Raw genomic sequence first — 1153433 nt, forward strand, 5'->3', positions numbered from 1 at the left:
TAATTATTTTACTCACTACGAGCCTACGTACAAAATCCGGAGGTCCAAATATTTCATATTCATTCGTTATCGTATTGATATAATGTTTGATATAAATGATTATATCATACGATAACGAATGAATATGTTGAATTTGGATGAAATGCCCCATATATACACCCAATCCACCCAGTGTGTGTTAGAACGTTGGGGTTAGTCGCTCGTGGCCGACGGTGTGTGGTGTGCGTGCGTCCGTGAGCCGAGCGTTTTGCCGTGTGGGTATGCCCGCGCAATTACGTTCTAACTCGCCTACGAGCACCGCACACACGCAACATCAGAGAACGTGCGATTGTATCATCCACCAAGCATATTTATGATCATCATGTTGGTGTAGCCCTAAAACAACTCTGCAGCATCGACCGAGGCGATGATCACAAAATTCTACTTCTCGATTCACCGCTACGTTTCAGCGCCACTCTGGTGGGATCACCTAAAACGCGAGCGTTGGACATCTCCCTACTCATCTCTGTTAGTACAATTGTACTAAATTCAGTACTTCTGTCTACTGTTCAGTACGCTAGTACGACGGTGCCAAATTTAGTACGGTTTTCAAATTTCAGCCGTACTAGAAGTTTTCGAATCCAAAATGCATCTAGATTAGAATTAAAAAAATTCAACGTGTACTCCAAACGCAAACTCGGACCCGTGTGGGGAGCCATCGGTATCGGTCTTCTTTATCGGTCATATTAATTTGAATTGTTTTTATCACCACATAGGTATATACTATAGGTAGCTGTTGATCCCTCGGTGGTCGAGATCGTCGTCGTCCAAGAACCTTGTTAGCGTGCATTGGAGCGCGAAATACAGAATTTACAAAGAATGAATTAGTTAGTAGTAGTTATTGCCTATTTCGTATCGAGTTCGGTTGGAGTACCCCGCCACGGACGCGTTTGCTAGACATTTCTCTCCGTTATGTGCCCTTGTGACGGGCGGCTCTGAAACGCCACGTTACAACGTATACGCTTACAAACGAAATGAAATGTTATTCAATGACAAAATTCTACCGTCACTAAAATATCCGAAATAAATTTGTTTTCATTTTTATACATGAACGTTGCACTATCAAACATCGGAGATGCACTATCAAACACCTACAAACGATCTACAAACGGTTGAGAATTAAAAAAATAAAAATTTACGAAAAATAGAAGCTTACTAAAATCAGCCTTGGGGAAATTCCCTAGAACTGGGGAAATTCCCCACAATCGATAAAACTCCCCAGTAATATTATTATAACAGAATTATTTATTGTTTTACAAATAAACTGCTGGGTTCCAAACGTTGAGAATATTTTATCGAACACCGACAAACGACGTACAAACGATTGCATATTGATAACATTGCGTTTAATCAAAAATACGGTTAATTAGGGGCCATCGTCACTCAAATTCCCTAGGAAAATTTGTTTTAATCATTATACATAAACTATTGACAATCAGACGCCGGGAATACGCTATCAAACGCCTACTAACGATTCACAAACGATTCCTGAAAGAATTATTCCAATCGGGGTAGATGAGCTGGGGCTAAGTATATGGAGCCCGATTATAGTACTAAAACGATAATATTATATGGTAGTTCTGCAGGGTAGTGCGAGGATCTCGTAATATGGTTTCACACTCGCATTAATAAATTAATATGAGTTTAGCCGACATACCATCAATCTAATGTAATCTAATTAACGGAATCCTTTATAGTTCGTCTGTAGATGATTGTAGTACATTTATAACTATTTGATAGTGAACCAATTTTTTGAAATAAAATAATAAAAAATTCTACATGTATCTAGCCGACAATCGTGTATAAAATTCAATATTTTCAATAAAGTCCGTCACGTATCGCTAGAGAACCGTTTTTAGGCCAATAATTTATTGTTACAAACTTTTGTTTCTGCAAAGACTGTCTAAACAGCATTGATGTTAAGTGATTAAAGACTTAAAAATGTATGTTTTTGTTGGTATTGTAATAAAATATTTCTATAAATTTTTTATTTCACTTACAAAGCTACATGTCTCATACAATACTACTCAACCAACAAACAGTATCATAAAATTAAACATATCATTACAGCTACAGCATTACCCACAGCACTAGTATAGTGCACTGATCTCTGTGTTATAGGTATAGAGATCAGTGTTTCACAAGAACAGCCAGCGCTGCTAGTGGCGATTTCAAGAACTTCAGATTCCAAGGTAAAACGCGTTTGAATTTATCGTATAGGAAAAGCAGACCGGTGTCAGGGGGCTGCTCTGCGTTTATACGGATCAAAAGAAAGACAGCGAACTTTCTGCATTTAGCTGGAAATGGTGAATAGTAAATTATGGTCACACTTTCTCTTGGCGATTTTAAAGAAACAGGTATGAGATAAATAAAATGACATTTGTTGACGCACATTTTTCGTTTGTATTTGGTGAGCTAAAAAACATACAAGTATTCGACGTCGAAAAAACATCGATGACTTTAAGCGATGTATCGAAAGCATCCATGCAAGGTTCCGATGTATTGCATCGAATAAAACGCATCGATGCATTTCTTAAGTGGACACCTCTAAATGAGACACTCATATTTGATTGACATTCTTTTTTGTCTTGCATAATTTCTGCGTAGATCTTTTTTGTGTGGAATATCCCAACTTTTTAATCTCCCAATGACGACGGTATGTTATCAACGTATTGGACGCGACAGTGTTGGTTATGAAGAAATTCTTTAACCGGCGTGGTCAGTTACTTGGTTGATAATACATGAAACTGCTAATGCCCTCAAATCCGCTTCTGACCCGGCAGCTGTTGCGAAAAATAACTTAGCGCTAGCAGTCTTATATAAGTATATGTTGACGGAAAATATTTCAGTCAACGATCACTCCCACTGCAGTATATTCTCCCTCCCCTCAATAAAGTGTCGACATTAATACGTCGTATAAACTGCGGTTCGGAGGTTGTGAGAAGTTCGGTATTTTAACATATTGTCATGCCAATTCGCGCTACATATTCGACTTACAGTTTACAATTGGTTTCGACCTCTCATAGTTAAAGCTAGGTTAACACCGGAATTGAAGTGTGAACGGATCTAATTGGAGCTCGATTCGAACTAAAAAGATAAATAAAACATTGAATACACTACATTAAGATGTTAAAGTATGTTTTAACATCAAGTGTAGATCATTCGTAACTATTCATATCAGTATCCAGCCCAACGGTACTTGAAAACGTATGTGATTAAAAACCTAACAAATGGCAACAGTTAAAGCTAAACACACTCTACATAGTGGGATATTTCACCCATTATTGCGACAATGGCAATCACAGAACGTCGAAATTACAGCGACGAATCTGATGTATCCGATTTTTATATTGTGAGTAAAATCTTGAGTTTTATAAACCAACTCATTATGGCGTTTTTGCTCGTGCGTGCCTTTTTAAAAACACCAACGGGACAAAGTTTCATAATTGTAATTGTCTTCAAATGTGGCACGTTAATGGAGTGCCCTAGTCGACTTCGACGTTGTCGTATATATCTCGAATCATCCTTGTATCTCAAACGCAAAAAACAACGCTATTCTACATGTAATTTTGAACAAAACCACTCTAACACATTTTCATAAAATCGAGATAGTAAATTCGTTGTAATTATGTAATTTCTTTATTCTTTCATTGAATGAAAATGCATTACAGTGGTTTTGTTCAGAATTGTATGTAGACTGGAATTGTTATGCCCTATTTTGCGTTTGAAATACGTGGACTTGATTAATTTGAGATATATTCAACAGTGCCAAATTCGACTACAACTCCAAAAGAGCATACTCGAACTTATAAGTATATATGTTCGGCACTGTACAAAACAAATTGAACAAAACATTACGTAGAGTATCATCTACAGTATACAAAAAGTTAACAAAATATTACCAAGAATATAGTTTGATCATACCAGTAAGTATTGCTGTTGCGTAGAACAGTTTTGGTTTTCCAAACAATGAGACCACTTGAGTTGAAATCTTGAATAAAAGTCTTGTACTGAGTTGAATATTTTCCCATTCCTACGACAAAAACACCTCTATATTTTCCTAAATAACTCAACCATCATTGAGGAAAACACCAATTTACCTATTTTTCACTACCTGTTTCAGGGATGAACCCAATGCTAAGGAGCTGATTCCAAGTATGCCTGGAGTATATCGGTATGGAATTAATGTTTTAAAAGAAATATTAGAGCCGTTGATAGCAAAGGGGTTGCAATCGGTTCTGTTGTTCGGTGTTCCAAGTCACTTGATCAAGGTTATAGGATCTGATATGCTATGATTTTGGTAGAAATTATTACAAGTGTCTTTTCATCCTCATTTGAAAATTTGTAACTATAGGACAAAACTGGTTCCAATGCAGATAGTAGTGAAAATCCAGTTATACAAGCAATACCAGTACTTCGAAAGTGGTTTCCTAACTTGTTAATCACTTGTGATGTTTGCCTATGTGCTTATACTGAACACGGGCATTGTGGAATACTACACTCTGACGGTCGCATCAACAACGAAGCTTCCATCCAACGTATTAGCAAGATTGCTGTCAAATATGGTCAGGCTGGTGAGGAATGAGATATTCAACGTAGTAATCTTGTTCAAAAATTAATAGTGTATGTAATATGCTGAAAACCGGAATTCAAATATGAGAGCTACAAGTACAAAATGTTTCAACTGATGAAATTCGATAATCACAATTATCTGAATGGTTCCTTTTTATACGCAAGCCACTACTGCTGAATTCTGTCAGGCAATTTTCGTAGTTTCGTACAGTTGATGAAACCTTAAAATATTTAGTAATCAAGCACTAATTTAGATATTCAACTATTTATCAGGCAGCAAGTAATTTCCTCATAAATAATAATTCATGATTATGGCGGTAAGTAAATACTTCAGGAGATCATAAAATTATAATTGAAAATCCGAAATAACGATTTGATTTGATTTCATGATAGGATGACAAATTTCACAAGAAAAATAAATTTCGTAAACGTGACAAGCCTTGAATCAATTCTTATTAAGAATTCGTATTAATACTTGGTCAATTTTCAAAACTGTACAGGAGCACATGTCGTAGCACCTTCGGACATGATGGATGGTCGGATTGGAGCAATAAAGAAAGCTTTAGCCGCTGCTGATTTACCAAATAAAGTTGCAGTTTTATCCTACGCCGTCAAATTTGCATCAGGTTTTTACGGGCCCTTCAGAGATGCCTCAAAGTCTGCTCCGCAATTTGGGGACAGAAAATGCTACCAGCTACCGCCAGGTAGTAATGGGCTTGCGGCAAGAGCAGCTGTAAGATAATATTCGTTGTTTATACTGTAAACATCCTTATCGAGTATTCCATATCAATTGAGTGTAGGAATGAACGTGATATTTTTCATTTTTACCAAGACTTTTTCCTGTGATAATGTAAACCCTGAGAACACGCGAAAAAAAAGAATTATTTTTTTTCAGCTATCCGTTTTTATATTATGAATTTTTGAACTTAACTGAAAAAATGACCATTAATTCCCAAAAATCAAATATAAATATTTGATTAGTCATTTCTAGGGGTGTGCGGGTACTATTCTTCAGGTCGGGTTGGGGAGGGTACTCGAAAATTTCGGATTGCCCAAAAACTCGAGTTCCTCAAAAATTTCGGGTTTGCCGAAAATTGCGGGGTTTTACAAAATTTTGGTCACGGCTGTTTTCGCTTCTCCAAAAATACAGGGACTTCTAAAGTAAAGAGCGATTTTCAAAATTTCGGACATATGACACTTCCGAAATCCCGGACGATTTGAAGGACTATTTCGTAGCCGTCTGGAATTGTGATTTCTGGAGGTTCTATTCTCAAAAAATCCGACTAGCGGCTCACCGAAGAATATACTATTGAATTCTTTCATACCTGCCTGCTTCATTAGTACATCATCATGAAATACAGTATAATCTCTCAATGGCGCTACTCCCAATAGTGCCGTTTCCCCCACTATCATACTACACCCCGGCGTTTTCCGCATTCTCTCTTAACAGTGCCGCTGGTAAAATACATACATACTTACTTCAGTGATTTCCTAGTATGTACGTAAATGGAGCACAAAGATACGAAAGTTGCACTTTTTTGTGCGGTACTATTGATAGGGTTGAGAACTAATTCTCGAATACGAGCGTTTGTAATTTTATTATCGACCAGTAGGGGTGCGGGTACTGAAATTCTTTGGGTCGGGTTAGGTCGGGTAAAATGGATTACTTTCGAGTTAGATATGCGAAAATTTAGGGTACTCGAAGATTTCGGACTACCCATAAATTTCAGGATTGCCAAAAAACCCGACTGAAACCCGAGTTCGAGTACCCGCACATCCCTAGTAATTTAAAACTCTCACATAAAATTGTAGGGTAAAAGTATAATTTTTTTTTTTTCCTTTAGACTTTCAATATTATTTCAATATATTTCAACGCGAATGTTTTGTATGATAAAGCCCAGAATCTGTTACCGTTACAGTGATATCATGTTATTTACGTGACGTCATGTTCTATTGGTGTTCACTCTTGGTGCTTTCGGTCTCAAGGCAGGTAATTTACGACGATTACTTAACATGAAAGTAAAATTTGTAAATATGTATTTTTTGAACCATTTTTCAAGATTATAAAATGGAAACAACGTACTTCCATCGTGAAAAGTTTGTGAAAATTTTCAAATTGCATCAGAATATTGCCAACTTTGGTTTCTGAAAATCAATTAGATCATTCTTGAGATGGGTTTCAGATTTCGTAGGCTGAAAACTGGAGGTCGAAGAAATATAAAAAATTTCATAGACGTTTTTCAGGTATACTATTACAGGAAAAATCATTATTAAAAATATAGAATGTCATGGTCAATCATTCACTAATTTGACGTGGAATACCTCTTGTGCAGATCCACAACATAATTTTGGTTTATGTAATTTGCCTTATGGTTCCTTCATTCGTACTCATCAACTTGACCAATGATCGAAGTATACATAAATCAAACTTGGTGTCATTTTTACGATGGTTAAAATCTAATTATATTTTTCACAGGCTAGAGATGTAGCAGAAGGCGCTGATATGCTCATGGTGAAGCCAGGTTTAGCTTATTTGGATGTAGTTCGGAAAATTAAAGATGCGCATCCCGAGTACCCACTTTTTATTTACCAAGTGTCTGGTGAATATGCAATGCTTTACCATGGAGCTCAAAGTGGAGCACTTGATTTGGAAAATGTACTGTATGAAGTATTGACAGCGATGCGAAGAGCCGGTGCTGATTGTATTATCACTTACTTTGTGCCACTGATTTTGGATATGTTAAAACCAAAAAGCAAATATTAGTTCTTGTTAGTGAAATTCTGTTTATTCATACGATGTGGCAGTAATTTTGTTAGGATTGAATAAATACCAAAATACGAACTGTTAATTTTTATCAACAGTTGGTGAGTTTGAATGCAAGAAGCATTTGAATTCGATTCTGTACCAGCTGTAGCAAGGTTGCGTTTCTAAGCTGATAGTATTGACTGAAGATTGCATAATACAGCCAGACATGCATTAAGAATGCCCAAAAATAATCGATTTTCGATTCAGTCCATTATTTCTTCCCGATTAACCCTTTCGCTACGGACGCATTTTACGTCGCGCCGTCCCCGCTGACCTAGCAGTCGCGGCAAGCGTCCGTACTTGCGGAACACCGTGCGTACAGAGCGAGTATCAAGCGTTGGGTGACTATAGTCACCGCTAGGACAGAGCGAGCGTCGGGCGTTGGGTGACTACAGTCACCAATTGATGAATAAGAATTCTCGACCTCGTATGTAATCTATTATAGAATCTTGGTGATCGGTCAATTAAGAAAATGTATTTTTAGTTAACGTTTCGACCCGGATATGGGCCCTCCTCAGAACGATTTATTTTTTAACTGTCGACTTTAAATAACTTTAAATTTACGATATGGTTACATTTGATTTCGCTGCATAATGTATCATTGTTAGGCTGTATGCTGATTTTAATGTTGGTATTTTTTAACGCGTTTTGAACATACTTTTTAATGTCCTCAATTTCGTAGCTGCCAGTGGATATAGTGACTACCTTATCGGCTACGTATAGTTTATTGTGACCGACATCAACGTTGGGAATGGAATTGAAGGTTAACAGTTCAACGAGACCGAGAACATGATTTTTGTTTAGAGCAAGTTCGATCGGAAGAAAATATTGCGCTTCGAGAATCGAAGACGTTCCCGATATCGTCAATGTGAACGAATCATCCATGACTGCAAGTGCTCGACTGACGTTATTAAATTACGTGTCATGTTTATATAGCTCGTCGCTTAGAAATTTCGGACACAAGTCCGCAATCGAATGTACCGTAATCCTGATACCTTTCATCGTTGTACTTAACGCTACCAACACCGAGATACTTCACGAGGTCTAACGGAGTTTGAAGATGACCGAAACTGTCGAAGTAAACTATGTTGTTGCCGCATTTCTTATATGCAACTCAGTGTGTCCCAAGACCATCTTTATCGTCGAGATTGACTACAGCTGTCTCGTTTTTACGCGGTCGAGTTTTGTGCATTTCGTTGCGCATAAAGACACCTCGGAAGTATGGAATTTTCATGATTTTTGCATACTTCAGCAAATGCCAGTTCGTCAACGCTCGGCGTGGTAGCTTCACATTTAGTTTTTTGAAGGATGAAGACCGAAACCCCCTTTATAAGGTTTGAGATGGAGACCTTTACCTAAGGCGATCGCTTCCATCGTTTTGTTACGCCGTTTGCTTTCCTCCAATTCTCATTTAGCCGCGCTCGCATCGTTTACAGCCTTTGCTATACCCGCAGCACCCCCCGTTAACGCACCCGTAGCGCTGAGACCGGCAAAAATAGGTATGAGAAAAGGTAGAAATCCGTCAACTTTTAAGGGTACCGGTAGAACGCGCGGTGATCGGACATTATGTTTACCACCTTCTTTTTTCACAGCTTCTCGAGCACCTTTGAGTGCAGACTTAATGCTCGTTTTCGCGTCGTAGCTCCGAATCACAGACTGTTTTGCCGCTCGTATGATTTTGTTCAAGGAAACATTCTTAGGTTTTTGACTCCCCATGCCCAACTTTGTTTTCACCTTCATCGTGTTAGCTACAGCGCAAGCGGCTGCCTTCTCACCCAAATTTGCGTCCTTTGCGAGAACCTGTTTCCAGGCTTTTTCGGCTAATCATTTATCCTCTACGCTTATAGCTTCAAGGTTCTCACGATTTTTCGAATCCGCTTCATCGTGTTCCTTACACGCTGCATCAAGAGGATTGATACCGGAATCGCCTCTCGCGAGTCTTTTCGTCAACTTCGTACCAGGACCGCAGTATTGGTAACCGGGAACATGCAACTCGATCGGGAGTTTGTTGGTAATGCTATTCACCAAACCTTTCCCACTTGATCGCTTTTTTGAGGATCGCTTACGATCACGTGTGTGCACAATCATGTCCGCTCTGCGACTGAGAAAAAGTTGATATAAACTATGTATTTATAGAAAATCCATCCAGTCACTTTCGAGATGAGGTTCGATACAGAATCGACCAAGCTACCCGTGATGAATTTCGACAAATTTACGCAGCAGAGTACATAACGGAAAAAATGTCATGGCGAATTATTGCCAAGTAGTGTACGTGCGGTATTCTGCGGACTATCTAACTGTGGCAAAACCAACGCATTACTTGCGCTTATAAAGCATTCGAACGGTTTGAGGTTCGAAAACCTGCACGTTTACTCAAAATCTCTCAATCAACCGAACTACAAGTTTCTGAGTCAAGTGCTCGAAAATGTCGACGGTGTTGAGTATTACCCCTTTAACGAGCATGAGCACGTCATTGCACTGAACGAGACGCAACCTAACTCGATCATGATATTCGATGACGTAGCGTGCGAGAAGCAGGATAACATACGCGCGTACTTTTGTATGGGTAGACATCACGATGTAGACTGTTTTCATCTTTGTCAGACGTACGCTCGAATCCCTAAGCATCTCGTGCGCGACAACACCAACTTGCTGGTCTTATTTAAACAAGACGAGATGAATCTGAGACATGTGTACGACAATCATGTAAACACCAATATGTCGTACGTAGAGTTTAAATACTTGTGTGCGGCATGCTGGAACGGTGACAAACATGGGTTCGTAGTGGTCGACAAGGATAGAGAGCTCGGTAATGGTTGGTATAGGAGGGTATTTGACAATTTTATGAACATGACAAAAGAATAAAATACAAGATCTTCGAAGGCTACGAAACAGTAGCTTTCCAGAACTAGTCGTATCAACATGCAGGAAATTCGTAAAGAAAAAGAAGTCTTGCATCGTATCGCTCAAGCTAGTAATGCGATTCGCCGTAAGCACAGAATCCTCAAGCCGGGAAAAGGGTCGCTGCAGGAAACAATGAAGAATGTTTTCAAACCTGTGGTAACCCCGCTGCAGGAATTAGTCAATGTTTCTCGAGGCACGAAACTTGTCAAGGAGGAGATGAAGGAAGAACTCAAAACTGAAATGAAGGATGAGCCGAAGAACGAAATGGAAGCAGAAGATTCTTTTGCAACTGCAGAGGAAGAGGATCAAACGGTCACAGAATCGTCGGTGAGATCAGAAAATGAATATCTTGAGATGCTCAACGATAAACAAAGATAGCACGAGTTGGATACCGTGTACGGGGTACGGAGTCTTTCTACTGCCGGGCTGATGGTTGGTGACTCACCAATAAGCTTCGAGCGCGATTACATTTGCATAGACGGTACGTTCTATCCGAAAACTCAGGGATTACTGGAGCTGCTGTTTAAAAAGATGCCCAAGAGCGCTCACGTTACCCGCAACGACAAGGAGAATTACAGAAATATCCTTCTCGCAACAAATGCTCACAGAAAGTACTATAGCGCCACCAAGCCTATCCGAAACGCTCAGAGCGCCATCTTCAAGCATTTAATTGCTGAGCTGCTCAATATTTCTACGTCAGGCAAAGGCGTATCACCATCGTCACAGATGTCGAAGCGTACGGGCAAAGGTGTTCTACTACCTCAGACTTGGGTTACTCGACAAGGTGTTGAAACAGATTATATTTTCTGAGACGACGCTAACGATTTCGTGGAACGTCTTCGTTGCTTATGACATTTCAAGCGGCTGGGAACACAAGTCGTAACAATGAAATTATATCGATTCTGGAAGAATCACGGGTAGCGGGAATCATTTATCAGCCAATTCTCATCGACTCTGCAATCATTCACAAGATGAGCGTCGACGTGTTTGGACGTCAGCTAAATAAAAACACAGCTGCAAGCACTCGCGGTCCTCCAGGTGTCGGATTTCAAATAACAGCAGATGGGAATTACGATATACAGAACAAGAGACTGTGCAATGTCGCAGATCCCGGAGAGCCGAACAATGCGGTAACTTCAAAAACCTTAAGACGAAAATTCAACGTGCTGCAAAAACAAATCGACAACCTCGATCAAATGATCAAAGCTTCGGAGCTCACCACCGAGAAAGCCTTGGATACCTTTTACACAGACTTTAAAACAGGCAAAGACCTGTCGATTCGAAACGCAGAAATCATCTCCAAACTTGACACCAGACTGAGAGCGTTGGATTATGAACGAGAAAAAGCAAGCACTGGTGACGGAACTGCATAAGCCTGCACGCCGGAATTACCCGCGTCAACGTGTAGACGTGCGCGGCATTGACGAGACCTGGCAAGCTTGTTTATATGACGTCGTACGCTGGACAAAACAAAGGCTACAAGTACATGCTCACAGTCAAGGATAGGTTTTCAAAGTATGCGTGGGCTATACCGATAAAGAGCAAGTCTGAAGATGATGTTACGAAGGCAATGGAATCTGTGCTTGTCCAAGGACTGGTACCGAAAAATTTACACGTCTACAGAGGAACGGAATTTTACAACTCGAAATTTGAATCGCTTATGACACGTTACGGAATCAAACTTTACTCCACGTACAGTAATTTGAAGGCTTCGATCTGCGAACGTTTCAATTGCACGCTGAAAGGTAAAATGTGGACACGGTTCAGCATGCAAGGAAGCTACAAGTGGCTTGACATCTTATCTGATTTGGTTTCGGCTTACAACAACGCCAAACATCGAACTATAAGAATGAAACCGTCGGATGTCACCGTTGCAAGCGAAAGGCTGTTCGATTGGACGATTGAAATATTCACGATGAGTCGAGTGGAAAATACTCATCCTGTGACGTACAAGCTCAAAGACTACCGAGATCAACCCATCGCTTGTGGTTTCTACGAACAAGAGCTCCTCAAGGTTAAACATCCGGATATCTATCTGGTGAAGAAGGCGCTCAAGAAGCGTGAAAGAAAAATATATGTTAAATCGTTGGGTTTTGACAAGACACACAACAGTTGGAAAAACGAATCGGACATGTAACATTTGAATTTATATTTCGGAGCGTCCTTATTCACCATCCTACATAATAATATTTTATACATCATGGTACAGTTGTAAATTAAGTCCTACATAGATTACGATACTGTAATTACAAAGCTAAGGTGCAGGCTTGTAACCCCACGGAAGCGTGTCGGTTGTATTTTGAAACACGATCCGCTTGTCGTCATTCCAGCTCAGTGCCACTTTCTGCTGTTCTACAGTGTATACCTCGTGCTTTCGACTTAATATCAAAGGCTGGTTTGTGGACAAATTTTCACGTTCTAACGTACATTCCAAATAACCGTTAAAAGTTATTTTTCTTAACGCTGATCCTCTAACACCTTTGGCACGTTTATTGTCTTTACCATCTCCCAAGACTCGGAATGCGAACAATTTTGCTCTTAATCCTACAAATTCTAACATTATTTTCCCGTTATTTTCGTCTTTCATCAAGCCGAGAACTTTTTTGTTCGCTCGAGGCATTCCATAAGCGTTGTCAAGCGGATAATCGGACGTATCGAATTTATGCAAGTCCTCCTCCATATGTTCGTATATGTTGGTGACGGTAAAGTTGTAAATCAAACTGTCGATATCTGTATACATCAATTTTGCTCGGTTGCCAAATTTCCGTTCAATATAATTGTAATGAAAATCGTAGATACATGTTTTAGACAGATCTAGGATGGGAAACCTGCACACAATGGGTTATTCAACTTGACTTCCGTCTTACTCATTTCGACGATAATTATATCTTTGTCCAAAACGGTGAAGCTGTGAAAATTAGGTTTTGCTATGGTAGCTCTAGCATCGCATCTTCCATCCCATTTCGTGATCAGCCTGACATCTCTGTACTTCCAAACATTTTCCATTTTTTTGCCAAAAACTGCGTCGTTCATCAGTTTGTAAAAATTTTTCTTAAATTCGTTGCGAGATTTTTTCCGCAAATCGGTATTCAAATCTATGTATTTTTTGAGCCACGGGGTTTGCCTGAATTCGAGAACTCTGTGAATTTTGAGTAATTTTAAGCCTAATTGTAAGCATTGTTTCAAAACGCTATAGTGACCAACGTAGTTTTTCTTGGAAAGTAGCGTGGTCGTCAATTTCGGCTGTTTATTGTTCGAAATCGGAGGTACATAGTGCTCCGGACACAATGGTAAATCTTTATGAGTTTCATGCAACTCCTCAGGATATTCCAAATCTACCCCCAGCATGTAACCAAACTCAGTTTCGTTCAAGATGGCAAGAACGTCGCCCTCTCTGAAACCTGACACCCATTCGAAGGAATTACACGCAGAGCAAAGCTCGTAGCAGCACCGTACAAATTATTAACGTCAAAGTACATGAGATAAGATTCTTCGACTTCTGAATCGAATTCCTCTCCCATATATCTATTGTTAGCCTTTGCGTTTGTGAACACACCGCCTCGCAGTGGCACGTACTTGTTGATATTCACAGTCAAATTGATTATTTCAGTCAGCGACCAACCAGAGTCTCTCTCTTGACAATCTTCCACCTCGGCCAACACTTTTTGCTTTACGTTCTCTTCGGACTACCCGTGTATGTCAGCTGGCTGGAGGATGATCTGGTTTCTGCTGTTAAAATATTTCATTTCTTCAACAAGTTCAGCGTTTTTTGTTATATTGAATTTACAACACAAGACACAGTTTGCTTTTAAACTTCCCACTTTTCGTGGCATTTTCTTCAGTCTTGCAACGACGAGGTGTTTTGCATCTCCCTAAAACCTGTTCAAATCTTTATGCCGCAAATTGATAATGACTCCCGTTCGAATGCGGCTCTTGAAAGCTGTCTCCAAATCTTTCCACCGTACTCGATCGCTTCTTCGTCGGCTTCATAATCTGTCACCCACTTTTCGAAATTGTTGAAATTTGGCTGTCAACAATTTCAGAATTCCAATTGTAGTCAAAATTCTTGTCTTCTTCCCGATTGTTGAGGCATTGTTGCGTAAGATTTTATTCAAAAGCCTGGTATTTTGGGTTCCGAATCGAATCCATTTTGCAATTTCTGCCGGTGACGATTTTCCAGTAAAAATCTTGAACGCCGTTTCCATGATTTGTATTAAGTTCAAACACTTTTCGGAATCCATGTTTCTTCTTTTTTCGATCACGCACTTGACAAAGATAGAGTTGCAAACGATAGAGTTGCAAAGCTTGCTTCAGAATGACTGCTCTATGCTGGTACGATCCCTTTTATGGGTAAACAACGACGTGACTCACACATTGCCGAAAACTCGTCGAACGCATTGTTTGTCAGTGTAAGTTTCCGAAAATCTTTCAGGGTCGAGGCGGCTTCTTCACACGGCTCACGAACTCAACGTCGCACCGCAATCCGTTGTCCGCAGGCCGCTCGCCGTCAAGTTGAAACTTGCCAGACGATTCCGAGTATTGTTTTCGTCGGACGATTCTGAGAATTGTTTGTCTGAAATTCGTTCAAGGTCAGAGCGGGTCTTTCAGAATTCAACGTCGCACCGAAATCCTTTGACCGCATGCTGCTCACCGTCGAGTCGAAACACGTCGGACGAATTGTTTGTCAGCCTAGATTCGTTCAAGGCCGTTACGTGAGTCTCCCAACGTTGCACCCCCGCCCTCGAAACCTCTCGATCGCCCGAGAACCTTCTCGAACCTTCTGGAAGCTCTCAAAACCTGACACATGCCAGGATCCACGGGGTCCGCTCGAACGTCTGAGGATTCACAGAGTGCGTTCGGTAATGCAGTTATCGATCTCGCTCGACGGCATGATTTTTTTTACCGACAAAGAGCACAATTTATCCCACAAGGGGTAATACCACGGCAATTTCAGGTATTTCATACCAACGATCATGGTCATTTGGAAGATTTTTTACCGACGATCATGGTCATTTGGAGGATTTTTTACCAACGATCATGGTCATTTGGGAGATTTTCTTACCGACGAGCGGTCGGCAGAGCACGTTTCATCTTACGAGAGTAGGGGTAACCTTCAAGGGTTTGCGTCTGGGATGCACGAATAGGCGGATTGGTCGAGAGATAAACGGCTTGGTCGGTGAAGAAGGTGTTTCTATCCAGAACCGGCCTTGTACAGCTACTTCTATTATTTTATGGTTTAGAGAAAAAGCTAAACTCGCTCACTTTCTATTTTTTTGATTACATTTTTTACATTTTTTACATCGAATAAGATGTTTGCATTTTTCAATTGAATCACCTCAGCTCAATAATAACTATATGATTGGAAAAATTATTGACGTTAAATCAGCAAACCACATGTGCTTGGCGACACATGCTTCAGATGTTATCAATTTATTTCGCAACTTTTAGCAAAGGATACGTAGAAGACTATATATACTTTATTATATGAGAGCGGACTTGATTCTAATTTTTGTACATAATTTTTTTGTGTATTTTTAGAGTTTCATTAAACATTTTTTTGTGGGGATATAGATAAAGCTACGTACGTAAATGTACTTGTCTCCAGTTTTTTGCACCATTTTTGGTGTTTTTGGGGTTTATTTCACGACTTTTCGCAAAGTATTGCTATTTTCAATATTCAAAATCGCCGGAAATTCTAAAAAAAAAAAATTCATACGTATTCTGAAAAAATCAATGAATTCATTTCATATGAAATAAAAGAAATTACTAGAGATTCGTGGAACAAATTTTTGCTTAAACTATTCATTACTTGGATAATGGAAAGGAATGAATAACAATTAAAAAAAAAAAAAATTCCTTTGTATTATATAGAATGAGGCTCTCTTAAATTTTCCCTATTGAATCTTCATTCATCTATTTCTTTTCAATCTGCTCATTATTTCACTCACTACAAGCCTACGTACAAAATCCGGAGGCCCAAACATTTCATGTTCATTCGTTATCGTATTGATATAATGTTTCATATAAATTATTATATCATACGATAACGAATGGATATGTTGAATTTGTATAGAATGCCCCATACATACACCTGATCCACCCAGTGTGTGTTGGAACGTTGGGGTTAGCTGCTCGTAACCGACGGTGTGTGGTGTGCGTGCGTCCGTGAGCCGAGCGTTTTGCCAAGTGGGTATACCCGCGCAACTACGTTCTAACCACGGTCTTACATACAGGTCTGACAACGAAGGTAGCGGGGGTGGTTCATTTCATGGCCGGTTATGTATCTCATTTTGTGGCCGCCAGGTCGGCGTTCTGTTCGAGGGATGGATAATCAACGCGTGCGGAATGTAGCGCCAACGTAATAATAATATTATTATTGGCACATTTTCATTCCTACCATCCCTACCCCACGTACATACCTAGATAGCAGCGCCGCGACATGGCTATTTCAAACACTAGAAACCACGGACAACAAGAGAACCACGCCGCTCTGTAGAAAATTGGCTTCGTTGCCAGACCTGTATGTAAGACCGTGGTTCTAACTCACCTACGAGCACCGTACACACGCAACAACAGAGAACGTGCGATCTGTATTATCCACCAAGATCATATTTATGATCATCATGTTGGTGTAGCTCTAAAAGAACTCTGCAGCATCGACGAAGTGCGGTGACTTCAGTCTCGTTGCCGGGTGGCATGGCGACTTCCATGCGTAAATAATCATAATAATAAAAAGTGTGCGATGACGACGGAATCCTATAATAACACCGGCACACAAAAAAAATTAAGTAGAATGTGCATTTGACCGGACCTACCTACGAGTACGTATTTTGGTACGCTGAATCCGAATTCGAGGTCAGTTTGACCCCTACACCCCCAAAATTTCGAGAAAACTTCGAAAAACCGTAAAAACGATGAAAATCGGCAGTTTTGAAGATAAAAAAAATTTTTTGGAACTAAACTAAGCGTGATTTTCATGTATTTCGATCCACTGAATATGAATCGAAACTTTATTAAGACCACGAGCCGTTTTAAATGTAAAAAAATTACACAAACCCTCCAAAATTCCGAAAAAAGTCATTTTTTTGGTTTTTTTATTCTCGTTTTCAACTTCTGAAGACTTAATTGCTTGTGCCTGTAACCAGGGCGCCTCCACGTGGTGACGGTGGGCAACAGAACCATCTGGCAGAGTCCCTGGGTTAACGGCGTGTGTGCCGTCATGGCAGGTACAAGTGATAACTATTTTACGATGCAGGGATTCGGAAACCCAGTATCGGCGTCTGGTCAGGGTGAGAAAGCAGGCCCGCAGGCGTCGTCATCAAGCGACTGCAGCTCTTTAGAAGTGGGAAACTTGGCTACTGGAGAGTATACTATTACAAGAAGTAATTCTCATCTGTGTAATAAAAGTCCTGATTCATTTTGTTACATTTGTGGAGAATACAATTTGGAAAGGAATCGAAGATCGTTGTCTGATAAGATCAAACAAATTTATGAAGAATGTTTTGGTCTCCAAATTACTAATTTGGATTCAGCATGGGTTCCACATACGATTTGTAGTCGATGTAACATGATGTTAATCCGGTGGAAAAAAAACAAGAAACAGGAAAACTTGAAATTCACAATACCAATGATATGGTCTTCACCAACTGGTCTACAGAATTGTTATTTCTGTATGACAGATACTTCCGGGTTCACCTGGAATACAAAAAAGAAAATTGTATACGCCAATGTTTCATCAGCTATTAAGCCACAAAAAATAGAATTTGTCAAGGAAGTTAATACGGTCGAAGAAATGGATGTAGAAGAAGACGATACGCTAGTTGAAGAAAGTTCGGAAGAAGATCATTCAGAAGATGAAGAGTATTTACCTGGCGGAAAAACAAAAGACCCTGAAACGTTAAGCCGAGAAGAACTTAATGATCTGGTTCGAGACTTGGCTTTACCGAAAGATGGAGCTGAATTACTTGCGTCAAGGTTGAAAGAAAAGCATTTTTTGGCTAAAGGTGTATCAGTGACATTCTATCGAAATAGGGAAAAAAAATTTCGGAAATTTTTTATGAACGACGATCAAAATTCGGTGGTATACTGTTCAGATGTTAAAGCTTTAGTTGATGAATTGAAACCGAACACGTATAAGGACGATGAGTGGAGACTTTTTATCGATTCATCGAAACGAAGTCTTAAAGCTGTTTTGCTTCATATTGGGAATGAATTTGCGCCGATTCCAATAGCTCATTCGACAAAACTGAAAGAAACTTATGAAAATTTACAGATTGTATTGGGAAAAATGAAATATTCAGAGCATAACTGGAAAATTTGTGGAGATCTCAAAATCGCAACACTTTTTTTAGGTCAGCAATCGGGATTCACTAAATATCCTTGCTATTTATGTTTGTTTGATAGCAGAGACCGGAAAAATCACTATGTCAAGAAAGATTGGCCATCAAGATCTTCATTGAATCCAGGTTCCCATAACGTTATACGACCACCCTTAATTCAGTCTTCCAAATATTTGCTGCCACCACTACATATCAAGTTGGGACTCATAAAACAGTACGTGAAAGCTCTGAATAAAGATGGTGATTGTTTTGCATACTTGACAGAAAAGTTCCCTGCAATAAATGATGCGAAATTGAAAGAGGGAATTTTTGATGGACCCCAAATACGATCTTTATGTCAGGATGCAAATTTTGAAGAAACAATGAACGACACAGAAAAAGCAGCTTGGGTAAGCTTCAAAAATGTTTCACAAAACTTTTTGGGAAATAACAGAAGTGAGGATTACAGCACTTTAGTTGACGCATTGCTGGAAAACTACAAAAATTTGGGTTGTTTAATGAATCTCAAATTACACTTTTTAGATTCTCATCTTGACCACTTCCCTGAAAATTGTGGAGACTATAGTGAAGAACAGGGAGAACGTTTTCACCAAGACATCAGTGAAATGGAGAATAGATACCAAGGAAATTGGAGTGTTAACATGATGGCAGATTTTTGTTGGATGTTAAAAAGAGAAGTACCCGAAGAAAATTTCTCTTCTGGGTTACCCCCACTACAAAAAAGGTGGGTTCAGTAAAAAAAAAGCAAAAGGAAAGAAGGAAAAAATCGACCGGCTCTCGAAATTTTCTTTCTTTGATTTGTTTTTTCTCTCCGAAAATACAAAAAAAAAGCCGGGATTGAATTTAAAAATAAAAAAAAAAAAGCGTGAACTGCGATCGAACCCGTGTCCCGCATCACTCCATCCTCATGTTTTTTTTTTTTTTTTTTTTTTGAGGAGGAAACCATATTTATTTAGATGAAGAATAAATGTTCAATATTTACAATATTGCACTTGTAATTACCTTAGTTTATGTAACTCCGGCTTAAATTTTAAGCTCAAGCTAACATTTTGTTTTACATTAAGTGGTTAACTTATTTTTTAGTGTTTTGTTTAAGACTTGAATGCAGTATTATAGCAAAGGCAGCAGTAATCAACTTAAATACAGGAAAACTTCGCGCAAAAACTTGTGATTGAAAATTCATCCTCATGTGGTATCCACTCAGCCACACCACAGCTACGTCCGTGATCGCGCGTTTGCTCGGTATGTTTATGGAGCTTGCTTGGAATTCGCTGATGGTTCTCTGGAAGATTCAGTTCGAGAAAAAAAAAATTTCCTCCAACCACTTGCCCATTGCACATTTTGCATAAATGTTATCGAGCTGGCTTCGTATATTTTTCCATAGACTGCGTGTACAAATATTCGAGAACACCAGGCATCACATATTTTCATACCAATAAAAAAATTATATTTATTAAAAAAAAAAAGTATTCGGGCTGGGAATGGTTAATTATTTTGGTTCAGCGTCCGCTAATTGAATTCAAAATTTATCAAATCTGGAGATACTTTTATTCGCTGATATTCATAATTAAAACAAAAAAAAATCCCAATTCTTGCATTCCTGGAAACATCTGTGCGAGCGGGGACATGGATGCGATTGGCAACCACTTGCTCGATCGACCGAGTATATCTATATACTTAGGCTTCGACTCAGGGATTGTCGCGGCCTAACATCTATCTAATCACAATTTCATCGCACATAAACTAAACTAACTTCATGATGAATACATTCATGGAACCCTGCCTTTCCTTGTTGCTCTACACAATTTATTACTACTTTTCTTTGCATATTTACCTGGTTGGTGTGTAAAGAGGACTTGTCCTATGAGCACAATAAACGCATATTATTATTATTATTATATACTCTGCGAGCGCGCCTAACTTCATGACTGGCACACGATTGTGGGCCACCTTCGGTGCATGGCCGCCTAGGTGTCAGGTCGGAAATGGGCCACCTTCGGTGCGTGGCCGCCTAGGTGTCAGGTCGGAAATGGGCCACCTTCGGTGCGTGGCCGCCTAGGTGTCACGTCGCCGCTCCAGCCTAGCTGGTATCACGAAAAGTCGAGCGTTGGAGATTTCCCTGCTAATCTCTGGTGCGAGAGCTACGCGCTACGATTGTTATTGTTAGATTCGAAGAAGAAAATAATCGATCGAAGAATTCTAAGAATATTTTCGAACAGTTCGAAAGTATTCTTTCTCATATTTTATCGCGAAGTTTATTTTTACTTTCTCATCTTTTCCTTTATTGCACGGGACGACAGACGTGACTGACGTGTATAAGAAGTGAAACATCTATGATCGTAAGTATTTACTTCATTGTTCTATATTATGAAATTCAATTTGGCAATCATATTCGTCTTGCAATAAATAATTAATATACGAGCATCATTCAGAATAGATATTTATTTGTATGGTGCTTATATGATCATTCTCAATTATGTGCTTATTGCAAAAAAGAATATGCCTGAAAAACTGAGATGTAACTTTTCCCCCGTGTAACGACCATCTCTGGTATCTTCTCTTTTGGTCCTTGGTGAAGCGTGATTTCTTGAAGAGAGGAAGTGGATTACAGCACCATGGATCTGTTAGATAGAGTACAGTTCACAGCTTTTTCTCTAAAAAGGCAAAATCAGTATCTGAGGAACTAGTTGGGTCATCTTCGTCGATGCCTTCTAGTTCTTCGGGACAGGATAGTAACGCACCCACTGATGCTGATGCCGGACTTGTTAATATTGGATGCGGATCGCCTGACTCTGCTGTCGAAAAAGAAAACGAAGCCCGGGCTCAGTTTCAGTTTTCATCAGATATCGGTTGCTACATAGGGCATACTAACATTATAACTAGATGATTTTACTAAAGTTATGCTACTCGAGCGACATTGGACACCGCCTCCACATTATCATTTTCCTAACTGTGTCGTTACTAAGAAAGGGAAAGAGCTAAAGAAGTATGCCCAGAGATCGCATCTGGAAAAGTTTCACTGAATCGAGAGCGTTTGCGACCAATTATCAGCAGCATAATATTCTGTGGTCGTCAGAATATTCTTTTGCGTGTTCACAGGGATGATGGTGCATTGTACCATTCCAGTAGTGATGATCATGAAGAGGACAGCCCTGTCGCTAATGATGGCAACTTCAGAGATTTGTTGCGCTTCAGAGTTGATTCTGGTGACTTAAACCTACGCCGTCATCTAGAAACCGCTTCTTCCAATGCAACGTACATAAGCAAAACTGTACAGAAGCAGCTCATCGACGTATGCAAAGGAGAGATCCAGGAAGTCATGTTTGACAGAGTTAAAAAAGCAAAATTCTTTTCCATTATGTTTAACGAAACAACTGATATATCTCACATCGAGCAACTCAGTCTATCGTTTCGCTACCTCCACGATGGAGCTCTTAGAGAGGATTTTATCACATTCTGTAATGCGTATGTGATTATTCGTCCTGAAGATGCATCTGAAGAACTTCGTCTCACTGGCATTGCCCTGGCACACATAGTTGAAGATCTTTGCAAGAGATTTAATGTGGATCTGACGAAGTGCGTTGGAATCGGCACTGACAGTTGCTCAGTTATGGCTTCTGAAACGAAGGGTGCCATTTAAGAACTCATCAACACAGCCATCCACGCGAAACGCTGTCCTTGTAGTAACCATATCCTGAACAATTCACTAGCAATGTCTTCTAAGGTCGTGCTCTGTCGCAATACATCGGCAACAATGAAGAAAATCGTTGCGTTTGCTAATGTCTCGGTAAAGAGACATAAAGTCTTTCAAGAAGCACTTGGCGGAACTGCACTTCAGGGGATCTGCGAGACGCGTTGGGTTGAGAGGCATGACGGGTACCTATAGTTTCAGGGCGACACATTGGTGAAAATATGTGATGTTCTCGACCAAATTTCATCGTGGAAAGATAGTAAAACTGCATCTGATGCTCAATGCCTTCGACAAGCTTTGCGCAGTCCGGAGTTTATTATCTCTTCTATTTGCCTGAGTGACGTATTAGGTGAGAGTTATATTTTATTTCCTTCCACAGTAACAGCGCTCAGCACTATTCAGAGCTTCATTTTCACTTACTTTTATCCATCACGTTTCAATGACAACTGTGTCACTCAGCCGCTTTCTTCAAACATCGTCTATAGACTTGAAGAGAGCAACAGATGCCATGAAAGATACCATGAGCATCTTAGAGCAGAAGAGACAGGAAGCTGATTCTGTTTTCAGGCAACTGTTTTCGGAAGCGCAAGAGCTTGCTGCACAATTGGATATAGAGCTGAAGGCACCGCATACTGCTTCACGGCAGATACATCGAGAGAATTATCAGCCAGGTCAGTCCACTGAGAAGTATTTCCGGAGAGCAATATACATCCCTTTCTAAGACAATATCATCTCTGATCTAAGAGAAAGGCTCTCCCCTGATGTAATGAATGTTTTCAATCTGCGAGTTTTCTTGCCTCGTACAACGTATGCAGAATAAGATCTTATAGCTGTGCGCAAAGCCGCGAATATATACAAGCAACTCCTAGATGCTCCTGTCTCCTCTGTCTTGACGGAGTTTCAACTGTGGATTGCCAAATGGAAACGCGAAGTGGTGTTGCATTTCCCAATAATTTGAGTCCATGAAGTCCATGACAGTCGAACATAGATCAATATCACACGTGATCAACATAGATTTACGGATCGATTCCCGCTAACCTTTACTTCCGTCCGAAATGCTGAACTATTAGCAACACCTAAGCATGTACTGGTCGTCAATTTTTGTGAGTAATCTGTTTCAAATTTAACTTATCTCCTTCTCATATCTAACTCCACATTCTTATTAAGCACTCTTTCCACCATAATTCATTCTTATTAACGTATTTTTACTCTCTTTAACCTTCCGTCAAAACTCGACGCTTAACCTAAAACTGTCACTCAGACATGTGCGTGTAATTTCTTAATTTTTCACCTATTTTTGCAACAACATGTATTAGTATGAACGTATCTCCATGCTTTCAATCCGATTTTGTTTTTGAAGCATTCTTTTTGTTAATCATTATATAAATTTATCCTGAGGATGGTCGGCAGGGCCCGGCCGAAACGTCGATTTTTTACTCACGTTTTATAAATCATTAAACGTCTTCTCCTGACCGGCTTTTCGACTAATTTCATCATCTCCAATAATTTGATACAGATTGTAGAATCGTGTGACACAGATCTATACCCTTTTATCAACACATTTCTTAGAATTGTAGCCACATTGCCAGTTAGTTGATCAACAGCGGAGCGTACGTTTTCAATCCTCCGCCGTCTCAAGACTTGGCTCAGGGCAACTATGGAAGAGCAGCGGCTCACTGGGCTTGCTTTACTGTATATCCATCCAGACATTGACCTCGATATCGACGCTGTCATTACAAAATTTGCTAAGTGCATCAAAAGACGTCTTGAATTCGTTTTGTGACTGTAGGCATTCTTTGGCGAGTTCAAGTATTCCCATGGATTAGAAGAATATCGATGAAGGATGTGGGGTATGAGTTTTGGTTATTGTATGTATCCGAGCTCACTAAAAATGTCCATTATACTATTATATGTCTGATATTAATAAAACTATATATGAGTTCTTGAAAACGTTGGTCTAATTCAGTTCACCTGTACATCGATACGACCATGACCCCCCCCCCAAATCAGAAGTCTGGATCCACCCCTGCCCATATAAGACGGTTCTCCTTACCTCTACCCTCCACATTGAAAACAAAGCAAAGTGGATCGATGGAACAACGATTGATCGATAAAAAGGGCGCCACTAACGACAAGCCTATGGTAACGCTCTCATGGGTATCACGAACTGTCGGTTAGGGTAGAGGTAACTCCATTTTGCGGTGAACGTCGGAAACAAAACAGGTCTGACGAATAAAAAAGTGACTAATCGATGAAAGGGGCACCACTTGCATCAACATTTCGGTTGGTAAGATGCCAACCCATTCAACAGCACAAAATTTAAAACATCTGTGGGGCCGTTCAAGTATTACGTAAGCAGATTTATTGCAATTATTTACCCCCCCATCCCCCTTGTCAGCAAAAGTAAGCAAAGCTCTTACCCCCCCCCCATGCTTACGTAAACATTTGTCAATTAATGTATTGTTTTTTTAATTTTATAATGTTATAATTATAATTTGAAAAATAAGAAAATAGATTTAGGATAGAGATTATATTTTACTGAAACGGTATTCAACATAGAGTAAAGGACAAAAATATTATATCTTACTAACATAACAAACTTATTTTAAATTTTTGGTACATATATTAAATTCAAATTAACAGTCTTCAGTCCATGAAACCCGAATCCATGATTCTAAGTTTTCGATGACATTGGATTGCTTCGATTGCTGCTCAGTGTTGTGAGTCTGCTCGCTTTCATCCGATTTTGGAATGTCTACGTCATTCTCATCGAGCCATTCAACATCATGGTGCTCTAAATTTTGAATAATGCACATCAGTTCATTAGCACGACGAGCAGCGACTCTTACAGGTCTAACTTTCCTATCAGTGTGCGTGTTTACTTTCTTATGGATCTTTTCGATGTGACGATTTAGTGACTTGACGGAAGCATGATAAAGACCACACGTTTTGCATGTTCGACTTGATAGCCTCAATTGTACCGTCGGACAAAAATAATCGTATGGCATTTGCAGGAAATCTTTGAGTGAAGCACTTAAGCGTAGAGCTAAATTGACTGGAAGATTAAGAAATTGCCCTCCTTCATCTAAAACCAAGTCATCAACTGTTTGTTTTACTTTTACAGGTGGTGGAAGAAACCTGTTGTCTAGTAATCTAAATAGTCCACTTCTTGGACGACAGCATTCTGTATTTCTACATTTTACAATTTGGAGCAAGTATTGGCTTTCACGCACATGTTCTGAATACCATTTAATGTCTGGAAAATCAGGAAGATCTTATTCACCTGCCCCAACATATTTTGCATTAACATTATAGCCATCAATTTCCATTGAACTCCATACTTCAGCTAATACTTTTCCTGCAAATTCGAAATTAGATCTTTCTAAATGTTCATCAATTGTAACGCCACGTTCATCCAAATGAGACCCAAAATGGTCATGAGGCAATATTAAACCAGCCAGTTCCCGACTAAGAGGAGCCATTCTGCGCTCTACTCTGTTATACGCACTTCTTCCGGGAGCATTGGTAGCTAAAAACAATGCATCGAGATCATGTCGCTTAAAGTGTTGTATAGCAAACCCTATGACTTTTTGATAACGCGGATTTTCATCTGGCCCTCCATCAACCGTCATGATTACCACTGGTTTTACTAGTCCATGGTCAGTTTTAGCTAATGGTCGAAACTCTTCAAGTTCGAGAAGCGTCTCGAAATCCTGAGCATGAGTATTAGCAGTAGATGAACTATGCTTTCCACTTCGAATAGCGATGTATGTTGGTCCAGAATATCCAACGGCTTGCGGTTGTCCTAGCATATTGGAAGTGATTTTGATACCAGCATAAACAGATGGTATTAATTTATGACGCTCAGCGATTACCCAATCGTGATCAGGCAATTTGATTCTATATTCCATGTGCATTAGAAGAGGTGCTTGCTTATTTGCCGCAGTTACGCCAATAGGGACTCGAGCTTTATCATCTTGAGATATGAAAAATACTTGATCTGGTCCTAGTATGGATGCTATGTTCTCTAAATAATGGATTGATGTTTCAGCGAACTTGCTATCTAAGTGGCTCTTGTGGTGATCAGTTTGAGCCCGAATGAGCTTAACAGGGACTGTCGATACATGTCTTCGTCCCTCTGCAGAATTAGATTTTCTGGGAATCAAACGAAGATATGTCCCACTGCGACTAATGTCAAATCCCATTTTACGTAATTCTTGTGTGAGTTCATCAAGAGTTTTTACGCTGCGAATTGATTCCGTTCGTCTTCTATCATCTGCTGCACTCCCAAATAAAGCTATATCCGCGATTGTTTTCAATAGTAAAGGTTGATTGCTTTCAAGATTAGGACGTCCCACTGAATCCCTCAGAGATAGTCTTTTTTTCATTTCTGGATTTTCATGACAAATATCTTCTAACTTTCTTTTCATACCATCCCTGTGTTTCTTCTGGGCAACTGCGTTTTGAACCTTCCTATTTAAAGACTGTTTTACTGTTTTTATTTCCTCGCGCAACTTAATGATCTGTTTATCAACTTCAGCACGGATTGACATAGTATCTCTGGCAGAATACAAAGCATTCAAATTTTTTTCGAGTAGAGCAATCTTATTTTTCATAGCTTCCTGAGAAGGTTTTGGTCTCTGTTTATCTGTATTTTTATTAATTTCGCATTGCTGTTGTGATTCATTACCGGTTTTTATTTTATCTTCTTCCTGTTTTTTAATATTTGAAGCTGGCTGTGTAATTTGTGTTTTTTCTGCAGGTTTACAGGTTGCCTAAAAATAAAAACTTTCTATGGGTTCTGCTAAAGATTCTCTTATTAAGCTACATAAATACAAAGTATGGCAATAAATATGGTAAATACAAAACCCTATGGCTTTAAATCTAATATCTTTAAACGAGCAAATCGTTCCGGTCACAAAATACAGGGTATTATAGTCTATTCAAGTAGGTATTTAAAAGAATATAAACAATCTTGATATGTCTTTTTATTGAAATATGCAATTATAAAATCAGATATCTGTAAAGGTGCGTACAGACATCGCGAGGCTTGCGCCGCGAATGGTTCGTCTCGCATACATCAACCTGAGGCATGCTACGGCACATGTATACGTGCGAACCATCCGCGGCGCACGCCTCACGATGTTTGTACGCACCTTTATGTACTTACAGAAAAGCAATTTTTTAATATTGGTTGAGTTTTTAAATGAATCACAACAGATTTTACACAGTTTACAATTTTAAACCACATATTTCAATAAAAAGACATATAAAGATTGTTTACATTCTGTTAAATACCTATTTGAATAGAGTATAGTTTTCTGTAGGTATATATATATATATATATATATGTATAAAACTGACATCCTGCATTTTGTGACCAATTGACGGAATCAATTATAAGAAATAAATCTATATAATGAATATTACCTCTATACTTTAAGATAGGCCATAATATTTTCTAATTAGCAAAGAGAAACTTTTTGGCGATTTCTAATATTTCTAGTAGGTACTCATAGGTACCTAAAATGATTTCGTCACTCACCTTAGAAAAAAAATGTAGTAAATTGGATTTATTCTTAGTCGCTGCTTGCAATTCTTCTTCGATTCTCTTAGATACAATAATATCTAGTTCCTTGTCGGATTTTGCTTGTAATTTATAATTTCGCCACACTTCGTTAACTAACTTTTGTACATTTTGTACTTTCGTACTTGTATGAGATTTTTTAAAACTTTCAAACAATTTTTGGTATAACTTGGATTTGTCTATTTGAAATGACATCTTATTTAAACATTAAACTTTGGATAATGGAATGAATGGTAACACAAATGTTAACTTGCTTTACTATGCTTACAATACGTCTACTCGCTATAGCAGCCAAACGAAACAATACACTGATAGAGGAAATTTAGACAAGTGAACAGCGCGCGGTAATTCCCTTACTCGGTTCTAAAGCGAGTAGGGGAATTACCGCGCACTGTTCACTAAATGTATGTATTACTTGCGGGAATCCCCGAAAATGCTTTTCGTTTTCAAGCAAAGACAATGTGTGGGTTGCCATTCGTGTAAAAAAGAAAATAACTACCGATGACGTAATCATCATCTAGACTCCCCTACCCCCCATGTCATCCAAAATAAGCAAAGCAAAGACCCCCCCGCCCCCCCATAGTGCTTACGTAATAATTGAACGGCCCCTGTTCATGTGACAGCGCATCGTCTCATTATTGAACTCTCCGTCAATAGAATCGACCGGTAGTATAAATGGCGCCATTTATGGTAACGCTCTTGTCGTTAACACCTCCGTCGGAGAGGCAGGGAATATTACTCCTCGAGGGTCATACCGACTGTCCGTGACATAGGGTTCGGCGTTAACTCTGTCGGTACACCACCATTGTGATCCAGAACTCTCGTATCTTATCCACTTTTATGATAAATATTTGAATAATTACACGAAGTTCAGTAGCTTAAAACTCTGCACATGAGTTTGATTCATCAAAATTTCATGTATATGAAGCGATATACGTAGTACTGAGTGCTCAGTGCATTGAACATGGTCAGGTAGACGAAATAACAAAGTATATCTTGTGACGTTGCACTATGAAATGCACGTCACAATAAGCCCCAAACCCGCAGAGCGGGGCCGAACAAGGCCGAGCTCCCACGAAATAACCCGAACCCGCGCGGTCCGATCACGCGGGCGGACACTCTAGTACCGGCGACAAAATGGAGCGGACGATCCTAGCAAAGGCGTGAACCGAGACAGAGAGAGCGAAAAAGCCACGAGGAGAACGACGACTGAGAACTATATAACCCCGGACTACGACCTTCGGATTACTACTCGACACCTAGGTGCACCCACGAGCCGATAAAAGGTCAGACGCAGCCTCCGAAACCCGATCTGCCGATCCATTCGACACTCCTTTCCCCAAAACTATTCCCTTCTCCATACACACATAGCCTCTCACACGCCCATCCTCACACTTACCCATTGATCCACACACCCATGATAATTTTAGATGTAATTAGTCTCAAGTATTGAACGCTAATCGAGTGTGACTGGGTGCCACGCGGGATTTTACGTTTTGTTACCAAAGGTTTAAGCTTGCTTCTCTTACAATAAATTCACAAAGTTTTACCTCCAAACATCGAGTCTCGCTCTCGCTCATAACCCTGTCTCTCGTCTTCCTTATCCTCAGTCCCTACCCTCATTGCGTGTGAGGCTTAGGCTCCGTCATAATCTTGCCAATTGTAATTGATCTTTCGGGAAACTAGGCACATAAAGCTTCGAGCAAGTGAAGTCAGCAATGGGAATGTCAGCGCAAATTCATAAATTTCAAGAAAATAACTGTTGAGATACAATATGAACAATATAATTTGTGACAGTGCTAATGTAATTTTTTTGACACTGATTCAATTCGTAGAATATAATAAAAGAAAATGATGTTCGTGTGTTTCTTATTCATAGGCTTAGAACTATTCGTAAGAAAAAATAATACAAATTAGTCATAACTATTAGACTACTTTGAACTGGTTCGATGAACAGCCGACGTCTTGATAAGGCTAGACGCAGAGCTAATAGTCTCCCGAAGCCTACGTTCATGTAATCGGATAAACTTGGTTCAAAAATCTATAGTACCTTCAGACCAATTAGATACTGCGACAACACCGTCTCAAAATAATTTTGATTTTGTTCGAAAACAATTTTCTGCATCTCAAGTTTATCAGTATCTGTCCACAGTAGTCTATACTGTGACGCAGATTTTCTCTGTTACTCAGCCACCCGGAGTAGCGACCCAGAATTCACCATGTGCATAATAATTTTGCGACCCGCGATGAAAGCTGAAAATAACAGATCTTGTAAAAGATATCGCGAAATTCTGTTGGGTGCCTGGCGTGATCGACGCGCCTCTCAATTGGCAGCTCGGCTAATCCTCGGCTGTATTCTTAGACACTGGTAGCTCAATACCGGGGCGAGGGGAGGGGTAATTTTGTGGCGAGAAAGAATGGACACTCGAAAGGCGTCGCAATTTAACCAAAAGAAAATACAACAATATATTCTGCAATCGAAACGATACAAAAACATAAAGAGACAAAATGATTAATTCGCTCTTCGCGATTTCAAAAAAAAAAATAACGAAAAATAAAATATCGAATAAATCTTTAATCTACTTGCGCTAGTCGCACTATTGATATTCAACAAATTTAATAGAACCAAAAAAAAGGATCATTCAAATGCGCTAACCGCGATCTTACAACTGGACGTGGCGCTAATCGTTAAAGAGAATTGAGTAAATTGATTAATATCGTCGATACGCAATTTGCAACGACACCAAGGAAGAACCTTAATAGCTAATGTGCTAATCGCAGCCTAATTCAACACGAATAAAGAAAAGAAATAAATCGTTATGAATCGGCTTACCCCAAGCCTCGGAGTAAACTCCAGCTTCATTCAGGACTTAACGTATGAAACGCAACTGTTAAGGGCCGTATTGGCTGAACACACAGACCCTATCTACTGTCAGTACATTACCATCGTCTCAAACAAACAAAGAATATATATACTCCAACTTCCGGTGATAATACATTATTGTTATTATTATTCAGATTCTGATTTCTATGTAAGAGCTACACGCCAAAGTCTATATTAATAAATCTATCCTTTTCATCGTGAATCCTAGTGAGAACGGTGTTTTATTGGACGAATCCTTTCAGCAACACATCCGAAACTTCTATTTTTGCGGAATGTGCAACTACTATACAGCTCAACCGAATGCTCACACTGAGATACGCGATCTATACGAGAGGTGACACTTTACAAACACGTTAACGCAATTAGACCCCGTGCAGCGGAATTGGGCTGCACGCAATTTACGAATGAAACGACTGTACTCAAAACCGCGACTCTACTCTAGATTTTCAGCAAGCCAAATTAACTCTATGCGTTCTCGCGAAAACTCAAGCTATGGCCACCAAATAAGAAAATCGGCACACGAATTTCGAATATTCTCGTAACGCAATTACAAAATAACCAACCGTCAATCGGTGCGCCAATTTAAATTAATCTCGAAATTGGTTTGCTAGAAATAATTAGCATTTACTGCGACGAAGCCACACTAAAAATTTTCCCACCCCGTATTGGTACATAAGCACTCCTTTTTTCGATTCGCGAGAAACCACAAAACAACCAAAAATAAAAACTCGGAATCTAATTCGCAGAAAAACAACGACTGCGCTCCAATTTGACCCTAACTAACTATAAATTTTGCCAATGCTCTTCTCTAGCGCCAGAACTGACGAGCTCTGCTATGCGAAGCCGAAATTCGAACATGGACTTCGAACATAATTCTCAAGGTCTAGCTTATCGCTAACGTTGATTTCCACTGTGGCATACCGTTGATTGGCTGCCGGGCTCGACGGTGCTCCATCGTTCGGCTGTGGCGTGGTGGCGGCTTCGCGAGGCTGTACGATGCTGGGCACTGCGGGGTAGCTACGGCTTGCTGGTCAACAACGGGAATCTCGTCCGCCTCGGTTTCCCTTGCGGCAGAGCTGTACGTTGCGTTGGCGCTCTCTCCGTAGCCTCGCGTGAGGTCTACCGCTCACGATGTAGCTTCACTCTTGTTGTTTCTTCGTAAAAATTCTCCGCTACCGTTGTCACAAGACGCTGTCAAATTTACTCGAAACAAAAATAAACAAAAATCCTGAAGTATCTTATTCGCTAGCCTGTAAAGTGTCCCCTCTCGGGGTTTCCTAGAGTACCAGCTTTTTTGTGCCTTTTTTTTTAACCACTATTTGCGCGTCACTCTTATAGCGTCTTAATTTTTTATTTAATTAAGATTTTAATTGCAATCTACATTGCTTTGCTTTCGATTATAGCGCTAGTACGTTAAAATTATTTCGTTGTTTTTGATATTCTATTCTTTGCTTTCCTCGGCTTGCCCCACTTCCCTGTCCATAAACTATTCTTGCCGAGAGCGTTGCGGACACGCTACGCAAGTAACGTTTTGCAGGAAAATCGGCATAGCAATGCGCCTGCAGACGCCTGAATTGTAGTGTAGCCTAATCATATCATGGCTGTTTAGGGAGTGCGTGCATCAGTAAGGGTGTACTTCCACTCTTCTGTGACTGGCTCGAAAGCAGGAGCATACAGCTGGTCGCACTATCCGGTGTGATACGATGACATACAAACACCTTCCCCTCTGCGCAAGCATAGCTTCATTTAAAGATATTTGTTGACTTCATCTCAGGTAGTAAACTTGTTAAGATCCTGACTATTATTTGACTATTTGGAATAAATATGAATTAAAAAAAAAATTCACTTAAGAGTGTAAAAAATTGGGAAAAATGGTAATATTTCACCGAGTCTGATGAAAATGACAGCAAATAAGTGTAAAGTTGGCAACATGTCGATCGTAGATTCGCGAATGTCGTCGAAAACATCGAGACTGAGGAAGAGTCGGAGAAAAAAATGAATATCGTGAAGCATTGACCACAATGCATGTCACAGAATCAAAAAAGTCTTGTTTTTGTTACGAACGAACCTCTAGCCTTGTTCCCTTTCCGGCTGCGGATGACTCAGTCATTTCACTGTCAGGTCATCAAATTTCGCCAGCAATCAGAATGAACGTTTGCAGGTGAGTCGGAACGTGACCCATTTAATTTGACAAACTAGCAGCCTGGTTAAGGAATATTACGCCGGGGGTGTAGAGTGCTGGATTAGCCTCTGGCCCCCATCGAAGCCAACATTTCACCATGGTGTTATGTATGCGGCTTGAAGACAGTTGCGAATATGCCACCAGAACGGTGAGTGGAGAAGCAAAAACATGGCTGAACAAGGTTCAAGTCGCACGACTGTATAAGCTTATGTATTTCTAATAACTGAATAAACTGCGACACCAGTTAAATAAGACTTTATTAATACATAAGACATGGTAGGCGGACTGAGCTGACTTGAAGGGAACCTAGGCAACCAAGAACCCATCAACATCGAGGAGGCAGCTGAGAAAAGTTCTAACCAAGGTCCCTACTGCAGTCCACAAGCGCGTTGGCGCCTTTGTGCTGGAGATGGTGTCAGGAGACAACCGTCCACATGTAACATTCGTAGTAAAATTTTAAAGTTTCTTTTGACTTTTATTTGATAGCTAGTCAACTTTCGTACCATCGACTGTACATCGAAAATCTAGTGGGCGTTTATGAACTCACAGTTAGCATTTCGGTTCGACTATTTGCCCTGAATATTTTTTTTTATGACCTATAAATTAGTCGACTTGATTTGCTGCCAACAGTAAGTTGGATATAAATCGAATTCTATGCTCTCTGAGTCGTGTGGTGAAAAATAGTACTATAGCAGGTCTTACGACAAGTCCCCACTATTCAGAACAAAATATTCTCATCTGGTAATACTGCAATATTAGCGTTCCAAACGTAAACGTATTTTTCCAGTTATTCACAAATACACTGTATTTAGTGCAATCATTATGAACAGTATCAAGCTAATATAGAAGAAACAGGTAATAACGCTCGTGGTATCGTTATATTATCGGAAAACATTTTTTATGACAACAAAGCTTTCAACAAGCGAATCTATTTTCATCCATATGTTCGGTAAAATTATATCCAAGCAAATTAATTACAGTCGATTTATACGAATCGCTAAATTAGAAAAAAAAAACCGTCAATAATTTAAATATATATGTAGACTAGTTCCAGGACTTATTCTGGCTATCTGGTATAAATCAATTATTGCATTCAAATGTACCGTCGCGCAATTCTTGTTATCACAATAATTGTCCATCTATTAAAATTGTTTGTGGTTAGTTTATAATTATTAGGATTGAGCACCTTCATGTCCCTGATTCACCCATGGTGGGCACGATATGGATGGTTGATAAGATTGAGAGATTGGAACTTGATAGGGTTGCGTATGCTGCACGTGCTGTTGTCCTTGCTGTTGCAGTAGGGGCGGCGGTGGAGGGTTGCAAACAGATTGCATTAACGGCACTGAATTATATGGGGGAGGTTTTGTTGTGTAGTGACGTACTGGATGATATTCGGGGATGGAAAGATGGTCAGTTCCTACGTTTTGGTGACCTTGCGGTGATCGGCTGTCATCTGGTTGATCTAAAACAAATGTTAAGTATTGAATGAACAACTTAAGAAAGAGATCTTCCTTGATAAGTTTTGAAAAACTACTCAGCTTCCAGTACGTACTATACAAGTAGTATAGGAACCGAATAGTAACTACTTAATGTAAGTACCTAGTACCTAGTACATTGCATAGTCACTATGGACGGTACGTAACGTGTTCGGTAATTAATCAACTTCTTAGTGGTTATAACCATGATTAAAGAAAATAAGGCGTGTTCTTGCGCAGCCATCTCATTACGAACCAATTACATCTCGCACAATTGGTGGTTAGTTGTGATATTCAATCATAATATGTACTACTACTACCATCAACATAAAAAAAATCGAATTACAACAGAACTTGGAATACTTTAGGCCATAGTACAGCTGTTTTTACTACAAAACATTTTTTTTTATACTTAAATGTACTTATAAATGGTAACAAAGATTATAAAATAAGCCATTCGTCTTATCCACGGGTTTTGGAAAACGTGTATTTCTATAAGTATGAATGAAGTGAATTCGCGGGTAAGTAAAGGGTGCAACTTGCGAACGCATATTTTGAATTAAGAATAAAAATAAAATTGTTTCTCTACGACAGTCAAATATGTAATCCCATACCGCGCTTGAGGCGAATGCAAAATACTTCATCATTATGATATATTTATTGATACTAACAATAAGGCGTATGCACCCTCCGGATGCCACGTATACGGTGAATGTTTGAGAAAATGAAACAGTCCGAAGCCAGGCACGGGCGGTCCATGTAGTATGCGCTCTGTTGTCGAACATACCCTACCTCACGAACGAGAGAGAGCGTGCTGCTATATGGGCCACCTGTGTCTTGTTTCAGACGGCTTCATTTGCTCAAAATCTTACTGTATATAGCATAATATTCTTTATTGGATTAACCAATAAGTACAGTTGTAGAATAAGATCGGTTATTCACTATCGCCATGACCACTCACCAGTAGCATAGCACAGACTGAATCGAATTTTATAATAGTTTTGAAACTGTAGATTTTGTGAATACTAGATACTACCGCACATTTACGAGATAGTACCGGTAAATTTATATACTGATTGGCCACTTAAGGAAGTAACGCAGGAAATAGAATTGATGGACAGAAAAGTACCAAACTTGGCAGAATGTTCGATTATAATGTAAAAAGAACTCATGCAAATTTTTACGATCCGAGGTGGGTTTTTACGCGAGATATTTGTAATTCTTTTTACATCTTTACTAGGGGCTTTGCCCCTGCGCGCTTCGCGCGCCAATCCAATCTCTGCGCTACGCGCCTCGGGCACTCGGCGCTGCGCGCCTCACTATTGCTTACGCATTGTCTAGTAGACAGGCGAATTCCTTCATGTTGATATGATGACAGGTCTGCACTTGCTGTCCACTTCAATTCCTTCTGTGCTTACTTTTCTTTTTTTCATCAATCTAAGCTTCCATTCGTTGGTTGAAAATTGGTGTTCCTTCTCTATTGATATCGATCTATCTCCTTGACTTGCTGAATTATTTTTGCTACCGCTCTGCCCGTTATTCTCCAAAATCACCTTCTTTATATTTTTTTCTTCTCTATATTTGTGTTGCTGTTCACTCCGCAAAACACCTCTTTCTCTTGTGGTTAACATAGATCCTGGTCATCCTCTTGCCTGGTTATAGGATTATTTGTTTATTATCATTCTCTGGCTTATTTGGTTATTCGCACTTACAATTTTATTTTCCTTTTTCTTTTGTGATACGTCCGACCATCCACCGTCTCCATCGCCTTGTCTGCTGGTTGAAACTCCTCCTTTCTGTTCGTTGGTTGAAAAGCCAGTATGATATTTTTTGTTCGCTTTCCTATATTTTCGCTGCTATTCTCGTCGTCTAATTTTTCGCTCTTCTATGTCCATCACATTGGTTGGTCGTCCTCTTGATTTATTTTCCAAATCAATAATCACAATCGATTCTTCTAATTCTTCGACACCCTTCGTTGAATTATTTTTACTACCGCTCTGCCGGTTATTCTCCAAAATCACCTTCTTTATATTATTTTTTTCTCTATATTTGCGTTGCTGTTCATTCCGCAAAACACCTCTTTCTCTTGTGGTCAACATCGATCCTGGTCGTCCTCTTACCTGGTTATACGAATATTTGATGGATATTATTCTATGGCTTATTTGGTTCTTCGCACTTACAATTTTATTTTCCTCTTTCTTTTGTGATACTTCCGACCATCCACCATCTTCATCGCCTTGTCTGCTGCTTGAAACTCCGCCTTTCTCCATTGTCATCGTAAATCCTGGCTGTCCTTTTGACTGTTTGGTGATATATTTAGATTTACTATTATTTGATTGTTACTTTTCATACTTATTACTCGCTATCTGAATTTTATTTTGGTTCTGCAAGACATCAAAGTGTCCACTGTCTCCGTCGCCGGTGAAGAGTAGCGAGAATTGTGTTTCATTTTGTGATTCGATCCGGTGTGGATGAATTTGTTTTTCGCGATACACGATTAAACATATTTTAAAAATGTCCGCAGCTGCAGCTAATTCTGCTTCTTCCCCGTATATTCCATTTTTATTCATATGTGATTTGTAATCACCAGGTGACCTAATCACAGCACCGTTTGACTCGTTACCTGTAATAAAACCCGTAAATGTAGACCAATTATCCACTATATTTGAAACGATACTCAGTCTCACCTCTGCGTGTCGATCTTGAGTGCCGTATACACGATACGCCAACGCGCGAAAAAGACAATTCCCGTCGGGAATCATCTTGATAATTTTCGTTTGCATGTTCATTTTTTGCGCGTCAGAAACAGATACCTATAAAGATATTTGTCAAAGACTGTCATAAACAGCCGATGACAGCTGTCAAAGGGTTTGCTAGATGCTTTTTGTTTTGTTTTCGGGATCTCACCCCACCGCCAACTTCATGCGTATACTATTGTTATTAAAATCTTTTTCTACCTGTTCATTTGTTTGAATCTTTTTTATTAGATAGAGAGATAAGCCACTTTAACATGGCTTTTTATGAGAAATGACGGAGTTAGCTGCACATTATTCCTTATATCTCCGTAATTGATGGATAGATCAGAATGAAATGTAAACAGCAGAGAGATGAAATACTCAGAATCATTTATCCGGCTTAAAAATATTCAAAGGTGACTTATGATAGGCATAATAAAAACAATAAAAAGTATTAATAGCGAATTTTCGGAGCCTCGCTAAAAATATTGCAACGTCGCATATTCGAGGTTATGAGCGCGCATTTTGAAATTTCAACGTATGTGACAGCTCGTGCAGGCTATTACATTTTTTATAATTCTTCGTTTTTTGTTTACACGACATATTTTACCTTTTCAATAAAATTTTGGCTTCATTTCTTTAGGCATTTCGAACTGGCGCTTAAAAGAAATTCACTGATACCGCTGATGAGTTGTCGACGGCATATTTGACATACATATACACGCGCCCACAATCAATGAAAAGCGACGTTGCCGGATTAAGTACTACTTAGGTCAAACCACGGGCAAATGTTTGTAAGACTAGGTGGGTAGTTGCGTTACTTCCTTAATACCATCATACTGCTACGATATTGTTTGTCTTTGCGGTGCACAAGTGGTATACTACTAAGATAATACTGGTCAAGAATAATCGGGCTGAATAGTCATCCTAAAGAAATGAAGAAAAAATGTAGGTTTTTTCAGTTATTGACGTAAAATTGCATGTTATAAATTGGATTATAATTTCATTTTATTCACACTATCAATTGTCAATTTTTTATTCTTTTTGATGTGAGACGATCCCTTCACTTTCTTAAACGGGAAGACCACTGTGACAGCCGAAAAAATGACCGATTTTTAAGAATTCTTTTTCCTGGGTAACTACGTAGTAAAGGGATCGAATTGTTGGTGATACTCTGCGGTGTTTGTGAATTCACCTTCTCAAAAATTCTAAGAAACTCCATGTACCATTCACGAGTAGGGTAATATTAACTAGTTGTGTATTACTCACATGTAAGTAATACAAAAATAGTATTACTCTGTTCTATACCATACTAGTGAATAGCCGCCAGTATTCGTAAATTTACAGTCTTAAATCCACTGTCATAAATCTACCGATGGTGAGATTCTGAATAGTATTTATCAATAGTTGAGTTTTTAGTTTTACACTTGTGTTTTCTGTACGAGAGTGGCTCAACCTACTTCTGAGCGGCCGGATCTGCGGAGGAGGCATGTTGATTGGCGGAGGTGCTGGATAGAACATATGATGCTCTCCATCTCGAGATGGCAGTAGAGGTCGTCCCCATTGAGTTCTCATATAAGGTTGCCATGGTGCCTGGGGTGGCGGTCTGACAGGAATCATCCCGCCAGATTCAGCAGCAGCATAATTTTGCTCATTTCCTAAACACAGATGAATAATGGGTAAAAGAGAGTAACTATCATAAAGAATCGGAGTGAAATCAAGACAAATTAAAAGAGACAGTCGTTGTCAAATTTTACACAGGTAGGTTTTTATCTACCAAAAACCTACCAAAGGGTCTAGGCCGGATAAGAATGGTGAATCTGCCCACACCGAATTTTGTGGCACCGATTTTTTCCCAAGTTCCTAACGTAAAAAAAAAATGTTTTGCAAAATTACAGCTTTCTACATCAATTCCGAGGGGTTTTTCTGACGAAAAAACGTGTTTTTTCGATTTTTGCGGTTATTCAATACTAAGAGGCGCCCGAAAAATCTGAAGAATCAGAAACATGTTAAAATTTATGGAAAAAATATTTGCAACTTTTTATTACGCTAAAGCCTATTATTAATCATTGAATCTTCCTTTAAAAAATATATTTTATAGTGTATATATTTTGCTACTATTATGACAAAAATTGACGTGGTTCTACTATTAATTCCCTACAAATTAAAAACAAAAAGTTTCAAAATTCGGCCTGCAACACATTGAAAAAAAATAAAACAACAAAAATTTCACATTTTTCGATAAGAATCCATAGATAAATCATTCTTTGGGTTAAATTATCGGGTGATCATGGCTGGAGTAGTTGTGAGACATAACAAACAGATGTAAACAATATGATTTTTACGCTGATTTTGGATATGTTGGAATTTTCGACGTCGATTAACAAGGTTGAAATGGAGTTTGTCCGATTTTTTACAATAAGATGGATGAAAAAATCAGCATAGCTGTCGGTAAGCTGCACAGCTCAAGTGGCGCCGCTAGTGTGAATGTATTGAACGGCATTGAACCTCGAAATCGATCTAGATACTTCGGACACCAGGCCCATTTTCCTACTTATTTCTTTATTTCTCCATCGTGACAGAGTGAATCATTTATCTCATCCTGTACAACTAAATTGACACACGTCGTAATCAAATGTGTAGTGCACGCACAGCATGCGCATCAACTTTTCGGGATACAGCGCGCAACTGAGCGCACGAAACTTCCATTCCCCAAACAGCGAAAACGAGGCGCGCGAACCTTCTTGACGTAACGGGTGAGCATGAGACGCAGGGAACTTGTGTTACACCGTGTTGTGCGTCCCCCACCACTCAGCGAAACACCGCATGTGTTTCCGAACGTAAATAAAAACATATAAGCGGAGCGCTCACGCACCTGCTTAGTCATTTCACTTCACGATTCCAACTCGCCAACTACGATCTGCTCAGTGAGAATATTCAGTGCAAGTCCTAGTCAGTGATTAGCTACAAATGTATGAATTTCTATCCATTCTATACGATACTCGAGACAAATAATGAAACATAAATAGCCGTGCTGTTGGTAAGAATTTTATCAATGTTTCGTCCATCATTAAGCATGGGTCTCGTAGTGAAAACTAGATTTTCATACTAGAAGTTATGCACCCACACAACATCTTAATTTCAAGTTATTGGTTTCAGAATAACTTATGAGCGATTGATCAACATCAGTAATACACCATGTCAACGCCTCAAGTAAGCTTGGATTCAACAACAGATCCGACGAGATGTGCATACTGTTCTCGTATGCTTAGAGCATTAAAGGGGCAGCGAAAAAGAATAAACGATAATGGCGAATGTTCGGAATACTCTGTAAGAATAGCCAAAGTCATGAAATTTGGGGATATTCTCTGCAATCATTGTAGGTTGATTTCATGCGGCAAAAATAATATAAATAGTACCGAATCATTATCGACATCTGGCTCAAGAGCATCAGGATCACAACAAGTAACAGAATTTGGTCAACGAAGATCGAGTCGCATAGAAGCGTACGGCTTGCAGGCTATTTGAAGCAAGAAAAGTTGGGGTGCTCGGATGAGCTATCACCCCAACAGCTAGGTGTCGCTAGTGGCGCCTTTGCTTGTGTGGCTCACGTACAGCGCTCTATACTACTGCGTACAATGTCGGTGTGTTGGCTCCGACCGGTGGGTTGGGGTGATCGTGCTCACTCTCTATTGTCGACCGACGGTAGAGCCATCTTACGGATTTACGAGTCGCGGAAAGTTTTGCTTCAAGCGGCCCATAAGCTGTACGCTTCTATGTGACTCGACCTTCGTTGGTTTGGTGGATCTCGCAAATGTTCTATGCCAGAAGTTGATGATGAAGATTCAGACCTCTATGAGTTGCCAACGCAGACATCTTCACTTTCTTTATACCCATCTCAAAGGACTTCTTCACAACACTCTTCTACAGTGATACCTTCACAAAGTTCCACAGACACTTTATCACAATCGTCTACTGGCGACCCATCATTTGTAGTGCAGGAGCTAGTAAATGTCGAATTGGCAGAAATGCCTTTTCCACGGGTAGTGTCAACTCACAAATACTGCTTTCTTTGTTACTCATCATCACCAATCGTCACTGTCCCTTATGAAGCTCGATTACAAGCATTCCAGAAAAGAAAGATCTTCATTTCTAAGGGAAATCGTTGTTGCCCGACTCATCTGATAAAAAACAAAATCTATTCAGATGACCTAGCTGCGTTGAAAATACATGCTGGTAACAATATGATTGAAGTATCAGACTTGACGTTTTTCCTTAATGACTTGTCGAATGGCCAAGAATTGAAGCATCAAATTAGGGATGGTACTCTATCTGATCAACGTCTGGAAGCATTGATTGGTCTTAGTTACGCAAATCTGAATGAGCCGTCTGGGAAAATGAAATCGATGAGGAATTTCAAGACCCGTAACATTTTGCAAGCATTGGTAGTGTTTCTTTTCAAAATGAGGACTGGGAATTCGAATAGTATAATTGCATCTGTACTAGGGCTTGACCGTGACCAGCAAGTTTCAGATTATTGTGCAGAAGTCGTGAACTCTTTTGAGAAAGATATTTTACCAGAGGGTTTTGGATATTTTAGCAAATCAAGGGACGATGTTGTGGAACATCAAACTTCGGATACAGTTAAGAAACTGTATGAGCTCGAGGACCAATTAGTACTGATATTTGATGAAACTTACATTCGGCATCAGAAGAGTACGAACAAGAACTATCAACAAAAATCGTATTCTGGACAGAAAAAGGTCCCATTATGTAAACCTTTTACTATTTGCACGACGAATGGGTACATTGTTGAGATGGAGGAGCCGTTTTACGCTACTCAAAACGATGCCGAAATAATGAAAATACTGCTAGACAATCCGAAAGGTCTCCAACGAATCATGGGCCAGGTGACATTTGTGTAGTTGATCGAGGATTCCGAGATGTGGTGCAGCAATTAGAAAAGAGAAAATATAAAGTACTCATGCCAGCATTGAAAGGACAACGTAGTCAGCTCACAACTGGAGAGTCGAACAACTCTTGATGGGTTACAAAAGTTCGTTGGGTGGTCGAAGCAGTTCACGGCATTTTTGGCCAGAACTATAAGCTACTTCATCACTCTTTAGATAATAAACTTCTCCCAAAGGTTCAATCACTCTTCAGGATTGCTTGCTATCGGAATAATATCTTTGGAAAGAGGTTGAATTCTGATGTTGGCATTAGGGATGACATTATTGAGCAGATGAAGTCTGGGCGTAATAACGAGAATTCATTGACAGAAGAGGCAGAGTTGGAGCGTTGGAATCGCCGAAAAACGCAATTTCAACAATTAGCATCAGCTGATTTGCTTGATTTCCCGGAGCTGACCGAAAAGGAATTGAAGATACTCTTTACTGGTACATACCAGCTATCTCAAGCAGTATCTTACCTTGCTGAAATGATGGACGAGGATGGAAATAATGCACTCAATTATTTGAAGAGATTAGAAGATGCAAATCACGCAATCGTTCAAGTTCTTGTGAGGTCGAGACACATTAATAGCAAAACTTATAAATGCTACGTTGAATATACTCGTGATTTCCAAGGATCTTCTGGAATTCGCCGTTACGTTTGTGATTGTCCAAATGGCAAACGAACCGTTGGTTGCTGTTCACACATTGCTGCGATCGTTTATTATCTATCTCATGCTCGATATCTCTCGAAAATCATGGGACCAGCTGAAATCCTCACAGGACTCTTTGATGTAGAAGAGGTCAATGCCGTAATCAACAGTGATAGCGATGAAGATTAAATATGTAGCAATATAAATAGTAGGAGTTAATGCTTGATCAATGACATTTATGGAAACTCAAATTACACTTATTATACTAATAACATTTATTAATAAACTCAAATTAGCAATGAAATCCTACTGATTACATCTGTTTGTTATGTCTCACAACTACTCCAACCATGATCACCCAACAATTAAACCCAAAGAATGATTTATGTATGGATTCTCATAAAAAAATATGAAATTTTGTGGTTTTATTTTTTTTCACTGTATTGCAGGCCGAATTTTGAAACTTTTTTTTTATTTGCAGGGAATTAATAGTAGAATCACGTCAATTTTTGTCATAATAATAGCAAAATATATATACTACAAAATATATTTTTTAAAGAAAGATTCGATGATTAATAATAGGCTTTAGCATAAAAAAAGTTGCAAATATTTTTTCCATAAACGTTAACATATTTCTGATTTTTCAGAATTTTTTCAGATTTTTCGGTCGCCTCTTAGTATTTAATAACTGCAAAAAACACGTTTTTTCGTCAGAAAAACCCCTCGGAATCGATGTAGAAATCTGTAATTTTGCACAAATTTTTTTTTTTAGATGAGGACTTGGGAAAAAATCGGTGGGGGCAGATTTGCCATTCTTATCCGGCTAGACCCTTTTAAACCTATTTAAAATGAAAGTAAGAACAATTTGTATATTTTTCATCAATCTAGCGCCCTCCAGACCTAGCTTAGACAGAATTTGTAACAAACTCTGTCAAAATTCAATGAACGGTTTCGAAGTTATCATGTGAGAAGTGTTAAAATATGTCAACACAAGAATAAAACTAGTACACTAGTACTAGTATACTAATATATCAAGTAGCAGCTACTTAAAGTTAACTTAAAAAACAAACACGAAACTGTGACTACCTCCTTCAAGGTATCCCACATTCTCTGTCGAAATATTTTTTCCAAAAAAAAGTATTTATCGAATAATAGATATACCTTGTTTGATGACATGTTTATCGCCACATCGTTTTTCACCTGACAAACAGAAAAGATTTCATCAAAATAATGCAACAATGTACGTGTCGTTGTGAAGGACAAAAGATATACTTTCATTATATATATATATATAATATAATATATATATATAAGCGAACATGTAGTTGAAAATCAATTTACGAAGAGAGACTGGAAAAATAAATCTCTGCAAATTTTCCCTTCTCCTGAAATCACTAAGCTCTGGGTAATAACAGTTAGCTAGTTGTTCAAAGTTTTCAATAATAGATCAAAAGTTTGATTCAACCCTTGAAGCATGGATAAGTGCGAATTTGTATTTCAGCCTGTTCTTGAATGAACTTTCCACATGACTGAATGAATTCAAAAGTTAGGATCAGCACATTTAGAGTTGACGTTGCTGGAAATCTATTGAATTCTGAAATATCAAAAGTATTCACTGTTTGCTTCTAGTGACGTTGGTATGAGAGTTAATTTGAAAATTTTTTTGTCAGTAGCTAAAACGCAATGAAAAAAATTTCAATGGAGTAGTTTCATACTTTTTCAAAAATGAAACACTCTACGTGAGTGAGGATCTGAAAAAGACGGAAAGTGATGTTTTTTTATATTATTAAACCTTGTGACATTCGTGGATTGTTTAACAAAACCTACTCAAACTTCAGGAGATGATTCAATAGTTGATGCATTTAAAAAATCAAAGGTCTTCAACGTTAATATAAAATATTCTGCGGAACCGGCGTGGCATGGAATCTGAAAATAAATAAATTTCTGAGTATCAACTGAGTCGACTTCATTTCTCCAGTCGTGAACTCCACATCTGAAAATAAATTGCATAATGTATTCATCTTCTTCTGAAACGAAATCTGCCAGCCCAGGATATAGAGTATGAAAAGGTTGTTTATGAAGTATGTTGACTAGAAGTTGCAAGTTCTAAAATATAAATGTACAAATATCATATGGTAGATTTATGGTAGATTCTCTACTGCAATTATTCCCCTTGTTGTGCTAAATTCATTGAGGACGATCAGAAAAATGGTGGAAATTCACAGACGTAATATTCTATGGAATATTTATGCACTGAACAAACTAGTGCTGATCAATAAGGTTGGTCTAATTATAAGCTAAGCATAGGTATACAACATAAGAAACGTTCATACAGTAGAACTAGTCGCAGGTATTTTCTCATTACCGTCTCTAACAATCCTTAAGTTTAGGCGTACCAAGCTCATTCTAATTAAATGGCTAGACGGGTTTCCGAATACATTCAATAAACATCAAAATATAAATGAATAGTTTTCAATTTATCAGAAGGCAGCGCCTTTGGACTTTTTATTACCAAAGAGTATATCTGAAATAAAATGTTGTTACCAAGGTTGTTACACACCTCTTTCAGTATTGATTAGCACTCCCTGTACAGTTCAAAATTTAGCCAATATTACCAGATTAGACGTAATTAGAATCCGAAAAGGTCAATACAGCGATGACAAAGGACTCCTTTGAAAGGATACATATTGAAATGTCGATCAATACATCTCATAGTTATTATTATAGTTCACGTTAATAACTATTTTATTGTCAAGATTCTTTCAAAATTATCAATGTACACTACAGTCTAAGAGTATCGGCAGCAGTGCTGGATTCCAGTTCACGGTCAGAATTTACGAAAAATGCTAAGTCAGCAAAAATGATTTCACAAATTGTCTCACTTGATATGAGAAATCGTTTGATCGACCAGTTTTTTGTATTATTACATCGGCTAACTTACTTAATAAGCACTTGGTTTACTTCTGCTATGAAATGGAAAGTTGAACAGCTAAAATTAGGCTAGGTTTTTGATAATCCTTCATGTTATTGCTACCTTAGAATCAGAATTTGTAATTGCAAAAAAATTCATTGCTGTTCTCTATGAGGACTGCAAATGCACGATTCTAGCTTGTACATTTCACGCCCTTTGATTGAAATATTTTCTAACACATCTCATTGCATTTAGATGGAAATGGAGCATTACTAAATAAGGTTTTTTAACGATTTTTAAGTGGGACCGTCTCTACCACTGAAAAATGGTGAAATGTCTAATTGTAAGCCTACCTCTGTGGATAAAGCCATGACCAAACTGCAAAATCGGTCTAAGAAAGCTAATACAAGCTTTTAAAATTCAACCACAGTTATCGTTGAAATAGTTAAGGTACGCAAACTTTAGAAGACGTTCAACCAAAAAAATGATCACAATCTGAAAAATTACTGTAACCAAGTTTTGTTGCTTTAGATTGCTTTTCTTGACAGAAACTTGAAAAGAAAGTGTCAGTTATCAAAGAATAAAGACAACGCCATCGGGAAATGCAATAAATTGCAATAAAACAATTAAAAAAAATAGTAGGAATTATTGCATGTGAATCCTGCAACCGTGTGTTTCCTTTGGATGCGTCGATGACCAAACAGCAAACCAAAGTTACTTATAATAGTGTTACAATTTATTTTGATAATAAAACTCGAAATGTACCGAAGTATTCACGCTCAGTAACAGTTATTTGTTTCTGTCTGATGTGTATCCATTGGGCCGTTCTTTATCTAGTTGAAATTGATTAAATTAGCAGTTGAATGATTGGAATACCTTATTAAAAGAAATTTATTGTATATTTTGCCCTGAAATATTAATTTTCATTATCCTCCGTTAAAGTTCGACATGAGATTCTTAGGGGTCACCCATAAAGTACGTAAGGCCTTTTCTGGAAGATTTTCTGGACCGGGAGGGGTCCTCTCCCCGCGGCCTCCCTTACCGCCCTTATTTTACATAAGGTTTCGGAAAATTCACAAACAGGACAAAATAAACAAAATGATGAATGATTTATCAATAGATATTCATCATTCTTATAACAAAATGAACAGGTAAATTGAACTGGGATCTTTCTCACTCTATAAACAGAATAGAAGCGGTGGCTTGTTAAATATTGTTGAGGTTGGCCTTCGCGCTCAGTATGTATAAGATGCGTGCGCATCTCAACGCTTCGAGCAGCTTTGAGAAGCGTGTAGGGATGTATGTACCCTTCTTCTGAGTCGAGATAGACAAAAAAACGTGTACGCAACGTTCGAGTTTTTCGAGCAAGAGCTCTCAAGCTAGTGACACGGTATAAACTTTTGTAAAGCAAATAAAAACATATAGTCATCATTTGTAACGTGACATTTCTGTTAAGCATGCCAGCTACAAGGTGGTCCCTGAACCTTGGGCGGGACCCAGGAATAAGAGCTTCAGAAATCGGGTCGCGAAATCATAATAGGGGAGCGCCAGAACTGGAGTCTCGCATCCGAGCTTCGACAGGGACGAAATAGCGAATCACGATTAAGATATTGCAGGACTTTTTTTTTATTTCTTTTGAGTACACCGGCCACAGGCCAGCGACCAACTCCGACGCCGAGGATATTTCGAGGTGCAGCGAAACCGCGAAGATTTTGCGTGAAGGATGCCGAGGCTGCGGCGGGGGAGCCAACGCAGGTCCCTGCAGCGCGGGAATCCAAGGCGGACGCGATTCCCGCTGGCGGCCAGCGCGCCGCAACTTCCCCGCTCACCCCGCCTACACCTGACCAAGGCAACCGCGAGAGACCGGCTGGCGACGAGGGAGCACCACCCTGCCCAACCCCGGGCCACCGTAGAGCTGCGCGGAAGACGACATCGCGATCTAGCGTTAAGTTCTGTGCCGCGAAGCGACGACAGGTGCGCGTCAAGTTGCGCAATCTCCGAAATCGATGACGGATCGATTGTTACGCATTCCTAGGGTCATGACGTCATGAAGGGATTAGCGTGACGAGATCGGCGTCACGGCCGATCGGCCATCAGAAAAGTCACTCTAGTTCTGGCGGTTAACCAAGGCACTTGCATACGGTGATAGTTGAGTTTCGTTTCTTTTGTCTCCAAGAGTTTGTGTTGTTGCGAGCGACGATGACCAGAAATTGTAACGAGGGAATTGGTGATTTTGTCTTCTGGATGTGGAGCGGTAAGCGCTGCTAATATTCTTGCGAGAGAATTTCGAGAGACATTAAATAACGGCTTGCCAAGGAACGGATAGCCAACGAGGATTTCTGTTATCGAAAGTACTCGAAATTCTTTGGCCGATACATCTGCTTGGTTACCGTAGCCTGAGTTGTGAGCAATAACGTAGAGCCACTTTTGAGCGATCGAGTAGGTCGAGTAGAGCCACGGGTTCGAGTCGAGGCACAAGGGTCTCAAATCGAGTGCAACCAAATTCCGTTGCACGGGGTCACGTCGAGTCTGTTCAAATAAAGTGTCATCCCTCGAGTAGGTCGCGGATCGTCACAGGGGGAGCGTTCAAACTCGCGAACCGCATTCAAACGTCACGGAGTAGGTTGAGCTCGGATGCGCAATAATAAGTTGTAGATAATCCCGAGGAAGAACATATTAGTTAAGATAATAATTAAGATTGGAAGTAACGCGGCCAGAGCGAGTTTTTTCTTTTTGTTTCTTGCCCTTGAGGCTAATAGTGGCGATTTGCGCGATACCGGAGAGGACGATCGCGGTCGGCGCGACGGGTCAACTTCTGTTTTCGAATTTTGGAGCTATTATTTATTGTTAAGGCAGCGTCCAGCGCAAGTAGGCATAAGAAGTCGTCTAGATTTAGTCATTTTTTTTTCTTCTTTTCTATTATATAATTTTTTTTGTTAAATCTATAAAGTATTTGAGTATGAATCGCGAATAGCGAATTATGAATTATTATTTTTATTGTTTGGCATTTTGACTCGCAACGAGCGAGGTTATTATTTATGGTTATGAATTATTATTTTTTTAAATATTTTTTGTGTTTGTATTATCGTTGGCAGAAAATATATTTGTTTGATTCTATCATTGCTTAGTAAAATAACGTGTTGGTGTTGCGTATCTCGCTCTCTCTCTACCCAAAAATTACCCCTCCCCTCTCCACGGTACTGAGCTACCGAGCATATTGTCGCGGCATAGCGCATCAACGGTTTCGAGGCGTATTGATCACGCCAGGCGCCCAACAAAACTTCGCGATATTGTTTTTAGATCCAGGGTACATCGTGGACGCCGAATTATTGTGTACGCGGTAGGTTCTCGGTCATTTGCTCCGAGTGACCGAGAAGCGGGAAAAATCCACGCCACACATTATATACGTATACTAGGGAGGCCTCGCGCGCAAGCCCCCATTTTCATACATGGTTCGGTTAGGTAAGGTTCGGGTATTTCCGGATAGATTCCGGCAAGTTCGAGTAACTTCGGTTAAATTCGGGTAGGTTCGGGATTCCTGACACGGCAGCGGTGGCGGCGGCGATATCTTTATATAATATAGAACGATATTCGGTACGTTGTTTTATATATTCAACACACGACTGTATCCTTCGCATGTCCTTTTTCTCCAGCACGTTCGGTTCGACAAATATATATCAATAGTATCTATCTATTAGCATCTCACGCTTCGGATAGACGAAAATCAAAACAAACGTTTCATACATCTCAAAAGTGTTTTGGAAGAAAATGAAAAAAAATCTTTCGTAACATAAGATTTACATCTGCTTGCCGTCTTCGTAAGAAGACGTAAGAAACTCGCGGACCCCCGACGCCCCTTAAAAATTTTATTCAATTTTTGAATAGCCCCTTATAAATTCAAGTATAAATAGATATATTATTATTTCAGATTTATGGTAAGGATAAATTCCAAATTTTTGACAAACTTGTGAATTGTAAATCGAGTGAAAGATGGTCCAATGGAGGAAACTACACATCAGAAGCTCCATATTTCGGAACAATGACACACCCCTAGAAGTTCTGGCAGAATCTGTTATCCGGAGATCCAATACTTTCCTTGTGAGTCACTGAACAGTGTACACCGAAAGTGGAGCCACGCCCACGAATACTCTGGAGTGTCATTCATGTAACTTTTCTCAACGGAATGAAATTTTCATAATTTACACTTCATTTTCAGCAAATGTTAAATATCTTTCAGCAATAACATTTGAATGAATTTTCATCTTGCTTTATTTGTTTTTCAGTAATAAAAAGTATTGGAACACGAATTTTTGCATTTTATGTCTTGGAATTCGGTACTGAGTCGTAATATACGCGGACCCCGTACCCCTAATGGAGCAAGGGGATACAGGTTGAGCGCCAAACGAGCGCATCTCCGGGGAACGGATAGGAGGACGGCCAGGGAAGACCGTGCATGCTCATGCCCGGGATCGGCTGGATACTGGCTGGCAACCGGCCCACGGGGCGGGAGCGGGTGACGACCTGGTTAGCTGGAGCTATACGGGACCCGGCTGGCGTAAAAACCGGCCCAGGGAAACTAAAGCCCCGGCCGCGGACTAACTCCTAAAGTCAAGATGTAAGCTATCGTGCGGAAAGTTGGATGGCACTGGGGTCTCAAGTATCGCGAACGATGCCCTTGGGATACCGGGCGCCCCCCCATTGTACTAGCCTTACCCTCACATAGCAGGCTCTGTGGCGGACCGTCCTTTCCTGCACACTCGTGGGACACCAATGGAGTTGAACCAAAGAAAAAACCCAAATTTAAAGACAACGCCCGGCGAGGGGGTCTCTACGGAGATCAGCTCGCCGGTGACAACAACGAACGACGGGACCGGAGGGATGCGGGCGGACGAGGAAACTTTAGTCTTCCTGACACGCTGCTTCCAGTCAGTCACGACGACCACTGGGGCTAGGGAGAATGGAGGGACCGGCACAGCCTGAGACCACCCCCCAACCCCCCAGCAACAGCAACAGCAGTCGGGGCCCGCCGCAGCGGGGCGTCAAGGAGGAGGGCTAGGAAGGCCAGGATAGCCTCCGGGACCTCCTCTGAGACAACCCCTGCGGGAGACCCTCCTTTAACATCCGCGCACCCCGGGACGAGCGGCCCATCTTTTGGGCTGCCTGATACCGAGGTGCGACAAGAAGATAGCCAGGTGCCGTCGGAGGGGACGGGTCTAAAAAGACCAAGACCCTCGGATGGCACGCCCCCGGAAGTCTACTCCCTACGCTACGCATCTATGCCCCAAAAGGGGCCGAGAAAAGTTCAGGTCCAGGAGTTATATGGAGGCAGCCAGGGGCCGGAGGATGGTTATTACTCTCTCGGATTACCCCGGGGCCATTCTAGACTCCGAGCAGGAGGATGCAGGCGTTGGTAGAGGCGCTAGACTCCGTCCCGGAAGGGGAAGAGGTTCCGTGCTTTAAACAGTGCCGCCATGACCAGGGCGTCCTGTGGGTTACATGCTCAGAAGACAGGGCGTTGACCTGGCTGCATCAGACGGTCCTGACCTTGACGTCTTGGGTGAAAGTTTCCCTCTATATTCTGGAAAGGGAAGTGCCAGGCTTACGAGGATGATGGTCTTCATCCCTGGTATACCAGTGAAAACGGAGGCTGAAGCGCCAAAACATCGGTCTCCAGACCCACTTTTGGAAGGTCTGAGATAGGAAGGACGGACCTAAGTCCGTCCATCTGGTGTTGGGCGTAGACGCTAAATCAAACAACATGCTCGGGGGGGGCTTGTGGCCCACTTCGGTTTAGGGCGTATTTCCTTCAAAGAAGGCCGCCCTGTGACGGAGAATGGACCGCAGGACCCCACGCCAGGCAGCGAGGACGGGAAAGCGCCGCGGAAATGGGTACCAGCGCCGGCAATGGCAGCGGGGCCCTCCCGCGCCGCTGCCCTGACGAAAGACGTGGCACCCTCGGGCTCAAGGACCAGGGGTCGAGCGCCGCGGTTCAGGACACGAGGGCTGCGACAAGAAGAGGCGGAGGAGGCTTTGCCGTGAGGCCCAGGGGTCGCCCCCCTAGGACTCACGAGCTCAGCAGAGCCAGGCAGGAGAGCGTGCAGGCAGGTTCGCAAAGACACTGCCGGGTGCGACCCCCGCACCTGCGGAGCTGCCATAGAGGCACCAGCTAGCTCGCCGCCCTGCGGACAAGGGGGAGGGGAAACTCGGTAAAAGGATACCCCCATCCCCCGAAATAGCGAAGCTGACGTCCTACGGCCTAATGACCGCGCGGAGGATGAAGGTTTCGCAGATCGACTTGCAACACTGCAAAGCGGCCTCGGCTATCCATAGCCAAAGCTTGGCGGTGAAGCAAACAGATATATCAGTCATTCAAGAACCGTGGATTAACAAGGGGCTTGTTTCAGGACTGGATAGAAGGATCGGCGTGTTGGTGTGCGAGAAAGGCGCGGCTGGACTCGGACCGAGGGCGGCGGTCTTCATTAAAGGCAGGCAACAGGCACTAAGGCTCAGCCAGTTCTGCAGCAGAGACCTGGCAGCAGCCATGATCAAGCTGAAACGGGAGAAGGACGGAACCATCGACAGAGTCGTGTGCTCGGCCTACCTTTCCTGCGACTCCGTAGAACCACCTCCCACGGAAGAACTTATAAATTTGGTCAGGTACTGCGGCGACAAGGGGCTACACCTCGTAGTGGGCTGCGATGTGAACTCGTGCCGCACCGTCTGGGGCAGCTCTGATACCAATAAGGGGGTACAGCTCTGCTGGAGTACCTATCATTAGTCGAGCTCGACATACTGAACAAGGACTCAAGATCAACCTTCATCACCTCACACAGACAAAAAGTGATCAACCTCCCACTCTGCAACCACAGGCTTCTGGAACTCATCAGCGACTGGTGGATGCAAGAAGAACACACACTCTTAGACCACAGGCGCATCACGTTCTCCCTTGCGGCGAAAGCCGGGTTGGAATCGACGGGAATACGCAGGAATCCCAGGGCTACAGTCTGGTCCTCCGATAAACAGGAACTGGGCTGGAGGCTCCAGGGACCTTGCAGCCATCTGAGCAGTGCTAGCGTGGTGGAGAGCGAGGTAATACACCTGCAATCTTCCATAATCCAGGCCTTTGAGGCAGCGTGCCCCGCAAAGCCCAAGGTAAATAAGTCCAAGGTACCCTGGTGGAACGGAGAGCTGGGCAAATTTGGGCCGAGCTCCCGAAAACTTCTCAAGCGGGCCCTCAAGACAAACAAGGACACGGACTGGGCGGCCTATAAGGCTGCCCAGAAAGAGTACAACTGATCAGAAGATCAAAGACGGAGGCCTGGAGAGGGTTTTGCAGCGAGACCAAGGCTCTTCCACTAGTGGCCAAGCTCCGCAGAATCTTCTCGTCAGGCCCACCGATCAGGCTGGACTGCCTCACGCTGCCGGACGGCAGTATGGCAGTCATTCAGACACAATGATATAAAAATAAATGATAAAATAATAATGACCCATATGCTGGAGGTCCACTTCTCTGGGTTCGGGCTTGCAGTTCAGGGACCATCTCGACAGGCTGGCCCAATCAGGCGAGGACCGCGGGACTGGAAATCGGCAGGAGAGATCGTCGCAACGGCCAGGATCAGGCGGGCGATCGACATCTTTGACAGGTTTAAATGTCCGGTGGCAGATGGGATCTTCCCAGCCCTCCTCCAAGAAGTGGGCGAGACCCTGATCACCAGGCGGAACAGAATCTTCCGAGCGTGCCTAGGGCTACGCTGCATAACCTGGAGGTAGACCAGGGTAGTATTCATCCCGAAAACAGGAAAGAACTGCTATGACCACGCAAAATCATGGAGACCGGTCAGTATAAAATCTTTTCTGCTGAAGGCACTGGAACAATTGTTGGACAGATTCATAAGGGACGAAGTTCTAGCTGTGAACCCCTTTTCGAAGATACAGCACGCCTATTAAGCCGGTAGGACAACAGAGACGGCACTCTACCACCTGGTAAAAGGGAGGTGGAGGGGCCACCCTATCGAAAGAAAGCAGCGTTTTGCGTGTTTATGGACATTGAAGGGGCGTTCGACAACACCTCCTTCGATGCAATTTGTGAAGCTGCCACAAAGTTGGGCATAAGGCACATATTACAGACCAGGACTGTCTCCGCTAGTCTTGGAGGTACCGAGGTCAGGACCCAAGTTGGCAGGGGTTGCCCACAGGGGGCGTAGTCTTCCCCCTGCTGTAGACCCTGGTCGTGGACAGTCTAATTACGGGGCTCGACAAGATGATGATGACAGCGGTGGGTTAGGCTGACGACGTTACCTTAATCGTCGCAGGTGACCACCTTCCCTCTATGACAAGCAAGATGCAGAAGGCACTTAACTTTGTTCAGAACTGGTGCACATCTTAGGGTCTAAGGATCAATCCTAGCAAAACCGAGATGGTACTCTTTACTATGAAGTGCAACCTCATGATGGGACAAATTGAGATTTTTGGGTTAAGATTAACCCTGTCTATCGGGGTGCGCTACCTGGGAGTCACCTTGGACCGTAAACTTACATGGAGGGCCCACATCGACCAACAAGCACAGAAGGCTACGGCCACTTACTGGACCTGGATTATGCAGGAGGATGGTAGACTGAACCTGGGAACTACAACCATGGGTAGTCCGATCACAGCAATCATACTGTCTCAAATCACCTATGCTTCACTCGTGTGGTGGCCCGCAATGGGCAAGACCACATTTCGAATAGCATACGACCGCATCTACAGGATGACGATCGTGGGCATCACGGGGGCTCTTCGGCCACCTCGACAACTCCTACAGAGGCCCTTCTAGACCTACCGCCTCTACACATCACGGTGGAGGAGGATGCCTGCGGGTAACGCTACATCTGTGGCACCTAGGGCTTTGGAAGCGCACCGGTTTGGGACACACAGTGATACTAAACCGGTTAGGGGCACTGCGGACTGTTCTGGAACTGACCGGGGACCGCTGCCCTAGCAGATTCCAATTTGACCAAACTTTCAGGGTAATTTACCCCCCTAGGGAGACCTGGGTTAAGAACCCAGATGATTTATGCTCACCAAAAGGACTCGTTTGGTATACAGACAGGTCTAAAGCTGAGATGGGCACCGGCACCGGCTTCTGGTGCGGGGGACCAAGGACCAGCATTTCGCTCTCCGTAGGACCCACGGCCTCGGTACTACAAGCTGAATTGTTTGCCCTGCTGACCTGTGCCCTGCATATCCTGAGCAAAGGCTACAAAGGGAATCACATATACATCTAGTGACAGCCGAGCGGCACTTAGACACTTGGACGCATACGTCGTAAGTTCAGTGCGGACTTGGGACTGCATTACTCTCTTATCACGGCTGTCAAAGAATAACCGCGTAAGCTTCATATGGGCGCCAGGACACAGTGGCATCCAAGGCAACAAGCTGGAACACAACCTAGCCAGAGAGGGAGCATCACGCCGCACGAGTGACGAGGGCTGCCTCGCTGACCTATCTCCGGGGCACGTAAAACGCCTATCCAAGCAATGGACGGAGACCCGCTTCGCGGAACCCTGGAGTGGAGCACCGGGCACGGCTCAAACGAGGGCCCTATTCCAAGGGCCATCGCACGCATAAGCAGCCACGCTCATCAATCTAAACAGGACCGAGCTAAAAACCGCGGTGGGTTTCATTACCGGTCACTGGTACACGGGCAGGCACCTCGTACACTTGGGGCTCAGAACGGATTCCCTGTGCCCGAGATGCGGGGAGGAGCAGGAGACTCACCTCCACCTCATCAGCCGGTGTGGTGGACTCGAGGGACCGCGTAAACGGGCCCTTGGAGCTAGCTACACCGGCGAAGAAAAAATTGAGGAAATAAGGGTGGGCAGACTGCTTCAATTTGCCAAGCTGGCCGGCCTCACGTCGATTCTTACATATTAGGGTGCCCCAACGGGCCCGGGCACAATGGTCAAGCAGGACTGAACGCCCGGTTACCCCCGTCTAACATAAATACATAGATACGAGTCGTAGTATAAATAATTTATCCTGATGAATTTTAATTGCTATTCTCTGTAATAAATCAATTTTTAATAATTATTATTACTCTTATTATCGATTCGAAGTGTTTTACATTATATATTATCTTATATAATAAAGAGGGTTCCGTTTTTCTTTTTCGAGTACGGCACCCTAAAAAGTAGTAACCTATCGGACCATACAACGAACTATTAATGCAGGATTCTTTGACTTATATTTATAACATATAACGAATGACATATTCGCTTCATTTGCATTCCTTCCGATTATCATCCAATTAATTCAATGTTTCTTATGTAATTGTGGTGCTTAATATCTGAAATATTGCGAATTCAACCAAAAAATAAAGAAATATTGATAAAGCCCTAAAATTTTTGCAAGAATATCGAATATTTCATACGACCTGTCGCATTTTTGGTGCTCGTCTTTGAATAGTTTATTAGCAAATTTTATTCATATAGTTTTTAATATGTACATTCAAAATTTAGACGAACTTTTCAATTTGGTAAACTATGAAAAAAGATATGCATTTTCTAAACATATCAAAATCTATTTTTTATATTGTATTTCTCGAGAGATAATATTTTTTCGTTCCGCAGTCTATCGCAGAAGTTTTCATCTTTTACGACTGTCAATGCATAGACGGATATCTCGGCCAATTGATATTTAAAAAACGAGAGAAAATTAAAATATGACCATTTTACTCCGGGTCATGTGATGGGAATTCTAAAAGGGGTACTACAGGCCCAGGTATGCGACGAAAAAATGGATATGGCCTAGGGTTAAACAACACTAGCAAACTACACTATTTATGTAGAACATACCTCACCCATCTCCACATTATTGGGTGACATAAAGTTCTAATATTGGGTTCGAGATAAAGATCCAATTAACTTGTTTCAGATTCAACTGACGTATTAGCTTCAATGAAAAGGTCAAAAATGGTACATAGAAATTTATGTTACTCTTCTACCTCAAAATGTTAGATTTACATGTATAAAGTCGGAAAATTTCAAAGTAAAAGTTGAAAATTTTCTGAAAATATGTTTCGAAAAATTGGCAAAAGTATATCTCTAGCGAAAAAACGACTCAAGTCTAGAAGAAAGTGAATTTTAAAACTGACATTTCTTTGAAAATTAAACTTTCTGTTGTATTGAAATATACTTTGAAGTTCATCTGTTTGTGCATCCTCAACAATTCATGTCACAGCAGTAAGGTGCACATACATTTTTATTTTAAGAGGAGATGCAATTAAAGCTCTTAGTTGCATACCAACCAGAACAAAAATGACGTAGCCATAGCGATGTCTTGTGCAAAGCTTTACATATTACTAATACGGTGGTATGCTTAACCGTCCAATAGCCACAATCAAATTCAGATACAAAAAATGTTTTTTTTCTTCAAATTGCTAGACATCTTTCTGGGTACAAATTTTGTTAAAGAGGCAATTTAAGCAAATTTAGTTTTTCAGTTTTATGCGGCTAAATAGCTTTTGATTGAAACCCTGTCAAATTCGTGTAAACAATTTTTATAAAAATCAAGTATCATATTTAAAGAAATAGCCATTTCCCCGACGTGAAAAATTACTCAAATGACCACTAAAGGATTAATTAAATTGGTCATTGGATGGACATGAAAGTAAATCAAGTATATGAATTTCTGTAGTCAATAGGGTCGAGATAATTTCTCACAGAATAAGTGCCGATTCGTTTGCCAAAGTGATACAGTTTTATGAAACGAGAATTTAAAGATAAACGTAAGAATATGAATTCAAGTTTTCTATCACTACTGACTGGGTTGAATAATCGTGGATTTTCTCTGGTATTCAGCACTCTTTCTTCTCTAATACTCTTAGCTACAGACCTGAATGTGAAGACGGTATAAGCAGCTTGTTTCGGCCGCCGTTTGCTGAGCCAATACCTCCTGGTGGTGGGCCAACCGAGAATTGGTGCTGGCGGTCGCTTTCTCTGCTTGAACAAGTCAGTCAATTCTCATTAAAACGTGATAATACATCCAGAAAATTATTTCAACAAGAATCGTATAGATTAACTGGATACACCCATCAATATTCTGAAATAATCAAATCAGTCCGAAGCATAATTTTTCTTTACATTTATATCCACCTTGTGTAGGTACATTTATTGGCATGGACATTTTAAACACGAACCTCTACCGTATATTCTCTGCATGAGAGTACATGAGAAATTTAGTCACGATTGTAAATGAACATATATGTACTACCACTATATGTGCAATAATAACTCACGAAATAAATAATATGCATTGACAATTGTAATCAGCTATTAGTAGAATTTAATTTTGACAAAACTTTTCACCAAATTCAATACTCAAAATTACTAAAAATTGAGACCAGTTACTATTGAGGTGCAACTATAGAACAGACGCATGAAGCAGAAAAATATGTTTTCCAAATAATGTTTTGACCTACCCACAACCGTTAAACATTGAATATACAGTATGATCGTCGATTAATGTTCCAATAAGATGGTATCATTACAGAATGGCGTATTTTATGGGATTGACCAAGTATCATTTGAATGAGAAAGTTTTTTCGAACGCGGAAAGGTGAATCATCATTTTTAGTAATTGAGTTCAAATGTGCGAAAATTTACAAATCTTCCGGTTTACATCAGAATATTAAACGAATGAACGAGTATAACTTATTACCTTTTACGCACAAAATTAGATAGCTTTTCATACAATCAAGTATGCTCATATTTATCGATGAAAATTGAAAGAGTTACGAAATAAACAATGTCTGACTTGTTTTGGATGATACCTAATTAAACTTCTACTGGATGCAGTGTACCTAATCGTAAGATACTTTTTTATGGATTAGTTCCAATATCATTCTTAGGTTTATTTCATCGGTCACTTGGCCTAAAGTTTTGCATGTGTAAAAATATATACTTATATTTCAATTTGTTTTACTTTCAGCAAGTTCATGATGGTGCCACTTCAAGAGATCCTTCACCTGGAAATACAGCTAAAATTCAATTTTCTTAAGACGCTATTTTGAAAGAACAGTAATAAATACGATACCAAAAATTTTACTATTTGTTTATGAAGCATTCCATGACAATTTGTCCTGCGTTCGAATTGAGCTTTTTGATTTAGCGTGCAATTTTTCGAATGATTGTTGTGACTTTCGAAGGTACTCATTTTTTCCAAATCAATTTGAATGAGCTTCATTTTTGAAAACGACCATATTGATCGACATTATTTGAAAATTTGAAGTAATTCTGAAAAATCATGTGTCAGATATCAACTGTGGCGGCCATTCGCCAGCAGCAAGCTGGCGAAGAAAGTCTTTCTCAGAATTAATATTAACTTTTTCCTATTTCTGTCTTTTACAACTTTGTGTTGTACAATTAACAGTGTCCAGGCCTCGCCTTGCTAGCTGAGAGCCGACGGTTTGACCGTGCCTGGAATTTTCCTACATGTGGCGTTTATGGCGCGACGCGACCCTTGGCCTTGACTCGGGGGCGAGAGTACACTTTTTCACATTTTGAATGAAGTCTTCACCGTGCTCTGGCAACATATGCATCTACTAACTAGCTTCAGTCTTTTTGCCTTCTGCGTGCTCGTTAATCAATCGCCTAATTTCTGTAACTTGTTTGTCTTCTCTATTTCAACAAACCATTTGTTAATTCCTTGTTACCGTTAAACATAGTTCCCAGCGTCGGTTATTTCACCTTACAACTCCACATCAACAATTTTTGAGCTTAGATACGTAAATGTTGGATAAGTTTAATGTGCGTTCGCCCTGCATGAGCCAATGAGAGCTCGAAGCGCGCGCATGCGTGAGAGATATGTGAGACTGCGGTCGCTGCCATGTGTGTGAGCGTCAGTCGTCTCTAGAACTTTGTACGAGGAAGAACAAAAGAATAAAATACATTTGTTAAAATCTTCTTTTAGTTAAATTGGTGTGACGTTAATTTCCACAACCTGTTTCCTATCCTCACGATAAAATATGCGACAGTAAATAGGGTTGAAAAAAATATACCGATTTTTTTCTTCTCATAACTATAGGTATTACGGGACTTCGGGAGGATTGGTTCGAAGAGCGGTTGTCAAACCACCTCTATACCCACTTGTTACGTCCGGCGTATCGCCACCCGTCTACTACTCCTACTTGCTAACTCGTTCACATTTCTTATACTACCGTCATAGTCTCTATCCTCTTCCACTATCTCCATCCAGCCTCACGCTACTCGTTATCGCCCTTACTCAGCTACTTCCATTCTACTTACTCATATTTTAACTCTCAACAACCTCACATCATAGACTCCTTACGTACGTCCCGAACTGCAAACTTCGTTTCTACTGTTCCATCTAGTACCTGACAATGAATACATACATAATTGATATTCTAAACCTACCTATACTTCAGCCCTTATTCTAACGTGCCGTTGTCCTGGATCGTAAAAGCGAAGCCTATCCAATCTTTCTTTACCGCTCGGCAATAGATAACACGACCGTAACGCACTCAATATGTTATCCGGATAGATTCGGATCCGATCTCGTTGCCGTTCCCGATCCGGGAATGATGAAAGGAGTGATCGAATGGGAATAGGAAAACAGAAAAGAGACTATAAGATTACTAGGAATGTGGGAAAGTTAGTAAGTAGCGAAATATGGTGAAGATGGATGGCGATTCGTCGGAGGGTATTAATAAGGAAGAGTTAATCCACCCCACCTCAATGTTAAAAGATTTTAATGTATGACATATTGTTTTTGAGACTTTATGAGAATTTTAAATTGAGTCGATCAATGTGGTCTTTTTAAAAAAAATTTAGCTTATTTCAGTTGATTCGAAAAATTTGAGGTAAAGCGAGTGGGTTTGAGCCGACCATGAGCAAGCCATGATATTCCCATTTTCAAACTAGTTTCGAGTTGAAATAATGAGACTGATAATAATAGTTATAATGATAGTGATAGCGATAGCGACGACGCCGAGGTCGACAACATCAATAATAATGTCACTATCTCCTTTAAACTTGAGAAGTCTTATGTTAAATTCGTGAGTAGCGGCTCCAAAAAATCTTCGAGTACCAATTTTTATCAAAATCCAAATATTTTGGTGTTTTATTCATAGAATATTAAATACGCCAAATTTTAATTTTGTCAAACTTATTTCAGACTTGTGATCAGTGATCCGAAAAACCTTGTAGTACCAATTTTTATTGGAATCCGTTCATCCATTCTCCAGATATCATTCTTAAATTATTTTTTAGAAGTTAGTACTTAAATAATTGGAAAAATACTAAACCGAACAAAGCCAAAATTTAATCTGTTTTGGTTAAATTGCGGGTCGCAAAGGATAATAAAGTCTAATGATTAATCATTTATGGCAAAACAAGCATCGCATGCCTGGGTGGACGGTGCCATGTTCCTGTTCTGCTCTATTGGTGTGCTACGTTTCTCACTCGCTTGGCGCGGTCTTACAAGGCTAATACAATATAATGAGTTCTAACTATAAATTTGAAAAAACTGCGTCGATTGAGACCAAAATAATTAAAATCCGGAAACTCTTTGACGCACACGCACACGCGCGCGTGCAGATCTAGTGAACTTTTTTCAACCCAACTTTCCATTTTCGAGGTGATTACAATTACTTTTTTTTCCCTCCAATAATAGAGTAATGAGAAGTCAAAAATAAGTGCTTTTGAGAGTCAAAACAATCACGTCCAAATTGAGAATCAAATCGGAGAACTCAAGGATACACAAGTCGATTTGACGGAAAATAGTGTCTCGGAATTTTTGGTCCAATGTAGCGTTCAGTAGAGGGCTGTGACTAGCCCGGTTAAAAATTAGAAGCCCCAATGGTTAACATGATAAGGCCTCATAAAATTACCTAAAACCAGAAAATCAACAAAATTCCTCAAGCTCACGCCAATAGTTACCGCTATATGTACAGTCATAACTTTTAGAGTAGTCATTTTAGTTTTGTATTCTTGATTTTTGAGTTGAAAAGTAACATTTGATGATCCTTGACATTATCTCTAAATTTTATTCGTTTTTTTATGTCAGATAAGCTCGTAACAGCTTATCGTATCTACAGTGGGGACGTCTGAATCATTTGTCGGATTATTTACTACCGTCTATTGAAGGCTGCAATAAAAGAAATACTGAAAAAAACGTGTCCATCATCTTGAAACATGTATAAGGGGCATTCAACAAATTATGGATCAAGAACGGTAAACGGTATTTCGGATTGACTTTAAACTTTGTTCTCTAAAAGTACTGGTCGAAAAACAAAGCATATTAAAGTATAGTATATATATTTTTTTTCGACCCATGTTATAGGGAACTTTTTTGTTCATTTTCATATGAAAAACGTAATCGAAAAATAATTTTTGAAATTTTATAATATTCGAAATCCAACTTTTGGTGTGATGAAATCTCCATCTTCAAATAGGGCTAGAAAATTTTGTCACATTTTCGTAGTATTTCCTGAATTATTTCAGATTGTAGAAAATAGTCGCTTTTGAGATTGTAATATCTCAGATACGTGTTACGTCCTCCAGACCTTACATCCTGTTCCCACATTCTTACAGCTACCTTATACCCTGTATCCTCTTCTTATCAACTCACTGCCTCATAGTCCAAGAGCTGATGACAAATTTAGAGAAGGTGTTTTGCCCACGTTAAAATAATTGAAAAACAACACTATTACTATGGGTGCATCTGGAATGGTGGTTCTGGTAGAGGTCTTGCGATTATTTCGCCATTGCGCGACCTATTAGATTTGAAAAAAAAATAAACCCAAAAAATATCTTTTGGGCAAGTTGAAATTTTTTTATCTATTGTTTTAGCAGCTGTATAATACATAAATAACAATCCCAGACTAGTTTTTGAGTTTTAAAGTATGACCTGACCCCCCCGGATTTATTTAATTAATATACCCAAAAAATATACTTTAGGCATTCTAAAATTTTTATGGCATATTCAATAAACAATTTAAAAAATACATGTCAATTGCCAGACGATTTGAATGGTTTCTAAAAACTCCCTGACATGAATAAAGATTTTAAATAAGTGCGACAAAAAAGTCTCACTTGTAGTTACAAGTGCGAGAGAGATAGTTTATCAACACCTGCCGGCAGCCGACGGGGCCCCTGGCTCCTTGGCCTATGGTTGGTCGCCTCAAGACCATGTGACCATGTGACCACTATTTACTATGAAACTCGCTCTCAACACAGACAGCACAGTAATGGAGTAATTAATTTTTCAATAAAATAACAAATATATTATAAGCTCATAAGTTTTTTTTCTTTGATACCAACGTGTCATTAAATTCCTTGCAACTCGTAGACTTGCTAAACGGAGTATTATGTGAGGTATGTGTGGTATTACCTTGAATAATTTATTAATTTTCATTAAAATAATTTTTATCACCAAAATATTTGCTTTCACTACAAAAATACTAAATTATATTAACTATATACACAGATATTTGGTCTATATACATACAATTTAGGGTGTGTCATTTTAGGGCGATATTTTTTTTTTTTGCTCGTCACCCGAAAAGTTTTCAGTTCGAATCTAAAAACAAATCCTCGCGCAAGGGGAGCGCTGTCAAAATATATTTAGAGGTAGCGCAACGGCATTGAAGTTTTCCCATTTGATTAACATGGGAAAATTTTTTTTTCACTATTATTGGTTGTCCCAAGTCTGATTAAATCGTACGGTATTTTCCCTATAGGGTTTTATAGGAAATCGAATTCTCTACAAAAAACGTCTCTTGACTTTTGTCTGTAAAATCAACTATCTCTCTCGCACTTGTAACTACAAGTGAGACTTTTTTGTCGCACTTATTTAAAATCTTTATTCACGTCAGGGGGTTGTTAAAAACCATTCAAATCGTCTGGCAATTGACATGTATTTTTTAAATTGTTTATTGAATATGCCTTAAAAATTCTAGAATGCCTAAAGTATATTTTTTGGGTATATTAATTAAATAAATCCGGGGGGTCAGGTCATACTTTAAAACTCAAAAACTAGTCTGGGATTGTTATTTATACATTATACAGCTGCTAAAACAATAGATAAAAAAATTTCAACTTGCCCAAAAGATATTTTTTGGGTTTATTTTTTTTTCAAATCTAATAGGTCGCGCAATGGCGAAATAATCGCAAGACCTCTACCAGAACCACCATTCTAGATGCACCCACAGTAATAGTGTTGTTTTTTTATTATTTTAACGTGGGCAAAACACCTTCTCTAAATTTGTCATCAGCTCTTGGACTATCAGTTCCCATACCGCGTCAACAGAATGCTCCCTCTATCCCTGCACTGCAACTAGCCAGTCCATCGCATCCTTCCCCCGATATACGAACTCTCAAGTCATCACTCATTCGAACAACATCTAAAAAGACCTCTCTTCCCTTTTTCCATGTCTCTGACAATAAATCAATCGTACACTCAAACATTCAACTCCTCAATGTAACTTCCTCTCATTTCCTCTGATTCTTCGTACGTGCGTGTAGTCGATGTGTTAAGAATCCGAAATAGACCGTAATAACATCACGGCTGGGTGTGGATGCGGTCATCGATAGCCGCTCATCGTGACCACTATCATCCACCCCGTAACATACGCATAATCGAAACAATTTGAAAAAAATAGAGCCTCGTTTTTCGACCGGCACTTTCACAGAAAAAAGCTTGAAGTAAATCGGAAATACCAATTTCCATTTTTGATCGATACTTCGTGGAATGCCCCATTAATAAATACCAATCCTGTTTTGTTTATCCTATTTTCAAAATACAGGGCCATTCATTTCATTTTGGTAACAGGTCCGACTGATGCAGTCGATTCTACCTGAAGCCCGCATAACTGGCTCTTTCTCACTCAAGAGTCATCAGCAGGACAGTATTCAATAAATGGCTTCATAGATCCCCAAAATCTATACTCTTGAGAGTGTTGCCTAGGTAATGCACCTATATTGATCTGGCTTTCATTTGAAATACCTGTGTAAAATTTGGAAGCGATTGTCTGAACCATACCGAAGTTATTTTACTTTTAATTATTCGTGATTTTAAATTGAGTTTTGCAGGAAACTGTCGAGCTCAATGTAAAATCATGAAAAATTAAATTACCTTAAAATTTTACACAGGTGTTTGAAATATAAGAGCAGACAACTTGTGTAATTTTCATCGATCTAGTACGATTTCGACCTACCTGTACGCCCTGTACATACTTAAAATTCGTTCGGAACGGAACCTTTCTACTCCAGTGGAGAGTTTAACTATAAAATTCAAGTAAAAATTGCTATTATGCTGTACCATCACGTATGCCGATTTACCAAGGGCCTAAGCGTAGCACCAAGGTTCAATCCGGTGCAGTAAGTGGGATTGTCTGTTTCAATAATTCGGAACAATTGTAGTGTAATAATTGTGATTTTATACCGTTTCTAGAACTCATTGTTTTTAGTTGCATAAAAAAAAAAATACGAGGGACTAATTTTTATTATACAGCACGCGGTTCTTGGTTTTCATCTACTACATCTGTACAACCAGAACTATTTTAAACGAATTCACTAAAGTGATACGTTCCCTGGTTACTTTCTTTTTTACCTACTTCGCGTGGTTCGGTTGTGAACACGTGATGCGGAAGAAAGCGCACTATTTAACTAGGCACACCCTTAATTTGTTTCACTTGTGACTGATTTTGCAGACATGGAAAAATATTAATAAAGTAACAGCACCAGTGAATGACCACCTTAGAAATTTCTTCGTGACAGTTCGCTAAATTTCAGTGAAGCCTACATAATCACAACCCGCTTACTACGATTGGGTATTGTACAATATTCATATTTTTGAATAAGTTGACTTGAGACGACTTTTTCACAATCATAAAATGAATACTGAAATATTCGTCAGAATACAATTTTTTTTGGAAACACCAGTGAATGCGACTATTGCTGTACCAGTACATGATCGTAAATTCATGCAGACGTTGTTCCAATCAAAGTAAAGAGTCGCATGTATTTGAAACCGAGTTGAACAATGTACAATCGAAACTGAAATTCTAAATAAACTACGTTTAGCAGTCAAAGAATAGATATAACTAGAAGATCACAGAGTTACGAGACAAGACGCTTTTGGCGGTACATTTGAATAAAGAATATCGAGGTATCTAGAAAAGCGTTGCCATTATTTTTACCAATTTCTTGGGGTCATTCACATTTAAGTATCTGATACCAATAAATATAGTCTTATTTTCATACCATAGCGATTACGGTATACAAAATTCAGAGCAAATCAATTTCTGTAAACTGTGTAATGTGCTTCATTTTGAAGTATCTCAGGTAGAAATTGGATTGTTTCTCGGAAATAAAAGCGTACTTGGTAGTTCCATATTCTTTGCCTTGACCTTCTTAATTCTGACCAGTGATGTTGAAGCATTCTAATATTGTGCAAATTCCAATAAAATTTATGACAATTAAGTGAACTACATTTACTTATGAACGCACGGAATTTCAACGTAGGATATACTGTATAGTGATAGCTTCCTTAGCACCCATCCGAACATGTGACACGTTGATTATAAATTTTTACGATATTCTATTAAGCGACTTTTTCGAATGTCATGTGATACCTTGACTGCGATTAGGAGAGCATAAAAATATTGTTGTTAGCTAGAACATACATTTTTAAAACTTATTTTGGTGATTTTGTGTGACTGCAGTCAGTAACTGGTGTCCAGCGAATCACTGGTGCAACTACAGCAGTACCTTGTATTGTTATCCTTGAAAACATGTAACTCGTTTTCTAGAAAGCAACATATTATTTTTTTAGCTTTTGTAAAAGATGTAACTTAGTATACCTTATTATAACAATGGCATGCTATTAATAGTTATATGATTTTTTGAGAAAAATGTGTGCAGGCACAATTGTCAGTACAACACGTAAGAGTTATGAATAGTCAGAATTGAAATTCATTATTACGCCTAATTACAACATATTAGTTCAACGGGTCAAACCTCCAAGTAGTTGAAACTTGCAATGGATGAAAACGCCGAATGGTGCAAGCTCCGAATAGTCAAACTTACGAACGGCTCAAATCACCAAAGCGTCAAATTTCTGACGTTTTAATTCTAATTCATATCAATTCCAAGAATTTATGGTAGACACATTTGAAACTCGTAACCGCGTATTACAAATTTTGGCCATTCACGAATCCAATGATTCGAAGACTTGACCATTCGGATATTTGGCCTCATATCGGTGTGATTTGACATTATGGCCGATTTAAATTCCCATCGTTCAGTAATATGAGTCATAACTAACGATTGTGTACCAATTGGCATTCGGTAATTAGTAACATTCATCGACTCTGTGATTAAGTCATTAAGAAATTTTCATATTGTAACACAACAATAAACTATGTTTTCTCTTCGTTTTTTAAATCTGTGCGATTAGAAGCTCATTTTAAACTCGCATACAAAAAACTCAAACCACCTTTCCTCTCTTTCTTTAAAGTATCCTCCCGCCCTTCCTCTCCTGCAGAAGAAAGGTAAATTGTTAGTTCATGAAAAAAAAAACTGCAATAATCGCTGGTTTTTCTTCTGGTTATTCAGCCCAACTCTTGTCACCGTTCACTTGTTGATATCGAGGGGTTCACTCGATGTACATAACTTCAATAGAACAAAAAATTCATTCATTATCTGTACGTATGATGTAGATTGTTATCTTATTACTTCACTATTACTTCCGAACATAACTAATAATAATAACACTTGAAATGTCATTGAGGCAGACGGATTGGATCCGGTGGAAAGAAATGAGGTCACATTATCCAATACGTCCGAAAATCGATAATATTTTCACTCACAAATAACACTAAATAAGAGGAAAAAAAAAAAATAAGAACGATAAGCATCAACTTTTGAACTGATCTTCAACATATGATAGTGGGGAGTATGCATTCATGCAATGAATAAGAAGCGAGAAAATAATTTTATACATTTTATGCAAAACCTTGTCTGTTTGGGAACCTGAAAATTCTATACAGGGTGAGTGGTACAGATACGACAGGTCTGGACCACAAAATGGCGGCATACCGGCAGCGTATCCTGATTCCTTACCGACAGTCGGTATGTTACCACCGCGATGGTAAGTCTTACTCACGATATTGTTACCGGCTGAAGCGTTAACATAGATGGCGCCAATAGTATTTTCACCCGATTTTATCGACACACAGTTTGACAATGAATTATTTGCTTAGTCAGATGAGTAGCCAGTTTGATTTTTGCTCAGTCGGATGAGCAGCCATTTTGATTATAGTTTAGTCAGATGAGCATCCATTTTGATTATTGCTTAGTCGGATAAGCAATCATTTTGATTTTTTCACCGTCGGATGAGCAAAAATTACACATTTTTTTATTGTTAGATGGTAAACCTTTTACCGACGAAATTGTTATCTATGATCTTACCGACAGTTGGTGTTACCGGGTGTTACCACAGGCTTGACGTATGTGGCGCCCCCCCCCCCCCCCCCCTCCGCCCCTTCCCATCGCATTATCGATCAATCGATATTGCATCGATCGACTCTGCGTGATGTTTCCATTGCTTGCAGCAATATGGCAACTTTTTATTCATTTATCGTATGGTTGGGGGTGAACGTTTCAAAAAATAACGGTCGGATGCTTTAAATATTTGTTTGTTTTATTTATCAACAATTACATTCTGTTTTTAGCTTATACATAATAATGGAAATAGATCATCATAATTTGAATTGAGCAAATAACCTTACACATATTTTCATTATTCGCACGATAATAATGATAATAATTAAACATCCTATCTCAAAATTGACTTATACCAATTTTTTTCCAGTACCACTAATCGGATTATACTCAACAATGCGGTCATGCAAGATCATGCAGTAGGCAGAAGTGTGTGGCGGGAACGCAATGCTAGAGTCAAATTCCAATCGTATATCCACAGGTCCAGTTTTCAATGTTTCGTTCTGCTTGGAGCAATCGATGACGATAAGGGGGGCTCGGTTTATAAATTCACGCTTCGATAGCAAAGGCTCAGCTTCTTTGTTATAGTAGGTCATTTGAAACCGAACATACATGTAATATCGAAAAAATAGAAACATGCGAGTATGCACAGGCCATCAGGTAGTTTTAGGTATAGTAATAAGGTATTTTGTACAGAGTGTAGGAGAAGTATGACGTTGAGGGATGCAAGAGTGGAGTGGGAGGTGAACGGGGACAGAGGGTCAATTGACCTGAGAAGGGAGTTCAGTTCTTACTGCGTTACCGACAAAGACGTGTCACTCTTATGTACAACACTATGATGAACACTTAAACTAAAGCCTGAACCTATTCTCTACTAGAGTTAAGAACCTGTATCCCATCCACATCCCAGGGATAAGTATATAACATTTGGGGGCTCAACCGGGATCTAGATTGTGACAGTTCGAGTTTAAAGTTAAGTGTGACAGTGTAGTTTGATAAAATGGCAAACAACGGAGGAGTTAACGAAGTGTTGGGTTTAACCGATGAAGAAGTGGCCCAAATGACCGTACCAGAGCTAAAAGCTGAGCTCAGGGGAAGACGCTTCAGGGTATCAGGTCGGAAGCGGGAACTTTTACAGCGGTTGATGGCGGCGTTGAGGTTGGAACGGGAGCACGGGGCGCGAGAGGCCGAGGAAGACGACAACGACGACGACGAAGAAGAAGAAGATGAAGACGAAGAAGAGGAACCGGAAGGCATCCCGGAAGACGCCGGGGCGGGCCAAGAGGTGAACCTTCAAAACAAAGACGAAGTAGACCGTGCAACCCCAGTAATCCGACGACCGAACAGACCCAAGCAGACGTTATTGCTCTTAAAAGACGTGGAGAACGCATTGGAGAAGTTCAGCGGGGACGATTTGATGAACGTTTCTCGTTGGCTTGAAGATTTTGAAGAGATGGCGGAAGTTTGTGGGTGGACTAACGTACACAAAGTCGCGTTCGGAAAGAAGATGTTGGCGGGTTCAGCGTTGGCTTTTGTGCGGCAGGAAAGGTGTACGAAGACGTGGGCTAAGCTCAAGAAAGCCCTGAAGGACGAATTCCAAGAAAAAGTGACCGATCAGCAGATTCACCGAGAGCTGGGGCAAAGGAAGAAGAAAACGGAGGAGACGCTGCAACAGTACATGTACGCTATGCGTGAGATTGCAGGGCAAGGAACAGTGGATACACGATCATTAGTTGAGTACATTATTCAGGGTATTCCTGACGAAGTAACAAACAAAAGTGCCCTGTATGGTGCCAGGACGATGCAAGAGTTGAAGGAGCGGTTCAAACAGTACGAAGCGATGAAAAGGGACATGAAGACGAAGCCAAAACCCGTCGAGAAGAAAGACGACAAGACGAAGAAGTCGGAAGCAAAAGGTCATCCGAGGAAGCGGGCAGTTGGTGAGAAAAGTGACAAAACGAGGTGTTTTAATTGTGGCGGTGAGGATCACGTTAGTGCGGAGTGTCCGGATAAAGAAAAAAGAGCGAAGTGTTTCAATTGCAATAAGTTTGGGCACATCGCGGCGCGGTGCCCGGACAAGAAGAAAGAATCATGTGTGATCTCAAGACTAGATATGAAGAAGTACACCAAGGAAGTGTCAATAGATGACTCTAAGTTTGTAGCATTAGTGGATACGGGGAGTGATTTAACGTTTATAAGATCAGATGAGTATGTAAGATTGGGGTCACCACCTTTAGGTAACCGCAGAATTGAGTTTGCAGGTGTTGGATCCACTGGTAATGAAACTTGGGGTGATTTTTCTAAGGTAATTAATACTGATGGGTACAATTTGCCAGTAACATTGCATGTAGTATCTAATAAGGTTTTGACAAATCACGGTTTATTGTTGGGTACTGACTTCTTGGACCAAGTAGAAGTTAGGGTCAAACGAGGTGAAGTGACGTTTTTTAAATTAGATGAAGCCGAGACTAACGTAAATGCGCCGGAGATATTTAGTATAAATGTTATAGAGAAGACCAAGGAGGTAGACTTATCTTATGTTGAAGATATACCTTATCGAGACGCTTTGAGAGACATTATTAACGGGTATAAGCCGGAAAAGACGCGAGATGTTGGATTAACAGCTAAAATTGTTTTAAAGAGCGAGAAGCCAATTGTTAGACGGCCGCGAAGACTGGCCCCTTGCGAAAAAAAAGAAGTCGATGATTTAATGAAGATGTGGGTAGAGGACGGAGTGATAAGATCGTCAAATTCTGAATACGCGAGTCCTATAGTAGTAGTAAGGAAAAAAGATGGTTCAATCAGAGTCTGTATAGATTTTCGCGAGTTAAATGAGCTTATTGAATGTCCACATTTCCCGTTGCCGTTAATAGATGATATTTTAGACGCGTTACAGGGTTCGGAGTATTTTACGACGCTAGATTTGAAGAATGGGTTTTTTCATGTATGGCTAGACGAAAAGAGTCGTAAATATACAGGTTTCGTCACACCGACGGGACAGTACGAGTTTTTAAAATTGCCGTTTGGTTTAAAGATTTCCCCGATTGTATTTCAGAAATATATTACGATGATATTTAAGGAGCTTATAGATAAGGGTATTGTCATAGTATATATGGACGATACTGTTATCCTGGCGAAGAATCTCCAGGAGGCATGGGAACGTTTGGTAATGGTTATAAAATTAACCGAAGAGTACGGGCTAGTTATAAACTGGGAAAAATGTCGTTTTATGTTAAAAGAAATCGAGTACTTGGGGTATGTCATTTCGAAAGACACCATAAAACCATCTACTCATAAAACCCAGGCCGTGGCAAACTTTCCCAAGCCAGCATCTGTCAAAAAAGTCCAAAGTTTCTTGGGACTTACGGGTTATTTTAGAAAATTTATAAGAGGGTACGCGAAGATTGCTAAGCCGTTAACAGATTTACTGAGAAAGGACGTAAAGTTTCGGTTTGGGGATCATGAAACAGAAGCATACGAGGCCTTGAAGGCAGTACTTACCAATAATCCTGTGTTAAAATTATACAGAATAGGGGCTAAGACTGAATTGCATACGGATGCGTCTATAGAAGGGTACGGGGCAATATTGATGCAATTAGACCCGGACGACGGGAGGTTCCATCCGGTTTATTTTGCCAGTGGCAAAACAACTCCTGCAGAGTCTAAGTACACGAGTTATGAATTAGAAGTGCTAGCTATTGTTAAGGCATTGGTTAAGTTTAGAGTGTATTTACTGCCTATACCATTTACTATTGTAACTGATTGTCAAGCGTTTGCAATGACCATGAAAAAGAAAGATTTATGTTTGCGTGTGGCCAGATGGGCTTTATTGTTGGGTGATTTTAAGTATGAAGTATGTCATCGGCCAGGTAAAAGTATGCAGCATGTTGATGCATTAAGCCGAAATCCATTGTCGAGTGTCATGTGTGTAAGCGAGAGTGAAGATGGGCTGATTGCACGTTTAAGAAGCGCACAAAACAAGGACAGTGAAGTCCGTAAGCTTATAGATGCCGTAACGTGCAGCCGGACCGAGGGGTATGTAATTAGAAATAATATTTTGTACAAAAATTGTAAAGACGATTTGCTAATTGTAGTACCTAAGGCGATGCAGACCCAGGTAGTCAAGCAGGCACACGAACGTGGCCACTTTGGGGTCACAAAGACCGAAGCGTTTGTTAAGCAAGACTTCTGGTTTAAGGGGCTGCGAGAAAAGGTTGAGCACGTGATAGCCAACTGTTTAGACTGTATTTTGGCTGAGCGGAAAATGGGTAAACAAGAGGGGTATTTAAATCCTTTGGACAAAGAAGACACGCCGTTGGATACTTACCATATTGACCATGTGGGCCCAATGACTGTTACAAAGAAAAGATATGCGCATATTTTTGTAGTGGTGGATGCATTTACAAAGTTTACGTGGCTTTATCCCACTAAATCTACTGATACAGTGGAGGTATTAGACAGATTGACAAAGCAAGCTGCCGTTTTTGGAAATCCGAAACGAATCATCTCCGATCGAGGGACAGCATTTACGTCTAATGCATTCAAGGACTACTGTATCAAAGAAGGTGTAGAGCATTCCTTAATTACGACCGGAGTTCCCAGGGGGAACGGACAGGTAGAGAGAGTAAACCGTACTCTCATACCATTGTTAACAAAACTGACGGCGCCTAATCCAGACGATTGGTACAAACATGTCGAGAAGGTGCAAAGGTTTTTGAACTCCATAGTCAACAGGAGCACTGGGAAGACGCCATTTCAGTTGCTCGTTGGGGTGGATATGCGGATCAAGGAGGACATGCAGGTCAGAGAATTGATTGAAGCAGAGTGGACAGCACAATTTGATGAAAACAGGTGTGTGTTGCGCGAGGAGGCAGCAAGAGCGATCACTGAAGCACAAGAGAAGAACAAAAGAAACTACAACAAAGGGAGGAAGGATGCCCAGCAGTACGAGAGCGGCGACTTAGTAGCAATAAAAAGGACGCAGTTCGGAGCTGGGTTAAAGCTGAAAGGCAAGTTTTTGGGTCCGTATAGAGAAATACGGGCATTACGAAATGACCGCTACACAGTTCAAAAGGTTGGGGAGCACGAAGGGCCTAACCAAACATCAACAACGGCTGATTCCATGAAGCTGTGGGGTGCCAACGACGAGGACGACGATTCAGGTAGCAGCGAAGCAGAATAAAACATCTGAGGGCAGATGTCCTTGCAGAATGGCCGAGTGTAATATCGAAAAAATAGAAACATGCGAGTATGCACAGGCCATCAGGTAGTTTTAGGTATAGTAATAAGGTATTTTGTACAGAGTGTAGGAGTAAGTATGACGTTGAGAGATGCAAGAGTGGAGTGGGAGGTGAACGGGGACAGAGGGTCAATTGACCTGAGAAGGGAGTTCAGTTCTTACTGCGTTACCGACAAAGACGTGTCACTCTTATGTACAACACTATGATGAACACTTAAACTAAAGCCTGAACCTATTCTCTACTAGAGTTAAGAACCTGTATCCCATCCACATCCCAGGGATAAGTATATTACATACATATCATAGAGAATGGCGTATTGATTATTGTATATATCAAGATTCATATTTCCGTAGGGATAGCACTGTAGGTTGAGGAAGAGTTTTACATCTCTGATCCGACAATGATCAAATTCGCTGGCATTTCTCAGCGGCTCGTTTCTCCTGGCAGTTTGGAATCCTAGAACAACATATCTCGGCTTTTCAAGCTGCGTCGATGTCTTGACTGACCATGTATGCCGCGTTGTTGACGGGAGCATCGGATACACGTACATTTTCCAAGAACGAAAACTCATGGATATGGCCGGATCCTTGGCGATGTAGTTGAGTAGCTGGATTTTCGGTTCATCTGCCAGTTTGTTGTAGGGCAATAACCACTCGATTTCATTTAGGGTGATTTTAAAGTTTTCCGTGTGCGAGGCCTGAATCACGGCATTCAAATCGATGGTGGAACGTGTGAGAATTAACTCATGTTTAGCATTAACAACAACTTGACAATAATCCTCGGCGAAGCCTAGCACATAATTCAACGGTAAAACAACATCGAAATTTCCAGCGGCATCGTTTAGTTTGGTATCACCGGTCAACCAACCGGTATTCTCCAGACTATATTGCTGACCCGGGCTTAGGGATAAGTGCCCCTTCATAACGGTGGTGATACCAACATTTTTATTCCGATCAATCTCTACACCGTTCAACTCATAGCGAACTTCCTCAAACAAATGACAAACGGCCATATTGATCAATTTCGTAACCGTCACTGCAGCCACACCATCATCCTTTGTGATTTTTCCCCGAATGTGTAGAGAGCTTTTACTGGGCAGTAGACACAAGTCTTGATGTTGAACAACAATATGGATTTCGTCGTTGTTCTGGAAGGTGGATGATGCAAACGGCGGATAAGCATGAATCTCAGAGTGCGCAATCGATTCGTCGAATACCACGGGTTTCTGTATTCTTATTATTTCTTCCATGGTTACACACACAGGATGCAGCGAACACAAATTCTTATTTTCCAAAATTTCCAAGTAATCGAAGACCCAGGCTCTGGAAAAACCGAACGTTCAGAGGTGTCAGTCTCGTAGGCGGTGTAAACGTTGTCAGAGGTGTCGGGCGACTGATGATTTTTGACCATGACGTTTGACTTTTATAACTTTTGCCCAACTTTCTCGTCTCAAACACGATTCTCATTATTTGAGTGATTTCACGTGTAAATGTACAGTAATCGGTTCGCCGCGAGAATTAATCAGCTCGTCCTCTTGATTGACTATTCTCAGCTGTAAATGATGTATCGATTGTACGGCGATTGGCAGGTAAATGACGCTGGCAGGCACTTCGACAATCTTACATCCCGATGGAACGGTTGGGAAAAATTCGTGAATCGTGTGAGCTCGACGCTCGTTTATGTACGCCCCTGTGGTTATGCTAGACTCAACGCGTAAAGTATCAACCTTCAGTATGGATACTAGTAATTCAGATTTATGAGTAACGTTTCGTGCTAGCTCAACCGCCTTAAGGTAGTACCGTGATAAATCACTTTTCTTACAATATCTTTCAATTTTTGAATACACATAATTTGAAGTGTCCTTTATACGTAGGAATTTTTTTTAATAGTCCTTGCGGTACTAAATTTTGCAATATTAGCGATCAAAAGTCGTACAATTTACATGTATTCCCAATCCCGACCGTAGTTAGAGTGAGCATTTCATTTAATAACAGCCAGACTTTTCTTAGAATTTTTTTTAAAAACTGAGAATTATTAATTGAGGATATAACAAGTAATTTTTCTCAAAAAAAACAAACAAGCCGTATTCATTTTTTTGTAAATAATTCTTAAAGTTTGTTGCTTTTAATGATTTTCAAACTTTCTCTCATAACCTGACCCGTGAGAAATAGTGACTTGGCAACGTTGCCCTACGCGGGAAGTTTAAAATACCAGAAAGGCCCAACGAATTGAAATAAATGTCAGAACTTTGCGGATATAGGTTACGGTACAGGTTTTAATCGCGAAGTCATTGTGTATTATTTTCAGTCTCCAATTATAACTAACCTCAAATTGATTTCATAACAATACATTTCTCTACAACACATGCTTGAGGGGCAAGAGATAGTGAGTTAGAATGCAACGTTGCTAAGTCAGACAAAAGACGCAATGGGAAAATTTTTATACTTCTGCGCATGTGAGTGGAGGCGCAAAGGTGTACTGTATCTCAACTACTTTTTACTTTAGTTATAATGTTTTATACGGGGGATATTTCTTTGGAAGTTGAGGACTGCTGCTATCACGGTACTACCTTAAATCCCAATAATCGACCGATGGAATCTTTGGGCTTAAAGTCTACCACATGATTGCACGTGACTTCACTGTTCAGCTCGTTGTCGTTAGCTTTGAGACTAAGGGTGATGTCGGAGGGTAGCTCCTTACGCAGAAAATTTTCAATATCCTCAATTTCATAGCTTCCCGTGGGTATCATGATGCTCTCTCTGCTATTGTCCGCTCGTTTCAGGTAAAATTTATTACACGTCTCATGAATATTGGGTGTTGAATCGAATGTCAGGAACTCGACGAGTCCGAGAACATAGTTCTTCTCCGGTGATAACTCGATTGGGGGAAAATATTGAGCCTCCAGCACGGAGGATGTGCCTGACAGTGTTAACGTCAACGATTCCGACATGACTAATGCTTGCTCATGTAACACTTGTCTTTTCATAGTTGTTCGCTGAGAAATTTGAGGCACAAGTGGCCGCAAATCACAGTATCATATTCCTGATACCTCTTATGATTGTATTCAACGCTACCAACACCGAGATACCTCATCAAGTCCTTAGGCGGTTTCAAATCACCGAAACTATCGAAATACACAACATGGTCACCATTTTTCTTGTATGCAACCCAATGTGTCCCTGGACCGTTTTTATCGGCAAGATTAATAATTGCGGATTCTCGGATTTTTGGTCCTGATTTCGGCAGATCATTCCGCATGAACACGCCGCGAAAATGTGAAATTTTCATATTTTTAGCATAGTTGCGTAAATCAATGTTGGTGAGAGCTAGATGCGGTAGCTTTATTAGTTTTTTGCCGGACGTAAGTACAGACCCATTCCGCTGCGGTAGGGTCGCAGGTATGATTCCTTGCCCAAAGCAATCGCCTCTATTATTGTATTGTGCCGTTTGGTCTCGTTCAACCGATGTTTGTTGACACTAGCTTTGTTGACAGCTTAAGCTATACCCGCAGTACCACCCGCAAGAGCCTCAGTAGCGCGTAGACCGGCCAGAATTGTAATGAGAAACGGCAGGATGCCGCCAAATTTATCAGGCACAGGTATAACGCGAGGTATACGAATATTATTCCCAGTCCCACACGCAGCCGCACGAGCACCCGCCAACGCCGACTCGACGGCTTGATAACCCGGTCGCATGGCGACCTTTGCTGCTGTGATGATGGATTTAAGATTCACTGTTCTCTTCCGCTGTTTACTCTTCCCGCCTGTTCTAGATTTCTTTTTCGCCGCCGCTCCAAGTTTCGACCGCTTCGCAGCTAAGCCCATTCCGAGTTTAGATTTAGCCTTCATGGTGTTTGTGACTCCCCAGGCTACAGCCTTTTCACCCACACTAGCGTCCTTGGCCAAGACGCGATTCCACGCCTTCTCAGCGAGCGCTTTGTCGGCAAGATTTCTCGCTGCGATATCGCGATTCGTTACGTATGCAATGTCGTGGTCTTTACATGCAGCATCCAGCGGATTGATCCCCAAATCCCCACGGGCCAACCTCTTGGCCAATTTCATTCCAGGTTCGCAGTACTGATACCCTGGCACATGCAATTTAACTGGGAGATGATTGATGATTTGATTCAACAAACCACCACCGCGTTTCTTCCGTGTGCACGTTCTCATAGTCGGGCAACAACTAACGTTACTTCCATAAAAGGAGGAATTTATATACCGTCATCTTAGTTCTCGTTGTCATGCTAACGAAACATCATGAGATTTCAAGATCAGCCCGATAAACTACCTGTGGCGAATTTTGATAAAATGGTTCGACGTGGAAAAAGAAAGACAGAAAAACGACATGGAAAATTGCTGCCAAATACCGTTAGAGCAATTTTTTGCGGGCCATCTAATTGTGGTAAAACTAATGCTCTTCTCTCACTCATCACCCACGGCAATCGATTGCGATTCGAAAATGTCTACGTCTATTCGAAATCTCTGACCCAGCCAAAATATCAATTTTTACAAAAGTTACTAGAACCCGTGAGGGGTGTGGGTTATTTCCAGTTTCGTGAGAACGATGAGGTTGTAAAATCGGAAGATGCTCACCCCAACTCTGTTATGATTTTCGATGATGTAGCCTGTGAAAAGCAAGGTAATATCAGAGCATACATCAGCATGGGCAGGCATCACGATGTCGATATCTTTTACCTAAGTCAAACGTATGCGTGCATTCCAAAACACCTAGTGCGTGACAATGCAAACTTATTGTTGCTATTTCGGCAGGATGATATGAATCTGAAACATATCTACAACGATCATGTGAACACAGACGTGGCGTATCAGCAATATAAAGACTTGTGCTCGGCATGCTGCAATGATGACAATTACAGTTTTACCGTAATTGACAGAGATAGCGGAATCAATGGGAGGCGATATAGGAAGGGGTTTGACTGCTTTATAAGCATAAACTATATAAACTTGCACAGTTTCATCGCAACAATAGGGTCGGCAACATGGAGAGTGCTAAGATTCGTAAACATAGCGATACATTGAGTGAAATATCGAAAGCATCCGATGTCATACGGCGGAAGCATAAGACGGTCAAGTTGGACAAGGATACGACCGAACAGGTTATGGGAGAGGTGTTCAAGTCTTTAGTAACACTGTTGCAAGAATTGGTTGATACCTCAAGACAGCGGCAGCAGCATATTAAACATGAAATTAAAACGGAACTACCGGATGTGGCAATGAAAAAAGAGGAAGAAAAAGATGACGAGAGTACCGGGGATGATGATGATCATGAGGAGAATGAGGATATGGATGAGGGGAATTTCATGGATACGAATGATAAAACACTGAAGTTTGGTGAAATTTCGACTACAAGTACGCCGGTGAAGAAAACAACGGATTCCACGGCGCAATATTTGAAAATGTTCAGCACAAGCAAAAGGAGAGATTTGGATACCACGTACGGTGTTCGAAAGTTGAGAAAGGGTATGATGATTGGCGATACACCGATCAATTTCATTGATAATCTGGTCAATGTGGGGGGATAAAAGTTATGAGAGAACACCTCGATTACTCGAAATACTGTTTAAAAAATCACCCGATGCATCGATTGTAAATGATGCGGATAGGAATAATTACATAAAAATTGCAACGACGACAAATGCGCATCGAAACATTACCAAGCCGATGGAAGCCTTCGAGATGATTTAAAACGCGCAAAGTATATAAATTTCATTGCACAACACGTCGTTGCGCCGAAAAAATCAGATAAAAGCCTACCTGACTATAAGATTGCGCGAAAGGAGGGGCCAGATGTTGATTACGTCTACTGGGATGATCCACATGAAATTGTAGATCGCCTCCGGCTGCTTATGGCGTCACAGGCTGTAGGCAATACCAACCATTCCAACGGAATAGTCTCCATTATTGAAGAGTTGCGCGAGGCCGGAATCGTTTATTAGCGGCGTGTAAACATAAAATCATCATTTGTTCAGTGACCGTCCAGTGATGAGCATAGACATATTCGGACGACACTCGGAGCGTGGTGGTGGTGGTAAAAAATTTATTCGAGGGCCTCCGAGTGTTGAATTCAAAACCACCAACGACAATCAGTACGATATAGACAGCAAACGATTGTGTAATATCGCTGATCCGCAGATGGAAAACGATGCCATTTCCCTACAAGTTCTCAATACCGCTTTACGATCTATGGCTGTGGATACTGTGGATACTTTTCAATCAAATTTTGAGAGTTTTGCGCATAATCACAACGAGGAGTTGAAACAGCTACGCATAAATAACAAAATCGTAGAAAACGCGTTGAGTCGCATCAAACATATTAGGGAGCAAGCAACACCGACGCTGGGACAGACCAGCAGGGAATTAGTATCGATTGAGGAACCAAAGTGGTTGGACGACAATTCCAAAAATTAAAAGGTGAACAGTTGGGAACAATGAAGACTGTAATAGATGCCGAACTTCACAGACAGGCTCGACGCAACTATCCGCGCCGATTCGTAGATGTACGCGGACTGGATGAGACCTGGTAAGCTGATCTCGTCGATATGACCGCATACAGCTCGTGCAACAAGGGATACAAATACCTACTAACAATCATCGATATATTTTCCAAGTACGCGTGGGCGGTGCCGTTAACGTCCAAGAGTTGGAAAGATGTTACTGCTGCCATGAAATCTGTACTGATCCAGAGCCGTATACCTACACATCTACACATTGATCAAGGCAAAGAATTTTACAACAGCGAATTCAAAGCCCTCGTGAAGCATCACAATATCAACATGTATTCGACATTTAGCAACTTAAAGGCGTCGATATGCGAACGTTCTAATCGAACATTGTAAAATAAAATGTGGAAGCGGTTCACTCTTCAAGGATCGTACGAGTGGATTGATATTTTGGATGATTTAATGAAGTCCTACAACAACACCAAACATCGCACGATTCGCATGAAACCAGTGGATGTTAGCACGGAGAATGAAAAACAGCTGTATCGCAGCGTGTACAAGCCTCGGCAAATCAAACGAAGTGATCGGGCGCGGAAATTCAGTGTAGGCGATCGAGTTCGAATCAGCAAGTACAAGAATGTATTCGAAAAAGGCTATACACCCAATTGGACGATTAAAATATTCACCGCGAGTGAGGTGAAAGATACCAATCCACCCACCTACAAACTTACCGATTATCGAGATCATCCCATCGAGGGGGGCTTCTACGAAGAAGAGCTCAGCAAAGTAAAATACCCCGACGGCTACCTTGTGGAGAGGGTATTACGCAAACGGGAGAATCTGTTCTATGTGAAGTGGTTGGGTTTTGATAGTTCGAACAATACTTGGATAAATAAAACAGACATGTAACATAATTTGTATGTATTTTCCGAATTACAATAAAAGATTTTGAATATACAAATATTTCCACATTTGATCTCCTTTGTACGCACATGTGCCATACTCTGTACTATGAAAATAATAATAATAATAATAATAATAATAATAATAATAATAATAATAATAATAATAATAATAATAATAATAATAATAATAATAATAATAATAATAATAATAATAATAATAATAATAATAATAATAATAATAATTACCGCAGGTGGCGGGGGGGTTAATGTTGGGATTATGTTTAACGAGGCTAGGTGTTTTAGAATCAGGTTATATTTGTTTCATTCAACACATTTATATGTCTGTAATACAATATATCTTTTGAGAAACCACGTGTATTAATTTTGTTGCGACCGTGCGCGTTACCCATTCGAAAGAAAAAGGAGAGCGAGTCTTACAGAAAGGTTGTTAGGTACCACCTTACAAAAGTCTCTAGGGACTAGATACAGCGAGAAATCCCTAGTAACTTTAGTACAGCTTTATTGTCTATCTATATTTCAACAGTTAAATCCCTCGTTCAGGACGTGACGACCCCGCGTACATCGAGTAAGTCAAGGGGGACTGAAGCTGGCACAGGGCCAACGGATGGCCCCCGAGGCGGCCTCAGGAGGCGGATTGGGCGTAAAAACCTGGTCTGCTCGGGAAGTGACGACCCCGGGGTTTTCTAGTAAGTCGGAGGGGACGGAAGTCGGCACAAGTCCGACGGAAGGCCCCCGAGGCGACCTCAGGGGCCGTGCTATGTTCCGGCGCGGTACGGGGAGTCGCACCCCCGAGAGACCCGTAGCACGTAGGAACTTTATGGAGATGCACAAGAATAACAACGATATACCTCAGGTGGTAGCCCCAGCACGGGGGAAATCCACCCTGGGTTCCGATCGGGTGAAAGCCCCGGTGGCTCATGGCAGCGGCATGGATTCTGAGGGCCGCAAATTGTGCAAAGACCAGGTGACAAAGACGGCAACGAAGACAGCGGACACGAAAACTGGAACAGCGGACAGGACGACACTGGGACTCTAACGACGAGACAGGACGGACAGCGTGTCGAGCACGGGCAGCGGAGCGAGTTGCGCTTCCGCTGTATCCACGATCGGCACAAAGACACGAATCACGGACGATATGGACCTGACGGACGTATTGTTACTGATTCACAGTACGGCGACAAGGATGGCCGAAGCAGCGGCCATCCAAAAAAAACATGAGTATGTCCGTCAAATTGGGCATCAAGACTATTCTCTAGGCTGCCGACGTTGCGCTTAACAGGCGCGCTAAAGCAGCCCCGAAGGACCACAAGACGGCCAACGAGACGACGGAGACGGACGTTGAGACTGAACAACGGACACAAAACACTCCGCGGACGAAACGGAAACGGGAGGCGACTGGAACCACTCCGGAATCCTCTCAGAAGAGGGCAACGGTTGTGGAACCGGTCGCTGACTGGCAGAAAGTCACAAGGAAAAACAAGGAAAAAAAGAAACGGAAGACGCGGACGGACGAGACGAACGCGACAACGGACACGACGGCCGGGGCTGAGGGGCGCAGAGCGGCTCCCAAACACTGGGGGACGGCGGTGCTCGTCAAACCCGGAAACGACACGACGTACTCCGACATCGTCAGGAAGATACGGACCACGGTCGACCCTGCGAAGAGTTACGTTAAAGTGACGACTCTCAGGAAGACGAAGAATGGTCTGTGTCTTCTGAAGATAAAGACAGACGCCAACGGACGAGACGACTTCCGACGCGTCCTGCAGGACGCGGTCGGCGACGCAGGCAACGTCAGGACCGGGACCTCCAGGGCTCAACTGGAGATCATGGATCTTGACTGTGTCACGACCAGAAACGACGTGATACAGGCACTGCGACGGGAGACGGGACGAGACATGGACTTTGGGGTCCACATCTTCGGTCCGAACCGGGCGGAGCAGTTCATGGCCGTATGCGACCTAGAGTCGCAGGAAGCCAGAGCGCTGCTCGGCCGGGGACGGATCGGGATTGGATGGGTAGCTTGCCGCGTCCGACCACGAGTGACGGTGACGAAATGCCACAAGTGCCTGGAAAACGGGCATACGAAGGCAAAATGTAAAAATACAGACCGGACGAAGTGCTGCAGGAAATGTCGCGAGACAGGACATTACGCCACGGACTGTAAAAACAGACCGGCCTGCCCACTGTGCGCCGAGGCGGGACACGGCGATGCGGCGCATCTCGCGGGCTCCAGGAGGTGCGCGGTGTACCGGGTTGCGCTGGAGGAGTGCAAGAAGCAGGCCGGAAGACGTACAGGATAGTTCAGGGCAACCTGAAGCGTAGTAGGACAGCAGACATGCTACTACCACAGATAGCAGACGAACACGACGCCGACATCCTGATCCTGCGCGAGCCGTACAGGGAGCGACAAACGCAGGATTGGATTACGAACGAGACCAAGGCAGTGGCTATCTGGGTGAGGGGCGCTGCCCGAGCCCGGATAACCGCTCGTGGCGTCGGGGACGACTAAGTCTGGGCTAGGGTGGGCGCTATCACTTACGTCAGCGTCTACCTGACCCCAAACTGCGCTGCGGCGGAGTTCCGGGCGAAGGTTGCGCTCCTCGAGGACGGACTCAGGGACCTGCCCGGGGACCTCGTGGTCGCGGGGGACCTCAACGCGAGGGCGGTCGAGTGGGGCATGACGGCAACGAACAGACGCGGACGGCTGCTGCTGGAGATGGCCGCAAGGCTGGACCTAGTAGTGGCAAACACAGGAGACGTACCAACGTACAGACGGCCGGGATTTGGAGACTCCATCCCGGACGTAACGATGACGACGGACAGAACTCTGCCACGGATAGGGCGGTGGCGGGTGCTCGAGGGCTACACGGCCAGCGATCATCAGTACATCGCCTTCGAAGTGGCAGGAGAGACAAGGACGACACGGACGAGGACACGGCACCCCCCGCGGTGGAACATAGACAATCTCGACGTACTGAAGTTCTCGGCGGAGCTGGCGGCAGCGCCGGCTCCAACTACCGACGTCCCCCCAGAGCTGACTGGCCGGCAAAGGGCGGAAAGACTAGCGGACGAGACGGCCAAACTGACGACGCGGCTGTGCGACAGCACAATGCCAAAACGACGGTACGGACGTAACAGACCACCACGATACTGGTGGACGGACGAGATAGCCGAGCTGCGGAAGAGTTGCCTGGCAAAACGACGACCGGTTACGAGGGCTGGAGGGAGACCCGAAAGGGAAACCCTTCAGGCCGAGTACAAGACTGAACGGAAACGACTGACGTACGCCATCAGAGACAGCAAGACGCGATGCTGGAAGAAGCTCTGCGAGGAGGTGGACCGCGACCCCTGGGGTGCCGGTTACAAGATTGTGACCGGTAGGCTGGGGGCCCGGATCCCGCCAGAACTCAAGGATGCTGAAACCGCACGACGGATCGTCGACGGACTGTTCCCGACGCACCCGACGCGTACGGACGCGACGAACGACGACGAGACGGCGGCGCCCCCCGTCTTCACCGCCGAGGAGCTCGTCGGAGCGACCAAAGCAATGAAGAGGGGTAAGGCGCCAGGACCGGACGGGGTACCGGCGGAGGTTCTTCGGCTGATGGCGAGCCTGAGGCCGGAGATACTTCTCGACCTCTACAACACGTGCCTTACGACAGGGACATTCAGCGACCGGTGGAAGGTGGCGAGGTTGGTCCTTATCCCAAAGGGTAAGGGTGACCCCAGCACGCCGTCGGCCTACCGGCCGCTGAGCTTACTGGACACGACAGGGAAACTGTACGAACAGCTTCTGCGACCACGACTTACGGACGCGATACAGGACGGCGGAGGCCTCTCTGACCAGCAGTTCGGCTTCCGGAGGGGTCGATCAACGATTGGAGCGATCCAAGAGGTGGTTGACTCCTTCCGGTCGACAGACAGACATTGCCACGCTGTGCGACCCGTCGCGCTGCTGGTGACACTTGACATTAAGAACGCCTTCAACTCGGCCAGGTGGGTGGATATCCTAGGGTCGCTGAGAGGCGACTTCGGGGTCCCGCCTTACCTGCTCCGAGTTGTTGAAGACTACCTTCGGAACAGACGACTGACGTACGAAACGACCGAAGGCCAAGTGACGCGACAGATTACCGCGGGGGTCGCTCAAGGTTCCATACTAGGACCCGACTTTTGGAACGGGATATACGACAGCCTGCTCAGACTGGAGCTCCCACTCGGCGTTCGCCTGGTCGCTTACGCTGACGACGTGGCGGCAGTGATAGTCGAACGAACTCCAGATCTGGCACAATACGCACTGAATCAGACAATGAGACGAGTCGGACGGTGGATGACTGACCACGGACTGCAACTCGCGACGGAAAAGACAGAACTGGTGCTTCTCACCAGGAGACGGATACCGACAACATTACGCATGACGGTCGGGACGGACGAGATCGAGACCAGAGGGGAAGTCAAGTACCTGGGGGTGACCCTGGATACGAAGATGACCTTCTGGCCTCACATACGACGAACGGCTCAGAAGGCGGCTGAAAGGATAGCATCCCTAAGCCGCCTGATGGCAAATACGAACGGACCGAGACCAGGGAAACGGAGACTCCTGATGTCGACGGTGAACTCGATCCTCCTCTACGGTGCGGAGATCTGGGCAGACTCTCTGAAGACTAAGAAATACTGTCACGCAATGACGATGGTACAGAGACGAAGCGCGTTGAGGATCGCTTGTTCCTATCGGACGGTCTCAGCACAGGCCGTTCTGGTGGTGGCAGGCGTGATTCCCATAGACCTTCTCGCGTTCGAGCGCAAGAGGGTCTACGGAAGAGACGCGGACGTGACCCGACGGGACGCGGCAACGACGGAAGGAGACGCGACGATACAGACGTGGCAGGAACGGTGGACGGAAGAAACAACGGGAAACTGGACGAGACGACTCATTAAGGACCCGAGACCGTGGATCCAGAGGGGGTTTGGGGATGTGAATTTTTACGTCACCCAGCTTCTGACGGGCCACGGCTACTTCAGACGCTACCTACACAACCTGAACCGAGTACGGACGCCCAACTGTACGTACTGCGGACACGAATGAGACGCTGCGGAACACACGTTCTTCGAATGTGACCGCTGGACAGAACTAAGACATAGACTGGAGACGGTCGTGGGAGGCATCACTCCCGACAACGTTGTCGGGGTGATGCTCCATAGTACAGAAAGGTGGCAACTTGTTGCCACCTACACAGAGACAATCCTACGACGTAAGAACGCGGACGGCTGCCTGACGTAACGCAACTGACGGACTGCCGGCACGGGACAGACGGACGGACAGACTGACGAGACACACACCGACAGAGCTCCCAGCTAGAAGTAATATCACCATAGTTCCTGGCTGGGAGCGTTGCACAGGAGGTGGCGGTTTATTGGGTAGGCCACCCTGGAGTCCCACATCCGCGCTAGCCCGTATGACTGGCGTGAATCCGTAACTTGGATTCCGCAACTCCTCGGAAAAAAAAAAAGAAAATAATAATAATGATGACGATGATGATGACGATGATGATGACGATGACGATGACGATGACGATGACGATGTTGATGACGACGACGATGACGATGACGATGACGATGACGATGTTGATGATGATAATGATAATGATAATAATAATAACAATAATAATAATAATAATATGCAATTTTGCCATACGATTATTACACATTTTATTTTTTGGAAAACTTTTTTTCATTTTCTGAAAACTTTTCTCGAGGTGAACAAATAAATATGAATAATTTCTCGATATATTATTAATAATAAATAAATAAATAAAGAATTGCCAAGTATATGAATTCACATTTTCAAATCCATTAAATATCGTACTGATGGTGAAACGTTTCCGCCTGATGGTGGATCGTCCGAGATGTCAAACATCAAATATTCACTTCAATTTTACGTCTACAGTTCTAGCCTATAGCTATTGGGAGGCTGCGTCAAACCCCCAAGGGACGGTGTCGGTCTGCCCAGGTATCAATTGCAGTTTGTCATCCTGCCAACTCAGAGCCAATTTTTTTTGTACGATCGTGCTTACTTCGTGCTTACTTCGCCATTATTTTAATCCTTCATTAGCATTGTCATTAGCATACACATTGTCGAGTGGATAGTCAGAGGTATCAAACATTGTATTTACATCACGTTTGATGATATTGTAGATATTAGGCACATTGAATTAATAAATAAGGCTGTATGTGTCGGTATACATCAATTCAGCTTGTTTATTCGAAAAGTTGGTTTCAATATAATTATAGGGGAAATCGTAGAGAAAGATTTTTGACAGATCTAGAATTGATGCGCCGACGTAAATAGGTTTGGCGAAGTGAACTTTGACACGATTCATTTCAATGATAACCATATCATCGCCAAATACGGTGCAGCTGTGAAAGTTTGTTCGAGCAATAAGCGTTCTCGCGCCACCTCTTCCCTCCCATTTTGTCACCAAATTAACATCTTTATGATTTCACACATTCTCCATAGTCTTGCCGAACACCGCGTTATTCATGAGTTTGTAAAAGTTTTTCTCAAATTCATTCCTAGATAGCTTACGCATGTCTGTGTTGAGCGTGATGTAAGACTTGAGCCATAGAGATTGTGCGAACTTTAAAACTCTGTGCCCTTTCGTTACTTTCAATCCTAAATTCAAACACTGTTACAAATTTCTATAGTGCAATATATACTTTATTTTGGGGTGAAGGGTGGTCGCGAGTTTGGCATTTTTACTATCTGGAGGAGGAAAATGTTCGGGGAAAAGAGGTAAATCTTTATGATCCTCGTGAAGTTCTACAGGGTAGTCCAAATCTATCTCCAGAAAGTAACCGACCGGCGAATCGTCCGGATAGTTTGTTATATCGATGTGCTGATACTCCCTCTCCAACAAGCCGATTGGTAAATGCACGCTTATAGCTGCACCGTACAGATTATTCACGTCAGAATACGTGAGATACGATTCCACGTTACTAGGATCAAAATCTTTTCCCATGAATCTATTATTGGCCCGAGCGTGTCGGTTAGAACATTGTGCTACGCCGCCTCGAATAGCTGTCTCAATAAATAACACCCTTTCAGGGTTGTCTGAAAGTTGCAAATTTACGTTAGTATGCTTGAGCATCGCGTCAAAAGCAAGTCCCGGTACAGTATAGTAGTGCAACGGATCTAAATCGTATGTTTTGAAGCAGCTAACGCGGAAATTTTCGAAAATATCGGTAAGCAGAAGAACATCGGTCTTTAAATATGAATCTGAATAGCCCCCCAATGACTCTAAATGAAATTCCCCCCAAACATTTTTAGCGTGCTCATAATTGGTGTCTGAAATATTTGCATTGCAGAGGTGCGAATAGAAATGCTTCTTTGCAGGTAATCGCGTTCCATCGAGTTTCCTCCAACAATCGACGTATTCATAAGGAAAACCGCCTTTGCGAGTCATCAAACGAAACTGAGTCGGATTATTATAAAATTTACGTGTTGTGTGTTTGTCTGCATTATTTAAATATTTGGAAAGTTTATGGATGCTGCTAGCCATAAATCGAAACAAATCGATGAATCTCAAGTGCATCATTGTTCCATCAACGCGTTTCGTTAAGGATATATATTTCTCCTTATCTATGGGTAGCAGGGTAATTTCACCGGGAAAAGTTCACGCGAGGGATTTTATTAAAAAGTGCGAATCGTAACCGGACAAATTGTGGAAAACTATTGGAATTGTGTGCGTCTCTCTGAAATTCAAATTACACCGATTATGAGCAGGACTACGATATTTACCCGTAAAGTGACAGTGGTCGTGACACTTTTCCTCCTCAGGAGTAAACGGCTTTTCGTAAATATAACAATTCTTTGCGCGCATGTGACGATCGTGTTGTACTTGGGTAAGAGACTCCATCGGAATTATGTTTTTGACGCGTGACTCTACTTTAATCGATAAATCTTTAAGCTGCTGCATGAACCAATCTATGCAATCGGCACCGCATTTAGTGTGGAACTTCGATAAAGTCTCATCGTACGCGCAATATACATAGTATGCTACACTGTGCGGGATATGCTTTTGAAATTCACGTGTGTTACGATTTGAAACGTGATTTTGGAATTCATCAACCGGTATAGACTCTAATATACATTCGAGATCGGCGTATACCGCAAATGGGACGGGGCCTTTGTTTTGAAAATTGGAAAATGCTATATCTTTACACTCGGGAAATTCCATGCGTACTTTATTGAGCATAATGCAATCTTGTCGTAGGCATGTTTCACGGTAAAGTGAGACAAACATCTGTCACATAAAAACAGTTGACCATCGTGATTAGACAATTGTTTGCTCACCAATCGTGAAAGATCTTTAATCCAAGCAAAGTGGAAGCTTGATGTTAACTCGTGAGCCATATCATTTTCTGGATTACTCTCAACCATCAGAAGATGAATCGTATCAATGTTCGGGGTACTCAAATGATCACTCAAGTAAATTGGCACGATGACGCTTTTATTAGATTTTGCACGATGCGAAAAAGTTTGAGATTCTATCCCATATACGTTGATTCGTAAATTATTCAATCTCTCAAGCTTTTTCACATCATGTAGAGTAGCAGGGAATTTGATACCTGTACAGTCCAACTCTGAAATATAGCGGCAATAATGGCTAGTCCTATGGGTGTGGGTGTTGACCGGGTGGAGGGCTGCAGTGACGGACCAGAGAATACATCTTTTATCTTTGTTTTTCACATTGATCACAGCCTTCTTCAGCCGAATATCCTCGGGCAGCTCAACGAATGTTGAAAGCCCTGCAGCGAGAGGCCGGTACAGGTTGATGTTTACGGCAGTATTGAGGATCTCGATCATGCTCCACCCAGAATCGCGTTGTTCAAAATCTTTAACCTTTACAAGTAGATCGTTCCTTGCGTGTGTAAACCAACCGTCCATATCGCTCGAGGGGAGGATCGCGGTGTTGGAAGTGTTGAAGCTTTCAACTTCTTTCGCAATCCCCTCGTGCTTTATGTTTTCAAATTTGCAGGATAATGTGAGGTTAACCTTCACATTTTCCTCCTCGCGCAGTACTAGCCTCAATCGCTCAACGATGATTCGCTGCGCGTCGTCCAAAAAGGCTTCCAAATTCTTATGCCGGAGATTTGTGACAACTCCCGTTCGGATCCGGTTGGTAAAAGCACTATCCACGTCGTCCCACTGTACGCCTGCAGAACTGCCGATATTAGCATCCATCACCACTGTGCGCTGCTGCTGCTGCCGCAGTTGTTGCCGAATATTTGCTATCCAGGATTGTACGAGCGTGATTGTATGCTGGATTTGCAGTTTCGCCCCTATGCTCGTTCTCGGACACTTGGAAACATCACGCAGCAATTGACGATTTTCCATTCCAATGCCAATCTAGTGCTTGAAGATGTCGTCATTCTCCTGCTCAGGATGCAGCTCGCCCAACAAATCGTGTGCGTTCTTCATCATTTTTACGAGATTTGAGTATGTTTCAGTAACCATGACTTCAACGTTGATATAAACAGAACCTTCTATAAATTTGACTTGCACGTATCGTGTAAAACTGATGAGTCTGCATCGGATGCGTTGAGCTTATGTATAGGCCGATAGATCGCAAGAATTTGGATGTGGTGGTGGGGGGTCCAAGCTTTGTACCACCCCCGCCAGCGAAGATTCAAAAAATTTTATGGCAAACAGGTCTGAGCCTGCGCACCCCAACCCTAAACAGCATGGGGACATGTGATGGGAAAAATCGATAAGCGAAAAACAGGTAGCGAGCAGTGTTTGGCGTGAAAAGAATCTTGTCTTGTGCACTCTTGACCGGATGGTTTGTGTACATACAGTTTTTGGGTTTTATGACTCGTTAATCAGCGTGGGACATGTGATGAGAAAAATCGGTCAATGAAAAGCAGGTAGCGAGCAGTGTTTGGCGCGAGAATGTGCATATACAGTTTTTGGGTTTTATGATTCGTTAATCAGCGTGGGGCATGTGATGGGAAAAATCGATAAACGAAAAGCAGGTAGTGAGCTCTTGAGAAAATTTTCTCCTAGCTTATACTGCCCCCCGCGTTACATTTTTGTCTGTATGTCACGTGGTGTACACCCCACAAATGATTGGCTGGCGGGTTTTTGCTCGGTGGAGGGCGGGTGTGTCTCCTTTCGTATCAAAATTGAATAGCAGTTTGAAACTTCTCTAGTATTTTGAAAAATCTCTAGTGCGGAAGCAAGCGTTTAGCAAAGTGAGTTGTGAAAAAAAGGTTCTCATAAGAAAACCTGAAGACTCCAACAAGTTTCTACTTTTGTGTGTACTGTATAGAATGTATATCATAATGAGGATTATATTGAAGAATAAAATTTACAATTATTCATCGTGTATTTCATAGCAAATAAAATTTACAATATTTTTACATTTTCCCATCAGATAAATTTATATGAAAAGAACAGATAAAACTTATAAAGATTGTGACGTGGATTTTTCTGCACCTCGGTCACTCGGAGCAAATAACCGGGAACTTACCGCGTGCACAATAATTTGGCGTCCGTGAGGTATCCTGGACCTAAAACAATATCGCGAATGTGTTGGGCGCCTGGCGTGATTAACACGCCTCGAAATCGGTAATGCGAAATACCGCAACCATATACTCGATAGCTCAGTACCGCGGCGAGGGGAGGGGTAATTTTTGGGTAGAGAGAGATGTAACACAAGTAAGCCAACGCGTGAGGTGGCCAATTCGCTTGTCATGCAAATATTGCGCAACGATTATATATGTATTTATATGTTTATTCAAACAGAGAATTGAGTGATAATTGATAACAACAAATGATACGATGAAGCGTTAACGTTATATTATATTTGATTAGACGTGCGTTACGCCTGGAAGCAGCATTGAGACTGCTCACACGGCCTCTCGCCGGGCTCGGCGACAGTGCATATGAAGTGCATAATCGCGTAATTTGAGCACTGCTGCCGATAAGAAAGCCAAGCGCATAAGGCGGGCTACGCTGCATGATAAATTTTGTACTCATCTAAATGATCCCCGGCATGTTCCTACGAGAGGATATAAACTGTTACATTTCATTAGAAATGTTCCAGCTCCATCACACGCTATAAAATTACAATGATATATTTCTCATCAGCGATATTACAAAAACCAAAAGAAATAAAAATAAAAATAAAAATAATGATAATACGACTACGCAAGTCGTCCTTCGCGATTCCAAATACAATGTTAAATTTTATCTAAACTAAATAAGAAAGGGAGAAACACACCAAATAAAAAAAATTAAAAAAAAAAGGTGAATAAATCTAGGAGACCTCTACGGCCTACGTGCGCTAGTCGCCGTCTTAATAATACCCTAATTCATAAAAACCAAAAACAAAATCAGACTCGATGCGCTGCTCGCGAACGTCCTTTACAAAATGGCGCTGATCGCCAACTTAATACTAACTGATAATGCAAACAAAAAAAAAACTGAACTGAGGCGAGGCTCGTCGCGACACCCGCGATCCTCCTCTAAAACCGCATATTTTTATCAGCGTGCACCCGAGCTTCACTTTCTCGGCGACGGCGGGACGCAGTCGCGAATTCGAATGCTCCCCGTGACTGCTCGCGACCTACACGAGAATGGAGGATGTACCGGACGAAGTGAAATGACCCCGTGTAACGGACTTCGGTCACACTCAAACTCGAGACAATAACGTCTCGGCTCAACCCGTGGCTCGACTCGATTTCCCGGATCCCCCGAAATTAACGCTACTCCCTTGCGCGCAACTCAGGCTACGGTCACCAAGCAAAAGAATCGGCAAACGAATTTCGAGTATTTTTCGACACGCAAATTCCAAAACGGCTATCCTTTATCTGATAAGCCTTTACTCAATTACTCTCGAAATTCGATCGCAAGAAGGTTAACAGCGCTTACCGCTCCACATCCACCACACGAATTCACCCACACCCTCGTGACGGTTCATCGCCATCGTCCTCGCAACGAAACAAGCCTTCACTGACGCAAAACTAACGCAAACTCGACCTCGAAAACAACTCGGCTACCTTGTTCAATCGCCAGAACTAGAGTGATCTCGGATGGTCGCAACGCCGATCTCGTCGCGCTAATTTTTCGTGACGTCATCACCCTAAGAATGCGCAACAATCGATCGGTCATCGATTTAGGGGATTGCGCAACTTGCCGCGCACCTGTCGTCTCTACGCGGCGCAGAACTTAAGGCTAGATCGCGATGTCGTCTCCCGCGCAGCTCTACGTAGTCCTGGGGTTGGGCGGGGTGGTGCTCCCTCGTCGCTAGCTGGTACCTCGCGGGTGCCTTGGTTGGGCGTAAGCGGGGTGAGCGGGGAGGCTGCGGCGCACCGGCCGCCAGCGGGAATCGCGTCCGCCTTGGATTCCCGCGCTGCAGGGATCTGCGTTGCCTCCCCCTCCGCAGCCTCGGTGTCCTTCCCGCGAGATCTCCGTGGTTTCGCCTTGCCTCGAAAGATGTTCAGCGTCGGAGTCGGTCGCTGTAGGGTAGCCGGTGCACTCAAAAAAAAAAATAAAAACAAAAGCCTGAAATATCTGGGTCGCAATGCTCTATTTCGTCCCTGTCGAAGCTCGGGTGCGTGACTCCAGTTCTGGCGCTCTCTAAGATTATTCCGCGACTCGATTTTCTAGACCCTGATTCCGGGATCTCGCCCAGGGTTCAGGGAGTCTCTTGTAACGGGCAGGCCTAACCGAACTGCCACGTTACAAGATATATACATAGTTGTATCAATTTTATGTAAATAAATTCATGTTTAATTCTATGTACAAACTAGGATATATATTGTCATAAATTCTATTTCCTAGATGGGTAAATAATTTTATTGAATATTCCATTTTAATTGTATGTGTAAACTGTAATATAATTGTAATGAATTTTATGGGTATTTTTGTGCATATTGCGAGCATTTTTTAGGCAGACGGTCGCATTTCCGGCAGTCTTTTACTAGAGGATTTGGCCCATCCACTATATCGCCATCGGGTCCTGGTGAATAATGCTGGAGGCATCTGCGGAAACTGGCGATCTTGTCATCCATTTTCATATTCTCAGACAGTTTATCCCACACATCATCGATGGCGTTTGATGCGAACGTGTAGATGAATTCTTTTGGTAAAAAAGCTATATCCTCGGACATGATTGCCCTTAAACTGTCCAATTCTTTGTACAGACGGAAGGATTTCTCGAGGGAGCTGGTACACTCCTTCAAATACCAACTCCGTAGGCGCTGCACATTTTCAAAGGCGCAGTTGTATGCCGGGATGTATTCAGGGTTGTCATCATATCAAATTGATCCTTTCTCTACATGCTTCCGGATATTATTCGATGGGAAGTATCCATGGTTTAAGTTATGCCAGGGTGCCACATCCATATACCACAATTTTTCTAGTGTAGGGGGTGTGATGTGCGAATCTTCCATATTAACAACCCTCGTTGTACCATCGATGATCTCCGACAGCCATGCTTTCTTCTCCTCCCCTTTGACGTATACGTAACAAGCATTTCCCACCATTTTTCTCACAATCGTTGGTACATCCTCGTGAGATTTGTTGCCTGCATTCCATGATATTCCGTGGTGATTGTACGTCAACCAGACATTGGTAGCTCTACATTCAAGTAATAAGCTTGCCAAATCATAGGGCGGTCTGAAAATAATGTAACCCAGACCCTGCCTGTTTACGTTGATGACTGCGACTTCCCTAGGTACAAACTTCATGTTATGGCCTATGAAACATTGCACGTCTAGGATCATCGCCATTCTGAGGAGTGAGAAAGTTGCGCTCGATTTTACTGACAGACAGTATGTAGAAGACTGACTATTCCATCCCTAGCACACCCGCTTTTATCCCCTCGCGGATGAATTTTGTAGAAGAAGAGGGGCAGGGGGGGATCGCATAGTTTATTTACGGCATATAACTGCATGAAAATTCAAACTTGTTGAATTCCCCACCAAGGTATTTCATTTGCAGACGATTTTCACCGGCCATGTTACACATTTCAGTCAGCTGATTAGAATCTTCTTGTAGAACCCTCACGATTTTCGGTGGTAAGAAGACGTTGTATTCTCCATCGATCGTCGCCAGAACACGTACCCCGAATTTTGTTTTGACCAGTCGTAACCCGATGACGTCATACACCCCCCAATTTCGAGTTCCGACGTGGTTAATTTTTGTCAGATCCATTGCGTTTCAATCAGTTTCTTGTTTTTTTTTTTTTTTACAAGTAAGAGCAGTTCACGACGCGAAGAGGCGATGAGAACAGAGTGACTATCGGAATAGGCTCACGTTTTATATACCACCCACCCCCACCACAAATTTCCATCAGACAAGTCTGGACACGCATTTTGTGAGAAGAATTTTGTGGAAAGAATTTTTATGGACCCAATTATTGGACCCCCCTGCCCCCAGACTGGTTTATTGACAATTCCACCCGGTATTTCGTGGGAAAAAGATTTCATAATACATTCAAAAGCATTCAACCGCTATTTTGAAAAGATTTATTTCACCCCCCCCCCACTACCACCGCCACTCAATAAAAACACCCTATTCCACAGGTCTCGACCTGCATTTCATGTGAAAAATTTGACGATCTATTCAAAGCATTCGACCGTTATTTTTTGAAAATTTCACCCACAACCACATGATAAAATAAGAAAAAAGTTACCATCTTGCGGCGAGCAATAGAAACATCACGCAGAGTGGATGGATGGAATATCGATTGATCGATAATGCGATGAAGGGGGCACCACATACGGCAAACCTGCGGTAACACCCGGTAACACCAACTGTCGGTGAGATCAGAGATAACAATTTCGTCGGTAAAATGTTTGCCATCTAACAATAAAAAATGTGTAATGTCTGCTCATCCGACGGTGAAGAAATCAAAATGATTGCTCATCCGACCAAGCAATAATCAAAATGGATGCTCATCTGACTGAAGAATAATCAAAATGGATGCTCATTCGACTGAGCAAAAATCAAAACAGCTGCTTACCTGACTAAGCAAATAATTCATTGTCAAACTGTGTGTCGGTAAGATTGGGTGAAAATACTGGTGTCGCCATCTATGTTAACGCTTCAGCCGGTAACAATATCGTCGGTAAGGCTTACCATCGCGGTGGTAACATACCGACTGTCGGTAAGGAATTGAGATACGCTCCCGGTACGCCGCCATTTTCTCGTGCAGAACTGTCGTATCTCCACTACTAGGGTGTCCCATTTTAAATAATACAGCTAAATATCTTGAGAAGCAATGGTCACAGAGAAAAATGTTTCGTCTATAAGTTGTCGGGTACCGAAGGGGGCCAGATACTGGTGATATTCGTTTTCCTGTGAGTCGAAGCACCAAGATGATATAAAGGTCAACTTCGGTTTCATCAATGCAATCATATGTTTTTTACTTTTTTATCCGGTTGAGCGTTCAATTTTACATAAAAAAAACACCGAAACAAGAATGTGCTAAGATAAATGGTTCCGAAGACATTCCATTATTTTCAGAAATCTTTTGGACGTTCATATCTGGGCGCGTGTGTCTGTCGGTCGATGCACAATCTACTATCATGAATTGATCAGATGGTCGAACACATTACCTTCCTGGTTGATACACAATCGCAACCTATTTTTGAAACTTTCAATCGTTTGCAGAAGAACAGTTCTTGGTATACCCCTACAGACATGTCGTATACGGTTTTTCATATCTACTGCAGTGGTTGGCACCTTTGCAAAAATTTTAATCTTGATAAATCCCTAAAGAAACAAATACAGCGAGGTCAGATCGGGAGATTTTGCGGGCCACTGGATGGGTCCACCGCGGCCGACCCAGTGATGTTGAAAAGTAGCGTTAAGATAAATACGCACAATCACACCTCAATGTGCTGGCGCTCCATCGTGTTGATACCACATTTGGTTTCTGGTATTCAGATCAACATCCATCAATAATATTGGAAATTCATCACGCAGAAATCTGAGGTATTCAGCGCTATTAAGTCTGCCGGGGAAAAAGAATGGACCCACCAAGTAACCGTTGATTATCCCACACCAGTCATTCAAACTCCAACGGTGCTGGAAGTCTACTTGGCAATGCCAGTGAAGATTTTCGGCTGATCAATAATGAGAGTTATAACGATTCACCTGACCGGTATTGTGAAACGTAGCTTCGTTATTGAATAGTACGTTTCGGAAAGTGGAGAAATCCGAATGTGTTGTTGGGACCAAAGACAAAATGCCTCTCTTAGATGCATATCATCGTCGGTGAATGCTTGGGTCATAGTAATATGGTTCGGATGAAAATAGTAATTAAGTAAGATTGTGCTTGCTGTATTGCGCGGAATACCCAGATGTCTGAATTTCTCTCGAAAGGACTCACGGATCATCGCAGCCTGCAGCATTTCTGCGTCGTCGTACTCTTCTAATTACACGACGTCGTTCACGGATTTCTATGTATCTGATCACAGAGGGATTGGGATGATAAGCTCTAACAGGAAATCTTCGACGGTAGAGTTGTGCTGCCCTTCTGAAGTTACATCGAGATTCACCAAGCACCAGAAAAATTTCTACGATTTCACTTCTACTGTACTCTTGCATTTTCCAGCTTGGGTACGCGCAATTTATCTTGATCACACCAACTTCTAAACGAATTAAAACATTACGTCGTTACAGCTTCTGAATAATTCTCAAACTGTCTTAGAAAGCGTCGTAGTTCATAAACATAACGAAACCGGGATTCCGAGAACTGTTCTTCTTCAAACAATTGAAAGTTTTAAAAATAGACTGCAATTGTGTATCAATCAGAAAAGTAATGAGTTCGAGCATCTGATCAATTCATGAGGGTTGATTATGCGTCGACCGACCCACGCACGCGTGCAAACATGAACGAATAAGAGATTTTTGAAAATAATGGAATATCTTCGGAACCATTCATCTTAGCACAATCTTGTTTCAGGTTTTTTTTTTAATGTACAATTGAACGCTCGATTGGATGAAAAAGTAGAAAACGTATGATTCCATTGAGAAAACCGAAGTTGACCTTTATATCACCTTGACGCGTCCACTCACAGGAAAACGAATATCACCAGTATCTGTCCCCCTCAGTGCCCGACAACTTTTAGACGAAACGTTTTCTCTATGACCATTGCTTCTCAAGATATTCAGATGTATTATTTAAAATGGGACACTCTGTACATCTTACAGTGAACCATATCAGTATTCAGATCCAAAGAATAAACGTGATAACTTACCCTGTTCCATGTCGTTGAACACATTGGGATCCGTAAGGTTGAGACGATTCCTAACAAAGCATTAATCTGATATAGAACTATTATTAGAATATTGACTGCTTCTCAAAGGCATAAGTGAGTAAGCATTTGAGAAGTATTTGTAGTCTAAACTGATCTTGCAATGAACCTATCGTTTTGTATGGACAAAAGACAGCCTCTTGCTGAATGTAAGCCTCCTATCACCATTCCGAAGAGAGTTTTTACAGAAACAACTTGATTTTTTAATTTCCTTTGTCCGAACTCATAACAAATTTATTGTCTATAACTTCAAACATAGCCTATAGTCCAGTTACAGTAGGCCGTATAGAAGGCCGACTCTATAATATTGAATACCAAATCGATTCTTGATGGAAATTGTTTATTTGAGGTTGTATTAGGAGAATCTCTTCGAGTCACTGAAAATTGAACGTCCCCCAGGGGCATGAAAGCTTGCGGAATTCCAGTTGTTACGTCATAAGCGTAGAACGGTTGTTCCTACAACAAAAATAGTTAGTAACAAAATTGTAACTGATTGAATTCCTTACAAAATTGCCTTGTGGGAAATCTGTGTGCGACGTATAGATTCGGAGATATAGCCGTCCAAAGATGTGACTAAAATCGAAAAACTCGGCAGATGCACCAAATTTGCAATGATTCGCGACGTAGTTGTGTCGTCAAGCTGGTTCCACCGTTCTCAAAATGTAATACTTTTTAACAGAGATTGAGATAACATCAAAAATCAGTTTTTTACAGCTTTGCTAGCTCAAAAACACTTCAAGTTTTGGGCATTCAGTTTTACTTTTTTTAAAAAATCATCAGTTTATACCCTTTTACAAGTTCTGGTGTTAGGGAGGTTCTAGGCTGAAATCGCAAACTTTAGCTGGTGCGATTGATAAAAAATTTCACGTTCTGGAAATCATGTCTCTTGTATTAACCCTCTTAAAATTTGTCCAAAATATCATCAACTATCTAATTAGCAAATCCATGTTATCTTTTTGAACAATCAATAACGATTTACGATGGAATAATACATTTTTTCAGCCATTTCGTGTTTCACGTCTACAAATATATTGCTAGTGTAGCGACACAATTGAAATATTCTCTTTTTTCTGTGCACTCCTTCATCCACATGATTTCGCTAAATAATAATATCACGCGATTTTAATTTTCGAACGGCTCTACATCCGAAGCTATCCACCGCATACGATTTTACCATACGACAATTTTGTAGGAAGTTCAGTCAGCTACAAATTAGATAATAGCTAGTTTGGGCGTAGGTGCAAACATTCTACACTTATATTCTACGTGCTGCCATGCTTCTGGGGGGTTCAAATTTTCAGTGACTCGAAGACATTTTCGATATACACCTCCAAATGAACAATTTCCATCAAGATTCGCTTTGCTATATATGATTGTAGGGTTGGCTTACTTAGTGTCTGGACTACAAGAAAGGATTTTTCTTTAAACAAGTATGCACCAAATTTTAAGCAATATTCGTAACGTGTTTCTTGCGAAGGTATAATGAAAAGTGAGGTGAATGAGCAGAGTGCGATTGTGCTGTTGAAAGGAATGCATGAGTGCTGTGTGTATTGGCCTGGTGACAAAGAGCAATGGTGATGTTGTTATAATGAGTGTGTGTAGAGTATGCATGTTTTTGTGTAAGCTTGTGGGAGATTTGCATGAATTTAGTATCACAGCTTCTAATCGTAAGGTAATTCCACCACCGAGGGGCTACCATTCGTCAAAGTGGGTCAAATTCACCTAACTTCAGAACTGTAAATAATTCCAAAGCTACATGAAGTAACTTTACATGATTTCAAGTGATTTCAAGTGATTTCAAGTGACTTCAGGTAACTTCGTGTGACTTCACAGTAATTTTTTACGGTGAACACTTGATTTCAGGAGTCGCTGCCCGTCGGCCAGTATTATCACATTCATAACGAAAGTTGCGAGTTTAGTTACCCATTACGCGATCTAACCCTCACCGAAAAAAACCCCAACTTGGGCGTAAATTCGTACCCCTAACTTTTTTTTATGGGAAATTAGCATTATCTATAAGTTGAGGGTACGAATTTACATCCAAGTTGGGGTTTTTTTCCGTGAGGGAATGTTATCAATATTCTGACAGTATTGATCTTGCATTGTGTTGAATACGGTAAGTTTTGAGTGAGGTATTTCGGGTTTAACTGCGGGTCAAAGTTCAAGTACCCACATTCACCGCCATTAAAACAGACGAAGATGGACACATGTAGACCTTAATTCAAAGACAGCTAGTTTTTCTGTCGGGTCAATTACGTTGGTACCGCAGATTCAGGTTGCAATGCCACTGCCGGCCGGCCGCTACAGGTTGAATCTGCATTACAAACGTAATTGACTCAGCTGAAAAACTAGCAGTCTCTGAATTAATGTTCACATGTATACTTGCACTATTCTTTAGACTTCGAAGTGCCATATGCTAACGTGTATTTGGAGGTACCTAATTTTCTTCTTCGTGTTAGATTATTCTCAAGATCAGATATCTTCGTGCGAGAAAAAGGATACGTTTGTACTGGGAATATTGTAAGATGCTGCGAGATCTCGTCACAGCGTTGACATTAAAGTTTCATACTATTCATACCATGAAGTGTCCTCCTCGATATTACGAAATTTTTGTAGGAAACATTATTTGTACTACCTTAGTATCCCGTGTTATTTTGTTATTTTAATTAAAAATGGCGCACCCGTCTTAATATCTACCATCCGTCCATTTTTAAAAGCAAGTCAATAATTACTAATGTGAAATTTTTTGCAAATAAATTTCGCATCATCAGTTTCAGAAATTTTGCAAGTAAAAAAAGGAATATATAATCGTACTGCATTTGTGAAATGTAGAGAATAAAATCTTTGTTTCAATATGTCGTACAATCGTATTAGGAAAAACTTTGAATAGTATATAGTACGATATTAAGAAACAGGCATTTGAATATTTTTTTAGATTATCGTTTCGACAACACATATCAAAATGGGTGCTTGAACGCTTTTTTCCCCTGTTTATTTTGCGGTAAATAATTTGTAGCAACCAAGCGATGAAACGTTCGGGCAAGTGTGTTGGCGGTGCAATTTTTTTTCTCTGAACTTTATACAAAAATCAGTGTAAACAATATTTCATGGTATTTCTCAAAAAGTTTTACAATATTGAATCGTTTTGTTTCAAAAATTCTAATATGCACGAGAAATTAAATATAAATATACAGAAAACAGTTTTTTTTTTTGCGATAACTATAATCAAGACAGCGATATGAGGTTGAAATTTGTCATCAGGCAGTCTATGGCCAATACAAAACATCAGTTAAATGCACAAGGTATTTTAGACTTGAAATTCCAATTTGAAATTACCTGTGACAATTCTCCATCAGAATATCTTCTTTTAACGCCATGTTGATTTTGCTGAAACGAATTAAACTTCTGATCAAGAAGTTGCTGCATCGGTGGTGATTGGATCGTATAATGAACCTGTGCTTGCATGTGCCCATTCTGGTATTGTATTTGTTGCGTATGATACTGAATCTGTGCTTGAACTTGTGGCGGGGGTACGCAATGCATAGGCAGGTTTGCCGGAGGGAGCTGAACCTGAAATATCACATTTTTACAAATGATTATTATTTGTCATTAAGGGGGATATATACCCTACAGTTGTTCGAAGGTCCCTGTTTCGTCTGGGATGACGGGTAAACGAATCAGCACACTTCAATATTATTTTTTATTTTATATTTGTCCTTTTGTTTTATTACATATTTATTGTAATGTGTGCATGTGTGCTTGAAGCGGTAGCGTGTGAGAACATCACGTTAGTGGTTTGTCTAATTGCTGAAAATTGAAAAGAATTTAATTAATCAAAGGATTTCCTATTATTGGGTTCAAACAAAGACCGATCTTACAGACCCTCTGATATAGCTAGAATTTTGCAGACTCGGAAGTTACCAGAGCTGCCTTTTCGAAGATAAGACTTGTTAGCCGGTGCTCTCCTTTCGGAGACACGGGATGGGAAAACCAGAGCCCCCCTCCTCCTAAGACATGGGTACAGAAACCGAAGCTGAAAACTCCTGATTTATTTGATTGCGATTGACTAAACTACAGACCAGGGTGTGAACCGTGGCTGTATGTCAGACTATAGTTCACCAGGTATTGTTCCTGGACTCGAATCGCTCAGAGCCATCCAACTACCTTAGTTTGATTAATCACCGTCTGTCGGTGATATCGATTTAGATCTTTAGTAACAGGGAACAGAAAACAGTTATGTTGAATAATTATCAAATTTTAATCAACCAAATCGAAACATATATTAAATCATAGTTTAACGTTTATAAAATTAATTATGTAAAGCGAAATTAAACAAATAAAATAAATTTTAAATTAACAGAATTTCTTCGTTGTGCTCCTATTGTATTCTAAATAAAATTGCTCTATCGCCTATACCTGCACTCTCTATCTTTTCAACATTCTAGAAATCTCGTGCTATCGTGGATTCTACCTTGTACATGATCTCTATTTCTTAAATTTGAAGCGCTATGCTTAAAATTTCATCTAACACAAAATTTGAAGCTAAGTTCGAGTATGCCCTCGAGGTGAGCGACGCCGCGTTTCTGAGTGGGTCAGCTCAGCACTGTGCCTGCCATCTACTGAAGTCTACTGAGGAGGCACTCTGGCGCACCTGTATTTATACCGCCCGAGAACCTTCCGTGGTGCCACGCCGCCGCTGTCGATATCGCGAAACCCTGTCTGTGAATCGTGTGTCTGTGCTACGATCTTGCATACAAGTCTGGAAACTGTGGTGGTGGGGGTATGTCCTCTTATTGAAGCACCGGCCATTTCGCCCAGTGACCACGAGTGGCGCTGCCATAGAGGGGTTCAAGCTGTGCTAGAGAGATGGAAACAGGTCCGTCCGTGGTTTTGAAATCTGTTTCCGTTTTTCTCATACAGCCTGAATCCCTCGATAATAGCGACACTCGTGGTCACTAGGCGAAACGGCCGGTGCTTCAATAAGACGACACCCCCACCAATGTGTTAGATACAACGACTATCTTTGTTCGGGAACTCTGGTGGCAGATAGCGAAACTACCTTAATGTAATATTGTTACGAGTTTAATCTCTGATATTTATTTTTAACTCTATGGTAGTCACTAAGAAAGAAACGAGAAGATAAAGCTTCCCGTTCTTTTCGCCGATTCGTTATACCTTGAATATCAAGTATTTTGTGTGTCAGATTAAAGACTATAAATAAAGGATTGTTCTAACAAATTATATACAGACCATCCTAACCACTACCAATAACACAATGAAATTTTGATCGAGTTTCCAAGCTTGTATGTTGTAAGATTGTGCTGTAGAGCTAGCAGAGCGATGTCAGCAGACCACCACAAAGACGATTCATCTCGCGTGAGAATAACTCGATGTACACGTAAATAAATTCAAGGAGCTTCGTGAAGTGAACCGGAAGTGCATCGAGTTGTTTTCACACGATTCTGCTCAAGCAATAAAATCTGGAAGGGATGAACTTTTTTCTAATATTGAAATTCTCCCGTTGCACTTTGAATAAATTCGTGAATAAATTCGAGAAGCTTCGCGAAGTGAACCGAAAGTGCATCGAATTGTTCTTACGCGATTCTGCTCGCGGCTGGGTGTTTCGGTCGTCATTTTACGAATTTCGTATTCGAATTTGTATTGACCATGGTAGTCAGTAGGTGAGTGATTTGCAATGAATAGGAAATTAATGGTTTTAATGCCTAATAGTCAATAGGCTGGTTCCATTTCAAACCGTCCAGCATGGTCGGGACGAAAAATTCAAACGACTTGTAAATAATTTATATGATTCTTTGGGTAATTTAAGGGGACCCGTATTTGGTCATTTTACTCTAATAAATTTCATCTCTGCACGGCTATTACCATTTTTTGTCAAAAACTCGTTTTTTACAGATTCCGTAAATTTACTGTTTTTTTTAAAGTGCTATAACTTTTGAATGAATTAACGGATTTGAGTGATTTTTTCCAAAATGTGCGTATTTTTATCTTCTTTCAGAAAATTCCAAGTTCAGGAAGATCGGCACAAAATCGCCGGAGTTATTCACCGTAATGTAAAATAATCCGAAAAAATTCAACCCCGATTTTCGGGAATTGCATTTTTTTTTCTCTCACCAATTTTTTTCTGAATAGTTCTTTAAAGATATTAACTCTTCGCACAAGTTTCGTTAGCGGATTGGTTCTGTAAAAAGAGTTATAAATTTTTCAACATCACGAATATTTTATATTTTCAGGTAGCTTATATTTTGTACTGTAAATCGATTTCTTCATGTCGCTACATTGTTTCTTTATGTTTAATACATGTATACGACGAAATAAGTAGGTAGGAAAAATTATAGTGAAAATAAAAAAATGAAAAACTAGTTATAGTGAATTCATGTTTATTGTAATATTGAACTGTTTTGGGATTAATATAGTCTTATTTTTAAATGGATTTTTCATACTTTTCCTACCCACTTATTTCGTCGTATATATAAATTTAAGGTAGTACCGTGATAATAGCAGTCCTCAACTTTCAGAAAAATATCCCCTGTATAAAACATTATAACTAACCTAAAAAGTAGTTGAGACACAGTACACCTTTGCGCCTCCTCTCACATGCGCAGAGGTATAAAAATTATCCCATTGCGTCTTTTGTCTGACTTCGCAACGTTGCATTCTAACTCAGGATCTCTTACCCCTCAAGCATGTGTTATAGAGAAATGTATTGTTTTGAAATCAATTTGAGGTTAGTTATAATTGGAGATTGAAAATAATAAACAATGACTTCGCGATTAAAAAACGGCAGATTTGTCAAAAAAAGGACTGCTGATAAAATTAATAATGCCTAAGCAGGTATGTCTAATGCTAAAAAACCAAAAGTTGAAAATGCACTTGACGGAAAGGACGGAGATAAAATTCCTGTTGAGAATGGGATAGTTACGTGGAAAGTAATTGCAAAAAATCTGAAATGCACAAGCTGCAGAAGTCTTTTGGATTTAGAGAAGCTTTATGAGTTCAAAAACGAAGGTTTCCATTTAAAATTTAAAATAAAGTGTGATAAATGTGCAAAGCTTAATAAGGTCAACACTGGAGTAAAAAGCAAGACAGTCTCTGATATTAATTCATCCGTGGTACTTGGTAAGTTATAAATATTATATTTCAATGAATATAATTAATTATACACCTAATTATTATCAATTTATTAATATCTATTATGTTAATACAATGCTATGGTTTAATTAAAAACTACATATATAAATGTACTTAGTTTTTTATATAATGTATTAATTAATTATGTGTTTCAGGAGCTATCCATTCAGGTGTAGGAAACACCAGTTTAAATAAGATTCTAGCTTGTGCAAATTCACCTCAAATAAGAAATCAACTATATAAAAGATATGAGGTTATAGTTGGCAAAGCTATTGAATCAGAAGCAAAGGACAGTTGTAAGCGAACTGCGTCAGAAGAGAAAGAATTGGTCATTAAAAATGTAAAGAAATTATGCGATACATTGTAAGCATTTATTTCGATTTATTTAAAATATTGACAGAGCTCATGCAGATAAAATAATAATTATAAATCACATTTTTACTCCAAGGTTTTCTGATAGCAAAATATTATTGCATTGTAATTAATTGAATTGTGACATAATCATGGCTAAAAATTGTAAATATTTTTGTGGAATTTCTATCATATATTTGAAATATTATACATTATTGGATGATTTATAATTATTATGTTATTATCAAATGTATAATATACGGCAAATTAAATTTTAACTTGAAATATGACTTGTGATTTTCTTGTTTAACTGTCACAAAGGAGAAATTGAGTATTGCTGTCATAGCTTTAGGTAAATAGTTTATAATTGTAAATCGCGCACTTCAAAATTATGTACTTTACCGAAAATTTTTTGTTGTATGTTGTACATTTGATATTGAATTGAATTAATAAATAAAATAAAAATAAAAACATGATTGGAAATTTCATGAAATTTTGTCGTTCAATTTCAGGCCTCCCGAAATCACCAAAGACATTTTTCCTCAACTTGACATCCTCAACACCTATTCACAGAATAGTAATTATTTATTTGATAATGCTTTAGGTGAAATAATAAATATAATAGTATCATTTGATATGGGTTGGACAAAACGTGGTAATGGATGTAGCTAGGACAGCTTAAACGCTTATAGTACAATTATTGGATTTTTGTCGGGAAAAATTTTGGATTACACGACGAAAAATCGAAAATGCCGGAAATGCTATATGGGTCGTAAAAAAGAAGACCATGACTGTCGATTAAATTTTTACGGTAGTGCTAAGGCTATGGAGGCTGCGGCAGGAGTTGAACTTGTCAATCACAGCACCATCTTAAAGGAAGCTGGTCTTCAAGTACGGGCCATCATAGGAGACGAAGACAGTTCTATGATTGCTGCTGTACGAGCAGACGATCGAACTCAAGAATTTTATAAATTGTGTGATAAAAATCACTTGACCAAGAATTTCGGGACAGCATTGTGGAAAATGCAATCGAGTTATAAAGAATTGGCTAGACAGGGTATTTCTCCTCACATTAAAAAATGCTTCTCATATGCTGTGTCTCAAAATAAGGGGAAATCTGAACAGTTGGCTATAAATTTGAAGCAAATACCTGATCACTTATTCAGTAGACACGAAAATTGTGGTAATTGGTGCAATCCTAATAAAAAGCATACTCTCAGTCTATCAGATGAAACTTTATACGGTGCATTAGTTAACTTATTTGAAGTATATGCCGCTAACTCGCATAAATTCTTTGTAGCGGCTTCAAGCCAAGGCAATGAGAGTTTTAATAATGTTGTAGCTCATAAAGCTCATAAAAATAAATGTTTGAGCACAAGTGCTGCTTGTAATATCAGAGTTGCATCTGATGTTTGTGTAAAAAATGATGGTGATACGAGTATTTTGAATATTCAAAAAAAGTTAAATTTTCCTAATAGACCTCAAACAGTTAAATACGTTGGTCAAATGGATATACACCGAGAGAAAAAAACGATATTTAACCAGTCAAAGGCTAAAAAAATATGTCGATTAGAATTGAAGAAAAAGAGAGAGCTTTCGAGGAAAAATAATGAACAAAGTGAGGGTATTACTTATGAAAGTAATTACGGGATTAATAGATTAAATGATTATGTTCGTGATTGCAAAAAGAGTAACATTATGGATGAACATGAAACAATTGTCGTTTACTTCGACATTGAAACTACTGGATTTGCAGCTGATGCTCATATTCTACAAATCGCTGCTATCTGTGATACAGAAGTTTTTAATGTTTATATGTATACACACCAAAACTAACATCTCCGCGTCAGCGAGTGCCGTTACTAAACTTCACCATAATCATGGGAAAAATTTATTTCATGATAAGAAGAAGGTACAAACTAATAAGTAATGTAATAAGTAATGTAAATGCTTCGACTATTCTAGATTACTTATAGGTTTTGGGGATACTTTAACAACGTTTCGATCAGTATGAAGTGATAGAAAGGGTCCTGGTAAATTTAAATTAGAGAGTCTTAATCAAGATTTTTTAATTAATTCAGATGATGAGCCGCAATCATTTCACGATGCTGCTTATGACGTTTTAATTTTACAGAATTTAGTCCAAATACTTGACGTAAAAAAAAAGTTGTTGGCTTCTTACAAGAAATGTCAAGTTTACTTGCAAGAATTTAATTTAAAAGTATTATGCAAGTTAAAAGATATTATTTCCTTGAACATGTGTAAAAAATTAGCTATGAATGACATTTCAGTTGATTATTTAGAAGAAATTTTCAAGCAAGGAGGTGATGACGTCGTGGTATGATTGTCTACTGAAAAAATTGACAATAAAGTAAGGATAACAAAAAAAAAGATATTATAGAAAATGTTTTAAAATTTTTAAGAAATGAAAATGTGCCAAAACTAGTGATTGATAAAGCAAAAAAAATATTTGTAAGAAAGAAAGAGTTTCTAAACAAACGTAAAATATTAGTAGCATTTATTATTTTTCTAAGGTTAAAAATAAATGCCTTTGTTACAGACTTTATCGAGAACTGTAATTTTATGTAAATAAATATTTAATATATTTGTATTGTAGTTATTCATGATTTATCCCATTGATTATTAAAAATATTACCAATTTTTATTTTTTCTGTACCGTAACCTATATCCGCAAAGTTTTGACATTTATTTCAATTCGTTGGGCCTTTATTGCATTTTAAACTTCCCGCGTAGTGCAACGTTGCCAAGTCACTATTTCTCACGGGTCAGGTTATGAGAGAAAGTTTGAAAATCATTAAAAGCAACAAACTTTAAAAATTATTTACAAAAGAATTCATACTGCTTGTTTATGGTTTTTTTAAAAAAAATTACTTGTTGTATCCTCAATTAATAATTCTCAGTCTTTGAAAATAATTCTAAGAAAAGTATGGCTGTTATTAAATAAAATGCTCACTCTAACTACGGTCGGGATAGGGAATACATGTTAAATGTACGACTTTCGATTGCTAATATTCCAAAATTTAGTATCGCAAGGACTATTAAAAAAAATTCCTACGCATAAAGGACACTTAAAATTATGTGTATTCGAAAATTGAAAGATATTGTGAGAAAAGTGATTTCTCACGGTACTACCTTAACAGAACGAAACAATGTAGCGACATAAAGAAATCGATTTACAGTACAAAATATAAGCTACCTGAAAATATAAAAAACTCGTGATATTGAAAAATTCATAACTCTTTTTACAGAACTAATCCGCTAACGAAACTTGTGCGAAGAGTTAGTATCTTTAAGGAACTATTCGAAAAAAAATTGGTGAGAGAAAAAAAAATGCAATTCCTGAAAAATCGGGGTTGAATTTTTTCGGATTATTTTACATTACGGTGAATAACTCCGGCGATTTTGTGTCGATCTTCCTGAACTTGGAATTTTCTGAAAGAAGATAAAAATACGCACATTTTGAAAAAAAATCACTCAAATCCGTTAATTCATTCAAAAGTTATAGTACTTTAAAAAAAACAGTAAATTTACGGAATCTGTAAAAACGAGTTTTTCACAAAAAATGGTAATAGCCGTGCAGAGATGAAATTTTTTTAGAGCAAAATGACCAAATACGGGTCCCCTTAAATTACTCAAAGAATCATATAAATTATTTACAAGTCGTTTGAATTTTTCGTCCCGACCTTGCTGGGCGATTTGAAATGGAACCAGCCATTACGAGTTGAATCCATTCGAATGTTCCTGCTAGTTAGACAATAGTGGTTCTACTCTGTTAACAGCGTCACCTTCTTTTCGAAAAATAAGACCGCTTTCTGTTAGCGAAATACGGGGAAGGTTTTTCTCTTTCTACTCCATGACGTATTTGATCTCTTTCCGTGTAATTTGAGTTTTGTTAATGAACTAGTTATTAGAGTTAAGTAACTCATAGTTTCGAGTACATCGCGTAAGTTTTATCGTTTTTGTTTTCTTAGTATTCGAATTTTCCTTGTAAAGGTACAAGCGTCTCGTCTTCACGCTGTAGCCGTGTAAGTATCAGTCATCTTTAATTTTATCATCTCGCGTAATTGTTGTTATCCAGTTACATATTTTAAATAATTGTTATTTAAATTTTCGTTTATAATAGTTTCATGATACTGTATTGAATATTCAGATTTTGTTTTGTACTATTGTTCATCTCATGTCGTGCTATTTGGGTTATCTATAATTTTGACGCTTGTTTCATAACAAGTAGCTTTACCATCTCTATATCCGGTATATTATCAGGGTTTTCTTGAAAAATCATTTCGATGTTTTGTTCTTGATTCTGTATGAATTCTCTTCCATTTTATTGTTTGATAGCGTACTATATTATCGAGCCTTCCGGAGCCGCTTGTGCGAAGCAGAGTATCACCGATCTGCTTCAACGACCCCGAATGAACTTCTATTCTATCTACTAACTTCCAATTGCGTTCTGTGTGTGTGTTAACCTTTTTACTCTCCGGCCTACATGCCGCTCTATCAAGTGCTGAAAGATAGTGCCTCGGATAAAAGCTGTACAGTCTACATTAAGAAAAATAATGCTATTCATGACAAGTTCGCCAAACTTGCCGCGGAACCTAAACCACCCAATCAACCCCCCTTGTGGTCTCTTTTTTTCAACAGTAAAAAGTATCCCCCTCTATCTTCCACTCCACATCGGAGTCCAAGTAGACAACAACCTACCTCCTCACATATGAACAACGTGACCGCAAGGAAAACTGGAGCCAAGCAGACCACTATTCTCCTCCCTCAGTAACCTTACGTCTAGACGCAACTCTGCCTCCTCCTCAGTCGAGAGTGAATTCTTCGCAACGCTAATTCCTGCCTAGACATGTGACGAATTTGACTCCCCCATGGAGACTGAACACCTTCTTAATATATCTCAGGACATCCCCTCCATTTCTGAATCCGAAATGAGAATGAGGGATTGAATGAAAACTGAAATTCGAAACTCTCTGGACGATTTTACTAATTTCCTATGTGAAAGAATCGCGGACGAATTCCCAAGCTCTGATCAAATAATAGTTAATATCAAAGCTTCGGAGGAGTTGTTTAAGCAAAAATGCCACAATCAACATGACTAGCAAGCTCAATATTTTACAACAGAATTGCCGCAGCATTTTTGGTAAGACCAACGAGTTTGAGGACTTCATTTATGAGTTTGATATTATTTGCCTTACAGAAACTTGGCTAGCTGACAATCAACTCCTAGCATATAAAGACTTCAACACCCTGAGGAGGGACAGGCCTTTCCTCACTCCGTGTCGCAGCGTGGCTCTCCTCATTCTTAAACAAATATTTTATTAAAGATTGGACATCTTCTTCTTCCCCAAAAACTGGAGTGGCACATGGTCCAAATTAAGATTTCAGACACAGATTTGCACATTTTAAACGTCTATAGAGCTCCCAATAAATTTCTAACGCGTGCTGAATGGAAAGAGTTCTTCTAGGGTCTCGCATAGTTTGAAAACCTCCGTGTTTATGGAGACTTTAACTCACACCACTCTGCATGGGGGAGTCATTTTCTAAATCAAGATGAGAAATTTCTATGAGACACATTCGAGAACAGTGATCTCATCATTTTAAATGATGGATCGCCAACTAGAATCCACGCAGAACCTAATAAACGGAGTGTCCTGGGTTTGACTTTGGCTTCAGCACCGCTTTTCACTAGCATCTCCTGGCACGTAATGGAAGACCCATTAGGCAGCGACCACTTTCCTATCCACATTCGCCTGGGGGGTCTCTCTCCACAGATTCCAAAGAAGAAATAAACTCGACCTTAATTATGTCAACTGGACAACCTTTAACAACACAATCATCCCTAAGCTCAACGATCTATCCAGAGAGGCCAATAATTTAAACACTTGATATATCCAACTTCTTAACTCTATATACGATTCCCTCCGGGCATCTGGAGGGAAGAACCTGGAGAACTCGCCTTTAAAGAAAGGATCACCTCCTGCTGCTCTCTGGTGAACTCAGGAGTGCTCCAACAAGGTGGCCTGTAAAAGATCGGCGACCATGCGCTTTAGTGACAACTCCTCTGAGGAGAATTTGGTATCATATAATAAGATAGACAAAGAGGTTAAAAATTTCCTCAGAGATACCAAAAGAAATAGCATCAGAGAATTTTCTGCTCCTCGATTGGCCCGCAGACTAGGCTTGATAGGGTCTAGCGGTTAATCAAGGCCTTTAAAAGGAGATTCCACCTTCCCAAGACAGTTCCCACTCATTCCCCAGATGATAAAGACATAGCATTTGCATGTAGCAAGGTCTTTGTCCCTTTCGCGGTCGAAAACTATATCATTCCAGAGTCCGGAACCTACGACTGTATATTGGACGCTGATATCACTCAAGAAGAGCTGACTTTGTCAGTGCAATCTGCCAAAATTGGATCCTCTCCAGGAATAGACTTACAATTAATCACATATGAGGTACTCAGACGACTTCCCCTTGAGGGGCTGAGCTTCTAACTCTATCTCTTCAACCTACTTCTTAGGTTAGGCAAATTCCCAGAGGATTAGTCTCGTTACATAGTGTGTTTCGTACCTAAACCTAGATCTAAGGGATATAGACCAATTTCCTTCTCCACAGCCATCCTCAAAACCTTAGAGAGAATAGTCAACTTTAAACTACTCTGGTGGACCGAAAACTGCCATATATTTCCGAAATGTTTTTACGGTTTCAGAAAAGGCAAATCGGTTAATTATAACATCACTGTTCTCACAACTGACATCTCCATAAGTTTCTTAAAGAAGGAATACTTTGCTGGTGTATTCCTGGATATTGAGGGAGCGTTTGATAATGTGATCCCCAAAATTCTTATCCAAGATCTAATTGAACACGGCATCTCCGACCGAAGCGTGGGATTTACAAGACAGGTAATCTGGCGAATGGTGCTCCATGATAGGACCCGGAGAGCAGATCTGGGTGTCAGACTTACAAGCCTCGGCCTCCCCTAGGGTTCTGTTCTCAGCCGAATTCTTTTCAATACCTGCATTAGACCTATCCTTAACAATATCGGTCCCAAAACTAAAACCCTCACATACGCCGACGATGTGGTAATATATTCCTCCCACCGGGAACTTCATATTGCTCTTGATGAAGTTTTAGCCTCCCTAGAATCCATAAACTCCTAGCTCTAACACAGAGGCCTAATGGTTAGTACGAAGAACTCAGCTCTGTGTATTCTCTAGGAGACTTCTCGGCAACTTACCTATCAACATTCAATTCAACAATTCCCACATTCACAACCTATCTACCCACTTAGTTTCTTAGTTTCACTTCCGTTAAATTCTTAGGCGTAGACCTAGATAGAAAGCTCGTTTGGGTAACCTACATTGAATATAACAGGTCCAAAGCCATCCAAACCTCTCCGTACTTTAGGCTATTTCGAGTTTTACGTGGGGAGGTCACCCCGCAACAATGCTAATCGTGTTTAAGAGATTTGTGAGAGCTCTCCTTGACTGGGGAGCGTAATTAGTTGGTAACGCCTCTAAATGTCATCGGTCAAGACTCGAATCGGTTCATGTGTAGATGTTATGTTTACCCTTTTTAAATTCTTGCTTCTGATAAGAAGCCACGCAAGACAGGCAAAGCCGTCTAATAAATGATATGCGGATGTGCAAATCATTAATTACGAGAAGATAATTGTTGAAAATTGACAATTCGAAAATTTGGTGATTTCGAAAAATTAAGGACGGAGCCAGGAATCGAACCTGGCGTCTAGAGATGCTTGACCGGAGCCTTAGTCCACTAGACCACCTAGCGGCCCTGACTCTGTTGTCGTTAATTTCTCTCATCACCAGTGAGTTCGAATTTGTTTTTGTGTACCTGGTATGTATGTATCAAAATTTTCGTCTCTTCAAGCACTGTGTATAAGAATGTAATGTGTAGATGTTATGTTTACCCTTTTTAAATAAATATAGTACATAAATATATTATTAAATAATATAGTAATATGGTTATACCCAAACTCCAACTAATGGAATCCCTACTTGACAGGCAAGGGCACAATCTCAGCTACACTGGTTTCTACGTTTACAAGGTATGGTCCTCGATAAGGAACACCGCATCCTGGATTAAATCTTCCAAAATCCCCACCTGCTATGACTTAGAATACCCGGCTATTTTTAATCCAACCAGCACAAACAGCTTCTTCGGACTTCGCATAAAACGAGCTCCATCTTCTGCTACATATTTAAAACTGGCCTGTAGGTCGGACTTTCCAGACTTTCTTCAAATTTACTCCGACGGTTCCAAATCCTCTTTACCTCCGAACGTTTCTTGCCGCGTTTTAAATAAATTTATTCATTTCGTTTCGTTTCTTTTATATCTATTTACTTTAAACTTTTGGGTTCCATTTTTAGCGTGCCCGCGCGAGTCTCAGCTTTCCTTGTAAGGCGAGCCGGTAGCACATCCCAATACATGCTGAAACGCGATATTTTATATCCCGTCACATGGGATATTGTAATGCACTCTTCCCTCCACAGAATAACATATAAACAGCGAAGGCACGTCTGAGGTCAATACTCCAGAAAGAATGACTAGCTAATTTTATTCAGAATGTCTTGCATTTTTCGCTTGTAATTAATATCGCTCGCCTTTTGTCAATATATTCGATACTATTACTATTCTCTACTTGACTGTGTTTATCTGTTGCATACGACCCCTCCCCTCTACCATTATCTTGTCTATACTGAGCCGGCTGTGCAAAACCATCGTAGAACCTGATCGGTTCTTCCCTTGTATTTTCTGTAATTACCTTATATCTGACGCTACTGCGTCTGGCGCCCAACAATAGTACCTTTATCGTTAATTATCTCCTTCTTCTGATCAGTACCTATGCCGTAGGGTAACCGGACTTTAGCCCTCACGATTATCTATTTAAAATAAAATTAATTCCGGTTACAATGCATACATACACCCAGACGCCCATCCGAAAATGGCCAGAGGTGTTTCTCTAGATCTCAAAACATCGAACTCCAGTGAAAATTCAACTTTTCATTTTCGGGGTGATTACATTAACTTCTTATTTTTCTCTGAAAACAGGGAATCGAGAAGTTAAAAATTGAATGAGTTTATATCTCCTCTACATTTTAAGACAGGATATTTGGAAATAGTTTTAAGTTTAATAACGCCTAATTGTTTTATGGCCACAATTGATTTAAAAGATATATCTTGTTGAATACTTATGTTCGTTAATCTGAGATATAACCGGTTTCTCCTTTCATTGAGCTTTTTATGAACTCGATTGTCTCCCTTTTGAAAATTGCATTGCTCCACAAGTCTTTAATAAATTTATGAAAACTCTGGCTCATTTTTTGAGATCCAGAGGTCTAAGTTCTCGAGGTTAAGAGTGTTAAGACAAGTTGGGAGAGTGCGCTCAAAAATATAAAACAAACGAGAAGCATGCTCAAGTCATTTTCATCACACGTGCATAAAAAATGGGGCTTTGCGTAGCAGTTTGGCCGGACGAAAGTAGCCAGTCTCATCTTAGTTTTATAAAGATAGGTTCGCGCATGCCGAGTCCATAATTGCTTCATTTTCGTCTCTAGGGAGAAGAAATTGACCACTCGCGTCCCACAAAACTACTACGCAAAGTTCGACCACTTTTCATTCACTTGCTATAAAAATTATCGTGTGTGATTCGGGCCAAAAGTTACCGATCGTAACTCACGTGATTGTCACCCTCTCTTCGCTCAGGTGCAAACTTCACACTTTGGCCTAGCAATAGAGCAGAAAATAAGTGATTCTGTGACAAAAATACTAGCGGAATTCCGAATGTGCCATCATTACACGAAAGGCAGTCCGTAATTGTATTTTTTATGTTTGTTACTCACAACAATGGTCTAGAATTTTTTATTAACGTTTATACGCAAAAAAACGTGATTTTGAAGGTTGCTTGCTTATAGTATCGAAACCAATGAAGCAATCTTGATACTATCATGACACGAGTTGTAGAGAATCAAAATGCGAACAAATCATCTTGATGCTGTCACGAGACGAGTTGAAGAGAAACAAAATGCGAGCTTTGAAACGACTCGATCGGATCATTATTAGCGGAGAAAACACCAAAAAAACAGAAAAAATCTTCATTCTTTCAAAATTTCATAACTCCGTTATTTCTCAAGCCATAGTGCTGGTCCTTAGAACAAAAGTAGTGATTGACATGTTCTTCATTCACGCACAAGATAGGCGCCATCGGATGAATAGTTTTGCACAATCGCGATTTGAATTTTTAATACACTATCTTTCGCAGCGTCTAGATGGGTTACGAATGGTCCGATTTCAATTTTCCAAAAAAATTTTTAAAAAGATAAGACACTTCAAAACGTATATCATAATTTTATGCCAAAATGCTGCACTATAGGTGAAAAATGATCCCGAACATGACTGAAAACGGCCGAGCGCAAGAACGCAGTCGAGTAGTGGGGATTGTACAAGGGGAGGCGCATGTGTAATAATAGAAGCGCACGGTGCGAGATTTATCAATCTTTTAACTCGATTATTTCAGCAACCACTGGAGCTATGTCAATTTTTTTATTTTCTATTATGGGGTAGCTGAACCACAGGAAACTGATTCTCCATTCAGATATCACAAAAAATCAGCGGAAAAGCTGCAATTGAATGGTTTTTAAAAATATCCTTACATGAATATGAAATAGATGAAAAATAAACGAAGAGGAACATGATTTATTATAGTACATGATCATCGACAAAGCTCCATTGGTTGCTGAAATAATCGAATTAAAAGATTACTAAATCGTGCGCGATGCGCTTCGATTATTATATATGCGCCTCCCCTCGTTTTCAATCATGTTCGGGATCATTTTTTACTCCAATCTTGTCTGATTTGGTCATGGATAATTCAGAAGACGATTGTTCAAACAAACTTGATTTTACGCTTCCATTCTATTTCAGATTTGTTAATAACATAATCACTGATGTTCCTTCCAACAAAGGCGATTCAATTCTAAATGTCTGAACAATTCCACCCTCGGTTACGTATCACATCTGAAATAGAATGCAACCGTGAATTCAATTTTTTTGATATGCTTATTATCAATGAAAATCAGTTTATCAAAACGGAATGGTTCTACAAAGTCACCTGGTCACAGAGGTACTTAAATTTTCACTCTCACCATCCCAGATCATACAAGATTGGAAGGATCAATTGTTTGGTTGATAGAGCGATTAGATTATTTAGTATTGAATTTCATAATAAGAACCTTTCGTTGATCTATCATGTACTACGCAAGAACGATGATCCACCGACCCTTCTTAATAAACGTATACAAGAGAAATACAAGTATGTTTGTGATTCTCATAATAATAATGAAGTAACTGTTGCACCTATTAATCCCAAAAACTTTGTTTCTATCCTTTATATTGTCAATCTATTCGAGTCTCTAAATAGAATTTTATCAAAATATAATATTCAATTTGTCGGTAAAAAAGTACATGATTTATCTTCCTTGTTTGATTCAGGTAAAGATTTTCTATCCTTGGACAAGCGTTCTTGCGTCGTTTAGAAATTTCTATGTAGACAAAGTAATATGTTATACGTAGGATAAACAAGTAGGCAGTTGCATACGAGAATCAATGAACATAAAAGAAACATTCATGAACATGAGGATAATTACACAGCTCTAACGAGACATTAGATTGAATTTGATCATGCCTTCAACGATGATCAAGTCAGTATTTTAGATGTTGAACCTTTGTATTACAAACGCTTGTTGTTAGAAATATTTAACATTGTTGCACATCCTAATTCTCTCAATCTAAGACAGGATATTGAACATCTCAGCACAATTTACACTGCTGTGATACATTAACTATAACTACTAATTATCGACTGAACTTGCTCTCTACCTTATCTTATTATGATATTTTCCTATCCATTTACATCGTAATCTCATTGTTGATGCTTCTTCCTACTTACTGATTTCGTTCTCTTTTCAGTTGCACGTTGGAGGATCTACTTGTAGAAAATCGATTTTTTGTCTGCTGTGTCTTTAAATTAATTTAAAAACTAAGATGAACGTTTGGGAGCTACGTATTGCTATTTTCATTACCACAATGGGCTTTTAGTCTACTTTGTTTTATTTAATGTTTTCTTTATTCTTCGTTTATAAGATGTGTAATATTCCACGTCATTATCAGGTAATTCCTATTGAAGGTTATGTCTGCACACGTGCCTTCGTTACTCATAATTATCTGTTATAAGTTTAAATATTTCACTCCTTTTACCAATTGCTCTTTTATTGTCATAGATGGTTTTGTAAATAAATAATCGTTCTGAAAAGGGCCGCCACTCGGGCCGAAACGTAAACAAAATTTTTGGTTGTCTGTTACTGATCTTCATATTCAAGAAAAAGTTTTAATTCAACATTATCGAGGTCAAGAAACTATTATTCATAATTTTTTATGTATTCTGTAACATTTTGCCATAAAACAAGGATACTTGTTTTGCACTACTTTAGTTCTATTTGACAAATTTTCTGGAAAAATAGAAATCGGACCATTCGTGACCTATCCACATACTCTGAAAGATAGTAAAAAATTCTAATTGCAATTGTGCAAAAACTATTCATCCAACAGCGTCTATCTTATGTACAAATAAAGATCATATTACATCTGTTCGAAGGTCCCATACTACGCCTTGAAAAATGACGGAGTTGTGAATTTAAAAAAAAAAAAAAAAAAACAAAGTTATGTTCTGTTTTGGATGTTTTCTCCGGTTCTCTGATGGAGTCGTTTCAAAACTTATTGTTTGCTTGATTTGTGTCACAAAGGGAGAATTCGAGGGGGATTGGATAGTCGGGGTTTTTGAATAACAACACAGTTGTTTCGCGGGTAATTTAGTGAATCACAACTTGCTCAGGCGTAAAAACCCTCCCGGAGTGGAGGGAGAAGCCTGAACAAGCCAGATAGTGCAGCCAAGTTTTTTGACTGAAGTAACATAGGACCCGATTACATGAAAATAAATCAGTTCTTGACCTCCCTTATGATGTAGAAAATTTTCTTGGTTATGTAGATCTTCCTATTAAAAATATCGAAATTATAAATCAACGTTTCGACCTTAGGATGTGGGTCATCTTCAGGACTGTTTATTGCATCTAGTACAAGAGAGCAAAAAAAATATAAATTTGGTGAATTTTAAATATGTTATATTTATATATTATTTTGAATTTTAAATTAAATAATCGAACAAATTTCTTAGATGTAATGATTATTAACAAATCCTTGACCATAGAAACCGATTGGTTTCAGAAACTGACACAAAGATATTTAAATTATAATTGACATCATCCGAAATCCTGCAAGATAGGCACCGTTATTAATTTGGTAGATAGGGGAATAGAACTTGCAAATGATTGCTTCATGATGAAAGTCTTGAAATAATAAAAGAAGTTCTTTTAAAAAATGATTATCCATGCAAATTATTACACAAAATTATAACATCGAGACGCCGTGTCATAGTTAAAGGAGACACAACAAGGAAGATAATCATATGGATAACAATAATTTGTTTAGTTTCGTGTCAATTCCTTATGTTTCAGGATTATTTGAGTTATTAAATAGAACTTTTAAGAAATATAATATTAAATTCACCGGAAACAACTTAAATGATTTGTGGTCAGTTTTCGATTCGGGCAAAGACGCGTTACTTGGAGATAAACATTCAAATTTGGTGTACAAAATTCCATGTAAAAATTGTAACAAGCCATACATCGGTCAGACTAGTCGGTTACTTTCCGTTAGATTAAATGAACACAAGAACAACATCAAAGAGTTTGACCACCACACGGCCCTAACTAAACAAATGTTACAATTTAATCGCTAATTTGATTATCATAATATAAGAATTCTCTATGAAGAACCTCGTTATTATAACAGACTAATTTTCGAAATGTGCAATATTGTAAGTCACACTGATTCTATCAATCTAATTGTAAGACAGGATGTGGAGAATTTGAGTGACGCCTATGTAAAATTAATTACGGACGCTAGTCTCTAGGATAAGTTACCGACTGTGTTCACAATTATTCAAATTTGAATTGATAGTTTCTGTTCTATTTTCTCGTTACGGTTCCTCATTACTTCTTCCTTATTGTTTCGGTGGTCACCGCGTACGCACGCCAGAGTTTAATCTAAATTTTTCCAATTTAAATATCCTTGTTGTGACGGATGGAGAGATGGGAAGTAAGAAGAAAAAGAGAAAGGAAAAATTCCCGGTTCCTTAAAATATGATGAACGCATCTAGTCCACGGTTAATCCTCTTTTCTCAATGTAAATAGGTCTGTATAAACAGAATTAGGTGATATTACAAAAACAAGTGTTGGTCACGCATAACTTATTGGTTCAACCGTTTCAAATACCGTTATGCGATATTATATTGTGGTTTTTTTTTTCTTGTTCAAGGTATTTTTATAATAAAATTTTGTGTGTGTGAGTTCCATCCAAGGGCCCTCGTCATTGGTGTAAATTTAAATTTAAAATGTTGAACAATTCAAAGTGGAGAATGAAAAGAAGTCTTCAGTGCAAAGATACTTTTCTTCTGGTTCTTTTCGTGTTTGCTGGTTGGTTGGAAATTTTGTACAGTTCAGTATGAGACTTTACATCGTTGTGCAATAATTGAGATGCTATGTAACGAGTAAGCAAATTTATTTGTTTATATACATGTATGTATATTTTTTTCTCTTGTACTAGATGCAATAAACAATCCAGAAGATGACGCACATCCGAAGGTCGAAACGTTGACTTATAATTTCGGCGTTTTTAATAAGAAGACCTAAATATACAAGAAAATTGTCTACGCCAATTACATGACGATGAGGACCTCCAGAGGTCAACCTTAATTTCTAGCTTAATTATCGCTACCTAAGAGAGCTCTGTCATTTTAGTCTAATTAACGTAGGAGGGACGGTCTTAACAATAAGCGAAAGAAGACTTGGACCAATCTACAGAATTGTGGAAAGCACTCCCCACCTAAGCCTGCAACGCGGCCTCAGCCGAGGCCTCTTTCACATGGCAGGATGTGGACTCAAGGTCGCAAGAGAGGTGTGCCCCGGCGGCAATTCTAAGATCAATTCTAAGGTCACCTACCCGCGAGCACATCATGTGACTCGTCCAGCTGATGCCCCCAGCTTGATGAGCTAGTCGAACAATTGGTTAGTGGCTCTGAGAGGCGAGCCCATAATAGGGAGTTGACTCAATACAGGGAATCCAATTGAGGATAAGGTGGTTTACGAAATATGCACCAAGCTACGCTCATCCCCACTCATTCACGGCCGAAACCAATCTGCCTAAATCCGTGCGCCACCGTTATCAGAGCGTCAAGCGCCACCCGCCTGCCCTCTAGTTCTAAGCACTGAAACTAATCAAGCTGCTCTATATTTTGCGCTATATTGATCGCCAAATAGCTAGGGAGCTGGGTGGCAAAATTTATAAATGATTTGTGCGTTTGGCAGACATTATTAATATCAAATTTTGTACCATAAGAAATATTAAGGACCGCGTCTGCCACCATGGTAGGGCTGAGTTGTCAATTGACAGCGCTTCAAAAATGTAAAAAAAAGGGTACTAAATCATGTGTTCGTGTCTGCCTCTTGGACTGATGCTCAGAATCGTCCTCAAAACGTTGAAAATCCAGAGGCAGACATCCAGACCCCTGATTTTCCAAAGGCAGACCATTTGAATATAAATTTTTTTTTTAACTCAACGCTCGCGCCAAGCCACAAGTACAAAATTCTGCGCCTACAAAATGTTAATAAAACTAATTTATGTTACATACAAGCAATTGATAGGAACAATTTTAAAAACATATTTCAAAAATTCGGGTTCTAAATCTGTTACCTGCCATCCCGCAGGTATAAGATGAACTGTATTGTTTGTCTTTCTTTCTTAGAGAGAAGAAAGTGAGAACGTTATAACTCCGTAGAGAGTTGGGTCATATCTATAGATAGATATATGTGCAGGTATATACCTATACGTATATAATAAATTGTTAAATAATTATTTGTTTAAACAATTTGGTTAATAACTTTTGGGCAATATTATTATTGATGATCGTTGTTCATAGCATGTCGAAAGTTGTTGAATTTTTGCAGATTCTTATTAAGTAACAAAGTACGAAAAGTCTGATCGTACACAATTTTTGGCTGGGACGATCCATGACATACATCCTTAAATTTATTTGCGTCTTCTGACGTTGTAATAAACTGTTTTTTTTTTTTTTATTGGATCCAATAAAAAAGACTGAACAATGTATATAATAATACTAAAACTATTAATACCAACAATAAATAACCGTAATACCCACTTTCCCTTGATTCTGCGTGAACTTCAAAAAATCGTACACCTCAAAATCAGTGACCAAAATGTCTGCCAACTTTTTTTTGTATTCGGGCAGTCCTATTGAATCGAATGGACGCAACTAGAACGACGAACAAATGATTTAGTAGAGCTTTTTTTTACATTTTTACAACTACGTCCCGTTATAATGTAGGGCATGTCTGCATCTGGATTTTCAACGTTTTGAGGACGATTCTGACCATCAGTCGAAGAGGCATACACGAACACATGATTTAGTACCCTTTTTTTTACATTTTTGAAGCGCTGTAACTCAGAAACGCAGGGACGTACGACCTTAATTAACTGAACCAAATCGATTTGTATTGATATGAACTTTCATCCCCATTGATATGAGAGACGAACAAATCATTTACCAAAATGGCACCCAGCTCCCTAGTTAAAACGCGCGAACACTCATTTTGTACGAATTTTGATTCTCTACAACTCGTCTGTTGCATCAAGATCGCTTCATTGGTTTCGATTTTATAAGCAAAAAAAAATAAAAAAAATTTTGCGACCATAGCTGCGAGTAGGAATCAACAAAATACAAGTACGGACTGCCTTCCGTCTGATGATCGCACAGTTGGAATTCCGTTAATATTCTTGTCATGAAAAATCCTCTATTGCTTGGCCTAATTCGTCGCAATAACAAACAATATACTATAGGCTTTGTCCTAAGCTTGAAAAAATATCATCTGCAATCTAAAAATCGGGTGAAAGTTTTAGGGTTTGTGCAGGATCGTCATAAGCTTAGTCTCAAATTTCCACAGCAGAAGAGACAGACGACATGTAACCTAATAACTCACTTCTCTAAGAAAGGGAGCTGTAAAATTAGAGAGTGGTGATCGTAGCCTGCTAAACGGTAGAGTAACAAACACAAGAGAATCAATCGGACAGAATAAAATTCATATCCCTTCAAAATTAGATCCCGTCAAGTATGCCGATTATTAGGAGTTATAGTTATACCACCAACATTTTTTCAGATTCCTCACTGTCTAGGATGGGAGAATATTGTTGTGGTAAATGGACCAAAAGTTGGTGGAATTTGTTAGAGCAGAGTTTTCGTACAAACGTTCTCGAATTGAAAGCAGCACTATATGCATTCGGGCGTTTTACAAAAAATTTACGTAGTCGCCAGATACTTTTGAGAACAGACAACTCCAGCCTGCATCAACAAAATGGGTAGAGTAGAATTTCCAAATCTCAATACCGAAGCCAGACATATTATCTGGCAGTAGTTATTCTTGCTATCAAAAATGTGTTGTCTACTGCCATAAGTATAAAATACCTATTCCAGGAGATATTTTAGAAAGTGGTAAATTATATAGAAATGAAATCAAACTATCTGCAAGCAGTATAATCTCCACGGACACACTATATCACACGTGTAACTTCAAAAGGCTTCGTCCTATTCACGTGGTCACTACTTGCGCTAACACATGTATAACTTTTGGCTAAGCCAAGCCCAGTGGAAAAAAGTTGTGGGTATATTGGCGCAAGGGATGAGCGCATGTCTCGGAAGGGGCCTTTTCAAGAGGCCTTGACGGTCGATTTATTGAACCGAAAACACTTTTCCAAAATTTGCTTGGAGAATTCGATTTTTAAAGTCGGTGCCCCATTTGCGATCAGTGCGATGAAGCAGCGTTGGCACATTCGTATACAGTTGGAATGCTGTATTTTACACATTAGCGCTTCACTTGGCGCATGCGCACTTTCGAATAACTCAATTGTACGCACTATGTCGTCAAGAGTAAGTTACCTAACTCTAATTTTACGTTTTGTGAGTGGCATTTTCGATGCTTCTCAGGTACGATCATATAGACAGGTCCGGAAACTCCTGTGGTGGAGGTGAGTCTCTTATCGAGGCGGGATGTGTTTGGGAAACCTACCACGAGTGCAAAGGTGCTGCAACCCAATAGTAGGTGGTAAACTCAGCTCCTAATATATTTTTTTAGATTTGTTCAACGCATAGTAGTTGCCGAATTTTGTTCATCAACAAATCCAATAACTGCATATAGAATGTAATAAGTAGGAATATGTATGGAATAAAATAAGTAGGAGTTACGTTTGAGCATTCACGTTGCTCCTCGATATACTCTATGGTTATTCTATTATACTTAGATTAAAGTCAGGAGTGACGACACTAAAAAGTGGAAAAATAAGTGTGACGCAAGAGGGTATAAAAGAACTACAGGGTATGATTTCTAACTTGACATCAATGTCAAAAACTACAAATAAAGCGGTCGAAGCGATTCAAAAATCAAACAAGGAAATGGTAGCATCACAAAAGAAGCTTGCCGAGGATATTGAAGCATGGCGATCAAAGTCTGAAGCTCTCGAAAATGATTCAACAAGCAAAAGAAAAAAATTGTGAGAATAGAGAAAAACTCAAGCCTTCCAAGACAAAGATACAGCAAAAAATCTTATGTTTTTTAATATACCAGAAAAAGGTGAGGAAACTATCGAAAGTTTTAGTACAGGCGAATGAGGCATGTAATCGACTGACTCCTGTTCTTTTCGAGAACAGCTTCGCCAATTTTTTCGTAGGTAGATTTGATCTCAACCAATGAGCCCTTGATTTTTCCGCCATATCAATTTAACAGCTGATTGTTTATAAAGATATTGAAAAAAAAATCGAATTTTTATTTTTAATTTTTTTTCTGTCGGCCTGAAGAAAAAATGTTTGATATGAAAGTAGTAGGTCTCATTCTCGTGTATAAGAAATAAATATTTTTGATTCAAAAAATAATTTTCAGTTTGGACGAAAATGCAAAAAAACCAGCCATTTTTTTTTTTATTTTTAAATTTCAATCCAGTTTCCTTGATTATAAATTAAAACCTTCGAAACACACATGTCGCCTGTGAAATCAGTGCTTCAAAAACCAGTCCAAAAATTATTCGATTATCTCGTACATTATGGCAACAAATAGCGATTTTCGAAAAAACTTTGGGTATCAATAGAATCCAACATAATGGGGCGTCAAAAAAAATTTTTGTAGAAGGATTTCTTTTTTTTTAAATCGAATTACTTTTTTCTCAGCAATCGGAATATGTCATTAGTTTTTGATTTTGATTAATGTTTTTATTCTTTCAATTTAATGCTTTTTTCTTAAATTTATTTTTCTTTTTTTTCGTCTATTTTTTTCACTTTTTTCATCTTTTTTCAATGATGGCAAGTAATTAGATTTAAAAAAAAAGAAATCCTTCTACGACAATTTTTGCCGGAGATATTGCGATATAAAAGAAAGAAAAAAAAAATATTGATCAAAATGAAAAACTAATGACATATCCCGATTGCTGAGAAAAGAGTAATTAGTTTTTTTAAAAAATAAATCATACAATTTTTATCGGAGGTATTGCGATATAAAAGGAAAAAAAAAAAAAAAACTTTTGTCCAAATAAAAAACTAATTGAATATTCCGATAGCTGAGAAAAAAATAATTTGTTTAAAAAAAGAAAAGATACTTCTACGATAATTTTTACTGCAGATATTCATTTAACAACTACCGTTCGACCGCCCGCTCTCGTATGCCCCCCGCCGCGTCGCCACGCAATCGTTTCACGTTGCCGCGCTGCTGGGATGCGACGCCTCGCGTTTGCCTCGATTCACTTATTCATTTTGATAGAAATAGAGCTCAAATCAGAATGAAAAAAGTCATGGTCGTCCCTTGAGGTATGGACGAAATATAATATTTTTTTCAAATCTTAATTTGTTAACATTGATAATAAATCGCAAATAAGTAAAACAAGTGTAACTCCGGTTCCGGTAAAGATGAAGAGGTTTGTTTTTTTTTTTTAAATTTTTCGTCTCAAAAACAGAAATAACATATTGAAAAATGTTTTTCGTAAGTCTATAATTTCAGCAATAATCCTATTTGTTAAGTAAGAAAACTTTTCAATCGCATTAGTAATCTCCATATCTGTAAGTACTACGAGAAATTTTTTTTGACGCTGTCACCCCATTATGTTGGATTCTATTGGTACCCAAAGTTTTTTCGAAAATCGCTATTTGTTGCCATAATGGACGAGATAATCGAAAAATTTTTGGACTGGTTTTTGAAGCACTAATTTCACACGCGACATGTAAGTTTCGAAGGTTTAAATTTATAATTAAGAAAACAGGATTGAAATTTGAAAAAAAAAAAAAATAATGGCTGTTTTTTTACATTTTGTGGCCAAACTAAAAATTATTTTTGGAATCAAGAATTTTTTTTCAAATACACGAGGATGAGACATACTACTTTTATATCAAACATTTTTTCCTCACGCCGGTAGAAAAAAAAATTAAAAATAAAAATTCGATTTTTTTTTCAACATTTTTATGAACAATCAGCAGTTAAATTGATATGGCGGCAAAATCAAGGGCTCATTGGTTGAGGTCAAATCTGCCTACAAAAAAATCGGTGAAACTGTTCTCGAAAAGAACAGGAGTCAATGCTTACTCGGCTGGACTATTATGCAACCTGGGTATGCTAAAACGATTGACAAGGAAAGTCTTTCCGCTGACATGCTTCGATTTTGATGAAATTTATATATGTTATTCTACATCAAAATCTAAGAGACGCCTATTTTTTTTTATCGGCGGAGAAACGTTTCTAGGGGGTGAAATTATCCTTTGCAGTTGAGACCTCCGAGGGGTACTTTTCAGGTTTCACCTATTTTCACTTGAGATAATCGAATGCACCCAAACGGATAACTACCTTAATGATAAACGATGAAAAATGCAACTGGTTTCATATCGGGGGGTTGCATAGGAAAAAAGTTATAGGGGTTAAAATTCATAAAATCGTTATAACAAAAAAAAAACTATTGCACCTGTCTCGATGGATTCAATTGCACTTTGAAGAGCGAAAAAAAATAATACAGATGGGTTTTCGCGTTTTTCTCGCAATCCAAGTTAAGGGGGTAAACTACCCCCCTGTACGTTTACATTTAATCTCAATAAAACGGCAGTAATTCTTTTTTTTTCTTATTTCTTCTCTTAGTGATTTTTTTTTCTCTAAATTCTCAACATCTACGTATCAAACGATGGACAGATTTTTCTCGAAATTATATTTTCATAATTGGTGAAAGTGATAGGACCAAAAGTATGCATCCAATCTTAATGGTTTGTTTTTTATTTGAAGGCAGTTTGAGACTCTTCTAGTTATACTTAAAACATTCCATTTAAAATTTATTTAAACAATGGATTTTACCCAATTGAGGAAGGAAATTTGGAAAAAATCAAATTTTTCCGCTGAAAATTCTACCACTTCATCAATTTTTTATTTTTTGTAACTTTTGACGGTATTATACGAATCACATTCACAGTTTAAAAGAATTCACTTATTCATTTTTGCCGCCAAAAATGACAGATTGGATAACTTTTACGGATAACATTTTTTTTTATTAGTTAATACTGAATATACAACAAGACGAATTTCAAAAATATCTATTTCTTATATTTTTCACAAAAATTTAGTAAATACTGACATATTTTCATAGTTATCGTAATCCCTCCCCCCTTGCTTGAAGGTGTTATCTGGGAATCACCTCTGTTCAGTGTGTCACTCGCTTCCATAATTAGATTTGAAATACGACGTAGAAGCAGTGATAAAACTGCGATCGCGGGATATATTCACCACGGTCGGCTATTTTTCTTCTACACAACGAAAGAAGGCACTTATAATTCGAGACTGTTTAAAACGAAATTGCAAATATTAATGAAAAGGAAGATAAATCCTTTGAACGTTATTAGAATGCTTCTCGCAACTTTTGAAGTTATGCGTTTACCGGATGCGCCAGTAAATAACGATGAAATACAGTTGAAAGAAAACTTTGAAAATATTTTGTTGAGTGCAATGAACGAATACAGTGGTTTCGAAATGGTAGAAGAAAATTCTTTGCATTTCGAAGAACCGTTTAAGGATTGGGAAGTGGAAATTGTTGAAGATAAAGAATGGGCAAACGCCCTGTATGAACCAGAACTTTCGCCTGATACATGCACTCGTGATAACGAAGACTTATCTTACGAGTACAAATTAAGGGCTGTTGAGTATTGGCGCAGTGGGAAGAAAGGAAATTTGGGTTTGGGCAGTGATAAACAAAGGTTCAAGAAAGTGCAATCTATACAACAGTTGCACCGGTGGGCCCACAAGTTGAACAAGGGGGGGACATACAAAGAAAAATTAGCACTAATTTATGGTTACACTTTCGAAAATTTCAAAGCTGCTGTGGATGCTGGTTTAATAGTGCACGATTCTGATTTGAAAAAATGGGCCTTACATGCTCAAAAAGAAATAGGGCATACTGCTTTTCGTTTCAAAGCATCTCGTACGTGGATAAACTCATTCAAAGCAGCGCATCGTATCGTATCGAGAAAAATTAATAAATTCATTACATCCAAAACAATTGAAGATGGAAAAGTCTTGGAACAACAAATTCAAAAATTTGTCTATGACGTAAAGCAAAATATTAGAACGTACGGATTGTCAAATACATTTAACGCAGATCAGAGTGGCTTCCAACTAGAAATGCATTCCGGAAGAACTTTAGCAGTCGAAGGAGAAAAGCAAGTACAATATCTTGTACGATCAGTCTCTTTTACGAGCCACAGTTACACTATTCAGCCGACTGTATCAGCTGACGGTAAGCTGCTAATCTCCTCTATTTTTGGTTTTAAAAGAACTAACTGGCAAGATTGGTCCAATAGTGGAGAAAACGCTTTTCAGACCAGATAATGTATACACAGAAGTATCCAAGCCTGGGAAGCTTACTTCAGGTACAAATTACACCCACTGTTTTTGTATAGACATTTTTTCGAATGAAAAAATGATAGGTTTTTCTATTTTCAGATCATTTTAAAATTTGGTTGCAGCATGTATTTTTCCCGAAAGTTAGTTCAAAATCTCTATTACTGATTGATTCTTGGACTGGGCACTGTGCCCAAGCTGTACTTGATGTGAAACCTTCAAATAGAGATGTCAAAGTAATGCTCATACCTAAAGGAACTACCGGAAAAATCCAGCCCCTCGATGTTTTTGGATTCCGAGTATGGAAAAATTTTGTTAGACATTTTTCTGATAATTGTCTTTTGATGAATTATGATATTGATTTGCATTTGAGAAACAATATCATAAAGCTTCAGTCACTTGTTCATAACCAACTGTCGTCACCACGTTATATCGATCTTTTCAAATATTCTTGGTACAAAAGTGATTACATAGAAGAAAAACCAGCGAATTTTGAAAATCCTGTACACTTTGCATTTGGAGATTCCTGCAACTCACACTGTGAAGTTCCAGGATGTGAAATTGTTGCTATTGTTCGCTGTTCCTGGTGTAAAAAGTTGTTATGTTTCAAACACTTTTTCAATGAGTATTATTACTGCAGTACTTACAACGGCTAATAGAGCATATGATTATATATTCGCTTCTATTTATTGCTATAGTGATTATTTTGTTAAACCGTTGACATATTATCAATAAAAGATACGAGTGTATTGTACGCTTTCTTTTTTTTACTTGACTACGCAGTTTTTCTGTGCGTCATCCCAAAACTTGGTCTTATCTACCGAAACGACTATGCGTAAGTGCTTATCGTATGCTTATGTCATCTCATTGCCGAATAGATATCAGTCAGAATTATCGACGAGTCAGATATAAATACTTTTTCAACGAAAGATCGATCTATAAATAAGTTGGCTCCTAGATAAAACCGTTTATTAAATGCTATATACGTGATGGGGTTGTGGTAAATTGAAAAAAAACATATCACTAGGAGAAGGAATAAAAAAAATTATAATTACTGCCGTTTTATTGGGATTAAATGTAAACGTACACAGGGGTAGTTCACCCTCCTAACTTGATTTGCGAGAAAAACGCGAAAACCCATATGTGTTATTTTTTGTCGCTCTTCAAAGTGCAATTGAATCTATCGAGACAGGTGCAATAGTTTTTTTTTTTTTGTTATAACGATTTTATGAATTTTAACCCCTATAACTTTTTTTCTATGCAACCCCCCGATATGAAACCAATTGCATGTTTCATTGTTTATCATCAAGGTAATTATCCATTTGGGTGCATTCGATTATCTCAAGTGAAAATAGGTGAAACCTGAAAAGTACCCCTCGAGGTCTCAACTGCAAAGGATAATTTCACCCCCTAGAAACGGTTCTCCGCCGATAAAAAAAAATAGGCGTCTCTTAGATTTTGATGTAGAATAACATATATAAATTTCATCAAAATCGAAGCATGTCAGCGGAAAGACTTTCCTTGTGAGATAGACATCGAAGTGAGTGAGATAGACTCAGTGGTAAGAGTCGGTGTCAACAAAGAGACTCGGCCAATTAAACTAACCTTGAAATTGTTAATCAACAGAAGCTATCATCTTGAAACAGGCTCTTGAATACAAACCATAATATGTTTTTGTTGGGCACGACCTGAGCAAGGAAAGAAAGCGACCGACCTGAAAAAGTTATTGGAAGCAAAACAGAAAGATATCAAAAGAAAAGGCAGCAAAACTGGATATGGACGGGCAAATCATAAATATAACTGAAGCGCAAAGGTAATTGAGCTCGCTTCATCATTCGGAAAAAGGAAACAGTGAAAATAATTCTTGTAACTCAAGATATGAGGTTTTTAAAACACTAAGATCAGCATTGCCGAGAAAGAATACGATCCAGCATGCCAAAAGAAACCTGGAATCTAAGTACGCCAAAGATAGAAGAATTTCGGCGCGGATGACAACAAGATCAAAGCAGGCGTGAAGTGGGGCGTGACGGTGATCAGGGGATATAACAACCAGCATATCATTCTAACGCACTCAAGCTTATCGTTTGAAATATGAAAAGGATAGGCGACATAATAGACATCAGAGATCAATTACACACAGGAGACACTGTAGGTGTAAGCAAGACGTGGTGTGAGGATAAATCACGAGTGCAGATATTCACACGCAATACATCTAAAGAAATAATCTTATACGTATAGCCAAGCTATCAAAGAAGCGGACAAGGTAAAGGCAGAAGGAGGACTCGTGATATTTCTCGATGAGCAGTGATACAACAATATCCACATCAAGGTACTTCATCATCACAAGAATAAGAAGATTTGTCATGTTTATACATGGTATTGTTTACGTAAGCCTGATAATGGGGTTGCCGAGTGTAGTTGGAGAAATAAAAAAGGAAATATATAATATTTCGTTAAAATATCCGAATGAAAAAATAATCGTAACGGGCGATTTTAACGTTCGTGTCGGTTCTGAGAATAGCTACTCTGAGGATTCAATTTTTGATAACACATCACTAATAGGTAAAAGAGAAACTTCAGATTAAATTTATAATCCTGGAAGACGAAAACTGGTGGAAGTTATGGAATCTTTAGGATTCTCTTTACTAAATGGTAGAATAAATAATGATATTCCTAGGAAGTTTACATGTAATACGAGTATACAAGTATCCTTGATTGCTCAACAATTGACCTCGTGTGGGCAAGTGCCCAAACGCTAGGTTTGATACGAACGTTTGAAGTACTCGATGATTTTGTCACTAAGTTTAACTACTACCCAGTGGCAGTCACCTTGAATACGGAAGTTCAATAAAGTATTTAAAGAAGAGTCAAATCGGAAAACAACTTACTGTATCCATTTCAAATACAAATGTTATGTAATTTGCTGTCGCAATTGCTAAACATGGATATTGATGAGTTCAATACTTTTTTAGATACAAATATTACATATGCAGCTCATTCTTTAGGGTTGAAAACTTCTATAAAAATATATCACATAGACCTTGGTTTAATTACCCATGCAAACTTGCCAAAGATGTGGTAAAAACCAATTTAAAAATATTTAAAAATGAGAAGTTTGCAAAGCCTTTGGAAGGAATTTACGTATAAAATAAAAAAACTTGTAATAACACAATAAAAGCAGTAAAAACGGAATATACTGATAATCTGATGAACAATATATGCAGTGCCAAAAACTCAAAATAATTGTCGAACAATTAACTTGCACAGGAAAAATAGTATCACCATAAACTACATAGAAGCCAAAGACTGGTAATCCTTCTTTTCTCAGGCCTCAAATCTGACACGATTTTTTAACTGCACCCCTAAGCCTGGAAGAAATAAAAGGACCATCTCAAATTGTGTAAGAGTGGAAAGTCACCAGGCAAAAATAGAATAAGCAATGAATTTCTTAAAAAATTTCCGGAGAACTGGATTCTATTCGCGAATGTATTTTTTAATGAAATTTTAGTGATTGATTACACTCCACTGAACTACTCAGAGATAATTGTTAAAATGTTGTATAAAAGTAAGGGTAGTAATACGGAACCAAATAATTATAGACCAATTGCTTTGATTAATTGTACTGCAAAAGTTGCAAACATTTTGAATAATAGACATGGTGCGAAAGAGAGAATCTATTTTCTGAAGGGCAAGTAGGTTTCAGAAGAGGTAGAAGATGACTACATATTCTCTCTGATAGTGAAATCAATAATTCAAAATTATATTAATAGAGACAAAGGTAAACTAAACACCCTACTTATAGATTTCAAGTCCGCATTCCCATCGGTCAATAACAATATTCTCTGACAAAACTTATTTGACACAGATTTTTGTAAGAATACATTTTAATTTCTTTACGTCCCTGGATGTGCATACTATGCACATCTAAAGTCAGAGTTATTCCCCACTCGAAACCACTTGGTGCAAGCTGCTGATCTGTCATTTCTCTAACGAGTGTCTTAGAAGGCAGTCAAAAACCAAAAGTATTATGATTCATATATGTAGTCCGTTTTATTTATTTTCCTGCCAAAACCTAATATCCCAATAGTTATGGTACAAAAATAATTATTATTCTGAGATCACTTTACAGGAAAGCTAACATGAGAATACTCGTATATACGAATTTTGAAGTGACAGATTCGAAACAAATACTGCAGGGTGTCTTGCAGGGAGAAACAATATCACCTTTACTTTTTGTGAATTTTATGACTAATTTAGTAGACTTCATGACTGAAAGAGGCATTTGTGGAATTTCCATCAATCATTTGACTGAGATAATTTTATTGGCCTATGCCGAGGATATTGTAATTTTCTCAAACTGTTATACTTAGATGAAAAAAACCATCAAATTTTGATACGAGTATTGCCAATTAAATAAATTAGAATTAATTGTAAACAAAACTAAGGTTGTACTCTTTCAAAAAGGTGGCTACAGTCAGAAGAAAAAACATGCGCTCTATTATTTTGGTTTACAGGAAAGCAAATATGTAAATGAATATGTCTACTTGGGAACTATTATGACCCAAACAACCCTGTATAAGAATAAGACGAAAGAAGAATACAGAACAAACGGTCAAAAAGGCAAAAGTAGGATGTGTGTCTATTAATGTCAGTTATCTACAAGCTACAAATTCACAACTGGTGGATATATTTAAATTGTATGACTCACTGGTCTCCTCTATTCTGATGTATAGCGCGATAAGATACATGGATGATTTGGAAAAAGGTCAATCACTGGTTTTCAATCTTCTATTAAATCTCCCACACAATACACCAAGCTACTCGATCAGATTGGAAACTGGCCAACCTCCAATTCCATTGAAACAATTTAAACTTATCCTGAAATGGATAATAAAGGATTCAGAAATAAGATCAGAAGAATATCCAAAAATTTTCCTGAGGTGACTAATAACGCTACATAAGATTAAGAATCAGAACACTCGATACAACTGGGTAGCTCAAATCATAGAACACTTCTTTAAATCAATAAGTAAGGAGGAGGTTCTCTTAAAATGCGATGCAGACTTACTAAAATGTAAGAAATTTACTTTACTTTGTGAATTTGAGAAGCACCTAAGGTTTTTAGATTTAGAGAATCTGTATAAGTCTACATCTCTAGTAATTTATCCAGTAATCAGCATGCAGAGCTCTGTACAAAAATATTTATCACTAAAACATGGCTAACAGAAACTTGGCGTTCATTGCCCAGCTAAGATTAAATAATAATATAGTAGGTTGAATAATGATTTATAACCAAATATATGAATTGAAAAACAACTATTTATATTATCGGTGTAGAAAATTCGGAGAGATTTTTATCTTTTCCTTACGAAATGTGAAAATTTTGTACACAGAAGAAGAGAATCCTTACTACCCTTGTTGATGTGAAATTAGACCTATTATACTATCCCTAGTAGTATCCCTACTAGATCTATCTTGGAACACCCAACTTATTAATATGTTCAAAAAATGATGACACTCTGTTCAGCGATACTATAGAGTATTGGAGAGTCATAAATTTAGGAATTTCTTTCTCCTTCGCTACATTTTTCCAAAGTGTTACATCTTTAAACTAACTAGTACATAAGTAATATTACATGTAACTCGATCGTATAATTTTTTGATAAAAATTGAAACATAAACAAATTCTATAGATAAAATAATTAATAATTAGATATAACCTTGATTTTTAAAATACAGGTTATCGATCGGGTTTGACAAAATTCGTAAACTTTATAATAAATCGGAACAGCACTTGTCTTTGAAATTAGTTTTACATTTTATGATCGAAACGTACAAAATAAACAAGATTACGAAACAATATTTAACAGAGCCAAGTCAATTTATTATATAATTTAGCACAGAGCAACTCAACGACATCTTGAACTGCTGTGATTTGCAGGACGATAATTTATGACCAGAGCAATCACTGACGCTACTTCGAGCGAGTTGTGAGGTTACAAGGATTTTTTTCCATTTGACTACTCCTAGATTGCAGCACTCTAACTTTAGCTACCAATTTCTGAAATGTTTGAGCTTCAATAAGAGACTTACCCCTACCACGAAAGTTTCCAGACCTGTGAATACGACCGTGTTCTCGGATCAAGCTTTTCGCTCAGATGTTGCAAAACATAGTGTGTGATACACGTGTGGAGAGGCGTTGTTTGACGATTGTGATTACTGCACTCACCTTGGTTCGTGCTGCGTTTACACTTGTGTTCGCGACAACGCAGCAGTGACCTTCGGCTGAAACGGTCCACTTTACGTACTTGTTACACAATAATTATCAGTACTTTTCTGTACTAGGTACTCACTTGAATTTGAGCTTGAGACTGTTGAATTGGTTGCGGCTGTTGAGTTTGGTACAACCAAGGCGCTGCTTGTGGTGGTGGCAGTTGTGGTGGCGGCACTTGTGTTGGCGGAGGTACATGAGCCATCATTTCAACAGAAGTTAGCCCGCGACTACCAGATGGTGGGGGAACCATTTGGGGAGGCGGGACAGGCTGTGGTGCCCCTTGCTCAAAACTATTATCCGGTTGGTCTTGCAACACTTCTCCAATTTGAGGAGCTGATTGTTGGTGTTGTCCAGACGGTGAATTAGAGACTACAAATGTCTGCGTTGAAGGTGGGGGTACTTGCAAGTGAAACTGAGAAGAAGGCTGTCCTTCAAAATACTGCGACGGAGGGGATTCATGTGTTTGTTGAACAATATGATTCCCAGGCTGTAGGACAAATTGTGTCTGTGACTGAGATCCTGGCGTCTGAACTTGCTGATACTGGATTTGATAAGTCTGTGGTAGCGGCGGTGGTGGTTGATTGTGGGAAAAATTGGGTGGGGGAAAGTGTAGGTGAAGAAGAGGAGGAGGAGGCTGCTGTGTAATATTCATAGGCGTAGATGGTGGAGGTTGATGTAAATTAACATTCACTGTCTCAATAATGTTGTGCGACGGAGTCGAAGGCCGCTGCATGTTCGGCTGCGTATAGACGTATGAAACCGCTCCACTGACCGGGGCGCTACTACTGGAGACAAAGTTCTGTTGTGATGGACATTGTGGAGGAGGCTGACTCATAACATACATTTGTGTCAACGATTGTGGTGACGACTGAGATCCAGGCGGAGGTACTTGAATACCTTGAATTTGTAGAGACTGGGCTGGATGTATCTGATACTGTACTTGACTCACTGTTGGTGGCGGACCAATGAGTTGCACCTGACCGACCGGTGGCGGAGGTATGAAGCTCTGCATTTCCTTGAAAAAAAAAACATCGACTAATTGGGTGTGCGTAAAAACAAATTTTATCAAGTTTTTTATGCTAAAACAAAATATTGACTGTAAAATACAATAAATTTGAAGGAATTTTCAATTATTGACCTTTCTGTAATTGAATAACAAGAATCTTATAACCGCGAACATACAAACCCCTTCACGTGATTATGAAACGCGCCACCATTGGCGACCTGAGCCGATGGCGTCACGATGTTACAGTCGAGAACGCGGCGGTCGAGGCTACATAGCTTTGAACGTTTAATCTACGCACATGTTCAGTCAACAAGTATCAATTATTACAAATACTTGATTTATTTGCTACCAAGTATATGAAAAAATGTCCGATACGGGATTTGTCAAGGCAACTGCTACTAATTTACCGACTGTTAGAGCAAAGCCAAGGAATGCGAAAAAGGAAAAGGGTTTTTGATTAAATAAGAGACAATTATTATTTATCACAAATAATGCTGTTACATGTTCTTTATTTAATCAATGCACAAAGAGTAATGGTGGCTTGTACGCGTTATATCAAGATTCGCGGCAGCGAATCGCCGCCAAGTACCCGCAGGGCGGCGAGCGCTAGCCGAGAATCTTTACCCGGACCAACTAAAGCTCGCAATCAGGGTGTAATGTCTCCGGAACATGTGAATGATTTCTAACAAAACTCGCAGGACTTAAAGATCTTGTCCATCTGACCTTTCACTATAAATTTGATTGAAATCTGCCCACCAGTTTTATTACTCGGGGCTCCTCGAGAATCTTAGGAAATAAGGATCGATTATAAATTCATACTTGCGCGCCCAAATTTGAGTTGGGCGAATAACTAGACCAATCGGAAACATACCGAATAAGCGTACCGGTTATCCACACGGAAAGAGTGGGGAAAAAGTTAACTGGGACACTCTGCGCCGAACCCTCGAAGAACGAGGTTTAGCTTTAATACATATTTGTAATTGTGTATGTGCTGTGCCATTAATATTGTAATATCGATTAATTATCAATATCACCAAGAAGGTTATCGAAAGAATCGATCCCCGAGAAGCCCGGATTGGGAATAAAAGTACGAAAACGTACAAGTATATCGAAACTGTAAGACTTATTTGATCCTGTCTATTGAGTTTCCTCCTTCATTCTCTCTCTACACTGGGCCTTCCAACTCAGTCTCACTCCCTGAGATTCAATCGATTGTTGTTGTTTACCGTTAAAGCAACTGGCGCCCAAATATTCCGAAGATAGTTATAATTAACGAAATTTGTTGTTGAATCGATTCTTGAGCCCCGGCAGCTCTGTACCCAAGCCGCACCGGGTGAAAGGCTTTCAAGGAAGAAAAATTAGCTAACGTGCTGTTAAATTAATAATAATAAAAAAGGCCTGTCTCAATTCAGTTGTAAAGATGAATAGTTTTTTTGCTTTTATTTCTGTATTGTGTTCTGTAACCGAAAACTGCATCCTTTCTAATCAACGTATGTAACAGCTTGTTCAATTCACAAGAATAAGTCAATAACAAACCTGTTGATAATTCATAGTAATAATTGCTTACACTGAAGTATGTCACTGTTCGACATAATAACGTAACTTAAACTAGTCTTTAAAAAGTATAGGATTACTAAATAGATCCATCAATATTTTGAAATAGGACAGAAGTACGCATTTATGTTAGTATCGAAGTACACAGGATAATTAATTGTAGATTTTTTTATTCCACTTACTATTAGTTACACACATTTGGAAATAATGTTTTCAAAAACAGTTCAGCACAAATATCATATATCATTAGACTGGTCCTTAGAAAGTTCACCTGGAAAAGATATCCAGATTGGGTACAAAAAAAAAAAAGTAGAAAATTCTTCGAATATTGGAGATAAACAAAAACACTCGATGACGGTGATCGATCACTAACTTCAAGTGATGAATAATGAGTGCAAATTGGGAATAATGACTGATTGATTTGTGATTAAATTATAAATGATTCACCTTGTTTTTATCTTCAATATTCCAAGAATTTTTCTGCCATGGTTGGAATTGTTTCAGGAGTGTCAACGTACAAAGCTATGTTTTCTTCCTCATTTCGATGCTACAATGGAAATACTGTTCAAATAGCTGATGTAGTAGTTAATTTCTCACATAGATTTTTCATCATCAGTGATTATTAGCTGTTCCTGCCTAAATTCAAAACTCAAAATGAATTTATGCTCACAGGCACCCGTTTTGATTGAACGAGAAGGCTGAAATTTTCGCCCAATTTAAAAAAAATTTTTTTAACCGATCTAGGAGGTGCTGAGCCGGTTCAAATAAAACAATGACTTTTTTAAGGATCAGTCTAATAATTATACTAAACAATGCTACATACGATGCTTCTTGTATTGTCATGCTGATGGCTCTTTCGAAATCAAGCGTGTACCCAACGCATCAATCAACCTTCAGCGTCAGACGTCCTGTAAAAAGAAGAAACGATTATTTCGAAAATTGCTTTCCAATATCTCGTATGAGTTGTAATTTGAGAAAATGAGATGTAGAAAATCAGTTATGTGGTATGTTGAGATATGTCTACCTGTCATCCAGTATGATCACTAAGATCTGTACACTCACTCCATATCATCTTCGTCGCATTTCCATGCTGCAGAGTATCATCTTTAGGGTCGTAGTCTTCCCACATCACACAAATACAAGCTCGATTCCCTAGTTCAAATTTTCAGGGCTTCTTTGGGACAGAATAAAGCAGCTTTCCTGAAAGTTTGAAACAAATCGAAGTTCGGAGAAAAAAGTTCTTGTTATTTAAAAACAGCGATTTTTTAAAATTTGATTGGTTTTAAATAGCTATAACTTTACAAAATCGGAGCAATTAAGCAAAAGCTGGCTAGATTCCACTAAAATATACCTCGACAAAAGATATTAGCTGCTGGTCGACTCTCAACTTCAAATATCGTACATATAATAGTGTTTTATAAATAGGTAAAATTTAACCAAAACAGTTGTTTAGTTGGAAGCTATTAGCTAAGCCCGATATAAGTTTAAGCCTAATATCTATTTTTTTCATAAAAGTAGAAGTCTTACTGAGTAGAATGCCGCTGAGCAGGAGTCTTTAAGTTACATAGAAGCTGAGATACAAATATTTGAAAATTGGTGAAAAATCGACTTTTTTAAAAATTCAAAAAATTCTCCAGCGGCCGGATTTGCACATATCGGGCTCAAATTTCCAGGATCGTCGCCTTTTTAGGTGTACTTTCAAGGGAAAAATCAGCTTCAAAATCGCCGACCCTAGTGCGCACACTTTCGTCGAGAATTAATGGATCTGCCCACATATATTATATTCTAATCTTTCTTTTATGGACATAAAACACAGCGCTTCAAGCATGTCTCTGATTCTTGTGTATGTGTTGACTCGTAAAATTACTCTCATCGCTCTGTTTTGTGCTTTCTGTTGTTTCTCTAGTTCTCCTCTTCCCATGTTTATCATTATCGAGGCACAATATTCGAAATGCGGTGCTATTATTGTTCTATATATCGTACATCGTGTATATGGTGATATATAATTGCTTATTCGGATTAAAGAACTCGTTTTTTTACTAATTTTCTTTAAAATATAATCACAATGTTCTTTAAATAGTAAACGGTCATCCAGTAGGATACCGAGGTACTTCATTATTTCTACTCTTTCCAGTTTATTGCCATCTTACATTTCTATCTTAATTTCCCTTCCAAACTCTCTCCTCACATTCCTTATCACCGTATATTTCGCTTTGTTCGCATTCATTTTTAATTTTTTTTCGTTTAACCAGTCCTCTAGTTTTCTGAGCACTTTATGCAATTTTTGTTCTAATTCTTGTGTGCTTTTTGCTGCGACATAAATTAGTTTATCATCTGCAAATAATTTTATCGTTGATTCCGTTGTCTTCGCCTTCACAATGTCGTTTATATACATTATGAACAATAGTGGTCCCAGGACGGAACTCTGTGGTACTCCATATTGTACATTCGCCCGTCTCGATGTGTTATTACCGATCTTGACTTGTTGATATCTCCCATTTATGTAAGATTCAAAGCACTTCAGCACTCTTCTTTTTATACCGCATGTTGCCATCTTCTTTATCAATCTTGCTACATCGATTGTTTCAAACGCTCTTTTTAGGTCCATAAATATTACACCGACCATCTTATTCTCGCTCACCAATACTTTCCATTCGTCCAGTACCGTTTGAATAGCTGTCTCGCACGAATGATTTTTTCTTAATCCCGATTGGTGTTCTATCAGTATTTGGTTATTCACCAAGAAATTATCGAGTTGTTGTTTGACTACCAGTTCCATCACCTTTTCATATAACGGCAGTATATTAATCGGTCGAAATTCACTGACTTTTAATATATTGGCTACTTTTGGTATCGGTATTACTGTTGATACTTTCCATTCTGTTGGGCAAGCTCCTTCGTTTAAGCTGGTATTAATTACATCTGTTAATTCTTTTTTTTTAACATCATATATTTCCCTCAGCACTGTTGTCGTTATTCCTTCTCCTGTTCCCTTTTTTTTCTTGTCCATGTTTAGTATTATTCGTCGTAATTCTTCTTCCGTAATCTCTTCGAAGTTCTCCCATTCGTTGATGATATTATTTCTTCTTGTTATTACTTTGCCTTTATCTTGTCTGTGGTCGATACTTAAAATTATTTTTTTATACTGTTAATGAAATATTGGTTGAATTTATTAGGTACATCTATTGGAGTACTTTCTCCGTCCTCTTCTTCTTCCTCTTATCAAATTTTACTTCCTCGTATTTGTTGAATCTTTCTGCTTTTCCCTTAATCAATTCTTGTAACGTTTTCCACATTACATCAGGATTATTTCTGTTGTTGTCGATCTTATTTTCGTAATATTCTTTTTTTTTTATTTCTGATGGCTTGTACTGCATCGTTTCGGTGTCTTCTATACTCTTCCAAGTCTGTTTTTTCTTTTGTTCTTATGGCTCTTTTATATAAGGCACCTATTTCCTTTGTGATTTCCATTATTTCTACAGAGTACCAGTACTTATCTAACCATTTAGCTGGAATTGTTACTCTTTTCTTTAGCGCGATTATGTCTAGTCCTTTTATTATGTTTTTTATCAACCCGTCGGCCTTTTCGTCTACTGTTTCATTATTTCTTTGTTCTTTTTTAATATTATCCCACACTTTTTTTGAAGTTTTCTGTCGTGATTGCTTTCTTGTCTCTTGTTATAAACTCCCTTTTTTTAAATTTATTTTATACTTTTTTATTGCTAAAACTATCCATGCGTGATCCGTTATAATTGGTGTTTGTTGTACACTGATAAGTTGGGTATCAGTTGGGTTTTGTTCGAAGAAACTAGATCTATTGTGGTTTGGCTTCTTTCTGTTCTTGTTACCTCGGTTACGTATTGTTTCATCCCTATCGCTTGTTGCTCTCTTATCAGCTTTCTCGCATAGAATGTACCTGTTTGTATGTCTATGTTGAAATCACCCATTATGATGCATTCGCCTTTGGCATCTCGTTCTTCGCTCAGCTCCTCCATGAACGAGATAAATTCCGTGTCCGATGAGCTCGGTGAGTGATATACGACTGCTATTGAGCCAGTGTATACATTCTTGTGTCTCATCCATATTGTTACGCACCAATAATTTTCTTCTATTTTAATTTTATTCAATACCTTGTATTTAATCGATTGTTTTATGTACATAATAACTCCTCCTGTTGTCCTGGATTCGCCGTCACATCTTACTGTATTATAGCCTTCTATATTAATCTCCGAGTCTTCAATATCTTTCGTCAACCTCGTTTCTGTTAACGCTACTATAAGGGGATCTATTGATTTACAGATTTGTATTTCTATTTCTTCTTTGTATACTATAATGCTTCTTGCATTTGAGCACATTGGACCATAGGTGGTGTCCTATCTTCAGTCGCTGCTATTCATCCTCATATCATCTTCCTCCCCTTTCTTCCGCTACTTTTCGTTGGTATGTCGGGCATTCCTTGTCCGTGGCTTCATGGTTGACTCTTATATTGTTGTTTTTGTACCGTTTGATCTTCTCCAACAGTTAACGCATCTTTTTTCTACTACCCTACATTCCTTCCATCGTGTCTTCCTGCACAGTGTTTGCAGACTACCTCTTTTTTACAACGTTTTAATAGATGATTAAATCCCCAAAAATTGAAGCATCTTACAATACTTATGAAGTCGTACACCCGACATTTACTCCATCCCAAATTTACTTTTTCTTCATTTACGAGCTTCCTATGTGTTTCTATATCTGTTTCAATTATAAGGGTTCCCTCTCCCCATTTCCCACTCCTTTCTTCGTTATTCCTTCCTGTTGTTCCTCGTTTTACAATTCTTAAGTGGCCTTGGTCAATTTCGTTTTGGACTTTAATCGATTCCACCATTTCCTCGTCTGATAATTCCATCTCTTCTCGATCTATCCCTATTACTTTTATCTTTGGCTGTTTTTGTTTCGGTACTACTGTTTGAAAGTCCTCTCCAATTGTTTCTTCTACCGATTTTTTTAATCGGTCCACTTCTTTTCCGCTCTCAAATCCTATTACTATCGTTTCATTGCTTCCTTTTCTTAATCTTGAGACCCCTACCGGTAAGGTTTTGACCTTCACTTTTTCGAGAATTGTGTTTCTTGTTGTTTGACTTTCCTGTCGTTCTTTTGGCTTAACTATTACGATGTTTTCTCTTTTTTTTTGTCTTTCTAATTTCCGCGTAGCTTTTCGTTTCTCCTCTATTCTCATCGCTGCAATTACTCTTACTTATGATTATGGCTAGGGTCGTTTTTGTCTCCTCTATTTCCTGTCTTAGCTGCATAATCTCTGTGCTCATGGCTGTTTCGACTATTTTTTTAATAACCTCGTTTCTGCTTGTTCCTTCACCCTTTATACTTCGCACGATTTTGAGAATTTTTTCAATACTTTCTTCTACCAAATTGCTTTCCGCTATTTTTGTTTCCTCCTCTTTCCGTTCTCCTGCCTCTTTTTCTTCTCTCTTCTCCCTTAACAACGATTTTGCTATATTCTTTTCCCTATTTAGTGTTCCCACCACCTTGCTATTGTCTTTTTCACTCTTCGCACTATTATTGCTTCCGAAATTTTCAGTTCTTCCTTTCCCTTTATCTTTCATAACTGTCTCCTTCTTTCCTGCACATACGAGCTATATCATTGTCTTTGTTGTATACCTTGTGCTTCTGTGTACATCCTGAGTGAAAATTTTTTGTGCATGAAACGCATTTTACCACCTTTGGATTTCTTTTTCACATGCTTGAAAAATCCATTCGTTTGTCAAGAACATGTTGCATTATTATTTCTCTTACCTCTTTATTTTTTCTTTTATTAAGTTTCACTGTAGCTTCTACAGTTGACCATTTAAATATTTCCTCTCGTTCTCCCGATTTTGTTTTCACTCTCATTTCGAGCCTGACACACAGTTGTCTCTTATAATAGAGGGAGAGAGGGAAAAAGGGAGAAAGAGAGAGAATAGACAGTGTTGCTGGCCAAATACTTGCTAAGTTTTGGTTCAAAGATATTTAAGGGAGATGATTGCCGAATCGAGGTAGGCAAAGACTTCCACAGGATACAAGCAGCTACAAGAAATGATCTCTGAAACACAACAGTTCGGTGTAGAGAAATAAATAGATCCTTTGGGTCACCTATAGTGACTCGGTGACGTATTGCCGACAAGAAAACCAACTCATCAGAGAGATAGCTAGGTGATCTGAGACGCAAAGTATTGTACAGAAAAGTTCCCAACAGGTACTTCTGCCTATCAGCCAAAGCAAGCCATCCAAGTATACGGTAGTATGGGCTGATGTGCTCAGACTTATGCACATCAAATATGAATCTCACGCAACAATTGAGGGGACGATTTAGCTTAAGCTCCCGACCAGCTGTTAGATCACAGTAAACTAATGTACAATAGTCGAGAAGAGATAAAATTAACGAGTTTATCAAAAAGCGAGTTGGTAGAAGTTCTTTATTAGATTTTAATTTCCAAAGTGTATTATGCACTCTCCGCGGGATACTCAGCACGTGTTCAGACCAAGTCAAAGTATTATCAATTATAACACCCAGGTTCTTAGCCTGGACGACATACGGGATAACCTTATTCTTAACCCGGATAGGAGGAACATGCGATGATTCGATTGAGCTACGGTATCGAGTACTGCTAATTATGAGTGCATATGAATGAAAGCATATTCTTCTACACCCAGTCATGAATTATCGCAACGTCCTCGTTAACTCTCTTTACAGACTGAGGAAGAGAGAGCAATTTCGAAAATTTTCAGGTGAGTTGAAAAATCAACGACGGAGCCAGGAATCGAACCTGGTATCTAAAGATGCTTTACCGGAGACTTACTCTACTGGACCACCTAGCCGTCCTGACTACAGTGTCATTAATTTTTCTCATCACCTGTATTCGAAATTGTTTTTGTTTTCGTGTGCCATGAATTTGTACATATTTGTATAATTCGTCGCGTAGCAGCACATTTTAGACTAGTATATGTGACTTGTTCACATGTGCACAGTAGAGAACTCTGTATGTGGCTGTTAATGTGTGTACCTCAGAATACTGCATTATTTTTAGCCAATTTGAACGGACCCAGCCGTCCATTTGAAACGATATGAAAGATTCGTATCAATTTTTTCGCCAAAAAAATTTTCTAGAGAGAGAGCAATTTCGCAAATTTTCAGAAATTTTTGAGGAAGCTCATCTGGATAAGAATGCAAGTATATCTGTAAGTCAGCCACATACATCATATGCCTACAATGCTTCAGCGCAAGGAGCATATTCTTGATAAAAATTGAGAAGAGAGGCCCTAGAACAGTACCTTGAGGTACCCCACAGAAGTCATCTTTCCATGAAGAAACATTGCCGTCATGTCCTACAGTTGTTTGTTTTCTGTCGCATGAATAAGAGAAAAACCATGTAACGGTTTGAGGCCTTTACGGAAAGTGAGGACCGTAAATGACGAGAGACGAGAAAAAAAGCTTCCTCAAAATATGACATGTCGCCAATCTTAGGCATACAGTATACTACGCAGAAGGCCATTTTTGACCTACCAGCGCTAAAAATTTCAGCAATTGAAAACTCAGGACTCGCAGAATAGGCGAAAGTGATCTATGATCATAAAACACTACACCTCCTCCACCAATACCAGTGCGATCGTAACGGAGACTATTATAACCCGGCCAGTGAACAACCTGATCAGTTGTATGAGTAGTCCAGCCGAGTAAGCATTGACTCCTGTTCTTTTCGAGAACAGTTTTGCGGATTTTTTCGTAGGTAGATTTGACCTCAACCAATGAGCCCTTGATTTTGCCGCCATATCAATTTAACAGCTGATTGTTTATAAAAATGTTTGAAAAAAAATTGAATTTTTATTTTTAATTTTTTTTTCTACCGGCGTGAGGAACAATTGTATGATATAAAAGTAGTAGGTCTCATCCTCGTGTATGAGAAAAAAAAATTTTGATTTAAACAATGATTTTTAGTTTAGCCGCAAAATGTAAAAAACCAGCCAATTTTTTTTTTCAATTTCACTCCAGTTTCCTTAATTATAAATTCAAACCTTCGAAACTCACATGTCGCGTGTGAAATTAGTGCTTCAAAAACCAGTCCAAAAATTATTCGATTATCTCGTACATTATGGCAACAAATAGCGATTTTCGAAAAAAACTGTGAGTACCAATAGAATCCAACATAATGGGGTTACAGCGTCAAAAAAAATTTCTCGTAGTACTTACAGATATGGAGATTACTAATGCGATTGAAAAAAAATTTTTTTTCCATCGACAAAGGTCGAAAAAAAGGAGAGAAAATTTTTCTCACTTAACAAATAGGATTATTGTTGAAATTATTGACTTACGAAAAACATTTTTTAATATTGTTATTTCTATTTTTGAGACGAAAAATTGAAAAAAAGAACCTTTTCATCTTTATTAGAACCGGAGTTACACTTGTTTTACTTATTTGCGATTTATTATCAATGTTAATAATATTAAGATTTGAAAAAAATACTATATCTCGTCCATACCTCAAGGGTCAAATAAGAATTTTTTCATTTTGATTTGAGCTCTATTTTTATCAAAGTTAATTAGTGAATCGAGGCAAACGCGAGGCGTCGCATCCCAGTAGCGCGGCAACGTGAAACGGTAGCGCGGCAATGCGGTGGGGGGTATATACGAGAGCGGGCAGTCGAACAGTAGTTGTTAAATGTATATCTCCGGTAAAAATTATAGTAAAAGAATTTTTTTTTTTAACTAATTATTTTTTTCTCAGCTATCGGAATATTCAATGAGTTTTTTATTTTGATCAATACTTTTTTTTTGATGCTGTAACCCCATTATATTGAATTCTATTGGTAGCCAACGTTTTTTTCGAAAATCGCTATTTGTTGCCATAATGTACGAGATAATCGAATAATTTTTGGACTGGTTTTTAAAGCACTAATTTCACACGCGACATGTGAGTTTCGAAGGTTGAAATTTATAATTAAGGAAACTGGATTGAAATTAAAAAAAAAAAAAAAATTGGTTAGTTTTTCACATTTTGCGGCTAAACTAAAAATTATTTTTTGAATAAAAAATTTTTTTCTTATACACAAGGATGAGACCTACTATTTGTATATGAAATATTTGTCCCTCACGCCTATAGAAAAAAAATTATAAATAAAAATTCAATTTTTTTTTTCAACATTTTTATAAACAATCAGCTGTTAAATTGATATGGCGGCAAAATCAAGGGCCCATTGTTTGAGGTCAAATCTACCTACGGAAAAGTCGGCGAACCTGTTTTCGAAAAGAACAGGAGTCAGTCGATTACATGCCTTATTCGCCTGTACTAGAGATGTCAGCCAGGATTCCGATACAGCAATGAGATGATAGTGTTTTGAAGAGAAATAGCCCCGAAACTCATCTATAATATCTGATACCAACGACTGGGCATTCACCTGACAGGCATCGATAGACTTACACATAGCCATTGAGAATATGGTACACAGCAAGAAAATCAAAACAAATTGACGAGATATAGCTCGACCTAGCACAGCTAGATAGATTAGAATATGTAGACACTGTGAAGCCAGAGGGCCTAAAAAGATTAGCGCGGAACGTAAGTAATGTAAATACAAAGAGGAAAGCATACTTAAGAGGCAAAGCCAGTTTTCTGATACGAGCAGATAAGCGACCAAGTTAGCAGAGAAAGAAGTGAATAAGACTAATTGCTATGAAGATATAGTAGGGATATCTACGATTTTCGAGACATGTATAAGTGGAGCCCCATCTCTTTCTCCCACGTAGACGTTTCCATTCTTTGTCCAGGCATACTTGACAACTTCCGCCCGTTTGGTTATCCTTACCGCAACAAAGAGTTTACGCAATAGAGGAGTTAGACTTTTGCTGACGGAGATATCAAGAACCTATTTGTTCTTCCATTGCAGATCCCGCGTTGTCAGTTTACCCCTTCGATTTCGGATGAAGGTTACTAAATTCACAGCTGCATCACGACGCGTAAGAACATCTGTGATTGGAGATGGGTGAACTGAATCATTGGATGGTCGCCGATATATTGAGCTGACATCCGCAGCATCGAGGGTTGATCCGCATGCATTACCAACTGACGATGAGTAGAGAATGCTGTGCCGATCCTTATTGGCCTTTACCAGAATCCCTTCAATTTCTACTGAGTTGAAAGCCAGTTTTTGTTGGAGCTTGTTGTTCTCAACCTCCAGCGCGTTCACCTGCGGTTTGAGATTCGCCAGAGAACCCCGAGTGCATTCGGCTTCCGCATCCAATTCCAACAACCTAGCTTCTAACACAGCGATTTTAATAGAGTTAGTCTGTGCAGTTTCATGGCACGGCTCTAACGATTTTATTAACTCTGCCGTTTGCCGATTTTGACTCTACTTGTATTCATGTAGTGCCGTTGTGTTCGCCTGAATAGCCTTCAAGATGTCTGCTAACGAAGGATGCAGATTCGAGTTTGCTCCACTGTTCGATCCTCCACTGCTAGTGCCAGCTTAATCCAGTAAAAGAAGGTCTGAACCCCATGTTTCGATAACCAGGCTGCGTTTTTGCTCAAAAATCAAGTTTTAAGTGCTGATTAATATTTGAGGACAATCAGGGTACTCACCCCCGGGTCGGGGTGAAAAAAATTAAAAATTACCCTCGAAAACGGGTTTTTCCAAAATGACTCGAAAAATAGAGCATGTAGAATAAAATTGCAGAACGTGAAATCTTCTACAAAAAAGGTCCGAACCACTTCAACCCTATTTCGAACCGTTCATCCCCCAGACGCGTTCGAAAACTCGAGGCCAAAAAAAAATATAAAAAAAGTTGAAAGCAATTTTTTTTCAATTGTTCGGTCTTGTTGAATGGCTATACTTGTTCCATCTTCGACTGTGATTTGTTCACCCCTTTGATAAGCAATTTTCATGAATTTACGGCTTAAAATTGATCCTAACTTTTTTCCTAATTGATGAATATATTTTTTTTTTATACAGTTTTTATTAGAATATTTCCAACAATTTTCGCAGAAAACATTTTCACGTATCTCCGACAAGTTCGAAGTTAAACACAATTTTATATTTTCTATCCCTCCGAGAAGGCTGTATCGGAGAACCCCTGTTGAGAGAGAGAACAATATGCTTACGTCGGTGCCGCTCGCACGCATACCCGCCTCTAGCCGACTCAATGCGCTTGCGCGTGACTTCGACGTGTAGACGGTTGGAGCGTCAGCATGTCAAGATAAACAAATTGTCGAAGGACTTGATGTACGTAAAAATTTACCTCAAAATTGATTTCTGATTATGTCATTGAGCCATTGATTATTGTATGAGCCCATTATATGTTTACTATTGGAATAGATGTAGATACACGAACCGACTTCACTTCAGCTACTATATTTGCCCTCATATTTTGATTAGGCATAATGATAAGTCGAGCTATCCGCTAGCCACGCCGATAGCCCGTAAGTGGTCCGACTCTCTCTCTTGTTCATGCGTGCCCCGCTCACCGCACTCCGCCACGCCTACGTTTCGCTCATCCCCCCGAGGGAAACTGCCGTACATCCTTAGATATTCATTATAGTATTTTTGGGGTTTTATCTTTTATTTGTCTTCTATTGTCAATGAAATAATGGTGAACATCTGAAAGACATTTTAGTCTCGATCACTTCACTAATCAAGTTTTTATGACGAAAAGATTATAATCAAGTAAGTATCGCGTGAATGAAAAATTTACTATAATACTAATGAAAAATTCACCCGGCAAAGGGGAATATTTTTCAATAGAATAAATGCAAAGAAATGAATATAATTTAAAGGACAATTTCAATGGAATTCTAATAGAATCTCTATAGAATTTCTACAGGTTTCTGAGAGTAATTTTTTACATGAGGCGTTAGGTTTTTGATGAATTCATTCAAACATGTCCTCACGAAAACCGAACCGAAAATGGTACTCTGATGCACGCACAAAATCATGAATAATAAAATCTAATAATTCGATTCATAAGTTGCGCATTGAATATTCCTGAAATTTTGTAAACAATAGAGTCCAGTTAATCCTCCTATTGTAAATAAAAAGATAAATCCTACTGATCATAAATTGAGTGGATTATAATTTACTTTTATTCTGTGTATAGTTGCTAATCATCTAAAAAATTTTATTCCTGTTGGGATAGCAATAATTATAGTAGCTGAAGTGAAGTCGGTTCGTGTATCTACATCTATTCCAATAGTAAACATATAATGGGCTCATACAATAATCAATGGCTCAATGACATAATCAGAAATCAATTTTGAGGTAAGTTTTTACGTACATCAAGTCCTTCGACAATTTGTTTATCTTGACATGCTGACGCTCTAACCGTCTACACGTCGAAGTCACGCGCAAACGCATTGAGTCGGCTAGAGGCGGGTATGCGTGCGAGCGGCACCGACGTAAGCATATTGTTCTCTCTCTCAACAGGGGTTCTCCGATACAGCCTTCTCGGAGGGATAGAAAATATAAAATTGTGTTTAACTTCGAACTTGTCGGAGATACGTGAAAATGTTTTCTGCGAAAATTGTTGGAAATATTCTAATAAAAACTATATAAAAAAAAAAAATATATTCATCAATTAGGAAAAAAGTTAGGATCAATTTTAAGCCGTAAATTCATGAGAATTGCTTACCAAAGGGGTGAACAAATTACAGTCGAAGATGGAACAAGTATAGCCATTCAACAAGACCGAACAATTGAAAAAAAATTGCTTTCAATTTTTTTTATATTTTTTTTTTTGGCCTCGAGTTTTCGAACGCGTCTGGGGGATGAACGGTTTGAAATAGGGTTGAAGTGGTTCGGACCTTTTTTGTAGAAGATTTCACGTTCTGCAATTTTATTCTACATGCTCTATTTTTCGAGTCATTTTGGAAAAACCCGTTTTCGAGGGTAATTTTTAATTTTTTTCACCCCGACCCGGGGGTGAGTACCCTGATTGTCCTCAAATATTAATCAGCACTTAAAACTTGATTTTTGAGCAAAAACGCAGCCTGGTTATCGAAAACATGGGGTTCAGACCTTCTTTTACTGGACTTTACGGGACCGCTGGAGCTCAAACCGATGGACAGCGAATATAGTCCTGGAGCCAGTCCTCCATGCTGCACGATCGAAAGAGTGGGGAGCAGCCGCCAATTAGGGAAAGCAATAAGGCAATCGGGGAGATATACTTGTATAAGTCTGATTGTGAGTATTCGCTGGGTGCGCGATGATAGCGCCAGCTAGCGGTTACAATTAGGGCGGACTGGAAACTGCGATCTTTACGAGAAGTAAGTACATAAACAAATAATTTCAATGAAACATCGTAATTTACATATGTTCTATACGATTATGTGAGTCTATAGTGTCGATAATAATGTTGACCTTTTTTTATTTTCCGTCTAAAATGGCAAAATTAATAATCAAAACAAGTTTTCAGGCAATCACACACGACACTATTTCCTCACCTGAAACTAGTGATGTACCTGCGGCGGACTTTGACATGACTGTCTTCGCGAGAAGTAAGTAAAGAAATAAACAAATTCAATCAGATAACACAATTCATATATATTTCAGACGATTATTTAGGACTGTAGTGTCGTTAATTATGTAAATCTTTTTTTATTTTCAGTTAAACATGGCCAAATTAATTATCAAAACTGGATTCCGAGCAGTCACACACGACATCGCTTTCCAACTACAAACTACATGGAAGGAAAAAAATTAGTTTTTACTCAACATGTCCAAGACGTGAAAGAAATACGACAAGATCATATGAGCCACACCATCGAAGCTCGTGTAATTCGTCAAACTTCAGTGACATCGACGCCATACATAACATCCTTGAACGTATTATTATTATTTTATTTTTTTTGCAATCTTTGACGTAGTGCATACGTATCATCCGTTTCAATGTAATAGAACGCAAAGAAATAATTAAATTTTTTTACAGATTGTTTCTAGTCGTTACGTTACGAGTGGACAATGTGATTGCGAGTACAATCAGAGTGGTAGATGTAAGCATATTGCAGCTCTGATTTACTACATCAACCACGAAGAAAGCTTTTCCAAAACCAGCAAAGAGCAGCAATGACCAGCAAAGTGCCAGACAGTTCGCCAAAGAAAAGTACTCCAAAGGAAAATACTTCAAAGAAATGATCAGCGTAAATCTTTTCAACAGTATTACATCCTTGGTGTTTCGTCTTCTTGTAGCACTTCATAAACTTCGAATTGCTTGATATTTCAGTTTGAACTTCAGCGTCACATGTTTCTTTGCAGCAAAATATATATCTATTGCAAATGAGTGTTTTTCCTTCATTTTCAACATTCGAAAATATTTCAATTTGGCATTCTTTATCAATTTTTGAACTTTGAGTATTTTCCATTACTTCAAATTCACTTGATTTATCATCAATATTAAGTACAATTGCTGCATTTTTTTCTTTCTTGTTTCTGCGTTTCATGAATCGTTTGTACCTTGACGTGGCTAAATTTTCATTAACCCTTGCAGAGGTGTATACAGCAGGAAATATTTTTGGTATGTCACTAGGACTGTCCTGTTCATCAGATTTTTTGCCTCCAATGAAGTGCGCACTGCAAATCCTGTCATGTGGCTTTGGGTACCATGGCGATCCATCGGCACTGAAGTCAAACAATAAATAAATTATAGTAACAGAACCATTCTCACATGCAACTTCCTACAACGTACAAAATATAATATTAAAAATGTTACTTTATAATAACGTTGAAGTTTACATCGTTGGAACGCAACGAAATTTGTCGAAAAAAATACGCATCTAAATTAATATCAAGTTCATCCTTTGCCATCATACAGGGCCAGTATGTTTTTTTCGTTATGATCACTTTTTGTGCCTAGCGGAATCATTTTTAGTTGATTTACGTTTTTTTTTTTAGTCAAATTTTATTACATTCCAACGATGCAAACTTTAACGTTGTGCTTTATAGGTTAACTTACTTACTTTTTTCCTCTTGACAGCGTTTATCCATTTCATTCGTTGTTCTCGTTTCCAACTTGCTTGTGGAAATTTATAGAATTTGTGATTGCTATTTCTGCCATTATTCTTGCAGTTCACTATGCAGCAGGTTTCGTGGCGCATGATTATTTTTGCTTAATAATGCAAGAATACGCAAATCTCACTGGTAAATAGTGAGAGTTTGTCCGCCTGAAGTGTCTTTTTTGGTCACGTCGCGCGCTGCGATCGATTCCAGTTCTCCCACCACCTACTTTGCACCCAGCGAATACCCCGCCAAGTTACCGATTATTATCAACATAAGTTATCAACATTCTACGTTCAAAATTTGTATGAGATGACTCTTCGATGAAATGTTATGCTTCCTTACATGCTTCTTCAGTTCAGCCACACAGCCTCTATTGGATTCAACTCTGGCAACTGTGGTGGACTTGACAAAATATGGGGAACATTAACAACTCGTTAATATACACGACGATACAATAAACGAAAGCTACGTTGATAAAATATTACAAATGGTGGAAGAAATAAACTCAATTCAACTAATCCAACGCACATTCGAAGGAATAATCGGTGCGGCTAACACCATAATCGATCGATTATGGCAAATACAGCAGCATTCATAGTGATCTTACAGAGTAATGTAAATGGAATTCACAAGAGAATAACCGAACTTCGAAGCCTCGTTATGGAGACAAATCCGCACATTGTAGTCGCCAACGAAGCGAAGGTAAAACCTTCCAGCATCTACAAATAAAACATCATGGGATACTCAAAAATCGTGGACAAAAAAATTCGGGCCGCCACAGAACGACGCACGAAGAGAGGATCCTTCATGTACACAAGAAATGATGTCTACTGGATTCGTAGAAAATCACCTGACCTCTTAAAGTGCTGCTCGATCACAATAAAGACGTACTCCGATAGAAAAATCAACATCAATGGAGTCTATGCAGCACCAAATGAGGCTGTACTCAATGACGACATCCTGGAAATACTCGGGCAACAAAACTCAGTAAATGTAGGTGATTGAAATGCACAACACACGGCATTTGGGCACAAGCACAACGACTGTAGAGGAACCATAATTATGGACCTCGTTAAAATTGGAATTCTTGATATTGCCGTTGATCCCACAGGCGCGAGACCGACAGAAAATCTGTACAACTCCAACCTTGATTATGCACTGACCAACCTCAGCAACAACATCATCATGTATAAAAATACCAACGACATTGGCAGCGACCACGTGCCGATTTTCCTAAAAATCAAATTAGCAGCGAAAACAACAATTTGGCGACGCTAAAAATCGCTGAAAAACCTGAAAACGTGGTCTCTTTCTTCGAAGGCGCCTACACAGAAAAAGACGTAGTAGACAGACTGGTGGATGCAGCGATTGTTACTGAAAGCACCATACAGGATGAATTAAAAACCACAAACACACTCGTACCACCGAAACCAATCAAAGAGACATCGCTACGAGAGATGAAAAAAGCCCTGAAAAAGTTCAAAAATAATAAAGCACCGGGACCAGATAATCTTGGAGCAAAACATTTAAAACGCATGCATGATTCGTGCCACATAAGACTCAAAGAAATCTTCAATTTCTGTCTACAAACGAACTACTACCCGAGCGCGTGGAAAACCGGCATATGCATATTCCTGCACAAAAGCGGAAAGCCAATAAATGAGCCATCTTCGTATAGACCAATAACGCTACTCAACATCATGGGAAAATGGTTTGAACGAATAATTCAGAATAGAATGAGTGATTGCTTCAACTTACTCCCGGACTCGCAACATGGATTTAGACCAGGTCTGGGCACGAATAGCCAACTGACCCGAACGTTCTACTACATCAAAAAAACAATTAACCTTTTAAGGACGCGACTGGTTGATATTTCGACCACTCAAGTATCATAATATTTTCGAGTTGTATTGGAGATAATATTGTGTGTTGAATATAGAAAAAATAGTGTAACCATTCTAGGAATCACTATTTCAAGGTCAAATTTTTTGTTCAGTATTTCGACCTGAAAATTGGTATACCCACGTATTTTGATGCACTGAATTCGAAAAAAATAGTATTGCGTATGGTAAAACGCATCTTCAAGGTGAATATAAAATCGAAATATTTGATCACTGTTAGTTTCTACTGGCAGATCAGCACATTGTTTTTTCTTGCGGAGGATTTCTTATCATTTTCGGATTAAAATAGAAGGAGCAATAAATTTAACCTTGAAATGTAATTTTCAAGGTCAAGGATGTGTCTTGCACATCTTTTACTATTTTTTTCGTATTCAGCGTATCCAATTACGTAAGCAAGCACTTCTAACTCGCCAAATCAAATTTTTAACATTGGACTTTACGTTACAGACAGGAGTGGTCGAAATTGCGACCACTGGGTTAGTCGGACACTCCACGTGAGAAATTCATTAATATCATACACAAATTTCGTGTAAAATAAAAGGTCGATTTCAACGTAAAAATTCCCGTCCTGAAAAGGTTAACGAAGAAGAAAGCTGCTGCATCGTATCTCTCGACCTTACGAAAGCTTTTGACAGTACCAATCACAGCGGACTAATCTTCAAATTAACTGAAGTGGGCATCGATATCGGGATCATCAAACTGCTAGAATCTTACCTAACGGACAGAAAACTGATTGGTAAATTCCTGATTGAATAAAGCGAATTAAAACAACATCCACATGGTGTCGCACAAGGCTCTGTTCTTGGCCCGATAATATTCCATCTGTACCTCAGTGATGTGCCGCACTTATCTGATCTAATATCACAATACGCAGACGATATGTGCATAATCAACAAGGGCTTCAATCCAGACAGAGCCAAATACAAGGCATCGAGAAACACAAACGAGCTTATCAGATACTATCACCGATGGCGGCTCAAATGTAACGGCACGAAAACACAAGTAATCATGTTTGGACAACATCGGCGAGCTGAACAGAGATTTATTAAGACAACCAACCCGACGACAAACCAAGATGAATACATTGAAATGAAACGGGAAATAGAATATCCCGGCGCAAAAATAACAAGAACCCTGAAAGTATCACCGTTAGGACTGAAGAGACTCAATATTACAAAACACGTAATAGCAACTCTCCAGAGCATTATTGGTCAATCCACACAAACCGACGCATACGTCAAATGGTGAATAATACGAGCGTGTATACTGCCATCACTGGATTACGGCACCGGGTTTCTCCTTCCGCTCTATAAGAAAACAAATCTCAAAAAGCTCGAAGGTGTCTACAAGAAAGCGCTAAAAAATGCTGCCGGGCTACCGATGTGCTTCCCCACAAAGGATCTCTGGTTAAAGCTCGACGAGGTTCCATACCTCGAACGGCTGCGCAGCATCTACAATGAAAACCTGAAAAAACTAACTTCCCGAGCTTGCTTGTATCTACGAGGATTGACAGCTGCTGACCGTCATTAATACCAACGCCCCGAGGCAAAGAACAACATTGCATTGGTAAATCTTGGTGAGCGGTAATTGAATGTATAACGTATATTTTCGTTAACGTTTCGGCCCGGATAGGGGCCCTCCTCAGAACGATCAATTTTTATTTGACTGTCAAGAACATAAATGTTCTCAGTAAGACATAAACTTCTATGGCTGTAATACTATTGAAAGTTATTGTCTATTGTAGATTAGAATGAACATATCGTATATCTGTTATGATTAAAAAAGTATATAGAACTTAAGAAGTAATTTACCTTGTATAAGAAAGAGGATTAAGACACTGGTCAGAATCATAAAGTACATATTGGAGAGCGATGGTTCTTCAAATAGGATGACTGTAGACATTGGCGTCTTCTCCAATTGGTAAAAAGTGTTGGTGTATAAGATTTGAAAGTTAATAAATAAAATAACTATATATATGCACAATGCATAAGTCAAAAGATTGAAAGGTTAAAGAAAGGGTTTTGGATAGTTAAAATAGTTAAAACGATGCTGACACAACAATAATGGTGTCGTTATCTCCCTATTCTCCGTGTCTGAATAATTTTGCTAAACCGTTTGAAACAACTGGTAAACGACAACTGCTGGGAGAATCAAATGTGACCCAGAGTGAAGGCAAACAAGTACAAACAAATGTAGAAACAAGCAACGTAGGGACATCAAAATTATGTACAACTTATAGTTAAGGTTAAACAAAGTGTGGTATGTGGGCGGTAATCAGCGGTTTGTGAATATTGCTAAGTTGTTCGACATCTTGTCTAAGGTTAACGGAATTTGGATGCCCTACAAGATTGCACATTTCTAATAGTAAACGTTTATAATAATTGGGTTCTTCACAAAGGATGTTTGCATTATCATAGTCGAAAGAATGTTCTTTGTTGATCACATGTTTAGTTAGTGAAGTATATCGATCCTCATTATCTTGTACATTACGTTGATGCTCTTTGTGTCTAGTACGGAGATGGCGCCGCTTTGTCCAATATAAACTTGATTGCAATCATTGCAAGGTATCTTATAAACAACGTTGGATCATTTGCATATAGGGATCCCATCTTTTCCCGAATCAAAGACAAATTGTAAATCTTTTGAGTTTTTTGATGGGGATAAATGTAGTGGCTGGTTTGTTGTTGTCATCTGCAGAAGCCGATTCAATATTGTTGTCCAGTAAGTTATTGATATGGATGCGTCTCTATTTTATATGTTTGTACAAAAGGCCGTGTGGATAATCATTCCATCTTAAAATATTGTGTACAAGTGACAGATTTTTTTCATGGAATTCGGTACTTGATAATTTGATGGCTCGGTCAACAAGATTAAAGATGGTACCTATCTTGTAAGACATCGGGTGGTAGGAATTAAAATTCAGGTATCTTTGAGACCATATTTTTTTGTGGAACCAATCTGTTTTGATGTTAGAGTTGTTGTGTATCAACAATAAATCCAGGAAATTGATAGCGTTATTAACTTCTATTTCAATGGTGAATTGTAATCGGGGATGATATAGTTTGAAAATGTTCAATATGTCGTCTATTTTTTCTTTAGGGACAGCAGTTAAAATATCGTCAACATATCTGAAATAGAAGGGTATATCAAAACCAAATTTGCTGATGTATGACAACTCAAGGTCCTCAATTACAAGGTCTGAGAAGATTGGAGAGAGTGGGGATCCCATAGGCAAACCCAACTGTTGTGCATATGTGTCCTTGTTAAATTTGAAGATAGCCGAATCTAAACAGATGTTTAACGCTTTAACAAGTTCAGTAAATGGGATTGGAATCTTTTTATCTAGAAAGGCCCAACGGTTCTTTACAGCGAGTATAGCGAGGTCTATAGGTACATTAGTGAATAACGATATTACGTCTAGTGATATTGAAATGTAATTGTCTGGAATAATCAGTTTACTTATTTTATCTACTAATGTAAAACTGTCTTTGACTATGGAGGCAGGGGGGGGGGGAGGGTGATATTTGTAGTGAACCAAGAATTAATTAATTTAGATAAGGCATAAGTCGGGCTATTAACAAAGGAGACTATTATTCGTGCTGGAATTCCTTCTTTATGAATTTTGGGGAGGCTATATGCACGTGAAATATACGTTATACATTCAATTACCGCTCACCAAGATTTACCAATACATTATCTACGAGGTCGAGAATTTTAATCCTTCAAAGAACAACATTCTCTGCCCAGTCCCTCCTGCAGCATAGGAACCCCGAAAACCATATCGCTCATACCCTCATCTGTAAATACACATCTTAACCCTTCACCTCATCATGAAAATAATATAATGAGTCTAACAAAGAAGAATAAATATGAGCCGTCAGGTAACAACAACACACATCAATTACATGAACACACAAATATCTCTCTCAGAAAAGTATAGAGAGTCTAGGAGCAATTGAATAATGCAGTAATACGTAAACACGAATTTGAATAAAAACCTCGTTTGAATGAAAAAAAATTAACAACTCTGAGGTAAGCGGTTTGACCAATCACAAATTTGACCAATCAAAATCAGGCATGAAATAGGCCGCTAGAATATTACTATCAGTCTGAGAATCAGCAGTACTCGACGGACAACCGCCGAAAGCATACGCTGAATCTCTCACAGATGAGCTCTTCGGATAGAAAAGAGACAACGGCCTGAAGCCGATCTTACCCCGATATCAGAAGTGGGATTCAAGTCGAAACGAGTATGCCAAACATGCCTAACAAAGCGACTCCGTCACTGGCCGCTCTATTAGAGGTGATGGCACGACAACATCGAGAGAATATTAGAGGTAATAACGTGCTCATCGAAGCTATGTTAGCCAGAGCAGCGGCCCCACAATGACCGAGACTAGCGGACATTTATAACGCCCTTTATAACTCCGATGGTGAAGTATCCATTCGCAACTCCTGTGAACACGTCGATCGAGCTAAACAATACCGAAAATTAACCGATTACGAAATATATATGAAGATCACAGGACTGTTCCAAAGACACTTAGTGACACTTGGCTAGTAGAATCCCCCCACGTGGACCGATATGAAAACAGCCCTCGTTCAAACGTTCGAGCCAGAGGACAGATATTCGAACGATATTGTCAAGTTACGCAATTTCTGGTTCGACACGCATCGATGAAGCAGGCTTGGACCACCTGGAATCGGGTGATCGTCGGTGATAAAGAGTGCGATGCCGTAGAGAAAGTGATAAGGTGTATCGATGATAAACAGATGAGGCTTCGTCTCTTAGCCAGCAAGTGCGCGACTGTCCCTGAATTCATCTTCGTAGCATCAACCATGAAATCCGAAGAACGAGATGATACGGCTTTAAGCCGATCTCATATATTTACAAAATTCTTGAGCCACGTAAAAAGTATGTTCTATTTTGCTCTGGGCTTCGACTAATTCAAGGGCGTCCCATTTGATCCCGCTGTCCCCTAAGCATACTTATTTATTCATATATTCAGGTGTCATATAATAAAAAAAGTATATTACATAAAGGGGAGAGTGAGGCAAAATGGGCCTCGTGCTAATTTAAAAAAGAGTGCCTATTATAATTGTAATTTGTGATTGATGCGATAAAAGGATTCAATTACAATTGTAATTGTGCCACAATATCCGCAGCACGTAACAACGTCAGCGAGCAGGCAGATTTGATGATTACACGAGAGGTTCGCAGTGCACTGCAACCGTATATCGGTACCACTAAACTATAATATACCTATGTAACTAGACATGCTCCAACGCCTTCGACGCGAGCCGAGCGTGATAGCATCATAATGATTTTGTGTCTTTCTCTATACAGTCCAGTCCAAAAAGTAATATCGAGTGTACGAAACATCAAATAAACACAGTGCGAGGAAAGAGGTGAATACCATGATTATTGCATATAAATAATATAAAAAAAACATGAGGATTCACTGTACTCCTGTAGAGCACATATTTTAACCGTGGTGTGAGGAATGGTAATGCAGATGATGGTCTAACTTTTTTACAGATGGGTCATTCCATGTCAAATCGACCAATGGTTGGAATTGATCCCTTTGGATTTGGACGAAATTTGGTCAAAGTTTTCTTTCCTTATAAAACGAAGATCTGACAAAGGAAAAAAATTAAAATATTTTTTTTCGAAAGCTTCTCAAAATTTCATTATTTTTCTAATTTTTCAAGTTTATTTTTTAATTATCTCGAAAAATATTATAGTTACAGAAAAGAGCTTGTGTTTGTTTTAAAAAAAATACCTGGGGCTATGAAAGAAAAATATTTTGAAAAATGAAAAATTTGTAGAATTTTGAATTTTAAAAAATCGTCAAAATCGACCATGGACATTAAATTTTTGGTTGAATCTTTTTTATATAGTACCTTTAAATGATCTTAAAAAGATCCTGAAATTTTCGAAGTTGCGTTTTGTGTTCAAAAATATGAATTTTCGAATTTTCTCAACCTCTAAGTCAAGTAAAGTTAAGAACACATGTATTTTTGTAATATTGAGAAGGAAACATTCATTTTGTAACATCGCATCGTGAAAACAGAAACATAATTAAAATTTAATTCTTATTTATTTGGTATAGCGTTTCAAGTCTAAGCTTATTATAATATTTTATTAGATAAGGCGTTTCTTTTTTCACTCCCTTTCCTGAGTTGATGCCTCATTTCGTTTCCTTTGCCCACTCTACACTTTGGAGTGGAATTTGTGTCTTAGGTCTTAATCAAGTGTCAGGGGTAAAATTTATATTGGATGGAAGCACACATACGCAGGTTGACCCAGGATTATCACCCCTCAGGCTACGAATGTGCTCCTCTTAAAAATTGATAACTGAAACGTTGTTTAATTTTGATCGGAAGTTTGCCTTTTGCAAATTACAGTCATTTGAAACTGGCTAATCCGGTGACATCTGACGTCTCAGCACAAGTGCCGAGCGCATGACAGTCAAATAACGATCCACCAACCCTGTTTGAAACTGTTAGATACTACCAGATTTGCCAATTTCAAACGGCAATAATTTGCAAACGACAAATTTCTTATCCATAGTAATAAACGATTCAATCGCAGATTTTCACCAGGAATAGTTCTTAGCAGAGTCAACAGAGTCAGGGTGGCTAGGTGGTCTAGTGGAGTAAGGCTCCGGTCAAGCATCTCTAGATACCAGGTTCGATTCCTGGCTCCGTCGTTAATTTTTCGAAATCACCAGTTTTTCAAATTTATATCTCCAAGATTTCTTAGCATATGAAGTGATAGTCATGGGCCTATTAACTATGGTAAGGTATAATAAGTATATTAAGTACAGTAAGTAAGGTGAAAAATCAAGAGATAATATCCTGCTCATGTCATACACATGGAAAAATCTTGGAAATGTAGGTCTTCGTAAACAAAACGATTATTTTCAAGATTCTTCTTACACACACATCGAGGTAAATATCAGTTTTACATATACATAGAAATACCAAGCAACTCGCCTTAAAATCATTAGAATTTTCGAGCGCTCCAAGTTTTGACAATAATTTCGAATGGGATATTTTGAAATGTTGGTTTCGGGCGATTGCATAACTGCAAAGGGACAAAATTGACCCACACCAGCAGTCTATAATGTAGTTATAACGTATTTTATTGATAATATACCACAAATCCATCGTGCCTCACTATATTTCACGTTTGAATGTGAAAAGTATTTACAAGAAATTATATTTATACGGTACCTGAGGTTGATCAGATGTCTCCAAAGGACCCGAATGGGCAGGAATGTGTACGCCAGGCGGAGGAACACCAACGCCTCCTCCCGGAGCTCCAGCAAGAGTGGCGGTAAGTATTGTTGCTGGAAGAGTCATTACACTGCTCTGTGGATGTTGTATAATGTCTGGAAATTAAACATATTAGGCTTTTTAGATCACGGTATTTACTGATAAAAAATATTAATTGAAGTAAGGGATGGGGTGAACAAATTTCGTGGAAACAGATAAGTGGGACGATGGAAACTAAGACGGCAAGAAAGGCGGTTTTATGATTACATAAGACAGTCATGACTATGGCTGCTTTTAATGCTTGTAAACGGGCATGAAGTACCACTTAACAACCAAGCGTGAGTAGAACTTAGCTCACCTCATACTTTTCCTCCCTAGGTTAGATAAGTGTACTTATCTTCCCTGTGACGTCATACTTTTCCTCCTTACATCGGATAAGTGAGCAAATCTCACTCCAGTAGGTTAAAAAAATAGCTATATTCGTACCTGTGTTGTATAAAATTTCGTATGGCGTTAGGGGCCATTCATTTATTATGTAAGGGTCCCGAGGGGGAGGGGGGGTTAAAAAAATCTCTACATGCCCTTATCTGGGGGGGGGGGGGGGGGGGTAAAACTTATTCTTATGTAATATTTTATATGTCGAAATTTATCATTAGAAATCTACTTCCATTTTGATGCCGAATGGCCTTTTTTCATTCTATAATATACAATTGGATTTACATATCATTTACAAAAATTTGAATGCTTTTAAAATTTTTAAAACTTAAATGTGTTCATTTTTATCCATTTTCAATCTTGTAAATAAAAATTATAGTATACTCTTCCCGTTTGTTGATATTATTTTAATTATTCAGAAAAACTAGATAGAATCTTACGTAAGACGGGGAGGAAGAGTTCGAGAAATTTTATGTGCCCTTAAATGGGGGTAGGGGGGGTCAAAAATTGCCAAAATCATCCTTACGTAATTAATGAATGGCCCTTTAGGGAGAAGTGCAAATTTGATTCGGGGGGAGCTGCCCTCATCAAAATCGCTTACCTCTCTACCTAGCAGCATAATATACTATTTTCAGGATGTTATCACAACACACACCAGTAGCAGCCAGCGTTTAGAGGCGCTATTGGCTTGTTTTGCAAAAGCAACGTGATTCAGTTACTCTAGTCACTAATTCCGTTTCAGAATTAACAATCATACTTCCAAAGGTGTGCAGAATGCAATGTTTATTAATGGGTTTCCAGTAGCTCAATACTTTTTTGTAATGAAATGTGCCCTTCAACCGAATTGGAAATACTTTCCGCCAAACTTTTCCGTTTCGTCTAAAAACCAAGTTCGCCCGAATTGCAACCCTCTACGTTTATTTGTACACTAGAAATTGACAATGGCCTGATTTTGTAGTTTTATCGAACTTCGATGCCATTTTTCTAGCGGAAACGGGACAAAAATGAGTGCGAGTGAGATAGCTCGTCTAATTTTTGCATTGGAATAACAAAATACTGTCATTTTCTACGTTTGGATACCGAACCTTTTCTTACCTTTCTGTTTATATACGGCTTTCCTGTATTACAAAGGGAGAGAAAAAATTAATGTTATTTCTAATAGATTGAAATGTCTCTTACTAGCACTCATTTCTTTCTCTGTGCAGATTTTCCTCGCAAACGCGAGTTTCAAAATTTAAAAGCAGACAACAATATGAAGAATATATTTATGTACTTTATTTGAACTACTGCTGCAATAATCAAGTCTTAACTAAAATCTATAAAATAAGATAGAGTCTGCAAACAGAGCTATATAATAGATATAATTTTAACACTGTATTGCAACGTGGATTTTTCCCGTACCTCGATCACTCGAAGAAAATGACCCAGAACTTGCCACATGCACAATAATTCGGCGTCCCGCAATGTAAGCTGGATGTAAAAAAGATATCGCGAAATGCTGTTGGGCACCTGGCGTGATTAACTCGTCTCGAAATCGTTAATGCCTTACCATACCTCGGGACTAGAGAGAGAGAGAGAGAGAGAGAGAGAGAGGGAGAGGGAGAGGGAGAGGGAGAGGGAGAGGGAGAGGGAGAGGGAGAGGGAGAGGGAGAGGGAGAGGGAGAGGGAGAGGGAGAGAGAGAGAGAGAGAGAGAGGCGAAACTGGCGAAACATGCAACGTCGTGCGAACCCCGAAAACCAAAATGGCAATGGCAAGAAGTCAAGTCCTATTTTGACTGGGCTACGTCGCAAGTTCGCCTTTACTTCATAACTCTGCAAATATAGATCCTAGCGTAAAAATCATACTGACCAAACTTGTGGGAAATTAAATTTCCAACAACTTTGGATTCTACCATTTTTGCTCTAGAGCTGTAAATTAAGGAGTTATTTCAAAAAACGAAAAAATTGAACTTTAAATCAAGGTGGCGGAGAACGTAATGGCGGAATTTTCCAGAAAATCGAGATTTAGACTTCCAACTACCCCCCCCCCCCGAAGTTTAAAAAAAATCGCTTCCCCTAATTACTTCCATTTAAGGCTATTTTTATGTCTATCTGGACTGGATTATTACCTATAGATGGATTAATTAGCAGTGTCGAAATGGCTTTAATTAAAAAAGATGTCGTCAAAAAAGATAAAATTAGGTCTGATATCACTAAATTGATTGGCAATTAGATCAACTGCTAGAAATCTCTATATTTAAACAAACAAGAAATTATATAACAAATTGAAGTAACGTTGTTATAACCAGAGCAGACAAAGGTAATGTCATGGTGCTGATGGACAAATAAGATTACACAGACAAAAGATAAGAAATTCTTTATGATTGAGAAAAAAAATCAATTAATAAGCAAAGACCCCACAAACACAATAGGAAAAGCAATCAACGACAATATAAATATGGCAACAAAAAAATTTCATAACGTCCACAGTAGCCAAAAATCTTAAAACGCATAATTCTCTATCTCGAAAAATTTATTTTTCACCCAAAATTTACAAAAAAAATATACCACTGAGACCAATTGTTTCCAATTTAAACTCGTCAACATACAAAATCTCTAAATTCTATGCAAGCACATTAACAAACATCGTAGGTAATACCTAATATCACATAAAAGATACTTGGTCTTTCGCATAAAAGGTTTTTATTTTGTCCAAATTTGTTCCGAAAGATCACGCACTAGTATCACTAGATGTTATTTCATTATTCACGAATATTCCAACTAAATTGATCATCTCAATCGTTAATAAGAAATGGTTTTTGTGATGTATACGCGCACGGAACGTAGGCATTGGAGAGTTAACACTGATAAGCAATGCGAGCGCGTACGTACCGCTAGGAAGCGGGTTCTCAGCGAGGAGAGCCGGAGAGCGTCAGAGTATACCAGGCCGTAGTCATAGATACATACAGAATAAAGCTTAGTGATATCAGACCTGTGTATCTTGATTTCCCTGATCAAACTTCCCTACTGGATCCCGCATCCACGCAGGCCGATACCTTGCAGTCTTTAATAAAATCTCACACCAATGTTACTAAGAAGGAGTTTGTAGAAATGATAAAACTATGTCTTGAATCATGCTACTTTGCCTATGGTAATCAATTTTACAAACCAAGTTACGGTGTCGCGGTGGGCTCCCCCATAAGCCGAGTAGTAGCAAACATCGTTTTAGAACATTTAAAGCACAAAGTCATTGAACAACTGTACTTTGATCTTCAGTTTTATTTACGTTGCGTAGACGATATAATAACAAGCGTACACAAAGACTAAGTACAATATCTACTACAAAAGTTTAATAATTTCCGTCCAAAGATACAATTCGCGTGGGAAATCGAAAAAGATAACAAAATTAACTTTCTAAACACTTGGGTGATAAACAAAAAAAAAAGGTTATTGTTCTGGATTGGTACCACAAGGACACGTGGTCTGGAAGATATACGCATTTCAATTCAATACACCCTTTTCAACATAAAAAACCAGTTGCTATAGCTTTATATGATCGATGTTGGAAAATATCACATCCACAATTCCAGTCAAAAAATTGGAAATTGGTTGATAAAACTCTACTTAATAATGGCTACCTTACGAATCTTTTTCTTGATATTAAGAAACGGAGAGTTGAAAAACTACATAACACCATTAACTGGAACAAAAATAACAATACCGAATAAATCATTTGCTACATCCCATTTATAGATGGCCTATCAACTAATATCATACAATGTTTGTCAAAAGAAGGAATTAATGTAGCTTACAAAATACTGAATAACACTAATAGACTAATTACTACTTTGAAAACGCTAACTTCGAGTCTACATAAAATAAAACACACAAATTTATTTGACTATCCCTCCTTCCAACCTTGTACAAGGAATTGAGATGATTGCACAAGATGCGACTGCTATTTCTAACTATGTAATTTCTAATGGACTCAAGTTAAATTTGTCAAAATCCAAAGTCATGATTCTGGGTAGTGATGCATATGTTAGGTCGATTGATGTAAACAGTTTGAGGGCAATTGTCGTAGATGGGATAGCTCTACCGTATGTATCAGAGACTAAAAATCTTGGTGTCTTGATGAGTTCAAATCTTACATGGAACAGTCAAATTGCTTCAGTTTCACAAAAAGTGCATTACACACTGCACAAACTGAAATTTCATAAAAACTCTTTGTCTCAACAGCTCAAGTGCAAACTGGTTACGACACTGATTTTTCCTTACATCGTTGCAAACTACTGTTGCCTCGTCTATTTAGATCTAACCGATGAGCTAAACACCAAGCTGCAATGTCTGGTAAATTGTGCGATCAGATTCATCTTCGGAGTGCGGCGAGACGAACATATCACTCCTTATCGACGTCGCCTAGGTTGGTTGTCGGTGCGTAATCGTCGATTGTACTTATTAGGTGTATTTATGTATAATATTCTCTACGGCGACGTCGCGTCTTATTTAAGTAAACTCTTGGTCACGGAAGATCCTTCCCTACGGCGTTAGTCTCGAAACCCAGCTTCAGCTTTCTTTTTCCACATTCCCCTTCACCACACCGCCGCATTTGCCAATTCTTTACAGCTATCGGGTGCTTATCTTTGGAACTCACTTCTACCATCACTGACCACGGCAAGTTCACTGTCAATATTCAAATCCCTTCTATTGTCTTACCTATTTACAAGAGAATTTCTCCCTTCTCCTTAATCTATATTTTCTTTTCACAATTATTTTTTAGTTTCTATTTTAGTTTTTTAGTTTTTTAGTTTTAGTTTTGGTTCTATTAATTTATGCATAAGCGCGATCTACATTGTCAGAATTTTTTGTAATTTGTTATGTTATTTTTATTTACTATTTCCATCTTGTTAACTACTTGCCCCATAGTTAAACTAGGGCATTATATAAATACTAATCAATCAATCAACCTCTCTCTCTCTCTCTCTCGCTCTCCCTCTCCCTCTCCCTCTCCCTCTCCCTCTCCCTCTCCCTCTCCCTGTCCCTCTCCCTCTCCCTCTCCCTCTCCCTCGCCCTCTCCCTTTCCCTCTTCCTCTCCCTCTCTCTCTCTCTCTTAGCTGCTTAGCTACTTTCTGTCAACCTCCTCTTCTGAACTATTTTCTGCTGTCTCCTGCCCGTTTTTGGCTTCCAGGTTTTTTCCTCCCCCATCGCTCTGGCAAAATTTTGAGCTAAAAATCGTCGTTGCTCTCTTCTGAGCTACGGGCTGAGGTAATAAACCGAAGACTGGTTCTTTATAACCTAAAACTCTTGGCTGTAACGACTTTGATAGTTGACGGACGATTTTCACGTTGTTTACAACTCCCACGCTGCCTTCCCTCTTCCCATTGGACGATCGCTAGGGAATTGCTCGTTGGATCTTCGTAGGACCGCGATCCATCTATCTACAACCTAGGATAGTATAGCTATCTTCGCTACCGGTAACATCTGTCTGCTCCACGGTCTTACATACAGGTCTTGCGACTCAATAGAATTCCAATGGTAGAGAGTGGCTCCTCTGTTGAAGAAAAATCCAGATGGAGCTGCGATCGAGGGATGCATCAACATAATCTACAATGTTTGAATAAGCCTTTGACGTTAGGATTCCACGCCCATGTGACGCGCGAGCGCGACTATCGTCATCCTTGTCGCACCGGGCATCCCTCGATCGCAGCGACGCTAGCGGCTTGACACGTTAAGAGGCCCACGTCGAAACTCAGAGTCGCAAGACCTGTATGTAAGACCGTGGTCTGCTCTGCATGTCGACCCCTCTATGCTTCAAGTGTAAGAAGGCGATAGCCAATCAGCCGCTGTCTTGCTCTCACTGTGACCGTTCCTTTCATCCCGGCTGCTGCACAAGTTATTTGTTTTACCGATCGGTTAATAGTTGCTGCCTAACTCATCTCGCCACGATGCCTGATAATCAATCGTCGCAGCAAATTGCTGGTAAAAATTCGCTTGCTCCGTCAACTACGCAGAGTGACTAAGTGACACTCGAGTCGATCGTATCTATATTACGTGCTTCTGAATCTAAATTTGCTGCTTTTGCAAGTGAGCAACGACAAATTTTGAGTAACATTAATGCATCTGTAAATGAAATCCCGAAGCTTATTGAAACAGACAACATGCACTCTGAAAAAATCGCAAAATTAGAAAATGCCAATGCTCATTTGTTAGAGGAGATTGCGAGTATCAGATCTAAGCTTAACTCCTCTCTTAACTCTCCTAACTGTAACGTGTCGAACGAGATTATTGTATCGGGTTTCCCTTCTGGTTTGCAAGATACTCCCGTCTCTCTTGTACAAAAAGTTTTCAACGCACTAGGCATAGCTGATTTGTCTCCTCATATTCTTGCGGTTCGTGTGATGCAAAAGAAAAACTCCAATCCCAATTGTGATCCGTTTCCATCCTCCTCAAATCTAACCACACACGTTTCTCTCTCCCTCGCGGTGACACTGACATCTGATGCCGTTTGTGTAGCTGTCATCAACAGCAAGCGTATCAAGCGTGATTTAAAGGTAAGTGAAGTTCTCGGCTCAAATTTTTCTGGCAGTATTTTCGTAAATAAGCTTCTGCCTTCGGAACTGTATAATTTACTACGTCAAGCCAAAGCTTGTGCAGCTCAAATGTCTTACAAAAATGTTTGGGTTCAAATTTTAACTATTTTTGCCAGAAAAGACAATGATCTATCTTGAATCGGAATTCGTTCTCCTGATGATCTCGCTAAATTAATTTGACTAAGTCACGCTAACGAAGTTTTCTTACTAGTCTATTAAGCTTTGTTATTTTGTTATACTTTCTTCTCACATTTGCATTACTATCCTTACTTTGTATTCTTATCAATTATCTTTAAATCTCTAAACTTTGCGTCGACGGTATTATTACTTAGATCAATGTACTATTATTTCTCTTATCTAAGATACATTACTATGATTATATACTATTCTTATTTACCACGACTCATTATCATTACTTTTGCTTTGTATTTGAATTCTGTATCTACTATTTGTATTACTTTTTGCCCCATAGCGTGCTAGGGCATATTAAATCAATCAATCGATCAATCAATCTCTCTTCTTGTGAGTACGCGAGTCATCTGTCACATCGTTCCGTCTTTTTTCGACTTGATTCTGCTGCTTTATGCCTTCGGGCCTATACTTTACAGATAATCAAGCACGCCAAATCACTGCTTTTCACCTCAACATATTATTATCGCCATCCACCTGCACGGTTCTTTGGGTTTTTGAGGTGAAAAGTGTCTCGAATCTAACCTCAATCTACGGCTCATGATCCTGCTGTCCATATTGACCCGTGACTGCTGGACCTCGCAGCGTTGCTAGCGCCATCTGCAACTTTTTCGTCGGCTATATCAGTCGACTTTCACGACCATCGATTACGTCTGATTACTCGACCGGTAACTTAACGACTATATCATCCAAACAAATATTCATATGTCGAAATCAGTCATGCAGGCTTCTTCAATTGAGTCAATGCTTCAATTGTTAGTGGCGCAAATTGAAGACCATAATTCAAAATGCATGTCCTTGATAGAAGCTCAGTCCAATGCTATTCGCGAAATCACCACGAAACTCGAGGCTTTTAGTCATTTGACCGCTATAGTGGCCGAATATACCGAAAAATTATCATCGGTGGAGACTAAATGTAATTTGCTAACTCGCGAAATTGAAAAACTCCATGAAACCGCGTCTCCTGCTTGCTGTTCTCGTGAGCCGGCTGAGATTATTGTGAGTGGCCTTCCGCTTGAAATTAAAGATTTTTCTGCTATAATAGTCGAAAAAGTCTTTCATGCATTGGAGATCTCGGAACTCTCGTCCGAGATACTCGACATTCGTAGTGTTTCAAGGACATCTGGTGTAGCTATGCATAATAATAATATTACTTGACTCAATCTGTCATTGTCAAACTTAAATCCAGTACTCGCGACAACATTATCGACAGAAGGCGCCAAGTAAAAGACCTTCCTGTCAATACTGTTCTTGAATCGGAAAACAAAGGTAAAATATTAGTAAATGAATTTCTTCCTCGCGATGATTACAAACTCCTATGAAAGGCGAACTGCTGGTTTCATCAGGAGATATCGACTATGTTTGGTGTAAGTCAGGTAAAATTTTTGCGCGCAAAAACAATGGCCTACCAGCGATTATACTTAAATCGGACTCTGATTTGTCTACGCTCGTTATCCAAGGTGTTCTTTAATTTTTTTCTTAACTAAGCTTGTTATGTATGGTAATTTCAAACTGCCCCTTACTGGTCTTGCATTATTTACCTGCTTTACTTGTCCCGTTTTAATTCTGCGGAATTAGTATCTTACCATCTAAGGTTACTCTTATTTATATCTTGTAACAAAACTCGTATTTTCATATTTTGTAAACAATGATTTTTCTTTTTCTTCTCTTTTTCCGCTGAGTATTACTTCTAAAAAGCTGCCGAGACGATGAGGGAGTGCACATCGTTCTCTCTTGTTTCATCAATTAATTTCTAACTGCTAATATTAACTTTGCCTCGCTATTATTTTACAGCTAGTATTATTATTAAGATCACTTGCTATTTACTTATGTAATTTTGAAAATCCAACGCATTCAACTGTACGTCTACAACTTGCCCCAAAGCCTTGCTAAGGCATAATAAACCTAATCTCTCCCTCTCCCTCTCCCTCTCCCTCTCTCTCTCCTTCTCCCTCTCCCTCTCCCTCTCCCTCTCCCTCTCGCTCTCCCTCTCCCTCTCCCTCTCCCTCTCCCTCTCCCTCTCCCTCTCCCTCTCTCTCTCAGTCTTTTTCATCGTTTCTAACCGATCTTCCTCCTCACAGTCTCCCTTATTCCTTTTCCTTTTCATTGTTAACTGAAGAAACCGTATTGCAGCAGCTTCTATCACTCTCTTCTACAACACTCAGCACCGGGCCTGACGGCATTTCCCCTTACTCTATAAATAAATCTTGTCCGCTCATCACGTCCTTTCTAAACACCATTTTTAACAATTCTATTTCTCTTTATTACTTTCCGAACAAATGGAAGCAGGCGTTCATACGGCCTCTATCAAAAGTTAAAACACCCCGTTCCCCTTCAGACACTCGTCCTATCGCAAACCTCTCAGAACTGTCAAAGCAATTCGAGAGGCTGTTACGCAAACAAATTACTAAATATCTTGGGGCCAACAGCATCCTTGATCCTCGACAGTCTGGCTTTCGTCATTCTTTTAGTACCCAATCAACTCTCTTGAGGGGAATGGATGATATCAGACTCGGGGTCGACGAAAGGAAACTGACGCGATTAGTCCCCTTTGACTTCAGCAAAGCTTTTGACATGGTACCCCATCATCGGCTACTCGCGAAATTACACACGCTAGGTTTTTTCAGAGTGCTCTATCGTGGTTTTTTTCATATTTAACGGGACGTTCCCAAGCAGTCGTTGATGACAAGGGCATACTGTCTACCTGGTTACCAACAACCATCGGAGTACCTCAGGGTTCCGTTCTAGGGCCACTTCTATTTACGCTCTTTATCAACGGTATTGGCAATAATCTATGCTACTCCGACCGAATGATATTCGCTGATGATACGCAAATTTATTTACACTGTTTTCTTTCCGAACTAAATCATGCCATAGCTAAAATCACCCACGACGCTCAGACGATTGCAGATTTTGCAAGACACAACGGGTTGTCGCTTAACCTAACAAAATCTAAAGCCCTTATTTTAAGCAGTAACGCATTTGTAGAAGAAATTGATTTACTTGCGATTCCTCCCGTACAAGTAAATGGTAATCCATTACCTTATGTGTCAGAAGCTCGCAATTTAGGAATAACGTTCTCTTCAAATCTGTCTTGGAATAAGGACATCTCTACTATTTCTCAAAAAGTTCATGGCACTCTGCATAAATTGAAATTTCATAAAAACTCTCTTTCCACTCAACTCAGGATCAAACTTGTTACAACCCTTATTTTTCCTTACCTAGATTACGGCTGTCTCACTTATTATAATTTATTTCAAGAACTCAACGCTAAACTTCAAATACTAATTCATTGTTGTATCAGATTCATTTATAATCTTAGGCGCGACGAACACATCACACCTTATCGTAAACGTCTCCGATGGCTTTCTCTTGACAACCGTCGCAACTATTTTCTAGGGATTATTGTTTACCAGATCCTTTTTCTGACCTCGCCAAGGTATCTCAGCGACCTTCTGCCCTTAGAGTACCCTTCCTTACGACGATCAGTCCGACATCCTTCTCCTTCAATCCTTCTCCATATTCCAAATCATCGAACTGTCAATTTTCATAACTCTTTTCGCTCATCAGCTTCCTATTTCTGGCATTCACTTCCCCTTTCAGTCACATCCTCTATATCCCTAGACGTATGCAAATCTCGCTTATACGATCACTTACTCGAATCTGAATTCGGCTCATAGAAGTTCCGTTACAGTTTTACAGCTTTACTGACGCACGACTTCGACGCTCTTACTGAATATAAACAACTATTATCTATTATACATATATTATATCGTTACTATATCGATAATTCCTTACTAATACGCCACTAATATCCTCTGCAATGAGAGCATTGATTTCATCAACACCTCATATGACGTTCGTACTTTTTATTATATAGAATTGAGTTATTTTCTATTTTTTGTTTGTTATTTTTCCTACTTGTAATTCTTATTTACTACTAATAATATATGTCTAAACGCACTACGAAATTACATTGAACAAAAATATTCAGATTAAGTTTCTTCCATCACAACGCTTGTAACTAAATTTATCCCATAGCTCGCTAGGGCATAATAAAAATATCAATCAATCAATCAATCAATCAATCAATCAATCAATCAATCAACCTCTCTCTCCCTCTCCCGTTTCTGTTTCGTTCATTGCTCTACGATTATCCATAAGGCAAAAAATAACAATCTAGTGGGACATCTTTTTTAATTGCAAATTAGATTGTTGCTAAACTGTCAACTTTTTTTCAACCAAATTTAAACTGTACTTTCTACTACTTGAAAGCTTTCCAAATCCACAATTGCAACTCCTCAAATGCATTCTAACATTTTTTTATAAAATAATGCAAAAAACGCCTTTTTTATTTTCTGAGCGCGATAGTTGAGCAACAAACTATATATCGACATCGGACTAACGCTATGCGATAGATTTTTCAATTGTCTACAACTTTCAATTTGACTTTTTTTCGATCCGACCAATAGTTTTCATTATATATGTGTTTCGGCAAGGTATCGAATAGTTAAATGTGTGTCTCGCGACACTCAAAATCGTCCTCGTACATTTACGCACACTCGCGTGCAATGTTTACTTGCCGTCTCTGCGTCAAATCTCGCCGCTTGCCCGTGTCGCGACTCAAAACCCATCAGCTGTATCTCATGTATTGTCTACTATCTCGAAATCATGTATGTGTATAATCTATGTGTTCTCTCGCTCTGTAAAATCTTCACTCTCTGTAACGTTCTCTTGTGATACGGTTTGTATCGCCTCATCAAAACCAACAAAAATCTAGTTTATCGGCATTCATTATCTCTCTCCATCTCAACATCACTTTCGTTTCATTCACACTTGTTCTCATCACGAATTCGCGGATCCCACGTCGATGATCCATCTCTTTTTGCCATCTCTCTAAACATTTTTTGGTCCTTCGAGCCGGATCAGTCGCGAATCGAATCGGATCATTCGCAAATCGAGTCGAATCTTTCGAATCGTTGCGACTTACGGGAAAACGAATTAGCTAGTGAGTGAAACGGAACTATCGCGTGTACATCAAGTTGCGAAAGTTCACGTTATCAAAGTGAACAATCTCGTTATCGGTGAAAACCATCAACAAAAATCAGTCGCGTCCGTTAAATTCAAACGTGCGGTATCCTCTGTAGTGACCGTGACTAAGATCTGAGCGTCAACAACACCGATCTCTCGAAGTGTGAATCGCGTCGCGCTACTATCAGTGTGTTTGTGTCTCGTTCGTGAGAACTCAGTTCGTCGCGTGAGTTTAAATCCTCTCGTACATCAACATGTCGATCGAAGAACATATCGAACGTCAAAACGACTACATTTGGCGCATCTCTCGTGCCGTCGACAACCTGCGCAAGCTCGGCGAGGCAAAAATCACTTACGGGCAGGTGAAGTCGCGGCTTAATGCTTTAAATTCAAGTTGGAATAAGTTCCAAGAGAATCACGAAAAGATCAGCGAGATCAAGTTCGCAGCAAAAGGTGATCAACTCGAAGCGATAAAAAAGCTTTCGTACTTCGCGAAAGATTATTACGGGCTGTGTGAAGAGCACTTCTTGAGTGGCGAAGGAGTGATGCTTGATCTTCTCGAATCGCTAAAACCTGCGCCTGTAGCAACCGTGCAAGCCGCTGCAGCTCCTCAAGACGCACCAGCAGGAGGATCATCAAAACGGTTACCGCGTATCGAACTGCCCACTTTCGCGGGCAGCTACTCAGAATGGAAGCCGTTTCACGACCTCTTCTCGTCGATGGTTCGCGAAAATTCGCAACTTTCGGAAGTGGAAAAGCTGCACTACCTCAAAACCAGTGTGACCGATGAACCGTTACAACTTATCAAAAACATTTCTCTCACCGCAGAAAACTTCCCTCGAGCCTGGGAAACTCTCGTCTCACGGTACGAAAACAAGAGACTTTTGACGGATTCTCATCTCGCGACACTTTTCGCGATTCCTCGTGTCACGAAAAAGTCGTCATCAGAACTGAAGAGCTTGCACAGCAACACTTGCGAAGCTCTTGGCGCGCTCGAACTTCTCGATAGTCCCGAGAAATTAGGGGATCACATCATCGTGCACATGACGATTCGCAAGCTCGACCCAGCATCTCTCGAAGAATGGGAGAAAAGTGTTAGCGAGAAACTCGAGCCCCCCACGTTTGCGGAGCTCACGGCGTTTCTCATCGGTCGCATCCACACCCTCGAAGCCGTGGAGCAAGCTCATGCTCATAATCATATCGCGACGTCGAAACCACACTCATCGCAAGGAAGGTCAAATCTTCAGACGACAAGGTCACATACAGCGCAATCAAAGGAACAGTCGTGTGCTTGTTGCAAAGGCAACCACTACATCGCGTTCTGTTCGACCTTTCGCGACAAATCTCTGGATCAAAGAAGGGAAGTGGTTTCTGCGAAAAAGCTTTGCTTCAATTGTCTCGGTCCACATCAGCAGAAGGACTGTCGATCCAACAAAACGTGTCGCGTGTGCAACGGTCGACATCATTCCTTGCTGCATCGAAACTCTTCTTCAATCTCGACAGCTGCCAACAGCGGCACATCTCAAGGACAGGCCGCAGTAGCGCAACCTGCAGTGCAGAACGCACCGATCTCGAACAGCGCCTCTTAGGTGAGCAACCACTCAGTTCAGCCTACAATGATCAAGCGCTCTCCAGTTCTTCTCGCCACAGTGCAATTGATCGCCTCGAATCCGGAGACTGGAGAAAGAATCATCGCTCGCGCTCTACTCGATCAAGGATCCGAAAGTTCATTCGTCACGGAGTCGCTAGCGCAACAATTGCGACTACGTCGGCATCAAGCAACGATACCGATCATTGGCGTCGGAGCTCATCAATCGGCAGTGACTCGCGGCATCGCGACATTGCAACTCCAATCTCGTGCTCACACCTCGTTCTCGTGTCAGGTGGAGGCACTCGTGCTTCCACGACTCACATCGTATCTACCCTCATTTCGACTTCTCGTCGAAGACTGGCCTCATCTACGAGGACTCAACCTCGCGGATCCAAGCTTTGCACATCCCAGTCAAATCGACGTAATTCTCGGAGCTGACATCTACAGCAACATCATTGGTCAAGGAGTTCGAAGAGGAGCACCAGGAACACCAATCGCGCAAGAAACTCAGTTCGGTTGGGTCCTCTCCGGCTGCGTTTCAGCGGAAGCAGCAAGCCCCTCGTATGGCGCAGTCCAAGGCTTCCAATGCTCCCTCGATCACGAACTGCTCGATCTCGTGCAGCAGTTTTGGAAGCAGGAAGAAGTGTCGAAACCTTTGGCACTAACTTCCGAAGAAGAGCGTTGTGAGCAACACTTTCGCGAAACGGTTTCTCGAACTATGTCCGGTCGTTACGTAGTTCGGCTGCCGCTCAAGAACAATTCGGTAGAGCTCGGCAACTCGCGGAATCCCGCGCATCAAATGCTCCTTCGTTTGGAGAAACGGTTCGGTAGCGACGCGAAACTCAAGGAGGCTTACTCGAGCTTCCTTCGTGAATATCGTGAACTCGGGCACATGCGTCGCGCTATCAATACACCTGAAGACAATTCCCGCGTGTTTTATCTTCCCCATCACGGTGTAGTTCGCGACAGCAGTTCAACAACAAAGTTGCGTGTCGTGTTCAACGGGTCTCAAAGAACCAACCTCGGACTCTCTCTCAATGACAATCTTCTCGTCGGTCCAAAAGTGCAAACCGACCTCGCGGACGTTCTCTTACGATGGCGACAATATCCAGTCGCGTTCTCATCAGACATCGTCAAGATGTACCGACAAATTTTGGTCCACAACGATGACCAAGATTTTCAGCGAATCCTCTGGAGGGAAGAACCAGAGCTACCGATTGAAGAATATCAACTGACTACGGTAACGTATGGTCTTGCAAGCGCTCCGTATCTCGCGATCCGTGTTCTTCATCAACTCGTTCAGGACGAAGGTAAGCAGTATCCCTTTGCGAGCCACGTCATTCTCGAGAACACGTACGTCGACGACATCCTCTCAGGAGCAGAGAACGTTGATCAAGGTCGCGAGAAAATCAACGAACTCAATCAATTGCTCAAGGCGGGCGGCTTTGAACTTCAAAAGTGGACTTCAAGCCACTCAGAAACTCTCGTTGACATTTCTCGAAACCATCAAGAGATCGCGATGCATCTGAATCTCGATCAAAGTCCATTCTTTCGGGCTCTCGGTCTTGCGTGGAGACCAGACATCGACGCGTTCGCGTTCTCTCCGCAAATTCATCAAACTCGGGACAATTTCACGAAACGAAAAGTTCTCTCACAAACCGCGCAGCTCTTTGATCCTCTCGGATGGCTCTCGCCGATCACGATCAGAGCCAAAATCTTTATGCAGGAATTGTGGGCACTCGGTTTCGACTGGGATGAGCCGCTCTCAGCTTCATTGTCCTCGCGATGGATCGAGTTTCTACAAGATCTTCAAGGCATCTCAGCTATCACCATTCCACGATGGATCGGGTTAAGTTCAGCATCTCTCGGGATAGAGATCCACGGTTTCGCGGACGCCTCTCAAAGTGCATTAGGCGCAGTGATCTACGCGCGAACGTATATCAACACTCACGAAGTGCGCGTTTCACTAGTGTGCGCGAAAACTAAAGTAGCGCCGCTAAAGAAGGTGACAATTCCTCGTCTCGAACTCTGTGCTGCGAATCTTCTCGTCCGGTTGATGTGTCATGTGGAAAAGACTCTTAATTTCGAAAACACCCCGGTTTATCTGTGGACGGATTCCACAGTCGCGCTCGCGTGGATCAAAAGCCACCCATCGCGGTGGAAGGAATTCGTTCGTAATCGCGTAACGGAAATCCAAGAGTTCGCGCGCGCTCGTTGGTATCACATCTCGGGTCTTGAAAACCCCGCTGATCTTGCGTCTCGTGGTGCATCTCCGGAGCAACTCCAAAAATCAGAACTTTGGACCTTTGGACCATCCTGGCTCTCGAAGCCTTCTGTCAATTGGCCATCCTCATCTCCGCGACCGGAAGAAAACATTCATCTCGAGGAAAGAAAAGGGCTGTCGACGCACATCGCAACAGCTAAGCCGCTACAAATCTGGGATCTCGTCGATCGCTACTCAAAACTATCGACTCTCCTCAAAGTCACATCATTGTGTAAACGCGCAGCAAATCGGTTCCTCGCGAAGACGACATCGAATCGCGTAAACACGTCTATCACTGTCGGACCGATCTCTACTCTCGAATTGAGCGACGCCCAACTGTTTTGGACCAAGATGACCCAGCAGGCGTACTTTGCAGAAGAAATTCGCCAAATCGAGACAAGCTCAAGTCTCACTCGAAGTCATCCACTATCGCGACTCACGCCGTTCATCGATTCGAACGGATTCCTCAGAGTCGGTGGTCGACTGAATCACTCATTGCTTTCGTATGACGAAAAGCACCCGTTCATCTTGCCTCGCGAATCATCGTTCTCCACATTGATCATCGATCATCATCATCGGTTGACGCTCCACGGAGGTCCGCAACTCACTCTCGCTACAATCCGACAGCGGTACTGGATCCTGGGAGGAAGAGTACCGATCCGCATGTTCATACATCGTTGCGTTCCTTGTGCGCGTCATCGCGCCACCCTCAGCAGCCAACAGATGGGCCAACTCCCTCAGTCTCGAGTCACGCAATCAAGGCCGTTTCTTCACTCTGGCGTTGACTACGCTGGTCCATTCTCGATTCGAGCCTCTCGCGGAAGAGGAGCGAAATCATGCAAGGGATATATCGTTATCTTCATCTGCTTCACGACCTCGGCTGTGCATCTCGAGCTAGTTTCGGACTACACGACGGAGGCATTCATCGCGGCGTACAAACGCTTCACATCTCGACGAGGAATTTGTGCCTCAATCGCAAGCGATTGTGGAATGAATCTCGTCGGCGCAGACTCAGAACTTCGCCGTCTTCTCGCTGCATCGTCAAAGGAGTTCTCAGAAATCGCAAACATCCTCGCATCACACGGAACCCAGTGGCGGTTCAATCCCCCTTCCGCGCCTCATTTCGGTGGAAAATGGGAAGCCGGAGTGAAATCAGTCAAATTTCACCTCAAACGAGTCATCGGAGAAGCTACTCAAACGTTCGAGCAATTCGCGACGTTCCTCACGCAAGTAGAAGCCACGCTTAATTCTCGACCTCTTTGCGCTATCTCGGACGATCCACGGGATCCAAGTGCCTTGACTCCAGGACACTTTCTCGTCGGCTCAGCATTGAACACAATTCCTGAGCCGACACTCATCGAGGTGCCAGCTCAACGGCTATCGCATTGGCAACACTCGCGTCAAATGCTGGAGCATTTTTGGAAACGGTGGAGTACGGAGTATCTTCAGTCCTTCCAAAACCTCTCGAAATGGCAGACTCATCACGGGAACATCAAAATCGGATCCATCGTTCTCGTAAAAAACGAAAATCTACCTCCATCTGTGTGGCCCCTCGCGAGAGTGATCGAAGTGCATCCGGGAACCGACGGTCTCGTTCGCGTTGTGACCGTTAAAACGAAATCCTCTGTGTTAAAACGTCCTATCGTGAAATTGTGTGTGCTTCCAGTGTCCTCTTAAGACAATTATTGACTCTAAGAATAAATAACGCACGGCGGGCGGCATAATCTAATTTCGCGATCGTTACCGATAGCGAAGCGGGCGGTATGTTTCGGCAAGGTATCGAATAGTTAAATGTGTGTCTCGCGACACTCAAAATCGTCCTCGTACATTTACGCACACTCGCGTGCAATGTTTACTTGCCGTCTCTGCGTCAAATCTCGCCGCTTGCCCGTGTCGCGACTCAAAACCCATCAGCTGTATCTCATGTATTGTCTACTATCTCGAAATCATGTATGTGTATAATCTATGTGTTCTTTCGCTCTGTAAAATCTTCACTCTCTGTAACGTTCTCTTGCGATACGGTTTGTATCGCCTCATCAAAACCAACAAAAATCTAGTTTATCGGCATTCATTATCTCTCTCCATCTCAACATCACTTTCGTTTCATTCACACTTGTTCTCATCACGAATTCGCGGATCCCACGTCGATGATCCATCTCTTTTTGCCATCTCTCTAAACAATATGCAAAACACAAAAATAAAAAATGATTTCCGGCACTCAACCGCGAATTGTTGCTAAACGCACGGACAGAATTTGGCGCAAACTTTAGGGGATAATATGGACACCTGTTTTTGCCGGAATCCACAGCTAAATTTTGGGTAGGCGAAAATCGTCATTTTGGGCTCTTGAACAGCTAATTTGACTGGACTAATGGCGTCAATAGTGCGTGTGGTAGTGTCTTATGTTCTTTAATATAAATTCCGCACGACTTTACTGTATTTTCGATGTCTTGATCAATATTAGGCGTACAATCGCGCCAAAGCCTTGATCTTCGCAATCCCTAGGTGCGGTTCATGAAGGTCAGCTAATAGCTGGTCCCGTAACGATTCTGGTATAATTACCCTACATCCCCAGAACAAACAATTCCCTTCTATTGCGATTTTGTTCTTTTTAGCAAAACATTTTTGTTTCCCGCTGGACAAATCTTTGTTGTTGCTTGACCATCCTAAGATGCAAAATTTTACAATTCTGCTCAAGACTTCGTCGCGTTTTGTTTCAAGGACTACCTCCTGCCAATCTATGATATTCATCTTTTCATTGACATGATAAACCGGTGTTACGCCCCGACGTACCGCCTTGGCGTAACTTTTTCAAAATTCCATTTCATTTAATTTCTTTAATTTCTTCAATGCACAGATATTATTTCATCAAAATCTCGTATTCTAATAACGGCGAGTTCCACCCCTCCCGGTAAAAGTCACGTAGAGACCAACAATGATCCCTAGTATAAGGTTCAACTTTCTTCTATTTAACTGGTACCAAGAACTGAGATAGGAGGACTGCTAAATTAGCATCAGTAGCGCTCAGCCTGGGAATATCCCTCTTTTTGAGTTAAAACTATAATCAATAACTAGGATAAACCACTACCTTTGGAACCACCAAATTAAAATAGATTACTTATTAGGATGTATGAATGAATGTGTGAACATTGCATGTAAATATCTTTTGTTCATATTTTCAATGTGTCACCGACGAGATTGAGAATCGTCGGAACACCGTCGAAGAGCGTGAAGTAACGCTGACCATGTTAATTTGGGCACCAGGAGGTCGCCCTCGCACCTCATTGGCTAATTACCGTTGTAACTTATTACAACTGCAGCTCCTTGGACCCTCGGGCCCAAGAAGCCGCGTCTTTCGTCTGTCAAGTCGCGAGGTGCGTGAACGTCAACCCGTATTAGCTCTTCTTGAGCAATAGTAGCGTTCGGAAAATCTTAGTTGTGACCGGCCTAAAGTCTCGCGCTAATTCGTCAAATCGAGCATTCAGTTATTCTGTTAGCTGCAAAAGACTCACTATCTTCTACGTTTCCATCTTTTCTGTGCTTTACTAAATCTCATCAATTCGAGAATAGACATTTTTATGCCATTCCATTTTCCGTAATTAAATTGAGTTCGGCCCTGATTCAACCGAATCAGGTAATTTTAAGTGATAATAATAATAACTACATTAGCGTTTTAATAAATAATCATTGGAATCATTTTAACATACATCAAAATCAGAAAATTGACACTTTCAAGCTTGCGGTATCATAATAAGGTATCATTCTAAATCTACAAAGACTAAGTGACCGACGTTCAACATCGTTCGATTGATCAATTCTTCCGAACTTGAGGCGAGGCCCTGGTCCAGAATTCTACTGACGCAGACCGACACGATCCGACGGCTCTCAATCTCGTCGACCGATTCACCTAAAGCTAAGTCAATCCGAGTGTTAATCTTCGAAATTGAACGAATTCTTGTTTCACCTTTATAATCAAAATTTACTTCAGTAATATTCATCAAAAAGCAAGTCCAGAATTGGTGGCTAGCTTCACTACCCCCAATTAAATCATACTTATTGTTTCCAAGAATTAACCAACAAGACTTAACAATAGGATATATAATTGATTTAAGGTAATCTAAAAAGAGAGATACAATACAATAATCACGACCAGCTAGTTATAACCATCTTTCAGAGTAGATGTTCCTGGTACCATATAATAATATCCTATAGAATAGAATAACACACGATTTGTATAAACTCGAACACTTTATAAATTGTTACTTTCGGCTCTTATGTCATTATCACCATTGATTGTTACCAGATATTTCAATCACCAAATCGGAACAGAATATACTTCATCTTTTACCAGTTAAATCATATTAAACCATTTATTTTGAACGACCTTTTTCCCATTTTCATTATTATAAAATTGCCTCAACAATTTAAACAAACCTCACAGACCTGTACAGGACTATAGCAACACGATCCTACAAATTACCGGCTTATGGAAAGGTAGGTCTTTTCTTAGTTTTAATAATTATTCATTGTCGTTACGTGAGAGCTTGATTATTCAATTAATCATTAACTACCACCGCTCAGTACACCCTCACCCCCACGTAACACCGGTGTGAACTCTGCGCCGAAAATATTTTTTTCATCATCAACCGGTAAACGCGACAACGCATCGCAGTTTCCATTGCACTCCGATTTAATGTACTCGATCTTGTACCGAAACCCTGACAAAAAATATGCCTACTTTTGCAAACGGCTCGCAGCTGTAAGCGGTATACTTTTTGTTGGACCGAATATGTGCTCTAACGGCTTGTGATCCGTACGTAATATTGTTTCTCGGCCGTAATCGAAATCATAAAACTTCATCAACCCGAATACAATCGCGCTCGCCTCCTTATCTATAATTGCTCTGTTCATTTCCTTTTCCGATATTTTCTTTGATGCGTACGAGATCGGTTTTTCCGTACCATCTTTATACCTGTGCGATCAAATCGCCGACAGCCCGTACATTGACGCATCACAAGCCAAAACCAATTCTTCGTCTCGATCGTAATGGGCTAGTACCCTTGGTGAGATTAACTCCTTTTTTACCCAGCAAAAAGCCTCCTCACATTCTTTGGTCCATACAAAATTTTTTCTGTGCGCACCGTCAAAGAGTGGCTTCAATTTTTCAGATCTGTCCATCAAAAATCTCGTGTAAAAATTAATTAGTACAAGAAATGAGGCAAGCTGTTTGCTGTTTGTTGGCCTTGGTGCTTCGACCATTGCTTTTACCTTTGATCTCGCCTTGTGTAGGACGGCCGCATCACTCACATAACCTAAGACTTCAATACGCTCTTTCATAAAATCACATTTTCCTCTATTCAATCTCAGCCCGCGTTCCTCTAATTGTTTACATACTTTACGTAAATTTTCAAGGTGTTCTTTATCCGTGCGGCCGGTTACAAAAATGTTGCCTAGGTAAGCAATGGTGTTTGGAATACCCTGCAAACACTCATCTATTATTTGCTGAAATTCGCCTGGGGCCGGCGCCGTGCTCTCTGTCATTTTCGTGTACCGGAATGAACCGACGTGAGTCGTAATCGTTAATAATTCTTGTGATTTTTCGTCAACCGGAATCTGCATGTAGGCGTGCGGTAGGTCAAGTTGCGAAAAAGATGACCCTTTTTGTAATACTTGGAAAATATCGTCAATACGTGGAAACGGTTGTTTGGTCACGTGCAAGTCCGGGTTTACCGTTATTTTGAAATCACCGGAAATTCTTACTTCGCCATTACTTTTTAGCACGGGGACTATTGGCGTGGCCCACTCGCTCGATTCCACTTTTTTTAAATGACCTAACTTTTCTAAACTTTCGATCTCGTTCTCTACTTTAATTTTGAACGCGTATGGCACGTGTCTTGCCCGCAACGCGACTGGTTTCGTATTTTCTTTTACATGTAACTTAATTTCGCGTTTATTATACAAGCCAGGCGTGCCTCCGAACAAAACATTAAATTCCGATACCATTTTTTCTCTTACATCGTTCACATTCAGGTTTAACATTTTATTGGTATCGCTCAATGCAGCAATGTCTGACAAATTAGGCCATACACCCAACTCTGCCAGCCACTGTCTACCAATCAGTAATGGGCCATTCCCTTCAAGCAATAGGCAATGTTTTCGTCTGATTATTTAAGTTTACTTTCAAATTCTTTAGTTGCCCAATCGGCGTCATCGCGTTTTGTACGTAACCGTATAAATTTGTGCAACATTTACCAATTTCCAAATTTCTGAAATTTTCATTTTTGAACCCTTCTGACATTACTGAATAGTACGTACCTGAGTCTACCTCCGTTGATACTGTTTTACCATTTAGTTCGACCTTGATGTACAGTGGATCCGACTTTATATTATTTACGAAATTACACGCGTTTTCGTCATCTTTCGCCCGTAGTGAGTAAAAATCGTAGATGTGGTCGTGCGTTGAACTGCTGCTGCCTTCCCCCTCGTCCTTCGATTCTTGCAAAAATCTCTTGCTGGCTCTCTTTTTTTTAAAACAGGTACTCTCCAGATGCCCCTTTAGGTGGCAGAAACTGCATGTCACTCCGTCTCGGTGTTTGCATGTCCGAGAAATGTAGCCCGGCTTGCCACAGCAGAAACAGCTCCTCTCAGTGCTCGTACCTGGATTGTTGGGTTTTTTGTATCAACTTTGGGGTTGCCCTTTGTCAGTTTTTTCTGTATGACTCATACCAAATACCTCCTCTCTTTGATTTTTGGTCGCCAAAGTTTTCACTACTCCCGCAGCATTTTTCGTTGCACTTTCTCGAGCCGTTGCTTCTTTGAGCGCTTTGTCGAAGGTGAGATCCGTCAATTTGAATAACTCGACCCTCGTCGACTCGTCGTGTATGCTACACACTAATTGGTCACGGAGAGCTACCTTCAAGTCCGAAAAATTACAATTCAGTGATAATTTTCGTAGTCGTGCTGCAAATTCAGCGACTGATTCGTTGGTACCTTGTTTGGCACTGTTAAACGTGCATCTCTCCATTACCTCCGATGGCTTAGGGTTGAGGTGTACTGTCATTATTTTTACTATGTCGACGAATTTTTTCCTAGCTGGCTTTTCAGGCGCACACAAACTTCTAATGAGTATGTACGCCTCTTCATCAAAATGTGTCAGTAACGTGGCCACTTGCATTTCATCATCGTCAAGTTTTTTTACGACAAAATAAAGCTCCATTCTCTCTATAAATGCTTCCCAGTCATCTGTCTTCAAATGGAAAAGTAATTTCGTATTTTCCGTCATCATGTTCACATCGTTCGTGTTCACCTCGTTGTTATTATCCACTACGTGCCTGGTTCTTGCCTTGTATACTTCAGACTGCTTTGCCCGTGTCAAAATTCGCTCTGTTATTGTTCCTTCCTCATTCTCTGCACGTACTAGATCGACCAGTTGCTTTCGCAGTATATCCCGGCTCGTATTCTCATCTACTTCGAAACCTCTTTTCTTTAGCTCGGAAATAATATCCCGTTTCAATAATTGATGTGCTTCGCTAAGCGTCAATTGCTCCTTAGAATCAAAGTATTCGTTCTCGGAGTCCGACTCGGACATTGGCGTACCTCACACTTTCGCAACTTATCGCCCCGGGCTTATCACCACGTTCTCAAATCACTTTATATTAAACCACGCACGAATGATTTCTTGCGCACGTACACTGTATGTATGTATAGGCGTTTGTAATAACTCTCCCGTTCACGCACTATTTCAAATTATTAAATCGCGCATGAATTACTTCTCGCGCCTGTACAAAATGTATGTAAGCGTTAGTCATGTGCCCAAATCCTCGTCGCCAATTGCTATGTACGCTGGGGCCGTGGGTATAGGGCATAATAATAACACAGTGATACACTAAAGCTAATATTATATATTTGGGTATATCACAGGTATGTCCAAGATTACGCGTACACTGAGAGTGATCGCCGTAGGCTCACGACTTGCGACGGAAAGCCGCCTTACACATACATACTCACACCGCTTCACACACATATACTCACTCCCACTCATAACACGCATACACCACACTTATAATAGCGAATTGACAAGTTCCGTGGAAGGGCCCATCTTGGGTACTATTGCTTGCGCTCAAACTCTACCTACAGCTTCTGTCTTTCGGTTAGAATAGTTTGGCTTTGCGTGCTTCAACTTTCCGTTACTGCTTCCCTTCGCCGCAAGACTAGGATCAACCGCGTGTTAAATTAAGATGGCGGAGGTGCCCGTTGGCGCGTGGCTGTACGATATGATGAACGATGAGCTCGAATTGGCGTTGGCGACTGCAAGGGTGAATTCTACCGCTAAGTTACTGGTGCGCCGCGGCCGATACGTGCGACACCTCTTACGTGAGCGCGGGGATCGGACGGTCACATGGAAACCAGAGGACGAGGATGTCTTCGCCGAGTTGGCCGAATTAGCGACGATTGCGGAACCGGTGAGGGAACAGCCCCGAAGGGCTAGCGATTCGCTGCTGTTAGAGCCCGAGAACATCATCATCGCTACCCGGCTGACCACGGCAGCAACAACGAGCACGGTGGTGTGCGTGGCAGTCGCATGGGCGGTTATTACCACCTCGGCAGTGTACGGTAGCGTCCCGCAGCCGACCGCGTACCAAGTGCCAACACAGATACCCTTTCACTCGGTCCCGTTTTCAGTGGCAAGCAGATCCCAGGGAAACTGGGGAGAGGCCGCCCGAATCCTAGGGCAGCGGCACGGGCTCGAGCAGCTCATGGTAGACTCTACGCGATTGGTGGCGGGGACATCAGCTCTACGGTTTGAATTCCGGTCGCTACTGGTCGATCCCGCGTTGATTCCCTGCGACATGGCGACCGTTAGTCTGCCGGCCTGGACCCGGGATCCAGGCATGGAATCGCGGACCCGGGCAACGGTTCGCGACATCCCGAGAGCCTTGAGAGGATGGAACCTCAAGTTTTCCGGAATTAGCGAGCCGAGCATCGAGGATTTCTTGACGCGGTTGGACAAGTGGCGGGATTATCGGAGTTGAGCGAAAAAGAGGTATTAAGCTCGCTCACGATGATCTTCTCGGGCGTAACCTTAGAATGGTTGCGATGTGAAAAGGACAGTTGGGTCACGTACAATGAGTTCCGCGCGGGGCGTTACGATTATGGTTCGGTGACGGGACGGCAGGAAATCGCGTGGAAGATCAGGCTAGGTCGCGGACTCAGGGACCGGCAGAATCGGTAACTGAGTACCTAGCATGCGTTCGCGGGTTGCTGAGGCAGATGCCGCGCTCATATACAATGGAGCAACAACTCGATTTGGCTTTCAAGAACTTGCGACCCGAGATTCGCGAAGTCCTCCAGAGAAGGGAAATCTGGAACTGGGAGAATTAACCTATCTCGCCACCGAGCGGGAAAGGAACCTCGCGCTGTCTCGCGAGTACTGCCCTCTACCCGCGCCGAAGGAGTCGTTCATTAGCGAGTTAGCGTGCCGAACGAAAACCGCGGCGAATCGAGGCGAGGCAGGGTTAGCCGCGATCACCGAACTAGGGGCCGAGCAGACCGTGGCGCAGACCACCGAGAAGCTGCTAGCGGACCAGGTCAAGGGGCTTGAAGAAGAGTTAATGAAGGCAGCGGCGGTTTGCCCAGAAAGGCAAGGCAAGCGGCACGCAGCAAAGTGGCGGGAACCCGGCTCAGACGAGACCGGCCTCGCCGAAGCAACCTGCGCGGGGAGTGAGGAGAGGTACGGCCCCCTCAACTGAGCAGCCAGCAATGCGCATACTCCGAGCCGTGCAGTATCGTGGCGACAAGGTCTGGGACAAGCGCCTATGTCTAAATTGCCATCTCCCCGGGCACCGGTTTAATAGCTGTCCAGACCCTTTGCGGATATTTTGTTACCATTGCGGATATGACGACGTATATTCGACAGATTGTCCGCGGTGTTCGGGAAAGCAGGACGGGCAGCCTCGTTAAGTGTCGACGCGGCGCCCCGAGCGGAAGGCACCACTGCATTGCGTGGCGTCCAGGAGGAGATCGCGACGTGCTTTCCGATGCAGACCATGAAGCTAGGCAAATCCTGGTTTTTGTGGGTATGTATCGGGGAGCATGGATCAGCGCGTTGTTGGATAACGGCTCATCGCGAACATTTCTCAGTACAGTCGGAAACAGGATCGCGCTAGAATACGGACGGCAGGTTAAATCACCCCGCTGCTCGAGTGTAATATTAGCGAACGGATCAGTAGAGCTAATAACCGGAGAGGTAGAGCTTCCGATAACTTTGCTGGGAATCGCGCATGAGTTCTCCCTACAGATTATTCCCACCTTAGTTGGAGATTGCGTTCTCGGCATGGAATTTGTGCGAAAGTTCGGCCTCGTGATTGACGGTGCACGCGAATTATGGAGGATAGCGGATATCCCGGAATACGAGGGGAGATTTGACGGGAGTCGGCCGATCCAGATTAACGAGGTGTCAGTTTGTAACGGTATCGTAGAGTTAGTGGATAGTGAGAATCAGGAATTGCGAGATTTCTCGGCGAAAGAATTACCAAAGGTCTCAGGGGAATTGGGCTTCATCCATCTCGCGGAGCACGCAATAGACGTGCAGGGAAGCGCGGCGATAAAGCAGCGGTACTATCTCGTGTCTCCGAAAGTGCAAGAGGCAATTAACAAGGAGGTGGATCGTATGCTCGCGGATGGAGTAATCGAACCATCCCAAAGTTCATGGTCGACACTGATAGTGATGGTCAAGAAGCCAAATGGAAAATATCGTTTCTGCTTGGATTTTAGGGAAGTGAATAACGTTTCGAAAAAGGACGTGTACCCGATCCCGTTTATGAACGGCATTCTTGACAAATTGCGGTCAGCCAAATACATTTCGGCTATAGATGTGAGTCAAGCGTACCACCAGATTCCCTTGACCCGCGAAAGTCGCGAAATCACGGCGTTTACGGTCCCAGGTCACGGATTATTTCAGTTCGTGCGAATGCCATACGGGCTTACCGGAACTCCGGCAACATTTCAGAGGTTAATTGATAAATTAATTACTCCCGAAATGGAACCGCATGCCTTCGCGTATCTCGATGACATCATTGTAGTGACCACCGACTTCCGTTCACATTTAAAATGGCTATCTCGCGTTCGGTATCTGGGGTTCAAGGTGAACCGGGACGGTTTACAGATCGAGGCGGACAAGTTCGAGCCGATCCTTTAGTATCCCGCACCGAAAAATCTACGGCAATTGAGACGATTTTTGGGTATGGCTTCGTGGTATCGGAAATTCATCCCCGAGTTTGCGAGTGTGGCGGAACCCCTCACACGGTTGTTGAAGAGAAATTAGAAATAGGAATAGAGTGGCGAACAGGAAGCGGCGTTCAAGCACATCAAAGCCGCGTTGACGTCGGCTCCGATTTTAGCGTGTCCTGACTTTGAGCACGAGTTTATCGTGCAGACTGTCGCGAGTAGTTTGGGTATTGGCGCCGTCTTGGCACAAACCATTGGAGGAACTGAGCGTGTGATCGTGTACGCGAGTCGGACCATGTCAGACGCAGAACGAAAGTATTCCACAACCGAACAGGAATGCCTCGCAGTGATTTGGGCCGTCAAGAAATTTAGGGCATACTTGAAAGGTTATCACTTCACAGTGATAACCGACCACACGAGTCTCAAATGGTTGCGGGAATTGCGAAACCAGACGGGTAGGTTAGCTAGGTGGGCGCTCAATTTGCTTGAATACAATTGCGAGATTGAACATCGGAAAGGGGGCGATGCACCATGTGCCAGATGCATTATGGCGAATGCATGAAGGCGAAGAAGAAGGGACTAAGCAACTGGCCGCCCTCGGCGCCGCCGGAGGCGATAGGCCAGGGACCGAGCGTGAGGCCGCCTGAGAAGTCGTTGTCGATCCATGGTATCAGCATCGCGTCCGAGACGTCGTGGACTACCCGCATAAGTTTCGTACGCGGTCGGTGGTCGAGGGGCGTCTATATCACCTGCGGGCGGATCCCTTGATCGAACCGATACTAGCGGACTTGGCGTCGTGGAAATTAGTGCTCCCAAAGGAGAAACGGTCGCGATTCTTTACCGAGGTCCACGAAGACCCACAGGCGGGACATCTGGGCGTTGAAAAGACCTACGTACGAGCGAAAGCCAACTACTATTGGCCCGACATATATCGCGATACCGTTTTGATGGTGAGGGCTTGCGAGCGTTGCCAGGAGTGCAAGGTGCAACAGGTGCCACTGGCGGGCCTTATGGGTCGACGGGTCGTCGACACGCCCTGGGCCGTGGTTGCTGCTGACGTCATGGGTCCGTTTCCAAGAAGTCGTGCTGGTTTTGAATATCTCTTGTTTTTCGAAGATTAATTTACCCGGTGGGTGGAAGTAGCGCCATTGCGAAAATCTGACGCTAAAACATTCTCGCGGCATTGGACAACCTCATGCTTTCACAATGGGATACCCCGGTATTGCTACTAACGGATAACGGAACGGAGTTGGCGAATAGGGACGTCGACGAGCTGTGCGCCGCCTACCATATTACCCACGCGAAAGTACCACCGTACCACGGGCAAGCTAACCCCGTGGAAAGGGTGAATCGCGTATGAAAGACCATGATCGTATCCTACATTGAGGCAGATCATAGGGACTGGGATGTACACCTCCACAAATTTCGATTTACGTGCAATACCGCAGTACATGGCTCGCTGAGAGTCAGTCCAGCGTTCCTTAACTTAGAGCGCGAGCCCAAACCACGGATGTAGTTTTGACGGTTGGTGGAAGGTCCCGCGGAAATTCCCGTTCTCCGTCCCGAAGTATGGGGGAAAATAAAGAGCGAAACTAGGCAAATTGCGTGATTGAGTAACGAAGCATCTCGAAGAGGCCCACGATCGACAGGCGCGATACTATAACCGAGGTCACCGGGATGTTCGATTCGAAGTAGGGGATCTGGTATGGAAGCGAAATCGAGTCTTGTCGTCAGCCGCCCAACAAGTAGCCGCGAAACTGGCTCCTAAGTTCGCAGGACCGTGTTGCGTTACGGGGGTAATCTCCCCGGTCGTGTATGAAATAGAGAATAACGAAGGAAAGGGTTTCGGAATACACCATGTAAAGGATCTGAAGCCGTACGTGAAGTCTGAGGAAGCGTCAGGTGGCGCCGGGAGGGGGGGAATCGTGAGAGAGGGGAGTTTGTCGCCCTAAGATAACGAGGGCGGCGTGAATTATTCAAAAATGAATTGCCCAACAGATGCGGATGCGGACGTACTGCGATCTTTTCGCGACGTAGCGCGACTCGCGATGCAACCCGGGCCGGGTGCCGTCACAACCCCCTTACTGCCAGCCCGAGGACCGTGGCCCCTGGGAGCACCACAAACGGAGTGGAGGAGGTGGCTGGCCCCGAACTCGTGCTTTAAATGTGGGAAGCGGGGGCATAGCTATCCGCAGTGTTACCGCCCCCTTGGAGCGGTTCTGCTAACAATGCGGGTGGCCGGGGCACACAAAATTCACGTGCTCCGAGTGTTGGCGCCGGCCCAACGAACCATTGCAGAACCACACGCGAGCCGCGCGAGCCGTCCGCGAGCGAGGGGAACCCTTGCCGCGACCACCCTAGCTGCCAGTCCCCCAGCTAAGGGACCTACCTCCACGCGCACGGGCCACTTTGGGGCCCGTAATGGATGATGAGCACCTGAGGATCCATTGGAGAGACCTCCAAGCCCTGGTGCGGGCCCTCCCCGAACCCGGTCGAGGGCGCGGAGTTCCGCGTTAAGACCGGACTAAGGTGCGCGACCTTCGCGAGACATTTTTTTTTTTTTGTAGTGTGTTTTCTGTTTTTTTTTGGGTTTGATTATTGTATCTGACTAGCCTTAAGGCAAAAATAAAGAGGTTTCTTTCGTTACTCAAACGTGTAATATAATGGTCTTCCTGGCAAGGGTGATGGTTTTCCAGTATTCTAGGTCAACCCGCGGGTCCAAGCGCTCATGCCGACGCAGTTGCCGTCCAGAAAGAAACCAGGAATGGTGGGGTGAGGGCCGGTTTAGAAAAAGAAAATTTTTTTTTGTTATGCATTCTGTGGAGGGGGGTGGAGTATCCTGAGGTAATGACGTCGGGTATCCTAGGTTGCGGTCACTTCGAGGAGTTCGCTTCGCGGGAATTGGCGCTGGAGCTCTGTCACCCTGGAATCCGTCGGGGGGGGGAGTTGTAACGTGGCGCTTTGAATGCGCGTTCCAAACGCCCCTCCCCCCCCCCCCCCACCCCCGAACCCTAGAGGAAACTTGAAATTAGAGATCCCGCGGATCAGACCGCCAATCATTTCGAAAAAGCGCCAGGACAAAGGCCACGCATCCGATACTCTGAGAGAGGACGATTTCCGGTCTGGCGAATACGATTTTTCAGGATTTTTGTTTATTTTTTCTTTGTTTCGAGTACATGCGACATCATACACGGGATCAGCGGCAAATTCGAAAAGCATTATAGGATCACAGTCGCGACGGGTCGCAAAGAAAGGAGGGCCTCCCACGAGGCTACGGAGAGAACGTCAACGTAGAGCTCTGCCGCGAGGGAACCCAAAGCGGACGAGATTCCCGTTGGTGGCCGGCGAGCCGTAGCCTCCCATCACCACGCTGACGTCACCCAACCTCGCGAAGTCGTCACTACGCCACTATCAAACTACGGGATACCGGAGACTGGACAGCCAATCAGCACCCCGCAACAACGAGAGCCAACGATAGCGATAAGTTAGGCTATAAGAATTTCGGAAAGAGAACACCAATGAGAGCAGAAGAATTTTTCACGACGGATAGCGCCTATGTTCGAGGCATGTTCGAATTGCGTTTCCGATTAGCGAAGCTCGACACTTGAGTCCTGACGACAGTTCGCGACAGTTGTGCATTAGAACAAAAAAATAAGAAAAAAAACAAAACCAATAAAAGTAATTAGAGTGCAAAATGGCGGACGCAGATGTGGGCGCGTTTTTGGTGTGGCTGCAAAGCGGTAAGCGCCACTTATTCTTTGCGAACGCATTTCGAGTGCAATTTAAATCGGCGCACCGGTCAACGGTTGGCCAGTTCCTCTTTGAGTTAGAGTAGCACTCGAAATTTGTTTGCCAATCTCCTTGTTGATGGCCGTAGCCTGAGTTCTCGCGATAACGCGGAGAGTCACAGTTTTTCGTTGAGTCGCTCTTGTTTCAAATTGAGTGCAGCCAAATTCCGCTGCATGGGTTCCAGTTGAGTAAGCTTAGGTAAAAGTCTCACCTTTCGTGTAGGTCGTGTATCATAATGCGTGGACGCACGGATAAACGGGGCGATTTTTGAACTTTTCGGGAATTGCGAGTACGAATTGAGTTCGGATGCGTTTCGATAATAGCCATACGATTACCGGTGTAATTAAGAGTAACAGCTAGAGATCCGACTAGCGCGTCGAATAAGGATTGGCTTTAGTTATTGCTCTTGTGGATAAGCATTGTAGCCTGGCAATTAACGCTTTATTTCGTGGAGGACGATAGCGAATAGCGCATCGAGTACGATTTTGGTCTTTTTTTTTGCCTAGTGGTTTATTGTCAAGTGGCGATTAGCGCTGTAAATAGCAGAGGACGGTCGCGGTTAGCCCGTCAGGTCAAATTCTATTTTTGGGTTTTTGAGTTATTGTTATTATTAAGACAGCGACTAGCGCACATAGGCTTAGAAGCCCTCTAGATTTATTTAAACTTGTCTTTTCTGTTTGTTTCTTTTTTTTTTTTTTTTGTTAAACCTAAGTGTTTAGGATTTCGAATCGCGAAGAGCGACCTTTGAATTATTATTTCTCCTGTTTGTATTTTGAATCGCGACGAGCGACGTGTGAATTATCTTTTCTCTTGTTTTGCATTTTGAATCACAAAGAGCGACTTTTGAATTATTATTTTCCCCGTTTGTATTTTGAGTCGCGAAGAGCGACGTTGGAATTATTATTTTTTTTTTTATTTTGTACTATCGTTGGCTGGAAATATATATTATTTTAATTCTATATTAGCTTAGTAAAATAACGTGTTGGTGTTGAGTATCTCGCACTCTCCCTCTACCCATGACAGCAATCTCTCTTCACGGCAAGATGTCTCATGCGGTGTACCTCAGGGTACTATTTTAGGGCCTCTCCTCTTCTCTATTTTTATTAAGGATATGCCCCTCGCGCTGAATCACTGTAAGCATATGATGTATGCGGATGACTTACAGATATATTTACATTGTTATCCTGATGAGCTTCGTCAGGCTGTGGAGAGAGTTAACGAGGACGTTGCGATGATTCATGACTGGGTGCTGAAGAATATGCTATCACTCAATACCTCTAAAACGAAAGCACTCATAATTAGCAGTGCTCGGTACCGCAGCTCAATTGAATCATCATATGTTCCTCCTATCCGGGTTAAAGATGAAGTTATCCCGTACGTCGTCCAGGCCAAGAATCTGGGTGTTATCATTAACAATACTCTGACTTGGTCGGAACACGTGCTCTTTATCTCGCGGAGAGTGCATAATACTCTTTGGCAATTAAAATCCAATAAAGAACTTCTGCCAACTCGCTTGCGGACCTCATTGGTAAACTCGCTAATTTTACCTCTTTTCGACTACTGTGCATTAGTTTATTGCGATTTAACAGCTGGTCTGGAGCTTAAGCTAAAGCGCGCCCTCAATTCTTGCGTGCGATTCGTATTTGATGTGCACAAATCTGAGCATATCAGCCCATACTACCGTATGCTTGGATGGCTTGATTTGGCTGATAGGCGCAAGTACCTGTTGGGAACTTTTCTGTTTAATACTATGAGTCTCGCGTCACCTAGTTATATCTCTGATGAGTTGGTTTTCTTGTCAGCAATACGTCACCGATTCACTAGAGGTGACCCAAAGGATCTGTTTGTTCCTTTACACCGAACAACTGTATACCAAAGATCGTTTCTTGTATCGGCTTGTGTCTTCTGGAACTCATTGCCTACCTCAATTTGCGAATCATCTTCCGTAAATGTCTTTAGGCTAAAACTTGGGGAATATTTGGCCAGTAATACTGTTTAATTGCTAACTGATACCATCTTCGCCTAATATAATTCAATATGTTGATACTTAATGCATAACTCATACATATATATATATATGATTTGTAGGATTAGCTCTTGGCTGACCAGTTTTGGTAAGGTTCCTCTGATTAGTGTATTCTATTTAATAAGCGCAGATTTAATTTAAATATTTTTTACGGTTTGTTATATGTTTATTTTTTATTTTTATTTTATTTTATTTTACTTTATTTTATTTATATTTGATTTTATTCTATTTTTATTTTAGTTTATTTTATTTTATTTTATTTTTTTGTTTTTCTTTCACCGAGAGCTGTACATGTTGAGTGTGTTACGTGGGGGTGAGGGTGTACTGAGCGGTGGTAGTTAATGATTAATTGAATAATCAAGATCCCACGTAACGACAATGAATAATTATTAAAACTAAGAAAAGACCTACCTTTCGATAGGCCGGTAATTTGTAGGATCGTGTTGCTATAGTCCTGTACAGGTCTGTGAGGTTTGTTTAAATTGTTGAGGCAATTTTATAATAATAAAAATGGGAAGAAGGTCGTTCAAAATAAATGTTTTAATATGATTTAACTAGTAAAAGATGAAGTATATTCTGTTTCGATTTGGTGATTGAAATGTCTGGTAACAATCAATGGTGATAATGGCATAAGAGCCGAAAGTAACAATTTATAAAGTGTTCGAGTTATATAAATCGTGTGTTATTCTATTCTAAAGGATATTATTATTTGGTACCAGGAACATCTACTCTGAACGATAGTTATAACTAGTTGGTCGTGATTATTGTATTGTATCTCTCTTTTTAGATTATCTTAAATCAATTATATATACTATTGTTAAGTCTTATTGGTTAATTCTTGGAGACAATAAGTATGGTTTGATTGGGGGTAGTGAAGCTAGCCACCAATTCTAGACTTGCTTTTGAATGAATATTACTGGGGTAAATTTTGATTATAAAGGTGAAACAAGAATTCGTTCACTTTCGAAGATTAACACTCGGATTGACTTAGCTTTAGGTGAATCGGTCGACGAGATTGAGAGCCGTTGGATCGTGTCGGTCTGCGTCGGTAGAATTCTGGACCAGGGCCTCACCTCAAGTTTGGAAGAGTTGATCAATCGAACGATGTTGAACGTCGGTTACTTAGTCTTTGTAGTTTTAGAATGATATCTTGTTATCGAAAGTTATAGTTGAAAGTATCAATTTTCTGATTTTGATGTATGTTAGAATGATTGCAACGATTTATTTATTAAAAACGATAGTGTAATTATTATTATTATTATCACTTAAAATTACCTGATTCGGTTGAATCAGGGCCGAACTCAATTTCATTATGGAAAATGGAATGGCATAAAAATGTCTATTCGCGAAATGATGAGATTTAGTAAAGCACAGAAAAGATGGAAACGTAGAAGATAGTTAGTCTCTTGCAGCTAACAGAATAACTGAATGCTCGAATTTGACGAATTAGCGCGAGACTTTAGGTCGGTCACAACTAAGATTTTCCAAACGCTACTCTTGCTCGAGAGGGCTAATCCGGGTTGACGTCCACGCACTTCGCGACTTGACAGACGAAAGACGCGGCTTCTTGGGCCCGAGGGTCCAAGGAGCTGCAGTTGTAATTAGCTACAACGGTAATTAGCCAATGAGGTGCGAGGGCGACCTCCTGGTGCCCAAATCCACATGGTCAGCGTTACTTCTCGCTCTTCTACGGTGTTCCGACGATTCTCAATCTCGTCGGTGACACAATGAAGATATGAACAAAAGATATTTACATGCAATGTTCACACATTCATTCATACATTCCAATAAGTAATCTGTTCTAATTTGGTGGTTCTAAAGGTAGTGGTTTATCCTAGTTATTGATTATAGTTTTAACTTAAAAAGAGGGATATTTCCAGGCTGAGCGCTACTGATGCTAATTCAGCAGTCCTCCTATCTCAGTTCTTGGTACCAGTTAAATAGAAGAAAGTTGAACCTTATACTAGGGATCATTGTTGGTCTCTACGTGACTTTTCCCAGGAGGGGTGGAACTCGCCGTTATTAGAATATGAGATTTTGATGAAATGATATTTGTGCATTGAAGAGATTAAAGAAATGAAATGAAATGGAATTTTGGAAAAGGTACGCCAAGGCGGTACGTCAGGGCGTAACAAGTGCATTTGTATTGTCCTTAGGGGGCACATTGCTCCAGGACATTTTTAATAAACGCTTTTCTCTCTCTCTCTACCCAATAATTACTCCTCCCCTCTCCGCGGTACTGAACTACCGAGCATATTTTCACGGTAAAGCGCGTTGACGATTTCGAGGCGTGTTTATCAGGCCAAGCGCCCAACAACATTTCGCAGTAATGTCTTCTGGATCAAGGTTACATCGTGGACGCCGAGTTATTGTGCATGTGGTAAGTTCTCGGTCATTTTCTCCGAGTGGTCGAGGAGTGGGAAAAATCCACGTCACACGTATTTATCGTATCTATCATATCTATTATGGCTACCGTACATCCCTTACAGATATGTACCCGTCTCCGTATACCTGTACATAGTTATAACTCATAATAACATGTGTTCGTACACAACGGCATATGTCATACAGATTGTAACTACACGCTGACCAATATACTGGCGCAATGTCAGTACTCGATTGGCTACCTCCATACCATATCTCAGGATTTGGTTAATTACTCTTTCCGTTTACCGTCTGATTATGAGTTCAAATTGACTTCAAAATAAATGGGAGGTGAAACTTCAATGGTATGGACCTCTGTTTCGAATTTGAACTCAATTCGTACAGCCATTTGACAGATATTGAGGTCCCAAGACCAAGATGAAGAAGAAGATGATAAAGACAGATTTTTCAAATGGTTGGTGTGCCTGAAACCGATCGGCAGATTTAGCTCAGATTTATAACAACATGTTTACTCGTTCAAAGATATGACAAGCTGATTTCGGTAAGTTGAACCAGGTTAATAATCCTCAGCTAGCGCTCGCTGGCCTACGGATAGATACTTGGCAGTGATCCGCTACTGCAGGTCTCGATTTGTATATTCACACTTAGTTCACACGAAACTTTCATAAAATGTTGTTTATTGGATTGTGAATATACACTTTGAGATATTGTGAATGTAGGTGAATAGTCGTTTCAGACACGTGTATGAAATTATTGAATATAATACAGGTAATGCGCTAAACAGAGAAAGACGAAAAAAATATAGGAATTATACATATATCACCTGGTTATGAAACCATTAAACCATATCCTACAAAGAGAGCTTGCCCTGAACAATTTTTATATTCGATCCACGGGGTGAAGTGGGCGAAGCGGTATTTCGTAATATTTACAATTTGAGAATGCTTGATGGTAAAATAACATATCAGTAAACGTTTTATCAACGACGGTGGGTTTCATATCTTCGTCTAGACAGTGGAATAGAAAACGATGAGACTATGGCTGTGTTCAAAAACTAGACAACACTGTTAAAACTCCCTAGGACAGAGGTAGAGTTAGTTACGAACACGGCTTCAAAAACCAGATAAAAATTTGTTGACAGCACTAGGAGCTAATTTCGGAACGCGCCCATTGATGTTGAACAGTCAGTTGACCATGCCGGTATTGTGGCATACATACTTAACGGTTATTTTTTAAATTGTCGATAGCTTATCATTTAATTTTGCTGACATGCCAACTCCGACTAGGCTGGCATTCTCTGGTAGATTATGATTACTCAATTACGGAACTAATAAGACGTTATATCGCACTTTACGTGACCAACTGTATAATTAGCCGTAGCAATTCTGTTGCTGCCTCACTGTTCTTTCTTCTAACATAAATACCATAGTATGATCAATACAAATAAAAATGCAGTTTTCAAAGTTTTCGCTGTGATTTGATGCCTCCCAATTTTCATAAATTTCAAGAATAATTACACGGTAAGCGAATACCTGTATCAATATGCATGAAACTGAAACTGACGGCTAAGGTTAGCGGCCAAACACGCCAATGTTTATCAAAGTAAGACACAGACACCCAACAAGCAAAATGTCGTCGAATCTCATATAAAGGTAAGGTATTAAGACGTAGGCGCAATTCTGTACCACTATAATATATATATTGAAGAAAAGTTCTTTCAGTTCAGCCGCGAACTCATGCCATTAGCGTCAGGTTTTTGTCATGTGCACATACCTTGGTGTTGGATGGTGACTACATTAGGCTGCCCGAGAGTACCAATATTCATAGTCTGGAACTGTGCTGTAAATAGAATAAAAAATAACGAACTAAAGTAAAATATTTTCAATTTATTCAATTCTTTGTGTTTTACAGATAAATTCATTTTCTCGAGACTAAATGAAAAAGGCTCAAAAATTTTCGATATACATTCAGCGTAGTAATGTTGATTTATTTTGGATGAGCATTTCTCTTTTAGTAAGTCGCAATAATCTGAGAGAACCTACCTTGTTGTATTTGATGTACATGAGGTTGTTCTATGACTTGCTGGGTTTGAACTGGGGGTGGTTGTTGTTGAATGTAAGACAGTAGTTCAGATTGCATTGTTTGTATCAAGTTGATCGCTAGTTGCTTTGCATTTTGAAGTGCCACTGGTTTCGAATGTCTGTCGGAAAATTAGAAATTTAGCAATTTTAAACAATAATTGATACTGTGAAATCTTATAAACTAACAGACGGTGATGCGGAAAAGTATAAACAATTCCTTCGTGAATTTATTATAAAAACACGAGGTTGAGAGAAGAATATGCATAAATAGTATATTGTGTTACAAGTGCGGAAAATGAGCAATTTCCGATGAATGTAAACTTAGCAGCGTAAGACGCAGCGGTGAACATGTTAATCACAAGTCAGATATCGCCCAACCACACATGTGATACACACTGTATTCCAACACCTATAAAGGATAGTTTGACGTGAAAAGCACTGAGAGTAGCACTGGCGCCATATTAAATTGAAGTCGAGTAATATGCTTAATATCACAGCGCATGAAATTGGATTATTTGGAAGTGCGCATGCGACAAAGATAGCTTTAGTATGTCAAATATAGCATTTTCAGGGCCCACATGCACCAATGTTGTTTTATCACACTATTTGGAAATGGGACGATCGTATTTTTTCAGTATATGTATATGTTAGAATGAATAAAATATTAGAAAACAAAAGATTTTACATCAAGAACGTATTTTTTCATAATATGTTCCAAGTAGGGCTGTGCGAGTAATAGAATTCTTTGGTTCGGGTTGGGTCGAGAATAATCTATTAGTTTCGAATCAGGTTTTCGAGATTTTCGGGATTCGCAAAAACATCAGAATTCATGAAAATGTTGGAATTTCAAAGAACATCAGATTTGTGGAAATTTTCGGGATTCACCGATCTTCCGATGAAATATGAAATACTTTTTACTGACAATATTGATGTCATTTAGATATACTATATATTATAAGCATTTAGTATTTATTATTTGCCCAATATTATGAAGAGTAGGTAAGTTAAGTTATCCACGTTTCGGGATTCTCGACAATTTTTGGTTTTCCAAAGATTTCAGTTTTCCGGAAAATCTTGGATTTCGCAACCATTCCATGGTCACTAAAATCCGGATCCGATATAAATCGGTCCCAACTCCGAACTTTTTTTTTCGAGATTGCTGGAACACGAACAGCCCGAGTTCCAGGTGACGAAAGAAAGATAAGATTTCACCAATAATGATTGGTGGAACCGGAATAAGGTTGGAAAGCGTAGTTTGGGTGGACTCCTATTATGAGAACAGCGTTTAATGTGATACAACGATTTAATATATAAATGTATATGGAAAGAATGAATGTGGCACGAGTAACGGCCATCATCCAACTACTTGCGCTGGGACTCGTGTGCAGAGGCTCACTGGAGTTAGTAAAGACTTCTGAGTATGCGTTGGCGCACTCAGCAGTACATTAGTACCCAACAATAGTAGATTGTGTGGCAAGGAGGCAAAGTGGGTCTTTTTACGCAGAGCGTAAGTTTGCAATACGAGTCGTAGGCAAGCGCGTGCGCGAGCCGAAGACGAATATTGAAAAAACGCAAGGCGAAAAAAACCTTACCTCCATGCTGCACACGATACTTCATGTAAGAGAAATATGGTTTGCAAGTTTCTTTTTATAGCGGAGAATGAAAAAAAGCTCTTCTGAGTACTGGGAGGTGAAAGTGTACTTTTATGTACTCTGACGTTTTTTTTTTTTTGTACTATTACTAAAACAAAAACTTCACGTATGGAGAGCAGGCACAAAAGACCCGTAAGCCATACTGTGTTAGATAGAAGTGCTTTATGACACTAGTGCAAAAAGCGGACTTTTGACGAGGATACGAAATTGGCTGCACGCAGCGGAGGCAAGTGCTGTCAACTTCACGACTTTCATCAAGAGTCTGCGTCTTCACAGGATTGTCACATACTGCTTTTTATGAAGAGTATTGAAATAATCCCTCTCGTGCTTGTGAAGCGTACAAAAAAGTGACTGGACTGTTAACAAAGTATGCGCAAAAATGACTGGAGTGTTAAATAGCGTATAAAAATTTGACTAATGGGTATAAAAGAGATTATAGTCGATCTACGCATGCGTACCGCATACCCTTCTGCAAAGAGCCACTTCTTACACGCTTCATAGGCATCAGAACCACTAACGTATTACAAATGGTATATTTTGCGAGACTGAGAAATTACATTCCAAAATTTTTGCTAATGATGAATCCCAGAGGTCCGAAACTTGGTTAATTTTCTCATCTCAATTCGAACTTTAAAAGGCTAAGCTAATAGACAAATAAAATTTTTTACTTGGGATCAATAATCTATAAATTGTGGAAAAGCATATATGTGAAAAACAAACTTACAAATGATAACGTTGAAAAGGGTCAAATCACCCGTTTTGCCCCCTTTCTGATTTGGTAGTTGTTACAATCAGAGAAATGAGAGGAGCGTGGGATAAGAAGAATGAATCTGAGCACAAAACAATGCCGGTTATACTTTTATTTTATAGACAATGGTTTGATTCTTTTGTCACGAACGCCGCATATACACATATAACTTGTAACGTGGCATTTTTGATGCCCGTTACAAGGGGCTCCTTGAACCCTGGGCGGAACCAAAATTTAGGAATTTCCTAAATTGAGTCGCGAGGTTTTTGCAAAAGAGCGCCAGGACTAGAGTCACGCATCCGAAACTACGAGAGAGGACATCTTAGCGAATAGCGTAAGATATTTCAGGTTTTTTGTTTTTTCGAGCTACAACGGCATCAGGCAGAAGACGGCAACGAATTGGAAAAAATTGCGGAGTGGCGGACTGGCGACAATTGCGAAGTAAGGATGTCGAGGCTGCGGAGGGGGAGCCAACGCAGATGCCCGCATCGCGGGAATCCAAGGTGGACGCGATTCCCGCCGGTGGCCGGCGCGCCGCAGCCTCTTCCCCTTCACTCCGCCAACAATTGACTAGCGAACTTGCGACGGATCGACTAGCGACAAGGGAGCACCACGCTCACCACCAAGACGTCATGGAGCTGCGCCGAGGACGAGATTGCGATCTAACGTTAAGTTCTGCGCCGCGATGCTACTAAAGGTGCGCATCGAGTTGCACAATCGACGAAATCGATGACGGATCGATTATTGTGTATTCTTGTGGGTATGACGTCACGTGTGGGATGGCGTATCGAGATCCGTGTTGCGGCAGGTCGTAGGTTTTTAAAACCACTCTAGTTCTAGCGGTCGTGATAAGTGGTCACGTTTTGGGGAGTTTCGCGAAGTAATGGAGTCGCCCAAAAATCAGGAGGGGAATGGAATGGGGGTTGCAAGGATGTAGAAGGTAAGCGCTGCTTCTATCCCCGCGATTGAATTTCGAGCATAATTACGAAAAGGCTTGCCGAGTAACGGATAGCCGTTTTGGATTTGCGTTGTAGAAAAGTACTCGAAATTCTTTCGCCGATTCTTTTGCTTGATGACCGTAGCCTGAGTACGCGTGTTAGAGTAAAGTAAATTTTGAGTTCTTGAGAAAGTTAAGTAGAGTCACGGGTTTTAGTTGAGTCTCTCTCATTTTTGAAATTCAGTATAGCCGAATTTTGCTGTACCGGGTCGAGCCACGTTATCGGGTTTTTCAGTGTCACCTCTAGAGTAGGTCGGGAAGTGCCGAATTGGAGTGCTCGGATTAGCGAATAAAGTTTTCGAGGATTTTGAGAAGGTTTGATTTCGGATGCGTTGCGATAGCGTATAGTTTAGGTTACGTTTAGTTGCGCTTGGGCTTAGTTCCGTACCCGTTTAGTTAGGATGATGTTAATTGAGTTGTGTTACCTTGAGATTGTGTGTACTTGATGTTACATTTAGTGGCGCTTGCGCTTAGTTAAGTTGCCGTTTGTTTAAGATATTGTTTAGTCGAGTTAAGGTGATGTATAGTCGGAATTTCCGTTGCGTTGAGCAGCGGTTGAGACGAGAAGTTCGAGTATTGGGTTTTGGTTGCTTCTGACATATAGTGGCGTTTAAGGATCTGTTTAGTTGAAATAAGCTTTAGGTTAAGTTATTTTGTCACGTTTAAATTTAAGGCAGCTCGCGGTAGCGGCGAAGCTCCGAGTCGGGTGAGATCTCGGGTGAGATTGAGAACGCCGTCTGTTCGGTAGCCCGACGGCGCACCGTCGAGAAAGTAGTTTTAGTTTCGATTTCGAGCAATTATCGCTGTGGAGAAGAAATGGCGAATTTGCAAATTGAGAATAGCGTATGAAGATTACTGATTATTCCGATCAACGGTCAGCCAGAGTATTTTTCTTGGAAATATTCCACTTTGGTCTATACGTCTGGTAATTTGAGTTCCAAAACGAAACCACTTTCGAATTCCTGTCGGTGAAGATTTCTTACATAAAATCTTAAGCGCCGTCTCCATGATGATTATTAATTTTCAAGCACTTTTCAGAATCCTTGTTTGTTTCTTCTTCTTTCAATCGCACATACTTGACAAAGCTATAGTTGCAAGACTTGCTTCAGAAGGACTGCTCTACGCTGGCACGGTCTCTTTTGTGAGCAAGCAACAACAGCCTGACTCACACATTGTCGAAAATTCACGGACAACCGTATCCGATATTCTTCGATGAAAATTTCTAGATATTTGACGAACGAAAGATAGAACTGTGGTAGTGAGCTAATCGCTAAAAACTCGAGTGGATAGCGTTCTCTATGAGCGTTAGAGGGGATAGTTTACTTTGCCTGTGGTGTTGAGTTCAAGTGGCTTAAACATAGGAAGATGCTCATCGAAAAGTGGTGCCGCGAAAAAATCAGTTGCTCTCAATCCAGCGAGGAGTGCAGGTGGGTGACAAAAAATCAGTGCAGTTGAAAAGTTCTTTAGTTTTATCATACAACTTGTAGATTATACTTTTATGGTTCAAACAATTGTCTAATTTGTCTGTGTGTGTTTTCCGTTTTTTTATCAGCAGAACACCAACTTTACGTACCAACTTTAAAACACAGAAACATCGTAATGGCGGAACAATTAAACGAAAGTAAGATTGATTATTTTTTGAAAAAACTATATATGTATGTATCAGATCACATAACTCGGAAAATGATTTTTTTCAGCTTGCATGGCTCGTTTGTTCGATAACACCGATCCAACAATTTTTGACATCGTACGGATTGCTGGATCGGTTGTTCCGCTACGGATCCGCTGGGCGGATCGAGAACGCGACATTCACCAGCGGTTCTATACCACTACTGTCTGCCGTAGGGTCTTGTATTGGAGTGGGCCACAGGGTGTGTATTGCATAAGCTGCGCGCGGGAGGAGGGTCTCGATGATAGAGCATCGTTTACGAAACACGAAAGAATACCGTTCTCTCGCATCGAGAGTCTACCGTCCTGCGTGCGATGTCGTCGTGTCCAAGGAGAGTTGCATACGCATCGATGTGGCCTCTGCAGACATCTTCTGGAATTGTACTGTCAGAAGGAAAAGATAGTTTACTATCCAAAAGATGTCTTAAGCAACTCGCCTACATGAGAGCATGTAAATAAACAATTTGTAAATTTTCATAATTCTACGTTTCTCAAATTTATTAGAAAGTACATCAAATATGTGTTTGCTTTGTTTCAGATCTTTTTAAGACTCAACCAACGGCAGACAGTGGTGGTCTATTACCCAGACGATGTCTTACGTAACTCGCGTCCATGAGAGCATGTAAATATACAATTTGTCAATTTTCATAATTCTAGGTTTCTTAAATTTTTTAGAAATTACATTAAATATGTGTTTTCTTTGGCAGAGACCTGTCGATTCAAAACGCTGAAATAATTTCCAAATTTGACACTAGACTAAGAGCGTTGGAATATGAACGAGAAAAAGCAAGCACTGGTGACGGAACTGCATAAGCCTGCACGCCGGAATTACCCGCGTCGACGTGTAGACGTGTGCGGCATCGACGAGATCTGGCAGGCGGATCTTGTTGATATGACGTCATACGCTGGACAAAACAAAGGCTACAAGTACATGCCCACAGCATTGATATCTTTTCAAAGTATGCGTGAGCTATACCGATAAATATCAAGTCTGGAGATGAACCCAACGGCGGACAGTGGTGGTCTATTACCCAGACGATGTCTTACGTAACTCGCGTCCATGAGAGCATGTAAATATGCAATTTGTATACTTTCATAATTTTAGGTTTCTGAAATTTTTTTAGAAAGTAAATTGAATATGTCTTTTCTTTGTTTCAGATCTCTTTAATGATCAACTAACGACAGACAGTTTAATAGTGGTAGTATTAGTAGTAGTGTATCATCCAGTAATATACGAATAATGTCACACTGGTGTGATAAACAGGGTTTTTTGAAAAAAATTTCACCATGAAACGCGTGTCGCTGCGTGATGCTTCAACAGTTAACGTAAAAAGTTTAGAAAATTCTGAGTGAAAAAGTTGAAGTCGTTGATTTGATGGATTTCGGTTGACCATCGTTGCAGAAATTGAACAAAATGTCAGATACCAATTCAAACTGTGCGCATCGTGCTATATTACGTCCAAAAGCGCTGAACAGATAGCCGATATCTTTAAACAATTGCGAGGTAAAGTGATTAAGAAGGAGTGTTTGGATTATTAACTTTAAAAACGATTCATGTAAATTAGGTTTGAGGATTTATAAAACGTATGGTTAGGTTTTGACAATACACACAACAGTTGGATAAACGAATTGGACATGTGACATTTAAATAAATGAATGTTTTGTAAAAACGTATGTGCCTCTTTATTTTATCCCCGACACATAACAAGTATGCATCTTGATTTTTTAGGCAATCAACAGACATATGCATCGTTGTACAATTTTTTACACTTCGGAGCGTTCTTATTCACTATCCTACATAATAATATTTTATACATCATGGTACAGTTATAAATTAAGTCCTAAATAGATTACGATACGGTAATTACAAAACTAAGGTGCAGGCTTGTAACCCCACGGAAGCGTGTCGGTTGTGTTTTGAAACACGATCCGCTTGTCGTCATTCCAGCTCAGTGCTACTTTCTGCTGTTCTACGGTGTATACCTCGTGCTTTCGACTTAATATCAACTGCTGATTTGTGGACAAATTTTCACGTTTCAACGCACATTCCAAATAATCGTGGAAAGTTAATTTTCTCAACGCTGATCCTTTGACACCTTTGGCACGTTTATTGTCTTTCTCATCTCCCAAGACCCGGAATGCGTACAATTTAGCTCTTAATCCTACAAATTCCAGCATTATTTTCCCGTTATTTTCGTCTTTCATCAAGCTGAGAACTTTTTTGTTCAATAGAGGCATTCCGCAATCGTTGTCAAGCGGATAATCAGACGTATCGAATTTATGCAAGTCCTCCTTCATATGTTCGTATATGTCGGGGACGGTAAAGTTGTAAATCAAACTGTCGGTATCCGTATACATTAATTTTGCTTGGTTGCCGAATTTCCGTTTAATATTATTGTAATGAAAATCGTAGATGTATGTTTTAGACAGATCCATGATGGAGAAACCTGCATACAATGGGTTATTCAACTTGACTTTCGTCTTACTCATTTTGACGATAATCATCTCTTTGTCGAAAACGGTGCAGCTGTGAAAATTAGGTTTGGCTATGGTAGCTCTAGCACCGTATCTTCCATCCCATTTCGTGATCAGCCTGACATCTCTATACTTCCTAACATTTTCCATTGTTTTGCCAAAAACTACGTTGTTCATCAGTTTGTAAAAAATTTTTTCGAATTCGTTGTGAGATTTTTTCCGCAAATTGGTATTCGAATCTATGTATTTTTTGAACCACGGGGTTTGTCTAAATTTGAGAACTCTGTGAATTTTGAGTAATTTGAAGCCTAATTGTAAGCATTGTTTCAAAACGCTATAGTGAACAACGTAGTTTTTCTTGGAAAATAGCGTGGGCGTCAATTTCGGTTGCTTACTATTCGAGATCGGAGGTATATAGTGCTCCGGACACAGTGGTGAATCCTTATGAATTTCATGCAGTTCCTCAGGATATTCCAAATCCACCTCCAGCATGTAACCAAACTCCGCATCGTCCAAGATGGTAAGAACGTCGCATTGTCCGAAGTCTGATACCCATTCGAAGGAACTGTATAGCAGAGCAAAGCTCATAGCAGCACCGTGCAAATTATTAACGTCAAAGTACATGAGATAAGATTCTTCGACCTCAGGATCGAATTCCTCTCCCATATATCTATTGTTGGCCTTTGCGTATCTGTTCGAACACTGCGACACACCACCTCGAATACCTTTTTCGATAAACATAACCACATCTATGTTGGTGAGAAGCTTGAGCTCGATGTCGGTACACTTTAACATCGCATCAAACGACAGACCGGGCGCGGTGTAATAATGTAACGGATCCAGGTTGTACGTTGTCCAACAGCTCTGTCGAAAGTTTTGAAAAACGTCGGCTAGTAAAAACACGTCCGTCTGTGAATACAAGTCCGAATACTCTCCCAAAGTTTGAACGTTAAAGGTTTGCCAAACTTTACATGCATGTGCATAGTCGTCGTCTGATATATCCCGAACATTTGATTTTGAGTAAAATTGTTGTTTGGATGGTAGCCGTCTGTCCTCCAATGCTGAAACCGCGGACATAAAAGAAAAAGAAAAACGATATTGGTTGCTCAAAATTGTCGCCAAAGTTCAAATCATCGATATGCTGGATTTTGACTGTCCGTCGCTTCAAACCTTGCAAAAAAGTTCAGCGGTGTCTCTAAGATGCGACGTGCATACAATACCCAACGCAATCTGTGCAGTACAAAACGTTCTGATACTTTAAAATTGGCTACAAAATCATCATACTGTTCGGATGGCGAGGGTGTACGATTTGTGTTACTGCGCAGAAGCGTCTACAAGAACGGTCCCGCATTCCTGGCGAATATATTATCCTGGTTATGATACTGTTGAATAGAATTATTGTATTATCGTTGTGAAGTAATTGTCAACTGTACCCTAAAAATTGTACTCGAAAAAACTGTTTTTTAAAGAATATTCATGAAATAATTTTACACCTTCACCTTCACCTTAGCTCTTGAGAGAGAATTTTTTTCAATACAAAGCTTATGTAAGATTCAACCTTGCTCTCCATCCTTGACCGAGATGTACTCAAATCGAGTTATGTTTTGCATTCCTAGAGCGATAGTAACCCAACACCGCAGAGCCTTGGCTGTGAATGTATACTACCGCAGCTATCGGTAGACCTTGCACTCTGGCCTTGACTGAACCCGTCCAAAATTCTTCGTAGAGTTCACATGACAGATACTTGCCAAGCAGAATGTCACGTTGATGATAACGTATTGACATCCGAGTTGGTACAAAAAAATTCTCACAACCATTAATTTTGGAATGTCACATGGTTGGTATCGTGGGTAAAAAATGTAGAGCGGTTGATGTTACACATTAGCAGTCCTATCGTGGGAAAAGAATGTGGGACGGTAACCCGCATCCAGGTCGGTAAAGAGGTTTACGCCCCCGACGCACCTCTACCATCGGCGGGCGAGCATGACATTGAGACTTTGACCTTTGGTTGGTAATATTGTCGGTAAAGCAGTGCGATTTTGACCGTCGACCGATACAGCGTCGGTAAGACAGCACGTTTTTGACCTCAAGTCAGTACGGCAGACTGTGACGTCATCGCGGAGGGTTTGAGTCTTAGGGGGATGTCGGTGAGTGTCGGTAACAAAAATCTGTAAGTAGAACTCTCCTTGTAAGGCTACTCCGGTCGATTTTCAGCGCGGTGCCGTTGCGTGATCCTATCTTTCTCTTGGGCGATTGCAATTGGGCCAGTAAGTTACGTGAGAAAGGTGAACAGATAAGATGGGCTGCAGTCCATCGTCTTCCTAGTTGACATATACTGAATTATTGATCCGTTGAGCGAGATGTAGAGGGGGGTTCCCGGTGGCTGCCTCGCGCTACGCGTGAGAGTGGAAGGTGTATCCCGCACGGTACTGCGGTATCGATGCGGAAATAGATCTTACCGGTAGATAATGAAATTGGGCGGAATGATGATCTTACTTAATATTGCGCTTTCGATATTACAGGGGTAGAAAGACGCTGCCTGCTCGTTGCTATGCTGGTATTCCCCACGCAGTCCATTTCTCCGGTTTCGCAACTCGGTACTCGCCCTACGACACCATCGCGCCGAGGACGTCCTAATGGCGGTAAATACCACACGGGCCTTTCATCCAAAACTCGCCAGTTTGACATGGCCCATCTCCTGCTACTCGGGTCTGGTGTACACGCTGCGATCCGTCGATCAGACATGTGCATGGGACAATCATACTCTTGCTTGATGGCTGACGGCGAAATACGTTGTAGGGTTGATTTAGCTCCTGGCTGATAAGTGGCATCGACGGTTCGTGTATCAGTCGGTGACGCATCCAAACGGCTGTAGCGGTAATCTGGGTGGTTCGGATCCTGGCCAATAAGTCTCGTCATTGGAGGTCTGTATTGGCACCTTGCGCTTGGCACCTAACATAACCCTGTCCTCAATCCTTGCAGGCATCCATCTGGGGTAGGGTTGTGATAGTCTGTCTTCTGGCTGTTAATCGTCGGTACAAACGGGTACAAACAATTTCTCGATTGTACAAACAGGTGCAATCGATATAATCGTCGGTACAAACAAGTACAAACGATGCTTTTTACAATAGCATTAACGCAAAATATTTAGCTTAACATGAATTGCGGACCAATTTTTCTTCCCCTTATATTTTTTCCCCCATTAAGGTACAAACGAAATTTAAGGTGGTACAGTCAAGTATACACCGAGTACAATCGATTAAAATATAAAAAAATGCCTTCCTGTTTAGTGGGATGCCAACTTCACATAGGTACCTGACTTAATCTTTCACGTCCTGCTCACATTCCTTGCCTAAGAACATGGAAGCCAGATTTTTGTCTGGATTCGAATAAAATATCTATATTGTGTTTGTAGAAATTGATTGAATTGTTCGTTTGTATTTTGTTCAAATACCAATTTAATGCCCATTTTCTTTTTAAAGACTACACATAATCACGCATTGTCATTATATTTACCTGACGTTTTGAATTATTAACAGTTCAATTTCAACTGAGTATGGGATATGATGTGCTTAATTTTTTCACGGTTTTCCAGTAAATCTTTGAATGAGCTTGTTGACCGATTTTTGAACATACGTTAACGAATATTCGGATATTTTTATTCCTTTAAGAGTATATACAAGTCCACTGCTGAAGAAGTGGGTGAACTTTAGGAACTTATATCTCGACGACCAATCATACAATTCGATTGGAGTTTGTTTTATTCTGCCTAATTATTTCGTGCGAAGGTTTAACGAAAAATAATATAATTCAATTTGCTGCAGTGGTTTCACAATTTTTATTATTATCGGTTTTAAGGTGACGGAAAATATAGTTTGCGAGCTCCATATTGAAAATCTACGATGTGAAAGAATTTTTTGATTTCTCATCATCGTTTGTGGTTCTAGTTACTATTCTTGTTGTTGTTTCGTTTTTCATTATTTGTATTCTTGTCATAGTTATTACTACTTCTTGTCGCTGTTTCTTATTATTGTTGTAGGTTCTTGTTATTACTCTTATTCTTCACTACGGTCTCTTTCATTATTATTGGTCATCGTTAGGGATATATACGAGTTGACGGATAAAAAAGAGGGTGAATTTCGGAATCTTACATCTGAGATGTAACATCTCGACAACCAATTATTCAATTCTGATAGTTTTTTTTTTTATTCAAAAGTGTGTGGGTTGAGCGTCATTTGTATATTTTTTTAATTACAATCAATTAATAGGAAGGATTGTTAATGACAATAAAGTCAACCATTGCGCTGTGCGACATGTTTTGTGTTGCCCACGTTTCCAAGTTGTCAGTTGAACTGAATCAAAAAATGCAAATGTATTCTCCAAATTCAACAAATATTGTTCGTTGCCACGTTCCCACTTTTTAAAAAATTATCACATTTTTTTCCAAGCCGTACTGCCACCTCGGAATCGTATGAACCGCAAAACATGTCACCGAGCGAAATGGTTGACGTTATTGTCAATAGTAATGCTTCTCATCGATTAATTCTAATAAAAAAAAGGAAAAAAAAACGTCGATGAAGCCCGATGTACATACTTTTTTTATAAAACGAATCCCAATCGAATTAAATAATTGGTTGTCAAGATACAAATTCGTAAACTTCATCTATTTTTTCTGCTGTCAACTGGTACATACTTAATAGCGATCTAAAGTCAGTGTCGATGCGTTTCACGTAGGTACCGTAATTCGATTTTTCAATAACGGCACGACACGCTTGAATATGCCAATCCACCTAATAGCGCGTGAAAAATAAAATATAAGATACAAATTATAAAGTTTCTCATACTAATTCGACTCTGACTATTTGATGACCGAAAACAAATCAAATCTGGGGTGGTCAGGAGGGAGTAGCTCAAAAATCAAATTATACATACCCTGTCAGCTCTTAACCCTCCGCCGGCTATCCCTTTTTTTGACTACACCAACGGCTATCCATGACGATATCGTTATCGGCTATATTTAACCCACTTGGGAGTACCCAAAAATTCCCAAAAAATTCAGGGAACCAGGTTTGGGTCTCATCTCAATATTCTAGCAGTTTTCATTCCAAAATGTTTGACCCGTTAGCGAATAGAAATTTATAAACAATGCAAAATGGGTAAATTCGACCATTTCACTAAAAAATCAATATCTTGAACCCAAGTTTCTATTACGAAAGAATGTTCTAGGGGTTTATTCTTGATACTATGGTCTTTCAAAAAAACCTACTCTCATTGGGCTCGGTTCCAAAAAACCTACTTATTTCACCACCTGAAATTAGGCTACTGCGAAAGGAGAAATTTCGCATAAAATTGAAGTACTCATGAAAACACAATGTTTTTATCACAAAAATATGTAATTTATTAGTGAAAAAATGAATGTTAACATGTTATATGACAGTTCAGACTCGCTTTGCTCGTGCGAACAACCTCGGGCAAGGTAAAAAAACAGTTCCCACAATAGTGTCATAATATACTATTTAGGTAAACTTGATAAATAGGATCCGAAACTTCGATTTTTAATGAGAAAATGTGGATTTTATACGTACCTCAAAAGTCGAAAAAACTGACGCCGCCGGCTATCCGGTGACGAATTCGTTCACTTTCAAACTTCGAACGGTCGTAACTTTGCAAGGTCCTGACGCATCCTAACGTGTTTGCGCGTGTGAGCGTATACCACCGTGAAGTTTTTTTAAGTGCCGGTCCCAAGCCGCATCCACTTCCCCTTCCCGAAATACCAGGACGTGCCAAAGTCAGATATGACAATATCGACATGGATAGCCGGCGGAGGGTTAAATCGCTGAACATTTTGCCGTAAGAAATAATTGGCTGCGATGAATTTTAAGGGTATTTCTTTGATGATCGAAATCAAATCGGAGCAGGGGGTGGTCAGGGGGGAATAGCTCAAAAATCAAATTATGCATATCTTGTCAGCTCTCAAATCGCTGAACATTTTGCCGTAAAAAAGAATTCACTGCGATGAATTTTAAGGGTAGTTTTCTGATGATGAAAAATGAATCGGAGCGGGGGATGGTCAGGGGGGAATAGTTCAGAAATCAAAATATGCATATCCGGTCAGCTCTTAAGTCGCTGAACATTTTGCTGTAAGAAAGAATTTGTTGCGATGAATTTTAAGGGTGGTTTTTTTTTCGTTTTTTTTTCCATTAAAGGTAGAATATCAACAATTGTCATTTTTGATATTCAAAAGCTCTTTTTACACGTAACATACCAGTACGCATGATTTGGAATTTTTTTTTTTATCACTTATCGTGAATGGGCGTGGATACATCCATATGAGGTATTCCACACTATTTCACCTAATCGGTGAAGGTCACCGACGCCGATCTTGGTGTCAATTTTTTTCTCAAATTGTCTATCGAAAAAAAAGAACACGTGTTTGGCCGTTTTTCGATTAGGCCACCTGTGTCGATTTTATGAATCTTCCGATTTTTCAACTTTTTCGAAACAGACTTTTTTCAACTGGCTCTATCTTCAAGAGCTTTCATTTTTTTCAAAAAATGATACAAGTATAAAATGTGTCAATAAGTCCGAGCTTTCTGAAAAAAATGTTTGAAAATTTTTCCAACCACACAATTCGACAATTTTTTGAAAAAAAAAAAATCAAAATGGTTTGAATTGCGACACCTTCGATTTTCTTAAAACTTTTTACTTGCATTCCACCAGTTACAATCAAGTTTTCCTCCAAAGGAAATTATGGACTTCCGATTCGTTCGGGAGTTACACCATCATAAGTGCCGAAAAATTGGAAATATCTTACGGAAACCAATCGTAACTTCGATCAGATAAGTTTTCATATTATAAAAATACATGTTTGCTGAAAAAAAAAACTTTTCGAAATATCCCAAACAATATAAATGAAAACGAGATCACAATTTTTCTTTTCTATGCCAAATATATTTTCAGGTAGAAAATTTCTAAATATGGGTGTTTTTTTTTGTTTTGCTTCCTCATAAAGGAAGCTTTGTTTCCATGAAATTTTTTTTTTTTGAGATTTTATGTGTTCAAAATGTCTTGAAACGTCGAAAGAACACATTTTTTTTAAAATTACCGTAAGTATGTGTGTGTGTGTGTGTGTGTGTGTGTGTGTGTGTGTGTGTGTGTGTGTGTGTGTCACAAAAATGGTTGTACGCTCTCTAACTTTCGTAAATTTCAAGCTATGGTTATAATTTTTTTTGCACAAATTGGGTAGCGTACGAGGTCGATTGGTATTGAATTTGACAGGAATCCCTTTAGGTGTTGGGATTTGACAAAATTTTGAAAAATCGAGTTAATCGCTCTAAATTACGTAAATTTGAAGCTATCGAGCTGAATTTATTTACACAAATAGATTAGAGGACAAGGATGATTGAGATTGAATTTCGCAAGAATCCCTAAAGGGATTCTTGAGGTATTCAAGAATCATTAAAAAACACTAAGATTGATTTCCGTTAATTTTTTTGATTTTTCGGCACTTATGATGGTATAACTCCCGAACGAATCGGAAGTCCATAATTTCCTTTGGAGGAAAACTTGATTGTAACTGGTCGAATACAAGTAAAAAGTTTCAGGAAAGTCGAAGGTGTCGCAATCCAAAAAATTTTAGACTTGTGTGGTTGGAAAAATTTTCAAAAATTTTTTTCAGAAAGCTCGGACTTATTGACACATTTTATACTTGTATCATTTTTTGAAAAGAATGAAAGCTCTTGAAGATAGAGCCAGTTAAAAAAAGTCTGTTTCGAAAAAGTTGAAAAGTCGGAAAATTCATAAAATCGACACAGGTGGCCTAAACGAAAAACGGCCAAACACATGTTCTTTTTTTCCAATAGGCGAATTGAGAAAAAAATTGATACCAACATCGGCATCGGTGACCTTCACCGATTAGGTGAAACGGTGTTGAATACCTCATATGGTTTGTTTTTACGACATTGTTTTCAACGTATATCAGGAGCTCCTAATTAGCTCTTAATTCTCACGTGCTTAAAATAATTTTTAAAAAATTTTTGCACTCCGGGGGGGCTACCTCTCCCATAAGCTGCCTCCCCCCCTTCAACCCAATTTTCAAAATTGATTTTCTCGTAACAGAAATGAGCCCAAAAATCGTGGTTTGTGGCATAATAGAGCTCATAAATAGCTCTTTAATCTATGACTTTTCCAAATTTTTCCGAGCAAGTGAGGGGGCTAGCTTTACGGACGCGGACGTACCTGCAATACGCAAGCTACATCAAAGAATTTTTTTTGAATGATATACGTGTCCAATAAAGATTGAGACTAAGTTCAAGGCTTCCTTAATTAAAAGGCAAGGCTGAATATTAAAATATACGTTGAAAGAGGTCGATATTTTGGTGTAAATTTTTTTTTTTTTCTTGCTAGATGAATAAGGGGTACATATACGTGCAGCAGCATATTCGATGACAATGTCGGTCGATTGACGTAGAAAATACAGAATAATCGAAGACGAAAAATTAGTGTTTAAAAGACAAGATGTAGAAGCTTGTTTCGGGTAAGTTGGTGATTGTTGACGACGGAGTGATGATGTTTTGATGAAACTGTGCCGGTAACGGTATCGGTGAATTGGAGGTGGTCTCGCAGCTTCGATTTGAAGTGTCTTGGGCCTTATCGTAGCGAGCTGAGCTCAGGTTTCTACCGGCGGTTGCAGCCACAGAAGAATATCCGTATGATGGTCCGGATATCGGGAAAATAACCATCACGGACTCGGCTTGTTCAAGTAGGGGCATAGGGGTCTTCATGTTTCCAAATATGGATTGGCACATTGTGTATTTTGAATCTCAGAGAACGTCATACAGGTGCTCAGTTTACACGTTCGACAATTAAAAGGTTGCACTTGAAGTTCCTCTTTGCTGAGAGTAGTTCACTTATAAGAATGATTTATACCGCGATGACATTGGATGTGTAATGCTGGTGATTTCAAACTTTGAACACAATTGTAGATTTGCAATTTAGGCAGTTTTATTTGCGTTTGTGGATGGTATCTCAGTTCACTTTGTAGGGGATCGTTACATGTTCAGTAGATGAATTGTGCCGATTATTCTGAGAGTTGAACACTTTAGGTAGAATTTCAAAACACTGTGAGCGATACAGGTTTCTTCTTTTTTTCACTCGCGAGGGAAGTACTTTTGCTACAAGATGCTTGTGGGATGGTGATTTATAAAGTTGGATGTTTCTAAGAGAAACTCCACTTGTCACTTCGCAAGGGTTGTTCGATAAGCGATCCGCTGCCACGAATTTTGTACAGGGTGGGTGATTCGAGATCTTGTACCGATTTAAAAAAAAGATCCATCAATCATTTCGCGAGGCGAGTACGACGAGCGAATCCGCTGCCACCAATTGGTTACGGGGTTGTGATTACGACGAGCGGCTATCGATGACCGCATCCACACCCAGCCGTGTTATTACGACCTATTTCAAGTTCGTAACCCATCGACTGTGCGCACGTATGAACGATAAGAAGATATGAAAGGAACTTGCATTCATGAGTTGAATATTTTATTATATAATTGATTTATTGTCAAGGATATAGAGAATACAATGAGACGATATGGAGGAGCAACAAGGGAAAAGAGGTGAATTTAGATGTTGGCCGAACGGAAGATGACTCGAGGGTGTGTCTTGGAACGAGCGGAATGAAGCGTTGGCGAATGCAGAAAGCAGAGTGCATGATCAAGGTTCTGTGAAGAAGAGGAGATAGACAGAACGAAGAATGAGTTGTGAGTGAGAAGAGGGACTAAGGACGTAACATGTTTTTCGAATTTTAGCGGCTGCTTTTTTAATTTTTATGTTTTTTCAAAAAAAATTTTTATTCAGCTGATAGAACATCCCAAGAAGAGAGTGGCACTTTGAACTTTCCGAAAACTGTAACCGTTCGCTCGGAATCGTGGCGATAAGGAAGCATAGTGAGACGCGTGGTTTTCTTTATCTCCCCATACCTCCCTTAAATATTTAAATTTTCGGTACTGTAACTATTGAATTTAATAGTCAAAATTCCGATAAGAACATTGTAAAAAAGAAAATGTATTTATGTTGTTTCACTTAACTTCACTTATCTTTACAAATGCCATTTGAATTTTATCGCATTTCCTGCCTATTTTCGGTACCTAGTCCCCTTAAATTATCCGACTGTGATGGTGGTTGCTTAATGCTTTAATTATCTTTAATAAATTACTTTGCTTGTATGTGTTATGTCCGCCAGACCTCAGATTCTTTTCCCATACTGTTACAGCTACCTTATACACTACATCCACTTCTCATCGTGACTTCGCTGCTTCTCCTACGCTCTACTCCTAAAATGAAACTAGCCAGTCCATTGCATCCTTCTTCCCATATTTTCACCCTTGAATCATCTTTCATTAGCGTGTTCCTCCTCGACATCTTCTCATAGTACTTTCCATATCTTTTACAATAAATCGATTATATACTCAAACAACCAGCTCCTCAATACAAATTCATCTCATTTCTTCTTACACCTCGTACGTGCGTACAGTCGACGGGTTGCGAACCCAAAAAGGCCGTAGTAACATCACGGCTGGGTGTGGATGCGGTCATCAATAGCCGCTCACCGTGATCACAATCATCCACCCCGTAACATAAGACTGACAAGGAAACTGCCTGATGTGTCCCCTTCCGATGTCGTCCATTTAAGGATATGTTATTCTTCATCGAAATCTAAGCGATACTTATTTTTTTTATAGGTGGACAAACGGTTTGAAGGGGTGAAATCAACCCCCAAAGTTTGGCATCCTCGGTGGTTGTTTCATAGTTTCACATACTTCCAGTTGAGATATCTTAATAAAACTAATTGGAGAATAATTTCTGTAGCGAATAACGAAAAATGCATTTTGTCCGGTTACGACGGAGTTGAATTCAAATATTATAGGGGTTGAAAGTTGGGAAATTTTTACAACTAAAAAACTATTGTTCGGATTGCAATAGAATTAATTGCATTTGAAACAGCAGAAAAAAGTAGGGGATACGTGTTTTTCGAAATAACGCCATTTAGGGAATGAGCTACCCTTACACACGTGCAGCCGAATTCCCATGAGAATCGTACTATTTTGCTTCAATATGTCTTATTTAACATTACTCTTTCTAAGCAACAATTTAGGAGCTCTTTCATTTCAATAAATTTCGGTCACATTTATAACAAAAATCCACCCCCACAAATGGCCGAATGGTTTCTGGCAGTTTCTTTTACGATAGTGAAATCTTCGGGAGCACCATATCTTAGTAGTTTGTGATGTTACTGGAATCGATTCTAAGCGGATGTTACGTCCGGCGTATTGCTTGGGCGTACCTTTTTCGAAATCACAATATAACTAGGACTCTCAATACGTGAAGAGTTTTTCAAAATTCCCTTGCAACGCTGTAATGAAAGCTACAGCCATAGATAACATTAAAATATCGTATTGCCTACACCAGCGAGTTCCCCCCCTCCTGGAAAAAGTCACGTTGAGACCAGCAACGATACCTAGTATAAGGTTCAACTTTGTTTCTTATAACTGGTACCAAGAACTGAGACAAGAGACTGCTGAATTAGGATCAGCAGTGCTCAGCCTGGAAATATCTCTTTCTTTAAGTCAAAATTATCATCAATAATTAGGATAAACCACTAACTTTGGAACCACCAAATTAAAATAGATTATCTGTTAAGATGTATGGATGAATGCGTAAGAATTATCTTAAGATACTTTTTGTCAACATCTTACACGCGTAAGCAAAGAGATTGAGAATCGTCGGAACATCGTCGAAGAGCGCGAAGTAACGCTGACCGTGTAGATTTCGGCACCGGGAGGTCACCCTCGCACTTCATTGGCTAATTACCGTTGTAGCTTACTGCAATTGCAGCTGCTTGGACACTCAGGCCCAAGAAGCATTGTCTTTAGTCTGTCAAGTCGCAAAGTGCGTGGACGTCAACCCGGATTAGCCCTCTCGAGCAAGAGTAGCGTTGGAAAATCTCAGTTGTGACCGGCCTAAAGTCTCGCGCTAATTCGTCAAAACCGAGCATTCAGTTTGTTCTGTTAATTGAAAAAGACTCACTGTCTTCTACATTCCAATCTTTACTGTTCTTTACTAAATCTCATCATTTCGCGAATAGACATTTTAATGCCATTCCATTTTCCTTAATTAAATCACGTTCGGCCCTGATTCAAACAGAATCAGGTAATATTAAGTGCTTATAATAATAACCAGCTACGTTATCGTCTTTAATTAATAATCGTTAGAATCATTTTCAAAATATATATACATATACCGTGAGTGAACCAAATTGACTTTTTCAAACAATAGCTTTCGATAGTAGAGTACCGTTCTAAATTCACAAAGACTAAATGCCCGACGTCCATCATCGTTGGGATTCATCGACCCTGCCGATCTCGAGGTGAGGCTCTGTCCCAGAATTCTACGGACACCGATCTACACGACCGACGGCTCTCAATCTCGCCAAATTTTGCATCTAAAGATAAGTTAATTCGAGTAGTCTTCTTCAACATCATTCCAAATTTTGCATCACGTGTTATTTAATAAAAACGAGTGGCAAGCTTTACTAGCCACTGTCGAACGTTCAGTATTGTTTTCTGAGAATATCAATATAAATTTTCTCATAGAGTTCCATAACAAAAGTGAGCAAGATAGAATTGGCGCCTAACTGCAGATAATAACCTTGGCTATTTAGAGAGACACTCTTCTGTCTTCAGCTCCGCCCCCAAATCATATTTTGCAGGCTCAGAGCCAAGTAACGCGTATAATTCTATGGATCGACTGATCCGTAACGTAGAATTGGACAATTAACATAAGTTACATTTTAATCTAAAAAGAGAGATACCATCTTAATAATAACCGACCAAAAGTAGAAGTAATAGTCGTTCAGGATAGATAATTTTAACAAGCATTATGTTTAGTTATATATTATTCATATATTATTAAAATAACTCTACGTTTTGAAAGAAGCGTAAACGGTTGAATTCAACTAGTTCTACCGCCTCTCTGTGTTTGAATATGAATTCATCCGTCGACGCCGTCTATCTTTAAATTCAGACATTTTATGATTATACCTTCTTTGGTTTTTCTTTTATACCATTCATTGATTTCATAATTAATCGTTTGAAGAATATACGTTATCTTCTACCAATCAAAATCATTATTCAACCATTTATTTTGAACGATAACCTATCCCATTGCATGGTGGCGCTGGGGAAGCTCCCGCGTCAGGAGCTGTTGTCTCCGCAGTGGTTCGCGGCATGCAAAAAAACTCTCTTCAATGTAGACTTAAAAAAAAATTCGCAGTGTTTTCGTTAATAGTGTTACAAAGGGTGAAATCACCCGTTTTGTCCCCTTTTGAATGATCTAGTAGTCATCATAGATAAAAAACATTTATAAACCTCTTATGTCTTTAAAAAGAATAAGGTTGCTGCGTCAACCGACATTATTGTAAAAACAGTCAGTCTCTAGACTTTAAAAAGAGAGCTTGTGTCCAAATACATCTATTTTCTTTCTAAATATTCCTTGTTCGTGAGACTTCTTTGGCTCGGCGTTCGCTTAAATCGCACAGAGAACTCTTTGATTCTCTTAGATCTTTCGTAATTTCCCCCCGTTGTAACATTGGTGTCAGAAGTGGGATCTCTTCTGTGCCATTTGAGTGGATTTTGAGTGTAAAGAAGTATACAAAACAATAATGCAACAAATTCCTACGTCGAGAGCATCACGCGCGGAGCGACGAGCTGCCGGACGCGTTTCATCGTGCCAGCGTTCTCCTGAACCAGCGTTTCCTCCCATTTCTCGTCGTTCGGAAGCTGAGGTTCAGCCCCAGCCCCAATTAGCTCTCTTGGCAGAGCTCATCCAGGGAAACCAAGATTTGCTGATGCGTCAGATTCAGCAGCAAGAACAACATCAACAACAGCAACAACAACATCAACAACAGCAACAACAACATCAACAACTGCTACAACAGCAGCAACAAGAACAGCAGAATCTTCTGCACGAACTCCTCTCGCAACAGCGTCAACAACAAGAAATCGTGTCCCAGGCGTTGATCGGGATCCTGCAAGGTGTGCAGAAGCTTCAGGAGCGGCCGCAGGAATTCCCGATACGCCCAGTTCCATCCCCAGGTAGAAGGACTTCTCTTCCTTCAGTCCCGGTCCCGGCAAGGAGGACCTCCATTCATTCAATTCCGGATCAATCAAGGTCTGACGCTATTTATGGGGGAGGCGAAATTCCCCCTGTTGCTAAAAATTTTCCACCTGTTCATGTCTCGCGACAAGCTCAGGTTAGCTCTTTTCCGCGATGCCACGATGTTCCGTCACGTGATATTTCGGAAGTAGTTGAGCCTCCTGTCGCGTCGTCTCATCCTAGCGTAGATATTCAGTCAGAGTTCTTGGCCTTTTTAAAATCGCGCGGAACTGTCAATGTTCTCCCTCCGCAGACTCAGAGCTCGTTCGGACTCAATCAGGTCTCTGTACCTCCCGCGAGTATTGTAGAGTTGCCCTCGAAACAATCGAATTTGAAGCCCGGTTCGTATGACGGTTCGTCTGCTTGGAGTCTATACGAACGTCAGTTTAACATGATTAGTAAGGTTAATGGTTGGAATCCGTCCCAGAAAGCAGCTAATTTGACAGCGTCTTTGTCTGGTCCGGCTTTGGTAGTTCTTGGTTCGCTTTCAGATTCGGATTCTGAAAATTTCGACAGCATTTGTGCGGCTCTTAAACTCCGGTTTGGCGAAGAACATCTTTCCAAACTTTATTTTACTCAGTTCGAAAATAAACGTCAAGGGCCCAAGGAAGATTTAGCCTCTCTCGGAAATGACATCGAACGTCTCGCTCGACATTCTCTTACTGATTGTGCAGAAAAAGCTAGAGATCAGATAGCTCGGGCGAAATTCATTAATGCGATTCGGAATCCGGAGCTTCGGTATCATCTGAGGCTCGCAGCTCCAACTTCTCTACATGAAGCAATTATTAAAGGCTTAGAATTAGAAGCCATAAACGAGGCGGATTTAGATTCGCGTCAACTTCATCGATTGAGCCAAGCTGAACCCTCAGAAAATTCTTCGTCCCGTCCTTCAGTCAATCAGCCTAGCTCAGATTCTCTTCCAGGAAGGGAAAATAGTGGTTTCTCTCGTTACAATAGATCAAACTCCAATCGGCCTGTCTCAGAGTGTCAGTTTTGCGGCATAAGAGGACATATCGCGAAGAATTGTTTTAAACTCGACCGTCAGTTGAAGTCTGCGGAAGATTCGTGGCGCAAAAATGTCTCCAAGAGGGCTCCCTCTAATCCGGTTTGGGCAGCGCAACCTTCTGTTCCTCAGAATTCAAGAAGCTAGCACCGTTGCTCGACCTTTCGTTCGAGAATTCGTCTGTCGTTACGGAGCTCCTCTTGAATTACACACAGATCAGGGTCGAAATTTTGAGTCAAATTTGATGAAGGAGTTCCTTCAAATTTTAGGGATTAGAAAAACTCGTACCACCGCTTTGCATCCGCAGTCTAATGGAATGGTAGAAAGATTGAATAGGACGCTTCTTCGTTATCTTTCTTCTTTCGTTGATCAGGATCAGAAAGATTGGGATGAGTGGATTCCCTTATTTCTTTTATTGTATCGCTTTGCAATTCACGACACTACCGGTTTTTCTCCAGCTATGATGTTGACAGGTCGGGATCTTCGACTTCCGTCAGATTTAGAAAAGGGTGTCAATCCTTCCGTGGCTTCGTCCCAGGTGTATTTTAATTCCCTTTTCCGTCAAAAATTGCACGAGGTTCATGAATTCGCTAGGGAAAGAATTCGTATGGTCTCCGATAAGACTAAGGATCGTTATGATATTAGAGCTAGAAATTTAAAATTTGAGAAGGGAGATTCAGTTTGGTTATTTCAACCTCGTCGGCAACAAGGGCGTTGTCCCAAACTCCAAAGTAATTGGGAAGGTCCTTATTTTATTGTTGACCGGATTAACGACGTTGTTTTTAGAATTAGACGTTCCCCTCGTTCGAAATCTAAAGTCGTTCATCTGGATCGTTTAGCTCCTTATCAGTCAAGAGCATCGTTTCAGTAGCTCTCTGAAGGTTAGAAAGTTCGTTGACAGGTTAAGGTTAGTTCGATGTTGTTCGATTCGAGGAATTTTGATACATCGATTTCTTTGGCTTGAAGAGTGTTTCGGTTCTGCGCTTGAATGAAGTAGTGAGCGTTTGGTCGATCCTCTCTTATTTTTCTAATCCATATGTCAGTTTTTGTGAGTACTTTTCAGGTTACTTGACACAGCCTTTTCCCATCCAATCTTTCCCCGATTCCTGAAGATGACTGGTGGCCTAATTTTGAAGAAGGACGCAGAAATGAATCAGATAAGATCGTTTCTTTTCTTTTGAATACATATTCAATTTATTTTATTCAAGTATTCTCCCAAATTCACTTAGTGAATTTGAATTGTTATACCTTCACTCACATTTGTCCTTTCAAAAACTTTAGGGTGAACTATTTCTAAAGAAGATTAGGATCAGTCACCCCACTATTTCCTTATTTCCGATGAAGAAAAGTCTGTTTTTTATCTTATTTGGTCCTGGAATTGTCGGTTCCCGCTTCGATGTTTTCATCCGAACCTGTTTCGGAGGGATCCTTCATGAAGAAGATTGAATTTCTTTCAGACATCAATCTGGGCCATTGCTGATAACTTTGAATTCATGAAGCCACATAACACTCAATAACACTAACCTTTATAAAACATGGCACATAAATTTTTGAGATTATTTAATGCTCAACTATCTGCTCAAGGTTTTCTGTGGTTTACCTTGAGACTGTGGGCAAATGCCAGATAGTAAAGAAGGGAGTTCTTAAGGGCGTTGCCTAGCTAGAAAGCGCGGGCTACTCCGCTTCCCGCGTTAACCGTGGCGAGAGAGAGGGTAAAGAAACAAGTGAGACGGAGCAACCGAGCTGTCGCCGGAGTGGGGCGGGTGACGCGCTAGCCTCTTCCACCCCTCACGGGCATTCGGTTTCAAATACTTTTAAACAGCCCAGTGTATCGCGCTCGGCACGACGCAGCACCTGATGAATAATAAAAAAAAAAGTAGACTCCTTTCAGATTCCACTTGAAAAATTTACTAGTAATACAGAATTTAATAAGGAACCCGAAACTATTTTTTTTATAATTCGAAAACTTGTCATTAATGAGGTAAAAATCGTCAAACATTTGAATTGTTTATAAAAATTGGGATTTTCAATAATGTTCAACATTGCATTTTTTTTTATGAAAGCTTATTCGTTCACCTTCCGAATACACTGTAAATGATGTCTTTACGTCGAATAGAACCGGATATATGCGAGCTCCTTTTGCATCAAAATTGAATGATTGTCTTGTAACTTTCGAAAACAAACATAATTCGGACGAACACCAAAATGCGTGTCGATTCTTTTTACCTTTATTTCATGTGAAAAAAAGTATGAATAGATTGAAAAAATACGAGGTCATTTTTTGATTGACGTGACGTAGAATTCCTTATACGTATGTTGATATAGATATACATTCTTCATATTTCAACGAAAATTATATTCACCGGCGTCCGTATTTCTAGGCAATGCGATCACGTGACTGGTAATAGTCTAATAGCCGGTATTCATAGTCAGGTTCGATTTGCAGGACTGTCTTGAGGCAGCTCAAAGCATAGCTTGATCGGCTGAGAGCTGTTCCTAATACAGTCTCGAAAATAATACGTAACTATTTACGAATACCGGCCAGACGTCGTCACAGGTCATTTTAAATTGAAAATGCAACGAATAGCTGTGAGCAAATTCATGATATAACAACGAAAATATCATCAATCTCCCAGGTCTCACCACGTGGAGGTCGCTATCAAACAGAGACCCGCCTAACCCGTCCCTACCTCCCAACCATGATCGGGTTTGCACCAAACAAATACAAAATGATAAAAAATAATATAAAATGGTGAAAGTAAAATTGAACTCGTTTAAAATTAATAAACATAATCACAAAATCTGTATGAGAAGGATCTCATAGAAATTAAATTGAAACAGTATAAGTGAAACATGACAGTAATCTTGATAAAGAAAATTGATATAACAAAGCATCGAGCATTGTGTACATTACATGGCTAAATAAATTCTATAGAAAGCGCAAACTATGGAAAGTAGTACGTCACGAGTGCAGGTCACAGATAGTAATGAAAAAATAGGCTATAGAATATTTACATAATATATAGGTATACACGCAGTCTGGTCCGACTGCAGAAAGTATTCCTGGAATGAATAATCAGATATATAATTATAACGATATGACTAGCAAATTTTTAGCACAGTAATACATATAACTAACTAAACATAAATCACAGAAATATTGCACGTAAGCTATATACAAAGCTATTATATTTATGTACATATGTACATATATTTATATTACAGTGTTTTGTCGTCTGTCGGTCGTGAATTTACCGTTTCTTACGCGCGGCCTTATCTGGGCTTCGATGATTTGAGGGGGTTCGCGGATTGAGCGTTGTCGGGCGCGTCTAGAATCTACGATCTCGGGTTACAAACAAAAGTAAAAGAAATCTGCTCATTTATTCTCCATTTTTTCGGTCTAGAATTTATCGTCACGTTTTATTTTATCAAAAATCAATCCCTTTGGCGTCCAAACTATGAAATAGCACCACTTCCTATTCGTAATGTGTAGAAGACCTTGGACCTGATACATGTAATTATGAGAAAGCTCTAACTTGGCTTTTCCACCGATTATTTTCGTCTCAAATATTAATTCTGTATCCCAAAAATCTATCGAGCGAGCGCAGCGAGCGAGCAAAATTCTTAAATGTTCAAGCGAAATCCCACAAAAAGTACTGATATCCCCAAAAAGCACCTCTGGTGCAAAAACCTTTCGCCAAGTATATTAATGTGACAGCCACCCACATAACAGCCACCTACAAAACTGTCATCAAATCAGATGCTGCTGCCAAGTATAATTTATTTAGAAGCTAATGATGATTTTGATATACTATAACTAATATAATGACGAGAAAAAAAAATTGAAATCAAAATTGAAATTGAAAAAAAAAAATAATTTTTATTGAAATAAAAAAAATTGGAGATAGTGGTAAAAGGCGGGCTTTTTTAAAACAAGCACAAGAAAATACAAGTCGAGTTATATCAATGTCGTAATGGCAATATAAACATGGGCCCGCCAAGTACCACGTACTCCAAATTATTTTTTTTTTATCAAATTTTTTTTTTTTTTTTTTTTTTTGAATTTCAATTTTGATTTCAATTTTTTTTTTTTGTCATCATTAGTTATAGTATATCAAAATCATCATTAGTTTCTAAATAAATTATACTTGGCAGTAGTATCTGATTTGATGACAGTTTTGTAGGTGGCTGATTTGTAACTAATGTGTGCATGTATGATTAGCCCAGAATTACGTCAAGTTTATTTCTAAAAACAAAACGCGCGTATTTTAGTGGCCTAATACGTACACGCCGTATTTACTTTGTATGGAAAATTCTGTCAGGTACATTGTAATTTTACCTTGGATACTTAGGTAGTCACAATAAGTGATAAGAATATTCCTTATGATCGACAAAGTGTAAACACTCATGCTAATTGCCGAATATCGATTTCGATCATTTAACCTGAACACGTAACAAATTGATGACATATTTTAGCGACTAATGCAAACCGGGCTAGTACCACACGTCACAATGCATTCTAGTTTATATTTTCGTATGTATAAAAAAACTAGAGAATGAATTTATACTGCTATTATGAACAGCACTCTCGGCTCTTGAAAGTACCTTCTTAAATTAAAGCCCTGCGATTGTTCGTACTCAACTGATTGAATCTCGAAGTCAGAGAGGGTGCACCATCAATCATATAAATAATTCGATTTACCTCATTTTTTCCTGAAATTTAGCCAAAATCTTTATGACGGGTCGTTTCTTCTTCTTCAAAGACACATTCCCTCTCTTCTTAGCCATCGCGGGAATAAATACTGATTCGAAATAATAAAAAACACTGTAGAAAAACACAAGCAAAAATAAAAGCGCGGAACACTATCCACGTGCCGAGCGACGAGGATTCGAAGGAGGGGAATTGTAGTGGGGGGTGTTGAGTCTACTCTCCTCGCCTATAATTCGCATGGTCGCCGGCCAACGCAGTCGTGGCGCTAGCAGCCGCCCGCCTTTTGCGCGAAAAATTTGTTGTTTTATGCTTCGTGATTTTCCTTCTCATTTCCTCATTTTTGAAGATACTTAGGTTCTTAGGGAGTCATTTTGAAGATAAAGAATAGATCTGTGTCGCCTTTTTCGCCGAATTGCGAAAAAAAATTCACTGTCCGCTGTGTTTCACTTCAAACATAACGTACTTTCAAGTACGTTTTACGCAAATCTGAAAGCGAAATCGAAAATTCGGCAAAAAAGGCGACACAGATCTATTCTTTACCTTCAAAACGACCCCCTAAGAACCTAATTATCTTCAAAAATGAGGAAATGAGAAGGAAAATCGTGAGTCTCTGTTTGCGCGCGCTCTTCGAGGCATAGGCAACGCCCTTAAATTTTTAGAGCCACAGCTCCAACTCACCTTCGAGCACTGACTGCTAGATCACATTTTTTTGTAATTGTTTATCTCTTCCGAGTCGGGTCGACTCTTTTCCTCGAGGGGGAGTAATGTTACAAAGGGTGAAATCACCCGTTTTGTCCCCTTTTGAATGATCTAGTAGTCATCATAGATAAAAAACATTTATAAACCTCTTATGTCTTTAAAAAGAATAAGGTTGCTGCGTCAACCGACATTATTGTAAAAACAGTCAGTCTCTAGACTTTAAAAAGAGAGCTTGTGTCCAAATACATCTATTTTCTTTCTAAATATTCCTTGTTCGTGAGACTTCTTTGGCTCGGCGTTCGCTTAAATCGCACAGAGAACTCTTTGATTCTCTTAGATCTTTCGTAATTTCCCCCCGTTGTAACAATAGTATGATATTTTAAAGTGAAGTACGTAGGGATTTGGAAAAAAATTGATTTTTAAAAAATAGGCACGCTTTTGAAATTAAAGAATGATTTTTGAGCAAAATTTCTCGTCGAAACAGGCTATAACTTTTATTATTATTGAGATATCGAAAAATCCTATGTAGTTCATGAGATAATCTATTCTCATTGATACAGTAAAAATTTGAAGTCGATCGGATAAAAATTGCTCGAGTTGTGCTGCGTGCCGCACTCAAAAAAGTGGTTTCGAGAAAAACGCGTTCAAAGTTTTAGGTTTGTGAATTTGTCCCACTCCGGAGGCAAAAAAATCGTTGATATTGCAACTGATATCGCGGTATTAGTGTTCAATGATGGCCTGAGAAGCCTCATGAAAGTTCTGGAGACGTTGGGGATAATCATCGGCCCAAAGTGTTTCAACTTTAGCGTTGAAACCGACGCAGCGCGGAGCGCTGCACCACTCCGCAAAATATTCAATATCTACGAAAATAATTGTAATTTCGACCTGGGTTCAACGGCATCTTAATCTTAAAAGTATTTAAAATTTTTTTAAATGGTTTTCAAAAAATCGATTTTTTGAAACCATCACAGTGGTGTTGTCCCTTAAGGAAAGGGGTTATTTGTATAAGAGAGAAGGGTTCGTCTCTAAATTTCTTTATTGTTACGATGTATTAAGTGCCGAAGTTCTCTGTACACAAACGCTCTCGCTCCAGCGCGATCGTTTATACAGTCAGAAACCCCCCCCTCCCCTGCCATCGCCGAGCGCGGAACGGGGAGGGTTGCGCACGCGACTGATAATGCTCGACAATCTGAGAATCTTCATTTCAGTATAGACTAAATTTGTACTTATTTATTTGTCATTTATTACTTATATTATTTAGCGCTACGGTAAATAGCCACAATGTGATATTTTCGGATCAAGGTTCCGCAGTATCGAATAAATATCTTCATTCGATGCGTCATCACGATTCTGAATTTTACTTCGAATCTCACAGAGAAGAAACCCTCCTCTGACTGTAGTAATTTCAATTCTCTGTTTCTCTCCCTCCCTCTCTCTCGTCCCCATGCTCGCGACGCCAAAATTGACCCCAGGTTACCACACGGTTTACCTGTGCACGAGTGAATGATCCAACAAATCTCGGAAGCAACTTCCGCGAGGGATCTAACGCACACCCAGGGCTATTCCAAAGGACGCCCTGGGCCGTATGGCTTATCGGTTTAGAGGACTCATATCTCCCCGTACCTTTCGATATTTCTAGCCGACGAGAGAGAGGTTCGTATTCTTTGCAGTTAAACATTATTCCTGCGCAACCTTTTACAAATTTTCATTCAAAATGAAAAACTACATCATCCGAAGCTTATCGCAGTTATAAACGTCTTCTCTGAATAAAACAATTTTAAAATTCTCACCGAAGAGCATTTCATTCGGAAAGGCAAACAAATTCTGGACAAGACCTTCTGCGCGCAACAGATTTCCTGCCATGCCGCGATCGGAATTTATTGATTGTTTGTTTTGTGAGAATCAGGTCGTGACGATCAATCAGTTCGCAGTAGTGTATATATGCCGGTTCTAACTCAAAGATGGCGGCGCTCCCCCCTAGTTCCCCCCTAGCTCCCCCCTAGCCCCCCCCCCCCCCCCGACTCACGGCGCACCCGCTCTCACCCCCCCCCCCCCCCGACTCGCGGCGGCACCTCCCCCCCCCCCCGCGACTCGCGGCGCACCCTCCCCCCCCCGGTCATTTTCGGTGGCTATTTCCATAGGATTTGACACACACACACACACACACACACGCACGCACACGCACACACACACATACAAAATAATTCCTGTCGAGACTTGTTTGGCGCCGGAAAGCCGCACATAAATCAGATAAGGTAAGAACCCGCTAGATCTATTGAAAAAATTCCAGGAAATTGCTCTTTGAGATAGTGCCGACAATGCACTTAAACCAATCTGGGATAGTGGGAGAGTGGTTCCCATAAAAATTCCTCGCACAATATGCGTGTCGAGACTTGTCCAATGGAAAAATTGTAGTGGGGGTGGGTGGTATATAAAGCGTACATCTATCGTGATCGTCACTCTGTTCTCATTGTATTCTCATTGTGAACTGTTCTCGCTCGTGAAATAACCTCGAAACGCGATGGATCTAGCAAAAGTTAACCACGTCAGCCGCCTGGAGAATCTGCCAACCAAGAAGATGTCGGAACTCGAAATTGGGGGAGTGTATGACATCATCGGGTTACGACTGGTCAAAACAAAATTCGGGGTACGTGTTCTGGCGACAATCGATGGAGAATACAACGTCTTCTTACCGCCGAGAATCGCAAGAGTTCTACAAGAAGATTCCAGTCAGCTGACTGAAATGTGTAGCATGGCCGGAGAAAATCGTCTGCAAATGAAATACCTTGGTGGAGAATTCAACAAGTTCGAATTTTCATGCAGTTATGCGCCTTAAATGAACTATGCGATCCCCCTCTACTTCCACAAAATTCATCCATGAGGGGGTAAAAGCGGGTGTGCTGGAGATGGAATAGTCAGTCTTCCACATACAATCCGTCAGTATATAATCGAGCGCAACATTCCCACTCCTCAACATGGCGATGATCCTAGATGTGCAATGTTTTATCGGTCATAACATGAAGTTTGTACCCAAGGAAGTCGCAGTCGTGAATGTAAACGGGTCGGGTCTGGATTACATCATTTTCAAGCCACCCTATGATTTGGCAAGCCTGCCACTTGAATGTAGAGCTACCAATGTATGGTTGACGCACAATCACCACGGAATATCATGGAATGCGGGCAACAAATCTCACGAGGATGTGACGAAGATTGTGAGAAAAATGGTCGAAAATGCGTGTTACGCATACGTCAAAGGGGCGGAGAAGAAAGCATGGCTGACGGAGATCGTCGATGGTACAACGAGGGTTATTAATATGGAAGATTTGCATATCATACCCCCTGCACTAGAAAAATTGAGGTATATGGAAGCGGCATCGTGGCACGACGCGAACCATGGATACTCTCCAGCGAATAACCTCCAGCAAGCAGCAGCACCAGGCTCAATTTGGTATGATGACAACTCTGAATACATCCCGGCATACAACTGCGCCTTTGAAAATGTGCAGCGACTAAGGAGTTGGTATTCGAAGGAGTGTACCAGCTCCCTCGAGAAATCCTTCCGTCTGTACAAAGAATTGGACGGTTTAAGGGGAATGATGTCCGAGGATATAGCTTTTTTACCAAAAGAATTTATCTGCACGTTCGCATCAAACTCTATCAATGATGCGTGGGATAAACTACCGGAGAATATGAAAATGGACCACGCCGTCGCAAGGTTCCGCAGATGTAGCATACATTACACACCAGGACCCGATGGCGATATCGTGGATGGACCGAATCCTCTAATTAAAGACTGTTTAGCTTGCAATCGCGTGTATAGATAATATGGACAATATTTACCAAAATAACAATAGAATTTATTACGATATATACAATTATACTCGCGTTTATATGTAGAATATTCGATAGAATTAATCTCAATTATATCATAGCCTATACATGGAATTAAAAAAATTTACTATTCGATAAAATTATAATCTAGAAATAGGATACATTACAAATATATATCTTTATAACTTTTACCCATTCTCCTCATACAAAATGTAAATGTTATGTATTTTTACTTGTGAAAAATATATAATCAATAATTATGAATTTAGCGTGGTTTATTCCTCAAAATCATCCATAAAATCATTATCGCTATCCTGTTCGTTAACATTATCATCATCATCGCTATTTTCGACATCTATAATTATTACGACAGTTTCATTCGCCCATTTTTCTACAATTATTTGCATACATATATCACCGTAATTTATATAATATTGGCTGTTTGGTCTCACTCGAGCAGCTTGCGCATCCTCAACGAGATCCCGAAGCTCCTCCAACGAGAACTCGCGTGTTGCTTCGGAAAAGCCTATAATTATCTCTTCCTCAGCCTCCTCATCCTCGCCCCAATCAATGCTCGACCACTCGTCGTTATCATCACTCGAATGAGATGACATTTTTTTTCTCTCCAAAATTGATTCGCGATGAAAAATCTGTAAAAAGAGCAAGCCGAAATAGAAAAGTTGATGCTGCCGCACTCATTATTTATATGCATGATAAATCTCCAATTCAAAAAAGTTTAAAGTACTCACGAAAAATATAAACTCGTTGAAGTCTTGAGATTTTTCCAATGAACACCGATTTTTTTTTCTTTCTCACAGCTCACTTTATCAAAAACGTCTGTTTCGACACGAAGGATTTTTCAAAATTACCAGAGAAGTTTTCAAACCACTGTTCGAATAAATACTAAAGGACTCGCACCCGCCCTCCACCGAGCAAAACCCAGCCGGCCAATCATTCGTAGAGCACGCATCACGTGACATAGAGACGAAAGAGTGATGCGGGGGAGGCGGTATAAGCTAGGAGAAAATTTTCTCAAGAGCTCGCCAGCTTTCCGTTGCATACCCCGCGCTAATATGGTTGGGGATGTGCAGGCTCGGACTTGCTCGCTATCAAGAGTCGTAAAACCCCAAAACTGCATGTGCACATACCATCCGGTGAAGAGCGGGCAAGATAAGATTTTTCTGACACCAAACACTGTTCGCCACTCGCTTTTCGTTGACCGATTTTTCCCACCACATCGCCAGCTTTCCGTTGCATACCCCACGCTAATACGGTTGGGGATGTGCAGGCTCGGACTTGCTCGCTATCAAGAGTCGTAAAACCCCAAAACTGCATGTGCACATACCATCCGGTGAAGAGCGGGTAAGATAAGATTTTTCTGACACCAAACACTGTTCGCCACTCGCTTTTCGTTGACCGATTTTTCCCACCACATCGCCAGCTTTCCGTTGCATACCCCACGCTAATACGGTTGGGGATGTGCAGGCTCGGACTTGCTCGCTATCAAGAGTCGTAAAACCCCAAAACTGCATGTGCACATACCATCCGGTGAAGAGCGGGTAAGATAAGATTTTTCTGACACCAAACACTGTTCGCCACTCGCTTTTCGTTGACCGATTTTTCCCACCACATGGCTCACGCTGCTTAACGACTCATAAAACCCAAAAATTTAGGGATGGTGGGAGGGGGACTGCGGACCCCGTCGCCTCTGACGTCATTTTTCCCTCCGAGATGCGCAGAACGCAGTGCGCACCGCATCTCTGACGTCATTTTACCCTCCGATATGCGCAGAACGCAGTGCGCACAGTTCCCAAATTCTTGCGATCTATCGGCCTATATACATATAAGCTCAACGCATCCGATGCAGACTCGTCAGTCTTACACGATACGTGCAAGTCAAAATAGTTATACAAAGTTCAGCTTATATCAACGTCAAAGTCATGGCAGTCGAAGCGTATATGGGACTTGCGGAGCAGATGGAGAGGACGTACAATTTGCTGAGAGAGCAACCACCCGGAGAAGAGAATGACGCCGTCATCAATCATTGGGCTGATATCGGAATTGCGAATATCCAAGTTCTGCGCGATATTTCCATGCAACGAGGAACAACCGTTGGTGCGAAAATACGGATCCAACATACGATCACACTCCTGCAATCTTGGGTGACGAAGATCAAGCAGTTGCAGCAGCGCAGAGTGGTGACGGGTGGAAATATCGGTACTCCTGCGGGTGTACAATGGGACGACGTGGATAGCGCTTTTGCCAGCCGAATCAGAACGGGGGTTGTCACAAATCTCCGTCATAAAAATTTGGACGCCTTTCTGGACGATGTGCAGCGCGTCGTCACCGAGAAGTTGGAGCTGATACTGCGCGAGGAGGGAAATGTGAAGGTTAACCTCATATTATCGTGCAAATTTGAAAATGCCAAGCACGAAGAGATCTCCACCGAAGTTAAGAGTTTCAACACCTCCAACGTGGCGATTCTCCTCCCATCAAGCGATATAAATGGTTGGTTTATACGTGCACGGGGTGATCTGCAGTCAAAGGTGGAAGATTTCGAGCAACGCGATTCCGGCTGGAGTATGATTGAGATCCTTAACATCGCGGTAAATATCAATCGCTATCAGCCTCTCGCCGCCGGGGCTTCAACATTCGTCGAGCTGCCCCAAGACATTCAACGGAAGAAGGCTGTGGTGAACGTGAGGAACGAGGACGAAAGATGCCTTCTCTGGTCCGTCATAGCAGCCCTCCACCCGGTCAAGATCAACGCCGATAGGACTAGCCGTTATCATCGATATATTTCCGAGTTGGACTGTACAGGTATCAAATTCCCTGCTACTCTACATGATGTGAAAAAGCTTGAGAGATTGAATAATTTGCGCATCAATGTATATGGAATAGAATCTCAAACTTTTTCGCATCATGTAAAATCAAATAAAAGCGTCATCGTGCCAATTTATTTGAGTAAAAATTTGCATAGCGTAAACATTGACACGATCAATCTTCTAATGGTTGAGAGTAATCCGGAAGACGATATGACTGGTGAGTTTGCACCGAGATTCCACTTTGCTTGGATTAAAGATCTTTCCCGATTGGTGAGCAAACAATTGTCCGTTCATGAACACAAAATGTTTTTATGTGACAATTGTTTGTGCCACTTTAGCGTGAAACATGCCTACGACAATCATCGACAAGATTGTATTACGCTAAATAAAGTACGCATGGAGTTTCCCAAGTGTAAAGATTTAGTATTTTCCAATTTTCAAAACAAAGGCACCGTTCCATTTGTCGTATACGCCGATCTCGAATGTATATTAATCCCTGAACCTGTGGATGAATTTGAAACTCGTAAGACTTGTGAAATTCAAAAGCATATCCCGCACAGTGTAGCGTACTATGTACATTGCGCGTACGATGAGACTTTATCGGAGTTTCACGGTAAACGCGGTGTCGATTGCATAGATTGGTTTATGAAACAGCTTAAAGATTTATCAATTCAAGTAGAGTCACGCATCAAAAACATAATTCCGATGGAGTCTCTTACCCAAGTGCAACGCGATCATCACATGCGCGCAAAGAATTGTTATATTTGTGAAAAACCGTTTACCCCTGAGGAGAAAAAGTGTTACGATCACTGTCACTTCACGGGTAAATATCGTGGTCCTGCTCATAATCGGTGTAATTTGAATTTCAGAGAGTCGCACACAATTCCAATAGTTTTCCACAATTTGTCCGGTTACGATTCTCATTTTTTAATAAAATCTCTCGCGTCAACTTTTCCCGGTAAAATTACACTGCTACCCATAAATAAGGAAAAATATATATCCTTCACGAAACGCGTCGATGGAACAATGATGCACTTGAGATTCATCGATTCGTTTCGATTTATGGCTAGCAGTATCGATAAACTTTCCAAATATTTGACCGATACCGATAAACGCATAACACGTAAATTTTATAATAACCCGACTCAGTTCAGTTTGATGACCCGCAAAGGCGTTTTTCCCTATGAATACGTCGATTGTTGGGGGAAACTCGATGAACCGCGATTACCTGCAAAGAAGCATTTCTACTCGCACCTCTGCGATGCAAATATTTCAGACACCGATTACGAGCACGCGAAAACTGTTTGGAGGGAATTCCATTTAGAGTCATTGGGAGGCTATTCAGATTTATATTTAAAGACCGATGTTCTTTTGCTTGCCGATATTTTCGAAAATTTCCGCGCTAGCTGCTTCAAAACATACAATTTAGATCCGTTGCACTACTACACTGCACCGGGGCTTGCTTTTGACGCGATGCTCAAGCATACTAATGTAAATTTGCAACTTTTAGACAACCCTGAAATGGTGTTATTTATTGAAAGAGCCATTCGAGGCGGCGTAGCGCAATGTTCTAATCGACACGCTCGGGCCAATAATAGATTCATGGGAACAGATTTTGATCCAAACAAAGCGGAATCGTATCTCATGTATTTTGACGTGAATAACCTGTACGGTGCAGCTATGAGCGTGCATTTACCAATCGGTTCGTTCGAGTGGGAATATCAGCACATCGATATAACGAACCATCCGGACGATTCGCCGATCGGTTACTTTCTGGAGGTAGATTTGGACTACCCTGTAGAACTCCACGAGGATCACAAAGACCTACCTCTTTGTCCCGAACATTTTACTCCTCCAGGTAGTAAAAATGCCAAACTCGCGACCACCCTTCACCCCAAAACAAAGTATATATTGCACTATAGAAATTTGAAGCAGTGTTTGAGTTTAGGATTGAAATTAACGAAAGTGCATAGAATTTTGAAGTTTGCGCAATCTCCATGGCTCGAGCCTTACATCACGCTCAATACAGACATGCGTAAGCAATCTAGGAATGAATTTGAGAAAAACTTTTACAAACTCATGAATAACGCTGTGTTCGGCAAGACTATGGAGAATGTGCGAAATCATAAAGATGTTAAATTGGTTACAAAATGGGAGGGAAAAGGTGGTGCGAGAACGCTTATTGCCCGAGCAAACTTTCACAGCTGCACCGTATTTGACACTGATATGGTTATCATTGAAATGAATCGTGTCAAAGTTCACTTCACCAAACCTATTTACGTCGGCGCATCAATTCTAGATCTGTCAAAAATCTTTCTCTACGATTTCCACTATAATTATATTAAAACCAACTTTTCGAATAAACAGGCTAAATTGATGTATACCGACACAGACAGCCTTATTTATCAATTCAATGTGCCTAATATCTACAATATCATCAAACGTGATGTAGATACAATGTTTGACACCTCTGACTATCCGCCCGACAATGTGTATGGTATTCCCCTTAAAAACAAAAAACAACTAGGGCTAATGAAGGATGAAAATAATGGTAAAATTATGACAGAGTTTGTGGGACTGCGAGCAAAGCTGTACACATTTACTACGATGGGTGAGGATGGGGAAAAATATGACAGTGGCGTAAAAGTGAGTAAGCGTGCCAAGGGTGTAAGAAATTCATCGATAAATAGCATCACGTTTGATGATTATAAGCGCTGTCTGACGGCTTACCGAGAGTTGACTCTTCCACAGTGTTTAATACGCAGCAAAAAACACGAAGTAAGCACGATCGTACAAAAAAAATTGGCTCTGAGTTGGCAGGATGACAAGCGGCAATTGATACCTGGACAGACCGACACCGTACCTTGGGGGTTTGTCCCAGCCCCCCAATAGCTATAGGATAAACTGTAGACATAGAATTGATGTAAATATTTGATGTTTGACGCCTCGAACGATCCACCATCGGGCGGAAACGTTTCATGATCAATACGATATTTAATAGATTTGAAGTTTCAAAATGCGAATTCATATACTCAACAATTGTTTATTTATTTATTATTAATATATCAAGCAATTATTCATATTTATTCGTTTACCACGAGAAAAGTTTTCAGAAAATGAAAAAAACTTTTCAGAAAACGAAAAAAAGTTTTCAGAAAACTTTTTTTCATTTTCTGAAAACTTTTTTTCGTTTTCTGAAAACTTTTTTTCATTTTCTGAAAACTTTTTTTTATTTTCTGAAAACTTTTTTTACGTGTTAATCAAATGGGAAAAAAGTTTTCTGAAAACTTTTTTTCATTTTCTGAAAACTTTTTTTCGTTTTCTGAAAAGTTTTTTTCATTTTCTGAAAAGTTTTTTTCGTTTCCTGAAAATTTTTTTTCATTTTCTGAAAACTTTTCTCGTGGTAAACGAATAAATATGAATAATTGCTTGATATATTAATAATAAATAAATAAACAATTGTTGAGTATATGAATTCGCATTTTGAAACTTCAAATCTATTAAATATCGTATTGATCATGAAACGTTTCCGCCCGATGGTGGATCGTTCGAGGCGTCAAACATCAAATATTTACATCAATTCTATGTCTACAGTTTATCCTATAGCTATTGGGGGGCTGGGACAAACCCCCAAGGTACGGTGTCGGTCTGTCCAGGTATCAATTGCCGCTTGTCATCCTGCCAACTCAGAGCCAATTTTTTTTGTACGATCGTGCTTACTTCGTGTTTTTTGCTGCGTATTAAACACTGTGGAAGAGTCAACTCTCGGTAAGCCGTCAGACAGCGCTTATAATCATCAAACGTGATGCTATTTATCGATGAATTTCTTACACCCTTGGCACGCTTACTCACTTTTACGCCACTGTCATATTTTTCCCCATCCTCACCCATCGTAGTAAATGTGTACAGCTTTGCTCGCAGTCCCACAAACTCTGTCATAATTTTACCATTATTTTCATCCTTCATTAGCCCTAGTTGTTTTTTGTTTTTAAGGGGAATACCATACACATTGTCGGGCGGATAGTCAGAGGTGTCAAACATTGTATCTACATCACGTTTGATGATATTGTAGATATTAGGCACATTGAATTGATAAATAAGGCTGTCTGTGTCGGTATACATCAATTTAGCCTGTTTATTCGAAAAGTTGGTTTTAATATAATTATAGTGGAAATCGTAGAGAAAGATTTTTGACAGATCTAGAATTGATGCGCCGACGTAAATAGGTTTGGTGAAGTGAACTTTGACACGATTCATTTCAATGATAACCATATCAGTGTCAAATACGGTGCAGCTGTGAAAGTTTGCTCGGGCAATAAGCGTTCTCGCACCACCTTTTCCCTCCCATTTTGTAACCAATTTAACATCTTTATGATTTCGCACATTCTCCATAGTCTTGCCGAACACAGCGTTATTCATGAGTTTGTAAAAGTTTTTCTCAAATTCATTCCTAGATTGCTTACGCATGTCTGTATTGAGCGTGATGTAAGGCTCGAGCCATGGAGATTGCGCAAACTTCAAAATTCTATGCACTTTCGTTAATTTCAATCCTAAACTCAAACACTGCTTCAAATTTCTATAGTGCAATATATACTTTGTTTTGGGGTGAAGGGTGGTCGCGAGTTTGGCATTTTTACTACCTGGAGGAGTAAAATGTTCGGGACAAAGAGGTAGGTCTTTGTGATCCTCGTGGAGTTCTACAGGGTAGTCCAAATCTACCTCCAGAAAGTAACCGATCGGCGAATCGTCCGGATGGTTCGTTATATCGATGTGCTGATATTCCCACTCGAACGAACCGATTGGTAAATGCACGCTCATAGCTGCACCGTACAGGTTATTCACGTCAAAATACATGAGATACGATTCCGCTTTGTTTGGATCAAAATCTGTTCCCATGAATCTATTATTGGCCCGAGCGTGTCGATTAGAACATTGCGCTACGCCGCCTCGAATGGCTCTTTCAATAAATAACACCATTTCAGGGTTGTCTAAAAGTTGCAAATTTACATTAGTATGCTTGAGCATCGCGTCAAAAGCAAGCCCCGGTGCAGTGTAGTAGTGCAACGGATCTAAATTGTATGTTTTGAAGCAGCTAGCGCGGAAATTTTCGAAAATATCGGCAAGCAAAAGAACATCGGTCTTTAAATATAAATCTGAATAGCCTCCCAATGACTCTAAATGGAATTCCCTCCAAACAGTTTTCGCGTGCTCGTAATCGGTGTCTGAAATATTTGCATCGCAGAGGTGCGAGTAGAAATGCTTCTTTGCAGGTAATCGCGGTTCATCGAGTTTCCCCCAACAATCGACGTATTCATAGGGAAAAACGCCTTTGCGGGTCATCAAACTGAACTGAGTCGGGTTATTATAAAATTTACGTGTTATGCGTTTATCGGTATCGGTCAAATATTTGGAAAGTTTATCGATACTGCTAGCCATAAATCGAAACGAATCGATGAATCTCAAGTGCATCATTGTTCCATCGACGCGTTTCGTGAAGGATATATATTTTTCCTTATTTATGGGTAGCAGTGTAATTTTACCGGGAAAAGTTGACGCGAGAGATTTTATTAAAAAATGAGAATCGTAACCGGACAAATTGTGGAAAACTATTGGAATTGTGTGCGACTCTCTGAAATTCAAATTACACCGATTATGAGCAGGACCACGATATTTACCCGTGAAGTGACAGTGATCGTAACACTTTTTCTCCTCAGGGGTAAACGGTTTTTCACAAATATAACAATTCTTTGCGCGCATGTGATGATCGCGTTGCACTTGGGTAAGAGACTCCATCGGAATTATGTTTTTGATGCGTGACTCTACTTGAATTGATAAATCTTTAAGCTGTTTCATAAACCAATCTATGCAATCGACACCGCGTTTACCGTGAAACTCCGATAAAGTCTCATCGTACGCGCAATGTACATAGTACGCTACACTGTGCGGGATATGCTTTTGAATTTCACAAGTCTTACGAGTTTCAAATTCATCCACAGGTTCAGGGATTAATATACATTCGAGATCGGCGTATACGACAAATGGAACGGTGCCTTTGTTTTGAAAATTGGAAAATACTAAATCTTTACACTTGGGAAACTCCATGCGTACTTTATTTAGCGTAATACAATCTTGTCGATGATTGTCGTAGGCATGTTTCACGCTAAAGTGGCACAAACAATTGTCACATAAAAACATTTTGTGTTCATGAACGGACAATTGTTTGCTCACCAATCGGGAAAGATCTTTAATCCAAGCAAAGTGGAATCTCGGTGCAAACTCACCAGTCATATCGTCTTCCGGATTACTCTCAACCATTAGAAGATTGATCGTGTCAATGTTTACGCTATGCAAATTTTTACTCAAATAAATTGGCACGATGACGCTTTTATTTGATTTTACATGATGCGAAAAAGTTTGAGATTCTATTCCATATACATTGATGCGCAAATTATTCAATCTCTCAAGCTTTTTCACATCATGTAGAGTAGCAGGGAATTTGATACCTGTACAGTCCAACTCGGAAATATATCGATGATAACGGCTAGTCCTATCGGCGTTGATCTTGACCGGGTGGAGGGCTGCTATGACGGACCAGAGAAGGCATCTTTCGTCCTCGTTCCTCACGTTCACCACAGCCTTCTTCCGTTGAATGTCTTGGGGCAGCTCGACGAATGTTGAAGCCCCGGCGGCGAGAGGCTGATAGCGATTGATATTTACCGCGATGTTAAGGATCTCAATCATACTCCAGCCGGAATCGCGTTGCTCGAAATCTTCCACCTTTGACTGCAGATCACCCCGTGCACGTATAAACCAACCATTTATATCGCTTGATGGGAGGAGAATCGCCACGTTGGAGGTGTTGAAACTCTTAACTTCGGTGGAGATCTCTTCGTGCTTGGCATTTTCAAATTTGCACGATAATATGAGGTTAACCTTCACATTTCCCTCCTCGCGCAGTATCAGCTCCAACTTCTCGGTGACGACGCGCTGCACATCGTCCAGAAAGGCGTCCAAATTTTTATGACGGAGATTTGTGACAACCCCCGTTCTGATTCGGCTGGCAAAAGCGCTATCCACGTCGTCCCATTGTACACCCGCAGGAGTACCGATATTTCCACCCGTCACCACTCTGCGCTGCTGCAACTGCTTGATCTTCGTCACCCAAGATTGCAGGAGTGTGATCGTATGTTGGATCCGTATTTTCGCACCAACGGTTGTTCCTCGTTGCATGGAAATATCGCGCAGAACTTGGATATTCGCAATTCCGATATCAGCCCAATGATTGATGACGGCGTCATTCTCTTCTCCGGGTGGTTGCTCTCTCAGCAAATTGTACGTCCTCTCCATCTGCTCCGCAAGTCCCATATACGCTTCGACTGCCATGACTTTGACGTTGATATAAGCTGAACTTTGTATAACTATTTTGACTTGCACGTATCGTGTAAGACTGACGAGTCTGCATCGGATGCGTTGAGCTTATATGTATATAGGCCGATAGATCGCAAGAATTTGGGAACTGTGCGCACTGCGTTCTGCGCATATCGGAGGGTAAAATGACGTCAGAGATGCGGTGCGCACTGCGTTCTGCGCATCTCGGAGGGAAAAATGACGTCAGAGGCGACGGGGTCCGCAGTCCCCCTCCCACCATCCCTAAATTTTTGGGTTTTATGAGTCGTTAAGCAGCGTGAGCCATGTGGTGGGAAAAATCGGTCAACGAAAAGCGAGTGGCGAACAGTGTTTGGTGTCAGAAAAATCTTATCTTACCCGCTCTTCACCGGATGGTATGTGCACATGCAGTTTTGGGGTTTTACGACTCTTGATAGCGAGCAAGTCCGAGCCTGCACATCCCCAACCGTATTAGCGTGGGGTATGCAACGGAAAGCTGGCGATGTGGTGGGAAAAATCGGTCAACGAAAAGCGAGTGGCGAACAGTGTTTGGTGTCAGAAAAATCTTATCTTACCCGCTCTTCACCGGATGGTATGTGCACATGCAGTTTTGGGGTTTTACGACTCTTGATAGCGAGCAAGTCCGAGCCTGCACATCCCCAACCGTATTAGCGTGGGGTATGCAACGGAAAGCTGGCGATGTGGTGGGAAAAATCGGTCAACGAAAAGCGAGTGGCGAACAGTGTTTGGTGTCAGAAAAATCTTATCTTGCCCGCTCTTCACCGGATGGTATGTGCACATGCAGTTTTGGGGTTTTACGACTCTTGATAGCGAGCAAGTCCGAGCCTGCACATCCCCAACCATATTAGCGCGGGGTATGCAACGGAAAGCTGGCGAGCTCTTGAGAAAATTTTCTCCTAGCTTATACCGCCTCCCCCGCATCACTCTTTCGTCTCTATGTCACGTGATGCGTGCTCTACGAATGATTGGCCGGCTGGGTTTTGCTCGGTGGAGGGCGGGTGCGAGTCCTTTAGTATTTATTCGAACAGTGGTTTGAAAACTTCTCTGGTAATTTTGAAAAATCCTTCGTGTCGAAACAGACGTTTTTGATAAAGTGAGCTGTGAGAAAGAAAAAAAAATCGGTGTTCATTGGAAAAATCTCAAGACTTCAACGAGTTTATATTTTTCGTGAGTACTTTAAACTTTTTTGAATTGGAGATTTATCATGCATATAAATAATGAGTGCGGCAGCATCAACTTTTCTATTTCGGCTTGCTCTTTTTACAGATTTTTCATCGCGAATCAATTTTGGAGAGAAAAAAAATGTCATCTCATTCGAGTGATGATAACGACGAGTGGTCGAGCATTGATTGGGGCGAGGATGAGGAGGCTGAGGAAGAGATAATTATAGGCTTTTCCGAAGCAACACGCGAGTTCTCGTTGGAGGAGCTTCGGGATCTCGTTGAGGATGCGCAAGCTGCTCGAGTGAGACCAAACAGCCAATATTATATAAATTACGGTGATATATGTATGCAAATAATTGTAGAAAAATGGGCGAATGAAACTGTCGTAATAATTATAGATGTCGAAAATAGCGATGATGATGATAATGTTAACGAACAGGATAGCGATAATGATTTTATGGATGATTTTGAGGAATAAACCACGCTAAATTCATAATTATTGATTATATATTTTTCACAAGTAAAAATACATAACATTTACATTTTGTATGAGGAGAATGGGTAAAAGTTATAAAGATATATATTTGTAATGTATCCTATTTCTAGATTATAATTTTATCGAATAGTAAATTTTTTTAATTCCATGTATAGGCTATGATATAATTGAGATTAATTCTATCGAATATTCTACATATAAACGCGAGTATAATTGTATATATCGTAATAAATTCTATTGTTATTTTGGTAAATATTGTCCATATTATCTATACACGCGATTGCAAGCTAAACAGTCTTTAATTAGAGGATTCGGTCCATCCACGATATCGCCATCGGGTCCTGGTGTGTAATGTATGCTACATCTGCGGAACCTTGCGACGGCGTGGTCCATTTTCATATTCTCCGGTAGTTTATCCCACGCATCATTGATAGAGTTTGATGCGAACGTGCAGATAAATTCTTTTGGTAAAAAAGCTATATCCTCGGACATCATTCCCCTTAAACCGTCCAATTCTTTGTACAGACGGAAGGATTTCTCGAGGGAGCTGGTACACTCCTTCGAATACCAACTCCTTAGTCGCTGCACATTTTCAAAGGCGCAGTTGTATGCCGGGATGTATTCAGAGTTGTCATCATACCAAATTGAGCCTGGTGCTGCTGCTTGCTGGAGGTTATTCGCTGGAGAGTATCCATGGTTCGCGTCGTGCCACGATGCCGCTTCCATATACCTCAATTTTTCTAGTGCAGGGGGTATGATATGCAAATCTTCCATATTAATAACCCTCGTTGTACCATCGACGATCTCCGTCAGCCATGCTTTCTTCTCCGCCCCTTTGACGTATGCGTAACACGCATTTTCGACCATTTTTCTCACAATCTTCGTCACATCCTCGTGAGATTTGTTGCCCGCATTCCATGATATTCCGTGGTGATTGTGCGTCAACCATACATTGGTAGCTCTACATTCAAGTGGCAGGCTTGCCAAATCATAGGGTGGCTTGAAAATGATGTAATCCAGACCCGACCCGTTTACATTCACGACTGCGACTTCCTTGGGTACAAACTTCATGTTATGACCGATAAAACATTGCACATCTAGGATCATCGCCATGTTGAGGAGTGGGAATGTTGCGCTCGATTATATACTGACGGATTGTATGTGGAAGACTGACTATTCCATCTCCAGCACACCCGCTTTTACCCCCTCATGGATGAATTTTGTGGAAGTAGAGGGGGATCGCATAGTTCATTTAAGGCGCATAACTGCATGAAAATTCGAACTTGTTGAATTCTCCACCAAGGTATTTCATTTGCAGACGATTTTCTCCGGCCATGCTACACATTTCAGTCAGCTGACTGGAATCTTCTTGTAGAACTCTTGCGATTCTCGGCGGTAAGAAGACGTTGTATTCTCCATCGATTGTCGCCAGAACACGTACCCCGAATTTTGTTTTGACCAGTCGTAACCCGATGATGTCATACACTCCCCCAATTTCGAGTTCCGACATCTTCTTGGTTGGCAGATTCTCCAGGCGGCTGACGTGGTTAACTTTTGCTAGATCCATCGCGTTTCGAGGTTATTTCACGAGCGAGAACAGTTCACAATGAGAATACAATGAGAACAGAGTGACGATCACGATAGATGTACGCTTTATATACCACCCACCCCCACTACAATTTTTCCATTGGACAAGTCTCGACACGCATATTGTGCGAGGAATTTTTATGGGAACCACTCTCCCACTATCCCAGATTGGTTTAAGTGCATTGTCGGCACTATCTCAAAGAGCAATTTCCTGGAATTTTTTCAATAGATCTAGCGGGTTCTTACCTTATCTGATTTATGTGCGGCTTTCCGGCGCCAAACAAGTCTCGACAGGAATTATTTTGTATGTGTGTGTGTGCGTGTGCGTGCGTGTGTGTGTGTGTGTGTGTGTGTCAAATCCTATGGAAATAGCCACCGAAAATGACCGGGGGGGGGGGAGGGTGCGCCGCGAGTCGCGGGGGGGGGGGGGAGGTGCCGCCGCGAGTCGGGGGGGGGGGGGGGTGAGAGCGGGTGCGCCGTGAGTCGGGGGGGGGCTAGGGGGGAGCTAGGGGGGAGCTAGGGGGGAACTAGGGGGGAGCGCCGCCATCTTTGAGTTAGAACCGGCATATATACACTACTGTTCGCGCTTCTACACATCGAAATATTTCCACCAATGGAAACCATTAATAGCGAAAACTCAAGTATAAATGCCTTACGCAACATTTTCATAACTCAATTTTAATTTTAATTCTAATATGATGTTACGTGCAGACGATGATCTGAAGGATCTCGTCCGACGTGATCTAAAAGAATATAAATGTAATCTATTGCCGAGCGGTTAGAAATAGATTACTTTGGGTTTCGTTTATATAAAGTGTAAACACACCTGCTGTGATAACAGTCTAGTATTCTGGGTGACAGAATCTCAGTGGTATGGACAGGACGAATAGATGGAACTCGTCTTGTCCACAGTGGTTTATATTTTGTATACTGAATTATATTAAGTACACTATTGCAAATGACAAAGAGAGATTAAAGACGAGTAGGGTAATCAAATAAACTATTAAATATGACAAAGTGGCCTAAGGATAGCTTAGTACTACGTTACGGTTGAGGAAAAGGTGAGTCAAGGAGTGCGCCACCTTGGGTAGCGCGAGGGTGACTCTTAGGACACACCACCGATTCGCCGAGCCATTCCGTTAAGAAATCTTGAGTCTCCACGTTGCCTTTTCTGGGTGATGGAAGGTCCTTTCCAGTGGCCGGTTCGATCGACGGGGTGCACCACTCACTTATCTCCAGGCTGAGATCTCGTTGATTTCACACTCCTCAATTTCGACTGACTTGAAGGTGTCGATGGGTTCCAAATTACGGCTCGGTTTCGTCGGTGGTGGGGCACTATTCTGCAGAGTAGCCATTGCGCCACTTTTTCGGTGTTAATGCACTCCCTGACTCATCTAGTTGTGTGCGTGGAAGCGACCGTCGCAGGAATGCGCTAGGCAAGCAGTTTCGCGGTTAGCGCGTGACGCGTGTTTCAAAAGGGCCGTTCGTAATAATGACAACAAATGAAATCTAACATTCGCGATTAAGTAATACCAATAGCTAAACGGAAATGCTAATGATCAAGTAATAGTAATTGAAACATACTAATTTGAACGGAAATAGTTATAATAACTAAATATTAAAAATAAACAGCAACAGGTCGCCAGTTCAATAAGTGCAGTCATTGTGTGCTGCCAGCTTTCAGTTTATATTCTTAAATCGACAGTGGTGTGTTTGCATAAGTTGTTTGTGGCTTATATGTAATTAAGAATTTGAAAGTGCATTAATGCTTTTTCACAACAAAAATGAAGATCAATCCTTTCAACGTTATACGGTTACTTGTGACAACATTTCAAGCAATGAATATTGCTCAAACGGCCATAAATAATGAGGAAATAAAGTTGAAAAACCATTTTGAAACTATATTGGTAAATGCAATGGAAGAATACACTGGCGTTCAAATAGAGGAAGAAAGTTCCCTGTACTTTGCACAACCGTACAAAAATTTAGAAATGGAAATAGTACAAAATGAAGAATGGGCACCTGCACCTTATGAACCAAAATCGCCTCCAGACGCATGCACTAGCAATGGCGAAAACTTGTCATTTGAATACAAGTCAAGAGTAGTTGATTACCAGAGGTCTAGAAAAAAAAAAAAAAAATTGAGCATGAAACGTGTCCACCAGAAGTTCAGAAAAGTAAAATCTTTTCGCCAATTAAATCGCTGTGCTCATTATTCAAGTAAGGGCAGAACTCGCAAGGACAAAATTGCTAGAATTTATTACTACAAGCCCAAAAAGAAATAGGCCATGAAGACCTTTGGTTTAAAGCATCTGAACATTGGGTGAATTCATTTAAAATTGCCCATCGTATTTTATCGAGGAAAATTAATAAATTCATCACCAAAAAAACAATTGAAAATGCCGAAAGTTTGAGAGAACAAGCTGAGCAATTTGTACAAGGTGTAAAGAAAAATATAAAAATATACGGTTTATCGAATCTGAATTATTCAGATCAAAGTGGTTTCGAATTGGAAATGCATTCTGGAAGAACTTAAGCAGTCGAAGGAGAAAAGAAGGTGAAAAGTCTAGTGCAATCCAGTTGCTTCTACTACACACAGTTACACAATTCAGCCGACTATATCAGCTGAAGAAATACTTCTTCTCCACTTTTTTTGGTCCTCAAAGAACCGAGTGGTATATTTGGTCCAATTGAGCAACAGCCATTGTTTCGATCAGATAATGTGTACATAGAAGTATAGAAGTCTGGTGAACTTACTTCAGGTATAAACGGGTGATAAATTTCATGATTATTCGCTTACGGAAATAAAAAGTAGTATGTACAGTAGTAAATATTGTCCGATTCGTAGTAAGTCCAGATTTGTATTCATCGGTGTACAATAATGTGCACTTGGCGGTCGACAGATAGCAAAAAAATTAACAGACCGGAAAAAAAGAAAGAGATTTAGACTCGACTTGGAGCCAAACTGACGTGTTCGGATTTATAAAATAATATACTTCCCGATTACGCCCATTCGTTGTATTCGTTTCATAAATCTAACAATATCATATTTCTCTAATTTTATGCCATCTACGACGTGATGATTCCAAAATTGCAAGGACAGAATTAATAATATCAATCGAAATTCGGCTGCACATAATGATTGCATCTATTGGACTGGCCGCCCGAAATTTAGGTCCAAATGTAAACAGCCGCGAGAGCGGTGGAGACAAGATACTTTAATTTATTGAGCTCCAATGTTTATTACGCACCAGCCGACCGGAAAATCTGATTTATTTTCATCGTATATCTCGCATGATACGTCGCAACAGGCAGATAAAATTAGAACTTGGCGAATTAAAATGTAATTGTTTTGGTGCTCCTGCGTCACAAGATAACTTCTATTTCTTCAGATACGTCGCAACAGTCAGATAAAATTAGAATTTCACCGAAATAAAATGTAATTGTTTTGGTGCTTCTGCGTCGCAAGATAAATTTTATTTCTTCAATGGTATACAAGCCATTCCATGTTGACTTACCGATTTCTTTAAATTTTTTGGAAAAAAAATAATAACCCAAATATTTACGGCATTAGCCATGTTGAATTTCAAAATTGTGCGCTTAGAATCGATTCCAGTAACCTCACAAACTACTAAAATATGGGGCTCCGGAAGATTTCACGATCGTAAAAGAAACTCTGCCAAAAGCCATTCGGCAATTTGTGAGGGTGGTTTTTGTTATAAATGCGACCGAAATTTATTGAAACGAAAAAGCTCCTAAATTGTTACTTAGAAAGAGCTTCGTAATGTTGAATGAGGAATTTGGCTGCACGTGTGCAGGGGTAATTTACCCCCTAAGTGATGTTATTTCGAAAAACGCAAAAACACGTATCCCCTGCGTTTTTGTGCTGTTTCAAATGCAATTAATTTCATTGAAATCTAAAAAATAGTTTAATAGTTAAAAAAATTTTTTTACTTTCAACCCCTATAATTTTTGACTATATAGCCACGCCGTAACCGGGCAAAATCCATTCCGAATTATTCGCCATAAGAATTATTCTCTAATTGGTTTTATTCAAATATCTCAACTGGAAGTATGCAAAACTATGAAACTACCACTGGGGATGTTAAACTTTGGGGGTTGATGTCACCCCTTTAAACCGTTTATCCACCGATAAAAAAAAGAGCGTGTCGCTTAGATTTTGATGAAGAATAACATATCCTTAACTGGACGAAATCGGGCAGGGACACCTCAGGCAGTTTCCTTGTGAGTTTCAACTTATCATTTTTATAGTTTTTTCGGCTCACGTTGTCTGATTGAAATCTGGTACTAAACATTATGAAAAATGCGATCATGTTTTTTTTAAATTTTTAATAAAAAGTAATTTTACCATTTCACATTTTAGCGAAGCCACAAAACTCTGAACAATCAAAAATACTCGGACGATAAAAAAAGAACCAGTCACGTCCTCAAAATGCAGATTCACTGTTACAAATTAGTCCAACAAAATTGGAATTAAGCATGCATCAGTATTAATTATTCAAACAATGTCTAATTCTTACTCAATATATAGGTGTAGTGGCTCTGGTGATTCCACGCTCAAAACTGGGTCAATAAATTGTGAACCTCGTCCTCGCAATGTTACCGTAGCTCCAGTTTCACCTCGAATGTACAACAAATTCGAACCTCCAACGCCAATAATTCTACCACGTAAATCGAATCCCGGTGGTGCATTTTCAATTCCAACACACATCTTTTCCTGTGCACAGAAAACAACATAGAACGAATCATGTTTTGTTAAAATTTCTTCATATAGTATTGCTCAAATCAGTTTTGTTCAAGCAATTAAAAATAGATCTGCGTCAGAGTCAGCAAATCCTCACTAATGTCTTACCACAGTCGGTACCGCCGAGTGAAGGCTCATCAAAGGTGGAGGAGCATTTGTAAATCTGCTGGGTCTGTTTAAAAAGCTCTGATGCTCAGTCTTGATAATTTCTCCTATTTTCTGAATAGCCACTGTAAAATAAGTATAAGAAATTTATATTATTTCACAATTAGGTAAAAATTCAAATGCCGTAAAATATAATTGCAAATTGGTAGAGTCAATAAAAAATATCTGTAATTTATACAGTATAAATATTTAAAGATGCTTATAATTGTGAAAACAAAAAACATACTCACGGTCAATATTGTGCTTTGTATGTCCTTGTATATGCAAATAAAGTGATCGCTGATTAGAACATATTTTTTCTTGCTCCGTCATAAACCGTCCGCGAGTAGATACAATGGCGCCTGTAATTTGAATCATTAAAATCTTTATGGTTCAGTTCTTCATGTATGTACAGTAGGGGTGCGCGGTATTTCGATATACCGAATTTTTTTCGGTATCTCCTTCTTCGAAATGTATCGGTATGGGAACCTTCTGTCAATACCGATACCGAAATATCGAAATTTTGGTACTTCGGTATTTACGGAAATTTCGATATTTCGGTTAACCGAAACGAATACGAAACCCGTACCGAAAATCGGTATCTAATTTCCTATACCGCGTACTCCTAATGTACAGTATATCTGTGTATAACTATGACATCACCAGATGATCAACTCGAGATCAGCAATACAATGGTTTCAAGCACAGACTACTCTCACTAATTATTTATTCACTTAATATAAAGTTTCCCATTCGCACTCATTACATGTACCGAATACAGAGCGATCTCGGACTCCTTGGAGTTAAATACTGTGGCTCTATAGGTCCCAGATCCAGTTAAGCTGGCAATGCCAATACAGCAGAACGACTAAAAATTCACATGAGATTTTTTTGCTTGTTAAATGCTAATTAATTGCCAAAATTTCAAATTTTTCGCGCCAGCCATTTTGAAAAAGAATACGGTATATTCGCAATATGAAGTTAGTATTGTCACTTTACAAAAACAATAGCAATATTTGATAAGCAAAATGAAAATAAAACACACACACAAGATTTATAAGCTAATTAATCGCTGCCGCTAGGCAATTGTCTCCTTTTTTTTGCAGCACCCGTTTTTCGAATATCTCACACCCTCCATGTTAAAATATTGCCGATTTCCAATGAAACCAATTATCGCCATTTTTTAAGTCTAGGGATAACTCGCTAAATAATTGCTGCCAAAAAAGTAGAATTTTGATCATCCAAAACATTCCCATTTCAGAGATTTCACCGTTTTTAGGGAAATAAATTTCCTAACGGTCGAGATTCGGGTATTTACTAGCTGCAGAAATAATTTGATAATTAATTGCTCCTGAGAGAATTGCTGGCAAAGGAGCTCAGTGTATCCATCTTCCGAGATCATTCTCAATCTGGTGTCCAGCCTGTGTCGCATGACCGTAGAGCGAAAAATAGGTTGTTTTTTTTTTCATTTAATATACATCAAACTTGCTAAAAATCAGTTTGCAAATCTGAAACAATTTCTACAGTATTTCGAATTTTACTCCAAATAAACAATCGTATGGATTTTACTATGTCTTGTTTTGTTCATTGGATATAAACTGAAAAAAACCTTAAAACGATTGTTTAATTCTTAATTTTTTTATAGTTGAATTCTAAGCAAAAAATACCCTCAAGAATAAATGTTTCAAATATGTGACATTATCAATTCATGTAGCTAGAAATGAAGGTTGGTGCTCTCTTTTGACTACCTACATGTGATGGTAGGACTCAGAGATATTGTAAAGTTTGCAAATTTTACTACTGCCAAACATGTTCAGGACAAGGCGTTCACGCCACACGATAGAAATAAGAAATTAGAACCAAAAACAAAAATATAATTAAGTACCATTAATAGATAAATAAACGACGAAAAACAAAAAACCAAAGAAGAATTGAAAAACTAACGAAGAATATGACTGTTTATAGACGTCTGCCCTCTCGTGATAATAATGGGCAATAATGATTTGAAACATTAGCTAAAAGCGTCAACTGTGCAGGATATATAGATATATGTACTATGCTAACAAGAGGAGGGTACGGCAGTTGGATTTTTGTAATTTTTCGTATACGTGGTGCATGAAGCTGAGAACTCGAACAGGGTTCGTACGCTTTTTGGAATCTGAAATTCCCTGACTTTTCCAGGTATTCCAGCTTCAAAATACAATTTTTCCAGTAACCTTTCACGAAATATGCCGCTGATTTTTGACAATTTTTTTACACATTAATACTCAATATTATCTAGTAAATATCTTTCTGTCTGACCATCTATTTACAAACAACAAACTGCGATTTTCTGTAAGCGAAAAGATGAAAGATGGTTGAATTAATATATTTGTTCAAAATAATATTACAACTTTACAGCTCTATTTGTTTCGCAAGAAATAATAAAAAAACTGAAATAGGTAACGACCTTACATTCAAATGTTCGACTAGTAACTGCAGGTACTTCATGAATTAAAAGACTAGCATAAAATATTTCGATATCACAGAATTAAAGGAATATAACTTATGAGAAATTAAAATAGACGCAACACAATAAATTAAATTTTAGAAATGGCACGGATTTGGTCATCCAATATCTCGGCTTCTTTGTGTGCTTCTGCCATTACTTTTCGTTTCTTTGATTGTAATTCTTTTACTATCTGGTTCGCTCTCTTTCTCTCGTTTTCTTGACGTTTTTTTTTCTGTTGCCTCTTTTTTCTGATTCTCAAGATCTTCATGATATCTAGCACGAGAATTTCTTGCATAGTGGATCATGTGCTTAGTGATAGATACTTTGTCAACCCCTCCTGCACTTCGAATAGCTTCCCATATAAGTCTCTGGGCAACTAACGATTTTTCCGATTGATTTTCAACCAGACACTCACCGTTCACTGAAAATCCTCTTTCGACAGACGCGTTTCCGTGTGATATGACATAGAGCTTTTTGACGAATGACATAAACTCTCAGGCAAGATTGTTGCTTACAGCCATGTTTTTCCAAAAATGGTCCAACCGCTCGTCTCTTGTGAACTCCTTTAGCTGTTCGATTACTGCTGGCTTTGCGCTTAACGCTTTAAATTCTCGTTCGATTCTATCTGCTGAGATGCCACTGATCCACTTATGAGAAACGAACTCAGTCAAGGTGGTCGAAAGTCGTTTTGAGGCGATGTTTCGAGATTCTAGGATAATTCTAGGATCACAGAAAGAAAGAGCTTTCGTCAGACGATATGTGATAGGGGATCTGTCTTGCAGTTTTCGGCAAAACATTTGTAGAGACCGTAGGCAATCTTGCCTGAAAAGAAGTACCTCTTTTGTATTAAAACCGTCCATTGCCCGAAACGCTGAACGAGTGTCATGTCCGATGTTGATATTTTTTGCTTCTTTTAGATTTTTCGCTTTTGAAACATCCACGTCACACACTGACGTGGACTGTTCCAATACTTCTTCTTTAACAAATCGGCCCATGATTGAAATAATTATTTCATTCAGATCAGTGTAAAGATATGGCACCATCGGTTGTTCAGTTTGATAGGCAGTCAAAAATGGCTCTACTTCAGCAGCAATAGTTTGGAAAAATGCGAGCTTAGCCTTCATAAACTTGTCCTTCATGGCCTTTTTCGTCAACTCGTAACAATCGGATTTTGGTTCTTTCTTCTCGTTTTGAACTCCAGAAATGTATTTCTCTAAATTCTGCAATATCAAGCCGGCTCGTTTAGCAACAGCACCATTTTGCAGCCACCTTACTGCGCAAAATTTCATAGGAAATTGCCGGGACCCGGAGAATCGAATGTAATCCACTCTGCGAGCGGGTACATGTGCAAAAAAATTGTAAATAGCGCGTAGTAATTGTACGATGTTCCAACCCGTTGCTTTCATGGCAGCTTTAAACGCATTATGTAGATTATGAAGCCCACAGCTTCCAATATCTAAAAGAACTGAAGTATCAGGACCATCATTTAGTTCGCTCTTTAGGTCACGTAGGAACTTGAGGTTTACGTTAGGCCCATCCATAGATACCTGAAGGAGATTCTTCATATTCAGTAAGGACAATTCCTTTTTAAAAGCAGTCAAGAGATCGGCCGACGTAGTATGACCTAGGAAAGCATATCCAAAATATCTACTAACGGTCTCGTCTTTGGTTTTGCTCCAGTACCGTAGAACAAAATCCATCTGTTCTAATTGGCATACTTTGTTTAAGCTTTCGTCAAACGATACAACAAAGCACTCGTTTAGCGGTATATCATTTAGTAACTCATTTTTAAAGAACGGGGCAAGGCCGTGCAAAATTGTATAACCCATTTCGTTGGGGCCCAGTGTCATTGCTTTAGCTGTCCCATTTTCATCAAACATTAGTTTGAAAATTTCTGTGCATTTCCCTGCAGCAGCAAGGGATAGGTGGCAGAATACAGTCTGAAGACACCAGATTATCTCTGCTCGCGCAACTTTCTCCTTTTCAATGAAGCGATCCATTCCTCGCTGCTTTGGTAGTATGTGCGAGAGGGACGTTGATTCTAGTTGTGTTGACGTGCTTGGTTGCGAAATCGTTCCTGTCTTCTCAGTTTCTTGTACTTCGGCTATTTTTTCAACATTTGCAATCAAACTTCCATCTGAAATGAAACACCATTCATGAGATGCAACGTTCGGGTTCCACAATCGAGCACGCCGATAATAACAGGGCGTCTCGCGCAAAATTCGATAAAACTATTGTCCACAGGCAAAAAGCGGGATGAAAAAAAAGATGTCAAACAAAAAAATAAAAAAATACCATCAACTAAACCTGGCAAACGGCGACATGTTTTGCCGATATCATTTATAAATTTTCACCGCTCCCAAATTCGACGTTTTCAAAACTCAAGTCGCTGATTCTAGCTCAATAACTGGTGAGTTGATTTGAAATTTTGACAGTATGTTCAGAATATATACATTACACCTCCAACGTCGATAAGACACATAAAAATTGCTTTCAGACAGGTGGGAAAATTAATATTTAATTTAAATAAAATCAAAAAACTAATGATGAGAAGAATGGTGCGTGAGTACGATTAACGATATAAATATTCTAAATAATGAAATAGCAATAAATCTTGCAATGTACCATCGCAGTGTTAAAAAAATCTGCGAAAAACGCATAATGTTCCGTTACCGCACGTAGCGCCCAAACGTTGAACGAGCTGCTCGCGCCGAGCGTTGTTTAGAAAATCATCCATAGTTACAATATTTATGACCCGATTACACTGAAATTTTTGGAAAGTTTTGTTTAAACGTCATGGGAAAACGGCTCGCTGGAAGTTTTCTCAAAGTTGAAGTTCTTCGCATACTATTTTCCGCCAATAAGTGTCCGAAATCCGTTTACCGATATCCCGCCACTTGTTATTGAATATAAGTAAACAAATGCAATTTTTATGTGTTTTATCGACTTTGGAGGTGTAACGTATGTAATCTGAACATGCAGTAAAAATTTCAAATCATTTCACTAGTCATTGAGCTAGAATCGGCGAGCTGAGTTTTGATAACATCGAATTTGGTCGCGGTGAAAAATGCAATTTTTATTAATTATTACTTCAACTAATAATCGAATTTATAAATTATATCAGCAATAAATGTTGACTTTTGGCGGGTTTAGTTATTAGTATCTTTTATTTTTTTTTATTTGACACCTATTTTTTCATTCCGCTTTCTGCCTGTGCACAATACTTTTACCGAATTTCGCGCGGAGACGCCCTTTTGTGATCGGCGTGCTCCGTGGCTGGAGACGCTGAGCAATTTGGATTTCGCTGAAGGCTGGAAGAATCTCACGGATAGTCGACCCAAAAAAAATTTCGAACGTTGAGCAGCCTACTCACCAAGTCTAAGTGTAGTAGATTTTGGGTACTGTTTTCGGTGATAGAAATACTTTCCAAAGTATTATTTTGACTCCTCGCAGCGTGTTCGTGTTTACGTCCTTTCATTTGACTAGTTAAAGCCTGTCGGCCCATGTTGCTCAGCAGCACGGTTTTCTTACACATGATGCAATAAAATGCAAACTTGTCATTTTTGCATTCTTTCAGCCATGGCGAAAACTGATCTTCGTTAAGCCATTGAATATTGAACGTGGATCTCCTTGGTTTAGAAAAAGGCATTGATCTGAGAAAAAAGGATAGCATACGTCAAATTTTATCATTTCGATCAAAACCGCACTGCATTGACCTCCATTGAAATGTTATTTTAGAATACAGTGCTCCCCCCCTAAGATATCCCTCTGTAAGATATTACTTCCCCTCATTTTACTATCATTTCCCCGCAATTCGGCTTCCCCACTATACTCAGTGTTGTTTACTTGCGCATGCGCGTAAGCCGCTACTATAAGTCAGCTGTCTACATATACACCCCACCTTTTAAGAGTAGAGGGGATACCTCTCTAAGATATTTTTCCTGGAACCAGAGCCCCGAGTCTGAAATCTTAGGGGGGGAGTACTGTACCTATGACATACAAAGTTTATTCCTCATTAGTCATTCCAATGCAGAACTCATACAATGTAATCTCATAACATATTTTACTACAGTTACTTGGCCATACAATGATCACAAGTGATATGACAATCAATTTCCAAAAATAACATTATAAAATCACATCGACTGCATTTCACATGAATTCGTACTTTAAAATTTTAAGCGTGGACTAGGCTTTGTAAGTTAGCAATTTTTTCAATGCATAGTTTTCTTTAAAACCCTTCGACTGACTTCATAGTTTCTATATTAAATGTGTAAGGATTAATCTGCGTGTTATTACGTCAATTATAACTTTTTCACTTCCGAGAGATAAGTCATCGAAAAGCGCGGATAAACAATGGTGATCATACTTGACATGTTGAACAAAATACATGCACTTTACGTATATCGTATAACCTATCGCGACATAATGATGATCTACTTACCTTATATTAATTTTCGTTTTTCTTTTTGATTCGCCAATCTCCTTATACGTTGACGCGTTGGTGGCAAATACTATTTTCACGATTTAAATATGTATGAGTTTCACAAACGCTACGCACACAGGCAAGCTAGACCGTGACGTATTCCGGTGACGAGTTTCTACTGGCATGAGGCGTTAACGAGTGGCGCTGATCCGAGCGAGGCCGACGCTGCCCGAAGTTTTCATAGCGTTGCGTCTTTACGCGCCAACATATAAAATATATGAAGTGGTGCGACGAAACGGAATTTTAAGGGTAATTTTTTCCCCTTAAAATCAATAGTATTTTGTATAGAAAAAGAGTTTATTTCTTTCGCAGACATAAAATTCCAGTGTTATTTTCAAAATTCCCTGACTTTTCCCTGACTTTTCCCTGCTGTAAGAAATTCCCTGACTTTTCCCGGTTTTCCAGGTTTTCTCGGTGCGTACGAACCCTGTCGAATAATACTTTTCCAAAGCAGTTCAACGCCATATTCAGAAATTCTCGAGAAAATTGACTTTGAAGTTTTCCGAGCGCTTTATCTGCACCAAACGTTTTACAATATTCGAGCAGACCGCGTAGTCACTTGGTAGCGCTTGGGCCTAGTACTCGCGGGGTAGTTGGTTCGAGTCTCACTTCTGTTATCTTTTTGTTTCCCATCCAATTCACATAGCTACGTCATTTAAATACAAAAATCAACAAATCTGTGCCAATTCACAGATATATAATTATAATCGCCAATGAAATTCTCACGTTTTATTTTTAATCATCTCGACCTCTAACAATAAATGGCCAATAGGCGAAAGAAGATTAAAATCTAGCAGTAATATTTTTTGATTATAATATATTACCACCACCCGTTCCACACATACATGAACACACCTAGTCACACTTAACACACCCGATCTCACATGATACACCCGACGCACACAAAGGCACACACACACACTTGGGTCCGGTTAATTCTAGGGAAATGCCAAACCAACTGTCAACTGGCAAAATAGCCAAAAAAACACGTTGTATGACTTTTCATTGTACTGTGAACAAGTTGACAGTTGGTCTGACAGTTGACAGGTGCCAAAATGGATTTTTGTCGCCGAAAACATCCTCAGCTACCTCAAAAATGTATGAAACCATGCCCAGATTGTGTCAATTATACTTTGGGCACACCGTGACATCCTGTTGGCAGCTGCCAACTGCCAAAATTGCGGTGACAGGTAGTTCAGATGATTTCCTGGGGGTGAAAACATGAATCCATGAAAACTCCGCCCCCGCTATGAAAAAAAATCAACTTCGCCTACCGAAATTTGCCGTATACTGATATGAGGGCATTTCACGCCTTTTTGGGGTGGTTTTACTCCCTCTGGGCGAAAAAGTAAATTGCCCCAGTGGACACACTTTATAGGTTGGATGAAAATAGTCAATATTTTATAATTTTTTGGGCATTCCAAACCCCCCTTCTAATAGAAACTTGGCGTTGAAAAAAAAATACCGTAAGAAAACGCGTTTTTTTTTTTAAATCGCAGTTTACAAGGGTTGGGGGTAGTTTTTTTGCAATTTAAATGGCGTAGATCGATTCACCACCCTCGAAAATGGTGGACTACGCTCTTCATGCAAAATTTTCAAATGACATACGTGATCAGCCAACGATCAAAGTTGCTCTGGAAAAAATACCAATTCAGACCGAAATGGGTTAAATGACCGAAACCACCTTTCACGAGGTGAAATTTCACAGCAAATTGAATAAAATTTCAAGGTAGTACAGTGGATAGACTAATAAAATATAATGTTTCGAGGGGAAATTTAAAAAAAAATGCTTTTTTCCTTACTTCTCACCGCGGGAATTTGTTCATTTGACTATTATAAAGAACGTCGTTGAAGGGGGGCTCTGAAAAAGAATTCTAAGAGGTGTCATAATCAACTGAAGGACAACACTGATAAGACATCTCTTAAACTAAACTTGTTTGTCCGGAACCCCCTTTCGTGAAGATTGATTATACACGAAAATAAACAATATTATAAGATGTTAAATAAAATTAAACAAACCTAGTAAAAAGTAACATCCATCGAAACATGGAAAGTGAACAGTAATTTTTGTAAATCTTGTTCCCCATTTACTAGTATTTTTTATTTTCGCGCAAAAAGGCCGTTGTGAAATAATTGAATACTGTTGCTCATTGATTTATTCTTATATTTATCATTGATTTTCATATTAGTCGGTAAATCTCGGACCATTGATAAGACGAATGTGTTTATGTTGCGAAAAACATGTTAATACTATAATTCAATTATCTCACAATGAAATTCATGTTTAAAAATGTAAACTGAAATCATTAGGTACATTTTTATATGCAAATTATTATTACTAAAGATTTTGAGACAAAATAATTGTAACTTTTCCTGGTTACCACCACATGGAATTTAGTATTTTTGTGTGAATATTCTTTTCGCTAAAGGGGGTTTCGAACATTATAGTAGGGGAGCCCAAGCGAGGATTTTGGGTTTTATTTAAGCGCGGCAGAAAAACATAAGGGAAGAAACCTTGCACCCTGTTATGAACAACCACCATATATGAACCCTTAATATACAAGGGTGCGTCTAGGGCAGCCAATCAGATTAGTAAAAGAAACTCGACCCTTGAATTAATTCGAGCTCGTCAGATTGACAAAAGGTAAGTTAATTACATGCAGAAAAGTGTAAATTTCAATATTCTGACGATTTGACCATGACATAAGAAAATAAGCGAGTCACTAGTTTAAAAAAAAAAACGTCACCTGGAAGTATTCGAGCGTGGTTAAATTTTTTTTCATTTTGAAGGAAATCATGTAAGGATTACGGATATAATATAACCTGCCGGTTTCTACAACGTGAAAAAGCTAAAATTATTAATAAAGTGGGGTACGTGCAGGTGCTGAGAACTATGTATTTCCCAATCCGCGCCTCTCTCCCTTCTCACTCTTTCTCTATTTCTCACTCTCTCGCACCGTCCCCACCATATATATATATATTTAACTTATATATTATGTTCTGTTCATTGTAATTATTCCATTCAATAACAAGAAACAAGAATAAAAATTTTCTTTTAAACTGTCAGAACAACGAAATTCCTCTACATAACTGTCAGATTCTAGGTCAGCACAACAAGGACATCAAGCTGAACCGTCTGTATATAAATCTGATGAGTTTGAGTATTTCAAGGTCACGATTTTTTTTACATTCTCAAAAATCGACTGTGAGTTCTGACTGCATCCAAACCGTCAGTCTTTTGAATGTAATACCTTTTAGTGGTCACTTAACATTCCTCCTGCATATCTGATGAGCTTGAATGAAAAATTTTTTTTCTCATTTTCTACCCCTTCATGCTGCCACCCCCGACTTGGAAGCCGGCAGATTAATATTTCTCTGTTACCAGAAGAATATAGGGCGTATACGATATTAATGTCTGACGCGCTTTAGTATTTCTTTGTAATAAATTTTTTTTTACATTTTTGAAAATTAGTACACACTTCCCCCGGCAGTGAAAGGGCATATATCATATAAACTTTTTTTCTTTTTAGTACCTAATCTTCACAATCCAATAGGTTCCCGCAACGCCTAAATAACATCCCATTTAGCCTCTTGGGCTCCCCTAATATTAGGAGCAAGCATCTGGCGCCTCATCGCATTATTGGCAATGAGATACCTGTTAGCATTGATGGTTTGATGTTCTCTTTCTTGAGAGTAGTTAATATCCAGGAATACGTACATATCCGCAGTAGGGAACAAAAGATGTAAATGTTAATAGCTTCATTTTCCAAATTTTCTACTTATTATACCACATGCTATAATAGCTGAATGTTACGTAATATTTCAATTACCGAAAGGAAGATGCTGATAATCAAGTTTAAAAGATGCGTCATCAGTGTTCATGCCTGGTCGAGTGAGATACCACTTCGCATTTTTTTTCAGTGCCCTCCTTCATCGAGGCTTTTTATTTCATAAAACCACCTTTATTTTTAATGTGGGAGATTCAAAATATAAAAAAAAGTTTTTCCGGCACGCCCTACTAACAATACATATATATATATACGTATACTCGTACATGGGCAGATCCGTTACTTGTCGTCGAAAAGTTGCGGAGGTGGTTTACAGATTTGACTGCCGTTTTTTTTTCTCGAAAGCAGGTCAAAAAAAAACCGGTGATCCTGAAAATTTGAGCTCGTTGCGCCCAAATCCGGCCGCTGGAGAATTCTTTGAAATTTGAAAAAAGTCGATTTTCCAGTCATCTTCAAAAAGTCATATCTCAGCTCCTATATGACTCAGATATTCCAACCAAATAGCGTCCTTTTCTGTCAACCTTGTATTTTTAAGAAAAAAATAGTTAGTTTAAACTCTCATATACGGGTTGGCTGGGAGCTCCCAAATGGACTGCTATTTTAATAAAATTTTCCTTATTTTCCAAAGGCTCTCAAATCTACATTTTTGGAAATGGAAGGATGGTTGACAGCTTATATTTTTCCTTAAGGTATATTCTGATGATATCTGCCCTATTTTTCCTGGATCGCTTCCATTTCACTGAGACGTCGCCACATAAAGTAGGTCCATTTTTGAAAAAACGCTGTTTTTGAAGGGCTAGAACTTTTTTCTATCAACTCGAAATCCTTTGAGATTATCACGGATTATACTTCATTGTATCTCTAAACAACCCTGAAAATTTCAAGTTTGGCTTAGAACTAGTTCCCGAGCTATGAATTTTTAAAAATGTCAAATTTTCGATCTAATATGAAATTTTTTGTAGTTTATTATAAGTTTCGATAATTTTACACACTTAATTAATACTTACTCGAAATTCGATTGTAGAGTAGGGGGCAAAACGAGCTAGCTAAAAAAAAAAAAAACTAAGCGAAATAATTATTCCATCTGCAGACTTCTTCTCGTTGAGAATTTGTGTATTTAATTTTTCTACATTTATTCAAATTACATAGTTTGAAAATCATTCTAATTCAGTTAATCTTAGGCCAGATATAGAAAAACTAAATAGAACTTATGTAAAACTTATTACCGATTCGAACGATAGGTAAGTTAGCGACTGGCATGGATATTTAACCCTCCGCCGGCGATCCATGACGATATCGTCATATCTGACTTTGGCACGTCCTGGTATCTCGGGAGGGGGAAGTGGATGCGGCTTGGGACCTGCACCTAAAAAAACTTCACGGTGATATATGCTCACACGCGCAAACATGTTAGTATGCGTTAGGAACTTGCAAAGTTACGACCGTTCGAAGTTTGAAAGTGAACGAATTCGTCCCCGATAGCCTGCGGCGTCAGTTTTTTCGACTTTTGACATACGTATAAAATCCACATTTTCTCATTGAAAATCAAAGTCTCTGACCGTATTTATCAAGTTTACCTAAATAGTATATTATGACACTATTGTGGGAACTGTTTTTTTACCTTGCTCGAGGTTGTTCACACGAGCAAAGCGAGTCTGAACTGTCATATAACATGTCAACATTCATTTTTTCACTAATAAATTACATATTTTTGTGATAAAAACATTGTGTTTTCATGAGTACTTCAATTTCATGCGAAATTTCTCCCTTCGCAGTAGCCTAATTTCAGGTAGTGAAATAAATAGGTTTTTTGGAACCGAGCCCAATGTGAGTAGGTTTTTTTGAAAGACCATAGTATCAGAAATAAATCCCTAGAATATTCTTTCGTAATAGAAATTTGGGTTCAAGATATCGATTTTTTAGTGAAATGGTCGAATTTACCCGTTTTGCGCTGTTTATAAATTTCTATTTGTTAATGGATCAAACATTTTGGAATGAAAACTGCTAGAATATTGAGATGAGAGCCAAAACTGGTTCCCTGAATTTTTTGGGAATTTTTGGATACTCCTAAGTGGGTTAAAAATAACCAATGACAATGTCGTCATGGATAGCCGGCGTCGTAGTCAAAAAAAGGGATAGCCGGCGGAGGGTTGATTTGTCAGTCAGAGGTATATCTATTCTAAGCCATGTTTCTTTTTTCTTTCTTTTTCTTGTCCTTCCTGGTCTTGCTCTTTTCCGTTAGGCCCAGTATTTGAACACATGTGTCTTTCAACTTTCACCATAACTTCTAATTTGTTGTTTAACTAAAGATCAACTCAGTTTGATGGAGAGTTGGAAAAGAAGGAGGGTGAAAATAAAAAAAAAACCCTTATCAAGCCGGATTCGTAAAATATTGATATAGTTTAGACTGAAATTCGTTCTTCGCCTTTCCTTTCGATTTGTATATAAGTAAGTGTTAATAATGGACATGTCCATTGTTACCCCTCTGTTGATGTTCGTAATAAATATATTTATCATTTAAATTAAATGAATCGTGTGTGATGGTGTATCGCTTATATGGTTAGTTATCATTAATTTTTTATATTGTTTCATTTGCACCCTCGCCTATCAGCAAGTTTTAAAAATAAGGTTTCTGTTTGTCAATAGAAAAAAATTCGATTAAACCGTCCTGAGGATGACCCGAAATTAGGGTCGAAACGTTGACGCAAACTATATTGTTGTTTTGATGACCTACATTTCCAAGATTCTTCTTATAGTCCAGGAAACGGGTAGAAAAAAGGGCAGTTTTATGTCACGGCGTGCAGAATGGATGAGATCTGCGGATTCTGGCAACGATTATAGCCCACATGAACGCCTACTACTTTCCAACCAAAAATTTAAGTTTCTAAATTTTTTACACGCGTTTAAAGTTTTGAAAAACAGGTTTTCTACTAGGATCTCCTAAACTATTAATTGTACAGAAAACAAGTCAAATAACTTTTTGTAGGTCTTAGAAAGACGAACAATTTCGTTTTTGGAAAATTAAAATCGGTCAATTAGTTCTCTTGTAAAAAAATAAAAACCGGCTGAAATGGCCATTTCATAATTAACTAATTATGAGTCCAATAATGCATGTATGGCTTTAGAAATCTGGGAAAATATGTCTCTTAGGGCGCTCAAGAAGCTCGCAAAACCGGGGCTCCATCGGATAAACAGTTTGTGTGAAAAGCTATTTGTTATGAAAAAACCGACTTTTTTTGCAAGGAATTTGCAGAGCCGGAGACCGTCGTACAGCAATTTAATTAGCGGATTTTTAATCGAGAAGGATCCTATTATCATGTACATTTAGGGGCGAAATGATTTTTTATTATTAAGTTGGTGAATAATGGCTCCAAAAAGAGGGTATGTTTTTCAGTCATAAATAAATGGAATTTCATCGCCAATTTTCACGTTACAGGGCTACGATTAGTCTCACTCGAAAGCTTTTATTTTTTGACGAATTTACAAAAAAAAAATTTGCCAAAAGTCAATTAGGGAGGGAGATAATTTTTTTTTTTTTTTTCATTAATTATTGCACCGCCGGTTTTAAACATAGAGGGCTAAAAATTGGACACGATACAGGAAAGGGTTCATACCAACCGACAATAAATTTTGGTAGCAGTTGCTCATGAATTTGTTCATCCGCTTTGCGGTCAACTCGGTGATAAAATACAGCACCGCGTATGGCGGTGGAGTGGGGGAATCTCGGCCGGCACGCGCTCGCGCTCAAACTGAATTCGCGCGTTCAAATTCCACAAACTTTGAATATCTCCCGAACAAATTAACATATCGGGTTCTTTCCTTTTTTAAACCCGACTAAGTTTTGCCGCTGATCAAGAATTTGTTATAAAAAATATTTAAAAAAATTATCTTCCATTCGAAATTTGTTTATGTAAATTTTTTTTTTCTTTTTTTACCGTTAGTTTATTTGTTTTTTTGTTTCATCTGAATTAAATTATATTGACGTCATATGCCTTGATTACAGAACTCACAAAAAAAAAAGATCTGCTAAAAAAACGTTGTCGTTGCAGTACGCGTCTCTTCGTTTTGGAAAAAAATCGACAAAATAAGGGACATAATATAAAATAAGGACAAAATAAGGTCTGAAATAATTATGAAACGTTTTTATAAGTTACAATGGCCTATTTATTATGAGAATACGTTACAAATAATATCAGAATAAAACATAAAAAACGTTGGAAAAAAATCAAACACATTCAGACACGTTTTTTTCTTCGTTTCACGAATGTTACAATATTTTTATATTTAATGTACTAAATAATAGCTACAGACACTTTTAATTTAAATATTAACAATGTTTTCTTAAACATACAATTCTTTACAATCAATATTTACAAGTCTACGTATTCTACGCTGTTCGCTCGAGTTCTTTTTATTGGCACCTCTGGTTCATCATCGCTCTCGTCACTTAAATCATCTTTGATCTCGTCCTTAAATTCTATTTGACTATCATTGCTGCTGTCATCAGATGGATGGACCAGAGGTGCCAATAAAAAGAACTCGAGCGAACAGCGTAGAATACATAGACTTGTAAATATTGATTGTAAAGAATTGTATATTTAAGAAAACATTGTTAATATTCAAGTAAAAATGTCTGTAGCTATTATTTAGTACATTAAATATAAAAATATTGTAACATTCGTGAAATGAAGAAAAAAACGTGTCTGAATGTGTTTGATTTTTTTCCACCGTTTTTTATGTTTTATTCTGATATTATTGGTAACGTATTCTCATAATAAATAGGCCATTGTAACTTATAAAAACGTATCATAATTATTTCAGACCTTATTTTGTCCTTATTTTATATCATGTCCCTTATTTTGTCGATTTTTTTCCAAAACGAAGAGACGCGTACTGCAATGACAATGTTTTATTAGCAGATCTTTTTTTTTGTGAGTTCTGTAATCAAAGCATATGACGTCAATATAATTTAATTCAGATGAAATAAAAAAATAAATAAACTAACGGTAAAAAAAGAAAAAAAAAAATTTACATAAACAAATTTCGAATGGAAGATAATTTTTTTAAATATTATTTATAACAAATTCTTGATCAGCGGAAAATCTTAATCGGGTTTAAAAAAGGAAAGAACCCGATATGTTAATTTGTTCGGGAGATATTCAAAGTTTGTGGAATTTGAACGCGCGAATTCAGTTTGAGCGCGAGCGCGTGCCGGCCGAGATTCCCCCACTCCACCGCCATACGCGGTGCTGTATTTTATCACCGAGTTGACCGCAAAGCGGATGAACAAATTCATGAGCAACTGCTACCAAAATTTATTGTCGGTTGGTATGAACCCTTTCCTGTATCGTGTCCAATTTTTAGCCCTCTATGTTTAAAACCGGCGGTGCAATAATTAATGAAAAAAAAAAAAAAAATTATCTCCCTACCTAATTGACTTTTGGCAAATTTTTTTTTTGTAAATTCGTCAAAAAATAAAAGCTTTCGAGTGAGACTAATCGTAGCCCTGTAACGTGAAAATTGGCGATGAAATTCCATTTATTTATGACTGAAAAACATACCCTCTTTTTGGAGCCATTATTCACCAACTTAATAATAAAAAATCATTTCGCCCCTAAATGTACATGATAATAGGATCCTTCTCGATTAAAAATCCGCTAATTAAATTGCTGTACGACGGTCTCCGGCTCTGCAAATTCCTTGCAAAAAAAGTCGGTTTTTTCATAACAAATAGCTTTTCACACAAACTGTTTATCCGATGGAGCCCCGGTTTTGCGAGCTTCTTGAGCGCCCTAAGAGACATATTTTCCCAGATTTCTAAAGCCATACATGCATTATTGGACTCATAATTAGTTAATTATGAAATGGCCATTTCAGCCGGTTTTTATTTTTTTACAAGAGAACTAATTGACCGATTTTAATTTTCCAAAAACGAAATTGTTCGTCTTTCTAAGACCTACAAAAAGTTATTTGACTTGTTTTCTGTACAATTAATAGTTTAGGAGATCCTAGTAGAAAACCTGTTTTTCAAAACTTTAAACGCATGTAAAAAATTTAGAAACTCAAATTTTTGGTTGGAAATTAGTAGGCGTTCATGTGTGCTATAATCATTGCCAGAATCCGCAGATTTCATCCTTTCTGCACGCCGAGACATGAAAAAATACCCGTTTCCTGGACTATTACATAAACTTTCGAGGTTAAGACCATTTCTACATCAAGGGGGTAATATCGTGATGACTTGAGTTATGTATATTTCCCCTGTTATTTGAAATTTCACTTATCCGAGGCACGCTCTCCCCATATTACCTCGGATAACAGAAGTTCTACTGTATCTGAAACCAAAATCCATATCCTTGGTATAACTGAATCGATAACGAAACATTCATTTACATAGCTAATAAGAAATTCAATTCAGACTTCATTGAAAGGTACAAAAATTTCCCTAACATGCACCACGCAACTGCTACAAGTTTTCGACTGAAAATTCCAATATTTGAACAATAACGCGTTCGTCTCCGACAGAGCATTAAATAGTACTTTAATTTAATAGTACTTTATGCAACAAGTAACGAAAACCAGGGAAAGGTGATAAGTCTGTGCACGAGCATGAGTCGGAAGCGAGCCGGAGACCAGTGCGAAGCTCGCACGCAAATCACCTTTTGCCGGTTTCGTCACTAATTGCATACAACATTTGTTATCGTGAATGCATCGAAAACGAGGTTTGATGCCCGTAACACGTACCTCATACCAGATGGCCTACAGCGTCAGCTGTGTATCAGACCTAGGCTCACTCGGATTGCGTCGAGTGCGCATGTGCAGCGGTGCACAGTGCTTTGTGTGAGCGTGCAAAGTGGCGCACAACACTTTATGCGACAAAGAGGGCGTGAGTAGCGGTGCACGGCGCTTTATATGATGCAGGCTACGCAACATAGCTCCAAGCGGTCATTTCAGGCACGTGTTGCAGTCATCAAAAATTGAATTTTGGACGCATCTGTGATAAAAAGTACTATTTTTTACGTTCTTTTTAGCTTCTTCTCAGCAATTCAAACCTACGGGCACAAATGAATTTGAAACAGAACTCAATGCAATTAGTCTTGTTTTGCGAAACTGTGCTGTTACTTTTACCTGAAATACATAGAATTACTCAATTGTTAATATGCAATCACGATGGGCTTTCTAAATGTGAAGGATAACAATTATATACATTTCATTTCGTTAGAGGGTTGTCGTCGTTATGTTATTTTTTTTTTTCTATTTCACTATTTCCCGTTCGTATCATACAATTTTCAGAAGGGGGTGACCGACATCATTATCATGTAAAACAAACGAGTTTTTCGATATTTTTGTTCAGCATTACATGTAAAATCGCGCTATCAGCAGCATCTTCATATCCATGATGCCTCGTAGACTCTGATGATAGTCAAAATAAGTGACACTTCACTCGGTTGATAAGTACTCTGACTATATCATGCTCTGAAAGTCAGGAAATTTCTGTGTTCACACATCATTGCGTGGAAATGACAAAAGTTAACCCCGTCTTATTATAATATAACATCGAGCAGATGAGGCAAACACACATTTTTTTCTAACAACAAGGTTCTTCAATCAAGAACTGTTGAAGGCACAGATGGAACAATTAGATCCCATATCAAAGATTTTGGATTCGAAAAGAAATCCAGAAAAAGAAATGCAGAAAAATTACTGTCTTTCCAATTGTGTTCCCAAATGTGTTGCTGTTGTAAATTTTTTGACAGCTCAATTGGATGCCGAGAAACGTATCCTGAAAAAAGTGACAAATTTTGTTGACGGCTTTGCGAGAAAAAAATTATTAAAAATTGTAAACGCTCAATTTCGACTATATCTTTTCATTTATCGAGTTTAAAGAAAAAAGTTTCAGACAAAAGTTGTAGATCTCTTCGTTTTATACAAAATTGGTCGTACGTAAAAATCACGTCCTGTTGTTGGTTTAGCGGTAAATGGCAACGGATGAAAAACTCGATTCTGTTTTATTGCATACAAGTTGGCGAATTATCAACGTAAATTATTCAAATCCATCATAAAATGTAGAACCATCTTTCCTCCAGAGAAGCGTGCAAAGTTTGCCCGGCTATGTCATATAGTTTAGCAACAATGTTTTTTCTCCCGAATTCCGCCCTTCCTCCACAGTTTACTCCCAAATGACCTGACAGAGTGCAAATAAATCGTGGCGGCATTTTTTACTACTCTCTTTCAGGATCTGATAAGAATCCAATTTTCTTTAAAAAAAAGTACGTTTTTCGCGAAAATATAATTTTTGCTTATAAACAAATGGTAATAACTTTATCGATTTTTGAGTTATCGAAATAGTCTTTGAAGATCTGATAAGTCTTTTTGAGATGCTAATTTTGGAAAAAAATGTATTGCCCATTACTCACTCATACTCTATATATAGATATTCTCAGAAGACTATGCGATAATACGCGTGCCTGGGATCGCAGGAATACTCATGCAGCAGGAATTTCACTAGCGAGTCCTACAGGTTTGGGGCCTATTGTAATTTTAGGCAGATGTTCATTCTCGGAGGGCTACGGGGGAAAAAGAGGGGCGTCCTTAAGGCCTCTCGGTGCATCCAGTACTGGGTGCATCAGTTCCGAGCAAGACTCCACGTCCGACAGTCGTTCGTGAGTTCATATAGTGTTATTATATGCATTATTTGTTTGTTCTGCAGCACCTTGTAACTTCTGCTGTAATCTTGCAGATAAGTGTGAAAATAGTTAGCCAATGAAAATAATCATACATGCCAGACAACATAGTGCTTTGGTATAATGTAAGTAACCATAACATAAATGCATTGCAGAACGCGTGCGAGCCAGTAAACTGCGATTGCAGTATATCAAGAATTCGTTCTATATTTTGGAATCTCTGGACATCGATCATTTTGGTGAGTGGAAATATTTGTTTGTTTGATATGGTCTTAGTCGAAATAACATAGTACCGTGAATATGTATAGAAAATAAAAAAAACTTTTACAATTATGTCTCACAGATTGCCGCCAACTACTCCATAATTTTTGGACATCTGTGTTAATACGGCGGCTGCCGAATGTTAAAAATGGCTACAGACATTTGTTTAATCTGTGAAAAGCTGTTCGAGGAAGATGAAAAAATAAGGACCGCACAGAAGAAAGGCATTGAAAAACTAATCGACGCCAGCCGTGAAAGAGCAGACAGAAAGTATTATAAGTATAAGCTAAAGGACAAAAAATGTGCTACCATCCATGAGCTGGTTCACGTCACTTCACTAAAAAAAAAACCGTCAAGTCACGGATCTTTGCGCCATTCTAAATATCCGTAGTTTTATGTAAAAAAAAAATACCATTTCAAGAATTTTGAAATTTTTTCAAGTAGGAGTCAAGGCGGCGTTAGAACTATGTGAATTTTTGTAAACCACTGTTGCACCGCTATGTTTGAAAATTCCTATCTCCGAAAGTATTCATCGGAGCGGACTAATCCTGCAATCATTCTGTTCATAAAAGAATGCGCATCAACAGAAAAAAAATTTATTTTGACACAAAATTTTTCAATTTTATTTAGCGTTTTTTTTTTGATTTTTCTGCCATTTCCGCGGGACTATCAACAATTCATGGAGATAATTTTTTTCAGATATCTGTATCCTTCCCCTTCGATCCTAAAAAACAAATCTATGGAGAGAATACCTGGGCCGGAGAAAAAAAAAACGTCTCGTCGCACGCCGATCCACGTCAGCGCTACTCCCGCAAGCTCACTGTGTTGCGTATAGTGGAGTTAAATTTCATTTTTACAACACCTGCTCTGGAAGTTGACTTTTTGAGCGCTGTATGTCATCTCCGAAATACACAATAATCGCATACTTGACTATATGTGTTTCATAAACGCACATGTTCGGTTAAGTGTCAGATAACTGCACAGATTCCACCTAAATTATACTACTATAGAAATATAACCACACGAGTACAGTCTGTATTAAACTCACTCTATCTTTTTCACTTTACTAGAAACTACTCAGACGTCATCTGATGCGGCTATAGTAATCTAAATTTTATCGTTCATGTAACTACTCAAACGCCATCTGATGCCGTTATAGTAACTTAAGTTTTAAAATTATTATATTCCTCTCAAATTCGACTTCCAGATCAGTTTCTGTAAAAAATATTGTATCTACGTGTGGGATAAGTAGCAAATTGACAGTCGTGATTACGACATTCGCCGTAAGGTTTATGAGACATTCGTATGACGACTCGTGTGGTTGTCGCAACTCGCCTGACGGCTCGTAGCGACATCTACTACACTCGTCTTCATACGAATGCCCCATAAACCTTACACTCATGTCGCAACAACACGACTGTCCGATTATTTGCTACTTATCCCACATGTAGCATAAATAACTATTGATGCTCTTCTACTTATCCGGGCTATCCATTCTACGAAAATAGTTATTCAACCACCTTAGCCCTTCCGTATCCGTCTACTGGTCATCCTCGTGGTAGAATTTTATCGAAGTGAAGAGGTCAGTCGCATAACATCAGGTCAAAGAAGCTGCGTAACCGTTGAAAGAAATGGTGAAAAAATATCGGTTCGGAAGCATCTGATGTTGAAAAAAAATCGGTTTTTCTAAATTTGCAGAGTTGCGCCCGAAAGAATGTATTATTGTATGCAGGATTGTATGTATTATGTAATGCAGGACCGAGTGGCACACACACCGTGTGTGTTTGTATCTATCACCAGAATTTAAACCTGATGATTATGGGTGCAAATATTAGTGATTTAATTAAGAAAGTAGCTGTGAATTTTCCGACCTACCAGCATTGTTTAGCTCAAATCGTTTGCAATCCATCACAGCTACAGTGTCATTTAGAAGCATGCTCGAATTGTCCTGGTGTAAATATCATCGAAGCATCGTTGCAAGAAGCCTTTGCGAATAATTTCATCAACGATGTTACTTATAAACAGTGGATATCAGTGGATCGAACGTCTTTGGAGACATTCACCAAAAAGTCCGAAGATTTTATATTTAACTTTTGTGATCAATTGTCAAAATTGGTTGCACATGATTTCATTGTGAAGCAGAAAAGTAGTTATTGGCAGAAGATGAAAGACAGCTTGGAAGTTGGTGAATTTTTAGCAATATGCGATTTCGTTGAGAATTATGTATTTGTTGTACAAGATTCCGCGCAAGGGTTTCACTGGAGTAATAACACCGGCCCACAAAAAAAAAGTGGTCTGTACATTTGAACAGACCCACCTACCTTTATGTATTTTGACGCGCTGAATCCGAATCTGAGATCCGTTTGGTCCGTACACCCTCAAAATTTTGAGAAAAGTGCAAAAAACCGTAAAAAATGGAAAAAACTGCAGTTTTGGTGATCAAACAAATTTCTAAATATAAATCATATAAGTTTTACATGTGATTCGATCCGCTGAGTACAAATCTGAAGTTTATTTTGCCTGTAGGCCTTTAAAAATATAAATACATTGCAAAACATCGCTAAAAATTGCTATAAATTGTATTTACAGTAATAAAAAAATTGATTAAACATAATTAAATTTATTTCTCACATATTGTGATGCACTAAATCTAGATAAAAAATCTGTTAATGTGAATCAGTCAGAAATTTACCAAAAATCGTTCAAAAAAGTACAGAAAGATAAGATAAGGAACGAGCTTTATCGATATCAGGGGAAGTGGAATGTCAATATGATGGCAGATTTTTGCTGGACACTGAAGAGAGAAGTAGGGAAGGACAATAAAAAATGAAAGAGAAACCCGTTGCGTAGGTCATTTGAAGACAAAAGAGTTCAACACAAACGAAGAACAGCTTGAAATCGATAAAACTCGTTCATTACCTTATCTTTCTATGCTTTTTTAAACGATTCTTGGTAAATTTCTGACTGATTCACATGAACTGATTTTTTATTTGGATTTAGTGCATCACAATATGTGAGAAATAAATTTAATTATGTTTAATCAATTTTTTTATTACTGTAAATACAATTTATAGCAATTTTTAGGTATTTTTTGCAATTTATTTATATTTTTAAGGGCCTACAGGCAAAATAAACTTCAGATTTATACTCAGCGGATCGAATCACATGTAAAACTTATATGATTTATATTTAGAATTTTTTTTTTATCACCAAAACTGCAGTTTTTCCATTTTTTACGATTTTTTGCACTTTTCTCAAAACTTTGAGGGTGTACGGACCAAACGGATCTCAGATTCGGATTCAGCGCGTCAAAATACATAGAGTTAGGTGGTTCTGTTCAAATGTACAGACCACTTTTTTTTTGTGGGCCGGTGTAATCAAGCAACTATTCATCCAATCGTGGTTTCCTATAAAAGTTACGGTGACGACCATTTGAGACATTTTGGTTTTGTGATAATTTCCGAGCATCTGAAACATAATACAGTTGCGGTTTATTTATTTCAAAAAAAGTTAATCAGCTTTATGAGAGAGAAGTTTGAAAATTCGATTCCTATAGAAAAAATAATTTACTTCTCCGATGGAGCAGCTTCCCATTATAAGAACAAAAAGGATTTCATAAACATAACGCATCACTTTGAAGACTTTCAATGCCAAGCCGAATGGCATTTTTTTGCTACATCACATGGAAAAGAGCCATGTGATGGTGCTGGTGGAACTGTTAAGAGATTAGCTTGACGTACGAGTTTACAACTGATTGGCAAATTGTAATTGGGCATGTTCTTATTTTCGGAGCATATCTTTTGCGTACTGTAAGTCTGCAGAACATCAAGCGGAAGATCTATTTTACAAAATCGATTCGATAAAGCCTTGACAATTCGTGGCACTCTGAAATTACACGCGGTCATTCCAGTATCTCATAAACTCGTCAAAACAAAATTATTTTCCGCAACATAAAAATTTGATTCGACGAAAATTATGAATCAATTTCAAACAGAGGTGTCCTCCTAAGCGTCATTCTGCGAATCATCGCTAAAAATATCGGCCCTTTTCAGAGCCACCAAAATATTACAAAAGATCCATCAGTCACATAGCACAAACAGAGTGAAATAGAATCAAACCCAATTCCAACACAGGTGTGTATAACTCCGAGAAAGGATGACCAGTAGACGGAGACGGAAGGACTAAGGTAGTTGAATAACTATTTTCGTAGAATGGATAGCCCGGGTAAGTAGAAGAGCATCAAATGAAATTTAACTCCACTATACGCAACACAGCGGTGACGCACGACGCGACGTTTCCTTTTTTTCTCCGGCCCAGGTATTCTCGCCATAGATTTTTTTTAGGATTGAAGAGGAAGGATACAGGTATCTGATAAAATTATCTTTATGAATTGTTGTTAGTCCCGCGGAAATAGCAGCGAAATAAAAAAGAAACGGTAAAAAACAACTGAAAAAGATTTTTTTTTTTCCATATCAAATTTTTTTTATCGAAGCGCATTCTTTTACGAACAGATTGATATTAGGATCAGTCCGCTCCGATAAATACTTTCGGAGATATGAATTTTCAAACATAGCGGTGCAACAATGCTTTACAAAAACTCACATAGTTCTAACTCCGCTATTTTTGAAAAAATTTCAAAATCCTTAAAATGGCAATTTTTTTTACATAAAACTACGGATATTTTGAATGACGCAAAGAGCCGTGACTTGACGGTTTTTTTTTAGTGAAATGACGTGACCCGCTCCCTGGATGAAATACGTTATCTGTCGTAGGTACGTCCATCCCAATAACATTCAAGCGTACGAAAATCGAACAACTGTGGAAGTCGGAAGCACGTCTATGCGCGCTTCTTCGATCAATTTCGAGTTTGATAAAAACTGTCTGCATTGTGATAAAGATACGTCTGACAAATTTGTAAAAAATCAGGCTAAACTGAAAAATGCATCAAAGCGACAAGCAGTGAGCAATGTTACTACAGAAAAAATGCACAATAATATTTGTCGCCGAGCCGGTGAACTTACGGATAAATTGGGCCGTGAATTTTTGAACCGTGTTGCTTCAGTAACGAGTTTGATTGCTGCACAAGCTCGTTACTACGCTGTTTGCAATCTGCGTTTCTTTGAAAAACGTTACAAGTTAGATTCTGAGTAATCATCGGAAGACATTCCGAATGTTATTGAACTGATCGAAAGATTCATTACACATCATGTGGATGAAACTAATTTTTTTTAAAGCAAATTATCAATGGATACCAGGGTGAAACTCCGAATAACCAATGGGTGGAAAAGCAATTGCACGACAGGCTTGGTAACGATATTCTTATTACGTTGAACAAGGGTTCGGAACCGATAATTTATTTACGGGAGACTTGTAACCGAATTTTAGTAAAAAACTTTGAAGACTCGTAGAACGAAGAGTCGGATCGCATGAAAATAGTAACAGCAGTCGCAAAGATTATAACAGATGACATCCGTACTCAAGAATACGAGATAGAAACTTATCCATCTCCGAACGCAGTTTTAAACGACGTTGAAAAAGTAATTCCTAATTCATTGCGGATGTTCCTAGACAACGTAGTTTTAAGTGATAAACCGGGAACACAAGCAGCAAATAAATTCCTATCACCAAGGGATACAGACTGGCCTTTGGAGACCCCTAGTACTACGCGAAAAACAAAAAAATGCGCCACGAAGGGTCCACAAAAATCCAAAAAACGTAAACTATAGTACATGAACTTATTTTATAAGATTTTGGTTAAATAGATTTTAATACATATATTTTAATAAATATATTATAATGAATAATGTATTGTAATAAATAATATATTATTAACGAATTGAAATTTATTGATCACCCCTTCCTTGTAATAATATTAAATCACTCATAGCCACTTTGACACTGAGATGGGCGAACAAACGTTTGTGATCTGCAGAAGTAATGATCACAGATCATTTTGGATAGCATAATCGGATTGGTGAGAAGAAAACTGGCCCGAATTGAAAAAAAAAGTTTGTAGGACCTTTATTAACGGACCACGCGGCGTGTTCAAACAGTCGTTGCAATGAAATTAATTCACAGGAGGGATGTGAGATAAATTGTGCATCATATCCGAATGTCTCAGGAACACATACGGTTATGATTTGTCCGAAAATGTTGCTTACATCAATAACAATGAATTATTAGGTGAACATGTCTGTATCTCCGGTTCTAATGGAGATTAAGGAATGATTTTTTTTTCAAAATAGCGTTTCAAATAGACTTATCAAATCATTAAAGAATATTTCAATAACTCCAAAATTGACAAAGTTATTAGCATTTGTTTATAAGCATAATTTTACTTCCGCGAGAAACGTGCTTTTTTTGAAAGAAAATTGGATTTTTCATATCAGATCCTGAGAGAGGGTAGTAAAAATTACCACCACGATTTATTTGCACTCTGTCAGGTCATCTGGGAGTATACTGTGGAGGAAGGGCGGATTTCCGGAGAAAAATCATTATTGCTAAACTATTTGACATAACCGGGCAAACTTTGCGCGCTTCTCTGGAGGAAAGATGGTTCTACATTTTATGATGGATTTGAATAATGTGCGTTAATAATTCGCCGTTAAGGCAAAATAATAAAGCGCAATGAAGAGGTGGGTTCTGGACCCAGATCTAATTCCAGTCTTACCATTAGCAACATGTACAGGAGCATTGGTAGAGTAAATTTTTTTTTATCAATTAAGAGTCTGAAAAATAAATTCAAAAAATGCAGTTTCGGAGTTATATGAAAACAATTTTTTTTGTTCAAAAGCCTTTTTCCTTAAAACTATTATAGATATTTCGACGTTTCCTATTTTTAAATAAAAGGTCTTTTAAGGCACTATAAAAATAGGCCTAAAACTTAATCGCAACTTTACCAAAACGCTAAGTAAATTAAGGTATAAAAATAATTATGCTGCTTAAAAACTAATGTTTCAATGGTATACATCCTCACGCAATAAAAGGTTTTTCGGATTTTCGGATTCTACAGAAAAAAATCACTTGAGGAACTGTAATTAAAACTTTTTTCTCTGAGGGTGAAAGTTGTGACAATTCGGAGTCTTGGATTTTTCAAAATTTCTATTGGGATTCAGTCTACTTAGTCGTAAAGCTCATGAGTATTTTTTGGAATAGTTATTTTATGTTTATATTGCTATTGGCATGAAAACTACTTTCTCCCCAAAACGCTAGTACAGAAATCCATATCCAAATCCATATTCTCGAATTCTACTTTTAAATCCTATTCTTAGACTTCTCCATTTCAAATTTCGTTGCCAGGGTAAATTATAATTATTGCAATATAAGACTAGCAATCTATGGTTCTATGGCCCACTGTATAGTTGCATCGTGATCCTTTAATAGCTTCTCTTTCTTGGCCTCCTGCAACATCATAACAGATAAAATTCAGATCAGAACTTTGAAATACATCTTTCAGAAAAATCACTTCATCTTGTACTTTCACACTCTTTTATTGACGATATCATTCTGACAAAATGTACCAAAATTGTTTAATCGTTCCGTTCTGATTCTGCACATCAAGCGCACTTACATCTGGTATAATATCATGGACCAAGAAGCTGTTAAAAGATTGCGCTGCTATTTTTCAATGGACCATATAACAATAGCTAGCTGTTCTCATACTGTAGTAATTATATAAGCTATTAGATGTAAATACTCATGAGCCTTCCCTACCAGATTTAAAACCAGAGGAATTTGGAAAAATTCAAATTCGAAACTATCACCACTTTTAACCATGATCGAAAATAGGTTTGATCACAGTTTCTTATTCAATTTTTCTATAGGATCGGAAAATAAAAAAATTGCCTTATTTTGTGAAGATTTGAACTTATGAATTATTAATTTTTGAGATGCATAATTTTTCTTCCTTTTTTTCCTGTATCACGCAACATAACATACTGTTAACTGATAACATCATTGCCTTTGTCATAAAGTGATTCTGGTGAAAGTTATCGGTTACACATCATTGCAATATCTTAAAAATATCATTGTGAATCAATTGAAAACGTGCGAAAATCTCATCCGGATGGCATTTTGTATAAATGACCACATTGTCCGGATAAAGCAAGTATATGGGGCATTTCACAAAGAACCGACCAAGCCAAACTGATGGGGTCGGGAATTTAAGTAATATATTTTTTTTCTAAAAAGTCTTCAGTACGGAAATATACTCCTACAGGGATTTTTAAGTGCTGCCTTCGTTTGGACAGAATCACTCTCGGTCAATTTAAAAAGTTTCATATTCAAGGCTATTAGAAACTTAGCCTTGAATATTTTTTTTCTAAAAGGTCTTGAGTATGGAAATATACTCCTAAATTGATTTTTTAATTGCTGCCTTTATTTGGACAGAATCACTCTCGGTCAATTTAAAAAGTTTCATATTCAAGGCTATTAGAAACTTAGCCTTGAATATGAAACTTTTTAAATTGACCGAGAGTGATTCTGTCCAAATAAAGGCAGCAATTAAAAAATCAATTTAGGAGTATATTTCCATACTCAAGACCTTTTAGAAAAAAAATATATTACTTAAATTCCCGACCACATCGGTTTAGCTTGGTCGGTTCTTTGTGAAATGCTCCATATGTAGTGGTATAAGCGTGTACACAAGTAAAATTCATCAGAGAAGGCATAGTTGCCGAAACATTTCGATATATTGAAAGTTGGATATCATGTAAACTATTTCAGCCGGATAATGGCTATAAAAGCGCACAGTGCTATATTTTAAAATTTGTTCACAAAACTGTTCTTTAACGTGGGGGCCTTTGAAAAAACGGAAAAATTTTGATCCTACTATTATTCAATATCTATACTAACTTTAAGTATTGGTAAAGTTTACTCACAACTACAATATTACTATAGTTTATAGAGTTTAGCTGTAATAGTATTGAAAGAATTGCCCTCTTTTACTTAGCCCTTGTTCTATCCATGCCTTCAATAATGGCTTTTTAATGAAAATAGTTACTTCATACCAGAAAAGGAATTAATTTCTTCTTGAACATAGCCTTTTGTGAGTAGCGTTCGAGCACTTGGCGGAGCTTCGTTAATTTCAAACTCAGTTGTGTACATTTCCTGGCCCTTAAAACCACCATTTGCTGAAATCTGTATGGAAAAATGTTGTTTAAAACCGTCAAAATGAAGCCGAGCATCACCATTATAATATGATTCAACGATTATTACTTATTCTTATCTAATCTAAGTATAACTCAAAGTAAATAAAGATTAATCACATGATACAAATCATTAGAGTCAAGTTGGAACTCCGGTGAAATTTCCACAATATTGAGTTTTTAGTCATTTCAAAAACGAAATACTCGACACTATGGAAATTTCACCAGATTCCCTTTGTAACATCACAATACACTGACAACAAAAATATTATTTTACAAATTAAGCATATTTTAAAAGCATACGAATACGCGATATATCAGTATGTTTTGCTTTATTATGATTTACTAAATGTGAAGCAGTCCTGAAGTTATGAAATTATGATTTTTCCAACAACAAGATTATTGTCACTCGGAAACTTGTTTCAGAACAATTTCTCACCTTGTTTGAAAAGTCAGAGCTACGAATCTTCTCTTTAGCCATTACCACTGAATCTACACCTGCAGTAGCATATGCAGCAGCTGTCATTTCAGGGAAACTATTTAGCCCACATCTAGGGTAAATAAATGAGAAACACAATCATTAGTATCAACACTCACTGAATACTTTCCTTAATCTAATAAAAGAATGATAATTTCTGAATGTCAAATTTATAGCTTCAATGTAGTAATGTGTATGAAATAAAATGAGCAAATGTAAGCATTGAGAGTTCACGTAATAACCAAAAAGTGAGCATAAAATGTTATTAGATTGGTAATTTATTTATTATCAATTTGCGTTATCGCCCATACTTTCAATAGTTGAACTGCTGCATTACAGTCACGTATTTCAACTTCATCAGGCTATTCGAAATAAAGTGGCATTTCAAGAATAAGAGGGTACCTTTCTTAATTAAATACTCAGTTCCTAAAACCGTATGGAAACGTCATTTGTCGAGAAAGAATAATTTTTTGTCAAAGCATATGTGATTACTGCAAACATGTGTTAGTATCGAAAAACTGGTATTAGATGTTGCATAATAATAGTGCCAATGAATTTAAATATTTGTATACAATTACTGAATGTCACATGCCGTGTAAGATTCGAGGCAGCAACAGATGCCAAAACACCCGGGTTTATTTTGCCAGGGACAGTTGAATAGCGAAATCTTTTCCAAATAAATCTAAAAACCAAAACACTGTATCTTGCACGTTTTATTTATAACCTTACTTCAGTCTGGTATGGCAATTTAAATCTTGATGCATAAGAATTCAGAATGTTGTGAAGCAAAGACTTGACACTGTCACAAAACATGAGCTATGAGCAGTCTTACATACAAGTCTGGGAACTTGTATGGTTGGGGTGACTCAAATAATGTGACAAAGCGTAGTACTCATTTCCGTCACGTGGAACAGTGCAGCCTTGGGGTACCCACTATAGGGGTAAGCCAATCAAGATAGAATGGGAAGAGTTGATAGAGGTTTCTCCGTGGTTTTCTCTCTGCTTTGAACAGATATGCTATGATAGAACGTGAACAACACTTTTAATCAATCAAAAATAAGTGCAATGCTCATTGTAACCTAAAATTTCTCTTTACGAACGAAATACGCGATTATTTATCAAGAGTCGCGGTAGCGACTCGAGATAAGTACATTTTCTCGACAGTCCGCGACACTCTTACTCCGCACAACTTGCTTATACACAGGACTATATCTATATACAAAAATTTATTTTCCTCATAACCAACGAATTATAGAGTCTCGAAAAAAATCCACCAGTGTATATTTTTTATTTTTATTTCTCTTTCGATTGAGACTATAACGAAGGCTGTGGCTATACGAATATCGCCGATACAGCTTTATAAAAGGATCGACTTCGTTTCCTTCATTATTATAGAATTTCGTCGTCATCGCACACTTTTTATTATTATGATTATTTACGCATGGAAGTCACCATGACACCCGGCAACGAGACTGAAGTCAGCCGCACTCCGTCGATGATGCAGAGTTCTTTTAGTGCTACACCAACATGATGATCATAAATATGATCTGGTGGATAATACAGATCGCACGTTCTCTGTTGTTTGCGTGTGTGCGGTGCTGGTAGGTGAGTTAGAACGTAGTTGCGCGGGCATACCCACACGGCAAAACGCTCGGCTCACGGACGCACGCACACCACAGACCGTCGGCCACGAGCGGCTAACCCCAACGTTCCAACACACACTGGGTGGATCAGGTGTAAATATGGGGCATTCTATACAAATTCAACATATCCATTCGTTATCGTATGATATAATAATTTATATGAAACATTATATCAATACGATAACGAATGAACATGAAATGTTTGGGCCTCCGGATTTTGTACGTAGGCTTGTAGTGAGTAAAATAATGAGCGGAATGAAAAGAAATATATGAATGAAGATTCAGTAGGGAAAATTTAAGAGAGCCTCATTCTATATAATACAAACGAATTTTGTTTTTTTTTAATTGTTATTCATTCCTTTCCATTATCCAAGCAATAAATTGTTGGGGCAAAAATTTGTTCAACGGATCTCTAGTAATTTCTTTTATTTCATATGAAATGAATTCATTGATTTTTCAAAAATACGTATGAATTTTTTTTTTAGAATTTCCGACGATTTTGAATATTAAAAAAAGCAATACTTTGCAAAAAGTCGTGAAATAAAGCCCAAAAACACCAAAAATGGTGTAAAAAACTGGAGACATGTACATTTACGTAAGTAACTTTATCTATATCCCCGCAAAAAAAAGTGTATAATGAAACTCTAAAAATACACAAAAAAATTATGTACAAAAATTTGAATCAAGTCCGCTCTGATATAATAAAGTATATATAGTCTTCTACGTATCCTTTGCAAAAAGTTGTGAAATAAATTGATAACATCTGAAGCATGTGTCGCCAAGCACATGTGGTTTGCTGATTTAACGTCATTCATTTTTTCAATCATATAGTAATTATTGAGCTAAGGTACTTCGATTCAAAAACACAAACATCTTATTCGATGTAAAAAATGTAACCAAAAAAATAAAAAGTACTAAGAGAGTTCAGCTTTTTCCCTCAACCATAAAATAATAGATATAAAATGTATAACAGAAAATGAAATGAAATAAAAATTAAAATTGTAAAATTAAAATTAATTAAAAAAAAGAAGTTAGTACAAAACAAAACAAAAACAGAAAAAAGTACTTGGCGCAACTGTTAGTTTATACATTAATTTATAAACTTCACTTCATATTAAGGCAGTCGTACCAAGTACTTTTTTTTGTTTTTGTTTTGTTTTGTTATAATTTCTTTTTTTTTTAATTAATTTTAATTTGACAATTTTTATTTTTATTTCATTTTATTTTCTATCATACATTTTATATCTATCATTTCATGCTTTAGAGAAAAAGCTGAACTCTCTTAGTACTTTTTATTTTTTTGATTACATTTTTTACATTTTTTACATCGAATAAGATGTTTGCGTTTTTGAATTGAAACACATCAGCTCAGTAATTACTATATGATTGAAAAAATGAATGACATTAAATCAGCAAACCACATGTGCTTAGCGACACATGCTTCAGATGTTATCAATTTATTTCACAACTTTTTGCAAAGGATATGTAAAAGACTATATATACTTTATTATATGAGAGCGGACTTGATTCAAATTTTTGTACACAATTTTTTTGTATATTTTTAGAGTTTCGTTATACATTTTTTTTTGGGGGGATATAGATAAATCTACTTACGTAAATGTACTTGTCTCCAGTTTTTTACACCATTTTTGGTGTTTTTGGGGTTTATTTGATATACCAGGACAATTGGGTATTTGCATGATTTTTATATTTCTTAACTTTTGATGTTTTTCGATTCTATAAATTTTTTTAGAATTTTTGAAAAAAAAATATTTTGTTTTTGTTTATAAGTATTTGAATAATTTAATAAATAAAAAAAAGGCAACATTTAAATGAATAAGTAGCTCCATCTCGCGTATGTGACGTCACAATGCTGAATTTTTTTGAAATTTTTAGCGCCAAGTTCTCCTGTAAGCACGCCGTACGTGTAATCAGCTGTTGCTCTGTGTTGTGATTGATGAAAAGAACGTCTGATAGTGCTGTTTATTATAAACTAAAGTTATTAAATTATTTAATATGTCATTAAAAAACGATTTTTGTTGGTGTATAGTACCAACTTGTGAAAATACTCAAACTAATGCTTGCTTAACATTCTTAGTATAATAACATTGACGTGATCATAACCTCCACACAATTATCCGTGTGAGTTAAAAAAAAAAAAAACACCACACAAAAATTGATTTCTATTTTAATTATTTTCACCGAAGTCTGACATTAATTATACAATGTATCAAACTTAAACTTTAAAAAACTTACTTAAAATTTTTTTAGCGCTAGAAAATATTGTACATTACTCTTTGTGGATTCAAATAAACGCGCCAGTAGCAGCACAATGACGTCAAACCAATCACATTCCGTTTTATGTCACGTGACTTTTATGTGTTTTAGGACCACTTTTATTTATTAAATTATTTAAATATTTATAAACAAAAACAAAATATTTTTTTTTCAAAAATTCTAAAAAAATTTATAGAATCGAAAAACATTAAAAGTTAAGAAATATAAAAATCATGCAAATACCCAATCACTCGCAACTTGAAAATAAGCTGCGCATGCACCAAATAATTCAATCTCATTGGTCGGCGAAATCTTCCCGCAGCGATATTCTTGACTGCGATGCAGGAGACCAACGTATACGCCTCTTGGATGTCATGGCGAAACGACGGCAACGCTATCTGTCGGTTAACGGCGGCAACTCGAGGACGTTGTTTTCATACAAGTAAACATATGATTCACATAGGTATATTGAAACTGCGCGACGCATCTCCGTAAGCGGACCAACAACGTTCGGTGAAACAAAGCGCGTTTCAACACACTCGATATGCGCCTTTGCATGACCACGATTCTCACAACGATACATGGTTACTCACGGCTGTACGGTGGCAGCGAGCAACAATGTATCTTCCGCGCCATCGTTCGGATAAACTAAGTCATCGTTCGGATAATTGAGGGTTCGGATAATCGAGGTTCTACTGTATTAATTTCTTGTATCGCCGACAAGTCGGTAACGTTGTAACTCGGTAAGTACGCGCAAGCTAAGTTTGGACTTGGGATTACCATTACGAAGACTGTGTTACTCGAAACGTTATTTTGCAACCAACATTACGTCGTGATCGATAAGCATCTGATGAGCCCCCTGACACTCAACATTGCTCGTATACTAAAAAAATTGTACGCATTTTGTCCCCGTTTTTTAGTTCCTCTACGTGACGCTAGTAGACTTCTGACACACTCGCTGCCCTCGCTGACCGCGCGCAAGCTCGTCAAACAACTACTAGCGCCACTAGTAATGGAGATTAGCGGCAGAATCGAGGGGCATTTTGCGAACCACTTTTAGCAGCTTGTGTCAGGGGGCTGCCTCTGATGTTCTGCAATAACTTCGCAACCTTGCCATTGGAACACCTTAGAGGGCGCATGTGCGCGACGATTTTCAGTTGTCACACCAAAGCCCATAAGGGTAACTGTCTTCATATTCGTCAGTCAACGGTTGAGGTTATGTTGTCATTTGTACGTGCGCGTGCGCATGCGCTCTAGGCTTACTATGACTTGCCGTGACCTTAACTGGCAGAATGCGCAGCCTTGTACGAAAATTGGTCCTCTATGAAGCACACCTTACTCCTTATACCATACAATACCTTAGCACGATAGCGCAGCTAGTAGACAAACGGGAAACACAGTTTGGTCACACGGATGATGACTCAACCACTTAAAGTTAACCGATTTCCCAGACCTGTACTTAAGACCGTGGACATGAGCCGAATAAAGTTCCTGACAGTGCAATTTACTCCACTCTTCAGCTAGCAGCAGGAGCGAAATCCGAGAAAAATCGCACTCAGCACGTACTAAATGCAGCTATGAAAATCCACTCAAATATAATAATAGTAGAACGACGGACCTTTAACATCCGACCGGAACGCTCGTATATGTTGTTCTTTCGTTATGTTCCGATATTTATCTCCCAGTGCTGCCAACAATATTTTTATGTCTTTTGCACTGCCAAGTTTTTGGAGGTAATGCAGATCTCTCATGTGGAGTCATACAGAACCCTACCTGGAGAACATATATAAGAGCAAAGATCACGGGCGAACATGCGACGAAGATATTGTACACTAGTTTTAATTCCTAGAATAAGGGGGAAGGTGCGCAGAGTAGTTTGACAAAGAATTAAAGAGGGGGATCGTTTTACGCAGTTACCGATTCCCATAAAAACGGATACCGATTATCGGATCATACTCTTGGTTTATACCACTATCTTAGTTATCTTGTCCTCTGTACAATCTCGTGGTAAGATCCTTTTGCCTTTTGCATTGAAACTTTTCCTACGAAGTTACTCCGTCTAAATTCCAGCGAGCTCCCCGTTACATTATGTTATATCAATTCAAAATCTAATACTAGTAACCCCGTTGTTTGTGACTTGAAATCTGAACTGTAAAATAAATTCAAGTTAATAAAAATATCCAAATATATCCAAATCAGTCATTCCGTTAAACCCTCTCACCAATCTGTGTTGCGTTCATCATATCCAGATCACTTTCTAAAGGTAAGCCAATTTAAATCTATTATTTAACAATTACTCCTTCCTCCTCCTTCCTCGGTTGGTTTGATTAGAGCGATAGAATAACCGTTGCCCGCTGTATTTCAATATTTTATCGGTATATGGTGACCACTGAAATACAGATATTTTCTGGATCGCTTAGGGTGCTATTTCATGAGCAGTAAAAAGCAGCAGTGGATTAGTAACTTACTAGTTTTCACTAGCATCAGTCTGGTAATTTTACGCAGCAGCAGCGCTGCTCATGAAATAGGTCGTGGCTTCTGGTGATCTTGTGGCCACTGATATATATATACACTGGATTGGATATTACCGTATACTCTACGTGTAAGCTCGTGTGTCCAATTGAACACTTGAATTTCCGCCATCTTGTACAGCAAGTTGTCACAGAATGCGCGCTAGATTTGAACTGCGTAAAATATGCTATTTAAATCTAACGATAGATTCGTCACACAAAAAAGTTTTTGACGAGTAAAATAATGTTTGATACATTAAATGAAGAACAAATCATTTTTTCGAAGGTATATTATTATTTACAATTATATGATGTAAAAGATCATTAAATAATATGACGAAAAACTTGTATTTAAGCGTGATTTTTCTTTATGTTCAAAAGAAGTCCTCAATTCTAAGAAGTTTCCGTCCATTATCCTTTATCCTATGGTGGGCTGAATTTCATACGGACTATTCAAAAATTTGTATAACACTAATTCAACCGTTAGGGAATTCATTTACCATCCATTGATCATCAAAGTGGAGCTTAAGACATGTAAAAAAAGTTTTGAATTAAACTATATCGAATTGGGTGAGTAAAAACTTTATTCAAAAATATGGAGAATAAAACATTCCTTGCAAACGTTAAGGAATTTTTATAGAGTTGCGTGCGATAAACCACAACAATATAATTAGTAGTATCAATCCACAATCCATTCACATGAAGAAAAAGTTACAAGCACAATCAAAAGAAAATAAAAAAGATGTACATATCTGAGCATGCAAATCAGGTACAAATGTGTAGGTGCTCATGTAATTTGGTTACATTCACTGTGGTGGGCCGATCGGATTCATCCTGAAATTCGGTCTGCTGCAAGTTTTCACCTACAGATAAGTTACTAATAAATAACGACAATGGAAATACACAGAAATGTGTCACACACGATTTTTCTGTAACAGAGCACTTTATAATCTGTAGGTAATTAACCGCTTCGACGACATTGACGCAATAGTGCATCACATCAACGTGTCTTTATGCACACTGAGTTTTCTCTGACCTAAAAGGGATTAATAGTTTCAGATCTTACCAAATAACGTTGGGATACTGCCTTTTCGTAAAGTTATATAATTTTTACTTTTCTTCTGAAAGCAAGAGAGTTCAAAGTGGTCGGAACACAGAAAGCTATCACTTGATGGAGACCACGGACCAATGTTTATATTTGCGATCCACTGCTTCATAATATCAGGTTCATCCAATGGGAACCTACATAACAAGCAAAGTTTAAATTTATTAATTCACACGTTATGTTGCATTGAGTAACGGTACTTACTTGAAGAATGAATAGCCACGTCCATATTCCCTTAATCGGTGACAAGATGAACACTCTGATTTTGGGTTGTCAAATATAGTTGGTACACTGTTCTTTTTCAATGTAATTAGGAATCCTGTCCTATCAAAGCAGTCATTTGTAAAATGAGCCGAACACAATGTGCTATTTCGGTTTGGCTTCCAGTCCTTCCTCTTCATTTCTTTTAACCACTGCTGAAGGCGCAACACATCTTTCACGGGAAATCTACATATCGAATTATAATTTAATCCCTGAGTCAATAATACCCGAGTTTTCAATTTCAATTATAATAAGATCGGTTCATAATTCAAATATTGTGAATTTTTACTGACACGATTCGTACGTTATAATACTCGTTAAATATAATTAGTAAATACTTCGTATGCTGACATAACCTCTGCAAGTTATCATTTGCAGAACGCTTCAGCGTTGTATACTCACTTGTGAAATGATCGCCCACAATATTTTGATTGCTTTGTTTTGCAAAAAACGCAGGTACTCATTGTTACCTCAATAATTGTTACTGTAATTTTCCAACACAATCGATTATATACACATACATATATCACGTATATATTTATATATATCTGAAGTGACAAGAATCTGTACAAAATGGCTACCGTTCAATTGGCGTGACGGCACCACGCTTAAATCCAATCCAGTGTATATATATATCAGTGCTTGTGGCTTGTCGCTCGGAAAACTGAACTGCGAGCAGCAGAAACTTGCGCCGGAAGTGATAGGGGAAAACTGCTGCTGCTGCTGCTTTGGCCGTGTTCGTAAATTGACTGCCAGTACTGAAAATTCCCTAGGACAGAGACAGAGCTGTTCATGAACTCGGCAGCGCAAAAGAGATGAAAGATTGCTGACAGTACTGACAGTCAATTTTCGAACACGGCCTTTTTATCGATTCTAGTGTCTTGCATCTGGAAATTTTCACGAGGTACCTTACGACGTCACAAAAGGGTGCGTTCCGATATTAGCTCGCAACGGTGTCAAATATCTTTTGTCTCTTTTGCACTGCTAAGTTTGTGGGTAGTTCTGCCTCTGTCCTATGAAATTCTTAGCACTGCCAGCTAATTTTGGAACGCATCCAAAGCTGGAAGTAGATTTCGGAACGCACCTCTTGCAGGCTAGCACTTGTTAGCAGTCTCAGGTGCTCCGCAGCGAACGTCTGGCAGTGTAGCGTGACGTAACAGCTCCTGTTTGATTCTCGACTGTTCAGTAGCCATTTTGTTTTCATCGAAGGGCCGAAACAGGTATTGCTATAGAAATAATCTGGCTAATCTTAGATGTTATTATGGTCATTTAGGCAGTATCACGCGTTAAATTGTTTATTCAGTTACTATAATAATTAAACTGTAGTCAGGGTCTATTACGTCGACGGAAGTATGCTCGGAACGTTTGTATGATACAGTCGCTGAAATTGGTTGGTTCTATTTTGCAATTATATCGTAAAGGACAAGCATCTACCTGAGTCGCACATTAGGAAACAACGTATGAGTAATACCGTTACAGAAAACACACCACGTCTTTCTCTCTCGCTCTCTCGCTCTCTTTGGTCTTCTGCAATTCATCTTGTGAAACCTGCGTGTCCTTCATAATCCTGCGCACTCAATTAGCGATTTCGGTCGCTTGATGGTGCTCTAACCGAGGGATATTGTTCAGTAAATTTCACGAAATTTTTACATTATCGCAAATTGAACTAAGCTGATTATTTACCCAATGATGTATAGCTATCAACTTGCACTCCGATTTCTCAATCCCGATTTCATTCTACCATTTGTCACAGCTGACATTGAGTCGAATCCAATAGCATTTCATATTTGCCAATATTCAGTAAGCAACGCAATTTGAAGCGCCACAATAAGGCATGTTTGAAAACACCCAGATTTCAGAATATTGGGAGGTTTGTAAATGCTTTCGTAAAAAACTGCAACGAAAAAAGTTAAAGGCTGTCGAATTGACCTTAAAAAAACTGTTGTTATCACTGCATTGGAAAAAAGATGAATTTAGATAATAATCTATTTTTACGCATCCTACAAGTAACTATGAACTGCACTGTTTGTCTGAAGTGAAGTTGAGTGGTTCTAAAAACTGTTATTCAGTGTGTGTCACATGTGTATAGGATGCATCACCTGTATCAGTATCTACCTATATGTTCATACATTAACCCATGTATTCCGCGAATCTCTGTCTCGGCATTGCAGATGATTGCATGTCATGTACTTATAGAAGGCAGTTTCTATCCTTGTAGGTGTGTCCGTTCGTCCACCCAGCGTGAAGAGGTGCATTATAGCCATTCACCATGGACTCGAAAGGTGTTGATCGTGGGGTGAGGCATCAGCAGAGTTCAGAATCTCCTCCCACGCTACCCTCGCCCCTTCCATATAGCTCGGGATTCGCTGCGGATGACATCCACAATAGACACAGGAGTGGCATCGTCTTACGCAGGTCGCCATCTCCTTCATCGGCATCAGAAATACACAAAAGCAACAAATTGTCTAAGGGTGAATCTCCTGTGGAACGGCGGAGAAAAAAAAGAAGCCAGTCCAGATCTTCATCGACGCGGTCACATAGACGTTCTAGATCAAGAGATAAAGACAAGAATAGGGAAGTATATAAGGAAAGGTCTAGGAAGCACGCGAGAAGGGATAGATTCTCGAGGTCTGGATCAAGGGAAAGGTCAAGATCAAACGAACGCAGGCGCAGTAGAAGCCGAAATAAAAGTAGAGACAGATTCAGGCATAGGGATAGCAGGAGGCATCATAGAACAGTATTATATGAGTCTAATGCGCTACAAGATGTTGCGGAACCTGTTCTCTCACAGCCTTACAGTTCCATGCAGCCGAATGCATTTAAAAATGATGGTAGCTTCATGGAGATGTTCAAAAAAATGCAGGAACAAATGCAGCCAGTTAGTACACCACAGCCATTAGCCAGCTCTTCTTTCTCTCTAGCTACCTCGTCAGCCTCTGTTCTTTATGAAAAAACTATTCCTCCTCCCCCGCTCATGGTCGGCAAAAGACGAGGAGGAAGAATTCTGAAGACCGGAATGGTTGCCAAACCGAAGAGTGAGCCCATCACTGATCAACCGAAGGATGCCTGGTCGCTTTATATGGCAGAGGTGAAGAAGTATCGTGAAGTGTGCTGTCAAGAAGAAGATAATACCAGACCATTGGTCAAATAAATATACATGTCTGTCGCTTTGACTTTATTATTTTATTCATTATTAAAATACAGGAAAGCATTGAAAACAAAGTAATGTAACGCTCTCAGCTGAGCCAACCATTCCACATTGCTACTTTACCAGTCTTTTACAGTAAGATATACATATGTACAAAATTGTCGAAAAAATTAATAGCCACGTAAGCAACCGAGCGATTACAAACTAGAGAGCGAGAGAGACTAGCTGAATACGTATTCGAGCCTTCCTTGTGAGCTACTTCCGAGACGACAAACTACCTAGACCTGCTATCTGTTATGCATTTTATGGAATACTCAGATCTCTTTTTAAAATAATGAAGTAACTACTATCTTGTAATTGTTCAGCAAACTTACCGCTCTACAATGCCTGAGGCTATCTTAACTGCTGACAAATTGCAAACTGCGCCATTCGATCCGAGATTTCCCAATCAGAATCAAACCAGGTGAGAAACTTTGAAATACCTTCTCACACCTCAAATATTTTCGTGAATTTAAGATTATTTTTAATTCTTCGAATTGTGCAACTTTTGGGATATGCACGAGTATGTATGAGCTTGATTACTTGAAAAAAATGTTATTTTTCAAAGCAATATCGAGAATGACTTCTAAAATTGCAACTAAATTCCACAAACATTTAGCAGGCAACCAATAGTTGAACAAAAAATTCTTGCCCATGAAAATTATAAGAAATGTACAATACTCTGCTCTACTAGTGTGCAAGGTATATCATTTTCAATACTGGAGCAAATTGTTGTTATCGTTTGATTAGTGTGAATCACTCAACAGGGTTGCTATGAAGCAAGGAGTCTTAGATAGTGATGTCAGAGAATTAAAAAATGTTGAAACTGCTCAACCATAATGAAGAACGCATTACCTGGTATGCGTGAATGTGTTCATAGAGCAGAGTTTCATATTTAAATCTTACTCAAGCTCATATGTTATATAAGATTCAAAATACTATTTTGCATCACTTGAACTAGGTTCTCAACGTCTGAAAAAATAAAATTCATATTGTAAATGGCATAAATGGTCGTTTCTTAAATTATAAAAGCTCATTTTCAAAATCATGATACCTAAAAGAATCCAACATAATAAATATCAGTATTCGTGCTGAACCCACTGTAATAGCAATGTTCTCCGAAAATGTCTGTCCCACCTAGTTGACATAAAATCAATGTAACATATCGACGAAATAATTTGCGAATGAATATATCACAATGTTTTGATAGCTTGTAGAAATATTTCAATTTAATAAGTTTTAGGCATTATTTGATATTCTGCTGAATGTTTACTTATTTGACAAAGTTTTCGTTTCATTCAAAATTTGCTAGACATGTTCCATTTTTTGGTTCTAGTCATATGATCGGTATCAACGTAGTTACAAAATTTTAGATTTATCTGCCGAAAAAAACAAACAAATTGCTTCGTCTTTTGTTTTATACCAATCTTGTACTATATTTGAATTAATGTACTAATAATGTTTTGTTTTGGTTTTTTTTTTTCATTTTATTGGAAAACAGACACTGCTGGCACAGCTTTGTGGACTTCCATCGCTGCCAGAAAGCTCGCGGTGAAGATTATGAACCCTGCCAGTATTTCAAAAAAGTTTATACTTCACTGTGTCCCAACGCATGGATCGAGAAATGGAACGATCAACTTGAAGCAGGCACATTTGCTGGGCGCATATAAAATGGGTAGAAACACGTGTATATATCTTCGCCCCACTTTAGTGAATTCTTAATTATAGAATATGTCCTGTTCACATGACAGGATGACGAAGTACGTGCTATTCCTGATCTTTGTAACATATTATCGATGATAATAATAATAATAAATTAAAATCCATCACCGAACATGATCTGTCTTGTTTTTTTTTTTTTCATCAATCACCATAAATTCAATCTTGAATAGTCGTAACTGGGAAGGATTAATCCTGTGAGTGTGCCACCAGGGGCACCAGGGACTCAGTGGTCTCAACAAGTGAAGATGACTGATTAGACTTTGAGTTGGCAACAATAACTGAAATGGCAGGTTTAGATATGATCCGGTCATACCTATCCGAATCTGAGGATTCCGACACCCAGGATGATTCCAAAATAAACAGAGACAAAATTTCAAGCTCTCCAAAGAATCTGTTACAAAGGTGTGCTTTTTCGTTTTGCGAGGTTAGGTTAGGTTAGGCGTAGTGTTATGAGGCATTCCTAACTGTCAGTGCTGAATCGAATGAAATTACAGTAAACTGGTGCAAATTTCGTGTACAACGGGTGAATTTCAGCGTTAAAATATTTCCTCCTTTATTCTAAAAAATCTACCAATCAGCACAACGATTAACAAAAACATCTTAAATATGAAAGATGTGCAATATCAATTTTAACCAAAAGAAGTTGCTCAAAATTTCCGCACATTTTTTTATTTCCATTTGCCTCAATGATTTTTAAAAAGTATTTCCAATCTTTTGTTGTGGTTTAAAGTCGATTTCGGAAAAAGTTACTTTGAAATTTTCGATAACGCATTTCGATTGTAGATTTATTTTGTATTATGGTTCTGAATAACTTAAAATCAGCATTTCTGGGTTCCTCTTACCGTTGATTTATTGTTAATCGCTTGAATTTTTATAGAGGGAGGAGCAAATGTGGTATTAAAGCCAAAATTTAACAGACATCAAAATATACGTTTCATTTTTGCACTTCTGTGTATACCTACAAAGTTTCATTGGATTCCTTGATGAATATGGAGATGCTTGTTTAGTAGAAGGTTGACGTATCATTTCAGATTTTCGGTTCCTGAGAGTATATTGTCATTGAAAGGTACGAAACATCATGAAGATGTTCACGATGATCCCAGCCAACATGATGGGCGAACAAGAACTTTTAAACATGAACGTGGAAACTGGGCAACACTTGTTTACATTAACTGTAAATTGACGCATAAAATATAGTTTGATGCATCATTTAATATGGACTGAATGATAATAAATTTTTTAGATATACATATGAATGTCCAAATTCAAATTGAAAAATTTTGCAGATCCTGATTACAGCCCAATATGTTCATGGTTGAGGGAACTACCACAACAGATTGGAATTAAGGAAGTTTTGAACTTTTTTACAGAATTCCATTTAAGTTTAACTCGGTGTTTGGTTCTAAAATTTCACTGGATTGAATCATTCGTCGATAGCTTACAGAAGCTGTGTCAATCTACAGGTGAAATATTGGTAGAATTTAGGGATTTGAAGGTATACTGTAACGAAGAAAGGACTCGAACATTTCTTGGTTTACGGTGTGAAGACAGGAATAAAATCCTCAAACAATTCGTGATAAATATTGATAAAATACTTGCAGAGTATCAGCTACCATCATTCTATGAGGTGAGTGTCTTGATTTTAGTCATGAAAGTAATTGCATGTGTAATGAAAATGTCCGTGGTCTACATTTTTTTTAATTATAAAACTTTAAATCTTCTATTATGTACAGTGTTCATAGGTATTTTTTAGTCTTTGTTACAAGCAGTGTTACATTTCCCATGATCTATAGGACGCGTCGTTTCATGTCAGCATCCTATGGTGCCTAGGAGATGTAAAGGAAAAACTGAATGCTTCGCTTCCTGCTCTGAATGAAAGTTGGAACAGTATTTGTGCTGAGCATTTTTTACACAGTTTCGAAGTCAGCAAGATTAATTGTAAAATTGGCAACAAAATGTACACTTTTCCTCTGAAGTAAAGGTATACATGAGTAATAAATATTCAATGTAAATAAAAGTAGTGACAATTTGGAAGAATGTGCCAATCAACACAAAAAGTTGCTTTCTTCATGTTTAATATATTCTATTGATCTGAAAACAATAATCAGGATTTCTAAGGCTTGAAAGTTCCCTCAATAATTATTTAATTAATAATGGTTAAATATCACTACATTGTGAGGTAATGTTTGTATGTAACCTTGACCACCCCATAGCTTCAGCCACGACTGTTGAACTTCAGATGCCATGCTAACCACAAGAGTACAAATTTCAGGATGGCAGATAAAAACTTCCAAATCGGGGGGGTCAGTTATCTCAGAGCATCCACTGAAGTCGATATATGACAGTGTTGGTTTGTGTTGTAACACGTCACATAAAGATTTTTTCGAAAGTTTAATATTGCCGTTTATCACAAGCTTAGCAAGATTAGCTGTTTGTGAAAGAATGCGTGATAAATCATCATCACATAAGTCACACATTGAGAGATCCAATGATTCTAATGTTGCGAGTGAAAATCTAGGGTGAGAAAACAGTTCTTTTATTATGCGAGATTTTCCGTTCTGAATCGAACCAGATAAGTTCAGTGATAAAATATGAGGCTGCAATAAAGATCGCAGTCCTTCGCCCATTATTGGGTTTTGTGCAAAGTCTAGATTATTTAAGGCAGCGTTGCTTGTGCCTACAAAAATATTTTCCACTTCGCAATTGCTCATATTCAAAGATTGCAAATTTTTTAAACAGGACAAAAGCGTATGTAATTGATGTGATGCTCGTTTACCCAAAGGATTATAACTTAAATCTAGTACTCGAGTTTGCAAAGGGAACTGCCTAAATTGAGACAGACAATTCAAATCAATATCACAACAGCGCAGGTGTAACTCCTGCAATAAAGTTAACTGCTCCAAGCTGCTACTTAGTGTCTCTCCAAAGTCGTTGAGTTCTACTCCTGATATGTTCAAGACTTGCAGATGCATCTGGTACTGTAGACTTTTTAATAGTGGAAATACATCGCTGTTTAATGTCTCACGACCTCGTAGTCGAAATGTGGAAGTGTTCTCGCACGTTCTCAGGCATTTTACAGTTCCTTCATCTATAGCTGAAAACAAACCGCCTTGAATTTTGCTCTATTCAGTAGATCATATAATAAAATAAATTGGTATAGCCATTCAGTAAATTTCTTTTACGAAGTACAGTAATAGTCTTACCAATATTGCAGCTGCTACAAATCGTTTTGTATCGATCAGAGATTGGAGGGATATCCATTTCTCGAATATTGCCAATCAAGCTAAGTGGTTTGCAATTCAGATAACAGGAATTAATTGTACTTTGCGAGATTGTTGAATCACCGTTGGATGTGATAAGGTTAAAATCTGGCGTGCATCCAGTTTCTTCTTTAAATTTGTTTTGGACTTGTCGTATGATGCTTTCGGTAGTGATTTTTTTTTCGTTCGAGACGCAGAGCCGCAATTTAAACAATTTTTTTTCAATTAAAACCTCTACATTCATCTCTTTGGCTTGCACTTGCTGAGATCCACTTCTTGATACGACATAAGCACTTGGCGATTGAGTGCAAGATACTGAATGCCTGGAAAAGCTTAGTGATAAAAGAGTGGATTGTTTTTTTAAACTTCTAACCTCGTCAGGTTCCTCAATGACTTCACATATCTCAGCACTATTGCTATCACAACTTTCTTCTGTTTCACTGTCTTGTAAAGTGGAAGACAATATTTTACTGTTCACCTCAGTTCTTTGACGTTTGCTTTTCCTTTCTACTGGTGCTGAACCTGCAGACTTGCGTTTCGCGGTAAATAGAAGATCGGTTCGATTATTCTTTTTCTTGCTTGAATTGGGGCCAATATCATCATCAAGCCATTCATCTAGCAGTACTTGATCAGAATCTAGAAGAGGTGCAAGATCTTTGTGGTAAGTTGCGGATTTAATAAATGGACCTAGCCGTGTTCCTCTATTGCGCAGATTATCTATCGTCTGTTTGTAAACTTCACCAGCTGAAACATTGTGTTTTTCTGTATTTTCATTTTCCTCTTCTTTAAGCACATCTATACAATGTGAGCTTTTCCTCTCCAAGGTGATATTCATTTTTTTTTTCACCGTCGTTCTTGTCACACCTTTCTGAGATAATTTACTGTGCATATGCTCGTACTCAGATTTATCGAGGCCAGATATCTCCTTAGCTCTTTTTCGCCAGTCTTCAAGAGAGTCGAGAATTGTGTCACCTTTTTCAGTTACTGCATAAATATTTGCTCCAAATTCGATCAGTAAATTCATAACAGAAAAGTTTCCACAACTTGCCGCATCGTGTAGCGGTGTAATTCCCTCACAGCTAGAACCTCCAGGGTCATTGACATCAGCTCCAGCATTTAACAACAATCTTGCTATTTCGACATGACCATGATTAGCTGCTTCATGTAGCGGCGTCCATCCGAAGTTATCCCTTATGTCTGTTGGATGTCCATCATCAATTAGTTTCTGAACTCGTTCAATGTTGCAGTTTATGCAAGCTATATGAAGCTGTGTTTCTCCTCTTTCGTTTTTTTTTATAACCAAGCCCGTACGACTACTTCGTGTTGATTTCAGTCTCATTGAACTACTGTTTTCTTCGCAGTTTGGTATATCCAAGTCAGAGAGTTTATCAAGATCCACATCAGCTCCAATATCGAGATTTTCAGAATTTTCCTTTTCGCTATCGAATTCTGGTACTGTATCGAGTAACTGGTTCAGTCTGTCTCTCATTTCTTCAGTATCCTTCAAGGTCTGGGTTTCTGAATAATGGAGATATGCTTTCAGAACTGTTATTTCTAACGATGGAATACTGGTTAACGTAGCCTTTGATAGGGCTAGTTCGTAAGCGCGACATATGTCTGAACTTGTCGCACCAGTTGACTCTAAGAGATCGGCTGAAAACAGGGCTGATCTGCAGGCTTCACGAGGATCAGAGCACATGCTTAGCTCTCTTTGTGCATAAGTGAAAGCCTCGTCATATCGACCTAGATCTTTCAAAGTCTGAGCTAAGGAAATCAGTCCTGCTGTAATTCCGTCAAAGGATTTTTCCTTTTCCGCATGAGCAAGCATTTCTTTGTAATACTCCAATGCCTTATCATAGCACTGGACAGCTGCAGCTGCGTCTCCCAACTTCTCGTAAAGTTGAAATCGATTTTTTTGGATTTTGATATTTCCAATATCACTATTCAACATATTTTCAGTTCTGCTGAGAGTCACAGCTGTACGTAAAAAGAGAAAAGTATGTTTATGTTGTCATGCATAAAAATAGAATAAAATATAAAAATAAAGTGAGTGAACTTTCAACTCACCAATGCGAAGAAGTTTCTCTACTTGTTCTCGGGTCGACTGGGGTAGATCTTTGATTGAGAAGAGCACTACCAAATCCTTGCGAGCATTCAGCCAATTACCATATTTCAACAACAACTCTGCTTTAGCTAGCAGAGCATTTGCTTTCATAGAAACATTTTCAGTTTCAGCTGCCATTTCCAGATACTTGAGCGCCTTCTCTTTGTCGTGTTGTCTTTCATGATGAGATCCAAGTGCGAGATAAGCTCTATGCTCATCTTCCTTCAAGTTGTATGTAGAGCATATCAAACGACATTTGTTATACAAGTTGATAGCCTCATGCGGCTTCATCTGAGCATCTAATACGAGACCCCAGTTCAAAAGAAGACGTGCACGTATGGTTGCCATTTCCGCCTTTGGGATGCCCTGAAGTCTTTGTTATAACAAAAAAATAAACAAATAAAACAATTACATTAATATAATATCTTTGGAAAGGTGTTGGTGTTTGGACAAGTTTTTGGCCTGAGATTAGTAAATTCGACAGCGATTTTGAATCAAGTTCTGTTATTATGAAGAGAAATCTACAATAAGAGTAAGATAAAGAATTGTGTGAGAAACAGTGCAACTGAATATTCACTGAACAGTGTATTTTGCGAATTTTTAACCCCACATATGTCAAATAAATATAAGATTTTCGATGAGCAAACAAATTCTAATGGGCCATGTAATATACCTTACCTCATCTTTCTATGCTTTTTTGAACGATTTTTGGTAAATTTCTGACTGATTCACATTAACAGATTTTTTATTTGGATTTCGTGCATCACAATATGTGAGAAATAAATTTAATTATGTTTAATCAATTTTTTTATTACTGTAAATACAATTTATAGCAATTTTTGGGGATTCTTTGCAATTTATTTATATTTTTAAGGGCCTACAGGCAAAATAAACTTCATATTTATACTCAGCGGATCGAATCACATGTAAAACTTATATGATTTATATTTAGAAATTTTTTTTATTACCAAACTGCAGTTTTTTCCATTTTTTACGGTTTTTTGCACTTTTCTTAAAATTTTGAGGGTGTACGGAGCAAACGGACCTCAGATTCGGATTCAGCGCGTCAAAATACATAAAGGTAGGTGGGTCTGTTCAAATGTATAGACCATTTTTTTTTTTGTGAGCCGGTGTTAGTTAAGATTAGACAAAATCCAGATTCTTGGTTCTCAATGCCTTGTATTAGTATTAACTACAAGCTTCAGCTGTATCTTCAGCTATGCCTTATTACATAAAATAAGTTAATTTCAAACTTCAAAATGATCACAAATAGCTATTTTTAGTGTTATCACTGTCATTTGTACGATAAGATACAAAAATATTATAAATGCAAACAAAACTTTTATGAGAAATGCAAGGAGTCTAGCCAAATAATGGAGTCAAATGTAATCCCTCTTGGCCGAAATGCCAAGCTATTTCAGTAGTCAGCTGCTAATAAAATGTGTAGTATTGTTGATAAGCTAAACTCCTATTTTGTTTCCTTTTCATTATGCTATTCATGGTGAAAAAAATTATTCACTCTTGCTTTTGCCACTTTGTTATCTGAGAGTGTCTAGTAAAAGTCGATACATAAAATTCAAGGACTTGATCAGGACTAAAATCCTATTTTTCACAATGATTATTTTAAATAAGTTCCTTTCATTGCTGAGAGTGCAAAAATTGTAAATAATAGTATTTTAACGTAATCATCTTTTACTGTTTATAATTTGTTATTTTTTTTTTATCATTGTTTACTTTTTCTGAGTAAATTGAAACGAATTGCAAAAACGGGATTTAAAATAATTCGTTATGGCATTGCTCTAACGTCGATGTCTGCAAGATTTCAACTACCATAGTCCTATTCTTTGAAAATACGAATTCTTGACAGTTTGACATTGTATTCAATGAACGTCGTTTATTGCAATTCGAATTAATGTGGATAGGAATCGTCCCATATTGGATTCCAAGTCACATATTGAAAACGAAACGTCGCCTTAGTGGGCTAAAGCTGTGTGAATTGGGATTCAAAGATAATATTTTTAATTCAATTTGGTTTACTGGGATTAGTCGGATAATGTAAATTTTATATAAAAATTTAACGTAGAAAATTCACATTTCAGCGACGTTGATAACGTAGTAAGAAAGCCACAGAAAAGAATCAAGTGGTTCAAAATTTTTGCAAATACTAAATGAAATAGAAAAATTATCAACAATGAAATTGAAAGATATACATCATTGAAATAAATTATAATTGCAGAATAATCAATGTATCTCTATTAGTTATTATGATGGATACACCAATCAGATATATTTCAGAACATTGTCTCCATGGCCTACACCTTATAAATTTTATTATTTTTTGTCAGGCTAATGTTCTGCTCGACACATAATTTATTTCGGTCTTTTCTTCTTGAAGAAGATGGTTGCTTAGATCGAAATTGTGAAGAACAAATAAAAAAGTACACGTAATGTTGTCACGGGCCTCGAAGCAGAAATTGGACTTCCATTTTCTGAATATTTGTAATCAAGTTTTAGGGCATGGTTAGAGCTATAGGTTCAGGGTTCATAGTGGTCTCTGGAGTCAGAAAAAGTGACATATTTAGTATTATTTATACATTCAATTTCAGAGTACATGGTACACATCTATTATACTGAGTGCCTGTTCAGTAAGGTGGAGTGAAAATGTAAAATTTTTTAATATGGATATAGCTGGGTATGGAAAAGTTGTGGATGTGCGTGTAAGTACAGAATATTCTTTGCCACACCCCAAAAGTTGAGATCTTCAGCTACGAAAAAAGATTTAAAGATTTGATGTTAATGAACAATTCCAAATTCATGCATTTTCCATACATATGTGTACCATTATTATGTTTACTTCTTGGCATCAAATCGGCATATTCTGAACTGAACTGGAATACATGTCATTGTTGTTCATCCAAGACTTTAAAGCTTTTCCCAGAGCTGAAGATCTTCACTTTTGGGGTGCAGCAAAAAATTTTCTCTATTTTCACACGTACGCACAACTATTTCACACCTGGCCATATCGATTTTAAAAAATTTTGCACTTTCGCTCCACCCTAATAAAGAGAATGTAAGTACTAAACCAAAAGAAAAAAAACATGTATATCATTGTGGTTTAGTTGAAAAAAGTTACTTTTCGCTGGATGGTAAGAAAGAAGTCGGTTTGAAGAAAAACGTGACTAAACATGGGAAAAGTGACGCACTATGAGCCCTGTAGGTTTTTAAATTGACCAACAGAATACATAGGATGGGTGGTTTCAATTGCCCAAGGCGTATATCCCAGAAACATACAGAGTTGGAAGGAAAGGTTTTATATGAAACATGGATGTTTCAAGGGGGAAAATTGAAGCTGATGCGGTTCAACATATGGAGTATGCTATTTATAAGATTTAGCACATCACGTCTGATTTTTAAGAGGGTATACGTATTTTAGATATTAACAAGTGATGGTGAAATCAAAGACAAACATAAAGATGTAGGTAATAAAAAAACTTTGATTTTTTTTCTTTAATTTTATTTAACTTTGCCTGAAATTGTTTTTTACTCTGTCCTGAGTTTCTGCACATATTAATCGTCCCTTGCCTTCATTGAAAAGTTTTCTTGTGGATACCAAATTGGGGAGTTGAAATGATATCAAGTTCTCCATAATTTTAGTCTGGCTCATAAATTTGTTTAGTGAACGTTGATGAAAAATAAAAAAATAAAAAAAAAAAACGAAAACCGATGAGAAAAAAAATTGGATTTTTTGTGACATTTTTGAATTTGTCTTTGATCTCACTGGCAGCTACTCATATCCAAAGTATGTGTACCCTATGCCAAACAAGTCGTTAAAAATGCAAAAAATTGCATGCGCCACAAGTTGATCCATAGCAGCATTATCTTTACTCTTGGAAACCTTTCAAGTTTCATACAAAAATTTTTCTTTTATCTCTAGGCTGAATCTATTTCAAATCATACAGACCAGCAGAGGTCATATTCGATAATTGCTCGTAACTGAAGTACGTTCTTCCTCGTCCAAAATGAATGGACGTATATTTTGGGCTAGGAAGAACATACTTCAGTAACAAGCAATTACGACATTTGAGATAAATTCAGCCCCTACTTATTTCTGAGATCTATGCCTGGGGCAATCATGTAAGATTTTGAATCTTATTATTATATCAATGAAATTCGGTTTTTCTTAATTCAATATTTTCTAGATAACTTACATTAGTATCTTTGGTAAAATTGACGCACGAATTTCAGGGACTTTTCAGGATTTTTCTAAGATTACAGATGTCTAGCGATACCAGACTTGAAAAGGTCATGTATAATCATAAAGTTGAAGTTCGTACTGTTAATCAATGGGAAAAAAAAAAAAAATTCACAGTTAGTAAAGTTCAAGTAATAAGGTGAATAAAAACAATTATTATATTTCATCAAAGAATGACTTTGAAGAAGTTGAGTTTTCAAAATTCGAGTATGTTTTTGTTACCGTTTATGAATTTTAGACAATATGTATCGAACAAAGTAACGGTTTTTCATAAAAATGCATCATTGCACCATTGTTACAAACTTTAACTTCAAAAATCCTGGGGTTATTTCTCAACAATGATGGATGGATTAAAATGATATAAATCTTTATCTTAGTTATCACAGGACTCTTACTTATCACATAGGAACATACTCTTCGCGTAGGCCTTCTTAGCGTTGGTGAGCGCCTCAATTTGCTCATCAGATTTTTCTGGAAATCTTTCAGCCAGGCAAAAGTAAGTTCTGCCCAATGTAGCAAATGCCCGCTGCTCCTCCAGTTCATTTTTCATTTCTTGGGCTCCCTCTGTTTTGTCCCATCAATCATATTAATATATTATTCAAGGGTATTCACTAACACAAACCATTTCAAGTATGCAAAAGTTAGTGCTTCATGGTTGCTGTATTAAAAATCCGCAAAGTTCCAATTATTTCAAAGATTGTTCAAAGGTGAAACGCTACTTAAAAGAACTAAATTTTAATTATTTCTCCAAGTAGTGTTAAATTTGTAGAGATTCACGAATTTTGAGGTATTATGTTACAGATGTTAAGGAATTGAAATTAAAAAAATGCTTAATGATCAATACTTCCATTGGACAATGAAATCATCAGTTTTGTTAGTTTTACTCCAGTCGAAAATTATGTGAGGCCATAAACTAGTCTGCAATATTACACGGTGTGCAGTAGAAGTGATAAGCAAAATTACAGAACCCTATGTCAGAAATAAAAAGTTGTTGTTTGGCGATATTTCTTTTCAAATATTTAACAATAAGTCTTGTACAAATGATATAATGTATTTTATATTTAATTGAATGAGTGAAGTAGGTCCAGATTTATGGATAACGAGGTTGTGAGTTCATGATATTAACTTACCTGAACAGTGAAAGAAATAAAATATTAATGATTATAGGGCTTGTAGCAGTAAAGTTATCTGAAAAAAGTGAGAAACCTGACTTTTAGACCTAAAAAAAAGTGACTCATAAGTAACTGATCAAAACTAATTACTGCCCTGTAATTAAACGAAAAGTATAACTACAGTGTTATCCATTTCATCAGAAAAAGTCCTATTTTCAATTATGCCACTGTATACGAGTTTTCCTGGTGTTTCACATCTTTTTCTGCATTACAAAAAGATATCACTCCACACGATATGTAGAAAATGAGTTAGAAAAGAAAAATAGCAATGACTTATGAACTTACTTTTTTTGCGGGCAAAACATTTCGATACAGAAACAATGAACAACGTAATTATGGTTGATTCTTATAAATAGAACTTAAGCCAATTTTTCTGCTGAACAGATTATAATACTTAATAAACAGAATTTTGTGTAGTTGATATCGTGTAAGAAAAAAATTGTACAACCATATTTTTTCTGCATGAAACTCAATAACAACCGACTAAGTGACTTAAACGACCATTTCTTGGAAAAAGTAACAAAAAGTGACTCCGTTGAAAAAAGTTACCAATAGGGAGAAAAGTAACTGGCCACCAGCCCTGTGATTGGTGATGTCAATTTATTGTAAGCTGACATACTTAAGTATGAAAACTTGTTTCTTCATTAATTTTTGGTATGTAAAAATTATAAGTATGAGAGATTCTTAATTAAGGTAGTTAAAGTCAATGCAGTTCTTATTGTTTTGCAATTGAGTTCTGGAGGATAACTTAAGAAGCCAATAACAACTGTTTCTATAAGGCATAAAATTAAATTACTGTTTAATTTGATAATAATTTATGTAATAGCATGTGAACAATTGAGTTTAAGCTACAGCAAAAACCAGAGTTAGCAGCTAAACATGCTCACGTTTATTTCTATGAGATTTTATTGAATATTGTGGAAATCTAATACTTATTGAGAACTTTTGTGTAAGACTGTATTGGATTTTAGTAGTATGTTCAGCACATTTGGATACTACTGGCACTAGCTTCCCCAAAGTGTTCAGAGAATAAATTCTTGGAATTATTGGTTATCGATACAAGGCCTGTTTGTGGCAAATTGCATTAGATAGACTATTATTAATGTAACTGGCAAACCTTTTATATCCACCAGGCTCTAATTTTTTAACACTCAATTTTTATTGCCTGGAAATAATTCAAACAAAATTTATAATAAACGCTTGCGAATAATATTTAATGAATAAGAAAGATGCAAAATACTCTGGTGTATGGTGTAGCAGATTTAATTTACTAAACGTACTTAAGACCACACATCTTTCCTCATTTTTCATACTTGAACATAAGTAATTTCAGTTGATTTATCTCTCAAGCTTCCCAGATAGCATTGATGGAACCTCATAACTTACAGTATTTTGATCAACACAGATTGCATGCAATTCACTACTACATTACAATAATGACCACAAATAAGCTGCAAGTGAATTACAATATATGATATCACACTTTGACTGAGATTATTGCATAAAATATATACACAAATTAGCAGCATGTTAAGCGCAAGTGAGAGATCATACATTGTACAATACTCAAATTACGTGACATGCTGCATAATTGCGGCAAATTTGTGGCTTATTACTGCTGATCATCTTATGATTGCAAAACTAACTACATACGTGGTAGTAAAATTAGCTAATTTGCACAAAGGTTGATATTATGCTTGCAAATTGCATGGAATTTGCGATGAGTTACCTACGTTCTTTGCACAAGATAGCTGGCTCAAAAATGTAGTGATGAAGCATAGACCGACTAGTCTGTGACTTTACTACTTGTTTTAAAAATATTCATTCTTACATCGATTCAGAAGATGGGAGATTGAAAGAAAATGAAATTTCATACCAAGGTAAAGTTTTTGGTGTTTTAGTGCTTGTTGATAATCTTCAAGAGATAAGTGTATCTCTCCGATCATGCGATGAGCGACAGCGAGGCTAAGTTTGTCGTTAAGGATACGACATGCTTCAACTTGCTCGGTATATTCTTCTCTAGCATCATCCAATCGACCAAGTTGAAAGTATAGATCTGCTAAGCTATTTGTAGCCTCGGCAAATTGAAGTATATTACCATCTTTTTTGGCGCGTAGTTTCTTCTTTATTAGCCCTAAGTAAAATCAATTCATTGATGAGCATATTTTCGTAGTTTCAAAATTATGGTCTTACTTACGTTCTGTATCCATTGCGAAGAAGTACGGTAAACAGTTAATTCGGCCTATTGTTTTCTTCAATAAGCTAAGGAGATGATTATTAAATTCTACTGCTTTCAGACAGTATAACCATGATTTACATCATGTATACCCTTGGATGTGTACATCATCCACGATGTAAGTGTAGGTTTTCACGGAGCGTAAGCCCGACGCCGCGTCGTCCGACGCTTCGTGAAGATCACGGTCTTACATACAGGTCTGGTAACTAGTAGGGTGGGGAATGACTCAGATAATAAGGCAAAACCATGGTTCTCGTCTTCGCCGTCTGTAGCGCTGCCCCCTCGGGGTGAGCCAAACATAAATCAGATCCGAGCAGCTGATTTGTCGGAATCAACAATCCTGAATAACACTCAAAAATGAAGAAAGATGCGAATAAAAAATGATTGAGGTGTTTACTAGCATTCCATGGCGGGCGTGATATTCGTTTTATTTTAACGGAATCCTCAAATGTTTAAGTCAATAAAATCCATAAACATCAAGCGAGGGCTCACAACTTTTGAGACAGTTTGAGATCTTGTGGAGATGATCCACCGTTTACACACTTTACACTGAGTTATGAACTGTCAAAAACTTCGATGAGCAGGTTATCTTATCGGTATGAATCTATATCTATCATACCCCTGGCCAATGGCGCCCCTAGCGGATAGATAGGAAACAAGACCGGTGCTTCACTAACGGTGACACCCCCTACCACTCAAAACTGCCGGAGTTACCAGACCTGTATGTAAGACCGTGGTGAAAATGCATCGGCGGCGGCGGCAAGACGCTGCCGAACCAACGCAGTCGTAGTTGATCACATGGTTCAGCAGTGGATCTCATTATTGTTGATATACGCTTGCGATTCGAGAGCTGCGATCCGTTGAGAACGTCTTTATCATTGCCGGTTATCACTACTAGGCGAGTACGCAAGAGAAGGCAAATTGTGATCCAAGGTGAAATAAAACTTGAATTTTTGTCTCATTATTCTGTAATTGAGGGCATGGGGGGAATAACTGTATAATTGAGCAGAGTAACTTTGATGATATTGTTCTCTGTGGAATTGCGTAAAAGTGACAATTGCTCGCAGACGCTACATATTTTGTTTTTTTTTTTTTTTGTTTTCTTCTCGTATACATATATAGCATACATCTAACAATAAGATAGGAATAAAGAAACAGCCAACCCTTATGCGGGAGTGACACCTAATGTACGACAAGAATATACACCGAACAAATCCCTTAAAAGAAATGATGCCATATGAGAACAACGCCTTAACCTGTGTGCAAAGGAACTATCGCAATGCGGAATAAACAACAATCGAACTGATGCAAAACTATGGTGATTGCAGCTCCAAAATGTACATCATAGACCTTCAAGGATTTCACGGGGAAAATCATGTCTTCGTGATAAAGGAAATCGCAGTGATGAGTTGCTGCGAAGGACCAATACACCACTCGATAGTCCGTATGGAAACAGAAAAATCTATTCTTCCACCAGAAACCCAACCCAGACACCGCTTTAAAATCACCTGTGGCTAAAGACCCGGCGAAACAAGATCGAGCGCTCACCGAAAGGGCTAGACGTCTTGGAACAAGTAGTCGAAGCAATCAAGGAAATTAATTGCAATATTAAGGAAGACGAAGCCTAAAATAAAAACCACCCATCGCACAAAAACACTGACGAAATATAACATCATCAAAATGTCCTAACCTCCTCCACAACCACACATCCTCACCAGAGCAAAAGACAATTCTATCGAACACCGGAATGTTCATTAATTACAGTCGATTTTCTTTTACGACCACAGAAGATCGAGATGGATCTCCGGCTAGCAATCCTGCCCTAACTGATCTGGATGACTATGGCCTTAATCGCCTACGACTGCGGATCGAAAATGACGAAACTGACCACGGTATGTCTCCTTGAAGTAGGAACATGCGACCTGCCGAAACTACAACCTGTAACTAGCACCTTCAAAATGCAGCTCCTACAACTCACCGACTACTCAGAGGCACGAATCACGCAATGCAAAGTAGAGATACATCCATCGATCTTTCACTGCGGAATGCATTCGCATATTTCGGCAACTAGCAACGGACAACTCGAATATATACATTTTGTATCAAAAGAAGAATGCATACAAATGCACCTGTACAAATCGTAGAGATTCGGAGTTAATAGCGTTATATCCTTATTAAAACCAAATGGAACAACGACAAAAACCATGTCACTTGGCGGAGCAACGAATTTTGACGGGACTTGCGAAGGCATACAATACTCCGACGAATACGGAATATGGAGTGACGTAATAGTCCAAGGATACGTAAAGATCAGTCTAGCCGAATATACTGCAAAAATAAACTTAAATTCAAATAAAATCATATTTCTATCTTGAACAACATGTGACTTCAACAACGATAATTGCGTAGAAAATGAAGGAGGAAACACGTTTTGGGAAACCCTGCCAAAGGATTCCTGTCAACTAGACCGATACGACGTCTTATACGAAGGCAGAACCATAAAAATCAAAAACAGCGATGAAACCTATGACGAAGTATATACAGTTACCACTCAAGACATAACCTTCGCCTTTTCGAAGAAATGACGTCAACAATTATGCGGGTACGAGTTGATTCGAACCGAATATCCGAAACTACTCATCATCGAAGAACCGACTGAAAACGCGTTCACTCACAAAAAACCCGTAGCAACCAGCAACTTGGACATTTTCACCTATGTAAACTCAAAATTTGTATACGTGGCAAGACATATGAGAATGCAGATGTCAACATTATACCGAGACGTACTCTCGCAGAAATGCAAATTGGAACAACAAGTTTTACGGAACTTATTGACAACCGCAGCCCTAACGCCCGACGACTTCGCACACCAATTAATGAAAGGACCAGGCTACATGGCAACAATAGCAGGAGAAGTAATACATATAATCAAATGCATACCAGTCGACGTAAAAATTAGAAAGATGGAGAACTGTTACCAAGAATTACCGGTATTCAGAGGAAACGCCAGCATGTTTGTATCACCGAAGAGCCGCATGTTGTTAAAAACCGGAGTACAGATAGAATGTAACCCTTTCGTCCCAGTAATGTTCAACCTCGATAAGAAATGGTATAAACTACTACCAGAATTGACTGAATCAGTGAAACCAGGCACAATAGAACCTTTGACCACACCAACATGGAAATACATTAACCCCAATAACCTAGCAAACAGCGGAATCTACTCTCCAGAAGATCTGGAACGACTGAGAGATCGTATCATGTTCCCAGCAGAGAGATCTTGAATACTAAACGAGATGGCAAGAGGAATGTCGGGACAAACCATAGCAAACCAACAATTATCTATCATGCAATTTCTAACCGAAAAAGCAATGCAAAAAATAGCAAAGAACACATGGACAAAGATGTGGGGTTGGTTCGTAAACTTCGGCACCCTCACCGCAGGGGGAATCGGAATTTGGGTAACCATCCAAATAACCAATTTCATATGTCAATCAAACACGAATACGCGATACCTGGATCCTTCAAGCAAGAAGTACCAGCGCCAAAACCTACGGTCACGCAATATTATGAACCAATGGGAAACAACACGAGAAACGTTAACCAGACTGAACCAACAACAAAAGGAAACGGAGGATACAAAACACCCCGAGTAATGCCGATACCCATATATCCCAATTTAAACATGCAACCAAACAACGTAGCACACTCACCAACCCAATTGCAAAAAACGTCTCAACATCAACCATGGACCCCAAGGACAGTCAAAATACCGTATTGATTCAAAAACCTACAGCACCCAACGACCGTCAGGAAGAATGATCGAGCAGAGGCTCGCCATTCTTGCATAAGGGGGGAGGTGTAACATCCGACCGGAACGTCCGTATGTTTTATCGACTATTATTACTGCATGTTACTTTTATCAACTAACCAAACTCGAAGTACGAGAATCTTGTAACCATAAGGAATTAAAACAACTGTCCAACTATTTGGAATATCCCTAGATGGAAATAACTACGACATTCACTAACCAGAGCTAAAAACCATGTTACGAGATCTTCGCACTACAAAGAGCTATAATATTATTATACGTTATTATATATCACTATCACATTATATATCATATCAAATTATATATCGTATTAACACCATAATTAACTAACACGATTATATACAATTATTATATAGCACTCGACAATGCCATTTGTGCATTCGGAGCTGAGAGCTATACTATAAGCAACTTACGCTATACTATATAGCCTGGAATATAGAAGACTGTAAAACCATAGATAAATGTATAACCAATGTAATTTAAAGATAGCACTGCTGCAATAATCCATAAAACCAGAGACTGCAAAACCTTCAAAACCGTGAATACTAATTATCCAGCATAAACTATACCTTCCTCCGTAACGCCGTATTGTGGGCAACACGCGCAACGTTTTGAAGGCAATGCAGATCTCCAATGTGGAGCCATACAGAGCTTCATCTAAAGAACACAGTAGGAAACTTGCCGACGAAACGATTGAAGGTAAATCAACTCGCAATAAACTCAAAGATGCATACGTGGCAACGCCCAATAACAGGCAACCAACAAACATAAGAAAAACGTTCTAGAAGCTTCCAAGCCGATTTATATCAATATAAGAATTAATAATTACAAAAGAGAATTATATACGAAAGCACACATGTAAACCTGCTCTAAAACTACGAATTATCAAATTGTTAAATACCCTAAATCTGTTAAGATAGTTATAACACAAACAACTAAGAATATTCGCAGCAGCGCGATTCTAATAATGTTAAGCAAATAGCAACTATGTCTCATAAACAATCGCTATTGTACTCCAGGTGAATAACGACAGTAATCAATTATAATACATACGCAATTTTATATAGTTACACGCTATAAAACTAACAAACGACGAGTAACCAATATGACAATCTTAATATATAGACTTTGTAACGAACAGGATAGTAGGAATATTTAAGAAGTAAACAGGAACTAGAATTCAGCGCATCGTGACCCCGAAAATGCACACGGCACTAACATACACCACGAAACATGGGTCACCGCTAGCGCATACGCACTGCGATTATCATATTAGGAAATAGCTGCTGAAAGCACGCCACAGGGGGGAAGAAGCACGGCAGCCGAGGGGCCAAGGGGGGCTTGCGCCCCAACAACAAAGCCCACGCAGAACGGAAAATTACAGAACAACGACCCCGCACCTACACCACCGCACCAGTGCAGCGTTATACCATATGTAAAAGCTTGCAATATAGTAATAGCTAAAGAACTAAGATCACAGGCGTGCATGCGGAGAAGATGTCGTGTCCTAATTAGAATTCCTAGAAAAAGGGGGAGGTGCGCAAAAGTTGACAAAATCCAAAGAAGAGGATCGTTCTGCGCAACGATCGACCCCTATCAAAACGGCGACCGATCATCAGATCGTCCTCTTGGTTTCTACCACCAGATTCGTCATCTTGTTCCGGTACAGTCTCACGGTAAAATCCTTTTGCCTTTTGCATTTAAACTTTTCATACAACGTTACTCTGCCCAAAAGTCCAGCGAGCTTTCAGCTCCATTTTGTCATATTAATTTAAGATCTTACACTAAGTAACTCCGTTTTTGTGACTTGAAATATTGAACTTATAAAATAAATCCAAGTTAATCAAAGTATCCAAATATATTAAAATCAGTCATTCCGCTAAATCCTCTCACCAATCTACGCTGCAAGTCATCATATCCAGAGTATTCTCAAAAGGTAAGCCAATTAATTAAATCTTTTATCCAACAATTACTCCTTCCTCGGTTCGGTCGATTAGAGCGAGAGAATGCCCGTTGTCCGGTGTATTTCAATACTTTATCGGTAATTGGTGACCCAAACTACTGATGTGAGTCCAACTTAGCTGTGTGAACGATTCCGGTGTCTAGCATCTGGAAATTTCCGTCAGGTACCGTTCCGACGTCACACCCTAACCAATCTTTTTTGTACTCATACAAAGTCATACATGTATATGAATGTTTACGGCGAAATATAAAACAGCTTCGAGCGAAATTAATTACTTTTTTGACGTGATAACGTCTTATACATCGATGAACACCGGCTGCACGCACGAAAAAGTGTCACGTTCCGCATGAGCCTGAGCGTGCAGGCGAGAGCGTGGAACAAGCGATAGAGAGGCACGATCGTCTTAAGCGTCCGCTTGTACACACTTATCTCTCTTCTCGCGTGACGTCAGAGCCAGCAATTCGAATAGTTCTGCTACTTGAACGCTGCCACGCTTACAAAATAATGATAATTCGGTGATAATAATTCAATTCAATTCATAAAAGTATGCAATTTTTCATCAATGTTTCTTTATGACGTTATCACGTAAAACTATCGTCCGTAAACCGACTTTATAGACGACCAATTTTTACGGAGCACTTATCTTTCACTGTTTTTCGACCCGCGTTGCTGGTCGGAACCGCACAGGAATTAGACATTATTGCATTTATTTCTCGTGTTATTAATTTTAAACACAGTCATATGCTATTCGAATATAAACTTACGTTGTGATGCCCCTCATATGTCTATGAATAACTGACAGCGCCGCGTAGTGGCCAGTAGTGGCAAAAAAAATCTGGACAATAACGCGGCTACCCCCACCACTCAAATTTCAGTTGCTTGCAAGACCTGTATGTAAGACTGTGCTCCGCCCCTAGGCTTGGGACCTCAATAAGTGACGAACGGCTACACGGATTGAGTTCAAATTTAAACGAGGAGTCACTGACATTAAAATCTCGCCCCCTATTGATTTGGAAGTAAATCCGAACATGCACTCGAACGAAAATTGTTGAAATCTTGAGGAACGGAACGCTGCTTGGGATCTCATTATGTATCGAACCGCTATGCGTATTGAACTTTGAATTTGAAAAAATAGTGAAAGCCATTAAAACCTTGAAGCCTATTGATTTTGAACAGTGAACCATCGTGGCCGCCATCTTTGTAGTCCACGGCCGAGTTGACTGGTGGTCAACGTAGGAACTTCCGCGGTCAGAAGCGTACACATATGCAAAATCATTTATGGTGCCTTTGGGGTCCCAAATTTCTGAAATTTTCGTTGACGAGAACATGTGGAGAACATTAATTCTTGGGTATCAAAGATTGATTCAGTTGTAAAGATGTATAGTTTTTTTGCTTTTATTTCTGTATTGTGTTCCAGAACTGAAAACTACATCATTTCTAATCAACGTATGTAACAGCTTGTTCAATTCAAAAGAATAAGTCAATGACAAACTTATTGATAATTCATAGTAATAATTGCTTACACTGAAGTATGTCACTATTCGACATAATAACGTAGCCTGACACTGGTCTTTAAAAAGAATAGGATTACCAAATAGATCCATCAATATTTTGAAATAGAACAGAAGTACGCATTTATATTAGTATCGAAGTATACAGGATAATTAATTGTACATTTTTTTATCCCACTTACTATTAGTTAAAACAATTTGCAAACAATGTTTTCAAAAATAGTTCAACACAAATATCATATATCATTAGAGTGGTCCTTAGAAAGCTTATCTGGAAAAGATATCCAGATTGGGTACAAATAAAAGAAGAGAAAATTCTTCGAATATTGGAGATAAACAAATACACTCGATGACGATGATCGATCGCCAACTTCAAGTAATGAATAATGAGTGCGAATTGGGAATGACTGATTGATTTGTGATTGCATTATAAATGATTCATCTTTTTTTTATCCTCAATATTCCAAGAATTTTTCTGCCATGGTTTGAATTGTTTCAGGAGTGTCAACGTACAAAGCTATGTTTTCTTCCTCATTTCCCGGCTAGAATGGAAATATTGTTCAAATAGCTGATGCAGTAGTTCATTTTTCACATAGATTTTTCATCATCAGTGATTATTAGCGACCCTGCCCAAATTCAAAACTCAAAATGAATTCATGCTCACAGGCACCCGTTTTAGTTAAACTAGATTGTTCAAATTTTAGGCCAATCTTTTCTAATTCCTTTTTAACCGATCCAGGAAGTGCTGTGCCGGTTCAAATACAAAAATGACTTTTTTAAGTATGAGTCTAATAATTATACTAAATAATGCTACATGATTTGCTTCTTGTATTGTCAAGCCGATGGCCCTCTCAAAATCCAGCGTGTACCTGACATGCATCAATCAACCCTCAGCGTCAGAGGTCCTGTAAAATAAAAAACCATTATTTCGAAAATTGCTTTCCAATATCTCGTATGAGTTGTAATTTGAGAAAATGAGATACAGAAAATCATGAGCAAGCTATGTGGTATATTGAGCTAAGTCTACCTGTCATCCAGTATGATCACTAATTGTAAGCTCTGTACAGTCACTCCATACCATCTTCGTCGCATTTCCATACTGCAGACTATCACCTTTAGGGTTTTAGTTTTCCCACATCACACCATTTTCGAGCTGTTACCGTACACATTCTAGACTCCCTCAAAGTTGTCTTGCAGTACTCACTTCGTACAATTTTGTCCATTTTCAACTCAGTGCTTTCTTGGAACCATTACTGGATTCATTCGGTGCCTTTTCGATCTTCCAGGCTGTGTTCAAGCCATCAAGTAAATAAGCTGCAGCTCTCAATCATGTTCAGTATATACGTGGCACAGCAGTTTTTTGAAGATCAAAGTACTTCATCTAGAAAATTAAAAACAAATCTTCATTATGCTTCCGAGGATGCTTGGCTGTCATGCGCTAGTGTAATATTATATAGCGCATAACATTTTTTAGTCAAAACATATAAAGTATGCAAATGAACTGTAATCTAACCTTTTTTAGTTTTATTGCGTTCCTTAATTTCATATCATAATTGAGATGATTAAAAATATTGCTTGTAGTTGAAATTCGGTAGTCGGATTCTTTTCCATCGTAACACTCAACTTTGAGTACGACTCTGGTATTTTGAATTGTACAACATCCCCAGCGCACTGAGTGTTACAGGAATGTCCTGTTCGGCAATGAATACGCTTTTCTTTGTTGAACTTTCTGACGATAGCATTGTAGCTTTCAACAGTGTTACTGGTAAAATTATACAGCAAACTTTCCGCACGCCAACTAAGTTGTGTAGTCACTTTAAAGATCCTTTAATACAATCTTAGCTGAATCACAATTGGCATAATTTTTTCTGTCTTGTTTCGGAATACTACTTCACAAATGTTGATGTGATTATTCATATTCGTAAAATTGAATTTTCTGATCAGATTTATAAACTATAACTGCAGTAACCTTAACCAGTTATTTTTTCCACTAGGTAACATATTTCACGATTCAAACTTTATTTTCGGACTATTGTAGCTAAAATATGTATCCCCAAACATTTGACGGGAAGTCTGACAATAACGTTCTATATCTAAAGTCGAAAGCAGAATAAAGAATAATTTATATTCAGAGTAATTTGTCAAAAGATCTCATTATCGCTTTTCAATTATTATGTCGGTAGAGATTTTCGTTAGAGGCAAAGAATGATAAGTTTTAGGTTATACACGCAAATTGCGTATCATTATCCTTGTTACGTGCCAGCCGGTATCCACGGCGGCGCCCTCTCTGCGCTCTACCTGACCAGCGTGCAGTTACCATAAGAGAGCCCTACGTGCTCTTACCGATAGTCGTAGATTAATACCAACGCACTTAGTTACCATCACAACGTCCAAATTCTTATATCAACAGTCCTCACACGCTAGATTAACCGTTATTTCATCAGTCAAATTCATAACATACATGTTATATATATATTTTTTCCCATTCAACCGTAATAACCCAAAATAATAAACCTGCAACAGTTAAGATAACCAAAAAGACAAAACACCGGAAACGAGGGAAGATAAATCACGGATAGCTCACAGAGAAAGAAACCCCTATTCCCAGAATTCAGGATAGCGCCCTTATTTTAACGAAAACAAGACCAGTCAGCGCTTCGCCGCTTGCTTCTCTTAACCAACCACCTCGCGCCAATCCACCACCGAGATCCCACGCACGAACCAGAAACCTTACCCCCAATTTTTTCATCATCCTCAACCAATCATCCGAGACCCGCGAGAAACCGCGACTCCTTTTGAACTCCTCCTATTTTCCCTCTAAGTCAACCTTCCCAAAAACAGAATAAGCAAAAGAACTTCAGACATCATAGAGAACAGATCAGACCTCTACCGAAATCCTAGAATAAAATCATTATAAGTCATTCAGAACCTTCGAGACTTGTTAACAGTTTGTCACTGCGATAGTGATTAACACCAATCTGTACCACGATTGTAAACCTACCATCGAGAACTAGAAGGAGACCGTTAATAAATGTGTAATTAACCCAAGTGTTGTCATAAATAATTATTTCAATCACGCATAGTGATGGTTGGCACGAGCCCTACCTAACAAACTCTCAGAATTGTAGGCGAGTTGAACGAGACGATCTGAGGAGCTGATCAGCGGATTCCCGAGATTTACATACACCAACTACGTAAGTCAGGAGAACAATTTAAATCACGCGGCGAATCAGAGTCGACTCGAAACGTTCCTCTCGGAACGTAACAATCCTCACGAGTTATTCAAAATTGATATGCATTTCATATGGCCACTACGACGATCTGGCAAATTATAATAAATATAGTTGATTAATGTTATTCTTGGATATGAAGGTCACAACTCAAAACACTTTTTTATCGTGTTAACGTTTCGGCCCTGGTGGGGGCCCTCCTCAGAACATTTTATTTAAATATCTGTCACGAACAAAAATAAAATAATGTACAACTAGGTTTTAACAAAATTAGACATAGTGGTATAAATAATATGCAAGGATGTTTAAGCAAGTATAAAAGAGGAATTACCTCGTATGAGATGACACTTCCAATTACATAGAATGCGTGTTGGTAATTGATGAATAAATAGAACAATAAAAACAATAAAAAACAAAAACCGAAACACACTGCGTTCGCGACACGAAATTCCCACGAATTCATATTTGTTGTTGGTTTGGTAAAATGAAATAAAACACACCGCCGCCGGGCCGTTATGGTTGAGTCCAGAGCACATAAGCACAAGTGGAACGTCCAGTGTGTAGTGGGAGGAGGTCGATCTCGATAGTTATCAGAGCAACGCAGAGTCAACGGGTTAAAAGGAAACCAAAATTTTTGTTAAGGAGGTAAAATCGAGAGCAAGCTCAGTCGGTAATGGACAATTACAATGGTCGTATCACAGAGGTGTAAATATTACTTAGATGTTCTATGTCTTGCTTACGGTTGACAGAATTGGGATGTGCAACAATATTGCACATTTCTAACAGTAGCCTATTGTAATACAACGGTTCGACGTCAATAATGCTGGCTTGAGAATAATTAAAAGAGTGGTCGAAATCGATGGCATGTCTCGTCAATGCAGTATAATTATCCTCGTGTTCATGGATATTGCGTTTATGCTCGGTTATCCTGGTGTGTAGTTGCCTACTAGTTTGGCCTATGTAAGACATGTTGCAATGGTTGCAAGGTATTTTGTAAACTACACCAGAGCGCATACCCAGGGGTAAGGGGTCTTTACCCGAATCAAACATCGAGGATAGATCATGTGCACATTTGCCCACAAATTGAATTTTGTACTTAGAGAATGTTCTGTTGAGTGACTCAAACAACCCCGCAACGTATGGGATGGAAATATAGCTTTTTTGATTGGTTTGTGTAGTAGTTACATCGATATTGTTGTTAGGGCTGGTCGATGACAAGATGGAATCGTATTTAAACTTTATATGTTTGTTGAGCAGGCGAGGTGGATAGTCGTTTTTACTTAGTACCTGCTGAATCAAGGACAAATTTTTTTTGTGAAATTCCATACTTGAGAGTCGGATCGCTCTGTCAACTAAGCAATTAATCGTTCCAATTTTGTATGATCTGGGATGGTGAGAATGGTAATTTAAATACCTTTGTGACCAAGTAGCCTTATGAAACCAATCAGTTTTAATGAGCTGGTTATCATTGATGATCAGGACATCTAAAAAGCTAATTTGGTGATTAGACTCTAATTCAGATGTAAATTGTAGTCTCGGATGGAAACTGTTGAAAACTGAAAGCATTTCTGCAACTTTATCTGAAGGGACAGCTGTAATTATGTCGTCTGCATATCTGAAAAAGAATGAAGGCTTGAAGTCCAGTTTATTGAGACAATATTGTTCAAGATCATCCAAAACCAAATCAGACAAAATTGGAGAGAGCGGTGAGCCCATCGGTAAACCATAAGTTTGAGCATATATGTTATGGTTAAATTTAAATATGGCAGCCTTAAAACATATGTGCAATGCTTTTAAGAGTTCGTTAAGTGGGACCGGAATTTTGTCCACCAACTGATGCCAGCGTTGTTTAACAGCGTTGATTGCAAGATCTTGTGGTACATTTGTGAACAAAGATACAACATCCAGCGAAACTAAAATATGATCAGCTGGAAGATGAAAGTCCCTAATAGCATTCACCAGAGCAAAACTATCTCTTACCCGTGACAAGGGAGGTATGATGTTGTTACTTATACATTGACTGAGGAAACGAGCCAGATTGATAGTCGGACTATCAGTGAAGGAAACTATAATTCGTACCGGTGTATCCGGTTTGTGGATTTTCGGTAGTCCGTAAGCTCTAGGTGGTAGGCAATCAGTTTTTGCAATTTGACTTCTCAGTTGATCAGAGATGAGTTTGCTTTTAGACCAATCAGTTGTTAGTTTTTTGACTTCTTGTTGCAAGGTACAGGTGAGATCGTATCTAACAACTTTGTAAGAGTTGTTGTTAGAGAGTTGTTGCAACATTTTATCCTCGTACATTTGTTTGTTCATCACAACAGTCGTGTTTCCCTTATCCGCCTTCAAGAAAAGTAAGTCCTGGTTGTTATTTTGGAAGATCTTAGTTTCTTTGATTTTATGAAGGATATTCTTGTCAGCGTGAAGGGGAGCAGGAGTGTTGATGAACTTTTTTATAGTGTTGGTAAAATCTTGGCGGGCCGTATTACGAGAATTAGAAGAAATGAAGGAAATCTTTGATTCGAAATCAGAGATGAGTTTGTTGGTTGGGATGCAGTTAGTCTTAAAAGGAATGCCATATTTGGGTCCCATTTTTAGCACGTCGGTAACATTGACAGGAATATCAGTATTGCTGAGGTTTACAATCCAATTTTCAAAGGTCGGGTCAATTGGATTAGAAGTGAGCCGTTTTTTGTTATTAATCAGATTAGCTAACTTGTTGATGTTAGCCGCCTTGTAAGCGTTGAAGGCCGGTTCCAATTTCAGGTATTGTGTGTCGAAGAATTTCTTTAACACTTCAACCGGTAATTCAATTAAAATATCATTCTCAAGCGACAACAAAATATTTTGGTATTTGACAATGGTCGCGTGAGCGTCACTGATCTCTAGATTAAGTAACGACCTTTGAAATTTGTGTACATTCTATGCGTAAACAGTACGTGACTTAGACATTTTAAAACTAATAACGTTCGAGATAAGCTTAGGGAATTTTAAATGGGTTGGTAAAATCGATCGTTTCTTGCAGTTTAGAAGAAAGATGCGGTGGTTTTTAAGCTTCAACAAAGACTCGGATATGGTGGCCCAACGTCGCAGCTTCCCCGCCAAAGTCTTTCCATATGCAAGAGAGATATCATGAAAAAACCCCATGGTTCCCACGTTTTATTCCGTTAATATGATGAAGACGATTTATCTTGACCTTGGAGATTTGTTGATTAATGTTATTCTTGGATATGAAGGTCACAACTCAAAACACTTTTTTATCGTGTTAACGTTTCGGCCATGGTGGGGGCCCTCCTCAGAACATTTTATTTAAATATCTGTCACGAACAAAAATAAAATAATGTACAACTAGGTTTTAACAAAATTAGACATAGTGGTATAAATAATATGCAAGGATGTTTAATAAATATAAATAGTATCACATGTTTTGATCAAATACTTATCTGAATAGTTCAGCGACGATTCTTTACATCGGTCAAAAGTCAAAGATGGATTGGTCGACACCACGGTTCAGTGTTGCCAACCTGAAATGAGCCACAATCGTACAGAGGGGGCGGAATTATCGTACATTGGCAGAAAATTATCGTACCAACTATCGGTATTTTAATTGATGTAGCAAAATACATTTCCGATAGAGTTCACGTCCTGACAAGGTTTTCAAAGTTAAATTAGTCTAGTATTTAGTCTAAACAGCTAGATGGGACTATGCTCCCAGTGCCATCTTTTGTATCTTTTCATATCTTTTTTAATAAAAAAAAAAGTTAAACTCTTTGGCACTTTGCAATAAAATGGAGAAACAATTAATAAAGAACATTTTTTCAACACATTAGTAATATTTTTATTTATCGCAATATCATTTTGCACTTTTTCACTAAATTTAAATATTGCTTATGGTATTAATTTACCCTTGGTGCTGTAATCGACTCGTTCCACGGTATTACCTTGAAAAGTAGTGAACTATTTGTATGGACTAGATAATAGAACACTATATATACTTCACTTCAAAATATAACATATACTTTGATATAGCTATAATTATATGCTCGGAAACGAGTTCAACTATTACTTAAGGATCACGATGACACGCTATAACACAACATTTTAGAAATGTCGGCAGCTTAAAAAAATACATTTCGAAAATCGTACTGTTAATAACTTAAAATATACGTACGTGGAAAATTTTTTAGCTTAGACCTCACTAAATCTTATGCAAACGTCGTCTGAATTCACAGTGCTTTCATTGTTCTGAGGATATAGCGTCGCTTTAGTCATTCTTTCCATCATCGTATTTGCAGGCTTAAATTTCCTGCAATCTTTTTCTAGATGTTGACTTGTTAAGAGTAACCCTTGAACGGTTTCGGTAGTCAACTTATTTCGGGTTTCAGTTTTGCATAAATTGACTTTACTGAAAACTCGTTCACACGAAAACTCTGCATTTGAATGTGGGACTACCAGTACGTTAAGCGCAAATTTTGTTAAATTCGGAAAAAGGTTCACCTCGCCGTTTTTCAATTCGCGATTTTTATCCCAAAATACATCGGCATCAGCAGTATGGCTTACATTGCTAGGTAAGGCATGGAATAGTAGCTGTCGCCATTCGTCGTCAATTATTTGATATGAATCTTCAGTCGCTAATCGTCGTGTTACTTGCATTACTGGAAGTAAGGACGGCATATGCTTACGATAGTCTTGGCTCATGGCTTTGATTGGAGTGAAAGCTTCCAAGAGTGGGAGAACTGGGTCTGCGAAATTGAACCGTTTTTTAATCTCAGTACTGCCGACGACGAAAAATTTTTATCGTACCTTTTCTATTTTATCGTACAATTATCATATATCGTACACACGTTATCGTAGATCGTACCCAGCTTTAAATTATCGTACGATTGGCAACACTGCCATGGTCTTACATACAGGTCTGGAAACTCTGGTGGTGGGGGTAGCTCCCTGACCACGGTCTTACATACAGGTCTTGCGACTCAATAGAATTCCAATGGTAGAGAGTGGCTCCTCTGTTGAAGAAAAATCCAGATGGAGCTGCGATCGAGGGATGCATCAACATAACCTACAATGTTTGAATAAGCCTTTGACGACTGATTCCACGCCCATGTGACGCGCGAGCGCGACTATCGTCATCCTTGTCGCACCGGGCATCCCTCGATCGCAGCGACGCTAGCGGCTTGACACGTTAAGAGGCCCACGTCGAAACTCAGAGTCGCAAGACCTGTATGTAAGACCGTGTCCCTGACACACGTTGCTAAAAGTGCCGCCAATCTCCACCACTAGTGGCGCTAGTAGTTGTCTGACAAGTTTGCGCGCGGTCAGCGAGGGCAGCGAGCGTGTCAGAAGTCTACTAGCGCCACGTAGAGGAACTAAAAAACGGGGACAAAACGCGTACAATTCTTTAGTATACGAGCAGTGGTGAGTGCCAGGGGGCTAAGTGAGGGTATGTACTCTTATTGAAGCACCGATCGTTTTGTCTAGTGACCACGAGTATCGCTGCGATAGAGGGATGCAGGCTAAACCTGTTTCCGTCTGTCTCACACAGCCTGCATCGTGGCCTGCATCCCTCTATCGCAGCGACACTCGTGGTCACTAGGCGAACCGATCGGTGCTTCAATAAGAGGACACCCCCCCTCCACTGAAATTTTGACCGAGATTCCAGTCCTGTAGGTAAGACCGTGGTCGACACTTTCTGGGCTGCTTGCAGCGGCTCAACTCGTGGGCTCAACAGGTCTTGCAACGAATGTGGCGGGGGGTTGTCAGTTCACGTCCGAAACAAAAGTACAACTTATGGCCACAAGAGCGGCGCTACGAGTTATTCATAAGCTTATTATTATTATTTGGCGAAACCCTAACCAATCTTTTTGATACTCATACACAGGTAACCTTACGTTGTGTGTGACTCATATGTCCATGGAGACTAGTGTAAAGGAGTGGACACAACATAGGAGAATAAGTAATAACGGCGTCCTCAAAAACCCGTCTTTCAATTAGTTTTACGCTCTGCCACTAGCATCGTATGGGTCGAAAAGATCGTAAATACAGTAATAAAATTAGTGACCGATCCGCGTTTGCGCAGTAGAATGAAAAGTGACGCACCTAAATGATAGTATATTGGAGGTTGAGGAGACTATTTTTGTTTTAACAGTGCTTGTGTAAAGTATTTTGTGCCGTGCTTTTCGTGTAAGAACAGTTGTGATTTGTGTCACAATCTCTATCAACAATTCAATTTCGAGTTTTCATCGTATGATTCGACGTCTTCTTCTCTGAGCAAGGTAATTTCATTCACTAATGTTACAGCTTATTTTTATTCAACGAAATTTGATACACCTATTTTAATAAACAAATAAATTAATTAACACTGTACATTAATAACAAAAAGTTTTACACATGTAAACATAAACACTGCACGAATTTTGCCACATTGCGGTTAGGAAATAAGTAGTAACAGTGTGTCTGATCTAAATATATATATATATATATATATATGACTACGATCCTTTTGATCGCAACGCCGCCGTTTTATAGTCCGGGAGCCAATGACATTTTTAGGTTGATCATTTGAAAGTGGATGGGCCTTTCAGAAATACTTAAGGTAGGTGTATAAAAAAGAATTATAAGCATTGTTAGCCGCACCAACGATGCAAAAGGTTTCCGCGCGCCCGGAAAAGTCGGAAAAATAGAAAATAGATTCAGTGATGTGAAAGTGGATGGGCCTTTGTCAGATGTTAGTTTATATAATATAATTAAGAAAGAAACACTTCAGCGCGATGTGGGACAATGCAAAACCCTTCCGCGCGCCCGGAAAAGTCGGAAAAATAGAAAATAGATTTAGTGATGTGAAAGTGGATGGGCCTTTGTCAGATGTTAGTTTATATAATATAATTTAGAAAGAAACACTTCAGCGCGATGTGGGACAATGCAAAACCCCTCAGCTCCAGCATAGAAAGGTGTAAAATTAAATGTAGCGGAGCGCGCGGTTGTCTTAAATAAAAGACATCAGCCGAACGATTTTGCATTGCCATACAACCAGCTGAAGTTTTTTTTTCTTTTTATATTGTATAAATTTACATTTTACCAAGTTTCAGCCACTTTCAAATGACAAATTATAATTTTATATTAAATAAATCACATATTACGCTTGCAAAAGGAGAGCAGGTCGTAAATTTTGTTTGAATGTTGAAAAAGATAATCCGAAAATTTTTATTTAATAGGAAAAATTATTATGTCATCATAGTTATTCGCACTAAATTTTACTTCCACCCTATTTTAATATACCACGCAAATGTATAAATATATGCTCAAGTATACATACATGTATACCTATGATTTCGAGCAAAGCGCACGTGTGAAGATCTATACTAATAGATGAGTTCGAAAAAAATTTTCTACACACGAAGAGAGGGTATTTCACTATAGAGCACAACACAGCTCCGTCAAACACGTTGCACGCTGTACACACATGTTTGACGATGCATGCATTGTCCTGCATATACCTTGCAGCGTTCGGTAGCATTCGTAAGCTCTAAACAACAGTGCGTGCTCTCTAAGTTACTTTGCACCAAGGCGCTCGGCTCGTATCGTGTTTGACTAAGCTGTGCTGTGTTCTATAGTAAAATCTCCCCTTCGTCACTACTATGTAGTAGTTTGGTCCTATTCCAATACTCACACGCGCGAGAATAATATAACCCATAAGTTCCGTACAGCGTGGGTGTGTTGAACGCATACAAAGCATTGAGCACACGCGTTCAGGAAAAAGTACATGGCGGCGAACTTTTAGTAGAGTCTGCAAAATGGCTAACGTTAATCCGTATTGTGTATTGTGTATTTTGTCAGTTTACGACCGGATGAATTGGATGCCGAAGGTAGAAATTACTTTTAATCAATATGTAAATTAGTAGTGTTTAAATATTCATTAATATTGAATTGATTTTTTTTCAGACGACGATAGCGATATTAATAATGTCATCGACAGTTACAATTCTGAAGAAGAAACTGATGATGAATCTTCAAGTGAGAGCGAATCTGAAAAAGAAATGGACAGTGATGAAACTGAAGATGAAAATTAAATATACTTTACATGTACATTTTTATAAGTTCATGTATATTTAAAATACTATGCTAATAATAATATTTATTTCATTATAAAATAAAAAATTATCTTTTTTTTTATTAATTTCTAAATAATTGTTTTTTTTATTAATATTTCGATAAGTTTATATAAATATATGTTGTAGTGTAGCGCTTCACCTCAATGTTTAGTAAGAAGTGCACTGAGTGAACATCTTTGTCCTCTGTGCGCTTTGCTCGAAATCATACGGTATACATGTATGTATACTTGAGCATATATTTATACATTTGGGCTATTCCGCGTCAACCGGATCAGTCATCTCTCAGATATTTTTTTAATTTGGCATGTGGATTGTGTAAGGGGAGTTAGATTTTTGTGCCAAAGCGCGAATCTCATAATGCAAAATTCGATTTTTTATTAACAATAACAAATTAGACTCCCATTTTTTTCAAAAATTCATAACTTCGGCAACAAATTAGATACAATGTTTTTTTTTTTTCAAATTACGCGGAAAGCTCCATAGAATTTAAAAAAAAATACGAAATGGTAAAAAAAAGTTGTTATCAATTGTTTATTTAACAATTAATTTTTCAAAGATTTTTAAAACAGTGACCGACACGATCAAAAAATTTTTTTAAAATTCTGACATGTTCCTTGAACTGTACTACAACCTGTGAATTAATTCCAGAGGGGTGTTTTTCTTCGTTTTCGAGTAAAAAATCATTAAAGGTGTCGATGCGCATGAAATTGCGGCGCGTCGAGTCTCTACGTAATGGCGGGCGGCCGGTTGCCGTCCACCGCTACCCCGCGGCGGCGTCGCGGCGTTATTTTAGAGTCATTTTCACGATGTAGGACATGATTGAAAAATCTGAAAAAAATACTGTACCTTCACAAGGCCTGCTCAAAGCGATAAGTGAAGTTTCAAGAATGTGTTTTTCACCGTTTTTTTATTACAGAGATTCGAAATTTGTTATGACGCATTATGATTCAAACATGAATTACGAACACAGGTCAAGTGTTGTTCCAGGATATGGAATACCTGCACCTGTGCATGCGTCACCTAAATCCTTCACTATCCAGGTAGTCCAGGTAGGGTCACCACCTCGATTCCGCGAAGGGGTCATTTGGCTAAAGTCAGGTACATTGAATTGCACCTGCATTATGTTAGCCCCATTGGTGGAATTCAAGCAATTAGAAGAGTCGTTGGGTGGGTGAAGCACTATATTCCAGGATATGGAATACGTCCACCTGTGCATGCGTCACCTAAATCCTTCATTATCCAGGTAGTCCGGGTCACCACCTCGATTCCGCGAAGGGGTCATTTGGCTAAAGTCAGGTACATTGAAATGCACCTTCATTATGTTAGCCCCATTGGTGGAATTCAACCAATCAGAAGAGTTGTTGGGTGGGTGAAGCACTATTCTGAACGAGTATAAATTTCGAGCATTTCAAAATGCATAACATTCAATCGAATACCAGTGTAGCGATCAGTGCAATACATCGTCTCATTCTTCACACAAGTAATTCATTTCTGAAAGCAATGTCTACAACAGATGTGAAACGGTGCTGTAATCCTTTCCAAAGAGTTGGCCATAATTGGGTGCGAAATTTGGTAAAGCCAGTGACACCAGCATTACGGAAAAAGTTTCCGGACCTAGGAGAATATGTGTGCATGGATTGTCGAATAAAATTGTACAAATGCAACACAATTACTCCATCTGATAAAAACGAGGTAAGTGATATGAATCATAATTATGCGAGTGGTGACGATCTTGTTTCACCTTCACCAATTAGTGAACAGAGCAGTGTGGAAATGTTTCTTGAGAATGATATCGGGCAAGAATTGTTGTGTGATGTGAAAGAATTGTTTATCAACGCAAAGTGTGTCGCGGACAAAATTAAATATCTCACAATGACTCCTCGTAGTTGGTCCATCAGAGAATTGGAGTTACAATTTGATTGTTCATATAGAATGGCTCGTAAAGCTAAAATATTGCAAAGTGAGCGTGGATTTGGATCCTCCCCAGATCCAAGACCATCTCGCACTCTTTGTGATGATGTTGTCTCTCATGTAGTGGAATTTTACTGTTCTGATGAAATAAGTCGGATCATGCCTGGTCAGAAAGATTTTGTCACTCTTCGCGATGTGGATGGTTCAAAACATCAAGTCCAAAAACGACTTGTTTTGTGTGATCTGAAGGAAGCTTACGCCGCGTTCAAGCAACAGCATCCGAATGATAAAATTGGATTTACAAAATTCGCGGAACTCCGCCCAAAGCAGTGTATTTTAGCTGGACCAACAGGAACACATACAGTTTGTGTTTGCAAAATTCACCAGAATGTGAAACTTATGTTGGTGGCGGTTAGCTCAATTTGTCAGACATTCAAAAGAACGTACCACGATTTGATAAAACAGATATCGTGTGACTCTCCAAATCCTTTGTGCTATCTCGGTGATTGTAGTAGTTGTCCAAGTTTTGATATGGTTACACACGAAATGGAAAGTTTATTCGACGATAATTTCGTAGAAAGTATTAGCTACAAACGGTGGACTCATACGGATCGATCTGTTTTAGAAACGATCACGCAAGAAACGGAAACGTTCCTCGAGACGCTAAAGGAACAGACGATAGCCCTCAAGAAACATGATTTCATTGCTAAACAGCAAAGTGCATATTTGAAAGACAGAAAACATCGTCTACAACCAGGGGAGTTCTTAGTTTTGGGTGACTTTGCTGAAAACTATGCATTTGTTGTTCAAGATGAAATTCAAAGCTTCCACTGGAATAACAATCAAGCTACCATCCATCCTTTTGTTGTGTATTATGTTGAAAATGAGGACTTAAAGCATAAAAGCTTCGTTATCATATCAGAAAATCTACAACATAATACAGTCGCGGTCCATCTGTTTCAGAAGAAACTAATCGGTAAGCTTTTTGAGTTCTTCGGTAGTGAAGTTATCAAGAAAATGATTTATTTTACTGACGGTGCTAGTGCACAATATAAAAATAAAAGCAACTTCATTAATTTGACTCATCATTTTGACGACTTCAATGTCGAGGCTGAATGGCATTTCTTTGCAACGTCACATGGAAAAAGTCCATGTGATGGCATTGGTGGAACTGTGAAAAGATTTGCTGCACGTGCAAGCCTACAGCGGCCCAATGAAAATCTTATTTTGACTCCAAGGCAATTATTCGAATGGAGTGTGAGTGCATTAAAAAATATCGCATTTGACTTCTGCAGCAACAGCGAACACGAAGAACATGAAAAATTATTGAAGCCGCGATTGAACCAAGCAATAACGGTTGAAGGCACTCGACGATTCCATTCATTTTTACCTTTATCTATAAAAACTGTAGAATGTAGGGTTTACTCTTCCTCTGATGAGTCATTTACCCGTAAATCTATGCGCTAAGATAGCCATGTAAGTTATGACGAAAACCTTTGCTCACATTTCTAAGTTTAATGCCCAGTTTGATCAAAGATTAATAGATTGTATCCATAGAATAAGCGATTTATTTGTATGAAATATATAATTGTAAGTGCGTTCATTTCGCAGCTTCCACATATCTTCGGGGGTGATTATAAGTACTAAAATAAGTAGCAAGTTATGTAATTATTATCATTTATGTGCACTCTCATGGTGCGTAACTGTTATTTTGAATCTCTGTAATAAAAAAACGGTGAAAAACACATTCTTGAAACTTCACTTATCGCTTTGAGCAGGCCTTGTGAAGGTACAGTATTTTTTTCAGATTTTTCAATCATGTCCTACATCGTGAAAATGACTCTAAAATAACGCCGCGACGCCGCCGCGGGGTAGCGGTGGACGGCAACCGGCCGCCCGCCATTACGTAGAGACTCGACGCGCCGCAATTTCATGCGCATCGACACCTTTAATGATTTTTTACTCGAAAACGGAGAAAAACACCCCTCTGGAATTAATTCACAGGTTGTAGTACAGTTCAAGGAACATGTCAGAATTTTAAAAAAATTTTTTGATCGTGTCGGTCACTGTTTTAAGAATCTTTGAAAAATTAATTGTTAAATAAACAATTGATAACAACTTTTTTTTACCATTTCGTATTTTTTTTTAAATTCTATGGAGCTTTCCGCGTAATTTGAAAAAAAAAAAAAAATTGTATCTAATTTGTTGCCGAAGTTATGAATTTTTGAAAAAAATGGGAGTCTAATTTGTTATTGTTAATAAAAAATCGAATTTTGCATTATGAGATTCGCGCTTTGGCACAAAAATCTAACTCCCCTTACACAATCCACATGCCAAATTAAAAAAATATCTGAGAGATGACTGATCCGGTTGACGCGGAATAGCCCATTTGCGTGGTATATTAAAATAGGGTGGAAGTAAAATTTAGTGCGAATAACTATGATGACATAATAATTTTTCCTATTAAATAAAAATTTTCGGATTATCTTTTTCAACATTCAAACAAAATTTACGACCTGCTCTCCTTTTGCAAGCGTAATATGTGATTTATTTAATATAAAATTATAATTTGTCATTTGAAAGTGGCTGAAACTTGGTAAAATGTAAATTTATACAATATAAAAAGAAAAAAAAACTTCAGCTGGTTGTATGGCAATGCAAAATCGTTCGGCTGATGTCTTTTATTTAAGACAACCGCGCGCTCCGCTACATTTAATTTTACACCTTTCTATGCTTGAGCTGAGGGGTTTTGCATTGTCCCACATCGCGCTGAAGTGTTTCTTTCTAAATTATATTATATAAACTAACATCTGACAAAGGCCCATCCACTTTCACATCACTAAATCTATTTTCTATTTTTCCGACTTTTCCGGGCGCGCGGAAGGGTTTTGCATTGTCCCACATCGCGCTGAAGTGTTTCTTTCTTAATTATATTGTATAAACTAACATCTGACAAAGGCCCATCCACTTTCACATCACTGAATCTATTTTCTATTTTTCCGACTTTTCCGGGCGCGCGGAAACCTTTTGCATCGTTGGTGCGGCTAACAATGCTTATAATTCTTTTTTATACACCTACCTTAAGTATTTCTGAAAGGTCCATCCACTTTCAAATGATCAACCTAAAAATGTCATTGGCTCCCGGACTATAATGGCCAGTAGTGGAAAAAAAAATCTGGACAATAACGCGGCTACCCCCACCACTGAAATTTCAGTTGCTTGCTAGACCCGAATGTAAGACCGTGCTCAACCCGCTCAAGCTCCATGTGTAGAGCAGTGTAGAGTACTACACGAGCTGTGCACGGGTATGCGTGTGCAGCGGACGGGGCCCACGGAAATTTACGTCCGGCTGTGGCTCGGCCTCGCCATCTCAGCGCCAAGCCGAAAAGTTAACGGTGGCGCTATCTTATATCACTGAATTTTCGTGTCGTAAAATATCAGTAAATAGAATCTAACCAACAACGGAGCTGCAATCAACCTATTCGGGGTACTGTTTTGTTATGGGTGAAATGAATTCCAGTAGTATCTAAGTGCCGTGAATCGTTGAACAACCAATATGCTATCGCAGGCGTTTTAGCCGTAGCCACGTTGACGTTGAAAGTGTGTTAATACGTATATCAGCTGTCAACTGAATATTTTATAATCATTTTTTCGTTATTTTCCATTCAACTGTAATCTGCCACTGCTATTTCACCCACAACAATTTTGAATAAGAAATCATTCCGTCACAAAACATTTGAAAAGTATGCTCTCGTCTTTGAGAATTTATCATGCGAAATCCACTTGTACGTGTGCATATGGGGTAGTGTCAGAAAAATAATAGACATGACGATAGTTCACTCTTATGTTAGCCGAAAATCACGCAGTAAATCGAGGATTTCTCCTTTACCTTTTCTTATTCTTTTTCTACTTTTAGTCCGCTATATTGGATCTGCTATCTCGAATTGAGAGATTGTGCCGTCAGATTCGTTTTCTGCGACTCTCAGAACCCCGGCGGCGTAAGAAATTCTAAGCGAATTAGGATAATTTTAATATTTACAGTCTACCATATTGAATCCGCCATTTCAAATTCGGAAATTCTGATGGCGGATTCGTTTGTAGCGACTTCAAAGACCCAAGATTACTGGGTCCCACTTTTTTAGTCCCCACGCCTTCCCATAATCACATTTATTCGGTAAAAACAGGCATTTTCAACACTTTGTTTATTTATAGCGCTCACTATTGTTGCGCCCGGACGTATCTTTTCCAAAAATCTATTTTATTTAAAACAATCAAGCTTTGTTCTGCGGCCACTTGAGCGACATTTATCGTACCATACATTTATTCATTCTCATATTCACACAACACCACTTCCATCCCTCGTAGAAAAAGTCACGTACAGTACAAAGAATAAGCTTCAATATTGTATCAGATTAGCTAGTACCAAGAACTGCAGTAAAAGATTACTGAGCTAGTATCAGTCACGCCTAGCCTAAAAACATCCGTCTTTTTAAGTTAAAATTATCGTCAATGAGTAAAAAAAACCACTGATACAATTGGCAGCAAACTAAAACAGGTTACTTATAAAGCAGTATGGACGAATGTGTGGGAACTACATTAAGATATATTTGGTTATTTTATTTAGCGTTATTTTAGAGTCATTTTCACGATGTAGGACATGATTGAAGAATCTGAAAAAAATACTGTACCTTCACAAGGCCTGCTCAAAGCGATAAGTGAAGTTTCAGGAATGTGTTTTTCACCGTTTTTTTATTACAGAGATTCAAAATAACGGTTACACACCATGAGAGGGCACATAAATAATAATAATTACATAACTTGCTACTTATTTTAAAATAAAAACACATTCTTAAAACTTCACTTATCGCTTTGAGCAGGCCTTGTGAAGATACAGTATTTTTTTCAGATTCTCCAATCGTGTCCTACATCGTGAAAATGACTAAAATAACGCTGCGACGCCACCGCGGGGTAGCGGTGGACGGCAACCGGCCGCCCGCCATTACGTAGAGACTCGGCGCGCCGCAATTTCATGCGCATCGACACCTTTAATGATTTTTAACTCGCAAACGAAGAAAAACACCCCTCTGGAATTAATTCACAGGTTGTAGTACAGTTCAAGGAACATGTCAGAATTAAAAAAAAAATTTTTGATCGTGTCAGTCACTGTTTTAAAAATCTTTGAAAAATCAATTGTTAAATAAACAATTGATAACAACTTTTTTTTACCATTTCGTATTTTTTTTTTAAATTCTATGGAGCTTTCCGCGTAATTTGAAAAAAAAAATATATTGTATCTAATTTTTTGCCAAAGTTATGAATTTTTGAAAAAAATGGGAGTCTAATTTGTTATTGTTAATAAAAAATCGAATTTTGCATTATGAGATTCGCGCTTTGGCACAAAAATCTAACTCCTCCTACACAATCCACCTGCCAAATTAAAAAAATATCTGAGAGATGACTGATCCGGTTGACGCGGAATAGCCCCTTACGTCCCGACGGCACTCAATCCCTCCGATTTTTTCGCTCAAAGAAAAGTCGATTCGAGTAGTTTTCTTCAATGTTATTCGGAATCTTGTTCCGACGGTTTTGTGAATTTTTGGATAACAAATCATATTATGAGAATAAGTGGCAAGCTTCTCTAGCGACCAGTCACCTTCAACTTATTGTTTTCTGAGAAGTCTGAAGTAAAATCAAATAATAGAATTGAATAGTAAAATTAGACGATCAAACGAACTTACCTTAAGTGATGTTCGATCGTGATTATGCTAGGCGTCTTGTCCGAATAGATCAATGGTAGTAACGTCAGTTGCTCGATCCGTCACAGATTTTTAAATTAAACCAAAATTCGCACCTACGCCTCTAGATGGCGGTGCCACTCTCCCCAGAAGCCCCTGCGCCTTATGCCCCGACACCATTACATTTTAAAGCCGACAAATTGCATCTTGAATAGATCAAAAAAAAAAAAAAAGGGGGGGAACAAACAGGGAGGGTTTGATCTATTCGGACAAGACGCCTAGCATAATCACGATCGAACATCACTTAAGGTAAGTTCGTTTGATCGTCTAATTATGCTACGTCGTCTTGTCCTCTAGATCAATGGTAGTTGTTCAAAGTTTTATGCAATTTGTATTTAAGGATAATTTGGTGCGTACAATAATAATTATATACTTTAAGTTGACATTGACAACATCTGTCTCACAGCCATTCTTGTACTTAAGTAATTATGGATTTGGATATCTTTATATTTTTTATCAGAGGTCGATTATAGAATCGCGCAAACATCCTCGATTTTTCCGTCCAACCCGCAGCTTTTCGGATTGTTTCGATGTCTACACCTCTGCGATATGCCGCGGAGGTAACCGCGTGTCTAGTACTGTGTGAACCGAAAGTATTTGTATCAATCCCACTTTTGGCCATCACTTCCTTTATCCACCTTCGTATAGATTGCGTTGTTGCCACACGGTGAGGTTTTTTACATGTTATCATTAAGAAATCTTCGTTATAAGGTCGCAAACTTGCCGAAAGCTTGATGTAACAGTCTAAGACCGTAGCTACACACAACTTAGGTTGTTTTTCAAAAAACGGCAGACACAATAAGGGTTGCTTTCTCCCCAGTCCCGAAGTTTTTATACGATCTATGATCTTGACTTTAATCTCTGAGTCAGTCCTATCGATACAGCTTAATCTAATTTTTGACAGTGTTTGCACTCTTTGTGCTGTCACTAAAGCTAATAACATGACTAGTTTCTTTGTCAAATCCTCAAACGACAGAGTGTCGTGCGGCCAAAGAGTTTTTAGATAACATAAAACAGGGTCAGGGTCCCAAATTTCTTCATATTTTGCTGATTGCGGGCGTAGCTGAGCCACACCTCGAAAGAATCTCTTTATAACGGGCTGTTGCCCTATATCGCCTATAACTATTAACGCTAAAGCTGATCTATACGAGTTTAACGTCCCATAAGTTTTTACGTGGGATAAAGAGACGGTTAAAAACTCGAGAACAGATGAAACTGGAGCCTGAAAAGCGTTGGCTCTCTTCCTTTGACAAAAATCCCACCAGAGGCTTAATGGCTTCCGGTATTGCTTAATGGTTCCTTCCGACAACGATGCCATCACAACCTGTACGGACTCCTGAGGAACGCCTTTCATGACAAACGCTTGCCCGATGACTTCCCGACAACCAGGGAAAGCGAGGTTCGCAACGGATGGAATTGCCTGCAATTATCAATTAACAAATCATTTTCTGGATGAAAAAGGATCGGTTGGCTCACCAACAATTTCTGAAACAGGGGGTACCACGGCTGTGTTGGCCAGAAAGGCACAACCAACACCCCGTTTGCTTTCTCAGCAATTATTTTTCTAATTGTTCTAAGGATGGCAGCGAATGGTGGAAAAGCGTAGAAATATAAATTTGTCCACGGTATGGTAAAAGCATCTACCGCGCATGCCTCTGGGTCTCTGTGCCATGAGACGAATTTTCTGCACTTTGCATTTACATTCGATGCGAACAAATCTATGTCGAATTTCCCGAAGGTTGTATCTACTTGATTATATGCCCAGCTAGCTAATTCCCATTCGGTTTCGTTTTGTTTGACTCTCGATTCCTCATCTGCGTCTTTATTGTCGCGAGAACTAATGTATGAAGCGAAAATCCACAAGTCGTGAATCTCGCACCATTGCCAGATTTCCTTTGCCAAATTTGACAACTTTGGAAACTGAATGCTACCCATACGGTTTGTGTACGATAACGCCGTCGTATTATCGACACGAAGCAATATTTCACACGAATGTTTATCCTTGGCAAAGCATTTGAGTCCGTAAAATACCGCTTTTAATTCGAGATAATTAATATGTTCTTTTCGCTCTTCCATGTTCCAAAACCCATGTGACCGATTTCCCTCGCAAGCTACTCCCCAGCCTGTTGATGAGGCATCGCTGAAGATTTCCATCTCAAAATGGTCTTCTCTTATCGGGTTGACGCACTCTTTTATATTTCTTGTCCACCACTCTAAGTCTGGGATTAGATTGTCCGATATTACCATGGTTTTATCGTAATTTCCATTTGTTTTTTGCAAAGCTAAAAATTTTTCTCTTTCAAAATTCTTAATGTATAAATTCCCATATCGAACCCCGGGACTGGCAGCTACTAAAATTCCAATAAATTCGGCAAATTTCCTGATTTGACAATGACTGATGGTCTGAAACTTTCTCGCGAGATCATATATTTGATTTCTCTTGCTTTGTGGTAATCTAAGACAGAATTTTTCCGAATCAAAAATGAAACCCAAAAATTTCACTTCTTTCGATGGTTCAAGGACACATTTTTCCATGTTTAATATTAGTCCGGCTGTTTCAATTAACTTCCGAGTCTCTTGAATATTTTTTCGGCATTCTTGTGCTGACTCTTCAAATAACAAAATGTCGTCTAGATAGACGACAGATTCAAATCCTTTTGATCTCAATTTTTGCGCTATTGGTTTCATGAGTTTCGTAAACACGTACGGTGCTGTACATAGCCCGAACGGCATACAATTAAACTCGTATAACGTGTTTTTATAAATGAATCTAAGATATTTTCTACTAGATTCGTCAACCGGAATCAAGAAATACGAATCCTTCAGGTCTATTGTCGCCATAAAAATGTCTTTTCGCAATAGTCGAATCGCTGTCTTTTTGTCCTCCATTTTAAAATGCGGTGCTGAAATAAACATATTCAATTTTTTCAGGTTAAGAATAAAGCGCATATCACCGTTAGGTTTTGGCACGAGAAAGTATGACGAAACAAATTGTTTTTCGCACGGCTCGCATTTAGATATTGCGCCTTTTTTGAGTAATTTACCAACTTCTGTTTCACAAGCAATAATTTCTTGATTTGTTAATCTTGGCTGACTGTATTCAACTTGTGAACCTGGTTGACTTACAAAAGGAATAACATAACCCTGTACCGATTGTAAAATGGAGAGATCGTTGGTCAATTTTTTCCACAAAGAGAAAAAATTTCGCACACGTCCTGCGATTCTTACCGGGTCTATTCCTTGTGTCGACGATTGTCCTTGTTCCGGAAGTCTTTCGGTTTCGGTCCCTTCCTCTGAGTGCCCCGGTGACTCGCTCCGGAGGGACGGCGCCAGTTTAACTTCTCCGACTGTTGTTCCCTCAAAAAATTGTTTGGTCTTGAGTAGGATGATGCAAACCTGCGATTTCCTTCGCGCAGTGCGTTCCCGAAGTTTCGTTGATATCCAGTCGGTTTAGTCAGATCTTTAGATGATTTTTCCATGGATTTGGCCGCCTTGAGATTTTCTGCAAACTTTTCTCCAAATAGCCATGCATCACGTGGACTGTCGTTGGCAATATTTTTGACAATGGGGTAATCCCGGAATCATGAAAGATTTTCTTGTTTTTGTCATCTCATGATGTAGGTCAGATAAAATTCTGCCTGCATCGGCCAGCTGTTCGATAAATTTTTGCGTGTCAACTTCTCGGTCGGTACTCACTTCCGCTTTCAGTACTTCCGTTAGTGCTGCGCCAATAGCGTTGATGCCAGCTCCGAGTTGATCTTGAGCGGCGTACTGATACGCGTCTTTCTTAATCGCCAACTGTGTCAAGGCCGATTTTATTTCTGGTTGAACTTTCGGCGCTTTGGTAAGAGGACAGTTTCCTATTGTTGGATATTTTCCCAGGAGAACGCGCTTTTGGTCTATCGGCAGTCCATCTTGCAAAATCTTTGTCCAGCGCTCTGCCACTGCCACATGGATGTCGGGACCCCGTTGATTGTATTTAGATGGGTCGTCTCCCAAAAGCCCCAGTGTCGCTTCGGCGAGTTCTGTTGGTAACTACTTTTTTTTATCCTCGGCCTGTTTTACCGACATTTCCGTGTGGGGACTAGGACGTGACGAATCTCGCGGATTGCGCTCACCGCCCTCTTTGTCTAACCCTTGTACTGCCGCTACGGACCGTTCACGACTGGAGTGTGACGCATCTCGCAGATGGCGCTCACCACTCTTTCCGTCGGAATCATAGTTTATGGACCTCGAACTGCTTCCTGGATACGAACGCTCATGCCGCGAATGTGACGATCGTCTGTTTTCAACAGCGATACGCTCGCCATTTTCTTTGTCAGAGCCCCATGACTCGTTTCTTCTTGAATATCGCCCTGAACTTGATCGCTCGTCCTGGTGACGCGGTCTTGAACGCCTGTCCTGATGACGCGATCTTGAACGCCTATAGCGTGAATGCGATCGCCTGATCTCTTCTTCCAGGCATCGTAATTTTTTCATAAGTAGGTCCCTCGATGAATTTCTATATCTCGGAGAGCTCCCCGAATATGACTCTGACCGCGAACTCATTTTTTGCAATAAAAGAAAACTTTTTAAAACGCACAACTGAAAATTTTCCAACTCGTATTCAATCGTGACTGTCACGGATCGCACAGAAAAACGTAATGGTGTCGGGTCATAAGGCGCAGGGGCTTCTGGGGAGAGTGGCACCGCCATCTAGAGGCGTAGGTGCGAATTTTTGGTTTAATTTAAAAATCTGTGACGGATCGAGCAACTGACGTTACTACCATTGATCTAGAGGACAAGACGACGTAGCATAATCAAGTAAATCGGAATTAGTGCCTAGCAGCAGATAATATAAAATAACGTTGCATATTTAGAAAGACACTCCTATTTTCTCTCACAGCCCTGTATAGGACTATAGCCGCACCATCCCTCATATTGCCGGCTTGTTACGTATCGAGAAGATCGTCGGGAGAAATCGTTTGTTCATTGTGTGATTGTAGACTTAAGTTTGATTTACAAACCTTGTGGTGTTTAGTTCTCCGTAGTATTTCTCGTGCAGCTTATCTCGATCTGGAATTATGTTGTGGGTCGTGCCATCTATCACTTTGCGTCATTAAAATAATTGGTTTTACGCAATACCTATTTAAAATACATATTTACAGTAAGATGTTGTTTGAATCAATTTTCGAGATCTGAAAAATTGGAAATTTGGTTTACGTCTTCCCTGTAGTCATAGGTATTTAAAAAAAAATTGGCCGATTTTCAGTGATAAAAGTTTCGAAATCCCACGAAACACAACTTTGAGGTTGTGGGATTTCGAATCTTTTATTGCTGGAAATCGGCCAATTTTTTTTTTAAATACCTATGACTACAGGGAAGACGTAAACCAAATTTCAGATTTTTCGAAGCCCTATTTAGGCGGGGGAAAAAAAAGAATGTAGTAAGCTCGAATTCCCATGTTATTTAAATGGGAAATTTCACTGCCTTGGAAGCAGTTCTTAGAGTTGATCTACAGGCTTAAAGTTTTGCGTACATTTTTTTCGATTTTTTTGCAAACTTTTTTCGCCTTGTCCGCAGGAATTTTCGCAAACACCCTAAATAAGGATTATCCTAATCTAGATCGATATGGATCTTCAAGGCTATGGTATGAGCATGTGTGCTCTGTAATAGTAATTGCATGTCGGTAAATTACGATACAGGGAGGGTACAGTCGTAATTATCGGCTGAAACGCGACAGGCTTATCGCAAGGTAGGTCGTTGGTAGTTTTTAATTTTTATCCATTGTCTTTACATGGGTGCATCTTTGATTATTTATAACCATTTTCTAGCACCGCTCAGACACGTCTCACCCCCGCGTAACGCCATTTTCGCGGAATCGTCACAATCATTTCTAAAACATCAACATTGGCATCTTAAAAGTACAATTATGCAAACAAAAAATTACAATATATCAAAATTGAATGTAAATCTCAAATAACCCATTTAAAAAAGGTGTCGCATGTATATGACGTAATGGCGGAAAGGGTGAAATATAATGAAGGTTTCTTTTTCGGACAGCGATGTATTATTCTTGATTGAAGTCCGAACATGAAACTTTGAGCAAACAGTAGGAGAGTGAATTTTTATCGGGTTCATGGTATATAGTGACACTGCCGGTACAAAACTAAAGCTTATTATTTCCAGAGTGACAATATTGAAAGGCATATCTGCTGCGTATAAGCATCGGAAATAAGTCTTTTCGTATTTTTATATTGAAGATAAGCCTTTCTCAATAGTGGTCAATGTCAAATCCTTATTGCACAGCAATTTCCCGTCAGTTCTCGAATGTATCCGGTACAGGCTGCTCTAAGACCACCACAAAGTATTTTTGATTTCTCTTACAAAATAAAATGATGCTAGATTGTATTGCTCCAATATTTTTTTCGTCGATACAATTATTTCGTTTAGAGCTAATAGAATTATCATCGCTTGTGCATTTTCGTCGACGACAAAGGGGCGCGAAGGAAGAGTATCAGTAGAATAGAAAAAATGTACGTAGATTTTGAAATTGTGTCTCGATATCACTACACGAAAAGCGAGATCCGACTTCACGGAGTGTACGTGCGGGAGGTTGTGCTTGGACTTTTTCCTGATCTCACGGAAAATATTGACTAAGTTTTTCATCATAATATAATTATGGTACTTGGCGGTTTTTTTTACATTTCAGATGTTTTTGAATCCGACAATATACACGGGATATCAGATGTACAACAAGTTACGGCTTGTGGTTAAACAGGCGCAAAGTCTGAATGAATTTAAGAGAATGTTAAAGTACGTAAAGGCGGAGATAATGTAGAGAAATAGTAAATGAGTGAATATGTACTGGGGAACATTGTAGAAATGTAGAGAGTAAAGAAGTAATACAGGATAAATATACATAAAGTAGAGTATAGATATGTGTCGATTGGCGAATAAATACATGTATAATTGAGAAAAGATATATTGCAGGGATGTCAATATAATCTTAATGGAGAAAAGTAGGCAAAAGCTAAATAAATCGATATGAATTAATTAAATCAACAAAACCAGAAGCTGTAGAATAAACAGAAAATTGCACCTTGGGCGGCAAGCGCCTGCGAACATCGGCATGGATCTTGATTTGCACCTGATATTTTTCAACGCACACATTAATTCAATTCGTCGTAATATTAAACAAAATATACCGACAGTTTTGAAAATATCGAATTAACAGGTTCTTCATTAAAAGTTTCCAAAAATCAGTGCATTGTTAACATCATGAACCAGGATCCGTCCTTAATCTACTAATCACTTCATCATGACATCACATGACTTTGTTGTGCATCGTTGGCAGAGGGTTTGGCAGGATTCACCATGAAATTAATGAAGCCGTCGACATCTTCCAATTCATCAGAGTGAAACTTGGCCGCGATAGTGGAACGCCCTTCTATTCTCGGAGTCATCGAAAACATGCAACTTGCCTCTCCACCAACTTCGACCTTATCTTTTAATTTCAGCTTCAGCTGCTTGTCCAATCCAGGTCCTTCAATCAAAAACCTTCCTCGGTTCAGTGGAATTGGCAAAGGATTTTTGAATGTAGCTATGGCATGCAGTTCCCCACCAATGATTGGCTCTTCCGTGACCTGACACAGAAGGACATATATTACTTTAACTATACATTTCGTAGATCATTCTATGTAGTATATAATCTGTTGCGATATGAAACTGTAACCTTGGTTAAACGCGAGAGGAGAGGTTCTATAAAGAAACGTTGCACACGTTATACATGCGTGAAATGCAAACAAAAAATAAACTTCATTTTGAATGTACACAGATTGACTCTAGGCGATACACAACGTTGTATCGCGATAGAGGTACACTCGAAGACTGACACCGAGGACAGCTGATCCGCTAATCCTCGTGACACATACACACGCGGTTACGGAAGGGTACGTGAATCGCAACATCCTTGCATGAGCGCTAGAGTTCATACGTCACTCATGTCAAGCACAACAAATAGACGCAACATAATCATTTCTTTATCATTGTTCAAAGTGACGCCGTTCAAAAAATGTGGCATTGTTAGGCAAAATCGTTAAAAACGGAGCGTCTTGTACATTCACCGCTGCAAAAAAATATCGAATTAAAAAAAAATTCTTAAACCATATAGGAAGCAAGTTTTGGCACCTAGGAAGTCGGTTTTGAACATTTTCAAAAGTATGTAACCTCCGATTTCTTGTAAACATGATCACAGTAGATCTGTCAAACCGATAGTCACGAAATTTATACACATACAGTAGTGCTGAAAAGTATTTCGACAAGATGAAATCCATTATGTTAAAGTTCCATCATTTTTCTTACTTTTCTTTATTTTGACTTTATTTTTCAGCGAATGAAAGTTAATTTTCTACAATTATGTTAAACACTGAATTTCTTTCAATAAAAAATATTGAAAAGAATTGGGCGTTACAGAATAAATAGAACAGGTTCATGGGCTTATAAAGAGAATAAACAGTCAGCGAATTCAAGGATAAGGAAAAATGCTTTAATGTCAATGCGTATTTACAGTTTGACGTTTAAAACGAAACTATTTCTACAATAATGTTGCAACCTTATTCATTTTATGACATATGAAAGCTTCTATACGTCTTTTATCTATCGCGACTACTAGAGCATTAGAGAAGCGTCTAATATGGATGATTTCACCGTTTGTACCATTAATTTTTGGATATTTTATATTTTTTGCAATCACCTCAATTATTATCTTAGTCAAAATACTTCCGTACGCTATTGTAATTCTTTACTCCAGAGCAATCATCTCCATTGTTGCTTTATGGTGTTTAACCTTTTACAGCTGATCTTTACTGGCGATAACGTCACTAAGCGCTTTAGCTATAGCTCCAGGAAAGCCTGCTTAGCGTCCTAATAGCATAGAGACGGGTTACAATTGGATTGAGAATACCGATTTTCTTGAGCTTGCGAGGAGACACTAGGGTAGTCGGGTCTGAGAATATCTCCATACTGGTCGTGGGAGAAGGTTACCTCTTCACTATTAAGTGCACAAAGACAATGAGCTAGATAGCCAAGAATACTCGTGAAAAACGTCCTTCTAAAATATAAAGTGATTCAAATGTATTGAACGTTTCAAAGAGTGTGAAGATTTCGTGACCTTTGAATTTTCTTAAATATGTGGAAGGATTCGTCGGAGAGGGTCAGAAAATTTAACCATGCATGGTTTGCATACTTTTAATTTCATTTTGTAACGTTGCGGTGGGCCCAGCGTGCCGTCATCAGGCAATCTTTCTGTTTCCAAGAGTGCAAGTGAGTTCGTAGCTCACTCGGTAGCATACTTACCTAGTAACCGCTAGGTCACGGGATCGAATGTCGCTGTTTACATTTCTTTTTTTCGTTTCTTTTTCGTTTCTTCTCCCTTTTTCTGTTTTCCATTTTTTTTTGCTTCCTTTGTATAACAGTAGTATAGATATAAGAGTTCTAATTCATAAAATGGCGGCGTACTGACAGAGTTGCCCCGATTCCTACCTTACCGACAGTCAGTATGTTACCTCTATTTTTGCTCGATTTTACTGACAAACAGTTCGACATTGAAATTTTTGTGCTGTCGTATGGGCAGCCATTTTGATTTTTTTACCGTCGGATAAGCAGATATTTAAAATTTTTACCGCTAGATGGTGCACATTTTATCGACGGAATTATTACCTCCGACCTTACCGACAGTTACTGTTACTGGGTGTTGTCGCAGATTTGTCGCATGTGGTGCCCCGCCGCATTATCAATCAATCGATATTTCACCGATCGACTCTGCGTTGTATCCAATGCTCGCCGCAAGATGGCCACTCTTTTTATCACGTGGTTGGACGAAATAGAATGTTTCAAAAAATAACAGTTGGATGCTTTCAATAGTTGGTTAAATTTTTTCTGACGAAATGCAGGTCTAGACCTGCGAAATAGTGTGTTTTTATTAGGTAGAGGTGGTATTGGGGTGAAATAGAATGCTTCAAAATAGCGGTTGAATGATTTGAATATATCGTGAAATTTTTTCTCTCGAAATACCGGATGGCATTGTCAATAAACCAGTCTGGGACAAGGGGGGGTGGGTCCATAAAAATTCTTCCCACAAAATGCATGTCGAGGCTTGTCCGATGGAAAATTGTAGTGGAGATGGGTGGTATATAGAACGTGAGCCTATTCTGATAGTCACTCTGTTTTCATCGTCTCTTCGCGTCGTGAACTGTTCTTACTTGTGAAAAAGGTAACTTTGATTGAAACGCAATGGATCTGACAAAAGTTAACCACGCTAGCCACTTGGAGAATATGCCGACTAAGAAGATGTCGGAACTAAGAATTGGGGAGGTGTATGACGTCACTAGACTACGACTGGTCAAAACGAAATTCGGAGTACGCGTACTAGCAACGATTAAAGGAAAATACAACGTCTTCTTACCACCGAGAATCGTGAGAGTTCTACATGAAGATTCTGATCAACTGGTTGAAATGTGTAACATGGCTGGGGAAAATCGTCTGCAAATGAAATACCATGGTGGGGAAGTCAACAAGTTTGAATTTTCATGCAGTTATGTACTTTAAATAATCTATGTGATCCTCTCTACTTCTACAAAATTCGTCCGCCAGGGGATAAAAACGGGTATGCAGAAGGTTGTATAGTCAGTCTTCTACCAGCAGTATTTGAGAAAAATCGAGCGCAATATTGCCCTCCTTAACATGGCAATGATCCTAGGTGTGCGATGTTTCATAGACCATAGCAAGTAGTTTATACCCAAGGAAGTCGCAGTCATCGAGGTAAACGGGCCGGGCCTGGATTACACCTTTTTCAAGCCACCCGGTGATTCGACAAGCTTACCGCTTGAATGTAGAAACTAATGCCTGGTTAACACACAATCATCACGGAATACCATGGAATGCTGGCAACAAATCTCACGAGGATGTACCGAAGATTGTGAGAAAAATGATGAGAAATGCGTGTTACGTATACGTCAAAGGGGAGGAGAAGAAAGTATGGCTGACGGAGTTCCTCGACGGTACAACGAGGGTGACTAATATGGAAGATTTGTACATCACATCCCCTGCATTGGAAAAATTGAGATGTATGAAAGCGGCACCCTAGCATGACTTAAACCATGGATACTTCCCATCGAATAATATCTGGAATCATGCAGAGAAAGGATAGATTTGGTACGATGACAACCTCGAATACATCCCGGCATGCAACTGCGCCTTTGATAACGTGCAGCGACTGAGAAGTTGGTATTTAAAGGAGTGTACCGGCTCTCTCTTGAAATCCTTCTGTCTGTATAAAGAATTGGACGATTTAAGAGCAATGAGGTCTGAGGATATAGCTCTTTTGCCAAAAGAATTCATCTACACGTTCGCATTAAACGCCATCAATGATGTGTGGAACAAACTGCCTGAGAATATGAAAATGGACGACAACATTGCCAGTTGCCGCAGATGCCTCTGGCATTATACACCAAGACCCGACGACGATATCGTGGATGGACCAAATCCTCTGGTAAAAGACTGGAATGCAATCGTTTGTCTAAAAAATGCTCGCAACATGCACAAAAATACCAGTAGAATTCATTACAATTATATTATAGTTTACACATAGAATTAAAATGGAATATTCAATAAAATTATTTACTCATCTAGAAAACAGAATTTATTACAATTATATCCCAGTTTATTCATAGAATTAAAAAAAAAATATTGAATGATATTATTTACGTATCTAGAAAAAGTAGAATTTGATACAATTATGCATATATCTTTATAAGGTTTATCAGTTCTTGTAATATAAATTCATCTGGCGGGAAAATGTAAAAATATTATAAATTTTATTTGCAGTAAAATACACGATGAATAATTGTAAATTTTGTAGTTTATTCTTCAAAATAATACCATCATCATCATCATCATTATTATTTTCAATATCCAACATTATTACAACAGTTTCATTCTCCCATTATTCTATAATAATTTCTATAGATATATGACTATAACATAGGCTGTTTGGCCTCACTGGAGCAGCCCGCGCGTCTTCAACGAGTTCCCGAAGCTCCTCCAGCGAGAACTCGGAGACTGCTTCGGAAAAGCCGATAATTATTTCTCCCTCCACCTCCTCATCCTCACATCAATCAACGATCGACCAGTCATCATCATCAATTGAAGCAAGGTCTCGAGGAGAATAAGATGACATTTTTTGAAAAATTGATGGTATGTCCGCGGCGAGAAATCTGTAAAAAGAGCAAACCGAAATAGTTTGTTCGTATTATGTTTTGGAAATTAGGGTGGGCCAAAAAAATCGACTATTTTTTTTCACTTTGTACTCCGAAAACTTGGTTGGTAGAGACCTCAAAAACATTCTTTCCAAGTATGAGCTCTTAATTTTAATAGGAAGGTCCTCCGCCTCGCAGTTTTCTATTTTTTTCGTATGGTGAGGAAGAAAAATACATATCTCGGTATCTACTATTTATAAAAAAAAAAACGTATATCATATTTTCGTAGGAAATTGAATTCTCTACAAAAAAGGTCTCTTACAATTTTTTTTGTATACCTCACTGTTCAGAAGTTATTGAAGGTTAAAGTTTGATCATTTTAAGGTAGATGTCTTTTGTTTTTATGAACTTTATAACTCTTCAACAAAAAGTCATTATAATACGCGCAACTCATATTTTCATAAGAAATTGAATTCTCTACAAAAAGGTCTGTTACAATTTTTTTGTATACCTTACTGTTCAGAAGATATTCACCGTCAAACTTCAATGCACACTATTATATATATATATATATATATGTATATATATACCGGGACAATCTCTTGAAACTATACATACAATGCGCATGCGCGAGTTTTATCGGCTGCACGGGCAGGCTGGCCACTCCAAGTTTCAGCTGTCAAACTCTGTTTCTGGCGTCGATGTAGTTCATGCGAATTTTTAAGGTTAGAATCTCAAACAGTCGAGATAGTGACTCGGAAAGTTGATGCTAATGCTCTCTGAAAATTGGCTTCATTCGACTGAAATGAGAAATCTGTTTAAATGTTGGGTGCTTGGAAGAAACGCAGTAGGTAGGTGGGAACACTTTATTTGATCACTTTTATTATTTTGTACATTAGAAATAACAATGAAATTTTTTTCTGTCAACAGGTGATACGCCCAAAATAATTGTATCTCTAATATTTACTGTTATCTGCCTATTTAATTTATCACACGTAAAAAGATCATCGCCACTTTCAAGCAACTAAGTGACTTTCTCACTTTCTTGTGATTTCAGGCGATAATATTGAATTTTATCACTTTTGAAAATGGGACATTAAACCGAATGTTCAAGAAATTCAAATATCACACTATCTGTAACAGAACTGTGAATCTATTTCTTCTCGAGAATAGTTCAACAAAATTTACAAATAGTCGATAGTCAATGTATTTGTTGGAATATTGTGTATTAGGAAGTTCCCGCTAGAAAGCAAAAAGTCTGTTGTAGTTAAGGAAGTGGTGCCACCAGTGGCATGAGATATAATCCATTGTTACGACCTTTCCTTTTCTATGTTTTTGTTTATTTTTCTTTTTCTTTTGTAGGCTCTTGAGAGGCAGTACTCTCTATGCCGTGTAACGGACATCATCATAACCAAAACCTCTCCTCTAACCACTATTCAAATTATTTCATTTAATCAATAAAAATACTGTTATTTGTGTTTATCCAATTAAAAAATAGAAGTGCACCTTTATTATCCTGAATAATAAAAAATCCCAACAGGTTATGGGCCCAGGAACGATTCCACTGCGCGAATCGAATAATAAAGTTGTCGTATACGGTATAGACTTTCGGTGTGTTTAACTTTTATCCGTTGAAATGGCAGACAAAGAAGTGTCAAATCTAACCAAATTCGATGGTACGAACTTTGCTATGTGGAAGTTCGGCGTGTCTTTTTTGCTAGACTCGAAAGACTTGATGCAGTTTGCTGATGGTACGGATGACGAACCAGACAAAGCTACAAAACTGAAAGAGTGGAAAGAGTGGAAAAAGGGTTGGTCAAAGACAGCGGTGATCCTACTCGGCTCAGTGGAACAGTCGTTACATATCAATTTGATTAATTGTGACAGTCCGAAGAAAATCTGGGACAAGCTGCACGCACTGTATTATGACACAAGTGAGGATGCGAAACAGCGTTATTGGCAAGATTTCTATGAGTTCCGCGTCAACGATGGTCAGGCAGTCGTAACTCAGATTGAAAAGTTCGAAACAATCTGTAAAAAGTTGGAGGATGCAGACGACGAGCCGTCTGAATCCGCTATGATGTCTAAGCTCCTCAGCAGTCTACCTACAAAATTCTCAGCATTCACGATGGCATGAGAATGCACCCCTAAAGCAAAGCGAAAAAAGGAGAATTTGATTGCGAGGATAGTTCGTGAAGAAAAGCGACTCACCGACACGGAAGAAAATGAGTCATCACTTGCGCTACAAGTGAAAGCTTTACAGATAAAGCTCGATGAAAAATCGAAGCCGTCGACCAGCGGTCAGAAGAGGCTGAAGAAGAAATTAAGTGCGAAGAAAATCGAAGCTCTAAAGAATAAGTACCCGTGTACTTATTGTCATGAAACAGGACATTGGTATCGCGAGTGCAACAAACGGTTGGCAAACGAAAAAAGTGATGGAGTGAATTCGGGTCAGGGAAAGGCGTATCTCAGTGATATCTCGGTTCTTTTCTCCGAAACGACGGAAAGCGATGAGTCTGTGTGGCTGGCAGATTCGGGTGCTAGCATGCACATGACCTTCCGGAGTGAACTTTTTCGTGAACTCGGTCCCGCGACAACAGTGCGTTTCGTGAAAATCGCGAGTGACAAAACGTTACCGGTCGCCGGTATCGGAACAATTGATATTCAAGTGAGCGCGAACAATAAACTGTATGACAGACAGCTGTCGAACGTTCTTTTAGTGCCCGATTTGAAACGAAATTTATTCTCAGTGGGAGCAATAAATGATTGACAATTCTCGTTTCATTGCTATCGTGATCGGTGTGAAGTTCGAGAGAGCGATGGTACTGTTTCCGCGGAAGGTGTTCGCTATGGGAAGCTATTCCGTATGCTTTTCGCAATGAAAGCTCCAGCGAACGCGAATGTGGCCGAGACTCAATCGCTACAGCTGTGGCACAACAGACTCGGCCACATCAATGTCAAGGCTATCAAGGAGACCGAAGAACGCGGTGCTGCAAACGGGATGAAAATCGTCAACAAGGCTGATGAATTCTTCTGCGAAGCATGTGTCTTGGGTAAGCAGCCTGAAGTTTCACATCCATCGAGCGAACGAGAGAAAATTACAAAGCCTGGAGAAATGATACACTCCGATGTATGCGGTCCGATAAACGTAGAATCGCCGCTTGGGTCGAGATACTTTGTACTTTTCAAAGACGACCGTACTGGATTCCGAAATGTTTACTTTATGCGGCACAAAAAAGAGGTCTTCGATAGACTCAAGGACTATGTAGCTTTAGTCTCAAAGCAAACTGGCAATAGTGTGAAAACCTTGAAGTCTGACAATGGGAAAGAGTATCTCTCAAATCAGCTTAAAGATTTCTTACAAAAGAAAGGCATTGTCCATGAGTTATCGACGCCGTACGTTCCTGAACAAAACGGCCGTGCTGAGCGTGAAATGCGAACGCTAGTCGAAAGTGCGAGATCGATGTTGATTGCGAAGGATCTTCCTAAGGAACTGTGGGCGGAAGCTGTTAGTACGGCATCGTACGTTCTAAACAGAACGATTTGTAAACAGATCGACGGAATGACAGCCTACGAGAGATGGTTTCAACGCAAGCCAGAAATCAAACACATACGCGTGTTTGGAAGTGATGCCTACGTAAGTGTGCCAAAACAAAAACGTAAGAAGCTGGATCCGAAAAGTAAAAGGATGACCTTCGTTGGCTACGAAGGAGAATCGAAGAATTATCGATTGTGGGATGCTAAGACCCGAAAAATAACAGTAAGCTGCAACGTCAAATTCAATGAAACCACATCAGTCAAGGATAAGTTGGAAGCTGTACGAAAACAAAATGACCACATAGTTATCGAAGATGACAGTGATTCTGAGGCTGAAGAGGATGAAGAGGACATCGGTGAGCCCGAAGAACAGCCTCAACTACCGGAAGTAATCGAAGTTGAACCTGAGATGGATAATCAGAGATCGGGGAGAACACGGTTGCGTGATAGGAACCTGATCAGAAAAACTAGTCGCTTAGTTGACGAGATCGCACTCGTTGCTGATGCAGTGCCAGAGACATACGAAAGTGCAATTGCAAGTGATGAAGCTGATGAGTGGAAGAGTGCGATGTGTGAAGAAGTGGCGGCGCTTCGCGAAAACGAGACTTGGACACTAGAAAAGCTCCCGGTTGGGCAACGCGCGATCGGGTGTAAGTGGGTGTATACAAGAAAGACTGATTCGGAAGGCAATACCAAGCCACTCAAAGCTAGACTCGTAGCAAAAGGCTTTGCACAACGAGAAGGTAATGACTATTTCGAGACTTTTTCGCCGGTGGTCCGCTATGAATCGATAAGAATGCTCCTTGCCATAGCCGCAGCAAAGGATATGGAAGTAGTGCAGTTCGATGTAAAAACGGCGTTTCTTCATGGAGAATTAGAAGAAACTATTTACATGGAGCAGCCCCGTGGATTTGAAGATGAAGAGAAGGCTGGTGTAGTTTGCAGACTACATAAAAGCCTATACGGACTCAAGCAATCTCCACGCTGCTGGAATTCAAAATTTGTCTTATTTTTGAAGCAGTTCAATTTTGGTGCAACAGAAAGTGACCACTGCGTATTTTCCGGTAATGTAAGAGGAGCAAAAGTGTATCTGGCACTTTATGTGGACGATGGTCTACTACTATCATCATCGAAACCAGCAATAACAGTAGTACTGAGAAACTTGGAACAGCACTTCAAGATAACCATAGAAGATGGCAAGCAGTTTATCGGTCTCGAAATTGATCGTGATCGAAAGAACAGGACAATAAAAATTGGACAGAAGGTGTACATGCAGAAAATTCTCAAGAAATTTCGAATGGAAGAAGCCAATCCGTCAACTGTCCCCGCTGAACCAGGCTTGCATCTGAGTCAAGAGCAGAGCCCTAGAAATGAGGAGGAGAATAAGAATATACAGACCATTCCATATCGTGAAGCAATTGGCTCCCTCCTGTTTGCTGCGAGAGTGAGCCGTCCCGATATAGAATACGCGGTCAACCAAGCTAGCCAATTCCTATCGAATTATGGGCAAGAACATTGGCAAGCAGTTAAGAAAATCTTCCGGTACCTGAAGGGAACCCTGGATTATGGGATTGTCTACGGAAGCAGTGGGAGTAACCTTGAACCTACTGGATTTAGTGACGCAGACTATGCTGGATGTGTAGATACGCGAAAGTCAACGAACGGTTTCGTGTTTTTACTTAACGGTGGTGCGATTTCATGGTCTAGCCAACGACAACGAGTCGTAGCGCTTTCGACTACAGAGGCAGAGTATATCGCTCTCGCACACGGTACCAAAGATGCGATATGGTTACGCAGAATTTTAGGTGAAATAGGCTTTAAGAGTGATACTATACCTATGTACGTTGATAATCGATCTGCGATCGACTTAGCAAAAAATCCAGAGTACCATAAGAAAACTAAACATATAGATGTTCGGTTTCATTTTGTACGCAACGTAAATGAGCGTGGTGAAATATCTGTAAGACACGTAGAAAGTAAAGAGCAACTTGCAGACATTTTTACCAAACCATTGTCGAAACAACAGTTTGAGTACATAAGAGAGAGACTGAGTATTGTACGCCAGTCTTAAAAAGTGGGAGTGTTGGAATATTGTGTATTAAGAAGTTCCCGCTAGAAAGCAAAAAGTCTGTTGTAGTTAAGGAAGTGGTGCCACCAGTGGCATGAGATATAATCCACTGTTACGACCTTTCCTTTTCTATGTTTTTGTTTATTTTTCTTTTTCTTTTGTAGGCTCTTGAGAGGCAGTACTCTCTATGCCGTGTAACGGACATCATCATAACCAAAACCTCTCCTCTAACCACTATTCAAATTATTTCATTTAATCAATAAAAATACTGTTATTTGTGTTTATCCAATTAAAAAATAGAAGTGCACCTTTATTATCCTGAATAATAAAAAATCCCAACAGTATTTTTAATGATGTTTTAATGATGTTCAATTAAATAAATGACGGGAACCTAATACTCAAATTGAAAATTCAAGTAATATTAGATTTATTAAAATGTTTCCTGTATTTCATGTTAGTGCGGTTCGAAACAAAGAAAGTCTAATCGGAAGCGTAGAACTCAGGAACGTAGATCACATCCTGTGACACAAGTTGAAAATCAACTTTCTCAAAATGCGCCTTAACGTCACAATTACCTTCAAGGACAATCACGTTTTAGAGTAATGTCAGAACATTATTACGAGGATATTGACTTATCGGATTCAAGATCGTGCCCCTTGTTCCATCTAAATAAATGAATATCTAATTTTTAACGAAGTTCATGAAGATTTTTTTCCAAATAATGTAATCCGATACAATATCTCGTTCATAGTCCTCCGAACATCACCTTGTAACAAGGATATTTGGAAAAAGTCCCTTTGTTGCAGGAACCATTATAAAATTCTTGGTTTTCAATTCGTGCTACTGAATAACTTCTGCGTTTCAGGTTCCATTTTCAATCTCAAACTGAGATTTTTTTTGCTCCAGATAATGCTAATATGAAATGCAGAAACAATTACGCTAAATAGAGATTCACAAGCTTTCAGTCTTAGCGTAGGACCCTATAAAGAGTGTGAAATTGAATTTGATTTTAAGTTATCGTTCAACTAGCTACTCAGATGACACCGTCAACTAAAATTGAATTTAAAGACATTTTTAACTGAAGTTATTTAACAATTCTAGATTTAGATCGATTCAGTTTGCCTAGCAAAATTCGACCCCACAATCTAATTGAGGACTTGAAAAACTATTTATCTGAATTTAATGCCAAAGAGAGTAAAAGTAAGCTTCAAAATAAGATACCAAATTAAATGGCATAAAGTTTGAAAATCAATGCTGGTCGATAATACTGCTTGAATTACAATGGTGCACAGAATGATTCCTCGGAAGAACGAATTGGCGGCAACGGTTAGGTAACAAACTTATTGCTATTGGCTCGATCAAAGTGAAATGATGGGATATTCAGCCATTATCATCTGTAGTATATCCCGCTCTTCAATTTTGCTTCAACTGATGTTAAGAAGGTGGCGATGGCCTGATGAAATTCACTCTGGCACCTGACGTCTGACGGAACAACCAGGTTCGATGGTTATAATGATTGCACCGCTCGAGAAACCAGGATCCTTGCCACCTAAACGTTTTGACCATCAGGTAAGGCATAATTTTCCTCGTGTTATCAAAGCTTAAACTTCGAGCCTGCTGAAAAAAAAAACGAATTTAATCATTGAATCCATGTTAAAATATTGTAATTGTCAAAGATTACGTAATTAGAAATTTACCTACATGCTTCCATGCTTGACAAGTTTAGTCCCGCTTTGACAATGAATTATTTCATACCTGAAAATATTACAAGCTATTATTATCAGACTGGAACTTTTGGTATTTTTGGATACTACTAATTTCCAATAAAATGCACAAAACATATATCGTTAATGGAAGAAGAAAGTTTCTTTCTTCTATAATCAACCTCCTGGTCACGAATACTTCACAAATAAATCGTTAATGAGACGCATTTTTAATTTTATGTAAATAAAAAATCTGTTCACAATAAACATTGTTTTTACTCACCTACCTCTGTTTGTCCAGACTCCCACTTGTTAATGACATTTCACATTGAATTTCAGATTTTTTCTTTCAATAAATAACATCCAATTTCTGTATCATTTGATATTTGCGTCGGTTGAATATTTTCCGATATCGACCACGGTGTTGCTGAACGATAGTATTCTTAGACAATTCGCGCTACGTAAAAATAAACAGCAACATAACCTCAATCCGCGGTTTTATGCACGAGAGATTTACAGCTCTTGAGTCTTGTCTCATTTTGTGTACGTTGGCCCCCTGCTCAGTAGACGAAAACATCGCCGCGGGGCGATTTCACCGACCAATGAGATTGAATTATTTGGCGCATGCGCATTGTATGTATAGTTTCAAGAGATTGTCCCCGTATATAATATATATATAGGTAGATCCATTACTTTTCGACCGCAGCCTGCGGGCTTGGGTCAGCGATTCGGCTGCTGATTTTTTTCAAGAAAATAGGTTAAAAAAAGACGATTCTCCAAATTTGAGCTTAATATAAGAAAATCTGGTGGCTATAGAAATTTTTTAAGTTTTTAATAATTCAATTTTTTAGTTATTTTTACGATTTTTTCATGCGAGCTCTATAGGAATTAAAGACTCGAATGAAACGGCATTCTCCTTTTCTGACCTTGTATTTTTAAGAAAAAAATAGTTTTTTACTCTAAAGCGAAATCCAGTTTGATTAGGACCCTTTTCATGAACTACTATTTTAGCAAAATTTCGCATAAATTTGAAACGCTGCCAAGTCAAGAATTTTCCAAGTAGACGGTCAATCGACGGCTCAAATTTTTCGTTTAGGTATATTTTATCACTACCCACACGAATTATTATTAATTACCACGTTCCTTTTTATACACGACCTCGCAAAACCAACTGATTTCCGAAAAATTGCTGTTTTCAGATAGCTGTAACTTTTTTCTATCAACTCGAAATCGCTTGAAATTTTCAGGGAATATACTTCATTCTATCCCCAAATAACATTGGAAATTTCCAGCTAGGAGTTGAAGTTGTTCACGAGCTGTGAATTTTCAAAATGTTGAAGTTTCCCACATAATATTTCATATTTCATGGCATTATCAAAGACTTCTTGAATTGCACGTGGAAAACTTACACTTGTCGATTATTAACCTAAATAAAAAAAACATGAAGAGCTTGCAAAACTACATACTGAAGTAATGTTATAAAAATATGACTGACATCCCTATAATTTGTATCGCCTTAAAAAAAAAACTCATAGACTGCGAGAATAGGATATTTATAGTAGTATAAAATATTTTTACTTATCATTCGTATTGTAATTATTTATTTGAAATCAAATATTTGTTTCTTTGTGTCCCATGAAGTCATACTCATTTCAATACTTGTTATATGTATAGTTGATAATGCCATGAAATATGAAATATTATGTGGGAAACTTGAACATTTTGAAAATTCACAGCTCGTTAACAACTTCGACTCCTAGCTGGAAATTTTTAGCGTTATTTGGGGACAGAATTAAGTATATTCCCTGAAAATTTCAAGCGATTTCGAGTTGATAGAAAAAAGTTACAGCTATCCGAAAACAGCGATTTTTCAGAAATCAGTTGGTTTTGCGAGGCCGTATATAAAAAGGAACGTGGTAATTAATAATAATTCGTGTAGGTAGTGATAAAATATACCTAGACGAAAAATTTGAGCCGTTGATTGGCCGTCTACTTGGAAAATTCTTGACTTGGCAGCGTTTCAAATTTATGCGAAATTTTGCTAAAATAGTAGTTCATGAAAAGGGTCCTAATTAAACTGGATTTCGCTTTAGAGTAAAAAACTATTTTTTTCCTTAAAACACAAGGTCAGAAAAGGGGAATGCCGTTTCATTCGAGTCTTTAAGTCCCATAGAGCTTGCATGAAAAAATCGTGAAAATAACTAAAAAATTGAATTATTAAAAACTACAAAAATTTCTATGGCCACCAGATTTTTTCATATTAAGCTGAAATTTGGAGAATCGTTTTTTTTTTTAACCTATTTTCTTGAAAAAAATCAGCAGCCGAATCGCTGACCCAAGCCCGCAGGCTGCGGTCGAAAAGTAATGGATCTACCCATATATGTTCTATAAAGTACTCACAAAAGTAGAAACTCGTTGAAATCTTTGGGTTTTCGAATAAGCACTTCTTTTCACCAGTCACTTCGTCAAACACTTTTTCCTGCACGAGGGATTTTTCAAATGCGAGAGAAGTTTCAAACTGCTATTCGAATTTGTACCAAAGGAGACATGCCCACCCTCCACTGAGCAAAAACCAACCAGCCAATCGTCCATGGGGTGTACGCCACGTGACATGTAAGCAAAAATGTAACGCGGGAACAGTATAAGCAGAGAAAATCTTCTCAAGAGGCTGTTTTTCCCATCAAACGTTGCTCGCTACCTGTTTTTTCGTTGACTGATTTTTCTCCTATCAGATGTCCCACGCTGATGAGGGTGGTGGTGTGCAGGCATAGGCCCGTTCGCCATAGAAGTGTCGTAAAACATTGCTCTAGGTAGCAAGTGTTCGTGGGGTCGAATTTCTCCGAATGGTTAGTTGTTGACTCCAGATTATGCGGACGTAACCCCTCCTCAAACGCTATAAACACAAACCATCCGGTCAAGAGTCGGGAAGACCAGATTTTTTTTCCCACGGGATGTCGCTCGCTACATGCTTTTCGTTAACCGATTTTTCTCATCACATGTCCCACGCTGATTAGGGTTGGGGTGTGCAGGCTCAGACCTGTTTGCCATAAAATTTTTTTATTCTCTGATGGCGGGTTACCACCTGTACCCAGAGCTTGGACCCCCACCACCCCCAAATTCTCGCGATCTATCAGCATATATTAGCTCAACGCATCCGATGCAAACTCGTCAGTCTTACACGATACGTGTAAGTCAAAAGTTCTACAAAGTTAAAAGTTATAACTATATCATCATCAACATTAAAGCCATGACCACCGAAACATATTCGAATCTCGTCAAGATGATGGAGAATGATGGGGTTGTCACAAATCTCCGGCATAAGAATTTGCAGGCCTTTCTGGTCGACGTGCACGGGCCATCGTTGAGCGATTGAGGCTGGTACTGCGCGAGGAAGGAAATGTGAAGGTTAACCTCACATTACCGTGCAGATTTGAAAACACAAAGCACGATGGGATTGCGGAAGAAGTTAAAAGCTTCAACACCTCCAACACCGCGATCCTCCCCTCGAGCGATATAGACGGTTGGTTTACACACGCAAGGAACGATCTGCTTGTGAAGGTTGAAGATTTTGAACAACGCGATTCGGGGTGGAGCATGATCAAGATCAATATCACCGTAAACATCAACCGGTACCAGCCTCTCGCAGCGGGGCTTTCAGCATTCGTTGAGCTGCCCAAAGATATTCAACGGAAAAGAGCGGTGGTAAACGTGAAAAAAAAAAACATGAAAGATGCCTTCTCTGGGCCACATCTGCAGCCCTCCACCAGGTCAACAACAACACTGAAAGGACTCACCATTATCATCGGTATATTTCCGAGTTGGACCGTACAGGTATCAAATTCTTTGCTACTCTGCACGATCTGAAAAAGTTTGAGAGATTAAATAATTTTCGAATCAATGTATACGCGATAGAATCTCAAACTTTTTCAGATCATGCAAAATTGGAAAAAAGCGTCATCGTACTAATTTATTTCAGTAAAAATTTGCGTAACGTGAACATTAACACAATTCATCTTCTAATTCTTGAAAGTAACGATCGCCACAAAAATGATATGGCTCACGAGTTCACATCGAGATTCCACTTTGCTTGGATTAAAGATGTTTCACGATTGGTGAGCAAACAATTGTTTCATTATAATGGTCACCTGTTTTTATACGAAAGATGTTTGTGTCACTTTGCCGTGAAACACGCCTACGAAAATCATCGATAAGATTGCATTATGTTAAATAAAGTGCGTATGGAATTTCCCAAGTCTAAAGATGTAACATTTTCAAATTTTGAAAACAAAGGCACCGTCCCGTTTATCGTTTACGCCGATCTCGAATGTATATTAAAGTCTGTACGGGTAGATGAATTCCAGAATCACGTCTCAAACTGTGAAACACATGAATTTCAAAAACATGTCCCACACAGTGTAGCAATGTACATTGAGCGTACGATGAGACTTTATCAGATTTCCATAATAAACGCGGTGCTGATTGCATAGATTGGTTCATGCAGCAGCTTGAAGATTTATCAATTCATGCAGTCACACATGAAAAATATAATTCCGATGGAGTCTCTTACCCAAGTGCAGCGCGATCGTCACACGCGTGCAAAGAATTGTTATATTTGCGAAAAGCCGTTTACCCCTGACGAGAAAAAGTGTCACGATCACTGCCACTTCACGGGTAAATATCGCGGTCCTGCTCATGATCGGTATAATTTAAATTTCAGAGAGACGCATACAATTCCAATAGTTTCTCACAATTTGTCTGGTTACGATACACAGTTTTTAATAAAATCCCTCGCGTCAACTTTTCCCGGTGAAATTACACTGCTACCCATGAATAAGGAAAAATATATATCCTTCAGGAAACGTGTTGATGGGACAATGACGCGCTTGCGATTCATCGATTCGTTTCGATTTATGGCTAGCAGTATCGATAAACTTTCGTCCCACACTATGACCTCGATTCAACGGTCAATGGCGGGACCGACTACACATCTCACCTTGTTAAATCGAGGTTGCGTACGCTTCGCCCAAGCAGTATCTGCGCACAGGCCCTGGCCGCTGTCGCTAGCAGTGCCGTACAATAAAGCGCGCAATCGCGCCCCTTTCTCTTGATCGTATATTTTGCATTATTATATATATATATATGTGTCAAGAATAATGAAATGAATAACGAGGAGGATTATCACCGCTTTATTCTATTCGGTCTCCAGAGAAACTACGGAAAAGATCAATAACAGAATAAACATTGAACATTTTGAATCTGGTTATAAACGTTGAATTTTAAAAAGCTTTGTTCAATAAGTTAAGTTCCGTTTTATCTTGTAAAAGAATAAAAAGGTGGTTCAACATGCGTCCCACCAGTGCAGCCAGATCGTGGGTAGAAGTTACCACCTCTCCGACTCTCTACCCACAGCGCACACAATCACAACTAGTGTGTCCGTGAACGGGCGGTGCCGACGCTACTCGAAAATAGTCGAGAGCGGCCGAAGATCGCTTCTCCTCACGCGTTAACATTCTCCCGTCGACCGGCCAGCATGTGTACTAACACATCTAAGCTGAGCACGTGCGTGAGTAGCCAAGCCAAAAGCGAGGCTTGGAAAAAAATGAAACTAGCGCGAAGCCTGAGAAACTCGCATATGACGTCACGCGACGAATTTTTTTTTTATGTTTTCAGGTTTTTTGCAGCAAAATAATTTATAGTTAAATAATTTTAAGCATGAATATTAATAATTAATAATTATTATTATGGTCATTAAAAAGCCTTAATTAATAATAATAATAATTAATATTATCATTATTGTTATTATTATTATTATTATTACTAAAATTATTAATTGATCGGGATTCGTGATTTTCTTCTATAGAAATCGTATTTTTGATGCTTTTTCAGTAACTTTCGTCTTGTTTACGTTACTTTTATTTCTTTTTTCAAATAATTTCATATTTTTTTGGGCTCATGGATGAGCCAGTAGAAAAAAAGCCGAAATCGGCAAAAAATTTTCAGCATCAATGGTACGATGACTACCCAGAATGGCGGTTATGGGTTCGGGAAATCCCTTCGGATCGCGCAAAATTTTTTTGCATTGCGTGCAAAAACACGTTTTCATGCGGGTGTAGTGAAATTCTGCGACATTCTAAGTCTGCAGGGCATGTTAAAAATATGCCCTTGATGGCTAAAAGAGTTGCAGATTTTCAAAACACGATGCCTTCAGCATCTGTTTCAGAAGCAACTTGTACTGCTGGTCTTGAATCATTTTCAGTTGATAATGATGCTGATTTTGAATTCAAAGAAAGAGTACAAATTGCTGAAGTTCGTTTCGCGACTTTTCTTGCAGAGAACAACATTTCCATGTCGGCCGCTTCGGAAATGTTGAAATTATTTAAAACGATAGGGAAAGAGCCTGCTGTGCTACAGGCCATGAAAGTCGGTAAAACGAAAGCCACAAAACTCATTGATAAAGTTGTTGGCGTAGTTGAAACCGAGCGAATTGTCGAAATTTTACGCGAAAATCGTTTTTCTGTGCATCTGGACGAAACTTCAGATTGCACAAACGACAAATGGATGGCAGTAATGGTCCGGTACGTTGAGCCAAATACGTTGGCTGTGAAAACTGAATTATTACAATTAATTCATTTAGATGCAGCTGACTGCTCAGCCAATGAGCTTTTCAAATCGTTGAAAAATGAATTTTGTAAAAAACAGATTCCACTGTCCAACATAATTGGCTACACGAAATCAATGCTGCGAGCATTGCCATTGAATATTTGTGGCTGCAACAAAGCAGGTTTTAAAAATTTTTGCAGGACATCCAGAAGCATTCTCTTTGAATAAGCTTGCAAGCAGTGAACTAATGTCTGTTCACTTTGAAAAAAAGCGTTTACCTTGTTAAATGATTCTAAAGAAAATTGCAAAAAAGCATGTATGCCTTTGTAAAAGGCATTTTTAGAATTTCGAGGAGTTCTCCTGCTTGCTTACATTTTTCAAATGACATTTCTGTCAAAAAAGCCATCAATGAGTCCCAATTTTTCAAAATTTTAACGATCACGGAATGACGCGACAGCCATCTTGTTTCGGCATAACGGGTGATTTTAGACGGACGATCGGAAAAACTTTTTTGAAATTCACAAAAGATGGCTGTTCTTTTAGGACTCGCATTCAAAAACGACGCAATGTTTTTAATGAAAGAATTAATTTCCTCCGGAATCACGGCATAAGCAGCACTTGCGCTTAATGCGAGGGAATGGCAGATGCATGGTATCGTAACGAGTTGAGGGATTTGTTCCGATAACAATTTACGAACCGATAAATGCTCGCCCATCATCACCGACGCGTTATCGCTCGCGTAGCCAATTATGTTGGACAGTGGAATCTGTTTTTTACAAAATTCATTTTTCAACGATTTGAAAAGCTCATTGGCTGAGCAGTCAGCTGCATCTAAATGAATTAATTGTAATAATTCAGTTTTCACAGCCAACGTATTTGGCTCAACGTACCGGACCATTACTGCCATCCATTTGTCGTTTGTGCAATCTGAAGTTTCGTCCAGATGCACAGAAAAACGATTTTCGCGTAAAATTTCGACAATTCGCTCGGTTTCAACTACGCCAACAACTTTATCAATGAGTTTTGTGGCTTTCGTTTTACCGACTTTCATGGCCTGTAGCACAGCAGGCTCTTTCCCTATCGTTTTAAATAATTTCAACATTTCCGAAGCGGCCGACATGGAAATGTTGTTCTCTGCAAGAAAAGTCGCGAAACGAACTTCAGCAATTTGTACTCTTTCTTTGAATTCAAAATCAGCATCATTATCAACTGAAAATGATTCAAGACCAGCAGTACAAGTTGCTTCTGAAACAGATGCTGAAGGCATCGTGTTTTGAAAATCTGCAACTCTTTTAGCCATCAAGGGCATATTTTTAACATGCCCTGCAGACTTAGAATGTCGCAGAATTTCACTACACCCGCATGAAAACGTGTTTTTGCACGCAATGCAAAAAAATTTTGCGCGATCCGAAGGGATTTCCCGAACCCATAACCGCCATTCTGGGTAGTCATCGTACCATTGATGCTGAAAATTTTTTGCCGATTTCGGCTTTTTTTCTACTGGCTCATCCATGAGCCCAAAAAAATATGAAATTATTTGAAAAAAGAAATAAAAGTAACGTAAACAAGACGAAAGTTACTGAAAAAGCATCAAAAATACGATTTCTATAGAAGAAAATCACGAATCCCGATCAATTAATAATTTTAGTAATAATAATAATAATAATAACAATAATGATAATATTAATTATTATTATTATTAATTAAGGCTTTTTAATGACCATAATAATAATTATTAATTATTAATATTCATGCTTAAAATTATTTAACTATAAATTATTTTGCTGCAAAAAACCTGAAAACATAAAAAAAAAATTCGTCGCGTGACGTCATATGCGAGTTTCTCAGGCTTCGCGCTAGTTTCATTTTTTTCCAAGCCTCGCTTTTGGCTTGGCTACTCACGCACGTGCTCAGCTTAGATGTGTTAGTACACATGCTGGCCGGTCGACGGGAGAATGTTAACGCGTGAGGAGAAGCGATCTTCGGCCGCTCTCGACTATCTTCGAGTAGCGTCGGCACCGCCTGTTCACGGACACACTAGTTGTGATTGTGTGCGCTGTGGGTAGAGAGTCGGAGAGGTGGTAACTTCTACCCACGATCTGGCTGCACTGCGTCCCACACGCAAAACACAAAGTTCGCGAGTGTTATCTGGCCATTCTCCGACATCAGAAGTGGGATACCGAAGGGACGCGGAACCATCCATTTCAGAATTACCGTCCGAGACTCCTCAACGCAATTCTGATACTTCGGAAGATCGTTGGCAAATTTTGTTTGAGAATCAAAATAAAAATATGATGGAGTTAATTCGAAAAATGCGAAGTCCAACTGTTGATTCTCATCATGAAGTTACTTTTCCGCTATTCAATCCGGATGAGCAAAATATCAATGCACAAGCTTGGTGCTCGACAGCTAGCTTGTGTATGCAAGAACAGGAACTTCAAGGGAGCAAGTTAGTAAATGCGTTGAGTAAAGCTATGAAAGGATCAGCTGCATCTTGGTTTCCTCAAATCAGCTTTAACGGAATGAATTGGGAACAATTTAAAAACATTTTTCTCGCGCGATATGAAATTATTGAAACTCCCGCGGCGACGTTACTTTCGTTATATTCTGGACAGCCAAATGGAGATGAAAATATCGCTGCATATTCAAGTCGAGTTTTGAGTGTTCTTATTCCACGACTACAACTGATGAATTCCGAAGAAATTGCTGTTTCGATTGTTCTTTCTCATGTGGCTCAGTTGGATCCACGTTTAAAACGCTTGGCTCTTACTACGGAAATAAGTTTTCGAACGAAGTTACAACAAGAACTTATGGCAGTTGATTACCGAAAAAGAGCTTTTTCTTTTTCTCAAGCCAGAGAGGGCTCATCGTTCGATTCCAAACGACTGAGATCTTCTGTATCTTCATTAAAATGTTTTCACTGTGGAAAATTTGGACACAAAATATCGGAGTGTCGAAGTCGTTCATTGAGCACCATATCCCGGACAACTTTGGAAATCATTCAAAGAAAATACCCTCCACCGCTGTGAAATCTTCTGTGACGTGCTTCAAATGTGGAGAAGTTGGACATGTTTCTACGAGCTGCAAGAAGTCTTCTGGATCTGGACAAAATACCCTTGCTCAAGGTCAAATGGAGCGTCGTGTTAATTCGTGTTCTATTCAACCGACTTTTGGCGAGTTACTACATTCCGGTGAGAAGTTTTCATTTTGTTTTGATTCCGGTGCTGAATGCTCTCTGATTAAAGAAAGCATTGCTAAAAAATTTTCAGGAAAACGTCAGAACTTTGTAGTCATTCTTTCCGGTATCGGTCCTTCCAGTATTCAAAGTGTCATTCAAATCTTGGCACAAGTGACTATAAATGATCATTGCCTGGAAATTTTATTTCATGTGATTCATGATGATTTTCTTAGTACTGAAATTCTTGTTGGAAGAGAAATATTATCTCTTGGTTACTCAATAGAAATGACAGTTGACAGTTTAGTTCTAAAAAGAATTCCGAGGGTTAATGTTTGTGAAGTAGACTATCATTCATTTAATTTTGACGAAATGAAAACAGACGTTTCTGAACTTGACAAACGTCTCTTGGTTGATGTTTTAAACAAATTTCGTTCAACTTTCGTCATAGGAACACCTAAATCTAGAGTAACGACCGGACAACTTGAAATTCGCTTGCTAGATCCTAACCGAACCGTGCAAAGACGACCTTATCGTCTTTCGACTGTTGAACGTCAAATAGTGCGAGACAAAATCAAAGAATTACAAGAGGAGAATGTCATCAGACCCAGTTGTTCTCCTTTTGCTAGTCCCATTATTTTAGTTAAAAAAAAAGATGGTTCTGATCGAATGTGTGTTGATTATCGGGAGCTTAACAATAATACGGTGGCTGATAAATATCCGTTACCGCTTATTGCTGATCAGATAGATAGACTAGGAGGTGCTCATTATTTTACATCTCTTGATATGGCTAGCGGTTTCCACCAAGTTCCTATTCACCCAGATTCTATTGAACGGACTGCTTTTGTTACTCCTGACGGGCAGTACGAATATTTAGCAATGCCTTTTGGTTTGAAAAATGCACCTTCTGTTTTTCAGCGAGCAATTAACAAAGCTTTGGGAGATCTAGTGAATACGTCTATTATTTGTTATATGGATGATATTCTCATCCCGTCAGAAACAATTACTGAGGGTATTCGAAAATTAGAAGTTGTTTGAGCGGCTTTGACTAAAGCTGGATTTTCAGTCAATCTAAAGAAATGTTCATTTTTGAAAACGAAAATAGAATTTCTTGGTTATCAAGTTTCGGCAGGAGAAATTCGACCAAATCCTCGCAAGGTTATCGCGTTGACTGCACTCCCGCCTCCTCAAACTGTTACTCAACTTAGACAATTTATTGGACTTGCCTCGTATTTTCGGCAATTTATAAAAGGGTTTTCTAAACTTGTTTGTCCTTTGTATAAACTTACTAATGGAAAGGGTAGGATTGATTGGAAACCTGAATTTGAGGGAATTCGAACAAAAATTGTTTCTCACCTGACGAGTTCTCCTCTTTTAATGATTTTTGATCCAAATTTTACTATAGAATTACATACAGATGCTAGCTCAGTTGGTTACGGTGCAATTTTCATCCAAAAAGTTGGTGGAAAGGCCCATGTTGTAGCTTATTTTAGCAAAAGAACTACAGAAATAGAGTCGCGATATCATTCGTATGAATTGGAAACACTTGCTGTTGTGAATGCTATTAGGCATTTTCGTCATTATTTACATGGTAGAAAATTTACAGTAGTTACAGATTGTAATTCTCTCAAGGCATCTCGTGCCAAACTTGACTTATCCCCAAGAGTTTATAGATGGTGGGCATTTTTACAGTCATTCGACTTTGATATTGTTTATCGAGAAGGAAAAAATCTGTTACATGCAGATTTCTTTTCTCGAAATCCTTTACCTGAGAATGACAAACTGAATGTTGAAACTGTTGAGCAAAAACGTATAAATTTTTCAAAAATTTCTCACGGTTGGTTACAAGCGGAGCAGCAGAAGGATGCCGAAATTCGTGATCTTATTTCTAAATTAGAAAACGATGAGCTTGACTCAAATGTTTCTAACACATACGAACTTGAATCTGGAATTTTGTTCAGCAAAATACAGCGCAATAATGACACTCGTATTTTACCAATAATCCCTAAAGCTTTTCAGTGGTCTATAATAAATCATGTTCATGAATCGATTATTCATTTGGGATGGCATAAAACTTTAGAGAAGGCTTACCAACATTATTGGTTTTCTAATATGTCCAAATATGTCCGAAAATTTGTTGAAAATTGCGTTACTTACCGAATTTCCAAATCTACTTCTGGTAAAATTCAAGCTGAATTACATCCAATCCCAAAGAGTATTCCTTGGCATACTCTTCATATTGATGTTACTGGAAAGCTTAGTGGCAAAAGTAATATTAAAGAATATGTTTTTGTGTTTATTAAGTTTTTTGCCTTTACTAAGTTTGTTTTTCTTTACCATACTCTTTTTATTGATGCTGTAAGTGCTATAGAAGCTTTAAAATCAATCGTCACATTATTTGGAGCACCGGTTCGTGTGATTGCTGATCAGGGGAGATGTTTTGCAAACAAATATTTTCGTGATTTTTGTGCTTCCCATTGCATTAATCTTCATTTGATTGCTACTGGTACTAGTCGAGGCAATGGTCAAGTCGAACGTGTTATGAGTACACTTAAAAATATGCTCACTTCTGTTGAGGTTGATAATAATAGATCTTGGCAGGATTCTCTTGGAGATATTCAACTGGCACTGAATTGTTCCGTCAGTAGTGTGACTAAAGCTACTCCTCTGGAATTGATGATTGGTCGCGTAGCCAGACCGTTGAATCTGTTACCGATTACTGATTGTGAAAAAGAATTTGACTTATCGGAAATCAGAGAGCGAGCAGCCAATATGATTGAGATTAACTCGCAAATTGAAAAATGGCGATTTGATGCCCGAAAGGCAAAATTTTTAAAATTTTCTGTTGGGGATTATGTTTTGATTGAAAATCACGAAAGAAATCAAACAAAATTGAATTCAAAATTTAAAGGGCCATTTCGTGTTATTGAAGTGTTAGACGGAGATCGGTACATTTTAAAATCTCTAAATTGTAATCGAACGTATAAATACGCTCATGACCGTCTTCGAGCAATGCCTGACTGTTCTGTACCTTCAGAATTGGATATCGATTTTGATAAATCTTCTGAAGAGTCATTGAGTATTCAAGGTATTAAATTACAAATTTAATGTGTCATTTTTGGATTAATAACCTGTGACATCCTTGTTGGCGCACCTGTTATAAGAAATTCATCAGAATATTGGAGTAGGAAATGATTGTCATTCCCTTTGGTTTCAGCTTGATCCTAGTGCACACATTCATTACGCTTATTAATTGCAATTAAAAAAAAAAAAACCTTACTCATTTCGGTGAGCGGAGATGGCGCAATGTAACGGCTAATGGTGTGGTGCTGTCGCATGAGGCGACTGTGTGTGGAAATGTTGATGTATGGACGGCTTGACGTTGTCATACGGTCACATATGTGAAGCCCAATTGATAATTGGCAATGTGTGTGGAAATTACATGTTTGGATAAAAATATAAGTCTCATGAGAGGAATGGAAGTCTTTTGAGAAGATTGTAGTTCTTGCTCTTGTGGAAAGAAGATGATTTCTATGAAATGGGGTGTTGTCAACGGTTTGTCACCGGACTTGTTATTTAGTATAACTTATGGATTTCTTAAAGCACATCGTCTCTGATTTTTGGAATGGTAATATGATCATAATATATATATATGTCGAAGAATGGCCGGATAACACTCGCGAACTTTGTGTTTTGCGTGTGGGACGCATGTTGAACCACCTTTTTATTCTTTTACAAGATAAAACGGAACTTAACTTATTGAACAAAGCTTTTTAAAATTCAACGTTTATAACCAGATTCAAAATGCTCAATGTTTATTCTGTTATCGATCTTTGCCGTAGTTTCTCTGGAGACCGAATAGAAGAAAGCGGTGATAATCCTTCTCGTTATTCATTTCATTATCCTTGACACGGCTAATCCTGACAATCACACGTCCTCGTGTGCAGTAATACAGAAATTAAAAGATATTTTGACCGTTCGGTCAACCTGATCATATTACCATTCCAAAAATCAGAGACGATGTGCTTTAAAAAATCCATAAGTTATACTAAATAACAAGTCCGGTGACAAACCGTTGACAACACCCCATTTCATAGAAATCATCTTCTTTCCACAAGAGCAAGAACTACAATCTTCTCAAAAGACTTCCATTCCTCTCATGAGACTTATATTTTTATCCAAACATGTAATTTCCACACACATTGCCAATTATCAATTGGGCTTCACATATGTGACCGTATGACAACGTCAAGCCGTCCATACATCAACATTTCCACACACAGTCGCCTCATGCGACAGCACCACACCATTAGCCGTTACATTGCGCCATCTCCGCTCACCGAAATGAGTAAGGTTTTTTTTTTTTTAATTGCAATTAATAAGCGTAATGAATGTGTGCACTAGGATCAAGCTGAAACCAAAGGGAATGACAATCATTTCCTACTCCAATATTCTGATGAATTTCTTATAACAGGTGCGCCAACAAGGATGTCACAGGTTATTAATCCAAAAATGACACATTAAATTTGTAATTTAATACCTTGAATACTCAATGACTCTTCAGAAGATTTATCAAAATCGATATCCAATTCTGAAGGTACAGAACAGTCAGGCATTGCTCGAAGACGGTCATGAGCGTATTTATACGTTCGATTACAATTTAGAGATTTTAAAATGTACCGATCTCCGTCTAACACTTCAATAACACGAAATGGCCCTTTAAATTTTGAATTCAATTTTGTTTGATTTCTTTCGTGATTTTCAATCAAAACATAATCCCCAACAGAAAATTTTAAAAATTTTGCCTTTCGGGCATCAAATCGCCATTTTTCAATTTGCGAGTTAATCTCAATCATATTGGCTGCTCGCTCTCTGATTTCCGATAAGTCAAATTCTTTTTCACAATCAGTAATCGGTAACAGATTCAACGGTCTGGCTACGCGACCAATCATCAATTCCAGAGGAGTAGCTTTAGTCACACTACTGACGGAACAATTCAGTGCCAGTTGAATGTCTCCAAGAGAATCCTGCCAAGATCTATTATTATCAACCTCAACAGAAGTGAGCATATTTTTAAGTGTACTCATAACACGTTCGACTTGACCATTGCCTCGACTAGTACCAGTAGCAATCAAATGAAGATTAATGCAATGGGAAGCACAAAAATCACGAAAATATTTGTTTGCAAAACATCTCCCCTGATCAGCAATCACACGAACCGGTGCTCCAAATAATGTGACGATTGATTTTAAAGCTTCTATAGCACTTACAGCATCAATAAAAAGAGTATGGTAAAGAAAAACAAACTTAGTAAAGGCAAAAAACTTAATAAACACAAAAACATATTCTTTAATATTACTTTTGCCACTAAGCTTTCCAGTAACATCAATATGAAGAGTATGCCAAGGAATACTCTTTGGGATTGGATGTAATTCAGCTTGAATTTTACCAGAAGTAGATTTGGAAATTCGGTAAGTAACGCAATTTTCAACAAATTTTCGGACATATTTGGACATATTAGAAAACCAATAATGTTGGTAAGCCTTCTCTAAAGTTTTATGCCATCCCAAATGAATAATCGATTCATGAACATGATTTATTATAGACCACTGAAAAGCTTTAGGGATTATTGGTAAAATACGAGTGTCATTATTGCGCTGTATTTTGCTGAACAAAATTCCAGATTCAAGTTCGTATGTGTTAGAAACATTTGAGTCAAGCTCATCGTTTTCTAATTTAGAAATAAGATCACGAATTTCGGCATCCTTCTGCTGCTCCGCTTGTAACCAACCGTGAGAAATTTTTGAAAAATTTATACGTTTTTGCTCAACAGTTTCAACATTCAGTTTGTCATTCTCAGGTAAAGGATTTCGAGAAAAGAAATCTGCATGTAACAGATTTTTTCCTTCTCGATAAACAATATCAAAGTCGAATGACTGTAAAAATGCCCACCATCTATAAACTCTTGGGGATAAGTCAAGTTTGGCACGAGATGCCTTGAGAGAATTACAATCTGTAACTACTGTAAATTTTCTACCATGTAAATAATGACGAAAATGCCTAATAGCATTCACAACAGCAAGTGTTTCCAATTCATACGAATGATATCGCGACTCTATTTCTGTAGTTCTTTTGCTAAAATAAGCTACAACATGGGCCTTTCCACCAACTTTTTGGATGAAAATTGCACCGTAACCAACTGAGCTAGCATCTGTATGTAATTCTATAGTAAAATTTGGATCAAAAATCATTAAAAGAGGAGAACTCGTCAGGTGAGAAACAATTTTTGTTCGAATTCCCTCAAATTCAGGTTTCCAATCAATCCTACCCTTTCCATTAGTAAGTTTATACAAAGGACAAACAAGTTTAGAAAACCCTTTTATAAATTGCCGAAAATACGAGGCAAGTCCAATAAATTGTCTAAGTTGAGTAACAGTTTGAGGAGGCGGGAGTGCAGTCAACGCGATAACCTTGCGAGGATTTGGTCGAATTTCTCCTGCCGAAACTTGATAACCAAGAAATTCTATTTTCGTTTTCAAAAATGAACATTTCTTTAGATTGACTGAAAATCCAGCTTTAGTCAAAGCCGCTCAAACAACTTCTAATTTTCGAATACCCTCAGTAATTGTTTCTGACGGGATGAGAATATCATCCATATAACAAATAATAGACGTATTCACTAGATCTCCCAAAGCTTTGTTAATTGCTCGCTGAAAAACAGAAGGTGCATTTTTCAAACCAAAAGGCATTGCTAAATATTCGTACTGCCCGTCAGGAGTAACAAAAGCAGTCCGTTCAATAGAATCTGGGTGAATAGGAACTTGGTGGAAACCGCTAGCCATATCAAGAGATGTAAAATAATGAGCACCTCCTAGTCTATCTATCTGATCAGCAATAAGCGGTAACGGATATTTATCAGCCACCGTATTATTGTTAAGCTCCCGATAATCAACACACATTCGATCAGAACCATCTTTTTTTTTAACTAAAATAATGGGACTAGCAAAAGGAGAACAACTGGGTCTGATGACATTCTCCTCTTGTAATTCTTTGATTTTGTCTCGCACTATTTGACGTTCAACAGTCGAAAGACGATAAGGTCGTCTTTGCACGGTTCGGTTAGGATCTAGCAAGCGAATTTCAAGTTGTCCGGTCGTTACTCTAGATTTAGGTGTTCCTATGACGAAAGTTGAACGAAATTTGTTTAAAACATCAACCAAGAGACGTTTGTCAAGTTCAGAAACGTCTGTTTTCATTTCGTCAAAATTAAATGAATGATAGTCTACTTCACAAACATTAACCCTCGGAATTCTTTTTAGAACTAAACTGTCAACTGTCATTTCTATTGAGTAACCAAGAGATAATATTTCTCTTCCAACAAGAATTTCAGTACTAAGAAAATCATCATGAATCACATGAAATAAAATTTCCAGGCAATGATCATTTATAGTCACTTGTGCCAAGATTTGAATGACACTTTGAATACTGGAAGGACCGATACCGGAAAGAATGACTACAAAGTTCTGACGTTTTCCTGAAAATTTTTTAGCAATGCTTTCTTTAATCAGAGAGCATTCAGCACCGGAATCAAAACAAAATGAAAACTTCTCACCGGAATGTAGTAACTCGCCAAAAGTCGGTTGAATAGAACACGAATTAACACGACGCTCCATTTGACCTTGAGCAAGGGTATTTTGTCCAGATCCAGAAGACTTCTTGCAGCTCGTAGAAACATGTCCAACTTCTCCACATTTGAAGCACGTCACAGAAGATTTCACAGCGGTGGAGGGTATTTTCTTTGAATGATTTCCAAAGTTGTCCGGGATATGGTGCTCAATGAACGACTTCGACACTCCGATATTTTGTGTCCAAATTTTCCACAGTGAAAACATTTTAATGAAGATACAGAAGATCTCAGTCGTTTGGAATCGAACGATGAGCCCTCTCTGGCTTGAGAAAAAGAAAAAGCTCTTTTTCGGTAATCAACTGCCATAAGTTCTTGTTGTAACTTCGTTCGAAAACTTATTTCCGTAGTAAGAGCCAAGCGTTTTAAACGTGGATCCAACTGAGCCACATGAGAAAGAACAATCGAAACAGCAATTTCTTCGGAATTCATCAGTTGTAGTCGTGGAATAAGAACACTCAAAACTCGACTTGAATATGCAGCGATATTTTCATCTCCATTTGGCTGTCCAGAATATAACGAAAGTAACGTCGCCGCGGGAGTTTCAATAATTTCATATCGCGCGAGAAAAATGTTTTTAAATTGTTCCCAATTCATTCCGTTAAAGCTGATTTGAGGAAACCAAGATGCAGCTGATCCTTTCATAGCTTTACTCAACGCATTTACTAACTTGCTCCCTTGAAGTTCCTGTTCTTGCATACACAAGCTAGCTGTCGAGCACCAAGCTTGTGCATTGATATTTTGCTCATCCGGATTGAATAGCGGAAAAGTAACTTCATGATGAGAATCAACAGTTGGACTTCGCATTTTTCGAATTAACTCCATCATATTTTTATTTTGATTCTCAAACAAAATTTGCCAACGATCTTCCGAAGTATCAGAATTGCGTTGAGGAGTCTCGGACGGTAATTCTGAAATGGATGGTTCCGCGTCCCTTCGGTATCCCACTTCTGATGTCGGAGAATGGCCAGATAACACTCGCGAACTTTGTGTTTCGCGTGTGGGACGCATGATGAACCACCTTTTCATTCTTTTACAAGATAAAAACAGAACCTAACTTATTGAACAAAGCTTTTAAAATTCAACGTTTATAACAAGATTCAAAATGCCCAATGTTTATTCTGTTATCGATCTTTGCCGTAGTTCCTCTGGAGACCGAATAGAAGAAAGCGGTGATAATCCTTCCCGTTATTCATTTCATTATCCTTGACATGTATATATATATATATATATATATATTGAGTCGGTTAAAAAAAGGCATTCTTTTTAGATTTCGCTCTTCTCCGACATTTTCACACTTTTTCACTAAAAAATAACTCACGTGAAAGGGCTGAGCTGAAAAAAATTTTTTACTACCGCCTCAACGACTGAAATTTTGAAAAATGTCTATTTTCGGGAATTTCAAAATTGAGATATCCTTGAATCCTTCAGTGGTTATGTTTTTTATGACGGAACAAAAGTAGTAGTTAAACCTTAGATGCGGGTAATTTTTTTTAGTACCAAAAATCTATATTAAAATGCGTAAAAACTCATTTTTCCAAAAATAGCTTTTACGAACTTCGCCACAGATTTTTTGCTACTAAAAAAAATCGCATGCATCTCAAATTTGACTAAAACTTTTGTTTTGCCATACAGAACGTAGCCACCGAAGGATTTAAGGATACCCATCTCTATTTTTAAATTCCCGAAAATTGCCATGTTTCCGCTTTTTTCAAAATTTCAAAGACGTTGAGGCAGTAGTAGAAAAAAATTTTTAGCCCAGCTCTTTCGTGCAAGCTAATTTTTAGTGAAAAAGTAAAAATCGAATTATAAAAAAAGACCCTTTTTTGAAACGTCCTAATATATATTGTAACGTTCGTTGACGTTAGGGAAATAAAATATGGATCCGCAAGTTTAATTATCAAGTCAAAATCAAGAGCGTGAATAAAATGTTCTGAAAATGCTTTAATTGCGCAATATGTGTTTCTCGTTTAAAGTCTGAAACAAGACTGTTTTTACAACAATGTTGGTTGACGCAGCAACCTTATTCTTTTGAAAGACATAAGAGGTTTATAAACGTCTTTTATCTATGATGACTACTAGATCATTAAAAGGGGGCAAAACGGGTGATTTCACCCTTTGTAACACTTCTTCCCCCCGATCAAAAGAGTCGTCCCGACTCGGGAAAGATAAAACAATTATAAAAGTGATCTAGCAGTCAGTGCTCAATGGTGAGTTGGAGCTGTGACTCTAAAAATTTAAAGACTCCCTTTTTTACCATCTGGCATTTGCCCACAGACTTGAGGTAAGCCACAGAAAACCTTGAGCAAATAGTTGAGCGTTGAATAATTTCAAAATTTATGTGCCTTGTTTTTATAAAGGTAAGTGTTATTGAGTGTTGTGTGGCTTCATGAATTCGAAGTTTGTTGAGAAAGTGAGTTTATCCAATTCGTATCTCCCGCGCCTGCGTGCGTTGTAAGGGAGGTGCAGTGTGTGTGGTTGACGAGAGGAGCGCTGTTGTGCACGGATGTGCGTAGAGCGTTTTAGTCTTCCGGCAAAGGAGAGCGAGTAACCACGTCGTTTGCTTATGTATCAATCAAGTTTATGATCGAGTTTCATCCAAACATTATCGTCAACTAATTAATACGGAAACCTTTTCCTTCTCATCCGAAATATCCCAACAGGTTATGGGCCCAGGACGTTTCGAGAGGAATTGTGTATTAATCAGTTATTTTTCGTCGAGTTGCTAGGCGAAAATGTCGGACGATTTTTCGGTGAGACGCGTCGAGAAGCTCGATGGCTTGAATTTCCCAACGTGGAAATTTGAGATGGAGGCAGTGTTTCGAGCGGCGAAAGTGCATAGTGTCGTGGACGGTTCGGACGTGCCGGCGGCGGAGGCCACAGCGGCGGTAAAGAGCGGGTGGGAAGAGAAAGATGCGAAAGCGAAAGTGCTGATCTCGACGTCGATCGAGAGGTCGCAGTTGATTTCTCTTATAACGTGCGGAACCGCGAAAGAAATGTGGGACGCGTTGTCTAGACAGTACGATCAAACGTCGTAGTCGAGCAAGTTGCATTTGCTAAACAAGTTTCACGCGTATCGAATGGAATCGGGTGACACGGTGGTGCAACATGTTGCGAAAATTAAAAATATGGCGTTGCAACTAAGGAATGTCGGTGCAGTAGTGCCCGACGACACCGTGATGGCGAAAATTCTTTCGGGTTAGCCACCGAGTTACAACGGGTTTCAGATGGCGTGGGACAATATCGACAGTGCGAAACAGACGATTCAAAGCTTAACAGAGCGACTCGTGCGCGAGGAATCAAGGCACGTGACGAGTGGTGACGCAGTCGAGGTATTGGCCGCGATCAAGAGCGGCGGTACGAAGAAAAAAACGCAGAGCTCGAAACCAAAGAAGGACCTGAAAAACATAAAGTGTTTTAAGTGTCACGAAAAAGGCCATTTGTAACGTGACTGCCCTCGGAAGACCAGTGGTGGGGGAAAAGCCAAAGATGGAGATGAAACAAAGAAGTTTGTGCTCGTGGCAAACGTGAAAAATGGTGGATTGACGACGTCGAATGGACGCGTCGGTATCTCGGACGAACAAGTGCGACGCTTACTCGAGGTCGATAAAGCAGAAATCTGGATTGGCGACAGCGGGGCTTCTCGTCATCTTACTTATCGGCGTGAGTGGTTCGTAAATCTCCGCACGGGTGTTGGTGGCTCGGTCGTACTCGGTAACGGCTACGAGTGTAACATCGAGGGAGAGGGCGATATCGAACTCGAAGCTTTTGTCGATGGTCGATGGAATTCTGTGCAGTTCGAGAAAGTGTTGTATGATCCGGAGATGAAGAAAAATCTGTTAGCGTTGGGAGCCTGTGCCAAGAAAGGTTGTTTTATCGGGATCGACGAGGAGAGTGTAACAGTGACGTTGAAGGATGAAATAGTGATGACTGGTGTGGGTCTCGGCAACTCGATTTATTAAATGCTTGTTCGCGTGGTGTTACCGACAGAGTCGATGGAAGTCAATGTATCGACGGCCGATCTGAAAAAGTGGCATGAGCGTTTAGGACATGTTGGTACGAGTGCTCTCGAGGACATGGTGAAAAATGAACGTGTGACTGGCGTGAAGCTAAAGAACGTCGGAAAATTTTTCTGTGAGCCCTGTCAGCTTGGAAAAGCACACCGAAAGCCGTTTAAAGAGAGTTCGAGGTCGCGAGAACTGAAGCCGGGTGAGTGCGTGCATACCGACGTGTGTGGACCGATTCAGGTGAATTCACAGGGTGGCGCTAGCTATTTCGTTACGTTCATCGACGAAGTTTCGAATTTTTGTCATGTGGACTTTCTTCGTCACAAGGATGAAGTGCTCGAAAAATTCAAGGCTTACGATAAAATGGTCGAGAACAAGTTCGGTGCGAAGCTGAAGATCGTGAGGTCGGACAATGGCGGTGAATATAAGAACAAAAGGTTTGCCGCGTACCTGAAAGAACGAGGGATAGTTATGGAAAATTCAGCACCACACACGCCGGAACAAAACGGGAAGGCCGAGAGAGCAAATCGTACGATTTTTGAGAGTGCGAGGACGATGCTTCGGGCGACGAATTTTCCCAAGGCGCTGTGGGCTGAAGCCGTAAGTACGGCGGTCTATGTTCTCAACAGGACGACCCATTCGAGCAGAGAAAATATAAAAACAGCGTTCGAAGAGTGGACCGGAAGGAAGCCAGAGCTGGGACACGTACGAGTTTTCGGGTCGATTGCGTATGCGCATACCCCGAAACAATCTCGCAAGAAGCTCGACGACAAGGCGAAAAAGTTGGTACTGGTGGGATACCAGGATGAATCCTCGAACTATCGATTGTACGATCTGAAGAAGAAATCGATAGTTGTGTCTCGCGATGTCGTGTTTAACGAAACTTTTGCTGACGAGAGTACGAGCTTGGGGAGTCCGAAGAAGAGTCGCTGAAATTCAGTAAAGAAAATGAGGCGTCTGATGGATCGGACGTGGAAGCTGAGTGCGACGAGCAGCGAGAGGGTCAACGCAACGAACAGCGGAACGAGGAAGCAGAGGCCGAGGATCGTGGAGAACCTGTCGGAAGTCAACTCAGGGATCGGAGACTGATTCGACCGCCCAACAGGTATCTATACGACATTGATTTTGCGGAGTGCAAGGCACCTACAACATTCCGAGAGGCTGTAAACGGACCTGATGGGGCAAAATGGTCGGAGGCCATTAATCAGGAGCTGCTCGCTCACGATGAAAACCGAACTTGGACCGTGGTCGTCAAGAAGTCGAACAATAAACTGATAGACTCAAAATGGGTGTTCAAGGTCGTTCAGGGGTCAGCAACGGGTGAGTGTCGATACAATGCACGTCTGTGCGCCCGAGGTTTTTTGCAGTGAGAGGGTGTAGAGTACAATGAGACGTTCGCGCCCGTCATTCGTTATGACTCTCTTCGGGCATTTCTGGCAAAGACGACGCAAGAGGATTACGAGCTGGCACAGTTCGACGTCTGCACGGCCTTTCTCTATGTCGAACTCGAAGAGGACATTTTTATAAAAATTCCCGAGGGCCTTCTCGTCGAAGGAAGTGCGGAAGGGCGTGGCGAATATGTGTGCAAATTAAACAAGTCGCTCTACGGATTGAAACAGGCACCCAGGTGCTGGAACTTCAAATTTACTGAATTTTTAAAGAAATTCAGTTTATCCCAGGGTAGTGCGGATCAGTGCATATTTAAGGGGTGCGTCGAGAATGAGAATGTCTTCCTGGCATTGTTTGTCGACGATGGCCTTGTGGCTGCGAAAACGAATCAAGTGCTCGGTGTCGTGCTAGGCCACTTAAAGAGTGCGTTTAAGACAACAATCGGTGACGCGTCGCGATTCGTAGGCTTGCAGATCAAACGAAATCGTGTTAAGAAATCGATGTTCGTGCACCAGTCCGAGTATGCTGAAAAAATGTTAGGAAAGTTTGGTATGCTGAATGCGAAAAGTGTGTGTGTGCCTGCTGATCCTAATGTCACGTTGTATCCGGTAGAGCATGAAAACGAGTATGAGGATGTGCCGTATCGAGAAGCGGTCGGGTCGCTAATGTTTTTAGCGGTTGGATCTCGTCCCGATATCGCGTTTGCGGTTAATCTAGTCTCGAAGTACCTGAATAAACATAGTCGCGCGCACTGGATGGCTGCAAAGAGAATCTTTGCTTATCTAGTCGGTACACGGGGACGAGGTATACTTTACAAGAGTGGCGGAAATGAATCAGAGCTAATCGGGTATTGTGATGCTGATTTTGCGGGCGACATAGCAACACGTCGATCGACGACCAGGTACGCGTTTATGTTCGCAAACGGGTTAGTTTCGTGGTCGAGCCAGCGGCAAAAAATTGTAACGCTTAGCACCACGGAGTCGGAGTACGTGGCTGCGACAGCTGCTGCACGTGAGGCTGTTTGGCTAAGGAAATTATTCGAGGAGCTCGGTGTGCAAAATAGTAAACCGACGGTAATCTGGATCGACAATCAAAGCGCGATTAGGCTTGTGAAAAATCCAGAGTACCATAAGCGCACAAAACACATAGACATCAAGTTTCATTATGTACGTGAGAAAGTAGCTAGTCGAGACATCGAAGTGAAATATGTTCTTACTGAGGGCCAAAGAACCGATATATTTACTAAAGCGTTGTCGAGAAAGCAATTTCAGTTGTTGTCTAGTCTGTTAGCAATAACGAGTTCTCAAACGGTGAGTGTGTTGAGAAAGTGAGTTTATCAAACTCGTATCTCCCACGCCTGCGTGCGCTGTAAGGGAGGTGCAGTGTATGTGGTTGACGAGAGGAGCGCTGGTGTGCACGGATGTGCGTAGAGCGTTTTAGTCTGCCGGCGAAGAAGAGCGAGTAACCACGTCGTTTGCTTATGTATCAATAAAGTTTATTATCGAGTTTCATCCAAACATTATCGTCAACTAATTAATACGGAAACCTTTTCCTTCTCATCCGAAATATCCCAAAAAAGTTATCAGCATCGGTCCAGATCGATGTCGAAAAGAAATCCAATCCTCTTCTTGAAGGATTGCCCAAACGAAACAGGTTCGGGTGAAAACATCGAGGCGGGAACCGAAAATTCCAGGACCAAATGGGATAAAGACAGACTCCTTTTCACAGGAAATAGGGAAATAGATGGGTGACTGATCCTAATCTTCTTAAGAAACAGCTCACCCTAGAGTTTGGAAGGACAAATGTGAGTGATGGTATAACAATTCAAAAGCACTAAGTGAATTTGGAAGTGAATCGGGGAAAGATTGGATGGGAAAAGGCTGTGTCAGGTAACCTGAAAAAGTACTCACAAAAACTGACATTTAAGGTTAATAAAATGTGAAAATCAAGCAATCGCTCATCGACCTCGAAAAATAATCGTGGCTCTTTTCACATTTCAAAAGAAACCAAAGCCTATCCGACACAAAACTCGATTCCAGAGAAAAACGTTCTAGAAAAACTTGGTCGGCTGTAGCTTCTGCATTTATAACCAAAACAGGAGCCGATAAAGAAGAAAAGGTTTGATTTACTAGCCAATCCTCATGAACCTCATGTAATAGTTCTGAGTAGCTCTAAAGAAATGCTCAATTCCTCCTCACGAGAACGGAAACTAACTCGAGCAAAAGAAGTTTCTGGGGAAACTCGCAAATAAACAATTAAATCCACTCTGAGTTCAGACGAGCGAATGAGAAGATCGACATTTTTCGTTGCTTGCCTCAATAAAAAAAATCCATAGAATCATTTATCAAGGTCTCATTACCCAAATGTACAATAATTTCAATATTAAAGTAGCATTCAGACAATTTTGTAACACTGAAAAAAGTTTAGACTAATAAAACTGATCCCACACGTAACACATGAGTAATGTGAAAAAATGTTACATGGCAGATACCTGCTCCGCAATCTGATTTTAGGGAGGAATTATGGTAGCGTAGCATTCAAAAATGTCTGTGTTGTGATTTTATGGAGAAACCATGATAGCGCTGGCACTCAAAATTATGTGCGGTGTATGTACTAATCATGGCATCGCAGGGTCTGAAAAACAGTTTTCTTTATGTGCGGGTTGAAAAATCTAACAGTGAGGTTCCAACGACTAAAATGTTTAGAACTAAAATTATTTTTATGAGTAAGAATTTCTTCTCTGCATGCACGATGTAAGGAGACTGTAGTGTGTAGATGTTATGTTTACCCTTTCAATCCTTTGCTTCCGATGAGAAGCCCGTAAGACGGCAATGCCGTCTAATAAATGAGATGCGGATAAACATAACATCTACACACTACAGTCTCCTTACATCGTGCATGCAGAGAAGAAATTCTTACTCAAACATAAATCGGGCACAGGAAAACAAATTTGAACTCACTGGTTATGAGAGAAATTAACGACAACAGAGTCAGGGCGGCTAGGTGGTCTAGTGGAGTAAGTCTCCGGTAAAGCATCTCTAGATACCAGGTTCGATTCCTGGCTCCGTCGTTAATTTTTCAAATTCACCAGTTGTTCAAATTTACATATTTTCAACTAAAATTATTTTTACTTGAATGTATTTATATTCTTTCAAATAAACACAATTGTACATACCTTGAAAGACTTAGGACCATTCAACTTTTCATTAAAAAGTAGCGCTTTTTGCTGGAGGATAGGGCCCCTAGTAGGCTGTCCCGAGCGGCGTTTTTGGCAGAACCGTATATGCAAAGCTTTGTCGACTTCGGGAAAACTCGTCGTTTTCAATGATTTTTTTTTTCACGAGTCTCGGATTCTCGAGAGCATGAATTCTTAAAACCGTTTTTTATTTCTGAATTGACCAAACACTTAATGGTGCTATGGCGTATTCTTGGGCGACGGCCACGGAAGCCTCCCCTCCTTTTACCTTTCCGTTAATAAATAATCGCTCATTGTTAGTTAGACGTTTACGTTTAGCCGGTACTGCCATGACGTTTACATAACCTCCAAGATGCTCCTTGTATGCCACTATTAATGTGTGCCATGCTACAGGTCTAACCGCGGAGACCTGAAGCGACCCCCATTATTTCCCACCACGCGGCAAACCGATCGATAAATGTAACATGGTGGGGACTGTCGTTTAAATCGAAGGCCGTTAAATCGAGGTTGTAGTCTAGCTGGAGAATACTGGTTGGTTGAGTGGTAATGCCGAACTAACTGATGCTTCTGGAAATTTCGACGTTGTTTTACCGTTGAATTATGTGCTGGGCTTCGCCAAGGATTATTGTCGAGTCGTCATCAATGCTAAACATGAGTTGGTTCTCATACGTTCCAACACCGGTTTGAATATTGTGATTTAGATCACGCCGACGGAAAACTTTAAAATTACCCTAAATAAAATCGAATGGTTGCTGCCCTACATCAAACTTGCCGATAAATCGAAAATCCAGCTACTGAACTACATTGCCAAGGATCCGGCCATATCCATGAGTTTTCGTTCTTGGGAAACGTACGTGTATCCGATGCTCCCGTCAACAACGCGGCATGTGTGGGCAGGTAAGCATCGACACAGTTGGAGAAGCCGAGATATGTCGTTCTGGGATTCCAAATTGCAAGGAGAAACGATCCCCAGAAAAATGCCAGTGAATTTGATCGTTGCCGAATCAGAGACGTAAAACTCTTCGAACGACCTACTACAACAAAGAAGCCGAACCTTTGCTATCAAAGCGTGAATTTATTAATCAAGCTCCCCTTATCGTTATCGATTGTTCGAAACAGAATGAATCGTTGAAAACCGGACCGGTGGATATTCGATTGGGATTTGAAGCGAGCGTGGAATTTCCCACAAACACTGCAGCCTATTGCATGATCTTGCTCGATCGTATTGTCGAGTACAGCCTGATGAGTGGCACAGTAAGGAAATTAGTGTAAGTAATTTTGGAATAAGATGTTTAATTATGATTGCGTGAATAAGGAAAAATGTGTGTAATTTATTTGTTCAATTGAAAATAAGACAATCTCTTATCATTATTACATATAAGCTGAAAACAGGATGTAATTGCTGATAAATAAAAAACATCTATTCAAAGCATCCAACCGTTATATTTTGAAACGTTCTATTTCACCCAACCACATGATAAAAAAGAGTAGCTATCTTGCAGCGAGCATTGGAAATAACGCGGTCGATCGATGGAATATCGATTGATCGATAATGTGGTGGGGCGCCACATGCGACAAACCTGCGGCAACACTCAATAACACCAACTGTCAGTAAGGTCGGTTACAATTCCGTCTGTAAAATGTGCGCCATCTGGCTGTAAAAATTTGAATTGTCTGCTCATTCGACGGCAAAAAAAATCAAAGTGGCTGCTTATCCGACAACACGAAAATTTCAACGTCAATCTGTCTGTCGGTAAAGCCGAGTAAAAATACAGGTAGCGCAATCTATGTTAACGCTCCAGTCGCTAACAATATCGTAGGTAAGGCTTACTATCGCGGAGGTAACATATCGACTGTCAATAAGGTAGGAATCGTGGCTATTCTGTCAGTACGCCGCCATTTTATGATTTAGAACTCTTATATGTATACTACTTATAACGAAATAAAAAGAAAACAATTATTTTGGTAGAAAAATACTGTATACATATGCAAGTCCCGGTTCATCATGCATCGCGCGATATGTTGACCATAATTACGCAAATTGGTTTGTATCGATATACGAAATCAACCGAAGGAGTTGACTAGGGTCTGGGAGAATTGCAAAAAACGATTGAGGATTGTTTACGAAACATTCCAGGAATGATTGCCATATATTTGGATAACGTATACGTTACGGGTAAAACAGACGAAGAGCATATTGATACGCTGTATGGAGTTTTGCAACGATTAGAAGAATATGGACTTCGGGTCAATGTTAATAAGTGTGATTTTATGAAGGAATAATTGTAAATTCTTCGGTTCGTAATTCGAAAAGGTGAACTATGTACTTCGCAAAGTAAAGTAGACGCAATCATAAACGCGCCGGTTCCAACAAATAAAAAGCAATTGTTATCGTTTTTAGGACTTATAACGTATTACGAACGTTTTTCGCCTGATCGAGCATCGCGACTGAAACCGTTGTATGAGCTAACTAAAAATGCAGAATTCGTATGGAATGCTGAATCTAACAAAGCGTATTGTTGGTTGAAAAGTGAGATCGTATCACCTAAAGTGTTGACAAATTATGACCCGACCAAGGAACTGGTGCTAGCGTGAGACGCTTCGAAGCACGGGCTTGCGGCGATATTGTTACACCGTTATGCTAACGGAGTCGAAAAACCCATTGCATTTGCGTCAAAAATTATCCAGGAAAAAGAGTTAAATAGAGCCATTATTGATAAGGAGGCTGGCGCAATCGTCTACGGGTTTAAAAAGTTTTATAATTATGTATATGGTAGAGAAATCACTTTGGAAACAGACCATAAACCGTTGGTATATATTTTTGGACCGAATCAGGAAATCTCATTGACCGTAGCCAGCCGACCTCAAAGATGGGCCTATTTTTTGTCGCATTTTACATATAAGATTGAATATGTTAACACGAAAAAGAATGGCAATTGCGATGCATTGTCAAGATTAACGATGGAGGATACCACACCGGTTTTCAATAATGATTTTATATCGTTGAATTACATTGCTCAGGAGTTGAAAGTGCTAACAGCGAAAGACATAGCAACAGATATAGTAAAAGATAAAATATTGAGTTAAATAAGTAAATTTTTGAAAAGCGAATAGCCAAAACGTGAAGAGTTGAATGAAATTGAGCAAAAATATTACGCGAAACGAAATGATCTATACATTGAAAAAGATTGCATCTTCTGGGGTTACCGTGTGGTCGTACTCAAAAGTGTCAGATCTCAAATTCTTAAAGAAATTCATGATTCGCACCTTGGGATAGTAAGGATGAAAACACGGGCACGATCATACGTGTGGTGGCCTAATATCGATGTACACTTAGAAGAAATAGCAGCTACGTGTAAAGTGTGTATGCGTGAAAGGAAGGCACCGCCAAAAGTACCGCTTAACCCATGGCCCGCACCAGATAAAGTTGGAGCAGGATCCACAGTGATTTTTTAGGACCATTTCATGGCCATATGTTCATGATAGTAGCTCATGCATATAGTAAATGGCCAGAAATTTTTGACAAGAAAATGAATATACAGACCAGTAAAGCAATAGCTCAGTTTGAAAAACTTTTCTCGCGATTTGGACTGCCATGCCGAGCCATTTAGTGACTGACAATGGTCGTCGGTATACGAGTACCGAATTTGAAACGTTCACAAAAATAAACGGAGTAAAGCACACGTTTTCAGCACCGTACCACCCCGCAACCAATGGCGCTGTAGAAAACTTCATAGGAACATTTAAAGACAAGATTAATAAAATGGTCAAATCGGGTAAGCAGCTTGATGAAGCTGTTAATAAATTTTTGTTCGACTACAGAAGCACTGCTCGACTGGTCGATCGACATCATGGGTATTGTACAAGCGGGAACTACAAAAAAATTTGACTTGTTCAAACCTAACGTATCGGATGTGATACAAAATGCGTAGCTACAGCAAACGCTGAGCCGTAAAGGGTCACGTAATGTAACATTTGTACAGGGGGAGAGAGTGTGGGTAGAAGACTACTCAAAAAATTCAGAGAAAAGAATTCCGGCAAATCTTAAAGTACAAAGAAGTAAAGAATGCGAATATGGATAAGGTTACCCCAGAGGAAGCCCAACTGGAGGGTACAGTAGCGAGACGGATATCAAAATGATTGGGGGCCATCCATAAATTACGTCACACGTTAATGGGGGGGGGGGGGGGGGGGAGGGTATCATCGCAATGTGACATAGTGTGACAAGTGACAGGGGGGTCAAAAGCTTTGTGACGTCACATGTTAAAATTTAAAATACTAAAACACGAAATTTATATATAAAGATTATTGAATAAAAGTAGGAAAAACATGAAAATAATTGTTTTCTTTTGATTATTTTTAAATACATGCATAAATTCGAAAAATTTGGACGTCACATCAGGGGGGAGGAGGTTATAAACATGTGACAACCTGTGACAAGGATGGGGGGAGGGGTTTAAAAGTTCTAAAATTCGTGTGACGTAATTTATGGATGGCCCCTTAGCTAATAAGAAACGGGGAAATTAAAAAGCATCTTGTTAAGGAAGAGGAAATTGTGATGTATTATAATATCAATAATATGGGTCGATAAACGTGTCGATCGACACATCGATGTGTATGGTGGGCGACGCGACGGGGGGAACTACAGTGAGAGATAAAGCAAGTGCGCAGGTGTAGTCAGTTGCGTACCGTACGTGAACGAGAGCATATGTGTGATTGAGTTGTATACGATCGATTTCACTGTATTATGTATGTACTGTAACGTGGCATTTTTGATGCGCGTTCCAAACGGCTCCTCGAACCCTGGATTGAACTCGAGATTAGGGATCCCGCGGATAAGATCGTTAATCATTTCAAAGAAGAGCGCCAGGACAACGGTCACGCATCCTAGACTCTGAAAGGGAACAATTTTCGGTCTGGCGAAGACGATTTTCCAGGATTTTTGTTTATTTTTTTTTGTTTCGAGTGATTGCGGCATCATTCACGGGATCGGCGGCAAATTCGAACGACGTTACCGGATTGGAGTCGCGACGGATCGCGACGGAAAGAGGGCCTCACACGAGGCTGCGGAGAGAGCGTCAACGTAGAGCTCTGCCGCGATGGAACCCAAGGCGGACTAGATTCCCGTTGGTGGCCGGCGAGTCGTAGCTTCCCCCTCACCCCGCTGACGTCAGGCGAAGTCGTCACCACGCCACTGTCGAACTACGGGATACCGGAGACTGGACAACCAATCAGCACCCCGCGACAGCGGGAGTCAACGATAGCGATAAGTTAGGCTATACGAATTTCGTAACGAGAACGCCAATTAGAGCGGGAGAATATTGACCACGGATAGCGCGTATGTTCGAGGTATGTTCGAATTGCGGCTCCGAGTTGCGGAGCTCGTCACTTGAGTCCTGGCGACATTTCGCGACAGTCGAGTTTGAGAGAAATTCAAAAAAAAAAAACATCCTTAAAGTGTGTGTGCCATGGCCGAAACGGGAGTTGGCGAGTTCTTGATGTGGTTACGGAGCGGTAAGCGCTTTTGATTCTTTGCGAACGTATTTTGAGTGCAATTTAGATCGGCGCACCGGTGAACGGTTGGCCAATTCCTGGTTGAGTTAGAGTAGCACTTGAAATTTGTTAGCCGATCACCTTGTTGATGGCCGTAGCCTGAGTTGTCGCGATAACGCGTAGAGTCACTTTGGTTCCTGTAAAGTCTCAAGTAGAGCCACGGTTTAGAGTTGAGTCAATTTCGGTTGGAAAGTGAGTGTAGCCAAATTCCGCTGCACAGCCTCGTCTCGTCGAGTCTGCATATGAAAAAAATGTCACCTCTCGTGTAGGTCGCGTATCGTAGTGCGTAGACGCTCGGATTAGCTGGACGGTTTGTGGACTTTTCGGGAATGACGACTACGACTTGAGCTCGGATGCGTAATGACACGTTATAATTAGGCATGAATAAAAAACCTTTCTAGATTTATTAATTGGTTGCGGTTAGCGCGTCGATCACGCTTTCAGCGTAGTTTTGACCTAGTGGTTTAATGTTACGTGGCGATTGGCGCCTTGGATGATAGAGGACGGTCGCGGTTGGCGCATCGAGTCACCTTCCTTGTTTTGGGTTTTTGAATTATTGTTTGGCAGTAAAGTGGCGATTAGCGCCCGTAGGAATAAGAAATTTTCTAGATCGATTAACGATCACGGCTAGCGCGTCGAGTAAGATTTTTTTTGTTTTGGAGATATGCTTTATTATTGAGGCAGCGACTAGCGCAAGTAGGAATAAGAGGTCATCCAGATTTAGTCATTTAATTTTCTTTTTTTTCTCTGTTATATTATTTTTTTTTCTTTTGCCTGTTAAATCTAAGTAGTTGAGTATGAATCGCGAATAGCGAATTACGAATTATAATTTCTAGTGTCTAGCAGTTCAAATCGCGATGAGCGACTGTGGCCTTATTATTTCTCGTTTGTATTTTGAGTCGCAGTGAGCGACGTTTGAATAATTATTATTTTTTTTTTTGTATATTTTGTTTGTTGTTAGTATTCTCAGTGGAAGAAAATATATTAGTTGATTTTACCATTGCTTCGTAAAGTAACGTGTTGGCGTACGTGTTTCGTATCTCTCTCTACCCAAAAATTACCCCTTCCCTCTCAGCGGTACTGAGATACCGAGTCCATGGTTGCGGTATAGCGCATTAATAATTTCAAGGCGTGTTGATCACGCCAGGCGCTCAACGAAACTTCGCGATTGTTTTAGATCCAGGGTACATCGTGGACGCCAAATTATTGTACACGCGGTGAGTTCTCCGTCATTTTCTCCGAGTGACCGAGGAGCGGGAAAAATCCACGTCACAAATTGGCGCCCAACGTCAACGAGCTCCAATATATATTATGTACTTTGTATTATTCATTTAATAAAGCAAATGCACTGCAATTTCAATTTAAGGTAGTGTAACATGATTTAACCCTGATCAATTTAAGTTAGAGAAAAATCTCGCAAGTTTTAATTGCAAAAGATAAAAAAAAAAGAAAATCAAAAATTCCGTGGATCATGAGATTACACAGTTTCATGATATTGTTAGGAAATAGGAAAATGAAACTCGGGAGAGGCAATCTTATGGAGAACAAGGTTTATTCCGGACTGGACGCTTCAGTAGACTGAGTACGAATGAATACAATTCACAAAGTCCGAGTAAACAGAAGATGCGCTGGCGGGGAGAAGGGATAAGCCTATCTGCCTAAGGTGTCACACGCTCCGCGTGTGTGGATGTCATAACACGGCCCTTCTGATGATGCGATCGTCCTCGAACGCGTTTGTATCCCTCTAGGAGCTATTCTGAAACAGATGAGGAATCTGACAGCACATCTGGTGCTGTCCATGTACATTAGTACTATGCGGTATCAAGTTGTAACTTTTTTTTTTTTTTTTCTTTCGCAACAGGTCTGATCTGAGTCCTACCGTTGCTGAATACACAGCCAACAGAGGTTGCAATTTCCGATACAGGACCTTGTTGCTGAATACACAGCCAACAGAAATTGTAGATTCCCATACAGGGCCTTGTTGCTGAATACACAGCCAACAGAAATTGTAAATTCCCATACAGGGCCTTGTTGCTGAATACACAGCCAACGGAAATTTTAGCTTACCAACATGGGCAGTCTGTTCCGACTGGGTAGGCCATCTTCTCATCTGATCTGATGAGCGTATAACTTTGCGTCCAGTCTGCAAGTTGTGGAGCTCGTATCGATGATTGTCCAATGCTCCAATGACTTTGAATGGTCCGTCGTATGCTTTTCCGAGTTTGCCTTGAGTATTATTCGATTTTATGCACACCAAATCAGGAACATCGAACTCAATCATGGGTCTATGTTTCTCGTTCTATTTATCGGTGTACTTTTTGGCATATGATTGACTGCGTTCGATCGCCAGTCGGCGTTTTTGATCAATCGATTCGTCGGAAACGATTGATACTGCTTCTGCAACTGCGTCCGTTCGTTGGACGTCCGTTCGACCGGTTAATAGTTCTAACGGTGTAAAGCCTGTCGCAGACGCTTTTGTGATATTAGAAGAATGTTGAATTTTTGTCAATTCTTTTGTCCAATCTGTTTGGGCTGTCACGATTTTTTCGCGAATGCCTTGAATCATCTTTTCTACGGTACCTGTTCCCCTGTGATTGCCAGTAGTTGTGTAGTGGATCCTCGTTCCTGACGTTGTACAATAATCCGAGACTATGTTCAAATCGAACGATTTTCCACGGTCAACATTAACCATTTTAGCGGCGCCAAATAATGAAGTTTGCGATTCAAGCATTGCTATGACATTAACTGCGTTCGCGGCTGGAGCACTTTTCAAGATGCAAAATTTGGTGAATTCATCTACTAATGACAACACGTGCTTCTGGCCATCTATGGCAGGTAATGGTCCCAAAAAGTCTAAGTAGACTGTATCGAACGGGGTCTTTGCTCGTTCGCGAAGTGTTAATTTGGCTGCTGATTTGCCTCTGTTCCCTTTGTCTAGCATACAGTTTAAACACCGTCTTGCGTATTTCACGATTGTGTGTCTCATTCTAGGGAACCAGTATGTTTTCGACGCTACTTCATACCCTTTGTCACCAGATACATGTGACAAGTCGTCGTGATATGTGCGACAAATTCGAAGCCTGTCTATCTTCGGTCTGTACCACAAAAGTGTCTCTTTTCCGCCGGGGGTGATCATTCGTTGATACAACATACCATCTTTAACCGTGTATAACTTGCGCAGTTCTGCGTTCTGATTTTCTCTTATTTCCTTTATAATTTGTTGAACTTCATCTTCCTTAGCTTGTTCAGTCACTAACCAAGGAATACAATTCTTTTTCATAAGCATAACTGGGTTTCGGCTCAGGTAATCCACGTGTGCAAGTTTCTTTCCCGCGCGATACTCAATTTCAAATTCAAAATCTTGTAGGTAGGTCCACCATCTAGCCACTTTCCCACTGATATGACGTTTTACCATTGTGGATTTGACCGCGTCACAATTCGTGACAACCTTGAATTTAATCCCGAGCAGATAGCATCTAAAATGTTTAACTGCAGTTACGACTGCTAATGTTTCCAACTCGTAAGAATGACGTTTACTTTCTTCAGCGGAATTTTTCTTACTAAAGTAGGCTACTACTACCCGGTTTTCCCCGTCCCATTGCATAAGTATTGCGGCCACTCCTATACTGCTCGCATCGGTGTGAAGTTCTGTTGGTTTTCCGTGATCAAATATTTTGATAATTGGTTTGCTAGTTAATATCGTGATGATTTTAACTCTCGCTAGTTCGCACTCACTTGTCCAGTTCCAGATCGAGTCTTTTTTCATCAGCGCGGTAATAGGTGATATTAGTATTGCGAAGGCTAGAATGAATCTTCTGAAGTAATTTGCGAGGCCCACAAATTGTCTTACTTGTTTAACACAGGTTGGGACAGGATTTTGTGTAAGCGCTTGAATTTTCTTGTCTGTTGGGCGTATACCAGACGTGGATATTTCACGACCCAGGTACTCTATTTTTGTTTCGAGAAACCTACATTTTTTATAATTTAGTGAAAAGTCGGCGCTAGTGAGTGCTTGGAGTACTATTTTCAAGTTACGCAAACCCTCATCGATGGTCTTTGACGGAATCAGAACGTCGTCTAAGTATACCAGAGCAATCGTGTAACGTAAGTTCCCGAGCGCGCTGTTTATAGCTCGTTGGAATACGGCAGGAGCATTAGCTAGGCCAAACGGTATTCGTAGGTATTCGTACTGCCCATCCGGCGTTACAAATGATGTCTTGTCCCGTGAATCTTTAGCTATTGGCACCTGGTAGAACCCCGAAGCCATATCAAGACTCGTGAAAAATACTCCCTTCCCCAGGCGATCTAACTGGTCGTCTATTCGCGGTATTGGGTAACGATCCTTTACTGTGAGTTCATTGAGCCGTCTGAAGTCGTGACACATGCGATCTTCATTTTCGTTTTTTCGCACCAACAACGTAGGGCTTGCATACTGTGAGTTACTTGGTTGTATTATCTGATTTTTTAGTAAGTCTTCTATGATTTCTCTAACCTTTTGTCGTTCGGCAAGGGACATTCGATACGGGCGATAAAAAAATGTGGTGTCGCGTTTGAGTTTTATGGTGAGTTCGGCGTTGTTGACGGTGGTTAGTTGCTTTCCCGTTGTAACATTTTTTCCAAATTTGTCGAGTAGGTCTGACAGTCGCGCCCGGTCTGCTCCGGCCAGTCCTGTTTGTATGTCTTGTTTGCGGAGTGTCGAAACCGTGGCGTGATCGCTTCGAAAAACTTCCTCTGCGTGCTTTGCGCGCACGACTTTGAGACCCTCGGCGTCATACGTGAATGCAAGTCCGTGGTCAATGACATCGCGTCCGATCAGTACATCCGTTGGCATATCGTAGTTGTTAACAATATGTAGCGTACAGATAAAGTCAACGGCCTTAAGCGATACTAGTGTTTCTACTACTTCAGTTGAGGTGACTGTGCAGCCGCCTAACCCTGAGAGTTCCAATCGTCGTGGTGTGCGCGTCAAATTGCAGCGCGTAGCTGCTTGGTCCGATATCAAACTACAGTCACCTCCAGTATCGAGCAAGCAAGAAAACACTTTGTTTCTAATAATGATGATCTCGTCGTTCTTACGTCCCGGCTTTGAAAAGGCGTGCACCACTTGGTTGGGTGCTCGTTCCTTTTTAAAACAATTTGCTTCGATATGCCCCGGTTTCTTACAAAAGTTGCAAGTCATTGTGGACGGTTCACCCCCTTTACTAGAGCTCAACTCTCGCTTCAACTTACGACACTCGTGCCGTTTGTGCCCGGGGATCCCGCAATGATGACATTTGAAAGTTTTTGTTTTGGAATCGTGAGCTCGGCGCTTGCTAGCCGGAGGACCAGGGCTTATGTTGTTACAATCACGAGTGTATTGTTTACTGGTTATCGGCTCGGGACTACGGCTATCGTGTTGTCGCTTAGAATCTGCAAGCTCAGCATCAAAGCGACTCAGATGTTCGTAAAGCCTTGCCATACTACTAGGTTTACAAGCGTGCAGGCTGTCACGAATTCTTTGCTCATTAATTAAATCAATCACGATTACTACTATTGTCTTTTCCGGTATATCCCACCCGAGGCGAGAAAGTAAGTTATGCTTGTTGCGGACGAAACAAGCAAGCGTTTGGTCCCGGCGCGTAGTGTTATTCACAATGTCTCGGATCTCGTGTAAATAATTCCTGACTGACGGAAAGGTATGAGTTAGCGATATACGGAACCCTTCCCACTCCCGATTATCGGGGGTCCAGGTCTCCCACCAAGTTTTAGCATCGCCAAAGAGATTGTTTTCCGCTCTGCCAAGAAGTTCCGTATCCGTCCATCCATGAATGCGCTAGAGTTTCTCCAGTTGTCCACACCAAGCCTCGGCCGTGTACCCAGCATTTCTACTCGGATTGAATGGCGGCACTGCGACGACTTCAGAGGTCTGTTTCGCGTTCCTCACCAAGGATTGCATAAATGTTCGAAAATCACTCATCTCACTCAAACCCGAGGAAGCGCTCGAACGACCGTCACGTCTGCCCGAAGGCATTATTGGGATCTCGAGTCCACTCGCGAAAAAGTAGAAAAAATACAGTATTCGCGTATTCCACTTCTGATGTTAGGAAATAGGAAAATGAAACTCGGGAGAGGCAATCTTATGGAGAACAAGGTTTATTCCGGACTGGACGCTTCAGTAGACTGAGTACGAATGAATACAATTCACAAAGTCCGAGTAAACAGAAGATGCGCTGGCGGGGAGAAGGGCTAAGCCTATCTGCCTAAGGTGTCACACGCTTCGCGTGTGTGGATGTCATAACAACATAAAAACCGTTTCGGGTATGAGGCATCAAAATTTTCAGGTAGTGAAATGTTGTCAATCGTCCAGAAAAATAAAAATGCGTAACGAATTTGTTATACGAGATTAATGTTGCGTAAAGTCTGCAATTTTAATCGAAGTCATGATATTATTTCCATGATGATTCATAGCCCAGCATTAGAACCGAGGTTGGTGGTCCAAAAATGTCATACCTGAATTTTAATGTCTGGCTTCCTCACGCGAAAATCGTCTTGAGCAAAATATTCAAAGTTGCCTTCCTGAACACTGGCAAGACAGGTAATGTTGAAAGCACATTGATCCAGTAATCGTGGCCCATACTCTTCCCAAGATACGCTCAAATTTATTTCTTCCACAACGCCAGGTTTAATTAAATGTTTGGTTTCGGAACGTTTGATGGCATTTCCAATGCGCCCAGTATAAAGGACCGCCTCTACGCAAATGATGACTGACACATGATATTCTTGACTACTGTTGTTATTTTTGGTTATCAGCGACACACTGCAAAAAGAAAAGAAAGAATTATGCAGCTAAGTTTTCAGAGTAATTTTCGTATTGTACTCAATACCTTTGTGAGGAACTGTTTACAATATGCGCCGAATAGAAAATGGCATGAACAATTTTGCCAGCTTGAACGTGTTTCTGAGCAGAAAATGAAATCGAATAATTCAATATGTATGTAAGGCGTACAAGTGGTATATTTCGGCTGTCCATGTATCGATCACATTGATACAAGGTTGAACGAACGCTGTAAAAATCTATAAACGTAAGTATGAAACGAATGTCATCGTGAGAAGGAGCGATATGTCATAATATTTTCGACGGGTAGTAGGCCAACCAATAAAGCAGAAAATTAGTGATTCTGTGACAAAGTAGTATTAGGATACCGACTATGCCATTACACGAAAGACAGTCCATAGTTATATTCTGTCATGTTTCTTACTCGCAACTATCATTCATTAATTTTTTATAGACATTTAAAAGCAAAAAATCGTGTGTTTTTCCTTTTTCGCTTGTAAAATCAAAACTTATGAAGCAACCTTAATGCTTTTCATAAACGAATTATATCTCGTTATCGCACGGCCCGGCACGGCCGAGTTCCCACAGCAGCTCACAGTGGGCTGAATCGCTGAAAAAGTCGGTAAAAGTACGCCAATGTTGTGATTGTAACGAAATTTTGCGTCCATACGTTTTCGCGGTCGCTAATCACGAATCAGAAGTTGAATTTGCAAAATTCAAAATGGCGGATCCAATATGGCCGACCTACACCACAAAATTTCATTGGATTTGTTCTCATGGTTCTGTGGACGTGGTAGAGGATGACGATGGATGCGAATAGTTTAGATGTAGGTATTTTAGTATATATTGACGATGACTTGTACCGTTTCAAATACATAAAAATGTTTGAAATACATGTCTCATATTTCATCAAGCCACGCTTTGTACTCTTTTTTTTTTTGGTTACTATTCATGACAAACCACCAAGTAAAACCTGGATATACTAAGTGTAACCTTGAGAAACCATTTTGACTCAGGAATTTAGAATGTTGATATGACATTCATTTTCAAAAACCTGGAAAACATAAGTACGAGACGTTTTACTCAAATTATATTGGATCCGCCATTTTGAATTTTGCAAATTCGACTTCAGATTCGTGATTAGCGACCTCGAAAACATATAAACACAGAATTTCGTCACAATCACAACCTTGGTGTACTTTTGCCGACTTTTTCAGCGGTTCAGCCCACTGTGCGACGCGGGGAAGCGCGTATAGTAATTGTATTTTGCGCCTCTTCCTTCAGAGATCAAATTGTAGTACCCCTCACTTGCCTCATTTGTCGCCACAAGTTTTAAAGCAAGCTTTTTTCCCGGGTTGCTATGCAACCCATATCCTGCTCCGTTGTTTATTCTCATTCTTTCGCTTTGTGTCAACGTCGTCACACGCGAAATATTAATAAAAACGCAAAAAGTCAAAAAAAAAATGGGAAAGAAGAGGAATCACGATCATTCACCGTCAAGGGAAAAGAAAAAGAAGGTCTTCGCTGAGAGACTAAGAGGAATGGTGACAAATATTAACCGGAAAAATAAAAAACGTAAGTGGAGAAGATCTTAATCTGTGCTTACGGGGCGAAAATGACCACCACGAAAATTGACTCTTTCTGAAAGATCAATTACTGACAAAGATTTGTTGGTCTCGACACCTTGTTGCTATGCCAGCGATTTGATTGCTCGGCCGCGTGCTTTCGGTCTGACCGGGGCGCACGCCTTCGTCTGACGAAGGAATGCAACATGCATTGTTCAGTTTCCTGGGTCTGACCCTCGGAAATGAAATTTTTCCTTTCAATGAAAAATTGAACAATTTAAAGACGATGTAAGGCAAGTATTGGCAATTTGCCCGTTTACCTTTCAGGTTATAGATCGAGTTCGCCCCATCGTCGGGATCGCTCTCGAACCCGTCACAGGAGAAACGGCGAACGCAGACGAAGGTCAGATCGTCGCGGCCGATCTCCTGAAAATCGCTCACGATACGACATCAGTCGATCACGACGTTCGAGAAGATCTTCGCGTCACACTCCTCGCTCAGAGCGTAGTCGCTCGGATCATTCTCGGCGCTCGGGTCATTCTCATCGCTCGGGTCATTATCGTCGCTCAGAGCAGCGCCGCTCACGGCGTAGTCGCTCGGGTCATTCCCGTCGCTCAGAGCGGAGTCACTCGCGTGAAATTGGCCAGGCTCACAACAACTTCCGCAGGAGTCGGAGGAAGAGCGAGAGGAATTTCCGATACGGACTCAGGAAAATGACGAGGTGGAAATAGATACCGCGCAGTTGCCAGCGGGCGCACTGGGGGCCGAAACAATAGCCCCGGTCGACAGGGAACAACACGCGAGCGTGACCGCAACGGACAATGAAAACCAGCCTGATCATGAAGTTGACCTTGGAGAGGACGTATTAAACGTTATTGGACCGCGTTTGGAACCGGACCAGAAAAAGGCCCCTGCATTGCACAAGGATATTGTCATTCGTTGGAAAGAGATCTTTAAAAAAGGGATTTCTAACGAGGAAAACAAGAACCTAGTGGAAAAATATAATATTCCCGAAACTTGCGGATTCATAGCTGCCCCAGTGCTAAATTTGGAGGTTATTGCTGCAATACAGGAGAATGTCAAAACAAGAGACAAGCGTATTACGGAAAAACAAGAGCGCATCGCTGCCTGCATGGCAGCCAACGGAAAAGCTATCGCGATTACATTAAAATCGGACAGTCCAGATAAACTCGAACGGCTCGAAATTGAGAGCGACATAGGAAGACTCCTGGCTTTTGTCCAGAGGGAGGAATCAGAAATTCGCAAGAGTTTAATCCTCGCGAATCTCAATTCATCCGTCAGAGAAATCTTGACGGGCTCGACCGTCGACGGTTTCCTGTTCGGGGAAAATCTGGAAGAAAAAATAAAGACTGCAAAGACGATTGAGCGTGCATCAAAGGACCTTATCCAACGGGAAAAACCATCAAAATTCAAGGATTCAAAAAACCAGAGGGGTCCGCCGGCGAAGCGACAGTTAATGCGCAAGAGGAATTGGACGTCGAGCGGGCCAAAGAAACCGACGAACGACAAGTTGGGCCGGGACCGAAGAAAACATATCCTCGAAAGACGCGGTTCCCGGACAGACGCCGTTAATTCCCAACGTACGTAAATCTGCGGGTCGGTTACGGTTTTTTCATCGAGCATGGGCAAAAGTATCGGCTGATCGCGAGATTAATGAATGGATTAGAGGGTTAAAAATACCCTTCACATCGCTTCCTGTGCAGGGCCGAATCGGGGAAAAAACAAATTGGTAAAATAACGAGAAATTGGCAATCGAGAGCGAAATCAAAAGGTTATTAGAAAAGGGCGCGATACAGACGGTTACTCCGTCATCCGACCAGTTTTTATCAAATGTTTTTCTGGTGCCAAAATCCGACGGTACGCAACGATTCATTTTAAACTTGAAAAAACTTAATGAATTCATAAAGGCGGAACATTTTAAGATAGAATATTGGCGCGTGGTGAAGTCGCTAATTGAGCCTAATTGTTTTATGGCATCAATCGATATAAAGGACGCGTATTACCTCGTATCAATCGCCAAGAGTTCTCGAAAGTTTTTACGTTTCCAATACAGCGGTGTATATTACGAATTTAATTGCTTACCGTTCGGTTTAAATGTCGCACCTTTCGTATTTACGAAAATACTCAAACCAGTGGCAGCATATTTAAGAAAACAAGGCTTTAGATCCGTTTTCTATTTAGATGATATTTTGCTTATCGGGAAATCATACAAAGAGTGTGCGAAAAACTTTCAAGCTACGACGGCTATTTTAGAAGAATTCGGGTTCATAATCAATCAGAAAAAATGTTGTACGATTCCCAAAAAACGATGCAAATATCTAGGGCTTATTTTCGACTCGGAAAAAATGACAATCGAGTTGCCAGAGGAAAAAACCAAAAGATCTCTTGATCTATTGAAGAAACTTAGGAAAATGAAAAAGTGCTCGATTCGTGAGTTCGCATCTTGGATCGGTACTCTCGGCTCGTGCTGTCCAGCAATGAAATATGGCATGATACATATGAGACGGTTCGAAAAAGTCAGATTATTAGCGCTCGAAGCAAATAATAATAATTATGACATGACCATGGTCATTCCGGAGGAATTAGAACAAGATATAGATTGGTGGACGGTAAATATAGCCTCAGCCAGTGCCTCGCTGAATGAGCCAGTATTCGATTACGAGATTTTTACCGACGCTTCGCGTACAGGATGGGGAGCAGCTTGCGAGGGGTGACGAGCAAACGTACACTGGAGCACGTATGATTTAAAGTTCCACATCAGTCATCTCGAGTTGGTGGCCGCATTTTTCGGACTTGAATGTTTTTTAAGCCACAAGAAACAATGCAACGTGCTTCTTCGTATCGACAACACCACCGCGGTAGCTTACATAAATCGTATGCGAGACAGCCGGTTCGATAATCTTAGCGATATAACGAAACAAATTTGGAATTGGTGCGAGGTCAGAGATATTTGGATCGTTGCGGGATATATCGCATCGGAAGAAAATATAGAAGCAGATTACGAGTCACGAAAATTACAGCCCGAAACAGAATTCGAACTTGCGGATTATGCGTTTCAAAAAATAGTAAAGGTCTGGGTGAGCCAAGAATTGACCTGTTTGCCTCGCGAACAAATACGAAATGCAAGCATTATATTTCATGGCGTCGGGACCCCGAGTCATTCGCGATTGATGAATTTACCGTAGAATGGAATCAATGGTTTTTTTACGCTTTTCCGCCATTCTCAATTATTTCGAGAGTTTTGCAAAAAATTTGCCAGGACCGCGCAGAAGGAATCGTGGTTGTTCCATATTGGGAAAGTCAACCTTGGTTCCCCTTTTTCTCTTCGTTATTGATTGGTGATCTTGTTTATTTCAAACCAAACGTTAATCTGTTGCGTTCTTCCAACAGGGACCCTCACCCGCTGTCGAAGCAACTTACATTGGTTGCCGGCAGGCTATCAGGGAAGCGTTCATCTTGAGACAAGCCCCAACGGAGTCAATCGACATTCTTATTGCGTCTTTAACAGATGCAACGATCCGGCAGTATGATTGTGGGTTAAAAAAATGGTGGTGTTTCTGTGCAACCACCAGTCTCGATCCGTTGAGGGGCTCGCCAGTGGACGTTTTATCGTTCCTTACAAGAGAATTCAAAAACAACGCGTCATATGGGTCGCTCAATTGTTATCGTTCAGCGCTTTCACTTATTCTTGGTTCGAGTTTAGGTGAAGATGACAGAATAACACGATTTTTTAAGGGGGTTTCCAAAATTAAGGCCTTCTGCGCCACGGTATGATTCGACGTGGGACCCACAAATTGTGTTACGATTACTTTCAAGCTGGGGTTCAAATGAAGAACTTTCGTTAGAGCGACTCTCTATGAAACTAGTAACGCTACTAGCGTTAATGACAGGCCATCGGCTGCAAACTTTTTCGTTAATAGATATTCGTAATATCCGAAAAGTCGACGAAAAATCGTACGGGATAAAAATTCCGGACCGAATAAAAACTTCGGCTCCAAATAAAAAGCAACCGGTATTGCGCTTACCGTTTTTCACAGAGGATAGGTCAATATGTCTAGCGTCAGCTCTCGAAAGTTACTTGGAAAAAACAAAAGATCTACGTAACGCGATTTTAAGTCTTTTCATTTCTTTCCAAAAACCGCATAAGGCGGTTACGTCTCAAACGTTATCCCGCTGGGTAAAGAAGATTTTGTCCATAAGCGGCGTCGAGATTAATGTTTTTTCCGCATATAGTACGCGTCACGCCGCCACCTCAGCAGCAAAACGGGCTGCCGTAAGCGTCGATTTAATTCGAAAAACGGCGGGTTGGACGCAGGAGTCTGCAACCTTCGGTCGATTCTACGACCGAGAGGTTTTGTCAAACGAAGTCCAATTTGCTGAAGGTGTTCTCGGTAATAGAGATTAAGGCTTTATGTTTGTGACCTTATTTGATTCTTAAAATATGCAGGGCGAAAAATTACATGCGTATTATTGCATTATTGCGTTTTTGGTTTGAAATGTTATGAAAATTTCAAAATGTTTAAAAAATAAATATAACAATTTTCTCAACAGCCGTAACTCGCTTTAAACAGCTACAATTTGATCTCTGAAGGAAGAGGCGCAAAATACAATTAACGATTAAACGAACTTACCTAAGTGAAGTTCAATCGTGATTGTATGAGCGCCTCTTCCGAAGAGATCAGTCCCGCCCACCCATTAATCTCGTATGAGATACCCAAAATATATCTGTTACGACTTAGAAAATAGAACTTTAAAAAAATGAGAATAAACAACGGAGCAGGATATGGGTTGCATAGCAACCCGGGAAAAAAGCTTGCTTTAAAACTTGTGGCGACAAATGAGGGAAGTGAGGGGTACTACAATTTGATCTCTTCGGAAGAGGTGCTCATACAATCACGATTGAACTTCACTTAGGTAAGTTCGTTTAATCGTTAATAATACTACTACAGTAATAATAATGTAAGTATGTAAACGCGCTTCCCCGCGTCGGCCGATCTACCCTCCCTACTCAACCGCTTTCACACGCTCGTCCGTTTCCACTCATGTTTGCAAGTATATTCCACCTATTTCGCAGCATTTTAACGCAAAATCAGAATATACGTCTTGTAGTACTATACTTCTACTTTCAAAATCTGTTTGGAGAATTGAAATAGGATGATCAGTAACGCATCCAGGCACGCTGCAAAATAGTGCAAAACAAAATTCGAATGGCAATTATGGTAAAACTAATTATCCGACAGCGCCCGGATTCATTCACTACTATCTCGCGGAGAGCTTGCGCTATAACTTGAAAAAATGGCGGCGTTATACATTTTTGGAAAAATGCCATGTTTTACGGTTTTTCCGGTTTATTTCCGTTAATTCGATCGAGTCGTTTCAGAGCTCATTTTCTTTGTCTTTTTATTATCTACAATTCGTCTATTAAAAATATTAGGACTGCTTCATAAGTTTTGATTTTACAAGCGAAAAACGAAAAAAAAACACGATTTTTTGCTTTTAAATGTCTCTATCTAATAAAAAAGTTTCAAACAAATGAACAGGTAGAGAAAGATTATAATAAAAATAGTAAAAAAAGACTATAATAACAATAGTATAAAAAAGATCATAATAATAATAGTATACGCAAGAAATTGGCGGTGGGGTGAGATCCCGAAAACAAAACAAAAAGCATCTAGTAAACCCTTTGACAGCTGTCATCGGCTGTTTATGACAGTCTTTGACAAATATCTTTACAGCTATCTCTTTCTGACGCGCAAAAAATGAACATGCAAACGAAAATTATCAAGATGATTCCCGACCGGAATTGTCTTTTTCACGCGTTGGCGTATTGTGTATACGGCACTCAAGATCGACACGCAGAGGTGAGACTGAGTATCGTTTCAAATATAGTGGATAATTGGTCTACATTTGCGGGTTTTATTACAGGTAATGAGTCAAACGGTGCTGTGATTAGGTCACCTGGTGATTACAAATCACATATGAATAAAAATGGAAAATACGGGGGAGAAGCAGAATTAGCTGCAGCTGCGGACATTTTTAAGATATGTTTAATCGTGTATCGCGAAGAACAAATTCATCCACACCGGATCGGATCACAAAATGAAACACAATTCTCGCTACTCTTCACCGGCGACGGAGACAGTGGACACTTTGATGTCTTGCAGAACCAAAATAAAATTCAGATAGTGAGTAATAAGTATGAAAAGTGAAAATCAAATAATAGTAAATCTAAATATATCACCAAACAGTCAACAGGACAGCCAGGATTTACGATGACAATGGAGTTAGGAGGAGTTTCAAGCAGCAGACAAGGCGATGAAGATGGTGGATGGTCGGAAGTATCACAAAAGTAAGAGGAAAATAAAATTGTAAGTGCGAAGAACCAAATAAGCCATAGAATAATATCTATCAAATATTCGTATAACCAGGTAAGAGGACGACCAGGATCGATGTTGACCACAAGAGAAAGAGGTGTTTTGCGGAATGAACAGCAACGCAAATATTGAGAAAAAAATAATATAAAGAAGGTAATTTTGGAGAATAACCGGCAGAGCGGTAGTAAAAATAATTCAACGAAGGGTGTCGAAGAATTAGAAGAATCAATTGTGATTATTGATTTGGAAAATAAATCAAGAGGACGACCAACCAATGTGATGGACATAGAAGAGCGAAAAATTAGACGACGAGAACAGCAGCGAAAATATAGGGAAGCGAACAAAAAATATCATACTGGCTTTTCAACAAACGAACAGAAAGGAGGAGTTTCAACCAGCAGACAAGGCGATGGAGACGGTGGATGGTCGGACGTATCACAAAAGAAAAAGGAAAATAAAATTGTAAGTGCGAATAACCAAATAAGCCAGAGAATAATAATAAACAAATATTCCTAAGTAGTATAGGGGCACTTTGGGGCGTCACAACAAACCCCCCTCGCTCCCCTCTCCGGCGCCAGCCCCGCGCCTAGGAGTGACTTTGGGGCCCCTTCCTCTTCCCCCGCAGCCCCTCGTCTAGGAGGTATTTTATTCTAGAAGCTTCTCCGGACGACCACCCCTTTCCCGCAACCCCTTACCAAGGAGCGGTTTTTCCGCCTCGAAGCTCCGCGGCTCGTCAGCCCTTCGCCCGCGACCCCCTCGCCAAGTGGTGAATATCGTGTGACGACCCCTTACCCCGGGTACCGTTGACCGCGAATCAGATTCCGGACTCTACGGGATGGCCTCTGGGCCTGTGCACCCTGACCATGGGACGATCTCCTTCCCCTCACCCTGGTGCCCCTGGCCGTGCGGCCGATTCTGGGGCCACCTACCCATCTGGCCCCGCTACCTCCGTTCACGGAGCGAACTCTGCGACTTGGACGTATCGGGTTACAGGTCTTCCACCCCGGCTCTCGTTCTTTCTCCATCCCTGCTCTCTGTGTCGGGTGCTCGTGTCACTGACCTTACCCAGCCGTCAGTGTTTATCCTAAGGTTTACGTGTGCTTGGAAAATATAGACCTGGTCACTCTCTCTCTCTTTCCTAATGCAAGACTATAGGCATACTTAGATGTACGAGGATCAGGGCGGGTGGGTGAGGAAACAGAACTCAATGGTGGATTGCGTAGAAAAATCAAATCTCATCCTCACAGGTTTATTCGGTTAACACAGGTGCAAATACATACATGGTTATTACAGATAACGAATAAATGATAATTACAATGTTCTTATAATTACACAAGATATGTTAGCAAGGTTTTTTATTTACCAGCCTTATAATCAGCAACATTACAATTCTTAGAGGTACAACATTGAAGACAACTTATAGGATAAATGTGATTTGAATTGATGGAGTTAGTTTTGCGTTTTGTGACATGGGCTATTTGGTTGTGGAATAATTCTGCGATACGATCGTTTCTTTCGAGGTCAGGAGTAAATATATTGAGAAAATCCCGCAGAGAAAAACCAGCAGCCATAAAGTGCATAAACATAATACAAAATTGTCCACATACATCAGAAGTGAGGCTTTGAAGCTGTCTGTCGTTCCAGTCGTATCGTCTGCAATTGCTTCGTAAAGTCCGCTTATGGTGAGGGACGAATGGTGGTAATCCGAAACTGTCGAAGTATGTACCGTGTCCGGAGGAACTGACGAAAAATGCCACCCAGTGGCTACCGGGGCGTGTGTGATCATCCGTGTTTGACACAAAGGCTGTCGGGCGTGTCCAGATGAGGGGTATCTGATCCGCTGCAAAAACCCCGGTCTTCCCGTTCGGAATTGGCGGCATCGCGCTCCATATCTGTAGACTGTCCATTCTGTACCTCGTCTTCTTCTTCTCCTTCTTCTTCTTCTTCGCCCTCGTTATCGGAGATAATCATACCACTCGTAGAAGATTGTGAGGAGGTATGTGAGTCAATCGCAGTAGTAAGTATGTCGTAGGGAACGGTAACTTCGCCGTCTGACGTAGGCGCAGACGGATCAGGAGAGATTTTCAGTGAAGCGACTGACTTTGGTATTACCTGCAGTGGCTGATTACTAGTCGAACTCTCCTCTCCGGTGATTTTGGGCTTACTGGCTGACAATGCTTCTGTATAATCGTATTTAGTTAGAATATTGTTATTGTTGATCCATTTCTTCAGTTTGAGTGCGTTGTTCATCGCACATTTGAAAAATTCCTCCTTCTTAACGCCGTGGAAGAAGCACCATACCGAAGACCGTTCCAGTTTGTCCAACGCCGGGCAATCGATGTCCTCCAAGTTGAATACTTGACGCGCGGTACTACTTTCAATATATTTACATTTATCGTGTCCACGGGCAAAGATTCGATGAGCGTTACGTGCGATTTCTCGGAGGTCAACGTCTAATTGAACCAGCGAGATATCACCTTCAAACCACTCGATGCCATGATGGTAGCAGGTTACGTAATTGTTCACGCCACGTTCTTTGAGCGGCAGATCCGTGAAGGGATATGGCGGTTCTATTAACCAATGCGCCGAGTAGCGGTGATCGATGGTGACGACTGCCACCTCTTTCGGTATAAATTTACCATAGATATTTCGAAATCCTTGAATATCTATCACGTAATCCATACTTGAACTTGAAAGAATGTAGTCGAATAAATAGAGAGCTGGAAGAGCGAACCTGCAGTGACGTAGTTTGAATGCTGACTGGCTCGGCACCGTAGTTACGGGTGTTTATATACAGCCTTGTGTTACAATCCCCGTCTCAATTTTTGTTTATCGGGTGTCTCCAGCCGGTCTGTTGCTCCCCTTGAAGACGTTGGCGTCGTGTAGTCACAGTGTTCTCTCTCTCTCTCTCTCTCTCTCTCTCTCTCTCTCTCTCTCTCTCTCTCTCTCTCTCTCTCTCTCTCTCTCTCTCTCTCTCTCTCTCTCTCTCTCTCTCTCTCTAACGGAAATCACCACCTGGTATGTCATAGAAGCGATCGTGATAGGAGGGGCGTGATCTCCCTCTCTTTCTTAGCCCGAAAAATCTGTAATGACCTGACGTGCAGCATCAACTTCAATAAGATTATCAAATTCAGCGTACACTAGGCAATTCACAGTTTCTTTGAGAGCATCGTCGAACCGCACTTCGACCCTGAGAGTTCCATGTTTGATGAGCAACCAGTGCGATGTACAGTTGGCCGAGAGGTCGGGGGTTAGGTCAAAAGCCAATAGACAATTTCCTTTAGCGAACTGCTGCCGGCCGATACCGTTTCCTTCGTTCAGAAAATGAATCCCCGTACCGGAGAAGAGGGTGTAATAAGCGTCCACGTAGAGATCGTCTTTGCCAAAACTCATCTGTAGCGGCTTCGATGGGACTTGCACCCCGTCGACGTACAACGACAGGAAATTCAAAGAGTAGTTTTGAAAATTAAACGGATTGCGCTGTCTGTCGCCGTTGAAGGCTTTATTGCTGACAAAACCGATTATCACTCGTTTCGGTAGTTGTCCGAGTACGACATTGTCCAGTGTTTCTGCCTGTACTCCTGCGTGTATGGTGAAAGACTTCACCTCGACTCTGGTTACGGGATATTTTGCCGTACCTTTGGCTAGCGTCCGTGCGTGCGCCAGCAAGATTCCAGGGCTGATCTTCATTCGGCGAACGAGCAGTGAAGTTTCCAGTATGTGCAGCTTGTGGCGATTTTCGGCTTCCATGATGCAAAAACTGTCTCTTGATCTCACAAGTCGACGACGCAGTTCCACACCGTTGATTAAAAATTTGTCTTGATTAAATACGTCACAGTGCAGATGTCCAATCAGATCAACGGTACGTGCATTGCTCATGATCCGTTTGCGTTCGATGAAACCTCGGTCAGCACCGACGGCGTCGGCGTCGTATACATCTGATACTCCATCCTCGCTGCCGTACCATAGAGCCGAAGAAAGATGGGATTTTTTGGCGGGCGGTGCGTAATTCAGTAGAGTCTCTATATGATTGAACATCGAGTGAAGCAGATTGTTTACCGGAGCGACATGCGGAGTAGCCGCGTTGCCTTCGCCTGCCGGTGGGGTAGGAGCAGACGGTTATAGCTTCACTCGTACGCTAAGCATAGTGTGTGCCAAATCGATGTATTCATCACCGTTTCCAGGTACAACAAATTCAATCGGGGAATCGTCGGTTAGAGATGATACGGGCTTGTAGTGTACCCATTGACCAGCCTCAATAGACGTTTGCGTTGGTGGTAGAGAAAACAAATCTAGTTCCGACTTCATACACTCACCCGAGTGCGCGTGCAGGAAGGCCATTGTTGATGTTTAGATTGAAGACGAGCGGCGCGTGGGCTTACCGGGGTCCGAATATGTCTGTAAGGTCCCGTTTTTTACAACACTTTTTCCGCTTAGTTTTCTTGACGGTTCCGGCATGCTTGGGTATCTTGGCCGATGTTTTCTTTTTCGACCTTCGTCTAATTTTTCTCGTAGTACCAGCTGCTCGGTGCGCGCCGACAAGTCTGTTGACGCGGGCAATGTTTGACTGACGCGCTAATCCGCCGGCTCGGCTTTTATAACCGCTGCCCTTCATGAGTTTATCAATTTTTTCTTCAGCAGCTCTTTTCAATTTGTGTCCTGATTCTATGAAACGACTCTTGACTGCCTGTTTGAACGGAGTGTCGTTTCTTACGTCTGTCATGACGTTCATCCCTGCACGTAGTGCTTCTCTTCCGACCGCGCGAGTACCACTGGACAGCAGAGGTAGTATTCGACGAAACAGGCTTCCCAAGAAGCTGCCGATTCCGTGCCCGCGTTGATGCGGTGCTCCTCGGTAAACCGTCTCAATGCCTCCACCGCCGAGCTGATTTTCGTAATGTTGTATATAATGAGCCATGTCGTACCTGGTATGTTTTCCCTCTCTTTTGCTGAGCGACTCCTGTGATTCCAGTCAATTACTGAACGCGTCTAAAATGCAGCGTCGTCAGTGTCCCGCTCGTGAATGGTGCTGGACTACCGAATTGATCTCTTATATCGATCTCGATGGTTTGAAAGTTCGTGAGCATCAGTGGTACGTAGTACAGTGGCGATAGTGTTTTCATCTCTGATTCGCCTTGTAAGATATTGTCTTTGCCGCATGTTTGAATGACTCGTAACAGCGGGGCGTAAACATCTCCAACGATACGTGGCTCCACCAGATCGCAATAAATAAACATCTGGCAGCCGGGGATCCTTGATGATTTGTTGGTTTCGGATACCTTGCAATCTGATACCTCAACTGCACCTTCCCCAGGAGTATTGTAATGCGTGACGCAGGGTATCGTTTCATTTTTCACTGGCGCATACCCCCGAGGGTGTTTAAACGTGAGTGGATAATGAATTTCGGCCAGCCCGACTTCCCAGTCTCCCGTTAGTTGAATCTGACGCGGTAACTGGGTAATGTAACAGCACGTCCGATTCTCCGGAAAAAACTGCATCGAGCTGTTGCTCGGTAAAGTTAGGTAAAACTGATCCCGGGACATTTTCTTTGATGCACGAGTCGAACGGTGAACACTCAACGACTGCGAGACATGCTGTAATAACACGCTATTTTATCATCCCCGTGTTTCCCCCTCCACACGCTGAAGTTCAGGGTCGTAGAACAAGCCGTCGATTACTTCGCCGTTGAGATCTTCCAAGACGTACACTATCAGTGAACGTGCAAGCACTCGTCGGATCTTGAATAATTGTTCGCTCCAGTTTGCCGCGTAGCCTTTTTCAAATGTTCCCTTGGTTTTACTAATACGTACAAAATCATTCTTATGGAATCTCGGTTTGCCATTTGGACGCGGAGGATAACGCTTTTCCATGTGGGCACGTGCTGTAGCAGCATTGCGAAGCGTCACTTCCGACGGCGCCATGCCGATGCTCGAGTGAACTGTATTGTTGTAGGCTTGCACGATTTGTGGCAAAACATCGACGTAGCGTTGCGTCTCTTTATGCGTGAAGTAACGCCACAGGCGTTCTTTGAGTGTACGATTGAATCGCTCCACGATAGCTGCTTTCACGTCGGGATTACGAGTAACACGATATCGTATTTCATTGTCGCGAAGTATCTTCTGAAAAGCACTCCCGACAAATTCTTTACCTTTGTCCGTTTGCAGTAGGTCGGGTCTGCGCGGCGTAGTGTGTAAAACTTGCTCGAAACCTTCAGCAACGGTTGCGGCTGTCTTTCGTTTCAGCGGGACCACCCATGCGTACTTGCACAATACATCGATGACCACCAGGAGATAGCGAAAACCGTTGTTGCGGCTCTTCATGGAACTCAGGTCAGCCAGGTCAGCTTCCCATACGTCGTCTATGTTGGAAACGTTGTACCTTGCTCTCGGAAATTTCCTGTGCACGGGCTTGTGTAAGGTGTAGGCATTCTGAGCTGCCAGCCATTTTCTCACCGAATCGCGAGAGTTGTTTTCGCGTGCAACATCTTCCAGAATTCGTGCTCCCGCGTAACCGGCAGTATGCGAGGGATTGTACTACGTTTCTTCAAGAAGAGTCGTCATTTTTCTTCAGCCGAAGTGTTTTCGAACCGGATTTTGCTCCGGTGGCGCGTTTGCGTAGAGCGTATCCTGCGTCGTGGGAACGGCTGGTTACGGGTGTAACGTTTGCGGAACTTCGTCACTTCGTCGGGGAACTACTGGTGTGTGTCAATAGTTGTTGCGATGTTACCGTCGGTAGACCCGGAGCGTCGAATGTGCGTATGTCTTTCCAAAGCGTATCGTTCCCCACGTATTCTCGGGGTACGTTGATCGTCTGAAGAAACCGTGCAAACTGACCAGCCCCTGTAGGAGTAAAAGTCTTCCTAGATCGCATGGCATGATTGACCAGGTGAACGATGTTTGTGCCGGGAACTGTAACGCCGTCTAACGAGACGGTTCCTGCGGCATCCCAAGAAAATCGTTCCGGTACGCTGCCAAGTTCGCGCATCAGCATTTCGGCCTTCGCACGATACTTCCTTGGTACCGCTGACGCGACTTTCTTTGCGCGCGCTTGAACGTTGCCAGGACTCGCAGCTACGGTGGGAGATATCATTGATTCTTCGGCTGTGTTTCCGTCTTCTTCTTCCTTCTCCTCCTCTTCCTCCTTCTCCTTTTCCTCGAGAACGTCTAATTTCATGGGTTTGCGTGCGTCGTTTGCAAAAAACAAATATCGTTGAAGTACCTGCTGATAGAGTTTCCATTTTTCTGCGTCGTCTTTCGACGGTTTGTTCAAGATGTCCTTCATCTCGTTGTCAAGTCTTGAAGCGGGATCGGTGCGTGTGGTAGTTGTATTTCCAGGTGAAAGCGTAGTGGCTATACCCTTGCTGACGCGTTGTTGAAATCTCTCCATACTCTCCATAGGAATTAAAACCATCTTCTTTGTACGTTCCATTTTGCTACTTGGAGAAGAGGCTGGAAGCTAAAGTCCCGAGTAACGGAGCGAGCAAGAGGGTGAGAAATCCGTTCCCACGTTGAACAAGAAAACGTTTTTTGGACTTCCAGGTACCCCGGTTGCTGGCCAACCGCCGTAATGTCTGTTTATGACGTGCCAGACGATTTTTCTGAATTCTGGACAGTGCTACGTTACCCTCCAAGGTGTTCAATGCACACTCACAAATAGTCTTTACCAGCGAATTGTCGGCCGTGCGTAGCAATGCCGATCTCTGCAACGGGTTCAATTTCTGCAGAGCGTGCAGCGCTACTGCGTTTGCTTTGGTGAAATCGGCACGAGCTCTGCGACCGGACGCGGTACGGCGTATTCGAGGCATCACAGCTGAACGACTGGAACCCGGTGCGCATTGGTGACCTTTATATCCTTTCGCGGAACGTAGACATAGTGATTATCGTCCGAAGGGAAGATGTTTGATCGGAAACGGCAATTCTCCGGAGTGGATTGCTTCAGGTCGAAAAGCAGATATCCGTGTGGCGCTGCGGTAGCGTCGTGATAGGCCTCTTGAAGAAACCTCGGATCTTCGGGATACACCTGTCTGGCAAGATGTTGAATTTGGGCACGATCCCGTGGATTTTTGAAAAAGACTATGTAGTTTGCGTTGAGGGAAATATCTCGTTGACCGTTGCCCTTGTGAAAGAGATTTTGTGTCATGTAGAAAACGCTGAGGTTCTTATGATGACAGACCTTGGTAAAAAGATCAACGACAACATTGTTTGTTGAAGCCTGTCGCATCAGATCGTCGATTACCAAAAGTTTCGGTTTTTTGTCACCCTCGTAATCGGCGTGTTGCGGTAACCCCTCGCGGTACTCTATACTCTTGTCCCCGTCGTACAACGGCTGCCATTCGTCAAAGTACCATATCACACGACTAAATCTTGTGTCGCACATTGACGTTCCATGACGCAGAAAGTTCTTAACGAAATTTGATTTACCGCATCCTGATGGCTCGGCTACAATGGCCGAAAACGGATGTTTCCAACGTGTGTCCGTCATCGAACAAGAAGAAGAAGAAGAAGAAGAAGAAGAAGAATCCAGGGATAATGCGGGATCCATAAAAAATTGAAACAATTGAAAACACGTTCTTTTACTACGCTAGCTTGCTCACGGCGGCGGCGGTGGCGGCGGCGGCACTCCTTTCGTGCGCTCACCATGAGCTTATTCAAGCGCACGCGGAAGCGTAACCGCGCAGGTACGAGCTCATCGGCGCGGTCGCGGTCGAGCTGATTGTACGTGAGGCGCGTACGCCATGAACTTATTCGTACGCGTGCGCGCAGTGATATCAGCTTGAAAACAGCGCGCCCCGCCGCGGTTTACGAGATGAATTTTTACGAGCAATGCGAGATTTTTTCACAATTTTTCATGCGTAGGGTTTTAGCGTGGTACTAACCTTTATACAGTTTGGCGGGACACATACAAGAGAGTATCTGATGGGTTGGCCTGGCGTCTCGCCAGTTGGAATAACAGACGGTTAGGGTAAGAATCCCTTCGGTGTCCTCTGTCTGTCCGTCTATTTGTTTGTCTGTATATCTATCTGTCGCTTAAACGCGCGCGTGGCTTGCCGTCCGGGTGTCTGTACTACCGCAGGGTGAGAAGAGGGAAGCTGTGGTGTGCAACTGCTCGGAGTCCGGGATCTTCGTCATCATCCAGTGCGATAACCGTAGGGCAGCGTATCGAAACTCGTGACGCAACAACGCCTTTTCACGTACACCGGTTTACACGTTTTGTGCTCGGAGCGCGTCACGACTGCGTGCAGTTCCGTTCGACGAATGGCGCAATACTCCAAGGGAATGGGTGCAGCGGCTTCTACCACCATCCGCTTGATGGCCTCGAAGTTGATTTTCGAGCTCGTTGCGTGATTCAGTGATATGCCTTTCACCTTGCAAATTTCCACCTCTTCACCATTCGGACGTTTAATGATGAAAGCATAGAATTTTGGCCCTCCGGAGACGAAAGCGCGTACAAAACTCCCACGGCCGTAAGACGCCAACTCGTCCGTGAGGTCGCCAAGAAAGTTACCCGTGGGAGGTTCATACTCGTTTGGCCTTCGGAGGTTTCGGGTATAAATTACTGAATCGGTGTCGTAATAGAGCACGCGCCGATCGAGCTTCTCAAGGAACGAGAAGAGCTTCAGCCGAGCCTGGGCAGTGGTGTACGAGGCAATCACGACGTTTGCCAGCGCTGACGGTTCAACGCTGTGTTGCGCGTGCGACCAACGCACGTACAACACTTCGTCGTTCACGGGCAGCAAACCGGACACCTCGACTCCAGGGTTGGTCAAAAGCTCGAGCAGCTGCTGACGCGTCTTTATAACCTCTGTTTTTACCAGATTCTCGCGTTGCCCGAACTTGCCCCAAAACGAATTTAAGCATAATTTGGAGACTGATCGCATGCCGGGTTTCTTAGCAATACGGTCGCGATCTAGCCGTATACCCTCGACCCGCCCATACTCATTAAGGTAGCGCATTCGAGCCGGCTCGTCCTCGCATTTAGCAGGCCAGCCGCTTGCCTCTTGCTTAATCTTGAGGAAGGTGTCGATATAGCCGGCGAAATGCCCACCTTCACGAGTAGTCGGGTCAAACGATGTCACCGTATACGACCAGATCTCGCTTATGCTCCTGATCTTGTATCCCATTTCCACGGCTTTTTTTAATTCGATCGACACCCACGTGCCCTCGAATTCTCCCGCAGCCTCGTCATCATGTCTACACTCTTCCTGGTTCAAACTCTGACAACATGAGCGGCACAAGGCAAACATAAGTTTGTCATGCATGCGCACCGGCAAAACAGGGTGATAAAGATTGCGAGGCGGTAAAACTCGGCACTTGATGAGCCCCTCAACTCGCGTGATGTCGCAACCGCTTGACCCTGTCAAGAGCTTACACTCCTCTCCAACGTAGACCGTCGGGTGGTCAACAGGGAACCTTCCATTCTTACAGATGAACGGATACAACGAGCAAACATCGACGTATCGTATTTCCTCGTACGCGTTGCCCGTTGCATCTGTTTTCACCTCGTAGTATCGGGAAGCGTTCCCCGCTCGACCGCCGTAGAACGCATCACGTGGATTGAGTGCTTCGCTCGTGGCAGTGCCAGCGATCAGCGGGTGTGTTGCCACGTACTCCCTCATCTCCTCGTTCTCCCTCAAGCTCCGATCAAATTCGCATTCCCACTGTTCCGTCACGTGGTAACCCAATTCGCGCATACGGCTGATCTTTGCACGAGTTTCCTCGTAACGCCTATCCAACGTCTCGCCGTTGACGCTACGTCTATCGCGGTTGATTCGTAAACATTTACGACATCCGTGCCAGAAACAACCGTGAAACTCGTAGACGTGTCGCGTACCGTCGCTCGCGACATGGTATCCGTCCACCTTGCAACCCGTCTCCGGAATCCGAAACTCACGTTCGTTTCCGGCATGCCTGATGTCAATACCCAGCTCGCGCTCTTTCACGACCAACCACTCCAGAGCCTTACGAGACTGGGCAACGGCAAGACGATAGCTGCCCGGTGGCAGGATACCTATTCGCTCCGGTTGTAAAAAATTTTCACGGAACAGCACCGAACAAGCCGAGGCAATTGTCGTGCTCTCAGTGAAGGGACACACTCTGCCGCACTCCAGAAATATGTCCCTGAATGCTACGCACGCACGTCGCAGAATATCCACGTCCGACCGACAGTACGACAACAATTCCGCGTCAAAGTCGAACAGATGGTCGTTCGCTACAGCCTCGTTGTACCATGAGTAAAATTCTGCTCTCGCATCGCTACTCATGGTATCCGGAGAGTAAAACTTCGCTGCGGGGAGCGGTCCCACGTAACCCACGTTTTCACGGGTATTGAAAAGGTGGGGGACTACACCTTTCACGGAAGTAGTCGGTAGTCCAAAAGCCTTCGGTAGCGCCGATAATGCCATAGGCATATATGCTAAGGAATCCAGAAATCGGGTGTGACCCGTTTCGAGCATAATGATCTTACTGCCGCTTAGGATGACCTGCGGCGGGTTTCCATCCCGCTCAACCATATGCCGCAGTATGAATTGCGCGTCAAAACCTTTTGCATTGTGCGCAATGCATACGATGCGGGCAAAGTCCTGAACGGGTCGAGTAGCAAAGTCTACCAACTCCTTCACCGGTTCCCTCCTGAAAACGAACTCACGTACGAGCCCGCAAGCGGAACAGCCGTTCGATATATCGGGATCGTGGATACATTGCGTACACACTTGTTGCGCTACGCATAAGTTCGGCACGTGTATGTTTGTCGTCGCGTCACCGTCTACCGTCTCGCATTGCTGCGTTTCGAAATCACAAGAAATAAAGATGTAACGTTTCGGTCTTGTCGCGTCTTTCAGCGGCGTCATGAAGCAGTAGTGATTGTACAGTCTGTTGCAGCGGCACGTGACGCAAAAACGAGTTTCACAAATGTGTGCTCTCCGCGAAAGATTTACGAATCGCTCACAGTTCCGGCATATACGCAGTGTTGCACAAACGGAGCGACGCGGACTGAAGGAGCCGATCCTGCGGTGGTACTCCAGACAACCGTTACCGCGGAACACGCGTCTGCAATCGGGACACTCGATTTCGCGAGACTCGCTGTTGCACGGTGGCGATGCGAGGCACTGTGGGCACTTTACGGAACATCGGTGTTCGTACCCGTTGTTAAATTTCCTATTGCAGGGTTGACAGAAAAAGGCCCCTGCTACCGCCGCGGTTAAATTTACAATTGGGCAATAATGCTGTTCTTCGGGATAATACAGCAGATTTAATCGGTGCCTGACATCGCCTGTTCCGTTTACTCTCACCACGGCAGTACCGTCGTAAAATGCCGCTTCGCCGGTACCTAGCCTCCCCAACTCGTACACTGTGATGAGGAATCCCTCGCGTGCCAGATAGTTCTGGAACTGTGCGATTTCATGCACTGTGCACCCCGTTGGCGGAATCTCGACACCGGCGTTCGCAACAAGATTACGCGCTTCTGCACGCTGGAAACTGGACCTAGCGAATCTCACCATCTCGTAATGCTCGTGCAGAGCGCCACTGCGGTTCGGGCCTCTCTCGGCGTGAGCCTTGGCTACAACGAGGGCACGAGGTAAACACAACCCGTCACCGTTGACAATCTGTACGACGGATTTTTTAAGTACCCCCGCGTGCGTGATCGGCTTCGGCTTTCCGCGACCCTCCGGTACTCCAACACTGTGTACCGTCACGGTGAAGACGCTGTCGACGCCAAACTCTGATGCGCTCTGGGCTACGCTGAAAACTCACTTCCAGAGGTCACTGTACCGCGAATCCCTCACCGGCCGGAACGATAACCACGCAGGACCATGATTAAAACTCTCCGCGCTAAACGTGAAACCTATGTAGTCGCTACTCCGACACGTTGCTACGGCATACGCATGCAGATCTCTGAACGCGTCCTCCAGCCACTCCATTAGATTAACACCCGATTCAGGGGCTGCGATCTTCATTCGCAACTCACGCCCTGTGACCGCGAATTTACGAATGAATTTCGTTGATTCACCGATTACCGTGAAACGGTTACCCAGTGAATCAGCCCCGTCATCGGGTGCCTGACTTGACTCCTTGTCGCTCGCAGCTTCACTCTCCAGCTCCGATTCTCTGCCCATGTTTTCAGAGTATGCACCCTCTGTCTCGTCGTCGTCAGCATCGTCGTCGAATTCAAACGTCACGTCGGAAGCTGTCTGTGTCTCGTCATCGTCATCGGTATCGTCATCGTCTGACTCTAATGTCACGTCAGAATCGTAACTCGGAGCCCTCCGGGCCCTACCCCCGCCGATCTGTATGCCTGAGGTACTGGCGCCCTCGTTCACGCGAAACGGTCCAACAGTTTGCACAAGACCCCCTGTTGTACATATTAAACAAAAATAAGACTAAACACCATGGTAAAGCGTCGTCAATCCGCAAGTATAGTTGAATTTCGCGGTTTTACTAGAAACGCACACCCTAGAGTACCCGCGTGATTAGTTCCCCTAAAAAATATCCTCGTCCATCGCCGGCGGAGTATAGCTCATCTGAGTGAATATTCCACTCTCGGGCGTCTGCGGCCACGAGAATATTATCGCCTCATCCATTGGGGATAAAGAATAATTGTCTCCTTCTTCTTCTGCTACCGCCGGCTCATGAGCATCGACCGGATCTAATTACCCGCCCCACCAGAGAAGAAATTGCTCGTGAGTTCATATCAAAATACCTGGTCTGCATTTTTGTTTTCAAACTTTTCCTATATACCTTGAATTTCCAACACTCCTGACGGACCTGGACGTGACAACACTAAGGTCGACGCCTGTGATGAATCGATTTCTGCAACGGACACAATAACCTTCAGTACACGCGTGAAAGAAGATTTCTAGAACTCTTGGAACACCGCTCACGCACAACGTATTTACACACGGGTACTCCATGATATACGGCATATCGTACAGACAAATCATCTGGACTTACCGTCACGAGCTCCGACAAAAATCGGCTCCTCAGCGGTCCTATCGTTCACCATCGTCTCATTCACCTCTGTCTGTTCCGCAATCGCCAACTCCTCGCAGGCAACACCGCCCTCGAGAAGAGCTGCCTCGTTCTCGCTGGTATCATTCATCATGAATTCTAACACAAGGAAATTTTGATATATCACTCGCGCACAACGTATTTATACGCGACAACTCCCTGCCACGGCACAGCGTACGGACAATCATCCGGACTTACCGTCACGAGCGGAAGAAACTGGCTCCTCGGCGGGCCTCCCCAGCACTACTCCTTGCGACGCAATCGCCTCATCGGCGACGTCGACGACGATATCGCAAAGAGCCGCCTCATTCTCCACGGAGTCCTCCAGCATCGCGCGGAATTCTAACGGTTGGAAAAATTGATCTAAATTTTTCCATATTATATATTTTCTTTTATCTTTTTACCCCACTCTGAAGATCCGGTAATTCAAACTCCACACAAACGTACACTGCGCACAACACAAATAACAACTTACCGGTTCGCTCATTGTACTCAGACATCAGCGCCCGAACAAAGGCGAAGCGGGTGGCACCCCGCTGGTGAATCACACTCGCGGCTGCACTAAGGCACTCGTAACCCCGCAACGCACCGGTGCTGTGGAGGTGCGCCAGGGCCCGTGCCCCGCAGAGCGCCAGAAGCTGTCGCAAATGCCGAAGCAATTCCGCATGTGATATGCGGAACAACAACTCCCGACGGAAAACAGGGCACACACGCACAAGACTCGCGTTAGCCCTCCTAGCCTGGCTAGCTGCCTTCACCACCGCGTAACGAAGATCGTTAATCGATTGCATTATTTTAAAAATGTGGCAATAATTGAAACAGAATCGTTGTTTTCAGCAACACCGCGATTTTCAAACTGAGAAGATCTCCGGGCCCACAACTATTTATAAGTTCAACAGGTTGGGTTTTGTTTAGGCCAAATGCTATTACAATACGTTATCAACCCGCTTCTTGAGCTAAGTATACGAAATTTTACTATGGTCCGCTAGCGTAAACCTTCCGCGGCGGTTCGCGGTGGGACATCCGCAGCCTGGCTGAAAATAAACCAAAGCCACCCGGACCCAACGCGGAGGCTGCCTGCTACATATGGCAAAACAAATCTATTGACAGCGATAATCATGGTTTTCTCATAATTAAACAAAGTTGTACAGCTGACGTCATTTATCCTGTTGAAAACTTGCATACCCTGAAGTCTACTTTGATTAACGGGCGTACGGGTATTCGTCGAGACATATGAAATTTAGAGATAAAATAGAAAACGATCCGATGAATTCACTCGCAATTCCTACCTCAAATCGTGGATCTGATTCGGCGGTTGGTGACGGTTAGAAACAAGTGTATTTGAGAATAATGTTAATACTCTTCTCATGCGACGTCTATGTATACCGCCATCGATAAACTGCATCTGTTTGTACCACCCTCAGAATAGGAAACGAGTTATAAACCTAATGCATACTAGACCTATGGAGATTGTAGACCCATCTTGCGACATCAGAATGATACAGCCGATGAGACCCCCTTTTGTATTCCTTCGTCCACTGAGGCATAACAATCAACATACCGTAAGAATGTACGCTGGAAAAGCGGGGACCAGCCTACCGTCTGACGCAAGGCCCAAACATTGCAAGTATAACACGGTCCATGCTGTATACACCCACAGCTCTTCCCATCATCTTTCTTCTGTTACAATGATTACGTATACGTCCCTCGATAGACTGCAACTGTTTGCACCACCCTAGGGAACGGAAACTAGATATAAACCTAATGCAGACCTACGGAGCTTGTAGACTCATCTTGCGAATACGAAATGATACACCCGGTGAGGCCCCCTTCGTATTCCCGCGACGACCACTAAGGCATAACAAACAACATATCCTAAGGCTGTACGTTGGAAAAGCGGGGACCAGGCTACCGACCGACGCAAGGCCCAAACATTACCAGTATAACACGGTCCATGCTGTACACACCCACAGCTCTTCTCATCATCTTTTCTGTTACAATGATTACGTATACATCCCTTGATAGACTGCAACTGTTTGCACCAGCCTTAGAAACGGAAACGAGATATAAACCTAATGCAGACCTACGGAGATTGTAGACTCATCGTGCGACAACGAAATGATACACCCGGTGAGGCCCCCTTCGTATTCCCGCGACGACCACTAAGGCATAACAAACAACATATCCTATGGCCGTACGTTGGAAAAGCGGGGACCAGGCTACCGTCCGGCGCAAGGCCCAAACATTACGGGTATAATACGGTCCATGCTGTACACACCCACAACTCTTCTCATCATCTTTTCTGTTACAATGATTACATATACATCCCTTGATAGACTGAATCTGTTTGCACCAGCCGCAGAAACGGAAACGAGATATAAACCTCATGCAGACCTACGGAGATTGTAGACTCATCTTGCGACAACGAAATGATACACCCGGTGAGGCCCCTTTGTATTTCCTCGTCGACCACTAAGCCATAACAAACAACATACCCTAAGGCTGTACGTCGGAAAAGCGCGGGCCAGCCTACGAGCCGTCACAAGTCCCAAGCATTACGTGTATAGCATGAACCATGCTGTCTACACCCGTAACCCTTCCCATTATTTTCTTCTCTTGCAATGTCTACGTATACATACCTCGATAGACTGCAACTGTTTGCACCGACCATAGCACCGAATTCGAGCTGTAAACCTAATGCAAGTTTGATACAGGCCTATCGAGATCGTTGGGTTTTCTGGCGACATATTTACATCTGTCTTACTCCCCATCGGGGAAACGAAATATAATCAACGGCGGAAGCTTGAGATAGTCTGGTAAGGAACGCCTGAATCATACGAGGCATTAGAATTTCGTTAATTCTTTTTAGTCACGCTGCAAACGCCGTTTTGTAGTGTGGGGGTTACACCCTCTATATTCAAGTGAGATACAAAAGAGCGTCAGTCTTGCGACAACTACGGAAGAATCCTCACGTGAACTATGGCTACATCCAAATCTTCTGCACCAATGGGCAACGTGAATAAAATGTATAAAACATTTACGAAGGCTTTGAAAAAGACTGAGAAAAATCTTCTATTGTCGACAACGTATAGTCTAAATAATTCTTTTACAAAGAAAATAGTCATCGGTCTCGGTCTACGGCTCGACGATCAGTTTGAACCGGTCATCAAACTCGTCAACAACTCCTCCGGAGGCGTGCGTCTGACACCAGCGGCCTGGTCGCGACTCGCTGATGAGTTGGACAATATCTCCGAATACCTTGACATAGAAGGATACACCGATGCCCAATGGTATTTTAATCGAATTGAGCTTGGTGGCTGCAACGTCGAATTGTCAACAGCACACGGTGAGCGAGCCGTTAGATTCGAAATACCTACGGAATCCGAAGTCACCGAATCAGTAGATAAGGAATCAGACTGCCCAGACACGGCCACCCAGGATGAGAACTTTCAGTCACCCACCAAACGCCAGAAAGTGTATCAACCCACCATTGTAATGCAGAAATCCACATTCAACGGACTTAAAGCTATATTTGTGTGTGTCGACGAACGGCTACGAAGGCTTCAGCGTTTAGCCCATTCAGTAAACGAGTGCAAGAAATCATACGTCGCATACATAGCCGAGAAAGTGAATCTGACGCAGCTTAAGGAACCGAGTCTTCATCGCATCAGGCAAATAGCGGAGAAGGAATACGGCGCTGTCCTTGAACACATCGCGTCGTCAGCGAATCCTGCCTTTGCCGAGAATTACCTCAGTATTGTTCTCCTTGAAATTACGCGGCTGTTTTCATCATACCTCGCTGCTGAAATCAAGCAGGCCATCGAAACTGAGGACAAAGCCTTAGCCAGTCTCTGAACAAAATATTTCGACACTGCCATCATTAAGCATCGGGATAACCTCCTGTCCGCTATTTCGCAATGAAGACCAAGGGCACCGTACAACTCGAAATTAATCAAGAGGAAATATCAGACAACGTATGTGTTACCCTGAGAATTTTTTCGTGCGAAGAGACTAGGATCAACACGGCTACACCCCGCCAAGCGAACGCAGATGCTGTAGATGCACCATTGTACGTGCCCGAAGAACAGCCTTATCCATGGGTGGTACTGTCTATACTCGTGATTGCTATAATTATTATAAGTTGTAATGATTCTTTATGATTTTCTATCCGTAATTATAATGTTGTAAGCGGGTCGTACCTAAAGTTAAAATAGCCACCTCGTTTTATTTGTTATTGAACTACATACACTACAGAACAAGAAAAAGGTAAACTTATCTTTCTAACATGGGCGTGTCCGATTGTAAAATCGAAAAGAACGCTAATAGTCGTAACAAAATATATAGCAGGCACAAAAAATAGAAGGACAGAATAAATTAATAAATAAATTTACCATGGCCGATCCATGGATAACTAAAATCTAACGACAAAAAAAAATGGCCGGGCTTAAGGTTATAAAAGATAAAATGAGCCAATAGGCGTCACAAAAGAGAATTAAAAAGAGCGGAACCAAAAAAAAAGAACGAAATAAATATGTATAAATAATAAAAGGGACAAAACAAAACAACACAGAGCTACTGGGAACCCCGGGGGTCTTCTTTGTGGGCCAGGTCCCTCCTTCTTGCTCACGAAGATCTCCTGTCCTCCAGACTACTCGGCAACGGGATAATCAGTTTGTGTGTAAGATATAAGAAATGGTGCGGTCCTTTCGGATAGGTGGTTGGTGACCGACTAATCGTCTTTTGGCTCGCTTGGTCTCAGCAGCTCCGTACATGCGGATTTGAATTTTCGTGTACTGGCAATCCTGGCCAGCCTCACGTGACCAAATCTAGCCCGATATCTCGCACAAAGTATAGTGGTGATGTGGGGCGCTGTAACTATAACAAATAAAAACATCCTGCTCCAACAACAAGCAAACAAATCGTAATAACCATATATGTATTTGCACCTGTGTTAACCGAATAAACCTGCGAGGATGAGATTTGATTTTTCTACGCAATCCACCATTGAGTTCTGTTTCCTCACCCACCGGCCCTGATTCTCGTACATCTAAGTATGCCTATAGTCTTGCATCAAGAAAGAGAGAGAGTGACCAGGTCTATATTTTCCAAGCACACGTAAACCTTAGGATAAACACTGACGACTGGGTAAGGTCAGTGACACGAGCACCCGACACAGAGAGCAGGGATGGAGAAAGAACGAGAGCCGGGGTGGAAGACCTGTAACCCGATACGTCCAAGTCGCAGAGTTCGCTTCGTGAACGGAGGTAGCGGGGCCAGATGGGTAGGTGGCCCCAGAATCGGCCGCACGGCCAGGGGCACCAGGGTAAGGGGAAGGAGATCGTCCCATGGTCAGGGTGCACAGGCCCAGAGGCCATCCCGTAGAGTCCGGAATCTGATTCGCGGTCAACGGTACCCGCGGTAAGGGGTCGTCACACGATATTCACCACTTGGCGAGAGGGTCGCGGGCGAGGGGCTGACGAGCCGCGGAGCTTCGACGCGGAAAAACCGCTCCTTGGTAAGGGGTTGTGGGAAAGGGGTGGTCGTCCGGAGAAGCTTCTAGAATAAAATGCTTCCTCGAAGAGGGGCTGCGGGGGAAGGGGAAGGGGCCCCAAATTCGCTCCTCGGCGAGGGGCAGCGGGGGAAGGGGATGGCGTCCCAATATTTGCACCACGGCGAGGGGCGGCGGGGGAAGGGGATGGCGTCCCAAAATTCGCTCCGTGGCGAGGGGCGGCGGGGGAAGGGGATGGCGTCCCAAAATTCGCTCCGCGGCGCGGGGTGGCAGGGGAAGGGGATGGCATCCCAAAGTCACTCCTAGGCGAGGGGCGGCGGGGGAAGGGGAAGGCGCCCCAAAGTCACTCCTAGGCGAGGGGCTGGCGCCGGAAAGGGTTCGAGGGGGGTTTGTTGTGACGCCCCAAAGTGCCCCTATACTACTTTCCTATAACAAGGCAAGAGGACGACCAGGATCTATGTTAACCACAAGAGAAAGAGGTGTTTTGCGGAATGAACAGCAACGCAAATATAGAGAAAAAAATAATATAAAGAAGGTGATTCTGGAGAATAACGGGCAGAGCGGTAGCAAAAATAATTCAGCAAGTCAAGGAGATAGATAGATATCAATAGAGAAGGAACACTAATTATCAACCAACGAATGGAAGCTTAGATTGATGAAAAAAAGAAAAGTAAGCACAGAAGGAATTGAAGTGGACAGCAAGTGCAGACCTGTTATCAAATCAACATGAAGGAATTCGCCTGTCTACTAGACAACGCGTAAGGAAATAGTGAGGCGCGTAGCGCCGAGATGGGGTTGGCGCGCGAAGCGCGCAGGGGCGAAGTCCCTAGTGTTTATAAAAAATAAATGAATGATAGTTGCGAGTAAGAAACATGACAGAATATAACTATGGACAGTCTTTCGTGTGATGGCACAGTCAGTATCCTGATACTACTTTTGTCACGCAAAAATCTATATTGGTTGGTTTATGGGCCAAAGGCTTCTCATCACGGTAAAAGTTAATGCGGTCGGTCGCACGCGTCATTTTCTTTTAATGAACTTGACGCGATCGGTAACCGCCGATCTTGATATATCCATAATGTGAATCCACAATAGAGATTTAGATTGATACCAGGTCAAGTAGATGAGTGAGCAAAGATACAAGTCCTCGCTCTTACAGTAGGCCGGAGGTTCACGATTGTGGGAAATTATTTAGTCCGGGAGCCGACCGCACCACATCTTCCCTCATCGAACATACGGCCAAAATGCATATGAATCGATGGGGAATATAGTGGTCAATAGGGTGCCAGACTTTATAGACAATGGATCCTGTCCGGAGTGTCAAAAAAAATGTCACTTCCGGTCAGTTTTTTCGAGGTTATCTTCCCTCATCGAACATACGATGGAAACTAGTACCAATCGATAGGAGAGGTCGAGTACTTGAAGAAAAAAACGGGGAGCCACCCCATACCTTGTCCGGGGGCGCGGCAGCCACCCCTAAGTGTAGTCGTAACAGCCCAGTCGATAGGTAGTTTTGAGGTGCAAAAAGTAAGGAACATGGGTTACTTTCAGGACTGGTAGGGGGGTGTCTCCTGAGCACGGTCTTACATACAGGTCCGGAAACTAGTAGGGTGGGGAATGGCTCAGATAATGAGGCAAAATCGTGGTTCTCGTCTTCGCCGTCTGCAGCGCTGCCCCCTCGGGGTGAGCCAATCATAAATCAGATCCGAACAGCTAATTTTTCGGAATCAACAATCCTGAATTTTTTACACCGTTTACACACTTTACACTGAGTTATGAACTGTCAAAAACTTCGATGAGCAGGTTATCTTATCGGTATATATCTATATCTATAATACCCCGGGCCAATGGCGCCCCTAGCGGATAGATAGGAAACAAGACCGTGTGCCTCACTAACGGTGACACCCCCTACCACTCAAAAGTGCCGGAGTTACCAGACCTGTATGTAAGACCGTGCTCCTGAGTATAAATCTAGATAGTTGACCTCTTATCGCTATCAGGATCGCCGCCATCTTGGAAAACGTTTTTCGCTCTATATCTCGCGAACTGTCGACTTTACGACAAAATATGTTGAGACCTTTTTTATACATTATTAATTTTTCCATTTTTTTTGCCTGTATCTTTTTTTCGTAATATTAATATTTTCCGAGTTATAACACTTATAAAACTATTTTTTCGAACATTTCCCTAACCGTTCATTAGTTCGCGAAAATACTTATTATTGAACTTGTAGAGCATTAAATTGTCTACATTTTTGATTAAACCTATTCTTCCCATCATCAGTACTTTCAAAGATATACCGCGTTATTTGCTCGGGGCGCTGCAAAATCTTCACAAAACGCGTATATACAGGGTGTCCCTAAATTGCCTCCCACGGACTAGCCAGCATGATACCTCGTTAAAATCCAACCGAGAATTTCTTTTCCGGAAGCTCGCCCGACGCATAGTTTTTGAATTATAAGCGATAGCGCTAGGCCAATCAGAATGCACCATTTCATCTAGATTGGCCGCCACGGAAATTGCTGTTTTGTTCGTCTGGGTGAATTATTATTATTCGTTTACGAATCAAATATCGGCACCTCCCCTCTCTCGCTGCTGTACCCCTTATGCTTGAGGATGCGCTTCTGTTTACACACACAAGTGTGTGCCCATGGATGTGTGGCCGGCAGCGTGTGCCGCGGCAACAATACCGAGGTCAGCGCCCGAGAAGGGGTACAGCAGCGAGAGAGGGGAGGTGTCGATATTTAATTCGTAAACGAATAATAATAATTCACCAGCAGAACAAAACAGCAAGTTCCGTAGCGGCAAATCTAGATGAAATGGTGCACTCTGATTGGCCTAGCGCTATCGCTTATAATTCAAAAACTATGCGTCGGGCTAGCTTCCGGAACAGAAATTCTCGGTTGGATTTTAACGAGGTATCATGCTGGCTAGTCCGTGGGAGGCAATTTAGGGATACCCTGTATATATTAGGGTGTTTCAAAAAAAGGCGAATTTTTTTTTTCCTATGGTGTCCAAAAATTGATAGTATATTTAAAAACAAAAATTTTGGTGCCAATATGAGCTCTAAATATCAATAAGAAGGTTTGCCTCTATCCATTTCTTTATTTTCCATTCAAATAACACGGGAAATTTTTCTTTCATTTTTGAATTTTTATTACTTTGGAAGGGTTCATAGTAACAACAATCTGAAAAAAAATATTTTTTGGAATTTTCACGCTCTACAAAAAACGTCTGAAGATCAAAGTTCCTCAGATCAACCGTTTCAACGATATCAGCGATCAAAAATAACACCAATCAAAAATTTCAAATGTTTTCCAATAAAAGTACAAAAAATATCACATGCCATATTTATATTATTTTTGATGTAAAATTACTTTAATTCTGTTAACCTGCTTTTTGTGCTTTGTGTGAGTTAAGTATTAAATTGATTAGCAAAAAAAAAAGTTTACAGTCTCAGGTTAACAGAATTAAAGTAATTTCACATTAAAAAGTATATAAATATGGCATATGATATCTTTTTGTACTTTTACTGGAAAATATTTGAAATTTTTGATTGGTGTTATTTTTGATCGCTGATATCTTTGAAACGGTTGATCCGAGGAACTTTGATCTTCAGACGTTTTCTGTAGAGCGTGAAATTTCCTACAAATCTCTTTTTTCAGATTGTTATGACGATGAACCGTTCCAAAGCAATAAAAATTCAAAAATGAAAAAAAAAAAATTTCCCGTGTTATTTAAATGGAAAATAAGAAATGGATATAGGCAAACCTTCCTATTGATATTAAGAGCTCATATTGGCGCCAAAATTTTTGTTTTTAGATATACTATCAATTTTTGGACACCATAAGAAAAAAAAAAAGAAATTCGTCTTTTTTGAAACACCCTAATATATATGATGTAACCAATATTATTGTCTGCGAGGGTTAATGAATAAGTGAGATGATTGGTTACCCTACGGCGCAGTTACTAACCTGAATAATTAGATATTGAGAGATAATAAAGGAGAAAGATATGATTGTTGGGCGCCAGACGCACATGCGTCAGAAAATAGATAATTAGAGAAAAAGATATAGATGAAGACAAGATCAGGTTCTACGACGGTTTTGCACAGCTTGCTCAGTATAGACAAGATAATGGTAAAAGGGAGGGGTTAAATCCAATAGATAAAATAAGAAACAAGTGAAGCAGAAATAGTATCGAATATATTGGCTAAGAAGCGATAAATCTGAATAACAAGCAAACAACTGAAGAGATTGAGATACAATTAAGATAGGTGAGATAATTAATTTACAGCCAGAGAAAAGTTGAGCGAGAGATTTAACAAATAACAGAACGTTTTCAGAATAAACGAAAGATATGCGTAGGCTCGCGATACTATGATTCGAGGTAATAATTAACACGGTTTTATAATGAATAGGCAGAACAGAAAAAGGTATACGGTACTTAAATTAAGCATTGATCAAGCCAACCATAAAATATGAGAAACGATTATAAGTAACATGCGAAATACAAAAATTGTAATAGTTATTACATTACCAGAATTATCAGAGATATAACAGAGGCAGAGAATTATTAATTACGAGGTAAATTCAAGGAAACAGGTCAAGTATAGAATTATTATAAAATATAGAAACGAACAGATAATACATAGTCTCTAGTTTGCAGTAAGTGCGAGAAGAAAGAGAGATAATATTCGGTACGGTAAAAGATAATTTCGGGATTAAGACAAATAATACTCAAGAGAATTAATACGCAACATACAACAAACCAAAGAGACTACGGACAACTACGATCAGCGGTATTAGCGAAGAAAATAATGAAAAAGATGTTATGCGATACGGCGCAATACTCCAAAGTCAAAAGAACGACGAGCGCGACCGCGCGGCGATGTAAGATCGCTCACGCGGTACACTCACTAAGATAGATTAATCAAAGATAATAGGTAAAGAAACAGTTATGAATTAATCAGAGAAAGTATAACGAAATAGTAATGCTCAATAGCTAAGATAAGAATTGATCATTTAACAGAACACGCTGCTATACAGCGATATTAGATATTTAGATATTCTAGAAGAAAGAGATAACAAAATAAAGCAATAGTCACTAACAATGCGTAAGTAAGAGTCAACCAGTCGCGAAGTTACTTGCAATAAGAAATAGAAAGGGACAAGATAAGAAATAGTAGAGAATAAGGTACGAGCCCAGGTGGCTCACGCAGACCAACTGCACGAGAGAGAGAGAGAGAGAGAGAGAGAGATAAAGATACGATATATTGCAAGTAATTTCGTGGCTTCACAAAATAGGAAAAGAACCTCACTTATATAAAAAGAAGATAGAACAGGCACCGAAGATGCGGTACTAAAGCGAGAAACTAGATCTGTAGATAGCGGTAATGATGCTAAATACTACGAGAGCACGTCGTTATTATTCGAGAACTGAACGTAGAGTGTCGAGACGAGCGATGATCCTGATTTTCGTCGTGCTGCTGTCACGTGATTCTTCCTCAAATTTGCGTTATTCTAATTGGGCCAGCAAGTCGCGTAGGTCTGGTCTACAGGTAGGCGGCGATAATCCCTCGCCGCTTGTTTTTCTTCTTCCTCGCTGACAGGTATTGAGGTAACGGGACGTCGGAAGGTGGTCGGAGATGTTTACCCTCAGCGGTGCTGTATCGTTGGTGAGAGGGATGGTCGTACCGCTCATGTGTTGCGATATTGAGGTATGCGATAATATTGCGTCACCGATCTCTTGGACTTGCGACCGATTGTACTTCACTCCTTGCTTTACTGGTACTCCCCGTTGTAGCTATTTCGTTGGCGCTGCATCATGGCCCTCGCTCATCGGAGCCCTCATGCCCGAACGATCTGGTGGTGATGGCCCTCGACCCGAATCCCCACACTACATCCACCAGATCCACGTGGTCAGCATAGTCTAGCCTATTCCACGCCACAGCCCTTCGATAGAACGGTTCATTAAGAGAAAACCGTCCTCTATTTGATAGACAACGACTTAGTAGATGTCGTGGTCGGTTCAGCTCCAGGCTGATAAGTATCGTCGACGGCAGGCTTTGTTGTGTTTTTGACGCACAGCCCTGTACGCCGTCTGGCGATGCATCCGAGCGGTAGAAGCATTGATTCGTGGTTCGGCTCCTGGCCGATAAGTCTTAAATAGTTGGAGGTGCTGTTTATGCATCACGCACGACCTTGTTCACAACTCAGATAGGCATCCATCGGGAGTGGTTTCAGCGGTATTCGTTCGTCTGTAGTCGGTGGTGGTCGGTGTTGAGCTGGTACGTGACCCCTGTCAGGCAGTGTCCTGGTATCTTGAAGCGGAAGTCTCGTAGATGGTTCTCGTAGAGCGTCACAAAATTAGAAAATAGAATAGAATTAGCTTAATAAAGAGAGTTTCACTTAAAGATAACTAGTCGTTCGTTTTGGAGTATTGGCCTCAGACGTGCTTTCGTTATTTTTAGCGATATTCCGTACGTAGGGAAGTGCGATAATTAAACCATGTGACGGGGTACGAAACACCACGTCACAATGTATTGTAACCAATTTTTATTAGTTGAAGAGGGTAAAACGATAGAAACGATAATTGGTTACCCTACGGCGCAGTCACTAACCTGAAGACTTAGATAGAGAGAGAGGTAATAAGAGAGAAAGATACGACTGTTGGGCGCCAGACGCACATGCGTCAAAAATAGATAATTAGAGAAAAAGACAAAGGTAAAGGTAAAGGTAATAGATAAAGATAAGGTCAGGTTCTACGACGGTTTTGCACAGTTTGCTCAGATAGACAAGGTAATGGTAGAGGGACGGAGTCGAATCCAATAGATGAAATAAGAAACAGGTGAAGCAGGAATAATATCAAATACATTAAGTAAGAAGCGATAGGTTTAATGACAAGCAAGTAGCTGAAGAGGTTAAGATACAATTACGATAAATGCGACCATTAACGATATTTACAGCCAGAGAAAGGTTAAGCGAGAGAGTTAACAAATAACGGAACGTTTTCCGAATAAGCGGGAAATATGCGCAAGCTCACGATACTAAAGGTAATGATTAACACGGTTTTAAGATAGATAGGCAGAACAGAAAAGATATACTGTACTTAAATTAAGTGGTAAGCAAATAAATCATAAAATATGAGAAGCGATTATAAACACATGCGAAATACAACAATTGTAATAGTTATCACATTACCAGAATGATCAGAAATAGGCAGACAGGGAATTATGAATTACAAGGTAAATTCAAGCGGCAGGTCAAGTAGAAAATTATCATAAGATACAGAGAATAACAGATAATACGTAGCCTCTAGTTTGCGGTAAGTGCGAGAGAAAGAGAGATAATATTCGGTACGATAAAAGGCAATTCAAGATAAGACAAACAATATTCAAGATAATTAATATGCAACGTACGGCAAACCAAAGAGACTGCGGACAGCTACGATCAGCGATATTAGCGAAGAAAATAATGGAAAAGATGTTATGCGATACGGCACAATACTCCAATGTCAAATGAACGACGAGCGGGACCGCGCAGCGATGTAAGATCGCTCCCGCGGTACACTCACTAAGATACGATAATCAACGGTAATAGGTAAAGAGACAGATAGAAACTAATCGGAGAAAATGTAACAAAATAGCAATGTTCAGTAGCTAAGATAACAATTGATCCTTCAACGGAACGCGCTGCTAGACAGCGATATTAGACATTCAAATATTCCAGAAGAGAAAGATAATAAAAGAAAGCAATAGTCACTACAATGCGTAAGTAATAGTCAACCAGTCGCGAAGTTACTTGCAATAAGACAGAGAAAGGGACAAGATAAGAGATAAGAGAGAATAAGGTACGAGCCCAGGTGGCTCAAGCAGACCAACTGCAAGATAAAGAGAGAAAGAGATAAAGGTAAAGGTACGATATATTGCAAGTAATCTCGTGGCTTCACAAAATAGAAAAGGAACCTCACTTACGTAAAAGAAGATCTAACAGGTGCGAGAGAATGCGATAAGGTAGCGGTAATTAAAGTGATAACAGGAACACTTGTACTATTCACGAAAGCTAAAGGTAGGATTAATAAAGGCAAAACTGGCAGTAGAGTTACTAAAAGGCACGTCTGCTATTGTCGGTAACTGAACGTAGAGTGACGAGATGAGCGATGATCCTGATTTTCGTCGAGCTGCTGTCACGTGATTCTTCCTCAAATTTGCGGTATTTTAATTGGACCAGCAGGTCGCGTAGGCCTGGTCCACGGGTAGGCGGCGATAATCCCTCGCCGTTTGTTTTTCTTTTCCCTCGACGACAGGTATCGAGGTATCGGGACGTCGGAAGGTGGTTAGAGATGTTTTCCTTCAGCTATGCGGTATCGTTGGTGAGAGGGGGGGGTCGTACTGCTCATGTGTTGCGATATTGAGGTGTGCGGCAATAGTACGTCACCGGTCCTTCGGACTTGCGACCGACTGTAACTCACTCCTTGCTTTACTGGTACTCCCCGTTGTAGCTATTTCGTCGGCGCTGCATCCCGGCCCTCGCTCATTGAAGCCCTCATGCCGGAACGATCTGGTGGTGATGGCCCTCAACCCGGATCCCCACACTAGATCCACCAGATCCACGTGGTCAGCATATCATTAGCCTATTCTACGTCGCAGTCCTTCGATAGGACGGTTCGTGAAGAGAAAACCGTCCTCTATTGGATAGTCAACGACTTGGTAGATGTTAGGGTCGGTTCAGCTCCAGGCTGATAAGTATCGTCGACGGGAGGCTTTGTTGTGTTTTTGACGCACAGCCCTGTACGCCGCCTAACGATGCATCCGCGCGGTGGAAGCATTCATTCGTGGTTCGGCTCCTGGCCGATAAGTCTCAAATAGTTGGAGGTGCTGTTTGTGCATCACGCACGACCCTGTTCGACAAATAGATAGGCATCCATCGGGAGTGGTTTCAGCGGTATTCGTTCGTCTGTAGTCGGTGGTGGTCGATGTTGAGCTGGTACGTGACCCCTGTCAGGCAGTGTCCTGGTATCTTGACGCGAGGTCTCGCGGATGGTTCTCGTAGAGCATTACAGAATTAGAAAATAGCATACAATTAGCTTAGTAAAGAGAATTCAACTTAAAGATAATTAGTCGTTCATTTTTGGAGTATTGGCCTCAGACGTGCTTTCGTTATTTTTAGCGATATCTGCACCTAGGGGAATGCGATAATTAAACAAAGTGACGGGGTACGAAATACCACGTCACAGTATATATAATTTAGGCTGATTCAAAAAAAAATAGCTAATTTTTTTTTTTCAAAATCCTCACATAAAAACTTCCGAGAAGGTGTGAAAAGACGCCTGTAAAAAGCAGAGCCCTTAATATTACTATTAAGAGGTCGCGCATCGGGAATTTCTATTTCCCGTTTAAATAACACAGGAATAAATTTTTTTAAATTTTGCAATTTCGTATTTTTGCAACGGTTCATTGAATTAGCGGACCAAGGCATATTTTTGTAGGAAATTTGACGCTCTACAAAAAAAGTCCTTACAAAGTTTTCGATAGTCACACTCCTTCAAAAGTTATTCGAGGTCAAAGTTGAACTTACAAAAAAATTCAATGTTTTTTTTCGATGATACTATGAATCTTTCCTCATTATTTTGTTATAAAGAGGATAGATTTCGGAACAATTACATTTTAAAATAGTCAAGTGCATCAGTTATGGATTCTCCATGATAACATGTTTATTATTTAACATCGCATTTTTGTAAGGTAACTTTATATTGACTCGATGGGAAAATTAATGATTGAAAAAGCCCAATTAGAGTAAGATATATTTATTAAATATATATTTATAACAAAATAATGAGAAAAGATTCATAGTATCATCGAAAAAAAAAAAACATTGAATTTTTTTGTAAGTTCAACTTTGACCTCGAATAACTTTTGAAGGAGTGTGACTATCGAAAACTTTGTAAGGACTTTTTTTGTAGAGCGTCAAATTTCCTACAAAAATATGCCTTGGTCCGCTAATTCAATGAGCCGTTGCAAAAATACGAAATTGCAAAATTTAAAAAAATTTATTCCTGTGTTATTTAAACGGGAAATAGAAATTCCCGATGCGCGACCTCTTAATAGTAATATTAAGGGCTCTGCTTTTTACAGGCGTCTTTTCACACCTTCTCGGAAGTTTTTATGTGAGGATTTTGAAAAAAAAAAATTAGCCGTTTTTTTTGAATCAGCCTAATATATATATATATATATACATATATGTATATTGCATGGCATTACATGAATTTCAGCTTGCTTGCGAAATAAAGGATAGTATGTTGTATGCAGATTGTCGGTGCGAGACCATTGCACACTATGGAAGTAAGCCTTGCATATTTTACTATGTTCGTGTACGCATGCGTGTGACAAAACGAAGGGTCGTGTGACTTACTGACCCGTCTACCGTGTGTGTGTTGCGGTAGTACTCTCCGAGCCTCTTCACAAGAAAGATACGTTTTTGTAAAGCAATAAAATAGTTCCATAATAAAAGTTTTCACCCTGAGTTATTTATTCTCTCGAAGACTGAGCAACAAAGAGATAAAGCAACTGCAGTATTCTCACAGGTTATGGGCTCAGTTGCGTAGTTTTTTCTCGAAATCTCAGTAGAGAGAAAAGATAAGCGTAGGCGGGAAAGTGAGCGTGTCACGTGGTCGTAAGGCGGCGGCCATTGTGTACTCGAGTTATTCACGTGTGGTTCGAGAACGTGTTAAGGGACGCGAACGGTGGAAAAATGTCTGGGGAATTATTAATGAAGCAGGTAAAAAAGTTCGACGGATCAAACTTCCTCGGGTGGAAGTTTTAGATGACGCAGATCTTTGTAACAAGCGATGTATTAGGCATTGTCAATGGGTCGAAGCCAGTACCAGCGAACAGAGAGTCTGAATAGGGAAAACCATGGGTAAAAGAAGACGCGAAGGCCATGTTTTTCATATTGTCATCTGTGGAATGCAGTCAGCTCGAGCCTTTGTTGGCGAGTACCACCGCGAAACAGATGTGGGACAAACTTGTCGCGATTCACTCTCGCAAATCGGCGTCAAACAAGCTGATGCTGACACAGAAGTTCCACGAGTACTGCATGGGTCCAACGGACTCAGTTGTCCAACACGTGGCCAGAGTGCAAATCATAGCAACGCAGCTCATGGATCTTGGCGAGAATCTGTCTGAAACAACGATCATGGCAAAAATGTTGGCGGCCCTAACAGCAAAATTCTCGTCGTTTCAAACGGCATGGGGCAGCGTCGAGCCGGAGAGACAAACGATCGAAAATCTTCAAGAACGTTTACCTCGGGAGGAAAGTCGGTTGAACCCCGATACGGGAGAAGTAATGACTTTTGCGGCGATGAGGTTTGGGAAGCCAAATGAGGAGGAGGGAAAGACAAAGTCGTCATCGGACAAGAAGAAGAAAAAAAAGGATAAAAAGGACGTCGAGTGTTTCGTGTGTCAGAAGAAAGGACATTTCGCGTGGGAGTGCCCAGACGCAAACAATCTCGAGACACAGAGAGTGAGAGAGATAAAAGTGATTGTGATAGTGGCAGCTCTCGGCAGGTGGCGTTCCTAGCGCTCTGTGCGAACGCGAGTGAGACAAACGGACAAAGTCCTATTGACCACGGTCGGTATAAGAGGCCAGATAGTGAGAAGCGACGCGCGGCGCTCACCGTCGGTCAGGACGATATCTGGTATATCGACAGCAGGTGTTCAAAATATATCACGTTCAGAAGAGACTGGTTCGTGGAGTTCCGTCCACGAAGTGATGGCGACACGGTAAAACTCGGTGATAATGGAGGGTGTCTCATGACCGGTGAGGGGACGGTGATAGTAGATAGACTTGTCGACAACGTGTGGAGTGAAGCTCGAATCGAGCACGTGTTATAGGTATATTCCGAGCGTGAGAAAAAATTTGTTTTCCGTCGGAATGTGTACAATGCGCGGGTACTCGGTTGTGTTCCGAGAAGACGATGCGCTAATAGTACGCGGCAACGAGATTCTCGCGACGGGTGTCAAGCAGTCGAACGGGATTTGCAGGTTGCTGTTTCGTACTAGAATTCAAAGTGGGAACGAGGTAAAAGTGTCAACAACGAGTCTGAAGGGATGGCACGAACGTCTTGGGCATCTAAATAAGCGTGCGTTGTCCGCGTTAATTTCGAGCGACGTGCGACGTCGTGAATGGGGTGAAAGTGAGAGATAAGAGAGACTTTTTATGTGATGCGTGTAGCCTCTGAAAAACGCACAAACTGCCGTTTCAGAAGACCATCGATCGCGTCAATCGGGAACTGGGAGAGTTCTTTCATAGTGACGTGTGCGGGCCGATGTCGCAGGGATCGATCGGTGGTGCAAGGTATTTCGTCACATACAAGGACGATGCCTCAGGATACAGATAAGTGTTTTCTATGAAACACAAGTCAGATCTTTTCGAGACATTCAAGATCGTCGAGCGAGCAGTAACTTCGGGCGCTCCATGAAAACTCTCCGGACAGACAATGGTCGCGAGTTTTGCAACGAATCGATGTGCACCTATATGCAGTCCCAAACACGGGTTCCGAGGAATCAAGCACGAGACAATGGCCCTCTATACTCCTGAACAAAATGGGAGAGCAGAGAGGGATAACCGAACCATAGTGGAGCGCGCGTGAGTAGTGTATATGTAAGAGTTCTAATCCAAAGATGGCGGCGCTCCCTCCTAGTTCCCCCCTAGTTCCCCCCTAGCCACCCCCCGACTCACGGCGCACCCTCTCTCACCCCCCCCCCCCCGGTCATTCTCGGCGGCTATTTCCATAGGATTTGACACACACACACACGCACACGCACACAAAATAATTCCTGTCGAGACTTGTTTGGCGCCGGAAAGCCGCACATAAATCAGATAAGGTAAGAACCCGCTAGATCTATTAAAAAAATTCCAGGAAATGACCCCTAAAGGAAGGTTTAAAATGGCGTTTTGAATGCTTTTAACAATTTTTTTATTTAACACCAATTACATTTAGTTTTCTTATTGTATTCTCAATTATCTTATTCTAAATTTAAACGAGTAAAATTATACATATTATTTTCAATATCCATATTAATTAAACATATTGTTATTCCAAAATTGACTTAAACCAATTTTTTAACAGTACCACTGATCGGATTATATTCAACAATGCGATCATGCAAGATCATGCAGTAGGCAGAAGTGTGTGGTGGGAACGTAGTGCTAGAGTCAAATTCCAATCGAATGTCCACAGGTCCAGTTTTCAATGTTTCGTTCTGCTTGGAGCAATCGATGACGATAAGGGGAGCTTGGTTTATAAATTCACGCCTCGATAGCAAAGGCTCAGCTTCTTTGTTATAGTAGCTCATTTGAAACCGAACATACATATCATAGAGAATGGCGTATTGATTATTGTATATATCAATATTCATATTTCCGTAGGGATAGCACTGTGAGTTGAGGAAGAGTTTTACATCTCTGATCCGACAATGATCAAATACGCCAGCATTTTTCAGCGGCTCGTTTCTCCTTGCAGTTTGAAATCCTAGAACGACATATCTCGGCTTCTCAAGCTGCGTCGATGTCTTGACTGACCATATATGCCGCGTTGTTGATGGGAGCATCGGATACACGTACGTTTCCCAAGAACGAAAACTCATGGATATGGCTGGATCCTTGGCGATGTAGTTGAGTAGCTGGATTTTCGGTTTATCTGCCAGTTTGATGTAGGGCAACAACCACTCGATTTTATTTAGGGTGATTTTAAAGTTTTCCGTCGCCGAGCTCTGAATCACGGCATTCATATCAGTGTTTGAACGTGTGAGAATTAACTCGTGTTTAGCGTTGACGATTACTCGACGATAATCTTCGGCGAAGCCTAGCACATAATTTAACGGCAAGACAACATCGAAATTTCCAGCGGCATCGGTTAGTTCCTTATCCCCACTCAACCACCCGGTATTCTCCAGACTATATTGCTGGCCTGGAGTCAAGGATACGTAACCCTTCATAGTGCTAGTGATGCCGACATTTTTATTCCGATCAATCTCTACACCGTTCAACTCGTAGCGAATTTCCTCAAACAAATAACAAACGGCCATATTGATCAATTTCGTAACCGTCACCGCAGCCACACCATCATCCTTTGTGATTTTTCCGTGAATGTGTAGAGAGCTTTTACTGGGCAGAAGACACAAGTCTTGATGTTGAACAACAATATGGATTTCATCGTTGTTCTGGAAGGTGGATGATGCAAACGGTTGATGAGCATGAATCTCAGAGTGCGCGATCGATTCATCGAATACCACAGGTTTCTGTATTCTTATTATTTCTTCCATGGTAACACACACAGGATGCAGCGAACACGAATTTTTATTTTCCAAAATTTCCACGTAATCGAAGACCTAGGCTCTGGAGAAACCGAGCGTTCAGAGGTGTCAGTCTCGTAGGCGGTGTAAACGTTGTCAGAGGTGTCGGGCGACTGATGATTTTTGGCCATGACGTTTGAGTTTTATAACTTTTGCCCAACTTTCTTGTCTAAAACACGATTCCCATTATTTGAGTGATTTCACGTGTAAACGTACAGTAATCGTTTCGCCGCGAAAATTAATCAGCTCGTCGTCTTGATCGACTATTCTCAGCTGTAAATGATGTATCGACTGTACGGCGATTGGCAGGTAAATGACGTTGGTAGGCACTTCGACAATCTTATATCCGGATGGAACGGTTGGGAAAAATTCGTGAATCGTGTGAGCTCGACGCCCGTTTATATACGCCCCTGCGGTTATGCTACACTCAACGCGTAAAGTATTAACCTTCAGTATGGCTACGGGTAATTCAGATTTATGAGTAACGTTTCGTGATAGCTCAACCGCCTTAAATCCCAATAATCGGCCGATCGAATCTTTGGGCTTAAAGTCTACCACATGATTGCATGTGACTTCACTGTTCAGCTCGTTGTTGTTAGCTGTCAGACTGAGGGTGATGTCGGAGGGTAGCTCTTTATGTAGAAAATTTTCAATATCCTCAATTTCATAGCATCCCGTGGGTATCGCGATGCTCTCTCTGCTGTTGTCCGCTCGTTTCAGGTGAAATTTATTATACCTCTCATGAATATTGGGTATTGAATTGAATGTCAGGAACTCGACGAGTCCGAGAACATAGTTCTTCTCTGGTGATAACTCGATTGGGGGGAAATATTGAGCCTCCAGCACGGAGGATGTGCCTGACAGTGTTAACGTCAACGATTCCGGCATGACTAATGCTTGCTCATGTAACACCTGTCTTTTTATAGTTGTTCGCTGAGAAATTTGAGACACAAGTGGCCGCAAATCACAGTATCATATTCTTGATACCTCTTATGATTGTATTCAACGCTGCCAACACCGAGATACCTCATCAAGTCCTTAGGCGGTTTCAAATCACCGAAACTATCGAAATACACAACATGGTCACCATTTTTCTTGTACGCAACCCAATGTATCCCTGGACCGTTTTTATCATCAAGATTAATAATTGCGGATTCTCGCATTTTTGGTCCTGATTTCGGCAGATCATTCCGCATGAAAACACCTCGAAAATGCGAAATTTTCATATTTTTAGCATAGTTGCGTAAATCAATGTTGGTGAGAGCTCGGTGTGGCAGCTTTACTAGTTTTTTGCCGGACGTAAGTACAGGCCCATTCCGCTGCAGTAGGGTCGCAGGTATAATCCCTTACCCAAAGCAATCGCCTCCATTGTTGCATTGTGCCGTTTGGCCTCTTTCAACTGATGTTTGTTGACACTAGCTTCGTTGACAGCTTTAGCTATACCCGCAGCACAACCCGCAAGAGCCCCAGTAGCGCTTAGACCGGCCAGAATTGGAATGAGAAACGGTAGAATGCCGCCAATTTTATCAGGCACTGGTATAACGCGAGGCATACGAATATTCTTCCCAGTCCCACGCGCGGCCGCACGAGCACCCACCAACGCCGACTCGACGGCTTTATAACCCGGTCGCATGGCGACCTTTGCTGCCGTGATGATGGATTTAAGATTCACAGTTCTCTTCCGCTGTTTACTCTTCCCGTCAGTTCCAGATTTCTTCTTCGCAGCCACTCCAAGTTTCGACCGCTTTGCAGCTAAGCCCATTCCAAGTTTAGATTTAGCTTTCATGGTGTTGGTGACTCCACAGGCTACCGCCTTTTCACTCACACTAGCGTCCTTGGCCAAGACGCGATTCCACGCCTTCTCAGCGAGCGCTTTGTCGGCAAGATTTCTCGCTGCGGTATCGCGATTCTTTGCGTATGCAATGTCGTGGTCTTTACACGCGGCATCCAGCGGATTGATCCCCAAATCTCCACGAGCCAACCTCTTGGCCAATTTCGTTCCAGGTCCGCAGTACTGATACCCTGGCGCATGCAATTCAACTGGGAGATGATTGATGATTTTATTTAACAAACCACCACCGCGTTTTTTCCGTGTGCACATCCTCATAGTCAGGCAACAACTAACGCGACTTCTATAAAAAGCGGAATTTATATACCGTCATCTCAGTTTTCGTTGTCATGCTAACGAAGCATCATGAGATTTCAAGATCAGCCCGATAAACTACCTATCGCAAATTTCGATAAAATGGTTCGACGTGGTAAGAGGAAGATAGAAAAACGACATGGAAAATTGCTGCCAAATACCGTGAGAGCAATTTTTTGCGGGCCATCCAATTGCGGTAAAACTAACGCTCTTCTCGCACTCATCACCCACGGCAATGGATTGCGATTCGAAAATGTCTACGTCTATTCGAAATGTCTCATCCAACCAAAGTATCAATTTTTGCAAAAGTTACTAGAACCTGTGCAGGGGGTGGGTTATTTCCCGTTTCACGAGAACGATGAGGTTGTAAAACCGGAAGATGCTCGCCCCAACTCTGTTATGATTTTCGACGATGTGGCTTGTGAAAAGCAGGATAATATCAGAGCATACTTCAGCATGGGCAGGCATTGCGATATCGATAGCTTTTATCTAAGTCAAACGTACGCGCGCATTCCAAAACACCTAGTGCGTGACAATGCAAACTTATTGGTGCTATTTCGGCAGGATGATATGAATCTGAAACATATCTACAACGATCATGTGAACACGGACATGACGTATCAGCAATTTAAAGACTTGTGCTCGGCATGCTGGAATGATGACAATTACAGTTTTACCGTAATTGACAAGGATAGCGAAATCAATAGGGGGCGATATAGGAAGGGGTTTGACTGCTTTATAAGCATGAACTAACATAAACTTGCACAGTTTCGTTGCAACAATCGAGCCTGCAACATGGAGAGTGCCAAGATTCGTAAGCATAGCGATACATTGAGTGAAATATCAAAAGCATCCGATGTCATACGGCTGAAGCATAAGATGCTCAAGTTGGACAAGGACACGACCGAACAGGTTATGGGAGAGGTATTCAAGCCTTTAGTAACACCGCTGCAAAAATTGGTGGATACTTCAAAGCTGCAGCAGCAGCATATTAAACGTGAAATTAAAACGGAACTACCGGATGTGACAATGAAAAAAGAAGAGGAAAAAGATAACGAGAGTGCCGGGGATGATGATGATGATGATGAGGAGGATGAGGATATGGATGTGGGGAATTTCATGGATGCAAATGATAAAACACTGAAGTTTGGTGAAATTTCTACTACAAGTACACCGGTGAAGAAAACAATGGATTCCACAGCACAATATTTGAAAATGTTCAGCTCAAGTAAAAAGAGGGATTTGGATACTACATACGGCGTTCGAAAGTTGACAAGCGGTATGATGATTGGCGATACACCGATCAATTTCACTGATAATCTGGTCAATGTGGGGAATAAAAGTTATGAGAGAACACCTGGATTACTCGAATTACTGTTTAAAAAATCACCCGATGCATCGGTTGTAAATGACGCGGACAAGAATAATTATATAAAAATTGTAACGACGACAAATGCGCATCGAAAACGTTACCAAGCCGATGGAAGCCTTCGAGATGATTTAAAAAGTGCAAAGTATAGAAATTTCATTGCACAACACGTTGGCTCGCCGAAAAAATCAGGTAAAGGCTTACCCGACTATAAGATTGCGCGAAAGGAGGAGCAAGATGTCGATTACGTCTACTGGGATGATCCAAATGAAATTGTAGATCGTCTCCGGCTGCTTATGGCGTCACAGGCTGCAGGCAATACCAGCCATTCCAACGAAATAGTCTCCATTATTGAGGAGTTGCGTGAGGCTGGAATCGTTTATTAGCGGCGTGTGAACATAAAATCATCATTTGTTCAGTGACCGTCCAGTGATGAGCATAGACATATTCGGGCGACACTCGGAGCGTGGTGGGGGTAAAAAATTTATTCGAGGGCCTCCGGGTGTTGGATTCAAAATCACCAGCGACAATCAGTATGATTTGGACGGTAAACGATTGTGTAACATAGCTGATCCGCAGCACTCCACCGACGCCGTTTCCTTAAAAGTTCTCAATACCGCTTTACAGTCTATGGCTGTGGATATTGTGGATACTTTTCAATCAAATTATGAGAGTTTTGCGCATAATCACAACGAGGAGTTGAAACAGCTACGCATAAATAACAAAATCATTGAAAATACGTTGAATCGCATCAAACATATTGGGGAGCAGGCAACACCAACGTTGGGACAGACCAGCAGGGAATTAGTATCGATTGAGGAACCAGAGTGGTTGGACAGCAATTCGAAAAATTGATAGGTGAAGAGTTGGGAACAATGAAGACTGCAATAGCTGCCGAACTTCACAGACAGGCTCGACGCAACTATCCGCGCCGATTCGTAGATGTACGCGGACTGGATGAGACCTGGCAAGCTGATCTCGTCGATATGACCGCATACAGCTCGTGCAACAAGGGATACAAATACCTACTAACAATCATCGATATATTTTCCAAGTACGCGTGGGCGGTGCCGATAAAGTCCAAGAGTGGGAAAGATGTTGCCGCCGCCATGAAATCTGTACTGATCCAGAGTCGTATACCTACACATCTGCACGTTGATCGAGGCAAGGAATTTTACAACATCGAATTCAAAGCCCTCGTGAAGCATCACAATATCAACATGTATTCGACATTTAGCAACTTAAAGGCGTCGATATGCAAACGTTTCAATCGAACATTGAAGAATAAAATGTGGAAGCGGTTTACTCTCCAAGGATCGTACGAGTGGATTAATATTTTGGATGATTTAATGAAGTCCTACAACAACACCAAACATCGCACGATTCGGATGAAACCGGTGGATGTCAGCACGGAGAATGAAAAACAGCTGTATCGTAGCGTGTACAAGCCTCGGCAAATCAAACGAAGCGATCGAGCGCGGAAATTCAGTGTAGGCGATCGAGCTCGAATCAGCAAGTACAAGAATGTATTTGAAAAAGGCTATACACCCAATTGGACGACTGAAATATTCACCGTGAGTGAGGTGAAAAATACCAATCCACCCACCTACAAACTTACCGATTATCAAGATCATCCCATCGAGGGGGGCTTCTACGAGGAAGAGCTCGCCAAAGTGAAATATCCCGACGGCTACCTTGTGGAGAAAGTATTACGCAAGCGGGGGAATCTGTTCTATGTGAAGTGGTTGGGTTTTGATAGTTCGCACAATAGTTGGATAAATAAAACAGACATGTAACATAATTTGTATGTATTTTCCGAATTACAATAAAAGATTTTGATTATACAAATATTTCCACATTTTATCTCCTTTGTGCGCACATGTGCCATACTCTGTACTACGAAAATAATAATAATAATAATAATAATAATAATAATAGTGATAATAATAATGATAATATGCAATTTTGCCATACGATTATTACACATTTTATTTTTTGGAAAACTTTTTTTCATTTTATGAAAACTTTTTTTACGTGTTAATCAAATGGGAAAAAAGTTTTCTGAAAACTTTTTTTCATTTTCTGAAAACTTTTTTTCGTTTTCTGAAAAGTTTTTTTCATTTTCTGAAAAGTTTTTTTCGTTTCCTGAAAATTTTTTTTCATTTTCTGAAAACTTTTCTCGTGGTAAACGAATAAATATGAATAACTGCTTGATATATCAATAATAAATAAATAAACAATTGTTGAGTATATGAATTCGCATTTTGAAACTTCAAATCCATTAAATATCGTATTGATCATGAAACGTTTCCGCCCGATGGTGGATCGTTCGAGGCGTCAAACATTAAATATTTACATCAATTCTATGTCTACAGTTTATCCTATAGCTATTGGGGGGCTGGGACAAAACCCCAAGGTACGGTGTCGGTCTGTCCGGGTATCAATTGCCGCTTGTCATCCTGCCAACTCAGAGCCAATTTTTTTTGTACGATCGTGCTTACTTCGTGTTTTTTGCTGCGTATTAAACACTGTGGAAGAGTCAACTCTCGGTAAGCCGTCAGACAGCGCTTATAATCATCAAACGTGATGCTATTTATCGATGAATTTCTTACACCCTTGGCACGCTTACTCACTTTTACGCCACTGTCATATTTTTCCCCATCCTCACCCATCGTAGTAAATGTGTACAGCTTTGCTCGCAGTCCCACAAACTCTGTCATAATTTTACCATTATTTTCATCCTTCATTAGCCCTAGTTGTTTTTTGTTTTTAAGGGGAATACCATACACATTGTCGGGCGGATAGTCAGAGGTGTCAAACATTGTATCTACATCACGTTTGATGATATCGTAGATATTAGGCACATTGAATTGATAAATAAGGCTGTCTGTGTCGGTATACATCAATTTAGCCTGTTTATTCGAAAAGTTGGTTTTAATATAATTATAGTGGAAATCGTAGAGAAAGATTTTTGACAGATCTAGAATTGATGCGCCGACGTAAATAGGTTTGGCGAAGTGAACTTTGACACGATTCATTTCAATGATAACCATATCAGTGTCAAATACGGTGCAGCTGTGAAAGTTTGCTCGGGCAATAAGCGTTCTCGCACCACCTTTTCCCTCCCATTTTGTAACCAATTTAACATCTTTATGATTTCGCACATTCTCCATAGTCTTGCCGAACACGGCGTTATTCATGAGTTTGTAAAAGTTTTTCTCAAATTCATTCCTAGATTGCTTACGCATGTCTGTATTGAGCGTGATGTAAGGCTCGAGCCATGGAGATTGCGCAAACTTCAAAATTCTATGCACTTTCGCTAATTTCAATCCTAAACTCAAACACTGCTTCAAATTTCTATAGTGCAATATATACTTTGTTTTGGGGTGAAGGGTGGTCGCGAGTTTGTCATTTTTACTACCTGGGGGAGTAAAATGTTCGGGACAAAGAGGTAAGTCTTTGCGATCCTCGTGGAGTTCTACAGGGTAGTCCAAATCTACCTCCAGAAAGTAACCGATCGGCGAATCGTCCGGATGGTTCGTTATATCGATGTGCTGATACTCCCACTCGAACGAACCGATTGGTAAATGCACGCTCATAGCTGCACCGTACAGGTTATTCACGTCAAAATACATGAGATACGATTCCGCTTTGTTTGGATCAAAATCTGTTCCCATGAATCTATTATTGGCCCGAGCGTGTCGATTGGAACATTGCGCTACGCCGCCTCGAATGGCTCTTTCAATAAATAACACCATTTCAGGGTTGTCTAAAAGTTGCAAATTTACATTAGTATGCTTGAGCATCGCGTCAAAAGCAAGTCCCGGTGCAGTGTAGTAGTGCAACGGATCTAAATCGTATGTTTTGAAGCAGCTAGCGCGGAAATTTTCGACAATATCGGCAAGCAAAAGAACATCGGTCTTTAAATATAAATCTGGATAGCCTCCCAATGACTCTAAATGGAATTCCTCCCAAACAGTTTTCGCGTGCTCGTAATCGGTGTCTGAAATATTTGCATCGCAGAGGTGCGAGTAGAAATGCTTCTTTGCAGGTAATCGCGGTTCATCGAGTTTCCCCCAACAATCGACGTATTCATAGGGAAAAACGCCTTTGCGGGTCATCAAATTGAACTGAGTCGGGTTATTATAAAATTTACCTGTTATGCGTTTATCGGTATCAGTCAAATATTTGGAAAGTTTATCGATGCTGCTAGCCATAAATCGGAACGAATCGATGAATCTCAAGTGCATCATTGTTCCATCGACGCGTTTCGTGAAGGATATATATTTTTCCTTATTTATGGGTAGCAGTGTAATTTTACCGGGAAAAGTTGACGCGAGGGATTTTATTAAAAAGTGAGAATCGTAACCGGACAAATTGTGGAAAACTATTGGAATTGTGTGCGACTCTCTGAAATTCAAATTACACCGATTATGAGCAGGACCACGATATTTACCCGTGAAGTGACAGTGATCGTAACACTTTTTCTCCTCAGGGGTAAACGGTTTTTCACAAATATAACAATTCTTTGCGCGCATGTGACGATCGCGTTGCACTTGGGTAAGAGACTTCATCGGAATTATGTTTTTGATGCGTGACTCTACTTGAATTGATAAATCTTTAAGCTGTTTCATAAACCAAGCTATGCAATCGACACCGCGTTTACCGTGGAACTCCGATAAAGTCTCATCGTACGCGCAATGTACATAGTACGCTACACTGTGCGGGATATGCTTTTGAATTTCACAAGTCTTACGAGTTTCAAATTCATCCACAGGTTCAGGGATTAATATACATTCGAGATCGGCGTATACGACAAATGGAACGGTGCCTTTGTTTTGAAAATTGGAAAATACTAAATCTTTACACTTGGGAAACTCCATGCGTACTTTATTTAGCGTAATACAATCTTGTCGATGATTGTCGTAGGCGTGTTTCACGCTAAAGTGGCACAAACAATTGTCACATAAAAACAGCTGGCCATTATGATCAGACAATTGTTTGCTCACCAATCGGGAAAGATCTTTAATCCAAGCAAAGTGGAATCTCGGTGCAAACTCACCAGTCATATTGCCTTCCGGATTACTCTCAACCATTAGAAGATGGATCGCGTCAATGTTTACGCTATGCAAATTTTTACTCAAACAAATTGGCACGATGACGCTTTTATTTGATTTTGCATGATGCGAAAAAGTTTGAGATTCTATACCATATACATTGATGTGCAAATTATTCAATCTCTCAAGCTTTTTCACATTATGTAGAGTAGCAGGGAATTTGATACCTGTACAGTCCAACTCGGAAATATATCGATGATAACGGCTAGTCCTTTCAGTGTGGGTGTTGACCGGGTGGAGGGCTGCTGTGACGGACCAGAGAAGGCATCTTTCGTCCTCGTTCCTCACGTTCACCACCGCTCTCTTCCGTTGAATGTCTTGGGGCAGCTCGACGAATGTTGAAGCGCCCGCGGCGAGAGGCTGATAGCGATTGATATTTACAGCGATGTTAAGGATCTCAATCATACTCCAGCCGGAATCGCGTTGCTCGAAATCTTCCACCTTTGACTGTAGATCACCCCGTGCACGTGTAAACCAACCATTTATATCGCTTGATGGGAGGAGAACCGCCACGTTGGAGGTGTTGAAACTCTTAACTTCGGTCGAGATCTCTTCGTGCTTGGCATTTTCGAATTTGCACGATAATATGAGGTTAACCTTCACATTTCCCTCCTCGCGCAGTATCAGCTCCAACTTCTCGGTGACGACGCGCTGCACATCGTCCAGAAAGGCGTCCAAATTTCTATGACGGAGATTTGTGACAACCCCCGTTCTGATTCGGCTGGCAAAAGCGCTATCCACGTCGTCCCATTGTACACCCGCAGGAGTATCGATATTTCCACCCGTCACCACTGTGCGCTGCTGCAACTGCTTGATCTTCGTCACCCAAGATTGCAGGAGTGCGATCGTATGTTGGATCCGTATTTTCGCACCAACGGTTGTTCCTCGTTGCATGGAAATATCGCGCAGAACTTGGATATTCGCAATTCCAATATCAGTCCAATGATTGATGACAGCGTCATTCTCTTCTCCGGGTGGTTGCTCTCTCAGCAAATTGTACGTCCCCTCCATCTGCTCCGCAAGTCCCATATACGCTTCGACTGCCATGACTTTGACGTTGATGTAAGCTGAACTTTGTATAACTTTTTTGACTTGCACGTATTGTGTAAGACTGACGAGTCTGCATCGGATGTGTTGAGCTTATATGTATATAGACCGATATATCGCAAGAATTTGGGAACGGTGCGCACTGCGTTCTGCGCATATCGGAGGATAAAATGACGTCAGAGACGACTGGGCCCACCCTTTACCCATCCCACCATCCCTAAATTTTTGGGTTTTATTGCCCTCCCGACTCTGCAGAGAAGATGAAATTCATGTAAAAAATGACGTCAGAGGCGACGGGGTCCGCAGTCCCCCTCCCACCATCCCTAAATTTTTGGGTTTTATGAGTCGTTAAGCAGCGTGGGCCATGTGGTGGGAAAAATCGGTCAACGAAAAGCGAGTGGCGAACAGTGTTTGGTGTAAGAAAAATCTTATCTTGCCCGCTCTTCACCGGATGGTATGTGCACATGTAGTTTTGGGATTTTACGACTCTTCATAGCGAGCAAGTCCGAGCCTGCACATCCCCAACCATATTAGCGTGGGGTATGCAACGGAAAGCTGGCGAGCTCTTGAGAAAATTTTCTCCTAGCTTATACCGCCTCCCTTGCGTCACTCTTTCGTCTCTATGTCACGTGGTGCGTGCTCTACGAATGATTGGCCGGCTGGGTTTTGCTCGGTGGAGGGCGGGTGCGAGTCCTTTAGTATTAATTCGAACAGTGGTTTGAAAACTTCTCTGGTAATTTTGAAAAATCCTTCGTGCGAAAACAGGCGTTTTTGATAAAGTGAGCTGTGAGAAAGAAAAAAAATTGGTGTTCATTGGAAAAATCTCAAGACTTCAACGAGTTTATATTTTTTGTGAGTACTTTATAGAATACACATATATATGTATATGGTGCTACGCCAATCCTCTTACGATACTGTGAATGTTGATTTGAATTCCGTAATGATTATCGCATTTGATTAGTATGTTAACAAAAGTTTTTTCGATTTGTTTTAACTTTTCTGTATTCCCTATCATCGTATCCATGAAAATTCCGGAAAAATTTCGGAATCATATCGAAAAAATATGAACGGACAGAAAAGGGGGCCATCAGACTCCCCACCCCATTCACCACCACGATCGCCGACATATAAGCGGGTGTGCAGAGGGGCGGCTTATTATGAGGAGGGTGATGAGGATGAATTGACTGATAGTGATGCTGATACGCTAATTATCGACCCCGAGCGATGTATTGACGATAGTGTTGGTGATGATCATCGCGAGTTTGAACATAATTTGGCTCGCGAGCATCATCTCGAATCATCATCATCGAGTGATGCGGAGGATGAGGAGGAGGAGGAGGAGGAGGAGGAGGAGGAGGAGGAGGAGGAGGAGGAGGAGGAGGAGGAGGAGGAGGAGGAGGAGGAGGTGGAGGAGGAGGAAGCGGAGGTGGAGGGTGTTTGGAATGCCGGTGATGGTAATGACGCACGCATTGAATTCGGTTTACTTCTGGATCAGATTGATGAAATCCGTGAAATCTTGGGAGACATAGATAGAGCTGACGATGATGGTTATTATTCGGACGAGGATTGGTGAGTAGCACTATATTAAAATAAAATTCTAGTATCTTCCACACCTTCTCCGTATCACTCATTTTGAATAGGTGGAAACTTTTTTGAATTGGAGATTTATCATGCACATAAATGATGAGTGCAGCAGCATCAACTTTTCTATTTCGGCTTGCTCTTTTTACAGATTTTTCATCGCGAATCAATTTTGGAAAGAAAAAATGTCATCTCATTCGAGTGATGATAACGACGAGTGGTCGAGCATTGATTGGGGCGAGGATGAGGAGGCTGAGGAAGAGATAATTATAGGCTTTTCCGAAGCAACACGCGAGTTCTCGTTGGAGGAGCTTCGGGATCTCGTTGAGGATGCGCGAGCTGCTCGAGTGAGACCAAACAGCCAATATTATATAAATTACGGTGATATATGTATGCAAATAATTGTAGAAAAATGGGCGAATGAAACTATTGTAATAATTATAGATGTTGAAAATAGCGATGATGATGATAATGTTAGCGAACAGGATAGCGATAATGATTTTATGGATTATTTCGAGGAATAAACCACGCTAAATTCATAATTATTGATTATATATTTTTCACAAGTAAAAATTCATAACATTTACATTTTGTATGAGGAGAATGGGTAAAAGTTATAAAGATATATATTTGTAATGTATCCTATTTCTAGATTATAATTTTATTGAATAGTAAATTTTTTTAATTCCATGTATAAGCTATGATATAATTGAGATTAATTCTATCGAATATTCTACATATAAACGCGAATATAATTGTATATATCGTAATAAATTCTATTGTTATTTTGGTAAATATTGTCCATATTATCTATACACGCGATTGCAAGCTAAACAGTCTTTAATTAGAGGATTCGGCCCATCCACGATATCGCCATCGGGTCCTGGTGTGTAATGTATGCTACATCTGCGGAACCTTGCGACGGCGTGGTCCATTTTCATATTCTCTGGTAGTTTATCCCACGCATCATTGATGGAGTTTGATGCGAACGTGCAGATAAATTCTTTTGGTAAAAAAGCTATATCCTCGGACATCATTCCCCTTAAACCGTCCAATTCTTTGTACAGACGGAAGGATTTCTCGAGGGAGCTGGTACACTCCTTCGAATACTAACTCCTTAGTCACTGCACATTTTCAAAGGCGCAATTGTATGCCGGGATGTATTCAGAGTTGTCATCATACCAAATTGAGCCTGGCGCTGCTGCTTGCTGGAGGTTATTCGCTGGAGAGTATCCATGGTTCGCGTCGTGCCACGATGCCGCTTCCATATACCTCAATTTTTCCATTTCAGGGGGTATGATATGCAAATCTTCCATATTAATAACCCTCGTTGTACCATCGACGATCTCCGTCAGCCATGCTTTCTTCTCCGCCCCTTTGACGTATACGTAACACGCATTTTCAACCATTTTTCTCACAATCTTCGTCACATCCTCGTGAGATTTGTTGCCTGCATTCCATGATATTCCGTGGTGATTGTGCGTCAACCATACATTGGTAGCTCTACATTCAAGTGGTAGGCTTGCCAAATCATAGGGCGGCTTGAAAATGATGTAATCCAGACCCGACCCGTTTACATTCACGACTGCGACTTCCTTGGGTACAAACTTCATGTTATGACCGATAAAACATTGCACGTCTAGGATCATCGCCATGTTGAGGAGTGGGAATGTTGCGCTCGATTATATACTGACGGATTGTATGTGGAAGACTGACTATTCCATCTCCAGCACACCCGCTTTTACCCCCTCGTGGATGAATTTTGTGGAAGTAGAGGGGGATCGCATAGTTCATTTGAGGCGCATAACTGCATGAAAATTCGAACTTGTTGAATTCTCCACCAAGGTATTTCATTTGCAGACGATTTTCTCCGGCCATGCTACACATTTCAGTCAGCTGACTGGAATCTTCTTGTAGAACTCTTGCGATTCTCGGTGGTAAGAAGACGTTGTATTCTCCATCGATTGTCGCCAGAACACGTACCCCGAATTTTGTTTTGACCAGTCGTAACCCGATGACGTCATACACAGCCCCAATTTCGAGTTCCGACATCTTCTTGGTTGGCAGATTCTCCAGGCGGCTGACGTGGTTAACTTTTGCTAGATCCATCGCGTTTCGAGGTTATTTCACGAGCGAGAACAGTTCACAATGAGAATACGATGAGAACAGAGTGACGATCACGATAGACGTACGCTTTATATACCACCCACCCCCACTACAATTTTTCCATTGGACCAGTCTCGACACGCATATTGTGCGAGGAATTTTTATGGGGACCACTCCCCCACTATCCCAGATTGGTTTAAGTGTATTGTCGGCACTATCTCAAAGAGCAATTTCCTGGAATTTTTTCAATAGATCTAGCAAGTTTTTACCCTATCTGTTTTATGTGCGGCTTTCCGGCGCCAAACAAGTCTCGACAGGAATTATTTTGCGTGCGTGCGTGTGTGCGTGTGTGTGTGTGTGTGCGCGCGCGTGTGTGTGTGCGTGTGTGTGTCAAATCCTATGGAAATAGCCGCCGAAAATGACCGCGGGGGGGGGGGGGGGGGTGCGCCGTGAGTCGCGGGGGGAGGGTGCGCCGTGAGTCGCGGGGGGGGGGGGGGGGCGAGACAGGGTGCGCCGTGAGTCGCGGGGGGGGGGGGGGGGGCTAGGGGGGAGCTAGGGGGGAGCGCCGCCATCTTTGGATTAGAACTCCCATATATACACTACTCGCGTGTACGATGATGCAGGCAAAACAACTTGGGATTTTCCTGTGGGCAGAAGCTATCAATACGGCGGTGTATTTGCTGAATCGCGTCTCGGCTACAGAAGCGGATGACGTAAAAACGCCGTATGAGATTTGTGTCGAAAAGAAACCGGATCTAGGCCACGTGTGAGCTTTCGGCGAGGAGGCTTTCGAGCACGTGTCTAAATAGATCACAAAAAAATTCGATGCTCGAGCGAAAAAAATAATTCTCGTAGGGTACGATAAAGACTCGAGGAGTTATAGACTGTATCACCTCGATACGAAGAAAATTACAGTGTCTCGAAACGTAATTTTTCGCGAGTGCGTCGACGGAGAAACATATTCGAGTGACACGAGCGACGACGAGGATTGGCTGAAGGTATTGAAAAAAGACCAGCTGGTCGAGCAACGAGAGAACGTCGCAGAACGTCGAGACGAGAATGGAGAACGGCAAGATGGTAACGAAGAGCAGCAAGGTGTCGACAGAGGCCATGTGGTTGAACCACCAGTCGGTAATGTTGGGATTGCAGAACCCGTCGATAGTGCACAGCCTGCAGTGCAAATCGAGAATGCCGCTGTGCCTTGTAATCACCCTTACGGGTTGAGAGAACGAGAGCGGCTTCGTAGACCGGGATGGGTCGTCAATTATGAAGTTGATTTCGCTGAACACAGTGCTCCGAAGAGTTTCAATGAGGCAATAGATGGGCCTGATGCGACTCAGTGGAAACGAACGATTAAAGAAGAGCTGTCAGTACACGAGAAAATCGGGACGTGGGAAATCGTGCCGAAGCATCAAACGAGAAAGGCCATTGACTCCAAGTGGGTGTTCACGGCCATTCAGAATCCGGATGGGAGCATACGCAGATACAAAGCTAGACTGTGCGCCAAAGGATTTCTGAAAGAAAAAGGCGTGGACTACAAAGAGACATTTTCACCGATAGTTCGCTACGATTCCTTGAGGGTATTGTTGGCGACCGCAACACAGGAAGACCTAGAAATGGTACAGTTTGATGTCCGTACCGCGTCTCTGTACGGAGATCTCCTAGAAGAAATCCACATGAAGTTTCCGGCGGGCCTGAAAGTCGATGGAAACGCGAGTGAAGTTGAGTGTCGTCTGAGAAAATCATTGGATGGTTTAAAGCAAGCACCCCGGTGCTGGAATCGTAAATTCTGTGATTCCTTGCGGCAATTCAAGTTCGTTCAAACCGACGCAGATGAGTGCATTTTTTACAGCGATGCTAAAAAGACTGTGCGATCTATCTTGCGTTGTTCGTGGATGATGGACTGATAGCTTGTAAGTCGAGTGATGTATTGAAAATTGTGATCGAGAAAATGAGAAGCACGTTTGAGATTACCATCGGAGATTATAGTCACTTTGCTGGTTTGTAAATAATTCGTAATCGATCAGAGAAAATGATGTTGCTACATTAAGGCGCGTATACTCGAAAAATTCTCGGGCGTTTTCAGACGAGCAAAGCGAAACCGGTGTCGGTTCCCGCGGATGCGAACGTCTCGTTGCAACCAGTAGAGTCGAGCGAAGAAAAGCTGTGTAGTGGACCGTATCGAGAAGCGGTCGGGTCTCTCATGTTTCTGGCGACCGTGTCCAGACCAGATATCGCGTATGCCGTTAACACGGCGAGTATGTTCTTGAATAAACCGAGCGAGAGTCACCGGCGAGCGATCGAGCGCATTCTCGCGTTTTTAGTTGGAACCAAAGATTTAGGGATAGTGTATCGTAGCAGCGGAAGCGGATCGCAGCTGGTAGGGTACTCAGACGCGGATCATGCGAGCGATCTTGAAACAAGACGCTCAACGACGGGATACGTTTTCAGGTTGGCCAACGGACCGGTCACCTGGGCACCACAGAGGCAAAAATTAGTAGTATTGAGTACTACGGAAGCAGAATTTGTCGCTGCATCAGCTGCCGCCAAAGAAGTCGTGTGGCTCAGGAGATTGTTAGCTGGCATCGGACGTCAATGTAAACAAGCGACAGTACTGTTTGTTGATAACCAGAGCACGATTCGCCTGGCGACAAACCGAGAGTTCCACAAGAGAACCAAACATATTGACGTTCGATATCACCAGTTGCGTGAGATAGTAGACTCAGAAGTTTTGCTCGTTATGTTTACTCCATCTGAGACGCAACGCGCAGATATTTTTACCAAAGCGTTGCCGCGAAATCGTTTTCTGGCTCATAGCGAGAGCATCGGATTGTGTGAATGCGAGAGTGCTAGAAATATTGAGGCGGCGGAAGTATTGAAGTAAGCCTTGCATATTTCACCATGTTACGTGTGCGCATGAGTGTGACAAAACAGGGTCGTTTGACTTACTGGCCCGTCTACCGTGTATGTTGCGGTAGTGCTCTCCGAGCCTCTTTACAAGAAAGATACGTTTTTGTAAAGCAACAAAATAGTTCCATAATAAAAGTTTCCACGCTGAGTTATTTATTCTCCTGAAGACTAAGCAATAAAGAGATAAAGCAACTGCAGTATTCTAACACACACCAAGATGGTAACCGAATATAGATTGATATAGATCTTAAAGGCTATGATACGCCGATAAAAAAAATACGTGTCGCTTGGATTTCGATGACGAATAACATGTCCTCAAATGAACAAAATGGGGGGGGGGGGGGGGGGGGGCACCGCAGGCAGTTTCCTTGTCAATATACGTTATTCATGTTTGTTCACTCATTGAAGAACAATCTCTGCAAACCAGCCCGAGAATTTACTGGTTTTTGCAATTCCACATTCCTTCTCACCTTAACTTCGCTGTCTTGTTGGTTTGTAAAACTTGATAGTAGTACCAGTTTTGAGCAAAAGGTACGATCGTCAGGCTCATACAACACTTTAATATTTTGCACAGTACATACTAAGCATAAGAGGAATATTTTAAAAATCTGCTAATGATTTGAAGACTGTAACCTAAAGATATTTCTGTAAAGACTGAAGTCTGGGGCACAATTTTTTTATAAAATGTCAAGATTAATGAATTCTTTACTTAATTAATTCTTATCAACTAGCGTAATTGTGAAACCACAAGATCTTGGAGCCTTAGCCCTCTTGAAATACGTTTACTCATGTAAATTTTGGTAAAATCTTGACAGAAATAGATTTTCTGTTTTATGGATTACTAAAAGAAGTTGAATAACAAAATGATTCGACAAATATTTAGATTATGGTAGTATGTAGATATATTGAAGCGAAAATCTAAACCTTCTGCAATAGAATTGTATGTCCATTAGATATATTTATTGGCATTTTTGGACTTCTGAAACTTTTGTAATACTGCGCATATTATAATAATGGAACAGCTTGTTCATCTATGCTGCAATGAGAGTTCAATCTGATTTATTTGCACATGCGTTCTTAAAATTTGCGTAATTTCACAAATTACCTTTTATCGTTAGAACCAGAGAATGAAATTTTGTTTATAATTTTCTGCGTCATTTTCATCCACGGGGTCTTAAACCTCATCAGATATTATCTACTATCTTTAAAATGCTTACTACTTGTGGCAATAATACCGTTTTCAAAAACTGTGCGATTGGATTTTGCGTACAGGGTCTCCACTGAAGTTTTCATTCAAAACTCCCTGGCTACAGATCCAATTCTCTGTCTTTTTCTTTTTCCCTAACATTTTCAAGTTTACAGGTTCAGAAGACACCCCGGCAAAACAGCAATGAAGTTATCTTTCTCTAAGGAAGTCTCAAAGAACAAAGTTACTATAAAAAGAGCACTGGTTCCGGTTCTTTGAAGATGCTGAATTCAGGTACCGAGAACAATAGATTCCATATCATTATTAAAAGATGATTCGTGCGATGCCTTTATGTCATTATTCTTTTAAAAAAAGAAAGTGCATCGACTTGTATTTACGGTACTAAAAATATTAATATTGCAGAAAATGCCGTGATAATTCATAAATAAATGCCGCCGTTGAAATAAATTCATTTAAATTTAGTATTTCTGAAGCAAGTCGAGTCCGTTCTGTGATTACTAAATTCTATTCTCAGTATTTGCGGAAAATTACAAGACCAATTTCTGGTAAACTTTGCAATTAGATATAATTTAAATAATTTAACTGTCCGTTTTCAAACTTCTGATTAATTTGCAGCGTCCGACGAAGTCTGCGATGGTTCCACTGTTCAATGTACCTAAAGAGATGGCAGAAACATTATTTTGGTCGGATTCAACATCAGACAATAATCTGTCGCTACGTTTTGCTACAACGAATAATAAACTCTAACTCTGCACCATTTTGTTTTAAAATGCCTCGAATAAAATATTTGTGTATCAAAGCAGACTTATTTTCACCTACCTAATGGAATTTAGATCGAGTTTTAAGCGAAAAATACGATTTGCTGTTCTTTTTTTTACTGAATTCGCTCATTATAGAGATGGCCCTTCACCTTTCTCACTTGATAAAATCGATGCCGTGAGCCGATGTATCTCGTTGAATTCCAATTTAGAATTTTTCAGATAACCATGAATGAGTCTGCACCGATAATTTGATAGTTGGCAGGACCCACAACATAATTTCAGATCGAGGCAGGCTGCACGAGAAATTCTACCGAGACCTAAACACCACAAGATTTGTAAATCAATCTAAAGTCGAAAATTACGCAATGGAGAAAAGATTTCTCATGACGTTCTTTCCAGAACGTAACGAAGGTAAACGTTTATGCTCTGCGGACTCGTTTCTATAAAAATATTTTTGTACAGAACATTTTCCTACAGTAAGCAATTAGAAATTCACATCAGAAATGATTCTGCATGAATCATTCTACAGGAACATTCTTCTACACTACATTTTTATACACAAATTTTGATGAAGCATAGTTTGATAGTTTTGCACATTGACATAATACCCGTTTGACACAACATGCATTCAGCACACCGATAAATATAACACGGATAATTTGAACTAAATTAGATTAAATTAAAGTACATCAAAATAAACGAAATAGACAATTAAATGTACGATTTTTAATATTCGATGATTGCTCTGAATGTGCCGTGTAAAAGTGATATTTGTAGAACCGATCCTCCTTCTTCCAAATAAATCTCTAGAGCAACGAACTTATAGGACTGCGACTTGTAGAAACAAACTTGTAAGACCTCCGCTTACAGGAATGAATGTGTTCACTTACAGGAATGATCCCTGTAGGACCGATACCCTCTCCATAAATCAAGTGGGTGGTTATACGGAATAGTATGCTAGTGATTCAACTTGGCTGGTTTAACCCTTACGTGCGCACCCAGGTATCCGGGTACCCACCTCGTCACATTCTTGCTTGTAATTTTGTGAAATTTTTTGTTTTAGATCTCAGCCTCCGCATCTAGGAAGTTTAACTCTTCATGAAGAGATTCTCATAGCTATATTTCGAAAAAAAATTTTTTTTTGCAATAAAGAAATTAACTTGAAGTACGGTTAGTCCCAGGGGGCACCCAGGGTACCCGGGTACCCACTAGAGAAAAATTTGATATTTGATTTGATATATTCATCTGTAAATCAATGTTAATATTAATAAATGTTCCTAACTGAGCAAATACGTCACTGCTGGACTCTTGTATGCTTGAAAAGGGATCTATCTAACTGCTACTTCCACAAACATTTGGAACATCAGCTGCTCGATAAAGCCGCGCGCGATAATAGTTGACTGTGGAGCACTCGAGATCCCCTCCTTCGATCTCTCTTTGTGGCAACTACACGCTACTTTTAAATGTAAATATAGCTTAATTACTTTTTAATTATGTTTACTCAATTGAGTAAATCGATTTATAATGATTCTGTTCATATCTGAACTCAAAAAGTAATTAAAACTGGAGGTGGGTACCCAGGTACCCCGGGTGCGCATCAACGTAGGAGAAGTTGGGTGCGCACATAAGGGTTAACCGGCTAAAATATCAGACCTGGTTAACTTGCTCTCGGTTTAACCGGTTAACCGATCAAGCCGGTTAATTGGGATAACCGAATTGTCCGAATCATTTGATTCACCGATGCAGCTAGTCAATTTGGTTAGCTGGCTTGGTCGTTAATCGGATGAAAAATTGTCACTTTCATAATCAGCTAGTGCTTGATAAATTTGACCATTCAAATCAAATGGATTATCTGTAAATAAATGATAACCGACCGAGCTATAAACATCAGAAAATAAATAAAAAGTCCAAGAACAATGAAAGAGTAATCAATGTAGAATTTTGAATATGTAAGAGGTAGAAATAACTACGAAACGTTAGAATGAAGTTTTTTCTTTGATAAACGTTTTGTTGAACGTTGAACTATCCAACTTCGTTCGTAATTTTGTTCAGAATATCCCGATTTTGATATAAGAATACCAATAAATTAGCATTATCCGATTATAAGTTAGTACCGGAGTGGTCGGTTAACGATTATTTATGGCTGACCCATTTGCTTTTAATGGGGAAATTTATGCCTTAACTGGCTATATCGGTTGATCAAATCAACTGGTTAATTAAGAGCAATAATTCAGGTTGACTATTTTTTAAACGATGAAACCGGCACAACTGTATCTCAATAATTTCGACATAAGTTGCTACTCCACATTCGCATAACTCAAAAATCGGATTTTGATAATTAATTTAAAAATCTAGTTGAAAATTTCTGTTGGAAACACGCTAAACATAAATAGCAAGCATTATTCTGATGACTTGGACCAGCTCCTCTGAATGATTTATTACGGAAGGTGTGAAGAGCGGGTTAATTTGTCGCGACAGCGATATTCACGTACCGCCATTCTCACGGCATACAAATAATCTAAGGTTCCTATCATACAGCAATAATTTGGAGTATTTTATAACATTGAATCTTACATTTCCTGATTTATTTGGAGATTGAATTTTATTTTTATTTTCATTCGTAGATGTGCGTTTCGCAGTATTATCAAGCTGGGGCTGCGCTTTTGTTTACACACAAAAGCGTGCGCCTGTGTATGTGCGTATGTTGCGGCAACAATACCGAGATCAGCGCCCGAGAAGGGGTACAGCAGCGAAAGAGGAGAGATGCCGATATTTTATTCGTAAACGAATAATAATAATTTACCCAGACGAACAAAACAGCAATTTCCGTGGCGGTAAATCTAGATGAAATGGCGCACTCTGATTGGCCTAGCGCTATCGTTTATAATTCAACAGCTATGCGACGGACAAACTTCCGGCAAAGAAATTCTGGGTTGGATTTTAGCGAGGTATCACGCTGTCTAGTCAATGGGAGGCAATTTAGGGACACCCTGTATATGATGCAACTACCGAAATTCTTTCCCGTACCCGTGAGAAATGTTGGAGCGGGTGTATCTAACACTGAACCCAGAGGGCAGATATATATATTATTGAATCTCGGTGAGCGGTCATAGAAATGTAAAACGTATTTTCGTTAAAGACAATAATATTGACTCTGCTTCCGCAGACGAAAACAATAGACCAGCCACTACATTTATTCCCATCCCATATGTATCCGGCCTCTTTGAGTCATTGAATAGGTTATTTACCAAATACAATGTCAAGTTTGTGGGAAAAAATTCAAAAGACCTACAACTTGTCTTTGATTCGGGAAAAGATAGGATCCCTATGGGCAAACGTTCTAACGTTGTTTACAAAATACCCTGTAACGATTGCAATCAAGTGTATATCGGACAAACTGGCCGCCATCTAGACACTAGAATTAAAGAACATAAACACAATGTCCAAGACAATGAGGATCCACATACTGCTCTAACCAAACATGTGACCAAAAAATAACATACTTTTAACTATGACAATACTATAATAACATCCTTTGTGAAGAACCTAATTATTATAAACGGTTACTACTAGAAATGTGCAATATTGCAGGACACCCAAATTCCGTTAATCTTAGTTAGACAAGACGTTGAACATCTTAGCAATATTTACAAACCGCTGATTACCTCCCACACGGCACACATTGTTTAACCTTAACTAAGTACATAAATTTGTTGTCCCCAGGCTACATGTTTTTATAATTGTTTATACTTGTTCACCTTCACTCTTGGTCATATTTGATTCTCCCATCAGTCGTTGTTTACCAGTTGACTCAAACGGTTTAACAAAAATTGTTCAGACATGGAGAACAGGGTCATAATGATACTAGTACCACCGATTGGACATTGTTGTAAACTATTTTAACTACCATAAACCCTTTCTCTAAAACTTTTTAATACTTTGACTTATAGACAGTGAAGATACATAGTTTTTTTAATTAATTACTTCTATATTTTTAACAACTATACTTTTAACAATTTGAGAAGCCGATAACGATTATTGTCATTTATTTGAAGAACCTGCGCTCGCCAAATTGTATTTTACGATTCTGACTGTATCTTAATCCTCCTTCCTATAAAAGGTAAATTACTATTTAAGTTTTATCACTTTATAACCATAACAGATATTTAATATGTACCCACTAACCTACAATAGAGAATAGCTTCAATAGTTTTACATCTATAGTAATTAATGTCTTATTGTATATTTTTTATATTATAAAAAAATTTTTTGTTCTTGACAGTTAAATAAAAAAATTAATCGTTCTGAGGAGGGCCCATATCCGGGCCGAAACGTTAACGAAAATACGTTTTACATTTCTATGACCGCTCACCAAGATCCAATAATATATCATCTACGAGGTCGAGAATTCTTACCCTTCACCAGAGGGCAGATATAGTTACGAGCGAATAAGATTGCTCAGAATATCATCTAAACATACGTAGATCTTCCGTATTGGTCCTCCTTTCCTAAAAAATGGAAAGAACCAATTAGAAAGCACGTTGGAAAACTGCACTATAAAGAATGACTTCTAAAGAGCGTGGCAGTATACCAAAACGGGGCTGTTCAACACAAACCGCTTAACAGAGCAGTTCGGAAAAGTCATGTAACTAGAACCGTTTATCGAAAACCTTTCGAGCAACTGGTTAAAAAGTATCATTCAACCAGAGTAGTTCGCAGAATATCTTAGAATCAAAACAAGTAAGATAACTCTGAAGGAATTTCGTACTTCTCTTTTCATTTGAATATCATTATTGTCATAATAATATTCAATCTTCAAAATTTCGACTGAGTTAAATTCAAATAAACTTAAACAGCGTTTAATTTGCATTGTTACTTAACCAAATCAATTACTTTTCAACGTGAGTTAATCAGACTGGCGAATCTACTAAACTATCTCCGTACCCATTTTGATATATCCACTGGCACTCTATCTGGCATTGGTGAATTCGTTTCTTTACTCTACCATTTTTCGCAGTAGCACTTGTATCATTAATTGGTCCACCGGCACCCTATTTGGCATTGGTGGGGCTTGGGTTTACCTAGGCTGTTGAGTTGTTATCTAAATCCTAGTTACCTCATCCACCGGCGCCCCATCTGGCAATAGTGAACTATCGTTCTTTTTGAATAATATTATTCTTGGATATGAAGGTCGTGAACATCAAAACACTTTTTTTGTGTTAACGTTTCAGCCCTGATGGGGGCCCTCCTCAGAAAAATTTATTTAAAACATCTGTCACGAACAGAAATAATAAAATAATGTACAACTCGGTTATAACAAAATTAAATATGAAAGGTTTAGGTAATAAGCAGGGATGTTTATGCAAATATAAATGAGAGGAATTACCTGGTGTAAACTGACACTTTCAATTACCGAAGAAAAGGAACCACTAGTATGTAGTGAATGCGTGTTCGAATAGTCGAATAAAACACAAAAGTTCATTTTTTTAAAAAAACACTACGACAGCGATACGAAACTCCCAAGCATTCATCTTTATTGTTAATTTAATAAAAACACACAACGACCGTTTTAGGCTTTGAGTATGAAGCACTTTTGAACATGTGGAACGTCCAGTGTATAGTGGGGGGAGACCGATATCAGTCATTATCAGAGCAAGCACAGAGTCAACGGGTTAAATAGAAACCAGAATTTGTTAAGAAGGTAAAATCGAGAGCAAGCTCAGTCGGTAATAGATAGTTACGATGGGTGTATCACAAAGGTGTAAATAGTATTCAGATATTCAATATCTTGTCTTCGATTGACAGAATTGGGATATGCAACAATATTGCACATTTCTAACAATAACCTATTGTAATACAATGGTTCAATCTCAATAATTCTGGCTTGAGAATAATTGAATAAATGGTCGAAATCGATGGCATGCCTCGTCAGTGCAGTATAATTATCCTCATGTTCATGGATATTGCGTTTATGTTCAGTTATCCTGGTGTGTAGTTGCCTACTTGTTTGACCTATGTAGGACATATGTTGCAGGGAATTTTGTAGACTACACAAGAACGCATACACCGGGGTAAAGGGTCCTTACCAGAATCAAACATAGAGGATAGATCATGTGCACTTTTACCCACAAATTGGATTTTATACTTAGAGAATATTCTGTTGAGTGGCTCAAACAAACCCGCAACGTATGGGATGGAAATAAAGTTTTTTTGATTAACTTGTGCACCAGAGGCATCATTATTATTGTTGGAACTAATCGATGACAAGATGGAATCGTATTTGAGATGTATATGTTTGTTGAGCAGACGAGTTGGATAGTCATTTTTACGTAGTACCTGATGAATCAAGGACATATTTTTGTTATGAAATTCCATACTTGAAAGTCGAATCGCTCTATCAACCAAACAATAAATCGTTCCAATTTTGTAAGATCGGGGATGGTGAGAATGAAAATTTAAGTACCTTTGTGACCAGGTAGCCTTATGGAACCAGTCAGTTTTGATGAGCTGGTTATCATTATTGATCAGAACATCCAAAAAGCTAATTCGATGATTACACTCTATTTCAGAGAATTGCAATCTCGGATGGAATTGGTTGAAGACAGATAGCATTTCAGTAACTTTATCAGAAGGGACAGCTGTGATTATGTTATCTACATATCTGAAATAAAAAGGAGGCTTGAAGTCCAGTTTGTTGAGACAATATTGTTCAAGATCATCTAAAACCAAATCCGACAAAATTGAAGAGAGAGGCGAGCCCATCGGTAAACCATAAGTTTGAGCATAGTTGTTCTGATTAAATTTAAAAATGGCAGCCTTAAAACAGATGTGTAATGCTTTTATGAGTTCATTAAGTGGGACAGGAATCTTGTACACCAACTGATGCCAACGCTGCTTCACCGCGTTGATTGCTAGATCTTGTGAAACATTGGTAAACAATGACACAACATCCAGCGAAACCAACACATGATCAGGTGGGAGACGAAAGTTCCTGATAGATTTGACCAGAGCAAAACTATCTCTTACACGTGACAGAGGAGGGACAATGTTGTTACCAATCCATTTACTAAGGAAGCGGGCTAGATTGATGGTAGGACTGTCTGTGAACGAGACTATAATTCTTACCGGAGTATCCGGTTTATGAATTTTAGGCAGCCCGTAGGCTCTAGGTGGTAAACAATCAGTTTTTGCAATTTGCCGTCTAAGTTGTTCAGAAATGAGTTTACTTTTGGAACAATCCATTGTTAATTTTTTAACTTCCTGTTGCAGGGTACAAGTAAGATCATATCTAACAACTTTGTAGGTGTTGTTGTTAGAGAGTTGATGCAACATTTTTTCCTCGTACATTTGTTTGTTCATCACAACAGTCGTGTTGCCCTTGTCTGCCTTCAAGAAAAGTAAATCCTGGTTATGTTTATGAAAGATCTTAGTTTCATTAATTTTATCAAGGATATTCTTGTCAATGTGAATGAGAGAAGGGGTGTTAATGAACTTTTTTAAGGCGTTTGTAAAATCTAGCCGAGCCATATTGCGGCGGTCAGAGGGATTAAAAGAGATCTTTGATTCAAAATCAGAGATAAGTTTGTTGGTTGGAATGCGGTGGGGCTTAAAAGGAATGCCATATTTGGGACCCATTTTTAGAACGTCAGCAACATTGACAGGAATTTCCGTATTACTAAGGTTCACAATCCAATTTTCAAAGGTCGAGTCAATTAGATTAGAAGTGGGTCTTTTTTTGTTTTTAATAAGATTAGCTAGCTTGTTGATGTGAGAAGCCTTGTCAGCATTGAAAGCCGGTTCCAATTTTGAGTGTTGTGTGTCGAAAAATTATTTTGACACCTCGATAGGTAATTCTATCAAAATATTGTTCTCAAGCACCAGCAAAATATTTTGATATTTAATGATGGTCGCATGAGAGTCACTTATCTCGAGATTAAGTAACGACCTTTGAAATTTGTGTACATTATGGTGGTGAGCAGTTCGCGACTTAGACATTTTAAAACTAATACCGTTAGAGATAAGCTTAGGGAATTTTAAATGGGTTGGCAAGATCGATCGTTTCTTGCAGATTAAAAGAAAGATGCGGTGGTTTTTTAGCTTCAACAGAGACTCGGATATGGTGGCCCGAGGTCGCAGCTTTCCCGCCAAAGTCTTCCCATATGCAAGCGAGATAGCATGAAAAAACCCCATGGTTCCCACGTTTTATTCCGTTAGTATGATGAAGACGATTTTTCATGACCTTGGTGAATTGTTGAATAATATTATTCTTTCTTTTTTATTCTTGGATATGAAGGTCGTGAACATCAAAACACAAAACGTTAACACAAAAAAAGTGTTTTGATGTTCACGACCTTCATATCCAAGAATAATATTATTCAACAATTCACCAAGGTCAAGAAAAATCGTCTTTATCGTTCTTTTTCTTGGAAATATTTCCTCAAAACCCTACATACCAGGTTCGAGATGTAGCGATCGATTCCAAAGTTTTAGTCAATAATTATTAGTAGATATTTTATCATTCAGATAGAGACAATAATTCAGTTTCCGTAAGCAAAGTAATCGTGCGTAAATAGCGTCAATTTATATTATATCCACTCACTGTCGAGCACGCAGAGCCGCCTACAGCCCGAATCATCAAGATCAACGAAACATAAGGGACAACTTTTATCTCTAAAGCTCATTTGCTCTCAATATAAGTTCAACCAAGGGAGGAAGACTCAGGGTTCATCTCAGGTAAATCATGTTTCGGAATTTTGTCTTTATGCGAGCGTTAAATTATTGCGGCGAATTAGGGTCGTCTGTAAATAAATAATAGTCGAACCAAATCCATACGAATGAAACTCGCTCTCAAGATGTTGTTTGAACGACGCCGTGCGATAGTAATGAAGATGTGGATTGCTCAGTGGATGCTCAAATGCTCAATAACAAAATCAAAAAATGAAAGACATATTTTCAAAATATAGGCAATCGTTGACGTTGTCCCTGATATTCATTGTCAGTATCGGTGGCCATGGAGTACGTCAGTAGAAATTCGGCTAAGCATTCTGTGATACAGCCCTATGAGAAGTGAAGACACCTGGTGGTGCTGATGTCTCGTGCAAAAATCTATACCCGATGGATTGAAGAATCTAAGAGCCCGACTTAATCCTTAGCGTCGAGACGCCCATCATTTGTAATGCTCTAGTTACACTTGCCTTCGACTTCTACCGCAAGCCGCACTCGTTCAGATGTTGCCTATTTTGGGCACTTGTTACACAATATACTATTTCCATACCTTTTCTATACGCGAGCGATATGAATCCTGTGTAGAAACACGATGTGTGTGCGTGAGTGTGCGTCATGCAATTTCTTGTGCAATGACATCTCGACGATAAATGAACGGATTTTAATGATATTGATCTTGAATCTCTGCTCTTAATCGACGCGGCTCTTTTTAACTCATAACTCATCAGATTTTGCTTTGATTGATCCAGCAGTGTTTAGGTTAGTTAAATGAGACAGTTGAAAACTGAGTAGCATCTTATTGATAGTGTTTTCTCAGCTCCAAACGTGTCCACGTGAGTAGTTCACAGGCTAGCTCATTCGGATCAATTGGACTCTCAATTACTTGTTTTAATGACCATACGAGCGCACGCACAGCATCATATATCTCAAACTTCAAAATCATTTCATTACTCTGGAGAGAAAAAATTATTATACACCACATTCCTGTGAGCGTATATATTCACATCCAGAGAAATGCATCTGATAAAAGTCTTCAAAGTAATCTAAAGCATTGTTCAATCGATATCTGAGTGAAAAAAGGTACATACGTGAATGGTTCCCCAATAATGATGTCATCCCGGAGCTCAAAATCGAATTTTATATCGTTGAACTTTTCGTTAAGGTAATAACGACTGAACAGTGATGCGCTGTGTTGCAATGCCTTCAACATGACTGCTCTCTCCTCGCCCGATTCTGAAGCAGAAAACGGTGGTATGTTATGTTCTTCGGATGCAGGATGAATCATTACTGCATTGAATTCTGTTTTCTTTTTTAACTTTTTTTTTTAAACGCATTTACTTACTTTCCGGGTATTTGTACATATTTGTGATATCGTCACGTTCCCATTTTCCAACTGCTTTTGTGCAAACAGATCTTCCAATTCTGTGAAAATACGTAGTATGTTATGAATTTGAGAAATAAATTAAAAATACACCTCCATCTGAAACTAAAATATCTATTATCAGAAAGAACGGTAGTATAGCAAAGCTATTGTACAAGTCGATAGGGATACAATTACGTCCGAAACTCGTTGAGGGACTCTCGAACAATATGCGACAGAGCGACAGTTGAAAATATGTGACCTTCATGAAGCTTTTGATCACATAAGTTGATTATTTCAGAAGTTATTCTAAATGTGGTTAATTCATAGTAAGCCTCGCGTTCGAATTAATTGTGTAAGTGTGTGGGTAGCAATGCGCAACGAGCGTGCAGCGAGCGTCGCAATGCAATAAAGATTCTATAATTGTGGGTCATGACCCCGGTGGATTGGCAATATGCCAAGATTTGCATGCAGTGTGTCTGTCATAGTAGATAGAATACGAGAGTTCTGGATACAAAGATTCGATCGTTTTTACCCGCAGGTAGTTTGATAATGATATTCTAAAGTGTTGGAAGAGCGGATATTTTGAATTTTGCCCTCTTTATTGATCGGTTGCTGTTTCACCGGTCAGGCCCACTTTGTTTCCAGTGTTCACCGTAGGATGCTGTTACCATAGATGGCGCTGCCCGCATTACCGGCTGAATTTACCCAAGAGGGGGGGGGGGGGGGGGGGATGTTTAAATCTTTCACCGCAAGATGGCTACGATTTTATTGAGTAGCGATGGGGAAATATTGTGTAAGAAAATGACGATTTGAGGCTTTTTCACCAAAATATGTCGACAGAAGACAGTGCAGATAATGAACGCGATAGGTGCCAATATAAAAAAATCAGTCTGGAATAGGGGAGTCATGAAATATTTGCCCGCAAAATGCCTGAAGATATTTCTGAAGATTTGAAGATTAATAAATCAGTTTGGAATGTAAAACGATTTATAAAAAAATGTCCCACAAATATCTGATGTCGTTGTTAATAAATCAGGTTTGAAAAGGGGTATTTATGAAAGACATTTCCCATGAAATGCATGACGAGTCGTGTTCAGTGGAAAACTTTAGTGGGGACAAATACTACATAAACGTAAGCTTATTTCCAATAGTCACTCTGTGCTATCGTTTTTGCGTAGTAAACTGTTCTCACTAGTCAAAAAAGAAACTCTCATCGAGAACGCAATGGATCTGGGGATAATCAACCACGTCAACCACCTGGAGAATCTGTCTATCAAGAAGATGTCGGAACGCGTAATTGGTGGGTTATTTGATGTCGTTGGGCTAAGACTGTTCGAAAAGAAATTCGGGGTACGTGTTCTGGCAACGATCGATGGAGAAGACATCGTTTTTTTATCGGCGAGAATCGCGAAGGTCCGACAAGATGGTCCTATAATTTGGCTAGCTTACCGACTGAATACAGGGCTACTAACGCTTGATCAACACGAAACACTATAAAATACTTGTAAAAAATCTGTGGCGGATGTACCGAAGATTGTGAGAAATGCGTCTTATGTGTACGACAAGGGTGAGGAGTAGAAAGCATGGCTGACGGAGATCCTCGATGACACGATACTGTCTAAGATGCAACTGTCTACCCAAAAATGTAGACAATACGCACAAAGATAGTAATAGAATTTGACACAATTATACGCATGTATATCTAGAAAAATAAAATTTATTATATGTATATAAAAAAATAGAATGTTTCACAAGTATGCATATATCTTCATAACTTTTATCGGTTCTTGCAGTATAAATTAATTCAAAGCAAAGACGTAAATATTATAAATTGTACTTGAGGAGAAATATATAATGCATAATTGCGAGTTTCTATATAATTTATAGTTTATTGTTCAAAATCATGTATAGAATTCACACTATCCATTTCACCATCATCATGTCTATCTTGAATATCTATCATTGTGGCTGTCATCTCATTCCCCCATTCCCTAAAAATAATTTCTATAAATACATGTACATAATACATGTAATACTGGCAGTTTGGCCTCACTTTGGCCGGCCGTACATCCCCCACGAGCTTCCGAAGCTTTTTTAGTGAGAACTCCGACGCTGCTTCCGAAAAGCCAATAATTATTTCCTCGCTCGATACCTCATCCTTCCCCCAATCATTGGTCAACCAACCTTTATCATCGGCGATTGGAGCTGGGACAAATTCATGGTCGCATAGAGAATAACATGACAGTAAAAAAAAAGAACTGCAAAATCTGTCAAAAGAGCAAACGAAATGTGAGTTGGATTATTATTAATACCACAAAGCAGATCGGTACTGAAGTGCTACACACCAATACTCCTACTGATATAAAAAGAAATTTAATCATACAGTATCAATTATAATTTTATTTTAATTTATTTATAGTACACATACCACTTCTCCGAGTATCGCTCATTGTCGGAAAAGGGGTCAGTTAGGTCAAGATGGTTAAAGTCTGGTTCAACCTCCTGCACCTTAAAGATGCAGGCTCGGAGGATGAGGGGGCCGAGGATGGGCGTTGGGATTGGGGTGGTAGCGTGATCTTCCATGTAATATGTGTGGAGAGGTCGTCAGGATGTTGGTTAGTGCCGCCAGTCCGCCTGAACTACAAAGGGTGGCGGCACATTTAGGGCGCGGCCATAACCCCACCGACTGAGAATCTGGCCCCATACAGTTCTTTACTACGAATATGAATTTTTCTTCTCTTCAAACACTATATATGAAAGAATGTATGTAGATAGAGAATGTTTACATTTTGTATTCTTGCTTCCGATGAGAAGTCAAATAAGTCGGACAGGCCGTCTAATAATTGATATGCATATCATTAATTATGAGAATATAATTGTTGAAAGATATAAATTCGAACAATTGCTGATTTCGAAAGATTAACGACGGAGCCAGGAATCGAACCTTTTGTCTAGAGATGCTTAGCCGGAGCCTTACTCCACTAGACCACCTAGCCGCCCTGACTCTGTTGTTAATTTCTCTCATCACCAGTGAGTTCGAATTTGTTCTCAGGTGCCCGGGTATGTGTGAATATGAATTTTTCTTCTTCAAGCACTATAAATATATGTAAGAATGTATGTAGATGGAGAATGTTTACATTTTGTATTCTTGCTTCCGATGGGAAGCCAAATAAGACGGACAGGCCGTCTAATTCATAAAAAAAGACATCTACCTTTAAATGATCAAACTTTAACCTTCAATAACTTCTGAACAGTGAGGATACAAAAAAATTGTAAGAGACCATTTTTTTAAAGAATTCAATTTCCTACAAAAATATGAGACCAATTTTTTTTCAGAAATAGTAGATACCGAGATGTGTATTTTTCTTCCTCACCATGAGAAAAAATTAGAAAACTGCGAGGCGGAGGACCTTCCTATTAAAATTAAGAGCTCATACTTGGAGAGAACGTTTTTGAGGTCTCTACCAACCAAGTTTTCGGAGTATAGAGTAAAAAAAAATAGTCGATTTTTTTGGACCACCCTAATATATATTGTAACGTGGCGTTTCAGAGTCGCCCGTCACAAGGGCACACAACCGTTATTATTTCTAGTTTATGCATCCTCAGCAGGGTACTTCAACCGAACTCGATACAAAATAGGCAATAACTACTTTTAACTGATTCTTTCTTTTAAATTCTGTATTTCGCGCTTCGGCGCACGCTAATAAGGTACTTGGACGACAACGATCCCGACCACCGAGGGACCGATATCTACCGTTTCCAGCTCTCGACGACTTCGCCTACCGACGGTCTAATCAGACTATACTGGCTACCTTGGTGCACTTCCCTTGCTACCGGGGTAGCATCCACCCGAACCTTCCGTATCGCCTCGACTGCCGGTAAACAGGGAGATAAAAATCCTCCCGACGGCCGAGGGCACCGCTCCTCAAGGAGGAACCAGCCGCCCGCTCTATCGGATGCCGTAAGGATGGCGTGAAGGGCAGACCGTAGCCTGCCATCTTCCGACTTACCGGCCTGGTGCCGGACCGACCCCAAACCACTACGTCCAGATTAATAAAGCCATCGTTCCGAGGATCGACGCAGCCTTCCTGTCGGCAAGGACTAATTGTGTGGGTCGTGGTCCACGGTTTAGCCAACCGTCTGACTGCACGACCTCGGGTATAGGCAGCCGGCTACTGCCTGTACAAAAACCGGTGGAAGTGAACAGTGAGGCGTCACTCTCCACTCGGTAATTGTGACCGAGAGGCACCCTGTGTATGCCTCTGTCAAAGAAGTCCCCGATGATAGGCAACCTGGACAGTAAACTGAAGCAGCTATTAAATCGTACGAGTTGGTGTCACTGACGAAATCACGAGCAGTACATTATGCCACATCTAGCGGTAATCTTCGAAAACGCATGACCACGCCGTAACCAATATTCGCCACAGGGGGATGGTCTATTTGCGGTGGGGGTCAACCAACCAATCAAAGGGAAGAAGAATCACCTCACGACAACCGCGAGATCGGCGAGCCGAACTCCGACCTCCTGCTATTCTACGCTTGACCTGCTGAGTGACAGCTACGAATTTCTGAATCCTCCCGATATAAGCTCTCGATCCGTCTTCCTCTACCGCTACCGTTTCTATCTTACTATCGTTTTGCTCTACCGTTAGATTCTTCCTATAAATTCAAGTCCTTTCCGTCCTTCCTGTTTTCCCTTATTTAATATCATAAGTTTTATTTTAAATTAGACTCAGTGTTGTGTGCCTGAGATCATCTGTTATGGTAAGGCTTCTGCCTCTGTATTGTATCGTTACGAAGTTGCTTATAATTTCTATTCTTTCTCATGATATTTATCGACTTCGTGTGAATCATGGTCCACGGATTAGAGTTGTAGTAAGCCGCCGTGTGACTGCATGATTTCGGTCATTAATATTGTATTTATCGTTTCTTGGTTGCATCGTGCGATGCCAGTTTTGTGTGAATCTTGGTCCACGGATTAGAGTTGCAGTAAGCCGGCGTGTGACTGCATGATTTCAGTGATTAATTATCTTCGTGTCTGAGCGACCTCGTAACTGCCGAATAATCAATTCTTTTGTATTTATAATTTTTCTGGTTATTTGTGAATTTCTATTAGCCTGCTTCTGTATTTTCTATCGTATCTTGAGCCCTATTGGCTTTACGTTTCATTTCATACTTTTTTGTAATAGTAGTGTGCCTTATATTTTATTTCTGTTATTGCTTATTATATTTTTATTTATTTTTGTGCCTATTGTATCGTATATCGAGTTCCTTGGAGTACAACCGAGCGTAGAATCAGCCTCTAAATATTACCGCACCTTTTTTCTATTGCTATTGGCAATTTTATATTATTTTCGTCTGTTATTCTTTTCTCCGTATCTTGTTACGTTAAGTTCTGCGTCTTGATCTTGATTCTTTTATACTGCGGTGTATTTAGTGTATTTCTTTATTTTGTGAACTCTCCGAATTTCTCACTCTCTCATAATTTTGTATTTCGTATTCTCTCAAAAGTTATGTTTAGGAATTCATTGTTTAATTCCTCAGGTCCGTAATCATTATAAATTATTGATTCTGTCGTTTATGAATAATTCTACCGAAAGTTATCTAGTCGATCGTTTACGCTGCCGATTTTGCAAATTGTTAATGAATGTCAATCTCTCCCACTGGTTATAATCTATGGTAAATTCGTCGTATTATCTACCGAGCTATCGTTACCTTGTTTTCTATCGATTGCAGTAAAGTTGTCCCGTTCTTAATTGACAGAATAATAATTTTCGGGGCGTCATTTGCACCTTGGGTAAGATCAGGTCGCTCAGTGACGTGTAGTTTTAAGTAAATTTTTGTATTATATCGCTTCTCCTGACCTACGTTAATTTTTCTCTGTTAACTACCGTCTCTTGTTTTAAAGCTACCGTTTAATTCTATTCTACCGAAATTATTGTGAACAACGATTGCTTATTTTATAAACTACCGCTGTCGATACCATTTCATTTGCCTGTCTCAACCATGTAACCTTCTCGACAATATATGATCGATTGACCGACCAGTTCATTTTCCTTCTGACTTGAGTTTATTCTTTATTTTATTATTTTCTTAATTCTGTAATTATTGTTAGCTGCCTTGAATACCACCACTCTACCAGTTCGTGTGAGTAGCTGAGCCTAGCCAGCCATAGAACGGGTTCTCTATTCATTTTTCGTACGGTTTCGTGTTATTTTTATTGATTCGTATTATTGTTTGAAAATCGACGCTGACGCGTCTGGCGCCCAACATAATTGATTTTGTTATAGTTTAATATTCTGAATAAGTGGAGAATCGCGCCAAAGTGTCAACGGTAAGTCCTCATCCGAGGGTCACAGAATTTTGCGTTACAATATACATATATATTAGAGTGTTTCAAAAAAACCGACTATTTTTTTCTTCGAAAAACACTGAAAAATCTTCCGAGTGTCTCTCAAAAATGACCTCGATAAAATACGAGCTCTTAATATTGATATTTAGAGGTGGCGATTCTCAATTTTCTATTTCCCATTTAAATAACATGGGAAAATTTTTTGTGAAATTTAGAATTTTATTGCTCGAAAACGAATCAGTGTGAAGATATAACCAAAATATATTCTTGTAGGAAATTTTACGCTCTACAAAAGAGATCAAAATAAAGATTTGCGTAATGTGAGTCGTTTCGGAGTTATCAGGCCTCAAACATCGAACCGTTTGAAATAATGATGTTATTAATTTATAAATGCTACAAAACTGACTTATATCACTTGAATACACAATATTATTGACTTTAAAATTGAAATTATGTATCTTCCAATGAAATATTAATTAATAAATTTCATTAATCAACGATATGAGTCAGTTTTGTAGCATTTATAAATTGATAACATCATTATTTCAAACGGTTCGATGTTTGAGGCCTGATAACGCCGAAACGACTTACCTGACGCAAATATTTATTCAGATCTTTTTTGTAGAGCGTAAAATTTCTTACAAGAATGTGTTTTGTTTATATATTCACACTGATTCGTTTTGGAGCAATGAAATTCTGAATTTAAAAAAAAATTTTTCCCATGTTATTTAAATGAGAAATGAAAAATTGAGAATCGCCACCTCTAAATATCAATATTGAAAGCTCATATTTTACCGAGGTCATTTTTGAGGGACACTCGGAAGATTTTTCAATGTTCTTCGAAAAAAAAAATAGTCAGTTTTTTTGAAACACTCTAATATATATATATTGTGACGTGGTATTTCGCACCCCGTCACATGGTTTGATTATTGCACTTCCCTACGTACGAAATATCGCTAAAGATAACGGAAGCACATCTGAGAGTAGTATAGCAAGGAGAGTTCTGCGTAGAAACACCTTCTTTACCGACCAAGCCGACCAGTCCGCCTATACATTTTCCCCAGACTCAAACCCTTTTCCGCTTCGCGCAGCCCAGACGCAAGCCCTTGAAAGTTACTCCCACTCTCGCAAGATAAAATGTGCTCTGCCGACCGTTCGTCGGTAAGAAAATCTCCCAAATGACCATGATTGTCGGTAAAAAATCCTCCAAATGACCATGATCGTCGGTAAAAAATGCCTGAAATTGCCGTGGTATTACCCCTTGTGGGATAAGTTGTGTTCTTTGTCGGTAAAGAAAATCATGCTCATCGAGCGGGATCGATAAGTGCATTACCGAGCGCACTCCGTGAATCCTCAGGCGTTCGAGCGGTCCCCGTGGATCCTCGAACGTACGACCGGGAATCCTGGCGTGTGTCAGGTTTTGAGAGCTTCCAGAAGGTTCGAGAAGATTCTCACGGCCTTGAACGAATTTTAGACAAACAATGCGTTCGGCAAGTTTCGACTCGACGGCGAGCGGCATGCGGTCAAAGGATTTCGGTGCGACGTTGAATTTTAGACAAACAATTCTCGGAATCGTCCGACGAAAACAATACTCGGAATCGTCCGACGAGTTTCGACTTGACGGCGAGCGGCCTGCGGCCAACGGATTGCAGTGCGACGTTGAGCTCGTGAGCCCTGTGAAGAAGCCGCCTCGGTGTGTGTGAGTCACGTCGGTGTTTACCCATAAAAGGGACCATGTCAGCGTAGAGCGATCATTCTAGAGCAAGCTTCGAAACTCTATCTTTGTCAAGTGTGTGATCGAAAGAAGAAGAAGAAACATGGATTCCGAAAAGTGTTTGAAATTAATACAAATTATGGAAACGGCGTTCAAGATTTTATCTGAAAAATCGTCACCGGCAGAGATTGCAAAATGGATTCGACTCGGAACCCAAAATATCAGGCTTTTGAATAAAATCTTACGCAACAACGCCTCAACGATCGGGGAGAAGACAAGAATTTTGACCACAATTGGAATTCTGAAATCGTTGACAGTCAAATTTCAACAATTTCAAAAAGTGGGTGACGGATTACGAAGCCGACGAAGAAGCGATTTTACAACTCGATATTTGAATCGCTTGTGACACATTACGAAATCAAACTTTACTCCACGTACAGTAATTTGAAGGCTTCGATCTGTGAACGTTTCAATCGAACGCTAAGAGGTAAAATGTGGAAACGATTCAGCATGCAAGGAAGCTACAAGTGGCTCGATATCTTATCCGATTTGGTTTCGGCTTACAACAACGTCAAACACCGAACCATAAGAATGAAACCGTCGGATGTCACCGTTGCAAACGAGAGGCTGTTATTACGTCAGGCGTACGGAGGGCTTCGAACGATACCTACCATATCGGCAAAGTTCAAATCCGGGGACAAAATTCGAATCAGCAAATTCAAAAATGTCTTCGAGAAAGGTTACACTCCCAATTGGACGACTGAAATATTCACGATAAGTCGAGTGGAAAATACTCATCCTGTGACGTACAAGCTAAAAGACTACCGAGATCAACCCATCGCTGGTGGTTTCTACGAACAAGAGCTCCTCAAGGTTAAATATGCGGATATCTATCTGGTGGAGAAGGTGCTCAAGAAGCGTGGAACAAAAATATACGTTAAATGGTTAGGTTTTGACAATACACACACAACAGTTGGATAAACGAATCGGATATGTAACATTTGAATAAATGAATTTTTTTGTAAAAACGTGTGTCCCTCTTTATTTTATATCCGACACACAACAAGTATGCGTCTTTATTTTTTAGACAATCGACAGACATATGCATCGTTGTACAATTTCTTATATTTCGGAGCGTTCTTATTCACCATCCTACATAATAATATTTTATACATCATGGTACAGTTATAAATTAAGTCCTACATAGATTACGATACCGTAATTACAAAACTGAGGTACAGGCTTGTAACCCCACGGAAGTGTGTCAGTTGTATTTTGGAACACGATCCGCTTGTCGTCATTCCAGCTCAGTGCCACTTTCTGCTGTTTTACAGTGTATACCTCGTGCTTTCAACTTAATATCAAATGCTGGTTTGTGGACAAATTTTCACGTTCCAACGCACGTTCCAAATAATCGTTGAAAGTTATTTTTCTCAACGCTGATCCTCTAACACTTTTGGCACGTTTATTGTCTTTACCATCTCCCAAGACTCGGAATGCGTACAATTTTGCTCTTAATCCTACAAATTTCAACATTATTTTCCCGTTATTTTCGTCCTTCATCAAGCCGAGAACTTTTTTGTTCGCTCGAGGCATTCCATACGCGTTGTCAAGCGGATAATCAGACGTATTGAATTTATGCAAGTCCTCCTTCATATGTTCGTATATGTCAGGGACGGTAAAGTTGTAAATCAAACTGTCGGTATCCGTATACACATTAATTTTGCTTCGTTGCCAAATTTCTGCTTAATATAATTATAATGAAAATCATAGATATATGTTTTAGCCAGATCCATGATGGAGAAACCTGCATACAATGGTTTATTCAACGTGACTTTCGTCTTACTCATTTCAACGATAATTATATCTTTGTCGAAAACGGTGCAGCTGTGAAAATTGGGTTTGGCTATAGTAGCTGTAGCACCGTATCTTCCATCCCATTTCGTGATCAGCCTGACATCTCTATACTTCCTAACATTTTCCATTGTTTTACCAGAAACTGCGTTGTTCATCAGTTTGTAAAAATTTTTCTCGAATTCGTTGTGAGATTTTTTGCGCAAATTGGTATTCAAATCTATGTATTTTTTGAGCCACGGGGATTGTCTGAATTTGAGAACTCTGTGAATTTTGAGTAATTTTAAGCCTAATTGTAAGCATTGTTTCAAAACCCTATAGTGAACAACGTAGTTTTTTCTTGTAAAGTAGCGTGGGCGTCAATTTCGGTTGCTTACCATTCGAGATCGGAGGTATATAGTGCTCCGGACACAGTGGTAAATCCTTATGAATTTCATGCAGTTCCTCAGGATATTCCAAATCCACCTCCAGTATGTAACCAAGCTCCGCATCGTCCGAGATGGTAAGAACGTCGCATTGTCCGAAGTCTGATAACCATTCGAAGGAACTGTATGGCAGAGCAAAGCTCATAGCAGCACCGTACAAATTATTAACGTCAAAGTACATGAGATAAGATTCTTCGACCTCAGGATCGAATTCCTCACCCATGTACCTGTTGTTAGCCTTTGCGTATCTGTTCGAACACTGTGACACACCACCTCGAATACCCTTTTCGATAAACATAACCATGTCTATGTCGGTGAGAAGCTCGAGCTCGATGCCTGTACACTTTAACATCGCATCAAACGACAGACCGGGCGCGGTGTAATAATGTAACCGGTCCAGGTTGTACGTTGTCCAACAGCTCTGTCGAAAGTTTTGAAAAACGTCGGCTAGTGAAAACACGTCCGTCTGTAAATACAAGTCCGAATACTCTCCCAAAGTTTGAACGTTAAAAGTTTGCCAAACGTTACATGCATATATGCATAGTCGTCGTCTGATATATCCCGATCATTTAATTTTGAGTAAAATTGTGGTTTGGATGGTAGCCGTGTGTCCTCGAGCTTCTCCCAACTGTCTATGTATTCGTACTGGAACAGTCCTTTTCTGATCAATAACTGAAATTTATCTGAGCTACGATAAAATTTTTGTGTGATTGATTTTTGATCATCACCGAGATACGTTGCTAATTTCTCAAGATTACTGGGCATGAAACGGTACGAATCTACGAATCTAAACTTTATATCTGTCCCCTCGACATATTTTGTAAAATAAATGTACTTTTCTTTGTTTACGGGTAGAAGCTCAATTCTGCCCTCGAACGATGTAGCCAGTGCTTTGATCAGAAAATGTGAATCGTAACCCGACAGATTGTGGAATATCACTGGGATAGTGTGCGAATTTTGGTAATTTAGATTGCAACCTCGGTGAGCAGCACCACGGTACTTTCCCGTGAAATGGCAGTGATCACGATGTTTCATGTCTGTGAGTGTAAACGGTTTTTCACAAATGTGACACACTGTTGTTAAGTGAAAATCGTTGATTTCATTGAAATTGAGCAGTTCCATCGGTACAACAGTTTTGAAATAAACTTCTAACGAATGTGCCAATTCTGCTAACTCATTCACAAACCATTGAACGCAAGTCTCTCCACGATTAATTTTGAATTTTGAAAGCGAATCGTCAAACGCATAATATAGATAGTAAGCTATACTATACGGAAGATGCTTCTGATAAATTGTTCTTGTACCCATCTTTTTGAGCGTAGGTTCCAGTAAACATTCGAGATCCGCGTAAATGCAGAATGGAACTGTTTTTTTGTGCTTGAAATTTTTGAATTTCAGTATTTTTTCCTCATCTGTAGGTCGAATAACTTTGGTTTTGTTCAAATTCATGCAATCTACATTGTGCTTGAACAAACACCTTTCAGATTGGAAGTGTGATAGACACCTATCGCACAACCAAGTACGACCATTACGTTTAGAAATTGGGAACTTGTCAACCGCGATAAATTTCGAATCCATGCAAAATGATGTGTTACATTCTTTTCAATATTTTCCATACTATCATCGTCATCGTCGTTTTCAGACTCTATTACTAAAAGATGGATTGTAGGTTTATCAGACTTGTTTCGGCTTAAATAAATGGGTACAATATCACTGCGCTTTTGTTTTTCCGTACTATCTATACCATAAACGTTAATTGAAAGTTTGTTAAGTTTCTCAAATTTTGGAATCTGGTCTAAAGACATTGGAAAATGCAAACCGTCGTATTGTAGCACTGAGCTGAAATGTGGATACGAAGTTATTTCATTGGGATTTTTGTTGTTGGCTGGAAAGAGGGCTGCGGTGACCGACCAGAGGAAGTAATACGCGTCTCTGTTGCGGATGTTGACGACAGCCTTCTTATCTCGAATATCTTTGGGTAGTGGTGTGTATGTGAACACACCGCCTCGCAGTGGCACGTACTTGTTGATATTTACAGTCAAATTGATTATTTCGGTCAGCGACCAACCAGAGTCTCTCTCTTGAAAATCTTCCACCTTGGCCAACACTTTTTGCTTTACGTTCTCTTCGAACCACCCGTGTATGTCAGCTGGCTGGAGGATGATCTGGTTTCTGGTGTTAAAATATTTCATTTCCTCAACAAGTTCAGCATTTTTCGTTATATTGAATTTACAACACAAGACACAATTTGCTTTTAAACTTCCCACTTTTCGTAGCATTTTCTTCAGTCTTGCAACGACGAGGTGTTTCGCATCTTCCAAAAACCTGTTCAAATCTTTATGCCGCAGATTGATAATGGCTCCCGTTCGAATTCGACCCTCGAAAGCTGTCTCCAAATCTTCCCACCGTACTCGATCGCTTCTTCGTCGGCTTCGTAATCCGTCACCCACTTTTTGAAATTGTTGAAATTTGACTGTCAACGATTTCAGAATTCCAATTGTGGTCAAAATTCTTGTCTTCTCCCCGATCGTTGAGGCGTTGTTGCGTAAGATTTTATTCAAAAGCCTGATATTTTGGGTTCCGAGTCGAATCCATTTTGCAATCTCTGCCGGTGACGATTTTTCAGATAAAATCTTGAACGCCGTTTCCATAATTTGTATTAATTTCAAACACTTTTCGGAATCCATGTTTCTCCTTCTTCTTTCGATCACACACTTGACAAAGATAGAGTTTCGAAGCTTGCTCTAGAATGATCGCTCTACGCTGACATGGTCCCTTTTATGGGTAAACACCGACGTGACTCACACACACCGAGGCGGCTTCTTCACAGGGCTCACGAGCTCAACGTCGCACTGCAATCCGTTGGCCGCAGGCCGCTCGCCGTCAAGTCGAAACTCGTCGGACGATTCCGAGTATTGTTTTCGTCGGACGATTCCGAGAATTGTTTGTCTAAAATTCAACGTCGCACCGAAATCCTTTGACCGCATGCCGCTCGCCGTCGAGTCGAAACTTGCCGAACGCATTGTTTGTCTAAAATTCGTTCAAGACCGTGAGAATCTTCTCGAACCTTCTGGAAGCTCTCAAAACCTGACACACGCCAGGATTCCCGGTCGTACGTTCGAGGATCCACGGGGACCGCTCGAACGCCTGAGGATTCACGGAGTGCGCTCGGTAATGCACTTATCGATCCCGCTCGATGAGCATGATTTTCTTTACCGACAAAGAACACAACTTATCCCACAAGGGGTAATACCACGGCAATTTCAGGCATTTTTTACCGACGATCATGGTCATTTGGAGGATTTTTTACCGACAATCATGGTCATTTGGGAGATTTTCTTACCGACGAACGGTCGGCAGAGCACATTTTATCTTGCGAGAGTGGGAGTAACTTTCAAGGGCTTGCGTCTGGGCTGCGCGAAGCGGAAAAGGGTTTGAGTCTGGGGAAAATGTATAGGCGGACTGGTCGGCTTGGTCGGTAAAGAAGGTGTTTCTACGCAGAACTCTCCTTGCTATACTACTTCTGAGGCCAATAGTCCAAAAAGAACGACTTGTTATCTTTAAGTGAAGTTCTCTTGATTAAGCAAATTCTATCCTATCTTCTAATTTTTTAACGCTCTACGAGAACCATCTACGAGACTTCCGCTTCAAGATACCAGGACACTGCCTGACAGGGGTCACGTACCAGCTCAACACCGACCACCACCGACTACAGACGAATGAATACCGCTGAAACCACTCCCGATGGATGCCTATCTAAGTTGTGAACAGGGTCGTGCATGATGCACAAATAGTACCTCCAATTATTTGAGACTCATCGGCCAGGAGCCGAACCACGGATCAATGCTTCTGTCGCTCGGATGCATTGCCAGACGGCGGACAGGGCTGTGCGTCAAAAACACAACAAAGCCTCCCGTCGACGATACTTGACAGCCTGGAGCTGAACCGACCACGAAATCTACTAAGTCGTTGTCTATCAAATAGAGGACGGTTTCTTCTTAATGAACCGTCCTATCGAAGGGCTGTGGCGTGGAATAGGCTAGACTATGCTGACCACGTGGATCTGGTGGATTTAGTGTGGGGATCCGGGTCGAGGGCCATCGCCACCAGATCGTTCGGGCATGAGGGCTCCGATGAGCGAGGATCGGGATGCAGCGTCAACGAAACAGCTGCAACGGGGAGTACCAGTAAAGCAGCGAGTGAAGTACAATCGGTCGCAAGTCCAAGAGATCGGTGACGCAATATTATCGCACACCTCAATATCGCAACACATGAGCGGTACGACCTCCCCTTTCACCAACGATGCAGCACAGCTGAGGGTAAACATCTCCGACCACCTTCCGACGTCCCGATACCTCAATACCTGTCAGCGAGGAAGAAGAAAAACAAGCGTCGAGGGATTATCGCCGCCTACCCGTAGACCCGATCTACGCAACCTGCCGGCCCAATTAGTATAACGCAAATTTGAGGAAGAATCACGTGACAGCAGCACGACGAAAATCAGGATCACCCCTTGTCTCGACACCCTACGTTCAGTTTTCAATAATAACAGACGTGTTCTCGCTATCGCTATCAAAGTTCTTCGTACCGCTATCGTATCGCATTATATACAATATATCGTATCTTTATCTCTCTCTCCCTCTCCCTTTCCCTCGCCCTCTCTCTCTCCCTCTCCCTCTCCCTCTCCCTCTCCATCTCCCTCTCCCCCTCCCTCTCCCTCTCCCCCTCCCTCTCCCTCTCCCTCTCCCTCTCTTTCTCCCTCTCCCTCTCCCTCTCCCTCTCCCTCTCCCTCTCCCTCTCCCTCTCCCTCTCCCTCTCCCTCTCCCTCTCCCTCTCCCTCTCTTTCTCCCTCTCCCTCTCCCTCTCCCTCTCCCTCTTCCTCTCCCTCTCCCTCTCCCTCTCCCTCCCTCTCTTTCTCCCTCTCCCTCTCCCTCTCCCTCTCCCTCTCCCTCTCCCTCTCCCTCTCCCTCGCCCTCTCCCTCTCCTTCTCCCTCTCCCTCTCCCTCTCCCTCTCCCTCTCCCTCTCCCTCTCCCTCTCCCTCTCCCTCTCCCTCTCCCTTTCCCTCTCCCTTTCTTATTGCAAGCAACTTCGCGACTGGTTCACTCTTGCTTACGCATTGTTAGTTACTATGGCTTTCTTTCATTATCCTCTCTCTTGTAGAATACCTAAATATCCAACACCGCTGTATAGCAGCGTGTTCTGTTAAGTCATGAATTCTTACCTTAGCTATTGACCATTACTATTTCGTTATACTTTTTCTGATTAATTCATAACTGTTCCTTTACCTATTATCTTTGATTAATTTATCTTAGTGAATGTACCGCGTGAGCGATCTTACATCGCCGCGCGGTCTCGCTCGTCGTTCTTCTCACTTTGGAGTATCGCGACGTATCGAATAACATCTTTTTCATTATCTTCTTCGCTAATACCGCTGATCGTAGTTGTCCGTAGTCTCTTTGGTTTGTCGTATGTTGCGTATTAATTCTCTTGAGTATTATTTGTCCTAATCCCGAAATTATTTTTTACCGTACCGAATATTATCTCTCTTTCTTCTCGCACTTACCGCAAACTAGAGACTACAGATTATCTGTTAGTTTCTACGTTTTATAATAATTCTCTACTTGACCTGTTTCTTTGAATTGACCTCGTAATTAATAATTCCCTGCCTCTGTTATATCTCTGATAATTCTGGTAATGTGATAACTATTACAATTTTTGTATTTCGCATGTTTCTTGTAATCGCTTCCCATATTATATGGCTTGCTTGATCAATCCTTAATTCCTAAAGTACCGTATGTCTTTCTATGTTCTGCCTATTCATTATTAGATCGTGTTAATTATTACCTCGAACCATAGTATTGCGAGCCTACGCATATCTCTTGTTTATTCTGAAAACGTTCTGTTATTTGTTAAATCTCTCGCTTAACTTTTCTCTGGCTGTGAATTAATTATCTCACCTATCTTAATTGTATCTAAATCTCTTCAGTTGTTTGCTTGTTATCAAAATTCATCGCTTCTCGGTCGATATATTTTATACTATTTCTGCTTTACTTGTTTCTTATTTTATCTATTGGATTTAACCCCTCCCCTTTACCATTATCTTGTGTATACTGAGCAAGCTGTGCAAAACCGTCGTATAACCCGATCTTGTCTTCATTTATCTTTTTCTCTAATTACCTATTTTCTGACGCATGTGCGTCTGGCGCCCAACAATCATATCTTTCTCTCTTATTATCTCTTAATATCTAATTATTCAGGTTAGTAACTGTGCCGTAGGGTAACCAATCTCCTTAACCCTCAGATATTGGTTATATATATATATGTTGGACTACCTAAAAAAAACTCTATTTTTCCTTTGATCTCCTACTTTGTAAAATCATAGTTTCCAACATAATATTGACCCTTGTGAAAGAAAATCGCCGTGCTAGTTTTTTAAGCGGTGCCACATCGGGATTTCATATTCGCCATTTAATTAACACGTGAGATTCCAATTCTGACGGTCGGAGGAAGAATATAATTGTTTAATACAACGGAAGAAACTCTTTGTAGTAGCATTTGAAAACTTATATGCTATCTTAGAATCGGCGCGTCGTAGATAATATGTAATATATATACATTACACCACTAGATGGGAAATTAATAATGCAAACGTATATTCACCTCGATGAAAAAAAAAGTGAACTGAAAAAATTATTTGTATATTATTCAAATACGAATTATACTAAGGGGTGAAAAATTAATAATGCAAACATATATTTAGCAGAGAAAGTAACATTACACGTTATTCGGTAAAGTACTTTCAAAGTAAATTATTTGAAGTCTTCAGGTTTCCGAATGAACACTTTTTCACCGGTCACTTTTCGTGCATGGAGGATGTTTCAAATGTCAACCAAATTTCAAACTGATATTCAAACTTACACGGCTTGGTGACATTTAATATAAATTGAAATAAGCATTTAAAACGTAAATAGCATTTTGCATTTAATATTTGAAGTATTCTCAAAGTAACCATTTACATTTGCCCATTTTAATTACGTTTTTGAAAGCATTTACCATTTTTAATTCTAATTGGATTCCTTGAAACAATTTACCCAGCAGTGTTACATGGAATGAGAACCGACGCTATGTCCGTACCCATGTGCAACCCAATTAATCGCTGATGAGGTAGTACACCACGTGGTGCACAGTCAAAATGGAACGTGGGAAAGTGTATGCAAAGAAAATTTGCTCAGGAAGCTTCATTACTTGCCAAACATCTTGAACATAAATCTCTCAAATGACGGTCGTTGAGTCTGATTTTTATCCATCAGACGCCACCTCATCCCCACACCTTTTCGCTAATCTTGAGCCCCATATCGCTAACGAAGACGAACAAGGATTCGTTAATCATTCGCCATTACTTAATTTTTCCGTAGCATGTGTGCGTAACGAAAAAAAGAAGCGGCTTGAGGAAGTCAGACGCGTAGTTTGACTTCCTCAAGCCGCTTCTTTTTTTATCAAGTGTCATAAACTATCGCAAACAAGAGTCTGTTAGTTAGCATTCGAAGGGTTCGATTTTTGATTTTTGACTCGTTAATTAGTAACTACAGATGATGCGGACGTGACTTGTGAAATTTATCGCACTGTACATTATTTCAACCTCAAATTCATATGAAAATCATTTCCACCCTTCCTAGATAAAGTCACGTATGGCCCACGAAATTAGATGTAACATTGTATAAGATCGAATATGGGGTAGGTTCTTGGTTATGTAAGTCATAATAATAACGTGGAAAAAACTTGTTGACGTTTCGGCCCAGGGTGAGGGCCCTCCTCAGGACAGAATGTATAATTGGATCTGTTCAATCAATACACCAAATAAAATTACAATTTTGAAGAAAATGCAATTAATAGTTATATTACAAAAATGATATATAAAAATGATAATAATTAAACTTAAAAATAAAGGTAAACCAATTCAACACAAGTATAATTACTTCAGTGCAATGTTGAGCGAGTGAGTTCTCGGACTCATATCTCCCGCGCTTGCGTGCGCAGATGTGATACGGAGAACGACGAGGAGAAACGTACACGTTTCGAGTCTGGCGCTGTGGTCGCAAAAAAAAAAAAACAACGGTGGAGTCAGTTAGTGCTGGACATACATTGAGAGACAAGCTCTTTTATTTTTTCTAAAAGCATTAAATAAAGTCTAATGTTCTGTATTTTTCTCATCCCATGTAATCGTGTGTTTATCTTAATTTCTGAACCATCACCTATAATCCACTGGGAACGAAGCAAAATTCTACAGGTTATGGGCCCAGTCGTTCCGAAAGAAAGATAGTATCGGTTATCGAGTCACGAGGCACGCGGCAGCCATCTTCCGTGAGTGTTCTGTTGAATACGAGAATAGTCTCGTACAGTATATCGGAAGTGAAGTGCGCGGTAGCGACGACAAAAATGTCAAACGAAGTCTCAGTGCGACACGTTGAGAAATTGGACGGAACGAACTTCATAACATGGAAGTTCGAAATGCTGGCTCTATTCCGAGCAGCGCGAGTGCATGAGGTAGTGAGCGGCACGAATGTGCTGACGGCAGACGCTAACGCGGCAACGAAAAATGCATGGGAGGAGAAGGACGCGAGTGCGAAAGTTCTGATCTCCACGACTCTCGAAAGATCGTAGAAAATCTCCTCAATTACCTGTGAAACCGCAAAGGAAATGTGGGACTCGCTGTGCAGTCAATATGAACAGAAATCGTCGTCGAGTAAGCTGCTCTTGTTGAAGAAGTTCCAAGCTTACACGATGGAACCGGCAGACACTGTGATACAGTATGTGTCAAAAATAAAAAATCTTGCGCTTCAGTTAAAAAACGTCGGCAGGGAGATGCCTGATGACATTGTCATGGCGAAGATTTTCTCCGGATTGCCGCAGAGCTATAGTGGGTTTCATCGTCATGGGACAATGTCGACGAAGAAAAGCAAACGATCAGTAGATTGACAGAGCGACTCGTGAACGAGGAAGAGAGACATGGAAAGAACGACGATTCAGTGGAAGTGTTACCAGTGATTAAAAACGGTGGCGCGAAGAAAAAAACGGGAGCATCACCGGGCTCAAAGTCGGAGCCGAAAAAAAACCCGAACACGTAAAATGTTTCAAGTGCTTCGAAAAAGGGCATTACGCGAAGAATTGTCAAAAAAGGAAACCAAACGGTGGTGAAGGAGATGGCGGTTATCAGAAGTATGTGCTAGTGGTAATGGTCGACGAGTGTGCAGCGAAAGCGCGGGAGAATTGCGTTGGTATCTCGTCGGAGCAGAGTAGGAAACTACTGGAGGTCGATAAGTACGATGCCTGGCTGGCCGACAGCGGAGCATCTCGACACATCTCACATCGCCGCGAGTGGTTCGAAACTCTCCACACTGGCGTCGGTGGCACTGTTGTGCTTGGCAACGACGGTGAATGTGTTATAGAAGGAGAGGGGACGATAATTCTCGAAGCGTATGTCAACGGCAAGTGGAACAGCGTGCAAATAAATGGAGTTCTATATGTACCGGAAATCAAGCAAAATCTGATCTCGATGGGAACATGTGCAAGGAAAGAATGCTTTATCGAAATCGACGATACGTTGTTGACAGTGTCGTGTAAAAATGAAGTGATCATGGCAGGCGTGTAACAAGAAAACGCAATCTATCGTATGTTCGTTCGAGTGAGATTGCCGAGTGAAGACACCGAGGCGAATGTGTCGTCAATCGACCTGAAAACCTGGCATGAACGTCTAGGACATGTGGGTGCTCGCGCTCTAGAGGACATGGTAAAAAACGGTCTGGTTGACGAAGTGAAGTTAAAAAATTCTGACAAGTTCTTTTGTGAGCCGTGTCAACTTGGAAAGGCACATCGATTGCCGTTTCGGAAGAATTCGAGTGCGCGAACAACCGAACCCGGTGAGTGTGTTCACTCAGATGTGTGTGGGCCAATCCAAGTGATATCTCAAGGAGGTGCGAACTTCTACGTCACGTTCATCGATGAAGCCTCGGGTTTTTGTACTATTTATTTTTTGATACACAAGAACGAAGTTTTTGAAAAGTTTAAAGCGTACGATCGTTTAGTCAAAAACAAATTCGGGAGAAAGCTACGAACGATACGCTCGGACAACGGAGGAGAGTACAAAAGCAAGAAGATGGCGGACTGTCTTGAGGCTCGGGGAATCACGATGGAAAATACGGCGTTGCACACACCACAGCATAACGGTCGAGCTGAAAGGGAAAATCGGACAATCTTCGAGAGTGCTCGTACGATGCTCAGGGCAAAGGAGCTACCGAAGTGGTTGTAGGCAGAGGCTGTCAACACTGCGGTATATGTGCTCAATCGGACGACGCACTCCAACAGAGAAGGAGTCAAAACAGCGTTCGAACTTTGGACTGGGCAAAAGCCAAATCTTTGTCATGTGAGAGTGTTCGGGTCGACTGCATATGTGCACGTTCCGAAGCAATTACGTCAAAAGCTCGATGATAAGGCGAGAAAAGTGATACTGGTGGGTTATCAAGGGGAATCGTCGAACTATCGGTTGTACGATGCAAAGAAAAAGACGATAATAGTGTCTCGCGATGTAGTATTCGACGAGAAATTGACTAGAGAGTGCACGAATACGAGTGAATCCGAAGACGATGTATCGTATCAGGTGAGAATCGAGCAAGAAAATGAGGTCGTTGAGATTCTAGACGAATCCGACGAAGAGATCGATCACGAGATCGTTGAGCCTTGTCAACAGCAGGTTGATCGAGAGGTCATCGAATCACGTCAACAGCAGGAAGTCGTCGAAGAGGAAGCACCGGCGGAACGCCAGCTGAGAGACCGGAGTTTGATTCAACGGCCGAACAGATATCGACTGGACATCGATTTTGTCGACTACAAGACGCCGGAGACTCTTCAGGAAGCGGTAAGTGGGCGAAACGGGGCCAAGTGGTCGCAAGCCATCGAGGGTGAGCTTCTAGCTCATGAAAAAAACGAGACATGGAAAGTGGTCCGAAAGAAGCCGGACGTCAGCGTCATCGACACCAAGTGGGTGTTTAAAGTGCTTCAGGGGTCGACAAACGGTGAGTGTCGTTTTAAGGCCAGACTGTGTGCACGGGATTTTTTGCAGAAATACGAAGTGGACTTTAATCAGACTTTCGCACCTGTCGTGCGTTACGACTCACTCCGTGCGTTCCTGACAGAAGTGACACAAGCCGACCTTGAACTCGTACAGTTTGACGTCTGTACTACTTTTCTATATGGAGATCTTGAGGAGGAGATCTTCATAAAAATTCCAGAGGGTCTCACAGTGAACAAAAATCCCAGTGCGCGAGAAAATTACGTGTGCAAACTTAAAAAGTCCCTATACGGGTTAAAACAAGCACCCAGGTGCTGGAACCAAAAATTCACTGAGTTCCTAAAAGAATTCAGTTTCACACAGGGTGAAGCGGATCAGTGTATTTTTAAGGACCGTGTCGAGGGTGAAAGTGTGAATCTCGCGTTGTTTGTCGACGACGGGCTTGTTGCCGCAAAGTCGAAAGAAGTGCTAGATGCGGTGATTGTATATCTAAAAAGCGCGTTTCAAATTACGATTGGGAACGCGGAAAAATTTGTAGGGCTGCAGATACCGAGAAATCGTTCCGAGAAATCAATGTTCATACATCAGACTGAGTATGTCGAGAAAGTTTTTAAGAAGTTCGGTATGTTTGAAGCGAAACCAGTGTGCGTGCCAGCCCACCCGAATGTTATGTTAAGCCCGGTAGAAAACCAGAGTGAGTGTGTAGATGTGCCGTACCGAGAGGCTGTCGGTTCGCTCATGTTTCTGGCAATTGTGTCTCGTCCAGATATCGCCTACGCGGTCAATTCGGTCTCGAAGTACTTGAATAAACACGGGCAAGCGCATTGGAAGGCTGTGAAGCGTATTTTCGCGTATCTTGTCTGAGCCAAAGATCGCGGAATTTCGTACTCAAGCGGAGGCAGTGAGCTGGAGCTCATTGGTTATTGTGACGCGTATTTCGCGGGTGATGTAGCAACGCGCAGATCGACCACGGGATATGCTTTCAGTTTTGCCAACCGGCTAATAACTTGGTCGAGTCAGAGACAAAAAAATCGTGACTCTGAGCACCACGGAGTCAGAATATGTGGCTGCTACAGCGGCCGCGCGAGAGGCTATTGGGCTGAGAAGAATGCTCGTAGAAATCGGTTCGCATTGCGAGGAAGCGACTGTAATCTGGGTTGATAACCAAAGTGCGATAAAACTCACACGAAATCCCGAACTTCATAAGCGTACTGAGCATATCGATGTTAAGTACCATTACGTTCGTGAAAAAGTAACAAGTCGTGAGGTCGAGATAAAGTATGTACCGATTGAGTGCCAGCGGGCAGATATTTTTACAAAAGCGTTGCCAAGGGTGCAATTCAATAACTTGTGTAGTATGCTAGCTATAGTGAGTGCTCGAACGGTGAGTGTGTTGAGCGAGTGAGTTCTCGGACTCATATCTCCCGCGCCTGCGTGCGCAGATGTGATAGGGAGAATGACGAGGAGAAATGTACACCTTTCGAGTCTGGCGCTGTGGTTGTAAAAAAAAAAAAAAAAAAAAAAACAACGATGCAGCCAGTTAGTGCTGGACATACGTTGAGAGACGAGCTCTTGTATTTTTTCTAAACGCATTAAATAAAGTCTAATGTTCTGTATTTTTCTCATCCCGTGTAATCGTGTGTTTATCTCAATTTCTGAACCATCACCTAGAATCCACTGGGAACGAAGCAAAACTCTACATGCAACGTAGCGAGGCATGTGCACTTTTTGTAGTTGTATAAGATACAATTTAAATGTTTAACGAGAAAAAAAATTAAAGGTTGAGTTAAATAAAAATAGATTAAAGATGAATAGATTTAAATTTATACAACGATTACTTTAGATGCTAAGGCCATTTTTATGAAATAAATGGCTATACGTAACTCCCAACTACTCATGTTCAGAAACATATTTTGTTGAAGAGGTCAAACAAATAGAGTAAATGAATTGTCAAACAGAGTATAACGGTTAACTGCCATGCGGCAACTGAGGAAGAGGCAGTGTATTAAGCTAGAATCAAAATCCACAATTCCATAAATGAATCAGTGTAGGAGACAAAGAGAAGCTCATAGAAATTTATCGATAGAATGAACGGTCGGTAAGAAGTAATTCGATTGTTACGGTCTGATGAGAGAGGTGTTGTAACGTGGCGTTTCAGAATCGCCCGTCACAAGGGCACACAACCGCTATTATTTTTAATTTACGCGTCCTCAGCAGGGTACTCCAAAAGAACTCGATACAAAATAGGCAATATCTACTTTTAACTAATTCTTTTCTGTAAATTCTTTATTTCGCGCTTCGGCGCAAGCTAACAAGGTACTTGGACGACCACGATCCCGATCAACAAGGGACCACTATCTACCGTTTGCAGCTCTCGACGACTTCGCCTACTGACGGTCTCACCAGACTACACTGGCTACCTTGGTGCACCTTTATATACACCTGGGGTAGCATCCATCCGAACCTTCCGTATCGCCTCGACTGCCGGTGAACAGGGAGATAAAAATCCTCCCGGCGGCCGGGGGCATCGTTCTTCAAAGAGGAACTAGCCGCCTCCCTATCGACGAGGACCGATTGTGTGGGTCGTGGTCCACGGTTTGGCCAACCGTCTGACTGCACGACCTCAGGTACAGGCAGCTAGCTACTGCCTGTACAAAAGCCGGTGGAGGTGAACAATGAGGCGTCACTCTCCACCCGCTAACTTTGACCGAGAGGCACCCTGGGTGTGCCTCTGTCGAAGAAGTCCCCGAGGATAGGCAGCCTGGACTGCAAACTGGAGCGACTATGAAACCGTACGAGTTGGCGTCAACGACGAAATCGCGAGCAGCACATTGCACAACATCTAGCGGTAATTTTTGGAAAACGTACGACCACGCAGTAACCGATATTCGCCACAGGGGGATGGCCTATTTGCGGTGGGGGTCAAGCGACCAATCAAAGAAGAAGAATCACCTCACGACAACCGCGAGATCGGCGAGCTGAACTACGACCTGCTATTCTACGCTCGACCTGTTGAGGAACAGCTTCAATTTTCCAATTGCTCTCCCGACCTCTCTACCGTTTTAAGCTACCGTTCTACCGTCTATCCTACCGCTCTCGTTCTACCGTCTATCCTACCGCTCTCGTTCTACCGTCTATCCTACCGAGTACCTTTATCTTTCTAAAGTCTTTTCCTTCTCTTTTCCTTTCCTTCCCAGTTTTGTTATTCTATAGTATAATTTAAATTAAAATCAGTTTGTGTGCCTGAGATCGACCGTTAAGGTAAGGCTTTTGCCTTTGAATTGTACTGTTACGAAGTTGCTCACAATTTCTATTCTTTCTCGTAATATTTATCGATTTTGCGTGAATCATGGTCCACGGTTAAAGTTGCTGTAAGCCGCCGTGTGGCTGCATGATTCCGGTCATTAATATTATATTTATTGTTTCTTGATTGCATCGTGTGATGCCATTTTGTGTGAATCATGGTCCACGACTTCCGTGTGACTGCATGATTTCAGTAATTCATTATTTTCGTATCTGAGCGACCTCGTAACTGCCAAATAATTATCTCTTGTATTTATGACTTTTCTGATTATTTGTGAATCTCTATTATCTTGCTTCTGTAGTCTCTATCTTATTTTGAGCCCTATTGGCTTCATATTTTATTCCATACTCTCTTTGTAATAGTAGTGTGCTTTATATTTTATTTCTGTTATTGCTTATTATATTTTTATTTATTTTTGTGCCTATTGTATCGTATATCGAGTTCTACGGAGTACAAGCGAGCGTAGAATCACCCTTAGATATTACCGCATTTTTCTTTGTTACTATTGACCATTTTATATTATTTTTGCCTGTTATTTATTTCCCCGTATTTTGTTAAATTAAGTTCTGTAAACTATTCTTTTGTATTGCGGTGTATTTTCGTATATTTCTTTATTTTGTAAACTCTCCGAAATTCTCTCACTCTCATAACTTTGTATTTTGATATTCTCTCAAAAGTTATGTTTAGGAATTCACTATTTAATTCCTCAATTATGTAACGATTGTAATTATCGAATCTACCGTATGAATAATTCTACCGAAGGCTACCTAGTCGATCGTCTGCCGACTTGGTAAATTGTTACTAAATGTCAATCTCTCATCTTGGTTATAATTTATGGTAAATTTGACGTATCATCTATCGAACTACCGTTACGTTGTTTTCTACCGATCGCAGTAAAATTCTCTCGTTCTAATTAACAGAATAATAATTTTCGTAGTGTCATTTGCAACTTGGGTAAGATCACGTCGCCCAGTGACGTGTAGTTTTAAGTCAACTCTTGCATTATATCGCATCTCTCGGCCTACGTCTATTTTTCTCTGTTAACTACCGTCTCTCGTGTTAAAGCTACCGTTTACTGCTATTCTACCGATAATTTTTTATGAACAACGACAATTTATTTTATTAACTACCGCTATCGATACCATCTCATTTGCCTGTCTCACCTATGTAACCTTTTCGACAATACATGATCGATTGACTTATTCATTTTCCTTTTAACTGGAGTTTATTCTTTATTTGGTTATTTTCTTTAATTCTGGAATTACTGCTAGCTGCCTTGAACTCCGCCACTCTACCGGGATGTACGCGATCGTACCTGTGCCTAGCCAGCCATACAACGGGTTCTCTATTTATCCCTTTTGTACGGTCTTGTGTTAATTTTATTGATTTATGTTATTCTTTGAGAGACGACGCTAATGCGTCTGGCGCCCAACGTAATTATTTTGTTGTAGTTTAATATTGCGGATAAGTAGAGAATCGCGCCAAAGTGTCAACGGTAAGTCCTCATCCGAAAGTAACGAAATTTAGCGTTACAAATTAGCGCTCGACGAGGGGCAGAAAAGACTTAACGTTACAGTGTATACGTTATTTAAGTGTTCTATGTCTTGGCGCAAATTGACACTATTTAAATGGCATAAATGTTGCATATTTTCAAGTAAATTCTACGGCTATACAACGGTTCTGTTTCTAAAACACAAGTCGTCTCATAATCAAAATTATGATCTGCAGTGATCATATGCCTAGTCAAAGCAGTGTGATGTTCTTCGTTGTCTCGTATATTCCTTTTATGTTCGTTGATTCTCGTATGGATCTGTCTGCTATTCCGTCCGATATAAACCTTGTTACAATCTTTACATGGTATTTTGTAGACAACATTTGAACGCTTATCCTTCTGGAGTACATCTTTGCCAGTATCAAATAGATGGCTGCGATTATTGTAGTTAGTACCAACAAAAGAAATTTCATATTTGTTAAAAATGCGGTTGAGAGGTTCAAAAAGACCAGCCATATAAGGTAAAGCTACATTTTTATTTGTGTTAGCAATATTTGATACAGATTGGCTAGTGTTGGAATCATTTGTTAAAAGCGATTCGCGTTTTAATTTTATATATTTTGTTAGTACATGAGAAGGATAATTATTCAATCTTTACACTCGAAATATAAGATTCAAATTTTTTTCATGAAATTCAGTGTTAGACAGCCTGATCGCACGTTCGACTAGGTAGTTGATTGTACTTATTTTGTAGGACTTTGGTTAATGTGAATTATAGTTTAAGGAACATTACGACCAAGTTTTTTTGTGGTACCAGTCCGTTTTTAACTTTGAGTTATCATTAATAACTAAGACATCTAGGAAGCTAATCTTATGTTCAAATTCAACTTCTACTGTGAATTGTAATCTTTGGTGATATGTATTGGAAATGTTTTGATATTTTCACAGCATCCCCACCGATAAGGTTAATAACATTTTAATTGTATAGGCATGTTACCTTGTTAATCTCATACGCCTCGTTACATATTAATTTTAAGTAATTCACCTGTGTTACCTATTATTCTTTTTCGTGACAGATGTTTCTGTAAATATTTTCGTTCTGAGGGGGGCCCCCACCCGGGCCAAAACGTAAACAATTTTTTGATGTTGTTACTGACCTTCATTTCTAAGAAAAATATTTACTTCTATATTGACAATGTTTACTGTACAAGACGTACAGACGAGGAATATTTAAGTATATTAATGGAAATCTTCACGCGTTTACAAAATACAGGGCTGAGAGTAAATAGATAAATGTGATTTTCTCAAATCACAAATAGAAATCTTAGCTTATGTAATTGATGAACAAGGACTGAAACCTAGAGATGGTAAAATTAAAGCAATATATGAAGCTCCAGTACCTAGTACGTGGAGGAGTGAGAAGCTTTTCTTGGATTGGTAAATTTCTGTGAAAGATTTCTAGAAGATAGAGCAAATTACACTTCTCGCAAAAATTAAGGGAACAACAAAATTTTCGAAATTTTTTGGTGATTTTCAACAGGCTGTATTTCAGTGAAAAATGGTCGTACAAGAAATAAAAAAACAAATCTTTTGAAGCTTGAAGACTCTAGTTTTTGAATTTTTTGGTTAAAAATTTTTCGAAGCACTATTAGCCATGCAATCCTTGGATAAAGCACGAAGAAAAAATTTTCAAAATTTTTTACATTCTTTTTTTCGCTCTACGGGCATGGAAAAATTTTTCCGAGCTAAACCAATGCATAGGTCGCATAGCTTGTTTATTCAGCTTCAAGATGCTTTTTTTTAAACCTCGATACGACCATTTGTCTTCGAGATATCGAATTTTGAATGCCAAAGGATCCTTTTTCACTCAACTGCCGATATCTCTGGAACTACTGGTCGCACAGCGAGCCGAAGGGCAGTTTCTTTCTCTGCAGAAAATTTTCTACAAAAATCTGTCAAGGTTGATGTCAAAAGAAATTTTTTTCCACCTGTAGCGTTAACGTGAAAAAAGAGCAAAAAAATGCCATTTTGCCTTTTTTTGGATAATCGACTGTATCTTCGTCAATATTGGGGGGAAAGCTTAGGTTAGAAGAAAATTTTACAGCCTAATGTACCCCAAGGGTCCCCCTAAATCGGTGGATCGATCGGTTCAGCGGTTTTCCTGGACCGATTGATTGAAATTTTGCAAAATTAAGGGAACAATTGACAAAGATACAGTCGATTATCCAAAAATTCCTTAAGAAACAAAAACCTTGTTCCCTTAATTTTTGCAAAATTTCAATCAATCGGTCCAGGAAAACCGCTGAACCGATCGATCCACCGATTTAGGGGGACCTTTGGGGTACATTAGGCTGTAAAATTTTCTTCTAACCTAAGCTTTCCCCCCAATATTGACGAAGATACAGTCGATTATCCAAAAAAAGGCAAAATGGCATTTTTTTGCTCTTTTTTCACGTTAACGCTACAGGTGGAAAAAAATTTCTTTTGACATCAACCTTGACAGATTTTTGTAGAAAATTTTCTGCAGAGAAAGAAACTGCCCTTCGGCTCGCTGTGCGACCAGTAGTTCCAGAGATATCGGCAGTTGAGTGAAAAAGGATCCTTTGGCATTCAAAATTCGATATCTCGAAGACAAATGGTCGTATCGAGGTTTAAAAAAAAGCATCTTGAAGCTGAATAAACAAGCTATGCGACCTATGCATTGGTTTAGCTCGGAAAAATTTTTCCATGCCCGTAGAGCGAAAAAAAGAATGTAAAAAATTTTGAAAATTTTTTCTTCGTGCTTTATCCAAGGATTGCATGGCTAATAGTGCTTCGAAAAATTTTTAACCAAAAAATTCAAAAACTAGAGTCTTCAAGCTTCAAAAGATTTGTTTTTTTATTTCTTGTACGACCATTTTTCACTGAAATACAGCCTGTTGAAAATCACCAAAAAATTTCGAAAATTTTGTTGTTCCCTTAATTTTTGCGAGAAGTGTATATTTGGCCTTTATATGAATTAGTAAAATCGAAAAAGTGAAATTGGAATGAAAAATATCAAAAAGGTTTCGAATGGATAAAAAATCAAATAACTTCAGATAAAATTCTAACTAATCACAATCCAACATACCACTGGTATTAGCATGCAACACAAGCGATTACGATTTATCAGCAATACTGTCACATAGTTTCAGTGCCGGTACTCAACGACCAATAGCTTTCGCTTCAAAAATAATCCCGAAAAGTGAACGACATCGAGCAATAATTAACAAAGAAGCTGGTGCTGTAATTTTTGGATTCAAAAAATTGCACCTATATGTTTACGGTGATGAAGTAATACTAAAAACAGATCATGAACCACTTAAATTCGTTTTTGGAAGTAAAATCTTATCAAAAGTGTTGCACAGTAGACTACAGAGATGGGCGTACTTTTTACCGGGCTACACTTATAAAATTGAAGTTGTAAAATTTAAAGCCAAGGGTGATTGTGATGCTCTTTCTAGACTACCGATTACAGATGAAATGACAATTTTCGAAGATGAATACACTAGTATTAATTACAAAGATAATGAATACTCAATAATTGATTTCAAAAAAGTAGTTTTTGCAACTAAACACGATATTTATTAAATCGAATAACCGAGTATATTCAAAATGACTGGCCGAAAACAGAATCATTGGCAGATATTGAATGAATTTTCCACATAAAAAGACATGAACCAGACATAGAAAATAACTGTTTAATGTGCGGTCTTTGAAGCAAAATGTATTAATGAATTACATTCCTCACATTTTTAGGAGTAGTTAAAATGAAGCAAATAGCGAGAAATTATTTCTGGTGGACATACATCGACAGAGACATAGAATCAATAGCAAACACTTGTAAAATTTGCTTAGAATCTAAGATAAATCCTCCAAAATTAGCGCTAACACTATGGCTATGGCCGAGCAAACCCTGGTCACAAGTACATATAGATTTCATGGGTCCGCTTCATAATTGTATGTTATTAGTAGTCGTAGACGCACACTCCAAATGGCCGGAAATTATAAACATGAAACACGACACGACTTCAATGAATCTGATAAAAGCTCTTGACAGTTTGTTTAATAGATTAGGATTGCCAGATTACGTTGTAAGCGATAACGGTCAGCAACTTACAAGCGCAGAATTCAGAGAATTTTTAACAAGGTATAGAATAAAACATACATTCTCAGCATCTTATTACCCTGTGACAAACAGAGTAGCAGAAAATTGTGTTCGTACCGCTAAGAGTAGAATAGACAAATTATAGAAGAAAATCATTGTTTAGACTTTTCGATTGACAGATTCTTAACAAATTATCGAAATATAGTTCACAATTCGACTTATTGTTACTGAAACCGAATACTCAAAGCATAGTCGAAATTCAACAATATAATCAAAACTATTCAAAAACGAAAGCAGGAGAGTAGCATTTTCCGAAGGAAAAGTCGTTTATGCGATAGACTTCCGTCGAAATATAACCAATAAAACTGAAGCCTTAGTTATTGAGAAAACCTCATCGGTTATGTACATCATTAAATTTAAAGATGGTTACAATACAAAGAGACATGTAAATCAAATAATTAGAACTCAATTAGTGTCAAATCCAAGGCGAGGGGATCGGAAGATAGCGATTCTGGTACAAGCGAAATTAACATCAATGATGATTGTAAAACTAGCGACCTATGACTTAAGAGAAAATTGTAACAGTGAACAGTGCTTTGTTGAGGATTATTCCGTGTGTGTTGCATGAGAGAGAGGGCGACGAGAAACGGTTGCTAAGCGTGAATCAGTCTGCTGATACGCATAAGAGCGAACATACACGCGAGCGTATACAAAAATAATTGTCAAGAGCCTGTAAAAATAAAGATATTCATCAAACGTTAATCTTATCCTTTGATTTATCCTGCACTGTCAACTGTCGCAAAAGGTTATGGGCCCAGGTACCCATTAATTGTGCAAAAAAAAAAAATAAGTGAGTGTTCGTAAAGAGTGGAGCGCGGGACACGAGGCCGGAAAGCGGCAGCCATCTTAGACGTTCGTATACCGGTATATACGCATGTGGCCGCGAGGCGATATCGAATCGAAAATGTCCGACGCGATCTTCACGAAGAACGTCACGACATTCGATGGAGGAGATTATCAGACGTGGAAGTTCCAGATGAAAATGTTATTTATCGTGAATCGCATATTTGACGTGGTAGATGGAATGCGACAAAGACCGGTCAACGAAGCCGCGGAGCTGGCCGCGTGGGTGGCGGATGATGCCCGTGCGAGTTTCTTACTGGCCTCAACATTAGAGCCGGATCAGCTGCGACCGTTATTAACGTGCAGCTCGGCGAGTGTAATGTGGCGGAGGTTAGCTAGTGTGCACGAGCAAAAATCGGCGTCGAACAAACTCATGCTCATGACGAGACTGTACGAGTACAAAATGGCGCCAGAGGACTCGATGATGCAGCACATAGCGAAAGTACAGAACATGGCGGCTCAGTTGATAGACCTTGGTGAATCAGTGTCGAACAGTACGATAATGGCGAAAATTCTCGGGAGTTTAACCGCGAAGTACGCGACGTTCCAAACAGCGTAGGACAACGTGTCGGCAAATCTACGGAGTCTCGAGAGTCTACAAGAGAGACTTCTGCGGGAAGAGGCGCGATTGTCGGCGAACGACGAAGTTCCGGGTGCTTTCTCGTCAACGAAAAAAGTGAATAAAAACGAAAAAGTCAGTTCGCAAGACGTGAAAAAGAAACGAAGCGTGCGGGATAAAACGAAACTTAAATGCTTCAAGTGTCATGAGTTCGGACATTTCTCGCGGAAATGCCGAAACAAAAGGCGGGAAAACGGCGACGGTGATACGAGCGGGTCAAGTGATTGTGCGTTCGTCGTCGAGCAATCGTGCTCGAGACGCTCGGACAAGGTCGGTAAAGACCGGACGTACGAAATACCCAACGATATCGTGAGTTCGGTGCTTCGAGCTTCAAAGTGTGAATCGTGGATAACAGACAGTGGTGCGTCGTGTCATATTACGTATAGGCGTGACTGGCTAAGAGAGTATCGCGAAATAGTCAACGGCGGCTCGGTGTCTTTCGGAGACGATAAACAGTGCAAGGTCGTTGGCGAAGGAACAATCGCGATTGAGAAGTACGTAAACGGTGCGTGGAGTTCGTCTAATATAGAAAAAGTTCTGTATATTCCGAACATGAAAAAGAATCTGTTTTCGGTCGGAGTGTGTACGTCTCGAGGATACGAAGTGTCATTCTCGGGAAAACAAGTGATCATAAGAAACAATGGTGACGTCATCGCGTATGGAATCAAACAAGAGAACCAGATCTTTAGGATGCTGTTTCGAGTGTAGGGCGCAGAAGAAGAAAACTACTAGGCGAACGTGGCTAAGATAAACTTTCAAATATGGCACGAAAGGTTCGGGCACGTGAACGGGCGAGCGCTACGCGAACTGGTGGACAAGAGACTCGTCAAAGGGGTTGAATTGCCGAAAACTAGTGGGGTATTTTGCGAAGATTGCCAATTAAGTAAATCGCACCGAAAAGTATTTAAAAAGGAACGCGTGCGAGCGAGTACCATACCCGGGGAAGTAATACACACGGATGTGTGTGGGCCAATGCTAGTAGAGTCACCAGGGGGTTCGCGTTTTCTGCTCACGTTCAAAGACGATGCCTCGAGTTTTCGACATATTTATTTCTTGCGTCATAAGAGCGATGTGCTGAGTAAATTCAAATTGTTTGATAAACTGATCGAAAATAAATTCGGGAGAACGATGCGGGTATTGAGGTCCGATAATGGGCGCGAATTTCGAAACAGAGAGATGGAAAATTATCTCGATTCGCGCGGGATACAAAGAGAGTACACAGCACCGTAGACGCCCGAACGAAACGGAAAAGCAGAACGTGATAATCGCACGTTGATCGAAAGTGCGAGAACGATGTTACACGCGAAAGGTTTACCGGTAAAATTATGGGCAGAGGCGTGTAGCGCGGCGATTTATTTAATGAACAGAGCGAGCTCATTGAGCGCGCGAAACGGTGCGACACCGTATGAAATGTGGCTCGGTCGAAAGCCAAATTTGAGTCACTTGCGTATTTTCGGGTCCGAGGCGTTTGTAAACATTCCGAAACAAAAGGTAACAAAATTCGATGTTCGAGCGAAGAAAATGGTGCTCGTCGGTTACGACTCGAATTCTACAAATTACCGCGTGTATGATCCCGTAACACAAAAGGTTTCGGTAACGCGAAACGTGGTATTTAACGAAAAGATCGGAAAAACTACGCTCTCAGCGAACAGAGAGCCGGGCGATGAAATGATTCTACCAAAGGTGGAAGAGGCAGCTCCGGTACGAGAGGAGATCAACGAGCAAGGTGGCGAAGCAGATGACGGGAACGGTGAAGAAGACGAGGTGTTTTGGCCAGCAAACGAAGAAAGGGAAAATGCTCAGCCCGGGCTGGTTGACCAAGCACCAGTCGAGAACGAGCGAGTATTACGCGATCGAGGGTCGATAAAGCGACCAGCGCGATACGAAATCAACGTGGCCGAATATGAGGTTCTCGAGTCGTTCGAGGAAACGATGCGCTGCAGCGACGCTGACAAATGGGTCGAAGCAATCCACAAGGAATTGAGAGCTCACGACGAGAGCAAAACATGGTCGTTAGTAAAAAGAGAACCGGGAATGAAGACAGTCGACTCAAAGTGGGTATTCAAGGTCGTAAAGAGTACGAGGGGTGACTTAGTAAAGTTCAAGGCGCGCCTTTGCGCACGTGGCTTCATGCAACGAGAAGGGACTGACTTTACCGAGACATTCGCACTGGTCGTACACTACGACTCGCTGAGGGTTTTGTTAGCAATCGTCGCTGAGAAGGAATTGGAATTAGCTCAATTCGACGTGGAAACGGCGTTCCTTTACGGGAAATTAGACACGGAAGTTTTCATGGAAGTGCCAAACGGGTTGAAAGTGAAACAAAGTGACGCGAAACAAGTCGTGTGTCGGTTGGAAAAATCCCTTTACGGTCTCAAACAGGCACCTCGCTGTTGGAATCGCGAGTTTAGCAAATTTTTGAGACAGTTCGAATTTCGCGAAACAGAAGCAGATAAATGTATCTTCGTCGGTAAAGTAGAGCAATCGGGAGTGTACGTAGCGTTGTTTGTGGACGACGGGTTGATTGCGGCGGAGTCGAGAGAAGCTTTAGAGAGTGTTCTCAAGCATCTTGACGAATCGTTCAAAATTACGATCGGCGACACGAGCTTATTTGTCGGTATGCAGATTGAGCGTGATCGAAAAGAGAAACGACTGTTTGTACACCAGAGTGCGTATACGAAGTGTGTGATTGAGAGGTTTGGTATGAGAAATGCGAAGCCAGTAAGTGTACCGGTGAATCCGAGCGTGATTTTGCAACCCGTTGTAGAAGGAGAAGAGCGAGCGGAAAACGTGCCGTACAGAGAGGCTGTAGGGTCACTTATGTTTGTGGCGATAATATCAAGACCGGACTTGGCATATGCGGTTAACTCTGTGAGTCTATTTCTGAATAATCATAACAACGATCACTGGAGAGCGGTGAAACAAATAATGGCGTATCTATCCGGTACGATCGAATACGGAATAGAGTTTCGAGGCGGTGGAAGCGTGCCGCAATTAGTTGGGTACTCGGGCGCAGATTACGCGAGCGATCTCGAAACAAGGAGATCGACGACAGGTTACTTGTTTCAGCTCTCTGGCGGTCCTATTACGTGGGCGAGCCAACGACAAAAGTTGGTTACGTTAAGCACGACGGAGTCAGAGTATGTCGCTGCGTCGGCAACCTCCAAGGAAGCAGTGTGGCTGCGAAGTTTGTTAGAGGGTATCGGACATCCATGTGATAACGAGACTGTGATTTACGTAGATAACATGAGTGCAATAAAACTAGTCAAAAATCCTGAGTTTCACAAACGTACGAAACATATAGATGTCCGTTATCACTTTGTACGTGAGAAAGTCGAGGCGAAAGAGCTAAGAGTTAAGTACATGTGTACTGAAAAACAAAAAGCGGACATTTTCACAAAAGCACTTGCGAGAGAGCGATTTTGTATGGGTGTGAATGAGCGTAAGACACACAGAAACGGTGGAAGTGTTGAGGATTGTTCCGTGTGTGTCGCATGAGAGAGAGGGCGACGAGAAACGGTTGCTAAGCGTGAATCAGTCTGCTGATACGCATAAGAGCGAACATACACGCGAGCGTGTACAAAAATAATTGTCAAGAGCCTGTAAAAATAAAGACATTCATCAAACGTTAATCTTATCCTTTGATTTATCCTGCACCGTCAACTGTCACAATATGCTTAATTAAACTAAAAACCAAGTGCTAGAGTGCAAATCAATAGTGAAAAATTGAGGCGCAAATCAAAAGAGCATAATTGTATACCTGCGCGACGTTCACCGAGATTGGTTAATCGAGCCGTCTAACCTCTAACTAAGGAGAAGGGAGTGTAATGTATGTGGACCGCGCATGCGTGTATATGTGTGTAGAATGCGTGAGACGCGGATGCGCAAGAGGGAGCAGGGCACTACGTACGTAGCCAGAGAGCTAGCTGTTTAGCCACAATTTTCTGTACCTTGATTATGATTAATAAACCCTCAATTTAAGGATACGTGCTGCCCACTGATTGTCCTCTTCCTCTTCCCAGGCAAAATACATTATACTAACTTAATCTAATATTCAACTTAATTTTCATCTTTAAGAACTGGAAATTGATTCTGGTATTTCAGAAAAGCAATGACAGTGTGAAGTTAAAGAAGAAAATTATTTATTGCACTAGTAAGTCACATGATAATATATTCTGGAAAACAAAAAGACCGATGATTAGTAATAGAATTCCAGCTTATTTCAAATATGTTAGGAAAAGCAGCATGTATTCTAAGAAAAAATTCTTTCTTCAATGTGATTTGTTTGAAGACAAAAGCCAACCCACACAAAAATTCTGGAGACATATATTATGGGTTGATATGATAAACAAAAGATTCATCCCAAGAGAACCCGTTTTTTCAACTCCATTCGTTCATGAATGATGGAAGATGAACAATCTTACGAAAGAATTCCTAGGAACATGTGAAGTCTGTATGTTTAATTTTTTTTAATATTCTATTATCAGGTAAAATATCTTGGGCAAATTTGTTCGCGATTCGCCAGCTCGCTTCTTCCTTTTTGCCGCTCCATCAATTTGCCACCCGGGGTAAGTGCTCTAGCTCCCCCCCCCCCCCCTCCCACAGGTCCGGCGCTGGAAACAGTCAAGAAATAATGAGTGATTTTGTCCTATACAAAATGGAGTTTGTCGTTGAATCAATTCGATACTCCTGGCTCAGCTTGATAGCATGCAAAGAAACCTGGGTCCCATTGATAGAATTGGCAAAATTAGATATCGAATAACTTGAAGAACTGAAATTGAATGAGTAATTGAAACATGAAACGCAATTTGAGACGTGACAGCAATCGCCTATCAATTGAATAACCCACACATTCACAGCAGTCCGAAGTAGTTTGGATTACTCTCGCAGCACTTTAGAATTGAGGTTGGCCTTTTCTACTTAAGCTGTGTTTAAAAATATTCAGGTCTTTTCAGAAACTCGAAAACAAAGAAGGCATCTTTACATGGCAACTCGTAGATGATCTCAGATCGAAATTCTCTGAAAAAATGTGAAATAAAAACTTAAAGGAGTTAAAAATGAATCGATCAGTAACGTTGTAAATACATATTAACAGTTACTCACATTAGAATTTTCAAAAGCAAGAGTAATGGCATGACTCAATTTTTCACACGTCGTCAATCAATCGTTTCGGAAAATTAAGACAAAATTCTTTTATATGACTCAATAGCCTATCGTCGTGAAAACGGTAGGAACTCTTACATCAGTTTCAACTGGAAAACGTGCGTGTTGATCAATATTGATTTATCTCTCTGTAAGGTGCGGTTTCAGGAGCCTTTTTTCAATTCTTCATAGGCCTGATGATTATGTTCGTTTACTTTTCAGCCTTTGAGAAAACCTCTACTTTTTTACAGGCAGTTTGGGCAGAATAGATTAAGCTTAATCATCAAGTTCTATGTGGTTGCTCCCAACTACTTCGGACTGATGTAAATCTTCATGGCAATGTTTCTTGAAGATTGTGTTTCTGAATTAATATGCTATCGCTGTTACCTCTCGGACGGTGTTCAATGTCTTTTCGAATACTTTTCGCAACGCTGTTCACTACTTATTTAATTGCAGGTCTCTTAGTTATTCGACAACATCCAATTTTGGAAGTTCTGTCAAGTGGAACCAGGTTTCTTCACGTGCTACCAAGCTGAGCCAGAACTATTGAAATGATTGAACGACGAACACTACTTTATACTGTGTACAGCTACTCATTATTTCTTGGTTGTTTTTTCGAATGAATTAAAAAGCGTTTTCAATTTTTTATTTAAACGATAAATCCTATCTTCCTGTGTGATTTGCGATACTAACCGATTCAACTGCAATAACTTTATTGTGCTAATCTCACTCGCAATCAGAGTGTTAAAATTTCGTGGAGTAATTGGTTCAAAAATTAATGAACGTTAGTAACTCCCGATTTGTCATGTATCTGCCTGAGCGGCAGAGCAACCTTCGATCTAATCGTATCGATCGACAGGTGACACTTGGTGTCCCTCAATTGTCGCGCTTTTCTTCGGTGACCGCGAGATCCTTTCGATACGCCTGTTCGAGCTCGACCATCGAGCACAATCTACTTGTACTCCTCTGAATATATATATCTATTGTTTTATTAAACTATGAGTCTTTATTTACTTCCTACCTCAATATTTAACAGTGGCGACGAGGATTCATACGAACCTCCGTGTGTGAGAATTGTGAAATTCTGCGTTACGGTGGACTAAACGAAAAAGTGTTTCAACCACGTGTCGACAAATGAAAAGAAATGGACGAATAATTGATGTCGGGCAAACCTTCCGACTCTTCGTCGATTTCAAAAAAACATGTGGATAGCAGCGAGAGTAGTGATGAAAACGAGAGGGTAAAGGACATTAATAAAACGGTGCAGGTGGTTATTAAAGAAGAAGCTCAGGTAAGCGGTGATCTATTACCTAATCAACAGGCGAAAATGTCGTTAATCGGCAAATTATCGGAGTTCAACGCGGCTTCGGAGAAATGGGAGGACTATATCGAACGGTTCGAATTCTTCGTCGAGGCCAATAAAATAACTATGGATGCCGAAAAGCGTTGCACGTTGCTAACCGCCGTCGGAGCGAAAACCTACGCTATTATAAAATCTCTCGCCTCACCTGCTTCTCCAAAGGATGTAACCTATGTCGACATAGTCAAAAAATGTAACGGTCTTTTCGGGAAAACAATTAATGAATTGCTTGCTCGCGTAAAATTTCAAAAACGCGATCAGCATTCGGGTAAAGATTTAAAAGACTTTGTTCGCGAATTGCGAAAACTCGCCCAGGACTGTAAATTCGGGGGAGGGGCGGACAAGTTGCCTCTCGATATAATGCTCCGGGATCGGTTTGTAGCGGGAATTCGCGACGAAGAGTTACAGCGGTATTTGTGTCAACGTCACGAAGAGTCGGTCACCAATACAAACAAAGACGGATTATCTCTCGAAAAGGCTCTCGAAATAGCGTGTAGCGTTGAGAGCACCGAGGAGCAACAAAAACTTCTCAAACAGGGGAATACGAATAAGATACAAACATCGAATAACAATAATAAGAAGACTTCGAAATCGAAATCTCAAGCGAAAGGGAATTCACAACGCGAGAAAAAGGCATGTTATCGCTGTGGAAAATCCAATCACGCGGCAGACAATTGTTTTTTCAAGGAAGCTACGTGCAACCACTGTAATAAAACGGGTCATATTGAAGCCGCGTGTAAAATTAAAAAAACGAAGCAAAGCGCGTCTTCAAAAAAACAGGACAAGCAAACAAATAAAATAAACGTCGACTCGGACTCAGACGATGTTTACATTTATGATATTACCTCGAAAACACACTCGGTTTCTATTGGGAAGAAATACGCGGTGGAGGTTAAAATAAATTCAAAAAAAATTTCTATGGATATTGATAACGGCGCGGAAGAATCGTTGATCAACGAAACAACTTTTCGACAAATCTGGCCGGATTCAGAGCCAAAATGGCTTAAAAAAAGAGCAATTTGCGAGCTTGGGGGAAACGTCCGATAGCCGTGAAGGGTACTACGATTGTTTACGTGGAATATAAAGGAATTCGCGTCCAGCTACCTATCATAGTAACTGAAGAAAACGGCGGACCAAACCTTTTCGGAGCAAATTGGTTTGATAATTTTGGTATTCGTGTCACGGGAATTAACTCGCTTTCTCAAAACGAAATAGACTATAAAGAAATACTACGGGATTTTCCGAGTCTAACGGAAGATAGCTTCCCAGGGCAGCGTGGCAACCTCATAAACATTCAGCTCAAAGTAAATGCTCGTCCGAAGTTTTTTAAAGCACGCAGAGTCCCTCATGGATTTTCAGATCACGTTCACGAGGCGCTTTCGGACATGGTAAATAATAAAATGTTAAATCCAGTCGAACAATCCGACTGGGCGACGCCGGCTCTCTTCGTCAAAAAACCGAATGGGAAAATCCGAGTGGTAGGTGATTATAAAATTACGGTTAACCCGTTCATTAAGGATTCCGAGTATCCCTTACTGACAGTCGCTGAAGCACTAGCTACTTTAAATGGAGGAAAAATTTTCTCACAAATCGATCTCGTTAACGCGTATAAACAGCTGCGAGTCGATAAGGAAACTGCAAAAATCCTAACTATAAGCACTCCAATGGGCCTCTTCGAGGTAAATGTTCTTTTGGATGGCTTGAACATAGCGCCACGAATCTTCCAAAAATTTATGGATTCTCGATTGCAGGGTATACCGGGTGTTCTGGTTTATCTTGATAATATAAAGATTCAAGACCAAACGCGCGCCGAACACGATGATAGGCTCCGCGAAGTACTTAAAAGACTATCGGATGCAAATTTGCGATTAAATACGGATAAATGCGTTTTCGGAGTACCCACAATGGAATTTCTGGGATATCGTATTTCGGATGAAGGAATAAAGCCACTGGCTACCACAGTCGAAGCGATTAAGAAGATGCCAGCACCAAATTGCGTCAAGGATTTTCAGGCATTTTTGGGGGGATTACTTTTCTACGAGAGATTTTTGAAAGGCAGAGCAACAATAGCGGAGCCTCTACACAGATTACTTGACGCGGATACCGAATGGCACTGGACGAAGAGTCACCAAGAAGCTTTTGATAAGCTTAAAGACCTACTCATCAATGCACCTATATTGTGGCACTTCGACGATAAAAAACCAAACGTGGTTTCAGTCGACGCGTCACCATTTGGCTTGGGGGCAGTTCTTGCGCACACGGATGACGAGGGACAGGAACACTCGGTTACTTTCGCCTCAAGAACGCTCACAAAAACTCAGTGTAGATACTCTCAAATTGATCGGGAGGCATTGGCACTAGTTTTTGCGGTTACGCGATTTCACCAATACCTCGCTGGGCGGAAATTCACCCTCACAACTGATCATAAGCCGCTGTTGGGAATATTTAACCCGACAAAACCAACGCCAGAAATTGTATCTCCAAAAATCTTCAGATACTCAAGAACGCTTAGTGCGTATAATTACGAGCTAATTCATCGACCCGGTAAAAAGAACGGAAATGCGGACATGCTTTCGCGATTACCGTTACCGGAAATGGCCGAAGAAGAGGAAGACATCGAGTTTGCGAACGCTCTCATGATAGAAAACTCGAATCGCAATCCTGTAAATCCCGAAGAAATCGCGGTAGAGACGAGTCAGGATACCGTCTTGAAGAAAATAAAAAATTGGGTCATAAAAGGATGGCCACGTAAACCTCAAAAACAATACGTTTGTTTTTGGAGTAAAAGACAAGAAATATCGCTCGAAAAAGGCTGTTTGGTATGGGGAAATCGTGTAATCATACCGAAGAAGTTGCAGCGCAGCGTCCTAAACTTATTACACGGCAACCATCCGGGGATTGTGGGGACAAAAGTCGCCGCAAGAGCATTCGCCTGGTGGCCAAGAATCGATCAAGAAATCGAGTCGCTGGTGAAAAACTGTAAAGAATGTATGGAGATACAACACGCGCCGAAGAAAACTCCGACAGAAAATTGGACGGCTCGTCAGATTCCATGGAACCGCATACACTTGGACTTCGCGGGACCATTCGAAGGTCAGTTGTTTTTGGTCATGGTCGACGCCTACACAAAATGGGTAGAGGTGAGAAGAGTTCCCTCGAGACACTCACGACTAGTCATCAAGGAACTACGACAAGTCTTCGCGACATTTGGGGTTCCGGACACTATCGTATCAGATAACGATACGGCATTCTCGTCGTTAGAAATCCAAGAGTTTTATAAGAGAAACGGAATAAAAAGCTTATTCATAGCTCCGTATAATCCACAGGCAAACGGCCAAGCAGAAAGGACAGTTCAATCGGCAAAAAATTCACTTAGAAAGCTGAAAGATGGTGACTGGGAGACCAGGCTATCGAGATTTTTGTTGAAACAACACTCCACGCCGGTAACGACGACGGGCAAAACACCCGCTGAACTAATGTTTGGCCGAAATCTGCAAACACTCCTTAACAAAATCAAACCTGGAAATCAAGAAGAAGAAAATGAATTACCTAGAAAATCTAGGAACATTCGGAGTCTGGAATTTGGAATGAGAGTCCGCATGAGAAATTACCGTGCGGCAGGTCCAAAATGGGTAATAGCTACTATTATAAAGAAACTCGGAAGAAGAAATTATGAAGTAAAAGAAGAAAATGTGGGCATTATCCACAAAAGAGACATCGATCAGCTGGTAGCACTCCCGCAGCCTCTCCAGAAAGAGATCGAAGCAAACGACACACCAGGCTGCAGTCGGAATAGGTTGCTTGATTTGGCGACTTATTAACCTACCGAGGAGGAAGGGGTGATAACCCCGTTGATGAACTGGAGCAAACCGCTGATGAAGAAACACAGGATGAAGCGTCTGCTAGGCGCAAACGTCCTAAAAGAAAATGTGTGGAAGGCAGTAAAAACCGGTACCGCGAAAGTCTATTAGACGCAAGCATCGTTGATGGTCTTCCTTAACTACATATCGAGACAACAACTTGAAAATTGCCCTGAGCGCGATGTTCCGCAGGAGCGACGATCCGGGCTTAGAAGAAGGGCGAAGAAGATGACTAAGAAGCCAATGATGGCTAACAACGGATATCGACAACCCAACTACGACGGGAGGGATGTCATGTATCTGCCTGAGCGGCAGAGCAACCTTCGATCTAATCCTATCGATCGACAGGTGACACTAGGTGTCCCTCAATTGTCGCGCTTTTCTTCGGTGACCGCGAGATCCTTTCGATACGCCTGTTCGAGCTCGACCATCGAGCACAATCTACTTGTACTCCTCTGAATATATATATCTATTGTTTTATTAAACTATGAGTCTTTATTTACTTCCTACCTCAATATTTAACACGATTACAAATTTAGAAGATTTAATGTTGAATCAAAAGCAAAACGTCAAAATGTTGAGTATATTATCATGAAACGGTTTCTTCGAAGTCCCATTGATATGTTATTTGTAACAAAATTCATGCGATTAAACTTGGTTTCTCGCGCATGCTGTTCTGATTTGCTTTGTTTTCTACGTCGTAACACTATCATCTGAATTTGATGATGTTGAGAATGATTTTCGCATCTAAGCATTGACTGTACCGTCGTACTTTTCGAGTTGACTGTACGGATAAACATCGAGAAGCGCTGTGCCCGCGCGGCGTTTACGAAGCAAAGACTTCGGGTATTCTCGTGAATATTCGTGCTCGGGTAGTCTCTCGCGTTAAGCGTTGCGCTTGGCAACAGGCAGTCTAGCGAGTCTCTCTTTGCGTACTGTCTTGCATCGTGATAACATTATTAAGAGAATAAATACCATTGCTATATTCACGAAAAGAACAACGTTTGTTTTTTTCTTTTCCTTCTCACCCCCTTTGCATCACTCTTGTCGTAACAGATTACTTCTGAATAACAATTCTTAATTATTAGGATAATTGTTCCAAGTTCAGTTATCTTGACCGCGTTTCCAATCGAATCGGTAATTAAGCTTAGGAATCAATCGTCACTGACGCCATCATTCACCATGACGCTCGTGAGCTTCGAGTTTCCAGAGTGTGCTGTCATTTTTGGCCTCGCTCCACTAACGTTGTGCGTATTTGGGGGGCATGCGCACTGCGTGCCTTGGATTGTGATCTTTGAACAGATATTGCCTGTATAAGGTGTCACTTTTTAACTCATCAAAAATAGACATCACAAAGTGACCCTTTCATGCCTGTGCTGGTACAAAAATAACACGTCGTCCTGGACTTGGTGACATCGGTTGATTTCAATATTGTTTCCTAGAAGAATGTGTACTCCTTACGAGGCACAACCTCACATCTGCAGCCTTTGCGCTAGATCTCTTTGCCTAACTTAATCCGCATTCAAGCTCTTGAAGCCGTTAGACATTTCATTCAACAATGTAACTTACCCATACATATCTGTTCTTATGAGCTTCAAAGGCTGCACGGGTCCATTGTAGCGCCAAAAGACTTTGTCAGCATTTACCTCAGCAAAAACAAATCTGCTGTCGTAAGGACGCATCACTTCGCCCTTTTTGACGGCTGCAACAGATGCCGGACCGCATCGATAAGCATCCTCACTGAGTTCTTGTGGTGTTGCGTCGATAGCTTGCCAGCCCCCACACTCTGGTGTCAAGTCGGGCCTAGACATCCATACTTCGTTCCATACATGGTAGTTCCTATATCGAGGGAAAATTTCTTGTGATTATTCTTTATCTCTATCACCTTTGCAGTGACTGTACACGCTTTCAGCTCACCATATGGAGTCATTGTTCATTTCTTCCATTACTTTACCCTCAGCGTCAATAAAACAATCAACAGTGAGACTGCCTTGAGTGTCGTGAGCACTCGAGTAATTGGTCACTGGACGACAAGGGATCCCTAAGGCACGACACACCGTTGTTAGTACTCCGGAGAATACCCAACACTGACCATACTTGACAGGATTTTTTGTCGTATAATATTCCTGAAGAATCTTTTGCGATCCCATCCATTTTGTTGGGGCTGTTCCTCCACCAAAATCGTTTGACCAGTTACCCATCACTGCTCCATTATCATCTGGTGAGTTAATCTGATAATTTAAAAAAGACATTTATATCATTCGGAAGCGTAATTCAATTTTTTATAACACCTGCTCAGAAAGTTCGATTTTTGAAGCCTATGAAGAGTGCGTAAGGTTCTCCATTTCCGTACAGTGCGGAAAAACAATGTTGGTGGACTTACAAAATTGGAATGCTCTATTTTTTACACTATACGACTTTTTTGACCTATGTGCACTTTCGAATCATTCAATTTCACGCACTATGTCATTAGACGTAAATGGACACTAAACTGCGAGTAAACTAATCCTAATTTTACACCCTTTCAGTGGCACTTTCAGTGATCCTTAAATGAAACTTTCACGTATTTGTTGCCAAATGGTATGTTTTTTTATAAGTGCGGTAATTATGACCAAGGTAATCTGGGCGCACGTGTCACATCCTACATTCCTAACGCTCCTGAATATTATACTCATTTAGCATCACCTACTTCATTTCATGTATTGATATACTCTTTTTATCTATTTACGACCTTTATAATGTCATTTCAAGTCGTTCTTATATTTCACTCTAAATCTTATTGTCAGTATGAATTGTATGCTTACGGCCTTCATCATCTTTTGAACGATTTGGAAAACACTGATTTTTGTTTATGTTAACCCTACAACTAAACATTATCAACGGCAGTCCGAACCCAAACAGGGTTACGTGCACGTACGTACCAGAAGGACCACATCAGGGAACGAGTGGTATCTTTTCAATGTTGCAAGTCAACGTGTAACAGTTTAAATACGCGCCTGCCTAACTCCAAGTACAACTTGACAAAGTTAGTAGGTAAGCCCACAGGTGAAGCCTTCACCTTGGCGGTTACTTTGACGATTTTTGACTTGACAATTTCTCACCCACATTCCTAAATGCCGACTGAACGATAGAGACGAACCTGACTAGACCATATGGAGTGCACTCTCCAAAAACTAAAAACCTTCATTAAATCCACGTTTGTTCGTGAATTTTAATTTTCGTCATCATAAAACAAAAATAACTAGTTTGCAAACAAACAGACTCGAGATAAAGCTAACGTATAACTGACAGTTAGATCTAAAGTTAGACGGAGATTGTTTGCTAGATGTCGCTAGCGTTTCGACTGAGCCGCATGGAGGGGAGTAATCGCTACTGAATCAAAGATGAGACTTGTAGTATTTTATGTTTACTGTATGCCTTATCATTTATTTATTTACATATATATATATATATATATATATATATATATATATATACAACATCTTATTGATGATTTGGTTGCCATGCAATGGAAGGTTTTGTGGTGATCCACTTTAATTGTGGTGGAGGCAGTCGCTGAGAAGTGCAGTTGCGATGTGGTGTGGTGATCGGTTGGCGGATAACGATCCTCTCGGTTGCTCGTGGGTTGCGATGATTCCCATTCGCTGTCTGATGGTGCGGATGGCATGCCACTAGTTGCTCGTGGGGGCGTGGTCTGTGTCGCGACGGTGATGAGCGCAGTTGGTCACGCCTTCAGCGGTGACAGCAATGATTGTATGCTGCGGCTGTACCGTGGCTAGCTGAACCGTGCTCGTCTGATGTCCCAGAGTGACTGTAATACGCTGAGTGGCCTTGTGAGAGGCCTTGGCGAGAACTCGATCGGATTTAGAATCCAGGGAGCTGGTGGATTGCGGGAGCATGTCCCTTCGACTACGCTGGCTGGAGCCAGCGTGGAGGTGCCAGTGATACAGTGAATCAAAACTTCATGCACGTGCCGCGTAGTAAAACCTTTTATTTTTTAATTAGGGTCTGCTTGGGCAATAATGTCTCAAAGCTAAAATAGGTCATCTTTGTATTGCAACGTTAAACTGCTGTTATTCTTAGTTGAGGACGTCCGGTTGACACTATGGCGCAAATCCCTAATTTAATAAATACCCTGAATTTACATAAATAATAGCAAAAAGATACTCGTCAGGCGTCAGATGCTTCAGCAATTTAAGAACAATTAGAGAATCCGTGTAATGACTAGCTAGGCTCAGGTACTCGCACGAACTGGTAAAGTGACGGTATTCAAAGGTAGCCACCGATAGTTAAAAAAATAAATATTGTAACGTGGCAGTTCGGCTAGGCCTGCCCGTTACAAGAGACTCCCTGAACCCTGGGCGAGATCCCGGAATCAGGGTCTAGAAAATCGAGTCGCGGAATAATTTCAGAGAGCGCCAGAACTGGAGTCACGCACCCGAGCTTCGACAGGGACGAAATAGAGCATTGCGACCCAGATATTTCAGGCTTTTGTTTTTAATTTTTTTTTCGAGTGCACCGGCTACCCTCCAGTGACCAACTCCAACACCGAACATCTTTCGAGGCAAGGCGAAACCACGACGATCTCGCGGGAAGGACACCGAGGCTGCGGAGGGGGAGGCAACGCAGACCCCTGCAGCGAGCGAATCCAAGGCGGACGCGATTCCCGCTGGCGGCCGGCGCGCCGCAGCCTCCCCGCTCACCCCGCTTACGCCCAACCAAGGCAACCGCGAGGTACCAGCTAGCGACGAGGGAGCACCACCCCGCCCAACCCCAGGACTACGTAGAGCTGCGCGGGAGACGACATCGCGATCTAGCCTTAAGTTCTGCGCCACGTAGAGACGACAGGTGCGCGGCAAGTTGCGCAATCCCCAAAATCGATGACCGATCGATTGTTGCGCATTCTTAGGGTGATGACGTCACGAAAAATTAGCGCGACGAGATCGGCGTGGCGACCATCCTAGATCACTCTAGTTCTGGCGGTTCACGAGAACTAGTGAGCGTAGCGATTGTGCGTTTTTTGTTGTTTGGGCTTTGAGTGATTGCGAGGAAAATGGCCGGAAGAAACCACGAGGGAGTTGGCCCTTTTGTCGAGTGGATGTGGAGCGGTAAGCGTTGCTAACATTCTCGCGATCGAATTTCGAGGGTAATTGAGTAAAGGCTGATCAGATAAAGGATAGCCGTTTGGTAGTTTGCGTGTCGAAAAGTACTCGAAATTCGTTTGCCGATTCTTTTGCTTGGTGACCGTAGCCTGAGTTGCGCGTGAGAGAGTAACGTTAACTTCGGGGAATCCAGAAAATCGAGTCGAGCCACGGGTTGAGCCGAGACGTTAGTGTCTCGAGCTTGAGTGTAACCGAAGTCCGTTACACGGGGTCATTTCACGTCATCCGGCACATCTTCGATTATCGTATAGGTCGCGAGCAATCACGGGGAGCATTCGAATTCGCGACTGCGTCCCGCCGTCGCCGAGGAAGTGAAGCTCGGGTGCGTGCTGATAAGAGTATGCGTTTTTAGAGGAGGATCGCGGGTGTCGCGACGAGCCTCGCATCACTTTAGTTATTTAATATTCTTTTTAGTTATTTAATATCCTTTTTTTTTCCTTTCTTCTTTTTTTTTGTTTGCATTATCAGTTAGTATTAAGTTGGCGATCAGCGCCATTTTGTAAAGGACGTTCGCGGGCAGCGCATCGAGTCCGATTTTGTTTTTGGTTTTTAGGAAGTAGGGTATTGTTAAGACGGCGACTAGCGCACGTAGGCCGTAGAGGTCTCCTAGATTTATTCACCTTTTTTTTTGTTGTTATTATTTTTTTTATTTTTATTTTATTTGGAGTACTTCTACCTTTCTTATTTAGTTTAGAAAAAAAAGTAACATTGTATTTGGAATCGCGAAAGACGACTTGCGTGGTCGTATTATCATCATTTTTATTTTTTTTTTTATTTTTATTTCTTTTGTTTCTGTATTATCGCTAATGAGAAATATATCATTGGAATTGTATAGTAATTAGCCACATCACGCGTTGGCGTACCTGTGTTGCAATTCTCTCGACCCAAACTTTACCCCTCCCCTCTCCGCGGTACTGAGCTACCGAGCATATAGTCGCGGTGTGTCGTATTATCGATTTCGAGGCGTGTTGATCACGCCAGGCGCCCAACAAACTTCGCGACATTGTTTCAGATCAAGGATACCTCGCCGGACGCCAAATTATTGTACACGCGGTAAGTTCCCGGTTATTTGCTCCGAGTAACCGAGGTGCAGAAAAATCCACGTCACAATATATAAACTTAGGTCAAAGAATTCGACCGGTCAATGAGTCGTATATTGTAAATTGAGTTTCGAGTCAGTCAGGTTAGCTTACAAAAATTAATAATAATTCACCAAGTTTATTTTACTAATCGACAACAATTAATAAGTCGAACAATGGTAGGTCACGGGATTTTAGGTAGAATAAAGTCAAACAATAGCTTCCAACAAAAGATGACAGTTATCAGAGAATATGAGACGTAGATCGGTACAATCGACATAATACAAAAATCTATATAACACTAGACGTTACTGCGCGACGTGATTTTACCCAATTTTCTAAGAACGATGCTACGATAAATATTAGTTCGTTAATTTAAAGCGAGAGTGTATGAACTTTATTGGAAATCGGTAGTTGTTGAAATTGACGATAGCTCGGAACAGTAGTGACAACAGAATAAGACAGAACTTGTGGTAGATAGTGATTGGCAAGACAGATTAACGTTAATTAGTAATTCACAAAATTCGGTAGCTTAAGGGGGTTGTCTAGTGCAAATGCTGTTTTTTAAAGGTCTTCTAGGTATTCTTCCAGACAGAGCATTTGAATAAAATTTTTCATAATTTTTACATCATATTTATTGGAGAGTACAATTTCGAAATTTTTTAGGTGAGTTGAAAAATTAACGACGGAACCAGGAATCGAACCTGGTATCTAGAGATGCTTTGCCGGAGACTTACTCCACTAGACCACCTAGCCGCCCTGACTACACTGTCATTAATTTCTCTCATCACCTGTATTTCGAAATTGTTTTTGTTTTCGTGTGCCATTGAATATGTTTACATTTGAAATTCGTCGCGAAGAGACACATTTTTGACTTGTGTGTGAAGCTTGTTGGTATGTGCACACATATGCTGTATGTGGCTATCAATGTGTTCAGACACAAGTCAAAAATGTGTCTCTTCGCGACGAATTTCAAATGTAAACATATTCAATGGCACACGAAAACAAAAATAATTTCGAAATACAGGTGATGAGAGAAATTAATGACAGTGTAGTCAGGGCGGCTAGGTGGTCTAGTGGAGTAAGTCTCCGGCAAAGCATCTCTAGATACCAGGTTCGATTCCTGGCTCCGTCGTTAATTTTTCAACTCACCTAAAAAATTTCGAAATTGTACTCTCCTCTAGAAAATTTTTCTCGCTATAAATATGATATGCGTAGTTCATATCGCCAAAATGAACGGCCCGCCGTTCAAAAATAAATGGCTAAGTGAATTTAATTCACATTAATAGCCACATACAGCATATGTGTGCACATACCAACAAGCTTCACACACAAGTCAAAAATGTGTCTCTTCGCGACGAATTTCAAATGTAAACATATTCAATGGCACACGAAAACAAAAACAATTTCGAAATACAGGTGATGAGAGAAATTAATGACAGTGTAGTCAGGGCGGCTAGGTGGTCTAGTGGAGTAAGTCTCCAGCAAAGCATCTCTAGATACCAGGTTCGATTCCTGGCTCCGTCGTTAATTTTTCAACTCACCTAAAAAATTTCGAAATTGCACTCTCCTCTAGAAAATTTTTCTCGCTATAAATATGATATGCGTAGTTCATATCGCCAAAATGAACGGCCCGCCGCGCCGTTCAAAAATAAATGGCTGAGTGAATTTAATTCACATTAATAGCCACATACAGCATATGTGTGCACATACCAACAAGCTTCATACACAAGTCAAAAATGTGTCTCTTCGCGACGATTTTCAAATGTAAACATATTCAATGGCACACGAAAACAAAAACAATTTCGAAATACAGGTGATGAGAGAAATTAATGACAGTGTAGTCAGGGCGGCTAGGTGGTCTAGTGGAGTAAGTCTCCGGCAAAGCATCTCTAGATACCAGGTTCGATTCCTGGTTCCGTCGTTAATTTTTCAACTCACCTAAAAAATTTCGGAATTGTACTCTCCTCTAGAAAATTTTTCTCGCTATAAATATGATATGCGTAGTTCATATCGCCAAAATGAACGGCCCGCCGTTCAAAAATAAATGGCTAAGTGAATTTAATTCACATTAATAGCCACATACAGCATATGTGTGCACATACCAACAAGCTTCACACACAAGTCAAAAATGTGTCTCTTCGCGACGAATTTCAAATATATTATATTTATTGACATTTGAACAAATTTTGTACATTTTTTGAACATGAAATATTGATTTTAACCTAATGTATACTGCCTGATAGAGACGTATGTAAAACAAAATGTACTTGAATACAGACATGAATCCGGCTGATCTGATAATCTGAAATCAAAAAAACAAACAGTCCAGTGTATTTAGAATTTTGATCTAGGAAAAAATCCCTCCGAGCGGAAAATTGGTGTTGATTTACCTTTCGTGGTTCGAAATAAGAGTTCAAACGTCCCTTGTAATCAGTTGTAGGCTAACCTTTTTACAATACTGAAAAGGGTCCATTTTTCGGTTTTTTGACCATATCTCTGTCCCTATCGATATGATGAATACAATGTTCCTGATGATTTGATGATACCATTTTACTATCGAAAAATGACAAAATCGTCTACGCAAGAAATCTCGACAGGAAAGTCATGACTCATGAAAATACTAGTGTCCATGGCTAAATCCATACTGTTTTCAATTTCGGGTCTAGAAGACGAGAAATGGACTAATTCACTTGTTACGGGGTGAATAATAGCATACTTATCACAATGAGCGGCTGTCGATGAATGCATCCACGCACAGCCGTGATGTTATTACGGCCTATTTTGGGTTCGTAACCCGTTGACTACATGCACGTACGAAGAATCCGAGAAAATGAGAGAAAGTTACATCAAGTAGTTAAATGTTTGCGAGTAAACTTGATTTTTTGTCAAAGACATGCCGAGTGCAATAAAAAGACGTGACAGAGGAATAAGGGAGAGAGTTCTTCCAGATGTTTCCGAATGAGTAAAGACAAAGTCTGGAAGATATAACATGTCCTCCTTTGGGAAAACATTCGATGAGAGTAGCGAATTGAATTTTTAAGAAATGATGGAAACATATCAGGAAGAGGGTATACAGTCGTATACATCGAATTTTACAATGATATTTTTGTTTGTGTATTGCCTAGATGTTAATGGGCGTTTGAGCGAATGAGTATACATTTTCAATACATAATATAAAGAATTCATAACAAAATTTTATAAATTTGGTGACATTGTATATGGTATAATATTGTACGTATGCAACTTATTTTGGAGTGACATGTTATACGTATGATTTTTGAATGTATAAAATTGTTAGCTCGATTTTTCACTTACATATGATGCGAATACTTTGATAATATCTGTGCACGCATTACATAAGGAGTGAAATCTCTACAATATTGGTAAGAGGCCATTCGTTAATTACGTAATGGTCACCAGGGGAAGGGGGGTTCAAAAAATCTCTACATGCCCTTATCTTGGGGGGGGGGGGGGGGGGGGGGGGTAAAAACTCATTCTTACATGTCGAAATTTATCATTAGAAATCTACTTCCATTTCAATGCCGAATGGCCTTTTTGTCATTCTATAATAAACAATTGGATTTACAACTTATTTTACAATTTTTTATTGCTTATTGTAATTTAAAATTTTGAAATGTTCATGTTAATCCATTTTCAATTTTGTAAATAAAAATTATAGTACATTCTTCCCGTTTATTGATATTATTTTGATTATTCAGAAAAACGGGGGGCGCCACTGAGCATCTATAGTGAACAGACGTGTCTTGTGTCGCTCTATCATATTTAATCTTGCTAGTTTATAAATTCTGTGTAAAAAATTATAAAAACGTGCATATTCTGTGTAGAAACAAGTGGTTAAAGTCTGCAGATACAAATCTTTAAATCCTTTCGAGTTTAGCATATAAAATTCTGTTTTTCCTGATAACACGGTGTGTGCTCAGCTGGCGTGTTTATGATTGTTTACGTTTCCCGACTCCGTAAATGAATACAGGCGACATCTCACGGTCAAATTCTGACCCCGCACCTGTGGCGCCACTGTTAGCCAAACCTCGCCTCGTTTTGAATCACAACAACTCTATAGCCGGTGTCACACCTGCGGCCCCGTCAAGAAAAGGGCGACCATCCACCCAGCAACTCCTTGCAGAAGCTGCCAACACCTGCACTCCAATAACCAACTTTATCGAAACCAAGAGGAAAAGACACAGTTCCGGTCAATCTCCCACAGAAGAGCCGGAACAGCCTTCGAAGACTTTTAAGAAGACAGATTATGCGGAGTTAGAAAACTACCTGGACCCAATTGATATCAGTGATTCAGTGATGGATAAAATACTGGAGGAATTGAGAGGTCTCAGGTCTGACCAGGAAACTAAGCTCAAGGTGCTCACCGATAAACTGAACAAAAAGTTCGAAGACGACGCAACAGCCTTTGAGAATATACAGCGAAACCTAGCAGAATTAAAAACCGACTTACAGGGAACCAAGGTCGATCTAACTAAACGAGTTAAAGCTCTGGAAGACAGCACAGTGAAGAAAGATGAACTCAACAACTTAAAAGTTTCTCCACTCTCAAAGGAGGAACGTGACAGAATCTTGCAACTCAGTAATAGAATTGATTTTCTTGAAAAGGAAAATAAGAAGACTAAAATCTCGATAGTAGGCCTCTCTCTATCCACAAACAATCACACGGAGGAGGTCAAAACGTTCTTGAATTCCAATTTTGGGGTCAATATCCTTAGAATTGAAATAACGGAATTTACCAAGAGGCTTATAGTCGACCTATTTGATATAAATATGAAAAATCAAATACTCAAGAACAAAAAAATTAAATTGACCGGTACTAACATTTTTATTGAACCAGACAGAACAGCCAGGGAGCGCGAAATAGACTGGAATGTCAGAACGCTCGCTAAACAACTAAGAAGCGAAAGTAAAAAACCCGTAAGAAAAGGGAATAAAATTCTGGTGGACGATCTTGTCTACTCCTGGAACCCGGAAACAAACAAGATGATGCCTCAATCAAGGAACTCCAGCTTGCATTCGGGCAGCATGGAGTGGACAGAATCAAAGTCAAAAAAGTAATTAGCACACACGTGGGAACATCTACAGTCAAAATCACATTTTGGAACCTTCATGGCTTCTCGAACCTTGAACCAAGCTCAATAATTGGAGATTCCGACATCATCGCAGCTTGTGAAACTTGGATAACCCATACGTACACACCTGATTATCTGAATAAATACAACATCTTTTGGTCCGAGGCGTTGAGAGAACATGCAGTAGGCAGAGCAAGCGGCGGTCTAATAACGGCAGTTAATTCACAATATAATTCCTCGTTAATCGAAGCTTCCCCTTGGTGGATCTTCACTGAAATTCAACTTGGATTATCCGTAGCTGTTATTGGGTCAGTATACTTCCGCAAATGTCTCGACCTCCGTTACTTACTCGATATTTTTCAGAGCATCATCGACGACATCAAAACTCAGCGCACATACGACTTGTTTATTATAGGTGGTGACATGAACGCTAAAGTCGGCACCTTGAATCCATGGCCAGCGGATCTCTTCACCGGAAGCCAATTATACGACATTTTTCGCACTACTGATAATTTTACCTGTGGAAGGGGTCGGATGATCACGGAATTCATGGTTGACAACGACTTTGTACTTTTGAATGGGAGGACAGTCAGTGATTCTCCAGCTCAACCGACGTACGAAAACCTAGGCTCATCAATCAACGACTTAATTTGGATTGACATACCGTCTCTACGCCTTGTAAACGATCTGGTAGTTCAAATGGAGCCGTCCATGTCCGACCATTATCCAGTATGTCTCAGTATCTCGCTGGAAACCTATACTCCGCCAGTTAAAAATGACAACCCGAAAAAACCACAATTTTCCAAGATTAAATGGACGAATAACGCTGCTGATCCTTACCTTGAACAACTGTCTAATCTCTTGATTCCAGCTGACACGGAAACCCTAGCAACTGACAACTTACAGTCGCTCCTGCATTGCCACATGTACATTGCTGCTGAAAAAGCTAACCTGGTGAAAACTCTAGGTTTCGCCGGAAATAGCTGGACTACTCGCAATCCGTGGTTTGAGTCAAGTTGTAAGGTAGCAAAAAGCGAGCTAAGAAAAGCATTAAAAAAACTTAAAAACGATCGAAGCAATAATATACTCAAACAGGATGCCACTCTTTGTAAAAATAAGTACCGGGAAATATGCAAAGCTAAGAAAAAAGCTCACATTGACAGTATAAAATCGGCTTTTGCCAACGTCACGGCACCAACAGACTTCTGGGCCGCAGTTAGAAAATTCAGCTTCAAGCACAGCTCTTCCCCTGACGTCTCAATTGACAGCTGGAACAAGTTTTATGCTGCGATCTCCAAGCCAAAAGTTGTCACGCCTTCTATTTCTGCAAGCATCACAAACGACATCCTTGATGCTGAAATTTTGTTTCCGGAGCTCAACTCGGTTCTAAAATCTCTGAAATCCGGCAAAGCTGCCGGCCCCGACTTACTAACCAATGAACTATTCCAAACTCTAACGGCACAGCATACAAACTTGCTAATAGTTCTATTCAACAGAGTGCTCAGTGAAGAGCGTGTACCGAAAAATTGGGCAAAGATATGGTTGTCAATGCTGCATAAAAAAGGTGCCAAGTCTGACCCAAGTAATTACCGAGGCATCGCTCTTATTAATATAATTACCAAGATATTCACCAACATTTTAAAGAAACGTTTAGTTCTATGGATGGATAAGGAAAAGGTCCTGCCGGACTCTCAAATGGGCTTCAGAAAAGGGCGCAGCTGCACGGATGCCATTTTCACACTCCTCAGTGCCATTCAATTACAGTTTCGACACAACGATGGCAGAGAAATATACGGTATTTTTGTTGACTTTCAAAGGGCATTCGACTCGGTACCCCATGTGCGTCTGTGGCAGAAACTACTTGATCTAAAGGTCAGTAGCAAGTTTATCAACACAATGAAATCTCTATATGACCAAGCGACCATGCAGGTTAAAACCAAGGAAGGTCTCACGGAAGTCTTTGATGTTACTGAAGGCGTCCTACAAGGCGAATCCTTAAGTCCAGACCTGTTCCTACTATACTTGCACGATTTTGAGCAGTTTTTCCGATCCAAAGGTCTTTATGGCTTGGACATCAATGGAGAAGTCGACATTCTTTTGCTGCTGTACGCTGACGACACCGTAATCTTCGCCCATTCGCATATGGATCTTCTACGCAAGCTGCGTGCCCTCGAAGAGTACTGTGACCTGAACCAGTTAACAGTCAACAAGTCAAAAACAAAAATTCTCGTGTTCAAAGCAGCTGGTAGAATACGAGAATGCCCTACTCGGTATAGGACCTACAAACAAACTTGCCTGGACTTGGTCAATAGTTATACCTACCTAGGTGTCGAGGTGTCCACCTCTACCAGAGGTTTGGCAGCACTACAGTCTGCTACTAATAAAGCAAAAAGTGCTTCAGGAGCGTCCTTGGCCTTACTGGCTAAAGCAAAGTGCGACTCTTGGAACGCGTACAACAAGATATTTGACAGTATGGTCTCGACGGTATTTTTATACGCTATCCCAGCCTGGGGTCTCTGGTATAGAAACTCCCTGAAAGCTGCTCAAACTTTCTTTTTCAAGAAACTGTTCAAACTACCCAGGAACACCCCAGACTGGGCAGTACGTTTGGAGTTGGGACTCGATCCTATGGCTCTGAAGGCCATGACCAGTATATGGAGATGGTTGATAGTAGTGTATATATGAGAGTTCTGGACCACCAACCCCCCTAGCTCCCCCCTAGGTCCCCCCTAGCCCCCCCCCCCCCCCGACTCACGGCGCACGCTCTCCCAGCCCCCCCCCCCCCGGCCATTTTCGGCGGCTATTTCCATAGGATCTGACACACACACACACACACACACACACACACACACACACACACACACACACACACACACACACACACACACACACACACACACACGCGCACACACACACACACACACACACACACACGCACACACACACTGAATAATTCCTGTCGAGACTTGTTTGGCGCCGGAAAGCCGCACATAAATCAGATAGGGTAAAAACTTGCCAGATCTATTGAACAAATTCCAGGAAATTGCTCTTTGAGATAGTGCCGACAATGCACTTAAACCAATCTGGGATAGTGGGGGAGTGGTCCCCATAAAAATTCCTCGCACAATATGCGTGTCGAGACTTGTCCAATGGAAAAATTGTAGTGGGGGTGGGTGGTATATAAAGCGTACGTCTATCGTGATCGTCATTCTGTTCTCATCGTATTCTCATTGTGAACTGTTCTCGCTCGTGAAATAACCTCGAAACGCGATGGATCTAGCAAAAGTTAACCACGTCAGCCGCCTGGAGAATCTGCCAACCAAGAAGATGTCGGAACTCGAAATTGGGGGAGTGTATGACGTCATCGGGTTACGACTGGTCAAAACAAAATTCGGGGTACGTGTTCTGGCGACAATCGATGGAGAATACAACGTCTTCTTACCGCCGAGAATCGCAAGAGTTCTACAAGAAGATTCCAGTCAGTTGACTGAAATGTGTAGCATGGCCGGAGAAAATCGCCTGCAAATGAAATACCTTGGTGGAGAATTCAACAAGTTCGAATTTTCATGCAGTTATGCGCCTTAAATGAACTATGCGACCCCCCTCTACTTCCACAAAATTCATCCACGAGGGGGTAAAAGCGGGCGTGCTGGAGATGGAATAGTCAGTCTTCCACATACAATCCGTCAGTATATAATCGAGCGCAACATTCCCACTCCTCAACATGGCGATGATCCTAGACGTGCAATGTTTTATCGGTCATAACATGAAGTTTGTACCCAAGGAAGTCGCAGTCGTGAATGTAAACGGGTCGGGTCTGGATTACATCATTTTCAAGCCGCCCTATGATTTGGCAAGCCTACCACTTGAATGTAGAGCTACCGATGTATGGTTGACGCACAATCACCATGGAATATCATGGAACGCAGGCAACAAATCTCACGAGGATGTGACGAAGATTGTGAGAAAAATGGTTGAAAATGCGTGTTACGTATACGTCAAAGGGGCGGAGAAGAAAGCATGGCTGACGGAGATCGTCGATGGTACAACGAGGGTTATTAATATGGAAGATTTGCATATCATACCCCCTGCACTGGAAAAATTGAGGTATATGGAAGCGGCATCGTGGCACGACGCGAACCATGGATACTCTCCAGCGAATAACCTCCAACAAGCAGCAGCGCCAGGCTCAATTTGGTATGATGACAACTCTGAATACATCCCGGCATACAATTGCGCGTTTGAAAATGTGCAGCGACTAAGGAGTTGGTATTCGAAGGAGTGTACCAGCTCCCTCGAGAAATCCTTCCGTCTGTACAAAGAATTGGATGGTTTAAGGGGAATGATGTCCGAGGATATAGCTTTTTTACCAAAAGAATTTATCTGCACGTTCGCATCAAACTCCATCAATGATGCGTGGGATAAACTACCAGAGAATATGAAAATGGACCACGCCGTCGCAAGGTTCCGCAGATGTAGCATACATTATACACCAGGACCCGATGGCGATATCGTGGATGGACCGAATCCCCTAATTAAAGACTGTTTAGCTTGCAATCGCGTGTATAGATAATATGGACAATATTTACCAAAATAAAAATAGAATTTATTAGGATATATACAATTATATTCGCATTTATATGTAGAATATTCGATAGAATTAATCTCAATTATATCATAGCTTATACATAGAATTAAAAAAATTTACTATTCAATAAAATTATAATCTAGAAATAGGATACATTACAAATATATATCTTTATAACTTTTACCCATTCTCGTCATACAAAATGTAAATGTTATGAATTTTTACTTGTGAAAAATATATAATCAATAATTATGAATTTTGCGTGGTTTATTCCTCGAAATCATCCATAAAATCATTATCGCTATCCTGCTCGTTAACAATATCATCATCATCGCTATTTTCAACATCTATAATTATTACAATAGTTTCATTCGCCCATTTTTCTACAATTATTTGCATACATATATCACCGTAATTTATATAATATTGGCTGTTTGGTCTCACTCGAGCAGCTCGCGCATCCTCAACGAGATCCCGAAGCTCCTCCAACGAGAACTCGCGTGTTGCTTCGGAAAAGCCTATAATTATCTCTTCCTCAGCCTCCTCATCCTCGCCCCAATCAATGCTCGACCACTCGTCGTTATCATCACTCGAATGAGATGACATTTTTTCTTTCCAAAATTGATTCGCGATGAAAAATCTGTAAAAAGAGCAAGCCGAAATAGAAAAGTTGATGCTGCTGCACTCATCATTTATATGCATGATAAATCTCCAATTCAAAAAAGTTTCCACCTATTCAAAATGAGTGATACGGAGAAGGTGTGGAAGATACTAGAATTTTATTTTAATGTAGTGCTACTCACCAATCCTCGTCCGAAAAATATCCATCATCGTCAGCCCTATCTATGTCTCCCAGGATTTCGCGGATTTCATCAATCTGAGCCAGAAGTAAAGCGAATTGAAAGCGTGCGTCATTATCATCACCGCCATTCCAAACATCCTCCACCTCTGCTTCCTCCTCCCCCTCCTCCTCCTCCTCCTCCTCCTCCTCCTCCTCCTCCACATCACTCGATGATGATGATGATTCGAGATGATGCTCGGGGTCGATAATTAGCCTATCAGCATCACTATCTGTCAATTCATCATCATCATCCTCCTCATAATAAGCCGCCCCTCTGCATACCCGCTTATATGTGGGCGATCGTGGTGGTGAATGAGGTGGGGAGTCTGATGGCCCCCTTTTCTGTCCGTTCATATTTTTTCGATATGATTCTAAAATTTTTCCAGAATTTTTATGGATACGATGATAGGGAATACAGAAAAGTTAAAACAAATCGAAAAAACTTTTGTTAACATACTAATCAAATGCGATAATCATTACGGAATTCAAATCAACATTCACAGTATCGTAAGAGGATTGGCGTAGCACCATATACATATATATGTGTATTCTATAAAGTACTCACAAAAAATATAAACTCGTTGAAGTCTTGAGATTTTTCCAATGAACACCGATTTTTTTCTTTCTCACAGCTCACTTTATCAAAAACGTCTGTTTTGACACGAAGGATTTTTTCAAAATTACTAGAGAAGTTTTCAAACCACTGTTCGAATAAATACTAAAGGACTCGCACCCGCCCCCCACCGAGCAAAACCCAGCCGGCCAATCATTCGTAGAGCACGCATCACGTGACATAGAGACGAAAGAGTGACGCGGGGGAGGCGGTATAAGCTAGGAGAAAATTTTCTCAAGAGCTCGCCAGCTTTCCATTGCATACCCCACGCTAATATGGTTGGGGATGTGCAGGCTCGGACTTGCTCGCTATCAAGAGTCGTAAAACCCCAAAACTGCATGTGCACATACCATCCGGTGAAGATCGGGCGAGATAAGATTTTTCTGACACCAAACACTGTTCGCCACTCGCTTTTCGTTGACCGATTTTTCCCACCACATGGCTCACGCTGCTTAACGACTCATAAAACCCAAAAATTTAGGGATGGTGGGAGGGGGACTGCGGACCCCGTCGCCTCTGACGCCATTTTTTACATGAATTTCATCTTCTCTGCAGAGTCGGGAGGGTGATGAAAAGCGGGCAAGATAAGATTTTTCTAACACCAAACACTGTTCGCCACTCGCTTTTCGTTGACCGATTTTTCGACGAAAGAGTAACGCGGGGGAGGCGGTATAAGCTAGGAGAAAATTTTCTCAAGAGCTCGCCAGCTTTCCATTGCATACCCCACGCTAATATGGTTGGGGATGTGCAGGCTCGGACTTGCTCGCTATCAAGAGTCGTAAAACCCCAAAACTGCATGTGCACATACCATCCGGTGAAGAGCGGGCAAGATAAGATTTTTCTGACACCAAACACTGTTCGCCACTCGCTTTTCGTTGACCGATTTTTCCCACCACATGGCTCACGCTGCTTAACGACTCATAAAACCCAAAAATTTAGGGATGGCGGGAGGGGGACTGCGGACCCCGTCGCCTCTGATCTCATTTTTTACATGAATTTCATCTTCTCTGCAGAGCCGGGAGAGCAATAAAACTCAAAAATTTAGGGATGGCCGGTCGGATAAAGGGTGGGCCCAGTCGGCTCTGACGCCATTTTTCCCTCCGAGATGCGCAGAACGCAGTGCGCACCACATCTCTGACGTCATTTTACTCTCCGATATGCGCAGAACGCAGTGCGCACCGCATCTCTGACGTCATTTTACTCTCCGATATGCGCAGAACGCAGTGCGCACCGCATCTTTGACGTCATTTTACCCTCTGATATGCGCAGAACGCAGTGCGCACAGTTCCCAAATTCTTGCGATCTATCGGTCTATATACATATAAGCTCAAACATCCGATGCAGACTCGTCAGTCTTACACGATACGTGCAAGTCAAAAAAGTTATACAAAGTTCAGCTTATATCAACGTCAAAGTCATGGCAGTCGAAGCGTATATGGGACTTGCGGAGCAGATGGAGAGGACGTACAATTTGCTGAGAGAGCAACCACCCGGAGAAGAGAATGACGCCATCATCAATCATTGGACTGATATTGGAATTGCGAATATCCAAGTTCTGCGCGATATTTCCATGCAACGAGGAACAACCGTTGGTGCGAAAATACGGATCCAACATACGATCGCACTCCTGCAATCTTGGGTGACGAAGATCAAGCAGTTGCAGCAGCGCACAGTGGTGACGGGTGGAAATATCGGTACTCCTGCGGGTGTACAATGGGACGACGTGGATAGCGCTTTTGCCAGCCGAATCAGAACGGGGGTTGTCACAAATCTCCGTCATAAAAATTTGGACGCCTTTCTGGACGATGTGCAGCGCGTCGTCACCGAGAAGTTGGAGCTGATACTGCGCGAGGAGGGAAATGTGAAGGTTAACCTCATATTATCGTGCAAATTCGAAAATGCCAAGCACGAAGAGATCTCCACCGAAGTTAAGAGTTTCAACACCTCCAACGTGGCGATTCTCCTCCCATCGACCAATATAAATGGTTGGTTTACACGTGCACGGGGTGATCTGCAGTCAAAGGTGGAAGATTTCGAGCAACGCGATTCCGGCTGGAGTATGATTGAGATCCTTAACCTCACTGTAAATATCAATCGCTATCAGCCTCTCGCCGCGGGGGCTTCAACATTCGTCGAGCTGCCCCAAGACATTCGACATAAAAAGGCTGTGATTAACGTGAGGAACGAGGACGAAAGATGCCTTCTCTGGTCCGTCACAGCAGCCCTCCACCCGGTCGATACCCACACCAATAGGACTAGCCGTTATCATCGATATATTTCCGAGTTGGACTGTACAGGTATCAATTTCCCTGCTACTCTACATGATGTGAAAAAGCTTGAGAGATTGAATAATTTGCGCATCAATGTATATGGTATAGAATCTCAAACTTTTTCGCATCATGTAAAATCAAATAAAAGCGTCATCGTGCCAATTTATTTGAGTAAAAATTTGCATAGCGTAAACATTGACACGATCCATCTTCTAATGGTTGAGAGTAATCCGGAAGACGATATGACTGGTGAGTTTGCACCGAGATTCCACTTTGCTTGGATTAAAGATCTTTCCCGATTGGTAAGCAAACAATTGTCTGATCATAATGGCCAGCTGTTTTTATGTGACAGATGTTTGTGCCACTTTAGCGTGAAACACGCCTACGACAATCATCGGCAAGATTGTATTATGCTAAATAAAGTACGCATGGAATTTCCCAAGTGTAAAGATTTAGTATTTTCCAATTTTCAAAACAAAGGCACCGTTCCATTTGTCGTATACGCCGATCTCGAATGTATATTAATCCCTGAACCTATAGATGAATTTGAAACTCGTAAGACTTGTGAAATTCAAAAGCATATCCCGCACAGTGTAGCGTACTATGTACATTGCGCGTACGATGAGACTTTATCGGGGTTCCATGGTAAACGCGGTGTCGATTGCATAGAGTGGTTTATGAAACAGCTTAAAGATTTATCAATTCAAGTAGAGTCACGCATCAAAAACATAATTCCGATGAAGTCTCTTACCCAAGTGCAACGCGATCGTCACATGCGCGCAAAGAATTGTTATATTTGTGAAAAACCGTTTACCCCTGAGGAGAAAAAGTGTTACGATCACTGTCACTTCACGGGTAAATATCGTGGTCCTGCTCATAATCGGTGTAATTTGAATTTCAGAGAGTCGCACACAATTCCAATAGTTTTCCACAATTTGTCCGGTTACGATTCTCACTTTTTAATAAAATCCCTCGCGTCAACTTTTCCCGGTAAAATTACACTGCTACCCATAAATAAGGAAAAATATATATCCTTCACGAAACGCGTCGATGGAACAATGATGCACTTGAGATTCATCGATTCGTTCCGATTTATGGCTAGCAGCATCGATAAACTTTCCACATATTTGACCGATACCGATAAACACATAACACGCAAATTTTATAATAACCCGACTCAGTTCAGTTTGATGACCCGCAAAGGCGTTTTTCCCTATGAATACGTCGATTGTTGGGGGAAACTCGATGAACCGCGATTACCTGCAAAGAAGCATTTCTACTCGCACCTCTGCGATGCAAATATTTCAGACACCGATTACGAGCACGCGAAAACTGTTTGGAGGGAATTCCATTTAGAGTCATTGGGGGGCTACTCAGATTTATATTTAAAGACCGATGTTCTTTTGCTTGCCGATATTTTCGAAAATTTCCGCGCTAGCTGCTTCAAAACATACAATTTAGATCCGTTGCACTACTACACTGCACCGGGACTTGCTTTTGACGCGATGCTCAAGCATACTAATGTAAATTTGCAACTTTTAGACAACCCTGAAATGGTATTATTTATTGAAAGAGCCATTCGAGGCGGCGTAGCGCAATGTTCTAATCGACACGCTCGGGCCAATAATAGATTCATGGGAACAGATTTTGATCCAAACAAAGCGGAATCGTATCTCATGTATTTTGACGTGAATAACCTGTACGGTGCAGCTATGAGCGTGCATTTACCAATCGGTTCGTTCGAGTGGGAGTATCAGCAGATCGATATAACGAACCATCCGGACGATTCGCCGATCGGTTACTTTCTGGAGGTAGATTTGGACTACCCTGTAGAACTCCACGAGGATCACAAAGACTTACCTCTTTGTCCCGAACATTTTACTCCTCCAGGTAGTAAAAATGCCAAACTCGCGACCACCCTTCACCCCAAAACAAAGTATATATTGCACTATAGAAATTTGAAACAGTGCTTGAGTTTAGGATTGAAATTAACGAAAGTGCATAGAATTTTGAAGTTTGCGCAATCCCCATGGCTCGAGCCTTACATCACGCTCAATACAGACATGCGTAAGCAATCTAGGAATAAATTTGAGAAAAACTTTTACAAACTCATGAATAACGCTGTGTTCGGCAAGACTATGGAGAATGTGCGAAATCACAAAGATGTTAAATTGGTTACAAAATGGGAGGGAAAAGGTGGTGCGAGAACGCTTATTGCCCGAGCAAACTTTCACAGCTGCACCGTATTTGACACTGATATGGTTATCATTGAAATGAATCGCGTCAAAGTTCACTTCGCCAAACCTATTTACGTCGGCGCATCAATTCTAGATCTGTCAAAAATCTTTCTCTACGACTTCCACTATAATTATATTAAAACCAACTTTTCGAATAAACAGGCTAAATTGATGTATACCGACACAGACAGCCTTATTTATCAATTCAATGTGCCTAATATCTACGATATCATCAAACGTGATGTAGATACAATGTTTGACACCTCTGACTATCCGCCCGACAATGTGTATGGTATTCCCCTTAAAAACAAAAAACAACTGGGGCTAATGAAGGATGAAAATAATGGTAAAATTATGACAGAGTTTGTGGGACTGCGAGCAAAGCTGTACACATTTACTACGATGGGTGAGGATGGGGAAAAATATGACAGTGGCGTAAAAGTGAGTAAGCGTGCCAAGGGTGTAAGAAATTCATCGATAAATAGCATCACGTTTGATGATTATAAGCGCTGTCTGACGGCTTACCGAGAGTTGACTCTTCCACAGTGTTTAATACGCAGCAAAAAACACGAAGTAAGCACGATAGTACAAAAAAAATTGGCTCTGAGTTGGCAGGATGACAAGCGGCAATTGATACCTAGACAGACCGACACCGTACCTTGGGGTTTTGTCCCAGCCCCCCAATAGCTATAGGATAAACTGTAGACATAGAATTGATGTAAATATTTGATGTTTGACGCCTCGAACGATCCACCATCGGGCGGAAACGTTTCACCATCAATACGATATTTAATGGATTTAAAAATGTGAATTCATATACTCAACAATTGTTTATTCATTTATTATTGATATATCAAGCAATTATTCATATTTATTCGTTTACCACGAGAAAAGTTTTCAGAAAATAAAAAAAACTTTTCAGAAAACGAAAAAAAGTTTTCAGAAAATGAAAAAAAGTTTTCAGAAAACTTTTTTCCCATTTGATTATCACGTAAAAAAAGTTTTCAGAAAATGAAAAAAAGTTTTCTGAAAACGAAAAAAAGTTTCCGGAACATGAAAAAAAGTTTTCAGAAAACGAAAAAAAGTTTTCAGAAAATGGAAAAAAGTTTTCAGAAAACTTTTTTCCCATTTGATTTACACGTAAAAAAAGTTTTCAGAAAATGAAAAAAAGTTTTCTGAAAACGAAAAAAAGTTTCCGGAAAATGAAAAAAAGTTTTCTGAAAAGTTTTTTCCCATTTGATTATCACGTAAAAAAAGTTTTCAGAAAATGAAAAAAAGTTTTCTGAAAACGAAAAAAAGTTTCCGGAAAATGAAAAAAAGTTTTCAGAAAACGAAAAAAAGTTTTCAGAAAATGGAAAAAAGTTTTCAGAAAACTTTTTTCCCATTTGATTTACACGTAAAAAAAGTTTTCAGAAAATGAAAAAAAGTTTTCTGAAAACGAAAAAAAGTTTCCGGAAAATGAAAAAAAGTTTTCTGAAAAGTTTTTTTCGTTTCCTGAAAATTTTTTTTCATTTTCTGAAAACTTTTCTCGTGGTAAACGAATAAATATGAATAATTGCTTGATATATCAATAATAAATGAATAAACAATTGTTGAGTATATGAATTCACATTTTTAAATCCATTAAATATCGTATTGATGGTGAAACGTTTCCGCCCGATGGTGGATCGTTCGAGGCGTCAAACATCAAATATTTACATCAATTCTATGTCTACAGTTTATCCTATAGCTATTGGGGGGCTGGGACAAAACCCCAAGGTACGGTGTCGGTCTGTCCAGGTATCAATTGCCGCTTGTCATCCTGCCAACTCAGAGCCAATTTTTTTTGTACTATCGTGCTTACTTCGTGTTTTTTGCTGCGTATTAAACACTGTGGAAGAGTCAACTCTCGGTAAGCCGTCAGACAGCGCTTATAATCATCAAACGTGATGCTATTTATCGATGAATTTCTTACACCCTTGGCACGCTTACTCACTTTTACGCCACTGTCATATTTTTCCCCATCCTCACCCATCGTAGTAAATGTGTACAGCTTTGCTCGCAGTCCCACAAACTCTGTCATAATTTTACCATTATTTTCATCCTTCATTAGCCCCAGTTGTTTTTTGTTTTTAAGGGGAATACCATACACATTGTCGGGCGGATAGTCAGAGGTGTCAAACATTGTATCTACATCACGTTTGATGATATCGTAGATATTAGGCACATTGAATTGATAAATAAGGCTGTCTGTGTCGGTATACATCAATTTAGCCTGTTTATTCGAAAAGTTGGTTTTAATATAATTATAGTGGAAGTCGTAGAGAAAGATTTTTGACAGATCTAGAATTGATGCGCCGACGTAAATAGGTTTGGCGAAGTGAACTTTGACGCGATTCATTTCAATGATAACCATATCAGTGTCAAATACGGTGCAGCTGTGAAAGTTTGCTCGGGCAATAAGCGTTCTCGCACCACCTTTTCCCTCCCATTTTGTAACCAATTTAACATCTTTGTGATTTCGCACATTCTCCATAGTCTTGCCGAACACAGCGTTATTCATGAGTTTGTAAAAGTTTTTCTCAAATTTATTCCTAGATTGCTTACGCATGTCTGTATTGAGCGTGATGTAAGGCTCGAGCCATGGAGATTGCGCAAACTTCAAAATTCTATGCACTTTCGTTAATTTCAATCCTAAACTCAAGCACTGTTTCAAATTTCTATAGTGCAATATATACTTTGTTTTGGGGTGAAGGGTGGTCGCGAGTTTGGCATTTTTACTACCTGGAGGAGTAAAATGTTCGGGACAAAGAGGTAAGTCTTTGTGATCCTCGTGGAGTTCTACAGGGTAGTCCAAATCTACCTCCAGAAAGTAACCGATCGGCGAATCGTCCGGATGGTTCGTTATATCGATCTGCTGATACTCCCACTCGAACGAACCGATTGGTAAATGCACGCTCATAGCTGCACCGTACAGGTTATTCACGTCAAAATACATGAGATACGATTCCGCTTTGTTTGGATCAAAATCTGTTCCCATGAATCTATTATTGGCCCGAGCGTGTCGATTAGAACATTGCGCTACGCCGCCTCGAATGGCTCTTTCAATAAATAATACCATTTCAGGGTTGTCTAAAAGTTGCAAATTTACATTAGTATGCTTGAGCATCGCGTCAAAAGCAAGTCCCGGTGCAGTGTAGTAGTGCAACGGATCTAAATTGTATGTTTTGAAGCAGCTAGCGCGGAAATTTTCGAAAATATCGGCAAGCAAAAGAACATCGGTCTTTAAATATAAATCTGAGTAGCCCCCCAATGACTCTAAATGGAATTCCCTCCAAACAGTTTTCGCGTGCTCGTAATCGGTGTCTGAAATATTTGCATCGCAGAGGTGCGAGTAGAAATGCTTCTTTGCAGGTAATCGCGGTTCATCGAGTTTCCCCCAACAATCGACGTATTCATAGGGAAAAACGCCTTTGCGGGTCATCAAACTGAACTGAGTCGGGTTATTATAAAATTTGCGTGTTATGTGTTTATCGGTATCGGTCAAATATGTGGAAAGTTTATCGATGCTGCTAGCCATAAATCGGAACGAATCGATGAATCTCAAGTGCATCATTGTTCCATCGACGCGTTTCGTGAAGGATATATATTTTTCCTTATTTATGGGTAGCAGTGTAATTTTACCGGGAAAAGTTGACGCGAGGGATTTTATTAAAAAGTGAGAATCGTAACCGGACAAATTGTGGAAAACTATTGGAATTGTGTGCGACTCTCTGAAATTCAAATTACACCGATTATGAGCAGGACCACGATATTTACCCGTGAAGTGACAGTGATCGTAACACTTTTTCTCCTCAGGGGTAAACGGTTTTTCACAAATATAACAATTCTTTGCGCGCATGTGACGATCGCGTTGCACTTGGGTAAGAGACTTCATCGGAATTATGTTTTTGATGCGTGACTCTACTTGAATTGATAAATCTTTAAGCTGTTTCATAAACCACTCTATGCAATCGACACCGCGTTTACCATGGAACCCCGATAAAGTCTCATCGTACGCGCAATGTACATAGTACGCTACACTGTGCGGGATATGCTTTTGAATTTCACAAGTCTTACGAGTTTCAAATTCATCTATAGGTTCAGGGATTAATATACATTCGAGATCGGCGTATACGACAAATGGAACGGTGCCTTTGTTTTGAAAATTGGAAAATACTAAATCTTTACACTTGGGAAATTCCATGCGTACTTTATTTAGCATAATACAATCTTGCCGATGATTGTCGTAGGCGTGTTTCACGCTAAAGTGGCACAAACATCTGTCACATAAAAACAGCTGGCCATTATGATCAGACAATTGTTTGCTTACCAATCGGGAAAGATCTTTAATCCAAGCAAAGTGGAATCTCGGTGCAAACTCACCAGTCATATCGTCTTCCGGATTACTCTCAACCATTAGAAGATGGATCGTGTCAATGTTTACGCTATGCAAATTTTTACTCAAATAAATTGGCACGATGACGCTTTTATTTGATTTTACATGATGCGAAAAAGTTTGAGATTCTATACCATATACATTGATGCGCAAATTATTCAATCTCTCAAGCTTTTTCACATCATGTAGAGTAGCAGGGAAATTGATACCTGTACAGTCCAACTCGGAAATATATCGATGATAACGGCTAGTCCTATTGGTGTGGGTATCGACCGGGTGGAGGGCTGCTGTGACGGACCAGAGAAGGCATCTTTCGTCCTCGTTCCTCACGTTAATCACAGCCTTTTTATGTCGAATGTCTTGGGGCAGCTCGACGAATGTTGAAGCCCCCGCGGCGAGAGGCTGATAGCGATTGATATTTACAGTGAGGTTAAGGATCTCAATCATACTCCAGCCGGAATCGCGTTGCTCGAAATCTTCCACCTTTGACTGCAGATCACCCCGTGCACGTGTAAACCAACCATTTATATTGGTCGATGGGAGGAGAATCGCCACGTTGGAGGTGTTGAAACTCTTAACTTCGGTGGAGATCTCTTCGTGCTTGGCATTTTCGAATTTGCACGATAATATGAGGTTAACCTTCACATTTCCCTCCTCGCGCAGTATCAGCTCCAACTTCTCGGTGACGACGCGCTGCACATCGTCCAGAAAGGCGTCCAAATTTTTATGACGGAGATTTGTGACAACCCCCGTTCTGATTCGGCTGGCAAAAGCGCTATCCACGTCGTCCCATTGTACACCCGCAGGAGTACCGATATTTCCACCCGTCACCACTGTGCGCTGCTGCAACTGCTTGATCTTCGTCACCCAAGATTGCAGGAGTGCGATCGTATGTTGGATCCGTATTTTCGCACCAACGGTTGTTCCTCGTTGCATGGAAATATCGCGCAGAACTTGGATATTCGCAATTCCAATATCAGTCCAATGATTGATGATGGCGTCATTCTCTTCTCCGGGTGGTTGCTCTCTCAGCAAATTGTACGTCCTCTCCATCTGCTCCGCAAGTCCCATATACGCTTCGACTGCCATGACTTTGACGTTGATATAAGCTGAACTTTGTATAACTTTTTTGACTTGCACGTATCGTGTAAGACTGACGAGTCTGCATCGGATGTTTGAGCTTATATGTATATAGACCGATAGATCGCAAGAATTTGGGAACTGTGCGCACTGCGTTCTGCGCATATCAGAGGGTAAAATGACGTCAAAGATGCGGTGCGCACTGCGTTCTGCGCATATCGGAGAGTAAAATGACGTCAGAGATGCGGTGCGCACTGCGTTCTGCGCATATCGGAGAGTAAAATGACGTCAGAGATGTGGTGCGCACTGCGTTCTGCGCATCTCGGAGGGAAAAATGGCGTCAGAGCCGACTGGGCCCACCCTTTATCCGACCGGCCATCCCTAAATTTTTGAGTTTTATTGCTCTCCCGGCTCTGCAGAGAAGATGAAATTCATGTAAAAAATGAGATCAGAGGCGACGGGGTCCGCAGTCCCCCTCCCGCCATCCCTAAATTTTTGGGTTTTATGAGTCGTTAAGCAGCGTGAGCCATGTGGTGGGAAAAATCGGTCAACGAAAAGCGAGTGGCGAACAGTGTTTGGTGTCAGAAAAATCTTATCTTGCCCGCTCTTCACCGGATGGTATGTGCACATGCAGTTTTGGGGTTTTACGACTCTTGATAGCGAGCAAGTCCGAGCCTGCACATCCCCAACCATATTAGCGTGGGGTATGCAATGGAAAGCTGGCGAGCTCTTGAGAAAATTTTCTCCTAGCTTATACCGCCTCCCCCGCGTTACTCTTTCGTCGAAAAATCGGTCAACGAAAAGCGAGTGGCGAACAGTGTTTGGTGTTAGAAAAATCTTATCTTGCCCGCTTTTCATCACCCTCCCGACTCTGCAGAGAAGATGAAATTCATGTAAAAAATGGCGTCAGAGGCGACGGGGTCCGCAGTCCCCCTCCCACCATCCCTAAATTTTTGGGTTTTATGAGTCGTTAAGCAGCGTGAGCCATGTGGTGGGAAAAATCGGTCAACGAAAAGCGAGTGGCGAACAGTGTTTGGTGTCAGAAAAATCTTATCTCGCCCGATCTTCACCGGATGGTATGTGCACATGCAGTTTTGGGGTTTTACGACTCTTGATAGCGAGCAAGTCCGAGCCTGCACATCCCCAACCATATTAGCGTGGGGTATGCAATGGAAAGCTGGCGAGCTCTTGAGAAAATTTTCTCCTAGCTTATACCGCCTCCCCCGCGTCACTCTTTCGTCTCTATGTCACGTGATGCGTGCTCTACGAATGATTGGCCGGCTGGGTTTTGCTCGGTGGGGGGCGGGTGCGAGTCCTTTAGTATTTATTCGAACAGTGGTTTGAAAACTTCTCTAGTAATTTTGAAAAAATCCTTCGTGTCAAAACAGACGTTTTTGATAAAGTGAGCTGTGAGAAAGAAAAAAATCGGTGTTCATTGGAAAAATCTCAAGACTTCAACGAGTTTATATTTTTTGTGAGTACTTTATAGAATACACATATATATGTATATGGTGCTACGCCAATCCTCTTACGATACTGTGAATGTTGATTTGAATTCCGTAATGATTATCGCATTTGATTAGTATGTTAACAAAAGTTTTTTCGATTTGTTTTAACTTTTCTGTATTCCCTATCATCGTATCCATAAAAATTCTGGAAAAATTTTAGAATCATATCGAAAAAATATGAACGGACAGAAAAGGGGGCCATCAGACTCCCCACCTCATTCACCACCACGATCGCCCACATATAAGCGGGTATGCAGAGGGGCGGCTTATTATGAGGAGGATGATGATGATGAATTGACAGATAGTGATGCTGATAGGCTAATTATCGACCCCGAGCATCATCTCGAATCATCATCATCATCGAGTGATGTGGAGGAGGAGGAGGAGGAGGAGGAGGAGGAGGAGGAGGGGGAGGAGGAAGCAGAGGTGGAGGATGTTTGGAATGGCGGTGATGATAATGACGCACGCTTTCAATTCGCTTTACTTCTGGCTCAGATTGATGAAATCCGCGAAATCCTGGGAGACATAGATAGGGCTGACGATGATGGATATTTTTCGGACGAGGATTGGTGAGTAGCACTACATTAAAATAAAATTCTAGTATCTTCCACACCTTCTCCGTATCACTCATTTTGAATAGGTGGAAACTTTTTTGAATTGGAGATTTATCATGCATATAAATGATGAGTGCAGCAGCATCAACTTTTCTATTTCGGCTTGCTCTTTTTACAGATTTTTCATCGCGAATCAATTTTGGAAAGAAAAAATGTCATCTCATTCGAGTGATGATAACGACGAGTGGTCGAGCATTGATTGGGGCGAGGATGAGGAGGCTGAGGAAGAGATAATTATAGGCTTTTCCGAAGCAACACGCGAGTTCTCGTTGGAGGAGCTTCGGGATCTCGTTGAGGATGCGCGAGCTGCTCGAGTGAGACCAAACAGCCAATATTATATAAATTACGGTGATATATGTATGCAAATAATTGTAGAAAAATGGGCGAATGAAACTATTGTAATAATTATAGATGTTGAAAATAGCGATGATGATGATATTGTTAACGAGCAGGATAGCGATAATGATTTTATGGATGATTTCGAGGAATAAACCACGCAAAATTCATAATTATTGATTATATATTTTTCACAAGTAAAAATTCATAACATTTACATTTTGTATGACGAGAATGGGTAAAAGTTATAAAGATATATATTTGTAATGTATCCTATTTCTAGATTATAATTTTATTGAATAGTAAATTTTTTTAATTCTATGTATAAGCTATGATATAATTGAGATTAATTCTATCGAATATTCTACATATAAATGCGAATATAATTGTATATATCCTAATAAATTCTATTTTTATTTTGGTAAATATTGTCCATATTATCTATACACGCGATTGCAAGCTAAACAGTCTTTAATTAGGGGATTCGGTCCATCCACGATATCGCCATCGGGTCCTGGTGTATAATGTATGCTACATCTGCGGAACCTTGCGACGGCGTGGTCCATTTTCATATTCTCTGGTAGTTTATCCCACGCATCATTGATGGAGTTTGATGCGAACGTGCAGATAAATTCTTTTGGTAAAAAAGCTATATCCTCGGACATCATTCCCCTTAAACCATCCAATTCTTTGTACAGACGGAAGGATTTCTCGAGGGAGCTGGTACACTCCTTCGAATACCAACTCCTTAGTCGCTGCACATTTTCAAACGCGCAATTGTATGCCGGGATGTATTCAGAGTTGTCATCATACCAAATTGAGCCTGGCGCTGCTGCTTGTTGGAGGTTATTCGCTGGAGAGTATCCATGGTTCGCGTCGTGCCACGATGCCGCTTCCATATACCTCAATTTTTCCAGTGCAGGGGGTATGATATGCAAATCTTCCATATTAATAACCCTCGTTGTACCATCGACGATCTCCGTCAGCCATGCTTTCTTCTCCGCCCCTTTGACGTATACGTAACACGCATTTTCAACCATTTTTCTCACAATCTTCGTCACATCCTCGTGAGATTTGTTGCCTGCGTTCCATGATATTCCATGGTGATTGTGCGTCAACCATACATCGGTAGCTCTACATTCAAGTGGTAGGCTTGCCAAATCATAGGGCGGCTTGAAAATGATGTAATCCAGACCCGACCCGTTTACATTCACGACTGCGACTTCCTTGGGTACAAACTTCATGTTATGACCGATAAAACATTGCACGTCTAGGATCATCGCCATGTTGAGGAGTGGGAATGTTGCGCTCGATTATATACTGACGGATTGTATGTGGAAGACTGACTATTCCATCTCCAGCACGCCCGCTTTTACCCCCTCGTGGATGAATTTTGTGGAAGTAGAGGGGGGTCGCATAGTTCATTTAAGGCGCATAACTGCATGAAAATTCGAACTTGTTGAATTCTCCACCAAGGTATTTCATTTGCAGGCGATTTTCTCCGGCCATGCTACACATTTCAGTCAACTGACTGGAATCTTCTTGTAGAACTCTTGCGATTCTCGGCGGTAAGAAGACGTTGTATTCTCCATCGATTGTCGCCAGAACACGTACCCCGAATTTTGTTTTGACCAGTCGTAACCCGATGACGTCATACACTCCCCCAATTTCGAGTTCCGACATCTTCTTGGTTGGCAGATTCTCCAGGCGGCTGACGTGGTTAACTTTTGCTAGATCCATCGCGTTTCGAGGTTATTTCACGAGCGAGAACAGTTCACAATGAGAATACGATGAGAACAGAGTGACGATCACGATAGACGTACGCTTTATATACCACCCACCCCCACTACAATTTTTCCATTGGACAAGTCTCGACACGCATATTGTGCGAGGAATTTTTATGGGGACCACTCCCCCACTATCCCAGATTGGTTTGAGTGCATTGTCGGCACTATCTCAAAGAGCAATTTCCTGGAATTTTTTCAATAGATCTGGCAAGTTTTTACCCTATCTGATTTATGTGCGGCTTTCCGGCGCCAAACAAGTCTCGACAGGAATTATTTAGTGTGTGTGTGTGTGTGTGTGTGTGTGTGTGTGTGTGTGTGTGTGTGTGTGTGTGTGTGTGTGTGTGTGTGTGTGTGTGTGTGTGTGTGTGTGTGTGTGTGTGTGTGTGTGTGTGTGTGTGTGTGTGTGTGTGTGTGTGTGTGTGTGTGTGTGTGTGTGTGTGTGTGTGTGTGTGTGTGTGTGTGTGTGTGTGTGTGTGTGTGTGTGTGTGTGTGTGTGTGTGTGTGTGTGTGTGTGTGTGTGTGTGTGTGTGTGTGTGTGAGAGAGATCCTATGGAAATAGCCGCCGAAAATGGCCGGGGGGGGGGGGGGGGGCTGGGAGAGCGTGCGCCGTGAGTCGGGGGGGGGGGGGGGGGGGCCTAGGGGGGACCTAGGGGGGAGCTAGGGGGGAGCTAGGGGGGTTAGTGGTCCAGAACTCTCATATATACACTACTGTTGATCAAAACTCTCAGGGCGGATGACAACTGCTTGCACAAAATCTGCCCCCTGCGCCTCCTCAACCTGGCTAAAAACACCACGACCGCCTCACCGTATAACTGGGCCACACAGATAAGAGCTTTTTTAATAGAATGTGACGCGTCAGATCTAATTGATTCGATCGATCCCAACCTCTGGGAATCTGAGATGGAGCCCACTCTGAATCGGTATCAAAGTATCCTTCATAGCAACGACTTGAGCGCAGCAAGAAACTCCAAGTCACTCGAATTCTCCCTGCCTCATGCAGAACCTCGGGTCCCAGTCAGATATCTCCTAATGAAGATTCCGCTCAGCAGCAAGCGACTGATAGCCCAATTGAGGCTTTCAAACAAACATAACTGCTTTTTAATCACAGATAACCTTATGACAAAATTTGCTCGGAACTCTGCATGTCAATTATGTAATCTAAAAGAGCCGGATACAGTCGAGCACTTACTGATCACCTGCCCCTACTACGTGGGCTTCAGGAATCAATATCTGCAAAATTCACTGTGCAGCAGTGAACAAATACCAGCATTATTCTCATCATCTGACGCAAAAACTCTCTATGCAATTGTCAACTACGTCACCAAGTCACTAAATCCTGGGCTCTGCATCTCTAACTTGTTTAAATTGTTTAAATGTAATTGTTTGACTGACTACTTGACTACTTATATTTTTGTACTTATACTTATATTTATAATTATCTGAAATTTTAATCAAGACACGATTTTATATATTGTTCTACAACGCTAATTTAACTTTAAATATTGTTTTTATTTGTAAATTTTACACTTTGTTACCCCCTTGCTAAAAACAAACCTGTAATTGTTTAATGCAATAAAGCTAAGAAAAAAAAAAAAAAAATTATTCAGAAAAACTAGATAGAATCATACGTAAGATAGGGAGGGAGATTTCGAGAAATCTTTTGTGCTCTTACATGGAGGAAGGGGGGGTCAAAAATTGCTGAAATCGTCCTTAGATAATTAAGGAATGGCCCCTAATAAGATATAATAATTTTATGCAATTCCGTGAATATTATTAAGAAAGAACGCAAACAAAATTGCAATGTTGCGTCTTACAATTAGCTTACAATTATTTTATACGTATACATGTATTATATGTATACCGGGACGATCTCTAGAAACTATACAGTCAATGCGCATGTGCTAAATAATTCAATCTCATTGGTCGGTGAAATCGCTCCGCGGCGATCTTTTCGTTTGCTGAGCAGGGGACGAACGTACACAAAATGAGACAAGACTCAAGAGCTGTAAATCTCTCGCGCATAAAACCGCGGATTGTGGTTATGTTGCTGTTTATTTTTACGTAGCGTGAATTGTCTAAGAAGAATAGTATCGTTCAGCAATACCGTGGTCGATATCGGAAAATATGTAACCGACGCAACAAAGAATTCAACGGAAGAGCAAATATCAAATGATACAGAAATGAGATGTTATGTATTAAAAGAAAATATCTGAAATATAATGTGAAATGTCATTAACAAGTGGGAGTCTGGACAAACAGAGGTAGGTAAGTAAAAACAACGTTTGTTGTTAACAGATTCTTTATTTACATAAAATTAAAAATGGGTCTCATTAACGATTTATGTTTTGTGCATTTTATTGGAAATTAGTTGTATCCAAAAACACCAAAAGTTCCAGTCTGATAATAATAGCTTGTAATATTTTCAGGTACGAAATAATTCATTGTCAAAGCGGGAGTAAATTTGTCAGGCATGGAAGCATGTAGGTAAATTTCTAATTACGTGATCTTTGACTATTACAATAGTTTAAGATGAATAAAATTCGTTTTTTTCAGTAAGCTCGAAGTTTGAACTGAGTTTTACCTGATGGTCAAAACGTTTAGGGGGCAAGGATCCTGGTTTCTCGAGCGGTGCAATCATTATAACCATCGAACCTGGTTTTTCCGTCAGACATCAGGTGCCAGAGTGAATTTCATCAGGCCATCGCCACCTTCTTATTATCAGTTGAGGCAAAATTGAAGAGCGGGACATACTACAGATGATAATGGCTGAATATCCCATCATTTTACTTTGATCGAGCCAATAGCGATAAGTTTGTTACTTAACCGTTTCTGCCAATTTATTCTACCGAGGAATCATTCTGTGCACCATTGTAATTCAAGCATTGTTATTGACCAGCATTGTTTTTCAAACTTTATACCATTTAATTTGGTATCTTATTTTGAAGCTTACTTTTACTCTCTTTGGCATTAAATTCAGATAAATAGTTTTTCAAGTCCTCAATTAGATTGTAGGGTTGAATTTTGCTAGGCAAACTGAATCAATCTGAATCTAGAATTGTTAAATAATTTGAGTTAAAAATGTCTTCAAATTTAATCTTGATTGACGGTGTCATCTGGCTAGCTAGTTGCACGATAACTTAAAACCAAATTCAATTTTACACTCTTTATAGGGTCGGGTCCTACGCTAAGACTGAGAGCTTGTGAATCTCCATTTACCGCAATTATTTCTTCATTCCATGTTAGCATTGTCTGGAGCAAAAAAATTTTCATTTTGAGATTGGAAATGGAACCTGAAACGCAGAAGTTATTCAGTAGCACAAATTGAAAACCTAGAATTTTATAATGGTTCATGGAACAAAGGGACTCTTTCCAAATATTCTTCTTACAAGGTGATGTTCGGAGGACTATGAACAAGATATTGCATCGGATTACATTATTTGGAAAAAAATCTTCGTGAACTTCGTTAAAAATTAGATATTCATTTATTTTGATGGAACAAGTGACGCAATCTTGAATCCCATAAGTCAATCTCCTCGTGATAATGTTCTGACATTACTCTAAAACATGATTGTTCTTGAAGCTAATTGTGACGTGAAGGCGCATTTTGAGAAAGTTGATTTTCAACTTGTGTCACAGGATGTGATCTACGTTCCTGCGTGCTACGCTTCTGATTAATTTTTTTTTGTTCCGAACCGCACTAACATGAAATAAAGAAATCATTTCAATGCGTCTAATATCACTTGAATTTTCAATTTGAGTATTAGGTTACCTTCATTCATTCAATCGAACATCTTTGAAAATTTGCGAATTGAACTCTGATAATCATTGGAAAATCTTTGATAGTAGTAGCAATAATTTATTGATCGGAAAAAATACATTGACTATCGACTATTTGTAAATTTCGTTGAACTATTTTCGAGAAAAAAAGATTCACAGTTCCGTTACAGATAGTGAGATATTTAAATTTCGCGCTCGGTTTAATGTCTCATTCTCAAAAGTGATAAAATTCAATATTACCGCCTGAAATCATAAGAGAGGAAGGAAGTTGCTTAGTTGCTTGAAAGTGGCGATGATCTTTGTACGTGTGATAAATTGAATAGGCATATAACAGTAAATATTAGAGATGTAATTATTTTGACCGTATCAACTGTTGATAGAAAAAAATTTCATAGTTATTTCTAATGTACGAAATAATAAAAGTGATCAAATAAAGTGTTCCCACCTACCTGCTGCGTTTCTTTCAAGCACTCAACATTCAAACAGATTTCTCATTTCAGTCTTATAAAGCTAATTTTCAAAGAGCATTAGCATCAACTTTCCGAGTCACTACCTCGACTGTTTGAGATTCTAACCTCAAAAATTCGTATGAACTACATCGCCGCCAGAAACAGAGTTTCACAGCTGAAACTCGGAGTGGCCAGCCTGCCCGAGCAGCCGATAAAACTCGCGCATGCACATTGTTTACATAGTTTCAAGAGATTGTCCTGGTATATGTCGAGGATGACGAAATAATGAAGTTGCTGTCCGTCGTTGTCTAATATTGCTCCGAAGGGCGGCTGTTTTCAAAAGGAGGAACGAAGATTTAGTAAACAATCAAGCCCGGAATTGAATTGACTTGTCGATCAAATATTTTAATATTCAATTCTCTTTCAAAGTTTTGTTAAATGAAGTTTCAAGTTTTGCCTTGTTAATAAACGGTGGTTCAAAATAAGTTCAACACGCCAAGCACGTAATTCGAGAGTGTTATCTGGTCTTTCTCTGACATATATATATATATTATTTTTCTAATGCATATGTAATGGTACTGAAGTGAACATAATTCAATAAGTATAAGTATTCCATAATTGACACGAGTAAGAAATGTGTTATAATATAGGGTTGATAGATATAAAAAGAAATCGTCGAGAAGGCACAGAATAACATCTTCACGGGGCTTTTAAAGAAGCGCTGTGCATCGCGATAACGTGGAGAGCCAAAACTCGTATATCGCTGAAGCGAGCGCAACGAAACCTGGGCAAATAGTGCCTTATTTTGGCAAAAAGTGGAGCGACTTTTTGTTTTTTCAAAACTTTGAAATAAAAAATTACAGATCGGTTATCACTCACCGGAATTGGGAAAATTTTCTCAGTCACACCATTTTTGGATCATACAATCCGATATAATGCCACTCGACGCTAATGAAACACGCACTTCAAGCTCAGTCCCATAAGATTTGATTGTAAAATGACGAAATGGCAGCTGATCTGGTTTTTGATCACGAAGAACATCGAAATTTTAATTTGGTGACATTTCTTACCGATATTACATGCATGCCGGTAATGCATGTGTGTAATGTCGGTAAAAAATTACCGACATGCGTGCAAGGTCGATAATAAATGTCGCCAAAAATGAGATGTCGGTGTTCTTTGTGATCGAAAACCAAATCAGCTACCATTTCGTTATTTTGCAATCAAATCTTACGGGACTGGGCTCAAAGTGCGTGTTTCATCGGCGTCGAGTGGCATCATAGCAAATAGTTCGATCCATTCAGTGCAAGTGTGGAAATTTTCTCAAACTGTGTGAGTGGTAACCGATCTGTAATTTTTTGTCAAAATTTTGAAGAAATCAAAAGTCGCTCCACTTTTTGCGAAAATAAGGCATCAGTTGCTCAAGTGTTGTTGCGATCGCTTCAGCTATGTAGGAGTTTTGACTCTCTGCGTTTTCGAGATGTAAAGCGCTTCTTCAAAAGCACCTTAAGGAGATAACGGTTTAACAAGCAAATATTCATATTATGGCTGCAGATTATTACGGCAAAATAAGGCATTGAAAGGAATTAAGATTGCTGATATGGTAGGGGCTTAGCGCCAGATTTTGAGGGAGTCGAAACTGGCGTCAATGCTTTGGTCGAAGGGCAGCTTACGTGGGAGCTGTCGTGGCTTACACTTTTCTAGTTTCGTCATCATAATTTCCGATTGAGCTCGAAGCGAGGATGAAGAGCGAGTAGACGGATCGTTGGGGAATGGTCCAATTTGTAAGTGGGGGTAGAAAATGTCATGGCGAGTAGTAGGGATTTGGATTTCCACGCGACGCAAGTAAAGATTATGCCGTGTGTTCTGAATCTGCAGCAAGAGTACAGCTCTGAGACTGTGCTCAATAACGATAACTTGTACCAGACGGAAACACAGTGACGCAATGACGATTCCATCACAGTAAAGGCAGGTGGTGCACGTTACATCGAGTGCGGTAGTTTGGTTTCGTCAGCTGAGCATTTCGATATGTCGTCCAGAGCAGCGATATGCAAGGATACGAGACGTAATACGACGCGTTCGCGGGTGAAGTGATAATATACGGTTGTTTAGTATATTTAATTTCGGTCACTGTCTTCAAGTGCCCATTTTAGTTTATTCAAATAAACGATTTTAGCTTTATGGGGGGTGATGAAAATTTCAGCATTGACAGCATCAATTATACGTTTAATTGTGTACACTCCTTTATGGTGATCGTCTAATTGAGTTAGGGTTTCATTCAGTAGAGAGAATTTTTGACCTGTTTCAAAATTGTGTATGTAGTCACATTCTTGTCCCAATACATCTTGGAAAGATGCTTAGCTTATTTGAGATTAGTAGTATAACAAGGAGAGTTCTGGATAGAAACAACTTCTTTACCGACCAAGCCGACCAATCCGCCTATACGTGCATCCCAGATGCAAACCCTTGAAAGTTACCCCCACTCTCGTAAGATAAAACGTGCTCTGCCAACCGTTCGTCGGTAAGAAAATCTCCCAAATGACCATTATCGTCGGTGAAAAATCCTCCAAATGACAATAATTGTCGGTAAAAAATCCTCCAAATGACCATGATCGTCGGTAAGAAATGCCTGAAATTGCCGTGGTGTTACCCCTTGTGGGATAAATTGTGCTCTTTTCGGTAAAGAAAATTATGCTCATCGAGCGGGATCGATAACTGGATTACCGAGCGCACTCCGTGAATCCTGAGGCGTTCGAGCGGACCCCGTGGATCTTCGAACGTTCGACCGAGAATCCTGGCATGTGTCAGGTTTTGAGAGCTTCCAGAAGGTTCAAGAAGATTCTCAAGGCCTTGAACGAATCTAGACTGACAAACAATTTATCCGACGTGTTTCGACTTGACGTTGAGCGGCATGCGGTCCAAGGATTTCGGTGCGACGTTGAATTCTGAAAGATCCACTCTAATCTTGAACGAATTTGGGACAAACAATTCTCGGAATCGTCCGACGAAAACAATACTCGGAATCGTCCGACGTGTTTCGACTCGACGGTGAGCGGCATGCGGTCACAGGATTTCGGTGCGACGTTGAATTCTGAAAGACCCGCTTTGGCCTTGAATGAATCTTACAATTAGACAAACAATTTTCGGAATCGTCCGACGAAAATAATACTCGGAATCGTCCAACGAGTTTCGACCTGACGGCGAGCGGCCTGCCGACGACGGATTTCGGTGCGACGTCGAATTCTGGAAGGTTCTGAAATTTGTATGCGGCTGCTTCGACTCTGAACGAATGTAGGCTGACGAACAATGCGTTCGACAAGTTTCGACTTAACGGCGAGCGGTCCGGGATCGTGAGAAAGAGCTTCTTCGACCCTGACAGATTCTCGGAATCGTCCGACGAAAACAATACTCGGAATCGTCCGACGATTTTCGACTTGACGGTGAGCGGCCTGCGGACAACGGATTGCGGTGGACGTTGAATTCTGGAAAGTTCTGAAATAAACTCTCAACTAGCAGGACAGAGGTTCTGAATTAACGGTTGACATTGACGATGCAGAATATTTTATTGAAAAAAACAACGTAAGATTACAAGTTTACATGAATTTAATAATGTTGATATAAGAGTGTAATTGCATGTTTTTTACTCAATGGTATCGTGCCCATGCTTTACGCAATGAGAATGAATAACTGTTCGAGTAGATACCGATTGTCTTGTGTGCTTGAGTAAAAAATTTCGCAGTAACAATACGTTTTGAGCTGCACAGTTTGGACGCAATATAGCATGATGCGTACAGTTTGAATTCGTGTCTGATATTTTATTCAATTTCTAAAACGACGGACAACCCAAATCCATCAAATCAACGACTTCAACTTTTTCACCCAGAATTTTCTGCAGCCAACTTTTCTCCTAAAAACCTTTTACGTAAACTGTTGAAGCATTACGCAGCGAGATACATTCGATGGTGAAGTCGAGCTTCTCGAAAGGTAAATCACCACCTTCCCAGGATAGTCCATGATAATTCCGTGACAGCCACAAATTTTCGCTTTTGAATGGAGCGAATAAATAATTCCAATCGTACGGAGGTTCGAAGAGAAAAATTGACGGGTTGGTGTCTTCGTCCAGTGACACAACTGCCAACTCTCTTGGTGTAAAACCGGGACCCGGTCTTCTGAATCCTTGTACGTCGACTATGAACTCCATCGTGACAAATACTGAATCGATTGTCACAACGTTTAAGGTTTTTATACCAATTTCCTCACCCCACCACTCAGCGGGTTATATTCAATTATACGATCATGTAAAATCAAGCAGTAGGCAGATGTACCAGTAGGAAAGTTATTTTTAGCCTCAAATTCAATACGAATATCTACCGGTACAGATTTCAGAGCCTCGTTTTGTTTCGAACAGTCGATGGAAATCAAAGGTTCGTACTGTAGAAATTCGCTCTTCCTCAACAGAGGCTCAGGTTCTTTGCCGTAATAGGTGGCTTGAAAGTTTGCGTACATGTCGTACAGTAATGCAAAGCGATTGTGACTCATGTCCAAGTTCAGGTTACCGTAGAGATAATACTCGAAATTCAAGAAGAGCTTGACGTCAGTAATGTTACAGTGATCAAGATGACTGGCATTTTGCCGGGTTTGTTTTTTCGATTCGTTTGAAAACCGAGCATGACGAATCGCGGTTTTTCCAAATGAGTGGACGTTTTCACAGTCCAAACGTGTTTCGTGGTTACCGGTAGCAAAGGATATTCTTACAACTCCCAACTGCGGAAGCTCATGGAGAATGGTGTATCTTTTTCAATGAAATTCAACAGTGCGATTTTTCGTTGATCCGAGAGCTTCACATAGGGTACTAACCATTCCACCTGATCGATCACGATTCTAAAGTCTTCGTCTTAATTTTGAACGATGGCATTTAAATCACTTTTTGATCTTGTAAGAATCAGCTCGTGCTTCGCGTTAACGATGATCTTGCGACAGTCTTCAGCGAAGCCTAATATCATGCTCAAGGGAATAAATACGTCAAAGTTGCCATCGACATCAGTTAATTTTTTCGTTTCCTGAACATCGAGCCATCCAGCATTTTCCATAAGCCAACTTTGACCAGGGTTAAGCAAAACCTTTCAGCAAGCTGGTCAGACCAACGTTTTTACATTTATCAATCTCTACAGCGTTTAGTTCGTACCGTACATCTTCGAACAAATGACAGATGGCGTTATTGACTAAAGTTGTGATCGCTGCTGCAGTGCCGTCCGATTTGAGCAATTTTCCAGAGATTGCAGCGAACTCTTGCTCAGTAATACGCATAAATCATAATGCTGAACGGTGATATGAATCTCATCGCTGTTATTGAGAGTTGACGATGCGTACGGTTTGTGTGCGTGTATTTCTTGGTGGGCGATTGATTCGTCAAATACGACAGGTGTTTGAATGCTTAAGATTTTCGCCTCCATGGTACGTAGCATACAACGAAACAGCAGAATCGCAGTTTGATTGGTCAAAAATTCCTTTTCCAAAAGGTGTCAGCTTTAGACCCAAAGGTATCAGGAACTCCACGTTTCGACGTGTTAGCGGTTCGGGAATCGATCGATGACTGACTTGATCGGGACATGCTGACTGACTAATATAACTCTTTTTGACCAATCTGTTATATTCAATACCCATCTTTCATGGCGATTTGATGTGCAGTCTCACAGTTATAACTCCTCCGCGAAAATTAACCAGATCTCCGTCTTGATCCACTAACCGAAGCTGTACGCGATCTATGGTCTTGACGGTGATCGGAAGGTAAATGACGTGCGACGGCACTTCCACGATCTTATATCCCGATGGAACAATAGGGAAAAATTCGTGAATAGTATGCACTTTATGTCTTTTGACGTAGGCGCCTGTTGTAATGCTGCATTCGACTCGCAACGCGTTGACCTTGAGAATAGTTACAGGCATATCCGAATGGTGAGTTTGGTTAGCTGCCAATACGCGCGGTGTAAATCCGAGAATCTGACCAATAGAATCGTCAGGTTCTAAATTTACGATATGGTTACATTTGATTTCGCTGCATAACGTATTGTTGTTAGGCTGTATGCTGATTTCAATGTTGGTATTTTTTAACGTGTCTTGAACATACTTTTTAATATCCTCAATTTCGTAGCTACCAGTGTATATAGTGACTACCTTGTCGGCTACGTATATTTTATTGTGACCGACATCAACGTTGGGAATGGAATTGAAGGTCAGCATTTCAACGAGACCGAGCACATAATTTTTGTTCAGAGCAAGTTCGATCGGAGGAAAGTATTGCGCTTCGAGAATCGAAGACGTTCCCGATATCGTTAATGTAAACGAATCATCCATGACTACAAGTGCTCGACTGACGTTATGAAATTACGTGTCATGTTTATATAGCTCATCGCTTAGAAATTTCAGACACAAGTGTCCGCAATCGAATGTACCGTAATCCTGATACCTTTCGTCGTTGTACTTAACGCTACCAATACCGAAATATTTCACGAGGTCTAATGGAGGTCGAAGATGACCGAAACTGTCGAAATAAACTACATCGCTGCCGCGTTTCTTATATGCAAGCCAGTGTGTCCCAGGGCCATCTTTATCGGCGAGATTGACTACAGCTGTCTTGTTTTTATGCGGTCCGGTTTTGGGCATTTCCTGCTAACGCACCCGTAGCGCTGAGACCGGCAAAAATAGGTATGAGAAAAGGTAGAAATCCGCCAACTTTTGAGGGTACCGGTAGAACGCGCGGTGATCGCACATTATGGTTACCACCTTCTTTTTTCACAGCTTCTCGAGCATCTTTGAGTGCAGACTTGATGCTCGTTTTCGCGTCGTAGCTCCGAATCATAGACTGTTTTGCCGCTCGTTTGATTTTATTCGAGGAGACGTTCTTTGGTTTTCGACACCCCATGCCTAACTTTGTTTTCACCTTCATCGTGTTAGCTACAGCCCAAGCGGCTGCCTTCTCACCCAAATTTGCGTCCTTTGCGAGAACCCGTTTCCAGGCTTTTACGGCTAATATTTTATCCGCAACGCTTTTAGCTTCAAGGTTCTCACGATTTTTCGAATACGCTATATCGTGTTCCTTACACGCTGCATCGAGAGGATTGATACCGGAATTGCCTCTCGCGAGTCTTTCCGTCAACTTCGTACCAGGACCGCAGTATTGGTAACCGGGGACATGCAACTCGATCGGGAGTTTGTTGATAATGCTATTTACCAAATCTTTCCCTCTTGATCGCTTTTTTGAGGATCGCTTACGATCACGTGTGTGCACAATCCTGTCCGCACTGCGACTGAGAGAAAGTTGTTATAAGCGATGCATTTATAGAGAATCCAGCCAGTCACGTTCGAGATGAGGTTCGAGACACAATCGACCAAGCTGCCCGTGATGAATTTTGAAAAATTTACGCAGCAGAGTACAAAACGGAAAAAACGTCATGGCGAATTGTTGCCGAGTAGTGTACGTGCGGTATTCTGCGGAACATCTAATTGTGGCAAAACCAACGCATTGTTTGCGCTTATAACGCATCCCAACGGTTTGAGGTTCGAAAACCTGTACGTTTACTCAAAATCTCTCAATCAACTGAAATGCAAGTTTGTGAGTCAAGTGCTCGAAAATGTCGTCGGTGTTGAGTATTACCGAAGATATAAATTTGATAAACCGGTGAATTCGAAAAATTAACGACGGAGCCAGGAATCGAACCTGATGTCTAGAGATGCTTGACCGGAGCCTTACTCCACTAGACCACCTAGCCGCCCTCACTCTGTTGTCGTTAATTCCTCTCATCACCAGTTTAGTTCAAATTTGTTTTTCTTGTGCTTTGTATGTGTGAATAGAAAGTTTTCGTCTCTTAAGCACCCGATGTAAGAATGTATGTAAGGAATGTTGACATGTTGGAATTTTACGCTTCTGATAGGAAGTACGTAAGACGGTCAAAAACCGTCTAATAATTCAAATGCGGATTGAGTATTACCCCTTTAACGAGCATGAGGACGTCATTGCACCGAACGAGACGCAAGATAACTCGATCATGATGTTCGATGACGTAGCGTGCGAGAAGCAGGATAACATACACGCGTACTTTTGTATGGGTAGACATCACGATGTAGACTGTTTCTATCCTTGTCAGACGTACGCTCGAATCCCTGAGCATCTCGTGCGCGACAACACAAACTTGCTGGTCTTATTCAAACAAGACGAGATGAATCTGAGACATGTGTACAACGATCATGTAAACACCGATATGTCGTACGTAGAGTTTGAAGATTTGTGTGCAGCATGCTGGAACAGTGACAAATATGGGTTCGTAGTGATCGACATGGATAGAGAGCTCGGTAATGGTCGGTATAGGAGGGGATTTGACAATTTTATAAACATGACAAAAGAAAAAAATACACGATCTTCGAAGGCGACGAAACGGTAGCTTTCCAGATCTAGTTGTGTCAACATGCAGGAAATTCGTAAGGAAAAAGAAGTCTTGCACCGTATCGCTCGAGCGAGTAATGCGATTCGTCGTAAGCACAGAATCCTCAAGACAAGAAAAGAGTCGCTGCAGGAAACAATGAAGGATGTCTTCAAACCTGTGGTAACCCCGCTGCAGGAATGAGTCAATGTTTCTCGAGGCACGAAACTTGTCAAGGAAGAGGTGACGGAAGAACTCAAAACTGAAACGAAGGATGAGCCGAAGAACGAAATGGAAGCAGAAGATTCTTTTGCAACTGCAGAGGAAGAGGATCAAACTGTCACGGAATCGTCAGTGAGATCAGAAAATGAATATCTTGAGATGCTCAACGATAAACAAAGATAGCACGAGTTGGATACCGTGTACGGGGTACGGAGTCTTTCTACTGCCGGGCTGATGGTTGGTGATTCACCTATAAGCTTCGAGCGCGATTTTGTTCGCATAGGCGGCACGCTCTATCCAAAAACTCAGGGACTTCTGGAGCCGCTGTTTAAAAAGATGCCCAACAGCGCTCACATTACCCGCAATGACAAGGAGAATTACAGAAATATCCTTCTCGCAACAAATGCTCACAGAAAGTACTATAGCGCCACTGAGCCTATCCGAAACTCTCAGAGCGCCAAATTTAAGCATTTAATTGCTGAGCTGCTCAATATTTCTACGTCAGGCAAAGGCGTATTACCATCGTCACAGATCTCGAAACGTACGGGCAAAAGTGTTCTGCTACCTCAGGCTTAGGTCAATCGACAAGGTGTTAAAACAGATTATATTTCCTGGGACGACGCTAACGAGCTGGTGGAACGTCTTCGATTGCTTATGGTATGTCATCACGAGTGGCTGGGAATACAAGTCACTACAATGAAATTATGTCGATTCTGGAAGCACTCCGGGAAGCCGGAATCATTTATTAGCCAATTCTCGTCGACTCCGCAATCATTTACGAGATGGGCGTCGACGTGTTTGGACGTCAGCTGAATAAAAACACAGCTGCGAGCACTCGCGGTCCTCCGGGTGTCGGGTTTCAGATAACAGCGGATGGGCATTACGATATACGGAACAAGAGACTGTGCAATGTCGCAGATCCCGCAGAGTCGAACAATGCTGTAACTTTAAAAGCCCTAAGACGAAAATTCAACCTGCTGCAAAAACACATCGACAACCTTGATCAAATGATCAAAGCTTCAGAGATCACCATGGAGAAAGCTTTGGATACCTTCTACACAGACTTTGAAAAAGGCAGAGACCTGTCGATTAAAAACGCAGAAATCATTTCCAAATTGGACACCAGACTAAGAGCGTTGGAACATGAACGAGGAAAAGCAAGCACTGGTGACGGAACTGCATAAGCCTGCACGCCGGAATTACCCGCGTCGACGTGTAGACGTGCGCGGCATCGACGAGACCTGGCGGGCGGATCTTGTTGATACGACGTCGTACGTTGGACAAAACAAAGGCTACAAGTACATGCTCACAGTCATTGATATCTTTTCAAAGTATGCGTGGGCTATACCAATAAAGAGCAAGTCTGGAGATGATGTTACGAAGGCAATGGAATCTGTGCTTGTCCAAGGACGGGTACCGAAAAATTTACACGTCGACAGAGGAACGGAATTTTACAACACGAAATTTGAATCGCTTGTGACACGCTACGGAATCAAACTTTACTCCACGTACAGTAATTTAAAGGCTTCGATCTGTGAACGTTTCAATCGGACGCTGAAAGGTAAAATGTGGACACGGTTCAGCATGCAAGGAAGCTACAAGTGGCTCGATATCTTATCTGATTTGGTTTCGGCTTACAACAACGCCAAACACCGAACCATAAGAATGAAACCGTCGGATGTCACCGTTGCAAACGAGAGGCTGTTATTACGTCAGGCGTACGAAGGGCTTCGAGCGATACCTACCGTATTGGCAAAGTTCAAATCCGGCGACAAAGTTCGAATCAGTAAATTCAAAAATGTCTTCGAGAAAGGTTACACTCCCAATTGGACGACTGAAATATTCACGATAATTCGAGTGGAAAATACTCATCCTGTGACGTACAAGCTCAAAGACTACCGAGATCAACCCATCGCTGGTGGTTTCTAGGAACAAGAGCTCCTCAAGGTTAAACATTCGGATATCTATCTGGTGGAGAAAGCGCTCAAGAAGCGTGGAAGAAAAATATATGTTAAATGCTTAGGTTTTGACAACACACACAACAGTTGGAAAAACAAATCGGACATGTAACATTTGAATGAATGAATTTTTTTGTAAAGAACGTATGTGTCTCTTTATTTTATACCCGACACATAACAAGTATGCATCTTTATTTTTCAGACATTCGACAGACATATGCATCGTTGTACAATTTTTTATATTTCGGAGTGTTCTTATTCACCATCCTACATGATAATATTTTATACATCATAGTACAATTATAAATTGAGTCCTACATAGATTACGATACTGTAATTACAAAGCTAAGGTGCAGGCTTGTAACCCCACGGAAGCGTGTCGGTTGTATTTTGGAACACGATCCGCTTGTCGTCATTCCAGCTCAGTGCCACTTTCTGCTGTTCTACAGTGGATACCTCGTGCTTTCGACTTAATATCAAATGCTGGTTTGTGGAAAAATTTTCACGTTCCAACGCACGTTCCAAATAATCGTTGAAAGTTACTTTTCTCAACGCTGATCCTCTAACACCTTTGGCACGTTTATTGTCTTTACCATCTGTCAAGACTCGGAATGCGTACAATTTTGCTCTTAATCCTACAAATTCCAACATTATTTTCCCGTTATTTTTGTCTTTCATCAAGCCGAGAACTTTTTTGTTCGCTCGAGGCATTCCATACGCGTTACCAAGCGGATAATCAGACATATTGAATTTATGCAAGTCCTCCTTCATATGTTCGTATACCGGGACAATCTCTTGAAACTATACATATATGCGCGAGTTTTATCGGCTGCTCGGACAGACTGGCCACTCCAATTTTCAGCTGTCAAACTCTGCTTCTGGCAGCGATGTAGTTCATACGAAATTTTGAGGTTAGAATCTCAAACAGTCGAGGTAGTAACCCGGAAAGTTGATGCTAATGCTCTGTGAAAATTGGCTTTATTCGACTGAAATGAGAAATCTGTTTAAATGTTGGGTGCTTGGAAGAAACGCAGCAGGTAGGTGGGAACATTTTATTTGATCATTTTTATTATTTCGTACATCAGAAATAACAATCAAATTTTTTTTTATCAACAGGTGATACGGCCAAAATAATTACATCTCTAATATTTACTGTTATCTGCCTATTCAATTTATCACACTTACAAAGATCATCGCCACTTTCAAGCAACTAAGCAACTTTCTCACTCTCTTGTGATTTTAGGTGGTAATATTGAATTTTATCACTTTTGAAAATGAGACATTAAACCGAGCGTTCAAGAAATTTAAATATCTCACTATCTGTAACAGAATAGTGAATCTTTTTTTTTCTCGAAAATAGTTTAACAAAATTTACAAATAGTCGATAGTCAATGTATTTTTTCCGATCAATAAATTATTGCTACTACTATCAAAAATTTTCTAATGATTATCAGAGTTCATTTCGCAAATTTTCAATGATGTTCGATTGAATAAATGAAGGGAACCTAATACTCAAATTGAAAATTCAAGTAACATCAGATTTATTAAAATAATTTCTGTATTTCATGTTAGTGCGGTTCGAAACAAATAAAATCTAATCGGAAGCATAGAAACCAGGAACGTATATCACATCCTATGACACAAGTTGAAAATCAACTTTCTCAAAATGCGCCTTAACGTCACAATTACCTTCAAGGACAATCATGTTTTAGAGTAATGTCAGAAAATTATTACGAGGATATTGACTTATCGGATTCAAGATTGTGTCCCTTATTCCATCAAAATAAATTAATATCTAATTTTTAACGAAGTTTATGAAGATTTTTTTCCAAATAATGTAATCCGATACAATATCTCGTTCATAGTCCTCCGAACATCACCTTGTAACAAGGATATTTGGAAAGAGTCCCTTTGTTGCAGGAACCATTATAAAATTCATGGTTTTCAATTCGTGCTACTGAATAACTTCTGCGTTTCAGGTTCCATTTCCAATCTCAAAATGAGATTTTTTTTGCTCCAGACAATGCTAATATGAAATGCAGAAACAATTACGCTGAATGGAGATTCACAAGCTTTCAGTCTTAGCGTAGGACCCTATAAAGAGTGTAAAATTGAATTTGGTTTTAAGTTATCGTGCAACTAGCTAACCTGATGACACCATCGACTAAGATTAAATTTAAAGACATTTTTAACTAGAGTTATTTAACAATTCTAGATTCAGATTGATTCAGTTTGCCTAGTAAAATTCAACCCTACAATCTAATTGAGGACTTGAAAAACTATTTATCTGAATTTAATGCCAAAGAGAGTAAAAGTAAGCTTCAAAATAAGATACCAAATTGAATGGTATAAAGTTTGAAAAACAATGCTGGTCAATAATAATGCTTGAATTGCAATGGTGCACAGAATGATTCCTCGGTAGAATGAATTGGTAGCAACGGTCAAGTAACAAACTTATCGCTATTGGCTCGATCAAAGTAAAATGATGGGATATTCAGCCATTATCATCTGTAGTATATCCCGCTCTTCAATTTTGCCTCAACTGATGTTAAGAAGGTGGTGATGGCCTGATGAAATTCACGCTGGTACCTGATCTCTGACGGAACAACCAGGTTCGATGGTTATAATGATTGCACCGCTCGAGAAACCAGGATCCTTGCCACCTAAACGTTTTGACCATCAGGTAAGGCATAATTTTCCTCGTGTTAATAAAGGTTTAAACTTTGAGCCTGCTGAAAAAAAAACTAATTTTATCATTGAATCCATGTTAAAATATTGTAATAGTCAAAGATGACGTAATTAGAAATTTACCTACATGCTTCCATGCCTGACAAATTTACTCCCGCTTTGACAATGAATTATTTCGTACCTCAAAATATTAGAAGCTATCATTATCAGACAGGATCTTTTGGTATTTTTTGATACAACTAATTTCCAATAAAATGCACAAAACATAAATCGTTAATGAGACGCATTTTTAATTTTATGTAAATAAAGAAACTGTTCACAATAAACTTTGTTTTTACTTACCTACCTCTGTTTGTCCAGACTCTCACTTGTTAATTACATTTCACATTGAATTTCAGATTTCTTCTTTCAATAAATAACACCCAATTTCTGTATCATTTGATATTTGCTTTTCCGTTAAATTCTTTATTGCGTCGGTTGAATATCTTCCGATATCGACCGCGGTATTGCTGAACGATACTGTTTTTCTTAAAAAATTCACGTTACGTAAAAATAAACAGCAGCATAACCTCAATCCACGGCTTTACGCGCGAGAGATTTACAGCTTTACTTTCATTTTGAGTACGTTTGCGCTCTGCTCAGCAAACGAAAACATCGCCGCAGAGCGATTTCACCGACCAATGAGATTGAATTATTTGGCGCATGCGCATTGTATGTATAGTTTCAAGAGATTGTCCCGGTATGTCGGGGACGGTAAGGCTGTAAATCAAACTGTCGGTATCCGTATACATTAATTTTGCTCGGTGGCCAAATTTCTGCTTAATATAATTATAATTAAAATCATAGATGTATGTTTTAGACAGATCCAGGATGGAAAAACCTGCATACAATGGTTTATTCAACTTGACTTCCGTCTTACTCATTTTGACGATAATCATCTCTTTGTCGAAAACGGTGCAGCTGTGAAAATTAGGCTTTGCTATGGTAGCTCTAGCACCGTACCGTCCATCCCATTCGGTGATCAATCGAACATCTCTGTACTTTCGCACGTTTTCCACTGTTTTGCCAAAAACTGCGCGGTTCATCAGTTTGTAAAAATTTTCCTCGAATTCGTTGTGAGATTTTTTCCGCAAATCGGTATTCAAATCTATATATTTTCTGAGCCACGGGGTTTGCCTGAATTTGAGAACTCTGTGAATTTTGAGTAATTTTAAGCCTAATTGTGAGCATTGTTTCAAAACGCTGTAGAGAACAACGTGGTTTTTCTTGGAAAATAGCGTAGGCGTCAATTTCAGCTGTTCAGTGTTCGAAATCGGAGGTACATTGCGCTCCGGACAGAACGGTAAATCTTCATGAGTTTCATGCAGTTCCGCAGGACATTCCAAATCTACCTCGAGCATGTAACCAAACTCCGCATCGTCCGAGATGGTAAGAACGTCGCATTGTCTGAAGTCTGATCCCCATTCGAAGGAACTGTATGGCAGAGGAAAGCTTATAGCAGCACCGTACAAATTATCAATTTGAAAGTACATGAGATAAGATCCTCCGACCTCAGGATCGAATTCCTCTCCCATATATCTATTGTTGGCCTTTGCGTATCTGTTCGAACACTGTGACACACCACCTCGAATAATGTCTATATCGGTGAGAAGCTCGAGTTCGATGCCTGAACATTTTAACATTGCATCAAACGACACACCGGGCGCTGTGTAGTAATGTAATGGGTCCAGTTTGTACGTCGTCCAACAATTCTGTCGAAAATTTTGAAAAACGTCAGCCAGTAAAAACACGTCCGTCTGTAAATACAAGTCCGAATACTCTCCCAAAGTTTGAACGTTAAAAGTTTGCCATACGTCGCACGCGTGTGCGTAGTCGTCGTCTGATATATTCCGGTCATTCAATTTTGAATAAAACTGTTCTTTGGCTGGTAACTGTTTCTCCTCGAGCTTCTCCCAACTGTCTATGTATTCGTACGGGAAGACACCTTTCCTAGTCAATAACCGAAATTTGTTCAAGCTACTGCAGAATTTACGTGTTATTGTTTTTTGACAATCGTCCATATACGATGATAATTTATGGAGGCTGCTAGGCATGAAACGGTACGAATCTATGAAACGGAAGGTTACATCCGTTCCCTTAACGAATTTAGTAGAGGAAATGTACTTTTATTCGTTAACAGGTAATAGTTCAACAGTACCTTCGAATGACGTTGCCAGGGCTTTGATCAGAAAATGCGAATCGTAACCCGACAAATTGTGGAATATCACTGGGATAGTGTGCGATTTTTGGTAATTTAGATTACAGCTGCGGTGAGCCGCACCACGGTACTTTCCCGTGAAACGACAGTGATCCGGATGTTTCACGTCTGTGGGTGTAAACGGTTTTTCACAAATATGAGGGACCACCGATAAATCAAATTCGTTGATCTGATTGAAATTTAGTGGTTCCATCGGTACAACAGTCTTGTAGTATCCCTATAACTAATGTGCCAATTCCTTCAACTCATTCACAAACCATTGGATGCAAGTTTCTCCGCGATTAATTTTGAATTTTGAAAGCGAATCGTTAAACGCACAATGCAGATAGTAAGCTATACTATACGGAAGATGCTTCTGATAAATTGTTTTATTTTTCCCAAAACTTTCATGTGTGGGCTGCAGTAAACATTCTAGATCTGCGTAAACGCAGAATGGAACGGTTTCTTTGTGTTGAAAATTTTTAAATTTGCGAATCTTGTCTTCTTCTGCTGGTAAGATAACTTTGGTTTTATTCAAATTCATGCAATCTACATTGTGCTTGAACAAACACCTTTCATATTGAAAGTGTGATAGACACATATCGCACAACCAAGTACGACCATTACGTTCAGAAATTTGGGAACTTGTCAACCGCGATAAATTCCGAATCCATGCAAAATGATGTGTTACATTCTTTTCAATATTTTCCATACCATCATCATCATCGTCATCGTCGTTTGCAGACTCTATTAAAAAGATGGATTGTAGGCTTATCAGACTTGTTTCGGCTTAAATAAATGGGTACAATTTCACTGCGCTTTTGTTTTTCCGTACTATCTATACCATAAACGTTAATTGAAAGTTTGTTAAGTTTCTCAGATTTTGGAATCTGGTCTAAAGACATTGGAAAATGCAAACCGTCGTATTGTAGCACTGAGCTGAAATGTGGATATGAAGTAATTTCATTGGGATTTGTGTTGTTGGTCGGAAAGAGGGCTGCGGTGAGCGACCATAGAAAGCAATATGAGTCGCTGTTGCGGATGTTGACGACAGCCTTCTTATCTTGAATATCTTTGGGTAGTGGTGTGTATGTGAACACACCGCCTCGCAGTGGCACGTACTTGTTGATATTCACAGTCAAATTGATTATTTCAGTCAGCGACCAACCAGAGTCTCTCTCTTGAAAATCTTCCACCTTGGCCAACACTTTTTGCTTTACGTTCTCTTCGAACCACCCGTGTATGTCAGCTGGCTGGAGGATGATCTGGTTTCTGGTGTTAAAATATTTCATTTCCTCAACAAGTTCAGCGTTTTTCGTTACATTGAATTTACAACACAAGACACAGTTTGCTTTTAAACTTCCCACTTTTCTTCAGTCTGGCAACGACAAGGTGTTTCGCATCTTCCAAAAACCTGTTCAAATCTTTATGCCGCAGATTGATAATGGCTCCCGTTCGAATTCGGCTCTCTAAAGCTGTCTCCAAATCTAGCCACCGTACTCGATCGCTTCTTCGTCGGCTTCGTAATCCGTCACCCACTTTTTGAAATTGTTCAAACATGACTGTCAACGATTTCAGAATTCCAATTGTAGTCAAAATTCTTGTCTTCTCCCTGATCGTTGAGGCGTTGTTGCGTAAGATTTTATTCAAAAGCCTGATATTTTGGGTTCCGAATCGAATCCATTTTGCAATCTTTGCCGGTGACGATTTTTCAGATAAAATCTTGAACGCCGTTTCCATGATTTGTATTAATTTCAAACACTTTTCGGAATCCATGTTTCTTCTTCTTTCGATCATGCACTTGACAAAGATAGAGTTGCAAAGCTTGCTCTAGAATGACCGCTCTACGCTGACACGGTCCCTTTCATGGGTAAACACCGACGTGACTCACACATTGCCGAAAATTCGTGAACAACCGTATGCAATATTTTTCAGCGAAAAAAATTTCAAGATATTACTCGAACGAACCTGCAGCGCGTGGAAGATAGCAAGGCAGTTCTTGGAACTTGGCGAAGAAGTTTCGCACGCCTCATGTACGAGAGAGAGCTATGAGAGTGAACTAAGCGCTAGAGTTACGCATGGAACTGTGATAGGCTTAGTAGATATCGTTCACCGAGAGCGTTACGGGGATGTTTTACGGTGCCAGTTTCACGATTTCGAGGTCTACGCACTAGTGCAGTAGGACAGAGTGAGAAGGATATATCCTGCAAACCTAACAGACAAGTGTCAACCACTTTATGATTTGGTATTAGTTTAATCGTGAACCAAAAACATATGAAGTTGAGTAAGCGCGATAGTGAATAGCGTGAGACTACGTAGAGATAAGAGGGCAGGACAGAGACCATGAGATTAATGTAAGAACTGCGGGAGAGTTAGCGAGTAGGAAAAATAGAGAGAAGTGGTATGCTGGACGTAACACCCCCCCCCGTCAGAGGGAGCATAGCGGTAGATATGGTCCCGAATATGGAAAGCAAGAAGGTGGAAATGTCATATACAGTAGTGAAACATGATTTCAAAGTATGTGCTCAACATTAGTTTTACAATTTTTCTTATTATAGGTAGTGTATGGTATTTATAATCTGAATATAATATGTTGTCCGTATATATGAAAATGATAATTGGTGTGTGTTTACAAGTATGTAGTCGCAGTACGAATGTAGAATGAATATTGATTGATGCGTTTAGCAACATTAGTTGGATATTTGAGGATAAGTGTTTGTAATGGTAAGTTTATGTTTAAGATAGTATGGTTCATATTCTGGATTGCGTATGAGCGAAAGGCATATAGTTATAATACTATGGTTACATAATGTTGTTTAAAGCTAGGCGCCTAGGGTTAATGCGCATGGAAGCGGGTTAGTACACTTAAGATTAAACAACAATGATTTCTTTGATTCGCTGGGTACTAAGTAATACTATTTTTTTTTTTTTTTTTGATGTATCAAGATACAGAGTTTGACCTATTCGTACAATGATATCGGTTATGAGTGTAGATATATTTTGGGCTAATTGTAAACTAAGGGTATAAGATCGACATTACAATCATTTTAATGCAGTAGTGTACACAAGCATTTATTTTACTTATGTCTGTTTGACAGCGCAACAGCAGATCTTGGTAGCAATATAATAGTTGCCTATTTGTAATAAGGTTTTCGTAAGGTTTTAAGTACTGGTGGGTTTAAAAGAAGCGGAGGTGGTGTGTAAGGAACTGCATCATGGGTTTCTACTCCGTTGGGAATGGGTAAGACAGAAGAAGTAGGTGGGTGGATAATGTTTAGCTCGATTGGATTATCATACCCTTCTTGTCGGTCGTACTGTGTTTGCTATTGAAAGGGTTAATGTGGGATTTTACTATGTATGTGCGATTTTCAGTTTATTGAGATGAACTATTTTAGTTTTGTTGAGCGTGAGGTATATTTCGGCGTTAACGTCATCTATTATTCGTTTCATTACATACGGGCCTTTATAATGATCTTTGAATTTTGACCTTGTTTCGTTTAATAGGTAGACAGTTTGTCCTACTTCAAATCATTGTGGGTTAATCGTTCTGTCGTGGTGTTCTTTACTTTTCTGTTTAGCTTGTTTCAGGTTCAACGCGGCGCGTTTACGGATGTCTGTGAGATTCGCTATTAGATCGAGGAGGAATGTATCGTATGTATGCGTGGATGTGTTGCTTAGTATCGCATCTGTCGGTAGTTTAGCTTCCGAGCCGAAGATCAGCTGGTGAGGTGAATAATGTGTACTGTCGTGTTTCGCTGTATTATAGCAGAAAATGGCGAAACGTATGAATTCATCCCAATCTTTACCTTCGTTGGTGTAATGTTTGATGTATTCGGTAATTACAAGATGACTTCTTTCTAATGAGCCGTTTGATTGTGGTCTATAGGCGGTTGTTCGTAGTTGTTTAATTTTGAAGAGCCTGCATATTTTTTTGAAAGCGGTACTCATGAAGTTTCGTCCCTGGTCAGTGAGTATAGTTCGTGGAGATCCATAGCGCGTGATGTATTCTTTAGCGAATACTGTCCCTATCGTCTTTGCCGTAGCATCGGGAATTGGAATGGCGTCTAAGAACTTGGTCAGATTGCACTGGATCGTCAAAAGGTAGCGGTTATTCGATTTCGTAACAGGGAGTGGACCAAGTAAATCTAGGGCTACTTTGTCAAAGGCCTCTGCGGGCGTGTCAGTGATTGCCATGGGTAATTTTGTTTTGATCCTGACTAGTTTTTTCCTCTGGCAACTGCCGCAAGATCTGATGATATTTTGAATTTGCTTTTTCAACAGCTGAGTCCAGATCATGTGTCACGGAGTCACTCTCCGAGATATCAGTTGGGTACCGCGAGGGAGTAGAAACCGGAGCATGTCTTGGAGCTGACCTAGTGCCGGTCCGACGCATTGGCCGACGAGTTAAAGGGGGAGCAGGGATTCTGGGTGTTGATGCGTCTGCTTCAGATTCAGAAGATGTCGAGTCATAAGTGGGGTTTTGATAATTGCAAATGGTGATCGTTATGTCGGAGTCTTTAAATATGTAATGGATCATCCGATTAACAAGGTACTTCAGGGTCTAGTTGTTGTAGTTGATCTCGGGTGATTATTTTCCTATCGATTAGTTGTCCCGCGACTCCTCGTCATGTCTTGCAGTCTGCCGAGATACAGTGGGCTAGGTTATCTTGTCTGTCGAGGAAATTGGCGCGTATCTCTTGAATAAATTTACTATCCGTTAATGGTAGGTGGTTAAGATCTGTTACGAATTCCGTGAATCGAGGGGCGTAATTTCGTCCTTTACTGGTAGTGGCTTCGGGTGTCGGCTTATTCAGTGTGTCGGACTGTTCTTCACATATTTTAACACTACGACCCTGGGGCTTACCGGTGTTTTGGTTTGATTTAGATGAGGTGAGTGGTTGAACTCGTTCCGTAGTTTGCTTGATCGTTTTATCGACTACGATCGGTGCCTCCGTTGCGCTGCTATTGTCAGTCATACTGGCACTTGAGTCAGAGGTAACAGTAGAAGTCGAAGTGTCTTGTAATGCTTTGTTTCGTCTTCGTGGGGAAGGGCTGGTGGATTCATGTGCAGATCCATGCGCTCGTATTGGGTGCTGGTCTACATGTTTCATTCGCTTGTGAGCGCCGGTAGATGAAGATAGCGTATCCGGTTCGTGAGCACGTGTTGGGTGTTGGTGAGCTATTTCGGTGAGTCTGTGAGCGCTGGTAGACGAAGATAGCGTATCTGGTTCGCGAGCACGTGTTGGGTGTTTGTAAGATCGATTCACATTATTTTTACTTTTATTGAACATGTGAGGCCCATATTTTCACACACAGTCACATACAGATACACACACACACTCATCTCAATTTATACATTGTTTTGTGATTTGTCTCGGAGTTTGGTGAGATTTTTGAATAAACGATAATTCAAGTTTTGACTTACCCAGGATGCTCGTTTTTTCCCACGTTGGCTCCTGCCCTGTGACTGGAATCCGGGATCGAAGTCGATGATTTCAATATATTCTCCACGTTAAATCTTGTTTTAAGTACTGGCCAGTTTCCGTTGAGTCGACTACAGAGAGATGAGCGGATGACCGGTCCCTTCGACGTCCCAGAGCAAAGAGGCCGAGCTCACGAAAGCGAACTCGGTAGTGTGATCGGAAGGGGGGAAATGAGAAATCGAGGATGGATTGATTCTTCGATTATAGAATTCGATTTTACCCGCGGATGAATTCAAAATTTGGATTTATCACCTTACAATTCCCCTCCTGTAATGCGACGCATCTTGGATGAGGTGTGATGCATGACACCCGGATGAATGGCTCAACCTGTCCGTGTAAAGCAATGTTGATTCTCGATCGGAGATTCATTGGTCGAACAACGACCTTAGATCGATTCGAAACCCTTTCTAGACATGCGATGACAATTTATGATGTGACGACTCGAGGGACCGATGATTCTTGACCATAAAGCGAGAACGGCTCCAGTGCTTCAAAGATCGTTGATGCCTTTTATTTCTGGACAAGAGATTCGTCCAAGGTCATGGAGCCCAGTGGAGGAGTTCGGTCTAGGAACACGATATTCTCGGTCGTCCGACGACACACGACTTATGGCAGCGCTTTCTTTCGTCATGTACAACAATATTCAATTACTCACAACATTTCTTAGCAAAGCATACAGCACGAGGAAAGAGAGAAAAAAAAAAAAAGTACAAATAAATATTTTCGACTTCTGATACAAATCGCACACATTCCGCAGTACGGCATACCACACATTAAAAATATACAAGCAGATATTCCATCTCAAATCAGGACACGGTCACCACTCACACACTATCTAATTCAAAAACGATCTTGTCATACAACATCAATGACCGCGTTATGTTTTAAAGGGTCAAGGAGACATATCTCCTCTTGTCATTCCAGAATCTGTTTAATCGTATAGATTTCCGTCGTCATATTCATAGCAACGATATTTTTACCACGATATTTACAATATTTTAAATTAAATTATTTTTACATTAACTGGACTTGTATTTATTTTCGACGCAATATTTTCGGAGATTAAGTCGATTATACGTACCTATTTCTTTCTGTTCATTATTTGGATCGAGGAGTACAAAAACATTTTCGCCAATACGATGTGCAATTTTGTACGGACCCTCGAATAGATGGAAAAACTTTTTTGTCACTTTATCAAACGCATTCGATAAATGTCTGACTCTCAGTAAAACCAAATCTCCCACCGATAATTGAACCTTCGTTATGTTATGTTGCCCTTTTTTGCGATATTCAAAATTTTTCTTCAAATTTTCTCGCGCCAGTGTTATTAAATACTCATGAGACGGATCGTGACTTTGTGGAAACTGAATGATTTTATGAATTTCATCTTTTATCGGCTTGCCAAAATGCAATTCTTGAGGTGTCATACCGGTACTTTGGTGTACAGTAACGTTCAGAAATTCTTGAATTTGTGGAACCATTTCGGCCCATTTCGTATGTTTCTTAGCACATGAAGTTTGTGATGTGATATTTCGTACCCCGTCACTTTGGTTAATTATCGCATTCCCCTAGGTGCAGATGTCGCTAAAAATAACGAAAGCACGTCTGAGGCCCATACTCCAAAAATGAACGACTAATTATCTTTAAGTTGAATTCTCTTTACTAAGCTAATTGTATGCTATTTTCTAATTCTGTAACGCTCTACGAGAACCATCTACGAGACCTTCGCGTCAAGATACCAGGACACTGCCTGACAGGGGTCACGTACCAGCTCAACATCGGCCACCACCGACTACAGACGAACGAATACCGCTGAAACCACTCCCGATGAATGCCTATCTAGTTGTCGGAAAGGGTCGTGCGTGATGCACAAACAGTACCTCCGACTATTTAAGACTTATCGGCCAGGAGCCGAACCACGAATGAATGCTTCTACCGCTCGGATGCATCGTTAGGCGGCGTACAGGGCTGTGCGCCAAAAACACAACAAAGCCTCCCGTCGACGATACTTATCAGCCTGGAGCTGAACCGACCCTAACATCTACTAAGTCGTTGTCTATCAAATAGAGGACGGTTTTCTCTTCACGAACCGTCCTATCGAAGGACTGCGGCGTGGAATAGGCTATTGATATGCTGACCACGTGGATCTGGTGGATCTAGTGTGGGGATCCGGGTTGAGGGCCATCACCACCAGATCGTTCCGGCATGAGGGCTTCAATGAGCGAGGGCCGGGATGCAGCGCCGACGAAATAGCTACAACGGGGAGTACCAGTAAAGCAAGGAGTGAGTTACAGTCGGTCGCAAGTCCAAAGGACCGGTGACGTAATATTGCCGCACACCTCAATATCGCAACACATGAGCAGTACGACCCCCCCCTCTCACCAACGATACCGCATAGCTGAAGGAAAACATCTCTGACCACCTTCCGACGTCCCGATACCTCGATACCTGTCGTCGAGGGAGAAGAGAAACAAGCGGCGAGGGATTATCGCCGCCTACCCGTAGACCAGACCTACGCGACCTGCTGGTCCAATTAGAATACCGCAAATTTGAGGAAGAATCACGTGACAGCAGCTCGACGAAAATCAGGATCATCGCTCATCTCGTCACTCTACGTTCAGTTTTTGACTAACCAAGACGTGCTATCGTAATATTTAGTGCCATTATCGCTATCTACCGATTTAGTTCTCGCTATTATACCGCATTCGCTAGTACCTGCTATACCTTCTTTTACGTGAGTGAGGTTCCTTTTCTATTTTTGAAGCCATGAGATTACTTGCAATATATCGTACCTTTGCCTTTATCTCTTTCTCTCTCCATCTTGCAGTTGGTCTGCTTGAGCCAATTGGGCTCGTACATTTTCTCTCTTTATCTTGCAGTTGGTCCGCTTGAGCCACCTGGGCTCGTACCTTATTCTCTCTTATCTCTTATCTTGTCCTTTTCTCTGTCTTATTGCAAGTAACTTCGCGACTGGTTGACTATTACTTACGCATTGTAGTGACTATTGCTTTATTTTATTATCTTTCTCTTCTGGAATATTTGAATGTCTAATATCGCTGTCTAGCAGCGCGTTCCGCCAAAGGATCAAATTTTATCTTAGCTATTGAGCATTGCTATTTCGTTATATCTTCTCTGATTAGTTCATATCTGTCTCTTTACCTATTACCGTTGATTATCTTATCTTAGTGAGTGTACCGCGGGAGCGATCTTACATCGCTGCGCGGTCCCGCTCGTCGTTCATTTGACATTGGAGTATTGTGCCGTATCGCATAACATCTTTTTCATTATTTTCTTCGCTAATATCGCTGATCGTAGCTGTCCGTAGTCTCTTTGGTTTGCCGTACGTTGCATATTAATTATCTTGAATATTGTTCGCCTTATCTTGAATTACCTTTTATCGTACAGAATATTATCTCTCTTTCTCTCGCACTTACCGCAAACTAGAGACTACGTATTATCTGTTAGTACCTATATTTTATGATAATTTTCTACTTGACCTGTTGCTTGAATTTAGCTTGTAATTCATAATTCCCTGTCTGCCTATTTCTGATCATTCTGGTAATGTGATAACTATTACAATTGTTGTATTTCGCATGTGTTTATAATCGCTTCTCATATTTTATGGTTTATTTGCTTAATGCTTAATTTAAGTACCGTATATCTTTTCTGTTCTGCATATTCATTATAAAACCGTATTAGTTATTACCTCGAATCATAGTATCGCGAGCTTACGCATATTTCCCGCTTATTCGGAAAACGTTCCGTTATTTGTTAAATCTCTCGCTTAACTCTTCTCTGGCTGTAAATATTGTTAATTATCGCATTTATTGTAATTGTATCTCAATCTCTTCAGCTACCTGCTTGTCATTAAACTTATCGCTTCTTACTTAATATATTTGATACTATTCCTGCTTCACCTGTTTCTTATTTTATCTATTGGATTCGACCCCGCCCCTCTACCATTACCTTGTCTATCTGAGCAAACTGTGCAAAACCGTCGTAGAACCTGACCTTACCTTTATCTATTAGCTTTACCTTTACCTTTATCTTTTCCTCTAATTATCTATTTATGACGCATGTGCGTCTGGCGCCCAACAATCGTAGCTTTCGCTCTTATTACCTCTCTCTCTATCTAATTATTCAGGTTAGTGACTGCGCCGTAGGGTAACCAATTATCTCGTTTCTATCGTTTTACCCTCAACTCACAAAAATTGGTTACAAGTTCTAAACAAACGGTCTAGCTCTCTCATAACCCGTTCAGTTGGATTCGACTGAGGATGCCTGATCGAGCGAAAAGAGTTTTAATTCCCAGTTTTTGGAGTTCCGTTTTCCACACCTCAGACGTGAATTGACTACCGTGATCGGATAATATTCGCTCAGGCTTTCCGATTTTTGGAATATAATACTCCGTTTTTTTTTTTCAAACACGTGCGCGTAGTTGCTTTTTTCATTGGAAACAGACTGACTAATTTTGAAAATGCATCTAACATAACAAAAATATATTGCACTCCTCCTCGTCCTGTTGGCAAAGGGCCATAGAAATCCACCGTAACGAGTTCGTTTGGCTTTGTTGTTGCAACCCAATTATATTCCCCTTCCATTGATATTGTTAAATATTTGACGCGCTGGCACAAATCGCAGCACATAATGAATTTTTTAACCTGTGACGCCATTCCACGCCAATAATAACATTGTTTCAAATATCCAATCGTTTTATACACCCCAGGATGCGCTAATTTCGTATGAATAGCGTCAATTAAAAGTCGTTGCATATTTTCAGGAATAACTATTCTCCAATTTTCTCTGTTCTTATTTCTGTGGAACAAAATGCCAGAGTGTATGATAAATCCTGATTCTTTCCCTCCTATCTCGTCAATTGCCTCAATTTTGCCCTTAATGTATGGATCTTCAAGCTGCCATTCGCCCAAAGTTTTGAAACTCCGTTTCAAATTCGCATCATATTTCAACATGGCAATTGAAATCAATGATGTCTCCTCTGTATCTCTTATAGGCAAAATATATTGGTCCATTGACGAGATTACGATTTTTTCTTGCATTTGTTCCACGAATTCACCCTCGGGGTTTCTACTGAAAAAATCTGCTACAGTATTGTCGCTGCCACGACAGTAAGACACTGTAAACGAGTATTGCTGCAGGAGAAAGTTCCATCGTAAATACGAGCATTTTGAAATGTTGACGATCTTAAAAATGTCAAACTCTCATGATCCGTAACGATCTCAAAATTTACTCCAATAAGATAAACCCTAAATCTTTCAACCGCATAAACTATGGCTAAAAGCTCTTTCTCAGTGGTTGTATAATTAATTTTACACCGCGATAAACATCGACTGACCACAGCAATAATGTTTTGTTGTTCGTTTTCATCTATCTGGTACAGTATTCCAGCTATTCCTCGATCACTCGCATCCGTTTGAACTTTAAATGGTGTTAATGGGATCACATGTTTGAGCGTAATGCATTTGCTAATATCTTTTTTCATTTTTTAGAACGCATCTGAGTGTTTATGCGACCATTCCCACGCTTTGTCTTTGGTTAATAATTCTCTAAGAGGGTCTACTGATTTACTGTGTTTTACGTTGAATTGCCTATAATAATTACACACTCCTAAAAATTGTTGTAATTGCTTTTTATTTTTAGGTTCTTCAAATTTCAAAATCGATTTCAATTTCTGAGGTTCAGGCTCAATACCTTTCGAAGAAACCATAAATCCAAGAAAAGGGACGCTCACCTGGAAAAATAAACACTTCGATAATCGAAGTGTAAAATTATAATCAAATGAACGCTTAAATATCCCCTCCATTACTCGGATATGTTCTTCGAAAGTTTTTGTCCCAATCAGAATATCATCTATGTAACATGACACATACTTGTCGAAATCATTTTTCAAAGCAAAACTCAGGGCACAGATAAAATCGCTTCCGGCTGTTTTCAAACCAAAAGGGATTCGACACAATTGGTATGTGTGAGAATCAAATAAAAAGGCAGTATAAGGTCTCGAATCTTTGTGTAATAGGACTTGCCAATATCCGTGTGTGAGATCCATCTTAGAGAACCATTGACAACCATGGTATTTCTGTAACAATTCGTTAATTAACGGCGGCGATTCGTGATCATCCTCTATCGCTTTGTTAAGAAATCTTGCATCCAAACATACTCTGACTGTCCCATCCCCCTTCTTAACCATTCGGAGAGGATTGCAAAACTGGCTAATTCCACGTTCAATAATTCCTTCCGAGATCATTTCTTTTATCGCACGAGCTGTTGGTTCTCGGACTTGCAATGGTATTGGATACGAGTGTCGGATACTTGGATTATTCGTTGTCAATTTTAATTGGTGTTCGTAACCCCTAGCGCATCCTGCTTTATCCGAGAATAGCGTTTGCGATTTTATTAATACGTTATAAAAATTATTTTTTTGTTCATCACTAAGGGATTTGGCATTTTCCACGATATTCACGAATTCATTTGAATCACTTGTTTATTTCACAGATGTATCTCGATTATAATTTTCTTCATTTTTCATCGCTTCTAAAACACATATATTTGCCGATAAATTTTCTTCGAGTGTATTTTCATGATTTTTCATTTGTACTACAATATCGCACAACTTCGAGCTTTTATCTGCGTTGGTTTTAATCGCGCCAACGTTTTCGTTATTTAGATCGCTTTTATCAATGATCTCGTCATTTTCGTCAACTACAACTTGATTGTCGTTCAGTCCATTTTCAACCGAAATCTCGTCAGATTTTATCACATAAACATAGATCGTATCGTCATTCCGGGAACAAACAAGTTTTTCAAGCGCACAAGCGTCAAATATAATCGATGACTTTGATAAACGACGGTCGCGGACTTCTATAAACCCTTGTTTGTAATTTAATATCACTTGATTTTTCAAAAGCCAATCATTGCCTAATATTACATCCGATGTCAAATACGGAACGACCAGAAACGTACCCGATATGGTCATATCTTCAACGCGTATTTCCAAAAAAATTTGACGCCTTATCGTCGTGGCTTTTTTTCCAATTACGGTAGAAACAACTAAATTGGTCACAGGTAATTGTTTTAAAGAAAATTTTCCTTTCAAAACATTATAAAACAGCTCGGAAATAACAGTCACTTGGCTACCCGTATCAAGAAGCGCTACTTGACCTTGATCACCTACCGTTATTTTCAAATGAGGGCATTGAGATAACGTCAATTCTTCCTCCTTAATATCTAGGCCCTCGTTTCCTTCGATTCCTACCCGTAATTCTTCCAAAAAATCGAAACCCCGTCGATGCGATGGAGGACCCGAATGCATCGCATCACTTGTCAGTTTAAATGGTTATTTGAATTTCGCATTGCCGTTTCTCCATTAGCCGACAGCCTTGGAGGTGGAAAGCGAGTGGCCGGCATATTAAAATTCCCACATGAATTCGAAGTATTATTTTCGTGTCTCGGGTGTTTATTTTGATATGGCCCCTGGTCATTTCCACGACGATTATTTCTATAAGACCTGTCGTAATTTCTTCCTCGTATTTCCAGCCGTCTAATTTTCGTGTTCGAATATTTGTTTTGATTTTTTTCTGGGTCGTCTCGATTGTGTTTATTTTCCCGTTCGCGTCGTATACTATCTAAATTCGCTAACGTTTGTCCTATTATTTTCGAATCGTGATAATTTACCGTTGCCAGCGTTTCCTTTACCCAATTCGGATATTGCTGGATAATTTGATAATTTATTTCGTACTCTGTTAACTGGGGAATAAAATATTCGGATTCTTTTAATTGACGGTAAAAGTACGTTTGTAACGACTCCGTTCGTGAATCATAACGTCTATCCATCCAATTTTTCTTAAATCGCACTCTCACCGGCACCGAATAAAACTCCCCAAGAAAACGCTCTTTAAATATCTCATAATTTTCCACATCGCCTTGTAAATCCTTCCATAAGCTTGCTCTTCCCTCTAACGAATGTTCAACTATCAATAACTTCTGACCTGGCTTTACATTTTTTGCGGTAAAAAACCTTTCCAACATTTCTAAAAATTCTATCGGATTCGATTCATACTCGTCTTTAAATTTAGGTAATTTCAAGTCCCAATTAAGGTTTTGTACATTACTTATGATCGACGAAATCTCCTCGGTATTGACGTTACGCTGGCCTTGATTGTTGATCAGTTGTTGACTATGTTGTCGTTGAGCCTCGAGAGCTCGTCGCTCTTCTTCTATCTCTTGCCGAAGACGATTCAAGGACTCTCTTTATAGCTCCAAATCGCGCGTTCGCGACGATTGCGGATCGGGTACAATTTCGTCGCGTGTTATTGCTGGCATTTTCTTTTGATTTGTACGCCTCGATTCTGTAAACGTGCAATTTTTAAATTTTTGTTTCGAATTTCGCCCTGATTTTGTCACGTAAATCTGTTCATTCTCATTTGCCATGCATTTGTAATAAATATTATTAAAATATATATATGTAGATTTAAACAAGGTACCAAATTTTATAATCTCAATAAAGTATGCGAAAATAATCTCACAATATAAATTTTTTTATTTTTTTTATTTTTGTGAGTTCACGATATCACTTCTTGGACAACTACAATATAAAATTTTGAATTTATTTTATTCCTTGATATCGTGCCACTTAGTTGGGCGCCATTTTGTAAGATCGATACACATTATTTTTACTTTTTTTGAACATGTGAGGCGCATATTTTCACACAGAGTCACATACAGATACACACACACACTCATCCCAATTTATACATTGTTTTGTGATTTGTCTCGGAGTTTGGTGAGATTTTTGAATAAACGATAATTCAAGTTTTGACTTACCCAGGATGCTCGTTTTTTCCCACGTTGGCTCCTGCCCTGGGACTGGAATCCGGGATCGAAGTCGATGATTTCAATATATTCTCCACGTTGAATCTTGTTTTAAGTACTGGCCAGTTTCCGTTGAGTCGACTACAGAGAGATGAGCGGATGACCGGTCCCTTCGACGTCCCAGAGCAAAGAGGCCGAGCTCACGAAAGCGAACTCGGTAGTGTGATCGGAAGGGGGGAAATGAGAAATCGAGGATCGATTGATTCTTCGATTAAAGAATTCGATTTTACCCGCGGATGAATTCAAAATTTGGATTTATCACCTTACATGTTGGTGAGCTACTTTGGCGCGCTTGTGAGCGTCAGTAGATGAGCATTCTGTATTGGGTCGTGGCCGTTTTAAGGTAATAGGTAGAATTCGGAAAGAGTCGACGTGTGGATTTCTGGAAAGCGCGTCTGCATTGGAGTTCGCTATTCCTTTTTTATGTTTTGTGACGTACGAACATTCTTCCAACTTCAGTCTCCAGTGCATTAAACGAGAAGTCGGGTCGCATACGTTTTTGATATACTTTAGTGGTTCGTGGTCTGTTACCAGGGTGAAGGTTCTACCGTAAAGGTAAGGACGAAAATGTTTGACGGCATAAACGACTGCTAAGAATTCTTTTTCGGACACCGAGTAATTGATTTCGGCCTTTTGTAACACCCTCGATGAATACGCGATTCGTAAATCCTCGCCATCTTTGTCTTGACTAAGTATTGCTCCTATTGCATACTTTGAAGCGTCGGTTGTTAGGATAAAGGGTTTTTCGAAGTCTGGATACTGCAGTATCGGTTCTCGACACAGACTATCGCGTAGTGTTTCGAACGCAAATTGATGTTCTGCTGTCCATAGGAAAGGGCTATTCTTCTTTAGCAAATTATTAATAGGTCTAGCAATTTTTAAAAGGTTTGGAATGAATCTTCGGTAGTAGCCTATCAAGCCTAAAAATTGTTTAATCTGTTTAGGATTCTTGGGAACTGGGTAGTTTTTTATTGCTGATATCTTCTCCGGATTAGGTTTCAATCCGTTTTGAGTGATGACGTGACCTAGGTATGCTACTTCTTTACGCAGAAATTCACATTTATCTGGCTGCAGGGCTAGTCCTGCATCAGACAATCTCTTCATGAGTTTGCGAAATTTGGTTTCGTGCTCCTCCAAGGATCGGGAGTAAATGACTATATCATCCAAATAGATAAACATATCTGTACCCTGTAATCCCGATAGAACCTGATCTCTTAGACGTTGAAAGGTGGATGGGGCATTTTTTAAGCCAAATGGCATTCTAGTATACTCGAAATGGCCGTGAGGAGTCGAAAAAGTGGTCTTTGCGCTGTGATCGGGATGCATTGGAATTTGGTGGAACCCGAAAGCCATGTCGAACGTTGAGAAATGTTTTGCGGAGCCCAGCAGATCTAGGATATCGACGATATTTGGTAGTGGGTAAACGTCGCCAATGGTTTTTGCGTTCAGTTTCCGGAAGTCAATAGTAGATAAGCAAGGGGGGTTCTGGATACAAACACCTTCTTTACCGACCGAACCGCTCCGCGCAGCTCAGACTCAAACCCTTTTCCGCGATGACGTCACAGTCTGCCGTACCGAAGGTCGAAACCGTGCAACCTTACCGACAGTTGTATCCATCGAGGGTCAAAATCGTGCTGTTTTACCTACAATCTTACCGACAGTTGTATCGATCGAGGGTCAAAATCGTGCTGTTTTACCGACAATCTTACCGACCGAAGGTCTGTAGTGCTCGCCTGTTCCACGATAGGACTGCTGATGTGTAACATGAACCACTCCAAATTCCTTTCCCACGGTAGGACTGCTGACGTGTAACGTCAACCACCTCACATTCCTTTCCCACCTTATCAACCACGTGACATTCCAAAATTAATGGTTCCGAGAATTGTTTGTCTCAACGTCGCACCGAAATCCTTTGACCGCATACCGCTCGCCGTCGAAACTTGTCGAACGCATTGTTTTGTCTAACCACCTTATCAACCACGTGACATTCCAAAATTAATGGTTCCGAGAATTTGCTGATGTGTAACATGAACCACTCCGAATTCCTTTCCCACGGTAGGACTGCTGATGTGTAACATCAACCACCTCACATCCCTTTCCCACCTTATCAGCCCCGTGACATTCCAAAATTAATAGTTCCGAGAATTGTTTGTCCCAACGTCGCACCGGAATCCTTTGACCGCGTGCCGCTCACCGTCAAGTCGAAACTTGTCAGGTGCGCGCGCATACGTATTTGATATCAGTCCCGTGACATTCCTTACCCTCCATCAAATTATGTGGTGGGGGAACGTTATATAAACGAAAAGTGAAAACTTCATCGTCAGTCTGAAGCTGTTCTTCTTGCAAATGAGAAGTGCTCTGAAACAACGTGAGTTGAAGAAACGATCAGAACTGCTCCTCAAGAATATCGGAGAAGTAAAACATCTCCTGAAAATCAGATCCGACCTCAATCAACTGACAAGAGATTTCAAGCACCTACAACTGGACCGTAACGACAATGGACTTCTCAAAACTGAACGAAATCGCGCGGCTGGAGACGTTTCTCCCGTCGAAAAAAGTTTCGGATCTTGAAGCCTACTTCGAATACAGAGTCAGCGGTGTTCGTCGAGTCAAAACGAAATTTGGAGACAAAATCGTTCTGGACTTAGATGACGCTTTCACGATTTTTCTGCCCAACCGACTGAACAAAGCCCTCCACGAAAATGAAGATTTGTTCCAGAAGGTGACGGCAGCCAGTAAGGAGATACGGTTGCATATACGCTATCTTGGCGGACCCTACAGTCAACTCGAATTTGTATACGTATAATATTCAAACAATGTTCTGTGTAAGTCTTACGTTTAATAAACAAAAAGATTGAAATTATGAATATTTTTTCATTGTATACCTTTAATCCTACGTACGTTTTGTATCTAGAATTAAGTCTCAAAATCTAAGAAAATGTCCGAACACCACTAAGCAACGACGGACGGTTTCGAGCTGCGTCATGTGAACTCTACGATGAGTATTTGGACGGGTTCAGACCGGAGTGCAAGGTCGGCCGATAGCCGCGGTCAGAGCCTGCGGTGTTGGGTTACTATCGCTCTAGGAATGCAAAACTCGGTTTGAGTACAGCTCGGTCAAGGATGGAGAGCAAGGTCGAATCTTACATAAGCTTCTGAAAAAAATTCTCTCTCTTAAGAGCTAAGGTGAAGGTATAAAATTATTTCGTGAATATTCTTTAAAAGTGTTATTGAGTACAATTTTTAGAGTACGGTTGACAATTACTTCACAAAAATTCTATTCAACAGTGTCATGACCAGGGTGATATATTCGCCAGGAATGCGGGACCGTTCTTGTAGACGCTTCTGCGCAGTAACACAAATCGTACAGCCTCGCCATCCGGACAGTACGATGATTTTGTAGCCAATTCTGGAGTATGCAAACGTTTCGTGCTGCACAGATTGCGTTGGGTATTGTGTGAAGGCCGCATCTCAGAGACACAGCTGAAGTTTTTTGCAGGGTTTCAAGCGACGGGCAGTCAAAGTCCAACATATCGATGATTTGAACTTTCGGAACGATTTTGAGCAACCAACCTCGTTTTTCTTCTCCTTTTACGTACACGGTTTGAGCTTTGCACAGCCTGTCTTGAATGGTCCGCTCAACTTCCTCAAAAGGTATGGTTCCACAGCTCCAACGTAAGCCGTGAAAATCGCGTTCTAACCAAGAATTTTGGCTTTTGTATTTGACGTCCAGTAAATTCCATTTGTAAGGTGGCTTGAAGAAAAACACTGATGGAGATGCTTCCGAGTAGATTGAAATTATAGCCAATTCTTTTAATGTGAAGGTGTTGTTGAAAGGTCTACGAAAGCCTTGTATGTCAACGATAAGCTCCATCTTTGAACTGTGCGAGATGGTGGGAACGGGTCAGCTTTTATACCAACTTTTTCACCCCACCACTGAGCGGGTTGTATTCGACAATACGATCGTGAACGATCAAGCAGTACGCCGATGTTTCAGCGGGAAAGTTGGCTTTAGCTTCAAATTCAAGACGGATGTCGACAGGTCCGTACTTCAAAGATTCGTTTTGTTTCGAACAGTCGATAACGAATAAGGGGACGTCTCGAAGGAATTCACTCTTTGTCAGCAACGGCTCGGGGTTCTTGTCGTAGTAGGTAGCTTGGAAGTTTGCGTACATCTCGTACAGGAGCGCGTAGAGATTACGACTCATGTTGAGGTTCAGGTTACCGTACGGATAAGATTGAGAGTTTAAGAATAGCTTGACGTCCGTGATATTGCAATGATCGAAATGACTTGCGTTCTTGCCGGTCTTGTTCTTTCTACTTGTTTGGAAACCCAAAATGACGTACCGAGGTTTTTCAAGCTGAGTGGAAGTTTTCACAGTCCAAACGTGTTTCGATGTTGTGGGAAGTAAGGGATATTCGTACAATTCCCAACTGCGGAAGCTCATCGAAACAGGCGGATCTCTCTGAATGAAATTTAGTAGGTCAACTTTTTTCTGATCCGCGAGTTTCAAATACGGTATTAGCCATTCCACTGCATTGATCGTGATTTTGAATTCCTCCTCTTGAGTCTGCATGATTGCGTTGACGTCAGCTTTGGATCTCGTCAAAATTAACTCATGTTTAGCGTTGACAACGATCTTGCGGTAGTCTTCGGCGAAACCCAATATCATGCTGAGCGGTATCAGTACGTCAAAGTTACCATCGGCATCGGTTAATTTTTTCGTCTCTTCTACATCGAGCCATCCAGCGTTCTCCATCAGCCAAGTCTGACCAGGGTGCAAGGGAAGCGTAACCCTTCATGAGACTTGTCAAGCCAACGTTCTTGCTTCTATCAACCTCAACTGCGTTAATTTCGTAGCGAATTTCTTCAAACAGATGACAGATGGCGTTGTTTACGAGCTGTGTGTTCACAGTAGCTGTACCATCAGGTTTGAGGAGTCGTCCGCGGATATGTACCGAACTTTTGCTGGGTAATATGCATAAATCCTGATGCTGAACGGTGATTCGAATTTCATCGCTGTTGTTGAAAGTTGACGAGGCGTAAGGTTTGTGAGCGTGAATCTCGTAATGCGCAACGGATTCGTCAAAGACGACTGGTGTTTGAATGCTCAAGATTTCCTCCTCCATGGCACGTAGCAGATGATAAAAAAGCAAAATCGGATTTTTATTTGTCGGAAATTCCTCTTCCAAAAGGTGTCAGTTTCAGACCCAGAGCTATCAGGAACTCCACGTTTCGAGGTGTTAGCGGTTCGGGAATCGAACGACGACTGACCTGATCGGGGCATGTCGACTTACTGATATACCTACTCTTTGACAGTCTGTTATATACAATTCCCATCGTTTATTGCGATTTGATGTGTAGTCTCACAGTAATAACTTCTCCACGAAAATTAACCAGGTCTCCGTCTTGATCCACTAACCGGAGCTGAACGTGATCTATGGTCTTGACGGTGATCGGAAGGTAAATGACGTGCGACGGTACTTCCACGATCTTAAATCCTGGTGGGACGGTCGGGAAAAACTCGTGAATAGTGTGTACTTTGTGTCCATTGACGTAGGCACCCGTTGTAATGCTACACTCGACTCGCAACGCGTTGACCTTGAGTATAGTTACAGGCACGTCCGATTCGTGAGTTTTGTCAACCTCCAATACACGTGGTGTAAATCCCAAAAGTTGAGCAATGGAATCATTCGGCTCAAAGTTAATCGTGTGGTTGCATGTGATTTCGCTGCGTAATGTATTATTGTTGGGTTTGATGGCGAGCCTGATATCTGTATTTCTTAGCACGTTTTGAAGATACTTCTCTATGTCCTCGATCTCGTAGCTGCCGGTAGGTATGGTGATCACTTTGTCAGCTACGTAAATTTTATTGTGACCGACATCAACGTTGGGAATCGAATTAAAGGTTAACAATTCTACCAAGCCAAGAGCATAACTTTTATCGCGAGCAAGTTCGATCGGTGGGAAATATTGTGCCTCGAGTATCGAATAGGTTCCCGAAATCGTTAACGTTAACGAATCATCCATGACTGCGAGTGGTAGACTGACTTTGACGAATCACGCACCATGTTTGTATAGCTCGCCACTTAGAAATTTCAGACACAAGTGTCCGCATTCAAATGTATCGTAATCCTGGTACCTCTCATGATTGTATTTGACGCTACCAACGCCGAGGTATTTTATGAGGTCCGAGGGTGGTTGAAGGTTGCCGAAACTGTCAAAGTAATCGATATTATTGTCGCGTTTTTTGTACGCAACCCAGTGTGTTCCCGGACCGTCTTTGTCGTCAAGGTTGATTATAGCTGACTCGTTTTTTCGTGGACCGTTTCCGGGCATTTCGTTTCGCATGAAAACACCGCGGAAATGCGGAACCCTCAAGATTTTTGCATATTTCAACAAGTCCCAATCAGTCAACGCTCGACGTGGTAGCATCGCATCTAGTTTTTTGAAAGATGGAGACCAAGACCTGTTTTGTACGGTTTTATGTGAAGCCCTTTGCCCAACGCGATAGCTTCCATAGTTTTGTTGTGTCGTTTGCTTTCCTCCAATTCTCGTTTAGCCGCGCTCGCATCGTTCACAGCTTTTGCTATACCGACCGCACCACCGGCTAACGCACCCGTAGCGCTGAGACCGGCAAAAATAGGAATCAGAAACGGTAGAAAACCACCGACTTTCGAAGGTACCGGTAGGACGCGAGGTGTTCGCACTTTACATTTACCACCCGCTTTTTTAACGGCGTTCTCAGCTCCCTTCAGCGCAGATTCGATAGCTACTTTTGCATCGTTGCTTGGAACCGTAGAACGTTTTGCAGCATTTACAATTTTTCTCAAGGTCACATTTTTTTTTGACTTTCGCATTCCCATTCCGAGTTTTGATTTTACTTTCATTGTATTAGCTACTGCCCAAGCGGCTGCCTTCTCACCCAAATTTGCGTCCTTTGCGAGAACCCGTTTCCAAGCTTTCTCAGCCAACACCCTATCAGCCTCGTTTCTAACCTCAAGGTTCTCACGATTTTTCGAATACGCTATATCGTGTTCCTTACACGCTGCATCGAGAGGGTTGATACCGGAATCGCCTCTCGCTAGTCTTTTCGTCAACTTCGTACCGGGACCGCAGTATTGGTAACCGGGAACATGCAACTCGATCGGAAGTTTGTTGATGATTCTATTCACCAGACCCTTGCCACGATGTTGCCGCCTGCTGCTGCTTCGTTTACCTCTGTACGCGATCATGTTCGTGCGTTGACTGAAGAAAAGTGCTTTAAAACGGGGTATTTATAGCAAATCCGATCAGTCATGTCCGAGATGCGGTTTGAGAAACAACCTACCAAGCTTCCCGTGATGAATTTTGACAAACTTTCGGAGCAAAATGTCGAAAAGCACAAACGGCACGGTGAATTACTCCCGAACAGTGTACGTGCGATATTCTGTGGACCGTCGAATTGTGGTAAAACTAATGCGTTGCTCACACTTATAACCCATCCCAACGGACTCAGATTTGAAAATATCTACATCTACTCGAAATCTCTCAACCAACCTAAATACCGATTGTTGAAGCAATTGCTGGACCATGTTGAGAATACGGAGTATTTTGCGTTTACCGAGCGTGAGCAAGTGATTCCACCGGAAGAAGCACGGCCCAACTCAATAATCATATTTGACGATGTAGCGTGCGAGAAGCAGGACAATATTAGAGCCTACTTTTGCATGGGTAGACATCACGACGTTGACTGTTTCTATCTCTGTCAGACGTACGCGCGTATTCCCAAACATCTCGTGCGCGACAACGTAAACTTACTCGTGTTATTCAAACAAGACGATATGAACCTGAGACACGTATACAACGACCATGTGAACACCGATATGTCTTACACAGAGTTTAAAAGTGTGTGCTCTGCATGCTGGAACGGTGAGAAGTACGGGTTTCTGGTGATCGACAAAGACAGTGAGCTCAACGAAGGACGATACAGCAGGGGATTCGATTCTTTTGTTAGCCTGGAAAAGGAATAAAATCTAGCGTTTTCGAGCGAGAGACGCAGTAGCGCTGCAGACTCAGTTGCGTCAACATGCAGAGCTCTGAGATTTCCAAGCAAAAAGATGTCCTACATCAGATCGCTCAAGCAAGTGCTGCGATCCGTCGAAAACACAGATTGCTCAAGTCGGGCAGGGAATCTACGACTCAGAAATTGAGTGACGTTTTCAAACCAGTAGTGACTCCGTTGCAAGAACTGGTAAATGTTACAAAAGACACCAAACCTGTCAAACAAGAGGTGGAAGAAATTAAAGAAGAAATAAAGGAGATGAAAAATGAAACGAAAAATGAAACTGTCTCGGAAATGGACGATTCCTTTGCTTCGGCGGGGGATGAAACAGTCGTAGAAACACCGGTCGAGGACGAGTATTTTGCACTGATGAGAGATGCGAAGACAAAAGGCGAATTGGACAACGTGTACGGTGTACGCAACCTCTCAAACGGACTGATGATCGGTGATTCGTTGATATCTTTTGAGAGTGACTACGTTCGTATTGGCGACACGCGTTACCCGAAAACGAAGGGTTTGCTGGAACTTTTGTTCAAAAAGAAGCCCGACGGTTCTTCTGTGAGCGCCGGAGATCGGGAAAATTTTAAAAACATAATCCTCGCAACGAACGCGCATAAGAAGTATTACTCATCCGACGGGGCTGTTCGAAACGATAACAGTTACAAATTTAGAAATGTCATTGCCGAATTAATGGATTATTCTCCGTCACCTCGCCGAAAGGGTAAAGGTCTACTTCCGCAAGCTATGATCACTCGACAAGGTGTTGAAACGGAATACGTCTTCTGGGATGATCCAAACGAGTTGGTGGAGCGTCTTCGTTTACTCCTGGCATCTCAGGCAGCGGGAAATCCGAGTCACAATAACGAAATAATCTCCATTATCGAAGAGCTACGCGAAGCAGGAATCATTTATTAAGCAGCTCCCGTCATTTTTGCATTCATTACCGAGATGAGCGTCGACGTGTTTGGACGTCAGCTGAATAAAAACACGACCGCGAGCACTCGCAGTCCTCCGGGTGTCGGGTTTCAAATAACAGCGGACGGGCATTACGATATACGGAACAAGAGACTGTGCAACGTCGCAGATCCCGCAGAGCCGAACAATGCTGTAACTTTAAAAACCTTGAGACGAAAATTCAGCGTGCTGCAAAAACGAATCGACAACCTCGATCAAATGATCAAAGCTTTGGAGATCACCACGGAGAAAGCCTTGGATACCTTCTACACAGACTTCAAAACAGGCAGAGACTTGTCAATTCGAAACGCGGAAATCATTTCCAAATTGGACACCAGACTAATAGCGTTGGAATATGAACGAGGAAAAGCAAGCACTGGTGACGGAACTGCATAAGCCTGCACGCCGGAATTACCCGCGTCGACGTGTAGACGTGCGCGGCATCGACGAGACCTGGCAGGCGGATCTTGTTGATATGACGTCGTATGCTGGACAAAACAAAGGCTACAAGTACATGCTCACAGTCATTGATATCTTTTCAAAGTATGCGTGGGCTGTACCGATAAAGAGCAAGTCTGGAGATGATGTTACGAAGGCAATGGAATCTGTGCTTGTCCAAGGACGGGTACCGAAAAATTTACACGTCGACAGAGGAACGGAATTTTACAACTCGAAATTCGAATCGCTTATGACACGCTACGGAATCAAACTTTACTCCACGTACAGTAATTTGAAGGCTTCGATCTGTGAACGTTTCAATCGCACGCTGAAAGGTAAAATGTGGACACGGTTCAGCATGCAAGGAAGCTACAAGTGGCTCGATATCTTATCCGATTTGGTTTCGGCTTACAACAACGTCAAACACCGAACCATAAGAATGAAACCGTCGGATGTCACCGTTGCAAACGAGAGGCTGTTATTACGTCAGGCGTACGGAGGGCTTTGAGCGATACCTACCGTATCGGCAAAGTTCAAATCCGACGACAAAGTTCGAATCAGCAAATTCAAAAATGTCTTCGAGAAAGGTTACACTCCCAATTGGACGACTGAAATATTCACGATAAGTCGAGTGGAAAATACTCATCCTGTGACGTACAAGCTCAAAGACTACCGAGATCAACCCATCGCTGGTGGTTTCTACGAACAAGAGCTCCTCAAGGTTAAGCATCCGGATATCTATCTGGTGGAGAAGGTGCTCAAGAAGCGTGGAAGAAAAATATCCGTTAAATGGTTAGGTTTTGACAATACACACAACAGTTGGATAAACGAATCGGACATGTAACATTTTAATAAATGAATTTTTTGTAAAAACGTATGTTCCTCTTTATTTTATATCCGATACACAACAAGTATGCGTCTTTATTTTTTAGACAATCGACAGACATGGTACAGTTATAAAGCTGAGGTGTAGGCTTGTAGCCCCACGGAAGCGTGTCGGTTGTATTTTGAAACACGATCCGCTTATCGTCATTCCAGCTCAGTGCTACTTTCTGCTGTTCTACGGTGTATACCTCGTGCTTTCGACTCATGATCAAATGCTGATTTGTAGACAAATTTTCACGGTTCAGAACACATTCCAAATAATCGTTAAAGGTTATTTTTGTTAACGCTGATCCCTTGACTCCTTTGGCACGTTTACTGTCTTTCTCATCTCCCAAGACTCGGAATGCGTACAATTTAGCTCGTAATCCTACAAATTCCAACATTATTTTCCCGTTATTCTCGTCTTTCATCAAACCGAGAACTTTTTTGTTCGCTCGAGGCATTCCATAAGCGTTGTCAAGAGGATAATCCGACGTGTCAAATTTGTGCAAGTCCTCCTTCATGTGTTCGTATATGTCGGGGACGGTAAAATTGTAAATCAAGCTATCGGTATCTGTGTACATTAATTTTGCTTGGTTGCCGAATTTCTGTTTAATGTCATTGTAATCAAAATCATAGATGTTTGTTTTAGCCAGATCCATGATGGAGAAACCTGCATACAATGGTTTATTCAATTTGACTTTCGTCTTATTCATTTCGACGATAACCATCTCTTTGTCGAAAACGGTACAGCTGTGAAAATTAGGCTTGGCTATGGTAGCTCTCGCACCGTACCGTCCATCCCATTCGGTGATCAATCGAACATCTCTGTACTTTCGCACGTTTTCCATAGTTTTGCCAAAAACTGCGTTGTTCATTAGCTTGTAAAAATTTTTCTCAAATTCGTTGTCAGATTTTTTTCGCAAATCGGTATTTAAATCTATATATTTTTTCAGCCACGGAGTTTGCTTGAATTTGAGAACTCTGTGAATTTTGAGTAATTTTAAACCTAATTGTAAACATTGTTTCAAAACGCGGTAGTGAACAACGTAGTTTTTCTTGGAAAATAGCGTGGGCGTCAATTTTGGCTGTTTATTGGTCGAAATCGGAGGTACATAGTGCTCCGGACACAATGGTAAATCCTTATGAGTTTCATGCAGTTCCGCAGGATATTCCAAATCTACCTCCAGCACGTAACCAAACTCTGCATGGTCCGAGATGGTAAGAACGTCGCATTGTCTGAAGTCTGATACCCATTCGAAGGAACTGTGTGGCAGAGCAAAGCTCATAGCTGCACCGTACAAATTATTAACGTCAAAGTACATGAGATAAGATTCTTCGATCTCAGGATCGAATTTCTCTCCCATGTACCTGTTGTTGGCCTTTGCATATCTGTTCGAACACTGTGATACACCACCACGAATACCTTTTTCGATAAACATAACCATGTCTATGTCGGTGAGAAGCTCGAGTTCGATGCCTGTACATTTTAACATTGCATCAAACGACAGACCGGGCGCTGTGTAGTAATGTAACGGGTCCAGTTTGTACGTCGTCCAACAATTCTGTCGAAAATTTTGAAAAACGTCAGCCAGTAAAAACACGTCCGTCTGTAAATACAAGTCCGAATACTCTCCCAAAGTTTGGATGTTAAAAGTTTGCCATACGTCGCACGCATGCGCGTAATCGTCGTCTGATATATTCCGGTCGTTCAATTTTGAATAAAACTGTTCTTTGGCTGGTAAATGTTTCTCCTCGAGCTTCTCCCAACTGTCTATGTATTCGTACGGAAAGACACCTTTCCTAGTCAATAACCGAAATTTGTTCAAGCTACTGCAGAATTTACGTGTTATTGTTTTTCGGCAACCGTCCAGATACGATGATAATTTATCGAGGCTGCTAGGCATGAAACGGTACGAATCTATGAAACGGAACGTTACATCCGTTCCCTTAACGAATTTAGTGAAGGAAATGTACTTTTCTTTGTTGACAGGTAATAGTTTAACAGTACCTTCGAATGACGTACCCAGGGCTTTGATCAGAAAATGCGAATCGTAACCCGAAAGATTGTGGAATATCACTGGGATGGTGTGCGAATTTTGGTAATTTAGATTACAGCTGCGGTGAGCAGCACCACGGTACTTTCCTGTGAAATGACAGTGATCCCGATGTTTCACGTCTGTGATGTGAAATGATAGGTGTCTGAAATGAGACAGACACCTATCGCACAACCAATTATGACATTTATGCTTGGAAATTTGAGATCTTGTCAACCGCGATAAATTTCGAATCCATGTAAAATGAAAGATTCTATTTTGTTCATAATTTACCATATCATCATCAGCATCGTCATCGTCAGTGGTTTCAGTTTCTATCGCCAAAAGATGAATTGTAGGTTTATCAGACTCATTCTGACTCAGGTGAATCGGTACTATTTCACTTTTTTTCCGATCACCTTGGTCTATACCATAAACGTTAATTGATAGGTCGTTAAGCTTCTCGAATTTTGAAATGGTGTTTTTGTCTAGAGACATAGGAAACGTTATACCATCATACCGTAGCACTGAGCTGAAATGTGGATACGAAGTAATTTTACTGGGATTGTTGTCAGCTGGGAACAGAGCTGCGGTGACCGACCAGAGGAAGCAATACGAGTCGCTGTTGCGGATGTTGACGACAGCCTTCTTATCTTGAATATCTTTGGGTAGTGGTGTGTATGTGAACACACCGCCTCGCAGTGGCACGTACTTGTTGATATTCACAGTCAAATTGATTATTTCGGTCAGCGACCAGCCCGAATCCTTTTCCTGGAAATCTTCCACCTTTTTCAACAAACGCTCCGTCGCGTTTTCGATGAACCATTCGTTGATATCCGTTGTCTGGAGGATGATTTCATTTCTCGTATTAAAAAATTTGATCTCTTCCACCGTGCGATCAACTTTTCTGAGTTCAAATTTACAAGCCAGGATAACGTTGGCTTTCAAGCTCCTGTCTTTCTTCAGAGCGTTTTTCAGTCTCGTCACAGCTAGTACCTTTGCGTCTTCTAGAAATCTCTCCACATCTTTATGCTTCAAATTGACGATGGATCCAGTTCGAATTCTCCTCTCGAAAGCTGATTTCAAATCTTCCCACCGTACTCGATCGCTTCTTCGTCGGCTTCGTAATCCGTCACCCACTTTCTGCAATTGTTGAAATTTGACTGTCAACGATTTCAGAATTCCGATTGTAGTCAAAATTCTTGTCTTCTCCCCGATCGTTGAGGCGTTGTTGCGTAAGATTTTATTCAAAAGCCTGATATTTGGGGTTCCGGGTCGAATCCATTTTGCAATTTCTGTCGGCGACGATTTTTCCGATAAAATCTTGAACGCCGATTCCATAATATCGATCAATCTCAAACACTTCGCGGATTCCATCTTGAGCTCTTTCCTCACGTATGCTTGACAGGTTGTGACGTAATGATCGTTTGCAGTGATGAGCGTCCTTTTTATAGGGCAGCTGTACGGATGCGCGCGCACCTTTTGGCATTCCAAGAGCGATAGTAACCCGACACCGCAGGCTCTGTACCGCGACTATCGGTCGACCTTGGATATCAAACCGAGTAAGTGAAAAACAATTCTCGGAACCATTAATTTTGGAATGTCACGTGGTTGATAAGGTGGTTAGACAAAACAATGCGTTCGACAAGTTTCGACGGCGAGCGGTATGCGGTCAAAGGATTTCGGTGCGACGTTGAGACAAACAATTCTCGGAACCATTAATTTTGGAATGTCACGTGGTTGATAAGGTGGGAAAGGAATGTGAGGTGGTTGACGTTACACGTCAGCAGTCCTACCGTGGGAAAGGAATTTGGAGTGGTTCATGTTACACATCAGCAGTCCTATCGTGGAACAGGCGAGCACTACAGACCTTCGGTCGGTAAGATTGTCGGTAAAACAGCACGATTTTGACCCTCGATCGATACAACTGTCGGTAAGATTGTAGGTAAAACAGCACGATTTTGACCCTCGATGGATACAACTGTCGGTAATGTTGCACGGTTTTGACCTTCGGTACGGCAGACTGTGACGTCATCGCGGAAAAGGGTTTGAGTCTGAGCTGCGCGGAGCGGTTCGGTCGGTAAAGAAGGTGTTTGTATCCAGAACCCCCCTTGCTTATCTACTGTCAATGACCATTCGCCACTTCTTTTCGCCGCTAGCATCTGATTTCTTGTGGATGATCCAGACCGGAGAATTGTAAGGAGATAAAGAATGTGTGATAATGTTCTGATCAAGGAGTTTGGTCACTTGTTTTTGTATTTCGTCTTTGTGTACTCTTGGGTGTCTGTATTGTTTGGTATGAATTGGTGCGTCATTGGTAGTAGGGATCGTATGGCTGACTAAGTTTGTATGTCTCAGGATGTCACCTGGGAGGAAAAATAAATGGTTGAATTCGATAGCAAGATTAACTATTAATTGTTTTTCTTCGTCGTTCAAATGGTCCAATCGTAAGTTTTCGTTCGAAATCTCAAGGCGTCTCGAATCGTAATTTGGGGATGTGGGAAGAACGCGATTCTCGATCCTTTTTTTTTTCGTGTAAGACCTGTGCTAGTAAGACCTCTCTGCTGCTTGCAGTACTTGTATGCGTTAGGTGTGTTTTTGCACTAAGCATGGCGATGCTCGCAAGTTTATCGACTTCTTCTAGTGTTAAGACTGATCTTCTCATTTCCACAGCTGATTCGTTGGAATTTATTGCATAAACGTAAGCAAACCCTTGTTGGTTGGTAACCAGGGCCTGTCCCAGGAAAATGTTAGCGCCTACTTCCAACTGTTCTATGAATCCCGTTTTTACCGAGGGATTCGAAATTTTTAGTGCAATCACCTGAGCCGTTCGTGGTGGTATCAATATGTAGTCTTCGTTTAGGAGTTTGAATGGTTTGCTAGTATTGTTCGGTATTATTTTTTCTGTATCGAAAGATATCGTTGCATTTTCGATCCATAAAAATATCGATCCTAAGATTCCGTCTTCTTGTATCGGGAACAGATCGTCGACTATATGGAATATATGAAGGTTGTCACCGATTCGAATGCTAGTTGTTCCTAATACTTTTATTGGCTCATGTATAGCAATGGTAACGTAGATCTGACCTTCGAGTAATTTACACAGAACATGCGGATGTATTGCTCAGAGTTTAATTATGTTTACATCAGCATCGGTGTCAACTATAAATGTGCTGGGTTGTCGTGTGAGTTCACCGGTGGTTATTCGAACCTTCGGTGTTTGTGTGACAGATGTTATGAGGATACGCGGTGGTGTTTTTGTGTTGGTTCTATGCCTGTTAAAGGGAATAACGCCGGTTTCGCGAGAGATAAGGTAGTTGTATTTGAAACAGATAGTCGCCTTTTCCGAACGTGAAAAGTCTGAACTCAGTATACCGTCTTCGATGATAGGGAAAGAGTTATCGACAAGATGGAATTCGTGGCGTGTATTAGCTAACTCGATGTAGAGACTTTCTATTGTTCTGATGGATTCTTCCGTTATCCCTGAAATCTGCCTAATGTCCGTCTTTGTGACGTGGACTCTTGGGTCGATTTTATCGATTTTTAACAAATTAATATTAGCGCCAGTATCTATTATTAGTGTCACGTACCTATTCAAAGACTGCGGGCATTGTGTTCGAATCTGTGGAGGGCCAGATTCTATTTGTACGGAGCTGACGTTTGGTTTGGACGCTGCTCCGGTTTAAGGGAGGCCGATGCGTCCGCGCGGCCGTCCCTGAACTCGTTTAAATGGCTCGCGTTGCCTGAATAATCGCGATGTTGCTTTGCTTCGTATGAAACTTCCGGGTGGACGCCTGCATCGCAATTCTCGTTCGAGTAGTCTTGTGTTACGTAATTGACTCTGAAGTTCGATCGTGAAGGATTTGGTGTGTTATACTGTTGTGAGCGTTGACTGTCATTTGGCGTCTGGTCTAAAGGTTGGTTTGTCGGGTCTCTTGCTCGATATTGGGTATTGGGATTGTTCTGTTGTTGACGATTAGTGTTATTTTGGAAAACTCTTGAATCTTGGTGGAATTTTGGATTCTGGGGATATTGGAACCGATTTGAGCGGCATTTATCGTTTGAGTGGCCTTTGCCACCACACTGCGTGCAAGTTGTGTTGTTGCGCTGCCTCATTCTGCACTCTTTTATACTATGACCTGCCTTCTTGCAGTATCCACACACTACTAATACGGAAGGTTGTTCAGGACAATATTTATCGATGTGATCGGTTAATTTACATATACTACATTTTATATGGTTCTGTGTTTCGTAGTTAGTATCACGGTATGAGGCTAGTTTAAGTCTATCTGATAATAGTTTTTCAGTCTTGGTGGCCGTGTCTATAGCCATTTGTAGGTTTTGTGGATTCTCATGAGCTATGCTTATTTTTAATTCGTCTAGTAACCCTTTGATAAATCTTAGTCTTGCGGTCTCTTTGATATTTTTCTTTAGTACTTGAGCATCACTGATAGATTCTGAGGCATCTATTGATTCGCACGCTTGTCTTAACAGATGTTTTATTCTAGCACCGTAATCTAGAACACTCTCGTTTCGCCTCTGTGCCGATTGTGCGAGGTCTAGCTGGATATCTGGGAGGTGTTGTTTAGACGCGTAGGCCTGTTTTAGGCAGTCTAGCAAATCTCGAAGAGAATCCGGACTATCTGACTCTATATATTTACTTGCGTCGCCTTCGATTTTCATGCGAATGAGTGTGGAGAATAAATTCAGTTCTCTGGCTAAGACAGCTTGTTTTGCGCATTCTACTTTAGTTATGAATTCGGATACCGTCATATTAGTGCCATTGAACGTGGGAATCAGAGCCAATGCATCTTCAAGAGGCAGGTGCGGAAAAGTGCTTTCGGTAGCCATGTTGTAAATTTTAATCTAGGATTTGTCGACTTACAAAGTGAAGATGAAGAGAAGGAATGGAAGAAAATGTTGCATTCTTCCGTGAGGATGTTGGTCCAGCGATTTCGTGTCTGTAGGCGGTGATGACGTCGGTGTGCGTTGTGTTATACTAGAAGTCGTGAAGAATGAAGATGTTGTTGTAGTAGCAGCAGGAGATAGTTTTTCAGCAATATCGATTTGGAGATACGGATTTGTCTGTGACGTTCGTGTGAATCAGAGATCGTTGATTGCGTTAAACGTAGAATATGGCTTTTAGAGTGTCTTCAACACTATCGCACAGTGGTATTACTTTTGTATTAACATCACTGAGCTCGCACACTTCAGAACCGGTCTATTAGATGGCACTTCATGCGTAGCACACACGTAAAATTGTATCACTGGATTTCTGGAAAGCGAAGGCCACCGCTGCCACAAATGTTACGTCCGTGAGTAGAGTTTACTCCTGAGCGGAAGGAGTAACCTGGTTGGCTTCGCTTTTACGTTTCAGGTCAACCGGAAATCAGGATGAGGATGGAATAAACTTGAGTATGTTGATATGTCGATTATATGTTTATTGCGTAGGACTTGAGATACCGGTAGGAATGACTGGTGTGGTACGAAAAGATATATAAGAAGTCTAGATGTGGAGTTGTCGAGAGCCAGAATAGGAGTGTCCCTCGAGACGTGAAACGTGCGGGTGCAGAAAAGGTGACAATGCTAGAAGTAGGGAATGGAATTTGATGAGTAAGCGCGATAGTGAATAACGTGAGACTACGTAGAGATAAGAGGGCAGGACAGAGACCATGAGATTAATGTAAGAACTGTGGGAGAGTTAGCGAGTAGGAAAAATAGAGAGAAGTGGTATGCTGGACGTAACAGTCGAATACTTGGAAACTTTTTCGAAAGTTTTTTTTGTCAAGTTTTTGAAATTGGTTCTTGATCGCGTTCAGTAGTTGCACGGTCCATGCTGGTAAGAAGGAGACGCTGCACACGTTGTCCAGGTACGGTGTACAAATTAAGCGAGAGTTGACGCATCTTTCAATTCAATTTGACCATACTGGCCGCCCATATACTGCAAGAGCAACCGCTCCTCCTCCATCGTCTGCACCAATTTCTGGTGTTGGGTCTCGTCCTCGTTCAGCAGTCGCACAATCCGTGCCGGTAAGAATACGCTGAATTCGTCGTTCAGATCTGTGACAACACGCTCTCCAAACTTCGTTTGGGCTCGTCAAATGTTGGTGACTTTGTAGATTTTGAAAATTTCCAGCTCTGTCAATTTCTTTGTCGGCAGAAATTCGTTCATGCTTGAAACTTTGTTCACTTTCGTGAAATCCATTTTTTTTTAATGTGTAGCAGTTACGTGTTTCTTGATAAATTTAGATTTGCGAACTTTTTTGTCACTTTGTTGAGTTCTGACTTCTGGTTTATAACGGTTTTCAAGACACGAATATTTTTTAAGAACAGATCGATTCGCTGTTTTAGTTCTGCTTCATTTGAAGTTCTCCTCATGTGAGCTGAAGATGCAAGACTGTCTTTCTGACCTGGAATTCAGCCTTTTATAGCCGTATTCCTCTCACCAGGTACACAGAATCCTTGAAAAACTTCTAGAAGCTACCGAAATGATGTGTCTTCGATTGTACGTTAGAACCTTCCGGAATTCAACGTCGCACCGCAATCCGTTGTCCGCAGGCCGCTCACCGTCAAGTCGAAACTCGTCGGACGATTCCGAGAATTGTTTGTCTAAAATTCGTTCAAGGCCAGAGTGGGTCTTTCAGAATTCAACGTCGCACCGAAATCATTTGACCGCATGCCGCTCACCGTCGAGTCGAAACACGTCGAACGATTCCGAGTATTGTTTTCGTCGGACGATTCCGAGAATTGTTTGTCTCAAATTCGTTCAAGGCTAGAGCGGGTCTTTCAGAATTCAACGTCACACCGAAATCCTTTGACCGCATGCCGCTTACCGTCGAGTCGAAACACGTCGGACGAATTGTTTGTCAGACTAGATTCGTTCAACGCCGTGAGAATCTTCTCGAACCTTCTGGAAGCTCTTAAAACCTGACACATGCCAGGATTCTCGGTCGAACGTTCGAGGATCCACGGGGTCCGTTCGAAGCCCTGAGGATTCACGGAGTGCGCTCGGTAATCCAGTTATCGATCCCGCTCGATGAGCATGATTTTTTTTACCGACAAAGAGCACAATTTATCCCACAAGGGGTAACACCACGGCAATTTCAGGCATTTTTTACCGACGATCATGGTCATTTCGAGAATTTTTTACCGACAATTATGGTCATTTGGAAAATTTTCTACCGACGATCATGGTCATTTGGGAGATTTTCTTACCGATGAACGGTCGGCAGAGCACGTTTCATCTTACGAGAGTGGGGGTAACTTCCAAGGGTTTGCGTCTAGGATGCACGTATAGGCGGATTGGTTGGCTTGGTCGGTAAAGATGGTGTTTCTATCCAGAACTCTCCTTGTTATACTACTGAGATTAGACGCGGCGTGTTTTCGTATATTAGATAAATTAGCAATCAAATCTAAACGGAAGGAATCGTAGGAACGGGTATACGCGCTATAAGGGTTCGCGTTTATTGAAAGTCTGGCTTAGGAACCAGAAATTAGTTGATGAGGGGTAAAGTTAGTATTTTCATGCTTTGCAGTGTTGTAACAAAAAATTGCAAACCAGATATAATCGTCCCAGTTTTTGCCAGTATTCGTGTAACGTTTGAGACGTTCAGTGAGGACAAGATGACTGCGTTGTAGAGATCCATTAGATTGCGGGCGGTGAGCTGTGGTTCAAATTTGCCTTATTTTGAAAAGTTTACATAGTTGTTTGATGACTTTGCTCATCAAATTTTGTCCTCGGTCCATATGTATTGCTCAAGAGGCACCATAACGTGTAATGTACTCTTTTACAAATGCTAGACCTATAGTTTTGGCAGTGGCGTCAGGTAAAGAGATGGTGTCCAAGAATTTTGTCAAATTGCATTGTATCGTCAAGAGATATTTGTGGTTCGATTAAGTAAGGAGAAGAGGTCCAACAATGTCCAATGCTACATTGTCGAATGCATTGGCAGGGGTATCCGTTATTATCGTTGGCAAATTAGTTTTGACTCTGAAGAACTTTTTTATTTTTTTTTTTTTTTGCAACTCTCACAAATTCTTATGAAATCTTGGATTCGCTCTTTCATCCGTGGCCAAAAATACTTTTGTCTGACGCAGTTATATTATATTTTTGTGACACCTTGGTGACCACTAACTAACGATTCATGACATTCTCTAATTATTAATTTTCGTGAATATTTGTCTAGGATGACAATTGTGTTGCGGCAAAGCACGATTTGAAATTCTAGGTCTGCAAAAAAGAAGGATAAAAATTTTCGAACAACACCAGACTCGAATACGTCTATACTATCTCCGGTTATTGGAAGGGCAAGGAACTTCGCGGTTGAATCAGCCAAAATCGTTTTTAGTTTAGACAATAGTTTAACAATTTCGCATAGGCTGCTTTTAACTGATTCTTTTGATTTCAATACTGTTACGAAGGAACCTTTTCACCCTGTAGGATTAAACAAGGGAATTTTGCAAAAAGATGAATAATTTGGTTGCTGCGTTAACCGCTATTATTGTGAAAACAGTCTTGTGCTAGGCACAGATCAGTATTGACCTATTTCTCTTGAATAAACTGTTTTAACATAATTTCCTCACGAGTTTTCACTACTCTCTATAATCGGAGAACCCTTTAACAGTAACAGTTGTTACAATACTAACAAGCCGATAGACGAGGAGACGAACCGCGAACCTCTCGACCTTCTCCTCGTTCCTTTTCCCCTGCTCATTTGGTACAAGACCCAGGTTACACACAGGATAATTCAAGGTCTGTCAATTTTATTGGGGATACAGAAGTAACCGCTCTACCCAGACCAAGAATACGAGAGGGAATCACTCATTCTGTGCCTCTCTCTCGTCCTGTAACTCGAAGTGACCGCATCGGAAATACGATGTGGGGCACCCAAGAGAACAATGCTCATGTGTCGACGTGCTTCGAAGGTCACTTAAGGGATGAGATCTTAAGGTCGACGCACGCGCGAAATGATCCTCATTTGGACGAGTCTTTTTGGAGCCGCACCGGAGTTTGCCCAGCAGTTTGCCCAAACGTCGATAAAGAGACGTCTATATACCTGAAACTAGGCCGTCTACATTAATAAAACCTCCAACTTTTGATGGAAAAGTTTCGTGGTCTGATTTTAAAAACCAGTTTCTCGCGGTTTTCAATCATAGTCTTTGGGACTCAGCTTCGAATGCAGCGAATCTTGCGGCTAGTCTACACCGTCCAATCATTTCCGTTTTTTCTACTCAGACTCCAACAGATATAAAGAATTACAAAAAATTGAGTTCCGCCCTTAGGCTACGATACGGGAGTGAACACCTTAAAACATTATATTTGACCCAACTTTAGAATAGACGCTAAAATCGCGACGAAGATTTAGCCTCCCTTGGTCAGGAGATAGATCGTTTATCTAGAACCGCAATTCCGGATGCAGATGGTCTGAGAGATTTTTTTGGAATAGAAGCATTTGTAAAAGCAATACGCGACCCGATATTAGACTCGCGGTCAGCACCTCAGGAGTTTTTACGCTTCGAAAAGCTATAACTGAGGCTCTCGAAATAGAAGTCTTGAGACGAAAACATCTAGGAGTAGCAAAAATTCGTCAAATTGAAGTTTCGAAAAACGTATCTGAAGAACGACAGAAGGTCGGTTCAGAAAAGCACTCGTCTAACAGGCAAAAGAATAATCAACCAATTAGAAATAAGAACAATCGTGGTTTCGCTCGTAACCATAATAATAACTGTGAAGAAAATTACGAGAATGAGTCTGTTCAATCAGTCTTGAACTATTTATTTTGTAAAAAGAAAGGACATGATGCCTATCATTGTTTCTTGTTAAAAAATTTTACCGGAGAACTGCCTCAATACTCGAATTCGAAAAGTTCAAATTGGCGTAATAGAGAAATTACCAAAAGAGATGATGATCCTCAACTTAGTACCTCGATCGGAGCTGATACAAAATCCAGGTGATTTATCAGGGCGGAAATCATCTTAAATCTTCAGTAGTGAAAGCCCTTCCAATACTGAGTTTTTAGTTAGGATTCTTAAGCAATCTGGTCTTTATGGTCGTGGTACCGTGAATGGTATAGATTGGCTTTGGGTAATAGACATCGGAGCGGAGGTAACCGTAGTTCACTCGAAACTTTTCTAAGCCGATGAACAGATTGTCCCCTCTTTATCTCTTCGTACTGCCACTGGAGAGACGACCCCAGTTTTGAAACAAATTACTGTTCAAATAAACATCTTCGGTCGCGTCGGCTCCCCACATAAGGCTTACGTTGCAGATATCGAAGATAAAAGCATTTTAGGAATCGATTTTCTTTTCGCCCATAATTGCATTATTTCAACTAGAGAGAATTTATTAACCTCGATAATCGTGAGGTAACTCTTTGCTCAAATAAAGACGAACTTTACTGGTCCTCCCCACAAATAAGAGAGATAGAGTTCTCTCTAAATAGGTCCAAAGGTCAATTTCCTTCCCATTTGCAAGATCTTTTTGAAAAATCCTCTACTGCTCTAGACTCGATCCAGATAGAATTGTTTAAGTCACTTTTGCTAGAGTTTTCAGATTCATTTGCTAAAAATAGTGGAGATAAGGGGACACTTACTTCTGTTAAACATAAGATCGACGTTGGATAAAATCTTCTAATCAAACAGGCTCCCAGGAGACTCGCTCTTAACGGTCGCGAGGAAGTCAAGACGCTTGTTGAAGATATGTTGGCAAATGATGTTATCGAACCCTCCTCGAGCCTTTAGGCCACACCGATCGTTCTTGTTAACGAATAAAAAAATGGACCCAAGCGATTTTGTATCGATTATACAAAGCAAAACGACATCACTATGAAAGTTTCTTACCCTCTACCCAGAATCGATGAGACCCTCGACTTGAGAGCTGGAGCAACTTGGTTCAGCACTATAGACCTGCAGAGCGGGTACTGGCAAGTCGAGATGGATCCTTTCGATGAAGAAAAAAGTGCTTTCGTTACGGGTTTCGGCCGTTTAGGTGGATTCTAGCAGTTCAAGGAATGCCTTTCGGTCTAAGTAATGCCCCGGCTACCTGCGAACGAATGATGGACACTGTTCTACAAGGACTTCCACGCAAAATATGCCTAGCTTATCTCGACGACGTGATTGTTTTCGGCAAGAACTTCGAAGAGGAAGTACATAATCTTAAAAAAGTTTTCTCCAGATTAAAACAAGCAGGCCTAAAGATGAGTCCAAATAAATGTCACGTTTTGCAACGAGAAGTGAGTTTCCTTGGCGATATTGTTTCAGCTCAAGAAGTTAAGACAGTTCCGAAAAAGATCGAGAAAGTGTCTCTGTGGCCCACTTCACATAATAAAGAACAGGTCCAGAGTTTCTTGCGACTCTGCACCTATTACAGGAGATTTGTCACGGGGATTGTCACCATAGCTAAACCTCTTCATCATCCGACTGGAAACAAGGTAGCCTTTGAGTGAAATTCCGAATGCGAAGAAGCTTTCAGAAGACTCAAGACGTATCTTACTTCTTCTCCAGTTTTAGCATATCCAAAAATAGAGCTTTCGTTCATTTTAGACACAGACGCCTTGCTTTCGGGAATAGGAGCAGTTCTTTCAGATTCAAACAGGCCAGGAAAGAGTAAAGTCCGCTCTCATAATAGTGCCGGCGATGGGGGAGTAGGGGAGTATGTTTCTTGGAACTCAGGTACCCACACTACTGACGTGCGTTCACGTCATCGGAATTCTCGTCACGCTCTCGTAATAGTGCCGTCGCACCGGGTAAACTGTGACTACGCGTGTATATTTATATTCGTTTGCCTTATCATATAAAAATGGGTTATTTCGATTTTCTAAATTTAATTTCTTTTTATGAATTTCGTTATTTTAAGAGAACTTTTCACACGTATTTCCATTTATTCCACAAAATGTGTTAAAAATACACATTGATATAGTAAAATCATCAAATGTATATGATCTCTATTTCTTTGAATAAAATCGATTAATATTTTAATGATAATATCGAAATTGGGTCATTTTCTTCAATGATATTATTACTATATTATGAATTTTGTGACGAAATAACATTATTGAAAAAATAATTACTATAATTTCAATTTAAAGAAAAGAATTATACGCTATTTCATTGAGCCAGCGTTTGGCACGATTGAGAGAGACGAATATGAAATCCGAAGTCAGCCCGTGGTAGGGGTTACGTTCGAGCGAGAATAAGGGGCAGCGGCACTATTAGGAGTGGCACTATTACAGGAGCGGACTGTAATAAGTTATTACAGCAGAGTTCCTAGTAAAACCGAGAGATACTATTGCGTTACCCGTAGAGAACTCTTAGCTGTTGTAAAGACAGTGGTTCATTTTCATCATTATCTGTACGGGGCGGGAGATTTGTGATTCGAAAAGATCATGCTTCCCTTAGGTGGTTACTTTCATTCAAATCCCCTGAAGGACAGGTAGATAAGTGGATTGAGAGGCTTGGCCAGTACGATTTCGACATCAAGTACCGGGCTGGGCTACACATGGGAACGCAGATGCTCTTTCCCGGAGACCCTGCGGAGAAAAATAAGAATGGCGAAGTTTCTCGGTGTCTTCGGTCAAATGTTTGAAATAAGACAAATATATGTTTACGTTTCAGCCCTAGTGGGGGGGGGGGCTCCTCAGAACTATTTATTAACAACCGAAAAATAAAATAAACAAAAATTATACACTCATAATTAAGACTGTGATTAATTAAGCGGTCACACAGTATTGTAATATATCGGTAAAGACCGAAGTACACAAAAAAAGAAATAAAAGAGAACTTACATTAAATTACATAAAAACAGCATAATAGCCGAAAATTGAGTCAATGCGTTAGACAGTGGGAAAATCAAGGAATCACCGAGTTGTCATCTGTGATAAAGAAAGGTTATTGAGTGCCATGGTTCAGACAAAGGTGAAGAAGACTTACCAAACAAAAGGGGATTGAAGATTCATATTTTATCAGGATCACCCTTGTCCCCCATATTGTCAGATTTTGTTATGGAAGATTTAGAGACAAAAGCTTTAAATTCGTAGAAGTTCCAACTAGATTTATATCACAGATACGTCGAGGATATTCTTCTGGCCTAATTGACTATACGGTTTCAGAATTCAACTAGTATCATGAAAGGCTTCAATTTACTTTTGAGGTTGAGTCTAACAATCAGATCAGTTTTCTCGATGTATCTGTGATAAATCGCTCTGGATTCTTAATCACAGATTGGTATCAAAAACCAAATTGGTCCTGTAGATCCATGAATTTTCTGTCACATCATCCTACCAATCAAAAGATCGCGAATGTCTACAATATGGTGGACAGGGGTATCTTATTGGCCGATTTCTCATTTCATTCTAAAAACTTGGACCTTATTGAACAAGTTTTGGTGCTTAACAACTACCCAACTAAGTTGGTTAACCAATGTATTATGAATAGGGTTACTCATTTGAATGACAAAACTTCTAGGGATATCGGTTTAGATATAGTTGATGATGATACGATGCTTACTAACAGAAGTATTATAACTTTCTCCTATATAAAAAGTCTGTCTCAAAATGTAGCTCGTGTTCTTTCCAAATTTAAGGTGAAGTGTGTATTTAAAAATATGCTTAATTTGTTAGGACTGTTTGTTTTACGGAAATATCAAGTTCCGATTGTGACAAGTTCAAATGTGGTCTACAGAATTCCTTGCGCTGATTGCAATAAATGTTATATAGGACAAACAGGTAGACATTTAAAAACAAGAATTAATGAACATAAACGAAACATTTTCTCGGATCCGGATAAAGAAACAGCCATGATAAAACATAGAATGGATAGTAATCAAAATTTTAATTTTACAGAAATTAGTGTCCTCCACCGCGAGAATTATTATAGAAAAAGATTGATTTTAGAAAAATAGAGATTGTAACTCCGTCAAAATGAGATCTGATACCGACAATCTCAGGGCATCCTCAGTGATTGTTTCAGAGTTTCGCATACGTCCAGTTGAGATATTTGAATTAAACCAATTGGAGAATAATTCCTATGACGAATATTGAAAAATGCATTTAGGCCGGTTACGACAGAGTTGAATAGTCGAAAATTATAGGGGTTGAGAGTTAAAGAAATTTTATAACTAAATACTATTGTTCGTATTTTAATGAAATTAATTGTAAACTGTACATTATTCATGAAATTAATTGCATTTGCAACAGCAGAAAAAAGTAGGGGATAAACGTTTTTGCGTTTTTCGAAATAACGTCACTTAGGGGGTGAACTACCCATGCAGCCGAATTCTCATTAGAATCGCACTATTTTGCTTCAACTTGTCTTATTGAACATTACAAAGCTCTATCTGAGCCATAATTTAGGAGCTTCTTCGTTTCAATAAATTTCGGTTGCATTTATAACAAAAACCACTCCCACAAATTTCCAAACGGTTTCTGGCATAGTTTTTTTTTTTACGATCGTGAAATCTTTCGGAGCCCGGTATTTTAGCAGTTTATGAGGTTACTGGAATCGATTGCGAGCTTACAATTTCGGAATTAACATGGCTAATGCTGTAAACATTTAGGACTTTGGTTATTATTTTTTTCCAAAACATTGATAGAAATCGAAAAGTTAATACGGAATGGCTTGTATACCATTGAAGAAATTAAAGTTATCTTGAGACGCAGAAGCACCAAAATAATTACATTTTGTTTCGGCGAAGTCCTAATTTTATCTGCCTGTTGCGTCGTATCATGCGAGACATATGATAAAAATGAATCAGTTTTTCTGGTTGACTGACGCGTAAAAAACATAAGAGGGCCAAAAATTAAAATAGTTTGTCTCCATCGCTCTTGCGACTGTTTAAATTCTCACTGGAAGTTCGGGCGGCCAGTTCAATAACTGCAGTCATTGTATGCTCCCAGCTTTCAGTTCATATTCTTAAATCGGCAGTGGTGTGTTTGCATAAGTTGTTTGTGGTTTATATGTAATTGAGAATTTGAAAGTGCATTAATGCTTTTCCATAACAAAGATTAAAATCAATCCTTTCAACATTATACAGTTACTTGTGACAACATTTCAAGCGATGAATATTACTCAAACGCATGTAAGTAACGAGGAAACACAGTTAAAAAATCATTTTGAAACTATATTTTTGAATGCAATGAAGGAATATACTTGCGTTGAGGTGGAAGAAAAAAGTTCCCTGTACTTTGCAGAACCGTATAAAAATTGAGAAATGGAAATAGTAGAGGGTGAAGAATGGGCATCTGCAATTTATGAACCAAAATCGCCTCCAGACGCATGCACTAGCAATGACGAGAACTTGTCATACGAATACAAGTCAAGAGCAGTTGATTACTGGAGGTCTGGATAAAAAGAAAATTTGAACATTGAAAGTGTCCGTGGGAAGTTCAAAAAAGTAAAATCTGTTCGCCAACTACGTCGCTGGGCTCATTATAAGGTGGCTCCAGCACGAAGGGACGATTTGCGTGGGCGCTAAAGCAAGGCCCTCAATTTTTTTAATAATACACATATTTGATATAATACAATTACTCGTAAGCGAATTATTGATAATTTGATATGAAGGTTACTAGTTGTATGCTGCTAAACAAAAACCGTAAATTAGAACAATTGTACGTTACGGTACTGCATCGAGAAATGCGGCAACGTCGCGATATCCATCTCACTCTCTCCACTCATTTCTTCGTCGTACCCATGACGACGGCGTGTCGATCCGGCGTAATCGTAACATCGTTTGGGATTGTATAAAAAGTTTTTTTTTTCATATTTAGAAAATGCTTTATAATGTGCATGCTAGTATTGGCAAAAAGAAAGGAAAATTTGTAAAAGGTAAAGTGAAACGAGCAATAGAAGCTGTTAAACAGAGACTGCTCGAAAATCACGAAAAAGAGGTTACTTATATTTTCCTATGTTATTATTACGAATTTAATCATATTATATTAATGTAACTGTTTAACAAAATATTTACTAGTTCAATAATGAAAAAAGAAAAAAATTTGATGGTGAAATGAATGTTCATACCTTACAATCTTTCAGAATGAGAACTTAGTCAACACACAACCTCGAAGGGTGCAGAATAGTGGAACTTGATACGCTGGGAAAGCAATTGTGGTGTAAAAATTGTGACCAGGCGTTATCATTGAGGAATACCCAAAGCGAGGGAAAATTCGGATTTGCCAGCATTTTCAAAATTGCTTGCGCCAGATGTAACCAAATATCTGTCGTTCATACAAGTAAACTTATGCACAAAAACGATGCTATGACGTGAATTTAAAAGCAGCTATTGGTATGTATACGGAATGAACTGAAATGCACAAAAACTATAATTGAAGTATTTTTCATAGTTATTTATTTTTTCACAGCAATCATTGATGCCGGTGTAGGTGAGAGCCAGATGAACACTATATGCTCGTCAATGAATATACCTAGTGTTGCACAATCCTTGCTCAAACGGCACGAAAGAGCTGTTGGTCCTGTGATTGAAGCAGTGGCCAAAGAAAGCTGCAAAGTTATTGTAAGACAGAAAACGAATTGTCGATAAATAGCAATAGTACTAAAAAGTAAGTCAACGAATTGATATTTCAAGTTATTGTAAGTTATGTTACATTCCAAGCAAACTTGAAATGCAGTAGCACTTGCAATACTAAGAAAACTTCAGTCCTATGATACCTTGCCTAAAACATTATCGTGAGTATTTCATAAATAAAAACAATTAGCAGTGGTCATTTCTGTGCAGCATTTGAGGCCCAAGAACTCAGAAAATATTTATCTCTGATACCATTTAGAATCAAACTATATACATTACACACCATAGACAATTATACAAAAAATACAAATTATACAATAAAATAAGTTATTTATTAATTTTTTAATGAATTTTTTTCTAATTCATTTTCAAATAAAAACTCGAAGTGTACCTGGTTTAGACATACTTACGAAAAAAAATTCGAGTAATATACAAATACAACAAAATCTTTTGTATTGTAAGTAATACGTATGCTTTTGACGGATAATTTGATCACGAATCAGGCATTTATATTAATTCAATCCACGTAAATCCATCCATCAATCCATTCGCATAATGTTTGAGTCGAGGTATCGTAGGCAATTATCAGTATTTTATTTATAGAATTCAGTAAAATTTGGAAGATCAAAGTTTCAATACGTGTTATTGATGAAATTGTTCTTTCATTACAGTAATAATAATTGTAGTTTTGTTATAGTAACCATGTGAATGAAATTGAATTGTTATGTATTTTGTACAATGATTTGCATGTGAAAATAAAAACATATTGTTCTGTAATAATGCATTATACAATGGTTTATGAAATCACGTACCGGTTTCCATCCGCAGTAACAAAACCGGCGATTCACACTTAACAGAACACGACTGTCCCAATCCTGACACACAAGAAAATCAACCACCTGCATCCAATGCACCAAGTAAGATAATTGCTTCAATCGACGCTGGGTGGCAGAAGCGAGGCACCGGTCATGCATACAACAGTTTGTCTGGTTATTATATACACAATTTATCCAGACATATGCATTTTAAAGTACAACACGAATATTTCTGTGAGTCATATATCATACAGGTCATAGTTCACTAATCGGGTACCATACGGGAAAAGTATTGTCCTACTGTACTCGCAGTAAAAGATGTCGACTATGTGAATCAGGATATGAGAAGGACGACCACAGTTGCAGACGCAACTTATCAGGATCCGCAAAGGCTATGGAGCCTGACATGGCTATCGAATTAGTCAATCGAAATGAGCTACTCAAAGATGAAAATGCCAAAATTGCGGTACTGATCAGCGATGATGATTCTTGCACTATTGCAGCAGTGCGTAGGGAAGCTGGAGAACAAATAGGAAAATGGTCGGATTTTAATCATGCGCAAAAAGCATTAAAAAATGCAGTATACTCGATGAAATTGCAGCCCAAATTAATCCAATACTTTTCCAATTGCTTTTCTTGCGCGGTCCAACAAAATAAGCGAAATCCAACAAACGTGGAGGCTTCGCTGAAAAATGTCGTACCCCATGCATTTGGCGATCACAATAATTGTGGTCAGTGGTGCGGCTACAAGTCCGCGGGAGATGACTTTGTTCATGCGAACCTTCCACATGGGAAACCTCTATCTGATTCAAGCCTCAAACTTTCGATGTCAAAATTATTTGACCGTTTTGCTGCCAATGCCAGCAAACTATCACCCTGCGCTTCGAGCCAGTTAAATGAGAGTTTTAATAGCATTGTCGCCAATAAACATCCGAAATCGCGATTTTATGCAGGATCGGAATCGTTCGACACAAGAGTCGCGGCTGCAGTAGGGCAAAAAAATATTGGTACCAAATATATTCTTCACGTAAATCTCCAAGCAAGTCTTTCGCCTGGGAAGGAAACACGAAAGTATAGAGAGCTAAAAGACAAAAAAAGAGAGGCTCAAGCAAATTCCAGACGGTCTATCGAGTACAAAAGGAGAACGCTTTTTGCAAAAAAAGAAAGATCTGCAAAAACTGCTGCAACATCGAAACGAGAAGGCATAACGTATGAGACAGAAAGTGGACTCAGTAATATTTCGGATTTGATATAAAATCTAACTTCAATTGGTAAGTAATTTGTCAATAATAACGTGTAATCATGATAATCACTATATCAGCAGAATTGAAATAACTGTTATGTAACCAGGAACCGTGGATTACGATAGTTGGTTTGCAGTAATTTTTGATTTGGAAACAACTGGTCTACACAAAGCATCCGAAATTTGCCAGGTGAAAATTACTTTGACATATGACCATTCATTTCGTAACGAAACCATTGAAGTTAATAATTATATAATTAATTACAGATTGCTGCATGCACCGAGGAGGGTTTGTTTAATTCCTACATCATACCGTCAAAAGGCATGACACCAGGAGCAGCTCAAGTCACTGCTTTGCACGTTTCAAATGGTGAAATGTATTTGAGGGATGAGGGGTTGAACACGGTGCCTGCCAGAACTGTATTTACAGATTTTCTGAATTTTTTACAATCTCAAGGGCGCTCGGTTGTTCTTATAGCCCACAACGCCTTTAGGTGATTATTAGTTCGGTAGAATTTATTAGGCTGAAAGAAAAATTATATAATACCTACTTACGCGTTTTTGACTAATGATTGGTAGATTTGATGCGCCGAGGATTTTACGGCTGGCAGCTGATTTGAATCTAATAAACGAATTCATGTCAGTTGTAAAAGGATTCGCTGACACGTTGTACGTTTTTCAAGAAAAACTACGAAGATTGGCGAAAAAAATTTACTCAAGAAGCACTTGCTTCAGATCTTATCGACGTCAGTGACGTACAAGAGGCACACAACGCTATCAACGACGTACAAGTACTGCAAAAATTAATACAAAGAGTTGGTGCCGATACATCCCTCATTACAAAACATACAAGAAGCGTACTACGTATCTTGAAATCCGACGAGGCTGCTAAAGAAATTTCATGCAACAAAGCCTCGCTGGATAAGTTCACTGAGGTCTCTGACTACATGAAAAATAAATTATCTAAAGCTGGAATTAACAAAATATTGCTACAGAAAGCTTTCACAGCCTGCGGCGACGAAGGCGTGCGTATTTTATTGGGAGAAGATGTTCAAGGCAGACCCAGAGTTACCAAGAGCAAAAAGATTATTGAAAAAATAGTTCAGCAACTCAGACGAACTTAAATAGCATAGCATTACATGTATAATTAAGTCTTGGTTCAAAAAGTCTAGTGGTGCTCCTGCAATTTATTCAGATTGTTTTGGAGGTTAATACTATATTTTATACGATTTTACACATTTATATTCACTGTGCAATAAACATATATTTTTCATTGCACTTATTAGGCTAATAATTTACCTGTCTCATTAGTTCATTAATCTGTATACGTCATTTATAAACGAATTGTAAAGGCTAGTGCTAGGTAGCTTGATTCTGACAGTTGAAATCTCGCGCATGCGCTTCAACGTCATACAGACCACGTGATTCCGGCGACGCTGCCTAATCTCTACGCGGTTACGGAACCTTTGCCAACTACAAATTATTCGATACTTTAACATTGGATATCTTTTCACAGACGTCGTTGACCCTAAACTTTATTAATGTATTTAGAATCCTCATAGCCTCATGAACATTACTCTAGTTTTTTGTCCAGATCTGTTGCGTGAATTTAACAATATTACTCGGCCCAAGTCTTTCGGGGGTGATCTTTCCATAAGCCTTGTGTTAAAAATCCGAATTTCAACTATTTTTTTCTCGCTTATTTGGTGGTTTAGCTGGTCTGAAATTTTTCGTACGTGAACAAGCGTACTTTATCTACGATGTACTAACAAATTATTTTTTTCTGTTTCTAACTCTTTCGTGCTGGAGCCACCTTAAATAAGGACGGAACATACAAGGAAAAAATAGTTAGAATTTGTGACTACACATGGCGGAACTTCAAATTCGCTGTTGATGCTGGATGACCAGTGCACAATGATGATTTACGAAGGTGGGCGCTACAAGCCCCCAAAAAATAGGCCATGAAGAATTTCGGTTTAAAGCATTTGAACATTGGGTGAATTCATTAAAAATTGGCCATCGTATTGTATCGAGGAAAATTAATAAATTCATCACCGAAAAAACGATTGAAAATTCTGGAAGTTTGAGAGAACAAGCTGAACAATTTGTACAAGGTGTGAAGCAAAATATAAAAATACACGGTTTATCGAATGTGAATTCAGATCAAAGTGGTTTCGAGTTGAAGATGCATCCTGGAAGAACTTTCGCAGTCGAAAGAGAAAAGAAGGTAGAATGTCTATTGCAGTCAGTTGCTTCTACTCTACACAGTTATACAATTCAGCCAGCTATATCAGCTGAAGGAATACTTCTTTCCCCACTTTTTTTAGCCCTAAAAGAACCAAGTGGTATGTTCGGTCCAATTGTGCAATAGACGTTGTTTAGACCAGATAATTTGTACATAGAAGTATCGAAGTCCGGTAAACTTACTTCAGATATAAACGTGTTATAAATTCCATGATTATTCACTTATGGAAATGAAAAAGTAGTGTGTATAAACGGAGGAGTTCTGGACTGCTTCGCTTTTATAGTGAATCTGGCCGATCTCCTGAATTACTGTCTGTGTATGTGAAATGTTCTATGATTTTCTATGTTCGTTTTAACACTAAATCGGAATCTAGATATTAATTAATTATTTGGAAGTTGGTAGAGTGTGAAGTTACTTCATTTTCGGCGCACATGGTTTTATTTTATTGTTATTGTTTCTTAGTGCTTCGACAAGTGAATATTTGTTTTTGGAAAAGACGCGCGTCGACAAGAGCGATTGCCATCGAGGAGCTTCTATCAGTTTCTATGACCTATCAGCTTCGAGAATATTCTTCTTATTCTAGATGCTTCTATAAGTTTCTATGGGGTTGATTGTCATATTGATTCACTAGGACATTCCAAATTCGTATTGTGGACGTAGTGTCATTTTCTATATGTGGTGCATTATGCACCCGTCACAAGTTTAAATATAATTCATTCAGACAGAGAGATACGATTGAGCTATACTATGTAGGCCTCGTTGTTATCTAAGACCTAGAAAAACAAAACATGATAGCCGTATTGTTTTATTCATTATCAACTATATGACCTTCTTAATTTTCCATTATAGCATAATTACTTTCGCAATTTTTAACAACTACAATATTCATCGTAAATTCGTTTTATTTCAACCTTACCGTTCATTCGACCGTTATTGTTAATCATTTGAACAATACCTGTTTTTCATTCCGATCAATGGTTTGAAGATCATATTTTATGTTTCAGTAGATTAATCCGCTTTTAATTATTCATTTCTGAATAATCACCTATCCTTTATTACGATAATTTTGTCTCAACCATTTGAACAACTCTCACAGCTCCGTATACATAGAACTATAGCAACACAATTTCATTTACCGGCTTACCGAAATATAGGTCTTTTTTAGTTGAAATTTTTCGTCACTGTCGTCAAGTGACAGCAGCCTTGATTATTTTTGATTATTTACAACCGCCACTCTTTTACGTCTCACCCCCATGTTGTTTATGCTAGGAATAATTTGTGGAAAATATGCATGGTACGTTTTGAACAAAATATATATAATTTTTGCCAAATCAAAAATAGAACCTGAAACATTTTTGTCAACAGTGAGATATTAATGAAATAACTAATGATCCGAATGAATTGATTGAGCATATATGTATGGTACCGACCGTAGTGACGTAGTAGTCCAGTCGAGATAGACATTCAGATGGAAATAATTAGGGGGAGCGATTTTTTTTTTTCAACTTTGGGTGGGCGATGGTTGGAAGTCTAAATCTCAATTTTCAGGAAAATCCCGCCATTGAGTTCGCCGCCATCTTGATTTGAAGTTCAATTTTTTCGTTTTTCTGGAATAACTCGTTAATTTGCAACTTGAGAACAAAAATGGTAAGATCCAAAGTTGTTGGAAATTTAATTTTCCACAAGTTTGGTGATTATCATTTTCACGCTAGGATCAATGTTTGCAGAGTTATACTATCAAGTTTGTCAAAAAAATCGTAATGGGTGGAATTTTATTTCTTTCAACTTTGGTTCTCGCACTTTTTTTATTCCACGATCAATATTTTCGGATTTATATTCAAACCAGAGGTGAAATGGTTTTTTATGTTTCAAATATTTCGTTTATTATGTAGTTTATTGACAAAAAATTGTAATGGAGAATGTAGAAGGGAATTTTGTGTCTTTTACATCTGGTTGTGTCCTCTCGGCATTTCAGCAAGTAGAAACCTGTGGATTTGAACAACTGATTAGTTATCTTAACTTGACAATTATGTATAATTCATACTAATATTGTTTCCCTCCATAAGATACGTACCTCCAATTTCAATCACGCGTAGTTATCTTCCCCTATGCCAATCGTAATCGTTTTGTCGAGGGCCCGGCTACATTTTGGCTCGCGATCTCTTCTGCCTCCTCGCTCTCGATCGGAGCATCAGGACCGTCGACGAAAGGTTCAGCCATTTCTTCCGAACGGAGATCCTCGAAATTGTCGTCATCATCATCGTAGTCTTCCTCCAGCAGGAGATCCCTTATGTTCGATACATTGTCACACGTCTCTCCGCTGCAGTGCATATATAAAACGGAGCACTTGAGGCCCGCTTTACGGCAGCCGCACATTTTTCCGCACTTGGACTTGCATTTGCAAGAAATTAATTTGAGCAAAGACTCGGTTTGGCCGAGCAGAGCGTCGGTTACTGAATTAGTTGCGTAATAGCACTTTGTAGGGGATGGACGTTTCTAAAACGGAGGACTGTTTCGTGTGTGGAAAGCAGACAACCGAAGGCGACAAAATTACTGTGAAAAAACGTGGTGTTCAGACACTCTTGGCGGCTAGTATTGCTAGAGGCAATAATAAAGATAAAGTTATCTTGCACCCAGGTTGCTATAAACATTACAGTGATTCGAGATCTGCGCAGGCATCACGTCGGAAAAGCCTTGAAAAATCTGCATCGACGTCCTTGTCATAGTCATCAGCAGTACAAACAAATATATCAACGGCGTTCGATTTCGAAAATCGCTGTTTCTTTTGTAGCGAAGTACTTGAGGATTTGCCATCGCAAGCAGAGCTCCCGACCGAAAAGCGAAAAAGTGTTTCATCTGTTACCAAAACCTTGTTCGGGAATACATTGCTCGAACGTTTCAGTAATCGTAACGATTAATTGGCGATGGAAGTAAAAGCGCGTATTGAAAATATTCCCGATCTAACTGGTGTTGGAGCGCGATATCACAGCGATTGTTCCAAACGTAGATATAAATCGGTTACGGTTGGGAATCGACCAGGGAGGCCAGTATCCGACAACATCGATCGTACTATGGAGTACATTTATAATGACATCGAACAGTATAATGAGGAATGTCAATTTGCAGTTCACGATCTGATGGGAAAAATCGAAGGTGTTCAGTGCCTGAGCGTCGTTTTGTGCCCGTGTCATTGCAATCTCGAGTGCGAGCCGCGCTCGAACGATTCGTCTCCGCAGGGATGCCAAATCTCGCGTAGATGAGGAGGCGAGCGCGCATCACGCATTTTTTTTAAAACAGTCGAGTTAAGTCGTCCGTCTAGTGACGATCGTGAGCGACGCCGTGCGTTCTCTCGTAACACAACCAAAAGACGAGAGGCCCAAATATCCTCTCGTATCGTTCGCTCCTCGGAGTAAGGTAGATGAGTACGGCCCGAGTGTCTCTCATTCTACACGGGACCGAGTGCCCATACACGCATACCAAGGGTCTTGCACCCTTCCATCATACAACGAGCCCGAGCGCTCTTGGTGTACTACCAACACCAATCATACTCTCATACACGTTCGCTCCTCGGAGTAAGGCAAACGCAAATCATACGAAATTCGATCGAATCGAATGAAACAAAAATGGCAATACGAAACGCACTCGAGATCGCGGTGGCATGAGCCAAACGGGCTGTAATCGGCATATACACATTCATATACACAATCGACACATACTTTTATACGTTTACAAATACACGTTCATACTTCGTGGGTTTTTATGCCGCAAGGCTTTTCCCACAAGAGCCAATAAACATTCATAATTCGATGGCTCAAACGCGAGAGTTTTTTTATTCAAGAAAACCTCAACCTCTATCCTTCACCCAAATAAAAAGGGTTCAATTCAAAACTACGAGGCAACTTCGCCTATGAAGAAGCTTCGACTATACAAATTTGGTGTCAGAATCGGGATACGAACACACGCCCGCATAGAGGACAAGAAGAAAAAGGTGCAAACGTGCATCGTATTCAATAAATCGTGCCACTCTTCGACTAGCCAGCCATCGTCTCCAAACTCGTCACCCCCCAGTTCGCCATCGATGGAAAACGATCATCATCTACAAAAAGATAAGTACACAAACGGTACAAGATTCTTAATATCGTATTATACACTTTCTCTGGCGTTATACGTCTTTCTATAGTTCATAACGTTCGACGTAGTCGAAAACACATTTCGGTCCAACGCACGCTTTGTGTGAAGAACGTAGCATGCATATATCCGACGATCACGTGTATAAAACATAGGTCTCGTTTTCTGTTATGAGAGTCTCGATATCTAGGCGTTGAAAGATAACCGTCGCACGGGGAGGTTTGTTTACACTTGACGCGGGCCGCGCTCGCTCTCTTGATCTTATACGGTGAAAGACGGACGAGTTCGCGCGCGTTTTCGAAAAGATACGCGCTGCACGGGGAGAGGCTTAGAGCCGACTCTTGAAAATCAGTCCAGCTTCGACATCGAACGCATAGACGTCGTATCCTGTTTTTTCTCGAAGATCTCAAATATTTGTACGCACAAGCTCAGTAAAATGGCTGCCCGCGTAAAATTTATTAATCAAAAGCGTGCGACTTTAAAGGCGAACATTACCAAACTTAAGCGACTCACGGAGGACGCGGATTTTGAACCCGCGAACATAAAAATGCGGGCGGATCGTGTAAAAGAACAATTTCGAACATACGAGGAATTACACGATGAACTCGCATTATTAACCGACGGAGACGGTGACAACGTCGATGACTTCGACGAGTTGCAAGATCGATTCTACGCGATCATAACTAAAATCGAGACAGATTTATCATCGACAGCACCACAACATCCCGGTGTAGCAAACGTGACGTCGCTGCCGATCGACGGCACGCGTCGACTTAAATTGCCGGTCGCCGACCTCCCAAGGTTCGACGGCAACATCGAAAAGTGGCTATCGTTTAAAAATACATTTTTGACAATGATCGACTCTCGCGAAGACATAACGAAATTACAAAAATTCTTGTATCTAAAAAATTGCCTAGAGGGTGACGCGTTAAATAAAATTCTCATTTACAACGTGAGCGAAGAAAATTACGGGACGGCATGGAAGTTACTTCTAGATTCGTATGACAAGACTCGAATTTTGATAGTAAAACATCTCGACGCGATCCTCGAGTTGCCCGCGGTAAAAAAGGCGACACATAAAGATTTAGCGCGACTCGTCGACGACATGCGCCAACACGTGAACATGCTCGCGTCATTGGACGTGATACCAGATGAACACTTATTAGTCCGGATAATCGAGCGCGCGTTACCCAACAATATTCGGGTGAAGTGGGAAGAGACGCTCAATCTCGACACCTCGCCAACGCTCGAGCAAATTTACAAATTCGTCTCCGAGACCGCGTTTCGTTTATATACGCTCGAACAAGATGTATCGCGTTCCAAAACAGAGACCAATTACAAACGACCGCTTCCGAATTATAAAGATCAAAGCGGAATCAAGACACGACGCGGAGAAAATGGCGCGCGTACGTTAGCGATAGGCACGTCAGCAAAGTGCGTAGTGTGCAAACGGGAGAGTCATCCCATATACCAGTGTCGCGAATTTCAAAAAATGACGGTTCATCAACGGTGGAATTTCGTCAAGAGTTCATCGCTCTGCAAAAATTGCCTGCGCTCGCACCGCGGCAAATGCACTTCGACGCATTGCAAAAACTGCTCCAGGTTTCACCACACTCTTTTGCACAACGAATCTCCTGCTGCATCCACCCATGCGACCCAAGAAACGATACCATCGGATACACCTAAGTCGACAACAAAGGTAAATTTAACATGTAGCAAAATGATTACATACAGCTTCACGTCAAGGGCGTTACAGTCGCAGTTAATGCTGAGCGCTCAAATACGCGTCAAAGACTCACGCGGTCAATACCTAAAACGTCGCGCTTTGTTAGACACTTGTGCGACAGCGCATTTTATCACGGAGGATCTTGTGAGAGAATTGAAACTACCGATACGCGCGTGCACGATCGCGGTAGGAATGATCGACGACGCAAATACAATTTCTAAAGGCGCGGTCGAATGTACATTTTATTCGATACACGATAATTTCAACAAAACTCTCACGTTTCTGGTCATACCGAAAATAGCTGATAACGTACCGAACGAAATCTTTCCTCGCGAATCAATCGACTTACCACGGAATGTAAAATTGGCCGATCCGCAATTCCATTTGCCTGGAAGGATCGACATCCTCATCGGGTCAGGGACAACGTTGTCATTATTATCGATCGGACAATGTGATTTGTCCCGCGACGGCTGCGATCTAATCTTACGGAAAACTCAGCTCGGCTGGGCCGTTGCCGGCGGAAAATCAAACGCCACGGTCGGGAAGCGAACGTCGTGCCAACTGACCGAATTAAAGGAAACAATAGAAAAATTCTGGTTGCTCGATGATGCAAACGCTGGTCAAAGAAAATTATCAGAAAATACAAGCTGCGAAACTCATTTCATTCGAAACGTCACTCGCGAACCGTCGGGACGGTACGTCGTTCGTCTGCCGTTCCGCAGCGCCGATCGAGACCTCGGTGATTCGCGATCTATGGCTTTGCGACGATTTGCTGGCTTGCAAAAAAGGCTTAACGCGGACCCGGTCCTTAAAGCGGAATATCATCGCGTTATGAATGAGTACATAGAACTAGGCCATATGTCACTCGTTGTCGACGAATCGCTACCCGGTTATTATCTCCCACACCACGCGGTCATAAAGGCGACAAGCGCTACGACGAAGACCCGAGTTGTCTTCGATGCGTCCGCCAAAACAAGCATGGGAGTGTCGCTTAACGATACGCTGATGGTCGGCCCGACTATTCAATTGAAACTAATCGAGCATCTTTTACGATTTCGCAGTTATAAATTTGTGATTACCGCGGACATCGCGAAAATGTACCGACAAATTTGGATCGCCCCCAGCGATCGTCGGTACCAACGAGTTTTCTGGCTCCAACAGGAAAGAATTCGCGTATTCGAACTAAACACCGTAACGTTCGGCGTGTCGTCGGCTCCGTTTCTTGCGATACGAACCGTACAAAAACTTGCAAGCGATGAGAGCGCGGATTATCCTAAGGGGGCCGAGGTTTTAACGCGCGACTTATACGTCGACGATTTGTTATCAGGGGCAAACACCTTTGAGGAAATCGTACAAATTCGGGACGAAGTGATCGAAATATTGAAGCGTGGCGGATTCGACATTCGACAATGGGCGTCAAATCACCCGCAGGCCCTAAATAATTTGAGCAAAAAAACCGCAGATATCGATTTTCTGACAGACGAAAATCCTGTGCACAAAACACTCGGTATATCATGGAACGCGCGGAATGACGACTTCCTTTATACGGTGAAACGTATCGAGCCCTCCGAGAAGGTCACAAAACGATATATCTTATCAGAAATCGCGAAAATTTTCGACCCCCTCGGTTTACTCGGTCCGGTGATTCTCACCTCGAAAGTGATTATGCAACGATGCTGGAAAGCAAAAACTACATGGGACGAGTCCGTACCCAGCGCGTTAGATTCCGCATGGCGATCGTTCGCGGAACAACTGTCATTAATCAACAATTTAAAGATTGACCGATACGTTTCGACAAATAACCCAATCGATATCCAGATTCACGGATTTTGCGACGCGAGTCAGACGGGTTACGGAGCTTGTATATACGTGCGCTCTTGCGAGCAGGACGGCGAAATTCGCGTAAGACTTTTCTGTTCAAAGGGACGGGTGGCTCCGCTAAAAGATCAAACCATCCCTCGACTCGAACTCTGCGGCGCTTTGACACTTGCTCGCTTATATCGCGAAGTCCTCGAGGTAACGAGCTTTCGCGTGGACAAGACAATTTTCTGGTCAGACTCGACAATAGTTTTACAATGGCTAAACAAACATCCGAGCGTCCTAAAGGTGTTTGAGGCACATCGCGTCGCAGAGATACAGGAAGTCAGTAAAGACGCGGAGTGGCGGCACATCCGGACTGATCAGAATCCGGCAGACGCGTTATCGCGAGGTCAATTTCCACGGGAATTTTTAAATAACGACTCGTGGCTTCGGGGGCCTGCGTGGCTAACTCAGCCCGAATCCGTTTGGCCGCAAGTCGCGGTAACGCCTCAGAAGGATTTACCGGGGATTAAAAAATCATTGTGCATGTTCTCGCAATCGCAATCGGAAGAAATTTTCAAAAATTTCTCGTCATACACACGATTGATTCGTGTCGTCGCGTACTGCTTACGTTTCTCACCCAACAATAATGTCAAGGGCGTTTTGACAATCAAGGAAATTGAGGAGGCAGAGTATCGCGTTATTCGATTAATCCAACAAGCGCACTTTCAAGACGAAATCGATCGTCTTTTATCCGAAGAAAGGGTGAAATGCGCAAAACTCGGATCTCTGAATCCGCGAGTCGACGAGAGAGGCTTGATTCGCGTCGGTGGTCGTATAAATAAGGCCGATATCTCGCTCGATCAAAGAAATCCGATCCTTCTTCCGTCGCGACATCACGTAACCGACCTTTTGATTCGTCACACGCACGAAAAATTCTTTCACACTGGGATCCAATCGACATTATATAGTATCCGGCAAAGATTCTGGATACTAGACGGCAGAAATCAAATACGTAAAGTCGTGCGACGTTGCGTGCGATGCATCCGGTTTCGGGCTAAACCAGAGACGTACAAGATGGCCGATTTGCCAAAATCTAGAGTAGACAATGCACCGCCGTTCTACCACACGGGAGTAGATTATTTCGGTCCGATACTCGCAAAAGAAAAGAAACATCGGAATCGGAGCAGCATTAAAGTCTACGGCTGCGTATTTATTTGCATGTCGACTAAAGCTATTCATATCGAGATCGCAAGCGATCTGTCAACAGACGCGTTCATAGCGGCTTTACGACGATTCGTCAGTCGTCGGGGCATTCCGGGCCATATCTATTCGGACAATGGGACGAATTTCGTCGGCGCGAACAGTCAACTTCGTGAATTTTACGCTGTCAGAGAGTCCGAAGACTTCCGTTCTCAACTGTACGAATTTACGTCGACCAGAAAAATTGAGTGGCATTTCAATCCGCCCCTCTCACCTCATTTCGGGGGTATATGGGAGGCGGCTGTAAAGTCGTGTAAACACCATCTTAAACGCGTCATGTGCGATTTTTTGTTTACGTACGAAGAATTGACTACTCTAGCAATCGAGATTGAGGGCATTCTCAATTCGCGCCCATTGTGCCCTATTTCCACAGATCCAAACGATCCAATTGCTTTAACCCCCGCGCACTTTCTTGTTGGAAGACCGCTCACAATGCTGCCGGAAAATGATCTTTCGCTTGTTCCAGACAACCGAATATCCTCGTGGCAACTAATCACTAAGACACGACAAGAATTCTGGCGCCGGTGGCAACTCGAATATTTGAGCGAGTTACAAAAGAGACAGAAATGGATAAATCCGACCAAAAATATCGCGCTGGACACGGTAGTCCTATTGATTGACAAGAACCAACCATGTATGCAGTGGCGACTGGGTCGAGTGGTGGAACTACATCCTGGAGGCGATGGCGTAGTCAGGGTGGTCACCGTAAAAACGACTCGAGGACTCTACAAACGCAACACGAGATCGATTTGCGCTTTGCCCATAAGCGCTTGAGATTATCGGGAGAATTCAACGAAAACGATAATTTTCGAACTCTTCTCAGTTGAAATTTACAATTGATTCTTTCTAATTTTTCAAAATTCGAGTTTTCGATTCATACTTACGCAATATTCAGTCAATATACTATGTAGATGTAAGCCAAGGATATTTCTTCAAGGTCATATTCCAATTAATTATTTACTCTATGCATAAAATATCAACTTTAGACTTAAGGTAATCGCTGTAAAAGGATCAGTTATAATAAGGTTAATGACATGTACTACTATTTGCATAATTTTGTTCGTTAGCACTCCCAACGGGGGGAGGGTGTTCAGTGCCTGAGCGTCGTTTTGTGCCCGTGTCATTGCAATCTCGAGTGCGAGCCGCGCTCGAACGATTCGTCTCCGCAGGGATGCCAAATCTCACGTAGATGAGGAGGCGAGCGCGCATCACGCATTTTTTTTAAAACAGTCGAGTTAAGTCGTCCGTCTAGTGACGATCGTGAGCGACGCCGTGCGTTCTCTCGTAACACAACCAAAAGACGAGAGGCCCAAATATCCTCTCGTATCGTTCGCTCCTCGGAGTAAGGTAGATGAGTACGGCCCGAGTGTCTCTCATTCTACACGGGACCGAGTGCCCATACACGCATACCAAGGGTCTTGCACCCTTCCATCATACAACGAGCCCGAGCGCTCTTGGTGTACTACCAACACCAATCATACTCTCATACACGTTCGCTCCTCGGAGTAAGGCAAACGCAAATCATACGAAATTCGATCGAATCGAATGAAACAAAAATGGCAATACGAAACGCACTCGAGATCGCGGTGGCATGAGCCAAACGGGCTGTAATCGGCATATACACATTCATATACACAATCGACACATACTTTTATACGTTTACAAATACACGTTCATACTTCGTGGGTTTTTATGCCGCAAGGCTTTTTCCACAAGAGCCAATAAACATTCATAATTCGATGGCTCAAACGCGAGAGTTTTTTTATTCAAGAAAACCTCAACCTCTATCCTTCACCCAAATAAAAAGGGTTCAATTCAAAACTACGAGGCAACTTCGCCTATGAAGAAGCTTCGACTATACAGAAGGAGAATTCATCCCTCATGTGAAAACCGTAAAGGCACGCTCAAAGGAACATTATTGAGACGAAATTGTAATATTCGAGGTGACAGGCATTGGTTCCGTCGTTTTGTTCCGAAATACTGGTCACAAACTACTCGCACAACGCTGGTACGAGAATCGAGATGCGGATGCACGACCAGAGAGGCTGAGGGTCGTGCGCGAAGCTGCCGCTATAATTTTAGAGGTCATACGCTCGACACTTCATAATGTCAAGAATTATCCTCCGACCGATAACTTTTTGAAAAACGTCGAGGATGCAATTCCCGAATCTCTCCACGTTCTTTTGACCAACATTATTTGTAAGTTGAAAAGGAATTCGCTCGATCCGTGATAGAAAAAATGCACTGCTATCGCGCATGCCATCGTATCTGCCGTACGTCCGCGATCTTTCCTTTCGCCATTAAAACTGCGGGTTGGCGCCTTCTTATACAAGAAATTTGGGTCGAGAACTTTAATCAACGTTCTTTCAGCGTTGGGATTTTCTGCAACGTACGATGAAATTAGTACGTACGAAGCTTCTTCTGTCATGCGACGTCAGTGCCAGGTTAAAGAGGGAACATTCTCACAGTTTGTTTTTGACAACGCAGACTTCCACATAAATGCATTGGATGGAAATAATACTTTTCACCACATGGGAGGGATTCAATGCCTAACTCCCTTCGATGTTGTAGAACCGAAAACACCAACAAGTCGCTACTCTTCAAAAACAACTGCCGCAGCCATTGCAGAAGCCGGACACGTAGAAATTTCTTATTACGGTGAAGAAAAATCAGCGGGTTTCCGGAACGTGAAGGTTGCTGATATAACGGAAATGCAACAAATCTCTGAAACATGTCTGCCAACCATTGGTGATCTGATGTGGCTCTACGGAAAATGGTCCTGCATCGACGATATACCAGGGTGGAATGGATTCATGGAAGAAGCTACGGCCGGAAAAACCTTCGTCAGGTCGAGTATAATATTCCTTCCGTTTATCCATGCACCTCCTTCAGATTACGACACGCTACATACAACTCTCATGTATGCTCACGCCAGGAGCAAAGCTTCGAACAGCAAATCCTGCATCGTAACGTTCGCTCAGCCACTGTATTGTAAAGCGCATGACATTGTTTCCAACACTGATCCCCCCTCTGAGATTAATTCCATCATTCTTCGCCTGAGGGGATTTCATCTTCTCATATCATTTCTGGGTGCGACTGGATTCATAATGAAGGGCAGTGGACTTGAGGACGCTCTGAAAATTGTTTACGCTGAAAATTGTGTAGAGAAGATCCTATCATGTATCGTGCCTACACGGCAGAGTTACTTGTATTGGGATACGCTTATGTGATTACGTGTGACACACACCTTCAAATCTGTGCAGAACTCGAAAACAATGGCTACCTGACATGCGCAATACGGTAAGTCGGAGAAACGCCGGGTCAACACGTGCTGGCACAATCAGTTGCTTGATACGCGTGAGCCAGACAGCACTCAGGCTCCTCTCCAATTTGGTGAGCGTATAATTCGAATCTCTGATTTGAACTGACGCTAAGTAGTATTTGTCACGATGGTTGTGTTGATACATAACTGAGACAACGCCACTGCGGCATAAGAGGGTCGACACTCGTCGTCACTCCATGACATAGCGCCTCTCGGCCATTCAAATAGCGCCTCTCGGCCATTAAAATAGCGCCTCTCGGCCGTTCCATCTCTCTCTTGTATTCCCACTGGGAAATTGATTATCCCCTTGATAATTATTGTGTAACTATCTTCCACGCTAGCATCTTGTAAGGTGGTTGAGCTCACCCCTATTGTGTCTTCACTCGAATCGTCACAATTCTCTCTCTAGATACATCCAGTGCACACATCCACTCATAAATCTAACATTCATTCACATACATTGTACACGATTTCGAGGAGGTTTTTACTCAGTTCCTGCTGAGGTTTTCCTCCTCTGGGGTAATAAACCATCCTTGATTGACCCCCAAACCGAGTGGATTTATTTAAAATATCTAACCTTGCCCATATCAATAATTGTTATAAGTATTAATTTCAAGATGAAAGGGAAGTACGGGAATTAATCCTGGTGGTCAATTTCCGACAAAACATATCAGGTCACGCGTACTCGATAGCTGTTCGTGCTCATTTTCTCGTCTATGCATCCTTAGCGAAGCGCGTTATGGACACAATTGAGTTTGACGACGAGGAACGAAATGAGATGGAGAAATTACTTCTGGATTTAGATCGGACGGTCGTTCTCGGTGCCGAAGAAAACGATTCGGTCAAAGCTGTGATCGATAAATTCGGGGTGGCGCTTAATCAATTTGTCAACAAAGGACCCACTGCTGAACTATGGACGCAGTACTTCCGAATGGTGACGTTGGTAAAACAGTTCATAGAAGCTGAACGATCTGGAAACTGGAAACTGCATCTCACTACAATTCAAAGGATGCTGCCCTTCTTCCACGCTAGCGGTCACTTCCTGTACGCGAAGAGCGCCAATCTATATCTTCAAGATATGTTGAACCTGCGTGATAAGATGTCGGCTGATGATTATGAAAAATTTACAACGGAAGGTTACTTCACAATTCGGCGTACCAACAAATTTTGGTCAGGCATCATGTCTGACTAGTCGATTGAACAGACTCTAAATCCAGAATCTAAAATAAGTGGAGGGTTGTTTGGGCGAGGAGCGAGTGAAAGCGTGGCAACAAGATGGACCATGGGTGCGGTGCAAATGCAGAACATTTGCCAACAAGTGGAGGATTTTTGCAACATTCACAGCGCGACAACTGAGCAACACATCGACTTCCGGCCAACTCGTGTCTCTAGGGACAATTTGGATATGGAGAAGTTGGATCAGTGGTTCGCTGCACATGATCCTTTCCGTGTCGATTCTCAATCGATGTCTATCAGCACGAGATTTATCGGCACAGGAAATATTAACTGTCATCTCGCTTCTGAAATTGGTGCGAAAATGATGAAGAATATGATCAGTTCAATTTACGGTTCGGTGACATTTGAACGAAAGGACAAAATCTCACCCTTGGATACAACTTCAAGCAGCATTACCATTGACAAAACGACTGCTCCTGCTTTTCTAGCGCATCAGTATTTCCAAGCAATCCGACAAAGACCTGCAGGATTGTTTCGCTTACGAGCTCGCGCCGTACCCTCTTTCGTTATTCAATGAAGAAGGAATGCGAAAGGGTACAAAGTCTGTATTATACAACTGTTTCGAGCCTCTACAACGTTCTCCGTCCCTAGGAGAAAAGCGCCTCGAGGTTATTGACGGGGGATATTTGTTGCACAAAGTTATTTGGCCTCGCATGCAAGCAACGTTCGATAAAATTTGCTAAACATGCGTGTCATACGTGAGAAGACATTTCACGGAGAAAGTTATCATTGTTATTGATATAAAACTGACTGTTCCTAAAGGGTGGGAACGCAGAAGACGGGCAGCGAAGTACGGTTCTTCTGAGATTGTTGTCAATGCGACCTCCGTTCCCTCTATAACACAGGAAAAATTTTTGGCGAACGACAAAAACAAAGCCCACTTTATCGATTTACTTAAAACAGCCCTGGAGAAGTCCGAAATCACAGTTCAGCAGGCACCAGCAGATGCAGATCCGTTCATCGTAGGAACAGCGATTTCTGAAGCTCCGCAATACGATCAAGTAACAATCATCGGCGAAGACATCGACCTTCTGGTTCTACTCACTGGCATCAGACGTCATGTGAAGAACGTTTTCTTCAAGAAACCAGGCAGAGGGCGCAATCCTGGACACGTGTACCTGCCGAAGAGTTTCCAATATGGAGAAGATGTTGCGCAGCACATTTTATTTCTCCATGCCTTCAGCGGATGTGACACTACGTCCTCGATATTCAGCATCGGGAAAACAAAATTTCTCACCACGATTCAAAAAAATCCACAAATCGCCAAAGTTCTCAACTTGTTCAAGCAGCACGATATTAGTAAGGCTGTCTTGGCTCATGCCGGTGAATGCTTATTGATCGCTTTGTTCGGAGGCGGAGAAGGCGATAAATCTGTAGACGTACTCCGATGCAAAAAATCACGAAATCCGTTGTAAAACAAAAATTCGACTTGGCTACACTTCCACCAACAAGCGCAGCGGCGGAATGCCACACGTATAGGGCATACCTTCAACTCCAAATTTGGTTGGAGTACGAAATGCTCGCAACGGATTAGGGTTGCAAGAAAACAAATCGTGGGTTGGAACCGATCACAACCACCGCTGACCCAGCACCGGAGTCTTTGCTCAAATTGATTTCTTGCAAATGCAAGTCCGAATGCGAAAAAATGTGTGGCTGCCGTAAAGCGGGCCTCAAGTGCTCCGTTTTGTATGTGCACTGCAGCGGAGAGACGTGTGACAATGTATCGAACATAAGGGATCTCCTGCTGGAGGAAGACTACGATGATGATGACGACAATTTCGAGGATCTCCGTTCGGAAGAAATGGCTGAACCTTTCGTCGACGGTCCTGATGCTCCGATCGAGAGCGAGGAGGCAGAAGAGATCGCGAGCCAAAATGTAGCCGGGCCCTCGACAAAACGATTACGATTGGCATAGGGGAAGATAACTACGCGTGATTGAAATTGGAGGTACGTATCTTATGGAGGGAAACAATATTAGTATGAATTATACATAATTGTCAAGTTAAGATAACTAATCAGTTGTTCAAATCCACAGGTTTCTACTTGCTGAAATGCCGAGAGGACACAACCAGATGTAAAAGACACAAAATTCCCTTCTACATTCTCCATTACAATTTTTTGTCAATAAACTACATAATAAACGAAATATTTGAAACATAAAAAACCATTTCACCTCTGGTTTGAATATAAATCCGAAAATATTGATCGTGGAATAAAAAAAGTGCGAGAACCAAAGTTGAAAGAAATAAAATTCCACCCATTACGATTTTTTTGACAAACTTGATAGTATAACTCTGCAAACATTGATCCTAGCGTGAAAATGATAATCACTAAACTTGTGGAAAATTAAATTTCCAACAACTTTGGATCTCACCATTTTTGTTCTCAAGTTGCAAATTAACGAGTTATTCCAGAAAAACGAAAAAATTGAACTTTAAATCAAGATGGCGGCGAACTCAATGGCGGGATTTTCCTGAAAATTGAGATTTAGACTTCCAACCACCGTCCACCCAAAGTTGAGAAAAAAAAAAAAATCGCTCCCCCTAATTATTTCCATCTGAATGTCTATCTCGACTGGACTATAGCACTTGTGCTAGCACTCGCAGCTGCGGAGAGGGAGGACTCGGGTTCAAATCCTGGGCCTATTAATTGGGACTTGAACTGCAACTTGAAAAATGTAAGCCGGGTCACGCCGTTCAGGCGCCAGGTTGCTGGTCGGTGTTTGGGACTCGGGTCCGGCTACACCCGGATAAGGTTTTCGACAGTTTCGTTTGTCCTTCGTGCAAATGCGGGTCTTTCTACTAACACTGCCAACCTCCTGCTCTACTCTCTACTCTTACTCCCATGTATTCACAAACTTCATTGTAATCAATAAAGAATTATTATTATTATTATCATCATAATTATCATTATCATCATCATCATAATTATCATTATCATTATCATTATCATCATTGTTATCATTGTCATTATCATGATCATGATCATCATCATCATCATTATCATCATCATCATCATCATCATCATCATCATCATCATCATCATCATCATCATCATCGTAATCGTCATTATCGTCGTCATCGTCATCGTCATCGTCATCGTCATCGTCATCGTCATCATCATCGTCATCATCATCATTATTATTATCATTGTTTCGTTGAAATAGACTTTTCTAATCACCTCAAAAAAATGGACACGATAGAATACATGGTGTGCAACATCATCGGTCTTACTTTGTGCAATCATTAAGTCAAGTTGTGCATGTGACACGTGTTCCGCAAAATTGTATTAAAAATAACGACTATATGGCATCACAAGAAAGTGGACATGTTGTTTCTGTTTAATTTCAGTGTGGATTTTGATGCTCTTATTGTGAATGCAAAACTGATATTGGTTGTACGCTATTTCTAGCAATGTAATCCCCGTTAGCATATAATGAGGCATGTGAATTCTGTATTACATGTTTAATTCATTATACAGGGTATACATACCTCATATTTCGAGAACGGGACGAGTTGAATTAATGCAAAGTTTGCCCCTTCGCCAGTTCGCAAATCAATCAAAAAAGCTATGAGATTTCCAAAAATAAACTCTACTCTTACAGAATTACTTTTATTATTGATACATATTCCGGTGCGATAACTTCTGTGCGTGACTTCCGTAAACGAAGCTTCTCCCGTTCTCGACACATTAGGCGACTTACCCTGCATATGCATGGAGCTTAATTTCTTTTTATATTATTTACCGCAGAAGACAGTCTTCGTGAGATGATCACTGGGTCATGTCGCCCAGATATTCGGACTTTTCCAGTCTCAATTACGAGATAAAGGGCACACTCCAAGACGTCCTTCTCAAATTGTGAATACTTCCACACAGTAGGCCTCTGTCGATTGTAGCTCCCACGCCATATCAACCCAGCATCCGCCATCACGTATTCCTGACGCGCACTCTCATCTCCCAGGAATACTGTATCATCTTGAAAATAAAAATACTGCTATTTCGCAACATAATAGACAAGTTTCACATCTACAATAGTTACCATAGTTAAAATGTTTGATTGACACAAGTGTAGTACACAGTTAAAAAATAACAATGTCAAAAAGTATTGATGATATTGAGTACAAACATGACAAACGTGATTGTCTCAATTGTAAAGTCAGTTGCACTTACTAACTTACGGAGACATAGTAGTATATTGTGTCGGAAGTGAGAAAAACTGCGATTACGAGTGTGAACTTTTTATTGTGGAACGAAAGCCAGTGCTGTCACCGCAGGAGCATTAGTGTAAACGCATCATATGCCAAGGTAAATGCTGTAATCATACGAGTGAAATATAATCTAAATAACCACATGTGTTGCACACGCTACTTTTTGCAATAGCTGTGAAGGAGATATCAATTTGAGATGCATCGAAAATTTTAGTGACAGTGCGTGTAACTGATATTAGGTGATTCATGTTTTTACTAGAAAAAAATTCTATAGGGTCAATCTTACAAGCGGTGGTTCTACAAGTCTGTTGGTACAGGGTTGTTTCTAAATGCAACTGTTCTACGAGTTTATTTTCATACGCCACGGTTCTACATGAATCGGTTTGGTTCGTTCCTGAAAATTAGTTTCTACATGAGGCCGTTCTATACGTTCGTTACTCCAGATTCGTTTTTACAAGCGGTGATCTTACATGGACAGGTCAATGTCAATTCTACGGGTTTTTTTCTACACAATAACGAATGTAACACAACCTCGAAGTAATTAGCAGAACGATATACGTATACTTGTGCAGGGTTTGTCTTGTGCGTGAACCTTGTTCTACAGAGACGAATCTGTTGGAATAAATCTTACCGGATAGTGTAGCACCACCGTATGTATATACGAACCAAACCTGATCATGTAGGAGCGAATTTGAATGGGCATCGGTTCTACGTGAAACATTCCTACAAGTGAAAAGTTCTCCAAGTTCTTTTCTACAAAGATTGTTGCTATATCAATCTTGTTCATTCCTCATGACATATTAATGCCATGTGACATCAGCATATCGTCTATATCGGCAAGCCACATTGAAATCCAATATCCAAGTATAACTTGGTTACCATACATCTTGGTTTTTTCTAAATGGCCATGTTGAGGCTAGCCTCATGGCATTGTTTCCTGGTGACAGCCACATGATCAACCCGCATGGCCATAAGGTGCGCATTTAATATCGCCTTGCTACACGGATACAATGTGGTCGCTACCAGTTCATGCTGCGTGAGATTCAATTCAGCATAGCCAGCATTGTTATCACCCTATCTCATAAAAAAATTTCGAACAAATGAACAGGTATAAAAAGATTATAATAACAATCGTATAGAAAAGATTATAATATCAATAGAATAAAAAAGATTATAATAACAATAGTATACGCATGAAGTTGGCGGTGGGGTGAGATGCCGAAAACAAAACAAAAAGCATCTAGCGAACAAAACTTCCTTTGACAGCTGTCATCGGCTGGTTATGACAGTCTTTGACAAATATCTTTATAGGTATCTGTTTCTGACACGCAAAAAATGAACATGCAAATGAAAATTATCAAGATGGTTCCCGACGGGAATTGTCTTTTTCGCGCGCTGGCGTATTGTGTATACGGCACTCAAGATCGACACGCAGAGGTGAGACTGAGTATCGTTTCAAATATAGTGGATAATTGGTCTACATTTGCGGGTTTTATTACAGGTGATGAGTCAAACGGTGCTGTGATTAGGTCACCTGGTGATTACAAATCACATATGAAAAAAATGGAATTTACGGGGGAGAAGCAGAATTAGGTGCAGCTGCGGACATTTTTAAGATACGTTTAATCGTGTATCGCGAAGAACAAATTCATCCACACCGAATCAGATCCCAAAATGAAACACAATTCTCGCCACTCTTCACCGGCGACGGAGACAGTGGACACTTTGATGTCTTGCAGAACCAAAATAAAATTCAGATAGTGAGTAATAAGTATGAAAAGTGACAATCAAATAATAGTAAATCTAAATATATCACCAAACAGTCAAAAGGACAGCCAGGATTTACGATGACAATGGAGTTAGGAGAAGTTTCAAGCAGCAGACAAGGCGATGAAGTTGGTGGATGGTCGGAAGTATCACAAAAGAAAGAGGAAAATAAAATTGTAAGTGCGAAGAACCAAATAAGCCATAGAATAATATCCATCAAATATTCGTATAACCAGGTAAGAGGACGACCAGGATCGATGTTGACCACAAGAGAAAGAGGTGTTTTGCGGAATGAACAGCAACGCAAATATTGAGAAAAAAATAATATAAAGAAGGTAATTTTGGAGAATAACCGGCAGAGCGGTAGTAAAAATAATTCAACGAAGGGTGTCGAAGAATTAGAAGAATCGATTGTGATTATTGATTTGGAAAATAAATCAAGAGGACGTACCAACCAATATGATGGACATAGAAGAGCGAAAAATTAGACGACGAGAACAGCAGCGAAAATATAGGGAAGCGAACAAAAAATATCATACTGGCTTTTCAACCAACGAACAGAAAGGAGGAGTTTCAACCAGCAGACAAGGCGATGGAGACGGTGGATGGTCGGACGCATCACAAAAGAAAAAGGAAAATAAAATTGTAAGTGCGAATAACCAAATAAGCCAGAGAATAATAATAAACAAATATTCCTATAACCAGGCAAGAGGACGACCAGGATCTATGTTAATCACAAGAGAAAGAGGTGTTTTGCGGAGTGAACAGCAACACAAATATAGAGAAAAAAATAATATAAAGAAGGTGATTTTGGAGAATAACGGGCAGAGCGGTAGCAAAAATAATTCAGCAAGTCAAGGAGATAGATCGATATCAATAGAGAAGGAACACCAATTTTCAACCAACGAATGGAAGCTTAGATTGATGAAAAAAAGAAAAGTAAGCACAGAAGGAATTGAACTGGACAGCAAGAGACAACGAGTAGATGAAACGACAGACGAAAAAGAAGTGTATCAACGACTTATGAGCAAGAATAACGTATCTGAAATTCATGTTTGTGATGAAATATTAAGTGACAGTGATACGTTGACATCGATGGAGAAGGAACTGTCTGTATTCAGCCAAACAATAGAATAAACAGAAACAGAGAACGAGTGGAAGCAATGAACAGTGAATCAATCATTGCTGAGCATCGTTACAACGGGGAAATTGAAAAAGGCATTTTCAAAACTGTGGAGCAACTAGACATGAGTGAAATGAACGTAAAATGTAAACATTGCAATGCAGAAAGGTTCAAATATGAAACAGGAAGGGTGGCAAATAATTGCTGTCATGGAGGAAAAATAACATTACCACCATTAACGGAATATCCTGATGTACTTCAACGTCTGCGAGAAGGGAATGACGAAGTATCAAGACACTTCAGACAACATATACGATGATATATGACGCGTTTGCGTTTGCATCATTCAATTGTATCGTGGCAGATCTGGGGAATCCAGGACCATATGTGATGAAAATAATCGGGGATGTGAGTTACAAAATATCTACAAGTTTAGAGACCGCAAACAATAACCGACCGAGATATGGACAAATTTACATCTACGATGCACAAACTCAGCTAGCGCTGAAAGAAAATGACGCAAGAAGAGCAAACCTGTTAGAAATTATTGGTAGACTGATAATAGATATCAATCCTTACGCAGCAAATTTTAAAACAACGTACGAGCGATTTGTTACGGGAGAAAGCCTGGTCAGATTAAACTTTATAGCACTCAAGGAAGACGATAGACGGCGGTACAATGCGCCAACTTGTGGTGAGCTAGCAGCTCTGATCGTTTCAGATGACGGGGCAGCATCTGAAAATATAGAAGTACAAGTATTTCCAGAACAAGACCGTGCAGTTGGATATGTGCCGAAATATTCGCATCACGTTGATCCAATGACTTTTCCATTACTATTTCCGAGCGGTGATTTAGGATGGAGCTATAATATGAAACACGTAGGAACAAACAAGAAAATCTCTCCTGTTCAATACTATGGACATCGATTGGCCTTACGTCGAGGCGAAGCACAGAATCAGTTGTTGCTGAGCGGACGATTGACACAACACTATGTGATTCACGCATATCTCACAATCGAATCGCAGCGTTTATTGTTTTTAAGAAATAATCAGAAGCAATTGCGTGTAGAATGTTACAAGGGAATGACTGATCACATATCAAATAGTGAAGCGAATACTTCGGATCGAACAAGACTTGGGAACCAAATGATTTTACCATCATCATTTTCCGGCAGCATGCGACATATGCAACAGCAGTACCAAGATGCAATGGCAATAACAAGGAAAGTTGGACGACGGGATTTATTCATCACAATGACATGCAATCCTAAGTGGCCGGAAATATGTACGGTATTAAAAGATTTTCCTACACGTACCACTGCAAACGACATCCCAACAATAGCTTGTCGAATATTTAACATGCGGCTACAACAGGCAATAAAGGAAATCGAAAGCGGTTCAGTATTTGGAAAGATTGAAGGATACGTATACACAGTTGAATTTCAGAAGAGAGGCTTACCGCATGCTCACATACTATTTATCTTAAATAACAATGACAAACTTTTGACTCCAGAAGCAATTGACAGTTTCATATCTGCAGAAATACCAGACAAACAAATACATCCACAACTATATCAATCTGTCACATCACACATGCTACACGGCCCTCACACATCCAAAATACCACGCTGAAATTCGGTAACGAAGTCATGCTCAAAGAAATTTCCGAAAGGCTTAGTGGAAAATACTGATATAAGCGATGGCGGTTTTCCAAAGTATCGGAGACGAAAAAGTACAGACATAAACTATTACTGCAACCGCGTGGAAGAAAGAAATATCCAAGTAGACAACAGCATGGTTGCGCCTCACAATCCATACCTACTTGCAAAGTACGACTGCCACATGAACGTAGAATATTGTGCGTCAATAATGGCTATTAAGTACATCCACAAGGGACATGATTGTGCAAGAGTACAGATAGCTGATTCAAACAGCGAGAGTGATGGTCAGCCAATAATCAACGAAATACAGGATTATGTAGATTCGCGTTACGTAGGACCGATGGAAGCAGCTTGGCGTATACTAGAACTGCCAATGCATGGACGAAGTCATGCAGTCACACGCTTACCTGTACACCTACCGGGGTAACAATACGCAACGTTTGAGGAAGGTAGAGAAGTCGAAGCCGCTCCAGATGAAAAAAAATGGAGAACCCATCTTATTGCATGGTTTGAATTGAACAGCATAGATGAAATGGCAAGAAATATAACTTACGCGAACACGCCAGATTACTATTCGTTTCAAGAAGCAACAAAAACGTGGAAAAAAAGAAAATATGCATGTAAAGTAGTTAGTAGAATGACAAATGTTTCACCAAGGGATTCCGAAAGATTTCACCTCAAACTAATCCTTGGACATGCGACAAATGCAAGGAGTTTTATAGATTTACGCAGTGTAAACGGGAGAGAATGGAACACATTTAGAGATGCTGCAGTGGATATGGGTTTAACTGCGACAAATGACGAAGCTTTCAAGATATTCGACGAAGCTGTTTCAATACTTATGCCAAAACGGTTACGTCATTTTTTTGTGTGGTATTTAATCGGTGAAATGCCATCGAACGCAATAGATTTATGGAATACTTACAAGAAAGCACTATCTGAAGACTTCATGGATCAGCATGAAAATAGAGCACTATGTGCAATTGAGCATCTGCTCAGAGCTGAGGCAAGATCATGTGCAGATTTTTACTTACCAATACTGGAGATAATTTTCGAAAATAAAGCAGAAGAAATAACAGTGGAAAATATAGAAACCTTTGCAAAGAAAGGCAGTGAACTGGTGGAACAATTAACCAACGATCAGAAAATAATTTATACACAAATTTTTGATAAAATTATGTATGACAAAAGTACCGGTAGAAAACAAGAAAAATGCTTTCACATCGATGGATCAGGAGGAACAGGAAAAACATTTTTATACAACGCGTTGTACTACATGTTGAAATCTGAAAAAAAAATGTTGCATGTGTTGCTTGGACAGGTATAGCAGCCATCTTACTACCACATGGAACAACCGCACACAAAACATTTGGATTACCATTGACACTGCAAAAGGAAGGAACAATTTTCATAAATGCAACGATGAAAAAAAAAATACAAAGTATAGATGTATTTATATGGGATGAATGTTCGATGATACCGAAAAATGCTTTAGAATTGATCGACAGAACGTTAAAAGATATAATGGAAGACGCATCACCGTTTGGTGGGAAGACTATAATATTAGGTGGAGACTTCAGACAAGTTTTACCAATTGTGAGACGAGGAGGTAAACAACAAATAATAGAGGAAACAATTAAATACTCTACACTTTAGAGTATATTCGAAAAATTAAGCTTGAAAAAAAATATGCGAGCAAAGGAGGATGCAGCAAAGTTTTCAGAGTGGTTACTTAATATAGGTAATGGAGAAATGGAGTTGTTTGTACCAGAGAAAGAAATACAAAGCAACAATTTAATAGACGATTTATATCCAAGAAATCTGCCACTTGATGAATTAACAAACAGATCCATCTTAGCTCCATTGAATGTCGAAGTTAATTAGTTAAATACAGAGATACTACGCAGAATGGATAGCAATATATTCGAATCAAGAATCATAGATTACGCAACATTACAAGGAATTGATACTGCGGATGCAGCACTTGACGAAGAAGCTACTCTGCGATATCCGATAGAGTATTTAAATGGATTAACGCCATCAGGTTTACCACCACACAATCTACAGACCCGTAAAAAATCAAGCCTATCTTAAAATCATTCTCTCTTAATTACAGAGCAATGCTCGGGGCGATTGTTAGGTACAACACAGAAAATCAAGTTGACCGAAACCCGATTCCGACTAAGCGTTAGGTACAACGCAGAAAATCAAACCGACCGAAACCCGATTTCGACTAATAAAGCGTCACTCCGCCTCGAACCTACAAAATGGAGACCAACTGCACAAAATAATGATTGCAGGAAAGCAATTTTTGAAACACAATTTCATGTAATCTTTGTGTTATTCCAATATAGAAAATCTATTTTACTTTTTTTGTCTTTCACCTAATTAAGTTTATTCCTTCATGAAGCAAGTATAGGTTAACCTACGCATGTCAAGGAAGTACAAAAATCTTTAAAAACTTGATCAGCCGTAGATTCTGCATTAATAACCAAGATGGGAGCTGATAAAGAAGAAAAGGTTTGTTTTATCAACCAATCCTCATGAACCTCATAAAAATTTCTGAGGAGCTCTAAATAAATGTTCGATTCTTCCCCACGAGAACGGGAACTGACTCGGGCGAAAGAAGTTTCTGGGGAAACTCGCAAATAAACAATTGAATCTACTCTGAGCTCAGACGAGCGAAGGCAAAGATCGAAATTTTTCATCAATCAATGAGATTCGAAGTCAACTTCGAATTAAATTTAAAGTGAAAAATGTTAGATAAATTTATTTGAAAAAAAACGGATTGATATCAATTATTTGTACTTATAAACCAGACGCAGTAGACTCTATATCTCTATACGTAGATATACGTAAAAAAATCTGAAAATGATGACTATAGCAAAATAAGTCGCCGAATGCAATTGGGGTTGCACGGCATCGGAAGTTTTGTACATGTGAGTGGATTCGTTTACGAAAATAATCTGAGCAGACCTGCATAGAGAGCCAATAGCAATGTCGGTTTGATCGGAAACAACCGATCAACAGTTGCAGACCTGTCAGGAAATCAACATAAATGAATTCACCTGTCTAATAGACAATGCATGAGGAAATAGTGAGGCGCGCAGCGCCGAGGTGGGGTTGGCGCACGAAACGCGCAGGGGCGAAGCCCCTAGTGTCTTAAAATAATGTGATTTCTATCTGGCCGTCACCTTGTAATGGCCTGTGGCTTTTCGATGCGCCTAGTTTTCAGTGCGTTGTATAGAACTCACCCGGCATTTATCTGGCTGCTATCTTATGAAGCCACATAGCATTTATACGGCGCGATCAGCGGTAGTCGTATCTGAACTGAAATGTTCAGGAAAAATAAATTACTTTAGTCCACTCGGATTGATTCTGCCAAAAATCGCAATTCAATTATTATTTGTTATTGATTGATTTTCTCAAACAGACCATAGATTCGAAAGAAAAAATTAAAAATTTTCCTGTACAAAATATATTTATTTGATAGAATGTGATTTAAAAATTTTTCGTCCATGGAAAGTGGAGTTATGTTCTTCAATGGGATCAGGGGTCCATCGGTGGGTCCTCGATGTATTCGTCTCCATTCTGCTCCCATGTATCGGCGATTATAAACTTTTTGTGAAATTTCTTCGCCTTTGGCCTCTGAAGGAATGAAGTGAGGTCCTGCAGATCCTTTCTGTTGAAGATTATGTTTAATTTTAATAAAAGCTTGTTATTATGAAGAAATAATCAGTGATAAAAGAGAATATTGAGTATGTGAAATGTTTCTTCGTAACACTAAGCTTTGAGGGATGACGTAGGACTAACTTGCTCTTCTTTCAGAACCAAAGAGTGGGAGAAATGTCCTCGCAATAATCGTTAGGTCTAGGTCTTGCGAAGAGAATCCGCCAATTGTAACTTGCGTATTTGCACGAGACTTCGCACAATGAAAGAGTAATACAAACAAGTGGCCACGTATTTTGGCGAATCCGTAAATAATTAACCGCTTCCGAGAAAATAAAGGTTAAAGTTTCGACGCCACTTCATTAGTTCGTTCGGGTGATATTAAAGTCGCGTTGTACACCTCGAAAACGCGGCAAGCCAAAACTCCTACTTCGCTCAAGCGATCGGAATGAAACTTGGACAGTTAATACCTTATTTTCACAAACAGTGCAGCGGCGTTTAACTTTTTTTATATTTTGAAAAAATTTTTACAGATCGGTTATCACTGACAGGAATTGGAAAAATTTTCACAGTTCCCCTGAATTTATGGAACTATCCGATATGATGCTACTCGGCGCTGATGAAACACTCATTTTGAGCTCTATCCCACAAGATTTGATGGTGAAATGACGAAATGGCAGCTGTTCTGGTTTTAGATTACGAGGAACACCGACATTTCATTTTGGCCGTATTTTATACCGACATTACACGCATGCAGCTACTCTTACCTCTTGCATCAAAGATGTAACATGGCAGCGCTGGTGATATCTTTTGGTATTGTCTGATATTGTTCGTGCTGCCACGAATAAATCACGTGGCAACTATGATTACTGAATCCGAGACTTCGAAATTTTCTGACCATAATTGTTCCTGCATCGCCTTCTGTAGCTCATGTAAATTGCCTGTATTTTTTCGGGACTTGGAAAAGACCCGATCGAAATCGAAATCGTGATTGAAGTGACTGAAGACTATCAGTCACACGTTGCTCTTACTTATTCTACGAGAACGAGAAAAAAAATAATACGAATAATTACTCGCAGATCGCAAACGGCAGAACGTCACTGAACTGACACATAACATAAAATATACACAGGATCGACGAGTTCATTATTGGGATCGCAATTACAAGCTAATTATTTGTGCTCGTTTTGTCATTCGCTTTTGACTTTTCAAAAACCAAAAATTAATTCGGATAAACGATCGTAAATCATAGCCAACGTAACCTCCCTCGACTGACAGCTAGCGTAATATAAATCACACGTCGAGGGCGACCTAACCTAACCTCACCGACTCAATCACAGATTTGAATATGAGTAGGATGAATAAAATCGTCTTGTCTTGTGGGCCAACGAGAGAGGGGAACTTACAATTAGTGCGTCCCAGTTGTCCTTCTTCAACACACGTCATTAAACAAGGGTAACATTGACACATTAGTTCTTCGCTCTTCTTCCATTTCAATATTACACTTTCGGCTAACTTGCTTACTCTATTTTTACCATAGAAATATTAGGATCTAGGCAAAATCATCTGAAATGTAAAAAAATCCGCCAAGTTATCAAAACCAAATCATAATAAAAATTCAAGAACAACTTAGATATTGCCAGCGTCTGTCGTGAAATCAGGAAAGAACCCCAAGCCCTACGATCTCTCAGCAAGTAGGTATACGTCGTCTAGTGGGACTTCGCTGTTTCGTTTAGTGATATCGAAACATCATTCCAAGCGCTACGTACTTAGTGGGCACATTGGCTTTATATTTTTTATCGAAACGGTCATGCTTGTTCGTGAAGTGTGTGATCCAAAACTATCTGTTAACATCTATCAATGGAATGAATTTTTTTTAACAAAAGGAATTGTGCATCGGAATGACTGGTTGATGACAGATTGTTTAATGTTACTAACGTATCGGATTTGTTACTTTTCTTAGCCACTTCATGTTTAATTGCATATTTTATAGAATTGAGGACTTCGTGGGATTCAGTCTATTGATCAGTTACCTTTGAGCAGTAATATTATCGTATATTTTCAATTTTGGAATGCACATGTGCGTTTCGTTCATTTATTCAAAATCATTTGTTGCTGATTGGAATCCGAAAATCGTTGCGTGCGACTGTACATACGCACCGAAGGCGCCTACACCCCAACACTCCCGTACACGTACGATACAATTCTTAGATTGCCCTTCATTACGTTATTATAAGCATCTTCGAACATGGTTGGTAAAAATTGAAATATTTTTTTAGCTAGCTAGCAAGGACAAGATATTGACAGGTAAATTGGACATATTTAAGCTGTGGTTGCTTGTGCCACGTAATGTATTCAATCTAGTATACTATTTCCATACAGCATCGAGTTTTTATTTAACGTGATTAAATATATATTATCCCGCGTGGTAAAAAATGTACAATTTATATTCTCATGTCATTTTTTAAAGTGTTTTTCTTAATAGTATTATTTATTCACTCTTACTCCCGAATGACTCTTAGGCGGAAGGATCGGGGGGGGTGTTTGCACTTAAAGAGTTCGCTCTATTTCAGAGATTTAAAGGAAATAACTTTAATAATAGCATTACATTTCATAAGGAAAATATTTCGGCTTCGCCGTAGAATTGGCCAGAAAGAGAGGGATTTAAAATTCTGCTATAGCCCGTCCCGTCGTGGTCTCACAAAATGGCGTCGTCGCCATGCGGCCTCCCGCCCGCTTACTGTAAACGCGTCCCTGCACTCTAGTTCACACAGAACGCACACAAACACACCCACGGCTCCCACACAGAGAATCCCCGGCCACACAGGCACCGTTGAGGTGGAGGGTCGCAATCCCTCCACTCAACCGTGGGTCGCACTCGCCTACTCGCTCGCACTCTCACGCGCACTCCTTCTCTCTCTCGGACGGTACGCGTCGGACTGGGGCGAGGTGGGGTCCTTTCGCCAGCCCCACGACCAGATCACGTGGTTGGTAAGCCACGTGATCGAGCCGCGAATGCCGCGCGCTTGACGCTGGCAAACGTCGTTACCACCCGTCGTCCCGGCCATCATTTTTTTTTTTTTTTTTTTAACACATTATTCCGCGATTTGATGCGATAGATTAAACTCCATAATTACTCTGTCTCTATAGCATTCGTTACTGATTTTCAACAATAATGTGCCCGCTAAGTACGTAGCGCTTGAAATGATATTTCGATTTCACTAAACGAAACAACGAGGTCTGACTTCACGACGTATACCTACTTGCTGAGAGATCGTAGGTCTTGGGGTTCTTTCCTGATTTCACGACAGACACTAGCAATATCTAAGTTGTTCTTGAATTTTTTTTTGTGATTAGGTTTCGATAACTTAGCAGATGTTTTTGCCTGGATTTCATTACTTTTTGTAAGTATGCGGAAATGATACTGATGTATCGGAGTAAACAATGAAGTGATTGTGAGAAAACCACGCTCTTATACCTGTTCAGATATGTAGCATTCATAGTTGACACTTTTCTGACTTATAGCCATCGTGAGAATGCAAAATAGTAATACGGCTGATCCAATTTGCGCACGTTTACATAAATGATAATAATATGGCAGTAGTCTTTCGAAGACTTGTGTGGTGCAACGGATCATATTACGCGTCTGTAGGCCGTGTCAAGATGTTCAATAGAAACACCCGCATTCGCATGAGGGATAAGAAAAATCGCAGGCAACCTTACCTAGTTGTAGCTGGACTGAGTCTAAGCCTCAATTCGCTGATCCAGCGCTGGAGCGACATAATCCGTACCCACATACGTTTATCTCAATTTTATAACAAATAACGAATACATTGCGAGGTGAAAACTATGAACGAAAATTCTTTTTTTTTCATTTTATTCAACCGCCTAGCACAACAGGTGTAGCTAAAATTTGTCAGTATCAGTAAATAATTCCATTTTATACAGTCTTCAATTCTTAACACTAATCTATCAATTAATAATACACGTCACATGATCAGACCAACGGTGTAAGATCTTTCATATAATGTATTATTTCGGGAATTCGCGTAAACTTGAAAGTAAAAGGTGCAGTACATGCAATTTAATGTTATGTTTTCTGAAACACTTGTTCGAGGTATTACCGATGGATTTCGGGTCCGTGACGCGTTCGAATAAATCAATCAAACGGAACGATTAACAACTGTGGCGCTCGATTATTCGTGAAACTTACATGAATACCGATTTGTAATCATATTACCGGTGGAACATAAATTTTGAGCAAATGCTACGAACATTACGAAAAACGTAATTGCCGTTCTGAGAAAATGAATAATGTAACTCAGCATTTATGTGGACTGCACTAAGTTTGTGTAGCTTGATACCATTGTGATTAAATATTTTCATTACATCACAATATTTCTTTTTCGAAGGCAATAGATTGCTAACGCAGATGAAATTGAGATTCATCTATGATGCGTTCACTTGTTCGTCCAAAATAATCTTTCTATGTCTATAAAATGTTAAGAGGTGACCCGCGATATTACAAGATATATGAAGTGATTTTTTTACATATTTATATGCCAATCGCATGTTATCAGGATAGAGGGAAATTTATATCTCAAACTGAAAGTGATTCAAAAGTTCCAGATGGTAGTTATTTGTCCTGGGCAGCATTTTACTTCTTGTTCAGTACCTTGTAGAACCATGCACAGGTAAGCAAAAGTATTATCTATATATCTATTGTTTTGCACGTTATACGAAATTGGTGAGAATATAAAGCTTACATCGTGGGTGCCGAACATTGAAGCGCGTAGCGCTGAGTTCCTTGAATGCGAGCAACGTGTTGTGGTCGATATGCGAAACCTTTAGTATAATATAATACGCCACTTACAATACCTTGATGTTAATGTTAGTCTATTGAAATATTTGCGCACTTTTACTTCCAACTTATTTGTCCAATTTTACACCAACAGGCTCCGCAGATTACATTTCTGTTCGATGGAAATTTGGGAGACGCTATTTTATAATATTCTATTGCATCAAATAATTGTCATTGACGAGTGGTGTACGTTAATTTCGACAAACAATGGCTTGCACGAAATACTGACTTCAATGCATCGTGTCTTATTTTAGCATTTACTTCTGAATCTGAGAGTTACTCAAGTCAATTGAGGTGCTGTTATGATTGAATCGAAAATTTTTATACAACTGGATACATGTCTATTGAGGTCCAGAGAAGGTTGAAAAGCGCGATGATCTGTTCATATAGTCAATTTGCCACTGTCATATATATAAAACAATTTTAGGGTTTAGAAAAATATAAGAGCATAGATTAACAACGATATAGTCACAGTGCATGTATGTCGAACCAATGTCGAAGTAAACTTGCATGTGTAACGCTGCTCCGTGGATGGACCTGAATCTTCATGTAAAGTAATTTTCAGTTCCGGAGAACTAGAGTTACTGAATTGCATTGAGGTTTTCTTACAACGCAATCGAATATTTTTACACAACCGGATACATGTCGATTGTGGTCCAGAGAACGTTGATAAGCGTGGCGATCTGCTAATGTTATTAGTTCGATACCGCCGTAAGTCTGAAACAATTTGCGCATTTAGAAAGATCATGAGAGTATAGAATAATAATACTATCACAATGCATAGCTGCCAGACCAATGTAGAAGTAAACTTGGAACCGCTAGTTGCTGGAAAGTCTATGCTGCTGATGGATAGGTAGATAAAGTTAACAATTGGCAAGTCCATGAAAGACGGTGCGCGACAATGAGTGATACATAGAGTGCCAATTTCCAAGTAGCTGTCCTTTTGTGTTAGGACCAGTGCCGGATGAAATGATAAACAAAGTAAGCTAAGTTTAAGGCCTCGCGACGCGCGGTGGGCCGACGCAATGTAAAAACCAGGATACACAGTAAAATTACTTTTTATTTTTAAAAGTTTTAAAGCTATTTTTACAGAGGATCGTAATGACTCCTGTTTATTTAATTGAGAACTATTTTGTGTGTATATACAAGAAGTCATGAACTACTAACAAAATTCTTTGCTTCATAAAAACCATAGTACACGTGGCGCCGCTAGGTGGCCTAGCGCGTAAAGCGCCGCGTGACGTTACCCGTTACACAAGTAATCTCGCGTTTAGTAATGAGGCGGCCGATTCGTCAAGGTACCATCGGCATTTTTGAGCTAAACTTAAACAAATCCGAAAGATCTTCGCTTATGACTAATATTTGAAACTCATTAAACTCATTTACCGTACTAAATTCAGAAGATAAGTATAGTTTTTGTCACTTCGTTTGAATTCAAAATTAAACTTCTCTTCGGGTTTTCCTGATCATCAGTGGCCTGCGAATTTGTAATAAAATGAAAAGCTTCGAAAGCGGTTGTCAAAAACGAAAAAAGAAGCATGAATTCGAAATGCAGCTAAAAAAGTTGCCTAAAGTAGATCATTATTTTTTGCCTTGGGAAAAAAGTCTGAACCCGAAGAACAAGCAGCAGGACAAACCAGTCACGACGAACCCTCTACCAGTAGGGCCAATACAGATTTTAAAGTTGAGACCAATGCTGATTCGGAGAAACTTTCGAGATCGGATATGAGTAATATAGTATGTACAGAAATCGTCGGAGTTTCGGAAGAACTAGAAGTACTGGAAGACGTTGAAGTGACCAACAATGTTCTTGAAACTGAAAAATGTAATAAGTACATTAGAGCTAATGATATCGGTCTCTGGAGTGTACCTTTAAGCAAAGATGAGATTTCGATTATAATCCGAGAAGGCCTGGAAAATTATCAGCATCGTACAGGTCCGTTTACGAATTCAAAACAACTTTTCCAAAATAAGTCGGTTAGATATTGTTCGGCTGGTCTCTTTCTGGGAATAAAAGTTAATGGAGAAAAGTATGATCGAGAATGGTTAACGTATTCTCCGACTACTGGTCGACTTTACTGTTTTTATTGCAAGACCCTTTCATCGTCGTCTGTAAAACTTGCTAATGATGGTTTTAACGATAGGAGAAATCCAATTTTAATGAAGCATGAAAATTCGGAAGAACACAGACGTATTTTACTTATATACTTGTCGCGACGTCGAGAAATGAACTTAATTGAATACAAACTTCGATGTCTTTGATAAGCAAATTCAGATCGGAAAAAAATATTGAAGGCAAGTAATTGAACGTATGATCGCAGTTATTCGCACATTGGCAGAACGTGGGTTAGAATTTTGTGGTGACGTTGAACGTTTTGGATGGTTGCATAACGGAAACTATCTTGGTCTGTTTGAACTTGTTGCAAAGTTTGATCCTTTTCTCGCAAACCATATAGAACAGCATGGTAATAAAGGTACTGGAAAGCCTTTATACTTATCTTAAACAGTATGCGATGAACTCATTCATCTGATGGCTGTAAAGGTAAGGTTTTCGATTTTAGAAGACTTGAAGAAAGCTGGATATTATAGTATATTATGAGGGATTATTTGTGGTTAACATCAGTTATGAAAATATTAGTGAGGGAACATTTTTATTTATTGGCGTTTTGACACAGAAATCGGCAAAATGGGTTTACAAGGTGACTAAAAAATAAGAAAAAAGAAACCATTCACACACCACTCACACCAAAAAACTTAAAATACGCCTACCAGCCTGTTGTTTTCCAAATTAGAAAGGCAAAAAAAAGGTTATACTTGTGATTCTAAGTACAAAAGGCAAATGACTCTAACAAGTTGTAAGTTAAATGAAATATGGGTACAGGAAAAGATACTGAAAGGCTAGAAAAAGGAAAGTAGCAAATGATGTTATGTGTGACTCGATACAATGTTAAAAACTTATCTTGTTGGTGGTCTAATGGCCTGAGTAACGAACTGTGACACAAAACGACTACTTATTCGTTACTATCGACGTTGGCTCTCGCTGCGTTCCACGTGGCGACGATCGGAGAATGATAACGAATATTATGGTGTCCTGATCAGATAACATTCCATCAGGATTCGACGTGCTCACTGGACAGTGTGCTAGCAGTTACATTTATACGATTTGATTTAACGAAGGAATTTAAATTGAAAAACAAAGAAAAATGAAGGCGGTCTACGAGGTATTATGTGTGCGACTCATCGCCGCCGCGCCGTGGCGTCTTCTCGCAGAGTCTCTTTGCCGCAAACGGATATCCCGTGACTTTGACTAGTATTGCTATATTTGAACGCTGTTTGACACTAGTTCTTATATGGTAACACAGAGAGACCGGTGTTCAGCCGCTTTCGTAGGTGACGCCTCGTATATCTCGTTACAATATCTGCTGACTCAACACCGGATCTTTCACATGTTGATCAATTAACGGTTATTGTTAGATATATTTCACCCGAAGATGGTTTCCCAATTGAACGGGTTTTAACGTTCTTGCAATTGAATGATAACAGTGGGAAAAATATAGCCAATTTCGTACTCCATTATCTTGGGAATATTTGTAAAATTGACTTGAGCAAATGCAGAGGACAGTCGTACGACAATGCTGCCAATATGTCCGGAATGTATAATGGTATGCAGCAAATCCTTCTGGAGGAAAATAAATTTGCAAAATATATTCCGTGTAGTGGACACTCATCAAATCTCATTGGAAGTGCTGCAGTTGATTGCTGTTTACATGCGGTGAATTTTTTCACTATTATACGGCAAGTATATACATTTTTCTCTGCTTCTACTAAACGTTGAAATGTTTTAAAATCATATTTGGCTTCTGACTCAATAGTAGTAAAACGACTGTGTGATACTGGATGGGAAGCACATGCAAAGACTGTTTCGGCTGTATCCGACGGTTATGAATCATTTATCGATGCACTTCATTGCCTACATGCAAATGAAAGTGAAAAGGGCGATACAAGACAAGAAGCTGGTCTTTTTTAGGAAAGAATGGAAGAATTAGAGTTTTCATTCATGCTAGAATTTTGGTATCGGATATTAGATCTGTTTCATAAAACCAATAAAAGTGGAAAATTTAAAACTTACCATCGATACTTGCGCAAAGCTATGTTCATCGCTATTACAGTTTTTAAGGAGTAACAGAAATAGTTTCGATGAAATTGAAGATAAAGCTAAAGAACGTCTTCCCGATGTAGATTACAAAGCCGAAAATCGAACGTCGAAGACTTAGAAAACAAACCGTCAATGATGGAAATGCACCTAATGTTGATGAACTTCTGACATCAAGAGATAAGTTTCATATAAAAGCGTTTATTCCCATGTTAGATGCGCTTGAAACAAACTTGCAGAGAAGAGCTCTGATTTATCAAAATTTTGCAAATAACTTTTCGTTTCTAGTTTAGATGCCAATGATAATCAACTGCATGATCACGTAATGTGTTTAATGAAAGAATATTCTGAAGATGTAGATATCAGTCTACTAGGTGAGCTTAAACATTTTCATATTTACGTGAAGACATGCCATACGGTTAATGAACGTGACCTAAACCACCAGGATCTATACCAAATTCATTTTCAAGATAAACTAAATTTGGCATTTCCTAATGTAGAAGCAACGCTACGGTTGCTCTTAAGTCTGATGGTTACCAGTTGTTCAGGGAAACGATCTTTTTCGCAGTTAAAGCGTTTAAAAAATGAATTGCGTACAACCAAGCTCCAAGAAAAATTGTCAGACCTTGCTATCTTATGTATAGAAGCTGAAAAACTTCGGACTTTATCATTTGAAGATATTATTGATGACTTTGCTTAGAGCTTAAGTTTGGTAAAAAAACTTTTAAGTAATAAGTAGAAATGATCAATATAAAAAGATAATAAAAAAATATGAAAAAGCAGCAAACAAAAAAAAAAAATATTTAATAAAAAGTAAAAAACACAAAAAAAGCAAAAAAAAATATGAAAAAAGCAACAAAAAAAAAAAAATAATAAAAAAAAAAACCCCATCCATAGATTTCCACCTTGACGCGGTAATGAGGCTTAATTCACTAAGAGGAATCATAATAATCACATTTACATGACGTTTTTGGGCCTCCATCATATCATAGCTCAGGGCCTTCGTATACCACATTAGTCCGGCCCTGGTTAGGACGTAGATATGCCGCAGCGTAATGTTAGTGAGTTCAATAGATCAACGGTCGGATAAGAATGGGCCAGGTGACTGCGGAACATAAAACAAAAAACAATCAGGGTTTTATTATGTATGTAGCTGAAACAAAGGAAATGATATTGGCTTATTATATGAGGCTGAAGTGAGTAATGTTATTGTAACAATACATCAGAGACAAAAAGTATTATTGCCCAATTTTAGGATGACTTTTTAAAGAGTTAGCTTTTCAAAATGGAAGTATGTTTTGTTTATCATGGTTTACTAAATATCGTACATTCTCAAAGGTGCAAAGTGACGATTTTTCTCAAACATGCATCGTTACAGCAACGTTATCAACTTTATCCTCATCTTATTATTGTGTTTGTACGTGTCATATGAGGTTAGGTGATTCCGTCCATATGTAAATGTATAGCGTACCGTTGATTTAAGTATACGCATAGTAGTATTTTCGGTGAATAGTTAGTGGTGCCGAACAACAGATAAATTAAGTAAATGCTCAGTAGTTTGATGACAGTCGGTTTGTTCCAATAAGATATGTACAGTGTTGAGTTTTACACAGCTGTCGGTTATCTTCTCTTTGGGATATCGGCTTGCCGAAGTTTAACATTCATAGGTTCCAATGGATTCGAACATAATAGGAATGGTCTAAATGACTGTGAAATGAACGAAACAACAAACAAGCAAGGAAAATGTTCCATTTTATCAATGATAAGTACTATACCGTGCGACACTGAATCAAAGTATTGCATCGAACAAATACATATTAAACATACAAATTAATAAACAAACAAGTCATGCATTTGTTAGTGATGAAGAGGTTGAGCCTAAGATATTCATATATTAAATGTTATGTTTATAAATATAATCTAATGAAAATTAATGAAGTACCATACCGTCTGATTTGAATGAAGCATCATGAGTATTCTTCCAATAGCTTTAGTTCGCATTGTTCTATCTGATGGTTCATGACAAGCTAACAACCTTCTTCTTGGCATTTGCTCGATAGCCATGTACGCATGTCGAAAATGTTGCTGATTATATTCTGTTTGTCATTCAGGCTGTTTGCCGAATTTGTATCCGATTGCAAAATATCTCAACTTTTCTTTGGTTCGATTTTGTGTTTACACATACCTTGGACGCTCCATTTCGTAAAATCACAAGATCCCGTAATGCAGATGCCACTAATAATTAACCTTTAGAGGACTGGACTGGCTTTTTTAGGAGTCAGTAGATGAATCAGAAACTCCACTGGACGTGTTGGCTGTTTATATACACAAATCATACCTCTAAGAAATACCGCATTTCAAGGGAAAAATGCCGGTCCTCTAAAAGTTAATAATAATATTGATCTGCTTGAAACCATAGTCGTTATACTATTTCACTCTTACGACACTCGATCACTGATTCACTCACGATTTTCACGAACTTTGCAAATTGATTTCAAGATTGGATAACACATAAATAACTAAATAATACGATAAAAATCAATAAGGGGCGAGATTTCGATGCCAAGTCTCTATGTTTGAAACCTCAAGTCGATTCATACACGCGTTCGAACGGAATCGTGTACACAAGGTGCTATGTCGTGGAGAAGAAAAATAATTTTCATTTTCATCATCTTTCAGAGCTGATACTGCGGAAACCACTTGACAGATTTCGATCGGACTTTCACACTGAGGTTATATCGGCTAGAAGCACCAGCTGTGTAAGTTTCATTTAAAAATATCCACGCGTTCCTGAGATATAACGACATGCTTATACACGGAAAGATAGGGTAGTAGTTAGTCCGGGTGAATAATTCTCGGTTAGGTTTCGCCTTTGAGTATATGTACCGGGACAATCTCTAGAAACTATACAGTCAATGCGCATGCGCGAGCTTTATCGGCTGCTTGGACAGGCTGGCCACTCCGAGTTTTAGCTGTGAAACTCTGTTTCTGGCGGCGATGTAGTTCATACGAATTTTTGAGGTTAGAATCTCAAACAGTCGAGGTAGTGACTCGGAAAGTTTATGTTAATGCTCTTTGAAAATTGGCTTTATTCGATTGAAATGAGAAATCTATTTATATGTTGGGTGCTTGGAAGAAACGCAGCAGGTAGGTGGGAACAATTTATTTGATAACTTTGATTATTGCGTACATTAAAAATAACAATGAAATTTTTTTCTATCAACAGGTGATACGGCCAAAATAATTATATCTCTAATATTCACTGTTATCTGCCTATTGAATTTATCACACGTACAAAGATCATCGCCACTTTCAAGCAACTAAGCAACTTTCTGATTTCGGGCGGTAATATTGAATTTTATCACTTTTGAAAATGAGACATTAAACCGAGCGTTTAAGATATTTAAATATCTCACTATCTGTAATAGAACTGTGAATCTTTTTTTTCTCGAAAATAGTTCAACAAAATTCACAAATAGTCGATAGTCAATGTATTTTTTCCGATCAATAAATTATTGCTACTACTATTAAAAATTTTCCAATGATTATCAGAGTTCATTTCGCAAATTATCAATGATGTTCGATTAAATAAATGAAGGGAACCTAATACTCAAATTGGAAATTCAAGTAATATTAGATTTAACAAAATGATTTCTGTATTTCGTGTTATTGCGGTTCGAAACAACGAAAATCTAATTGGAAGCATAGAACTCAGGAACGTAGACCTATATCCTGTGACACAAGTTCAAAACCAACTTTCTCAAAATGCGCCTGAACGTCACAATTAGCTTCAAGAGCAATCATGTTTTAGAGTAATGTCAGAACATTAATACGAGGATATTGACTCATCGGATTCAAGATTATGTCTCTTGTTTCATCAAAATAAATGAATATGTAATTTTCAACGAAGTTCATGAAGATTTTTTTCCAAATAATGTAATCCTGTCACGAACGCCGCATATTCACACCCGAATATATCATCATAACCATGTCAATAATTATTAATATCGCTTTGGAGACGAGGAAGCATAGCTTTAAATTTATTAGTAAATTCATAATTATTCACTTTACAAAACAGTTCGTGGCACGACTAAAGCGCAACGGCGTAGTTGACCGTCAGCAACGTGAGCGTCTCCGCGCCCGCCAGATCCCGGGTGTAATCAACACCGGGATGAGGCGAGCGCGGGATCACGCGCTTCGGGAATGATCGTCGCGAGGTGAGCCTTTGTTCCAAAATTGTAAATTCAGCAAAATCCTCGCTCGCTGCCCGACGCTCCAAGGGGTGTCGGACGAGCGAGCGAAGTCAGTCCCGTTAGAGACAGGATCAAACCAACGTCAACGGAAACAGGCTCCTTCCAAGCTGTCGAGTATAGAGTTATCAGTCTTAGAGTCACCGACGAATAGAGAGAGAAATCCTCTAATTCTACACGCGGTGTTCCAAGCGTCTCGCGTCGCGACGTTAGCCTTCGAAGTTAGATTTTAAGAGTAGAAAGCTGTGCCACGAACTTGATCAAGTTGTGTAGTCTTATTTGAATGTGAGTTTAAAAGTGTGAGCCGTTCTGCGAATTCAGAGCTGAACCACCGAAGAGTAAGTGCGAGAGAGAGAGAGTAAACATTAGGTTCAGCATATTCCTGTAAGCTTCCCGTCTCCCATTTCTCTTGCTATCTTTTTTTCATTAAACATTTGGCTTTCCATCATAAACATTCTAGTACAATAATATTGAAATCCTCCAATCCATTTCACAAGGATCGTCCTGTAGAGGACGATCACCTGCCAACCCACCAAAAAAATAAGAATAAACCTCTGCGGAAACCTAAAGGGTTAAGTCGTCGCGTGCGAGACCGCTCCGCACGTGACAATCCAATACAATATCTTTTTCATAGTCCTCCAAACATCACCTTGTAACAAGGATATTTGGAAAGAGTCCCTGTGTTGCAGAAACCATTATAAAATTCTTGGTTTTCAATTCGTGCCACTGAATAACTTCTGCGTTTCAGGTTCCATTTCCAATCTCAGGATGAGATTTTTTTTGTTCCAGACAATGCTAACATGAAATGGAGAAATAATTGCAGTAAATGGAGATTCACAAGCTTTTAGTCTTAGCGTAGGACCCCGTGAAGGTGTAAAATTGAATTCGGTTTTAAGCTATCGATAAATTGCATTGTAATAAAAAAGATAGCGAGTGAGTAAATCCTATAACAAACCAAGTGATTAATTGCAAAGCAACGTGTACTAGTAAGTGAATTCATTCTTTACGCTTTACTGGGGTTCTACGAGACCAAAGCGCCGGTGATAACTGCAACTAGTTAGCCAGATGACACCGTCAACTAAGATTAACTTTAAATACCTTTTTAAATGAAGTTATTTAACATTTCTAGATTTGGATTGATTCAGTTTGCCTAGAAAAATCTAACCCTACAATCTAATTGAGGACTTGAAAGACTATTTATCTGAATTTAATGCCAAAGAGAGTAAATTAAGGTGCAGAATAAGGTACTAAATTAAATGGTATAAAATTTGAAAAATAATGCTGGTCAATGATAATGCTTGAATTACGATGGTGCACAGAGTGATTCCTTGGTATAATGAATTAGCAGCAACGGTCAATAACAAACTTATCGCTGTTGGCTCGATCACAGCAAAATGATGGGATATTCAGCCACTATGATCTGTAGTGTAACAGGCTCATTAATTTTGCCACAACTGATGTTAAGAAGGTGGCATGGCCTGATAAAATTCACTCTGGCACCTGATGTCTGACTGAACAACCAGGTTTGATGGTTGTAATGATTGCACCGCTCGAGAAACCAGGATCCTTGCCACTTAAACATTTTGACCATCAGGTAAGGCAGAATTTTCCACGTGCTAATCAAATTTTAAACTTCGAGCCTGCTGAAAGAAAAAAAAAATAATTTCATCATTGAATCTATGTTAAAATATTGTAATAGTCAAAGATCACGGAATTAGAAATTTACTTACATGCTTCAATGCCTGACAACTTTAATCCCGCTTTGACGATGAATTATTTCGTATCTGAAAATATTCAAAGCTATTATTATTAGACAAAAGCTTTTGATAGTTTTGGATACAACTGCATTCCAATAAAATGCACAAAACAAATCGTGAATGAAACGCATTTTAAATTTTATGTAAATAAAGAATATGTGTACAATAAACGTTGTTTTTACTTACCTACCTCTGTTTGTCCAGACTTTCCACTTGTTAATGACATTCACATTGAATTCCAGATTTTTTCTTTTAATAAATAACACCCAATTTCTGTATCATTTAATATTTGCTTTCCCGTCGAATTCTTTATTGCGTCGGTTGAATATTTTCCGATATCGACCACAGTATTGCTGAACGATACTATTCTTAGACAATTCACCATACGTAAAAATGAACAGCAACATAACCTCAATCCTCAATCAAGAGATTTACAGCTCTTGAGTCTTGTCTCATTTTGTGTACGTTTGCGCCCTGCTCAGCAGATGAAAAGATCACCGCGGGGCGATTTCACCGACTAATGAGATTGAATTATTTGGCGCATGCGCATTGACTGTGTAGTTTCTAGAGATTGTTCTGGTATATTGCGACGTGGATTTTTCGTACCTCGACTACTCGGAGAAAATGACCGAGAACTTGCCGCGTAGGGGAGCGCGGGGTAATGGGAGCGGTCGGGTAATGAGAGCTATAGTGATTGAAGAGAGTGTAGGCATATTCGCGCGATTGTAAACATTCGGTTGCTTCCGTCAACCTTCGAGAAACTTCGCCTGACTGGTACGAGCCGTTAGTGCCATGCGTTCAGTCACGAGAGACGATTGTGTGTTTTTCGCTCCACGCTTATAAAAAAACTGCGGATCGCCAGCGCCAAGGTAAGCATGGATTTATTATTTATTCTTATTTTATTATGTTTATATTCATTACATACGTAGATTCATCCAATAACTAGTGCAATTTGTTAAATTGCGATTGAAATTAAAGTTATATTATTTACATTATTATTTTTCAAAATGGTAGTAAGCGGGAAATGGGAGCCTAGGATGGCTTTCACTATCCGACATAGCTCCCATTACCCCATTAGCCTTCATAATATATTTTCACACCATTTTACATACATTATTATTCATTTACTTCAGATGCCTCATAAAACAATTCGGACAACCACGAAAGCTTCTTGGACAGTTGAAACATTAGAAAATGCAGTCAGTATTCTCAGAGAAGGAGGCATTTCGGTATACAAAGTATCTCAGCAAACTGGCATACCTTACAGCACTTTAAAGAAGAAATTCAATTTAGCCAAAGCTAACGACGATCGGTACAAAGAAAATCCTAAGCTGGAAAGGTATACTGTATTCAGTTTTGAGCAAGAAAAAGTACTGGCTAGTCATCTTCAGACTATGTCAAATAAATTTTATGGCCTGACGAGAGAACAATTTAGAAAAGTATGTTACAGTGTAGCTAAAAGGATGGGTATTGAAAAAAAGGTTTAACCAAGTTAGCCAAACTGCGGCAAAAGATTGGTTGTCTTGATTTTTACAGCGCCATCCTGAGTTGAGTATTAGAAAGGCCGAAGCTATTAGTATCAACAGAATTCTCGGATTTAACAAGACTGAAGTAATGCTTTTTTTTGATAACTTGGAGAGATTGATGATGCAACACCACTTTGAACCTACGATGATTTACAATCTCGACGAGACTGGTATAACGACCGTCCAAAAGACTGAAAAAATTATAGCTCCCAAAGGGCAAAAACGCGTTGGATCTGTGACGTTACGGGAAAGAGGTAAGACCATCACAGTTATATGTACTATGAGTGCTTCAGGGTCTTTCATTTCACCGCTTTTCATATTTCCACGTAAACGTCACTCACCACAGCTGGAAAAAGATGGACCTCATGGAGCTGTTTACACATGTACTCATAATGGCTGGACCAACGAAAATACATTTATCTTATGACTACGTCATTTTATTAAGCGCACCAAACCTACTGCTGATACCCCCGTTCTACTAATATTAGACAATCACAACAGTCATGCTACTTTCGAAGCGTGGGATTTGGCAAAAGAGAATCATGTTGTAATGCTTAGCATTCCGCCACATTCATCGCACCGTCTGCAACCTCTTGATGTTGCTTTTTATTCCCCGCTTAAAAGAGCTTAGAACAAAGAATGTAACTTACATATAAAATCAAGAAATTTGATAAAAATTACACCATATGAAATCGCAGGACTGTTGATTAAAGCTTACACTAGAGTAGCTTCTATAGAAAAAGGAGTATCAAGCTTTCAAGCAACGGGAATATATTCCATGAATCCTGAAATATTTTGTGATCATGACTTCATTGATAAGGAAGCCAGATCTATGCCTATGCATGACGCAGGACAGCAGCCAACTAACATATCTTTTATCCCATCTACGTCACAGCAGACAGTTAATGAGAAACCGCATTCTGGCCCTGCTACGAGTCCATCTATTCTTTGTGACGCGGAAATTCAACCAGAAGTAGTTCAGGAGGAAGCTAATGTAAACCTAGCTCCTATTCCAACCATATCATGTGCAACACCAACACAAGCTGCTATTCGACAGAAACATACCGTCAGATCTATCACAACTCGGTCTAAATCATATTTTAATGCGACCGATACTGATGACGATGAAACAGTAACTGACTTTGTTAATATTGTAAAAATTGTGAGCTCACTGCCACAACAACTCGTTTCTAATAAAGAAAGTAGGTTGAAGAACAAGCAACATTCTAAAATCTTAACAAGCACACCAATGAAGGCAGTATTTGAAGAAAAGAGGAGAAAAAGGAGAGAAAAAGAGAATAGGACTAAAAAAAATAAAGGAGACTGTAATAGAGAAAATTGTGTCAAGGGTAAATCTAACACAGGAAAATGTAGCAAACGGAAACTTACCAAAGATAGAGAGGCTAAAAGCAAGAAGACCACTACCAAAAACAAAAGGGCCAAAGAGGCAAAAAATAATTTGTTTAAAAGTGATGATGAAGACTCATCTACTGATCAAGTTGACGAACGTCAAATTTGCGATGATGAGTCAGAATACTCAGAAGAGGAAACTTTATTTGCAATTTGTTTAGACACGGGAAAAAGTGGAGAGATGTGGTACCGATGCAGAAGTTGCGGAAACTGGGCCCATGAAGAATGTTCTGGAAGTGATAGTCCAGATTCTTATATTTGTGCTTTTTGTTTGGATCCGTAAAATCTGGGTCATATGTTTTTCTTTAGTAATTTTATCTTTATTTTTCTTGTTTTTGTTTAAAAAGTTCATTTTTTTATTTGTGTTAGAATGAATAATTCATAGTAACTAACTAAGATGACATTTAAACTACAATTCAAATTTTTGCAGAAGACTAAATATTATGGCTCACATTTCCCATATAAGCGTGAAATGGGCTCCCATTACCCGCATGTGTCGGGTAATGGGAGCGATTGACTTTTTTTGTAAAATCGTTATTGTATCTTGATATATGACTCGAGTTAATTCTAACTGTGATTAAAACATACCTAAATGATTGTTCTGAGAGTTCCTAATTAAAAATTATAAGAAAATTGATAAATGTGGTTTTTATTAAAGTTTTCCCTTAGTAGGCTCCCATTATACCGCGCTCCCCTACACAATAATTTGGCGGTCCACGATTTAGTAGGGGAGCCCAAGAGGCTAAATGGTAAGTCACTTTAGCGCTGCGAGAACCTATTGGATCATAAAGATTAGATACTAAAAAGAAATAAAGTTCATATGATATATGCTCTTTTACTGCCAGGGGAAGTAGGTATTAATTTTCAAAAATGTAAAAAAAATTTATTACAAAGAAATACTCGAGTGCGTCAGACATTAATATCGTATACGCCCTATGTGCTTCCGGTAACAGAGAAGTATTAATCTGCCGGCTTACAAGTCGGGGGTGGCAGCACGAAGGGGTAGAAAATGAAAAAAAAAAAAGTTATTTAAGCTCATCAGATATTCAGGGGGAATGTTAAGTGACCTCTAAAAGGTATCCTATTCAAAAGACTGACGATTTGGATGCAGTCAGAACTCACAGCCGATTTTTGAAAATGTAAAAAAAAAAATAGTGACCTTGAAATACTCAAGCTCATCAGATTTATATGCAGACAGTTCAGCTCGATGTCCTTGTTGTGCTTACCTATAATCTGATAATTATGTGGCGGAATTTCATTGTTCTGACAGCTTAAGGTAGTACCGTGACATGTAAAGGACACCAATAGTCAATGGCTATTGTTTTCTTTCTCACTCACTAGTGCTGTCTTTCTTTACCGACTATCGCTTACTTACTTCCACTCACGTGAATCATCGCAAGTCACCAACTTTAAAAATTATTTACAAAAAAATAAATACTGCTTGTTTATGTTTTTTTTTTTTGAAAAAAATTACTTGTTATATCCTCAATTAATAATTTTCAGTTTTTGAGAACAATCCTAAGAAAAATATGGCTGTTATTAAATAAAATAACTTTTAACTTTTTTAAAACACAATAAACAAACCAAAGCGTCACAAATCTACGAACACGATCGCGTTGTATTGTGATCAGCTGAGATGGCATCATGGCCGCAGAAAGTAGTGGGGGGACGGTGCGAGAGAGTGAGAAATAGAGAAAGAGTGAGAAGGGGAGAGAGGCGCGGAGTGGGAAATACATAGTTCTCAGCACTTGCACGTACCTCACTTCATCAATAATTTTAGCTTTTTTACGTTGTAGAAACCGTCAGATTGTATTATATCCGTAATTTTTACATGATTTCCTTCAAATTAAATAAAAAAATAACCGCGCTCGAATACTTCCAGGTGACGTTTTTTTTTTGCAAAATAATTACTCGCTTATTCTCTTATATCATGATCAAATCGTCAGAATATTGAAATTGACGCTTTTTTCCATGTAATTAACTTACCTTCTATTAATCTGACGAGTTCGAATTAATTTGAGGATCGATTTTTTTTTACTAATCTGATTGGCTACCCTAGACGCACCCTTGTATATTAAGGGTTCATATATGGTGGTCGTTCATAACAGGGTGCAAGGTTTCCTCCCTTATATTGTTCTGTCGCGCTTGAATAACACCCAAAATCCCCTCTTGGGCTCCCCTACTAATGTAACCTGGATCTAAAAACAATATCGCGAAATTCTGTTGGGCGACTGGCGTAATTAACACGCCTCAAAATCGTTAATTCGCTATACCTCGAAAAGTAACTCGGTAGCTCAGTACCGTGAAGAGGGCAGGGGTAATTCTTGAGGAGAGAGAGCGAGACACTCGACAACAATGTTGTTTAACAAAATAAAATAAAATAAAATAATATATTCCACGACAGCGATGATACAAAACAAAAGAAAAAATAATTCAATATTCGCTCTTCGGGGTTCAAAATCAAATACTTAGGTCTAAAAAAAAAACTTAATCCAGAAGAAACTTAAGCCTAGGTCGCTGCCTTTAATAATAAACAATAAAACAAAAACCAAAAACAAAATCTGACCCGACACGCTAACCGCGATCGTTCACTACGAAATACAACGTTAATCGCCAACTACAATGCTAACTCACAAGGGCAATAACTAAAACCAACCTTTATTCGACGCGCTAATCGCATCTCTAGCTTTGCTTGATTAGTTTCAGTTTTTGTACGCAAAAAATATATATCATGTAAAAATGCTATAATGCTTGGCCTTTATAGATATATATTAGACCTGTCCTTAAGAAGGGCAAAATCGAATTTCAAAGGTCCTACCCCCGAAATTGGTTCGTAATAATTCAAAAAAAATGTCAGAATTTTTTTAAATTTTTCCCTCCATATTCACCCACCGCTAGAAAGCCTTACTTTTTCCCATAAGAAAAGCATTGATTTTTCGTGACTTAGAATCTTTTTTTTACCGCTGCCGTAATGAAAATGTTGACAGTTGTGTTACCATTTTTATAAATAATATTTATAAATACTATTTATAAACTAGAAGTTCTGTTCTATTACTCTGTAATAATAATAAAATGTGTGAAGACTTAACTAATTTTAACTTCGATATTTAGACCTCTGAAAGATACTTTTCGATTTTTTTTATATTTTCAGCGCTTTCTGAGAATTTACCATCTTCACCGAAAAGTTTCTTATTTTTGTAACTTCTGCCATTTCATTCCTCCTATTTTCAGCTCTCAAAACGATGTTCTTCCACTTTTTTTTGCTTTTTTCCACGTTTTTCGCAACATATAGAGAATAAAGATGTGATTGATCTAGCCCAAAAATGCTTGTATCGAATTCCAAAAAATTCGACAAAAAAGTGACATAACTGTCAACGTTTTCTGAGAATTTACGATTTTCTAGCTGATACTTAGAGCAGCGGTAAAAAAAAAGATTAAAAATCACGAAAAATCAATGTTTTTCTTATGGGAAAAAGTGAGGCTTCCTAGCAGTGGGTAAATATGAAGGGAAAAATTTAAAAAAATTCCGAGATTTTTTTTGGATTATTACGAACCAATTTCGGGGGTAAGACCATTAAAATTCGATTTTGCCTTTCTTAAGAACAGGTCTAATATATATATAATACATATCCGCATGCTCCTTCGTTCTTCGCGCCGAGGAGAATACATTTTATTGTGTTGTGAAGGAAGACGCTTTACCAACACATGTTCGCTACTTTCACGAACGATCAATCGGCTGAGTATAGACAACGAAGATCGAGTCACATAGAAGCGTACGGCTTATGGGCCGCTTGAAGCAAAACTTTCCGCGACTCGTAAATCCGTAAGATCGCTCTACCTTCGGTCGACAGTAGAGAGATGGTACGATCACCCCAACTCGCCGGTCGGAGCCAATACACCGACACTGTACGCATTAGTATAGAGCGCTGTATGTGAGCCACACAAGCAAAGGCGCCACTAGCGACACCTAGCTGTTGGGAGGATAGCTCGTCCGAGCACCCAAACTTTTCTTGCTTCAAATAGCCTGCAGACCGTACGTTTCTATGAGACTCAATCTTCGTTGGAATAGGAAGTATATGTGGCGGCGCGTGGAAGGCACATACGGCGGGCACGCCGAGCCTGCTCCTATATCTATACATATACATATATGACAATCCTGTCTCACAATGGCGGCGAACCAACAAGGTCACTCCCTGATGTCTATCTTACCGACAGTCGTTGAGTTACCTGCGCCAGGTAAGTTTTACAAACGGCGGCGTTACTGACTGAAGCAACATCATAGATGGCAACGCCTATATTACCGGTCGATTTTAGCGACAGAGAGTGCTACAATAAGATTTAGTAACGGGCAATTTGAATTTTGTGTGGTTAAACGGGCGGACGTTTTGAATTTTTTGAGTTGAATAGGTGGGCATTTTGAATTTCAGCAGTCAGATGAACGGATATTTTGAATTTTCACGTCTTCTTACCTACAGAAAGTTCAATGATGAGATACTGTGCTGTTGGATGAGCAGACATTTTGAATTTGTTGTTGTTGGATAAATTGGCATTTTGCCGACCGAACTGTTTACCTAGGTGATGCCCCCTTTATCTATCAGTCACTGTTTTATGGGTCAGACCTATTTTGTTTTGAACGTCTGCCGCAAGATGAAGTTACCTTTACCCTTACCGACAGTGAGTGATACCCATGAGAGCATTACCATAGGTTTGTCGTTGGTGACGCCCTATTTAGCAATCATTCGTTGTTCCATCTGAACTGATGAACATGATGAACTCAGCTTTGTTTTCAAGTCACAAGATGGCTACCTTTATGGATAGGTGGCGGTGGGGAAAATATAATGTTTCAAAATAATGGTTAAATGCTTTGAACAGATGTTTTTACTCAAGAAAGTAGCGTGTATTTATTTATTCATTTATTTATTATCATATATTTATTAGTTTCTTCATTTATTATTTTTCCAAACTTTACATGAAATTCACGGTAGGTCATGTCTGATAGACATCATGCTGAGGGAAGTGCCTCTACACTCTGAACTTGACTTATACCAATTTCTTCACCATGGCGCTAATTGGATTGTACTCGGCGATGCAATCACTCATGATTACGACCCTAATTATGGTAGATCACTCTTCACTGTACGCCGGGAAACGTGAAATTTCTTCATCTATAGTAGATTCCCGTGCATCAGTGTTAGCGAAAGACTGGTGTGGTAGCTTAGTTAGTTTTTTTTTTTTGTTGTTCGCAAACACAACTCGCTGCGGTAGGGTTACCGGTATCAAGATTCGCGGTAGCGAATCGCCGCCAAGTACCCGTAGGCCGGCGAGCGCTAGCCGAGAATCATTTACCCGGCCCAAGTTCTGCTTGAAATCAGGGTGTCATATCTCTGGAACAAGTAAATATTGTCTCACAAAACTCACAGAACAGAAAGATCTTGTCCATCTGACCTTGCTTTATGAATTGAATTGAAATCTGTCTCCGAGTTTTGGCGTTATTAACAGCCAAAGTTGATGTAAAATGAAAATTCTTTTTCTTCTTCTTCTCCGCCCCTGGGTTTGGAACCTCAATAAATGGCGAACGGCTATGAGTTCAACTTTAAAAGAGGAGTTCACACCATTGAAATCTCGCCCACCATTGCTGTTGACGTGAGTCCGAACGTGCTCTCGAACGGAAAAAATTATTGAAATCTTGAGGCATGGACGAATGAAAAATTGACAAAACTGCATAAAAATGGCCGTCCGAAATCTGAAAATGGCTACCCGTGAGCGCAGCAGACGTAGCTTTATACAACTGTTCAGTGACGAGCTCCACTACTGGATTAGTCATTGCCTACCCAACCTAATCCTATGCTCCGTGAAATCCGTAAATTGATATTTGACGAATGCTGATTGGCCGCGTCGTGGCTTTCGATGTCTAGGCCTGGCGACCGTAGTTCTATACATCCAGGTCGTCGGTTTTGTAATTTTCGTTGTCTATCTAGGTCCCGCGCTCCGCAGCCTGCCTCCAGATAGTCGGATCGTGGTTTTCGTCGTGTGATAACCGCCTAAGAGTGCTGGGATCTTTAATCAAGTCGATGGTTGCGTAGAATAACCGGCTAGCTCATGTCAGGCTTGAAAAACCGGCTTTCTCGTGTTAGGCTTGCAAAACCAGCTATTTCGAGGTTCACTTGAAAAACCGTCTATACCGAATTAGGCTTGAATAACCGGCTATTTCGAGTAAAGATCAAAAACTGGCTATTTCGCATTTGAAATTTTTCGGCCGCAAATTAAGTTGGTAGCACTGTTCGGCTGAATACGAAATTCGTTAGCGCCTCACAAAATTTATACAAGCTCCGTTTTGTGAATGTAGGTATTATATGCTTATCTACGTAGTGTATAAAGCATCAGGTGTATGTTGAGATAAAATTAAAGATTATCATTTCGGCATAATGACATTAAATTGGTCATGTCATTAAATTGGTAATGACGTTAAGTGTAATTATGATAACCATATAATACCTACATTCACAAAACGGAGCTTGTATGAATTTTGTGAGGCGCTGGCGAATTTCGTATTCATCCCGACAGTGCTACCAACTTAATTTGCGGCCAAAAAATTTCAAATGCGAAATTGCCGGTTTTTGAACTTTACTCGAAATAGCCGGTTATTCAAGCCTAACTCGAGATAGCCGGGTTTTGAATCAAAATTCGAGATAGCCGATTTTTCAACGATAACTCGAGATAGCCGGTTTTCCAAGCGAACCTCGAAATAGCCGGTTTTTGAAGCCGAGCTGAGGTAGCCGGTTTTTCAAGCCTGACTCGAGATAGCCGGTTATTCTATACAACCGTCGAAGTGTCGTCTTGCTCGCAGCACTAGCATTCCTCATGATGCACAGAGATGTTCAGAAAAAATACAGGTAAAAGGTTATTTATTTGTCTTGACTGTGAATGGGCACTACTCACACTTGTGACAATGAAAAGAAACTCAATAATTATCTGTATGTTAAAATGCACATTTATTAATTTTAACCTGTAAATTACACTGATTTCAAAACCAGACTTTATATACATTCTCATTACTTTTCGTTAATTTAATTCTGTTCCTTACGTATTCTCTATTCACAGTCGCCAAAAACATCGGTTTCTCATCTCATCATTGAACATAGAATGCGTAACTAGGAAGTAACCAGGTTAGGTCGCAGTTTCTCGGAGCCTTAACTTGACGGATATTGTTAACGATCGTGCCAATGGAAAGGAACACACTTCTAATGAACAATATTATGAACAAGGTTTAAACAGAGCTCTTCATAATCACAACTAAACAGACATTGCTCACGATAACGGACATGCAAAGGATTTCAATTATTCTAACGGTACAATGCTCATTTTTCAATTTCATTATGTGTATCACACTAATCTGTATACCCTAAATTAAAACCTAATTTATCAACCAGAAACCGCTTTTGAATTTTCAGTAATTCGGTATCAGAACTTGTGTGTTTTGCACTTTTTTTTTCATCCTATAAACATTAATACATAACATTGATTCTCATGCCCTGAATTGAAACTGATCAACCAGATATCTGTCTACAAGTTTTTATTAATCTCTTGACATGTACAAGTAACAAGAAATTAGATGCATCCGAAAAATACTAGGTACTTAATTTGGCTCGACGCACGATTCTTGGTCTCCGCCTTGACGTCTTGGAGACCTTATATTTTACAATGGCACGTGAAATGATTAACGTCTCCCAGACGCCATTTTATGGCAAGGGGTTGACCTTGCGTCCAAACTTGATTGTTTTGAATTTACAGTCGTCAGAGGTAACAGTTTTTCTTTCATCCATTGAATGAATCTTAAACTGGCGAGCGGAGATTGTGACAATATACTGTAACAGGACTATAGGATAATCGTATCTAACTCAACGTGAGAGTCGAAATCCCTAATTATGAGGTATCTACGATTAATAGCTTCCGAGTCACTTAAAATCATTTGAATATTACGCGCCGTTACGCCATATTGACTCGAGACTAATAGGGTACAGACATTCAAATTCAGGCTAGCGCGCAGGCGTCAAATTGTCAAGTGAATTATCGATCCAAGCCACGTGTGGCAGGAGCCGACACAATTACTTCTATGTCAACCTTAGTGGGTAGCGTTCGCGTGGTTTGACTCTTGTGTCGACCCCCGTGCCTATTACACTATTTTGTAATTCGACGTTTGTGTCGACTTTTGTACGTGACAGTTGCATAGTTTGACTCTTGTGTCAATCTTATTGTTAGTACAGTATGTTTTGTGATTTGACTATTGCGTCAATTCCGTACAGTTTGACTCTTGCGTCAACTAGTACGTAGTATTGTCTTGTAATTTTACTGTGGAATCAATCCCATCGTAATTGTGAGAGTCGGATTTCGACAACAATTTGTAATTACAAATAAACTTGTATATTCTGTCCAATTCTTTCTTCTATGCTCTTGGAAATTTGGATTCTCCCTTCCTTGGGTCCCCAAATGAACTCCCTTGCGAATAGAGTCTATAAATAAAACTATTTATTGGTATTTGTCAGCCAACTGAGCTTAGCCGTTATTTCGTTTTCGTTAATTCTGATAATTAACTGGCGCCCAACAAAATATATTAAAATTGTCTGAGCCTCGACAGCAATTGACTCAGGCCGCGTCGAGTAGAAGCAATTCAAAATAAAATATAGTTCAGTACAAATTGTCAATAATCTTGATAAATTATTAAACAAATAGAAGGGAGTGAGTTGCTTCTGTCTCAATACATACAATGAACTTCTTTGGAATGGATAATGCTATACGATCCTACGCATGTCGACGCAACCAGATTCATTTCACGCTGCTCACAACCATACCTAGATAGACGCTGCTCCCGATAATTGTTTGCTAATTGTCGCTAGCATTTCGACCGAGCCGCATGGAGGGCAGTATCGCTGCTGAATCAGAGACGAGACTTTTTAGTGATTTATGTTTACAGCGTATCTTATTATTTATTTGTTTATTTTACGTATATACAACATCTTAATTATTATTTGGTTTCCAAGTAATGGATGGTTTTGCGATGGTCCACTTCAATTATGGTGGAGGTGGTTGCTGAGACGTGATGACTACCATTCACCGTCTGATGGCGCGGCTGGCATGCCACTCGTTGCTTGTGGAGGCGCCGTCTGTGTTGGGACGGTGATGAGCGCAATCGGTGACGCCTTCAGAGGTGGCAGCAGTGATGGGATGCTGCGACTGTAACGTGGCGAGGTGAGCCTTGCTCATCTGACGTCCCAAAGTGACAGCAACACGCTGGGTGGCCTTGTGAGAGGCCTTGGCGAGAACTCTATCGGTTGCAGAAGCCAGGGAGCTGGTGGATTGTGGGCGCAAGTCCCTTGGATCACGCTGGCTGGAACCAGGGTGGAAGTGCCAGTGATGCAATTACTCAAGACTTCTTGTTTGGCGAAAGAGTAATGCTTCCTGATATTGCAGCGAAGTTGCAGGCTTAGTGAGCAAGTAGTATCACTTAAGTCGGTGATACCGAAGCTGTGCTGCTGATGGTTGATTTCGTCGGTATCATATCCCAGCCGCGGCTCAAACTTGATAGCGGGAAACTCGGCGAACCGATTGCGGGACGCGCGCTTTGCTGCGTGGGTGGCGTTAGCGGCGCATCTGACGTAGTGGTTGACGCTCGCGGCGACGCGCGACTGGAAATTGAGCTCAGGGGCTACACATGAGTTTGCGGGCCTGCGCGTGAGCCAGGGCCGAAGTTAGTCGTGATTCACGAGTCGGTCGTGAACAATAATCGATATGGTAAAGATCACAATTTTTGGGAATGGTGCAATGCACATTTTTTTTCGTTTTTAGCTCATACCGATTTGCATGCCCTCAGTTAAAACCTATCAACCAGAAATTTTTCTCTACGTATTTTTATTAATTTGGTATCGAAACTTGCTTTTCTTTACATTTTCTTTTTTATCTTATAGACGACACTGGTTTTCATACCCTAAATGAAAAATGATCATCCAGAAATATGTGTTTATGATTTTCTATTAATTCAGTATCGGAACTTGTTTATGTTGAATTTACAATCTTCAGACGCAACGAATGAATGAAATAAATTTCAAACTGGCGATCGGAGACACTCGCAACTTACGGTGAAAATCTTTCGAATAGGATAATGCAATACAGTCTTACACATATTGTAACGTGTGCGGTTTTCTTGAGGTTTTTACCTATGAGAAAACCCCGTTATTGTGTAGTTAGTTTGCCTTAACCCCTGAAATTAAGGTAAATATGGATAATATGAAGGACCTCTACTGAAGGGCAAAAAGAAAGGTCAGTCTTTCCGACCCAAAAACACCCTGAATCAATTAGCTATACCGCCTTAGGTGATACCAAAGTAGCCTTGGTTTATGAACTAGCACCTCCTTCTTATGCTCTCTCACGTAAGACAAAAGCTGTGTCGCTCTTGCTACCGATCGGAGACAAGAGAGTGAGGTATATATCACCTGTTTGGAGATACGGATATCCCGGTGCTTCCTTCTGACCGCGAACTCGGAGTGAACAGAGTCGCCTTCCCACTTCTAGTCTTGGGTTGATGACAGAGAAACAGATTCGTTGTACAAAGTTTTGATAATCAACCTAAGTAAGTTTTAATCGAAATAAATCATTACAGTGTTGCGCTCGGCGCTGAAACTATCTCGATGCTAAAAACTAATCGTGAAAATTAACAAACAAAAAAAAAAAATACAAAATAAGATAATATTGCAAGAATTCATAGGTTCTGCTCCTTGTTGTTTTCTTGGTTCAAATTTTCTATTCTGAGCTCTATGGAATAACTTGTCATGCGAATATTACGCAACGATTATACACACACACACACACACGCACACACACACACACACACACACACACACACACACACACACACACACACACACACACACACACACACACACACACACACACACACACACACACACACACACACACACACACACACACATATATATATATATATATATATATAATCGTTGCGTAATATTCGCATGACAAGTTATTCCATAGAGCTCAGAATAGAAAATTTGAACCAAGAAAACAACAAGGAGCAGAACCTATGAATTCTTGCAATATTATCTTATTTTGTATTTTTTTTTTTTTGTTTGTTAATTTTCACGATTAGTTTTTATATATATATATGTAAGCTTGTGCGTAATCAAGCTTGGCTGCGTCGCTTATTGACACGCGTGTGAGAGTCAGTATGTAACAAGACTCCGAGCTGTTAGCATCAATGTTATTATATTGATGTATACAAGGGTTTGCTATCGGCAATTGTATAGATTCAGGTTAGCTATAAGATTATTAGTAAATGGTAATATCTCTGTATTTCACTAATTTGTACATATTTTTAATATTTCAGTTGTTAACTGCATCTTACATGTGTAGATTATCACCCTAATCTTCATTCCTTCCTAACAATATAATTATTGGCTTACAAATCTATACAATGGAGAGTAAAGCAAAGTTTTATTTTGTCTCGGAGGCTGGTGTAGATTCAAAAAGCACCGTAGTTAAAGTGAAAAGAATACAGCTGCTCGGCCAAGAGGAAATTTTTTCATTTCCGGCAGATAAGCAGACTAGTGCTCAACATAAAGAGCTTTTTGAAAATCCAATAGTGAAGAATGTTGTTAAAAGTTTGAAGATCCGCAATAAATTTCGCAATGTGGTATTGACCTTATCTGAAGACCTTGAGAATATTTACTTGGATACAGAAGGAAACGTCGTGTTGTTTGATGAATACTTAGAAGAAATCACAACAGAGCAAGAGTCAGAGGTAAACGAACGGTCAACGATCACATTTGAAAGAAAAACTAGCGATTTGATAAAAGATATAGTGATTGAAAAGTTCGACACGGAAAATATAAATGCTAGTGTGTGGATTAATTTATTTGTGCAGGAATGTGACAGAGTAGGGATTGTAAAAAATAAATACGCTGAAGTATTACGATTGTTTTTAGAGAAATCCGCTTTAGATTGGTATAATGTATTTCTTAGGCAGAACTCTTTGTTAAATTGGGAGGCATGGAATAACGCCTTCATTGATACCTTCTCTGTACAATCCTGGACGGATATAGCGTATGCCTATAATTTTAAATTCTATAACGGCTCGTTATTAGAATATGCGTTAAAAAAAAGGAGATTGTTGTTGGAAGCGGATGATAGCTTATCTACAAACACACAAATTAATATGATTGTAATCAGTTTACCAAAATTCATTCAAAATAAGTTAGATAGGAAATCTATCGCAAATATAGAAAATTTAATGTCAAAATTAAAACAACTAGGTAAGATCAACGATCCGAAAAATGATAACATAAACAAGAGAATGCAAAGTGAAAAAAAACCATGCACTATTTGTGAGAAGTTAGGTTTCAAAAATAGATTACATCCAGAAAATATATGCCGTAATAAAGATAGGCAAATTAAAAATTTTAAAAATGAAAATATAAAAGTTACAAATAATAATGAATTACAGGAAGTAGTAGCAAGTTATGAGGAAGCAAAAAACGAATAGTTCTCCCACTTATTAAAATTAAGCTTTTTGCAAATGGTTGCCCAGCAATTGGTTTATATGATTCTGGATCCAACATTTCTATGGTTAACGGTTTTTTTTTGAATGATAAAAGAAATTTTAAACAAATAATAGGTGGGAGAGATACTATTAAAGGTGTAGCTGGAACGGCGAAAACAGAAGGGATTGCAATAATACGTACTAAAATTGGTAACTTAGAAGAAGATTTTCCGTTTTTCATAGTTAAGGAAGGTATTGATTGTGATTTTCTACTGGGATTGGATTCAATAAAAAAATTCAAACTCTGTCAGAGCGAAAATTTGTGTATATCACAGAAACAACAGAAAAATAAAAACTTAGATAAGAAAAGTAACAATAATCAAATAAGTACTAATAAAATAGAGGATATGATAAAGAAACATGAAATAATATTTGCCAAATCAAAGTTTGATATAGGAATAGTAAAAGATTATGAAGCCACAGTGAAATTGACAGAAAATAGATATATTTCAAAGAAACCTTACAGATGCTCTTTCCAAGATAAATTAGAGATTGAGAGACAAATAGAGGATTTTTTGAATGCAGGTTTAATAGAGGAGTCAAGCAGTCCTTATGCAGCTCCTGTAACCATGGTTTTTAAGAGAGAAGAAGGAAAAAGATCACGCTTGTGTATCGATTTTAAAGAGCTAAACAAAATTGTAGTGCCAGAAAGACAACCTTTTCCAAGGATAGATGATCTCACAATACGAGCCAGAAATTGTAAATTTTTCTCAAAATTTGATGTAAACTCGGCGTTTTGGTCGATTCCGGTGCGTGCAAAAGATAGATATAAATTGGCTTTTGTAACCCATCATGGACACTGGCAATGGAGATGTTTACCTTTTGGTCTGAAATCGGCTCCTGCTATATTTCAAAGAGTCTTAGCAAGCGTAATAAGGAAAAATAAATTAGATGCTTTCACAGTGAACTACATAGATGATATATTGGTGTTTTCCAAAACCTCCGAAAAACATTTATATCATGTGGAGCGAGTACTGCAAGCATTGTATGAACAAGGTTTCAAATTGAATAAAAATAAATGTCAGTTCGCCCAAGAAAAAATAACTTATTTGGGACACGAAATTGGAAAGAATATGATTAAACCAATAAACGATAATTTAGTGGCTATTAAGAAGTTTCCAATTCCTACGACAAAAAAACAAATTAGACAGTTTCTAGGCAAGATAAATTTTTATCTGGAGTTTATACCAAATCATGTTGGCTTACTAGATCCTTTAAGAAACTTGTTAAGGAAAAATGTATCCTTAGAATGGTCTGAAGAGTGTAGGAACAGTTTTAATTCAACAAAAGAATATTTGTGCACAGTTCCCGCTTTGGCAATTTTTGATCCAGAGGCTCCAATTTTTATTTTCACTGATGCAAGTATCGAAGGAGTTGGGGCAATATTGAAGCAGCCTCAGGAAGATAACTCGTTAAAGTCGGTGTTTTTCTTTTCTAGAAAGTTGACAGAAGCTCAGAAAAAGAAGAAAGCTATCTTTATAGAATGTTTAGCTATTAAAGAAGCCATTTTATACTGGCAATTTCATTTGATAGGCAAGAAGTTCGTTGTATTTACTGATCATAGACCATTGGAAAAATTCAATATAAAAAAAAGTAATGATATGGAACTAGTTCAGATTTTGAATTACATTTCACATTTTGATTTTGAAATTGTGTATAATCCAGGTAAAGAAAACATTGAAGCCGATTGCTTGTCTAGAAATCCGGTTTTGGAATCACACGAGGATACAATAAGTGATTCTATGATGAAAACTACAAACTTACTAAAATTGGAGGATATCAAAGAAAATCAAAAAAAGTTAAAAACTGATGATAAATGTGTTATTAAAAGGGGAATAATTTATAAAATTCTAAATAATAGAGAAAAAATATGGATCACTGAGGAATTTGGAAAGTCTCTTATCATCAAGGTACATGTTGATCAAGGTCATATAGGCACAAAACAGTTAATTTTAACTTTTGGCCAAAAGTTTTATTTCAAAAATATGTATAAACACATAAAATTAACTTGTAGAGCCTGTGAAACATGTATTAAAAACAAATCGAGAATAGGCATCTTTAAAGCCCCTTTATCTCAACTTGGACCAGCAAAAGAACCTTTCGAAATAGTGTCTATAGACACAGTAGGAGGTTTCAAAGGCAATAAAAAAAAAAAAAATATTTACATTTGGCGGTGGACCATTTCACAAGATTTGCATACATAATAACCTCAAAGACTCAAGTTGCAAAAGATTTTATAAATCTAATCAAGAAAGTAGAAAAAAATGGAAGCATTAAATTAGTTTTATCAGATCAGTATCCTGGTATAAATTCAGCACAGTTTAAGCAGTATTTAAATAAACAGAAAATAACATTAGTTTTTACAGCAGTGGATTGCGCATTCTCTAATGGATTAAATGAAAGGACAAATCAGACTTTGGTAAACAGAATAAGATGTAAAATTTATGATGATAAAAATAAATCATGGCCTCAGGTGGCGGAAGAATGTGTAAAGGATTACAACAACACAATTCACAGTTCGACCGGATTCACTCCTAATTATTTGCTGACAGGATTAAACGATTCATTTTTACCCAAAGAAGTGAACGACAATAATTTAACAAACTTAGTCAACAATAGAGAAATAGCTTTTATGAAATCAAAAGAAATTCACAACAAAAATAAAGAATACTATGATAAGAATGTAAAGCAAATAAATTACAATGTAGGAGACTTAGCTTATGTACAAAATGTAAATAAATTAAATAAAAATAAAATAGATCCAATTAGAGTAGGTCCGTTTAAAATTAAAGGGAAAATTTCTGATGTAATGTTCTTGTTAGACAGTAGATTGAGAAAAAGGGAATCAAATATTTTTCATGCTAGTAAGTTGGTTCCTTACACCGACGGAACATACCCTCGGTCTTAAAAAGGGGGGATGTAAGCTTGTGCGTAATCAAGCTTGGCTGCGTCGCTTATTGACACGCGTGTGAGAGTCAGTATGTAACAAGACTCCGAGCTGTTAGCATCAATGTTATTATATTGATGTATACAAGGGTTTGCTATCGGCAATTGTATAGATTCAGGTTAGCTATAAGATTATTAGTAAATGGTAATATCTCTGTATTTCACTAATTTGTACATATTTTTAATATTTCAGTTGTTAACTGCATCTTACATGTGTAGATTATCACCCTAATCTTCATTCCTTCCTAACAATATAATTATTGGCTTACATATATATATATATTGTAACGTGGCATTTTTGATGCCCGTTACAAGGGGCTCCTTGAACCCTGGGCGGAACCAAAAATTTAGGAATTTCCGAAATTGAGTCGCGAAGTTTTTGGAAAAGAGCGCCAGGACTAGAGTCACGCATCCGAAACTACGAGAGGGGACATTTTAGCGACCAGCGTAAGACATTTCAGTTTTTTTTGTTTTTTTTATTTTTCGAGCTACAACGGCATCAGGCAAGAAGTCGACACCGAATTCGAGGAAAGTGCGAAGTGGCGGACTAGCGACAATTGCGAAGGAAGGATGTCGAGGCTGCGGAGGGGGAGCCGACGCAGATCCCCGCATCGCGGGAATCCAAGGTGGACGCGATTCCCGCTGGCGGCCGGCGCGCCGCAGCCTCTTCCCCTTCACCCCGCCAACAATTGACCAGCGAACTTGCGACGGACCGACTAGCGACGAGGGAGCACCACGCTCACCGCCAAGACGTCATGGAGCTGCGCGGAGGACGAGATTGCGAGCTAGCTTTAAGTTCTGCGCAGCGATGCTATCGAAGGTGCGCGTCGAGTTGCGCGATCGACGAAATCGATGACGGATCGATTATTGCGTATTCTTGGGGGTATGACGTCACGTGTGGGATGGCGTATCGAGATCCGTGTTGCGGCAGGTGGTAGGTTTTTGAAACCACTCTAGTTCTGGCGGTCGTGATTAGTAGTCGCGTTTTGGGGGAGTTCCGCGAAGCAATGGAGTCGCCCAAAAATCGCGAAGGGAATGGAAAGGGGGTTGCAAGGATGTAGAAGGTAAGCGCTGCTTCTATCCCCGCGATTGAATTTCGAGCATAATTGTGAAAAGGCTTGCCGAGTAACGGATAGCCGTTTTGGATTTGCGTTGTAGAAAAGTACTCGAAATTCTTTTGCCGATTCTCTTGCTTGATGACCGTAGCCTGAGTCCGCGAGTTAGAGTAAAGTAAATTTTGAGTTTCTGAAAAAGTTGAGTAGCGTCACGGGTTTTAGTTGAATCTTTCTCGTTAGTGAAATCAAGTATAGCCGAATTTCGCTGTATCGGGTCGAGCCGCGTTATCGTTTTCTTTTTGTGTCACCTCTCGAGTAGGTCGGGAAGCACCGAATTGGAGTGCTCGGTTTAGCGGGTAACGTTTTGGGGAATTTTGAAAAGAATTAAGTTCGGATGCGTTGCGATTGCGTATAGTTTAGGTTACGTTTAGTTGCGCCTGCATTGAGTTCCGTACCCGTTAGTTAAGATAATGTAGGTTGAGTTGAGTTACTTTGAGCTTGTGTTTAGTTGAAGTTAAATATAGTGGTGCTTGCACCTAGTTAAGTTTACGTTTAGTTAAAATAGTGTTTAGTCGAGGTTAGGCGATGTATAGTCGAAATTGCCGTTGCGTTGCGCAGCAGTTGAGACGAGAAGTTTGAGCATGGTGTTTTAGTTTGCGAGACCTGACGGCGCACCGTTGAATAATTAGTTTTAGTTTCGTTTCGAGCAATCATCGCCATGGAGAACAAATGGCGAATTTGCGAATTGAGAATTGCGTATGAGGATGTTGCGATCGTCGAGTGACGTTTTGAGAATTGCGCATGAGGATGTTGCGATCGTCGAGTGACGTTTTGAGAATTGCACATGAGGATGCTGCGATCGTCGAGTGACGTTTTGAGAATTGCGTATGAGGATGTTTGTGATCGTCAAGTGACGTTTTAGTTAGGGAGCCGCGAGCTCATTAGAGTAAGAAATAGAGTAGGTTACGTGTAATTTTCTATTTAGTTTTAGACTCGCGATGAGCGATTTTTGAATTATATTTTTCTTTTGTTTGTATCACCGCTATGATGAAATATAAGATTTTCTTTTACTTTTGTTAAATAGCGTGTGTATTTCGAGTGTCTCTCTCTCTCCAAAAATTACCCCTCCCCTCTCCGCGGTACTGAGCTATCGAGCATATGCCCGAGGAATAGCGTATTAATGATTTCGAGGCGTGTTAATCACGCCAGGCGCCCAACAAAAACTTTGCGATATTGTTTTAGATCCAGGGTACATCGTGGACGCCAAATTATTGTGCACGCGGTAAGTTCCCGGTTATTTGCTCCGAGTAACCGAGGTGCAGGAAAAATCCGCGTCACAATATATATATATTCATACGTTTATTCAAAACAGAGAATTGCGTTATAATTGATTTATGAAGGAAGTTCGTGACCAGGAGGTAGATTGAAGATGATGAAATTAGTCGAAAAGCCGGTCAGGAGAAGACGTTTAATGATTTATAAAACGTGAATAAAAAATCGACGTTTCGGCCGGGCCCTGCCGACCATCCTCAGGATAAATTTCTATAATGATTAACAAACAGAATGCTTCAAAAACAAAATCGGATTGAAAGCATGGAGATACGTTCATACTAATACATGTTGTTGTAAAGATAGGTGAAAAAATTTAGAATTTACACGCACATCTCTGAGTGACAGTTTTAGGTTAAGCGTCAAGTTTTGACGGAAGGTTAAAGAGAGTAAAAATACGTTAATAAGAATGAATTATGGCGGAAAGAGTGCTTAATAAGAATGTGGAGTTAGAAATGAGAAGGAGATAAGTTAAATTTGAGACAGATTACTCACAAAAATTGACGACCAGTACATGCTTAGGTGTTGCTAATGGATCAGCATTTCGGATGGAAGTGAAGGTTAGCGGGAATCGATCCGTAAATCTATGTTGATCACGTGTGATATTGATCTATGTTCGAATGTCATGGACTTCTAAAGGCAGGTGACCAATCGGGGCCACGGGCGCCAAAATTTTGAAAAACAAGCTTATGTGAACTAGAGAATGTTAGAGTATAAGTGACTCAGATGTTCAATGTCAGTACGTTTGTTAACAGAGTTCCTTTTGTTCTTAAAGATATGAATCATTTCCTTAATGATACGTTTATACCAGTTAGGTTCTGTAGCAAGGGTTATAGAGTTATTAAAATCAAACTGATGCCCCAGACTTAGGGAGTGTTCTGCTAAGGCGCATCTATCAGTGACATGGCATTTAATATTAGAGCGATGGCCAGAAATTCTATTTTTTAGATGTTGTGACGTTTGTCCAATATAACTTTTGCTACAGTCTTGACATGGAATTTTGTATACACAGTTAATTTTCTCTAAATTAGGAGTTACAGACTTAAGATGAGAAAACAGGGAAAGTTTGGTAGTATTAGATATTCTAAAAGTAATTTCAATACCCTCGTCATTCAGAATTCTTTTGATTTGGCTAGACAGATTTTCAATGTACGGTATAGAGATAGAATTTTTATATTTGTCTTCAAAATTAGTTTGATTGTTGGAGTCTAAATTCCAATCAATTGAGTTATACATTTTGTCCACTCTATACTTTTTGATATCATTAATGAATTTTAAGGGGTAGCCATTAGATATGAGAGTTGTTTCGACGAGTTTTAGATTTTTTTTAAGAAATTGAGGGTTTGAGATTCTAAGGCAGCGATCGAATAAGGATATGGCGACAGATTTTTTATGTTTCATGGGATGATGTGAATTAAAGTGAATGTATCTCCCTGACCAGGTTGGTTTGTGATGCCAATCTAAAATTATAGTGTTATTTTGGTTAATAACCATAGTGTCGAGAAAACTGATTTTACCATTTATTTCCAACTCAGAGGTGAACTGTATACGTGGGTGAAAGTTGTTGAATTTAGTTAGAAGGAGTTGTAGGTTTTCCTTCTTGACACACGTTATAATATCGTCTACGTATCTATAGTAAAAAGGGAGGCTAAAAGGAAGAAGTGAAATGATTTTATTTTCAAAATGTTCAAGTACTAAATTCGCTACTACTGGGCTAATTGGTGAGCCCATTGCTACGCCAAAAATTTGTTGGTAGAATTTATCTTTGTAAGCGAAATAGCATGAATCTAAACACAGTTTAGTGGCTGCGAGGAATTCTTTTTTATTAATGTTGGTGTGGGGTTTCAAGTTAGGCCAGTTTTTACTGATTATAGATATTGCTAAATTGGTTGGAATGTTGGTAAACAATGATTTGACATCTAAGGATACTAACAGGTGTTCAGGGGGGATAGGTGTTTTCCTGATTTTGTTTACAAAGGACCAAGTGTCCTTGATGTGATAGTTGGATGTACCTATTATGTTAGATAACACACACGAGCAAAATCTTGAAATTTTATAGGTGGGGGAATTGATGTTACAAACAATTGGTCTGAGAGGTACATTTTCTTTATGAATTTTAGGTAAGAAGTATATTTTGGGAGGAAGAGAGTTGAAAGTTTTTAGGTTTTTAGCAGAACTGGAATCTATAAATTTTTTTTGTTGCCATAGGTTTATCATATCGTTGACTTGTTTTTGTATTTTTATAATTGATAACAACAATGGTGAGTGCGGGTGTTAACGTTATATTAAATTTATGTATAAGCAAAATTAGGCGTGCGTTACGCCGGGAAGCAGTATTGAGACTGCTCACACGGCCTCTCGCCGGGCTCGGCGACAGTGCATATAAAGTGCATATAATCGCGTAATTTGAGCACTGCTGCCGATAAGGAAGCCAAGCGCGCAAGGCGGGCTACGCTGCACGATGAATTTCGTACTCATTTAAATGATCCCCGGCATGTTCCTACGAGAGGATATAAAACTGTTACATTTTATGACAAATGTTCCAGCTCTATCACAAACTGCTATCGCTCTAGACATCCCGTGCTATCGTGGATTCTACTTAAATCGTATCTCTCTAAGTCGGAACTAAGCGCTTTGCTTGAAGTTCCGTATTACAATTTACTGAAGCTAACTTCGATAGTGCCCTCCAGACGAGGAACTCTTCGCTATCAAAAAACTGGGTAAGACAGTTCGGCGCTTTGCCGGACAACTGCTGACGATGCTCTCCGCGTTTCTCCTATTTATACTTGTCCCGATTTCCCATCCCGCTACATCGTCGTCGTCTCCTCCTTATTCATGACCTTTCCGGAGGATATTCGAGTCAGTATGTGTCATCGAGGCGTCGGTTACCGTCTGTTATTGTTGTAATCTGTTGTATGTTATGGGCATTGCTGATGTCGGTGGTGACCTCGATCAGCTGTCTGTCACAATATACGACATAACCGGATGCAGTCAAAGTCACTTGCAACCATAACAAGACAGACTGTTAGTTATAGTGGACATGAAAAGAATCGCAATTCTTATGAACGGTACTACATATGCACATTTTTCAATCTTGTCTTGTAGATTACACTGATTTGCATATCCTAAATTAAAACCTATCAAGCAGAAATATGTCTTTACGGTTTTTCATTCATTCAGTATCGATACCTGCTTGTTTTGAATTCACAGAGTACAGGGAAAACTATATCTCGTTCAATCGTTAAATGAATTTCAAACTGGTGATCGGAGACACTGGCAACTCACAGTCAACGTCTTTCGAATAGGATAATGCAATACAGTCTTGCACATACCTACTTTATGGTAAAAGAGTGAGGTGCAAGGTGCCGCAGAGGTGGGCGGAGAAGAGTAGGGTAGTATTTCTATAAAAATATTGTAACTATTTACCACGTATTAATTATAAAATTAATCCTTGGTCTTTTTTTCTTATTTTTTCAACGTTGAATTATTGTTCCAAACTCTAAAGGGAGACTTCGGTGAAATTTTCGTCGAAAATGACCTGAAAATTTACTTTCAGTTATTTACGGAAAAACGTTTGTTAAACCGTCCCCCACCTGGGAAAAATTTGACTTTGCTTAAATATTTTTTTCAACGTGTTTTCTGGCCCGATAAGGAAATTTTCAAACTTTTGACTCTCATAATGAACCCGCTTTTGAAATTTTTCAAAATCCGACTTTAGATTCATGATCAGTGATCCAAAAAACGTTTGAATAATAATTTTCGCCGGATTCCGTCAATTCGTTCCATTATTTTTTGAAAATAAAGGAGCGCGAACTTATCGGGCTGTCTGCGCGTCGTCATCGGTCGGTGAGATTGCGCAAAACTCTTATCTATTATTTTGACATATACTCTAGCCATCTGGGTATGAAAATTTCTATGGTTTAGGAGTTGTTTCCCGTGAATGTGTTCGTCATGCTATTTTCCGCGCGATAGATTTGACGAACTGTGACAACTTTTTTTTGTGCTTTGAACCACTCCGACGTAGATTGTGAAGAAATCTCAAAATGAATCGAATCACACTCGCTCGTCGCCAAATGCTACAGCTGCGTCTATAAAATGAGTGAAAATTACACGTGCCTATGAACCAATGACACTTCGACAAGGCCACTCTTCGAAATAAACAGGCGAGTAGTTAATGGAATGATCGGCGTTAAACTAGGGCACTCAAGTATTGAAAGCTAGAAAAACTATTACAAGAGCGCATGTAGTAAGAGATCCTCCAATCGAGAGTGGGGCAGTACTTGACGTCGCAGTATCTTACGACCGTACGTCGCGTAAACGAAGCCTTACTTCGTTATACGGAGTAGGAATAGTCATCGACATCCTTACTGGACTGGCCATCGAATACCAAGTCATGTCGAAATACTGCCAGGTGTGTGTCGTTGTCGCAGCCCAACTAGGTGCGACTTCGCCTAAGTTTGCAGTGTGGCAGGATGGTCACAAATTAGAGTGCGGTAAAAACTACAGCGGATCCTCTGGTATTATGGAAACGAAGGCAGCAGAGTATTTGTAGAACAGGTCTGTCGAAAAAAACCAGATGCGATACAGGACTATTCTATTCAACGAAGACGCAAAGAAATTGTACCGTTGAATGAGTACCGCCCCATGCGGAGACGATATACTCATCACAAAGGAGGAGTGTGTGAATCACATCGCGAAATAAATAGGTGCCGGACTCCGGAAGCTCGTCACAAAATGGAAAGTGAAAGGAGTAACACTGTGGCGAGGGGTGGGGGGGTGTGGCATAGACGCACTCAAGAAGATGACGATCGTATCCTCGACGAATCATTACAGAAATGACATTGTAAAAAGTATTTTCAACCTACCAGCCATGAAACGAGCAATAGATGAAATGATTAGTCACTGCATGCCAATCGACAGGAATCCTTAGTACGAGTAATACCCCACTGAACCAAACTCATGGTGTTTCTACAACAGAAGTGTGGCTAAGGAAGATCCGGAAAGCCATGAAAAGATGTGACTAAAGCTCAACTCGAGAGTCATCAAAAAGCTGAAGCCTCTGTACGAACGCTTGTCAATCGATGATCTACTAGCCTAGTGTACCCAAGGTGTGACATAGAATGCTAACGAAAGCTTACACTCCCTGATCTGGTGAAAATGCCCGAAAGAGACATCATCTCTAAAAATAGAATAGAATTATGAGTAGCAGTCGCAGTCGCTGAGTTCAACATGGGAGCTCTCCATACTCAAAAGTCAAAGATGTCAGTGAGATCTGAGAAGGTGACAGATAATGCACAAAAGATGAGCCAGCTACGAGACCGAGATGCCAGCCGAAAGCGTAAGGCAGAATGGGAAGCAACGACGAAGTCTAAGAAAGCCAGACGAATAGTAGCAATTAAAAAAACCGCTGTAGAGAGGGTTGAAACAGAAGTAGAAGGGACAACGTATGGTGCTGGGGAATTCTAACGGCATCTTCACAGTACTAATTTGCAAGTAGTTAGCTCCAAAGTTGAATTCAGATGCGTTATTGTATAGTGGATTCAAGTGGGGGCTAGATAAATCTTAGTTGATCGTTTTGATCTATTCAATGTATTATTGAAATATTTGTCTAGCCCTAATAATCATACAAAAATAAAATAATTGGATTTTTTTCTACCTTTATGTCCCAGAGCGATTTCATTGAAAATTGAATGATTCTGGAGGAAGAAGCGGAGTAAGAAGAGGGTTGACTTCAGAAAAGACACGCAGAAGCCGATTGGATACAAACTGACACTAGGGAATGCGATAGGCACTGACGAGCGACATATGGTTTATTAATATTATTACTTACATTTTGAGATGAATTTTGAACTCGATTTAAATAAATGGAATTGAAAAAAAATTGCTGAATAATGAATTATTTTTCTATTGACCCAATTTTGTATGGTCCAAATCAACGTTAAAGTCAACTAAGTCAAAGTGTCTTACCCCTACAGTAAATAACTCATTTTGTGCATACTTCATATTTGCTTCCAAGAAGGCCAAGAGGCTGAATTCATTCAATCACGTTTATCTCAGAACTATGTTCTCAGGTATCCAAAAAATTCCTTGCCCGTTAATATTTATGCAATCATTTTGCCCTTTGACAGATATATTCTCAGGCATATTATTTTAAAATTGCTACAGGGAATTTTAGCTCCGGTAAAAAAAAAATCAAACAGTGAAGTAATAGTTTCAATGACTTAGAAAACACTAATTAAAAAATCCCTGCAACAATTTTAAGTCTTTGGTATTCAATGTATCCACAACAAATTTCAACCTTTTACGGTGAGCTCTATGCGCAAAGGATACTTTGAAGAAATCTTAGAAAAAAATGCATACGTTTGGAATTATTCGACCTATTAAGCTGAATTTTGGATCAGATTCTAGTTTTAGGATTGTCAATAAATGGTTCAAATTGCAATGAAATTGATTCGTAAATGCGGGACTTTATTTTCACCGTAGTCTTCCCTTAAAGAGGTTATGACAAATATCGATTGAACTCTGATTTTATCTGAGTAAAAGTGAGACATTGTCATGTTAGGATGATATTTGACATCTAATAAATCTCAAGGGTGATTACTGCTGATGAATATGAGTTATTATTAGCATATATAATATTTATTTCATACATGCACACATTTATACTTACATTCGCACCATGGATTGAAAATCACGTAGAATGGATCGTTCACTGTAAAACTAATTGCGCTCTTGTCTTGCCACTGTGTATCAACGTCCATCTTCCATTTACCAATCTTTGCGTCAGCTGCCGGAATGATCTACAATTGAAACAAAAATCATAAAATTATACATCGTACTTATAGCACTAATATTTACTTTCTAATTGTATAATATATTCTATATATAATATGTCAGAATACACTTAATCCTTTTGTTCCTGACTTCACTGAAATGGCCATTTTATTAGTCTGGAAAGCGGAAAAAAGTAGCATACTGTAACGTACTTTGACGTTACGGAAAATGAATATGGATCCGCGAGTTTAATTATCAAGTCAAAAGAAATCAAGAGCGTGAATAAAATGTTGTGAAAATGCTTGAATGCAAGATATGTGTTTCTCGTTTAAAGTCTGAAACAAGACTGTTTTTGCAATAATGTTGGTTGACGCAGCAACCTTATTCTTTTGAAAGACATAAGAGGTTTATAAACGTCTTTTATCTATGCTGACTACTAGATCATTAAAGAGGGGGCAAAACGGGTGATTTTACCCTTTGTAACAATATGCTTCCGTCTAATCATTTCTTCCACACACCTAATTATTCCCGCATTTGCGGAAGAAACGTTCTTATTCCTTGCTCAGTTGTAAGGAAAAGTAACACTATTCTCATGCTAATGGCCTAACCACTTCTCAAGTCAATAAAGTAGCCACAATTGAGGACGTTGCCTACCGAGCTTGCGTGGGAACTTTGGCTTTCCAACAAGTAAAAAAGGGGAGGATATACATATTGTAACGTGGCATTTCGATTAGGCCTGTCCGTTACAAGGTACTCCCTGAACCCTGGGCGGAATCCCCGGATAAGGGTTCGGAAATCGAGTCGCAAAATAATCAGAGAGAGAGAGCGCCAGAACTGGAGTCACGCACCCGGGCTTCGACAGGGACGAAATAGCGAAGTAAGAATAAGATATTGCAGGCTTTGGTTTTCATTTTTTTTTCGAGTACACCGGCCACCATCCAGCGACCAACTCCGACGCCGAAGAGATTTCGAGGCAAGGCGAAACCGCGGAGATCTCGCGGAAAGGATACCGAGGCTGCGGAGGGGGAGACAACGCAGATCCCTGCAACGCGGGAATCCAAGGCAGACGCGAATCCCGCTGGCGGCCGGCGCGCCGCAGCCTCCCCGCTCACCCCGCCTACGACCAACCGAGGCAACCACGGGAGACCAGCTAGCGACGAGGGAGCACCACCCCGCCTAACCCTAGGACCCCGTAGAGCTGCGCGGGAGACGACATCGCGATCTAGCCTTAAGTTCTGCGCCGCGTAGCGACGACAGGTGCGCGGCAGGTTGCGCAATCCCCAAAATCGATGACAGATCGATTGTTGCGCATTCTTAGGGTCATGACGTCACGAAGGATTAGCGTAACGAGATCGGCGTTGCGGCCATCCGAGATCACTCGAGTTCTGGCGAGCAATCTAGAAGCAAGTATGTCGCGAAATAGTCCGTGTCCGAGTTTTGGTTCTTTTTTCTTGTCGCGCAGAAGAAGGTAGAAATCGCGAGGGGAATGGCAGCCAAGGGTCACGAGGGAGTGGGTCCATTCGTGGCATGGATGTGGAGCGGTAAGCGCTGTTAACCTTCTTGCGAGAGAATCTCGAGAGATAATTAATAAAGGCTTGCCGAGGACGGATAGCCAGTGAGGATTGGCGTTAGCGACAGTACTCGAGATTCTTTAGCCGATACATTTGCTTGGTGACCGTAGCCTGAGTTGCGCGTAAGGAAGTAGCGTTAATTTCGGGTGATCGAGGAGATCGAGTCGAGTCACGGGTTGAGCCGAGACATTATTGTCTCGAGTTTGAGTGTAACCGAATTCCGTTACACAGGGTCACTTCAACTTAGTCCGATACAGCCTCATTTCTCGTATAGGTCGCGAGCAGTCTAACGGGGAGCATTCGAATTCGCGACCGCGTCCCGCCGTCGCGGAGAAAGTTGAGCTCGGGTGCGTGCTAACAAGAATATTTTTCTGTAGAGGATAGTCGCGGGTGACGCGACGAGCCTCGTTTCCGTTTGGCTTTTGGTATAATCCGTTAGTAATAAGTTGGCGAGCAGCGCCCGTAGACATAAGCAATTTTATTTCTTTTTCTTTTGTTTGATTTATTGCCGATCGCGGACAGCGTCGGCCGAGAATATGGTTCCGTTTCCGTCAAGGGGTTTAGTATTAAGTTGGCGATTAGCGCCATTCTGTAGAGGACGATCGCGGGCAGCGCAGCGGATCCTATTTTGTTTTTGGGTTATAATTTTTTGTGTGTAAATTAGCGGTTATGATTAGTACAGCGACTAGCGCACGTAAGCCGTAGAGGTCTTCTGGATCCATTCATTTTTTTATTGATTATTTTGTTTGCTCTTTCATTTTTTTTAAAGTTGAGCGTTTGCGTTTGGAATCGCGAGGAAAAACTCTCGCAGTATTGTTATTATTTTTATTTTTTTTTCTTCTGTATTATCGCTATTTGGAAATATCTTGTCCAATTTTATAATTGCTTTGTGAAATAACTTGTTGGCGTACGTGTGACGTATCTCTCTCTACCCAAAAATTACCCCTCCCCTCTCCGTGGTACTGAGCTACCGAGTATATGGTCGCGGTATATCGTATTACCGATTTCGAGGCGTGTTGATCACGCCAGGCACCCAACAAATTTCGCGGTATTGTTTCAGGTTCAGGGTACGTCGTGGACGCCGATTTATTGTGTACGCGGTAAGTTCTCGGTCATCTTCTCCGAGTGACCGAGGAGCGGGAAAAGTCCACGTCACAATATATATATTGTTACAAAGGGTGAAATCACCCGTTTTGCCCCCTCTTCAATGATCTAGTAGTTATCATAGATAAAAGACGTTTATAAACCTCTTATGTCTTTCAAAAGAATAAGGTTGCTGCGTCAACCAACATTATTGTAAAAACAGTCTTGTTTCAGACTTTAAACGAGAAACACATATTACGCAATTGAAGCATTTAGCAACATTTTATTCACGCTCTTGATTTTGACTTGTTAGTTAAACTCGCGGATCCATATTTATTTTCCGTAACGTCAAAGAACGTTACATTGGTGTCAGAAGCGGGATCTTGAGTTTCTTTTCAATCGAGTCAATTCAGTGCGCGAACTTTAATTATGAGCAATAGTCGTATGACGCACTCACGTCGAAGGGAAAGTGGCGGAGAAGAACCTTTCATTATGGAGAATCCGCGGGTCCCTGAAACGATTCCATCACCTTCAGTGGACCCTGTTCCAATTCCTTCGACGGTCTCTCAGATTGATCTGAAGATCATGTCTCAACAACAAGAAGCCGCTGAACGTCAACAACATCAACTTCTTCAGCTGCTTCTTGATCAACAAGAGCAGCGAAGAAGAGAACAAGAACAACGAGAAAGGGAAATTGCCTCGCAGTTGGAGTAGCGGAGGCTTGGTAGAGAAGCTCAAGAACGATCCGAGACCAGTCTTCATGAACTGTTCCGGACGACTGTGGCAGCTCTTCAGGCTGTTCATCAGGTGAACGGCTCAGGAGAACCGGCTGTCACCCCTCGAGGTTCCAGAGTCGCTACTCCGCTTCCCTCTCCTGTTCCCTCTTCTGTTCCCGTTCCCGCTGTTCGGCAGGTCCAACATCCAGGACGGTTCCAGGATGTTCGAGACTTAAGGTCTGTGCCTTTTATTAGGGGAATAGATGAATCCCCAATTTGTAGAACAACAGTTAATAATGAGGTTGGCTTTTCCGAGCCTCTGCCTCAGGTTCAACCTCGTTATTCCCATTTAAGTCAATTAAATAATACAAGATTTCCTGAGGTTGCTTCTCAAATTAACGAGAAACCCTTTTATCGTTTAAAACCGCCAATTTTTGATAGAAAGATTCCATGGGCAGATTATGAAAGTCAATTTAATTCAATTGCAAAGCATAACCAGTGGGACTCCGCCATGAGGGCCCACAGCCTTGCCTCTTGTCTTCGAACGCCGGCTTTGAATGTTTTAACGGCATGATCTGAAGAAGAAATTTCCGATTATGAAAAACTTAACTCCGCGCTCAAACTAAAATACGGAAATGACCATCTGACAAAATTGTACACAGCTCAATTACAGACTAGAAGACAAGGACGAGACGAAGACCTAGCGTCACTTAGCCAAGATATTGAACGGCTTTCTCGTGTAGCTTTGCCAGATCACGAGCCGTCTCGTAATTTATTAGCGACACAAGCTTTCTTAAACGCAATCAGTGATCCAGAAATTAAAATGGCCGTTGGGACATCGGGTCTCACTTCTCTACGAGAGGCAACGGCCAAAGCCCTTGAGGTGGAGGCAATGCGAAAACAATATTTTGGGTTGAGCAAGCTTCGTCGGATTGAGGTGTCCAAAAACAGCTCAGAAAGACGAGGTTTTGAGCACTCGGAGGAGTCAAAACCTCAAAATTACAGAAATAAAAATAATAACAAGTATTATAATCGTGAAAATCGTGGTTCTCTTCAGAATCAGAGTAACAAACACGAAATTAGAGGCGCAGTTACGACAGATCAAAATGTAGTAACTTGTTTATTTTGTCTTAAAATAGGACATGATGCCAATCATTGCTTTTTACTTAAGAGGAATAGTAGAGAAATGATACAAAACTCGCATTCAGATTCCTATAATTGGCGAAGAAGAGATATAGAGGTTGGGGAAGAAAATCCTCAATTCTCAAACCAACTCTTCGTCAGAGGCTGGTTGGAGGAACTAGTTTCAGACGTTTTTATATAAAATTATCATTGGAGTTAACCTCTTTCTTTGAATTATTTTGGTTATGCGTGACAGGCATTCCCAACCTATTTTATTGCCTGTCAGGGAAATGAAGCTCGTCGAAGGTTAGGTAATTTTCGCGACTTCGAATCTCTTTTATTCAGGAAAAATTTTCATCTTCTCATTCGCTTATCTGAACTCAGACTGGATTTAATTGTTTATTTGCGAGTTTCCCCAGAAACTTCTTTCGCTCGAGTTAGTTCCCGTTCTCGTGAGGAGGAATCGAGCATTTCTTCAGAGCTACTCAGAACTATTCATGAGGTTCATGAGGATTGGCTAGTAAAACAAACCTTTTCTTATTCATCGGCTCCTGTCTTGATTATAAATGAAGAAGTTACGGCCGATCAAGTTTTTAAAGATTTTTGTACTTCCTTGACATGCGGATAGCATATAGTTAACCTATATTTTCTTTATTAAGGGATACACTTAATTAAGTAAAAGACATGAAAAATAATAAAATAGATTTTCTTTATTGAAAAAACATAAAGATTGTGAAAGGTTATGTTTTAAAAATTCATTTTCTTGCAATCGATATTTTGCGTAGCTGGTCTCCATTTTGTAGGTTCGAGGCGAGATGACGCTTAGACGAAGTCGGGTTTTGGTCGGCTCGATTTTACTACGTCGAACCTGATGTTGCTTCAAGCGTTGCTCTATAAATAAGAGAGAGTGATTTTAAGATGGGTTTGCTCTTTTCATTTGGATCTTTCAAATTGGAATTGAATTATTTCTTTTGATTAATAAACTTTTCAAAGAGCTTACATTTATTATCATTGAGAAGGAGCCGGATTTCAGCGCGGCTCCAAGGACCGTTGTCGTGTCGATCAGTGTCGAGTCCTGGTCAAGTACCTTCTTCGGGCTCGCGGTTGGCTGCCGCTCTTCGCACGAAGCGTGCTGGTCGGAAGAGTTGTCTGGCACCTTGTCGACGAAGTGCCAGGCAACATTTTCACGGGAGTCTTGGGACTTTATTTTTGGGGAATATGGGAAAAACGCCCCGGCCGGCGTCCGTGCCGGCCAGAGAACAACAGCGAACTGATGTTTTCAATATAAGAAGTTGTTTGGTTTGAAATGATCTTTTGTTTTCTTAAGAGTTTTGTTTCCTTCTAGAAACTTCTTCTCTGGAGTCGAGTTTTGCGTCGGATAGGCTTTGGTTTATTAATGTGAATAGAGCCACGATTATTTTTCAAGGTTGATGAGCGATTGCTTGATTTTCACATTTTATCAACCTTAAGTGTAAGTTTTTGTGAGTATTTTTTCAGGTTACTTGACACAGCCTTTTCCCATCCAATCTTTCCCCGATTCCTGAGGATGACTGGTGGTCTTATTTTGAAGAAGGACGCAGAAATGATTCAGATAAGATCGTTTATTTTCTTTTGAATACATATTTAATTTATTTTATTCGTGTATTCTCCCAAATTCACTTAGTGAATTTGAATTGTTATACCATCACTCACAGGACTTCCGTTTCCGTTTTGAATGTGAGTGACAGGTGTGCGAAAGAGTGCGAGAGAAAAGGAGAGAATTTAGCAGGATAGCAAAGGTGAGGAGAAAAGGAAATAGGGCAGAGAAGGAGCGGGGAAGACATAGACGGGAGGACGGGTGAAGGGAATAGGGAGGCAGGGATAGAAGGGAAGGGCGGGGGAAAAAGAAAGAAGGGGGAGAGTTTTGAGGTTAGGCAGAAAGAGCAGGCGGACGGCAACGATTCGGATAAGATAGGAATAGGCAGTGACACCTAGGGAGTAAGAAGGGGGATAGAGTAGACAGGTAGGCGGCGGATAGATAAGGTAGGGAGCGGTGAAGGAGAGAAAGAGTATGAGTAACGCGGGTGGCCAAAAAGAAGGGGCGAACAGGGAAGAGGAGGAGAAAAAGAAAGGTAGGCCGGGGGCAGTAGCAGCGTTAGGGAGGGATAGGAGGCATAGCCTGGGATCGTCGGCGACAGTGCTAGACTTATGGAAGAAAAAGCGGGAGGAGGAAGGGGAAAAGGGGAGGAGGAGGTAGACGAGTTGCAGGAAAGAGAAAGAGTATTTGGGAAAAGCAGGAAAGTGCACCGGTCACCGGAGGGTAAGACAGGGGAGGAAGGAAAGGCAGAGGGAGGGGGTATACAAGATATGCTAAGGTTGATTAGGGAAGAGCTAAAGATAGGTTCAGAGGAGGTCAAAGGGCAGGGAAGGGGGATCAGGGAAGAAATGGAAAAGATTAAAGGCGAAATGACTAGAAGGGAAGAGCAGTGGGAAGTAGAGAGGGGGGAGATGAAGGAAATGATAAGGGATCTGGGTAAAAGACTAGAAGAGGTAGAAGAGCGGAGAGGGGGTGAGATGGAAAGGGTAAAGGAGAGGCTGATAGAATTAGAAAAGAAGAGTGCAGAAGGAGGGGGAGAAAGGCAGGTACAGGGGAATGCGGAAGTGGCGCAGGTAGCAATAGATAGACTAAAAGAGATGGAGTGGGCCATAGAGAGGAAAGAAAGGGAAGAAAGAAGGGGAAATATAGTAGTGAGAGGAGCGAGACTCGAGAAGGGAAGAGAAAAGGAAGAGTTGAAAAAGATTTTGCAGCTGATAGGGGTAGAGGTCGAGGTAAAGGATATGTGGGAGGTAGGCGCGAAAAAGGGGGGAGAAAAGGGGATATAGATAGCAAGACTAGGAAATAGGGAGCAAAAGAGGCAGGTAATGGGAAGAAAAAGCCTACTCAAAGGGAGGGAGGAGAGAATAGACGAGGATCTCACCTGGGTAGAGAAAAGAATGAAATGGAAGTTGAGGGAGATAGCAGCTATTGAGGAGTGAAGGGGAAACAGAGTAAGAATAGGGTATGCAAAGATCTGGATAGAAGGGAAAATGTGGAAGTGGGATGAGATAGGAGAGGTGCTTAGGGACGGTACAGGGAGAGCGAGGGCAGGGGGGCAAAGGGAGGGGAGAGGAAAAGTAGGGGAAAGCGATAGGGAAAGGTCAGCAAGCGAGGAAAGACAAGAGGGAAGTATAGAAGCACAGGGAAGGGTACGTAGGGAAAGGCAGTCGGGGGAATGGGTAGTGGGGGGGACAGAGGCAGGTGGGGAAGGAGATAAGGAGGAGAGAGAGGGGAGTAGGCGAGACAGAAAGGGAGGGGTGGAAAGTAGCTTTTTGGAATGTGGCGGGGCTCGCGAGAAAGGATGAAGATTTCTGGAGGGGGCTAGGGGAGTGGGATGTAATATTTCTAATGGAGACATGGATAGAAAAGAAGGGGTGGGAAAGGATTAGAAATAAGTTGCCAGTAGGGTATAAATGGGAAGTGCAGTATGCGGTTCGAAAAAATAGGAAGGGAAGAGCAATAGGCGGAATGCTGTCAGGGGTAAGAAGGGAGATAGTAAGTGGGGAGGGAGGAAGGGAAGAGGTAAAAGAGGGCATGATAGCAAGGAAAATAAGTGTAGGGGGGGAAAAATGGGTAGTAGTAGGAATATACGTAAATGGGGACCTAAAAGAGAAGATAGGGGAATTGAAGGAGCGGGCAGAAAAGATAGAGGGAGGGGTAAAAGTGTTAGTGGGGGGTGATTTTAATGCCAGGACAGGGCAGAAGGGGGGAGGATGCTGGGGAGAAGGAGAGGAGGAGAGTAGGAGTAGGAAATCAAAGGACAGGAAAATAAACTCGGAAGGTAGGCAGCTGGTGCAATTTTTAGAGGAGACAGGATGGGCAATAATGAACGGGAACATAGAGGGGGATGAGGAGGGGGAATTTACGTATGTAGGAGGGGCAGGGGTGACGGTGATAGACTACGCTATAGGAGACATCGAGGTGAGGGATAGGGTCAAAAGGATAGAGATTGGGGATAGGGTTGACTCGGATCATCACCCGGTAATAGTGTGGTTGAGGGGGGCAGTGGCTAGGACAAGGAAGGGAAAAAGAGTAGGGGGAACTAGTAGAGCAGACTGGACGGAGGAGGGTAGGATGAGGTTTAGAACAGAAGTCAAATGGGAGGGGATAGGAGAAGTGGATGTAGGGAAAGAGATAGAGAAAAGAATAAGGGAGTTTAGACGAGCCTTAGATGTAGGAGGGAGAGGGAGGGAAGCGAAAAAGGGATGGTGGGACGAGGAATGTAGGCGAAAAAAAGCGGAAGTTAGGCAGAGTCTAAGGAAATGGCGAAAGGGGGTGGGGGAAGGGGACGCGTATAGAAAGGAAAGAAGGGAATATAATAGGCTATGCGAGGAGAGGAAAAAGAAAGAAAATGAGGGATTCATAAAAGAAGCAGCGGAAGCAAGGACAGAAAGCAAGGTATGGGAGATAGTTAATAGGGAAAGAAAGAAGTGGAAGAGGGTGAATGAAGAAATAGGAGATCAGGAGTGGAGGGAGTATTTCATGGGATTATTAGGCGGGGTAGAAAGCAAGGTAACAGAAGGCGGGGAGTCGGTAAATAGGAAGGGGGACGGGGAAGGGGAGCTGCAGAGGGAAGAGATTAAAAAGGTGATAGGAAAGCTGAGGGATGGAAAGGCACCAGGGGAGGATGGAATAGTTAGCGAGGTATGGAGGTATGGGGGGGAAGAAATGGAGCAGTGGTTATGGAAAACATGTAACAGAGTTTGGGTGGGGGAGGGCTGTCCAGAGGATTGGAGGGAGGGATTGATAGCGCCGATAGTTGAGAAGGGGGAGGGGAAAAGGGTAGAAGAGTATAGGGGGGTGACTTTGATGCCAACTCTATGTAAGGTGTATGCGATGGCATTAGCGGATAGGTTAGAAAGAGAGGTAGAAGAAAAGGGCTTGATACCAAAAAACCAAACGGGTTTCAGAAAAGGCATGGGCACCATTGACAATATACATGTTCTTAATTATTTAATCAATAGGCAGGTGGGAAAGGATAAGGGAAAGATGGTGGCGTTTTTTGTGGACCTGAAAGCTGCTTTTGATTCTGTGAACAGGAAGGTGCTGTGGGAGACTATGGAAAGGAGAGGGGTGAGGGAAGGGCTGAGGGTAAGGATAGAGGAAATTTACAAGGAAACAAAGAGTCGAGTAAGGAGCGGGGTAAAGCTAGGAGAGGCGTTTTGGACAGCGAGGGGGGTAAGGCAGGGATGTCCGCTCAGTCCGCATGTGTTCAACCTGCTGCTGGCGGACTTAGAAGAGGAAATGGGGAGAGGGAGAAGGGTTGGGGGGGTGGAGCTAGCCGGCGGCAGGGTATGCACGCTAGCTTATGCGGATGATATAGTGTTACTAGCGGAAAGTGAAGAGGAAATGGAGGTTTGATTAGGAAGGAAATGATTAGGAAGTGAGAAAGGTATATGGATAGGAAAAGGCTGACGGTAAATGTAGGGAAATCAAAGATTATGAGATTTAGGAAAGGAGGCGGTAGAAGGAAAAACATAGATTGGAGATAGAAAGGGAAAAGGATAGAGGAGGTGAAAGAGTTCAGCTATTTAGGGTATAGAGTAAAGTGCAATGGGGGACAGGAAGCACAGGTGAAAGAGAGAGTACGGAAGGCAGGGGTAGTAATGAGGCAGGTATGGGGAATAGGAAAAAGAAGGTTTGGGAGGGATTGGGAAAAAAGGATTTGGTTATTTGACAGGCTAGTATGGACGGTAATAGAGTATGCATCGGAGATATGGGGGTGGAGAGAGTGGAGGGCGGTCGAGGCGGTACAGGATAGATTTTTGAGATGGACATTAGGAGTGGATGGGAGAACACCGGGATATCTAGTAAGGGAGGAACTACAGAGGGAGAAACTAAGGATTAGGGCAGGGAGAAGGGCATGGAATTTTGAAAGGAAGCTGGAGAGAGAGGAGGGTAGCGAGTTAGCTAGGAGATGCTGGAAAGAGATAAGGGACAAGGCAGAAGCTGGGAGGCAGGGATCGAGGTGGGAAAGAGAAAGGGAAAGTTTCTTTGCGGAAAGGGGAGCAGAGAGTAGAGAGGTATTCGCGAGAAGGGAGAGGGGCGAGATGGAGTTTAGGGAAATAGAGGAGAGAGAGAGGGAAGAACAGAGAAAAGAGAGGTGGGAGAAAATAAGGGAATCGAGGTACAACAGATGGTACAGGCTAGTGAAAGGAGAAGGGATACCAGGATATCTGGGAAAGGGATGGGGGGAAAGCAGGTGGATAAGGGTGACAAGATTTAGGTTAGGAAGCGAGATGAAGGAGGCAAGGTACTGGGAAGAAGAGGAAAAGAGAAGGTGTAGGGTGTGCGGGGGGGAGGAGGACACATGGGAGCACGTATGGGAAAGGTGCGTAGGCTGGGATAGAAGGGAGGAAAGCTGGCAGGAGGTGGTGTGGGAGATGTTAGGTGAGGAGGGGGGGGGGGGGGGGGAGAAGTCTGGATGAGAGAATTGGAAAGGATCAGGGATGTACAAGAGAATGAAAGAGTGAGAGATGAATGGGAAATGGAAGTCGATTAGGATCAGGACGAATTAGGGAATAGAATAAGGTAAAATAGGATAAGGTTAAGTAAAGATAAGGATAAAAAGTAAGAAAAGGATAAGAGGGAAAGTAAGGGAATGGCAAGGCAATGGCACAGGACACAGGCAATTAGAAATTAAGTAAGGATAAGGTAGGAAGTAAGAATTAGGGTAAGAATAGGTTAAGAAAACATGTAAAAAAAAAAAAAAAATATTGTAAAGGAAGAGGAAAAGGGAAGTCCTTGTAACCCCAAGGGGAACAATAAAGATTAAATACATACATACATACCATCACTCACATTTGTCCTTCCAAAACTCTAGGGTGAGCTGTTTCTTAAGAAGATTAGGATCAGTGACCCATTTATTTCCTTATTTCCCATGAAAAGGAGTCTGGTTTTATTCCGTTTGGTCCTGGAATTTTCGGTTCCCGCCTCGATGTTTTCGCCCGAACCTGTTTCGTTTGGGAAATCCTTCAAGAAGAGGATTTCTTTCGACATCGATCTGGACCAATGCTGATAACTTCGAATTCATGAAGCTACACAACACTCAATAACACTAACCTTTATAAAACAAGGCACATAAATTTTTTAAATTATTTAACGCTCAACTATCTGCTCAAGGTTTTCTGTGGTTTACCTTGAGACTGTGGGCAAATGCCAGATAGTAAAAAAGGGAGTCTTTAAATTTTTAGAGCTACAGCTCCAACTCACCTTTGAGCACTGGCTGCTAGATCACTTTTATGATTGTTTTATCTTTTCCGAGTCGGGACGACTCTTTTCCTCGGGGGGGGAGTAGTGTTACAAAGGGTGAAATCACCCGTTTTGCCCCCTCTTTAATGATCTAGAAGTCATCATAGATAAAAGATGTTTATAAACCTCTTATGTCTTTCAAAAGAATAAGGTTGCTGCGTCAATCAACATTATTGTAAAAACAGTCTTGTTTCAGACTTCAAACGAGAAACACATATTACGCAATTAAAGCATTTTCACAACATTTTATTCACGCTCTTGATTTTGACTTGATAGTCAAACTCGCGGATCCATATTTATTTTCCGTAACGTCAAAGAACGTTACAATATATATATATCATCTGATCTGTTGGCTTGTGTTTAATTGCAATCAGCCCATCTTTGATTGCGTCTCGTACAAAATGATGTCGTACATCGATATGTTTAGTGCGCCTATGATGCTTAGCATTTTTTGCGATCCCTTTTGCACTTAGATTACCGTTATACACAGTAATTGTTTCCTTTTTACCAAAAAACTCTCCTAGTAAGTTGCGAAGGAAACAAGCTTCTTTTGTTGCATCACTTAAACCCAAGTATTCAGCTTCAGCGCTTGATAATGCTACAGTTTATTGTTTCCTGGACTCGCAGCTTATTTCACAGTTTCCAAGTTTCGTGACCAATCCTGTATATGACCTTCTGTCGGTCAAATCTTCTGCCCAATCTTCGTCTACGAAGGCTTCAATGCTTTTCTCATCTTTCTCATAGACGAGTGCTAAGTTTTAAGTACCAACTAAATATCTAAGTGCTCTTTTTGCTGCTATCCAGTGTGTGTCGTCGTAAAAAGTATTGAACTGACTCAGTAAACTGGAAACGTATGCGATATCTGGTCGTGCACTGTAACGAGCAGTTGTTCAAAGTCGCATCAACACCAACAATGCCCGTGACATATACAAAACATGTCAACAACTGACACAGACAGCTGATAGAGACGACCATCGATAGCGACCGTGACCTGCTAGCATTCAAAATAGTAAACAAAGACGATGGACGCTGAAAAACGCATACCAGGACGACGACCCACAACAGGACACACGAATAGGGAAATGACGTCGACAGGATCATCCAACAACAGCTCCGGGAGAGTATAAAACTGGAGGACCACGAAGAGCGGTTACCAGTTGTCCGGCAAAGCGCCGAACTGCGTCACAGAGTAGAAGGTTAGTCAGAGTTATTGCACGAGTTGTCCGGCAAAGCGCCGAACTGCGTCATATTGTAACGAGGCGTTTCTCATATAGAGAACGTTATCGAATTTAGCTTCACGAGATCTAGAGAGGAAATTCAAGCATAGAGCTTAGTCCGAAATTTAGTAAAGAGTATAGAAATTAGAGTCCACGATGGCCCGGGACCTCTTGAGGAAATATTGAGTAGAGCCGCGTATGTAACGTTTGAGCTGTAGGGAAATTTAGGAGCAGAACCGACGAATTCTGAGATTTATCATTTCTTCAATTTTATTTTTAATTTTGTTCTCTACGGTAATATTTTGTGAAACCTTATGTTTTGTCTACCAACAAGGATCGTTGTACTTGGATTAATCGCTATTAAACATACGTTATAGTTAAACACGTTCTCGTCTGTCTCGTTGTCAACACATTACTCGAACATATAACTTTATCTTGGAAAGGGGAGGTAAATAAAACCAACAGCCAGCCAAGGAATTCCCTGGTCTAAAAGGTTTGCGGTGTTTTGGGTCAATAACCCATAACAAAGTATAGGCAGGCGACTCTGTTTACTCCGAGTTCGTGATTAGAAGGGAGTACTGGGAAACACGTATCTCCGACTAGGTGATATACGCTTCTTTCACTTGTCTTCAGTTGAAGCAACGTCCGAAGAAGCCCTTGTCTTTCCAAAGGGAGCAACGGGCGAAGGTGCTTGTTCACGTTCCAAGGCAGCTTTGGTAATACTTAAGTCCGCATAGTTCAACCATCAGGGGTTTTTCGGGTCTGATAAGCTGATCCAGCTTTTACCCATGAGAGGGGGTTCCTTATAAATCTGCAACCGTCGGGCTTCGATTCTTGAGATACGTGGCAGTCGCCACCGCCTCTTCCCAGTAGCGCCTTTCCAGTCCAGAGTCCTTCAGTATCGATCTGGCTTTCTCCGTTATGGTCCTGTTCAATCTCTCAGCGACTCCATTCTGCTCAGGGTTGTTAGGTACCGTTGTCTCATGTATAATTCCATGTCCCCTTAGGAACCGATTAAAAGCTTTGTTACAGAATTCACTACCATTATCAGTCCTCAATCTTTTTATTTTCAAATCAGTCTGATTCTCTACAAGTCTTTTGAATTCAATGAATGCACTCAATGTCTCTGATTTGGACTTGAGCAAATAGCTAAAGCTTTTTCTTGAGAAATCATCAGTGAAGGTCAGCAAATAACGCTTGCTACTCCACGAATTCACAGACATGGGTCCGCACACATCAGAGTGTATCAGTTCCAATTTGTTCTGCGCTCTTTTAGCCTCACCTTCAGGAAATGACTTTTTTGCTTGCTTCCCCTTAATACATGGGATGCAATCCCTTACCTGTTCATCATCATTGAAACTTATACCATCGGCGAGTCCATTCTTCAGCATGTCCATGCTCGCCTCGCTGAGATGTCCCAGCCGTCTATGCCAAACCTCCCTCGATGCCTTATTCACAGACGAGGCTGCGGATTCCCGGGTTCCCTTGGTAGCCCTATCTTCAAAAGTTGTCACAGCAACTTCTCGCGTCTGAGGGTATGGCTGCATGGATTGATTCAATCTATAGACACCGTCGTCGTTGGATGCTGAAACTTTGCAGCTTCCTTTAATTTTGTAATCAGTCTTATCGTATACACGACACTTGTTTTTGTCAAACACAACTATCATGTCTGTTTCAGTCATTTTGCTCACAGACAATAAATTTGCGGCAATGTCAGGTACACATATCACATCTTTTATTGTCTTTTGAATGTAACCTTTTAGGTTAACTTTCACTTCACCTACACCATTACTTGTCAATTTTTCATTATTGGCAACAGTGATTTCTTTAGAGTCTTTATTGAAATAATTAACGAACCAGTCCTTGCGCATACTCATATGCGTTGTACAACCAGAATCGACAATCCAGTCGCTGTTGTTGAACATAGCAGCGCTCAGGGCGGTCGTCAACAGAAGAGATCCAGACTTCTTAGGCATCGTAGGTTTTTGTTGAGCTTCAGTTTCATCAGTCTTCTTCTACTTTTTCAGTTCAGGGCATCTCGGCTTGATATGCCCAGGTTTTCTGCAGTGGTGACAAATCACAGTCTTCTTGCGATGATGATTCTTTGAAGAGTGCTTCGCGGCAAGGGCAGTCTCGCTCATTTCATTCGAAGCGGTGTCACTTCGTCGATAATCTTCTTGAAGTAACCTGGATTTGACCATTTCACTCGAGAGCGTTGTGTGTGTTGCTTCTATACCCATAACTAATGGCTCAAACTCGATGGGCAATCCACCCAATAATAGCACGGCGATTTCTTCATTATTCACCTTATGTCCGATGTCGGCTAGTTGTTGAGCTAATAATACTAACCCGCTGACATAATCTTCCATTGATGTGAAATCTTCATACCTCGTTCGGAGCAGTCGTCGCATCAGACTTTGTCGACGACATAAAACTTTGTCTTCGAACGCAGTTTTTAGGTTATCTCAAGCTAGTTTAGCCGTATCAGCTTCTCTGAGGTGGGGGCAACACGTTGGTTGAACAGATAAACAAATCTTTGTCAATGCTTTCTGATCGCGATTTGCATCAGTATCTGTTCCCAATACGCAATTCCATAGACCATCTATGATCAACGACATCCGCATCGTAAACTTCCAATTGTTGTAGTTTGCAGTTCCTTCCAGTTTCTCGAACGTATGTCCACTACCACCCATTATTACTGACGCAGTTATAGTCACTGTGTTAGTAGTGGCCGTGTCATCCGCGGTACACAATTTTCAGACCGATTATTGTACTTTACGAAACACGAGTCAGACACGCGGAAAAGTTCATACCATGAGGTAACATAACCTTAAATCGAGTATCTTTTAAATTCTTCGAACGTGAACACAAATGGCCCATGAATATTATAGCCGCACAGCGCGAAAACTTCCTGGGCCCATAACCTGTTGGTTTTGGGATCGGGCGGAATAATAAAGGGTTAAATGTCGGTAGATATTTGTGTGTAGTCTTTATTCAATACCACATTGCGTGTGAAGGGCACAACAAATAAAAAAGGGGAGGATATACAGAGAATCGAAGTGAAAGAACATGTACTATACAGTCTTTAGATTATGTAGTTAGACTAGCCTTTGATTATATAATGAATGTGGATCTGTCTGTCTATCATACATTCCAAGACAACCGACGCTGCTCTCGAGTCGCATGTGACCGAAGAAGCACGCATTATCAAAACCACATGTATATTACTATTATATTAAATAAATAATCCAGAGTTTCTTTATAATAAATCACTGACTCAAATTGTTGTTACTCTATCCCGCTCATACAATCCAGCCTGAACAAGTTAGAGAAATCATTGAATAATCTTTGAGTTCTCAAGAGATCTATTGCATAACTCGTTGTAGTAAAGTGAAAAATATTACAAGAGAAATTACCCGAAACAGCAGTTAGCTAATTCATGACTAAATACTAGGGATGGGCGATCTCAAGCAAAATATCGATTCTCAGAATCGATTCGAATTGGTTTTGGAAAAATCGATTCATCCAAAAAATCGGATACAAAAGACTGATCTTCAGAAGATCGATCGTTATTTTTACTTTTTAGTTTAAATGGAAACCGGTGGCTAAATTGGGGATTAAAAATCGTCTCACACAAATGTAGGACTTATTCAACAGTTTTGATGTTTAACAATAGTTTGCTTTGGGTCATATTTGTTTATCAAAGCAATAGTTCTCATATACTGTAACGTGGCATTTCCTTTTATGTATGTCCGCTACAAGGTGCTCCCTGAACCCTGGGCGGAACCGACGGTTAGGGGTTTCAGGGATCGGGTCGCGAAGTCATTGTAGAACAGCGCCAGAACTGGAGTCACGCATCCGAACTTCCGAAAGGGACACAGTAGAGAATCATGATCGAGATATTGCAGGTTTTTTTTTTTTATTCCTTTTCTTTAGTACACCGGCCACAGGCCAGCGGCCAACTCCGACGTCCAGGATATTTCAGCGAGGCGGAATAGCGACGATCTCGTGCGAAGGATGTCGAGGCTGCTGAGGGGGAGCCAACGCAGATCCTGCAGCGTGGGAATCCAAGGCGGACGCCATTCCCGCTGGCGGCCGCCCGGCCAGCGCGCCGCAGCCTCTCCCCCTTCGCCCCGCCAACAATTGCCTAGCGAACTTGCGACGGACCGACAAGCGATGAGGGAGCACCACGCTCACCACCAAGACGTCATGGAGCTGCGCGGAGGTCGAGATTGCGATTTAGCGTTAAGTTCTGCGCCGCGATGCTATTAAAGGTGCGCGTCGAGTTGCGCAATCGACGAAATCAATGACGGGTCGATTATTGCGTATACTCGTAGGTATGACGTCACGTATGGGATGGCGTATCGAGATCAGTATTGCGGCAGGTCGTGGGTTTTTGAAACCACTCTAGTTCTGGCGGTCGTGACAGGTAGTCACGTTTTAGGGAGTTTCGCGAAGTAATGGAGCCGCCCAAAAATCGCGAAGGGGATGAAGAGGGTGTTGCGAGGATGTAGAAGGAAAGCGCTTCTTCTATCCCCGCGATTGAATTTCGAACATAATTGCGAAAAGGCTTGCCGAGTAACGGATAGCCATTTTGGATTCGCGTAGTAGAAAAGTACTCGAAATTCTTTTGCCGATTCTCTTGCTTGATGACCGTAGCCTAAGTACGCGTGTTAGAGTAGAGTAAATTTTGAGTTCTTGCGAAAGTTGAGTAGAGTCACGGGTTTTAGTTGAGTCTCTCTCGTATTTGAAATTAAGTACAGCCGAATCCCGCTGTACCGGGTCAAGCCGCGTTATCGAGTTTTTCAGTGTCACCTCTCGAGTAGGTTGGGAAGTGCCGAATTGGAGTGCTCGGATTAGCGAATAACGTTTTCGAGGATTTCGGGAAGGTTAGATTTCGGATGCGTTGCGATAGCTTATAGTTGAGGTTACGTTTAGTTGCGCTTGCACTTGGTTAAGTTGCCGCTTGTTTAAGATAGTGTTTACTTGAGTTGAGGTTATGTATAGTCGAAATTGTTGTTGCGTTGAGTAGCGGTTGAGACGAGAAGTTAGTATATTGAGTTTTGATTGCGTCTGAAGTATCGTGGCGTTAAGGATCTGTTTAGTTGAAATAAGCTTTAAGTTAAGTGAAGTTGTCACGTTTAGATTTAAGACAGCTCGCGGTGGCTCCGAAGCTCCGAGTCGGGTGCGATCTCGGGTGGGATTGAGGACGCCGTCTGTTCGGTAGCTCGACGCCGCGCCGCACCGTCGAGAAAGTAGTGTTAGTTTCGGTTTCCAGCAATCATTGCTTGAGACGGCGCACAGTGGTCCAAAAGCCCGAATTCCTGGTCAAAACTAATAACTCAAATATTTCTCAGTGAAAATTGCTAGTATTACTATACCTATAGTTTTTTGGCTTGCTGGTTTCGAAAATGAACGCAAAAATGCGAAATTCAAAATGGCGGCCCCGAAATGGCGGATATTTTATACAAAAAATGGTACGAATTTTTAGAAATTCATAGTGCGAATGTTTTTTGGGTCGCTGATTTCGAAAAAAAAAACAAAAATGCAAAATTCAAAATGGCGGACGTTAAATGGCGGATGTTTTTCGCGAAAAATGATACCAATTCGCTGAAATTCATACTAGTAATGTTTTTGGGGTCGCCGATTCCGAAAACGAATGCAAAAATGCGAAATTCAAAATGGCGGCCCCGAAATAGCGGACATTTTTTACAAAAAATGGTACGAATTTTTAGAAATTCATAGTACGAATGTTTTTTGGGTCACTGATTCCGAAAAAAAAACAAAAATGCAAAATTCAAAATGGCGGACGTTAAATGGCGGATGTTCTTCGCGAAAAATGATACCAATTCGCTGAAATTCATACGAGTAATGTTTTTGGGGTCGCCGATTCCGAAAACGAATGTAAAAATGCGAAATTAAAAATGGTGGACAGAAAATGGCGGGAATATTTCGTGAAAAATGGTACAACTTTGTTAAAAGTGATATTTTGTAAATTAATTTCTTCAATTCATACAGTCTTTTTTCTTATAAAACAAAATAACATAATTTTTAAAGATACATACTAATCGCTATCTGAATTCTCATCATCGACGTCGTTTCGATGAATGACGTTGTCTGCGTCGCCCCGCTACACTAATCCCACGAGGCGGGCCACGAGGCTCCGACCGAGTCGACAGAACACTGCTTCAAAGAATGCGTATTTTTGACCAATGGAGCAAAAACGAGTAGGCGATGCCAACGGTTTCACATTCTCTATACTTTTTCACACTAGGAATCGTTGAGATCTCCGCAGGATCTCCGGGGATCATAACTAATTCTCTACAGATAGTAATGCAATTCAATGAAATAGGTTATTTTGCAGCACTCGTATTGCATCATTAATATCATCGCCATAAATTCCGAAACTTGGTTCATTCACAAAATTTATGTAATTCACTTACCTTGAGGAATAATATCCATTTTGGTTGACTCGATTTTGATGAAAATTGAAAAAACTACAACCTTTTTTTTCGCGCGCTCGAAAGCGTGCACACATCACAGTCCCGCGCGAGTCTCGACAATGGTCACTTTCGAGGGCTTACCACAGGCCATGGAATGAATATGAACATCTGCCCTTTTGGATTTCAAAGCTCTAATGCTATCAATTGATAAATATGTGGAGCTTTACCTCGGATGATAACTTTCGGTTTTGGGGGTTTTGGCCAAGAATTCGGGCTTTCGGACCACTGTGCGGCGTACTTTTTGACAAAGACAATTTGACGAATATCAAATAAAAATACACACCACCTGCCGCGGCCATGGTCCGTCGGCTGACGGGGCTCCAGGCTAATTAGTTAACTAGTTCTATAAGTTCGTTGGGCGCCAATTGGTTTGAGTAACCAATACCTAAATTTCCGTTTATAAATTGACCATTAATAAATAAATAATTAAATAAGGAATTCGACTAGCTCGGTCATTAAATAGAAGAGACAACAGAAGGAGGATACGTGGAGGACCAAAAGTAATTGCAAGACAATAGAAAAGCGTATAGGTGAAGATATATAAATTTATTCACTTACTACTTGACGATGTACCAGATTAAGTTATCCTTCTTAATTGGCGAACTAACAATTAGTTGAATCGACGACAGACAGTCGAAGTAACTATTCATAAAACAGTATGTATGATATTAAATTTGACGAAATCGAACCTTATGCGGCCGAGACTCCTCGAGGACCACTCACAACTGAAGTGTGTTTATTCTTCGCAGCTAGTCTGCGCCGATCTCGCGTCTTCGCTTTGCTGCCGACCTGTTACAACATATGCAGGCAGGGGTACTTATTTTGCGGTCAAACACAGTGTGAGTCTTTCCTCGTGGAGCGTGATACTTGGTCTAATCTATAGGTTGACAGTACAGTTGACGATTATGTTTTTACTAATTTTCTACCTACAGGGTTAGTGTTGATTATCAGGGTTCGGGGGTTGATCGAGTTCTCGAGGAGTCAATTCGAGTTTTGACGTCGAGGAAGAGTTTTATTTTCCTGTCACATGCTATTGAAGCAAAATTGCGAATTTGCGAATTGAGAGTAGCGCAGGGAGATCTTGTGATTGTTGAGTGAAATTTTAGTTAGGGAGCCGCGAGCTCAGTAGAGTAAGGAATATCATAGGTTACGTGTAATTTTCTGTCGATTTTTAGAATCGCGATGAGCGACTTTTGAATTATTTTTTGTTTTTTTTTTTTTTGTTTTTGAATCACCACTATTGTGAAATATAAGATTTTACTTTACTTCTTTTGATAAGTAGTATGTGATATTCGAGTGTCTCTCTCTCTCTAAAAAGTACCTCTCCCCTCTCCGCGGTACTGAGCTACCGAGCATATTTCCGAGATAGAGCTCATTAAGGGCGTTGCCTAGCTAGAAAGCGCGGGCTACTCCGCTTCCCGCGTTAACCGTGGCGAGAGAGAGGGTAAAGAAACAAGTGAGACGGAGCAGCCGAGCTGTCGCCGGAGTGGGGCGGGTGACGCGGCTATCCTCTTCCACCCCTCACGGGCATTCGGTTTCAAATACTTTTAAACAGCCCAGTGTATCGCGCTCGGCACGACGCAGCGCCTGATGAATAATAGAAAAAAAAAGTAGACTCCTTTCAGATTCCACTTGAAAAATTTACTAGTAATACAGAATTTAATAAGGAACCCGAAACTATTTTTTTTATAATTCGAAAACTTGTCATTAATGAGGTAAAAATCGTCAAATATTTGAATTGTTTATAAAAATTGGGATTTTCAATAATGTTCAACATTGCATTTTTTTTATGAAAGCTTATTCGTTCACCTTCCGAATGCACTGTAAATGATGTCTTTACGTCGAATAGAACCGGATATATCCGAGCTCCTTTTGGATCAAAATTGAATGATTGTCTTGTAACTTTCGAAAACAAACATAATTCGGACGAACACCAAAATGCGTGTCGATTCTTTTTACCTTTATTTCATGTGAAAAAAAGTATGAATAGATTGAAAAAATACGAGGTCATTTTTTGATTGACGTGACGTAGAATTCCTTATACGTATGTTGATATAGATATACATTCTTCATATTTCAACGAAAATTATATTCACCGGCGTCCGTATTTCTACGCAATGCGATCACGTGACTGGTAATAGTCTAATAGCCGGTATTCATAGTCAGGTTCGATTTGCAGGACTGTCTTGAGGCAGCTCAAAGCATAGCTTGATCGGCTGAGAGCTGTTCCTAATACAGTCTCGAAAATAATACGTAACTATTTACGAATACCGGCCAGACGTCGTCACAGGTCATTTTAAATTGAAAATGCAACGAATAGCTGTGAGCAAATTCATGATATAGCAACGAAAATATCATCAATCTCCCAGGTCTCACCACGTGGAGGTCGCTATCAAACAGAGACCCGCCTAACCCGTCCCTACCTCCCAACCATGATCGGGTTTGCACCAAACAAATACAAAATGATGAAAAATAATATAAAATGGTAAAAGTAAAATTGAACTCGTTTAAACTTAATAAACATAATCACGAAATCTGTATGAGAAGGATCTCATAGAAATTAAATTGAAACAGTATAAGTGAAACATGACAGTAATCTTGATAAAGAAAATTGATATAACAAAGCATCGAGCATTGTATACATTATATGGCTAAATAAATTCTATAGAAAGCGCAAACTATGGAAAGTAGTACGGAAAGTAGAAAGTATTCCTGGAATGAATAATCAGATATATAATTATAACGATATGACTAGCAAATTTTTAGCACAGTAATACATATAACTAACTAAACATAAATCACAGAAATATTGCACGTAAGCTATATACAAAGCTATTATATTTATGTACATATGTACATATATTTAGATTACAGTGTTTTGTCGTCTGTCGGTCGTGAATTTACTGTTTCTTACGCGCGGCCTTATCTGGGCTTCGATGATTTGAGGGGGTTCGCGGATTGAGCGTTGTCGGGCGCGTCTAGAATCTACGATTTCGGGTTACAAACAAAATTAAAAGAAATCTGCTCATTTATTCTCCATTTTTTCGGTCCAGAATTTATCGTCACGTTTTATTTTATCAAAAATCAATCCCTTTGACGTCCAAACTATAAAATAGCACCACTTCCTATTCGTAATGTGTAGAAGACCTTGGACCTGATACATGTAATTATGAGAAAGCTCTAACTTGGCTTTTCCACCGATTATTTTCGTCTCAAATATTAATTCTGTATCCCAAAAATCTATCGAGCGAGCGCAGCGAGCGAGCAAAATTTTTAAATGTCCAAGCGAAATCCCACAAAAAGTACTGATATCCCCAAAAAGCACCTCTGTTGCAAAAACCTTTCGCCAAGTATATTAATTTGACAGCCACCCACAAAACAGCCACCGACAAAACTGTCATCAAATCAGATACTGCTGCCAAGTATAATTTATTTAGAAGCTGATGATGATTTTGATATACTATAACAACAAAAAAAAAAATTGAAATCAAAATTGAAATTGAAAAAAAAAAAAAATTTTTATTGGAAAAAAAAAAACTGGAGATAGTGGTAAAGGCGGGCTTTTTTAAAACAAGCACAAGAAAATACAAGTCGAGCTATATCAATGTTGTAATGGCAATATAAGCATGGGCCCGCCAAGTACCACGTACTCCAATTTTTTTTTTTTTTTTTATCAAAATTTATGTTTTTTTTTTAGAATTTCAATTTTGATTTCAATTTTTTTTTTTTTTGTCATCATTAGTTATAGTATATCCAAATCATCATTAGTTTCTAAATAAATTATACTTGGCAGTAGTATCTGATTTGATGACAGTTTTGTAGGTGGCTGATTTGTAAGTAATGTGTGCATGTATGATTACCCCAGAATTACGTCAAGTTTATTTCTAAAAACAAAACGCGCGTATTTTAGTGGCCTAATACGTACGCGCCGTATTTACTTTGTATGGAAAATTCTGCCAGGTACATTGTAATTTTACCTTGGATACTTAGGTAGTCACAATAAGTGATAAGAATATTCCTTATGATCGACAAAGTGTAAACACTCATGCTAATTGCCGAATATCGATTTCGATCATTTAACCTGAACACGTAACAAATTGATGACATATTTTAGCGACTAATGGAAACCGGGCTAGTACCACACGTCACAATGCATTCTAGTTTATATTTTCGTATGTATAAAAAAATTAGAGAATGAATGTATACTGCTATTATGAACAGCACTATCGGCTCTTGAAAGTACCTTCTTAAATTAAAGCCCTGCGATTGTTCGTACTCAAGTGATTGAATCTCGAAGTCAGAGAGGGTGCACCATCAATCATATAAATAATTCGATTTACCTCATTTTTTCCTGAAATTTAGCCAAAATCTTTATGCCGGGTCGTTTCTTCTTCTCCAAAGACACATTCCCTCTCTTCTTAGCCATCGCGGGAATAAATACTGATTCGAAATAATAAAAAACACTGTAGAAAAACACAAGCAAAAATAAAAGCGCGGAACACTATCCACGTGCCGAGCGACGAGGATTCGAAGGAGGGGAATTGTAGTGGGGGGTGTTGAGTCTACTCTCCTCGCCTGTAATTCGCATGGTCGCCCGCCAACGCAGTCGTGGCGCTAGCAGCCGCCCGCCTTTTGCGCGAAAAATTTGCTGTTTTATGCTTCGTGATTTTCCTTCTCATTTCCTCATCTTTGAAGATACTTAGGTTCTTAGGGAGTCATTTTGAAGATAAAGAATAGATCTGTGTCGCCTTTTTCGCCGAATTGCGAAAAAAAATTCACTGTCCGCTGTGTTTCACTTCAAACATAACGTACTTTCAAGTACGTTTTACGCAAATCTGAAAGCGAAATCGAAAATTCGGCAAAAAAGGCGACACAGATCTATCCTCCACCTTCAAAATAACCCCCTAAGAACCTAATTATCTTCAAAAATGAGGAAATGAGAAGGAAAATCGTGAGTCTCTGTTTGCGCGCGCTCTTCGAGGCATAGGCAACGTCCTTAAGTATTTTCATTCAATGGCTCTGATTTGGATGTATTACGTAACAGATATAGGCCAGTAGACTTAAATATGAGTTCTATTCAACAGCCATGCCAAATCGCCAATTTTTTTGTAGGTAGTTTGAACCTTAAAGAATATAGTGTGATATTTGTGGGATAGCGAAATGACGAATTTGACCGGAAAAATTATTTGAATAAAGAAATGTCACTATTTTGATGTTATTATCTTTGGAATGAGATTTATCGAAGAATGCTTCCTACGAAAAATGTGCGCCATAATGAAATCTACAAAATAAGTCTTATGCAAAAATCACGTAGAATTATTGGTTTGGCGGTAAATCACTGTTAAAAAACAATGGTTCAAAAAATTTCTTATGGTATTTACGTGGTTTATTTATAAAGTACTGTTCTGAAACTCATCCACCACCTAAAAGAAACTGTCCTGAAGAGATATCGGTAAGTTTTATCCAGCCATGTTATATAGTTTAGCAAGAATGACCGATTTTCGTAAATCCGGCGTGTCGATATAACACTTGTTCCACAAGACCGAGAAGGTCCAAAAAAATCAGGGTGATTTTTTTCAGCATGCACATTCAAGATTTAACTGAAAAGAATAGGTTTTTTAAAAAAAATCCATGTTTTTCGAGGATATAAAATTTTAACTTATAAACAAATAGAAGTTACGCCTTAAATATTTAAGTTATTTAAAATGTTCTTCAAGATTCTCATAGGTCTTAGCGAGACGCGTAATTTAAAAAAAAGTCTCAATATCTTTATTACAAGCCGAGATACAATCATTTTTACGTTTGTTTAATTTGTTACTGTTTAAATCAACATTTTCGCGAAATTCAAGTTCGCGGGCATTTGTAATAGTGTTAGACGTAATATTTGATATTATAGAAACCGTTTTGAGCATTAATCTCATGGCAGATCATGATTGCATTCGGTCGCTCGCGCGCGGAATATACGGATGGCGGCGTCGGTGCCGCCGGGTGGCGTGGTGGGGGCCTGCGTGTCGCCCCGCGGCTCCTCTCGCGCAGCTTAGTTAACTATTTCCATATCTCCCTTATAAATTGTCGTATACAAATTTCTTTTTCTAATTTCACGTAGTTTTTCCTCACGAATTCAAAAATGTTCGTTAAAATCAATATTTTTCAATACGTACCGAAATAACTAGTTTTTAAATTTAATGTTGATGTTGGGAGGCCTATAAATAATCTTATATTTAAAAGGTGAGGAGAACAAAAGTAAATTTGATTTCGTCGGTAATTTTTTTTATTACAATTATTACCTATATAAATTCTTACAAGTACCTTCGCATTAGGAAATACATTTTTTTTTCTCTCTGGTTCATAGCTATCGTTATCATTGTTATTTCCTTCAACGTTATTATCCTCACTTATTGCAAACGTTACATCCTCCGCATCATCGACATCGTCTGAAATTCGTAAAAATTATTCGTCGATTTCGTCATCGCTTAGAACTATTTAAGGTTCGATGACATTCGAACAATGTTGTCCGTTACATTTTTTGCACAATATTGTGCATTTTAGCCCTACTTTCCGGCACGCACAATTCGTTTTACATTTACTCGTATCGCAACCGCAAGAAATTATTTCTAATAAATTGGCCGGAATTGGGTCCTTTCTATAAGTAATCGGCATCAACATACTTTTGCTTTTTTTCCACCCCCATTGCATTGGATCCTTTGACAATCGCCTTGCCACTCGCACACTTGTAAATAAGTGCGAAGCGAATGTTCATTGCATGCCTCAGCGGTTGGGGGAAGACAGCTTAAATTGAACGTACTTTTGAGGGTTGACTTCGTAAAACATAAGTACCGAAATTCATCAAAAGAGAAGCTATCATTTTCTCGTGCGCCATATAGCGTCAGAACGATGTTCTGGCCGGCTGCCCGTATCGAACTTTTCAACGCATTTCGATCATTGAAAAGGCTAGCTTCTCTCTTGAGATAATTACATTTGATGAGAATGTTGGTCGCATTTCGGGGCGACGCCTCTCGGTGTACGGGCCTGAGTCGGTCATGCGACTTTCAGCAATCTCCGGCCGCGTGGGCTGGCGGTGCTGCGATCGACGCGGCGGCCATATTTGCCTATTTGTCTAGTCTTCTTTTCCAGTCTCTACGGTAAGGAAGTGTGATATTTCATTGTCATTTAAATAAAAACAGAAAATATGTTAAACATATCAAAGATAATTTTCTCAACCAAAACACCCTTCCTATTCTCTCCATAAGATTAACTATTCTGCTTTAATAACAGTCACTCCTCAAAAGTTTAATCAATTTGGCTTTTCCCTGCTTGTACAGCGAAGACGTTGTGTCACAGCCTGTAAAAGTGTGGATAAAGCGGATAAGATGTCGTATCTCAGGATATTTGAAACTATTGGTGGAATATAATTTCTCCTCGATACTCTGGCGGCTAGGTTTAAACAGATAAATATTGTTTTTCGATTGCGCAATTTACGTTAATATGACAAGTAAATCAACTCTTCGCCAACTACGTATACTGAATCGTAACTCTCGCAAACAGAGATTGCTGTGTTTATGATCAAGCTATCGGCATCCTCGACAGCTTGATTGGCAATAAAACCCTCATTTCGTCATTTTTGGGACAATATCTCAATGAGATGAAGCTTATTTTTCTTATTCGATAAAAATTGGTCTTGCGGTAATTTTAAAACCATATTGATCTCGCAAACAACTTCTGGGGCACAATTTATTCTTCCCCTGCGGAACCTCTCTGCGCTTTTTATGTGCTTTTTTCGCCTTTATCAGGATATCCATCGAAAACTATTATACAATTGTTTGAATAATTGCTCTTAAGGTAATTTACATAGCTCGTGACAATGTCACCGAACTTCTCGTTTTGACGTCATACAACTTTATGCAAAAAAAAGCCACCATCGATTACATAAACATCATTACCTTTAATTGGCTTCTATTTGGGTGTAAAAAAATCGTACAGCTTTGATTTTTCAGTTTTTCTCATTCTCTTTTCATCAAAAAGCGATAATGGGTACGGTGCAAGCTCGTAATTGAAATAAGCTTTCAATTCTTTATCTGATTTTTTCAGGACACAAATTCTTTGGAACAATAATGACGGATCGATTGTTACGTTGTTCTCGGAAACTTTGATAGTGGAAGTCAATGCTTTGAGCGACGTAACTTTATTTTTTCTTTTGTATTTCACGTCCTTGAACGTGTTCGGAGCGCCATTTTCATCCCGTTTTGACGTTTCAGTCAAGCACCGTAACCCTATTTCCAAAGCTTCGTGGCAATTGATATTATTATTCTTTCCTCCTTTTAAACCAGTACTCAGGGAGATAATGCCATCTGTTTCGGGAACAGGGTTATGATCTTGGAACCACGATTTCAGTTTGTTCATATCGGCGATGTCTCTCGTGATACGGGTTGCTCGTGCATTAACATGCTGTTCAGTCGTGGCTAAAAAAACGTTACAGAACTCAGTGAGTGAATCTGTTCAATCAACTAACGCTGGCGTTGTTAAGACCCATTTTGAAAGCACGCGCTCAGACATCCCTCTGCCTCGCGTTGGACCACCAATATCTTTCATCGGCCTCATCAGCGCTTGTTCAACGGTCATATTTGACCAAATCTCACTCCAAAATTTATCCGTTCGCCTTATAGTTCGCCTTATATGCACACACGTTTCAGGAAATTTCGACCTTCTTCCTGTGCTCAGATGCGTCAGCAAAAATCTGTAACAATTTAAATCGTGTTTGTTTCATTACCTCACATGACGTTATCACAGTAAAAGGTGGATTTCAATTCTATAATAATCAATGTGTATTGATAATAATCAGTATATTCTTCAACAATATTTACACTTACCAAAATAACGGATATCGAACCTCCGACTACAACCGGACAGAACGATGTTCGCTGGCACACAAGCGTCCTCGTTCAATATAATATCCTGTAATACAATTTCAAAATGGTCCATTACCTTGTATGACATACTTAAAACCGAATATTAGCGTGAACGTATTTGTATTTCAATAAATTTATAATATAAAGATGCACACGCTTACCTTCGTTCCGTCTTCGATGTACAGGGTATATTTTTCAAATATAAAACACATAAACGCATGTATACACAAAAACGACTGTCCTCGACGAAGTAACAGATGAAACTGAAGCTCTGGCTGTCCCTCGCCTAAAACTAACGGTTTCTTCATTGCATCTCTCTCGCACTTATACTTCTTTCAAACTACCTGAAAGGGTCGGCTGGGGCCTTGAGTCATAGAAGTTGGGATTCCCTAGTACATAAGGGATTATTTATGGCCTTGAACGACCGATTGTCCTCAAAACACGGGCGATTAACATGAGAATTGAAAAAAATTTTGTTTTACCACGATTTATAAGGAAGATATGGAAACAGTTGATTAAACCGCGCGAGGCTTGGAGAATATTAATTTTCATGAGCATTTTTGAATTCTTGAGAAAAAACTGCGTGAAATTAGAAAAAAAAATTTATTTACGACAATTTATAAGGGAGATATGGAAATAGTTAACTAAGCTGCGTGAGAGGAGCCACGGGGCAAAACGCAGGCCCCCACCACGCCACCCGGCGGCACCGACGCCGCCATCCGTATATTCCGCGCGCGAGCGACCGAATGTAATCATGATCTGCCATTAGATTATTGCTCAAAATGGTTTCTATAATATCAAATATTATGTCTAACACTATTACGAATGCCCGCGAGCTTGAATTTCGCGAAAATGTTGATTTAAACAGTATTAAATTAAACAAATGTAAAAATGATTGTATCTCGGCTTGTAATAAAGATATTGAGACTTTTTTTTAAATTACGCGTCTCGCTAAGACCTATGAGAATCTTGAAGAACATTTTAAATAACTTAAATATTTAAGGCGTAACTTCTATTTGTTTATAAGCTAAAATTTGATATCCCCGAAAAACATGGATTTTTTTTGAAAAACCTATTCTTTTCAGTTAAATCCTGAATGTACATGCTGAAAAGAATCACCCTGATTTTTTTGCACCTTCTCGGTCTTGTGGAACAAGTGCTATATCGATGAGCTGGATTTACGAAAATCGGTCATTATTGCTAAACTATATAACATGGCTGGATAAAACTTGACAATATCTCTTCAGGACAGTTTCTTTTAGGTGATGGATGAGTTTCAGAACAGTACTTTATAAATAAACCACGTAAATACAATAAGAAATTTTTCGAAAAATTGTTGTTTAACAGTGATTTACCGCTAAACTGATAATTCTACGTGATTTTTGCATAGGACTTATTTTGTAGATTTTCTTATGGCGCACATTTTTTGTAGGAAACATTCTTCGATAAATCTCATTCCAGAGATAATAACATCAAAATAGTGACATTTGTTTATTTAAATAATTTTTTCGGCCAAAAGTCGTCATTTTGCGATCCCACAAATTTCACACTATATTCTTTGAGGTCCAAACTACTTAAAAAAAAATTTACGATTTGGCACGGCTGTTGCATAGAAGTCGTCCAAATTCATGTACATTCCGACTGGACTAATAGGAATCTGATCTGTCACCGCAAAATGTAACTGCCATGCGCTGGATGCAAAAAATAAGAACATGAATGATACATATCGGAGTTGCAAGGATGTGAATCTCATCCACATCTGTGATATCATTGATACGTATCTCTGTTCTGTGTCTGTTATATAGCTACCATAATGTTTTGTAACGGACATACTAGACTAAATTTACTGTACATATAGAGCACATGTGATGTAGCTGTAATGTCGGAAGGAACAAGATTCAAGTATTTGTTACGTTACTGGGATATGAATGTGCTGCGTGGGATATATATGCATCAATTAAGAGCTTTTCAAATGAGCTTGCAGAAATATTGGGCGATCAGACATACCTACCTACAGTTTATCCATGAGTATGATGCACGTCATATTTAATCGTATAATATTATAATTAATACTTTCTTGTCCAAATCAGATGCATTCATTGTTTTGTGTTATTTGTGTGCATTGTATAACACACAAAATACGTAACATGTTTAAAAAGATATCATGTCACCTGTATGTCTCCTGTGCTATATTACTTCGTTCCTGGGATGTGCCTTCAATATTAGGTATCGTTTATAGACGTTATGTTACGTGAAGAATACATCACTCATTTCAAAATAGATTATGTGTACGCTATGTATATTACTTTGTTCTGTGGCGGTGCTTGCATAATGTATCGTTTACAGTTCTCACATTATGTGACAATAGTGTTACATCGTGAAGATTTGGGGTCTACTCACGGTCTTACATACAGGTCTGGTAACTCCGGCACTTTTGAGTGGTAGGGGGTGTCACCGTTAGTGAGGCACACGGTCTTGTTTCCTATCTATCCGCTAGGGGCGCCATTGGCCCGGGGTATGATAGATACAGATATATACCGATAAGATAACCTGCTCATCGAAGTTTTTGACAGTTCATAACTCAGTGTAAAGTGTGTGTCAAACTGTCTCAAAAGTTGTGAGACCTCGCTTGATGTTTATGGATTTTATTGACTTAAACATTTGAGGTTTCCGTTAAAATAAAACAATTAATACGCCCGCCATGGAATGCTAGTAAACATCTCAATCATTTTTTATTCGCATCTTTCTTCATTTTTGAGTGTTATTCAGGATTGTTGATTCCGAAAAATCAGCTATTCGGATCTGATTTATGATTGGCTCACCCCGAGGGGGCAGCGCTGCAGACGGCGAAGACGACAACCACGGTTTTACCTCATTATCTGAGTCATTCCCCACCCTACTAGTTTCCGGACCTGTATGTAATATGTACCTTGGGTATACCATATACATTATTATATCATATCACTCTAATACCTGCAAGTGCTCTTATGCATATGTATTAGTTACATATTGGTTTGCTGAAAAGATGGAGCCGTTAAATCTTACATGACATATTTCGAGAGTGTCTAGATCGCAGAATGATCTCCGATCGATTTCGATGCTATAATTTAAGTCTACGATCAGATCTGGCAGTTTTGGATACAAAAGGGTGGTTTTTACGAAACAAGGGTGGAGCCGTCAAATCGCACCTTATGTATCAGAAAAGCCTATAAGTCAGAGAGTCATCCTGAGCTACTTACCAATAAATTTCACACTTTCCGAGACAAACAATCGAAACATCCTTCATCAGGGGTAGATTTTTGGGACAAGTTGTGGAACGAGAGCCTTTGAATAGCCGTTAATTCCTACACAATCGGAAAAATTTTTTACACGTTTTTTTTTGGTGGCGCAAGTTGTGGAGCCGCAAAATCGACGATGAGCACTTAAATAGCCTTCAAAGAACCTTTAAGGACGTTGCCTACCGAGCTCGCGCGGCAACTTTGGCTTCCCGCGCGATTCAAGCCAGGCGGCCAAGGGGAAAAGTAGGCGGGACTTAAGTCTGTGCCCCTCGCGTGCTATGGCCCCCCACTTTGCGCTCCGTTGGGACCAGGCCGCTTGCACTTGAACGTTCTGAAGTTCTGACGTGCGAGGAATATAACTGGAAGCCCGTATGAGTTTCGCGTTGTTAATGAGATTAGGATACGTTGATCCAAGGAGAGGTTGGCACGTATCCATATTATTTCAAATATTTATTGCTTATGCAAATAATAATAAGTTACAGAAATCATTGAATAATCTTCGAGTTTTTAAGAGATCTATCGCATAACTCGTTGCAGTAAAGTGAAAAATATTACAAGAGAAATTACCCGAAACAGCAGTTAGCTAATTCATGACTAAATACTAGGGATGGGCGATCTCAAGCAAAATATCGATTCTGAGAATCGATTCGAATTGATTTTGGAAAAATTGATTCATCCAAAAAATCGGATACAAAAGACTAATCTTCAGAAGATCCATCGTTACTTTTACTTTTTAGTTTAAATGGAGACCGGTGTCTATATTGGAGATTAAAAATCGTGTCACACAAATGTAGTACTTATTCAACAGTTTTGATATTTAACAATAGTTTGCTTTGGGTCATATTTGTTTATCACAGCAATAGTTCTTATACACATATTACACAAACCCAGCCGACTAGGTGGGAAGCTTTTTTTATTAGTTGTGATATTAGATTTATTAAGCGCTAGAAATTGGTCGATTCTTTTGTATTCTCAAACCTATATTATTCATAAAATACAGAATGCCAAAATAGACTTTCAAAACTTTTTTTAATTGAAGATTTAAGAACCTAATCCGATCCTTGCAAACTTGGAATCGATTCTAGAAAAAATCGATTAGTAAAGTATCAATACAAAAGATCTATTTTCTCGACCCAAAAGTTCGATTCTTGAGTTGATCGATCTAGAATCGCGCATACCTACTAAATACATTGCCATCAATGACCCAGGTCTCACTACGTGGGAGTTGCTGCGACGAAGAGACCCACTCTATCCCGTCCCGACGTCTCAACCATGCCAGGAAAAATTACAAGTGTTACATACATCGATAGATATTCAAAAGAAAATTAGTAAATCAAAAAAATTGACTTATACATGCAGGAGTATATTAGAAATTGATAGATAAGGCGTATTGAAAAATCAGCAAAATCTACGGTACAAAACATAATCAAAAGTAATGGCGCGTCAATAAATAAAATATATACATTCGATCGCGTTGAATACCATACTTTTCGCTTTCAGTTATGACGTTTCATTGGTATAACAAATAATTATTATAGAAATAGAACGAATCTTCAAAATAAACTGTTTCAATGAATATTATGGAATGAAAAATGCAAACATTCAGCAAGCGAATATGAAAGATCATTATTCAGAAATTCATTAATTTCTGAACTTGAAAACATAATGTGAAAGCACGTTGTATCCGTGCAAACTTTCGAATGGGCTATAACTGAAAAATGAAAATTTAACAAGCAGGATATACATGCGAGGGTTGATTTGTAATACAAAAATAAAAAAATGGCCTGCACACAAAGAAAACAATCCTTGAATCAAGAATTAAAATATTCTTGAATCAAGTGCTGAGTATTCTTCATTCAAGAATATGTGATATTTTTATTAAAAAAATAGCATACTCTTGATCTAAGAAATAAAATATTCTTGAATCAAGAATAGTTTTCTGTGTGTGACATTATTGTGAAATGGTTATGTATAAATGAAAGGAAAAATATACAAATATGTAAAAACTTCTGTATAGTTACTCGTTAGTACTGTCGGTTGTCATTTTCTTTTTCTTACGGATGGAAACATCAGTCGTTGAGTTTTTTGATTTGACCGCAGAATTTCTAGCTTCAATTATTTGGGGAGGGTCGCCAATCGGAAGTTGTCAAGCACGTCTGGAGTCTACTATTGCTGGCAAAAGGCAGAAATGAAAAACGTCTGCTAATTTATTTTCCATTTTTAATTTCCAAAAATTGTCGTCGCGAATAATTTTGTCAAAGATCAGTCCTTTCGGCGTCCAAACTACGAAATAGCACCACTTCCTTTTCGTAATGTGGAGAAGACCCGAACATAACTGATAAAGCTGAATCAGTGCTGGAGTCAAGTCTCAGGTCTCATCGAGCTGAATAATTGGCTCATTTCGAAACGTGAATGTAGCGTACCGAACGTGGCTGGCACTGAAACTTCAAGCTGCAACAATGTCTTCGATAGTACGTCATGTTTTCAATTCATTAGTGTATTGTGCATTGACCTTGGCCAGTAGAAGTCAAATATCTCAATCAAATAGTCAGTTAGGTAGATCAGTGTGCGGTAAAAATCATCGGTAAGTTTGTAATCGTGAGTGGACGAAAGATGGAAAACGATTTTCCGAAGAATAGGTTTACAAAACACACATTGAGAAAGGGACGGTAAATAATAATTCGAAGAAATTGTTAGAAAAATATGGTGTTCTGAATTAATAAAACGTGCATGGTAGTTAGTTCGTCTGAAAATGAAAACAATCAAGTCTATGTAAGCAAACTTGATACCATTCTATTTACCTCAACCTCTCCCGGTGATAAGCCGCCAAATTTTTCCAACCCTGGCCCTTTTTCTTACTTTTCCGTAACACTTTCCTTATCTTAGTCATAGCGAATGACTGATGAATACTTATCAAAGAGTTTTAGATACTTTACTAATATTTAATCACGAAGAATACACCGAATAACGCTCGCGGCTCGCGTTTTGAATTACGGGTTTGCACGCGTTAAATGCAGACTGCTGCTACGGCCGTTAGTTCGTACGACTGGCGGCTTAAGCCAGAGATGGCGCTAGCAAGCAATCGCTTTTCGCGGCGAAAATCCGCTGTTTCATGCTTCAGCTCATGCAAGTTTCCTCGCAAATCTTGAGTTCGATTTTATTGCTCTTAGTCCTGAATCAAAGGTGAAGGATCTATCTGTATCGTGTATTTCGTAGAATTGTGAAAAAAAATTCGTTCTTGTTTTATTACAACGGGAACTTTGCTGACTTTCAGTGCTGTTTTTTACGACTTCGAAAAAAAAATTTTAAATTCGGAAAAATACACGACACAGATTGATCCTTTGCCTTCAAAATGCTTCTAATAGAAGTTCGATATCTTTATAAATGTCGGAGAAAACTTGCATCGCGTGAAATTAAAATTTGCAAGCAGCAGTTCCGCCGGGAGTAGGCAACGTCCTTAACAAAAAAATTGGTGTTACTGTGAAATTCCGTTGTGGCGGTCCTAGCTTTATAGACATTGCATTGTCGTACATCCTTTTCTCTATGTGGCAGCTGTGACTTCTGTTGCGGGGTACGAGGTGCAGATCTCAACTGGCGTCAAACTGGCTTTTCATGATTTTTTATAAAAACATCATATAGCGCGTACCCGTAGGCTATTTTTGATTGGAACAATGATCCCAATACTTGCTTAAAAATACTGACTTTACGGCCATGCTACATGAAGTACTATTCAAGTTTCGTCAAACAATAATAAATTCATGTTTGAGACACTATTTCACGAATTGTATTGTAAAACCAATAATATCCTTGATTCCAGGGGGAGATTCTGAAGTTTCTATACTGACGGTTGTCAACGTAGACCAATGTGTGCTGAAAAATGCGGAGGCCCATAGAACGTCAAGGTTTGAATTATCAAGACGTAAGAATGATACTGCCAGATTGATCATTCGCAGAGGAGAACCGTTCTACATCAAACTTATTCTGTCACGCGCATACAATCCGAATACCGATGCAATTTCATTGGTATTCACTCTGGATGGCGTTGAAAAACCACAATACGGACATGGAACCCTAGTCGCAGCACCAGTTCTGAAAACTGAAAGTGACAGTGAAGGCCCATGGCATGCAGTTGAAGATTATTTTGACGGTAACACGTTGAAATTGAAAGTGAGTGTTCTATTTATTCGAAACCAGATTATACAATATCTAGTTTGTGGCATGCTTCAGGACTGAAATGAAATTGTTAAATTTCCATATCGTTCCACATGGTGCAGTCATTCTGTGAATGCATTTTTGCCAAGATAATTATTACTGTTGCAAGGAGTTTACTGGATGCTTAAGTTAACATCACCCATAGCAGGCTAGGTCTATTTTTGATTGCGAACACTCCAGAATAGCGCTACTTTTCTTTTACCAAGTGAAATCATTTTGGCGATGCTTCAATACTTTAACCGTCTGAGCAAACGGCAAACTTCTTGTTCGCATGCCTTACCTAGGTCTTCAGTACGTAGTCTAATATGGTTATAACCTATATCTATAAGAGTACAGTTAGTCCGGGAGGTAGCGTTGCATTTTAGGTAGTGTTTTTATGCCGATCGATTACCATCTTTTTCAATAGATCTCGAATCACTAATAAGTGAACCCACCGTCAGCTGACGCGCCCGCGGTGGGTGTCGGTGTGGGAGGTCGCGAAAATAGTGAAAAAAAAATCAAGCAATAGCACGCCGGCTGAAACTGTTTTCAGAAATAGTTGACATTATGCTGAGCTGAAGAAAAATAGTCAGCTGCATCGTGGAGGGGGGGACTATACGTCAGCTGCTCGCATGAACTTGTAAAAATACGCATAAAATAAAGTTATAGTACGCCGGATGAAATTTAACTGGGTGATTGTTTAAATAATTACAAGTAGAAAAACAATAATCTCTCTCTCTCTCTCTCTCTCTCTCTCTCTCTCTCTCTCTATCTCTCTCTCTCTCTCTCTCTCTCCCTCCCTCCCTCCCTCCCTCCCTCCCTCCCTCCCTCCCTCCCTCCCTCCCTCCCTCTCTCCCTCTCCCTCCCTCTCTCCCTCTCTCCCTCTCTCCCTCTCTCCCTCTCTCCCTCTCTCCCTCTCTCTCTCTCTCTCTCTCTCTCTCTCTCTCTCTCTCTCTCTCTCTCTCTCTCTCTCTCTCTCTCTCTCTCTCTCTCTCTCTCTCTCTCTAGGGTTTCGGATCTGCTCCTGCTTTTATGCTTGTTATCCGGTCCATCTGCAATACCCCATTTTCTACCTGGTATCAATGGATAGCGCTTCTTTCACTGTTAAAATGAATTTCATTAGTATTTTGCCATCTGCCTTTATTTGAACTCTATGCACAAGTGAAAACTTTCTCTCAGCAATACTGCGTCTTCAAGTATCTAATGTGCCTCGAAATTTCGTAACAATCCCTGTGCATATGTTCCATGGGTATATGGGCCATGTGTATGATTAAGCTGTGTGCTGTTTATAGCAAGTGATTAGCACGGTGATCAAACACTGACACTAACTCTTGATTGTACCCTGTCAATTCTCCCTCGCCTAAGTTCATATACATGACGCTAAACTGTGGTAAATGTGGTTGATCCGTATGTAGCAGCGAAATTCATTGCCAAGGTGGATGTGCACGCGTTTTTCATTATAGATGCGTAAAAAATCATCTGTCTCTCCCGTTTAAAGTCATACGGTCCGTAAACTTTCGATATACCTGCCACAGATGCGTTATTGATACTCCACTTTCGAGCTTATCTATCGCGTCTTCCACATTTGGAGTAGATCAGCAGCGCCAACCTAATCCTTTCAACATGGCGACTGAAAATACCAATCAGGGTCAACCTACTTTGTCTCGCACCGAATTAGAAACGATTTCCTGAGCGTCTCTCTCCAGGGATATCCTCAACGTCACTAGGGCCGTCAGCAAAATGAACTCTAAGCTGTCTTCCATAAATATGTAATATGAAATCCTGTCTTGACCATGTTTCTGTTAAAATTGACAGGATTGCCGTAACCACACAAGATGCGGTTACTAAAATCGACAAACTCGCCCTTGCGAATGAGGCATTCAATGCTCGCTGTCTTTCTCTCGAAAAACGTGACGGCGCTGCGGATGATCGTGCTCAGAAGCTTGTTGACGAGTGCAGTGCCTTACGAGCTGAAACGTCGAATTATCGGAACACATCTAAGTCATGTGAGAAATGATCAGCTTTAATTCCTTCTAGAGACAACGACGTGATTTTGAAATATTTATAACAGGTCTTCCTGATATTGCTGACACTTCAGCACTCGGTGAGGTGTCTCGTATCGCTGCGGCACTTCGGATCTCTGACACAGCTTATGACGTAACTGCAGCCTTTCACATTCCTGATCCTGAGGGTAAACCTCAGCCACTCATTGTTATGTTTGCTTCCTCTATAAAGTGTAAGATGTGGATCGACAAGAAACGCATTTTAAAGGACTTGTTAGCAAAAAACATCGACTCCAACTTGCCTAACAGTCGTGTATATATCACTGTACCACTTACGTCATCTGAACTGTAACTCTACAATGCTAGCCGTCTGTTTGCCCGTCAACATGGATACAAACACATCTGGGTCAGGAATGGAGCAGTTCACTTAAGAAAAGATAATGACGATTCGACCCATTGCGTTCGCAAACTTAGCGACCTTCCTTGACCTCGTAGCTGACTATCTGGTACTACTACTGAAACCCCTCTAGACTCAGTTGCCCTATCCAGTGGGGTCGTTCTGTCTGAGCGTGATTTCGAACCACTTATCGTGGGATTTGAGAATAAACATGGATCTATAACTTGCCCCCATTATCCTAAGTCAAGCAATACTCTACCCTGTATTGCATTGCCTAAATCTGATAAATCACTTATATGTCACAGCAACGCACAATCACTGGTAACTCAAATCGATGAATTTCGAGACTCTAACTTTACCACCACATCTTTCATTTGATTTTCGTATCTGAAACATTCCTACAGAAGAAGATTTCGGACGAATCTGTATCATTACTTAATAACGTATTATTCTGCCGGGATAGGCTTGGCATTGGCTGTGGTGGAGTTGCAGGTTACCTACATTATATTATCAATGCTAATATTCTTGCCTCGTCCCCAGAGCAATATTATCACGAGCCGGAATACCTCATCTTTGCGATACCGAGTAAAGAAGTTCCTAATCTGCCACTTGCGGTTGTATATCGACCTCCCAAGATAAGGTATGTGTAATGTATTGAAGGAAGAATGAACAGAGAAGTGTTTACCTGAGAGAGGCTTTATTAAGAGTGATTAGACGTCGAAGTTAGGGGGTTTATCCCCACTCCTTATCTGCTTATACATATATAGATACTGTATTACTACATTACATATATTGTATACAAACACTACACTCTTCCCCACTAATTTGTGACGAAGACGTAGTTACAAATAGAATTATTTATTTAATCTGGGAGACCTTCTTGACGCTATTTTCGTGGCGTCATTTTGTTTTATATTCGAGTTCGAGGATTTCCAACAAGTTTTTTGTAATTGATCCGCATGTCGCTTAACGATAAGTCCCGATTTAAGTTTTACTCCATATGTTACTGGCCCTAGCTTTTTATACACTGTAGCTGGGACCCATGAAGGTGAGTTGATACTAAAGTCTTTTGCCCATACTTTTTCATACGGTTGAAATATTATTTTTCTCTTCGCTCTCGAGTTCCGAGCTTGCCTATCTAATTCAAAATTATTTTCGATTTGTATACCGAGACGTATCAAATCAAATTCGGTGCGTGGTTGTCTACCTAGCATTAATTTAGCTGGCGTTTCGCCTGTTGTACAGTGTTTTGAGGTTCTGTAGTCGAATAATATGTTATCAATAGCGATCTGTACATTTTGTCCCTTATTTAATAGAATTTTCAGTTTTCTTTTGAATGTTTTGACAAAGTTTTCAGCTACCCCATTGGATGTTGGATATTTTACTGCTGAAAATATGTTTGATTCCTAGTTTTTTTACGAACTCTGAAAATTCTTTACATGTATATTGTGGGCCATTGTCGCTTACTATATTTGAAGTGGGACACCAAAACGTGAGAAAACTTTTCGAAACACTTCTATGCATTTAGATGCATTTGTTGATTTCATTTGAAACACTTCTGGCCACTTTGTTTTCGCGTCAATCAATAAGAGAAAAGTGTACCCTTTGCATGATCCTATGAAGTCTGTGTGAACTCTTAGCCATGGTATGTCTGGCCATTTCCATGAGTTTAATTCGCTTTTAACTGGGTTGTCACCCACTTCAATACAGTCACTACAAGAACGGACTATGTCTTCTATGTTTTTGTCGGTGTTGGGCCACCACAAAAATGATCTTGCTGTAGATTTCATTTTCACAATGCCGGTATGTGAGGCATGTAATTTGTCTAATATTGTTTTTCTCAATTTTGACAGTACTATAACCCGATATCCCCACATGAAGCAGTCTTGTTCGACCATTAATTCGTCTTTTTTTATATGGTAAGTTTTTAGTTCACTTGAGATCAGTTTTTTGTTGGGCCAACCATTTTTTAGAAATAAAATTATTTTGGATAATTGTTTATCTTTTCTTGTTTCTTTAGCAATTAATTTACTATCTAAGCAGGTGTATGATTCTTGTTCTACATAATTGAGATATGTGTACTCTACCGATTCATTAACACTGTTATTTTTGTTGTCTAGAGGTATCGGTGAACGCGATAAGCCGTCTGCACTATTATCTTTTGATTTTACGTGTTTTATTTCGTACTGGAAGGCCTTTAGAAAATCTGCATATCTCTGCCATCTGCGTGTAGCCATAATAGGTATGCCTTTCTTTTCTCCGAAAATTCTGACGAGCGGTTGGTAGTCCGTACGCAATTCAAACTTCCTTCCATACAGATAATCATAAAATTTGGTGACCTCGAAAATTATTGCTCTGGCTTCTTTGTCTATTGTTGCATAATTTCTTTCGCCATAAGTTAGGGATTTAGATGCGTAAGCAATCGGACGATCACCTTCTGGAGTGTTATGCGAAATTATAGCTGAAAGCCCGTAATCTAAGGCGTCACACGTTAATATTACTTTTTTATTTAGGTCAAAATTAATAAGTACTTTTGCTGATTTTAAATCTTCTTCGGCTTTTTTGAACGCAATTTGGCTTGCTTTCGTCCATCGAAACTGGTCTTTGTTCAAGCACTCATATAGCGGTTGAAATTTTGTTGCTCGATTTTCAATGAATTTGTCATAGTAGTTTATCATACCCAAGAAGGCTTGCAATTCTTTGACATTCGTAGGTGTGGGTCCTTGGTCAATTGCTTCTACTTTATCTTTCAAGGTGTGTACTCCAAATTCATCAATGCTATACCCTAGGTACTTTATTTTTCTATAAAATAATTCACATTTTGATTTTTTTAATTTCAATCCGCATTCTAACAACTTGTCTAATACGGCCGTTGTATTTTTAATACATTCTTCTAGCGTACTACCTTCAACTACTATGTCATCTTGAAAAACTGTTACGGAGGTCATATTAGAAAATATTGGTTTCATTTAACTTTGAAAAAATCCGGGAGACGAGGGAATTCGGTACGGTAACACATTTTGCATAAAAAGACCTCTATGGGTGTTTAGTACTAGATATTTTTTGGAGTCATCGCTTAATAAAATTTGTGCATAAGCTTCTTTTAAATCAATTTTTGAGAAGAAAACACCACCCTGTAGGTTGGCGATTAAGTGTTCAATTCGAGGTAGTGGATGTCTAGCTGTCATAATACTTTTATTAACTGTGACTTTATAGTTGCCGCAGATTCTTACGGACCCATCGGGTTTAATGATTGGAACTATTAGTGTGCCCCATTCACTTACCTCAACTGGTGTTAATTTTTTTTCCTTGACTAATCCATCTATTCTAGACATATATCTATGGCATGGTTCGTGCTTTGTAAAATATAGGAGCTGTCTGCGTAAGCATTCTAATCACAAATTTAGCTTTATTGTACACACCAATGCCGGGGGAAAACAATTTATCGTATTTTTGGAAAATTTCTTCTCTTTTGACTTGCAACAGTTTCTCTTCGCGGTTAACCTTAACATTTTCTATTTCCTTTTGTGCGGCTTTATTTTTATTTGTGGAGTTTTTGCTGTTATTGCTTTGTTTTTCTATTCGATTGATTTCTTCTATCGACTGTTCAATTCCTAATGGCCACAGTCCTAGTTTGTTTAACCAATCACGTCCCATGAGTGGTTTTCCCTTTTTTCCGACAACATATAAGTTTGCTCGGGCTATTATGGTACCATACCTAATTTCAATGTTACATAGCATTCCTATGGGTTTACACTTTTCACCGCTGTAATAGTTTAATATGATTTCGGTAGGGTTTATTTTATTTTTAGTAAAATTTTTTTTGTAATCAACTTCGCTTATTAGTGAAATTGGTGATCCCCCATCTACTTTCACAGTAATCAATTTGTTTTCAATTTCAACATCTAGTCATTTTGATCTAATTTTAATTGATTTACAGTTTATTGAAAATAAATCTTCAAAGTTCTCCTTATTGTCGCTACCAAAATCAAATTCACTATGATGACAATCATCGTTTTATTCGACATTATGTACCTTTTTCGGTTTACCTTTTGTTGGCGCCTTGCATACAGTTTGCATGTGACCGATTTTACCGCAATTGTTGCATGTTTCCGCTTTATGCCAGCAGTTCTGCTTTTCATGGTTGGGTCTGCCGCAACACGCACATCGACGCCCCGTTGTTGATCTTGAGTTCGCCTGGAATTCGCGTCGCTGATTGCCTCGTAATTGTTGCTGGCCTCGTGCTTGTATATGATGAGAGCTTGTGGACTGGTCTTCCGTGCCGTTGTTGTCTTTCTCTAACTTGTCTACAGCTGTGTTAGCCGCTTCTATCGCTGTAGCTGTTTTGATTGCGTCATCCACTGTGAGGGTTTTGATCTTGAGTGAAGCGATTTTAATTTGTTTGTTGCGGATTCCCGTTATTAATTGATCACATAAGGCTTCATTTTAATTTGCAAATTTGCAGTCCTTAGCTAATGTGCGTAAGCAAGCAACATACTGAGTGAATGTTTCATTCTCGTTTTGTTTTCTCTCTCTAAAGCGTTGTCTTAAGCTCGTTAAATTCACTTTTGGTTTTACATAATTTTGCATGTTAGTTATTATGTCTTCAAGTTCAATTTCCTTGGGTTTTTTGGGTGCACATACTTTTCTCACTATAATGTATCGTCGATATCGTTCGCTTCAAAATATAGTTCAGTTCTTTCTACAAATTCTTCGAAATCGTCTGTACCGACTTTGAAATCAAGTTTGGCCGTGTATTCTATTATCTTAGCTTCCACTATTGGCGTTTCACTCGATTTTTTTTTGTTTCACTGTTATCACTAGTTTCACTGGATGTGTTTGAATCGTTCTCTATTTCTTTTTTCACTGCCTCTCTTAATAAGCGTCTTAGTTCGTCTAATCTTAAATTGTTCGACGCTGGTATATCCCTGGACTTCAATTCTTCTAAAACCTTCTCTTTACTAAGGTCTTGTATCCAGGCTGTTATCAGTTTTACTTGTGCGTGAATCCTTTAGTTCTCGTCGCTACTGTAATGTATTGAAGGAAGAATGAACAGAGACGCGTTCACCTGAGAGAGGCTTTATTTAGAGTGATTAGATGTTGAAGTTCGGGGGTCTATCCCCACTTCTTATCTGCTTATATATAGATACTGTATTACTACATTACATATATTGTATACAAACACTACAGTACACTGAGAGAAAAATCTCAGAAAAATTACCCTGCTGTTACTAATCGTGATGTAAAAGACACCTAATGCAGTTTTTATTGATGCATGTTACAAAAATGATGGGTTTTTATGAAAAAAATTACTACCTTGCTTAGAAACTATGTATTTCGGCAGCACAAAATTGAAAATGTGACGACGCATTTTTCTGATGCAGCACGGTAAAAACTGCATTAGGTGTCTTTTACATCACGATTATAGTAACAGCAGGGTAATTTTTCTCAGATTTTTCTGTCCGTGTATGTAAATGAATTCGAAGATATTTTCCTTATCCACTCACATGCCTATAAGAACCTAGTCATCGTAGGCGACTTCAATTCAGATCTTCTGGTAAAATCCTTCGATTTTAAGCATTGTGACGTGGATTTTTTCCGCACCTCGGCCACTAGGAGAAAATGACCGAGAACTTATCGCGTGCACAATAATTTGGCGTTCACGATGTATCCTGTTTCCAAAAACAATATCGCGAAATTCTGTTGGGCGCCTGGCGTGATCAAGACGCCTCGAAATCGTTAAGGGCGTTGCCTATGCCTCGAAGAGCGCGCGCAAACAGAGACTCACGATTTTCCTTCTCATTTCCTCATTTTTGAAGATAATTAGGTTGTTAGGGGGTCATTTTGAAGGTAAAGGATAGATCTGTGTCGCCTTTTTTGCCGAATTTACGATTTCGCTTTCAGATTTGCGTAAAACGTACTTGAAAGTACGTTATGTTTGAAGTGAAACACAGCGGACAGTGAATTTTTTTTCGCAATTCGGCGAAAAAGGCGACACAGATCTATTCTTTATCTTCAAAATGACTCCCTAAGAACCTAAGTATCTTCAAAAATGAGGAAATGAGAAGGAAAATCACGAAGCATAAAACAGCAAATTTTTCGCGCAAAAGGCGGGCGGCTGCTAGCGCCACGACTGCGTTGGCGGGCGACCATGCGAATTACAGGCGAGGAGAGTAGACTCAACACCCCCCACTACAATTCCCCTCCTTCGAATCCTCGTCGCTCGGCACGTGGATAGTGTTCCGCGCTTTTATTTTTGCTTGTGTTTTTCTACAGTGTTTTTTATTATTTCGAATCAGTATTTATTCCCGCGATGGCTAAGAAGAGAGGGAATGTGTCTTTGGAGAAGAAGAAACGACCCGGCATAATGATTTTGGCTACATTTCAGGAAAAAATGAGGTAAATCGAATTATTTATATGATTGATGGTGCACCCTCTCTGACTTCGAGATTCAATCACTTGAGTACGAACAATCGCAGGGCTTTAATTTAAGAAGGTACTTTCAAGAGCCGATAGTGCTGTTCATAATAGCAGTATACATTCATTCTCTAGTTTTTTTATACATACGAAAATATAAACTAGAATGCATTGTGACGTGTGGTACTAGCCCGGTTTGCATTAGTCGCTAAAATATGTCATCAATTTGTTACGTGTTCAGGTTAAATGATCGAAATCGATATTCGGCAATTAGCATGAGTGTTTACACTTTGTCGATCATAAGGAATATTCTTATCACTTATTGTGACTACCTAAGTATCCAAGGTAAAATTGAACCATCAAGCGAGGCCGCCGAAGGCGGCCGAAGCTCGATGATAATTATACGAATGTCTCGCCCGAGAGATTACAATGTAGTATAGCTACTTGTTGCCTTCAAACCACACGTTCAGAGTCTAAAAGAAATTTTAAATTCCCGCCTGGTTGCTCCTGGCGCCACCAGGTGTTCGCTTTCGTCATTACGTTTAGAGTGTTATCCTCTTGTGGAAAAAATAAAAAATTTTTAATACTTTACCGAGAGATTGGGTTGGGAAAAATAAGCTCGATTTGTACATTTCTGATTTTATTGTCTTTTAATTGACCTCAAATGGTTCACAACCTTTATTGGGTGGGTAATCTCTCGGGCGAGACATTCGTATAATTATCATCGAGCTTCGGCCGCCTTCGGCGGCCTCGCTTGATGGTTCAATTATACTTCATGTCTCGCCCTTTGAGATTACAATGTGGACTTTTAGAGTCTATTAAAAATTTTTTGTTTTTATGTCAGCATGACCCTCTTCGCGAAGTCGTCGTCTTGGGTCTTGATCGGGAGGTTGTAGAAATCCGCGAAGACCTTCGATTTCTGGGACCATCCCGCGATTCTTTTTATTTCGTCTATGTTGACACCTTTCTCGGCCGCCTTCGACGTCGCAGCATGTCGTGTACTGTGGGCAGTATATCGCTCGTCTACTCCGAGTTCTCTAAGCGTACTTTTTATCCATCGCCCAATGGTGTCTCTTGAGACTTTTGCATGTGGTTTTTGGAAAGATATCAGCAAGTAGTCTTCTTTTCCTCTTAAGTCTTTAGTTATTGTTAAGTAATGTAGCAAAGTTCTTGCGATGCATAGTCCAGGTTTGTGTTCGAAGAACGGTAGTTTTAGCAGGGGCTGAACGGCTCCTGCCCTGGATGTTTTTATGTGTTCCGGAATCTTTATTTCCAGACCTTTTTGAGTCTCTATTATGTTACTTATTTTTATAGCGGCTAGCGTCTGAATACGATGTGCTGTTCCTAGTGCTAAGAGTAGTACTAGTTTTTTGGTGACCTTTTTTAGTTTGAGAGGTTCGAGGGGATACCACTCCGCAAGTTTATCCAGCACTGGGTCTACATCCCAGATTGTGTCGTACCTAGGTCGGCCAGGTCTCTTCTTGTATACGCCTCGCATAAACCTGTTGATGAGATCGGAGTTAGCGATTTCCTCTCTCGCTATCAGTGCTAGCGCCGCTTTTCCAGAGTTGATGGTTCCGTAGCTGGCACCATCTTGGAATCTTTTCGTCAAGAAAGATAGCCCTTTTTTGGCTGTGATGCTGAAAGGGTCAGACTGGGTCTCTTGATTAAATTCCCACCAAAGTTTATACGAAGATTCATATTGCTTGAGAGTTGAGTTTTCCACTGACGCGATCATGATTTCAGCGGATTCCTCCGATGTGTTCTTATTTAACAGCGCCTGCCGGATAATTTCGCGGCCACCAGGGTAAGGTGTTTGTTCAGTGGATGTGCCGTGCCGCTGGAAGAAAATAATAGTTTATTGTTAGGTTTAAATGTCATCCAATCGCCTACTACCATCTTTTTGAAGGCTGGGAACCAGTTCTGGCTGGGCCAAAAAGGCACTATGAGGATTCCTACTGCCTTGTCGGCTTTAATTTTTTGAATTGCTTTGGCGATTGTCGCGAACGGTGGGAACGCGTAAAAGAACCATGGGTTCCAGTTAACTGTAAAGGCGTCTATCGCGAGAGCTTTTGGATCTCTGTCCCATGAACAGTAGATAGCACACTTTTTATTTTCGTTGGATGCGAATAAGTCGATTTCAGGGACACCGAATTTTCGAGTTACGCTTTTGAATGCGTAATTTGCTAGTTGCCATTCCGTATCTCGGTTTGATAGTCGTGATAACGAGTCTGCTTCAACATTGTCTTTTGATGCGATGTAGGATGCGTGTACCCAGAGGTCCCTCTGTTCGCACCAGTCCCATAATTTTCTCGCTAAGTCATGCAGATCTTCGGACCTTGTCCCGCCTAATTTATTTATGTATGCTATTGCAGTCGTGTTATCTATTCTCAGTAGGATCTCCGCGGAAACCAGGTCTTTCGCGAATAGTTTTAGAGCTAAAAAGGCTGCTTTGATCTCTAAGTGATTGATATGCAAAGCTTTTTCGGCTTGAGACCATATTCCATGGGCTCCCTCGCCGCCGCAGAAAGCGCCCCAACCCGACAAACTCGCGTCCGAGAAAATTTCCATTTGGAATTGGAAATTTCTGATTTTTCTGACTGCTGTCGGTAATTTGTTATGCCACCATTTTAAGTCGTCTGCTATATAGCCTGGAATGTCCATACGCGCATCATAATTCATCCTACTATGTTCAAGAGCTTCTAGTTTTGCTTTTTCTAGCAGCTTACAGTGTAACATCCCATAATCAACCCCTGGGCAGCTAGCTACCAGCGTACCTATTATTTGTGCAAATTTTCTTATTTTGCACGTCTTTTTATTTCTTAGCGATCCGACCTGTGCAATAAGAGAGTTTCTTTTTTCCCTCGGCAGTTCTACTAGCATATCTCTAGAGTTTAATATGAACCCGAGATATTTACAGTGTTGACTAGGCGAAAGGTTTGATTTTTTCCTGTTAGCTATGAAACCAAGTTTTTCAAGTAAGCTAATAGTACTTTGTAGGGATTTTTCACATTCCTTTATCGAGTTTTCTAGGCATAGAATGTCATCCAGGTAAATTACTGATAAAAAACCCTTCTGCCTGAGATATGACATCACTGGTTTCATGAGTTTCGTAAATACGTACGGGCTCTCACAGAGACCGAAAGGTAAGCACGTAAACTCATATACTTGGCCCTGAAATTTGAATCTCAGATATTTCCTTCTGCTTTTATGAATCGGTATTGCAAAGTACGCGTCTTTAATATCTACTGACCCCATGTACATGTATCGATCTAGTAACCTGCACGCGGATCTGAGATCCTCTAATTTGAAATGCTCGGTATTAATGAAAAGATTTAGCTCTTGTAGATTTAGGATAAATCTTTTTGAGCCATCTGGTTTCTCTCTCAGAAAATAGCTGGATAGAAACTGATCAGCCGTGTCCCAGCACTTCTCAATCGCTCCGATTGACAGGAGTCTGTCTATTTCCTTTTGGATGTCTGAGGTTTCTTGGGAAGACCAGATTTTTTCTCCCGGAGGGGATACCTGATGTGGTGTTTCTTTAAAATTAATTTTATAGCCCGTCACGCATTGCTTAATAAATTTATCAGGTGTAATCTGTTCCCATGCCTTCAGAAATTTACTTAACCTGCCTGCTAACTTTACCTGTATTTGCTGGTCACTCAATGAGTCCTCGATCTGCTGCTGGTGCAGCTGCTGTTGTACGAGTGCCGACGACGATAAGCCTGATTCTGGATCTGGCTCGTTTTGCTCTGGTTGGACTGTCTCGATGGTATCCTCTGGGCTATTGCCGACTTCTGAAATTTGAATCTCTGGCCCGTCAAGGTGGTCGGTCTTCGAATTGCTGACGGGCCGCTCCAGTTTCCCGAACTGGCTGGGACAGGTTTCTTCGCACTTTGGATTTTTAAGTCTCGTCCTAGTTTGTCCATGCTCTTTATTTCTTTAATCTTGTCTCCCAGTTTTTCCCCAAACAAATATGTGTCGACTTGCCTTTCCTCCAGCGAGGACGCTACCTGTTTTGTGAGACTTGGTAAAATGTACGCTCGGCGAGCTACGGATTGTGAATGATGAAGCTCTGCCAGAATTTTTGCTGCATCCCAGATGTTAGTCAGAATTGTCTTCGAGTCAACTGTTTCATTCTCCAAGAGCAGGGTAATAGCCGGCGCCAGGGCTGAAAGGCTGGATCCTGCTAGTTTCTGGGTAGCACAGAAATACTTGTCTCGCTTCGGCGCCGATTCGTTTAAGGTGGATGCTATTTCCGGGTTCAGGATTGGCGCTTCTAAGAGACAGGATCCTCCTCGAGGATAATTTTTCAACAGTTCGTCCTTTTCTTCTTTCTTTAGTCCGGATTTCAGCCACGCATTCCACCGGACTGAGACGTCCGGATGAATTTTTTGACAAGCTTCCTCCGTTTCCGGCGGTTTGCCAATTATTTTTATAACTTCTTCATTTAGGCTTGGGGCTCCTTCGGGCTCTTTATTCTTCTGACTAACGGATTCCGTGGGAGTTTTGGTCCCAGTTGTTGTATCCTCCTGCTGAGCCGGTGCAGCCTGAGCAGTTGTTTCTGGCGCGCTGCCTGTGTCACCAGGCCGGTCTGGTGATCCATTTTTAGCCCCTGTCTCAGGGGTCTGTGGCGCTTCTGGGTCCCTTACATCTTCTCGTATATCCTGACTGTCCACATCGCTTGGGGGATCTTCTGTAATAAAATAGATTCCGAAAAATTTTAAGGTTAGCTCACTTGGTAGAAATTTTTTAAAAACGATCATGTGTCACCTCTCGTGTGATTTTTCATGATCTCCCACTTTCCAGTATTACTGATAGGGATTATTATTCTTGTATTTTTAAATCACCTCTCGTGTGATTATTATTTATTTAATTTTTTTTTTTTTTTTTTTTTTTTAATCACCTCTCGTGTGATCTTGTGTCATTACCAAAATTTTTGTGCTTTGTATTTTTTAATTTTTAGGTCTTAATCCTGCCTCTCGTGCAGGCTTGACCCGAGACTTAGGATATGACTCGTCTCCCGTACGAGCTCTCCTAGTTTTTAAGTGTTAATTCTCGCCCGATAATATTTAATTGGTTTTTACCTTCGCTGATACTGTCATCACTGTCGTAGGCGTCCCTGTTGGACGCATCATCTCTGGATTTCGCTGCCAGACACTGCATCACCAAATCTTTCAGGTCTCTCAATTCACGCCGTAATTTCTTCGTTTCCTCCTTCCTGTCTTCGCTGCGTGTACGTTTTTTATGTTTTCCCATTTTTCTGCAATTTTTTCTCTCTCAAAATGAAGAATAACGAGTAGATTTTTTCTGACGTGTTGTCTGTTTGGCACACAAATAACTAATGACGAAAGCGAACACCTGGTGGCGCCAGGAGCAACCAGGCGGGAATTTAAAATTTCTTTTAGACTCTGAACGTGTGGTTTGAAGGCAACAAGTAGCTATACTACATTGTAATCTCAAAGGGCGAGACATGAAGTATAATTACAATGTACCTGGCAGAATTTTCCATACAAAGTAAATACGGCGCGTACGTATTAGGCCACTAAAATACGCGCGTTTTGTTTTTAGAAATAAACTTGACGTAATTCTGGAGTAATCCTACATGCACACATTACTTACAAATCAGCCACCTACAAAACTGTCATCAAATCAGATACTACTGCCAAGTATAATTTATTTAGAAACTAATGATGATTTTGATATACTATAACTCTTATGACAAAAAAAAAAAAAAAATTGAAGTCATTATTGAAATTCTAAAAAAAAAAAACGTAAATTTTGATAAAAAAAAAAAAAACAATTGGAGTACGTGGTCCTGGCGGGCCCATGCTTATATTGCCATTACAACATTGATATAGCTCGACTTGTATTTTCTTGTGCTTGTTTTAAAAAAGCCCGCCTTTACCACTATCTCCAATTTTTTTTTTTCAATATCAATTTTGATTTCAATTTTTTTTTGTCGTTATAGTATATCAAAATCATCATTAGCTTCTAAATAAATTATACTTGGCAGCAGTATCTGATTTGATGACAGTTTTGTAGGTGGCTGTTTTGTGGGTGGCTGTCAAATTAATATACTTGGCGAAAGGTTTTTGCAACAGAGATGCTTTTTGGGGATATCAGTACTTTTTGTGGGATTTCGCTTGAACATTTCAAAATTTTGCTCGCTCGCTGCGCTCCCTCGATAGATTTTTGGGATACAGAATTAATATTTGAGACGAAAATAATCGGTGGAAAAGCCAAGTTGGAGCTTTCTCATAATTACATGTATCAGGTCCAAGGTCTTCTACACATTACGAATAGGAAGTGGTGCTATTTTATAGTTTGGACGTCAAAGGGATTGATTTTTGATAAAATAAAACGTGACGATAAATTCTGGACCGAAAAAATGGAGAATAAATGAGCAGATTTCTTTTACTTTTGTTTGTAACCCGAAATCGTAGATTCTAGACGCGCCCGACAACGCTCAATCCGCGAACCCCCTCAAATCGTCGAAGCCCAGATAAGGCCGCGCGTAAGAAACAGTAAATTCACGACCGACAGACGACAAAACACTGTAATCTAAATATATGTACATATGTACATAAATATAATAGCTTTGTATATAGCTTACGTGCAATATTTCTGTGATTTATGTTTAGTTAGTTATATGTATTACTGTGCTAAAAATTTGCTAGTCATATCGTTATAATTATATATCTGATTATTCATTCCAGGAATACTTTCTACTTTCCGTACTACTTTCCATAGTTTGCGCTTTCTATAGAATTTATTTAGCCATATAATGTATACAATGCTCGATGCTTTGTTATATCAATTTTCTTTATCAAGATTACTGTCATGTTTCACTTATACTGTTTCAATTTAATTTCTATGAGATCCTTCTCATACAGATTTCGTGATTATGTTTATTAAGTTTAAACGAGTTCAATTTTACTTTTACCATTTTATATTATTTTTCATCATTTTGTATTTGTTTGGTGCAAACCCGATCATGGTTGGGAGGTAGGGACGGGTTAGGCGGGTCTCTGTTTGATAGCGACCTCCACGTGGTGAGACCTGGGAGATTGATGATATTTTCGTTGCTATATCATGAATTTGCTCACAGCTATTCGTTGCATTTTCAATTTAAAATGACCTGTGACGACGTCTGGCCGGTATTCGTAAATAGTTACGTATTATTTTCGAGACTGTATTAGGAACAGCTCTCAGCCGATCAAGCTATGCTTTGAGCTGCCTCAAGACAGTCCTGCAAATCGAACCTGACTATGAATACCGGCTATTAGACTATTACCAGTCACGTGATCGCATTGCGTAGAAATACGGACGCCGGTGAATATAATTTTCGTTGAAATATGAAGAATGTATATCTATATCAACATACGTATAAGGAATTCTACGTCACGTCAATCAAAAAATGACCTCGTATTTTTTCAATCTATTCATACTTTTTTTCACATGAAATAAAGGTAAAAAGAATCGACACGCATTTTGGTGTTCGTCCGAATTATGTTTGTTTTCGAAAGTTACAAGACAATCATTCAATTTTGATCCAAAAGGAGCTCGGATATATCCGGTTCTATTCGACGTAAAGACATCATTTACAGTGCATTCGGAAGGTGAACGAATAAGCTTTCATAAAAAAAATGCAATGTTGAACATTATTGAAAATCCCAATTTTTATAAACAATTCAAATATTTGACGATTTTTACCTCATTAATGACAAGTTTTCGAATTATAAAAAAAATAGTTTCGGGTTCCTTATTAAATTCTGTATTACTAGTAAATTTTTCAAGTGGAATCTGAAAGGAGTCTACTTTTTTTTTCTATTATTCATCAGGCGCTGCGTCGTGCCGAGCGCGATACACTGGGCTGTTTAAAAGTATTTGAAACCGAATGCCCGTGAGGGGTGGAAGAGGATAGCCGCGTCACCCGCCCCACTCCGGCGACAGCTCGGCTGCTCCGTCTCACTTGTTTCTTTACCCTCTCTCTCGCCACGGTTAACGCGGGAAGCGGAGTAGCCCGCGCTTTCTAGCTAGGCAACGCCCTTAATACGTATCTGTCACTCCGTGTAATATCCGACGATTGATTTTATGCGCACGTGCACATGTGCACGCTGCTAAAAAAAAGCACACAAATACCGGGATATATGAGGAAAAGATTGTTTATTAACACCCAGAATATTGAAATAGAGTGTCATAAAAGTAACCAGCTTGAAATGACAAAGCATAACAAAGATACTAGAATATAGAAATTCAACATCTAATAACAGAGAAACGGATATATATTGCCATTACACGCATTTTGCTTAATATACAGGTAATAGCGTATCAAAATTCAACGTGTTACAGCGAGAAATAAGTACACGCTACTCAACATGGTTCTTGGAGTGTTTAATCACTCATCAAGAGTTCTCTTCTAATGCTAATCGGGATGGGATGAGTGAATGAGAGGGTGAATGAATAAAACCTTAATTTTGCAAGATAAGAAAAGGATGCTTGCTTCGGCATAATTTCCCTCACGAAACAGAGGGAAAAACCGAAGCAAATCAAATATTTATTCAACACAAATCAAATTGACGGGATACAGGGCAATAAATTCGCTGGCGCATTTTTTCTCAATTAAATTGAATGATCATTCAATAATATTAAACTAGCTTACTAAGTACGGATTTAAATAAATAAAACGCCGCAACTTCTGACGGTCACGTGGAAGCGGGGTAACGGGGAGCGTCCAAGATGGCCCACAGCCGTGCAAACAGCGGTCTCGACGTCTCGGGGATCGAATGCTGAGATGCTCGGGCAACAGATCTGTCGCCGCGTTGACTCTCGCCCCGGGAACGGGCACCTCCCATCACCGGAAGATCACCATCACCGCTTCCCCACAAACCAAACCTACGCACGCGCGAACCTTGAAACTACGCTAAACGGAACAGATGATGCAATCGCGACGCACGAACAGAAAGAAAAGCTTCACAACACGTCCTACCTATTCGAGCGCTCGATCCTAACTAACTCACGCTATACCCCCACTACGCACAGCAACCGCCGCCACGCGGCCGGAAACCATCAACATCGCGGGGCCTGAGCGGGTGATGTAAATAAAATTGATAATTCTTTTTTCGATTGGGTTTGATGTCTGTGAGTACTTGTCAAAAAATTAAGTCTCCAAAATTTTTAGCTTTACAAAAAATTTTTTAATGTTCGTTCGAATGACTAATATTTTTTTTCTTGTATATACAGGGTGACCACGATAAGGTGGCCACCCCCCTCCAAAATCTAGCCGCGTGATAATTTGAGAAATTTTTTGCATGGTTTTTGAAGGAATTGCGATGATCTCTCCAATAGCGAAGTCGAAATTTTTTTAGAAACAACCGTGTTTGCGCGCGAAAAAAAAAAATTTCGATTTCGGGACTAAAAATAGGGTTGAATTTTTTTTCTGAAAATACGCAAAATCCTGAGTGCGGATATCAAAGATTTTCCGGGATTCGTCAAACCAATCATCCACAAATAAATCTCAAAATTCGAACTTTTTGTCGAAAATTCGGCACTAACTGGCGGAACAGGTGGAATTGAAATATCTGGCAAAATCGACCAGCGCCAACTTCACCCGAGCCCAGGTAGCGGTATACGATATGTCATTGACGATTCTGCGCGATGAGTTTCGTTGGATTGACTTTCTCTGTTTGCAGCTAGGCGAGCAGCAAGATTAATAGTTTGAAAATATCTGTATTGAGAGAAGCGTGACAAAAACGTCCGCATTTAAAATTATCAATGATAATCAACACGAAAACAGCATAACGGGAGGTTAACAACCATTTTGTTATCATCGGTTGCCAGTGACAACCGTTGTAGCGCGGAGGTTAGCAAACGCTCGCGCGTGGCCGATCCGGCCGATCAAGATCCCGCTATTACCGTTTGCCGACGCGGCGACGACGAGATGATGTAGCGCAAAAATTGCAATTCTTTCGAAAATGATCATCGAATCAACCCGATTCTGTCAAAGTGCAGCCTTATTGACAAAGGCTTATCACTCTTATTTTACAGAAAAATGATTTGAAGAAACGAACAGAATCCACCCGAATTTTGACAGTGTATTGCTTGTTCATCGCAAAATTCTAGGTCAGTTTATTTATATTCTGGAGAACGATGCGCGAAAATTGGTTAATTCTGACACCGTGTATTTACTTTCGTACGTCGAATATTTCCGCGGCAACAAAGCACGTGGGTGGCCGACTTTTCTGTGATTCTAGTAGTAACAATGAGCGCAATATTGCCACGACCCAGCGTTATTTTCACGCAATGATGAAACCGGGGACAGTAAACTACGGTTCGAAATTATTTTCGAGGAAAATATGCCGTTGCATTTTGGAATTTCGTTAATTGTCCGACAAATTGATACGTAATGCGTAAGAACGAAATGACTCGCATTTGTTTAGAACGAAACCCTTGCATTGCTCTCTACTTCGATACGAAAATCGTACTATTCTTATCCAGATGACAGAAGTATGTGCGAAGCACGACAGGCTGAGTTTTGTTAAAGGACGGCGGAAGTATGGCCGATGTTATGACAGAAGTAAAAGCATGAAGGAATAATCGTCAGGTTATGATTCATCTACCTTTTACCTGTGATTTTTTCATTTCGTGGGCGACAAAGACAGTATTTTTTCGTAAATGCCATCGCCACGCTTCACTTTCAATTTCAATTCAATGACAGTTCGTCAATGACAATGATTAGCAAAATAATATTGAGTTTGTAAACCGATGCAGAGATTTGATACTTAATTCTATACAATTCCTTACAGACATGGTAATACAAATGTTTGATTAGTCTTTACATGTGCAATGAAATATTTTGTTTCATTCAAAATATGTACAATGCGTAAATTCGGGAATCCGTTATTTTTTGGGATCGCAAATAGTATTGCACAACAGAATTATGCACCTTCGATACTCCTCGTGTGTTAATCCGTCCTCCTCGCTGAAAATTTTTTCAACGAATGCTGAAATTTACAGGGACGCGGGCATAATATTTGCAATGTTGCCCGCTACATTTCATACATTGAATAATGCGTAATTACTTTTCACTGCGTAGTAAATATTCTCCGGCATTGCTTCGTGTTTGCCTTTCCCGGTTGGACTCATCTCTGTCAAACTATCGTTGTCTAAGATAATTTTGAAGAGTGCTCGGTTCGTTTCTTTCCGACTCTTGTACATAATCTCGGTGACGGCGGCCATTTGCACATTGTCAACCCACACGTCGTATCCTATGCTTAACCGTACTTGATGACAATTCAAAAATGATAATTATCTTATCAAAATTAGTGACAATTTAGTGTAAAAGTATTACCAACAGATCGTTTTCCGCCACTCGGTGCTGTTACTTTCAGGACAATTTGAAAAGTTTTGCATGAACTCCTCGTATTTTCGTGACACCATTCTCGCATTACAGAAACTCTGAAACTCAGGTTTATTTGCAATAAGATTCATTAGAGTTTAGTAGTATTCGATACGAGCCTTTAGTAAGAAGAAACTTATCTTGCGTTTCATTTCTGGTCTCGTTCTGTGTTATCGTCCGCGAAAAGCCATTCCTTGCTGTCGTCCACACCACACGGAACTGTCGTCGCATCTGTTTTTGAGAATCAAATATGAGGATTAGAAAAATACGAGGCACATATTTCGATAAAATTAGACTCAACATTTTTGAAACTACAGATGCAGTTTAACGTGCATCAAAATCAAACGAATGTGCACTCGACTTTTTACGATTTTCGTGACACCATTCTCGCATTACAGAAACGCTGAAGCTCAAATTTATCCGCAATAAGAATCAATCGTTAGAGTTTTGTAGTGTTTAATATGAGCGTTTAATAAAAAGAAACTTGTCTTGCGTTTCACGTCTGATTTTGCCAACTCTTCGTGTCCGCCGATAGCCATACCTTGCTTATCCTCGAGACCCCACGGGACTATCGTCTTACCTATTTTCAACATTAAACAGCACAATAAGAGAAATACGAGGTGCCTTTTTGATGATACCGATTCCTATGTTATTCAAAAATCAGATGCAGTTTTGTGTGCGGTAGCAAACAAAAAGAGTTTTGACGTCCCACCACTTCTGTTATATTATTTTCACACATCTGAGGATTTTTTTTTTAACCCTCTAAATAACAATAATAATAATTCATGACAGTTTCGCGTTGTCAATCATTGAAGATTTGTAAAAAGAATCATATCTCACATTTCATTCCTGGTTCCGTTGCCTGAGGAGATGCTCGATGTGCCCTCCGTTCTGCTGGACAGTGAGTGCGAGCCGTTTCCGGATCGACCCTCGCACCCGTTGCATCTCCCTAACAAGAATAGCGGCACACGCTTCGGCGATGCGGTGGCGCATGTCGTGTTTCGTTGTGGGGGCCCGTTCGTAGACGATTTCCTTGATTCTACTCCAGAACCAGAAATCACGGACGGTAAGATCTGGTGAGCGCGCTGGCCACCTAACCGGACCTCTCGTACCGATCCAGCGCTCCGGGAACATGGCGTCCAGGATTGCCTTGTTCACGTTACTGTTGTGAGCAGGGGCCCCGTCCTGCTGCCACCAAACCTGGTCCATACGGATGGGGTTTCCGTCCATCAGGCGGGGGAGTTCCTCAGTGAGTACGGTCCTGTACTTGGCAGACGTCAGATTTCCGTCGAGGAAAATGGGCCCGAGGATCATGTCCTGTAATACTCCAATCCAGACGTGGAGCTTCCAACGGTGCTGGTTGTCCTGTTCGACGATCCAGTGTGGGTTTTCCGGAGCCCACCAACGACAGTTCTGCTTGTTGACGAGCTCGAGGTTCGTGAACAGCGCTTAGTCCGTGAAGCACACGTTCCTGAAGAAATCGGGATCCTCCTGCAGACGCTCCAGTCCCTAGCGACAGTACGTCAGTCTTCGTTCGGCATCACCTGGGCACAGCTTTTGCACCGGCTGGTACTTGAACGGACGGTTCAGCTCACGTACGATTTTCCTCACGGATTCTCGAGGAACCTATGTAGGGAATTAATTACTTCTTTTAGAAAGCACGAAGAGACAATTATCGCATTGACCCTCAAATATACGTTGAATTTGTGTCCAGAATTGTCTCGTCTCTAATAAATCTCACCCAACAGAACGAGGTATGACTTGGTAATGAAATTTCGCATCAAACCGACGGGCAAATATCTCGCTGAACTGACGAGTCAATGGATTTTCGGCTTAATTACAATTCACCTGAATGAATGTAAAATATCTTGATTAATGAGAATTAACTGAATCACTAAATTTAACTGAAATATTGAGAATTAACTGAGACACAACTGAATTACGGAAAATTAAATCAAGTATATTCGAATTACTTTGGGTTCATGCCAGAATTATATGTTTACAGAGAGTAAAAATTAAATAAAAATGTGAAATCAAGTAGAGTTAAGAAAAATAATTTGAATCAATTGGAAATGCGAAAGAATGAATTCAAAACTTTTCAACCTCACTTAAATTAGCGTGAATTATCAAGAATTGAAATTTATGAATTGAAACGAATCAAGTTGAATTATATGAATCTACCTCACTCAAAAGAATTGATTTCAAGTAAGAAAATTAAGTTAAACTACATTAATTTATTCAGATTAATTCAACTCAAACAATTACCGTGTCACTCAAATCTCGAATTATTTCCCCCTCGCATGAAACGAACAGTTCAGGTTGCCCGCGCACCATTGATTTTAATGTGAATAACTAAAATACGGTTGATTCTTGTCAGTTGGAAGTTTCTGGAAACGCCGGAAGCAATATTTAAAAAACCATCTAATCACGGGGTCAATCCGAAATTGATGAAAACACTAAATTGAATTTTTTAGCGTTCTCACAGATCCTTGAAAAGGTTTGGATATTCTTTACCCCGAAGCGGATACACGGAAAAATGTTGCACAGCAATTGGTAATTTTATAGACACTATTGCGTCAAAAAAATTCGAGAAAACCAATAATAGAGAGTGTTGAAACTAGCGAATTTGGCACGGAATGCCCCATACGTACATCTCAGAATAAATTAAATTGAGAAAAAATATAACGAAGAAAAAAGAAACATCCCCAGTGTCCTCGCGAGGCGTCTGAGGCTCTGTCTTCCGTTTTCCTGGACGGCGTGTTCCACCGCTGCTCGGACAGGGCCATCCCGCACCGGCTTGAAGCGCTGCTCTCGTGCCCGCTACAGCACGCCGTGCTCCTGCTCCGTTGCCACCAGACTAGAGATGAAGTTTCGCATACTCGAATCATACATTGTTGCGAAGTTTCACAAGCATCGGTTTCTTACAGGAAAAAAATTGACGTAGCCGACAGTTATGTCGAATAAATGCTTAAAATATATTATTCAGGGCAATGCGCGCAAGCTGCATCGAGTTTCAGTGCAAATTAACACGATTATGCAATTCTGAAAATTATTTCATTGCGAACATCGTACCTTCGAAAGGACTGCCTCGACGGTGGCTGCCCGTCCTCCGGGAATCGCTCTCGGTACATCCTCGCCGATCCTGTAAAGTGTTCCCGGTCTCCGCTAGTATCCGATGCATTCTGGTCGTCCGCACGTCCCTGTCCATCTTAATCTCTAATTTTCTAGCAACAACTATTCTAACAATACAGCTACAGTAACTCAACGTTGGTAAAATTAGTGGTAAAATAAAAATATTCTTCAACAACTAACTACGCTACAGTTGAACGTGTAAAATCAACAACACTCACAACACTTCACGGTAACTTAACGATTATAAACGTAATGCGAATATTAAAATGGTTAAAACTACGGGTAATGCTACGTGGCAATAATATGGATTTTGGCGAAGTTTTGGTTGAAACTCTGATTTTGGTTGGTGATGCTTCGAGCGAATCTTAGCGTCTGTTTGCTGAAATCAGCGCGAAACAATGCCAGATCTTCGATTGTTGTTTAATACGCCTGACGCGCCGAGCTGCGTCCGTTGGTTCGAACCATTAGGATATCTTACGATCCCGAATGTATTCATTTATTGTTACACGCTGCTGTCCGACAGTGTGTGAAATAACCAACGGACGCAGCTCGGCGCGTCAGGCGTATTAAACAACAATCGAAGATCTGGCATTGTTTCGCGCTGATTTCAGCAAACAGACGCTAAGATTCGCTCGAAGCATCACCAACCAAAATCAGAGTTTCAACCAAAACTTCGCCAAAATCCATATTATTGCCACGTTTATTCGTAGCATTACCCGTAGTTTTAACCATTTTAATATTCGCATTACGTTTATAATCGTTAAGTTACCGTGAAGTGTTGTGAGTGTTGTTGATTTTACACGTTCAACTGTAGCGTAGTTAGTTGTTGAAGAATATTTTTATTTTACCACTAATTTTACCAACGTTGAGTTACTGTAGCTGTATTGTTAGAATAGTTGTTGCTAGAAAATTAGAGATTAAGATGGACAGGGACGTGCGGACGACCAGAATGCATCGGATACTAGCGGAGACCGGGAACAACTTTACAGGATCGGCGAGGATGTACCGAGAGCGATTCCCGGAGGACGGGCAGCCACCGTCGAGGCAGTCCTTTCGAAGGTACGATGTTCGCAATGAAATAATTTTCAGAATTGCATAATCGTGTTAATTTGCACTGAAACTCGATGCAGCTTGCGCGCATTGCCCTGAATAATATATTTTAAGCATTTATTCGACATAACTGTCGGCTACGTCAATTTTTTTCCTGTAAGAAACCGATGCTTGTGAAACTTCGCAACAATGTATGATTCGAGTATGCGAAACTTCATCTCTAGTCTGGTGGCAACGGAGCAGGAGCACGGCGTGCTGTAGCGGGCACGAGAGCAGCGCATCAAGCCGGTGCGGGATGGCCCTGTCCGAGCAGCGGTGGAACACGCCGTCCAGGAAAACGGAAGACAGAGCCTCAGACGCCTCGCGAGGACACTGGGGATGTTTCTTTTTTCTTCGTTATATTTTTTCTCAATTTAATTTATTCTGAGATGTACGTATGGGGCATTCCGTGCCAAATTCGCTAGTTTCAACACTCTCTATTATTGGTTTTCTCGAATTTTTTTGACGCAATAGTGTCTATAAAATTACCAATTGCTGTGCAACATTTTTCCGTGTATCCGCTTCGGGGTAAAGAATATCCAAACCTTTTCAAGGATCTGTGAGAACGCTAAAAAATTCAATTTAGTGTTTTCATCAATTTCGGATTGACCCCGTGATTAGATGGTTTTTTAAATATTGCTTCCGGCGTTTCCAGAAACTTCCAACTGACAAGAAACAACCGTATTTTAGTTATTCACATTAAAATCAATGGTGCGCGGGCAACCTGAACTGTTCGTTTCATGCGAGGGGGAAATAATTCGAGATTTGAGTGACACGGTAATTGTTTGAGTTGAATTAATCTGAATAAATTAATGTAGTTTAACTTAATTTTCTTACTTGAAATCAATTCTTTTGAGTGAGGTAGATTCATATAATTCAACTTGATTCGTTTCAATTCATAAATTTCAATTCTTGATAATTCACGCTAATTTAAGTGAGGTTGAAAAGTTTTGAATTCATTCTTTCGCATTTCCAATTGATTCAAATTATTTTTCTTAACTCTACTTGATTTCACATTTTTATTTAATTTTTACTCTCTGTAAACATATAATTCTGGCATGAACCCAAAGTAATTCGAATATACTTGATTTAATTTTCCGTAATTCAGTTGTGTCTCAGTTAATTCTCAATATTTCAGTTAAATTTAGTGATTCAGTTAATTCTCATTAATCAAGATATTTTACATTCATTCAGGTGAATTGTAATTAAGCCGAAAATCCATTGACTCGTCAGTTCAGCGAGATATTTGCCCGTCGGTTTGATGCGAAATTTCATTACCAAGTCATACCTCGTTCTGTTGGGTGAGATTTATTAGAGACGAGACAATTCTGGACACAAATTCAACGTATATTTGAGGGTCAATGCGATAATTGTCTCTTCGTGCTTTCTAAAAGAAGTAATTAATTCCCTACATAGGTTCCTCGAGAATCCGTGAGGAAAATCGTACGTGAGCTGAACCGTCCGTTCAAGTACCAGCCGGTGCAAAAGCTGTGCCCAGGTGATGCCGAACGAAGACTGACGTACTGTCGCTAGGGACTGGAGCGTCTGCAGGAGGATCCCGATTTCTTCAGGAACGTGTGCTTCACGGACTAAGCGCTGTTCACGAACCTCGAGCTCGTCAACAAGCAGAACTGTCGTTGGTGGGCTCCGGAAAACCCACACTGGATCGTCGAACAGGACAACCAGCACCGTTGGAAGCTCCACGTCTGGATTGGAGTATTACAGGACATGATCCTCGGGCCCATTTTCCTCGACGGAAATCTGACGTCTGCCAAGTACAGGACCGTACTCACTGAGGAACTCCCCCGCCTGATGGACGGAAACCCCATCCGTATGGACCAGGTTTGGTGGCAGCAGGACGGGGCCCCTGCTCACAACAGTAACGTGAACAAGGCAATCCTGGACGCCATGTTCCCGGAGCGCTGGATCGGTACGAGAGGTCCGGTTAGGTGGCCAGCGCGCTCACCAGATCTTACCGTCCGTGATTTCTGGTTCTGGAGTAGAATCAAGGAAATCGTCTACGAACGGGCCCCCACAACGAAACACGACATGCGCCACCGCATCGCCGAAGCGTGTGCCGCTATTCTTGTTAGGGAGATGCAACGGGTGCGAGGGTCGATCCGGAAACGGCTCGCACTCACTGTCCAGCAGAACGGAGGGCACATCGAGCATCTCCTCAGGCAACGGAACCAGGAATGAAATGTGAGATATGATTCTTTTTACAAATCTTCAATGATTGACAACGCGAAACTGTCATGAATTATTATTATTGTTATTTAGAGGGTTAAAAAAAAAATCCTCAGATGTGTGAAAATAATATAACAGAAGTGGTGGGACGTCAAAACTCTTTTTGTTTGCTACCGCACACAAAACTGCATCTGATTTTTGAATAACATAGGAATCGGTATCATCAAAAAGGCACCTCGTATTTCTCTTATTGTGCTGTTTAATGTTGAAAATAGGTAAGACGATAGTCCCGTGGGGTCTCGAGGATAAGCAAGGTATGGCTATCGGCGGACACGAAGAGTTGGCAAAATCAGACGTGAAACGCAAGACAAGTTTCTTTTTATTAAACGCTCATATTAAACACTACAAAACTCTAACGATTGATTCTTATTGCGGATAAATTTGAGCTTCAGCGTTTCTGTAATGCGAGAATGGTGTCACGAAAATCGTAAAAAGTCGAGTGCACATTCGTTTGATTTTGATGCACGTTAAACTGCATCTGTAGTTTCAAAAATGTTGAGTCTAATTTTATCGAAATATGTGCCTCGTATTTTTCTAATCCTCATATTTGATTCTCAAAAACAGATGCGACGACAGTTCCGTGTGGTGTGGACGACAGCAAGGAATGGCTTTTCGCGGACGATAACACAGAACGAGACCAGAAATGAAACGCAAGATAAGTTTCTTCTTACTAAAGGCTCGTATCGAATACTACTAAACTCTAATGAATCTTATTGCAAATAAACCTGAGTTTCAGAGTTTCTGTAATGCGAGAATGGTGTCACGAAAATACGAGGAGTTCATGCAAAACTTTTCAAATTGTCCTGAAAGTAACAGCACCGAGTGGCGGAAAACGATCTGTTGGTAATACTTTTACACTAAATTGTCACTAATTTTGATAAGATAATTATCATTTTTGAATTGTCATCAAGTACGGTTAAGCATAGGATACGACGTGTGGGTTGACAATGTGCAAATGGCCGCCGTCACCGAGATTATGTACAAGAGTCGGAAAGAAACGAACCGAGCACTCTTCAAAATTATCTTAGACAACGATAGTTTGACAGAGATGAGTCCAACCGGGAAAGGCAAACACGAAGCAATGCCGGAGAATATTTACTACGCAGTGAAAAGTAATTACGCATTATTCAATGTATGAAATGTAGCGGGCAACATTGCAAATATTATGCCCGCGTCCCTGTAAATTTCAGCATTCGTTGAAAAAATTTTCAGCGAGGAGGACGGATTAACACACGAGGAGTATCGAAGGTGCATAATTCTGTTGTGCAATACTATTTGCGATCCCAAAAAATAACGGATTCCCGAATTTACGCATTGTACATATTTTGAATGAAACAAAATATTTCATTGCACATGTAAAGACTAATCAAACATTTGTATTACCATGTCTGTAAGGAATTGTATAGAATTAAGTATCAAATCTCTGCATCGGTTTACAAACTCAATATTATTTTGCTAATCATTGTCATTGACGAACTGTCATTGAATTGAAATTGAAAGTGAAGCGTGGCGATGGCATTTACGAAAAAATACTGTCTTTGTCGCCCACGAAATGAAAAAATCACAGGTAAAAGGTAGATGAATCATAACCTGACGATTATTCCTTCATGCTTTTACTTCTGTCATAACATCGGCCATACTTCCGCCGTCCTTTAACAAAACTCAGCCTGTCGTGCTTCGCACATACTTCTGTCATCTGGATAAGAATAGTACGATTTTCGTATCGAAGTAGAGAGCAATGCAAGGGTTTCGTTCTAAACAAATGCGAGTCATTTCGTTCTTACGCATTACGTATCAATTTGTCGGACAATTAACGAAATTCCAAAATGCAACGGCATATTTTCCTCGAAAATAATTTCGAACCGTAGTTTACTGTCCCCGGTTTCATCATTGCGTGAAAATAACGCTGGGTCGTGGCAATATTGCGCTCATTGTTACTACTAGAATCACAGAAAAGTCGGCCACCCACGTGCTTTGTTGCCGCGGAAATATTCGACGTACGAAAGTAAATACACGGTGTCAGAATTAACCAATTTTCGCGCATCGTTCTCCAGAATATAAATAAACTGACCTAGAATTTTGCGATGAACAAGCAATACACTGTCAAAATTCGGGTGGATTCTGTTCGTTTCTTCAAATCATTTTTCTGTAAAATAAGAGTGATAAGCCTTTGTCAATAAGGCTGCACTTTGACAGAATCGGGTTGATTCGATGATCATTTTCGAAAGAATTGCAATTTTTGCGCTACATCATCTCGTCGTCGCCGCGTCGGCAAACGGTAATAGCGGGATCTTGATCGGCCGGATCGGCCACGCGCGAGCGTTTGCTAACCTCCGCGCTACAACGGTTGTCACTGGCAACCGATGATAACAAAATGGTTGTTAACCTCCCGTTATGCTGTTTTCGTGTTGATTATCATTGATAATTTTAAATGCGGACGTTTTTGTCACGCTTCTCTCAATACAGATATTTTCAAACTATTAATCTTGCTGCTCGCCTAGCTGCAAACAGAGAAAGTCAATCCAACGAAACTCATCGCGCAGAATCGTCAATGACATATCGTATACCGCTACCTGGGCTCGGGTGAAGTTGGCGCTGGTCGATTTTGCCAGATATTTCAATTCCACCTGTTCCGCCAGTTAGTGCCGAATTTTCGACAAAAAGTTCGAATTTTGAGATTTATTTGTGGATGATTGGTTTGACGAATCCCGGAAAATCTTTGATATCCGCACTCAGGATTTTGCGTATTTTCAGAAAAAAAATTCAACCCTATTTTTAGTCCCGAAATCGAAATTTTTTTTTTCGCGCGCAAACACGGTTGTTTCTAAAAAAATTTCGACTTCGCTATTGGAGAGATCATCGCAATTCCTTCAAAAACCATGCAAAAAATTTCTCAAATTATCACGCGGCTAGATTTTGGAGGGGGGTGGCCACCTTATCGTGGTCACCCTGTAGATGTATAAATTAGGTTGCAGTATTTTCTCACGTAAACACAATTCCTTGGAACACACAAAAAAAGAACTGCTCGAATATATGAAGTACGTTAGCAATAGTCTATAATCTTTCTATCTAATAAAAAAGTTCTGAACAAATGAAAAAGAAGTAGCAACCGATGGAAAAGATGATAATAACAATAGTATAACAAATGTTATGATAACAATAGTATACGCATGAAGTTGGCGGTGGAGTGAGATGCCGAAAATAAAGCAAAAAGCATCTAGCAAAAAAAACTTCCTCTGACAACTGTCATCGGCTGTTTATGACAGTCTTTCACAAATATCTTTATAGGTATTTGTTTCTGACACGCAAAAAAACATGCAAACGAGAATTATCAAGATGATTCCCGACCGGAATTGTCTTTTTCGCGCGCTGGCGTATTGTGTATACGGCACTCAAGATCGACACGCAGAGGTGAGACTGAGTATCATTTCAAATATATCACACTGGCAAACATGTCAGCAGAAGTCATGAAACAGAACTCGAGAAGAGTTATATCAGAGAAGAAATAGGTTTTCTCGGATCCTGTAAATCCTTGATCCGGTTAACCACTTGTGACGGGTTTTGAGTCCGCACTAATAATGGGGAGGGGAGGAGCAATTAGAGACAGGGCGGATAGAATAGGTAAAACTTTGTGTGTATATTTGTGAGGGGGGGTTGACTTAAAACTAATAAAGGTACAAAGGGGTTGTAGACGTTAGTGGTGACTGATCACGCCTCAGCCCTTAGCGTCACTTAATCCTAACTTACAGATACGCGCGCGGGGGGGGGGTGAAAGAGCGTGTAGGGGGGACGGGGAGTGTGGGGTAGAAAGGGTCGGTATTGCGGGGGGGGGGGGGGGGGGGGGGTGGTGTAGTGTGACGGGGAGTGTGAGGTAGAAAAGGTTGGTATTGCGAAGGGAGGTGGTGTAGTATGACGGGGAGGGTGAGGTAGAAAGGGTTGGTATTGCGAGGGGAGCGGCAGATCGGCTGTAGGTTGCAGGCTAACCTGGTGTCGTCGGTGTGTGTGGGTAACGATGTATAACGGTGTGTAGGGTGTGTCTCTCTCGTTCTCTCTCTCTGTCGGTGTGTGTAACTGTGTGTCTCTCTCGTTCTCTCTCTCTGGCGGTGTGTGTAACTGTGTGTCTTTCTCGTTCTCTCTTGGCTTCTCGTGGGTAAACTTGTTGCTGCTTCGCAGGCCGTGATCGTACTGCCCGCTGGCGCTCGGCTCCGCCGAGCGTCGGTGGGCTTCGGTTACCTTCGGGTGTTTCCCGACGGGACGGGACTCACCCGTTCGGCTCTTCCCCGCGGGTTTGGGGTTTGTTGTGACTTGCACTCTAGGTGCAACGTCACACACTAAGTAAGGGCCTTCCCAGTTTCTTTGTAGTTTCGGACATCGTCCTTTCTGTCTCCGAGGTTGAAAGAGTCAGACAGAATCTCCGGGATTAAATTTTATATCCCTGGCTCGAATATCATACCGAGTTTTTAATTTGTCTGAAGCCATGGAAATTCTATTTATAGCAAAGCTATGAATTTCTTCTACTACGGGGAAAATAATAACTATAGCAAAATAAGTCGCCAAATGCAATTGGGGATGCATGGCATCGGGGGTTTTGTACATGTGAGTGGATTCGTTTGCGAAAACAATCTAAGCAGACCTGCATAGGGAGCCAATAGCAATGTCGGGTTGATCGGAAACAACCGATCAACAGTTGCAGACCTGTCATCAAATCAGCATAAATGAATTCACCTGTCCAATAGACAACGCATAAGGAAATAGTGAGGCGCGCAGCACCGAGGTGGGGTTGGCGCGCGAAGCGCGCAGCAGCGAAGCCCCTAGTGGGTAAAAAAAAAAATTGATCGCGCCGCCCTCTAAAACGGATCCGAATGATGAAAGAAAATCTACGCGAAGTCCCAGCTATGCCCGTTAAGAGGAAGACGTGGCTGTAAGCATGAACTTAAATTTAATTATCAATTTTTTTTCATGTTCGGAGAAATTTTGAATTTTCAAATCTAGTTTATTAGTCAATTTTTTTTAACGTTCTGAGACTATTGTATATTGGTATTCAATATACAGATGAAATAATACGGTCCTTCATACTAGATTTGATGAGAGTTCAGTTCTACCATCCTATTATTTTGAAACAATAATTCGATTTAGCTGCTGTTGAACGTTTTTAATCACATCAAAATCGGACATAATCAATCAAAACGTAATATTCAAAAAAATGTACACATAAGATATCGATACCAGTTCGTTCAGTATGAATTTATTCATTTAAAACACAGAAATATCTCAAAAGATTGCATATTACAAGAATTTTACTTATATCGATCCGACTAAAAGTTTCGCATAACCGTCTCTTTTTTTGCATCGGGGAATTTTTTTCGGTACTCGCTTATAATCTGCAGTATGTATTGCTTTTGAGTTTCGTTTTTTGTCAAAATATTATTAACACTTTCGATTAAACAAACTGCCCTCTCTGCTACATCGTTAGCATCTTTTAAATTCTTTACTATTTTTTAACCCTCTGTAAAATGTTTATCCTGAAACCACAAGGACGGATCTATTGTTAAAAATCCTCGATTGATATTGAATCTATCGAAAAAAATTTAGGGATTGCGAAGTTACAAAGTAGTCCATCTCTTTGTCTAATAAGTGATCGATGTTTTTCGGATTAATTTGGAATCGTGTCGAGCTGTTCTCATATGATCTTCCTTCACTCGAATTTATTTCAAACAACATTTCGCGCTTCACATCTGATGATAATTTTTCATCGAAAAATGCAATCGCAGCTGATTCTGGACTAAGGTACCATAAATGATTTTGTAACTTGAGCAATGTTACCCGAGATACATCAGCGTCAACTGATTTATAATTATGAAGCTTTTTTAAAAATTGCAAATCGTGGTTAGGAGCCTGAGGTGTAAGTGGAGCCGTGAACCAAGCCCTCACATAGATTATCACGATGAAAATACATACATCCCAAAGTGCCTTCTCTTCTTTTTTTGTCAGTTTGAATACTTCGCGAAATAAATAGATTTTTATACAATATCTCGCTTTGGACATCCATCGGGCATGATGATATGCGCCTAGAAATCTGAATCTAACACCGCGAGATGGAATAACACCGAGGAATATTTGCGTCAATTCTAGAAGTTCCTTATAATCGTCTCTTGGTTGCATATTTGTCAAAGTATCTTCAACGAAATAATTAATACTTTCAACATTGTCAATCAATACTTTCTGTACATTTCCACTCTCTATTCCGCTCTCATATTTACTTTTATCCAGCTGAGGCCAAGTTTCTTGGAACCTCTTGAATATGAGAACACTCGGACAAGAAGTTCCGGGCATTTTTTCCTCGAAGACACTTCTAAGAATTATTTCAAAAATGTGGTGTCGGCAAGGTAACAATAAAAGATCTCGTTCCAACATTTGCTCCAAAAGAACTGCTGCGCCCTTTACCCCACCAAGATTGGCCGCCATCGTATCACATCACAAAGCCTTTACTGCATCGCAAAGCCCCCAATCCCCAAGAACTTCATAAATGGCTTTTGCTTGAGCTACTCCCGTTCCATTAACTAGCTCGGGTATTCCTAACAGTTGGTCAACATCGCCATTGGTGATGCCAATGGGTAGCCTATCCAATACGTCACGCTTCAACGAATTAGGAAGCATTTTTCTATCCAAATGTAGAACGACTGAATTTACGTCGACATTTTTAAATAATGTCCTAATATTTTTTTTTTTCTCGTAATTTTTGCGTATAACGCTGAATCGATGTTCTATTGATTATTGAAGAATCCAAATCATGACCTAATGATCGAGCTATAGCAGAAATCAGATGTACAGAATCTCTGTCGCTCAATTTACATTTGTCCAATGCAGCAACTAATTTTTCGTCAATGAAACGGATCATTCCACGCGGTTTTTTGGGGATGGATGGCCCAGCATCATCCTCAACCTCGATAGAAGAAGAGTCATCTGTATCCTCTATGGAAATGTTTGAATAAGTTCCAACGCTAGTTTCACTGAGACTTTGAAGAGAAACGCTTTCCGAGCTTGTCTCTAATTCCACAAATCGATCTTGAAAATAAAATGAAAAATGAGCGGATGGTAATTCTTTACACTATTATTATTCGAACGAGATATGAAACTGTCACTAATAATTTTGAGAAAACTTACTCAATAATTCTTTTTCAGCGATGCTTCTTTTTAATCTTCGCGCTTTAATTACCTGTCTCTGCAATTTAGCTTTTCCTTTTGTATCATAGATGGTCTCGATTTCTCCAATGAATCCGATTCGCCTATCTTTTCTCTGATTTTAAAAAAAATCTTTTCCTCTCTCATCAATCATTTCGAGCACATTTCCGTGGGCAATATCGAACAGGTTATTGAACTGCGAGGTGAAATCTATTTCTCGTTTTTCGTTAAAACTCTGTCCATGATTTTTTTGTATCTTTCGCCAGTCTTCATATAAGTTTTCTAATTTTTGTACACACCGATCCAACTTTCCTGTCGGCAAACGAGCTTTTGCTCAAAAAATCGTTGCTTCGTTTATCGTCAATGTTGAACTTTCACGTAAAGTTAATTTTAATTCTCGCAGATTGAAGAACAAATCTTTAAGAACTTGTAATCGAGACGGTAGCTTATTGCCGTAAATTTGCGCATCGACGTTGCCGATCAAACAAATATCCTGACAGAGAGTACGTGTTGATGCCATGATTCAATTGCTTTTAACTTCGTACAAAAATAAAATACAGTAATCGATAAGATTTGTCACAAGACATTACACGTACACTGTTCTCCCGCTCCGTATAACTTTGAAAATTATAGTGTCCCAATAATCCAGCACGACACAATATCTTTTTCTTTGCTCTTGTGGCGCCACCTCTTGGCGGCATGTGTCACTATGACGGGACTATCATTCGCTTTTTATGATCGACCGCCAAATTCAAAATAACAAATGAAAAAAACGTGGAGAGTACGTAGATTATTCTTAATAAAAATACCTTTTTGTTTATTTTCATCAAGTAAAATGTTGATGCCTTTATTTATTTATGCATCAATAGTAGGAAATCGGCAAAGTGAATAAAATTTTAACGTATGAATCGTTGTTACGATGATGCAAAAAAATTTTCACGTCAACATGTTAAAAAAAAAAAAAAAAAAAATAACGACACCGATTATGAAAAAATAAGGAATCGTAGAAATTTTAGAAATAAGGAGAGGGGCTTATTCTACCAATATTTGCTATCGTTTGATTAACGATCGGCACACAAATAGATAGATAGACCTGTTATTACGAGATGCAGAGTTGTAAAAATAGTAATGTAAAAGTAATGCAATACTCATTACTTTAAAGGATGTGTATTGGATAAGTTCTCCATTACAAATTACAAAAGTAATGTATAATGGATAAGTGTTCCATTAAAAATTGAAAAAAGTAATGTGTAATGGATAAATGATCCATTACAAATTACAAATGCAAAAAAAGTAATTTATAACGGAGAGTATTCCATTACAAATGGAAAAATTGCCGTACTCGCATAACGATTTGTGCGAAACAAACGCATGCAAATTAAAAACTTGTCATATTGCTACCTCGTCATTTTATTTCAGTCACTAAATGTTTCTTCTGGACAGAATTCCCCAATTTTGTCGATTTGCATACCTAATTGAATTCAAACTGTGCATTATCGAGATACACGGTGTTGAGTGTGTATGTGTATATATGTATATATAGCAAATTTTTCTCGCTAATAATTAATATGAGTCTTTCATATCGTTCAAATGGTCGGCTGGGTCTGGCCTAATTGGTTCAAATAATATGGTGTACTGAGATACACACATGAACAACCGCATACTGAAGTTTTTAATGTGCACATTGTGACATGACAAGCCTATGAAAATATACACGAGAGTTTAACTAGACTGTTGTTCTGGATAATCCTTGACCACGGGCCAGAACGAACAAGGGTTCCGCAGCTTGGGAGGAACACGGAATCACACAGAGTCTACGAGAAGACGCCAACAGCACCACATTATACCTCGTAGTCTGCATTTCTGTTTCGTATCAATTGTGCCATACCTATAACAAAAAAGGAGAACAACATCTCCGAGGTTCGAAAATTGTAAAACTGACTTCAACAAATGAACCGAGCCAAGGCCTAGTGGAACAAATAGAAGCAATAACAAATCAACGATGGTTCATGGAAGCAGCATCAATACATATTGACTATGGACGAATCTGGAAACGACGAGAAGCAAAGTGTTGTGGAGTGAACGTGTTTGGCGTATCAAAAGGCGTATTTCAAACTGTGTTAATCGTATTTTAAACTGCATGACTGGATGGATGGATGGATGGGTGATTTTTAATTATTAACATTGACGATTTTATTCATACATTTACACCCTTCTCATTTATTTATTTTACAAAATAGGAATGTGTCCTTTTGGTTTTAACGACGTGTGATTCTTCATCAAATTCATGTGATATAGATAAATGTTAGATCAATAATAGTTGATATCAATTTTGTATTTGTTAGACTGAAGATAAATGTTACAACACGTCCACAAGCCACATATACAAGTTTCAAATGTGCCTCTTCGTGACGAATTTCTAATATGTATTGTAACGTGGCAGTTCGGTTAGGCCTGCCCGTTGCAAGAGACTCCCTGAACCCTGGGCGAGATCCCGGAATCAGGGTTTAGAAAATCGAGTCGCGAAATAATCCTAGAGAGCGCCAGAACTGGAGACACGCACCCGAGCTTCGACAGGGACGAAATAGCGCATTGCGACCAAGATATTTCAGGCTTTTGTTTTTTTTTATTTTTTTTTGAGTGCACCGGCTACCCTCCAGCGACCAACTCCGACGCCGAACATCTTTCGAGGCAAGGCGAAACCACGGAGATCTCGCGGGAAGGACACCGAGGCTGCGGAGGGGGAGGCAACGCAGATCCCTGCAGCGCGGGAATCCAAGGCGGACGCGATTCCCGCTGGCAGCCGACGCGCCGCAGCCTCCTCGCTCACCCCGCCTACGCCCAACCAAGGCAACCGCGAGATACCAGCTAGCGACGAGGGAGCACCACCCCGCCCAACCCCAGGACTACGTAGAGCTGCGCGGGAGACGACATCGCGATCTAGCCTTAGATTCTGCGCCGCGTAGCGACGACAGGTGCGCGGCAAGTTGCGCAATCCCCAAAATCGATGACCGATCGATTGTTGCGCATTCTCAGGGTGATGACGTCACGAAAGATTAGCGTGACGAGATCGGCGTTGCGACCATCCGAGATCACTCTAGTTCTGGCGGTTCACGAGAACTAGTGAACGTAGCGATTGTGCGTTTTTTTTGTTGTTTGGGTTTTGAGTTATTGCGAGGAAAATGGCCGGAAGAAACCACAAGGGAGTTGGCTCGTTTGTCTCGTGGATGTGGAGCGGTAAGCGCTGTTAACCTTCTTGCGAGAGAATCTCGAGAGATTATTAGTAAAGGCTTGCCGAGGACGGATAGCCAGTGAGGATTGGCGTTAGCGACTGTACTCGAGATTCTTTAGCCGATACATTTGCTTAGTGACCGTAGCCTGAGTTGCGCGTAAGGGAGTAGCGTTAATTTCGGGGGATCCAGGAGATCGAGTCGAGCCACGGGTTGAGCCCAGACATTACTGCCTCGAGTTTGAGTGTAACTGAAATCCGTTACACGGGCTCATTTTACTTCATCCGATACACCCTCCGTTCTCGTGTAGGTCGCGAGCAGTCTCACGGGGAGAATTCGAATTCGCGACCGCGTCCCGCCGTCGCAGAGAAAGTGAAGCTCGGGTGCGCGCTAATAAAAATATTCGTTCCTAGAGGAGGGTCGCGGGTGCCGCGACGAGCTTCGTTTCAGTTTAGTTTTTTTTTCTTTTGGCATAATCAGTTAGTATCAAGTTGGCGATTAGCGCCGTTCTGTAGAGGACGATCGCGATCAGCGCGTCGCGTCCGATTTTGCTTTTGGCTTCTTTTAGTGTGTAAATTATCGGTCACGAGTAGTATAGTGACTAGCGCACGTAGGCCGTAGAGGTCTTCGGGATCCCTTCATATTTTTTTTTTTTTCTTGATTGATTATTTTGTTTGCTCGGTCTTCTTTTTTTTTGTAAGCTAAGCGCTTGCGTTTGGGATCGCGAAGACAAGCTTCCGCAGTATTGTTATTATTTTTAATTTTTTTTTGTATTATCGCTATTTTGAAATATATTGTTTGATTTTCTTGCTGCTTTGTGAAATAACTTGTCGGCGTACGTGTGGCGTATCTCTCTCTACCCAAAAATTACCCCTCCCCTCTCCGCGGTACTGAGCTACCGAGCATATGGTCGCGGTATATCGTATTATCGATTTCGAGGCGTGTTGACCACGCCAGGCGCCCAACAAATTTCGCGGTATTATTGCAGGTTCAGGGGACATCGTGGACGCCCAATTATTGTGCATGCGGTAAGTTCTCGGTGATTTTCTCCGAGTGACCGAGGAGCGGGAAAAGTCCACGTCACAGTATATATATGTGGTACATATTGTGACGTGGATTTCCCTGCACCTCGGTCACTCGGAGTAAATGACCGAGAACTTACCGTGTGCACAATAATTTGGCGTCCGCGAGGTATCCGAGACTTAAAAACAAGATCGCAAAGTTTTGTTGGGCGCCTGGCGTGATCATCACGTCTCGAAATCGTCGATGCGTTATGTCGCGACCATATACTCGATAGCTTAGTACCGCGGAGAGGGGAGGGGTAATTTTTGGGTACAGAGAGAGGTACGAAATACGTACGCCAACACGTTATTTTACGAGGCAATGATAAAATCAACTAATACATTGTCTTCCAACGATAATACAAATAAGAAAAAACGTACAAAAAAAAAAAAATAATCATTCAAGCGTCGCTCATTGCGACTCAAAATCTACAAAACAGAAAATAATAATTCAAACATCGCTCTTCGCGATTCGAAATGCTAAACAATATAAACAATACTTCGTGATTCGCCATTCGCGATTCATACTCAACTACTTAGAATTAACACACAAAAGAAAATAAGAATAATATAACAGAAAAGGAGAAAGAAAAGGTGACTAACTCTAGACGACTCCTTATGCTTACTTGCGCTAGTCGCGGCTCTAACGGTAACCAATAATTTAAAACTAAAGACAAAATTTTACGCGAAGCGCTAACCGCGACCATCCCCTACTATCCACGCCGCTAACCGCCACGTAACACTAAACCACTAGGTCAAAACTACACTGAAATCGTAATCGCCGCTCTAACCGCGATCGTTAATAAATCCAGAAAATTCGTTAAGCCTACGGGCGCTAATCGCCACTTTATTAATAGACAATAATTCAATAATCAAACACAAGAGAATGTGACTCGCGCGCTATTCGCGTCCCTAGCCGGTATTTTTAATGGCGCCGGTCACCAAACGGATCGCCCAGCTGTTATCGAAACGCATCCGTACTCGACTTTCTCCGCGACGTTTGAACGCAGTCTGCGAGTGTGAACGCTCCCCCTTTGACGAGTCGCGACCTCCACGAGAAGTTATACTTTATCGTAATTGATTCGACGTGACCCAGGGTAACGGAATTTGGTTACCCTCACAGTGCAGTAGTCTTGCTGCGACTCAAACCCGTGACGCTACTCGAACTGCCTGGTCGCTAGAAATCGGCTCTACGTTATTCCGCGTAACTCAGACTACGGCCACCAAACGACAGAATTGGCAAACGAATTCCGAGTATTTTTCGACACGCAAATTCCAAAACGGCTATCCTTTATCCGACCAGCCTTCGCTCAATTACCCTCGAAATTCGATCGCAAGAATATCAGCAACGCTTACCGCTCTACATTCAGCTTACAAAGCTTCTAACTCCCTCATTGCCGTGTCCGTTCATCGTGCCTCGCAACAAAACTTCACCTTTTTCTACGCAAAAAGAAGCGGAATGCCAACACAAATTCAAAGGTGTAACCGTCGTAGTTGACCGCCAGAACTAGAGTGATCTCCGATGGCCGATCGGCCGCAACGCCGATATCGTCACGCTAATCCTGCGTGACGCCATCACCCTAAGAATGCGCAATAATCGATCTGTCATCGATTTTGGAGATTGCGCTACTGGACGAGCACCTGTCGTCGCTTCGCGACGCAGAATTTAACGCTAGATCGCGATGTGGTCTTCCACGCAGCTCCACGGTGTCCCGGGGTTGGGCAGGGTGGTGCTCCCTAGTACTATACCAAGGGGGGTTCTGAGTACAAACTCCTTCTTTACCGACCGAGGCGCTCCGCGCAGCCCAGACTCAAACCCTCTTCCGCTCCGCGCAGCCCAGCCGCAAACCCTTGAAGGTTACCCCCACTCTCGTCAGATAAGACGTGCTCTGCGACCTTACTGACAGTTATATCGGTCGACGGTGAAAATCGCACTGCTTTGCCGGCAATTTTTATCGATCGAGGGGCAAAATCGTGCTGTTTTACCGACAATCTTACCGGCCAAAGGTCAAAGTCTGTAGTACTTGCCTGCCAACGGTAGAGGGCGCAGCGGGGGGCGAGAACTTTTTTACCGTCCCGCATTCTTTTCTCACGATAGGACTGCTGATGTGTAACATTCACCACTCCGAATTCCTTTCCCAATATCGCTGATGTGTAACATTCACCACTCCGAATTCCTTTCCCAATATCGCTGATGTGTAACATCAACCACCCCCACATTCCTTTCCCACGTCATCAACCACGCGACATTCCAAAATTAATGGTTCTGAGAATTGTTTTTCACTTATTCGGATATCGGTTTGCTATCAACCACGTGACATTTTTTGGCTTGTAACTGCCGTGTGAACTCAACGATGAATTTTGAACGGGTTTAGACAAGACTAGCGTGCAAGGTCGACCGATAACCGCGGTACATTCAGAGCCATGGATCTGCGGTGTTGGGTTACTATCGCCCTGGGAATGCTAAAAGGTGCGCGCGCATACACGAACGTAAATCTGTAACATCTGACCAGGTCCACCGTTCGTATAAAATAGGTTAGCACGTGAAACTTGTACATCAGTCAGACTGCTATTCTTGTGAGGCGAAAACCTTAAAATCATCATGATACGTAATAACGAATTTACCGACGAAGAAGTAATTATCGGATTTAGTAACGCGACGTCAGAGTTCTCGCTACAAGATCTTCGGTGGCTCGATGAGTGCGTCCGGAGAGCTCGTGTGCAACCGCACAGACTACACAGGATATATTTTCAGAACAAAACGTTGATCCTGACTTTTCAAAAATGGCAAAACGAAGTAATTGCAGTATTATCGGACATTGAACCGGACGACGATGAAGGCGAAGCCGATTTGATCGAGTGTCGTCAGATCAACGAGGAGTAAGAAACAAATCGAACCGTACACATCTAATGTTACCCACACAATCGAAGACACACAACATTTCGGTAGCTTCTAGAAGTTTTTCGAGGATTCTGTGTGGGAGGTATACGGCTACAAAAGTCTGAATTTCAGGTCAGAAAGACAGTCTTGCATCTTCAGTCCGACGTTTGATGTGATGTTAAAGTGTACCGACATCGAGCTTGAGCTCCTCACCGACATGGATATAAAGCAGAACTAAAACAGCGTATCGATCTGTTCTTAAAAAATATTCACGACTTGAAAACCGTTATTAACCAGAACTCAGAACACAACAAAGTGACAAAAAAGTTAGCAAATCTAAAATTATCAAGAAACACATAACTACTGAACATTAAAAAAAAATAATGGATTTCATAAAACTCAACAAAGTTGCAAGCATGAACGAATTTCTGTCGACGAAGAAATTGAGGGAGCTGGAAATTTTTTCAAAATCTATAAAGTCACCAACATTTGACGAGTCCAAACGAGGTTCGGGCAGCGTTTCGTCACAGACCTGAACACCGAATTCAGCGTATTCTTACCGGCACGGATTGTGCGACTGCTGAACGAGGACGAGACCCAATATCAGAAATTGATGCAGACGATGGAGGAGGAGCGGTTGTTCTTGCAGTATCTGGACGGTCAGTACGGCCAAATTGAATTCAAAGATGCGTCGACTCTCGCTTAATTTGTAAACCGTACCTGGACAACGTGTGCAGCGTTTCCAATTATTCTACGTTGCATAACTTTTAAGAAAATTGTATACATTGTTTGACAAAGCTTTTTTATTTTATATCATTTTATTTTATACCATTTAATGGTACGACGTTCTGTATTGAATAAAAAAATTTATGTATTTATCACTCAGCGCTAAACCATCCTGTCCACCTTAATCTCAACAAATTGTTGGTAACAGCAATTCGGACTTTCTGTTTTATACCATTTAATAGTACGACGTTCAATATTGAATAAAAAAATATATGTATTTATCACTCAACGCAAAACCATCCTGTCCACCTTGAACTCGACAAATTGTTGGTAACAGCAATTCGAATCAACTTTTACAATCTGAGAAAGTGCTATTTTGAACACCGATGAGCAAAGACGAAGGTTTTCTAAGCTACGTTTAGAACCTCGTAACTGTAACGTGAACAGTACGATGAGATTCCAGCGGACTCAGTCAAGGACAGAGTGCAAGGTCGACCAACATCTGAGTTAGCGTACGTTTAAAGCCGCAGGTCCTACGGAGTTGGGTTACTATCGCTCTTGGAATGCAAAACATGATGACGTTGGTGTACAGATTAGTCCAGAATGAGATGCAAGGTTGAGGCGCAGTTGAGATTTCGTTTGACAAGTTTTTATTAATTTTATAAAAAAAGTAATAAATATAATACATATAGATATACATTCGGTTTCTAAACAAAAATTTTGCAAAAGGCTTCAACGATTAGAGAAAAGATGAGAATTATCACAACGATCGGACTCTTGAAAGCGCTCGCGGAAAAATTCAAACGTCTTGAGAAAACGAATGGAGGTACGCGGTCGACGAAAATAATACTTGGAATCGTCGAGTTTCGACTTGACGGTGAGCGGCCTGCGGACAACGGATTGCGGTGCGACGTCAAATTCTGGAAGTTTCTGAAATTCGGAATTAAAAACGGTCGGTATTGATAATAAAAAAAAAATATTTTATTGGAAAAAAGTTAAGGTAGTGAGTACGAGAGAGAATCAAAATACGATGTCGTTCGAGAATCTGTTCTATGCGACATTGAATTCTGGAAGTTTCTGAAATAAACTCTCAACTAACAGGATAGAGGTTCTGAATTAAAAACGGATCGTGAAACAATGACTATAAGATCTGGTATTTATTTATTTAATGAAATTAAAAATCTGTTTAGTAACTTAAATGTATTAAAATATTATCGAAGACAAAAAAGGTCTGTACGTTGTGTGACTATAATGATCTGGTACTTATCTAAAGAAATTAAAAATCTGTTTCGTAACTTAAATGTATTAAAATATTTTCGAAGACAAAAAAGGTCTGTACATTGCGAAATACAGCATCAAGTCGTGAAACAAGGACTATATGATCTAGTACTTATTTATTTAATGAAATTAAAAAATCTGTTTCGTGGAGCGAGATATCCCCTGATTCGTCGTAACTTAAATGTATTAAAATATTATCGAAGACAAAAAAGGTCTGTACATTGCGAACTACAGCATCAAGTCGTGAAACAAAGACTATATGATCTGGTACTTATTTAATTAACGAAATTAAAAAATCTGTTTCGTGGAGCGAGATATCCCCTGATTCGTCGTAACTTAAATGTGTTAAAATAATAATAACTAACACAAGAAAGGTCTGCACGCCGTGAACTACAGCATCAAGTCGTGAAACTAGGACTAGATGCGCACAGTTTGAATCAGTATCTGACATTTTGTTCAATTTCTACCACGATGGTGAACCGAAATCCATCAAATCAATGACTTCAACTTTCACTCAGAATTTTCCAAACTTTTCACGTCAACTGTTGAAGCTGCAGTGACACGCGTTCCGTTGTTAAATTTTTTTTTCAAAAAACCCTGTTTATCCCACTACTGTGACATTATTCGTATATTACTGTATGATACACTACTACTACTACTATTAAACTGTCTGTCGTTGGTTGATCATTAAAGAGATCTGAAACAAAGAAAAGACATATTTAATGTACTTTCTAAAAAAATTTAAGAAACCTAGAATCGTGAAAATTTACAAATTGTATATTTACATGCTCTTATGAACGCGAGTTACGTAAGACATCGTCTGGGTAATGGTCTAAACAAACTATACCAACTTGTCAAACAACCATATTCTTCTACCCCAGTACTTTCCAGATTTTCTTTTTCCTATTTCCCATACCTGCCCCATTACTTTTGCTCCTTTCCTAACCCTTTCCTTAACATGCTCACCTTGTTCCCCATTTGCTTTCATCACATACCTTAGGTAGTTATACTTACCCACCTCTTCTATTTCCCTACCCTGCCAATTCCAAAACACTTTCCTCTCTCTCCCTCCCCCCTTTCTGCACCTCATTATTTTCGTTTTCCCCGTATTAACCTCCAACCCTTTCCTACTCACATACCTTTCCAATGTCCTAATCATACCTTTCATATTATCCTCATCCTTTGGCAGCAACGCCACGTCATCCGCGTATGCCAATGCATATATCTTCTTCGCCCCAGATAAATCTATTCCACCCCACCTCCCTTTCTCTAGTTCGTCCTCCAAATCCGCTAAAAACAATACGAATAACAATGGACTCAGTGGGCAGCCCTGCCTTACTCCCTTTTCCGTCCAAAATTTTTCCCCTACCTGTTTCCCCACTCTTACCCTTCCCCACGTTTCTTTTAGTACCTCCTCATATCTTCTTACCAAACCTTCCCTCACCCCTCTTTTCCTCATGTCTTCCACTAACTTCCCGCGGTCGACCGAGTCAAAGGCCGCCTTGAAATCCACGTACATTTTTATTAATTTCCCTTTATTTTTAGCTATTTCCCTATTTATCAAATAATTCATCACGTATATGTTATCTATCGTTCCCCTTCCTGCTCCGAATCCCGCCTAACTTCCCGGCAACAACTGTTTGCTCTCCACCTCTTTTTTTAACCATTTTTCCAGTATTCCCAAATATATTTTATAAGCCGTTAGTGTTAATGTAACTCCTCTATATTCTTCTACACTTTTCCCTGCCCCCTTTTTTACTATTGGTACAACCACCCCTTCTTTCCAGTCCTCTGGCCACCCTTCTTTTCTCCATACCGTCTGGCAAACTCCCTATAACTCCCTTGTAATTTCTGCACCCCCATACTTCCAGGCTTCATTAGGAATCCCAACCCCCCCCCCCCCCCATCGCTTTATTATCTTTCAAGTTTTTCACAATGTCTTCAATCTCCCGTAAAGTAACATCCCCCTCCTCCTCTCCCCTATTACCTTCTCTACTTCTCCTTTCCCTCACACCTCCTAAAACTTCTCTTAAATGTAAATCCCATTCCTGCAACCTTATGTTCTTATTTATCACCTTTCTTTTCTTTCTTCCTTCGTTTACCACCCCCCAGATTTGTCCTTCTGTCCTTAGACTTCCTACCGAAGTTTCCCATTTTTCTCTTTCCTTTTTCTTTTCTCCTTCACACAGTCTACTATATTTCCTCTTTTCCTCGCAGTATTTTTCTCTGTCTATTTTCCCGTCTCTAAACATCTGCAAGGCCTCCCTCAGACTTCTTTTACCTTCCCTACATTCTTCATCCCATCATCCCGATGTCTGTTTGCTCCTCCCTCTTACCTTCTCTGTTTCCCTTACAGCCTCCCTTCCCTCTCTTTTAGACTTTCCCACGCCACCTCTACATTTCGCTCTACTCTAACCCCCTTTCTAAATTCCTCCTCACATTTCTGTGCTCCCTCCTCTGTCCACACTCCTCTTCCTGCACCCTCCATCTTTCTGCCTTGCTCCTCTAACTTTAGACCCCTTGACTTCTACCCTGACTACAACTGGCATATGATCCGATTCAATCCTTTCCTCTACTCTCAACTCCACTACACTTTCTTTAATTCTTTCCTCAGTCAATACTAGGTCTCTAACTGAACATTCCCTCCCCCCTACATTCCCCTGTACATTCTCCTTCTTCGTCTCCCCTCACGCACCCATTCGCTATTGCCCACCCTCTTTCATTGATGAACTTACATAACTCTCTGCCTTCCTTATTCACTACTTTATCTTTCGACTTTCTACCCCCTTCAACCTGTTCATTATATTCTATCCCTCCTTCTGTCCCTGTCCTAACATTAAAATCTCCCCCTATTATCACTTTTTTATCCGTATTAACTTCCTCCATCCATCCCCTCATTAAATCCTTTTTTCTCTCTAAATCCTCATTCACATATACCCCTACTACCCACCACCATTCATGCCCTAGTTTAACTTCTCTTTCTACCCATCCGTCAATATCCCACTTTCCTATTTTACCTACTTCAATATCCTCCTTCACCCCTAGTGCTATACCTCCCTTTGCCCTTCCCCTCCCTTTTGTTATAATTGCTTCCTGTATATCCTATTTGAAACTTCTTTTCCAACTCTCCCTTATCTCCTCCCATTTCTTCTTATCCACCCATGTCTCCACTATTATTACGACATCCCAATCTTTCAACCCTTCCCAGAAGTCTTTTCCCTTGTTCCTCAACTCCGCCACATGACAGAAACCTATCCTATACTCTCTCTTACTCTCATGATCCCCTTCATCTCTCTCTTTCCTATCCTTCCTTGTCCCTTTTTTCGTCCTTTCCCTCCTTATTCGTTTCCCTGCTGTACCCTCCAGTCCTCTTCTGCTTCATCCAACAACCTCACTTTCTCATCCACCCACATCTTTATATACCCTACCTTTACCCTTCTCCCCTTTGCCCCTCTTAACCTATTTTTCGCCAACATCACCCCTCTTTTCTTCTCTAGTCCTTCCAACTCTATTAAAACCATCCCTCTCCCTTCCCTATTTACCGTTCCTATTTTTCTTATACTTTTGCTACCCCTTACAACTCCTATTTTTTCCCAAATCCTATCAATTTCATTTTCCCACCTTACCCCCGTTTTCATTTCCACTCCTTTAACTACCACATTCTTCCTTCTCTCTTCCTTCTCCTTCTTTTCCATTCCTAGTTCTAATTTCCTAATTCTTCTTTCATTCTCTTCATCCATCCTCTCCACCCCTATCCTAACACAATCTCCTTTTTCCTTACTCTTTTCTGCGGCGTCAATTTCTAACTTTTCCAGCCTTTTTTTCCATCTTTTCTAATCTAAATATCTCTCAACGCTCTTTTCTCCTCCTCCCAGATCTTTTTGAACTCCTCTCTCTCTTTCTTTCCCTCTTCTCTTAGTATGTCCACCCTATTTTCTGCCTTTCCACATTCCTCTTTTATCCTGCCATCTATCTCCTCTAGCTTTCTTAAAATTCCTTCCATTTTCATCTTTTCCTCTGGCGACCTCACCACGATCTTATTTCTTTTGAAAACCTCTTCCTCTTCTATGTCTCCCGCTACTTTCTCTTCCCCTTCTACTTCTTTCTCCTTCCTCTTACCTCTTTCCGCCGCTTCACTTATATCCCCTGTGCTAGCCGCTCTCACTATCCTTAGCCTTTGCGCTTTAAATTTTCCCACCTGGTCTATCTCTTTACCATACAACATACTCTACTATACATATACACTTACTACCTACTTTACCCACCGCCGCTACCACTTTACCCATCTACTCACCGCCCCAGTTACTTTCACCGTCCCCTGGCACTACCGTCGTTCTCTCACCTGCCCTCTTTACCTCTCCCCCCCTCACTACCGCGCCGCAACCTAACCTCGTAACTATTACGTCTACTTTTCACCCCAAAACTCAATTTAATTCTATTCCTCCGTACTCTTTTAGTTATTTCACTTCAACTTTTATCTGTTCTCTCTCACCTATTCCCGCACACTGCCCTAATTCTTACCCCCAAACCTCTAAGACTTGAGGACAAAATTGCACTGGTTTACCTTTCCACTATGAACTACGTCACCGGAAACAGAAGATCATATCAATTACACTCTTAATACCATTATCTAGCGATGCTTCGCGTCTGGACGGGATCTAATCTCTATCACATCTCTCTCTCTGATCTCTATCGGCGTTACACCAACTATATCCATCGCACGTATCCGTCTACGCTCACACGCTGTTGCTATGCAGGCTGTGCTGCCATCTATATCATATCATATATAAATGTGTTCTACATATATACTTAACAAAATTATCGAAAATCAAAAATCGGACGATTTTTCTTCTCAAGTGCAAACAACAACATCTGACTCCTTCCTTTCTCAAATTAAAATTTAGTAATATTCCACACTTAACGATAGAAAATCTCTCTATCAAATAAAAAAGTTCTGAACAAATGAAAGAGAAGTAACAACAGGTGGAAAGATTATAATAACAATAGTATAACAAATATTGTAATAACAATAGTGTACGCATGAAGTTGGCGGTGGAGTGAGATGCCGAAAACAAAACAAAAAGCATCTAGCAAACGGAAATTCCTTTGACAGCTGTCATCGGCTGTTTATGACAGTCTTTCACAAATATCTTTATAGGTATCTGTTTCTGACACGCAAAAAAAAAAACATGCAAATGAGAATTATCAAGATGATTCCCGACGAAAATTGTCTTTTTCGCGCGCCGGCGTATTGTGTGTACGGCACTCAAGATCGACACGCAGAGGTGAGACTGAGTATCGTTTCAAATATATCACACTGGCAAACATGTCAGTAGACGTAATGAAACAGAACTCGGGGAGAGTTATATCAGAGAAGAAATAGGTTTTTTAGGGTCCTGTAAATCCTTGATCCGGTTAACCACTAAGTAACGGCCTTCCCAGTTTCTTTGTAGTTTCGGACATCGTCCTTTCTGTCTTCGAGGTTGAAAGAGTCAGACAGAATCTCCGGGATTAAATTTTATATCCCTGGCTCGAATATCATACCGAGTTTTTAATTTGTCTGAAGCCATAGATATTCTATTTATAGCAAAGCTATGAATTTCTTCTGCTATGGGGAAAATAATAACTATAGAAAAATAAGTCGCCAAATGCAATTGGGGATGCATGGCATCGGGGGTCTTGTATATGTGAGTGGATTCGTTTACGAAAACAATCTAAGCAGACCTGCATAGGAAATAGTCTAAGAGCCAGCTTAAATCTGACAACACATTCTTTACGGTATCTGAAATTTCGTCCAGTGAGACTTCTATACCCAGTAAACAAGCAATGGGTACTAGCTAAGCCCGGCCGCGGTAGGTTTGGGGTGCCTCAGGTGAGTCAGGTATGAAAATTAAGTAAATTTTTAAAGTATTTTACGGCGTCTGCCGTTTTAATATGTCATAATATACCTCTAGAAAAATTGAAAAATAAATATGGCTGCTGATTTTGAAGGTTGCAACATCCTGGCAGCCACTTTTCAAAATTCGGAAAAAAAAAATTTTTTAAAGTATTTTACGGCGTCAGCAATTTTAATATATTATTTATTGAACTATTTTAAGCCAATATTAAAAATGGCTGACATTTTTTCCGGTTGTAACTATCCGGTTTACAGCGAAACATTACCTGCAGTCTATGCTTAGAAAACATGTGGTACAGTAAGAGTAGTAGTTTATGCTCTCTCTCTCTATCTCTTTAGTCAAACATTTTCTCCTTTTATGTTAGGGCTGAGTGGTGGGGATTTAGTTCCTTTTACGAACACAAAGGCACACCAGGCCCAACGGTTTACGGACAAATATATTTTAGTCAGTTGCATGTTGAAAGTATAGAGACATAATACTGTGAATAGTTTTTATTGCATTTATTGATTGTTAATTTATTTTCCATTACTTTTTCAATATGGCTGATAATTTAAAGTGTGTGATTTGTGCCTCGGAAAAAGACGAAAAAGTGCTTTTATTTTCTGAAGAAACTTTAAAAAGGTGTCAGCGTATTCTAGACTTACGAAAACATCATAACCTAAAATACAAAGATGTAATTTTACCTTCAGATCTTTATGACTGTGGATATCATCGCAGTTGTTATCGGATTTTCACAGCTTTAAAGACGAAGTTTTATGAAAAGAAAGATACAAAAATAAAAGATGTTGCGCCTTCAACATCTCAACCTAATACGTTATCAACGGAATCACTATCTGCTCAGCAGCCGTCAACGTCAACAGACAATTCTATGATTGCTGAAACTGTGACTCAAAATGTTGATTCATCTATAGATTCCTCTGTACTAGACGAAGTTGTAATAGAGGGTAATGATTCTCAACTGGATACATCGTTGGAAGCAGGCTTCGTTAAAGATTCTGATTTATTAAATTCACCAACGGATATTTTAACGGCAGAAAATGAAAGTCCAATCGTAAAAGGTTATATTTGTTTTTTTTGTGAGAAAAAAAATAAAAAATTTCATGGTAAAATAGAAAATTTGCGCAGTTGTAATAAACACCAGTTTGAAGAAAGTATTATGAAGAATCTTAAAATTAATTCAGACTATTACAATGAAATGTTGGATAAGCTGCAGAATATTACGAGTAATAAAATATATTACCATGAAAAGTGCCGAACAGACGCCAGAAACAAAAAAAAATTACAAAAAAGTCCTGTTAAAACATCGTGGCATATTTCCCGTGAATATCACCAAACTGTTTTTCAGGAAATATGCACTTTGATCGAAGAAAATGTAATTAAAAAAGGACGTTGTTATTTTCTTTCATTTCTGCATAGGCAATATATCGATTATTTCAGCGAGTTAAGTAATGATATGGGACATACCTTAAGTTCAGTAATTTCATCACAATATTTAGAAGAAAAAATTCGTGTTCAATTTGCTGGGAATATTCAAATACTACAATCAGGTCATAAAAAAGTAATTGCACCGAAAGGCATCACTTCTATAGATGAATCTTCATTTGCTCATTTAAAAGAAAGAGACATTTTACAAGCAGCAGCCTCGATTTTACATAAAGAAATAATGAACATTGAAAAATCGAAACTCCCAGATAATTTAAATAGTCAAAAATTGATCCAAGGTGAATGTTCAGTCCCATCAAACTTATCAGATTTTGTGGCTTCAGTTATTGGAAGTTATTTTCGCAAACGACAACAAAGTGAGAGTTTCAAACGTCATGTCAATTCTGTGAGCCAAGACTTAATTTATATGACTCACAATGGAAATCTTAAAACTCCCAAACATATATGTTTAGGTATGACTTTGAAAAGTCTCACTAGCAGCCGTAAGGTAGTTGATATCATCAACCGCTACGGACATTGCATTAGCTACAATGCAATTGAAGAACTTGAGACTGAAGCAACATATACATCGACTTCTCGAGCTGGACTGTGTCCAGAAATCATCAATAGAACTGATAATTTGTCGGTGGGTATTGCATATGATAATTTTGATAGATTTGTTGATACGAAAACCGGCAAAGATACTCTTCATGATACAGTAGGGATAATATATCAAAACATCAATCCTACCCTTGAAAATGTTGAAGAAATCGAAGATGTAGATGATTTGCGAGTAATCCATTCTAAAAGACGTCGAAGACGATCTTTTGAAGCAATTGATCCGAAATTACCGTTCTTTCCTAAAAAAATTAAAATGAGCAGTGGTTTTCAACCTGAAGTTTCTGAAAGAGAAGAAGAAAATATTGTCATCCATGAAGATCTGTACAATCGTATCGATACTGTTTGGATGCTTAGCCATGCTGTACATTTACCAGATATCCCAATGTGGGCAGGTTTTAACAGTGCTGTAACAAAAGATGACAGTCCTCAGCAATTAATTTCTTATCTCACTCCAATTAATGCATCTCCAACAGCTCACCCAGTAGTTTTAGAAACAATGGAGCAATGTATGAAAATTTTAGAAGAAATCAACCAACCTTACATGCAAGTAACATACGACTTGGCTATAGCAAAAATCGCTTTTCAAATTAAAGCCACTGAGACAAGTCCAAAATTTTCCAAGTTATTTATACATTTGGGTTCTTTTCACATCATGCAATCTTATTTTAAAGTTATTGGGAAATTCATTGATGGTTGTGGACTGTCAACAATTATGGTTGAGAGTGAGTTGCTTGCGAGTGGGTCTGTAGCAAGTTTTTTAGATGGCAAACATTTTAACCGGTGTAAGAGGTTACATCCTATGATGGCCTTAGGATTGCAAATTCTTCATTTCCGATCTTTCTTGGAACAGGAAAAAATTGAAATAACTGATGATATATTTCAAGAATTGCAAAGATTAAAATCTTGCCAAACACCAATATTTTTTATTCACGACGAAAAACTCAAAGAATTGTGTGCAAATTATGCTAAATTTGAGGAACAAACTCTCCATGGTGATTTTGGTAAAACTGCTCAGTTTTATATGGTGTACGTAAAGCTTGTACATTATTATTTAACTCTTAGCAGAAGTATTCGTTTGGGAGATTTTGAGTTATTCAAAAATATTTTACCTAAAATTACAAACTTATTTTTTTTATTTAATCACCAAAATTATGCAAGATGGACGGTTACGTATCATTACAACCTTATGAAAGTTGCTTCAACTCATCCAGGGCTAGAAGAAGATTTTAAAAAAGGGTTCTTTGGAATTAAACGTACGGGAAAACCATTTTCGAGGCAGCTGATTGACTTAACTCTAGAGCAAACGATCAATGCGGATGCTGCTAGGCGACTAACTGGAATCACTCATTTGACAGATTCCATCGCAGCTCGTCAACGTTGGGCTCGTAGTCATGATATTCGATCAACTATTATCACCCACGTTTTGGAAGAGATAGGCATTAATAAAAAACAAGATATTTCAGCAGAGTTACAGCCATCGAACATCAAAAAAAATTGCGAGCAACTGGAAAAGTTTGTAAAATCTTTTGATCAATACATCAATCCATTTAGTGCCCAGTTACCTCCGAATCAATTGTTTAACATATCATCTGGTAAAGCTGCTTCAACTCAAGTAGAAGACTTTCTTCTGAACGTTGAAAAGATTGGTGATGATCTTCGCAAAGCATTCATTTCTGAATTTTCATCAGATATTAACCGGTTTGATAAAGCAATCAAGAAAATACCAATTCACAATTTTTCAAGTCAGATAGAAAAAAAAAAACCGTGAAAGTTGGAGGAAAAAATCAAGAAATCAAAATACAGCGGGATTTATTTGGACGCATGTTGGGGCTATCAATGGACTATAAGATCGATGTCCTCAGAATTTTATCATATCCGATAACTCCTGTGCCTCTTTCTCTATGCCATTTGGACGGAGGAATTCACAAAACAGATAAGTCAGCGCTTGCTAAATCTCTTGAGGCAAAAATCGACCATGATCCACCAAGTCACGCTGATGTATATTTGATTGACGGTTTCTTTATTCTACATGCTATGAAAGAAGTACCCAGGACTTTTGGTAATATTTCAAAGAAATTTTTGCAAATGATTACTAAATTTTCAGCATCCAGAATAGATGTTATCTTTGATCAATATTGGTACCCTTCCATCAAAGACAACGAACGGAGTCTTCGACATGAAGCACCACTAATTGATTACTCGATTTATGGACCAGACCAAATCAGATCAAGTGACTTTACGAAAGAAATGCGAAATACCAAATTCAAGGAAGCTCTTATTGAATTTTTCACTATACATTGGGCAACGGATGATGTTGCGCCGTTTATTGGAAATAAATTGATCCATTTGAATTTCAAAAATTGTTATTCATATAGATCCAATGACGGCAAAGTCGAGTCAAGTATCGTTGAAGATTTGTGTTGTAAATCTCATGAAGAAGCAGACAGTAAAATTATTTTCCATGCTTGTAGCATTATTGATCAGTCTAATATTGTTATTAGAGGTTCAGATACTGATATTTTAATAATCATGCTGGGCAACATGGTTAACTTGAAAAATCCTTCTTCTCACATTTGGATGCTAACCGGGACAGGAAACAACGAAAGGTTTATTGGTGTCAGCAAAATATATACAGAACTTGGTCCACTTTTAGCTAAAAGCTTAATTGGCTTCCACGCTTTCACTGGTTGTGATTTCAATCCAGCTTTTTATAATCGGGGCAAAAAAAAACCTTTCACGTTACTAAAAAATAACGTTGAATTTCAAAAAGCATTCGCTGCTTTCGGTGACATTCGCCTGACTGAGGATACCATACGTGAACTGTTTAATGTTATCCAGAAGTACACTTGCGGTATGTACAATGCTAAAAAATCCATCGATGTTGATGATGGGAGATTTCAGCTGTTCGTTAATTCCTACAAGGCTGTAGATATGAACGAAAATTTTAATAAAAAAGTCCGGAGCTTTGATGCAAGTTTGATCCCTCCGTGTAAATCTGAACTGTACCAACAAGTTTTGAGGACGCATTATATTTCCAGCATTTGGAAAAATGCTCATGCGAATGAGCCCACATCACTGAATCCCCTTGAATACGGCTGGATGGAGATGGAAAACCGTTACGTATTTAAGTGGTTCGAAGGAGACCAACTTCCTTGCTTTGTCAGCGACTTGATTCTAAATCCTGAAGGTAATGACAGCATTGTAACATTCATTGTAACAGCATTTTAATTATCATAAGCTTATTTAAAAATTTGTAATTTATTTTTACAGAATCTGACTTGGAGGATGAAGATGACTTGTCACTTTCTGAAGACGATTCCGAAGATGAAAATTAATTATAAAATATTTCATGATTATTTCATTGTTATAAATTATTTCCAAAAATAAATATATTCTGATATGAATAATGAATATATCTAATTAATGTTTGATTTTTTTTTTCCATCTTTATAATAATTTTATATTTGTTAAAGCCTTATAATGAACCTTTTTTTCTTTATTATACACATTTAAAGTAGTAGACCGTTCGTTTCATTGTGTATTTATAAAATTTTTTACATTGACTAATATAATTTTAATGTTATATAAACTTGACGAATGTGAAAATTACAACTGTGAACATACATATGCACGGACTACAGGTAATGTTTCGCTGTAAGCCGGATAGTTACAACCGGAAAAAATGTCAGCCATTTTTAATATTGGCTTAAAATAGTTCAATAAATAATATATTAAAATGGCTGACGCCGTAAAATACTTTAAAATTTTTTTTTTTTCCGAATTTTGAAAAGTGGCTGCCAGGATGTTGCAACCTTCAAAATCAGCAGCCATATTTATTTTTCAATTTTTCTAGAGGTATATTATGACATATTAAAACGGCAGACGCCGTAAAATACTTTAAAAATTTACTTAATTTTCATACCTGACTCACCTGAGGCACCCCAAACCTACCGCGGCCGGGCTTAGCTAGTACCCATTGCTTGTTTACTGGGTATAGAAGTCTCACTGGACGAAATTTCAGATACCGTAAAGAATGTGTTGTCAGATTTAAGCTGGCTCTTAGACTAAAACCAATAGCAATGTCGGGTTGATCGGAAACAACCGATCAACAGTTGCAGACCTGTCATCAAATCAGCATAAATAAATTCAACTGTCTAACAGACACTGTATAAGGAAACAGTGAGGCGCGCAACGCCGAGGTGGGGTTGGCGCGCGAATTGCGCAAGGGAAAAGCCCCTAGTACTTTCAAAAAAGCATTAAAACAACTGCAACGTGCTTCGCTCAATCTAGAAATAGCACAGACATACCGTCAAATAGTGACATTGAATAGAATACTTGATCAACAGATTATCCACTTTTACGAAAATAATCCGGATTCACGACAAATGAATAGTTTCAATGCTGATATTATTAGCTAGAAAAAAAAATTTCTCTGAATTAAGGAACAGAACATCAAAAAAATTAATATACTAGAGAAGAAAAGTGAGAATAATTTCAACATGCAAAAAAAATTGGTGCATAAATCTAACCAAACAGCAGATACCTATCAACATTCAAAATCCAATTTCTCTAGGTCCCAAACACGGGATACCATACAATAAGAAAAAAGACATTCTTGTCAATGAACTTATTTGCTCTGTTGAAACGGCTCTAGCAGGAAAAGACGTCATAACGAAGGATAGAGTTAGAGCGAATGTAGCTAGGCAAATCTCTAATCACAGTCTATTTACACATGAACTAAACGGTAACTCTAGAGATTGTAATGCAGAATATAAAAAAGCACAAGTATTCCTAGAGACACACCAAGACATTATTATCACAAAGGCAAACAAAGGTAACTTCACTGTGATTATGGACAGAGAAAAGAATAACAGAAAAACGGATGAAATACTCAATGATACCAATACGTATAAAATATATATGGACATGACCAATATAATAGAGAAACAAACTAACGATATAATTAATAACATAGCAAAAAAAGAGTGGGGGGGGGGGGGGGGGGTATGTGACCAGAAATGTAAAATGCTTAAAACACATAACGCATTACCACCAAAAATATATTTTCAACCAAAGGTGCACAAAAAAGATCATCCACTTAGACCGATTGTCTCGAACATAAACTCATCCACATACAAGATATTTAAAGTATGTGCAGGAATCTTACCCAATATTATAGGTAAAACTGAATATCATGTTAAAGATTCTTAGTCCTTCGCTAAAGAGATAAGTGCAATTAACGTTTCTAAAGATCACTCGCTTTTATCGTTAGATGTCTCATCTCTATATACTAACATTCCGACCAATTTAGTTATACCCACTATTGAGAAAAACTGGGCACATATATCAGAACACACAGCCATTCCAAAAATAGAGTTCATAAAGGCCATGGATATATGCTTAAATTCTACGCATTTTGCACATGGGAACAATTTTTATAGGTAAATTTATGATGTAGCCATGGGGTCGCCTATCAGCCCGGTTGCAGCTAGTCTGGTCATGGAAACCTTATAACCGTCTGTCATAAACTCCTTACCCTTTGAATTAATGTTTTACAAGAGATGTGTGGATGATATAATTACATGCGTACACAATGATAATATTCAGCAATTAGTGGATGTATTTAATTTATATCATCCACGCATCAAATTCACGCATGAATTAAAAGAAAATAAGAGAATTAGCTTTCTTGATATGTGGGTAATTGATCATGAGCGAATATTACAAACGGATTGGTATCATAAACAAACATGGTCTGCTACATATATAAATTTTTACTCACACCATCCGCTATAATATAAAAAAAGTGTTGCGACCGGTTTACTTGATAGAAGCATTACACTTTTGAATGGGCAGTTTAGAAAAAGAAATCTAAAACTAGTACGGAAAACATTAAAGAAAAACGGCTATCCTAACAAATTGATTAGACATTTACAGGAACAAAGAATATATAAATATTAAAATAGTTGTGATGATGGTAATTGTGATAACAGCGATGATAAATGTCTAGGATCAATTCCTTTTATTGAAGGCTTGTCGCAGAACATGAAAAACACACTGCGCAAAAAAAACATCAATGTGTCATATAAAGTCACCAACACTCTAAATAATTTTTTTACATGTTTGGAATCAAAAACACCCGCGCTTGAACAAACCAATATTATCTATAAGATTAACTGCATAGATTGCGAAAAATGCTACATAAGCCAATCTTCACAACATTTAAAAAAAAGGATCGCTAATTATAAATATGATATCAAAACACATGATCTAGACAGATCGGCATTAGCGTATCACACATTGGTTGAAGGATATAAGTTCAATTTTGAAAATGTTATTAGACAAAGAGACAAACTGGCACAAAAGAATTGTAAAAGAAATGATACACATACCGAGAAATAATACTGTACACCAAAGAACTGATATTGATAATCTAAGTCACCTCTACGCAGACATTTTATAAATTGCAAAAAACATATGTGTTAAAGGTCATATAAACAGAGTGCCAGTACAACAACAATCACATAGACAAATGTATGACTTTAGAACATTGTTGTTATGATTAACATGAAGGGGGTCGAAATGACAGACGGATAGTCACTTCCTTCTGAAAGACCATGTAAGCAACAACGGCTAAGCTAAGGAATGTCTAAAAATGTGAGTTTGTAATATTTTGTTGTCATATGACAACCTAATAATAATATTCAATAGTGGTATTTATGTATAATAATTTTAATTGAAAGTTCTAATTGTAAAATTTTTCAATTTTAAAAAAATTTTATAAAAACTTGATCATGGCAGGTGGGGTCCTGCCGAAACGTCGAAATAAAAGCATCACTGTCTGTGAATTGCATCTTGTCATCATTGATTGTTTCAATCAACGAAAATTTAGTCATGAATAGAGTTACTGTGAGTGCGAACATAGCTAGGTAAATCTGCCAAAGATATGTATACAGTTGAGATTTTATACTTCTTTTTTGCTTATCCTAATAGATTTACAATTTCAAAACTATCTTGACATAAGATCAATCTGAGAGCATTGGGATTATTTATGAAAAACTGATTTTCAGAAGAAACAGAACCATCTGTGAAATCTTGCAATACATTTGGCTAAGGTAAAATTTTTTCATCAAAATAGTTTTGCACAGATTTATCTGTCAACATAGCTTTTAATGTTTCCAGAATAGGTATATAATGAAAAAGGTATATTTTGCCATGGACAGTTTTAATGAATACACGTTCAGATGGAACGTAAGAATTATTTTTCTTGTAAAACTCTTTCGTTTTATATTGGATATTCAGTAATTTATTGCTCTTATGAAAAGGACCTGCCTCTAAAACTTGAACTAATATTTAATTTATCGTATCCGGTGTAATGTTTTGCTCTGACAAACATGACTGACAAGGGGACCTTACAGGTTGTCACTCACGGAATTTGATGGGTCTCAGATATGTTGTAGAGGGACCTACCCTGAGTACCTGAGTACAGGGATTTTTTTCAACGGCTCATAGTTTTCGAGAAGAATCGTTCGGACTTTGACTCGTACTTATTATATGGGTGAAGTGATATGACTTTCATGCAAGCCAGCGCAGCCCAGTGAATGAGGTTCACGGCTCCGATTGTGGCGGTCCCGTGTTCCAGTCCCGCGCGGTACTTTTTTTTTTCTCACGAAATGCAAATAAATTGAATGGACTGTGCAAAATCGTCTAATTATTTATTATCATTTTATTTATTATTATTTTAAACTTTTTTTTATTTTTTTTCATTAAAAATTTTTTTTTTTAATTTTTCTCATTTGTTACGAGGTAGATTGCGTAGGCTTCGATGAGCGGTGATCGGAGCTTACTCCACGCCCAGCCAAGGTCTTATTTGGCTATTATAGGGTCCGTTCACGTCGACTATGCACTCGCGTGCTACTACTCCCAGTGCTGGAAGTGAATGGAATAGAAAGGGATCGGTATTAAGGGATGGTAAACGATTTAAAGTATATGATTGTTTATTAGTAGTCAATGCAACGGAGTCGGTCGGAAGAAAAAGGTATGGTCTTGGTTTAGAGGGATAGGTGTCTTGCTTAAGCGCTGGGATGGATCTGCCTAGTTTAGCGGGATGTAGAAGGCAAGCTAGCCGCGAGTTACAGAAGAAACTGCTGACTCGCGGACGATAAGAGTAGACTACAGAGCGTACTAAGAGTGTGGGAAAGGAATAAGAAGTCTGGAGGACGTAACATGCCCCCCCTTGGGGAAGAACATTCGGTGAGGGTACGGAATAGGATGTTCAGAAGGAAGTGGAATGCCATGAAACGTACTGACTCACTTACAGAATATTACAAAGAAAAGTCTCAAAATCTAGCGCCTAGATATTAGTGCGCGTTTAAGTGGGTAAGTATGCATTTGAATAAAAAAAATTTCTAAATGACATCTTATCGTACTGACTCACTTACAGAATATTACAAAGAAGAGTCTTGAAATATAGCGCCTAGATGTTAGTGCGCCTTTCAGTGGGTTAGTATACATTTGTACGAAGTTTTTATGAATGGCATCTTATAAATGTGGTGGTATATATGATAGATATAAACGAAACTTATGCAACATGCTGATGATTATATTATGGCTGCAGATTATTACGGGCAGAATAAGGCAATGAAAGAATATGATTGCTAATAGAGGAGGGCTTAGCGCCAGACTTCGAGTGGTTCGGAGCTATCGTGAGGGCTTCGCTCGGTGAGCAATTTACGCGGCTTAGATATGCCTAGTTCCGTCATTTCAATTTCCGATTGGGTGTGGAGCAGCGACGAAGAGCGAGGAGGGAGGTCATCGGGATATGGTATTATTTATAGGTGCGGGTAATGGATGGCATGGCGCGTAGGAATTTGGGGTTTTGTACGACGCGGGTGAGGGATATGTTCAAGGCTGGAAATAATTTTTTCTGGTGATAGAATTTTAGGGTGGACAATACCTTTTGGGGGGAAAAGGATGGCGTCTACTAAGCTGGACAGGTCAAGTTCGTATTCGTTCAAGCGTCGGGCCAGGTCAATTAGTCGGTTAAGTGTGCCGAATTCAATTTATTGAAATGGACGATTTTAGTTTTTGAGGGGGTAATCCAAATTTCAGCGTTAATATTGTCAATTATACGTTTAATCGTATACATTCCTTTATAGTGGTCGTCGAATTTGGATCGGGTTTCATTCAGTAGATGGACCTTGTGACGTTGCACCTAGAGTGCAAGTCACAACAAACCCCAAACCCGCGGGGAAGAGCCAAACGGGTGAGTCCCGTCCCGTCGGGAAACACCCGAAGTTAACCGAAGCCCACCGACGCTCAGCTGTGCCGAGCGTCAACCAGCAGTACGACAGCGACCAACGAAGTAGTAACACGCGAGAAGTAAAGAGGAAGAAAGAGAGAGAGAGAGAGAGAAAGAGAGAACGACGAACCTAGTAGGAGACCCGAAACCCCAGACGCTTCCCCCTCAACACCGCTACACCGACACGCCGACGACATCAGGTTAGCCTGCAATCTACCGCCGATCTGCATCTTCCCCCCCGCAATACCAACCCTTTCTACCTCACACTCCCCGTCACCCTACACCACCCCCCCCCCCCCCCCCCGCAATACCGACCCTTCCTACCTCCCACTCCCCGTCACCCTACACACCCCCCCCCCCCGCGCGCGTACCTGTAAGTTAGAATTAGGTGACGCTAAGGGCTGAGGCGTGATCAACCACCGTTATTGTCTACAACCCTATTGTAATAATCTTTTGTAGTTTTAAGTCGACTCCCCCCCCCGATCGCAACTCATGTACGCTCCCCCCACAAATACAAACACAAAGTTTTACCTGCTCGATCAGTCTCGACTTCCTCGCCCCGTCTCTAATTGTTCCTCCCTTCCACCTAATTAGTGCGGACTCAAAACCCGTCACAAATTGGCGCCTACGTAAATTACCCACATTTTTACCCCAAATCCGAACAATTAAGAGACAAAACACAAGAATAAACGCTGACAAAGTACACATAGACTCACGAAACAAAGCTACACAGTCACGAAAATTCGAATAAAGACAGTTGAACACACACACGACCAAACACGATACACACAATGGCAGACCAAGGACACAGAAAACCGCAAGGCCTAGCGCGCGAACACATGGACATACACACACCCGAACGCAACCAAAACAACTCGACACAGAGCGAGCCGCGCGCGACACGAGACCAACAAACGCCGACCCAACCACAGGAAATAAATAGACGACAGCACCTTACCTGGGAGATAGACGTGACAAGAGAAAGAACGAGGAAGAGAGAGAGAGAACGAGAGAGAAAGAGAGAGAGAACGACAAGACCGAGGAGACCAGGAACACAGACGCCCCACTCAACACCGTTACACATACATGCCGACGACAACAGGTTAGCCTGCAATCTACCGCCGATCTGCATCTCCCCCCCCCCCCCGCAATACCAACCCTTTCTACCTCACACTCCCTGTCACCCTACACCACCCCCCCCCCCCCCCCCGCAATACCGACCCTTCCTACCTCCCACTCCCCGTCACCCTACACCCCCCCCCGCGCGCGTACCTGTAAGTTAGAATTAAGTGACGCTAGGGGCTGAGGCGTGATCAGCCACCGTTATTGTCTACAACCCCATTGTAATAATCTTTTGTAGTTTTAAGTCGACTCCCCCCCCCCCCGATCGCAACTCATGTACGCTCCCCCCACAAATACAGACACAAAGTTTTACCTACTCGATCAGTCTCGACTTCCTCGCCCCGTCTCTAATTGTTCCTCCCTTCCACGTAATTAGTGCGGACTCAAAACCCGTCACAAATTGGCGCCCAACGTGAATTACCCACATTTTTACCCCAAATCCGAACAATTAAGAGACAAAACACAAGAATAAACGCTAATAAAGTACACATAGGCTCACGAAACAAAGCTGCACAGTCACGAAAATTCGAATAAAGACAGTTGAACACACACACGACCAAACACGATACACACAATGGCAGACCAAGGACACAGAGAACCGCAAGGCCTAGCGCGCGAACACATGGACATACACACACCCGAACGCAACCAAAACAACTCGACACAGAGCGAGCCGCGCGCGACACGAGAACAACAAACGCACCCGAAAACAACAGAAAGACACGAAAACACAGAAAAAACAACTATAAAACAAAAACCACTAACCCCAACACTACCCAGCACGAAGACACTACCGGAAAACACCCCCCCAAAAGACAACCCACAGAACACACAAATCACAAATCATAAAATCATACCCACAAACGCACACACAACAGACGACACACAATCGGACGAAGAAACCGAACCACAGATATGCGCAGGAATACAGGAACTCACACAATCACAACACACACAACTACAGACGACAATTTAGCAGAAAATCTCAACACTACCAGGCCAACTCGGCCTAACACACCTAATCAAACACAAAATAGACACACAAGGACACGCACCCATAAAACAAAGATATTATATGGTATCACCAAAAATTAGAGAAGCCATCCACACAGAAATAGACAAAATGTTAAGAGAAGACGTGATAGAACCATCAGAAAGTGAATGGTCGAGCCCAATCGTCATGATAAAAAAGCCAAATAACACATATCGTTTCTGTTTAGACTTCAGAAAAGTAAACTCAGTATCAAAAAAAGATGCATACCCACTACCATACATGACAGCAATATTAGACAAACTACGGACAGCACAGTACATATCAAAAATCGACTTAAGCCAAGCATACTTCCAAATACCACTCGACGAAGACAGTAAACACATAACAGCCTTCACAGTCTCAGGAATGGGCTTATTTCAATTTAAAAGAATGCCATACGGACTGACAGGCGCACCGGCGACATTCCAAAGACTACTAGACAGACTCATAGGCCCAGAATGCGAACCATATGCATTCGCATACTTAGACGACATAATAATAGTAACACAAACATTTGACGAACACTTACAAAGACTAGAACAAATACTCAAAAGGATTACAGACGCGGGACTAACAATAAACCCAGAGAAGTGCGAATTCGGATGCGCACAAGTAAAATATCTCGGATACATAGTAGACAGACACGGACTACACGTAGACCCCGACAAAACACAACCCATAGAAAACTACCCAAGCCCAAAAACAATAAAACAATTACGGAGACTAATTGGCATGGCATCATGGTACAGACGCTTCATACCTAACTTCGCACACATTACAGAACCACTAACACGACTACTGAAAAGAGACCAGAAATGGCACTGGGGGGAAGAACAAGAAAACGCAATGAACACAATCAAACACGCACTCACATCACCACCCACACTCGCATGCCCAGACTACACACAAACATTCACACTACAAACAGACGCTAGCGGAACAGGGATAGGTGCCGTACTAACACAATCTCTCGATGACGAAGAGCATGTCGTAGCATACGCTAGCCGTGCGCTAAGCGAGGCAGAACGAAAATACTCCACCACGTAGAGAGAATGTTTGGCGGTACTCTGGTCCATAAAAAAATTCAGACCCTACGTGGAAGGATACCACTTTAAAGTAATTACAGATCACCACGCACTGAAGTGGCTAAGAGAATTAAAAAACCCCACAGGCCGACTTGCACGATGGGCACTAGAACTATTAGAATACGACTTTGACATTACACACCGAAAAGGTACAATGCACGACGTACCAGACGCACTTTGGGCGTCTCGCCTGGCCCCACGTTGGGCGCCAATTTGTGACGGGTTTTGAGTCCGCACTAATTAGGTGGAAGGGAGGAACAATTAGAGACGGGGCGAGGAAGTCGAGACTGATCGAGTAGGTAAAACTTTGTGTCTGTATTTGTGGGGGGAGCGTACATGAGTTGCGATCGGGGGGGGGGGAGTCGACTTAAAACTACAAAAGATTATTACAATAGGGTTGTAGACAATAACGGTGGCTGATCACGCCTCAGCCCTTAGCGCCACTTAATTCTAACTTACAGGTACGCGCGCGGGGGGGGGGGTGTGTAGGGTGACGGGGAGTGTGAGGTAGGAAGGGCCGGTATTGCGGGGGGGGGGGGGTGGTGTAGGGTGACGGGGAGTGTGAGGTAGAAAGGGTTGGTATTGCGGCGGGGAAGATGCAGATCGGCGGTAGATTGCAGGCTAACCTGATGTTGTCGGCGTGTCGGTGTAGCGGTGTTGAGGGGGAAGCGTCTGGGGTCTCGGGTCTCCTACTAGGTTCGTCGTTCTCTCTTTCTCTCTCTCTCTCTCTCTCTCTCTTCCTCTTTACTTCTCGCGTGTTACTACTTCGTTGGTCGCTGTCGTACTGCTGGTTGACGCTCGGCTCAGCTGAGCGTCGGTGGGCTTCGGTGGACTTCGGGTGTTTCCCGACGGGACGGGACTCACCCGTTTGGCTCTTTCCCGCGGGTTTGGGGTTTGTTGTGACTTGCACTCTAGGTGCAACGTCACAACTCCCCCCTCCCCACGCGGGGCGAGGCCTATAGGGTGAGCCAGCTTCGGTGACGGGTTTTGTGGTCATTTCGTCTGTGCTTCTCCTTTGGGGTTGGTTTTCTCGTTTGGTGTTTTCCGTCGTTTCTGTGCTGTCTGCTCTGATCTGTCGGGGTTAAGGGATTTGAGTCGGGTTGTATTGGCGGGGTGTGCGTAGGGTGTGGGGTCATTGGTTGTCTTATATCTACTTATTCTACGTGGTCTCTTGTGTATTTATCAAAATTATGCTTTTTCTCTTATACTAACCCAGTGAACACATGACCTCCATATGACGTCATAGATAGGTCACATAGAGATCATCGACTTTTTACATAGATATGACATAAAAATGACTTTATTGATGACTCTGATATGATGTCATGTAGTATGACATCATTATGACATAGTGCTGACATAAAATTTGACTTTTATATGACGTCATGATTGTGACTTAAATATTACGTAAATATTATGTCTTATCCCTATCACATGTGTGACGTCGCATCAAAGTCATAAATTTATATATTATTCACGTAAGAAATAAATCATTCAATTACATAAATTACAAGTCTTATTCTGACGTCAAAAGGATATCATAATACCGTCATATTCTTACGTAAGAAACAACTCATACTTTTACGTAAAGTTGATGTACGATGAACGTCATACTTAAGCATCAGCTTTCGGTCATTCTTTTACATACGAGTGACATAATACTAAAGTCACGACGGTATAAAAAAAAACGATCAACGATACTTTTCTATTTATGTTCTATGTTGTATCATGTATTGATTTAATAATTCATAAGTGGAATTTCATATGACATTTTTTAATTTTTACTTTTATATTTAATGTCCAAATTTAACTTACCGCAAATTCTCTTTAAATGCAAACATTAAATATATTTTTAACATTGAAAATATTAGGATATTGTCATAAATAAAATATATAAACTAATTTTGAAATTAATTATTATATTGTAATAGAGGTACAGTAACAAAATAATCACTATTTATAAATGAAAAATATGAACATTTTGACTTTACAAGTTCTGTTGTAACAGTTATATTATTATAAGCATTCTTAAATACTTTTTATCACTATGACATCAGAGTTATGTCATCGAGACGTCAGGTAAGTTATAATCATGTCAGCCAGACGTCACAATTTTGTAAGCAACTTTACATCACTATTTTACCTCAAATTTAAGTCATCTTGACGTCAGCTAAATAACAAGTACGTCAGCTGGACGTCATATTTTTGTAAGCTTCCGGTACCGACTTAACTTCTCTATGACATCAGAGTTATGTCATTTTGACGTCAGTTAAGTCATAATGATGTCAATTGGAGGTCATATTTACGTCATTTATCTTACGTAAGAATCTTACGTCAGGAAGTGGGAAATTATGAGGCATATGTGACTCATATATGACTCACATCTTACGTAAATCATGACGTGACATGACGTCATTCTGACATCAGTTTGACATAATTGTGTTCACTGGGAACTTATCCTATTCTTATATTATTTTGTACGAACTCGGGTGTTTTTCTTAATCTATTTGTACTTAAATTTTTGGTTTTGGTTCGGTGGCTCTCGTTGGTGTGGGTCTTGGTGGGTTTTTGCGTTGTTCCTTGTTCCTTGTGGCTCGTGGTTGCTTCTCCGTGGTTCTGCGTTGGAGTTTTTGGGTTGTGTTCTGTTTCTCTGGCCTCCGTCTGTCGTTGTTCGTCCGTCGGTTTGGTGTTGTCAGTTTATCTAGTGTTTTCTGTTTTGTTCTTTTTTCTGTTTACGTATTGTTTTTCGTTTTTTGTATCGTCTTGAGTCCCGTGTGGTGTGTGTGGTTGGTTGGGGTGTTTGTGTATGTTCGTCTGTGTCGGTGAGTGAGGTGGTGTCGATGTTATTGTCTGTGTCGTCGTCCGTCGTTTGTGTCTGTTGCGTGGTTGTGTGTGTTGTTTCGATATGTATAACTGTCTCTGCGGTGGAGGTGGTGGAGTCTGTGTCGGTGTCGGTGTCTGGTGTGTTTGAGGGGTGTGTTTTGTGTGGTGCTGTCTGGTGTGTGATGTGTGGTTGGTGTGTGGAGGTGCTGGCTTCTGTCTCGTCTGTGTTCGTACGTTGGTGTGCCCGTCTGGTCATGTATCTGTCTCTTTCTGCCCGTAGTTCGTCGTCCAGGGTGTTTGTCGCTTGTAGGTTTGCAATGATTGCTATTATTTCTGGGGGTGGTCCTATGTGTTTTTTGTCTGTCTGTCTTGTCTGCGTTGGTTCTGTGCGTGTGTCCATGTTGGCAAATGTTTGTAGGATTCTGTCTTCTGTTGTCTGTGGTCTCGTGAGTCTGGTGCGTGTCCATAAAGGGGGTGATGCGGGGGGTAGTGTGTGTCGTGGTGTTGGTTTCGATGTGGGGTGTGTGGTTGTGTGGGGTGTTTGTTTGTTGGTGGGTGGGTGGGTGTGTCGTCGTGTGCGTGGTTGTGGTTCGTGTGGTTTGGGTGACTGTTGGTGGGTGTGTGACAATTTGTGATGGGTGTTGTGTGTCTGTGTTTGTTTGTGTGCAGGTCTGTATGTGTTGTGGGTATTTTGTGCCCCGGACCAGCCCGTTGCACTTTGGGCATTGCCTTGGTCCGGAGAGTGTAACTGTGTGTGTGGTCATTGGTGTGTGTGTTTGTGAGTGTCTCTGGGTGGTTGTGGGTGCAATGGTTGTTGTGTGTGTTGCTGTCGTGGCGTTCTTGGTTACCTGTGTGTGTGTAGTGGGTGTCGGTAGTAGAGTTCGTCGGGTCTCTGTCTGGTGTGTGCCGTGGCGTCCGTATCTGTGTGGGTGTGGGGCCTGTCCTGGTGTTTGTAGTAGTGGTGTTCTCTCTGTGTTTGTTGTTGTTGTCGTCGGTCTCGTCAGTCGTAGTGTCCTCAGGGCCGGGATTCTTGGTTGTTTGTTTTCCATGTTGTCTTTCTGTGGGGTGAATACACATGTTGGTTTATTTTCGAGATGTGTTATCGGGCGTGGATCTTTTATTGCTTATTTGAACATGTATATAATTTTAGGTCTTCTATGTGACATTTTCCTATATTTTTACCGCTTTCTGTTGTCAATTCGTATATTGTGGGTGAAATTTTCTTTGTTATTATGTATGGGCCTATGAATTTTTTACTTAGCTTTGCTGCCGTTCTTTCTGGTCCGGATGAGAGTGTATGGTTCTTTTTCAGTACTCTGTCTCCTTCCTTGAATTGTATGTCTCGTCTTCGTAGGTTGTAGTAGTGTGCTTGTTTTTCGTTTGCTTCTATTGAGTGCCTCTGTACTTCGTCTCTAAGTGTTTGTAGTCGTCTCAGGTGATCTGTCCATCTGTCTGTGTCTTGTAATTCTATTTCGTCGTCGTTCTCTAATTGATTTCTTAGGCATTGTGTAGGATTTAATTCCCTTCCTAGGTTCAAAAAGGCTGGTGTGTGTTTAGTTGATGTGTGTGTACATGTATTGATTGCGAATTGTAAGTCTTGTAAGTGTATGTCCCATTCTTTGTGGTCGTTGTTTACGTAGGCTTGGATCATTGTTTTAGCGGTTCTGTTGACTCGTTCTACGGGGTTGGCTTGTGCGTGGTATGGGGGGATTGTTGCGTGTCTTATATTGAATTTTTGTGTCAGTTCGCGTATGAGTTTGTTTATGTATGGTGAGCCGTTATCTGTTAGTAGTATGCGCGGTGTACCCCATCGTGATATTACGTGTGAGTGGAATGTCTGTTCTACTGTTTTTGCATTTGCTTTGCGTATCGGTATGATTTCCACCCATTTGGTGTATAGGTCTTCGAAAACTATGATGTATTGGTTTTTTTGTTTTGATAGTGGGAGTGGGCCCATGATGTCTGAGGCTACTACTGTCCACGGTTCTTCTATTATTCTTGTACCCATTAGCCCTGCCGGTCGCGTTTGCATTGTTTTTATTCTTTGGCATGTGCCACATTTTTTTATGTAATTTACTGTGTCTCTGTACATACCTGGCCAATAATATTCTTTGGCTACTCTTTGATATGTGTTTTCGATCCCTAAGTGGCCTGCTTGCGTTACGTCGTGATTTTCGTGTAGTATGTGTGTTATTTTGTCTTTGGGTATTACTAGTTTCCATGGGTTTGTGTCTGGTAGGAGGTTTGAGTGTAAGGGGTTGGGGCGGTGAAAGTGTAGTTGTTTGTTTCTGATTCGCCATGATTCGTTTTTCTCTGGGCGTGTTTGTACTTGTGTTCTCTTGTATGTGTACCATTTGTCTGTCGTGTCTTCTATTGTTTCTATGTGTTCTTCGTCTTCGTGTCGTCTTGAAAGTGCGTCTGGTACGTCGTGCATTGTACCTTTTCGGTGTGTAATGTCAAAGTCGTATTCTAATAGTTCTAGTGCCCATCGTGCAAGTCGGCCTGTGGGGTTTTTTAATTCTCTTAGCCACTTCAGTGCGTGGTGATCTGTAATTACTTTAAAGTGGTATCCTTCCACGTAGGGTCTGAATTTTTTTATGGACCAGAGTACCGCCAAACATTCTCTCTACGTGGTGGAGTATTTTCGTTCTGCCTCGCTTAGCGCACGGCTAGCGTATGCTACGACATGCTCTTCGTCATCGAGAGATTGTGTTAGTACGGCACCTATCCCTGTTCCGCTAGCGTCTGTTTGTAGTGTGAATGTTTGTGTGTAGTCTGGGCATGCGAGTGTGGGTGGTGATGTGAGTGCGTGTTTGATTGTGTTCATTGCGTTTTCTTGTTCTTCCCCCCAGTGCCATTTCTGGTCTCTTTTCAGTAGTCGTGTTAGTGGTTCTGTAATGTGTGCGAAGTTAGGTATGAAGCGTCTGTACCATGATGCCATGCCAATTAGTCTCCGTAATTGTTTTATTGTTTTTGGGCTTGGGTAGTTTTCTATGGGTTGTGTTTTGTCGGGGTCTACGTGTAGTCCGTGTCTGTCTACTATGTATCCGAGATATTTTACTTGTGCGCATCCGAATTCGCACTTCTCTGGGTTTATTGTTAGTCCCGCGTCTGTAATCCTTTTGAGTATTTGTTCTAGTCTTTGTAAGTGTTCGTCAAATGTTTGTGTTACTATTATTATGTCGTCTAAGTATGCGAATGCATATGGTTCGCATTCTGGGCCTATGAGTCTGTCTAGTAGTCTTTGGAATGTCGCCGGTGCGCCTGTCAGTCCGTATGGCATTCTTTTAAATTGAAATAAGCCCATTCCTGAGACTGTGAAGGCTGTTATGTGTTTACTGTCTTCGTCGAGTGGTATTTGGAAGTATGCTTGGCTTAAGTCGATTTTTGATATGTACTGTGCTGTCCGTAGTTTGTCTAATATTGCTGTCATGTATGGTAGTGGGTATGCATCTTTTTTTGATACTGAGTTTACTTTTCTGAAGTCTAAACAGAAACGATATGTGTTATTTGGCTTTTTTATCATGACGATTGGGCTCGACCATTCACTTTCTGATGGTTCTATCACGTCTTCTCTTAACATTTTGTCTATTTCTGTGTGGATGGCTTCTCTAATTTTTGGTGATACCATATAATATCTTTGTTTTATGGGTGCGTGTCCTTGTGTGTCTATTTTGTGTTTGATTAGGTGTGTTAGGCCGAGTTGGCCTGGTAGTGTTGAGATTTTCTGCTAAATTGTCGTCTGTAGTTGTGTGTGTTGTGATTGTGTGAGTTCTTGTATTCCTGCGCATATCTGTGGTTCGGTTTCTTCGTCCGATTGTGTGTCGTCTGTTGTGTGTGCGTTTGTGGGTATGATTTTATGATTTGTGATTTGTGTGTTCTGTGGGTTGTCTTTTGGGGGGGTGTTTTCCGGTAGTGTCTTCGTGCTGGGTAGTGTTGGGGTTAGTGGTTTTTGTTTTATAGTTGTTTTTTCTGTGTTTTCGTGTCTTTCTGTTGTTTTCGGGTGCGTTTGTTGTTCTCGTGTCGCGCGCGGCTCGCTCTGTGTCGAGTTGTTTTGGTTGCGTTCGGGTGTGTGTATGTCCATGTGTTCGCGCGCTAGGCCTTGCGGTTCTCTGTGTCCTTGGTCTGCCATTGTGTGTATCGTGTTTGGTCGTGTGTGTGTTCAACTGTCTTTATTCGAATTTTCGTGACTGTGCAGCTTTGTTTCGTGAGCCTATGTGTACTTTATTAGCGTTCATTCTTGTGTTTTGTCTCTTAATTGTTCGGATTTGGGGTAAAAATGTAGGTAATTTACGTTGGGCGCCAATTTGTGACGGGTTTTGAGTCCGCACTAATTAGGTGGAAGGAAGGAACAATTAGAGACGGGGCGAGGAAGGCGAGACTGATCGAGTAGGTAAAACTTTGTGTCTGTATTTGTGGGGGGAGCGTACATGAGTTGCGATCGGGGGGGGGAGTCGACTTAAAACTACAAAAGATTATTACAATGGGGTTGTAGACAATAACGGTGGCTGATCACGCCTCAGCCCCTAGCGTCACTTAATTCTAACTTACATGTACGCGCGCGGGGGGGGTGTAGGGTGACGGGGAGTGGGAGGTAGGAAGGGTCGGTATTGCGGGGGGGGGGGGGTGGTGTAGGGTGACGGGGAGTGTGAGGTAGAAAGGGTTGGTATTGCGGGGGGGGGGGGGGGGGGGGGGAGATGCAGATCGGCGGTAGATTGCAGGCTAACCTGGTGTCGTCGGCATGTATGTGTAACGGTGTTGAGTGGGGCGTCTGTGTTCCTGTTCTCCTCGGTCTCGTCGTTCTCTCTCTCTTTCTCTCTCTCTCTTCCTCGTTCTTTCTCTTGTCACGTCTATCTCCCAGGTAAGGTGCTGTCGTCTATTTATTTCCTGTGGTTGGGTCGGCGATTGTTGGTCTCGTGTCGCGCGCGGCTCGCTCTGTGTCGAGTTGTTTTGGTTGCGTTCGGGTGTGTGTATGTCCATGTGTTCGCGCGCTAGGCCTTGCGGTTCTCTGTGTCCTTGGTCTGCTATTGTGTGTATCGTGTTTGGTCGTGTGTGTGTTCAACTGTCTTTATTCGAATTTTCGTGACTGTGTAGCTTTGTTTCGTGAGTCTATGTGTACTTTGTTAGCGTTTATTCTTGTGTTTTGTCTCTTAATTGTTCGGATTTGGGGTAAAAATGTGGGTCATATACGTTGGGCGCCAATCTGTGTTTGGGAGTTGTGACGTTGCACCTAGAGTGCAAGTCACAACAAACCCCAAACCCGCGGGGAAGAGCCGAACGGGTGAGTCCCGTCCCGTCGGGAAACACCCGAAGTTAACCGAAGCCCACCGACGCTCGGCTGAGCCGAGCGTCAACCAGCAGTACGACAGCGACCTACGAAGTAGTAACACGCGAGAGTAAAGAGGAAGAGAGAGAGAGAGAGAGAGAAAGCGAGAACGACGAACCTAGGAGACCCGAGACCCCAGACGCTTCCTCCTCAACACCGCTACACCGACACGTCGACGACATCAGGTTAGCCTGCAATCTACCGCCGATCTGCATCTTCCCCCCCGTAATACCGACCCTTCCTACTTCCTACTTCCCGTCACCCTACAAACCCCCCCCCCTCCCCCGCGCGCGTACCTGTAAGTTCGAATTAAGTGACGCTAAGGGCTGAGGCGTGATCAGCCACCGTTATTGTCTACAACCCCATTGTAATAATCTTTTGTAGTTTTAAGTCGACTCCCCCCCCCGATCGCAACTCATGTGCGCCCCCCCCACAAATACAAACACAAAGTTTCACCCACTCGATCAGTCTCGACTTCCTCGCCCCGTCTCTAATTGTTCCTTCCATCCACCTTATTAGTGCGGACTCAAAACCCGTCACAACCTTTTGACCTGCTTCGAAATTTTGGCTGTTGACATTACCGTCGTAATACGTCTTGGAACGATGCTTTGCTTGTTGTCGGTTGGACGCGGCGTGTTTTCGGATGCTGGATAGATTATCGATTAAATCTAGAAGGAAGGAATCGTAGAAACGGGTATACGCGCTGGCAGGGTTCGCGTCTGTTGGGAGTCTGGCTTGAGAGCCAAAAATTAGTTGATGGGGGGTGAAGTTAGTATCTTCGTGCTTTGCGGTGTTATGACAAAAAATTGCAAAGCGGATGTAATCGTCCCAGTCTTTACCAGCATCCCTGTAGTGTTTGATTTGCTCAGTGAGAATAAGCTGACTGCGTTCTAGCGATCCGTTAGACTGTGGGCGGTAAGCTGTGGTTCGTATTTGCTTAATTTTGAAAAGTTTACAAAGTTGTTTGATGACTGTGCTCATAAAATTCTGATCTTGGTCTGTTAGTATTGCTCGAGGAGCACCGTGACGTGTAATGTATTTTTTTGCGAATGCTGCGCCTATAGTTTTGGCGGTGGCATCAGGTGAAGGGATGGCGTCCAGGATTTTTGTCAAATTGCATTGAATCGTCAAGAGATATTTGTTGTTCGATTTAGTAAGGGGTAGAGGTCCAACAATATCTAATGCCACTTTGTCGGATGCATCGGCAGGCGTATCCGTTATCATCATTGGCAATTTGGTTTTTACTCTGACCAATTTTTTTCTTTGGCAACTCTCGCAAGTTCCTATGGAATCTTGGATTTGTTCTTTCATACGGGGCCAAAAATACTTTTGTCTAATGCGGTTATATATGTTAGTGACACCTTGATGTCCGCCGACCAACGATTCGTGGCATTCTCTGATTATTTCTTATCGTAAACATTCGTCTGGGATGACGGTCGTGTTTCGACAAAACATGATGTGAATTTCTAAGTCTGCGAAAATATAGGATAGAAGTTTTCGGAAAACGCGGCGATCGAGAGCATCTAAACTACCATCGGTTATAGGGAGGGCAAGAGACTTTAGGGAACGTACCCATACTACGTGACCTATTTTTTCAGATTTTTCGACCCCTCCCCCCCTTCGGTGACTTCTCGTAGTATATGCCAAGCCCCCCCATCCCCCCCCCCCTTTATTCTTCACGTAGTATTAACTTCACTGAAATACAAACTGTCTGACAAACAGTGTCTGTTTACAATTGGCTGACGTCTCGGCATATGTGCGTCAGCGCCACCAACTGTGAGTTTAAAAAGCACTAAACACTGCGCGCTATATTCAAATACAGGTCTAAAAAATACGAGATTTCTCTCAGTAAAATCGACTACGTGACAAAAAGCTGAGCCACTCCCCCCCTCCTGTGACTAATTGTAGTATTTTAAAGACTCCGCTCCCCCCCTTAAACGGGTCACGTAGTATGGGTACGTTCCCTTAGGTTTGAATCAACTAAAGCCGTTTTGAGTTTGGACAATAGCTTGAAGATATCATACAGGTTGCTTTTATCTGAGCCTTTTGTTTTTAATACTAGGGTCAAAATACGTCGACTATTGTGCTTAGATTCAATGATATCAAATTTTCGCGGACGAGGCCTCATTACTATTTTTGGTTCAACGATACTCTCGTCGGCAAGTTGGGCTGGTATACCCTTGATCCAAGCGCAGTCTGTCGATATGAAGTGCGCATAGTTGGTTTCGAGCATGAGAATTCCATCATTGGTATCTTTGACATTGTCTGATACTGGTATGTCGTCCAAGTTGTCAATAAAATATGCGAAACCGTGAGGGTCATTAATTTGATCATCGTTAGTGTTGAGAGCACTGCCATGGTTATGGTCAGTAATTTCCGTATGGGAGTCGAATTGTGAGTGCACGTATAGTATTCAGTGTCTGTGAGCAAGTCGGAACTGTCGTCGTTATCAGAGGTGGGCGGGAAAGGCTAGGGGGGAGGAGAACAAGAGTGTAAGAAAGGGTTCGTCGGACTAGAAGTAGCGGGAGGGGGGGGGGGGGGTATCTCCTGACGCGACGCGGAGGCCCAACAGGGGGGGGGGGGGGGGCATGATGACGTCAGTGGATGGGGGCGGAGATGGAATCGGACGAGGTGCTGCAGGTTTAGTTGGACGTTCCGATTTCTTTCGCAGATGGCGGTGGGGAAGTAATCCAGATGTGGAAGTGACAGGGTCAGGGGGGTTAGTATAAACGGGTGGGGGTGTAATTCAGGGGCGCGCGGTGGCAGGAAGCGGAGGGTCAAGGCGGCAAAGGGTGATACTCATTTTCGAATTTTTAAAAACATAATGAATCATTCTGCGTACCGCGCTCCATTCTAATTTGTCGAGTCCGCAACCTATCAATGGTATCGAGACGGATGTTACGCAATCTTCTTGCAAGGTTTTCCTGAAGTTGACCAAGGTGTTAAAAAAAACGTGTGGCAAAGGTCTGTCACTATATTTGGGCTTTGTAACTAGGTTATAAATTTTTCGGTTTCCATAGACTACAGAAGTAACGTCAGTCACAGTCGGGTCGAATTCTCTAAGTTGTACGCGGTTTATGAATTTACGTTCTGTCAGTTCTAAAGCGATTCCTTTTGACATTTGGCAGTCAGCCGATATGCAATGAGCCAAGTTATCCTTTAGCCGTAATAGGTCAGCTTTCATTTCTTTGATACGTCTATTATGCATGAGAGGAAAAGTTTCGCTTTCTACGAGGAAATCGCTATAAGAAGGGCCCAGTAAATCGGTGGCTGGACAAAAGTCATCAGTTCCTTATTTAGTTTCTGGGGTCTGTAAGTTATCCGAGCTGAGGGAAGAATCTGAAAAATAGCTCAGGCGTGGTCTTTTATGAGGCCCAGGATTTGTTGAAGAATTTGTTTCGCGATGGCGTTTAGGTTGGCGATGTGCGAGGATCGGTGCCGGGGTAACAAGGGGGGGTTTGAGGAGCAACGGGGTTTCCTTATCGCTGAACTCATCGTCGGAGAGATCAAAGGAATCAGAGGAATCAGAGGAATAAGAGGAGTATATCATCTACAGGGTTGTGAGATTTTAGGGTGTTACAGCGGAGCTGGGTTGGTGGACTCGTCTGTGGTCTGCCGAGGGCGTCTGGGGTACTGATGAGTCTTTTTAGTGCGTTTTTTTGCTCTATCGCTAGAGGCTTCAGTCGTTGGACGGGGGCGTTCTGCATCTATAGGAAGAATTTGAGCGGTGTCAGGCGGTGTGTTCCTGGACAGAGCATCAACGTTGGTATTAGATTTACCGGACTTGTATTTCGTATCGAAATCGTACTCTGCCAGTTCTAAGCTCCATGGTAATAAACGAGAATTAGGCTTCTTGACGCTTTCTACCCATTTACGTGGCTCGTGGTCTGTTATTAAAGTGAACTTCTGACCATAGATGTAGGGGCGGAAGTGATTCATACTCCGGTAGGCAGCTAAGAATTCTTCATCAGGTACCGAGTAGTTTAATTGAGCGGGCTTGAGGGCTCGGGATGCGTATGCTACCGGTGGGTCGGCACCGTCTTTATTTTGACTGTGAACTGCACCTATCGCGAATTTTGACACGTCTGTAGTGACCGCAAATGGTTTGTTGAAATCCGGGTGTTGTAGAATTGGTTCTTTGCATGAACAATCGCGTAAGGTTTCGAAGGCAGACTGGTGTTCGGACGTCCAGATGAAAGGGGTATCCTTCTTCGTTAAATTGTTAAGGTTGTGACGTGGATTTTTCCCGCTCCTCGGTCACTCGGAGCAAATAACCGAGAACTTACCGCGTGCACAATAAATCGGCGTCCGCGAGGTATCCTGGACCTGAAACAATATCGCGAAATTTGTTGGGCGCCTGGCGTGGTCAACACGCCTCGAAATCGGTAATACGATATACCGCGACCATATGCTCGGTAGCTCAGTACCGCGGAGAGGGGAGGGGTAATTTTTGGGTAAAGAGAATTGCAAGTAAGCCAACGCGTGATGTGGCCAAATCACTATAAAATTCCAATGATATATTTCTCGTCAGCGATATTACAAAAAAAATAAAAATAAAATAAAAATAATAATAATACGACTGCGCAAGTCGTCCTTCGCGATTCCAAATACAATTTTAAATTTAATCCAAACGAAATAAGAAAGGGAGAAACAAACCAAATTAAAAAAAAAAAGGTGAATAAATCTAGGAGACCTCTACGGCCTACGTGCGCTAGTCGCCGTCTTAATAATACCCTAACTCGCAAAAACCAAAAACAAAATCGGACTCGATGCGCTGCTCGCGAACGTCCTTTACAAAATGGCGCTGATCGCCAACTTAATACTAACTGATTATGCCAAAAAAAAAAAAAAAAACTAAACTGAGGCGAGGCTCGTTGCGACACCCACGACCCTCCTCTAAGAACGCATATTTTTATCAGCGCGCACCCGAGCTTCACTTTCTCTGCGACGGCGGGACGCAGTCGCGAATTCGAATGCTCCCCGTGAGACTGCTCGTGACCTACACGAGAATGGAGGGTGTACCGGACGAAGTAAAGTGACCCCGTGTAACGGACTTCGGTTACACTCAAACTCGAGGCAATAATGTCTCGGCTCAACCCGTGACTCGACTCGATTTCCTGGATTCCCCGAAATTAACGCTACTCCCTTACGCGCAACTCAGGCTACGGTCACCAAGCAAATGTATCGGCTAAAGAATCTCGAGTACAGTTGTTAACGCCAATCCTCACTGGCTATCCGTCCTCGGCAAGCCTTTACTAATGATCTCTCGAGATTCTCTCGCAAGAAGGTTAACAGCGCTTACCGCTCCACATCCAGTGAACAAATTCACCAACACCCTCGTGACGGTTCCCAGCCATCGTCCTCGCAACGAAACAATTTCCTTCACCGGCGCAAAACGAACTCCAACTCGACCTCTAAACTACTCAACTACCTTGCTCAATCGCCAGAACTAGAGTGATCTCAGATGGTCGCAACGCCGATCTCGTCACGCTAATTTTTCGTGACGTCATCACCCTGAGAATGCGCAACAATCGATCGGTCATCGATTTTGGGGATTGCGCAACTTGCCGCGCACCTGTCGTCTCTACGCGGCGCAGAACTTAAGGCTAGATCGCGATGTCGTCTCCCGCGCAGCTCTACGTAGTCCTGGGGTTGGGCGGGGTGGTGCTCCCTCGTCGCTAGCTGGTATCTCGCGGTTGCCTTGGTTGGGCGTAGGCGGGGTGAGCGGGGAAGCTGCGGCGCGTCGGCTGCCAGCGGGAATCGCGTCCGCCTTGGATTCCCGCGCTGCAGGGATCTGCGTTGCCTCCCCCTCCGCAGCCTCGGTGTCCTTCCCGCGAGATCTCCGTGGTTTCGCCTTGCCTCGAAAGATGTTCGGCGTCGGAGTTGGTCGCTGGAGGGTAGCCGGTGCACTCAAAAAAAAATAAAAAAAAACAAAAGCCTGAAATATCTTGGTCGCAATGCGCTATTTCGTCCCTGTCGAAGCTCGGGTGCGTGTCTCCAGTTCTGGCGCTCTCTAGGATTATTTCGCGACTCGATTTTCTAAACCCTGATTCCGGGATCTCGCCCAGGGTTCAGGGAGTCTCTTGTAACGGGCAGGCCTAACCGAACTGCCACGTTACAAGGTATTGAGCAATTTTTCCAAAATTTGGAACAAATCTTTGGTAGTAACCTAAAAGGCCAAGGAACTGTCTAATATTTTTGGGACTTTTAGGGACGGGATACTCTTTTACAGCTATTAGTTTACCAGGGTCAGGTTTTACTCCTGACTCAGTTATGAGGTGTCCGAGGTAAATGACTTCCTTGCGTAGGAATTTGTACTTGTCTGGCTGTAGAGTTAAACCAGCAGCGGTTAGTCAATTCATTAATTTCCGAAATTCAATATGATGTTCTTGCAAGTTTCGAGCTTAAATAACTATGTCGTCTGAATATACGAACATCTCGTTGCCTTGTAGGCCTAGGAGGACTTGGTCCATGAGCCTTTGAAACGTGGCGGGGGCGTTCTTTAGTCCGAAAGGCATATGAGAGAATTCATAATGGCCTCTAGGTGTCGAAAATGCAGTTTTCGTGCTGTGATCCGGATGCATGGGAATTGAGTGGAACCCGGAAGCAAGGTCGAATGTGGAAAAGTATTCAGCTGAGCCAAGCTGGTCAAGGATTTCCGTGATATTGGGCATGGGGTATGCGTCGCCGACTGTTTTTTCGTTAAGTTTTCCGTAGTCGATTACCATACGCCATCGTTCATTGCCGTCACTATCCGGTTTTTTTGGAACGATCCACACCGGGGAATTATACGGAGATGAGGAACGTTTAATAAGATTTTGCTTGAGTAGTTGATCAACTTGGGATTCGATTTCGTCTTTGTGAATCTTGGGAAAACGGTATTGTTTGGTATGAATAAGCGTATTGGCAGTCGCGGCGTCGTGGGGATAGTGTGTTTAGATGAATTGGTGTGGCCTAATTTATCACCTGGGAGATCAAAGAGATAGTTAAATTCTGTTACGAGGTTGAATATAGATTGTTTTCCGGTGTCATTCAAATGATCAAGATGTGAGCTGCTCTTTAGAACGTCTAATCTTTCTGACCTACTGTCAGTAAAGAGCACTGTTGTGGCACCGGGAAAAAGTGTACTGCCGTCAGCGACAGGAGGATCGGATTGCAGTTACACGAGGTCAGTGGACTGGATGAGGCAGGAGGGGGGATTATTAGTCGGTCACGATGTACGCTTGGCGGCAGACAAGATTAATGAATCACTGAGGAGAGGGCCTGGGTGCGAAACGAGGGTTTTGGCGCGGGCATCGCTGTGGTGGTGACTCGGTGCAGTGGGCGTAGCGTTGGGCATGACTGTACTTAGTGGCTCGTCGGAGTCGTCTAGGGTTACTGTTGGGAGTCTCATCCCTACGGCAGATTCGTTACAATTGAACGCGTACGAGTAAGCGATGCGTTCTGGTTTTCAAATAGCGCTTCACGACACAGAACATTGTTGCCTGAATCGATGCGTTTAAGGTAACCCACTTTAGTGTCTGGGTTTGCAACTATTAGTGGGATGGCTTTCACGGTACGGGTCTGTATTGTAATGACGCGCGTTTTTTCGGGCGCAGACGAGGGTTCATCGAATTGATCAAAGTGGATTGGCAATGAGGATCCAAGCATCACCGAGTTTGAGTTGAAAGAAATAGTTGCTTTCTCTTTTCGTAAGAAGGGCTAGCCTAAGATACCGTCGTGTGAAATCGGAAACGAGTCAGGGACCAAGTGAAAGGTATGGGATTTATCATTAAAACGTATTTCAGTTTTTGTGATAGTTTGCGTATTTTTGTCCGTTATACCAGTCAGCGTCAACCGTTCGTCGGTTGTTCGTCGCACGAGGGGCCTAACGAAACTTTCTTTGACCAAGTTGACGTCTGCACCGGTGTCAATAATAAATGTAGATATTTTCATTAGCTCGGGGGTGTCGATCGAAATTAGTGGAGGGTCAGCTGGAGCTGTTACGAGGATATGACTTGAGGATCGGAACGCTAGTTGTTCGCATTGCTTGCGGGCGCGTTCCTCCCCCGCGGGCGATATTCCCGTTTAAATGTTCATTTGGAACTGCATTGCCTTGATTATTACGCGGAGAGGATCTACATTGGTCTACTGTGTGGCCTCTGCGATTACAATTGTCGCAGTGTAGTTCTTGGTTTATGTTGCATTTGTTGTGGAAGTGGCCCATTCTGCGACATTTGGTACAATATCTTTTTCTTTGCAGACGGTGACATTCCGTGATGGAGTGACCCTGGTGGTTATAGAATTGACAACTGCTGGGCAGAGCAATAACGTGGCCAGCAGAACAGGTGTTCGGATCGAGCGCTTGGGTGTAAGGTCTGGGCTCGGTACGAGGCGCTGGTTGATGAGCGTAACCAGGTGTGGGCAATGACATCAGGGGGGGGGGGGGGGGGGGGGGGATAAAGGAGGCCGCGGCGGGCACCTGAGACGGAGGAGCAGTATGGGGGGGTAACGCCAGACACATGGGTGTAGAGGAGGTAAAATATTGTGCAGAGAATTGCATCTGACGGTTAATTAGCTCGGCTTCTTCACCTTCGGCGATGGTGACGGCAGTTTCGAAGATCGGTAATGTTCTGATAGTAGCGATTCTCCAATCGAATTCTGGCCGAAGCCCTCTAATAAACGATCTTGAGGTATCCTTCTTTAGATCATTCAGTAGAAGCGTTGCTAAGTCTGGTGGGTGCTTGGCTATGATCGCTGTGCTTATTTCTTTTGATATTGCTCTTATTCTGCACGAGTAATCTATAATGCGCTCATATGGTTGTTGTGTAATTCTATGTGATTGAGTAGATAACTAACGTATGGGGATATCCGGGCGGTATGCTCGGCTGATGGCAGTTCTGAGGTCCTCGACGTCATGACAGTTAATGCCTATTAACCCTTACCTTGACCACAAAATTTTGACCACAAATGGCCACAGCCATCTTGGTTCCGACAATTTTGCCATTCTGACCACGAAATATTGATCAGCGACTCCGAAAACCGTCGAGTACACGGCCAGACATACGACAAGTGTCTTTCGAAATTTTGGACCAAAAAATGGACAGCCAAAATGGCCGCAGCCATCTCGGCTCCGACAATTTTGCCATTCTGACCACGAAATCTTGATCAGCGACCCCGAAAATCCCCGAGTACACTGTTAGACACCAGAAAACCACCTCCAAATTTTTTACCAAAAATAGACGCCAAAATGGCCATCGCCATCTTGGTTCCGGCAATTTAGCCATTCTGACCACGGGATCTTGATCAGCGATCCCGAAAACCCTTGAGTACACCTCGAGACGCCAGAAAAATGCATCCGAATATTTTTGGGCAAAAAATGGACAGCAAAAATGCCATGCCGCCATCTTGGGTTTGTCCATTCTCAGATTTCGACCTTGAATTCATGATAAGGGACTTTGGAACTATCTCCATACCGATTTTTGGACAAATCCGATGGAGTACGACGTCAATAATGAATTGTTTCCAAAAAAAGCCGTTTTTTCAACTTTGTTGGCCAATCCTGGAAAATTGGCCAATAATAATGTGCTCTGGTAGGATCTCGTGTGGCCTGTAATGTCCTAGGAACATAAAAAAGCAAAAAAACCGGAGCAAAATGGTCAATTTGAACCCAAAATACTTCAAAAACTGTCTTAAAGTAGGTGGGACCACACGGTCCCACTATGCCGGTAAGGGTTAAATATTGAGAAGCGCGACCTGTAACCTTTGATTGTGCAAATTTGGCGAAAGTCATTTTATCCGAAGCTTTTATAAGAGTCTCTACGTGACGTAATTGTTCTACAAATGAGTCAAAGGGCATGTTGTGGCCGCCGAAAGGGGGGATTGTCGGCAAGACATCTTTTACTGACCAAAAATTTGAACCGGTTTCGGTAGTTGGTGCCATGTTGATTCAAGCAGGGTACTGCAAGTACAGGAATAAAAATATCAACTTAATACTAAGACTCAGAGTAGACTTACAGGGCAAAGGTAAACGCAAAAACAGAGTACAGCATGGTTGTAGGCAGCTGGACGCAGGTGAAACTTGAAGAGGCGATACACGTCATGCGTCGGCACGAGGAGGGTATAGATGAGGTACTCCGTGGCGTGTTGATAAATAAGTGTGGCAATCCAGGTCTGAGGGCGATGCCACTCTCGGGTCCAAATTCTCGTCTTAACAGGGTTGCAGGAGTCCGAATAAGCGGGAAGGGTCCATTCAATATTTTTCGGTTCGAAAGGTGATGTGTTCAGATGCGGTGTGCGGCTTAACTTGGCTATCGCACTGAATTTCTACTCGCTACACAGTTATTCGACGTCGTACGTATCGATGAATTTCAATAGTACCAAAATGTGACGGAGTTATTGAAATTGGGGACTCCTTGCAGAGCCTATGTTCGTGGCGAGTTGAATAGGTTCAGCATGCCTGTCACAGTACTTTGTGGGCCAGAGTTCGTTCGTAACACGGCTATCACTGATTGGTACGGCGTTAGAAATTTTGAGCACTGAACGCTTTCGTAGAAAACATGCAGCACTGCACTGACGGGTAGGTCAACGGGCAAAACCGCTGCCACCAAAATGTTAAGGGGTAGATTGCGTAGGCTCCGATGAGCGGTAATCGGAGCTTACTCCACGCCTAGCCAAGGTGTTATTTGGCTATTATAGGGTCCGTTCACGTCGACTATGCACTCGCGTGCTTCTACTCCAAGTGCAGGAAGTGAATGGAATAGAAAGGGATCGGTATTAAGGGAAGGTAAGCGATTTAAAGTATATGATTGTTTATTAGTAGTCAATGCAACGGAGTCGGTCGAGGGAAAAAGGTATGGTTTTGGTTTAGATAGATGTCTTGCTTGAGCGCTAGGATGGATCTGTCGAGTTTAGCGGGATGTAGAAGGCAAGCTAGCCGCGATTTACAGAAGAATCTGCTGACTTGCGGACGATAAGAGTAGAATACAGAGCGTTAGGTAACTAAGAGTGTGGGAAAGGAATATGAAGTCTGGAGGACGTAACAAATGAAAAAAATGAAAAAAAAAATAAAATTTAATAAAAAAAAAAATAAAAAAAGTCTAAAAATAATAACAAATAAAATATTAATAAATAACCAGACGATTTTGCACAGTAGATTCAATTTATTTGTATTTCGTGAGAAAAAAAAAACCATCGCACGGGACTTGAACCCGTGACCGCCAGAGATGGAGCCGTGAACCTTATCCACTGGGCTATGCTAGTTTGCTTGGAAAATCAATTTACTTTACCGCTATAATAGGTATGAGTTGAAGTTCGAACGATTCTTGTCGAAAACTATGAGCCGTTGAAAAAAATTCCTGTACTCAGATACTCAGGGTAGGTCCCTCTACAACATATCTGAGACCCATCAAAATCCGTGAGTGACAACCTGTAAGGTCCCCTGGTGAGAGTTTTTGACGTGATTTCTAGATGCTGAGTGAAAATGTTTTTTAATTTGAATAGAAGGTGTTGAATAGTACTCGTTGGAACGAGATATTAACCTTTGAGTTTTAAATATAAATTAGCTAAATTGATCAAGAAGTGATTGTTCGCATCGTCACATGGTGTAGAATTACTTTCATCATCAATGTCTGCTACAAAACTTTCAATTTCAAAAGACGTATTTCCTATTTCATCATCATTTTCATTATAATGTGATATTACACCAATTTCGATATTTTTAATTACAGTTCTAGAGGTACTGCGATGACATTTTGATAAATGCCCAGTGAAAGATTGAACATTGTCATATTTTTTGTCGCAACTCCTAACAGGACACTTCAATTTCACATTGTTTTTCATGCGATCCTTCAAATGTTTGAAAAATCGGTTATAGCTTACAAAAGTCTGTTGGCACAAATCGTCTGAACAAATAAGTTGAGCATTTTGATTCGTTACTACGTTAACTACGTTCTGCATTATTTCCACCTTGACAGATACATTACGAATTCTGATAATGTGCATTTTCAGGCTCGGTTCAGTTTAAAAAAATAATTTACAACCATTATAGCCGCAATGATAATCTTTACTGAGGCTGCCATGGTATTTGTGATGACTCAGGTGCTATGGAAATTCATTTATACAATAGGTACAAAGTCGGCCCAAAAACATATGCGAAATTTTGTTAAGAAAAGAAACACCTAATGAGTTATCACAGTAATGAAATTGTCAACAGATAAGATTGAATTATTTCTGCATCCAATTATTACCAGCAAATTGCATTATGTTTTTATATGTTATTGTTGATGAATTTTCATTACGTGACTAAATTAAATAAATTATAGTAGTCATATTTAGTTTGGATCTAAACTCGGTCCTCAAAATAAAAAAAATGAACTAAAGGATACAATGAAGTACCCGAGGGTTGAGACGAGATTACGGCAACGATCTTCTGCCGCGTAATCTTGTACGTATCTTAAGGCCACAGTTTCGGGATCAAATTATCAATACTGTGAAAATACATAAGGGAGTTTCAATCAAACATTTTTTATTGAATTTGAGCTGAAGTTCAAGCTATTGAATACTAGTAACAATTTGTCAAAATCCCACGTGTCGATGGCCGGTGCATACAGACTGTGTGGCCTTTTAGCCTTCGCGAAAGCGGATAATTTATAAAGTATCGTGTACTTACCGAGTTAATTCGATATTATGTTATAATTAATTTCGTTGTATGTCAAACATATCAAAATCAAACACATTATCAACTATCGTTATCGCTCTACGAATTTTTAAAATGGGAATTATGTTTATGACATACTCAAACGCAAGCGGACCGGAATACGAAGTGCGAAAGTGACGCGGATGAAGCGCGCATACGCGCAGAGATTACAGCCCAACTGATCACGTGTAATTATTTGGATCTTCAAGCTCGATTTGTTGTATTTTCAAACTTGATACGATATTATGCAAATTCACGTAAATATATATTCATGCGAATTTTCACAAAGTGAAAGATTCACATCACATCGTTATACGCAAGCCGACTGGAAGTGCAAAAGTGACGCGGATGAGCGTGGATGCGCAGAGATTACTGCCCAACCGACGACATGTAATTATTTAAATCTTCAAACTGCGTTTGTTGAATTTTCAAACTCGATTAAAACTTAATACAATATTATTTGAATCTTTAAACTGGTTCATTGAATTTTCAAACCGGATTCAAATTTGATGGAATACATATTATTAGCTATAATTTGTTTGAAGGTTAATAAATTATCGTTTAGATTTTTAAACTGATTTGAAACGTGGCACATTATTATCTGTATCTTTAAACAACGTCGATGAGTTTTCGAGTTTCTTTGAAACTTGGTATAATGTTATGTAAAGTTTGAAAGTGGTTTTGAAATTTAGCACATTATTAGTTGAATCGTGAAACCGGTCTGTTGAATTTTCGAACTTATTTGCAACTTGGCACATTATTATACGAATAATTAGACGGGTTTCAGATTTTGTACACGTTCATTTGAACTTTAACATGATTGTACAATTTCAACTGAAAATATTTTTAATTTCATAACACATTCTTGTAAACTTCATACATCGTGTTGTAATTTAAAATTACGGTAATGAAATTTGAAACACAGTCACTGAAACCTCAAAGAACTCACAATTTGTTTTGAAGTTTCATGATGGTCCTACAAATTTGATACAAAAATATTAATACAGAGTGATAGTTATTCAAAATTCAGTACTATTTTTGTTTTTGAGAGCCACATATGAAATTCAAAGTAATTCTACATTAATTTCAATTTCGTTACCATGGTTTGTAGATTTCATAATTTTTGTATCTTAAATTTCAGGATATTTTTTACAGTTTAGACATGGTGACGACCAGAAGTGCTCGAGACAGTTAAATAGATATCGGTATCCAAGCAATAGCGATACGAGGGAAGAGTCCATCATTTCCAATTGAATACGAGTCTGCGCGGATACATATTACAGGCGCCTGGTTTTCTGCGGAGTGGACACCGAGGTGTTCATGCAACCACGTAGAGATCCCGGCATCTGATTATGAGCAGATTGCACGTAACGAATCGATCATTGTTCCGGATTGTTGTAATCTTTGAAAGAAAGCATAAACGGCTCCCGCAAATCAATATTGAGGAGTTTTTGGTTAGAGGTGGGTATACATGTGCGTGCTGAAGCCCCTGACGCCACGATTGACAAGTTAGTGGTGGCGGCATGGACTTAAAAATGTTCATACGACCGCGTTGGGACTCCAGCGTGGGGCACAGTAAGTACATGCGGTACATTTCGAATTTGTAGCTCCTTGATCAAAAACCGATGTATTTCGAGGCATGGTGGTGTATTATGACGATAGTGTGTGATATGTGTTGTGACGTGGTATTTCATAGCCCGTCACATGTGTTAACTATCGCACTTCCCTACGTACAGAATATCGCTAAAAATAACGAAAGCACGTCTGAGGCCAATACTCCAAAAAGAACGACTGGTTATCTTTAAGTAAAATTCTCTTCATTAAGCTAATTCGATGATATTTTCTAATTTTGTAACGCTTTACGAGAACCAACTACGAGACTTCCGCTTCGAGATACCAGTACACTGTCTGACAGGGGTCACGTACCAGCTCAACACCGACCACCACTGACTATGGACTAACGAATACCGTTGAAGCCACTCCCGTTGGATGCCTACCTAAGTTGTAAACAGGGTCGTGCGTGATGCACAAACAGTACCTCCAACTATTTCGACTTATCGGCCAGGAGCCGAACCACGAATCAACGCTTCTACCGCTCGGATGCATCGCCGGTGGCGTACAGGGCTGTGCGTCAAAAACACAATGAAGCCTCCCGTCAAAGATACTTATCAGCCTGGAGCTGAACCGACCACGACACCTACTAACTCGTCTATAAAAGAAAGGACGGTTGACTCTTAATGAACCGTCTTATCAAAGGGCTGTGGCGTGGGTTACGCTAGACTATGCGGACCACGTAGATCTGGTGGATACGGTGTGGGGATCGGGGTTGAGGGCCATCACCACCAGATCGTTCCGGCACGAGGGCTTCGATGAGCGAGTGCCGGGATGCAGCGCCAATGAAATAGCCAAAACGGGGAGTACCAGTAAAGCAAGGAGTGAAGTACAATCGGTCGCAAGTCCAAGACATCGGTAACGCAATATTCTCGCACACTTCAATATCGCAACACATGAGTGGTACGACTTCTCCTCTCACCAACGATACCGCACAGCCGAGGAAAACATCTCCGACCACCGTCCGACGTCCGGATACTTCGATACCTGTCAGCGAAGAAGAAGAAAACAAAGAACGAGGGATTATCGCCGCCTACCTGTAGACCCGACCTACGTGACCTGCTGGCCCAATTAGAATAAAGCAGATTTGAGGAAGAATCACGTGACAGCAGCACGACGAAAATCAGGATCTTCTTTTCACGTAGGTGAGGTTCCTTTTGAAGCCACGAGGTACTTTTACTAACTCTCTCTCTCTCTCTCTCTCTCTCTCTCTCTCTCTCTCTCTCTTTGATTAATGTTAATATTGACAATGCATATCCGCATTTCAATTATTAGACGGTCATTGACTGTCTTACGGGCTTCGCATCACAAGCGTAAGTTTCCAAAATGTAAACACACTTACAGACATTCTTACGGTTGTGCTTGAAGAGGAAGAACACTTTATATTCACACATACAACAGCACAAGAAAAACAAATTTGAACTTACTGGTGATGAGAGGTATTAACGACATCAGAATCAGGGCGGCTAGGTGGTCGAGTGGAGTGAGGCTCCGGTAAAGCATCGCTAGGTACCAGGTTCGATTCCTGGCTCCGTCGTTACTTTTTCGAATTTACCAGTTTTTCAAATTTATATCTTCAACAATGAAAATGCCTCGTGATTAATGTTAATATTGACAATGCATATCCGCATCTCAATTATTAGACGGTCATTGACTGTCTTACGGGCTTCGCATCAGAAGCGTAAGTTTCCAAAATGTAAACACACTTACAGACATTCTTACGGTTGTACTCAAAGAGAAAGAACACTTTATATTCACACATACAACAGCACAAGAAAAACAAATTTGAACTTACTGGTGATGAGAGGAATAAGCGACATCACAGTCAGGGCGGCTAGGTGGTCTAGTGGAGTGTGATGGAGCTGGAACATTTCTAATGAAATGTAACAGTTTATATCCTCTCGTAGGAACATGCCGGGGATCATTTAGATGAGTACAAAATTTATCGTGCAGCGTAGCCCGCCTTATGCGCTTGGCTTTCTTATCGGCAGCAGTGCTCAAATTACGCGATTATGCACTTCATATGCACTGTCGCCGAGCCCGGCGAGAGGCCGTGTGAGCAGTCTCAATACTGCTTCCAGGCGTAACGCACGTCTAATTTAATATAATATAACGTTGACGCTTCCTTTCACCATTTGTTGTTATCAATTACCATTCAATTTCTCTGTTTGAATAAACATATAAATACATATATAATCGTTGCGCAATATTTGCATGACAAATTTGGCGATCCTGCCAGGATCCGGTTTAAACCAACGAACGCGGCGCGCGTATCAAACGGCCGGATCATAGTGACGAACTTTGGAAGTGATTGCATAAGCCCAATAAATTCACGCGCGAACCTTCGGCTACGCGTTTATACGTAATTATTACGAATTGTACCTAGCAAGGGATAGAGTGAAAGGCCGCCTTGCGTAGACAATCAAGGACTGCGTGTGGACCGCTTGATAACCAGGGACTGAGTGTAGACCGCCTGATTCTACACTGGACAATTCCTATAGTGAACTTGTGTATTTATTGGAAAGGAAGCAAGTATAAAATTCTGCACTCCTTAGATACAATAAACTTCGCGTTTAAACCATCTAAGTGAAGTGAAGTGAGAATAAGGTCATCGAGACTCGAACCGCTCTTATATTCTTGCCCCCCGTGCCTGTCAGAGACTCCAGGACATCGAAGCCTCGTACCGACGGCTACCACGATCTTCGAGTGTGATGCTTCACACCTCAATTTGGCTACTCCTAGCGTAAGTACAAGCATTTTGTTACTTACTCGAGTCACCATAAACTTATCGAAGGACAAATCGTGATCGAAACTAAGAATTTGATGGTCAAACTTGAATCATTCAAATAAATAAAGTCAAAGCTTGACTCAAGGTAAATTTAAAAAAAAAAAAACATAAATTCACAATGGACGTGAACGAAAACAATGACCGGAGATCGGCAGTACCTCCCACTATTGTTGAGACTGCAGAAGATGGACAATCCGTCACTTCTGAATCCCGGTTTGAAGAGAGATTTTGGCATTTGACGAACCAAGAGACTCAGCTTGTGAATAGGCTACAAAAAGCCACCGAACGTAATGATTTAACTGCAATGGGCAGATACCGTCTTGGTCTAGAGCAATTAAACGGAGAGAGGTTAACTGCGCGTCAACTTGCTCGCCGCGAAGATTTGCCTATAGAAGAGGTTACCCGTTTTATTCAATTGAGAAATCAAGAACGCCGTGAACACGACTTCATTCGTCGCAATAATGTAGAAATAAATCGAAACTCTGAAACAGTTCCGCGTCCCGAAGACACGCTTGAAAGCGTCACCAACCAAATGTTTCAGGAAATGCAACAACCGAATAACCAATTAACCGAAGGAAACCGTCAAGAGGAAGCTCTTACAAATAGTAATACCAATCGAGAAGCAATCAATAACTATTATCGCTTAACAACTAGCGATGATCCGAATGTTTCTAATATTTTGAGACCGCCCGGAAACCATACCGGAGCGATACCGCGAATTCAACTAGATACCGCGCGTCTCGTTGAATCAGAGGTGGAAGGTCCTTCTCAGATAGCTCCCTCAATCGTAACAAACCCACCACGTTACTCGGCATTATACGGGCTCGCTCAAAACCGATTGCTGCCACCGACACCGCGCATCAATGAGGTGGGCTCCCCAGCCAATTCAGACTCGGACCATCAAGGTATAAATGCGATGGCAGTACCGATCCTTCACCAAAATCGCTCATTAGAAAACGACCGATTCTCCACCGCGCGAGCCAATGTAAACCATGATATCTTGTCGGATACGGATTCGACACTGCAACGCGTTCTCGAGGAAAGCCGACGTTTATCACGGATGCCGAACGTACGCCTTACACCAAGGCCTAGTCCACAGTGGCCTAATGGTCCGACGGATTACGAAATCCCACGAGGTACTGGTAGCAATACCCGTAACAACGTCCCGCGACGTCGTCTAGAACAGCAAGAAGAGGATGAACTTCGAAGAGCCTTGGAAATGTCTGCTATTTTACCACATCGTCGTCCGGACACTGTGACGTTCAGTATGTCCCAGTTGCTGAGTGATCCCGAAGCTTTACGCCAACAGCAAGAGATAATGAGAAACATTGAGGAACTTGCGCGAAGAAACCAAACAAGAATTCAACTACCGGCAACTGCGCCACCCCGAGACGTGTTTCCCCCTCGGAATCCAAGAGACCCAGGCCCGTATGCACGAACGGAAGCTTACTTGAATGATGTCAGCCTACGCCCCGATGCTGCCGGAAGATACCCCGGAGAACCAAATCGCCCAGCGGACGAGCCCTATGCGATCCAAGATTTCCTACCCGCGTTTCAAGCCATCAAGATGATTGATTGCAGACTGGAAGGAAAAGCAGGCGAAGACGTACACGCTTGGATCATGCAAGTAAAAGCCGCCGATATGGTAGTTATGCCAACCCAACGTTTCCCGTTTTTGAGCATGGTAATCAGCTTGAAGACAGGAGGAGCTCTTCAGAAGACCATCAACCAGAGGAGACCTCGTACAATCCCAACTTTACTCGAAGTCATAAGATCAGCCGTTATTGTCGAGAAAAGTGCCACCACATTGGAAATGGAGCTTGGCAGAACAGGCCAAAAGGGCGACACTGTGGACGCCTACAATCTCAAATTCAATCAGATCTACCAAGACCTCGTAGCTGCCTTCTCGAATCAACAACTACGAGCGAACATCGATCCTAATCTTCAAGACCTCGAAAATAGAGTGTGCCAGTACTATCTATACGGACTTAATCCGAGGATATTCCATCAAGTCAAAAACCGTCAGTACTTCAAGTTACTAGAAGCCCAGAAGGCCGCGAAAGAAGCCGAAGGCGAGGAATTGAATTTCCGAATGCATCAACAACAGCTGATGAACAGTAACGACACAGCATCGAAACCCACGTTTTGGAACAAGTCCCAAATTTACGGGCCAGGCAGCGCATCAGATGCGCGAAGATTCCAGGTACAACAAAGAACCTCGACGAACTCGCCAAGGTCAACTCCTCGACCACCAGCGTCTGTCCACCACCACGATGAAGCGGAACAAGATGATAAAGAACTCCAGAGATGTGAATGCCACACCTGTAACACACATCGGACCGCCCATGAACAACAAGCAGTATGTCATAATTGCGGAACCAGAGGACACTACAGCCGGAACTGCTACGCTCCGCGCCGACCACAGAACGACCAACGCCGTAATACTAACGGCAATAAGCGAGACGCAAATTTTCAAAACGCCAGCCTCAAAGACAAACCGCCCAACGACCAAGTCAATTGCACGTCAGAGGAACTCCAGTCAGAGGAAGAGGAAATAAAGGGACAGGAGGACGAACTAGAGGACGAGTGCCAACAGGAGCCCGTGTATGTTCAGTTTCACAGGGGTTACTACAGTGTGCTGTAATAAAATTCGGAGAAACAAAGCAAGGAGTAGCCCTTATGGTCGATACAGGTGCATCAATAAACCTCATAAAACGGAAGGTTATTTATCCATCGGATAAACAAATTTGTCCAATTATCAAACGCAAAATTTCCTTTAGGACTGGCAAAACGCTAAATTCCGCGAATGAAATTGCTGTACTAACTCACATGGGGCTAAAGGACGAATTCGTCATTATACCAGACGATTATCTGCCTGACGAAGAAGATGGAATCATGGGAAACCCGTTCATGAGGAGGCGAGATTTCCAGTTGAATGCCTCGACGCTCACCCTGAAGAATAAGATACACCACCTTAGTAGCGACCGAAAAATTCGATTTAAACCAAATTCGGTGAACAAAATTGCCATCGATACCGACGAAAAGAATCTCGATCTCATGTTACGCATGGTCTATAAAGACGGAATGCCTATGGAAAATATCCCGGTGCAGATTGTACACACGAACAATCATGGTACGGCTTATGGAATCATCACCACCGCTGAAGACGAAGATATCGAGCTCGGACTGGAGAACGTCCAAGTCCACCGAGTAAAGAGTATGTCAACCCCGGGTGTATGGCAACAACCACGTGATGAAAGAGAGCAGGCGCTCCAACATACTGTCGACTTGAAACACCTACCGGATGAGTACCAGAAAGAAATTTGGAGTATTCTTCAGGATTTCAGCGATATCTTTGCCTTACAGGAGGAAGACATGGTCAATGGAACTTCAATGACTGAACATCGCATCGAGTTGTCAGATCCTCAACGCATTGTAAATGTGAAAAGTTTCCGTGCTCCACAGCTGCACCAGCAGGTTGTAAAAGAGGGAGTTGAGAAAATGTTGAAACAAGGAATAATAACGGAATCCGAGTCGCCACACAACTCGCCAGTTTGGGTTGTACCCAAAAAACCGGGCCCCGACGGAAAGCCCAAGTATAGAATTGTGATCGATTTCAGGAAGATTAATGAACTTACCGTTCAGGATTCTTATCCGATACCAATAATCGAGGATTTACTCGATCACATGGGAAGGGCCAAGTTCTTTACTACTGTCGACATGGCCGCAGGTTTCCACCAGATCAACATGGCTGCTGACTCCAAGAAATATACTGCCTTCTCAACCCCCGACGGGCATTTCGAATACCAACGAATGCCTTTCGGATTACAGAACGCTCCTGCGACCTTCCAACGCATGATGAACGATGCGCTGAGAGGATTGAATCAGAAGATCTGTTGCGTCTACATTGATGACGTAATAATTTTTGGTGAAACGGAGGAAGAACACCATCGAAATGTAAGAACCGTATTTCAGCGTTTAAGACAATGTAACCTGAAACTCCAGCCAGAGAAGTGCGCCTTCATGAAAACTGAAGTGAGATACCTCTGATATGTCATCACTGACGAAGGGAGCAAACCAGATCCGGAAAAGACCAGAGCGATACAACAATTACCCGTTCCAGTCAACGTTAAGACGATTCGATCCTTCCTTGGTTTGACGGGGTATTACCGAAAGTTCATACAAAACTATTCGATGTTAGCGAAACCATTGACAAGGTTAACAAGAAAGGACACCCCATGGGATTGGTCAGCAGCCTGCCAAGAAGCCTTCGAAACCCTGAAAGAAAAGTTGGTCACACCACCGATACTTGTGAGATCAGACCCAGCTAAACAATACGTCGTAACCACCGACGCGTCAAACGATGGAATTGGAGCGGTACTATCTCAAGACGGCCACCCCATATATTTCTTATCTGGAACCCTGAATGATGCGGAAAGGAATTACAGCACGACAGAGAAGGAGATGCTTGCTGTTGTATGGGCCGTCAAGAGACTAAGAGTATATTTGCTCAATACACCGGATAAACCCTTCATCATCCGCACCGATCATCGTGCACTCGTATGGCTGAAAAATTGCGTAGACCCCAGTCAACGCCTGCTGCGTTGGAGACTAAGATTGGAGGAATACTCATTCCTGATAGAACATGTTTCGGGAAAAAGTAACGTAGTAGCGGATGAGTTGTCTAGAGTCTTTCGCACAAAGGAAGAGATCTTCGGAAAACTCACCGAATTGGAGAAGGGACTATACGAAATCACACCCATTGATAGGAATCCCAAGTGGGTCCACCATATTGCCGCACGCCACATTGACATCGAGAGATTGTCACTCACAACAGGCAGAACAAAATCTCACATCAAACTCGTTCCCAACCGAAATCGAAAAGGAAAGGACGGCAAATGGGTGAAGATTACCCTAGAAGAAAAGGATGCCTCTGACAACACCCTGATTATACCAAAGAATCAGACGGATAGACGTGAGAAACTCAGAAACTACATTCATCCGAAAAGGTACGAAAAGATATACTTCTGGATTGACCCTAAGAAAACCACCAAAGAAGAAACCAATTTGATCATCGAAGATCTCAAGAGGATACGTCAGGACTCAGGTGCAGACATATCATTTTGCTTGACAGGAACGGATGTGCCTAACAAACAGCAACAGAAAGAAATCATGGCCAGCGCTCACAACGACATCAATGGACACTTCGGCCTAGCAAAAACAATTGACCGAGTAAAAGAAACGGCCGTATGGTCACGTATGGAGAATGATATCAATTCCTTTATCCAGGCATGCCCCACGTGTCAGATGTATAAAAAGGAAAGGATACAAATGAAATCACCCGCTATTCTTTTCGAAACCTTTGCTGAAAAACCTAACGATCAAATTTCAATAGATATCGTCGGACCTCTGGTCGAATCTTGGAATAAACACCGATATATCCTCACGATGCAGGATTCAATAACTAAATTCATCAAATGTGCCCCACTTACGAACAAAACCGCGACAGAAGTTATCAAGGCTCTATCAGAGTACTGGATAGGTAACTTCGGGTGCCCCAAAGTAATCCTGACGGACATGGGAAAGGAGTTTTGTAACGAGCTGACCGATTCCTTTCTCGAACACTGTAATATCAAACATATCACCACAACTGCATATCACCCGCAGTCGAACGGCTCTGTAGAACGAATGCATAGTGTCTTGAAAGACTATATTCGAACTGCCTGCAAAGAGAGAATACACACTTGGGACAAGGTTTTAATAGAAATGGCACGTGCCTATAACACTTCCGTTCATCAATCAACAGGTGAAACGCCTCACAACCTCATGTTCTGTCACGAAGCCAACAATCCTGACGGTTTCCGCGAAAACCGATTGGAAACCGTGATTAGTAAGAAAATGTTATGGATACGAAAATGGGAGGAACGGTTCGAGAAAGCTCTGGTCTGGCTTACCAAATCCAGAGAGAAAAACCAAAAACAAGTGGACCAAGGAACACGACGACAAACTCCTTTATATCAAGTGGGAGATAAAGTAATGATCAAGAACCATACGCGACAGAACGCCTTGTAAAGGATTTGGAATGGACCATTCGTCGTCGTCGAGATCAACGAACAAAAAGGAAATATCACTTACAAGAAAACCGCGGATGATTCCACAGCGTCTTATTGGAAGACCCATCTGAATAATACCAAACCGTACTACGAATACGACACCGGACCAAGGGAAAACGATCCAGTCCCTAGAATTAAACTAAAACGGGTTCAGAGTAACGATTGGATCTCCACGGAATAGAGTCTTAGTTTCTTTTGTTATAGGTGTAGCAGTCTGTCCCTAGCCTACTTCGATGTCTCAGTTATCAATGGGACTTTACTCCAGGAGGAAGTGGGCAAAGTATACATGTACCAGGAAAGATGGAAGATATTCCAATCCATTGACGCAAGTGGGTTCACCAAACCATTACTCGACATTCACGACAAACTCGGAGGCCTCCAGACGATACGGGATACCTATCTGGACCATTGGAACCCTGGTCAGCGATCCCTCGCCCAGTCCGCCCTGGACGCTTTAGATTTAGAATTTGCCCGCGCCTCGTCACACAAGAATATTTTGGAAGTCATTTTAGACTTGGGTGCGCCTATTCTTCAAATGACGCGCCGCCCCTCTGAATTAAGGGAATCTCAATCCCACGGAACCAAAACAAGTACTCCGAAAGCGCTCGCGTCGGGCGATGTTACTTACGAAGCCTCGCGCGAAGCTGAGGCGGTATTTGGAAAACATGTCCTCCTGACGGGCCTGGCAAATGAAATGTATCCCCTAAGGAAATCTTATCTCACGCCAAATATCAGACCGAAAAGAGGAATGTTTAACTTTTTAGGAACAATCCAAAAATCAATCTATGGAACTGCTGACGCGGATGATTTGGAAATAATTGATGGGAATCTAGCCTCACTAAAAAATGTAACGGTCACTCTAAATCTTGTTGTAACCAAGTCCTTGCACATCAATCAAGTCCAAATTAATATCTTGAATACAAATCAGCTCAAACTTAAACACTCTTTGGAAACTGTATGGGGACAATTAGAATCATTAAAAATAAAAGGTAACGAAACGCTTGCTTATCAGGAATACATGGAAGCTATAACTCTAAGTTTATTTGAAATTAAGGAACTGCAACGACTAATCGACCTGGTCATGACTGCCGTGCAATTAGGAAGGCATGGTATCATCGATAACACCCTTTTTACTCCAAAGGAGCTTATGACAGCTCTTCAAGCTTTCGACGCCAATGACAAAAAGACACTAATACCTATTAAAGAGGAAAATTACGAGAAGTTTATTAAAATAAGTGATTTAACTATAACCACAGATAAAGGCAAACTTATCTATATACTCACAGTGCCTTACTTAGAAAAGGAACCTTGGGTAATAATTCAGAATACCCCGGTACCCGTAAGAATAAATCACACTTATGTAACGCTTAACCCAACATATGCTTTGAAATTAGTACGTAAGAATTTTATAAGAGAAGTCACATTTTCTCAACTGAAACAGATAACCGATTATTTCATTGGTGATGACCGCGATGTGGGACATCGCAACGATACTATTGAACTTTGTGAGAAAATAACTGATCCCATACCACGAGGATGCACTCTGAGTCGTTTTCTCGTCACAGATATTGCTTACATAAGAACGCAGGGATCGCAAATAATCTTACCTTCGAAGCCAATTGAGGTAACCATACCATGCGCTTCAATGCAGACTTTTATTATTCAAATCACCAAGCCATCCCTGATAACCACGAATCAGAGCTGCGAACTTCAAACTTTGAAAACGCGAGTCAAATTAATCGTAGAACATATGACTTCTCAATTAACAGAAATACATGCAGATACCATTTCCCCGCTAAACAAATTTGTAACAGGCCGGGAAATTGTATTGCATCACGTGATTAACTTGGATACCCTCAAGGATCAAGGACAAGCCATTTTAGATCTTGAGAGTGTCCTCGCGAATAACGAAGCGACCCTTCGGGTCAACAATACATGGGCTAACTTCAAAGGTATAGGGATCCCATCAATAGCTGTCGTTTCTGGAACGATATCCGTCTTGTCTATTCTACTCTTGCTGTGGAAATTTAATATACCAACCTATATTTCGGCTTTCGCCGGATATTGTTGCCAAAGGAATCCCTCTGCTTTGGAAGTAGTAGAACGAAGGAAATTAAAACGCAGGATTGAGACACAGGCTAAACGTAACGAAAGAATCCTACGAGAAATTAGAAGCCGCAGAGACGCGCCTTTGTCTTCGTCGGGGGATGTGATGGAGCTGGAACATTTCTAATGAAATGTAACAGTTTATATCCTCTCGTAGGAACATGCCGGGGATCATTTAGATGAGTACAAAATTTATCATGCAGCGTAGCCCGCCTTATGCGCTTGGCTTTCTTATCGGCAGCAGTGCTCAAATTACGCGATTATGCACTTCATATGCACTGTCGCCGAGCCCGGCGAGAGGCCGTGTGAGCAGTCTCAATACTGCTTCCAGGCGTAACGCACGTCTAATTTAATATAATATAACGTTAACGCTTCCTTTCACCATTTGTTGTTATCAATTACCATTCAATTTCTCTGTTTGAATAAACATATAAATACATATATAATCGTTGCGCAATATTTGCATGACAGGAGTAAGGCTCCGGTAAAGCATCGCTAGATACCAGGTTCGATTCCTGGCTCCGTCGTTACTTTTTCGAATTTACCAGTTTTTCAAATTTATATCTTCAACAATGAAAATGCCTCGTGATTAATGTTAATATTGACAATGCATATCCGCATCTCAATTATTAGACGGTCATTGACTGTCTTACGGGCTTCGCATCAGAAGCGTAAGTTTCCAAAATGTAAACACACTTACAGAGATTCTTACAGTTGTGCTCGAAGAGGAAGAACACTTTATATTCACACATACAACAGCACAAGAAAAACAAATTTGAACTTACTGGTGATGAGAGGAATTAACGACATCAGAGTCAGGGCGGCTAGGTGGTCTAGTGGAGTAAGGCTCCGGTAAAGCATCGCTAGATACCAGGTTCGATTCCTGGCTCCGTCGTTAATTTTTCGAATTTACCAGTTTTTCAAATTTATATCTTCAACAATGAAAAGGCCTCGTGATTAATGTTAATATTGACAATACATATCCGCATTTCAATCATTAGACGTTCATTGACTGTCTTACGGGCTTCGCATCAGAAGCGTAAGTTTCCAAAATGTAAACACACTTACAGACATTCTTACAGTTGTGCTCGAAGAGGAAGAACACTTTATATTCACACATACAACAGCACAAGAAAAACAAATTTGAACTTACTGGTGATGAGAGGAATTAACGACATCAGAGTCAGGGCGGCTAGGTGGTCTAGTGGAGTAAGGCTCCGGTAAAGCATCGCTAGATACCAGGTTCGATTCCTGGCTCCGTCGTTAATTTTTCGAATTTACCAGTTTTTCAAATTTATATCTTCAACATTGTTAGTGACTATGGTCTTACCTTATCATCTCTCTCTTCTAGAATATCTAAATATCTAATATCTCTGTATAGCAGCGCTGTAACATTCTTTCACTTATACCGAATTGAAAGGAAACACCTTTGGTCACTTGATACCGCTTAGCTTATTTTGAGATGTAATTATTTCTTGGTCTTTGGAACCACCGGTATCTGTTAATTTATCAATTCTTACCTTAGCTGCTGATCATTACTATTTCTTCATACTTTTCTGATTAACTAATAACTGCTTCTGTATCTATTATCTTTGAGTAATTTATTTTAGTAAGGGTACCGCCTGAGCGATCTTATATCGCTGCGTGGCATCACTCGTCGTTCTTTTGACTTTGGAGTATTGCGCCGTATCGAATAACATCTTTTTCATTATGCTCTCCGCTAATACCGCTGATCGTAGTTGTCCGTAGTCTCTCTGGTTTGTCGTACGTTGCGCATTAATTCTCTTGAGTATTATTTGTCTTGATCCCGAAATTATCTTTTACTTTTCTGAATATTATCTCTCTGTGTCTCGCACTTACCGCAAACTAGAGCCTACGTATTATCTGTTAGTTTCTATATTCTATAATAATTCCCTGCCTCTGTTATATCTCTGATAATTCTGGTAATGTGATAATTATTACAATTTTTGTATTTCGCACGTTTCTTATAATCGCTTCTCATATTTCACGGCTTGCGTGATTAATGCTTAATTTAAGTATCTTATATGGTGGATTATATCTTTCTCTGTTCTGCTGACTTATGGTAACACCGTATTAATTATTACCTCAAATAATAGTATCGCGAGCCTACGCACATCCCTCGTTTATTCTGAAAACGTTCTGTTATTTGTTAAATCTCTCGCTTAACTTTTCTCTGGCTGTAAACTAATTATCTCACATATCTTAAGTGTATCTAACTCTTTTCAGTTGTCCGCTTGTTATTAATATTTATCGCTTCTTGGTCAATATATTTAATATTATTTCTGCTTCACCTGCTTCGTATTTCATCTATTGGATTTAACCCCTCCCCCTACCATTATCTTGTCTATACTGAGCAAGCTGTGCAAAACCGTCGTAGAACCTGATTTTGTGTTCATCTGTATCTTTTCTTTTAATTACTTATTTTCTGACGCATGTGCGTCTGGCGCCCAACAATCATATCTTTCTCTCTTATTATCTCTCACTATCTAATTATTCAGGTTAGTAACTGCGCCGTAGGGTAACCGATCTTTAACCCTCGCATTTTATCTCAACGTTAAAGTTCAAATACATAAAAAAAAAAGTATTTTGGTTACAGTGTGTACGTCAGATTGTAAAGAATTATTAACTTCAGAGTAAAAGAGTATTTGGGCAAGATTGAAAGATATCTGTGAATGTAACCATGGCCCTCTATACTATGAACCCGTTCGGTAGGTGTCGTGAGAGGTTCTTGGTGACCTGATTCACAAGCCGAGGCGTCAATGGCTGTCATGTCCCGGTAGTGTCCGAGACACACATGTATGAAAGAGAATCTAAAATAGTAAGTCCACCAACATAATATGACTTACCTGTCGGCTTTGCACCACGACCTTCAGCTTCGTTGGAATCTTCGATTTTATTGGAAAATTTCACCACTATACTGACATCAAGTTTCAGCACATTGTTTGAGGTTGTCTTTTGGAAATCAATATCGGCCATACTTTCGCAAAAACACTGCTTGTGAGAAGACACGAAAAAATATTACAGGAAGATTTGTATCGCATGTAAATAGCATGGGCTATACCGCCATCGCGACTCTGAGACAAGCTAGGAGAATTCATAGTGAATTTAAATGCGGTCAATCAACTTCGCAACAGGGCTGTTCAGTTTTCGCTAGCAACCGCGTTTACATTAATTTCATACGGGCGCGCAACTTTCCATGTTTTCTAGTGTCGTTTATACTGTACAACGTTGCATTTTATAGCCGCTCGTCACAAGGGCATAAAACCGAAGGAAATATCCAGACAACGCGTCTCTGGCGGGGTACTTCAACCAAACTCGATAGAAAATAGGTAATAACTACCAGTAACTAATTCTTTCTATGTAAATTCTGTATTTCGCGCTCCGGCGCAAACTAACAAGGTACACGGACGACGACGATTTCTACCACCGGTCAACAGCTACCGATAACTACCGTTTCCAGCTCTCGATGACTTCGTCTACCGACGGTTTGATAAGACTGAACTGGCTACCTTGGTGTGCTTCTGAAACATCTGGGCTAGCACACATCCGAAGCTCTCGTATCACCTCGATTGCAGGCATACAGATGTAAAGTCCTCCCATCAGCCGAGGGACCAGCTTCTCAAGGAGAAACCAGCTGCCCGATTTCTCGCATGCCGTAAGGGGCATACAGGGCAGACTGTAGCCTGCCGTCTTCTAACTTACCGGCCAGGTGCCGAACCGACCCCTAAAGTACTACTTCCAGTTTGATAAAGACCTAGTTCTGAGGGTCAACGCAGCCTTCCTACGAGTAAGGATTATAATCATATGACTCATGGTCCATGACTTAGAGTTGCATTAAGCCACCGTGTGACTGCATGGTGTTACGTGGGGGTGAGGGTGTACTGAGCGGTGGTAGTTAATGATTAATTGAATAATCAAGCTCCCACGTAACGACAATGAATAATCATTAAAACTAAGAAAGACCTACCTTTCGATAAGCCGGTAATTTGTAGGATCGTGTTGCTATAGTCCTGTACAGGTCTGTGAGGTTTGTTTAAATTGTTGAGGCAATTTTACAATAATAAAAATGGGAAGAAGGTCGTTCAAAATAAATGTTTAATATGATTTAACTGGTAAATGATGAAGTATATTCTGTTTCGACTTGGTTATTGAAATGTCTGGTAACAATCAATGGTGATAATGATATATGAGCCGAAAATAACAATTTATAAAGTGTTCAAGTTTATAAAAAATCGTGTGTTGTTCTATTCTGAGGGATATTATTATTTGGTCCCAGGAACATCTACTCTGAACGATGGTTAACTAGCTGGTCGTGATTATTGTATTGTATCTCTCTTTTTAGATTATCTTAAATCAATTATATATACTATTGTTAAGTCTTATTCGTTAATTCTTGGAAACAATAAGTACGATTCAATTGGGGGTAGTGAAGCTAGCCACCAATTCTAGACCTGGTTTTGAATGAAAATTACTGAAGTAGATTTTGATTATAAAGGTGAAACAAGAATTCGTTCAATTTCGAAGATTAACACTCGGATTGACTTAGCTTTAGGTGAATCGGTCGACGAGATTGAGAGCCGTCGGATCGTGTCGGTCTGCGTCGGTAGATTTCTGGACCAGGGGCCTCACCTCAAGTTTGGAAGAGTTGATCAATCGAAAGATGTTGAACGTCGGTCACTTAGTCTTTTTAGATTTGGAATGATATCTTGTTATCGGAAGTTATAGTTGAAAATGTCAATTTTCTGATTTTGATGTATGTTAAAATTGATTGCAACAATTTATTTATTAAAAACGATAGTGTAATTATTATTATTATTACTTAAGATTACCTGATTCGATTGAATCAGGGCCGAACTCAGTTTAATTATGGAAAATGGAATGGCATAAAAATGTCTATTCGCGAAATGATGAGATTTAGTAAAGCACAGAAAAGATGGAAACGTAGAAGAAAGTGAGCCTCTTGCAGCTAACAGATTAACTGAATGCTCGAATTTGACGAATTAGCGCGAGACTTTAGGTCGGTCACAACTAAGATTTTCCAAACGCTACTCTTGCTCGAGAGGGCTAATCCGGGTTTACGCCCACGCACTTCGCGACTTGACAGACGAAAGACGCGGCTTCTTGGGCCCGAGGGTCCAAGGAGCTGCAGTTGTAATTAGTTACAACGGTAATTAGCCAATGAGGTGCGAGGGCGACCTCCTGGTGCCCAAATCCGCATGGTCAGCGTTACTTCTCGCTCTTCGACGGTGTTCCGACGATTCTCAATCTCGTCGGTGACACATTGAAGATATGAACAAAAGATATTTACATGCAATGTTCACACATTCATTCATACATTCCAATAAGTAATCTATTTTAATTTGGTGGTTCCAAAGGTAGTGGTTTATCCTAGTTATTGATTATAGTTTTAACTTAAAAAGAGGGATATTTCCAGGCTGAGCGCTACTGATGCTAATTCAGCAGTCTCCTATCTCAGTTCTTGGTACCAGTTAAATAAAAGAAAGTTGAACCTTATACTAGGGATCATCGTTGGTCTCTACGTGACTTTTGTCAGGAGGGGTGGAACTCGCCGTTATTAGAATATGAGATTTTGACGAAATGATATCTGTGCATTGAAGAAATTAACGAAATGAAATGAAATGGAATTTTGAAAAAGGTACGCCAAGGCGGTACGTCGGGGCGTAACAATGGTCTCCTTGATGTATCGTGGGCAGCTGGCCACCGCCTATACGACCAAACCGGTGGAGGCGAACATTGAGTTACAGTAAGTTGTCGCCATCCACTCGGTAACTTTGACTGGAAAGCATCCGACATAGATGCCTCTGTCAAAGGAATCCCCAATGATAGGAAACCTGGATAGTAGGGTGAAGCAGCTGAAAAATTGTATGTGTTGGTGTCAATGACGGAATCACGGGCAGGACATTACGTGTCATCTGTCGGCAATCTTCAAAAACGTGTGACGTAATCAGAACCGATATTCACCACAACAGGGATGACCCAATTATGGTGGGGAACAGACGACTAATCAACTAGAAGAAGGATCACCTACGCTCAGCCCGCCAGGAGACAGCTTCACCACTACTTTGTTCTCGTTTTGATTTCTTTCAGTTACCTTCCCTTTTTCCTTTACCACTATCGCTATCGTTTGTTCTATCGTTACCATTTTCTCACAACTATACTACCGCTTGCATTATCGTTTACTTTCTTTCTCTCCTTTTGAGCAACTTCCTTCTTAGCCTTTTTTTTGCTACCAATAAGTTTAATTTGAATTAGAGTCAGAGTTTGTGTGCCTGAGTCACCGGCTAAGGTAAGGCTTCTGCCTTTGTATTGTATCGTTACGAAGTTACTCTTAATTTCTATTTTCTTTCTTATCGTTTTTATCTCTCTTGGTTGCATCGTGTGATGCCAGTTTTGTGTGAATTATGGTGCACGACTTAGAGTTGCGTTATGTTGCCGTCTGACTGCATGGTTTCGATAATTCACTGGCCAACAGTGGTTTTGTTGCTCTTGATATTTGAGTCGTCTTAGAAAGATTCGATGTCAACGACCTTAGGAGTAAGCGTAGTTTTTCGAAATTGGCTCTAGTTATTTATTCTATCGACATTTTCATATATGACTCAAAAAAGCAATGTTTAGGTGAAAAATTCGATTTCTTTTTTTTAATATCTAAAGTTTATCAAAAAAATACTATCAATAACCTTAGTTATGCTTACTTTATTCGGGCAGAAGTATGAAAAATATAAGAAATATAATACTTTGTTGTTCTCGCCATGAAAAAGAGGGCAAAACAAGTTTCTTCGAAAGGGGGGGTATTGGGGTGTTCCGAAAAAAAAAATTAAAAAATTTCTCTCAAACACGCATCAAACTTTCGGTAGAGCATCTTATATAGAATATCTCAGCCAAATACGAGCTTTTAATATTGATTTTTTTCCATTTTCCATTTAAATAACAGATGAAAAAATTTAGGAAAAAATATATCTCATAAACGTCTGACATATAAACCATCTAAACGTACATCTAATAAACTATCTGTATTAACAGATTCTTATAGGAAATTTCACGCTCTATAAAAAACTACTGATATAGAACTTTAACCGTTCAAGAGAAATTCGCCTTTAAACATTGAGTCATCTCGAATACAATACTACAATAACATAAAAACCAGAGCCAATCTAATATAATCATAATTATATTCGTAAGTTTTACGTTCTCAAACACCAGGATTCACAGAAAAAATCAGAGCAACAAAAAAAAGTATTTATTTTGTAGAGCTGTGAATTGATAAATTCCGTGTCTGAGCAACCTCGTAACTACTTAATAAGTAACTCTTTCGTATTCGTGAATTTTCTGATTATCTGTAAATCCTATTGCCGGATAAAAATAGTGATTTGGCACACTCAACTTTTTGGGCTGATTATAGTTTTATTACGTTGGTACAGTAAAAAAAAAGTGCTTAGCATGAATTTTGGTCCACTCACCCCTACTGCTGGCCTTACCACCCCAGAAACCCCAGTTTTTAGTCTTCATTTCCAAACTTTTTGTCAAGTCAATGCATCCTTACGAAAAAAATACAGTGTATAGAGTAAGTAGATTTCTTTCAACTTGATTGTTTCAGTTTTTTTTCACCCCCCCCCCCCCCCCCTGCCCTTCCAAAAAATTCCCAAATTGTTTAACATTTTTTTCTCGACAACTAAGATGGACGCGGATTTCAAATTAATACTTTAAGTGTATTTTTACTCGAAGAACACACTCTACTTTTTTTATTTTTTACAAATTGGTGGAACACACCGAAAATTATAAAAAACCGTTATTTCAATCATTTTCGGCTTTTTCTGCTCTTCGTTTTACTTTGAATGATGAAAAACGATATTGTCAACCGAAAAACATTCAACGAAATATTTTCTGCCTAATATAATACTCATGCGATGAATTGTACGCATATGTATTGTGACGTGGTATTTTGTACCCCGTCACTTTGTTTAATTATCGCATTTCCCTAGGTGCAGATATCGCTAAAAATAACGAAAGCACGTCTGAGGCCAATACTCCAAAAATGAACGACTAATTATCTTTAAGTTGAATTCTCTTTACTAAGCTAATTGTATGCTATTTTCTAATTCTGTGATGCTCTACGAGAACCATCTGCGAGACCTTTGCGTCAAGATACCAGGACACTGCCTGACAGGGGTCACGTACCAGCTCAACATCGACCACCACCGACTACAGACGAACGAATACCGCTGAAACCACTCCCGATGGATGCCTATCTAGTTGTCGAACAGGGTCGTGCGTGATGCACAAACAGCACCTCCAACTATTTGCGACTTATCGGCCAGGAGCCGAACCACGAATGAATGCTTCTACCGCTCGGATGCATCGTTAGGCGGCGTACAGGGCTTTGCGTCAAAAACACAACGAAGCCTCCCGTCGACGATACTTATCAGCCTGGAGCTGAACTGACCCTAACATCTACTAAGTCGTTGACTATCCAATAGAGGACGGTTTTCTCTTCACGAACCGTCCTATCGAAGGACTGCGGCGTGGAATAGGCTAATGATATGCTGACCACGTGGATCTGGTGGATCTAGTGTGGGAATCCGGGTTGAGGGCCATCACCACCAGATCGTTCCGGCATGAGGGCTTCAATGAGCGAGGGCCGGGATGCAGCGCCGACGAAATAGCTACAACGGGGAGTACCAGTAAAGCAAGGAGTGAGTTACAGTCGGTCGCAAGTCCAAAGGACCGGTGACGTAATATTGCCGCACACCTCAATATCGCAACACATGAGCAGTACGACCCCCCCCCTCTCACCAACGATACCGCATAGCTGAAGGAAAACATCTCTAACCACCTTCCGACGTCCCGATACCTCGATACCTGTCGTCGAGGGAAAAGAAAAACAAGCGGCGAGGGATTATCGCCGCCTACCCGTGGACCAGGCCACGCGACCTGCTGGTCCAATTAAAATACCGCAAATTTGAGGAAGAATCACGTGACAGCAGCTCGACGAAAATCAGGATCATCGCTCATCTCGTCACTCTACGTTCAGTTTTCGCAGTAAACAGACGTGTTCTCGTTAGAAAGTTTCTCGTATCATTATCGCATCTATATCGTATTCTATACCAGTTTCTATCTTCTTTCACGTAAGTGAGGTTCCTCTTCTATTTTGTGAAGCCACGAGATTACTTGCAATATATCGTACCTTTACCTTTATCTCTTTCTCTCTTTACCTTGCAGTTGGTCTGCTTGAGCCAATTGGGCTCGTATCTTTTCTCTTTATCTTGCAGTTGGTCTGCTTGAGCCACCTGGGCTCGTACCTTATTCTCTCTTATCTCTTATCTTGTCCCTTTCTCTGTCTTATTGCAAGTAACTTCGCGACTGGTCAACTATTACTTACGCATTGTAGTGACTATTGCTTTATTTTATTATCTTTCTCTTATGGAAAATTTGAATGTCTAATATCGCTGTCTAGCAGCGCGTTCCGTTGAAGGATCAATTTTTATCTTAGCTACTGAACATTGCTATTTTGTTATATTTTCTCTGATTAGTTTCTATCTGTCTCTTTACCTATTACCGCTGATTATCGTATCTTAGTGAGTGTACCGCGGGAGCAATCTTACATCGCTGCGCGGTCCCGCTCGTCGTTCATTTTACATTGGAGTATTGTGCCGTATCGCAGAACATCTTTTTCACTATTTTCTTCGCTAATATCGCTGATCGTAGTTGTCCGTAGTCTATTTGGTTTGCCGTACGTTGCATATTAATTATCTTGCATATTGTTTGTCTTATCTTGAATTGCCTTTTATCGTAACGAATATTATCTCTCTTTCTCTCGCACTTACCGCAAACTAGAGACTACGTATTATGTGTTATTCTCTATATTTTATGATAATTTTCTATTTGACCTGTCGCTTGAATTTACCTTGTAATTCATAATTCCCTGTCTGCCTATTTCTGATCATTCTGGTAATGTGATAACTATTACAATTGTTGTATTTCGCATGTGTTTATAATCGCCTCTCATATTTTATGATTTATTTGCTTACCGCTTAATTTAAGTACAGTATATCTTTTTCTGTTCTGCCTACCTATCATAAAACCGTGTTAATCGTTACCTTTAGTATCGCGAGCTTGCGCATATTTCCCGCTTATTCGGAAAACGTTCCGTTATTTGTTAACTCTCTCGCTTAACCTTTCTCTGGCTGTAAATATTGTTAATTATCGCACTTATCGTAATTGTATCTCAATCTCTTCAGCTGCTTGCTTGTCATTAAACTTATCGCTTCTTGCTTAATATATTTGACATTATTCCTGCTTCACCTGTTTCTTATTTTATCTATTGGATTCGACTCCGCCCCTCTACCATTATCTTGTCTCTCTGAGCGAACTGTGCAAAACCGTCGTAGAACCTGACCTTACCTTTATCTATTACCTTTACCTTTACCTTTGTCTTTTTCTCTAATTATCTATTTTTGACGCATGTGCGTCTGGCGCCCAACAATCGTATCTTTCTCCCTTAGTATCTCTCTCTCTATCTAATTATTCAGGTTAGTGACTGCGCCGTAGGGTAACCAATTATCGTTCTATCGTTTTACCCTCAACGCCATTAAAAATATTGGTTACAGTATATTTTGAAATACATGACAAGGAATCGTTGCATACAGAAACGTTTTCATGCTAATTCACAATGTCTTTTCCCGATCTCATACACACATTACGCGCGCACACTTAAATTCACTTACTAATCCTCTACACACTCAAATATAAATTACATACATATATGCACATAGACTAATGACACATCACGAAGAGGGAGAGAAAACTGAAAAAAGAAGAAAAATACGTAATGACGTTTAACTTTGAGAACGTACTTGTATATATTAAAACACGTCTTGTACAATAGTAGTAGGTATTTTAGTATACTCAAAATAATACGTATATGTATTACAAACATGAATAAACCAGAATAAAACTGTTCTCTAATTTTCGCTTTTACTGTCATCACTGTCACTAACAACAGTTAGTATATCTTAGTATTCATCGGTATCAAAGATTTTTAATAATAATTCAGCTGGCCTGATGATATTAGTCTGGTACCTCGCGGGAGAAAGATAATCAATTATGGCTGCTACATGACAACAGCATCCGACTGTACTCAACCCATTAGCACAATCACAAGCGTATCACCCAATGCCATCTGTGACGATATTATAAATTCGAAAGTGCTGGCGAGGTTTTGCTTGGCACCGCCATCTCGATTCGGGCGTCGGGCGAGAGAGGCGGCTTGGCGTTTGAAAGAGTCTACGGGAAGACGCCCAACTAACCGGTTTATAATTCCCCGTAGTGATTATTTGGGTAATCATTGTAAACGAGAATTAAAATAAAATTCACACATTGACCTCGCCAGTTAATATCCATACGAATCTGAACGTCATTACGGAATCGCCGCGAAGAGAAATTAAAAAGATCGTGGATTCCAATTTTTATAAAAAGATTCGCAAAATCACATGGACGATTACACGACGGAGTTACTGCCGAGTATTAAATCGAGGGATAAGTGATTTTGAATATAATTATGACTGACCAACTTTTTACATCAACACTATAGACAATTTTATATCCCAGTGTGAATTCGAGCGTATTTTATCTTAATTTATTTGTGAATGTTTGGAATGAATGTGTAATTTTAATCGTTAGAACAATGGACAGGATTTAAAGAGTTTTTATATGTTATTTATATTTTAGTTATATTTCATCTACATTTTGTTTATATTTTATTTATATTCCCCTTATATTTTATTTATACTTCATTTTTTCCATTTATAGTCAATGTCATATTTATTATCGTACTGGTTATTTTTTTTTTGTAAGCCTGTTCATTTATTTCATATTTTTTTTCTTTTATGTTGACAATAGACTCAAATTATTTACCGTCCCCTTATTGACATGTGTTTTTGACATCCCACGTTGATTAGAATACAGGAAAATACAAAAACAAAAACAATTATTTACACATCGATGCAATTATCGTTTGGTACGTAATCAATGTAGCATTTAATTTATAAGTTTTGCTGTTTTTATGACGCGATTTAACTTCATATTTCAAAATATTTTTTGATTCTTTCAAGCACCTAGGGGTTATTTCGTTATTATCATTGCCAGTTTTGGCCAAATAGCATAATGCCGTTTACAGTTGATAACTTCTAGTAAATAAAAATTTTAGTGGAACGATTGATAATTCCGGAAAATCGATTATTGCACTGGACTTAATGCTCTGAAATGGTTTTTTCTTTTTACTCCAGCGACCCTGCTCTACTTCTTTTGCCAAAGTATTTTCTGTGTCCATTTTGGATTTCATGAAATTAATGATGCTATCAGTCATACCAACATCAGACCTGAAACGTTTACCGAAAGTATTGTTCAGATAACACAGAATTCGGCAGAGGCTACCGATTTCGGGGAGAGTTCTGTTGTTAACTTCATTAAGAAAGAATTTAAATTTTTTTCCTATGATACCATGTATTGCCTCAACAACCCACCGAACTTTAGTTACAAATCGAGAGAAGTTAGCTTCTTCAGTAGTTACTCGAGGACGCCTAACTTTTAAAGCAGGCATCAGTACTTTATACCCGTTTCCTTCAAAATATCCTATCACGTCGCGAAATCCGCGATCTAGTACCAAAATATCCCCTGGTTTCAAAATACTACTCAAGCCGTTAGGATCATCCAAAATAGTTTTTAATATTGAATCATCATTCTGTTAGCAGGAAAAGATCCAGGTAAATCTAAAATATAACCATCAGTACAGCAAATAGTGAGTGGTTTACAAAGGTGGGTCTTTTTTTGTCCAGAATGAGCTTTCCTCTGGTATTCGCTATTTTTACTTTTTTGATGGTATACATAAGTTCCATCGCATATGACTACCTAATGATTTTCTATATTATGTAATTTTTTAACTATATCCGATGTATGATTGTTAATAAGATTATCTCTAAAACAAGTTTTATAACCAAACTTAGTTCGTAAGACGTGTTTTTTAAACGCACTTATAACTGACTTAATACAATTTTCGATAGCTCGATGATCTTTGACTTCGAGAATCGCATCAATAAAACTATCGGAGCTGCCAGTTCGAAGTTTCATCGAAAAAATAGCAACGGCTTGTAACGGGTTCCTGTTACATGAACGTCTCAAAGAAGATAGCATTTCTGTTCTCTTTTTGAGTTCATTCCAGTTATATACGGTAAAAATCTTCAAGCGGTTTTGATCTAAGTTGAAATTGCCAATCTTGTCATGAAGTTCCATTATACTTGTCGAAGATAATTTATCTGAAAATAATGCAAGTTCAGAGACTTCGATGATACTAGTATTTGAACATACACCAAAGGTACTGCACGAACTTACTCTAGCTCATTAGCAATAAATCTTTTTTCAAGAATATGTATTCCACAACACCAATTATTTTTAGGGATGTAGATTCTCAGAAAAGCGAACGCTTGAATTCGTGCTTCGGTAGGTACAATAATCATTGATTGACTATCAGCATGTGCTGAGCATACGCAACACCGTCTTTGACTTACAGAAAATCTTTTAAAAGGTATTTCTACAGTTTCAACAACATTAACATTTGGTGGCAACGGATAAATTAAACCAACTCCTGGCGGTTGTGATGATAGTGGCGTAGGCGTTAGTGATAATTGTGAAAATATTTCAAAAGCATTAGTATTTTTGTCCGTATAATTAACAGTTGAATGAGATGGGGTACTCGTTAAAGTTCTAGAATCATATAATGTATGAAATGGTGAATCAGATCTCGATACATTTGAAACAACCATCGTACATGACACTGCACTTGAGATAACTGCATCAGATGTTGATGCAGTTGAAACAATTTTTCTAGATGTCGATGCAATTGGAATAACTGCTCGAGATGTCGACGCAACTGACAAGACTGTACCGAATGCTGATGCAATATTGACAGGTTTTTTAGATTTTGATGCACTATTAAGAGAACTATAAGAAGTTATAGTTGCGCTAGCGGCTCTGCTGGAGATGCTTAAGCCCGAAGTACTTAAATCAGGATTATCTGATCTTGCTCCAGTCATTGCACTTTGTGTTGTAGTTGCAGTAGCTCTTACAGATTCAGCCAATTGAAGAGAATTTGATGTTCGACAATTGCAGCATAGAACATCTCTTAATTTGACCGGTTTTTTCAGTTGTTTTTCGTATAAGACTCTGTCTTTGTCAATTTGTATATTTTTCCGATCCTTGCTTGATTTCTTGCGGAGATTGGCTTGACATTTAATGCATTTATCATCTTGAATTTTCTGGTTTTTTAGCTTGGCTCGGACCATCTGACATTTTCTGTAATGTCAAAAGTTTTGAATAAAAGTAATAGCAAGTACTAGAATGAGGAGTCTTCGGATTGATACAACAACGTTGAATAAGTTGTGTATATTAATCAATTACATAATAACACTCACCAACAGTTACTAATTCCAACTTTCTTCGATTAATAAAAACTTGTCGTATGCACATTCTATAAGGATAGTCAATTATGTAAATTGAACTTTTGCTAGTTTATACATACACTAGGATGTGATACGTGACTTGTACGCTACTTCTAGAAGCCAGCGCACCCTACATATACCTACATACCACTGTAGTCCAGTCGAGGTAGACATAAAAATAGCCTTAAATGGAAATAATTAGGGGAAGCGATTTTTTTTTTAAACTTGGGGGGGGGGGGGGAGTGGTTGGAAGTCTAAATCTCGATTTTCGGGAATATCCCGCCATTGCGTTCGCCGCCATCTTGATTTAAAGTTCAATTTTTTTGTTTTTCTGAAATACTCGTTAATTCACAACTTTAGAGCAAAAATGGTGGAATTCATTTTGACTGTGCCGACATAATAAAACCATAATCATCCCAAAAGGTTGAGTGGGCCAAATCACTATTCTTATCCGGCAATAGCCTTTCTGTTAGTCTGCCTCTGTAAATTTCTACCGTATCTTAAGCTATATAAACTTTAGTCTCCTTTTCTTAATTTTCTGTGCTAGGAGCGCTTATTATATTTTATTTCTTGTACCACCTCCGCTTATTATATTTTATTCGATATTGTGCCTATTGTATCGTAAATTCCTTTGAGTATACCCAAGCGTAGATTAAGCCGCTCAATACTATCGTACTCTTCTATTGCTATTGGCAATTCTTTATTGTTGTTACTTGCTATTGTTATCTTTGTATATCTCTGCCATACCGTAATTCTTTGTCAATTTAAGTACTGCGTATTACCCGTGATTTTTTTATAATAAGGAGTACTTACAATTAGTGTACTTCCTTATTTTGCAAACTCTTCTCTGAATTTCTCACTCACTCATAATTTACATTTCCTCGAAATTTATATTTCAAGATTTCTTTGTGAAGCTTCTCGAATTTCTAAATATGGTAGATCATTAATTCAATCGCCTACGAATAACCCTCTCGTAGATTGTCTCTCGTATTTTATGGTCATTCCTATTCTCTTGTCTAAGCTACCGATTTCGTAAATTATAAATTAATGTCAATCTTTCTTATTAGTCAAAGTCTATGGTAAAGTCTGTCTTACTCTTGTGTTACTATCTCCCGAGCTATCATCACTTAGTTATCTATCAATTTACAATAAGGTTCTTACTCTCGCTTCAAATTAACAGAATAATAATTCGCGTTACTACGAATAACAATTCATTCGTTGAAATTTGGGTAAAATCACGTCACTCAGTGACGTGTGGTTTCAAATAAATCTTTGCATTATATCGCTTCTTCCGACCTACGCTTAGTTCTCTCTGTTAACTATCGTCTTTCGTTTAAAGCTACCGTCTTGATTTTATTCTGCCGAAAATCTGGTAACCCATTTTTGCTGACTTAGTGATCCTTGCTAATTTGTGTAACCTAACTTCACTGATTCGAATGTGTAAGGCTAATCGACTAATTGATAATTGACTGTTGATTTTCACTATCTTTAGTTTATCCTTTATTTCTTCAATTCCTTAATTATCGTTAGCTACCTTGAATACCGCCACTCTACCAGTTCGTGTGAGTACCTGAGCCTAGGCAGCCATATAACGGGTTTTCTATTCATTTTTTGATTTGTTTCGTATTGCTGTTTGAAATTCGACGCGAAAACGTCTGGCGCCCAACGTACATGATTTTGTTATAGTTTAGTAATTCACAGTAATTGAAGAATCGCGCCACAGTGTCAACGGTAAGTCCTCATCTGAGGGTAGCGGAAATTAGCGTTACAAATGATAGCATTTTACGACTTCATGTATCAATTATACAAGATGTACAACCGTGGTTATCACTGATTATATATCTAGATACACCAAAAAGTTGAGGTCTGAAAAAAACGAAAATTCCAGACTGAACTGACAATTTCGACGATGTTGGAAATATGACAGGTGGTATATTTCGTCTATCCGTACATCGACCATATTAATATAAGGCTCAATTGAAAGCTCCAAAAATCTAAAAACCTACAAAAGTTGTTAGACGTAGAAATTCCATCATAAGACGGGAAAAATATGCGCCCAATAAACACACGATAGTATGATAAACGTTGAAAAAGAGTATAAACCATAAGTTTAGAAAACTTTCGTCAAGTAAACGTTATTTTTGACGTTTATTAACCGATTTTAATAGGTATTGTCAGTAGGGTTTTGAGACGGATATTTGTATAAGTAAAATATCAGTCATATTTATACGTTTTGAGTACGTCACTCCGATTTACGTATAATAGTAACCCGGTTGTTAATGTATATGGGATACGTGTCTTATACGTATCACATGAACTTCAAGACTATCACTGGATGATGGTAGGTGAAAATTATTTTTTTACCTTTGTCAACCTGTTTTAATACGTACTACAGCAAGGTTTTTCATCGCAAATGTATATTAAAATTGTGACATGAAAAAAAATAGATCGCAAATCCTTGGAGAATTGATGTTAATGATTTTTCTTGAACGCGGACACTATTTCAACAACTTATCGGTAATTACATCGATGAAAACGCATTTTAGATCGATTAGTTTAAAACCTACCGCATTATTTCGCACTAGCCTGGGTTCGAACCCCATTCACTCGCAATGTTTAGATTACTGGTCGGACACCCTACCTACTACGCCAAACTATTCTGTGGAAAACCATGACTTTATTTGATTCACAATACAATGTACGGTCTACACAGGCATGACAAATAATACAGTCATTAAAAACTCATTAATAAGATTATAATTTCAGAATTCGCACTCACAATACAATTTCAAATGAATTTACAAGAGCATTTATTGTCCAAATTTAGTAAATTGTTAGATATTCATGAAATTTACAGTGCCATTGTCTGAAATTGAAAATTTGATTACTCATTCGAAACTTAACATGGTAATTCTTTGGGCATCATTGAAATCTGACACTGTTAAGAATTTTGTATAAAGTTTAGACACGCACAATTTGAGCAGATTCACAAGTTGACTTAAGGCATGAAGTAAAGTCCACATTGTCTATTGTAAGATAAAGTAGCGTATATTTCACTAAATCGTTAAAGCGGAAGTTACTACATGATTTCCAGAGCAACTATGTTATGCTTCCATACTCACAAAAATGGACATCCCTACTTGCATGATGGTAGGATGTAGAATTAACGTTTGAAAGTCATACGTATTATCGACTAGTAATATACTTTTTTGCAACCACTACTCTGAACGTTGATCAGTAGAGTTGATAAAACAATAATCATGGTCAAAATTAAACGGTAGAATATACGGATACAGTTAGATATACGGATCTTAAAACTTTCATTTATACTAAATGAGGTTGCTAATTTTTAAACGTTTAATGAAACGGCGGTACCCTGAACCGTTTTAACAACATTCTCTGCTGCCCTGATGATACACTAATTTATAAGACGTAGATTGGTGAATGTTTCAACACTATTGTTATTTTATACTATAGTCGTAGGTGTCAGGTATACAAAATACATATTATCGACTAGTGATATACGTTGTTGCAGCCACCACTCTAAATGTTTATTATTAAAGTTAATAAAACGATGATCATGGTCGAAAGAAAACGGTAAGAGGCTACAAGTCGATACAACTGCTACATATACGGATGTTGGAATTTATTTTTATACCTCATCAAGTTGTTCATTGATAGACGTATAATAAACAGACGAAGTTCTCAAAATGTGGTCTAAACGTTCATCGCTGCCGTATAATACTTATCAGTACATACAACGTAGATTTCTGACCGTCTATCATTTGTGCTTATACTTGAATTAAACCACCATTACGTATATTTGACGTATCATATACTATCGTGTGTTTATAGGGCGTGAAAATTTTTGTCAGGGAGGTTAGAACGCTTCTCATCGCGCTAACAGATAGTGTGGTCGGGTCGCGCGCTTTTTTTTTTATGAATTTTGTGCGATCCGCGACCGCCGATCTTGATTGTAGGTATTCTTACAGCGTGAAATAGTATTTATTTACAAAAGCTCGATGCGTGAAAGCAAAATGCATGAATACTTCACATGGCATAAGCAACAAAAGTTCTAATTCGCACAATTTGCCTATCCAAAGTTTTGTCCTTACTTGTTTGCTACAAAATTTGTCAATTTTTACTCACTTCGTCTGAATTCACTTGCGGGTATGCATTTACCGAATATCGTTGCGCGCCAGTGTACGGAAGTGCTGAAGTGTAAGCGCCCCCAAGGCGCCCGTCATGCCAGCACGTTCGTACTCTCGCATGCACCGATATTTCTACTGCAATCGACGGCAAATCAAACAACAGAAAGAATTGATGAAACGCATCTATTCAGTCCAAAATTAACATTATGATAATCTGTTCGAAGCTAACTGATCAATAGATTCAATGCGATTAAGTCATGAATTTTACACAGTATGAATCTAACAATAAGCTGCAAGTGGCAGAATAAAACCATTTCAATTCTATACGTTAGTAATATTAAACAACCATTCATTTCGTGCAAAATTGATTGTATTCGATCTTAAAGACGTCATTATCGCATGGGATCATACACAACACTTAAAAGTATAATCATTCTAATATAAAATACAAACTAAATGTGCCCGCCAAGTGTGTAGCTCTTAAAATGATGTTTCGATATCGCTACACGAAACAACGAGGTCCGACTTCATGACGGATACCTACTTGCCTAGAGATCTTAGGGCTCGGCGTTCTTTCTCGATTTCACGAGAGAAACTGGCAATACCTAAGTTGTTCTTATATTTTCATTATGATGTTACCATGGTAAATTGGCAAATTTGTTTACGTTTTAGATGTTTTTACCTACATACAATTATCCCCCCGAAGATAGTTTATCATACTATATATCGACAGTTTCGAGTACAACAATATGTATGGTAATCTAGAGCTCTCTTTAAGACGATTTTTAATTTATTTTTTCACCATTCGCGCATATTGTTACCGAGATTATCAAACTACTATTGGAACGTTGGCAATAGTACGATTCATAGGACTATAAATAAAGGTGAATTTCCTATCAATTTTCAACTACGTGAAAATCAACTATGTACCATATCTTTGTTTTAAGAGTGCAGATAATAAATACGCTCATAGTCTTATTTCAGCTCTATGCTGATTTTCAGCGCTCCGTTCGTACCAAATGCTAGTATACCCTAAACAAAATGACAGCTAGATCAGGTGAAGTATAATTTCAACTTTAAATAAAATCTCTAAATAACTATGAATTCAGTGGCGGGCTCATGAGAAAGAGCAGCTGCACTATCACAAATTCGAAGTCGATTGAAACAATATTTACATTTAGTATGTCTATTTTCAACATTGAGTCGGTATACTATTGAGTATCATGGCATCATGAATCACAATTTTTAAAAGAATTTTCATCAAATACTACATCTTTAGCAGACTTCTGACTCCGCAGTGACGATAAGACGTTATGCATTGCTCAGTATCGCCTAAATCTTTGACTATATTATACCACATTTATAACCCCAGCATCCAAATATTTCTACTTGTCTACGATTTCCGATATGTACAATTTTATTTCTTGTAACACAGGTCGAAGAAATTTTTTTTTTGAGTTTATATTAAAATAAATAAATTTTAATTATACACATCGAATAATAACCAAGATCTTCATTGCTTACTTAAAAAGTTAGCTTTTGTCTTTTTTACGTTAATAAATAAGTCTTGAAATTTGATACGAGAAAGTCCGTACAAATATAGAAGTACGAAAAGTATTCATTTTTGAACTTGTTTTATCAATACTTTTACATTTGTAGTTTATTATTGATAATGATTTTTGAAAAAAAAGTGATTTAGATGTAAAACTGATGTTTGTGCAATTTTTATTTGCAACAATTTTTCAAGAAAATAGGTAATTATTCTTAAGACCCGAAATATTGTTGTGGTTTCTACAAAAGCGAACTTTATCCAATAAAACTATTTTTTCTTTCATTCGTTACGTGAAAGATGTCATAATTTAACATTTGTAACCCAGACTCAGAATTCGTCTTGAACAGTACAATCTAGATTATCCTTTATTCGCAATAAACTATGGTGTTCTTGAGACTTTAATCGATGTCCTGAAATTCGTACATGTTTCCATGATATTAAGAATCTAAAATGAAATAGGCTTTGCAGAAAACATTGCTATTCCAATAAAAGAAACTCACATTACCTTGGTGAATCGTCCCGCGTGTTAGAAATCCAACAGATCTTACTTGCTTATGATTGCATTTCAATTTATTCATAAGCGTATATTATTCATTTTACTTTGATCCGTAATCATTGAATTCATAAAACACATTACCGAAATACAGTTTCAATACACGTTTAGTTTTTTTCAACGATAACGCCAATGATCGTTTGATTTTCGCAACTTCTGAATGATTCGTACAGCTTGTCTATTCGGTTTACGTAAATCGTAATATGCATCACAGACCGTGATGTCATATAAAAAAAAAAAAAATCCCTACCTGTAAACATCGATATTTGCAGCTTATCCGAATATATATATACATATATACCAGGTCAGTTATGAGAAGAAATCTTAATATTCTTTGTATATTGAAAACTACGTCAGTGAATGTATTTTTAACCGATGTTTTATAAAGAGTTAGTGCTATACTGTATTATGACTTGTAGGTTTGCTATTCTTCTATTCAGGCATTTTTAACGCGTGATCTTAATTTACTGAAAAAATTTGAGCTATACAAAAAAATTTGCGTCCCAACGAGCGATGCAATAATGAGAGAATTGTGAGTTGTTTTCAACGTCATATTCGTAATTTAAAGTTATCCATGATGCTTTATTTCACCTATGACTCAGCCGAATAGACAAGCTGTACTTCAGACACCTAACAAACGAAAAGACGATAATGCGTGCAAGGTTCAGCCGGTAATGCATCCAAGGTTTTCGAAATTCGATTTAGAGATTGACTTTCGAAGATTGGAATTTGGAAAGGTAAATTGGTTCAAATGTAAACATTACACGTCTTATCACAATATTCTGACTCTGTATTGATGTTGCTTGGAATATACTTTGCAGATTACAGATAAGCTGATTATTTGAAAAAAAATTAATTTTTTTATTGCTTGTTATTGGCTTGATTTTTTTCAGTAGATATTTTGATGATTGAAATGAAGTTATTATAATATATAAAACCTAAATACCTACATGCATCCGTGATTCACTTCATTTCCATAATACATCTGCAATCTACATATATTACATATAAAACAAAATGCAAATTATATTACCGAAGCATAATCATATACGACTCTGAAGCGCAATTGCGACTTGAAATAATCACTGAAAACTGTCATAGGTAGTACTAAAACTCACCTGGCGTGAACTGCGCCTGCGAAGGTGGCTTCGGCATACAGTCCGGTCTTTCGCATAAAGGATTTAATTGCAGGTGCTCCCGGTCCAGGTGAAACACAGCACGAAATTTCGAACATACCGAAAAACAATGACCCATTTTACCTTGAGTTGCAACCAAGTGTTTAAAATTACCTAAATATCCCAGTAAAAATTGTTCATAACAAATTAAATAATAAATGTTGAACACATAAACTAACTATAGTTTTCTGTCACTGCAAATATTCACAATCCCTTGCGCACGAGCTCACACCCGATCACCTTCAAACCTCATTCGAGACTAACAATACGTGCGTCTAGCGCGGTAAACGACGGGAACGACATGGATGCGGCAACGTCGAAGGTCAGCATGCCGTTCTGATTAAACGTCTACTGAAAGCTAACCGACTATTGGAAAATCGTGAAATGGTATGCACTGGTTACAGTGCGCATGCAATGGAGATCATCTCTATAGCTGGGCGTGATGCCACACGGCCCTCACAGATCCCTTGACCTCTGCGCCCACGTTATTCAATAAGTAAATACTTTCTAGTGTCGTATATAGTTAAATCGTAATGACAGAATACCGTAAATGACTCTGTTTCCAATTGAGGTCAATGTGGTGATCTGTCCGACAAATGAATCTTTTCTTTTTCATCAACACGGAATAATTACTTGACAATTGTTGTGGAATCATGCTGTAATAATTGTTATTAGAGGTGATTGCAGCCGACGTATTCGAGGAATTTGCTTCAATGAGATGTATGTACTCTTGGTCCCCACACCAGCGTGAATGTGAGATCATCTTTCTAAATATGATGAACGAAAGTTTCTGGCGAATAACCACGTGATCTCTAGACACATGGTTACTCTATAACGTGCACAGGCGATGGATGTATGAACCATCCTACGATACTAAACGGTGATGTGGTATGCAGTTACTATTTTAGGCTTAGCACTGAAAAAGTATTTCTGCCCAGTCTTCCGCATGGTATACTTTCTGTTTCATCAGTTGCCATTTGAAAGCGAAAGTGCTATTATGTACAGGGCATTACAGACCACTTCATTCAATCAAAAAATATAATTATCGAAAAAGTTTCATGAAAATTCAATTATGTAAATAGGGCACTGTTTTTAAAATCGGATAACGTTGATGTGCTTAATTTTTTTCTTCTACAACTTCTCAGGTTCATTTCATTCTATACACAGAGAGAAACTTATAATTGTGTTAAATACTTTTCTAATTTATAAAGTAGTAATTTAAACAAGCTTAAACCGATTCATCGTATATGTAACCTCACTAAAGTGGAGTTAATGCAATTAATAATAAAATTTCTAGTTCAGCTTACATTTGCTCGACTGTTCAGAGATAGTAAGAAGTACTGAAGAGCTTAAAATCTAAAAATACAGTTGGACGTACTATTGTGTGACACTGTGGCCATGTGCACTTTTAATTTAAGAAATTAAAGTTGGGCACCAATTCCTTTAAAGCCTTTAATGCATACATTTTTTCTTACATAAGATTCACTTGAGATATTTCATGGATGAGCTTTTGGGGTCACTGATTACGAATCTGAACTTGAAATTCAAAAATTTTAAATATCCAATATAGCGAATAAATAAAAACAACAAGAAAAATGTAGAAAAAATTCTGTAAAATTTTTTGGTGTGTATTAAGATTGTGTAAAAATTGGTAATCAGATTTTCATAGCAGATCAGCAGAAAATGCTTTATTTTCTTGGAAAAGTACGAATTTTTACCATTTGTTTACATGTGCTGCTTTTGCAATAAATAAATGAATTTGAAACTTTTTTTACATTTGGTCATATTTCAGGGACCATGTGGAACCAAAAAACTTGGCAGATGTTAGCAAAAAAGCGGTTTATAAATGAAAAGATGCAAAAAAAGGTGGGACGCTTTCGCGTCCCAGCGTCCCAGCGTGAATTAAAGGGCTAAGTAATAATAATGAAAGAACAACACAATCTTTTTTCAGCGCGCTGGGAATAAGCCATGAGTTGTTCAAATATCTTAGGCTATGTAAAAGAATGTCTGCAATAATGCGGTGAGACAGATTAGAAAATTATATGTGTTGAAGAAATATAATATTCGTTTATTCATGAAGTGATCGGGATAGATGGGCATACTTGTAATTTTAGGAGTCGTAGTGTTGGGTGTTTAGGAATTAGCGCAGTTTTAAATGTATCTGAGAGAGGGGAGTGTGTAAGATAATTCAACTTCCGCTACCGGACAGTTGTACACTAGGTTAATTAATAAGGCTCCGCTGTGTATAATAAAGAGAAGTACAAGGATAAGTAATGGTAAGCCTCCGCTGTCGGATAGCTATACACAAAAATCAGGGATAAATAATAAGCCTCCATTATCACATGGTTATCACAAAAATGAATAATAATTTCATTCTTAGATTGTTCCTATTATTTTCACGAGGATCTACTGATGCGCGGTGCATTTCAAATTGAAAACCCGGAGGTAACGTGATGTTCATAACTCTCGGTTGAATATAACGCGATGAGATGTTTATCGGGCTACTGGCGGAAATTATGTGCTGATGTCTTATCCCCGATGCCTTCTGCCCTTGGATATTAAGTACATTCTAAGTTGCTTCACAAATCTTCATGATATACAATTTTGTTTCATTTTCATCAGTTGCTTGCGCGGTTTGTCCTTTTTTTTGTTTTTCATAGTGTGACAATATAATTTTGATAATAACTTAGGTAAGCTGCCCACATGCGTACGTCAGAGGGATTCTTTAAATATTTACTTAGAACTAAATAAATTCCTCAAAATAGCGGTAAGTATTTTTGAGGACAAGACATCTGGCGTGCACACGCAGTGGAATAAAACTATCCACCAAATATTATATGTTTTGGATAGGATGTCGCAATAGTAGAATAAGTCATTCCACCAATTATTGACTGAAGTTGTGCCGGGGGGTCTAAAGTCTACATAACAAAAAAATTTCATTGAAAAGTACATAACACAGAAAGCTTTCATGATTTTTTTCAAATTTTTTCGTCGAACCCTTTCGAAGATACAGAAGATCGAAAATTGCTAGATTTGCAATTGTTGACTTTAGATATTAAAATATCAATCACTTGTAAAATTTCTAAAACTATATTAAATAACGGTTTTTGTTTAAAAAAATCTCAGCTTTCTGAAAAAAATATTTTCAATTTCCTCCAGTATCGGGAAAACCCTGAAAAATGAGGCCAAAACGTAAAAAAAGCTTTTTCTACCAATGTATCATTTTTTATATTTTTTAAAATATTTTTTTCGAAAAGTTCAGACTTTTTTACACGAAAAATGTATTTTTTTATTTTAGAAATATTCAAAAATAAACCATAGCAAAATAAAGTTAAAAGTTTTGTGATGAATTGCCGATCTGTATTATGCTGCTATATTATTTATATATATATAATCGCTGAATATAATGCTTTGTACAGACATTTTCAAACTTGATTCGATAGTTATCGTGCGACGACCGTGACGGCAGCATAATACAGATCGACAATTCATCACAAAACTTTTAACTTTATTTTGCTATGATTTATTTTTAGATATTCCCAAAATAAAAAAATTCATTTTCCGTATAAAAAAGTCTGAACTTTTCGAAAAAAAATATTTTAAAAAAATATAAAAAATGACACATTGGTAGAAAAAGCGTTTTTTACTTTGTGACCTCATTTTTCAGGATTTTCCTGACACTGGAGGAAATTCTAAATATTTTTTTCAGAAAGCTGAGATTTTTTCACACAAAAACCATTATTTAATATATTTTTAGAACTTTTACAAGGGATTGATATTTTTAATATCTAAAGTCAACAATTGCAAATCCTGCAATTTTCGATCTACTATATCTTCGAAAAGGTTCTACGAAAACATTTGAAAAAGTCATGAAAGCTTTCTTTGTTATGTACTTTTCAATAAAAATTTTTGTTATGTAGAGATCAGACCCCCCGGCACAACTTCAGTCAATAATTGGTGGAATGACCCATATATATTAGGGTGTTTCAAAAAAAGACGGATTTTTTTTTTTCTTATGGTGTCCAAAAATTGAAAGTATATCTAAAAACAAAAATTTTGGCGCCAATATGAGCTCTTAATATCAATAGTAAGGTTTGCCTCTATCCTTTTCTTTATTTTCCATTTAAATAACACCGGAAATTTTTTTTTTTCATTCTTGAATTCTTATTACTTTGAAAAGGTTTATCGTAACAACAATCTATAAAAAGTGATTTGTAGGAAATTCCACGCTCTACAAAAAACGTCTGAAGATCAAAGTTCCTCAGATCAACCGTTTCAAAGATATCAGCGATGAAAAATAACACTAATCCAAAATTTCAAATATTTTCCAATGAAACTACAAAAAAATATCATATGCCATATTGATATTATTTTTTATGTAAAATTACTTTAATTCTGTTAACCTGAGACTGTAGACTTTTTTTTTGCTAATTAATTCAATACTTAACTCACAAAAAGCATATAATATATATATATATATATGATGCAAGTACGGAAATTCTTACCCGCACTCGTGGGAAAGGCCGAAGTGAGCGTAACTCACCCATTATGCTAGGCCCAGAGGGCAGGGGTAGTTCAGGACGAATGAAAAGGTCGAAAATATTATTTATACGTACTTGAAACTTCTTTTTAGGTCTAACTTCCGTAAAAATAAAAGAAACCAATGATGAAGCACGTTAAAAATCTGCACGTTGAAGTACAAATCCTTAAAAAGCATTGTTCTAATTGTAAGTAGAAGCAAAGCAGTTCAACAAAAATCTTTTAATAGAGCAGTTCGTTAACGTTAAAAAACTAGAATTGTTCAAGAAAAATCTGTTAACAGAGCAGTTCGCAAACGTCTTCCAATCAGAGTAGTTCACAAAATTGAATAACTCTGAAGAAATTCCGTGCTTCAAATATTATTGAGAATATTACTTTTTCCCTAACAACATTCAGATATAATTTCAATTCAGTTTAATTTGAATAAACCTAATCATTGTGCTTAATTTATATTGTAAGTTATCCTGATTTATAACCTTTAATGTGACTAGATCAACCTGGTGACTCCATGTAACTGCCTCCGTATCCATCTTATTGTTAGTGTATTCACCAGCGCTTGTTTGGCATTAGTGAATTTTGAGTGTACCTTGGCCGTTGGGTTACTTATCTTAATCAAGATTTGCGGCAGCGAATCGCTGCCATGTTACCCTGAAGGCGAGAGTTAGCTAACAGTTATTTACCCGGCCGAACTACTTCCCTATCTTCAGAAATATCTCAGAAATGCATGATTATTTTTGAATGAGACTTATACGGCTGGTAGTACTGGCCGATATAATCTTAGTGTGAAGGTGTGATCGAAATCTGTCAAATAGTTTCCGCAGTATTAGCTGTGAAAGATGATGAAAAAATATTTTTCTTTTCTTCTCCACACCTTCACGCGCCTTGTGAACACCATTCTGATCAAACGCGTACACCAATCGATTTCAAGTTTGAAACACAGATATTTGGCATCGAAATCTCGCCCCTATAGATTTTTGCATAAATCCAAATCGGTATTCAGCTGGTAAATCATCATAAAGTTACGAAGTGTTCGATAAGAAAGATAAGACAAAAAATGGCCGCTTGATAGAGCATTTAATAATATAACCGCCCGATGGCCCTGCTGAGCGTTCAACCGTTATGGTTACCCCCTGGCGCTGTCGCTCTCGTCACGCTGACGATCGCGAAATTATTCATACTATCCCAATAAGAACACGATTTTTGATTAAACGTAGAAAAATTCACACAACCAAACGCTTACAACGGATCAGACCCAACCGTTTAATAAATCGAAAAATGTCCGCCTGGTAGACGATAATTTTTACGTATGTCCAGAATGTTTTATATACGTGGAAAATAGTCGTTGAATTCGCATATACTCACCACGAGGGAATAAACGAGTACAATATACGGATATTCGTGACATCCATGTATTCGTATGTAAGACGCAAAAGAAAAACATTTAAAATTTAATATATGCGTCGACGGTGAAATTTTCCCACATCTATACGTTTAAAATGTCACAGATGAATTCGTTGAATAAACTGAAAAATTTCCGCTTGGCATACGTGAAACTAAACGTATTATCAACACGTGTCATATACGCGGTGTATAGTCGTACAAATTATGACCATTTACTTCAAGGAATATACGATTGTAGTACATATACACAGAGTATTTATTTCTTGTACATATTCGTTTACTAAATGTCGTGGAGATGCCCCACGTTGGAAAAACTCTAAGGTTGAACCGTTGAATGGATCGAAAAGTATCGGCGAAATATGCTACAATAACAACGTTTTCCCCGAATGTTTCAAATACGATGCGGATATTTGTAGAATACACATACATTCATCAGAAGATTGGTAATATATACAGATATGATGTTATTTATACATAGTTATAATCGTATATAAGACGCAGGGAAAACGTGTTTAAAATTTGAAGTATAATTCGGTGAAAAATTCCGCGTATCTATACGTTTAAAATATTAGGTTAGAATAATCGAAGCTTGGGTGATCTGAGTAAGGTAAGTATTATGTAATGATCTTTTAAAACGATGAATTACAGATATAACAGGACTAGGTGATTCGTAACAATGCATCATATCTTAAATGCTGAAAAGAGTACAAAATATCATACTATAATATATTATACTGTATCGGAAAGTCGTATTTTTTTTTTCTTAATTCAAGGAGCAAAGATTGTTTGAAATGACGAAAAAGAAATGTTGTCAAAGTTTGAGCTCTTAATATTAATATTTGAAGGTGCATCATTGTGATTTTCCATTTCCCACTTGAATAACATAGGAAATTTTTTTTTAAGCTTAGAATTTTATAACTTGTCAACGCATTAGCGTTCTGATAAGTCCAGAACATAATTTTGAATGGAATTGAACGCTCTACAAAGAAAGACCCTTATTATTTTATAATAAATCTACTCTTTCAAAAAGTGATTTACCATCATAAATACCTTAGACACCTTAAATAACTTTTGAAAGAGAAGATTCATCATAAAATGATGACGTTTTTGTAGAGCGTTTGATTTACTTCAAAAATACGTTATGTCTCATCAGTACACTAAAGCCTTGACGAGTTATAAGATTCCAAGGTTGAAAAAAAAAATTTCATGTTATGTAAATGGGAAATACAAAATCGCGACGATGCACCTGTAAATATTAATATTGAGTGCTTAAACTTTAGACAGCATTCTTTTTTCGTCATTCGGAACAATATTTGCCATATATATACACATGTACACACTATATTTCTCTGCTATACTAAAATAAAATACTAAGTACTATATAACATATATAGATTGTGAAACAAAAAAAGAGATGCATTTTACATTTCAAGTACTTAAACATTTGAGAAAAAGATTTTCGAAAGTAACAAAAATAATATGACACAAGAAGTTGACTATTCATATATCACATTCATGTTTGAATCACCGATTAGATTAGTATTACATACAACGCGTTGGATCACCGACGTACGATTTTGCGAATCATGAAGCTGAGTGAGTCGTTGCAAAACCCTAATATATTATATAAAGCTTAAAACAAAAAACGGTACATTTTACATTTTCGATAGTGATAGCATGTACGGTTATGATAATGTGGTACTTGACCATTTTAGAAAAAGATTTCCAAAATTAGAAAAAAAAACCAAAAAAAAAAACAACAAACACAAGTAGTTAACTATTGATATATCATATTCATTTTACGCCATTTATATTTTTATTACATATAGAACGCATTGGATCAACGAGTTACATGTGTTATCGCCAATCACAAGCCTAGGTAATTTGTAAACAAATATCATATATCCCGAAGGTTCGAAAAAATATCAAATATGTAATGTACATACCATAGCACATACATTTACATACAATATACATTTTAATAGGGTATCACATGTACGGATATGATAATGTAACTCGAAAACGATTCATGAAATGATTTAGAAAATCGAAAAAAAAGTAGAACGCGTATGAGCGCCAGCTATATTTTGATTATATAGATCACCAACACCGTAGTAAAGATTTATCCAAAATAAAAATAGAACTGTTTGTCAACATAAAGTAGCATGGTAAAACTTTCTTGGCAAATAGGTATTACGACTGATGAAAGTGCAAAATCGTTTGATGCAATAAGGTAGATAAATTAGATACACTTTTGAAAATTGTGTACTTGTTTTGGTGTGGTTAAAAGAAAAACTCGAATTCAATACAAAATAATAGGATGCAAGAAGTGAATCGGACTTATACTTTCAAAGAAGAAATTGAATGTGAAAAATTGTTAGTATTACGAACAAGTGAGGTACTACGAAAAACTCATCTAAACTTAAAAAATATGGGTACGAACAGAGTGCATGTAGCCAAAATTGAAAGAAGAAAAAAATGATGCAAACAACTAAAATAGTTTTAAAATGGCACGCAAAAAGAAGAACTACAATGAAACGATATAGCGGACTATCTTTTAACGTTTTGTTGCTATACCCTGCGATTGTTGGGTGAATTCGGCGGCAGTGGTAGGAGCGGTGAAGGCGGATGCTGCGTGGGTCCATTTCCGGATTTTTTTCCCGCAATTGAATATGTATACCTACTTGTGGCTAGCTTCAACCAGTCTTTTATCGCATTTTCTATAATTACATCTGAAGATTCGACTGGATTATCTTTATACGCCAATTTCGCAGCCTCTGAATCAAGATGTGAAAAAAAAATTGTTTATTATCTGGTGGCTCAATTATGTGCACTAATAGACATCATTTCTACTCAACGCAGCAGAACCACTCACAATCACAAGTTCAGAGTTAATTATGCCAAAGTGCACGAAAAGGCTTATTCAGTTATCCTTGAATTATTTGTTGAAGAGTGAACAACGGAGATTAAGAATAACAAATGAGTGAAAAGAATCTAATGCAGTTATAAAGCATTAAAACAAGCAAAATATTATATACATGTTTCCACCACATCGTGCAAAAAGAAGGCAGCAGCAACACCTTACGAAATTTAATTGTAATAAACTCATTAGGTACAGGATTCCGATCGTGAGGAGTTTATACTGTTGGAAAGCTGAATTCACCATTTGCCTATTATATGTGTGTGAATGTCTTATTTTTCCAATCTTCTATCTCTAAGCTCTGTACAGGACGTATTGTGGAACCGCTGAGTCTACACCATCGAAGATTAAAGGTTATTCTTTTTCGTTGTCAAAATAGTCATGCTATTATTTAAAATGATCATAAATACTTGTATCAACGTTTACTGAACATGAGTTGTAAGATAACATTTGAATGAGGATAAAAATCAAAATTCTATTCGAATTGAATTGATTTTCTCAGTATTACTGCTTTGCAAGGATACTATGCAATTCTAGGGCATAACCTCTCATGAAGTAAAAGTCGTGCTAAATGTAAATAGTTCATAATAATAAATCGAGTCAATACGTATTAAACGGTGCTTATTTCATTGGAATTCGACATATATCTGGAAATAGCTGCGCTTTCGGCTTACTTGCCTTACATTCTCCATTTCAAACACTATTGTTCACGATTTGATTCAACATTTTTTGATAATTTTTTTTCATAGTTTCAAATGTTGTAGGTTTAGATCGAAGGAGCATCAGTTAATATTCAAAAATGTTGAATTACTTGAGAGGTGTTAGCATATGCGCTCTTGCCTGAAATAAAATATATATTGCCTGGAATGGGGGTCAAATAGAATATTAAATAAAAAGCACAAGTTTATTAATGATGATTAAAAAAATTAGTATTAAGAAATTTGTATCCCAACCAGTATAAAGCAGGTCGTTGAATAGACGTGAAATAAACCAATTTTCCCACGAGGTACCGTATAATACGCGTCTATTCGACGCATTACTGTACGAGCAAACGAATTCCCGCGAACAAGATAACAAAATGTCAGCATCAATATTTTCAGCATTGAGACAATGTATTTTTTATTCACCGATTGTTTTTCTCAACAATAATTTTGCAAATAACGGTCGAGTATTTCGAACGCGCCAGGCACTACGTACACGCTAGAAAAAAAAGAAAAAAAATCTGTTCCAAACATGGTTTTCAACCAACTGTAATTCTAATCATTTCGGAAAACATACTTCTTGTTTCCTGTTATTCCAAAAAAATTCATCGTCCATGTTTATATATCGCGGAATCGACATCAAGACCGTTGAATAGACGTGAAATAAACCATTTTTTCCACGAGGTACCGTTTAATATGCGTCTATTCGACGCATTACTGTACAAACTAACGAATTCCCGCGAACAAGACAAAGAAAATGTCTCTTCTTGAAACTTCAATAGAAATGCATATTTTCAGCATTGAGACAATGTATTTTTTATTCACCGATTGTTTTTCTCAACAATAATTTTGCAAATAACGGTCGAGTATTTCGAACGCGCCAGGCACTACGTACACGCTAGAAAAAAAAGAAAAAAAATCTGTTCCAAACATGGTTTTCAACCAACTGTAATTCTAATCATTTCGGAAAACATACTATTTGTTTCCTGTTATTCCAAAGAAATTCATCGTCCATGTTAATATATCGCGGAATCGACATCAAGTCCGTTGAATAGACGTGAAATAAACCATTTTTTCCACGAGGTACCGTTTAATATGCGTCTATTCGACGCATTACTGTAGAAACTAACGGATACCCGTGAACAAGAGAAAGCAAATGTCCCTTCTTGAAAGTTTGATAGAAATGCTTATTTTCTACGTCTCTATACTATGCGTCTTTTTATTCGAGAGAATAAACTCTTGCTTCTCTCATTCAAGATAAAGCAATGCAACAGCAAGTTATATTTCCATAATTATCCTGAATAGAAAGAGCGTGATAAGAATAATAATAATTTCAATGAAGCCACGTACTTACGGAGAAAAGGTTGGCAGAAATTGCTTTACAGAGACGCTCCAACGATGTGATACACTTCACAGACGGAACTACACTGAGAGCACGTGAGGCAATCGCGTACAGCGCCCCCCCTCCATCGCACCTTGCTTACTACCGAGGCCCGCCGTCAACGGTCTGTTGAACCCAGAAGCGTTGCCGAATCTTCACGGACGTTCACGATGCGGATAGATTTCACTTCTTTGATCATTATTCGCCCGTTCAACGACAGCAGCGCCATAGTCGGGAGCAGAATCGAATCCTAATACTCTAATCTGTGCAGTATCATCACGAGTGTCGAAATTATTTGTACTGAAAACGGTTTTCAAATTTCTAATAATCAAGGGGATGATTTTGTAGCGAAAAAAATACACATCATTGTATAACAACTCAATGGACTGTTTGGTCCCAGGCCAGTGTCATGGCACTGTTTGGATTTTCAAACTGGAAGAGAATGTCGGCTCGGAAAACATCATTCGATCCAATACACATAAGTATAATACATCGGTTTCCAACATTCTTCAATTTATTATCAGTGTACTATTGTAAGTCATAAAAACAACTTTCTACGTATGTTTGTTCTTCTTTTTTCTGAGATACGATAGCTCATATATTATGAAATTTTGAATGAAACTTATGTGATTCCTTACTTTACATTACCCAGAAAGCTCAAAGTTGTCTGAAAGATGTCTGAAAGATAACAAATTTTTCGACAAGTCGTCTTTCAGCGAAAGCGTTAAGTCACCTAAAAGATGACGAAGAGATGTCTTATGACCCACTTTCTAACGTCTTTTAGCCATGCCTAGAAGACATCTTGTAGCCAAATCTATAAAATGTTTTTTAGGCATGGCTAAAAGACGTTGTTTCGTCGCCTTTTATGCGATTATGTGTTTTCGGTAAATGTGAAATAAATGTCGTCAACCAAAATTAGTCAGATACAGATTTTATTATCCAGCATAGAACTTGGACGCATTCTATAATATTATTTAAAAGATTAAATTTGAGATATAAACTCAAATCAACCTTACATCTAAATATGTATCACATCAAAACATCTCACCTTATAAACTCTAAATTAATTAACCTATCTAATTAATACATATCACAGTAGAGATCGAAACAAAATATAAAATTATGTTGCACGTTCCGATTTCAGGTGATACCGATATCTGTTCCCTAGTCGGCAATATTCAATTCTTTTCGGGTAATTGTATCTGATAACTTTTTTCAACCGACATAATAGAAATGAGAAGAGGTTATGTGGATTTGATAGATCATACCCTACATGCATCAATTGATTATATGTAGCACTCGATAATCACGTATCGGATATTGAATAATGAACAAAAGTTATTTAATCATATGTTCAACTAGTTTTATAATAATCTAACTTACTTTTTCTCCAGCTCACGAAATCACGTGCACATCAATCGCGCGCACTTCGTATAACGAGTTATCAAGCAGCCATCTTGCAATCTTTCCTAACCACACGCTGCAGTTGGCGCTAGCTGACTTATCTTCTGAAAGACGTCTTTTAGACAGCTTCTCGTCAAGTTGACAGAGGTCATCCTGGAATAGACATCTTTCAGTCGACTATAATTATTATGTCCATTAGACATTTTCAAATAGACGTCGTTGAGTCAACTACGATTATTCGTCTTTTGAAAGACATCTATTAGTTTTGTAGCTCTTGTCATTACAATTAACAAAAAAATATTCGACAATCAATAATTCGACAATTTAACTCAATAATTCATGAAAATTCCATACTTCCTCATCTTAAAAGCCCAATATCTCAATAAATATCGATGTTAGCAATTTGGTTTTCTGGAACTTTTTTGTAGGAAATTAAATTTCCTACAAATTTGTTGAATATTTTTTTTTGTAGCTCTTGTTATTTACGAGATACGGGCAAAAAGACAAGAATTTCATGAAAAAATTGGGTTTGGGTGGCCCGTACGACTTCGCCGGTGTGAGTTACGACTTCACCGCATTGAGCACTTTTGTAGAGCATTTCATTCCGAAGAAAACCTACTGACGTCCTAGACTACACCATAGAATGCCTCTGAACTGTAGATGTTTTAAAGAAAAAAATTGAAGTTTACGTGTGTTTTAAGCGGGAAATCTTTACATGCCTTGGGCGAGCACTTAATATTAATATTAAGGGCTCAATCTTTCAGGGAATTTTTTTCGTTGTATTTCCAACAAAATTTCACGATGGGACCGAAAAAAAAAATTGTCCAAAAAAAAGCACCCTAATATATGTATATATATATATATATACATATATATATTGTAACGTGTGCGGTTTTCTTGAGACTTGTACCTATGAGAAAACCCCGTTATTGTGTAGTTCTTTTGCCTTAACCTCTGAAATTAAGGTAAATTTGGATAATATAAAGGACCTCCTCTGATGGGCAAAAGGAAGGATCGGTCTTTCCGACCCAAAAACACCCTGAATCAATAAGTTATACGGAATGAGGTGATTCCAAATCCGCCTTGGTTCATGAACAAGCACTTCCCTCTCATGCTCCCTCACGTAAGACAAGAACTGTGTCGTTTTTGCTACCGATGGGAGACAATAGAGTGAGGTGTATGTCATCTGTTCAGAGACACGAGTTTTCCGGCACTCCCTTCTGACCGCGAACTCGGCGTAAACAAAGTCGCCTTCCTACTACTTCTTCACTTGGGTTGATGACCCAAACACAACGCGTGTCGATTTTACACGCAAGGTAATATTCAGAATGAAAAAAAACCGTGTAGGACAAAGAAACGAACGCGTCGTACAAACTTTTGATAATGAACCAAAGTAAGTTTTAATTGAAATAAATAATTCAAAACAACAAAAGAAATGATACAGTGTTGCGCTATGCGCTGTGACGTGGATTTTTCCCGCTCCTCGGTCACTCGGAGAAAATGACCGAGAACTTACCGCGTGCACAATAATTCGGCGTCCACGATGTACCCTGGATCTAAAAACAATATTGCGAAGTTTTGTTGGGCGCCTGGCGTGACTTACACGTCTCGAAATCGTTAATGCGCTATACCTCGGCAATATGCTCGGTAGCTCAGTATCGCGGAGAGGGGAGGGGTAATTTTTGGAGAGAGAGAGACACTCTAAAACCACACGCTACTTAACAAAAGAAGTAAAATAGAATCTTATATTTCACAATAGCGGTGATACAAAAACAAAAAAAAAAAATAAACCAAAAGTCGCTCGTCGCGATTCTAAAAATGAACAAAAAGTTACACGTAACCTACACTATTCCTTACTCTACTGAGCTCGCGGCTCCCTAACTAAAATGTCACTTAACAATCACAAGATCTCGATACGCTATTCTCAATTTGCAAATTCGCCATTTCTTCTCCACAGCGATAATTGCTCGGAACCGAAACTAAAACTACTTTCTTGATGGTATGCCGTCGGGATACCGAACAGATGGCGTCCTCAATCTCACCCGAGATCTCACCCAACTCGGAGCTTCGACGCTACCGCGAGCTACCAGGTAGTTGTCGTGGTACAATATTGTAAGAAAGTGTTGTATCATGCGCGCGGTTAAAGAGCACACGAGCTTGTAGCAGAATGTGCTATAATTTTCGTGTAAGACTGTACCCATGGAGACGTTACCCACACAGTACTTATATGCACGTATACACCAATACTTTACATTTTTATACATTGCAATCTGGCAACGTTACTTAGGCCCCAACAGTCTTGATATATTGGAGACTAAGTCTATGTACAGTATAGATTGATACGTACATTCAGTGTTTTGTGTTTATGTTTTTAACTGCGTCTACAATAAGTGAAATAATGTCAGAAAATTTAAGATATAAAGAAAGATTTATTCAAAAAAAAGTGTTAGATAAACGTCTACGACTGATTAAATCAATTGATAAAGGCCGAATACGAAAAATGGAATCACAAGTGGAAAATAAAACTGAGGATGATTCTAACCTGAAAGTTGGGAAACGTATAATTGACGTCGATGAAATTGCAGATAATTTAGAGTGAAAATGAAAGGTTCGTCGAAGTTCCGGTCAGGAAGAAGAAGAATTTAATAGTTGAAAAACGTGAATATACAAAATCGACGTTTCGGCCGGGCCCTGCCGACCATCCTCAGGAAATAAAATCTAAATAGTTAACAAAAAATAGGATGCTTCAACAAAACAAATCAGAGTTGAGAGCATGGAATATGTTTAACAATACAATATTTGTTGTTTTACAGAATTAAGTGAAAATTAAACAGTTTTAACGCAGCTGTCAAAGTGACAGTTTTAGGTTACGTGTCAAAATTTGAAGATAGGTTAATCAGATGAAAAATTGGTTTAAGAGAAATGAAAATTTGTCAGAAAAAAGCTTATTAATAATTTGGAACAAAGGAGATGGGAAAAGATTAAATTAATTTAGAAAAGATTACTCACAAAAAATGACAACCGGTACATGCTTAGATGTTGTTAGTGGTACAGCATTTCGGACGGAAGTGAAGGTTAGCGGGGAACCATCCGTAAATCTATGTTGTTGATCACGTGTGAGATTTGAACTGTGCTCGAAAGTCATGGAGTACAAAGGCAGTGACCAATCAGGAGTGAGGGGCGTTACTGTTTTGAGAACCAACGATAATGTAGACTAGAGGATGTTGGAGTATAGGTGGCTAAGATTTTCGATATCTGTACGTTTGTTAACCGAGTTCCTTTTGTTCTTAGAGATATGTATCATTTCTTTGATAATGCGTTTGTACCAATTAGGTTCTGTAGCAAGGGTTATAGAGTTGTTAAACTCGAAATTGTGACCCAGGGTCAAAGCGTGATCTGCTAAAGCGCATCTTTCAGTGACATGGCATTTGATATTGGAACGATGACCAGAAATTCTATTTTTTAGGTGTTGTGACGTTTGTCCAATATAACTCATGCTACAGTCTCGACATGGTATTTTATATACACAGTTGATTTTCTCTAAATTAGGAGTAACAGATTTAAGATGAGAAAAAAGAGACAGTTTGGTAGTATTAGATATTTTAAAAGTAATTTCAATTCCCTCGTTCTTAAGAATTTTTTGGATTTGGCTAGATAGATTTTCGACATACGGTATAGAGATAGAGTTTTTAAATTTATCATTAACATCAGTTGGATTGTTGGAGTCTACATTCCAATCAATCGAGTTGTACATTTTTTCTATTCTATACTTTTTGATATCATTGATGAATTTGATAGGGTAGCCATTGGAAGTAAGAGTTATTTCTACAAGTTTTAAATTCTTTTTAAGGAATTGAGGGTTTGATATTTTAAGGCAGCGATCGAACAAGGATATGGCGACAGATTTTTTGTGTTTGATGGGATGATGTGAGTTGAAATGAATGTATCTCCCAGACCAGGTTGGTTTATGGTGCCAATCTAAGATTATGGTGTTATTGTGGTTGATTACCATAGTGTCTAAAAAACTGATTTTTCCATCTTTTTCCAACTCGAGAGTGAATTGGATACGTGGGTGAAAGCTGTTGAATTTATTAAGAAGGAGTTGTAGATTTTCGTTTTTAACACACGTTATAATATCATCGACGTAACGATAGTAAAAAGGTAGGCTGAAAGGAAGATTTGAAATGATTTTTTTTTTCTAAGTGTTCAAGTACCAGATTCGCTACTACTGGGCTAATCGGTGAGCCCATTGCTACGCCAAAAATTTGTTGGTAGAAATTATCTTTGTAGGCGAAATAGCATGAATCTAGACACAGTTTGGTGGCGGCTAGAAATTCTTTTTTATTAATGTTAGTGTGACCTTTCAAATTGGGCCAGTTTTTACTGATGATCGATATCGCTAGTTTAGTTGGAATGTTGGTAAACAATGATTTGACATCTAGGGATACTAACAGGTGATTAGGCGGAATTGTTTTTCCCCTGATTTTGTTTACAAAGGACCAAGTGTCCTTGATGTGATAGTCTGATGTACCTGTTATGTTAGATAAGACACAAGAAAAAAATCTCGAGATTTTGTAGGTGGGGGAATTGATGTTAGAAACAATCGGTCTGAGTGGAACATTTTCTTTATGAATTTTTGGTAGAAAATAAATTTTAGGAGGAAGAGAGTTATATGTTTTGAGATGTTTAGCCGAGTTGGAATCTATAAATTTTTTCTGTTGCCATAGACTTATCATATCGTTGACTTGTTTTTGTACTTTTAAAGTGGGATCACGAGAGATAAGGTTATAGGTAGTCGAATCATTAAGGATATCTTGACATTTTTGTTCAAACTCCATCTTTTCCATGACGACTGTAATGTTACCTTTGTCGGCATCGGTGACAATTAGGTGGTTATTATGTTTTAAGAATTCCTTGGTATGTTTAACCTTGGAGGTTATTTCAAAGTGAGTAGTGGGAGGATTTTTGCCAAGTTTGTTGCTAATGAGTTGGCTAATATTAGATCTTACTTTGTCTTTGGTGATTCCACTTTTGTTAAAAAGAGCTAATTCTACGCTGCTTACAATATCATCAATAGGTAAATTAATATTATTAAATGGTAAACCGTGATTAGGACCGAGTGATAAGGTATCTTTAATTTCAGAAGGTAAATCTGTCTTAGATAGGTTAACTAACCAATTATTATTGTGAAACTCTTTAGGAGTATGTATAAATTTCAGTTTGTTGAATTTTCTAATATTATCTGTCTTAATAGCATTGAATAAACGATTGGCCTTATTTATATCCAAGTTGAAGTTTTTATAATCCAAATTTGTGAAATGGTTCGAGAAGAAAAGGTTGATATTATTATTAAGTTCTTGGATTAACTGCCTTTCTTGTCGATAACATGTTTTGATTTCAAGCGACAGACACTTTTGTTGAAAAACGCGTAATGCTTTGATGAAAGTTTTTTCACTTTTTAAATGTTGAAGGTTTTTGATTTTAAAATTTAGAAAATTTGGAATAATTCCAAATTGGCGGCATTTAAGGAGGAACACCTTACGGTTTTTGATGCGTGCTAGTTTTTGCCGGTAGTTCCAGATCTTCTTGGTTTGTGAGTGATTTGAAGTTCGGTATGACGTAGGATGACGGTGGTACGAGACGTCCACGAAGCCGTTTCGATGCATTGTGTTTAGGAAAAAAGTTTGTGACCGGGAGGTAGATTGAAAATGAAAGGTTCGTCGAAGTTCCGGTCAGGAAGAAGAAGAATTTAATAGTTGAAAAACGTGAATATACAAAATCGACGTTTCGGCCGGGCCCTGCCGACCATCCTCAGGAAATAAAATCTAAATAGTTAACAAAAAATAGGATGCTTCAACAAAACAAATCAGAGTTGAGAGCATGGAATATGTTTAACAATACAATATTTGTTGTTTTACAAAATTCTTAAGAACGAGGGAATTGAAATTACTTTTAAAATATCTAATACTACCAAACTGTCTCTTTTTTCTCATCTTAAATCTGTTACTCCTAATTTAGAGAAAATCAACTGTGTATATAAAATACCATGTCGAGACTGTAGCATGAGTTATATTGGACAAACGTCACAACACCTAAAAAATAGAATTTCTGGTCATCGTTCCAATATCAAATGCCATGTCACTGAAAGATGCGCTTTAGCAGATCACGCTTTGACCCTGGGTCACAATTTCGAGTTTAACAACTCTATAACCCTTGCTACAGAACCTAATTGGTACAAACGCATTATCAAAGAAATGATACATATCTCTAAGAACAAAAGGAACTCGGTTAACAAACGTACAGATATCGAAAATCTTAGCCACCTATACTCCAACATCCTCTAGTCTACATTATCGTTGGTTCTCAAAACAGTAACGCCCCTCACTCCTGATTGGTCACTGCCTTTGTACTCCATGACTTTCGAGCACAGTTCAAATCTCACACGTGATCAACAACATAGATTTACGGATGGTTCCCCGCTAACCTTCACTTCCGTCCGAAATGCTGTACCACTAACAACATCTAAGCATGTACCGGTTGTCATTTTTTGTGAGTAATCTTTTCTAAATTAATTTAATCTTTTCCCATCTCCTTTGTTCCAAATTATTAATAAGCTTTTTTCTGACAAATTTTCATTTCTCTTAAACCAATTTTTCATCTGATTAACCTATCTTCAAATTTTGACACGTAACCTAAAACTGTCACTTTGACAGCTGCGTTAAAACTGTTTAATTTTCACTTAATTCTGTAAAACAACAAATATTGTATTGTTAAACATATTCCATGCTCTCAACTCTGATTTGTTTTGTTGAAGCATCCTATTTTTTGTTAACTATTTAGATTTTATTTCCTGAGGATGGTCGGCAGGGCCCGGCCGAAACGTCGATTTTGTATATTCACGTTTTTCAACTATTAAATTCTTCTTCTTCCTGACCGGAACTTCGACGAACCTTTCATTTTCAATCTACCTCCCGGTCACAAACTTTTTTCCTAAACACAATGCATCGAAACGGCTTCGTGGACGTCTCGTACCACCGTCATCCTACGTCATACCGAACTTCAAATCACTCACAAACCAAGAAGATCTGGAACTACCGGCAAAAACTAGCACGCATCAAAAACCGTAAGGTGTTCCTCCTTAAATGCCGCCAATTTGGAATTATTCCAAATTTTCTAAATTTTAAAATCAAAAACCTTCAACATTTAAAAAGTGAAAAAACTTTCATCAAAGCATTACGCGTTTTTCAACAAAAGTGTCTGTCGCTTGAAATCAAAACATGTTATCGACAAGAAAGGCAGTTAATCCAAGAACTTAATAATAATATCAACCTTTTCTTCTCGAACCATTTCACAAATTTGGATTATAAAAACTTCAACTTGGATATAAATAAGGCCAATCGTTTATTCAATGCTATTAAGACAGATAATATTAGAAAATTCAACAAACTGAAATTTATACATACTCCTAAAGAGTTTCACAATAATAATTGGTTAGTTAACCTATCTAAGACAGATTTACCTTCTGAAATTAAAGATACCTTATCACTCGGTCCTAATCACGGTTTACCATTTAATAATATTAATTTACCTATTGATGATATTGTAAGCAGCGTAGAATTAGCTCTTTTTAACAAAAGTGGAATCACCAAAGACAAAGTAAGATCTAATATTAGCCAACTCATTAGCAACAAACTTGGCAAAAATCCTCCCACTACTCACTTTGAAATAACCTCCAAGGTTAAACATACCAAGGAATTCTTAAAACATAATAACCACCTAATTGTCACCGATGCCGACAAAGGTAACATTACAGTCGTCATGGAAAAGATGGAGTTTGAACAAAAATGTCAAGATATCCTTAATGATTCGACTACCTATAACCTTATCTCTCGTGATCCCACTTTAAAAGTACAAAAACAAGTCAACGATATGATAAGTCTATGGCAACAGAAAAAATTTATAGATTCCAACTCGGCTAAACATCTCAAAACATATAACTCTCTTCCTCCTAAAATTTATTTTCTACCAAAAATTCATAAAGAAAATGTTCCACTCAGACCGATTGTTTCTAACATCAATTCCCCCACCTACAAAATCTCGAGATTTTTTTCTTGTGTCTTATCTAACATAACAGGTACATCAGACTATCACATCAAGGACACTTGGTCCTTTGTAAACAAAATCAGGGGAAAAACAATTCCGCCTAATCACCTGTTAGTATCCCTAGATGTCAAATCATTGTTTACCAACATTCCAACTAAACTAGCGATATCGATCATCAGTAAAAACTGGCCCAATTTGAAAGGTCACACTAACATTAATAAAAAAGAATTTCTAGCCGCCACCAAACTGTGTCTAGATTCATGCTATTTCGCCTACAAAGATAATTTCTACCAACAAATTTTTGGCGTAGCAATGGGCTCACCGATTAGCCCAGTAGTAGCGAATCTGGTACTTGAACACTTAGAAAAAAAAATCATTTCAAATCTTCCTTTCAGCCTACCTTTTTACTATCGTTACGTCGATGATATTATAACGTGTGTTAAAAACGAAAATCTACAACTCCTTCTTAATAAATTCAACAGCTTTCACCCACGTATCCAATTCACTCTCGAGTTGGAAAAAGATGGAAAAATCAGTTTTTTAGACACTATGGTAATCAACCACAATAACACCATAATCTTAGATTGGCACCATAAACCAACCTGGTCTGGGAGATACATTCATTTCAACTCACATCATCCCATCAAACACAAAAAATCTGTCGCCATATCCTTGTTCGATCGCTGCCTTAAAATATCAAACCCTCAATTCCTTAAAAAGAATTTAAAACTTGTAGAAATAACTCTTACTTCCAATGGCTACCCTATCAAATTCATCAATGATATCAAAAAGTATAGAATAGAAAAAATGTACAACTCGATTGATTGGAATGTAGACTCCAACAATCCAACTGATGTTAATGATAAATTTAAAAACTCTATCTCTATACCGTATGTCGAAAATCTATCTAGCCAAATCCAAAAAATTCTTAAGAACGAGGGAATTGAAATTACTTTTAAAATATCTAATACTACCAAACTGTCTCTTTTTTCTCATCTTAAATCTGTTACTCCTAATTTAGAGAAAATCAACTGTGTATATAAAATACCATGTCGAGACTGTAGCATGAGTTATATTGGACAAACGTCACAACACCTAAAAAATAGAATTTCTGGTCATCGTTCCAATATCAAATGCCATGTCACTGAAAGATGCGCTTTAGCAGATCACGCTTTGACCCTGGGTCACAATTTCGAGTTTAACAACTCTATAACCCTTGCTACAGAACCTAATTGGTACAAACGCATTATCAAAGAAATGATACATATCTCTAAGAACAAAAGGAACTCGGTTAACAAACGTACAGATATCGAAAATCTTAGCCACCTATACTCCAACATCCTCTAGTCTACATTATCGTTGGTTCTCAAAACAGTAACGCCCCTCACTCCTGATTGGTCACTGCCTTTGTACTCCATGACTTTCGAGCACAGTTCAAATCTCACACGTGATCAACAACATAGATTTACGGATGGTTCCCCGCTAACCTTCACTTCCGTCCGAAATGCTGTACCACTAACAACATCTAAGCATGTACCGGTTGTCATTTTTTGTGAGTAATCTTTTCTAAATTAATTTAATCTTTTCCCATCTCCTTTGTTCCAAATTATTAATAAGCTTTTTTCTGACAAATTTTCATTTCTCTTAAACCAATTTTTCATCTGATTAACCTATCTTCAAATTTTGACACGTAACCTAAAACTGTCACTTTGACAGCTGCGTTAAAACTGTTTAATTTTCACTTAATTCTGTAAAACAACAAATATTGTATTGTTAAACATATTCCATGCTCTCAACTCTGATTTGTTTTGTTGAAGCATCCTATTTTTTGTTAACTATTTAGATTTTATTTCCTGAGGATGGTCGGCAGGGCCCGGCCGAAACGTCGATTTTGTATATTCACGTTTTTCAACTATTAAATTCTTCTTCTTCCTGACCGGAACTTCGACGAACCTTTCATTTTCAATCTACCTCCCGGTCACAAACTTTTTTCCTAAACACAATGCATCGAAACGGCTTCGTGGACGTCTCGTACCACCGTCATCCTACGTCATACCGAACTTCAAATCACTCACAAACCAAGAAGATCTGGAACTACCGGCAAAAACTAGCACGCATCAAAAACCGTAAGGTGTTCCTCCTTAAATGCCGCCAATTTGGAATTATTCCAAATTTTCTAAATTTTAAAATCAAAAACCTTCAACATTTAAAAAGTGAAAAAACTTTCATCAAAGCATTACGCGTTTTTCAACAAAAGTGTCTGTCGCTTGAAATCAAAACATGTTATCGACAAGAAAGGCAGTTAATCCAAGAACTTAATAATAATATCAACCTTTTCTTCTCGAACCATTTCACAAATTTGGATTATAAAAACTTCAACTTGGATATAAATAAGGCCAATCGTTTATTCAATGCTATTAAGACAGATAATATTAGAAAATTCAACAAACTGAAATTTATACATACTCCTAAAGAGTTTCACAATAATAATTGGTTAGTTAACCTATCTAAGACAGATTTACCTTCTGAAATTAAAGATACCTTATCACTCGGTCCTAATCACGGTTTACCATTTAATAATATTAATTTACCTATTGATGATATTGTAAGCAGCGTAGAATTAGCTCTTTTTAACAAAAGTGGAATCACCAAAGACAAAGTAAGATCTAATATTAGCCAACTCATTAGCAACAAACTTGGCAAAAATCCTCCCACTACTCACTTTGAAATAACCTCCAAGGTTAAACATACCAAGGAATTCTTAAAACATAATAACCACCTAATTGTCACCGATGCCGACAAAGGTAACATTACAGTCGTCATGGAAAAGATGGAGTTTGAACAAAAATGTCAAGATATCCTTAATGATTCGACTACCTATAACCTTATCTCTCGTGATCCCACTTTAAAAGTACAAAAACAAGTCAACGATATGATAAGTCTATGGCAACAGAAAAAATTTATAGATTCCAACTCGGCTAAACATCTCAAAACATATAACTCTCTTCCTCCTAAAATTTATTTTCTACCAAAAATTCATAAAGAAAATGTTCCACTCAGACCGATTGTTTCTAACATCAATTCCCCCACCTACAAAATCTCGAGATTTTTTTCTTGTGTCTTATCTAACATAACAGGTACATCAGACTATCACATCAAGGACACTTGGTCCTTTGTAAACAAAATCAGGGGAAAAACAATTCCGCCTAATCACCTGTTAGTATCCCTAGATGTCAAATCATTGTTTACCAACATTCCAACTAAACTAGCGATATCGATCATCAGTAAAAACTGGCCCAATTTGAAAGGTCACACTAACATTAATAAAAAAGAATTTCTAGCCGCCACCAAACTGTGTCTAGATTCATGCTATTTCGCCTACAAAGATAATTTCTACCAACAAATTTTTGGCGTAGCAATGGGCTCACCGATTAGCCCAGTAGTAGCGAATCTGGTACTTGAACACTTAGAAAAAAAAATCATTTCAAATCTTCCTTTCAGCCTACCTTTTTACTATCGTTACGTCGATGATATTATAACGTGTGTTAAAAACGAAAATCTACAACTCCTTCTTAATAAATTCAACAGCTTTCACCCACGTATCCAATTCACTCTCGAGTTGGAAAAAGATGGAAAAATCAGTTTTTTAGACACTATGGTAATCAACCACAATAACACCATAATCTTAGATTGGCACCATAAACCAACCTGGTCTGGGAGATACATTCATTTCAACTCACATCATCCCATCAAACACAAAAAATCTGTCGCCATATCCTTGTTCGATCGCTGCCTTAAAATATCAAACCCTCAATTCCTTAAAAAGAATTTAAAACTTGTAGAAATAACTCTTACTTCCAATGGCTACCCTATCAAATTCATCAATGATATCAAAAAGTATAGAATAGAAAAAATGTACAACTCGATTGATTGGAATGTAGACTCCAACAATCCAACTGATGTTAATGATAAATTTAAAAACTCTATCTCTATACCGTATGTCGAAAATCTATCTAGCCAAATCCAAAAAATTCTTAAGAACGAGGGAATTGAAATTACTTTTAAAATATCTAATACTACCAAACTGTCTCTTTTTTCTCATCTTAAATCTGTTACTCCTAATTTAGAGAAAATCAACTGTGTATATAAAATACCATGTCGAGACTGTAGCATGAGTTATATTGGACAAACGTCACAACACCTAAAAAATAGAATTTCTGGTCATCGTTCCAATATCAAATGCCATGTCACTGAAAGATGCGCTTTAGCAGATCACGCTTTGACCCTGGGTCACAATTTCGAGTTTAACAACTCTATAACCCTTGCTACAGAACCTAATTGGTACAAACGCATTATCAAAGAAATGATACATATCTCTAAGAACAAAAGGAACTCGGTTAACAAACGTACAGATATCGAAAATCTTAGCCACCTATACTCCAACATCCTCTAGTCTACATTATCGTTGGTTCTCAAAACAGTAACGCCCCTCACTCCTGATTGGTCACTGCCTTTGTACTCCATGACTTTCGAGCACAGTTCAAATCTCACACGTGATCAACAACATAGATTTACGGATGGTTCCCCGCTAACCTTCACTTCCGTCCGAAATGCTGTACCACTAACAACATCTAAGCATGTACCGGTTGTCATTTTTTGTGAGTAATCTTTTCTAAATTAATTTAATCTTTTCCCATCTCCTTTGTTCCAAATTATTAATAAGCTTTTTTCTGACAAATTTTCATTTCTCTTAAACCAATTTTTCATCTGATTAACCTATCTTCAAATTTTGACACGTAACCTAAAACTGTCACTTTGACAGCTGCGTTAAAACTGTTTAATTTTCACTTAATTCTGTAAAACAACAAATATTGTATTGTTAAACATATTCCATGCTCTCAACTCTGATTTGTTTTGTTGAAGCATCCTATTTTTTGTTAACTATTTAGATTTTATTTCCTGAGGATGGTCGGCAGGGCCCGGCCGAAACGTCGATTTTGTATATTCACGTTTTTCAACTATTAAATTCTTCTTCTTCCTGACCGGAACTTCGACGAACCTTTCATTTTCAATCTACCTCCCGGTCACAAACTTTTTTCCTAAACACAATGCATCGAAACGGCTTCGTGGACGTCTCGTACCACCGTCATCCTACGTCATACCGAACTTCAAATCACTCACAAACCAAGAAGATCTGGAACTACCGGCAAAAACTAGCACGCATCAAAAACCGTAAGGTGTTCCTCCTTAAATGCCGCCAATTTGGAATTATTCCAAATTTTCTAAATTTTAAAATCAAAAACCTTCAACATTTAAAAAGTGAAAAAACTTTCATCAAAGCATTACGCGTTTTTCAACAAAAGTGTCTGTCGCTTGAAATCAAAACATGTTATCGACAAGAAAGGCAGTTAATCCAAGAACTTAATAATTGTATTTCGCGCCTCTTCCTCTAGATCATCTTGTAGTACCCCCACTCCACGCCAGTGTTACCACATGTTTACAGTAAAACTAGAAACTTTTGGTCTCCTCCGTTGGTCTATCTGTCTGGACTATCATTCTTCATCTTTGTGCCGGTGAAACCACATGTGCCTTTTATAGGTTTTTTACAAATTGTTAATCATGGACAAGAAAAGATACCGAGGTTATTCAGACGAGGAAGAAGACAAGGAGAATCGAATGGAGAAGCGACTGAGGCGACTGGAGGATGCGATTTTGGAAATACGAGACAATAAGCGTCACAAGAAGAGACGTCGTAAGTTTATGTTTCCTTTATGTTCCAGAATATTCGATAGGATGCATCGGCATGCCTCTGGCCTATATGGCAGAGATTGGCGTTCGACGGTCACTCGTTTAGGCACTAACCTATATCGAGGAGTTATTACTCAGACCGGGCAAATGTTTCGAGGCCACCCGTGTAGGCTCTAACCTACACGGAGGAGAGTTTCTCAAGGCGCATGACTCGAGGCACCCTATAGGCCCTAACCTATAAAGGGGAGTTGAACTCGGCCAAAACATGCCCGACGTCATTGCTAAACGTTCTAACCAGGGGGCAGAAAACAATAAATGAAAACCTATAGGTTCAGACGCATACCTGACAACCACGGAATAACGTCGTCATTATTGTTTTTACTTTCGTTGATAGGACGTCACCGAAGCTCAAGGTCCTCATCGGCAGAGGCCAATTGGCGACGGCGTAGCAGAGGAAAAAGCAGAGGAAGAAGCCAATTTCGAAGAAGCTCTTCGAAAGGATCCAGCGTGTATGACGAATCGATACAGCGAGAACTCTCTTACAGCCCTTCAGAGCAATTTGTCGATCAGACCGCTGCGCAGGTTGGGAGCTTGTCAAGCTCATCCGCAGAGGGACAAGTGGTCCATCATACTGCTACGCAGGCAGTTTTGGGACAAGATCCTCCTGCGATAAACAAAATAACCCAACAGACTGTCACGGTTACACAGTCAGGGGCTCCGCAGAGGTCCAGCGCAGCTGACTTGCTGGTCCAGCAGACTGCGCAGAGTTCTGTTGTGACAGAACCAGTGATTCAGGCTAGCGCTCTACACCTGAATCCTTCTCAGAGTCACAGCGTAGCTGGCGAGGAAACACTGTCAACCCAGGCAGCGATCTGTGAGGGTTCACTCGACCCCGCGATCCTAGAGATCTTAGGGAGACGCTTCTTGGAGGATCGAGTTCTGGCAGAAGCAATTCCTAAGGACTTAGTTGTTCGTTTGGAAGAAATCCTAAAGACGGGTTTGCCCACAGAGGACAGAGTCTCTCTCATAAAAAAGCACCCTCCGCCGTCCAATTGCGTCATCATCGATCCACCGAGAGTCAATCCCGAGGTTCAGGCGTCTTTACATGGGTCGGTTGTAAAGAGAGACGAGAGGATTCACGCAAAGCAGTCGAAGATCACGGCGTGTCTCGCCGCAATCGTAAAGGTTTTCTCGAAAGTTCTAGAGGGCGGAGCTGAAAAATTACTCATTCTCGAGCTATTGGGCGACGCTTCGAGACTGTTAGCTGACCTCCTCCACGACGAGTCGATCATAAGGAAAAGCCTGATCCTCGCGAACTTAAACGTGTCGTGTAAGGAGACCTTGAACGCTACTGTCCCAGATGAATGGCTGTTCGGACAACAATTGGAGGAGAAATTAAAGGCGGCGAAAGCACTTGAGAGCTCGCGCAAGGAGCTGAAAGCTCCTCAAAAGCCACAGGGACAGAAGAATTCAAAAAACTCGACAGCCCCGCCGCGTCGTCCTCAGAACAACCAGAGATTTGCTACGACGTCAGGCGGGAGAAAGGAGCCGAGGAATCAAGGATATTCGTCATTCCGCCGAGACAACCACAAGAACGGGACCAACTGGAAAATCAATCAGAAGTCCGAGCGGAGCAACAACCGGAAGCGTTATTAGAACCAGTAAGTTCGACTGTCGGAAGACTTAGATTCTTTAGACAAGAATGGGAACAGCTAACGCGTAACCCGTTAATATTATCGTGGATAGAGGGCTACAAGATACCCTTTGAGTCTCAGCCATGTCAGTCTACCTTTCCGAGGGGAATCTTCGATTCCAAAAAAGAAAGGGGGGCGATGGCCGATATAGTAGCGAAGCTGCAACGGAAGGGTGCTATTCGCCAGTGCGACAGCACTCACGGCGAATTTCTTTCTGGCATTTTCCGGGTACCGAAGCCGGATGGTGGTTCTCGATTTATTCTGAATCTAAAGCAGTTGAATGAGTTCATTCAGACGGAACACTTCAAATTGGAAGATCGAAAGACCGTTATAAATCTCTTGAGCAGGGGTTGTTTTATGGCAAAAATTGACTTGAAAGATGCCTATTACTCGATTTCAATTGCTGAATCTAACCGAAAATTTTTAAGATTTCAATTCGAGGGTCAGCTTTATGAGTTTACGTGTATGCCCTTCGGGCTCGCCACAGCGCCATATGTTTTTACTAAACTGCTAAAGCCTGTAATGACCGATCTGAGGCGACAAGGGTATTTTTCGGTCATCTACATCGACGACCTTTTGCTCGTCGGTAGGTCTTTTGAGGAATGTCAAGCGAACGTTCGAGTCACGTGCTCGCGTTTGCAGAAATTGGGATTTACAATTAATGACGAAAAATGTCAGCTAATTCCAACAAACAAATGTAAATATATCGGGTTTTGGTTTGATTCGCTAAGTATGACTATCGAGCTTCCAAGGGAGAAAAGATTAAGAGTCAAACAATGGGTTTTAAAATATAGCCGTATTCAACGTTGTAAAATTCGCGAGTTTTCAGAATTTGTCGGTAGCGTTGTCTCGTGTTGTCCAGCGGTTAGATATGGCCTGGGTCACACAAAGGCATTCGAGAGAGCACGATACCTTGCCTTGGAGCAAAATAAGGGAAATTACGACGGTTATATGACCTTGTCTCAGGATCTTCATCCGGATCTGAAATGGTGGGACAGAGTTATCCTCTCCACAAAAAATTCAATTAAAGCTCCTCAATATTGTCGGGAAATCTTTACCGACGCGTCGTTATCAGGTTGGGGCGTTGCTTGTGGAAGCGAGAGATCTCACGGATTCTGGAGTAAAGAAGAAAGGGAAAATCATATTAATATACTAGAACTCAAGACGGCTCTTTTCGGGTTGAAATGTTTCGCCGATAACTTGAGAAACTGCGATATCCTCTTGCGGGTGGATAACACCACAGCTGTGGCGTATATTAATAGAATGGGTGGCGTCCGTTTTAAAGAATTAAACCGTCTAGCTCGTTCGTTATGGGACTGGTGTGAGACAAGGGGAATTTGGGTCTTCGCGTCCTTTATTAGTACGAAGGAGAATACGGAGGCGGATTTCGAATCACGTCGGCTTGAACCCGAAACCGAATTCGAGCTGTCAAACGCAGCGTTTCATTCGATAGTCCAGAAATTCGGGAGACCCGAGATCGATCTTTTTGCGAGTCGAATAAATTCGAAATGTAAAAAATATGTCTCTTGGCTACGCGACCCGAACTGTACAGCCGTAGATGCTTTTACTATATCGTGGGAAACGATTTTTTTCTACGCATTTCCACCATTTATAGTCATTCCGCGAGTCCTGAGAAAAATTAGAGACGAAAACGCAACGGGTATTCTTGTAGTCCCTGACTGGCCAGGACAAGCTTGGTATCCACTCTTTCGGGCCCTCTGTGTTAGTGAGCCGCTGATTTTTAAGCCTAACTCGAAATTATTACTTTCCGCGAACAGGGAACCTCATCCGTTATGGCAGCAGACTACCCTGGTGGCCGCAATATTATCAGGAAAGCCTTCGAGATAAGGAACGTCCCCGAGGAATCCTTCGAGTTGATGCTGGCCTCGCTCCGCAATTCATCGATGAAGCAATACGACGGCGCGTTGAGGAAATGGTGGTCTTTTTGCTCAGACAGGAACGTCAGCCCTTTCGATAATTCGATTGAAAACGTGTTACTATTACTAACCAACGAATATAACAAGGGAGCATCTTACGGATCCCTAAATTGTTTAAGATCGGCGTTAGCCTTAATTTTGGGACCTCACGTGGGGCAAGACCCTAGAGTAAAAAGACTGTTTAAGGGAGTGTCTGAGTTGCGTCCTCCGAAACCCAAGTACGACGAAACGTGGGACCCTAAGATTGTCCTGGATTATGCGGCCAGTCTAATGCCTAACGAAGAGATCTCGCTCAATAACCTCTCGCTAAAAGTTGTCACCCTACTCGCACTAGTCACGGGTCAACGAATGCAGACTCTTTCATTAATTAAGATACCGAATATTCAGAACCTGGGTGAAAAGATACAGATTAAAGTTCCGGATAAAGTAAAGACTTCGGGGCCCAACAGAAGACAACCTTTGCTAAATGTACCATTCTACGAGAAAGATAATAGTATATGCGCTGCAACAGCTTTGGTGGCATATCTTAAGCGGACACAGGATCTCAGGGGCGCCGAACAAGCATTATTTGTTGCAATCAAGAAACCATACGGGGCGGTTTCAGCCCAGACTTTGAGTCGGTGGGTGAAAAGTATGTTAGAACAGAGTGGCGTGGACACAAATATTTTTTCGGCGCATAGCACTCGACATGCTTCGACGTCGGCGGCGGATAAGAAAGGAGTAAATATAGACTGCATAAGGAAAGCGGCAGGTTGGACCTCAGCCTCTCAGACCTTTGCGAGATTCTATAACTTACCTGTGTGTAACGATAAGGACGCTTTTGCCAAAGCAGTTTTAGATAAATAAGAAGTTTTCATTTGTTCGAATAGCTATTTTTTGTTTTGGTTGTAGTTGTACTACACTTTTGGGTTGTTTGTTACTTGAGAATATATTCATGTTCAACAATTCACCGTGTTTTGGTGCCGTAATGATCTTTAAACATCTACAAGATGATCTAGAGGAAGAGGCGCGAAATACAATTGAATGATTAAACGAACTTACCTGTAAGTGAAGTTCTATCATAATTGTATGTAGCGCCTCTTCCGAATAGATCAGTCCCACCCATAGGTAACCCAACTCTGTGTACACAGAGGTAAACCCAAAATATTACGGCAAATACTTTGAAGAAATGATAGTCCAGACAGATAGACCAACGGAGGAGACCAAAAGTTTCTAGTTTTACTGTAAACATGTGGTAACACTGGCGTGGAGTGGGGGTACTACAAGATGATCTATTCGGAAGAGGCGCTACATACAATTATGATAGAACTTCACTTACAGGTAAGTTCGTTTAATCATTCAATAATATCAACCTTTTCTTCTCGAACCATTTCACAAATTTGGATTATAAAAACTTCAACTTGGATATAAATAAGGCCAATCGTTTATTCAATGCTATTAAGACAGATAATATTAGAAAATTCAACAAACTGAAATTTATACATACTCCTAAAGAGTTTCACAATAATAATTGGTTAGTTAACCTATCTAAGACAGATTTACCTTCTGAAATTAAAGATACCTTATCACTCGGTCCTAATCACGGTTTACCATTTAATAATATTAATTTACCTATTGATGATATTGTAAGCAGCGTAGAATTAGCTCTTTTTAACAAAAGTGGAATCACCAAAGACAAAGTAAGATCTAATATTAGCCAACTCATTAGCAACAAACTTGGCAAAAATCCTCCCACTACTCACTTTGAAATAACCTCCAAGGTTAAACATACCAAGGAATTCTTAAAACATAATAACCACCTAATTGTCACCGATGCCGACAAAGGTAACATTACAGTCGTCATGGAAAAGATGGAGTTTGAACAAAAATGTCAAGATATCCTTAATGATTCGACTACCTATAACCTTATCTCTCGTGATCCCACTTTAAAAGTACAAAAACAAGTCAACGATATGATAAGTCTATGGCAACAGAAAAAATTTATAGATTCCAACTCGGCTAAACATCTCAAAACATATAACTCTCTTCCTCCTAAAATTTATTTTCTACCAAAAATTCATAAAGAAAATGTTCCACTCAGACCGATTGTTTCTAACATCAATTCCCCCACCTACAAAATCTCGAGATTTTTTTCTTGTGTCTTATCTAACATAACAGGTACATCAGACTATCACATCAAGGACACTTGGTCCTTTGTAAACAAAATCAGGGGAAAAACAATTCCGCCTAATCACCTGTTAGTATCCCTAGATGTCAAATCATTGTTTACCAACATTCCAACTAAACTAGCGATATCGATCATCAGTAAAAACTGGCCCAATTTGAAAGGTCACACTAACATTAATAAAAAAGAATTTCTAGCCGCCACCAAACTGTGTCTAGATTCATGCTATTTCGCCTACAAAGATAATTTCTACCAACAAATTTTTGGCGTAGCAATGGGCTCACCGATTAGCCCAGTAGTAGCGAATCTGGTACTTGAACACTTAGAAAAAAAAATCATTTCAAATCTTCCTTTCAGCCTACCTTTTTACTATCGTTACGTCGATGATATTATAACGTGTGTTAAAAACGAAAATCTACAACTCCTTCTTAATAAATTCAACAGCTTTCACCCACGTATCCAATTCACTCTCGAGTTGGAAAAAGATGGAAAAATCAGTTTTTTAGACACTATGGTAATCAACCACAATAACACCATAATCTTAGATTGGCACCATAAACCAACCTGGTCTGGGAGATACATTCATTTCAACTCACATCATCCCATCAAACACAAAAAATCTGTCGCCATATCCTTGTTCGATCGCTGCCTTAAAATATCAAACCCTCAATTCCTTAAAAAGAATTTAAAACTTGTAGAAATAACTCTTACTTCCAATGGCTACCCTATCAAATTCATCAATGATATCAAAAAGTATAGAATAGAAAAAATGTACAACTCGATTGATTGGAATGTAGACTCCAACAATCCAACTGATGTTAATGATAAATTTAAAAACTCTATCTCTATACCGTATGTCGAAAATCTATCTAGCCAAATCCAAAAAATTCTTAAGAACGAGGGAATTGAAATTACTTTTAAAATATCTAATACTACCAAACTGTCTCTTTTTTCTCATCTTAAATCTGTTACTCCTAATTTAGAGAAAATCAACTGTGTATATAAAATACCATGTCGAGACTGTAGCATGAGTTATATTGGACAAACGTCACAACACCTAAAAAATAGAATTTCTGGTCATCGTTCCAATATCAAATGCCATGTCACTGAAAGATGCGCTTTAGCAGATCACGCTTTGACCCTGGGTCACAATTTCGAGTTTAACAACTCTATAACCCTTGCTACAGAACCTAATTGGTACAAACGCATTATCAAAGAAATGATACATATCTCTAAGAACAAAAGGAACTCGGTTAACAAACGTACAGATATCGAAAATCTTAGCCACCTATACTCCAACATCCTCTAGTCTACATTATCGTTGGTTCTCAAAACAGTAACGCCCCTCACTCCTGATTGGTCACTGCCTTTGTACTCCATGACTTTCGAGCACAGTTCAAATCTCACACGTGATCAACAACATAGATTTACGGATGGTTCCCCGCTAACCTTCACTTCCGTCCGAAATGCTGTACCACTAACAACATCTAAGCATGTACCGGTTGTCATTTTTTGTGAGTAATCTTTTCTAAATTAATTTAATCTTTTCCCATCTCCTTTGTTCCAAATTATTAATAAGCTTTTTTCTGACAAATTTTCATTTCTCTTAAACCAATTTTTCATCTGATTAACCTATCTTCAAATTTTGACACGTAACCTAAAACTGTCACTTTGACAGCTGCGTTAAAACTGTTTAATTTTCACTTAATTCTGTAAAACAACAAATATTGTATTGTTAAACATATTCCATGCTCTCAACTCTGATTTGTTTTGTTGAAGCATCCTATTTTTTGTTAACTATTTAGATTTTATTTCCTGAGGATGGTCGGCAGGGCCCGGCCGAAACGTCGATTTTGTATATTCACGTTTTTCAACTATTAAATTCTTCTTCTTCCTGACCGGAACTTCGACGAACCTTTCATTTTCAATCTACCTCCCGGTCACAAACTTTTTTCCTAAACACAATGCATCGAAACGGCTTCGTGGACGTCTCGTACCACCGTCATCCTACGTCATACCGAACTTCAAATCACTCACAAACCAAGAAGATCTGGAACTACCGGCAAAAACTAGCACGCATCAAAAACCGTAAGGTGTTCCTCCTTAAATGCCGCCAATTTGGAATTATTCCAAATTTTCTAAATTTTAAAATCAAAAACCTTCAACATTTAAAAAGTGAAAAAACTTTCATCAAAGCATTACGCGTTTTTCAACAAAAGTGTCTGTCGCTTGAAATCAAAACATGTTATCGACAAGAAAGGCAGTTAATCCAAGAACTTAATAATAATATCAACCTTTTCTTCTCGAACCATTTCACAAATTTGGATTATAAAAACTTCAACTTGGATATAAATAAGGCCAATCGTTTATTCAATGCTATTAAGACAGATAATATTAGAAAATTCAACAAACTGAAATTTATACATACTCCTAAAGAGTTTCACAATAATAATTGGTTAGTTAACCTATCTAAGACAGATTTACCTTCTGAAATTAAAGATACCTTATCACTCGGTCCTAATCACGGTTTACCATTTAATAATATTAATTTACCTATTGATGATATTGTAAGCAGCGTAGAATTAGCTCTTTTTAACAAAAGTGGAATCACCAAAGACAAAGTAAGATCTAATATTAGCCAACTCATTAGCAACAAACTTGGCAAAAATCCTCCCACTACTCACTTTGAAATAACCTCCAAGGTTAAACATACCAAGGAATTCTTAAAACATAATAACCACCTAATTGTCACCGATGCCGACAAAGGTAACATTACAGTCGTCATGGAAAAGATGGAGTTTGAACAAAAATGTCAAGATATCCTTAATGATTCGACTACCTATAACCTTATCTCTCGTGATCCCACTTTAAAAGTACAAAAACAAGTCAACGATATGATAAGTCTATGGCAACAGAAAAAATTTATAGATTCCAACTCGGCTAAACATCTCAAAACATATAACTCTCTTCCTCCTAAAATTTATTTTCTACCAAAAATTCATAAAGAAAATGTTCCACTCAGACCGATTGTTTCTAACATCAATTCCCCCACCTACAAAATCTCGAGATTTTTTTCTTGTGTCTTATCTAACATAACAGGTACATCAGACTATCACATCAAGGACACTTGGTCCTTTGTAAACAAAATCAGGGGAAAAACAATTCCGCCTAATCACCTGTTAGTATCCCTAGATGTCAAATCATTGTTTACCAACATTCCAACTAAACTAGCGATATCGATCATCAGTAAAAACTGGCCCAATTTGAAAGGTCACACTAACATTAATAAAAAAGAATTTCTAGCCGCCACCAAACTGTGTCTAGATTCATGCTATTTCGCCTACAAAGATAATTTCTACCAACAAATTTTTGGCGTAGCAATGGGCTCACCGATTAGCCCAGTAGTAGCGAATCTGGTACTTGAACACTTAGAAAAAAAAATCATTTCAAATCTTCCTTTCAGCCTACCTTTTTACTATCGTTACGTCGATGATATTATAACGTGTGTTAAAAACGAAAATCTACAACTCCTTCTTAATAAATTCAACAGCTTTCACCCACGTATCCAATTCACTCTCGAGTTGGAAAAAGATGGAAAAATCAGTTTTTTAGACACTATGGTAATCAACCACAATAACACCATAATCTTAGATTGGCACCATAAACCAACCTGGTCTGGGAGATACATTCATTTCAACTCACATCATCCCATCAAACACAAAAAATCTGTCGCCATATCCTTGTTCGATCGCTGCCTTAAAATATCAAACCCTCAATTCCTTAAAAAGAATTTAAAACTTGTAGAAATAACTCTTACTTCCAATGGCTACCCTATCAAATTCATCAATGATATCAAAAAGTATAGAATAGAAAAAATGTACAACTCGATTGATTGGAATGTAGACTCCAACAATCCAACTGATGTTAATGATAAATTTAAAAACTCTATCTCTATACCGTATGTCGAAAATCTATCTAGCCAAATCCAAAAAATTCTTAAGAACGAGGGAATTGAAATTACTTTTAAAATATCTAATACTACCAAACTGTCTCTTTTTTCTCATCTTAAATCTGTTACTCCTAATTTAGAGAAAATCAACTGTGTATATAAAATACCATGTCGAGACTGTAGCATGAGTTATATTGGACAAACGTCACAACACCTAAAAAATAGAATTTCTGGTCATCGTTCCAATATCAAATGCCATGTCACTGAAAGATGCGCTTTAGCAGATCACGCTTTGACCCTGGGTCACAATTTCGAGTTTAACAACTCTATAACCCTTGCTACAGAACCTAATTGGTACAAACGCATTATCAAAGAAATGATACATATCTCTAAGAACAAAAGGAACTCGGTTAACAAACGTACAGATATCGAAAATCTTAGCCACCTATACTCCAACATCCTCTAGTCTACATTATCGTTGGTTCTCAAAACAGTAACGCCCCTCACTCCTGATTGGTCACTGCCTTTGTACTCCATGACTTTCGAGCACAGTTCAAATCTCACACGTGATCAACAACATAGATTTACGGATGGTTCCCCGCTAACCTTCACTTCCGTCCGAAATGCTGTACCACTAACAACATCTAAGCATGTACCGGTTGTCATTTTTTGTGAGTAATCTTTTCTAAATTAATTTAATCTTTTCCCATCTCCTTTGTTCCAAATTATTAATAAGCTTTTTTCTGACAAATTTTCATTTCTCTTAAACCAATTTTTCATCTGATTAACCTATCTTCAAATTTTGACACGTAACCTAAAACTGTCACTTTGACAGCTGCGTTAAAACTGTTTAATTTTCACTTAATTCTGTAAAACAACAAATATTGTATTGTTAAACATATTCCATGCTCTCAACTCTGATTTGTTTTGTTGAAGCATCCTATTTTTTGTTAACTATTTAGATTTTATTTCCTGAGGATGGTCGGCAGGGCCCGGCCGAAACGTCGATTTTGTATATTCACGTTTTTCAACTATTAAATTCTTCTTCTTCCTGACCGGAACTTCGACGAACCTTTCATTTTCAATCTACCTCCCGGTCACAAACTTTTTTCCTAAACACAATGCATCGAAACGGCTTCGTGGACGTCTCGTACCACCGTCATCCTACGTCATACCGAACTTCAAATCACTCACAAACCAAGAAGATCTGGAACTACCGGCAAAAACTAGCACGCATCAAAAACCGTAAGGTGTTCCTCCTTAAATGCCGCCAATTTGGAATTATTCCAAATTTTCTAAATTTTAAAATCAAAAACCTTCAACATTTAAAAAGTGAAAAAACTTTCATCAAAGCATTACGCGTTTTTCAACAAAAGTGTCTGTCGCTTGAAATCAAAACATGTTATCGACAAGAAAGGCAGTTAATCCAAGAACTTAATAATAATATCAACCTTTTCTTCTCGAACCATTTCACAAATTTGGATTATAAAAACTTCAACTTGGATATAAATAAGGCCAATCGTTTATTCAATGCTATTAAGACAGATAATATTAGAAAATTCAACAAACTGAAATTTATACATACTCCTAAAGAGTTTCACAATAATAATTGGTTAGTTAACCTATCTAAGACAGATTTACCTTCTGAAATTAAAGATACCTTATCACTCGGTCCTAATCACGGTTTACCATTTAATAATATTAATTTACCTATTGATGATATTGTAAGCAGCGTAGAATTAGCTCTTTTTAACAAAAGTGGAATCACCAAAGACAAAGTAAGATCTAATATTAGCCAACTCATTAGCAACAAACTTGGCAAAAATCCTCCCACTACTCACTTTGAAATAACCTCCAAGGTTAAACATACCAAGGAATTCTTAAAACATAATAACCACCTAATTGTCACCGATGCCGACAAAGGTAACATTACAGTCGTCATGGAAAAGATGGAGTTTGAACAAAAATGTCAAGATATCCTTAATGATTCGACTACCTATAACCTTATCTCTCGTGATCCCACTTTAAAAGTACAAAAACAAGTCAACGATATGATAAGTCTATGGCAACAGAAAAAATTTATAGATTCCAACTCGGCTAAACATCTCAAAACATATAACTCTCTTCCTCCTAAAATTTATTTTCTACCAAAAATTCATAAAGAAAATGTTCCACTCAGACCGATTGTTTCTAACATCAATTCCCCCACCTACAAAATCTCGAGATTTTTTTCTTGTGTCTTATCTAACATAACAGGTACATCAGACTATCACATCAAGGACACTTGGTCCTTTGTAAACAAAATCAGGGGAAAAACAATTCCGCCTAATCACCTGTTAGTATCCCTAGATGTCAAATCATTGTTTACCAACATTCCAACTAAACTAGCGATATCGATCATCAGTAAAAACTGGCCCAATTTGAAAGGTCACACTAACATTAATAAAAAAAGAATTTCTAGCCGCCACCAAACTGTGTCTAGATTCATGCTATTTCGCCTACAAAGATAATTTCTACCAACAAATTTTTGGCGTAGCAATGGGCTCACCGATTAGCCCAGTAGTAGCGAATCTGGTACTTGAACACTTAGAAAAAAAAATCATTTCAAATCTTCCTTTCAGCCTACCTTTTTACTATCGTTACGTCGATGATATTATAACGTGTGTTAAAAACGAAAATCTACAACTCCTTCTTAATAAATTCAACAGCTTTCACCCACGTATCCAATTCACTCTCGAGTTGGAAAAAGATGGAAAAATCAGTTTTTTAGACACTATGGTAATCAACCACAATAACACCATAATCTTAGATTGGCACCATAAACCAACCTGGTCTGGGAGATACATTCATTTCAACTCACATCATCCCATCAAACACAAAAAATCTGTCGCCATATCCTTGTTCGATCGCTGCCTTAAAATATCAAACCCTCAATTCCTTAAAAAGAATTTAAAACTTGTAGAAATAACTCTTACTTCCAATGGCTACCCTATCAAATTCATCAATGATATCAAAAAGTATAGAATAGAAAAAATGTACAACTCGATTGATTGGAATGTAGACTCCAACAATCCAACTGATGTTAATGATAAATTTAAAAACTCTATCTCTATACCGTATGTCGAAAATCTATCTAGCCAAATCCAAAAAATTCTTAAGAACGAGGGAATTGAAATTACTTTTAAAATATCTAATACTACCAAACTGTCTCTTTTTTCTCATCTTAAATCTGTTACTCCTAATTTAGAGAAAATCAACTGTGTATATAAAATACCATGTCGAGACTGTAGCATGAGTTATATTGGACAAACGTCACAACACCTAAAAAATAGAATTTCTGGTCATCGTTCCAATATCAAATGCCATGTCACTGAAAGATGCGCTTTAGCAGATCACGCTTTGACCCTGGGTCACAATTTCGAGTTTAACAACTCTATAACCCTTGCTACAGAACCTAATTGGTACAAACGCATTATCAAAGAAATGATACATATCTCTAAGAACAAAAGGAACTCGGTTAACAAACGTACAGATATCGAAAATCTTAGCCACCTATACTCCAACATCCTCTAGTCTACATTATCGTTGGTTCTCAAAACAGTAACGCCCCTCACTCCTGATTGGTCACTGCCTTTGTACTCCATGACTTTCGAGCACAGTTCAAATCTCACACGTGATCAACAACATAGATTTACGGATGGTTCCCCGCTAACCTTCACTTCCGTCCGAAATGCTGTACCACTAACAACATCTAAGCATGTACCGGTTGTCATTTTTTGTGAGTAATCTTTTCTAAATTAATTTAATCTTTTCCCATCTCCTTTGTTCCAAATTATTAATAAGCTTTTTTCTGACAAATTTTCATTTCTCTTAAACCAATTTTTCATCTGATTAACCTATCTTCAAATTTTGACACGTAACCTAAAACTGTCACTTTGACAGCTGCGTTAAAACTGTTTAATTTTCACTTAATTCTGTAAAACAACAAATATTGTATTGTTAAACATATTCCATGCTCTCAACTCTGATTTGTTTTGTTGAAGCATCCTATTTTTTGTTAACTATTTAGATTTTATTTCCTGAGGATGGTCGGCAGGGCCCGGCCGAAACGTCGATTTTGTATATTCACGTTTTTCAACTATTAAATTCTTCTTCTTCCTGACCGGAACTTCGACGAACCTTTCATTTTCAATCTACCTCCCGGTCACAAACTTTTTTCCTAAACACAATGCATCGAAACGGCTTCGTGGACGTCTCGTACCACCGTCATCCTACGTCATACCGAACTTCAAATCACTCACAAACCAAGAAGATCTGGAACTACCGGCAAAAACTAGCACGCATCAGAAACCGTAAGGTGTTCCTCCTTAAATGCCGCCAATTTGGAATTATTCCAAATTTTCTAAATTTTAAAATCAAAAACCTTCAACATTTAAAAAGTGAAAAAACTTTCATCAAAGCATTACGCGTTTTTCAACAAAAGTGTCTGTCGCTTGAAATCAAAACATGTTATCGACAAGAAAGGCAGTTAATCCAAGAACTTAATAATAATATCAACCTTTTCTTCTCGAACCATTTCACAAATTTGGATTATAAAAACTTCAACTTGGATATAAATAAGGCCAATCGTTTATTCAATGCTATTAAGACAGATAATATTAGAAAATTCAACAAACTGAAATTTATACATACTCCTAAAGAGTTTCACAATAATAATTGGTTAGTTAACCTATCTAAGACAGATTTACCTTCTGAAATTAAAGATACCTTATCACTCGGTCCTAATCACGGTTTACCATTTAATAATATTAATTTACCTATTGATGATATTGTAAGCAGCGTAGAATTAGCTCTTTTTAACAAAAGTGGAATCACCAAAGACAAAGTAAGATCTAATATTAGCCAACTCATTAGCAACAAACTTGGCAAAAATCCTCCCACTACTCACTTTGAAATAACCTCCAAGGTTAAACATACCAAGGAATTCTTAAAACATAATAACCACCTAATTGTCACCGATGCCGACAAAGGTAACATTACAGTCGTCATGGAAAAGATGGAGTTTGAACAAAAATGTCAAGATATCCTTAATGATTCGACTACCTATAACCTTATCTCTCGTGATCCCACTTTAAAAGTACAAAAACAAGTCAACGATATGATAAGTCTATGGCAACAGAAAAAATTTATAGATTCCAACTCGGCTAAACATCTCAAAACATATAACTCTCTTCCTCCTAAAATTTATTTTCTACCAAAAATTCATAAAGAAAATGTTCCACTCAGACCGATTGTTTCTAACATCAATTCCCCCACCTACAAAATCTCGAGATTTTTTTCTTGTGTCTTATCTAACATAACAGGTACATCAGACTATCACATCAAGGACACTTGGTCCTTTGTAAACAAAATCAGGGGAAAAACAATTCCGCCTAATCACCTGTTAGTATCCCTAGATGTCAAATCATTGTTTACCAACATTCCAACTAAACTAGCGATATCGATCATCAGTAAAAACTGGCCCAATTTGAAAGGTCACACTAACATTAATAAAAAAGAATTTCTAGCCGCCACCAAACTGTGTCTAGATTCATGCTATTTCGCCTACAAAGATAATTTCTACCAACAAATTTTTGGCGTAGCAATGGGCTCACCGATTAGCCCAGTAGTAGCGAATCTGGTACTTGAACACTTAGAAAAAAAAATCATTTCAAATCTTCCTTTCAGCCTACCTTTTTACTATCGTTACGTCGATGATATTATAACGTGTGTTAAAAACGAAAATCTACAACTCCTTCTTAATAAATTCAACAGCTTTCACCCACGTATCCAATTCACTCTCGAGTTGGAAAAAGATGGAAAAATCAGTTTTTTAGACACTATGGTAATCAACCACAATAACACCATAATCTTAGATTGGCACCATAAACCAACCTGGTCTGGGAGATACATTCATTTCAACTCACATCATCCCATCAAACACAAAAAATCTGTCGCCATATCCTTGTTCGATCGCTGCCTTAAAATATCAAACCCTCAATTCCTTAAAAAGAATTTAAAACTTGTAGAAATAACTCTTACTTCCAATGGCTACCCTATCAAATTCATCAATGATATCAAAAAGTATAGAATAGAAAAAATGTACAACTCGATTGATTGGAATGTAGACTCCAACAATCCAACTGATGTTAATGATAAATTTAAAAACTCTATCTCTATACCGTATGTCGAAAATCTATCTAGCCAAATCCAAAAAATTCTTAAGAACGAGGGAATTGAAATTACTTTTAAAATATCTAATACTACCAAACTGTCTCTTTTTTCTCATCTTAAATCTGTTACTCCTAATTTAGAGAAAATCAACTGTGTATATAAAATACCATGTCGAGACTGTAGCATGAGTTATATTGGACAAACGTCACAACACCTAAAAAATAGAATTTCTGGTCATCGTTCCAATATCAAATGCCATGTCACTGAAAGATGCGCTTTAGCAGATCACGCTTTGACCCTGGGTCACAATTTCGAGTTTAACAACTCTATAACCCTTGCTACAGAACCTAATTGGTACAAACGCATTATCAAAGAAATGATACATATCTCTAAGAACAAAAGGAACTCGGTTAACAAACGTACAGATATCGAAAATCTTAGCCACCTATACTCCAACATCCTCTAGTCTACATTATCGTTGGTTCTCAAAACAGTAACGCCCCTCACTCCTGATTGGTCACTGCCTTTGTACTCCATGACTTTCGAGCACAGTTCAAATCTCACACGTGATCAACAACATAGATTTACGGATGGTTCCCCGCTAACCTTCACTTCCGTCCGAAATGCTGTACCACTAACAACATCTAAGCATGTACCGGTTGTCATTTTTTGTGAGTAATCTTTTCTAAATTAATTTAATCTTTTCCCATCTCCTTTGTTCCAAATTATTAATAAGCTTTTTTCTGACAAATTTTCATTTCTCTTAAACCAATTTTTCATCTGATTAACCTATCTTCAAATTTTGACACGTAACCTAAAACTGTCACTTTGACAGCTGCGTTAAAACTGTTTAATTTTCACTTAATTCTGTAAAACAACAAATATTGTATTGTTAAACATATTCCATGCTCTCAACTCTGATTTGTTTTGTTGAAGCATCCTATTTTTTGTTAACTATTTAGATTTTATTTCCTGAGGATGGTCGGCAGGGCCCGGCCGAAACGTCGATTTTGTATATTCACGTTTTTCAACTATTAAATTCTTCTTCTTCCTGACCGGAACTTCGACGAACCTTTCATTTTCAATCTACCTCCCGGTCACAAACTTTTTTCCTAAACACAATGCATCGAAACGGCTTCGTGGACGTCTCGTACCACCGTCATCCTACGTCATACCGAACTTCAAATCACTCACAAACCAAGAAGATCTGGAACTACCGGCAAAAACTAGCACGCATCAAAAACCGTAAGGTGTTCCTCCTTAAATGCCGCCAATTTGGAATTATTCCAAATTTTCTAAATTTTAAAATCAAAAACCTTCAACATTTAAAAAGTGAAAAAACTTTCATCAAAGCATTACGCGTTTTTCAACAAAAGTGTCTGTCGCTTGAAATCAAAACATGTTATCGACAAGAAAGGCAGTTAATCCAAGAACTTAATAATAATATCAACCTTTTCTTCTCGAACCATTTCACAAATTTGGATTATAAAAACTTCAACTTGGATATAAATAAGGCCAATCGTTTATTCAATGCTATTAAGACAGATAATATTAGAAAATTCAACAAACTGAAATTTATACATACTCCTAAAGAGTTTCACAATAATAATTGGTTAGTTAACCTATCTAAGACAGATTTACCTTCTGAAATTAAAGATACCTTATCACTCGGTCCTAATCACGGTTTACCATTTAATAATATTAATTTACCTATTGATGATATTGTAAGCAGCGTAGAATTAGCTCTTTTTAACAAAAGTGGAATCACCAAAGACAAAGTAAGATCTAATATTAGCCAACTCATTAGCAACAAACTTGGCAAAAATCCTCCCACTACTCACTTTGAAATAACCTCCAAGGTTAAACATACCAAGGAATTCTTAAAACATAATAACCACCTAATTGTCACCGATGCCGACAAAGGTAACATTACAGTCGTCATGGAAAAGATGGAGTTTGAACAAAAATGTCAAGATATCCTTAATGATTCGACTACCTATAACCTTATCTCTCGTGATCCCACTTTAAAAGTACAAAAACAAGTCAACGATATGATAAGTCTATGGCAACAGAAAAAATTTATAGATTCCAACTCGGCTAAACATCTCAAAACATATAACTCTCTTCCTCCTAAAATTTATTTTCTACCAAAAATTCATAAAGAAAATGTTCCACTCAGACCGATTGTTTCTAACATCAATTCCCCCACCTACAAAATCTCGAGATTTTTTTCTTGTGTCTTATCTAACATAACAGGTACATCAGACTATCACATCAAGGACACTTGGTCCTTTGTAAACAAAATCAGGGGAAAAACAATTCCGCCTAATCACCTGTTAGTATCCCTAGATGTCAAATCATTGTTTACCAACATTCCAACTAAACTAGCGATATCGATCATCAGTAAAAACTGGCCCAATTTGAAAGGTCACACTAACATTAATAAAAAAGAATTTCTAGCCGCCACCAAACTGTGTCTAGATTCATGCTATTTCGCCTACAAAGATAATTTCTACCAACAAATTTTTGGCGTAGCAATGGGCTCACCGATTAGCCCAGTAGTAGCGAATCTGGTACTTGAACACTTAGAAAAAAAAAAATCATTTCAAATCTTCCTTTCAGCCTACCTTTTTACTATCGTTACGTCGATGATATTATAACGTGTGTTAAAAACGAAAATCTACAACTCCTTCTTAATAAATTCAACAGCTTTCACCCACGTATCCAATTCACTCTCGAGTTGGAAAAAGATGGAAAAATCAGTTTTTTAGACACTATGGTAATCAACCACAATAACACCATAATCTTAGATTGGCACCATAAACCAACCTGGTCTGGGAGATACATTCATTTCAACTCACATCATCCCATCAAACACAAAAAATCTGTCGCCATATCCTTGTTCGATCGCTGCCTTAAAATATCAAACCCTCAATTCCTTAAAAAGAATTTAAAACTTGTAGAAATAACTCTTACTTCCAATGGCTACCCTATCAAATTCATCAATGATATCAAAAAGTATAGAATAGAAAAAATGTACAACTCGATTGATTGGAATGTAGACTCCAACAATCCAACTGATGTTAATGATAAATTTAAAAACTCTATCTCTATACCGTATGTCGAAAATCTATCTAGCCAAATCCAAAAAATTCTTAAGAACGAGGGAATTGAAATTACTTTTAAAATATCTAATACTACCAAACTGTCTCTTTTTTCTCATCTTAAATCTGTTACTCCTAATTTAGAGAAAATCAACTGTGTATATAAAATACCATGTCGAGACTGTAGCATGAGTTATATTGGACAAACGTCACAACACCTAAAAAATAGAATTTCTGGTCATCGTTCCAATATCAAATGCCATGTCACTGAAAGATGCGCTTTAGCAGATCACGCTTTGACCCTGGGTCACAATTTCGAGTTTAACAACTCTATAACCCTTGCTACAGAACCTAATTGGTACAAACGCATTATCAAAGAAATGATACATATCTCTAAGAACAAAAGGAACTCGGTTAACAAACGTACAGATATCGAAAATCTTAGCCACCTATACTCCAACATCCTCTAGTCTACATTATCGTTGGTTCTCAAAACAGTAACGCCCCTCACTCCTGATTGGTCACTGCCTTTGTACTCCATGACTTTCGAGCACAGTTCAAATCTCACACGTGATCAACAACATAGATTTACGGATGGTTCCCCGCTAACCTTCACTTCCGTCCGAAATGCTGTACCACTAACAACATCTAAGCATGTACCGGTTGTCATTTTTTGTGAGTAATCTTTTCTAAATTAATTTAATCTTTTCCCATCTCCTTTGTTCCAAATTATTAATAAGCTTTTTTCTGACAAATTTTCATTTCTCTTAAACCAATTTTTCATCTGATTAACCTATCTTCAAATTTTGACACGTAACCTAAAACTGTCACTTTGACAGCTGCGTTAAAACTGTTTAATTTTCACTTAATTCTGTAAAACAACAAATATTGTATTGTTAAACATATTCCATGCTCTCAACTCTGATTTGTTTTGTTGAAGCATCCTATTTTTTGTTAACTATTTAGATTTTATTTCCTGAGGATGGTCGGCAGGGCCCGGCCGAAACGTCGATTTTGTATATTCACGTTTTTCAACTATTAAATTCTTCTTCTTCCTGACCGGAACTTCGACGAACCTTTCATTTTCAATCTACCTCCCGGTCACAAACTTTTTTCCTAAACACAATGCATCGAAACGGCTTCGTGGACGTCTCGTACCACCGTCATCCTACGTCATACCGAACTTCAAATCACTCACAAACCAAGAAGATCTGGAACTACCGGCAAAAACTAGCACGCATCAAAAACCGTAAGGTGTTCCTCCTTAAATGCCGCCAATTTGGAATTATTCCAAATTTTCTAAATTTTAAAATCAAAAACCTTCAACATTTAAAAAGTGAAAAAACTTTCATCAAAGCATTACGCGTTTTTCAACAAAAGTGTCTGTCGCTTGAAATCAAAACATGTTATCGACAAGAAAGGCAGTTAATCCAAGAACTTAATAATAATATCAACCTTTTCTTCTCGAACCATTTCACAAATTTGGATTATAAAAACTTCAACTTGGATATAAATAAGGCCAATCGTTTATTCAATGCTATTAAGACAGATAATATTAGAAAATTCAACAAACTGAAATTTATACATACTCCTAAAGAGTTTCACAATAATAATTGGTTAGTTAACCTATCTAAGACAGATTTACCTTCTGAAATTAAAGATACCTTATCACTCGGTCCTAATCACGGTTTACCATTTAATAATATTAATTTACCTATTGATGATATTGTAAGCAGCGTAGAATTAGCTCTTTTTAACAAAAGTGGAATCACCAAAGACAAAGTAAGATCTAATATTAGCCAACTCATTAGCAACAAACTTGGCAAAAATCCTCCCACTACTCACTTTGAAATAACCTCCAAGGTTAAACATACCAAGGAATTCTTAAAACATAATAACCACCTAATTGTCACCGATGCCGACAAAGGTAACATTACAGTCGTCATGGAAAAGATGGAGTTTGAACAAAAATGTCAAGATATCCTTAATGATTCGACTACCTATAACCTTATCTCTCGTGATCCCACTTTAAAAGTACAAAAACAAGTCAACGATATGATAAGTCTATGGCAACAGAAAAAATTTATAGATTCCAACTCGGCTAAACATCTCAAAACATATAACTCTCTTCCTCCTAAAATTTATTTTCTACCAAAAATTCATAAAGAAAATGTTCCACTCAGACCGATTGTTTCTAACATCAATTCCCCCACCTACAAAATCTCGAGATTTTTTTCTTGTGTCTTATCTAACATAACAGGTACATCAGACTATCACATCAAGGACACTTGGTCCTTTGTAAACAAAATCAGGGGAAAAACAATTCCGCCTAATCACCTGTTAGTATCCCTAGATGTCAAATCATTGTTTACCAACATTCCAACTAAACTAGCGATATCGATCATCAGTAAAAACTGGCCCAATTTGAAAGGTCACACTAACATTAATAAAAAAGAATTTCTAGCCGCCACCAAACTGTGTCTAGATTCATGCTATTTCGCCTACAAAGATAATTTCTACCAACAAATTTTTGGCGTAGCAATGGGCTCACCGATTAGCCCAGTAGTAGCGAATCTGGTACTTGAACACTTAGAAAAAAAAAATCATTTCAAATCTTCCTTTCAGCCTACCTTTTTACTATCGTTACGTCGATGATATTATAACGTGTGTTAAAAACGAAAATCTACAACTCCTTCTTAATAAATTCAACAGCTTTCACCCACGTATCCAATTCACTCTCGAGTTGGAAAAAGATGGAAAAATCAGTTTTTTAGACACTATGGTAATCAACCACAATAACACCATAATCTTAGATTGGCACCATAAACCAACCTGGTCTGGGAGATACATTCATTTCAACTCACATCATCCCATCAAACACAAAAAATCTGTCGCCATATCCTTGTTCGATCGCTGCCTTAAAATATCAAACCCTCAATTCCTTAAAAAGAATTTAAAACTTGTAGAAATAACTCTTACTTCCAATGGCTACCCTATCAAATTCATCAATGATATCAAAAAGTATAGAATAGAAAAAATGTACAACTCGATTGATTGGAATGTAGACTCCAACAATCCAACTGATGTTAATGATAAATTTAAAAACTCTATCTCTATACCGTATGTCGAAAATCTATCTAGCCAAATCCAAAAAATTCTTAAGAACGAGGGAATTGAAATTACTTTTAAAATATCTAATACTACCAAACTGTCTCTTTTTTCTCATCTTAAATCTGTTACTCCTAATTTAGAGAAAATCAACTGTGTATATAAAATACCATGTCGAGACTGTAGCATGAGTTATATTGGACAAACGTCACAACACCTAAAAAATAGAATTTCTGGTCATCGTTCCAATATCAAATGCCATGTCACTGAAAGATGCGCTTTAGCAGATCACGCTTTGACCCTGGGTCACAATTTCGAGTTTAACAACTCTATAACCCTTGCTACAGAACCTAATTGGTACAAACGCATTATCAAAGAAATGATACATATCTCTAAGAACAAAAGGAACTCGGTTAACAAACGTACAGATATCGAAAATCTTAGCCACCTATACTCCAACATCCTCTAGTCTACATTATCGTTGGTTCTCAAAACAGTAACGCCCCTCACTCCTGATTGGTCACTGCCTTTGTACTCCATGACTTTCGAGCACAGTTCAAATCTCACACGTGATCAACAACATAGATTTACGGATGGTTCCCCGCTAACCTTCACTTCCGTCCGAAATGCTGTACCACTAACAACATCTAAGCATGTACCGGTTGTCATTTTTTGTGAGTAATCTTTTCTAAATTAATTTAATCTTTTCCCATCTCCTTTGTTCCAAATTATTAATAAGCTTTTTTCTGACAAATTTTCATTTCTCTTAAACCAATTTTTCATCTGATTAACCTATCTTCAAATTTTGACACGTAACCTAAAACTGTCACTTTGACAGCTGCGTTAAAACTGTTTAATTTTCACTTAATTCTGTAAAACAACAAATATTGTATTGTTAAACATATTCCATGCTCTCAACTCTGATTTGTTTTGTTGAAGCATCCTATTTTTTGTTAACTATTTAGATTTTATTTCCTGAGGATGGTCGGCAGGGCCCGGCCGAAACGTCGATTTTGTATATTCACGTTTTTCAACTATTAAATTCTTCTTCTTCCTGACCGGAACTTCGACGAACCTTTCATTTTCAATCTACCTCCCGGTCACAAACTTTTTTCCTAAAGATAATTTAGAGTGCAAAGTTTGTGATGAAACGTCATCTTCAAAGAGAATAAAAAAAGAAATCCGTTCAGGTCTTCATTCCACGTTTTTTATACAATGTCAGAAGTGTTGTATATTAAATATAGTTGAAACAGGCAAAGTTCATGTTACCGAAGACAGTGGCAAACACTCGGATCTCAACACAAAAGTTGTATTCGGTATGTTTTTCTTTTATTGTGAATGTTTCTGCAATGAATTGCGCAAATCCTAACCTACTTTAAGTCCGAAAATATATGTGATTAAGTGCAATACATGTAACTCACGTAATATTTCTTTCATTTATTATTTATGTCATCTGAGTTTAAGGGCGTTGCCTATGCCTCGAAAAGCGTGCGCAAACAGAGACTCACGATTTTCCTTCTCATTTCCTCATTTTTGAAGATAATTAGGTTTTTAGGGGGTCATTTTGAAGGTAAAGGATAGATCTGTGTCGCCTTTTTTGCCGAATTTTCGATTTCGCTTTCAGATTTGCGTAAAACGTACTTAAAAGAACGTTATGTTTGAAGTGAAACACAGCGGACAGTGAATTTTTTTTCGCAATTCGGCGAAAAAGGTGACACAGATCTATTCTTTATCTTCAAAATGACTCCCTAAGAACCTAAGTATCTTCAAAAATGAGGAAATGAGAAGGAAAATCACGAAGCATAAAACAGCAAATTTTTCGCGCAAAAGGCGGGCGGCTGCTAGCGCCACGACTGCGTTGGCGGGCGACCATGCGAATTACGGGCGAGGAGAGTAGACTCAACACCCCCCACTACAATTCCCCTCCTTTGAATCCTCGTCGCTCGGCACGTGGATAGTGTTCCGCGCTTTTATTTTTGCTTGTGTTTTTCTACAGTGTTTTTTATTATTTCGAATCAGTATTTATTCCCGCGATGGCTCAGAAGAGAGGAAATGTGTCTTTGGAGAAGAAGAAACGACCCGGCATAAAGATTTTGGCTAAATTTCAGAAAAAAATGAGGTAAATCGAATTATTTATATGATTGATGGTGCGCCCTCTCTGACTTCGAGATTCAATCACCTGAGTACGAACAATCGCAGGGCTTTAATTTAAGAAGGTACTTTCAAGAGCCGATAGTGCTGTTCATAATAGCAGTATACATTCATTCTTTAGTTTTTTTATACATACGAAAATATAAACTAGAATGCATTGTGACGTGTGGTACTAGCCCGGTTTGCATTAGTCGCTAAAATATGTCATCAATTTGTTACGTGTTCAGGTTAAATGATCGAAATCGATGTTCGGCAATTAGCATGAGTGTTTACACTTTGTCGATCATAAGGAATATTCTTATCACTTATTGTGACTACCTAAGTATCCAAGGTAGAATTACAATGTACCTGGCAGAATTTTCCATACAAAGTAAATACGGCGCGTACGTATTAGGCCACTAAAATACGCGCGTTTTGTTTTTAGAAATAAACTTGACGTAATTCTGGGGTAATCATACATGCACACATTACTTACAAATCAGCCACCTACAAAACTGTCATCAAATCAGATACTACTGCCAAGTATAATTTATTTAGAAACTAATGATTATTTTGATATACTATAACTAATGATGACAAAAAAAAAAAATTTGAAATCAAAATTGAAATTCTAAAAAAAAAACATAAATTTTGATAAAAAAAAAAAAAAAAACAATTGGAGTACGTGGTCCTGGCGGGCCCATGCTTATATTGCCATTACAACATTGATATAGCTCGACTTGTATTTTCTTGTGCTTGTTTTAAAAAAGCCCGCCTTTACCACTATCTCCAATTTTTTTTTTTTCAATAAAAATTTTTTTTTTTTTTCAATAAAAATTTTGATTTCAATTTTTTTTTTTTGTCGTTATAGTATATCAAAATCATCATTAGCTTCTAAATAAATTATACTTGGCAGCAGTATCTGATTTGATGACAGTTTTGTAGGTGGCTGTTTTGTGGGTGGCTGTTAAATTAATATACTTGGCGAAAGGTTTTCGCAACAGAGGTGCTTTTTGGGGATATCAGTACTTTTTGTGGGATTTCGCTTGAACATTTAAAAATTTTGCTCGCTCGCTGCGCTCGCTCGATAGATTTTTAGGATACAGAATTAATATTTGAGACGAAAATAATCGGTGGAAAAGCCAAGTTAGAGCTTTCTCATAATTACATGTATCAGGTCCAAGGTCTTCTACACATTACGAATAGGAAGTAGTGCTATTTTATAGTTTGGACGTCAAAGGGATTGATTTTTGATAAAATAAAACGTGACGATAAATTCTGGACCGAAAAAATGGAGAATAAATGAGCAGATTTCTTTTACTTTTGTTTGTAACCCGAAATCGTAGATTCTAGACGCGCCCGACAACGCTCAATCCGCGAACCCCCTCAAATCATCGAAGCCCAGATAAGGCCGCGCGTAAGAAACAGTAAATTCACGACCGCCAGACGACAAAACACTGTAATCTAAATATATGTACATATGTACATAAATATAATAGCTTTGTATATAGCTTACGTGCAATATTTCTGTGATTTATGTTTAGTTAGTTATATGTATTACTGTGCTAAAAATTTGCTAGTCATATCGTTATAATTATATATCTGATTATTCATTCCGGGAATACTTTCTACTTTCCGTACTACTTTCCATAGTTTGCGCTTTCTATAGAATTTATTTAGCCATATAATGTATACAATGCTCGATGCTTTGTTATATCAATTTTCTTTATCAAGATTACTATCATGTTTCACTTATACTGTTTCAATTTAATTTCTATGAGATCCTTCTCATACAGATTTCGTGATTATGTTTATTAAGTTTAAACGAGTTCAATTTTACTTTTACCATTTTATATTATTTTTCATCATTTTGTATTTGTTTGGTGCAAACCCGATCATGGCTGGGAGGTAGGGACGGGTTAGGCGGGTCTCTGTTTGATAGCGACCTCCACGTGGTGAGACCTGGGAGATTGATGATATTTTCGTTGCTATATCATGAATTTGCTCACAGCTATTCGTTGCATTTTCAATTTAAAATGACCTGTGACGACGTCTGGCCGGTATTCGTAAATAGTTACGTATTATTTTCGAGACTGTATTAGGAACAGCTCTCAGCCGATCAAGCTATGCTTTGAGCTGCCTCAAGACAGTCCTGCAAATCGAACCTGACTATGAATACCGGCTATTAGACTATTACCAGTCACGTGATCGCATTGCGTAGAAATACGGACGCCGGTGAATATAATTTTCGTTGAAATATGAAGAATGTATATCTATATCAACATACGTATAAGGAATTCTACGTCACGTCAATCAAAAAATGACCTCGTATTTTTTCAATCTATTCACACTTTTTTTCACATGAAATAAAGGTAAAAAGAATCGACACGCATTTTGGTGTTCGTCCGAATTATGTTTGTTTTCGAAAGTTACAAGACAATCATTCAATTTTGATCCAAAAGGAGCTCGGATATATCCGGTTCTATTCGACGTAAAGACATCATTTACAGTGCATTCGGAAGGTGAACGAATAAGCTTTCATAAAAAAAATGCAATGTTGAACATTATTGAAAATCCCAATTTTTATAAACAATTCAAATATTTGACGATTTTTACCTCATTAATGACAAGTTTTCGAATTATAAAAAAAATAGTTTCGGGTTCCTTATTAAATTCTGTATTACTAGTAAATTTTTCAAGTGGAATCTGAAAGGAGTCTACTTTTTTTTTCTATTATTCATTAGGCGCTGCGTCGTGCCGAGCGCGATACACTGGGCTGTTTAAAAGTATTTGAAACCGAATGCCCGTGAGGGGTGGAAGAGGATAGCCGCGTCACCCGCCCCACTCCGGGGACAGCTCGGCTGCTCCGTCTCACTTGTTTCTTTACCCTCTCTCTCGCCACGGTTAACGCGGGAAGCGGAGTAGCCCGCGCTTTCTAGCTAGGCAACGCCCTTAAAGAACTTCAGTTTTGTTATATGCTGTGTTTAATTTAAGTTTAACACAAAGATCATATTAATATTCTTTATTGTGTTACCAAAAATATAAAGTATATTTTATTTGTAATGACTATGTGAGTTTCACGTTAAATTTTATTTAATATTCAATTTCTTTCTTGTCTAGAAAAAGTCAATACGGATAAGTATGAAATTATAAAAATATTCATTTTTTAAAATATAAAAAACACATATGATTAAAGGAAATTTTTATGTCGCGTTATATTTATATCGTTTATTATTAATGTTTATAAATTTAATTTTCAGATGCTTCTGTATTATTGGATCCTGTGTTTCCTTTATATTTAATACAAAGATTGTGTTGAAATTATTCTTGTACAAGTTAAAATTTAAAATATTTTATCAGCAATACATATATGAGTACTGAAAATATTATGGTATATCCATTTGTCCCTCCGTCCGTTTGAATTTATCGCGCAAATAATATCCATACTCACGTACAGCGTTGTCAAGTTGTTTCTGTCCAACTAGCTAGTACGTATACTTTCTCAAAAGCTGTTGAACTTTACATTATTATTTATTGACAATGAGACGGACGATATTTTATTTCATTTTTTCTAAAAATTCAGTACACAAACATTAAGTAACTGTTAGTTTTTTGAAAATTTCTGACAGTTAGTTTTTTATTGAGACTGATAAATTGGTACAAGCACTATTTTGTGCCTATACTCTCCATGTTAATGAACCGATTTTTAATTAAGTGTATCACGAGTGAGAAAGGGTCAATCGACTTCAAATTTTAAGAGTGATTGTATTACCATGTCCTTAATAAGTATACAAAATTTCAAAATTTTCTGACTGTACGCGTTTTTCACGACACTACCTTGAATCTAACGTGACAACTTCACTTAACCTAAAGTTTATTTCAACTAACCAGATCCTTAAACGTCACTATATGTCAGACGCAATCAAAACTCAATGTTCGAACTTCTCGTCTCAACCGCTGCGCAACAGTACCTCAACTCGACGAAACACTATCTCAATTAAACGGCAACTTAACTAAGCGCAAGCACCACTACATGTTACTTCAACTAAACATAATCTCAAGGTAACACAACTCAATCAACATCATCTTAACTAAACGGGTACGGAACTAAGCGCAGGCGCAACTAAACGAAACCGAAATCAAACCTTCTCAAAATCCTCGAAAACGTTATTCGCTAATCCGAGCACTCCAATTCGGCACTTCCCAACCTACTCGAGAGGTGACACTGAAAAACCCGATAACGCGGCTCGACCCGGTACAGCGAAATTCGGCTGTACTTAATTTCAAATACGAGGGAGACTCAATTAAAACCCGTGACTCTACTCAACTTTCGCAAGAACTCAAAATTTACTCTACTCTAACACGCGTACTCAGGCTACGGTCATCAAGCAAAAGAAGCGGCAAAAGAATTTCGAGTACTTTTCCACAACGCAAATCCAAAATGACTATCCGTTACTCGGCAAGTCTTTTCGTAATTATGCTCGACATTCAATCGCGGGGATAAAGGCAGCACTTACCTTCTACATTCTTGCAACCCCCTTTCCACCCCCCTCGCGATCTTTAGGCGGCTCCATCACTTCGCGAAACTCCCCAAAATGTGACCACTTATCACGACCGCCAGAACTAGAGTGATTTCAAAAACTTATGACCTGCCGCGACACGGATCTCGATACGCCATCCCATACGTGACGTCATACCCACAAGAATACGCAATAATTGATCCGTCATCGATTTCGTCAATTGCGCAATTCGACGTGCACCTTCAATAGCATCGCGGCGCAGAACTTAACGCTAGATCGCAATCTCGTCCGCCGCGCAGCTCCATGACGTCTTGGTGGTGAGCGTGGTGCTCCCTCATTCCTAGTCGGTCCGTCGCAAGTTCGCTAGTCAATTGTTGGCGGGGTGAAGGGGGAGAGGCTGCGGCGCGCTGGCCGCCAGCGGGAATCGCGTCCACCTTGGATTCCCGTGATGCGGGGATCTGCGTCAGCTCCCGCTCCGCAACCTCGACATCCTTCTTTCGGAATTGTCACTTGTCCGCCACTTCGCAATTTCCTCTAATTCGTTGCCGACTTCTGCCTGATGCCGTTTAGTCCAGTCAAAGCGTGCTCAAAAAATAGGCTCGTGAGAATTTTGGGTGGAACGCAATTTTTTTTCTTCATTTTCTGGGGGGGGGGGGGGGGGGGGGGTCGGCAATGAGTGTGAAACTCAGTTTCCGGGTCCGAAAGGGTTGCCGAACGGCCGCCATCTTGAAATTAAGGGTGTGATTAGTTTTTTCACTTTACCTTCGTAACCGTGAGGCTGACAAAAATTTTGTGGAGAGCTTTTTTGTAGTTGATACTGTTACGCCCCGACGAGACGTACCGCCTTGGCGTACCTTTTTCAAAATTCCATTTCATTTCATTTCTTTAATCACTTCAATGCACAGATATCATTTCATCAAAATCTCATATTCTAATAACAGCGAGTTCCACCCCTCCTGGCAAAAGTCACGTAGAGACCAACAATGATCCCTAGTATAAGGTTCAACTTTCTTTTATTTAGCTGGTACCAAGAACTGAGATAGGAGACTGCTGAATTAGCATCAGTAGCGCTCAGCCTGGAAATATCCCTCTTTTTAAGTTAAAACTATAATCAATAACTAGGATAAACCACTACCCTTAGAACCACCAAATTAAAATAGATTACTTATTGGAATGTATGAATGAATGTGTGAACATTGCATGTAAATATCTTTTGTTCATATCTTCAATGTATCACCGTCGAAGAGCGAGAAGTAACGCTAACCATGTGGATTTGGGCGCCAGGAGGTCGCCCTCGCACCAAATTGGCTAATTACCGTTGTAATTTATTACAACTGCAGCTCCTTGGACCCTCGGGCCCAAGAGGCCGCGTCTTTCGTCTGTCAAGTCGCGAAGTGCGTGGACGTCAACCCGGATTAGCCCTCTCGAGCAAGAGTAGCGTTCGGAAAATCTTAGTAGTGACCGACCTAAAGTCTCGCGCTAATTCGTCAAATTCGAGCATTCAGTTATTCTGTTAGCTGCAAGAGACTCACTATCTTCTACGTTTCCATCTTTTCTGTGCTTTACTAAATCTCATCATTTCGCGAATAGACATTTTTATGCCATTCCATTTTCCATAATTAAATTGAGTTCGGCCCTGATTCAACCGAATCAGGTAATTTTAAGTGATAATAATAATAATTACACTAGCGTTTTAATAAATAATCGTTGCAATCATTTTTAACATACATTAAAATCAGAAAATAGACACTTTGAAGCTTTCGATAATAAGACTAAGTGACCGACGTTCAACATCGTTCGATTCATCAACTCTTCCAAACTTGAGGTGAGGCCCTGGTCCAGAATTCTACCGATGCAGACCGACACGATCCGACGGCTCTCAATCTCGTCGACCGATTCACCTAAAGCTAAGTCAATCCGAGTGTTAATCTGCGAAATTGAACGAATTCTTGTTTCACCTTTATAATCAAAATTTACTTCAGTAATATTCATTCAAAAAGCAGGTCTAGAATTGGTGGCTAGCTTCACTACCCCCAATTAAATCATACTTATTGTATTCCAAGAATTTACCAACGAGAGTTAACAATAGTATATATAATTGATTCAAGATAATCTAAAAAAAGAGATACTATATCGAATAATCACGACCAGCTAGTTAACCATCGTTCAGAGTAGATGTTCCCGTTACCAAATAATAATATCCTTTAGAATAGTATAACACACGATTTGTATAAACTCGAACACTTTATAAACTGTTACTTTCGGCTCTTATATCATTATCACCATTGATTGTTACCAGACATTTCAATCACCAAATCGAAACAGAATGTACTTCATCTTTTACCAGTTAAATCATATTAAAACATTTATTTTGAACGACCTTTTTCCCATTTTCATTATCATAAAATTGCCTCAACAATTTGAACAAACCTCACAGACCTGTACAGGACTATAGAAACACGACCCTACAAATTACCGGTTTATCGAAACGTAGGTCTTTTATTAGTTTTAATAATTATTCATTGTCGTTACGTGGGAGCTTGATTATTCAATTAATCATTAACTACCACCGCTCAGTACACCCTCACCCCCACGTAACAATACAATTATCCATAACTTTTTCCTATAACTTTTTGCGTTAATGTTAATAATAAAAAAATTATAAACAAAGAACGATGAAAAATTAGGGAATAGAAAACTTTGAGGCAAGATTATTAATTAATTTAAAATCTGACAATAAAAATGCATCGAACCTTTTTTATAGAGCATTTTGTTATAAACAATTTGACCTATTCCTTTTTTCACTTCGTTGTTATTGATTCGATATTTAAAAACAAAAATATGATATCTGAATGAATTCAAACAAATCATTGAATTTAAAAATTCTCAATTAGAAATCATTTCAAATTATTAACATTCAGTCAATTTGAATGAATTAAATAAAAAATTAATAACCTCAACGTTATATAATAAATTCCAATAATCCGTAAGCAATGGATACCTTTTAAAACTAAAAACAGAACGAATAAACTTTCAAGAGACGAAAGTTTTTTTTCTCGATTACGAATAATTGAGAATTTAATAATCATACGACGTTTATATTCTTCTAAATTTCTAAACTTCAGATTATTATTATTTACTTTCAGGAACAAATAAATAAAGAAAGGAATTCGGATGTATTCCGTTCAAATTAAATGAAGAAGAAATAATAGAATTTAATTACCATAAGAATCAATAATAACGAAGCGAAAAAAAAAATAATGGGTCAAATTGTTTATAACAAAATGCTCTATAAGAAAAGTTGGATGCATTTCTATTGTCAGATTCCAATTTAATTAATAATCTTTCCTCAAAGTTTTCTATTCCCTAATTTTTCATCGTTTTTTGTTGATAATTTTTTTATTATTAACATGAGCGCAAAAAGTTGTAGGAAAAAGTTATGGACAATTGTAGCAACTACAAAAAAGCTCTCAACAAAGATTTTGTCAGCCTCACGGTTACGGGGGTAAATAACGAAAACCCAGTCTTTCAAAGCGAATGAGATTAGAGAATAATAATAATAAATAATTGCTCGATCAAATGAACTTACCTAAGTGAAGTTCGATCGAGATTATGATGAGAGTCTCGTTCGAAATGATTACAAGGTAATACCGCTACTTCTCGCACGATGTCGCCTCAATCTTCAGAATATAAAATTCGCAACCCATTCTCCCTTCTTCCTCCCGCTCTCCCGCTCATGCTTCATTATGTTTAAAGTATAGCATTTATATATACAATAAAAAATGTCAGGGCGGGGTAAAAACAAATTTTCGCTGCCGGAAAATTAGCACACTGGGAGGGTTGTAATCATTTCGAACGAGACTCTCATCATAATCTCGATCGAACTTCACTTAGGTAAGTTCATTTGATCGAGCAATTATATTACGCGTCTCGTTCTCGATGACTTTACTTGTAGTAACGTCAGTTGCGGCAAATTTCACAGTTTTCAGAGTTTTTTTTTTTTTTTTTTTTGTGTGTGTGTGTGGTCACCCCTGACTACCCTCATATCGTTTTGTTGTGCGACACGAACAACGAGTAAGAGTACGAAGAATCCAAATTATAAATAAATTAACAAGAATCCCGAGGACGCAAATATGCCGAAAGAAAAGAAAAGAAAAAGGTCGAGGTCGAGATCTAATGAAAGGAGGAGGAGTAAGGATACGAGGTTTCGAAATATGCAAGCGCAATTGGTTAACCTCACTAGCCTTGTTGTCGAGTTGACGCGGAGCATGGCAACGCGTGAACCCACGCTGCCAAAACAAAAAAATGACCAAGATTCCCTCACAGGTAAGAATTATACAGGTTCTTCACCCCCACCCCTCCCCCGTTGCTTGCTATCTCTTTCGAACATCGGCATGGAGAAAATTCTCTCAGTAAGACCGAACAAACCTCGACAAGTTCCACACGAACTTTAGAGGTTTAGGTAGCACATCTCGATTAATTCCACACGAATTTCCGAGAAAATGACGGTAAAAAATTGCGTAATCTTCAACAAGAGGATATATCGCCCTGTCAGCGTCAATGAGACAATGACGAACCAATAGGTTATCTCTACCGCCCCCTCCCTTTTTTTCTCAACAGATAAACAGAAGGACGGGGAGAATGAAAATGTGACGGAAAGTCCCACCGAAACTCCCAAAGAGCAAAACCTCTCGCCTGAAACCAACAAGGTATCAGAGGAGGGGGAGATCGATGAGCTCGAGATTCGCGAACGAGCTGCAAGGAAAGAAAATTTTCTGGACTTGCTGGGCGAAGACCCAACAGCCTCAAAAGAAATCAAGATTGCGTTCGACGCAGACTTACAGACAAGGTGGAAAAAATGGATGGAAGATGGGTGTCCAGAGGAAACCAAGAGAAAGACTCTTGAAAAATATCCGAGAAAAGCAGAACTGCACACGGAGGCTCCAATGATAAATCCAGAAATCGTTACTACGATGATGGATATAGGGAAAAAACGTGACCAACATTTCGAGTACACGCAAAACTGTGTAGGCTCGGGTATTTCTACCATTGGGGGAGCGATCTCCATGATTCTTAACCCACCGGAAGACGGGGTTGACGAGCAATTGCTCCTCGAGTACCTCTGTGATGCAGGAAAGCTATTCACCGACGTGCATCACCAGCAAACGGTGGCGAGAAAGTCCTTTATCACGCCAATGCTAAACAAGTCAATGAAACCGATAATCGACGCAGCAAAATCGGATGTATGGCTGTATGGCGAAAAATTCGCTGAGCGGTTAAAGGAGGCAAAAACCGTTGAAAGAGCGTGCGCCGATCTCAAATCGGCGGAAAAACCATCGGACAAGAATAAAACAAGGACCCAGGGAAACTGGAAGCACCCACCTGCGAACTATCGTCAGGTGGGGGGAACTCAAAAACGACCATCAATGAAGTTCAAGCAGAAACCGTACACGGGAAGACCGCAGCCCCGACCGTCGTCAAGAACATCGTCACAAACGAGGAGGAAATAAAATCGGTAAGGATCAAAGCGGGCCGTCTAAAACTCTTCACCAAAAAATGGGAAGATATCACGACAGATAAATTTACCCTGCAATGCGTTACAGGATACAGAATCCCCTTTACGTTTCACCCGACTCAAACAATTACTCCCAAAGAACCGCCTAGGACAGCATATGAGGAGAAGCTCTTAAAAAGTAGCATAGATGAATTACTTTATATTGAGGCAATAGAAGAGTGCGGAAGTTGCGAAGAGCAGTTTCTTTCGTCGTATTTCCTCGTGCCCAAGCCGGACGGGTCAAACAGATTCATAATTAATCTGAAAAATCTAAACAAGTTTATAGAAGCGCCCCATTTCAAAATGGAGGACATCCGAACTGCACAAAACTTACTATCGAAGCATGATTTTATGGCAAAAATAGATTTGAAGGACGCGTACTATCAAATACCTCTTTATGAACCGCACAGAAAATTCCTAAGATTTTCGTTCCAAGGAAAATTGTTTCAATTTAAATGTCTCCCATTCGGTCTGAATACGAGCCCATTTACGTTCACAAAGATTATGAGATCGGTTTTCAGTCAACTAAGAAATCAAGGCATACTTTCTGTCATATATATTGACGATATTCTACTGATTAATCAGTCATATGAAAATTGTATGAAAGACATTGCAAAAACAAAGACTTGTTTAGAGCGGCTCGGTTTTTATTATTAACGAGAAAAAAAGTACACTAGTTCCAACCCAGCGCTGCGGATTTCTTGGTTTGATTATTGACTCAGTAGAATATAGACTGGAATTACCACAGGAAAAGAAAGAAAAAATTTGCAAAATGCTCACACCTTTTATGGAAAAGACCACACACAAAATTCGCGAATTAGCAAGTCTCCTCGGTACACTCAACGCCGCAACCCCGGCAGTAGCGTATAGTTTAACGTATTGTAAAAGACTAGAGAGAAAAAAATTCTTAGCCCTGATAGCAAGCGATATTGATTACGAAGGGAAAGTAACAATTAATGAAAGAGTTCGGGAAGATTTAGTGTGGTGGAAAACGAATGTTAGCAAGGGCTTTAGTAAGATCAGAACGAAAAAATTCGCCCTAGAGATTAGCTCCGACGCCTCGCTGACGGGTTGGGGTGCCCACAGTGAGAACAGAAGTACGCACGGTTTTTGGGAAAAAAGTCATGAAAAATATAGTATAAACTACCTCGAGCTTCTAGCAGCGAGCTATGCACTGCGATGTTTTTTGCTTCAAATCTGTCGGACTGTGAAATACTGCTCCGTATCGATAACACGACCGCTGTATCTTATATCAATAGAGCGGGGGGGATACAATTACCCCACCTGAGCGAGTTAGCTAGGAACATTTGGGAATGGTGTGAGTCGAGACAAATTTGGGTGTTTGCATCATACATACCGTCGGGAGAAAACATAGAGGCTGACAGAGCCTCAAGAATTAAAAATATAGACACAGAGTGGGAGATTTCGAATAAATTCTTCTCAAAATAGAATCAAAATTCGGGCCCTTCTCGATCGATTTGTTTGCATCAAACGCGAACAAAAAATGTGAAAGATTCTGCTCTAGATTCCCACAGCCGAACACAGAAACAGTCGACGCATTTACCATTCCCTGGAGTGACAAAGAAGGACTCTATGCCTTCCCTCCTTTCTCTCTCGTCTTAAAAACCCTACGAAAAATCATCATAGAAAAAGCCGAATGCACCATAATTGTACCACACTGGCCATCTCAAGCGTGGAAGAAGACTCATCCTCTAGCTGCGAGGCTGTCGCTGGAGGCAGCGAACATATCCGGAAAGCTTTTCAGAAAAGAGGACTAGATGCCCGGGCTGTGGAGGTTATGATGAGCTCGATAGCTCCTTCAACAATGAAACAATATCAAAGCTCTCTACGGCGATGGAGAGAATTTAGTAAAAATAACGGAGTCGACATGTACCAGGCGGGCAGTATACAAGTAATACAATTTCTTACGAAAAGATATCACGAAGGAGCGGGTTATGGGACACTGTGTTCCGACAGATCGGCGATTGCATTAATTTCATCACACGAAATCGGCAAAAGTGAACTGATCTCTCGTTTTCTCCGAGGAGTTTATAGGAAGAAACCCGCAAAGCCTCGCTACGACACTACATGGGATGTAGCACCAGTCCTCAACTACATCAAGAAAATGCCGGCAATGCAAAATCTTTCGCTCAAGGAAAACACAGAAAAAATCGCAACCTTGCTGGCTTTGGTTACGGCGCATAGGCTACAAACATTAGCCTTAATACAAACAGAAAATATAGTAATAAGCACAGCGGGAATCACTATTAAGATTCCCGATGTCATAAAAACATCAAGGCCAGGCAAAAGTCAACCAGAATTTTTCCTCCCCCTTTTCAAAGACAGGCCGAAACTATGTGCAACCACCGCGATTATAGAGTATTTGGAGCATACAAGGGACTTGAGAGGAGCGCTCAACAAGAACCTGTTAATCGCCACAAAAAAGCCTCACTATGATGCATCGGCACAGACCATCGGACACTGGATCAAAAATTTTCTAAAAAGGTCCGGCGTGAATACAGAACAATTCACAGCCTACAGTACACGACACGCGGCCGTTTCAGCGGCTCTACGTAAGGGCGTGGATGTAGGGACAATCAGAAGAACGGCAGGATGGTCGGAACGCTCTCAAGTTTCCGCGAGATTCTACAATAAGCCAATTCAAACTGAAACAAATCACTTTGTATCGACCATCTTACAAAAATAAAAAATAAGGAATAGCTATCACGACAGCGCTAAATGTCTACAAGTAAAATCATCGAGAACGAGACGCGTAATATAATTAATCGATCAAACGAGCCCGCCGAAGGCGGGCGAAGTTCGATCGCAATCATATGAAGCGTCTCGTTCGAAGATGATCCTCCCACCTTACCCCGCAAGAGACACCAAAATTCTCATATACCTTGGATCATCGTCATGAGAGCTATACCTTAAAAACTTTTTTCATTTCATCTCTAAAACATATGAGGGTAGTCAGGGGTGACCACACACACACACAAAAAAAAAAAAAAAAACTCTGAAAACTGTGAAATTTGCCGCAACTGACGTTACTACAAGTAAAATCATCTTCGAACGAGACGCTTCATATAATTGCGATCGAACTTCGCCCGCCTTCGGCGGGCTCGTTTGATCGATTAATTATACCGAGAGTCTCGTTCTCCAGATTACAAGATAGATGTTTAGAGAATCTTAGGTTTTTTTTTTTTTTATTTTATATATAAAGCCTCTGGAGGACCTTCAACTCTTAGAATTTTCACATATGTGGATAATTATCAACGATTTTTAATGGTAACATAAATATGGAAGAATATACTATGTGCTTATTATTGTAAGAAGGAAGCAAAACCGTTTTTAAGACTAGCAATAGGTCTGTTGTAATATTTAGCAAACACCTGGGATTCTTTAGACCATCCCGCGGCCGACTTAATTATATTAATATCGATACCCTTCTTTAAGGCTGCAGAAGTGGATGCGTGTCTAGTACTATGCGCCGAATATTCCTCGCCAATCCCACTCCGAGCTAGCATACTCCTGATCCACCTGCTAATAGTTTGCGACGAAGCCGCTCTGTACGGTTTTTTACTTGTAATTAGTAACGTATTGCAATTGCCTCTTAGGGGCTTAGTCCTTTCGATATACCGCTCTAGTACACTTGCTATACATAGTTTAGGCTGCTGCTCAAAGCGGGGCAACAACAGAAGAGGTTGACTAGACCCAGGTTTTGAAGTCTTCTTTAATATTGCTAAGTTTAATAGAAGCCAGAGTCTGTACCCTTTGCGCAGTTACCAAGGCTAACAGCGTGACTAGCCTAACAGTAAGATCTTGTAGACCCAATTTTTCTAAAGGAAACATTTCTGAAATCTTGTTTAATACTGGGGTTATATCCCAGGTTCTATCGTACTTGGGTTTACAAGGTCTTGTTTTGAAAACACCCTTGAAAAATCTACCAATTGTCGGGCTTTTTCCTATATTCTCGTTAGATATTAGTGAAATCGCTGCTCTGCAGGAATTAAGGGTACCATATGAAGCACCTGCTTCATAGCGTTCCGTCAAAAATTCCAATACTTGGTTTTCATGTCCCGTAAATGGATCAATTTTGAATTTTCCACAAAATTGTATCCAAGCCTTTAATGGACCACTATATTGCTTAATAGTGTTATCTGCCAGAGAAGCGATGAGGAGATCTATCGTTGCATCTGCAACGTTTTTTCGTTTGTAGGCCTCGCCGATAACTTTCCTACAACTAAAGCCAGCGTCCTGGCTAGAGGATGCAACTGGGACCTACAAGGAGATGACAGCAAATTAGCCGATGGCTTCAAAATAATCGGTTCATTGACCAAAATGGACCTAAACAGAGGGTACCACGGCTGCGTCGGCCAATATGGGACGACAACTATACCCTCCGCCTCATCTTGAATTAATTTTTTTAATACCCTCAGAATGAGAGCAAATGGAGGGAATGCATAAAAACGCCATTGGGACCAATTTAAAGTAAACGCGTCGATAGCCTGTGCCTCTGGATCCCTCTGCCAAGCACAAAATTTGATGCATTTTGTATTACTTCTAGAAGCAAACAGGTCGATTTCTGGTACTCCAAAAGACCTTTCAATCATACTAAAAGCGTAATCTGCCAGCTCCCATTCAGTATCAATATTTTTAATCCTTGAACTTCTGTCCGCCTCTACATTCTCCTTAGACGGAATATACGTTGCAAAAAGCCATGTATTTCTCTTTTCACACCAACGCCAGATATCTTTAGAAACCTTATTTAAGCCTGGGTATTGCACTCCCCCCATTCTGTTAACGTAAGAAATTGCCGTAGTATTATCGATCCGGAGTAGGAGTTCACAATTGCTCAAATCCCTAGCAAAGCACTTTAAGGCCATAAAAGTCGCTATGAGTTCTAAACAGTTGATATGTAAGTTTATCTCAGAGCTTTTCCAAAACCCGTGGGCTGTATTCCCATCGCAAAACGCACCCCATCCAGTAGTAGATGCGTCTGAAAAAATTTCTTTTTGAAATTTGAACTTTCTAACTGGATTAACCGCAAGTGTTATATTAACCTTCCACCAAGCAAAATCCTCTTGCAGCCATTCGGGAAGAAGCATTTGAGCCTCGTAATTTCCTTCATTTACTAATAGAAATAAGTATTTGGCTCGCTCAAAATTTTTTGAGTAAAGCCAGCCATATTTGATAGCCGGACAACAAGAAGTTATAATGCCGAAGAAGTGAGCGAAATCACGGATTTTGCACACTTTCTTTGAACTAAAAAGCACGATAAGTTTTCGGGTTCTATCTCGTTTCTCCTGAGGTAGTTCTAGTGTTAGATTTTCTGAGTTTAAGATAAATCCTAGGAATTTACACTGGGTGCTGGGTGTGAGATTACTCTTTCTGTTATTAACGTTAAATCCCAAAGACTCAAATATATCTACTGTGCTCTTCACATTGTCCAAACAGGATTTATAATTATCCCCGATGCATAGGATGTCATCTAAGTAGGCAACTGATAAGAACCCCCTGCTACGCAGCCAATTAAGCACAGGCTTAAGGACCTTAGTAAAGACTCTAGGTGCTGAGGAAAGTCCAAACGGCAGGCAAGTGAATTCATATAATTGCCCTTCGAACGAAAATCTCAAAAATTTTCTACATTTCTTACTAACAGGAATTAAAAAGTATGCATCCTGCAGGTCTAAATTGGCCATAAAAGCTCCCAAAGATATTAAGCGCGTGGCCGAACGTATATCCTCCATCTTAAAATGTTCGGTGTCAATAAAGGTATTCAACTTTTTCAAGTTTAATATGAATCTGTCAGAACCGTTTGGTTTTGGGGCTAAAAAATAAGTAGAAATGAATTGGCCTGGGCTGTAAGAGCACCTTTCAACCGCTCCTAGCGTTAGAAGATGGTTGATCTGTTCCTTATGCTTAAGAAATTCTTCAGGATTAAACGAGGGTTCTGAAGGAATATATGCTTGATTAGGGGGTTTACTGAACTTTAGCTCGTACCCCCGTACACAAGCCAAAACAAATTTGTCTGACGTAATATTCTTCCAGATTTTAAAGAAGTTAGGTAGCCGCCCAGCGATCTTTCGTACCGCTATGGTTTCTGTTGAAGACTGGGTTGACTGTTCTGGGACCGAGCCTGTGTCTGGCCCCGAGGCTGATTCTGGAACGACCTGCCTGTCGGATATTTCCCGGCTTTCGGTGGAAAGCGTTTGTTGCTTGTCTGCTGGTTGTTCGACTGATAGTTGCCCGCCTGAGAGCTGCCCTGGAATCTCGCAGACGGGCTCTTCCAGTTTACCGACGTTGATTGACGCAGCGGAGGCTTTTTTGTTGATGGTTGGGGTTTCAAATCCAATCCCACCTTCTCAATAGCCTTAGCAGACTTTAATTTGTCTACCAAGTTTTCACCAAATAGAAATTCATCAATACCTGAATTTTCCAGCACTGCCTTAGCCTTTTTTTCCGGGAAAGGCAAGATATAAGCCCTTCGGGCTACAGCTTCTTGATGATGTCCCTCCGAGAGCAGCTTTCCTGCGTCCAGAAGCAATTCCAGTATTTGCATTCTGTCTAAGCCCTCGTTTTCTTTCTCATTGAGAATGAGCGTAGCCGCAGTTCCTATGGCGGACAAGGCTGAGCCAATAGTATTCTGAGAATCAGCGAAGTGCTTATCTCTCCTTTTGGATGTCTCGTTCAACGAGGCTGAGACCTCTGGGTTCAGACGCTGAGCTTCCAAGGGACAATTCCCAGTTCTGGTATGCTTATCCAAGAGTTCTTTTTTGTTCTCCTTGCTTATACCCCCACGGATCCAGTTTTTCCACCTTGAAGCTAATTCTGAATGGAATTGAACTTCATTTGCTGCAGCCGAAGACGCATCATCTCCTAGGAGTTTTAGCGTTTCTTCATCCAGTTTCTGGATTTCTGGTGAAGCCATATTCGCTTCTAGCAGACCGACTGTCAAATTAGAAGAGAAATCCTCTAAATTTTCCTTTTGTGACGAAGTGTCTTCGTCTCTGACAGAGGGTTCTGCAAGAACGAGAATGCATCTAGGTTATGTTTGGTCCGTTCGGACTTTTACATGACTCTAGACCAAAATGCACGGATACTGAGTCACAGACTTGTGAGAGTACCGCCAAGGGGGATGGAGATGCCCTGAAACTGCGTGTTCGCCTCTTACCTGTAACCGGGGCCTGATTCTGCCTCTGTAAAACCGATTCTCGATCTGTTTCGCTGGATTCCGCCGCCGTCAACGGACGTTCGCGTCGGCGCTCGATTTTTTCCTCCAGCTTCTTCAGTCTTCGCCAAAGTCTGTCGCAATCCTCCTCCCAGGATTCTCGCGACCTTTTCCTTGACTTGGGCATGTTTTTCTTTCGTCGTTAGTTTATTTTTTCCTATATTTCTTGAAGAAAACCTTTTCGAAGAAGTGACGCCACCACGCACAAAGAATGTAATGAAGCATGAGCGGGAGAGCGGGAGGAAGAAGGGAGAATGGATTGCGAATTTTATATTCTGAAGATTGTGGCGACATCGTGCGAGAAGTAGCGGTACTACCTTGTAATCTGGAGAACGAGACTCTCGGTATAATTATAAAATAATCATTGAAAAACTTGACAATACAACAAATAACAAACTACTGCTCGAAATAAAATTTTTACCAACTTTTTTAATACCGACGTAACATACTTAACTTCCACTATCCCCCTTCACAACGCTGAAAAATCAATAACAACAAAGCGAAAGAAAAAACCAATAAGTCAAATTATGCATAACAAAATGCTCTATAAAAAAGGTTTGATGTATTTTTGTTGTCAGATTTCAATTTAATTAATAATCTTGCCTCAAAGTTTTCTATTCCCTAATTTTTCATCGTTCTTTGTTTATAATTTTTTGATCATTAACATTAACGCAAAAAGTTATACAAAAAAGTTATGGATAATTGTATCAACTACAAAAAAGCTCTTCACAAAATTTTTGTCAGCCTCATGGTTACGGAGGTAAATTGAAGAAACTAATCACACCCTTAATTTCAAGATGGCGGCCGTTCGGCAACCCTTTCGGACCCGGAAACTGAGTTTCACACTCATGGCCGACCCCCCAGGGAATTAAAAAAAAAAAAAAATAATAGCGTTCTACCTAAAATTCTCAGCGAAATCACGCTGTGACTGGACTAGTTGTAGCTCGAAAAATATAAAAAACAAAAAACCTGAAATATCTTACGCTATTCGCTAAGATGTCCTCTCTCGTAGTTTCGGATGCGTGACTCTGATCCTGGCGCTCTTTTACAAAGACTTCGCAACTCAATTTCGGAAATTCCTAAATTTTGGTTCCGCCCAGGGTTCAAGGAGCCTCTTGTAACGGGCATCCAAAATGTCACGTTACAGCGCTTAAACGAACTAAATCCTTAAAATCAACGATAAAAAATAACAAAAACAAAATATTATTGCAAGAATTTATAGCTTCCGCTCCTAATCGTTTTTCATGGTACAAATTTTTTACTTTGCTCTATGCTGAAACTTTTATTTTCCTAGACATCCCGTGCTTCCGTGGATTCTATACTTTATCAAAATTTGCTAATTGTAAGTTGAAATAAGCGCTTCGTTTGAATCTTATAAATTACTGAAGGTAAATTCGCTAGTGCCCTCCAGACGAGGAACGCCTCGTTGCAAGACTTAAGTGAGTCAGTTCGGCTCTTTGCCGGTCAACTCCTCGTTAAACAGAGTTCTATAGCTAGTGAGTCAATTCGGCGCTAGGCCGGTTAACTGTTCTAGTTCAGAATCTGACTTATAATAGACGGAGAGCTAGCCACGAAAATAGGACAGCAATTTATGGAACGATTAAAATCACCTAATCTGTCTGCCTTAACACCATTATTAATTGATTCGGGCGCCTGGCAGCTTTTCATTGGTGGGGGTGGGCGTGGTACGGCCGTAAAGGGGTCGAGAAGTCAATTGAAGGTGTTCATTTTATAGAGCGCTGGTTTTTGGTGTGATTGTGGCTAATTATGTTCAAAATTCGAAAATAATATTGCCAGGCGATTTTCTTGGGAGAAAAGTAGTGCCAGGTGACGTTAAAGGTGCGTAGAAAAGTGCCGAAGTCATCTCATTTATAGAGGGCTGGGACCACATTTTTTCGTTACATTGAACCCTCCGGATAGTGTGTGTAAAATGACAGGCGGAAATATTGAGCCAAACACCTTGCCAGGCGCCGTCAAGGAGCGAGAAATGCGCGCACGATAGTCAATCAGATGCTACAGTTATTTTTGATTATGAACGTTGTACGTTACTCTATTGTTATGGATTAAGGGGAGAACATTTTTTATTCATTATTGTTGATTATTTCTGAGCAGTCTTAACATTTACAATGTTAATTGATTATCTTTTATCAATTATTGTAATGCAATTTTTTTTTTTTTTTTTTAATTCCATGCATAAAAACACGGTTACAGAAACGGCTAAATATCTTGATAATTATTCTGAATATTCAAGTATGAAAATTACCGTTATAACTGTTCATGAAAAAAAACTATCAATACTTTATAAGAATGAAAATTTATAAAAATTCATTCAATTGTACAAAATTTTAAAATTTATAAATTTGTTACGTCCCCCAGACTTCATATTCCTTTCCTACACTCTTAGTTATCATAAGCTCTGTAGTCTGCCCTCATCGTTGGCGAGTCAGCAGATTCTTCTGTAACTGGCGGCTAGCTTGCCTTCTACATCCCGCTAAACTAGGCAGATCCATCCTAGCGCTCAAGCAAGACACCTATCCCTCTAAACCAAGACCATACCCTTTTCCCTAGACCGACTCCGTTGCATTGACTACTAATGAACAATCATATACCTTAAATGATTTACCTTCCCTTAATACCGATCCCTTTCTATTCCATTCACTTCCTGCATTGGGAGTAGTAGCACGTGAATGCATAGTCGACGTGAACGGACCCTATAATAGCCAAATAACACCTTAGCTGGGCGTGAAGTAAGCTCCGATTACCGCTCATCGGAGCCATTAGGCAACAATGCCCCTACCACGACAGGCCCAGGATTTGTTGAAGAATTTGTTTCGCGATGGCGTTTAGGTTGGCGATGTACTGGGATCGGTGCCGAGGTAACGAGGGGGGGTTTGAGGAGCAACGGGGTTTCTTTATCGCTGAACTCATCGTCGGAGAGATCAGAGGAATCAGAGGAATCAGAGGAGTATATTATCTTACAGGGTTGTAGGATTTTAGGGTGTTTCAGCGGAGCTGGGTTGGTGGACTCGTCTGTGGTCTGCCGAGGGCGTCTAGGGTACTAATGAATCTTTTATGTGCGTTTTTTTGATCTATCGCTAGAGGCTTCAGTCGTTGGACGGGGGCGTTTTGTATCTATATGAAGAATTTGAGCGGTGTCGGGCGGTGCGTTCCTGGACAGAGCATCAGCGTTGGTATTAGATTTACCGGAGTTGTATTTCGTATCGAAATCGTACTCTGCCAGTTCTAAGCTCCATCGTAATAAACGAGAATTAGGCTTCTTGACGCTTTCTACCCATTTAAGTGGCACGTGGTCTGTTATTAAAGTGAACTTCTGACCATAGATGTAGGGGCGGAAGTGATTCATACTCCAGTAGGCGGCTAAGAATTCTTTATCAGGTACCGAGTAGTTTAATTCAGCGGGCGTGAGGGCTCGGGATGCGTATGCTACCGGTAGGTCGGCACCGTCTTTATCTTGACTGAGAACTGCACCTACCGCGAATTTTGACGCATCTGTCGTGAGCGCAAATGGTTTGTTGAAATCCGGGTGTTGTAGAATTGGTTCTTTGCATAAACAATCGCGTAAGGTTTCGAAGGCAGACTGGTGTTCGGACGTCCAGATGGAAGGGGTATCCTTCTTCGTTAAATTGTCAAGGCATACAGCAATTTTTCCAAAATTTGGAACAAATCTTCGGTAGTAACCTGAAAGGCCAAGGAACTGTCTAACATTTTTGGGACTTTTGGGGACAGGATACTCTATTGCAGCTATTAATTTACCAGGGTCAGGTTTTACTCCTAAATCAGTTATGAGGTGTCCGAGGTGAACGACTTTCTTGCGCAAGAATTCGCACTTGTCTAGCTGTAGAGTTAAACCAACAGCGGTTAGTCAATTCATTAATTTCCGAAATTTAATTTCATGTTCTTGCAAGTTTCGAGCGTAAATAACTATGTCGTCTGAATATACGAACATCTCGTTGCCTTGTAGGCTTAGGAGGACTTGGTCCATGAGCCTTTGAAACGTGGCGGGGGCGTTCTTTAGTCCGAAGGGCACACGAGAGAATTCATAATGGCCTCTGGGTGTCAAAAATGCAGTTTTCGTGCTGTGATCCGGATGCATGGGAATTTGGTGGTACCCGGAAGCAAGGTCGAATGTGGAAAAGTATTTAGCTGAGCCAAGCTGGTCAAGGATTTCCGTGATATCGGGCATGGGGTATGCGTCGCCGACGGTTTTTTCGTTAAGTTTTCTGTAGTCGATTACCATACGCCATCGTTTATTGCCGTCACTATCCGGTTTTTTTTGGAATGATCCACACCAAGGAATTATACGGAGATGAGGAACGTTTAATAAGATTTTGCTTGAGTAGTTTATCAACTTGGGATTCGATTTCGTCTTTGTGAATCTTGGGAAAACGGTATTGTTTGGTATGAATAGGCGTATTGTCAGTCGCGGCGTCGTGGGGATAGTGTAATGAGATAAATTGGTGTGGCCTAATTTATCACCTGGGAGATAAAATAGATGGTTAAATTCTGCTACGAGATTAAATATAGATTGTTTTTCGGTGTCATTCGAATGATCAAGATGAAAGCTGGTCTTCAGGACGTCCAATCTTTCTGACCTACTGTCAATCAAGAGCACTGTTGCGGCACCGGGACAGGGTGTACTGTCGTCAGCGATAGACGGATCGGATTGCAGTTGCGCGAGGTCTGTAGACTGGATGGGGCAGGAGGAGGGATTATTAGTTGGTCGCGATGTACGCTTGGCGGCAGAAAGGATTAATGAATTGCTGAGGAGAGGGCCTGGGTGCGAAACGAGGGTTTTGGCGCGGGCATCGCTGTGGTGGTTACTTGGTGCAGTGGGCGTAGCGTTGGGCATGACTGTACTCAGTGGCTCTTCGAAGTCGTCTAGGGTTACTGTTGGGAGTCTTATCTCTACATCAGATTCGTTACAACTGAACGCGTACGAGTAAGCGATGCCGTTCTGGTTTTCAACTAATGCTTCACCACACAGAACATTGTTGCTCAAATCGATGCGTTTAAGGTAACCTACTTTAGTATCTGGGTTCGCAACTATTAGTGAGATGGCTTTCACGGTACGGACCTGTATTGTACTTATGCGCGTTTTTTCGGGCGCGGACGAGGGTTCATCAAATTCATCAAAGTGGATTGGCGATGAGGATGCAAGCATCACCGAGTTTTAGTTGAAAGAAATAGTTGCTTTCTCTTTTCGTAAGAAGAGCTGGCCTAAGATACCGTCGTGCGGAATCGGAAACGAGTCAGGGACCAAGTGAAAGGTATGGGATTTATTAATCAAATGTATTTAAGTTTTTGCGATAGTTTGCGACTTTTTGTCTGTTATACCAGTCAGCGTGAAACGATCGGTGGTTGTTCGTCGTACGAGGGGCCTAACGGAACTTTCTTTGACCAAGTTGACGTCTGCACCGGTGTCAATAATAAATGTAGATATTTTTATTAGCTCGCGGATGTCTATCGAAATTAGTGGAGGGTCAGCTGAAGCTGTTATGAGAATATGACTTGAAGATCGGAACGCCAGTTGTTTGCATTGCTCGCGGGCGATGTTCCCGTTTAAATGTTTATTTGGACCTGCGTTGCCTTGATTATTACGCGGAGAGGATCTACATCGGTCTACTGTGTGGCCTCTGCGATTATAATTGTCGCAGTGTAGTTCTTGGTTCATGTTGCATTCATTGTGGAAGTGGCCCATTCTGCGACATTTGGTACAATATCTTTGACTTTGCAGACGGTGACATTCCGTGATGGAGTCACCCTGGTGGTGACAAAATTGACAACTGCTGGGCAGAGCATCAACGTGGCCAGCATAACAGGTGTTCAGATAGTAGTGTATATATGAGAGTTCTAATCCAAAGATGGCGGCGCTCCCCTCTAGCTCCCCCACCCCAAATCCGCCGCGTCAACCCCCCCCCCCTGCCCCCTAAAACCGCGGCGTTAACCCCTTCCCCTAAATCCGCGGTATTACCCCCCCCCCCCCTCCGCCCCCTGAATCCGCGGCATTACCCCTTCCCCTCCGCCCTCCGTTGATCAGTTTCGCGGTTTGCCGCAAGATGGCTGTTTTCATAGGATTTGACACACAGACACACACACACACAAAACACAAAATAATTCCTGTCGAGACTTGTTTGGCGCCGGAAAGCCGCACATAAATCGGATAGGGTAAAAACCCGCTAGATCTATTGAAACAATTCCAGGAAATGACCCCTGAAGGAAGGTTTAAAATGGCGTTTTGAATGCTTTTAACAATTTTTTTATTTAACAATAATTACATTTAGTTTTCTTATTCTATACTCAATTATCTTATTCTAAATTTTAACGAGAAAAATTATACATATTATTTTCAATATCCATATTAATTAAACATATTATCATTCCAAAATTGACTTATACCAATTTTTTTACAGTACCACTAATCGGATTATATTCAAGAATGCGGTCATGCAAGATCATGCAGTAGGCAGAAGTGTGTGGTGGGAACGTAATGCTAGAGTCAAATTCCAATCGAATGTCCACAGGTCCAGTTTTCAATGTTTCGTTCCGCTTGGAGCAATCGATGACGATAAGGGGAGCTTGGTTTATAAATTCACGCTTCGATAGCAATGGCTCAGCTTATTTGTTATAGTAGGTCATTTGAAACCGAACATACATATCATAGAGAATGGCGTATTGATTATTGTATATTTCAAGATTCATATTTCCGTAGGGATAGCACTGTGAGTTGAGGAAGAGTTTTACATCTCTGATCCGACAATGATCAAATACGCCAGCATTTTTCAGCGGCTCGTTTCTCCTTGCAGTATGAAATCCTAGAACGACATATCTCGGCTTCTCAAGCTGCGTCGATGTCTTGACTGACCATATATGCCGCGTTGTTGATGGGAGCATCGGATACACGTACGTTTCCCAAGAACGCAAACTCATGGATATGGCCGGATCCTTGGCAATGTAGTTGAGTAGCTGGATTTTCGGTTTATCTGCCAGTTTGATGTAGGGCAACAACCACTCGATTTTATTCAGGGTGATTTTAAAGTTTTCCGTGTGCAAGGCCTCGATCACGGCATTCAAATCAGTGTTGGAACGTGTGAGAATTAACTCATGTTTAGCGTTGACGATGACTCGACGATAATTTTCGGCGAAGTCTAGCACATAATTTGACGGTAAAACAACATCGAAATTTCCGGCGGCATCGGTTAGTTCCTTATCCCCACTCGGCCACCCGGTATTCTCCAGACTATATTGCTGGCCTGGAGTAAAGGATACGTAACCCTTCATAGTGCTGGTGATGCCAACATTTTTATTCCAATCAATCTCTACACCGTTCAACTCGTGACGAACTTCCTCAAACAAATGACAAACGACCATATTGATCAATTTCGTAACCGTCACCGCAGCCACACCATCATCCTTTGTGATTTTTCCATGAATGTGTAGAGAGCTTTTACTGGGCAGTAGATGCAAGTCTTGATGTTGAACAATAATGTGGGTTTCATCGTTGTTCTGGAAGGTGGATGATGCGAACGGTTAATGAGCACGAATCTAAGAGTGCGCGATCGATTCGTCGAATACCACAGGTTTCTGTATTCTTCTTATTTCTTCCATGGTAACACACACAGGATGCAGCCAACACGAATTCTTATTTTCCAAAATTTCCACGTAATCGAAGACCCAGGCCCTGAAGAAACCGAACGTTCAGAAGTGTCAGTCTCGCAGGCGGTGTAAACGTTGTCAGAGGTGTCGGGCGACTGACGATTTTTGGCCATGACGTTTGAGTTTTATAACTTTTGCCCAACTTTCTCGTCTCAAACACGATTCCCATTATTTGAGTGATTTCACGTGTAAACATACAGTAATCGTTTCGCCGCGAAAATTAATCAGCTCGTCGTCTTGATCGACTATTCTCAGCTGTAAATGATGTATCGACTGTACGGCGATTGGCAGGTAAATGACGTTGGTAGGCACTTCAAAAATCTTATATCCCGATGAAACGGTTGGGAAAAATTCGTGAATCGTGTGAGCTCGATGCTCGTTTATGTACGCCCCTGTGGTTATGCTACACTCAACGCGTAAAGTATTGACCTTCAGTGTGGCTACGGGTAATTCAGATTTATGAGTAACGTTTCGTGATAGCTCAACTGCCTCAAATCCCAATAAGCGGCCGATCGAATCTTTGGGCTTAAAGTCTACCACATGATTGCACGTGACGTCACTGTTCAGCTCGTTGTCGTTGGCTCTTAGACTAAGGGTGATGTCGGAGGGTAGCTCCTCACACAGAAAATTTTCAATATCCTCAATTTCATAGCTTTCCGTGAGTATCGTGATGCTCTTTCTGCTTTTGTCCGCTCGTTTCAAGTGAACTTTATTACACGTCTCATGAATGTTGGGTATTGAATTAAATGTCAGGAACTCGACGAGTCCGAGAACATAGGTTTTCCCCGGTGATAACTCGATTGGGGGGAAATATTGAGTCTCCAGCACGGATGATGTGCCTGACAGTGGTAACGTCGACGATTCCGACATGACTAATGCTTGCTCATGTGACACTTGTATTTTTATGGCTGTTCGCTGAGAAATTTGAGGCAGAAGTGGCCGCAAATCACAGTATCATATTCCTGAAACCTCTTATGATTGTATTCAACGCTACCAACACCGAGATACTTCATCAAGTCCTCAGGCGGTTTCGAATCACTGAAACTATGGAAATACACAACACGGTCACCGTTTTTCTTGTACGCAATCCAATGTGTCCAAGGACCATTTTTATTGTCAAGATTAATAATTAAGGATTCTCGCATTTTTGGTCCTGATTTCGGCAGATCATTCCGCATGAAAAAGCCGCGAAAATGCAAAATTCTCATATTCTTAGCATGGTTGCGTAAATCAATGTTAATGAGAGCTCGGAGTGGTAGCTTTGCTAGTTTTTTGCCGGTCGTAAATACAGACCAATGCCGCTGCGGTAGGGGCTCAGGTATGATCCCTTGTCCAACGCAATCGCCTCCAATGTTGTATTGTACCGTTTGGCTTCGTTCAATTGATGTTTGTCGACACTAGCTTCGTTGACAGCTTTAGCTATACCCGCAGCACCATCCGCAAGAGCCCCAGTAGGGCTTAGACCGGCCAGAATTGGAATGAGAAACGGCAGGATGCCGCCAATTTTATCAGGCACAGGTATAACGCGAGGCATACGAATATTCTTCCCAGTCCCACGCGCAGCCGCACGAGCACCCGCCAATGCCGACTCGACAGCTTTATAACCCGGTCGCATGGCGACCTTTGCTGCTGCGATAATGGATTTAAGATTCACAGTTCTCTTCCGCTGTTTACTCTTCCCGCCAGTTCTAAATTTCTTCTTCGCAGCCACTCCAAGTTTCGACCGCTTCGCAGCTGAGCCCATTTCGAGTTCAGATTTAGCTTTCATGGTGTTGGTGACTCCCCAGGCTACAGCCTTTTCACCCACACTAGCGTCCTTGGCCAAGACGCGATTCCACGCGTCCTTAGCGAGCGCTTTGTCGGCAAGATTTCTCGCTGCGATATCGCGACTCTTTGCGTATGCAATGTCGTGGTCTTTACACGCGGCATCCAGCGGATTGATCCCTAAATCTCCACGAGCCAACCTCTTGGCCAATTTCGTTCCAGGTCCGCAGTACTGATACCCTGGCACATGCAATTCAACTGGGAGATGATTGATGATGTTATTTAACAAACCACCACCGTGTTTCTTCCGTGTGCACATCCTCATAGTCGGGCTACAACTAACGTGACTTCTATAAAAGGCGGAATTTATGTACCGTTATCTCAGTTTTCGTTGTCATGCTAATGAAGCATCATGAGATTCCAAGATCAGCCCGATTAACTACCTATCGCAAATTTCGATAAAATGGTTCGACGGGGTAAGAGGAAGATAGGAAAACGACATGGAAAATTGCTATCAAATACCGTGAGAGCAATTTTTTGCGGTGCATCCAATTGCGGTGAAACTAACGCTCTTCTCTCACTCATCACCCACGGCAATGAATTGCGATTCGAAAATGTCTACGTCTATTCGAAATCTCTCATCCAGCCAAAGTATCAATTTTTGCAAAAGTTACTAGAACCCGTGCAGGGAGTGGGTTATTTCCCATTTCGCGAGAACGATGAGGTTGTAAAACCGGAAGATGCTCGCCCCAACTCTGTTATGATTTCCGACGATGTGGCTTGTGAAAAACAAGATAATATCAGAGCATACTTCAGCATGGGCAGGCATCGCGATATCGATAGCTTTTATTTAAGTCAAACGTACGCGCGCATTCCGAAACACCTAGTGCGTGACAATGCAAACTTGTTGGTGCTATTTCGGCAGGATGATATGAATCTGAAACATATCTACAACGATCATGTGAACACGGACATGACGTATCAGCAACTTGAAGACTTGTGCTCGGCATTCTCGAATGATGACAATTACAGTTTTACCGTAATTGACAAGAATAGCGAAATCAATGGGGGGCGATATAGGAAGGGGTTTGACTGCTTTATAAGCATAAACTAACATAAACTTGCACAGTTTCGTTGTGTAAGATCAATTCATATTGTTTTTACTTTTATTTAACATATGAGGCACATATTTTCACACACAGTCACATACAGATACACACACACACTCATTCCAATTTATACATCGTTTTCTGATCTGTCTCGGAGTTCGGTGAGATTTTTGAATGAACAATAATTCAAATTTTGGCTTATCTATGATGCTCGTTTTTTTTCCACGTTGGCTCCTGCCCTGGGACTGGAATCCAGGATCGAAGTTGATGATTCCAATATTTTCTCCACGTTAAATCTTGTTTTAATTACTGGCCAGTTTCCGTTGAGTCGACTATAGAGAGATGAGCGGATGACCGGTCCCTTCGACGTCCCAGAGCAAAGAGACCGAGCTCACGAAAGCGAACTCGGTAGTGTGATCGGAGGGGGGGGGGGGGGGAAATGAGAAATCGAGGATCGATTAATTCTTCGATTATAGAATTCGATTTTAACCGCGGATAAATTCAAAATTTGGATTTATCACCTTACAGTTGCAACAATCGAGCCGGCAACATGGAGAGTGCCAAGATTCGTAAGCATAGCGATACATTGAGTGAAATGTCAAAAGCATCCGATGTCATACGGCGGAAGCATAAGATGCTCAAGTTGGACAAGGACACGACCGAACAGGTTATGGGAGAGGTATTCAAGCCTTTAGTAACATCGTTGCAAGAATTGGTTGATACCTCAAGACAGCAGTATATTAAACGTGAAATTAAAACGGAACTACCGGATGTGACAATGAAAAAAGAAAAAGAAAAAGACGACGAGAGGACCGGGGATGATGATGATGATCATGAGGAGGATTAGGATATGGATGAGGGCAATTTCATGGATGCAAATGATAAAACACTAAAGGTTGGTGAAATTTCCACTACAAGTACGCCGGTGAAGAAAACAACGGATTCCACGGCACAATATTTGAAAATGTTCAGCTCAAGTAAAAAGAGGGATTTGGATACTACATACAGTGTTCGAAAGTTGACAAACGGTATGATGATTGGGGATACACCGATCAATTTCACTGATGATCTGGTCAATGTGGGGGATAAAAGTTATGAGAGAAAACCTGGATTACTCGAATTACTGTTTAAAAAATCACCCGATGCATCGGTTGTAAGTCACGCGGACAAGAATAATTATATAAAAATTGTAACGACGACGAATGCGCATCGAAAACGTTGTGACGTTGCACCTAGAGTGCAAGTCACAACAAACCCCAAACCCGCGGGGAAGAGCCGAACGGGTGAGTCCCGTCCCGTCGGGAAAGGCCCGAACATAACCGAAGCCCCCCGACGCTCGGCAAAGCCGAGCGCGAAGAGCAGTACGATCACGGCCGTGACAGCAACAAGACCCGAGCAGCCTAGGCTACGAGCGAAAGAGAGAGAGAAAGAAAGAACGAGAGAAACCACCACACTCACACCGACACACCCCGCTACACGCACGCCGACGACTCCAGGAACCAGCGAGACCCAGCCACACTCCACCACACCTCGAGACACACACACACACACGCCGACGACACCAGGTTAGCCTGCATTCTACAGCCGATCTGCTCCTCCCCTCGCAATACCAACCCTTTCTACCTCACACTCCCCGTCACACTACACCACCCTCCCCTCGCAATACCAACCCTTCCGACCTCACATTCCCCGTCACCTCCCACACTCCTTCCCCCCCCCCCCCCCCCCCGCGCGTACCTGTAAGTTAGTATTGAGTAACGCTAAGGGCTGAGGCGTGATCAGCCCCCGCTCAAGTCTACAACCCTTTTGTACCACTTAGTTTAAGTCGACCCCTTTTGCACAAATATACACACCAAGTTTTACCTTTCACATCCGCCCCGTCTCTAATCGTCTCTCCCCCGCCCCCCCCACATTAGTCGTGCGGACTCAAAACCCGTCACAAATTGGCGCCCAACGTAAATTACCCACATTTTTACCCCAAATACGAACAATTAAGAGACAAAACACAGGAATGAACGCTAACAAAGTACACACAGACTCACGAAACAAAGTTACACAGTCACGAAAATTCGAATAAAGACAGTTAAACACACACACTACCAAACACGAGACACACAATGGCAGACCAAGGACACAGAGAACCGCAAGGCCTAGCGCGCGAACACATGGACATACACACACCCGAACGCAACCAAAACAACTCGACACAGAGCGAGCCACGCGCGACACGAGATCAACAAACGCCGACCCAACCGCAGGAAATAAATAGAAGACGCTCGATAAATTCACCAAACGCAATAAATATAATCGATGCAGCTATCATAGAGAATACACATAATTTACATAGTACACAAATTCAACATCAAGAAAGCCCAGAACCAACAAATCCCACACAATCATACAATACAATCCCAACACCTACACACACGCAAACTAACACGGTAACAACCAGTCAAACGAACCGACACTTCACGGGAACAGACACATTTTTAGCCACCAACACTCGTAACACACGACTTATACAAAATCTGATAGACCTCGGAGCACTACCAAGCGACAGAAACGAATACGAAGACCCACACATATACAGCACACAGTCAATACACCCCACAAACAACCAAAACACGACACACCTAAACCACACACCAAACCCGAACAGTACATACTGGAATCAGCCAGCAATGGCAATGAAAACAATACAAACATGGAACATAAAATACTCGGGAAACACAAACGAAGACATAGACGAATTTTTACAAAATCTCCGCGACTATCAAACGGGTTATGAAATACACGATACACAATTAATCAACAACCTCAGCCCGATACTCGAAGGTGACGCAAAAAACTGGTACAGATTAAATAGAGGCAAATGGCGAACACTGGGAGAATTCGAAAGAGACATTACACACGCATTTCAAGACATACAACATAGGGACAGACTGGAACAAAAAATCAAAAACTACGTACAAGGACCAACACAAAAAATTACACAATTCTTAATACAATTTAGAACACTACTATCAAAACTAAAACCACCATACCACCCACGAACACAATTAGACTTAGCATACAGAAACATGAAAATAGAATACAAGGCATACATAAAACCATACGACTTCGCGAACTTCGACCAACTGGAAATAGCCGCGAAAGAATGGGAAGCAAACATCGAATGGGAAAACACAAGACAAACAATATTAAATAACTACACGCACCCACGAGAAACCTACACACACCAAACACACCACACACAATACATCCCATACAAGTACGCACAAACACAACCCCGCCCAGCAATACTCCCAACACCCAATATACCACCGGCACTCACAGACAACATACGACGAAACCAAACAAACCAAAACACGCAACAGACTCGATACCCCGCAATCACGTATAACTCACCACACTACACTCCGCAACAAACACAAACGAACTCAAACACAGGCACAACACCACGCAGATGTTTTAACTGCAACCAACCCGGACACTTCAGATGGCAATGCACACAGGTACAGAACCAGGGAAACGAGTAAGGGTTGACCCAGTAAGGGTGGAGGGCAACCCCACAAACAACACGAACACACCCGAGACAGTAGCACCTACAACAGATAACAACAGAACGGAAAGTAGATTTCACATCAGAATCGAAATACACGGTCACGAATTAAACGCATTAATAGACACAGGCGCGACACACTCATACCTAGGCGCAGAAGTAATACAAATACTACACAACACAAACACACCAATAGACGAGACACACGACAGAACAGCTACAATGGGAAACGGAACACAGGTGACGATAGAAGGAGCAGTAACACTCCCAATACGCCTCGGCAACATAACAAAAGAAATTAATTTCGGATTAATACCAAACTTAGGCTCGCAATGTATCATTGGGAACAGCGGCTTAATGAGATTTGGAATACAAATAAATTATGGAAAAAACACATGGTCACTTATAGACGACCCACAGACACACTACCACATGCAAGCCAGACCACAAGAACTACCAACACCACTCAAAGAATACAAACAAATACATCAAACACGAGAAACACGACACCAATCAACACAAACACACACAAAACAAGCAAAAGCAGCAGAAAAATTAGAAGCAACAAAACAACAAACGAACCCGAAAACAACAGAAAGACACGAAAACACAAAAAAAAACAACCATGAAACAAAAACCACTAACACCAACACTACCCAGCACAAAGACACCACCGGAAAACACCCCCCAAAAAGACAACCCACAGAACACACAAATCACAAATCAAAAAATCATACCCACAAACGCACAAACAACAGACGACACACAAACCGACAAAGAAACCGAACCACAGATATGCGCAGGAATACAAGAACTCACACAATCACAACACACACAACTACAGACGACAATACAGCAGAAAATCTCAACACTACCAGGCCAACTCGGGCTAACACACCTAATTAAACACAAAATAGACACACAAGGACACGCACCCATAAAACAAAGATACTATATGGTATCACCAAAAATTAGAGAAGCCATTCACACAGAAATAGGCAAAATGCTAAGAGAAGACGTGATAGAACCATCAGAAAGCGAATGGTCGAGCCCAATTGTTATGATAAAAAAACCAAATAACACCTATCGCTTCTGTTTAGACTTTAGAAAAGTAAACTCAGTATCAAAAAAAGACGCATACCCACTACCATACATGACAGCAATATTAGACAAACTACGGACAGCACAGTACATATCAAAAATCAACTTAAGCCAAGCATACTTCCAAATACCACTCGACGAAGACAGTAAACACATAACAGCCTTTACAGTCCCGGGAATGGGCTTATTTCAATTTAAAAGAATGCCATACGGACTGACAGGCGCACCGGCGACATTCCAAAGACTACTAGACAGACTCATAGGCCCAGAATGCGAACCATATGCATTCGCATACTTAGACGACATAATAATAGTAACACAAACATTCGACGAACACTTACAAAGACTAGAACAAATACTCAAAAGAATTACAGACGCGGGACTAACAATAAACCCAGAGAAGTGCGAATTAGGATGCGCACAAGTAAAATATCTCGGATACATAGTAGACAGACACGGACTACACATAGACCCCGACAAAACACAACCCATAGAAGACTACCCAAGCCCAAAAACAATAAAACAACTACGGAGACTAATTGGCATGGCATCATGGTACAGACGCTTCATACCTAACTTCGCACACATTACAGAACCACTAACACGACTACTGAAAAAAGACCAGAAATGGCACTGGGGGGGAAGAACAAGAAAACGCAATGAACACAATCAAACACGCACTCACATCACCACCCACACTCGCATGCCCAGACTACACACGAACATTCACACTACAAACAGACGCTAGCGGAACAGGGATAGGTGCCGTACTAACACAATCTCTCGATGACGAAGAGCATGTCATAGCCTACGCTAGCCGTGCGCTAAGCGAGGCAGAACGTAAATACTCGACAACTGAGAGAGAATGTTTGGCGGTACTCTGGTCCATTAAAAAATTCAGACCGTACGTGGAAGGGTATCAATTCAAAGTTATTACAGATCACCACGCACTGAAGTGGCTTAGAGAATTAAAAAACCCCACAGGCCGACTTGCACGATGGGCATTAGAACTATTAGAATACGACTTTGACATTACACACCGAAAAGGTACAATGCACGACGTACCAGACGCACTTTCAAGACGACACGAAGACGAAGAACACATAGACACAATAGAAGACACGACAGACAAGTGGTACACATGCAAGAAAACACAAGTACAAACACGCCCAGAGAAAAACGAGTCGTGGCGAATCAGAAACAATCAACTATACTTCCACCGCCCTAACCCCCTACACTCAAACCTCCTACCAGACACAAACCCATGGAAACTAGTCATACCCAAAGACAAAATAACACACATACTACACGAAAACCACGACGTAACACAAGCAGACCACTTAGGGATCGAAAAGACATACCAAAGAGTAGCAAAAAAATATTATTGGCCGGGGATGTACAGAGACACAGTAAACTACATAAAAAAATGTGACATATGCCAAAGAACAAAAACAACACAAGCGCGACCGGCAGGACTAATGGGCATTAGAATTATCGAAGAACCGTGGACAGTAGTAGCCTCCGACATCATGGGCCCACTCCCACTATCAAAAACGGGAAACCAATATGTCATAGTGTTCGAAGACCTATACACCAAATGGGTGGAAATCATACCGATACGCAAAGCAAATGCAAAAACAGTAGAACAGACATTCCACTCACACGTAATATCACGATGGGGTACACCGCGCATACTACTAACAGATAACGGCACACCATACATAAACAAACTCATACGCGAACTGACACAAAAATTCAACATAAGACACGCAACAATCCCCCCATACCACGCACAAGCCAACCCCGTAGAGCGAGTCAACAGAACCGCTAAAACAATGATCCAAGCCTACGTAAACAACGACCACACAGAATGGGACATACACTTACAAGACTTACAATTCGCAATCAATACATGTACACACACATCAACTAAACACACACCAGCCTTTTTAAACCTAGGAAGGGAACTAAGTCCCACACAATGTCTAAGAAATCAGTTAGAAAACGACGACGAAATAGAATTACAAGACACAGACAGATGGACAGACCACTTGAGACGACTACAAATACTTAGAGACGAAGTACAGAGGCACTTAATAGAAGCAAACGAAAAACAAGCACACTACTACAACCTACGAAGACGAGACATTCAATTCAAGGAAGGAGACAGAGTACTGAAAAAGAACCATATGCTCTCATCCGGACCAGAACGAACAGCAAAGTTAAGTAAAAAATTCATAGGCCCATACATAATCACTAGGAAAGTCTCACCCACAATATACGAATTAACAACAGAAAGCGGTAAAAACATAGGAAAATGTCACATAGAAGACCTAAAATTATATACATAATCAAATAAGCAATAAAAGAACCACGCCCGATAACACACCCCGAAAATAAACTAACATGTGTATTCACCCCACAGAAACACAACATGGATAAGCAGCAACCAAAAATACCGGCCCTGATGACACTGCGACTGACGAGACCGACGACAACGACAACACAGACAGAAAAAACACCACTATTGCAAACACCAGGACAGGCCCCACACCCACACAGATACGGACGCGACGGCACACACCAGACTGAGACCCGACGAACCCTACTACCGACACCCACCACATTCATACAGGTAACACAGACCACCACGACAACAACACACATAACAACCACTGCACCCACAGCCACACAGAGACACTCACAAACACACACACCGATGACCACACACACAATTACACTCTCCGGACCAAGGCAATGCCCGAAATGCAACGGGCTGGTCCGGGGCACAAAATACACAGAACACATACAAACCTGCACACAAGCTAACACAGACACACCACACCCACCACAAATTGTCACACACCCACCAACAGTTACCAAAACCACACGAACCACGGCCACACACACGACTACACACCCACCCGCCAAGAAACAAACACCCCACACAACCACACGCCCCACACCCACACCAACACCACGGCACACACTACCCCCCGCATCACCCCCTCAATGGGCACACACCAGATTCGCGAGACCACAAACAACAGAAGACAGGATCTTACAGACATTCGCCAACATGGACAGACACACAGAACCGACGCAGACAGAACAAACATACAAAAAACGCACAGGACCACCCCCCGAAATAATAGCCATAATTGCCAACCTACAATCAACAAGCACCCTGGACGACGAACTACAAGCCGAACGAGACAGATACATGACCAGACGAGCACTCCAACGCACAAACACTGACGAAACAGAAGCCAGCACCTCAACACGCCAACCACACACCACACATCAAACAGCACCACACAAAACACAACCCCCAAACACACCAGACACTGACAGCGACACAGATTCCACCACCTCCACCGCAGAGACAGTTAGACACATAGAAACCACACACACAAGCACGCTACAGACGCAAACGACGGACAACGACACAGGCAGTAACACCGACACCACCTCACTCACGGACACAGTCGAACATATACAAACACCCCAACCGACCACACACACCACACGGGACTCAAGACGATACAAAAAACGGAAAACAATACGCAAACAGAAGAAAGAACAAAACAGAAAACACTAGACAAACTGACAACACCAAACGGACGGACGAACAACGTAAAAACGACGCACACACAACACGGGACGCAATACGATACAAAAAAAAAAAGAGGGGACAAAACAGAAAACACTAAATACACTAACAACACCAAACCGACGGACGAACAACGACAGACGGAGACCAAAGAAACAGAACACAACCCAAAAAGAGAGAGGAGAAGGGAGAAACAATCACGAGCCACGAGGACCAAAGAACAACGCAAAAACTCACCAAGATCCACACCGACGAGAACCACCAAAACAAAACCAAAAACTTAAGTACAAAATAATATAAGAATAGAATAAGTTTGTATAAGAAAAAAAAAAAAAAAAAAAAAAAAAACATGATTTTGATTAAGACACAAGAGATCAAGTAGAATAAGTAGATATAAGACAACCCACAACCCACACTAAACACACACCCCGCAAATACAACCCAACCTACATCCCTTACCCCCGACAGATCGGAGCAGACAACACAGAAACAACAGAAATAACAAAAGGAGAATACACAGACGAAATGACCACAAAATCCGTCACCGAAACCGGCTCACCCTATAGGCCTCGCCCCGCGTGGGGAGGGGGGAGTTGTGACGTTGCACCTAGAGTGCAAGTCACAAAAAACCCCAAACCCGCGGGGAAGAGCCGAACGGGTGAGTCCCGTCCCGTCGGGAAAGGCCCGAACATAACCGAAGCCCCCCGACGCTCGGCAAAGCCGAGCGCGAAGAGCAGTACGATCACGGCCGTGACAGCAACAAGACCAGAGCAGCCTAGGCTACGAGCGAAAGAGAGAGAGAAAGAAAGAACGAGAGAAACCACCACACTCACACCGACACACCCCGCTACACGCACGCCGACTCCAGGAACCAGCGAGACCCAGCCACACTCCACCACACCTCGAGACACACACACACACACGCCGACGACACCAGGTTAGCCTGCATTCTACAGCCGATCTGCTCCTCCCCTCGCAATACCAACCCTTCCGACCTCACATTCCCCGTCACCTCCCACACTCCTTCCCCCCCCCCCCCCCCCGCGCGCGTACCTGTAAGTTAGTATTAAGTAACGCTAAGGGCTGAGGCGTGATCAGCCCCCGCTCAAGTCTACAACCCTTTTATACCTCTTAGTTTAAGTCGACCCCTTTTGCACAAATATACACACCAAGTTTTACCTTTCACATCCGCCCCGTCTCTAATTGTCTCTCCCCCCCCCCCCCCCCCACATTATTCGTGCGGACTCAAAACCCGTCACAAACTGGATAAAGCTTTGAAAATATGTTTTGATTCCGCAATATTCAAATTTAACAACGATAAGTATGCACAACAATTCGGGTTGCCCATGGGATCTCCTCTCTCCCCAATCTTGTCAGACCTTGTCATGGAAGACTTGGAAATGTCTTGCATTAACAATCTTGATTTTAATTAACCGTTCTATTTTCGATATGTTGATGATATTCTCACTGCTGTTCCTAAAGAAAAAATAGATCAAACTCTTAATATTTTTAACCGATATCATCCACGATTACAATTTACTATCGAAATAGAAGAAAATAAGGCCATCAATTTCTTAGATGTATTGCTGATACACAACAACAATAATATCGAAACAGATTGGTTCCACAAAAAAACCTGGTCACAAAGATATTTGAATTTTAATTCTCACCACCCAATGTCCTACAAAATAGGCACCATCATTAACCTAGTTGACCGAGCCATCAAACTTTCTAGTACAGAGTTCCAGGAAAAAAATCTGTCGCTCATATACAATGTACCAAGATGGAATGATTATCCTCATGGCCTATTACACAAACATATTAATAAGAGACGCACCTACATCAACAACTTACCTGACAATAATATTGACTCTGCTGCCGCAGATGACAACAGTAGACCTGCTACTACATATATTCCCATCCCACATGTATCTGGTCTCTTTGAGTCATTGAACCGTCTATTTACCAAACATAATGTCAAGTTTGTTGGAAAAAATTCGAAAGATTTACAATTAGTCTTTGACACGGGAAAAGATAAGATCCCCATTGGCAAACGATCCAACGTTGTGTATAAAATACCTTGCAATGATTGCAACCAAGTTTATTTCGGACAAACTGGCCGCCACCTCAACACCAGAATCGAAGAGCATCAACGCGATGTGCATGAGATTGAAGAACGTCACACCGCTCTAACAAAACATGGTATAAATAAACAACATACTTTTAACTACAACAATACAAACATCCGTTGTGAAGAACCCAATTATTATGACAGACTATTACTAGTAATGTGCAACATTGCAGGTCACATTGTTAGAACGTATAATTTTGGAAAACTGGTAAATTCGAAAAATTAACGACGGAGCCAGGAATCGAACCTGGTATCTAGCGATGCTTTACCGGAGCCTTACTCCACTAGACAACCTAGCCGCCCTGACTCTGATGTCGTTGATTCCTCTCATCACCAGTAAGTTCAAATTTGTTTTCTTGTGTAGTGATAATACGTGTGAATGAAGAAAGTGTTCTTCCTCTTTGAGCACAACTTGTGAGAATGTCTGTGAGTGTGTTTACATTTTGGAATCTTACGCTTCTGATGCGAAGCTCGTAAGACAGTTAATGACCGTCTTATATTGGAATGCGGATATGCATCATCAATATTGATATTAATCACGAGGCATTTTCCATTGCTGAAACGTATAATTCTGAAGAATTGGAAAATTTGGAAAGGTAAAGACGAAGCCAGAAATCAAACCTGGTATCTAGCGATGCTTTATCGGAGCTTTACTTCACTAGACCACCTAGTCGCCCTTACTCGTATGTCGTTAATTCCTCTCATCACCGGTAAGTTCAAATTTGTTTTCTTGTGTTATGATAGTATGTGTAAATATAGGAAGTGTTCTTCCTCTTCGAGCACAACTTGTAAGAATGTCTGTAAGTGTGTTTACATTTTGGAATCTCACGCTTCTGATGCAAAGCTTGTAAGACAGTCAATGACCGTCTGATATTGAAATGCGGATATGCATCATCAATATTAATATTATTCACGAGGCATTTTTTATTGTTGAAACGTATAATTTTGGAAAACTGGTGAATTCAAGGGATTAACGACGGAGCCTGGAATCGAACCTGGGATCCAGCGATGTTTTACCGGAGCCTCAATCCACTAGACCCACTAGGCGCCCTGACTCTGATGTCGTTAATTCCTCTCATCACCAGTAAGTTCAAATTTGTTTTTTTGTGCTGTGATAGTATGTGTGAATATAGGAAGTGTTCTTTCTCTTCCAGCACAACTTGTAAAAATGTCTGTAAGTGTGTTTACATTTTGGAATCTAACGCTTCTGATGCGAAGCTCGTAAGACAGTCAATGACCGTCTAATATTGAAATGCGGATATGCATTATCAATATTAATATTAATCACGAGGAATTTTTCATTGTTGAAACGTATAATTTTGGAAAACTGGTGAATTCAGAAAATTACGACGGAGCCAGTAATCGAACCTGGTATCTAGCGATGCTTTACCGGAGCCTTACTCCACTAGACCACCTAGCCGCCCTGACTTTGATGTCGTTGATTCCTATCATCACAAGTGAGTTTAAATTTGTCTTCTTGTGCTGTGATAGTATGTGTGAATATAGAAAGTGTTCTTTTTCTTCAAGCACAACTTGTAAGAATGTGTGTGAGTGAGTTCAAATTTTGGAATATTACGCTTCTGATGCGAAGCTCGTAAGACAGTCAATGACCGTCTAACATTGAAATGCGGATATGCATCCTTAATATTAATTATGATTACAAGGCATTTCTCATTGTTGAAACGTGTGATTTGGAAAAACTGGTAAATTCAAAATATTAACGACGGAGCCAGGAATCGAACCTGGTATCTAGCGATGCTTCACCGGAGCCTTACTCCACTAGACTTCCTCGCCGCCCTGACTCTGATGTCGTTAATTCCTCTCATCACCAGTAGGTTCGAATTCGTTTTCTTGTGCTGTGATAGTATGTGTGAACATAGAAAGTGTTCTTCCTCTTCGAACTCAACTTGTAAGAATGTCTGTAAGTGTATTTACATTTTGGAATCTAACACTTCTGATGCAAAGCTCGTAAGACAGTCAATGACCGTCTAATCTTGAAATGCGGATATGCATCATCAATAATAATATTGATCACGAGGCATTTTTAATTGTTGAAACGGGTAATTTTGGAAAACTAGTGAATTTGAAAAATTAACGACGGAGCCTGGAATCGAACCTGGTATCTAGCGATGCTTTACCGGAGCCTCACTCCACTAGACCACCTAGCCACCCTGACTCTGATGTCGTTTATTTTTCTCATCACCAGTAAGTTTAAATTTGTTTTGTTGTGCTGTGATAGTATGTGTGAATATATGAAGTGTTCTTCCTCTTCGAGCACAACTTGTGAGAATGTCTGTAAGTGTGTTTACATTTCGGAATCTCACGCTTCTGATGCGAAGCTCGTAAGACAGTCAATGACCGTCTAATATTGAAATGCGGATATGCATCATCAATATTGATATCAATCACGAGGCATTTTTCATCGCTGAAACGTGTAATTTTGAAAGACTGGTGAATTCGAAAAATTAACGATAGAGCCAGGAACCGAACCTGGTATCTAGCGATGCTTTACCGGAGCCTCACTCCACTAGACCACCTAGCCACCCTGACTCTGATGTCGTCAATTCCTCTCATCACCGGTAACTTCAGATTTGTTTTCTTGTGCTGTGATAGTATGTGTGAATATAGAAAGTGTTCTTCCTCTTTAAGCACAACTTGTGAGAATGTCTGTGAGTGTGTTTACATTACGGAATCTTACGCTTCAGATGCGAAGCTCGTAAGACAGTCAATGACCGTCTTATATTGAAATGCGGATATGCATCATCAATATTGATATTAATCACGAGGCATTTTTCATTGTTGAAACGTATAATTCTAAAAAACTGGTGAATTCGAAAAATTAACGACGGAGCTAGGAATCGAACCTGATATCCAGCGATGCTTTACCGAAGCCTCACTCTACTAGACCACCTAGCCGACCTGACTCTGATGTCGTTAATTCCTCTCATTACCAGTAAGTTTAAATTTGTTTTCTTGTGCTGTGATAGTATGTGTGAATATAGAAAGTTTTCTTCCTCTTCGAGCACAACTTGTAAGAATGTCTGTATGTGTGTTTACATTTTTGAATCTCACGCTTCTGATGCGAAGATCGTAAGACAGTCAATGACCGTCTAATATTGAAATGCGGATGTGCATCATCAATAATAATATTAATCACGAGGCATTTTCTATTATTGAAACGTATAATTTTGGAAAACTGGTGATTTTGAAAAATTAACGACGGAGCCTGGAATCAAACCTGGTATCTAGCCATGCTTTACCGGAGCCTCACTCCACTAGACCACCTAGCCGCCCTGACTCATCGCTAGATGTCATGCAAATATTGCGCAACGATCATATATGTATTTATATGTTTATTCAAACAGAGAATTGAATGATAATTGATAACAACAAATGGTAAGAGGAAGCGTTAACGTTATATTATATTAAATTAGACGTGCGTTACGCCTGGAAGCAGCATTGAGACTGCTCACACGGCCTCTCGCCGGGCTCGGCGACAGTGCATATGAAGTGCACAATCGCGTAATTTGAGCACTGCTGCCGATAAGGAAGCCAAGCGCATAAGGCGGGCTACGCTGCATGATAAATTTCGTACTTATTCAAATGATTCCCGTCATGTTCCTACAAGAGGATATAAACTCTTACATTCAATCAGAAATGTTCCAGCTCTATCACATCCCCCGACGAAGACAAAGGCGCGTCTCTGCGGCTTCTGATCTCTCGTAGGATTCTTGCGTTACGTTTAGCCTGTGTCTTAATCCTGCGTTTTAATTTCCTTCGTTCTACTACTTCCAAAGCAGAGGGATTCCTTTCGCAACAATATCCGGCGAACGCCGAAATATAGGTTGGTGTATTAAATTTCCACAGCAAGAGTAGAATAGACAAGACGGATATCGTTCCAGAAACGGCAGCTATTGATGGGATCCCTATACCTTTGAAGTTAGCCCGTATATTGTTGACCCGAAGGGTCGCTTCGTTATTCGCGAGGACACTCTCAAGGTCTCAAATGGCTTGTCCTTGATTCTTGAGGGTATCCAAGGTAATCACGCCACGCAATACAATTTCCCGGCCTGTTACAAATTTGTTTAGCGGGGAAATGGTATCTGCATGTATTCCTGTTAATTGAGAAGTCATATGTTCTACGATTAATTTGACCCGCGTTACCAAAGTTTGAAGTTCGCAGCTCTGATTCGTGGTTATCAGGGATGGCTTGGTGATTTGAATAATAAAAGTCTGCATTGAAGCGCATGTTATGGTTACCTCAATTGGCTTCGAAGGTAAGATTATTTGCGATCCCTGCGTTCTTATGTAAGCAATATCTGTGACGAGAAAACGACTGAGAGTTCATCCTCGTGGTATGGGATCAGTTATTTTCTCACAAAGTTCAATAGTATCGTTGCGATGTCCCACATCGCGGTAATCAACAATGAAATAATCGGTTATCTGTTTCAGTTGAGGAAATGTGACTTCTCTTATAAAATTCTCACGTACTAATTTTAAAGCACATGTTGGGTCAAGCGTTACATAAGTGTGATTTATTCTTACGGGCACCGGGGTATTCTGAATTATTACCCAAGGTTCCCTTTCTAAGTAAGGCACTGTGAGTATACAGATAAGTTTGCCTTTATCTGTGGCTATAGTTAAATCACTTATTTCAATAAACTTCTCGTAATTTTCCTCTTTAATAGGTATTAGTGTCTTTTTGTCATTGGCGTCGAAAGCTTGAAGAGCTGTCATAAGCTCCTTTGGAGTAAAAAGGGTGGTATCGATGATACCATGCCTTCCCAATTGCACGGCAGTCATTACCAGGTCGATTAGTCGTTGCAGTTCCTCAATTTCAAATAAACTTAGAGTTATAGCTTCCATGTATTACTGATAAGCAAGCGTTTTGTTACCTTTTACTTTCAATGATTCTAATTGTCCCCATACAGTTTCCAAAGAGTGTTTGAGTTCGAGGTGATTTGTATTCAAGACATTAATTTGGACTTGATTGATGTGCAAGGACTTGGTTACAACAAGATTTAGAGTGTCCGTTACATTTTTTAGTGAGGCTGGATTTCCATCAATTATTTCCAAATCATCTGCGTCAGCAGTTCCATAGATTGATTTTTGGATTGTTCCTAAAAAGGTGAACATTCCTCTTTCCGGTCTGATGTTTGGCGTGAGATAAGATTTCCTTAGGGGATACATTTCATTTGTCAGGCCCGTCAGAAGGACATGTTTTCCAAATACCGCCTCAACTTCGCGCAAGGCTTCGTCAGTAACATCGCTCGACGCGAGCGCTTTCGGAGTACTCGTTTTGGTTCCGTGGGATTGAGATTCCCTTAATTTAGAGGGGCGGCGCGTCATTCGAAGAATAGGCGCACCCAAGTCTAAAATGACTTCCAAAATATTCTTGTGTGTCGAGGCACGGGCAAATTCTAAATCTAAAGCGTCCAGGGCGGACTGGGCGAGGGATCGCTGACCAGGGTTCCAATGGTCCAGATAGGTATCCCGTATCGTCTGGAGGCCTCCGAGTTTGTCGTGAATGTCGAGTAATGGTTTGGTGAACCCACTCGCGTCAATGGATTGGAATATCTTCCATCTTTCCTGGTACATGTATACTTTGCCCACTTCCTTCTGGAGTAAAGTCCCATTGATAACTGAGACATCGAAGTAGGCTAGGGATAGAATGCTACACCCATAACAAAAGAAACTAAGACTCTATTCCGTGGAGAACCAATCGTTACCCTGAACCCGTTTTAGTTTAATTCTAGGGATTGGATGGTTTTCCCTTGGTCCGGTGTCGTATTCGTAGTACGGTTTGGCATTATTCAGATGGGTCTTCCAATAAGATGCCGTGGAATCATCCACGGTTTTCTTGTAAGTGATATTTCCTTTTTGTTCGTTAATCTCGCCGACGACGAATGGTCCATTCCAAATCCTCTTCAAGGCGTTCTGTCGCGTATGGTTCTTGATCATTACTTCATTTCCCACTTGATATAAAGGAGTTTGTCGTCGTGTTCCTTGGTCCACTTGTTTTTGGTTTTTCTCTCTGGATTTGGTAAGCCAGACCAGAGCTTTCTCGAACCGTTCCTCCCATTTCCGTATCCACAACATTTTCTTACTAATCACGGTTTCCAATCGGTTTTCGCGGAAACCGTCAGGATTGTTGGCTTCGTGACAGAACATGAGGTTGTGAGGCCCTTCACCTGTTGATTGATGAACGGAAGTGTTATAGGCACGCGCCATTTCTATTAAAACCTTGTCCCAAGTGTTTATTCTCTCTTTGCAGGCAGTTCGAATATAGTCTTCCAAGACACTATGCATTCGTTCTATAGAGCCGTTCGACTGCAGGTGATATGCAGTTGTGGTGACATGTTTGATATTATAGTGTTCGAGAAAGGAATCGGTCAGCTCGTTACAAAACTCCTTTCCCATGTCCGTCAGGATTACTTTGGGGCACCTGAAGTTACCTATCCTGTACTCTGATAGAGCCTTGATAACTTCTGTCGCGGTTTTGTTCGTAAGTGGGGCACATTTGATGAATTTAGTTATTGAATCCTGCATCGTGAGGATATATCGGTGTTTGTTCCAAGATTCGACCAGAGGTCCGACGATATCTATTGAAATTTGATCGTTAGGTTTTTCAGCAAAGGTTTCGAAAAGAATAGCGGGTGATTTCATTTGTATCCTTTCCTTTTCATACATCTGACACGTGGGGCATGCCTGGATAAAGGAATTGATATCATTCTCCATACGTGACCATACGGCCGTTTCTTTTACTCGGTCAATTGTTTTTGCTAGGCCAAAGTGTCCATTGATGTCGTTGTGAGCGCTGGCCATGATTTCTTTCTGTTGCTGTTTGTTAGGCACATCCTTTCCTGTCAAGCGAAATGATATGTCTGCACCTGAGTCCTGACGTATCCTCTTGAGATCTTCGATGATCGAATTGGTTTCTTCTTTGGTGGTTTTCTTAGGGTCAATCCAGAAGTATATCTGTTCGTACCTTTTCGGATGAATGTAGTTTCTGAGTTTCTCACGTCTATCAGTCTGATTCTTTGGTATAATCAGGATGTTTTCAGAGGCATCCTTTTATTCTAGGGTAATCTTCACCCATTTGCCGTCCTCCCCTTTTCGGATTCGGTTGGAAACGAGTTTGATGTGAGATTTTGTCCTGCCTGTTGTGAGTGACAATCTCTCGATGTCAATGTGGCGTGCGGCAATATGGTGGACCCACTTGGGATTCCTATCAATGGGTGTGATTTCGTATAGTCCCTTCTCCAATTCGGTGAGTTTTCCGAAGATCTCTTCCTTTGTGCGAAAGACTCTAGACAACTCATCCGCTACTACGTTACTTTTTCCCGAAACATGTTCTATCAGGAATGAGTATTCCTCCAATCTTAGTCTCCAACGCAGCAGGCGTTGACTGGGGTCTACGCAATTTTTCAGCCATACGAGTGCACGATGATTGGTGCGGATGATGAAGGGTTTATCTGGTGTATTGAGCAAATATACTCCTAGTCTCTTGACGGCCCATACAACAGCAAGCATCTCCTTCTCTGTCGTGCTGTTATTCCTTTCCGCATCATTCAGGGTTCGAGATAAGAAATATATGGGGTGGCCGTCTTGAGATAGTACTGCTCCAATTCCATCGTTTGACGCGTCGGTGGTTACGACGTATTGTTTAGCTGGGTCTGATCTTACAAGTATCGGTGGTGTGACCAACTTTTCTTCCAGGGTTTCGAAGGCTTCTTGGCAGGCTGCTGACCAATCCCATGGGGTGTCCTTTCTTGTTAACCTTGTTAATGGTTTCACTAACATTGAATAGTTTTGTATGAACTTTCGGTAATACCTTGTCAAACCAAGGAAGGATCGAATCGTCTTAACGTTGACTGGAACGGGTGATTGTTGTATCGCTCTGGTGTTTTCCGGATCTGGTTTGCTCCCTTCGTCAGTGATGACATATCCGAGGCATCTCACTTCAGTTTTTATGAAGGCGCACTTCTCTGGCTGGAATTTCAGGTTACATTGTCTTAAACGCTGAAATACGGGCTTTACATTTCGATGGTGTTCTTCCTCCGTTTCACCAAAAATTATTACGTCATCGATGTGGACGCAACAGATCTTCTGATTTAATCCTCTCAGCGCATCGTTCATCATGCGTTGGAAGGTCGCAGGAGCGTTCCGTAATCCGAAAGGCATTCGTTGGTATTTGAAATGCCCGTCGGGGGTTAAGAAGGCAGTATATTTCTTGGAGTCAGCAGCCATGTTGATCTGGTGGAAACCTGCGGCCATGTCGACAGTAGTAAAGAACTTGGCCCTTCCCATGTGATCGAGTAAATCCTCGATTATTGGTATCGGATAAGAATCCTGAACGGTAAGTTCATTAATCTTCCTGAAATCGATCACAATTCTATACTTGGGCTTTCCGTCGGGGCCCGGTTTTTTGGGTACAACCCAAACTGGCGAGTTGTATGGCGACTCGGATTCCGTTATTATTCCTTGTTTCAACATTTTCTCTACTTCCTCTTTTACAACCTGCTGGTGCAGCTGTGGAGCACGGAAACTTTTCACATTGACAATGCGTTGAGGATCTGACAACTCGATGCAATGTTCAGTCATTGAAGTTCCATTGACCATGTCTTCCTCCTGTAAGGCAAAGATATCGCTGAAATCCTGAAGAATACTCCAAATTTCTTTCTGGTACTCCTCCGGTAGGTGTTTCAAGTCGACAGTATGTTGGAGCGCCTGCTCTCTTTCATCACGTGGTTGTTGCCATACACCCGGGGTTGACATACTCTTCACTCGGTGGACTTGGACGTTCTCCAGTCCGAGCTCGATATGTTCGTCTTCAGCGGTAGTGATGATTCCATAAGCTGTACCATGATTGTTCGTGTGTACAATCTGCACCGGGATATTTTCCATAGGCATTCCATCTTTATAGACTATGCGTAACATGAGATCGAGATTCTTTTCGTCGGTATCGATGGCAATTTTGTTCACCGAATTTGGTTTAAATCGAATTTTTCGGTTGCTACTAAGGTGGTGTATCTTATTCTTCAGGGTGAGCGTCGAGGCATTCAACTGGAAATCTCGCCTCCTCATAAACGGGTTTCCCATGATTCCATATTCTTCGTCAGGCAGATAATCGTCTGTTATGATGACGAATTCGTTCTTTAGCCCCATATGAGTTAGTACAGCAATTTCATTCGCGGAATTTAGCGCTTTGCCAGTCTTGAAGGAAATTTTGCGTTTGATAATTGGACAAATTTGTTTATCCGATGGATAAATAACCTTCCGTTTTATGAGGTTCATTGATGCACCTGTATCGACCATAAGGGTTACTCCTTGCTTTGTTTCTCCAAATTTTATTACAGCACACTGTAGTAACCCCTGTGAAACTGAACATACACGGGCTCCTGTTGGCACTCGTCCTCTAGTTCGTCCTTCTGTCCCGCTATTTCCTCTTCCTCTGACTGGAGTTCCTCTGACGTGCAATTGACTTGGTCGTTGGGCGGTTTGTCTTTGAGGCTGGCGTTTTGAAAATTTGCGTCTCGCTTATTGCCGTTAGTATTAACGTAAACGGCGTTGGTCGTTCTGTGGTCGGCGCGGAGCGTAGCAGTTCCGGCTGTAGTGTCCGCTGGTTCCTCAATTATGACATACTGCTTGTTGTTCATGGGCGGTCCGATGTGTGTTACAGGTGTGGCATTCACATCTCTGCAGTTCTTCATCTTCATCTTGTTCCGCTTCATCGTGGTGATGGACAGACGCTGGTGGTCGAGGAGTTGACCTTGGCGAGTTCGTCGAGGTTCTTTGTTGTACCTGGAATCTTCGCGTATCTGATGCGCTGCCTGGCTCGTAAATTTGGGACTTGTTCCAAAACGTGGGTTTCGAGGCTGTGTCGTTACTGTTCATCAGCTGTTGATGCATTCGGAAATTCAATTCCTCGCCTTCGGCTTCTTTCGCGGCCTTCTGGGCTTCTAGTAACTTGAAGTACTGACGGTTTTTGACTTGATGGAATATCCTCGGATTAAGTCCGTACAGATAGTACTGGCACACTCTATTTTCGAGGTCTTGAAGATTAGGATCGATGTTCGCTCGTAGTTGTTGATTCGAGAAGGCAGCTACGAGGTCTTGGTAGATCTGATTGAATTTGAGATTGTAGGCGTCCACAGTGTCGCCCTTTTGGCCTGTTCTGCCAAGCTCCATTTCTAATGTGTTGGCACTTTTCTCGACAATAACGGCTGATCTTATGACTTCGAGTAAAGTTCGGATTGTACGAGGTCTCCTCTGGTTGATGGTCTTCTGAAGAGCTCCTCCTGTCTTCAAGCTGATTACCATGCTCAAAAACGGAAAACGTTGGGTTGGCATATGTTTAGAGAGATGGCAAAAAGGATATGGATCATCGACGTGGGATCCGCGAATTAGTGATGAGAACTAGTGTGAATGAAACGAAATGATGTAGAGATGTAGAGAGATGATGATTAACAGAAACCGAGGATTTTTATTGGTTTTGATGCGGCGATACCGACCGTATCGCAAGAGAACGTTACAGAGAGTGAAGATTTTACAGAGCGAGAGAACACATAGATTATACACATACATGATTTCGAGATAGTGGACAATACATGAGATACAGCTGATGGGTTTTGAGTCGCGACACGGGCAAGCGGCGAGATTTGACGCAGAGACGGCAAGTAAACATTGCACGCGAGTGTGCGTACATGTGCGAGGACGATTTTGAGTGTCGCGAGACACACATTTAACTATTCGATACCTTGCCGAAACATACCGCCCGCTTCGCTATCGGTAACGATCGCGAAATTAGATTATGCCGCCCGCCGTGCGTTATTTACTTTTAGAGTCAATAATTGTCTTAAGAGGACACTGGAAGCACACACAATTTTACGTTTGGACGTTTTAACACAGAGGATTTCGTTTTAACGGTCACAACGCGAACGAGACCGTCGGTTCCCGGATGCACTTCGATCACTCTCGCGAGGGGCCACACAGATGGAGGTAGATTTTCGTTTTTTACGAGAACGATGGATCTGATTTTGATGTTCCCGTGATGAGTCTGCCATTTCGAGAGGTTTTGGAAGGACTGAAGATACTCCGTACTCCACCGTTTCCAAAAATGCTCCAGCATTTGACGCGAGTGTTGCCAATGCGATAGCCGTTGAACTGGCACCTCGATGAGTGACGGCTCAGGAATTGTGTTCAATGCTGAGCCGACGAGAAAGTGTCCTGGAGTCAAGGCACTTGGATCCCGTGGATCGTCCGAGATAGCGCAAAGAGGTCGAGAATTAAGCGTGGCTTCTACTTGCGTGAGGAACGTCGCGAATTGCTCGAACGTTTGAGTAGCTTCTCCGATGACTCGTTTGAGGTTAAATTTGACTGATTTCACTCCGGCTTCCCATTTTCCACCGAAATGAGGCGCGGAGGGAGGATTGAACCGCCACTGGGTTCCGTGTGATGCGAGGGTGTTTGCGATTTCTGCGAACTCCTTTGACGATGCAGCGAGAAGACGGCGAAGTTCTGAGTCTGCGCCGACGAGATTCGTTCCACAATCGCTTGCGATTGAGGCACAAATTCCTCGTCGAGATGTGAAGCGTTTGTACGCCGCGATGAATGCCTCCGTCGTGTAGTCCGAAACTAGCTCGAGATGCACAGCCGAGGTTGTGAAGCAGATGAAGATAACGATATATCCCTTGCATGATTTCGCTCCTCTTCCGCGGGAGGCTCGAATCGAGAATGGACCAGCGTAGTCAACGCCAGAGTGAAGAAACGGCCTTGATTGCGTGACTCGAGACTGAGGGAGTTGGCCCATCTGTTGGCTGCTGAGGGTGGCGCGATGACGCGCACAAGGAACGCAACGATGTATGAACATGCGGATCGGTACTCTTCCTCCCAGGATCCAGTACCGCTGTCGGATTGTAGCGAGAGTGAGTTGCGGACCTCCGTGGAGCGTCAACCGATGATGATGATCGATGATCAATGTGGAGAACGATGATTCGCGAGGCAAGATGAACGGGTGCTTTTCGTCATACGAAAGCAATGAGTGATTCAGTCGACCACCGACTCTGAGGAATCCGTTCGAATCGATGAACGGCGTGAGTCGCGATAGTGGATGACTTCGAGTGAGACTTGAGCTTGTCTCGATTTGGCGAATTTCTTCTGCAAAGTACGCCTGCTGGGTCACCTTGGTCCAAAACAGTTGGGCGTCGCTCAATTCGAGAGTAGAGATCGGTCCGACAGTGATAGACGTGTTTACGCGATTCGATGTCGTCTTCGCGAGGAACCGATTTGCTGCGCGTTTACACAATGATGTGACTTTGAGGAGAGTCGATAGTTTTGAGTAGCGATCGACGAGATCCCAGATTTGTAGCGGCTTAGCTGTTACGATGTGCGTCGACAGCCCTTTTCTTTCCTCGAGATGAATGTTTTCTTCCGGTCGCGGAGATGAGGATGGCCAATTGACAGAAGGCTTCGAGAGCCAGGATGGTCCAAAGGTCCAAAGTTCTGATTTTTGGAGTTGCTCCGGAGATGCACCACGAGACGCAAGATCAGCGGGGTTTTCAAGACCCGAGATGTGATACCAACGAGCGCGCGCGAACTCTTGGATTTCCGTTACGCGATTACGAACGAATTCCTTCCACCGCGATGGGTGGCTTTTGATCCACGCGAGCGCGACTGTGGAATCCGTCCACAGATAAACCGGGGTGTTTTCGAAATTAAGAGTCTTTTCCACATGACACATCAACCGGACGAGAAGATTCGCAGCACAGAGTTCGAGACGAGGAATTGTCACCTTCTTTAGCGGCGCTACTTTAGTTTTCGCGCACACTAGTGAAACGCGCACTTCGTGAGTGTTGATATACGTTCGCGCGTAGATCACTGCGCCTAATGCACTTTGAGAGGCGTCCGCGAAACCGTGAATCTCTATCCCGAGAGATGCTGAACTTAACCCGATCCATCGTGGGATGGTGATAGCTGAGATGCCTTGAAGATCTTGTAGAAACTCGATCCATCGCGAGGACAATGAAGCTGAGAGCGGCTCGTCCCAGTCGAAACCGAGTGCCCACAATTCCTGCATAAAGATTTTGGCTCTGATCGTGATCGGCGAGAGCCATCCGAGAGGATCAAAGAGCTGCGCGGTTTGTGAGAGAACTTTTCGTTTCGTGAAATTGTCCCGAGTTTGATGAATTTGCGGAGAGAACGCAAACGCGTCGATGTCTGGTCTCCACGCAAGACCGAGAGCCCGAAAGAATGGACTTTGATCGAGATTCAGATGCATCGCGATCTCTTGATGGTCTTGAGAAATGTCAACGAGAGTTTCTGGGTGGCTTGAAGTCCACTTTTGAAGTTCAAAGCCGCCCGCCTTGAGCAATTGATTGAGTTCGTTGATTTTCTCGCGACCTTGATCAACGTCCTCTGCTCCTGAGAGGATGTCGTCGACGTACGTGTTCTCGAGAATGACGTGGCTCGCAAAGGGATACTGCTTACCTTCGTCCTGAACGAGTTGATGAAGAACACGGATCGCGAGATACGGAGCGCTTGCAAGACCATACGTTACTGTAGTCAGTTGATATTCTTCAATCGGTAGCTCTGGTTCTTCCCTCCAGAGGATTCGCTGAAAATCTTGGTCATCATTGTGGACCAAAATTTGTCGGTACATCTTGACGATGTCTGATGAGAATGCGACTGGATATTGTCGCCAGCGTAAGAGAACGTCCGCGAGGTCGGTTTGCACTTTTGGACCGACGAGAAGATTGTCATTGAGAGAGAGTCCGAGGTTGGTTCTTTGAGACCCGTTGAACACGACACGCAACTTTGTTGTTGAACTGCTGTCGCGAACTACACCGTGATGGGGAAGATAAAACACGCGGGAATTGTCTTCAGGTGTATTGATAGCGCGACGCATGTGCCCGAGTTCACGATATTCACGAAGGAAGCTCGAGTAAGCCTCCTTGAGTTTCGCGTCGCTACCGAACCGTTTCTCCAAACGAAGGAGCATTTGATGCGCGGGATTCCGCGAGTTGCCGAGCTCTACCGAATTGTCTTTGAGCGGCAGCCGAACTACGTAACGACCGGACGCAGTTCGAGAAACCGTTTCGCGAAAGTGTTGCTCACAACGCTCTTCTTCGGACGTTAGTGCCAAAGGTTTCGACACTTCTTCCTGCTTCCAAAACTGCTGCACGAGATTGAGCAGTTCGTGATCGAGGGAGCATTGGAAGCCTTGGACTGCGCTATACGAGGGGCTTGCTGCTTCCGCTGAAACGCAGCCGGAGAGGACCCAACCGAACTGAGTTTCTTGCGCGATTGGTGTTCCTGGTGCTCCTCTTCGAACTCCTTGACCAATGATGTTGCTGTAGATGTCAGCTCCGAGAATTACGTCGATTTGACTGGGATGTGCAAAGCTTGGATCCGCGAGGTTGAGTCCTCGTAGATGAGGCCAGTCTTCGACGAGAAGTCGAAATGAGGGTAGATACGATGTGAGTCGTGGAAGCACGAGTGCCTCCACCTGACATGAGAACGAGGTGTGAGCACGAGATTGGAGTTGCAATGTCGCGATGCCGCGAGTCACTGCCGATTGATGAGCTCCGACGCCAATGATCGGTATCGTTGCTTGATGCCGACGTAGTCGCAATTGTTGCGCTAGCGACTCCGTGACGAATGAACTTTCGGATCCTTGATCGAGTAGAGCGCGAGCGATGATTCTTTCTCCAGTCTCCGGATTCGAAGCGATCAATTGCACTGTGGCGTGAAGAACTGGAGAGCGCTTGATCATTGTAGGCTGAACTGAGTGGTTGCTCACCTGAGAGGCGCTATTCGAGATCGGTGCGTTCTGCACTGCAGGTTGCGCTACTGCGGCCTGTCCTTGAGATCTGCCGCTGTTGGCAGCTGTCGAGATTGAAGAAGAGTTTCGATGCAGCAAGGAATGATGTCGACCGTTGCACACGCGACACGTTTTGTTGGATCGACAGTCCTTCTGCTGATGTGGACCGAGACAATTGAAGCAAAGCTTTTTCGCAGAAACCACTTCCCTTCTTTGATCCAGAGATTTGTCGCGAAAGGTCGAACAGAACGCGATGTAGTGGTTGCCTTTGCAACAAGCACACGACTGTTCCTTTGATTGCGCTGTATGTGACCTTGTCGTCTGAAGATTTGACCTTCCTTGCGATGAGTGCGGTTTCGACGTCGCGATTTGATTATGAGCATGAGCTTGCTCCACGGCTTCGAGGGTGTGGATGCGACCGATGAGAAACGCCTTGAGCTCCGCAAACGTGGGGGGCTCGAGTTTCTCGCTAACACTTTTCTCCCACTCTTCGAGAGATGCTGGGTCGAGCTTGCGAATCGTCATGTGCACGATGATGTGATCCCCTAATTTCTCGGGACTATCGAGAAGTTCGAGTGCGCCAAGAGCTTCGCAAGTGTTGCTGTGCAAGCTCTTCAGTTCTGATGACGACTTTTTCGTGACACGAGGAATCGCGAAAAGTGTCGCGAGATGAGAATCCGTCAAAAGTCTCTTGTTTTCGTACCGCGATACGAGAGTTTCCCAGGCTCGAGGGAAGTTTTCAGCGGTAAGAGCGATGTTTTTAATGAGTTGTGACGGTTCATCGGTAAGACTTGTTTTTAGGTAGTGCAGTTTTTCCACTTCCGAGAGTTGCGAATTTTCGCGAACGATTGATGTGAAGAGGTCGTGGAAAGACTTCCAGTCTGAGTAATTGCCCGAGAACGTAGGCAATTCGATGCGTGGTAGCCGTTTTGAGGCTCCTCCAGTTGTGAGTTGGGGGGCTACGGCTGTTGGCACGATCGGTGCCGATAGAGTCTTGAGAGTTCCGAGTAGATCGAGCATCTCTCCCTTTGCGTTTAAGTATTGCTCTTCGCACTGTCCGTAATAGTCTTTCGCGAAATACGAAAGTCTTTTGATAGCGTCGAGTTGATCACCTTTTGCTGCGATTCTAATTTGATCGACTGTCTCGTGCTTGTCTTGGAACTTCAGCCAATTTGACTTTAAAGCATCTAATCGCGATTGCACCTGCCCGAGGGTTGTTTTGGCTTCACCGAGCTTGCGCAAGTTTTCGAGAGTGCGACAGATGCGCCTGAAGAGATCGGTTTGACGTTCAATGTATTCGTCGATCGTCATCTTGACAAACGAGAAAGTGTAACTCACGCGACGAACAGAGTTTTCACGAACGAGATACGCACACAGTGATAATAGGGCGTCGCAGTAGTGTATATACGCCGGTTCTGGACCAAAACCCCCCCTATCTCCCCCCTAGCTCCCCCCCTAGCCCCCCCCCCCCCCCCCCCGACTCACGACGCACCCTCTCTCGCACCCCCCCCCCCCCCCCAGTCATTTTCGGCGGCTATTTTCATAGGATTTGACACACACACACACACACACAATAATTCCTGTCGAGACTTGTTTGGCGCCGGAAAGCCGCACATAAATCAGATAGGGTAAGAATCCGCTAGATCTATTGAAAAATTCCATGAAATGACCCCTGAAGGAAGGTTTAAAATGGCGTTTTGAATGCTTTCAACCATTTTTTTATTTAACATCAATTACATTTAGTTTTCTTATTGTATTCTCAATTATCTTATTCTAAATTTTAACGAGTAAAATTATACATATTATTTTCAATATCCATATTAAATAAACATATCATTATTTCGAAATTGACTTATACCAATTTTTTAACAGTACCACTGATCGGATTATATTCAACGATGCGATCATGCAAGATCATGCAGTAGGCAGAAGTGTGTGGCGGGAACGTAATGCTACAGTCAAATTCCAATCGAATGTCCACAGGTTCAGTTTTCAATGTTTCGTTCTGCTTGGAGCAATCGATGACGATAAGGGGAGCTTGGTTTATGAATTTACGCCTCGATAGCAAAGGCTCAGCTTCTTTATTATAGTAGCTCATTTGAAACCGAACATACATATCATAGAGAATGGCGGGGGATGTGCAGGCTCGGACTTGTTCGCTATCAAGAGTCGTAAAACCCCAAAACTGTGTGTACACATACCATCCGGTGAAGAGCGGGCAAGATAAGATTTTTCTTACACCAAACACTGTTCGCTACCTGCTTTTCGTTGACCGATTTTTCACACCACATGGCCCACGCTGCTTAAAGACTCATAAAACTCAAAAACTACATTAGGCGGCGGTGGGTTCGTGGAGAGGGGGAGGGGGAGGGGGTGAAAACCTGTTCCAACACGCTTTAAGGCAAGATGCAGCTGCGGAACTGGGTGACTTCAAACTGGCAGATAAACCGCAAAAATTTAGGGATGGTGGGAGGGGGGCTGCGGACCCCGTCGCCTCTGACGTCATTTTTTACATGAATTTCATCTTCTCTGCAGAGTCGGGAGGGTGATGAAGAGCGGGCAAGATAAGATTTTTCTGATACCAAACACTGTTCGCCACTCGCTTTTCGTTGACCGATTTTTCCCAACACATGGCCCACGCTGCTTAACGACTCATAAAACCCAAAAATTTAGGAATGGCGGGTCGGATAAAGGGCGGACCCAGTCGTCTCTGACGTCATTTTTCCCTCCGAGATGCGCAGAACGCAGTGCGCACCGCATCTCTGACGTCATTTTACCCTCCGATATGCGCAGAACGCAGTGCGCACAGTTCCCAAATTCTTGCGATCTATCGGCCTATATACATATAAGCTCAACGCATCCTATGCAGACTCGTCAGTCTTACACGATACGTGCAAGTCAAAAAAAGTTATACAAAGTTCAGCTTATATCAACGTCAAAGTCATGGCAGTCGAAGCGTATATGGGACTTGCGGGGCAGATGGAGAGGATGTACAATTTGCTGAGAGAGCAACCACCCGGAGAAGAGAATGACGTCGTCATCAATCATTGGGCTGATATTGGAATTGCGAATATCCAAGTTCTGCGCGATATTTCCATGCAACGAGGAACAACCGTTGGTGCGAAAATACGGATCCAACATACGATCGCACTCCTGCAATCTTGGGTGACGAAGATCAAGCAGTTGCAGCAGCGCACAGTGGTGACGGGTGGAAATATCGGTACTCCTGCGGGTGTACAATGGGACGACGTGGATAGCGCTTTTGCCAGCCGAATCAGAACGGGGGTTGTCACAAATCTCCGTCATAAAAATTTGGACGCCCTTCTGGACGATGTGCAGCGCGTCGTCACCGAGAAGTTGGAGCTGATACTGCGCGAGGAGGGAAATGTGAAGGTTAACCTCATATTATCGTGCAAATTCGAAAATGCCAAGCACGAAGAGATCTCCACTGAAGTTAAGAGTTTCAACACCTCCAACGTGGCGATTCTCCTCCCATCAAGCGATATAAATGGTTGGTTTATACGTGCACGGGGTGATCTGCAGTCAAAGGTGGAAGATTTCGAGCAACGCGATTCCGGCTGGAGTATGATTGAGATCCTTAACATCGCTGTAAATATCAATCGCTACCAGCCTCTCGCCGCGGGGGCTTCAACATTCGTCGACCTGCCCCAAGACATTCGACATAAAAAGGCTGTGATTAACGTGAGGAACGAGGACGAAAGATGCCTTCTCTGGTCCGTCACAGCAGCCCTCCACCCGGTCAACACCCACACCGATAGGACTCGCAACTATCGTCGATATATTTCCGAGTTGGACTGTACAGGTATCAATTTCCCTGCTACTCTACATGATGTGAAAAAGCTTGAGAGATTGAATAATTTGCGCATCAATGTATATGGTATAGAATCTCAAACTTTTTCGCATCATGCAAAATCAAATAAAAGCGTCATCGTGCCAATTTATTTGAGTAAAAATTTGCATAGCGTAAACATTGACACGATTCATCTTCCAATGGTTGAGAGTAATCCGGAAGACGATATGACTGGTGAGTTTGCACCGAGATTCCACTTTGCTTGGATTAAAGATCTTTCCCGATTGGTGAGCAAACAATTGTCCATTCATGAACACAAAACGTTTTTATGTGACAGATGTTTGTGCCACTTTGGCGCGAAACATGTCTACGACAATCACCGACAAGATTGTATTACGCTAAATAAAGTACGCATGGAATTTCCCAAGTGTAAAGATTTAATATTTTCCAATTTTCAAAACAAAGGCACCGTTCCGTTTGCCGTATACGCCGATCTCGAATGTATATTAATCCCTGAACCTGTGGATGAATTTGAAACTCGTAAGACTTGTGAAATTCAAAAGCATATCCCGCACAGTGTAGCGTACTATGTACATTGCGCGTACGATGAGACTTTATCAGAGTTCCACGGTAAACGCGGTGTCGATTGCATAGATTGGTTTATGAAACAGCTTAAAGATTTATCAATTCAAGTAGAGTCACGCATCAAAAACATAATTCCGATGAAGTCTCTTACCCAAGTGCAACGCGATCGTCACATGCGCGCAAAGAATTGTTATATTTGTGAAAAACCGTTTACGCCTGAGGAGAAAAAGTGTTACGATCACTGTCACTTCACGGGTAAATATCGTGGTCCTGCTCATAATCGGTGTAATTTGAATTTCAGAGAGACGCACACAATTCCAATAGTTTTCCACAATTTGTCCGGTTACGATTCTCACTTTTTAACAAAATCCCTCGCGTCAACTTTTCCCGGTAAAATTACACTGCTACCCATAAATAAGGAAAAATATATATCCTTCACGAAACGCGTCGATGGAACAATGATGCACTTGAGATTCATCGATTCGTTCAGATTTATGGCTAGCAGCATCGATAAACTTTCTAAATATTTGACCGATACCGATAAACGCATAACACGTAAATTTTATAATAACCCGACTCAGTTTAGTTTGATGACCCGCAAAGGCGTTTTTCCCTATGAATACGTCGATTGTTGGGGGAAACTCGATGAACCGCGATTACCTGCAAAGAAGCATTTCTACTCGCACCTCTGCGATGCAAATATTTCAGACACCGATTACGAGCACGCGAAAACTGTTTGGAGAGAATTCCATTTAGAGTCATTAGGGGGCTACTCAGATTTATATTTAAAGACCGATGTTCTTTTGCTTGCCGATATTTTCGAAAATTTCCGCGCTAGCTGCTTCAAAACATACAATTTAGATCCGTTGCACTACTACACTGCACCGGGGCTTGCTTTTGACGCGAGGCTCAAGCATACTAATGTAAATTTGCAACTTTTAGACAACCCTGAAATGGTGTTATTTATTGAAAGAGCCATTCGAGGCGGCGTAGCGCAATGTTCCAATCGACACGCTCGGGCCAATAATAGATTCATGGGAACAGATTTTGATCCAAACAAAGCGGAATCGTATCTCATGTATTTTGATGTGAATAACCTGTACGGTGCAGCTATGAGCGTGCATTTACCAATCGGTTCGTTCGAGTGGGAATATTAGCACATCGATATAACGAACCATCCGGACGATTCGCCGATCGGTTACTTTCTGGAGGTAGATTTGGACTACCCTGTAGAACTCCACGAGGATCACAAAGACTTACCTCTTTGTCCCGAACATTTTACTCCTCCGGGTAGTAAAAATGCCAAACTCGCGACCACCCTTCACCCCAAAACAAAGTATATATTGCACTATAGAAATTTGAAACAGTGTTTGAGTTTAGGATTGAAATTAACGAAAGTGCATAGAATTTTGAAGTTTGCGCAATCTCCATGGCTCGAGCCTTATATCACGCTCAATACAGACATGCGTAAGCAATCTAGGAATGAATTTGAGAAAAACTTTTACAAACTCATGAATAACGCTGTGTTCGGCAAGACTATGGAGAATGTGCGAAATCATAAAGATGTTAAATTGGTTACAAAATGGGAGGGAAAAGGTGGTGCGAGAACGCTTATTGCCCGAGCAAACTTTCACAGCTGCACCGTATTTGACAGTGATATGGTTATCATTGAAATGAATCGTGTCAAAGTTCACTTCACCAAACCTATTTACGTCGGCGCATCAATTCTAGATCTGTCAAAAATCTTTCTCTACGATTTCCACTATAATTATATTAAAACCAACTTTTCGAATAAACAGGCTAAATTGATGTATACCGACACAGACAGCCTTATTTATCAATTCAATGTGCCTAATATCTACGATATCATCAAACGTGATGTAGATACAATGTTTGACACCTCTGACTATCCGCCCGACAATGTGTATGGTATTCCCCTTAAAAACAAAAAACAACTAGGGCTAATGAAGGATGAAAATAATGGTAAAATTATGACAGAGTTTGTGGGACTGCGAGCAAAGCTGTACACATTTACTACGATGGGCGAGGATGGGGAAAAATATGACAGTGGCGTAAAAGTGAGTAAGCGTGCCAAGGGTGTAAGAAATTCATCGATAAATAGCATCACCTTTGATGATTATAAGCGCTGTCTGACGGCTTACCGAGAGTTGACTCTTCCACAGTGTTTAATACGCAGCAAAAAACACGAAGTAAGCACGATCGTACAAAAAAAATTGGCTCTGAGTTGGCAGGATGACAAGCGGCAATTGATACCTGGACAGACCGACACCGTACCTTGGGGGTTTGTCCCAGCCTCCCAATAGCTATAGGATAAACTTTAAACATAGAATTGATGTAAATATTTGATGTTTGACGCCTCGAACGATCCACCATCGGGCGGAAACGTTTCATGATCAATACGATATTTAATGGATTTGAAGTTTCAAAATGCGAATTCATATACTCAACAATTGTTTATTTATTTATTATTGATATATCAAGCAATTATTCATATTTATTCGTTTACCACGAGAAAAGTTTTCAGAAAATGAAAAAAAATTTTCAGGAAATGAAAAAACTTTTCAGAAAATGAAAAAAAGTTTTCAGAAAATGAAAAAAAGTTTTCAGAAAACGAAAAAAAGTTTTCAGAAAATGAAAAAAAGTTTTCCAAAAAATAAAATGTGTAATAATCGTATGGCAAAAATCGTATGGTTAAATTGGTTACAAAATGGGAGGGAAAAGGTGGTGCGAGAACGCTTATTGCCCGAGCAAACTTTCACAGCTGCACCGTATTTGACAGTGATATGGTTATCATTGAAATGAATCGTGTCAAAGTTCACTTCACCAAACCTATTTACGTCGGCGCATCAATTCTAGATCTGTCAAAAATCTTTCTCTACGATTTCCACTATAATTATATTAAAACCAACTTTTCGAATAAACAGGCTAAATTGATGTATACCGACACAGACAGCCTTATTTATCAATTCAATGTGCCTAATATCTACGATATCATCAAACGTGATGTAGATACAATGTTTGACACCTCTGACTATCCGCCCGACAATGTGTATGGTATTCCCCTTAAAAACAAAAAACAACTAGGGCTAATGAAGGATGAAAATAATGGTAAAATTATGACAGAGTTTGTGGGACTGCGAGCAAAGCTGTACACATTTACTACGATGGGCGAGGATGGGGAAAAATATGACAGTGGCGTAAAAGTGAGTAAGCGTGCCAAGGGTGTAAGAAATTCATCGATAAATAGCATCACGTTTGATGATTATAAGCGCTGTCTGACGGCTTACCGAGAGTTGACTCTTCCACAGTGTTTAATACGCAGCAAAAAACACGAAGTAAGCACGATCGTACAAAAAAAATTGGCTCTGAGTTGGCAGGATGACAAGCGGCAATTGATACCTGGACAGACCGACACCGTACCTTGGGGGTTTGTCCCAGCCTCCCAATAGCTATAGGATAAACTTTAAACATAGAATTGATGTAAATATTTGATGTTTGACGCCTCGAACGATCCACCATCGGGCGGAAACGTTTCATGATCAATACGATATTTAATGGATTTGAAGTTTCAAAATGCGAATTCATATACTCAACAATTGTTTATTTATTTATTATTGATATATCAAGCAATTATTCATATTTATTCGTTTACCACGAGAAAAGTTTTCAGAAAATGAAAAAAAATTTTCAGGAAATGAAAAAACTTTTCAGAAAATGAAAAAAAGTTTTCAGAAAATGAAAAAAAGTTTTCAGAAAACGAAAAAAAGTTTTCAGAAAATGAAAAAAAGTTTTCCAAAAAATAAAATGTGTAATAATCGTATGGCAAAATTGCATATTATCATTGTTATTATCACTATTATTATTATCATTATTATTATTATTATTATTTTCGTAGTACATGCGCGCACAAAGGAGATAAAATGTGGAAATATTTGTATATTCAAAATCTTTTATTGTAATTCGGAAAATACATACAAATTATGTTACATGTCTGTTTTATTTATCCAACTATTGTGCGAATTATCAAAACCCGACCACTTCACATAGAACAGATTCCCCCATTTGCGTAACACTTTCTCCACAAGGTAGCCGTCGGGATATTTCACTTTGGTGAGCTCTTCCTCGTAGAAGCCCCCCTCGATGGGATGATCTTGATAATCGGTAAGTTTGTAGGTGGGTGGATTGGTATTTTTCACCTCACTCACGGTGAATATTTCTGTCGTCCAATTGGATGTATAGCCTTTTTCGAATACATTCTTGCACTTGCTGATTCAAACTCGATCGTCTACACTGAATTTCCGCGCTCGATCACTTCGTTTGATTTGCCGAGGCTTGTACACGCTACGATACAGCTGTTTTTCATTCTCCGTGCTAACATCCTGTAAGTTTTATTTGAATCGTGCGATGTTTGGTGTTGTTGTAGGACTTCATTAAATCATCCAAAATATTAATCCACTTGTGAAATCCTAGGAGAGTAAACCACATCCACATTTTATTTTTTCAATGTTCGACTAAAAACGTTCGCATATCGACGCCTTTATGTTGCTGAGTGTCAAATACATGTTGATATTGTGCTGCATCATGAGGGCTTTCAATTTGCTGTTGTGAAATTCTTTGCATTGATCAACGTATAGATGTGCAGGTATACGGCTCTGGGTTAGTACAGATTTCATAGCAGCAGCCGCATCTTTCCCCCCACCACGGATGAGGATGAAACAAAAATGTGACAACGGTGTTAAAGTGGGTAAGCGTGTCAAGGATGCGAAAACTGCAACGATAAATAACATCACGTTTAATGATTATAAGAACCGTCTGAGGGGCTTACCAAGAGTTGATCAACCCCACAGTGCTTAATACATAGTAAAAAAATGCGAGGTTAGCTCCAATGTACTGAAAAATTGATCATGAGTTGACAAGACGGTAATATGCAACCGATACCTGGGCAAACAGGCACCAGAACTTGGAGGGTGTGCTGCAACCCCGCAATAAACTAGCCGTAGGCTGGAACTGAGGGCATGGAACCGTTGTAAATATATGCGTTTGACATCCATGGCGATAGTTCATGAAGCAGAGACGTTTCGCCGGCAATACGATATTGAGCAGATCGAAGTTTTAAAATTCGAATACCGTGTAAATTCATGTATTCATCAATTATTTATTTATTTATTATTAATATATTGAACAATTATTCATATTTATTCGTTTACCACGAGAAAAATTTTCAGAAAATGGAAAAAAGTTTCCAGAAAACGAAAAAAAGTTTTCAGAAAATGAAAAAAAGTTTCCAGAAAACGAAAAAAAGTTTTCCGAAAACTTTTTTCCCATTTGATTGTTACGGGGTAGATTGCGTAGGCTCCGATGAGCGGTAATCGGAGCTTACTCCACGCCCAGCCAAGGTGTTATTTGGCTATTGTAGGGTCCGTTCACGTCGACTATGCACTCGCGTGCTACTACTCCCAATGCAGGAAGGGAATGGAATAGAAAGGGATCGGTATTAAGGAAAGGTAAACGATTTAAAGTATATGATTATTTATTAGTGGTCAATGCAACGGAGTCGGTCAAGGGAAAAAGGGTATGGTCTTGGTTTAGAGGGATAGGTGTCTTGCTTGAGTGCTGGGATGGATCTGCGTGCTTCTGCCGGATGTAGCAGGCAAGCTAGCCGCGAGTTACAGGAGAACCTGCTGACTCGCGAACGATAAGGGTAGACTACAGAGCGTAAGGTAACTAAGAGCGTGGGAAAGGAATATGAAGTCTGGAGGACGTAACACGCCCCCCCTTGGGGAAGAACGTTCGGTGAGGGTACGAAATAGAATGTTCGGAAGGAAGCGGAAGGCCATGAAACGTAGTGACTCACTTACAGAATATTACAAAGAAAGGTCTTAAAATCTAGCGCCTAAATGTAAGTGCGCGTTTAAGTGGGTTAGTGTACATTTGAATAAAAAAAAATTTTATAAATGACATCTTATCGTACTGAATCACTTACAGAATATTACAAAGAAGGGTCTTAAAATATAGCGCCTAGATGTTAGTGCGCGTTTAAGTGGGTTAGTATACATTTGAATAAAAGAAAAAAAATTATAAATGACATTTTATCGTACTGAATCACTTACAGAATATTACAAAGAGGAGTCTTAAAATATAGCGCCTAGATGTTAGTGCGCGTTTAAGTGGGTTAGTATACATTTGAATAAAAAAAAAAAATCGGGGTAGATTGCGTAGGCTCCGATGAGCGGTAATCGGAGCTTACTCCACGCCCAGCCAAGGTGTTATTTGGCTATTGTAGGGTCCGTTTACGTCGACTATGCACTCGCGTGCTACTACTCCCAATGCAGGAAGGGAATGGAATAGAAAGGGATCGGTATTAAGGGAAGGTAAACGATTTAAAGTATATGATTATTTATTAGTGGTCAATGCAACGGAGTCGGTCAAGGGAAAAAGGGTATGGTCTTGGTTTAGAGGGATAGGTGTCTTGCTTGAGTGCTGGGATGGATCTGCGTGCTTCTGCCGGATGTAGCAGGCAAGCTAGCCGCGAGTTACAGGAGAACCTGCTGACTCGCGAACGATAAGGGTAGACTACAGAGCGTAAGGTAACTAAGAGCGTGGGAAAGGAATATGAAGTCTGGAGGACGTAACAAACACGTAAAAAAAGTTTTCAGAAAATGAAAAAAAGTTTCCAGAAAACGAAGAAAAATTTCAGAAAATGAAAAAAAGTTCATCAAAAAATAAAATGAGCATTAATCGTATGGAAAAATTATAGATTATCATTATTATTATTATTATCATCATCATTATTATCATCATTTGAAGACCTTTGATCACGGCAGGCGATGGTGGAGGTGTCCTCTGCTACCAGGGTCCGGCACTATCGACGTCGAGGCTGCTCGCAGCCCCCCTCTTCCGCAGTCTAGGAGGACCGCGATCCTCGCCCCTTCCAAGGTCGTCGCAAGAGCTGTCATTGCTCGCGTAGTAATGACCCCTGGATTCAGAGTTCGCATGATTGAGGTACGCATACGACGTCCTGGCGTGCAGCTTCGGGGCGGCACAGCCAAAATATTAGTCCACTTGTGAAATGCTAGGACACAGCCGCCCCTGAAGCTCCGCGCCAGGACGTCGTATGCGTAGCTCAATCATGCGAACTCTAAATCCGGGGGTCATTACTTCGCGAGCAATGACAGCTCTTGCGACGACCTTGGAAGGGGCGAGGATCGCGGTCCTCCTAGACTGCGGAAGAGAGGGGCTGCAGGTGGCCTCGACGTCGATAGTGCCGGACCTTGGTAGCAGAGGACACCTCCACCATCGCCTGCCGTGATCAAAGGTCTTCAAATGATGATAATAATGATGATGATAATAATAATAATAATGATAATCTATAATTTTTCCATACGATTAATGCTCATTTTATTTTTTGATGAACTTTTTTTCATTTTCTGAAATTTTTCTTCGTTTTCTGGAAACTTTTTTTCATTTTCTGAAAACTTTTTTTACGTTGTTACGTCCTCCAGACTTCATATTCCTTTCCCACGCTCTTAGTTACCTTACGCTCTGTAGTCTACCCTTATCGTTCGCGAGTCAGCAGGTTCTCCTGTAACTCGCGGCTAGCTTGCCTGCTACATCCGGCAGAAGCACGCAGATCCATCCCAGCACTCAAGCAAGACACCTATCCCTCTAAACCAAGACCATACCCTTTTTCCCTTGACCGACTCCGTTGCATTGACCACTAACAAATAATCATATACTTTAAATCGTTTACCTTTCCTTAATACCGATCCCTTTCTATTCCATTCCCGTCCTGCATTGGGAGTAGTAGCACGCGAGTGCATAGTCGACGTGAACGGACCCTACAATAGCCAAATAACACCTTGGCTGGGCGTGGAGTAAGCTCCAATTACCGCTCATCGGAGCCTACGCAATCTACCCCGTAACATTTTGGTGGCAGCGGTTTTGCCCGTCGACCTACTCGTCAGTGCAGTGCTGCATGTTTTCTACGAAAGTGTTCAGTGCTCAAAATTTCTAACGCCGTACCAATCAGTGATAGCCGTGTTACGAAAAAACTCTGGGCCACAAAGTACTGTGACAGGCACGCAGAACCTATTCAACTCGCCACGGACACAGGCTCTGCAAACAGTCCCCAATTTCAATAACTCCGTCACATTTTGGTACTATTGAAATTCATCGATACGTACGACGTCGAATAACTGTGTAGCGAGTGGAAATTCAGTGCGATAGCCAAGTTAAGCCGCACACCGCATCTGAACACATCACCCTTCGAACCGACAAATATTGAATGGACCCTTCCCGCTCATTCGGACTCCTGCAACCCTGTTGAGACGAGAACCTGGACCCGAAAGTTACATCGCCCTAAGACCTGGATTACCACACTTATTTATCAACACGCCACGGAGTACCTCATCTATACCCTCCTCGTGCCGACGCATGACGTGTATCGCCTCTTCAAGTTTCACCTGCGTCCAGCTGCCTAGAACCATGCTGTACTCTGTTTTTGCGTTCACCTTCGCCCTGTAAGTCTATTCTAAGTCTTAGTATTAAGTTGATATTTTTATTCCTGTACTTGCAATACCCTGCTTAAATCAACATGGCACCAATTAACGAAACCGGTTCAAATTTTTGGTCAGTAAAAGATGTCTTGCCGACAATCCCCCCTTTTGACGGCCACAACATGCCCTTTGACTCATTTGTAGAACAATTACGTCACGTAGAGACTCTTATAAAAGCTTCGGATAAAATGACTTTCGCCAAATTTGCGCAATCAAAGGTTACAGGCCCCGCATCTCAATATTTAATAGGCATTAACTGTAATGACGTCGAGGACCTCATAACTGCCCTTAGCCGAGCATACCGCCCGGATATCCCCATACGCCAGTTATCCGCTCAATTAGATAGAATTACACAACAACCATATGAGCGCATCATAGATTACTCGTGCAGAATAAGAGCAATATCAAAAGAAATAAGCACAGCAATCATAGCCAAACACCCACCAGACTTAGCAACGCTTCTACTGAACGATCTAAAGAAGGATACCTCTAGATCGTTTATTAGAGGGCTTCGGCCAGAATTGGAGTGGAGAATCGCTACTATCAGACCATTACCAACCTTCGAAACTGCCGTCAGCATCGCCGAAGGTGAAGAAGCCGAGCTAATTAACCGTCAGATGCAATTCTCTGCACACTATTTTACCCCCTCTACACCCATGTGTCTGCCGTTACCCTCCCATACTGCTCCTCCGTCTCAGGTGCCCACCGCGGCCTCCTCTATCCCCCCCCTGATGTCATTGCCCACACGTGGTTACGTTTATCAACCAGCGCCTCGTACCGAACCCGGAACCTACGCCCAAGCGCTCCATCCGAACACCAGTTCTGCTGACCACGTTAATGCTCTGCCCAGCACTTGTCAATTTTGTAACCACCAGGGTCACTCCATCACGGAATGTCACCGTTTGCAAAGTAAAAGATATTGTACTAAATGTCGCAGAATGGGCCACTTCCACGATGAATGCAACAGGACCAACAGAAATCAAGAACTATACTGCGGCAATTGTAATCGCAGAGGCCACACAGTAGACCGATGTAGATCCTTTCCGCATAATAACCAAGGCAATGCAGACTCAAATAAACATTTGAACGGGAACATCGCCCGCGGGGAGAACGCGCCCGCGAGCAATGCAAACAACTAGCGTTCCGATCTTCAAGTCATATCCTCATAACAGCTTCAGCTGACCCTCCACTAATTTCGATCGACACCCCCGAGCTAATAAAAATATCTACATTTATTATTGACACCGGTGCAGACGTCAACTTGGTCAAAGAAAGTTCCGTTAGGCCCCTTGTACGACGAACAACCGACGAACGTTTGACGCTGACTGGTATAACAGACAAAAAGACGCAAACTATCGCAAAAACGGAAATACGTTTTAATAATAAATCCCATACCTTTCACTTGGTCCCTGACTCGTTTCCGATTCCGCACGACGGCATCTTAGGCCAGCCCTTCTTACGAAAAGAGAAAGCAACTATTTCTTTCAACTCAAACTCGGTGATGCTTGGATCCTCATTGCCAATCCACTTTAAGTAAATTCGATGAACCCTCGTCCGCGCCCGAAAAAACGCGCGTAATTACAATACAGGCCCGTACCGTGAAAGCCATCCCACTAATAGTTGCGAACCCAGACACTAAAGTAGGTTACCTTAAACGCATCGATTTAGGCAACAATGTTCTATGTGGTGAAGCGTTAGTTGAAAACCAGAACGGCATAGCTTACTCGTACGCGTTCAATTGTAACGAATCTGCCGTAGAGATAAGACCCCCAACAGTAACCCTAGACGAGTTCGACGAGCCACTGAGTACAGTCACGCCCAACGCTACGCCCACTGCATCGAGTAACCACCACAGCGATGCCCGCGCCAAAACCCTCGTTTTGCACCCAGGCCCTCTCCTCAGCAACTCATTAATTCTTTCTGCCGCCAAGCGTACATCGCGACCGACTAATAATCCCCCCTCCTGCCCCATCCAGTCCACTGACCTCGCGCAACTGCAATCCGATCCTCCTATCCCTGACGACAGTACACCCTGTCCCGGTGCCGCAACAGTACTCTTGACTGACAGTAGGTCAGAAAGATTGGACGTCCTAAAGAACAGCTTACTTCTTGATCATTTGAATGAGACCGAAAAACAATCTATATTTAACCTCGTAACAGAATTTAACCATCTCTTTTACCTCCCAGGTGATAAATTAGGCCACACCAATTTATCTCATCACACTATCCCCACGATGGACAATACGCCTATTCATACCAAACAATACCGTTTTCCCAAAATTCACAAAGACGAAATCGAATCCCAAGTTGATAAACTACTCAAACAAAATCTTATTAAACATTCCTCATCTCCGTATAATTCCCCGGTGTGGATCGTTCCAAAAAAACCGGATAGTGACGGCAATAAACGATGGCGTATGGTAATCGACTACAGAAAACTTAACGAAAAAACAGTCGGCGACGCATACCCCATGCCCGATATCACGGAAATCCTTGACCAGCTTGGCTCAGCTAAATACTTTTCCACATTCGACCTTGCTTCCGGGTTCCACCAAATTCCCATGCATCCGGACCACAGCACGAAAACTGCATTTTCGACACCTAGAGGCCATTATGAATTTTCTCGTATGCCCTTCGGACTAAAGAACGCCCCCGCCACGTTTCAAAGGCTCATGGACCAAGTCCTTCTAGGCCTACAAGGCAACGAGATGTTCGTATATTTAGATGACATAGTTATTTACGCTCGAAACTTGCAAGAACATGAAATTAAATTTCGGAAATTAATGAAGCGACTAACCGCTGCTGGTTTAACTCTACAGCCAGACAAGTGCGAATTCTTGCGCAAGGAAGTCGTTTACCTCGGACACCTCATAACTGAGTCAGGAGTAAAACCTGACCCTGGTAAATTAATAGCTGTAAAAGAGTATCCTGTCCCCAAAAGTCCCAAAAACGTTAGACAGTTCCTTGGCCTTTTAGGTTATTACCGAAGATTTGTTCCAAATTTTGGAAAAATTGCTAAATGCCTTAACAATTTAACGAAGAAGGATACCCCTTTCATCTGGACGTCCGAACACCAATCTGCCTTTGAAACCTTACGCGATTGTTTATGCAAAGAACCAATTCTACAACACCCGGACTTCAACAAACCATTCACGCTCACTACAGACGCGTCAAAATTCGCGATAGGTGCAGTTCTCAGTCAAGATAAAGACGGTGCCGACCTACCGGTAGCATACGCATCCCGAGCCCTCAAGCCCGCTGAATTAAACTACTCGGTACCTGATAAAGAATTCTTAGCCGCCTACTGGAGTATGAATCACTTCCGCCCCTACATCTATGGTCAGAAGTTCACTTTAATAACAGACCACGAGCCACTCAAATGGGTAAAAAGCGTCAAGAAGCCTAATTCCCGTTTATTACGATGGAGCTTAGAACTAGCAGAGTACGACTTCGATACGAAATACAAGTCCGGAAAATCTAATACCAACGCTGATGCTCTGTCCAGGAACGCACCGCCCGACACCGCTCAAATTCTTCCCATAGATGCAAAACGCCCCCGTCCAACGACTGAAGCCTCTAGCGATAAACCAAAAAAACGCACTAAAAAGACTCATCAGTACCCCAGACGCCCTCGACAGACCACAGACGAGTCCACCAACCCAGCTCCACTGAGACACCCTAAAATCTCACAACCCTGTAAGATGATATACTCCTCTGATGCCTCTGATTCCTCTGATCTCTCCGACGATGAGTTCAGCGATAAAGAAACTCCGTTGCTCAAAACCCCCCTCGTTACCCCGGCACCGATCCCAGAACATCACCAACCTAAACGCCATCGCGAAACAAATTCTTCAACAAATCCTGGGCCTCATAAAAGACCATACCTGAGCTATTTTTCAGATTCTTCCCTTAGCTCGGATGACTTACAGACCCCAGAAACTGAATCAGGAACCGATGACCTTTGTCCAACCACCGATTTACCGGGCCCTGCTTATAGCGATTTCCTCATAGAAAGCGAAACTTTTCCTCTCATGCGTAATAGACGTATCAAAGAAATAAAAGCTGACCTATTACAGCAAAAGGATAACTTGGCTCATTGCATATCGGCTGACTGCCAAATGTCAAAAGGAATCGCTTCAGAACTGACAGAACGTAGATTCATAAACCGCGAACAACTTAGAGAATTCGACCCGACTGTGACTGACGTTATTTCTGTGGTACATGGTAACCGGAAAATCTATAACCTAGTTACGAAATCCAAATACAGCGACAAACCCTTGCCCCACGTTTTTTTTGACACCTTGGTTAACTTTAGGAAAACCTTGCAAGAAGATGGCGTAACATCCGTCTCGATACCATTGATAGGTTGCGGACTTGACAAATTAGAATGGAGCGCGGTACGCAGAATGATCCATTACGTTTTCAAAAATTCGAAAATAAGAATCACCGTTTGCCGCCTCGACTCTCCGCTTCCTGCCACCGCGCGCCCCTGCATTACACCCCCACCCGTTTATACTAACCTCCCTGACCCTGTCCCTTCCACATCTGGATTACCCCCCCGCCGCCATCTGCGAAAGGAATCGGAACGTCCGACTAAACCTGCAGCACCTCGTCCGATTCCACCTCCACCCCCACCCACTGACGTCATCATGCCCTCCCCTGTCGGGCCTCCGCGTCCCGCTAGGAGATACCCCCCCGCTACTTCCAGGCCGACGAACCCTTCCTTACACTCCTGTTCCCCTCCCCCCTCGCCCCTCCCGCCCACCTCTGATAACGACGACAGTTCCGACTTGCTCACAGACGCTGAATACTATACGTGCACTCAACAATTCGACTCCCATATGGAAATTACTGACCATAACCATGACAGTGCTCTCAACACTAACGATGATCAAATTAATGACCCTCACGGTTTCGCATATTTTATTGACAACTTGGACGACATACCAGTATCGGACAATGTCAAAGATACCAATGATGGACTTTTGATGCTCAAAACCAACTATGCGCACTTCATATCGACAGACTGCGCTTGGATCAAAGGTATACCAGCCCAACTTGCCGGCGAGAATATGATAGACCCAAAAATAGTAATGAGGCCTCGTCCGCGAAAATTTGATATCATTGAATCTAAGCACAATAGTCGACGTATTTTCACCCTAGTATTGAAAACAAAAGGCTCAGATAAAAGCAATCTATACGATATCTTCAAGCTATTGTCCAAACTGAAAACGGCTTTAGCCGATTCAAACCTAAAGTCTCTTGCCCTCCCGATAACCGATGACAGTTTAGACGCTCTCGATCCTCGCGTTATCCGAAAACTTCTATCCTATATTTTCGCAGACTTAGAAATTCAAATCATCCTTTGTCGAAACACGACTGTCATCCCAGACGAATGTTTACGAAAAGAAATAATCAGAGAATGCCACGAATCGTTGATCGGCGGTCATCAAGGTGTCACTAAAATATATAACCGCATTAGACAAAAGTATTTTTGGCCCCGTATGAAAGAACAAATCCAAGATTCCATAAGAACTTGCGAGAGTTGCCAAAGAAAAAAATTGGTCAGAGTAAAAACCAAATTGCCAATGATGATAACGGACACGCCTGCCGATGCATTCGACAAAGTGGCATTAGATATTGTTGGACCTCTACCCCTTACTAAATCGAACAACAAATATCTTTTGACAATACAATGCAATTTGACAAAATTCCTGGACGCCATCCCTTTACCTGATGCCACCGCCAAAACTATAGGCGCAGCATTCGCAAAAGAATACATTACACGTTACGGTGCTCCTCGAGCAATACTCACAGACCAAGGACAGAATTTTATGAGCACAGTCATCAAACATCTTTGTAAACTTTTCAAAATTAAGCAAATACGAACCACAGCTTACCGCCCACAGTCTAACGGATCGCTAGAACGCAGTCACCTTGTTCTCACTGAGCACATCAAACACTACACGGATGCTGGTAAAGACTGGGACGATTACATCCGCTTTGCAATCTTTTGTTATAACACCGCGAAGCACGAAGGTACTAACTTCACCCCCCACCAACTAATTTTTGGCTCTCAAGCCAGACTCCCAACAGACGCGAACCCTGCCAGCGCGTATACTCGTTCCTACGATTCCTTCCTTCTAGACTTAATCGCTAATCTATCCAGCATACGAAAACACGCCGCGTCCAACCTACAACAAGCAAAGCATCGTTCCAAGACGTATTACGACCGTAACGTCAACAGCAAAAATTTCGAAGCAGGTCAAAAGGTCTATCTACTGAACGAAACCCGATCCAAATTCGACGACCACTATAAAGGAGCGTATACGATTAAGCGTATAATTAACAATATCAACGCTGAAATTTGGATTACCCCCCAAAAAACTAAAATCGTTCATTTCAATAAATTGAAATTGGCACAAGAAGAAAGCAATTAAAATAAAAAAAAAAAAAAAAAATCAACAGCCATATGCTACCAAATTGCCTGCGATCGCGTTACATTACGTCTCATACTCTTGCATATCGTTGCAGGTGCAGTGCTCTCGACAGCAAGACAGACGATTCGACTAACGTCGCGATTAAGCAACTGAATCAGATCCCGGGAATCTTCTTCGAACAATTGCAAGACCTACGTACATATAACAAAGAATGGACTTTACTGAACTACATAGACCTCCAATATTTATTCGACCGACTTGACCAAACATCAGAATTCTTAACCATAATAGAAGGTAAATGCTCTGTCGCCAAAAACTACTGTTACACCGGTGACCATATTCAAATGTTGGCTGATAGAATAAAAACCATGAAACTATACCAAAACCGAATAGAATATTTAGTTGGCCATCGCGCAAGCGAATCCACTCACTCCGAACTTGCTAAATTAGCCCACCATCGCGGAACACGAGGCGCGATTAATTTCATTGGTAGCGTATCAAAATCCTTATTCGGCACCCTAGACGTAAAAGACGGAGAATATTTTAACCAACAAATTGACAACTTGTACAACGACAGTAGACACTTAGCATCCCTGCTTAACAAACAGACAAATATCGTACAGTCAACGTTGGGCGTCTACGGGAAAGAAATCAACAGCATGATAAGCCACGACCGCGAACAACATAAATTACTCACGGCCCTCTCGACTGATGCAGCTATTTCAAAAGCCTTAATCGCCAACAATACCTTCAGAACGACTTTACTTAACCGACTAATTGACCTGGACCGACACTTGAACGAATACGAACTTGACCTGTCCAGCTTAGTAAACGCTATCCTCTTCGCTCAAAAAGGTATCGTCCACCCTAAAATTCTATCACCAGAACAAATTATTTCCAGTCTTAAACATATCCAGTCACTCAGACCACAAATAGAGTTTCCTATTCCAATGGATCCAAATTACGCTGAAGAACTGATTCGAATCTCTAAAATCGACATAGCGTATTACGAACCCAGACTGCTTTATGTGATATCTATTCCGTTGCTCAACTCCGAGGCTTTTGACCTGTACCGACTGCTTCCCGTCCCCGTTAGACAGACATACGACTCTGCAAATAACAAATTCGCTTACATTCAACCTGGCAGCGACTACATAGCTATAGCACTTAACCGAGCGTCGTACTTTCAAATCTCGGAATCCAAATTTAGTAAATGCATTTTATCCTTAGGAAAATTCATATGTAAGTTGACACAACCGCTTTTCCGACCGTCGACTCACAAACTCTGCGAGGTAGACCTTTTTCTGAACCCGTCCAGAAAAATTTCAAAACAATGTGATATCAGATTGACCGCATTCGATGGAACCTACTGGACGGAATTATCAACATCTAATTCTTGGATTTTCTCAGCTTCCACTCCTGAGACTCTTCATACTCGCTGCCCAAATGACCAGACCTCTCGTGTCACACTTTCCGGTTCAGGCATTATCACCCTAGACGACCTGTGTACGGCTAGTACTTCTGAGGTCACTCTCAAAACTTCGAAACGCTCACAATCTACCGAGACCCTCTCCTACGTCCCCAAAGTTACCTTGGATCTAAGTCAAGTATCCCTCAGTCTTGATTTTAATATTTCCACCGACTTATCCCTTGTTGCCATCCCTCCCGTTCGCGCACCATCGCATATTAACCCCCACGATCTTGCAGTCACCAGCGTCTCCCTGAATGATATACTGGAACGCTCAGCTGACCTAAGCACACATTATCGCACGCGAGATAACATGCACCGCCTCACTACCAGCCTTGGTTATAGCGGCATCGGCCTCGCGTCCCTCTCAGTAGCTTTCTTCTGCTACAAAATCTCGTTATTTAGCAAAATCTCAAGGCTGTACTCTTGCTGCAAATTGGGAAGGACACGACATATCCCTCACCCGCGTCGTACAAAACCCCAAATTCCTATGCGCCATGCCATCCACCACCCGCACCTAGAAATAATACCATTTCCCGATGACCTGCCTCCTCGCTCTTCGTCGCTACTCGGGACCCAATCGGAAATTGAAATGACGGCACTAGGCATATCTAGGCCGCGTAAATTGCTCCCCGAGCAGACCCTTAACAATAGCTCCGAATCACTCGAAGTCTGGCGCTAAGCCCTCCGCTATTAGCAATCATATTCTTTCATTGCCTTATTCTGCCCATAATAATCTGCAGCCATAATATAATCATCAGCACGTTGCATAAGTTTCGTTTATAACATACACAATATCTACCATATATACAATATCTATCATATATACCACCACATTTATAAGATGTCATTTATAAATTTTTTTTTTTATTCAAATGTATACTAACCCACTTAAACGCGCACTAACATCTAGGCGCTATATTTTAAGACTCCTCTTTGTAATATTCTGTAAGTGATTCAGTACGATAAGATGTCATTTATAATTTTTTTTCTTTTATTCAAATGTATACTAACCCACTTAAACGCGCACTAACATCTAGGCGCTATATTTTAAGACTCCTCTTTGTAATATTCTGTGAGTGATTCAGTACGATAAGATGTCATTTATAATTTTTTTTCTTTTATTCAAATGTATACTAACCCACTTAAACGCGCACTAACATCTAGGCGCTATATTTTAAGACCCTTCTTTGTAATATTCTGTAAGTGATTCAGTACGATAAGATGTCATTTATAAAATTTTTTTTATTCAAATGTACACTAACCCACTTAAACGCGCACTAACATTTAGGCGCTAGATTTTAAGACCTTTCTTTGTAATATTCTGTAAGTGAGTCACTACGTTTCATGGCCTTCCGCTTCCTTCCGAACATTCTATTTCGTACCCTCACCGAATGTTCTTCCCCAAGGGGGGGCGTGTTACGTCCTCCAGACTTCATATTCCTTTCCCACGCTCTTAGTTACCTTACGCTCTGTAGTCTACCCTTATCGTTCGCGAGTCAGCAGGTTCTCCTGTAACTCGCGGCTGGCTTGCCTGCTACATCCGGCAGAAGCACGCAGATCCATCCCAGCACTCAAGCAAGACACCTATCCCTCTAAACCAAGACCATACCCTTTTTCCCTTGACCGACTCCGTTGCATTGACCACTAATAAATAATCATATACTTTAAATCGTTTACCTTTCCTTAATACCGATCCCTTTCTATTCCATTCCCTTCCTGCATTGGGAGTAGTAGCACGCGAGTGCATAGTCGACGTGAACGGACCCTACAATAGCCAAATAACACCTTGGCTGGGCGTGGAGTAAGCTCCGATTACCGCTCATCGGAGCCTACGCAATCTACCCCGTAACATTTTGGTGGCAGCGGTGGGATACGAACCCACGCCTCCGAGGAGACTGGTGTTCGGATGGAGCGCTTGGGCGTAGGTTCCGGGTTCGGTACGAGGCGCTGGTTGATAAACGTAACCACGTGTGGGCAATGACATCAGGGGGGGGATAGAGGAGGCCGCGGTGGGCACCTGAGACGGAGGAGCAGTATGGGGGGGTAACGGCAGACACATGGGTGTAGAGGGGGTAAAATAGTGTGCAGAGAATTGCATCTGACGGTTAATTAGCTCGGCTTCTTCACCTTCGGCGATGCTGACGGCAGTTTCGAAGGTTGGTAATGGTCTGATAGTAGCGATTCTCCACTCCAATTCTGGCCGAAGCCCTCTAATAAACGATCTAGAGGTATCCTTCTTTAGATCGTTCAGTAGAAGCGTTGCTAAGTCTGGTGGGTGTTTGGCTATGATTGCTGTGCTTATTTCTTTTGATATTGCTCTTATTCTGCACGAGTAATCTATGATGCGCTCATATGGTTGTTGTGTAATTCTATCTAATTGAGCGGATAACTGGCGTATGGGGATATCCGGGCGGTATGCTCGGCTAAGGGCAGTTATGAGGTCCTCGACGTCATTACAGTTAATGCCTATTAAATATTGAGATGCAGGGCCTGTAACCTTTGATTGCGCAAATTTGGCGAAAGTCATTTTATCCGAAGCTTTTATAAGAGTCTCTACGTGACGTAATTGTTCTACAAATGAGTCAAAGGGCATGTTGTGGCCGTCAAAAGGGGGGATTGTCGGCAAGACATCTTTTACTGACCAAAAATTTGAACCGGTTTCGTTAATTGGTGCCATGTTGATTTAAGCAGGGTATTGCAAGTACAGGAATAAAAATATCAACTTAATACTAAGACTTAGAATAGACTTACAGGGCGAAGGTAAACGCAAAAACGCGCACTAACATCTAGGCGCTATATTTTAAGACTCCTCTTTGTAATATTCTGTAAGTGATTCAGTACGATAAGATGTCATTTATAATTTTTTTTCTTTTATTCAAATGTATACTAACCCACTTAAACGCGCACTAACATCTAGGCGCTATATTTTAAGACCCTTCTTTGTAATATTCTGTAAGTGATTCAGTACGATAAGATGTCATTTATAAAATTTTTTTTTATTCAAATGTACACTAACCCACTTAAACGCGCACTAACATTTAGGCGCTAGATTTTAAGACCTTTCTTTGTAATATTCTGTAAGTGAGTCACTACGTTTCACGGCCTTCCGCTTCCTTCCGAACATTCTATTTCGTACCCTCACCGAATGTTCTTCCCCAAGGGGGGGCGTGTTACGTCCTCCAGACTTCATATTCCTTTCCCACGCTCTTAGTTACCTTACGCTCTGTAGTCTACCCTTATCGTTCGCGAGTCAGCAGGTTCTCCTCTAACTCGCGGCTAGCTTGCCTGCTACATCCGGCAGAAGCACGCAGATCCATCCCAGCACTCAAGCATAGACCTCCAATATTTATTCGACCGACTTGACCAAACATCAGAATTCTTAACCATAATAGAAGGTAAATGCTCTGTCGCCAAAAACTACTGTTACACCGGTGACCATATTCAAATGTTGGCTGATAGAATAAAAACCATGAAACTATACCAAAACCGAATAGAATATTTAGTTGGCCATCGCGCAAGCGAATCCACTCACTCCGAACTTGCTAAATTAGCCCACCATCGCGGAACACGAGGCGCGATTAATTTCATTGGTAGCGTATCAAAATCCTTATTCGGCACCCTAGACGTAAAAGACGGAGAATATTTTAACCAACAAATTGACAACTTGTACAACGACAGTAGACACTTAGCATCCCTGCTTAACAAACAGACAAATATCGTACAGTCAACGTTGGGCGTCTACGGGAAAGAAATCAACAGCATGATAAGCCACGACCGCGAACAACATAAATTACTCACGGCCCTCTCGACTGATGCAACTATTTCAAAAGCCTTAATCGCCAACGATATGATGGCCGTGACCCAGGAAATTGGTATGGAATTGCAAACCCTCTTTTAAACTTCTTAAGTGGGTTTGCACTAAGGAGGAAAGAACTACGACTGGGACATCATGTTATGCCTATTGAGAAAAGGAACAACCAAGAAAAGGATGTCTCATTGGCTCAACACGGTATCTATGGCGTTCACCATCCATTGTGTGAGGGTGTTTCATTTTCACCTGAAAAAAGATCATCAATGCCACAAAGCTTGGGACCAATGGCAGCTCTCTTGTGTTACATGAAAGCAGACAGGCAATATTTGAAGAAATGGGCTGAAGCTGTTAAGCGGGACTTTGCTCATTTTCCTGACATAGATGCAGTAATGTCCATTATCAGAGAAAAAGAACCATTGGAAGTCAGATCATTAATAACTTTGATAGGAGACATAGCATTGATTGCTTCAACAAGACAAGCCCAAAGAATGTTCCCACCACCAGCAGCTTTCAGCCACATATTCACCACTGATGCACATCGTTGTGGAAATAGCACCTATAGGACTGATTTAGTTTTAGATGCCTTCAATTTCTCTGGACATGGTGCTTTTATATTCTACAAGATCTTCATGTGCAAAAAATGGAAAATGATGCTGAATGAAGGGACTGACAGTGTGGCAAAACAAATTTGTTATCATAGCATGTTTGGAACCTTTAAAGAAGACTTTGGAATTTTGTCGACCATAACTAATTTAGCAAGCTGGAACACACGTGAGGAAATGGGACCTGTATTTAAAAAAGTCAACACTGAAGGGACTCTAATAGAATTTGAACCTGTCAAGCAAAGATTTTACTCGAAGCTTTCTCAAGCAAACATGACGGGATTACTAACTACATCAAATACTCAATTAACCTCTGTACCAGTTTTTGCTGGTAGAACAAAACGGAAGTATGGTGATGCTTTTCTTGATTACTTGGTGTCAGAGAAAAGCAAATCTGCAGGAGGAAGATCCTTACAAAACCTGCAGCACCTCGTCCGATTCCAAAAAAACCGGATAGTGACGGCAATAAACGATGGCGTATGGTAATCGACTACAGAAAACTTAACGAAAAAACAGTCGGCGACGCATACCCCATGCCCGATATCACGGAAATCCTTGACCAGCTTGGCTCAGCTAAATACTTTTCCACATTCGACCTTGCTTCCGGGTTCCACCAAATTCCCATGCATCCGGACCACAGCACGAAAACTGCATTTTCGACACCTAGAGGCCATTATGAATTTTCTCGTATGCCCTTCGGACTAAAGAACGCCCCCGCCACGTTTCAAAGGCTCATGGACCAAGTCCTTCTAGGCCTACAAGGCAACGAGATGTTCGTATATTTAGATGACATAGTTATTTACGCTCGAAACTTGCAAGAACATGAAATTAAATTTCGGAAATTAATGAAGCGACTAACCGCTGCTGGTTTAACTCTACAGCCAGACAAGTGCGAATTCTTGCGCAAGGAAGTCGTTTACCTCGGACACCTCATAACTGAGTCAGGAGTAAAACCTGACCCTGGTAAATTAATAGCTGTAAAAGAGTATCCTGTCCCCAAAAGTCCCAAAAACGTTAGACAGTTCCTTGGCCTTTTAGGTTATTACCGAAGATTTGTTCCAAATTTTGGAAAAATTGCTAAATGCCTTAACAATTTAACGAAGAAGGATACCCCTTTCATCTGGACGTCCGAACACCAATCTGCCTTTGAAACCTTACGCGATTGTTTATGCAAAGAACCAATTCTACAACACCCGGACTTCAACAAACCATTCACGCTCACTACAGACGCGTCAAAATTCGCGATAGGTGCAGTTCTCAGTCAAGATAAAGACGGTGCCGACCTACCGGTAGCATACGCATCCCGAGCCCTCAAGCCCGCTGAATTAAACTACTCGGTACCTGATAAAGAATTCTTAGCCGCCTACTGGAGTATGAATCACTTCCGCCCCTACATCTATGGTCAGAAGTTCACTTTAATAACAGACCACGAGCCACTCAAATGGGTAAAAAGCGTCAAGAAGCCTAATTCCCGTTTATTACGATGGAGCTTAGAACTAGCAGAGTACGACTTCGATACGAAATACAAGTCCGGAAAATCTAATACCAACGCTGATGCTCTGTCCAGGAACGCACCGCCCGACACCGCTCAAATTCTTCCCATAGATGCAAAACGCCCCCGTCCAACGACTGAAGCCTCTAGCGATAAACCAAAAAAACGCACTAAAAAGACTCATCAGTACCCCAGACGCCCTCGACAGACCACAGACGAGTCCACCAACCCAGCTCCACTGAGACACCCTAAAATCTCACAACCCTGTAAGATGATATACTCCTCTGATGCCTCTGATTCCTCTGATCTCTCCGACGATGAGTTCAGCGATAAAGAAACTCCGTTGCTCAAAACCCCCCTCGTTACCCCGGCACCGATCCCAGAACATCACCAACCTAAACGCCATCGCGAAACAAATTCTTCAACAAATCCTGGGCCTCATAAAAGACCATACCTGAGCTATTTTTCAGATTCTTCCCTTAGCTCGGATGACTTACAGACCCCAGAAACTGAATCAGGAACCGATGACCTTTGTCCAACCACCGATTTACCGGGCCCTGCTTATAGCGATTTCCTCATAGAAAGCGAAACTTTTCCTCTCATGCGTAATAGACGTATCAAAGAAATAAAAGCTGACCTATTACAGCAAAAGGATAACTTGGCTCATTGCATATCGGCTGACTGCCAAATGTCAAAAGGAATCGCTTCAGAACTGACAGAACGTAGATTCATAAACCGCGAACAACTTAGAGAATTCGACCCGACTGTGACTGACGTTATTTCTGTGGTACATGGTAACCGGAAAATCTATAACCTAGTTACGAAATCCAAATACAGCGACAAACCCTTGCCCCACGTTTTTTTTGACACCTTGGTTAACTTTAGGAAAACCTTGCAAGAAGATGGCGTAACATCCGTCTCGATACCATTGATAGGTTGCGGACTTGACAAATTAGAATGGAGCGCGGTACGCAGAATGATCCATTACGTTTTCAAAAATTCGAAAATAAGAATCACCGTTTGCCGCCTCGACTCTCCGCTTCCTGCCACCGCGCGCCCCTGCATTACACCCCCACCCGTTTATACTAACCTCCCTGACCCTGTCCCTTCCACATCTGGATTACCCCCCCGCCGCCATCTGCGAAAGGAATCGGAACGTCCGACTAAACCTGCAGCACCTCGTCCGATTCCACCTCCACCCCCACCCACTGACGTCATCATGCCCTCCCCTGTCGGGCCTCCGCGTCCCGCTAGGAGATACCCCCCCGCTACTTCCAGGCCGACGAACCCTTCCTTACACTCCTGTTCCCCTCCCCCCTCGCCCCTCCCGCCCACCTCTGATAACGACGACAGTTCCGACTTGCTCACAGACGCTGAATACTATACGTGCACTCAACAATTCGACTCCCATATGGAAATTACTGACCATAACCATGACAGTGCTCTCAACACTAACGATGATCAAATTAATGACCCTCACGGTTTCGCATATTTTATTGACAACTTGGACGACATACCAGTATCGGACAATGTCAAAGATACCAATGATGGACTTTTGATGCTCAAAACCAACTATGCGCACTTCATATCGACAGACTGCGCTTGGATCAAAGGTATACCAGCCCAACTTGCCGGCGAGAATATGATAGACCCAAAAATAGTAATGAGGCCTCGTCCGCGAAAATTTGATATCATTGAATCTAAGCACAATAGTCGACGTATTTTCACCCTAGTATTGAAAACAAAAGGCTCAGATAAAAGCAATCTATACGATATCTTCAAGCTATTGTCCAAACTGAAAACGGCTTTAGCCGATTCAAACCTAAAGTCTCTTGCCCTCCCGATAACCGATGACAGTTTAGACGCTCTCGATCCTCGCGTTATCCGAAAACTTCTATCCTATATTTTCGCAGACTTAGAAATTCAAATCATCCTTTGTCGAAACACGACTGTCATCCCAGACGAATGTTTACGAAAAGAAATAATCAGAGAATGCCACGAATCGTTGATCGGCGGTCATCAAGGTGTCACTAAAATATATAACCGCATTAGACAAAAGTATTTTTGGCCCCGTATGAAAGAACAAATCCAAGATTCCATAAGAACTTGCGAGAGTTGCCAAAGAAAAAAATTGGTCAGAGTAAAAACCAAATTGCCAATGATGATAACGGACACGCCTGCCGATGCATTCGACAAAGTGGCATTAGATATTGTTGGACCTCTACCCCTTACTAAATCGAACAACAAATATCTTTTGACAATACAATGCAATTTGACAAAATTCCTGGACGCCATCCCTTTACCTGATGCCACCGCCAAAACTATAGGCGCAGCATTCGCAAAAGAATACATTACACGTTACGGTGCTCCTCGAGCAATACTCACAGACCAAGGACAGAATTTTATGAGCACAGTCATCAAACATCTTTGTAAACTTTTCAAAATTAAGCAAATACGAACCACAGCTTACCGCCCACAGTCTAACGGATCGCTAGAACGCAGTCACCTTGTTCTCACTGAGCACATCAAACACTACACGGATGCTGGTAAAGACTGGGACGATTACATCCGCTTTGCAATCTTTTGTTATAACACCGCGAAGCACGAAGGTACTAACTTCACCCCCCACCAACTAATTTTTGGCTCTCAAGCCAGACTCCCAACAGACGCGAACCCTGCCAGCGCGTATACTCGTTCCTACGATTCCTTCCTTCTAGACTTAATCGCTAATCTATCCAGCATACGAAAACACGCCGCGTCCAACCTACAACAAGCAAAGCATCGTTCCAAGACGTATTACGACCGTAACGTCAACAGCAAAAATTTCGAAGCAGGTCAAAAGGTCTATCTACTGAACGAAACCCGATCCAAATTCGACGACCACTATAAAGGAGCGTATACGATTAAGCGTATAATTAACAATATCAACGCTGAAATTTGGATTACCCCCCAAAAAACTAAAATCGTTCATTTCAATAAATTGAAATTGGCACAAGAAGAAAGCAATTAAAATAAAAAAAAAAAAAAAAAATCAACAGCCATATGCTACCAAATTGCCTGCGATCGCGTTACATTACGTCTCATACTCTTGCATATCGTTGCAGGTGCAGTGCTCTCGACAGCAAGACAGACGATTCGACTAACGTCGCGATTAAGCAACTGAATCAGAACCCGGGAATCTTCTTCGAACAATTGCAAGACCTACGTACATATAACAAAGAATGGACTTTACTGAACTACATAGACCTCCAATATTTATTCGACCGACTTGACCAAACATCAGAATTCTTAACCATAATAGAAGGTAAATGCTCTGTCGCCAAAAACTACTGTTACACCGGTGACCATATTCAAATGTTGGCTGATAGAATAAAAACCATGAAACTATACCAAAACCGAATAGAATATTTAGTTGGCCATCGCGCAAGCGAATCCACTCACTCCGAACTTGCTAAATTAGCCCACCATCGCGGAACACGAGGCGCGATTAATTTCATTGGTAGCGTATCAAAATCCTTATTCGGCACCCTAGACGTAAAAGACGGAGAATATTTTAACCAACAAATTGACAACTTGTACAACGACAGTAGACACTTAGCATCCCTGCTTAACAAACAGACAAATATCGTACAGTCAACGTTGGGCGTCTACGGGAAAGAAATCAACAGCATGATAAGCCACGACCGCGAACAACATAAATTACTCACGGCCCTCTCGACTGATGCAGCTATTTCAAAAGCCTTAATCGCCAACAATACCTTCAGAACGACTTTACTTAACCGACTAATTGACCTGGACCGACACTTGAACGAATACGAACTTGACCTGTCCAGCTTAGTAAACGCTATCCTCTTCGCTCAAAAAGGTATCGTCCACCCTAAAATTCTATCACCAGAACAAATTATTTCCAGTCTTAAACATATCCAGTCACTCAGACCACAAATAGAGTTTCCTATTCCAATGGATCCAAATTACGCTGAAGAACTGATTCGAATCTCTAAAATCGACATAGCGTATTACGAACCCAGACTGCTTTATGTGATATCTATTCCGTTGCTCAACTCCGAGGCTTTTGACCTGTACCGACTGCTTCCCGTCCCCGTTAGACAGACATACGACTCTGCAAATAACAAATTCGCTTACATTCAACCTGGCAGCGACTACATAGCTATAGCACTTAACCGAGCGTCGTACTTTCAAATCTCGGAATCCAAATTTAGTAAATGCATTTTATCCTTAGGAAAATTCATATGTAAGTTGACACAACCGCTTTTCCGACCGTCGACTCACAAACTCTGCGAGGTAGACCTTTTTCTGAACCCGTCCAGAAAAATTTCAAAACAATGTGATATCAGATTGACCGCATTCGATGGAACCTACTGGACGGAATTATCAACATCTAATTCTTGGATTTTCTCAGCTTCCACTCCTGAGACTCTTCATACTCGCTGCCCAAATGACCAGACCTCTCGTGTCACACTTTCCGGTTCAGGCATTATCACCCTAGACGACCTGTGTACGGCTAGTACTTCTGAGGTCACTCTCAAAACTTCGAAACGCTCACAATCTACCGAGACCCTCTCCTACGTCCCCAAAGTTACCTTGGATCTAAGTCAAGTATCCCTCAGTCTTGATTTTAATATTTCCACCGACTTATCCCTTGTTGCCATCCCTCCCGTTCGCGCACCATCGCATATTAACCCCCACGATCTTGCAGTCACCAGCGTCTCCCTGAATGATATACTGGAACGCTCAGCTGACCTAAGCACACATTATCGCACGCGAGATAACATGCACCGCCTCACTACCAGCCTTGGTTATAGCGGCATCGGCCTCGCGTCCCTCTCAGTAGCTTTCTTCTGCTACAAAATCTCGTTATTTAGCAAAATCTCAAGGCTGTACTCTTGCTGCAAATTGGGAAGGACACGACATATCCCTCACCCGCGTCGTACAAAACCCCAAATTCCTATGCGCCATGCCATCCACCACCCGCACCTAGAAATAATACCATTTCCCGATGACCTGCCTCCTCGCTCTTCGTCGCTACTCGGGACCCAATCGGAAATTGAAATGACGGCACTAGGCATATCTAGGCCGCGTAAATTGCTCCCCGAGCAGACCCTTAACAATAGCTCCGAATCACTCGAAGTCTGGCGCTAAGCCCTCCGCTATTAGCAATCATATTCTTTCATTGCCTTATTCTGCCCATAATAATCTGCAGCCATAATATAATCATCAGCACGTTGCATAAGTTTCGTTTATAACATACACAATATCTACCATATATACAATATCTATCATATATACCACCACATTTATAAGATGTCATTTATAAATTTTTTTTTTTATTCAAATGTATACTAACCCACTTAAACGCGCACTAACATCTAGGCGCTATATTTTAAGACTCCTCTTTGTAATATTCTGTAAGTGATTCAGTACGATAAGATGTCATTTATAATTTTTTTTCTTTTATTCAAATGTATACTAACCCACTTAAACGCGCACTAACATCTAGGCGCTATATTTTAAGACTCCTCTTTGTAATATTCTGTGAGTGATTCAGTACGATAAGATGTCATTTATAATTTTTTTTCTTTTATTCAAATGTATACTAACCCACTTAAACGCGCACTAACATCTAGGCGCTATATTTTAAGACCCTTCTTTGTAATATTCTGTAAGTGATTCAGTACGATAAGATGTCATTTATAAAATTTTTTTTATTCAAATGTACACTAACCCACTTAAACGCGCACTAACATTTAGGCGCTAGATTTTAAGACCTTTCTTTGTAATATTCTGTAAGTGAGTCACTACGTTTCATGGCCTTCCGCTTCCTTCCGAACATTCTATTTCGTACCCTCACCGAATGTTCTTCCCCAAGGGGGGGCGTGTTACGTCCTCCAGACTTCATATTCCTTTCCCACGCTCTTAGTTACCTTACGCTCTGTAGTCTACCCTTATCGTTCGCGAGTCAGCAGGTTCTCCTGTAACTCGCGGCTGGCTTGCCTGCTACATCCGGCAGAAGCACGCAGATCCATCCCAGCACTCAAGCAAGACACCTATCCCTCTAAACCAAGACCATACCCTTTTTCCCTTGACCGACTCCGTTGCATTGACCACTAATAAATAATCATATACTTTAAATCGTTTACCTTTCCTTAATACCGATCCCTTTCTATTCCATTCCCTTCCTGCATTGGGAGTAGTAGCACGCGAGTGCATAGTCGACGTGAACGGACCCTACAATAGCCAAATAACACCTTGGCTGGGCGTGGAGTAAGCTCCGATTACCGCTCATCGGAGCCTACGCAATCTACCCCGTAACATTTTGGTGGCAGCGGTGGGATACGAACCCACGCCTCCGAGGAGACTGGTGTTCGGATGGAGCGCTTGGGCGTAGGTTCCGGGTTCGGTACGAGGCGCTGGTTGATAAACGTAACCACGTGTGGGCAATGACATCAGGGGGGGGATAGAGGAGGCCGCGGTGGGCACCTGAGACGGAGGAGCAGTATGGGAGGGTAACGGCAGACACATGGGTGTAGAGGGGGTAAAATAGTGTGCAGAGAATTGCATCTGACGGTTAATTAGCTCGGCTTCTTCACCTTCGGCGATGCTGACGGCAGTTTCGAAGGTTGGTAATGGTCTGATAGTAGCGATTCTCCACTCCAATTCTGGCCGAAGCCCTCTAATAAACGATCTAGAGGTATCCTTCTTTAGATCGTTCAGTAGAAGCGTTGCTAAGTCTGGTGGGTGTTTGGCTATGATTGCTGTGCTTATTTCTTTTGATATTGCTCTTATTCTGCACGAGTAATCTATGATGCGCTCATATGGTTGTTGTGTAATTCTATCTAATTGAGCGGATAACTGGCGTATGGGGATATCCGGGCGGTATGCTCGGCTAAGGGCAGTTATGAGGTCCTCGACGTCATTACAGTTAATGCCTATTAAATATTGAGATGCAGGGCCTGTAACCTTTGATTGCGCAAATTTGGCGAAAGTCATTTTATCCGAAGCTTTTATAAGAGTCTCTACGTGACGTAATTGTTCTACAAATGAGTCAAAGGGCATGTTGTGGCCGTCAAAAGGGGGGATTGTCGGCAAGACATCTTTTACTGACCAAAAATTTGAACCGGTTTCGTTAATTGGTGCCATGTTGATTTAAGCAGGGTATTGCAAGTACAGGAATAAAAATATCAACTTAATACTAAGACTTAGAATAGACTTACAGGGCGAAGGTAAACGCAAAAACGCGCACTAACATCTAGGCGCTATATTTTAAGACTCCTCTTTGTAATATTCTGTAAGTGATTCAGTACGATAAGATGTCATTTATAATTTTTTTTCTTTTATTCAAATGTATACTAACCCACTTAAACGCGCACTAACATCTAGGCGCTATATTTTAAGACCCTTCTTTGTAATATTCTGTAAGTGATTCAGTACGATAAGATGTCATTTATAAAATTTTTTTTTATTCAAATGTACACTAACCCACTTAAACGCGCACTAACATTTAGGCGCTAGATTTTAAGACCTTTCTTTGTAATATTCTGTAAGTGAGTCACTACGTTTCATGGCCTTCCGCTTCCTTCCGAACATTCTATTTCGTACCCTCACCGAATGTTCTTCCCCAAGGGGGGGCGTGTTACGTCCTCCAGACTTCATATTCCTTTCCCACGCTCTTAGTTACCTTACGCTCTGTAGTCTACCCTTATCGTTCGCGAGTCAGCAGGTTCTCCTCTAACTCGCGGCTAGCTTGCCTGCTACATCCGGCAGAAGCACGCAGATCCATCCCAGCACTCAAGCATAGACCTCCAATATTTATTCGACCGACTTGACCAAACATCAGAATTCTTCACCATAATAGAAGGTAAATGCTCTGTCGCCAAAAACTACTGTTACACCGGTGACCATATTCAAATGTTGGCTGATAGAATAAAAACCATGAAACTATACCAAAACCGAATAGAATATTTAGTTGGCCATCGCGCAAGCGAATCCACTCACTCCGAACTTGCTAAATTAGCCCACCATCGCGGAACACGAGGCGCGATTAATTTCATTGGTAGCGTATCAAAATCCTTATTCGGCACCCTAGACGTAAAAGACGGAGAATATTTTAACCAACAAATTGACAACTTGTACAACGACAGTAGACACTTAGCATCCCTGCTTAACAAACAGACAAATATCGTACAGTCAACGTTGGGCGTCTACGGGAAAGAAATCAACAGCATGATAAGCCACGACCGCGAACAACATAAATTACTCACGGCCCTCTCGACTGATGCAACTATTTCAAAAGCCTTAATCGCCAACGATATGATGGCCGTGACCCAGGAAATTGGTATGGAATTGCAAACCCTCTTTTAAACTTCTTAAGTGGGTTTGCACTAAGGAGGAAAGAACTACGACTGGGACATCATGTTATGCCTATTGAGAAAAGGAACAACCAAGAAAAGGATGTCTCATTGGCTCAACACGGTATCTATGGCGTTCACCATCCATTGTGTGAGGGTGTTTCATTTTCACCTGAAAAAAGATCATCAATGCCACAAAGCTTGGGACCAATGGCAGCTCTCTTGTGTTACATGAAAGCAGACAGGCAATATTTGAAGAAATGGGCTGAAGCTGTTAAGCGGGACTTTGCTCATTTTCCTGACATAGATGCAGTAATGTCCATTATCAGAGAAAAAGAACCATTGGAAGTCAGATCATTAATAACTTTGATAGGAGACATAGCATTGATTGCTTCAACAAGACAAGCCCAAAGAATGTTCCCACCACCAGCAGCTTTCAGCCACATATTCACCACTGATGCACATCGTTGTGGAAATAGCACCTATAGGACTGATTTAGTTTTAGATGCCTTCAATTTCTCTGGACATGGTGCTTTTATATTCTACAAGATCTTCATGTGCAAAAAATGGAAAATGATGCTGAATGAAGGGACTGACAGTGTGGCAAAACAAATTTGTTATCATAGCATGTTTGGAACCTTTAAAGAAGACTTTGGAATTTTGTCGACCATAACTAATTTAGCAAGCTGGAACACACGTGAGGAAATGGGACCTGTATTTAAAAAAGTCAACACTGAAGGGACTCTAATAGAATTTGAACCTGTCAAGCAAAGATTTTACTCGAAGCTTTCTCAAGCAAACATGACGGGATTACTAACTACATCAAATACTCAATTAACCTCTGTACCAGTTTTTGCTGGTAGAACAAAACGGAAGTATGGTGATGCTTTTCTTGATTACTTGGTGTCAGAGAAAAGCAAATCTGCAGGAGGAAGATCCTTACAAAACCTGCAGCACCTCGTCCGATTCCAAAAAAACCGGATAGTGACGGCAATAAACGATGGCGTATGGTAATCGACTACAGAAAACTTAACGAAAAAACAGTCGGCGACGCATACCCCATGCCCGATATCACGGAAATCCTTGACCAGCTTGGCTCAGCTAAATACTTTTCCACATTCGACCTTGCTTCCGGGTTCCACCAAATTCCCATGCATCCGGACCACAGCACGAAAACTGCATTTTCGACACCTAGAGGCCATTATGATTTTTCTCGTATGCCCTTCGGACTAAAGAACGCCCCCGCCACGTTTCAAAGGCTCATGGACCAAGTCCTTCTAGGCCTACAAGGCAACGAGATGTTCGTATATTTAGATGACATAGTTATTTACGCTCGAAACTTGCAAGAACATGAAATTAAATTTCGGAAATTAATGAAGCGACTAACCGCTGCTGGTTTAACTCTACAGCCAGACAAGTGCGAATTCTTGCGCAAGGAAGTCGTTTACCTCGGACACCTCATAACTGAGTCAGGAGTAAAACCTGACCCTGGTAAATTAATAGCTGTAAAAGAGTATCCTGTCCCCAAAAGTCCCAAAAACGTTAGACAGTTCCTTGGCCTTTTAGGTTATTACCGAAGATTTGTTCCAAATTTTGGAAAAATTGCTAAATGCCTTAACAATTTAACGAAGAAGGATACCCCTTTCATCTGGACGTCCGAACACCAATCTGCCTTTGAAACCTTACGCGATTGTTTATGCAAAGAACCAATTCTACAACACCCGGACTTCAACAAACCATTCACGCTCACTACAGACGCGTCAAAATTCGCGATAGGTGCAGTTCTCAGTCAAGATAAAGACGGTGCCGACCTACCGGTAGCATACGCATCCCGAGCCCTCAAGCCCGCTGAATTAAACTACTCGGTACCTGATAAAGAATTCTTAGCCGCCTACTGGAGTATGAATCACTTCCGCCCCTACATCTATGGTCAGAAGTTCACTTTAATAACAGACCACGAGCCACTCAAATGGGTAAAAAGCGTCAAGAAGCCTAATTCCCGTTTATTACGATGGAGCTTAGAACTAGCAGAGTACGACTTCGATACGAAATACAAGTCCGGAAAATCTAATACCAACGCTGATGCTCTGTCCAGGAACGCACCGCCCGACACCGCTCAAATTCTTCCCATAGATGCAAAACGCCCCCGTCCAACGACTGAAGCCTCTAGCGATAAACCAAAAAAACGCACTAAAAAGACTCATCAGTACCCCAGACGCCCTCGACAGACCACAGACGAGTCCACCAACCCAGCTCCACTGAAACACCCTAAAATCTCACAACCCTGTAAGATGATATACTCCTCTGATGCCTCTGATTCCTCTGATCTCTCCGACGATGAGTTCAGCGATAAAGAAACTCCGTTGCTCAAAACCCCCCTCGTTACCCCGGCACCGATCCCAGAACATCACCAACCTAAACGCCATCGCGAAACAAATTCTTCAACAAATCCTGGGCCTCATAAAAGACCATACCTGAGCTATTTTTCAGATTCTTCCCTTAGCTCGGATGACTTACAGACCCCAGAAACTGAATCAGGAACCGATGACCTTTGTCCAACCACCGATTTACCGGGCCCTGCTTATAGCGATTTCCTCATAGAAAGCGAAACTTTTCCTCTCATGCGTAATAGACGTATCAAAGAAATAAAAGCTGACCTATTACAGCAAAAGGATAACTTGGCTCATTGCATATCGGCTGACTGCCAAATGTCAAAAGGAATCGCTTCAGAACTGACAGAACGTAGATTCATAAACCGCGAACAACTTAGAGAATTCGACCCGACTGTGACTGACGTTATTTCTGTGGTACATGGTAACCGGAAAATCTATAACCTAGTTACGAAATCCAAATACAGCGACAAACCCTTGCCCCACGTTTTTTTTGACACCTTGGTTAACTTTAGGAAAACCTTGCAAGAAGATGGCGTAACATCCGTCTCGATACCATTGATAGGTTGCGGACTTGACAAATTAGAATGGAGCGCGGTACGCAGAATGATCCATTACGTTTTCAAAAATTCGAAAATAAGAATCACCGTTTGCCGCCTCGACTCTCCGCTTCCTGCCACCGCGCGCCCCTGCATTACACCCCCACCCGTTTATACTAACCTCCCTGACCCTGTCCCTTCCACATCTGGATTACCCCCCCGCCGCCATCTGCGAAAGGAATCGGAACGTCCGACTAAACCTGCAGCACCTCGTCCGATTCCACCTCCACCCCCACCCACTGACGTCATCATGCCCTCCCCTGTCGGGCCTCCGCGTCCCGCTAGGAGATACCCCCCCGCTACTTCCAGGCCGACGAACCCTTCCTTACACTCCTGTTCCCCTCCCCCCTCGCCCCTCCCGCCCACCTCTGATAACGACGACAGTTCCGACTTGCTCACAGACGCTGAATACTATACGTGCACTCAACAATTCGACTCCCATATGGAAATTACTGACCATAACCATGACAGTGCTCTCAACACTAACGATGATCAAATTAATGACCCTCACGGTTTCGCATATTTTATTGACAACTTGGACGACATACCAGTATCGGACAATGTCAAAGATACCAATGATGGACTTTTGATGCTCAAAACCAACTATGCGCACTTCATATCGACAGACTGCGCTTGGATCAAAGGTATACCAGCCCAACTTGCCGGCGAGAATATGATAGACCCAAAAATAGTAATGAGGCCTCGTCCGCGAAAATTTGATATCATTGAATCTAAGCACAATAGTCGACGTATTTTCACCCTAGTATTGAAAACAAAAGGCTCAGATAAAAGCAATCTATACGATATCTTCAAGCTATTGTCCAAACTGAAAACGGCTTTAGCCGATTCAAACCTAAAGTCTCTTGCCCTCCCGATAACCGATGACAGTTTAGACGCTCTCGATCCTCGCGTTATCCGAAAACTTCTATCCTATATTTTCGCAGACTTAGAAATTCAAATCATCCTTTGTCGAAACACGACTGTCATCCCAGACGAATGTTTACGAAAAGAAATAATCAGAGAATGCCACGAATCGTTGATCGGCGGTCATCAAGGTGTCACTAAAATATATAACCGCATTAGACAAAAGTATTTTTGGCCCCGTATGAAAGAACAAATCCAAGATTCCATAAGAACTTGCGAGAGTTGCCAAAGAAAAAAATTGGTCAGAGTAAAAACCAAATTGCCAATGATGATAACGGACACGCCTGCCGATGCATTCGACAAAGTGGCATTAGATATTGTTGGACCTCTACCCCTTACTAAATCGAACAACAAATATCTTTTGACAATACAATGCAATTTGACAAAATTCCTGGACGCCATCCCTTTACCTGATGCCACCGCCAAAACTATAGGCGCAGCATTCGCAAAAGAATACATTACACGTTACGGTGCTCCTCGAGCAATACTCACAGACCAAGGACAGAATTTTATGAGCACAGTCATCAAACATCTTTGTAAACTTTTCAAAATTAAGCAAATACGAACCACAGCTTACCGCCCACAGTCTAACGGATCGCTAGAACGCAGTCACCTTGTTCTCACTGAGCACATCAAACACTACACGGATGCTGGTAAAGACTGGGACGATTACATCCGCTTTGCAATCTTTTGTTATAACACCGCGAAGCACGAAGGTACTAACTTCACCCCCCACCAACTAATTTTTGGCTCTCAAGCCAGACTCCCAACAGACGCGAACCCTGCCAGCGCGTATACTCGTTCCTACGATTCCTTCCTTCTAGACTTAATCGCTAATCTATCCAGCATACGAAAACACGCCGCGTCCAACCTACAACAAGCAAAGCATCGTTCCAAGACGTATTACGACCGTAACGTCAACAGCAAAAATTTCGAAGCAGGTCAAAAGGTCTATCTACTGAACGAAACCCGATCCAAATTCGACGACCACTATAAAGGAGCGTATACGATTAAGCGTATAATTAACAATATCAACGCTGAAATTTGGATTACCCCCCAAAAAACTAAAATCGTTCATTTCAATAAATTGAAATTGGCACAAGAAGAAAGCAATTAAAATAAAAAAAAAAAAAAAAAATCAACAGCCATATGCTACCAAATTGCCTGCGATCGCGTTACATTACGTCTCATACTCTTGCATATCGTTGCAGGTGCAGTGCTCTCGACAGCAAGACAGACGATTCGACTAACGTCGCGATTAAGCAACTGAATCAGATCCCGGGAATCTTCTTCGAACAATTGCAAGACCTACGTACATATAACAAAGAATGGACTTTACTGAACTACATAGACCTCCAATATTTATTCGACCGACTTGACCAAACATCAGAATTCTTAACCATAATAGAAGGTAAATGCTCTGTCGCCAAAAACTACTGTTACACCGGTGACCATATTCAAATGTTGGCTGATAGAATAAAAACCATGAAACTATACCAAAACCGAATAGAATATTTAGTTGGCCATCGCGCAAGCGAATCCACTCACTCCGAACTTGCTAAATTAGCCCACCATCGCGGAACACGAGGCGCGATTAATTTCATTGGTAGCGTATCAAAATCCTTATTCGGCACCCTAGACGTAAAAGACGGAGAATATTTTAACCAACAAATTGACAACTTGTACAACGACAGTAGACACTTAGCATCCCTGCTTAACAAACAGACAAATATCGTACAGTCAACGTTGGGCGTCTACGGGAAAGAAATCAACAGCATGATAAGCCACGACCGCGAACAACATAAATTACTCACGGCCCTCTCGACTGATGCAGCTATTTCAAAAGCCTTAATCGCCAACAATACCTTCAGAACGACTTTACTTAACCGACTAATTGACCTGGACCGACACTTGAACGAATACGAACTTGACCTGTCCAGCTTAGTAAACGCTATCCTCTTCGCTCAAAAAGGTATCGTCCACCCTAAAATTCTATCACCAGAACAAATTATTTCCAGTCTTAAACATATCCAGTCACTCAGACCACAAATAGAGTTTCCTATTCCAATGGATCCAAATTACGCTGAAGAACTGATTCGAATCTCTAAAATCGACATAGCGTATTACGAACCCAGACTGCTTTATGTGATATCTATTCCGTTGCTCAACTCCGAGGCTTTTGACCTGTACCGACTGCTTCCCGTCCCCGTTAGACAGACATACGACTCTGCAAATAACAAATTCGCTTACATTCAACCTGGCAGCGACTACATAGCTATAGCACTTAACCGAGCGTCGTACTTTCAAATCTCGGAATCCAAATTTAGTAAATGCATTTTATCCTTAGGAAAATTCATATGTAAGTTGACACAACCGCTTTTCCGACCGTCGACTCACAAACTCTGCGAGGTAGACCTTTTTCTGAACCCGTCCAGAAAAATTTCAAAACAATGTGATATCAGATTGACCGCATTCGATGGAACCTACTGGACGGAATTATCAACATCTAATTCTTGGATTTTCTCAGCTTCCACTCCTGAGACTCTTCATACTCGCTGCCCAAATGACCAGACCTCTCGTGTCACACTTTCCGGTTCAGGCATTATCACCCTAGACGACCTGTGTACGGCTAGTACTTCTGAGGTCACTCTCAAAACTTCGAAACGCTCACAATCTACCGAGACCCTCTCCTACGTCCCCAAAGTTACCTTGGATCTAAGTCAAGTATCCCTCAGTCTTGATTTTAATATTTCCACCGACTTATCCCTTGTTGCCATCCCTCCCGTTCGCGCACCATCGCATATTAACCCCCACGATCTTGCAGTCACCAGCGTCTCCCTGAATGATATACTGGAACGCTCAGCTGACCTAAGCACACATTATCGCACGCGAGATAACATGCACCGCCTCACTACCAGCCTTGGTTATAGCGGCATCGGCCTCGCGTCCCTCTCAGTAGCTTTCTTCTGCTACAAAATCTCGTTATTTAGCAAAATCTCAAGGCTGTACTCTTGCTGCAAATTGGGAAGGACACGACATATCCCTCACCCGCGTCGTACAAAACCCCAAATTCCTATGCGCCATGCCATCCACCACCCGCACCTAGAAATAATACCATTTCCCGATGACCTGCCTCCTCGCTCTTCGTCGCTACTCGGGACCCAATCGGAAATTGAAATGACGGCACTAGGCATATCTAGGCCGCGTAAATTGCTCCCCGAGCAGACCCTTAACAATAGCTCCGAATCACTCGAAGTCTGGCGCTAAGCCCTCCGCTATTAGCAATCATATTCTTTCATTGCCTTATTCTGCCCATAATAATCTGCAGCCATAATATAATCATCAGCACGTTGCATAAGTTTCGTTTATAACATACACAATATCTACCATATATACAATATCTATCATATATACCACCACATTTATAAGATGTCATTTATAAATTTTTTTTTTTATTCAAATGTATACTAACCCACTTAAACGCGCACTAACATCTAGGCGCTATATTTTAAGACTCCTCTTTGTAATATTCTGTAAGTGATTCAGTACGATAAGATGTCATTTATAATTTTTTTTCTTTTATTCAAATGTATACTAACCCACTTAAACGCGCACTAACATCTAGGCGCTATATTTTAAGACTCCTCTTTGTAATATTCTGTGAGTGATTCAGTACGATAAGATGTCATTTATAATTTTTTTTCTTTTATTCAAATGTATACTAACCCACTTAAACGCGCACTAACATCTAGGCGCTATATTTTAAGACCCTTCTTTGTAATATTCTGTAAGTGATTCAGTACGATAAGATGTCATTTATAAAATTTTTTTTATTCAAATGTACACTAACCCACTTAAACGCGCACTAACATTTAGGCGCTAGATTTTAAGACCTTTCTTTGTAATATTCTGTAAGTGAGTCACTACGTTTCATGGCCTTCCGCTTCCTTCCGAACATTCTATTTCGTACCCTCACCGAATGTTCTTCCCCAAGGGGGGGCGTGTTACGTCCTCCAGACTTCATATTCCTTTCCCACGCTCTTAGTTACCTTACGCTCTGTAGTCTACCCTTATCGTTCGCGAGTCAGCAGGTTCTCCTGTAACTCGCGGCTGGCTTGCCTGCTACATCCGGCAGAAGCACGCAGATCCATCCCAGCACTCAAGCAAGACACCTATCCCTCTAAACCAAGACCATACCCTTTTTCCCTTGACCGACTCCGTTGCATTGACCACTAATAAATAATCATATACTTTAAATCGTTTACCTTTCCTTAATACCGATCCCTTTCTATTCCATTCCCTTCCTGCATTGGGAGTAGTAGCACGCGAGTGCATAGTCGACGTGAACGGACCCTACAATAGCCAAATAACACCTTGGCTGGGCGTGGAGTAAGCTCCGATTACCGCTCATCGGAGCCTACGCAATCTACCCCGTAACATTTTGGTGGCAGCGGTGGGATACGAACCCACGCCTCCGAGGAGACTGGTGTTCGGATGGAGCGCTTGGGCGTAGGTTCCGGGTTCGGTACGAGGCGCTGGTTGATAAACGTAACCACGTGTGGGCAATGACATCAGGGGGGGGATAGAGGAGGCCGCGGTGGGCACCTGAGACGGAGGAGCAGTATGGGGGGGTAACGGCAGACACATGGGTGTAGAGGGGGTAAAATAGTGTGCAGAGAATTGCATCTGACGGTTAATTAGCTCGGCTTCTTCACCTTCGGCGATGCTGACGGCAGTTTCGAAGGTTGGTAATGGTCTGATAGTAGCGATTCTCCACTCCAATTCTGGCCGAAGCCCTCTAATAAACGATCTAGAGGTATCCTTCTTTAGATCGTTCAGTAGAAGCGTTGCTAAGTCTGGTGGGTGTTTGGCTATGATTGCTGTGCTTATTTCTTTTGATATTGCTCTTATTCTGCACGAGTAATCTATGATGCGCTCATATGGTTGTTGTGTAATTCTATCTAATTGAGCGGATAACTGGCGTATGGGGATATCCGGGCGGTATGCTCGGCTAAGGGCAGTTATGAGGTCCTCGACGTCATTACAGTTAATGCCTATTAAATATTGAGATGCAGGGCCTGTAACCTTTGATTGCGCAAATTTGGCGAAAGTCATTTTATCCGAAGCTTTTATAAGAGTCTCTACGTGACGTAATTGTTCTACAAATGAGTCAAAGGGCATGTTGTGGCCGTCAAAAGGGGGGATTGTCGGCAAGACATCTTTTACTGACCAAAAATTTGAACCGGTTTCGTTAATTGGTGCCATGTTGATTTAAGCAGGGTATTGCAAGTACAGGAATAAAAATATCAACTTAATACTAAGACTTAGAATAGACTTACAGGGCGAAGGTAAACGCAAAAACGCGCACTAACATCTAGGCGCTATATTTTAAGACTCCTCTTTGTAATATTCTGTAAGTGATTCAGTACGATAAGATGTCATTTATAATTTTTTTTCTTTTATTCAAATGTATACTAACCCACTTAAACGCGCACTAACATCTAGGCGCTATATTTTAAGACCCTTCTTTGTAATATTCTGTAAGTGATTCAGTACGATAAGATGTCATTTATAAAATTTTTTTTTATTCAAATGTACACTAACCCACTTAAACGCGCACTAACATTTAGGCGCTAGATTTTAAGACCTTTCTTTGTAATATTCTGTAAGTGAGTCACTACGTTTCACGGCCTTCCGCTTCCTTCCGAACATTCTATTTCGTACCCTCACCGAATGTTCTTCCCCAAGGGGGGGCGTGTTACGTCCTCCAGACTTCATATTCCTTTCCCACGCTCTTAGTTACCTTACGCTCTGTAGTCTACCCTTATCGTTCGCGAGTCAGCAGGTTCTCCTCTAACTCGCGGCTAGCTTGCCTGCTACATCCGGCAGAAGCACGCAGATCCATCCCAGCACTCAAGCATAGACCTCCAATATTTATTCGACCGACTTGACCAAACATCAGAATTCTTAACCATAATAGAAGGTAAATGCTCTGTCGCCAAAAACTACTGTTACACCGGTGACCATATTCAAATGTTGGCTGATAGAATAAAAACCATGAAACTATACCAAAACCGAATAGAATATTTAGTTGGCCATCGCGCAAGCGAATCCACTCACTCCGAACTTGCTAAATTAGCCCACCATCGCGGAACACGAGGCGCGATTAATTTCATTGGTAGCGTATCAAAATCCTTATTCGGCACCCTAGACGTAAAAGACGGAGAATATTTTAACCAACAAATTGACAACTTGTACAACGACAGTAGACACTTAGCATCCCTGCTTAACAAACAGACAAATATCGTACAGTCAACGTTGGGCGTCTACGGGAAAGAAATCAACAGCATGATAAGCCACGACCGCGAACAACATAAATTACTCACGGCCCTCTCGACTGATGCAACTATTTCAAAAGCCTTAATCGCCAACGATATGATGGCCGTGACCCAGGAAATTGGTATGGAATTGCAAACCCTCTTTTAAACTTCTTAAGTGGGTTTGCACTAAGGAGGAAAGAACTACGACTGGGACATCATGTTATGCCTATTGAGAAAAGGAACAACCAAGAAAAGGATGTCTCATTGGCTCAACACGGTATCTATGGCGTTCACCATCCATTGTGTGAGGGTGTTTCATTTTCACCTGAAAAAAGATCATCAATGCCACAAAGCTTGGGACCAATGGCAGCTCTCTTGTGTTACATGAAAGCAGACAGGCAATATTTGAAGAAATGGGCTGAAGCTGTTAAGCGGGACTTTGCTCATTTTCCTGACATAGATGCAGTAATGTCCATTATCAGAGAAAAAGAACCATTGGAAGTCAGATCATTAATAACTTTGATAGGAGACATAGCATTGATTGCTTCAACAAGACAAGCCCAAAGAATGTTCCCACCACCAGCAGCTTTCAGCCACATATTCACCACTGATGCACATCGTTGTGGAAATAGCACCTATAGGACTGATTTAGTTTTAGATGCCTTCAATTTCTCTGGACATGGTGCTTTTATATTCTACAAGATCTTCATGTGCAAAAAATGGAAAATGATGCTGAATGAAGGGACTGACAGTGTGGCAAAACAAATTTGTTATCATAGCATGTTTGGAACCTTTAAAGAAGACTTTGGAATTTTGTCGACCATAACTAATTTAGCAAGCTGGAACACACGTGAGGAAATGGGACCTGTATTTAAAAAAGTCAACACTGAAGGGACTCTAATAGAATTTGAACCTGTCAAGCAAAGATTTTACTCGAAGCTTTCTCAAGCAAACATGACGGGATTACTAACTACATCAAATACTCAATTAACCTCTGTACCAGTTTTTGCTGGTAGAACAAAACGGAAGTATGGTGATGCTTTTCTTGATTACTTGGTGTCAGAGAAAAGCAAATCTGCAGGAGGAAGATCCTTACAAAACCTGCAGCACCTCGTCCGATTCCAAAAAAACCGGATAGTGACGGCAATAAACGATGGCGTATGGTAATCGACTACAGAAAACTTAACGAAAAAACAGTCGGCGACGCATACCCCATGCCCGATATCACGGAAATCCTTGACCAGCTTGGCTCAGCTAAATACTTTTCCACATTCGACCTTGCTTCCGGGTTCCACCAAATTCCCATGCATCCGGACCACAGCACGAAAACTGCATTTTCGACACCTAGAGGCCATTATGAATTTTCTCGTATGCCCTTCGGACTAAAGAACGCCCCCGCCACGTTTCAAAGGCTCATGGACCAAGTCCTTCTAGGCCTACAAGGCAACGAGATGTTCGTATATTTAGATGACATAGTTATTTACGCTCGAAACTTGCAAGAACATGAAATTAAATTTCGGAAATTAATGAAGCGACTAACCGCTGCTGGTTTAACTCTACAGCCAGACAAGTGCGAATTCTTGCGCAAGGAAGTCGTTTACCTCGGACACCTCATAACTGAGTCAGGAGTAAAACCTGACCCTGGTAAATTAATAGCTGTAAAAGAGTATCCTGTCCCCAAAAGTCCCAAAAACGTTAGACAGTTCCTTGGCCTTTTAGGTTATTACCGAAGATTTGTTCCAAATTTTGGAAAAATTGCTAAATGCCTTAACAATTTAACGAAGAAGGATACCCCTTTCATCTGGACGTCCGAACACCAATCTGCCTTTGAAACCTTACGCGATTGTTTATGCAAAGAACCAATTCTACAACACCCGGACTTCAACAAACCATTCACGCTCACTACAGACGCGTCAAAATTCGCGATAGGTGCAGTTCTCAGTCAAGATAAAGACGGTGCCGACCTACCGGTAGCATACGCATCCCGAGCCCTCAAGCCCGCTGAATTAAACTACTCGGTACCTGATAAAGAATTCTTAGCCGCCTACTGGAGTATGAATCACTTCCGCCCCTACATCTATGGTCAGAAGTTCACTTTAATAACAGACCACGAGCCACTCAAATGGGTAAAAAGCGTCAAGAAGCCTAATTCCCGTTTATTACGATGGAGCTTAGAACTAGCAGAGTACGACTTCGATACGAAATACAAGTCCGGAAAATCTAATACCAACGCTGATGCTCTGTCCAGGAACGCACCGCCCGACACCGCTCAAATTCTTCCCATAGATGCAAAACGCCCCCGTCCAACGACTGAAGCCTCTAGCGATAAACCAAAAAAACGCCCTAAAAAGACTCATCAGTACCCCAGACGCCCTCGACAGACCACAGACGAGTCCACCAACCCAGCTCCACTGAAACACCCTAAAATCTCACAACCCTGTAAGATGATATACTCCTCTGATGCCTCTGATTCCTCTGATCTCTCCGACGATGAGTTCAGCGATAAAGAAACTCCGTTGCTCAAAACCCCCCTCGTTACCCCGGCACCGATCCCAGAACATCACCAACCTAAACGCCATCGCGAAACAAATTCTTCAACAAATCCTGGGCCTCATAAAAGACCATACCTGAGCTATTTTTCAGATTCTTCCCTTAGCTCGGATGACTTACAGACCCCAGAAACTGAATCAGGAACCGATGACCTTTGTCCAACCACCGATTTACCGGGCCCTGCTTATAGCGATTTCCTCATAGAAAGCGAAACTTTTCCTCTCATGCGTAATAGACGTATCAAAGAAATAAAAGCTGACCTATTACAGCAAAAGGATAACTTGGCTCATTGCATATCGGCTGACTGCCAAATGTCAAAAGGAATCGCTTCAGAACTGACAGAACGTAGATTCATAAACCGCGAACAACTTAGAGAATTCGACCCGACTGTGACTGACGTTATTTCTGTGGTACATGGTAACCGGAAAATCTATAACCTAGTTACGAAATCCAAATACAGCGACAAACCCTTGCCCCACGTTTTTTTTGACACCTTGGTTAACTTTAGGAAAACCTTGCAAGAAGATGGCGTAACATCCGTCTCGATACCATTGATAGGTTGCGGACTTGACAAATTAGAATGGAGCGCGGTACGCAGAATGATCCATTACGTTTTCAAAAATTCGAAAATAAGAATCACCGTTTGCCGCCTCGACTCTCCGCTTCCTGCCACCGCGCGCCCCTGCATTACACCCCCACCCGTTTATACTAACCTCCCTGACCCTGTCCCTTCCACATCTGGATTACCCCCCCGCCGCCATCTGCGAAAGGAATCGGAACGTCCGACTAAACCTGCAGCACCTCGTCCGATTCCACCTCCACCCCCACCCACTGACGTCATCATGCCCTCCCCTGTCGGGCCTCCGCGTCCCGCTAGGAGATACCCCCCCGCTACTTCCAGGCCGACGAACCCTTCCTTACACTCCTGTTCCCCTCCCCCCTCGCCCCTCCCGCCCACCTCTGATAACGACGACAGTTCCGACTTGCTCACAGACGCTGAATACTATACGTGCACTCAACAATTCGACTCCCATATGGAAATTACTGACCATAACCATGACAGTGCTCTCAACACTAACGATGATCAAATTAATGACCCTCACGGTTTCGCATATTTTATTGACAACTTGGACGACATACCAGTATCGGACAATGTCAAAGATACCAATGATGGACTTTTGATGCTCAAAACCAACTATGCGCACTTCATATCGACAGACTGCGCTTGGATCAAAGGTATACCAGCCCAACTTGCCGGCGAGAATATGATAGACCCAAAAATAGTAATGAGGCCTCGTCCGCGAAAATTTGATATCATTGAATCTAAGCACAATAGTCGACGTATTTTCACCCTAGTATTGAAAACAAAAGGCTCAGATAAAAGCAATCTATACGATATCTTCAAGCTATTGTCCAAACTGAAAACGGCTTTAGCCGATTCAAACCTAAAGTCTCTTGCCCTCCCGATAACCGATGACAGTTTAGACGCTCTCGATCCTCGCGTTATCCGAAAACTTCTATCCTATATTTTCGCAGACTTAGAAATTCAAATCATCCTTTGTCGAAACACGACTGTCATCCCAGACGAATGTTTACGAAAAGAAATAATCAGAGAATGCCACGAATCGTTGATCGGCGGTCATCAAGGTGTCACTAAAATATATAACCGCATTAGACAAAAGTATTTTTGGCCCCGTATGAAAGAACAAATCCAAGATTCCATAAGAACTTGCGAGAGTTGCCAAAGAAAAAAATTGGTCAGAGTAAAAACCAAATTGCCAATGATGATAACGGACACGCCTGCCGATGCATTCGACAAAGTGGCATTAGATATTGTTGGACCTCTACCCCTTACTAAATCGAACAACAAATATCTTTTGACAATACAATGCAATTTGACAAAATTCCTGGACGCCATCCCTTTACCTGATGCCACCGCCAAAACTATAGGCGCAGCATTCGCAAAAGAATACATTACACGTTACGGTGCTCCTCGAGCAATACTCACAGACCAAGGACAGAATTTTATGAGCACAGTCATCAAACATCTTTGTAAACTTTTCAAAATTAAGCAAATACGAACCACAGCTTACCGCCCACAGTCTAACGGATCGCTAGAACGCAGTCACCTTGTTCTCACTGAGCACATCAAACACTACACGGATGCTGGTAAAGACTGGGACGATTACATCCGCTTTGCAATCTTTTGTTATAACACCGCGAAGCACGAAGGTACTAACTTCACCCCCCACCAACTAATTTTTGGCTCTCAAGCCAGACTCCCAACAGACGCGAACCCTGCCAGCGCGTATACTCGTTCCTACGATTCCTTCCTTCTAGACTTAATCGCTAATCTATCCAGCATACGAAAACACGCCGCGTCCAACCTACAACAAGCAAAGCATCGTTCCAAGACGTATTACGACCGTAACGTCAACAGCAAAAATTTCGAAGCAGGTCAAAAGGTCTATCTACTGAACGAAACCCGATCCAAATTCGACGACCACTATAAAGGAGCGTATACGATTAAGCGTATAATTAACAATATCAACGCTGAAATTTGGATTACCCCCCAAAAAACTAAAATCGTTCATTTCAATAAATTGAAATTGGCACAAGAAGAAAGCAATTAAAATAAAAAAAAAAAAAAAAAATCAACAGCCATATGCTACCAAATTGCCTGCGATCGCGTTACATTACGTCTCATACTCTTGCATATCGTTGCAGGTGCAGTGCTCTCGACAGCAAGACAGACGATTCGACTAACGTCGCGATTAAGCAACTGAATCAGAACCCGGGAATCTTCTTCGAACAATTGCAAGACCTACGTACATATAACAAAGAATGGACTTTACTGAACTACATAGACCTCCAATATTTATTCGACCGACTTGACCAAACATCAGAATTCTTAACCATAATAGAAGGTAAATGCTCTGTCGCCAAAAACTACTGTTACACCGGTGACCATATTCAAATGTTGGCTGATAGAATAAAAACCATGAAACTATACCAAAACCGAATAGAATATTTAGTTGGCCATCGCGCAAGCGAATCCACTCACTCCGAACTTGCTAAATTAGCCCACCATCGCGGAACACGAGGCGCGATTAATTTCATTGGTAGCGTATCAAAATCCTTATTCGGCACCCTAGACGTAAAAGACGGAGAATATTTTAACCAACAAATTGACAACTTGTACAACGACAGTAGACACTTAGCATCCCTGCTTAACAAACAGACAAATATCGTACAGTCAACGTTGGGCGTCTACGGGAAAGAAATCAACAGCATGATAAGCCACGACCGCGAACAACATAAATTACTCACGGCCCTCTCGACTGATGCAGCTATTTCAAAAGCCTTAATCGCCAACAATACCTTCAGAACGACTTTACTTAACCGACTAATTGACCTGGACCGACACTTGAACGAATACGAACTTGACCTGTCCAGCTTAGTAAACGCTATCCTCTTCGCTCAAAAAGGTATCGTCCACCCTAAAATTCTATCACCAGAACAAATTATTTCCAGTCTTAAACATATCCAGTCACTCAGACCACAAATAGAGTTTCCTATTCCAATGGATCCAAATTACGCTGAAGAACTGATTCGAATCTCTAAAATCGACATAGCGTATTACGAACCCAGACTGCTTTATGTGATATCTATTCCGTTGCTCAACTCCGAGGCTTTTGACCTGTACCGACTGCTTCCCGTCCCCGTTAGACAGACATACGACTCTGCAAATAACAAATTCGCTTACATTCAACCTGGCAGCGACTACATAGCTATAGCACTTAACCGAGCGTCGTACTTTCAAATCTCGGAATCCAAATTTAGTAAATGCATTTTATCCTTAGGAAAATTCATATGTAAGTTGACACAACCGCTTTTCCGACCGTCGACTCACAAACTCTGCGAGGTAGACCTTTTTCTGAACCCGTCCAGAAAAATTTCAAAACAATGTGATATCAGATTGACCGCATTCGATGGAACCTACTGGACGGAATTATCAACATCTAATTCTTGGATTTTCTCAGCTTCCACTCCTGAGACTCTTCATACTCGCTGCCCAAATGACCAGACCTCTCGTGTCACACTTTCCGGTTCAGGCATTATCACCCTAGACGACCTGTGTACGGCTAGTACTTCTGAGGTCACTCTCAAAACTTCGAAACGCTCACAATCTACCGAGACCCTCTCCTACGTCCCCAAAGTTACCTTGGATCTAAGTCAAGTATCCCTCAGTCTTGATTTTAATATTTCCACCGACTTATCCCTTGTTGCCATCCCTCCCGTTCGCGCACCATCGCATATTAACCCCCACGATCTTGCAGTCACCAGCGTCTCCCTGAATGATATACTGGAACGCTCAGCTGACCTAAGCACACATTATCGCACGCGAGATAACATGCACCGCCTCACTACCAGCCTTGGTTATAGCGGCATCGGCCTCGCGTCCCTCTCAGTAGCTTTCTTCTGCTACAAAATCTCGTTATTTAGCAAAATCTCAAGGCTGTACTCTTGCTGCAAATTGGGAAGGACACGACATATCCCTCACCCGCGTCGTACAAAACCCCAAATTCCTATGCGCCATGCCATCCACCACCCGCACCTAGAAATAATACCATTTCCCGATGACCTGCCTCCTCGCTCTTCGTCGCTACTCGGGACCCAATCGGAAATTGAAATGACGGCACTAGGCATATCTAGGCCGCGTAAATTGCTCCCCGAGCAGACCCTTAACAATAGCTCCGAATCACTCGAAGTCTGGCGCTAAGCCCTCCGCTATTAGCAATCATATTCTTTCATTGCCTTATTCTGCCCATAATAATCTGCAGCCATAATATAATCATCAGCACGTTGCATAAGTTTCGTTTATAACATACACAATATCTACCATATATACAATATCTATCATATATACCACCACATTTATAAGATGTCATTTATAAATTTTTTTTTTTATTCAAATGTATACTAACCCACTTAAACGCGCACTAACATCTAGGCGCTATATTTTAAGACTCCTCTTTGTAATATTCTGTAAGTGATTCAGTACGATAAGATGTCATTTATAATTTTTTTTCTTTTATTCAAATGTATACTAACCCACTTAAACGCGCACTAACATCTAGGCGCTATATTTTAAGACTCCTCTTTGTAATATTCTGTGAGTGATTCAGTACGATAAGATGTCATTTATAATTTTTTTTCTTTTATTCAAATGTATACTAACCCACTTAAACGCGCACTAACATCTAGGCGCTATATTTTAAGACCCTTCTTTGTAATATTCTGTAAGTGATTCAGTACGATAAGATGTCATTTATAAAATTTTTTTTATTCAAATGTACACTAACCCACTTAAACGCGCACTAACATTTAGGCGCTAGATTTTAAGACCTTTCTTTGTAATATTCTGTAAGTGAGTCACTACGTTTCATGGCCTTCCGCTTCCTTCCGAACATTCTATTTCGTACCCTCACCGAATGTTCTTCCCCAAGGGGGGGCGTGTTACGTCCTCCAGACTTCATATTCCTTTCCCACGCTCTTAGTTACCTTACGCTCTGTAGTCTACCCTTATCGTTCGCGAGTCAGCAGGTTCTCCTGTAACTCGCGGCTGGCTTGCCTGCTACATCCGGCAGAAGCACGCAGATCCATCCCAGCACTCAAGCAAGACACCTATCCCTCTAAACCAAGACCATACCCTTTTTCCCTTGACCGACTCCGTTGCATTGACCACTAATAAATAATCATATACTTTAAATCGTTTACCTTTCCTTAATACCGATCCCTTTCTATTCCATTCCCTTCCTGCATTGGGAGTAGTAGCACGCGAGTGCATAGTCGACGTGAACGGACCCTACAATAGCCAAATAACACCTTGGCTGGGCGTGGAGTAAGCTCCGATTACCGCTCATCGGAGCCTACGCAATCTACCCCGTAACATTTTGGTGGCAGCGGTGGGATACGAACCCACGCCTCCGAGGAGACTGGTGTTCGGATGGAGCGCTTGGGCGTAGGTTCCGGGTTCGGTACGAGGCGCTGGTTGATAAACGTAACCACGTGTGGGCAATGACATCAGGGGGGGGATAGAGGAGGCCGCGGTGGGCACCTGAGACGGAGGAGCAGTATGGGGGGGTAACGGCAGACACATGGGTGTAGAGGGGGTAAAATAGTGTGCAGAGAATTGCATCTGACGGTTAATTAGCTCGGCTTCTTCACCTTCGGCGATGCTGACGGCAGTTTCGAAGGTTGGTAATGGTCTGATAGTAGCGATTCTCCACTCCAATTCTGGCCGAAGCCCTCTAATAAACGATCTAGAGGTATCCTTCTTTAGATCGTTCAGTAGAAGCGTTGCTAAGTCTGGTGGGTGTTTGGCTATGATTGCTGTGCTTATTTCTTTTGATATTGCTCTTATTCTGCACGAGTAATCTATGATGCGCTCATATGGTTGTTGTGTAATTCTATCTAATTGAGCGGATAACTGGCGTATGGGGATATCCGGGCGGTATGCTCGGCTAAGGGCAGTTATGAGGTCCTCGACGTCATTACAGTTAATGCCTATTAAATATTGAGATGCAGGGCCTGTAACCTTTGATTGCGCAAATTTGGCGAAAGTCATTTTATCCGAAGCTTTTATAAGAGTCTCTACGTGACGTAATTGTTCTACAAATGAGTCAAAGGGCATGTTGTGGCCGTCAAAAGGGGGGATTGTCGGCAAGACATCTTTTACTGACCAAAAATTTGAACCGGTTTCGTTAATTGGTGCCATGTTGATTTAAGCAGGGTATTGCAAGTACAGGAATAAAAATATCAACTTAATACTAAGACTTAGAATAGACTTACAGGGCGAAGGTAAACGCAAAAACGCGCACTAACATCTAGGCGCTATATTTTAAGACTCCTCTTTGTAATATTCTGTAAGTGATTCAGTACGATAAGATGTCATTTATAATTTTTTTTCTTTTATTCAAATGTATACTAACCCACTTAAACGCGCACTAACATCTAGGCGCTATATTTTAAGACCCTTCTTTGTAATATTCTGTAAGTGATTCAGTACGATAAGATGTCATTTATAAAATTTTTTTTTATTCAAATGTACACTAACCCACTTAAACGCGCACTAACATTTAGGCGCTAGATTTTAAGACCTTTCTTTGTAATATTCTGTAAGTGAGTCACTACGTTTCATGGCCTTCCGCTTCCTTCCGAACATTCTATTTCGTACCCTCACCGAATGTTCTTCCCCAAGGGGGGGCGTGTTACGTCCTCCAGACTTCATATTCCTTTCCCACGCTCTTAGTTACCTTACGCTCTGTAGTCTACCCTTATCGTTCGCGAGTCAGCAGGTTCTCCTCTAACTCGCGGCTAGCTTGCCTGCTACATCCGGCAGAAGCACGCAGATCCATCCCAGCACTCAAGCATAGACCTCCAATATTTATTCGACCGACTTGACCAAACATCAGAATTCTTAACCATAATAGAAGGTAAATGCTCTGTCGCCAAAAACTACTGTTACACCGGTGACCATATTCAAATGTTGGCTGATAGAATAAAAACCATGAAACTATACCAAAACCGAATAGAATATTTAGTTGGCCATCGCGCAAGCGAATCCACTCACTCCGAACTTGCTAAATTAGCCCACCATCGCGGAACACGAGGCGCGATTAATTTCATTGGTAGCGTATCAAAATCCTTATTCGGCACCCTAGACGTAAAAGACGGAGAATATTTTAACCAACAAATTGACAACTTGTACAACGACAGTAGACACTTAGCATCCCTGCTTAACAAACAGACAAATATCGTACAGTCAACGTTGGGCGTCTACGGGAAAGAAATCAACAGCATGATAAGCCACGACCGCGAACAACATAAATTACTCACGGCCCTCTCGACTGATGCAGCTATTTCAAAAGCCTTAATCGCCAACGATATGATGGCCGTGACCCAGGAAATTGGTATGGAATTGCAAACCCTCTTTTAAACTTCTTAAGTGGGTTTGCACTAAGGAGGAAAGAACTACGACTGGGACATCATGTTATGCCTATTGAGAAAAGGAACAACCAAGAAAAGGATGTCTCATTGGCTCAACACGGTATCTATGGCGTTCACCATCCATTGTGTGAGGGTGTTTCATTTTCACCTGAAAAAAGATCATCAATGCCACAAAGCTTGGGACCAATGGCAGCTCTCTTGTGTTACATGAAAGCAGACAGGCAATATTTGAAGAAATGGGCTGAAGCTGTTAAGCGGGACTTTGCTCATTTTCCTGACATAGATGCAGTAATGTCCATTATCAGAGAAAAAGAACCATTGGAAGTCAGATCATTAATAACTTTGATAGGAGACATAGCATTGATTGCTTCAACAAGACAAGCCCAAAGAATGTTCCCACCACCAGCAGCTTTCAGCCACATATTCACCACTGATGCACATCGTTGTGGAAATAGCACCTATAGGACTGATTTAGTTTTAGATGCCTTCAATTTCTCTGGACATGGTGCTTTTATATTCTACAAGATCTTCATGTGCAAAAAATGGAAAATGATGCTGAATGAAGGGACTGACAGTGTGGCAAAACAAATTTGTTATCATAGCATGTTTGGAACCTTTAAAGAAGACTTTGGAATTTTGTCGACCATAACTAATTTAGCAAGCTGGAACACACGTGAGGAAATGGGACCTGTATTTAAAAAAGTCAACACTGAAGGGACTCTAATAGAATTTGAACCTGTCAAGCAAAGATTTTACTCGAAGCTTTCTCAAGCAAACATGACGGGATTACTAACTACATCAAATACTCAATTAACCTCTGTACCAGTTTTTGCTGGTAGAACAAAACGGAAGTATGGTGATGCTTTTCTTGATTACTTGGTGTCAGAGAAAAGCAAATCTGCAGGAGGAAGATCCTTACAAAACCTGCAGCACCTCGTCCGATTCCAAAAAAACCGGATAGTGACGGCAATAAACGATGGCGTATGGTAATCGACTACAGAAAACTTAACGAAAAAACAGTCGGCGACGCATACCCCATGCCCGATATCACGGAAATCCTTGACCAGCTTGGCTCAGCTAAATACTTTTCCACATTCGACCTTGCTTCCGGGTTCCACCAAATTCCCATGCATCCGGACCACAGCACGAAAACTGCATTTTCGACACCTAGAGGCCATTATGAATTTTCTCGTATGCCCTTCGGACTAAAGAACGCCCCCGCCACGTTTCAAAGGCTCATGGACCAAGTCCTTCTAGGCCTACAAGACAACGAGATGTTCGTATATTTAGATGACATAGTTATTTACGCTCGAAACTTGCAAGAACATGAAATTAAATTTCGGAAATTAATGAAGCGACTAACCGCTGCTGGTTTAACTCTACAGCCAGACAAGTGCGAATTCTTGCGCAAGGAAGTCGTTTACCTCGGACACCTCATAACTGAGTCAGGAGTAAAACCTGACCCTGGTAAATTAATAGCTGTAAAAGAGTATCCTGTCCCCAAAAGTCCCAAAAACGTTAGACAGTTCCTTGGCCTTTTAGGTTATTACCGAAGATTTGTTCCAAATTTTGGAAAAATTGCTAAATGCCTTAACAATTTAACGAAGAAGGATACCCCTTTCATCTGGACGTCCGAACACCAATCTGCCTTTGAAACCTTACGCGATTGTTTATGCAAAGAACCAATTCTACAACACCCGGACTTCAACAAACCATTCACGCTCACTACAGACGCGTCAAAATTCGCGATAGGTGCAGTTCTCAGTCAAGATAAAGACGGTGCCGACCTACCGGTAGCATACGCATCCCGAGCCCTCAAGCCCGCTGAATTAAACTACTCGGTACCTGATAAAGAATTCTTAGCCGCCTACTGGAGTATGAATCACTTCCGCCCCTACATCTATGGTCAGAAGTTCACTTTAATAACAGACCACGAGCCACTCAAATGGGTAAAAAGCGTCAAGAAGCCTAATTCCCGTTTATTACGATGGAGCTTAGAACTAGCAGAGTACGACTTCGATACGAAATACAAGTCCGGAAAATCTAATACCAACGCTGATGCTCTGTCCAGGAACGCACCGCCCGACACCGCTCAAATTCTTCCCATAGATGCAAAACGCCCCCGTCCAACGACTGAAGCCTCTAGCGATAAACCAAAAAAACGCACTAAAAAGACTCATCAGTACCCCAGACGCCCTCGACAGACCACAGACGAGTCCACCAACCCAGCTCCACTGAAACACCCTAAAATCTCACAACCCTGTAAGATGATATACTCCTCTGATGCCTCTGATTCCTCTGATCTCTCCGACGATGAGTTCAGCGATAAAGAAACTCCGTTGCTCAAAACCCCCCTCGTTACCCCGGCACCGATCCCAGAACATCACCAACCTAAACGCCATCGCGAAACAAATTCTTCAACAAATCCTGGGCCTCATAAAAGACCATACCTGAGCTATTTTTCAGATTCTTCCCTTAGCTCGGATGACTTACAGACCCCAGAAACTGAATCAGGAACCGATGACCTTTGTCCAACCACCGATTTACCGGGCCCTGCTTATAGCGATTTCCTCATAGAAAGCGAAACTTTTCCTCTCATGCGTAATAGACGTATCAAAGAAATAAAAGCTGACCTATTACAGCAAAAGGATAACTTGGCTCATTGCATATCGGCTGACTGCCAAATGTCAAAAGGAATCGCTTCAAAACTGACAGAACGTAGATTCATAAACCGCGAACAACTTAGAGAATTCGACCCGACTGTGACTGACGTTATTTCTGTGGTACATGGTAACCGGAAAATCTATAACCTAGTTACGAAATCCAAATACAGCGACAAACCCTTGCCCCACGTTTTTTTTGACACCTTGGTTAACTTTAGGAAAACCTTGCAAGAAGATGGCGTAACATCCGTCTCGATACCATTGATAGGTTGCGGACTTGACAAATTAGAATGGAGCGCGGTACGCAGAATGATCCATTACGTTTTCAAAAATTCGAAAATAAGAATCACCGTTTGCCGCCTCGACTCTCCGCTTCCTGCCACCGCGCGCCCCTGCATTACACCCCCACCCGTTTATACTAACCTCCCTGACCCTGTCCCTTCCACATCTGGATTACCCCCCCGCCGCCATCTGCGAAAGGAATCGGAACGTCCGACTAAACCTGCAGCACCTCGTCCGATTCCACCTCCACCCCCACCCACTGACGTCATCATGCCCTCCCCTGTCGGGCCTCCGCGTCCCGCTAGGAGATACCCCCCCGCTACTTCCAGGCCGACGAACCCTTCCTTACACTCCTGTTCCCCTCCCCCCTCGCCCCTCCCGCCCACCTCTGATAACGACGACAGTTCCGACTTGCTCACAGACGCTGAATACTATACGTGCACTCAACAATTCGACTCCCATATGGAAATTACTGACCATAACCATGACAGTGCTCTCAACACTAACGATGATCAAATTAATGACCCTCACGGTTTCGCATATTTTATTGACAACTTGGACGACATACCAGTATCGGACAATGTCAAAGATACCAATGATGGACTTTTGATGCTCAAAACCAACTATGCGCACTTCATATCGACAGACTGCGCTTGGATCAAAGGTATACCAGCCCAACTTGCCGGCGAGAATATGATAGACCCAAAAATAGTAATGAGGCCTCGTCCGCGAAAATTTGATATCATTGAATCTAAGCACAATAGTCGACGTATTTTCACCCTAGTATTGAAAACAAAAGGCTCAGATAAAAGCAATCTATACGATATCTTCAAGCTATTGTCCAAACTGAAAACGGCTTTAGCCGATTCAAACCTAAAGTCTCTTGCCCTCCCGATAACCGATGACAGTTTAGACGCTCTCGATCCTCGCGTTATCCGAAAACTTCTATCCTATATTTTCGCAGACTTAGAAATTCAAATCATCCTTTGTCGAAACACGACTGTCATCCCAGACGAATGTTTACGAAAAGAAATAATCAGAGAATGCCACGAATCGTTGATCGGCGGTCATCAAGGTGTCACTAAAATATATAACCGCATTAGACAAAAGTATTTTTGGCCCCGTATGAAAGAACAAATCCAAGATTCCATAAGAACTTGCGAGAGTTGCCAAAGAAAAAAATTGGTCAGAGTAAAAACCAAATTGCCAATGATGATAACGGACACGCCTGCCGATGCATTCGACAAAGTGGCATTAGATATTGTTGGACCTCTACCCCTTACTAAATCGAACAACAAATATCTTTTGACAATACAATGCAATTTGACAAAATTCCTGGACGCCATCCCTTTACCTGATGCCACCGCCAAAACTATAGGCGCAGCATTCGCAAAAGAATACATTACACGTTACGGTGCTCCTCGAGCAATACTCACAGACCAAGGACAGAATTTTATGAGCACAGTCATCAAACATCTTTGTAAACTTTTCAAAATTAAGCAAATACGAACCACAGCTTACCGCCCACAGTCTAACGGATCGCTAGAACGCAGTCACCTTGTTCTCACTGAGCACATCAAACACTACACGGATGCTGGTAAAGACTGGGACGATTACATCCGCTTTGCAATCTTTTGTTATAACACCGCGAAGCACGAAGGTACTAACTTCACCCCCCACCAACTAATTTTTGGCTCTCAAGCCAGACTCCCAACAGACGCGAACCCTGCCAGCGCGTATACTCGTTCCTACGATTCCTTCCTTCTAGACTTAATCGCTAATCTATCCAGCATACGAAAACACGCCGCGTCCAACCTACAACAAGCAAAGCATCGTTCCAAGACGTATTACGACCGTAACGTCAACAGCAAAAATTTCGAAGCAGGTCAAAAGGTCTATCTACTGAACGAAACCCGATCCAAATTCGACGACCACTATAAAGGAGCGTATACGATTAAGCGTATAATTAACAATATCAACGCTGAAATTTGGATTACCCCCCAAAAAACTAAAATCGTTCATTTCAATAAATTGAAATTGGCACAAGAAGAAAGCAATTAAAATAAAAAAAAAAAAAAAAAATCAACAGCCATATGCTACCAAATTGCCTGCGATCGCGTTACATTACGTCTCATACTCTTGCATATCGTTGCAGGTGCAGTGCTCTCGACAGCAAGACAGACGATTCGACTAACGTCGCGATTAAGCAACTGAATCAGATCCCGGGAATCTTCTTCGAACAATTGCAAGACCTACGTACATATAACAAAGAATGGACTTTACTGAACTACATAGACCTCCAATATTTATTCGACCGACTTGACCAAACATCAGAATTCTTAACCATAATAGAAGGTAAATGCTCTGTCGCCAAAAACTACTGTTACACCGGTGACCATATTCAAATGTTGGCTGATAGAATAAAAACCATGAAACTATACCAAAACCGAATAGAATATTTAGTTGGCCATCGCGCAAGCGAATCCACTCACTCCGAACTTGCTAAATTAGCCCACCATCGCGGAACACGAGGCGCGATTAATTTCATTGGTAGCGTATCAAAATCCTTATTCGGCACCCTAGACGTAAAAGACGGAGAATATTTTAACCAACAAATTGACAACTTGTACAACGACAGTAGACACTTAGCATCCCTGCTTAACAAACAGACAAATATCGTACAGTCAACGTTGGGCGTCTACGGGAAAGAAATCAACAGCATGATAAGCCACGACCGCGAACAACATAAATTACTCACGGCCCTCTCGACTGATGCAGCTATTTCAAAAGCCTTAATCGCCAACAATACCTTCAGAACGACTTTACTTAACCGACTAATTGACCTGGACCGACACTTGAACGAATACGAACTTGACCTGTCCAGCTTAGTAAACGCTATCCTCTTCGCTCAAAAAGGTATCGTCCACCCTAAAATTCTATCACCAGAACAAATTATTTCCAGTCTTAAACATATCCAGTCACTCAGACCACAAATAGAGTTTCCTATTCCAATGGATCCAAATTACGCTGAAGAACTGATTCGAATCTCTAAAATCGACATAGCGTATTACGAACCCAGACTGCTTTATGTGATATCTATTCCGTTGCTCAACTCCGAGGCTTTTGACCTGTACCGACTGCTTCCCGTCCCCGTTAGACAGACATACGACTCTGCAAATAACAAATTCGCTTACATTCAACCTGGCAGCGACTACATAGCTATAGCACTTAACCGAGCGTCGTACTTTCAAATCTCGGAATCCAAATTTAGTAAATGCATTTTATCCTTAGGAAAATTCATATGTAAGTTGACACAACCGCTTTTCCGACCGTCGACTCACAAACTCTGCGAGGTAGACCTTTTTCTGAACCCGTCCAGAAAAATTTCAAAACAATGTGATATCAGATTGACCGCATTCGATGGAACCTACTGGACGGAATTATCAACATCTAATTCTTGGATTTTCTCAGCTTCCACTCCTGAGACTCTTCATACTCGCTGCCCAAATGACCAGACCTCTCGTGTCACACTTTCCGGTTCAGGCATTATCACCCTAGACGACCTGTGTACGGCTAGTACTTCTGAGGTCACTCTCAAAACTTCGAAACGCTCACAATCTACCGAGACCCTCTCCTACGTCCCCAAAGTTACCTTGGATCTAAGTCAAGTATCCCTCAGTCTTGATTTTAATATTTCCACCGACTTATCCCTTGTTGCCATCCCTCCCGTTCGCGCACCATCGCATATTAACCCCCACGATCTTGCAGTCACCAGCGTCTCCCTGAATGATATACTGGAACGCTCAGCTGACCTAAGCACACATTATCGCACGCGAGATAACATGCACCGCCTCACTACCAGCCTTGGTTATAGCGGCATCGGCCTCGCGTCCCTCTCAGTAGCTTTCTTCTGCTACAAAATCTCGTTATTTAGCAAAATCTCAAGGCTGTACTCTTGCTGCAAATTGGGAAGGACACGACATATCCCTCACCCGCGTCGTACAAAACCCCAAATTCCTATGCGCCATGCCATCCACCACCCGCACCTAGAAATAATACCATTTCCCGATGACCTGCCTCCTCGCTCTTCGTCGCTACTCGGGACCCAATCGGAAATTGAAATGACGGCACTAGGCATATCTAGGCCGCGTAAATTGCTCCCCGAGCAGACCCTTAACAATAGCTCCGAATCACTCGAAGTCTGGCGCTAAGCCCTCCGCTATTAGCAATCATATTCTTTCATTGCCTTATTCTGCCCATAATAATCTGCAGCCATAATATAATCATCAGCACGTTGCATAAGTTTCGTTTATAACATACACAATATCTACCATATATACAATATCTATCATATATACCACCACATTTATAAGATGTCATTTATAAATTTTTTTTTTTATTCAAATGTATACTAACCCACTTAAACGCGCACTAACATCTAGGCGCTATATTTTAAGACTCCTCTTTGTAATATTCTGTAAGTGATTCAGTACGATAAGATGTCATTTATAATTTTTTTTCTTTTATTCAAATGTATACTAACCCACTTAAACGCGCACTAACATCTAGGCGCTATATTTTAAGACTCCTCTTTGTAATATTCTGTGAGTGATTCAGTACGATAAGATGTCATTTATAATTTTTTTTCTTTTATTCAAATGTATACTAACCCACTTAAACGCGCACTAACATCTAGGCGCTATATTTTAAGACCCTTCTTTGTAATATTCTGTAAGTGATTCAGTACGATAAGATGTCATTTATAAAATTTTTTTTATTCAAATGTACACTAACCCACTTAAACGCGCACTAACATTTAGGCGCTAGATTTTAAGACCTTTCTTTGTAATATTCTGTAAGTGAGTCACTACGTTTCATGGCCTTCCGCTTCCTTCCGAACATTCTATTTCGTACCCTCACCGAATGTTCTTCCCCAAGGGGGGGCGTGTTACGTCCTCCAGACTTCATATTCCTTTCCCACGCTCTTAGTTACCTTACGCTCTGTAGTCTACCCTTATCGTTCGCGAGTCAGCAGGTTCTCCTGTAACTCGCGGCTGGCTTGCCTGCTACATCCGGCAGAAGCACGCAGATCCATCCCAGCACTCAAGCAAGACACCTATCCCTCTAAACCAAGACCATACCCTTTTTCCCTTGACCGACTCCGTTGCATTGACCACTAATAAATAATCATATACTTTAAATCGTTTACCTTTCCTTAATACCGATCCCTTTCTATTCCATTCCCTTCCTGCATTGGGAGTAGTAGCACGCGAGTGCATAGTCGACGTGAACGGACCCTACAATAGCCAAATAACACCTTGGCTGGGCGTGGAGTAAGCTCCGATTACCGCTCATCGGAGCCTACGCAATCTACCCCGTAACATTTTGGTGGCAGCGGTGGGATACGAACCCACGCCTCCGAGGAGACTGGTGTTCGGATGGAGCGCTTGGGCGTAGGTTCCGGGTTCGGTACGAGGCGCTGGTTGATAAACGTAACCACGTGTGGGCAATGACATCAGGGGGGGGATAGAGGAGGCCGCGGTGGGCACCTGAGACGGAGGAGCAGTATGGGGGGGTAACGGCAGACACATGGGTGTAGAGGGGGTAAAATAGTGTGCAGAGAATTGCATCTGACGGTTAATTAGCTCGGCTTCTTCACCTTCGGCGATGCTGACGGCAGTTTCGAAGGTTGGTAATGGTCTGATAGTAGCGATTCTCCACTCCAATTCTGGCCGAAGCCCTCTAATAAACGATCTAGAGGTATCCTTCTTTAGATCGTTCAGTAGAAGCGTTGCTAAGTCTGGTGGGTGTTTGGCTATGATTGCTGTGCTTATTTCTTTTGATATTGCTCTTATTCTGCACGAGTAATCTATGATGCGCTCATATGGTTGTTGTGTAATTCTATCTAATTGAGCGGATAACTGGCGTATGGGGATATCCGGGCGGTATGCTCGGCTAAGGGCAGTTATGAGGTCCTCGACGTCATTACAGTTAATGCCTATTAAATATTGAGATGCAGGGCCTGTAACCTTTGATTGCGCAAATTTGGCGAAAGTCATTTTATCCGAAGCTTTTATAAGAGTCTCTACGTGACGTAATTGTCCTACAAATGAGTCAAAGGGCATGTTGTGGCCGTCAAAAGGGGGGATTGTCGGCAAGACATCTTTTACTGACCAAAAATTTGAACCGGTTTCGTTAATTGGTGCCATGTTGATTTAAGCAGGGTATTGCAAGTACAGGAATAAAAATATCAACTTAATACTAAGACTTAGAATAGACTTACAGGGCGAAGGTAAACGCAAAAACGCGCACTAACATCTAGGCGCTATATTTTAAGACTCCTCTTTGTAATATTCTGTAAGTGATTCAGTACGATAAGATGTCATTTATAATTTTTTTTCTTTTATTCAAATGTATACTAACCCACTTAAACGCGCACTAACATCTAGGCGCTATATTTTAAGACCCTTCTTTGTAATATTCTGTAAGTGATTCAGTACGATAAGATGTCATTTATAAAATTTTTTTTTATTCAAATGTACACTAACCCACTTAAACGCGCACTAACATTTAGGCGCTAGATTTTAAGACCTTTCTTTGTAATATTCTGTAAGTGAGTCACTACGTTTCATGGCCTTCCGCTTCCTTCCGAACATTCTATTTCGTACCCTCACCGAATGTTCTTCCCCAAGGGGGGGCGTGTTACGTCCTCCAGACTTCATATTCCTTTCCCACGCTCTTAGTTACCTTACGCTCTGTAGTCTACCCTTATCGTTCGCGAGTCAGCAGGTTCTCCTGTAACTCGCGGCTAGCTTGCCTGCTACATCCGGCAGAAGCACGCAGATCCATCCCAGCACTCAAGCAAGACACCTATCCCTCTAAACCAAGACCATACCCTTTTTCCCTTGACCGACTCCGTTGCATTGACCACTAATAAATAATCATATACTTTAAATCGTTTACCTTTTCTTAATACCGATCCCTTTCTATTTCATTCCCTTCCTGCATTGGTAGTAGTAGCACGCGAGTGCATAGTCGACGTGAACGGACCCTACAATAGCCAAATAACACCTTGGCCGGGCGTGGAGTAAGCTCCGATTACCGCTCATCGGAGCCTACGCAATCTACCCCGATTTTTTTTTTTTATTCAAATGTATACTAACCCACTTAAACGCGCACTAACATCTAGGCGCTATATTTTAAGACTCCTCTTTGTAATATTCTGTAAGTGATTCAGTACGATAAGATGTCATTTATAATTTTTTTTCTTTTATTCAAATGTATACTAACCCACTTAAACGCGCACTAACATCTAGGCGCTATATTTTAAGACCCTTCTTTGTAATATTCTGTAAGTGATTCAGTACGATAAGATGTCATTTATAAAATTTTTTTTTATTCAAATGTACACTAACCCACTTAAACGCGCACTAACATTTAGGCGCTAGATTTTAAGACCTTTCTTTGTAATATTCTGTAAGTGAGTCACGACGTTTCATGGCCTTCCGCTTCCTTCCGAACATTCTATTTCGTACCCTCACCGAATGTTCTTCCCCAAGGGGGGGCGTGTTACGTCCTCCAGACTTCATATTCCTTTCCCACGCTCTTAGTTACCTTACGCTCTGTAGTCTACCCTTATCGTTCGCGAGTCAGCAGGTTCTCCTGTAACTCGCAGCTAGCTTGCCTGCTACATCCGGCAGAAGCACGCAGATCCATCCCAGCACTCAAGCAAGACACCTATCCCTCTAAGCCAAGACCATACCCTTTTTCCCTTGACCGACTCCGTTGCATTGACCACTAATAAATAATCATATACTTTAAATCGTTTACCTTTCCTTAATACCGATCCCTTTCTATTCCATTCCCTTTCTGCATTGGGAGTAGTAGCACGCGAGTGCATAGTCGACGTGAACGGACCCTACAATAGCCAAATAACACCTTGGCTGGGCGTGGAGTAAGCTCCGATTACCGCTCATCGGAGCCTACGCAATCTACCCCGTAACAATCAAATGGGAAAAAAGTTTTCGGAAAACTTTTTTTCGTTTTCTGGAAACTTTTTTTCATTTTCTGAAAACTTTTTTTCGTTTTCTGGAAACTTTTTTCCATTTTCTGAAAATTTTTCTCGTGGTAAACGAATAAATATGAATAATTGTTCAATATATTAATAATAAATAAATAAATAATTGATGAATACATGAATTTACACGGTATTCGAATTTTAAAACTTCGATCTGCTCAATATCGTATTGCCGGCGAAACGTCTCTGCTTCATGAACTATCGCCATGGATGTCAAACGCATATATTTACAACGGTTCCATGCCCTCAGTTCCAGCCTACGGCTAGTTTATTGCGGGGTTGCAGCACACCCTCCAAGTTCTGGTGCCTGTTTGCCCAGGTATCGGTTGCATATTACCGTCTTGTCAACTCATGATCAATTTTTCAGTACATTGGAGCTAACCTCGCATTTTTTTACTATGTATTAAGCACTGTGGGGTTGATCAACTCTTGGTAAGCCCCTCAGACGGTTCTTATAATCATTAAACGTGATGTTATTTATCGTTGCAGTTTTCGCATCCTTGACACGCTTACCCACTTTAACACCGTTGTCACATTTTTGTTTCATCCTCATCCGTGGTGGGGGGAAAGATGCGGCTGCTGCTATGAAATCTGTACTAACCCAGAGCCGTATACCTGCACATCTATACGTTGATCAATGCAAAGAATTTCACAACAGCAAATTGAAAGCCCTCATGATGCAGCACAATATCAACATGTATTTGACACTCAGCAACATAAAGGCGTCGATATGCGAACGTTTTTAGTCGAACATTGAAAAAATAAAATGTGGATGTGGTTTACTCTCCTAGGATTTCACAAGTGGATTAATATTTTGGATGATTTAATGAAGTCCTACAACAACACCAAACATCGCACGATTCAAATAAAACTTACAGGATGTTAGCACGGAGAATGAAAAACAGCTGTATCGTAGCGTGTACAAGCCTCGGCAAATCAAACGAAGTGATCGAGCGCGGAAATTCAGTGTAGACGATCGAGTTTGAATCAGCAAGTGCAAGAATGTATTCGAAAAAGGCTATACATCCAATTGGACGACAGAAATATTCACCGTGAGTGAGGTGAAAAATACCAATCCACCCACCTACAAACTTACCGATTATCAAGATCATCCCATCGAGGGGGGCTTCTACGAGGAAGAGCTCACCAAAGTGAAATATCCCGACGGCTACCTTGTGGAGAAAGTGTTACGCAAATGGGGGAATCTGTTCTATGTGAAGTGGTCGGGTTTTGATAATTCGCACAATAGTTGGATAAATAAAACAGACATGTAACATAATTTGTATGTATTTTCCGAATTACAATAAAAGATTTTGAATATACAAATATTTCCACATTTTATCTCCTTTGTGCGCGCATGTACTACGAAAATAATAATAATAATAATAATGATAATAATAATAGTGATAATAACAATGATAATATGCAATTTTGCCATACGATTATTACACATTTTATTTTTTGGAAAACTTTTTTTCATTTTCTGAAAACTTTTTTTCGTTTTCTGAAAACTTTTTTTCATTTTCTGAAAACTTTTTTTCATTTTCTGAAAAGTTTTTTCATTTCCTGAAAATTTTTTTTCATTTTCTGAAAACTTTTCTCGTGGTAAACGAATAAATATGAATAATTGCTTGATATATCAATAATAAATAAATAAACAATTGTTGAGTATATGAATTCGCATTTTGAAACTTCAAATCCATTAAATATCGTATTGATCATGAAACGTTTCCGCCCGATGGTGGATCGTTCGAGGCGTCAAACATCAAATATTTACATCAATTCTATGTTTAAAGTTTATCCTATAGCTATTGGGAGGCTGGGACAAACCCCCAAGGTACGGTGTCGGTCTGTCCAGGTATCAATTGCCGCTTGTCATCCTGCCAACTCAGAGCCAATTTTTTTTGTACGATCGTGCTTACTTCGTGTTTTTTGCTGCGTATTAAACACTGTGGAAGAGTCAACTCTCGGTAAGCCGTCAGACAGCGCTTATAATCATCAAACGTGATGCTATTTATCGATGAATTTCTTACACCCTTGGCACGCTTACTCACTTTTACGCCACTGTCATATTTTTCCCCATCCTCGCCCATCGTAGTAAATGTGTACAGCTTTGCTCGCAGTCCCACAAACTCTGTCATAATTTTACCATTATTTTCATCCTTCATTAGCCCTAGTTGTTTTTTGTTTTTAAGGGGAATACCATACACATTGTCGGGCGGATAGTCAGAGGTGTCAAACATTGTATCTACATCACGTTTGATGATATCGTAGATATTAGGCACATTGAATTGATAAATAAGGCTGTCTGTGTCGGTATACATCAATTTAGCCTGTTTATTCGAAAAGTTGGTTTTAATATAATTATAGTGGAAATCGTAGAGAAAGATTTTTGACAGATCTAGAATTGATGCGCCGACGTAAATAGGTTTGGTGAAGTGAACTTTGACACGATTCATTTCAATGATAACCATATCACTGTCAAATACGGTGCAGCTGTGAAAGTTTGCTCGGGCAATAAGCGTTCTCGCACCACCTTTTCCCTCCCATTTTGTAACCAATTTAACCATACGATTTTTGCCATACGATTATTACACATTTTATTTTTTGGAAAACTTTTTTTCATTTTCTGAAAACTTTTTTTCGTTTTCTGAAAACTTTTTTTCATTTTCTGAAAACTTTTTTTCATTTTCTGAAAAGTTTTTTCATTTCCTGAAAATTTTTTTTCATTTTCTGAAAACTTTTCTCGTGGTAAACGAATAAATATGAATAATTGCTTGATATATCAATAATAAATAAATAAACAATTGTTGAGTATATGAATTCGCATTTTGAAACTTCAAATCCATTAAATATCGTATTGATCATGAAACGTTTCCGCCCGATGGTGGATCGTTCGAGGCGTCAAACATCAAATATTTACATCAATTCTATGTTTAAAGTTTATCCTATAGCTATTGGGAGGCTGGGACAAACCCCCAAGGTACGGTGTCGGTCTGTCCAGGTATCAATTGCCGCTTGTCATCCTGCCAACTCAGAGCCAATTTTTTTTGTACGATCGTGCTTACTTCGTGTTTTTTGCTGCGTATTAAACACTGTGGAAGAGTCAACTCTCGGTAAGCCGTCAGACAGCGCTTATAATCATCAAAGGTGATGCTATTTATCGATGAATTTCTTACACCCTTGGCACGCTTACTCACTTTTACGCCACTGTCATATTTTTCCCCATCCTCGCCCATCGTAGTAAATGTGTACAGCTTTGCTCGCAGTCCCACAAACTCTGTCATAATTTTACCATTATTTTCATCCTTCATTAGCCCTAGTTGTTTTTTGTTTTTAAGGGGAATACCATACACATTGTCGGGCGGATAGTCAGAGGTGTCAAACATTGTATCTACATCACGTTTGATGATATCGTAGATATTAGGCACATTGAATTGATAAATAAGGCTGTCTGTGTCGGTATACATCAATTTAGCCTGTTTATTCGAAAAGTTGGTTTTAATATAATTATAGTGGAAATCGTAGAGAAAGATTTTTGACAGATCTAGAATTGATGCGCCGACGTAAATAGGTTTGGTGAAGTGAACTTTGACACGATTCATTTCAATGATAACCATATCACTGTCAAATACGGTGCAGCTGTGAAAGTTTGCTCGGGCAATAAGCGTTCTCGCACCACCTTTTCCCTCCCATTTTGTAACCAATTTAACATCTTTATGATTTCGCACATTCTCCATAGTCTTGCCGAACACAGCGTTATTCATGAGTTTGTAAAAGTTTTTCTCAAATTCATTCCTAGATTGCTTACGCATGTCTGTATTGAGCGTGATATAAGGCTCGAGCCATGGAGATTGCGCAAACTTCAAAATTCTATGCACTTTCGTTAATTTCAATCCTAAACTCAAACACTGTTTCAAATTTCTATAGTGCAATATATACTTTGTTTTGGGGTGAAGGGTGGTCGCGAGTTTGGCATTTTTACTACCCGGAGGAGTAAAATGTTCGGGACAAAGAGGTAAGTCTTTGTGATCCTCGTGGAGTTCTACAGGGTAGTCCAAATCTACCTCCAGAAAGTAACCGATCGGCGAATCGTCCGGATGGTTCGTTATATCGATGTGCTAATATTCCCACTCGAACGAACCGATTGGTAAATGCACGCTCATAGCTGCACCGTACAGGTTATTCACATCAAAATACATGAGATACGATTCCGCTTTGTTTGGATCAAAATCTGTTCCCATGAATCTATTATTGGCCCGAGCGTGTCGATTGGAACATTGCGCTACGCCGCCTCGAATGGCTCTTTCAATAAATAACACCATTTCAGGGTTGTCTAAAAGTTGCAAATTTACATTAGTATGCTTGAGCCTCGCGTCAAAAGCAAGCCCCGGTGCAGTGTAGTAGTGCAACGGATCTAAATTGTATGTTTTGAAGCAGCTAGCGCGGAAATTTTCGAAAATATCGGCAAGCAAAAGAACATCGGTCTTTAAATATAAATCTGAGTAGCCCCCTAATGACTCTAAATGGAATTCTCTCCAAACAGTTTTCGCGTGCTCGTAATCGGTGTCTGAAATATTTGCATCGCAGAGGTGCGAGTAGAAATGCTTCTTTGCAGGTAATCGCGGTTCATCGAGTTTCCCCCAACAATCGACGTATTCATAGGGAAAAACGCCTTTGCGGGTCATCAAACTAAACTGAGTCGGGTTATTATAAAATTTACGTGTTATGCGTTTATCGGTATCGGTCAAATATTTAGAAAGTTTATCGATGCTGCTAGCCATAAATCTGAACGAATCGATGAATCTCAAGTGCATCATTGTTCCATCGACGCGTTTCGTGAAGGATATATATTTTTCCTTATTTATGGGTAGCAGTGTAATTTTACCGGGAAAAGTTGACGCGAGGGATTTTGTTAAAAAGTGAGAATCGTAACCGGACAAATTGTGGAAAACTATTGGAATTGTGTGCGTCTCTCTGAAATTCAAATTACACCGATTATGAGCAGGACCACGATATTTACCCGTGAAGTGACAGTGATCGTAACACTTTTTCTCCTCAGGCGTAAACGGTTTTTCACAAATATAACAATTCTTTGCGCGCATGTGACGATCGCGTTGCACTTGGGTAAGAGACTTCATCGGAATTATGTTTTTGATGCGTGACTCTACTTGAATTGATAAATCTTTAAGCTGTTTCATAAACCAATCTATGCAATCGACACCGCGTTTACCGTGGAACTCTGATAAAGTCTCATCGTACGCGCAATGTACATAGTACGCTACACTGTGCGGGATATGCTTTTGAATTTCACAAGTCTTACGAGTTTCAAATTCATCCACAGGTTCAGGGATTAATATACATTCGAGATCGGCGTATACGGCAAACGGAACGGTGCCTTTGTTTTGAAAATTGGAAAATATTAAATCTTTACACTTGGGAAATTCCATGCGTACTTTATTTAGCGTAATACAATCTTGTCGGTGATTGTCGTAGACATGTTTCGCGCCAAAGTGGCACAAACATCTGTCACATAAAAACGTTTTGTGTTCATGAATGGACAATTGTTTGCTCACCAATCGGGAAAGATCTTTAATCCAAGCAAAGTGGAATCTCGGTGCAAACTCACCAGTCATATCGTCTTCCGGATTACTCTCAACCATTGGAAGATGAATCGTGTCAATGTTTACGCTATGCAAATTTTTACTCAAATAAATTGGCACGATGACGCTTTTATTTGATTTTGCATGATGCGAAAAAGTTTGAGATTCTATACCATATACATTGATGCGCAAATTATTCAATCTCTCAAGCTTTTTCACATCATGTAGAGTAGCAGGGAAATTGATACCTGTACAGTCCAACTCGGAAATATATCGACGATAGTTGCGAGTCCTATCGGTGTGGGTGTTGACCGGGTGGAGGGCTGCTGTGACGGACCAGAGAAGGCATCTTTCGTCCTCGTTCCTCACGTTAATCACAGCCTTTTTATGTCGAATGTCTTGGGGCAGGTCGACGAATGTTGAAGCCCCCGCGGCGAGAGGCTGGTAGCGATTGATATTTACAGCGATGTTAAGGATCTCAATCATACTCCAGCCGGAATCGCGTTGCTCGAAATCTTCCACCTTTGACTGCAGATCACCCCGTGCACGTATAAACCAACCATTTATATCGCTTGATGGGAGGAGAATCGCCACGTTGGAGGTGTTGAAACTCTTAACTTCAGTGGAGATCTCTTCGTGCTTGGCATTTTCGAATTTGCACGATAATATGAGGTTAACCTTCACATTTCCCTCCTCGCGCAGTATCAGCTCCAACTTCTCGGTGACGACGCGCTGCACATCGTCCAGAAGGGCGTCCAAATTTTTATGACGGAGATTTGTGACAACCCCCGTTCTGATTCGGCTGGCAAAAGCGCTATCCACGTCGTCCCATTGTACACCCGCAGGAGTACCGATATTTCCACCCGTCACCACTGTGCGCTGCTGCAACTGCTTGATCTTCGTCACCCAAGATTGCAGGAGTGCGATCGTATGTTGGATCCGTATTTTCGCACCAACGGTTGTTCCTCGTTGCATGGAAATATCGCGCAGAACTTGGATATTCGCAATTCCAATATCAGCCCAATGATTGATGACGACGTCATTCTCTTCTCCGGGTGGTTGCTCTCTCAGCAAATTGTACATCCTCTCCATCTGCCCCGCAAGTCCCATATACGCTTCGACTGCCATGACTTTGACGTTGATATAAGCTGAACTTTGTATAACTTTTTTTGACTTGCACGTATCGTGTAAGACTGACGAGTCTGCATAGGATGCGTTGAGCTTATATGTATATAGGCCGATAGATCGCAAGAATTTGGGAACTGTGCGCACTGCGTTCTGCGCATATCGGAGGGTAAAATGACGTCAGAGATGCGGTGCGCACTGCGTTCTGCGCATCTCGGAGGGAAAAATGACGTCAGAGACGACTGGGTCCGCCCTTTATCCGACCCGCCATTCCTAAATTTTTGGGTTTTATGAGTCGTTAAGCAGCGTGGGCCATGTGTTGGGAAAAATCGGTCAACGAAAAGCGAGTGGCGAACAGTGTTTGGTATCAGAAAAATCTTATCTTGCCCGCTCTTCATCACCCTCCCGACTCTGCAGAGAAGATGAAATTCATGTAAAAAATGACGTCAGAGGCGACGGGGTCCGCAGCCCCCCTCCCACCATCCCTAAATTTTTGCGGTTTATCTGCCAGTTTGAAGTCACCCAGTTCCGCAGCTGCATCTTGCCTTAAAGCGTGTTGGAACAGGTTTTCACCCCCTCCCCCTCCCCCTCTCCACGAACCCACCGCCGCCTAATGTAGTTTTTGAGTTTTATGAGTCTTTAAGCAGCGTGGGCCATGTGGTGTGAAAAATCGGTCAACGAAAAGCAGGTAGCGAACAGTGTTTGGTGTAAGAAAAATCTTATCTTGCCCGCTCTTCACCGGATGGTATGTGTACACACAGTTTTGGGGTTTTACGACTCTTGATAGCGAACAAGTCCGAGCCTGCACATCCCCCGCCATTCTCTATGATATGTATGTTCGGTTTCAAATGAGCTACTATAATAAAGAAGCTGAGCCTTTGCTATCGAGGCGTAAATTTATAAACCAAGCTCCCCTTATCGTCATCGATTGCTCCAAGCAGAACGAAACATTGAAAACTGAACCTGTGGACATTCGAGGGGGGAGATAGGGGGGGTTTTGGTCCAGAACCGGCGTATATACACTACTCGTCGCGATACACACTTCGAGAGATCGGTGTTGTTGACGCTCAGATCTTAGTCACGGTCACTACAGAGGACACCGCACGTTTGAATTTAACGGGCGCGACTGATTTTGATGATGGTTTTCACCGATAACGATATTGTTCACTTTGGTTGCGTGAACTTTCGCAACTTGATGCACACGCGATAGTTTCGTTTCACTCACTGGCTAATTCGTTTTCCCGTAAGTCGCAACGATTCGAAAGATTCGACTCGATTTGCGAATGATCCGATTCGATTCGCGACTGATCCGGCTCGAAGGACCAAAAAATGTTTAGAGAGATGGCAAAAAGGATATGGATCATCGACGTGGGATCCGCGAATTAGTGATGAGAACTAGTGTGAATGAAACGAAATGATGTAGAGATGTAGAGAGATGATGATTAACAGAAACCGAGGATTTTTATTGGTTTTGATGCGGCGATACCGACCGTATCGCAAGAGAACGTTACAGAGAGTGAAGATTTTACAGAGCGAGAGAACACATAGATTATACACATACATGATTTCGAGATAGTGGACAATACATGAGATACAGCTGATGGGTTTTGAGTCGCGACACGGGCAAGCGGCGAGATTTGACGCAGAGACGGCAAGTAAACATTGCACGCGAGTGTGCGTACATGTGCGAGGACGATTTTGAGTGTCGCGAGACACACATTTAACTATTCGATACCTTGCCGAAACAGCATAACTACCATATCGGCGGCTTTTACTTGCATGATCCAAGCGTGTACGTCTTCGCCTGCTTTTCCTTCCAGTCTGCAATCAATCATCTTGATGGCTTGAAACGCGGGTAGGAAATCTTGGATCGCATAGGGCTTGTCCGCTAGGCAATTTGGTTTTCCAGGGTATCTTTCGGCAGCATCGGGGCGTAGGCTGACATCATTCAAGTAAGCTTCCGTTCGTGCATACGGGCCTGGGTCTCTTGGATTCCGAGGGGGGAGCACGTCTCGCGGTGGCGCAGTTGCCGGTAGTTGAATTCTTGTTTGGTTTTTTCGCGCGAGTTCCTCAATGTTCCTCATCATCTCTTGCTGTTGGCGTAAAGCTTCGGGATCACTCAGCAACTGGGACATACTGAACGTCACAGTGTCCGGACGACGATGTGGTAAAGTAGCAGCCATTTCCAAGGCTCTCCGAAGTTCATCCTCTTCTTGCTGTTCTAGACGACGACGCGAGACGTTGTTACGGGTATTGCTACCAGTACCTCGTGGGATTTCGTAATCCGTCGGACCATTAGGCCACTGTGGACTCGGCTTTGGTATAAGGCGTACGTTCGGCATCCGTGATAAACGTCGGCTTTCCTCGAGAACGCGTTGCAGTGTCGAATCCGTATCCGACAAGATATCATGGTTTACATTGGCTCGCGCGGTGGAGAATCGGTCGTTTTCTAATAAGCGATTTTGGTGAAGGATCGGTATTGGCATCGCATTTATACCTTGATGGTCCGAGTCTGAATTGGCTGGGGAGCCCACCTCATTGATGCTCGGTGTCGGTGGCAGCAATCGGTTTTGAGAGAGCCCGTATAATGCCGAGTGACGTGGTGGGTTTGTTTCGGTTGAGGGAGCTATCTGAGTAGAACCTTCCACCTCTGATTCAATGAGACGCGCGGTATCTAGTTGAATTCGCGGTATCGCTCCGGTATGGTTTCTGGGCGGTCTCAAAATATTAGAAACATTTGGATCAACGCTAGTTGTTGAGCGATAATACTTATTGATTGCCTCTCGATTAGTATTACTATTTGTAAGAGCTTCCTCTTGACGGTTTTTTTCGGTTAATTGGTTATTCGGTTGTTGCATTTCCTGAAACATTTGGTTGGTGACGCTTTCGAGCGTGTCTTCAGGACGCGGAACTGTTTCAGAGTTTCGATTTATTTTTACATTATTGCGACGAATGAAGTCGTGTTCACGGCGTTCTTTATTTCTCAATTGAATAAACGGATAACCTCTTCTATAGGCAAATCTTCGCGGCGAGCAAGTTGACGCGCAGTTAACCTCTCTCCGTTTAATTGCTCTAGACCAAGACGGTATCTGCCCATTGCAGTTAAATCATTACATTCGGAGGCTTCTTGTAGCCTATTCGCAAGCTGAGTCATTTGGTTCGTCAAATCCCAAAATCTCTCTTCAAACCGGGATTCAGAAGTGACGGATTGTCCATCTTCTGCAGTCTCAACAATAGTGGGAGGTACTGCCGATCTCCGGTCAATGTTTTCGTTCACGTGCATTGTGAATTCATTTTTAAATTTACCTTGAGTCAAGCGTTGACTTTATTTATTTGAATGATTCAAGCTTGACCATCAAATTCTTAGTTTCGATTACGATGTGTCCTTTGATAAGTTTATGGTGACTCGGGTCAGTAACAAAATGCTTGTACTTACGCTAGGAGTAGCCAAATTGAGGTGTGAAGCATCACACTCGAAGATCGTGGTAGCCGTCGGTACGAAGCTTCGATGTCCAGGAGTCTCTGACAGGCACCGGGGGCAAGAATATAAGAGCGGTTCGAGTCTGAGTGTCCTTATTCTCACTTTACTTCACTTAGATGGTTTAAACGCAAAGTTTATTGTATCTAAGGAGTGCAGAATTTTATACTTGCTTCCTTTCCAATGAATACACAAGTTGACTATGGGAATTGTCCAGTGTAGAATCAGGCGGTCTACACTCAGTCCCTGGTTATCAAGCGGTCTACACGCAGTCCTTGATTGTCTACGCAAGGCGGCCTTTCACTCTATCCCTTGCTAGGTACAATTCGTAATAATTACTTATGAACGCGTAGCCGAAGGTTCGGGCGTGAATTTATTGGGCTTATGCACTCACTTCCAAAGTTCGTCACGATGATCCGTCCGTTTGATACGCGCGACGCGTTCGTTGGTTTAAACCGGATCCTGGCAGGATCACCAAATTTGTCATGCAGATATTGCGCAACGATCATATATGTATTTATATGTTTATTCAAACAGAGAATTGAATGACAATTGATAACAAATGGTAAGAGGAAGCGTTAACGTTATATTGTATTAAATTAGACGTGCGTTACGCCTGGAAGCAGCATTGAGACTGCTCACACGGCCTCTCGCCGGGCTCGGCGACAGTGCATATGAAGTGCATAATCGCGTAATTTGAGCACTGCTGCCGATAAGAAAGCCAAGCGCATAAGGCGGACTACGCTGCATGATAAATTTTGTACTCATCTAAATGATCCCCGGCATGTTCCTACGAGAGGATATAAACTGTCACATTTCATTAGAAATGTTCCAGCTCCATTACATAGATACCAGGTTCGATTCCTGGCTCCGTCGTTAATTTTTCGAATTCACCAGTTTTTCAAAATTATACGTTTCAACAATGAAAAATGCCTCGTGATTAATAATAATATTGATGATGCATATCCGCATTTCAATGTTAGACGGTCATTGACTGTCTTACGAGCTTCGCATCAGAAGCGTAAGATTCCAAAATGTAAACACACTTACAGACATTCTTACAAGTTGTGCTCGAAGAGGAAGAACACTTTCTATAGTCACACATACTATCACAGCACAAGAAAACAAATTTGAACCGACTGGTGATAAGAGGAATTAACAACATCAGAGTCAGGGCGGCTAGGTGGTCTAGTGGAGTAAGGCTCCGGTAAAGCATCGCTAGATACCAGGTTCGATTCCTGGCTCCGTCGTTAATTTTTCGAATTTACCAGTTTTTCAAAATTATACGTTTCAACAATGAAAAATGCCTCGTGATTAATATCAATATTGATGTTGCATATCCGCATTTCAATATTAGTCGGTCATTGACTGTCTTACGAGCTTCGCATCAGAAGCGTAAGATTCCAAAATGTAAACACACTTACAGACATTCTTACAAGTTGTGCTCGAAGAGGAAGAACACTTTCTATATTCACACATTGTAGGTCACACCAATTCCGTTAATCTTAGACAAGATGTTGAACATTTAAGTAATATTTACAAACCTCTAATCTCCGCCCACACAACAAATATTGTTTAACCTCAACTAGATACACCAAATTTTTGTCCCCATAACACAGTTTTGCTACATAATTTTTTTTCACAAAATATTCTTGTTTTTCTGTATGATTGTTTATATTAGGTTCACCTTCACTCTGGATCATATTTGTTTTTCCCATCAGTCGGTATTCACCTGTTGACCCAATCGGTTCAACCAATAATTATTTTTGTTTGACATGAGGAACATGGTCATAAAGAGCCTAGCTCCACTTCTTGGACACTTTGCAAACTGATTTTACTGCTAAAAAGATCTTCTTTAAAACCTTTTAACACAATGATATATTGACTGTGAATAAACATAGTTCTTTAATCTTTTTAATCAATGACTTTCAACTATTAACTCCTACATGTAAAATAACTAGAAGATTGACATTGACTACCGTCACTCAAAGAACATTGTCTCCACAAATTGTAAATTGTGAATTCGACTACATCTGAGTCCACTTACTTTAAAAAAAGGTAAATAACACTTTAAGATTTTCTTTTTTCAATTAATCAAATTGTTCTCACTAACCAATAATATATATCAGCCCTAAGAGCACTACATCTACAATATTTAATGTCTGATTGTACTTCTAGTATAATTATTTGAAAAAAATTTTTTGTTGTTCTTGACAGTTAAATGAATAAATCGTTCTGAGAAGGGCCCATATCCGGGTCGAAACGTTAACTAACAATACGTTTACTTAATCGACCGATCACCAAGATTCTATAATAGATTACACAATCGTTCACCGTCTATATCGTATTGATTGTCGTTGGTGGTTTTGAATTCAACACCCGGAGGCGCTCGAATGAATCTTTTACCCCCACCACGCTCCAAGTGTCGCCCGAATATGTCTATGCTCATCACTGGATGGTCACTGAACTAATGATGATTTCATGTTAATACGCCGGTAATAAACGATTCCAGCCTCGCGCAACTTCTCAATAATGGAGACTATTTCGTTTGAATGGCTGGTATTGCCTGCAGCCTGTGACGCCATAAGCAGCCGGAGACGATCTACAATTTCATTCGGATCATCCCAGTAGTCGTAATCAACATCTTGCCCCTCCTTTCGCGCAATCTTATAGTCGGGTAAGCCTTTACCTGATTTTTTCAGCGAGCCAACGTGTTGTGCAATGAAATTTCTATACTTTGCGCTTTTTAAATCATCTCGAAGGCGTTCATCGTCTTGGTAACGTTGTGACGGGTTTTGAGTCCGCACGACTAATGTGGGGGGGGGGGGAGAGACAATTAGAGACGGGGTGGATGTGAAAGGTAAAACTTGGTGTGTATATTTGTGCAAAAGGGGTCGACTTCTTAAACTAAGAGGTACAAAAGGGTTGTAGACTTGAGTGGGGGCTGATCACGCCTCAGCCCTTAGCGTTACTTAATACTAACTTACAGGTACGCGCGCGGGGGGGGGGGGGGGGGGGGAAGGAGTGTGGGAGGTGACGGGGAATGTGAGGTCGGAAGGGTTGGTATTGCGAGGGGAGGGTGGTGTAGTGTGACGGGGAGGGTGAGGTAGAAAGGGTTGGTATTGCGAGGGGAGGAGCAGATCGGCTGTAGAATGCAGGCTAACCTGGTGTCGTCGGCGTGTGTGTGTGTGTGTCTCGAGGTGTGGTGGAGTGTGGCTGGGTCTCGCTGGTTCCTGGAGTCGTCGGCGTGCGTGTAGCGGGGTGTGTCGGTGTGAGTGTGGTGGTTTCTCTCGTTCTTTCTTTCTCTCTCTCTTTCGCTCGTAGCCTAGGCTGCTCTGGTCTTGTTGCTGTCACGGCCGTGATCGTACTGCTCTTCGCGCTCGGCTTTGCCGAGCGTCGGGGGGCTTCGGTTATGTTCGGGCCTTTCCCGACGGGACAGGACTCACCCGTTCGGCTCTTCCCCGCGGGTTTGGGGTTTGTTGTGACTTGCACTCTAGGTGCAACGTCACAACTCCCCCCTCCCCACGCGGGGCGAGGCCTATAGGGTGAGCCGGTTTCGGTGACGGATTTTGTGGTCATTTCGTCTGTGTATTCTCCTTTTGTTATTTCTGTTGTTTCTGTGTTGTCTGCTCCGATCTGTCGGGGGTAAGGGATGTAGGTTGGGTTGTATTTGCGGGGTGTGTGTTTGGTGTGGGTTGTGGGTTGTCTTATATCTACTTATTCTACTTGATCTCTTGTGTCTTAATCAAAATCATGTTTTTTTTTTTTTTTTTTCTTATACAAACTTATTCTATTCTTATATTATTTTGTACTTAAGTTTTTGGTTTTGTTTCGGTGGTTCTCATCGGTGTGGATCTTGGTGAGTTTTTGCGTTGTTCTTTGGTCCTCGTGGCTCGTGATTGTTTCTCCCTTCTCCTCTCTCTTTTTGGGTTGTGTTCTGTTTCTTTGGCCTCCGTCTGTCGTTGTTCGTCCGTCGGTTTGGTGTTGTTAGTGTATTTAGTGTTTTCTGTTTTGTCCCCTCTTTTTTTTTTTGTATCGTATTGCGTCCCGTGTTGTGTGTGCGTCGTTTTTACGTTGTTCGTCCGTCCGTTTGGTGTTGTCAGTTTGTCTAGTGTTTTCTGTTTTGTTCTTACTTCCGTTTGCGTATTGTTTTCCGTTTTTTGTATCGTCTTGAGTCCCGTGTGGTGTGTGTGGTTGGTTGGGGTGTTTGTGTATGTTCGACTGTGTCCGTGAGTGAGGTGGTGTCGGTGTTACTGCCTGTGTCGTTGTCCGTCGTTTGCGTCTGTAGCGTGCTTGTGTGTGTGGTTTCTATGTGTATAACTGTCTCTGCGGTGGAGGTGGTGGAATCTGTGTCGCTGTCAGTGTCTGGTGTGTTTGGGGGTTGTGTTTTGTGTGGTGCTGTTTGATGTGTGGTGTGTGGTTGGCGTGTTGAGGTGCTGGCTTCTGTTTCGCCAGTGTTTGTGCGTTGGAGTGCTCGTCTGGTCATGTATCTGTCTCGTTCGGCTTGTAGTTCGTCGTCCAGGGTGCTTGTTGATTGTAGGTTGGCAATTATGGCTATTATTTCGGGGGGTGGTCCTGTGCGTTTTTTGTATGTTTGTTCTGTCTGCGTCGGTTCTGTGTGTCTGTCCATGTTGGCGAATGTCTGTAAGATCCTGTCTTCTGTTGTTTGTGGTCTCGCGAATCTGGTGTGTGCCCATTGAGGGGGTGATGCGGGGGGTAGTGTGTGCCGTGGTGTTGGTGTGGGTGTGGGGCGTGTGGTTGTGTGGGGTGTTTGTTTCTTGGCGGGTGGGTGTGTAGTCGTGTGTGTGGCCGTGGTTCGTGTGGTTTTGGTAACTGTTGGTGGGTGTGTGACAATTTGTGGTGGGTGTGGTGTGTCTGTGTTAGCTTGTGTGCAGGTTTGTATGTGTTCTGTGTATTTTGTGCCCCGGACCAGCCCGTTGCATTTCGGGCATTGCCTTGGTCCGGAGAGTGTAATTGTGTGTGTGGTCATCGGTGTGTGTGTTTGTGAGTGTCTCTGTGTGGCTGTGGGTGCAGTGGTTGTTATGTGTGTTGTTGTCGTGGTGGTCTGTGTTACCTGTATGAATGTGGTGGGTGTCGGTAGTAGGGTTCGTCGGGTCTCAGTCTGGTGTGTGCCGTCGCGTCCGTATCTGTGTGGGTGTGGGGCCTGTCCTGGTGTTTGCAATAGTGGTGTTTTTTCTGTCTGTGTTGTCGTTGTCGTCGGTCTCGTCAGTCGCAGTGTCATCGGGGCCGGTATTTTTGGTTGCTGCTTATCCATGTTGTGTTTCTGTGGGGTGAATACACATGTTAGTTTATTTTCGGGGTGTGTTATCGGGTGTGGTTCTTTTATTGCTTATTTGATTATGTATATAATTTTAGGTCTTCTATGTGACATTTTCCCATGTTTTTACCGCTTTCTGTTGTTAATTCGTATATTGTGGGTGAGACTTTCCTAGTGATTATGTATGGGCCTATGAATTTTTTACTTAACTTTGCTGTTCGTTCTGGTCCGGATGAGAGCATATGGTTCTTTTTCAGTACTCTGTCTCCTTCCTTGAATTGAATGTCTCGTCTTCGTAGGTTGTAGTAGTGTGCTTGTTTTTCGTTTGCTTCTATTAAGTGCCTCTGTACTTCGTCTCTAAGTATTTGTAGTCGTCTCAAGTGGTCTGTCCATCTGTCTGTGTCTTGTAATTCTATTTCGTCGTCGTTTTCTAACTGATTTCTTAGACATTGTGTGGGACTTAGTTCCCTTCCTAGGTTTAAAAAGGCTGGTGTGTGTTTAGTTGATGTGTGTGTACATGTATTGATTGCGAATTGTAAGTCTTGTAAGTGTATGTCCCATTCTGTGTGGTCGTTGTTTACGTAGGCTTGGATCATTGTTTTAGCGGTTCTGTTGACTCGCTCTACGGGGTTGGCTTGTGCGTGGTATGGGGGGATTGTTGCGTGTCTTATGTTGAATTTTTGTGTCAGTTCGCGTATGAGTTTGTTTATGTATGGTGTGCCGTTATCTGTTAGTAGTATGCGCGGTGTACCCCATCGTGATATTACGTGTGAGTGGAATGTCTGTTCTACTGTTTTTGCATTTGCTTTGCGTATCGGTATGATTTCCACCCATTTGGTGTATAGGTCTTCGAACACTATGACATATTGGTTTCCCGTTTTTGATAGTGGGAGTGGGCCCATGATGTCGGAGGCTACTACTGTCCACGGTTCTTCGATAATTCTAATGCCCATTAGTCCTGCCGGTCGCGCTTGTGTTGTTTTTGTTCTTTGGCATATGTCACATTTTTTTATGTAGTTTACTGTGTCTCTGTACATCCCCGGCCAATAATATTTTTTTGCTACTCTTTGGTATGTCTTTTCGATCCCTAAGTGGTCTGCTTGTGTTACGTCGTGGTTTTCGTGTAGTATGTGTGTTATTTTGTCTTTGGGTATGACTAGTTTCCATGGGTTTGTGTCTGGTAGGAGGTTTGAGTGTAGGGGGTTAGGGCGGTGGAAGTATAGTTGATTGTTTCTGATTCGCCACGACTCGTTTTTCTCTGGGCGTGTTTGTACTTGTGTTTTCTTGCATGTGTACCACTTGTCTGTCGTGTCTTCTATTGTGTCTATGTGTTCTTCGTCTTCGTGTCGTCTTGAAAGTGCGTCTGGTACGTCGTGCATTGTACCTTTTCGGTGTGTAATGTCAAAGTCGTATTCTAATAGTTCTAATGCCCATCGTGCAAGTCGGCCTGTGGGGTTTTTTAATTCTCTAAGCCACTTCAGTGCGTGGTGATCTGTAATAACTTTGAATTGATACCCTTCCACGTACGGTCTGAATTTTTTAATGGACCAGAGTACCGCCAAACATTCTCTCTCAGTTGTCGAGTATTTACGTTCTGCCTCGCTTAGCGCACGGCTAGCGTAGGCTATGACATGCTCTTCGTCATCGAGAGATTGTGTTAGTACGGCACCTATCCCTGTTCCGCTAGCGTCTGTTTGTAGTGTGAATGTTCGTGTGTAGTCTGGGCATGCGAGTGTGGGTGGTGATGTGAGTGCGTGTTTGATTGTGTTCATTGCGTTTTCTTGTTCTTCCCCCCCAGTGCCATTTCTGGTCTTTTTTCAGTAGTCGTGTTAGTGGTTCTGTAATGTGTGCGAAGTTAGGTATGAAGCGTCTGTACCATGATGCCATGCCAATTAGTCTCCGTAGTTGTTTTATTGTTTTTGGGCTTGGGTAGTCTTCTATGGGTTGTGTTTTGTCGGGGTCTATGTGTAGTCCGTGTCTGTCTACTATGTATCCGAGATATTTTACTTGTGCGCATCCTAATTCGCACTTCTCTGGGTTTATTGTTAGTCCCGCGTCTGTAATTCTTTTGAGTATTTGTTCTAGTCTTTGTAAGTGTTCGTCGAATGTTTGTGTTACTATTATTATGTCGTCTAAGTATGCGAATGCATATGGTTCGCATTCTGGGCCTATGAGTCTGTCTAGTAGTCTTTGGAATGTCGCCGGTGCGCCTGTCAGTCCGTATGGCATTCTTTTAAATTGAAATAAGCCCATTCCCGGGACTGTAAAGGCTGTTATGTGTTTACTGTCTTCGTCGAGTGGTATTTGGAAGTATGCTTGGCTTAAGTTGATTTTTGATATGTACTGTGCTGTCCGTAGTTTGTCTAATATTGCTGTCATGTATGGTAGTGGGTATGCGTCTTTTTTTGATACTGAGTTTACTTTTCTAAAGTCTAAACAGAAGCGATAGGTGTTATTTGGTTTTTTTATCATAACAATTGGGCTCGACCATTCGCTTTCTGATGGTTCTATCACGTCTTCTCTTAGCATTTTGCCTATTTCTGTGTGAATGGCTTCTCTAATTTTTGGTGATACCATATAGTATCTTTGTTTTATGGGTGCGTGTCCTTGTGTGTCTATTTTGTGTTTAATTAGGTGTGTTAGCCCGAGTTGGCCTGGTAGTGTTGAGATTTTCTGCTGTATTGTCGTCTGTAGTTGTGTGTGTTGTGATTGTGTGAGTTCTTGTATTCCTGCGCATATCTGTGGTTCGGTTTCTTTGTCGGTTTGTGTGTCGTCTGTTGTTTGTGCGTTTGTGGGTATGATTTTTTGATTTGTGATTTGTGTGTTCTGTGGGTTGTCTTTTTGGGGGGTGTTTTCCGGTGGTGTCGTTGTGCTGGTGTTACGCCCCGACGTACCGCCTTGGCGTAACTTTTTCAAAATTCCATTTCGTTTCATTGCTAATTTCTTCAATGCACAGATATCATTTTATCAAAATCTCATATTCTAATAACGGCGAGTTCCACTTCTCCTGGCAAAAGTCACGTAGAGACCAACGATGATCCCTAGTATAAGGTTCAACTTTATTCTATTTATCTGGTACCAAGAACTGAGATGAGAGACTGCTGAGTTAGTATCAGTAGCGCTCAGCCTGGAAATATTCCTCTTTTTAAATTAAAATTATAATCAATAACTAGGATAAGCCACTACCTTCAGAACCATCAAATTAAAATAGATTACTCATTGGAATGTATGAATGAATGTGTGAACATTGCATGCAAATATCTTTTGTTCATATTTTCAATGTGTCACCGACGAGATTGAGAATCGTCGGAACACCGTCGAAGAGCGAGAAGTAACGCTGACCATGTGGATTTGGGCACCAGAAGGTCGCCCTCGCACCTCATTGGCTAATTACCGTTGTAACTAATTACAACTGCAGCTCCTTGGACCCTCGGGCCCAAGAAGCCGCGTCTTTCGTCTGTCAAGTCGCGAAGTGCGTGGACGTAAACCCGGATTAGCCCTCTCGAGCAAGAGTAGCGTTTGGAAAATCTTAGTTGTGACCGACCTAAAGTCTCGCGCTAATTCGTTAAATTCGAGCATTCAGTTATTCTGTTAGCTGCAAAAGACTCACTATCTTCTACATTTCCATCTTTTCTGTTCTTTACTAAATCTCGTCATTTCGCGAATAGACATTTTTATGATATTCCATTTTCCTTAGTTAAAATTGAGTTCGGCCCTGATTCAAGCGAATCAGGTAATCTTAAGTAAAAATAATAATAATAATTACACTATCATTTTTAATAAATAATCGTTCCAATCAATTTTAACTTATCATCAAAATCACAAACAGACACTTTCAAACTTTCGATAACAAGATATCATTCTAAATTCACAAAGACTAAGTGACCAACGTTCAACATCATTCGATTCATCAACTCTTCCAAATTTGAGGTGAGGCCCCTGGTCCAGCATTCTACCGACGCAGACCGACACGATCCGACGGCTCTCAATCTCGTCGACCGATTCACCAAAAGCTAAGTCAATCCGAGTGTTAATGTTCGAAATTAGACGAATTCTTGTTCACCTTGATAATCAAAACTACTTCAGTAAATTCACAAAAACCAAGCATAGAATTGGTGGCTAGCTTCACTACCCCCAATTAAATTCCACTTATTGTTTCCAAGAATTAACAAATAAGACTAAACGATTAAATATATATATTAAATATATATATATTATATTAAACGATTTAAGATAATCTAAAAAGAGAGATACAATACAGTTATCACGACCAGCTAGTTATAACCATCGTTCAGAGTAGATGTTCCTGGTACCAAATAATATTATCTTCTAGAATAGTATAACACGCGATTTTTTTTTATTCAATTTGAAAACTTTATAAATTGTTATTTTTGGCTCATATATATAATTATCACCATCGATTGTTACCAGATATTTCAATAACTAAATTGAACCAGAATATACTTCATCTTTTACCAGTTAAATCTTTTTGAACATTTATTTTGAGCGACCTTCTTCCCATTTTCTTTATTATAAAATAGCCTCAACTATTTAAACAAACCTCACAGACCTGTACAGGTCTATGGCAACACGATCCTACAAATTACCGGCTTATCGAAAGGTAAGTCTTTTCTTAGTTTTAATTATTATTCATTGTCGTTACGTGGGAGCTAGATTATTCAATTAATCATTAACTACCACCGCTCAGTACACCCTCACCCCCACGTAACACTGAGTAGTGTTGGTGTTAGTGGTTTTTGTTTCATGGTTGTTTTTTTTTGTGTTTTCGTGTCTTTCTGTTGTTTTCGGGTTCGTTTGTTGTTTTGTTGCTTCTAATTTTTCTGCTGCTTTTGCTTGTTTTGTGTGTGTTTGTGTTGATTGGTGTCGTGTTTCTCGTGTTTGATGTATTTGTTTGTATTCTTTGAGTGGTGTTGGTAGTTCTTGTGGTCTGGCTTGCATGTGGTAGTGTGTCTGTGGGTCGTCTATAAGTGACCATGTGTTTTTTCCATAATTTATTTGTATTCCAAATCTCATTAAGCCGCTGTTCCCAATGATACATTGCGAGCCTAAGTTTGGTATTAATCCGAAATTAATTTCTTTTGTTATGTTGCCGAGGCGTATTGGGAGTGTTACTGCTCCTTCTATCGTCACCTGTGTTCCGTTTCCCATTGTAGCTGTTCTGTCGTGTGTCTCGTCTATTGGTGTGTTTGTGTTGTGTAGTATTTGTATTACTTCTGCGCCTAGGTATGAGTGTGTCGCGCCTGTGTCTATTAATGCGTTTAATTCGTGACCGTGTATTTCGATTCTGATGTGAAATCTACTTTCCGTTCTGTTGTTATCTGTTGTAGGTGCTACTGTCTCGGGTGTGTTCGTGTTGTTTGTGGGGTTGCCCTCCACCCTTACTGGGTCAACCCTTACTCGTTTCCCTGGTTCTGTACCTGTGTGCATTGCCATCTGAAGTGTCCGGGTTGGTTGCAGTTAAAACATCTGCGTGGTGTTGTGCCTGTGTTTGAGTTCGTTTGTGTTTGTTGCGGAGTGTAGTGTGGTGAGTTATACGTGATTGCGGGGTATCGAGTCTGTTGCGTGTTTTGGTTTGTTTGGTTTCGTCGTATGTTGTCTGTGAGTGCCGGTGGTATATTGGGTGTTGGGAGTATTGCTGGGCGGGGTTGTGTTTGTGCGTACTTGTATGGGATGTATTGTGTGTGGTGTGTTTGGTGTGTGTAGGTTTCTCGTGGGTGCGTGTAGTTATTTAATATTGTTTGTCTTGTGTTTTCCCATTCGATGTTTGCTTCCAATTCTTTCGCGGCTATTTCCAGTTGGTCGAAGTTCGCGAAGTCGTATGGTTTTATGTATGCCTTGTATTCTATTTTCATGTTTCTGTATGCTAAGTCTAATTGTGTTCGTGGGTGGTATGGTGGTTTTAGTTTTGATAGTAGTGTTCTAAATTGTATTAAGAATTGTGTAATTTTTTGTGTTGGTCCTTGTACGTAGTTTTTGATTTTTTGTTCCAGTCTGTCCCTATGTTGTATGTCTTGAAATGCGTGTGTAATGTCTCTTTCGAATTCTTCCAGTGTTCGCCATTTGCCTCTATTTAATCTGTACCAGTTTTTTGCGTCACCTTCGAGTATCGGGCTGAGGTTGTTGATTAATTGTGTATCGTGTATTTCATAACCCGTTTGATAGTCGCGGAGATTTTGTAAAAATTCGTCTATGTCTTCGTTTGTGTTTCCCGTGTATTTTATGTTCCATGTTTGTATTGTTTTCATTGCCATTGCTGGCTGATTCCAGTATGTACTGTTCGGGTTTGGTGTGTGGTTTAGGTGTGTCGTGTTTTGGTTGTTTGTGGGGTGTATTGACTGTGTGCTGTATATGTGTGGGTCTTCGTATTCGTTTCTGTCGCTTGGTAGTGCTCCGAGGTCTATCAGATTTTGTATAAGTCGTGTGTTACGAGTGTTGGTGGCTAAAAATGTGTCTGTTCCCGTGAAGTGTCGGTTCGTTTGACTGGTTGTTACCGTGTTAGTTTGCGTGTGTGTAGGTGTTGGGATTGTATTGTATGATTGTGTGGGATTTGTTGGTTCTGGGCTTTCTTGATGTTGAATTTGTGTACTATGTAAATTGTGTGTATTCTCTATGATAGCTGCATCGATTATATTTATTGCGTTTGGTGAATTTATCGAGCGTCTTCTATTTATTTCCTGCGGTTGGGTCGGCGTTTGTTGATCTCGTGTCGCGCGTGGCTCGCTCTGTGTCGAGTTGTTTTGGTTGCGTTCGGGTGTGTGTATGTCCATGTGTTCGCGCGCTAGGCCTTGCGGTTCTCTGTGTCCTTGGTCTGCCATTGTGTGTCTCGTGTTTGGTAGTGTGTGTGTTTAACTGTCTTTATTCGAATTTTCGTGACTGTGTAACTTTGTTTCGTGAGTCTGCGTGTACTTTGTTAGCGTTTATTCCTGTGTTTTGTCTCTTAATTGTTCGTATTTGGGGTAAAAATGTGGGTAATTTACGTTGGGCGCCAATTTGTGACGGGTTTTGAGTCCGCACGAATAATGTGGGGGGGGGGGGGGGGAGAGACAATTCGAGACGGGGCGGATGTGAAAGGTAAAACTTGGTGTGTATATTTGTGCAAAAGGGGTCGACTTAAACTAAGAGGTACAAAAGGGTTGTAGACTTGAGCGGGGGCTGATCACGCCTCAGCCCTTAGCGTTACTTAATACTAACTTACAGGTACGCGCGCGGGGGGGGGGGGGGGGGGGGGGGGGGGAAGGAGTGTGGAAGGTGACGGGGTGTCATGCAAATATTGCGCAACGATTATATATGTATTTATATGTTTATTCAAACAGAGAAATTGAATGGTAATTGATAACAACAAATGGTAAAAGGAAGCGTTAACGTTATATTATATTAAATTAGACGTGCGTTACGCCTGGAAGCAGTATTGAGACTGCTCACACGGCCTCTTACCGGGCTCGGCGACAGTGCACATGAAGTGCATAATCGCGTAATTTGAGCACTGCTGCCGATAAGAAAGCCAAGCGCATAAGGCGGGCTACGCTGCATGATAAATTTTGTACTCATCTAAATGATCCCCGGCATGTTCCTACGAGAGGATATAAACTGTTACATTTCATTAGAAATGTTCCAGCTCCATCACATCCCCCGACGAAAACAAAGGCGCGTCTCTGCGGCTTCTAATTTCTCGTAGGATTCTTTCGTTACGTTTAGCCTGTGTCTCAATCCTGCGTTTTAATTTCCTTCGTTCTACTACTTCCAAAGCAGAGGGATTCCTTTGGCAACAATATCCGGCGAACGCCGAAATATAGGTTGGTATATTAAGTTTCCACAGCAAGAGTAGAATAGACAAGACGGATATCGTTCCAGAAACGACAGCTATTGATGGGATCCCTATACCTTTGAAGTTAGCCCATGTATTGTTGACCCGAAGGGTCGCTTCGTTATTCGCGAGGACACTCTCAAGGTCTAAAATGGCTTGTCCTTGATCCTTGAGGGTATCCAAGTTAATCACGTGATGCAATACAATTTCCCGGCCTGTTACAAATTTGTTTAGCGGGGAAATGGTATCTGCATGTATTTCTGTTAATTGAGAAGTCATATGTTCTACGATTAATTTGACTCGCGTTTTCAAAGTTTGAAGTTCGCAGCTCTGATTCGTGGTTATCAGGGATGGCTTGGTGATTTGAATAATAAAAGTCTGCATTGAAGCGCATGTTATGGTTACCTCAATTGGCTTCGAAGGTAAGATTATTTGCGATCCCTGCGTTCTTATGTAAGCAATATCTGTGACGAGAAAACGACTCAGAGTGCATCCTCGTGGTATGGGATCAGATATTTTCTCACAAAGTTCAATAGTATCGTTGCGATGTCCCACATCGCGGTAATCACCAATGAAATAATCGGTTATCTGTTTCAGTTGAGAAAATGTGACTTCTCTTATAAAATTCTTACGTACTAATTTCAAAGCATATGTTGGGTTAAGCGTTACATAAGTGTGATTTATTCTTACGGGTACCGGGGTATTCTGAATTATTACCCAAGGTTCCTTTTCTAAGTAAGGCACTGTGAGTATATAGATAAGTTTGCCTTTATCTGTGGTTATAGTTAAATCACTTATTTTAATAAACTTCTCGTAATTTTCCTCTTTAATAGGTATTAGTGTCTTTTTGTCATTGGCGTCGAAAGCTTGAAGAGCTGTCATAAGCTCCTTTGGAGTAAAAAGGGTGTTATCGATGATACCATGCCTTCCTAATTGCACGGCAGTCATTACCAGGTCGATTAGTCGTTGCAGTTCCTTAATTTCAAATAAACTTAGAGTTATAGCTTCCATGTATTCCTGATAAGCAAGCGTTTCGTTACCTTTTATTTTTAATGATTCTAATTGTCCCCATACAGTTTCCAAAGAGTGTTTAAGTTTGAGCTGATTTGTATTCAAGATATTAATTTGGACTTGATTGATGTGCAAGGACTTGGTTACAACAAGATTTAGAGTGTCCGTTACATTTTTTTGTGAGGCTAGATTCCCATTAATTATTTCCAAATCATCCGCGTCAGCAGTTCCATAGATTGATTTTTGGATTGTTCCTAAAAAGTTAAACATTCCTCTTTTCGGTCTGATATTTGGCGTGAGATAAGATTTCCTTAGGGGATACATTTCATTTGCCAGGCCCGTCAGGAGGACATGTTTTCCAAATACCGCCTCAGCTTCGCGCGAGGCTTCGTAAGTAACATCGCCCGACGCGAGCGCTTTCGGAGTACTTGTTTTGGTTCCGTGGGATTGAGATTCCCTTAATTTAGAGGGGCGGCGCGTCATTTGAAGAATAGGCGCACCCAAGTCTAAAATGACTCCCAAAATATTCTTGTGTGACGAGGCGCGGGCAAATTCTAAATCTGAAGCGTCCAGGGCGGACTGGGCGAGGGATCGCTGACCAGGGTTCCAATGGTCCAGATAGGTATCCCGTATCGTCTGGAGGCCTCCGAGTTTGTCGTGAATGTCGAGTAATGGTTTGGTGAACCCACTTGCGTCAATGGATTGGAATATCTTCCATCTTTCCTGGTACATGTATACTTTGCCCACTTCCTCCTGGAGTAAAGTCCCATTGATAACTGAGACATCGAAGTAGGCTAGGGACAGACTGCTACACCTATAACAAAAGAAACTAAGACTCTATTCCGTGGAGATCCAATCGTTACCCTGAACCCGTTTTAGTTTAATTCTAGGGACTGGATCGTTTTCCCTTGGTCCGGTGTCGTATTCGTAGTACGGTTTGGTATTATTTAGATGGGTCTTCCAATAAGACGCTGTGGAATCATCCGCGGTTTTCTTGTAAGTGACATTTCCTTTTTGTTCGTTGATCTCGACGACGACGAATGGTCCATTCCAAATCCTTTCCAAGGCGTTCTGTCGCGTATGGTTCTTGATCATTACTTTATCTCCCACTTGATATAAAGGAGTTTGTCGTCGTGTTCCTTGGTCCACTTGTTTTTGGTTTTTCTCTCTGGATTTGGTAAGCCAGACCAGAGCTTTCTCGAACCGTTCCTCCCATTTTCGTATCCACAACATTTTCTTACTAATCACGGTTTCGAATCGGTTTTCGCGGAAACCGTCAGGATTGTTGGCTTCGTGACAGAACATGAGGTTGTGAGGCGTTTCACCTGTTGATTGGTGAACGGAAGTGTTATAGGCACGTGCCATTTCTATTAAAACCTTGTCCCAAGTGTGTATTCTCTCTTTGCAGGCAGTTCGAATATAGTCTTTCAAGACACTATGCATTCGTTCTATAGAGCCGTTCGACTGCGGGTGATATGCAGTTGTGGTGATATGTTTGATATTACAGTGTTCGAGAAAGGAATCGGTCAGCTCGTTACAAAACTCCTTTCCCATGTCCGTCAGGATTACTTTGGGGCACCCGAAGTTACCTATCCAGTACTCTGATAGAGCCTTGATAACTTCTGTCGCGGTTTTGTTCGTAAGTGGGGCACATTTAATGAATTTAGTTATTGAATCCTGCATCGTGAGGATATATCGGTGTTTATTCCAAGATTCGACCAGAGGTCCGACGATATCTATTGAAATTTGATCGTTAGGTTTTTCAGCAAAGGTTTCGAAAAGAATAGCGGGTGATTTCATTTGTATCCTTTCCTTTTTATACATCTGACACGTGGGGCATGCCTGGATAAAGGAATTGATATCATTCTCCATACGTGACCATACAGCCGTTTCTTTTACTCGGTCAATTGTTTTTGCTAGGCCGAAGTGTCCATTGATGTCGTTGTGTGCGCTGGCCATGATTTCTTTCTGTTGCTGTTTGTTAGGCACATCCTTTCCTGTCAAGCAAAATGATATGTCTGCACCTGAGTCCTGACGTATCCTCTTGAGATCTTCGATGATCGAATTGGTTTCTTCTTTGGTGGTTTTCTTAGGGTCAATCCAGAAGTATATCTTTTCGTACCTTTTCGGATGAATGTAGTTTCTGAGTTTCTCACGTCTATCCGTCTGATTCTTTGGTATAATCAGGGTGTTGTCAGAGGCATCCTTTTCTTCTAGGGTAATCTTCACCCATTCGCCGTCCTCCCCTTTTCGATTTCGGTTGGGAACGAGTTTGATGTGAGATTTTGTTCTGCCTGTTGTAAGTGACAATCTCTCGATGTCAATGTGGCGTGCGGCAATATGGTGGACCCACTTGGGATTCCTATCAATGGGTGTGATTTCGTATAGTCCCTTTTCCAATTCGGTGAGTTTTCCGAAGATCTCTTCCTTTGTGCGAAAGACTCTAGATAACTCATCCGCTACTACGTTACTTTTTCCCGAAACATGTTCTATCAGGAATGAGTATTCCTCCAATCTTAGTCTCCAACGCAGCAGGCGTTGACTGGGGTCTACGCAATTTTTCAGCCATACGAGTGCACGATGATCGGTGCGGATGATGAAGGGTTTATCCGGTGTATTGAGCAAATATACTCTTAGTCTCTTGACGGCCCATACAACAGCAAGCATCTCCTTCTCTGTCGTGCTGTAATTCCTTTCCGCATCATTCAGGGTTCGAGATAAGAAATATATGGGGTGGCCGTCTTGAGATAGTACCGCTCCAATTCCATCGTTTGACGCGTCGGTGGTTACGACGTATTGTTTAGCTGGGTCTGATCTCACAAGTATCGGTGGTGTGACCAACTTTTCTTTCAGGGTTTCGAAGGCTTCTTGGCAGGCTGCTGACCAATCCCATGGGGTGTCCTTTCTTGTTAACCTTGTGAATGGTTTCGCTAACATTGAATAGTTTTGTATGAACTTTCGGTAATACCCCGTCAAACCAAGGAAGGATCGAATCGTCTTAACGTTGACTGGAACGGGTAATTGTTGTATCGCTCTGGTCTTTTCCGGATCTGGTTTGCTCCCTTCGTCAGTGATGACATATCCGAGGTATCTCACTTCAGTTTTCATGAAGGCGCACTTCTCTGGCTGGAATTTCAGGTTACATTGTCTTAAACGCTGAAATACGGTTCTTACATTTCGATGGTGTTCTTCCTCCGTTTCACCAAAAATTATTACGTCATCAATGTAGACGCAACAGATCTTCTGATTCAATCCTCTCAGCGCATCGTTCATCATGCGTTGGAAGGTCGCAGGAGCGTTCTGTAATCCGAAAGGCATTCGTTGGTATTCGAAATGCCCGTCGGGGGTTGAGAAGGCAGTATATTTCTTGGAGTCAGCAGCCATGTTGATCTGGTGGAAACCTGCGGCCATGTCGACAGTAGTAAAGAACTTGGCCCTTTCCATGTGATCGAGTAAATCCTCGATTATTGATATCGGATAAGAATCCTGAACGGTAAGTTCATTAATCTTCCTGAAATCGATCACAATTCTATACTTGGGCTTTCCGTCGGGGCCCGGTTTTTTGGGTACAACCCAAACTGGCGAGTTGTATGGCGACTCGGATTCCGTTATTATTCCTTGTTTCAACATTTTCTCTACTCCCTCTTTTACAACCTGCTGGTGCAGCTGTGAAGCACGGAAACTTTTCACATTTACAATGCGTTGAGGATCTGACAACTCGATGCGATGTTCAGTCATTGAAGTTCCATTGACCATGTCTTCCTCCTGTAAGGCAAAGATATCGCTGAAATCCTGAAGAATACTCCAAATTTCTTTCTGGTACTCCTCCGGTAGGTGTTTCAAGTCGACAGTATTTTGGAGCGCCTGCTCTCTTTCATCACGTGGTTGTTGCCATACACCCGGGGTTGACATACTCTTTACTCGGTGGACTTGGACGTTCTCCAGTCCGAGCTCGATATCTTCGTCTTCAGCGGTGGTGATGATTCCATAAGCCGTACCATGATTGTTCGTGTGTACAATCTGCACCGGGATATTTTCCATAGGCATTCCGTCTTTATAGACCATGCGTAACATGAGATCGAGATTCTTTTCGTCGGTATCGATGGCAATTTTGTTCACCGAATTTGGTTTAAATCGAATTTTTCGGTCGCTACTAAGGTGGTGTATCTTATTCTTCAGGGTGAGCGTCGAGGCATTCAACTGGAAATCTCGCCTCCTCATAAACGGGTTTCCCATGATTCCATCTTCTCCGTCAGGCAGATAATCGTCTGGTATAGTGACGAATTCGTCCTTTAGCCCCATGTGAGTTAGTACAGCAATTTCATTCGCGGAATTTAGCGCTTTGCCAGTCCTAAAGGAAATTTTGCGTTTGATAATTGGACAAATTTGTTTATCCGATGGATAAATAACCTTCCGTTTTATGAGGTTTATTGATGCACCTGTATCGACCATAAGGGCTACTCCTTGCTTTGTTTCTCCAAATTTTATTACAGCACACTGTAGTAACCCCTGTGAAACTGAACATACACGTGCTCCTGTTGGCACTCGTCCTCTAGTTCGTCCTCCTGTCCCTCTATTTCCTCTTCCTCTGACTGGAGTTCCTCTGACGTGCAATTGACTTGGTCGTTGGGCAGTTTGTCTTTGAGGCTGGCGTTTTGAAAATTTGCGTCTCGCTTATTGCCGTTAGTATTACGGCGTTGGTCGTTCTGTGGTCGGCGCGGAGCGTAGCAGTTCCGGCTGTAGTGTCCTCTGGTTCCGCAATTATGACATACTGCTTGTTGTTCATGGGCGGTCCGATGTGTGTTACAGGTGTGGCATTCACATCTCTGAGTTCTTTATCATCTTGTTCCGCTTCATCGTGGTGGTGGACAAACGCTGGTGGTCGAGGAGTTGACCTTGGCGAGTTCGTCGAGGTTCTTTGTTGTACCTGGAATCTTCGCGTATCTGATGCGTTGCCTGGCCGGTAAATTTGGGACTTGTTCCAAAACGTGGGTTTCGATGCTGTGTCGTTACTGTTCATCAGCTGTTGTTGATGCATTCGGAAATTCAATTCCTCGCCTTCGGCTTCTTTCGCGGCCTTCTGGGCTTCTAGTAACTTGAAGTACTGACGGTTTTTGACTTGATGGAATATCCTCGGATTAAGTCCGTATAGATAGTACTGGCACACTCTATTTTCGAGGTCTTGAAGATTAGGATCGATGTTCGCTCGTAGTTGTTGATTCGAGAAGGCAGCTACGAGGTCTTGGTAGATCTGATTGAATTTGAGATTGTAGGCGTCCACAGTGTCGCCCTTTTGGCCTGTTCTGCCAAGCTCCATTTCCAATGTGGTGGCACTTTTCTCGACAATAACGGCTGATCTTATGACTTCGAGTAAAGTTGGGATTGTACGAGGTCTCCTCTGGTTGATGGTCTTCTGAAGAGCTCCTCCTGTCTTCAAGCTGATTACCATGCTCAAAAACGGGAAACGTTGGGTTGGCATAACTACCATATCGGCGGCTTTTACTTGCATGATCCAAGCGTGTACGTCTTCGCCTGCTTTTCCTTCCAGTCTGCAATCAATCATCTTGATGGCTTGAAACGCGGGTAGGAAATCTTGGATCGCATAGGGCTCGTCCGCTGGGCGATTTGGTTCTCCGGGGTATCTTCCGGCAGCATCGGGGCGTAGGCTGACATCATTCAAGTAAGCTTCCGTTCGTGCATACGGGCCTGGGTCTCTTGGATTCCGAGGAGGAAACACGTCTCGGGGTGGCGCACTTGCCGGTAGTTGAATTCTTGTGTGGTTTCTTCGCGCAAGTTCCTCAATGTTTCTCATTATCTCTTGCTGTTGGCGTAAAGCTTCGGGATCACTCAGCAACTGGGACATACTGAACGTCACAGTGTCCGGACGACGATGTGGTAAAGTAGCAGACATTTCCAAGGCTCTTCGAAGTTCATCCTCTTCTTGCTGTTCTAGACGACGACGCGGGACGTTGTTACAGGTATTGCTACCAGTACCTCGTGGGATTTCGTAATCCGTCGGACCATTAGGCCACTGTGGACTAGGCCTTGGTGTAAGGCGTACGTTCGGCATCCGTGATAAACGTCGGCTTTCCTCGAGAACGCGTTGCAGTGTCGAATCCGTATCCGACAAGATATCATGGTTTACATTGGCTCGCGCGGTGGAGAATCGGTCGTTTTCTAATGAGCGATTTTGGTGAAGGGTCGGTATTGGCATCGCATTTATACCTTGATGGTCTGAATTGGCTGGGGAGCCGACCTCATTGATGCGCGGTGTCGGTGGCAGCAATCGGTTTTGAGCGAGCCCGTATAATACCGAGTAACGTGGTGGGTTTGTTACGATTGAGGGAGCTATCTGAGTAGGACCTTCCACCTCTGATTCAACGAGACGCGCGGTATCTAGTTGAATTTGCGGTATCGCTCCGGTATGGTTTCCGGGCGGTCTCAAAATATTAGAAACATTCGGATCATCGCTAGTTGTTAAGCGATAATAGTTATTGATTGCTTCTCGATTGGTATGACTATTTGTAAGAGCTTCCTCTTGACGGTTTTCTTCGGTTAATTGGTTATTCGGTTGTTGCATTTCCTGAAACATTTGGTTGGTGACGCTTTCAAGCGTGTCTTCGGGACGCGGAACTGTTTCAGAGTTTCGATTTATTTCTACATTATTGCGACGAATGAAGTCGTGTTCACGGCGTTCTTGATTTCTCAATTGAATAAAACGGGTAACCTCTTCTATAGGCAAATCTTCGCGGCGAGCAAGTTGACGCGCAGTTAACCTCTCTCCGTTTAATTGCTCTAGACCAAGACGGTATCTGCCCATTGCAGTTAAATCATTACGTTCGGTGGCTTCTTGTAGCCTATTCACAAGCTGAGTCATTTGGTTCGTCAAATCCCAAAATTTCTCTTCAAACCGGGATTCAGAAGTGACGGATTGTCCATCTTCTGCAGTCTCAACAATAGTGGGAGGTACTGCCGATCTCCGGTCATTGTTTTCGTTCACGTCCATTGTGAATTTATTTTTTTTAAATTTACCTTGAGTCAAGCTTTGACTTTATTTATTTGAATGATTCAAGTTTGACCATCAAATTCTTAGTTTCGATCACGATTTGTCCTTCGATAAGTTTATGGTGACTCGAGTAAGTAACAAAATGCTTGTACTTACGCTAGGAGTAGCCAAATTGAGGTGTGAAGCATCACACTCGAAGATCGTGGTAGCCGTCGGTACGAGGCTCGGAGTCTCTGACAGGCACCGGGGGCAAGAATATAAGAGCGGTTCGAGTCTCGATGTCCTTATTCTCACTTCACTTCACTTAGATGGTTTAAACGCGAAGTTTATTGTATCTAAGGAGTGCAGAATTTTATACTTGCTTCCTTTCCAATAAATACACAAGTTCACTATAGGAATTGTCCAGTGTAGAATCAGGCGGTCTACACTCAGTCCCTGGTTATCAAGCGGTCTACACGCAGTCCTTGATTGTCTACGCAAGGCGGCCTTTCACTCTATCCCTTGCTAGGTACAATTCGTAATAATTACTTATAAACGCGTAGCCAAAGGTTCGCGCGTGAATTTATTGGGCCTACGCACTCACTTCCAAAATTCGTCATTATGATCCGGCCGTTTGATACGCGCGCCGCGTTCGTTGGTTTAAACCGGATCCTGGCAGGATCGCCAAATTTGTCATGCAAATATTGCGCAACGATTATATATGTATTTATATGTTTATTCAAACAGAGAAATTGAATGGTAATTGATAACAACAAATGGTAAAAGGAAGCGTTAACGTTATATTATATTAAATTAGACGTGCGTTACGCCTGGAAGCAGTATTGAGACTGCTCACACGGCCTCTTACCGGGCTCGGCGACAGTGCACATGAAGTGCATAATCGCGTAATTTGAGCACTGCTGCCGATAAGAAAGCCAAGCGCATAAGGCGGGCTACGCTGCATGATAAATTTTGTACTCATCTAAATGATCCCCGGCATGTTCCTACGAGAGGATATAAACTGTTACATTTCATTAGAAATGTTCCAGCTCCATCACAAGCAACATATTTAAATTAATTGATTACCGCGATCGAGATTGGATATAAACCAAAGTTTGAATATTAGAATTCCATATTGCGACCGAATACAGCATAGATATCGCTAAATTGAAATATCGAAAATTCGAAACCGTTTAAATTTCGCACGGCTTAACCGCCATCAATAACGCAAATCTGAAAACTATTTAAATATCGCACGGCTTAACCGCCATCAATAACGCAAATCCGAAAACCATCTAAATATCGCACGGCTTAACCGCCATCCATAACGCAAATTCGAAGAATATTTAAATATCGCACAACATCACTGCCATAACCATCGCGAACATAAAAACACTCGGATACCGCACAGATTAACCGACGTACCTCTCGAATAATAACAATAGAAAAACTCAGGGATAATACGATACGACCTAAACATCCTGACCTTATAAACTGCTTAGTCTAGTGTATGGCAGGGGTAATCCCCGTGTTGTAATCAGAATTGTTATCGATTCGCTAGATCGCTGTGCTTTGGTTTCTTCAGCGAGGTTACAATGTTAACCTTCTTGCGCGACGAAAACTATTGTGAAACCTTTGGCTTGGGTAGGATAATATAATCTTCCGTTGTTTATATCGCAGTTTCCGGCTTTACAGGGTCACGCTAGTTAACCGATTCAATAATCCGTCAATATCGCAATTTCTTTCTCTTCGGGTCACCTATCGCTGGTAAATACTTCTTATGTCAATACACACGTCGGCCAAGACGTGGGTAGACTCCTTGACCGACGCCGAGTTAAACACCGAATTAGAAGAACGCTCGTTGTCAATAGCAGGTATACTACCAGTCCGTCGTCAGCGGCTAACGAATTACTGTAAACAACACGGTCTAGGCATGGACGACCCCCCTGCTCTCGACGACGTTTATATGGCTACACCGACAGACGACAGCGATAACATGACGTTACCTACACAGACGCAACCAATCAACCCCGCGTCTTATACCGACGACGAAATTCGTGACGTGACGCGACCGTCGAACAGTAACCCCGATACGTCAGCAACCGGCGCGATTCGGAAGCAGCCACCGGAACCGCAACCTAGCCGAATTAGCCCGCGAAATATACCGCCAGAATTCCTTCCCGGCAATGACGCACCGGCTAAGCCGACGCCCGTTCAGCAGCCGCCTTTGAGATCACGGGAGTATCATCCGGCGAATCCGCAACCATTTGACTACCGCACAGGGAATTCTCCACCTTATGAATATCGCGACGCACCGCCGCTGCAGAGACCTGTCTTCCGCAACCAGGGTTTCGAGGACAGCCAATGTAACTTCCCGCGACCGAGCGTGAATAGCAACTTAGCATCACCGTCTAGACCGACAGCGTTAGCAGCGTACGAAGTTATGAGGAAATGGAATCTCAAGTTTTCGGGAACGCGTAACGAGGACGCCGAAGCATTTCTCGCACGCATAGCCGAGGGCCGATCGCTCATTAACATTCGCGACGAGGATATTTTGAATAGCATCCCCTTCTTTTTGTCAGGTGTCGCAATTTATTGGTTCCGCAACAAACGTGGCATTCTTTCGCAGAATTTAAAGCCGCGTGGCGTCGTAGATTTGTCAATCCGGAATTGCAGTTCGCATTGAGGGAGGAAATTCGTAGACGAACCCAGGGCGAATTCGAGTCAGTCGCCGATTATTTAACATATATGAGGGCGTATTTCGACAGATTGAGGCCCGCGTGGTCGGAAGATGAACAGTTAGATTACGCATACCGCAACTTACTACCGCGATTACAGGTTTCAATTCGACGAGACGAATTACAGGACCTTGATCAATTAGGAGACATTGCGAGTCGGATAGAAATCAGCTTCCGCGTAGCAAATAATTATCAAGCACCGCCAACCCCGGAACGATCGGTACTACCCGAACTAGCTCACCGCGGGCAAAGGAACCCAAGACCTTCTCGCAATAATTTCGCAGCACTCAACTTTTTCGAGGAGGGCCCGGAACCCGAGACGGAACTAGCCACCGCGACCCAATCTGCTCAATCAACACCTAATCGTGGCACACAGGGTAACCGACCCAACGGTCGAAGTGCACAACCGCGGGCTAAGACACCTCGATTCAATAGTCGAAACGATACCAGTGCGCCAACCACTCCTACTGCTACCACGGCTCAGACGGATACCGCGAGCATCACGAATAACTCTCCTGAGTTCGCCGGTAACCCCTTTCTGCCGAGCCCGAAAGGTACGCTGATCTGTTACAGGTGTGGAAAACCCGGTCACCGATATGCATATTGTCCCGAACCTGCGACCGGTCTATACTGTTTCCGATGTGGCAAAGTCGGGTATACTAAGGTGACGTGCCCGAATCGGTGTGCGGGAAACCAGTGATGGAGCCGCACGAACGGAGAACCGCGGAAACCCCTCCGTCACCCGAATCGTTAGATTTTTGTAATCCGATCCAAGCGCCCGCTAGAATTCCGCTATTGTTTCTCAACTTTGAAATTTTATCGCAACCAGTCGCCGCACTATTTGATTGTGGTTCTTCTCGCACCTTTCTTGGTCCAGAGGCTGTATCGCTAGTTACCGCCTTAAAACTTCCAATGTTACCGTCCCGCTTAGGTCCGGTCAAGATGGCCGCCGGACAGGAGGCACAGATTACCGGTGAAGTGGACTTACCGGTCATGCTACGAGGGGTGTAACATAATATTCCCGCTCGTCTAGTGCCCAGTCTTAGCTTCTCTTGTATCATTGGGTTAGACTTCATTCGGATGTTTGGGATCGTAGTGAATTTTGCCGCATTGACCTGGCGTTTCCAGGATGACCCTAAACGTATATACACATTCGATAATGATCCACGCGCAGCTTCCAATCCTTTTTGCAACGGTTTAGTCACCTTATCGGAACAACAAAATCTCAAATTAGCAGCCTTTATGAAGTCCGAAATACCGCCTATGCCTGAACACATTGGAGTAACCAAGCTCACTTCCCATCGAATTGACATAGGGAACGCTCTCGCCATCCGCCAGAGATCTTACCGCGTACCGCCTAAACCGCGTACCGCCTAAAATACAGGAGGCTGTAGACGAAGAGGTAGGCAAAATGCTAGCAGCCGGCATCATCGAACCATCTCATAGCGCATGGGCTAGCCCCATAGTAATGGTAAAGAAGCCGAATGGTTCTTATCGCTTCTGCATAGATTTCCGCAAAGTCAATCACGTATCTAAGAAAGACGCGTACCCTCTGCCTAGAATGGACAGTATCCTAGACAAACTTCGTTCAGCTCGCTATATCTCGACCATCGACCTCAGCCAGGCGTATTATCAAATTCCGCTTACCGAAGACAGCCGTGAAATTACCGCATTCATAGTCCCCGGGAAAGGATTATTTCATTTCACTAGGATGCCTTTTGGCCTAACCGGAGCGCCGGCCACGTTTCAGAGGCTATTAGACAAATTAATAGGACCGGATATGGATCCACATGTGTTTGCGTACCTGGATGATATAATAATAGCTACTAAAACTTTTGACGAGCACCTTCACTGGCTCAAACATGTCTTACACGTCATTCATTCCGCAGGATTAACCGTCAACCCTGAAAAGAGTAAGTTTTGTCGCTCGGAGGTCAAGTACCTCGGTTTTCTCGTAAATGAACACGGCTTACAAATAGACCCGGATAAAGTCTCGCCTGTAGTTAATTATCCAGTACCGACTAACGTCAAATTAGTCCGACGCTTTCTCGGAATGGCATCTTGGTATCGTCGCTTTATTCCCAAGTTTGCTTCAATTACCGAACCGTTAACTGGGCTCCTAAAGAAATCTCAATACTGGATTTGGGATCAGGAGCAAAATACCGCATTCGATGAAATTCGAACCCATTTAACTACCGCACCAACCTTAGCCTACCCGAATTTTGAAGTACCTTTTGTCTTACACACGGATGCTAGTAATGTCGGAATCGGGGCAGTATTAACCCAGACGCAAGATGGCGCGGAGCGTGTTATCGCGTATGCCAGTCGAACCCTATCGGACGCCGAAAGAAAATATTTAGTGACCGAACTGGAATGTCTCGCCGTGTTATGGGCCATACAGAAATATCGCGCTTACATTGAGGGCTACCATTTTACCGTCATTACCGATCATAGTAGTCTAAGGTGGCTCCATAATCTCAAAAACCCCACGGGAAGATTGGCCCGTTGGGCTCTCGAGCTACTTAGTTATGATTTCGAAATCATCCACCGTAAAGGTGCGCTAAACGTAGTTCCTGACGCACTATCCCGCATCCCCGAAGTAGCCGCCGTTATAATACCGTCGGATGGCCCCTGGTACGATCGTCGTAGAGCCGAAGTAATATCGCAACCTAAGAAATTTCCGCGTCGGAAAATAGATCGGGACAAGTTGTATTTTTATCGCGAAAATCCAATAATCGGTACCCTAGTTCAGGATCTAGATGCTTGGAAACTGGTCCTACCCGCAAATCTTCATTCTCGCGCCTTACAAGAAGCACATAGTGACCCCCAAGCCGATCACCGAGGTGTCGACAAGTCTTATCGCAGATTAGCTCTCGCATACTATTGGCCTAACATGTATCACGACGTGGTCCAACACCTTAAGCGTTGTGACGCCTGTCAGCGAAGCAAGGTTGGCCAACGGGACCCAGCAGGTTTAATGGGACGTAGGGTCATCGAACAACCGTGGACAGTAGTCGCCGCCGACATAATGGGTCCATTCCCTCCCAGTCGCTCGGGCTACGCCTATCTCCTTGTCTTCCTGGACCTGTTTACGAAATGGGTCGAGATTTGCCCTTTGCGCAAGGCTACCGGTCGTAATATTAATGACGCCTTCACCGACTTAATCGCATCACGCTGGGGCACCCCCCAAGTACTACTGACTGACAATGGCACCGAATTCGTAAACAAATCCATAAAAGAACTTGCCGATACCTACCACGTAACCCACGCGACGACGCCACCGTATCACCCTTAAGCAAATCCCGTAGAACGAGTCAACCGCGTATTAAAAACCATGATTATCGCTTTCCTCGAGCAAGAACACCGTGAGTGGGACCTACATCTCCCCGACTTTCGTTTCGCTTACAATAACGCATATCATACTTCCGCCCAAACGAGTCCAGCGTTCTTAAATCTCGGTCGGACACCAGTTCCAATAAACTCCCTTCGGCGGATAGCCAGCGGCGACGTACAAGTGGAAAGACAGAGTCCCGAGCTCTGGAAGGAGCGTATGGAACGCCTCCAACTGTTACGGGAATGGGTCGCCGAAAACCTGGCTAACGCGTTTGAACTACAAGCCAGTTATTACAATCGCCGTCACCGGACCCAGCCGTACTCCGTGGGAGAACTAGTATTGAAACGCCAACATACTCTTTCTTCGGCTGCTCAAAATTACAGCGCCAAACTGGCTAAGAAATTCCATGGACCATATCGCATTACCAGAACCATCGCCCCTGTAGTCGTTGAACTCAGCGACGTAGTTAGTAACAAGGTGATTGGGAAAACCCATATTGGGCATTTAAAGGCATATCGTAATAATTAGACTTGACTTTCGCAGATACCGCAAATTTTTCGCAAAAAAAAAAAAAAAAAAAGGGGGAATTTCTTTACCGCAACAACCCATACCGCAACCTTACCCGAACATGAGCGACTCCAGCGGGACGGAGGGGGAAATCAACCAGGAGTTCGAGGACCTCAGTTCCCCGAGGCGGACGCTGGAGAATCCATGGGCTGGGCCAGGCTGGCTCGCCATCAGCCGTTGCTACAACAGCTAAGACGTCAGCATCCCGCCTTCTGGCTAGACCTGACGACCGCCGCCCTGGAGGTCCAGGAAGACTGGGCGGAGAGATACCGGGCCCTACGGCAGGCGGCTATCGTCCACCCACACCCGGACGACAGTACCCGGGGTACTCAGGCCGGGAACGGTCTCGGGCGGCACGAGGTCGCGACCCAGGCGGAGCACCCGGCCATCCCGTGCGAGACGCGGTCAGCAGGCACCCAGACCCGTAAGACCAGGAGGGTCACCGTTACCGATCAGCCGCCGACAACGGGGGTGAAACGGGCCTCCACGCCACCCGAGCACCGCAACTCCCGGGAGAGGACCGCGCCCCGGGCGGTCAATAGCAACCCCCGGCCAGCACCAACCGCCATCTCGCCGGTGAGGCCGAGGTACCCCAGGAAGTAACGGCGTTAGCGATAAGGACTCAGATGTGCAAGTCAAACACGAGCTCAGAGTTTTTGGAGGTAATATTATCATTTGAATCTTTATTAGCTGTCTACTAACCCTGATTAAAAAAAAAATATTGAAACAAAGAAAAAAGTATTGAAAAGTATTGGTTTTCTTGTCAATCCAATAGTTTTCAATTCAATACTTTTTTCTTTGTTTCAATACTTTTTTTATATTCAGGGAAGTGAATTGATGATTAAAATGATGAAATTGTTTTATTTTTACGGCATTATTATTATTATTATTATTATTATTATTATTATTTTGATTTCAGTAAAATTTTTTACTGGGTAAACTACTAACAGAAGTAAAGGACTTGAAGCAAAGGAATGTTCTTAACAACAATGGGAATTCTAGTTTGGACTCTGCTATTTCTGCTGAAGTAGAATCCCATTTGAAACTTGATACTCAAGAAAGGGTGGCAGCCTTTGAAGTACGACTAAAATCTTGCAAGACGTTCGAAGATGAATTCGTGAGTTATTTATAATTACATGAAGCAATTAGGTTGAAAAATTTTAATCTCAACATTTGAAAAATTTTCATACTTTTGCGACTTTATCTACTTTTGATCATTAAAAATTGAATTTATAATCAACATAAATTGTTTCGCAGTACATATGCACTCATTTTTTAAACTTTATTGAACATAAAATTTTATAAAGGTAAACATTTTTAAAAAACTGTCATTTAAAATATTTATTCTCAATTGCATGCCTTAAGCGCGAATGCGCGTAGGCATATTTCTGGGGCCTGAAAATCAAATTTTCTATTTCTTCTATTATAAAATTACTTTAATTGATGAAAATACTGACTGCTGCAAGATAATAATCTGATTATATAAATTTCAAGAAAAACATACATCTTTTAATTAATACATTAAATTTAGATTTTTATGGCTTTCCAAATTGATACTGATTTAATAACTGACAATCCGTTAAAAAAAATTAGCTTTAATTAGAATAATTAACGACTATAAAAATAATTTCAAGGATTGATTTAATAATTTTACTGAAACTTAAAAATTTTTCCATTGTAATAATTAATCATCATATAATCTGAAAATTTTAAATATTTATTTTTTCCTATATCCTATTCAAGAACGAAAAATAAATCAAAAAAAACTTATTCCAATATTTTATGGTCAAGAATAGGTATTGCTGCAATTTTAACGTTTGTATATTTCAACATGAACATTATTCATCATTTTTTGTACAAAAATATATTCTCCAATATTTTAAAAACCCACGATGTTGAAATTGACAGATATTTGAGAATTTCTTTAATTATTAAAAAAATTGACTATTAAAAAAGTTCCATTAATTAATATTAATAAAAAAATATAGACACAAATGTTTAAAAATATTTTTTGAGTGATATATTACTACATTAATAAGTACGGGAAATTGACAAATTTTTGTTGATATATAATCTCATTTTTGTAACTATTGGTCATTTTCTTTTTATTACATTAACGCGTACTAAATTTTTATCTAGGTTCGGAAAGTCAAACAAATTGGAGGAGCTAATGGTAAAGATTTCACTGAAAGGGCATTAGCTTTTATATTTTCTGACAAATTTGCAAAGGAAAACACCTGGGAAGGTAAAATAACCAAGTACAAAGTGAACGCATTGAAAATGATTGACATTTGTGAAAGTAAGAAATGATTTTAATCTACAAATTTTAACAACAAAGCGGCAAAATATTTATACAACAATTATATTTCAGAAGTTATTCTTGAAAAGTTTCCGACGTGGGACAAAGCTGAATTCGGCAAAGCCGGAACCAATTGGTTTAGGCTTGGCAATCAAAGAGCAGGAGAACAAGCGAAACAGGTCATCAAAAAAACTATACTGATGGATAAAAAAATTCAGAGCAAATAATGCGTCAATTAAAAAAATTCACGCAAATATTCATATTTTATATCATTTATGTGTTGTCTTATAATCTAAAAAATGAAAAATGACAATTACCGACAGATTGTGAAAAAAATGACGTGCATTGACTGCACGAAAATCTGTAATTGTCATTGTCACCTTTTGGATTTTTTTTATTATTATTTATAGAAAAAAGAGATTATAATAATTACCAAATTTTAACGGAATGAGTCAAAGGTTAAGTTGCGCAATCTCATTTATAAAATTGAGATTCGTGAGCTAGTTTGCAATTTAAAAAGTGAAAATGAACAATTACCATCTGGATTAACAATAGGTATCAATGTTTATTAACTATATTAGAATGCGTAATTGTCATTTTCACTTTTTGAATCGTTTTCATTATTATTTAAAAAAAAGACTATAATAATTAAAAATTTTCATTATGATAAGTTGTAAGTTGCGCAATACTATTTGATAATTTAAATGTTTTTTCGCTAGTCTTTGATTCAAAAAGTGAACATAGATAATTGCAGACTTTGATTACAATAAGTATTAAAGTGCATTGACTGCATTAGAATCTGTAATCGTCATTTTCACTTTTTAGGTTTTTTCTAGTATTAAAAAAATCATTGATAGTTATTATTATTATTGTCAATTAATATAAGTAGATTTTGTGAGCGCAAGACTATTCTGAAATTTAAGCTTCGTCTGTTTATTTATACTCAGAAAAAAAAGACAATTTCAAATTCTTTAATTACATGCATCGAACTACATCGTAATTACATTACAGGCCTGTAATTGTATTTTTAACTGTTATCATTTTCGTTAATTGATAAAAGAAAGATTGATGATTCTTATTTGTCAACATTCAAACTTGAATTATTAAAAAAGTGCAGTACTACCAAAAATAAAGATAGTAAATTATTTTTTCATTTCGAGTTAAACAGGTGGTTAAATTTTTTAACTCATATTTTTTACAACTACAAATTATTAGTCATTTTTCTAATAATGTGAATTATTTCTTATGTCAGTTGAATATCACATTATTGTAAGCATTCACAAATACTTTTTATCACTATGACATCAGAGTTATGTCATCGAGACGTCAGGTAAGTTTAATCATGTCAGCCAGACGTCACAATTTTGTAAGCAACTTTACATCACTATTTTACCTCAAAGGGCATAGCCGGATAAGCAGGTCGAATCGGCCCCCGCTGAATTTTTTGTCGCTACTACAGGGATCAATTTGGACCCAAATGAAAATAATTCAGTGAAAATTTCAGCTATTAATCTTAAACGGTTTCCGAGTAATTGAAAAAAAACCTATTTTTTAGTATTTATTTTTTTTTTAATAGTAAAATTAAAAATTTTTTTTTGCTGATTTTTTTTTAAATACTTACGAGTAAAAGCTGTGAAAAAATTTTTTTTTATGATTTCTAGACTAATAGCCGATTTTTAAACTAAAAAACAAAATTACAATTATTTTTTTTTATGCCTATTTTAAAACATGCAATCACCAAATTTGGACAGAATACGTCTTTTATACCCCTCTGTACTCAGGAATTTTTTCAATTTTTTTGGTTTGGTGCAACGTCATGAAAAAAATTAAAAACCAATTTTTTGTTAATTATTTTATATTTCAACTGCTTAGAACACTACTTACAACTAATTATAAAATGTATTTATTCATAAAAATATTGATCAAAAACGTAAGTGGTCATCAAAATATTTGTTAATATTTTCGTCAATCTTCATCACTGTCTTCATTAATAACTACACAGCGCCCGGTATTATTGAAAATGCGACTTAAAAGGATCATACCAGCTTTCTCAAGCAGTATCATACTTAGCTGAGATGATGGATGAAGATAATAATATAAGCCTTCAGTACGTAAGATCGGCTGAAAACATTCTTAGATTTCAAGTAAGATCTCGGCATATTAATGCAAAAACATATCGCTGCTTCATTGAGTATCATCGTGGCAAAAATGGAGTTAACGGAATTTCTCGATATTACTGTGATTGTGCCAACGGTCGGCGTACAGTTGGTTGTTGTTCGCATGTAGCAGCTATTATTTATTACCTATCACGTGCTAGATATTTATCGAGAATTGTAAGACCAGCAGAAATTTTAAGTCGCATTTTCAATAATACCGGGCGCTGTGTAGTTATTAATGAAGACAGTGATGAAGATTGACGAAAATATTAACAAATATTTTGATGACCACTTACGTTTTTGATCAATATTTTTATGAATAAATACATTTTATAATTAGTTGTAAGTAGTGTTCTAAGCAGTTGAAATATAAAATAATTAACAAAAAATTGGTTTTTAATTTTTTTCATGACGTTGCACCAAACCAAAAAAATTGAAAAAATTCCTGAGTACAGAGGGGTATAAAAGACGTATTCTGTCCAAATTTGGTGATTGCATGTTTTAAAATAGGCATAAAAAAAAATAATTGTAATTTTGTTTTTTAGTTTAAAAATCGGCTATTAGTCTAGAAATCATAAAAAAAAAATTTTTTCACAGCTTTTACTCGTAAGTATTCAAAAAAAAATCAGCAAAAAAAAATTTTTAATTTTACTATTGAAAAAAAAATAAATACTAAAAAATAGGTTTTTTTTCAATTACTCGGAAACCGTTTAAGATTAATAGCTGAAATTTTCACTGAATTATTTTCATTTGGGTCCAAATTGATCCCTGAAGTACCGACAAAAAATTCAGCGGGGGCCGATTCGACCTGCTTATCCAGCTATGCCCTTTAAGTCATCTTGACGTCAGCTAAATAACAAGTACGTCAGTTGGACGTCATATTTTTGTAAGCTTCCGGTACCGACTTTACTTCTCTATGACATCAGAGTTATGTCATTTTGACGTCAGTTAAGTCATAATGATGTCAATTGGAGGTCATATTTACGTCATTTATCTTACGTGAGAATCTTACGTCAAGAAGTGGGAAATTATGAGTCATATGTGACTCATATATGACTCACATCTTACGTAAATCATGACGTGACATGACGTCATTCTGACATCAGTTTGACCTAATTGTGTTCACTGGGTAACGATGATCTAGTCACATGCAAAAGTAAGTAGTCAACATAATGGTTTCCGAATGGCAAAGGACCTCCTCGGTCCTCCGTAAGGAGGGGGGAGTTGTGACGTGGTATTTCGTACCCCGTCACTTTGTTTAATTATCGCATTCCTCTAGGTGCAGATATCGCTAAAAATAACGAAAGCGCGTCTGAGGCCAATACTCCAAAAATGAACGACTAAATTATCTTTAAGTTGAATTCTCTTTACTAAGCTAATTGTATGCTATTTTCTAATTCTGTAACGCTCTACGAGAACCGTCTGCGAGACCTTCGCGTCAAGATACCAGGACACTGCCTGACAGGGGTCACGTACCAGCTCAACATCGACCACCACCGACTACAGATGAACGAATACCGCTGAAACCACTCCCGATGGATGCCTATCTAATTGTCGAACAGGGTCGTGCGTGATGCACAAACAGTACCTCCGACTGTTTAAGACTTAGCTGCCAGGAGTAGAACCACGAAGGAATGCTTCTACCGCTCGGATACATCGTCAGGCGGCGTACAGGGCTGTGCGTCAGAAAACACAACAAAGCCTCCCGTCGACGATACTTATCAGCCTGGAGCTGAACCGACCCTAACATCTACTAAGTCGTTGTCTATCAAATAGAGGACGGTTTTCTCTTCACAAACCGTCCTATCGAAGGACTGCGGCGTGGAATAGGCCAATGATATGCTGACCACGTGAATCTGGTGGATCTAGGGTGGGGATCCGGGTTGAGGGTCATCACCACCAGATCGTTCCGGCATGAGGGCTTCAATGAGCGAGGGCCGGGATGCAGCACCGACGAAATAGCTGCAACGGGGAGTACCAGTGAAGCAAGGAGTGAGTTACAGTCGGTCGCAAGTCCAAAGGACCGGTGACGTAATATTGCCGCACACCTTAATATCGCAACACATGAGCAGTACGACCTCTCCTCTCACCAACGATACCGCACAGCTGAAGGAAAACATCTCTGACCACCTTCCGACGTCCCGATACCTCGATACCTGTCGTCGAGGGAGAAGAAAAACAAGCGGCGAGGGATTATCGCCGCCTACCCGTAGACTAGACCTACGCGACCTGCTGGTCCAATTAGAATACCGCAAATTTGAGGAAGAATCACGTGACAGCAGCTCGACGAAAATCAGGATCATCGCTCATCTCGTCACTCTACGTTCAGTTATCGCTAATAGCAGACGTGCTTTTAGTTAACTTCCAGTTAAACTTCCAGTTTCGTTGACAGCAAATGTGCTTTTGTTAATCCTACCTTCAGCTTTCGTTAATTGTGAACGTGTTCCTGTTATCGCTACGCAAGTCGTCGTACCGCTATCGTATCGCATTCTCTAGCACCTGTTAGATCTTCTTTTACGTAAGTGAGGTTCCTTTTCTATTTTGTGAAGCCACGAGATTACTTGCAATATATCGTACCTTTGCCTTTATCTCTTTCTCTCTTTATCTTGCAGTTGGTCTGCTTGAGCCACCTGGGCTCGTACCTTACTCTCTCTTATCTCTTATCTTGTCCCTTTCTCTGTCTTATTGCAAGTAACTTCGCGACTGGTTGACTATTACTTACGCATTGTAGTGACTATTGCTTTATTTTATTATCTTTCTCTTCTGGAATATTTCAATGTCCAATATCGCTGTCTAGCAGCGCGTTCCGTTGAAGGATCAATTTTTATCTTAGCTATTGAGGATTGCTATTTAGTTATATTTTCTCTGATTAGTTCACATCTGTCTCTTTACCTATTACCGTTGATTATCGTATCTTAGTGAGTGTACCGCGGGAGCGAACTTACATCGCTGCGCGGTCCCGCTCGTCGTTCATTTGACATTGGAGTATTGTGCCGTATCGCATAACATCTTTTTCATTATTTTCTTCGCTAATATCGCTGATCGTAGTTGTCCGTAGTCTATTTGGTTTGCCGTACGTTGCATATTAATTATCTTGAATATTGTTTGCCTTATCTTGAATTACCTTTTATCGTACCGAATATTATCTCTCTTTCTCTCGCACTTACCGCAAACTAGAGACTACGTATTATCTGTTAGTACCTATATTTTATGATAATTTTCTACTTGACCTGTTACTTGAATTTACCTAGTAATTCATAATTCCCTGTCTGCCTATTTCTGATCATTCTGGTAATGTGATGACTATTACAATTGTTGTATTTCGCATGTGTTTTATAATCGCTTCGCATATTTTATGGTTTACCTGCTTAATGCTTGATTTAAGTACCGTATATCTTTTCTGTTCTGCATACTCATTATGAAACCGTATTAATCATTACCTTGAACCATAATATCGCGAGCTGACGCATATTTCCGGCTTATTCGGAAAACGTTCCGTTATCTGTTAAATCTCTCGCTTAACTTTTCTCTGGCTGTACATATCGTTAATTATTGCATTTATCGTAATTGTATCTCAATCTTTTCAGCTACTTGCTTGTTATTGAATTTATCGCTTCTTAATCAATATGTTCGATACTATTTCTGCTTCACCTGTTTCTTATTTTGTCTATAGGATTCGACCCCTCCCCTCTACCATTATCTTGTCTATACTGAGCAAGCTGTGCAAAACCGTCGTAGAACCTGACCTTAACTTTGCCTAGTACCTTTATCTCTACCTTTATCTTCATCTTTTTCTCTAATTATCTATTTTTAACGCATGTGCGTCTGGCGCCCAACAATCATATCTTTCTCTTATCGTATCTCTTTCTATGTCTAATTATTCAGGTTAGTGACTGCGCCGTAGGGTGACCAATTATCTCATTTCTTCGTTTAACCTTCGCGAGAAATTTTATCGTGTTACAAAATGGCGCCCAAAGTGGGGCCACGATAGTAACGAAAATAATTGGCTCACAATAGATATACTCGGTCGCTCGAGCAAGCGGTTGCCAATCGCATCCTTGTCCCCGCTCGCACAAATGTTTCCAGGAATGCAAGAATTGGGATTTTTTTGTTTCAATTATGAATGTCAGCGAATAAAAGTATCTCCGGATTTGATAAATTTTGGATTCAATTAGCGGACGCTGAACGAAAATAATTAACCATTCCCAGCCCGAATACTTTTTTTTTTTCTTTTTGATAAATATTATTTTTTTATTGATATGAAAATACGTGACGCCTGGTGTTCTCGAATATTTGTACACGCAGTCTATGGAAAAATGTACGAAGCCAGCGCGATAACATTTATGCAAAATGTGCAATGGGCAAGTGGTTGGAGGAAATTTTTTTTTTCTCGAACCGAATTTTCCAGAGAACCATCAGCGAATTCCAAGCAAGCTTCATAAACATACCGAGCAAACGCGCGATCACGGACGTAGCTGTGGTGTGGCTGAGTGGATACCACATGAGGATGAATTTTCAATCACAGGTTTTTGCGCGAAGTTTTCCTGTATTTAAGTTAATTACTGCTGCCTTTGCTATAATACTGCATTTAAGTCTTAAACAAAACACTAAAAAATAAGTTAACCACTTGATGTAAAACGAAATGTTAGATTGAGCTTAAAATTTAAGCCGGAGTTACATAAACTAAGATAATTACAAGTGCAATATTGTAAACATTGAACATTTATTGTTCATCTAAATAAATATGGTTTCCTCCTCAAAAAAAAAAAAAAACATGAGGATGGAGTGATGCGGGACACGGGCTCGATCGCAGTTCACTCTTTTTTTTTTTTATTTTTAAATTCGGTCCCGGCTTTTTTTTGTATTTTCGGAGAGAAAAAACAAATAAAAGAAAGAAAATTTCGAGAGCCGGTCGATTTTTTCCTTCTTTCCTTTTGCTTTTTTTTTTTACTGAACCCACCTTTTTTGTAGTGGGGGTAACCCAGAAGAGAACAAATAATTGAAACAATAAAATTTCAAGAGCGAATCGATTTGTTCCCCGTTTTTGGCGCCTCTTTTTTGATAAGGAAAAGTTTTGACAGTAATGTAAAATAGAGATTACTAAACACAAATGTATTGTTTTTTAATAACACCGGCCCACAAAAAAAAGTGGTCTGTACTTTTGACCGGACCTACCTATCTTTATGTATTTTGACGCGCTCAATCCGAATCTGAATTCAGTTTTTCCCGTACACCCTCAAAATTTTGAGTAAATTGCAAAAAACCATAAAAATCGCCAAAAATTAGCATTTTTGGTAAGAAAAAAATTTATGGAAGTATAGACCAAGTATGATTGTTATGCATTTTGGTCCGCTAAACCCAAATCTTAAGTTTATTCAACCATAAGCCTTTTAAAATTTAATTGGGCCGGTGTTATTAAAAAACAATACATTTGTTTTTAGTAATCTCTATTTTCCATTATTGTCAAAACTTTTCCTTATTAAAAAAAAAAAAAAACGCCCATTTTATATCAGTCTTGACGAGCATTTCTTAAGAAGATTGAGAGATGCGAGATCGGAACGACAAAATTATTTCAGTAGCAACAATGTATGGACCCCTCTCCTTTTCTGATATTGGCAGCCAGTTAGGAGGTTTCACAGTGTTCAGTTTAGTGCCAGCAGCTCTCGAGGTAGCAAGATGGTAAGTGAATTACATGATTATTTTACATGTATGGAAAAACCGGCAGATTTGACGATCGTCTATTTACTTTATAGATTAAGAAGAGAAAAAAAGGGAAGGACCTGTAGTCGTATTTTATACTTTATTTAATTTTCCTTGAATTGTCAGACGTTTTTATTTTTGATTGTATAGGAAGAAGATGTGTGGGGAATTCCGTTCTAGTGCCCAAGAATATGGTACACATTTTCGATCATTTTTTCTTTTTTTTTTTTTTTGTTTTTTTGGAAAACATTTTCCTCAATTTCCAAATTTCCATAATTTTTTGGTATTCAAATCGATTCTTAACAGTTTTGCGCACGGGTGGAATTTCTCTAATTATTTTTTCCCTCATCCTGAGGATATTATCCATCTGAGACCACTGTCAATAGGCGAGATTCCGGATCTCATAAAATTACCTTTTTTTCTAATTGAAAAGAAAATCACATAAGGCCACTAAGAACTCGAAATGAAAATCTGGAAAAATTAGAGATGTTTTTTTATATTCTAAGCCATTAACGTGAATGATCCGTTTAACGACCATCCTAATAGATATACATTGTATATAGGGCATTTCGCGTCGAATTTGCAACCCATGTACCTCACCCTCTTTGATTTTGATAATTCTTTAGTATGATGTTATAACCACGGTTTCAATCGACTTGAAACAGTGTCGGAATTTTTCGCAGATTTCTTTAGCCACCACTGAAATAGAAAAAAATTGTAAAACCAATTCCGAAAAAGCTTCTTTTATAATTCTGAAGAAATTCACACTGATTTTATAATTAAGAATATTATTTGTAAGCACGACACGATAACGTGATCTCAACATCTACTACTTTTCTAGCAAGGTTTTTTTTCTCATGCCGAAATTGGAGTTTCTATTTATTTGTTCGGTCATAAATTTCTCTATTATTAATAGATTTCAATTTTTCTGAAATTTAGAGGAATGCCAGAATGCCTGAATACAGTTGATACCATTTCATTCTTTTTTTCAAGTTATCCAAAGATCCAAGAAAACTAAAAACTTTCTAGAGAAGTAGTAGATGTTGAGATCACGTTATCGTGTCGTGCTTACAAATAATATTCTTAATTATAAAATCAGTGTGAATTTCTTCAGAATTTTAAAAGAAGCTTTTTCGGAATTGGTTTTACAATTTTTTTCTATTTCAGTGGTGGCTAAAGAAATCTGCGAAAAATTCCGACACTGTTTCAAGTCGATTGAAACCGTGGTTATAACATCATACTAAAGAATTATCAAAATCAAAGAGGGTGAGGTACATGGGTTGCAAATTCGACGCGAAATGCCCTATATACAATGTATATCTATTAGGATGGTCGTTAAACGGATCATTCACGTTAATGGCTTAGAATATAAAAAAACATCTCTAATTTTTCCAGATTTTCATTTCGAGTTCTTAGTGGCCTTATGTGATTTTCTTTTCAATTAGAAAAAAAGGTAATTTTATGAGATCCGGAATCTCGCCTATTGACAGTGGTCTCAGATGGATAATATCCTCAGGATGAGGGAAAAAATAATTAGAGAAATTCCACCCGTGCGCAAAACTGTTAAGAATCGATTTGAATACCAAAAAATTATGGAAATTTGGAAATTGAGGAAAATGTTTTCCAAAAAAACAAAAAAAAAAAAAAAGAAAAAATGATCGAAAATGTGTACCATATTCTTGGGCACTAGAACGGAATTCCCCACACATCTTCTTCCTATACAATCAAAAATAAAAACGTCTGACAATTCAAGGAAAATTAAATAAAGTATAAAATACGACTACAGGTCCTTCCCTTTTTTTCTCTTCTTAATCTATAAAGTAAATAGACGATCGTCAAATCTGCCGGTTTTTCCATACATGTAAAATAATCATGTAATTCACTTACCATCTTGCTACCTCGAGAGCTGCTGGCACTAAACTGAACACTGTGAAACCTCCTAACTGGCTGCCAATATCAGAAAAGGAGAGGGGTCCATACATTGTTGCTACTGAAATAATTTTGTCGTTCCGATCTCGCATCTCTCAATCTTCTTAAGAAATGCTCGTCAAGACTGATATAAAATGGGCGTTTTTTTTTTTTTTTAATAAGGAAAAGTTTTGACAATAATGGAAAATAGAGATTACTAAAAACAAATGTATTGTTTTTTAATAACACCGGCCCAATTAAATTTTAAAAGGCTTATGGTTGAATAAACTTAAGATTTGGGTTTAGCGGACCAAAATGCATAACAATCATACTTGGTCTATACTTCCATAAATTTTTTTCTTACCAAAAATGCTAATTTTTGGCGATTTTTATGGTTTTTTGCAATTTACTCAAAATTTTGAGGGTGTACGGGAAAAACTGAATTCAGATTCGGATTGAGCGCGTCAAAATACATAAAGATAGGTAGGTCCGGTCAAAAGTACAGACCACTTTTTTTTGTGGGCCGGTGTTATTAAAAAACAATACATTTGTGTTTAGTAATCTCTATTTTACATTACTGTCAAAACTTTTCCTTATCAAAAAAGAGGCGCCAAAAACGGGGAACAAATCGATTCGCTCTTGAAATTTTATTGTTTCAATTATTTGTTCTCTTCTGGGTTACCCCCACTACAAAAAAGGTGGGTTCAGTAAAAAAAAAAAGCAAAAGGAAAGAAGGAAAAAATCGACCGGCTCTCGAAATTTTCTTTCTTTTATTTGTTTTTTCTCTCCGAAAATACAAAAAAAAGCCGGGACCGAATTTAAAAATAAAAAAAAAAAAGAGTGAACTGCGATCGAGCCCGTGTCCCGCATCACTCCATCCTCATGTTTTTTTTTTTTTTTGAGGAGGAAACCATATTTATTTAGATGAACAATAAATGTTCAATGTTTACAATATTGCACTTGTAATTATCTTAGTTTATGTAACTCCGGCTTAAATTTTAAGCTCAATCTAACATTTCGTTTTACATCAAGTGGTTAACTTATTTTTTAGTGTTTTGTTTAAGACTTAAATGCAGTATTATAGCAAAGGCAGCAGTAATTAACTTAAATACAGGAAAACTTCGCGCAAAAACCTGTGATTGAAAATTCATCCTCATGTGGTATCCACTCAGCCACACCACAGCTACGTCCGTGATCGCGCGTTTGCTCGGTATGTTTATGAAGCTTGCTTGGAATTCGCTGATGGTTCTCTGGAAAATTCGGTTCGAGAAAAAAAAAATTTCCTCCAACCACTTGCCCATTGCACATTTTGCATAAATGTTATCGCGCTGGCTTCGTACATTTTTCCATAGACTGCGTGTACAAATATTCGAGAACACCAGGCGTCACGTATTTTCATATCAATAAAAAAATAATATTTATCAAAAAGAAAAAAAAAAAGTATTCGGGCTGGGAATGGTTAATTATTTTCGTTCAGCGTCCGCTAATTGAATCCAAAATTTATCAAATCCGGAGATACTTTTATTCGCTGACATTCATAATTGAAACAAAAAAATCCCAATTCTTGCATTCCTGGAAACATTTGTGCGAGCGGGGACAAGGATGCGATTGGCAACCGCTTGCTCGAGCGACCGAGTATATCTATTGTGAGCCAATTATTTTCGTTACTATCGTGGCCCCACTTTGGGCGCCATTTTGTAACACGATAAAATTTCTCGCGAAGGTTAAACGAAGAAATGAGATAATTGGTCACCCTACGGCGCAGTCACTAACCTGAATAATTAGACATAGAAAGAGATACGATAAGAGAAAGATATGATTGTTGGGCGCCAGACGCACATGCGTTAAAAATAGATAATTAGAGAAAAAGATGAAGATAAAGGTAGAGATAAAGGTACTAGGCAAAGTTAAGGTCAGGTTCTACGACGGTTTTGCACAGCTTGCTCAGTATAGACAAGATAATGGTAGAGGGGAGGGGTCGAATCCTATAGACAAAATAAGAAACAGGTGAAGCAGAAATAGTATCGAACATATTGATTAAGAAGCGATAAATTCAATAACAAGCAAGTAGCTGAAAAGATTGAGATACAATTACGATAAATGCAATAATTAACGATATGTACAGCCAGAGAAAAGTTAAGCGAGAGATTTAACAGATAACGGAACGTTTTCCGAATAAGCCGGAAATATGCGTCAGCTCGCGATATTATGGTTCAAGGTAATGATTAATACGGTTTCATAATGAGTATGCAGAACAGAAAAGATATACGGTACTTGAATTAAGCATTAAGCAGGTAAACCATAAAATATGCGAAGCGATTATAAAACACATGCGAGATACAAAAATTGTAATAGTTATCACATTACCAGAATTATCAGAAATATGCAAAGACAAGGAATTATGAATCACAAGGTAAATTCAAGGCAACAGGTCAAGTAGAAAATTATTATAAAATATAGATACTAACAGATAATACGTAGTCTCTAGTTTGCGGTAAGCGCGAGAAGAAAGAAAGGTAATACGCGGTACGATAAAAGATAATTCAAGCTAAGGCAAATAATAATCAAGAGAATCAATATGCAACATACGACACCAAAGAGACTACGGACACCTACGATCAGCCATATTAGCGAAGAAAATAATGAAAAAGATGTTATGCGATACGGCACAATACTCCAATGTCAAATGAACGACGAGCGGGACCACGCAGCGATGTAAGATCGCTCACGCGGTACACTCACTAAGATACGATAATCAACGGTAATAGGTAAAGAGACAGATGTGAACTAATCAGAGAGAATATAGCGAAATAGCAATGCTCAATAGCTCAGATAAAAATTGATCATTTAACGGAACACGCTGCTATACAGTGATATTAGACATTTAGATATTCCAGAAGGGAGAGATAATAAAATAAAGCAATAGTCACTAACAATGCGCAAGTAATAGTTAACCAGTCGCGAAGTTACTTGCGATAAGACAGAGAAAGGGACGAGACAAGAGATGAGAGAGAATAAGGTACGAGCCCAGGTGGCTCAAGCAGACCGACAGCAACATAAAAAGAAAGGGTACGAGCCCAATTGGCTAAAGCAGATCAACTGCAAGATAGAGAGAAAGAAAGATAAAGATACGATATATATTGCAAGTATTTTCGTGGCTTCACAAAATAGAAAAGGAACCTCACTTACGTAAAAGAAGATATAACAGGTAATAGAGAATGCGATGCGATATCGGTACGACGAACTTGGGTAGCGATAACAAGAACACGTTTAATATTAACTAAACTGAAGGTAGAGATAGCCAAAAAGCACGTCTGCTATTAGCGATAACTGAACGTAGAGTGACGAGACGAGCGATGATCCTGATCCTCGTCGCGCTGCTGTCACGTGATTTTTCTCAAATTTGCGGTATTCTAATTGGTCAGCGGGTCCCGTAGGTCTGGTCTACGGATCGGCGGCGATAATCCCTTGCCGCTAGTTTTTCTTCTTCCGCGCCGACAGGTATCGAGGCATCGGGACGTCGGAAGGTGGACGGAGATGTTTTCCCTCAGCTGTGCGGTATCGTTGGTGAGAGGGGAGGTCGTACTGCTCATTTGTTGCGATATTGAGGTGTGCGACAATATTACGTCACCGATCCTTTGGACTTGCGACCGACTGTAACTCACTCCTTGCTTTACTGGTACTCCCCGTTGTAGCTATTTCGTCGGCGCTGCATCCCGGCCCTCGCTCATTGAAGCCCTCATGCCGGAACGATCTGGTGGTGATGGCCCTCAACCCGGATCCCCACACTAGATCCACCAGATCCACGTGGTCAGCATATCATAGCCTATTCCCCGCCGCAGTCCTTCGATAGGACGGTTCGTGAAGAGAAAACCGTCCTCTATTTGATAGACAACGACTTAGTAGATGTTAGGGTCGGTTCAGCTCTAGGCTGATATGTATCGTCGACGGGAGGCTTTGTTGTGTTTTTGACGCACAGCCCTGTACGCCGCCTGACGATGCATCCGAGCGGTAGAAGCATTCGTTCGTGGTTCGGCTCCTGGCCGATAAGTCTTAAATAGTCGGGGGTACTGTTTTTGCATCACGCACGACCCTGTTCGACAACTAGATAGGCATCCCTCGGGAGTGGTTTCAGCGGTATTCGTTCGTCTGTAGTCGGTAGTGGTCGATGTTGAGCTGGTACGTGACCCCTGTCAGGCAGTGTCCTGGTATCTTGACGCGAAGGTCTCGTAGATGGTTCCCGTAGAGCATTACAGAATTAGAAAATAACATAAAATTAGCTTAGTAAAGAGGATTCAACTTAAAGATAATGAGTCGTTTATTTTTGGAGTATTGGCCTCAGACGTGCTTTCGTTATTTTTAGCGATATTTGTACCTAGGGGAGCGCGGTAAATAAACAAAGTGACGGGGTACGAAATACCACGTCACACTATACAGGGTGTCCCTTAATTGAGGGACACGGACCAGCCAGCGTGATACCTGACTGAAATGCAACCGAGAATATCTTTACCGGAAGCTCGTCCGACGCATAGTTTTTGAATTATGAGCGATAGCGTTAGGCCAATCAGAGTGCACCATTTCATCTGGATTTGCCGCCACGGAAATTGCTGTTTTGTTCGTCTGGGTGAATTATTATTATTTGGTTACAAAGTAAATATCGGCACTTCCCCTCTCTCGCTGTTGTACCCCTTCTCGAGCGCTGACCTCGGTATTGTTGCCGCGGCACACGCTGCCGGCCGCACACCCACGGACGCGCATTCGTGTGTGTGAAAATAAGCGAATGCCCAGCTACACAATACTACGAAACACACATCTACAAGTGAAAATAAAAATAAATCTCCAAATAAATCAGCGGATTTAAGATTTAATGTTATAAAACACTTCCAATCATCGATGTATGCATAAAACTAGAGATTTTAGATGATTGATATGCTGTTAGGGTTTATAATTAGTCATTCAATCAATCTGAATTATGCTTTCCGAACTTTTTTTGTGTCTTTGCAACATAACTTTTCCACTAGTTTGAAATTCATCATTGACATCCGATTTTTCAATAATGCGAGGGAACAACAACTCGCTGAATTGACGTGTCAATAGGTTTGTAAATCAATTACAATTCACCTGAGTTAACACAAAATAACTGAATAAATGAGAATTCACTGAATCAGTAAAAATGATAACTGAAATCATGAGAATAATTTGAGATATAACTGAATTAGGAAGAGTTGTAATAAGTCAAGTTACTCAAGTATTAATTACTCAAAAGCTATCAAACTTAAAAATATTTTGAATAAAACTATGAATTATCAAAATATCTCTACTGATATTAAGACTACACGCAGAAATTTACCAAATCGATTAATTTTTACCAATTCAATCGAGCCGTGTCCGATTATTTTGTTGAAATCGATTAATCGATACATCGATTATTCTCAGATAAGTGGCCATCACTAGCATTGATCTCAACAACGTTACTTGCCACTCCAGACCCACATTGAATCTACGAGGAAATAACTGGGAATTTGAATGACGCCATATTTTTTTCAGTTGAATTAATTGAATTCATTCATGTAATTCGACTTCATTTTTCTGGTCCAAATAATAATTATTATTTTTCCTTAAATTCGGATAGATTTATTAAATTCAAATTGCTTCATTTGAATTCAGGTATTTGGAAATTTTCTTCTTCTTGATTTAAGGTGCCGCTGACCTGGATCTAAAAGTTGTAATCGATCGAAGCGCCCTCTGCGTAAGTTTCCTCGGTTCTAAACCATTCGAAGGTGGTACTCTCCACCGGGGAGTAGCGCAACACAATATTAGACAAAACGCGGTCGGTAAGAGGCCTGAATCTGAGTCGGTAACCATACCAACAGGATTGACCCGAATTTTGCATGCAAATAATGACGTCATGTGTGTAACGATTGCATCACGACCGAACTGATTATTTTGATGGTTTTACGGTGAATATAGCAAATTCAATTTATTGTTCCGTGAAACACCCTTGAATATGGGACATTCTTTGACGAATCGGAGAGATTTAGATAAAAATCGACCGACACAATTTTGATGTAGCTTAAAATTTTTTCACGGGTTCTATATAGAAAAAATACGGATACGTATTCGAGGATTTTTTTATTTTACATATTTCGTAACATAGAGGGGATCGAAAATTTGATAATTTGGTGTTTTCTGGCACGGAGAACTCATTTTCAAAAATTCATAACGCCGGTTCTGTTTGAGCTGAAAAGTTCGTTTTTTCAACCCAAAGCTAATAAAATGAATTTTAATGCAACAATTGTTTCATTTACGATTAACCGAAATTTATATTGTTATAAATAATTAATATGTTTAAATCGATTTTTAGCAATTGCCTTCACCTCGTAGCGAGTTCTCAGCACGACCATCGTATTCTCCATCAATTCAAAATATGTTATGGATAAAAAATTTGACGTAGAATACGATGGTTGTGCTAAGAACTCGCTACGAGGTTGGGGCAATTGTTAAAGATCGATTAAAACATATTAATTGTTTATAACAGTATAAATTTCGGAATAATCGTTAATGAAACAATTGTTGTAATAAAATTCATTTCATTAGCTTTGAGATGAAAAAAACGAACTTTCCAGCTCAAATAGAATTGGCGTTATGAATTTTTGAAAGTGAGTCCTCCAAGCCAAAAAATACCAAATTATCAAATTTTCGATCCCCTCTATTTTACGAAATATGTGAAATAAAAAATCCTCGAATACGTATCCGTATTTTTTCGGTATAGAACTCGTCGAAAAAAATTTCAGCTGAATCAAAAATGTGTCGGTCACAAAGGTGTTTGGTTGTAAAAGAATGTCCCATATACGAGTACATTAAAACGTATCGCGCAATATTAATTTTACACAGCACGAAGTATTTTCAAAATGATTTCATAAATATCACCATTCACCATTCGTAAATATTTGGAAATATGTTCGAAAAATACGATTGAAACAAAACGGGTACGAATCGTTGTGGTTTCGTTTTATGAAGTTACGCCATCGGTCGCCCCCCTCCCCCCCCGCCCAACTCCGCTACTCCTTGTCGGCAAACTTGAATGGTCATGTTTATTTTCCGTCCGTGCATTACATTGTATTCGATTATTCGCTCAGTCTACGGATAGTGACTGTGCGCGAGAAAAAAAAACTTTGTGTCGGCAGACGACTGTGCTCGACATTTTATATTTCCAAAATAAAGAGTATTTCTCATTCTTCTTCAGAGGTTTTCTATGAGGTACATACATGATTATCTCTGGTGAGTATTTATACATATATATATATGTACATTATAGAGTCGTATAAAACGTGCACCCCGACTTACGTTTTTTTCGACTTACGCCGTCAATGCCGGAACGACCCATAGCGTAACTTCGGGGTATTACTGTATCGGAATCATTCTGAAATTGTACATCGCTTGTTACACACAACTCTACTGACAATAATGAAATAATTTTATGTTCGAAGCTATTTTACTAGTGAAAAGGGTTTCAAAAAATGATTATATATAATATTGTAACACTTTATTCATGTTACTATGGATATATGAAACAATTGTTGACATCGACGTTGAGGATTATTTTTATACCCTCTGAAATATTAAATGCAAGCAAACAGTATCTGAGATTCGAGGTACTATGAAGCTGCGGGTTGTGCGAAACAGTTCCTTCTCCCGGTTGATGGGAGTTTATAACATCCTTTGCGAAGTAATGTAATTTGAACATAGTTCACCACTCCATGAAGATATCCTCGCGGCATGTGACATTGCGTCCGTCCAACGGTTACGACGAATTATCCTGTAAAATATAAGCGTGTTCATGTGGTTGTTTCGCTTTTTCAATGCAAAATCCATAACATGATGAGTACTTGTCGATAAAAATATACTTTGGCAGAGAATTCGTGCCCTCCCCTCCTTATCATATAAAGACACATACAAATACATGGGTCCTCTTCTGTTCTCTTACAACCATGTGTCGGCGACATCTCACTATACCCAAAAATGTTAAAAGCGAATGGTCGAATCTGATGAAATGGAATAATGTGATTAAAAATTTGCATGGTCTTGAATAATCCGAAAAGTTGAGATAATTCTTTTGAAATTAAGATATTCATTTTTTACGAATCACTCTAAATTTCACCGTGTTCAATATTTTACTACCGATAGCAGATATCTAACGTATGGTCATTCGGAATGAATATGAATGGGAAATTCCTCGTCAAACCCGACGGATTATTTGTAATCGGAAAGATTTTTTACAGAATGTATAAAATGGTAGAAGCCTCGCCAAAAAATGGTACCATTAAACAATTCGTTCGTTAATAACAATTACAATGTTCAATGTTTCCGGATAAACCAAAGTTTTCTACGAAAGCTTATCCTCTCTGCTCGCGAATGTGCTGTGAATCATTTTTCTACGTCAAATAGAACCGGAGATGAGATATTGATTCTTCAAGTTTGCTGCGCGCTCATTTTGCAACAAAATTAAATGACTCGGCGCTTCCGGAAAAAAAATCGTAGAAATAGGTTTTGACTTTTTATGCTCATATATCACTTCGAAAAAGCTTTCATTGTTTTGGAAAATACGCGGTCATTTTTTGTCAGGATGATATTTCGGACTCAAGAACCTAAATTTCGTCCCAACTGACGTTTTATGGTTTATATGATGAAATAATAACAGTCGTATTATTTATTTTCCTCAAGATTTGAAATTTCTCGCATATTTGCATCGTACTTAGGGTATATGTCAACACGTGTAAATTTCACCAATTATCGGAAAAAAAAATTACCGTACGATTATAATAATTGAACCCTCCGAGCATTCGAATCTAGGCTCCGATAAAATTCTTGTTCTGCACACTCCTAACGAAAAATCAAAATGATTATATATCAGTAAAACAGAGAAAAAAAAATTTGCAACACGTATACAATTTGGTTACTGAATATCTTAAAAAATGTATAACAAATCATTTGAACATTCACAAGAGATTACCGGCAAACCGCTAATGCGCCAGTAATCGATCTGAATCTCCGTAGGTCGTAATTTCAATCGAGAGCGGGTGTCGTTCTAGCTGACAGTCGTATGACAGGCTCGATAAACATATTTCCCATCAGGATGTTTAGAGATTCTAATGTCTTTATGCCATTATTCATGTAATCATTTCCTGGAATTCTTGTAACGCGTCGCGGCATGCTCACAGGAATGTGTAATGGCTATGTACTTAAATAACATAAAATGGTTCTAATTTAAATAATATTCTGATCACCTCCAATATTTCACAAACGAATATCACGCACAGTACTACAAATTCAGCAACATAGGCGGCTGAAATATTTTAAATACCTCACAACTAAATACATATGATAGATATATTCGAAAGCTTGATTGTATGAAAAACTCAAAATTATACTAGTATGGAATTTTGTATTCTAACGATTACCTGCACCACGATAAATGTACAACACAAATTACGTCACAGGAGATTCGTCACGAAGAATTTTTATCTGTCACACGACTGCCCGCTAGAACGATATAACCCTATCTCTCGATTGAAATTACAGACAACTGTGAGTAACTGTGATTTGTACATTCATCAGAAACGTGGTACGAGGAAACAAAACTGAAATATTATTTATTTGGCTTGGTCCTTTGCCTTACTCGCAGCCCTGTTTTCTTTTTCCTGACGAGCGTCTAAAATGTACTGTGGTTCTCTGATCTCCATATTTCTTAGCAGGCGGCTGTCAATGATCTCAGGTACCATACAACATTTATAGAATCTCGTCAAGAAGGGTTGCATTTTTTTAGACCAGAAGTCGGCGTTGCTCTCAACGACTATACTTTTCATACCTCGTGGTGTCCAAACAGCAAAGATGCAGTACTTTCTACGGGTGACGTGCAGCTGACCTTGCACTTGGTAGAAGTACTCGTGACTCTCGTTCATGTTCTCGCCTCGGCTGTCAAAAATACGATGCACATTTCCTTTTTTTTGTGCGATCGCTTCTTCCGGGGCGAAGTTCTTTATGGAAAACGGGCACTTGATTTCCACAATCCCATCGTCGCCGATTACACCGTCTGGCGACGCGCCGATGTACGGTAGCTCCTCATCGATGAACAAGCCACACTCCGTGATGTTGATATTGCGCTCGGTGGCCAATTGTTTTCGCGCCTGTTCTTCGCATTGCCGGCCATATTCAATAGCAGGAAGCCGCAACGGTGTCGGAAACAGCAGCGATTTGACGGTGTTTTTACACGATGTATCACTTCGCATGCGACACACTCGTCCAAAATTCGATGCAGTCAATATCTTTTTCCGTATTGACAGCCAACGCTCGCTTTGTCCTTGCTGCCTTGTTGTCCGTTCAATTTCATCGCGGTTCGCTTGCCATTCGAGCAGCTGATCGTAGTGATACTGCGTTTTTATTGCGTTTTCTTCCGCCGATAAGTCGGGACGTTGACAATTAGGTCCGTAGTCTTCGGTTGTGTTCGAACGTCCAACTTTTCGCGATGTTGCACTCGAGTCGTTTTTCTTTTCAACTTTTCGTTTCTCGGCACACCTGTCTCTGCTTGCTGCTTTATTCTCATTCCTCCGAATGTGCCGCTCTTCCATGTGCCTCAACGTCGCTGTTGGTTCCTCATTGACAGCTTCACTCAATACGCTCAAAGATTTATTCGTATTGAACTGTAGGACAGCCGCGGCACATCTTCCGGTATACGAACCTCTGGCCCCGTAATTTATTCGTTTACCACCGATGTATTTGCAAATGATGGAATTGTACCTCTCCACGCTATTGCTGTTTACGCCTAATATTATGCTGTCAGAGTAGCAACGTAGACTAGAAAAGGCTTCCTGTATCTTGTCGTACAGTCCGAAAGCCTTTAGAGCTGGAACGTGGTTTTCTTCGCCTTCTTTCAACGATCCATCGCAAAAGTAGCCCAGTTCAGCGCACTTCTTATGCTCACCAAACACGTGGCTCGGGATATTCAAAATATCTCCAGAAAGCTTCCGGGCCTTCAGGCTTGTGGGACCGTCTTCCGTCGATCTGAACTTTGCAGCCTTCGATACGGCAGTTCGCAGCCTGAGTACGCTACCTTCTACAACTTGGCGCAATTTCTCTATGCGACCTTTATTTTTCAGCGTGTCTTTTATTTTCGTTGCCAGATTACGCAACAAATGATTGATGCATTCGACCTTCTTAACAATCATATTCGGGTACGGATTGCTGTCCAAGATCTTCTTGTACACGCTACTGTCTCCATCGGCGATCAAAGTGGAGTAGATAAGTCCATGCGTATCAATGCTGGACGTGAATCCGTCGACGATAGCGTCACTCTCCATGCTGGTCGAACTGCGGTTTCGATCCCAATTTTTGTAGCACGTGTGCTCCGTAGGTTCCTTCCCAGTACGGGCCGCCCTCTCACACGTGGCACAAAATTTATTACGCACTCCGATGAAGAGGACCTTCTGCGTATGATACCCGACGATCGCTCCAACTCCAGACAGAGAGTCGTACTTTCCGGTTCGGTAAGATCGTTTCATCCAGCTACCATCCGCTACGACGGGAATATGAGGGATGCCATCAACGACGTCACCTCGCTTGAGAGCTAATTCCTTCTCAAGTTCTCCAGCAGCTCGCATTTCATCGTGGGCGGCATTCATGAACTGGACCGTTATATCGTTCTCGTACCTCAGATAGGTCCGCTGCGAGATGTTTGGGATATCAACCGCTGCAAGGAGTTGTTCCAATTGTGAATACCCTATTCCGCTCGTAATGCATCCGGCCACCGCGCTATGATGTATGTCCATGGATTGAAGATTTTCCGGTTCAGTCCAGACGCTGTCTTTGTAAAGGCACATTTGGCATTGAAAAAACACTTGTGTCTTCAAGCCTTGCCGGCGCGAATCCACGATTACCAGGGAACTCATCGGACAATTTAGGGCCGGTGCGTGATTCCCGAATTTCCGAATGAAATCAGTGAAAAGATGCTCCAAGTTTACAATACGGCGGCCATCGATGTGCGCTTCTTTTAAACGGTACGAGTCGGGTTCAGCGTCAGATACAACCAACTCGTAATCGGACAGGCCGTCTTCTTCAGGCCATTCAAAGTCGGATACTGCAGCGGCTCTCTCTATGTCGCAATCATTGTCGCGAACGTTATCGTGGTCCCCAAGTTCTTCTGCGTCGCTATCATCATCTTCTGATTGCAAGATGCGCAACAGTTCGGGAGTCGACATGCGTCGGCGAGTACCTCCAGACGTGCTCGGTTCGTCGAGGTTCAATACGACCTCGAGTGGTTCACCTGCCTGCGCAGGCGGGGTCTCGGCGTGCGTAGCAGCAGCTATCGTAGCCGAAGAGTTGGCGGTCTCTTCGGCTGTTGCACGATTGAACGCCGCGCGGCGCCGCCTACACAAAGAGAAGATGGACAAATTCACTAGCAAATACCTCGCGGACCTCACTTCTAATTATCTTCGGAAACTAAATTTGCCGAAAATAGCTCATTGCCCGGTATAATCAGAGATACAGAATAAAAAACAATTTCTCAACGGCACGGAAAATGAAAGCCAAAACAAGTTTTCTTATCTTATCAACTACCGGCGTTTGTTGTAATAATAACAATAATAAGCAAATTGTTGTAAACAACATGTTGGAACATTTTAATTATTGTATGTCGCGTCACCATACTTTTCTAACTGTGTTACAACTTGATCACCATGCACTTGTCTAACACTATGACAACTTGTTTTGGTTTCATTACGCATCTTTATCCCAAATACACCTTACTGATAATTTTTATAGTTTCTGAAATACAAGAGGTCATTTTTGTAAAAGCAAAAGATATTTTTTCTTTCACTTCAAATCGGCGTAACTTTATTCAGTATTGATATTTATTTTTGAAACTTTAACACGACAAACTTGAATGTATCCCTCGACTTTGAAGCCCATTTACAATCCTGAATATAAAATATAAACAAAATTGCGATTTTTTCCAAAGATTTCATGCAGGATTCCTTATTATACTATACAATGAAAAAGTTGTACGACGAAATTTGAAGTTTTCATTTTTCAATCACACCAACATTTTAACAATGCTTCGAAGAAGTTTTGTGAAAGTTTTCGGCTTCCTACCTATTATTGTTCTGGAGCATTGTTAATTTTTCTACGAGCGCGTGTCGGGGTCATCTTTATTAGTCCAGGCAAAGCGTGATTTCGCTGAGAATTTTGGATAGAACGCTATTTTTTTTTTTAATTCTCTGGGGCGTCGGCCATGAGTGTGAAACTCAGTTTCCGGATCCGAAAGGGTTAGCGAACGGCCGCCATATTGAGATCAAGGGTGTGATTGGTTTTTGTTATTTACCTCCGTAACCGTGAGGCTGACAAAAATTTTGTCAAGAGCTTTTTTGTAGTTGATACAATTACCCATAACTTTTTCCCATAACTTTTTGCACTAATGTTAATAATAAAAAAATTATAAACCAAAAACGATGAAAAATTAGGGAATAGAAAACTTTGAGGCAAGATTATTAATTAATTTCAAATCTGACAATAAAAATGCATCTAACCTCTTTTATAGAGGATTTTGTTCTAAACAATTTGAATTATCATTTTTTTTTTCGCTTCGTTGTTATTGATTCTTACGGTAATTAAATTCTATTATTTCTTCTTCATTTAATTTAAACGGAATACATCCGAATTCCTTTCTTCTTTTATTTGTTCCTGAAAGTAAATAATAATAATCCGAAGTTTAGCAATTTATAAGAATATAAAACTCGTATGATTATTAAATTCTTAATTATTCGTAATCGAGAAAAAAAACTGTCGTTTCTCGAAAGTTTATTCGTTCTGTTTTTAGTTTTAAAAGGTATCCATTGCTTACGGATTATTGGAATTTATTATATGACGTTGAGGTTAATTATTTTTTTATTTAATTAATTTGAATTGACTGAATGTTAATAATTCGAAATGATTTCTAATAGAGAATTTTTAAATTCAATGATTTGTTTGAATTCATTCAGATATAATATTTTTGTTTTCAAATATCGAATTAATATAAAACTGTAAAAACGAATTCTTTAGTTATTTTTCGCTATATTTAAATTTCAAAATAGTTGATGAGTGATTTCGAGCCGTTTTTTTCCTTTTATTATATTGTTCTGTTTGAGAGTATAATTTACAAATTATTAGTCAGTATTTACCATAAGAATCAATAACAACGAAGCGAAAAAAAAAAAAAATAATAAGTCTAATTGTTTATAACAAAATCCTCTATAAAAAAGGTTGGATGCATTTTTACTGTCAGATTTCAAATTAATTAATAATCTTGCCTCAAAGTTTTCTATTCCCTAATTTTTCATCGTTCTTTCGATTCCAATTTTGATAAGGATTCGCCCTGTCAAGTATTTGCTGTGAATTACGAATCACCCTGCATAGCAAGTGCAGATTTGCCAGGATTCTTGTAAATGATATCTATAATTGCATAACAGAAATTTGCAGTATATATTTTTTATGAAACACTTACCATTGCAACGAACGATTCGTTCGTCGGCGCGTCAAATTTAACCTTTTTTTCGATTCAGCCGTGCGACGTGACTTATCCATTGTTGCACTCACAAAATTATTGTTTTTTGTAACAAATATATGTATACACACTGGCTGCGTGAAAATTTGCACGTGATTAGAACTTGTGACACGGCAAATTACCAAAACACTCGCGTTTGCTTCGTTCGCCGCGAAAAGTGGATGTAGACGGTACGCGAGCAAACGCAGAAGTGACGGCCGCGCGGATAGTGGGGGACAGTGGCGTGTGTGAAGCGCAAGCGTCGCCGCCAAAGGACACCGAAGAGAGTCAGTCGTTCACGAACCTTCGGCAACGATGAACCGTAAGTAATTTGTTACCAATCATAATATTTGGCGCGTAAATACTTTTTTCCACGCAGAAAATGCATTCTTTCGCATTATTGGTGTTATCGAAAAACATCAATAGCGTACAAAATATTTTAAGGTAGTAGGTCCAATCCAAAGCCATTCGCAAAAAACCAAATTCCGTAATAATCAAAATTATGTTAATCCTCACATAATACGTGAAAAATGTTGATCTTACATCTTCTTAGGTTTTTTTATGTAATGTATGTATATCATTTGAGCTATAAATAACAGGGTGGCTACTGGTCAGGGAATTCTGGAAAACCTGTAAAAGCCTGTGAATTCGGAAATTCTGGAATAGTCATGGAAATGTCGTGGATTTTTTTTCGGAAACTCCGGGAATTGTTAACTATGTTTTTTATGAAAATACGTCCCACTGTTTTCATTGTGAAATTCAACATTTTTTACGTCGAAATCCACGCGAAATTCTCGAAATAAAAAATTTTGTACTCGTTAATCAATTTTTTCGCATACCTATTCTACGCTCTCTGTTGTTAAATATTTATTAACACATGACAAATGTTGATTTTCACACATGTCTGAAAATAATTAACGGCGAGACCAATGGTACGTGGGTACGATCAACGATACACATAAACATTGTAAATAATTAAATGACAATAAACTTTGCAATGTACCATCGCAGTGTTAACAAAATTTGCGAATAACGCGTAATATTCCGTTACCGCAGCGCACGAACGCTGTACAAGCCGCTCGCACACCGAGCGTTTTTTTATAAAATCATTCATAGTTATAATATTTATAACCCGATTACACTGAAACTTTCGCAGTTACCTTCTCTAGTACTCTGGTTCGCTTTACTCACAGCAGCAATACGCGTTGCAACTTCCCTTTCTGACGTTTCACTTTTCTTGAGTTAGATCCCCATTACAAACGTGCGTAAGAGCTTTGATTTGGAAAGCTTCGCTTCAAAAAGATCTTGCGGATAGAGAAACGCGATCTTAGTTTATTCAGGTTTTGAATTGGGGCGTTAATTTTTCTGTTTGTTTTTTTTTGTTTTTTTGAGCCACCCTCTATTCAGCTTCAGCAGCTCGAGAATATTTATAAACCGCACTAAATTAGGGATTCGAATGCACAATTTCAGTAAAATATCAAATGATCGATTAATCGATAAATTATTACCGATTCAATCGAGTCTTATTCCATAATTTTTTTTCGACTCGATTAACCGATGCATCGATTATTTTTAGCTTAGTGGCCATCGCGATCCGGTATATAGGCTGTGAATTCGGGACCAAGATTTTGATGAATTATATTATTCGTGAGCGATATATTTTTCTGTATCTCCAAGTACTGTATGTATACCTAAACACCTGGCAACTGCCGCACTAGCAACGCAGATGTAGGGAAGGTCGCTCGCGTTGATTTTGATAAATCGTTGATTTGGCATGGGACTAATTTTGCGAACTTTATTTTTTAGCAAATATCAATGAAGGGTATTCAAATCCGGCGGGGATTCGGGTGGACCCCGACCAGCCAGCACCTCCGGGCGTTGAGGCACAGCCTCAATGGCCCGGAGGTGTGAATGTGCGGCTGAGGCCCCCGGTCCCACTCCAACAGCCGGGGGTGGCGTGGGGGGTCACCCCGAATCCCCAGCATCCGGGATACCACTGGGGCTACGCGCCGCCCCAGTGGTATGGTTGGCGGCAGGCGCCCCAACAGCCCCTAACGCCGGTAAGTAATCTTGTGTTTTCGTACGCAATTACGCGTGTGCTTATGCATTTTCTTTGCCTAGATTCCGGAATTGTACGGCGACCGACAGGGGCTGTTGATGGCGGCCCCTTTACAGCCGCCACCGCCGCCAATTCAATCCCCGGCGATGGTGGTTCCGCCCCCCTCACCTGCTGCCTCCTCGGCGGCGAGGCCTGATCGCGCGGCTAGCCCGACGCTTGAGGTACGTCCCCAACTACATATTTGATTGTTTCCAATTTTTTTTTTTTGCAGTTATTGAAAGAGTCTGTCTAAGAATTAAAAAGTGGTTTAATTGTGTAATTTTCAAAAACTATGCAGTAGCCAGTATAATGTAACGATGACCGTCAGTAGATATCTTCGCGAAGCATACCATATTTTTCTGACACATTTTTATTGCCCAAGGAGTTGGGATGTTATACCCTCGCCGCGTGTGAACCGCTGTATACTGTCACTGCCGTGGCGAAACAGTTTTACTTTTCACTGTTTTCGTATTTTATAATTTCATATAGAATAGCTGCTCATCGGTCAAATATGCTCGTGACATTGGATCACAATTATTTGGTTGTTGATAGGAACGGATCACGGAGGCCGTCCGGGTGGCAGTGGCAGCCGCTATGGCCACCGGCGGTCCCGTTCCTCGAGGGGAAGGCAGCCGCCGCAACCGAAACCGCCGCCGTCGAGGAGGTGGTCGGCGAAATCGAAGGGGCGGGAGAGGGGGGGGGAACCAACCTACATTTAATTTCTATTAAATATTTTTTTTTATAATAAAATATAATTTTTCAAAATACTCTCCTTGATCTGGTCAGTACTATTCATCCCACAACTTCCCATAATCCTCCTATTTACGAATCACGTTCAAGAAAACCCTACCGTGCAGCCCGAGGGGGAAATAACTCGGTGAATTGTCGTGCCGATAGGTTTGTGAATTCATTATAATGCACCTGAATTAATGAAAATTAATTGAATTAATACGAAATAACTGAAAACTGAACTACTAAAAGTTCTAACTGAAATAATGAGAATTAACTGAAAAATAAATGAATTCTGGAAAATGAAGTCAAGCTGATTTGAATTAGTTTGGATTCATGCCCGAATTATCTGTTTACTGCGAAATAAAATTAAGATATTACTACGGTAAGCTCTGTGGTGTGTAATCGAGCTCGGTTTTTTTAAAATTTTTCATTTGGATAACGGTTAATATCTTTACAAATTTTTAACACAATTGTTTCATGCATTTACTAGAAAACCAGGGTTGAAGTCAGCACTCGTAACACGTATTCCCTATACCGATACAATAAAACGCGAATGTTTTTTTTATATTGTACTTTACCCGTCCGCGTCAATCTGATGGAAAATAAATATCTGGCAGAGAAGAAATGCAGGTAATAATGTTTAAAATATTAGGAATTTTTCATTCATAGCACTTATTGATACACACGTAAAAAGTCCTATATTCATGACAAAATCTCTCGTGCGATGGTTGAGGGAATCAATTTTACTTATTGATCAATGTTTTATTTCTGCATTGTTTGGCAATTTCGCCAGACATCATTGATGTTACATAAGTTATTTCGTCATTAGAAAAATTGCTTCATGAAAGTTCCTCATTTGATAGAAATTCACGGAAAACTGTTATTGTTTCACATTCAATAAACTAGAGGGAGGATTATAATATAAACGAGTGGTATTGAATTTCAAAAAAGGAGGGATAGTACTTGGAATCCGAAGAAGTTGATTCCTTCGAGAGTTCCAAATTTCTGTGAAATCTTACAAGATTGGAGTGAATCCGTAGAAAATTGTAACGTCTTCGAATGATTTTTTATGGTTTTTCGTAGCAATTTTCAGTTGGGCGCATGATTGACCGTGCCGGACTTTGATGTACAGCAGTAACACATACCCTGACTTCGTAGGTCGTATACGATGCGGAAACCAACCCAAAACTCACTAGCGTATCCGTAGCGTATACCATCTACGAGAAGTCACGGTATGTAGTTTTATAACGATTTCTACCAAATGAGTAACTTTCAGGTAATTCGTCTAATGTAAAAAAAAAAATTTGGTAGCATCATTCAGAACTAGGCGTAATTGACCAATGAAATGAAGCAAATTTTAGCATGAAATCCTTATTTGTTGAGAATTAAAAACAGAAAAAATTGGCGAGCAAATCTTCATCAGAGTTTTAACAAGGATCGGCCCTGTAAAATATTTGCAACGAATCTTGAACCATTGTATGCGGTAATTGTATGTATGTACAGTGACATAGGTTTTTTGCGGGATGTATTTCTACTATTGTTAAACACATCCGGTTCAGAAACAATTTCACGTATATATTAGGGTAATCTTTAAAACAGGTTCGGACGATTGTCAACCGCCCCCCCCCCCTCCCCCAAATTTGCTATAAATAAATAAATAATGGTCTGTTCAAGAGCACAATTTTTTATCTCAACCCTAAACCCTCATGCCTATACTTGCGTGTTTTCTGCAATTTCGGTATTAATTTTACTGCCGCATCTAATCTTTCGGTCAATAATCTGTAAGTATGACAATTTTGCGGACATCGATGCTCCTATTAGATGAGGATATCCGGAGCGTATATGGGGCATTCTATGTCAATTATTCTCCATTTATATCTGCCCTTTCGAGGAACAGGAATTATAGGATAGGTATTTTCGTTTTTGTTAATGATTTTCTATCAAATCGATGAAAAAAGGCAGATTTAAGTGGTGCGTACTCTATGTAGAATGCCCCAAAACCCTTCAATAAAATGAAAAAGAATAATTTTTTTTGCGGAACTACGACTCAAAACGAGAAAAGAAACAGTATGTTATTTTAATATCGGGTTTTGGAAAAGCCATGAGCATTTAAAAAAAAATTGTGCGAAATTTTGATAAATTTAAGGTGTTTGGATGGGTTGAGACAAACATCTAAAATATTTCAGAAAGACTGCTTTTGGCAGGTACAAGAAAGTGTAAAATTTTCGGTAGAATCAAAATTGGTCGGGGTCACGGGTTGGTCGGTTTCGCATGGAATGCCTCGTTCACATACAGTCGGGTACGTGCGATTACGAATAGTTACCGCGATTGTGAACTGATGTTACAATTTCCAAACGATGCCTTATGATGTGCACGAATTTCAAAATCTAGCGGTTATTCTGAGTGAGTTGTACATTTTTTCGTATCCACCTAAAAGCCTATGCTCTCGTCGGCACTGCAGATTGTTGCTTTAGCAGAAACATAGGACGTGTGCGTATTACCATGTCGTTTTACCATCTGGTACCGCTTCGGTCGACTACAACGCTTCTGGAGGTTCAACGTTGAACTAAATTACAGACTTCTCGTGCATCAGAATGGGCTCCTGTCACCTGAAAATCGCCCGCACAAATCGTGACATATTTACAGAAAACTGACTGGTGCTATAGGTTTTCCCGGATTATGTGTGTGTTTTTGTACGTCTGTATCTCCCTGGCAAAAGTGAAAGAAATTCTGATATCGTACAAACGGTGAATATTCAACAAGTCGCTAGCCCGATCGGCCATCTTTGACGCGACGTGATTTTATTGAGTTCATCATTATTTTTATTAGACGTTATCAGTGATCTGCGATAGTAGTGACTGAGATACAGACGTACAATTTTATTCAAGCTATCTTTTAAAAATTTTCCCAGTCAGATTCATACCCCCGTTTTATCAGGATTTGTGCGGGCGATTTCCCCGCTTCTGACGTCACGATATATATATAGGACATGCCAGGTCAGCGGGACCTTAAAATTACTTTTATTTGAATTTAAGGGATCGTCTCAGTGTGAAATTTTCAAAAAATTGTTTTTTTTTTTTTTGCATTATCGTATAGTATACACTGTTCTAAACATTCTTTCAAATTTTTAAATCGAAATTCAAATTATTACGGTCGCTACAGCGTTTCTTGTAGAAAGGGAACGGTTTTTCTACCTGCGCGTGTACTAAGGTGCTTAGGTTCTATAACCTTGCAGAATAAACTGTCCAAGCATTTCAGTTCGTTTTTGACATCCACCACGGATAGACGTACGAGAGAAACCCCCAAGAAAAAAATCAAGACCTGGCATCGCCGATTGATCGTAAGTAATCGATTTATATAAACTTTTCCAACTTCAATCTTTAAACGCGTTTTTCTCAGAATGGTGTTTTTCAAAACGGTTTCCACTCTCAAAGGAAGAGTTTTAAAGATATCGAGTTCCAATTTCGGGAGAACATTTTAAACGTCATTCTTTATTGCGCTATGGAATCTTTTTTTTTTTTTTGAAAACTTCCTATTTTTTTTTACGAAAAACTGTCGAAAAAAAGGGCCTTATTCGACACTTTTTGTTCAAACCGCCGCTATTTTTTCGAATTTGAAAAAAACAAAAAACCCCTCCACAGCGCGATAGCGACTTTCCTACAGATCAATAATCTTTTTGAAATTTTTTTTTCAGATCAAAATTGCGGCCGTCATCGTGGAAACCGTGCAGCACCTTTTTTTTCACGTGAAATTACAACAATTTATACAACAATGATGCACTCAATAAATAAACTTTAAAAAAATCATTTTGTATTCTTCAGAAACGTATTTATTTATAAAAAAAAAACCGGACCGATTAGTTTATTTGAACATTAAAAAAAAAATTCGCGAAAATCAGTGATTTTTCGGAGGGTCACACTGAGACGATCCCTTAATTATTTTTCTCTCCAAACATAAAATTTTGGCACGAATCTAAAGTTATTCAAAGTAACTTGACTCATTACAACTCTTCCTAATTCAGTTATATCTCAAATTATTCTCATGATTTCAGTTATCATTTTTACTGATTCAGTGAATTCTCATTTATTCAGTTATTTTGTGTTAACTCAGGTGAATTGTAATTGATTTACAAACCTATTGACACGTCAATTCAGCGAGTTGTTGTTCCCTCGCATTATTGAAAAATCGGATGTCAATGATGAATTTCAAACTAGTGGAAAAGTTATGTTGCAAAGACACAAAAAAAGTTCGGAAAGCATAATTCAGATTGATTGAATGACTAATTATAAACCCTAACAGCATATCAATCATCTAAAATCTCTAGTTTTATGCATACATCGATGATTGGAAGTGTTTTATAACATTGAATCTTAAATCCGCTGATTTATTTGGAGATTTATTTTTATTTTCACTTGTAGATGTGTGTTTCGTAGTATTGTGTAGCTGGGCATTCGCTTATTTTCACACACACGAATGCGCGTCCGTGGGTGTGCGGCCGGCAGCGTGTGCCGCGGCAACAATACCGAGGTCAGCGCTCGAGAAGGGGTACAACAGCGAGAGAGGGGAGGTGCCGATATTTACTTTGTAACCGAATAATAATAATTTACCCAGACGAACAAAACAGCAATTTCCGTGGCGGCAAATCCAGACGAAATGGTGCACTCTGATTGGCCTAACGCTATCGCTTATAATTCAAAAACTATGCGTCGGACGAGCTTCCGGTAAAGATATTCTCGGTTGCATTTCAGTCAGGTATCACGCTGGCTGGTCCGTGTCCCTCAATTTAGGGATACCCTGTATATGCACGATTGTGGGCCACCTTCGGTGCATGGCCGCCTAGGTGTCACGTCGACGCTCCAACCTAGCTGGTACAGTACCCGTCAAACTTCTTGGCCATCGCGCGAGGTGGTGGGGGAAAGTTTGCGCATCGTACACTTACGTGCAAAAATAGTATGTCAATGAAAAACACAATTTTTCATGATTGCGTTAGCTAATATAATCACTGAACGCGAGTGTACACAAGAGACCAGCGGGACGTTAACGATGCGCTGGAGGCAAGCGTCAACTGACCAACCAATCAGAGCGCGCCCCGCCTCCGCGTCCCGCACCGCACCACCAAAGAGACCTATTTTTCGTTTTTGCGCATTCAAGGTCGTTTGTCCAAGAAGTTTGACGGATACTGTATCACGGAAAGCCGAGCGTTGGAGATCTCCCTACTCATCTCTGGTTATACATGGAACTGTGAAAGGCTTAGTAGATATCGTTTACTGAGAGCGTTATGGGGATGTTTTACTTTGCCCCACGGTGTCAGTTTCACGATTTCGAGGTCTACGCACTAGTGCAGTAGGACACAGTGAGAAGGATATATCCTGCAAACGTAACCGACAAGTGTCAACCACTTTATGATTTGGTATTAGTTCAATTGTGAACCCAAAACATACGGAGATGCTGTACGAAGAGTGGGGTGCTCTGTCCGTCCGATGAATGCACCAACAGTTGAGCCTGCAAACTGTCAAGGTGGGTGATTGAAATCAGTGCACTTAAACAATTTTCTCTACCTTGAGTGTAAAACAATTTTCGATTTTACCTGAGTGAATAGAAATAATTTAACGTGTGTAAGTTTTTTTTCTAGATTATTTTCAAGAAACAAATAAAAACATCACGTCGAGCTTTCAAACTTTCATACATTGTGATTTCGATCGGTGAATTGTACAAGAATATCAATTTTATTACACCATTCTGTGATCAATAATCAAGACTTCAGTTTTTTACCTTGAGTGTACAACAATTTGCGATTTTACTTGAGTGACAAGAAATAATTCAACGGGTGTGCGTTTTTTTTCAGATTATTTTCAGGAAAAAAAAAAAAGGGAGTACGTAAACATTTTACAACATGTGCGGGTGCCTATAGAGTGGATATTCGAAATACCTTACGATTTTCTGGCACAGTCAGTAAGGTTAGCAATGAGCGTACACATGGCGAACGGTGACCGTAATGAGGATAATAACCCTTGAAATGACGTGATCGTTTAACAGGCGGGGGTGGCGGCCCGCCTGGTATGTGATGAAGAGAGAGATTTTCTGTTTCAAAAAATGTGAGAAAATTTCAATTTAATTTCACAACTTTTGGAACAAATTCATTTTTCTTTTTCTCTTTTTAACAACAAAAATCTCGACTTTTGTGATACACACATGTGTGACGTTTCTAAAATATCATTTTACAACTTTTAGAACAAATTTGATAAATACTTTTGTTTGTGATACATCATATCTTAAATTTCCAAAATTATTGTATGTTTCAGAGAGCTGTAAACAGCAGCCAACGTAGTCGTATAATGTATATATAATAAGTACAGCGAAAAAAAAAAATAGATAAAAGCTTTGTGAAAATATTTATACAATTTTCTTAAAGGTTATGAAACGTAGAATAATTGGAAACTTCTTCGCAGGTTTCTTAGTCAAGTTTTTGAAACTGGTTCTTGATCACGTTCAGTAGTCGCACGGTCCGTGCTGGTAAGGAGACGCTGTACACGTTGTCCAGGTACGGTGTACAAATTAGGCGAGAGTCGACGGATCTTTGCTTCTAATTTGACCGTACTGGCCGCACAGATACTGCAAGCTCCTGTCAGCTCCAATTTCTGGTATTGGGTTTCGTCTTCGTTCAGCAGTCGCACAATCCGTGCCGGTAAGAATACGCGGAATTCGTCGTTCAGATCTGTGACGACACGCTGTCCAAACCTCGGTTGGACTCGTCGAATGTTGGTGACTTTGTAGATTCTGAAAATTTCTAGCTCCGTCAATTTCTGCTACGGCAGAAATTCGTTCATGCTTGCAACTTTGTTGAGTTTTGTGAAATCCATTTTTCTAAATGTTTAGCAGTTACGTGTTCCTTGATAAATTTAGATTTGCGAACTTTTCGTCACTTTGTTGAGTTCTGACTTCTGGTTAATAACGGTTTTCAAGTTGTGAATATTTTTTAAGAACAGATCGATGCGCTGTTTCAATTCAGCTTTGTTTGAAGTTCTTCTCATGAGAGCTGAAGGTGCAAGACTGTCTTTCTGACCTGAAATTCAGCCTTTTATAGACGTATTCCTCCCACCAGTCACACAGAATCCTTGAAAACCTTCTAGAAGCTACCGAAATGACGTGTCTTCGATTGTACATCAGAACCTTCCAGAATTCAACGTCGCAAAGTTGAAACTCGTCGAGAACGCATTGTTTGTCAGCCTACATTCGTTCAGGATCGAAGCAGCCGCATACAAATTTCAGAACCTTTCAGAATTCGACGTCGCACCGCAATCCGTTGTCCGCAGACTGCTCGCCGACAAGTCGAAACTCGTCGGACGATTCCGAGAATTGTTTTGTCTGGAATTCGTTCAAGGCCAGAGCGGATCTTCCGAAATTCAACGTCGCACCGAAATCCTTTGACCGCATACCGCTCAACGTCGAGTCGAAACACGTCGGACGAATTGTTTGTCAGCCTAGATTCGTTCAAGGCCGTGAGAATCTTCTTGAACCTTCTGGAAGCTCTCAAAACCTGACACTTGCCAGGATTCTCGGTCGAACGTCCGAGGATCCGGGGGGTCCGCTCAAACGCCTGAGAATTCACGGAGTGCGCTCGGTAATGCAGATAATGATCCCGCTCGATGGCATGATTTTTTTTAGCGACAAAAAGCACAATTTATCCCACAAGGGGTAATATCGGCAAATTCGAACGACATTACAGAATAGTAGTCGCAACGGATCGCGACGAGAGGAGAGCCTCGCGCGAGGCTACGGAGAGATCGTCAACGTAGAGCTCTGCCGCGACGGAACCGAAGGTGGACGCGATTCCCGTTGATGGCCGGCGAGCCGTAGCCTCCCCCTCACCACACTGACGTCAGGCAACCTCGCGAAGTCGTCACCACGCCACTGTCGAACTACGGAATACCCGAGACTGAACACCCAATCAGCACCCCACAACAGCGGGAATCAACAACAGCGATAAGTTAGGCTATGAGAATTTCGTAATGAAAACTCCAATCACAGCGGGGGAATTTTGACAACGGATAGCGCCTATGTTCGAGGCATGTTCGAATTGCGGCTCCGATTTGCGGAGCTCGACACTTGAGTCCTGGCGACAGTTCGCGGTAGTCAGAATTTGCCAAGAAAGAAAAAGTTAATTAATTGTGTGTATCATGGCCGAGACCGGGGTAGGCGACTTTTTAGTGTGGCTGCGAAGCGGTCAGCGCTATTCATTCTTTGCGAACGCATTTCGAGTGTAACTTAGATCGACGCACCGGTAAACTGTTAGCCAATTCCTTGTTGAGTTAGAGTCGCATTCGAAATTTGTTTGCCGATCTCCTTGTTGATGGCCGTAGCCTGAGTTTTCGCGATAACGCGTAGAGTCAATTTAATTCCTGTAAAGTCTCGCGTAGAGTCACGGTTTCGAGTGGAGTCAATTTCGATTTGAAATTGAGTGCAGCCAAATTCCGCTGCACAGGGTCTCATCGAGTCTGCGTATGAAAAAAGTGTCACCTTTCGTGTAGGTCGCGCATCATCGTGCGTAGACGCTCGGATTAGCGGGACGGTTTGCAAACCTTTCGGGAATGGCGACTACGACTGGAGCGCGGATGTGTAATGATACGCTAAAAATAAGCACGAATAAAAAACTTCCTAGGTTTATTAATTTGGCCGCGGTTAGCGCGTCGAGTCACATTCTTTTGTTTTAGTTTATGAATTATTGTTTACTAGTAAAGTGGCGATTAGCGCCCGTAGGCTCAAGACATTTTCTAGATTTATTAACGATCGTGGTTAGCGTGTCGATGATGATTTCGGTTTAGTTTTTGTCTAGCAGTTTGCTGTCAAGTGGCGATTAGCGCCGTAGTTAGTAGAGGACGGACGCGGTTAGCGCGTCGAGTAAAATTCTGTTTTTTTTTTGGTTTTGTGAGATAGTGTTTATTATTAAGGCAGCAACTAGCGCGAGTAGGACTAAGAGGTCGTCTAGATTTATTTATTCAATTTTCTTCATTTTGTTCTGTTATATAATTTTTTTTTCTGTTTGTTAAATCTAGACATTTGAGTAGGAATCGCGAATAGCGAATCAAGAATTATTAGTTCCCGTTTGTATGTGGAGTCGCGAGGAGCGACGTTTGACTTATGACCTTTTTGTTATCAGTTTTTTTTTGTATCATCGTTGGAAGAAAATATATTAGTAGATTCTATCATTTTTCTGTAAAAGAACGTGTTGGTGTTGCGTATCTCGCTCTCTCCCGTTACCTAAAAATTACCCCTCTCCTCTCCGCGGTACTGAGCTACCGAGCACATCGTCGCGGCTTATTGCATCAACGATTTCGAGGTGTGTTTATCACACCAGGCGCCCAACAAATCTTCGCGATATTGTTTTTAGATCGAGGGTACATCGTGGACGCCAAATTATTATGCACGCGGTAAGTTTTCGGTCATTTTCTCTTAGTGACCGAGGAGCGGGAAAAATCCACGTCACAGAACATATAATACAACATATAAGCTTATTATTGATAAAGGCTATGTTTTCTCATATTTTATGAATATGAATGTGTTCTTCCTCTCAAGCAACAGATGTAAGAATGTATGTAAGGAGTGTTTACAATTTAGAATCTTACGCTTCTGATGGGAAGCCCGTAAGACAGTCAAAGACCGTCTAATAATTGAAATGCGGATATGCATTATCATTAATTACGAGAATATTCATTGTTGAAGGTATAAATTTGATAAACTGGTCAATTCGAAAAATTAACGGCGGAGCCAGGATTCGAATCTGGCATCTAGAGATGCTTGACCGGAGCCTTACTCCACTAGACCACCTAGCCGCCCTGACTCTGATGTCGTTAATTCCTCTCATCACCAGTTAGTTCAAATTTGTTTTCTTGTGCTTTTGTATGTGTGAATAGAATGTGTTCTTCCTCTTAAGCAACAGATGTAAGTAGTAGTTCAAATTTATGTAAGATATAAGATGTAAGTAGTAGTTCAAATTTATGTAAGATATAAGATGTTGCTTGAGAGGAAGAACACATTCTATTCACACATACAAAAGCACAAGAAAACAAATTCGAACTAACTGGTGATGAGAGGAATTAATGACCTCAGAGTCAGGGCAGCTAGGTGGTCTAGTGGAGTAAGGCTCCGGTCAAGCATCTCTAGATACCAGGTTCGATTCCTGGCTCCGCCGTTAATTTTTCGAATTCACCAGTTTATCAAATTTATACCTTCAACAATGAATTTTCTCATATTTTATACCTTAAACCTTTGTTATTAAATAATTTTTTTTTTTTTTTTTGAAGTTATACTTCTTTAGGCGCGTTGAGAGTGAAATTTTAAGATGCGCGCGCATCACTGTAACACAAAAGTAACAGGTTAAAGCTGCCCGCTAAACCGCTCATAGCTACCAACGAAATAGAAATAGAACCTCCATTATTCGCGCATGTTGGCACGCTCGTCGCCTCTGATCACTGTTTTCATATTTATAATATTTATCCACATGTTTCTAGTTTCTACATTCACAACATGTGTTTTAGTTTCATACAAGTGCGAATTATATATGTGCTAATAAATTATATTCGGTGGTGATTTAAATTGAATATTTTGATTAATATTATTTACTATTCGTAAATATCAGTGGAAAAAATTGTGCTTGTATACTTTTTCAAGTGCTCCAATATAATTGAGGTTAATTATCCGTACGTATTATTATTTATAAATTATTTATTCAATTTCTATTCCAGTTTTCAAGATGGGTAAAACAAATGCGGAAATGTGTAAAAACTATTACAATCGAAAGCAAGCTGCCAAGGAAGCTGAAAAAATTCGGCAAGGCTTGTTTAATGTTGCCAAAGAAGTATAACTTCTCACGCGCGTACATAAGTACACGCAGCCATTTTTTTATTTTTTTTACCAATGAATTCGAGGTCGATGATTCTTGAAATTTATTTGTTTTGTAGATTGCGATGCTGGTCATGGCGCTATTGTTAAATGACTATATTTTCGACTTAGTTGGATGACGCCGACTTCGACGTGAAAATTTTAAATCAATGAGATAATATTTTCCAATAATTTTATTCTCTACTCACTAATTCGACAACCATGGGACCCGTTATTTGTTTGACTATAGTCGGTCCTAAGAAACGATGGGCTAATTTTGCCGATCAGCCCTCAGCCTCATTACTAAGCTTTTTATTAGGCTAATGAACTTCGGTACCGGGCTTCACGTCAACTTTTAGAATCTTGTCTGTATTTGTCTTGTCAAGCCGTTTATTCGCGTATTCATTGATTTGTTGTTCCACTTGGTGCCTCAGTACTTCGAACCTAGATATTTTCGCGATCCATCCTTCAAGTAGATCGTCAGTTATTTTTTGTTGTCGATCCACACAATATTCACGATTGTTTGTTATTGCTTCACGTGCATGATTTAGATAAAAAAGCGAAACTCGACTACCAGGATGTAAAACGGTGTTGTATACCAATTGTAATTTTGACAGTTCTTGATCCCATTGGATTTGTTTACCACGAATTGTTGCAGCAATCATAGGTTTGATAGTTCGATTGACACGTTCTACAGTGTTGGCCTGTGGATGAGCAAGCGGTGTTGTTATGTGTTCAACTCCTTTTGCTGTCAAAAATGTTTCAACATCTTTATTTGTAAACTCTGTCCCGTTGTCGCTGACAATCGATTCCGGGATAGTACCTAAACGATCGAATACAGGATCCAACACTCTAATGACAACGATATTTCTTGTCTGGTTTTGTACAGGGTAAAGTTCTACGTACTTCGTATAAAGATCTTTTTGCAACAGTGTGCGTAAAATTCAATTTTACACCTCGATATTCCGGGTGTAAAATACTACTTTTTTCAACACTGTGCGTAAAAAAGTAGTATTTTACACCCGGAATATCGAGATGTAAAATTGAATTTTACGCACACTGTTGTAAAAAATATCGTATGCACCACGGGCGTACGATTTACCCCCTCGTGTGATCGGCGCAGCCCTCGGGCCGGCTTTGCCGGCCCTCGCGCGCGGCGATCAGCACTCAGGTGTAAAACCGTCTTTTACGCCCTAGGCACATAATATACTATGAATGACGAGGATGTAATTATTTCCCTTTTTCGAACGAGACAATGGACCCACAGCATCAATCGACAATTGAGCCCATGGCTTTAACAATGGCCTCGTTGTTTGTGGTCCTTTTATCGGATTTTCATTGTATTTTACTTTGAGACAAATTTCGCATTCTCCGACAAATTTTCTAATGTCCTGTGTCACACCAGGCCAATATTACGTTTGTCGAATGCGCTGGTAGGTGTTGCCTCTTCCAAGATGTCCGGCTTGTGGCGGCTCATGATTTTCACGTAAAATCTCAAAGACTTTCTCCGGTTTACCGACTTTTTCCAGGGATGTTCGTCGTCAAATAAGAATTTTCCAAAATCTTTTCGAAAATAATACAATGTTCCGTCTTCGATCTTCCACTCTGAGAATTTTTCAGCAGACTTGCTGACGATTTCATACTTCGAATCGTACCATTGATTACTCGAAAACGCTTGTAAATCCGTTCGTTGTTGTACAGCTTCTTCAACAGTAGCTTCCCAAATTTGACAATTTGCTTTCACGTCCTCGTTCATGTCATGCATTCGTAATAAAGCGTCGGGTGCTTCATTTGTTATTCCGCGCTTGTACTCAATAGTCATATTATGTTGCAATAATCGGATCGCCCATCTTGCTAGTCGTCCTACTGGGTCTTTCAGCCCGTAAAGCCACTGCAGGGCCTAATGATCAGTAAGTCACATCAGTGAAATGCTTTCTTTCGAGGTAACATCTCAGTTTTTCTACGGACCAAACCACGGCTAGACATTCTTTCTCTGTAGTGGTATAACACGACTCTACAAAAAAATTTTCGTTCTTTGTCCTAAAGTTTATACTATTATTTTCCAATTAGTTATGCACAAAAACGAAAAGAAAATACCTTTTTTCGGTATAAAGTTTGCTTTTGTGATAGTTATAATAATAATACTCATTTTTCAATTTTTTCATAAATTTTAATTGATTTTAATATTTTTAAAAAGACCGCGCGGTGAGAGTGGGGTATTAACGTTTACACTGTGCCGCTAGATGGCACCCGAGTGATAAACAACCATCAGGTGTTATTTACAAGCCCAGAATAACTTAAAATGTCGTCACGAAAATGCAAATACGATGCTGATGCATTTTGTTTTATATGTGGTCAATTTATTAAAGTTCGAGACGTGAAATATGAACTAAAGACATCTCACGTTCTCTGTGAAGCCTATGAAGCATATTTTGACTATCCTGTACGGAATCAAGATAAGCCATGGGCTCCACATGTTGCTTGTAGTTATTGTAAAAGGTGTTTGGAAGGTAAGCAATTTTTATTTAATTAAGCGATGAATCCAAAATAATAGACATATTAATTTTTATTTTTATATTTTTAGGTTGGTATCGAGGTGAGAAAAGGTCTATGAAATTTGCAATACCAAGGATTTGGCGAGAACCAAAAGACCATATTACTGACTGCTACTTTTGTATGGTGAATCCGAGTAAAAGACGTAGAGGTAAAAATGCAAAACCTATTGAATATCCTGACCTCGAATCTTCTTCTGCTCCAATTGCTCACGACCTGACACGACCAGTACCTGAGCCACCAAAAAAATTATCGCAGAAAAGTAGCTCATCTTTTAGTTCTTATAAAAGTAATTCCGATAAGGAGTTTTTGCCTACACCTGAACAACCAAAACACTATCTCATTACTTCAGAAGATTTTAACGATCTAATTAGATTTAAATTTGCCAAAAAATAAAGCAGAGCTTCTAGGCTCTCGGTTAAAACAGTGGAATTTCCTTGATGATGTTAAGATCACGGATCAGCGGACTAGGCATGAAATGTTTGCAACGTTTTTCACGAAGGAAGATGGACTTTGTTTTTGTAATGACATTAAAGGTATGTTTGAAGCAATTGGCATACCCTGTGTCCCTAGCGAATGGCGTTTATTCATTGACAGCTCTACAAAAAGTTTAAAAGCAGTTCTATTGCACAACGGAAATAAATTTCCGTCTCTTCCAATTGCTCACTCAGTACATCTTAAAGAAAATTATGAAAGTGTCAAAATTTTGCTTGAATCTGTAAAGTATCGTGAGTATAACTGGGAGCTGATTGGAGATTTTAAAATGGTGGGATTTTTAATGGGGCTACAGGGTGGATATACAAAGTATCCATGTTATTTGTGCTTGTGGGATAGCAGAGCGGATTCTGAACACTATATTCAACGGTCATGGCCTGTAAGAAAAGAATTGTGTGTCGGAAAACAGAACGTCAAATTTGAGCCGGTTGTTGAAGCGGAAAAAGTGTTAATGCCGCCTTTGCACATTAAGTTAGGGTTGATGAAACAATTTGTTAAAAAACTGGATGAAACTTCAGAAGCTTTTGGATACTTAAAAAAATTTTTTCCGAAGTTATCGGAAGCAAAGGTTAAAGCTGGGGTTTTTGTTGGTCCGCAAATAAGACAGATTTTCGCCGATGAAAAATTTCCAACGTTGCTGAATCGTACTCAAAAAGCAAGTTGGAACAGTTTTAAAGCAGTAGTTTCTGGATTTTGAGGAAATAATGAAGCTGAAAACTACGAAAATTTGGTTGAGGATATGCTTACAAATTTTAAGGCCATGGGCTGCAGGATGTCATTAAAAGTACATATGCTGCATGCTTATTTGGATAAATTTAAAAACAATATGGGAGCTTATTCCGAAGAGCAAGGAGAACGTCATCATGACATCATGAATTTTGAACAACGCTATCAAGGCCAATACAATGAAAACATGATGGGCGACTATATTTGGGGTTTATTGAGAGAAAGTAGCTATGAACATAAAAGAAAAAGTAAAAGTGTGCACTTTCAAGTTATTTTCCACTTTTCTGTAAGCTAATTTGATAGTAAAACCTAATAAAAATAATAAACATTTTTATTTCAATAGTTTTGTTTTCAATCAAAAATTAAAATCCGAGATTTTTAAAAATTTCGTTCAATCAGTCTTCTAAGCACAAAAGCAAAGTTTTTCATGCCATATATTTTTTTTCCGTCTTATTACGACCTAAACTACCGAAATTTAATGCTTTGCAATCAAAGTCAAATTTCATGTTGACCCGTGTAATATGGTTCAGCGCCTCGTAATGGTCGACTCCAGACTTCCAGTAATCGTTCTTCTTTGTTCTCTGGGTCTTGCTGCACTAAGATTGCGCCTAATCCAGTATCGCTTGCCTCCGTGTACAAAAGAAATGGTTGTCCAGGTATTGGTGTATACAACCTCGGTGCATTTTCCAAATCATGTTTCGTTTCTTCGAAAGCCTCTTGTTCTGCTTCGGTCCATTTCCATGGAATCTTTGGGCTCGTCAATTTGTTTAACGGGCCTTGCACACGTGCAATATTTTGAAGGTGCCGATGATACCAATTGACTAGTCCATTAAATTGACGAAGTTGTGTACGATCTCTCGGTGGCGGAAAATCTGGGATCGGTTGTATCTTTTCAGAGTTTGGTCTCATACACGATTCGTCAATAACATATCCCAAAAATTTCACCTCCTTGCAGGCAAAGCAGCTCTTTTCTCGATTCAGAGTTAGTTTTGCTTCACGTAACACCTCGAAAAGCAACGACAAAATCGTCGGGTGTGCGTCGAAAGTTTGACCAACTACTATTCAGTCATCGAGATACGTGAATGATCTCTTGTTTGATCTCCGAGTTTATTCGGCAAATTCCTTTGCGATATCAATTCTATAAGTCTTCGCTTCAGTTTATCGATGAGTTGTTGGGACCTAGAGGGAGCCCCTGTAAAACCATATGGCATTCTGACGCATTCTGACCCATACCGACAATCACTTTCCTTCGACGACGAATGCTGTATATTCTCGACTTTTTTCCTCCATTGGTATTTGGTGGAATGCCTCACTCATATCTAATGTCGAAACTATTGTCACCTCGTGCAGTTGATACAAGACAGACTCCATGTTGTGCAGTAGATACGCCGGTTTTGCTGTTTGTCGATTTACCGGAGGATAATAAATAAAAAGTCTTAACTTTCCGTTTGCCTTCGGAGCAACGATTGGTAAGCATGCCCAATTGTTATTACTCCATTCAACGTAACCCTTTTCTAGTAATCGATCGACTTCTTGATGAATGAATTTTCGAACTACCTCACTTCGTCGGTAAGGTTTCTGGCGCTGAGGTGTATGATCAACCAGTTCGATCGTGTGTTGAATAAGATCGGTCACACCGGTGGTTTCATTTTCCATTTTTGTGAACTTGGCTTCCAGATATTTGTGTATCTTCCTATTTTCGTCGTCCGATAAAGCTTCCAATTTTGACCATTTTCCGTAGTGAGTTAAGAGTTGATATGAAAATTGACTCTCATCCAACGTCCATGTTTTCGTGACCGTATTAATTTTGACCTCAAACGAGGACCAAAAATCCATGCCAAGGACAATATCACTTGACAGCGTAGGCAGAATACTGAGCCACTGTGGGCCATAGATATCACCCAAGTCGATGATGAAACGTGCCTCCTTTTGTCTTGATAGGCGATTTGTCGCCAAGCCTTACACCATTTTCCGATGTAGCATCTTTGATTGGTTCCTTGATTTGAAAATGGCGGACTTTGTCGCATGCGATTTGGCTCGGACATGACCTTTCGCTCCCAACTGTCCAGAATTCCTCGGATTCTTTTGCCACAATATTGTAATATTCGTTGATGTTACGGAAATAAATATGGATCCGCGAGTTTAATTATCAAGTCAAAATCAAGAGCGTGAATAAAATGTTGTGAAAAAGCTTTAATTGCGTAATATGTGTTTCTCGTTTAAAGTGTGAAACAAGACCGTTTTTACAATAATGTTGGTTGACGCAGCAACCTTATTCTTTTGACAGACTTAAGAGGTTTATAAACGTCTTTTATCTATGATGACTACTAGATCATTAAAGAGGGGGCAAAACAGGTGATTTCACCCTTTTTAACACTACTCCCCCCCAAGAAAAAGAGTCGTCCCGACTCGAGAAAGATAAAACAATTATAAAAGTGATCTAGCAGTCAGTGCTCAAAAGTGAGTTGGAGCTGTGGCTCTAAAAATTTGAAGACTTCCTTTTTTACTAGCTGGCATTTGCCCACAGTCTGAAGGTAAACCACAGAAAACCTTGAGCAGATAGTTGAGCGTTAAATAATTTCAAAAATTTATGTGCCTTGTTTTATAAAGGTAAGTGTTATTAAGTGTTATGTAGCTTCATGAATTCGAAGTTATCAGCAACGGTCCAGATCGATGTCGAAAAGAAATCCAATCCTCTTCATGAAGGATTGTCCAAACGAAACAGGTTCGGGTGAAAACATCGAGGCGGGAACCAAAAATTACAGGACCAAACAGGATAGAAACAGACTCCTTTTCACAGGAAATAAGGAAATAGATGGGTGACTGATCCTAATCTTCTTAAGAAACAGCTCACCCTAGAGTTTTGGAAGGACAAATGTAAGTGATGGTATAACAATTCAAATTCACTAAGTGAATTCGGGAGAATACACGAATAAAATAAATTAATATGTATTCAAAAGAAAAGAAACGATCTTATTTGAATCATTTCCGTGTATTTCTTCAAAATAAGGCCACCAGTCATCCTCAAGAATCGGGGAAAGATTGGATGGAAAAAGGCTGTGTCAAGTAACCTAAAAATGTGCTCACAAAAACTGACACTTGAGGTTAATAAAATGTGAAAATCAAGCAATCGCTCATCGACCTCGAAAAATAATCGTGACCCTATTCACATCATGAAAGAAACCAAAGCCTATCTGACACAAAATCCGATTCAAAAGAAGTTTCTAGAAAAAAACAATCGAAGAAAACAAATTTCGAGTTGATTAGCAACCAAGAAATAACAAATCACTATCGAGTTATCTTTGTTAAAAGAAACATGTCACAAATCCATAATTTAATCATGGCAGGAATTCTGCCTCAAACTTTTAATTTTGCGAACTTCAAAAACCTATCAGAAGAATAATTGGAAAGTAAAGTTCAAGACACATGGAAAAAGTTTTCCTGCGGTTTTCTTGAGGGAAAAATCAAGAAAAGGGAAACTTGATTTCCTCTGTTTGTCATGCTTCACCCACAGGTAAATGAAAGAATAAACACAAGAAACTACCCCTTCCTATTGATTAATTATTTTTTTTTTAATTGATCGAAAATCTTTGAAAATTCCAGTCCGGAACTTCGGCGTGGTGGAGCAGACTTTCATGCAACCTTTCTCAAGAATATTACCTCCTGTGAAGACTGTAAAGAAAGTCTAATCTTCATTGAAAAACCAACCGAAGGCTGTTTAGAATGCGAGGCCCTAAAAACTGAATTAAAAACTATTATCAAAACTGCCTATTATTTCCAAATTATTTAGTTTTGATTGTTTAAATATTTATGAGAATGTGAATATTTGATTCATTAATTTTTTTTTTTTTTTGAATTAAATTTAAAGGTTTAACCTTCTCCGTGTGTCACTGCAAGACAGAGACTAGAATATACTTGATCGGCTGTGGATTCTGCATTGATAACCAAAACAGGAGCCGATAAAGGAGAAAAGGTTTGTTTTACTAGCCAATCTTCATGAACCTCATGAATAGTTCTGAGTAGCTCTAAAGAAATGCTCGATTCCTCCCCACGAGAACGAGAACTGACTCGTGCAAAAGAAGTTTCTGGGGAAACTCGCAAATAAACAATCAAATCTACTCAGAGCTCAGACGAGCGAATGAGAAGGTCGAAATTTTTCATCAATAAGTGAGATTCGAAGTCGCGAAAATTACCCAACCTTCGACGAGCTTCTACGAAACAGTTGCTACTGTATATCGATCTTTCCATCACCTTTACAGGCAATGAAGTCGTCTGAAGATGTCCATCTAACATAACCATTTGATCGAAATGCTGAAAATAATAGCAATAACGATCTGGGTCCTGATACATCAAATCTAAGAGATTACTTCCAGCTACGTCTCGATATTCCTCAACAGGTTCTAAAAGTGTACGGACCTGGCGATCTGCTAAAAACCTCTTGGTGAAAAATGTTTTTCCGCATCCGATATTCCCTTCAATAATGATCGTAAGCGGTCGAATTTTACTCAAATGAATTCCAAAAGGCAGATTCTTCTCCCGATCGATGACCGACTCTCAAGAAGGTCAAGTCGATCACAGTCGTCAAGGGTGTACGTTTGAAGATCTAACCTCGAAGGATGTTCCTGGTCTTGAACAAACTGTTCCAGGTTGATCTTCAAATGGAGCAAGACGATCCAGGTGAACCACTTTCTGACGCGAATGAGATCTTCGGATTCTACAAACAACATCATTTATCCGGTTAACCACTAAGTAAGGGCCTTCCCAATTGTAGTTTTAGACATTGTCCTTTCTGTCTTCGGGGTTGGAAGAGCCAGACAGAATCTCCAGGATTAAATTTTAAATCTGTGGCTCGAATATCATAACGAGTTTGCAATTTGTCTAAAGCCATGGAAATTCTACTCCTAGCAAAGTAATGAATTTCTTCTAAACGTTGTTGTAATGAAAAGGCATAATCTGTTTGATGCTGTCTTTGCACAGGAACAGGGCCTTTTTCTAAATCTGACGGAAGTCGAAGATTTCTTCCAGTAAGCATGAGGGCTGGCGTCTGCTTCGTCGTCTCATGGATCGCAGATCTGTGAGTTAAGAGGAGGAAAGGGATCCAGGAGTCCCAGTCTCTCTGATTCTGCTCTACGAAGGACGGCACATACTGTAGCAAGGTTCGATTCAGACGCTCTATCAAGCCGTCAGATTGCGGATGCAAAGGAGTCGTACGAGTTTTTCTAATCCCTAAAATCTGAGTAACCTATTTCATTAAGGTTGACTCAAAATTTCGGCCTTGATCAGTATGAAGTTCTAGAGGAACTCCGTTTCTACAAATCAACTCTTTAACGAATGCCTGTGCTACAGTGGAGGCTTCTTGATTAGCGAGAGGGACCACTTCAGGCCACTTAGTAAAATAATCAGCAATAACCAAAGCATATCTATTTCCAGAATGGGTTATCGGGAGAGGTCGGAAAATGTCCATCGCTATCCTTTCAAATGGAATTTCTGTTTTATGTACCTATGTGTTAATAACTCATGTATTATCATAATAGCTAAACCCAAGGTGGTTGATTCTGACCGATTCGAGTCCACTGGTATTGTTTACTAACATCCAATTAACCTGTACAGCCGGCCACAGAGGTGACCTTGAATCGTGTTTACATATCAACAGGGCTTAAACGAGCAACTTAAGAAAATATATATCGTATATTTAACGAGCGAACAACTTTTTTATCACTAAGCTCTGTAAGTTCTTACTCAGTAAAAGTTTATCGAATTAAAATCTTGGATTTGGTTTCTCGCCATGTGCCGTTTCTTTCAATAACCTTTTATACTCTTTTTGCTTTTCTGCTTGTCTGCGTTTTCTTTCCAATCTTCGTTCCTCCTCCGTCATTGCAGCTTTATCAACCTTAACGCAGCTTTCCACTGGCTGAAGACGTTTTGGTGATTGTATTTTTGGTTCTTCATTATTCGAAACTGATGAAACCTCTCGATTATCATAATTGTGTAAATTATGAAGTTGCGAATTCTGCCCAGAGTTTTATTTGAAGCGAAGTGTCCGCCTGCAGGAGAATCATGATAAAGAGCAAGAATCTCCGAAACTCGTGTCCTGGGAACCAAAAGTTGCCACCTGATTTCTTTCAAGTCTGCAGATTCCCATTTTCGGTATAAAATTCCATCAATTAAAGGGATAGAGTCCCATTGAGCCCAATAAATTTTCAAATCTGGCTTGGCTAAAGATATATCCTGACAGTCCGGGCTAGTTTCCGCTTCTTTCCAAGACTTCACTTGAGTCAAAGTGTCATCCTCTTGTTGCGTTTTCTCCATTCCTCCTGGTTATTTTTGAAAGAAATCTTCCGTATTGAAAGAGAGGAGTCACGGTTTTTCTCTGATCGGGCACACGTTTACACTCTGGCATTTCCTCGCAGGATCTCCGAGAGAGAGCATCGGCGTTTCCATGATGAAGTCCTCCTCGATGACGAATATCAAAATCGTACTGACCGAGCCTTTCTAACCATCTAGCTACCTGACCTTCGGGAGATTTGAACGAAAGTAGCCACCTGAGAGAAGCATGATCTGTCAAAAATCAATCGTATCAAAAATCTCCTACCGTACAGATAATGGTGAAAATGTACTACGGTCTTAACAACAGCTAAAAGTTCTCTACGAGTGACACAATCATTCCTCTCAGTTTTACTTAAAACTCCGCTGACATAACTTATCACTCTCTCCTGACCTCCCTGAATTTGTGACAGAACCTATTCCTGAAAGAGAGGCATCCGTATCTAAAATGAAAGGAAGTTCGATCTCTGGATAAGCTAAAATCGGCGAAGAAATAAGATTTTTTTTTAATTTCCTGAAAGCTTCTTCGCATTCCGGGGTCCAGTCGAAAGGAATCTTGATTCCGGTCAAGTGATGGAGAGGTTTAGCTATACTAGCGAAACCTTTTACAAGTCTTCTGTAATACGTACAAAGACCTGAAACGCTTTGAATTTGTTTTTTATTCTTAGGTGTCGGCCAAGAAGAAACCTTCTCGACTTTGGATGGGTCGGTCTTCACACCTTGTGCTGAGACGATATGTCCGAGGAAGCCTACTTCTTTCTGGAACAGGTGGCATTTTTTCGGGCTCATTTTTAGGCCTGCTTGCTTCAGCCTAGCGAAAACTTGTCTGAGATTTTGAACTTCTTCTTCAAAGTTCTTGCCAAAAACGATTATATCGTCTGAATAGACGAGGCATATTTTGCCAGTGAGCCCATGGATAACAGCCTCCATCATTCGTTCAAAGGTAGCCAAGGCATTACTTAAACCAAACGGCATAACCTTGAACTGCCATAATCCTACTATACCCGTAACAAAAGCTGTTTTTTCATTATCTAGAGGATCCATTTCGACCTGCCAGTATCCGCTCTGAAGATCTATAATGCTGAAACAAGTTGCACCAGCTAACAGGTCGAGTGTCTCGTCGATTCTGGGTAGAGGGTAAGAATCTTTCTTCGTTATATCGTTCAGCTTCGTGTGATCGATACAAAATCGTTTGGATCCGTCCGTTTTGTTAACAAGGACGATTGGTGAGGCCCAGGGACTAGACGATGGTTCAATCACATCGTTCATTAGCATGTCCTCAACAAGCTTCTTCACCTCTTCTCGGGCGTTGAGAGCGAGTCTTCGAGGAGCTTGATTTATTGGTGAATTCTCTCCGACGTCGATCTTGTGCTTGACAGAAGTACATCGGCCCTTATCACCGCTATCTTTGGCGAAAAAATCTATAAATTCTAGCAAAAGAGATTTAAACGATTCTACCTGAGCTGGATTTAACGAAATGGAAGATTTCTCCACAAAACTCGGTAAATGTGAAGGGAAATGTTGAAAATCATCTTCTGATAGTTCTATTTCCCGAATTCTAGGAGGAGTCCAATAAATTTCATTTCCATTTGTACAAAGAGTTATTTCACGATTGTTTGAAGCTAGTAAATTTCTCTTGGTCGAGATAACACAGTTCTAGCTGTAAGAAAGTCCATTCCCAAAATACCTTCATCCTCTACATCTGCTATAAAAACCTTATGTGGAGAGTCGATACACACAAAAAGGTTAATTTGGTCAGTAGCCTGTCTCAAAACCGGGGTCGTCTCTCCAGTGGCTGTTCGCAGGGATAAAGATGGAACAATCTGGTCATCGGATTTAAAGAGATCCGATCGAACTACGGTTACTTCCGCGCCAGTGTCTATTATCCAAAGACAATCGACGCCATTTACAGTACCGCGCGCGTAAAGACCAGATTGTCGTAGACTTCTAATTAAAAACTGTTCTCTAAGAGGGCTTTCACTCTTAACAATCTGCGATGATTTTCGCCCCGACAAATCATCTGAAATTAGTTTTTTGGACGAGTTCCTGTTGAAGAGCTCGATTGAGGATTTGCTTTCCCTACTTCTATTTCTTTCTTACGCCAGTTATAAGAGTTTGGATTCGAACTCTGCATCGGTTCTCCACTAATTTTTTTAATTAGAAAACAATGGTTGGCGTCATGTCCTATTTTTTCACAAAATATACAAGTCAAGCCGGTTTGATTTGTCATGACCGCGTTCTTAATTCCACGCTTGTTTATCTGGTCTTGAAAAGAACCACGATTTCTTTGTTTAAAATTATCATTGTTGTTTTCATTTCTATAATTTTGAGGCTTTGACTCTTCCGAGTGTTCAAAACTTCGTATTTCTGAGATGTTTATGGACACCTCCATCCGATGAAGCTTGTTCAACCCAAAATATTGTTTTCGCATTGCCTCCACCTCAAGGGATTTGGCTGTTGCCTCTCGTAGAGAAGTGAGACCCGATGTCCCATCGGCCATTTTAATTTCTGGAGCACTAATTGCGTTTAAGAAAGCTTGGGTCGCTAATAAATTACGAGACGGCTCGTGGTCTGGCAAAGCTACACGAGAGAGCCGTTCAATATCTTGGCTAAGTGACGCGAGGTCTTCGTCTCGTCCTTGTCTTCTAGTCTGTAATTGGGCTGTGTAAAATTTTGTCAGATGGTCATTTCCGTATCTCAATTTAAGCGCGGAGCCAAGTTTTCCATAATCAGAAATTTCTTCTTCAGACAATGCCGTTAAAACATTTAAATCCGGCGTCCGAAGACAAGAGGCAAGGCTGTAGGCCCTTATGGCGGATTCCCACTGATTATGCTTTGCAATTGTGTTAAATTGACGTTCATAATCTGCCCATGGAATCTTTCCATCAAAAATTGGCGGTTTTGAAGGATAAAAGGGTTTCTCGTTAATTTGAGAAGCAACCCCAGGAAATCTTGAATTATTTAATTGACTTAAATGAGAATAACGAGGTTGAACCTGAGACAGAGGCTCCGAAAAGCCAACCTCATTATTTACTGTTGTTCCAGAAATTGGGGATTCATCTATTCCCCTAATGAAAGGCACAGACCTTGAGTCTCGAACATCCTGGAACCGTCCTGGATGTTGGACCTCCTGAACAGCGGGAACAGGAACAGGAGAGGGAACAGGAAAGGGAAGCGGAGTAACGACTCTGGAACCTCGAGGGGTGACAGCCGGTTCTCCTGAGCCGTTCACCTGATGGACAGCCTGAAGAGCTGCCACAGTCGTCCGGAACAGTTCATGAAGACTGGTCTCGGATCGTTCTTGAGCTCCTCTATCGAGCCTCCGCTGTCCTTGTTGATCAAGAAGCAGCTGAAAAAGTTGCTGTTGTTGACGTTCAGCGGCTTCTTGTTGTTGGGAGATGATCTTCAGCTGATCAATCTGCGAGACCGCCGAGAGAAATGGAAGAGGGTCCACTGAAGGTGACGAGATTGTCTCAGGAACCCGCGGATTTTCCATAATGGAAGGTTCTTCTCTGCCACTTTTCCTTCGACGTGAGCGTGTCATACGACTATTGCTCATAGTTAAAGTTCGCGCACTGAATTGACTCGATTAAAAAGAAACTCAAGATCCCGCTTCTGACACCAATGTAACGTTCTTTGACGTTACGGAAATAAATATGGATCCGCGAGTTGAATTATCAAGTCAAAATCAAGAGCGTGAATAAAATGTTGTGAAAAAGCTTTAATTGCGCAACATGTGTTTCTAGTTCAAAGTCTGAAACAAGACTGTTTTTACAATAATGTTGGTTGACGCAGCAACCTCATTCTTTTGAAAGACGTAAGAGGTTTATAAACGTCTTTTATCTATGATGACTACTAGATCATTAAAGAGGGGGCAAAACGGGTGATTTCACCCTTTGTAGCAGTATAAATATCGACCGGAATTCTTATTACTTCCATAGGCTCGTACAAACCATTTTTTGTGCAGAAAATTCGACGCTCTCGTAAACGTTGCGAGATCATTGTCGAAATTTCCCGGTGGTCTCCAGTGACGATATTTTTCGGCGTCAATTTCTCCATCTTGTACAGTTTCAGTGATTGTCGTGAGGTTCGTTGACGTGAGGAAAGTGATAATTCCCGTTGTTACCTCATCACCGTTGTCAACCGTGATTTCTACGTTTTCGTCAAATTCGTCCGACTCCTCGTCAGACCCTGTCAGGAGTTGTAGTTTGCCCTCCATCGGTTCTCCGATTTTGACCTCTGTGGAGTCCAACGATTTCGTTTTCCGGATTTTTATTTTTATCGTCTTATTCACCTCGCTTTTTTCCATGATGGCAGGATCCGGAGGTCCAGTTACTGTCGGGCTTGCTCGTTTCCTTGAGTTTTTGGACAATCTTTAGTTACATGGCCTGCTGTGTAACAGTAATAACATACATCCTGTCTCTCGTCAAGACAAGAGCGTGACATACGTCCTCTATTGCCACAGTTGTAACAAAATATTTTATTTGGATCTTGAATACCTTTAAATCGTGTACTGGATGTTTGAACTGTGTTACTTTGGTCTACTTGAGTTTTGTCGGGATTTGCCACAATTTTCTCGAATCGCTGTTTCGTCAAGGTCTTCGAACTCTACGGAATTTTCTTTTGTTCAGCCTTAGTTGGTAGGTTTTCTTGTGAGTCATCCAGGCGTGATAGCTCGTCATCGCTGTCACTGTCTCCTGCAGATGCTTCGGTGTCCTCTTGAAGCATTCTCATCACGGTTTTCTTTGACAAGACACGTGGTTCCTTGTGAACTTCGTTCAAGCGTTGAAACAAATAATTTCTCTCATTAATATAGTGCACAAAGTCTTCGTAATTGTAAATAGGCAAATTTAAAATCTCAGATGTGAGTCGGGGTCTGACTTTCAACAAGATCTGTTTTAGTTGTTCTAAGAAGTGAAGGGAAGACCGCATGCGCTCGTAAATCACTCGAGTTCTGCAGGTAAATTCAGCGAGGGTTTTGCCATTTTCCAATTTAAAATTGTTTACTTCCAAAAGAATGCTATTGTCCTAGCGTACGCTCCATTGAAAACGAAAGGCTCTTGTAGGATCTTTCCAAGTTCGCCAATTTTCACGATTCAATAAGTACCATGATCGGTAAGGTCCTTTGAAAATATTTGACAAATACGGAATAAAAAATTTTTTGTGAATCATGCTCGCATTGAGCTGATCTTTTAAGACGCGCAGAAACTGTTCAGGATCTTTTTCCGAACTCGGAAACAAAATTTTCCAATTATCAACTATTTTTCCAATTTCAAGGGCTGAATCTATTTCCCTTTGAGGCGTACGCGCGAGTGAATCGATACCTCTATCTCCACTTTGCCATATCGCCGCGTTTTCTCGTCGCAACGGTAATTTTGTCTATCATCAAATCGTTGACTTATCTCGGAATCGTTCGAATCATCGCTTGATTGAAACAACGAGTCCGTTCGCGGTGTTTCCAAAGGTCTTACGTCTTGGGTTGGACGTGTGAAAGCTGGGCGGCGAAGTGTTGCGTCTTCGCTCAAAATTAGACGACGATAAGTATCCGCGGAAACAAGCTTCTCTTCCGTTATTGTTTGACCGTCAGGCATTTGACGAGCGAATGTTATTTTTATGAGTGGATCCGTGAAAGTATTTGTTCGATGATTTTCCAAATCGATTAATTGATCTACTGCCATGTGTTCGTAGTATCGGAAATATTTCGACGGAATTCATCGTTTTCTGGATTTGTTCATAGTCCAGTTCTCCTATGAACTCGAACTCTACGACGCTCTGCGTCCTCTAAGTTTTCATCCAAGTCATCAATTCTGTTTTGCCTCGTATGATTTGACCGTTCGGGGGCTAATCCAATTTCATAATCTCTATTTGTTGATGCATTATTTCTTTCTACGAACTTTTGACGGAAAGGCAATTCGTTGTTTCTTTTATTTCCCACCGAGGCATTTTCGATGGGTACGAAATTACGCAAGGGATCTGAAACTCTTTTGCGGATTAACAGAATTTTGTCGTAAGACGCGCCTTCCCCTTGACTCGATGGTTCGGTTCGTGACGTAGACGATCTCTGACTTTGCGTAGGAGCGTTGGAAGGAAGACGGTCAATTGATTTTGATAATATTTCTTTTACCGTGGCCATCTTATTTCTTTCCTGAGTTTGAGACTTCACGAACTCGTTTTGCACTGCATTCATTCTTCTAATCAAAAGAGCAATTGTATCTCCGGTCTCCGTATACTCATTGTCACCGGCCAACGTAGGAGTAGGCCCCTTTGAACCCCTCCCTGTTCCTACCGACGGAAATCCACGGGCAACCCCTGAGACATCGGGTATACTATCCCTCCTTGACGTGCCTGTATCTGAGGTTTGAGTATTCGATATCTCTACCTCTTCTGACGAAATCCCAGCTACTGCGCTTCCCCCTCCACACGGATTTGAAAGCGTTTCATTACGCGGTAGTCCCACGTTGTCAAACGCTGACAAAAATTCGCATTTTCCTTACGCGACGACCTCGTCGATTTTGCCGGCGGTAACGTAAACATCACGACAACGTAGATGAACAACAGATCAACTATCCAACAATTAATCCACCGGATCGTAAAATAATGTACGAGAAACCCTTACTCGACAATTATTTCGATCAACTATTTGGATTTGACAAGACAAAATTCAAATAGCCTTTAACCGACTGAATCTGTTTCAGTAAACGAAATTTAGACCGACTGAATCTACTTCAGTAAACAGACTTTAAACGGACCGAATCCTCTTCGGCCAACTCTTAACGGACTGTATCCACTTCAATCTAGAATCTTTGAACGGACTGAATCCACTTCGATCAATAAACTTTGAACGGACCGAATCCACTTCGATCAAAAACAAAAACTTTCAACGTGAAACCCAATAACCGTGGAACAAATAACTTATGCGATAAATAATTTTCGTGTTTTACTCAATACGCAAGTGAATAACAATTCAAAATAAATTAACATATATACGACAAATTTAAATTCAATTTCATATTTGATATCCGTTGTAATATACTGTAGCGTTGGCTGTTCACGCAGCTAATGTTTACATCTGGGGCTCGAGCGACTATTTACTCGGCCCACTCACGTACAATACATAAACTTTTTTTTTAAGTTGTTTTTCGTACTTTTACCATAGACCCGTGAATGTCACGGACGAAATAATAAATCTCAGATGATCGCAATCAAAATATTCTTCAAAGACGAAGATATTGTTTTGAAGCTCGCAAACAGAATTCATATTATTATATACTCATATGAGAAATACAGAAAGCGAAAAGGACGATTTTATTTATACTAGTTATATACTGTAGTCTGGACTGTTCACGCAGCTAATGTTCACATCCGGGGCTCGAGCGACTATTTACTCGGCCCGCTCACGTATCATACAGAAACTTTGTTTTTTTTACACATCGTGGCAGGAAAGGAAATTTACAACGTTATTTGTTGCAAATTCTGAACGAATCTACACTTGACTTTCCAGAACTTGACCAAATATTTCAACCGTTCAAAGACAGATACGGTTGAACTATATTAATATCTCGATCTGTTTTACAATAACCAAGTACATCAAAATGAAAAATAGAGTGATAAGCCTTTGTTAATAATGCTGCACTTTGACGGAATCGGGATGATTCGATGATCATTTTCGAAAGAATTTCAATTTTTGCGCTACATCATCTCGACGTCGCCGGGTCGTCAAACGGTAATAGCGGGATCTAGATCGGCCGGATCGGCCACGCGCGAGCGTTCGCTAACCTCCGTGCTACAACGGTTGTCACTGGCAACCGATGATAACAAAATGCTTGTTAACCTCCCGTTATGCTGCTTTCGTGTTAATTGTCATTGATAATTTTAAGTGCGGACGTTTTTGTCACGCTTCTCTCAATGCAGATATTTTTAAACTACTAATCTTGCTGCTCGCCTAGCTGCAAACAGAGAAAGTCAGTCCAATGAAACTCATCGCGCAGAATCGTCAATGATATATCGTATACCGCTACCTGGACTCGAGTGAAGTTGGCGCTGGTCGATTTTGCCAGATATTTCAATTCCACCTGTTCCGCCAGTTAATACCGAATTTTCGACAAAAAGTTCGAATTTTGAAATTTATTTCTGGGTGATTGGTTTGACGAATTCTGGAAAATTTTTGATATCCGCGTTCAGGATTTTGCGTATTTTCAGAAAAAAAAATTAAACCCTATTTTTGGTCTCGAAATCGAAAATTTTTTTTTCGCGCGCAAAAACGGTTGTTTCTAAAAAAATTTCGACTTCACTATCGGAGAGATCGTCGCAAATCCTTTAAAAATCATGCAAAAAATTTCTCAAATTATCACACGGCTAGATTTTGGAGGGGGGTGGCCACCCTATCGTGGTCACCCTGTATATGGATATTTTTTTTTATAATACCCCGTGAGTCAAGTAATTGGCATTCTAAATTACTTAGAGTAATGTTATTAATTTTTTGTCCTAGTGTCTGATAATCCTTGGTTGGTTCAATAGTTTTAGAATCTTTATTACTTTGAGCTAGATAATTTTTCAAAATACCAACACCTTGAGCAATTATTACTTGGTTTGCTATTTCTTCGGACAAATTCTTTGTACCATGAGCTTTTTTTGCGATAAATCCATTATAATTATCAAAAGTGAAAGCCGATGTACCTGATACAGGACCCCATCGTTTCACAGACAAAACAAGATGAAGTAGTTGATGTAAATTGTATGTCAACTCTTTATCATCGAATAAACTTGGAGTATCTTTAACGAAAATTTGTAGCAGCTTATTTGATTCTTCCAAATCTTTTACCGAAATATAATCCGTCAACAAATTAAATAGAGCAATAACTAAGCCCATCAAGTGTTGAAAGTATTTTTCTGGTAAAAAATCTTTTAGAGATGGAAGGCAATAAAAGAGTAATAAATTGTAAAACTCAGAAGCCTTGAAAAGATTTGATTCAGATAATGATCGTGGCATTCGATTCAAAGACAAAGGAGGTTGAATGCTTAATATGAATTCATCAATAATTTTTATAAAAGATTTGATACTCCATGGGCCTGGTTTATTGATGTAAGTATCAAATAGTCGCTTTCCCACTCCCAGTAGAACCGAATGCATGATTTCAGGTATAAAACATGTACCTAGATCAAGTAACGGAAAGCAAGATAATATAGACAATCCTTTTAATCCCCTCAGATGTTTTTTATTCAATTTTTCTAAAGCATGAGCTTGAGAGATCATTCTCTTCCCATCTCGTAGTTTAACGTCAATATCATAGGGATACACTCTACTTGCTCTTTCGCCCGATATAACAGTTTGGCTTTTTTTTGTTCTTACCTCGCAAATATAGCATCCATACCGTCCGTTGAAATTTAAGATGTTTTGAAGTTTAGCTCGAGCTGGAGCATCAGCTATGATTAATGAAGGTACTATTTTGGTGACTAGTATCTCCTTTGTAATTGGATGTTTCCACTGCACTCCATTTTCAAAACATTCCTCGAGTTTTGATTGCAGAGGCCGCAAAAATGTGCCCATCGATGGTTTGAATTTTTTGCTATACCAAAGACCTACATTTAATACAAATGACTCTCTAATAGTGACCGGTAGCTCAGCTATTGTACATAGCAGTGGCCAACAATGGCTTTTAGCACTTTTAATGAGAGACAGTCCATCTGTATTTAAAACCAGTGTCGAATCATATTTTTGCCTGTCAGGTCGGGAATTAATTCGAATGTACTCAGTGCCATCAGTGATATCTGTAATAATAATGTCGTTTCATACAAGAAAAGGCTTTAATTTTACATAGAGATGGTAATGCTCAAATAAATATTTAATTTGAGTGCATGGATCAAATTAAAAAAAAAAAGTATCTTCACATTTTTTGGCATCACATATTGGACATTTTAAAATTTCAATGTTACTCCTAATTTACTCAAAACAATTTTCACGATAATAATGTTTTGTGACAGTGCACGGAGGCGCAATTTGTTCAACACATTAGAGCAATCTGTACACTGTTTTGGGCATCAAATTATTTTCTGGTGATAACTTTAGCTGTATCTCTAAAGCATCTCCAAGAGCAGCTTTAGTTAGATCATGTTTGACATATAAATTCAATAAATCGAAGACTGCTTCGTCCAAAGTAATTCTATTACCTTCATACAGCATGATATTTGATCTATTTTCAAGATTATATAAATTTTCATCAACATCTTGAGCTCCGGAGTTCAAATTGATGTCATGATTTTCTTCTTTTTCTTCATTTGGGTCAAACTGATCATAATCATTATTTTCTAATTCATTGTCACAATTTCCATCTTCACTGTTGACTATAATCTCTTCGGCTGATGAGTCTGCTGAATCTTCGTCTTCTGAACTTGAAGTTAACTCACTCTCAGATTCTTCACTCAAGTCATTTTCACAGTCTACGGTATTATCTATATGAAAGGAATTATTATCTTCGTTTGAAGTTACCCCGTTGCTTGTTTCGGTCGTGTTATTTCGAATACATTTATCTATCTAACGTTCTAATAGGAATCTAGAAAAATTATAATTTAAATAATTATTATTATTATCATTTAGTATACCAAAGAAACGTATTTACTTTTGAGACAATCAACTTACAGGAAGAGTTGAGTCTTCAATATACAGTTTGTATCTTTTTCTTGGTCTAATACCCGATGACTCCTCTCCATTTGTTGATAATGATGACGTGATAGCTCTCACACAAATATCAATTCGTATCTACAAACAATAATCCACATTATTTATCATTAGTCATATTCATAACTATGAATAATCAAATGGAGTGACATTCTGACTTTTTTAGGCTTTAAATTAATTAGTAAAAAAATTTATTGCGTATTCGGTATTCTCCGTGATGCAGGAATTATGAGAGTTTTCATGACAAAACTCGATATTGTAAAAAAAAAAAAACAACAATATATTTTGATATATGTTACATTGACAATAGCAGTCATGTCCAATAATTTTGGAAGTTATACTTCTTTAGGTGCGTTATGGAAAACTGATGAGAGTGAAATTTCAAGATGCGCGCGCATCACCGTAACACAAAATCAACAGGATGAAGTTGCCCACTCAACCGAATTCATTAAGTCTCGAAAAAAAGCTACCAACGAAATAGAAATAAAACCTCTCTTAGTCGCGCATGTTGGTACGCTTGTCGCCTCTGATTACTGTTTTCATATTTATTCATAATATCTATCCACATGGTTTCAGTTTTCACAGTCACAACACGTGTTTTATTTTCATATAATACAAGTGCGAATTATATATGTGGCAATAAAATATATTCAGTAGTGATTTAAATTGAATATTTGGATCAATATTATTTACTATTTGTGAATATTAGTGAAAAAATTGTGCTACAATACGTTTTCAAGTGCTCCAATATAATTGAGGTTGGTTATCCGTATGTATTATTTTTGAGGTTAGTTATCCGTATGTATTTATTTCTGTTTGTTAGTGAACATAAGATCGAAATGAAAAATTTTTTAAAAAGTACATGTTCAACCTTTTCGCTTGCCCCAACACACCAAGTTTTATGAATTTTAATTATACTCAACTGAGTAAACATCTGATAATTAATTGGCATTCTTTAACAAAATAATAATCATCAGATATTTTCTTTTAAATTTATAAATTTAGTTAATTAACTAGTGGAAATTTTAACAAATAATAAATGCAGTTTTATTTTAGTTTTCTCAGCCTTAATTTGTTTTTGACATGATGTCAAAAATCAGCCAGATGACTTGTTCACAACAACGTTGTGAACGCAACTCGTTGGTCGCGCGCCTTCCAACTCACGCAAGGCAACCAGCCTCGCACACTTTCCAATCACGCGACCCAGAAGAAAGTGTGACGTCACGCACGCCGCTCACGCCACCCACGCAGCCGAGCGCGTTGCGTAATCAACGAACGTGGTCTCCCGCTGCCAAAGATCAACCGAGGCTGGAATAAGAGACGGCCGATCAGACCGATCGGCAGGACACTTCGGGTTCAACTCGTCCTGACGTACCTAACAGACGCTGACGCTTCAACGCCACGCCGTTCCAGTTCATCAACGCTACGCCGACTTTGACTGACGCTACAACGACTGTGACTGACGCTGCGACAGTTGACTGACTCTACGACAGACCGGACTACAAGACATTTGTGTTCAGTGCCTGAGCGTCGTTTTGTGCCCGTGTCATTGCAATCTCGAGTGCGAGCCGCGCTCGAACGATTCGTCTCCGCAGGGATGCCAAATCTCGCGTAGATGAGGAGGCGAGCGCGCATCACGCATTTTTTTAAAACAGTCGAGTTAAGTCGTCCGTCTAGTGACGATCGTGAGCGACGCCGTGCGTTCTCTCGTAACACAACCAAAAGACGAGAGGCCCAAATATCCTCTCGTATCGTTCGCTCCTCGGAGTAAGGTAGATGAGTACGGCCCGAGTGTCTCTCATTCTACACGGGACCGAGTGCCCATACACGCATACCAAGGGTCTTGCACCCTTCCATCATACAACGAGCCCGAGCGCTCTTGGTGTACTACCAACACCAATCATACTCTCATACACGTTCGCTCTACGGAGTAAGGTAGATGAGTACGGCCCGAGTGTCTCTCATTCTACACGGGACCGAGTGCCCATACACGCAAATCATACGAAATTCGATCGAATCGAATAAAACAAAAATCGCAATACGAAACGCACTCGAGATCGCGGTGGCGCGAGCCAAACGGGCTGTAATCGGCATATAGTACACATTCATATACACAATCGACACATACTTTTATACGTTTACAAAATACACGTTCATACTTCGTGGGTTTTTATGCCGCAAGGCTTTTCCCACAAGAGCCAATAAACATTCATAATTCGATGGCTCAAACGCGAGAGTTTTTTTTATTCAAGAAAACCTCAACCTCTATCCTTCACCCAAATAAAAAGGGTTCAATTCAAAACTACGAGGCAACTTCGCCTATGAAGAAGCTTCGACTATACAAATTTGGTGTCAGAATCGGGATACGAACACACGCCCGCATAGAGGACAAGAAGAAAAAGGTGCAAACGTGCATCGTATTCAATAAATCGTGCCACTCTTCGACTAGCCAGCCATCGTCTCCAAACTCGTCACCCCCCAGTTCGCCATCGATGGAAAACGATCATCATCTACAAAAAGATAAGTACACAAACGGTACAAGATTCTTAATATCGTATTATACACTTTCTCTGGCGTTATACGTCTTTCTATAGTTCATAACGTTCGACGTAGTCGAAAACACATTTCGGTCCAACGCACGCTTTGTGTGAAGAACGTAGCATGCATATATCCGACGATCACGTGTATAAAACATAGGTCTCGTTTTCTGTTATGAGAGTCTCGATATCTAGGCGTTGAAAGATAACCGTCGCACGGGGAGGTTTGTTTACACTTGACGCGGGCCGCGCTCGCCCTCTTGATCTTATACGGTGAAAGACGGACGAGTTCGCGCGCGTTTTCGAAAAGATACGCGCTGCACGGGGAGAGGCTTAGAGCCGACCCTTGAAAATCAGTCCAGCTTCGACATCGAACGCATAGACGTCGTATCCTGTTTTTTCTCGAAGATCTCAAATATTTGTACGCACAAGCTCAGTAAAATGGCTGCCCGCGTAAAGTTTATTAATCAAAAGCGTGCGACTTTAAAGGCGAACATTACCAAACTTAAGCGACTCACGGAGGACGCGGATTTTGAACCCGCGAACATAAAAATGCGGGCGGATCGTGTAAAAGAACAATTTCGAACATACGAGGAATTACACGATGAACTTGCATTATTAACCGACGGAGACGGTGACAACGTCGATGACTTCGACGAGTTGCAAGATCGATTCTACGCGATCATAACTAAAATCGAGACAGATTTATCATCGACAGCACCACAACATCCCGGTGTAGCAAACGTGACGTCGCTGCCGATCGACGGCACGCGTCGACTTAAATTGCCGGTCGCCGACCTCCCAAGGTTCGACGGCAACATCGAAAAGTGGCTATCGTTTAAAAATACATTTTTGACAATGATCGACTCTCGCGAAGACATAACGAAATTACAAAAATTCTTGTATCTAAAAAATTGCCTAGAGGGTGACGCGTTAAATAAAATTCTCATTTACAACGTGAGCGAAGAAAATTACGGGACGGCATGGAAGTTACTTCTAGATTCGTATGACAAGACTCGAATTTTGATAGTAAAACATCTCGACGCGATCCTCGAGTTGCCCGCGGTAAAAAAGGCGACACATAAAGATTTAGCGCGACTCGTCGACGACATGCGCCAACACGTGAACATGCTCGCGTCATTGGACGTGATACCAGATGAACACTTATTAGTCCGGATAATCGAGCGCGCGTTACCCAACAATATTCGGGTGAAGTGGGAAGAGACGCTCAATCTCGACACCTCGCCAACGCTCGAGCAAATTTACAAATTCGTCTCCGAGACCGCGTTTCGTTTATATACGCTCGAACAAGATGTATCGCGTTCCAAAACAGAGACCAATTACAAACGACCGCTTCCGAATTATAAAGATCAAAGCGGAATCAAGACACGACGCGGAGAAAATGGCGCGCGTACGTTAGCGATAGGCACGTCAGCAAAGTGCGTAGTGTGCAAACGGGAGAGTCATCCCATATACCAGTGTCGCGAATTTCAAAAAATGACGGTTCATCAACGGTGGAATTTCGTCAAGAGTTCATCGCTCTGCAAAAATTGCCTGCGCTCGCACCGCGGCAAATGCACTTCGACGCATTGCAAAAACTGCTCCAGGTTTCACCACACTCTTTTGCACAACGAATCTCCTGCTGCATCCACCCATGCGACCCAAGAAACGATACCATCGGATACACCTAAGTCGACAACAAAGGTAAATTTAACATGTAGCAAAATGATTACATACAGCTTCACGTCAAGGGCGTTACAGTCGCAGTTAATGCTGAGCGCTCAAATACGCGTCAAAGACTCACGCGGTCAATACCTAAAACGTCGCGCTTTGTTAGACACTTGTGCGACAGCGCATTTTATCACGGAGGATCTTGTGAGAGAATTGAAACTACCGATACGCGCGTGCACGATCGCGGTAGGAATGATCGACGACGCAAATACAATTTCTAAAGGCGCGGTCGAATGTACATTTTATTCGATACACGATAATTTCAACAAAACTCTCACGTTTCTGGTCATACCGAAAATAGCTGATAACGTACCGAACGAAATCTTTCCTCGCGAATCAATCGACTTACCGCGGAATGTAAAATTGGCCGATCCGCAATTCCATTTGCCTGGAAGGATCGACATCCTCATCGGGTCAGGGACAACGTTGTCATTATTATCGATCGGACAATGTGATTTGTCCCGCGACGGCTGCGATCTAATCTTACGGAAAACTCAGCTCGGCTGGGCCGTTGCCGGCGGAAAATCAAACGCCACGGTCGGGAAGCGAACGTCGTGCCAACTGACCGAATTAAAGGAAACAATAGAAAAATTCTGGTTGCTCGATGATGCAAACGCTAGTCAAAGAAAATTATCAGAAAATACAAGCTGCGAAACTCATTTCATTCGAAACGTCACTCGCGAACCGTCGGGGCGGTACGTCGTTCGTCTGCCGTTCCGCAGCGCCGATCGAGACCTCGGTGATTCGCGATCTATGGCTTTGCGACGATTTGCTGGCTTGCAAAAAAGGCTTAACGCGAACCCGGTCCTTAAAGCGGAATATCATCGCGTTATGAATGAGTACATAGAACTAGGCCATATGTCACTCGTTGTCGACGAATCACTACCCGGTTATTATCTCCCACACCACGCGGTCATAAAGGCGACAAGCGCTACGACGAAGACCCGAGTTGTCTTCGATGCGTCCGCCAAAACAAGCATGGGAGTGTCGCTTAACGATACGCTGATGGTCGGCCCGACTATTCAATTGAAACTAATCGAGCATCTTTTACGATTTCGCAGTTATAAATTTGTGATTACCGCGGACATCGCGAAAATGTACCGACAAATTTGGATCGCCCCCAGCGATCGTCGGTACCAACGAGTTTTCTGGCTCCAACAGGAAAGAATTCGCGTATTCGAACTAAACACCGTAACGTTCGGCGTGTCGTCGGCTCCGTTTCTTGCGATACGAACCGTACAAAAACTTGCAAGCGATGAGAGCGCGGATTATCCTAAGGGGGCCGAGGTTTTAACGCGCGACTTATACGTCGACGATTTGTTATCAGGGGCAAACACCTTTGAGGAAATCGTACAAATTCGGGACGAAGTGATCGAAATATTGAAGCGTGGCGGATTCGACATTCGACAATGGGCGTCAAATCACTCGCAGGCCCTAAATAATTTGAGCAAAAAAACCGCAGATATCGATTTTCTGACAGACGAAAATCCTGTGCACAAAACACTCGGTATATCATGGAACGCGCGGAATGACGACTTCCTTTATACGGTGAAACGTATCGAGCCCTCCGAGAAGGTCACAAAACGATATATCTTATCAGAAATCGCGAAAATTTTCGACCCCCTCGGTTTACTCGGTCCGGTGATTCTCACCTCGAAAGTGATTATGCAACGATGCTGGAAAGCAAAAACTACATGGGACGAGTCCGTACCCAGCGCGTTGGATTCCGCATGGCGATCGTTCGCGGAACAACTGTCATTAATCAACAATTTAAAGATTGACCGATACGTTTCGACAAATAACCCAATCGATATCCAGATTCACGGATTTTGCGACGCGAGTCAGACGGGTTACGGAGCTTGTATATACGTGCGCTCTTGCGAGCAGGACGGCGAAATTCGCGTAAGACTTTTCTGTTCAAAGGGACGGGTGGCTCCGCTAAAAGATCAAACCATCCCTCGACTCGAACTCTGCGGCGCTTTGACACTTGCTCGCTTATATCGCGAAGTCCTCGAGGTAACGAGCTTTCGCGTGGACAAGACAATTTTCTGGTCAGACTCGACAATAGTTTTACAATGGCTAAACAAACATCCGAGCGTCCTAAAGGTGTTTGAGGCACATCGCGTCGCAGAGATACAGGAAGTCAGTAAAGACGCGGAGTGGCGGCACATCCGGACTGATCAGAATCCGGCAGACGCGTTATCGCGAGGTCAATTTCCACGGGAATTTTTAAATAACGACTCGTGGCTTCGGGGGCCTGCGTGGCTAACTCAGCCCGAATCCGTTTGGCCGCAAGTCGCGGTAACGCCTCAGAAGGATTTACCGGGGATTAAAAAATCATTGTGCATGTTCTCGCAATCGCAATCGGAAGAAATTTTCAAAAATTTCTCGTCATACACACGATTGATTCGTGTCGTCGCGTACTGCTTACGTTTCTCACCCAACAATAATGTCAAGGGCGTTTTGACAATCAAGGAAATTGAGGAGGCAGAGTATCGCGTTATTCGATTAATCCAACAAGCGCACTTTCAAGACGAAATCGATCGTCTTTTATCCGAAGAAAGGGTGAAATGCGCAAAACTCGGATCTCTGAATCCGCGAGTCGACGAGAGAGGCTTGATTCGCGTCGGTGGTCGTATAAATAAGGCCGATATCTCGCTCGATCAAAGAAATCCGATCCTTCTTCCGTCGCGACATCACGTAACCGACCTTTTGATTCGTCACACGCACGAAAAATTCTTTCACACTGGGATCCAATCGACATTATATAGTATCCGGCAAAGATTCTGGATACTAGACGGCAGAAATCAAATACGTAAAGTCGTGCGACGTTGCGTGCGATGCATCCGGTTTCGGGCTAAACCAGAGACGTACAAGATGGCCGATTTGCCAAAATCTAGAGTAGACAATGCACCGCCGTTCTGCCACACGGGAGTAGATTATTTCGGTCCGATACTCGCAAAAGAAAAGAAACATCAGAATCGGAGCAGCATTAAAGTCTACGGCTGCGTATTTATTTGCATGTCGACTAAAGCTATTCATATCGAGATCGCAAGCGATCTGTCAACAGACGCGTTCATAGCGGCTTTACGACGATTCGTCAGTCGTCGGGGCATTCCGGGCCATATCTATTCGGACAATGGGACGAATTTCGTCGGCGCGAACAGTCAACTTCGTGAATTTTACGCTGTCAGAGAGTCCGAAGACTTCCGTTCTCAACTGTACGAATTTACGTCGACCAGAAAAATTGAGTGGCATTTCAATCCGCCCCTCTCACCTCATTTCGGGGGTATATGGGAGGCGGCTGTAAAGTCGTGTAAACACCATCTTAAACGCGTCATGTGCGATTTTTTGTTTACGTACGAAGAATTGACTACTCTAGCAATCGAGATTGAGGGCATTCTCAATTCGCGCCCATTGTGCCCTATTTCCACAGATCCAAACGATCCAATTGCTTTAACCCCCGCGCACTTTCTTGTTGGAAGACCGCTCACAATGCTGCCGGAAAATGATCTTTCGCTTGTTCCAGACAACCGAATATCCTCGTGGCAACTAATCACTAAGACACGACAAGAATTCTGGCGCCGGTGGCAACTCGAATATTTGAGCGAGTTACAAAAGAGACAGAAATGGATAAATCCGACCAAAAATATCGCGCTGGACACGGTAGTCCTATTGATTGACAAGAACCAACCATGTATGCAGTGGCGACTGGGTCGAGTGGTGGAACTACATCCTGGAGACGATGGCGTAGTCAGGGTGGTCACCGTAAAAACGACTCGAGGACTCTACAAACGCAACACGCGATCGATTTGCGCTTTGCCCATAAGCGCTTGAGATTATCGGGAGAATTCAACGAAAACGATAATTTTCGAACTCTTCTCAGTTGAAATTTACAATTGATTCTTTCTAATTTTTCAAAATTCGAGTTTTCGATTCATACTTACGCAAGATTCAGTCAATATACTATGTAGATGTAAGCCAAGGATATTTCTTCAAGGTCATATTCCAATTAATTATTTACTCTATGCATAAAATATCAACTTTAGACTTAAGGTAATCGCTGTAAAAGGATCAGTTATAATAAGGTTAATGACATGTACTACTATTTGCATAATTTTGTTCGTTAGCACTCCCAACGGGGGGAGGGTGTTCAGTGCCTGAGCGTCGTTTTGTGCCCGTGTCATTGCAATCTCGAGTGCGAGCCGCGCTCGAACGATTCGTCTCCGCAGGGATGCCAAATCTCGCGTAGATGAGGAGGCGAGCGCGCATCACGCATTTTTTTAAAACAGTCGAGTTAAGTCGTCCGTCTAGTGACGATCGTGAGCGACGCCGTGCGTTCTCTCGTAACACAACCAAAAGACGAGAGGCCCAAATATCCTCTCGTATCGTTCGCTCCTCGGAGTAAGGTAGATGAGTACGGCCCGAGTGTCTCTCATTCTACACGGGACCGAGTGCCCATACACGCATACCAAGGGTCTTGCACCCTTCCATCATACAACGAGCCCGAGCGCTCTTGGTGTACTACCAACACCAATCATACTCTCATACACGTTCGCTCTACGGAGTAAGGTAGATGAGTACGGCCCGAGTGTCTCTCATTCTACACGGGACCGAGTGCCCATACACGCAAATCATACGAAATTCGATCGAATCGAATAAAACAAAAATCGCAATACGAAACGCACTCGAGATCGCGGTGGCGCGAGCCAAACGGGCTGTAATCGGCATATAGTACACATTCATATACACAATCGACACATACTTTTATACGTTTACAAAATACACGTTCATACTTCGTGGGTTTTTATGCCGCAAGGCTTTTCCCACAAGAGCCAATAAACATTCATAATTCGATGGCTCAAACGCGAGAGTTTTTTTTATTCAAGAAAACCTCAACCTCTATCCTTCACCCAAATAAAAAGGGTTCAATTCAAAACTACGAGGCAACTTCGCCTATGAAGAAGCTTCGACTATACAATTTGTATGACGGATCCCTTTTATCTGGCTTCGGCCAGCGAACAGACAAAGACATCTGCATCCAACCCGCCTGTCCCTTGGATACTACATCCAATTGACATTCCATCACGACCACTGACCAGACCACCAGCCGTACTGCTTTCTTTGTGCGATGTACGCAGAGCACGACTGACCTCTCCGAGCTATCACCGACGCATCCCAGCTCCAGTATCCCCATTTCCCGAGCCGCAGCGCTCGTTTGTGTCAACTGCCACCCAGACGACAGATAGCGAGTGGGAGTCTCCGGTGAAGACAGCTGAGAACCGCCGTCCCCCAACGCCACCCAGCTCTCCAGAGAGCCGATACACTCCGCCACCCAGGACTGTGACTGAACCCCCTCGACGACCGACATCCTCACTGAAGCCTCCACCGCATTGTTTCACCACAAAAACTATCCCATGTATCACTTGGCAACCCTTACGATAACTGTAGATATGTAAATAAAATAAATAATAAGTATAAATAAACTCAACACCACAAACTCATCTTTGATTTCAAGCGACTCACACCTTCCACGCGGTTCGGTCGAACTACGAGCTATCAAATAGCGAACATGACTATTGTTTTCAGTTTCATAATTTTTGTAACTTAAAATTACATTTCACTTAATTAATAAGTCTACGAAATAATTTCAATGTCATTCCTTAGATTTTATATGTAATTCATTTATGTCAAAGATATATATGTATATATATTTTTTACTCACCAAACTATTGTTTATAAAACTTGTCTAACAAATTTTATTTGTTTTTTAATTAGTGGAGCACAATTATAACAACAAACGTGAATATAATACTTTTTCACTATGCTTATTTTGTTTTCATGTTAATGTTTATTTATACGTATCATACATAGTATGACAATTCTATTAGTGTTACTACGTAAACACTGCGACATCTATTGTTTAGATGTAATAATGTCTTTACATGAGTGTGTGTGTTGTGTACATACATACGCTCGATCAAGTTCAGCGTCCAGCGGAGAGTGGGGATGGAAATTTGGCGGTCGAGCGTCGCGTGTTTTCCCAATGGCGCGTAAAAGCACAACGGATCGGACGCGGAAAGAATTTGCTCGTTAATATTTAATCCAGTTAATTATTATATTGATTAATATATCTGTAGTGTAAACCAGTGCTCATTTTTTTTGAGGAGATTTTTAAATCTCAAGAATAACGATGTTTTCAATAGATTGTGAAAAAGATAATTTATATTGTAAGGTTGACGACTTTGAGGTTAAATTTGATGAGGAAAATATTCCAACACCTGGTGAACTAGTAAATTTCTATTGGAAATCTAAAGAGTTTCAGGGCAAGGTTATTATGTATTCAAGTAAGTAAAAGAAACTTTCATAAAATTTTACGGTTTTTGAAATTATTAATTTCGTGTTGATATTTTAGAGGATGAGAATGCTATTGCCCTGAAATTTGAGGAGTTGACGAAGAAAAATGAGAAGTCGAAACGACGTAAATCTGGTGGCGTCATTGTGACACCTAAAAGTTCGGGAAGTCGAAAATGGCGTGGGACACCAGAGAATAAAAATGTATCGGATGCTTCCGATAATAAGAAACCGAAGGTATTTTAACAGAGAGTTTATATGATCATTGTTACGTTTTTTTTTCCACAACAACTAATATGACAATCTTAATTATTGGTATTTTTTTTACTCGTCTAAAATTATATGTATTTACTTTGATATGTTTGCTTGGATTGGCAATGATAATTTATATTTATCCGAGTCATTATGTTCAATTAACTGTTAATTACAATTACTTGCTCAATCATTAAATTCATCTTATATAATATGACAGAAATCCGCCAGCAACAAGGTTATTAATAATTCCACTGATCCTGACCAAACGTCTCAAAAGTATATTCAACAGTTCCTCAATGAGAAAACAACAAAACGTAAATTGTCAAAAATTGAAAACACAACAAGTCCAACAAAAGAAGACTTAAAAGAAAAATTACAACAAGTACAAGCGCAACTAGATGCTGTTCAAGGTGAAATTTCTTACTGATTTATAATTATTCCAGAATTATCTTTATCTGCTGCTAATAACTTATTTTTTTTTTTTTTTTTTTATTAACCAAAATACAATTTTCAAATTCACAGACAAAATTCGCGCAGAAAAAGAACGCACTCCTTGTACTCGTGGTAAAATTGAAGGTGAAAAGAGAGATTCATCACCCATCACTGAATCACCCAATGATTCAGATAGTTCTAGCGTGGGCTCAACTGCCGGTTCAGTAAAGTCAAGGTCTGATGAGAGGAAGACGCTTGATGTTTCACCACCTAAATTTTCTATCCATGAAGAAGTGGACTACTATGATCTGATAAATCAGGAAGAAACTGATGAAAATGAGAACAAGCGTAAAGAAAACAAAAATCAGTCCGACGAAGACAACGATAAATCTGCCCCAGATGACAAGCCTGACGACCCCGGTGAACTTTTGGCTACCTCAGAGGGCGATTCAAAAGATAAAGCCCCGCTCAATGATCCTACTTTCTATGATGAAGACGTACAACTACTTGGCCCTAACCACAACATGAAGGTATTGTATATTCTTGCTATTGAAATAATAAAGAAGTAATTTTGTTAGTTCTTTTGTTTAATAGTGAAAGCTACTTTTGGGTCTAATGTTTCTTTAATCTGTTATGGCAGATGATTGACATAGAGCAAGGAATATATTGTACAGAATACCGCTTGAATTTAGCACATTCATCACGAGAAGGAACAATAATGATTAGACATTTAATGGAGGGAGTTTTCAAACATGATAAAATAATATTGAACCGTACTTTTACGGGGCAACCTCCGAGAAACAAACCAAAAACTAATGAAGTTCTTCGTCCACTTCATACGAAGGCTACATCATGCACTATTAGTAAATATCATGTATTTTACCTCTTTCTTTATTCTTGATTTTTACTAGATTGTGTTTAACAGATACTATAAGGGATATACGAGTATATTAGTGATCTATTCTATAAAAAAAATATAAGCGCAGAAGTCTATTTATAGTTTCCATTTTCAGATTATGTATTGAAACGTGCAAAAGATAATAAATGGATGAAGAAGATAATAAATGGATGAAGAAAACAAAACATGGGCTTGTTTGTTACACATGGGAAACTCTTCAGCAAGCCATGAGTCAGCGCTTGGGAGAAATCAAACGCACCAACTCCGCAAATTCTAAGTTGCTGTCAAACCCCGGCTCTTAGAATGTAGGATGATTCAGCTCTGCGTTTTTTGAAGTGCAAATGATTGGTGCTAATATCCTTTTACTTTAGTTCTTAAACTTTTAGTTTTTATCGTTTTAATTATCATTACTAATAATTAACATACAACAGCTCAAGAAAAATTTTTTTTGTTAAAAGTAACTCAATTACATATTAAAACTATGACTATATTATATTCAATATTTATGGGTTCGAAAATATTTACGTTTTGAATTTTTTATTTTTATTGAATTAGTGTGTATCCATGTGTATTCTAAAAACTATTTTTTATAAAATAGAAAAAAAGTCATAGATTCAATATATGTCAGATAATAATAAAACCATTAAATAATTTAATGTACGAAATGTTGAAAAATATTCAACTAAACGTTTTAAAACGTTTATAAATTCATTAAATCGCAAATTTAGTGACTAATAATAATGAGAAATGGTGAATTTAAATATAGAACTCGATATTTGACTTTGATAACGTTACAAGTGCAAACGATCAGTTATAATTTTATTTCAGTGCTTTTATCGTTTAAAATATTATCGTTATTATTAGTTAACACGCAACATAGCGTAACAAAAATATTTTGTGTTAAAATAAAACTTACTTAAATATTAAAGCTGTGGTTATATTATACCAAATATTATGGTCTCAATAATGTTTCATGTATGTATTTAAATAGTATTTATATCTTTTCAATAAATTATTTTTTATAAATTAGAAAAAAAGTCATAGATTCGATCATAAAGTAGATATAAGAATATGGCGAGATGATAATTTAATAAACGCAATGATTAAGCATATTCAGCTACAAAGAAACAATTGTTTAAAAACGCTCATATATTGATATAATTACAAATGTAATAGAAATATTCATGTAATAATAATTTAAAATGATAAATAGTGAGCTTGTATCACGTGTTTATAAAACTCTCATCAAGGAAGATAAACGTTATTACATTTTTATAATACGACATCAAATATGAATATATAGACGATGCTCAAAGAAAAATTATACATAATTATATATAAATCATTATATATAATTATGCATAATGATATATAATTATATATGGCCAAAACTCATACATAATTTCATATAATGATTTATATATATTTTTATATAATTATATAAAAAAAATTTTTCCCGGGTCAGACGAACATAACTTGCTCGATTCAAGGCAATCTGGGTATCGTTCCAACCACAGCACTCAGTCCGCACTTCTTAGAGTGGCGGACGATGTTTGACGGGGTATTGATCAGCGCACGATTACGTTCTAATGGTATTTGATTTTAGTAAGGCTTTCGACACCGTGCCGCATCTGCTCCTTTTATCGAAATTGAAAGCTCCTGGTTTCTCACAGGCAAGCTCCACGTAAATTTTCTCATATCTTACTGGGAGGTCACAGACTGTCGTTCATCAGTGTGGTCGTAGATCAGCTTGGTTAAATACATCAATTGGGGTACCACAGGGATCTGTTCTTGGTCCTCTTTTATTCTCCCTGTTCATCAATGATATCGGTAGTAACCTTAGATACTGCAAGAGAATGATCTTTGCCGATGACACACAAATATATCTTCATTGCTCCCCCTCCGAAATCAATGACGGCTTGAATAAAATTGCAAACGATGTAATGGTTGTTTCACAGTTTGCTGCTACAAATGGTTTAGCCGTGAACATCGGTAAATCTAAAATATCGATTCTTTGTAGCGGAGTTTACGTGCGAACTATTGACCTGCAAAATCTACCTCCCATCACTATTGGCGATTCATGTTTATTCTTTGTCTCTGACACACGTAACCTCTGTGTCCACTTCTCCTCTGATCTTTCGTGGAATAGGCATATTGCTCATCTGTCGCAGAAGGTCCACTCTATTCTCCACAAACTAAAATACCACAAGAACTCGCTCTCAACGCAGCTTAGAATCAAACTTATTTCTACTCTTATCTTCCTGCAACTCGACTGCAGTTGCTTAGTGTTCAACGACTTAACAGACGAGCTGAACACCAAACTTGAATATCTAGCCAATTGCTGCATTCGTTTCATCTATGATATTCGTCGAGATGTACACATCACTCCGTTCAGGCTGCGTCTGGGATGGTTATCCGTGAGAAACCGTCGCTTTCATTTTCTTGGCATTATGACGTATAAAATACTGTCGATGCATTTCCCTCGTTACCTTGCTGAACTGGTTCAACTTGTCGACGATGGTCTTCGACGCTCCTTGCGACTTCCCCAGTCTCATTCCGTTCTTCACATCCCTTTACACTGCACTGCTACTTTCCGCAATTCTTCCCGCCTGCTGTATTAATTTCCTCATCCCCTTCGTTAGATATTTTCAAAACGAGACTTTTTGATCATCTCCGACGGTCTTAATTATAGTTTTAAGCTCCATAGCGTCTAATTTTACTGTAATGATTATTTGATTGTTTGTTTTGCAGCATTATTGTCTATAATAACTCGACTATCAGCTAGCTCATACTGTTGTCTTCTGTTGTATATTACATATCTATTATTAATTATGTATTATTACCATCATAAGTCAACAACTTGTTTCTCTATACTTCATCTTTTTTCTCGATTAATCACTCTATATTTACCTGTGAGCTAACTTTACTATAATTTATAAATGAAATATAACAATATTTCCACCTTATGTTAGTCTGCCTTCGCCCTACAGCTTGCTAGGGCATAGTAATAAAATCGATCAATCAATCAATCAATCTCTCCCTCTCTTCCTCTCCTAAGTATTATCCAACGTGTTCTGTTTACGCTTTCCCTTGTAGAACTGTGTTATGTATACTGCAATGTATGTAAATACACTGTACAAGTGTATGTATGTATGTACGTGTACCCCGAGAGAATAGGTAAGCACGAGAGTGTGGGGGAGTCCTAGTGTGGGGGAGTCCTAGTGTGGGGGATTCCTAGTGTGGGGGAGTCCTAGTGTGGGGGAGTCCTAGCGTGGGCACGCAGTAGGCAACACATGTGTTCTACTGGTGATAATAAATACGATATTGTTGTAATGAATATTAGTACGGGAGCTAGCAACGTCGGGAAAACAAGAATTTCAGGTCAGCTGATTTTTTTATAAGCCGTTCCTTTGGCTCTGTCGATCAGCGCCCGAACCATCTGGCCGCCGGTACCGGTTGCGTTTACCTGTGCGCATCCTACCTGTACAGGTGATAATATCAATTTTTAAAATTATTTTATAAAGCTAAATTTTTTTTTATGAATTTTGATAGGTTTAACAAACATACTTATCATATTGCCAGACATTTCTATCATTGTTAATAACGCGCCATACGCTATTGTTTATCGAAAAAAAAAAAAAAAAAATTCAAAGTATTTCAGTATGCCTGTAATTTTGATATGTTGCTCTATTACTATCAAAAATCTTAAAATTAATTTGCCAGACAATAATTCCATTGTTTAATAATAAGCCAGACTGATAAAACTCTGAAAAGTATTCCTGTATCATCCTACTAGCCAGAGAGAGACAGTTGCGCAATAGATGGTTAAGAAAGAGACGAGAAACTATTAAATTAGTACGAGTTCACGACAATAACATTCAAGCATTAACAGAGAACGAATAAAATTAGAATTCCAGTACAATACAGAAGAGGGAGTAAAAAAATTTTATTTTTGAAAGTTCAAGCTTTTCATTTTTTATTTACATTTTTCTGATTACCACACGCAAGTTACAAATAATTATGGTTTTTCTCAATCAATAATAGTGTCGCGAAAAAATGATGCATCCTCATAATCGTCATCATTGTCGTCGCTTTCATTATCATAGTCGTTTATATCATCATCTTTGGCGGTGTCGCCTTCTAATAATTTATCATCTGTAAAAACAAAAATAACGTTAGTGTAATTCTTTTCATTATTTAATTATTTTACTTCGTACTTACTTTGAATAATAATATCTGCAACTGATGATGGTAATTGTCCTCCCACAAACCAGATAAAATCATACTTGTTGTCGCTGATGGTCCAACCAGAAGCAAGTGGTGATAAAGATGTTGGATGTTTTAAGTGAGCATTTCTCCACAGTTTTGTGACATAGCGAACTCTCAATAAATGTTGTTGCAATTCCGCTTTACAGGGTGGTAAACTTGATGGATCGAAGATTCGAAATTTTTTTTCAAAATTATCATCCGGCTTATTTGATTGATAAGTACTTGAGAAGAGATGAAATCTGACATCATTTACATTGGAAGAATTGCGGACCCCATACATTTGATAAATAAATTTCTCTAGAGTTACAAATGTGCTTTCTAGTAATTCTTCATCATCTGTAGTAATGTTTTGAAAAGCTGCCTGATATTCTTTAGATTTTTTGAGCAGTTTAAAAGGCCTAATTTGACCTTTTCGAAAGAAAGCCGGTGTGTAATCACATCCTGTGATTGCGTGGAAACACGGTAGAGCTTCAGACAATGAATTACCTAGGATTTGATATAATTCATTAACGTTTATGTATCGCTGATGATTACCTACACCCATGTTTATCCAAACTTTCAGGGATGCGCTTAAATGATCCATATTGCCAAGAAGTATAATTAAAGTATCTGAGTCAGAACAGCGTATAAGAACATTTGCGTCGAAATTTATTTGACAAATATTATATATTATCCGAGATTCAGCTTCCTCATGCTCTTCACATGACAATGAATCTTCAATTGTTCTGAAGACTTTGTTCTTTGTTCTACTCTATAAGAAAAACATTTGTTGTAACTTAAGTAAATATTTTTATTACCAATAAAAGGTATCATCTCATCATTAGCCCAATGATCAATGAAGAAGTTAACTACAGCTTCTTCAAATTGTACATTTTTAAGTTCTGCTGAAAAATTATGGGGACGACTTTGATATGGTCCGATTGATACTGGGCTGTCAGATTCATCTCGGCGTGAACGCTCACAATCTTTTATGGAAGGTGAAAAATATTGGTCAAACACAATATCAATACGAGTAGATTTAAATGGCGTCATCATCTTGAGGAACTTTTTTGATATGCCGTCACAGGTTTGAGGTACATCTTTCATAAGATGTAACATAAAGAAACCATCAACAATACTGATGTCAAAAGATGATGGTGGTTGATTCACTTTGTCATCCATTTTCTTCTCTATTAATTTCGCTAATTGTGATTTTTCGGTTTTACAAATGGAGCCATCTGCATGACACATTGATGTTGGCATCGGTGTTAGTGGAAATAACAATACCTTCTCAATATCAACCTTGTGAGTAAGAGAGATCCCCAACATTCGACCAAATAAATCTCTTTGCATTCTAAGTTCAACAACTTTATTACCCAGTGTTAATTTTTTCTTTTTAGGAGCTTCAGCAAAATTGAGCACTTTATTTTTTTTAATTGGCTTATCAAATCTATTCTCATCCTCAGCACATTCATTAATAAACTGGTTTCTCAAATCTTCACCATTTTCTTCAATATTTAGTAAAAAGTCAGCTACTTCCGAAGAAACAGACTTTGCGGTAGCAATATTGTAGAGATTATCATTATCCAAATCTGGATTGAATGGATTAAAATTTTTATCAAGGATGTTAACAAAATCGGCAATATGTTTACCGTAGATTTTGATTCTATTGGGTTGTAAGTCTGCTGTTACGTCTTGTAAATATCTCAATCCACAAGAATCAAGAACATGAGAGATTAAAGCTGCTCTAATACTGTGGCTTTTAGTCCAGCGTTGACGTGCAGCTATGGAATTAGTAAAATGTGCAATTCCACTGAGACGTTTAGCTGCGTCAGCGTTAATTGTTTGTTCAAGTGTTAGATCTATCGGTATTCTTGAAAATGGTTTGTCAGTTCTTTTAATACCAAAACATCCATTCATAAAGTCATCTTCTAGTCCAGGGTGAGTTTCATTGATATTATTTGAATTATCAAAATATTTCACACAATATCGAGCGTAATTCGGTTGATTGAACATAAAAAATAAATTAGCCATTTTTGGAATTACATGCTTAAACATCTGGAAATCACCCATACGTATGCTTCTTGAAAGGGTTATGTAGTAGGTTATAAGTTGAATATAAATCAGATAGAACTGAGCTGTTTTCCCATGATTACCTTCTCTTGTCTTTGTAACGTATTTTTTATACGAATTTAGCACTTGTGATAATACGTGATTAGGTAATAATTCTGTCGACGTCGATGAAACTGGAATTTTTTCATCCTGATACTCTAGAAGATCGTCATAAATTTGTCCTTTCATGAAATCGTGTTCAATTCCTTTAGTTTTTAAAAATTGGTCAAAATGTAAAATTTGTAAGCCTAGAGCCATTAACGGATGGAGACGTTTGCATCGGTTAAAATGTTTACCTTCTACTATTCCATTTACAGAGCCCGAAGCGATAAGTTTGCTCTCAACCATCATGTGAAATAATCCACACTCATTGATAAAAGTTCCAACAGCCTTAAAAAAGGCCATCATCAAATGGAATGAACCAAGATGTATGAAGAGATTGTTAAACCTTGGAGCTTCTGTTGCTTGAATTTTGTAAGCTATTTTAGCAATCGCCAAATCATATGTGACTTGCACATAACTTTGGCCACATTCTTTGCCTACGTTTTGTGCTTGCTCCATAGTATACACTACCACTGATACATTTGTTGGTGATAAATTAATCGGAGTAAGATAGGATACTTTCTGTTTCGGGCTGTTGTCTTCTATAATTTTACAATTGAATCCTGTCCACGATGGTGTATTCGGCACGTGAAAAACATGTGACAACAAATGTAATAGATCAATTGTTTGTATGAAAGACAAATTTTCCGGTGAAGGTGATCGATCATTTTGAAGTGGTTTTAAACACCCTAACATCTTTAATTGTTTACCAAACGGATTGATATCAGGTGTAATTTCATTTAAAGTTCGTCTTCTTTTTCGTGGTGGAGATGGTGGTAATATATTATCAGAATTCACATTTACGTCATCTTGATTCAATCCACTTTGAGAATTATTATCAATATTTTGGTATGTTATTCCCACAGTGTCATGTAAAGTTTCTTTCCCGTTTAAGGTGTCGACATATCTATCAAAATTATCAAACGCTACTCCTGTGCATAATGACGGTTTTAGAATAATGTCAGGAGGACAAACTTGTGAACGACGTACAGATGAGATGGTCGCTTCAGTTTATAATTCTTCTAGTGTGCTATAGTTACAGCAATGTCCAAATCTATTTAAAATATTTATTATTTTTTTACTGCTTGTTAGACTTTTAATAGTCATACCAAGAGTAATGCGTTTAGATGGTTTAATTGTACCATTACTCACACAAAAAACTGCATCAGAAGCTATTGAAGAACTTAATCGGTTACAATTAAGCCCATCTCTGCGACGAATATCTTTACCTCCAATCAGTAATCATCTGTAGTAATGTTTTGAAAAGCTGCCTGATATTCTTTAGATTTTTTGAGCAGTTTCAAAGGCCTAATTTGACCTTTTCGAAAGAAAGCCGGTGTGTAATCACATCCTGTGATTGCGTGGAAACACGGTAGAGCTTCAGACAATGAATTACTTAGGATTTGATATAATTAGTAGTACAGCAAGGGGGGTTCTACACGCAGATTCCTGTTACCGACACTCACCAACCGAGCCGCTCCGCGCAGCCCACCAAGCCGACCAGTCCGCCTATACATTCTCCCCAGACTCAAACCCTTTTCCGCTCCGCGCAGCCCAGACTCGAACCCTTTTCCGCGATGACGTCACAGTCTGCCGTACCGAAGGTCCAAAACGTGCAACCTTACCGACAGTTCGAGGGTCAAAATCGAGCTGTTTTACCGACAATCTTACCGACCCCGTGCAACCTTACCGACAGTTGTATCGATCGAGGGTCAAAATCGTGCTGTTTTACCGACAATCTTACCGACCGAAGGTCTGTAGTGCTCGCCTGTCCCACGATAGGACTGCTGATGTGTAACATTAACCACTCCGAATTCCTTTCCCACGGTAGGACTGCTGACGTGTAACGTCAACCACCTCACATTCCTTTCCCTCCTTATCAACTATCTCACATTCCTTTCCCACGTTATCAACCACGTGACATTCCAAAATTAATGGTTCCGAGAATTGTTTGTCTCAACGTCGCACCGAAAACCTTTGACCGCATGCCGCTCGCCGTCGAAACTTGTCGAACGCATTGTTTTGTCTAACCACCTTATCAACCACGTGACATTCCAAAATTAATGGTTCCGAGAATTTGCTGATGTGTAACATGAACCACTCCGAATTCCTTTCCCACGGTAGGACTGCTGATGTGTAACATCAATCACCTCACATCCCTTTCCCACCTTATCAGTCCCATGACATTCCAAAATTAATAGTTCCGAGAATTGTTTGTCCCAACGTCGCACCGGAATCCTTTGACCGCGTGCCGCTCACCGTCAAGTCGAAACTTGTCAGGTGCGCGCGCATACGTATTTGATATCAGTCCCGTGACATTCCTTACCCTCCATCAAATTGTGTGGTGGGGGAACGTTATATAAACGAAAAGTGAAAACTTCATCGTCAGTCTGAAGCTGTTCTTGCATAAGAAGTGCTCTGAAACAACGTGAGTTGAAGAAACGATTAGAACTGCTCCTCAAGAATATCGGAGAAGTAAAACATCTCTTGAAAATCAGATCCGACCTCAATCAACTGACAAGAGATTTCGAGCACCTACAACTGGACCGTAACGACAATGGACTTCTCAAAACTGAACGAAATCGCGCGGTTGGAGACGTTTCTGCCGTTGAAAAAAGTTTCGGATCTTGAAGCCTACTTCGAATACAGAGTCAGCGGTGTTCGTCGAGTCAAAACGAAATTTGGAGACAAAATCGTTCTGGACTTAGATGACGCTTTCACGATTTTTCTGCCCAACCGACTGAACAAAGCCCTCCACGAAAATGAAGATTTGTTCCAGAAGGTGACGGCAGCCAGTAAGGAGATACGGTTGCATATACGCTATCTTGGCGGACCCTACAGTCAACTCGAATTTGTATACGTATAATATTCAAACAATGTTCTGTGTAAGTCTTACGTTTAATAAACAAAAAGATTGAAATTATGAATATTTTTTCATTGTATACCTTTAATCCTACGTACGTTTTGTATCTAGAATTAAGTCTCAAAATCTAAGAAAATGTCCGAACACCACTAAGCAACGACGGAGGGTTTCGAGCTGCGTCATGTGAACTCTACGATGAGTATTTGGACGGGTTCAGACCGGAGTGCAAGGTCGGCCGATAGCCGCGGTCAGAGCCTGCGGTGTTGGGTTACTATCGCTCTAGGAATGCAAAACTCGGTTTGAGTACAGCTCGGTCAAGGATGGAGAGCAAGGTCGAATCTTACATAAGCTTCTAAAAAAAAATTCTCTCTTAAGAGCTAAGGTGAAGGTATAAAATTATTTCATGAATATTCTTTAAAAGTTTTATTAAGTACAATTTTTAGAGTACGGTTGACAATTACTTCACAAAAAATAGTACGATAATTCTATTCAACAGTGTCATGACCAGAATGATATATTCGCCAGGAATGCGGGACCGTTCTTGTAGACGCTTCTGCGCAGTAACACAAATCGTACAGCCTCGCCATCCGGACGGTACGATGATTTTGTAGCCAATTCTGGAGTATGCAAACGTTTCGTGCTGCACAGATTGCGTTGGGTATTGTGTGAAGGTCGCATCTCAGAGACACAGCTGAAGTTTTTTGCAGGGTTTCAAGCGACGGGCAGTCAAAGTCCAACATATCGATGATTTGAACTTTCGGAACGATTTTGAGCAACCAATCTCGTTTTTCTTCTCCTTTTACGTACACGGTTTGAGCTTTGCACAGCCTGTCTTGAATGGTCCGCTCAACTTCCTCAAAAGGTATGGTTCCACAGCTCCAACGTAAGCCGTGAAAATCGCGTTCTAGCCAAGAATTTTGGCTTTTGTATTTGACGTCCATTAAATTCCATTTGTAAGGTGGTTTGAAGAAAAACACTGATGGAGATGCTTCCGAGTAGATTGAAATTACAGCCAATTCTTTTAACGTGAAGGTGTTGTTGAGAGGTCTACGAAAGCCTTGTATGTCAACGATGAGCTCCATCTTTGAACTGTGCGAGATGGTGGAAACGGGTCAGCTTTTATACCAACTTTTTCACCCCACCACTGAGCGGGTTGTATTCGACAATACGATCGTGAACGATCAAGCAGTACGCCGATGTTTCAGCGGGAAAGTTGGCTTTAGCTTCAAATTCAAGACGGATGTCGACGGGTCCGTACTTCAAAGATTCGTTTTGTTTTGAACAGTCGATAACGAATAAGGGGACGTCTCGAAGGAATTCACTCTTTGTCAGCAACGGCTCGGGGTTCTTGTCGTAGTAGGTAGCTTGGAAGTTTGCGTACATCTCGTACAGGAGCGCGTAGAGATTACGACTCATGTTGAGGTTCAGGTTACCGTACGGATAAGATTGAGAGTTTAAGAATAGCTTGACGTCCGTGATATTGCAATGATCGAAATGACTTGCGTTCTAGCCGGTCTTGTTCTTTCTACTTGTTTGGAAACCCAAAATGACGTACCGAGGTTTTTCAAGCTGAGTGGAAGTTTTCACAGTCCAAACGTGTTTCGATGTTGTGTGAAGTAAGGAATATTCGTACAATTCCCAACTGCGGAAGCTCATCGAAACAGGCGGATCTCTCTGAATAAAATTTAGTAGGTCAACTTTTTTCCGATCCGCGAGTTTCAAATACGGTATTAGCCATTCCACTGCATTGATCGTGATTTTTAATTCCTCCTCTTGAGTCTGCATGATTGCGTTGACGTCAGCTTTTGATCTCGTCAAAATTAACTCATGTTTAGCGTTGACAACGATCTTGCGGTAGTCTTCGGCGAAACCCAATATCATGCTGAGCGGTATCAGTACGTCAAAGTTACCATCGGCATCGGTTAATTTTTTCGTCTCTTCTACATCGAGCCATCCAGCGTTCTCCATCAGCCAAGTCTGACCAGGGTGCAAGGGAAGCGTAACCCTTCATGAGACTTGTCAAGCCAACGTTCTTGCTTCTATCAACCTCAACTGCGTTAATTTCGTAGCGAATTTCTTCAAACAGATGACAGATGGCGTTGTTTACGAGCTGTGTGTTCACAGTAGCTGTACCATCAGGTTTGAGGAGTCGTCCGCGGATATGTACCGAACTTTTGCTGGGTAATATGCATAAATCCTGATGCTGAACGGTGATTCGAATTTCATCGCTGTTGTTGAAAGTTGACGAGGCGTAAGGTTTGTAAGCGTGAATCTCGTAATGCGCAACGGATTCGTCAAAGACGACTGGTGTTTGAATGCTCAAGATTTCCTCCTCCATGGCACGTAGCAGATGATAAAAAAGCAAAATCGGATTTTTATTTGTCGGAAATTCCTCTTCCAAAAGGTGTCAGTTTCAGACCCAGAGCTATCAGGAACTCCACGTTTCGAGGTGTTAGCGGTTCGGGAATCGATCGACGACTGACTTGATCGGGGCATGTCGACTTACTGATATACCTACTCTTTGACAGTCTGTTATATACAATTCCCATCGTTTATTGCGATTTGATGTGTAGTCTCACAGTAATAACTTCTCCACGAAAATTAACCAGGTCTCCGTCTTGATCCACTAACCGGAGCTGAACGTGATCTATGGTCTTGACGGTGATCGGAAGGTAAATGACGTGCGACGGTACTTCCACGATCTTATATCCTGGTGGGACGGTCGGGAAAAACTCGTGAATAGTGTGTACTTTGTGTCCATTGACGTAGGCGCCCGTTGTAATGCTACACTCGACTCGCAACGCGTTGACCTTGAGTATAGTTACAGGCACGTCCGATTCGTGAGTTTTGTCAACCTCCAATACACGTGGTGTAAATCCCAAAAGTTGAGCAATGGAATCATTCGGCTCAAAGTTAATCGTGTGGTTGCATGTGATTTCACTGCGTAATGTATTATTGTTGGGTTTCATAGCGAGCCTGATATCTGTATTTCTTAGCACGTTTTGAAGATACTTCTCTATGTCCTCGATCTCGTAGCTGCCGGTAGGTATGGTGATCACTTTGTCAGCTACGTAAATTTTATTGTGACCGACATCAACGTTGGGAATCGAATTAAAGGTTAACAATTCTACCAAGCCAAGAGCATAACTTTTATCACGAGCAAGTTCGATCGGTGGGAAATATTGTGCCTCGAGTATCAAAGAGGTTCCCGAAATCGTTAACGTTAACGAATCATCCATGACTGCGAGTGGTAGACTGACTTTGACGAATCACGCACCATGTTTATATAGCTCGCGTCTTAGAAATTTCAGACACAAGTGTCCGCATTCAAATGTATCGTAATCCTGGTACCTCTCATGATTGTATTTTACGCTACCAACGCCGAGGTATTTTATGAGGTCCGAGGGTGGTTGAAGGTTGCCGAAACTGTCAAAGTAATCGATATTATTGTCGCGTTTCTTGTACGCAACCCAGTGTGTTCCCGGACCGTCTTTGTCGTCAAGGTTGATTATAGCTGACTCGTTTTTTCGTGGACCGTTTTCGGGCATTTCGTTTCGCATGAAAACACCGCGGAAATGCGGAACCCTCAAGATTTTTGCATATTTCAACAAGTCCCAATCAGTCAACGCTCGACGTGGGAGCGTCGCATCTAGTTTTTTGAAAGATGGAGACCAAGACCTGTTTTGTACGGTTTCATGTGAAGCCCTTTGCCCAACGCGATAGCTTCCATAGTTTTGTTGTGTCGTTTGCTTTTCTCCAATTCTCGTTTAGCCGCGCTCGCATCGTTCACAGCTTTTGCTATACCTGCCGCACCACCGGCTAACGCACCCGTAGCGCTGAGACCGGCAAAAATAGGAATCAGAAACGGTAGAAAACCACCGACTTTCGAAGGTACCGGTAGGACGCGAGGTGTTCGCACTTTACATTTACCACCCGCTTTTTTAACGGCGTTCTCAGCTCCCTTCAGCGCAGATTCGATAGCTACTTTTATATCGTTGCTTGGAACCATAGAACGTTTTGCAGCATTTACAATTTTTCTCAAGGTCACATTTTTTGACTTTCGCATTCCCATTCCGAGTTTTGATTTTACTTTCATTGTATTAGCTACTGCCCAAGCGGCTGCCTTCTCACCCAAATTTGCGTCCTTTGCGAGAACCCGTTTCCAAGCTTTCTCAGTCAACACCCTATCAGCCTCGTTTCTAACCTCAAGGTTCTCACGATTTTTCGAATACGCTATATCGTGTTCCTTACACGCTGCATCGAGAGGGTTGATACCGGAATCGCCTCTCGCGAGTCTTTTCGTCAACTTCGTACCGGGACCGCAGTATTGGTAACCGGGAACATGCAACTCGATCGGAAGTTTGTTGATGATTCTATTCACCAGACCCTTGCCACGATGTTGCCGCCTGCTGCTGCTTCGTTTACCTCTGTACGCGATCATGTTCGTGCGTTGACTGAAGAAAAGTGCTTTAAAACGGGGTATTTATAGCAAATCCGATCAGTCATGTCCGAGATGCGGTTTGAGAAACAACCTACCAAGCTCCCCGTGATGAATTTTGACAAACTTTCGGAGCAAAATGTCGAAAAGCACAAACGGCACGGTGAATTACTCCCGAACAGTGTACGTGCGATATTCTGTGGACCGTCGAATTGTGGTAAAACTAATGCGTTGCTCACACTTATAACCCATCCCAACGGACTCAGATTTGAAAATATCTACATCTACTCGAAATCTCTCAACCAACCTAAATACCGATTGTTGAAGCAATTGCTGGACCATGTTGAGAATACGGAGTATTTTGCGTTTACCGAGCGTGAGCAAGTGATTCCACCGGAAGAAGCACGGCCCAACTCAATAATCATATTTGACGATGTAGCGTGCGAGAAGCAGGACAATATTAGAGCCTACTTTTGCATGGGTAGACATCACGACGTTGACTGTTTCTATCTCTGTCAGACGTACGCGCGTATTCCCAAACATCTCGTGCGCGACAACGTAAACTTACTCGTGTTATTCAAACAAGACGATATGAACCTGAGACACGTATACAACGACCATGTGAACACCGATATGTCTTACACAGAGTTTAAAAGTGTGTGCTCTGCATGCTGGAACGGTCAGAAGTACGGGTTTCTGGTGATCGACAGAGACAGTGAGCTCAACGAAGGACGATACAGCAGGGGATTCGATTCTTTTGTTAGCCTGGAAAAGGAATAAAATCTAGCGTTTTCGAGCGAGAGACGCAGTAGCGCTGCAGACTCAGTTGCATCAACATGCAGAGCTCTGAGATTTCCAAGCAAAAAGATGTCCTACATCAGATCGCTCAAGCAAGTGCTGCGATCCGTCGAAAACACAGATTGCTCAAGTCGGGCAGGGAATCTACGACTCAGAAATTGAGTGACGTTTTCAAACCAGTAGTGACTCCGTTGCAAGAACTGGTGAATGTTACAAAAGACACCAAACCTGTCAAACAAGAGGTGGAAGAAATTAAAGAAGAAATAAAGGGGATGAAAAATGAAACGAAAAATGAAACTGTCTCGGAAATGGACGATTCCTTTGCTTCGGCGGGGGATGAAACAGTCGTAGAAACACCGGTCGAGGACGAGTATTTTGCACTGATGAGAGATGCGAAGACAAAAGGCGAATTGGACAACGTGTACACACCGTACGCAACCTCTCAAACGGACTAATGATCGGTGATTCGTTGATATCTTTTGAGAGTGACTACGTTCGTATTGGCGATACGCGTTACCCGAAAACGAAGGGTTTGCTGAAACTTTTGTTCAAAAAGAAGCCTGACGGTTGTTTTGTGAGCGCCGGAGATCGGGAAAATTTTAAAAACATAATCCTCGCAACGAACGCGCATAAGAAGTATTACTCATCCGACGGGGCTGTTCGAAACGATAACAGTTACAAATTTAGAAATGTCATTGCCGAATTGATGGATTATTCCCCATCACCTCGCCGAAAGGGTAAAGGTCTACTTCCGCAAGCTATGATCACTCGACAAGGTGATGAAACGGAATACGTCTTCTGGGATGATCCAAACGAGTTGGTGGAGCGTCTTCGTTTACTCCTGGCATTTTAGGCAGCGGGAAATCCGAGTCACAATAACGAAATAATCTCCATTATCGAAGAGCTACGCGAAGCAGGAATCATTTATTAAGCAGCTCCCGTAATTTTTTATTCATTACCGAGATGAGCGTCGACGTGTTTGGACGTCAGCTGAATAAAAACACGACCGCGAGCACTCGCGGTCCTCCGGGTGTCGGGTTTCAAATAACAGCGGACGGGCATTACGATATACGGAACAAGAGACTGTGCAACGTCGCAGATCCCGCAGAGCCGAACAATGCTGTAACTTTGAATACCTTGAGACGAAAATTCAGCGTGCTGCAAAAACGAATCGACAACCTCGATCAAATGATCAAAGCTTTGGAGATCACCACGGAGAAAGCCTTGGATACCTTCTACACGGACTTTAAAACAGGCAGAGACTTGTCGATTCGAAACGCGGAAATCATTTCCAAATTGGACACCAGACTAATAGCGTTGGAATATGAACGAGGAAAAGCAAGCACTGGTGACGGAACTGCATAAGCCTGCACGCCGGAATTACCCGCGTCGACGTGTAGACGTGCGCGGCATCGACGAGACCTGGCAGGCGGATCTTGTTGATATGACGTCGTACGCTGGACAAAACAAAGGCTACAAGTACATGCTCACAGTCATTGATATCTTTTCAAAGTATGCGTGGGCTGTACCGATAAAGAGCAAGTCTGGAGATGATGTTACGAAGGCAATGGAATCTGTGCTTGTCCAAGGACGGGTACCGAAAAATTTACACGTCGACAGAGGAACGGAATTTTACAACTCGAAATTCGAATCGCTTATGATACGCTACGGAATCAAACTTTACTCCACGAACAGTAATTTGAAGGCTTCGATCTGTGAACGTTTTAATCGCACGCTGAAAGGTAAAATGTGGACACGGTTCAGCATGCAAGGAAGCTACAAGTGGCTCGATATCTTATCCGATTTGGTTTCGGCTTACAACAACGTCAAACACCGAACCATAAGAATGAAACCGTCGGATGTCACCGTTGCAAACGAGAGGCTGTTATTACGTCAGGCGTACGGAGGGCTTCGAGCGATACCTACCGTATCGGCAAAGTTCAAATCCGACGACAAAGTTCGAATCAGCAAATTCAAAAATGTCTTCGAGAAAGGTTACACTCCCAATTGGACGACTGAAATATTCACGATAAGTCGAGTGGAAAATACTCATCCTGTGATGTACAAGCTCAAAGACTACCGAGATCAACCCATCGCTGGTGGTTTCTACGAACAAGAGCTCCTCAAGGTTAAGCATCCGGATATCTATCTGGTGGAGAAGGTGCTCAAGAAGCGTGGAAGAAAAATATACGTTAAATGGTTAGGTTTTGACAATACACACAACAGTTGGATAAACGAATCGGACATGTAACATTTCAATAAATGAATTTTTTGTAAAAACGTATGTTCCTCTTTATTTTATATCCGATACACAACAAGTCCGCGTCTTTTTTTAGACAATCGACAGACATGGTACAGTTATAAAGCTAAGGTGTAGGCATGTAGCCCCACGGAAGCGTGTCGGTTGTATTTTGAAACACGATCCGCTTGTAGTCATTCCAGCTCAGTGCTACTTTCTGCTGTTCTACGGTGTATACCTCGTGCTTTCGACTCATGATCAAATGCTGATTTGTAGACAAATTTTCACGGTTCAGAACACATTCCAAATAATCGTTAAAGGTTATTTTTGTTAACGCTGATCCCTTGACTCCTTTGGCACGTTTACTGTCTTTCTCATCTCCCAAGACTCGGAATGCGTACAATTTAGCTCGTAATCCTACAAATTCCAACATTATTTTTCCGTTATTCTCGTCTTTCATCAAACCGAAAACTTTTTTGTTCGCTCGAGGCATTCCATAAGCGTTGTCAAGAGGATAATCCGACGTGTCAAATTTGTGCAAGTCCTCCTTCATGTGTTCGTATATGTCGGGGACGGTAAAATTGTAAATCAAGCTATCGGTATCTGTGTACATTAATTTTGCTTGGTTGCCGAATTTCTGTTTAATGTAATTGTAATGAAAATCATAGATGTATGTTTTAGCCAGATCCATGATGGAGAAACCTGCATACAATGGTTTATTCAATTTGACTATCGTCTTATTCATTTCGACGATAACCATCTCTTTGTCGAAAACGGTACAGCTGTGAAAATTGGGCTTGGCTATGGTAGCTCTCGCACCGTACCGTCCATCCCATTCGGTGATCAATCGAACATCTCTGTACTTTCGCACGTTTTCCATAGTTTTGCCAAAAACTGCGTTGTTCATTAGCTTGTAAAAATTTTTCTCAAATTCGTTGTCAGATTTTTTTCGCAAATCGGTATTTAAATCTACATATTTTTTCAGCCACGGAGTTTGCTTGAATTTGAGAACTCTGTGAATTTTGAGTAATTTTAAACCTAATTGTAAACATTGTTTCAAAACGCGGTAGTGAACAACGTAGTTTTTCGTGGAAAATAGCGTGGGCGTCAATTTTAGCTGTTTATTGGTCGAAATCGGAGGTACATAGTGCTCCGGACACAATGGTAAATCCTTATGAGTTTCATGCAGTTCCGCAGGATATTCCAAATCTACCTCCAGCACGTAACCAAACTCCGCATCGTCCGAGATGGTAAGAACGTCGCATTGTCCGAAGTCTGATACCCATTCGAAGGAACTGTATGGCAGAGCAAAGCTCATAGCTGCACCGTACAAATTATTAACGTCAAAGTACATGAGATAAGATTCTTCGATCTCAGGATCGAATTTCTCTCCCATGTACCTGTTGTTGCCCTTTGCATATCTGTTCGAACACTGTGATACACCACCACGAATACCTTTTTCGATAAACATAACCATGTCTATGTCGGTGAGAAGCTCGAGTTCGATGCCTGTACATTTTAACATTGCATCAAACGACAGACCGGGCGCTGTGTAGTAATGTAACGGGTCCAGTTTGTACGTCGTCCAACAATTCTGTCGAAAATTTTGAAAAACGTCAGCCAGTAAAAACACGTCCGTCTGTAAATACAAGTCCGAATACTCTCCCAAAGTTTGGACGTTAAAAGTTTGCCATACGTCGCACGCATGCGCGTAATCGTCGTCTGATATATTCCGGTCGTTCAATTTTGAATAAAACTGTTCTTTGGCTGGTAAATGTTTCTCCTCGAGCTTCTCCCAACTGTCTATGTATTCGTACGGGAAGACACCTTTCCTAGTCAATAACCGAAATTTGTTCAAGCTACTGCAGAATTTACGTGTTATTGTTTTTCGGCAACCGTCCAGATACGATGATAATTTATCGAGGCTGCTAGGCATGAAACGGTACGAATCTATGAAACGGAACGTTACATCCGTTCCCTTAACGAATTTAGTGAAGGAAATGTACTTTTCTTTGTTGACAGGTAATAGTTTAACAGTACCTTCGAATGACGTACCCAGGGCTTTGATCAGAAAATGCGAATCGTAACCCGAAAGATTGTGGAATATCACTGGGATGGTGTGCGAATTTTGGTAATTTAGATTACAGCTGCGGTGAGCAGCACCACGGTACTTTCCTGTGAAATGACAGTGATCCCGATGTTTCACGTCTGTGAGCGTAAACGGTTTTTCACAAATATGACAGACCGCTGACAAATCAAATTCGTTGATCTGATTGAAATTTAGTGGTTCCATCGGTACAACAGTCTTGTAATATCCCTCTAACGAAAGTGCCAATTCCTTTAACTCGTTCACAAACCATTGGATGCAAGTTTCTCCACGATTAATTTTGAATTTTGGAAGCAAATCGTCAAACGCGCAATGCAGATAGTAAGCTATACTATACGGAAGATGCTTCTGATAAATTGTTCTATTTTCCCCAAAACTTTCATGTGTGGGTTGCAGTAAACATTCGAGATCCGCGTAAATGCAGAATGGAACGGTTTCTTTGTGCTTGAAATTTTTGAATTTGAGTATTTTTTCCTCATCTGTAGGTAAAATAACTTTGGTTTTGTTTAAATTCATGCAATCAGCTCGGTGCTTCAACAAACATCTTTCGAAATTAAAATGAGACAGACACCTATCGCACAACCAAGTATGACATTTATGCTTGGAAATTTGAGATCTTGTCAACCGCGATAAATTTCGAATCCATGTAAAATGAAAGATTCTATTTTTTTCATTATTTACCATATCATCATCATCATCGTCAGTGGTTTCAGTTTCTATCGCCAAAAGATGAATTGTAGGTTTATCAGACTCATTCTGACTCAGGTGAATCGGTACTATTTCACTTTTTTTCCGATCACCTTGGTCTATACCATAAACGTTAATTGATAGGTCGTTAAGCTTCTCAAATTTTGAAATGGTGTTTTTGTCTAGAGACATAGGAAACGTTATACCATCATACCGTAGCACTGAGCTGAAATGTGGGTACGAGCTGGTCGCGTTAGGATGGTTGTTTTCGGCTGGGAACAGAGCTGCGGTGACCGACCAAAGAAAGCAGTAAGAGTCGTTGTTTCTGATGTTTACTACAGCCTTCTTATCACTGATATGCTTAGGTAACGGGGTGTATGTGAAGACACCGCCTCGTAGTGGCACGTACTTGTTGATATTCACAGTCAAATTGATTATTTCGGTCAGCGACCAGCCTGAATCCTTTTCCTGGAAATCTTCCACCTTTTTCAACAAACGCTCCGTCGCGTTTTCGATGAACCATTCGTTGATATCCGTTGTCTGGAGGATGATTTCATTTCTCGTATTAAAAAATTTGATCTCTTCCACCGTGCGATCAACTTTTCTGAGTTCAAATTTACAAGCCAGGATAACGTTGGCTTTCAAGCTCCTGTCTTTCTTCAGAGCGTTTTTCAGTCTCGTCACAGCTAGTATCTTTGCGTCTTCTGGAAATCTCTCCACATCTTTATGCTTCAAATTGACGATGGATCCAGTTCGAATTCTACTCTCGAAAGCTGATTCCAAATCTTCCCACCGTACTCGATCGCTTCTTCGCCGGCTTCGTAATCCGTCACCCACTTACTGCAATTGTTGAAATTTGACTGTCAACGATTTCAGAATTCCAATTGTAGTCAAAATTCTTGTCTTCTCCCCGATCGTTGAGGCGTTGTTGCGTAAGATTCTATTCAAAAGCCTGATATTTTGGGTTCCAAGTCGAATCCATTTTGCAATTTCTGCCGGCGACGATTTTTCCGATAAAATCTTGAACGCCGATTCCATAAAATCGATCAATCTCAAACACTTCGCGGATTCCATCTTGAGCTCTTTCCTCACGTATGCTTGACAGCTTGTGACGTAATGATCGTTTGCTGTGATGAGCGTCCTTTTTATAGGGCAGCTGTACGGATGCGCGCGCACCTTTTGGCATTCCAAGAGCGATAGTAACCCGACACTGCAGGCTCTGACCGCGACTATCGGTCGACCTTGGATATCAAACCGAGTGAGTGAAAAACAATTCTCGGAACTATTAATTTTGGAATGTCACGTGGTTGATAAGGTGGTTAGACAAAACAATGCGTTCGACAAGTTTCGACGGCGAGCGGCATGCGGTCAAAGGATTTCGGTGCGACGTTGAGACAAACAATTCTCGGAACCATTAATTTTGGAATGTCACGTGGTTGATAACGTGGGAAAGGAATGTGAGGTGGTTGATAAGGTGGGAAAGGAATGTGAGGTGGTTGACGTTACACGTCAGCAGTCCTACCGTGGGAAAGGAATTCGGAGTGGTTCATGTTACACATCAGCACTCCTATCGTGGGACAGGCGAGCACTACAGACCTTCGGTCGGTAAGATTGTCGGTAAAACAGCACGATTTTGACCCTCGATCGATACAACTGTCGGTAAGGTTGCACGGGGTCGGTAAGATTGTCGGTAAAACAGCTCGATTTTGACCCTCGAACTGTCGGTAAGGTTGCACGTTTTTGACCTTCGGTACGGCAGACTGTGACGTCATCGCGGAAAAGGGTTTGAGTCTGGGGAGAATGTATAGGCGGACTGGTCGGCTTGGTGGGCTGCGCGGAGCGGCTCGGTCGGTAAGTGTCGGTAACAGGAATCTGCGTGTAGAACCCCCCTTGCTGTACTACTATAATTCATTAACGTTTATGTATCGCTGATGATTACCTACACCCATGTTTATCCAAACTTTCAGGGATGCGCTTAAATGATCCATATTGCCAAGAAGTATAATTAAAGTATCTGAGTCAGAACAGCGTATAAGAACATTTGCGTCGAAATTTATTTGACAAATATTATATATTATCCGAGATTCAGCTTCCTCATGCTCTTCACATGACAATGAATCTTCAATTGTTCTGAAGACTTTGTTCTTTGTTCTACTCTATAAGAAAAACATTTGTTGTAACTTAAGTAAATATTTTTATTACCAATAAAAGGTATCATCTCATCATTAGCCCAATGATCAATGAAGAAGTTAACTACAGCTTCTTCAAATTGTACATTTTTAAGTTCTGCTGAAAAATTATGGGGACGACTTTGATATGGTCCGATTGATACTGGGCTGTCAGATTCATCTCGGCGTGAACGCTCACAATCTTTTATGGAAGGTGAAAAATATTGGTCAAACACAATATCAATACGAGTAGATTTAAATGGCGTCATCATCTTGAGGAACTTTTTTGATATGCCGTCACAGGTTTGAGGTACATCTTTCATAAGATGTAACATAAAGAAACCATCAACAATACTGATGTCAAAAGATGATGGTGGTTGATTCACTTTGTCATCCATTTTCTTCTCTATTAATTTCGCTAATTGTGATTTTTCGGTTTTACAAATGGAGCCATCTGCATGACACATTGATGTTGGCATCGGTGTTAGTGGAAATAACAATACCTTCTCAATATCAACCTTGTGAGTAAGAGAGATCCCCAACATTCGACCAAATAAATCTCTTTGCATTCTAAGTTCAACAACTTTATTACCCAGTGTTAATTTTTTCTTTTTAGGAGCTTCAGCAAAATTGAGCACTTTATTTTTTTTAATTGGCTTATCAAATCTATTCTCATCCTCAGCACATTCATTAATAAACTGGTTTCTCAAATCTTCACCATTTTCTTCAATATTTAGTAAAAAGTCAGCTACTTCCGAAGAAACAGACTTTGCGGTAGCAATATTGTAGAGATTATCATTATCCAAATCTGGATTGAATGGATTAAAATTTTTATCAAGGATGTTAACAAAATCGGCAATATGTTTACCGTAGATTTTGATTCTATTGGGTTGTAAGTCTGCTGTTACGTCTTGTAAATATCTCAATCCACAAGAATCAAGAACATGAGAGATTAAAGCTGCTCTAATACTGTGGCTTTTAGTCCAGCGTTGACGTGCAGCTATGGAATTAGTAAAATGTGCAATTCCACTGAGACGTTTAGCTGCGTCAGCGTTAATTGTTTGTTCAAGTGTTAGATCTATCGGTATTCTTGAAAATGGTTTGTCAGTTCTTTTAATACCAAAACATCCATTCATAAAGTCATCTTCTAGTCCAGGGTGAGTTTCATTGATATTATTTGAATTATCAAAATATTTCACACAATATCGAGCGTAATTCGGTTGATTGAACATAAAAAATAAATTAGCCATTTTTGGAATTACATGCTTAAACATCTGGAAATCACCCATACGTATGCTTCTTGAAAGGGTTATGTAGTAGGTTATAAGTTGAATATAAATCAGATAGAACTGAGCTGTTTTCCCATGATTACCTTCTCTTGTCTTTGTAACGTATTTTTTATACGAATTTAGCACTTGTGATAATACGTGATTAGGTAATAATTCTGTCGACGTCGATGAAACTGGAATTTTTTCATCCTGATACTCTAGAAGATCGTCATAAATTTGTCCTTTCATGAAATCGTGTTCAATTCCTTTAGTTTTTAAAAATTGGTCAAAATGTAAAATTTGTAAGCCTAGAGCCATTAACGGATGGAGACGTTTGCATCGGTTAAAATGTTTACCTTCTACTATTCCATTTACAGAGCCCGAAGCGATAAGTTTGCTCTCAACCATCATGTGAAATAATCCACACTCATTGATAAAAGTTCCAACAGCCTTAAAAAAGGCCATCATCAAATGGAATGAACCAAGATGTATGAAGAGATTGTTAAACCTTGGAGCTTCTGTTGCTTGAATTTTGTAAGCTATTTTAGCAATCGCCAAATCATATGTGACTTGCACATAACTTTGGCCACATTCTTTGCCTACGTTTTGTGCTTGCTCCATAGTATACACTACCACTGATACATTTGTTGGTGATAAATTAATCGGAGTAAGATAGGATACTTTCTGTTTCGGGCTGTTGTCTTCTATAATTTTACAATTGAATCCTGTCCACGATGGTGTATTCGGCACGTGAAAAACATGTGACAACAAATGTAATAGATCAATTGTTTGTATGAAAGACAAATTTTCCGGTGAAGGTGATCGATCATTTTGAAGTGGTTTTAAACACCCTAACATCTTTAATTGTTTACCAAACGGATTGATATCAGGTGTAATTTCATTTAAAGTTCGTCTTCTTTTTCGTGGTGGAGATGGTGGTAATATATTATCAGAATTCACATTTACGTCATCTTGATTCAATCCACTTTGAGAATTATTATCAATATTTTGGTATGTTATTCCCACAGTGTCATGTAAAGTTTCTTTCCCGTTTAAGGTGTCGACATATCTATCAAAATTATCAAACGCTACTCCTGTGCATAATGACGGTTTTAGAATAATGTCAGGAGGACAAACTTGTGAACGACGTACAGATGAGATGGTCGCTTCAGTTTATAATTCTTCTAGTGTGCTATAGTTACAGCAATGTCCAAATCTATTTAAAATATTTATTATTTTTTTACTGCTTGTTAGACTTTTAATAGTCATACCAAGAGTAATGCGTTTAGATGGTTTAATTGTACCATTACTCACACAAAAAACTGCATCAGAAGCTATTGAAGAACTTAATCGGTTACAATTAAGCCCATCTCTGCGACGAATATCTTTACCTCCAATCAGTACTTTAAAAAATCGATCTAATTTGTCAGGAATTGTACATTCACCATTAATTAAATCATTTGTTTTGATTTTTGATGGTAATTTTAATTTTTCCATTTTTAAAATGGTGTTCCGAAGCATTAATGCAACTTCATCAATCAGGTCGTCTTCTTCAAGTTTTGTAAAATCATTATCCAACATACTGCAGTCTTGATGAATAATTATTTTTTTTCTTTGCCTTGAAATAATTTTTATACTTTTATTAAAATGTTTTAGTATTTTTTTTTCAAGATAATGATTAGTTATTGAACTGACTTCTGCCTGAGGATGAAGTTTTAGTTCATATTCCAGCTCACTATTGTACGTATCACAAAGAGAAGATAATAATAAACAATTCTTTTTTTTTTAAACTTCTTCGTCTATTGTTAACACAATTTGATTAAAGATGTCTTTGTGGATATTACGACTTCTATGCCAAGAAGTATGTGGAGTTTCCGCAGCTACTTTATTATAATTATTAAAATATAACAATTCACAGGGATGATGATAAAAAAGTGTTTCATTTGCTGCTTTAAGATTGTTTATTTTTTGCAACAAATCTTCGTTATTCAGTTTATTCATCCACTCAAAGATTTTTTCATATATTTTTGCATCGTTTGAGGAATGTAAACTGTGCTGTTTACCTTTGCTCTGCTTACGATCTTTATTACAAAAAAAATGTGAGCCGTCACGGGACGCCTGGCAGATGTGAAACATCGACATTATTTTGTAATAAGAAAAACATTCGTGCGCTACACGCCATCAGATGATTTTGAAATACAATTTTATCAGTCTTTATAAAATTTATTCTTTAAGCAATTGTTCTGATGCATTAATTTTAATTAGAATGAAATTAAAATTAATTAAAATTAATAATCAATTTAAAAACATTGTATGCAATGAAATTTATGTGAATTTTCATCTACTAAGAAAGTAGATTTTACATTTACTGGCGTTAAAACACACCAAATATACACGTGCTTAATGCACAGATAAATGCACACTTTAATTATAAAAATTTGTTTTCAAGTAAAACACAGGTTATGTGTACTGTAGTAAACAAAAACAAAACACTGTATACACTCCGGGAGTATACAATGGACAGTCGATTGCGCACGGCGACGCGTCGCCACACCGTACTACCATCATATAGCGTGGCGACGCGTCGCCACGGCTTGCGTCGCCACGGCTTGCGTCGCCACGCCAGAAATCTGTTTTACGTGCGGCTATAGATGTTTCACATCAAAAAACAAACATTTTCAAGTCCCGGACCTGTTTCTATATCTGAAATATTAGCCTCCTCAGAGGTTTCATTACAGAGGTCAGTTTCGATATTTAAATCACAATTAGAGCTTGAAGCAGTTTCTTCTGACGTTGTATGACCATTCAAACTTGGAGCAGCATCTTGTGATATAATCTCACTGTTTAAATTGAAACCAGCAACTTCCGATCCAAACTCACAGTTTGAATTTAAAGCAACATTTTGTGATCTAACTTCAGTGTCTGAACTTGGAGCAGTATCTTGTGTTGTTAACTCACTGTTTGAATATGAAGCAGTATCTTGTGATGTTACCTCACTGTTAGCATTTGAAGCAGCATCTTTTGAAATCGTTTCACTGATATCAACTGAAGTACTAGATGATGAAGTGGTAGTTATGGCACAATTTGTTTCAGACGATGAATTATCTTCTAATGAATGACGGTATTTAGCCATTAAAGCAGTAAAACTGCTGTAACACTCTCTGTGATACCCATCTGTAGTATTTACTTGTGCAGGCAGCTCGGTATTGCTGTACTTTAATTTACATTTCACACGTACTCTCAAAATTTTCTGACATTTTTTTAGTTTATCGTCAACAAAAATTATTATTTTATCATTATTTTTTTTGCAAAATACACAAGTTTTTATTTTATCACTCGACATTGTCAGGCGTTGGTGACGCTCGCTCTGTACGAGCGGTGACCATGGTAACCCAACATTTGACGCTCGTTATGTACGAACGGTGACCATGGTAACCCAACATTATGTTATGATTTTTTAAGCATTTGTTTTTACGAGCGACTGCACTCGCTCTGCGTAAGATAGCGTGGTATTGTGCGTCTGACGGGCGCTTGCAGTTGTTCCGCAAGTACGGACGCTTGGACAGTGACGGTGGCAAAAACGGTAAGATCTCAAGATAGCGTCAGAGTGAAATCACATGTTTATGTTTGTGTTTGTTTTAATGTTTACTTTTGAGTTTTGTTACAATGTCGAGTGATAAAATAAAAACTTGTGTATTTTGCAAAAAAAATAATGATAAAATAATAATTTTTGTTGACGATAAACTAAAAAAATGTCAGAAAATTTTGAGAGTACGTGTGAAATGTAAATTAAAGTACAGCAATACCGAGCTGCCTGCACAAGTAAATACTACAGATGGGTATCACAGAGAGTGTTACAGCAGTTTTACTGCTTTAATGGCTAAATACCGTCATTCATTAGAAGATAATTCATCGTCTGAAACAAATTGTGCCATAACTACCACTTCATCATCTAGTACTTCAGTTGATATCAGTGAAACGATTTCAAAAGATGCTGCTTCAAATGCTAACAGTGAGGTAACATCACAAGATACTGCTTCATATTCAAACAGTGAGTTAACAACACAAGATACTGCTCCAAGTTCAGACACTGAAGTTAGATCACAAAATGTTGCTTTAAATTCAAACTGTGAGTTTGGATCGGAAGTTGCTGGTTTCAATTTAAACAGTGAGATTATATCACAAGATGCTGCTCCAAGTTTGAATGGTCATACAACGTCAGAAGAAACTGCTTCAAGCTCTAATTGTGATTTAAATATCGAAACTGACCTCTGTAATGAAACCTCTGAGGAGGCTAATATTTCAGATATAGAAACAGGTCCGGGACTTGAAAATGTTTGTTTTTTGATGTGAAACATCTATAGCCGCACGTAAAACAGATTTCTGGCGTGGCGACGCAAGCCGTGGCGACGCAAGCCGTGGCGACGCGTCGCCACGCTATATGATGGTAGTACGGTGTGGCGACGCGTCGCCGTGCGCAATCGACTGTCCATTGTATACTCCCGGAGTGTATACAGTGTTTTGTTTTTGTTTACTACAGTACACATAACCTGTGTTTTACTTGAAAACAAATTTTTATAATTAAAGTGTGCATTTATCTGTGCATTAAGCACGTGTATATTTGGTGTGTTTTAACGCCAGTAAATGTAAAATCTACTTTCTTAGTAGATGAAAATTCACATAAATTTCATTGCATACAATGTTTTTAAATTGATTATTAATTTTAATTAATTTTAATTTCATTCTAATTAAAATTAATGCATCAGAACAATTGCTTAAAGAATAAATTTTATAAAGACTGATAAAATTGTATTTCAAAATCATCTGATGGCGTGTAGCGCACGAATGTTTTTCTTATTACAAAATAATGTCGATGTTTCACATCTGCCAGGCGTCCCGTGACGGCTCACATTTTTTTTGTAATAAAGATCGTAAGCAGAGCAAAGGTAAACAGCACAGTTTACATTCCTCAAACGATGCAAAAATATATGAAAAAATCTTTGAGTGGATGAATAAACTGAATAACGAAGATTTGTTGCAAAAAATAAACAATCTTAAAGCAGCAAATGAAACACTTTTTTATCATCATCCCTGTGAATTGTTATATTTTAATAATTATAATAAAGTAGCTGCGGAAACTCCACATACTTCTTGGCATAGAAGTCGTAATATCCACAAAGACATCTTTAATCAAATTGTGTTAACAATAGACGAAGAAGTTTAAAAAAAAAAGAATTGTTTATTATTATCTTCTCTTTGTGATACGTACAATAGTGAGCTGGAATATGAACTAAAACTTCATCCTCAGGCAGAAGTCAGTTCAATAACTAATCATTATCTTGAAAAAAAAATACTAAAACATTTTAATAAAAGTATAAAAATTATTTCAAGGCAAAGAAAAAAAATAATTATTCATCAAGACTGCAGTATGTTGGATAATGATTTTACAAAACTTGAAGAAGACGACCTGATTGATGAAGTTGCATTAATGCTTCGGAACACCATTTTAAAAATGGAAAAATTAAAATTACCATCAAAAATCAAAACAAATGATTTAATTAATGGTGAATGTACAATTCCTGACAAATTAGATCGATTTTTTAAAGTACTGATTGGAGGTAAAGATATTCGTCGCAGAGATGGGCTTAATTGTAACCGATTAAGTTCTTCAATAGCTTCTGATGCAGTTTTTTGTGTGAGTAATGGTACAATTAAACCATCTAAACGCATTACTCTTGGTATGACTATTAAAAGTCTAACAAGCAGTAAAAAAATAATAAATATTTTAAATAGATTTGGACATTGCTGTAACTATAGCACACTAGAAGAATTATAAACTGAAGCGACCATCTCATCTGTACGTCGTTCACAAGTTTGTCCTCCTGACATTATTCTAAAACCGTCATTATGCACAGGAGTAGCGTTTGATAATTTTGATAGATATGTCGACACCTTAAACGGGAAAGAAACTTTACATGACACTGTGGGAATAACATACCAAAATATTGATAATAATTCTCAAAGTGGATTGAATCAAGATGACGTAAATGTGAATTCTGATAATATATTACCACCATCTCCACCACGAAAAAGAAGACGAACTTTAAATGAAATTACACCTGATATCAATCCGTTTGGTAAACAATTAAAGATGTTAGGGTGTTTAAAACCACTTCAAAATGATCGATCACCTTCACCGGAAAATTTGTCTTTCATACAAACAATTGATCTATTACATTTGTTGTCACATGTTTTTCACGTGCCGAATACACCATCGTGGACAGGATTCAATTGTAAAATTATAGAAGACAACAGCCCGAAACAGAAAGTATCCTATCTTACTCCGATTAATTTATCACCAACAAATGTATCAGTGGTAGTGTATACTATGGAGCAAGCACAAAACGTAGGCAAAGAATGTGGCCAAAGTTATGTGCAAGTCACATATGATTTGGCGATTGCTAAAATAGCTTACAAAATTCAAGCAACAGAAGCTCCAAGGTTTAACAATCTCTTCATACATCTTGGTTCATTCCATTTGATGATGGCCTTTTTTAAGGCTGTTGGAACTTTTATCAATGAGTGTGGATTATTTCACATGATGGTTGAGAGCAAACTTATCGCTTCGGGCTCTGTAAATGGAATAGTAGAAGGTAAACATTTTAACCGATGCAAACGTCTCCATCCGTTAATGGCTCTAGGCTTACAAATTTTACATTTTGACCAATTTTTAAAAACTAAAGGAATTGAACACGATTTCATGAAAGGACAAATTTATGACGATCTTCTAGAGTATCAGGATGAAAAAATTCCAGTTTCATCGACGTCGACAGAATTATTACCTAATCACGTATTATCACAAGTGCTAAATTCGTATAAAAAATACGTTACAAAGACAAGAGAAGGTAATCATGGGAAAACAGCTCAGTTCTATCTGATTTATATTCAACTTATAACCTACTACATAACCCTTTCAAGAAGCATACGTATGGGTGATTTCCAGATGTTTAAGCATGTAATTCCAAAAATGGCTAATTTATTTTTTATGTTCAATCAACCGAATTACGCTCGATATTGTGTGAAATATTTTGATAATTCAAATAATATCAATGAAACTCACCCTGGACTAGAAGATGACTTTATGAATGGATGTTTTGGTATTAAAAGAACTGACAAACCATTTTCAAGAATACCGATAGATCTAACACTTGAACAAACAATTAACGCTGACGCAGCTAAACGTCTCAGTGGAATTGCACATTTTACTAATTCCATAGCTGCACGTCAACGCTGGACTAAAAGCCACAGTATTAGAGCAGCTTTAATCTCTCATGTTCTTGATTCTTGTGGATTGAGATATTTACAAGACGTAACAGCAGACTTACAACCCAATAGAATCAAAATCTACGGTAAACATATTGCCGATTTTGTTAACATCCTTGATAAAAATTTTAATCCATTCAATCCAGATTTGGATAATGATAATCTCTACAATATTGCTACCGCAAAGTCTGTTTCTTCGGAAGTAGCTGACTTTTTACTAAATATTGAAGAAAATGGTGAAGATTTGAGAAACCAGTTTATTAATGAATGTGCTGAGGATGAGAATAGATTTGATAAGCCAATTAAAAAAAATAAAGTGCTCAATTTTGCTGAAGCTCCTAAAAAGAAAAAATTAACACTGGGTAATAAAGTTGTTGAACTTAGAATGCAAAGAGATTTATTTGGTCGAATGTTGGGGATCTCTCTTACTCACAAGGTTGATATTGAGAAGGTATTGTTATTTCCACTAACACCGATGCCAACATCAATGTGTCATGCAGATGGCTCCATTTGTAAAACCGAAAAATCACAATTAGCGAAATTAATAGAGAAGAAAATGGATGACAAAGTGAATCAACCACCATCATCTTTTGACATCAGTATTGTTGATGGTTTCTTTATGTTACATCTTATGAAAGATGTACCTCAAACCTGTGACGGCATATCAAAAAAGTTCCTCAAGATGATGACGCCATTTAAATCTACTCGTATTGATATTGTGTTTGACCAATATTTTTCACCTTCCATAAAAGATTGTGAGCGTTCACGCCGAGATGAATCTGACAGCCCAGTATCAATCGGACCATATCAAAGTCGTCCCCATAATTTTTCAGCAGAACTTAAAAATGTACAATTTGAAGAAGCTGTAGTTAACTTCTTCATTGATCATTGGGCTAATGATGAGATGATACCTTTTATTGGTAATAAAAATATTTACTTAAGTTACAACAAATGTTTTTCTTATAGAGTAGAACAAAGAACAAAGTCTTCAGAACAATTGAAGATTCATTGTCATGTGAAGAGCATGAGGAAGCTGAATCTCGGATAATATATAATATTTGTCAAATAAATTTCGACGCAAATGTTCTTATACGCTGTTCTGACTCAGATACTTTAATTATACTTCTTGGCAATATGGATCATTTAAGCGCATCCCTGAAAGTTTGGATAAACATGGGTGTAGGTAATCATCAGCGATACATAAACGTTAATGAATTATATCAAATCCTAGGTAATTCATTGTCTGAAGCTCTACCGTGTTTCCACGCAATCACAGGATGTGATTACACACCGGCTTTCTTTCGAAAAGGTCAAATTAGGCCTTTTAAACTGCTCAAAAAATCTAAAGAATATCAGGCAGCTTTTCAAAACATTACTACAGATGATGAAGAATTACTAGAAAGCACATTTGTAACTCTAGAGAAATTTATTTATCAAATGTATGGGGTCCGCAATTCTTCCAATGTAAATGATGTCAGATTTCATCTCTTCTCAAGTACTTATCAATCAAATAAGCCGGATGATAATTTTGAAAAAAAATTTCGAATCTTCGATCCATCAAGTTTACCACCCTGTAAAGCGGAATTGCAACAACATTTATTGAGAGTTCGCTATGTCACAAAACTGTGGAGAAATGCTCACTTAAAACATCCAACATCTTTATCACCACTTGCTTCTGGTTGGACCATCAGCGACAACAAGTATGATTTTATCTGGTTTGTGGGAGGACAATTACCATCATCAGTTGCAGATATTATTATTCAAAGTAAGTACGAAGTAAAATAATTAAATAATGAAAAGAATTACACTAACGTTATTTTTGTTTTTACAGATGATAAATTATTAGAAGGCGACACCGCCAAAGATGATGATATAAACGACTATGATAATGAAAGCGACGACAATGATGACGATTATGAGGATGCATCATTTTTTCGCGACACTATTATTGATTGAGAAAAACCATAATTATTTGTAACTTGCGTGTGGTAATCAGAAAAATGTAAATAAAAAATGAAAAGCTTGAACTTTCAAAAATAAAATTTTTTTACTCCCTCTTCTGTATTGTACTGGAATTCTAATTTTATTCGTTCTCTGTTAATGCTTGAATGTTATTGTCGTGAACTCGTACTAATTTAATAGTTTCTCGTCTCTTTCTTAACCATCTATTGCGCAACTGTCTCTCTCTGGCTAGTAGGATGATACAGGAATACTTTTCAGAGTTTTATCAGTCTGGCTTATTATTAAACAATGGAATTATTGTCTGGCAAATTAATTTTAAGATTTTTGATAGTAATAGAGCAACATATCAAAATTACAGGCATACTGAAATACTTTGAATTTTTTTTTTTTTTTTTTCGATAAACAATAGCGTATGGCGCGTTATTAACAATGATAGAAATGTCTGGCAATATGATAAGTATGTTTGTTAAACCTATCAAAATTCATAAAAAAAAATTTAGCTTTATAAAATAATTTTAAAAATTGATATTATCACCTGTACAGGTAGGATGCGCACAGGTAAACGCAACCGGTACCGGCGGCCAGATGGTTCGGGCGCTGATCGACAGAGCCAAAGGAACGGCTCATAAAAAAATCAGCTGACCTGAAATTCTCTCTCGAAAACGTTGCTAGCTCCTAGACAATATTGTTTTTCCAGCCTCAAAGAACTTTGCGACCCAATACACAACAAACTGTTTTCTGCCGCTTTCTGCCTTCGGGCGACGTATTTTGCAGAGTTCAAGCATGCTCAATTGTTGCTTTTCATCAAGTTCTATTCATTTTGTACGTAAATTGCATCTTTCGCTCTATAAATCGATGTAAAGTGCATTGGATCTTTAACCTCAATTCATCGAATCTGGCCTTGAGATTGATCATCTGTCAACGTGAGCATACGCTGAGCTTCTCATCTGCATTCTCTACTACTATTGGCCAGTAGATTTCTACGGAACCTCCTATTGCTTCTTCATCTTACCTCTGCACCAATAGCTCACCGAGAATTCGCCTCATCTGCCGCGTCGCTGTCATCGATCGCTAGCCTTAAGATCGAGCACCTATGTCCCACCGCCAACACCTACATAAATAACTGTTGTTACACAGCTGATCATTCTATCGCAACCTACCTAACCTAGTGACAGCTTGTCTGTGACTGCTTCTAACGAGCCGCATGTCAGTAGCTAAGTGCAATAAATGGGGCAAGCATGTTGCGCGAGACAGTGTTAAGTAACCAACGAGTTCAAAAACTTTTCACCCGGGTTGTGGAAAATCATACATATCTAATCGGTCGGCGAGTAAATGCTGTGTCGGAAATTTTGCAAAAATGTTTGATATCGATTTCTCATCGGTCGGTAAAACTGGGACTAGAATGACCGCGGCTAGCACAACGGCGGCTGGCAATTTGCCAACAGCTAGTACCTCCTCGATTAGCAATATAAGCTCGAATGTAACGGTCAAGCCCTCTGCCTTTTCTCATAGCCATCAGTAGCCTGCAAATGCCAACATTAATCTCGACATGCTATTTGCTAAACTCTTGTCGTTCATCGAGCATCAGAATAAGACAAACAATGAGATCTCAGCAGCAATACAATGAGATCTCAGCAGCAATACAATGCTGGCTAGAGCTTGTGAGAAAAGTTGAAAGTCACGATATAAAAATTAACAATCTTGAGAGGCAAGAAGCAAAATCGACACATGATTCAAATGTCATTCGTGCCCCTGAAATTTCGAGCCCTCCTTCGCCTCCGAGAGAGCTGATTATAACTGAAGTTCTTCCAGAAATTCGCGAAGCACCAAATAATATTGCATATAAAGTATTAGCATCGCTTGAGTTGTCTCACTTGATGGGTGATGTTTTGTATGTACGTCGCCTAATAAAAAAAAATCGACGGCATTACGTAGTCTTGCTTCAGCGGCGAATCATGCATTACCAAATAGTAATGAAACGACAAATAGCCAAATGCAGTCGTACGTCGTACATTTCAAATCTACTCAAATATGCGATTTTATCATTTCGAAAAAACGAGCTCAACGTAATCTGACGGTGAGTGAGGTATTCTCGATCGATGCTCCAGGACAAATCCATGTAAAACGAGCCCCTGCCTCCGGAAATATATAATCCATATCGTCGAAGCAAAGAAAAGGCAAGAGCGACCGCACAGAAATACACATGGGTAAAGTAAGCGCATATTTCTGTGAAACGCGATAACGGGCATCCAAATATCCATATTAGATCGGACGCAGACTTATCAAAACTCGATTGACTCGCGCCAGTCATTCCTATTGCTAATATATCATCGAGCCAACAAATCTTGTGTCAAAAGCTCATTTTAATGCGAATTCTCTTCTAAAACACATTGAATTCATCCGTCTTCATTTGAGATTGCATTTTTTTTACATAATCTCAGCCTCAGAGACATAGCTACACAAGAACATTACAAATGAGCTAGTATCGATGGATGGTTTTTCTCTTATAAGAAATGATCGAGAGGGAAAAGTAGGAGGAGGCGTCGCCTGCTATATCAGAAGTGATCTCAAAGTACGTATCCTGGCAATGCCCCCTAGTGCTTTTTCTAAATCGCCCAAGTTTATAATACTGGAAGTGAGTTTTCCCGGTTTTGAATCGTTATTATTCTCATCGATATATCGGAGGCCGAAAGGCCTCCTACTCAATGAATTCTTACTTTCACTTAACCAAGTCTCACATGCGTACAAGAATATTATTTCAACCGGAGACTTAAATTTTAATCTATTACAAGACAAATTTGAATCGAGATATCTTAGAGAGCTCGTTTCGTCACTCTCTCCTAGTATAATTCCTAGCGAAGCAACTTTTCCCTCGACCACTTGTGATTCGCTGGTTGATGTTTTCATTATCGATGATGTTGACAAGATTCTATCTTTTACCAAATCTTGTGAGCCGTTTATAATAGCACATGATCTGTTAACATTATCGTATAAGTTTGATCTTCCTTAATGTGAAAAAAAGACAATAACAAGACTACGCATTCAAAAATTTGACGCAAATTCATTCCATGCCTCCTTGAATTCTCAAATATCTCGGTGGTGCATATCGACATCAAATCATATCAATGCTCATAGCGATATAGAGCTTTTTTCCGACTCTCTTTCATCTGCGATTCTTTCATCATTGGATGAACATGTGCTGAAGAGATCATTCTGGGTGAGAAAGCCTCCGTCCCCTTCGGTTACACAAGAACTGAAAGATCGAATAAGACATAGAAGTATTCTGTATAAGCGAGCAAGGCGGTCTAACAATGTTTTGGATTTAGCCGAATACAGGCATTTTAATAACGAGCTAGACGTTGAAATCAAGTGTGCAAAACAAGCTCATCAAATGACAAAATTAACGAGCATAAGTGAACCTGATAAAATATGGAAGGAACTATCGCGCCTGGGTTTAATTAAGCCGTATACGACTTCTCCGCTAAATTTCTTTTCACGAGATCAACTCATCGAGTACTTTACCGCGATATCGTGTGCAGCTCCTCCCTGCTCTTATGATGAACTCGCGGAATTACTAGCTCTTCCACCGAGCACCGATCAAATCTTTTCTTTTGCGAACATCTCGACTCTCTCTATCACTCAACAAATTGACTCACTGCAAATTAAATCATTGGCAATTGGACCAGACGAAATTCCATCATTTTGCATAAAATCAGCATCAAACCTTATAGCTCCTTACCTAACAGGACTCTATAACTCGTCTATCAGGCTAAGTTATTTTCCGAGCCAATGGAAAAGAGCTTTCATTATACCGCTAGCTAAACTGCGTACCCCGCTCTCGCCGTCTGACATGAGACCCATAGCAAACTTGAGCGAATTGTCAGGAATATATGAGCGATTAATTTCAAATCAGATAGTAAATTATTCGCCAGCCAACAATATACTTGACCCTTACCAGTCATGATATAGAGCGAATTATAGAGCGAATTATAGCACGCAAACAGCCCTCCGCCGTTTCGGAGATGATATACGCAGAGCAGTCGATGAGAGGCAGATCACTATACTTGTCATGTTTGATTTTAGCAAAGCGTTTGACACTGTCTCTTATCGACTGTTTCTGGCCAAATTACAATCTTTTGGCTTCTCTCCGGATGCGCTTCTGTGGCTTCACTCCTATTTGACTGGCCGTTCTCAGGCAGTGGTAGATGATAAGCGGGAGTGTTCAGATTGGCACGATGTAACATCAGGTGTTCCACAAGGATCGGTATTAGGTCCGCTATTGTTTTCGCTTTTTATCAACGATATAGCGTCATGTCTAAACCACACAAAGCATGTCATTTTCGCTGACGATACGCAACTTTATCTTAGCTGCCCACCCAGTCAATTGCATAGAGGGCTTCAGCAAATTGGTGAGGATGTGCAAGCGGTATTCGATTATGCAACCAGGAATAAACTCAAGCTAAATTCATCAAAATCGAAAATATTGATATTAGGAGGTAATCCGTATGTTCGAAATTTCGACTTAAACTCTCTGCCTCAAGTCATAATAAACGACACTCCGATTCCATACACAGATCATGCTAAAAATGTTGGCGTTGTATTGCAATCTAATTCATCATGAAAGAGTCATATAGCTAATATCTCGCAAAAAGTAAACTTCACCTTACATAAACTGAAGTATCTCAAAAATCCTCTGTCGCGTGGGCTTAGAACACGCCTCATCACTGCTTTAGCTTTCCACACATCGACTACTGCTGACTCGTATACGATGACTTGACCGACAAGCTAGATACCAAGTTACAACGCTTAATAAATTGCTGTATACATTTCATATTCAACTTAAAGAGGGATGTTCGGATTGCTCCCTATCGTTACAAATTAGGGTGTTTATCGGTCAAAAATCGAAGGCGCTATTTTCTTGGAATAATGACGTACAGAATTGTATATCTCGATACCCCACGATATTTAAATGAGCTATTTGTAAGGGTGACGCTAAACGACTCTCGAGTGATACGCCATTTAAACCCGTCGAAAATTATTTCAATTCCGAACCATAGAACGTCTACTCATCGCGGATCTTTTCCACTTCCTGCTATCTATCTTTGGCACGCTCTTCCACCGCGCTCAAGTACAGCTCCATCTCTCAACATATTGAAAGATCTACTCTTTGCATATTTAAAACAAAGAGAAACAGATGAAACTATGCTTGACTTGACTGTTGGCGTCTTTTTCAATACTTACACACTGATATCATTATCTATATTGAGCCATAACATTGTATCGTTAGATCAAGCATACTCTAAAGAAGCACAAGTACTTTGAGATGAATTTGTTTGCTCATAATTGTTTTGAAATTTAATTTTGCTTTTGATTCTATATTCATTTATTTTGCCTTATTGCCCCACAGTTGTGACCAAGGCATAATAAATATAATCAATCATCAATCATCAATCATCAATCAATCAATCACTCTCCCTCTTCCTCGCCCTCTCCCTCACCCGCTCCTTCTCCTTTTCCCTCTCCCTCTCCCTCGCCCTCGCCCTCTCTCTCGCCCTCTCTCTCGCGTAAAAGAATCCGAAGAAGTGTACTGTGATAAGAGTAATCGTGAAATTCGCATCAACGCTGACCTCCTCTAACTCATGAGCTTGTGCTTTTGTTTTTCTACAGTTGCTTGCGGTTGGATTCTTGTTCGATTTCTATCGATCTGAACTATCAGAACGGGGAAGGGAGAAAAAAAATTTTTTCAAACGAAATGTTTGAACATACAAACTCTGATAACGATTCTCTTAAAAAAGCGAGCTGTGCATATAATTCACATTATGCCCAAAAATTCTGCTCCAATGTGGCAGATTACTGCAAGAGGAAGAACCTAAAAATTTATGTCTACGACAAAAAAATCGTTTTTTAACAAAGCTGTCATTCATAATTTCATCAACAATGACAATAAATTATACGCAAAAGATGACAAATTATTAGCATATGACGAAGGTATTGTACATGATCTATGTTATAAACGTGATTATATTAGATTAAACGAAGGGATTAATAAAAACGAAATTGGTCTGTATGTTCATTCAAACACCGATACAAGAGAATTCATCAACTCAGTTATGACCATATTACAGAGCACATCGCCAGATGACCAAAGATGGAGTGATCTAGATCGTGAATCCCCCTCGTCAGTCGGCGCAAAGAATGACCTTGGACCATCTTCCTCAACTTTAAATGAAGTAAGCATTAATGAAGAAAAAAATACAACACCTGAAAAAGATCCGGACGAAAATGCAGAATTTCAAGATGCGAATCCCAGATATTAGCATCTCAACTTTTGACGATATTCGAAAATATCCGAAAGGCACTCCTTTCATGGTCCAAATAAAAAAGAAAGACTCTGCAGGCGCTGAGACTGCTGGCCCAAGCGCGATCAACCAGAACAAAGATAGGACCACGTGACGGCAGCATGCCGAAAATCGATCGGGATCGCGAGGAGCATTCCTCGACCCGGCACATTCTACGTTCAGTGCTTATACCACCTAGACGTGTTTTCGCCGTATCATAAATATCTTTTCTCACCGCATCTTCCGCCTCACTTGTGTTTTGCCGCTATCTTGAATTTTCTCTGAGCTTGTATCTTCTATTCACCTGAGTGAGGTTTTCTTTGTTATTTTGTGAAGCCCGAAGTTATTTGCATTGCATCCTATCTATATCTTTTACCTATTTTCTCACTTATCTTTTCTCGCGGCTCGTGCTTCATCATATCTCTCCTCTAATACCGCAATCAACTTCGCGACTAGTTAGCTTACTTACTTGATTAGTAGTGATTATAGCTTCCTCTCTTAATTTCGCTTTGCTCATCTAATATCGCTGAATTGCAGCTTTTTGCTATCGCCTTGCTTCTGACTCCATAGAAATTATCCAATTACCTGTTTTATTTGAATAGCTGACTATTGTTCTTTGTGGTGACCGGAAAATTGATTAGCTTATATACAGGATGACCGAAAAATTAATTAGCTTATATACAGGGTGTCCCTAAATTGCCTCCTACGGACTAGCCAGCATGATACCTCGTTAAAATCCAACCGAGAATTTCTTTTCCGGAAGCTCGTCCGACGCATAGTTTTTGAATTATAAGCGATAGCGCTAGGCCAATCAGAGTGCACCATTTCATCTAGATTTGCGGCCACGGAAATTGCTGTTTTGTTCGTCTGGGTGACTTATTATTGTTCGTTTACGAATTAAATATCGACACCTTCCCTCTCTCCCTGTTGTCCCTCTCCAAGACCAACAGAATCGAATCCTCCACAATTCTCCACATACATCACCGACCTTCGACGAGATTCTCCCAGACTCATCGTCAACGGACACCGAGTCATCGAGATTTCTTGTCACAGCGAGATTATTCACCAGCAAGAAAGTTCGAGAATGTACTAGCCTCACCCAACGAAGAAAAAGGACGCTATTCGCCAAAACCAGAATATTATTTGCATACTTGTAGTAACACTTTCGTTTCTCGTGATATTTCTCAATTTCTTTATTATTCTTAAGTTTCTCTGTTTCAACCGTAGACTACCATGACTATTTTTCTTAATTGTAATATTACTATTCCCTCGCCATCGCAGTTTGTTGTCGTTTGCCTTGTTGCCCTAATTTAGAAACGTTAGATTGTGGATTGCATGCTAGCTTACAATGATTGAACTATTTTGTAAATCTTGCTGAGTGTACCTCAATGGTATCGTGAACACACACATTTCTATCGCTCACCACATCTCTCGTCTCGTTAATCCGTCAAGTCTCACTCATACCTTTTCTCCGGATGTATTTGAAGTTCTTCCATAAATTAATTGTACCTAAATGTCTTGTATCTCTCGCTTGTGATTAATATCGCTCGCCTGTCTTCAATATATTCAATACTATTACTGGTCTCTATTATATTGTGGTTATCTGTCGGATACGACCCCTTCCCTCCACCACTGTCTCGTCTATACTAAGCCGGCTGTGTAAAACCGTCGTAGAACCTGATCGGCTCTTCCCTTGTCTATTCTATAATTATCTCATATCTGACGCTACTGCGTCTAGCGCCCAACAATAGCATCTTCATCGTTAATGATCTTATTCTGATCAGTACCTGCGCCGTAGAGTTACCGGTCTGTAGTCCTCACAATTATAATGAAAAATAAAATATAAACAAAACATAAATCAAATCAAGAGAAAACCTCGGTTACAGTGTATTCCGTATTCATTTCTTTCGTATTCTAAGCAATTGTAGCGCTGGTTGTGCCTCGGTCAGGAAGGGGGCAGGCTCCCCACTGCCCCGCCAGTGGAATTCCCTCTGGGCCTCCCCCCCTTCCACCCCCGTCGGGGATTCTCTGATCCTAAACTCCCGATGGGCCGGCGGGTACCCGCGGACCAAGACGAATTTCGAGATGGATTCATTACGTTGGAACAGTACGTTACGTGTGGGTGGCTCGAATGAAGTTTTTCTACCGCAAGTGCCCAATGAGGATCGTGGAATTGTTTCGGAATTTATAGAAGTGAGTGTCGTAATAAAAAAAGGAGTTTCCCATCAAGATGAGCTTGAAAATTGGGCCATGCTGGCGGTAATTACGAGACCTAAAAGTGGCGGTGGAGTGGGATTTTGCCTACAAGCGCGGTAAAACGGAAACGTGAACTTCGATTATGAAACGAAAGGATATGAGTGGTTTTTTCCTATGAATTTACATTCCACACAGCTGCCAGTAAATGTCGCATACTGCTGTGCTGTAAGCAGCAATTGGAATCACCAGATTGTTCTCAAATAAGTACAATGCATGAAATAAGCTCTGTTGTTGATAAATTCTATTTGTTTACTACACATCCGTGAAACCCTCTTCAAATTTCCAGTTAACGTGTGTGACCAATTCTCATTTTCTAGAATTCATTTCCGGCCACAGGTTTGCCGATGATGTGTGTTTAATATCAGTTCACTTTTGATGTGAAACATCTATAACCACACGTGAAAAAATCGTAATATTTTTGTTGAATTATACGTAATTGCCATACTGCACACATACAAATGTATCAAGATATATCCATGAGTGAGGATGCGCGCGCCGCTAGGTGTGTATAGTATGTGAGTGTGTGTGTGTGCGCGCATGTATAGCGTAATACAGTCAGTCAGCCATGTAGATAGAGAGAGAGCGCATCTCGCTATGGCTTATACATACATATTGTAATCCTCATGTATCTTAAGAATCTTTCACAGTTATCAATAAATAATTTAATTATTGTTATCGTTATATATAATAAACCTCACGAATATATTTATTTCAATGATCCAACCTTAATATTTAACATGGTAGCAGAGCGTGGTTGTGAAAAAGTGAGAGGTTAAGGTATACACGTGGTGTAAGAAAAACTGCAAAAGTATGAAAAAGTGAATAGTGAATCAGGTAAAGAACAATAAAAAAAAATGAAAACTGTGAAGAACCGAGTAAAATAAAATGATAATTTAAACGAAAAAAAACGAACTTTTGAGACAATGGAAACACGTGGTGTATAAAAAAGGTTGAAGTGAAAAAAGAAACTGTGTGCTTAAATAAAAATGAAAAATATAAACGATTACGAATAAAATAAACCTTAAAGATTGTTGTGTAAAAAGAATTTTTCAAAATAAATAAAAATTGAACGAGATGCGCGCGGATAAAGATTGATATTAAATTTTGATAAAAGTAGCACATATAGCGAAGCTGAGTAAAATGACAAAGTCGGACGAAATGTCGGTACCCGTTTTTGACGGTCAAGATTACGATAAATGGAAAAAGAGGATACTTTTATTCCTAGAGTGGAAGAAGTGCAAAGACAATGCGATACGCGAAAAATCGAACAAAGATGATGAAACGACGTGGAAAGAAGCTAACATAAAAGCAATGAACTATATATATTCAAGTATTTCGAATAAGCAACTCGAGTTTGTCGGCGACGAGAATACCGCGTATAAAATTATGCACAAATTCGACCAAATTTACTTGAAACCGTCAACGAGTTTACAAATTTGTGTTAGAAATAGACTTGATCGATTACGCTTAAAAGACTTTGAAAATTCGAGTGCATTTTTCTTTGAATTTGAAAAACTAATAAACGAATTGAAAAACGCTGGTGCTACAGTAAAAGAGAGAGAAAAATTGGACTATCTCATAAAAACACTGCCTGATTCACTCAGCTATCTCGGTGATATTATCGATAGTGTTAAAGATACGGAACAAAATTGTGAATTTTTGAAAAATAAAATTGTGATGTATGAAACTAAAAGTAAAATGTCAAACAATCATATAAAATCAAGTGTTTTCAAAACTGAAGTTCGTGACGTGGAGTGTAATAGATGTCACAAGAGAGGACATTATGCAAGAGATTGTCGAGGTCGTGGCGGCTTCAGTCAGAGGGGTAGGTGGCCAGGAGGTGGTCACTACCAGCAACAACAACATCAACAGCAACAACAACATCAACACCAACGACGACAATACGAAGAGACGTATCAGCCAAGAGGTTATAACACGAGCAGAGGTAACTTCACACAATCAAGAGGTAGAGGTTACAACGAGAGAGGCTATGGTCAAAGAGGTCGCGGAAGAGGTTATGGCAACAACAACAACAACAACGGTAACTACCACAACGCGAGGTATACGTACAACGAAGAAAATAATTATAAGTCAAATGAAACTTTTTTTGCGAAATTAGAATGTCAAAATGAAAATGTCGTTGAAAATAATATGAATAGTAAAATTTGCGAGTATGAAAGTAGAGTATTTATGAATGATTTGTGCAAAATGGAATGGATTCTTGATAGCGGTTGTTCGGATAACATAATAAATGATGATTCATATTTTTTTGAGAGTTCAGATTTACAAAAACCAGTTGTAGTTAAAGTAGGAGATGGCAGACCATTAAAGGTTACAAAAGTAGGAAAAGTCTTGATTTATTTAATAGTAAATGGTAAAGAATTTGAAATACCTGTATCAAACGTATTTTATGTAAAAGAAATGGACAAAAATTTGTTAAGCTACGCGAGAATTACTGATAATTACAAAATTGTTTCAATTAGAGAAAAATCGTGTATTTACAATAAATTTGGTGATATAGTTGGAATAGCTTACAAAGAAAATGGACTTTACAAATTAGAGAGTTATGTCTTGAAAAATAATCACAATGCAAATAGTACACAAACAATGACTGAAAAAGAAAGGTACCATAGAATGTTAGGACATATCAATTTCAATTATTTAAATACAATGTGTAGAGAAAACTATGTAGATGGAATTCCAAAAAAATTAGAGAATGTTCACTTGAGATGTGGTACATGTATACAAAATAAGATGCATGCTTTACCGTTTAAGAATGATAGAAGTAGAGCGAGAGAAATACTAGAAATTGTACATACAGACGTAAATGGTCCGCAGAAAAATATTGGATATGATAATTCTTGTTATTTCGTTAGTTTCATTGATGACTATAGCAAATTTTCAATTGTTTATACAATAAAATATAAAAGTCAAGTTTATCAATGTTTTTTGGACTATATAAATAAGGTTGAAAATTTCACTGGAAAGAAAATTAAGAAATTAAGATGTGACAATGGAAAAGAATACATAAATAGAGACATTTTCAATCTTATCAGAGAAAAAGGGATAATCTTGGATAAATGCCCCCCATATGTACATCAGCTTAACGGAACAGCTGAACGTTTTAATAGAACAATTATGGACGCAGCGAGATGCTTACTGGCGGACGCAAGATTAAATATTCGATATTGGCCAGAAGCAATTTTAACAGCAAGTTATTTAAAAAATAGAACGATAGCAAATACCTTTGAAAGGAAAAGCCCTTATGAAATTTTTTTTGGAAAAAGGCCTAATATTGAAAATTTAAAATTGTACGGAAGCAAAGTATTTTTCAAAATTGATGAGAGCCAAAGAGATAATAAATGGGATATAAAATCAGATTGTGGAATATTAGTTGGATATGAGAATGTAGGATACAGAGTTTTGTACAACGGTAGAGTAAAAATAGCGAGACATGTAGATATAATCGAAAAACATGAAAATTTGATTGGCTTTAAAGGAAATGATGAGAGTGAAAATGAGAGTGAAATGAATGATAACGATGTAGAGGATGACGTTTTTGATGTTAGAATTGAGAGTCCAGTAAAAATAAAAAGTCCAAGTCCCAAGAAAAAATCAAGTCCAAAGAAAAGTCCAAAAATTGAAAAAGAAATAAATTCAAGTAACGACTCGGGAAATTTTGTAGATTGCGAAGAAACAGAAATTCCAACTCGTAGAAAGTCTAACAGACAAACAAAAGAACCCGACCGATGGGGTTATTATGGTAATAGAGAAACCTATTACATATATGTAAATTTTGTAAGCGAGAATAGCCCAAAGACATATGACGAAGCTTTGAGTAGCAATGAGTCTGAATTATGGAAAGAAGCAATGCAAAGAGAAATCGATTGTATAAATAAAAATAAAACTTGGAAATTTGTAAACAAACCAAAAGACAAAAAAATAATCGATGTCAAATGGGTATACACAAACAAATCGAATAATTTAAAAAAAGGCAAGATTAGTAGTTAGAGGTTTCCAACAAAAGGAAATTGTTGAAGATATATATTCACCAGTTGCGAGATTACAAACATTGAAATTGTTATTAGCTTTTTGCGTTCAAAATAAATATATGATTGAACAGATGGATGTTGAAACTGCTTTTTTGAACGGTGCGATTAAGTCAGAAATTTATGTCAAACAACCCGATGGCTACAACGATAAAACTGACAGAGTGTATAAATTGGAAAAAGCGTTGTATGGATTGCGTGAGAGCCCGAGAGCGTGGTATGAATGCTTTGACAAATATATTACAAAGTTGAATTTTCAAAGGAGCAATAGTGATTATTGTTTATATATCTTGGAAGAGGCAAATGGCGAGAAAATATATATAATTTTGTTTGTAGATGATTTATTAATTTGCGGAAAAGATCAGAATAAAATTAAGGAAATAAAAGTAAAATTAAGTCAGAGATTTGCAATGAAAGATTTGGGTAAAGTGAAAACGTATTTAGGAATAAATATTGAATATGATTATAAAAATGAAATGATGACATTAGATCAAAGTGAATATATTGAGTCATTAGCGAAACATTACCAAATAATTGAAAGTAAATTGTATAATACACCGATGGAACAAAGTTTGAATATTGAACCCGCACAATCAGCATCAAATAATATAAAATATAGAAACTTGATAGGAGCATTAATGTATATAAGTACATGTACAAGATTTGATATAAGCTACAGCGTAAATTACTTGAGTAGGTTTCAAAATTGTTATAACGACATACATTATAAATATGCATTGAGAGTCTTAAAATATTTGTATCTTACAAGAAGTTTAAAGGTGACTTACAAAAGAAATTTGAAAGCTGACATTTTGGATTGTTTTGTTGATGCTGATTGGGCAGGTGACACAAATGATAGAAAATCCACTACTGGATTTGCAATAAGATTTTATGGAAACATAATTTATTGGAAAACAAAAAAACAAAATAGTGTAACAAAATCATCGACATCTGCCGAATATGTAGCGTTATCAGAGGCAGTGAGCGAAGTAAAATTCATAAAAAGCTTGATTAAAGACTTCAAAGTAAAAATTGATTTACCGATAAAAATATATGAAGACAATTCTGGTGCAGTTTTGATTGCAAAATATGGTAATTTAACTAAAAGATCCAAATATATTGAAATACATTATCACTTTGTAAACGAATGTTATGATAAGAAAGAAATTGATATTATAAAAGTTGATACTGAAAATAATTTAGCTGATATCTTTACAAAAACGTTAGGTAGATATAAGTTTGAAAGAATAAGATTATTGTTAAATTTGAATAATTAATTATTACGATTGTTATTACTATACTTATCAAAGTTTTTTTGAGAAAAGAAAAATTTGTCAATTTAATTTTATGATATGAAAAGAAAAGTATTTTGGTTGTATTCAGAAAATTAACTGTTTACCGAAGATAGAGTTGTACAGTATGGAATTAAGGAGGTGTGTTGAATTATACGTAATTGCCATACTGCACACATACAAATGTATCAAGATATATCCATGAGTGAGGATGCGCGCGCCGCTAGGTGTGTATAGTATGTGAGTGTGTGTGTGTGCGCGCATGTATAGCGTAATACAGTCAGTCAGCCATGTAGATAGAGAGAGAGCGCATCTCGCTATGGCTTATACATACATATTGTAATCCTCATGTATCTTAAGAATCTTTCACAGTTATCAATAAATAATTTAATTATTGTTATCGTTATATATAATAAACCTCACGAATATATTTATTTCAATGATCCAACCTTAATATTTAACAATTTTATTTCATCATAATGGCCATATTTAGTTCCTATCGCAATCTGTTCTTTTCTGCATATTACTTTGACAAAATAATACCGATGTTTCACATCTGCCAGGCATCTCGTGACGACTCGCATTTTTTTTACGGTGGTGTGATTCGGAAGTGCTGCGTTTTGGCGCGATGTGTACGGATTTTCGAACTTTACATCAGAGGAGTTTAAAATATTCATTGCGGTTAAAATTTAAATGACGACAGGTATCCGGCGTACTTGCCGAAGGGGACCTACACGGGATCCATTTAGCTTTTCGGTTCAGTTACTTGTACTATCGTGTAATGTTACGTAATAAGAAACCCACGGGGGCTTATGGAATTTATCAAATACCGACATTGCGGCAACCTTCCCGCACCTATGATTCAGAGCGACTGGTTGTACATATACTGCAATAATTATACGTCATAATCTCTTAGACAGCTAGCGACGATCATCATATCACGCAAGATCGATACTCATTTCTCTACGATGTTCGTAGGACCAAAATTGCCCGCAGACCGGTGCGCGGAATGACCTTCCGCAACTCTTCGGGGTGCCGTTCAGTGCAGTGGGATATATACCTGGCCGGCGCCGCTGGAGTTGCGAGAGACGGGCGCCTCTAGCGGGCGCGTGCGCTACTTGGACAGTGCCCGCGGTACGGCGCGCGGCGTCAAGATAGCGGCAGCGAATTTCTGACCCCAAGACGTGCGGTGTTCCGGAGTAAGTTCCGAGTCGCTTCGACCATTCTCTCGATAGTTTCGGCATAATCATACATAGCTCAGGCCAGAAACGTAAGTATGTATAGCTTTGTGTCTCTCTTTCTCTTCTCGGGTTACAGCTCGAGGCTGATGTTTATCTGAAAGGGTCTCTTGCTATACTGTGTTTATATCTAAGGTGTGGACGACTTTTCTTAGGTACCCCCCCTATATCAATTTCAAATCATTAAAAAACAGTTGCGTAATTTTTTCAGATTCTTGTCTCAATTCTAACTCGTG

General features: G+C 40.4%; 22 protein-coding genes and 3 long non-coding RNA genes across 47 annotated transcripts; 11 read left to right on the plus strand and 14 right to left on the minus strand.

Moving 5' to 3' along the window:
- Window positions 1-2887: 2887 nt before the first annotated feature.
- LOC107225784 (delta-aminolevulinic acid dehydratase) lies at window positions 2888-7608 on the plus strand. The gene is made up of 5 exons (XM_015666365.2): window positions 2888-3391; window positions 4163-4310; window positions 4394-4613; window positions 5112-5344; window positions 7088-7608. The coding sequence occupies exons 1-5, from the start codon at window positions 3270-3272 to the stop codon at window positions 7373-7375; spliced, it is 1011 nt and encodes a 336-aa protein (XP_015521851.1). The 5' UTR covers window positions 2888-3269; the 3' UTR covers window positions 7376-7608.
- Window positions 7609-17356: 9748 nt separating this feature from the next.
- On the plus strand, window positions 17357-117811 carry LOC124295250. Of its 2 annotated transcripts, XM_046744567.1 has the most exons (9): window positions 17357-19049; window positions 19183-19384; window positions 21760-22700; window positions 22919-23022; window positions 23221-24219; window positions 24318-24702; window positions 49659-49828; window positions 56645-57720; window positions 58700-58810. In XM_046744567.1, the coding sequence occupies exons 1-2, from the start codon at window positions 17541-17543 to the stop codon at window positions 19303-19305; spliced, it is 1632 nt and encodes a 543-aa protein (XP_046600523.1). In that variant the 5' UTR covers window positions 17357-17540; the 3' UTR covers window positions 19306-19384; window positions 21760-22700; window positions 22919-23022; window positions 23221-24219; window positions 24318-24702; window positions 49659-49828; window positions 56645-57720; window positions 58700-58810. The 2 variants fall into 2 exon arrangements, with proteins under 2 accessions (XP_046600523.1, XP_046600572.1); XM_046744616.1 differs by lacking the exons at window positions 21760-22700; window positions 22919-23022; window positions 23221-24219; ... (2 more) ...; window positions 56645-57720; window positions 58700-58810 and adding an exon at window positions 117702-117811.
- Window positions 33240-280593, minus strand: LOC107221423 (trithorax group protein osa-like). 8 transcript variants are annotated; one of them, XM_046744214.1, is made up of 16 exons: window positions 279752-280593; window positions 279121-279232; window positions 278544-278673; window positions 250080-250190; window positions 249793-249914; window positions 249461-249657; window positions 199405-199562; window positions 199136-199201; window positions 161817-161974; window positions 135181-136116; window positions 101529-101762; window positions 98136-98185; window positions 57605-57708; window positions 43981-44019; window positions 38678-38875; window positions 33244-34469 (listed from the first exon to the last, which is right to left on the minus strand). In XM_046744214.1, the coding sequence occupies exons 2-16, from the start codon at window positions 279205-279207 to the stop codon at window positions 34177-34179; spliced, it is 2883 nt and encodes a 960-aa protein (XP_046600170.1). In that variant the 5' UTR covers window positions 279208-279232; window positions 279752-280593; the 3' UTR covers window positions 33244-34176. The 8 variants fall into 8 exon arrangements, with proteins under 8 accessions (XP_046600369.1, XP_046600419.1, XP_046600170.1 ...); XM_046744245.1 differs by having other exon boundaries at window positions 279738-280593; XM_046744357.1 differs by lacking the exon at window positions 279752-280593 and adding an exon at window positions 279562-279724.
- LOC124295272 lies at window positions 252202-253876 on the minus strand. The gene is made up of 2 exons (XM_046744710.1): window positions 253156-253876; window positions 252202-253028 (listed from the first exon to the last, which is right to left on the minus strand). Exons 1-2 carry the CDS (start codon window positions 253858-253860, stop codon window positions 252987-252989), a joined length of 747 nt encoding a protein of 248 aa, XP_046600666.1. The 5' UTR covers window positions 253861-253876; the 3' UTR covers window positions 252202-252986.
- Window positions 280594-285861: 5268 nt separating the features above from the next.
- Window positions 285862-287610, minus strand: LOC124294851 (THAP domain-containing protein 1-like). Of its 3 annotated transcripts, XM_046742427.1 has the most exons (5): window positions 287537-287610; window positions 287358-287439; window positions 286899-287141; window positions 286656-286831; window positions 286120-286452 (listed from the first exon to the last, which is right to left on the minus strand). In XM_046742427.1, exons 2-5 carry the CDS (start codon window positions 287417-287419, stop codon window positions 286355-286357), a joined length of 579 nt encoding a protein of 192 aa, XP_046598383.1. In that variant the 5' UTR covers window positions 287420-287439; window positions 287537-287610; the 3' UTR covers window positions 286120-286354. The 3 variants fall into 3 exon arrangements, with proteins under 3 accessions (XP_046598386.1, XP_046598383.1, XP_046598375.1); XM_046742430.1 differs by lacking the exons at window positions 286120-286452; window positions 287537-287610 and adding an exon at window positions 285862-286113 and having other exon boundaries at window positions 287358-287525; XM_046742419.1 differs by lacking the exon at window positions 287537-287610 and having other exon boundaries at window positions 287358-287522.
- Window positions 287611-288018: 408 nt separating this feature from the next.
- Window positions 288019-291976, plus strand: LOC107223583 (cytochrome c oxidase subunit 12, mitochondrial). Its single transcript, XM_015663303.2, has 3 exons — window positions 288019-288175; window positions 290469-290566; window positions 291644-291976. Exons 2-3 carry the CDS (start codon window positions 290487-290489, stop codon window positions 291810-291812), a joined length of 249 nt encoding a protein of 82 aa, XP_015518789.1. The 5' UTR covers window positions 288019-288175; window positions 290469-290486; the 3' UTR covers window positions 291813-291976.
- LOC107223574 (serine/Arginine-related protein 53) lies at window positions 288198-290296 on the plus strand. The gene is made up of 2 exons (XM_015663291.2): window positions 288198-288583; window positions 289174-290296. The coding sequence occupies exon 2, from the start codon at window positions 289225-289227 to the stop codon at window positions 290104-290106; it is 882 nt and encodes a 293-aa protein (XP_015518777.1). The 5' UTR covers window positions 288198-288583; window positions 289174-289224; the 3' UTR covers window positions 290107-290296.
- A 162-nt stretch (window positions 291977-292138) lies between the features above and the next one.
- Window positions 292139-297490, plus strand: LOC107223562 (U6 snRNA phosphodiesterase). 2 transcript variants are annotated; one of them, XM_015663281.2, is made up of 5 exons: window positions 292139-292266; window positions 292896-293038; window positions 293151-293491; window positions 293658-293845; window positions 297354-297490. In XM_015663281.2, exons 1-4 carry the CDS (start codon window positions 292148-292150, stop codon window positions 293841-293843), a joined length of 789 nt encoding a protein of 262 aa, XP_015518767.1. In that variant the 5' UTR covers window positions 292139-292147; the 3' UTR covers window positions 293844-293845; window positions 297354-297490. The 2 variants fall into 2 exon arrangements, with proteins under 2 accessions (XP_015518767.1, XP_015518757.1); XM_015663271.2 differs by lacking the exon at window positions 297354-297490 and having other exon boundaries at window positions 293658-293905.
- On the minus strand, window positions 293543-305069 carry LOC107223545 (tonsoku-like protein). 4 transcript variants are annotated; one of them, XM_046729976.1, is made up of 6 exons: window positions 304850-305069; window positions 304529-304786; window positions 301876-302044; window positions 297192-297601; window positions 295068-297101; window positions 293543-294973 (listed from the first exon to the last, which is right to left on the minus strand). In XM_046729976.1, exons 1-6 carry the CDS (start codon window positions 304860-304862, stop codon window positions 294012-294014), a joined length of 3846 nt encoding a protein of 1281 aa, XP_046585932.1. In that variant the 5' UTR covers window positions 304863-305069; the 3' UTR covers window positions 293543-294011. The 4 variants fall into 4 exon arrangements, with proteins under 4 accessions (XP_046585932.1, XP_015518739.1, XP_046585934.1 ...); XM_015663253.2 differs by having other exon boundaries at window positions 293543-294958; window positions 304850-305068; XM_046729978.1 differs by lacking the exons at window positions 304529-304786; window positions 304850-305069 and having other exon boundaries at window positions 301895-302022.
- Window positions 305070-312064: 6995 nt separating this feature from the next.
- On the minus strand, window positions 312065-315384 carry LOC124294605. Its single transcript, XR_006904514.1, has 3 exons — window positions 313708-315384; window positions 313222-313575; window positions 312065-313099 (listed from the first exon to the last, which is right to left on the minus strand). It is a non-coding gene; the product is annotated as an uncharacterized LOC124294605 (long non-coding RNA).
- A 1320-nt stretch (window positions 315385-316704) lies between these two features.
- On the minus strand, window positions 316705-320480 carry LOC124294536. The gene is made up of 4 exons (XM_046740151.1): window positions 320333-320480; window positions 319982-320163; window positions 316839-318343; window positions 316705-316711 (listed from the first exon to the last, which is right to left on the minus strand). The coding sequence occupies exons 1-4, from the start codon at window positions 320478-320480 to the stop codon at window positions 316705-316707; spliced, it is 1842 nt and encodes a 613-aa protein (XP_046596107.1).
- A 16788-nt stretch (window positions 320481-337268) lies between these two features.
- LOC107227861 (annulin-like) lies at window positions 337269-824188 on the minus strand. 4 transcript variants are annotated; one of them, XM_046738482.1, is made up of 9 exons: window positions 672159-672177; window positions 668944-669073; window positions 617694-617923; window positions 503491-503804; window positions 503143-503412; window positions 459336-459415; window positions 459082-459226; window positions 388876-389182; window positions 337269-338863 (listed from the first exon to the last, which is right to left on the minus strand). In XM_046738482.1, exons 2-9 carry the CDS (start codon window positions 669032-669034, stop codon window positions 338537-338539), a joined length of 1764 nt encoding a protein of 587 aa, XP_046594438.1. In that variant the 5' UTR covers window positions 669035-669073; window positions 672159-672177; the 3' UTR covers window positions 337269-338536. The 4 variants fall into 4 exon arrangements, with proteins under 4 accessions (XP_046594438.1, XP_046594379.1, XP_046594481.1 ...); XM_046738423.1 differs by lacking the exons at window positions 668944-669073; window positions 672159-672177 and adding an exon at window positions 823835-824188; XM_046738525.1 differs by lacking the exons at window positions 668944-669073; window positions 672159-672177 and adding an exon at window positions 625962-625983.
- Window positions 604230-610554, plus strand: LOC124294194. Its single transcript, XM_046738671.1, has 2 exons — window positions 604230-606300; window positions 609857-610554. The coding sequence occupies exons 1-2, from the start codon at window positions 605038-605040 to the stop codon at window positions 609881-609883; spliced, it is 1290 nt and encodes a 429-aa protein (XP_046594627.1). The 5' UTR covers window positions 604230-605037; the 3' UTR covers window positions 609884-610554.
- On the minus strand, window positions 687382-688585 carry LOC124294264. Its single transcript, XR_006904221.1, has 3 exons — window positions 688527-688585; window positions 688149-688404; window positions 687382-687407 (listed from the first exon to the last, which is right to left on the minus strand). It is a non-coding gene; the product is annotated as an uncharacterized LOC124294264 (long non-coding RNA).
- On the plus strand, window positions 704335-708071 carry LOC124294252. The gene is made up of 3 exons (XR_006904202.1): window positions 704335-704937; window positions 706777-706967; window positions 707033-708071. It is a non-coding gene; the product is annotated as an uncharacterized LOC124294252 (long non-coding RNA).
- Window positions 714434-717738, minus strand: LOC124294201. Its single transcript, XM_046738747.1, has 2 exons — window positions 717424-717738; window positions 714434-715618 (listed from the first exon to the last, which is right to left on the minus strand). The coding sequence occupies exon 2, from the start codon at window positions 715514-715516 to the stop codon at window positions 714614-714616; it is 903 nt and encodes a 300-aa protein (XP_046594703.1). The 5' UTR covers window positions 715517-715618; window positions 717424-717738; the 3' UTR covers window positions 714434-714613.
- LOC124294213 lies at window positions 753338-759356 on the plus strand. Of its 6 annotated transcripts, XM_046738961.1 has the most exons (4): window positions 754921-754960; window positions 755798-755970; window positions 758984-759132; window positions 759216-759356. In XM_046738961.1, exons 2-4 carry the CDS (start codon window positions 755876-755878, stop codon window positions 759278-759280), a joined length of 309 nt encoding a protein of 102 aa, XP_046594917.1. In that variant the 5' UTR covers window positions 754921-754960; window positions 755798-755875; the 3' UTR covers window positions 759281-759356. The 6 variants fall into 6 exon arrangements, 3 of the variants coding, with proteins under 3 accessions (XP_046594917.1, XP_046594990.1, XP_046594860.1); XR_006904194.1 differs by lacking the exons at window positions 754921-754960; window positions 755798-755970 and adding an exon at window positions 753338-753877; XR_006904186.1 differs by lacking the exons at window positions 754921-754960; window positions 755798-755970 and adding an exon at window positions 753343-753886.
- A 25729-nt stretch (window positions 824189-849917) lies between the features above and the next one.
- LOC124294929 lies at window positions 849918-853693 on the plus strand. The gene is made up of 3 exons (XM_046742520.1): window positions 849918-850092; window positions 850483-851749; window positions 853561-853693. Exons 1-2 carry the CDS (start codon window positions 849960-849962, stop codon window positions 851742-851744), a joined length of 1395 nt encoding a protein of 464 aa, XP_046598476.1. The 5' UTR covers window positions 849918-849959; the 3' UTR covers window positions 851745-851749; window positions 853561-853693.
- A 34476-nt stretch (window positions 853694-888169) lies between these two features.
- Window positions 888170-890211, minus strand: LOC124294537. The gene is made up of 2 exons (XM_046740165.1): window positions 888895-890211; window positions 888170-888742 (listed from the first exon to the last, which is right to left on the minus strand). The coding sequence occupies exons 1-2, from the start codon at window positions 890209-890211 to the stop codon at window positions 888170-888172; spliced, it is 1890 nt and encodes a 629-aa protein (XP_046596121.1).
- A 12578-nt stretch (window positions 890212-902789) lies between these two features.
- Window positions 902790-910503, plus strand: LOC124294538 (mucin-2-like). The gene is made up of 2 exons (XM_046740169.1): window positions 902790-902918; window positions 909328-910503. The coding sequence occupies exons 1-2, from the start codon at window positions 902790-902792 to the stop codon at window positions 910501-910503; spliced, it is 1305 nt and encodes a 434-aa protein (XP_046596125.1).
- Window positions 910504-923504: 13001 nt separating this feature from the next.
- On the minus strand, window positions 923505-928778 carry LOC124294539. The gene has a single exon (XM_046740176.1). The coding sequence runs from the start codon at window positions 928776-928778 to the stop codon at window positions 923505-923507; it is 5274 nt and encodes a 1757-aa protein (XP_046596132.1).
- A 79996-nt stretch (window positions 928779-1008774) lies between these two features.
- On the minus strand, window positions 1008775-1009920 carry LOC124294551 (mucin-5AC-like). The gene has a single exon (XM_046740240.1). The coding sequence runs from the start codon at window positions 1009918-1009920 to the stop codon at window positions 1008775-1008777; it is 1146 nt and encodes a 381-aa protein (XP_046596196.1).
- A 7532-nt stretch (window positions 1009921-1017452) lies between these two features.
- LOC124294919 lies at window positions 1017453-1026281 on the minus strand. The gene is made up of 2 exons (XM_046742486.1): window positions 1025922-1026281; window positions 1017453-1019573 (listed from the first exon to the last, which is right to left on the minus strand). Exons 1-2 carry the CDS (start codon window positions 1025951-1025953, stop codon window positions 1017545-1017547), a joined length of 2061 nt encoding a protein of 686 aa, XP_046598442.1. The 5' UTR covers window positions 1025954-1026281; the 3' UTR covers window positions 1017453-1017544.
- A 66555-nt stretch (window positions 1026282-1092836) lies between these two features.
- Window positions 1092837-1093534, minus strand: LOC124294583. Its single transcript, XM_046740453.1, has 3 exons — window positions 1093464-1093534; window positions 1093364-1093377; window positions 1092837-1093276 (listed from the first exon to the last, which is right to left on the minus strand). The coding sequence occupies exons 1-3, from the start codon at window positions 1093532-1093534 to the stop codon at window positions 1092837-1092839; spliced, it is 525 nt and encodes a 174-aa protein (XP_046596409.1).
- A 2946-nt stretch (window positions 1093535-1096480) lies between these two features.
- Window positions 1096481-1101561, plus strand: LOC124294586. The gene is made up of 2 exons (XM_046740459.1): window positions 1096481-1097743; window positions 1101300-1101561. Exons 1-2 carry the CDS (start codon window positions 1096481-1096483, stop codon window positions 1101324-1101326), a joined length of 1290 nt encoding a protein of 429 aa, XP_046596415.1. The 3' UTR covers window positions 1101327-1101561.
- Window positions 1101562-1153433: the final 51872 nt, after the last annotated feature.

Source organism: Neodiprion lecontei, chromosome 1 (assembly GCF_021901455.1).
Source record: "Neodiprion lecontei isolate iyNeoLeco1 chromosome 1, iyNeoLeco1.1, whole genome shotgun sequence".
Classification (NCBI taxonomy): Eukaryota; Metazoa; Arthropoda; class Insecta; order Hymenoptera; family Diprionidae; genus Neodiprion; species Neodiprion lecontei.

Excerpts from the sequence above, each read along its gene's own strand:
- LOC107225784 (XM_015666365.2), top strand. The coding sequence starts at position 3,270 with ATGGCAACAGTTAAAGCTAAACACACTCTACATAGTGGGATATTTCAC. Across the intron at positions 3,392-4,162 it reads ATGTATCCGATTTTTATATT|GGATGAACCCAATGCTAAGG; the intron begins GTGAGTAAAATC and ends TACCTGTTTCAG. Across the intron at positions 4,311-4,393 it reads TTCCAAGTCACTTGATCAAG|GACAAAACTGGTTCCAATGC; the intron begins GTTATAGGATCT and ends TTGTAACTATAG.
- LOC124295250 (XM_046744616.1), top strand. The coding sequence starts at position 17,541 with ATGGCAGGTACAAGTGATAACTATTTTACGATGCAGGGATTCGGAAAC. Across the intron at positions 19,050-19,182 it reads ACACAGAAAAAGCAGCTTGG|ATTCTCATCTTGACCACTTC; the intron begins GTAAGCTTCAAA and ends TACACTTTTTAG.
- LOC124295272 (XM_046744710.1), bottom strand. The coding sequence starts at position 253,860 with ATGGATGGGCCTAACGTAAACCTCAAGTTCCTACGTGACCTAAAGAGC. Across the intron at positions 253,029-253,155 it reads ACGGTTTTAATACAAAAGAG|AATCTCGAAACATCGCCTCA; the intron begins GTACTTCTTTTC and ends GAATTATCCTAG.
- LOC107221423 (XM_046744160.1), bottom strand. The coding sequence starts at position 279,923 with ATGCATCAAGATTTAAATTGCCATACCAGACTGAA. Across the intron at positions 101,763-135,180 it reads AGTCTCAAGCTCAAATTCAA|GTTCAGCTCCCTCCGGCAAA; the intron begins GTGAGTACCTAG and ends GTGATATTTCAG. Across the intron at positions 57,709-98,135 it reads GTTCAACGACATGGAACAGG|AGAAAGCGACCGCCAGCACC; the intron begins GTAAGTTATCAC and ends TTGTTCAAGCAG.
- LOC124294851 (XM_046742427.1), bottom strand. The coding sequence starts at position 287,419 with ATGAGTACCTGCGTTTTTTGCAAAACAAAGCAATCAAAATATTGTGGG. Across the intron at positions 287,142-287,357 it reads TGTGGGCGATCATTTCACAA|ATTTCCCGTGAAAGATGTGT; the intron begins GTGAGTATACAA and ends TTCGATATGTAG. Across the intron at positions 286,453-286,655 it reads CAGTATCCCAACGTTATTTG|GTGAAAACTTGCAGCAGACC; the intron begins GTAAGATCTGAA and ends ACTTATCTGTAG.
- LOC107223574 (XM_015663291.2), top strand. The coding sequence starts at position 289,225 with ATGGACTCGAAAGGTGTTGATCGTGGGGTGAGGCATCAGCAGAGTTCA.
- LOC107223583 (XM_015663303.2), top strand. The coding sequence starts at position 290,487 with ATGCCTGAGGCTATCTTAACTGCTGACAAATTGCAAACTGCGCCATTC. Across the intron at positions 290,567-291,643 it reads CCCAATCAGAATCAAACCAG|ACACTGCTGGCACAGCTTTG; the intron begins GTGAGAAACTTT and ends ATTGGAAAACAG.
- LOC107223562 (XM_015663281.2), top strand. The coding sequence starts at position 292,148 with ATGGCAGGTTTAGATATGATCCGGTCATACCTATCCGAATCTGAGGAT. Across the intron at positions 293,039-293,150 it reads AACACTTGTTTACATTAACT|ATCCTGATTACAGCCCAATA; the intron begins GTAAATTGACGC and ends AAAATTTTGCAG. Across the intron at positions 293,492-293,657 it reads AGCTACCATCATTCTATGAG|GACGCGTCGTTTCATGTCAG; the intron begins GTGAGTGTCTTG and ends CATGATCTATAG.
- LOC107223545 (XM_046729976.1), bottom strand. Across the intron at positions 302,045-304,528 it reads ACACCAAAAACTTTACCTTG|AGGGAGCCCAAGAAATGAAA; the intron begins GTATGAAATTTC and ends GGGACAAAACAG. Across the intron at positions 294,974-295,067 it reads TTGTAGCAGCTGCAATATTG|GCGGTTTGTTTTCAGCTATA; the intron begins GTAAGACTATTA and ends GCAAAATTCAAG.
- LOC124294536 (XM_046740151.1), bottom strand. The coding sequence starts at position 320,480 with ATGTTGATGCATCCCTCGATCGCAGCTCCATCTGGATTTTTCTTCAAC. Across the intron at positions 320,164-320,332 it reads CCACCAGAGTTTCCAGACCT|ACCCAGTTCTCCCACTCTTG; the intron begins GTATGTAAGACC and ends TCAATTTCGCAG. Across the intron at positions 318,344-319,981 it reads TCCATGCCTTACCTAGCAAT|AATGTACACAAATTTCAAAG; the intron begins GTAAGCCATACT and ends GTTTACGCATAG.
- LOC124294194 (XM_046738671.1), top strand. The coding sequence starts at position 605,038 with ATGGCTGCCCGCGTAAAATTTATTAATCAAAAGCGTGCGACTTTAAAG. Across the intron at positions 606,301-609,856 it reads CACCTAAGTCGACAACAAAG|ACAACCGAATATCCTCGTGG; the intron begins GTAAATTTAACA and ends CGCTTGTTCCAG.
- LOC124294201 (XM_046738747.1), bottom strand. The coding sequence starts at position 715,516 with ATGATCGCGTCAGTGGAAAACTCAACTCTCAAGCAATATGAATCTTCG.
- LOC124294213 (XM_046738904.1), top strand. The coding sequence starts at position 758,877 with ATGAACGAAAATTTTAATAAAAAAGTCCGGAGCTTTGATGCAAGTTTG. Across the intron at positions 759,133-759,215 it reads CTTGATTCTAAATCCTGAAG|AATCTGACTTGGAGGATGAA; the intron begins GTAATGACAGCA and ends TTATTTTTACAG.
- LOC107227861 (XM_046738423.1), bottom strand. The coding sequence starts at position 823,970 with ATGGGTCATTGTTTTTCGGTATGTTCGAAATTTCGTGCTGTGTTTCAC. Across the intron at positions 503,413-503,490 it reads ATGAACAATGACTCCATATG|GAACTACCATGTATGGAACG; the intron begins GTGAGCTGAAAG and ends CCCTCGATATAG. Across the intron at positions 459,227-459,335 it reads TATGTACAAATACCCGGAAA|AATCGGGCGAGGAGAGAGCA; the intron begins GTAAGTAAATGC and ends TTTCTGCTTCAG.
- LOC124294929 (XM_046742520.1), top strand. The coding sequence starts at position 849,960 with ATGGACAAGAAAAGATACCGAGGTTATTCAGACGAGGAAGAAGACAAG. Across the intron at positions 850,093-850,482 it reads GCGTCACAAGAAGAGACGTC|GACGTCACCGAAGCTCAAGG; the intron begins GTAAGTTTATGT and ends TTTCGTTGATAG.
- LOC124294537 (XM_046740165.1), bottom strand. The coding sequence starts at position 890,211 with ATGGAGGATATACGTTCGGCCACGCGCTTAATATCTTTGGGAGCTTTT. Across the intron at positions 888,743-888,894 it reads CATTTGCTCTCATTCTGAGG|GTCCCAGTTGCATCCTCTAG; the intron begins GTATTAAAAAAA and ends ATCTCCTTGTAG.
- LOC124294538 (XM_046740169.1), top strand. The coding sequence starts at position 902,790 with ATGGAGAGTGCCAAGATTCGTAAGCATAGCGATACATTGAGTGAAATG. Across the intron at positions 902,919-909,327 it reads CCGAACAGGTTATGGGAGAG|AAACACAACATGGATAAGCA; the intron begins GTATTCAAGCCT and ends TTCACCCCACAG.
- LOC124294539 (XM_046740176.1), bottom strand. The coding sequence starts at position 928,778 with ATGACGATCGACGAATACATTGAACGTCAAACCGATCTCTTCAGGCGC.
- LOC124294551 (XM_046740240.1), bottom strand. The coding sequence starts at position 1,009,920 with ATGGATAAGCAGCAACCAAAAATACCGGCCCCGATGACACTGCGACTG.
- LOC124294919 (XM_046742486.1), bottom strand. The coding sequence starts at position 1,025,953 with ATGCTTCACACCTCAATTTGGCTACTCCTAGC. Across the intron at positions 1,019,574-1,025,921 it reads TCAATTTGGCTACTCCTAGC|GTGTAGCAGTCTGTCCCTAG; the intron begins GTAAGTACAAGC and ends CTTTTGTTATAG.
- LOC124294583 (XM_046740453.1), bottom strand. The coding sequence starts at position 1,093,534 with ATGGAGAGGAGTCATCGGGTATTAGACCAAGAAAAAGATACAAACTGT.
- LOC124294586 (XM_046740459.1), top strand. The coding sequence starts at position 1,096,481 with ATGGCTGCCCGCGTAAAGTTTATTAATCAAAAGCGTGCGACTTTAAAG. Across the intron at positions 1,097,744-1,101,299 it reads CACCTAAGTCGACAACAAAG|ACAACCGAATATCCTCGTGG; the intron begins GTAAATTTAACA and ends CGCTTGTTCCAG.